Consider the following 1,153,433-nt stretch of genomic DNA (forward strand, 5'->3'; position numbering starts at 1 on the left):
ATCTTCATGCTTGCATTTCCCTCTTCTTATTTCTTTTTATTGTTAAACAATTTAAATTAATGTTTAGTTAAGATAATTTAATCTATAAAATCATAAATTCCCTGTAGCATGTTTTGGAAGGCAAAATAAGCTGCTAACCTGAGAGATGAGTAAGAGGAGCCTGAGGTATTTTTATCAAAGCAGCCTAAGAAATGGTGCATTGCAGACCTCAGCTGAGACAGTGCAATTAAAGGGAAAGTCAATTGATCACAGGAAGGGAAGGACAAATTTCAACAGTTTTTTGTCATTTAGACTTCTAAATTATTGTGTGGGATTCACAGTTTTAAGGAAAGGTTAAAGAAAGAGACTTTGTAGTGCAAGAACAAATATCTCTTGGGGATGCATTGCTGATCCTCTGACCAGTTTTCCACCCTTAGGCTGCTGGAGCAAGAGCTGGGGACCAGTGTCCTCAGCTGCCATGCTGGGTAGGATGTGCCATTGCTTCCTGCTGCACTCAAACTCCATTAATTGGGTAGCAAGGGATCTATTTCACTCTTCAAAACAATGAAACCAGGTAGAGATGATGTTTTGGGTTTTTTAACATGAACTGACCTTCACAGGCTTATGCACTTGGCAAAACCTTTGCCTTATATTTTAGTTTTAGAATGATTCTTTAAGCTGCTTGCTCACAAGTAGAAATTTCCCATTGGAAGCTTCTGTTCTTTTTGAAGAACTATTAATGAATGGGCCAGGTGTCATTTTCTTATCTTTTGAAGTGGGGTATCTCAAGGAGTCTGGTTCAGGTTTAAATTAACCTGAAGTTCTTGCAGGCAAGCACAAAGCACTGATAGTTCTATGAATAAAGAGAACTATATAAATAAAGAGAGGACAATTATTCATATACTCTGAAATGTATACTGATCACTGAGAAATAAGAAATGAACTTCAGAATATTGAAATACATAGGACACACTGTCTTAATTAGATTTCTGTATCAATTTTGAGCTTAGAAGAACATCAAAAGGCTTGATTCAAAAGGAAAAAAAAACAATACCTTGATTTTCTAAGTAACAGCTGACAGTTTAATTTTACTGCCATCTTCTAGGTTGTAATTTGGCAACAGTTTTTTTTTTCCTAATATATTTTAAATGAGGTTCTATAATAAATCCTACATTACACTGAAATAAATAAGGTTTTAACTTTGGCTTTGTTCAAGATCTTAGGTCAGAAATAGAATTTTTTTATGATTTATCTTGAAATTAATATATCCAAGCTACTGTTTAAACATTAAAACTATCTTTCCTTCCATAATAATGTGATTTATGTAATATCTGAAAATATGGAGCAAAGCATGAGGTTCCTGCTTATCAGCTGAGTTAAGCAGTTCAGCAAGTTAGACTTCAAGCATTTAGGAATTTTTAAGAAATGAACAACTTGAATCTACACTTCCTGGCCAATATGTATATCTGGACTTGGCCATACTTTACTGACAGTGCAGGCAGCTGCCTCCCTTGTCAGTGCTCACCTCCAGCCAGGTAACAGAATGACCTGGATCTGGGAATCCACAGTTACCCATAGCATTACAGGTATCCTACATTTACACAATAATCATAAGTCACTTTGGGCAGTCCATTTGCAGAAGGTGACTGCCTTGCTCTCCAGACTGAAATCTCTATTCTCTCAGCCTTGTGACTCATAATGCACTTTTAGTCATACTTTAACCTTCAGCATTGCATTCTCTGTCACATTTTATTGCTTAATACATGCTGTTGAGCACAGCAACATCACAGCACCAGATAAACCCCAGTGCCTTCTGCATGAAAAACAACTTCACTCAGCTTTTTAATAAGAGTTCCTTTTAATTTGAATGCTTAATATGAATGTTCCCCTTTGATATGAATGTTGCATTCATGCCCTTGACATACTTGCTCAATAATAATAGCAACAATACTGTCTGTATAAAAAAGGGTAAAATGGATATTTTTTGCCATATTATAAAACCATGTTGGTTCACTGGGTTTCATCTCATTAGGCTTGATACTTTTTTTTTTTGGGTCAATTGAGCTATAAAACACAATAGAGTTGGGGATATGTTAGGAATGACTTGAATCTCTTTATATTCAATGACACCTTCCCTACCTTTTTGTATTTTATTTGGGATATAATGAAATAACAGTAGCTGGGGAGAGGTAAAGGAGCCCCAAAATGCAGTTGGTATTTCAGATGTGGCAATAATTTATTCTATGACTTTACAAACCATATGGATTTACAAACCTACATTCTATGGCAAACAAAATGTCCTGGGCTTTTTCAAAAAAGAGAAGCTATTGAGCAATATGTTATGGAGTTGATAATCCTTACCAGTCAAATATCACATTAATAAAAAGATAATGGGATTTTACCTGATATAGTCATTAAAGGCAATTTTTTTTTCCATTTGTCATTCAGTTGTTTTCACCCTTTGCTCATGTTCACCTCAACCAGGATTCCACTCAGAATTCAGAACCTGCTTGTAGGGATTTAGGGAAACTAATTGGAAAACCTCCTTTATGGAGAAGCGTATGAAAGTTTATGGAAGTGAAGAGGTGATCAGCTTTACTCACATCCTAGTGAGGGACAGTGAGAGACTGAGTGGGATATTAGCAAACAGGCTGATCTCTGCAACTGTGGCAAATGAAAAGCATCATTAAATTATCTACCTTTTGCTTCATTAATAGCTACTACTTGCTATGACCTTATTTTCCCACCACAATAAGCAGGAATGGGAGCTTGGCCAAACCTCTGGACAAGTGGGCTGTGGTGTGGGGGCATGGAGCACACTGATTCCCCTTGGGCCAGCAGGCAGAGGCAGCTCCCTTACCTGCATTTGTTTGCACTGCAGTTTCCTCCAAATGAGGGGATTTGGAGGAAAGGAGTGGTGGCATGAAGAATTTATTTCCTGCCAAGTCATTCCAGTTGCATGGTAGCTTAAAGAGTGAAACTGCAGGGGCTGACAGGCACTGCTCCTTCCCTCTTAACATGGGCTGCAGCAACACTGCATGTGCCCAAACTGAGTTCCTCATAACCTCCTTAGCAGCCCTTCAATTAACTAGAAAATTTGCAAATAGCTTTCAAAGCTTTAATCTGCTTGCTTTCATCCTTTTCCTGCCACTTTGATGAATTGCCAGACAGGATAAGCAAGTGGCAAGACAAATACTTTCAGAGGTGGGAAAGTGTCAGGTTCACAGTGCAGAAAATGCATGTCCCCCAGTGATGGAGTCTAAATTTTAATTTAGTATCTCTTATTTCTGGGAAAGAGTAAAAGGATATCATGTTTCATCCAGTCTACTGGATGTATTTAAATTAGCATTCTAATTTAGATCAGGAGTAAACTCTTGAAACTCTGCACTCAGAGGGTGAATGTCAAGTCTCCAGCTGGAATGGCTCCCCTCTAGGGATTGGTTTCTGTTGCCCTGTCTGACCTGCAGTGTGGCTGTAAACAGGCACAACAACTGAGAATCTCAAAGCTCAGACAGAGCAAGCAGTTCTTGCTGATGCTGCAAGGGAGCTGCTTAGCTCTGCTCATGTATTATTCTGGTTTGAAAGCAAAACCAGTGAGAGACTCCGGGTCCGAAATACAATTTATTAGGAAAAGTAACAAAATACATGCACTAATACAAAAGAAAAACCACTGACAGAGTCAGAATACAACCAAACACCCTGCTAGTTAGGTGGTGGTAGCAGTCCAGATGAAATGGTCTTGTTGAAGTGGTGATTCCATAGAAAACATCTGGTAGCTCTTGTCTTCTGGAAACCAGTGGGTAAGAAAGGGCTGCCTGTTCTGTCCCAAAGCCCAGATTATATCCAGGTGGGGATGCTGAGCTCCTCCCCTGGGCAGAGCATCTCTCAATGGGCTGAAACCGTTCCGAGTCATGCAGTGGTCCTTGATTACCCATTGAACAGAAATGGCTCCTGAGTTATCTCTTGAGTCATTGGCAAGGCATCGATGGGCCCATTAACAGGAGATAAGGAAAAACAATGCCCCTCCTGGTTTCAGCAGCTCTTGAGGATGGGAATAGAATACATCTTTATATTGTAACCTTGGACATGTTTATGTACATATTATATATCCTCAGGCTAGAACTGCTTCTAGCAAAGGCAGACTTTAGTAAGACAAAGAAAATTCCAAACCAAAGGGATAATTCAAGATTCCTTCATGGGGAAAGCAATCTGCTTTGCTTTCCACATTTGGAACCAGCAGCATTGCTACCAGTGGGACAGACGGGCCTGTGCTGTTTTCTAGCTGTGTCCAAAGACTGCACATAGGCACCAAAAAAAAGTTCACTGGTAGTGCCAAGAGCAGCTTCTATTTTCTTACTAACCTTGGAAGACTCCATGAAATCTGAGCTAATTCCAGGCTGCCTTTTTTGATTATTTTTTTTTATTTTATCTTAAATCAAAATAATGTAAACAAATTTACAGTAGAAATTACAAAATATCAGTTTCCTCTGAGTATGTTTAATGAGGCATATGGCTACTCTATGCAAGAATTTTATCTACATGCATCCTGAGAAGGTGGTAACAAAGTCAGCCTGCATGTCTTGAGCCATCAAGGAGGAGATTGCACAAAGTAGGTCCAGCTCCTCTTTAGACCCACAAGATGTGAGTGCTCAGCAGCTTCTGAAATCCAGAGGGAATATACCAATGTGCACCAGACTTCTGCCTAATTTACTAATATGTAAAGTGACTCTAGAATTCTTTCCAAAATCTGCTTTTGAAGGCTTAATATTCAAGGCTGAAAAGGATTTTGTGTTTTTTTTTAAACCTGACATTCATTAAGGTGAAAAATAGTAAAAGAAACACTAAACATTAAATGAGGATATAGTAAATGTTATTTTATTCAAAGTTTCACCTTGGAGAAAAGCAACAGTCTCCTCAAATCACACAAGACTTGCAAATATTGGAAAATAGAATAAGAGAGAACTTGTAAAAATCATGCAGATGTACTGTTTCACCACATGTACCCCTAATTAAACAAAGGGAGGTAGAAATTAAGAGTATTTTTTCTTCTTCTAGTGTTAAACGAAGACAGATGACAAATAATATTGAACTGGATAAGAAATAATTATCTCTGTAATCCTAAAAATGTCCACTACAATGCCATCAGACACTGTAGCTCCAATAAAGAATTATTTGGAAATATAAACCTATTTTCTTTTAATTCTATGGGATTTTTCTAAAAGTGGAAGTATTTTGATACTATTTAATGTAGTTCAGTGAAGAGTTAGTCTTTTTTAATAGATGTTTCAGGGTACTTAAAGCTATCCAAACATTGATCTTTCATATGACACATCATTAGCAGAACTAAAATTTCTACAAGGTTTTGGAGCACAGTAGCAGAAATGAAGCAACTGGTTTCAGACAGAAACTGTACATTTCCCATCTCTATTATTCATAAGGTTGCTTGCTGGAACAGAAACGTTATCCTTTCTGGTGAAGGGGATAACACTCACTTTAAACCCATACTTACATTGTTTCCTGGATCAAGACTGTCACTGGGATTCTTGATTTTCAGCAAAAGATTATTTTCCAGAGGCACACGGGGATTCAGTGAAATGGTATTGGCTTTGTAGCACATGTATTTATTTAAAAAAATGCTGCTAAATTATTTTGTCATCTGTGAAAAATAAAATCAAGAAACTTCCCCCAAAAGCCTTTTTCTCAGTATCCCTAAGTTCTGTGATTTGAAACAGGGCTTCAATAATGTACTCAGCACAGAAAATTCTGAGTATTCCACTGGAAATTGATAAAATAATTTAAAGATTCCTGTTAAACAATGAGATTTTTAAAGATGCAAAGAGGATTCAAGCCCACTTTATGAGGCTGAGGAGAAACTTGTGAAAGAAAATGCTTACTACGTAACTGTCTTTTTATAGTTGGAATAGTCTCCTGACTTTTAAATAATTTCTTGCACATCACCCTGCTCATGACAGAGGAGAGAGGAAGGAGAGGGAGCTAGCTGATTCCTTCCTTTCTCTGGAACTGTCTCAGTGCACAATCCTAAAATAAACTAAGATGCAAGGGACCTCTGCAGAGCTCCTGGCCCAGGCTCCAGACTGGAGCAGCTGACTTTGTGTCAGACCAGGCTGCCCAGGCTTGGCCACCCTGTCCTGGGCTACAGCAGCCCCAGAGAAGGGGCTGACCCCGGCCCCTCCTAACAACAGTCCCAGGCTGTGGCTGAAGAAAACTCTCACAAAATTTTTATCCCCTTGCCGCAAAGGGTCAGGGGAATCTGAGCCCACTTCTCTCTCCCTGTGAGGGTCTGTCCGAATTTTCCCTCATCTGCTTCACGATCGTCATTTGAGGACCACTGAAGAGAAGACCCCCCTGTCTTCTCTGTAGGAGAAAGTTACAGAGGCCACAGGGCTCGAGACCTGAGCCCAGTGCTGAGCTATTGTTCACAGGAGTGTTTGCTGTATGCTACACTGAGCCCAGTGAGAAGAGGAAGGGGCCACTGTGCCCTTCTTGCAACAACAGCCTCGGAAGCTGTCCCACCTCTCGGCCTGGCTGGACTTCTCCTGAGTTTCGGGTGGTCCCCCACAGAAGACCCCTCTCACTCGATTGCACCCGCCGTGAGAGACAGACTGGGATGTGGGAAGCCTCTCCATTAGAAACCAGGATGTGAAAAGGCCCCCTTGCTCTTTCCAAGGACTGGGACTGAAACCCCCAGCCCAGGGGAGCTGTGAGGGGGAGGCAAGCTGGCCAAACCGAGATGTTTGCCTGCAGGTTGTGACCACTGGACTGCTGAGAACATGGACTACCTGTTACATCTATTCCTTATTGTATCTGTTTCCCCCCCTCACAATTTTCAATAGAATTATCATAATAAAAACCTCTGGTTAGCTAGAGATTTTGAGATCTCCCCTACGTAACAGGCTGGACTGGACCAAAGGACTTTGTCTCTATGTTTGGTAGCTATATCCCCCTCTTTCTCTCTCTCTTTTCTCTCTCTTTCTCTATCTTTTCCTCTCCCTTAATCCCTCTATCCCATTTTGCTGTGGTCATTCAATAAAGGTGCATTTGTTTGATTATCACTGCAAACCCCCTGTGCCGTGTCGGTTCTTTTTGCACCCTGAGATCAATCCACGAACCAGCACGAATCCCGTTCGTAAGGACGGATCCTGGCACTCCCCAACAGCTCCATGTGGGATATTTCCCTGCCTCTCTGGTCATGTGAAACAGAGATTGGGAGCTCCCCCTCCTCTTCCCACCCAATGCAGGAGACCCTGTCCTGCCATCACACAGACCCATTCTTGCAAGCTCAGGTAGCATGGTTTGAAGAGGCAAAAATTGGAATTTTCAAGGCGGTTGTGTCAGTAGGACATCTCAGGGAGTCACACTTCTGCTACAAAAAATACATTTTAAAAATATAGCTACTTTTCCTCAAAATTCATGGCTTTACTGTGCTGCTTTTCTAAGCCAGACTACCAATATAACTGCAACTGCCTCCTGCCAGGGAAAGTAGAACCCAAAATAGCTTCTCCAAGATAAACAAGACAATTTCTTCTACAAAAATAATGCCTACACCAAAAATTACACTGATGTAACTGTACAGATGGAGCAGTAAGATTTCTCAAGATTGATTTTTCCCTTTCAAGTCTGGCTGCCTGAAGTTAGATCTCTCAATCTATTTTCTGGCATGTAGACAAGTGATCTGATTTTCATGAGTGCTCAGCACTAGGCAGATTCCCAGAAAACAGTTTACTTTTCAGTAACTAATGCCACTTTTAGAAGCACTGAAAGACAGACAAATCTGGGTTGAAGGGTTTCCTGCAACTATTTATATATTGTATTTTTATTTTTTGGTTCATCTTGCCTAAAAATAGAACAAGTGCTACCAATTTAATTAATTTTAATTCCCTGAATTAAAAAAACAAAATCCCTTGCTTAAACAGCATCTCATATTATGAGTCTTCACTTGCCTCTGGGAAATGGTACAAACAAAATGACATTCCTATCCCATGTGATCCATGATTCCTCCAAGGGAAGAAAGTGGAGACCACAGATAACACATTCCCTCTTTCTAGTTTTTGTAGACATTATTTTGCACTGTGTACAACTTTTTGTTCAAGTATTTATAAATGTCGTCAATGATCTTTAAAGAAGAATGCTTTGAAATGAAAAATATGATTACTATGGTTAGGTAATGGAGCAAAAACTAAGAATCACAGAAGAAGAAGAGTGGGATTTGTGGATTGCTGGTTGTTGATTCACCAGAACACACACGTGTGCACGCTGTCTCAGGAAGCACAGCCAGGAGGAGCAGTGCTGTGGGGTGCACTGCCTTCTGCCTTCTCTCCTGCTGTGGGGTATTGTGGTTCGTTTCTCGTTTGTTCTGTTCACCCCCATTGTTCATGCTGAAAGGTCCTGCCCAATCCCAGTTAACTGTCAATCCCCAAACCCCTCCCCAGTTTCTATGGTTATCAAATGTATCTTTTTGTTCCCCACCCCCGGCTGCCTGCCTGTTACTCGGCACCCCTGCCTCCTTTTCCAGAAGCTTCTGGCCAGGGTGTCGGGTGATTGGCTCAGGGGCCGGGGCCCCTCCCCTAATTGTACAGGATTTGTTCTACTGTTATGTCAATCCCCAATGTATCCTTACCTTCCCTCTCCTGATTTGTTACCCCTCACCCCTCCCGTCTCCTTTAAAACCTGAGGTTTTCCTCCCCTCGTGGCTCTCAGCTGTCTGCTCCTGGGCCCCGTTTTGCATTGGGAGTGTTTGGTTCCCCCGGGACCTAATAAACCCGATAAAACCAAAGAGACTGAGAGACGCCTCTTCATCCTGCGGCTCGGAGTTTCACAGCGGCCACCGTCCTGAGGGCAGTTTAGTGCCTTAGGCGCAATACCCGGCTTCGTGCTGGGGAAGCGCCCCTTTGGCTGGAGACGGGCTGGTCATTGTAGCCTGGGCGTGCTTTCCATCGGCCACACCGCTCAGTGGGGCAGATCAGGGCAGCTGCTGTGGGAAGGGAAGCTCAGAGTCTTTTCTGAGAGGAGCACTGGGTGATGCATGTGGTTGGGATCACCAATTTGCTCTTCACTTGCTAATGTGACACTGTTAATACACATTCCCCTTCATTTAGGATTTCTGGCACTATCACAGCCTAGTCTTAATGAAATATGAAACAGCTCATTGTAGATTTTTACTTCACAGGGATTTTTGGAATGGCGCATCCATATCTTTTTATGTCACTTTAGTTGCTGATGTTTGAACACAATGAAGTCTGCCTGCCTGCTGTAGTTAGCATTTGTAGTAGGGGTTTTTTAAAGTCATTTCTGTCCTTGTTCCTATTGTTTAGTGTCCTTGAGCTTAGCTTTAATCTTAAATAAAAACACAAGAAATGCTATGTTTTCAAAGGCACAGCTGAAAAGCCATTGACAACAAATATTTGTAATATTTTTATTCCACTTTACTAAACTCTTCTACTTGTTAGGAGCTCTGATTCGACCAAGTTAACAAGGTTATCAGTGATATGTCTATTGTCTTGTCCTGGCTTCCTCGGCTGAGCTGCTGCAGCAAACAATGCAGGAGTGATGCTTTGTTCGAGCAGCAGGATGGAGGCAGCAGGGAGGGGCAGGGCTGCCAAGGCAGGAGCTCCTCCTGAGGCCAGGATTAATCAGCCTCTGGCTCTGGGCAGCCCCCAGGGGTTCACCTCTGGGAATCTGCAAAGCATCCTCACACCAACACACAAGCAAGCAGGACACTGCAGGCATGAGTTATCCATGCTGACACGTGCTAAAGACCTTGGAAGAGAGGTAATTAAAAGCATTTTAAGGGATTAAATCTATGCATTTACCTTAAAAATACATTTCCACTCAACCTATGGCAGAGTGCCTAAGTTATAAGAATAACTGTTTAAATTACCAGTAAAAAGGCAAGATCATTGCTTGCTCCCTTTTCTGCTCTTCTGTGTAAATGCCAGGTGCATTCAGCTTTCCCCTAAGTGCTGTCATAAATTTGCTGTCTCCCTGCTGGCATAATTAATATATGCAACTGTTGCTATCTAAAGAACAGAGGGTGCCAGGGAAGCAGCTGCACAGTTGGAGAGCTCACATTAGCACCATGCCAGTTGGCTGGCAATTCTAATCACTTTTGTACTGTCATGATTCTTTGAGAAGCAGAAAAAATATTAGCTTCTGCTACAGAATTCAGTTGGTCAAATGGAAGTAACAGGAGCACCTCATGTGGGTACTGCAGGATTTACAGCACAGTTCAGGATTCAGTTTTTCCTGGAATTGTATGTGGAAAGTACATCAGACATTATGGAAAACTTTGACACTCTTTTCCCTTCTCCTTCCTGCTCCCAGCACCTTTCAGTGTTACTGTTTATACTCCTACCAATAACTAGTGATTGGTTACCAATAACTAGTGATTGGTTACCAATAACTAGTGATTGGCTGGAGACATCAGGGGATGCCTTGAGAAAATTTTAGAGGCATTATTCAACACCAGTAAAGAATAAAATCTGAGGTGTTTCTTTGAACTTTTAATAACGGAATGATAAGAAAAATCACTCTGCTCAGTTCTCTACTGACAATTAAGTTGTGGTCAGCATCCTGCTTCTGGACAGCATGGTTCAAAAATTGTATCCAAACATGATGTCAGCTATAACATACCCAAATTACTGCTGTCTGTGTGAAAGCATCCTGCTGGCCAGGGCCAGCAGCAGCATAACTCAAACTGTGTGTGAAGCCATCACTTCCAGCAGTGTTTTAGCAGGTGTGAGCACAGTGCCAGGCCCCAGAATCTTCTCCCATAAAGGTTTGTGCCTTCAGCCATGTCTCCAGCACTGCACCCTCCACCTACATCCCCTATTTCTTCTCCTCCTGTGGCTGCCCCTCACCCTTGCAGTGTCTGCCCAGCCCTGTGTGCTCCTCAGCTCCTCTTACACTTTCTTATTCATGTGCTGATTGCCCACAAGTTACCAGCATGTTTCTTCCCTGTCCTCATTTTCTAAATGATCTCAATGCTTTTTGTAAATGCTTTTTCCAAGGGATGCTGCCTTGTGGAAACCATGGGCACAGGGAATATTTCTCTGTCTGTTCTGGGGTGCCCTGACCCCCAGGGGAGCACTGACTTTGACCCTCACTCATGGAGAAAGCTTCCTGGACTTCAAGATGAACTAGAATCCAAAAGTGTGAAATAGATTATAGAGAGTAGTGTAGGTGCATAACTTGGGTGAGAAATAGAGGTTTTGGCATTTTTAGTGTGTTGTGGATGGAAGCAAGATGGAGGGCACAGGGTGCGGTCCTGGGCTTCTTCTTCATGCTTCTTCCTCCTTCTCCATGGGTTTGGGTGGCATTTTGTAATTGGGCAGAAAAGTCCCCATTGCAGCTCTTTGGGATCAGTTATTGGGTTTAAAGGGAAAATAATCCAGGTGTCAGTTCTTCATTGGATAGTTTAGCCTTAAAAGCCCTTGTAACAAGAGATTGTTGCCATTTTGTGCCTGCTAATGAAAAGCTGCAGAACTCACAGTAGTGAGACTGTGTTACTGATAAGAAATAATAAACACCTGAGTCCAAAGATGAACTACTGTCCCTCTGCCTTCAATCCAGACCCAGAGAAACCAACACTGCCTCAGTTTCACCTTGGGGCTGCTGAATTCTTTGCATGCACCATGGTTCCTTACCCTCTTAAATCAGGTCACACCTGGCCTCTTATGCCACTGTAGCTCCTGGCTTCACTTAGGAGAAAATTCCAAACCAGTGCAACAAAAACACCCTGATGTTTTATTTCAGTGGGATGCCTTCAGAAGGATGCAGCCTGGGAGAGACAGGGAGTGTGGAAGAGCATTGCTTCCTGCAGCTCTTTGTGTGTGCCTATGCACCTCAGAGCTGCTGTCACAGCATCCAAACTCACAACTACCAGCGATTTACCAAAATAAAACACTCAATTGTCTTCAAATCCAGGGGTAGACTGAGGTACTCAAAACCCTTTATGCTCACTGGCTCCTCTTGTGGGGAGCCAGTGCTGGAGGCCAAAGGTGGAGAGAAGCCACGAGAAAGGATGGTGGATTCCTGCCTATCCCCTTCTCTCCCCATACCTGAGAAAGAGGCAGCAGCTCTGGAACACTTCATGTTCTCTCCAGGTGTGCCCCTTGCTAGGACAAAAGCTTGTCCAGTTAGTATTTTAAAAAAGCCTGCTGTAAAATGCTAATGAGGGCACTTCCAGTCTGCTTTGTTGGGTAGCAAAAAAATAGTGTGTGTGTACCATGGACAAGAACAGATTCATAATTTCAAAAAAAATCCTTGGCTCCAGACAAAGTGCCTTGCTGGGTCACAATCATTTCAGGCCACTGCAGTAAGGTATTTAACTGAGGATATTTGATGTTGCTTGCTTCCTAGTACTTCAAAATCACTTTAACTTTCAGGTTAAATACAAACAGGGCATGCATTGTTCATTACAACAAGCATATGTTACTAGAATTCATAGAGAGTCAAATGTGACTCTTTCAAAGAGAAATGTCAGGGGATCCAGAAGGGTTTTTGTCTGTATTTTTCTTCTCAATGCTGGTTTTCATCAGAACTTCACTCTTGGCAGTTTTCTTTGTGCCAGTAAAGTTTCAGTGAACAGAGCTGAAAACAACTCACATGGGGACTTCACTCAAATGTCTGATTCCTACAGGAGCAGGTAACCAGGTCCAGTCTTTGTGGTGCAGGAAGCAGTGATCTACACAAAGGGCACCAGATGCCTCGGCAGAGCCTTTGAGTCTCCAGATCCTTTGAGGATTTTATTTTCAAAATGCTGTTGTGAGAGAAACATTTCAGTAACAGAGACACAGGTGACTAATTCACCACTGTGCTGTACAGAGACATCTCAGTCTTCTGGGTTCCACAGGCTGAAATCCCTCTTGAATAGCTGCACCTTTCAAATCAAACACTGTGGCATCCCCTACAACCCCTGAGACATGTCCCCACACTGTCCCTCCCCACCTCCCCCCCAAAAAAAAACAACCAAAAAGCCAACTCAAAACCCCAAAGGACAAAAAAGAATCCAAACCCAAACTCTGCAAAACAGAGAGAAAGAGAGGGAGAATTAATGTTTCACATGGGGAACTCCTGGCTAGCACCAGACCATCAAAAATGTTCTGGGGACAGACAGTTCTGGGGAAAAATTCAGTGTGAGTCAGGAATGCCATGCTGTGAGAAAGGCATACTACAAATTAGGATGCATAGACAAGGCTATTTAAGGCTTTTTAAGGCTTGTCAAAGGCTGTTCCTCCTTTGCTCAGCACAGTGGAGTCTTGGCTGAACCAACTCTGGACACTGTGCAAAGTATAGAGAGTGTGCACAGAAGGGTAACAGAATGATCAAAGTGATTCTTACATTCCTGGTAGCAAGTGTGAGGAGTATTCTGCATTCTGGAAACAACAAGCCACTGTCTTAAATTTCCATAACAAAAGATGAAAAGCGAGGATGGAGAACTGTGTACCAATAAAGCAAATTGTTTTGGTAAGTCAAGGCAATTCCATCCATGTAGTGTTCTAAGAGCATGATAGCTCTGGTAGAAATTATATATACAACTTTGGTTTCCTCAGGCAGAAGAGGAAATCTGTGTAATTCCCATTTTCCATAAGTTTGACTCAACAAACTTCCAGGTGAAAGGGAACAAGTCACGATTTGTGAAGTCTGCTTCTCATGTTCATCTGAGTCTGGAAAGGGAAGTGGCTGGGACTTATGGCTGGGACTTTACTGGAGTGAGTTTTTAGTTTTCAGCTAGACACTGTCCAACACAGGGGTTTTTTTGGGCATGTCCTCAAGTAACTTCTATGTTCCTGTGAATAAGTATCCATGAAAGCTCTTAGGTTCAGGTGGTCTCAGAGGTGAGTCGAAAGCAAGCAGGAATTTTGGAGGTATGAACTTTGGATGCTGTTACTTAGCAGAATTTTGGTTTCCCTGCATCCTTTAGAGGAAAGACTTTCTTGGAAAGATGGTGGGGAGGAAGGAAGAGCCAGGGAACCACAGGCTGCTCAGCCTGTCCTCAGTCTCTGGGGTACCAATATTTTTGGAAGTCACTTCCAGCCACATGAAACATGAAGGTGGATTTGCTAAGGGCAGATTATCCCTGACTAACCTGATTTGTGATAGTGGATGTTTACCTTGCCTTTAGCAAGACTTTTGCCAGGATCTCCTATAATATCCTTAAACTGGTGACTCATGGGTTGGATAGTGAGTTGCAAATTGTCTGGGCTGTTGGGCTAACACTGGGATGATCAGCAGGGCAGAGTCCAGCCAGCAGCAGGGCAGCATCTGTGACCCTTGAGGTTCATAATCTCCATCCTTGGAGAGGTGTAGAAGTGCAACAGGAGCCACCTGCTGTAACCACACCTCCTTCAAGCAGCAGGTTGGGCCTCTCCTGGTCCCTTGCAACCCACAGGGCCCTGTGCAAAACCCTGGGCTGGAGTTTCCTCAGACAGTGTGCTGAACACACAGGGCTGTGCTGTAGATCAGGATGAGTAAAGAGCAGTTATAGCAAATCCTTCTATTTGAATGAAAACTCAATTTAAATTAATTTAAATGGCCAGGCTATTGGGGATTGAGATGTTTTCCAGTGTCAAGACTGTGGTCTTGTAGGGTCAGTGAGGAGGGAATCTACAGAAAATCCTGGTGGTACATCAATCTCCCTGGCAGCTCACCCTCCTATCTGCTCCCTAGCTGTTAGCCTGGGAGGTGTGAGAAGAGATCTCTGACAGGAGGTGTTTTCCTTTGATGTTTGATCAGGTCTCCTTGAATTCCTTAGCCTTTTCTCTCCTGGGAGCATGTTGGTGTGCATCCTGTTTTGCAGGAGGCAGTATAAGCCTGCTGAATGTGAGCCTCTCCCTGCTTTCCTTCCATTATGGAACCAGGGATGTGTGAGTCTACAATTTATTTAATACTATTACATATGTTTCACAAAAAAGTTTGGCAGACTTGTCACAGCTAAACTACCTTTCCCCAGGATTCAGCAGAGATAAAATGTATCTTGTGCTTGAAAGAAGTTTTAATTTGAATCACAAATTCTTTTGTGTCTGGTTTATCAGCAGAGTGAATCACTTGCCAATCCAAGTTCTACAGTACTACTGGCCTATTGAAATTATCTATAGAATATCCTTTACACATTTCAAGTCTACTGCTAGAAACTCAGTGGACAATTCCATACGATGCCATATTGTTAAGATGAGCTGGTGCTTTATTTGAAGTTCCTGCCTATCAGCCAGAAGGCTCTGAGTGTAAAAAGGATTTTAAAATAATCTTTTTTTAAAAAGTTTTTGAAGGTTTACAGCTAAGTTCTTTGTGGCTGGACATAGCTACCATGCCACAACCTGATCAGAGAAGGTAACACCTTCATGTACACACTATAGAGCCCAACATCTCAGCTGGGATATCCAAACCTTTAGGACTCAACACATGCAGGATTTACAAACTGATTAGGACTAATCTAACAGATTCAGGTGAGATCTCAGCTCCTGACATGTCTTCATTCAAAACTCAGACCAAAGGGAAAAATAACCATCCTTCAAGGTACTAGAGTTTGGTACATTTTTTAAAATTTTCGGCATAAATTCCTAGCCAAACATAGCTTTTGTGAGTTTGCCATCTGTTATTCCTCCTTAAACATTTTTAAAATTCCAATAACAGTGATAGACATGTCATGGCCTCAGAGATGTTGTGTTTATGTCCATGGCCCACATATGTTATAATTCCAAGCTATTATTTCTGATTGTGCTCATGCAGGATGTGCTCCCAGGGCCAAGAAATGCAAGAGCAGCAATTCTGTGAGAAATGACATTTGAAAAACACCCCCAGCAAGTCCCACATGCTATTCTCTAAGACTCAGCCTGTTTTAATGTATTTCATGCACACACACACACAAACAAAAATTTTAGTTGTTTCTCAGTGTTCAGTGAAATCTCAAATACAAGATTTAGTCATTACTGTTCCTGGTTTTAGAACAGAACTGCTGTTGGCATTAGATACCAATAAATATAATAATTAAACACTATAAAAATTCTGCAAAACTCTGGGTGATGTCTCTATTGTCAGACCTCCCCTTCCAATTTCTCTCTTTTCTACTTAAATTGAAATTTTTACAAGAAAGGAACTTTCTCAAAATACATTTTTGCAAAACCCTTGCCAGCTTGGTCCTTTGGGCATGAAAATAATAATGAAAAAAATCCCAGTAATAATATTTTTTCAGACTATTATATGGGAAAAACCACAAATGCCTTATATGTGTAGGATTAATGCTCTGTTAGGGTGGTAGACTCACAGCTCTATCTCATGTCTACCCAACTCTCTTGACTAATGTGTTTGCTCTACTGAACATAAACAGACTTCTGTAAAATGAACAAAACAGAAATCTTAATTTAAACTTCAAGGGAAAAAAAAGTTCACATTCCGCCCATTGCTCTCCAATCTTATTACAACTCGAGTCCTTAGGAAAACAAAATAAATCTAGGTAGTCCAGATTGTTTTGCTTCATATTATTACAAAATATAAAAAATGTAGAAAATAAGAAAATGAAGAGAAAATTATTTAATGAGTATTATTCCTTAGAAATCAAAGGCTTTTAATGAACATTTTAAAATTCCTTGGTAATTACCTATAAAAGAGGTGTGCCCTTTTGTGAAATTATGAATTTAATTATAGCAATGTCCTAGGTTTGACCCAATTATGTTGTGGTTTTTTTGTTGCTGTTCTTTTTTAGAAATAAATTGCTCTTAGTCAGCAAACTCTTTGGATGAGAACTCTCTTGGAGGACAGTGTTTGCAGAGCCTAGCAATAGGCAGTACAAATAATCATAATTTAGCCTAATTTATGCACTTATAAATAAGGGTGGTTGTTGGGTCATCCTGCCCCAGAAGCATATTCCTTACCAGTGCTGATTTGAAGCATTTTTGGCATTTAATTCTTAATTTTTTTCTGGTTTTCTTGTGAGTCCTTTGCCTGGGAAAGATTTCCTGAGGGGATTTGGCAGCAGGCTTGACTGCTGGCCTTTAGGAATGACTTCTTTTTCCCATCAGGGATATACAGGAACAGGGCAATATGATTTCATGTCTTCTCATTTTTTTGGGACCAGAGCTTGGAAGTGCAATATTCAGGTGAGCTTTCATAACATTACACACAGAAGTTATGTAATGAAAAACCTGTGTTCTTTTATTCTCTCAAGTATACTATATATGTTCTATAACTTTGTGTAAGGTATTAAGGAATCCTTGGCTTTTATGATGAGTTAGATGTAGTACCCATGTACACCTTCTGCCGTTGGCCCTTTTTCTTTGAAATTTCACAAGGTGAACCAACAAAAAGTTGTTTAACTTCATCCCTTTTGCCTCCCATGGAAATCTGTAACACGCTCAACGTAGTCCTGGATTTGAAGGTCTTTCCTGGAAAAGTCTGTGAAGTGACTCCCTGATTTCAAGGTACACACAACAGAAACAAACACGACAGAAAGAGCCCAATACCCAGCAAGAGGCACATTTTTATATCTGGCTCCTTCCTGGCAGCACCCCAAGGCAGAGGGTGGAGGATCCTTGCACATTCCAGAGAGGTGCTGGACGTGCCCATGATGTCACTGAGCCAGTGGGGTGCATTTATCAGAGATAACACACTGTGTTTCCCCTCCCAGATGTGTGCTGTCCCCTCTGTGGTGCACTCTGTGTGTCCTCTTGTCCTTTCTCAACCTGATTGCCATGCTGGCAGCACAGGCAGGTGGGAGGGGGAGTGCATAGGCAGATAGCAACAAAGTGTACATAATATATCCTGGTGAAAAGATTGAGTTTTTGCATCATGGCACTTATTTTATTCTCCAAATTATCAAGATGAATAATTACTGTAATTGTCATCTCAGCTATGGCAGTGGCAAATGCTGTCCTTTGTATGTTGGAGCTCTTTAAAAATGTAAGTAATTTACTTCAAGTACATTCTATTTTGGGTTTATTACCTTGTGCTTTCATGAAGGGCCCTCTTGTCCTTCAAAACAGGAAGGCTTAGTTGGACCCCCCTGTTTTCCTCATTCTATTGTATAACTGGCCCTTACCTTTTATTTTTTTAAAAACAATCTTATAAGTCTTTCTTTTAAAGGAAAATCATGCCCCCTTCATTTCTGTTCATCATTCCACAGTCTCACTTTTTAATTTATTTTTTTTAGCTTGGTTTCCTAAGGCTTGCACGTGAACTCACCTTCTTTGTAGATGCCTCTATACCCTCATATGTCAATTTATAATGATGCTCAGTTCATTGACCAATTTTATCTAAATTTGTCGGGGGACAGACATCTCAAAGACAATTAGTTTCCTATAAATAACTTCTGAAGAAGTGTTAAGAGAAGAGGGCAATGTGACCTCACTTTAGCAGACAGCAGAGAATTCACACCTGACAGGGCCTGAGGGTGCTCCTGGGCAAAGTCTCCTTCAGAGGAGCTCTGATGCCCACTGGCAGCTACCAGGACATCACAGGAAAACCTGTTTTAATCTGGGGACTAATGGAGAAAAGAGGAGAAATTGAGGAGCTTCCAGCACATACTGGAAGAATACTTGCATTTTCCCTCTTCACTTCAAACAACTTTAGACACTTTGTGCAGTAAGGGGCTAAAGCCACCTATCATCCTGTTCCTCATGGGCTCCTTCCATCTTCCAGGAGGCCCCAGCTGCAGGAGCCCCACGGGGCCACCCTCCCTGTGAGGAGCAGCAAGAGCCCAGAGCAGCTCTGGGGGCTCTGAGCCTGGCATGGGAGGGATGGAGCCGGGAGGGACTCACAGCCCTGCAGCCACCCTGGCTCCTGCTCTGTGGCACTGCTGGAAACATGGACCTGCCCCAAAAACTGCAGGGAGGCTGTGTCAGGGAGCAGAGCACTGAGCTGGGAGATCAGGCTGTGTCTGGTGTGTGCTGGGAGGTGTTGAACCCCAGAAATGAGCACTACCTCATAAGCATGTATTTATTTATGATCAAACCAGGTCACATTTAATTTTCACATTCAATATATTCTACTCTGTTAATCCTGTAATAATGATATTAATTCGGTTTTGTGTGTTCAGAAAGGCAAATAGTGTTTGAATTGGAAATTTGTATTGTTCAACTGCAGCCCAACTGGAAATAGTAGGGGAGGTCAAAGAGGATGATGATAATGGTCTCTGGTCTAATGGTCTCTGTGTTGTTTATATGCATCCTTAGGGAATATTTGGCTTTTTGTTTTCTTTTTTTTTTTCTTTTCAACTTTAGTCTGTTATCACTACTATGAAATTTCAGCTTAGGGAATATGCTTGATCATTCCTAGTACTGCTAAATGCTTCTTTGTGTTAATCTCCAGTGAAACATAATTCAAGGACAGGGCCTGTGAAACTGAATAATCTTCACTCATGTGAGCAGTGTTAGGGAAGCAAATTTTCCTCACAGCTGACTATTCAAGTATTATTTGCTTTGTATAAAAAGAAATTATGTTGTTTGCTTACTCTTCTTCATACTTAAAACCAGTTCTTACTACATATCCTGGTTGATAAGTAACCTGATGCTTATTGAGAGAGGCTGATCCCCACCATACCAGCTGATCAGAGTAAAGAAGATTCCATTTTCATACAATTGGGAAAAAAAGTTGCCTATTTCCCCTTGAACACACAAACTGCTTTCACCTTTCCAGTCACTAATACTCGTAAAGTGATGTTATCAATGACTAAGGGTAACAGGGATCAAGAAAACATATTTTCTTATCTTTCAAGGCCAGAAGGTTTTATCATAGTTAGGAGACAATGTTACATGAACCTAAACTTTCTGCTGTAACAGAAAACAATCTGAACCATGTTTGGAATGTTTACTATTAGTTATACAAAACCATACAGCTTTAGATCTAATGACATCAGCTGTGAGAAAAACTGGCAATGCAGTGTATTTAAAACTATTCCACCCATTTGTAGATATATTAATAACTGATTTTTTATTTAACATTAAATGTCCCTTAAAAACACATAATTCTTATGTTCATTCAATTCCTATTAGTGCAAAATTTGCCAGTGAGCCCTCCTCAAATGCCAAAGGATGTTCAGGACTGGCCAGGCAGCCTCTACACATGGGTAGGGTGGAGCTGTCAGCCACAGCCCCAGCTGAACCCTTTGTGCAGGTGATCTGCTGTTTGCAGGGGCTCTGCTGAAATCCCAAAGCCAACCTTACCAGCCTGTTTAACTAGGCAAGACTGGCCCTTCTAGGAAAAAAAGTCAGATTGACTTCTCTAGCAATAGGATTGAAGCAATTTTCATTGTGATTTTTTTATTTTGACAATTCCAATAAATATCTTACCTTGCTTACAGAGATGCTTCTGGAGCCACATACCCTTGAAGAACCATTAAGCAATCCCATCAAAGTGCCCTGTAAATCTTCCTGACAGAAAGTAGTATTCAAAGGAATAAATATAATTATCATGTTAACATCTTCATTGGGGTAAAAAAAATCAAAGGAATTTTCTTTGAAAAATAAGATTAGGATGATAGTTGCTATTGAAGCAATACTTTCACAATTAAAGAAATTTGAATGTGGGGGTTCTTTTCTATAACTCAAACAATTTAAGTGATTCTGTCTAATCTACAGAGAATTGAATAGAATCACATACAAAATCCATCACACTGCAAAGTTTTTTGTTTCCATAATTTGACATCATTTAGTGCAGTTTTGTAGAGACAAATGCCCTGCTGCTGCAAGGCCAAAACTGTCCTAAAGCCAGTACTTTTGTAGTTGAATCCAGTTGAGGAAATCCTTTATAGCATAGAATCCTGAATTAAACATTACATTTTTCAGTTTTAGTGCAGAAGTCTGGGGAGAAAAAAGCATTCTGTTATGCCTATGTTAAAATACTTTTATAGCTGTTGACTTGGGAAGATTTATTGCCTGGGTCTTAGAAGAGTGACTTTAATCAGGGCTGGAGGGCAGCTCTTCTGCCAGAGCTCTGCCTACCATGTAGGCGTTCCTGAATCTGGAAAAGTTTAAGCAAAGAAGAAATCACATGTGTATGTGTTTCAAAGGTGTGTTATCCAAACTGGCTTAGTTAGAGATTACCAGTCAGGAAATCAATTCATTTTGAGGTTTCTTTGTACAATGGGACACTTTGCTGTCAGGAGGTTAGAGAAGAGGTCTTCCTGATAGTGCTGGTCTTTGGCTTTAAGAATTCCTTTTCTCTAGGTAAAAAATCTGGAAAGAGGGCGGGTACCTCCATTATGCACTCATCCTTCTCCCTGGCAGGCCTCAAACAATACAAAGGAAACAAAGAGGAAGCAGTTTTTCATTTTGCAGCACTTGACAAGGATTTTTACAAACAGTAAAATCTCACATTTAAATAAGGAGCATTGAAAAGGATTACATTTATGAAGAGGTGTACCAGCACAATTCTTTATTTTTCTTTTTGTCTTTTGCCAGAAAACACCAGGAAAGTTCTTCCTGGCTGATGATATTGCTCATCAATTGCTATTGAAAGTCTGATCAGGTGGTGAAGATACCCTTCAGCCTGCAAGAAGGATTACAGTGACAGTGAGTGCTTTTGGGACACAAAGTAAAATTAACTTCTAGGTTATCCCCGTCAAGGACCATTAAGTCCTGAACTATGAGGGACACGGTGAGCAAGTCATATTTTAACCTCCTCTGAGCACAAAAGCAGGCAGGTTCTTTTCCTCCCCCAACAAATCTGACCTTCGCTGAAATTTATGTGAAAATGAAAAAATAAAAGAAAGCTGTAGCCCTGCCAAACTCTGATGATGTGACTCATTTTAATTACTGGTATTTGGAAATTAAATGGCCTGAGTTTCATTCTGTAGTTTGCTGCAGGAAGAATGATTTAAGCAAGCTCCAAACTTGCAGCACCTTTTACAGCAGGTGTGCAACAAGGCATTCATTTTTCTTTTAAGGGTGTCCTTGTAAACATAATAACAATTAGGAAGCCAGGGCTTCACATCAGAATCTCCTGTGCAGTCTGGCATTACCTCCTTGGGCTACTTCATCACTTCTAATTTTCTCAGCAAGTTCCTCAAATAAGAGCTTTGATAAAATGACATTGAACAACATCAGATGAGGACAATTTCCCTAAAAGCAGAACATGAGAGACACAGCCAGAACACATGCACTGCTAAAGGAAACTCCTTGCTTTCCCCTTATCAGCTTCATTAAGCCAGAATATTCACTGCACCCAAGCATGATTCTTCATTCTCTGCCAGCATTGCTGAGGAAACAAGAGCTGTCTTATGGCAGCAGTGGTGGGTTTCCTTGCTCTTGCTGTTTTTTCACATTGTATTCATCTAAAAGAAAAGGGAAAGCATCAGAGGTGTATGATAGCCATGGTGACACTATCAGCTGTGACTCACAAAAGTCACATTACACTTTTTGTTCATTTTACATCTAGCTGTATTTTAGCAGTGACTTTTCATATCTTTAGTCCATCTTTAAAAAGCACAAATCAATTGCAAAATACACACGGGTTTGCAGTGCTGTGTCCAAGAGAGGTGGTGAACTATCTTAAAGGGAATTTTTCAGTCCTGTTCAATGTTTTGGATAATTTTTTTTCAGAAATTTAAATTAATCCTTTTGAGAATGAGTAAATGATGCACAGTTTTCAGATTTGGAGGGTGAAGGGAGGCCTGAAATGTTAATTTGTGATTCTTAAGTTTACTCAGGATCCTGGCCTAATTTAAAATATTTAAAAATATGTTTTGACTTCAGTTTACACTGATCATTTTGAATATGACAGTAAATATTTCTACTATTTTTATTGATGAGGAATATCTACTATTTTTATTGATGAGAAAAATGTACCATTTTAAACTATTAAAATTTTAAAATGTACCATTTTAAACTATTAAACTATCTTGTTGTCAGTTTTTGAAACTGTATTCTATACATCATCCGATAACAGTAGGGAATAAGCAATATATTTAAATCTGTACTTTACAATAAGAGACAATGGAATAATTTCAGAAAGATGCTATTAGAGTGTACTAATCTTTATGCTTTTAAACTTACATTTTGAACACCAGCTAGGAATTATTTATTAAATGAAAACATATTTGAAAAATCAAACACATTTACTGACAATACATAATTATCTCACCATAAAAAATAATATTTCATCCTTGGTTCCACACATTCTAAAATTCTTTTCTTTATATGGTCCTCAATACTCTTGAACCATTTCAAGCTAAATTCAGAACAAGATTTTATGAGGACCATACTGGCTCAAGTAGAAGTCATGAAATAATAAGCATTGTATATGACTGCAATGGACTGCAGAATCCTGAAGAGTCTTCTTTTAAGATAGTTTTTTATATATTTTAAGAATACAGTGCCTGGCTGAGATATTTTCTGCCTTCCCTAGTGTTTCTTAATAGTTAGCAAAATTTCTACCATTATTTTTTCTTTGGGAGGTTCTCCTCATAATACATCTATTTTAAGGGTTATACTACAGGAATACATTTAAAATGTTACTGTTCTGGTCCCAGCAGTTGTGGTACAGAGAGCTTTGGAAGTGAAGTGTACTGTGCCATATCTCAGTTATGGAGCTATCTGGTAAGTCTGCACCCAAATGAAAAATTCAGAATTATTGATGGTCTAGATCATCAGAGCAAAGAATGTCTGAAAAACAAATTACCCAGGAAGGATATGCAGTGTGTACAGATTAAGGGAAGGTGCAAACAGCTGGGCTCTGGAATGAGCAAAGTACATGGTGAACTTTAAAAGGGGGGGGGGATGAATGTCAAATGGTCAGCAAATATATAAACTGCCATTTTTCACTGATGCATTTCTGTCCACTAATATTAAAAAAAAGATGGAAGTGAAGATTATAATAGGAAAAGATGAGAAAGAGATGGGTGCAGCAGCAGTGTTGCAACTACTTTAGTTCTGAATTTAAATTATTCTAAAACATTACCTCATTTTCAGTGAAGTAAAAGCTGGTAAATGAAGAACCCAAAACTATGTTGCAATAGTTTCTAGAGGAGAAAAGATCTCTACTTCTCTGTAGCGTGTTTATTTCCACTGTTATAACTACATCCATGTTTCCATCCTTGCATTTCTGGAGGGCTTTTGCTGGTATACAATATGAATTTTTGGGAAGGCTAGCAGATAAACATAGAGGAGCATACAAACAAAATGAGGAGAGTCTGTTATAGTCTGGCAGATTTATGTTGGGTTAATGGCTCCCAGCTCTCAGTGGGTTCCTGGTCTGCTCCCCATCACTACCAGGATTGGGGGAAAAATGCAGAGGGCATTATTTCATAATCCCTTGGCATGGAGATTGATTAAATAGCAGCTTAATTTCCTTTTCACAAAGAGCAGTTTAATCACTGTTCTGATGACTCTGACAGCTACAGGCTCCATTGATTTATAATTTACTGTATTCTTTGGCTGAAAGAAGTTGATACTCAATTTTGAGTCTATAGATTGGAAAAAGAGTACTAAGACTGATAATTTTATTGAGCTCAAGATTTATTAGTGTCAGGTCTTGTGATACACACACCTGTCCTCTAAACCTGAGACTCTTCTCTGAAATCAAATAACTGCATAATTCACAAAAAAACACTGTACAAGATTCGAAGGAGATGATTTTTCCTTTATTGACACACAATTTAAGGTTCCTATTAAAAACCTTTCTATTGTGTATCCTAGCACTGGGAATATCCAAAGGCTGAAAAATTTAGCTTTTTCCACGTTTTCTGTTGACTTTTAAAAAATACCTAATTCAGTTCTTGTTATGCAAATTGTATTGGGAAGAAAAAGTAGGCTGGAGGACCCAGGCTGTGTTATTGACAGAGTGCTGTGATGAGATACAGCCTGTCAATGCTAGGTGCAAAGTTATATGGCCATTCTGATGACATGCACATGAAAAGAATGATTTTGCACATGAGATAATCACCTTGAATTATTCAAAGTGCAGCTTCCTCCTTCCATATCTATCATATATTACTGCTGGGTCAGATAAGTTGGTGTTGGATGGTGGTGCCATATTTCAGTCCAAAGTGGGCTTTTAAAGATGAATTATGAACCCCTAAAAATAAAATAGGAGTTTATCACAGGACCTTCAACTACAGAATCACTAGTAAGCATAATTAATACTGAGCTCAAAAATGGGCAATCTGCTGCAGTCCTCCACTGGAGAAGGAACATTACATGAATTAGAATGCCTCAGGTAATGAAGAGAAAGAGATCTATTATTACCATGAACTTTCTGGTTCCATTATCTTCACTCCAAACCTGTATCCACTACCACAGAGGTACCTATGGAAGGAATATGATCATTGCACACCTGGTTGTCTCAGGAATTCTGAAATAAATACAAATCTGTGAAAAAGTTACAATATGTACTGAGACACCAGACTTTATTTAATGATAAAAAAAAAAAAGAAATAAGAAGCAGAAATTGATGAGAGGGTAGCATCAATGATGATATTGGCATAATTCTACCTGTGCTATATTTTTATGGAGGAATAAAATTGGACTGGCCTTGTCACTCAAGCTCCAAGGACCCTGATTAGATGAGCTGGGAGCAGGTAACAGGAGAAGTGCTCTTAAGATCAGGCTGAATCATAGCTCTTTGGAAAAAGCCCTTTTAAAAAGGATTTATAAAAGGGGAGCCTCTTTTGTTTGGCAACAGTGGAACACAATGTCAAACCTACCTTGGTTATCCTCTATGGATTCCTGAACAGTGGATTCCACTCATACTTGACCCATCCAAACACAGCTCTGAGTTTTTCCACACAACTTGCATTATTCTTATGTTCATATTTATAGTTCTATGTGTACTGTCACATATATTACTCACAAAAACCAGAGGCAACCTTTTGTTGTATTTATGAAGAAATAGAAGCACAACTCAAGTTTCTTGCAAATTTCATTTAAGTTACCTTTAGATCTTTATTACCATTCACAAATATTAGCACTAATATGCTAACTGAAATATCTGTGTGGAATATGAACATTTTTTTCATTGAAAAATGACATTTATACAATATAAAATAATTATTTTTAAAATGTCTACATATTATTCATATTTTCTTTGGCTTCTCTTTAATAATTAAGGTTGAGGGGAATGCGTGGAATTTGGAAAAAATGATAAGACAAAAAAATCTTTAATTTATTTTCAAAAAATAGATCTCTACCATCTGCTTCTTACATCTGCAATCTCCACATTATATAGAGCATGTGGTGTAGGTGTCCCTCACTTTCAAGAATTTATCTGTTTTAAGTGTACTTTGAAATTTTTTTTCAGTTATTATTTATATTTTCCCTGGCCACAAAAAACCAAGATACTCTCCTGTGTTTCACAAATAGAGTTATTTAATGTAATATACCTGCAGAAAATTTCCTTACATCATTAAACTACAACAACATTGCAACTGCAAAATTGCAAAGATGGAAGTACAAGAATATGCATAAAGAACAAAGAATCTCAAACAAGTATCTGATTTTTGAAGGACATATATTTATGATATACTGATTGGCAGGAAATACCAATGTTTATTTATTTTCCCTGACATCCCAGATGGCTGTAGTAAAATATTTTTCTTTAGCACTATGCCTTGCTTTTATCCACTGTGGCCGTAGCAGTGCTACTACTTTTTGAATACAGCCTTCACCTTGACTGAGCTCCATTTAATTCCTGATTTCTCTGTTCTCACTCTCTTATTGTGCTGTAGTATGAGGAGGGTTGAGTAAGCATGGGGAAGCACATCCAGTTTTGCAGGGAGTAGGGAAGTGAATTCTCAAAGTGAATTCTTACAACAGAAGGGAGACGACTGGGACATTTCAGAGGTTGTGGATCTCTGTCCCTGGGGACAGTTCTTACTTCAAAGATCCAGTGGGCAAAACCCCTGGAACCCAAAACTCAGTGTTGAACCTAATTTGAGCAGGAGATTGAACCAGATGTGTTTCAAGGGTTCATCCCAACTGAGGGGCTCAATGAGCCAGAGACAGCTCTATGTGTGCAGCTCTGGTGAGATTTGGTAGCACCAATGGGCCAGGAGAGGCAGGCTTGGCTCTGCAGATTGATCTATTTCAGCAGATGAAGCCCTGCCCTTGCCATAATTATCAGGAAGGCAGTGAGATTACCAACACTGTTGGAAAGGACACTGTTGTGGCACAGGAAATTGAATACTCAAGATGCACTCTATGTATGCAAGGCATTTAACCTGTAGAGGCAACAGGATACACAATTTTCCACTTAATCCCACATATTTTATATCATCTGTGGTCTTGGTGAGATTTTGTCCTTCTGTCCCTGAGTGTGAGGGACTCTGGGCAGACAGACCACCCTCTGCATCTCTGACTCACAGCCCCTTGCTGCAGATGGGCTTATGTGCATTCCTTCTCCATGGACACAGCTGTGGACCACTTTTCTATTTTCTACTGCTTTTCCCTCCTTTTCCCCTGTGCCTGAACTACTGGTATTCTTTTATTTGTGGCCATGCTTTTATTTCTTGACATGTTTTTCAAGTTCTAGGTACTGTTCCACGTAACAGATTCTCCCTTCCACCAGCTGATGTGTTAGTTAGCAATAACTTTCCTTGTATACTTCCCCCCTTCAAAATATGTTCGCTATTTTGTATAATTTAAATTTTTTAAGCTTTATTTTAAGGATTTTGTCTTTTTCTTCAGGTTTCTCTCAGTAATTTTTCAGTCATACCCAAATGTCACAAAGCCAGTTGTGCATAATTGTTACAAATGCAAGAGAGCAGTTTAGCTTGTCACCCTCCTGAAAGCACATCCCCAGCTGTGGGAACAGATTGTGCTGGCCATATGTGGCTGCAGCACTTCTCAAATCTTATCATATCTCAGGTAAGAAACTGAAGCCACAGCCTTGACTAGAAAATTCATAATGAAATGTGACAGAGGAGGAGATGGAGAACCCTGCCATCCTTGTGTGCTATATTACACATTGTCAGTCCTGTCAAGTCAAATCTGATATAAGTGAATCACATTAATCAGAAAATGTGAATTTCTATTTGACAAGCTAAAGGAGCATAACATCTTCAATTAGACTAGCTACCTAAAATTAGCTACTGACACAAGCAAGTATACATGGTCAATTTGCCTGCCTGAAACTGAAAATCAAGCAAGACATGTTAGATAATAGATAGTCCCAGACTGAATGCAAGGCTGTAACTCACTCTATGGGCCACTGACGTCACATGAAACCAAAATTAATTCAGCTATAGGTCCAGTCTGGGGTCATCTGTTGGTGTCTGATTTACAGTACATATTTTAACCTTAAGTGGTTTATACTCTTCATCAGTATTTCAGTTCTTTGGTCAGAAAAGATGGTAGAAGCTGAAGTCCATCTTTCAGACATATTCATAAATTCTGTGCTGCTCTGAGATCTCAGCTATGAAGAAATGATAAGAGGCTGCATAGGTCTTTTATTTTTGTTGGTTCAGTGCACAGTAGAAACTTATTTTCTACAGGTTTATTGGGATGGAAATAAAGGTAGGAAAGACAGAGAGAATATACTTCAGAGACACATGGGCAAGGGCAAAAAAGGCTTCAGGAAGGATAGTTTCCAGGTGCCCTCATTCTGAAGCTGAGGCTGGAAATTGCTTAGAACCTCACCAGATAGGGTACTAGTCCATGAGCAGATGATTTTCCTGTCTTTGCAGAAGTGTAGGGATGTGATCCCTTTGAAAATGGACAATATGAGAGCAGTTCTTGGCACTCCTCTGCACCTCAGTATCAGTGTTTAGACAATCATTAGGCAATTACTGACTTAAAGACACACAAATCTGCTTCTTGAGGCTAAGTTATCTCTTGGCAGAAAGAAATTAAACACACACTGGAATCTTAGCAAAGATTATCAGATATTTCTGACCTTCTTCACAGGGAATCTGAGCTCAATTCAGAGATTAGATTAATTGCTTTTCTTACCAGTTGCCCTGTGGATCTTTAGAAACTTAAACAAAATATATGAAGCTAAAAGTCTCTAGTATTTCCAAGTTTTAGAAAGTCTGTCTTCCTTCCATAAAGATCAGGACTGTAATAATTATAGCAATAATAAGTAGCAATTACAAACAAAGTAATAATCCAGGAGTTACAACATTAATTTCCTCTAGGCTTGTGCAGCCATGACTGTGTGGCTGACACAGAAAGGTCTCTAGCACAGTTAAGTATCTGCTCTCTCTCATATTCCTGGTGGGTTGCTGGTTTTCACCTCTCTTTCCTTCTGAGAGTAAATTCCTTCAAGCTATCTAATATGGACTACTCCTATTTCCATAACAACTAAAACTCCTTCATTACCCTAAACTTCAATTAGTTTGGCATCTTAATCACTTCTAGAGAAATACAGTTCCAATAGGGAAGAATAAGCAGACCAAAGACATGGATTTTGGGGCCTGAGTGGAACATGATCACGTGGTTTGACCTGCTGCACAATGTAAAATATTTTCTACTGATTGCAGCATCTTCATCAAGCTTTAAATCTCTCACTGTAGTGATGTGTTATAGAGTGAAGAGTTTTTTCTCTAGTTAGCTTTTTTAATGTGTCAGCTCTTCGTCTTGTGTGAACCTTGTCTTTAAAAGGGAATTAGATAAATATCAAAACTTGTCCTGTGGCATTTACAGAATGGTCCTGCTAATGTATTAGGAAAAAAGAATGACCACAGGCAAAGATTAAATACTTACATAAGATGGAGAGGCAAAACATTGTTTTCCTTGTTGTAACTGGACAAAGACAAAGGAGAACAGATGAGTCCAGAGACAGAATTTCAATACATGATGAGGCAGTGCATGTTCATTGGGCAGACCCCCTCTCAAATGTTTGGCTGCATCTGCCACATGACAGAAATGAAGGCATTTTGGGCACAGAACAGGGCAGAAGACATTAGGAAATAACTTCATGTGTCAGAAATAATGCATTAAGCCACCTCTGTCCACTTCAGTACAGTACTGAAGGGACAGGCAGTGAACTGAGCATTAGAGCAGTTGTTTGACAGTTCCTCTGGGGAATTTATCCATTTATTTAAATTTATCAACTTATCCATCCTGCAGGCTGCAGAGCAGTTTGAAGAACTGCTTCACAGCTCAGGCCCATGAATGACTTACAGCAGCCCATCAGGAAACTTTCCAGACTGAGTTCATCATTCCTGCCCCAGGACAGCAGTCTAGGATGAGATGAATGATAGCAAAGGGCACCTCTGTCCCTGCATTGACCCTCTGAAGGCAGCCTAAATTACTTTGATTATGCTGCCTTTGGTTTGAGATGAATTTCACCTCATGAGGTGTGAGCTCGTCCCCGTTGTACTGCTCAGCCTAAATATCAAAGGTTTGTCCTGAATAAAGGAAGGGCATCGTGCAGCAACACTGGCACAGGTGATGAGCAGTAATATAATAGGAAGCCACAATCTGATTGTCAGATCTTTACAAAATGGAGTTCTGAGCTCTTACAACCCTTTGAGAATAAATTGGATCTTTTTCTGTTATGTCATCTTTGCTTTGAGAGCAGAAATTCTTTCTAGATAGCATTTTCAGCCATAATTCATTCAAACACTGTACTAGCAAAATAGCTAATGAAGGCCTTCAAAACTGTATTTGTGATATAAACCCAGAAAGATGCTTTTAATAACAACATTGTTTATCCTTTTCTTGGCAGAGGTATGAAATATATTTGGAAAGCTCCAGACAATCCCACAACTATGGAAAGAGTTTGACCCAGCTTGGATCCCACAGTTAAATCACTCAGGGAATTTCAGAGGAGACTAAAATCTCACCAGAAAATTTGCTTTAATCACAGGTAATTCTTCTTTCCCCATGATTTTCTTGTCTTTTTCCCATTTTTTTCCTTGATTGGGAAAGAACAATAAGTTGTATACATAAAAAGGGAATGGCATCATTTTCTATTTCAGTACCTTTATGGTTTTTAATTTAATAACTCCAGCATCTTTTGACAGTTTTGCTTAGGGTTTTTGACAAGTTCACTGAAAACAGAAACAGGCTTCAGCTATTTTTTTGTTCAATCCTTTAGACTCTAACTTTTGTGTTTTCTTCTCTTTCTATCTCCCATAAATATAGAAATAGAATCATAGAATATCCTGTGCTGGAAGGGAACAACAAAAATCATCAAGTTCAACTCCTGGGCCTGCACAGACACACCAAGATTCACACCATGAGCCTGAGAGTGTTGTCCAAACACTTCTTGAGCTCTGGCAGGCTTGAACTTGAATAACACTTCTTATTTCTAGTGTTCCTTTGGCAGATTGCTCTCCTCTTATTCTCTCTGAAGTTACAAGAAATCCTATGTGGAAGTGCAGAAGGAGGTGCCAGAAAGTGAACACAGTTTATTTGAAATATGTGTGAGCAATGACATTTAATTGTGAGCTTTGCAGCAGAACACTTGAAGAGTTCAGGAGCTTTCTGTTGTATTTCATTCTACCACAAAACATCTTTTCTGGTCAAAACTCTGGGACTTTTTCCAAAATCATAATTAACTGTGTCATTAGCAAATAAAATTAATCTATATTGTTTTTACATTAATTTTTACAAGTAGTAGAAGTTTTGCATGCCTGTTTTCTGAGTGAAAATGCAACACAAAGTTCTGAAAATAAATGGGATAATATGTAAATTGGATGATGTAAATATGTGGTAATGTGAATATGATGCCTTCAAAGTTTGTTACACCCTGCACAAAGCCATTTGATATTTCATTAAAAGAAAATAGACATGATTATTTGTCAAAATGAAGTTTCTAGTTTTGATTTTTGTACTTCTTAGACTGAGAGTGCATTAAAATTTTATTAAGAAAAGGAAGAGTTAACATGGACCAGAGCCCAATGTTGTTTGGAGCTCAGTTGTTTGATTTTTATCACAGATAGAAAGGAGAGGATACTAGCTACACAATAAATCATGCTATTGTTAGCATGGATCATTAAAATACACATATCTTCATACTCCAGATTTTTTTGATAAAAGAAAGGAGATAATTCTTTGTCACTTATGTTCTCTGGTTTTAATCACAAAGTTCAAAATATGAATGTTCTCAATGGAAAAAAAAATTAAATTCAAATAACACATTAAGAAATAAAATATTAAGTATATTTTTTGTCCCACTTAGGTACTGACTGTGTTCTAGACTTTCACAGCTGTGCTGGATACCCCTCACCTAAAGAGGGAAGCACTAAGGAGAGTTCTGAGGAGGCCCCCAGATGAGCAGTTATTCCAGTTTCCTGACTGTTGTAATTCTGTTCACATTCTTTTTTACTCCCACCCAATCAGGAAACCTATAATTCAATTCCTTTAATTCAAATCCATTACCACTGGGTCTATCTGAGGATTTTCATTTTTCACACAAACTTGGAATCCAATGACCTCATGGATTAAATAAAGAAAAAAAGACTGAAAATCCAAAAAAGTAAATCAGCAGCAGCCATCAATATCAAAATAAGTTGTCACACAAACAAAGGAATAAAAAGTAGACACAAAAATATGTCCAAAGTCACCTTTCATTTGTCAAAGAAACCTGGAACACTGCACACTGATGAAAGATTTAAAAGTGAACTTCACAGACTGGATGCATCTCGGCCACTGATAATGCAGAAAAGATGCTGGGCTTGTTTGCTGAATAAACATCACAGGAAAATCACAGAAAACCTTGGTTTGACTTATGCAAACATGTTTATTTAGTTTACCTCACTCAGGAATTAACCAGTGTAGGTTTGACAGGAAACAGATTAATTCAATGAACTTTCCATGCATTTACTGTGTAATTATTAAGGGCAAATGAATGTTTCATTTTGTCAGTTTATGTACTTCAGGTAATAACATCTCACAACAGCTGTCAGCTACACTTAGAATATAATCTTTAATTCATAGGAGAACAAATAATGGACAAAAGGTGTAGGTTGCAAATATAAACTTTTTTTGCAACTGACTATTTGTCTGTCTTGTGTGCTGTGACTTCTCTAATGTCTTCACTCTCCAAAAATCCATATATTCTTTGTTCTAGCCTCAATTTTCTCTTGCCACCTTTCAGAACAGAGGGCTGCTCAATAACATCCCTCCACAGGATGCCAGCTCTTCCTGCTGCTTGCTCAAACTGTGATTTCACTCACCTTTAAAATGTCTAATAAAAGCTTCCATGTTGCTCCCAGGATCTCAGCTACAGGAGGAGAGGCCAAACAAAGCTGATTTTGATCTTCACTACTCTGAGGGAATTGCAAAATGCAGATTTGCTGAAGCTCTAATTCTACTTTCACTTTGGAAAAAGCAGTAGGTCAGTGATAATTCCTTATGGCAAGGCTAGTATTAAAAATCATAAGAGAGATTTCTATGTGAAAGAATTTTATAACTTGCAAATTATTAGGAAATTCATAGTTGATACAATTTAATCAGTCTTGCAAAAACAAAGAAATGAGGTTAAAACATATCCATTCTTCTTACCACAACATGTTAGAAAAGGGCAAATTAATGGGGTTTTATTTCTCCTTACTCAGCCTTCTCATTGTTATATCCTGATCAAGTTTTTCTTATCAGCTGCTGAGGAACCTGGCCCAGAGCAGGTTGATCTGAGAGGAGACTGAATGGGAGAGGAAATTACAGAAGTTTAGTGGTCTTACTGAGGCTGTTCCAGAGTCTCTGAAGAAAACATGCTGTTATGCCATTACTGCTCTTTGCAGGAAGCTTCTGTGAGTAATTTTGAAAGCTTCAAAGTACAGCTTTTCATAGATGTATTTTTAGAAATTTTTAATGCTTGGTAAAAGCCTTCAGACCTACCGATGAGGATGGATAAAGATTTTGTGAGCAGCTTGGAAAAGAAGAGCAGTAGTGATCTGGAGGTACAACAAGGGTTTCATAAATGTCTCTGTGAAGTATGTAAAATGCTGTTCTGCTAATTTTATCCAATGCCATAATTCTGTATGAAAATTTACAATAAAGGCTTTTTAAGAACCAGATCTGTGTTTCACAGAAAGTCTATTCTGAAATGGAACTTTAGCTATAGAATCACAGAACCTTTTGATACCTCCATTTCTTTGCCAGTCATCCTCCTCAGCATATTGAAGGACACCCACTCAATCCCTTTACTTTAAATAGGATGACACACGTTATCACCTCTTTTTTCCACTCTCTGCAGAAGTTTGGTCCAGCAGAGGCTCAGTTACAGAGGAAGTTACACAAAGAAATTTGGGAAAAACTTTTTTTTAGCTAAAACTCTGACACTATTTTTTGTTTCACACTGATTACTGAAACAGTGTTCAGCATTCATTTTCAAAGACCAAATGGGATATTCTCAATATTTTTATGATTTTTCATCTTGTTTCTAGTATCTCTAAAAAAAACAAAAAACAAACACCAAATGAAAAACCCTTTCAGAAATCACTACACTGTTACTTACATTTTGCTTTCCCCCACCATCACATATATATTATGTTGAGAATACAAACACTTTAGTGATATCTATTCTGTTGTGATATGCAGTATAAGGAAAGATCTTAACTTGTTTGTGAACTGATGCACTTCCACTGAAATAATGAAATTATGTTAGCTTCCTGTTAATTGTAAAGATTTTTGTAAAGCATACACATGGGAAAGAAATAATTAGGTGCTATTTCTTTCAAATAAATAGCATTGCCTACCCTTAAAATGAAAAGTAATCTACTTTTTTAACCTACCACAGCAGAGAAAGACCTATTTTTAAGATCTTTAAGAAGGAGCAGTACCTGATGTACCACAAGGTAATCAGGCTGGCACCATGAAGGTAGTGCCTCCCTGGAAAAATAGTGTTTGTTGATATTGTATATGGGGGAAACACGAGTAGGAACAGGTGACTTTTGAGGGACTGTGCCACTTGCAGAAATAGTTCATCAGTGCATACATAACCTATTGAAAGATAAGAGCATGCAGCCTCCCACAGAAAAATATCTGACCTCTATTTGATTAAGGCCTTTGCAAAGCAAGATTATTTTGTTATTTACTCATTGAAAGAAAATCAATTGCTGCTACATAATCCTATTGACAAAACCTGCATGAATGCATGGCCTATCAACAACATAAACACTTAAAGCACTAAAATAAATAAGCATCCAGTCATTGAAAAATACAAACTAGTCATTCTGGTTTTACCATTTACACTGTCACACTCTTATGCCAAACACCCACCAGGTTAACAAGTATTTATCTCAATTATTTCATGAGAATGAAAAGAATTCTGATTCATCTCTGCTGCCCTTCAAGAGCACTCCAAGCTGTAACCACAGGACTCTGAGCACTGGTTCCTCCTGAAATGAATGTTTAGTTTGTATCACCAGTCTGTAGTACAGAAAGCAGCAGATGAGGCCATTTTTGCTGCATGCATGCTGAAATAACCAGCATTTCCACATTAGAGTTTCTGGGGTGGATGATCCAAACCTGCTTGCAGCACATAAATTCCATAAGTTATGTAGGACTTGGACACTACAAGACAGCTCTGTGAGTTTATGCAGAAAAATACTTTAAAGTAGATACATTTTTACTATAATCCAGACAGAGATGTGATGGGCACAGAGATGTATGAAATATTTGCTAGTCATTTATGAACTGTAACTCCACCTGCATTTTAACTTGTATCTCTAAGGGAAAGAATAATAATTAGGCAATCACCCTAAATTTGCTCAGCAATCTGTGTAACTGTTCTCCATCTCAGTAACATTTAAGTCACGAAAGCATCACATTTCTGTAATATGTGAAGTAACTTCATGCAGTGGGAAGGAGCTCTAATAATGGTTCTACTTCAAAAAAAGGCTAATTTACATGTTTCTGTCTTTTTAGGCATCCAAAAAATCTGTACTGGTACCTACTTCTGAGACCCAAAGGCAGACCTTGTTTTATTTTTAGGTGGCACTGAGAACACTGTGTGGGAAGTGTGTGTGTGCCACAAACAGGGAGCATTTAAACATTCCTGGGGCTTTTGCCTTTCTGAGCATTTGAGAAATTCCTCACTCTCTGATAATCCTGGAAATGCTTTTGCAGTATCTGGATGTTGTCCAAGAAACTTTTCAAGCAGCCTTGGAAGAAGTCACCCTGAATTTCATTTTGCAAGACAGACTCAGTATGATACTGAACACATTTCTTGATGCAGTAATTTAGCAATTCCCAATAACAGAAGTTTCAGGACTATAGCCACAGTATTAGAAAAGCTAAGAGATGACACTAACTTCATCCCCAGAAGTAGAAGGTTATTGGAGTGGCACTTTGTGAACATCATCTTAGATCCCTGGAACACATTTGCACTGTTCAGAACCTATACAAATGTCGTGCATGGATTTAAAACCTGTCTTCACTATAGAATTGTTGTTTGAATCCCTGGCCATAATTAAAATATTAATTGCCTTCAGTGAAGATTCATGATAAGATTTCCCTGTTCTCTTTTTAAAGACTTTTGAAAGGGAGTAACATTAGGTTTGGTTACATAGAAAGTAAAAAAGAGTCAGTAGAAGCCCAGCTTTTGGATAAATGGTGTGAAAATTAAAAACTCAACTATTAAGTGCCATCACAAAGGCAAAATTCTTACAAACAGTAGATTATAAGCATAGTTATATCAAATTACAGAATTTATTGTGAATCCAGCTTGTATTCCTTAATTTCTTTGCACTACCTCTTCAATTATGAGTTTGTGGATAATTCAAGAAAGTTCTTCTGTATTTTCCACACCATGAAGGGCTTTTGAAACATCATATATCTGTTCACCATGCAATAAGGAATAACAGCTAAGAGAAAAAATTGTATTTAAATAGAAATCAGAGGTTGTGTTGCACCCAAAGATATTTCTACATCATCAATAAGAAATAGAAAAAGCTGAACAGGACAGCTGGGAATGCATGAGAACTTGGACAGTGTTGGAAACCAGAAACTTCGAAGAGTTAACAGTGTGAGTAGTGTAAGGGTGACTTTGAGAGTTGTCTTTCTTATTAACTTTTAAAATTAAATCCTGATAAAGTGAATCATGGAAAAGCTTTTAATGACTCAAGTTTAACTGAATTACTTTAAAGTATTGCAATACCAATTTACTCCTTTGTGATTTATTTCATGTAAGAAGCTGTTATGAAGAAGTGTCTGTTGATCAGTCATTGGAGGAATAACTTTATTTAGGGCAATAATCCATTTAGAGGAAATACTGACATTAAAATGTGTGCCTCAGACTTTTAAGGCTATTTTGAATTTTGAATACAGCTGCAGCTGCAACTGCTTTCCTCTGCAGAGCTGAACCTAAGCCTGAATGCTACCAAAATGTAAGAGAAAGAAAGGATGAAAATGAAGTTTAGGAAAAATAAAGCAAGTTTTAAGATGGGCTATAAAATATTATATAAATAGATGGCATCAAAAAAGAAGTTGGGGAAAAGAATTTTAGTTGCAGAAGATGTGTTTTGTTCATGATAATCCAAACTATAATGTCATTGTTTTTTTCACTAATGACAAGTTAGAGTACATTTACTATCTACCTACTGTGCTTACCATTACTATCATTTACAAATGTACATTAGTACATTTACTATCTACCATTATTATCTACCTACTGTGTTTAGTTGAATCTGCCATCAGAAAAGAACATTTAAAAGTAATTCTTATGTAACAGACATCCTCACTATTACAGGACAAAGGCTCTGAGACATAAGCTGATGGCCAGATGAATTCAGATATTAGATATAAATAAAGTAAATTCTGTAGGTGTAAATTTATTTTAGAAAGACATTCTCATGAAAGGGATACCAAAGGCACTCCACATCATGTCCTTTCAGGAAAGAGGGAGGATTTTACACATTTGCAGGATTTTCTATCAATTATAGATAGAAATCTATAAAAATTCTATCAATTGATTTTCTATCAATTATCTATTAAACATTGAGGTCTTTTTCCCTCTGGTAAGATTCTCTTTCCTGGAGAACTTTTGCATGTTCAGTTTTGTCATTAGGGTTTAAAGCACAGCACAGTTACTCTGGGACTGATGCTTGTACAGGAATATGTGATGTCTGTGGCTTGGGAGGTCACCACACAGACTGACTTCGTGCCTGCAAAAGTGGTACTTTTGTCCCAGCCTTTCATTCAAAAATCTTGCTTGACAGCAAGTTATTTTAAATGCACATTGAGGAAATTTGTAAGAAACCATACACGAGGATTGATGCTGCTGAGGAAAAACTACATGCAGGGAAAGAAGCAATGCCCTTCTTTGACTGTCTCTTTCCTCTAAAAACTTTATTTTTTCTAAAACCAAAATATCAGAGGAAGACAAGGGTACCTGGTTTCTACCTGCGTCTATGTTTTTTCTGTTTGTTCTGTTTCTGAACACTGGCCTGATCACATAAAATGCTCCTTTTTTGAAAAGCTATCTCTTGCAGGAATCCAGTTTATTCTACTTTTCTCTAAGGATTCTCTATGTAATAGAGCTCCAAGAGCATCTTCCACACAGAGCAATTCTAGTTGTTGAAATGCAGCCTTACCCTGTAGGGGGATACAGGATGGGTAAATGAAGGTGGTGTAGAATGTAATCTTATCCCCTAAAGAGTTGCAGCTGAACCAATTACTAAAGATTAGGAGCAGGCCTGATGTTGACAGGCCTGTAGCCAATGAGAAGAGTGTTATAAAAGAGTGGATTGGTAGGATCTGGAATCAGTTGGCTATTGTGAGGACAAGGAAGAGTCAGTGCTTAGAGGAGCTGCCTACAAGAAACACATAGGAGGTATGAAACTCTGGCAATGTGGAACCCTTGGAATTTAATGACAATAGAACCTTTGTAATACAATGACAACATTACTCTTCCTTCCCATGGAAGAATTTTTTTCTCTCATTTGCCCCTTACTGGCACTTACTGCAGCAGTTTTGTCAGAGCATTGCACAGCTCTGTGTGAAGTGGGAACAGAATCCTGTTGTAGCCACGTTAGGCAGCTCTGCAGTGGGAGCAGGGTGGGGAACAAACAGTGCTGGGGACGCAGCAGTGGAGCCCTCTGGATTCCAGGGGCTTTCCTTTGGGCTGACTCCACTCTGGTCACCTGAACCAAAAGCACTGGCAGCTGGAGAGCAGCAGGTGCATTTCTGGGGACAATATTTCAGTCTAGCTTCACCCAGAAGAATCTGGTTGGCACAATCCAAAACCACTCTGCAATGCAAACAGTCTCCAGGGATGTTGAGCTGAACTAAAACGCTGACTAGACTGCTGTATTAAGATTCCCTGTTCCCATGTTTTTTCATTCACCTGAATTGGATATGAAGCAAGCCTTCTGAGATAAATAAATGGAGTATTCCCACCAGCAATAGCACCTGTGATGGTGGAAGCCACAGCTGAGGTAATATTTTCAGCTCTGGTGCACTTTCCTTCTCTTGATTTTCTGCTTAATATTTGCAGAAGCAGATAGTCAAATATTGTCTTGAATATTTTTCAAAAAAGTGTCATGCAAAGACACACATCACAAGACTAGAAGAAAACAGCTAAATCATTGTGAAAGAACGCACCCAGGAAAGCAAAATATATTTCAAATACCATCTTTGAATTTGACATTTATTATGCCTATATACTATTTTGGGTGTTTCTGAACTATTAGAGGTGGCTTGTTCATTGATATCAGAGAACAAGCTATTTCTTAAGAAATGTGATCAATAAATTGAACTGGCAGAGCTGTCTTAGTTAAAAAAAAAAGACTAGTAAATGCATAACTGTCACCAAAACAAGTTGGGAAGGGAAGAAATAGTATCAACTATTAAATGAAGCAAGATTTTTAAAGAAGATAAGCAAGCCAAATATATTAAATATTTATTCATAGCATCCTGGACAAGGCAAATGAATCAAAATTTGCATTTTAGCTGATGATCATGGTATGACAAAAGTAGAAAGTCAGAGTGCAAGTTGAAAATTGGCACTTAGAAGTTCCAGAAAATAAGTATATTGATAAATATATATATACAAAGGTGACTTTTAAAGTAACAGTCTGTAGACAGTCTTTAAAAAAAGACTGATCTGTAGTTTCAGAGAGGGGCCTTGAAGCTGTCCCCTGAATGGGTTTGCTCTTCTCACTGAAACTACTGCTTTTACTTTTCACTTCACCTGAAATCAAACACTGAGGAACCCAGCAGGGAGAATGACAAAAGAAAATCCCAGAAAACACAAGAAATAGAGGGGCCATTTTCATCTCAAATCACTGCAAGAAATTGTGAACACACCAATCAATTAAAAATGAATGTGATTATGTTATTCCCTCAAAAAACCACTGTTTTTATTACGATGCCACTGTTTTCATTACAATCTCTTGCTGATAATGCAATTTATTTGTAAACAGCTTTGTAGGAAAAATATCTGAGTTAAAGCAGTAAGGAAAAATAACACATCATGAGGCTGCACTGCAGTAAAATGCTTTGTTCTGGATATAAAAAAAAAGGAATGTTCAGTGCAAGGCCTCCTTTTGATGATATAGAAGTTGTCAGCAGAGACCCATTATTGAATGCATGCAGGATAAACCTGTATGAAGCCAGTATCTCTTAAGAGTTCAGGAGATTTGGTACTTCCCTTATGATTTTTCTGCTCTCCCTTTCCTTTTTAAATTTCATGGTTTCCAAGCAAAATTTTAAAATGTAAAAATTGCACAGTACCATGGTTTGAACATGTAAAACACCATTCATATTTCAAACTTTCAAAAGCCTCATTAAAACCCCACACATGAGTTTGCTGCTGCCCCTTTCTTGTGTGCATAAAAGGCTGAGATCAGCACACCCACAACAGGCTGTGCTGAAGGAGGAAACGGATTCAAAACTCAGCCTTTGGAAAAAGACAAGACCAGATTCCCAACACAGCAGTGCACATGCACTTCTCAAATGATAAAAAGTATAAATTGGCAATAAGTTTTCACAAGGAAGATGAGGTCAGCTTGCCCTTGTGTGCTGTTGGAAGCTCTCAGTCATACAAAGCTGAGGACACTCTAATAGGTTGAACTTGTTTGGTTGAAAAACTTTCTCCCTCAGTGGATCCAAATTAAGATTTTCCTGACCTTGACAGAAAGAAGCAATTAACTTGGAGTTTTCACTCATCTGCAGCCAACTTAAGGTTGGTCAGGCATGCTGTTATAGTATCTTTGTGAGGAAAACACAGCAAAAATAGACTAACCCCTGAAGAAAAAAGTACTGAATGCTAGGAAATTGCCTGTGTAATTTCAAGACCTACACCTTCCCAGAATTATTTTTTTTGTCTCCATACAATTTCAGAGTTAAAGCAAAAAAATTTTACAACTCTATTTAGCCCCAATAATGCTAAGTTTTTTTATGTATAAGAATTTGCACTGTAAACACTGAAAGAAATTAAGATTTCTTATTCCTAATTTCTAATTACTTTGAAATGGAGCAAATTAAGCTAACCACATCCAAGAAAATAGTTAGAAAACATACTCCTAATCTACAAAAGATGGTGTATTTACTAATTTAATCAACCAGAAAGTTATAAAATAGTAATAAAAAATAATTTCCTTCAGCATTTTATACACATTTTCATTAGTACAGACCTTAAACCATATGTCACTATCTGAGGAAAAAGTGGTCATCCTCCTCAGAAATTCTGGAGCACAGGAGAATGAAGGGGTATGCACAGATATGAAAATCTGAAATGACTATTATGAGCTAAAGGCAGTGTGAGATTAAGTTTAGTGCTCAGCCCAAATGCACCCAGCCCTGAGCTGGTGAGAGCATTTATTTTTAATGTAGTCTTTCCTTAGAGCAGACTTGGAATTTGAACAAAGCTCCCTCCAGAAACTCTTCTGAACAATGTTGACAATATAAGCCCACAGTCTAAGGGGAAAATACCCCTAAGTTCCACCCAGCCATGGTATGCCAATCTTAAACTGTAGAAATTCTCAACACAACCACTTAAAATATTTCAGTCCAATTTCCTCCTCCTATGTCCCCCTGACAGCTCATGGCCAATGCAAGCCATGGATATGACCTTGACCCATGGTACCCTTTGCCTCTCTACTGGTGTAAGAGAATTGGCCTACAGGTGGGAGAAAGATTTACAACACTAAAAATGCAATGAGGAAAGGGATCTGGTGGGGCTCTCCATTGCCAGCTACCTTTAGGGCTATCTGAAACATCTGGGCACATTATCTTTTATGTGTATCTATTTCAAAATATAAACTCCACCTAGATTTGTTTTTAATGCTTAAAAAGAAAGTTTAATGAAAACTAAAAGTTTGTAAAGGTCAGTAACTGAATTTTCTGTAATTAATGGGTCTTCTTTAGCCATTAGTGAATAGTTTGAGATCAGAGCTCCATTTAGAAGCCCACTATGAAGCTCATGAATTTCAGCCTTCAGATGAAGTCCCAGCTGCAAACAAACTACATTAGTCTGAAACATTTGACCAAAAAGGCATTCTTCTCTAATGTCAGTGAAGTGGAAACATCTTGCAGAAGTTGCATTTCCTCCTTTCTCTCCTGCCTTCCTTCTGCTGGGGGTAATTTCTGACCCATCCTGACAGACCAGCATTTACTTTGTGTTAGTATTAAGAGAGGATTCTTCAACACTGTTTGAGAATTCTCAATCAAGAACAAAAGTATAAACCCTGTAGCTCCTGTTTGGAGTGTACTCTACAAAGACATACTTCTATATTTTGAAATCCATACATGAGCTGTTATCACAAGAAGCTGTAAATAGTTGCCCTTCTATGCTCTTTTTAATTACAATGCAAATCCTTATCCTATTTGGGATTATTTTGATGATCAGGAGATAGTAACACAGCCTGGAATAAATTTTGAATACTATCTATCTCTGCAGTGTGGCATTATTTAGGTTTAAATACATTTTTATAATTGGAGCACCTGTTAAACTGATGTGGTAGGAGCAGAGCCCTTTCTATTATTGTTATTATGATTTTTATATTATTACTATCCCTTATATTTTATACACCACCCCAACTTTCTTATTGCCAACAACAGCATCTCTGATCTTCCTGCAGCTGTTTTTTTAAAAGATGCTCTCCTTGCAAAACATGAGGAAAGCCAAACAGGACTCTCTGCAGAGCAGCTAAAAACTTTGGCACGCTTAGGGAACTGCTCTGAAAACAAAAGGGAAAACATATGTGTTAAAAAAAGCCATTGTGTTCAGACATCAAAAGTGTTGACTAACACCTATTAAAAGGCAAAGGAATTCTTACTTTTAAGTTTATTTTAGACACTTTCATTGGCCACCACTCTCTTTTACATATTTCAGAAGCTGGGTGTGAAGCAGCACTAAAGCCCAATACTGTCTGATCAGGTTCTTTTAGATATTCCATGGGACGTATAATGTTTAATAGCAAATGTACTTATTTAAAGGTTATGCTACATGGGATTTCTGATTTGTCAGAGTGATACAAAGCGTATTGCACAGCACAATACAAATGTCAGTTCACTTGGCCAAGTGCATGAATAGGAACTGCAATATGGAGTTCAATCACAATATCAGCATGGTTCCCATTGCTGGCCTTTAGGAAATGCTCACCACCATGACAAGGGGGTCCCCAGTCACCAGGAAATTGCAGAGCCACCACAAGCCTTTTGTTCTCTTTGAAATTCTGTTATTTTTTCAGTTTTTGTACTCTTTGCTGGGGAAAGTCAGGTATTCTCCTGGTCTGGCTAACTCAGGGAGATATTCCCACTCTTCCAATGAGCTCAGGGAGAAACTTTTACCATGCCTGTTGATCCACCCAACTGCTGATAGCTGCTTACCTGAAACAAAGGCCACCCTCTGGTCCCCTTGGGGCTGAGTCAGCTTCTGTAGAACAGCTTTAGTCAGTCAAACCCTGTATTTTTCCCAAGCTTAATGGGAATATTTCCTTGCCCATTTTCTCTGCACCTTCTTCCCTTTGGGGCTTTATTGGTGAGTCTCATTTAATTTACAGACTTAGAGAATCATGAAGGAGAGTACACTCAAATACAGCTGAAAAGTATGAAACAGAAAGGAAAGAAAATAACAGAATATTATGACCGTAAAGGTGATGGATTCCTGAGATGCTGTACAGGAGTAACCAATTCTGGCAGGTAGGACCCCCTTCCCAGGCACTCTGTTCACAACCTGCCCCACCTCCCTGCCCTGGGGCTGGTGCAGCTATCAAGGATCCATATACACCTCCCTGAGTAGCTGTTTCTCTGTCATGAATAAACACTCCTTTCAAAACAGACCTCTGCAGCAGGAAGATATTTAGTCCCCTTTCACAGGAGGGAATTGGAGTCTGAGACAGACTGTTTTATCCAAGGTCAGGCTCAGTATCTGCTGTCTGAGCTGGGAATGAGCAGAGACCTGCACCGCCCTGCACCCTCTCTCTGCCAGCATTCCATCCAATTCTATCATTGTGTTTGTATTGAATATGACCTTAATTTACACTTGCTATCACCTTAAAATAAGCTGCTGCCTGCAAGCCTCCTTGCAAGCTTGTAAGGAGTTAACACATCCAGGCTAAAGCTTTCAGTAAATACGATTTATTTTAATTACAGCCCACTACAGCATGACATTTTTTTCCTCCAAACAACAAGGACATAAGTCTCAATGCAATAACTTTTCAAATGATTAATGAGAAAGTAGGTCAATACCAAGGATTGAACGGTACAGCAACACAAAGTTAATCAAAGTTAATATTTAATTCACCGGGAGAATAATCCTATTTTGTTATGTTCCAGACTATATTTTTAAATATAGTGCTAATACGGAAATAGAGTTTCTTTTCAACTCTTCACAATTCTAACATGAGCTCTCTAACTGCTTCCATTGCAATTAAAGCCCATAATACCACAGGTCCTTTTTTCTTATAACATGGTAAAATATGTTAGATTTAACACCTGAAATTAATAGTGTCATATTATTAAGCCATTATTAGACCTTTAAAATCAAGGTAACAGTTACAACATTTTCAGTTTGTATATCCATAATTTTCATTTTCTGTGTCTGAAAAAAACATCAGAAACAAAAATAGCCAAAACCTCCTATGCCATGCTTTAGCATAGTGATTGCATAGTGATTAGCTGGAGAACCATTAACATGTGGAAGAAATAATTTAGCATCTAATGGTAAGCAGAAGGATGAAACAGGTGGCAAACAGAAACACATAAAGGGTTCTGTTAAGAGAGCACAAGAGACAAATTAAATTAACATATTATTGTGAGTTTCTTGAATAGCTTGACTGCACTGCCAGCACTTTTGTTAAACAATGCCTTTTTTTTTTCATCTCTGAGGAACATTGTATTTCTATTGCCCTTGGTATCTCATCAAACTTTGTAATTATGAAATAATTTCAGAAGAGTGTTTCTAGTGAAAAGAACACTTGGCTTGTCACTGTTCTTTACTTTCTGAATAATGTAATCATGCTTTTAAAGGTCATAGATGGAACTTTTAGTAAACAAGCTTTTCTTTTTCCCCTTACTTTGGTATACCAAGTCATAAACATTTTTGGTTTCCATTTCTGTTTACCTGACAATCAAAGCACAAACACTGAGATGGAAACTGGGCTGTTCTGCTTACAATTTTGCACTGCCCATAACTCCTTTAAAGCTCAGAAGCATAAAGAATTTTCTATACAATCCCTAAGTCAAGGAAAGCAAGGAAATTCAGCAATAAGCAAATACAGGACACTTTTTTTCATTACTGAGTTATGGGGGAAAAGGCAAATCACAATATTGCAAGCCAAGTTCTAGTCTCTGCTGTCACCATGTTATGGGGATATAACTAAAGGCAGTCACAGGAACTGCTGTGCACAATGTCCAAGCAAAGCTCCATTCCTGCTAATGGAGCTCAGGGTAACCCAGGACACCTTTAACAAATGCAATAAACTCTGGAAAGCAGCCTGCAATTCTACAGTTCTGTGAATTACCATATAAATTTATAACTTATGATACCTCTCAGTATCATATGTCAAATACACAATGTCTCTGCTCTGAATGATTGCTTTTCATTAAAGAAAATGTATCAGACTATTGTGTCTGGCCCTTTGCTCTTTTCTAAATTCTAAATCCCTAATCTGGGCCTTTGCTCTTTTCTCTCCTGAATCCCTGGGCCTTTGCTCCTTTCTCTTCACAGCACAACACAGTGTGAGTGCATGTGACAGAGTGTGCCTGTGTGGTGTGCTTGAAACCCTTACACTGACAGCTACATGTCATAAACAGCAGCCTGAAAACAGCAAAAAATGTGCTGAAATGATGGCTTTTGAGGTAATTTAGAGCTATATCACATTTCCCTTCACCTTACCTGTGTCTGTGCTCTGTGATGCAGTTCTCAAGCACTGCACTTCCATTGCCCAATGGCCATCACAAAAGAGGGCATAGAGAAAGGTGAATTTCAAGAAAGCAGAATTGAAAAATTCTCTCAAAAAACTGTGTCATAAAAACAATGCATGTGGTGTAGTGGACATGAGTCAACAAGGATGCTGTGAAATGCAATCAGAAAAAAATGGTGATTTTATTCACAGTTCATGCAGTATCAACAGACAAAAAAATAGAAGAAATGGCTCTAACATGTAAAAAGAATTTACTTGCCTACTCTGTTGCTTAAATTCTGATACTAATCTGATGTATAAATTTGGCTTTAATGTCATTATAAAGCAGATATACTTTTAAATATCAGATATTATTTTCCAAAGTCAAAAGAGTCCACAGTCCTAGCAATGCAGAATTTGCCATGCTTAGGACTTTAATTATCTAGTCTGAAATAGCATTTGTGAGTATATGGAGGGCCATTCTGAATATTTTTTCTAAATAGTGCTAGCCTCATCACTAGGACCACAAGCTGCTCATTGCATTTCACAAAACATTTCATCCTCCTGTGAATCTACTGCAGCTTTCTTTGGGTATGGGCAAGTCCTTTACAAATGGAATTTCAACAGATAACTTACAGACTATAGCTGTGGAATACTGGGTACTCAGAAAAGGTGCAAAGTCACCTACAGCTGAGTGTATGCTAGCACCATGCAGGTTGGTGGTGTTGTTTTTGCACTTATGAGCATAGAATTTGCCCTTCCTTTGCTGATGTTTTGAGAAAAGTCTCATAGGCTTGTAGGAAAAGCAAGGGAAAGCCAGCACAGTTTCATCATGTGCTGCTGATAAGAATGTCTGAACTATTACAGTCTATTTGGGAATGTCCTTGGAGTTTTAACTTAAGCTTCTCTAGGGGAAAGAGAAGTCCTAATAGATCATTCTTCTAATAGCAAGGATAACAAATAGAGCTGATATCAGACAGCTGTTGTATATCAGGAAAAATTGCCTCCTGTTTATTTTAAAATGACACAGTTGAACCACATCTGCACTGCCTTATCACACATTTTCTGGACAAAAGTCTTCTCCTGCTTGTTATCTAGTATGGGGATAATAATAAAAATAAAAGTAGTCAGTGGAAAACGGGCAGTAGAAGCTTTGCTGAAATAACCTCTGGTTAGTCACAGTTTCTCTACCCATGACAACACTTGAAGTGTTTGAGACAGCAGATGAAACAAACACTGTAGTCCTGCTTCACCAGTGATGCATGATACAGTCTGTATTTCTGTTTATCCAGTAGTGACAGGAACATATTACTGCCTCTTGCCTGAAAAATGGCCCAGACGTTTTTGTTTGCTGATGAAATTTTATTTAAGGAATATAAAAAACCCCAAACTTCCCTATATTGTGGTAAGATAAATTGCTTTGAGATAGTTGGTGTTAGGCCTGGCTGGACACAGTCTAGTGTCACACAAGTACAGGGAGGGGGAAAGAAACCAAAATCGATTAGGTCTCTAGTTTATCAGTGCTCTTGGATTGTTTCATACAAAACATACTGTGGTGTTTCTATGGTCTGAATTATAAGTCACAGAGTGGACCAGTATTGCAATGATTATGTAAATTATTGCAGAATGCTTCTGCTGCATTCTTCTGCTAGAGCTCCTTTTGCTCTGAGCCTCTTTATGCCATTCCCATCCATTTCTAACTTCATGAAGCTAGGACAGAAAGACACAAATAAGACAGATTTTTTTTTTTTATTTCACTTTATTTCAGTGAAAAGCACTGACAGCAGAAGTGCAGCCAAGAAGGCAGGAATAAACCAAGCCAAGTATCCAAATCTCTTTGAGTAATTTGGTTTGAATTTAGGTATTACAGGACTAAATTGTAAGGTTATGATAAAGAGGTGAACAGACAGGGAGAGGCTTAATTTAATTTATTAGGAGTCAGAAAGGCACATTCTCCAACATTCCAAGGTTTCAAATATTATGCTCAGGGTAGATTTCTTGAATTCATGTAAATAATCAGATTTTTTAAAGTTAAAGCACTGAGTTGAAAGTTAAGCACTGAGAGAACTGTCCATAGGTTTAGGTCTTTTAGTGACGCTGTTAACAACCATGGCAAAACACAGGATGTGAAATGGAAAACCAGGGACTGACTCACCCTGGAAAGGTAGGATGCAATTTCTATGAACACTGGTCAAGCTTCTGCCCCCTCTCATTACTGGCTGAGCACTACAAAGACTTGGCTCACCTGTGACCTCTTCATACTGTACAGAATCTGAATGAGAGAATAAAAAAAATCACCTTAACTAGAGGATTTAGTAGAAACTAACTCAAAACCATAAAATATACTAGTCATAGATGAAACCAGCAGCTATAGAGGGAAAAGGATGGATGGGTGGATGGATGGATGGATGGATGGATGGATGGATGGATGGATGGATGGATGGATGAATGATGAATGGCTTTCAGAGTCAAAATAAAATGAGCTAGAGGGCAAATCAAGGGGGTCACAACCTCTGGAACAACTTTCTGATAAATTATTTGTCGGAATCACACTGTAGGTCATGAATTGTTTTTCAGCCACTCATGGTATGTTGATGCTTTTTCCCATCTCTTAAAAGAATGCATTTTCTTGGACATTTGATTTTTGTTTTTTGATTGTTGTGTTTTTTTCCCTTATCTAATTAATTTTCAAAACAGTGGGTTTACTTAAGTGATGACAAATTTTTAACCAAAAGATTTCGAGCATCCTCAGACTGGTAAATTGAACATTGAACTAAAAGGTTCAAGCATTTTACTTGCTCATTTTCAAAAGTACTGGAAAATTGATTTTATTCCTATTACACACTTGCGTGATATAAATGAAAGTAAAAACTAAAGCTGGCAGAGAAGGCTGCATTAAAATATGTGTATCTGATTGTGAGTCAAATGAATCTGTGTTGCTCTGTGATGGCCTCTCTAGCTGATTAGAATGTTTTAAGGAAGCAATTGACTTTTCAGCAGTCATAAAAATCTTGGAACTTTCAGTTCATTAATCTAACCATGGTCTTCAGAAGCAGCTGCATTGTTTCAGAATGAGTAAACACATCCATATAGGAATATGTTTGAATAAATATTTCTGAAGTAAATTTAATACCACCCCTGGTATAAAAATTGCTATAATTTTTTGGTGTATAAATTTATTGAAATAGCTTATTTTCTCTTGACACAAACAAAGAAAAGTAGAAAAGCTGGTTTGTTCCTTGAACTGGATATTATCTTCATTACCCTGAGTTAAACACTGAATTCTCAGCACCAGAATAAAGGGCTAGGAGTGTAAAATCATATGACCATAAAATTATTTAAATTAGAGCACAACTGAAGCATTTTACTGAAAAAAGTCAACAAAAATATTCAGTCCAAATCACTCATTCAAGGGTGAATTTAATGGAAATAAAAAATCACAGACTTCTTTCTTATTATTTACATTTTAATTTAAAAAATCACATTACTCTTGCATTCAATTAAGAACCAAATAAAGCTTTTGATATTTGCAAACACCCTTATCTGGTGGGAAACTGCAGACATGTTTGGCTCTACAAATTTACTCTGCCTGTTTCTACCATCTTGTTTCCATTCCTCTCTGCATGGCTCTTGGTCTGCAATGGAGCAGCTGCAAAGCTGCTAAAACAAAGAGCAATGTTTTCTCTATACATAGCTCCAAGATTTATTATTTTTATACCTTTTTTTCATCAGTTTACCACAGGACCATTAAGATGTAGTGTTTCACTCATCAAAATCAGTGGGCTGAGCAGTTACATGCCCTGATAGTACATATGGGATATACAGCAAGGCTTTCATGAAGGTACAACTTTAAATGGGGAAAATAAAGCCTCTCCCTTTTCATTAATCCACTATTTATCACTGGATTAAAATACTGAAGCTTTCACTCCTTTTTAGCAGTCAGATCTAAGATAACAGCATGCAAATTGTGTGTATTAAGTTGGAGTCTCAAAATGTTGGCTTTTTTTTTTCCAGATTGTGTCCTTGAGGATATTAATAGTATTCTTAATTTCATCATAATGATAGGTTTCAACATAGGAAAATTATCTTCTCTTTCACTTGATCTTCTTCCTGCTTGTTCTCATTTGTCACAAAGAACTAAAACACCACTCTGATGGCTTTAGATGATTATGAAGGAACAAGCCCTCCTATCCAGCTTTTCTAAGCATCTTTTCTTCTCCCCAGGCCCCATTCCCCAGGAGCAGTGAAAGCTTTCAAGAAACATGGCACAGATGTGTATTGGTATCTTCTATATTTGGGAAAAACTACTGCAGATATGACTGGATCCTGAACTTAGGGGCCCTGTAATGCCTACAGAAGCATTTTCAGATAAAAACTTGGGATTAATGCAAGTGAAATGGGAAATTTTGCAGAATTGATCCTGCTCTGGAGTATTTACTGGATGGAAAGGGCTCTGGCACATCACCAGTGATGATATAAAGGTAAATGTTCCCAGTGTTGGTATAGTAGCCAGAAATGCCGACTTTTTTAAAGGGCTTTTACAAAAAACCCTTTTATGTTAGTTTTCACTATTTCTCTGAAAGTGGCAGTTTGACCCAGAACATTTAATAGCCAGCATGATCCAGACCTTTGTGAACACTGCTCACATTTCTCAGGGCTTCATGGTGAGGAAATTGGCTGACCTCTGTTTCAGCTGATTGGAGAACCAAGTTTCCAGTTTGGTTTTGTATCTTCAGGGAAATGAACACGCTGTGTTGAACATGGCCTGCAGTATTTTAAAATTAAGGTGTATGCTAAGCCTGGTGTGGAAGGGAGGATAAACTGGGAAATCCATAATATGTGGGAGGAACCTTGGCCTCACTGAACCCAAGGAAAAATTTATTGCTGGCTTAAACAAACCAGCTGATTTGCTTCAGAATTCTGTTTTTGATTATAAATAATCTCAGGAAAAAAATTTCATATATTTGTTGCTTGTCCTTGAAGTTTTGATCCTCTTCAGCCAATTGTGATAATCCCTGTGCCAAACTGTTCACAGTCTCTTATTACTAGTCAAAGATCCTAAGCACAATGACACACATCTCAGTCTTTAGTTATCATCATTCCACATAAATGGCAATAAAAAAGCAGGCTGGGTCAGGAAATCCATGAGCACTCCTTATTTTCTCTGGGGCCAGTTGCACAATTGCTGGGGATAATCATGAGTGCTTACACATGAACCCTCACTGAAGAATCTTTTGATGGTTACAGACAATGGTGAACACCTAATACAGAAAACTGAAGTGCTCAGAGACACAGGGCATTGCAAACAGTGTATTGATACAAAGTGCCCATAAACCAGGCAAGGTGAGAGAATTTAGAGCAGGCTCTCTCACTACATTCCCTTCCTTGCACTTGTAGGATGGATTACAGGTGATGTGTCTGTTTCTGTGTCACAAAGCCTACTGAATGACAACACTTACCCAGAGCAGGTCAATTTACTGGTTGAAATATGTCCTTTAACTTTCCTTAATTGTCAGACTTTAACAGTTACCTTAAATTTAATTCTGTTGCATTTAAGGTCTAGCTTTATGATGATATAATTTATTTTGGACATTACTGGTGACATTGCTCTGCCTGTCAATGGAAACACGAAAGAACATCATCATAATGAATATCCATGGACTTACATAAATCACTCAAAATACTTCTGATATGTACAGAGATTTTCCATTGACCCTGTAATGACTTTATTAAAACTGCTTCCACACAAGCTGTGTCAGCAACAGGGACATGAAATGATAGTGCTTCAGCAACATCACCTTGGCTTTTAAATATTTTGGGGAAACACTGTTAATTTTCTTTTAGTAGTGTATCATCCTTCCCAAATTAGTCTCAGAGAACAACACAGTCTCCATATACTGGAAACACATGAGATTTCCTTTTTCTGTTACTTCATAACTTCAGGAGTTGCAGTTGTCACTGGGAACAAATCAAAGTTATTAAGAGTATCTCTACTCATCCAAATGAAGATGTGAAGCCACTGCAGGTTTAATTTAACCATTAGATGAAGGTGACACAGCTGACAGCCTGGAGGACTTGGACAGTGACTGTCATTTCCACCGTGTCATTGCTACTCCTCCTAGACTTAATAAAACTATTCTTGTTTAATTTTGTGGGATGGAAAAAACCTGAGAGGACTTTCTTTGAACAGCCCAAGACACCACAATTTTACATAGGCCCTAACACTACTGTAATTCCAGAGATCAGAGAAGAATGCCAGGAGTCAGGCTGGAGCTCAACATCTACTGTGGCAGTGGCTCAGACTCTTTATATCCTTTGGTAAGCAGGGCCTTGGAAAAAAACTCACTCAGCCAGTTGCTCTAACAGTAAGGTAATTTTTCTTTTTCTCCTTTACACATTTTTAATTGTAGCCTGACCTGCTTCCAAGTTAGGCACTCTTTCCTTACTGGGAAAGTCTGTCAAAGATTCAGGCTGGCCACGACTGAAATTTTTAAAATACCTGGACTGACAAAGATTTTGGAGGTGGAGGGGAAGGAGGCTGATGGGAGAAAAACATCTCCAGGGAACTTCTGGGATTTGTGTGTGTAAAGCACTAAGCCTTGCCAAGTCTGGTAAAGGAAAAAACACAATTTTGCTGCAGGAGAAGTAAAAAAGAAGCTACAAAAGATCAGATTGAATTTTCTATGCTTTCTGTGGAAACTTTAATTGCAAGGATAGAACATAGTTAAGAAAAACTAAAAAGTCATATTTCAAATCAAAAGCAAATATGACAGTTTTACTGAAACTAACCCTCATGTAATTGGTGAAAGTTTGAAATATTAATATCTACAATCAGCAACAGCTTCAATTCTCAGACCTACTGCAGTTCTGACACATTAAAGGACAAGGTAATGATGTGATTTACTGTGCTATAGGTGTACAGAGAAAACTTCACTGGAAAAAAATGGAATATTTAAACTGAGTACGTTCCTGGATGTAAGAGAGAGATAAAGAAGTGTCAATTATGACATTGTGGGTTTTTTTTCCTTTGCATGGTGCATAAAAGTAAGCAAAAGAAATGACAAATTTGTGATGGAAGGAATTCACAATCTGCCTCTTCTAAGGAACCCAAATTTTCAGAGACAAAACCTAGAAAGACATGCTTTGATATGATAGAGGTAGTAAAGAAATAGCAAACTAATCATATTCTGGCGAAATTTCACTAAAAAGAGAGATCTATGTGAAGTATGATTTGCATGAGAATTAAGGGAAAAGTATTTATCAATCATTTCTTTTTCTATGGGACCAACTATCTTAATTCTGTCTGTTCTTAAAAGGTGTCTATTCCCCGCAGGTCTTTCTGTGTTTTCAGTTCTTTTTCATTTTCTTTTCTTTATTTCTCATAATCTCAAAATTTCTTCTTCCAGTTTTCTAAGCTAAAGTTTTCCTCTCCATGCTTATTTTCTATGTTACATGTTATGGCTACTCTACCACCATCCAATGTACTTCCTTGATTCCTTAATTAGTATTCAAGGCAGAACAAGCTAAACATTATTAAATCGATTGCCTGTTACATCCTTACTGAACAATTAACTGTAAAATAGCATATGATCCTTGATTTGGCTGAGGTTTTCAGTGACATTTATGCTACTGATTTCAGTGTTACTACTGAAATAGTAGTATATAAAGGTATATAGAGGTATATAGAGGTATATACCAGTATACCAGTATATAGAGGTTTCAGAATGTTTCAAGAAGTGGACCTAAAAAAATGCAACTCCTACCACTCAAGTCTTTAGATATGAGAAGCACCAGAAGATTCAAGTTCACAATCTTTTCTCTTATTTTTTTTTCTTTTTATCATAAAATACTGTGTGCATCTTTTTAACACAACACATTACATGAAAATTTTCAGTTATGAGGAGAAAAATTAAATTTTTATAGTAGTGCACTCTAATATTCAACTCTGTCTAGGCCAAGCCAAAAGAAACTACTCAGATACAATATTCTTTAGAATTCTGCTAATTTTTCTAAGTGACATAACATACCACTTAAAAACATCAGCACTATGCAATAGCAAAAAGTGACTTAATAAATTCACAAAATTACAATGAACAAAACACACTTACTGAGGAAAACAATTTCCATCTCCAACTCAAGAGATGTGTAGGCATTCATGGATGAAAATGGGGATCAATGGTGAAGAGGAGAAGTAATTGAAGGCCAGAAAAGCTCTCCCCTTGGATTGCTGGACCTGTTCTCATGGAAGACATGGTAATGCAGCTGAATGGAAAATTGAAACAAGAAAGACATCCTACCTCTGCTAATAAACAGCTCTGTTCTTGAAAGAAGATCAGAAAGCCATGTAAGATGTCACAGAAGAGGAGCAGTCTGACATGGGTTCCCAGTGAAATATGCAATCCTGACCCCAAAGACTAATGATTCTTTAATGTAGGAGAGTACAATAATAAATGTGAGTTGGGGAGTTACTGTCTCTCTCTCTGGCACTGGTGGGAACAGCACCAGTGGTACCCTCTGTAAAGTTACGATGTCCACACTTCAAAGGCTTTTAGAAAGTGGCAAAAGTGTTGCAATGGCACAAAGGATATCTAAGAAACAGGTCTAAAGAGAAAAAGGACCTTCAAAGTTTTAGCTTGAAAGTTGTTTATAAGATACAATATGTTTCACTTATTAAAAACGAGGTGGGTATTGACAGGGATTATTCCTGTGACTTTAAATTAATAGGGAAATGTGTAATCAAAGCCTAGCAGTTATAAGCAGAATCTGGAAAGTAGCAACACAGTGCTAATTTTATATTTATTGAGTATTATAACTCTTATTATATATAAGAGTTGCAAAAACCTGGATAAACAACCAGTGGACTGGTGGGCTTTAATGCCTTGGCCTGAGTTTGCAAACTGGGAGGAATGCTGTCCTGCTGGGGCACAGCGCTGAGCAGGAGCTGCACTCAGCCACAGCTCTGGGTTTAGCAGTGCCCTCAGGAAAGCAGAAAGGGGAGTTGATGGTCCCTCAGCCTCAAAGTCTGAGCTGCAGCTCAGCCAATGATGCTGTCAGGCTGCAGCTTGGCTAGATTAAGATGTCAGCACTTCCCCCTGTACTTTGGGCTATCAATGACAGCAACTGCACTGAATGTACCAACAGGACTGCTGGGTCACTCCCTAATCCGCTTGCGTTGGAAAGATCTGGGTTAGAAAAATCCTTCCTTTAAAGAGGGTAAGCTAATGTGATTGTTTTGACAAAACTAAAGATACAGTCTGCCTTGTCTGCCAGCAGAACAGAATGCCAAATGATTTCCCTGCTAGCTACAGAATGGGTAGAAAATTTAGAAACCTGGTGAATGGTGATTGAAGCAAAGAGCACAAGGAACTGCTGAAGATATTTGAAGATCATAAGTATTTGTGATACAGATTGTAGGTGAACCTTTAAATTAAATATTTACCTTTCAAACTCATGTTTGAAGAATAGTAAAAAAGAAAGAAATGCAGCTTTAATACAATAACACAAATTTGACCTAATGAGAAATTATATCACTGATTCACCAGAGGACAGTATTTTAAATACCCAACTGGGATGAAATGTGTCTGAATTAAAACCTATAGAAAGATGTATGGGTTTTAAAAACCTGCACACTGATATTCAGATAAAATACATGCCAAATTATAGGCCCATTTGAATGGAAATTTTATTAGCAGAGTATCCTGTGATATTAGTCACAAATGAAAGTGTATCTGTGAACTCACCAGCCTCAGACAATTAGCTGCAGTAACATACAGAACTTTGAACTTAAAAATTGGTGCAATGGATACATAGTATCCTCCTGCCACTGTAGAGCTAGAATGTGTTTTATTCTTTAAGCCACAACCTTGAACAGTATTTAACTTAATTGAGCTTTTTGCCTGTTACCCATCTGTTGTTCTGTATCAGCAATGTGTTCTTCAAGGTAAGTAACTGAAAGCTATTTTCTACACTAGTATTTTATAACACAAGTCCCTTATTCAAGTGCCATTAGCAAGAGTACAGATCAATTTTGCATGATATTTAAAAGAATAATTTAAACCCAAACCTTGTTACAAGCCCTCTCCCACAATACCTATTATTTTCTGCTCTCAAGATTTAGGGCTTTACCTTCCTGAGGGAGCAGTTCCTCTCAGTGGCTGAGTTGAATACAGGTTTGCAGAGGTATTTCCTGCTCTTTCTCCATTTTCCTGGAAGGGTGGTAAGACCACACCTTTCCACCTGCTCTGGCACCCTTTTTAGCCCTAGCTGAATCCAGTTCAGTTCAATTAGCAGATTACTACATGGCTTTTTCCTTGATGCGTCAGTTTTTTGTTGACTCACCAGGGACAATTCTGCTGTATCCCGAGTGTTCCAACTTCTCAGGTGGGGCAGATACTTCAGAAGTGTCACTGGGTGAAATAAAGCATGGAAAGCACATTTCAAGGTACCTCATTTCTCTGCTATTTTTCTTGCAATGGCTGTCACAAAAATGCTACCAGGTTAGAAAGGAGATTTGGTTCACCAAAGGAGCAGGTGTGTGCCAGAGCTGGGACAAGGAAAGCAGCAACAACAGCACTTTTGTGGGAGTCACCTCTCTGCTCCAGTGAGCTGCTAGATTGGCTCAGGAGGGATTAGGGGACTGCACCCTGAAGCATTGCACACTGACAGATGTTTGGGAGCCCCATGAACCCACTTTGGGCCAAAATATAAGTTATTACTTATATCTAAACACTGAAACCCCAATAGCATATCTAAATATGCTTATACAGTTTTGGATTGCTGGGGCCCACAGCTCTTTACAAAGCCCAAAGATCAATTAATCTTTTTTTAATGGGAAACAACTGAGTGCCTTTCACTGTAAAAGGTTTACAAGTTTGCTTCTTTGCCTAATTTTGCCCACCCCAAAACCTAGTTAACTCTAACAGAGTAACTAGCATTAGGTAAGGTGAATTAGCATATGGGTACATATTAACATAAGGAAAAAAGGCCAGGCCTGGGGTATGTGAGGCCTCCTTAAATTTACTATCTGCCAGTGGAAATATGACAGTGGAGTGCATGGTCCAATAAGAGTAAATTGATATTCAGAATTGCTATTTCTGCATCCAAACTGCCATGGGCACATTTTACAAAGAACTGACATCATCATCATCATCATCATCATCATCATCATCATCATCATCATCATATTATTATTATTATTATTAGTAGTATTATTATTATTGTTCCCTTTTGCATGTTCTGGTTTCTTTAAGATGTGTTAAAAGGCTGATTTTGTACCATTCCACTTTATACCAGATTAGATGTCATCTGCTTTCAAGCATCTGGCAGGAAGGTCTAAACCTGGAATAAACTCCTTTTTATATACTCTGGCTAATTCCATAAAAATGTCACCACATGCTCATCCTGCTCCAGAACAAGCACATACTGTTAGGTGATACAGAAACACTGTCAAATCACAGTCTTAGGGAAGCTGAAAAGTTCTGGAATTTCTGGTCATCATCTCTCTGGACCTGGGTCCACCTCAGCTACCTTTGGCCCAAGCTCCCAGGATGCTCCTCCTCAGGAATCCGTTGTCCCTCCAGCAAGGGGACAATGGTGCCATCAGGAGTGTGTGGTACAGCACATAGGTAGAACTACTTTTCCCTTAATCCCCGCATTTCAAAAAACACCCCAGGAAAAAATAGGGGAAATGTGAATGGTGGTCAGTCTAACTAACAGATAGTCACAATGAGAAAAGAATGAAAAGCAGCAATATACTTAAATTCTAAAACCTTGTTTTAACAAAGCATTTATTTTTACATGAGACATATTGCTTGTCACATCCTTATAGCAATATTCCACATTAAACTTTGTTTTTCTGTAGAAAAAAAGTTAACCTCTCTTATGCTAATCACCACATTGAGTCTGCTTTACATCTGATCTTAAAATCATATTTTATTTTTCAGGACTTACACTAAAAGTAATAGTGTGCATTTATAGGACATCAGGATCAAATTCTATGCTAGAAAAAAGCTTTTCTCAAGCTAATGGTGCACTGAAGCACCAATGGCATAAAAACAAATGCTTGTTTGGTCTTGTTCTGGAACTGAAGTCTTGCCCTCTGGCCAAGAACCAAATGTGCTACCAGATGAGTGATAGGGAGACACTGAGCAGCAACAGGAGTGAGTGAGGCTGCCAAGACTGCCCTGTATCACCTCCATATCCAAGGCTTTGTCTGAGTTAAAGAAACCCTGTAACCACAAACACACACACACACAAAACCAACCCAAAACAAAAACAATCCAAAAAAGCCCCAAACAATACAAACACACAATCCTTTGTCTGGAAGCTTGTCAACCTATTCATGACTGTACCACAAGGAGCTTGGTAATACCCATGTAACACCAGATCTTCCAGCAGAAACCAGGCACTTTCCCTTTATGCTAAAAGGGTTTTCATGCATTTTCCATCAAACAGTTTGGTTTCTGTTAGGGATTTTGGTTTTGGTTGTGAATAGAATGCTTTGTTGTTAACTTAGTTTGAATGCTATGGACAGGCAGAACCCAGATTTGTAAATAAAGACTGAACAAATTGCTAAATACCAACATGAAAACCACAAATAAATATTTATAGGATAAATAAATTAAAACATTCTTAATGTTTTAGCTCAGAAATAGATGATCTACCCTAAATAAAATAAACTTCCATGTGTATCTGAGTACATTAAGAATTAGAATGAGAGAAATGAGTGTTTACATGCACTTGTCAGAGAAGGAAGTACACCTGTAACTGCAGCAATGTGATTTCTGGCACTGCATAGTAAACCAAGTTTTGGTTACAGTGTGGGGTATACATTTTGTTATAATTATCAAAGACAAAGTTTTTTTGTATAAGTTTGTTTAGAAAATGAAGAGTCAGCAAAATCATTATATAACAGACAAATTGCATCTACATTTGAGAGTTGTTTGAAAAAGAAATACCTTGAAAAATTAAACACCTGCAACCAATATTGCTACACTGGGAAAAAGAAATCTATTGTAGACTTGGTATAAAAGTTATATTTACAAATATTTCCTTTGTCTATAGCCCTGTGTAAGCAGCATCCTCCCATAATAAGCAGAACATTCCCACAGTTGGAGTCCAAGGTCAAAGCTGCAAAGGCAATGATTCCAGTCTCAGCTGCACCGTGCTTTCCCATAGATATTTTCCAAGTTACAAATTCATAAAAAACACATCTAGATTCCATGGTCAGGCTAATGATCTGTACCTCATAGGAGAAATGCTGCTAAAGACAACTAAAAGCTTAGCAATACTCTTTGTAAAAATTGGCAAGATTTACCTCTGAAGTTAGTGAACAACCCCTTCCCCAAAAAAAAAAAAAGGAAAAAGACAAAAAGGGCTCAAAGAAACCATCCAAAATCTTAATGCAGAAGAAACACTGATGACTAGAAGAGGAAACAACCTAGAATGGCAAAGAAATATTCTAGACAAATAAATGACTGTTTTGTCATTACCAGTGATACTACCCAAATGAAAAAGTTGGTAATATTTAGCATTAGTACATTTGTTTTGTAAATCTAGCATCTTTTCTTTCTTAAAGAATGTTTGGTGAAACCACTGACCTGTCAGCAAACTTTAGACATCACTGAATTGGTGCACTGTAGCAGTTCTCTTCCACTGCAAAGCCAATAAAGGGCTTTATCATCTTTGGGTCTGTGGAAAATGCATTTCATAGGTAAAACCAAAAGTATGATAACCTAGGTGTTGGACAGCTTGTGTTTGTAAAACAAGGTTTACTCGAGAGAGGTAGCCCATCAGTGTTTTATATAACTTTGTAGAAAAGTGCCTTACAAAAAGCACAAATCATTTTTAAAGAATATCCCCTCTGAGTCCAATTGTGAAGAAAAACTTAGAGGGAAAAGACTGTGTGACTCTATAACTGTGTAAGCTGCAGGGTAGGACTGACTTCAAAGGGAAAAGAAGTTGCCAAGATCCAGCCCAAAATTGTTTTGTTTTTACAAAATCCAAAGCACTCAATGGTATTTGCATAAAAACCCCCAACAAACCAACTAACCAAACAAAACCCAAAACCCTCAAAATTAACAAAAAACCCTCCAAACCCCAAAACAACACCAAAGCAAAAAGCACTTTTATGGAAAGAAAATGCAGCTTTTCAAGGGTGATTTAGTCTTCTCTTGGTAGCAGATACTGGTGGAAAAGGTACAGAATTTTGCTTAAAACCAACTACTTTCTCTAATTCTCTGTCAAGGTTCTTCCAGATCACATGAACCAGAAAATGTTTCTGTTTTAGCCCATATGCAGGAGATAGAAGTAATTTCATTTTCTGTAGTGTTTATCCACTCTGCTGCACCCACTTTGATTTAGCCCAGATGAGAAGGTGTTTTATTTTTCATTCAAGAATCCATATTTGTCAATCACGAGTCCCTTGTCCCTTCTGTGTAAACATCAAGGCCTGGAGGGATGGGAGGATTCCTTGTTTTGGAGTTCATATGACACTTGGAGGACATGGGTCACAGAAAAGTAAATATCTAAGAGGAGGGATTCATGGAGAAGCAGAGCCTGAAGGGATAATGCAAACGGGTGGAACAAAATGACATCAGAAAGATGGGCCAGGTGCTGACAGGCAGAGCAGGGGAATTATTGATGGGAGTGGTTCCATGGGGGATCCCAATGGGTGCTGCAGCTGCACCAGCCCCAGGGCACCCTGACAGGGCCTTGTTTGCAACCCTCACAGAGCACCCATTTGGGCAGGGACGTGTCCGACTCTCCCTCCCGCATGGCAGCACTGTGCAGTTCATTGGGCACACAAGGCATCACTCCTTAGGGCAGGCATTGACAAAAGTCCTCGATGTCATTAGTGGGGTCACCTTTTTCCCCTCCGGCGGGAATTTAACAATTTGGCCCAATTCAGCGCTCCTTTCTTCACCAATGCACCCTTTCTCTCTCCTCCCGAGACCTCTCGGGTGCTTGTGAAGGCAGCGGGGCTGGTTCTCATTTCTCGGTGGGGTCCCGCAGGGGCGGGAGCTGCTCCCTACAGTGGCAAAACGCGAGAGCAGCAGGAGCTTCCCTGCCCTGCCTTGCCCTGTCGAAGCATCCCGGGATAACATCAGCCGGGATGGGACTCGGAAAGAGGGGCCGGGAAGGGACATCCCGCGGCCCCGCGCTGGGCGAGGGGGCTGCAGTTTGCCGCTGGTCGCGCCGCAGCCTGCGGGCAGAGGCGGCCGGCTCGCCGGCTCCCCCCGGGTATCGCTGTCTCAGGGAAGGAGGAGGAGGGTTTGGTTATTTTTTTTCATCTCCTCTCCTCCCCCCGCCTCTTTTCCAGCCAGTAAAGAGTGTCTGCCCCTTTGAGCGGCCGGCACAGCGCCTGCGGCTGCACACACACACACACACACACACACACACACACACACACACACACACACACACAGACACGCACACACCCCCGCCGGCTATAAATAAGTTACGGAGCCGGGCAGAGGGCGAGCGGTGCGAGCGGTGCGCGTCTGCCGGCGGGAGCAGGAGGCCGGGACCGCCCCGCCGAGCCTCCCCGGCTCAGCCCGGCCCCCGCCGGCCCCGCGGGTGCCATGGCGTGCCGCTGCTGCGCGGAGGGCCGGCGGCACAGCAGCATCCTCTACAGCATCCTCCGCAGCCAGGAGGAGCGGGCGGCGCCGGCGGCGGGGCCGGCGCCCCGGGGCTGCCCGTGCGGGTCGCGGCGGAGGGTGGCCCTGCGGAGCCCGCAGGTGGCTTGCAAGGCGGCCTCGGCCGTGCTGGTGAAGACGCTGCGCTTCGTGCAGAACGTGCCCTGCTTCCAGGAGCTGCCGCTGGAGGAGCAGCTGCTGCTCGTCCGCAGCTGCTGGGCGCCCCTGCTGCTGCTGGGGCTGGCGCAGGAGCGGGTGCACCTGGAGACGGTGGAGAGCGCGGAGCCCAGCATGCTGCAGCGCATCCTCACCGCCCGGCAGCACGGCGAGCGCCCACCGGCACCGGCACCGGCACCGGCACCGGCACCGGCACCGGCACCGGCACCGGGCCGGCCGCACCACGGCCCGCACCTGCCCTCGGCCGGCGAGATCCAGGCTATCAAGGGCTTCCTGGCCAAGTGCTGGAGCCTGGACATCAGCACCAAAGAGTACGCTTACCTCAAGGGGACGGTGCTCTTCAACCCGGGTGAGTGGCCGGGCGGGGCAGCGGGGTCTCTCTGCCACAGGGGAGAGCCCGCTAGCATCCCCAGGGAAGCGGGGCAGACCCGGGGCTTTCCGCGGGGTCAGAAAGGTGCTGGAGGAGAGGGACGCGGAGCAAAGTTTCACCTTCTGCCCCCTCCGCAAGACCCCGGCCGCAGGCAGGGAGGGAGTCCGGCTGCAGCTCGGTCTGGGGTCCGGAGGGCTGGCGCTTTCCACAGATGCTTTCCACGAACAAAGCGAATTCCGGGCGCCTGGCAGTCGGTTAGAGAAGGCTGGGAGACAGCAGAGGCTCCTTGCTCGTTTCCCTGGAGCGGCGGGATCTCTCCTGCCCGGCCCGAGGGGAGCGGCTCTGCCCGTGCCGTGCCCGGAGATCTGCGCGCCCCGCAGGGCAGGGAAGGCTCGGGGCTTCCAGCAGCAAAGTGCTGCTGTGGCTCTGGGTGTAGCACTTATGATCGGGGTATTATTACTTTTTTAAAATTTTTTTTCTTTTTGCCTTCTCTCTTTGTGGAGAATCGCATAGATGCAGCTCTACCAAGTGACTTATTATCGGGTTGTTGACTGACCTGGAAGGCGGTCAGGCTATGGCATGTGGATATGGCACTTCCCAAGAGTGGCAGTATCCTGTGAAAGCGGGACAGGCTCTGCTGGTGCTCCCGCTGCCAAACTGGGAGTTATTGATGGTTAGGTTCCTGTAGTGGTACTTTGCATTTATCATCCTGCTTTTGTAGCTTTGCTTTCTATACAGATAAGAGAGAAAAGTTACAATAGTTAAGGCCAAGCTTATGTTACACAAGTCAAATTTGGAAGCTGGTGTAATGCAAAAAGACAGAGGCATTGTTCTGGAAGGAAAAATTTCTTCTCTGAAAGGGTGGCCAAGCACTGGAACAGGCTGTCCAGGAAAGTGGTTGAATCACCATCCCTGAAAGTGTTCAAAAATGTGTAGATATGTTGCTCGGGAGAATGGTTTAGTGCTGGACTTGGCAGTGTTAGGTTAATGGCTGGACTCAGTGATCTTGGAGGTTTTTCCACTCAAAATGATTCTATGGTCACATAAAGCCTTAATTCTGCACCTTCCATCTTTCAGTATCCTTACTGTCATTCATTGGGAAACTTCCTGTCTCATGCTGGAGTCAGTACTTCTTGCCACTTATAAACTGGAGTAGAAGCAGTAGTCAAAAGAAGCCTTAAATGTAAACAATGCATTTTTGCAGAAGTGAAAAATTGAAAAAGTTATTTTTCTTGTCTTCCCCGCTGTAATGGTGTTTTGGAGAGCATTCTTCAATCAAAGTTTTTATCAACTAATTTGTTTAACACCTAAGTGAATGTTGACAAACATCATGTTTTAGGTTTGTGAAGAAGAGTATTAAATATCCAGAAAACCAGTATGATAAGAATTTGACCTGCCCAATAAAATTTGGCATGTTGGCTTTGCATATAAGAAGTCCTCTAGCAATTTAATTTGCTTCTTTCCTTGAGTGATAATTACAGTCTGTGAGCTGTTAGGAGTTGTTCTGTAAGAATAATATTGTTTTATAAACAAAAATATATAAACAAAATAATTGATTTTTCTTTTCAGATCTACCTGGACTGCAGTGTACTCAGTACATTGAAGGATTGCAGAGGGAAGCACAACAAGCTCTAAATGAACATGTCAGACTCATTCACAGAGGTGATGAAGCCAGATTTGCCAAGCTGAATGTTGTTCTCTCCTTGTTAAGATCTATTAATGCTAATGTGGTTGCTGAATTATTCTTCAGGCCCATCATTGGAGCAGTGAACATGGATGACATGCTTTTGGAAATGCTTTGTGCAAAATTATAATTAAAATTATAAAGGTGTGTAAAATAATGACAAGAAGTCCGGTGCAAAGGAAGCCCCAGAGCAGGATAGTGTAAAGTATTGTAAATAAACTAACTTATTGTTTTTACATAGATAGTATTTTTGTATTCCATAATAAAATATTCTTCAAATTCTGGAAGTAATTTTTATTAAACACAGTGGTTTTGGAATAAGGTTATGCTCATCAGAACAAGCTTTAAGGTTGTAGAGAATGTTCATATCCAAAGCTGACAGACTGTTCTTTTACCCTGCCTCTAGAATAAAGAACATATTTACTATATTGTACTTTCAAGGTGAGTAATCCCTGGTTTTTCAAAATAAGCAGAGTCTTGCTGCTATTCTTATTACTTCTATTGACTTTAAAGGGTCAAATCTGTGAAGGTTATTAAATATTCACTCAAGGTTTTCTTCCATATGGGGAATATGTGTTAGGAGTATTTTGAGGCTTAATGAACCTTAAAGTAGCTTCATCAACTCAAATATTTGCAGTAAAACATTCCATTCAATGAAATAAATCTTTTCCCCAAACCAAAAAACAAATAAAAACCCCCTCCAAAAATATCCAAACAGCAAATGTTAATTAGGGTCAGCAGGACTAGCAGGGTGGACTCCACATTTTTATTTAATCTAGATATCTGCTAACTGGGACTTCAAAAGTCAGATTCTCCAGACTACTTATTCCTACTGACAAACCAAATTATTATGCTGAAACATGGTGTACCACAGGTACTTCCATCACAATTTGTCACAATTTGACATGTGATAATGACTTAATTAAGCCTAGAGCTTAACATTTTATTTTATTTTATTTTATTTTTTACTATTTTATTTTTTTATTATTATTTTTTATTATTTTATTTTATTTTTCTTGGACTCAATCCTTTCTCCCAAAGTCATTGTGTTTTCATTGGAAAAATACCCTGTTTTAAAAGAATGCAAAATAAAATAAAAAGGTAATAAAATTATAAGGTAAAAAAAAGGTAATAAAATTATAAAGGTAAAATCAGTGATTTAAGGGGGATTTGTCTCATAGTTTTCCTTTCTTTGCATTCAATTTTCTAGCTTTTCCCTAGGGGAATATTGGTAAAGAAATCAAGAGTGAAGTGTGACAGTGCTCCCAAAGTAAAAGGCATCAGTAACTCCATGTATTGTTCAGACATATATTAACCACCAGCAACAGTGTGTTTTGTTTTTTAAAACACACTTAATAAAGTTGAAGGAGTTGCTCTCCTTGACAGGAGGAGTGCAGGGGAGAGAGGAAGGAGCTGGAAGAGCTTTCTTTTGCTGCCACCTTGCGCAAAGGACAATCACAGCTCCTACCGAGGTAAGGAGCAGGGGCACTCTTGTTGGCTTGTACCAACAAGATAAAACCCAGATAAAACTTATGGGAAGCAGAAATTGTTTGAGAAATAGCCAAACATTCCTAGGTGTACAGGTTCATTCAGAAATATCACTGAGATTTGTATTGCTATGGCACTAAGGATCTCCTCATGGGCTTTGACACTGTCACTGAGGAAAAGTAACCGAGCAAGAAACACAGCCCCCATCCCAAAAAACAATGGTGATCCATAAATGAGCAGGGTTCTGGTGCTCACATAGCTCTGTGTAGGCTTGAGGAACTTCCCAAAATTCAAAAGAAGAAAAAAAAATGTAAGTAAAGTGATCTTTACTACTAGCCCAGACTTCAGATCAGTTCAGACCCTAATAGAGCAGGCTTAGTTTTTATATTAGGTTGATCCTTTTATATGTACACACATGTATATGCACACCTATGACAAACATCTACATGTGGATAATATCTATTATGCATGTGTAAATGTTCTGTGAGTTTACAATAGCTTTTGGACTTATGTTATCTCTGTAATACAAATATGCATATATGTTTCCCTCTTTGTAGGCAGCACACCAGCTCACAATAGTTAGTTTTCAAGGATATCTGACAAAGAGACCCCTTTCCACAAAAGCAGAAAGCATGATGCTAAAACATTTAAAGAGGGGGTAGTGGCAGGTGGTGCATCTTGGGTAAGGACTAGAGAGAACTCCAACAGCCTCAGATTGAAACAACTTCATTGCCACACGGAATTCATTAATACTCACACTAATGTTCAGACTTCTCTCCTAAGTGGCAGAAGAGACTTGTTTGCAGTACTCCTAACAATGAACTTTAATAGCTGAGCCTTGGTCACAGGCCAGCATTTTCACCTGAACAGTCACCTTGAGACATCTTGGGTCTATTGTGCCACTAAATACTGTAGTTTTCATGACTCAGGGGTACCTGCCTACATCCCCAGGTTTGTTGTCTCAACAAATTCTATATTCTGCTCAATTTTCTGAATTTGTAATGAAAAATGTGCACTGCAAATCCACCTTGAACTGTATCATATTTCTCTTGGACCAGCAATACTGTTAGTCATTCAGCTGTTGTCTATTCTAATGGAAGCACCTGGGAATGGTAAGTAGGAAATCTGAATGTGGAAACAAATTTGTCAAGGTTTTTGCATAGAACTGTCAAAAAAAAAAAAAAAAAGGCTTTTCGTAGGCCAGATTAAGAGGAATGACAAAGCAAGACACTAAAAAGAGATTTGTAGGAGGAACCAAGCTGAAGAGTTGCGAGAACTGTGCAAGAATGAAGAGTTGGTGTGATTCTGGAATGCAGTGGGGAAGGGTCTGATTTCAGTGTGGGGACAATGTGCTAGGAGCTGAGTAGAAGGAGCTGGAGAGAGCTTGTAATTCACAGAACAAGCCAGAGGCTGGGCAAAAAGGTCACTGTGGGAGCATTCATCTGTCAAGTCCAGAAGATTTGCAGAGCAGGGAAGAGCCCATCCCAGAAGCTGACACTGAAGAGGACACAGGCATCCCCCTGACTGCTGGGACAGGTGCCCTGTTCTGTCCCTGTTCTCTCCCTGCTCTCTCCCTGCTCTCTCTCTGTTCTCTCCCTGCTCTCTCCTTGTTCTCTCTCTGTTCTCTCTCTGCTCTCTCCCTGTTCTCTCCCTGTTCTCTCCCTGTTCTGTCCCTGCTCTCTCCCTGTTCTCTCTCTGTTCTCTCTCTGCTCTCTCCCTGTTCTGTCCCTGCCCTCTCCCTGCTCTCTCCCTGTTCTGTCCCTGTTCTCTCCCTGTTCTGTCCCTGTTCTCTCCCTGCTCTCTCCTTGTTCTCTCCCTGTTCTCTCCACTGCTTTTGCTGATGGCAGCTGTGCAGGGGTGAAGATTGAGCTCCTCAGCCTTTGATAGCATGCAGTGCTCACAGAATTAAGCAAAACTCCTCAGATCTTTGGCCCTGGGTGCTCTACAGCAGCTTTTTCTGCTTGGTAGGAGAAGTACTGAGCTAGATCCCTTTCTGTCCTTTGCAGGGTGGGTGAACTCTGGCTCAGATAACCCAAATGGCCATGGCCACTGCTGTGGCACAAGGGGTGATCTTTGTGGTTATCCTGGGCAGCAGGAATAGGAAAAAGCACTGGAGGCCACAGGGAGGCAGGGTGGGAAGCAAAGTGGCCATTCAAGGATGCTTCTTGGTGATGTAGCCTTTACTAGAAGAAGGGGGACAGGTCAAGACCCTCCCACAGCCTCAGGTAGTGTGTGAGAGCTCTGTTTGTCAGCTGCCTGGGGCTCCTGAGGAGATAAAAGCCTCCAGCCCTGCCTGCTGCTGAGCAGTGCTGTGCTGGGAGCTCTGAACTGTGCTGGGAGCTCTGAACTGTGCTGGGAGCTCTGAACTGTGCTGGGAGCTCTGCACTGTCACATGCAGCTCAGAATTTCTTGTCATGTTCCTAGATGTACCAGTAAAGATTGCTTTTTGTGGGAACCCAGGACATTCCTCTGGCTGTCCAGGATGGCCAGGACCCCTGCCAGAGGTCTCAGAGACCCTGGCACAGAGCCCAAAATGCCTGTGGTTTTGATTATGACCTGTGGAGCAAGTTACCAACCTTAGATGAAGATCTGCAAGCCATGAAAAATTAAGTAGAATGACAGTGAATTTATCCCAAGGTGAAAAAGTAGATTTTGGGGTTTCTAGAATGGGGGTTCAGAGGGCAAGATGGAGGGATCTGGGCATGTCCAGCCTTTCTCCTTCTTCTTCTTGGCCTCCATCTTCTGCTGTGATGTTGGCACTTTTACATTGGTTTAGAGTAGAAGCTCACTGTCTAACATAGGTGATAGGTATTGGAAAGTAATTGTAAATATTGTACACGTAGTTTTTAGTATAAAGACATAACACCACCCTGGGGGCAGGCAGAGTGCCTGGACTGTCTTGCTGGACAGACCTTGGCAGGACAGGAGAAAGAATTTTATAGATAAGATACAAGAAACAACCTTGAGACCGGGAAATGAAGAGCCCTGACTCCTTCTTCAGGCACCAGGCGGGGAAAAGAGAGTTTGGAACTCTTCTTGGGGTCACTGACCAGTGAGAGATCCTGACAGCTTTTCAGATCAGATATTGACATGGCTTCTGAGGATATTTTAGCATTTTCTCTGCTTGCTCTCTATCCCTGTCATTTCAGGCACCATTTTTTTCCAGCCCTCCAGGGTGTTAGAGGCATTTTAATTAAGAGCAGTGTCCCAAGCAATGTAACCCTGCAGTCCCCACCGTGTGTCTCAGGCAGAGGCAGAGCTGTACAAAGAGCCATTCCCACCCAGCTCAGCAGAGATTCCCATTGCTCCTGGCCAGGCCTGCCCCTCCAGCAGTCCAGACAACGGCTTCTAATCACAAAGCACCATGTGCCAGAGCAGCCTTGCCATGTCCTTCTCTCTGAAGAGATCTGAGAAAGGATAATTTAAAAACCAAGCTGCATTTTCAGTTGTATGAGTGCTTCTTTTAGATAAGGAAAAGCATAGCACTTATTTATAATCTTACTTTTCCAAGTTTAATATGTAACCTTTGTTTTGGTAACCTTTCTAATAGTTTGCTTTAAACTTGTAGCATTTTGCTGTTGTGGGTAGACTGTGAACATTGTTAATGCCTCATGAGTAGTAACTTTCTTACCAAAGGTGGGATTCTGCAACTTAAATTTTCTTGGTTTGAATTGGCCTCAAATACTGGCTTGAAATTATGCTAGTCAGTCACTTTCATCTCTTTTCAGACAGAATTTATTCCTCTAGTGGACCTTCAGGGCATTGCAATTTATCAGTTTTTAATTCACTGAAATAAAGTCCTGAACGGTGAAAGCAAATATTATATCCAAAAAAAAAAATGAAATTTCGAGATGCAGCTTGAGATTTGAACACATATATTGTCTTAGGACTCCTAATATTTATTTTAGATTATGGAAGTGTAGTATTTTAAATCTGAAAGTACATGAGTAAAATTCAATAGCTGAGACAAGCAGAGACTGTCAGAGGAACTTTGACAAAAATATTCCTAAATCTACAAGCTCTGTGAGGTCACAGGGCTTATAGACTTATCAGTTCTATGTAAATCCACAAATCATTCACATTGTTGATATAGATCACATTGTTGATAGGAATGGGTAGTCATTTCACTGCTTGTGTCAGTATGAAATTGGTCCAGCTTCCCTTACATATTCACAACATGCCTAGATGCAGTAAATAACCACACAAGTGTTATGAAAACATTTGTGATACACAGACCCTTTTTCTTCTGTGTGTAGTTGTTATTTACTTTTTTTGTATAAGGGAAATTATACTCATTTCAGGTTCAGAAAAAAAGAACCTGTTCTTCAATTGTGTAGAAGCACTCACTGTTTAGTCACATGGGATGAATTTCACCTTGCTGAAACTGAGCAGTCTGAAAATTTAACATCCAGTCTTGTTGGGGCGTCTGGGCTGTGTTGGAGAGGATGGAGAGACACAAAGATCTCCAGCTTCCTTTTGATCCCAGCATCCCTACTGTAGGGTGGCATCATGGATTTGTACTTTGCAGAAAAAGGCTTGATTCAAGTTATACACTGAACTGTCAATCACTACAGTCTGGTAAAGTGAAATTTTAGAGTCCTTACAGTTTGGTAAAGTGAAACTTCTGGGAAAACCATCAGCCATCTTCTCCCAGCTGAGACCACAATGAAGCTTCTCACGTTTGCACATACCCATACACACACACATAGCAAAATGTAGCAGGACAATTCATATTCTGTTCTTCTAGTGGGGCTGAGTTAATAGAAATAACAAAAAAGTCAGTAAAGCCTCCAAACACAGAGAAAAAGTATTTAGAAAAAACTACTTTTGTACATGTAACTACATTTACCCTAGGAGCAGGCCTGCAGTTCCAAGTTTTAAATACACAACTAATATCTGCCATCTCTAAGTAAAAACTAGCTGAAGAAAATGAATCTGTTTTTCAAAGAAAGAGACAATCCAGTTAATTTTGTCTCTTTGAAACTGGAATCAGTAGATAGGGTTGACTGATCAAATGATAAAAAAAATCAGTACTGGAACTAAGGGGTTTTATTGTTATTATAGGGGCTTTAATTTTTTATTTTACTATTTTTCCCATGCTATCTTTACCAGATCAGGGAGATACAGGAATAGATGTGACTCTGCCTTCAAAATGTTGCAACTTAGCCAGCAGCAGCTGTTCAGTATACTACTTCTTGATGAGTACACTTCAGTGCCCTGAAGAACCAGAGCTGGAGGAGATCTTTAAGAAGATTTTCCACAAAGCTGAGGAGCAGTGCTGCATTTCTAACTCTAGAATAATTAGGTGGAAGTCCTGCCTCTCCATCAGCTGACTCTCAAACAAGGTAAAGAGAACAAAATCCTATTGCAGTAGGATCTGAGGTCATCTGAGCTGGGAATTTCAGCTGTTCCCAAACAAGATCAAATGGCTGACATAGCATTTATGACCTGTAATTTATAAGTTGTTTCTAGCTGATTTCCAGACATACTAATCTGTGCAGAAATTGAAGGAGGTAAGACTGATGCTTGAATGGGTTCTGATAAAGAAGTCCCAAAACTCAAGAAGTTACCACCTTTAAACTGATTTTCAACATGTCCTTCCTATGATTTCTGAGATTTTGAGTTGTGAACAGAAAACTTTCACTGGCATTTGCTGTGGTCAAATTATCAGAGCCTACTTAACACTTTGAATTAAGGTGGGTGCATCATACAGCTGAACTCTAAGGCACTTCATGGCCATCAGCTGGAATTAGTTATTGTGTCCAGATATCCTGCTCAGAAGGATTCCAGCTCAATTAGAAGTGTGCCCTCGTGTAACCAGAAGCACACCCAAGCTACAGCCCAGCCCAGCCCAGCCCAGCTCTGCTCTGGGGTGGAACCAGAGTGTGATGCTGCAGTCTCCTCTCTCAGCTCTCTTCTTCCCTCCCTCCCAGTGGTTTTCATGGGAAGTGCATCAGACATGTGGGCTGAAAGGAAGTCGTGGCTCCTTCCAGTGAGGTTGTTGCTCTGGACAGCCCCACACACAGCAGCTTGCTCTGCTTTCTCCAGATGCATTGGGGAAGTTGTAGATCACTCCTTTCCTCAGTACTGAGCAATCCATGTTTGTGCTATCCGTGTCTTTCCCTCCTTGTCACTATCTTGCATGGTGGGACAAGAATTTTAAAGTATTTTCTACCTTGTTTATGGGACAAACACAGAGACCTTGTAAGTGTAAAGCAATTACTGATATCATGAAGGAGGAACAGCTTATTTAGTTTTGCCTGGCTCCTGAAGAGTCCAGTATTCTTGGGGTTGCTATGGTCTCAATGTCTTCTTAATGCAAACCACAGAAGTAATTCAGCAAATAAACCCTTTTTCCATCAGTTATTTTATCACAGAACAGCAAAGGTGACAAGAAAAAAATATGAAGAGAAGCAGTAAAGCTGAAACAGGCCATAAATTACAGTGGGTGTATATTCTGTTCTTCTACATAGTCATATGGCTGGGAGGGATTTCATGGTGTCATCTAATCCATCCTCCTGTCCTGACAGGATGAATGGTACACCATGTCATACATGGCAAGAGCTTGTCTAATCTGTCCTTAAACATTTTAGTGATGGGGACTCTATGACACCTCCATTCAGTCTATTTTTGTGTCACTACCCTTAAAATCCTAAAGTTTTCCAGGCATCTGAGCTGGCCCTTCTATATTGTTATGTAATTTCCCTTTTTCTTAACTTATTCCCCAGCCATGTGGACAAACTTTGTGGCAGAAGACCCTTGCATATTTGAAGGCTGTTAAGTTTACATTTTGTGGAAAGCTTCTTACCAGGATTCTTTCAATCACTCATGTACCCTAGAACCTCCTACACACCCATTTGGTCAGCATCTTTCTGAACTGCAACTCACAGATTTTCTACTGGAATAGAAAAAAAAAATACAAATTAAGAATTATAGTCCTCTATGATCCATTTACACTATCTTGTCATCAATCTTTAACCATCACAATGAACTTTTCCTATACATTTTTATAAGTACTTCTTTTATATCACTCTAGCACTTTCTGATAGTCAATAATCAGAGTTAAAAATATTTTCCAGCTTCAGTTCTAAACATTCTGCACAGATTTATACTGCATTTATACTTTTCTAATCTCATGGCTGTTGTATTTGATGTTATATGCAGTTATATTTGAAATATCTCTTGGACTTTCTTTATTCAAGGTGGTCTTGACACTTGTGAAATTTAAAAATAAGACTGTTCAAAACACTTAGAAATTCCCTAGTGGGACTGTTCTTAAACTGTCAGTGTGGGTGGATGAGCTTGGTGGATGGATAGTTTTCAGTGCCTAATTGCCCTGAATCTATGAAATGCAGTTCATTGCACCATCAGCATATGCCATTGTCTCAATGACCATTATTTTGTTTTCTTGACACAAATAGGTTGCACTTTATGGTGGGTTTTAATTTACTTATTTAAACTGTCTTAAACAAAGAAAGGAAAAGGAACCAAGTGCATGTGTAACATAGCAGTTCCTCTGGAATTAGTATGCAGAGAATATGAAAGAAAAACAGCTAATTTTGTTTGCAACAAGAAGAATGCTTTACATCAAAAGAAACACTATAATTTCTGCAGACCTTTTACTTCACAAACAACACAGGCTTTTCTACATCAGGAATTTTGCTGGAGAAGAGGAAAAATGAAATAAAATAAAAAGAAAGCAGAAAGATTAAAGGAGCATATGATGGCTGCTATAGAGCCTGGCAAAATCTGCTACCCAGCAGGTCTCCCTGTGTCTGCTGTGCCATACTCTGTCAAAAGCAGCTCCCAAGTGTGGTGAAGGAAATGTTAACGTTTCTAATCTTGGATGTATTCAATGGTGCCATCTCAGTTTCATCAAAAACCTGTAATAAAATACATCCAGAACATTTTCCCTCCTGAAAGCTTAGTGAAACACAGATGTTGCTGCTCCATATTTTCCCAGAGAGCCTCACCGACTCCTTTCACAGGAAATCTGGGCTTCCCATAACCCCATCATTGCCTCTAACAGCAGCCTGCCATTTCCATCAACATTTTGCTCTGCAGAATTGCTGTTATCGTGCAACACTGTGCTTCCAGCACATTAAACTGGTTAGAACTGAGGCAGCAGAAACCTATCATTGCTATTGCTGGGGAAGAAAGCAGATGCTGTTCATATGCATACTAAGAAATGAGCAGAAAAAAACCTCAACTGATGACTGTTTTGAAACTTAGAGAAATGTGAGAAAAAGCACAGTCCAAAAGGCAAGGAAATTACCTTTATCAATATTCACCTTAAGCCTGTAGAAGAATGATTGGGATCCATGCTGACATTATCAAAAGCTTTCTTTCTTGCTCATGTAGTTTTCAATAACAGGCTTATTTTCTCTCTCTCTCGAGACTGGAATAGACAATTAATGTTTTTAAACATCTATGGTTTTTTTTTTAGTAATCTGCACAATGAATATAAATCATCTGTATCTCACAGTGCTGCTTCATGAAAGTCAGTATTTTAATCTATTTTATTCTGTGACATCCTGTGGTTTTCCTTAAAATCTGATTTTTAAAAATCTCTATTGATAATTTTTTTCTTAATTTTAATAGTTTTCTCCCTAAAAATATTTTGCATACAAATATTAGTATGATCCCTGCTGAACACTTTCCAGTACTATCATGGGCACATGCATTCACATAAATTTTGTGTACCTAAGCAAGTCCTCATTTATGTGCCTAGTTATTAACTTTGAAGAAATACCACTTCTAGACACAGAGTTTTGAAAATGATGCTTTGTAACTTGAAGAATCTTCTTCCATTTGTAACTCAGCTGTCTGACATTTCATGATCTAACACTTAAGTGGCAGGGTACATTGAGATGTATTCATGTATTTGAATAATTTAACAGGGATTTTTAACTCTGCACACTGAGGCTGGCAGCACCAAGTGAGAATCTCATGGCAATCATGGTGACCAGTGGGCTCTCAGGGTAGATATTTCTTCTGACAAGTGAAATAAATCTGTCCCATCAAAGGAAAGGGCTGCCTTCAGGAAGCCAAGCAGCAGACTTGTTAAAACTGCTGGTCATTCTCTTGGAGGCATTTGGAATTGGAAATTCCAAATATATAAAGTGTATCAGGGCTGGACCTGACAGCTTGAGGAAGACAGGCCTGCTGCCACTCCGTGTCCCCAAATCCAACTGATAACAAGCTGAAAAATTATTGCCAGCAGGCACAGGGCACATGTAGAGATGTGTGGCAGTGCAGGTCAGTGACAGACACCCAGGGCATTCCCAAAGCACAGGCAGCACCCCCAGCCCTGTCCTGCTCCCTGTCTGGCTGGGCAGGACTGCAGACCAAACGTGGGAGTCCAGGAGCACGAGGGATCCATGCATGAGCTGGATCCAGCCAGCAGCAGGGCTGCTCCTACAGCTGAGAGATTTTCTCAGTCTTACTGAGGGCACCTGCACACGGGGCTCCAGGGATGCAGCTCCACTCCAGCTGCTGGCAGATTCACAGGCAGGCAGGGACACACACAGAGCATGAAAATTCCCTTGCTGGAAAGCACTTGAAGGTGAACTTTAACAAGTAGAGAGGCAGACTGTGATGATCAACACAGGGACAGAGAACTGCACTGACCAGACCTTGCTTATGTGTTAATGGACCCTTTTGCTCCCTTCCTTCCCCTCAAACTCCCCAAATCCTTTCCTTTTTCTCATCTTGGCGTCCTCCCTTAAGAATCCCATAGAAATCCTGTGCAATCCTAAAATGCTTTTCCCCTGCATCCCCTGATGTGCACCACCCCTAGACAGGAGCCATCCTTTGTCCAAAAGATGGCTCAGCCCCCAGTGACTCATGGTGACAGTTTTCACACCTGGACACTGGGACTGAGGCTCTGCTGGGGCAGCCCTGGACAAGGCCCAGACAGGATTCCCTTCCCTCTGAGTCTTGAATTGGGATTTCCCCCCTGCCTGATGTTGTCCCTCTGTGCTCCTCTGGGTTTATGGCTGCAGGGGTGGGCTGGGAACTGGCTGCACAGAGTGTTATTTGGGGTGTCTCTGCTCCACTGTCTCTCTGGGCCCTTTCATGGGTGTGCAGGTGAGCTTTTCTTAGATAACCTAACACGTTCATTTTGTCTTGTAACTACAGGGACCAAAAACTCAGTAAGGCTGAGAAAATCTCTCAGCTGTAAGAGAATAAAATAGATCTTAAGCTTCTGCCTTCTGAGATATCCCATGTGTTATTTTTTTAGTAATATATGATAGCTAGGGCCATTCTACTACAGATATTTTTTGCATGTTAGGCTGCTTTATCTCCCATCTTTCAAAATACACTTCCACGACTACAGAAATTATTTTTTTCTGTATTTCTTTGAAGAAGTTCAGGATGATAAAATCTCTTGATTAAATTTTGGTAGATCACAGATATTTTCACCAAAATTACATCAGTTATCATCTTGTCTACATTTGTTAGTTTTGGGGGCGGGTTCCTGAGATGTGATGATGGCGTGTCAATGAGTGCATTTTGATTCCAAAGCACTTTATAACAGTAATGTTCCTCCATGTAACTTCACAGTGCCACCTATACTTCCTCCTTGTAGTATACTATACCTTGACCAACACATTTAAACTGCAAACAATGTGAAGCAGAAAAAAGTCAAAGATCTATTGTGCAATTACAAAACAAGGTCATTAGCTTGGCAAATTCAGGCTAGGATGAGGCTCTCAGTTGCTATACATACAATCATGCAACTTCACTGACTTTTCCACAGGCTGGAGAAGCAACTTGAGCAGAACTTGGCCCGTGGCATGAGTGACATTTCACACAGCCGTGGTGCCACTTCGCCCACCCCTGTCCCCAGCCGTGTTTCAGCTGAGCTTCTGAGCACCAAACTCACTCCCCAGCTTCCTCACACAGTTGTGGTGTGACAGAACTCAGTAAAAACCTCCCTCATGTTCGAAGAGCTTAACAGAGTTTCCTAAGAGGCAAATGTGTTAGAAATGGATCTGAGACACCTACCCTGGACTGCAAAGTAGTGTTAAAACCAATGGGTAAGAAATGCTGTTAAGCACCTGAAAAAAATGGCCTTTTCTACTTTGCACCAGATCATTCCATATAAATTCTTGTTCAACATTATGTCCAGTGGGTGAGCAAGTGCTCCATGGAGTACAGAAGTTGTAAGACATGTTATGTTTAACCTGCAGAAGAAGCTGAAAATGTTCCCAGGTGCAGTGCTTGAACTTTTAACCAAATTCCTCTAGCACAACTAAAGGTGTAGTGTGAAAACTAAGGCTTGACTTGAACTGCAAGATAAGGGATAACTTGAAGAGATTATACTATCAAAGTAACTGTCCTAAATTTTTTCAACAGGTATGTATGAAAGGGAGCTTCTGCAGAAGTTTTGATTACTCAGGAAAAAAAAACCCCTTTCTTCTAACACAAATAGCCTCAACTAATTCCCTGCAAAATGTTGTCAAAGCTGTTTTATATTGACAGCAGTCCTAACCTTGCTCCTTTTGAAAATGAAATGGGAAAAGCAGACAGAATGTAATGGAATTGCTAGAGCTGGAAGCTAGACATAATATCAAGGTTAGTAGTGGAGAATATACAATAGGATTTTCAACTGTTAAGGAACTTGATCTTAACTCTTATCTTCAAAGGAAATACCTCTAACAAGCTGGCATTTTCCAACATGGTGAAAGGCAGGAATTTAAGGAGCAGACCCGAGGGAAGCGTGCTGCCTAGTGAGTTACCAACACCTACACACTGCAGCATTTTGATTTTTTTGAAAGCTTCTCACCCAGATACTATCCAGCCCCATCTGTGCTCAGCTTGAGAGCTCTGCTGCAGCCAGAGCTCAAAGCTGCAGGCCAAATTGGAGATGCATGAACTGATCAAAATTTCCTCTAATCCTACCTCCAGAATAAGTGACTGAAATGAATTCCATCAGCTCTATACATTTGCAGCACTGCCCCTGGCACATTTGAGTTGATTGGCTTATTGCCATAATGGTTTCAGGAATATACTGCGCTATAAATGCATGAGCTCTTCACAGCAGTGCATTACAATCAAAATTCCTACACATCTACACCTGCTATTATTTAAATTGCTCACTGCAACTTCATTGAACATGGCACTTTATTACAATGGATGCTCAGCAAGAAAATCAAATAGAAGAGGACAAAGGGATAAAATCACAAGAAAATGTGAGCACGTAATCAAAGGAAAAAATATGTAATGCTCTGGGATCTCTACTCTTATCCTCACAATATTAAATCATTCTCTTCTTGTCAGTAAGGGAGAATCTAAATGACTAAGAAGGCTAAATGCAAGTTTGCAATGCTGAAATAGACACTAAGGGGCGAAAGAAATCATGAGTACTTAAAAATCATCATCGAGCCTCCCTGCAAAATCAGCATAACTAGGAATTCATTCCAAGTGACTAAAAGTGTCCAAAAAGAACTCCAAATAAGCTTAATACATTTTTTTTTTAATGACTAATTTGGAGCACTATGTAAATCATACAGTGCCTCTAGAGAGGGAGAATATATTCAAAAATATGATGTACCTCAACTGTATTTTTCAGGGCTACACAGTCCAATGTCTCCACAGGCCCCATTCAGCAATGCAGCTGCATGAATCTTCTATTTCTATAGGCAGCACAGGCATGTGGCTCAATTGAGGTTTTTGGTTTTTTTCCTAACATGTGGGCCCTATTGGTTACCTTTCTTTAGATGCAGCTTCTCAGTCAGAAGAGCCAAACCCTCTGAGAATGTGTGATTCTATCAATATTAAAGCTTCAGGAATTGTGTGCATTTGATAGCAATTTTATTTGAAAGGAAATCTATTCCATTTTTTATAGTCAAATATCCTTCTTAAAGGCACTGAAATGAGATGCATTTTTTTTTAAATTCCTTGTCTCACTTTGCTTTTTAGTTTTACATTTGGCTTTGATGAGCATCAGTATAAAGCAGCAAGATGTAGGTTTGGTTGACAGCATTCTTCCTCTCCTCCCGTAACTGAGCCCCTCTGTAGATCGTATAAAAAAAATTGTGTTTGATTTACAATCAAAACAAAGGAAAATTTGAAATTCTCTGTGGAACAGAATTCTCATATTTTGTACAGCTTTACCATTGCATGTTTCTTTCACTAATGGCAGGTGAAATATTTGGACACACTTGGAAAGTAATTTCCATTGGATATTCTCTTCTGGTTAATAACTTTCCAGTAAACCAATGTATTACCTTAATTTTGCCTCTCCTAGGCATTCTCAACTTCGAAGAGACTCCTCAAAATCTCAGAGTAAGAGAAATTGTTTAGTTTAAAATCTGTAATGATAAGAGGACTTAAACACTTAAACAATAATAACCAACTTTATACTGACTCTTCAAAGTCAATCTGACTGTACTCTTTCCTATTTAACTACCCAGCTGATTTCTAAAAACAAAAAAATATTGTTAGTGAAATCTAAATTCTGTAGAATTCTAACTTCAGTGCACTTCTTACACCAGCTAGCAGAGAACTGCATGATTGTGTAATAATCTGATATATGCCTCTTCCTTTTCTATCTTCACCCCCCTTGTTCATGGATCCATCCATGTTCTCAGATATATAATGGGAACATATAATTCTGTGATATCTGTCACTGTTACACTGTTGTGCCATTTTTGCTGCTTACTGTTCTTGAAGACTCAAATACCAGAGTCACTTTGTGCCCACATTATAAATCTCGGGCTCAAAGGACTAAAGCTCAAGATTTTTTTTGCATGAAGAAAAACAATTTGCCCCTATCTGGATATCAAATGCAAATATGTCAGCAGAATATGTCAGACTCCTTCTCAATTACTAAAAATAAATTTTTTCTATGCCACATACAAACGTTCTGTATCTCAGCCCTTTTCAAGTCTTTTTCTATAGGCAGTAGTGTCGTTATTCAGAGCTTAAATTGCAGGCATTTATGTCCCAGTAATGTTCAAGTAATCAACTTGAAAAGTGAAATACTTCTCAGTTTTAGTACAAGCCTCTCTCCAGGAGCTGAAGTTATGCTGATTTTATATTGCCAAAAAAGAAAAAAAACAGTGACAAGTTGCTCTGTTGTCTTTGTATTCAGTAAAATCTTTGCTACATTTGTTTATTCCCAGCCCTGTCCTCCATTTCTAAAGCATTCATGGGCAGATCAAATACTTGACATCTGAATTATTTAAACTTTGCCATGAAAAGAAGTGATATTAATACTTGAACAAATTCAGTCTGTGACTTGGCAATAAAAAGGGGCTATAACTGAGATATATGAATTGCTAAACATAATTTGAATTATGCATACAAACTTTATGGATCAGCCTATCAACAGATCATCTCCTGTTTGTCATTTGATGCATATTAACTTCATGCACTACTGCTTCAGCTCCTATTTCATGTGAATGTTCACTGATGTTTAAGGTATATTAATTCACAACAAAAATAAAAGTTCTTACAAGCTCATATTCTTTTCCCTTCAGCATTGTAACTTGTGTAAAATTCATTTCCTTCAAAATTAAATACAAGAAGATAATGACTATAGTGTTGTAACTTTTGCCATTCTGTAGGTATATTGTTTTATTTTCTTCCAAGTTTTTTAATTTAAAAATCAAAAATGGAAAAAAAAAATGCAGGTTTTGTTCTGAATATTATTTTCTAAAAATGTGTGGTAATGGGAAAATTGGAACCAACAGAATTGACTTGAGTCAGGGAACACATAGACATAATTATTTCAGTCAGAGCTCCTGTATTTTTTAGGCCTGAAGGAGAATTAAATTAGATATGTGGAATTCACATATATATATATATATATATATATATATATATATATAAATACCCTACCCAAACAAAGTCCACCCCCAATCCATCCTCAGACTAGCATAAAATATCTGCAATTTTTGAAGTGATATTTCAAGAAACAAGTAATTTTGCTCTGCGCCTGAAAATCTCTTATTTCTCTCAATATGGTACTGGATGTGCAGTGCTATTTTCAAAAAGAGGCTTTATCTGCATGTTTCTGTGCCTTCACACAGCATAAGAGTCACCATCCTTAGCAGCATCACTTGGATTGGGAGCTTACCTTTGAAAGGGGATTTTCCAGTCACCCCCATTTACCATGCCTTGGCTCAGACCTTGGAAAAGTCTTGAAGAGTGGGAGTGGATTCCCTTCAGGTGGAACAGAGCTGGGGGGTGAGCTCAGCTGCTTCTGGACATTCATGTGACAGGGCATGATCTAGCTCTGGAGCCTGGAATCTCTCCTGACACTGCTGGGGAAAACCAAACAGAACCAAACCTGCTTGGTTAGAGTAACCAGCCTTAGTTGGTTAGATTAATGCTTCACTAAATCTGTTTTGGAAAAGCCAACATGTCACATACTCATTGCTCACAGAGACTATTTCTCTCTCTCGGCTCTGATTTTGAGGCTACACTAAGGAAAAGGAAAATTAAAGTTCCTTTGGTATTTGGTGTGCTTGTTTCATGGGAAAGGGAAGGCACTCTGTGCCCCTGTGTTGTGTTTGCATGGTCAGATTTGGTAATGGGGGGGGCTACAGGGGTGGCTTCTGTGAGAAGCTGCTGGAAGCTTCCTCCATGTCCAGCAGAGCCAATGCCAGCTCCAGGATGGACCCACTGCTGGCCAAGGCTGAGCCCAACAGGAATGGTGGGAACACCTCTGGGATAACTTATTTAAGAAAAAGAAAAAAAAAAATATTTTGCAGATACAATTGCAGCCAGAGAAGAAAAGAGTGAGAACATGTGAGAGGAACAACTGTGCAGACACCGAGGTCAGTGGAGAAGAAGGGGCAGGAGGTGCTCCAGGTGCCAGAGCTGAGATTGCTCTGCAGGCCAAGGTGCAGCCCATGGTGAGGCAGCTGTGCTCCTGCAACCCATGGAGGGCAGGGGGATGCAGAGATCAACCTGCAGCCCACGGAGAGACCCAGGCTGGGGCAGGTGGGTGCCTGAGGGGAGCCTGTGAACTTGTGGGAGGCTCGTGGTGGAACAGGCTCCTGGCAGGTTTCCTGGTAGGATTTGTGACCCTGTGGGGGACCCACACAGGAGCAACCTGTCCTTGGAGGACTGACCCCATGGAAGAGTGACCCACATTGCAGCAGTCTGTGGAGAACTGTTCCTGTGAGATGGACTCATGCTGGAGAAGTTCATGGAGAGCTGTCTCCTGTGGAAGGGACCCCAGGCTGATCAGGGAAAGGTCTCCTCTCCTTGAGCAGCAGCAGGAACAACCTGTGATGAGCTGACCATGACCCCCATTTCCATCTCCCTGTACTGCTGGGGGAGGGGTTAGAGCTGGAAAGAAGGGAGGGGTGCAAGGAAGGTGTTTTTAAGGTCTTATTTTACTTCTCATTATCCTGCTCTGCTTTTGTTAGTAACAAATTCAATTAATATACCTAATTCTGGCCTGGTTTACCCATGATGGCATTTGATGAGTGATTTCTCCTGGTCTTTATCTCAACCTATGAACCCTTTTTATTTTCTCTCCCCTGTCCAGCTGTGAAATGGAGTGATTGAGAGGCTTTGGTGGGTGACTGAAATCCAGCCAGGGCCAACCTACTACACCCTCTCTATTTTCCTATTTCCTTCTCAGAACACTCCTTGCAGTTGATATCTTCTATAATCTCCATAACAGTATGGTCCATCTGGCTTAGCACTCAGGCTGGGCCAAAGCACTTGTGAATCTTCTCCTTTATTATGGGTATGATTGGTTATCTCTTAGCATGATGGATGGAAGCTGATGCTTCCAACTGAAAGATTACATGTCCACAGGGAAACACAATTACAACGTCTACATAATGAGATGACATCCACATTTGCATGATTTCCATAAGTAATTAGAATAAAGGACTGTTAGCTACAGCAAATACATAAATAAGGTATGAAATCTGGAAATCTGAGATAACTTGGGGAGAGGAGGGAAGGGAGGAATGCAACTTTCTGTAGTTGGGCACCACCAGTTCTGGGTTACAGGGCAGGTGCAGATGTGGACCTGATCAATGGTCACCCCCAGGTCACTCAAGTTGGCCAGGGTGGCCAGGTCACCGTGGTTCCCTCCCTAGGAAGTCCACTGAAAGTCATACAGGCTCCCAGACAAACAGAAAGTGACTTTTCTGTGACACATTGATGCTAAAGATCCTAGGAGAAGTAAAAAAAAAAAAAGAAAAACGACACGAGAAAAGCCTTTTGAAAACTGTTTTATTTTGATTGTTATGCACAAAACCAGCAGCTCCCTGTATTGCATATACTTCTCCTGTAATATTGGGCATATTCCAGTAAGTGAAAGAAGATGCCATCAGAAATACAAAAGATGTGAAGGGCAAGTTGTTAAATACAATCACTCTCCTTGGAGGAAATTTGTGGTATTTTTCTGTCAGGTTTTAAACCAATACAGGGTTTCTCCTCAAGCAGTGCAATTTGTCACAAGGGAATTTAATTTTTTTTAACAGGCAGTATTTTGTGACTGCTGTTTCCTGTACTTCAGTGGAACACTAAATTTTGTGGAAGTCTGCATTTCCCTTCCACTTGAAATATTAGGAAATAGGCTGTGTAGTCCTTCAGAAAAATATGTAAGCCAAAGAGCTATTATTTTTATTTTTTAGTATTTATTTTTAAATATATTAATTCCCAATTTTGAAATAAAATTTTATGCTTAAATTGTAAAGAAATATTGTCTGAATTTTCTGCTGTGGAAAAGTAATCTTGAAATATTCCTTTTTACACCAATAATGTTAATAATGTAAGCACAAAAGGCATGCAAGACATAGCAAATCAAACTCCATAGCTGGACTGGGAATATTTTAGTTTTAATTCTGTATCCTCCAATGAGCAAACCTGACATGAAATAGTTCTGTCATGGCTACTTCTACTACAGAGAAACACCTCAAATACCATTCATTCAGTGAGTTTCCTATGGAATATTGTTTTTAAATTATGTAGAAAACAAAGTTTTGAAATTTCAGTCATTTCAAGGTGAGGACCTATATTTGTATTGTTATATTTACTTTTTAAAAATACAAGTATTTAATGCATTCATGTAAATATAACTATATTGAATTCATATAAAGTTATACCTTTGCATAGATTTACATTAATAAAATGCTCTTGCAGTAAATTTTATTATGGATATAATTTGGATGGTATAATATTTATATGAATAAACATTTATACAATATAAAAACAGTAAGTGGCAGGAATAATTAAATAGCTGAGCTTCTTATTTTGGCCTTTGCAGCCCAGAACACATGCTGCTGCACTGTGATGAGGAGGCCTGGCCCCTTCAGGAGCAGAGCTGCAGCACATCCCCTGCTCCTCTTTTAGCTGCAGGGGATATGCCAGGTCTTGTTCTCTTCACTCTCTTAAGGCCTGAGAGCTCTGTTTTAGTGGCAGAGTAAATTTGGCTTTGTTTTCGTATTGGAGCACCATTTATATTTTACCTCTGTTGGACAGGGATGCAGGATGATCACTAAACTCTCTAAACAAAACTAGGATGGAACTTACCCCCTGCTTTGGGAACCTGAAGCCATGCATTTTATACACCTACATCTGAAATTTTGGTTCATGTCTTGCTCTGAATAAAGGAGTTACATTACACAGGTAGCTGGGTCTCTCAAAAATGAAGAAATGAGCTGACTGTACATGTGTGTGCTGTTTATCTGAAAGGTAGAATTACATGGCCTTATATACATAGTTCTGGTAAGGTTCTGCAAATGACACCTGTCTGCAGATGAGCTGCTGAGGAACAGGAAGTTTGTGTTCAAGCATTTGAGGAGGAAGCTGAGGGATGCCTTTGAAATCTCTGCCTGAGTTGTCTGAGGATTCCTCTGAGGATTCTTTTAAAGCACCCATTTATTATATATTTTATTTATATCAAAACCTCTCTGCATACGACATTTTGTGCTCTCACGTCCCAGATATCTATTCCACTGTCTTGCCCTCTTGCCAGTCCTCAGACACTAAGACACCACCTTTAAAACATTAATTTTCTTGTAAGTTGTCCCTAGCCTACAGAGAAAGTACAGCGATCTTTGCTGCTCTTGTAACAAAGAAAACAAAAATGCCTTAAGAAGGTGGCAGAGGGGAGAATGGATCACTGCTTTTGGGAAGCACAGTTAAACAGACTCCTGTGGCAGATGTGAAATGTGAAACTGCTGAAGAACAGGTTTTGTACCCTAGGCAGAGCTTTGAAAACTGAGCAGGTGAAAGAGTCACTGGAACTGGGCTAAAATATTGGAGCAGGGAGCAAGAAGCAGGAGGATTTGCAGTATCAGCTTTTGACTGAATTTGAAAGCCCTGTAAGAGCAATTGTGAGGTTAACAAACAAATAAACAAATATATCCTAAATTATTAAATAAACAGATATATCCTAAATGATGATGTTTACTGAGGACTGACAAGAAATGCTCATTAACTAATTAAAAAGTTAATATGCTAATGAGAATTTCACAGATACCTGGGAACAAAACCAGTAGTAGTACACAGTATTGTTAGAAAAATTGTTTACCCATCATCTCATCTGATCTCCTGTTTATCTTCCTTGATATTTTAAATGGCTTACTACAGCAATAAATAGGATTTCTGTATGCTCAGAAGGATAAAAACCATCTCTTTGTCTTCTCAATCTTAAGAATTTTTTTTATTAAATACAATAATCTTCAGGTCGTATTGTTTGTCAAGCATCATTAAAATATTTGACTCCTCACAGGCAGCTGTCCAGATTTTATGCTCACTACTGCCTTTGATCCATTTTGTAAGGTAGGCAGCACAATTTTTGTTTTGTATTAGCTTCCTAAATACTCAGATTTTTTTCCCCATTATTTTTTACAGACTTTCTAATAATTTTCTACAGACTCATAATTCTTTACAGACTTTCTAAGGAAGAGTTATTGCAAACTATTACAAGTTATTTTATTGTCTTATATTATTGTCTCCTTTATAAATTACTTAGGGTACTCATAATTTTATTACTTTACCTCAAAGCCATCCTGCTTACACTAGTAAACTCTCCTTCCCCTGAGATAGTACTGTTCCATATCAAGTTTTTAAGTCTAAAATTTTATTTGGAAAATTTTGAGAACTCAGTAAGCAATCATTTCAGAACAGTGTGAAGTGTCAAAAACTATCAGAAACCTAAAAACAGTTTATCATTTAGAAGGAAAGCAATCAACCCAACCTACAAAGCAATCACCTTGCTGGCTGCTAAATTTACCAGGCACCAATGAGAAAAGCACTCTGGGAAAATCAGTGTCAGAATACAAAGTTATACTGAAACATTCAGTGACACCTGCAGGGAACCCCAATAAAAGAGATGATACTGGGGCAGAGACAATCTAAGTTTGAGAAATTGCAATATTTGACATGATTATGTCACTTTGCAAAATAATTTATTCCATTCTAATTAATTAATCTTTTATAAATAAAAAAAAATTACTATAATTAGGTGACTTAAAAACTTAATTTAATCAATTTTAGTTATGATCCTGGAGATCAACACTAATAAGTCTAAAAATTTTGGAGCACATTTGAAGGAATATTACAATAAACAAGGAATGTCAATTAAACCAATCTTGTCAGAACAAGCTTAATTCTTTTTCAGTAACAACAGAATTATAAAGAAAATTAACATTTATTCTATCATTTGATTTAACTCTTTTTTTCCCTGAATATTTCATTATTGGTTAATTATGACTATCTTATTTTTATAGACTCTAATACATAAAAACTTTTATTACAATTATTAAGTACATTTAATGAGTTTCCATTTTTATCAACCATAGACCCTCTAACTTTTCAGTTTTATGGGTCTTCTATACTTCATTGAATTACTGCCAAATACCTAATCTTCCAGAGAAAAATGTAAACAGTCTGCATTGTATATATCATCACAACAAGGCTTCTCTTGGCTGGTTGACCTGATATGCAAGCTTCTTTCAGATCCTTGGTAACTCTTTTCATACAGTAAATTAAAAAAAAAATTAGGAAAGATATCAGCAATGTATGCTTATTATAGATAGAAAATGTTATAAAATATAGCCTACTAAGCTAAGTCCAGAAAGATTTCTGTGTTGGAATATGTAAATTGACAAGAAAGATACGTAACAATAAGAATATGTTATAATAAGGAGGAGTGCTGCCTTGCTGACCCTGTACCTTTTTAATTTCATATTCAGGCATTTCCTTATGCACATCTCCTTAGGGCATTTGAAACCTCTTCATGGCTGACAAGGGTTCACACTTTCTGCTCCAGAGTAGCCCAGCCACAATGGCTTTATGAAGCTGCATTCTTTAACCCGCACAGATTTCAGCTGTCAAGGGTTACACAGACATGTGCCAGGGAATAATTACCCATTGCTCAGGTGGCACCTAAAAATTACTTTTTGAAGAGCCTTCAAAAACTTCTTTCCTGAGTTCTGTCATTACAGGGTCATGTTACCTGAGGTACCACTGCATCCATGTGGGAAGGAGGGATGTTAAAGATAATTATTATCTGTTCCTGAATGTTTTTTAAAATGTTTGTGCTAGTTGCAGTTCCCAGCAGTTCACACTGGGTGCTGTTCCTAAAGATGGCTCCTGGCTCCTGGCAGGTGTAGGTAATTATTGATTTGCAACACAGGCTTGTGTAAGCCAGCGTGCACAGTCTGCCTTGTGAAATGCTGTTTGCTCAGTCCTTCATAACCTTTAAGTCTCCAGCATAAGGAGGGCAAAATTCTGGTGCTGTTGAAGCCAAATATCTGTTTTACTTTTCCTCCAGCAGGGCCAGCTGTTAGGGTCCCTATTTCCCTGAGGAAATAGGCAGCTGCATGCCTGCCTGGAACTAAAGCACAGATTTTCAGCTGAACTTTGAGATGAAATTTCAGAAAGAACATTCATTCACACCCACACCCACAAACCCTGCAAACACCCCCACAAAATGAGTGCATATTAAGCATGATGGTGTGGGTCATTTATTTATGGATAATGGAAAATATTTTAAAGAAGATTATTTTCTGCTGTAAAAATGGAATTGTAGTAATGGGGACAATTACAAGGGAATGGAAATAAAAAAAATAATGACAAGGGAATGGAAATTAAAAAAAATTATGATTAGTCAGGAACACATTTGGGTGTGGTGAAAAGAGATGCCTCTACCATTTATTTCAAGGTTAAACTACCAAATGCTCAAATATGTCTGCAACTGGCTCAACAGCATTATAGATGAATAGGCACTATGCAATCAGAATACATTATAACCCTACAGAGACAGTCCAGGAGAAATGATGCTGATAAACAAGCCCATATTAAGAGGAGTGCCAGAAAGACTAAAAATAAAGCTTTTTGACAATGCAAAATTGCATTTTGCTAAATATTTTACTGGGAGAATGCAATATTGGATCTGCCAGCATGAAAGATTATATAGAACTTTTGAATTTGGTTCTGCTTCTTGTTCTGACAAAGTATCTGGCTAAATTACAGCATGAAACAAGTATTCCAGGACAGAAATCAGGCCTCAAACCAGCTTAAATTGTCCTGGAACACTCAGTGTGATTCTTCTCACTCTTCCCCCACTTTTCCACTCCTTCCCAGGGAGGTTCAAGGGAAGTCTGTGCAGGGCTTTTTCAACTGCCTGTAGGCTGGCTTCCATACATTTGGTTTTCTTTCAATCCAAGCTTCTCTGAATGATACCTTATGCTGCAAAGGCTCAAAAGGGGCAGAATCAACTTCTAAATGTTCTTGTTTTCTGAGTCAGATTCCATAATGTTATCTCTAGTCTGATAGAGAGTATAAAATAAAATAAAGTCTTTATGGGTAGGGTAATTTTGACTAGTGTTAGCTTCCCTGGAAAGTGCAGCAAGAGGAAAGTAACTCCTGTAAATTTTTTACTATTTAAAAATATTCACTATACAGTTCACATGTGAAAGTTTTGCATAAACCAGAAGGATATTACATTAAATTGATAGAAAAAAATGGGCCAAAGGAAAGGTATTAGACAAATGAGAATGACCAGAGCAAAATCACCAGAACATCACTGAGTTTATAAACTCATATTGGGACCACAACCTTGTTCTTCAGCATCTGACCTCTGGGTCCCACATAACAAGTACATTTTCCTTAGACCATTTTGAGTTCAGTTTTGACTCCAGCTGGTTCAGTTTCAGTTCCAGTACAAACCTCTCAGAACTTTGAAATAGGATTTGCTTTTTGTTCTGGTTTAAGCCAAAAATAAAATGGAAAAAAGGACTACTATTTGTTCAGCTCCTTTGCTCCATTGTTCACTCATCCACTCTTCTGAAATCAGACTTTTCAATACATGCGTATTTTGAAGTGGACTAAGTGGGAGGACACTTCACTGCTAATAACCTTACTTAAAAACTTGAGTCTGTGGATTGTGTATATCCAAAGAACACTTTGGGTAAGAGTCAGTGTGTCCCAGCAGGGATGAGATGACTAGATAAGTAAAAACCTCTTCCAAAGAGCAGGTTTTATCATATCTGAAACTGGGTCCATATTTATCAACTTGAAGATAATGGAAGATCCATTTACAGCTCCTGCTTCTATGTCAGATTTTTATTCCTGCACTACACTGAAGCACATCCACAATTCATCAAAGAAAAGTCAAGCTTACACTCGACTTATTTACTGTCAGTTCTCATATTAGAGATTTACCTTTGTATAATACTGAATACTTATAGTGGTACAAGTGATACTATGATCTTGAAAGGGCCAAGGTAAAGCACTGAGCTCTACTTAAATCAAATGCAATAGGACTACTATTCATCTATTTCTGCCCCTACTCTGATTTCTGAATAGTTGAATCTCTAGGATATCTCCATGTTTTAGCTGTTTTCAGTTGGCAATCCCATCTAGAATGGTTGCTATGTTTCCATTCATAGCATCCAGGGAATATGTGAACAGTAGTGAAAACAGCAGCAGGAAATGCAGAAATGATCCTCAGCAGCATATAGGCAGAAAAAGCAGAATTACTTTTTTAAGCAACGAGAAATGTGCATCAAAAATTTAACAAGTCCATATGCAGCAAGCAATGTGGCACATCATCTTTATTGATTACCACTTCCAGAGCAGATATATACAGTTCACAATAGAAAACACACCCTGCATTAAATTTCAGCTTGTTCTAAATCCCTAGCAGGAATAAAACAGTTAGGGAAAAGGGCATACATAGTCTTTGCAATAAAAATGGTCATTCTGTACCCCTGCTGTGTGATCTAATGATAATGTTGAGTCAAACACGAGCAGGGGAACAAAATTGGCCTGGCTAAACAGAGATATTTGGCTGAAACTCAGGACTAAAAGGAGAGTTTATGACTTTTTGAAGGAGCAGGTTATGCAAAAGGACTACAAGGATGTTTTGAGGTTATGCAGGGAGAAAATGAGAAAAGCCAAACCTTGACCAGAAATTGTCTGAATACTGCTGTAAAAGACAATAAAACCTTTTCTATTAATACATTAGAAACCAAAGGAGGGCCAAAGAGAGTCCCCATCTTTTATTGAATCCACAGGGGGGTGGTAACACAAGTGCCAAAGGCTGAGGAAAAGACTGAGGTGCTTCATGCCTTGGTCTGCAGTAGTACCACCGGTTGTTCTCTGGGTGCTGAGCTCCCTGACCTGGAAGAGAGGGAAGGGGAGCAGAATGAGGCCCCTGTAATCCAAAAGTAAATCTTCAGTGGCCTCCTACACCCCTTAGATACACAAAAGTCTATGAGGTCAGATGGGAACCACCCAAGGGACCTGGTGGAAGTGCTCACCAAGCCACTTTCCATGATTTACCAGCAGTCCTGGTAAAGCCCAGGGAGATCTCAGTTGACTGGAAGGGACCTAATGTCCATCTACAAGAAGGACTGTTAGGAGGATCCAAGGAACTACAGGCCTGTCAGCCTGACCTCAGTGCCAGGGAAGGACATGGAACAGATCATCTTGAGTGCCATCATGTGGCACAAATGGGACAGCCAGGGGATCAGGCCCACACAGCATGGTTTTAGGAATAGCAGGTTCTACTTGACAAACCTGATCTGCTTCTATGCCCCACTTAGTGGGTGAGAAAGAGGCTGTCACTGTTTACTGGACTTCAGGAAAGCCTTTAATACCATTTCCCATAGAATTCTCCTGGAGAAACTGTCTGCACATGGCTTGGAAATCTGCACTGTTTGCAGAAAATGACATATTGGGCAGGAGTGTTGATCTGCTGGAGGGCAGGAAGGCTCTAAAGAGGGATCTGGGGTTGGTGGTCCAAAGCCAATTGCACAAGGCTCAACTAGACCAAGTGCTACATTCTGCACTTGAGTCACAACCCCAGGCAGAGCTACAGGCTGGGGGAAGAGTGGCTGGAAAAGCCTGGAGGAAAAGGAGCTGGGGGTGCTGGTCAGCAGCAGCTGGACATGATCCAGGTGTGCCCAGGGGCCCAGGAAGGCCAAAGGCACCTGGCCTGGATCAGCAATAGTGTGGCAGCAGGACCAGGGCAGGGATTGTCCCCTGTGGTCGGCACTGGTGAGGCCACACCTCAAATCCTGTGTCCAGTTTTGGGCCCTCTCTACAGGAAAGGCATTGAGGGGCTGGAGTGAGTGCAGAGAAGGGCAGCAGAGCTGGGGAAGGGTTTGGAGTCTGATAAGGAGCAGCTGATGGAGCTGGGGATGTTTAGCCTGGAGAAAAGGAAGCTCAGGGGAGACCTTGTCATTCTCTACAACTCCCTGACATGAAGTTGTGGTGAGGTGGGGGTTGGTCTCTTCTCCCAAGTAAAAATGGCAGGAGCAGAGGAAATGGCCTCAAGTCATACCAGGCAAGATTTATTTTAGATATTTGGAAAATTTTCTTCAAGGAAAGGGCTGTAAAACGCTGGAACAGGCTGCCCAGGAAAGTGGTTGAATCACCACCACAGGAGATATTCAAGTGATCTGTAGATGTGACACTTGGGGACTTAAATACCTTTTCCAATCAAAATGATTCTATAATTCTATTCCATGATTACCACTGGTGATGATGATGAGGAAGGGAAATAGGGTGACATCTTACACACTGCATAAGGCCATAAAATATTTCTGTCTTGGAAGAGCAAGCTTAGCATAGCCCTTGTCCCTTAGTAGTAATCAGTAGTCCTACTGATGTCAAACTGAGATAGGGCAATAAAATTTGCATTCTTTTGATTAGAGAACTGAGATTAACATTGCAAGTCTCCTCTGATTATATCTGAGAAGATGGGAAGTTGTATGAGAACTCCAGGGGGAATGTGATAGCCCTTAAATGAACACAATTTAAATGGAGGGTATCAGGTCTCTCACTCCTTTGAAGGCAGAAAAAAGAGTAGCTTCAAACTGGTACCATGTGAATATCATGCAGCTTATCTGATATTCACTAACCACTTCAGGACTCTGCCATTCCAAAGGCCAAAGGAAAATGTGATAGTAAGAAGCAAAAGAAAGTGCAAAACACTGGCGATGGGCAGCACACCTGTCTCTGCTCATAATAGGGAAAAATCATGAACTGAATAAGAAAAAAATAGAAAATCGCTTTTAAGATTAGTTATACTGATCCATACCATGAGTAACAACGAGAATTTGCTTTTGGGGATGAAAGGAAATGAAAGAAAACACATATTTCTTAGCCAACAATTTTTGATGAGGTCAAATTCCCGCCAATTACAGACTCCTCACGAGTTTAAAGAATTGGGGCAAATGTAGGAAAATGCTTAATTGGGTTCTCCCAAAAAGGGACAATAGGCCTATTTATGTAATCACTTTTAAAAATTCCTTTTATCCTTATGCAATATGAGTCCGGAGTTACAATTTACTCATTTTCTCATATCTTCTGTTGCAGCAGGCTTCTCTCCTAGCTTGCTTGTCTAAATTTTGGGCTGTTTGTTTTTGGAAACAATCTAGCAAGATAACATGATTTTTTTTGATATGTTACAGTTTCTGATATGAAAGTTCCAGGCATAGCCCATTACATTGCTTAGCATGAATTATGGTTTAGACCTTTATTGGGCTTTTTAAAAATTCCTTTGTATTTGAGATTTTAGTGTTTAATTAGGATTAGTTCCTGCAAGCACACTCAGATATTTATAAATAAATAAATAAATTTTATATCTATAAATAGAACTGTAATGGATGCACTGAGTGAGGTGAAATTCTATTGTGCTTGGTTGTCTTCTCCCTATTGGTAGCAAATACAGCTGACAGAAAACAAATACAAAAAACAGTTCACAAGAATTCACTCAAAGGAGGTCAGACATTTAGAGACTTCCTTGAAAAAATGACCCCCAGACTATTCCTTTTCCTAGCACATAAGGACCAGCTGTTCCCATCTGTGCAGGGGTCTAACTCCTTTCTGAACATATATAAATCCTGGTTCCATGGTAACATCTGGCAGTAAATTCAACAAATCAGTTTGCTTTTTTGTTTATTTAATATTCTTCATAGTCATTGCTTTGGCACCTACCAGGGACATTTAATCTTCTGGTAGGACATCATGGATACACATGGCTCATCTGAAATCTCCTCAGCCCCGAAGATTTGTCTGTATAAATTTGTATTATGGAAAGAAGTATTTTCCTTTCAACACTGAAACCTCTTGCTCTCAGAGCACATTGAAGTCCTGCAGATTTCAATTCCAGAATAAAGTACTCTCCCTTCTTCAGAAAGGCTGCCAGATTTTTGGGCATGCTAGAAAGAGATCACAAGCAGAGGAAAAAATTGAGAAAAAAATTTATTCTGTGCATTCCCAACAGGTAGCCAAATACATATGGCAGATTACTGAGGGACCCTGCTTTATTTATTCATGTCAGTGCTTGAAGGAGAGGACCATGATAAGCAGCCCTGCTGAGGGATGCAGGATGCAGCCCGCAGATGGCACTGCTCCCTCACTAGTTCTCTTCTCAAGCCAGCCGTGACTCACAGTTTGCACTGAAGATATTATTTTTTCTCCTAGGGACATGTTTACTTTGTGCATCCTGAGCCACAAACAGAAAAATGAGCTCTTCTTCAATGCAATATTAGCAATGAAAATCCTGTTAAACCTTTAAAGATCGGGATGGGCCATGTTTCACTTGCCTTTTGCACCAGACTGCTCATACAATTAAATAAAATTGCTCTTCCTGGTTCAGTGGACTAAAGCCCTTGCCTTCTGTCCAATTTAGTATGGAATTCCTTTGTTTCTAGAAAAAAAGGAAAACAACTAAAAACTTACAGACCTTGCAGTGGCATGAAAACCTGGGTGTCTCTTTAAGAAAAACAAAAATATCTGTCAATTGATAAGCAAACAGGTGAATTGATTAAAGTAATAAATTTAAACACACACACAGACGCACACACACAAAGAGAAAATAAACAAATATGTCCTACTTTGGGAAGCAGCTTATGTTTGATCAGGCTTTCACTGAAGATACAAAGGTAGCAAGTAAATTGGACAAGGAAGAGTTTTCCTCTCTGTTCTCTGCAGTGGCACCTCAGTAAACAATGCTGGGTAGAATTTAACACCAGACTGTGGCAAGGGAAGCAGCATGCTGTAGTAATTTGGTGACTGCATGCTCTCCTTTTATCTATCTGCAGAGGCAGCAGCAATGCTTGCAGTTAATGTTTCATAGTGTTTTCCAGACTTAAGTTAGAAAAAGAAATGGTTTGCCTAAGTTACAGCATCGCCAGTTGTTTCTTTGAAAAGCACTGTTTTCTTTGGTTTTTTTAGGCAACAGATTTCAGTTTTAACAGGGGACTAATCTTGAGGACATGAAGGTGGCCATTGCTTCTGCTTGCCTGTTTACACTGATTTGACCAGCCTATAAAGCCTTTCAAAAACCATGTTCTTACATGCTTAGCAGAACTCTTCAGAGACTGGCTGTAAAATCTTGCAGCGTTCAATTTGTGCTAGGCATGCACTCAACTCTACAGAAGGCTCTGCAGGTATCTGTCTTGAGCAAAGCTTTAAAAATAGACTGAATCTTCCTGCTGCAGGTACAGCTCCTAACGCTGCACAGGCTGAGCTGCAAAGCCTGCCCTCAATGAACATACATGAGACAGGACGGATGCCAGCAAGGGATTTCTACACCACAGCAGATCTCAAGGGGTTAATATGAATAGCAGCATTTAAGGGCTCCTAACAAGGCAGTGACAAACCTATTTGGTAGGGAGGAAAGATGATAACTCTTTTTGCTCCCCACATGCCAGTACTAAGTACTGAAGTTGTAGCCACTTCTCCTTGTTGCATATCACGAGGAGTTTGCCATGTCTGGGCAAATCCATTTGTTGTTTCTGCTCCTTCAGGTACACAGAAGAAGGGGAAGCCCAAATTCTTGACTTGTCACGTTGTTTTCAAGTCCAGTAAATTGTAATCTGTTAGCAAATTGGGAGGCATGTGTCCTGTTAAAGACAGAAATTCTGATGGTTAATTTGCCCAGAGCTTAGCTAGATACACCTATCACTGAAGTCAACGAGCAGACTAAAGCTCAAAGCAGATTGAATCTGACATATTCCTGAGGAGCTGCTGAATAATTCCATCCTTTGCCTTTTCTCACACTCCTTCTATGCTTTTTCTGCTTGCAGCTTGATTCTCTTTTTCCTTTGTGTTTGCTTAATGATGGCTGCCATTTCCCCTCTCCATGAACAAACAAGCTCACCATTTTCTTTAATGCTTCTATTTGGATTATCCCTGTAAATTCACCAGAATGATAGAAGTGTTATTTTGCTATCTACCCCAGCTGTGACTCTTGCTGATTTAAACTCAAATATGCTAAAATGAGTTTTAGATGAGGATTCTTTGTTCTATTGTCTCTACAGAATTCACCATTCCAAACGTGTTACTTTGAGAAGAAAAAAAAAATTAATATCCTGTGCTTGAAGAACTCTTGGAAAAAAACAGTGGCCTATGCACATAAGGAAGAGATACTTATCTGAATAAAGATATGTCTGTTGGACATATGAAGATGCTCTATATGCATTCTCCTTTGAAAACCTGTCCTAGTCTCACCCACCCCACCTTGTTTCCCTCTGACTCATTCTAATCCGACTCTTCTGAAGTTTCCTTGACCTTTCCTTACTGGTCTTTCTTGACTTTTCCATTTCATGCCTTTATATAAGGTAGATGAGCAGTTTTCTTTCTGCCTCTGACAGCTTTTTCCTTATAGCCACCCCTGTGGGTTTGAACAGCATTTATCTCTGTGTAAAAAGGCTTTTAACTGGACTATTTAAAACAGAAAAAAAACCCCAGGACAATTTATATGATGTTCCAAACTGAGTTTTTTAAGCAAGAAAGAGAAGGAAAATATTTATCAGGTCTTAAAAGTAAGTAGTTCAGGTAATGAAAGCTGATTGATAATTACTGCTGTCTTTTAAAAGAAACAATTGGACTGAGGTATTTGGAACACCTGTTGTATGAGCTAATATTACAAGAGAAAAGCTTGAATTGTTGATTCCCTAACAAAGGTATGTGCTAATTCCCTTTAAAAATGAATAGGTTTTAATACTGAGCAAAATCAAGTTGTCAGAGATCTTTACAAACTATGACACACACAGAACATTGTTTGGTAAGTGCTGTATCTAGGGTTGGCTTCAAGCATGCTAAGGCAGTAGAGCACATCAGCAGAGTAAAAGTAGGGAAAAGGAAAATTGCAAAGTGGCTGTGCCCCCCTGACTGCTCTGCTCTGGTCAAGGTCCTGCAAAGACAAGGATGTGTCATTTGACATTTGCTGTGACTGTGTGAAACTTTGTGGCTGTAAGGCAGTAAACGTGGCTGTGAAGAAGTGAAACTCCTCTTCAAAGTACCAGTTATTCCTACATCTCTTGCCCTACCTCTGGTTGCAGCAGGAGCAGCAAACCTGGTTCTCCGGAATCCACTTGATCCTGACAGTTTCAGGGAGGAAAATGTTTTTCTCTCAGCCCTCTTCTGATGCCACCCCCACAGTTTTGCCTCAGCCCCTGGCTTCTTCTGTCCCTGTGGCAAAGTAGACCCACCTTGGCTGTGTTGCTTTGCAGAAGCAAACCACCAGTTCAGCTTGGCTATGGATATATATCTCTGCAACTACTGTGAATATATTACACACTGTATAGAAACAGATGATCTAAACCTTTGAGTCAAAGTCAAAGACATAATGAAAATTATTGACAATTTTGGACATAAATAATTTCAGAGCTTTCTGTGGAATGGGATTTGGTTCCTTCTCATTTCAGCCACCACTGTGATGATGTGACCAAAATAACTGTCAAGCACTGAGATACATTAATGCAGATAGCTATAGTAAACCCTCTGAGGAAGTTAATAATACTTTATTTTCATAGCAGGGAATTAATAATGTGCAGTAAAAAAAGACACAAGGCCACTGTTAAACAGAAAATATAAATATATAAAAATGCATGCAGAACACTGTTACACATAAATAAATACATAAATATATCTATAAAATCCTTGATTCAGTTAAAGAATTATCTATTGGTGATAGTGCAGTTGGGTTCCTTTGGAAAAAAATTAAATGTGAACTTGTGTGTGACATGTGAATAAAGATAACCACATCTGCAACATCCACAGCTATCAGTAGAAAAATAAAACAAAAATGATACCTAATTCTCACTGAATCATTAACAAGGATCTTTTGCATTTTAAATCTTCTTTTGTTGAAATTGTCAATTTATAGAAAGAAGTAAGACAGAAAAACAATCATCCAGCTACTGCGGTCTGTGCCTCTCTTCCAGAGACCGATGCCCTCTGAGCTGACAGAATTTTGGATAGAATAGTTTTCCCCTCCTTGGCAGAACAACACTCAGCTAGGGGCAAGATGCTCTACAGCAAGTTTCACAGTTATCAGCTGATAGCAGAGAAACCTAAAACTGGAGTCATGTTTTCTGTTCCAGGCTCCAGGCATATGTTCTGCTGGCTATGTCTTCCTCTGCTTGTTTCTCTCTGGTATCATCACCTCTCCTCTGCCTGCTGAATTTCCCTCCCCCAGTCCTGTCTCCTGAGATGCCTCAGCCTCCTTCTCCAGGCAGGGCTCCCCAGAGTCTCTCATCCCATGGGATCCTTCCTTGGTCCTGTGCTGGACTTCTCCCCCCTCCTGCAGGAGGCCACTCTGCGTCTGACTGTGCCACAGTACCCATCAGGAAAGAGAATGTTTCTGGGGCAGCAACGTGCAGGTTTTGTCATTCTCAAAAATATTGAGAGAGAGACAAGAGAATAAACTTTCCATATTCAATTTCATTATCTGCAGTACCTCCAGCATCCCAGGGAACTTGGAGGATGCTGGAGGTACTGCAGGATTTCCCTGCAGGAAAGATGTTCCCAAGCCCTCATAGCCCTTTGTTGCAAGCTACTTCTCTTCCTGCAGAGATGATGCACTCACTGTCTTCTCAGCTGTATGGGTTGAGAGGGGAAGAAGTTATTTCCAGATGAACAACATAAGTAATTCTTATTTTCAAAAGCTGATTTTAGTCCAGATGTCACAGTATTTTCATGAGAAGACCACTCCTGATATTGCCAAGTATAAAACCACAGCACAGCCACATAATAATTTGACATTATTTCAAATAAAATATCTGCATATTTTTTAACATTTGCTAAATAATGTGTTTGCCTTAGGTGGAATAAATAAAATGAAGAAAAAATACTGAAAGCACCTGAAAATTGCCTCTTTATGAGAAACACTGAACAAGTTTAACAGTAGAAGTTTTCACCTCTCCTATGTCTATTAATTAAATTCTCATATATTGATTAATTTTGCTTAGAGATTTTTAAAATATTTTCTTTGGTTTTGGAAGATGCATTTCTAAACACAACTCTAAAGCTACTGGTGCTGTCCCATAGAAAGAAGAATGTAGCTTTGTAGGTAAAGAATTAGAAAGGAAAATAGGAAATTAAGTTTTTAGAGCTCCCCCAAATATAAACTTAAGGATGTCCTTTAATCTTTCCAATCTTTGTCAAAAGGCAAACATTTTTCTATATACAGATTATGTCAGTCTTCCAAAATAAAGACTCCAATTGTTAAAAGAAGGAAAGACAAGTGATTAAAAACTGAGCTTACTATCCACAGTTAGATGTTAGGTACCTCATTCCTTTATGTCCTTTTTCAATTTGTAGATCTAACTTGTAAACTTTTAAGAGGAGTTACTTTCTATATTTACTTGTGTTTATTTATTTGGTTTTATTGTTCCACAGCTTTTTGCATTCATAGTAGTAGAGAAATGCTAAGCTTAGACTGACTCCTAATGTGAAATAAACAATAGACAACTTCTAACTGCAATTGTAAATGTTGAAGTATGCTACATAAAGTCTGTCCCAAAATGTGTATTTTCTCATAAGAATATGTTTATCTCAAAAATACTGTCATAATTTTTATAATTCTGCCTGTAGTCCATAATACCTCAGGATTTTTACTCTTTCATGTTTCAAAATATCTTTCTTTTCTGTCTTCAGTTATGGTATGGGAATCAACTGTACACCATAGTAAGTGGACAATTTTGCAAAATTATTATAAATCAAATTACAATGTGACAAGGTTTGAGGATTTAAACTATTTGACTCCAAGATTTATTTACTTGTCCTTGTGTATGCCCCACTGTGTAATATCTAAGTTGCAAGAAAAGCAAAATATTTCCATCATCCATTCAGTCAGTCAGTTATACAATGTTCAATATTGTGATAGTATCCTTTATAGTTGTAATTTTGTATTATCTGCAAATTAGTTTCTTTGCTGTGCCTTTAATAAACTCAGCAACAATAATGACACATACTGTTTCCCTGAGACAGGCTGAGGCTGAGAAATATGCAGAGCATGATTAATTAACCAAGTGAAAGAAACTACCCAGCTGACAAAAGTAATCATTGGCCCAAATGACCTTTGATGTCTCAGTGGTTTTGGCCAGAGGGCTTGGCAACTGCATGAGGGGGAATGCTAAAATAATCTACAACTAATGAATTAACATTCTGAAGCTGGTCTATTTTCACTGCAGAAACCACAGGCCTTAAAAGAAGCCATTTCTGTTGTTACAAAGCCTGGTGGATTCACTCTTCTGAAATAAAAGATAGAGGCACTGGTGCCTTAGTTTTTAATAATATGTTCTCTGTTTCTACAGCAAAAAAGAAAAACCTGGCCTTTCTTGTACTGGCCATGTATTTCTTAGTAAAATTTTTTACAGAGTAATTTTCTGAGTGTGCAGTTCAACTATCATCACATGCAAATGCTGTGTTGGTCTGACTTTGGTCATTGTCTGGTCTGCACATCCCCCTTTGAACCCTACTGTTTCAGTGGCTGAAAAAGCCCCTGAAGGGCTTTTATAGGGTTGGTACAGACTCAGCTGTTGCTGTGGTGGTGCCCTCTCTACTCTGCCACTCAGCAGTTAACCTCATGCAGGAACAAATCCTTTTCCACCCAATGTCTCCTCTCCTTTGTGCCCATTCTCTGTTAAATCACAGTTGTGATTATGAAGTGCCCTGAGCTGCTGTGAATCTGCATTGCTCACCACTGTATTTAATAAGAGTCTGTGTTCCTGTTGCTCCTGGCCTCTGCCTTTAGCCTGTGTGGTGTAATGGAGAGACATCCTCATCTGGAAACATTTAAAGATGGGGAAATGGGACCACTGGTGACAAGTGAGAGAAAAGTGTATCTAGCTTAGATTTGGACTGTGAGAAAGAGGTGGCCACTCTTAGCACTCCAGCACCTCCTTGTATATAGAGATGGTGCAGAAAAGCATGAACATAAATGGGTAGATAGCTACATACACAAATTTCAACAGAGTGAAACTCACTTCCTAGGAATGGCTGACTTACCAAGTGCAGCTCAGCCTCATCCTTCCCTTCAACAACTTAGAAACCACTTTCTTGTGAAAATACAAGCTAATCCAAGCACCTAAATGAAGCCTTAATGAGGCAAAAGGCAGACTTTGAGAGAAGAGGTGGCATTTTTACTTAAAACCTGTAACAGGCATCAGCTTTAGTCTTTGCTCAGTGTACTGAGGGAGTAGGTCGCTGTCATTCTTCCATTTGAGAGCCCACTGCCAGAGTTGTACACCCTGTGTTATCTTTGCTTTATCATACCCTGGGACATAGTCACAGCCAGCCTTGAGGCCAGCAGACCCTGAAGATATGCAATGCAGAAAATGGTGCCCATTAGCATGCAGCAAAGAGAAACAGCTCTTTCACTTTGCTTCAGAAATCACAACCCTTTAAGGCTGAAAACATAATTATTGTATTATTTGTTAATAAACACAACATATATATTGTTAATAAGATCCCGAGTAGGGCTGGAAGTATAAAAATCAAGTGGCATCTGGATGTTTTAATAAACCATCACTTGAGAAATGATGTGTTATTTTAATATCATTAACTGGCATTTGTGCAAGGAGGATTTTTAATTAGTAAATTGGAGAAATTAAAAATGCGGTGCATCAGCTATTCCTGTTCAACACATCTCTGATCCTTTTTTTGGATGACTTATATCTCTCATTTGCTACCAGATATGACATAGTGATCTCCTTGGTATTTAGATAAAGGCAAAGCACTTAGGTTTATATGGAGGTATTCTTCTCAAAGCTACATTTTCATCAATACTTTTGAAACTTGGGGCACAGCTAACAGATAAGCTAAGTTAAACTAACAAAGCTATTTTCTCTCTGAGCTTGGGAGCACAGCCCTTTTATGCTACCCAATTGACCTTGCTCCTTTTTTTTTTCTTTTTTAGAAAATACCTGAAATTCTTCAAATACCGAGGTCAAAGGAAGGCCATTATTTCACTAACTTTAATTGTGTTTCTGAATGTCTATTATTAATTCCTTCCCTAAACCCACACCAACCTACTGCTCAGATTTTTTTAATTGTGAGAAGGTGTGGCAGAACATTTGATGTTTTACTGGTTAACCAGAGCAATACTTCAGACATTCTTCCTAATACACCTACAAAGCATCTACCTTGTGAAGCAAGTGAAAGAGCAGAAGGATAATTAGGGTACAGAGGATTCCACTATGCCAGTGTAATCCAGACAGCGATGTCTAATGAATGAGAACACAAAGGCATACAGCAGCTGTCAGTTGAATGCATGCCACAGTGCAGAGCAGCTCTATAAATGCTTCTGAAAGATTTATAGACTTCTGTTTCTATTCTGGTATTCTGAGAGCGTATATTATTTGGAGGATAATGTAGGGGGAGATGGGATAAGGATGGAAGAAAATTAGATCCCAAATTAGATCACAGATTAAGATGAGGAGTAAAACTGCTTGTGAATTATCATGGGCTCATAATAGAGCTACTGTATACTCCACACCCAAGAGAAGCACTTAATACCCTCTGCTTAGTGCCAGGGCGATTTTGGCTAAAAAAAATAGAAATTAAATGGAATTACAGCTTGCCTTAGCTAAGTACACATCCAGTAATTAATGCACATTTGGAAGTGCTGCTGAGGGCTGTGTTGCAGTTGTGAGGCTGCTGGGCTGCAGTTCTGGAGGCCTGTGCAGTGGGGCACACATCCGTGTGTCCGTCTGTGCACGGGGCTGTGTCTGCAGGAGGAGTGAGGCAGCCACTATGACTGCAGCATATGGCTATGGAAGATATATTTGCTTCTTCTGAATTTTCCTTCTTATTTCTGTCTGACATCCTCTGTCAGGTTTCCACGCTTAGCTTCGTCAATCTTCATTTCCCTCTTCAGGCTCTCTGGGAGGAATTCAGCTCTGGAAATCACTCTCTGCAACTTGCTAAATCAGAACTCAAACTGAAACGCCTTCATCTGTGCCTCAACTCTTTTTTTGTGACAATCAGTTAGATAATAGCTTAGGAAGGGTTACCATCACTCTGCACTAGGGCAGGATTTCCTCTCAGTGTAAAATCTGGGCATGTTTTTATCTAGTCTACTTTGGAGTATTCCTAATGGTAGTCCTGCAATTACCCCTCTTGGTAGAACTTTCCATTGTCTAATTTTCCTTGTTTCTAGCATTTTTATTCCTTGTGAATAACCTAAATTAATTTTCATTCTTCAAGTTTCAGCCACCGCTTCTTATTATATTGCTCTTATTATAACTTGAAATACTTTCTCCCCATATTTTATGTTACTTCTCCTGAAGGAGTTAGGCACACTTACCATACTTGCTCTTTGCCATTTTTCTCATAGCTGTACAGGTTGCACTCCTTTCCTGTCACTTTTTAGATTATGCTTGCTAAATATTTGTTATTTTTTACTGTTTTCTCTAATTTATTCCTGGATTTTATTCAGTCAGGAAGCCCACCATACACATTCCATTAAATAAAGGAAAAATGATCATGGAACCTAATTTTTTAATAGCCATTTTAAGAGTGTTCTGAAGATTTATCAAGGTATTACATACCTAATTAGTCACTTTTACAAGTGCAGAAACACTATGTTCTGTGTCAGCATAATTAAGTTATGTTAATGAGTTTAATAAGTAGTCTGAACAATCAAACTTCTTAAAAGTAAATATATAATTTCAGAAAAAAAAATTTGTTTGGTGTCCTGACAGAATGAATCAAAAACTAATTTAATCCCATGAATACCGCTGAATTTGTAATTATTCTGCGTTACGCAAATAGCCTTGGAAAGAAACAAAATTTCTGTACTAAGAAGGCTGCAGATGACATCCGAGGGGGAGAGAGCAAGCTCATAGGTAACAAAAGCAGTTGATGCCAGTAGAGAGAACTGCACCCCTGGCAGTGAGGAAGCAGCTCTCATTTATGTTGAAATTATCTTTCAAGGTGCTTCAATCTGAGAAATAGTAACCTGTCAGGAGAGGTTTTTATTGAAAAATAAATGCTATATAAAAGCAAAGGCTTGCTAATCTAATTTTGTATGACCTTATTTTGTCCTTGGGCAGGCACTTTCAGAAAGCTGCAGTATATTTCAAAACTGGTAGTTGTGTTTTAGAACCACAAGAACCAACAAGGTGTCTGACCATCAGCACTTAAGGGCCCATAGCAAAAATATTCTGAAGACCAGGGGATTGTTTCTAATGCCTCTTGAGCAATTTCCTGTAATCCACAAGAATTTGGGAAGACTTGATGAGTAAAGTTGCAGTAATTAGGAGCCTGGTGTTATTGAAGGGCACCAGCATCGGGACATGCCTTTCATCATAAAGTCTGTAACCTAAAGATAAGAGGACATTTGGACAAACTGCTGGTCACAGCTAAAACTTATGTCTCTGTAGAATAAGAAAGACAGGCAGGTGCACATCTCTTCCACTTGTAATCTTGGTTTGTGCTTCCACAGGGGAACCATGGTTTATTTACAGTATCCTGGTGCTGGAGTGTGACAGAGCCCAGCCAGAGAGGAAGATCTGATCTGTCACCCAAAAGGGTCCAGAAGTGCCACTGTGCCAGTGCAGGGGACGTGGGCTTTGCAGCCAAGTTTGTGAAAGGGACTTCAGGGATTGCTTCTTCTTGTATTCCAAGGGCAAGGATGGTAAGAAGGATGAATCATAGCTTTACCCCCAAAACTGTTGGTTCTAGTGACAGGCTCCAGGAGGCTTCACTGGGTGTCTGTGATCAGAAGAGTGACTGTGCTTTATATTTTAAAGAAACAAAACCAGCAGGACATGCTGAAGTCTCGCTAAGCTTTATGAATTTGCATTTTCCTAAAAATAAATAAAAATGTTTTCATAAAAATCTTTGCCTTCTTGCATGTTTTAGGTACTTTCACTTTTGAATTTATTTTTTTGTATGTATGTTTGTTTTAATTATTTTTGAGACCTAATGATCATGGAGATTTCCACATTGTCTATCTTTCACCAGAGTCGTGCTCTAAATAACATCACTTAAGCCCCTTACAAAAAGGTGCAAGTGTATTCTCAGTCCTACAGGTCAAAGCATTTGTATAACCTCATTAGGGAATGAATTGTAACTTTAATCTCTGGACCACTTAATAGTCCTTTGGTTACACTGCCTAGAAAGGCCAGTGGGCCTTAGAAAGGGCCCAGCTGGATGTGACAATGTGTGATTTCTTCACTGAAATCTAGACTACTGCATTTAGATATAGACTACAGTATTTAGATATATAATATCTATGATATAGATATTATATATCTAAAATATAATAGAATATTATAGAGTAGAACTGTGGCTGCTGTGCATGGTGTTGTGACACACTGACCATTCCACTGCCCATGGAGACATTAATTCCATTTATTCCAGACACACATTCCTCTTTGGCTGCTCTAGAGCCAACCTGATCTGAAGCATATGTTCCGTGGATGAGGGAAATGGGATGAAAACATGTGGGTGGGAGACCAGACTGATATTTTCCAAGATTCAGGTCCTTAAAAAAGCAGGGAGAGCATTTCATTTAATTTAGTGGCAGAGTACCATGCTGGCAGCTTGCAGTCACTTTGGAAAACACAGTTGAGAGAAATGAAAAATCAACAAATATTATTGTCCATTTGAAAGCAGCTGTAATTCAGGCAGAGCTCAGCAATGGATTGTTGTTAGTTAGGATCTGGGGAGAGCTGATTGCAATGCAGGGCTGAGCTATACAGTTATTCCACAGTAGCTGATGTGTTTCTCACCTGACCAGATCTAGATTCACTTTCAAGAACAGATAATTCTGTCTATAGCCAACAGGCTGGTGCTTGCTTGCACATGCACTGTTAACGAAATAATGTTTTTCATCACACCCTTTGGAAAACCATCTGATTATCTCAGATATTTAGGTCCCAAAAATGCCCTAAGAGCATGCCATTTTGCTGACAGTCAGAATGAGCATTCTCAATTAGTTTGAAAGAGAAAAGCTTAAAGGGATGAGCAAGAATTCCAATGTTCAGCAAACAGCAAATGTGAAATTTTAATGAGCTGTTGAAATGAGAGGTATGGCTATAACAAAATCAATATATCATCACACTGTTTAGAATAAAAATCTCGACATATGCCTCTATATGTAAGTCTAAGGTGGCAAACCTCATGGAAGAGCCTGAAGGAAAAATCCATACTGGAAAGAAACAGAACATTTAGTGTGTTTCACCAATAAATGATGAAAACACGTGGCCTCCCCTAGGTTAAAAATAACTAATTTGGAAAAATGCTTTATAAATTAATTAAACAAAGAAATTTTTGTAAAACTTCCTATAGATTCATAATTTAGGTAAACAGTTTTACGTGAGAGAACAGGCAGTAATTTCTGGATTAAGTGAAAGAAGGAAAAAAGGTTTTGCTGGATAATGTTCTAAAACTTCTTTAGTTGTTACTGTTAATTTCTTCTGTCATTGTGATCTGGATACATTTTTAACAGAATTTCATTGTTTCATTTCTGGGCACTGGCCCATGTGTATTTCAAACATAGAATGTATATTTCCAAACTGTTGTAATTAGTAATGATTTTAAAATTACTTTACTGTTGCTTGTGTCACAATTTTTCCAACATTCATCCTGTTGGGAAATAAACCATGAGTTTAATGTAGATATTTGGAAATTTAGGATTGCTCTATCTTTTCAATGCTATTAAGCTGCACTAGAATTGATTTCTTCCAAATTTTTATGCATATAGTTATTTACCTTGTAGTCAACCCTTGTAGTTCTGATAAGTAAATAAATTTGAATTTAAAATAATCTTTGCTGAAGCCCTCGGGTTGGCAAATGATTTTCTTACAAATAACAACTGTTTCTATTTAGGTTTTCATTATTTCTGATAGAAAAGAAATACTATTACACTGGAACAGTGATAATGAATCTTGAACAGATGGAATTGGATAAAAATGACATAAATTTTTAAAATTATATCTTTTTTTTTAAATGGAAAGGGTTTAGTTGTTTAGATGAAAACAATGAAGAGGATTTTGTAGAAGATAATGAAATATAACCATATTTAATATGAAATAAAGCACTGCAAATTAACTCAGTTGTCATTGAGAATAACTTTGAAGGGAAGTCCTCCACTGTGCTCTCTTCCAAGAATACTGATAGGCTAAAAAAGAAGCAGTCTGTATTCTTGAAAAGTTTGTTGAGATTTCCACAATAAATTTTAATGTGTTCATCAGTTTCAAAATGAAACATCTCATGTTTTCTTTTTCATGTTCCACAAACTTGAAAACGCCAATAAACAAAATCAGATTTAGATAGTAAAATCTTTCAGAAAGATTAAGTCATGATTGTGCTCTCATTTGTGCCTTTATAACAACATATATAAATCCAAATATCCCAGTGTACATTATTCCTAGCTCACATTACAAAAGAAAAATTGAAAGATCATTTGCAGTTTTTCTTTTTCATACTATGCATTAAGTAGAAGCCTTAATGGTCTATTCCACAGAACGTTTAGAAGTCTCAGTTAGATAAAATGCTTTTGTGCTAGGTCCTTACAAACATACTCTTGGAAAAAGTCCAACTCCAAAGGAGCTATCACTCAGAAATGCTTGAGGATGGAAAAATAATGATTCATTTTTTGTAGCTGCAGACACAAATCACAGAAAGGTGATGTGACTTGCCCAGGGATATACATGCAACCTCTGTCAGGGCTGGGATTTACGCTTTCATCTTGCTGCTCAGTGCCTTAATAAGAAAACCTTTATTCCTCTTGCAGTCTGAAAATGACCAGCTTGGCTGCAAAACATTCCTGGATCTGAGGAAATAATATTGTCCAGCCCTTCTGAGTCCAAGTGCTCCATGAAATCTGCCTGCAAGAGTTCCCAGTCTCCAAAATCTCCCTAGCTAAACTGGGCATAATTTAAATTTGAGGGTCAATTAGCAGGATTCACAATGCACATTGTTAGAGACTGAGGCGATTTAGCACAACTGTGACAATGTGTTTCCAGCTCGTATCACATACATTAGCTGTAGGTGCTGACTGAGATCTCTCAATCATTACATTAAAAAAAGGGACCAAGTTTATTTTAAAAACATTCTTTATTTATACTCATTGGTAATAGCTCTTCCCCTGTGTTCTTTGCATGCTATGCTTGTCTTCTGTAATTAATAAATTTGTGTCGTCTAGATTTTAACCACTATGTTTAGTTCTTGTTATTACAGTATTTCTACTGGTTGCCAGCCATACCATACAATGATATCCTTGATATCCTGTAGGGGTGAGGGGACTGAATTTCTCAATGGGTGACATGCTAAAAGCAAGGTTTGAAAGGGCAAATTTTTAAAACAGTGAGCAAAATTATCCACATGAGACTGAAGGGCAAAGTAATAAAACTTTAAAACCATTAAGTCTGGAGGCCATGTCAGAACTTTGTAGTAGAGGCACAGATGGTGCGCATACTGATGAGCAGGAAAACATAAAAGAGTGAGCAAAACTGTATGGGTAAATGGAGAATTATGTAACACTTACTGGGGCAACAGATGTATTATTTTTTTAAACCAAAAACCCACTGTAGACAGCAAAGAGAAAATCAGATGGAAAGCTGTAGTAATTTCTCTTCCAAAAGCAAATTGATGAGTAAAGCTGTGCAAAGAACAAATAACATAAATATAACATAAAGATAGTGAAGTGACAATGTGAGATTTTGAGACACAGAAGGGAGTTATGTGGGACTGTCACATCTGGGAGTCTGCCTCTGAGATTTCAGAATCTGCACTGGTGGTATTGAAACTCAAGGTTTGGAGTCCCCTCGTTGTGTTGTCTTGGCTGAATGCTGAATTGTTGCATCATCAGTCCTGCATCATCATTTTCCCCATCAGTTGCATCATCAGCCCATGGCCTCTTCTCATCTCCTGAACCTGGTGAGCTTCTTGTCCTCTGCCTTTGGTTCTGAACAATGTGTGTTGCTCTGACTGATGACACACAACAATCTCTCTGGAGGAAATTTTCTAAATCATCCCTTTATTTTCAGTTCAACTAAAGGATTGATGACTTCATTCATAACAGTAACAAAACATTCTGCCCTCCTACTCTCCTAACAGTGGTATCTTCTGTACTATAAGGTGACAGCTTTTGCAACCTACAGAGGTAAAGCTGTGTACAGCAGCCAAGCTTTAAATTTTCTGCAATTGCCTTGGAATAGCTGTCCCTGAATCTGGGTTTTCATTCTAAAGGTTATGGATATCTGCAACATTTACCATCATAAATACTCCCATTATTAAATGGCAGTAATAAATGTACTAAATGGGATTAATAAAATGGTATTTTTTCTGAATCCATCCTGCCAGAAGGTTCTGTGATCCATACAGTCCTGAGATGTAGCATGCTTGTCTACTTGAAAGGCTCAGGTGTGGATGGGAAAACACCCCTGGGCACATCAGCAGGACATGTGGGAAGCAGAGCAATGAGGAAGATCAGGCAATCACAGAGGTTGCTGATGCAGCATTTCTCTTGTTTCCAACAGGTGTTCTGAAGCACCGTACAAGCCTCTACTCCTTGGTTAAACACTTAAATGGTTACTTTCTCCAGGGAGCACCATCAGCAGATGCTAATTACAACTCTTGGGTTGCTATTACTTAATCTAGCCTATCAAATGTACCAAATGGAAAAAGAAACTGAGAAAGTATTCCCAGTCCTTCTGTACAAAGGCTGCAGTGTGGCTTTCTTCACAGCCTTTCTTTGACACATCTCATTCTGGTCACCAGCTGTGTTCAGATCCTCAAAATAATTTCCTAAGTTTCCTTCATCTTTAAGTTTATTGCTATTCTGACAAAATGTAATCAGTTATTTTATTCCCCTTTTCATTGTTCAGTGTTGACAATTTAGAAAACATTAAGCATTAGCAATATTATCCCTTCTGTTCTCAAGCTGACACAGTACTCCTTGACCCTTGGGTATTTTCTGAGTTTCTCAGCTCTGCATCTGAACTCAGCAAAAGGAAGTGCCATGAACAATGGGAGAAGCAAGGAAAGGTGAAATTAATGCCATTTCACAGTTATCCAAAACCATATTGATAGAAATTGAGCTATGTCCTTGTGGGTGCTGCACTTGGGATCTGCAACTGGATTGTTACCTTATAAAGATGACTCCTGTTTTATTATCCCTTAACTATCTGTGGTTGAAAAATAAATTGCCTAGTATACACATGTGATAAACAATACTGCTGAAATGATGCAAAAGCTTCAGAGATGTCATTGTGGTCTGTGTTAATGGATATGCTTTCAGCAGAATTTTTTTATGTGTGCCTTCAAATTTCACAGCACTTTAAAAAAGATTAACAATGTTAGAAACATGGGTGAAATATACTTAATGAGCTTATTCTGTGCCAAAATTAAATCTCTGCCCTCAATTCAGTGGCTGTAACTTCTGCATCCATTCAGTATTTTAGGCAGGAGGAATGAGACCCAGAGACACGGCTTGACCAGTGGCATTTGCTGAACTTTCTTCTACCATGGAGCTGTGTGCTAGTGGTGTGTGTGTGGTCTGACTGCACTTCTGATCCCTGTGTTGACAAAGTCCAGTCAGCTATAGTCCTCTGTCTTCCACACACAGTGAATATGCAGCTCACTGGGCCATAGCATCACTGCTCCTCTAGATATTGTGTGGAAGACTTCAGCAAAACCAGTTTTTTTCAGCAAGTTAAAGGAGCCTGCAGTTAGATATGGTAGACAGAAATAGGAGGTGGGCTTAAATAGCTGAGATACTTATTAAAAATATAAGCATAACTTTATAACTTGCTTGATCTTTCTATGTGGTGCTTCTGAATTCACTAAACTTTGTTTACTGTGTGCTTTACATTCATAGACAACACATTTCTATTCATAAGCTCTCAGTTCTAATAGGAAATACAGAAAACTTCCTCTGAAAATGAAAGTAGCAGCAGTATATCTGAAAAACTGCCAGGTGAATCACTCCTCTACCACAGCACTGACAGCAGCATCTCCTCTTGTTTCTCCCTTTGCAACAGGCTCTTTGTCACAGGCCTCCTCTCTTCCATTTATAAATCACCCTGTACAAGCTGTGTCAGATGCTCCCAGCACCCAGCAGTGCTTTTGGGCAGTCCTGCTCTGCCAGAGCTTCCTTGGCTCAGCTGCTGCAGTGCCCAGTTTAGTGTGAGAGCCTCCTCCCCAGCAGCTGCTGACCCCCTGTCCTCTTGCTGCTGAAGGACATTACCTCAGGGACAGGGCAACGAGCACACTGAGAGTGTCTTTCTTCCTGCTTCACTTTTTCCCTCCAAACACATTCCTACTCTTTGGGTAGCATATGGTAATCTGTGTTGGCTCATTTGAGAAATCCTGGCGTCCTGGTTTAGGGCAAATTTGGGAGAGAATCTCCAAAAGGGGCCCCTCCAGAAAGCAAACCCACATGGCCCCCTTCCCACAACTGGTTCGGGAAGGATTCCGTGGAGAGAAGTAGAAAGAACCTGTTTATTTAACAGGCACAGCACCCCCCAGCACACAAAATGAACAATACCAGATGACACCGCTCTTTCACCACTCTGAAAAGGTGACAAATTCAGAAAGTCTCTCTGGGGGTGGTTGCTCTGTTCTCAGTCCCTCCGGCGCTGGGGCAGCTGCTGCAGACACAAGGTGCAAACTCTTGGTGTTCCCAGGTGCTGGTCTGGAGCAGGTTAGAGTAGGTCCAAAAAAAGGGAAAGGAGAAACAGTCCAGGAAAAGAATTTGGACTGTTTAGCTACTAACTAATAAGCAGAAGCAAAAAGTGAGAGCAAAGCAGGAGCAAAGCAGAAGCAAGAGCAAGAGCAAAGCAAAAAGCAAAGCAAAGAGCAAAAGCAGCACCGTGTACTGCCCTGTGTGTCCCGCCAGCCGTGGGGGAGCGGTTGATAAGAAACCAAAACAAAACTTTCACTCTTCAGAGCCAGTCTTGAAGGCACAGAACATAATATCCAGTATAAACAGAACACACAAATGGGGATACAAGCGCCATAATGTCACCCTAGGACACCTGGGTTGCCCTCTTGTGTGCACTGATATGTGGGAGGTTCTTGGTGTGCCCCACCACACCCCTGGCTCAGCTCTGCTCCTCACAGAGGGACAAGGCTGCCAGGGAAGGTGCCAGTCTGTCCCATGGGACCCTTTGCTACCTGCTCTGGCCATGCTGCTCCTGACAGGAGACTCATGGATTGCAGGCAGAAATCCAGAATGGACACAGGCAGCTCTGTGGTCCTCACAGACATGAAGCTCTGCTCACAGTGAAGAATACTCTGTGAGAGTCACACGGATTTGCTTTACCCATCCTTTCATTGCTTCTTATGGTGAAAAGATGATCTATGCAGGCTGGAGATCATAAATACCACACAGAAATAAGAGGCAAGCACTGGAGGCATGGATTCTGGTGGATATTTATGGCAAAAGAATGGCATTTCAGAGTGGATTTTGCTGCTTAGTTCATCCAGCTAATAACCTTCTTTCTCTGCTTGAGCATCTTTCCCAAGAGCTCCTCCAAACCCATCTGCAGGCTTGACAAACTGCTCTGCTGGCAGTGACATCTCATTCTGTTTTTAATTTTTCCTGGGAGCCCTGTGATTGCTCTTGATTGTACAACATGCCCAGACAGGAAGTCATAAATGAGAAAGGAATAAATGACCTTGGGAAAGATAAAATCTAGGCTCTGTCATTGCCAAAACAGTTATTCTGGGTCTTCCCTGCAGTTCCCAGACAGAGGGGGTCTTGCAGCAGTTGGTGTGGATTTCTCTGCTGGCTGCAGCTCATTATTGGTTTCTCTCTTCTCTGGTACACCTCAGACATTGTCAGGAATCAATCCTGTGATGAATGGACTTTGCATGGAAGCTCTGGAAATGTTATGGTATCCCTGTGTACAGGGCTCTCCATAGGAAATGGTCAGTAACTCTTTCAGATGAAAATTGAGCAGCATTTGCCTCTAGCAGGCCCCAAGAGCCACCTCCTCTTTAGGTGCCCGCAGTGCCAGGCCCCAAATGTGCAGCCCAGTTTCAGCATTTCCTCAGCTTGTCAGGGGTTCAGTAAATACCTAATGTTGAATTCCCTGGCTGAAAAGAAACTGCACCATAAAATGCTTATCTTCTTTAAGTTGTTTCTAATTACTTAACTATTTCCCACAGACTTTTTTCTCTGACAATAACTGGTAGGTTCCCATCAATTTGTGATGTTTCACTTTTATTGTGCAGTGATGGTTACTTGGCTTTCATTGATTGGCTAAGCGTTGATGTTTACTTGTTAATAAAGGTTTTCTTTGGCATTAATGAAGTTAAATTCAATGTTAATACAGTAAAAGCTGTACCTTGGTGATGTGTCTGTGTGTTTGTATTATAAGCATGGTTTTTAGCTTTCAACAGGTAAGTTTAACACAGATATTTTATAGAGGTTTTACTTTCAATTGTTTAAAGATAAATTAATGAGACAAATAACTTTAACACATACAGCAAAACAACTAATAAAAAGGGTTCTCATAGCTAGGGATGATGAAGATGTGGGACTGTGTTGTTTTGAGGAAAAAAGGAATAAAATAGAAAGCCTTGGAGTGAAAATTATTCTTGGATCAGATAAAAGACAGAAGGAACTATGCCAATTAAAAAATGAATTGTGCTTGCCTTGTGATTATTCCAAATTCTTTATGAGCCAAAAAAAAATTACATGTCTAATAATTCTAAATATTCAGTATTAGATCACATTGTCCTCTGCAGAGCATAACCAGTGCTTGCAGCTGGTTCATACCATGACTTCCTAAATGCTCAGCCTTCCACATCTTCACACTTGACGAAGTATAGGGAGTACATAGGTTTGATATACTAAATATTTTAGGCTAAATTAACTAATTACCTTTGCTTCATCAGTGTCAAGACATATTTCTATCTATATATCTATATCTATATCTATATCTATATCTATATCTAATCATCTGTATCTATATCAAGTCTAAATCTATCTATATCTATATCTATATATCTATATCTCTATCTATCTATATCATCTATATATATCTATATCACCAACGATACATATATCCATAACTATATTTATATCTATGTCTATGTCTATCTATATCATCTATATCTATATCTATATCTATATCTAAGTATCTGTCTATCTATCTAAAGTGGTAACTACTGGAAACAGTAGGAGTACTGAGGCCAAGTGTTATGTCTTGGAAAGCACTTTCTACAACTTTTTTAGGTAACACGACTGAATTGCTTACTGAATGTTACAATTACATAAATACTCTGCAGCTGTAGGACTGAGCCTTCTCAGTTCTGGTGCTCCTTTGAACAGTGTATCTCTTCTTAAAATCTAAGATTTTGAAAAAGCAGAATAAAATATTCAGTAGGAAAAATATTGAAAAATATTGGTTTATGATAACAATATTAATAATTCCAATGCTAAACTAGAACTTTTCATCTCTTCATAAAGAATTCATAGGTGAAATCAACATTTTAAATTATGCAGTAGTTCTTACCCCTGCCAATGAAAATTCAGTTTGTGCTTTCATGTTTTTACGAGGTACATGCAATAGGGTATCCAAATATTTGAATACATCTATTCATCCTTTATCTGCATCAATATTATCTTGATATTTATTTTCAACCTTCACTTGGCACTTCATTTCTTTCATTATAAACTGATAAAAAAGGTTAGCTTCTTCTATGTGTATTGTTAAATTCATTAACTCAAGTCATAAAATCTTTAGCTTTTTTGCCAGGAAGTTAATTTCTTTAATTAGTTCAGAAGCCTTTTTGGAGGAGGAGTTGCTTTTCTTTGAGTGATATTGCAGAAAATTCAAGCTTTGCTTGTAAAAAGTTTATCACTATTGTCTAAAATTTTTCTTTGTCCTTGTTTTTAAATCTCATAATTAGAAAAATCAAACTCTTTGCCCATTTCACAAGCCAAGATATTATTATCTTCTATTTTTTGATTATTGTGAGAAGCATTTTCTAGCCACCTCAAAAACATTAAACATAGCCACGGCAGGATTGTTGAACAACTCAAATTTCCCACTGAGAGGAAGAAAATATCATTTATGTCAGCCTGTTACTTGATTTAGATTAGGATGAAGTTGCAGAGGTCACCAACCCTTCTAATATTTGTCAAGCTGTTGGGTGACCTGGTTTGTACTGATTATTGGAGCTGTGGAGTTTGGAGAAGAGGTGCCCTGGTTGCCCTTCCCTGCAGCTGATGGAGCGACCCAGAGGACCAGCTCGAACCTCTGTGTGCCCTGCACACCACACTGTGGGAAACTTGCAGACAAAAAACAATGAAAGTCTAACAAATTATCCTATTTGTTTGTAAAGGAAAAAAAGAAATAGACTTAAAGCACAGAACACAACAGAAATTCCTCTGGTTTGTACTTCCCAGCCCTGCAGACTCATGCTGCTGAGGAAAGCCAGTGAGAGCTGCTATTCATGAAACAGATTAAACAAGCTTTGATACCAGCAGCCACTGCCACACAGCTTTACTGACCTTGTCAGGGAATGTTTCTTTGTCCCAGTGTTAAAGCAAAAATAAGTTAACCAATCTGTGAAGTCCCTCAGAAGGTCAGTGGGCTCTCAGAAGTATTTTTTGAAGAGAAATGAGAGTGGAGCAGAACATGGTGGTGACTGAGGAGTCAGCTGGTGAGTGGCAGGGCTCCACCAGGGATGAGTGATGCCAGGGCAGTGCAGCACAGCTCAGCCCTGACTGAGGGTCCATGACACCAGTCCATGCCTCACAAAATCACAGGGTGCATACAAGTTGGGAAGGATCAGCAGATCTAATCCCAGCACCCTGCTCAAGGTGTGCTCCAGGGCTGACCTCCTGCAGGGGGTGCCTACAGTGAAAACAGCTTGCATGCTGAGATCCTAAGGGATACCTCCTCCTGTAGTTTGTTATAAACTATGAGTTGCAAAATGATTATTCCCCTGTCTGTGGGTTTCTTGGAAGTGGGAACAGGTTTCAGTCCAGTGCCAGGGAGTGGACTGAAATATAATTGCTATGTTACAATTGAGTCAGAAGTTATTTCTAATGGACAGCAAGACTAGTTGTACCATCTCCCAGTTGACACATTCATGATGATCTCAGATTTTGCATGATGTTGGTGGCTGGATTTCCCAAAGGATGTGAATGACAGAATTACAACCCAGTACACTGATTTATGATCTTTTAGCAGACAGAGCAGGCAAACCAGCACACCTCTTATAGTAATTTTTCCTTTAAGAGTTAATCTTATAACTACCTCTGGACTGAGAGTCTGAGTGTTTTGTGAGACAAGCCACGTAAATCCATGTTGCTGGTTCAAATATTGCTGGATGAACAGCAATTCAGGCTGGAGGTGACTGGCAGGAAAACCTGCCTATAGCATCCCCCAGTCAGGAAGGAGCAAATCTTCAGCAATATACTGACCAAGTCCAGAGCTGAAAAGTCCAAGCACAAATCTGTTGGAATGAACAGTGAAGTTTTCCTAGTTCTCCCAGCAGTTCTGACAAAATTATCCATACCAGAATGCTACTTTTCAAAATTTTATTTAGCTTTTTCCATATGCCTGTTGTGTTGGTTCTTCCTGACCAATGGAAAAGTGGGTTGAGATTATCATCTTAAAAGGCAGCTAAAATATATGTTAAATAGTTTTGGTTTTTTCTTTTTTCCAGATTTCTGTGGCATATCTTCTGCATTCTCACAGTTTAAATATGAAGAGTTAAAATCTCTGAACATACTGCTCTTCCAGGTGTATAGCTGAGGCAAAAATAGCTAAATGTCACTTGAAGCAACATCCAGGAGAAAAGTGAGTTTCATAAACCAAATCACCCCCAAGTTCTTGCACAGCATACAGAATTAGTATGCTTAGGTCTGCACTTTTAGATTTAGACTGACGTCTTTCATCACCTTCTGATGCAGGGAAATCTTTGGTTTGTGCTAGGACCTAGCGTTTTGAGATCAGTCCATGCAAATCTTTCCCATACAGAGAGCTATTTTAAGTTCCAGAAAGATATTCTCTTTTATGCTTGAACTAGACTGATGAGGTTTCTGAGCAGAGAAAACTTATACTAAGTGGTAAGGTAAGTGGAAAAGCCGTGAGAAGTATCCTAAACATGAATCTACCTCTATGTCAGTTCTTGCTGATTGCTCTCTGTACACAAGTTTGATCTTATACCAGAAGAATTTGACCTTGAGACCTGCTTGATTTACTCCTTGCTGAGAATTTTATTCTCCTGCTGCACTTGGCAGCATCTAGAACCATTTGTTTCCTGAGTAAGTTCACTTACCCTCCAGGGTATACCAGCTGCTGATTTTTTAATTTATTTAAGGGAAGTGAGAGGAAACAATCCTGACTCTGTTCACCCTAAACACATTTTTTCAAATAAAATTAATTATATTGTGACTGCTGAGTTTATTTGTGCTTCATGATATCCAAGTGACTTCCCAAAAATATTTATATTCTATTTAAGTCTAAAGCTACCAAAACAAAAGTTAAGCAATTAAAATTTCATTAAATTATCACATTAGGGTTTATCTGTGTTGTACTGAAAAGTGATAATAAACTGACAAACACATGACCAGGAGACCAAATAAGGCTCATTTCTTCAAAACCACTTGCAAAGAAGTGCAGAAGAAAGAGCAGATGAAACAAAGCAAAACCTTCATTAAAGCACTCCCAGTCTGAATACACGCATAAAACCCAATCAACCTGCTTTTTAATTCTACAGATTTTGGTATGATGCCAAGATAATTTCCAGCTCATTTTTTCCAACATTAAAATAAAATTGCTCAGCAAGCTTCTTCAGGGTAATCAGGAACACCTCACATCTGCATTATGAAACGGACAATTTAAAATATTTATCCTAAAGCCACAATGCAAGACAAATGGCAGCCTGTAAAAAACCCATCAAAACAACAGGACACCTGACTAAAAAAAGAGATCATCTCATCAAACAGGACAGCTGGCCATCTTCCTCTAACATTTGAATTGCAGATGTGCTTCACATTCTCAGCATTATCCTGTAGAGGACAGGAAAACCTTCTCTTCTTTATCTTTGGAAATGGGATGGTTTTGTCCAAATTTTAGATGAGAAATATTTCTTGATATCACTTTTAGGCACTGCTTCAGGACATAGTGAGCTTGTGGCTGTGTGGAGGCAGAGGGTGTGTGATTCTACAATGAAGACCAAGTGTAAGCTCTCAAAATGAGGGCATCTCCTCTGGCTTGGAAGTCGCCATCCCAAGGTGAGATGAAATCTCTCACATTCTCCTGGCCAGAGGGACACTCCTTGGCTCTATCAGAAAATGTCTCACTAAGACATTTCCCTTGTTCTGCTTCTCGGGTTGGACCAGTATATCTGGGATTTTGTGCTCATCCAGATTCCTTGTCATTGAAGGACAGATGAAAGATCCACCTTCACAGGGAGGCTGTAGGGTCTTAAAATCCTTTGGCCTCTTTCTGCCTAAACACTTTAGTATTTTTTGAGTTTGAGAGGAGCTTACATTTAGTTACTGTGCATCCTGATACAAAAATAACCTCTCAATCTAGATGGGTTCAAATTTGCATTACAGACAAAAACAGTGTGTGGTGTCACTCACTCGGGGTCACCAATGCTACAGTGTTGTGAGGGTCCTCAGGATGAGGTGAGAGATGAGAATCTGACTCCAAGTTCTTAGAAGGCTGATTTATTATTTTATATTATATTATATTAAAAGAAATTATATACTAAAACTATACTAAGGAAAGAGGAGATATCAGAAGGCTAGACAAGAATGATAATAGAAACCCGTGACTGACCAGAGAGTCTGACACAGCTGGACTGGGATTGGTCATTAATTAAAAACAATTCACATGGAACCAATCAAAGATGCCCCTGTTGGTAAGCAACCTCCAGACCACATTCCAAACAATCAGACAATTATTGTTTACATTTCTTTTCTGAGGCTTCTCAGCTTCTCAGGAGAAAAATCCTGGCGAAGAGATTTTTCAGAAAATGTCATGGTGACAGCAGAATGTAAATTCCAGCCCCAGTTGTCAACACAAATGAGCTCATGGTCAGCCAATTGTCATTGAGTGCTGGAGATGCCCAAAGGGTTTTTTGGGAAATGATCATCACACGTCTAACTTCCTTATGGAACAATTTAACTGTTAAAAAATGTCCATGTCTTAGTGACTATTGGATGTAGAATTGGTGGGACAGGCAGTGTCAGGGGAGTGGGACAGGGACCTCTTGCAGTGGATGCAGAATTGGTGGGACAGGCAGTGTCAGGGGAGTGGGACAGGGACCTCCTGCAGTGGCCCCATCTCAGCAGAGGTGCTGGGAATGGTGACCAGGGTCTGACAAGGGCCTGGCTGGCAGGAGCACTGCTCAGGCCAGGACCAAGAGAGTCTGAGCTGGGGCAGCTCCTGGGCAAGGAGGATGAGGGTTTGTGAGAGGAGGACTCTGGTCATGCTGGTCAGGGCCATCAAGAAACATTAGTGCGCTCAGGACACTGACAAACTTGGTTCAGAAATACTCGTTAAAGTCAACAAGAAACAAAATATCCTTTTGTCTCCAACCAAAGAGTGATGTTGGTCGGACAGGAAATAGTGCAGAAGGAAGACTGAAACTTCTTGCCACAAATGCAAATTAAAATATGTTCAAAGGAAAACATGTACATTAATAAAACATATCCTACCGAGATAATTAAGCATATGGAATTATCTGTACAAGAATGCAACTAACTTTTTCATTTTCATGCAAAATGAAATAAAATAATGTCCTTTCAGATCAGTATGTAAATCAAAACCTAAATAAAATCATGCAATTTTTAGACCATCTGCCTTCAGAGAATGTTTTTGACTGTGATCAGCTATTTAATGATGTTGCCCACACTAACAATGCCTATGAATTAGAGGAGTCATGTGCCTTGCAACAATTTGCTCTTATGTGTCTTTTCCTAAATACCTTTTATTGTTGCTGTTCACCCTGTCACTGGATTTTATCCAAAGGAGGGTGTAATTAAAGCTGGCAGAGAGCTCAGTTCTCAGAGCAGAATGTTGAGCTTGGTCAGATGGATGCTGTTTCATGCTTTGCCAATGATCACTGACTGATATTCAAGCAAAAGGCAATATTTAAAATTATATAATGCACCTGGTCATGTTTTTCAATATGTTCTATGGCTTATAAATTCTTGTTTGAACCCAATGTGATTTACTTTATCCTCTGTCACATGAATTTTGATTATCCAGCTTATTATGTGTAACTGCAAACATTGCTCATAAGATTATCCACTCCTTAAAGTCAGCTGTAGCACATGAAGGCTTGAGCTTCTCTTCCAGTGGATTGTGAAAAGTCTACCTAAAAATCCTAAGTTATATCCACTTTAAATACACACACTTTTTATTAAATACATAGTATGGCTTACATGATTGCAAGAGAAACTGAATAAGAGATTTTGAGTTTTCATTTCAGGACACAGAATGAAAGAAGGGGATATTGCTGCCAGCACATGGCAGCAGCTGAAGCGAGCCCCAGGCTCAGGGAGCCAACTTCCTGGGAAAAAGAGGAATATCAGCTGGGTTTCTGAACTTGTAGATAGTAAGTAGGATGAAATTCTACAGACTTATCTCAAATCTTCCTGTGATAGTTATGTTCGTGCCTATAGAAATCACATTTCTGGGTTTTACTAAAGAGTCCGTTCAGTTCACATTGCTATCAAAGGCGAAATAAAACAAGATGAAAGGTCCAGGAAAACCAATCTCTGAAAGGATTCTGGTGCCAACACCATCTCATGAATGCTACAGTCAAGTCCTTCTGTTGATAATTACTTGCTTGGCTGCAGTAGAGGTGAAGAAAATGTCCCTAGTAGTACTATAAATGATGTGAAATATGCTTGCTTCTTACTTTTCATTGCAAATGAAAGAATTTCTGTAGCTTTGTTGAGATTCACAAAGAGCTTTTGAATTAAAATGGATCTTTGTCAAGAAGAGAAAAATTGGTATTTATAGCAAAAGCATTGAAAAAAATGCTAGTCTTTGCCATTCTCATGTGAGAGACTGTAAAACTCGCCTGAGATTCTTTTTGTATTCTCTAATCCTTAAGATGACTCTCAGGAGTTGTAAATATAGATGGAAAAATGAAACATGAGACTCTAAATGATAACGTATCACATTTCACCTTGCTTTATTCCTACAACTTATGGCTAAAATGGTAAGAGAGGAGAATTAACTCATTAAAGGGGAAGAGATAATGCCTTAAAGAACTTGAAAATTCTCTTTACTTTCATGTAAGATAGAGAGGGCCTGATTTGCATTTATGCAAATCCACTGGAAGGGATGCAATTATACTAGCATAACTTAATGTAAAGATGAATCCAACTTGATGTCTTTCTTTATAGCTTCAGGGCAAAAAGCTGAGTTTCACAAAGACCTTTAAGGTGAAATTTAAGGTTTCTAGTTGATGAGTCGTACCAATGCTTTTGCCTCAGGAAAACATTTAAAATAATCTTTGTTTTATTTCTTTTTGAAAGGTAAATCTGGGGATTAACTGAGAGTTACTTTTCAGTTGTGTGCATATTGGTCATGTATATGCTGTAACTCAGCCTGCTGGTCAGCAAAGCCCAGATTTTTTTGCTTACTGGGGAGATATTATATGATGGTCTTAGTAACAGCCGGTTCTCTAGAGAACTTCAGAGATGGGTCAGAATTTAAAGAGCTGTCAGTCCTTGAAACAACTTCTTACAGTCAGCATACCTGGAGCTATATTATTTTATGCATTTCAGATCAGAGCTGTAAACCCCCATTTCTCAGAACAGCTGTGTTATCACTGTATGTCAGAAGCAAACATTTCAGTAAGTACATTGGGCATACTCTATTCTACACATAAGGGTCAGGGAAAGGATACATTCTTTACAAAAGATCTGACCTGAACAGATGGTGATGTGAAACTGGTTGATTCCTTTTTAAAGACTTTATATATATATATGAATATATAAACAGGTATGTCAATATCAGCAATTAAATATATCAACATTTATATATATATATATACTCATGTATCAACAGGAAAAAAATATGATAAATGAGAATAGAATCAGCTTTTTTGAGTTAGATATTTTATACAAACCAAAATTCCAATTTTAGTGGCAAAAAAAAAGCCATTAAATAATCTCCAGCATAACAGAACATTCAGAAGCCACCTGTGAAGCTCTGAAAACATGATTACAGCAAGAAACCCTAAAAGCCTATGTCTATTCTTCAGTGTCATCGCTTTATATTAGCTTAGCTCAAGTACCAGAAACAACCTCATTGCCACAATTTGGGATTTCCTTAAGGTGTGTGTTGCTGCAGATACCCTATTTTTACAGCACATACTCTTGTGTTTATAGCTAGCTCAGCTGTCTCTAGGTGAGGGAAGGCACAGGCAGTTCCATCCTTTTATATCCTTTTATATGCTTGGTTTAATGCATTTACCCTAGGAAAAGAAAATCTAATGGGTACCCTGTCCCTATTGCCACAGCACTACAACAGAATCCTTGAAGTGGCTGCAAAACTGAACTGGAGGCTTCTTGTCTTTATTACTAATTCAGCCCCATTTTTTTGTCAGGAAAATTTTAACAGGTAGGTAATCCTGTACATGATTTATACATAATGTCAGAGACATAATAATGTGTAATGCCAGAGGCATAATAATGGGTATAAACATAACTAGAAGAGTACTGTATTTTGTTGCAGTCCGGGAACTAAATGGGGATTAAATTAAGTAACAGCATAAAAATCAACACTAGGAATGTACAAGTCACCTGATCACAAATTACTATATTACCTCTCAGGATAATCTCATGCATAAAATGTCAGATTTAATTATGTTACACTAGTTTAAAACTTCTATAATTTTTATATGTCCTCTTGAATTCATTTACCACTCAAATGTAGCAAACATACTTATGAAATTTTCATAGAATTTCCTGTACTGCCTTGTACAAGTAAACACTGTGTTCAATTGTTTTGGCTTGTGAAATAATAAAATGAAATGTGGAAATCATGGTAGGATAATAAGTGCAGTGTCTTACAATGCCATTTTTACTGAGACTGAGGTTTAAAAATTCCCTGGTTTTGATTTGTGGCAGATAAAACCCAAAAATTTCTTTCCCCAGTGAAATTATTGGTTTTAGGCAACTCCCCTCTGACTACCGTGCTGGCTGTCCATATGTAATAGGGGATTAAGGTAACCTAGGAAACCAGTATTAACAGATGTAAAGGTCTACTATTTTTCATATTTTCCCATTTCTTCTCTTATCTCAGAGCTGTTGATATGGTCCATAATAAAACTCTTGCTATTCTACCAATATATATAAAGACATTATAGTACTCAGGCTACTGGGGCAAAAAGGTCCTTCTGCAGGTGTGCAGAGAAGATATAAAATGTATGGGGATTCAGAACACACATCTCTATAGCTGCCTCAGGAATGAATAAGGAAGATATTTTTTAGGATAGCTGCAATAATTGACAGTTCCAGCTACAAATAAAATACTGAAAGTAGGGAACAGAGAATGGTTTTATTTTGTTTTACTGGATGAGAATAGGTATAGGCTGATTAGTTTGCTCATCATACTCTAGTGTGTGGGTGACAATACCTTCCTGTTGATGATAAAGACAACATTCTGTGGTGCATGAGATAAAGAGATGACCAGAATATTTGTTCAAATACAGCTTTTCTTTTCTAAATAACTCTGCCGAGTGGCTTCGATCAAAGAAAGAACTTGGAAGTTTGAGTGAGGGACCTCTTGCTTCAAGTGAAGGTGGAGGGAAGGGAAATGGACAAATCTAAATGTTCCTTTACTCCTCACAGATGAGTTCAAGAAGGGAATAGATAGCTACAAATTTCCTGACTTGTCCTGCCTTAGTGACAGGATGTGTGCATAAAGGTGCTGTGTGTCCCACAAGGAGACATCTCTGGAAGACACTGCATCTCCCTTTTTATGTGCTGGCCAACTTATCTGTCCTTCTACTTACCATAAACTGTGCCACCAGGAACTGACAGCTTACAGCTGGATCCCAAGAGCACACTGACCAATTTCCTTTGCTTAGGCAGAGTTCAGCATAATTTTCAAACTCCTAGCACAATGGAGCTGCATGGTCTACTTTAATGTCTCCAGACCCAGAAAAGACACAGAAAAATTAAAGGCCCAAATGGAGATCATGGCTTGGTCTCCTGCTGACTGTGGATTGAAATGTTGCACTTCAGAAAGTTTGGATCTTCCCTTCAGCCTGAAACTTGAGAAGGACACCCACCAGCATACTGTTCATATCCCAGAAAAGATCTGAGCTTTCCTTGCATCTCACCAGGAAGCTTAAAAAAACCCTGGGTTCCCAAGGTTTTCAATTCACCTTAAGAGAATATACCAGTCAACACAGGGGAAAATAATGAGTTCATGTAGCAGTACAACACAAAACCTCTGCTTTCAAGTTAGAAGTCTGGCCTCAAGCATGTTCCACTCAGCACCAACAGAGTTTACCAGTGAGATTGTTTTTATATGAATGGGAGATAACACCTGCAGAAAGCTACAACACCCATGGAACATCCTTGCAGGAGGAACAAATAACTGATACTGGTGTTAATTGTGGGAAAGGAGGTAGAAATGCCATTTCTGCTCCTCCAGAAAGCAAATACAGCAGACTCATGCTCAGCTGAGGGTTTCTCCTTTTTGGTAAGCAAGGCAGCTGAACTAAGCAATGAAGTGCTGTTGGTGTACTTCATTTGACAAGACAAAAAAAAAAAAAAAAACAATCCCAGGGAACACGGGGAACCTTTTAGAACAGTGCCAGAAGACAAGTGGGGGAACGAGCTTCAGAATAACCTTCTCTGACCTCCATCTCAAAAAGAGCCACTTCCCACCCAGTAAGAGGAGACTGTGGGAGGAAAGAAAGGTCTGACTCACAGCAGAAACAAAAAAGTACTGCAAAAAGAACAGCCTGCATATGCCTCAATAAAGAGATCTCGTATATCTTTAATTAGCTCATTATAGAAGAGTGTAAAGCACTAAAGGAAGCCAATATGGAATTATCAAATCAAATGGTATTAAAAAAGGAAAGCAGGGAAGGAAGAAGTTGCTCATGCTACAGGTTTGCTGTTAGTGTGCTGTTCTAAGCAAAAGGGGAAAAGAAGGAAGAAATAGAATAAAAAAGTTTGGACATAATCTGCTGTAACAGAAGTGTCCATAAGAGTGAGTGGGGAGATTATACTACTGCCTCCATCATTTTTTGTGTGTCTGTATTCCTGAAGAGAGCTTCTCTTTCCTTATCCATGTTCACTTTCAGCTTTCCAAAAAATCTAATACCCCAGGTTAGAGAAATGTTAAAAATGTACCTGGTATAGCACAATATATAAAAATGTAGACATCAAGTGTAACATTATCCTGACACTTAAAGATAAATTACATTAATTTCACACTGTACCTACCTCAGCCTCTCTGATCTGCAATTCTGCAGCAAAAGAAATGAGATGAGCACTTCAGGTATGGTAAGTGGTGTTGCTGCAACTCACATCAGTGTAAATTTTACTTTGAGCTCTTTTCTCACAGAAATGACTGCTAGATATTTTGGCACATGCACGCTTTGAGCTTCTTTATATTCCCTCAAGTTGCCAAAACAGTGCAAAAAGGCAAATAGGCTTTAGAGACCAAACAAGCTCAGCAGCTTTTGCAAAAACATTCACAGAATAGTGTAAGGAACACAAAGAGATGCCCTTGAACTTATCTCCCCTCGGTGCTAATGGAGTGGAAGTGTGCTATAGTGACTTTCTCTGTGCCTCTTGATGAGAGCTGTGCTAGAGAGTAGTTGGCATGCCTTGGATCCTTAAATGGTATTTACAGTACTCTCTGCTGTCTTCATTAGCAATCAGAGTGGCTGAAATAATGACTAATACTGTAAAAATTATCTAAAGGGAAGAAGAGAAGATGCAAACTCTCAGTCAAAGGTGAGGGAAAGCAGGGGGAAAATTACAACTCTCCTGACCTGGCAATACAGCATGAAAAAGCTGACATCTTTCTTAAAAGAAACATAGAACTTGCCATATTTTGGGTGCACTTTAAAATAAATAAATACATGCTGAAAAGATTAATAATTATGAAACTGACTTGTAAGGGCCATCTCTTATGTTTCAGCATGTTTGACCCTGTTCCTCTAATGCCTCCCATCTTGGGGAGGGACAATTTCTTGAGAGTTAGCTACATGTGAGCTAGGTGGTTTCTTATGAATCATCAGCCAGGAGAGGTGACCCCAACTGACCAAAAGGATATCCCAGACCATGTGACATCCTGATCATTATCCAAAGAGGGGGGAAGAAGGAGGAAGGGGGGAATGTGTCGAGTGATGGAGTTTGTCTTCCCCGGTCACCATTGCCTGTGAGGGGGCCCTGCTCTCCTGGGATGGCTGAACACCTGCCCAGCCATGGGAAGCACTGAATTAATTCCTTATTTTGCTTTGCCTGAGCACGTGGCCTTTGCTCTCCATAGTGTTTAAGAGAAGCTGAGTCATGGTTAAGAGTTTTTGTTATTTTCACATCTAATGACCAGACAGGCCTACCACCCTCCAATTTCCCACACACAGTCAAAATCACTAATCTCTCTTATATAGAATATTGTAAATAATTTCCAAACTTCCTGCAGCTATAGAACCTAATGAATGTATAGAGTTTATTTATAGAGTTCAGTGCCAAGCAAGGACCCAGGTTTGCTGCAGCCCAAAGTGCGGGCAGTGAGCCAGCCCCATTTTCAGAGCCCACGGAGTGAGCTGGGGCACAGCCCCATACCTGCATGTCTGAATGGGGTTAACTTGCATCCTCTTCATTTGGTGCCTGTGCAGAGCCTGCTTGAAATTGTCTACACAAGGAAGAAGCTTGTTTTATCTCAGTGGCTCTGACCCCATATTCTTGGCTTATTCTTTCTTCCTTCTGTCTAACATTCTCACAGATCACAGTGTAGAAGGAACCTGTAGAAAGGTGCCTTGCTGACCTCTCATCTGGCTCAGGCTCTAAGGCAATAGCTCATTTACCTTAAAAAAAACCAAAACCAAATTCCAAAACCCAAACCTACTGAGAGAGAAAGAAGTGCAACTGCACTTCTAGAAAAAGGAAAAATCCCAGATGCTTTTAAATGTTCAGAATAAAAGAAAAGAATGTAATTTAGTACATCAACTTCTAAAAGTCCTCTCTCTAAAACTGAAATGCAAGAAATTTGCAGTGGCTTTTGAAACCATGGTACAGAGTTATCCTATTTAATGACCTGTGGGATTCAGAATAGCAATATGATAAATGTGAGACAAATATCAAGGGCTTGATCCTGCCCCTTGGTACACCAGTAGAGCATTACTTCCAGCTGTTTAAAATCAGCTCCTGATTGCATATGGCCTCATAACGTGGGAGGCAAAACAGGAAAATCTCCTTTGGCTGTGCATATTAGCACAAAAGGTGATTTTTTTATTCAGGAATTGCTGCAAGTGGCTTTACCTTATTCTGTTATGTAAGAAATCCAGCACTGGGTTTCAATTTACACTGCCAGCACAGAGCAATGACACCACAGCTTAAATGTAAGAATAGGCTTTGTAAAGAAAAAAACCCAACCATCCAAATGAAGAGTACCCACACAACACATCACCCCTAAAAACCACTGGCACTGTACTGATTTTCTCCCCAGCCTTTTTCAGAGATGCTGGTTAGAATTTTTTATCTCAGTGTTTATTTGCGGCACCACTGAGTTGCACAGAGGTTCGTGTTTTCAGAAAAACAGTTTTAAAATTACTCATAAAAATAGTTTGGAGGCACAACAGATTTATTCACATGCCTGCATATTTTATTTTTTTCCAACCTTATTGACCCAAAGAACTCAAAAATATCATCTTTTCCTACATGACCAACATTCCACAATATCTGCTTTAGTGGAAGAAATATAAAAAGAGAGACGAAAATGAATGATCAAAAGGAGAAGGGAAACAGGACATATTCAGACAAGTAACACTAATAAAATACCTAAAGTAAATAAAGGAGAATGAGATGAACAGTATAGAGAGCAGAACAAATTATGTACTGACACAAGCTAAACAAAGGGTTTTAAAATCTTCTAAGGGACCACAGATGACAAAAAATCAAAAGAAAAAGGAAAGAATTATGTAAACAATATCCCAGAGGAGAAGGAGAAATCCAAGTACATCTTCCTTTATTTGTACTTTTTTTATATAAGCACTATTCCCTTATTCTTTTATTTATATAAGCACTATTTTTCCATTTACTTGCATGGGAATCAGATAAGACTCTTAATGAAAAGCAGAGAAATGGAAAGCTTTCTTGAAGATGAAGGAATGATAAGAATGTGTTCCTAGAGAAAAATAATAAGAATTAATTCAACATTTTGAAGATGAAATGTCCTCCAAACATTGTGCAAATTATTATTGGGATCTGTAAAACTCAAGAAATTAGAAAAGAGAATTTATCACTCCCTTAACAACTTACACTGGCTTTTATTTTTCTCATAGAAAAGGGTCCTTGTAGAATCTCTGAAGTCAAAGAATCACAGTTTACAGTTCTGCCTCTTGTAAAAGTTTGGCCTTTTGTCTCTCCTTTCCTCCTGCCATCCCCAATAAAATGGACCTCAGATGGGACTCTGTGTATGGAATTCCCCTGGCACCTTGAGCAACAGGATATGTGACATTTTCATGCTCCTAAAACGTGCTCAGAGGGCACAGGAGAAATGTTTGCCTTTCTGCTTCTGTGTAGCAAATCTGGACAAAGGATCAGTGCCTGGCATGGCTGTGGGGCTGAAGTCCTTTAATGATGCCTCCTCTCCTGTGTGGCAGTGTGGCATGTGTGCAGGATGAGGGAAAGGCACTTTCTTACTGTCAGGAGCCTGTGCCATTGTGTGGGTGCTGCAGGTCTCAGGAGTTCAAAGAGAATGTTCAAAATGCACCCCAGCATGACCTCCCCACTTACTCATGGATGTATTTGTGTCTGTTTATTAATTTATATATTTTATATATTTATTATTTGTACGCTCTTATATGTATATCAGACTTTTGTCTTCTTCTTTCCATTGACTTTGCCTCTCCATAATCACAGTTTCCTCTTTTTTTCCTCTTGTAACTGGTTTATTTCTCTCCTAAAGGGTGAGAGGCCACCAAAATAATGGAAGACACAGAGAACTAACCACACCAGAGAAAATATAACATCAACAATTTAGGAAGTCCTCCAGGACTCCCTTGTAGGGGGGAAAGCAATGGACATCATCTGAAAAGTTAAATGCACAGAAGGCAGCAAAGCTTGGGCTGCAGAATGAGGCAGAGAAAACAAAGATGAGTTTAGATCAAGCTCCTTTGCTGAGAGGAATGAATATGAGCTGGGTTTAATGACAACACTATTAAGTGAAATGTTTCTGCTGCAGCAAAGAAGCAAAATGTAGTTGGAACACATGTTTTGCTGGTAGGGACAGAGAGGAATCACTGGATTTCTCAGATATATTAGAAATAGCAGCAGGATTTAATGACAATACAAGGGGAAAAGAAAGGAGGGAGAAGTTAAAAAAAACCAAACCACCAACTTAGTGACACTGATGACTACAGGAGATGAGAGGGTTGCCAGTGGGGACAAACAAAGCAGAGGATTTATGTGACAAATGTGCAAGTTAGCCTCCAGGAAAATTTGAAGTATCAGCAAAATTTGGGAAAGATCTGTATTGGATGATTCATCTTGCAGGGTATCTTCTAAATGTTGTGGTAACCAGCCTGAAGTCCTCAGTTTCAAAATATTTTGAACACTCTACAGACCTTAGTTTTTGGACTATTCCCTGAGTAGCCAAAAAAAAAAAAAAAAACCAACCCTGTAACTTGAGTTGTTTTGGTTTTATCTGGGTGAGTTCCTGGAAGCTGAGTAAATTGATGAAAGGAAACCAAAATCACATAAGCTTGAACTTGAGAAAGCTTAGTTTGGTACAGAAAGCAATCACTTTAAATAACCCTCACTGTTTTCAGGACATTTGAATCTAATGTAGAGGTTGGCTAACAGTTACCCCTACTCAGTGACTCGGTTTGTCTGTGTTTCAGGTTCTCCTTGCTGGCTGCCAGCTGCCATTATTCCTGTGTGAACCACTGTCTTGTGACAGGAGAGGAAAGCAGTTATTTGGAATGCCTCAAAATGGTATTTGCTTTTATTCAGGATGCATGCATGAGAGGGAATTTGTGCAAGGTTTGAATAACTAAATCTCATGTAATGAAAAACCATTGGAAGTGATTGGTGCTTTGGGCTCTGGCTCCTTCCAGAGTTTGCAGTTCTGGAGAACTATGAAAGCAGTGTGAAATATTGCAATCCTTCCCGGGGAAGAGTCCTCTAGAGCACAAAGTGTGGAAACAGTCAGCAGCTCTGTGAAATCAGAAGTTTTAATGACTTCTTCTGCTTCAGTTTTCCATTCAAAAAAAAGGAATGTTATTTTACCTGCATTTTAGAGATAGTGTGGGAGGTGACCTACTTAAGGGTTACAAATCATTCTCCTTTATAATTTTTAAACAGTGTTGTTTAGCTGAAATGAGAGCACTTGTGAACAATCGTAACCATGGTCTTGAATTGATAATTGTGAGGCATCTTTTGTTTAATAAATTCACACTGAGAACATTTGTAGCACCTTCAGTGGTTTCAAGCACCCTAGTGAAGTTTCCAGACCAAATATTTGACTTCATCAAAGTGAAAGACCCTTTTTTTCTAAATGATGGCTTAAAATCTACAGAATAACAAGAGTCATAGTAGTAGTAGTGACAGCAATAATAGTAGCAATAAATAATGTCATTATAATAATGATTAACTCTAGTTTTGGTGACTGAGAATTTTTCCATTTATTCCAATGGATGTTAGATATAAGGCCAACTCATCTAGCCATAACCTCCTTGGCTGGAACTTTGTATGGAACTGCTGATGTCACTGTAGCAGCAGGAATTCACAAAATATACCTTTCAAAGTTGAATGACCTCCAAAATTACTAAAAGCCATTGAGTCAATTGAGATATTAGTGTTATGGCATAGTGCAGTTTTTCCCAAGCTGTTTCCTGATAACTCAGTGTTCCATAGTTGATAATTACCAATTTCTCTTTTTGTCTCTCAGGAGCTGATGACCTTATCATCTCCTCTTTTTCTAACATCCCCTTTTTCCTGACTGGTGACACCCACATTTTTCTTTCAGATTGTCTAATTGACTAACATAATTAAATTAAATACAGAGCAGGGATTTCCAGTCCAGAACTGCTTTGAAATTGCTAGTTCAGAACTAAAAAGTATATATTATCTTCATCTGATTTTTTGTAGAATAAAGACGGCGGTACTTCAAAATGAGTTGTCACTTTTCTAAAAATAACCAAAATCTCCCTCATTGAAATCATTATCACCCTAATTGTATAGAACAAGAATATAAAAAAAAGACATATTATCCATATTTCAAGCATACTTCTGAGATGTTCTGAAATGTTTTCAATAATCCCAGTTGAAGTCTGAGTACTGTTATTTCAGAGAAAAATGGGAAAGCCCTGTTCTGCAAATAGTCACAGTTTATATAATGCTGAAAAAAAACCCCTCAGAAAATGGAAATGCCTGAAGGTGGTTGTTCAAGGCATCAATTTTCTGCTGAAACCTCAGAAACTCTATAACTGGAGTTTGGGTTTTTTCCTGTACACTAGTACAGTTGTAGAAAGAAAATAATTAGAGGATATATCTAACACAAAAATGCAATCATACCCAATTTAAATGAAAATTCTGATTTAGGTCTGCATGTACAAATGTAGATATCATTTTATTATGCTCTGTTATACTCACTGTGACCTGAAACAAATATTTTCAAAACTGTCTTCTGTGGCTAGTGGACAGGAAGGAAAGTAGGGAAATGTAAAAGAAAAGCATGTTTTTAACAAGAAACTGTTTGCTTATTTGTTTGTTAGTTTATTTTCTACATAGCTTTATTTATTTTTTTTTCTGCTACTATTGTATATCAAATTCTAAGTAAATGATCTGGTTTTCAAGATATAACAATTATATTATTGGTTGTCTTGGTTTCCAGGAAATATTCTTTCTCTGCTGTTCCTCGGGGAAGTTAAAGAGCAGCAGAAAGAGAAGGCGCAGTTGCATTTTGTCACACCAGAGCTCACCCCTGCAGCTCGGGAAAGTGTCTGGCTTGAAGAAAATCTCTGGGAGCAGCATTGTCCCCAGGGGAGGAATTGCCCAGACCTTGTTTATGCCCTGGGCTTGGTGGCAGCTCATGGCAGCTTGGCAGTGCTGCCATCCTGGCAGCTTCTGCAGTCAGCAGATCTCTCAAGACTGAAATACAGCCCTGTGATTACTCTCATTATATCTATTATCCCAGATCCATCCAGCTCAACACAGGAATAGAAAAAAAATTATGTTAATTACTCCCTAGTTATGACTGTTGTGGGGTAACAAATTCTTTCATATAGGAAGTCATATGAGGAAAACTGGTGAAAGTTTGATAATATAAAATGCTGACTTCCTTAGCAAATAAATTGTGTTTTATTCAGCTTTTTAAAGAGCAAAATTAGCAAGAGCAGACTCTCCCATGTGTGGGATGCCAACTCCATTTGCCTATTTTTCTGGGGAAATTGAATATCCACTAACCCTGTTTCTGAACTATGTTTTATTTTGGGACAGACTTTAGATGGCAGACCTCATTAATAATTTTTCCAGTGTACCATGAATGACAAATATGGGCTCGATATGATAAAAGGCAATTCAGATACTGGTGAACTCACCTATATCAGCCAGGTAATGATTCCCTTCTCCATGTTAAGTTTATTTACATTAATACAAGAAATTGTAATGCACAGACATGGGTGTGTGGCAAACATGCTACAGTCCATGAAGTCACAGACAAGCAATTAATCTGTGCTAACTGCCCTGGGCAAACTCCTCTCACACAATGTACTGTGGGGTAGCAAATGTTGGTTTTGCTCAAAGGCAAGCAACTTAACATGAATTTGCATTTTCCAATGAATAATTGTGCAAATGACCTGGCTCTGTAAATTCACTCTCTATCTTTGTGGTGGGTTGTTCACCACAATTCATACACCAAAGCCTGACTACAAATTAATCTCCACATCTTCATCTCTCTTAGCAGCACAAGTCAATTACACTGGGAGAGTTTGTGTGCTACAGTGGGCAAGTTGTACCAGCAGGAAGCTCTGGTATAACTGCCTGGGATGCAGCTTTATGCTACCAGCCCCTTTCATGTTACAATCAATGCAAGCTAATGTAAAAATTGTGCATAGATTGGATCTAATATATATGCTAATGCACAATAGAAAGCTGCCACTCTTCTGCTTAAAATGATAGAGCACTATGCAGAACATATCACCTCTTCAAGCAAAACTACCATTTGGCTTTTGAAGGGGCCCCATGATTACTAAAATAAAAATGGATCAAAGTTAATTTGCACCATGTCACCTTGATAGAATTGACTGCTTGTATTTTGCATGTACCAAATCTTTTTGTGTCAATTAAATACAGACTAATTTCCTAAAAATTGATGCATACTCTATGACAGTAAATGAACAAACAGCTAATAAGCCAGTCATTTTTTCTCACTGAAAAGCAAAAAAAAAAAAGCAAAATAAATAATTTTCTTTATTGTTTGGAGGGGGACTAATGAACTGGTTCTTTTCAGATTATTTGAAAGGGAAACAAACAGTTTCACTTTACATACTACAAGTACCATCAATTTAGTGATAGACATAGCCCTGATTTCAGCCCTGGTGTTTTGCCAGTCTAGCACAATGCTCTCAAATGGAGAATGATAATGTTTTTGGGCACCACAAAAATGCAAAGAGCTGCAAAATGTAAAATACCCAGTGCTTTTACATTTTCCTAGTGCCTACTATATACCAAGAAGAGGAGAAGTCGCTGCCAATACTAGCTACAAATATTTATTATATAGAGATATGTCAAGGGCAAAGTGAAGTGCCTTGGAGTGCTGCTCCTGGTGTAGAGGCTTGAGCATTTGCAGCCACACTGAATGACTCTAGAGTGTTCTCACTTTCCTGCCCCAGGTGGAGCTGATCTCCAAATTGCCACAGAGAAGCTGAGAAGGGGCTGCTCCTGTGAGGAGTCTGAGATGCTTCACCACAAGAAGCCAGGCAAACAGAGCAAAAAGTCAATGGCAGTGGCAAGTACTCAGCACCTTTGGCAATCAGGCCAGAAGACATTCTCTTCATCTTCCCACAGGTGGATTGAATGAGAAAGACACCATGAATAGTTCGAAGCTTTAGAATGAGCAAGTTCACTTTGTCAGATTTTCAGGTCTGTGCTCTCTCTCACCTTGCATTTTTGACATCTTTTCTAACTAAAACAGTAAGAGAAACAGCCTGCCCTGAAGCTGGTCTCTCTAGTTTAATTAAAAGCTTTATTTCAGCTTTGTGTAAACTGTGTGTGCTAAATGACAGCAATTTCAGCAAAGAAGAATATTGTTTGCCCTCCCACCAGTCATCTCCAGGTCAACTGCAGAGGTATGGCCCAGTGGAGGGACAAGGACAATTGAAATAACTTTCCAGTTCCAGTCACTTTCATCTGTTTCAATGCCATAATTCAATTTTTTCCTTTTCCTTTTTTTTGTAGAGCTCAAAATCTTTATGCTCTGCACTTCTTTTGACACCCACTGCCCCACCAGCATGATCAGTGAGAGGAGTGGAACAGTAAAAGTTAGAGGACCCATGGGTTAAGACAAAGACAGTTTAATTGGAAAAGCAAAAGCCATGCACTTAAGCAAAAAGAAACAAAGAATTAATTCACTGTTTCCCATGGGCAGGCAGATGTTCATCCATCTCCAGGAAAACCAGGATCCTTCGTGAGTAATGGTGACTTGGGAAGACAAACTCCATCACTCCAAACACCCCCACCTTCCTCTTTCTTCCCCTCATTTTATACATTGAGCCATGATGCCACATGCTCTGGGATATCCCTGTGGTCAGTTTGGGTCCCTGTCCCAGCTCTGTCTCCTCCCAGCCTCCCAGGCTCCTCACCAGTGTGGCTGTAGGAAAAGCTGAAAAAGCCTTGGCTCTGTGTAAGCCCTGCTCAGCAATAACAAAAACATCCCTAAATTATCATCACCGTGTTCAGCACAAATCCAAAGCCCAGCCCTGTATTAGTCACTGTGAAGAAAGTTAATTCTACCCCAGCCAAAACAAACACATCTGCAGAGGTGAATCTTGCTCTTCTGTATCTCTGAAAGTTTAAAAATAAATTTACCAAAGGAAAAACCAAAAAAAACCAAAAACCCCACAACAAAACAAAAACTACATACACATACACACACACACACACACACACATATATATATATAAATTTCAATTGTCTTCACATCCTAAATCCTGGTCAATCCTAACAGAATCTAACTGCCATGTGACAATACTCCACATTGCTGTATGTGTTAAGAATATCTTCAATGTTTGCAATGATCACATCACAAATGACATTGACAATTCCCCATTTCAGCCCATCACCTTCAATCCTGTGCTCCACTGCAGCTCCATTTTTTCCTGAGCCAGTGCCAAGTTCTCATTCTGCCATTCCTAAAGCTGGATGCCAAGTATCATGGACTATCTTTCTGCTCAGATTTGACATTTTCTCACTCATAAGCATCCAATATTCATAGCTTTGAGTGGTAAGCTCACTATAAAATCATAACTTTTTTGTCCCAAATCTGTTTACTTTAGTTTTAAAAGTCAAAATTGGGCCTTAATAGCAGAGATTAGTTTGAATAGCATTTATCTTTGGATTAATCTCCTGATATGCAAAAAAATTATTGAAAATATTCTTTTGCAATACACAGTAGATTTTATGACAGGTACAAGTGGACTAAAAATGGGCATTTTTTGACAGACTAAAAATCAATGATATGTTAGTTATGCAAGTCTTTCTGTTTTGTAATCCAGTCAAAAATTCATTTAGACATGGTCCTGAGCAGAGAGGTTGGACCAGATGGCATCCAAATGTTCCTTTCAGTATCCACCATCCTGTGATTCTGCTGTGTGCCTTGCCCCTAACAATACTGGGGACCCAAGGCACCTCATCATATAAATTCAAGAACTAAATGCTGCTTCTGGACTTAGCTGGATTAAACAGGCATGGATGCAGGACACCAAGATTCAAGACCCTGGTTTGAATGACAGAATTAATTCAGAATATCAAACTGCGGGTTTCCTCTCTTATCACTAAGTTACTAACTGCTATGGAAGTGTCTACTGGTGGGTGTTTGGGTGGAGGGGAATTACAGGAGATCAAACACCAAATTAGAAATATTTTTCAACATTTTTAAACCAGCTAGGTTGTTTTTTACATATCAGCATTTTCTGTTTAAAGATTTATACAATATTTTCTAATTGTTAGATAGTTGGGACTTAGGGTGAGATTGTTACAATAAAATACATATTGTATACAATACAATATTGTTACAACAATATTAGGAGATTGTTACGAAGACCATTAGTATTAATTACCACCCTAAAAATTAAATGTGTGCAATTACAGTTCAAAACTAAGACAAACAGGACATTTCCTACCATCACGTGGTATTTATTTAAGACAACAAACAGGTTAATTTTGGAAGATATTTGAAAATATGTTCTTTCCAATAACAAGATCTATGGTGATCAAGAACAAAGACAAATATTCTCTGACAAAAACCAGATTTTAGGGCAACTGCAAAATCACTAAAGACAGGGTAGACACACACTACAAAATTAAACAATTAGTAGTAATTGTTACAATGATTTTGGAGTATCCTTTTCTGATTTCAGATTTCACTTGTGATTTTTTTGCGGGGAAAAAAACCCCAAACAAACAAACTTCAAATAAAGACTAAAGAATCTCAATGAATTGCTGCCAAAACAAGAGAGCCACAAAGGTGACATAATGAGCTGCATCTTAGCAGAGTCTTTTTCAACACAACTGCTGTGGCTGAAAGCTCTAAGTGCCACAGGTCAGCAATCCTATTCCATTTAGACCTGCTGGCAATAGCTGAAAAATAGCCATGGTGAATACCTCAAACAAGAACACTTACAGTGCCTTTGATGAGCTGGTTCATCCGAGGCTTACATACTCTGAATCATAATTTATTTCAGCTGGTTATTCCAGGAGAAGTCCTGCTGGCCACCGAGGCAGAGCTGGTACATCCAGGGGGATATGGTGGTGTCTGTATGTGCAGCTCCTTGCAGAGCACAGGGGCTGTATTGAAAGACTTTGCTTTCACTAAAAACCATGTTATTAATAGCTGCAGGTGCAAATGAAAAGCAGATATGGTTTTTTTAGGTAACAGAGTAAAGAGCAAGGCAAAGTTAAAATATATTTGTGACTGAGATTGTACCTCACCTCAACAAATTTTGTCCCAGATGTGTAGGTGTGTTTCAGAGAAGTCAGGAAACCAAGACCTGACACTACAGCTTGTCCTGTCTCCAGCCACCAGCCTGTCCTCAGCACTGTTTCTGCTGCAGCCCTGTTGTCAGGCCCCCATTTTGCCACTCCACCTGTGAGAATCTGTTCCAGTTCTACATCCAAGACAGTTTTACTTTTTTCAGTTTCATCATCTCCAGGTGAGCACATCTCTATTTCCTTTCCTACACGTCCTTTGTCTGTCCACAGCAGTTTTCATCAGGGGACTGGAAAGCATTTCTCTCAGCACACAGGTCTCCTCAGTGCTGTGAAAGAGCAACTATGAGAGTCTTTCACCTCCCACTGGCTTTTTCTCCTAAATGCTGATAACATTTGTATGTTGTCCCAGGCACTGCACATATTTTGTGAGATGGATTGATGGTGAGGAAACTACTGAAGTCCTCTCTCATCAGTCCCTGCTCTGCACTGCTGGTGTAATCAGATGCAAGTTCATTCTCTCCCTCCCAATGACACTGGGACCCACTATTCCTAAGTTTTCTGGAGGAAAGGTTTAGTAAACAGGACATCTGCTCCCCCTCAGCCAAACCCATAGAAGCCATCTTAGGAGCAGGGAAGGAGGGTGGCAAGATCATTGGACTTGGTGCACTGTTCCCAGGGAAATCCATCTGGGAACACTGATTCTGATGTAATCAGTGAGGAATGAAGACTGGTACTAACAATTACAATTGCATTCAGTGCTATTTTGCTCAGGAGTAGTAGTTTTTATCTTCACAAAACAATCACAAATTACTCTGTTTAAATAAGTGATTAAAAAGGACCAGGGCATACCATGAAGATGTGTGCAGCATGTGCTGTGTTGAAAATGCTGCCTGAAATAACAGAAAGGTTCAGTTCAAGACAAATAATACTGAAAAATAGTTCTGACAGCATCAGATAGTCCTCAAAGTGTTTGAGGAGATATAAATTACTTTGGACATTGAAATAAACATTGTTCTTTTTCTCTTTGCAGAATAATTTGTTACTCTCAGCACATAATCAATCTAAAGGCTTGTTTGAATTCATGGAGATGTGCCTTTGCTCTGCATCAGAAAAGATTTCTCATTCCAAAACATTCCTCATTACTCCTCCCTGCTGGGAGGAAAAAGTGGATAGAAAAGCCTTCTCACTGCATTCTTTCTCTCTCTCTAGCCAATTATTTCACATAAACCTGGAGACAAATGATCTGTCTCTTTGTCTCCTCTCCTATCCTCCATTTGCTTTCACTCTGGAGTATATTTGGTACCTGAATGACACAAAAATCCCTAGGATGGTAAAGAAAACACACAGGGCTGTGGGGCTGCCTCAGACAAAATCCTGAGTCTACTCTCATCATTGGTGCAGAGTCCTTTGCACCATATGTGCAACAAAAGAAAATGAGACTTGGGAGTGAAAATGCCACAGCTGTGTCAAAAAGGTGCTGCAGTGGGGTGAGGAAGCCATGATCACTGGGACAGGGATTTTTATCTCATGGTTCTGCTCCTCCTCTGTCTCTGCTTGAGTTCCAAAAAGGCTGCCCCTGCAGGGAATTTCCAGCATAATCTTTGTTGGTATGCAAATGTCCTAAATTGTCACAATCCTGATTATGAATATATTTATAAATATGTGAATATATAAATATGGCACCCCATATTTATATATTTACATATTTATAAATATATTTTATAGATTTATATATTTAATATATAAATATATTTGTACATATTTATATATATTACTATATATTTAAAATATGTATAAATTTGCACACGTCTGTGTACACTTTTATGTACATACATAAGTATTTTCTCACACATTCACACATGAGCATCCTCATGTGTCCTCATGTCCTCCCTCTCAGTTGTGGTGGTACAAGTAAACTAACTTTATGACCAGTGAGACAATTTAACCACAGATAACACGAACAGAGGCTTAACCTGATAGAGTGGAACAGGGAAAAAAGGCAAATTTGCCAATCTGAGAACATCTTACTGCACTTAGTATATTAGATAGGCATTTTGTTCCACTATCTCTTCTGTAATGCAGCTAAGTCTCCCATTGATTTGTACTTCGAAATGTCAGAGTTCATTTAAATAATGATATAGAAGGGAGAAGAAACTTTACAGAGATGGGATTTAAAAGCATTTACAAGATAGAATGAAGGAGAGAATGTCAGTCAACAGGATGTTCTACAGGGAGCTGTAATTCCTGTTCAAATGACACCTCCCATAACTGTGAAAAGAGACTTTACAGAGGGAAGGCGCTTCTGCCATGCAGAAAATCAGTTTTTAAAATTGAATCTAAGAAGTTAAATGTCTTGGTCTGGGAAAGTTCTTTGGTAATGTTTGAGGTTTTCCTGACCTTTACTCGCCTAAGGGAAACTGTATCTGGAATAAGTGCCAACTGTGTATATGTGCATCACCATATATTATGAAATAAAAACTTCTCTTTATCCTTTCAGTTGTGCTTGTAGATTAAACATTTATGAAAATTATACTACTTGATCTGAGGTGTGATTTGTGTCTTGTTTCATGAGAGAGACTGCAGCTCAACTCATGCTCCATAAAGCTGCCAGATTTGTTAATAGAATCTGCAAATATAAGACCCTGGTATGTGCCAGCAAATATTTTTCAGTAGGACAGGAATTTGAATGATAAATCCAAAAGAAATCATCCTATCCTGCAAATTCAGTAGACTTTACAAAACAACCTCATGAAATGTGAAGGCTTTTACTCCCAGGAGGATTTGTGGAATCCCCAGGGCTTTTCCCATGCCAGATGTTATCAGCAAAATACTGGGAAAAGTTGTAGGATAGGGAACAAGTTTGCCTAGATGGGAATAGACTGATAAACTGAATACTCTTTCACAATTCTGATGAGATACTGTCAAAAACTTCCTGGAGAACACATGATGGATCTAGAACAAAAATACAATTAAAAAAAAAAAATAGTGCAGGAAAATTTTGCAATAGATTCCTTTAGTACTGTCTATTTTTTTTGGTCTATAGATGAAAATTTGATGTAAGAAGTGAAAGTCTTACATTAGACAAGAAGTATCAGTGAGAAGAATGTCATGTAGAAAAGAAAAAAGAATGTCAGATTTTATCTTTGATTTGAGGAATGAACCTTTGTTGCCTCTAATGACTATTGAAATTTAAGGAAGATTTTTATCCCATTATTTTTAGGCATTCTGAAGACTGTGTTAAAGTTTTAATATTTTATTCTTATATTTGCATATAATATTACTTAATTTCTATGAATTCATGATAAAAATCTTAATGAAAAGCAGAGAAATGGAAAGCTCTCTCCAAGATGAAGGGATGATAAGAATATATTCCTAGAGAAAAATAATAAGAATTAATTCAACATTTTGAAGATGAAATATACTCCAAACATGCAAATTTTTATTGGGAATTTTAAAACTCAGGATATTGGAAAAAAGAATTTATCAGTCTCTTAACAACTTACACTGGCTTTTATTTTTGTTATAGAAAAGAGTCTTTGTAGAAGTGCTAAAATCAAAGAATCTCAGTTTACAGTTCTGCCTCTTGTAAAAGTTTGCCCTTTTGTCTCTCCTTTCCTCCTGCCATCCCCAATAAAATGAACCTCAAATGGAACCCAAATGGGAAAATGCCATTCCCCTGGTACCTTGAGCAACAGGATAGGTGACATTTTCATGCTCCTAAAACGTGCTCAGAGGGCACAGGAGAAATGTTTGCCTTTCTGCTTCTGTGTAGCAAATCTGGACAAAAGATCAGAGCCTGGCATGGCTGTGGGGCTGAAAGTCCTTTAATGATGCCTCCTCTCCTGTGTGGCAGTGTGGCATGTGTGCAGGATGAGGGAAAGGCACTTTCCCACTCTCTGTGCCATTGTGTGGGTGCTGCAGGTCTCAGGAGTTCAAAGAGAATGTTCAAAATGCACCCCAGCACGACCCTCCCACTTACTCATGGATGCATTTTTATGTGTATGTTTATTTTGAATTTATATATTTATATTTGTATATGCACTTATATGTAATCAATCTTGTCTTCTTCTTCCCACTGAATTCTTGCCCCACTTGAACTCTGTTCCTACCTCTAGCCTATCTCCTGCTACTGCCTCATAAATCCTTAATCCTCTCCAAACTCTCCAGACCAGCACCTGTTCCCCCCCAGGAGCTGCCCAAATGGCCTGAGTTTGGTGACACCATCCCGGTGCCAGATCACCCTTCACACCCCATCCTGCCCTGCTCCCAAAGTCCCTTGCACATTCTGTGCCACTGTCACCGTCTGGGGAGCCCCCTCTGTACCTGCTGGCCTGCATCAGAGCTCTGTGCCACACAAATCCTGGGGGATGGGTGGTTTTGGGTGTTTTATAGCACACACACACACACACAGACACCCAGGTACAGTCTGGGGAACACAGGATGTGTGCTCTGCTCTCATTGAGAGGCTGCAGATATATCTGTTTTTCTGTTTTAGTCTGCTCAGTGTCACAGCTTTAGATACTCTCTAATGCCTTTGAAACCTTTTGGTGATGAAGGATATTAGTCTGCATTTTCAGACTTTGTGCCAGAGTCCAATGCAACAAGATGGAGAGGAGGGACAGGAGGGAGAGGAGGGGTAGTGTGGAGCATTAGACACAGTCAGTCCCTGTGCAATGTGTGACAGTCCCCTGGACAAGGAATAAGAAGTTACAGCTCTGTAAGAAGTTACAGCTCTGTACACCTCCAAACCTTGCAGTGAGTGTGTGCCTGCTTCCTGATGAGCTGTCCACTGCTTTGGACAAAGCTTGAAAAACTCATGGGAGCCACTCACAGGAAATCCTTTTTTCATAATAAAAAAGAATTATCATATAAATTCTACTGTAAGGATGAAGCTTGCATCCTCACATAATGGGATCCTTTAACTTTGGAATTGTCCTGAATAACTGAAACTGTGTTAAACATTTTTTAGTAATACTTTTCAAAATAAAAGTAAAAAGATCTTAAAGGAATAGTTTGGACTCTCAGGCACATGAGGTGATTCTTGGCATGTCCTGTGCAGGACCAGGAACTGGACCTGATGATTCTGATGGGTCCCTTCCAACTTGGCACATTTTATGATTTTATGATTCTATGAAACTTGCATGGTGATACAGTTTGGATCAAAACACTTAGCCAAGAAATGGCTACTTTTTTCTCTGTCATAAATCTTCATACACCAGTTCTTTCAATTCTTCAATTTTTGAAATGAAAGGAAAACAAATGAAATACATTTATGCAGAAAATAAGAAAATAAAAATCAGATAATAATGAGATGGAAAAGTTTGAATTAAACAGTGTGTTAACATTATTTTTAGTTTGTTTGATTTCTCTTAGAACACACACATATAATCTTTCTACTTAAAGGGAAAGTCACTAGAAAAAGTAAAATTTTTTATATATTTGAAGCGTTCCTTTTCAGCAAAGTGGTGATGGAAAAACTATAAACATTTCTTATTCTGCTGAAGTCCCTACTGCTTAGTTTGAATCACCACATGAATTTTACAGATTAGCTGTAAATTGTCTAAAATAAGCATTTCATCAGTTTAGAATCTGACACTTCGTGTAAGTGACAACAGAGAGGAGTTTTACAATTATTTGCTTTTTTTACCAGCTACATAAGTTTTTATCTTAGTCAGTGCATTTACACAAAAGCAGGTTATACTTCTAATTAATCTCTTTGAACTTTTTTTACTTTTATAATGATTCTTATTACTTTTCATGGAGCAGCCACAACTTCTGTAACATTTTGTTTAGTTTGGATAACCAGAGCAGTGCTGCAAGTCTGTGATCACACCCCATCATTACCCTTTCTCCCTGCTGAAAACTGACTTTTTTCCCTACTTAGTTTTCTGTCTTTAGCTCTTCTTACTCCCTAACAGCACTTTATCTTTCATATCATGACAACTTATGTTCTCTACTACCATCTTATAATGTACTTTTTCAGAAGAATTTGAAAATCTGATGAATCACAGATTCAAACTGCTCTCTGAATGTGTAAGGTCCAGGAAACAAAAAGGGAATTTATTGTTTTTTTGAGGTTGGGATTGGAGGCACTTGAGATGGTAGTTTATGTTTGGACTTTTATTATTAGTGTTTATTATTTCTTATCAGTGAAACCTCCTCACAACTATGAGTTTGGTAGTTTTTCATTCGCAATGTACAAAATGGCTAACAATCTCTTGTGACAAGGTCTTTTAAGACTAAACTATCCAATTAAGAAAGGACACTTAGATTATTTCCCCTTTTAACCCAATAACTGATTTCTCGAAGCCCGCAATGCAGATTTTTCTGTCCAATTACAAAACATCTCTCAAACTCATGAAGAAGGAAGAAGAAGGTAAAGAAGAACAACTTGCCTCTGCGTTAAAACCTCCATCTTGCTTCATATTTTTTTCTATATTCTAAAACTCCAAACTCCAAATTTTCTACCTTGTGATATTACACACTTTTAACTAACACATCTGTAACCCAGTACTATCAATTAATTTTTGAAGTCTTCTCCACAGCTTCAGGTCAAATGCAGCATTCTCTTGTGGGTCTGTGCCTTTAAGCCCTTAAAATTCTCAGCATCCAGGGTTCCAAAAGGAATTAGCAGATAAAGGTAACTTTGAGTTACGCCAGTAAATCATAAACTGACTAGTTTGCTTACTTAAAGAAATACTTTGCCTTCTGCAGGAAAGACAAGGACTCTGACACATGACATGGAGTCTGAGGATTTTATTTTGATGTGCATTAATGCACCAAATTACTTACCTCCTTAAAAAAAATGAAAAAAGAAAAATATCTCACCTAAATGTTTAAGTTGTTTCTTTGTTTTTAAAGTAGCAGACCTAGGTCTGTGTGCCTGATGAATGGTGGTGGGAAGGGGATGAAAACAGCATGGACACTAAAGAATGGAGATGAAGCACAGTTCTCCTACTGTCTAAGGCTTATGTCCACAGATACTCATGACTGAAAGGCTTTGACAGGAGATTTTCAGAACCAGAATGGGAAATATGATTACTGCTGTGGGCAGGCTGTACCTGACTGCCATGAGATAAACTGCTGATATTTACATTATGGTAGTGCTTGGGGGGGTCCACTTGGAGGCTCAGTTGTATTTCACTGTGTGCCTGCACATAGAAAAGAGGTGTCTTGAGGAATGCTTCAGCCACCTTAGATTTGGAACCAAACCCATCATTGCCTTCCTCCCTGGCACTGAAGTGGGAGATATTTTCTTTGCTGGATTCAGGTGGGAGCTGAGTGTCACCAGAAACCTGGGTGACAAATTGAGCTGATTAGGAAACAGTTACCTTTCTTCATCCCCTTCTCTCACATGTCAGAAAAGCTGTGGCTAAAACCCCAAACATTTACCAAATCCATGAGCAATTAACATGTAGTTTACCATGAGATGATAACACCGTGCCATCTGACAGCTGTAGCTCATGGATGTGAAAGTCTAGGTGACCCTAAAGGAAGCAAATATTAAGCTATCTTTCCCAAATCTACTGTAGTTTCCTTACTGTCATGGCCTCTGAGACATTGCTGCCCCCAAGGTCCTACAACCAGAGTGTGTGAAGGAGAGGGAAACCCAGCACAGAACAATTTGTTCTGGGAATACATTTTTCTTTCTTCTATTTATCCTTCAGGGCAATTTAAAATTTCTTTTAAGCCTTGAAAATTATATTCATCTCCCTTCCACTGTTTCTTTTCTTTTCAATGTTAATTCTGTAATGAGATCTTTTAATACTCCAACTCTCCTCCTTGATTTCCCCCCTGGCTTCCCTAGTATTTATCAATGCAAACTATAAATAAGAAAAATACAGAGATGGCTCTCAAAATAACATCTGCAGTGGAGGACCTGTAATAGCTGCAGATTACATAGCAATACCCAAAGTAGCTGTAAAATTTGCACGTTTGGATGTGGTTAAGACTTATGGAGCAGCTTTTATAGCAGCTGCAGAGCCCTTTGCTGCTGCTGCAGACTCACCCTTGTGCAGTGCTAAACCTGCAGTGAGTGTTCAAGTGGACACTGTGCATTTCCAGGAGGTGCAATGGTACCTTCGGCTACAGTGGAGACAGAACCAACGGAGATGAAAAATCACTGCAAGCAGCAAAATTGTCTGGAAGTTAGGAATACAGAATGAAGCTGTTCTCACCTGCAAATTTCCATTACAAGGATGAGAGCTTTTCTAAAACATAATACTCTTGAAGGATAAAAAAGACAGTGGTTCCCATGGTGATGAGAGAAAGGATATTGGAATGAAAATGTGGAGGTCTCTTGAAATAACTAGCAAACAAATCTGTAAAGTTGATAATATGGTGAGTAAACACAGAACTATGGTAATCAAAAGAAAGCTATTGAATCAAAAAAAGGCACAAGATATGGGCTGTTCTGAGGGTCAGAAAACACTCTGCTTTGTGGTGGTTAGATATATATGACTTTTATTTGTGGAAAAGCTATATTAAATTTTGAATAAAAAAGATGAACCTATTTTTTGTTGCTAGAGATGGTTGTATATTTACCCCAAACTGTTTTGGATTTAAAGAAAAAAAAACCCTTAGTTTTCCATGAAAGTGGTTTACATTACCTTGTTAAAGGCCTCTTTTAACTTTTCAGAAATTGCCAAAATTATATTGCCTTTTTGTAGGTTGTCAAATATATTGAATCTGAATTTATATATTCAGGATTTCAAGAAATCATAGTGGTGGTATAAAGCTTAAGAAGAGTCTTGTATTCTTGAATGTACTAATATTTTCAATGCAGCACATTCAGACTAAATATCTTTGAGCAGATATGTTGTTAAAAGAATATTTCTATAACATAATTTCCTCTTAATTTCCTCTTTCTCCCAAGAAGTTAGTGCATGTTAAAGAATTTATGTACATGGACATTTAAAATAATTCTGCAGCATGGTACATCCCCAGCTAATTTTCAAATTTTCAGACATGTTCAATCATCAAATTTGATGTCCAATCACCAGATTATTTGATCAAATGCCAAATTTGAGGCACAGTGAAAGAATGAAAAACTATTCTGTGATTTTTCCAAAGAAATAAGACAAATGAAATATAAGTACAAAACTATTTGGCAGAAGAAATATATGTCCTATAAAAGAAAATGTAAAAATGCTTCCAGTGTGGGAGAGAATGTGACCTGAGAAAGAAAACAAGGAGATTGAAGATAAGAGCAAGCTGAGATCATATATCTGTATCACTACCCGGTCAAAAATTTTATGGATTTATCTTGACAACATAAGAAAGTTTTGGTAGAAACACAGATCCCTTCTTTTAGTCTCCAACAGCCTGGGAAGAGCACTGCAGGTGGTTGGGTTAGCATGGGTGCTGTATTATGCTTTTTAATTGAAGCTGGATCAAAATGTACCCTTTAAGAAATATTAGCACTTCCTTACTTGCCTTATTTTTCCACTTTGAAAAATCCACTCAGCTTTGTCTCAGAGTCTCAGCTGCTGATGGATTTAACCAGGCAGCCTTATTCACATCTTCCTGCTTGTGTGTTCTCCAGCTTTCAGGATCTCATGCAATTCCAGAGAGAGAGCATTTAGAATTAAATCTATCAAATGACCTCACACAGGAAATAATCCATTTTATTCAATTTCCTTTGCCATGGATTTAGCTTGCAGACTTGATATACAAAATCCTCATTTTGGTGTACTAAACAAGATCAAAGATGGCTCTGACTATTCCAAATTCCTTTGAAAAGCTAATCTGAGTCATTATGCTTTAGACAACTTCTCTCCTAGGAGGCTCTTCTTTAATGAAGCATTATTCACCATAGCACAGGATCTGCTCAACTAAAATAAGCCCAAGCATTTTAGAATTTTACAGCTGCTGTAATTAAGCAAACATTGTCAGACCAAACTTTTCTAAAATCATGGATCCTAAATTTTCTTTTTGCTATATATATATGCATTAAATTTAGTGGGTCAGTCAAGAACATTTTCAGAAACATTTTAAAGTGGAATATAATTATCTGTTGCCAATATGCAAAAAAATTTAATAGGGAACATAACCAAATTCAGTGCTTATTATGATTAAAAGCAGTTTTGAGTTCATTGCTTTGTTCAAGCAGAAAGCAAGAAATGGTCTTATGAAATGATAGGGCTTCATCCAGTGGAACAGAATTAAATTGAATTGAAAATGAAAGTGAATTGAAATCTTTAGGGTCTTTGTCTTTCAGCAGGTAATGCTGCAGTTAGAGGTAGCATTAAGGGCTCGGATTTCTTCTGAAAATATCTCTTGGCTGAAGAATATCTCTTCAGTACTCCAAACATGGTAGCTGTAGGTACTGAAACATTCAAAGTATTTTCATGAAAATATTCATAAGACTACTGCTTGAAAAGACAAGAATCCATCTTCCGTAAGAGAGTCTGATTCCATTATATGATTTCCTTTAAGAAAACGTGGGTAAGTTTTCATGTTTATTTATAGCTGCTGCTTTCATTATATCTTGCTTTCTTATGTGCCATTTCATGCATTATGCAGGAGAGAAAATGAAACAAGACCCAGTGAAAATTAGGCTACAGAACATGCCTGAATTTCACCAACTTAAATCCCCTGAAGTGTATGAAAAAGGGTGTATTTTGTGCTGCTGGTGGGAGAGGCATGGGCTGGGCTGGGGGTACCCAGGAGCAGGCTGTGCTTCCTGTCTGCCGAGGAGGAGGAGGAGGAAGAGGAGGAGGAGGAGGAGGGCATCAGTGCCCATCCCCAGGGGAGTGCACTGAAGAGGCAGCGTCCAGGGGATTCACACACAGCCAGTGACTCTGTGGCAATACATGGGGAGCCATGCCTGGAATATGATCATTTTTACATCCACAAGGGAACAAAACTCAGTGGCTTTCACTCTCATTATCCAGAAAGCCTTAAAATGTTCCTGCATGTAGTCAGCTGGACGGAATTTCCGGTTGCAGGTAGTTGGTGTCTCCTTCAGCACGCCTCTGATAAAGTCAAATTGACAGGATGCCTGTGTAGAGTAACAGCACTGCTTATGACTGACCAATTCTTACAATTCCTTTTAGAAGTCTAAGGACACCCTTTGATTTTAATATTGCTTTAAAAGATGCTTTTTTATCTCTTCTCATTTTCTAACTTCTAGGAATTAAAAAAACATTATCCCCCTGAATTCACATGACTCTATCTATCCTTTTTAATCCATCCAGACTTCAACATAATTTTATTCTTTTAACATTTGGTTTCATCACTCTTCTGTACATTTTCTGTAGGCTGAGAAAGCTCCATAAGGAATTTTATTACAGGCATTAATATGACATCTGATTAATGCAGCCACCATTATAATTAAAAAGCCCTTGTTCCAAGAAAATAATTGCATTTCCTTTTCTTTTGATTCAATTATATTAGTATATTACCCTTACATTTCAAATTTCCATTTTTAAGTTGTAACAAATTTGGATTGCTTTGCAATTTTGAATGTTTTTAAAGATTATTATTGGTCCCAAAAATTAGACAATCAAGAGAAAACACATATCTCTATATAGAAGAAGCTGCTGTTACCAATACTAATACCAAATTTTTTCTCTAATCCTGGACTTCAGCCAAGAATCCACAAGTGGAAACGAAATGCTGAATAGATTTAAAAAATGAATCACTTTCTGCTACATGGCAACTAATACTGAGCTTTCTGAGAGAACCTGTCTGAGGATATGGCAACCTTCACTGTAGCTTCTGTGAACAGAGCAGATCTAAATAATCATTTGGGTCAATTTCTGTTAAATATAAGAACAAAGCCATTAGCATTTTAACATGAGCAGAGTGAAAAAGTTACTGAGAATGATTATCTTCTAACCATGGCTACCACTCTCAGGCAAGAATGGTGCTTCAAAAGGCATATGCAAACACGTTATTTTGGGAAAATCCGAAATATAAATAACTTCTCATGCAATCACAGAATAATTTAGGTTGGAAAATAAGTCTAAGATCATTGAATTCGACCCCAGAACTGCTAAGTCTACCATCAAACATGTTTCCAATTGCCACAATTACAAGTCTTATAAATACCTCTGGGGATGGTGGTTCATCTAGTTCCCTGGGCAGTCTGTTCCAATACCATACAACTCTTTCCCTGAAGAAAATTTTCCTGACATTCACAATCTACACCTCCCCGGGTGCAACTTGAGGCCATTTCCTCTGCTCCTGTCACTTGTTATGTGGAAGAAGAAACTGATCCCCACCTCCCCCAACCTGAGTGTCCTTTTCTTCAGGCCAAACACCCCCAGCTCCCTCAGCTGCTCCTCATCAGAGCTGTGCTCCAGACCCTTCCCCAGCTCTGCTGCCCTTCTCTGGAGACATTCAAGCTTCTCAAAGTCCTTCTTGTAGTGAGAGGCCCAAAACTGGACACAGGATTTGAGATGTGGCCTCACCAGTGCTGAGCACAGGGGGCAATCCCTGCCCTGGTCCTGCTGCCACACTATTGCTGATCCAGGCCAGGTGCCTTTGGCCTTCTTGGGCCCCTGGGCACACCTGGATCATGCCCAGCTGCTGTTGATTGGCACCCCCACATCCTTTTCCTCCAGGCACCTTTCCAGCCACTCTTTCCCAAGCCTGCAGTTCTGCCTGGGGTTGTTTGTAATTCAAGGGCAGGGCCTGGCACTTTGCCTTCTTGAACCTCATACAATTGGCTTTGGGCCATCCACACAGGCAGGTCAGATCCCTCTATAGAGCATTCCTGCCCTCCAGCAGATCAACACTCCTAATCACCTTGGTGTGGTCTGCAAAGGCTCTCAGGGTACTTCTGCTCCCCTCCTCCAGATTATCAGTAAAGAGGTGGAACAGGACTGGGGCCATTACTGAGCCCTGGGGAACACCACTGATGCCTGGCCCCAGCTGCAAGTAACTCCATCCCCCACCACTCTCTGGGCCTGGTCCCACAGCCAGTTTTTACCCAGGAAACAGCACCCATCCAATCCAACAGCCAATTTCCTATAGGAGAATGGTGTGGAAAATCATGTCAAAGGCTTTACTGAAGTCCAGGTATACAACATCCATGAAATTTCCCTCCTCCAGTGAACAGGCAGCCTTGTCATAGAAGGAGATTAGGTTGGTCAAGTAGGACCTACCCTCCATAAATCCATACTGGCTTGACTTGATTCCCAGGTTATCCTACCCATAATGGCACTCAGGATGATCTGTTCCATGTCCTTCCCTGGCACAGAGGCATTCTCCTTCTAGACCTTCTTGTAGATTGGCATCACATTTGCTGAGTTCTGGTCAACTGGAACCTTCCTGGTTATCCATGACTGCTGGTAAATGACAGAAAGTGGATCAGTGAGTTCTTCCAGCTCCCTCAATATCCTCTGAAGCCAAAGGAGATCTAAAAGACCGTCCCTTGGAGGACTCTCAAACAGTCTCCAAAACAAGCCAAAGTCTGCCTTACAGAAGTCCAGGGTGGCAGTTGTGCTGACCATCCTTACTTCTCTGAGAATTGAGAATTTCTGATCACAAGATGGCTGCCAAACATCATGTCACCCACCACCAAACAGCAAGTCCAGCAGAGGAACTTCCTTAGATGGGTCCCTCACCAGCTGCATCAGGAAGTCATCTTCCACACACTCCAGGAAACTTCTACATGATTTCCTTTCTGCTGTGAAAATTTCTGAAGTGTATTTCCAGATGTCTTACCAGATGTGTATCTGGTAAGCTGAAATCTTCCATGAGAACAAGGACTAGTGAGACTTCTCACAGTTGGTTACAGAATATTTCATCTTCCTCTTCCTCCTGGGTGGGAGGTCTGTAACAGTTGTGTGAGTCATCCCACCACATCATGTGATGACAGCTATATGATCATTTTCCAGTTGCACAATAGTTTCCAGTTTCTCCTGTTTGTTGTTCCTGTGTATTAGTGTAGGGAGATTTCAGCTGGGCTGTTGATCCCAACACCCTTTTGAATGCCTAATTGCCCTTATTCCTGTGTGTTCTGTCTCAGGCACTTCCACAATTCCTACCACATCAATAACCTTTGTGCCTTTGCTGTTTCTTGGATCTCCAGCCCCACTGAGACAGCAGACCAAATGACATCACCAGCAACCATCCCTCAAATACTGGTGTGATGTCCCCAAGCTTATCTTGAGTGAGTTTGGTTTTATCCCTTTTCCCCTTCAGATCCATTTAAAGTTCTTTCATTGACCCCTAATAACTCCTGTGCAAAGATCCTTTTCTCTCTTTGAGACAGGTATAACCTGTCAAGCATGCAACCTGAGCTTAAATCTCACTCATTCGTGAGAAACTTCTGACTGTGGCAAAGCTTTGAAAGCCTGAGACCTCATGAGAGTTAGTCTGGGCAGAATCAGTGATATGTAGATTTACTTAAATTAGCACAATAGCTAGATTGATGAAATTGAGGTTATAAACATCAGACACAAGTTAGTTATGTTTTCCTTTCACAACTTGAAGGTTTTTCATTTTCCTTCCTGCCCACACAATCATTTTTGTTAAAATTCTTCCACAGGAAGAATTTGTGTTTCTGGAAAAACACAAAACTGACATTTTGGAGACATTATCATCCCTGCATGTGCACAGAACAAGAATCAGCACACAAACAAAAATACAAGTATCAATGCACTGCCCCAGAAATTAAGTGTCAGTCTGACTCTGAACATTTATAAATCAAAGAAGTATGAGATTATTATCCACTTGGCTCCTTCTCCTTCAGGGTGCCCAGAAGCATGCCAATTAGTGCCAGCTGTGCTGTCAGCTATTCATTAAGTCTATCAGGAAACTGCTCTGAGATTCGGGGGTTTCATTAATTCCTCTAAAATCATCAGAGCAGGTGCTTTACTCGTAGTGGGAAATTCAAATGCTTCCTTTCAAGACAGCTCATATATGTTTCAGTATGGTCAATAATAATGTTTTTGAGGGCTATAAATGGCAGAATGCATTGCCTTCTTTGCTCTTGCCTAATGAAGTAAAGCAACAGGCACTTACTGGCAGCCATGGCCCTGATGGTGAGTCCTCTCTGAATCTCACCATGCACATCCTGCACCTGGGCTTGTGCTACAGTCTGGTCAGGCATAAGTTCAGAATAAATAAGCAAGAAAAATGACAGTAAAAAAATTCCACTCTCAAGGATTTTCCTATACTTCAGGAAAAAGCAGATGGGATTTGCCCCCCTTCCTGCTCCCCAGATAGGTGCCCTCAGCACCAGCCAGCTGACCCTACAGAGCCTGCTCTCCTGAGGTAGCATTTGTCACTGCAAAACTTCAACTATTTTCTGTTCTGGGATCCTCTTGGATACATTCTCCCTTAGAAATAGAAATTACTATGGATAATTGTCCTCTTTAGTTTAAGACATTAATATAGAAAGCTAATACTTGATACTTTTTCCTGACTGACACAGTATGGATGTTATTATTATCCTCATAAAAGTTTCTTGCATGTCTTGGATCCCAACAATTGCATCTTCCTTCAGAGAGAAAGAAACTCTTCACATTTTGTTTTATGAAACAGGAATATTTGTAATGGCATCTGTTATTTCATATATCCCTTTCACTATATTTGCTTTGCATGTATTTCTATCATATAACCTTTGTCTTGTAAGCACATTAAAAAGCTTGCCCATTGAAGTCCATCACAAATAATTAAGCTATAAATTTTGTAAATATTTATTTTCTCTTAATTACTTTCTTTAGACAGAATGACAGAACTGGAAATACTACTGGTGCTAGGAAAGCAACAATAACTGTTATAATCTAAGCATCTCCATCTAAGCTCATCTTTATTTTTCTCATTTCCTTCTTCATGTCTGCAGAACCTTAGAGTCAAGACCTGAGAGACAGAAAATAGAGTTTGCCTCTGTAAATAATATATGCATGGGTGATACTTTTTCTTCTTTTTTTTTCCTTTTCTCTTCAATGAAGGCATTTCAATTTACTTTTATTCATTCAAATACCCAGAAGTGTGCATTAAACAAAGTAGTTCCCATATTGTGATTTTGAATTATCTTTTTTTTTTTTCAAATCTTTCCAAATGGGACAGGCATATTCATTATTAATAACTTTAATTTCACAGTCTCCCCACTTGCACATTGCCATGATCTTACATAGCTTTAACTGAAATTTGTGTATACACCTATATTCATATGCATTACATGAAATCAAGAACCACCTCATACTGGTGATGCCTTTTTTTCCCCATAAATTTTTAAATGTAGATATCTACCAAATTATAGTTTCAAAAGTAATTGTGTAGCTCTTCAGGATTCACAGTAAAATTCCCACTGACACCAACAAGAGCAGAGTCAGTTTTGTGAGAGCAACACTTCAAAAGCTTTGTGAGGACTCCATGCTGTACAAATGTTTGCAGGAGGAACCCAGGGCTTTTATCTTCCCCATCTGTAATTTGTTAATGTGTTAGACTGTGTTAACTCTGATTTTTTTTTTTCTCTTTTTTGATGTTTAGGACAGATTTTTCTGTCACTTTTCCTCAGCACTAGAAAAATAGACAACTTCAGAAAAATTTTTTTCTATACAGGCAAGTGTAATTGATATCACTTTTTGGCTAGAAGTTACTAAAGCTTTGAGTTTGCCCCATGACAAATGCTTGCAAGGGTTTGGAATGGGATTGTGTCAGTCTTTATCCAACTAAGAGTAACTTCTGTCCCTTTCTTGCCAGCATTTATTCAGCTGTATCCATGTGCTCAGGTGACATCATGTGTCCACAAAAGAATTTGTAATTATTAGACAAAAACTGTGTTCCTACTGAGAAATGTAAAACAGGAACTAGCTCTGAGACTGGCAATGTTTTCTTATAACCCTGAACTTTTCCACTGTAGAACAGTGAGTTTCAGCTGAGTTTCAGTCTGTGAAATACTTCCTTATGCCATAAAGAACCGTAGGGAAGGATGGACACTTTTTAAACAACACATGGGTACTGCTGCCAAAATGTCTTTTACTTAAATAGGATTGGAGTCCACATTTAATGATGAAAGTGCTTATATGTGATGAAAAGGCTTCTATAGTTGCACTGCTTTTCTGATTAACACTTCCCACAAAACGAACCAAAAGCAATGAATTTTATTTAACAGCTCCAAAATTATGACAGAAAATAAGATTTAAAGTGCTTTAAATCTTTCTTTTTCTCCTAAAAGAATTAAATGCTTTGCCTAAAATACTAAAAAATTAATTTCTTAAGTTCATTTGATAAGAGGCATGAGAAATGAGGTTTCCAATCTTCCAGAAGCTAAAGCCATGGGTAAAGTGTCTCATCCTGAGGGTCCCTTGCCACAAAGGGCAAAGGGCTGAGAAGAGTTGTCCAAGGCAGCTAAAAAGAGAAGAGTAGGTGCCTCATTCTGGCTGTGGTTCTCTCTCTTGAGCCTTATTTGAGATGATGAGCTCATGTTGATCCTCTCTTACTCCGAAACACCCGTAGCTTTCCAAGGAGACAGATAAGCAGGGATGGGCAGAGGAATGAGAATTTTAGAAACCCACACCACCAGGGTCCACTTTACTCAGGCAGGGACCCTCTGCCTGTGCTGACTTGGTATAAAAATATGTATAAAAATAACTGAAGACTCAGACCCTCCATAGCCTATGAGAGGTTATGTGCTGATTTTAATGGAAATGGGTTTTCAGTCAGATCTAGGGAACTTTTTTTTTCACAAATGCATTTATTAGATTGGAATGTAGTTTACCATAGGGAGTGTCAAATGTAATAATAGAAATTCACTTTGAAAGCTTTTTTCCATTCAGCTTCTGCCATCCTATGAATATTTTGGTTTCCATTTCAATCAAAGACTAAGAAATTACATGTGTGAGGTGCCCTATTTGGACAAACTCTGCCTTATTAAATATCATTAATATCATTTGGTATTTCACCAAATGATGAAATATTTGCTTTAAATGGTTTAAATGATGCAACAATTTTTAACAACTGTGAAAATAATGAGAAAATAGGCAGTGTATACATTTAAATATATAGCCACAGTTGCATGCTACACCCAACTGATAGGAGAATGTAGTAAAATCACATTTATATTCTCAATCTTATAGGGAATCATTGTCACATTTCTAAATAAATGCAATAAATGAAGCATTTCAATTTATATTTTTTTAAAAACCAAATTTTTCTATGGAGGAAGTAATACAATTTTATTTTAACTAGCACTACTTCTGAAAACTTCATTTATGAAGACCATTAGTCTGACCTCATTTACCAGCACAGAATTCACTTCAAACTGATTATAGTAGCAACTTATCTGTCATGCTCTTTTGAAATAAAAAGAACAAGAAAAAAATGAATCAATGTAGTAATTATATTAAAATATCTACATTTTTCATAATTGGTTTTATGTGTTAACAAGAAAGAACAATGTAACCAATGAAGTAATTACTTGCTTCTATCTGATCCCTATTTTTGTAAGAAACAAAGTTAAACCCTTAACTAATTATTTTAAAATTATTTTTTTAGTTACTTTTTCTATTCTGGAGCCCCAAATTGATGTTTTCAGTGGAATAATTAAGCTAAATGCTCCTCTCTTCTGCATGTATTCATGTAATGGGTGTTGAAGAGAGGAAACAACAAACAGGTCAATGAACAGATTACTGCAGAAATTGAAACCTTTCTACTCTTTCCTGCTTGGATGATCTATCCTAGGCTGAAAGGAATTAAAATTCAGTGCCACAGCTTTAGCTGAATTAGGGCAACACTTTCTGCTCCCTTTAGCTGTGGCTAAAGGCAGTACTGAATTTTATTGCCTTCCCAGCTGCACATACATGTTAATACCAGAGCCAGGTGAGCCCTGTTTTACTTCTGAAGTGTATAGAATTTGTTTGTGTCCCAGATACACAGAAGGGCTCTCTGAATTCAGCTACAAGTCAGTGTTCTGGGAAGTCTGGTGGCTTGGATTCTATTTCCATGCTTAATAACATAGACTGCCTCAAAATTATTTCTTTGTTCAAGAATGTAAGGAATTAAGACACCATAGTCAATTTTTCAGGTCATTCAGCTTGGAACTGTTATTGAAAACTAACTTAGATTCAATCCTAAGTCAAAATTTAACTCTGTGAATACTTGCATACATGTATAGATACATATATTTTATACAAATATATTCTATACATATATAGATCTTTACATATACAAACATGGAATCATGCCCACTCATGCACCACAGACACTGCTATTACCTCAGGATGACAACAAAACTCAACTTACTGATGATTGCCTTTGCCCAAATAGGACCAGCAATGAATTTAAATCAATCATTAGTCCCTGCTCCCCTAAAATGAATTCCTGACTCTGAATTAACTGTCATAACCTTGTGACTCCCATGTGTCTCCCTTAAACATTCCTATTGTCACTTATCCTCAGTTTGGTACTTGAATTTAGGATATTTCCAATGTAGGCACTTGTGGCTGCAATCTACACTGGAGCAAATTACTGCTACAGCAGAGTACCTCATTATCCCCCTGCCTGATGGCAATATATTGTTACAAACCCTTACTTTTGTTCTGTGGTATTTGAGAAAAAAACTTGGCATTTTGGGTTTTGCTGAGTCCTAACTCCAAATCCAACACCAACCTCAGCATGAAACGTCCAGAGGTGCAGTAAGTCCTACCTGCTGTCAGAAAGGTGCCACAGTTTGCACTTTCAGAGAGTGCAAACTGTGTGAGTCCTCCTTCCTTGAGCTTCCCAACAGATGATTGAGGTCTCTTGCCTTTAGCCTCAGCCAAACCCATAATGCAACTTTAAGCATAATTAGTCTACAAAACTCCGTGGATAAACAGCATATCCCTGAAAATCAGATTTTGAATTATTTGTTTCTGCTGATGCCTCTGATCCCAGTATTAACTGCTTAAGAGGATACAGAAGTTAATGTACCTGGTCAACTGCTGCTTTCAGCTCGAGAACTGATCCATACTGTACCAAAATCATGGCCTAGTTACACCAATACGCATCAGGACCATAAATCATAATCTCAATTCCTGCTGACACCCAGGATCTCGAGTCTATATATTTGGAAGGCTACAGACACAAGCCCAAGTCTCAAACTGTAATCTATCTCTGAACACCAAGTAACTTTCTCTGCTTTTCTGAACTCTAACAGCCTTCCTTCTCCTGTTCAGGACTATCCCTCAGGTTAAAACTACACCACTGCAGCTCAGCCCAATCCTACAAGCCTTGTATCTTGCTTCCCTCAAAAAGCAAAAAGTCTACCCTTAGCCCAGAGATGATCATATTCATTGTTAGTAAATGTAAAACTTTTTCTGACCATAGCAATAATCGTAGCTACTCAGTCGTTCCTGCCCTGACCCCAGAATTGAAGCTGAGCCACATCTTCTTCATCCAGAATTTACTAAAAAACATTAAGATTTTCTGTGAATTTTCATCATCTTAGCCACAAGGATATAAGATGATTTAAGCGGTAAAACTATTTATTTAGACATTAAATTTAAACTTTAATATATTTTGCTGACAAGTGAACCCATCCTGGTCCAGACTAAAGTATGATATTTATTTCTCTCCACCAGAGCATTCTCACCAGCCTTGTGTGACTCAGTTTATTCATTATTTTTCTTTTGTCCAAATTGTATCCAAGACATGAACTTTACTGCAATATTTTAAGCAGTCCTGTGACCTAAATTCTCCTAAAATATAACCTAGTCTAGTCTTCACTCTGAAACAATTGCACATGTTAAATCAGTAATTGTCTTTCTCATCTGTGAACATTCTTCCCTCCTGCTTTGGCAAGCAGATGAGCACAGGATAAGAACAAACAAGGTGTTATAGTTGGGAATGGCAAGATTTGAGTTAGAACTAGATTTTGCTTTACCATTTAAGACAGCAGGGGGTGGGAGGAATGAACTTTAATATATGAAGGCCCTAACCTTCAAATTAACCAGCATTAGAGGCTATCTTAACGAGTAATGGCTCAGAAGATGAACAGGAATAAACATATAATCATGTGTGAATTTGAAAATGTGTAGATACTTGGTCTTGATTATGTGTCAAAAAAATTAGAAAATTAGAGTTTTCTTTTCTTTTTTCCTTTTTTTTTTTTTTTAATGTGGACATATTATGGTTTGATTGCTGTTCTTATAGCTATTTATATAAATTTCCAGACAAAGTGATAGAAGTGGAAAACCAATGGGGAAAAGTTTATCTAGTTAGAAATACCTGTGGCTTGCTGAAGAATAAGAATAATTCTTCTATATATAAAATAACAGAGTTGAACATTTCTTTGACCTCTGCAGGAACCAAGGAGGAGCTGGGTGTTTGGTGGAAGGAATGGTTCATTGATCATTTATGAGACTGTAATTTGACAATCCAAACATCACTTTTGATTCATTAAATAAAGCTGACTACTATTTCTATTAAATATACTTGGTTCCTGCCTTTATGAATGCTGCCTGGGTCTCTTCTGAAACTGAAAATCTGAAAGCACAAGTTTCTGATCTAATGACCTGCTTGATTCTATAATGCCAGTATGATTGCCTCCAGGACATCTGTGGCCTGTGACCAACATGAAGTCCAGGAGCTGATAGAGAACTGGAGATGTTGATGCTAACAGTAGGATTTTATTCAGCAGAATCTGTATTAGAATTTGTGATTAAGACTGGAGCTCATGACTGCTGCCCCTATGAGGGTGGAAGCTGGTTTTCCCCCTGAAGCTCATCAGAGCAAGGGGGAAACACTGATATTATAAGCATATAAAAGTTACATCCTAACTCTGTGGATCTGTCATGTTATAGATACATTTTGTTCTTTAAATCCTATTACTTCTAGTCTTAACCCTAATGAAATTACTGTGCCACCACTCATCAATTCCTAACAGTCTTAAAAGATTCACTTGTGAAAAACTTCTACCCCAGCCTCACAGGACTGAGTAATAAATCTCCCAGTGCCTTCTTGCTCTCCAGTCCTCTAACTCTAGTCTTAATCTCTTCTTGACAGTATACAGCCAAATCTGTCACTGGCTCAAGAATTAGCATTAAGCTGCACGTTAGTGCTGTGACTGACTCTTCTGAAAACACCCAGCTGGGACACTTTGTCAGACCAGGAGCTGTCAGGAGATCCCTGCTACCACTGCTAGAGCAGCAGTAAAATTTAGAACACGGGAGACAGCTGTATACCTTGGTACTGCTAAGATCAATAAAGGTTGTTGCTGACATGGGCAAATATCTTACGCAGAATTCAGGAGGAGAATGAATTAGAGCAGTTTTCATTATGGCTGTGGTTAGGTGTGGAACAATCCCATGTTTCTGCTTGAAAATGCTACACGTCTAAAGGTGGTGAGCAGTCCTGGAACAGGGAAGGTGAATCATGGGGTGTTTGAGGACTTCCAGATCATCCCTGGGAGAGGAGGAAAGACTGGTTTGATCCTGCAAGATTCAGGGGAGGGATTGTTTTAGCCCAGAGTTAGATCTCAGGATAGCAGAGGTTGAAGGACTAATTACTGATTAATTCTGCTACATTCAGCCTATAATTTATTCTGAGACTGTGAGGGGTGAGTGCTTGTTGTGATAAGGCTATTTTTAGACCTGTAGTGGGGTTTGGGACAGCTGAAGTATGAGAATTCCAAGTATGATTCTGCCTGGCACACAGAGTGGGACTTTTAGATACATTTTGTTCTGGTCCTGGTTAGATGGAGCTAATAAACTCCTGTGTTAAATATAGGTTTGGCATTAGGCTTTAGGAAGAAGAATTATTGTATTTGATTGTACTAAGTAGGAGTGAATGCCAGCAGAGGGTTGCCAATTGACTTTGTTAAAGGTAGTGTTACATTTAAGTCAGACTTAGTGTCAGCCTTTGGGAAAACTGGCTGAATTTATCTGGGGTTAGCTTAATTGCTTGACTATATGAGAATAAACTAGCATGAGGTAAAAACCAGGCTTTTTCTTTAGATTCAGATACTGCCACTGGAAAGAAGGTATGACTGGAAAACAACAAATCAAGTGAGCCATTTAGTTGTGATTATCGCTTGAGTTAATCAAGGACATTACAGTACCTTGTTTTTATCCCAATGACAGAATGTGGCTTAGAATTAGAATCAAGTCCGACCACTGTGTTTCACTGAGAGATCCTACAAAGCCTGCAGAGATAAGATGAAGGTCAATGCCAGCAGTGGCATTTGGCATTTGATTGATATCAGGACTGGGGAAGGTCGTTGCACTTGCATTTAATGGTTGTGTTAGGGCAGGCACCTGAAAGAGCAGAGCCAGGTTTATCGATTGAATTTCCGAGATTAGCAGGGCTAGGATGATATCTTAAATAGGTCATACTAAGTGCAGGGACTAACAAGAATTGCTGCTCTTCTGAGTTAAGTTTTTGATTAGAATTTGCTGTGTCAAGAACTAAAGAGCTGAGGCCAGCAGGCTGGAGAGGAGTCAAACTGAGAAGGTAGGCTTGTTGTTTGTTTTGGATGTAATTATCTCTGGGCTGTGACATACCTGATAGGATAACTATGTAGATTAAAAGAAAAAAAACAAGGGGGGTGGGATAGTCCAAGTGATGAAGAATTCTCATAATACCCATGCCTTGAAACTCATTGCATAACCTTACCTTTATTGCAATTTATAAAGCTCAGACTACCACGAGTCCCTTTCACTTTGAAGCTGGAAATGTTGCATAGCTCAAATAAATGTACCAAGAACAGATTTATCCTGCTCAGGTACAGCAGTGGATTTTAGCTAATAAGCATTCTGAAATTTAGAGCACTGGACAGCTCTGGCTGGGCACAGACTCATTCTGCACCTGGGGCACATCAGGACTTATTATTTCAGATATAGATGAGATTGCCCCCAAACACATCACTGTTTTAAAGCAGATCTCAGGAAAAAACAACACAAATCAAATATCCCCCTCAAAAAATTAAAGAAGTCCAACCAAAACACACAAATCTGATGATACAAAAGTTGAGAACATAATTGCAAGAAAATTTGGAATTGATGATCCTTGTGTTTCTTTCCCAACTTAGAATATTCTGTGAACTGGAAATAAAGTTAAGAAATGCTCCTTTGCAACCATGGTGTGACTATTGTAAATGAAATATGTGGAGTTCAGAATTTTCTATGGGGTTTTGCTTTCCTAATTTTTTTTTTAAAAAAACCAAAACAACAAATTAGAAGACATTATGTTCATAATTTCACTACTGGAAATATTAATAAAATATAAATTTTTAGTTTTGTTTCAAATGGAACTCTCAGTTGAAGAAAAGAAAACAGGTTTTTCTAAACTCCCAGAAATTTTAATTTTTATTATGACATAAATATTCAATATGTAGCCATATAGCAGTTGAAAGAATCTAAATTAATGGGTAAACTCATATAAAAACTTTGTAAAATGGTTTTGAACACTTGCTTTAAAGAGGGGTAGACTGAATTAAAACGAATTTACTAAAGTTACTAATTTCCTCCATGAAATAAAAGGAATTACTCTGGATTCAGAAGTCATGTGATGCAATTTTGGGAAGGATGTAGCACCTTTTACATACCCTGCTTAGGTGAAGCCCTATTTCAAAACCAGGAAAATTCAGCTGGCTAACTGTGAGGATTTCTTTGCCTTTGGTTCTGTGATGAGTCAGAATGTACACTTGTACCAAAGCAGCACAGAAACCTCCATCCCTACCCATGGAAACATGGGGTAACCAAAGTTAAACATTCAGGTGGGGCAGTAGGATTTAGTGTGGTGCCCCAGCCAGCAGTGTTTACACTGATTTTACTTTTTCAGTTTCTCACTGGCACCCACAGTGTTGCAAAGAGGTTGGTAGAGCAATGAAGGTCAGGAAATGCCCTGAGGTTACAATACTGCACAATCCACTGCTGCCCAAAATTCCAAAACTCTGTTTCTTCTTTGACTGTGGTCACATCTGAGCATCAGAGAGCAGCTGATCTGAGCATTTCTGAGCACTCAGAGAATGAAACAGCATTGACAATTATGTTTAATTAGTGGAGTCTGGGCTCATTCTAGACAAGAACAATGCTGGAAAGGAAGAAAAGCTGATGGTTAATGGTGAACAGAATTGACCTGAGCTCAGAAATCTGATCAAACACCCTTTTGTGTCAATGGAGTGATATCATACGTGTGATCCTAATAAGTTAGAAAGAGGAAAGAATTAGGACTTGAGAACAGAAACTAGCACTGAGAGAAAGATTTTTAAGGGAATTTTTTCATCCACCACAAAAATTTTAAATGAAGACCGAGAATGGGAATTTTCATACTGAACTATTACCTAAATACCTAAATAGTTAGCATATACTACACATTGTAGTTAGGTTACCTAAACAGTCAGCATAGGTTAGTTGTAGGTTACCTTAGAACATATTTAGGTTACCTAAATAGTCAGCATATACTACACATTGTACTCCCTTTTCAACTAGAGAGAGCCTTTTTCACAATGGGAATAATTCCTCCTGTTTTAGCTGCTGAATAATCTTTGGATGGATTACCCTCTGGAGACACCCCAACCTCCCAAGTTTGTTTAAAGTAATAAGAAAGAATGTGGGTAAGATAGAATGTGTTTTTATTTGGAATTACCTGTTTGTCTGCTGAAATGGGACCATAATATTTCAGTTGCAGGCACTCCAATAATAGAATGGTTGCAAGTTCAAAGAGGTCATAAACCTGTCTCTGACATTTGGATAGTTTTAAAATTAAAAAAAAAATCTGAGCAACAGGAAATATTTTTTTGATCTTTAACTTAGAGACCTAGCTAGATCTTCTGCTGCCTACGTTATTCCTCTCTCACATTATTAGTGCATTCATCATCTTACAAGTGCATGCAAGTACTTTTGAAAATACCATATGAGGGTTCATGGGGTCTGCTGTCTGTAAAATCATTCTGTCTGACATTTTTATAAAACCTTCATCAGAAGTGCTCCCATGAGCCTTTACCCATTTAGATGAGATCAGTATGTTCCTGTTCCTGTCAGGTAAACCTACTCATCTTTCTGAATATGAAATGATTTTCTAAAAAATGTCAATTGTAAAACAATCTTAACTGCTTTAATGTAGCCTATGGTAAGGATGGCTGTTCTACAACCAACTTTGTGTAATTTTGTCCACTTAAGTGAAAAATAACGTGCATATATCTGCTTTGATCTTGATCTTTGAAAAATATCAGGCCAACAGACATTAAGCAATTCCTTGTGAAACTAATTTTGTAAACAGATATTTGCATTTCATGACATATATATTAGCATAGAGTGATTGACATCAAGTTTTTCCAGGGTTCATGTTCTCAGGCATTTACATTTCATACCAACTTTATTTTGTAAGCAGAGAGAAGGAAAAAGAGGGAGTATGTTTCTGTTCCTCCCTCAGATTTAGCAATGTGAACAGCCCTGGCAAGCAAGCTAGACTGAGCATGCCTTGTCCATGGTACGCACATTTCAAGCATGGGAGGAAAAGGAGGTTTCAGGCCATGTCTTGTCTGGTTCCATGGCCTGAGCTCCCACTCAGTGAAGACCTGGAGAGTTCATTGAAGTACAGTTCCATCCAAAGGAAGCTCAGATCAAGCATGCTGAGCCAAATCTGTAGTGTGGACCAAAGCATGATAAGGGGGGGCATTGGAGAAATGTTTTGAAATAGTATTCCTGATCCAAGCAAAGCAGTAATCAATGCTCAGTGAGAATAAGCCTCAGGAAAACATTAATGAAAGTAAAACAAATGTTGTTTTCACCTGCTTTGAGCCTTGAAGACACAAGAGTCAATTCACCTTTCACCATCACCAGCTGGCAATGGAGATGAAGCAAAGACATTCCTTTCCTGCTTGCTTACAAAAATTGAATTATCCTAAAGTCTGCTTGTGACCATGTTCACAGGGGTTCTTGGATGAGGGAAGAGACGAGAGTGTTGACTCCATGTTCAGAAGGCTTGATTTATTATTTTATGATATATATATATATATATATATATTACATTATAACTATACTAAAAAGAAAAAGAAGGACAGGTTTTCTCAGAGGCTAGCTAAGCTAAGAATAGAAAAGAATGAATAACAAAGATCTGTGTCTTGGACAGAGAGTCCAAGCTATCTGGTCTGTGGTTGGCCATTAATTGTAAACATTCAAGATGGGCCAATCACAGATGGACCTGTTGCATTCCACAGCAGCAGATAACCATTGTTTACATTTGTTGCTGAAACTTCTCAGCTTCAGCAGGAAAATCCTAAGATTTTCACAAAAAGATGTCTGTGACATCTGCTTGCTGGGACTGTAACAGGAAATTTTGAGACTTATGCTAACACTGCTAATTGCAGACATGACACCAAACCATATCCAGGTGTGGAAATAAAGTCCTTATTAAGTGAACAGCTGTGGAAATAATCCCTTTTTGTCTTATTGAACAAATTGCTGATTCAGAGAGTCAGGTTATCCTCTTATTTCATTAGCAGCAGAAGTGTTAAGGGCATCAAGGCACTCTGGGACAAAATTACCAGGCACCCAAGCAAAAGTTTTTCCTTTGTGAACTGTTGAAAAGCTAATACCACCTATTCTATCTGTTGTCACAAACCTTTGTTGAAATCACTAAACTGGTAGCAACTAAAGAAATGTGTGATATAAGAAGCAGATTGTCCTTTGAGTTTGATATATAATTATGGCCTGAAAAAAAAAAATTAAAATATGAGAAGATGAATTAAAAATGACTTAAACAGAATAAATCCAGACCATGGAAAATGGCAATGTGAAAAGGCCTTTTACTGATTTAAAATTTAATTGAATTTCAAAATGTTCCACTTCAGTTAAACACTGAGGAAGCTCTGTTGTGTATTCACAATTTCCTGGATGTCCCAGAACTGATTGATGACAAGTGAGTTATCATTCTGTCACAAGAGACAGTTATATATGAAAAGAATAAAGAAATATTTTCTGAGCATGAAAACTGCAAGTGTATTTAGCAAGAGACTTGTTTTTAATATAGTGTCATTGCACTTTCTTAATAGGTAAGACATCTGTGATCTATCACTTGGGCCTAAACACTCAAATAGATTTTGAAATGCTGGTATTCAGCAGTTTAGCCCAAAATTACACTGGGGATATGAGTTTAAATGCTCTCATTTAGGTCACAGTAACATATTATGGTTTAATCAATACACAGAAGCAATTGTTTACTGTTTGTGATAGTTAATGTTGTTTAATTCTGAGAATTAATGACTTGGATAAAATGAAGAGTAAAAGCCATATTCTAATTTGTGAGAAGGGCAAGTTTCAGTTTCACAGAATTGCAAACTGTTAAAAGAATGAAAGACAAGAAAATATCACTGCAATCACTACAAGTACATAATTTCAGCTTGGAGGGCATTTTTTAAGTACTGCAATAGGGAAAAAAATAAAAGAAAATTTGTATTAGTCAAAGCACAAACCAGATTTTTAATGAGGTATAGAAAAGTCTCATAAAAACCACTGGAAGGTTGTTTAAAATGCACAGTTTTGGTTCATAAAATTTACAGCTCTCAAGGGCATTAATTTTTAAGGATTTCACATGACTTACAAGTCATGTAGCCAGTCATAGTCCATCATGAAATGTGAAGTATTAGCATATTTACCAGTTACTATTGGAGACAGAATCATGGGGTTTATAATGAATACACTGGGTTTTGTGTTTGGTTGTTTTTTTCTCCCCTTCTGTGGTAAAACATGCTGAACAGACCATAACCTCAAATAAAATAGCAAATAGCATTACTGTTTTTCAACTACTGAATCAAACTTGCTGCTTCTTCCATTTAAACTTCCATTTTCTCTTCCACAACCTACTGCATTCACTTTTGATTTGCTATGAGCTTGGTTAGCTATCAAAATAAATCAAATGTGATAATGTATTGGTACTGGATTGCCATTGTAAATATAAGTTAGAAGAGCTATTTTTAGTTTTAAAAGTGCAAGTCAATAAAATCAAACTTTATATGCTACAGTGTCCAGAAAAACAGGTGTCTCTAACACAGAAGAAAAATGTAAGGTGTCACTGTGTTTAGGGTTCTTCTAATGGACACTAGACCTGTGCTTTTCAGGAACTAATAGATGTGAACCTTTGTGCAATTTTAGATTTAAACTTTAGAAGAATACAATCTCAGGGAATTTAATCAAACCCTGAAATTAAGAGGATCCTGATTTACTTTCTCCTCAACAGAAACATGAATCTTTCCCTACAAGTGCTCCACTGGAATGTTGCAAGTCAGGTTCCTGGTAAGAAAAAGCTGATCAGTGTCATGGTACCAGGGTATGTTCTCAGTGTCGTGTGTTTCATGGGATGCTGTGAGTGTCCTTTAAAATGGGAATGGTCATAAATAACAAATTCCACTGGCCCAGGCTATGACTGCCAGCCTTGCTGAGATGCACATAAGGCTTTCCTCAGGATCCTCAGCTTTTGCACAATACCCAAGGGCTAGGAAAAAAGGGTTTCTGAAATTCACTGTGTTCCTAGAAACTAAACAGATAGCTTTCCAATTTCCCATATATGCCCCAAAGAGCTAGGTATGCAAAATTTGGAAATGAGAACATATTTAATTTTTTCAAAGCGCTATATGTAAACTCTATGTGCTTACATGCAAAAGTTGTATAATTATCCCCATCAGTTTTATCTTCAGGAGAAAGGATAAAGTTGTGAAAATGAGTAAGCATTCACAAGATTACACATTTTCATGATGACCTGGTTATTAATGTTTTTAGAGAATGTCTGTGCTTACAGTGAATACAAATCTAAGTTGAAGAGGACTGTGGGAAAGAGGAGAGGAAGGGAGGGGAAAATTGCACTGTTGCTGCCACTCTTCACAGCATCTGCCCATATCAGAGAGTGGCAGAAATAGGTCTCTGCCTCTCCAAAACCCTTAGGCAGATGTGCACTGCCTTGGGATGCAGAGAGAGGCCTTCTTCAAGGGCCACAATGCAATCTATCCAGGCTTCTGAGCTTTCAAACTTGGATGCTTCCACTCTAATTTGCATGGATGAAGGCAATGGGTTAAACACAACCTCACTATAAGTTCTCTAAAGTGAAAGCAAATCTTTAGTCAACAATTGGAAATAAAAAAGATTTATCCTTTATTTGTGTCTAAATTCCTCCAAAAATTTGGAAAGATTTTTTTCTCCATATAGTAAAGAGAAGATAGTCCTGGAGACAACAACCCAGAGGGAGCAAACTGAAGAGGAAAAAAAGAGATTGGTGTGGAGCTGGGTTTTCCATTCTTTGCAATATGTATTTGTGGCTCAGCTTATTTTTAGACACTTTTTCTGTTGCTAATGAAATGTTCCTCTTACTCTTGGTAAACCCAAAAATATTACCTTTGTCTCAGCTTCATCATTATCATTAGGTGTTCTTGAGGGATAATTCTCTCTCTGAGGTCCCCATACCATATAAATGGAAGGCTGTTGTCATTGAAGCTGAATTATGTTTTATTAAAAAAAGTTATTTATATCTAATCCAATTATATTGATGATAAAATGTATGTCATGTATATTAACCAGCTATATATACAGCCTGACATGCAGAGATATTAAAGAAAGTAGTGATGTGTGCCCACTGTTGGGTGTGTTCCCAAAAAGCCCTGTCACACTCCATCACTCATTCATGGCACACAGCCCGAGTTCAGTGGAGCTCCAGCTGCTGACAGGCCCAGTGCTGCTGCAGCCAATATCAGGGGGTTTCTAGGAAAGGCTGTGACAGTCTCTTGCATCAGGTGCCATCTCTGCAAGGGCATCTGGAGGTTTTGCAGAGTGCCAGGAAAATCCATTTAATAAGCATGTGCTGGAAAATATCTCAAGTGACACAATATGCTGGCAGGTTTCTTAAGGAGCCACTAGTGTGGATTATTCCAGAATGTGGCCCCAAAGCATGTTTGAAGAATATAGAAATTAAGTAAACCTGGTAGGTATCCTGTCTGCAAGAAAATTCACACTTTTCCAAAATATGAACATGAAATTAATAATAATAATCAACTCCCCCCTACACACACTAGAGAGTGCTCTGTTTTAGAGACCATGATACTCCATTTCAACTAATCCAATAGCAATGCCTCCTGAAAAACATAAGCAGACACCATTAAAGTTTAGTCCATGATATTATGTACGTGTTTCACCTGAATCTCTGTAGCCATGATATTTTCTGAAAAATCCTTTCCTTAGGATTTTTTCTCCTGAGAAGCTGAGAGGCCTCAGGAACAAAATGTAAACAATGGTTATGTGCTGCTGTGGAATGCAACAGGTGCATCTGTGATTGGTCTCATGTGGTTGTTTCTAATTAATGGCCAATCACAGTCAGCTGTCTTGGACTCTCTGTCCTAGCCACAAGCCTTTGTTATTCATTCCTTCTTTTTCTATTCTTAGCTAGCCTTCTGGTGAAATCCCTTCTTCTATTCTTTTAGTATAGTTTTAATATAATATATATAATAAAATAATAAATCAAGCCTTCCGAAACATGGAGTCAGATCCTCATCTCTTCCCTCATCCTCGGACCCCTGTCAACACTGTCACTAATCTCATTTTCTGTTACCTGCCTGTTGTGTTGGACCCTGAAAGGCTGCACAAATAAGCAGCAATGTGGTTAAGAGTGAGACCTACTGTGTCTTACACTTAGCATAATTTTTATTGTTGTATATATGGAACAACAGGTGCATCTAATTCTTGGCAGAGAAAGAGCTACTCTGTTAAAACTGTCAGTAATTTCTGTACAGCTCTTTTAAAGAGCAGTTGAGCAAATTAGAAGTTTCCAACACTTGGGGGTGGAAACAGCTTCATGCTGAGGATGATTTTCCATTTGAGGTCCTTTGAGTGGTTCTGTCATGGCTGCTCAGAGCCCTCGTTCTGTTCTCCCAAACTGGGACTGTAGTGTTTTAATCTGGATGGTGACATGGTTTGTGATACTCACTGCTTTTCTGAATTTAGGCTCTCATCAAAGTGGAGCCCCATTCTGTTCTAGTGAATCTATGTCATCTTCCTAGCAAGGCTCATGTCTGGAATATGACAGTGACTAAAAGGGAATTTTAGTGAATTCCTACTCTGTTACCTCTCTCTGGATGCAAATCTAAGTGACAACTGCAAAGCAGGGTTTAGTTTGTTGCTGCTTTTTAAAGGATCAAATGCACATAAATAGTTAATATCTAGTACTCCATGTCATTTAGGGTAATAATTTTGAGATATGCTGTGTGAGTAATATTTAAAGTCACTCTTGTTTTGGTTCCACTTTTCTACATTGCTCAACTGAAGTTTGGATTCTTTATTGTTATTGAAAACAGATATAAACACTGATAGAAAATGATTAAGCTATTTTTCTCGGGTAACTTAATGTTTCAGAATTTTAGAAGGTTCACGTTTTAAATAAATATAACAACTTCTTAAAACTGTATAATTATACATTTAAAATTCTATTACTATTTAAGTTTCAAATTCTAAAAGCAATTAACTTTTCTTAATTTGATAAAAGTAATTAAAGTATTTTTAAAATCTTCTAAACTATAAGAACATGAAGTTTGCTGTTGAAAGAAGTGGGACTACTGAAAATCTTAGGTCGCATGTGTGTTATTAGTTTGAGAAAATTAGTTTGAGACATTCTATTAAAGATGCTGCAGAAACACCATGTACTGCTCATTCATGTGATCACAAGGATGAACACAGAAGGAACTTATGACTTTGTTTGTATTGCTTATGAAGGTGATAATTTAGGTTATGCTTTAAGCTAGCTGGAGAATCACTCTCCCTCTGTTACCAAAATGGATTTTTTCTTACCAGCAAGATGATGATATTGGAAGATACTGAATAGGGAGAGGGAAACAAGGGACAGATCAGAGTTATATGAAAAATCATCCACCTGAAAAATGAATGAACACAATTCTCAACAATAATATCCTATGAATTACCTTCACAGTACTTTGTTGTGAAATTTGTCTCTGTCCTAGATGGCAGACTCCAATGTCAAGCCTGCCCCCAGAAGGTACATGATATTCCTTATTGCTGGAGCAGAACCATCAGACAGAAGAGGAAATCTGGATACTCAGCCTGAATGTGGATTATGAAGATTAGAAAAAAAAAAAAATATGTATGCATAGATTTTTTAAATTTAGTTTTGCTGATGACTTAATCTAACATGAAATTATGTACCACACATAATTTTACTTAGAACTGCTTTAGAGACCTTTATAACATTCAGACTGTTACAAAATTACTGTTTCACGCCTAAAATGTTTAGGTTAGTGCTGCATTTCCTCAAATCAGGATTATTCTTTTATTCCCTTGGGGGTTATTTTATTTTTTTTTTGGGTGAACCAGCCTGCTTGTGCTGGTTTTGGCTTGGACAGAGCAAATTTTGGCTTTGGTAAGCTAATTTTCTCCATAGTAGCTGGTATGGGACTGCGTTCTGGTTTCATGCTGGACACAGTGCTGATTACACAGGGATGTTTTGGTTATTTCTGAGCTGTTTGCACAGTGTCAGGACCTCCCCTGTTTCTCACCCACCCCACCAGTGCACAAGATTTTGTGTGCACAAGATGTTGTGTGGTCACGGCAGGGACGGCTGACCCCAGCTGACCATGGGGACATCCCAGACCATCTGGAACGTGTGGCTCAGCACAGAGAGGGAAAAGGAGGTGTTCAGTGATCGTGTTTGTCACTGCATGGTGGAGCCCAGCTTTCCTGGGATGGTTGAACACCTGCCTGCCCGTGGGAAGCGCTGAATTAATTCCTTCCTTTTCTCAGCTTTGCTTGTGCGCACAGCTTTTGTTTACTCATTAAATTGTCTTTATCTCAACCCACGAGATTTTCTTACTTTTACTCTTTTGTTTCTCTCCCCCTTTTGACCAGGAGCAAGCAAATGAGTGACTGCAGGGGGCTTAGTTGCCTGCTGGGGTAAACCATGACAGTGCCACAATAAATTGTATATTTGAGAGGTATGTCATGTATTCTGTACCCAATAGATTCCAGAGAGATCCAGCTGAAAGATGATATGCTTGGTTCAGAGAACACTGCTGAAAACACTGTGCCATTTTCAAGCTAGGTATCTGTCAGACCTGAGCTTGCTTGATAGCACAGAGCCTTGTCAGAGTGTGTTTAGAAGATTGTATGCAAAAGATATGCAAAGCCTAATATGAGAAAATTGAGCCTGAATTGAGTCTTTACTCAATTTTCAGGTCTCTGTGGGATTAGTGCAAGTAGTTGCCATCAGCATCAGTACAGCATGACCAAGAAAGCAAGAAGATAAGAATAGTAAAAATAAAGGTTTTTCTGAAGATGTTAAATCAGAAGGAAGAATTTTTGCCCTGTTTTCACAGTCTGTAGCACTGTCTTCTTTAGTGCACCTGCCATCTGTACCATGGTAGACTTCAATAAATTTCTCCATGTATCTGAACCAAATAACAATGAAAACCCATTAAAATATGTATCTGGCTCACAATATATTGCAAATTTTATGAATTCACCTACTTTAATATATCAGATATTTTGTTTGTTTGTATAACTACTCCTGTCATATATTTATAAATTACTTGTTCCTGTTGGGCATACTTTTTCTCCTTTAATCTTTCACAAAATTCAGAAAGGGAAAGAACCAACAACATTAAAATTAACCCATTTAATTCCATCCAAAGAAAAGGGCTAGCAAGAGATTCTGAGACTTAAAGGTAGACAAAGAGAGAACCAGAAACAGTTTTTATTAATAGATGTGAATTGTCCTTAAAGGTATGTAGTCTCAATACAGTTTTCTTTTCATGCCTAAACAACTACTGAATTTTTCTCAATTTAAGAGCCAGTAAATTAATGAATAAGTATGTTTTCCAGGTTTTTATAAAAACATTCAAACTTCACAACAATGAATAAATTAAATTGAAGAAAGCACAATAAAGTAGTATAAGGAAAAGAGAAGGACTCTAGGGACTTTCTAACTTTTAATCAAGGCTGTAACAAATCCCTTCTTCTTGAGACATGTTCTCAGATATGCTAAAAATAGCCAAAAATCCTACCTAAGGGATTTTCTGGATACTCACCTCCCATGGAATCTTTGCATGGTTAAGCATCTCTTCTAAGGTATTAAGCTCATATTCTGTCCCATCCATGTATATGTTGTGTGGATTTACAATGAAATCATGAGGGACTTCTGAAAACTCTACAACAATCTGGTGTCAAATCCTTGAAGAAATTGTATCCAGGTTTTTTTCTCAATCTTCAAGTAGAAACAAACTGTAGAAAAAAATCCCCAGTATCATTTTTATCTTGTCTTAGAAAAATAAAATTCGCTGTTAGTACTTTACTTGATTGCTTTGGAAAAGTGTATGAAACAATATGTGACTGAAGCAAAGAGCATTGCAAAAAAATATCCATCTACAAAACAAAAGGAAGGCTACATCCACTGAAAAAACCCCTGTACATTCTGAAACCCAATGCCTTTGGCTGCCTCATGTTTTTTTGGGAAAATCTAATAGTTAATTTGTTGGAGAGGTTGAAACTGCAAACTTTAGGCAATGTTTGAAAGGAATGAAAAGAGGAAGTATATGAATTTGGGCATCTTCTTTATAAACAAGCTGCTCACCCACAGGCTACAGTCATTTTTCCTTTGGACTACTGAATATTTAATTGCTGTATATGAAGTAGAACGGCTTCAATGGAAGGAATCTACCCAGTTTCAAATATCCTTACCTGATAATGCTTAAATCAGTCCCATTGCCCTTGGCAGGAACAGAGGATGAAAAAGCAAAGCCATCACAACCCTTGCACCAGTTCTGAGTTTGAGAAGGAGTTTTCGTTTACACTGAGCTCAGGGGCTGAATTTCTGCTGGGGACAGACAATCTATATTGACCTCAGGGAAGTGTCTAACTCTGAGAGAAAGGCACATTTTATTATATATGTTTGTTCTCACAGTTCTCTATCCTCTGGCATAAATGCTCATTACTCTGTGTGCTATTTTCTGTGATTTGCCTTCTTAAACACGAGGTTTTATTCCTGTACAGTGCAAAGAACATAAACCCTTAGGAAGGGCTGTGAATGTTGCCAGGTAACTGTGCACTGTAAACCTGGGCATTGAACTGTCAGTCTGCATTTTGAGATTAACTTCTCCTGAGCTGTGCCAAATTCCTCCATAAGGACTCAGCATAAACCTGTGTTTTGACAGGTGCCGGTGACGCTGACACCGAAATATCCAGCGATGGGCAGAGCATGTTGACAAAATGATACTTTTGTTTTTCCTTCTCCATCCAGTTTGAGGTACCAAAATCAGCCCTTTCCAACCTCCTTCGTCATTCTTTGTTCTCCAGGTCAAATCCTACCCCTGTGTGTACTTTTGGAACCCCACTCATTTCCCCATTCCCTTGGTGACAGCTGTATAGTCACATTACCTTCATTTAGAGTCAGTTGTGGCACCTAGGCAACCCGAGGGCATCAGTAAATTGGATCATTGCCTCAGATTGCACTCGGTGTTATTTTGTTTATTTCTGGGGAGAAACCTTCATTTGAACACAGCTGTAGCTGCCTCTAGCAGCAGGAGAAACAAAATCTTACATTTTTAACCACATTTAACAGATAATACTCTGAATAAGTAACAGAAATTATCTTGTTTCATGGGTAAAAATGAAAAATTTTTAATTTAGGTACTACTGCAGTCTTGTTCTCTGCCCCAGCACCTTTTCAAGAATCTGATTTAAGCTGACAGAAGATAAAAAGATTTAAAATAATGCCTGACACATCATCCATAATCCTTACTGTGGTGCCATCTTCTTGCCCTCTTATTTAGTTCAATACAGTGGCAGGTGGCAAGGACATGTCAGGTATCTTCACCTTAGATTTCTGGATTCTCTTAGACCACTGGGGTAATTTGGATTTCATTGGTACATTCCATAGCTAGAAAGGTACTTCTGTGTGGAAAGACAGTACACACAGGCACAAAGAACCAAGAAAGGAATTCCTGACAGTGGGATGGGGTTAAACTATGTAGGAGCTGAGATAAATGAAAGACGCTTGCCCTGAGTGAAGCAACCAAAATAATATTGAATCATCTGTGCACAGATTTTACAAGGGAAATATTGAAGGCTCCAAATTCAGTTAAAAGTACCTGAATTGGTATTTTTTTGGCTGTGATTACTTGGTTGATATTAAACCTAGATAACCAGGGCTTTCTAGAGCGCAGCAATCATCTTTCAACATAATGCTGACTTACATAAGCACTGAACCTCTGTAAACTGGCATTTTTTCTTGGCAAATACAGGCGATGACAACTTAGAAGAGAAACAGGAAAGCTTTCCAGAGAACGATGAGAGGATCTCCTTGCAGATCACAGTGGTTCAGTGTCATGGGTGTACCTGGCCAGGCTCTGGTGGCAGGGAAGCTGTGACCCCAGAGAGCCCACGCTGCAGCAGGGCTGCTGGCAGAGCTGTGACCCCACAGAGGATCCACACTGGAGCAATTAATGAGAAACTGCAGCCTGTGGGATGGGCTCACGCTGGAGAGGCTTTGGGAGAACTGCCTCCCATGGGATCTCCATGGGGTCTCCATCCTGGAGCGGAGGAAGAGTATGTGGAGAAAGAAATGGCCCCCTGGGCTACTCAGAGAGAGGAGGTACAGAAGTTGGGAGTGAAGCTGAGTCTGTGAGGAACAGAGATGTGTTTACAGATTTGTTTGTATTTCTCATTATTCTACTCGGATTTGACAATTAATAAATTGATTTCCCCAAATTAAATCTCTTTTGTTCATGACAGTAACTGGGGAGTGATCTCTCCCTGTCCTTATCTCAACAAAGAAGCCTTCCATTGAATTTTCTCTCCTTTCTGTGTTCAGGAGGGGGAGAGAAAGTTCAGCTTGGGGGTAACCAGCAGTCAGCCAAGGTCAGTTCACCAAATGAGAATAGAGAGAAAATCTGAGATTCTACAGGAATAGTTTCACAATAAACAAACAAACAAACAAAACACACCCAAACAAACAAGAAAACAAACAAAATAATATCACCATAGCAGTATGGATTGACATATGTGAAATAAGAGAATCATTCAGCAGTCCAGAAAATTCATTTAAAATCAAAACAGAATATCTTTAGTGGTCTGTCTTTAAATCTTATCTTGAAAGCTGCTAGTATTAGGAATAGCTGCACAATATAGCACCTCAATAGTTCCACTACAGAGAAATGCCTCATGGGGGAAGAAAACAAAATGATAGCTTCACTTTTTGTTTTTTAACTTATTTTTTAGCGTGTTGATCCAGATCAGGAACCTAGGATATTCAAACTCCTTCTCAACAGATTCAAACAGAGTTACTGTAAAAACATGGCATTTTTGTGGCCTAAATCATGTCTTGGAAAAGCTTGTTCAATAGAATAAAAACCCCCAACAAAACAACAAAACCCCCCAAAAAGCTAAAGACCGGCATTTCAAATGTAAAGTGAAAGATTTACTGACATGTATCAGCTTTTTCCTTCTCAATTTTTTCCCCATATTACACTACTAATAATGTATTTTTCTTTCAACTTGTGAATTAGCTGAGTCTCATTTTCAGATGGCACACAATAAATCTCATGCTTTGCTTTCTAATAGTTTTATTTGTTTGGGGTTTTTTTTGTTGTTATTTGGTTTGGTTTTTTCTTTTTTTCTTTTAGTTGGCTGTTCTCTCAAACCCATGAAAAGCATGTTTCAAGCATTACTTGTGTTGTTATTTTGTGCTTTCAGTTGATCCATAACCTGTCACGGTTTGATGCTTCATATCAGAAGTTGCTGCAGCCTTTGAGAAGCATATGTGCTGATTCATGTTCCAGTTCTGTTTTCTCCAGAAAAACACTCAAGATTACAGTTAAATTAGGTCAGCAGTTTGCTTGAAAATGCAGAAGAAATTACTCAAAACACCTTTCTTATTTTGGGTATAGAAATGAGGAGAAAATAAAAATCAGGGTTCAGAATACCTTTTATTGAAAGTCTTGTGTTCAAGTAGTAAGTGATATTTTTTTCTTTCTCCACTGGTGAATTAAAGCAAACAAATGAACAAACAAACAAACTGAAACAACAAAACAAAACCAGTAAAAAACCAAACAAAAACCCAAACCAACCAACCGTCCAAAATAAAAAAAAAAAAAAAGAAAATTGGATTTTTTTTTTCTAGAATGCATAGTAAAACTATCCCAAAATACTTCTTTTAGAGTATTTGTGCTTTAAGGTATATTCCAAAATATGTGAAACTGATGATAAGATCATGAGAATTAACAACTTTCTGTCCTGATTTGCAGGAAATGTGCAGGAAGAGCTGGGGCACACAGTGACTCATCTACATGAGTTAATTAAACATTGCCTGTGGTGCTCTATTATCTCACTCTCATGCTGTTAAAAGGGTCTCTGGCACAATTTTACTCTGGGCCACCAAGGGCTCTCCTAGTCAGTGCCTAAGCAAGTCTGCATGATTGCTCCTAATAGACAATTTGGATAGGACACCTCTTTTGGATGCCAGAAGAGTTTTAATTGTACTGATGCACAAGCTGGCCCCAGGGCCAAAGAATGGGCCAGTCACTGCTTCCTTTGCTACTTTCAAGGTGACCAAAGTGAGGAACCCTTGGGAAAATACATTGTGAAAATCTGTAAGGAAAAGCAGTAGGGTCACTGGGAGAATCCCCTCCACATAAAGAATAAACAAAAAACTAACTAAGAAATATAAAAAATGAGATACTTGTAAAGTGAACTTAGAACTGTGGTCAGATAATATCAACAACACCAAAAGTCAAGCTGATTTACAACTTGCAAATTAACTTATACCATAAAAATTGTCATATAAATAATCAATACCAATAAAGGTGTCCCAACTCTACCCTGACTCCTGCTATATGGCAAGGATAGAGCACAAATTAAAGGCAGTGTTGGCATGTACTCAAATATAAATTAAAGCTTTGTCTTTTTTCTGGTATGATTGATGAAAAAGGTTAGTCAACTATGCCCCAAAATAATGGGAGACACAGTAGGCAAGAAGAATTACTGAATCTAAGACTGAAGTAAAACTCAATTTGGAGATATTTCAATTTGGAGATATCCATTCCAGAGGTCTAAAAAATTTGCACATTTAATCTAAGTCAAATACCAAGAACTGTTAATACATTTTTAAGGCTGATAACTGTACCTCTTGGCAACAATTGGAATAGTAGCATCTACATTTAATAAATGGAAAAAGAGCAACAGCTGAATTCAGTCCCTTATCTGACTTAAACAGTAGGCAGGGCTTTGGATTATTTAAAATACTTCTGAAAGGTATGGAAGCAATTAAAATGATGGTGAGTAGTGTGTGTCTATCATCTGTGCATTGTGCAATACCATCGAGGTAAGGTCTCTTAGAAAATGAAAATGAAATATAACTAATTGTAGAGAACTCAGAAAATAAAATATATGAAAATGAAAATATAACTAATTGTAGAGAACCAGACCTAAGCATGTGTTTTCTCAAATTTTGACTGTTATGACAGGAAAAATGTGATTGGAGCAGAGGGTCCTGTGAAGGTGAGGCAGTGCTGGTCTCAGCTGACTTTGTGCTTCACCTTGAGTCTCATGCTCAGCTCCTGCCACCCCCAAATCACCTCCTGCAAAAGGGCTGGCTGGGCACACATGAACCAAATGCATGAAAAGGCTAATTTTCATAAGAGGTGTGCACCTGGTGAACTAAATGAGGGAGGGGATTGGGCCCTCTCCTTCTCTTTCTTTGTCTCTCATCTCCAGCTCTGGACCATCCACACGGCAGGACCAACATGTGATCTAAAAGCTGCTGACATTCTTTATCTTCTGAGGCAAACATGTCTATCCTATACTGAACACTGTTGTGAGAGCTGGGGGATTATGAAGGTGTTTTGTGACTTGTGAGCCAGGACAGGTGAATACTGAAGGGTACTGTACAAAATTAAGGGCTTGTTTGCCTCCTCTCTTGGGGAAATCTGTTGTACAAATTTAAGGGCTTGTTAACCAGTGTTCTTCAAGTCTAAACAGTGGGCTGGTTGCCAAAGTTATGGTGAATGTATGATAAAGAGTTCCCTGACAATGAGGTCTGGTGTCTTTCTTCAGCCTAATGAGAATTTACCAAACACCACCATTGGGTCGTGACCCTTATCAATCCAGATTTCAGTAAAACACACATGGGACATTATTAGACAATACAGAAAAACTGATAAAATAATGGAGAAAGAGGATGATGATATTGAAAGCAAAGCTTTTAGTCAGGAGAGGCTGGTAATAAGCTCTTAGATGAGTATTGAGGACAGTCTTTGCATCCTGACCTTGCTTAAATTTGGAAAAGTTCTTATTCACAGCTCTGGGATGCACTGTGCACTGCCAATGAATAAGTCTAAGGATTCCACACACAAACAACAGAGGGCTTAAAGAATTCACTGAAGCCTGGAAGCTGATGAGGGATTGTAACAATTGCATCCAAAAAAACAACCACTAAAAACAATGACCAAGCCCAAAACCTTATATATAGTACATTATGCATAGAGCAAGTAGTTCACCACTAGGCAATTCTGAGTCATTGTTCAAAACATTCATAAGAAAAAAAAAAATTAATCAGGAAAACTACATGTGAAATAGAGATAGACATATCACTGACATTTTAGAAAGCCTTGGTGGAAGATTTCTTGTAGATCCTCAACAGCATACCACACCAGAACCACCACAGAGCAACCTTTTAGATGCTGAGGGGGAAGAGAATTATGGGAAGACCAGACTATCTTGTCTTGTTTATCAAAATTTAAAAAAGGCCAAGATGAATGAATGATACATAAATACCTAATATATTCTGAGTAAATGCAAAGAATGACAGAATTAATTAATTGTACAGAGAAACAAAATTGGCACAGAAAAAATAAATTCAAGGTAAATATATAGTGACTTGAGAATGGTAGAAATTGATGGCCTGGAACAATAAATATAAGAGAGTTATAATAAAAAACTACTTGGATTTAAGTTTAAGAAATGTACTACATTGGGTACTTAGGGCACTTACAGGAAGGACTGGCCTTGAAGCCAGTAGCATTTCTCCTAACACAATATTTGTAAGACTGTCCTTTATTTCTCCTCTCTGGCACCTTCAAGAGCTATCTGAGTAGATACCAAGATTTTTTTTTTTGACCTCTTTTGTGTCATGTTTTTTTTATAAATTTTTATAACTTTTTTTAGAGGAGATTTACATTTCTACTTCACACCTTCACAATTTATTTTCCAAAGTGGCTGCATCCTACAAGTTATTTTAAGACAAGAAGATTCTCAAGGGAGGAAAGTTTTCCCAGAAATAATTTCACAATTGAGTAATGGGTGGGGAAATTAATTCACCATAACCACTTATTCATAACCACAAATTATTGATTCATTGTTCTGGAAAGAGGGTGAAAGTCTCTCCCTCATATGATTAAGTAACCTACAAGTAGTAGTTAGAAGGAAAATCAACTTGTTTCCTGTTGTTTCTGAGTTCATTTTTTTAAATCAAGACTAATATAGGGATGAACAGTGACAAAAATTCCTGACCTGTGAGAGTAATCTCTTCAGGAACAAAGCTGTCTCTTTCCACACTGAAATAAAAATCTTTGTAACTCTGTCCTGTGTTCTCCAGATTCTGCTGATGTATAGAACATATTGGACATCAAATCTTAAAAATTGTCCACTCAAAGTTAAGCTGGCTTCAAACCACAATAGTGTCTATAAAATGGTCCATATAGATTTGAAGACCAGACCTCATTTTTCAGTCTCACATTACAAGCTCTGAAGGGAACTATCAGCAGCTGGCATTTTATTTTATTGAGAAAACAGAAATCTAGGATAGAATATTCTTTTGTTTTTTTTATATCTGATGTCTTTTGTCACTTTTGAATCAAATCCTTGATGGTGTTTAGTATTTGTTTAAAATGATCTCACTTCTCCCATTTTAATTAAAAGTTATAAAATCTGTTGTTTACCCAGGAGATTAGATCAGAGCCATTTCATCCTATTTACAACAAAGAGAGTCTGTAATAAGTCCTTGAAACCCCTTCTAATCTCTAATATAAATATTTATTTAATCAGTTTAAAAATTATAATTATTTACCAGAGAGACTGAGGCAACTTCTACAAAGTTATTATGGATGAAAACATAGTTTTTGAGGCTTTTTAAAAAACTTAATAGCTTGAAACAGTTTCTTTGGAACATGCTCAAATCTCTTTTGGCAAATGATTGTTTAGGTTGCTACCTTTTGTATTTCACTTACATATAACCTAAGGAGATTTTTTTTACCCAGGCATCTATTGATTAGATTAATTGTTAATTAACTATTTGCTTGGAAGAATATTTTCTGTCATTTCAATCATTAGAATAAATGCTGCACTAATATCCTGGTTTCAGCCTTAAAATCATGACATCTCATGTTACTTCAATTTCAAATTCACAACACTTGTACTGGGTTTGTGTTGTCTTATATATCAAGAGTTCTATTACCATTACAGTGCAAGGATTCCATACTGCCAGAGGTCCACACCTCCTCAATGTTTCTCATAGGCAGCTCCTCTAAGCACTGACTCTTTCTGGTCTTTGCAGTAGTTATCTTACTCCAGATCCCACCAATCCACTCTTTTATACCTGTAGACAATATTCTCATTGTCTACAGGTATGGCCTGTTAAGATCAGGCCTGCTCCTAATCTTTAGTAATTGGTCCAGCTGCAACTCTTTGGGGGATAAGATTACATTCTACACCACCTTCATTTACCCATACTGTATCCCCCTACAGGTTTGCACGACAAGGTTTTGGTAGCAGGGGAGCCATAGGGGTCACTTCTCTGAGAAGCTGCCAGAAGCTTCTCCCATGTCTGACAGAGCCAAAGGCTACAAGAGATACCTGCCACTGTCCAAGGCCGAGCCCACCAGTGATGGTGGCAGTGCCACTGGGAAAGCAAAGCAGGAAAAAATCCAAAATGTGCAACAAGCACCAGCAGCCAGAGAAGAGAGGAGTGAGAATATTTGAGCAACAGACCTACAGGCACCCAGGGCCAGTGAAGCAGAAGTGGAAAGAGGTGCTCCAGGTGTCAGAGCAGAGATGAAGGCCATGGTGTGGCAGCTGTGCCCCTGCGGCCCATGGAGCTCCACGATGGAGCAAGTATCCACCTGAAGGCCATGGAGGATCCTGTTGCAGAGCAGGTGGATGTTCCAAGGAGGCTGTAACACCACAGGAAGCCAGAGCTAGAGCAAGTTCCTGGCAGGATCTGTGGACCCATGGGGGACCCATGCTGGAGCAGTCTGTTCCTGAAGGGCTGCACCCTACAGAAGGGATCCATGCTGAAGCTTGTGAAGGGCTGTAGCCTAAGGATTCAAGTTGAAGAAGTTCATTGAAGACTATATCCTGTAGGAGCAACCCACCCTGGAACAGGATGAATATGAAGAGTCCTCCCCTTGAGAAGGAAGGAGCAGCAGAGACAATGTGTGACAAAATTACTACAGCCCCATTCCCTGTGTTCCTGCATGGGAGGAGGAGGAGGAATGATGAGTGATCTCTCCCTGTCCTATCTCAATACATGAGCCTTTTGTTATACTTTCCCTCCCCTATCCAGATGAGGAGGGCAGTGACAGTGGCTGGGGTTGGCATCTGTTGTCCAATCAAGGTCAAACCACCACATAACAAGATCCCCTTTTTTATACTTTCAAACAAATTTATACTCTTTAGCTTTACAACCAATTCTTCAAAACAAAAATGTCCTCTTAGATGTATTAAAAAGCAGGATATCAAAATCAAATATTGAAGACAGAAATGTAGTGTGTTGATAGCACACAAAATTCTGTGGCCAAGCAGAACTTGTAATAATTAGTTACAGTTAGGGGAGTTTTGGAAGTTAACTTGGAGGAAGTCACCCCTTGCAGTGGGGAGTGTAAAGGTGGCTGAGCTGGTACTGCCTGGAGGTGTTCAAATGTTGTGGCTCAGCATTGCCTGTGGATCTCATTCATTTGGGGCCAGGACTGAGAAAGGCCTGGAGGAGGCAACAAGGAATTTATCTATCCTGTGAGATGAGAAGTCAACGAGCATAGGAGCAATAGTCCTTTTTCTTGCATCTTCTTGCATAGTTTATTCTTCCTTTAATGCTTTTTTGTATTCTTTCCATTTCCAGTAGATGTGGTGCTACCATCAGATGCAAGATGATGCTCGCTGGAGAACAAAAATCTTGTGCTTGTTGTTGGCAGTGTATCCAGTGCTGCTGACAGAAAAGCCACAGTATATTCCCACATCAAATATTTAGGCTGTGTTGCTTCTGACAGCTGTCTCCACCACAGCCAGTACTAAATCTGAAGACAATCAACACCTAATTTCTCAAGACAGAAATGAGAGTGCTATATGAAGTAATCATAAGGGGCCCAGGCTTTGTCCTAGCTTTACCTTGCTCAGTGCTTATTTCCCTGCAGTATAAGCAGGGAGAACATGCTGACCTGGGTAAGGTTCATCAGCATTCAGAGAAGAAGAGCTATTTGATTTTGTGGTTTGCATATTGATTTAAAAGAATGAATCCATTCTGCATGCAACTGGAAAGTAAAACACTTTAAAGATCTCTGACTAATTTTCTGGAGCCTATTTTTCAATCTCTAGACAATGCATTTGGACATCGCTTCTACATTACTGTTTTATCTCCTCTGTTCACATTATTCTCAGTACTGCAGTTCCTGTTCTGCAGAAAAATATGTTTACTGTTCATTTTACTTTTGACATTTGTTTTCACCGAGCTTTGAAACTAATCTGTGTACAATCTATGAGTCCATTTGAAGTGAGGGTGTATTTCCCAGACCTTTTGGAGCAATTTTGAAAACTTAAGCTACAATTACAGATCTACCTTGCATCATAATGCCTCTTTTACTCAGCATCACCTTTTATAGTATATGACTATCAGGGTGTCTTTTATGTTTCTTGTTTAACAGAAGAACTTCTTTTAAAATTCTCCAGTTGAAATAAAACAGCTTTTTACTTGCAAACAAGAGTTTTATTTGCACTTCAGTGGATTCTGTAAATACCTGAGCATTTCATGTTCAGTTATGTGTGTATTTCTTCAAATGACATTCTGATCTCCCTGATCCAGTAGCTGACATGTAGGCTCCCAGCGTGGGAACAGTTGCATTTCACAGGTCTGTTCATAAACCCATGTTTCAATTACAGATACAACACTAAATTCCTAACAACACAAACTTAGTACTGAAATAATACTTTTTTTTTCCCATTAAATACAAAATGCAATTTTCTATGCAAAATAAAATAAATATGAAGAAAACTTGCTGCCAAATTAAAAAAAAAAAAAAAAACCAAAACAAAGAAAACATAGGTTGGATGTCCTGGTTTGGGACAAATTTGGAAGGGAATGATGGGGATATCAGGGTACAACACCATAAAGTCACCCCAGGACATTTGGAAAAATAAAAGGTGTAAATAAGTACTCATAAATAGAGGGAAAATTTAATCACTCAATGCAATTGATTATAAGTGGTACATGTCAGGAGAATCCAAGAAAGATGTCCAGAGGTATTCTAAATGTTTTGATCAATATTAATGCTTGTTGGTGCTTTTATTCTTTCTGTTTGTTTGCCTCTTTCTTTTTATTTACTTATTTTTGAAACCAAGACTCCATCACTCTTTAAGCAACATCTTGTTTACTTACTTTTTTCCTGTGATTGTCCCTCTTCAAGCATGCAGCCCTATGTGGCTTCCCAGCCTGTTCACACATACATGATTTTGGGAGAGAATACAAGAAATTAATAAAATTTTTGCTCTTGTTCTAGTCTCAATCATGTGTCTAAGAATTGCAAGGAATTCAGAGTAATGCAGTAAAGAATAGAGAATGATGTTCTTCAATTTTTTTATTAATGTCTGTTAAATAGCAATATTTAAAAAATGTAACTAAATATACATAAATATTTTTTGAATTTACAGTGGATACCATATTTCTGTGCACGTCACATGCTGGTAGTTGAGTAATCATAACTCTTATGATGTCTAATCAAATGCTAAATGCATTTCCTGCCACCATACCAGGCCAATGAATCATGTTAATACTGGTGAAACCATGATCATTTATTCAAATGATCTTACTAATATTTTGTATAGCAAAGATAAAAATCTCATGAGAAGTAGATGAAGCAGACAAAGTTCAAAAGGGTGAATGCCTGTAGAAACAATATTTTTTTAATATAGTTCACCTTGACTTCAGACTGCAGGTGCAAAATACAGTAATATTAAAAATGTATTTAAATATGAGTTGCTGCAGGTGAACCAATTCAGTTGTCACATCTTAAAAGTCTTGTGATACTCATGAGCTACAGAGACACGGGTCTGGCACAGGTCTATGGCCCGGGCTTCTGGAGCCAGGAGATCACCAGCCCTTTTGACAATTTAAACTCTAGCTATGACATAAAATAGACCTTTGTAAGAGCTGCTGTGCACTGGTGCCTGTCTCTTATTGCAAGGCCCCAAATTCTTGTGTTACAGAGGTTCAAATTTGGAGCAATTCCCCAGCATCTGAGGAGCATCACGGCTTTAAAAAATAATAAAAGAGTGGAAACAAGTTTACTGTTTCTTGCATCTTTCAGGACTTCTGAAGGTGAGGGTCTTGATAGGAAGGCAAAAAAGAAGCTGGTTGCAGTTCATTTGTGTGTTATAATATGGGTATAAACACATTGTCTTGGATAATGATTTATGCCTCTGCACTTTAGAAGAGAGCCACAAAGCTTACAGTCTGTTCAGAAACTCAAGGATGGAATTTGTCCTAACCCAGGCATGATGTCATATTCAACAAACTTCAAAAAAGAAGAACATTCATCCAGGTTTTCAGTAATGCCCTTTTTGACATTTTCTTATTAGCTTTCATTGGTGCTGTGATTTGAGCTCCTTCTGCTCCACTACAGTTTCTGTATCAGTCAGGGTCTTCCATGATGCTGCTCACACAAACACACCACACACACACATGGAGTGCTAAAAATGGTTCCCTACCATGTTACTCTGTTCCCCACCATGTTGTTCTATTCCCCTGCCACCCTGTGGTTCCAGTGGAGCTAAACTGTCACAAAACTTGAGCAGTGCTGTAACAAATCAAACAAGTTTGCGCCACCCACACACAAAGTCTTTGCCCCAGAGAGTTGTGAGACTGCATTTCTTGCTTTACAATGGTTAGAACCATAACCCTTAGAGTTTTTAAGAAAAAAAGAGTCCACAGGAAAAAAAAACCCAAAACATATCCTAAACAAAATATCCTTAAGAAATAGAACAGCAGAACAAGAGGAAACCACAAGAAAGAAAATATTAGAGGTCAGATTCTCAGCTGCTGTGAGCTGGAGCGGCTCCATTGCCTCCAGGGGAGCTGTGCCAGCTTATCCAATACATATGCTCTGGCCCAGTGTGCCCTTCTAGTCAAATCTCTGTACTGGTACCTTCAAAGCTTTCCCTATCATGCTATTAAATTTGTATTGCTACCAGCAAAAATTTCTTTTGAAAAAAAAAATTTGCATACGCAAATTATTCACATTGCTTTATTTTTTCTTTGTCAGTTCACAAAAAAAAGTATTTCAAGTTGTCATAACCTTGCATTTAGTCAGTGAAAGCGTAATCTTGAAAGGAGGACATTGTTTTACAAATTGGACGCATACCCTGTTTACTTTCCTCTAAAATTTGCACACTATAAAGCAAGTGGGTTTTTTTTTGTTTTGTTTTAAAACCTTCTTTGTATATTATCATACAAAAATATTCATATGCAAGTAATAAAGATTTTTTTAAACATCCAACTTTTTTAAACCTAAATCAAAGTCACACCAAAAGGTTTTTTTTTTTGTTTGGCTTTGTGTTGTTTTGTTGTTTTTTTTTCATCTAGACAAAGTACACCTTGTGCTTTAACAAACTTATGGCATCATGTGCTCTTTACAAGGATTCTATTGAAAAAGCTCATGTGTTTTTATTCATTAAATAATGTAAAACTTGCCTACTTTTGTGGGTTTTATTTCTCTTAATCCTCTTTTACCCCCCTCTGTGTTATTTGTGTTTGTATATATGTGTGGAAAAGTTAAGGCAAGTGCAATCAAAGTTACAAAAATCAATGTTTCTATTGCTAACATGTGCAGCATTCATATTTAGTGAATGATGTCTTTTCTCTTGTAAGAATAAAATTGATGAGAATACAAAATGCTTAATATGTTGTAGCTATTACAATAAGGTCTTCCTTTTTTTTTTCTACCAGTCTTGGTGAATTTTCCAAAAGTTAGGATAATATAAACCATGTTCATTTTAAAGCAACATACACTGAAACTAGGTAACATTTTGATCATGACTCTCTTGCTTCTCAGCAATAAGTATAGTATTACTACAAAAATGCAGTTCCTTTTAGCTATGACCCATCTAATTTTTTTAAAAAATAAATATAAGTAAATTTCTTTAGGTAAAATCTTTAATATACAGTAGACATAAATATAGGTTGACGTATTTCTACTTAACTTTAGTGCTTATACTTTTAACTTTAATGATTTTGAACAAAGTGTATAAAGGCAGAGACATATTTTCCAATTTATAGTCATACCTGTAGCCTTAAAGAAAACCTTGAAAATAATGCATATGTTAATTTATGGTTTGTATGGCAATAGTTATGGACATTTAGAAAAGGCAATGCTGCTAAAACTTCAATTAAATTGTAGAATAAACAGAAATTCATGTTCACAAATACTGGGCCTGATTCTGCTCTTTATTTTTGCACCATTTATACGGACCTACAGTAAATTCTGCTGACTCCAGTAGAAGTATTCTTTTTACTTTAATCAACTATAAAGAGAATTAAGATAAAAGGTGCCAAAGCCTAGCATGGCACTTCCTTGCTCCATTCCATCAATGCAAAATTAAAGATGGTAAGTAGACATTTATCTCTTCAATGTATGTGCATATATTCAACAGGAGCTACAAAGCAATTCCACACTGCTGGTTCCTCAGATTATGGAAGTCCAGCTGAGAGCTTTATTAACAAAGTGCTTTATCAAGATGCTTATCCAGGTGATAACTTTGAACAGTGGGTTCCCAAAAAGGGAATATCACTGCTTGAGTTGTGTTGTGCATTCTGCTTGTGGACAGTCAGCTCCTTCTGAGATGAGTAAAGGAACTAAATAAAATTAAAGAAACTAAATCCCCTAGACAAATTGCTTTATTTGTATTAGTTTTGCAGCTTTTTTAATGAAAGAGTAGGTGATGAATTTTTTCTTCTAGTATTTGAAATAGACATATGTTCTTTCTGTTAAAGATCTTTTTGGTCATTTTGTTTACTTGTCATCTGAAGAAGGTGCAGAATGCACAATATGCTAATAAAAAGATTTACTTACGAAATGGTGCATATGCTTAATTTTATATATTATCAAAGGTTTCATGACACTAGTAACTGCACAGAATTCAATAATGTGCTTTTCTTGCAAAATTCAGAGGTGTCTCAAAACTGCCATGAGTGACAGCAGGGGATATTTAGCTGCATTATTGGGACATAATCCCTTTTACTCTAAAAGCTAAGATTAGTATTCTTTCTTTTAGCATACTCCACTCACTACTTGTTGCTGCTTCACCACTGCCCAGCAATGGGCAGCTGCCTTCTTTAACTTTATCAGCATGCTGAACATGTATCATTATCAAATCCTCAAACCTTTATAATGAAGCTGTCACAAATTATTTATGAGTTTTCTGAATAATATAAAAATATCTTAGGTCATATTTTTACAGGACATGTAAAATAAATTATAGCAAATTACCTAGAGCAGAAGAAACCATAAGAGTTTGTCATGGTTTGACACCACAGAGTTACAGGAAGAAGGGGAAGATAGCTGTGTTCTAGTAAAGTATTTGAAATAACCAATGATAATTTTGTAAGTTCCTATAGATTCACCTTGACTTTGAAATATTTTATTTTATTTATTTTTCAAGACTTTGGAGAGCCTTAGAAAGCCAACAGGTAGCAATCAGAAGGCTGGAAAAAACTCAGCTTTCAAAGGAAGCTCATTTCTCAGTGAGCAGAGGGAATCAGACTCACTGTGCCTGAGACTCCAGGTATAATAGCACCTGAAAGTACAAATTTCCCTTAAAATACCTATTTTTTGGATTGGCTATGAAGTGGAGAACTGAAGTGGGAGCTAAGGAAATCCAACAGCTCTTTGAGCAGTTGCCATGTGCACATTTGTGCTGAAAGTCTCCTGACTTTCAGACTCGCTTATGACTATTTTACTCCAGTTCTCTGGACTTCCACTCCATTCTTTTTAATAAACTCATGTAGTGCAATGGTATCTCAGTCCTGATGTGTCCTTATGAAAACAAATCAGAACAAAACAAAGCAAGTCCAAGCAAACAAAAACACAATTCAAGGAGCTACAAGGAATGAAAACATTCTTGAAAATTATATGCATGTGCATCTCAGGCTCTGTCAAACTTCCTCTGCTCTAGATTCTTGTCTGAGGGGATCTTGAAAGTTGTATATCTGGTAAGGTGCCCAGGATGACTAAAAGGGAATTTTTCTTCAACATTCCCTAAAGAACATCTTGGTAAGTGTCATTTCAAGCAGATAGCATCTTTGCTGCTGCTTCTCACTCTTCAAACAACTAAAAACATTTAAAAAATGTAGGAATAGTATTTGCTATGTGGTACTGAAGGCTATTCACAAGCTCTTTTGTTTAGAAGAGTGAAGAGGTAATCAGAGAAAATAAGACATGAACTGTACTGACAGCATTATTTGCAATAGGAAATTTGGCAGATATTCAGATAGGTCCTATTAGCTAGGAAAAAAAATCCTACATCTAACAAGGTTATATAAATGGCTTCAGACAGCAAACAGTTGGTGAAGGAAGTATCTTCTAAATTTGGGTTTCTGGGCAAGAGGTATTTGTAATTTCTGTGGCAGCAGGACTAGATGAATGCTAGTTGTATTAACCTACCTGGTCATGACATGACCAATAAAAATCTTCCCTGTACCTCTCCCACCCCGTGTCACCCCAGCAATGTATCTGTGTCACAGCATCCCTAGCAATCCCTTGGTTACAAGTTTGTCATCTCCTTGCAGCACATGGGAAATACCTTGCTATGAAAAAACCCAGATTTTTGGGACTTCCTTGCCTTTTTTTGAGGGCTACTTATTTTATTTTGTTGTGCAGTTCTACGATTAAATGGTTACAAGTTAAAATACCTATGTACAGGAATAAAATTGCATAAAGTGCTTTCTGTGATGTAAGATTTGAGAGTGATTATTGCAACAATTTTGTCCCAGATATCTGCACAGTTTGCAGATTCATGTGTTTTGCTGAGGTAGGCATAGGTTAGTGGTATCAAAGAAGGAGCCTGGTGTCACTGAAATATTTTGCTAAGAGACATGGAGAGACAGTTTTGTCATTGTTCTCCTTACTGCTTTGTATTTACATAATTGTTCCATATGAAGTTGCCTGGGTGTTAGGATGACAAATGTACAGCATTCTAATGTGGTGCTAAAGGTAAACATATAATACCAATTGTTTAAGTTTTCTGCTGAAACATTCCTAAGAACTCAATTAGGGCTGCAGTGAGCTGTTCACCAGAGAATATTAACTCTGGCAAACAACTTCTTGTATGTCTGTAAATTCATTGTGTCTTGTGTTTTAAATTTACAAAGAATAATGGGATTTTCTAAACAAATCTCTCTGTGATTTACCTGTCATGCAAAGAATGGAGAGGAAATTTGGAAAAGACTCTTACTTAACTTCCTACAAAACATCAGGGGAAAACAACCTTCTCTTGAAAAAGACTCCTATAAACCCAGGTTAAAAAAGATTAAGTAATTGCATTGCTAATTTGTTTTTCTTTCTTTATGTTTGTTTTTCAAGTGTGTGTGTGTGTGCAGACTGCAGCCTAATGGAATATCTTGAGCTCATAACTGATATTTTAAAGATTTTTTATCTCAGAGAAGATTAGAATAGTATCAGAATGTTGCTTCACATGAGCATTCTATGTGGATGTGAAAAATGGTATACTGAGAAAAAAAATACAGCCTTTTTTCAACTCAAAGCTTTACTCCTGCAAGTCACAGGAAAAAAGACATCTACTCACCCTAAACACCTCTGCAAAGAGTTTTAGTGTGGACCCCAGCCTGAGGCCTTACAGCAAGCTTTGAGTACTTGTACTTCAGTCTGCAAGGTAAACAGATGGGACAGGATAGGATGGGATGGGATAGGATGGGGTGGAAATCCCTGCAAGAGTGCTCAGGTGTGGTGTTACCTGACTGAGATGGCAATTTCCTGTAGCTGCCATTTAGTGCATTGCACACTAACCAAGCAAGCTGGCCTCTTCCTATGCTCAGTGCTGGCATTTGCTTTGAACATGGAGCAAATGGGAAATATTGCAAATATTGCCAGCTGTTCCTGCTCTTCCAGCTGCTTTGCCACAGGATATCTGTCCCTCAACATCTGATAGTTCTCATGTTTATTTTCACTAACACCAGTAGCAACTTACTGCCCACCTTCCCTGCGTGTTGCCTACAGCAGGTAGGACAGAGGTGTTACCTTGAGGTTCCTTCTGCGCCCACCTGACCCAGGAGCAGCTAAACATGAGGCCAGAGGGGCCTGTGCTCTCCTTCTCCATGCACAGGAATACAATTTCCCCTCTGTGCAGCTTCTCAGTTGTAGACATGTGCTGCAGCTGCCTCCTCTGGCTTGCATTTCTTTATCTGTCACAAAATGAATTTGAGAGTATGGGCTCAGTAGGTATTAATTGATCCTGGATGACTTTGTATTTTTGAAGGTGGCAGAAGAAGAGCTAGTATGTGATTAACAGAGAAAGAGATGGTTAAAAAACAGATCTATTTTATTTTTTCATAATTTGTTCCTTTTGACATGTTCTGATGGTTAAGAGAGGTCTTTATAAAAGATATCAATAACTCCCTCAAAATCTTAGCTCTCGTATTTTGCTTCAAATTATTTTCCTTATACTAGTGATCAATAAAAATGTTTGTACTCTCTATAACCTCAATACTAGATAAACTATTTAACATTTAGATCCTAGAGAATCATGAAACTCTTAGTCCCCCCAAATAACAATACTTGAATTGACTATTGAATGACTCTGAAATTATGTTATTTAAGGTTTTACCTTTTTAATGTTAAGAATGCTGATAATCTTTTGGGATGAATCTGGTTGTAATTACAGGTTAAATATGTCCCTTTAAAAAGCCTCAATAAAAATATACTAATTTTTCAGTAACCTGGACAGCTTCAGAATTGACATGTTTTCTACATAAGGTATCAGACCTGCCTTTGTAATTTCTTCTCTAACTACTTCATGATGCTATGGACTCTAAACATACACCAGAGCTTATTAGTCCAGAGCAAAACTCAAACTTTGTTATAATCAGAATTAAAAAAAAAAAAAACCACCAAAAAAACCCCACCCAACAACAACAAAAACAAAACAAAAAAAACCCATAGAAAAACTCTTAATAGCTGAAACATTTTTATCATTTTTGCTCCCCAGGGCAACAACTCTGAGTTTTGGAGCATCAAGTCAAGGCGGTTTGGTGAAGTGTGATGCTGCCAACATATTGGAGGATAGGAACAGAGTCAATGGGAAATGGCCCAGTAGAATTACATCATGAACAACAGCTCATATCCATGCTAAATTCAATGAATCTGAAATTAAAGACACAATGGAGTTCTTCAACCTCCACTCAGTGGGCTATTTAGGAGGTGAAGAGATGTGCCTATGCAGAAAAAAAAAAAGGCCAGGGAACTTTCAACCCTCATAATACAAGGAAACATTCTTATGAGGTTGCTTACATTTTTTCTGTTGCCAGCCACTTTAACCTATTTCTCAGCTGGGTTAGAAAATGTGTCCTAATATCAACAAACCAGATAGGGGGTGGGAGTGAAGGAATATAGTTGTTCTAGTTAATAAAGTAAGTCTGTTACAGAGATTTTTTTTAGTGCTGACAGATTTTTGCCTTCCTTGTTATAACAACAATAGAAGACAAACAAAAATCTCTCTGTGCTGGACTATCAACAAGTACAAAATCATTCGGAAGTGTATTAGACATACAGGGACATATTTGTGCTGCTGATCTGTCTGGATGGCCTCCAAAAAAGCCAGTTGCTTGATGTAGGTCAGCCAGAGTACAGAGCTTTGCATGACAAAAGAAACCACAACACAGTCAAAAAGCAAGTGGGTATTTTGCCCTTTATTCTCCATTGACCATTGTTCTATTTTTGAGCTTACTTTACTACCGTGGTTTTTCTTCCTTTGGATTTTAATTAAATTCTCCTTAGGCTTACTAGCTTGACATTTTCTTCTCCTTTTTTTTTCTTTTTTTTTTTTAGTGTAAAAATGAAGGAATCCTTTTTACTAGGCTACTTTTCCCAAATCTCACTGCTCTACCTATAATTTAAATGAGTCATTAATGCACAATATCCAAATAAAACTTTTTGAATTTGGATCAGACGGGTATAATAAGCTTTCTGACTATTATGGAACTGATTATCACCCATTATGTAAAATACCCATGGTTTTCACAGCTGTGCAGAAATAGAAAAATCTTAGTTTGCATCTAAGCCTGACAGTATTGAACTCTGAAACAGATCATATCGAAAGCGTTTGATGTTGGCTGCCAGGTGAGAACTGGGTCCCCACTAAAATTCAGAAGGCATTTTGCTGTTCCTTTCCTTGCAGCCAAGATTTCAGCTTGTCACAGACTGCAAATATGAATTCCTTTTCTCTTTGTTTTTCCCAGTTTTCTTCTGCCACACAAATCAATCCTGCACTCATTCAGTTTTATTAGATTTACTCTCAAATCATAGTGCTGTAACTGAGAACAGAATCAGACCCAGGAATGCATTTTGCCTTCAAAATAATTAGCTGCATTCTATACAGTCTCCCATTTCTTTCCAGCTATATATGCTCTCTGGAGACCCTATGTACTGAATTTACACAAGCTGTATAACAAGAGTCCTTTTATACCATGGACTACCATGATTGGAGAGAGCCTTGTAAAGACAGAGCACCACACTTGGATAATTCACGTGCATAGAATCCACATACAGACCCAAAGTTATTGACCAGGCAGAGTAAGTTTTTCTGATCATCACACTGTGCCTTTTTTAAAATAAAGTGCTATTTGCTTATGGCTAAACCTTATATGTGGCTATTGCATGCACATTTCAGGCTGCATTGTCAAAAACCAAAACACCTTCACCAAAAATGATGGAGCCTAAGCACTAGGGCAATGACAATTTTTGTTGGTTTTGGTTTGTTTGCTTGTTTGTTTGTTTCCATTTTATTTTGCATTCCAACAGAATTTTTGTCAAACATAGAGCACGTGAACACACAACACTTTCCTTCACTGTTCCCCACACAGAGCTGTTCACAGAAGAGGAATACTAAGGAGGAATGTTTCTAAAGCCACAGACAACTTCTCCACTTATTTCAGGTTTTGTGGTTTGTTTCTTTTTTTTTGTTTGCTTGTTTGTTTTTCTTATATTTAATATTATGACAAAACATTATAAGAAAATCTTCCTTTAAGTAGTGTGAATATCAAATAGTATTTGTCAATCCCTGAATCATGCTATTCAAAGTGCTTAAATCTACACTAAAAATAGAAGAACAGAAAAGTACTTCCCATGTGGCTAAGAAAAGACCTACCCATTGTCAAATAATTACATCCTACATTTATTCCACATCCCAGTCTTTACACCAGGGCATGTAAAGGGGAAAAGAATAATGCATTGCTTTCAGAGGATCCTGGGGTATTTGGGAGTGTTGTGATTTAAGCCCAGATGGAAATTAAGCACCACACTGCCACTCACAACCCCTCCCCTTCTCCCACCCTCAGCCCAGTGAAATCCAGGACAGACATCCAAATGAATGAAGGAAAATGCCATCAGTGCCTGACAGGTGTCCGTAAGAGCAAATAAATAATAGCTTTCTTAAAGCAAACGTGCAAAGTTCTCTTAAAATTTTATGTGACCTGGCAGCCTAATTTCCATTTTGTGGATGTTTGGCACATGTCCAGAGACACTATAATAAAGAACAGGTTGTAGAAAAGGACTTGAGCTTAATCTCAGAGAAATAAACATTTTAAGCAAATAAAAGTGTACTCCTCAAAGGTCTATTAGCTTCTTATGCAGACACTGAGATTTCTTGACTTTCACAACAGAAGCACAGTCATTTCCTCCCACACTGTCAGTTCTGGATTGCTCCCACAAATATCCCCCAAACTGCAGCTTCTCCACTCACTTCTCATTAAGACCAAAATATTATAAGCTCTACTTTTCTTGTTGTGACAATCATGATGAGCAAACCCCACAACATCCCTTATATTGGCCGATATCATTCAGCTGCCATAAAAACACCTAAAGCTAATTAATTACATAAATAGACTCTAAGGCCTGTTTGCCAGGACACCAGTTACACTTCTGCCAGGGTAAATCAAACCCATGGCTCTATGACAGTGTGCTGCAACCAGTAACTCTACTCCAGCTCCTCTGCTTCTGCCAGTGGGGACTAGCAGGGAGCTTGGCCTGAATATGTTGTAGAGCCTGCACCATTCATCTCTCCTTCTAAAACCAGAAAGGATTTTCTGTTATTTAAAACATAAGTATGAGCAAGGTGCTTATTTAATTTGTCTCAAAGATGTCTGGATGTAAACACAGTGGTGGGCTTTTATTCTTCCCTGTCAGCCATGGTACATGCATTATTTGCAACTCCTCAAAGATGGAATCATACATAAAAATAAAACTAATTTATTTATTCATTAAAGTGAATAAATTGTTTTTAATACTTCCAGGTCTGATTTAAATATTAATTTTGTATAAATAAAGTTTATTCTGAAAACAGTTATATTTCTGGTAATCACGTCATTTTTTTCTGCCTGAGTTTTACTGAAATAATTTTGAAATTAATAAAGTTTTATTTATTGTTACAAGCTAAAACCAAATGAAAGAAGATTTCTTAATCTTGAATATATAATTTTAAAGCAAATACAGTTTTTGGAACATTAAAATACAAGGGACTCTGAAATCCACAGGAAAATAATGTTTTGCTCTTACTTTTTTTTTGAAAATAACACTTTCTATAATACAAAGTGACAAACCATCTACAATACTGTCTTTTTTATTCCCCTTTGGTTTGGAAGTCATCACTGTACATATCAGCAGGACTCTGCACTTCAGTGTCTATTGCCTCACTTGTCTTACTCGCCTGACATTTGCAAATGTTATTTGCAAGATTTTGAAAGTTGAAAAAGAAAAAAAAAAAAGAGTGCTTAAAAAATAAAATCCACAACCACATTAATACTTTTCCAGGATGTGTTAAAAATAGGGTTGCTTTTATATTTATAAAAGGATACAACCAACTCATTCTTAAAATAAGAATTAAGAAAGAAACCAAACCCAAGAAAGCAAAATCCAAACCGGCTATAGTTTCTACACACTCTAGTGACTACTGTGAAGCAACCGATACAGATTGGGTATTTTCTCTTGTTTGACAGGTATCTACCAAGTTACATGTTAGATGGTCAGACTGTAGTGTTACCCCAAATGGGGGTCTTTGTAAGGGCAGGGAAGGAGCAGTGCACATTACGGGAGTAGAAATGAAACTGGAGCTCTCAGTGAGCAGTGGGGTCCTTCTAAGAACAAAAACTCTCCAAAAGAGGTGAGCTGCAGCAGGCATGGCTAGGCAGGCCAACAAAATGGATGGTGCTTCTGATATCAACATAGCTTTGTCCAAGCATTTTCAAGAGAGGTTATAAACAAACAAACAAAAAGTCTAAAACTATACTAATGAAGCAAAAAAGTTTCCTATCTATACAGCAGTCTCTTCATTTAAAAAAAATGTAAATATACAAATTCCAATGACATATAAAACAAAGTCAAAAATGTGAATGGGAAGAGACATGGGTAAAACAGGAAGACTGATGCTACAAAGAAATTGCAAAAAACATATGTACAAGACCCTGTTTTTCCTCGTTTGTTATCGATTGTAATGCGTGTTTAACAGCAGCAGTCGAGGATGTAGTTCCAGGCACCAGACTGCAGACTCTGCTCCTACTCAAGGGGGTTGACAGCCCCTTGCATGTCGGTCACCAAATGACACTGGATATACTGGTCTCCCGTGGCAGGAGGGGCAGTATGGCACTGTTTGTGTGAGCCTCTTCGGGGTTCTGCTCCCTGTTAGTTTTTGTCTGCGGCCGCTGCCCGTTTATAAGTGTCATGGGGATGTTGCAGTAGGTGTGCTGGTTACCTATTGAGGTAAGAGGCAGGGTGCCAGCAGGAGGTACATCGTACTCATAGCTCCGGTAATAGTGTTTCTGGCGCATCTGTGAATGATATGTGTTATGAAAGGTGGAGCGCAGGTCTGGATGGGCAGTGGCAAGAGCAGTGGAGGTGGCAGCAGCCATGGAAATTGCGGAGACTGTCTGCAGTTCCCCAAAGGGCCCCTGCTCACTGACATCTAAAACCTGCTCATTTGTCATGGGTTCAATCCTCTTAAAAGGCATTTCGTACTGTAAACGTTTCCAGAACTTGGAATTCAACTTGTTGCATTTTGGTCCGTGCCATTTAATGACAGTGAGGAGCTTGATGGTATGTTTTAGGGCCTCAACCTCCTGGTAGTTCATAACTCCTCGTAGTTCACTGCATTCAATCAGTATCACTTTGATTTCTCCCGTGACTAACATATTTCGAAGCCTTGTTTCCAGTTCAAAGATGCTCCAACCTCTTCTTACCACGTAACTTGGAGTCATGACGATGATCAGTCGCTTGCTTTGGTCTACACATCTTGCCACATCTTCAATGTAGGCTACAAAACAAAACAATTGCTCAAAATGCAATCTAAGAAAACAGTCTGCTCTCATAAACTAGTGAGAAAGAACAGAGGCAAATCCCTGCTCCCAGAAGATCTCACTAAAATATGCAAAAATATCATTTATAAATGTGCCAGGCTGGCCCGGCAGACCATGATCTTGAGCAACCTGCTCTATGTGGACCTGCTTGAACAGGGAGGTTGAAAAAGATGACATCCACAGGCCCCTTCCAACTTCATACATTCTGTGTTCCTGCAAAAGATCTATTCCCACTTGTGCTATGGATTGTGAGTGTTTCTTCATGAGCTGTGGCTTTGTATCATCTATATTGCTATTGGAGCAAATATGCTCATCATGATTTTTACCTTTAAAAAGGCAAAGTCACCCAGTTAGACAACAGAGCAGCAGCCATGTGCTTCAGGACCTCGGTCTCAAACCCAAATGATACTCTAAATTTTTTGGTAGGCTTATATTCTGTTTTTCCTTCATGTCCCTGCCACACACATTCATAAAAAAATATGTAAATTAAAAAAATCCTGTAAATTAATGTTGAGTTTGCTGTAGATTTTAAAGAAAAAATCCATTAGACTGTTTGATGTTCTATGTTGTTTGCCTATACCAGGTATCCTTTTTTTTATCTTTCATTAGAGGTATTGAACTTAATCACTGTCTATATGGTTACACTGAAGTCATGAAGAATATTACAACAACTGACAAAATGTTACTGCACTTATGTTGGAATATGTGAGAGGAACATGAAAAAGATCTACTTGTACCAGCTGGAATCAATTCTAGTATTCAGTCTCTGAGAATGATCAAGTACATCCACTACACAATTGGCTACAGTGGGCACTGACAGAATTCACTACTTTTTTCTGGTGTAGAAGTTATTACTCAACCATTGCCTTAGTCCAAACACAGCTCTTTCCTTCCTGTGTGAATTTCTGTAATACTAAGAATCATGGATATCTTTCCAAACAAAATCTAAGGAACTGAAAACAAAGAACTTGGTATTCATTCCTAGATATGCAAGTTCTCAAAAAATCTGAAAAATGTTAGTCTCTTTCATTTCCTTTACTTTTGCATCCCCTTTCCTCACTGTTTTATCTTCAATTAAAACAATACAATTACTAAATAATAATCCTCTTATCTGGGAAATGCACATTAATATTTGGTGGTTTATCCTCACCATTCTCTAAGACATGGGAGAAAAGATGACATTCTGAAGGAGTAGCTATAGAAACAAGACTAAAACAATCACTGCAATCATTCATTTTCTCATTCAATATCACATGAGAATAAAGACATGACTTACTTCCCGTGGGAATCAAATCTCTGTCTGGTATGAACAACTTGTATCCATAATGCTTTTCCAGCATATCTGGTAGAATCTCAAGAGCAAATCTTTCTTCTTCTCCAGTTTCTTGATTCCACTGGTCAGGATCCACTTTGGTATAAGATAGATATGCATCATAGTCTTTGTTATCTAAGGAAAGAGGGAAATTAAGTTAGTTTATTCCTTATTCTAGCAGTTTTCCCAGATATTTCCCCAGATATTATTTCTGGGAGAATTTTCCAGGAAGAGGAAATGGTTTAGATAAAGTGGCAAGGTTTCACCCAGTCTCCAGATATGCATCCATTCAGCTTTCCTGCTTCACATGGTAGGGATAATCCTGAGTTACACAGAAGCAAGGAAGAAAGGCTCCATATCCATAGACAGAAGTCAGTTTATGTAAGAATCTGGATGAAGAAAATCCATTCAACTGCAGGGTGACAGCTCATGAGCACAAAAGTCAAAAGTCACTGAGAAGAATTTGCATTCTTCTCTAGCATAAAAGGAGAATGAAAAGCATGGAAATAACTAGGCTAATGTGCAAATATCTCTGCTGCATAGTAAAAGCATTTCAGTCTTGCCAGAATTTTACTATAAATTTAGGACCTGAGGCTGAAATGCTCTACGTGTACATATAGCATTCCTTTTAAAACTCTCTAACTCTCCAGGTCTGAAATTATTGCCAAGCTTAAATCTTCCCAGCATCAGCTCCTGATAAGGCAGTTTAAATTTCTTGAATTCTGTGCACTTAAATTTGCAAATTTAATGTTGCATTAATGTACATTTCATTACTTAACAGTGTGTTACTTCAATATAAGAAATAACCATGCCTGTGTTTTAAATGTGCTTGCTGTGCCTACTTGAAAGACTGAATCAAAAGAGCTGCCATTAATTTTCATTAGGAGGTCAATAATGCCAAGTGCTCTGGAACTAATTCAGTGAAATGAGAGGTCATGTTTTGACTTTTGTTGTGAAGAAAGCAGAGGAAAATCAATGACAAGAGTAATGAAATGTTAACATCCTTCTAACTCTCTTGACAACATTATGAACAGACTACCCAGAATATCAATTTCTTATAAAAGAGATCTGACTGAATATTCTAAATACTGTGTGTCATAAGTAATGTAATATTCAGTCAGTGCTGACTTCATTTATTTATTGAGCAGCTCCTTTCTTCATTTTACACCTTTTTGTAGTCTGGTAGTAGTATTTTGAAAAACCTGCCAGCTGCAGGGAGTATGGAGAGCATGTAAATGAAATTAATGGAGCGGTGCTAATCTTGAGCAGTCCTCTCTCCCTTCTGAGGAACCATATCCCTTCTGAGGAACCATGTGCACTATGCTAATTAACATTTGCAGATTACAGAACAAATGTGGTTGTACTGTTACTACTTTTAAACTTTCTAAACCCATGAAATGGCCATTCTGTGCTCATTCTGTGCCCTGCACATCTTTTGTGCGATATTATCTGGTGCATTGTTATAGCCACAGAAAAAACCGAAACAAAACAAGTGAAAAAAACCCCAGCCAAAACAACAGCAAAAAAAAGAAACTAAGAAAAAGAGAAGCACTGCCTTTTATGGGTCACACTTTCCAGGATTTTTTGGGAGTATTTATGAAAACATGTCCTTTAACAACAGAAAAGCATCTCCTGCCTTTTATAATTCCTTAAAATAAGACTGATTTGATCAAGTATGATATAGATGGACATACACTGCAGGTTCTTTTTTCTGCAGTTGGACAGTGATAACCCAGCAAAAGAGTTAGAACACAGTTAGGTCAACAATGGGGAAATTATATGGGGAAATTATTTATATAATTATTTTATATAATTATATATGGGGAAGTTATTACAACGGAAAAAATGCTGGTGCTGCAATGACATATTCTATTGTCATCCATTAATGGTCACGACCATGGTACATGCTTGAGACAAATGCTGCTCTGTTCAAAGTCTTTGAGTAAAGATGAGAATGCATCATTTTTCAAAGAGATAAATGATAAGAAATAAAGCAGAATTCAAACTATTTTAAAGGCTGAGTATTGCCTGCTAAGATACAAACACACATTCTTACTTGGAGGGGATTATTTGTGCTGTGACATTGTTTTATTGCATATGCAAATCTCACACTTATGCATTTAGTCAAAGTACACATTTTTCATATCATGGAGGCTCCAGCATCTCAGCATCTCCCCTAACTACAGCTGCATCACCTGTGTTGCAGGGAAGATATCTTTCCCTCCTAGTTTTACTAGTCTTTGTAGGGCAAAGAATGGTTGGGGTCTAGGGTATATCTGCAGAGATGTGTTCAGGCATCAGTCATGGGGAAGTTCTGGATTAGTTCATCACAGTGAGGTCAAATGCAGCTTGTGCTCAAGGTGTGATTCATTCAGTCCACAAATGTTTCAATCAGCCCCAAGCCACCGGTACTGCAAGACTCCAGGCAAAACAGACTGTGAGTTACAAACTGTCCTATCAATTCAACCATTCTATGGAGCTGAAAAGGAGAAGTTTGCAAGTGAGCAATGGTCATGGAGCCTCACTCAGCCACAGGTTTAGATAGACCTTAGGGGTAAACCCTGAGGGTCAAATCTCATCTTCATTAAAAACACATGGAAAGATTACTTCACTTAGTGGCCCAGGTTTCTAGGCAAAGAACCTGTTGCATCATTTTGGAGCATGCATTCTTTAATCCTGCCCATTCCTTTCGGTACTCATCTAAATGCAGAGTATGCTGTCATACTCCCTGTAACTTTCTACAATGTTAATCTAACAGAAGTGATATAAATTTTTAGGGGATGAAGCTGTAAATGCTTCTTGTTATTCCAAGGATGTGCTCAGCAGCAGTCACTTAAAGGCTCAGTGTAAGCATAAAATGAAACCCAGACTCTATATGCATCTACTTTTTCACATGCAAATGGGATCTTTGGGTAAGTAAATTGCTATCAGACATCTAAGAACTCATCTGTATGCATGGTCTCTTAACAGCTACACATGAAGAAATGATAAGCTGGTGCCTACAGAAAGAAAGATAAAACTTCCTCTTCTACAGGGACCACCAAGCACATTTAACATCAAATTTGCATTATAGATGTATGTGTTTTCTAATGATTTCCATGTTACACTGCAAGAAGTCAGCAGTTTGGGCCTTTGAGGGTTTATTAAACTTAAACATTGAAGATATTTCTGCTAATGGGGGACAGAGAAATCATCATGAAAAATTAAAAAAAGACCAAAAAACTTTCTAGAGTATTTTTTTTTCCTTATCAGCCATGTTCAAGCCAGTGACAAATTCTAACTTTCATCTGGCATTATACATTTTAGCACATGACCCATTAAGAGATCAAAACAAGGAGAAACCCCACAATGTTGTATTTCATAGTGAACCTTATTTCAATGAAGCTCTAAGACCTAGAGGATGGAGTCAGCTCATGTGTCCGTGTGTCCTGAAATCCTCGGAGCAGTTTGTACTGCCTTTAGACACATTCAGTGCAGTGGAGGCAGCTGGCCATGCACAGGATTTCAATGGGAAACAGGAGATTGGATCCTTCCAAATGCTGCAGGGAGCTGGAGTCAAACTGATACAGCAAACTTTTGTCTTAAAAAAACATGATCTGTTCAGGAAAGGTTATAAAGAACCTTTCAAAATTTCTCAGAGACTGTAGTTGCTTAAAAATTATGGCATTTCTTAATCTGTATTTGCTTCGCTATTCTGGGGGCTACATTTAATATATACATTGGGATAGTGGTTATCCTTAATATAATGAAAAAATGTCATTTAATGCTGAGTTGAATAAACCATTCAAATCCTAGGTCTTTCAAAATACTTCTACTTTTCTTCACACTATTTACTGTTGCTGATGTAACATTTTCTATTATTTTTAAATGTCAAGCCCTTTTAATATTAATAAAAATTAAGAACTACCCACACAATTTTTTTTCCATAGCATAGTATATTTTAAATGTAGCATTCCTTGTGATAGTTCATATTCTTGTTGAAGTGAGCAATGTTGAATTGTATGGGAGTATTTTTTTCTACTTTGTATCTGAACTTTTTAACCCATAACAATCTCTTAGTTTGAAATCCAAAGATAATCTTGGTAATATTTGATTTTTAAAGATATATATATATATATATATATATATATATAAAATAATAAATTGCACATGCACTTTAAATTTTGTGAAATAGGAAGATAGAAAAAATAAGGAATTTTCCTTTGAATTAGGACATTTCATGTACAGAATCTAGAAAAATCCCATATTCAGTGGAGACATAAATTGAGTTTTTATTGTTTGAATTATATTTCAGATGTAAATAAATAGCATAAAGAAGAAGAGTTAAAAGAAACAGTTTTCCAGCAATAAAATTGTAATTAAATAAGAGAAAAATCCCTTTTTGTAACCAGTAATGTTTAGAAAGAAGAGAGCTTCATTTTTCTAAGGTGATTTTAATAGAATTTTAAATTGATATTCATAGAGCAGGACTTCTTATCGTCACAATTTGCCAATAGCCAATAAGAATATATAAACGAGTGGTGAGACTGCTATTGCAAACTTATTTTGTGCATCCCCAGGGAAGATTCAGTAATTGCAAAGTCACTAACTTCAGCAGTAATTTCAGTCTAGCTATACCTGCATAGCATAATCATTAACACAAGTGCTTTGGTGGTGCTTAAACCAATGGTAAAAGTTATATTTGAAAGTTAATAACTTAGTCACACAGAAACCTGAAGAATCTTAAAGTGCTGCCATTCCTTGCTGCTTAAGAGTTTCACTGGGATGAAACCCAGGAAACCACCAAGAAGTATTTATCTGCTCTTGTCCTGGACAGTTAATAAGACATTATCTGGGCTTTCCCATAGGTTCATCCATGAACCCTACTAGTCTTTTGCAGCTAAATAATAGCAAGGACAAAATCATGATTACATTAGGACTCCCAGGTGCAACAGGAACTACAAGGAAGAACCAGTTTCATCAATCTCCCAATCTGAGCATTGATTTGCTTTCCCTCAGCGAGAAGCAGAAATTCATCTCTCATGAAAGGGCAAACAGCCCAGCCAAGAAACATTACAGATGTCATGCACCAAATCCAAACAAGATTTCTGGAACTAGGAGAGCTCAGCAGTGGCACATTTTAATATTATTAGGAGCACTTTGCTTTCTTTCTTTATTTCAGCAATGTGGTGGAAAACAAACAAACAAACAAACAAACAAACAAACAAGCAGCCACTTTCCCTCCTCCAGAACTGAAACTCCCCAGCCTGGGCCCAGTGGCCTTCCCTGTAAGAGAGCTGCACAGAGGCTGTGTCTTCCTTCAGTTCACCAAGGTTTCCATGGCACAGAGAGCTGAGACTGAGGACACCACAATGAGCTCCTGACCAATATTTTAGAAACATCTGATGGAACCTAAAGGCACCAAGGGTCATTGTGAAGGTCATAATTTCAGCTCTCAAACAAAACTCTCGCTTTCTAGCTATCAGTTGCCTACAGTCTTTTTTATTTCTCGAGCCTAAAGTTTGACTTCTCATTACAATAAATTTAATCAGGTTTTGTCTTCAATTACTACTTGTTTTTGGCAGCCTCCTAGTGTAAAACTAGTGTAAAATTTCTTCTTTTTTTTTTTTTTTTTTTAGGATTGTGTTCACCTTTGCTTAGTAATTTCTCGATAAAAAACTTTCACCAATTTAAAAGGTTAAAAATCTACCCAGGTAATGGTAGCAGCAGATACTTGCAAACTGTTTCTATTAGCTGTACTGTATGGTCCTGCCTCTGAAACTAGAATCTAAACCACAAACACATGTAGAGTATGTTTGCCTATCTGACCATGTCCAATGGTTTTTAGCTTGTTACCCTTAGACTTCTGGATTTATCCATAATGTAAATTAAAACTGGCATACAGTCATTCAGATATGCACTGGAACCTGACAGATCTTGAAATGGCAAAAAAAAAAGAAGTCAAAACAAGCTGTTTTGATCACTTTGAGCCTCCTATCCACTCTGAGGCAGGATCATAACTGCACCACTGAGAGAAATTATTCTCCTCTCCACCCTCACTGTGGTTGATGTGGCTGGGAATGCTGGGAACTTCCACAATTTGATGAGCAGGAAAAATAAAACAAGAAAGTTGTCCCAGGTAAAATAATGGGAAAATTTCCACTGACTTTAGTGTGCCTAGAAGTCAGCTTATATTTAAATAAAAAGCAGATTTCTGTATAGTAGTAATATCTCTTCTGATAAAATTAGCTTTTAAAGTCATAGAGTGCAAGCTAGAAAGAAGTCAGGGCATGTGTTGATCACTGGTACTTGTAAATGGCTATTTACATTTTCACTCTGTCAGTTAAAGTGCCATACTTCTTTTCATAAAGTCATTTAAACACCAGGAACAACAGCAAGAGAAGGTCCTTGGAAAGTAAAAAATACATGAAAAGCCACTGCTAAAAAGCTACACAGAGAATGAACGTGGTATAAAATCCTTTTTGTTGCAGCTCAATGTGCAACAAAACAGAAGAAATCATCACTTCTAAGAGTGGCTTTCACTAATATAATTTTAGTCCCTAAAGTGTGCTTTATGGACAGGGCTTTTAAAAACAAGCTTTTAAGTTTAAGGCTGCAAAGCTATAAAGGTTACCTGACATTTGACAAAGATTAGCCCTTAGAAGTTCCCAGTGAAGTATCTATTTCTGAAAATGTTGTTGTTTTCAGAACAGTCAGGACATTTCTTTGTTTGCAGGGCACTTCAAGCTATCATCTTTACTGTGTATGTAGAAAGATCTTAAACTGGATTTTTCCTCCTAAACAGATTTGGGAGTTTCTGGCCACCAAACCAGTAGTGGTGAGTTATGGCTCAGAGATGCAAGGTCATGGCAAACACCTGGAGGTAAAAAAAGCTACTGCTTTGCCAAGGGTCAGAGTGTTTCTCTTGCCCCTGTGCTCCAGTGACTGGGGGAGCTGTCAGACATCCACAGTGAGGTCCCTGACTGGACAGGGGCACCCTGTGCTCCTCTGCACTGAAGGACACATTGTGGTGTCCATCAGCCCATCCCCTGGTGAGGAGCCAGCTCCTGTGCAGTTGGAAAGCACAGGCATGGAGTGAGAGGAGAAGCAGCAATGTTACTGTATTCCAAATCAGTAGGAAAGTCAGGGAATCAACCATAAAAATATAAAAGGGGGCTTCAATTCCCATTCTCAGGACTGAGCAGGAGTGTCTGGAGGAGAGTGAAAAACAGAAGGAGAGTCTTGTCCTTAGGCTGAGAAAAAACACTGAGAAATGCAACAGTGTAAGTTAGAGAAATGAGCAATTGACAGCTGCGACCACTTCTTGAATCTGCAGTATCCATACAGAAAGTAATAAATTGAGTTGCATTAGCTGTGAGGGTTAAATACTTTGTTTTCAAATACTTCTCACAATTTACCCATGCCTCCCACAAAAATGCGTATTTTAGTTAGCTTCAGAAAAACTGATGTGTCTAAGGCTTGGAAAGGAAAAAGAAATTGTGATGAGATTTGACATCCTTAAGGGCTTGTTCTCTGATCAGGGAAGAAATGAAGCATTGAATTTTAAAAGAGATTTTCTACTGAAAATTTTAATTGGACCTCACCTTTAAAGCATTTCAAATCCTCTCTGGGTACAATACAGTGCATACAAAAAAAAAGACTGTGATATTTTGATGTTTGCTTATCTCCATGCTGTCCTGAAGTATGACAGAACATGGTGTAAATTATGAATAGAACGTGGGCGCTCTGCTGCTGCACTGCAGGAGGTGTGGTTAGAATAGGATTTTAGAGTTCAGCATTTTGTGTCTGTCAGTAACAAACTAAGCCCAAGGAAGGGATCTCGGTCTATGTCTGCAATTTATTTCTGCACAAGCCATGTCTTGGGCTTCTTTGGAACATTTTCTCTCCATCTTCCTTCTTTTGCACGAGTTTAAGTGAAAGAGACAGAGTGAAATGTGCAGCTGTAGTCACTTCATTAGCACAATGGGTTTTATCCATGTTGCCAGCATATTGAACATGGTAGAAGCTACAGGTTTTCATTAGGAATTTATAAATAGTATTTTTCTTTCTATATTGCTGTGGTTAAGCACCCAAGCTATCAGTGTTTACCCTGATCTTCTAAGGAAAATCCATGCTTGACCTTCTTTAACAATGACCTTTGCTCAGAAGGATAAACTGAATGGATATTGGTTTTCCTTCTTTTGAATTATAGTATCTTTTAAAGGTAACTTTTTTTGATGTTTAATATCCATGATTCAAGTATTGCTGTCCTCAAGTGACCAATGTTTGGGATGGGACAAGAGAGAGAGGCAAGAGTATAGCACCTGGCAGAGTAATTCCTCAAAGGAATTGGAATTACTTGAGAAAATGGTAAATGACAACTACAAAAGCAAGAATTACTGATACTAAGAGAGAAAAAAATAAATTACATCCATCTAAACAGTTTTTAAGTGTCTATTTCTGCATATTCTAATATGACTATTAATAAATTCACATAATTTATGGAAGTAAGCGTGCACATTTAAACTGGCAGCTGCTTTGTGGATAGGAGAGGATCTCAGCTTCTGTAAAAAAAGGTGTCTGTCAAAATCCTCCATGACTCATGGTCCCTCTGGGCCTCAGTTTCCTCCTCAGTAAAATAAATAGAATAACCTGACTTTTTTCCTCACTGAGCTGCTACATTAATGCATCTTTTTGTAAATCCCGTAGAAGGTTCAAAATGTTCTGATGTTCTTTGGCTTGTTGTTCTGAGCATTTTCTATTTTGAATCCTTGTGCATTTTTAGATGGGAGGCAGAAATGGGTCATTCCCTAGTGATTTTGTTATGGAAGTCTTATATAAGGACCTGTAATTCTGCAACTGCTCTTTTCCTTATCAGTGACAGATTTAGCTATCACTTGTTTATCAGTACATATTTATTTTAATATATCACAGTGGCTTCTGCCTACAGGCTATTATCTTGACCTGTAAAGAAACCTTTTATTAGTATTTCTGTGGGAAAAAAGGTCCTGTCACCAAAGACATAATGGTAGCCCAAAACATCAGGAAATCTGACCCAAGAAACCAAATCTAACTAATCAGAGCCTGCAGCTCAACCCAGTTTGCTGTTCAACAACAATTTTGATTACTAAGGGTAGAGGCAAAGATTACCTTTTCCTTCAGTCCTTAAAAAGGTAAAGATGAAAATTCACACATATGTTTGACAGAGCTGGTGCATATAATGTGGGTTACTTTTGTTTAGGCTGGATGTCCTTGAATCACAGAACAACTTTAATGACCATTTGCAGCCTGCTCAGTGACTAAGTAAATGAACTCAAGCAAATGAACTACTGGGTATATTCCCAAACACTCAGTACAGTTTATTGAAACTGATCAGCTTAAACAAGCAGTAAATTGAGATATACTTCAACCTCTACCTATTTGTTCAACACAATTAGGGAAAACACCCCCTTGCTCACAGAGAAGTAAAGCTGGCTTTCAGTACTGACAGGAAGTGAAAATCTTTAATGCACAGATGTTGGCAATTTACATTCAGTGTTGGGAATAAAAATCTAAAAGACATGGATGTCTTCTGGAGCTCCAGAGAGCAGCACATACACCAGCTCAGCAGTGACTGTGCTTATGTGCTGTATGAGAAATGTATATTCAAGTCAGCACCTGAAATTGCAGTTGTTAACACATCTTGAACTGAAATGAAATTTGGGCCTTGGTGGAGAGAAATAAAAGACAGATATTCTTAGAAAGTAGGAAATGTGCTAAGAATCTGCCTTACCTCCATCTAGTTCTTCAGCTCCAAAATGATTTCTGTAGAAGAGCATAATCTCTATCTTGTAACACTTGTAGATAGTCACTAAACAAACAAGCAGCAGCAGAATAGCACCAAGCCCACCAGCAAGCTCAACTGTGTACATCAGCTCTGCAAAGAATTACAAAATGCAGTAACAACCACATTCCAAACCACAGAAAGATAAGCAGCAGACCTTGCATTTCTGTTGAACGTTAAAATAAAATAATGAATGATGGGTTATTTTATGTATTTATTTCATTATAAAGCCCTTAAATGAATACCTAATTGATGGGGTTTTTATTCTTCAATAAGCTGTTTTTTCCCTCTGATACACCATATGAATTGCTCATTTAAAAAACAAATTCTGCTGGGGACGTGTGTGTGTGTGTGTGTGTGTGTGTGTGTGTGTGTGCTTGTCTATCAGTATGTGCATATATGTGATATATTTTGTAACTCTCTTCCTTTTTTATTTCTGTAGATAGATCACAGTTTACTTTACCTAGATAAAGGCCAACATTTGACTTAGAGTGAAAGCAAAGGTGAATGTTTCCTTCTTGAGGACTATAATGCAAAATCAGCTCTTCCCTTATTCCATACACAAAGAGAATGTGGGCAAACTGGACAAGATTAAGAATTTTATTATTTTTTCCAAAATAAAAATAAAAATAATAAAAATAAAAATAAAAAGACCCCACAAAACACTTGAGAGATGTGAAGACACATTATCCAAGGGACCCTACAACCTCACATCTCAGTTATATTTATGTTAATATTTTTAACAGTTTCCCAGAGGTCTGCATTTTATTCTCACTTTTCCCCCAGTGGGCTTAGCTGATGTGTAGACACAGCAAACAGTCCTGGTTTTCCTGTTGTGACATTCCCATTCAGAGCCCCTGGTGTCTCTGCTGCATCTGCTCACAGGATGGATTGGGATCATCACCATGGAGCTCTGCTCCTGAGGACAGGGAGTGGTCAGTTGTGGCCACCACAAGTGTCCAGCACCAGCAGAGGAGCCACTTTTCAGGCCAAAGGAAACATGCCACCATGGGCTTTTGCCTCCCCCAGTTTGAAGGAAGCTCACAGAGCTTTGTTACTTTTCATTTGCTCATTGACTGAAAACTGGCAGTGACAAAAAAGGAGGGTAGGAGGAGAGTTGTTAACAATTCTGTAATTTGAAATCACTAGATGGCAAGTCTGAAGAGCTTCCATGCTTTTCCAAATCACTCAGTTTTGAGGAATGATGAAACACCAGATCTTGGTCATCTGAGGTACAGTTTGTTTCATAGAAGATCTGTGCTGGAACAAGTGTTATTTTCACAGGGGGCAGCTTCTCTCTGAGTGATGTAGTGTGGACCTGGAGTAACCTTTTTTGTGTGTGGTTGTGCAGATTTGATAATCCAGCACAATACAATTCAATTAGAGAAATAAAAGGTTAGAGGAAAAAATGAAAACTGCATTTATTTGACAGCATCTACTGAGAATCACACACCTTTTTTTATATTATTATGAGGCAACTGTAAGAAGATTTCATTGCTCTCTAGAAGACACTAAAAGTATAATAAAATAAAATAAAAAGGGATTTATATTCCATGTCATTCGTTCCAAAACTGTGCTGGAAACTCTTTTGTGTTAGATATTTTTAAGACTGGCATGGTTATTTCAAACTCCCAATACTTTTCTGGTCCAGAGAGGGAAATGTTATTAAAAACATTCGATAAAATATGGTTTGCATAGACAAATAATGCAGTATTTTAGAATATAAATGGAAATGGAAATTACTCTGCACTGGCTTACTATACCTGTTTATCATTTTGTAATACAGGTGATGCAGCTGTTCAATGGTAACTAGAAGAAAGGCTTTAATATTTCAGGTTGCTAGGCACAAAGTATTCTATTTATGTGCCTGCTGTTATGACTCACTAAAGGCAAAGAAAAACTTTACAACTGGAAAACAGAAGTTTTTTCTCAACTAATGATTTTTATATTAAATGGAAAGAAATAACTGCAGGTATTCATCTGTTTTCTGTCATTGTGCATGAAATCAGACTAATGCACTGCATCACTTTTGCCATCAGAGTCCCCCTTAGTTATATGTTTCCCCATAAAGTAAGATTATGCCTTTATGTTTGCTTCAGTAAAATCTATCTGAAAGCACATGAAAGTGTCCTTAATTAGGCCATCAAAGCAAACAACAAAATTCTGTAGTCAGCCTGAAACATATAAGCAATTACCTTTTCATGTGTTGCTGCTGAGCCATCGTGATGGTACACAGATAAAGTGGCTCTTTCTTAAACAGATTTGTTTGCAGAGGAAGTTTCATGGTCTATTGATCTAACAGAGCCAGCTTGTACTTTCCTCTGTGCTGGACAGCATCTATCAGCACAGGTTCACTCTGTGTTTTGGGTGCAGTTTGTCAGGGTTCAGAGGCAGACAGGGGCAGTGACCAGCCCAGCAGATTGCTGCATCCTTACACCCAGCCCATGAGGTGCCTGAGCTCAACCCAAAGTGCTGGAAGTGGGAAGAGCTGGAAATGGGAAGTGCTGGAAATGGGACAGCAGCACCATGGAGGGCAGGGGGATTGGCCTGGGCACAGTGTCACACCAGGCTGATTGTTTTCAGGCCTTCAGTTTGTCTTTCTGCAGGATGCTGACTATGCCCTAAAAGGCCACTGACTAGCTCTGAGATGCCTCAGGGGTTTTAGGAACAGTATTACTCTGTGTTGAGCTGAACTGAAGGTGGAAGAAGCAGAAGGCACAGTCTTGTCTCTGCTGTTGGCCCCTCTAGTGACTGAAGCCATTTCACATTTCTGTGCCTTGGTTTTCCCACCGCGAATTGGGGAAGGTGCTCTGGCTCCTCCCTAGCAGAGCTTACTCCTGAAAAATGCTCTGTGGGTGCCAAGGGTGTTGGTGATGTGTCTGTCAGCAGTTTCAACAATGATGTAGAGACTGTTAAAGACAAGGTAAAGAGTAGCAACAAGGTTGCAGCTCATGGCTACCTTCACAATAGCATTTTTTTCTGCTGCTTTATTCTGCCTTTTACAGCGTGATTTGAGCACAGTTGCTGCAGCAGGCATTACACTCCTTTTGAAGTGTGATCTGTTTTTCCTGCTGAAATTCAAGTTTTCTGTAGAGGCTACATGCTAAAAAGATTCCATTTCTTCACAATTCCACATCAGAAGCAAGATATGAGAAGTGCAAACCTTTTAAAATGTAGTTAGCCCCAGCGTTGCGGTGCTCAAATTACAGACCTGTCTCTCCTTAAGGAGCTGAGACTGAATGTAGAAAATAGTGAAGGAAAATTACTCGGCTAACCCTTAGGGCGACCGGCATTCTGTTAAACACAACAAACGAGCAAGTGCCAGGGAGTTGCATCCAGAAGCACAGCAATCATTTAGTTACAGGCAATTAACAATAGTCTTCCAGTAGCTCAGGAGTAGTTCTACTCTAAGGAAAACACATTGATTGCTGCAGCAGTAGTAGATTGGTTCCTGAATAAATAGCTTCAATTTAAAACAAGATTTGTTACAAGCATTTTGACCAATGGCTGCAATTTTTTTCCTTATCAGGAGGCTTTGGCCAAGCAACTCAGTGAAAGAGACAGCTAATTAAAACAAAGCACGTGTCCTCCCCAAATATCAAGCATATATGACTTGTAATAAATGCACTTATTTTATACCTTTTCCTTCTTAATTATTGGACACATTTGTAGGTTATGTATTTGATCTTCACCTGGATCTAATATTTGATAAACTTCCTTTCACTGTGTCATACAGGTAATTCACTTATCATGACTGAAGTTGTAAGAAGAAAGTAAATAAAAGTGTTCTGTCAAAGATTCATATCTTTTGACTTATATGACATGCTTCAAGGGCTTTACATTTAATGATCTGTAAAAATTTAAAATTAATTTTATTCACTAATTAGGCCTCATATAGCTGAACTGCTAAGAAAAATAATTATATTTCAAACATTATTTTTTTTTGTGATTTATAACACTTTGAGCACATGTGATTTATAGCTGTGTATTCAGTTTCTGAGCCTTTTTCAAAATCCAATTACAGTCTATCTAAGGTTTCAATTTTGCAATCACTTACACAGATTGCTCAACTTCATGGACTATAAGTAATCCCTCTGAAGTCAACAGGACTATTCACAGAGCTTCAGGTTAGCACATAAATAAATCTTTGCAAATTTGTGGCCTAAACTGATTTCCATTCTCGACTTGTCTTGGATAATTTAACTCACAAAGAGATGTTTGGTTAGAGACAGATCTCAGTTTGTTTAGGTATATTTTCACAGACTTCAATTATTAAAGGAACCATAAAGATAATAAATATAATTTGGAAGGGGAGCAGGGACTGCAGTGTTATAACATGCAGGTTTGGTTACAAACAGGGTTCTTTCTTCTAAAGGAAGAAGAAAGCTGCCTAACACAGGGATACTTGTCTGAGTCTCATTTCAGAGATCAGCCGTAAACAGTAGGCAGAGTTTAAGCTAGCAACAAAGAAACCCATACTCACAGTTTTAAAATTAAGAAGCATGTATTTTTTTTCCTCTTTTTTTTTTTTCTGTTGCTTTGTTTTGTTTTCTTTTTTTTTTTTTTTTTTTTCCTGCTTAGTAAATTATTTGTTATGGCATAGCTGTAAAACAAATAATCTTCCCAAAGTATTTGGAATCACAGCTTTAAACAGCATACACATATCCAATACATGTATGTTTCAAAATGCAAAAAAAAAAATCTGGTAGTGCTAAAGGTACCTAGATGGGTATGTGTGAATATCCTATATGGATATCCTATATGGATACAATTATGAATAATTACTGATTGATTCTGTAGGACAATAGTACTTCTGATTGCAGTAGAAGCAGATTTGGGCTACTCATTAGCTTGATTATGATATAATTTCTTAGCACAAAGTATATGCTTTCTGCCAGCATGGGCCACCCACGCCTGTGGATATCTGCAGAACTGACTGAAGCTGGCTGAATTTAGTTATGGTTTTCAGTATGGTTTTCAGTGCAGTAATTTCATTTTATTCATTAGAACTATTGGGACCTGGTTTTCTTTCTATATTTTTATAACAATAAATCATATATATTCCTGATTCCCTTATGAAAAAGAACTAGTCATGTTTGGGATTATATATACATAAGCATGTATGTGTGCAAATGCAACACAGTGATCTTGTTAATCTATTCATTAGTATGGCAGAAAACATATCTGAGTCTTAGTGCTGCTGGATTTCCAGTGTTATTAGAAGAGAGATAGTAAATTATTATAATAGAAATATATTCTTAATGGCATTTTTACTTCTGCTGAGAAGTGCAGGATACCTGTTCCCAGTAGCAGAGTAATTACACTGACTATCTCCAACAGTATGTTAGCTCAAAAGAGGATAAGGTTGGGAAAATATGAATGCTGCAATGTTACTGAAGCTTACTACATTTAAATATATAACAATGCATTTTAAAGGCAGTTTATGATATAGATTGAAGGGAAAAAGTGTCATGGTGTGGGACTGCAGTAATCTTTGGTTATCTTCCCCAAATTAATGATATGTGTATGACCTGAAATTTTCCTCATTAGGAGAGCTTCTTGTCCTTTATGATGATTGCATCCCCATTCATCTGTTTAGCCTAAAAATAAGTTTTGCACCTTTAAGACTAGTTCCAAGAGCAAAAGAAGGGAGAGAAGTGCAGAGTTTGTTATCAGAAACTGCATCCTTCTCCTGGGCTGTGTTGTCTGCCACATGGACAAATGGCGGGACAAAGCTCTCCTTTGCTTTTAGTTAATTTTTAGCTAGCTAAGGCAGAGAACTCCCCTTGAATGTGGTTTTTCTTTTTCTTAGAATTGTTCAAATCTTCTCTAGACTAAAGACCCAGAAGAGCACCAGGAGCTCACACCTTTGACCACCAGGGCCTGGCCTGGGCCACGGCATTTCCAGCGCCGGAGGGACTGAGAAGAGACTGAGAGAGCCAAGCTACAGCCCACAAAGGGACTTTCTGAGTTTGTCATCTCTTCTGGGTGACAAGAAGTTTTATTGCTTTATACTGTTCATTTTTTTGTTCTAGTGAATATTTTGCCTGTTAAATAAACATTTTTTTCCGCTTCTCTCCAAAGAAATCTTTTTCTGAATCAGTTGGAGGAGGGGCTGATTAAATTTGCTTTCTAAAAGAACCCCTTTGAAAATTTTCTCCCAAATTTACCCTAAACCAAGACACTTCTATTTGTTAATTGTACTACAGAAATCAGACAAGCCCACACTATTATTCCACTTAGAATTTCTGAAAGAAATTAATGTAAGAGGCACTGAGGAGTGCTAAAAATGTGGGGAAAAAAATTGAGTACTGAGTTCCAAGGATGTAAGATCATAAACCATACTGTTTGCATTTTTTTTTCTGAGGATAGGATTAAAGAATAATTTAGCTATGCATGGATTATGGGAAAAATTTGTGACATTTTATTTGAAAATATTTTCATCCTTGCCAATCAAGGTTAGACTTGCACTTAGACATTACATAAAAGGAAGTACTATGATAAAAGTGGTACAAAAGCTGTTTTAAAAAGTAATCTGTGAAACAAACCAACTTGTTTGACACATTGTCAGCATGAAGAATTGTGAGATGAAAGTTACATGTAGGCATATGCTGAGTAATCTTACAAACTGTTTTACTGGAGTTATCTTAGTCCAATTTTCTAAAGGATGAGAAAAACCTGACTGAATAAAAGAGTGGTCTTATGAAGAGTTTCTTTCAGGCAGAGGTCTTTAGCATTCTATTCCTTGACTGATTTTAGATGAGGTTGAGTGTGAAAGGACAGTCATGTTTGGTTAGGGTTGGGACAAGAAGGGAGCTGATATTTGACCTTTGGCCCTGTGTCATGAACCTCTTGGGAGAATGAACATTTGCACTGCTCAGCACAGTGACAACGTGAAGGCTTCTTCAATGGCCATAGGTGAATGAAAAATCAATTTCCATCCAATCCAATTTCAATTCCAGTTCTAAAACCTGATGAGGGTCTTGGAAAAGCCTTTCCTGCATTGCAGAATAAAAACTGAATACTTTATACAGTGGAAGATAGACTCATGTAAGGTCAGAACTGACCAAGTGGGTTGGAATTCTTCCACAGTGTAGCTTCCACTGAGACTCAGAGATTCACTGGAGTGAACAAGTACTCAGGTCCAGCCAGCAGAAGCTGAAATACAACTCACTGTTCTCATATTTCATATGATGAGTTTCCTTTCAGAAATTTCAGAAGCATTGTGAAGCTTTTTGGTGAAAGGAGATATAACACCTGGGGTTTCTTTGCAGAGGTTAGAAAAGAACTAGTTTCTTTTCTCTTTTAAGTCTTAATTGTCACTCATCACTACCACTGTGTGAAATTGTGTCTAACTGACTGAAAATGCATATAAAACATTCAAGTCTGTAAGTAATAAACCAGATTTACTCTATTATGTGGATGAATGCAATTTAAGGTGCTTGTCAGCCATTCTGTTATCATTAATAACCATATAACGATAATTTTGAATTAATTTCTATTCAGAATTTTCTCTTACATTGTACAGGAAATATTAATAAAATGTTTATGTATTAAGAAATGATGAGTTTAAAAAAAGGTAGTATTCCTCAAGATGCATTCCCTCTAGGAAATATTACCTTGCATATTTTTCAAACACATATTTTCATGGGCAATTTAAACATACTCTTTCTCTAAACAATATATTTCAGTGAAAATATTTACTTTTCTTGACAGGAAAAAAACCCCAAACTCGTTTTAATTACCCCTCATTAACTTACAATCAACAAGATTCATATATGCCCACTGAGAACACCTATGACAGAGAAAAACAATGGGAAACCATAAAAGAGGCTAAGGGTAGGAAATTAGATGATAATACTATGTTGATGACAATGGGAAGAAAGGGAATTAGATACTTTGAAAAAATGCATGAAAAAATGTTACCTTAGTTCTGGTGTCTGTCCCAGGAAAAATATCAGTAATGTTATTAAGCTTTTAAAATAATATCCATACTACTTAAAGAATAATGCCAAGATGGAATTTGAGATTATTTTTGCTGTAGAGTTCTACTTGAAGACATACAGAGAGGACTTAAAAAAAAAAAAATCACATAATTAGATAATAACCTGTATTTATAACACAGTCTGTGATAAGATTATGAAGACTTTGATCCTGCATGAAAGTCATACTTGTCAATACATAATATTGCAGAAAAGCATTCTTTGTCCTCATGCATTGAATTTTTATCTACTACATTGATAGACTGTAAGTTTGTCTTCTTTAATTAAAAAACTTATGAAAAAATGGAATTGTAATCTGTGATCCAACTGTTATATCATCTGCAATCTGGTCTGTCATTAATAAATTTCTGCTTAGCTGCTTTCAGTACCACTCTCAAAATTGATTTCTAGAAGGTTCCTCTACCTAGCTGAAGATTAAACTGTAATTGCTCTGGATGATCAATGCCACCTACCACCAGTAAGTAACAAAATCAACCTTAGATTATAACAAGTAGGTTTTTTTTTCTCACACAGAAGGGAAAATAACTTGATTATTGTAAAGGTGACAGGGATTTGGTCAGAAGGTGGAGGAAAGGGATGAAACTTAAATCTTTTGGGTTCTGATTGATTTTTCCTATTTTTTTACAAATTTTGTTGTAATGAATGAGGAAAAGGAAACAGCATTGTCATTGTCATGGTTAAAATGCTCTACTGCCTTTAGCTTTGAGTTAAATGCTCTCTATGCACAGCATCTGAGGAAATTTAGGACTCTAAAAATTGTTAGCTGCCAGCAGAAAAAATAGATCATAGGGTTTCTCCATTGATGTCAAAAAATAAAAGAAGCTGATGAGAAAATGAGAGCTGGGCTCCCTGAGATGGAGAGCGCTGGTGTTTGCACCAGAGGGAGGTACCAGGGCCCCAGCTTTTCCCAGTGCTGGATGCTGAAATTGGCTTCACTTTTCCTGCACAAGTGGTGGTGGAGTCCAGGGGCACTGTGCTCTGCTCCCCTCCTGCAATGAGCTCATGTCAGGAAAGGAGAGGCTCTGGCTTCCCATTCCATCAGGGGAAAAGCAGCAGCCCCTTGTCCCTGGTGAATGTGCCAGGCTCTGCTTTGGGCCAGGACCAGCCTCTGATGGAGCCTGCTCAGGGTTTCTGTCAGGTGAGAGTGTGTCCCTGCTGGGCTGACCAGGGGGATATGAAGGAAGATGCATCCAGGCTTTTTCTGGTGATTTAGACTGTTGGCTTCCTATGCTTTCAGGGCCTGTGTAAGTGTGGGTATGTCTAAAATCTCCACCTGGACTTTTAAGTGTACAGAGATTCTACTGACCAGGGTGAAGCAGCAGTTGCAAGGGTGTTAGAAAGGCTTAAACTTTGTACCTCAATACCCACTGCAGCATTTAGCCTTAAATACCTCTTCTCCCAGGAACTCTCTTTGTTCAGCAGCAGAGTTTTCTGCTTTGCTATCCCTTCTGATCCTGGTGATAATGTTCCACACAGGAAGTTGAAGAAGGATTAAAATTTCTTTTTCAGGTATGCAGTGAACATTCCAGATTCATCATTTTTGTACTCTTATACTGCTGGAAAAAAAGGATCACTAGCTAGAAACCCAGCCAAAACTACTACATCTGCAAATATCTTGGTGTTCAGGAAGCAAATTTACCTAATTGTTAGGTCCCTATTGGTCCAAGTCAGCCAAATAATCAGAAATTAATAAACAGCTAACTCATTCCTAGCAGAGGCTAAATATGGATCTAAACAAGGAAACCTAAACTGAAAGGTTGTCATGGTGATGTACAGGAGACTAAGCAAGCAGTGCAAAACTCCTCTTCCTGGGAGACCTGAGAGACTAGCTCAAATTTTTATCTGCCATGCTTAATTTATCTTTTCACTGAAACACTTGTCAACTCCCAAAATGTGTAGAAGGCTTGTATCTGGTACCTTTTGTCTTTTGAGGGCACAACAGACTTGGCTTCCAGATCTATTTCAGATTCAGCCTTACTTAAAGAGGAAAAAATATTTTTGGGAGTTTTTCTGCTATTTTTGTCCTTTTACTATTTATAAGGGCAATTAAATATTGAGATTACTTCCTCTTAAGCATGTTTTCATGAGGCCACATATTTTAGTATGTCTGACTTACTGAGTTCTCTAAGAAAGGGAGTAAGGAAAGTAGATTCTTGCAAAATTCATGCATGCACAAAGTTAAATTAGAGATCTGGTTGTCACAGAACAGAGAAGACTTACATGTTTTCAGTCTTGGAGCTACTGCTTGTATGGAAAAGAAAATAAGGACTAAGCATCAGCATGTGACTTAATAGGTGTCAGTTAAATAAGTATTGGTTTTAAAGTAATTTGAGCTTTAAAATATTTTATTTTCAGTATTCCATCAAGTAATTTGATTGTTTAGAGCAAGCTGTTGGATTTCAGTGCTTTTTGGGTTAAGCTCTTGCTCTGAGTTCAAATGCCTCTGAACCAGAGTATATGACTACTAGCTGGTATATTATTGAGGTTCAACTACTTAATAAGTTAATTTCTCATCTCAGAAAATTCAAGAAAATATGACAAATGTCAGGCTAAGCAGAACATCTGGTAATTCACATCTGCATCTTTTTAAGAAGCAATGACAAGAGTTTAGAAAAATGGCTACAAATGAAGTTCTATTCAAGTAATTGGAGGTACCCAACAATACATTTAAATAAATTGGTCACACTCTCTTGATTTATGGTTTCTTTCTAAGCTTAGACAGGCTTTGTATGCTACAAAACTAAATTTAGGGAAGATATCACTGCTTTGATATAAATTGAGATGCCACAAGTACTTCAGCACCACAGTAAGATCCTGGTTTGCTCACTTTTACAAACAATCTAAAAAAAGCACAGGAATGTCAGCAAAATGCAGACACTGCTCCTGCTTATTCTTTGCTTTCTGAAGTCAACAGGAAGCTTCATGAGAGTAGGGAGTGTCAATCCCAGGGATGTGGAGCCCCCTCTGGGAGGTAAAGTGGACAAAATGGGTCTGGGAGCTTTGATTTGCAGATTTTCCATCTCCCTGTAATTATCTTGGTGGGAGATCCCATTAGGCAGGCTGGGATCATGGGATGTGAGTGGTGAGGAGAAACAGGGAGGTTCTTAGCAGCTTCTGTCATGATGTTTCACTTCAGAAATGTTGATGTAAAACAAAAGTGTTGGAAGGAAAATGTCCATGTCAGGCTATGCAGGAACCCCCCTGGCTTGGGGTTTAGGTGGCATTTCTGAGAGATGTAAAAGGTTTTTTTTTTTGGTTTTCCTAAAATTTGTAATATTTTTCTTACAGAAAAATATTACAGATGTATCACCTGTGGTTTCCTACTATTCTTTCTCTATTGAGCCTTCATAAATTTTAAAGTGAATGAATTATTAAATGCATCTTTTATAGAGATCTAGTTAAAAGGGGTTACTGTATTTTTTTCCAATGACATCCATAATTAACAACCTCCTTTCTCTTTTATTTTGCAAGTTGTACAAATTCCTTGGGAAAAATAACCATTGACTATTAATTCTTAGGGAGCTAAAATTCATGCTTGCATCAGAGGGAATCTCCACAAACTGACCATCCCTACACTTTACCCTTTCATGGAGAAAAGCTGCATATTTACCCCTTTTGTGTAGCAGAATACTGGCATGGCGGCGTCCGTTCCCATTCTCGACGTAGCAGGAATAATTTCCTAGGTCTGCCTCTTCAACTGAGTCAAGAATCAATGAGATGGAAACCTCCTGTTCCCCAAGATGCTCCTTGAGAACCCTGAGGAAAAAACAACCATTGCTGCTGTTCTGCTTGTACCACAGTGAAGCTTTAGATAATCATGACATAACAATGCTACTTACAACTCACAACTCTCTGGCTTCAAATCTGGCTATGGTTTGATGCAATCTTAATTTAATTATATCATGCCCTTTTCTTCCTCACTTCTAATAAGGAGTTTTGGCTTTGTAAATGTTAATGAGAGCTGCAGTTCATTGTCTTCTTAAAGAAGAATGATATGCACATGGATAATATATCATTGCACACTTTGATGGAGACTCTGATCCATGAATCTTGGAACAGTAGAAGAGAGAAAACTGAAAACAGTTATTCTGGGGTTTTAGACTCACACCAGGAGTCTGGGCCAAACACAATATTTGTCCTTTTTCTGAGGCTCTTCAACATGCCACTCAGGAACAACATGTTCATACCATGGTAGGAGAGATAATTTCTGGGATGCATTATAAAATTTTATAATGTTTTATCAAACAGTAGGAAGAACTGGTACACCAGGTGTCACTAGCTCATAGAGATTATAAATAAAAGGCTTCCTGTCTAAGACTCCACCTGTCTTCCCATTACTTTCTTTCCCTCTTAACAAGACCATCAGTGGTTTCAGGAACTCAGGAAAGCAAATGACAAATGATTGCAGGCCTGACAAATGAAATGGAAATGAGCTTTTCTGCTCCTCCCTCCACGAAACAAGAAAGTTGTAACAGGTTTATTGTCACTTTTTTTTGTCAGTCATCAGCTAGTTAAGTCACTGGCTGAAGGACTTGGGAAAGTTTTAAACACAAAATATAGCTGAATTTTTTGTCACATGCCATTTAGTTTATTGATCTTGACTTTTGTCGAATAAACTTGAAGTACACTGGGGTGAAACACGCTTCCTTCTTGCCTGTGTCTGGGGATCATGACTTTGAAGGTCACTGAGGTCTACTTGATTTTGCTAATTGTGATCGTATTGTGCATAATTTCTTTTTCTTGGGTTCTATTCGTCTATGTCTCATTTTCATTACAATTATTATTAGTAATATATGTTTACTATTATAATTAGTGTTATTGCTACTATTATAATCTCTTATTTTGTCTCAATTATTAAACTGTTTTTATCTCAACCCACAAGTTCTATTCTGGTACTTCTCCCCACCTGAGGGGGATAACAGGGGAGTGAGTCAGTGGCTGTGAGGAACTTACTTGCTGGCTGAGGTTAAACCACGACATGCACACTAAGATTTGCCTGAATTTCTGAGTTTCAATTTCTGTGATACATAGAAACAGTGATATTCACACACACAGAGTTTAAATGAATAAGGAATCTCTTCAGATCCAAGCAGATATTTCACATTGGGTAGGATTTAGTAAGCTATGTCAAGCATGTAATTCTCCATACGAATCCACATTAATTTCTAAATGAGGCAGCACTTTTAGGAGCAGTAGAAGTATATGGCATGAATTGCCAGATCCTCTCCCAAACAAGTATTTCAGCAGATATAAGCAGCCCACATAACAGGATGCTTGGCTCTCACAAGCCAGATAACATCCCAGGAAACTCAGGTTTTTTTCATGAAGAAATCAAAACATTCCAAAAGGGAAGTCAAACTTCACCATTTATTTAAGGTTTAATGTTTGAAAATACTTTTTAAGCTGATTTTCTGAAGATATTAATTTTTTTTTATTTCATCTTACTAAGTGTCCTAGTGATTGTTTTTGTAGATTGCCACCTTTTGAAAAAGGTAAATTCCAGCACACATTTTAAAAAAGGTAAATTCCACCTGGTCAACATTACAGCTCTTTTTGGGTAGCTATTCTGCTTTTGCAGGTCTCTAACATCAGATTTGGGTGAGGATGGCATTTTTCTGTTCTCTACTGGTGGAGTCAAATAGCATGTGGATGGTGTTGGAAAAAAAAAATATCAGACCCAATATGCTCGTTGGTTAGACTGTGATAAAAAATGTAACATTAACTATCAAAAAAATACAGAGAAAAAAAGAAAAAACCTTTTTCTTTTACCTAATGTCACTTTCCCAGACTCGATTATCATCCAAATCTTCAATAAACTTCTCCCCTTTCATCCAGTAGATTAAAGGACTGACATCTCCACTGTATCCAAAGAAAGCTCTGCAGGTTAGATTAGCAGAACCACCTGTTGCAAAAAACGTAAGAAAATATGTTTATTTCAAAATTTAAAATCAGTTGCTTTTTAAAAACCAAAATATTCAGAGGGTTCCTCAATTTCCAGCTGTTGTTGAAAGTTTCCAAGAGTATCTGCTTGTCTTGACACAATACATTTTCTGAAAATAAATGCAATAAAAATGAAATTAAATTATATGTAAAAACAGGATTAATTTTTTTCAAAACATTTTCTGTTTGGTAAGGACATCAGAGATCATTTCTTTTCAAAAGGAGCTAACTTAATTTTTTTTTTTTCTCTGAAAAAGATAAAAGTCAGGTAAAATAGACATGCAATTTCATCTGTGTTAGTTCAGCCTTGCAATGCTTTCTGCAAAGAGGCTGGTATATTCCTGTCCAGTTCCATTCCCAAGGGATTTCTGGTAGAAGGATGTGTGCTCATTGCTACACTTTAGCAGGAAAGTTTGAAAAAAGCTCCTGTGAACTAATTCTGAACATTACAATCCATTAGAATGGGAAGAACCATTAGCAGAGCATGCAGCAGGGAGCAGAAATTTCATATATATGCACAGCACTACTTATTTAATCATTATAACGAGAATTTTAAAAACTAATATGCCTTCGCTTTATTTTCACATGGAGCCTTACATTGTGTTTGTACCACTTGGCTTTGGGCTTTACCTTGGGCACATGCAGGGATTGAAATGGCCACTTGCACAGTTTTTGTGTGTTGGCAAGACTGGATAAAGCAAGAGGACAGACACAGCTGAAGATCCCCCACTGGCTGCTCTAAAGATATCTGTCCCAACATGCACCAACTCTTCTAAACTGCCACATGCATTTCTTTAGGGCATAATTACACAGTAACTTAAGGAAGAGTGGGGATTTAAGAAGATGTCTTTTCCCCTCACGAAGAGAGTATTTCCCTGGAGTTTATAATACTGCTAAGACCAAATTAACATTTTATTCACACTTTCAGTTTTTAATTTTTGGACTTTAAAGCTAACAGACCACAGCTCCTGGACAAAAATTAAGAGAAAAGCGTTTTTATCACTACTACATCTGTACCAAGATGCCATAAGGCCATCTGGGTTCAATTAATTTCCTCGAAAATACACTGTTCTTCTAATTTCCTCAAAAATACCAGGTTCTGTCAGGACTTGGTCTTTCTCAAACATACAACATTAATATTTGAATTTCATATTTACTTTTTAGCATGAAAACAAATGCAGGATTCTGTGTAACAAGAAGTAATTATTAAATAAATGTCTTACAAATGACTACCTTGAACTCTCACATCCATGGCATGAAAGGTACAGAATCAAATGTTTTTGTTCCAAATGTGCAACACCAAGGCAAATACCATTTCTGCTACTTTCACAATCTGTTTTGGAACTTTAGGATCTCATTTCTTTTAGTCATTTCAGGAAGTTTTGGTTGCTACCATACCTTTTGCAAGCAATGGCTGCTAAGGAGACAGGAGTATTCCAGTACTTGAAACTAGGATGGAGAGAAGGGTCTCCTTCATAATCAAAAAGTATGAAATGGAATCTCTTAATAATGAGAAATTTTAATAATCTCACTTAGTCTAGAGCAAAGCTGCCACATATAAGATGTGTTTCTTCAGAGAGAAGGCAAAGCCTCTCTTTCTAAAGACAAGCATAGCTCCTGTTTTCAAACCCCAGGGAGCCATGGTCAGGACACCTCCCTGGAAGCTCAATTTCTCAATCTCTTCATGGCTCAAGAAGTGCAATTTGGAACCCCTGGGAGAAAGATTTTTGCAATCTTGAAGCCATTTGAAGGGAGTGAGATGAGCACGGGGACATATTGTGGTTCAAGTGCATGAAAACCTGTAGTGGAACATGATCAATTCCTTGGTTTCTTGCCATGCAAACCTGGTTTCTTACAGCAGTTGCATTGCAGATATATTCCAAGTAGAGGGTGGGGGGTGGTGGGATTGTTTGGTTTCGGTTTTGGGGTTTGCTTTTGTTTTGGTTTTGCATCATAATTATGATGCTTGAATGTGTGAAAATGAAAATATAAAACCTTAAAGGATTATGAAAGTCTTGGCCACAGTGGGATCTGTGCACTCTTGAGATGGGAGAAGGTACCTGCACATGTAAAGCCAAAGCAGGCTTCTGTGATAATTGGACAACCCCTATGGCATTATCCACCAGACTCAGAGTGCTACCTAATGCATCACTGCCACTTCTTGGGCTTTTTCCAGGGCTTTCCTACCAAGCCAAGGCTTGGTTGAAACTTTATAGCTTTTAAGAGCTGGCAAGATCACAGTTAGAGAGACTGTAACTTCTGGCCAATTTATCCATGATTCACAGAGATTAGACACCACGGGTGCTGGACCATTAAAGCTCTCCAGGCTCCTGCAGCTAACAGGTACCCCTGAGACATGATTTTTGCTCTGTCTGGGCTTCTGAGCCTTTTATAGATGAATGTTATGAGCATAGATTTGTTTTTCAAAAAATAAACATCTTCTAGTAAGAGCAAAACTTAACAAAACCAGAGAGTTTTTAAGATTAAGGTTGTTTTCTTTATTAAATTCTTAAAGAAGTTTTCTCCGTAAATAAAACATGCAAACATATCTTCAAGTGTAGAATCTGAAGTCTCCATTCAACGTGAAAAAGTTGCAAGTGAGAAATGAATTAGGAAGAATGTAATGCCACTTAGTAGTACTGTGTTGATTGCAGGTACCCAGGGAAGGCCATTAGCATGCTGGGGCTTCAGCTATAAATTAACTGCTCTGTCTATCTTGAGCAATCTTCACAATAAGCCAGTGGGATGTTCATTAGCTGGCCATCAAGGAAGATTCAGTGACCAGCTAATGACCAACTGTGACCATTAATAAGGGGCTCTGTTATCCAGAACTCACAGCTCTGTGCAGAGGGCATGGGGCTCCCTTGGAGAAGCAAAGAGGCTTCCAGCTGCAGGCACATGTAAATAAAACCTGACTGCAGGGCCATGCTATGAATGGACTCAGTATTTGGGGAGCACATCTTGATTTCTACTCCAGAGCTGCCATCATGAGAGTGAGTGATTGAGTGTTGTAGGAGGGGCTGTGCTTTTCTCTAGATGTTCAGCTTTGAAGTGAGCAGGCACAATCTCAATTGTGGCACCAAGCAGCTGTTCTGCATGGACAATCTGCTTTTAAAAGTCTGCAGATTTGTAGAAAACATGAAAATTTGTAGGAAACATATAACAAGTAGCAGAGCTGCTTTGCTTCATCTTTAAGCTAAGGTATAAACAACCTGTCAATCAATTAATAGAAATCCCTCACAGTTAACCTTAGGCAACTGTTTCTCTCCATGTCTTTTCTGTACTGAGAAAAACTGGAGGACAGATCTGAAAGTCATACAAGTTTCATGAAAGGATATATAATGCTTTCTATGCCATTAGTTTAAATTTTTCTGTAAATGCTGGATTACTACAGTTTTACAGCCTGTTTTTGAAGGATTTTAATTTTGTATTTTAAATTTACTGAATGTTTTCAATTAAATTACTAGGGAAATTAATCTATTTCTGTCCCCTTTGCTATAAGATGTAAATTCAAGTTACATCCTGGGTAAACTGCTTTGTTTTGTTTTGGGTTTGTTTGTTGTGTTGCTTTTTTTTTTAATTCATATTTTTTTAATGGACCCTGGAAAAATCCAAAGGCGTCAGAATAGAATTATTAAGTGAAACCTACAGTGTTGCTATTTTTATTGGCATCCCCTCAAAACAACAAACAGAAAAACAAAACAACTTAAAGAAAACATCAAGAGAAAAACAACACTTTTGACTTCTCAGTATAATTATAAATTTTCAAACTGTGAAATAATGCACCAAAGACATGCAAGAGGACACATAAGAAGTAAATTCAACTGCGCTTTTCTCCATCACCTTTTTTTTTCTGATGAATATGCTCTTAGAGTATTGAGTTTATTTTTGTAAAAATTGGAATGTATAGCCCTACATGCTGCTGCTGCTCCCTGTGATAAAGTCACACTCAGCTCAATCCAACTGGGTTCAAATTTAATTAGTAAAAAGCTCTTTGCCATCTGAACTCAGACCTGTTTTTGTTGCACAGTACGCTTCCAAGTAGAGCAGAATGCAGGAAGGGACCACAACAAGGTATTCTTCCTTGAAATCAGCAAACATCTCGAGCAGAACAATACAGATTTTGTGTTCATTTTCACAAATTACCAACATTGGGGGCTCTTTGCTAAATACTGCTGGGGGAGCCTGTGCCCAGCAGAGGGCACTGTCTAACTTCCAAACATTATTTAAAAAAGGAATTTCCTAGTGAATAACTTCTCATTAAAGACATCAGCCTGCTAAGAACGTGCTAGCTGTAATTAGAAAATAGTGAATGTTTTGTGATTGCTGAAATGCCATCTTGTGTGGTCAGCTGAGATTCCACTCACACAAGTTACCATACAGCAGGACAGCACCTTCCTCTCCTTTGAGTTGACAAATTCTTCAGTGAAGGGCAACCATTTGTGGTTGGCAGCAACTGTAATAATAAAAAATGCTCTGCAACCTCTTTTTAGAAGATCTCTCAAAAACATATTATAGAAGTGTTTGAGAGCCATGTTCAACATCTAGTAACATTGAGGGCCAAAAGACTGAAAATGTTAAGTGCACTGAAATGTGGGACTTTCTTTTACTGTACAATGTAAACCATTTGTACAACTTATGTGCAGGAAATACCTAGGCAATACCTACACACTTACAAGTATGCCATTTATTTGTAATGTTAACTTCTCAAAATGAAATTGTAAAAGGTCAAGACAGATGCAATCAAAATCTTGCACACAGGAATTAAATACTATTATTTCCATTCACATTTGAGGAAAAAATACTGCCAAATTATCAGTCTTCCAAGTGGAGGGCTGTGAAAGCTGGTAACTTCCTAGGTGTGACAGATCAGCAGTGACAGAAACAAGTCCATGACCCACTTGTTTTGCCAATGTCATCTGACAAGGCCAGCGGGCAGGTAGGTAGAAGCTGCTCTCATTTTCAGAGAAGTCTTGTGTCCTAAAACAATTCCACAGTATTTGAAAGCCTTCATGCAAATGTGATTAAGGAAAAAAAAAAGAAAAATGAGGTACCACATAGTTTTCAGCTGTGTGACTTGATCAAATGATTATCTACCCTTGATCTGTAAGGATCCTCTTAGAAGAGGGTGAACTGCAGAGATTCCTTTGGGTTCCTTCCCTGCATGCACAAAGCACCACCTATTGCTATCTGCCCTCCAGTTTCCATACACATTCTTGCATCTTGATAACTTGTACTCCCTTAATATAATGTAAATGTCCTGCTGCATGTTTCCCACAGCGAGTTAGGAAAAATTAAACAACCAACCAACCAAAACAAAACCAAGCAAAACCAAATATTATTTTCCGAAACATAACTGTAACCTGGGAATTGCAATATTCTAATCTCAGCACTGAGTAGTAGTTTTTGCATGTTTTTGGCAAGTCATCAGATCTTGCCTCCATACAGTTGTGAAGATACAATGTGCAAATGCTGTTTGAATTTTTAATTCAGTATATGTAATTTTGAGAGGGTTCGACATAATCATTCACTAAGTATTTTCATGTAAGCATCATACAAAGTGCTGAATGTGATTACACAGCTATATTTCTTCATTAATAGGCCTGTCCATATTTTGCTGTGCTGCAGAGTGGAATTTTGATTGCATTGGAATATAAATCACATTTTGAATATGTCCTTCAGGTCACAATGGTGTAAACTTAGAGTACACGCTACATTCCTCCACAATAAAAAAAAGTCAGGAGAAATCAGGAGAAGGTGCTCATAAAGACCAGAGATTTTTGTTTTTGAACTTCTAAGCAAATCCCTTCTTTCCATTTCTGTTTGTTTGGTGGTTTTTTTGGGGTTTTTTTTTTTTTTTTTTTTAATTGGAAAGAGAAACCAAAAACCTAATTCCTGTTCATTAGATTTTTCTGTGTTGTTTTTTTTTCACCAAGCAGATAGTCCTGGTTCACCACAGAGCTGAAGTCATTCACCTGTTCAAAGTTACCCATTACCACATGAAAAGCCCTTTGCCTTCCAGGGCTTCCATCTGCTGAATTCCAACTCAGCAGCAGGACCCCTGAAGGAAGGGTCTGTATGTTCCTGTCTGTATGTTCCTGCTGATCAGCCCTGAGATCCTGGAGTGTTCAACACTTTATAGGGTGCAGAACTCAAACATACACAGTGAGATCTAAGATCAACCTCTGCGTACAAAAATTTTGTAGTGGCTTTCTTCATAGCTTGTGAAGGAAAAGAAACCCAAATCCTTTCTGCTTTGGATGGGCTCTTTAGCAGCTGGACTGTTAGAGGAGAGTCAATGAAGACAGCAACCACCAGAGCAGACTGCAGAAAATGAAGTGACATATGCGACTTGGGGCTGAAGATGTCCAGAACATCTCTCAGGTGTGTGGATTGTCAAACTTGCCCTCGTTTCACAAGAGGTAACAAAACCCCTGAACCAATAATCTTGATTTTCCTAACAGCAGGCCTCTCCTCTTGATAGATGGTAATGTCAGGCTGATAAATTAGCTGTTCAGCAAGTATTTTTCACTCCTTCCCCTTCAGAAGTAGAGGCTGGAGTGGAAGACAACTATCACAACATAAAGCAAGTATTGCTAAAGAAAAGGAAAGCCACTGCAATTGTATTACAAGTTTGACTTAACTTTTACTCTAGAAATTCATATTTTAAAGGTTTTTTTGAAAATGCATTTATAGACAATTTTTTACTGTGTCCTGTCTGTGAGATCTAAAGATAATTTCTTTTTTAAAAGCTAAGCTGTTTTTAGATAAAAGTCACAAGAAAATATCCTAGGTAACAAAATATCTCTAATTGAAAAAAAAAAAGAGGAAGAGGTAGCTCTAAATGTCAAACTTCACATGTTTGTTACCACTTACAGACTTGTGTCTTGGGAGTTTAAATCTGTTCATACCACGCACAGCTTAATATTGTTCACTGTTTTGTTTCTGGATTCTCTTTAAACCACACTGACTTTGATTATGGTGTCCTGGTATTTTCATTTGAATGATGTTGCATGGTAAAAAAAACCAACCTTTGTGCTGACAGCCCAAAGTTCCCATTGCACAAAGGAGTCCAAAAGGGCTCCCATAAGGGACATGTGGTTCCTTCCTGTGCCTGGAGAGAGTCCCCAAGTCCCACACCTGGGGCTGCCACTGTCCCTCAGCAGTCACTGACCTCCAGAAAGGCCTTGTGTCTTTGGCTTTGTGGAGTCCTGCTCTCAGTCCTAGTTTAAAGCAAGAGAGGTTTCTTGCTTAAGGCCTTCATGTTTTGGAGAGTAACAAAAAAAAAAAAAAACCAAAAAAAATTCAATAATGCAATGTGTGTCCCTCTGGTAAAGAATATTTACTGGCAAGAAATGCAATAGGACCTATCAGCTCCTGCACTTTGCAGTTCCATAGGTGACTCTGGGCCTCAAGAAACTACAAAGCTAGAATAAGTTCTCTGCTAGTTAGAAAAGACAGTTTCAAGCCATTACAGCTCTCACTGCATATTTATCCATCCCAAACAGAATCCAGAGGTAAAGCAGCAGCAGCAGCAGCTCAAAGCCACTTGAGTGGCTCTCTTGGTCAGAACACAGCTGTTGCTAGACTTGTTTTGCTGAGGAACTACTTGAATAACACACAGCAGCCCAGCACAGCTCCCTTTCTGCTTTATTTTGCTTGTGAAAACTGTTGATACAATTGCCTTTTTTTTTTTTTTAATCTGAACAGCCAATAAAAGCATTCAAATGTCTTGCTATGGAGGTTTTTTTATAAATCCTGTTTTCCTCTTCTTTCTGAACAGACTATAGTGGGTTTGTTTAGGCCTCTGGTGGGTGCTAGTCCATGTCAAAAAACTCTGCTCATAAATCATCACAAGCAGTACCTTCTCCCAGCCTCCCTCTCAGGTGCACTGCACAATATGTTCTGTACAAAGAATAGCAGATGATGTTCTGGATTCTAGATAGTGATAAATGACATAGTTATTTTCCCAAACTTTGCAAGCAACTTAATGTCAGATCACACTTAAATATAAATATCAACAATCTTAAGGATCAGCTTTATCAATTCAGGCTAAATACAAATTCAACTTCATGTGGCTCTTTCATCTCCTACCTGTTCATCCTGTTGATGTCTTTGGACACAGAATTTAATGAACAGCATTAGAAAATATGTTTTACTGGAATGTCTTATAATAGCTGCTCTTTAACTGCTTTGGAGAGAGGGACTGCAGTGTTTGTATCATCATGAGGTAATTTGAGTGCATACATCAAATTCTCAACTTTGGAGTCATGCTTATATACTAAATAATAAATAGTGTGTTTATTTTCCATTGGTCAACCTGACTATTCTTTTCCTCTCTTTGCTCTTTTTTCATAAACAAGTTTACCACTGAGTAGGACTGAGTAGGCTGCAGGGAATTATTTGGGTAAGGAGGTATTCTGAGAAAAATGCTGTAGAGATGGGCTGCATATTGAAGATATTAAAAAAAAATAAAATTAGAGCCTTTGCAAGTAGCATGCACAGTGTCACCTACACCTGGGCTCTTATAAAGGGACTCCTGGGACTCCAGGTTACAAGCAACAAGTAATTAAACACTCTGTCTTCCTCTGATGGTCTTTCTCTTCAGCACACACTGTGAACATCATCAGTTCTAAGATTTTAATTAATTAATCTGTTCTGTCAGGACAGAGAATGTCATTTGGAAAAGACCTAGACTAGTTTGTCAAACATTTGAATGGGGAAAACTACTGCTCCCATGAAGCAATGTGGCACAGCAGGATAAGTATAATTGAAATAAACCATATCTATTATGTAAATCAAAATACTTCAGTTTGGTTCTAAAATATGTGACAGCACTAGCCTGTTCAAATTTTCACCAGGAAAGCTTTTAAGAACCTCTGAAAATTGGAGCCCTGGTGAAATGAACCTACTGATTACTAATAAAACAGATAAATAAAATCAGCACCAGCTTTCAGTTTACTGCAGTAAAGCCTCTGATAGTAGAAAGGGATTTTATGTTTATGCATACTGGGTTTTCCTACTTGAAGAGAAGAAAGAAAAAGAGTGACATATGTAAATATATATAGTTAAATGTGCTTCTGCTTTAAATCAAGAAGGTGTAATGCAATGGACAGAGAAAATACTAATTCTTAGCATAACTTTAGAAACAATTTGCCATTTAATTAAATATCATATGGACTAGTATCTGTTCATATAATGTTAAAATCCTAGCACATCAAATGTTTCTATTGCATAAAATGGAAATGCATGCTGTTCCTAAGAGCACTAGGCTTTCTGCTTTTACACTGTAGTCATTACATTATGTAGTCTTTCTATTTCTCTCACACATGTTAAGAAATTAACCTTTAGTTAATAAGTGCTTTCCTAAGAAAACACTGAAACAAAATCCATTAGAACAAAACCCTCTGGTTCACAAAGATGCAAATGGAGAAACTCATTTGCTTCCCAGTGACAAATGTGCCATACTCTGGGACCATACACGTGCTGGAATAATCCAATGCTATTGATTGGTTTCCTTTCCACATGAAAGGCACCCAGGTGGTTTTTTGATTATACCTCAGTAAACTGCAGATTGATAGACAATGCTTGGTGATAGGCAGCTGAACAAATATCACAAATGGAATAAAAAAATCCAGCTGGCACTGCATACGTGCTACCTGAAGTTTAAAGAAAACTTACACTTTAAAGAAGTTTATAAATGGGAGCAAGTTTGAATTCTTGATGCTGTACCCTGCTTTCTGACCTTGGGAGCAGAGGACCTGAGTTACAAGAATTCCCACAGGGGAAAATACGTGTCTGGCCAAAGGGAGGGCTCCTGCCACACATTCCTGAGCCATACAGATCCACCCTGCAGGTCCTCACTCTGTATGAAAGCTCCTCTTCTATGGCAGAGCCTGCCCACTGCTCCCAACCCCTTCTCCCACTCTGGTTTTGATGTGAGTGAAGACCAGTGAACTTCATTCTCCTCTGCAAAGAGTAGCTATTCCTGTATCTCTCAGGACAGAGGGGGAGAGTTTCTTGTACTCTTAAATAACACCTGATCAAGGGCTGGCTTCATGTTGGCTTTTCCTCTTTAACAGAAAATGACCTGGCCAAACTGGAGGCACTGTAGGAGGAAGCAGAGCCTCATGTCCCCATCTGTGTTTGAAGTAGGTGCGGTCCTGGGCATCATAAAATGTGATTCTCCCAAAACAACTTCCTTCCCAAGAACAATTAGTCATTAAATTATTCTGGTTTGTTGAATATTTTTGTCAAGAGGAGATGCTCTTCAATACTGGAAAGTCTGAACAGCAGCAAGGCTGAAATGATTTATCCTCTCACAGCAGCCATGTGGGCCCTGTTTCTCTCTCCTTTAGTTGTCATTTCCATGGTTGCACAGCACAGGGTCCTGCCAGCAAAACTTCTGAGAGGTTTAGGGCTCCTGTGTCTGAAGCCAAATGCTTGAGGTCAGCAAGTAGGATATTAATCCTCTTTACTTACATAATTGTGAATTTCCAGAACAATCTACACAACCCACCCTCCTCGTGCTGCATGCCCACCAATGCTGTAACTTCTCCTTGTTGTGTTTTTTTGTTTTGTTTTGGTTGCTATTTTGTTTTTCCTCTTTTTTTGTTTGTTTGGGTTTTTTGTGTGTTTTTATTTTTTGTTTTGTGTTTGGTTTTGTTGATGTTTGGGTGATTTTTTTGTTTGTTTTGTTTTTTGTTTGTTCTTGTTGTGTTTTTCTTTTTATATTTTCTAAGTGTTCTGAGAGTCTTTGGAGTTATGGCATTTCTAAAAAGTGGAGGAAAATGAAGGAAAATTTCACCTTGTTCCATTCAAGCTCTGGGAATACAGAACACTGTCTCTACAATGCCATTTGTGCTTTTAACAGTTTCTGGAGGTCTCAAAGCAAGGACTGAAAGCAGGGTTTGAGTGACAATAGAAATTGTCACTCAAATAAACATTCAAGATGCAATGTTTATGATACAAAATGTCCAAGGAGACATTTGGTGGTTTCAGGAGACAGAGGTGGCAGGCTGGTGTCTGTACCAGCACAGGTCTCTGCAGAGCTGGGTGTGCCACCACTCACCCTGTCCCCTGTCCCCCCAGAGCTGAGGTTGCCACTCACCCCAAGCTGCATGGTGGCTTTTTAATGGGGACACCTGTCCACAGGGGACCAGAGCAAATTTGCAAAACCCATTTGCACTTCTGGCTCAGAGCTAGAAATTTAGTCTGGGGAAGAAGAAGAGGGTGTATTAACCCTTGCACTAAATAGCCCATCACCAGCTCTAAAGAATATCATTGCAGCTACAGGCTTTGATTTTTATTGATGCAATTATTTGCAAATGCTGTTACAAACTACTGGATAGTAAAACATTGATGGATTTTTAGAAAGTGCTTGGTACAGTGTTTGCTTTCAGTCTTTTGCCATCTAAACGACATCCATCCCTTTAAAAATGTGTCATAAATGGAGACATGAAAATTATTTATAAAACAGTCCAAAATGGATGACATTAAGCATTAAGTACTGCATGATCACACATCCAGCAAGTTTCTTGTATATGTATAGAGTGGACTCTCAAAAATCCATACTTAAGGGAAGTCATATGAATCATATGAGGAGAGAATAGTGAGGCAAAAAAAAAACCACTTTAAAACACTGTAATGGTAATTTAGGATCATTGATCTACAAACACAAGAAGTGGGAAAGAAAACAATCATCCATACTGAATTAGAGCAAAGATCTACTACCCCAGCATCCTGTATCTGTACCATTCAATAGCATGAGAGGCAAATATCTAGGTATGACTGTCACAGTCCCTGAAAGCAGCCCAAGTTTTATGATGAAAATTTTGACAGACTTTAACTACAGCAATGCAAATAATAAAAAGCAAGGTCGTATATCTGTCCTTTGTAAGCAGTTTGTCTGTCTGTTCTAACAGGATGCGCATATAAAATAGGACCGAAAATATGTTTCATTAGCACTGGGATACAAAAAGAAAAAGAAAAAAAATAGGTCTTCTGATGGAAGTTAAGCAATGTGCTTTTTAAAGAAAGCATGCATTTATATGAGAATTTAAAAGATGTAAATTTATTGGTATAAGAAAAAGCTAAGTGATTTTATCCGATTGAGTGCTTTGCATCCAACTTGTTATCATTTATTTTCTCCACGTCTCAGTATAATCAAAGATAGCTAAACCTCAAGTTTGGAGAGAACTGTTAAGGATTTTTTTTTTTTTTTAATGCATTAGATTTTGGATAGCAAGTATGCTAAACTATACTTTACATAACTTGTTGTTCTAAAACATTTTGTAGTGTGAGATGCTAAAGTTCAGCTGATAAATAATGAGCTTATTTAAGAAGCTTGAAAAAAACACAGGAGAATAATAAAAGGCAGAGGGAAAAGAGGCAAAATTGTTCCTGTTCTAGGTCATCATATAAAGATGAAGTGAGGATTTTTTTTCAAGACTGAGATGGCAGGCAGCAGTTCCTTGGTGTCAAAGGCAGGTAATATGATGACAAAGGGTGTTTGGTCCTGTACCTTTTCTATTTCATTTCAGCCAGTCTCTGAAACGAATACCTGTCCTGATGAGTGTGAGGAAAAAGCTAATTCAGTAGGAACAGCAGTAACTTTTCAATGTCCTGCTCATTTTTCCCCCCTTATATTACAATAAGGAATTCTTCTAAAAGCTATTTCCATCTTGAATGTGTCAGTCAGTATTGTGTGAAAGAAGAGGCTGAGAAGCAGAAAATGATTGCTTTTAGGTTAGGACCTGACCTCTTCAGGGGTATGCACATGGAAAGCTGGATGGTGGGAATAAGGAACCTCAGAGATGGGCTACTGGCACCTACCCAGTGACAATGCAATAGCCTAAAACCAGGTTCCAAAAAAGGCTGAGCTGCAAGACAAGGATTTTGCTGTTTCTCCTCAAAACAAAACCCCTCAACACTCCTGTTGTCCTGTTCCCACAGCCAGCCTGTGTCATCCCATCCCTCCTCCCCATCCTAAAGGTGTCCTGCAACCTCCAGCACCCCCCTGCCTGGAGACAACTCCAGGCCTTGATCTCCAGCACCCAGGACAGGCAAGAGGCAGCCTGAACCCCGCTAACATGTAAATTCACCTTACACCTCTGTCTTCACACATAAAGTGAGGAAGTCTGGAACCTGCCAGATCTCTAACATAAGAGATCATTAAATATTATGAAATTACTTTGAGGTGTGATCATAAAAGATAACAAAGTCAACAAAATAAGACACTGCAGAAGACGTGTGGGAGAACTGGCTGAGAGCAGCCACTTTCCTTCATCCTTGAGAAAGATTCTTCTGCTGTAACTTTAGGAATGGCATTACTAATAAGAACTAGCTAAGAGCAGCAGTTTGCCATTCTGAATAAAATGAATCATTCCTAATATGATTAGCACATGTTACATATTAGAATGAATATGAAATTTAAGTTTGAAAAGAGCATTTGTCGAAAAGGCAGAAGAAAAAGGTTGACATGACATTTTCTTCATAAATGAATGCTTACAAGGAAAAAAACCCTCTGCTTTCTATGTTCATTGTAGAGGTATTTCTATTAAAAAGCTATTAGTTACTCAAATGTCACTTTTATGAATAAAAACTTGTCTTGGTGCCATAGGAGATGTTGCAGATGAGCTCTTGTTTATGTAAAGAACGGAAAACTCATAGATTTTCACTAAGAAATGAAAAAATGCAGAGCTACTAGCTCACCCTTTCACTAAGTGAGAACATGAAAAGCTCCAATACATTATTTAAAATTACAAAGGCAAACTGTTAAATAAGTTAGACAGGAATAAAATAATCTTTGATATGATTTTTTTTACAGTTTTATTTATCAACTGCTCATAAATGAATAATTCATAGAGTGGACAGATTGGGTTCAACAGAATTAATTTTCTGTGGCTTAGACAGTGGTATGAAAAGCAGAGATTTCCAGGAGACAGGATTTCTGATAAAAAAGATTTGCCATTTTATTTTATTGATTTTTTTCCCTGTATGCTAGTTTATTTAGTTTGAATAGATCAGCACTTTAGAGCTGTTAGACCAGGATAGTCACAAAAGCAAGGCTGGCCTGCTAAACAAGATTGAGGCATCTCTCCCAGGACTTGCAGAATTTGTATTCAAGTGATGCAGGAAGAAGTTTGGTAACCCAGTTGGACCTTGACCACTTATTTTCCAAGAGTTTTTAATTTTTTTTAAGGAAAGCAAATTACTTGGGGCAAGGGATCCCAAGGTTTTCCTGCTACAAGCTTCATATCAATGATCTTGGAAAATCTTATTTGTCTTTCTGCCTGGAAACACAGTCTTTGAAAGTCCAGCTTGAGCTTCTCAAAGCTGTAGCTTGTAGATTGCCTTCCTGTTGACCGCCTCAAGACCCAGGATACACCAAGACCACGGGCATAGTGGTCATGTTGGACAGGAAGGCATCTTCCAAAGTGACATTTGTAGCCCACAGGAAATTCTGACTTCCAGTTTTATTGGTCAGGTAGGAACCATCCCTCATGGCTATCAGTATGCAAGGTGAGGACTTTGTAATCTTGGTGATCTTTACTGACTTGCCATGGATCTAAGATGTTTGATTTACCAAAATGCTGTGATGCCCATTTGTTCTGTCTGAGACTATCTTTTCCCAAAAATTACTGACCTTGACATTTAGGTGTAGTTTCAGCTCTACTACCTGTAGGACTTTGGGATACTTACTGTCACTTTCTCTTCCAATTTACCTGCCGTCAGGGCTCAGAGAAATTTGTCCCCTAATCCTCTGTTTAGTTTAATTCAACTACAAGGGCAGCAAGTTGATGAGATTCCGCAACAGAGACCCTCAGGATCATGATAGGCCTGAGTATGTCCCACAGGAAACCAACACTCAGAAAATAATAGCTAAAAGCCTGAAAGCAATAGAGCTGTGAAATGCTGTATTGGATTGTCTGCTCTGCTTCTGTACCAGAGCTTATTTATTCTGGACCCCATTGGTGTTATAAGTGTAGCCTGCATTGCTTGCTGTAGGTCTATGAACACTGTTTCTTCTGAGCAAATTTGATTTAAATTGCAATGGAACCTCCTTCTGGTGGAGGCCAGTAAATGTCACTGTGATAACAAGCACTGCTAGTTACATTTGTGATTGCTCATTTTTTCCTTCACTATTTCTTCATCTGTTCCTCAAAAAGGTCATTTGTTTTTGGCAGGCTACTTGAAGAAGTGTGAAGAAGGGAGAATATTTATTAATGCATTTACATAAAGGGTGTCAAGTTAAATTCAGTATAATCTGTAGGGCAATATTACTTTCAACTTATTAGGAAAAGAATAAATAAAATCAGAATGGCTAGGCACTGGAAAGGGCTCTAAACAAATTGGTAGTGAAACCTTAGCAAAGCACCCTTGTTATCACTCTTGTCTAGGCTGCACTTCTGCAATGAGGAAACTGCTTAACACTCTGTAAGCTCTGAGATGACTCATATGCTTCAAATTAAGCATTTACATAACTGTTTATAGGCTGGGGGCATTGCATCATAACCTCCATGGGGGAAGAGAATAATCTCTCCCATATTCATTACACACCAAAAATTTAATTCTTTTTCTAGAAGTCTTCCTGCTTCTAGTCAGAATATCTTTGCAGTTTAAGTAATAACATCCCAGGTGTCTTTTTATTTTTTTTTTTCTTTTCACTACTGACTTGCAGTAAACATAGTGCTTTTGGGATACTTTTGTACCAGAAAGGCAGAGGCAAAATGAAAAAATAATACCAAGTTGTAAAGGTGCAAATCAGGGAAAACATTTTGCAAGGTAAGTCATTGTATTAGGGAAGGAAATATATGTGGAATAAAAACAGGTGTTGGTCATTGCTCTGTCTTATATTGATATTGCATATCATTAACCTACAATTTAGATGAAAAATATTATATAGAAATAGGTAGATGTTCTTAAATGGATGTTAATGTGCTGTTTAATGCCTCAGGTATTATTTGAATACATCTTTAAAATACAATCTGTAAGCATAATTCATCTTGTGGGTGGTATTGTAATAGTGATAAATTTGGACCCTAACTACAACCTGATGGGGTTTTATTGGTTAGAAGCAATATTTGCTAGAAGATGATGATGTGAAGGACTGGAAACATTAATCTCAAAGTTAGGACAAACACTTGTCCTGTTCACCTCTAATTAAAATCATTCTGACTTCCATGCTATAAAACTGGTCTGTCTCCCATATTTTATTAATTCATAGAATCATAGGGCATTTTGTATTGGAAGGGCCCTCCCAAAACCATCAAGTCCAACCTCACTACAATGATGAAGGTGGGGGGGGGGGGGGGGGGGGGTCCTATTTTTTTCCTGTTTTTTTCCTATTTCTGCAATCCACTGGGAAAATTTAGGTCCCCAAATTACATAAAAATGTGTGGTTTTATGTTTACAAGATGTTTAGTTTCACATCTTATATGGATAGCATTTTGTATTTCTGAGGTGGTCTATATAAAGACCACCTAAATTATTCTGCAGTTTTGTTAAGTAGTACAACAACTTTCCTGATACAAATGGCTGGGTCTATATTTTCTGTTCAGCTGAACACAATTAATACACTTCTATGGTGACTAATATTGTGAGAAACCAACTGCAGAAGAACTATCTGGACTGCCAGCAGAACTCCCATCCTTGTCTGGGATTTCACCCACTGTCCTTGCAGCACCACAGCATTTTGTACAGTAATGCTCCATCTGTTTGTGGCTGGCAAAATAACCCTCATCATTAGCACTGCCCAGCTCAGCAGCTGTAATAGTGTAATGAAATATAAAACCATTTAAAGCTCCTATTGCTGTGAGATAAATGCAGGAGTTCAAGCCACATAACTGGTTCTATGCAAAGGTGCATCACTTTGGAGTCTTTTACAATGAGTGAACAGCAGGGAAATGGAATCTGGTTGTTTTTGTGGACTAAGAACAAGGGGGTTCAGTCAATCACTCCTCCATGGGTCTCTGGATAATTTTCACTGCACACAACAATTACTCATGTCCTTCTTGTATTTCTGGCTCATGTTACCAAGAAGAGTCCTGTCCAATGCTGCCTGTCTTCCCCACCAAATGCCATTGTGATGACCACAGACAAAAGAAGAGCATGCTGAACTGGGAAAAGAACTATGACATTGGCTCCTTTGGGAGCCAAGATGGATAATTAAGTCTTGGCCTAATTGTGAAGACAGAGAAACAAAATCAACTCATACCTTGCAAGAGAGGATTTTATTTCTGGTGTTAGGGGATGAAAATTTCCTGCTAATTTGAAAGGAAGTCATAGAAACATGGTGGCTGCAGCAAAGATCTTTCAGATCCCTGAGTCCACATCCTTCATGCAGGATATAGTTTTCATACTTCTAACATACTCAGTGTATTTTACTGGAGCCTAGCCAAAAGACCAGCAAGAAAGTTGTATAATTTGGAAAGAAGCCAAGACAAATGCTTTTTGATTAAATACTATACAATTAATTTTAATTCACTTTAACATTCTCTAGAATTTATCCCCTTTATTGGTAGATTGAAATATACTCCCTTTGGGAGAGTTTTAGTAGGAATATTTGCCCTCATGAAGTAAACATGTATTCCCATTCTCTTTCCAGCTGCCTGATAGAACAGTTGGGGCAATGGTTCCTTTGCCAGTAATCTCTGTGGCTTGCTTGGATACAATCTATATCTTCTTGTGGATGTATGGGTAATAACTCAGTTTAAATAATCTGTCTTCCTCTTCTGATTTCATACAAAACATAAGGTTTCTACACACTAAAGATATGGTAAGAAAAGCCTTTGCTTTTTTATGCATAAAATGGAGGACTAACCAGAGACTATGACATCGTGGGAATTGACCCATTTAGTAATGCTTCATAACTAATTCTTATCCTCCTAAGAAAGGCATGTTAAGTCAATTAAAAGGTTCATGCATATAAATTGCTTGGAGCTATTCAAGGATGATGATAAAAATATAGTGAAATTTGTAATCCTTTTGGTAAAGAGGGAAACCTTACAAACAGAAGAAACTGGAGTGGGTAAAAAGCAGAAATACCCACTATAGACTCATTTGCAAACAGACACAGCCTAAACAAGGTTCATTTCCTCTCATTTAGAATTGTGATCATCCCAGTTACTTAGGAGATGGCAAGGAACAGAATTCCCAGCAAAATACTATATAGACTATGACTATTCCTGCTTCCTCAGGTCTGCACAAAGCTTTTACACAATGCACTTTGCCTTGACAAAGATTTTTTTTTCAGTGAATGTCTAGTTACAGAAAGGAAGAAAGATGAAAAATTATTTGTGAATTAAGATGAATTTTGGCTAAAGAAGGGTAGAAAATATCAAGGGAGGTATTTCTTATATTTTCAAAAAGAGTTTTTCAATATTTCTTACTTTAATTTATTATAATTTGAGAAATGACCTACCCTGACAAAGGAAGGACTTTTCAAAAGGGATTGAAAAACTGGAGAGGAAATGCCACTTATTATTTTGTGCTGAAAGACATAGTTGGCTTCTCCAAAATGAGACACCGTATGACATCATTGTTACATCTAATATTCCTGAAAAGGTTATCTAATTTCAACCCTAAAAAGTGCACTCATTTCTTAGCCAAGTATTGATCCTTGGCAGATTCAAATCACAAGGGCTGAACTCTGCTAATTATTGTGAGAACAGACTTCTTTAATGTTTTAAGTTCCCATGTCTAAATTGTCCTTTCCTACCCTCATGCAAATGGCATTTTTTCACAGCAGGGAGGAGGGGAGGGCTGTTGCATCTCCAGATGAGATGAGTTCTGAGCTCTGTCAAGAGGTGAGATGTGTAAACACTACTTTAACACTTTATATTCCTTCAAGCTCCTTAGACTCAGGTTAAGCTATCTCCTGTGAGTTCAAATTTCCTTTGAACTACACCCTCTGAGTGACAGTGACAGTTTACATGTTTGTGTGGTCACTGTCATCTCGTGTCAATGAAAAGCAGTGTGGACGTTGAATTACACGGAGCCTAAAATCATGGAGGAGCCTGCATGGACTTTACTTGACTTCTCAGTATTCTAAAAACAACAGAGTGAACCCAAGAACCTGGAAAGATCACATGCCAAGAAATTTTCTGTATATCCTTTCTGATTTTTTTTTCACAAAACACCTCCCCAGATGAAAGAATTTTTACTGTAAACTAGAGTTTACTGTAAAAATTGTAACAGATAACCAGAAGTTTACCTGCTACCATCTATAACAAAAAATACTCCATCTTTTTTGTTTTTGGTGATGTATCAAAACTAAAATGGAATATGATTCCTTTGGCCTGGAACAATATATGCCATACCAGAACATTTTCTATCCAGGTTACTGAGCCTTCAGCATCTTAAGTTAAGGTCATTTTGACCTTTGTTTTAGTACTTCTATTCTACATAAAGCCAGGAGAATTCCTGTTGCAGGAATAGACAAAAGGTGTTAAAATCTCCTGAACCATTGAGACAATGCTTTGTTTAGAGTTTGACTTGAATTCCAAATTAAAAATTGTTTTCTGCCATATTCCATGTACCTCTGGCATTCAGATGTAATCATCTCAAACAGGGTACTAACTCTCATGAATGACTAATGCCTGCTGTACCCCCACTAGATGAGCTGTATTGAATTACAGTTTATGGAAAGGTTTGTTTAGCTGGTTTTGGTTTTATCGGTGTTTTGTGTCTTGTTTTGGTTGCTTTGTTTATTTGTGGCTTTTTTGTTGGGTTTCTGGTTGTTTGGTTGGTTTTTTGTGTGGGTGGGTTTTTTCTTTTTCGTTTGTGGTCTGTTTTTTGGGGTTTTTTTAGTGTACAGAGTACTTTGGATTGATATTAGAGAAGCTGAGTTGAAGAAATGTCTCAGGCACTTGGAGGGTCATGCTGGGAATTCTGCCCTGTAATTCATCAGAAAAGTCTTAACTAGAAAGCAAATTTACAAAGAAGTTGTCAGTGTAACCATACAAGTAACCAAGGACATATCACAACTTTCACATATTCTCACATAAACTGAAGTAATTTACTGAAACAAATGGGCAGCTGATATTTTCCCATTCCAAGGTGCTGTGAGGATAACCCCAGGGTCTGGTGAAACTTCCAAACAGCCACAATTAGCCACAGGTGTAGGACAAGATTCTTTCACATTGGCCAAGTCTAAATACTCTGGAGATGAACTCTTGTGTTATATCTGATTGTAGTTTTGATTCAGCACTGTGGTGAAGAACATGGATTACCTTTAAACATTCCACTCCTCTCTCTGCTGCACTCACACAAAATAAATTAGGTAAAAATCACAGGTTACTATAGAAAGTGAATAATTAACAGCTCAATTGAACTAATATCAAACTGCCTAGGGGGAAAAGATAATTTCCATCCACATCTCAGTGATGGTGTAATAAACATTGTAACAATACCACAGAATTACTGAAAACCCATAGCACATTTTTAACCTTTCTTGTAATGGTCCTTATTACAGGCATTAAACTCATTCATCAAAAGGTTTGACATAAATTATAGAAATAGATTAATGATGTACACAGGTGTATGTGTTTGCTTAAATTTAAGCTGCTCTTACTGACTTATTAAGATTCTTTAGGTTGAACAGAGTTTTGGTTTAGATTTTTTTATATTTAATTTTTTTTTGGTTTTTTTTGTTGGACAACTATCTCACAGTTTTGAATTTTCCCAGTAGAGATTCTCCGTAATTAAGACTTCATCAGACTTTTCAAATTCAATCATTTTTAACTTCTGGAAAAATAATTTCATTTGTTTCTAAAATTTTTCCAAGAGCGATCTCAGTGTCACTCATGACCATTACCATTGCCTAATTAGGAATAAATGAACTTTATATACAAAACCAAAAACAGTTAAGCCAACAGAATAGTATACTTGAGAAAAAAATTGCAGGCTATTTCCAGCTCTGTGACAAAAAAAAAGGCCCCTATTTTTAAATTCAACTCAAAAGTTTTTAGTCATGAGCATTTTCATAATTTTTCATTATAGTTTGAATTCCTATAGTGGGAACATGCTTGTGAAAAAAAAAATAAATTAATCACAATTTACCGTGTTAGACATACCATATATCTGACTATTGAAAAGTTGCATAATTTTTCCAAAAAGGATGAATGATAAAGATCTGGTAAAAGTTCATTTTTATGATGATAAGATTAATTAAAAGAATTTCAGGTAATAAAAATATATAGAATTAAACATGTAATCTAAAGTAGACCACACTGTTCTTTCATTAACCATGTTTCAGTTGCACAAGTCAAGAAAATAGTGAGAAATACAGTTTCATAATTTAAGCCTGGGCTTACTTAATACAGATTTTCATAATAAAAGGGGACTGTCCTTGCCAATCACCAAGTCCCTCCAAACCTGTAAGTTAATCTTTTTCTTGATTGCAGAGTAATTATTAGCAAAAGAATGAATTATATAATACAGTGTCTTCTTTAAAAATATTAGGCTAAGATGTGCACACAAATGGAAATTGTACATGCAAAAAGAAAGACAATCTGCTTACATGCAGTTTACTCTGAAATATTAATTTGTACAGTTCTGGCTTTCAGTGACTACAGGACAAATCTTCAGGTTATAAGTATGTCTGCATTTAATATGCCCTTTATTAAAGAGTGAGACATTTCAAATGACTGACAAAAATGTTATAAAAAACCTATTTAATCCTCCTCTATCTTCCCATCCCACCCTGAAAGATAAGAGTATTCAAATACTATTCACATATGACAAAATTTCTGAAAACAGGCGCCATTAGTCTTGAGACCTACTGTCATTAAGAAAATTTAAAGCAGAATGTGATATCTATCCTACAAAAAGGGGATTTGAGGGAAATAGATCTAAAAAAAATCTGTTCCTTGAAAATTATTACTTTTGTTGTTGTCCTTTTAAAAAAAGAATTCTATATAATCACAATCTGGATCTTCTTTTGGTTTTCTATTATTATGACAGGAAGTTTGAAATAGATTGACATAATATGATAAATAGTTACCACAATCCCTCTGGGTCTAAACACTTGCAGGGATGTTCCTGCACATGCCACAGTTTCATCTGAACACCAGGCACATTTTAAGCAGGCACACACTCACGGGTCCCTCCTCTTTGGGCTCTGCATCTCTTGACTCCTTCCCTGCTGTTTCTGAGCAACTTGTAATGGAGTGTTCCATGGAAGAAAGACTTCAGGCAGAAGTCCAGAGAAAGAGGAAAGGAAAATGTGACTGCTGTCTCTCAGCAGGCTCTGGAGTGTGAAATGACAGTGACTAACTACTGTGGCCATACTGCTCATGGGGAGAAACAAAAATGAAATCTCCTGGTATGGAAAAGGGTTTTATTCAAAGTAAATTCTATATGGTCACAGCTTCAACAGTCTTCATTGAAACCATGCTACTGAAACCTCTAAACACAGAGTAAAAACCCATGGATTTAGAGCACAGTAACTCTTTTTCAAAGCAGTCTGCACAATCACTGTCAACTAAAGAGAGACTCCACAGTAATCTGAAATCAATTTACATTACAAGAGTCATTGGACATCAGTGTCTCATCATTTGTCACTATATGAAACAATCTAATATTCTGCCTTAGCAGGTGCTCCACTCCAATTATTGAACATAAATTGCAAATCCTTTCCTATTTCTGAACTTCTTTTGAAGTACGAATTCAGAAAAATAGTGATCTCTAGTATTCCAGGATCCAATCCCTTTGATTTAAAATGTTGTAAACACACTGCTCATAAAAATGAAAAATAAAAAGAAAAAAAAAAAAGGCTCCACAGAATTTACATGAGGGGGAGAGTAAAAGGGGCAATTACATTAAAGAAATCAAAAGAAAATTGCTTTACGTCTTCAAAGGTTTGGCTGTTTAGACACTTTTAAAAATGAGGAAATCAGAAATAGAAGAAACTGATGAAAATACCACTTGTTTTCTGCACCCACACATGTGGAAAAACACTTTGACTGATGAAAATTGTTTGTGTGTGAAAGAAGGAGAGCAACTCTGAGCATATTCAGATCTTGTTCTTCCTCATGCCATGAATGTGCCTAAATCTTGTTACTTTCTTCAGTAGCATTTGTGATATCTGTCCTTTCTGGACATCCCTAACCCCTGAAGACCTCTCATGTAATTTCTACATTAGCCTTCTCTCTAGCAGTCCTGTAAATTTTTCTCTAAATTTTTCTCACCCACTGCCATAAAACCTGATTACTAAGATCTGCTTCTTTTAAAGCAGTTTTGACTATCAAAAATCCTTCATGTCTCTACCTTCAAGGCTATCCAAAATAATTTTATTCTCTCATTTTTCAATCTTTTTTTGTTTGTTTGTTTAGTTATCTAAACATTTTGTCACTCCTGAATAACTCCAAATAAAAAGTCCAACACAATATTTTAAAAGTTAACTTTTTGCTGGAAAAATAAATGGAAGCTTTGTTTAAAAAACAAAACAAAACTTTAAAAAAATTCACTCAGAAACTATGGTGAAAAGTTTTGATTGATCTGATTTACCTTCAGGTTTTAGTTCTTGAAAGCTTTTGTGATTTTGATGTTTTTTAATTCCAATTGAATAATATGGGGGAAAAGTCATAGGAGGACATGAAACTGCCTCTCAATAGTTATAGCTCCTAGTATAGATATTTGATTCTAAGTGGGTATGTACATTGCCACTAGACAGAAAGTGATTTTACAACTTTCCTTTCATCTTAATCCTTGCCATTGACCAAGTTAGGAGGGGTTTCAGCGGCAGAACAGAAATGATTGATTTATTGCCATGGTTTCAATAGATTCAGGATAAAAGCATAAATACCTAGTTCATAGCTTTAACTTCCTCCCTCCTGCCTCATGCTGCCAATCTAAGGATTTGGAGTGTCAAGTAACTTGTTTTTCTGGATAGAAAATTTTTTAGAGTTTAGCTGTGATAAATAAAGTTTAAAAAGGTTCAAGTTTTCAGTGAAGGAAATTTTTAACCAGAGATTTGAAAAAAAAAATAGAAGCATAATTCCAACAATAATTTCATTGCCTACTACTGGGCTTTAATCTTCATCAGCAAATGGATGAATGGGTACAATTTTCACCTATTCATCTACCTTTGCAGAACAAGTATTCCATGACCTTTGTACTAGCTTTGAAATTCAGGATGTGTTGGGAAGGGTGACAGTTTGACAAGAAAGTCTCACAGATATGTATGTTAGCAGAAAGATTTTTGAATGTAGAATGTGAAGAAGCAATAGAGATGGAAGCAAGTTTTGATATAGAAGAAAAGAATTGCTGAGCCAGTCTTAGTGGATAACCAAGAAGGTAAAGGGTGTGTTAGTTAGAAGGGGTTTTTATGGCTTAGAGCAAAGGATAAACCCACCCCAAACAAGAAGATGTTTTACCAAGCAGGAAGATAGCACAGGCAAACAACCTGCTGATGTTGCAAGTAGAAGAAAGTTCTCAGAATTTTCCACTGCAAGAAAACTGAACAACAATTTCTAGCTTAAACTGTAATGTACTAACTTTTAGAGATTGGAGAATAGTAACATGAATATGGTAATTCTAGTAGTTATGATAGGCTATAGATAAAAATTAAGGTATAAATTGGTTCTAGTGTATTAAGATGCTCAGCAAAGAAAAGTATATAATGCTTTGTAACCTAAACCAAAGGGTCTCCAGGGCTGCCTGCAGCTGGAGCTAACAGCTGTAGGCACAGGCTCTGTTGCCCATGACCCTGGACTGCTGTAACATCTTGGATGGAATAAACTGCATTTTGGAGAGCCCCTGGAGTCCCACATCCCTCATTTCAGCTCTTACAGGATGTGTGCAACAGCTTTTCTGTAACTAACACAATCCTTTCTGCAAAGGTGCACACAAGGAGATGTGTGGTAGGCAGAGCTGACACAGGAACACACAGAAGGTGGGGTATTTGGGGCAGCATTCAGAGCCAGCCAAGACAAACCATTCATCTCCATCCTGGATTAGCAGTAGACTGTTGCTCAGCTATTGGTACCATAGGAGAAACCAGACCCCAGATCCTGCTAACTAGGGAAGGATTTGTAGTCATTAGATCACCATGTGGTTGTTTGCAGAACTCATCTACATCTAATCCTTTGACAGAGAAGAGGTCGTAACCCATGAGTTAAGATAACATGACCATGTTGAAAACAACCCAAGGAAAAGTGGCATAACCTGATTAGTTCTGATGAGTAGAAATGACTTTTGTCTCTGTGCTCTTGTAAGATGGCAGGCTTATTGTGCCTTCCACTGTTTAGGTCACCCATACTTGGAAAACTAAGACATGGATTTTACCTGAACTCCTGGTCCTGCAAACCCACGGTGACATTCACTGCACCATTTTCACATGCTCACTGTTCAAAATGGAACAGTATTTTGAGGGTTGTCTCATAAACTTAAAAACTGATATGTTAGGAAAACTTCAGCATAAGCCCCCAGCTGGGTGGTGTTTATCTCTGTCACACCAAATATGTGATATCTCAGTATCCAGCTTCATGCCAGCAACTCTTCACCCACCACTGCCCTCTTAAATGGGAATTAGTATTTGAACTACTTAACTGTATTGGTACATGTGCAGAAATAGATGACATTTTCATTTTTTCCTTCAAAGGATAGCTGTATTGGCTCACTATGGAGTTAATCTTACACAAGTTTACCAAATATAAGATGAAATGTGAATCACAGACCGGAAGTTTTAAAACTGCACTGCTTTAGTTATCCTGAAGTATTGATTTTCCTTCATATCAAAACTCATTCAAGGAATATTAATATTCCCAACTTTCTTTTAACATAAACTTGCAGTTTGAATAAGATGCAAATAGCTACCACTCTTAGAAATGAAGAAAACGATGCTATCCACATATTTTGCAGCACAAAGTTGAAACTAAACATGCCATTTTCCACCAAAATATTGTTTCCCATTACTGAAGAGAAGTGTTGGGCCTGAGGACCTCATGCATTACAAATCTCATGTGCTTTAAATTGCTAGTAAATCACTTGCAGTTTTGCCTTTAGTAGTTTCTGCCGAGCTCAGCATTTATTGCTTACAACTGAATACAGCCACCTAAATCATCCATCACAATTTTATAACCTACTGTCACTTTCCATTTCATACACCAAAGAACTGGCACATCATCAGAATGGCAATGGGTGAGCACACTCCAGACACACTGAATAGCTCTGTGTGGGCAGCTTGATGCAGTGTTTTTAGCAGCACAGGGGGAAACACCCATGAGTTTCTGCCATCAGCCTTTGACCTCACTTGAGGGGACAGAGATCCAGAGCAGGGCCTTGCCCACAGGATGGAGTTCAGAGCTCTTGCTGCCATCATGTTGCTTACAGTGATATAAACATTTCTGCTCCTCATTGACTCCACACAAGAAATGAGGTGAAACTTCACCCAGAGGTGCCAGGCACACCGATGGCCATGGAGCAAGCGTGCCTGGACCTGGTTTGCATGACTGACCATGATTTTGCCATGTTTAAGCTTCTGATTCCCTAGGCAGAAGTCAAATATGAGCTAAAGTCTCTCCCTAGATGTAAAGTATGTATACCTGGAGATAGCAAAATGTCTGGTTTTGACATTTAAGTCCCTAAGGAGGTAATACCAAAATGACTAAATTTAGAAAGGGGTTAAAATTCAAATCTGTGATCCAGGCTGGCACCTCTTTATTCTTCTGGGGATACTGAACAGATCATAGTCACAGAGGAGTTGAGAGGTTCAGTGGTCTGGGTTTCTGGATGCTGATGGAGTGGTAAATAGCAAAAATTCAAAAGTTTCAGTGAAGCCAGTGTTGAACCAGGTCCAAATTTGATGTCACTATGTAGTACTTGTAATTCAGCCTCACCACTTGCTGTTGAAGGTTCTCTTGCCATATACATATTTTCTTGGTGTCCAGCCATATTGATTCTAAACCATCTAGTTTATGCATTCATTTCAAAAGGATCTAATCCAAATTCCTAAAATGGATTTTTTTCCCTTCTCAAATTTCACATTGTCCTTGCATAACAGCAGCTGAGTTCAAAACTCTGAAGTTACACCTTATTACTCCAACTCTGGGTTTTATGATGAGCAACTCAATCTGTAGAATTTTTTCTGAAAAAATTCTACAAGATTCCTTCTACTGTCTCATCTGTTACCCTGTTAATAGCTGTCATTTCATACTGTGTTGAGTTGCCTTTTTTTTCCTTGAAGGGCAACCTAAATGCATAACATAAAGGACATTTCCACATGTCTGTTATAAAGTAGCATTTTAGATTATTACAAGCACATTACCTCAACAGCAGAGTCATGTCCTGTTGGCATAGGGTTGGTAAAAAAAATCCAACAGGAACTACAGAGATTGTATCCAAATGGATATTACAGACAAACTAAAGGCTCCATCCATTTACCCAACAGTTGTAAAGTCACTTTGATACATTCTTAAGGAGAACAAGGAGCTCATTTCCCTGTAATGTGATTGATCTGCACTTTAGATGCTGTGGGGATGGATGCTTAGGGAAAGGGATGAATAATTTTACTGCAGAAACACAAGAAGTTAAATTTATAATTATAATCAATAATAATGATCACCATTAATCATTAGTCAGTCAATAATTATTTAGTAACTAATCACATCCACCTAAATATTAATTATTCATTAACCGATCAGTTTTAGTCAACTAATAGTTTATAACCTATTATTATTAATTACCTAAAGGCAATAAACCTCACAAAAGGATGCTTTTCATATTTTTCAAAACTTCTTTCATATTTATTTTCTTCCTCATACTTTTAAAGAAGGAACCCCCATACTTTTAGAGAACAGAGCTCCCAGTGCTATGTTACTGGAGCTTTTCATTTGAGCCAGTACCAGCCTGCCACAAATTAGACCCTTATCCTTAATTTGTCTTGGCTAATTAACTTGTTCCAATGGAAGATGATGCATTTAAAAGAAGCAAAAATTAAAGGTAAAAAAAGAAAAAAGGCCCATCACTGAACATCACTGAAGTTGTACTTCAGTATTTGAATACAGCTTTTGGCTATTCCAAAGAACTGAGTGTCACTTCAGGAAATTTCAAGACACCTTCAATCAAAGCCTTTCAGAAACCTTCTTTTTTCAATGTTCTGATGTACACTTTTAGCTTTCTTACTTTTGAGTGCCAAAGAATGGGATGTGTCACTCAGAAATTAGGAGCCCCTTCTCACCGTGCTGAGGGTCTATCCAGGCAGAGGCAGTTTGATGCATAACAGATCTCAGAGATTAATTTGTGGAGAAGCTGAGAATAGAGCTGCTGTTCTAAGTATATCTACAGCTTTGAAGGTAGATGTCAGAGTGCAGAGAGTATATCAGGAAATGCCATCTTATTTTCTCTGGGCATAATACACAAACCTTAAATTTGAGTGAGTCATGCCGAACATTCGGGCTGTAAAGTACATTCATAAGTCCAAGAGTCTTCATCATAAAGGCTTTACTGAGGAAAAATGATACTGAGTTTTTGTTAAGGAAAAATAATAAAAACGATATTCATTTATATTTTTTAGTTCACATGAAACAGGATACAAACAAAAGGAGAGTGGATGTAATAAAACTGGGAACTCTGATTTCAGAAGCCAATATGTATCACCCAAGGTTAGACTGTGTTCATAAATGCATGCCATACACATTTTAATATGAATAACTATAAAACTATGACCTTGAGTTTCAAAAATCAACACAGAAATTCAGAAAGCTATATGATGACTCATTGATTTAGGGAAAAAAAACCCAACAGAACAAAAAAACCAAACCAAAAGCACACGCAAGAACCAAATGTGCTCAGAACAAATTCACATTTTTATTTGGTTTTCTACAAGTAAAATGAAGTTTTAAATGCATGTGCCTGTATGTATGGTAGGTAATTAGTAAGAGAGGGAGGTCTCTGAATGTCCAATTAATTGACTTCCAGTTGTAGTTTGGGTCTTCTCTTTTTATTCAAACAATGGAAATGTTATAGCCATGCTGGATATGCTTCCAGCTATGTTTATTCATCTGCTGTTTAGACCATAGTAGCTTTTCTGGCTACACCTTCATTCAAATAGTGGAAAAAAATAGAAGGAATAAACATGCCTGGTCCACAGCTGGTATAAATCAGTGCAGCTTCTCTGTCTTCAGTGGAATGACGCCAATTTATAGCAGCTGAGGATCTGGCTCTTGAAGCCAAGTTATGAGCCAGATGAGCACAATGGGATGCAAAAAGAAGGCATAATGTGGCCATAAATTTGCTCAAAGGCTCTTCACATTTCAATGATAGTCTCTTTGTAGAATTCAATTAGCATTGCTGTTTCTACTCATAAAATATATGCTCTTCCTGAATAATTTTTTCTTCTTTTACACTGTCCAGAGGCCAAATCTTACAGCTGCTGCTGAGGCTAAATTCTATTGATTTCACAACATGCCTTCAGTATGTAAGTTGGACTATTTCACAGAATTTCTGAGTTAAATAATATGAACTTGGAGAGCAGTCTGGAAATATTCTTTGGAGTGCAGAATGTAACATTTTTCAGATGTCTCAGTCCCTCAAAGGTTCAATCCACAGTGCTGCCTCTTCTGTCATTTCATTTTTGCAATTTATCAATTATGTTTTATGTCATGTTAGGTTTTGTGTTCTGATATATTGAAAAAGTGCATTTGTGTGTGTGTGAAGCATATGCTATAAATCAACAAATAATGAAGAGTCAGAACCAAGTATCTTATTTACTGTGTGGTAGTAGCAAAAAAAAAAAAAAATAAAAAGAGAAAATTACGGGAATAGCTTTTTCAATCTTTGTTGTAAAGCAAGGGAGAAAATAATTTAAAATAAAATAATTTAAAAGAGCTTTTGTTGTAGTATGTCATTTGCCTTTAAAGTTTCTTAGAATTTTTAGTATGTGAAAAGCTCAAAACTAAAAAAAACAGATGCAAACCTCAGCAATACATCACCATTGTATTCATGCATTTTCCTGCCAATTTAATCCTAGTAGCTAGTTTGAGCCTTTTTACTGAGTCAACAGCTTAGGAGGAGCAGCAGTTGTGACAATCCCTCCTCTGTTCTTCCTGGGCTGAAAAGCCATGGCAAGCACAAAGGTCACATCGTTATTTTCCTTACACTCTGCTGCCACTAGCTGCTTTATTTAGGTGCTAAATCACGACTCCTTGTTCTTTCTACCACAGTAATATCTGCATCCCAAGAGTGGCTGACTTTCTCTAGCCTCTTCTGTGTACCATCCAAAAAGTTTTTCAAAAACATACTGCAGGAAAAGGAGAAAACCACAACTCCTTGCACCACCCTAATATTCCTCTGAGGATTTATGTTTGGCATTTTTCCAATTATATCTCAAATTTAATCTTTCAATTTGCCTGTACAACTTTCTCTTTCAGTTATTTTTTTTTCACACAGATGTTAAGCAACTTGTGCCCAATCTCTTTCCTTTCCTTTCAGATTGCTCCTTGACATCCCTCCTTAAAGAACATCCACAAACTCTAACCAGATGGATTAATGGTATTACAAAGGAAATTACAGGAACTTAAAAATAGTAGACTAGCATAGTCATCTGGATATGAACCTTTTTAAGAGCATTAGAAAAGAAAATTTATTATAATTTTTGTGTCTAACATGTCTGTTCAGTCATTGCCCATCTACTTTGTCTTAAAATTTTTGGGCAAGACCTTTGCCTTCTTTTATATTCTATGGCATGGGGAGCTGGATGTGAGTGCTACCCAAAGATGGATCCTCACAATCAGGTCAGAGTCCTCAGCAGTTCTTGAGCTGGGAACACAAAATTTCAGAAAACAGAAAAAACTTCAGAACATTTCAAAAGAAACTGCAAGATCTGGAGGATGTGATTACACTGCTACAACTTAGGCCACCGAATTGCTGAAGAGAGAATAGATCATAAGGTGTAACATTTAGGAAAAGCAAATCTTTTAAAATAAAAATCTGTAGTGTGTTGGGAAACACTTGCTCAACATAGAAGGCTTCAAAAAGCTAATTTTATAATCAAAACTAAAAAATATGAAAACTTTCTTAGAAACAAAGCCAACTATTTAACTATAAGAGAATTAAAAACATTCCAACTGGAAATATAATGAAAAAATTAATAGTGCAAAATTCTTTATTAAAGTCATAGCGAGTTTTGAGATGATCTGTACAATATTTTCTGTTTTATTTTATATGAGCACCAAAACTTTCTCAGAAAAATTTTAATCAATGAATATAAATTTCCTTTTAAAACACTTTCTCTGATTTGAAGCAGTAAATTTGTCATTTGCTTTTGTGGTTTGCAATTTTTCATTATGACAGATTTTAATTTTTCTCATCCAGTCTTATAATTGTGCAAAACCAGAAAAAAGACTTGCAAATTTTGCATGTTAATTTAGGCTAAACCACTATTCAAAGTAAACTGCTGTTTTTGTTTGCTGCTACTGACTTTGAATGTGGCCAGGCAGCTCAAAATTAATTGCAGCAAATTTTGGATGATTTTATGTGGTCAGAAAAATTTCTATCTGATTCCTATTCCATGCATCAGAAACAGAATTTTTTTTCTCTTGTCTCACAATGTCTATTACATTCATGAACAAATACCTATTTTACCAAACAAAATTGGTTACATACACATGATCTTACGATGGTCTTTGTTCTTTGTTATCTGAGGCCATTGATGTCTGTACAAAATTAGCATAAGGAATCTGTTTCATTTTGGCAGGGCTCTGTTTCTCAGTAAGAAGTCTGTCTGTAAGAAACCAAGGTTCAAGAAAATTCCTTCCTCTCAAGCCTTCTGTGCAGCTAGTTTGCCAGCCTTAAGGATTTTTCCTCTTCAACAAACACAAGGACAATACTTTTAAAAAACTTCCAAAATTGTGAAAATAAAGGTGAAAATTTAGTTTCCAGTTATTTTTATTTTCAGTGATAACAGTTAGGCTTAGAAAATCCAAACAAAAAATGCTTTAGTTCAGTTTCCCACTTTAAAAAGTGGGAAACTTGAATCCTGTTCCAATTTCCAACTGAATTTGTTCTAATGTACTGCCTAGATGCCTAAGAGAAATCGTAGGAGAAACAAAATATCTGCTCTTCATCAGGCAGAAAAATTATCTTCTTTCCTCTCATCACAACATGAACTTCCTCGACTTCAATGTTTGCCAAAGACTGTCCTCTAAACCCATTTGATTTTTTAAATCCGATTTTCCTAGGTAATAGTTTGAAGACACTAAAAGCAGAAAAATTATTCACTTAAAACATCAAAGTCAGATTTTTCTTCTATATGTCAGTGGAGGCTAAGTAAGTCTGTAAATAACATACAGTTAAAAAACTTTCAAATGACCATAGTAAATCATTGGGATTCAATACTAATATGTTCTTATGGCAGTTTTCTATGGGTTTGGATTTTGATCATATGGCAATTTAAAAACAAGAATTTATATTACTTTACCAATTAACGTCCCATAGCGAAGTTATAAATTATTTTGAATTAAGATTTTAAGTGAAGCTGGCAGTTTTTATGTCCAAATTATTAATATTAAGAGGAAATTTCAATATGTACTTGTGCCTGTCTAGTTACATAGTTGTGTTCATGGTTTGTTCCTTTTCTGTCATTTGAGTGATATTATTCCATAATTTTTCGAAATCATTATATGCCTAATATAATTAATTCCTTCTTATTTGTCAAGGAAAGTTCCTTTGAGCGAGAAGTGCCTTGCTTATGAGGGATACAACATTTTGTATTTTGTGAGCTGAGAAAGAATGCTGTAGGTTATGTGATTTCTTAATTGAGATGCTCTGCTAAATGGCATCTGAAATTCCTATGGCTATAGTAGCATGGTATTGACATATATAAAGGGATGGCTAAAGAATATTGGCAAATATTTTGTCTTTAGAGAGTTTCAAACTTTCAAACAAGAATGAAGGAGGAATGAAACACTGAATTTGTACAGTGATATTTCAGATCATTAGAATATTTTAAGTATTATTTTCTTGTAAATATAGATACTGATTAAGCAATAGTTGGCTAAACTAAAAGTTCAATGATCTTACTAGATAAATAACTGCTTTAGGGAATTTTATTATTTTTTTACTTTGGAATCTTATATTTTCATAGTTTTTGTATCCGATTTTCAAAAAACAATGTCATAAGCCAGCAGCTAAGAATATGTTTAAGTGTTTTCTTCATCAGAGCTCTTCATATACTGTTACAATCACACAACCTTGTACTTTCTGTGCTTCTTTTGTGCCTTTTTCTTTTCTGTTTTTACTCTCAGATCTGTGATGTACCCTGAGAAGTACAGTTAGAAAAAGACAGCTCTGTGACAAAGCTTCCTCTGTTTACTTCTTGTTTTATATTACAATCCGAGCTTTCCTGGCAAATGGAAATATCTCTATAATGTACTTGCCTATTGCCTATTGCAATTATTCCAGGGCATTAACACAATACAAAGAAATAAATAAACAGGAAATCCAACACTGCAAATCTGTTCAGATGTTTTAATATGCCTCATTTTTTGAAATCTCGTAGGGAGTTTGGATTAATAATCTATTACTAAAGTTTTGGTTTAGAAATTCAGAGAAATATTCTTGTCCACTGAATTATGTATAAATATGATTTATTATTCTTGGGTTTGAGTCTTGTTGCTTATGCCATCCTGTCTTTGCTCTTTTGTCTTGCAAGGATGGGAACACTGCTTCTACATGTGTCAGTATGATTGTTGCCAGTCACTGAGTGCCACACAAATTGTGTCACCTTGGTGCATTGCACCTTGGTGCATTGCAATCTTTAGGAATCCTGTGTTGAAAATCTGCCTCATAACAGCTGGATTCTATCCACAGGCCACTGATTTAAAACAGGTGTCAGACAAACACCTGTTTGTCTGACACACTTTGCCTTTTCATCGTTCGTCCTCTTCTGACACTTATCTGCATGAAACACTAGGGACTTCTCCATACAAGCTATTTCATAACTTTGTCTACTTTAAGTATGAATGATGTTCTAGCACTGGTTTTTAGCTATAGAAGCAGCCTAATTAACAGACATACGAATTTTTTCCTCTTAATAATTGAAATTCTAAGAGGCAATTTAAGGTAAAAGGATATTCTCTGATGATTAGGAACAGCTTGATATCATCTTGGTTTCTTTCATTTTCCTACCTAAATTATTCTATTATTCTGTTATGCTGCTAAAATTTTTAATTTCAGGGAATTGAAAATTTAAAAACATACTATATTTGATATGGGAATGATGGGAGAGCTTTTGTCTATAACAAGCCAAGAAGTTTTTAAGGAGGTATAGGGTAGTAATACAGACATTTCTTTGATAATTGTTTATAATTCTCATACAAAAGGCTGTTAATGGATTCTCAAGTGATGTGAGCTGTCTGATCTTTACAAGAGGGACCATTTGATGAAGATAGGACAAGATTGAGCAATCTCCAATGGCAAGGGCAGAAAAAAATTATGTTAATAAGGTATAAAATTCTGGTGTTCCATGAATAATGCCTAAGATTCTCTATCTTTTATTATGGTTTTGTTTGTTTGTTTAGTTCATTGATAATTTTGGTGATTTAATAAGAGATATTGTTTCTCACTCCCAGCCTTATCTAGTGCTTGATCAGGGCACTGTGAACACTCTCACATGGGGTCCTGTATTCTGGAGGATTCTGCATTCTGGCTTACTGAAAAGAGAAAAAAATCTACTTTGGAGCCTGAGTGGTGGGCTAGTGTAGAAGGATGATATTGAACTCCTCTTGCCTAAGCAGAAAACTTCTGCCTGGCTTTTCCTGGACAGCTGGGGAACTGTGGTAACCAACTTGATATAGCTAAGTAAAGTTAATGCTGCTGCAAGCAGGAAACTCATCCATATCCCAGAACAAATTAATCCAAATTATTGTGGAGCTCTGCTGAAGGTATAAATCTGTAATTCTTATCACAGCTGTCTCTGTGGCCTGTCCTGGGAGGTGCTGTTGGCAGCCTGCTTGTTTATCTTCCATGTTGGCTGGGAAACATCTCTCGTCTGCTTCTCAACTGGTTCATCATGGAAATATTAATTTCAATTCCTCTTTTAAGGCCACTATCATAACACACAAACAACTTGAAGTAATCATTAGAGGTGCAGTTTTGCACCTTTTCTGCAGGGAGGAAAGAACAGGTAGATATTTTACCTCAACAATTTCAAAACTGTTAGTTCTCTTTTGGAAGTCTTTACTTCACTCTATAAAATCTCTGGGTTGATAATAGAGGCTTTAAATGCAGCACTCACTGTGAATGATTGATAAAAAGAATGAGTATGCAGAACAGAAGGATTATGGAGAAAAATACTGAAACATATAAGAGGTCTGAAGGGATTGACATACAAGAATAGATTAAAATTTTAATATGTGTAGAGTAGCTAAACAAAAACTGAGAAGGGCTTGATAGTCATGCAGGGAGTAAACACAATAACTTGAGGCAACTGAAGGAAATTAATCAGAAGAAAAATTAGTCTGAAAAAAATTAGGAAAAGTAGAATCGATTAATTTCCCAGAACAAAAGGGGAATTCCCAGCACTTCAAGCCTTAAATCCAATATAGAGGAAAAACATAAGAGGGTGTTCTCTTGGGAGAATTCCCTCATTGCAAAGAAATATTACTTTCTGACCTGCTAGGTCCTTTTTAGCACCAATTTCTCTGTCTATGTAATTAACAGCAACAACACTGCAGCAAATCCTTAGAATACTGTCTTACATTCACATGAGCAAAGGTGGTAACTATTAACCATGTCATACTGCAGGAAAGTTTTCCTAATTCTGGTTTCTAAGAAAAATGTGTTAGACTGTAAGCTAGGCTAGAAGCTTCATGAATATTGAGATTAAGTTATCTTTTTTCCTTATTGTCCCTCATTTGCCACCTGTACATTGTAGTATATATTGCTCAAGAGCTTATCCAGAAACAGGCTTTGAGAATATATTGTCCCTTGAAAAATGTAATTAATTACTATTGTTTCGGCTAACAGATTTCAATTTCAGATCATTTATTTTCTAGAGTCACTGATGAGCTGACTGGGAAAATGAAACACTTGAGTTTAATTACCAGTCAAAATTACAGCTTTCTAAGCAGGTACTTCATCTCATACCCGTTTTCTAATTGTCTCTTCTTATGATATAATATGTAGTTATATCTGCTGCCTTTCACATTGTTAACATCTTACTACTGCTTTCAAGCCAAAAAGAATATAAGATGATTGTAAGATGACTTAAGTGTGGCTTTAGAGTGCACTAAATAGCATAGTTTAATCTCTCACAGATGCTCACTTATTTTCCCATGACCAGTGCAGAAATGAAAAAAGGAAATTGCTTAAAAATAACACACTGACATTAAAACTTTTAGGTATTTTCGAGGATAAGTTTATAAAATATAATGCAAGTGAGACAATGGATATAACCTACATTATTAATGTCAGTGATACACTACCATGACTGCTGAAAGTAGAACTTGGAGCCAGATTCCCAGTGGAGAGTCCATGCCCTCAAGGACCTAAGCTCTGCTCCAGTGTGAGCATCTTCAAGGTAGGGCCACTTATAACAAAACACATATCAACACTGTCAGCCTCAAAAAACCTAAAAATATCGAGAAGTAATATTTTATCACCACCAGCTTTATAAAAACAGATTCTGTTCCTGAAAAAGAATAGCTTTCTTCTTCTTCTTCACTGGCTTGCCCAGTTATTTGCAGATATTATATTCTTTACATTATTTATTTTGCATAATTAAATGGATTTTCATCTGGTTAGTTAGATGAACTAATAACTCTTCATATTTGACCTCCATCTTATATGTTTCTACTCCCATATTCTCTGATTTGATCTTTGCAGCATTATTCTTTCTCCTTGGAGATGGGAGATATTAAGTCAGTGTAGATGAAAAAGTGAAAATCAAGTTTAGGAATTGACTACATCACAAGTCCAGCTCAAAATGCAATATTTTGTCTATTCCATGTAGGAAAATGTTTATTTCTATGATCTATACCTTATAAATCATCATTAGTTCTCATATGTATCTAAACATGTGTCAGGAGTCTTTACCAGAAATTTTGTTTTTTGCAATTATGAATTACAATTACTGGAACTAAGAAAGCTGTTAATGGGATTGAGGAGCCATAAAGCTAATAACTGCATATCTTTAAAGATGATCAATATTTTCTTTTTTTGGAATGGACACAATTTATTCTTATTAATTGCAGATGTGAATCAATAAGACAAATACTATGATTTGAAACCATGTTGTGTTTCCATTTGTGTTATGTGTTGCCTAGTAAGAGTGACAGAGAGAAGATGTAAGACCAGACAAGTATCAGGTCAATTCTTAGGATGTTGACAAACCATTTGATTATTTAGAGTTTACTGAGCTCTAACAAATGCATGCATAATTTAGAACCACAGATCTTCAATACTGTTGCTGTTCATCTAACTATAAAAAACATTCATTTCAAATTATTGTAATAGGAAAAATCTGATGCTCAGTTGTTTCCTTATGTGTCACTGACCACACATCACCTTACTCTTGTCTCCAACAGGAAAATTTTCTGTGCTTTGATTCATTTAGAATCCTCTCTCTCATCCACCAAAAAAATCACTTACATAAATCCACCAAAGGCAAAAATGTCTCTCCACATACTCTCCATAAATTGTTGCACCTTTCTTATTTTCTACTTCTGGTTCATATATGTGGCCACAAAACCATATATAAACAAAAATTGTTTCAGTTATCTCTTGGGTTTTACTTTTATTGGTTTTGGACCAGTAGGAAAAAACTCCCCAAAATGACAACCCAAAAAAGGGCAAAAAAAAATTGCTGAAATCAGCTTTAGAGATGAGCCAAGGGAAAAGTAACAAACACATAAACACACACACTTATATCCTCTGTCTCCATGTTTCCAGGATGCTTATTCCTTTTATTTTGATGGAGATTAAAAGGGTTTCCTTTCAGTTTTGTTTGTTTTGGCTTTGGGTAGTTTTTTTTTTTTGGGTGTGTGTCTCATACACAAGATATTTTTTAAAGTTTTCCACATATAAAATTTAGGTTCTTGTACTTATTTATTTGACTTTCTAGATTTGAGACTGGGTACAGGTCTTTCAAGTGAACAAATGTTCAAAATAGGAAATTTCTCATGATGAATTAGGGATGTTCTGGGTAGTTTTGTTCTCATCTCTTCCTGCCTCCCTGGTCTTCCTTTTGGTCTTTATTACCTTATGCTTTCAAGTTTCTGAAGTTTTATTTTTCCTGACTGCTAATATTTTTGAAGGCAAAAGTAACTTTTTCATTAGCATTTATATAATTTTATTTTTAGAAGATGGAAAAGAAAACATTCTCCTAGTACTCCAGAAAGGTAATAAAATCTTAAAAATACAGGGATTCAAATTAAGGTGACAAGAAGGAGCACATTACATGTGAATGTATTGAATTAAACAGAATGCTCTGAAACATAAGGTCACAGCATATAATATATCTTATAAAATATTTTGCACAAAGAATGGATTGTGTGTCTATCCTTCAAGATCTTTATAGATTTCAGATGCAACAGTGAGGACCTCAGGAGTGAAAGCACTGGAGAGAAAACTGCTTAAGATTTTAATCAGGAGTAATTAATGAAGAGAGCAAAAGAAATAGTTTAGGTCATTAGATTTAATTCTCTCACATTGTCAGCAAATAGAGACAACAGCCATAATGCAACATCCTTTTCTTTGGATGTGCAACACCTGTACCTTCAGGTTAAGATTAAAAGTTTCACTAGACAACAGGGACTCACGAATTCACATTAAATTTTAACTAAGAGATGGAAATGAAAGAACTGTATATGTGTTTCCAATCATACCAAAAAACTGGTTTGTCTCAAGAGATTGTTACTGGCATATTCCTCCTTCAGAAGGCAAGATTTCCATACAACATTTAGAAAGCAAAATTTCCAAAGCAGCTTCTCCCCTTTTCCCACTTCCATTTCACCTACAGTGAATTAGTACTAATCTTTAGAATAGGTTAAAAAAATTTAACCCCCCCCAAAAAAACCCCAAAAAACAAAAAACCAAAAACAAACAAACAAACAAAACCAAAACAAAAAACCAAAACAGTTCTGGTCATTGAGGACACAGAATGCTGGGAAATTTGTCAACCAATTTTGTATTAAGATACACCAATGTCAACTGTTAGGCAAGCTAGAATTAGATAGTTCACATTAAACAAATTGTGAGGATTTTGATCTGCCTCAGGCATTTTCCAGAGTTTGCTTAAAACCCTGTATTATTTTTCTCAGTCATAAAATAGGCCATATAGGAATTCAGCCATTTATATATTAAAAAATATAAAATATGTTTTTTCTCATTTTCCCAACATAACAGGGGAAAACACGCTAGCACCAATTTTATCATTATTATTTTTACTGTGTTAGCTAGGCAGGATGATGGCCACATTTCTGTTGGCAATGCATAAGCACTGGGATAGCATATTCCCTACCCTTCAACATCAAAAGTCACAAGTCATTATGCAGGAATCAGATCCAGCAGCTTCCCATATCACCAGAATTTCAAATCTGAGGTAAGAGATTCTTTGGCAAAGCTTAGACCTAAAAAGCTTTCCTTTGCCTCCTCTTTAAGGAAGGAAAACTCTCACCTGCTCCAATGTATTTCTGACCTAACTCACTTCCTGTATGGGTCACAGAGAGATGAATTTTCTTTATCACAACCTACTTCATTTGAGTGTGCTGTTGGTGTGGTAATATGCCATTTTCATTAATTCTAAATGAGGTCCATGAGTGTGCTGGTTTTGACTTGGGTAGAATTACCTTTCTTCCCAGTGGCTGGTAAGGGGCTGTGTTTTGGATTAGTCTTGAGCACAGGGCTGATCACACAGAGATGTTTTTGTTATTGCTGAGCAGGGCTTACACAGAGCCAAGGCCTTTTCAGCTTTTCCCACAGCCACACTGGTGAGGAGCTGGGATGCCTGGGAGGCTGGGAGGAGACAGAGCTGGGACAGGGGACCCAAACTGACCACAGGGATATCCCAGAGCACATGGTGCTCAGCATATAAAGCTGAGGGAAGAAGGAGCAAGGGAAGAATGTTTGAAGGGATGGAGTTTGTCTTCCCCAGTCACTGTTACCTGTGATGGGGCCCTGCTCTCCTGGTTGAACACCTGCCCAGCCATGGGAAGCACTGAATTAATTCCTTGTTTTGTTTTGCTTGCACATGCAGCTTTTGCTTTCCATATTAAACTATCTCTATCTCAACCCATGAGTTTTTCAGCTTTTATGCTTCTGATTCTTTCCCCAGTCTCTCTGGTGGGGAGTGAGCCAGCAGCTGCCTAGGGCTTAGCTGCTGGCTGAGGTTAAACCATGGCAGTGAGTCAGCAGCTGTTCTGTCCTTTTCCAGCTCAGATCCTGCCCTGCAGAGGCAGCTATTGAGCCATCAAAGGCAGGAAGATGTTACGAGACCTGTAATGCCCCATAACTTTGATATGCAGCTCACCCAGACACCTCATTCAAGCAATAAATATTTCAGAAGGGCAGCAGACAGATAAGTGAGTAAGTGAATTAATTCATGCGTTCTTATTTATGAAATGCTTGCTCCCAGGTTCTGTTAAAATTTTACGCATTGGAGAAATGGAAATTTACTTTCATGAAATGACCATCAGCTTCTCTCTACTGCAGAACTGGCACTGCAAGCAGCACACAGGCAAGGGCACAACCTCCTTTTGAAGATCAAAAGCCCTGATAAAATTGTCACACCATTTCTGTGAGCAAGATGTGCCTATCATTTAAGAACAAAAAAAAAGTAATTTATTCCATTTATGGCTCGTTTTCCTTGAACTTTAATTAACTTATAGAGGGTCAGAAATCCTGTTTATGCTTCAAACAAAGCTGCTTTTCCCCTTTGAGATATTTGGTCTCTTTCAACTTGTTCCCTGATAAAAATATGGTTGTGTTGAGGCTACCCTGATATGAAATTCTTTTCTCTTTCTCTGTCCATCAGAGACTTCTGTTACTTGAAATATATATTTAATATATATTTTTTTCCTGCAAAATATTTATCTATCACTTCATTATTGTTTTTGATCTGTTATAGAAACTGAATAGATTTTCATTTTTCAATATATTTACCGGTGAAGCCTAATAAAAGATCCTTATTAGAAGCCAAAATAATGCATTTTACACCATTCTGTTACATTAACTGAGGAGAGCAGGCTGACTAGGAGAAGTCTTCCCCTGCCCCCAAAGCAACAGGCATGCCTGCACCATGCAATCCAAGCATTTGGTGTCCCTTCCCAACAGGAGAAGGTATCAGTGTGACAGAGCTGTGTAGGGATGGCAGCTCTTGTCCCAAACGTGTCACAGGCATGTTAGCAGTCTGCATTTGAGGTCTTCAACCCTGAATGCAGTTAGTAATGCTGACACCAGTTCTTGGGCTGGTCCAGGTCAGTTCATGCAGTTCTTGTAACACATGCTCCAAACTGTGCAATTGTGCTCTGAGAAATGCCCTTCCTCCCAGCCAAGGCCATTGCCTGAGTGAGAAGTGATGATACCACAAGAAATGTGTCTGAACTTTTGAATGATTGTGGTAGGCTGACCCTGGCTGGGCTCCAGGTGCCCACCAAAGTCATTCTGTCACTCCCCACCTCAGCTGGACAGGAAAGAGAAAATATAACTAAAGGTTCATAGGTTGAGATAAGGGTGGGGAGATCACTCACCAGTTACCATCATGGGCAAAACAGAATTGGCTTGGAGAAATGAACTCATCAACAATAAAAACAGAGTAGAATAAGTAGAAATAAAGCCAAATTATATAACACATTCCCTCCTTCTTCCCAGGCTCAACTTCACTCCAGATTTCTCAGCCTCTTCATTGCAGCAGTGCAGGGGGGCTGAAAAAGGGGACTATGGTCAGTTCATCACATCTTTCTGCCACTCTGTCCCCCTCAGAGAAGGATTCCTCACTCCTCATTCTGCTCTCTAGCATTGTTCAGTACGTGTTTTGCCTGTTGCCTCTCCCAGTTACTGTCCTTATCTCAAATTCCTCATGCCCCTTGTTGGGCGCCAAAAGGGAGACTGTGGTGGGTTGACCTTGGATGAACATCAGGGGCCCACCAAGCCCTTATTTTCCCCATCAGCCAGACACAGTAGGGGAAGAAAATAAGAGGGTAAAAGCTTGTGTGTCAAGGCAGCTAAAAAAAGCAAAAGCAAAGACATATGTGGTAGCAAAGGAAACCAGAAGATTTGTTCTTTACTCCCAATCAGCTGGTGGTGTCCAGCCCTTTAACATTTTACAGCAGCATTATGTTTAAGCAGAAACAGATGCATTATTTCTGTAAGCATAAGTCTCAAATTAGAATTTGCTCAACAAGATCTGGTCCTACGAGGTATAGGATGTTAAGTTCATGACACATCTTTTGTAGTAAATCTTCATAATAGGAATAACTCTGAACAAAGATTTTGGAGCTGAAAATTCATAAATTCTGAAAAAAATTAGGATTTGGGGTTTGGCACATTCTCCAAGTGGGTATTTCAACTTTGCTTTTGGTAAAGGAGTTGACAAATTTCATAGTAGTTATTAGTTTTCAGTCATTTTTTGTAAGCCAGTAACATTGAGAAATGCTGGTTCATTTTAGCCATCAGTCCTTCATCAGTCAAAACTTTTTATACTTTGTAACTTTATTCTTAGATTCCTTTCAATTCCCAGCATGGGCAACAAACCCACATCTTTATGTCTGAATTCTGTGGTTGAGAATTTCTTTTCCTGAACTCATTCAGGAACTCTCATAATGATACAGTGAATGTTTATGATATTTCCTCCATCATGCTCAAGGTGTTTGTTTCATATCACATGGGGTATAAACCAATATCGTAATTTAAGAAGAAAATAGCATCTCAGAATAAAATCTGGCAGCAGGAAGAAGAAGAAAGCACTGCATGTTTTTAAAGTTTGGGCAGGACAGGGATCTTTACTTCAGTGATATATAAAGTCCTCAGCTGGACCTATATTTTAAGAGAGAATAAATAAAAGAATTCTTAGCCAGCTGAAAGTATCTGATTTAATTTGAAAAGCAAAGTCTTGGATTTATAGCTGCTATGACCAAAAGAAAAGAAAATTGACTGTTTTTTGGAATAAGTTCTTATTCCTTTTAGCAATATATTGTGTATATTTAGGCATATGACAGTCAAATCAGATAGGCACTATCCTGGGTTGACTGAATCTGGGGACAAGAAATGCTCTACATCAAGAGCTGAGATTTTGAGCTTCCCCTTCCCTTTCTCTATCTTTGTAAGTCTCTGTTAGAAAGAATAACAATCTCATCACACATTTTGCATAAAATAAATAAATAGATAAGTTATGCAGATGCCAAATGTATCATGTATAGGTACTCCAAAATCTTGCATGCCAGCTGAATTTTTAGTGCAGACTCTCTATACTTGTAAAATAAATCTTTGGAAAAAAGCTCTGCTTCCCTTTTACTGTAATACTGCAAAGAAAAATAGACAAGACATTGTAAAATGCCAAAAAAGAGAGGTGTCACCCAAGAGCATATTAAAGGCAGCAAATAAATTGTTGTGAATTCACAGCAATATTTCATTTCAAACAACTTTCCATTCTTGAGTGCTAGAAGTGACCCATTGTTGAAAAGCAATGTGATTTGTGACAGTGGTGGTGTGAGAGTTCAATGCAGGAATCTGTAAACACACTTTGGTTTTATTTCAGCAATTGCAGAAGCAGGCATAAAAGACCATAGTTAAAGATTTAGATTTTAATTTTATTTTTTATGTTTCTTATATCTGTATTTAAGTGGGCCACAATCCCCCCTTACCCTCATATCGACCTCCTTAAAAATGACACAACACTTCAGGAGAGAATGATATTGACAACTAAAGCTTCCTAAAAGTAAACATGTTGCACTTTATTCAGGGATACAAGCATGTCTCACCTTGTCGGCTTTCAGATGTTGAGCTGAGAAAAATAGGTGCAACTTTCCATTAAAGTTCTGCTTTAAGCCTGGTAGCTAAGAACATAAAAATGATACCTTTAAGAAGATTCCTAAATTCTAGCTGTGAACCACTTAAAGCATTGATTTTCTAAAGTGCTGAGCACTCTGCAGCTCAGGACAAGTGGTGTCCGTGTTCACCTTTAGGTGTCCTTACATTTGGGTGCTTTGGGTATTCAGGCTACATGCATAAGTGCTTAAATAGATTTTACTAAAACTGCTCTACAGGGATTTGTGAGCTAAACACTGTCTTTACCCAGATTTCAAGGTGTCAGATGCTGTGGTCTGCTAAAAAGACCCATTAAAAATTTTCAGATGTGAATTCTGGGAGTGTAATCAAGATGAAAACAGGCTATGGAAGCGTAATGGAGAATAACTGCAATTTGTTTCTCTTGTTTACTTTGTGATCTTGAGCCTTGACTTGATATTCACACCAGACCAAGCTGCTTATATGCACTTATTCTGAGCTGAAATAGCTCTGTTCTGTGCTTGGTTGGTTACACAATGTTGTACAAATGTATTTCAAGGCATTTTATTAAAGAGCTTCCAGTGACAGCCAGCTCCAGGCACTGGGCAGTACTGGATGGGATGGTTATTCATGACAGCAAGAAATGACTGGCTGAAGGAAGCTTGGGAGTGGTCTGTGAATGATGGAAAAGAGCAGCAGAAAAAGGAGGACTGATTTTGCTGGGGGATGAGAATGTGATAGGAAGCTATAAGTAGAAGTAGAAATAGAAGGGAGAAGTAGAAATAAAAGGGAGAAGAAGAAGTAAAATATGTGCAGATGAAAAGAAACTAGAAATAGAGATATCAGTGTGATTGCACAGGGTTTTGTCATCAATAATTAATAGTTTTACCATGACAGAAAGGAGAAAAACAGTCAATAAAAGGATTGAGAATGAGTGATAGGATCAGAGTAAGAGATAGGAGAGGAAGTTTTCTTTGGTAAGGACACTCAAATTAAAATGGAACAGAGTAGCAGGCAGTGGGGGTACATAATTTCAGGAAAACAAATCAATATATGCTTAACTCATAAGCATACTTGGATTTCAGCAATGTAGTACGCTAAAACCAGTGACTCCCAGAAACATTAAATGGGAAAAAAAATTGCATATTCTGTCTGACTATATTTTTGCTTTAAAAACACAGTAAAAACATACCACAAGTGTGTCTGTACCTCACTGGAAGACACATTCACAGTGTAAAATTACATTTCTTCCAAGAATCCTGAATGAAGGACATACTTCAGGTTGTCACCTCGAACTCTAGCCCTCATTACCTTAATGGATTTAACTTAAACTCTTGATCACATGTAATATTGTCCATTGGTGCAATGATATTCTTCAGTCATAGAAGGAGGGCAGGTAGTTGGCAGCCTGCTCTCAGCACCACTGGCCACAGCAGGCTGCTTTGGCTGCTGCTGAGTTTCTTTGTCATGAGGTCAGGGGGACAGGGCCCCCAGCCACGAGTCCTGATATTCAGCAAGGATGGTCACAAGGAAGCTACGCTCTTTTTGGTGGCCTGGTACCTCATTTTTCTGTCTGTTAATTACAACTGAATCAGGGAAAGTGTGCAAGAGTTGCAGCTCTTATCTGCAGGAGGTGTTGCTGCTGCTGCTGCTTTGTGTTCCTGCTTGCCAGCTGAGTGAGTTCCAGGGAACAGCTACTGGTCTTTACACCCCAGATACCTGCAGCCTTGTATTGATACCACAGTGAGACTTTCCAAAAAGGAAAAAGGCATCAGAGGGGTTAAGTAGGCAAAGAATTCTAAACACTGAAGCAAGTGCCATAATGAAAGCCATTCTAATGAGGCAAGTAGGATGGACTTTCAGGTAAAAGTAACTTGCTTGCCTTGATAAATCGTAAAATTCTTTTTTAACTAACAAAAGTCTTAGCTCAATAGAAACCTCCACAGGCATAGATTAAAAGTTGCTTCTTTTCTTTTTATCACTTTATAAAACTGTGTTTCCTGTGCTCTGAGAAAATGATCCACAGGTGAAAGAAAGGAGGATTGTCATTGACTCACGAGCATGAGTCACTTGGAAAAAGACTGGGCTGTTAGAGCTGGGGTACAGATCTTTCTCTTTTGGTGTCTATATAAGACAGCTCAGTGAAATTCTAACACGTAATTTAGCTATATTTTTTGAATTCAGAATTTTCATCACAGAAGCATTGCAGTTCCCCTATGATGAATGTTACTATTCAAGTACTCAAAAAGAAATTCAGTGAATTGTGTAAGTATGTTATTTTTTATTTTGTTAAAACACACCCTCTAACTTTTGAGAGAAAAACTGAGAGCAAAAACAACCGAATTCCATCCCCTTTTCAAAACAAATAAAAGGAGTCATTTTAGTGGAAAAGTAAAGAGTGGGAAAAAACCTATCTTAAAGACCTGAGGGAACTGGACATAAAATCAGCTACAACAAAAGAATCCAACCAAAGTCTCAGAAGAATCTGGCCTTCACATGTCTAAGTCAATTCAAGACATCACAGAACTTGCAGTGACAAAGCACTCATAGGACATGACAGCTTCATATCTGAAACCCAGTCAGGTTTCAAGGTTAAAGCCATATTTATGTTTTCAGAGTTTTTCTTCCCAATTTTTAAGGTTATATCTATGAATATTATAATATCTAATCTGAAAATTTCTAATAGGTTAAAAGGCAATCTATCATCACCTTTGAAATGTGATGTTAACAGCTTTATAGCTGAATTAGGCCATGAAAAATGGCTAAAGGTTGTCTATGAAAAACCTCTTTTTTATGACAGAGATAATTGAACCCATAGAGAGGAAAGTATAAGCTGAAAATGATTTAGAAAATTCATCATGAAAGTGTGTAATTATATTAATTTAGAGAGAAAATAACTTTTTTTTTATTATTTACCTATCTCTAATGAATTCATCTTTCTCTGAACAGACAGGCTAAATGAATGTCAAAATGTTAATGATGAGCAAGTTGAAAGTTAGACTTTAACCTCAGCATGATTCTGAGCAGTTAAAAGAGTATTTCTGATGTCCTTGTAATGCAACGTGAGATGGATCTTTGTCAGCCTTTTTTTCTTTTTCATTGAAGGATAAAAAGAAAGATGTTGGGGAAAAATTGAATTCAATCAACTTGTTGGCATTTTTTTTCTCTTCTCATATCAGTGTATTATGCAAAGAAAGTGTCCTAAGAGAAGTGAAAATTTCACTTTAGCCTGCATATAAAATGATTTACATTATTCTCAAAAGCTCATTATTTATCACCTCAAGATAATGAAGGTGACAGAATGAAATATGAAGAAGGAAATATAAAGTCCTGTTACTGATTTTTAGCTCTGCATATTAGCTGGAGTGCACACTGACTCAAAATTTTCCCATTTTATCAGTGTTTGTTGAGTAATTTATAGTCAGTACCATTAATTGCCAAAGTAATGAAACCAATGAGAGCAGCTCTGTAGTGAACAATAACGAGGAAGAACATCCTAAGAACTGGGTGATAACTAAGCTGTGTCAGACCCCACAACATGTAACTCCTTTTTAAAATGAGTGTTCAAATATAATTTAATTGTTCATTTAGACATTTTTCATAATGAAGCTTTATTGTAGATCTTCATTTTCTTAGTGTCCTAATTAAAAAAACCAAAACAATTAGCATCTCTATTTAGTGTTAGGACTCCCCATAATTTTGTGAATTCTCATAAGGAGAAGGCATTTTCTTTTAGTGAGTTTTAAGTATGGAAAATATTTAAGAGAGAATGAAATGAAAAATTTTGTTGAACCTACTTAATAATTTAGTGGTGTTCACCATTCCTTAAAGAAATATTTTGCTATTATTTCTATTTTACTGAAGTACAGATTCAGTGAGGAAAGAAGTTCTTGTAAAAAAGGAGTTAAAAGATTTCTCTGGACAGATTTTGTAAAAAAGGGTCATGTTTCAGGATATTTAGGTTTAAACTTGTGTGTCTTGAAAATCTCTTAAGTGTTGCACCAAATTATGGGGAACTACTGACATTTAACAGTAGAAAATTGGGGCTGTTTCTGCTCCCATTTACAAGGGTTTCATATGGGTATATGCTGTTTTCTTCTGTTAAATCCATTTTAAGTTACATAAGTGTACTGGAATGGAAAAAAGGGGTCCATTTGGGTTATTTATTTGCCCATTATGTGCATATTTCTATACATTTCATTATAACCAAATCACAGCTGAAGAGCTCTTATAATGGTCTTGGTCAAAGTTCAGAGCTGTTGCTCTGCACCCTTCTTCCCAGTTTGCTAAATAGAACAGAACAAAAAATATCTGTTCAAAAAAGGACATGAAAATACAATATGTTGTTCTGCCTATGCTTCTCTGTCAGTAGCTGAATACAGTGTAAAGGAATAACTGTGGTGATTCTGTAGCAAGTTAGTGTTCCCTCACAGAGAGAAAATCAATATTTCGATCAAACCAGCTATTAGAACAGCAGAGAACAAGCTCCCAAGACACAAGGAGGAAATTTTTTACAATGAGGGTGGTGAAACACAGGGGCAGATTGCCCAGAGAGGTGAAAGATGGTCCAGCCCTGGGAGCACTAAAAGCCAGGTTGTGCAGAGCTCTGAGCAGCCTGACCGAGCTGGGGATGTCTTTGCTCACTGCAGGGGGGGTTTGAATACATGACCTTTAAAGGTCCCTTCAAACCCAAAGTATTCTGTGACTCTATGAGTCCATGAAAAGAAATTGGTCTGAAAAAAGGGCTACACTTTTCATTGCATTGTTTTGGTATGCTGGCCTTACAGAGGGACAAAAATAAAAGTACACATCTTTTGTGCACAGTGGATTTAAATCCAATGCTTGTCACTGAGATATCTAATAAAAAATAAGTTTTTAATCAATTTAAGCAGAAATTCAATAGAAAAGCACATGGAAATCTCAAAATCTCCTTTGGATGAGAATATAAAATGTGTGTATTTGCTTACAGGAAATAAGAAATAGGTCAATAAAAGATTCATTAACTTTTTTTCATAGATGATATTTTGCAATATATGGAGGGTCAAATGAGCAAAATATATTATAGTGAGTATAATTTGGAAACACCTGTGACTTATTTCCATAGCAAAGGACTGTGTATTAAAGACAAATGAGATGTTTATGCTACCTGTAAAGGAGAGCTAGCTGCAGATACTGAATCAATAACTCACTGCTTTATGAAGCTGAATTTTAAGTTAGTACATTTATTCAGATATCTATTTTCAGATCTCTACATTAACACAAGAGAACACAGTTCAATATTGTAACCCAAATGCTTGTAATTTCAGATAAAAACAAAAATATTGCTATTAAAACATACTACATGTGAAGTACTAGTACCAAAAAGGGACCTATCCCCCATGCATTTAAATCCATGAGAAATGGTATAATACAAGAGAAAAGAAAATCCAGGATTTTACAATAATTCTCTTGAATATGTTGTCCTTTTTAACCTTACCAGAAACATGTTCTTCAATCATTCAAACTAGTTTTCTCCAAGAAACAAAAGTACTAAATTCTCTGCATGAGTTACTCTCACAGTTCCATCAATGAAGAAGAAAAGGAAAGGTTGTCTTTTATGTTTCATATTAGGCATACTTTGTCAGTGCTGTTAAGTTACATTTCTGTGGATTAGATTCCTGTTAACTGGTTGATTTTTGCCAGTGATTACCTCAGAACATTATTGATGTCATGATAAGCACTAGTGAAATAGAGTTTTTTTCATCAATATATTGTCTTGTGATGCTCAGATGTATCTTCTCCTTGGTAATGTCTCTCTCTGTCTAAAATAAGTAAGCCTTAGATGAAGAACAGATAAAAAAACATGAACATGCTCAAATAATTGGAATGTATCCCTTTTATCTATGCCTTCTTTCATAAAGATCAATAGGAAAGTTGAATCTTCATCTGTCCTCAAGAGAGGGAAGAGGGTGCACAACCTCTCCTCCCTGGGTACAATTTTGCTGCTAGCAGGGAATGTACTTCAGTCTGCAAGTGATTTTTCCAAAGATGCTTTTAGGTGGGTAAAATACATGTTTTGGAGTGTGAAGAAACCATACAGTCATTATGACTCAGATGGTCTCTCCAACAAGCCTTTATGTGTACTTTGGGTATCTGAAAGGAAACATTGAACCAGATGTACATTGACATTCTCATATGAGATTTACTCTTGTTAGCATAACTACTAGGAGTGATTCCATATCTAAGTAATTAGTAATTTTTTAAAGATTTTCTCCAACTGTTTAGCCATGAAACATGTCTTTTTAGTTTTCTTTACATCTGAGTGTAATTGCCAAAGGCCTCACTGAATATCCCTCACTGAATGTATTGATGGAAAAATGGCTAAAATTGCTTAGCATGAAATGTGCCATTGTGGGTAAGCTTCTAGTGAGCCCCCAAAATGGCAGTGCAGAATAAGGGTCCTCTCATGACACATTTCACCTTTCAGAGAAAAAGGAACACTGATCATCTAGTTGTTTTTTTTTCTGAGTCATGAAAAAGGCAGTAGGTATGACTAGTTTGTCCTGGTGTCTAATTAACAATGAGATTAATAATGTATTGGAGTCTACTGTGTTGTCTGCACCTGCACTGACAACAATAGCAAGAGGCCTGGCTCATGTCTAGACATGCACAGGTAGATATCTTAATTTGTAGATTCAATATCAGTAACAAAATTGCAATATCTGAGGAAATATGAGAGAATTTACAATTTATGAGGAGATACTGAGCAAAATTATCAAGCTGTGTAAGTGTTTAGAAAATCAGATAGTAGGTGCAGCATCAGAACTTGAGCAGAATATTAATTTCTGAACCTCTTATATACCAGGTATCTTGTCACAAAAATCAGGGAGATGCAGTACTTGTACATCCTCCTTTTTTACCTACTTTTATCTAAACACACTCCATGTGTGTTGTATATTGTTTGATTTTCCCAGGAAGACAAACTAGGTTCATGCCCAGGGTAGTCTGAAGAAACTTATGGAAGAAATCACAGTGTGCAGCATTTTGAGAAGCCTATTGAGAAGCACTGCATGTTTATCATAACCTAAGCATTGACAGAAAAAAATAATAGCAATAGCTAACTCATGTTTTGTCTAATGATTGCATGTATCCAGAGCACTTTCAAATCAAATCTGCTTTTCAGAGGAAGTGTTTGGACATTTTCCTTGTGAAGGTACCTAGAAACGCCCAGATTTTAAAGAGAGGTAGTTGCAAGACGTGTTTCCAAAAGCAAGGTAGCATCAAAAAAGCAAATTGTTTCTTTTTTTTTTGTTCCATCCTCCCCTGAATTCTTCAGTATCCAGAAAAAAATGCAGAGTTGATGATCACGTCCAATGCAACTACCAGTTTTTCTCAAACAACTTATTATTTTAACTTTTTGTATCACATTTGAAATACTAATAATTACAATTCTTCACAGTGCCCTGCTTTTTTGTCTTCTTTTATTACGATTTTATTGCTACATTATAGATAGAGGAAACATTTTGGAGCATTTATTTGAGATTTTTCTTCTATTTATCTCCTGCTGCTCAAAGGGCAGCTTTACTATTCCCCTGCATCACAAATGATAATGTTTTTCCTGGATTTAGTACAGTCTTTCTATTTATTTGAGATTCCTCTTTCCTGATCTTACTAAGACTTAGAATGTTCCATTTTATTGGTTGCATTTCAAATTTCAGACCCGTGGTTCTGTTGTTTCAATCCAAGATCAGTCACAAAGGTTTCTATACAAACAAATCACAAAATGCAAATCCTGCTAATTGGGATAAATTAACAGGAATTGGAGTGAAGTGCTGTAGATCTATGCCAAAGTGGCTTTTGTTTTCCATTTCAGATTTTAAAAAAACAGTTGTCCTTTTCAGTTCTCTATGACTAGATCAGCAAAGACTTTCACTTTAACTATTACATACAAAATTTTTAGGATAAGAACATTTAAGTTAAAATATATTGTAATAGAAGGGATTTTTGCAACAGTTTTTCTGTTATTGTGTTCACATGGTTCATGCTTAGAAACAGTTGAGAGCCCTAAGCATAACCTTGTGCCTGCTTAAATGAAATTATCTTTCTTGAATCACTAGCTAAACCACTTCGTGACTTAAGTGACACTTTGCTCTTTTTCACATTCATGTCTTACATTTCTGCTGCATGATCAGCACTTGACCTTGGTTCATTTGCTGCCTGACTGCAGAGGAGTGTTAAATCAAATAGAGAAGGATCTGGGTATTACTTGCTGATGAAAGTATCCGTGCACAACAATTTGTACTTGGCTCTTTTCAGCATTTGACCACTCCATGATGGCAGGAGTGGTGCCTGTGGCTCAGTCCAGAGCACTGCACATGCATCGAGGGCCATTCCAGTTCCACAGGGTGCTTTGTGGGATGGGTTTGGGAGACCTGTGGCCTTGCAATTGCAGAAAGAATGGTCATCAAGGCTAGTGAATCCTTCCCTACCTATCTTACAGGTTCAATTCAAAATCCACAATTTCCTCTTAGTCAAGAGCTGGAATTTGAAGCTGATTCTTCTGTTTACATTGCAGTAATACTTGCCCCCTTATAAAAATATTACTGTTGCTTACATTCTCTTCTAGTGAGGCTTCAAAACTCACCATCATCTCTCCATGGAGCAGGTTCTGGACAATTAACTAGAAAGGTTTTTTGGTTGGTTGCTTGGTTGGTTGTTTGTTATGTTGTTTTTTTTTTTCACATGAATTTAAATATGCTGGAAAAGAAATCAGTCAGTTCTGGAATTTTAGTCAAAACACAAGCACTAAGAAAACAGTTTGACTGTCTTCACAGTAATGGGCTACTCAATTGGTACAGAGTTCAGGATGCCAAATATATAAATATAAATAAATATAAAAATACATATGTATATGTACTCTTGCAAATTTTGGCAGTTCTGATAAGTTCCAGACTGACAAGAAACTGCAATAATAGTGAGTCTTTCAGTGGTAACTGGCACTCTCCACACACATTTAAAAAACTTCTGCACTAAAGGTTACCATGATTGACTGGTGCTGAGACTGCTCATACTAGGTCAGTTCAAAGCTCTCTCTAGCCCAGTGGCCAGGCTTCATGGTGGACAAATAGAAGGCTACAGAGGTTAAAACTGGAGCAGAAACCATGCTTGTTCTGCAATTAAGAAAATATTGCAGTGTATGTTAGGGCATGTAGATTCTTTCTTGACCATGGTCTCAAAGCCTCCTCTTCCCCTGGCATTTAAATCTGCTTGTTCTCAGTTATTTTCTGTAGAGTGAATAAATACAATCAGGATGGTGTTGAGAAACCATGAATCTACAGCCCATTAAGAAGTTCTTCCTGTGCATTTCATCAAGCTGTTCAGAGCTGCCATGCAGTTCTACAGGCTATTTTCTCTATTTACCATGTACAGAGGGAGTTTACAGAGAAGGCTTGAATTACACTCCTTCCAAAGAGAACCCCATGTGTGCCCCAGATCTGCTCCCTGTGGGCAGCTTTGAGCCACACACATGGAGGTGGCATTCAGTCACAAGGATGGGCCTGAATCTATTCTGAAGTTAAACTCCAAAATGTAAAAAGATGCAAAATTCAGGCCTTGACACAAACCAGCTCAGTCTATTTGACTGCTGATATTGCACCAAATTATTTGTTAAGGTAGAGATACTCACTGCCTCCAAGCTTCTGATTTCAGTTTATAAACTCCAGTATGAAAGTGATTTTCGGCTTCTTAAATCTCAGAATTCCCCACACTGGAAGGAAAACATTAGGATTGTGTATGTTGTATCTATCTTTCAACTGTCAGTATTATTAAACCATTCAGGGGCACAAATACAGCTTTTCATTTCAGATCAAAAGCCAAAGCAGATAAGTGGGACTCTTGACAGCAAGTTGTATGCTAATAGGAAACCAAAAGATGTTTATGAGTTGAAGTCCTTCCCAATCCTCTTTCTGATTATTGAATTCACTCTCCATTATTCAGCTTTGATTTGAGCATAAAACACAGTATAATTGTATGGAGGCTGGTAAATTTGTACTTGAACAGAACATTAACTGCAAGTATGGCATCTCTTATGGAAACCAGTTAAAGGTGAAATTGATACATAGGAGACACAAGGGCACTTCATTAAAGCAGGAAAACCATCAATTTAAAAGGCTACACAAGAACACATATGAGTGTTGAAAGAAAAAAAGAAATTAGCATTTCTTCTGGGACGGGCAATATTCTTCTTGGGAAAGGATGGAAAATGTAGTCATTTAAAAGTAAAAAAGACTTCAGATCTTTAGAAAACATCCAATGACATTGGCAAGAAGTGGAATACCAGAGGTAATTATTCTTTTCGTTATAAAATTTTCTAATTCTTACAAGAAGAATGGAAGGTATGGATAGTTATGGATACATTGGTTGCCAGCTTGCCTGGTGGCATGGGGTATTCCAGATATGGCTATAGCATATTCGCATATTCTCTTTCATAAAATTAATTAATACTTCTTAAACCTAAACTAATTTAATTCAGGAAAAGGCCCATGGTTTTCTTCTGAAACGAATCCATGCAGATGCTGGAGGAACTGCAATTGTGAACAATTATAAACATTATTTTAAAATAGACTATCAGTATCCTGTGGGTATGCTCTGATAGCATGAAGAGGTTTGCATTCCCACTGTTTTGGCTGGTGTTACTTTACAGGGCAATAAAGCAAGAGACATTGCAAGAGAAACTTTGCACGCCAGGAGGAAAAGGTCACCAAGCAGGGAGAGTTATACAAAAGCTTTTGAATCAAAAATAGGAGAGAAAAACAGGCTGTTGCAGTCCTCAGACTCAAATTCCTCCAGTAACAGAGGAAAAGAGAATGTTAGTAAACCTGAAAACATGAACAGCAGTTTTCTTGGCATCATTGAAATTGACTAAAATGGTATCAAAACAAAGCTATCTGCTTTTTTTTTTTGTGCTTTGGAGAAGCAACTCATCCTCCTGTTAAAAATTTGAAATTTAGATTAATTGTGTAATGTAACAAGTGATAAACTAGTTTATCTATATCTTGAACATGTGAAAGCTTAGAAACATTTTTTCAGGCATTTTTTTCTCAGAAGAACTCATTATTTTTTTCTCTACCCTTCCTTTTGTTTTATGCTTTAGGCTAGGTCTTATATTGTATTTGGAGAAAAAGAGCATGTTATAAAGTTCTTCAAAGGCAAAAGTTGGAGTCAGTTGTCATAAATGTGGCCATCAGTTCAGAGGCACTAATACACAATCACATCTGGTCTCAGTTATGAGCTCATAATAGAAAAAGTATTAACTTCCTTTATTTGTATAAATGAAGTTTGCAACAATCATAACTGTTGTTTTATATCATTTGATAAATTATGACATTTGATAAATGGAAATAAATGCAAATTAAAATATCTGTATTACTGTACTAGGTAAGAAAGAACATTTTACTCAGAGGTTAATGCCTTGCTGGTTTGAGGAAGAGGGAGATGTCTGCACTGATCCTGTCCAAACTGCATTAGCATTTAAAGAGAACTAAGAGCCACTGGTGATCCAGGAAAGTAACTTCTGCAAGGTAAGCTGTCTGCCATTGTTCTCAATGACAAGAAAAGATTTTTGAAGTTAAATAAAAATGGCATAAACATGCAAGTTAGCATTCTCTCCAAAATATCTTATGAACATAATCTGAAGATGCATAGCTGGCTGGAGATAGAAGTTCCTGAAATTCAAGGTAAGTATGGGTCAATTTGGTACAATTTCTAGAGAGATCTTCATCTGGCTTTAAAATTATTTGATTTTGAAATAATACAAATATTTTCTTTTCTGAAGCTTCTGTCTTTATAACTTTGGCTCCTAGTTTTTTTGGTTTTGTAAATTAATTGCTTTCCAAAATGGCATGGCATTTATTTAGAATGATTTAAAGATATATGGATCACATGCACTTCAGGGATATAGTTCCAAGATATTCTTACAGCACAGCAAATTTCAGCAGATAATACACAGCATGCTTCTGCACAGGTGAGTTTGAGAGACACTACTGTGATATATAAATGGGTCAGGCATGAACTGGCAACTGTTCTCAGCTGAAAAATTTCTCTTTTCTAAAGGAAGTTACACTTAAGGAGTACACTTAAACCTTGATAGGTCTCATGGAGTTTATGATATAAGAACACACAAAAGAAACTTAGATGAATGAATATCATAAAGACTATATATTTCAAATGTGTTGGTTACTCTTCAGCTAAATCAGAGGACAAAGATGTCACGAATCTGAAATTATATATTGCTAGAGAGGACGTGACAGCTACTTTTCAGCTATGTAAATAATGAATCTACAATACTAATATGAGTGTTTTCTCCTGCAAAGATTTTGTGGTGCTTTTTTTTTTGAATCGTGGTGTTAAAGATGACATAGTAAAACTTATAGTTCTGGGGAAAATTATTAGAGATAAAAGTTATCTCACTTTTCTATATTTCATATGAGCTAAATATGGGCAAAGTACAGTTTTGGCATTCAGAAGCTATAAATTAGGCTGTATTGCAGATCTGTCTCTGATGGTCTAGTGCACGGAATGTGAGTGGGTTTATAACAACTGCTTTCAGAAAAATGACTAAGGATTAAATCATTTTTAGTTAGGAAAACCTGTGCATTGTCTCCCTAGATATTTTTAGGCTTTTGCTCTTTCGTACAAAGGGAAGTACTAAATGTATATGGGATGAGGCAGATCTATTATCAGAAACACTGATTCTTAAAAGCACTAAATAGTTTGAGTGCCTACACATTTGCACACTCAACTTGCTATCACTTTTCCTAAAGTGCACCTTGTCAAGACTTTCTATAAGCAGCCCTACCATTCCCTTAAGGTACCTTTGTAACCCCTCAGTGTAGACAAAGAACACATAAGTAGATGATTTTGAACATCCAGGTCATAATTTATATGAACACTGAAGTATGGTGTGAATAGGGATGATAGCTCTAAATGTACCAAACTAATTCTATGAAATCACATGTCCTTTTCTTTCTTTCTTTTTTCTCAAGAACTGCCAGTCTTTCACTGGGAGAGACAATGGAAAATAGTAGGTCACTTCTAATCCCAATGGACAGGGATGAACACAGTCAAAATTTCATGTAATAAAATATTTTTTTTAAAAAAGCAGTAATACTAAATTAGTAGTAGCTTCCAATTGTATCCTGTTGCTTTCAGTCTCAGCAAAACTGCTGAGGGAGAAGTGGCCACAAAAGAATGAGAAAATATGAGGATGGGACGATAAAATTGTACCAGTCCTAGAGCAAAAACTTACACTGTGTGTGAGGATCAACAGCTCAAACAACAGAAATAAGCACTATTATTAGCCACAGGTTTCCCAGCAGGATCAGACTCTAAAGCAGATGAATTTGGAACAATGACAGTAGCAAATGTCCTGCAAAAATGCTAGTGACAGGAGGCCTTCAAGGATGGTGTCCTGAGGTTAGCTGATGCTCATCAAAATAAACCATATTCAACACTAATTCTATCTGAGCACTCCCATCCCAGAAAGCAAATCAAATCCAGGGCTGCATCACAAGCAGCATAGGCAGCATGTCAAAGGAAGGGATTCTGTCCCTCTACTCTGCTCTTGTGAGACCCCACCTGGAGTAGTGTGTACAGTTTTGGTGTCCCCCAATGTAAGAAAAACATGGAACTGTTGGAGAGTAAACAGTTCCAAAAACTAACTCTGTAAATCCAGAGAAGGCCATAACATTGATAAGAGGATGGAATCACCTCCTTTATGAGGCAGGTGGAGAAATTTAGGGCTGCTCAGCCTGGAGAAGAGAAGGTTGTGTGGAGATCATTGCACTGGGATTAAATCACAATGGAACTGTACTCTAACCAATAGAACAGGGAGTACAAGCCCAACAAAACAGGAACAAATGTTAAGTTGTCAATGTTGATGCATGTGTTGTATGGGAAAAACAAAGATTTATTTGTGAAAGCAATACCATCAGGGTCTAAGACATTTGTCTTTGACACTGAAAAAATGTCACTTTGAAATAGATCCTGACAAAAACTCCTGAAACTGTACTTGTATGTGGTGGAAATAGATGTGTCTGTATGAGAACTATTTGTGGCACTAAACTTACAGACAACACCACTGTAGAGATGAGCAATCACTCAAATATCTGTAATTTTACCAGAATTGTGGGAAGTGACTTTAGTTATTCAGCTCAGGTCACAACCTACTGACTGTTGTAATCTAATCTAACTGCACATCATATGATGATTTACTGCCTACCCCACACTGGAATGAACTTTACATTGGTAAAGAAACTACTGCAACATGATGGCCTGTGCCAGCTGCTAGAACATACTTGAACCAATGGACAGAAAGCTCTAATCCATGACACAGAGAATATATACTATGTCCTGGAAAGAGTGAAGAATGAAATCAGTGCTGGTGGAGCACCTTATTCCTTATGGTTACCAACAGTAACAAACTCTAAATCAGATGCTGCACCCCATAATCACTTTGTTAATTTCCATTGTATTATACTTGTTGAATACTGTTGAATATTGAATACTATTTTATCTTAAAATATGGAGAAAAGCTAGGGGGTGACATTATTCCAAAGACCACCTTGCATATATAATACTTCATATTCACATTTATACTCACATTTAACAAAACCTGGATAATTAGGTAATCTAACAAAAAAAAAATCCCTCAAATTACAAATTAATAGGGCATTAAAGGCACAGAGGCAATCACACTGCCACTCTGTGGAGCAAGATGGACTGGGGAGTTTTTGCAGGTATGCCTTTATGCATTTAAATGTATAGAGTTCTGTGTCCATGTGTAAGTATATATTGATTTAAATACCCTCTAGCTAGTACAGTATGAACGTTGCTGCTCAGATCTATAATTAAATCACTGTTGCAATTGTAGTAAACTCTATCAAAACACTTTGTAAATGTTGAATTAGTCAATGATTGAGTACTATTAAACCCTTTTATACCTTTACCCTTCTGCAACCCCGGTTTCCATGTAAGTCATTCTAAATTGCTTCTAACTTGATTTTCCTTTGCATGTTTCATTATGTAGTAAGTAATAGAGTGAACCTTGCCTGTTAAAGTCACAAATTTATGGTAAAATCTGCTTTGACCAGTACCTTTGACAATGATTCTTTAAGTGGCCTAGAACACTCCTTCATGACAAGAGAGGAGAGCCATTGATGGAGACCAGCATTAATCACACTCGTGATTCCTTAATGAGAAACGTGAGAAGAGACAGAGAATTTAAATTCTTTTCATAGAAAAGGAAGAACTAGGAGTTTTGCAAATTCTACATTTGCACAGTCTACCTTGAAGCTAACTGACCCTTGGTCAATGGAATTAAATTAGCACTTGTAAGATGCAATACATCTGGCATGTTTTGGACACTAATTGTGTTTATTCAAAAGGACATCCGGGTCAATAGATCAGAAAAAAAATACCTACATTGAAGATTACTTAAATTTAAAGATGACTTTCACTCCTTTCTTAGGATTGTGTAGAGCTTGACTTCACTGTATGGCAGAGAATTCTGGGCACTGGTGTGTAGCCACAGATGTGTCTGGTAATGAAAACAAAAAACTGCTCTCAAATAAAGCTGAGGCTTCCTGCTAGAGGTAGAAATGAAGTGCTACTTCAAATATTACAATTCTTCCTATAGAAGGCCTGAAGATCCCCTATACCTTTCAATGCCTGACTTCTTATAACACACTCTATTTTAGGAGGAAGAACAAGATAAGTAAGTTTTTAAGATAGTTCTTTAATTTTTTTTTTGTTTGGTTTGGTTTTGTTTTGATTTATGGCACCTTATTTTCAATCTGGTGTCATGAATACTCAGAGGTTAATGAGTTAACCATCCCAAATTGTCTTCTGATAAAATTTTACAAGCATGGGTTTTGTTACTTAACACACTTCTAAAAATTATATTTTTTAGTTTTAAGAGCTGAGCTGAAGAAGAGCTATAAAACTCCTCCAGCCACCTGTGTATTTCCTGCTATTATGAAAAATTCTATTTTTTTTATTGTTTTAATTTTAATATGTAATAAAGATTAGGAAATCATATTCCCACAGAAATGAGTGTACTCTAAAATTGGCACATCTAGGGTTTGCTGCAGATTCTAAAGAAGACAGAGCTGACTCATTTGGTTTTAAAATGGACACATTGAATATAGCACATATAGAGAAGAATTAACTAACTGTAGCAAAATGCTTTTCACAACTGCTTCTCTCTGCTGGAAATCCCACAATTATACTTAAAATCTAAGATAATGAGAAAGCCTCTAAGCTGAAAAAGCACTCCCTTTAATAATTTAAATTCCAGTTTAAGATATAATTTTCTAAACTGAACAGAAATTTCTAAATTTTTAAAACCAGAAATTTTCTAAAATATCTTTTTCCCAAATTTAAATTGAAATTCTTTTCACTTGCTAAGATATTATTTCGCTGCAGTTCCTTATAACTCACTGCTACCTGCACTGGCATCTGGTAAGGATAAAGAGTCTCTTGCCCCACTTGGGACAACAGCAGTGACCCCAAAGGTACAACAGTTCACTAGAAAAAGCTGGAGGGGTAGGATGTGGAGTGCCCACTGAGGTGGGACTACAAAGAGCACAGCATTCCAGCAACAGTCAGGGAAGAGATCACAGGGATGGACACAGCAGCAGGATGTAATTTCAGATAGCTGTAGTAAGAAATATGGCCAGCTCCCACAAGAGCTCTACTGAGCTGGGAGGAATTTCCTTAAGATGCAAGCACCTGGTACTCCAGTATTGAAGTTGTGGTGAGCTTCCTCTTCTGCTTATTTCACCATGGGGCACTATGGAAAAATACACATGGTATTTGTAGGACTATTTGTAGCACAGGACTTTCCACGTGCTCCTCATAGGAAACTGTGTATCTGGTTCAAAACAATTCTAGGTTCTTTCTGGTATTATTAGCAAACATCTGTTTTAGATCCAGACTGTTTTCCAGGTAGGTGAAAATGGTAAATGCCAGACATGCTATCCTTCAATAATGGACACAAAGGATATAGTTTTCATTGCTTGGTGGCATAAATACTTTTTTTAAAAAATCATATTTTTTGTCACCAAAGGGTCAGTGTCTATAAAAGTCAGATTTGACACTGCATAGGCAGAATTTGCATTACTAAACTTAATTATTGTAAACTTAGGCACAACTATATTTTCTTATTGTCTTGGTTGAGATAAAGTTGACTTTCTTTTTAGCTGCCCATAAGTTGCTGTGGTTTCCAATGGTGTTGAAATCAGAGTTGATAACACTGAGTTGTTTTAGTTGTTTAGTTGCTGAGCTGAGCTCACAGTGTCAGGATCTCCTCTGTCTCTTGCACCATTCCCCTGGGAGCAGGCCTGTACCAGAGGAAACTGTGAGGAGACACAGCTGAGACACAAATGACCCAAATGACCACAGGGATATCCCAGACCATTTGGAGCTCGTGCCCAGCAATAAAATCTGGGGAGGAAAGAAGGAAGGGGAGCACTCAGAGTTATGGTATTTGTTTCTCTGAGCCACCATTGTGTTGATGGAGCCCAGGTTTCCTGCAGATTGCTGAACCCCTGCCTGCTGGAACCCACTGGAAGTGGTGAATGAATTCCTTGTTTTGCTCTGCTCGTGTGTGTGGCTTTTGCTTTACCTGTCAAACTGCCTTTATCTCAGTCCAGGAGATCTCTCACTTCTGTCCTTCACCCCACTGCAGAGGGAGTGACTGAGGTGCTGTGTGGTGCTTGTCTGCCCACAGGACTTTAACCACAACACTGCTGACCATCTCAGGACCACAGAGACAGAAATTTAAAATCCAAACATCCCTTATGGAGGGCAATTTATACTATGAAGGTGTGCAAGATTTTGATGGGTAGATTTCTGCCGACACTTGTGTGTGAAACATTTTAACATGAGTTCATATAATTTCAAATAATTATGTAATAATATCCAGATCTGAAGGTATTATTGTTTAATTGCACAATAAATGTTTAATAGGATTGGATCTTTATGCAATGATTACGCTTTTTGCATTTAGAAAATAAAATAAGGAAATATTCAGTAAGCATAAAATTTAAAATAATTTTTTAAATTAAGAATAAAATATACAATTTGAATACCTGAATATATTCTATGTATGTGACTTGGGCTATATGCTGGTTTTTGCATAGCATGCTTCAGATAGAGCAGCATTATCATGAAAATATAAAACAGAGAGGCAAGTTAATAACATTTGTGCAGTACATTTTTTTACAAGAAAGTATGTGAGCTATTTCAAAAGCATGTTGTCAGTTTGCTAGTTATGCCTTTAGGAAATAGTCCCATAAAATGAGTGCAAGCTGCCCTCTAAATTACAATGCAATTTTCTTATTTTAGTAGAAGGTAAGCATTTGGAATACCATCTTGTTTATCACAAATAGGGAGCACCACATTTGCTCAATGGAAAATTTTAATCAGTTAAGTGACAGTTGTGGATTCAATTTAACCTTTTTTAGGAGTCTGTTTGAAATACTTAACTACAGAATATGCTGCAGTTTAGGTGATGAAAATGACCTGTCTGTAGAATTACCATTATTGCACATGTAAAGTTATGTACTGGAAGAGAATTTTTGTACACTGCAATATCAACTGGATTTATTTTAGCCAGTTAAAAGAGGACCTACCAGAGCATTAAAAAAATGGCTCTCGTAAAGGATAAATATTGTCCTCTGACCCAACTCATCTTCCACCTAGTTTGGGTTATTTTACCTGGGTGGGGGTGAATCAGGGTTTCATGTATCCATTCCTTCAGTTAGTGTACATTTGAGTATTTACTTCTTTAAGAAGTCTCTAAGATCTATTCGGTCTACTGTACTTATATAACACTGATCAATTATTGTGAATAATTTTTCAGTTGCAGTTAACCTAATATATTTACAAAGGAAAACTTTATGAGCATGCTAAAATGCTTTATGGCAGGCTCACTTTCTTTAAGCATGCTATAAATCACACCAGGTATGTCAGAGCCCTCTTCACTATGGAGCCCTCTTTATTTTATGCATGTTTAATATTTAAGAAGTAGGTCTTTTGTGTCCTAGCAAAAAAAGCTCATTATATATGTGCAATTCCATATATATATATATATATATATATATATATATCTATATGATCAAGGCAGAAATGTGGCATTCCTATCTGGAGAAGATGAATCACTGCTCTGGAAGTCATGTTCAGGTCCATTGTAAATGGACCAGAAGAAGTGTCACTAGCCAGTTCTTGTGGCACTGAAGTGCAGAGTGTAGAAAAGGTTACCCTGTAAAAAGGAGGTTCCAGTGGCTTCACTGAGTAGACCTCAGGATGCTTCCATGGATTGAGGAATCCTGGGTAATCAGGCTTACAAATTCTCCAAGGGTTTCTTCTCAGTGAGCAGAGGTCACTCATGACCCTGCACTAAGACGTGCCAGGGTGGAATGGAGGTGGGCAAATAATGAACTAACACAGCACAATGATTTCTGTCTTTCTGTCACAATCATAATAAACTTAAGGACTACATGTCTTACAAATCCAAATGTTATTTTTCTTACCGGTGCTAAAACAGAATGAAGTTGCAGAGCAGTATTCCTGAGAGCCAGATTCTGTTACACACATTGGACATGAAGTGCTAATGGCTTCAAAAGAGGTTAATTGCAAAGGAAAATAATGTTCATTATGAGGAAGGACAACAGAATATAAGCCTCAGAAGTTTCATAGGATTTTATCCAGAGGGAACCATTATGATCATCCAAATCTGATTTCCTGCAAAACAGCTCCAGAAACCTCAACTACTGATTTCTTCACTTCACGTCTTTTAAAATGATAGCTAATCTTAATTTACAGAGTTTAAATGCTGGAAGATGCACTACAAACTCCAGCATGTTTTGCACAGTTTAATTAAATTTTATTGCTGAAAAGTCTGCCTCATTTTGACTTTGAATTTATTAAGCTTCTGATTCTAGCCACTGGGTCTCATTCTCCATTCATTGTCAAGATTAAAGAGCTTTCTACCAGCAGAATACTTTCCTCATGTGGGCAGCTGCAGACTACAAACAACTCACCTCTTAACCTTCTTTTTGTTTAGTTAAATAGATTAACTTTTTTTTAGTCTTTTACAGTTGAGACAGGTTTTTCAACCTTTTATTATTATTTGAGTTCTTTTATAAATCATTTCCAAACTGCTGACATTCTTTTTATACTCTTTAAATGAAAACTGTACAAAGAATTTCAGTAAGTTCTTGCTATCATGGACAGCACTAACCACCTCCTTGTTAGTCTCACTTTTATTAAAGGTGAGACACAAATTCCATGTGTGGCTACAGAGCCACAAAATCACTTTGTAACCTCAGGTTCAGATGGGTGTGCCCCGTGACCTCCAACCGCTCTATGGGAACTGGTAAAGGTTCTTTTGAAATCTTTTACTTTAGCTAGAGATTCCTTTAAGCTATACTTCTAAATAACTTTCAAACAGAACCAGGTTGAGGAATTCTTGCATATATGGAAAAAGTCAAAAAGCCACCTTCTATTATGCATGTATTATTCTGGGAATAGAACAATTCAATAGCTGAATAGACAATAATTTAGTCCTAGATAGAACTAATATTTTTATTGATTATAAAATTTAAATTAATTAATCAGAAAAAGATAAAGTAATTATAAATAATTGCTTAATTGCTTAAAAAAATTCCCCTTGTGTAAATAAGGGGGTTTAAGTATCAGCCATTAATTGTATAAACAACTCTATGCTTACTAAGCTGACATTGAGGGATATGATGAATAGCTCTGACAAAAAGAGTTTTTAAACTAAAAATGCCAGTCCAAGAAATCAGCTTGAAGTATTAAATATCTTCTCTGTATCTAAAACCTTTCTGTTTACAGTCAAACTGAAAAGAAAGCATTACTTTTCCTCCAAGTAAGTAGACAAGCCAAAAAGAGATATTTTCAGATTTTCTCTTATAATATTTTTACCACCCATGTTTTGGTACCCAAGAAGCAGAAAGATACTAGTTATGGTGGTTACCCCTGTTAGGGCTTTTTTTAGAGCATCATTTCTGTCTTCACAGAATTTTGATGAATTACTCTACTTGACAACTGCTTAAATGTGAATTAAAGTTTGAATCAGTAGCTGAACTGGTTTTCTTCCAAATCAATTTTAAACATGATTTTAAAATTCATAGTCTAGTGATAAAGAAACATTGTTCTTGGCATCTGTTGTAATGATTGTCCATTTTCCTGAGGGCTAGACTGATCCTCTCCTCAGCATAATAAAGGTTTCCTTCTTGTGAATGAGGACTCTGGGGAGCATATTTTCCTTTGTACCATACTTCTCCCTACCTCCTTCTCACTTTGCTGCTCTATGTGTTTTGTGGAATGGACAAAGTACAGTAGTTAGTTCCTGCCACAGGTTTGTAGTCTACATATTCTGCTTCTGTGGGACTTTAAACTTGTCAAGACTTTGGACAGAGAGTCATCTCCTTTTCTTCAGATTCCTTATGAACAGACAGCCACACAAAAGAGCTGCTGGGAATGAACATTATCACTTTCCTATTTCTGCTTTCTCTCTTATATTAGACGTCCAAGGAGAATGCACAGGCTTATCCTGATCCATCCTCCACATGTTCAGACTGCTCCTTAGAAAGAAGTGGCTGTTCAGCAGATGGTATTTCTTCAATATAACTGCTGCCTTTTTGATATTCTGAAGTAACCTCTAATTTTCACACAGGTAAGAGAAGCTGCTGCACATCTATGGACCAGTGACATTTGGCAGGTGAACTATATGTTTTATATCCTGCTTCTAAAGAAATTACTGGAAATTGCTTCAGTGACACAAAACTGGGGGTATTTTCCTTACTTTCCTCATGGTGTTTGGCAATTATTTATAAAAAATGATTAGCTGCTTTCTCATTAGTAAAGCAGTGTGAAACTGAAATCCTCACTTGCTGGAAAGTGTGCATTAAGTTCTTGTTTCTTTGACTTTTTCTCATTGGTGTTCTGCTTGTGCGTGCTGAGGAACTTCTGTGAGAGACAGATTATGACAGATTGGCAAATTTTGGTTCACTTTTACGTATGAAACTATGCAAAGCCATGAACTCCTTACAGAATTGCAAATAGCATCTTAGTACACGACTCACATGCTTTTTAGAGCAGAGTCAAATCTGGATGAATTCCCAGGGGCTGTGCAGCCCTCCAGATCCTCTGTTCTCTTACACTGGGTTTAAAGTTTTGCATGGTGCTAACATATAAGCATTTTCATAGACAAAGGTAAATTTGAAGCCCTGTAGAGTTTTAAGATGCTCCATGTGGGGTCAGTTTTGGAAGTATTGATTGTAGTAAATGATGTAAATCACATTTATAAGCATTGCTGTAGTTAGGTATCTTGATCTTGGGTCTAGTCATAGAAAACAAAACATTTCTGCTAGGAAACCTACAAAATCACACAATTAATTCCAAGCACAAATATTTGCTGCTGTTTGTAAGGATTTCTTATCCAAACATCAGAGGACACTCATCTGTTTCGTTTTCCCAGAGAGGTATTCTAGACTGAGTGCGAGTTCTGCACTGCTCCATGCTGAGATATAAATAATTCCTGTCAGGCTCAGAATAGTTTTGTAAGCCTTCTGAGCACCTGTATTACATGGAAGGTTGGCTTCACCTGCTGCCCATCATTATGGTCCCTGGAATACATTTTAGGATGTTGCTAGACCTTGCTTCATGTCTTGAACTGAAAATGTGTTACTTCGCTGGAAGTGCATTTGTTCACATTTTATTTTTCAAGCTGATATTTTTAGACTAAATTTCTAATCTTCCCATAAATACTATATCTCATTATAAATTTTATTATTTCTTTGTAGCAATATTACCACATATTAATTCTCTCTCCTGTTTTATGTATCATCAGTAAAAACCATTCATGTGAGAATAATTCCAGCTTCCACAGCAAAAATTAAGATATTAATCAAGATGGATAATAAAGTCATGTCCTGTGGAAAGCCATTAGATACTTGTAGTCAACAAAATGCTATTTATTATCATTATTAACTTAGGATAAATTAAGCTATAATAAAGGTTAATTATATAAATAAATCAGCTTGGACTTCTGAATAACATAAAGCAATTTGTTAATATTTCCTGCAAAGACTCTTGCCCTCCATAAAACAACCAGTATCCATTGTTAGGAAAGAAAAAGGCAAAAATATTTGTAAGAGTACTACAATGAGCTATTTATAGTTAGTATTGAAACAAAGCAGAATCAAATAAGCATCAGAGCTTGTTTTGTTCATTTGATAGGCTATTGAATGATACATTTGCTCTTAATAGCATTTTTTTTCAAATAATAATGAAATTTGGTGTTATGAATTTCACATTCAGGTGTACCCTATTTGATAACAATAAGTGAAGACATTGGAAAGCTTAAATTTTAATAACCTATAAGCATAAACAATGTGCAATGTAGGAAGTTTTGTTTGTCTAAAAGAACAATTTTCAAAGCAGGCTGTAGAATAGAAAATGTTGCTACTTATTGTCAGATGTTCTTTGCTGCAAAAAATCACCAAACTTCATGCTTTAACTTTTAGTTATGGTACAGGTGAAAATATGGGTTTATGTGTAGGGCTACACACCCAGTCCTACCAAATATCTAAAGATGAAGCAACAAGCAGATCAAAGGGAAGAGGCACTTAATGACATTTATGAAACTTTAAAAAAATGTACCGAACAATTTATTATGTAAGAAAGCACTTGTGGTGTTTTACACAGCCTTTAGATTCAAGTAATTAAAAATATATGAATTAATTTGGAAATAATCTCAATTTAAGTTTATTCAAATGCAAAAAATGCATTATGATCAGCTTACTGCATTTCATGTCCAGGCAGGTACAGGATACCTGTCCCTGACATTCAGCACAGGTTCAGATTTATCCCATGGGTTTGCTGCTCTGACTGTTGCTACTGCTCATGGGCACCCAGGAACTTTGCTGTCTCACACACAGGATACCTATCAGCCTGCCTTCCTGAGACTCATTCTGTGATCATCAGTGGCTTCTGATTTTATCTTTTTTCCCTTCTTGGAGTGGGATGGATTTCACCTTCACACCATTGACAGAACCACAAGGCTGCTGCTGCCCCACTGCTTCAATGCTCCTTCCACAGAAGCTCACAGGAATAAAACACTCCAATGGAAAGACCAAGCTAGGGGTGAAACCTGATGGCCCCACATACAGAGGTCACAAATTGTAATTATAATGGTAGCTTTATGGAAAGAAGAAACAAAATCTCTTGGTTACTAGAGTCCCACTTGTTTTTACAACCAGAAATATTCTGACTAAAACCTGCGCTGTGTTTCAATTGATCACGAGTTCAAAGATCCATTTCAGACATGGAAAGAGAATTACAATGATGGCAACACCTGACTTCTCTAATGGCAAAGGACTTGCAGGTACTAAGACTGCCATCAAAGTTTTAAAAATAGTTTGACAGCATATACATATATGCAAACATATATACATATATACAGACATTTTGACAGCATACCCATATACTGTGGTATGGGATAATCAGCTTTTACTGGTACCACTTTGGAGAGCATCCTATTTCCCTTGCTTCTCTTCATACTGATAAAAACATCAAAACTCAGATTGCTTTTCCTTCACCCAGGTTTTGACTCTAGTTCTTCTACTGGGCTTGTTGTAAGTTCCATGTTTAAATCAGCTTTTCTGCTAAGGAGGAAATTACTTTATGGATGACATCCTGGTTCAATTTACATCAATAGCAATATTTTTGTGGAGACAGAATTTCATAACACAAGCTCAAATTATTTTTAAAATTATTACTGTAGGAAATGCAGCTTCCAGAGGCAGAATTTTTGTTTCCTGATGCTTTTAATAACATAATAATGAACAATTTTTCACACTTTCTTATAAGTAAAGTGTCATCTTTATCCAGAAGAAAAAAAAGGACAATGAAAGTAAAAAAAAAAATCCCATGGTGATGCAAGCAAAAGGGGAAAAATAATTTAAAGAATAAATTAAGTATAATTGTGTACTACAATGCTATACACTAATCCACCTGATTTTTTTCCAATGTTATTTCAGAAGAATGCTATTCTTTAAGGCTATTTTTAAAGAATGTTTTAATTTATGACATATTTCTATGTGTCCTGCTTTCCATATTTGAAAATATTGGCTTCATTTTCAGTACAATGAGAACTGCTGAATTTTCTCACTTTAGATGTACTAAAAAGTCCTTGTGATGTACTTAGATAGGTTTCCAAAGAACAACAGCTTCTTGAATCTGTAATTTTATTTTGGACTTGAAACAAACATGTTATTATGTTGCTAATTGTTGTCATCAGTCAACTCCATTCTTGAAAAATATGTCTATCATTTTGGTGATTAACTTGCTTTGGGAGAGTTGTTAATACCTTAATAAATAAGTCAATATCAGATTTTTTTTCTGAACTAAACCAGACACATAAAGGTCTTAGAAGTCTTGAAATTTAATAAAGATAGATGCATTTTTAGCATCTCTTTCAGGTCTTTTTCACATTTGATTTTCATTTTGCTGCCATCTTTCACTATTTCTGACAATATCATGTTGGATGAAATACAGTGAGTCAGTAAGAGAGAATGTGTTGCAGACTTCTGTTTATAACCTAACATCTGACTGATTCATATTAGAACATCTTGTCAGCCACACAAGAGAGTACAATGTGTTTGTTAGCTGGATTCTTCATTTAGAATGTTTCTGGGTTTGTTGATACAAATTCTGTATCATCAGAGAAAGAGGAATGTTTCCTCTTCCTATTACAATTAAAGGATGCCTTCTGCTGCCAACAAATGCACTTGTGTTGGCTTCTAAAGACACAGTCCTCATGAAAGAATTGCAATAAATACATTTTGGTTGGGTTAAACAACAGATGGCTGACATCTTCTACAGTTTCATTTCTCCAGTGGTATTTTGCCACCCTTTGAAAAGCTTGAATTGTAGCACTTCTTGTGTTATTGTTGATTTTGCAATAGGAACCAATCTGGAAAGCAGTAATGACATCTCCAAGAAGGGTAAATGTTTTTCTGCAGTTCTCTGCTCATAAAGTCTGAGACAAAGAAAAAGAATAGGTAATCTGAAGGGTCCACCTTTAGTTATGTAGCTCATCTGTGAGAGATTGGAGCAAACAAAAACTATGCTGGCAATAAATGTCTATAAATGTCAGTATGCCTCCTTCCTCCTTATTGAAAAAGGTGAGAAATTGTTGTAAACTTCCAGTTCTTACTTTCATGCCAAGACCTTTGACTTTGGAAATAATTGACATTGTAAAAGCTTCTTTTTTCTTCTCTAAGCCATTTGGGAATTGGAAGATGTAATGGAAATTTGAGTATGGCTGGTAACACTGGAGGGCTTCTAGATGAAACAGAAACATTTGGTCTGAACTCAGGAACACCTTAGGCATGGATTCCCCGGTGAAAACCTTCAGAGCTGCCAGTAGAAGTAACAATCTAAAACTTTCTCTTTGCAAACAAATGTTACCATGACTGACCTTCCTGTGAAAGGAAGAGGGTCATGCTGCACACAGCTCCTTTCATCTCCTGCTTGGGGTCAAGCAGTGCTGTCCTCAGCAAGCAAAGCTCTCCTGCCACTCTCACACATGAGCAGCAGAGACACGCTGGGACAGGCACTGCCTTCATGTCCTCCCACCCCTTACCTTCCCTGTGCTCTGCACCACACCCAAAATACCTTCTGCACTTCTCTAATAACAGTCATGATTAATTCAAATGGATCCTTGGGAGCCTTGTACAGACCAGATCACTTGCAAGAGGAGAATAAGTTGCTTTGAAGCACAGTTAGGCAAATATCAAAATGGTTTTTGCAAAGATGAAAAACTGCCCAGAGATATGTCAGTTTAGACAAAGATGAACTTTTTAAAATAAGTGTGTGAAGAGAGAGAGAGAGAAAGAATTTATGGTACAGGCATAAAGATACCCACATTGTCATCCAAAATGTTCAGCCAGCATAATCCTGATATTCAAAAATGTTTAAGGGTTTTGTTCATCTTCCAAAATCAAATTTAAAAAAGAAAACAAAACCCCCAAAAACTGAACAAAACTGAAAGCCCCAACACTTTCATATTAGCTCCTTTCCTTTCCTTTCCTTTCCTTTCCTTTCCTTTCCTTTCCTTTCCTTTCCTTTCCTTTCCTTTCCTTTCCTTTCCTTTCCTTTCCTTTCCTTTCCTTTCCTTTCCTTTCCTTTCCATTTTCCTTTCCTTTCCTTTCCTTTCCTTTCCTTTCCTTTCCTTTCCTTTCCTTTCCTTTCCTTTCCTTTCCTTTCCTTTCCTTTCCTTTCCTTTCCTTTCCTTTCCTTTCCTTTCCTTTCCTTTCCTTTCCTTTCCTTTCCTTCTTTCCCTTTCCATTTTCCTTCCCACCTTTCTTGAGCAGCATTCCTTATCAAAGTATATCATGTCATCTGAGCTAAAGAACAAGCTGAAAAAGAGCTACATATTTATCATACCCTGTATAAGTTTTCTTTGGGGGAAAGCAAACAAGATCAAAGCACACTTCAGTATCCAACACATCCATATTGATTCAATGTAAAGATGTGCTGTGCTAGGAACTATGTTATATGAATTTTCAACTTGGTCAGCAAAAGAAGAAGTATCTTGGAGTCTAAAACTTCCAGTGCTCATTTTTTCCACTGCTCACAGATGATAGTGCCATTTTTAAATGAAAACCATTTGGCTTTAAGGACATGGGATAAAGGAGAGCAATACAGTGCACTAATCTCTGAGATAGAAAGCATTTTGAAAATGCTTTCAGGAAAAGCAGTCAGTCATATTGATTTGGAAGGCAAACAAAGGAACTTATGGATCAGAGAAAAGGCTGAAGAACTTGTACAGGGCTCTTAATGACCAGAGCTGAATGCTGGCTACCCTGTGTATTTTTTTTTCAAATACTGTTTTTCAGGGGGAATTCAAGGTAGATCCTAATGTTTAGTTGAAATAGAGATACTCCTTCAGCATTTGGGTTTGGGCTATTTTATGTAAAGCTGACTTGCCTCCCTTTTTGACAGAAATTGAGAGAATGAAACAGAACTGGTTGTAGAATTCCCCTACAGGGTATCCTGAGTGATGTTTGGCAGAGTGGGAACTTGGAGAGCTACAAGGAGACCATGAGGAAATTCCCTTTTCTTACCAGATGATCTGTACTGGTATGAATTGGCCATCACAGTGATGGAGCAATGAAATGCAATGGGACACAGCCTCTCCTTCCATGGCATACAGAATACAGGCCACTTTGGGAGGTCCTGCCTGGAGCCCCAGAGCACTCCCCCTCTCCCTCTTTTCCTTAGCAGTTGGATACTACTCCAGATGCACTCACTGATGTCCAGTGAAGGGAGAGGATCATTTCCACAGACATGCTGGCTGCACCACTGCCAACACAGCACAGGGTGCTGGGGCAGCCTTTGCCACAGGCCCCACTGCTGCTTTGTGTTAACCTGCGTTCTCTGCACCTCTCCTGCAGAGCTTTCCCCAGCAGTTCTCCCCCGCCTTGGGTTGCTTCATTGTCCTAGGGTGATGATATGATGCTTGTATCCCCAGTCATCTGTTCTGGTTATGCTGGATATTATGTTCTGTGCCTTCAAGACTGGCTCTGAAAAGTGAAGTTTTGTTTTGTTAACAGCTGCTCACTCCCCCACAGTCAGCGGGACACAGACAGGGCAGTACACAGTGCTGCTTTTGGCTTTTTGCTCTTGCTCCTGCTTTGCTCTTGCTTTTTGCTTTTGCTTGTTAGTTAGTGTAGCTAGGCAGTCCAAATTTTCCCTAGACTGTTTCTCCTTTCCCTTTTTTGGACCTACTCAAGCCTCCTCCAGACCGGGACCTGGGAACACCGAGAGTTTGCCCCTTGTGTCTGCAGCAGCTGCCCCAGCGCCGGAGGGACTGAGAACAGAGCGACCACCCCCAGAGAGACTTTCTGAATTTGTCACCTTTTCAGAGTGGTGAAAGAATGGTGTCATCTTGTATTGTTCATTTTGTGTGCTGGGGAGTGCTGTGCCTGTTAAATAAACAGGTTCTTTGCACTTCTCTCCAAGGAATTCTTCCCAAACCAGTTGTGGGGAGGGGCCATATGGGTTTGCTTTCTGGAGGGGCCCCTGTGGAGGTTTTCTCCCAAATTTGCCCCAAACCAGGACATTCATGCCATTCCAAAGCCAAAGGATTCACCCCTTGCCCATGCAGAGCATCTTTCAGTGCAACACCTTCAGCTTTTCCTTCTCATCTTGAGAGGGGCTCACAGGTCACATGAAGAGAGGATATGAGACAAAGCAGTGAGGAATGTTACACCAGCCCCTTTCTGAAGATAGAATTGATTTTATTTTTTAAACACCGATAAATTAAAGAGATCAGTATGTTAGGCATATGGCCTCATTAATACACAGAGCAGAGAGGGGATTTAGCAAACAGATGAAGGGCTGCCTGCTGGGACTTCTCCCCTTATATCTTTCTACATGGCTGTGAAAATGGTTTGTCCTGAAAAGCAGAACCTGCAGCACAGAGGGGAACTTGTCTCCACAGCCACAGACCCAAACCTTTTATGCCTGGGGTCAGTGAGCAGTAAACAAGGGTTTGAATTCATTGCATTGCTACCTGGGCATGAAACTGTGAGTAGGTGAGAGAATGAGAATGAAAAAAGTATTTTCTTTCCTTCCTGTTTAAGCTCAGAACTATTTCTGTCTCTTGTAAAAAGACACTGGATAGAAATTCATAATGCAAATGCTTTCTCTTGGTGGAATAAATGAATCATAAAGATACAGCCATTCTATAGCCACTTTTTCATATTAGGACAGTATTCTTATAAATGTTTGTTTTTAAGTATGAGAAACAATAGAAAACTTTTTTAATTAAGTGGCTGGAGTTATTAATTAAAAATACACGAACTAATAATATAACCAAGAAACAATACTTGAATGTAATGCAAAGAAATATTTTGATTCAGGACTTAAAAAATGAACTAAATCTAGTATACAGAATTTATTAAAATGATTAATAATGACATGGAATTGCTATTTTAATTGCTTTGTTAATCATAGGGGCATTATTCAAAGTTCTTTAAGATGAACAACTTCATTTGCATGTGTGCTGTTCCTAATTAGTTTGATGCTTTGTGCTAATAGAATGGTCCCACAGCAAGAATGTATCTTTAGAGTATTTGTAACAAGTAATTTATTAAAGCATAGTCTTCTACATTTGGTTATGGTGAAAGAGTTGGTGACTTTGTTGAACACTGAATGCTGTTACTGCCTTTTCATGACTATGACAAAGGAGGGAAATGCATTGTCCTCAGAGATGGATGCAAAGAGGCGACAAGAGCCATTTATGTAGTTAGGAGAAAATAACCAGTAGCACTTTGTGAAAGTGACATTTAGCAAAAAAATATTAAAAACAATGACAGCTACAGGCTGTTTAAATTCATATCAATAACACCCTTGTTTTCCCCTAGCAACTAAGAAAAAGTGAAGGAAGACATTAAGTTGGATTACACAAAAAGTCCTTTTTAAATCTTTGGATCTAGGGATGAATAACCAGGAGGGTGAAGCAGAGCTGGTAAATTCAAGGCCAGGTTGGATGGGGTTCTGGGCTACGTGCTGCAGTTAAAATCATCCCTGCCAGGGGCGTTTGAAGTGGATGATCTTCAAGGCCTCATTCTAACCCAAACCATTCCATGATTTCATTCTATGAGGACACTCCTCCAGAGGAGTATTTGAAAGCATTAAGAAGATAAACAAAAACACCATGGTGCCATTAAAGAGTTTTCCATCTACTTTCAGTTTAACAGAAAGCAAGTTAGCATTGAATTAAATATATATGCCTATTATTACTTCGAATAAGGATTTTATTGTTATTGCATTGAATATTTTAATAAACTTCATGCAGTAAACACTGAAAAGAACATTATAAAAAACTCATTCATTTTAATTAGTCCTGTTATAAATTATACAAATGACACTGCTCAGCTGCCTAGCAGTAAGTAAAATGCCATTTCTGAATTCAGATGTAAATAACTGTGAATGACAAGAATATGTTGATAAAGGAGGATATAATTACTGCTATTAGCATTATACCTAAAAAACAATTGATGAATGAGTTATACCTGTTAAAATAGAAAGCTTTTTTGAAGAGAAACCCCAAAATATTTTTTCACATGCTCATATCAATCCAGTTTATTATATGTTTAATGAATGCACAACACAAATCAGTACAGAAAACAAAGCAATAAGAAAGAAAGAAAAATATAATCATTTTTCTGATGATTACATGCAATGAACTCTAACTTACGGTGATACAGATTTTAATTAGTCTGTGTTTGATGAAAGATGAGAATGAGAGGCAACAGTTATTATTTAAGTTTTGCTTTTTTGTTGATGTATTTAATTTGGTAATTGTTGGAGTTTGTGAGTAAATACAGACCAAAATTCTGTAAATATGAAATAATTTCTTAATTTTGCAATGGAAAGGTGCTTAGATTTAAAAATGCATGTGCTTAAAAAGTAAAAATATTTTAAAACATTTTTAACTAGTATAATTTGGATTGATTTGAAGTTTCTTCAAATCTTATTTAAATAAATGTAAACAGAATTTATTAAAATAGTATAATTGTCATACAGCTATCTTGTTTTTTTGGTTAATTTGATCCAAAAGTAGTCGTTTTCAGTTTTCAGCAAATTGAAGGATATTGTCAGCAATTTGAGGGATGTTATACATACTAATTTATATATTAAGAGCTCCAAACTTTTACTGCTGTTTACGTAAAAACATGGAACTCCCTGTGTCACTGCCATACAATTGTTATTTATTAAAATGTCATCACATGTGTTGGTGATCTATTGACAAAGTTATAAAGTATTAAATAATTATTTCCTTCATGTACTGCCCAGGAAACAAATACCAGTAAATGGTTTCAACCAGTTTTAGTTTTGTTGGTTTTTTTTTTTTCAATTGCAACATAAGTTAATTTTCATTGGTCACATTACTGATATGTTAATTTTTTCTAGATAATGGGATTAATTAACTCTCTTTGCTCAGAAGTGTAAAATAAATAGATATACAATGGTATCAGGTTCTGCCTATAGTGGCCTCCTCTGGTCATTTCTGTAGTGTGTCCATGGAAGACACATGTGTTCTACTGATTTTCCTCTCCTTTCCCTCCCCTAAGAAGTCAAAATAAAATGAAGCCATTGTCCTTTCCAAAGTGCTCTAAGCCCTTCTGCATTAGGTAGGTCCTAATTGCTTCTCACCATGTCAGAAATACCATCATGACTCACAGGTTATTTATACTGCAACACTTCTGCCCCTTAATTCTGCCAATTTTCACCATCACATCAGGTCACAAAAATACACTGAGGTATTTGTTTGGATGTGCAGCAAGGATAGATTCAGCATGGATCACTGTGTGCCAATAATGCCCTTCACTCATCTCTGAGCCCATTATATGCTGAACCAGCTTTGTTAGTGTGCATCCACTCGCACTTATGGGTCATAAAGCCATGCCCAGTCACCACATTAAACCTGATCTATAGCTGTTCCCGACTACCTAGGGTGTTCTGTCTGAAAAAATTTTAGAAACAGAGTAATTCAGTCATTTTCAAATTGCTCTATGCTGATTTACTTGTCCTTAAAACCTGACATCAAATCACCACTGCTGATAAAAGTGGAGAGGAAGAAAATCTGTGCATAGCAGTTCCAAATGGAAGCACTTGAAGTAAAAAGATATGAATGCTGCTGGGAGCACTTGCAGCAGTGACTGATCTGGCTGTAGATTGATCTCTTTTGTTCAAGCCAAGCCTGCTGTCAGCAATAGCTTGTCTCTCAGCTGATTTTAAAAGCATCACCCAGAAAATTAGCAAAATGAAAAGGGACGCTTCTCCTTTCTGAATCCCACACCAGGCATGTACAGAACTTTGTATGGTCTGGCAAAAGAATGCAAAGCAATGAACTCACAGATAAAATTTAAGAATCCACAATGACTTCCAGCTGGGGGAGTACTGTTAAAATTTAAAGTGTTTGTGGAGATAAAACATGGTTACCTATGGCCCCTGGAAATGGGGGAGGGAGAAGCTCAGGAAGAGCTACAGTTGCTGCTGGTGAAATGAATGATTACCAAGTAAAAATAAATGCAGGAGAGACAGTCTAATATTCACTTTTGAGGACAGAGTGGCAATGACAGTGTCCCTGTGCATCATTAAGCTCCCAATCCGAATCGTGATGGCAGCGGAAGAAGAATTTTGTTATCTTGCTTTTTGACACATAAAAGCCAAGTTTGATGAAAGATTTTGTCTGAAAATTATTTATCTTAGCTGTTCCATCAGATTCCTTCATTTTGGTAGAATTCGAAGCTTTTGGGAGTGGGCATGAATAACAAGTAAACAAGGAATTTAGTTGGTAATGCTCATTTGCCTTTTTCTCTGTTAGGTAACAAATGGTACAAACAGTAACACCAAGATATATATTGCTGCAGTATTCTATCAAATTTCATTGTGGATTCAAATGAAAGGGAAAAGAAAATCAGAATATATTCTACTTGTAAACTTTCTGTAAAAAACAGATGAGATGCCATCCTAAGAACTATAATTTCTATGTTCTTTCTTTTCTACAGAGATGGAAAGGGATCATTAGGAATATATATAGCCCAGCAAGCAAGAGACTGTTGGATATCTCTGCAAATAATGCATAATAAATCAGTGAACAAAAGCCATGAAGATTCCACTGTTCAAAATTTTGTTTTTAAAGCCCCATGATGGGTGGTCTAGCTTAAAAAGAAAAAAATTCCCCCCCCCAAAAGAAGGTTGTTTCCCAGCAGCAGAGCCCTCTCATTATTTCAAATCTCAGGTTTAAGGCTTGAAGAAGCAGCAGTAGGGTTATTATCCTCTGTAAGATTCAGTCTCCTGTGACAATTTTTGACACACTCTAACAGGATAACAAGGCATGGAAGGCTGACACAGGAGGATGATAATGCACTTGAGATTGCCTTTTGAGTAATTATGTGATCCCAATTAAATTAGTTTAGAATGTCTTAAAAGGCAGGTTAAAATTCAGTATTCATTGTCCATCTTTCTCTATGAGTTGAAGTCCTGCTCAGTACCCTGCATAATTGCCATGAAAGCAATGATCAGAGCCTCATTGCCAGGATTCATTACTGAGCTTCCTTTGCAGTGCTCACAGCTGAGGTTGCTCCCCTGTTTTTCTTGCATTTGAATGCATGAGGTTCTGGTAATAAATGTCATTTAGGATATACGTAAAGGTACAGTCACCCCAGTGACAACTTCAATCCTAATTAAGCATTTGAAGTATTTCTAGAAAAGAAAAGGTTACTTATGCTTGTTCTTTTAATGACATATGGATCTGGACTCTCTGCAGTCAAACACACCTTCTGATCATAACCAGAATATGGGTGCACTTTGTGAAAACTATCCTTCGGTTAAAAATGAACTGCTTCACCAATTTTCTTCTCAGAAGAATTTTTGCACTAGTATTCCAAAAGTATTTTTTCAAGGAAGAATTATGCAGGCATTTTTGATTATTTTTCTGCATGAAGTACATGGATTATTTGTCCTAAAGGATGGCAACTGACAGCAAAGAGACTGTTAAATTTAAAGAAAAGCATTAACACATAGCTGGTCTCCCTTTTTACTGAGACAGTAAATGACTTGTGTTTGAATATATGCATAAGTGCAATTTAATTATTTTGATCAGTGACAAATAACTAACTCAGGCAGGTTAGCAAGAAATGTAGGCCATAATCAGTCAGTTAATTTGTCTTTGTAATTAACTGTACCCTCCAATGGTTCTCTCTCCTTGATTCTATAACCCCAAAGTACCCTTGTAGTTAGCATCAGTAATATAGTTTCTCATTCAAGTAGAAGCAATTGGCCCATTGGTCCAGCAGTGCATTTCCAGCCCAGATATCAGAGGATGAGATGGCACCCAGCTATTCAATAGCAGATTAGATGCAGCTGCATCTAGGCATGCAGGGTCAAATTGGTCAAGGCCCACAATTACTACTTAAATTAAATTATATCTTTATATGGTTTGAATAAAAGAATATCAAGGCTCCATCAGCCTGACTGTACACATGAGGGTGAACAAGCCTTTAGAAACTCCTCAAACCATGCCCAAGCTAATGAGACCACTTCACTTCTTGGGAGTTTCTGCCCAGTTCATCAAATCAAAACTGCCAGAAAGGGAAATGTAAAAAGATCAATGACAAAAAAGGCATGATTATTCAGTAATGTTTGAGTACTTATTTAAATTTGCATTAAATAATAAATTCATGAGATTTGATTTTGATTCTTTCTTAAATGCAAATCGCTGCAAATTTATTTGGTCGATGAAGGAAGCCATTGATAAACTGTATGTGCCTTTTGGCCTGAGATGGTCAATGTCTTCTTCTGGAAAGAAGGCTGCAAACTTATTATTTGAATAACACAGTACAACTGACTATTTAAATATACTAAGTTCTCACAAAATTGACTTCAGCAGTTTCTTTTATGCATACACGTGTATAGATAATCTTACATTACAAACATGATATGGCAATGTGAGATACTGTTCAAGCAATTGCTATCTACAGTGGTTCACACTTCTTAAAAAGATTTCATAATCCCAAATATCCCATTAGACCAAACAAAATAATCACAAGAGCGTATGACCAGAAGCTTTTCAGAGTATAAGTATTTGGGTTGCACAAGCAGAAACTTACTCAGACTCAGACTCAGTGTAAGGAAAAGGCTCCAGAGGCTCAATGACTTGCTATAATCCTTGATAATGAATTGCTACCATTAATTTAATAAGTCAGTTGTGAGTTGAAATCCAGAGGAGAAGCCAAGAGCATCTTGACATCTTCAAAAATGTTAAGAGTTAGAAAGTCAAGTTTGGTCAGCTAGTTTCCATAAATAATTTTTCAATTCTATTAAAAATAAATTAAATCCATCATTTTAGGAGCACATCCAGTGTGTGCAGCTGGAATTTTGTGAAGGAAAAAACGTGGTGTAAAATTTGAGTTGATATAAGATTGGCCTTACCCCAAGAGGAAATTATAGATTTTTCTACCAATCACAAAGTAACACAGAGTTTGCCAGACTTAAAGTGCTTAGCAATATTCTTGGCAAAGGCTGGTATATAATCATCTGTCAATTACACTACTGCTGTGTGTTGGAAAAAGAATTAATTTTGACTCCATTAAAATTTGATCTCCTTAATCCAGGCCTTGATATCTTTTTTCTAGAGGAATATATTTTTCTATGCAGCATAAGGTAGAGATTTCAAGCTTTTCAGATTATTCCCACCATGTATTACCTGGAGTAAAAATTAAAGGGGAATATTTTGCAATTCAAGTTGAAAAAAAAAGACAGCTACTAGAAGCATAATGTGAATTTTCTTTCAACAGAAAAATGCATCAGTTTTAGTCCTAGCCTGTCTCAAATACGGAAATCCAAGATCATCCAAAGCTTAAGGGAAAAAAGATGTTTTACTTCACAGGCAGCAGAAGGTTGTCTATTGTGACAATAAAACACATTTGTGATAGAAACAGAGCTTTGGTCCTTCTAGAATTAAAAAATGTTTCCATAACATCATTTATGTCTCTTGGTAGCTGTGGAAAGCTTTGTGTTTTTTCTGATTTTTTGTCTACGCATGTGACCACCTTGCTGTACTCATCTCTAATAAACTAAACTTTTTTTCAACTTTAAGCTTGAGCTTCATGTAGTCAAACAGTTTGTGATTCAGTCACGGTGGTTCCTTTTTAAAATTCTGATCCAACATTCTACATTGCAAAATATTAATATGTCCTCAATATAGCGTCATTAGGGAATTCAGATCTCTCCCGAGCTTCCCTTTTTTCAAAATTTAGTATTTCCTCTAATAGTCTAACATTCCAGTCCTTGGAGTTTTAAATTTTCTTTCTTTAGGCTTCTTGTCTCTGTTGTGATGTTCTTTCTCCTCTTTTCCTTGGGAATCATGGGGCCTCATGAGTCAGAATCAACTAATTCATTTCAGTGATCAGAGTCAAACTGAAAAGGTGTATTTGTCCTTCCCTTTTGCAAGGAAAAAAAACCCAACAAAAACGACTTCAAGCAGTGTCAGACACTTTGTGCTTTGTTGCATTCTTCATCTGGTGGCTGCCTGAGTACATCAAGTTCCCTCTTACTACATATCATGGATTTCTTTAATCAATAGAAAATCTCATCTTCGTCTGTTAGATTCCTCCCTTTATGTGGTTCTCCATTTTATCATAAATACACATCTTTCTTCTATTATACTAAGAAAATGAGAATTCAGTGTTATGTCTGGTGGGGGTTTTCTGACACACAAAAACCCCCAGTGGCTAACTAGAATATAAAAAGATTTTAAGTAAATTTTAAATGTAAATCTGAGTCTTTGTTTAGAAATGAAAAGAAAAAAAAAGTTGGGGAGAAAATTTCTTGCTCTCTCAGTACACTGAAATAATTTGCTTAACAGTCTATTTAACGTTAATCTCACGGACTATTAGCAGTCTTACATGAATATGAGTTTAAATCCTAGAATTTTGTTTGCTTGAACACTGTTCTATATGATACAGAGTTTCACAGATTATTTACATGTTATATAAAGTAGGACCTTTTGTTTTGAGTCTGTTGCATTTTCATTTTAAATGACCTCTTCTCCATTTGGTATTGAAAAGGGCTACAGATTTCAGTCTGTATGATTCATGATTTTGTATATCACATTATGTAAAGTTTTGCTTTTCTTCCCACAGTAAATAGGTTTAGTCTACATATTCTCTTAAAATAAAAGCTTCTGCTATTCCTGTCTCAAAACAGTTTTGCAGTATTTTACTGAATTTTTGAATTCAATATATTTGTGATATTAGCTAAAATAGACTTCCATGTCCAAATCCCAGTGCAAATCACTGAGACCAGCTATTATCAAAACTTTCACCTCACCTGTTCCTCTCTCCTTGCAAGATGAATACAATCTAGCATCTTTTGCCATAGATTATAAACTTAATTGGACAAATAGCATGCTATTTTAAACTGCCTTCTTACTATTAGGCCATCTCTTTTGAAAGGAAAGAAAATTTAAGATATTTAGAAAAACTGGGAAGAAGGATTTCTCCCTTCCTTTTCCCTAAGCTTTCTTTCTGTCCTTCTAGAAGACAGTGGCTCCTTGAGCTCTCAGCTGCATCTCAGGTGTGCTCTGCCATACAGGAGTGTTGGCCACTGAGGATCTGCAGGACATTCGTGTATCCAAACACACCCATGTTTCTGTGCTGTAGCAGAATGTTTATAGTTGTACTTGATCTCAGAGGGCTTTTCCAACCTAAAGGATTCTATCTCCGCACAAAGGATGCGCTACTGAGGCTGGTGCCAGTTAAGGAAGCAGCTGAGGGAGCTGGGGGTGCTTAGCCTGGGGAGAAGGAGGCTGAGGAGAGACCCTATTGCTCTCTAAAGTTGCCTGAAAGGACTTGTAGACAGCTGGGGGCATTGGTCTCTTCACCAAGGGCCAGCTGATAGGCTGAAGGGAAATGGCCTCAAGCCACACCAGGGGAGGTTTAGACTGGATATTAGGGAAAATTTTTTCACTGAAGTGGTAGTCAGGCATCACAAAAAGCTGCCCAGGGTGGTGGTGGAGTCAGCATCCCAGAAGTGTTCAAAAAAGCATACAGATGTAGCCCCTGGGAACATGGTTTAGTGGTGAACTTGGCAATGCTGGGTTAATGGTTGGACCTGACAATCTTAGAGTCCTAAGTGATTCTGTGATTCAATGCAAATTTTTTTCTTCTTCTAGGTGGGTCATGAGGCTTTTGGTGAACCTCACCTAGTTTCAGGAAGTTATCTGATTTGTACTCTTCACAATTTACTGTAATTTAAACTAGTTGTGTTTAGCTGCATTTGTCTCTTTTTGTTCCCTGAAAAAGTGAAACTTGAGGATTTAAGTCCCTGATGTGCAAGTGTATGAAGTTTAGAATATACTGGGGATATATATTTGCTGTCCTCCATGCTTTTGTTATAATCAGTCTTAAAATGAGAGCAAAGAACTAAAGATCTTTGTTTTGGTGTGGTTCACTGCTGGCATCCTTTTTTTACCTTCTTGAGGCATTCTTCAAATATGCCTCTTAGATATGCCCAAGAACAAGTTAACTGTACAATAAAGGGCAAGAAATACACAACATTTGACTACAACAAAAGGAAAAGAAACAACAGATTGAGAAACTCGCCCTTTCACACACCTGAGCACAAACATGCACAAACTGCAGTGAAAAACTTGGTTTCCCCTTACAAGTGAATTCCCCATGAACTCTGCAGGATGGCTTCCTGGATGAATGTCTGCATATGTTTTACCTATGCACTTTGTTGGAATATAATAAGAAAACCCCCTCATTACGTGAATTTAGGTAACTCAAAAAATCTGTTTATTGTTTAATATTCTGTCATCACTAATTTTATGCTTCAATTAATTTTCTGCCCTATTTTCTCATGCTATATGAGAAAGCTATTTGTACAAAGCCATCTTTTTAAAATTAATTTCATTTCATTTTCTTTTCTGAAAAAGGCCATCTGCATGGACACACTGAGAAAATGGAAGGAAAACTTCACATCTTTAATTTTATAAATCAGAATTATTCATATGATTAAGCTTTGTAGAGCTTAAATAACAAACTGACTTGACATGCCCCTAACTTGCATAACCATTGTCTCAGGAAGGTAACTTAGATACAGACTGTCTGACTGTGTGTGGAATTAAGCATAGAAAGCCTTGCCAGAGGTGGGTAGAGGGGGTAGGAGATGGCCTTGCATTCTTTCTCATTGCACAGGGTTTTATTTTTCCAAGGTGGGTGGTTGCCAGGAAACAGTAAATACAACTGAAAAAATGGATTTATTTGACGTGAATCCCTTAAGCAAGGCGAGGGAACAGAACAAAATGCAAAGACTGAGCTGGGGATCAGTTGGAGAAATCCACATTTGTTCAGGTGATTGCTGAGAAAGCTACACACAATATTTTATTTTTACATCCCTTCCTGCCCTGTTTCCATCTCCTGCAAGAAAGGAAGATCATAGTGCTGGCAGCACCATGATCTTTGAAGGCAGCTTTTCTGGGGTGATGCCTGCCATCCAAGAAACCTCTGTTGCTCCCACATGGTGTCAGGGAGCCTGGGGGAGAGAACCTGCTGGGCTGTGCCAGTCAGGCACTAGGGTGCTCCCCACAGCCCCAGCTCCACTCCCACCTCCCTGACTCCTTTCCTTCCCCTCCTTGTTCGTGCCTTCTTCCCTTTTCCTCCTCCCCCTGTTTACAGCCATGGAATTAATGTCAATTTTCTTCTAGCTCTGCTTACACAACATTCTGTGAAATATTCATTTCCCATGCATGTATTTCATCCAGACTGAAATTTGCTGGATGCAAAGCACATATCCTTCTTGTTATTTGATTTTTTTCTTTTTGCTTTGTTTCTGTCTGGTACAATCAGGCGCTATTCTTGTTTGTTTCCATGCATCATCACAGCAATAAATATAAATAATAACAGTATGTGCAAATTATCCATGATTAACTGTTTCTGGGATAAGATTATCACTTCTCTGGGATTCACCCCTCCCATAAGAAGTCTATAATCTTATAGACATATTAAATCATTGAAATGATTCAGAAATGTTAAAGCAGGAAGATTTCAACAAGGGAAGCTGAAATCTGCAGCTCCCTAATAACTGCTCTGACATTTTTATGTAAAGATTTTTTCAAAATACATTTTAATTGATAAATTTTGTTATAAAACTTGAGGCTATCCTACCCCAGTAATTATGTGTACTACTAATTTGGAAGTGTGCTGGAGAAAAGAATTAGTGCAATTACCTTCACTGTAAAAACGAGTATCTGTGGACATATAATTTAAGACACCATTCAAACATATCACACTTTCCTTTTTATCTATTCATTTTTGAAGAATGATAATTGGTGAAAAATTCTTATGTCATGGCTCATATTACTGATTTATGTTTGTTGTAAATTTACAGACACATAATATTATAGGAGAGATGTTCTGAGCTGGGTAAAAGATATGTCTACCTAAGCAGCTAAAGTTATTTGAACTCTATTGTTCCCACAGTTATCATATTTTATTCAAAGGTTCTCAGAAGTTTAGACAGAAATTTTGATCTAAGTAGGGGTAATATCATTTATCTATTCAAAAATGCCTATAATTTGTAAAGATTTGAGGAAAGTAGGATATTCTTGACCTTGAATTATTTAAACTCAGAAATATCAGGCTTAGGATGAGTAAAAGCTAAAATTCTTCTCCAGTTAAAAAGAAAAGCCACCTTCAGCCTATAAGAAATCAAGTTTTCAGAGAAATTGGGAATTCAAAAGTGTAAGCATATGTTGTACTGTCATCTAGCAGTTCTGACATCAGTTCATGCCCTGTTATACTGCACACATTTTGCAGAGCAAGAAAGATGAAAGCATAAAATCTAGCCAGTACACTTGTACAGCCCAAGCTCCTGAGTACAGCAGGGGAAATGCCTAACCTCTCATGGAGTCTGGCTAACAACTGCAGCTGAAAAAGACACCATTTCCTGAAGGGGTACCTGCCCTGCTGCTGCAGGAGTTTGTGCCATGGAAATCCGACAGATGCTTGCCTTGAGTAAAGTGGATGTCCACCAAAATAAAGAGATTTCATAGAGGTATAACTTACCCCAGTGACTTTCCCTGTGTCAGGGCACATACTGTCAGGGGCACAGTGACCAGAAATCAAAATTTCCTCAATTGCAACCCTGTAATACTTCTCTCAAATCCCATTGCCTTAAATGTTTACAACCTTTGCAGTAAGATTTGCTGTAGGGAAACGCTATGGAGGCAGGTCACACTTCAAGCCTACCAATTCTGACAGTATCCCTTCCGTGCATTTCTGTTTCAAAGGATCAGTGTGAGCAACTGCCACTTCTTATCGTGTAAGAACACTCACTGATCTTACTACTGCCAACTTCTTCACTGCACTGCTCACTGAAAATGTGGTGACAAGCTGGAGCTGTGAGGAAATCGTGTCCTCTACAAATATCTGACTTCAGCAAAGCTCTAGCTCATACCAAATCCATACTATATTTGCATCATATAAATATATATGTTCCAATACATACTTAATAAACTATTATTTATACAATACAAACAGCCATGGAAAGTCTGCTATTTTCACGATGCATATGCGCAGTCACAGAAAAAAAACCTTTATAGCATTTTGCTATTGTTATTTTCGTTGGGTTTTCTATTTTTGTTGCCTTGTTGTTATAAAATATTACTTTGAATTAAAACAACACAGCAATTTGCCTATTTTGTGTATGCATATGTGTGCATATACACAAATCCCTGAAAAGAAAAAAACAAGAAAAAAACAACAAATAATGCTTGAGTTGTTTCAGTTCCTTTGATGTTCTCAGTTTATTACGGTGCTCATCATGCTTTTCAGAATATCACCCATATTTTAATTCTGTTTTTATTATATTGTCAATCTTTAAACATGATTCATTAAACTTTCAAAAAACAGGTCAGTTATTATTACTGTTTTCTTAATAGGAAAATGAGGCAAAGATGAACTAACTTACTGATGGTCACACAATGTCAATCATGGTATTTGTCTTGACAGAAGTTCACTTTCATTTTCCTACACATGGCAAAGTGTTGCTCTTCTCTGACTTCAAGGAACTCAGCATTTCTCTGGACTCTCTAGTGTAATAATTTCTTGAATAAATATTTAGGACAAGAATCATACAGAAAATGGTGGTCTAAGCAAATTTGGTGGGCATTTTACAGATGATTCTGAAGTATTGGTGAATTACATTTTTTAACCTGACTATAATGTCCTAATTAATTCTAAAAACAATATTTCATCTCTATTTAGATCAGAGAAGGTGTTTATTTCCAGGGAAGATATTTCATTCACATTTGTATATGTTTCCTTGTTTAGACAGAAGGTTTTATGAAGGCTGCAGGCATCAGGCATCTAGAGCAGCATTCATTCCCTGCTTCTGATATTGCTCTTTCCCTAGTGTGTTATGAGAACAGGGCTGTGCATTCTTTCACTCATTTCCCTATTCCTGAAATATGGGAAATAAAATGTCAGAGCTGTGCAAAATCATTCCTCAGCCTGCCTGTGATGCAAAAGTCTGAATAGATTATTGACTTCAATAATCTGGAAATGTGGGTGTGCAGAAATGAAGCAGATGCAGGATGGTGGAAATGCTTCAAAGGGAATATGAGAGGAGAGAAGCAGAAGAAACAGGGGTTCCTGTTTACTCTGGCACTTCATTCTACCTGCTAATCCCAAAACTACAGATCCCAATAGCACTCTTGGTCTGTCCATAACAAAGAGATCTATTATTTGCTGCCGTGCCAGATCCATTTAGATCCCAGACAATCTGTTCCTACAGTTATTCCCATTTGTAATTAAAATCTCAGCTATATCTATACAAGCAGCTACATGCCACAAAATAAATGATGATGGTAGCTTTATTCCCTACTGGCATTTTTTAAGGATTAATTTATAAAATTAAAATAGTATTTGTAATTGTGTTATGAAAAAGTATGATTTGAAAATACATGTTGAGAAAAAGATACTTCTACTTGAGAAGAAACTAAACACAACTACATAAAAACTTAATAAAGGAATATTTTCTCCCCAACTTTCTTTTACAAATTCTGAATATCTTTGTAATTTGGAAAACATATGTCAAATCAGGAGCCTCTCCAGGTCAGGACTGACAAGAATGTTGCAGTTCAGTGTGCTTAGTTATCTAACATAAAGAAGAGAAAACTTCATGTTCACACACCATTTCTATGGTTAAACTATGACACTTGCTCTTATTTCAAAGATTATTTAATAGAAAAGCCAGTTAGTGTCATCGTCCACTGACTTTTGACACAAACATCAAATGTTTCTGACAGCACATGCTGACCTTGCATGACATTTTTACTTTTTCCTATATAGTATATAGCAAATGGCTTTAGCATGGTTCCAAAGCAATTTAAACTACAACCTAATTTTAATTAACTAGGGGAAAAAACCCCAACAAAACCAACAACCAAATAAAATCAATTCTTAACAATTCTTTTTGATGAAATCATCAGTTTCCATCTCAGGTATTTGGAATAGGAATTTAAGATAATTAAATTATTTTAAATACTTAGGGGAAACTAAGATGATTTTTTTTTCATAAAATTGCAGAATAAATTAAGACATTGCTAGACTAAATATAAATACTCAGATAAATATATTTGCTTGTATTTCAAAACATCTGCAAAAGCAGCAGCAAATATATTATTTAAATATGTTTTGTTTTCAGAAACAAATGTAGTAAAAAACTGAACCCATTTACAACCAACTTTACTCTTTATTGTGGGCTTAAACTGCTATGATGCTGTAGAGTGTGGAGTGCAGTGAAAGCAGAGAAAGTATAAGCCAGCAAGAATAGTAGAAAAAGTGTATTTGTCTTCTGAGCTCTGCTGAGAATTGACTCTGGACATTGCAGGCTGCCCTCATGCAGTGCCACACCACCAGCTCCATGTGGGGCAGGTCCAGCTCATGGCCCCACTGCCATAAATGTTTGTGTCTTGCTCATTGATGCTGGTGTTGGAGAAACTCAAAAAACATTTGATATAAAACTATGGAGTCCTCCTGGTTTAATTGATACCAATATGGTGTAAAATAAGGAATGCAATGTCAATTTGTAATTCTACTTTTTGGATAACATTTGAATTTAAAGGCTTGGCTTGTGCAGTGGGTTGATGACAGCCAGCAGCTAATCATCGTTTGTATAGCTGCTCACTCACTCCTTCGCTACAGAGCGATGGGGAGACAATGGGAAGACAAAAAGAAAAAAAGGTCTGAGTTGAGAAAGTTTTATAAGTGAAGAGAAAAACCTAAAAGCAGTGTAAACTGCAAAAGCAGAAAGCAGTGACAAACAATCCCTGGAATTGAATGCACAGTAAGAAGAGTGAGGGGAACTGTAAAGATCTTCAAGATCACAACTGCATTAAGCAGTGCCAGGGCCACGGAGGGAGCTTGCTGTAAGCCACCACAGCAGCAACTTGAGATCTGCAAAGAGAGGAACTTGTAACAGGAAAGCCCCAATTCCAGACCTGGGAGAGGTGGGCATACCCAAGTGAATGCATCCAGACAGTAATTCCCACTGGGGCAGATGGCAGGAAAGGAAGCAATGCTCCGGGATCCACGAGGTGGTAATTATCTTCTGCTTGATCTCTGTCTGTCTCCTCTCTCTGTCTCTCTCCACCCTTTTGCCATTCCCAGTTTATTTCTATCTCTCTACCTCACATTTACTGTTAAAAACCCCTGTACTTTGACATATGATCTCATTTGCACCTTTATTCAGGCAGAGGCATCTTTCAGTAAATTGGATCTTAATTGCTTCTTCACCTCACCTGTTGCTGTTAAGTCAACACTGTGACCAGGAAGAGAAAGTAGCAACCCTCCAAGTCAGAGCAAAACTCATTTAACAGCTTTAAATTAAGTCTAGAACACTTTGATCAGACCTGCCATTATCTGGAATCCCTAGAGCCAGATTGATCTGTGTTGGGTTGACACTACCAGCTGCCAAACATCTACACCAGTGCTCACTCAGTCCCTGCTCCAGAGGGACAGGGCCGAGAATAGGAAGAAAAAACACTCAGAAAAGTTCTGGGTGAAGTAAAGACAATTTTTCAAGTGAAAGAGCAGAAAAAAAAAAAAATAAGCAATGCAAAGAAGATCCCTCACCACCTCCTATAAGTAAACTGATGCCCAACCAGTTCTGAGCAAAGGCCACCTTGGAAAGCAATATGAAAATCCCTTTCTTTTCCTCTACTTCAGTTTTTGTTGCTGAGCATGATATTAATACAACAGTGCCCAGTCTGGATCAGCTGCTTAGGCTGTGTCCCTTCCCACCTTCTTACCCACTCCCATCCTGGCTACTTGCTTGGGGGGAAGGAGACAGAGTGGGAAAAAGAGAAAGCCTCAGTGCTGTGCAGTTCAATGAAAGCCAAAATATTACCAACCAACGCTGTTTTAGACACAAATCGAAAACATTACAACATATGGGCTGCTTAAGGAAAGTTAATTCTGTCCCAGCCAGAGCAAGCACAACTTGCTGCAGAAGATACTCGACCACTTTTTTGCAAAATTAGAAGAAAGATTAGCCAATATGTCCTTGCTTAGGTTACTTATACCCTTTAATGCAACAGGATTTGTAAGAGGGCCAAACCAATCCCTGCCTAGTCCCTGGGCAGGTCCCAGGAGTTTCCTGGACAAACCCTGAAGCTTCCAAAGGAGGAGGTCATTTGAAGGAAATTCTTCTCCACATGGGAGGTGTTAGGATAATTACAGCATTAGTTGAGTAGATCTCGCTCACATCCTGCTACATAAATGCCTGACTTGATACAGAAGCTCTATTCTGGGCTTCCTGTAATTTGCAGGAATTACACTGGTCCATTTAGATGGGAAATGCAGTGCTAACAGCACCTGAGTTTCAAGTGCCAAAGCTGGCCAATCAAGGATGCCTCAGTAGTCATTGAAGGGTATAATATATTTCCTTAGGGAATTCAGCCAATTACTTTACAGCAGTGTCAGGAAGGGATAAATCATCCACTTTAGGTACTTACTGCTCTTCAGGTATTGATGTACTCGTCTAGGTGCCAAAATTCAGCGTCGGAAAGAAGACCTGAATATCACTAATTGAAGAACTAACTTGAAACAAAGCTCAAAAGTATTACATTTAGCAAATCTGCCTAATGCAGTCACAGTTCATAGAATAATAGAATCATCAAGGCTGAAAGGGACCTTTAAGATCATCCAGTCCCACTGTCACCCCAACACTACCTACTGTACCCTTAAACCACATCACCCAGCACCAGAGATCCAGACACCTCTCAAGCACCTCCACACCTCCCTAGGCAGCTCATTCCAATGCCTGACCACCCTAAAAAGGATTTTTTTTTTTCTAATATCGAATCTGAATCTCCCCTGTCTCAGGTTAAAGCCATTTCCTCTGGTGCCCTCACTACAGGCATAGCACAAGAGATCTGCCCCCATCTCAATACCTCCCTTCAGGTAGATATAGAGAAATTAGGTCCATGACTGATTATGGGTTCATTTGATGTTACTGACTGGAATGTTTCTTCTCCGAAGAGGAAATAAAACCAAAATACCACCAACAAAACAGAACTAAAACCATCATCAACAAAGATATATACAGTTGGACGTTTTCAACTGTAAAATAAATTTTGGGCACAATTTTCTGCTATTTGAAAGTGGTTCTGCAACACTAGCAAAATGGAGAACAGTCTTCATATAAAGTGAATTTTCTTCAAACAAGCTGAATTGAGAAACTACACAAAACAAATAGCTATAAAAACTGGAGGTGGGGGGAATTATTTTAGGTTTATTAGACAAGCCATAGTATTCCTAAATATTCATTAAACATTTCTAAAAATTAATGAACTAATTTTACTTAGGTTGAATAAGTAAATAGATGACAAATAAGCACTTTGATGGTTCTTATCAGATACCTTCACTCCTGACTCTCCAGTGCATTTGTTGCCATTAATCAGTATGCTGCAGTATTGTCAGAATAATAATTAACTTACACAGAATACAAGCAAGTCTGGTAAATAAAATCACCCACTCTGACAGTCCTGTATGCTACAGTCATTAGTAATTAAAGGCAAGAAAGCTGACAAAATTACAAAATTTTCATCCATGTAAGTAAAACATACTCACCCATGCCTCATGAAGAGTGAGGTTCAAGAATATACCTAGGACATACTGTTCTTTCCTAAGGCTTAGGAGATATTTCATTTTCACTACATTAAACCTTTGTTCTGTTTGAAGCCATATTCAAGACCACAGAAATATCATATGGTTGTAAAAATAATTTAAATTATTCTAGGGGATTTAGCATGGGGTGGCACTGCACAACAGTAAGGAGCAACTATTAAAAGCTTATAAATATTACTTCAGTGACCACTCCTTTACTGTGGACAACTTTAACATGACTCCAGACTCCTTTCTTAAGTTGGGATAGTATAGAAATGCTCACAGGAATAAACACAGAGGATTCTGACCCTCACACCAAAGCCATCAGCCTTTGTTAACCTCCTTAGAGGAGAGCACCTCTCTGAAAGCTGTGAGGCAGGAACCCTGCAGACTCCCTTTCCAACCTCCCCTGCTCTAACTTTAAGTCTGTGTCTTGCTAACCTGAATCAGGTGTGCCAAGAGGAAAAACAGCTATGGGCAAGCTTTCTTCTGGTTTTCATTACAATATTAAAATACTCCTTGATAATTAACCTGGATCACTTTTCTAGTAATTTTTTGGTGTTGAAGAAAATGAATAATTCATCTCTGCAATTATAGCTAATAAAACTGCATTAAAAAGGAAATAACAACATTTTTTACAAATTAGAGCTGAATTTTTTCTAGATTATAGTGACACCATAGAGATGCTTTACTCCTTGCAAACATAAAAATACATCACAGCATAGAACTAAGAGATTTTAGTTTTTTTTTTATTTAAGTGAGATATAATTAATATTATTATGCTTATAATTATAGCTTCAACACTTTTTTTTAAATTTTTTTGTTCTCTGTTGGGGGGAAAAGGGAATATTCAGTAATAGATGGATGTAAAAAAATAGCAAATTATGATTTCATGTATATGTACTGTTGTCAATACCAGCTCTGGAAAATAGCCCATGGTCTTTAACATAAGATACAATGGGGAAATTGGAAAAAAAAATACAATCTTTCCTGTTTCTGTGAAATTTTACACACTTGTTACAGAAGTTTTACATGGTCTGTGAGAGCCTGCAAAAGCTACAGAAAAAATATAAATGGTCTAGTAAATCACAAATCTTTTATTTCAGAGACTATCAATGCTCAAGTGCCTAGGCTGAAATATAAGCTATACAAGGCAAGAATTCCATTGCAGAGGGGTTTTTGGTGTGTTTGGTTTTGTGTTTTTTTTTTTAAGGTAATATTTTATCTATCTCTTTTTTTTTTTCCCCTCTGGGTAACTTGTGTAAAACTTGAATGCCTTTTCCATGATGCAGCCCCTTTCCAATTTTCCATAAAGTGGTTAGTATTAAATCTAAAATTAACATTCCTCTTTTATGCAAATACACAAATAATATTTTATAATGAGTGTGAAAGATAACAAAAAACACCTAAACACTTAAAAATTGTGTGTATGAGAAAGTGCTCAAGGCTCTTCAGACTCTCAGAGAAGCTGTTCAGAAACCATTAAAATAAAAATCAATCCTCTCCATCCTGAAGTTTATAGCCCACTGCTTCTGCTGTCTTTGAAGACACCATCCTCAAGGGTCAACACATTCCCAGTGTCAGCTCTCTCATCTGAGAATCAGCTATAGTTCAATTCCTAAAAGAGTCATCTCTCCCATGTGAGGTCCAGTCTTTCTTATTTTCACTACCTGGAAAACCTGAATAATATTTAGAATTTTAAAGGCTATTTGATAATTATATTTGACAAGATAGATAAGTTTTGCCAATTAACTCTATTTTCAGCAGTGGACTTCTGAAAGATATTATGGACGTTCTTCATTTTTGTCCAGTTCATATACAAAAAAAATTAATATGCAAATGAAGACCATCTTTAAATTTTTGGGCTCACTCCTTAACTCCTGAGATTTAGTGGACATGATTGCATTTAAACCTCTAAAAAAGAAAGCAATTAGTATTTCAGTGACTATTAATTCCCTTCCAATGAAAGATGCAGCTCAACCAAAGTCAGTCTAGGTGAAATATTAAGTGGATGGCACATGTACAAATACCTTTATTCCAAGTCAGTCAGGATGTAACCAGCAGGATTCCCAATTAACAAACCACTACCATTTCAGCTAAGAAATGTAGTGTCTTCTGCATGGAATTTCTGAAAACTTCAGCGTTTGTCACTATTATTTATATGCTTTTATATAGTTTTCTTTTAATTTTTCTTTATATATTTATTTTCATATGAATTTATAAGATAGAGTTTGTTGCATGATTTTCTGGATTGCACACATGTCTGAGTGGTTATTCCTTCTTTTATCAAATACAGTAATTGGTATAAAATATGATATAAATTGGTATAAAGTCTTAGCATTCACCAGCAATTAAGGATATTCACACAGTTTGTGATAAAGCAATAGTATCCCCATCTCTGGAAGTGTTGAAGGCCAGGTTGGACAGGTCTTTGAGCAGCATTACCTGGTGCAGTTCAAGATGTCCCTGTCCCTTGTAGGAAAGTTGGAACTAGATGATTGTTTAGATCTCTTCCAACCCAAACCATTTGGTGATTCTATGATTCTACATCTCAGACATCTCAAAAGCAGCGGTCATAGATTAGCATACAAGAATGTATTAAAACAACTTAGAAACATACAAATATGGAATGTTTCAATTAGTTGAGGAATTTCTGGGAAAGATCAATCCAGTTATTGAAAATGAGACTCCACTTTACAAGTTGATTGGAAAGATGTCAAAATATTTTCTCTACAAATTGCTTACTTCTGGAATATGTATAGTAACCCATTTTTTAATTCACAGGAATCCTAATAGCCTTCAGTACAGAGAAAACATTGAGTTTCTTGGGTAAGTAGTAAGACAGCTGTGTAAAGCATTTTTCCCAACCAGGCCAATGTGACAAATGAGCTACTCTTTAGAGTATTTTAACAGCTTCAGTGAACTGCAACAGGAGGTGAAGAGACACCCCATTGTCCAACCTGTATATCCTAGGGATAGGCATCAGCTTGATTTATTACAAGAGCTTGAACCCAGCCTGCAGCAAAGGAGAAGCAGTTTCAGATCAGTAGGGAGGGCTGGGCTGGGCTAACTACTTCACTGGAGTCAATCACTCTTACACAAAGCATCTGCCAGAACTCTGCTACGAGACATTTACAAATCAGGGATCATGACAAGTACAGAATGTTCTGTGCTGCTTCTGTTTTTTTTTCCTTGAAGTTAGCAGTAAGATGATTTGTATTCAGTGCTCTTGTTTTTCACCATGTTACAGCCTATTTTGCTTTAAGTGCAGTTCAAAATTTCTCACCATAGCATGGCCAAATTAACTCAAGTTTTTCGCTGATTTTGCTTATGTAAAGGAGCTCCATGAGAGATCACTGGGAGCAGGCACACTGCACTTGCTTAACAGTGCACAGACAAAAAGCTTTCCTCTGCCCTCACTGCCCTTTAAAATGATTTCAGCATATGTCCTGGAGTCAAGCTCTGCCACAGAGCTGACTTTATAGGCTGTGGTTAGAGGAAAACCATGCTTTATGGAAGCCAGTTACTTGACTTCACACTAAATAGATATCACCATTTTGGCAAGCACATTTGCCAAACCCTCTGTGTTCCTCCATGCTTTTGCACAGTATTTTTTTTATGTCAGCAACTTGTGAATGTGATAAAACATAATTATCCATAATGGGATACAAAGTACAGCACTATTACTTTACAATGATTGTCAAAGTTGCATTTAGAAAAGTGTATGGGCTGCATCTGTGAATGCACTTCCATTGCTGCCCCAGTGAATTTGGCAGTAAATTTTGCTAGTCGTGCTTCAACAGAAAATCAGGAAATTTGGTATTAGAGTATAAGCAATTGTAGGATCCTCAAGTAGTTTTGAATGAAAGATGGTGAGCATGCTAGACATTTTCATGCCTAAAGTTTTTATATCATTCATGTATTTTATTGAAGTATTTTATATCATTCATGGATTCCTAAATAGGTGTAAAAAAGTAAACAAGTCTGAGCCTGGCTGGATTACAGAATAGAGCACAGTTCCTTCAGTGTGTATGATAGCAGCTTTACTCATTCTGACTTTGTAGGAAGGGAAAAGGCGACAATTGTCAGTACTTATGCAACACTTTGTCGAACATGAAATGTGCTCCCTGCCAGGAAGTGTCTTTTCAGTTTAACCTCAAAATGTCAAAATATCTCTGTTTCCTAAGTTTCCTTATCAGCTCTTTTCCCAGTGAAGCCTGTTCACAGCAAAAGAAAGAGTTTTAGTTTGCTGCAGAATGTGTCTAAGAATAAATATTCTAACACTGATTTCAAAAGCTTAGTTATTGGCTGCTTTGCACTGATTTTATGGTAACATGTTATGTTCAGCAGTGATCTTTGGGCCACTAAGTATAAAAGCTTCTAAACTTAAAATATATATATAGATGCCAAAAACCAAGCTTATGGTTGAAATGCACTATATATCTTACCCAAGAGCTGACAAAGAAGAGCTGAAGGATTTGATGGCTTTGTGTTCTAATTGGCAAAAACACAAAGTGTGCCCTCCAATTTCAGGAGCTGCATCCTGATTTCAGCTAAGACATCACGGTAGTTAAGACAGTTACCTAATCAGCCTTCTCCTACCGCAGCCAATGGATGGGGTATTCATCCCAAACTTAGAGGAAAACAAGACTGACAGCCAATAATGCTGTTTAAGGGGTTTCATAATGTATGTTTTTGCTTTGTAATGAGAATAGTTTTCCTTCTCTTCAATCTTTAGTACACAGGTTATATTGCAGTTAATCTTCTCTGCTGTTAGATTGAGAGAGTAAGAAGTACAAGAAATATCCTCTCAGTGTGATCCCAGAAGTCATTCTGCATACAATTTTATTTAGAAATAAATAAAACTTATGGACATTTCAACAGCTGAAACAGCTTTTCTGAGTAGTTTTGCTTTATCTACATTAAACAAAGACACAGTATATTATTCCTTGTGAAAATGGAGCACATTGAAAGAATTTGCCTCAATTTATCTCTCATATATAAGCTTCAGAATGAACAGAGAAGAAAGAGACATAATTTTAGAGAGGAGATTTGGATTTTTCTGTTGCAAACCTAATGACAGTAGGGACACAGAAATACATAACTAGGATATCAATATCAGCTTTTTACACTGGAGCCAAGAAATTTTACTTCTCACTAGAAACCAGGCTACAGACAAAGTAAACTGAAGTCCATGTGGTGCACAGATTTTTACCAGATGGGAATTTCTACCAGCTTTTTAGGCTGGCAATATTAGAGTTCCCAGTATGCCTCTTTTAGTCTTGGATATGGGCCTTAAAAACATTTCCTTAAACTGCTCCTAAACCAATTTTTCTTTTATATAGCACCTTTTAAAGAGTTTTGAATGGGTGAAACATTATGTGAATTATTCCCAATAGGATATTTATTTTTAGATTTATATTTAGTAATACATTATATGGCATTAGAAGTACTAGTAGTAGTAGTAGTAGTAGTATTAGTAGCAGTAGGATCATTATTACTATTATCATTAATTTGTACCACCATTAATGCATATTTTTAAACACTTGTGTCTCTATATATACATAAGCTTATATATAAATAGATATATCTATATACATGTATGTAAACATATGTTTGTATGTGTGTTTTTATATTAAGTCTATATATATATGTGTATGTACACGTATAAATATCTCTTTGGAAAAAAAACCTACAATATAACCATGTATTACAGACAGATATTAGGGCTCTCAAAGTGCTTATTCTCAGAAAGTGTGTAAAAGCAGACACATCATTCCTGCAGCAGCCTGAATTATACCCAGTGCATGGTGAGAGAGCTGATATTACATGCATCTGTGATGTGACAAATCACAGCTTTCTGGGACTCTCAGAGGAAAAATAACATCCATTTTTTATTTTATCTGTTCATAGTATTTAAGTGTAAGGATATAGAATTTCTGAAAAAAGTTAACACTGGAAGATCACCTGCTGACTTTTACAGAAGAAAGTTATTTCTAACAATAAGATGCTTCATTTTCTTCCATTTTCATTTCTAAATGACTAATGCCATAAAAAAGTAGTAAATTTGATAATAATCATAAAACTAACATACAAAGTAAACACTCTTGAAAAAAATACATATTATTGATAAAATTTGCCATGAGGGACTTTCAATTTGATATGTGAGCAATTTTACATTGTACTTAAATGTGATTTATGAAAACAGTTTTTTACAGAAATAAAAAGATGTTACAAATTGAAAATGAATGTATGATAATAAACACTGGTTTGAGTAAATGTTCTGCCTCTATCATTTGCACATATGTGTTTATCTGAGAATTTAATTTAAAAAAGATTTTCTAACTATTAATTGAAATATTAAAAAACCATATAAAACCATAGTAAAAAACAAACTAATGAAAATATTATATAAATCCTTATTTAAGATGTTCCTTGAAGAATAAGAATATATTAGATACTCTGTACTGTTTCCTCATAAATTGATTTTCATGTCCAAGAAGATGGAAGCTATGCCACATTGAGAAAAACACCCAATAGAAGGAGAAAGGGATACATCTGCAAACATAATTTCCTCACGTTCAGTTCCAAAGGGAATCTCTTTTCCCACCACTTCATAAACTCTGTTAAGACCAGAGAGCTGCCATGTGACACTGGCAGTAAATAGGTTAATCAGTCTCATGACCTGTTCACGGTGTGACAGGACTTGTTTGGCTCAAACCAGGCAATCAATGACATCGGCTGTGGTTCCATGGGTGGGAAGGGCACATCCTTGTGCACATCCTTAAGGGAATAAAGAAAAATCTCTGATCTTTGGGGAGACAAAGAAGGCTTGGTTGCTACTCTGGTTATTCCACATGTTGTTAAACATAAAACATGGCTAAATTGAATGTCTGTCCTGAGGCTTCCTCAATTTTCCAGTGGTTTCTTTTCCTCCTAACAAGCAAGATCTCCTTTGTGGGAAACTGCTGCTAAGGGAGCCTCACTTTCTGTCTTGTAAAACAGGACACCTGAGTAAAGAGCTAATCCTGGACTCCATCCTGTCTCTGGGGGACTGAGGACCTGTCAGTAGTGAGCAAGGTGGAAAATATGTTATCAGTGTCTGCTAGCAGTCATATGCTGCACAGTAAATGCTTGATGTTACTATCAGAACACTCTGTTATGGGTTCTGGTGCTGCAGTCTGCAGTATCACCTCAGGGATTGCGTGACAAAGGGGAAATGGAAAGAGGATTGTCAGGACTTCAAAGGAAGTTACTAGAGAGGTGCTTTGGCTTGGGCAAATCTCTTGGTCTTGCATAATTGATAAGCTATTTTCTTCCAGTCTGACGAACTTTAAGTAATGGCTTTTAGTTTTAAAGGAGTGTTTTTGTTCTCTGAAGAAGCACGGAGTTTACAAATTGAGGAAGAAAGTGTTGCAACATGTAGTTCTCTACTGTTCAGATTAGTTGATTTCATTTGAGAAGTACTGGACAGAAGTCAATAAATAAAATTTTCCTTCACATAAAATAATAGTCACTTCTGGAGAGATAAGGTGCCTGAGGTCCAAACTACATACAGATATTCCTTATTTTACCCCAGGAAGAAGCCTAAAATTCACATTATATAGCTGAGCACTGGTCAGGGGATGCTGAGGTGGAGGTTTTATATGCTTCAGACTTACCTTCCTCAAGGCTACGACTTCAGATTTAAGAATAATCACGAGCACTAATAAATACATTCTGAATCCTTGAGAATCAGGAGTATCTCAGAGGATACTCCATGACAAAGGTGAAAAGGATTAGTCCTCTGGGAAGCAAGAGTAGGGAAATTAGAGGATTGTATGCTTTAGAGGAGATATAACTTGTATTCTTGCCTAATCCTAAGGCTGACTCTTTCCCTCCAGGGGATGTTATAGCATTGTGATATACCTTTAATACTTTTTCTTATGGAGCAGCAATGCAAGGAGGCCTTGATTCCTGGATGATGGTTCCAACAGGAATGCAAACATGGATACTGTGGTTATTATGAGACTGACCTATCTTTCAAAAAGGATAAAAGCTCAGAGGTATTTTGTTTAATCTTTTTGACATGTTTGAGAAATACACGGTTGTTTTTCAGAAACAAAAATATAAAAATTTCATTACTGACCAGTAAATATTAACCTGCTCCAAGTGCTTCAAGGAAAGATGATCCTGAAATGTTAGTTATATCAGAGATTATCTGCCTTATATCTATTTTGTATCTTTTCTTTGAATAAGTTGCTTGATGACTAAAGAGGAAGACATTTTCTAAAATCCATCTTCTCTAAAATTCCAATTATCATTTAACTACAGCAAGTATGGATATTTTTTCTCATAAACATCTCCCATTGTTTTTCGGTTGTACAGCATTAACTTTTGCAGATATGGCCATTATTCTAACCCACACATTTTATTAACCTGTATTTCATTTTGTGAGTTTTCTCAAGTGTTTCATTCTCTTACTGCTTATTTCACTTGCTTGAGATCCTGTTGATTATCTGAATTAGTATGTTTATATTCCTCTTCCTGATCAGAGCTGCTAGTTGCTATGCAACTGTTATTCAACCATTGATATTCAACTATTACCACCAAGAAAAACTGAGGATTTAAACAACAGATAAAACTGGTCATTGTATTTATCTGGAAGTGGAGGCTTCTTCACTGTGGGAAAGGTGTCAAGCACCATGCATGGAGTATGAGTGTAAGGGGCATCCTGAAGTTGGGGAGAGCTCATTCCCTGGTGCCCTTCAGACCACTCATATACTCCTTGGAGGGCCAAGCACCTCCCAGGCACAGGGAAAGCATCACCAACACTGTTAGGACTTCCTAAACTATCATTTCTCTTGTAGATGTTGTCTTTTAGCAGCTTGTAACATCTAGCTGGTTAAGAACTGATGGTGAAAAGCCAGAATTACTGATTTGATTGCAAACCTTTATAAACAACTGATAGTAAAATATAGACGATTTAATAGATTTTACAAATATTTTCTAAACACTCAGTTATCTGTGCATAGCCATTAGAGAGCCTATTATGCAACAATTACTTGAAAGAAAAGCAGCATAATCTATAAAGTCAAGATTGCAGATAACAAGAAAAATACCTGTTAAAGTATTTAATGGGTTTTAACATGAGTTCATGCCTTTTATATTTTTCCTAAATATTCATTAAACTCTGCTGGCAAGCTTTAGAAAATCTTAAATAAATGTAAACAGAAACAAACCCAATTCCTCTACACAATTCACACTTCCCAAGATTTTGTATACATCACTTAGATTTCTGTGCACCCTGTTAAAGCAGGTAGCTGCAGCATCTTCTGTAGATCATTTTAAATTGTGAACTTTTCAAAACACACTGAAATATTTCTTTACTACTGGCTTGAAAAATTCATTCATTCATTCATTCATTCATTCATTCATTCATTCATTCATTCTCTATATATGTACTAATAATAAATTCACATAGCCATGAAAATGATAATAAAATAATAAAAATCTAAAATATCTTCCAATTAGCAAAATAATTTATTGCTAAGGATATGTATTTTAAAAAGGTTGAGTGCAGGTGATTTTGATATATTCTGCCTGAGGGTCTGAAAGTGTTTTTGGGACATCACTGCTGCCTCACAAGACTGCAACAGGGATAGTAAATTATTTTCCTAATTTTATCACAGAGTAAACAGTTTAAATATATATCATCTATTAGATGAAAGAACAATTGCATTACTTTTTGACAAAAGATTTCTTCATCATAATTTTTTAAAATTTTTTGTTTTCTGTTCACCTGGGAGGGTGTCCTTTTGGCCGCTCCTGGTACTCGTGGTTTGCATGCAGAAATAGCATGAATAGAGCTTCATGGTTCTGTTTGATTCAATCTCCTTACTCATGTCTCTTTTAAAGAATTTTTACTGTCTATGAATAAAAATAGACATATTGTTGGATTTTTTTTTAAAGCAGCAATAGGACCCCCCTGTCACATAAGACATTTCATAACGAAACTATTGTGAGTTGACCTGAGCTTTCCTTGTTGCTGTCTTTGCAACAATGTTATAACAGCTTTCCTCTTTAATTTATGAAAAATATTCTATAAAATAGAATTATAATTTTATATTTTCTAGCTTTTAGCTGTAAGTACAGGGGAAAGAAATCATAACCTCTGGGCTCTAACAAATTATGATAATTGACATTATTATAATGCCTAAGAATTTCAGGCATGTAACAGACCATTATCCTTGCAAACTACAACACTCACAGTTGACCTTTATCTTAGTGTTCCTAAATATATAATATACATTTAAGATGAAAGGCAATAGATTGTTATAGGCAGATGCAAAAATGCAAGAGAAAGTGAGATGATGGCATTAAAAACAGAAGTATTCTTATAGCAGTTATGTTTTCCAAATTTCATGACATTATCACAGCAAAGATTTTGGATTTTGAAGGAGAATGTTAGCATAGCTTTGTAGAAGTTCTTTCTAGCAGCAAGTATACCACAAAAAAAAGCTGAAAATTCTTATTTGATAACTTGCACCTTATAAGGGAAGCATTCAACTGACAGAAGAAGAAAAGGCCTGAAATAGGCCAAATGTGGATTAGCCTATAAGTCTAGATGGGGCCAGCTATCCATAGATGAGCCTGGGGTATAAGGCTTTCAAAAGAAATCAAAGGAAACAAGTAATGATATGGATTTAAAGGGCAGCACAAAAGGATCAGATTCCAAATGAGAAAACAGGGAATCTTGTTCCTGGTGGATCCCATCCTGCTCCAGAGTCTAAAAATGATGATTCCATCTCGGGTCAGTCTCACCATTTCCCAATGTCTTAAATTTCCAGGCAGATGGAGACTTGCTTTGCTCTTAGGCGTCACCAGCCAGATGAAAATCTACTCTGGATTGAAAGGGAAGATATTTGAACTTCTCACTTACACTGCCACATGTGGCTGCATTTCTGGGTGACGTCCAAGTAACCAATGCTGCAATCCATTTAGAGGAGGGAGGAAGTGGTATTATGCTTCTTCTGAAAAGACTTTCAAGACATGCCATAAGTCTCGACTATCTAATGTCCAGCCTATATTGTGCTTGGTATTTGACTTTGCTTGCAAAATAGTTGGCTAGTACTATCAGCGCTCCATCAAAAGCATGCATATAATTTTGCTCCCTCCAATGGCAGGTAATAAAAAATGCTATTCTCTCCAATTGTCAGAGGGGAAGGGTTTGACTTGACTTAGAGATGGAAAGATGGATCACTGCAGTTGAATCATTTCCACCTCTTAGCAGGTAGCAAGGAGCTTCCTTGACTCCCTATGGACTAATTACTTTGGTATAAATACAGGAGGAACTATCTGCCAAAAGGTAATTAGGTGTTTCTATAGGTGCATGTCCTACTTGGCAGCTGAGAAAGAATTTAGCTTTTCTTTTCACAACACTAATTAATACACTTTGCAAATGTTTCTCTAGCGCATTCTTTTTCACTTATTTCCTCAAACTACTTAGTTTGACAAACTAGAAAATGTCATTTGGTGTTCTCTGAGGTCCCTCAGAGGGGAATGGAAGAACATTTGGGCAACCTGAGAATATTACAAGAGAAAGAGCACCCTTGTGTCGGAAGCAGAGCAGAAGTTGCCTTGAGCCCAAAGCATTGTGTTTAGGACTGTCCTAGAGCAGGTGTTGCCATGAAGCCACCCACAAGCGAACACCAGGCTAGATGAAGATGTAGAGGTTTATGGAGAGAGGATGAGCAGAATAAGTGCAGAGCTGTAAAGGAAGCAACCACATGAACCTGTAAAGGTGACCCCCAAGTAATTAGACTGCTTAGGATGTTTACTCAATTCTGTTCTTAAAAAAAAAAAAAAAAAAAATTCCAAGCAAACTCTATGAAGCAACACAAATTTCAGATTTAAAGATACATGCACACAGAAACAGAGACAGCAAGTGAGGGTGCAGAGCTCATAAAGGTACCGAGTTTTTACAGTATTTGTTGGCTATTTGATATATCCATGTGTGTGAGAATAAAGACACTGGTCATCAGCACAAAGTTTATGTGTGTAGTTTTTCAAATATTGATAATATAATTTAATTACCAGGTACATATTTGGTAGAAATATCCATAGAATTGAATTACAACAGAAAAAATGAAGCAAAGTTTAAAGAAATGTATAATTTATGATCATCACTGCCATTGAAATCCTTATTTACATTGGCATTTATCATTTTACTTGAATGATTTCTAATATAAAGCATAGGATATATATATGTAATACAAAGCATTCATGTTACTGCTAATACTTAAAAGGCCTCACCAACCAAAATGTTTAACTAGCTTCCAATTTTGATTGCTTTTAATGGAAACTCTATTAGAAGTTATTAAATGCAAAATCATAATCCGTTAACTCACACTATGGTACTCTGAATAATTCTGAAAACATAAGAAATGTCCATGATTTTTGCATCTAGTTCCACTTATATCTTAAAACCGTGGAATTGTTTTTGTGTTCCAGAGGGTCATGGATGTTAAAAATGCTTTTTTGGTTTTTTCTTTATTGAAACTTTTAGTGAGAAAGCTTTTACAGAATTAATGATTTTACAGATTTAGTTATGAAAATTTCACTTCTGAAATGAAAAGCCTGTGCATTGTTGCTTTATTGTTCTTTAGACACTATACCACGGATCCCTGAATTTTTCTTTCAAGTGGCAAATTTGAATATTTAAGAGCCTGATGGAGTTTATTGCTACCTTGCTCTGCAAATGAATGTTCTGTAAACATGAGCTTGGGTTGTGCATATTACATAGTGGGAACAGATTCTTCTTATGTTTGGAGTGGCTAAGCAAATTGAATACCATCTTGCATCAATACTAATAGGAAAAATGTACAAAAGGTATAAATTGAAGTTGAATGCAAAGCTGCATAAATCAAATTAAGTCAAAGGTGCAATTTATGTGAACAGCTTGGTTTTGATACTAAAATGAGAATTTGTCAACCACTCCAATGGACTTCTTCTAAGAAAGGTGGATCAATTTAAGCTTTAGTCTCTATTCCAACACACTGCACATTAATTTCCTTTTCTAGCATTTCAAAGCTGACATTGGTAAAAGAAGCTTTGCTGGATTCTTAAACATGCCTCATTTTCCACCCTTTTCCACCCTGTGCTACTTATCTTCTTTCACAGTATGAGGCTGGTGTAAGCCTTTTTAAGAGAAGTGAATTTACCTTGAGTTAGTCTCTTTTGCTATAAAGGGATGGAAAACCTTGCTCTAAGGCTTTCTTTTGAGTAGCTATAGTCCACTGTACTGGGCCAAATTTCAGTCCTAGGTTTCCCTTCTCGTTGGGACCTTGCTTCACTGCTCCTTCAGGAGGCCAGCTGAAGGAGGAGGCATCTCTGTGAGTTCTGTGCAGGAGTGATAAACTCAGGTAACACTTCATTCTGCATCACCAAGGGGTTTTTCCAGCATGGATAGGTATCCTGGAAAGGAGTAGTTCTCCAGATTATTAACATAAATAGATCTGAAATTTAAGGGCAAATTACCTAAATAAGGAGAGTGAAGAGAAACCTGTATTTTCAGAGACAGATGGAGAGTAAGAAATTATTCAAAATGCTCTGTACTGCCTCTGGGAAGTTTTTGACTCATGAAGGAGAGGAGGCACCTTTACAGCTGCACAAAGGAGGAATGAAGAGATATCCAAAATCCTTCTGAGCTCTGAAGAAACAGCCCACAGCACATCCATTGGGAAGAGGTATGAGTGAAAGGTCATGTGTAAAGTAGTGGGTGAAAGAGTTTTGAGTTTTTCTTACAATAATGCAATGAGTTACTGACCAAGGCTAAACAGTGCTTTGTCATCTTCCCTGAGGGCCACACACTAATCTGGGACATTACTCTGTACATCATGAGAAGGCAGACAGACAGCCAGGGCTCCTCTGCTGTGCTAATGCTTCCAGCTTTCGTTCTGAACTGTGAAAAAAGAGACAATCCTCCTTGCAGTGACAGCATGTCCCATAAAACTCATTACAAAAAGCTTATGTGCTTGAGCATTAATCATGAATAATCATTTAAATGCTAAACAAAAATGGAGTTTGACCTCAAATTTGGAAAAAAAAAGCTTTTAAGTGCATTATTTATGAGATGTCAAGAAACTGCATATTCTCAGTGATAAAACTATGTTATTATCTAGTCAATGTAAGTGAAGAATAAATACTTCCATTGATTACTGAAATTTATAAACCAAAATCCCATGAAAAGAAAATTTCAGACCCTAATTGACATAATGAAATATGAAAGCTAAAGTGTGTTATCAGAGTAGCAAACAGAGATTTTTCTTTTCTCATCCTGTGTTTTGTTGCAGGGCAGCACCACTTAGACACACATCAGTGCCAGGGGGATCATGGAGCAGCTCACCTTGAGTGCCACCCCATGGTACATGCAGGACCAGGTCATGTGTAGATGTGGCCCTTGGGAATGTGTTTTAGTGGTGGATTTGGCAGTGCTGGGGTAATGATTGGAATCAGTGATTTTGAAGGCGTTTTTTCCATCCTAAATGATTTTATCATTCTAAGGAATCTGGCCTAGAGCTGAGCAAAGAACAACAAAATGAGGAACTGTGTTTTGTTTCAAACTTGTTCTCTTTATGTCTCTTCAAGCTTCATGATTTGTTTCCAGAATACAATACATGCTTATTCTTCCTCTTTGAGAGTTAACATCTAATTTCTTGACACTATAACAAATATACTCTCATAAAATCTATTCCAGTTTTGCTGGCCTTCTTGCCAGACTTTAATACTACAGTTTATCAACTGTTTCCAATCCCCTTGCAAGAAACAAAGAAAGGGTGGTACAAACCCTTTTTGCTCTTTTAAGAGAAAAAAAGTCTTAAGCATTCCCAGGTGTTCAAGCAGACCTATTCATTGATCAAATGTTTTCTGAAATGCAGAGGCAGCACAGTACCAAGATTCAAGCAGATATTGATCTTGTTTCATTGCTCCCCAGCTCAAATAACCCTGGACCAGAATAAACACAGGGATGATTTTAACAGACACTTCCATTTATATCTTCCACCTCTCAGCAGCAGGGTAGAGGCCAGAATCTGTACACTGAAATCCACAGCACTGTGTGAGGAACACTGGATTTGTACCTATAAATTGTTTTAAGCTTGCTACTTAAAGAGATTGTCATCTGCTGAGTGACTCCTCTGGTCTGCAGCTGCACTGCTGGGGGCAAACACATCAATTGTCCTGGGATATTTGTTTGAGTACATGGTAAAAGGTTTGCTTTTATCAGTGAAGATAAAGTCACAAATACTAGAAAGGGTACAGCTACAATGTGACCACATGTGCATATGTGTTTCAAAGATTACCCTGTCTATTACAGATTGTCCTAAAATACTTAAATGCAATTAATAGAACACATAATCTGCTCAGGTTTTCATATGTCTGCCTGCACATGAACTACATTTGTAATTAGCACATTTTCTGCTAGTTTCATTTACAAAATGAATATATTAATACTGAAATAACAGTATAACTTTTCACTCAACAAGAGAACATCTGAACTTTGACAATTCTGTTCCTATTAGCCAAGAGACAGTACTTCAATCTCAAAACCAGGGGAAAATAAGGCTGTGTATGGATGCAATTGGCCACAAAAGGTGGTTACATAAAAGAATTTTGCCTATGCCTATACCTTAGACAACTGAAACTTATCCTTTCTATTAATGCTATTCAGGTAATATAACTGTGCCTATCTCATGGTTGCATGTTTAAGTACATAATAATAAATCAAATAAATATGATATTTCAAAAAGTGTAAAGAAACCACTTGCAATTATTCTGCAAAATAGACTTAGGTATTGTTATCTTAGCTTTCAAATCTACTGACTCAAGCAGGGAAAGATTCATTAATAATGCATTCTAACTTCATAGATTTTATACTAATTTTTCAGTTATCTCCATACATCAAGAGCATGGGATGAGCTTACAAGAAAAGAAGACCCCTCAGGAAAATAAACCTTACAAACTTAGCAAATGTATCTGAGAGCTACGCTTTGAATTCATGCTTGTGATATGTGTTATTACATCTGCTTAGGCAGCAGTTAAGTCTAATTAATCTTTAATTGCAATTATACAGAGAAAGTAGAAAATTTAACCTGTTTGCCAATGGTGGGTTTCTGTCAGCTTCAGGTAGATTCTATTTTAATGGTTTTTTGGTTTTGTTTTTTTTTATTAATTTGTTTAATCTGTTCTTGTATTTCTGTTGAAAAATTAACTCACTGGCCTATTAATAACTTTGACATATTTTCTCCCCTTTGACTTTTAGTTGCACTGGTATTGTTAGCAAATATGTAAGGATTGTGTGCACATAGGAGCTTTCTCTGCTCTTGTAAAAGATTCTTCAACACACAGAAATAGGAAACAAGCAGTTATCTAGAAAAAACTGTATTTTCTTGTTATTCACTTAAACAATGTATTTCATGACACCTTATATTTGAAGTAAAACTTTTTGTTATGACAGTATCCATTTTTTTTCTCTTTTTTTAACCAGGTTTAAAATCAAATTGATTTTGAGAAGTAAAAGTACTTGATATTAGTTAAATGATGGGTGTTTTGTAGTTGTTTACATTTTAAAATTCATATTTTATGGAATGTAATGAAATATGAAATCACTCTCATATAAAGTAATGGTGTGTAGTCACAATGCATTGTATATCTATTTCATTGATCTTCCAACCTTAGTCTGGGTCTATAGTGAATTTCCAAAAATGTAACTACAATGGGAAAACGTGGAGCATAGATGTTCATAATTTAAAATCAGTAATTGAATAACTCCTTTAGAAGGTCTATGGGATTTTCTTCTAGCCACCATTTTGTTTCTTATAAATACAATAATTTTACCTCTGTGAATGTTCACAAGAACAACTTGGTAGCACCTGTAAAATATCAGCCAGTACTGCAACTGTAAGTGAATTTTAAGTGAATTGTGAGTGAACTGTGAGCTAACACATACACACAGGAGCCATGCTTCTACTGTTGTGCAAAGACAAGATATTACAGCATAGGAAAGAGACACACAAGAAAGTTATGCAAATGGGAACACCGAGAACCTGTTTTGAAATAGGTTCTTTTTTTCAACTGTTCTGAATAACAACTGCAAAAGCATGACATATCTTCTAAACCTAATCCATGTCAGTAAGCAGCAATATAAAGATGTAATTTAAATATTTACCTCTTTTAAATAAATGTATTAGGTAAAAATAAAAAAACCTCAGGTGTCTCGTGGCCTATAAAGTGTTGAAAATTAATTGCCTTGGTGTATCTCAATACACAGATAAACAAAAAAAGGCAAATAACAAGAGGACAGCTAACTACACTGACAAATGGTACTCTTTCCATAATACAGCTCAGTACTGGTTTCAAGGACTCAGAATTCCATCTGAGTTTAATTTAAAGCCACTGGAAGTTAGTCTTGAAAAAGGAAAGTAAAAATTATTATTATCTTCTTTTTTATTTGAGGGTAGTGATGTTGGGGGGTGTATTTTACTTCTTTATAACAGAACACAGGAAAAAGAGGCCAAATATTCAGTGAGAAACCTGAAACCTGACTATTCCCTTACAGAAATAAATTTTCAAGTGTGTACTTATATATATATATATATATTTTAATTCAGGAATTAATATGTTCAAAAATGCACAGCTCTCTGTTTTGTCGACCTGCTGATACTTTTGATTTAGCTTTTGATTTTCTTTGAGTTATCCCAGAGAGGGAAAGTTCATAACAGTCACTGCCAACAGGTGGATGAAGGTGTTCCTACTCATGTTCAGTGCTGTCTCTCTTCTCATCCCATTTAACAACACCACAGTGGCACCACTTGGCATTCCTCCTGCTCAGCCCAGGAATGCACAGGCCAGTAACTGCAATGGCTTTTCAGTGACCAATGTATGGATTAATGAGGATACAGTCCCTGGGAGCACCTTTGTGAATCTTTCACAAGGTAAGGCTGAGTACCCTGCCTCTGGACTGGGCAAGCTGAGGAGATTTGACTTTGCCTTCTGGCCCTGAAAAATGCATGGCTTTTAGACAGATTCCAAAAGAGAGATGTCTTTAAAGCAGCTTTTCTTGAGACGGAATTCAGGACCCTGGGGGAAAATAAAAATAGCCAAAGTATAACCTAGAAATGTGAGACATGATTTTTAGAATTTTGGTGAGTTGGCTGTAAATCACAAAGTTCTACCTGTCTGACAGAGCTGTCCAGTGCCAAGTGTAAGAGCCTCCAAACCTGGGCTTTAGGGCAGACTGGACAGTACAGGATAGACCCTGGCCTGTGCAAAAAGCTCAACGGCCTCAGCAGCCACTAGATCATTTTTAAGTCCTTTTTTAGTTTTTATGGGCAGTCTGAGGTACACACAGACACTCAGGAAGGCACAAGCACGTGTCTTTATTTTAGGTATGCCCAGGGTAGTGGTAGAATGCTGCCAATGAGATGTTACTTGCATGCCCCCCCCAAACACCCACCCACCAACACCAATGCTTCAGCATTATTTATTGTCATCACCTTCCTGCACAAAGGACTAAGGTAGATCAGAAAATGACTGTGGGACCACGGCCATGGCTCTCTCATCCTTAATGTCCTTAAGAGCAGAAGATTCTCCAGAGGTAAAATTCTGTCATAACCTATGACAGCACTGGCATTCTCTCCTTTCCTTCTCTTTGTTCATGTTATTGCACTTCAGAAAATCATCTAAGGACCCAGAATCTCACCCATTGTGCTGCTGATGAGCAACTTTATTGCAGCAACAGGGAAAGAACAAACCTAGCCTTTGTGTTCCCAGCTCCTGGTAGGGTGGGAAAGACAGGATTGTTACTCTAGGTACAGGGGAAGTGAAGAGGCACAGGAGAAGGCCAGCCTGCAGGTAGAGTAGGATATGCAAGATGGTTGGGTCACAAAATTGCTTCAGCAATGAGCAAATCTGGTATCTTTCAGCTAATGCAAATTTAAAATTGCTGTGCTATCACCCTATTGATAGATTGCTTGTCACTAGTTTAACAGCTTTCTGAGACAAGCTATAAAACAAATAATAAAAGAGCAGCTTCAGAAACAGCCATATAGGCAGAGAAAGCAGTAGGAGTGGAAATAGGATAAGAAAAGAAATATCTTCAGGATGATGAAAAAACACACTGTGAACAATATCATGAAAGCATCCAGCCCTCGCTGCTACTGAGAAGTTCATACACACAGCAAATTTCATGGAAGGAAATAGCTACCCATCTGATACAAATATGAAGAGGTGAAAAGGAGGTGGGGCAAAGAATTTAAATACTTTTGAAGGGAAAATGGGGCACAGTGCAATTGTTGATTCTGATAATTTGCAATATGAAATTGTTGAATACTTTGAGAGCATAGCTCCTCTATAAAAAGTGAAATACAGTATTATTACAGTGTTAACTACTGAGTTGACCCTTTTAGCGTGACAGGCAGTTCCTGTTGCTTTTATTGATGAATGGCCATGTTGGACCTCTCTTCCCAGGACACTCTAAGAGATAACACTACAGACAGATCATCTGGCCTTTACAAGGCAGGTGGATGTATTTGCTACATACAAAAGAGAAACTTTGGCACGAGGCTCTGTGAGAGTACCAGCAGGTAGACTCTCCTGGGTGGAGATGGAATGCTTGAACAAAATTCCTCCATTACCCCCAGGGGCAGAGATGGAGGTGTCACCATCCTGTGTGTGGTGACTGAAATGAGCGGATGTGACCGTGTTTGCAGGGGTCTTAGGATGAGGGAAGAGACAAGAATGTTGACTCCATGTTTCAGAAGGCTTGACTTATTATGATATATATTATATTAAAACTATACTAAAAGAATAGAAGAAAGGATTTCATCAGAAGGCTGGCTAAGAATAGAAAAAGAAGGAATGAATAACAAAGGCTTGTGACTGAACGAGACAGTCTGGACAGCTGGACTGTGATTGGCCATTAATTAGAAACAACCACAAGAGACCAATCACAGATCCACCTGTTGCATTCCACAGCAGCAGATAACCATTGTTTACATTTTGTTCCTGAGGCCTCTCAGCTTCTCAGGAGAAAAAATCCTAAGGAAAGGATTTTTCATAAAACATGTCTGTGACAAGGGGACACTAAAGAGGGTCAGCCCCATTTACGCATGGGGATGGCAATCTGAGATATGCAAGAGAAAAAAGCAGATTAAGGTAAGCCTACAAGGAATTCCTTTCCCTGAGTTTTCCACATAGTTTCTTTTACTCTTTCATCACAAATTAGGTATAGTTCTTGTTCTCATGAAAATATTTCCATTACACAGCCTGAAAGTATTTATGGGTTGAAAGAAAATCCTTCTGCACATATCACATGGAATTGGTGCTTCAAATCAAGCTCTTTTATTTGGGTTGTGAAGAGAATTTTTTTTCAAAAACATGGAAGACCTTAAGGTTTTACTTAACATTAAAACCTAGAGTCTCATATAAAAGAGTTACCTTTGCTGCTCAAATAGGTGCAACAAAGTAATTTATATCCCCATGATTCAGGACATAGGAATTAGAAAATCCCAAAGCTTTTCTTATATAAGGGAAGGAATTTTGTCGATGCATCTGGAGAAGCCCTATTTCAAATGCTGGGGGCAAAAGTGAACAGTAATTATTTTTCCATGGGGAGGCAGGATGCCCACAGCATCTCTAATGTCTTTCCTTGCTGCATGACCAACAGAGTTTTCCCAAGTTTTCCCAGCACCAGCATGTCCCAAGTTTTCCCAGCACCAGCATGATAAGTGAGCTTTCTATCTTCCTTTGACTCAGATTTTTATTCTGCCTAAAGAAGAGCACATCTTTCACATACTGTGACTCAATAGAAAATTGCTGTCCTCCCTGCATTTTTTTTGTCCTTAGATCATATTTTAAGTACCTATTTCTCATGCTATGAAAATAATGAAATATCATGGGAAGTATAGAATATGAACAAACTATAGGATAGCTGTTCTACCTATAGACCTGCACAAGAAGCCATAAAAGATATGTCTTAAAAATTAAAATAATTTATGAATATTTAATTAAAGCTTATTTTCTAACTGCGTTTTTGAAATAACTTTTTTCTGTTGGAGAACATTCCACAATAAGTAGCCACACTGAAATAACCAAGGATTCCCACTGTGCTTTTGCACTATACTGCTCTGATGTTAGCCCTTTATCCCTGTAAAGGTGCTTTCCTGACAACTCAGTGATTAATGGAAAAGAGGTGAGTTGTTAAATATTCAGCTTTCATGTCTTGTATTCCCTTGACAGAGATCTGTAATAGTCACACATATGTAAAAATCCTTTGAAATGTTGCACTCATTAAAAGATTTTCCAAACCTTTTCAGAAATTAAAAATGGAAAAAACTCCAGTGGTTTTATATACAGTGAAAATGTCAGGAAAGCTAAGAACCCGTTATTATGTAGTCCATTATGTCTGAAGCAGGAAGAGTGTTACCAGTAAATATAATATTCTCAACACTGACTCCCACAGCTTTTAATGGAAAAATATTTCCCATTTTTCAAACCTTGCAGGCATAAGAGGAAATGACTACTTAACCAGGATTATCTTGTTTCCTCCCCTTTAAAGATATGTATCTTGATTTTAAAAATATGGCTTTATCATGGTTCTCCTATTCTATTTAGACATTTAGACTTAAGCAGCATTTGTGTTTCTCATTCTGACATGACTTTGACATTGTGCTTCTGCTGCAACCAAATCTCAAGCTATGGGGCACTTTTTCATCAGCATTTTTCAAAATAAGTTGTTACAGGGACACTGAAGAAACTCCTCCCAACTAATGACACCACTAACCTGAAAGAGACAGCTCTATGCAAGGAACTGATCAGTTTTTGGTAACTCTGCAATGGTTCTTTCTGCTCTTTTCTGACAAAGTGAGTGTGAAGTGGAAGTGGAAGTGTGGCAGGGAAGGGAAAGTCACTTGACAACAAAAGACCACCAGGATCACTGAGGAAGTGCGCACAGCTCCTGGCCCATCTTGGGAGGTGACAGTAATTCCTTTTCTCCAACTAACCCAAGCCTTTGCCTCTCTGTGAGGACTTCAAAATGAACATTAGTGGCCTACAGTTAGACCCCATGTAAAAGCCTTGCCTGGTGAGTTAATGAGTTGGATTCACACAAATTACTTCTGGGGGAAAAATTACACATTTCTCAGCCGTTCCGATCAACTGAGCCAAAACTTTAATGAGGAATTAGCTCCTGGAAGTTCCAGGACTCAGGTTATCAAAGCTTTGTCAACATGACAAATTGCCTGACAAAATCTCTCTTTATCTAAGAACTGTTTGTGTATATCAGTGGGTGAATGAATATATGTAAAGGGGTGGGGGTGGACACTGAAATGTCAGGAACAGACTCTACCTGATGATAATTTCTAAACGACTTCTGGCCTCTAAAGGCATTCCTGTTTTAGTTGGATTTGATGATTGCACAGATTTTACTAGCAAGCACAGAAAAAAAACGTGAGCAACAGAGAGAATTTGGCACAGACTATCACAGACCAATACAGAAACAAAGGCAATGGTCCATGAGAGGTGCAGAGAAACAAGATGGCAAGCACACCCTTGTCAAAGCTAGTGCAGACCTCTCCCAGGCAGGATCTACATCATCCTCCATAGCTGATTTTAGTCATGAGCAGTCATTCTCACAAATCTTATGTGACAGTAATAAGCTTAAAAATGAAAAACAATAGTTAAGATAAATGGATATAGAAATGCTAAAGCTTCAAAAGCCAAGTGAAGAGTGCCGTATCAATGATTCTCAAAAGGCAGAGCACTTGCTGACCACCTTTTTTCTTCATCTTATCTATTTTTTCTTTGTTTTTCTCCTATTTTCTTGTACATGCATCCTATTTTCTGATACCTACTAATTGAAATCTGCTTTTATGTATAAGTATTCAACAGAAACACAACTAGATAATTATATACCCATCATGGTCTAATATAAGTCACACATTAATACATTTCCTGCAACAGAATTTATTTGCATTTTTTTCAGTTTTTATCTAAGAAACAAAAGAAATCGGTATTAGCTTTGCAGGCTGACATTAACCTAAGTAGAATGTTATTAAGGAATCTCTCACTAAATATGAATTGAATGTTATTAAGGAATCTCTCACTAAATAAATATGTAATCCTGGCTTCATGAACAATACAGATTCTTTCTGCCCTTTCATTAGGGTCGTAACCCAACCACACAATACATCCTCCTTCTTTTCTGCATTTAGCTGCTGCTTGTAGCATGTTCCAGTACCCCAAAGAGAGAGTCTGTGGATTTCCCTTTCCCCTGCCACAACACGGGCATCATGTGCTGTCCTAATGATGTTCTCTGTAAAGGACTGAAGTGGTTGTGTTTCACCCCAAGATTCCCTCCTCCTTTCCTGCTGTCTGCCATTATTTATTTGTTTTAACTAAACCCCTGTAGAGATTTTGTGGGCTTCCTGAATTCCAACTGCCTGATGCCTGAACTTCTGGTTTTTAACAGGCTGGATTTTTCATTTTGCTGGAGGCTCTCAGTTTATGCCTGTTACACCTACATCTAATCTACTTTTATTTATTACACTAACTGCCACATGTTTTTTTCAGCTTTCTCAAGGCCAGTTGTCTGACTAAAGGTCTTTCAAGGACACTTCAAATTCCTCTGAAGTTATTTCTACAATTTAGTTTGTTCACTGAAAATTGACCAGAACACCAGATCTGACATATTGGACTATTTATAAATATCACAATTATCATTAAAAATTAGGTGGGCTAAACTCCATAGTATGCATTTTAGTATCAGTCATGTCAGACTGATTACTTATCATCTAATCCCTTCCAGAAGTAAGGTAGTGTTTTCTGTGTTGCTAAAACATAAGATGGCTTCAGCCTGCAAATAATGGGATCATTTGGGATCAGTGTACAGCAGAGTACTAATAAATACTGCTTTGAAATCTGCAATCCCTGCACAGAGATTACAGATTCTACTGCACATTTGCATGTGGAAGATTTTCTCTGTTTTGTTTCCCATTAAAATTGGCAGTGTGGCAGATAGTAGATGCACCCAAACACATGGTCTGAGTCTTTGAAAAGTTGCTGAAATACCAAATGAAAGCTATGCTAAGCAGCATTTATTTGGATCTTAGTGCAAGGACTCATGCTGAGATTACACCATAACCTGAAAGAGTTTTCAGTATCCAGAAATGCCAATCAAATGAAAACTACAAAGGTTCACTGGTAGCTTCCATCTTTGTAGAGTCCTCTGGGATGCCTGGCAGTTGTAAAATGTCCTCTAACAAGAAGGGCATTGAATAGATTGTATAGAACTTTTTATTTATCCAGTTTAATTTTTAGTGACACTTTTACTGCATGGAATAAGTTTGCTCTTTCCCTTTCTTTCTCTTCTTGTCTGGGAAGAGTGTGGTAAGGGAATGAGGAAGATGGCAATGTCCTTTACAGGGTTTAGACCAACATAGGGTTCATGGTGTGCACTGAAGAAGGAGGACCTAAGGAGCAATAACTGTAATCTAAAGCTCTTTCAAAGGAAAAAGCAAAACAATTATTGCTGTTGTGGTAGCAGCTGCCATGACCAGATATGAGTAGTTGGTTCAGCTCTACAGAGTCTGTATAGAGTGGAATAGAAGTATTTCCTCAAGAAATTTGCAGTCTTTGTGGTGAGCAAACATATAGAACTTCATGTGGAGACTGTGAATCAAGCAATAATTTCAGTTACATTTTATCCTCTCTGGCCATCGTCAATAAATCTATTTAATTAATAAGTGTTCTGAAAGAGGATGATACTTGTCTTAGCTATATCTGCCATCTATGAAACGCACAAGTGGAGTGTTAGAGGATTCTTGATGTTCAGAGGTACATTCTTGAAGTTCAGAGTTCTTGAATTTCTATGAGTTAAGGTAAGGATGTGGGAGAATGAAGATGTTTTTGAGATAATGACTTTCTTTTGTTCAATGACTGTCACTTTTATGGAAGATACTGGGGAAGGAGAAAGTCTCTTCTACTCTCAGGGTATTTGGGTGAAACTTCAGCAGGAGAGGAAGTCCCTTTCATTACAAGAACTGCCACTTGTGAAGACTCTGCTGTTCCAGAATATGCCCTTTCACAGAAATCTTTCTTGCTTTACTGATACCAGAAGTGCCTGTCCCACCTCTGCTAGCAGTATAACCAGAGACTAATTGGAAACTGAATTCTTTAAAATGCCTCTCAGATAGGAAAGTGGAGAACAGTCCATTGCTGGCAGGTACTGTAGCTCTGCAAAAGGCACAGTGTTTGAATTCCAGGTAATCCTTTCCATTAGTTACATTAGAGTAACTCTTGAGAATAGTAACAGCAAAAGAAGGCAAAACCCAGACTAGAAAACCATAATTATTCAGGACAAGAGACAAATATGTATCATAAAGGTGCTAGAGACTATCTAAATAAAGAAAGCTAGCTATGTTTGAAGGTAAGAAACAGAATTGGAATCCACAAAACCATAAAAAAAGGCTATGCCCTTTATGGGAAGGAAATAAGTGGTAGCAGTATTGTGTGTAAGTCTCTACCTCCAGTGGACAAGGAAAATTACCAAAGGGAAAAGTGTACAGCCCTCTAGACAGTGAAGCCTGGGAAGGAGAGAAGGTAAATTTTACATGCAGTTAGCATAAAATATTGAGAGTGCTTTTTAAATCTTTAAAGAATCAATTATATTGTTTTTCTAATACAGAATTGTTTCAATTGCTCTCAGGCTTCTGAAACATTTATCTCCATACAGAGATCACAATCTTGAATCTCATCTTATGTACTGAAAAGGGTTTGAATTGCAAAGAGAACTGAAGATGATTGACTTTAGAGAATCAGAAGAAGTCTGAGACAGGAGAAACTCTTAAAATTCCCTCCAATACCATGCTTCTGAAATAAGCTTATCATTACTTAAATATGCCAGACTTCTACCTCATGATATTTTTAACTTATGACTCCAAGCAGTTTGTTTTTAAAAGTGAAATTTTAAGAAAACATGTTTAATTTAAACATTCGTAGTAGTATTTTCTACTTAAATCAAAATTAATGTACAGATTTTGACAGTCACTTTTTCCCAGGATTAGTCATTAAAGGAAAAAAATCCTAACATTAATGCAACATAAGTTATTTAATTTAGCTACACATCAGAGATGCACTTTCAAGCCACCAATTCCTGTTATCATCTTATGTTTATAAGGAGGCAGCACAGATCTTTACACGTTTTGACCTTTATTAATCATTGACTGATTCTTTTTATTTTTCCTTCTCCAGTCTTAGAGCAAATTAAATATTCTTTAGATCAATGTTTTAAGTAGACAGAACTGAGTAGCACAGGTGCATGTGGAAGGATGAAACCTATTGAAAAAACCCTGTCTTTTTATGGTCTTTCCCTTGTTTAAGTTGAAACACAAAATTTAACAATTGTTTAAAAATATTTTTTCTTATCTGTTAGAAAACACTCAACTGGTAAAATCCAACTTTTCCTTGTCTTTTAAAACACATTTATGGCTTACTAACATAAGGAAAATGATGCAGGACATGGGTTTTCATCTCTGCATGAGAAAATGTTTGGATTTTTATTTTATTGTTATTCCACACAGCCTGTAAAATCTACAGCTACAGTAATCTAGTCCCATTTATGCCTATAATATGCATAGGTTATATGTGGATGCCAATCAAACATTTTCCCTTAAAAAAAAGCTACTTTTAAAGGCAGACTGCTGGCTTTAAAATAATTTACCTTTCTATATATTTCATTAAAAATATGTATGTATAGAATTTACTAGGGAATAAAACTGATGATACATATCATTGGCTTTTAATTCAATAGACTCTCTAGTCCCACATTTTTTTCTAGTTGAGACTGTAAAAAATTTATAAAATAGCTTTACTTTTGCTCAGATTTTAATACTTTTGTCTTTTAACCTATTTGCATGTATTTCTGTGCTGCAAAAGATGAACTCCAGGAACAGCTGGTAATAATTTTTAGATTATTGCCTGTGTTGGGTTTCCTAATTAATTTTCAAATAACCCCAGAGTTTTAATCCAAATATAATATTATGTTGTATTTTCATGAGCAAGGCAAATTCATCTATAGGTTTGCCTATATGATAAATAATGTATTTAGGGGTAGGTAAATTACTGATCATAAATAAATAAACGAATCATTAATAACTGTGAAGAAGCTGTAATATATTGAATAGATAAATGTGATATTAGATTATTTAGTAAGGATTTTATATTGTGCTTTAAATCATAAATGTGGTACCACAGTTCAAAGAATTGCAAAGCATTTGTGCCACAGCAAGTGATAACACATACTTAGAGCCTTTTGGAAAGTAAAGAAAACCCCACAGCCTTAAACCTCAGCAATGATTTACCTTCCATAACCCAGGAAATGGTGTTGGGGGTCAAGTACTGAGACTCAGCTCATCCACAAGCCAGTCCCACTTGAGACCCAAATTAAGTGGCTTTGAAGTAACCAGCAATACCTGCACCAGCTTCCCTCTCCAGACACCTCAAACTACTGAAGCCCTTATTTTTCCATCTGTGGGCTGCTTGTAAATTGCTACTGGCAGTTCAACACTTTGTATCTCCTCATCCATTAGGCTAATCCAGAATGAATCATACTGAATTTGGGACACAGATCCTCATGAATTACATTTCATGCCTTGGGATATTATGACAGCTCAGAGGAGTTGGTCCACACCCACACTTGTTAACAGATTGCCACAAAGCAAAATCAGAGATAGGGGCAGGGGTACTGCAGAGGGGTGGGCGATGGATCAGGCAGTGACACCATCTTGGTATAATAAAGATAACACTTCTAAATGACAAGCAAAGTTCAGCAGAGGGGATCCTCAAACTCGGAGAGAAACTGACTTGGTACAGTCTTCTCTTTTGGTCTGCTTCAGGCTGGAACTCTATTTTCTAATTACAGGAAGATGGAGTTGAGAAAAAGGATGCGTGCAAAGACTCACTGAACACAGTGAGAGTGAGGCTTTGGTAGTTTGGCATGAGCAGTGAGGACACAGCAGCTCAATTTTCCTGAAGAAAAATATAGCTTTGACTGAAAGGGAAAGAATTTCAAAATATTACTAATTAAAAATGAGTAATTTGGAACCATTTTCACTGATAATTGCCTGCAACATAGTCAGACAAAAGTAAAAATAAGATATCACTCAATCCTTACATTAATCATAACAATGTATTGCACGCATTGTACTTTTTCAATGTATTGTACAGATAAGGTTGAGTCAACAACCTTATTGTTGCAGTTATATTCAAATCAATGCATTTTTCATAACAAAGCAATGTTTCAAATGCAGAAACAATTTTATTTTTTCATGCCACTGAGAGGAAAAACTAAAAAAATGCATGATAGCATAAAGAGACTGAAAATGTACCAAATAAAATATAATTTTCCTAAATTAAAATTATCTTTCAATTTTTCTGAGCTGTGGAAGTATGAAAATTATTTGTTATGTTGTTCTCAGTATCATTATCACGTGCACTTCTGCAGAAAAACAAGAACCATCATCCAATGTGCTTGTTACTCATATTGATGAGTAAAAAGGAGATGGAGCAAGAACAATGGCTAAACAAAGTTAACTTATCTAATTAAAAAGTTGATATGAGTAATACCCTTTTTCCTTTTATCACAGTTAAATGTCTGCTTTGCTCTCAAGCTTCTTTAATTGGATACCAGATAGTCAATTAAGTAGCAGCGTGATTCAATATATCTTTAAATAATATCAAAATAATGGTGTCCTCATCATGGTCATGGCAAATCATTAGCACATCTTAATAAATGGAGCTATATTTCAACAAATTTAGCAGTCAAAAATGTAAACACATTAGAAGACTTGGACTATAAATTTCTGTGATATACCACACCTTTTCCTCCTATAAAATTCTTCTTGTTAAATGGCTCAATGTAAAATGTTTGTGAAAGCCATATTTTAATATATTTTTTGAACCTGGCATTCATTCACCTGTTATGTCACGGTATCATGAAAGAAGATATTCACACACTCCAAGTTCAGGTATGTCATCTCAGATGTCTGAAAAAAATACTCTAAAATTCTATAAAGGGAATGGAACAAGTTGTCAGTTTGCCAAAGTCCAGGCAAAGCCATCGAGATGGGAAAGATGCAGGTAGCTGCAAAGCAGTTCCACTCTGGTGTGATATGATTTGTGTCATGCAGGTGCCTCTTGATCTAAAGTGACATTTTCTGGGAAGTTATAGTGACCAAGTCTAGACTTAGAGTGATGCTTCATAACCAGTTTGAGCCAAAACACCTTCTTCCACCTTTTCTCCCTGGCTGCAGCTCCCACTCTCACCATGTATTGGCATGAGGGTTTGCTGCACTCACGTCACCATCAGTAGAGAAAGTTATCCAGCTTAAATTGGTTTCCTTTCCTTTAAATTGCTTTTCAGCCCTGCAAGGAAGAGTGCTGAAGCTGGATGAAATAAGAGGAGTGTGAGGGGGGCAGGTGTCAGAGCACACAGATTTGCACCTCTCTAAAGCAGTCATGAAACATCACACCATTAATGGCTGGCATTGCTGCCAGGTGAAACCCTGTGTCCTCTCAGGAGACTCTACTGACTAATCCAGGAACCTACTTGAGCCAGAGGTCTCAACTGAAAAAGTGAACACTCTTCATAATGTATAAATAGGAGGAACACAAAGGTATGACAGCAGCAGAAGTTAGGCATCCTAATGGTGTTTGTGCATCTTACTCTAAATGGGAGTTTATGCAGGGGGTTTTTGGGTAATTTTTTCTTTCAAGGTGACTGTGTCAGAATCATTTTAAACAGAAAACAACTAGACCAATGGGTTTGCATGTCCATAAATTGCAGGAAACATTAGGAAAGTTTTCCTCCTCCCCAGGCCTCTTTCTGCTGTAAAAGTAGGAGCCTGAAGAGTCACTTCCCTCTTGAACTGCTGGCTCAGTCTGCCCTGGAAACCACACTCCATTTTCTACCTCCATTTTCCTCCTTTCCTCAGGGACAGACTGATATAAGGAACCCCCCAAATAAAACAACTCTGAGAAAAGATGTGAGTATTTATAAAACTAAAATTCAGGCAGTGAATTGTAATGGATATCAACTCTCAGAAAAGTCTTTCAAATACACTGAGTTATGCCTTGCTTGTGTCCCTCCAGTAACTACTACAATAACATTTTAGTACTCATTTTAATTTTTGATGTAAACTAGGTTGAGCTATAATTGTTGATAACACATTTGCATGTGTGTCCACTATAGTAAGTAAATTATTCTGAATGTTCTAAAAAAACCCTAAAGATAATTTATTCCCTAACAGCAGTTCCAAAATATTTTGTCTTGGATTTTGCCTTTCTAAATGTAACTTCTGTTTGTTTGTTTTTGCTAAGAAGAATAATCTTACTGATTTGACTATCGCATAATGGAAAATATTTGCATTTAAAAGCTTTTTTAAGTGCCTGACCTTTCCAAAGCACTGGGAGACTGTAAATGGCACTTTGGATAATGTTGCTATGATAAGATATCAGCTGTGTTAACTACCACTTGACAAAGGTTAAAAAAAAAAAAGAAATATTGGCTACTGTATTTTTAAGTTGCCTTCCTTTATATGAGTATTGAATATCTTTATTAAGAGTTGAAAAGGTCTTCCAAACAGAAATCCTCTAATTTTGACTTAAGTGGGATGAATTCTCTTTTTAATATAAACTTACGGGAGATTAAAACCAGACACAAGAAACCCACAAAAATTCTCTATTATAAACCTGTAGGTATCTTTGTATCAATCTCTAAACATATAAAAACAGCACCAAGAAGCAAGCCCTCCTTTGATTTTTAATGAGAAGAAATGTACCATGCATCCTCTTGGATATCTCATGAAAATCTGACCGTGAATGAATGATTAAAAATTACAAGCATTTATTACTTCAAATTAATTGCTTCGAAAGCTGTGAAAGAAACTCAATTTATAACCCCACAGCCTCACATCTCCAATCTATTCATTACATTAGTGTACAGAGAAGTAATTTTGCAATGGTTGTTATTAATTTTTTTAAATATGCCTAATGTGGTTAACTGAAGTGTGTGCTTCATTTATTTCTGTAGTGAACATGAATAGTTACTTGAAATGTTTTATTTCATGGTAAGTATAAAATTCAGCTAATATTTCTTTTCCAATATTTTCAGTTGTTGTAAACTAGCTGTTGGAATGACACCAGCATACTGGTAATATAACACATAAACATAACTAGGTGAAGGACACTTTAAGCAGCTGAAATTACTGATTCAGTAGAAGGTGACATTTGCTGCAGAGCTCCAGCTAAAAGCTCAGGCCTCACAAATACCTACGTCCTGTAAATTTAAATTTGGGGTTTACTGAACTGAATGTCTTCTCTCTCCTTTAACTTCCTTGCTCCATGGGTCTCAAGAGTTACCTCTGAGCAGTGAAACAAGTGTTTAACACCTGGGGTTTTTTGCATTTGGTCTTTTATCTGTGTATATTTTCAGATTGACATGAAAACTAAGTACTCAATAAACCTCTTGTTTCAGGTGATATTTTACTTTTTTGTATGGAAAAGAACAAAAGTACCTAAGTAGTCCATTGTCAGAATTTTACCTCAGGCAAAAGAATGAAAAATTAAAAGAGGACACATTGTGGAAAATACTGCTGTGTTACCTTTTGTTTATAACTCTTTAAAGCATTCTCGGACAGATACAGGACACCAGTTATGGTTGGCATGTGAACGTTGAACACACTGCCAGTCTCATTGGTCAATATGAAATTTATAATTAATATATAACAACCACATGCATCCTAATATTCTCAAGCCTATCCCAAAACAAAGATGTGCACTGACCTACAGTTCTTCATGCATTCATTACTAAAAAAATGCTATGTAAAGCTTTATAATACATGCCATATGTAAACTGTTTGAATTATTTTCATTTTTAATATCAATTATGCTGTGTGGCATCAAGTTGATTTTCTGTGAGTATTATTTTTTTTATTTTCAAGTTCCTCAGATATTAAATATGTAAAATTATATAGGTAACAAATTGGATAATCATTAAAAATATGTGTTGATTATATCTTGAGATGATATAGCCTGTGTATTCATCTACAATATCCTATAAAAACAGACAAGAATAGCACTTCAGAATGCACAATCTGGAGTCTCAGTGTTACTCATATGTTAACAAATATAAAAAAAGATCCTGTTCAGCTGATTGCTTCAAAATATTCACACTACTATGTTGTAAGCTTTAAGAGTTTATCAAAAGCATTTAAGCCCTTCAGCCCCTCGGTGTTCCTTCAAACAATCTTCTATTTTCCAGTGACCTGAGAAGGTCTCAAATCCCTGATCATTTTTGCTATTAAGAATGCATGCATGCAGATTTAGATGGATTTTTCAGAATGAAACCTATGTGCAGCACTAATTCTAAATACAAATCCACAGTATGTCTAAGACAAAACCAGTGTTCAATGCAGCTTCATGTAAAATTACTCCTCCTCTGAACTGCATGGGCACATGCTGACTTCACCTATAGGGCTGGAAAGCATTTATCCTAGAGCTGGAAAACAGAATAATTCCTGTAAAAACTGTAAATTCCTGGGTAAAATCTGCACTAATGTTTGTCATTTCTCCAATACATTATTCTTGAAATGAGCTTTATGTCTGATTAACTTTGCTGTTCACAAGAGAACTGTATCCCTATGGCAAGACATTTTGGAGGAGTTAGTTACTTTAAATGCAATTATAAATGATGGTGCACAATAGTAAACTTTTGAGTTTGACATTTGCTGTTTTAGATTTTAATGCTTGTGCATAGCACCATTGTATGATGATTTGGGGGTTTTTTTTAAACAAAAATAAACACTTGTTTGTTTTTCAGCATCATATATGATGAAGTCCCTACATATAATTAAGAAACACTAAGTACAGCTTATAGAAAAAATCTGGCAAAAAATTATCACAGAATAATATGATTCCTGATTTTTTAAATGTATAAAATTCGTCTTTCTAGGACTTTAATTTCACATGAAATAATGTACTGTATGTGCCTAAATTGCATTTCTTGCTGTAACCAACGATCTTGGTTACAATAATTTATATCCTGCTGTCAGCCACAGAGCATTCCTACAAAGGTTTTGCTGTATCTGAGTATTTTTCACTCCAAGAATAAGGAACATATAATTTTTGATTGTTTAAGTCATAAATTATCCAGGATTATCCAACTGATATGCAAAGTCTTCTCTCATATTATCAAAATAAACTGGGTTGTATTGCACAAGCATTATGAAATAGAATATTCTCATATATCTAGTACATAAAGAATCAAGTTGACATAGTTGCAGAAATACTGAACAGACACTCTTGATTTCATTAAATCCTGTTTAGATGTTTAACACAGATAAGTATGCTATATAGCACTCTAGAGCAGACATTTCTCAATGGATTATAACTTAGCACAAATAAAAAAGGTCCTATTTTTACACCATTAAATCAGATAAATGTGTCCCAGAGAAAACATTGATAAAGTGGGATAAAATTTGAACAAATGCATTGTCAAATTTTGTCCATATGTAAATAAATAAATATAATATATAGGGAGAGATTAGTTATACATGTATATGTATTTATTTCCAGACACACACAAATGCATAAAGAGAGAAAAAGAAGGCTTTAAAATATATATGCTATTTTTAATATCTTTACCATGACCTTTTGGGATTTGATTAAATTAGGTAAAAGAGAGGAAGGAAAATCAGTGGACATGTTGTCACTGAGCTGTAACCACAAACTTTTCCTTAGTGCAGTTGAATGTTTCTGACTCCCTCACTGTCCCTTCAGTAAACTCTATTGGGCCCTTCATGGACAGCCTCAGCTACAGAACAGTTGGATTAATGCAATCTGAAGGTTAAAAATTTTAAGATTGGAGTGTAGGCTACCTTGAAAAGACTTTTTTTCCCCCCAAAAAAGTCAGATTTTAGAGATTAAAACTTCTGTTATCACCCTCTTTACTAGATTTTTTATTTTTCCTAAGTGAGGACCCTTGTTCAGAGCCCACTTTCATGTTTTGCATCTGCCTTCGAAACTTGAAAGCTGAAAATGCCAAGAATAAAATTATTTTCCCTGTTTAAAGTAGAACATGTAAAAGAGTCTGTGTGCAATTTTGGTCAGGTTGCATCTGGTTTGACTGAAAAAAAACTGTACATACATGCTCAAGCAGGTATTTTGATGTTCTGAACTTCCTAATAGCGCTGCTTCAGAGAAATAAAGAGAACTTTTTAAAATAATTTCTTCCCTCCTAACCAAATGATCCTGTTTGAGCACATCTATAAAAAAAACCAGACAATAAGACATTCATTAAATTTGCTTAAACTTAGTAAAAACCCCTCACTGCTGCTATTATTGCTGCTTCTGACACTTCACAGGCTCTCAGTTTTCAATGTGTCTCTCCCATAATGGACCTCAGAGCCTACAACAACAGGGCTTGGGCTGCTTGGCAGATCTAGCTATTATCATTGACAAAAAGACAGCAAAATTAACAGCAAAATGCAAACTTCTGCCCCAATCAGATACAGATTTCCCCTTGTAAGATTTTCCTGAATGGTTGGTTTATATTTTCATTTATATCTTGGTAGGAAAAATTGTCAAAAACATTTTTAATTTTGTTTGTTTCTTTGTTTTTGTTTGCTTGCTTGAGGTTTTGTCATGGTTTTATTTGTTTTTTTCCATATGCTGATAGCATATATATTCTTTTACATTATTATTCTTTCATCCATTTACACTAGATCTCAAATATTTCACTTTTTATGAACTAGTCTGCAGTTAAGTCATGAATTATATGAGTTTTTCAGCAAAGCTTTTTTCTAATGTTTCACTAGGTGAGTATAGCCCAGGAATTGATATAATATGAAACCAAAATATTTCAGAACAGTCAGGTTATAAAATTCTCAATGAAAAAAATGCTTATTTAAATCTAACTTTTTTGCAATAAATAGTTCGAACAGGAAAAAAGTATTTTTAATTTTTCTTTTTTTTTTTTTTCAAAGCACTCCAAGTTGTTTTTTGAAAGGATAATCCAAGTTCTTAAATAAATATTAAATAAATAAATTGGTACTCGAGAATTAAATTTTGAATTTACAGTTTTAATTATTCACATGTGAAACTATTGCCCATATAATGTTAATCTGATCATAGAATATATCAAAGACCATGTGTCCAATTGATACATATGATCAAAAATGTTTGATTTTGTTCAAAGACAGTTGATGTCTGTCTTTTATAATTATATAAACTTGAAATTCTTCATATAATGAAAAAAATACGTTTGCATTGCAGATTGAATAGACCATTTACATGTGAGCTGAAGAAATTAAAGTTCTCAATATTCTTTCAATTCAATTTCCATCCTGAAAGGAGTCACTGATTGCCAGTTATTGCATATCACTTTAGTTAATTTATTTATACATCTACTGATAAATCTAGTTAAGGATGGCTTTTTTCATTAACAAGGTCAATTTCTGTTGAAGATTTTTACGACAATGCAGTGCTATAATTGCATCAGCATTCTTCTGTCCCTATTACTACCTTAGAAATAATATACTAAAAGAAGTTCAATGAATTTTTTTCTTGAATTTGTGCAGGGAAAGGTGAGAAAGAAGAAATCCCCAATTCACTATATGATAATTAATTTAATTTTTTCAAAATAATGTTCTAGATAAAAACATTACTTGGTCACAAGTAATGTCTTGGGTTGGATACACTTTAAGAAAATTCACTTTATTCAGATGACAGGGAAAGTCTCCTGGTTCCTGTACAAACTTACCTTTTAGGTCCATTCATATTGTGCTGGAAGTACTTCATTATTTTTTTGTTTGATTGTTTGTGGGGGTTTGTTTTCTTGTTTGTTTGTTTGTTTGTTTCTCTTTTCTAACATCACATTTACTTAGCTGAAAATAATTCAACAATAGCTTTATTTTTCTGGGTGAATTTTGGCAAGTCAAATTGCAGCCCTGTGCAGAACCAGGAGACACACTGAAAAAGTGGGGAGGACAGAGGCCAACTAACTTTGTGAGGTGTTTAAAATGATTATTTCATGTTTTGTAATTTTTTAATCCAAATCCATTATTGTCTGTTGTGGAATCACATTTGTCTTCTTTAATAATATGACATGAACCAACTGGTTCCTAAAGTCAGACTTTTTTCAGTCAAGCTAATAGTCTTCTTTGTTTCCTTGAGGGGGGCAGATATCAGCAGTGTTGGTGTGAAGAACACTGTAACCTGACAGGTGGAACTGAAAAGACTCAGAAGTTACCAATAAAAAGTCCCAGAATATAATTTTAAAAATAAATTTACATATAATGGATATGATATATTTCTTTCATAAATACATAACATCTGCGTGACTCTATAATTAAAAATATAGTTACCCAAAGTTTAGGATTTCTGATATATAAGAACAATGTTAATTAAATCCTTCCTGAACAGGTTAGTGTTTTTAGGTCTGTGTTTTCATTATTATTACAAGGGGGTCTTATGTTATCAGGGATTTTTACATTTGATTTGGTTAGCATGTTGAAGGTAAGAAGAAGAATATTGTGGAATGCAGTTCCTTGGTCATTATGTTCCTCATTCCCATGCCTTGCCTCCCCTGGCTTCCTGCTCATTGCCATCTTTTCTCTCCCTGGCCCATGCTGCTGCCAGACCACAGAGTGGCTCAGAGCTGAAAACACTCTTCATCTTCCTACAGCTCCAAGCTTTGCAGGACACAAGCTTTGGAAGAGTGTATTTAACATAACATTTTATCTGGAGATGTTGTTTCCAGAGAAGTAGTTTGTAGTGGGGTGATATATCTACCTAAAAGCCTTTTTAACAGGAGAAAAGTTTGAATGTAATTAGCCTTTTTTATCCTTGCAACAGGATTAAGTAATTGATTGTAAAATTGGAAGTGAAGTAAATAACAGAAAACATAAAGTCCAGAAACTAATCTTTCTTTCCTCATCTAGTTTTTTGTACTTCATTCCTTAGCTCTCCCATGATATTTTATATGAAAAACCTTTGAGAAATTAAATTATCATTCAATATTTATCCTGTGCTTCTATCTCGTGCATTTCTGGTTACTATTCAGTGAAATAAACAGATATTTCTGATGATATATCAAGATACCTCTATAAAGTGACTCTCTAAAGTTGCTGGTTGCAGCACAGCCATGCTTAACACACTCTCAAATTCCAGCTGAAGAGCATCTTTTCCACAAACAGCTCTGGATACCTTGAGCATGATGGGAGCCTGTGGGTTCCTAGGATTGCGGTGTGCAGATTCTGCAGCTCTGCTTTCTCACCTTTTGCCTTAGCAAGTCTGACTTAAGCCATACCAGTCACTCCTTAGGGAAACTGCTCACATCCTGCTCTGATGTTGTTTTACTGAGGCCAAGCAAGATAATAACCCAACAGGTTTGTGGTCCCATGCATTAGTTTTAACTGCTGTGTATAGAAGAGCCCACTATGCCTCGTGTCTATCACCTAGCAGTGCTGGAGCCAAATGAGTAAGATGTGTCTTAGATATGTCTTGGGAGCTGGATACACCTCCAGTTAGGTACTGCATGGAGGTGTTCTGTTTCAGAACTGAATCCCAGTAGCTCTTTCAATGGAAATACACTGGTATTACTGAGGTCTTCCTCAGAAGTGTGCCCAGCACTGCTCCACAGGGGAAGATTTGGAGGTGAACCATCACCATTGACTTTTCAGTACATCATGTGCACCTGGAGCTGCACACATGCCTGTAAGGTAGGTATGACCTCCCAGAACATTCCCTGACACACACACATAACCTCTTTCATTTCCAACTCCAGCTGGAGGACTGCAAGGTGAGAAGGACAGAGATATGGCAGGAGAGCAGGAATTGCCCCAGCTCCTCAGCAATTGACTATCTGCTAAAGAAATCCTGGACTGCCCCAAGCTCCTAGTTCCTTGCTCTATCTTCACTTTGGGAATGGGAATACCACCCATTCCACTTCTCCAGCATCCACCAACACTTTTATTTTCCAAGTAAGGGACAAACACACCATCCCAAATACATTCTGGAGGATTAACATTTTCTGGCAGTGTCTAGAGTGGTCACAAAATGTGGCTACCCCAAGTCTCAGCTGCGTAGGATTCTCCTGGCTTCAACAGCTATCTAAGTGAATCTTGGCATTATTCCAACATTAAAATATTCTTCATCTTTGCAAGGTATGAACTGACCCTCAGAAATGAACGCTGGCTTTCCTCAGGGAAACATAGACCTTTCAAAGGTTATCCAGCAGGACTAAGGCATTAAATCTAAGAGCAGAAAAACACAGTTTTATGTTAGGGAACCATCAGTTTTTTTTTCACTTGTTCCAGTTCTCACAGGTTTTTTACAGGCTTTTAAACAACAAATTAATATATTCTTGTAGCTTCTTGATATTAGGCTAAGTACTGTAACATCACATTAATTTATGGTCAGACTTTCCCATCCGTGCCTGAAAGTGATGTTTTCAAGTAAACTCTTTTATATTCACCAACATCTATTTAGTTTTCTGAAAAGTGTCTTTTTCAAACCCAGTTCTTTTCAAATTATTTGATTTTTTTTAGAACTATGAGAAATCAAAACTGAGATTAATTCTAAAACTCATAGACAAAAATCCTCTAGCTGGCCATTAATAATTACACTCTTCTTGACATAGTCTCACCATAAAGTATATTTAGCAGGACAACATAAAAACCCAGAAAGGTTCTGCCTTTTGGTTTTGTTTTTTTTTTTTCATCAAAAATATCTCAATAAGCAACATTAGTTAAAAAACAAATGTGCAGTCACTCTGTTCTCTGTTCCCTAGTCTTGTGTTCAAACAACCTAAAATCATTTAGGGCTGGCATCCAGGAAAGATTTTCTGAATCAGTGTATCAGAAACAATACCTTCAAAACAATAGAAAGCTCTAGAAGGAAACATGCTACATGTCTCCTTTTCTATACAATAGTTTCTAAAAAAAAAGGGTATATCAGCATATCAGAAATTTACCTGGATAGCCTGAATCATTCAAAGTAATAGTTTACTAATATCAAAGAAAATATGAGATATTCTCTGGCCACTATTAGGCATAAGCTGGTAATCACCATAAAATGCTCTGCCAATGACTGTCAGAATTAATTTGCAAGCCTTCTGCTTTTTCTGATATTGTGTTGCAGAATGTACTGAGCTTTACTTGCAGTATTTTTTTCTATGAGATTTATATATATTTTTTCCTACGAGATTTGTTTCCACCAGATTGGTTTCCATTTTCTCCTGTAGTGAACATGCTAGAAAATCTATCAATAGGTTACTGTTCTGACACCAAAGCATAATTCCAGGGTAACCTACAGTTTGTTTCTTACAAGTTGCCCTCATTGCCAATCCACAAAAGAGATAAATTGCTATATCCTGTGAAATTTAGTAACACATGCACTCAATTTTGGAGTCTTCATTACCTCTGCAGGAGTAGGACACAAAAGTGACCAATCATAGCCACCACCCACTAGACTAGAAAAAGTGAAACAAAATGCTTTCTTCATGCCTCAGTTTCTCTTCATTCACCAGTGCATAAATATCCATTCAGAATTATCAGATGCTATTATGATAAGACTACTGTTTGCTGGATGATTTGCCCAGCACAACCTTTGCAATTACAGAATATCTTTGCTGCCAACAAAGCACAGACGTCTTCTGAGCAGAACTTAAATCACAAAATCCCAATGAATCCCAGAGTAAGTATGTATAAATATACAGAGAAGGAAAAGTTTAGAAAGAAAAGTTCAGATACTCTGGTCACTGTTTGACTTTCAGCAAGATAAAACCTAGTATCAGTAACCAAAAGCTTAGCATTCAGTATTAATTATTAAGACTTTTTTTGTCAACAACAATTTTGTCAATGATATAGCACATATCTCTGCATGGAAGCCACATGTGTCTAATGTCTTTTCAATTAAATTATTAATGTCAACATGCCATCACATTACCATCATACATTAACACATTGAATTCCTTCATAAAATTTGAACAGAGGTTGTTTGCTACTTACCTAACTGGGTCTCCTGAACTGTTAGCTTACTCTCCAAGGGGTGTAAAAGCTTTGGTGGTTTATCTGTTAGTGGCGCTAGAAAAGAAAGAAATTCACATATGTAGTGTTCTGATTATTATTGGGTAGACTAAGACTTGGTTTTATACCTATTATTTCAAGAAAGCTCTGGTTTTCTTTTGTATTAATAATGTTCAGTAGCTGTAAAAGTTTTGGCTTAGACAGTAAATGTAGCATCAAAATTAAAGGCCCTTTATTAAGAAAATAATTTCTTTAAACCCCCACAAAAACAAACAAACAAAAAAAAAAACCACCAAAAAAGAAACCAAGCAATAAAACAAAACCAACAAAAAACCCCAAACCAACCAACCAAAAAAAACCCCAAGCAAAAATGCACTGACATTGCAATTTTCTCTTTTGGTAAATATTATCCATAATTTCAGTTTGCTGTAGTATTTAATTACTTCTATAAGGTATAGTCATTAAAAGATAAATAACATAAGTTACTGTAAAACAATTTAGAATATTTAATGACAATTTTATTTGAAAGATATTCCCAACACTGAAACTTCGTAAAGTGAAGTACTAGATAAATTTTCAAAATCCAAGGAATGAGTACAATGAAATAATGTCAAGATTCCTAATACCATGGCTTCTCTTTTACCTTTTAGTCTACCCTGAAATAATATTAGTAGACTTCATGCAATAATGGAATAGAATGAGTTTTGTAGTGGTAAAAAACCTTCTGAAGGTTGTTGAAATGTGTTCAAACCATGCATGAATATAAATCCTCCTATTCTACTAAATATAACATCTGCTTACTTGATTCACAGAAGTGACATTGATTATTACTACTTTTGTTGTTGTTAGCAAGTGTACTTTTTACTGTGTCTGAGAGATGAGTACATGCCATATGAAACAAAAAGAGTATTTTTTTCCCTTTAATTCTGGTAGTAAATATTCATGGGAAATTTCCAACTTTTCTAGTCACCTGCAACATTTTGATATTCTGCTTTTCAACATCAATTCATACTTCAGTTTTTAACACAGATTATGGGCTGTCACAGATTTAAAATACATTTGACATTTTGATATAGCTCTAGAATATTTGTTCCCTTCAACTTGTCAAAATCAATGCTCCTTTTCTTACTGACACACACACATACCCATATGTGTATGGGCTTAATCTACTAAACACACTTGTCTCCTGTCAGTGGAATAGCAGGAGAAGTTTATTTGCATTCTCTTCATTATGTTTCCTGTGGTCTTTTAGTAAATTATCAACATTCTTTAAAAGGTACAGCATTAATTTCAACTTTGCAACAATTACAGAATGGAACTATTATCAACTTGTGTTTCTGCTTTACAGAGATTATCCTTTATATATAAAAGCATAAACCTACTCAGTTGGTATCAGAGGTGTTAACCCATCAGACCTAGCAATGAATCAAAATTCAGGGGAGTGGTAAAACACGTGTACTTGGTCCAAAAACCCTCTCTCAGATCATTCTTCTTACAGCTCCTAGTCTCTATGGGAAATCATTCTGCACTACAGGCTTTGGAGAGAGCTGAAAGAATTTTGGGATCATCTCTGGCTTGCTACTTTTCTTTACACCAATGCTAATTCTTTTTATCTGTTTTTCTCTCTCTATTTTTTTTTTTCTTAAAGGCTAAAGTGGGTGGAAGGGAAAAGGATTCAAAATATCTTTTCTTCTTAAACTGTAAAATTAGTCATTCCCATTTCTTAACTTCTCTGTAAAGGCTAATAATTTGTCAGCACATTGCCATTTTTTAAACATCCACTATGAATTTAAATTTAATTTTGCATTTCTGTCATTCTCAACTCAATTATTATTTATCAGATAATGTCTTCTGAGTCACTGTTTTTCTAAATCTGTTTTGAAACTGTGAGCAAAGTTCTCTCATTGTAAGTAAAGATATAGTAACTTGTGGAGTTAATATGAATGCAATGAATAAGTAGATTAAAAACCAGCATTTTTTTCAGTTTAAGCAAAGATCAACATTACTTTTATGATCCTCTATCTCAGGTCTCTACTTTTAAATTAAAAGGCCCAGGATGTGGAGATAACATATCCTTCAACAGAAGTATGAAGTTGTTATAAAATTAATGTCCAGTTTAATTTATGAGATTTAATACATGATTTAAAAATAAAATGCTACTGAAAACAATAAATTAGACACATAACTAATGCATCAGAATCACAGGAGCATGTAGGTGGAAGGATCCTTTGGAAGCTGAGTGACCCAACCTCCTGCTGGAAGTAGGTCCAGTAGAGCAGGTTGTCAGGACCCCCTCCAGTCACATTTTGCGCATCTCTGTGGGTGCAGATTTCACCACTTTGGGTGTTCCAGCTGCCAACCACCCAGTGGCCCTGGGCTGGACTTGGTTCACTATATCTGTCTTTTTGAACAGGAAAAAGCTGAAAATTTCTCGGTGTCCCAGGTGAGGCCTCACAGACACTGCAGGACTGGGAAGGATCATCCTCCTGAACATGCTGGCTAACGTCTTGCCAAGAGCTGTGCAGTTGGGATTCACCAGCTCATGCTCAATTTATTGTCCACCTGGGCTGACAGGACCATTCATGCAAAGCTTTTTCCTACTCAGTCAGTCCCAGGTTCTGCTCTGCTGCATGGGATTATTCCACTTCTAGACCAAAATGGCTTTTGCCTTTATTAGACTCCATGATTTTCTCCAACTTTTCAAGGCTTCCTGAAGGAGCATGTCTGTTCTCTACTTTGTCACCCATTCCTCCCATTTTACTTAGAGTGCACTCTGTCCCATCCCCCCCAGGAGTACAAAACCTCCCTAATCAATAGTAAAACAAAGATTCAATAAAAGTTAAATGTGTCATATGCTTATTTTAAAGGGATAGTTACTAACGTTTGTAACCATAAGAGTTTCTATTTACCATTGTATTCCTTTAGATGTCTACCAATCTCACACTTTTGTATGTCTGTCCTATAAGCAATCACATTTCCCAGGGCCAACTCCTTCACCTGCCTAGAAAAGGAAAAATAACCTTGGGTACTCTGCATTCCGGAGCTTTAGACTGTAGGGAACTGCTGTGACTAGGAGTTATATAAGCAAGGAAGAGAATTTTAATAACTATATGTGCTTAAATATCAAATTTTCCAAGGTGATCTGAAACTTTTCCTCAGTCAAACAGGGCTTTTAGTGTCTGTTATTTGATCAAGTTTTATCTAAGTTCTTTCTGGCATATTAATTCCAGTGAACTGATGGAGAGGTGACAATTTCCCTAGCTGCCTCTACACCTCTCAAGTGTACACTCTCCATCATGGAGAGTCAACATTAATGGACAACACAGAGTTACTGCAATCTTCATTTAGTTTCAGGAAACTCTGGAGTAGACCTATGTAGCTCCTATAAACTTTTTCATATCCTTAAAATCATGGGGAATGACTTAACTAAGCCATTGGAGAGTCTGATCAAAATCAATATTATTTTCAGACAGATATATTGAGCCACAGCTATCTACTAAATTGAACAGCAAAAGTATAATTTAATCCTTTCTTTCTAAAATTTTACTAAATAGCAAGAACTCAAGAAAATTTATAAAACTCACAACTACGTCTGGTCTCTTAAATAAGTTAAATACCTTTTATTCTTTTTTTTTTTTTTATAAATAGATGCACAAAGGCAATAATTTTCATGTCCTACAAAAATATCCATGATTTGAAAGCACTTCCTGTTCTGTACTGCATGCAAAGAACAAAAATCCTTTGAATATGTTTAAAAATATAAAGAGAAGATCCTCTTCCCACCAGGTAGTACTTATCAACATGGCTGTCACACAGGAGGAACAGAGTGATCGGGTTCCTATTCTTGCATGAGGGAATTCTCAAGTCTCTTGGCAAGAATCTTAGTTCCTGGATATTATTATCTACTCATGCATGGATTCACTTCTTCCTTCCTCCCTCTTGGCTTTTTCTTTCTCTTTCCTTCTCACTTTTTTTTTGCCTTTGTTTTTCAACACCCTTGCATGACTCCTCGCCCCTCCACTGTCCACCCCCACCACTTTAGAATCAAGGAATCATTTTAATCAAAATTGGTATATTCCTCTTTAAAAACAATGGGGATTGATAGGTCAGTGCCTTTTAAAAGAAAGCTGCTTGATCATAAATCAAGTTTACAGCTCATCTTATGTTTGACTTCTGAACCATCATTGATGAATGGTTTGAAAACAAATATGTGTCAAACTTGAAGTAAACTAAAGCTAAAAAATAAAAAGGTGAAGTAACCAATTCTGAAGATTTATTAAAAATTAATATACAACTTCAGAAATACCAGTCAGCTGCAGACATATTGATCCTGCTCAGAGAAAAAGTGGCTAAATTCACATTCTGTGTCTATCAGATCGGATGTACATTTAAAATATATTGAACAATTTTTCTGGCGGTAATGAAAGTGAGAGCCACCACAATCAGTCACCCTGCTGGAAACCAGCCAGAAGATAATATTTTTACATCAGCCACTGACTTCCATGCTCCTCTTCCTACGCTGCTGCTTTAGCTGTAGATGAATGTGGTCACATGATAGGTACACACACTTGCTCTGTGCAGAACACCATCATTCAGGGAGACCAGCCAACTGTTAGATTTTAACACATGCAATGAAGAAATCCTAGTTCAACCTGTATATCAAAATAGCACTAATCTGGACATCAAAATGGAGCAGCCTCAAAATGCACAAACTTAATAATAGAAAAATTACAATTCCAAAAATCTAGGTTTATGTGTCTTTTATGAAGTGCTCTCACATTCTCCCTTGAAAATAACTACAAAAGGTTTTAATTTCTTAGAGGAAGACAGGGTTTTGTGGAAATGTCTAAAAATCAGAAAGCCAGTTTATTGTCTGGACATTTCATTCCAGGCAAAAATTCACAGGAATAGTTGCCTAACTTGTCCAGTCTGAGTTATATATATTTTAGAACATTTCAGGTTCAAAAGTTTTATTGAAGTAAAAAGTACATTTTGAGGATGAAAATCCTTCTGATCTTACTGAGATTTGAGATAATGCAATGAGATTAAACCTCTTATGTTTATGAACTTAAACCATTTTAGAAAAAATGACTGACATGTCTCTGGAAGATATTGTAACTATAGCACAGGATTAAATAGGGGGAAGAATTCATTGCTATGCAAAGGGAAAATATTCCTACACTTTGAAATCAAAGGACATCAGAGACATGGAGTTCTTTTCATGAAGTCTGTGCTGTTTCTTTGAATTCAACCCACAGTTCAAAAAGATTCCATCTCTTGGTTTGTGTTTAAAAACTTAAGAGAATTCCTCATTTCCATGTACATTCTTGCTAATTTTATTAGCTTGTGTTTCTTTTTCTCCTGTATTTGTCGTGCCAGTTTTGTCATAGACTGATAATTGTGAAGACAAGGTACTTCTGTCAGGGGAGGGATATCTGAGGAGGATATAGAGGAGGTCTGACTGACAATGAAGCTGAACAAGTTTGCCCACGGAATCCGTGGCTGGAAGTGTTCAAGAACAGGCTGGATGGGGCCTTGAGCAACCTGGTCTAGTGGAAGGTGACCCTGTCCATGGCAGAAGGACTGAAACCAGATAATGTCTGAAGTCCCTTCCAGCCCAAACCATTCTACAATTCTGCAGCAGAGGCAGGAGCTGCCTGCTCCACACGCGCTCAGAGCTGTCCTGGGTCTGGCTGTGAAGCGCGTGGCAGTGCACTCACCCTTCCAACTACCTCATCTGAACATTTATTCAAGCATTGTCAAGCATAATTATCTTATGCCCACATCAGTGGAGAAGGTTTGAATCTAGAGTAAAACAATGGATTGGGTTTAGATTGCTATGTTAAAGTGTCATGAGAGGGCTCTGAAAATAAAGCACAGTCATTGGAAAGCCCTCAGTTACGAAAAGTTGCCATCGATGGCCATATTCAGGAACCATAAGTAATTATAATAATAGAAGGAATAACTATAGCATTCCAGTTGATAATTGCAGTGCCTTGAAAAACTCTGATGTATACTTTTATGTTTGGTTTCTTTGTTTCAGTAGAAATGTCTGAAAAAGAAAATGCAGTAATGCCATAGCAGTAGTCTACAGTAGATTGCAATAAAATTATGTCCGGCCTGAAGCTACAGTCTTGAAACATTAATCCACACAGTCACTGTCCAGATGAGTGTTCATATTGAGAACTCTGAGATTCCTGAGAGTAAATGTGAGCTGAGCAAATAAAAAGTAATGCAACACAAGGATGTTGTTTTTTTTCCTTATTTCTCCATATATAGTATAGTCCTATGTATTCGGACCTATCAATAGAGACATCAATGCCTTTTAAAAACTTAGTATATGTCAAGGTCTTTCATAAGATAGGAATTCTTTATACCTGCTTGAGATTTAACAACCTTAAATCTCTACTCTCAGTTACATTCAGATTGGTTTTCATTCACAAGGGCATAATTTAAAGTCACATATGCCATGAATTGCATAGTAGCCCTGTAAGAATATTCTGCCTCGCTGTGTGCATGCTGAATCAAGCAGTTCAAACTGGGGGCAGATACATATAAGGACACTGAAGTTATGTGTGCAAAGCCATAGGCGTATGACTGTAAATGAGCTGTCTAATGTGACTTTGTTTCCACTATGACTGACTCAAGATCAGCTTTTATCTTCTGAAATGTTCCCATAAATCTTACATTGCAAGACAAAAACGTCTCTCCTTTCAGTTTATGTCTTTCTCATTGTCTTCTCCTTACCATTCATTAGAAACCCACAAAAACAACAAAAAAACAATTCCTCACCTCTACTGCTTTGGGCATATAAATGAAAATGGTTTTTATTTTTTCCACCTAATAATTTCTTCTGATGTTTTTTGCAAACTGGCCATAATCTTTAATTTTTTCAATAAGCATTTTTTTCAAAAATAAAAACCTTTATAGTCCTTTGAATAGAATATAAGCCCTTCCTAAAAGAAAGTGCAGAAACAGCTAAACTTGTATTCAATAAAGAGGTTGCAAAAGTTTTCATGATGCATATGGAGAAGAGGCATTACTAAAATTAAATATAAAAGGTGGGAAGAATATTTGCAAGAAGCCTTTTAAAATGTTTTAAGCCTGTGAGTCCCCTGAGATTAACAACACACTCAATACTGGAGAAGAGTAAATGAAGCCAGATGTTGGGGTTTTCATTATCTGCTCATCTCTAATTGAATCTGATGTGACACTTGTGCTATACCTATGACTTCAGAGGAGATGTTAGTTTTCTTGAACACACAGTGACATTTCCCAGAGATCATCTCCATGGAAAAAGTACAAATAATCAAAAGGTTGCCATGGCAGATGTTAATGCAGTCTTGAAATAAAAAAGAACAAAAGAATATATGTAGTCAAACAATTGAGTGAAATATCAGCCTAATATCTTGAGATGCTCTTGGTCTCTTTCTGTGTGGCAGATTTGGGATTGATATATTGATTTTATGAAGAAAAAGGGAAGAAATAAAGCAAAGCTTTAATTCTAAACTTTTTTTTTAAATTATAGTGACAGGATTCCCCATCTCCCACAAGAAACCCCAAACAAAAGGAGACCCATAGTACAGAAAGACAAATATAAATATTAAAGTATCTAAAAAATCCAAAATATTTTTCTCCTTTGCCTGTAGTATCTCTACACTACACCAGTGTTTTTGTACAAAACTGATTCCTATAGGAAGATAATGGAATGAGATTTCCTATGTAGGTTTATGAAAAGGATGTCATGTTAAAGCCTGGTCTTCCTGCATGTTCTGTTAAATTTTTCCCTTCACTTGGGTCTTGGAGGTGTCAGATCATCTGGAAGAAAAAAGAATGTTGTTGTTACAAAAAATCAGATTATATATTATCAGTGCATTTTTTGAAAAGAAAATCTCTTGTTAGAAAAATAATTAATTGATATATCAAGGAGCATTTCCACTAGCAACTCCTCTGATGTTTCAGCCTAATGAAGCAGCTCAGCAGCATGTCATTCAGCAGCAATGCAGTCAGAGCCTGTCAGGGAATCTGCTCCTCTACCTACATGTTAGTTCATGCCTTTGTTTAGAAGAGTCATTAGGGAAGTGGTATCTTTATAACTCTTGTATAACAAGACTTTGTGAAAAAAATAGAAACACACAGTAGCCTCCAATGAGGCTACCTGAAAAGATGTCATATTCACCAAGCAAAACATATTTGTATAAATAATAATGATTTAGGCAAACTTATTAGAAAAGCCAGACTAAAAAGTTATCATCAAGCAAGCATTCTGCATCACACTATTGAAATTTCTCTGCATATCATCCTAGATTCTAGGATGATTAATTCCAGGATGAATGAAGGATTCATCCTTCTCATATTGTTACCCTAACCTCTTCTCCTTCCTTTTATCTCTAGGTTTAAACACAGAAAATAAGGGGATGGAAGTATCATAAGGTTATAACGTCTGTGACTAGAAAAAGTACATATTTTTAACAATTACTCCATAATTCTTTCCAGATGAACCCAAGAATCTCTCATTTATACAGCCCAATTATTCAGTGATACCTACATTTTCTTGTTCAGCCCTACCTTCACACTTGTTATTGAATATAAGTATTTACTATTTTTTTTTTTTACTTATTATTAGTGTACCCTGTCTCAGATTTAGAGTTCAAACCCAAGAAATGGAGTGTGGTTTAGAATCATTTGAATCATAAAGAACCTAGAAAAGAACTTTAAGATCATCATGTCCAACTGCTAATCCAGCACTGTGCAATCCAATAAACCCTGTCCCCAGGTGTCACATCTACAGGTCTTTTAAGTACCTCCTGTTCCAATGCCTGTTTGTGGACCCTCTCCAGCACCTCCAAGCCTTTTTGTAGAGAGGGCCCAAAACTGGACACAGGATTTGAGGTGTGGCCTCACCAGTGCTGAGCACAGGGGACAATCCCTGCCCTGGTCCTGCTGCCACACTATTGCTGATCCAGGCCAGGTGCCTTTGGCCTCCCTGGCCCCCTGGGCACACCTGGATCATGCCCAGCTGCTGCTGACCAGCATCTCCAGGTTTTTTTCCATCAGGAAGAATTTTCTTTAAAGTACCCCATTGAAGGTAGCATCAGTAGAAGAATGATTTTAGGAAATGAATGGTAATATTGGGAAAGTTGTTCCTGCCTTGCTTTTATTATTTCTTCCCTTTTTTGGAGTTAGGGCAGATAGGTCTTGGATATACACTAGCTCATGACCTTTGAAGACAAATTCTAGATAGTCTATTTTTTTTTAATAATTAAATCTGATATAAATCTGCTGATAATGCTGACATTTCAAAGTAAGATTTCTTAGCCTCTGAGGAGGCCTTGTAAAGAGAAGAGGACCCTATGCACCCTGACCACTTCAAATCTTCCAGTGAGCTGACATTTAAAGGCCTTACAATTAAAGATTTTACATATTTCATAGAGTTTTCTCTTTCAGAATTTGTATTCAACCTTTTAATTCTGCTGCTCTATTTAAAAATCATCTAATTTAAAAGGTGACCTGCTCTCATTCTCTCTGTTCAGTTTCTGTTCAGTTTTCTGTTTTAGACCTGTAAGATTAGAACAATTACTTTGTTCTCCAAGTAATTTCAGTGATCTAGTCTTCTGAATCTGTCTTTGGTCTGCTAGGAATTTGGACATACTGTCATTTCTTGTGACCTAAAAACTGAAAAAAAAATCCTCTTTCATGAACAATAAGAAGACTTTTTATTTGCTTTTTGTACTCCTTATTTGGTGCACATGTTTTTTTCTATCCTCTCAGGCAGCTTTTTTTCAGCATTTTTTTCTATTGAGACAAGGGTTTTGCTTCTAAGTTGGGTGATTTTGCACTGTAAGAAAGTAAATATCACTCCTAATCTTCAAGAAAGGCTAGAAGGAGCATCTTGGCAGCATAGGCTGGCCAGCCTTTCCTTAATTCCTAAGAAGATGATGGAACAAACAGTCCTGAAAACCATTACTAAGATTATTAAGAACAAGATGATGATTGAGAATAGTCAGCGTGGATTTACAAAAGTAAAATTGTGCTTAACCCACCTGGTAGCCTTTGATGATGAGATGATGGGCTCAGTGGGCCTGCAGACAGCAGCTGATGCTGTTTATCTTGGCTTAAGGAAGGCTTGAAAGGCTTTTGTCTCACTGACAAACTCGATGGATTTTTCCCATAGGGAGATGGGTTGGCAACTCAGTGAATTGCTGGACTCAGAGGGCTGCAATGAGCAGCACAAAGATTTTGGAGCCTGCACCACTAGGATCAGTGCTGGTGCAGCACTTCTTTAGTGATCTGGATAATAGAACACAAAACTGGGAAGAGTGGTCGATGACCAGCAGGGCTGCTGCCACTCAGGGGGACCTTGACAGGCTGGAGAAATGATCTGACTGACAGGAACCTCATGAAGATCAACAAGGTGAATTGCCAAGTCCTGTCCCAGGGGAGCAATAATCCCAAACTTCAATACAGGCCTGGAGGTGAGCAGCTGAAAATCAGATGGTCATGGAAGGACCTTGGATTCACAGCACACAGGTTAGCTGTGAGCCAGCACTGAGCTCTCGCAGCAGTGAAGAGCAGCAGCACCCTGGGCTGCATCAAGCAGAGCATGGCCAGCAGATTGAAGGTGATCCTTCCCCTTTTCTCAGCTGTGATGAGACACAATCTGCAGTGCTGGGCCTGGCTCTGGACTCTCCCACACAAGAGAGATTTTGATGTACAGGGATGAGGTCAGTGAAGGGCCACAGTGATGACACAGGGATTGGAGCATTTCAGGCAAGGAGAGACCAGAACTTAGACTGCTCAGCCTGAAGAAGAGATTCCTCAAAGGGATCTTGTCCATGTCTAAGCAACCATGATGGCTGAAGTCACGATAACAGGATCATACTCTTCTCAGGATAAGGGACAGGATAAGAGGCACAGGGAAAAAAAAAAAACAAACAAAAAACCAAACAAAAAAAAAAAAAACAAACCAACAAACAAACAAACAAAAAAACCAAAAAACCCACAGGAAATTCCACTTAAACATGAGAAAAATGTTGTTCACTTCATAGATGGTGACCCACAGAAACAGGTTGCCCAGAGATACTTTATTTTCTCCATTATTGGAGATTTAAAACCCAACTGGAAATAACCCTCAGCAGCCTGCCCTCTCTGTCCCTATTCTGAACAGATGATTGGAACAAAATATCTCTAGCAGGTCTCCACTTGTCATATAATTTTCAGCAAATATTTGTACTGCACAATCAGGTTTAGAAAGCCTGGAGAATTCCCCAGCTATCCTGAGCACTCTGTGTCTGTGCAGCAGGTGGGATGGGGGATGTGCCATGCAAATTGCACTGTAGAGCTCCAAAGCTGATCATACAGATGATGTGCCTGGTTCTTTACTGTGTGTACAGATCCTTCCATTGTAACAGCAGACACTGGCACAGAGGACTTCAGGTTTGCATTATCTCTATACAAATCTTGTCGGAAGTCTCAGCTGTGCAGCTTTTGTTTCCATACCTTTTCTGGTACTCAACATGGTAGGAAATCAAGGTCTGCCATACGACATGAAAACCAAAAAAAAGTTACATAGTCCATGTAAGGAGAGGGAGAAGAACATGCCTGAGAACAATGATATCTGATACATACTGTCCATTTAATGTGCCAAGCTTTAAATAAAGCTCTGTCTACAAGCCCAGTGTGGCAGATGTTATATTAGCACATATCATACGGTTCCTTGGCAACAAACAGAGATTAGACATCATAAACATTTGGTCTGCAGAAATGTTACCAGAGCTGGTGATTACACAACCATATTTAATGCTTGGTGCACAAAAATATCCACCCTAGTTGTGTATATACTAACTGTGTGTAAAGCAAACTCCAAACTTTTTCAGCAAAGGGCCTAGTTAAATGTGTTAGAATTTTCTAATCTCTTTCAGAGTTTGTCTACAAGGCACTATTCAGTGTCATACAAGGATTCCCATTAGAAAGGACAGGTCTGTGCTAAAATACTCTATTTCAGAAGTTCAGTGATGTGTGTTGGTGAGCAAGGGAAGGGTGCACTGCAAACAAATCCATGCTGCTTCTAGTGTTTGAGCTCCATGCCACTGCACATGCTACAGCATGTCACCAGGGATTCAGGAGCCTTCATCCAGTTTCCAAAAAGGGTGTAGATACTAATGTGTAGATGTCATGTCAGTCCTCAAAAACTTTTTATGGTCCCCTTTGTTTAATTCCTATGCTTTTGTAAATCCTACTTGGTGCCATAATCCTTGTGTAAGTCTAGGAGCAGGAATCTAAATCCCCATAAAACAAGTGACTTGCATGTAAAGCTTTTTGGGTTTTTTTTGGAAAATGCAATTTTCTAGCAAGTTAAACTCTTTACAAATGGATAAGAAATCTGGGATGCAGAATCTGTGTAGAAAGTAGCACCACAACCCATTTTGCATACAAATACTCTTGACTTCTGTTTATATGGCTGACTTTTCTCTGAATGCTCAAAGTACATTACATGCCATGCTAGTGAAAAGAGAAAATTAGCTGTCACCTCAAATTCAAGATAACAAAACCCCCAAAGCTGTATGGAACCTTAAAATGTAGATCTGTAGCACTCCTACAAGAAATGAAGTTGTTTTTACAAGTAACTAGACAAAGAAAAAGATCAAATCAGAAGTGCATCAATTTTTGCGGATGACAAAAATTACAGAGAGAATAGGAAAACTTTATTTCCATGAGAAAATACTCATTCTTATATTGACTGAAGGATTGTTCCTCAGAAATATTTCATCCTTGTATTCCATTTTGATAGCAAAGAACAAATTTTCTTTCCACAAACAGCTGTGTGTAGTAGCTATTATGTTACATGGCTCTGGGTCTTTTAAGGAGAGAAAAAGGCAAGTAAAAGCTATTACCCAGCAGTAATAGCCATATCTTTTCTATATAGAGCATTGATTGCAAATAGTCTATCCAAAAGTCTGATATCTCCATTAAACACTTTTAAATTCTTAGTAACAAAAAAGTCCTATTAATATTTAGGCCATAAAGGTACACAAGGTCTCCACAGACAGGACAGCAGGACTGTATCAGAGGAAGAAAAAAAGATCCCGTAAGTCAAATGAACAACAGATGGGTTTGGGATCCCACCAACACTTGATAAATTCACTTCTATCAGAATAAGTAGTGAAGCAATAATAGGGGGGAAAGCTCCAAGTGCTGCAAGGTGCACTTATGCATCAAGCAGATAATTCACTAGAAATGTGTGATGTTGTCATGTTTTCCTACATTACATTCATACATTACATTCATTACCTTCTCCTACATTACGTTCATAGAGCCATGCTGGGTTGGAAGGAATCTCTGAGATCATCTATTTCTACCACCCCTTCAACACAGCAGGGACACCTTCACTAGACCAAGTTCCTCAGAGCTGCATCCAACTCGCCTTGGAGCACTTCTGGGAACTGGGCATCGACAGCTTCTCTGAGCAACCTGCTCCAGTGTCTTACCACCCCCACAGCAAACACAACCAGGTCTATATTTTAATTACTAAAAGATGCAGATGGATTTTCATGATTAGATGGAACTTCAAAATCACTGGATATCACATTACCATTGTACCCCACAGATATCTGGCATTCAGGCAAACTAGACAGACTTGTCTTAAGTGTAAAGAGTCAAAAGGCTTGTCAAAGTCTTGTTAACTATAATGAAAGTTCTAACATTTTCTTTCTGACTGAGTTACATCTCTGCTATATATAATTACAATATTTGTTGTTTTCTTCCATACAACTTCTTCCAGAGAGGATCCAGAAATTATTGCCTCTGTCAGAGGTTTAATTTACCTGTAACATTTGTTAGTGGCACACATGGAATATGTCTCTGTATCTTACACAATACAGGTAAGATGTCATAGGTTTTACTATTGCAAATGGGTTTCACTAGGACTTCAAAAGCTGCCATAAGTCCTTTTTATGCCTGATTCATAATATATAATCCTGGGAAGAAAAACACTGAAAGTAGCAGATCAGTGACACTATTTTTCAAAAAAAAAAAAAACCAAAAAAAGGTAAGTATTACCCTTTTATTTTTTTTTTTCCCTAAGCTGTTTGAGAAATCCCATGTTTATGGTGTTCTCAGCTTTCTTCCCTTCAGTTTTCATTTTTGTCTAATAAATTCAGGTAAATCTCACTGTAGATGTCCAGAGCTGATTGCTGGGGAACATGCAGTAAAAGATGATGTGGCAGGGAATGGTACCTCAGCTAGGATGGCAGCAAGCTTAGTAAGCTCCAGGGCACTAACTTAAATTAGTCATTGAGTGAAATAATCACAGATTGCTAATGTAGAGCTCACCACAATGGAGGTTTAAAAGATTGAAAAAGCACTCCAAAAAAAGGAAGCTCGAGGGTACCTTCTGTGTTAGGACTATGCATCATGTGTATTCAGAGCTAAAAATTAAGAGAAAGGAAAGAAAATCACTCCAAATTCACTTTGCATTAGGAGGAAAACATGACAACATCACACATTTCTAGTGAAATTACCTGCTTGATGTATAAGTGCAACTTGCAGCACTTGGAGCTTTCCCCCCTATTATTGCTTCACTACTTATTCTGATAGAAGTGAATTTATCAAGTATTGGTGGGATCCCAAACCAAATCCATATGTATATCTTTATCCTTCATGCATATTGCAAAAATATTTTATCAATATGCTACAGATTAAGTATTCTTCATCCAGACTCATGATAAATTTGAACTTAATATATTTTAGTTGTGACAGCAACAGAAATACAAATAATTAAAATAAAAAAAATTATGCTGAGCCAGATAATTTTTTCTGGGATTTCTTTCTCAGAGTAGCATTCACTTTAAAGTATCAGTAGATTCAAACTATCAGAAAACAACAAGCAAGAAATTGAAGGAATTATTGGGGTGGAAGAACTCTGGAGACATGACAGAGTCAAATTCCAGGGGAAGACCTCATACTAGGAAGCAAATGTGGAAAGCAAAAGGAGTCTCAGTGAATGTGTGTTCCTTGGTATATTCACATCTTTTTTTGTTCCTGCTTTCTTATTTTTTAAAGGAAAAGGCAGGAAAGGAGAAGATTTACCCTTGGTACATATTTCAAATCAAACCAAACCATATCCACCAGAGAACAAAAAAAACAAAAACAATGCAAAGAAAAGCAAAAAAATCATGACAGAAAATTGTCAAGTATAATGTTGGACAGATTTCAAAAAACTTATTTCATAAACAAATATTGTAAAAATCTTAAAAGCAGGCTGCATGAAATAAATATTTTTGAAAAGAGTCACTGAAAAATTGTAAATTTTTCAATACCAGGAGCCCTATTCAAATATTAATCAGAATACCTCATCAACATGTGGATATTTCAAAGAGTTTCTAAGTGTGCACTTATTGTGTGAAATATCAGAATCACAGATAGGTGAGGCTGCAAAGAACTGCAACCTGGAGGTCATCTAGTCTAAAACCCCTGCCCAAAACAGGGCAAAATTACCAGCTCCTGTTCCAGGAACCTTCAACAAAAATTTTTGTTATATTAATGAATTTTAATCTTCCTTTTCATCTTGCTTATTTTCTTTGATAAAGATGTTTTGAATGAAGAAAGGAGGCTCCTTAGCTCCAGTCCACTTTTGCTTTGTCCATGGGAGAACAGCCTCAAGCTGGAGTTCTGACATTGGAACTCACGAGTGTGAAACTTTTCCAGACTCTTCTGAAACAGGTTTTTCACTGCTAAACTTTTTGCAAAGAAAATAAGGGCCAATTTCTCTGCCAAGTGTTGTCATTTTTTGAAAAAAACAGACTTACTAAAAGCTGCCTGCAAGTGATAGCCAAGTTATTAATAGATGAGCATTGGCAGCAGACCTAGGAACATTTAAAATATGTTTTTAATCTCAAGAATTATTTCATACTATAGATTTTATTTATCAGCCTTAGAAAATGTTACTTTTATATCAAGAACAATCAGATATTTTCAAATTATTTCTATGCATGCTAGATTTTTATTATTGTAAATGCACTTTAAGATGCACTTAGTAAAATGATTTTTACCTCCTTAATAAGCATTGTACTCTTCTGTATAAACTGTTGTCTGTTTAGTCTGCAGATATGTTTTAGCTTCTGCATCTCTCATCCTTCCCAGATATTTAAGTAGGTTTAATGTGTATTTCTTGTTGTGTTTTGGACATTTGCAAATGGGAAAAGACAGGAATTGAATATGGAAAACATAGATGGATGGCTATATACTTATATCAAAATAAATAAGAAATTTTTGATGGTCAGATGGGGTTAACAATGACAATGTCACATTTCTGTAACTCTGGGATGGCTAAAATTTGGAACAATAAGTAGATATATAAACACTGTCTTCTAAAGTAAGTGAGACATTCATGGAAATATAATAGACTCTCTATTATCTTCTGCCTATAAGCAGAAAAAGTGCTGTTTTTGAGAAAATTATAATGGGCAAAACCTGTCCTTCCTCTGTTGACAATTATTTGGTTATAGATAAAGTATTAAACTAATTATGTCAATAAAGTAATGTCTCAAATTATTCATTTTTCTCAAAGATTTTCCTCCAGCTCAGCACTTTTGTCCATATTTTACACTCAATCATTGAACTTCTCAGCAGAAATAATTTCCACAGATTTTTAAATTGTATGAGTATTCAGGAACCAGAGCTCTTTAGCGATGTAGATGACTTGCACTAAAATCATGAGCAGGGCTTACAACTTCCCCAGAGGTTTAGAGAGAGCAAGCTCTGCTTCTGGGCCCATTGGTCCAGTCTGAGACCAGTCTCACAATGTGCCAGCTGGTGCAAAACCAGCAGTCTGTCCTTCTGTTTTATCTTTGTTCTATCTTTAGTTAACAGGTCCACCAAGCAAACTAATGCATCATCATGGATCTCCTCTAAAATCGTTTTTTTCACTAGGAATGGAAGCTGGTTTTTTTAATTGTATTTGGTAGGCACCACTGGCTTAGATAGTTTGAAAAAAAATCCTTGCATAATAAATGAAAAATAAATACATAATTTGATATTAGAATAAAGAAAAACCATCAAGAGATCCCTGTTTCCCCAAACTGTGAACAATACAGGATATAAAACTTAAAGAAAAATGAAAAAGCTCTCAGTGTGGAAAGTAAGAATATAGGAAATACTATAGGTTTTATCCACAAATTTCTGTATCTTTTCATTCAAGTAATTAACATGATTAAGCACAGTTTTCCCATCTGATTTAATTAGCTATAATCATACCAAACTATTGTAAGTGGGCATTCAAGATCTATGACACATCTTTTCAAATACGTGTACACTTATTGTGAAAATGAATGTAATAGTAGCACTCACTAGCCCAAGGCAATTACAATTACAAGAACTGCTTCTTTAGTAAAAGGTCACAATCTGATGTCTTGCATTTGCCTGAAATAGCCTTGTCACTCCACAAATTCTAACAGTGAAAACATATTTTCAATAATCATGATTTATTAATTTAACTTAAGAACTGATTCCATGTTCTTCTGAATATTTTAATAACAAAAATTTAAAATATATATTCTTGACAGAAATGATAGATTAAACCTTTAAACTGCTTTTTAATTTTAATTCAAGCAATTTATGCATTTACCTATAGGCATACTGCTGAATAAAGTACTCCAGTTTTATGAAACACCAACGCTCTGACCATGATAATTCCTTAATGCTGTGTGAATCACTGAGAACTTTTTTAATGACCCTTTCAAAATTACATTAATCCTCAAGTTTCTTCCCACTGTCTCCTGATTAATTCACTTGCATTTTGCTGGAGGCAGCATGCATAAAGTCTTTGCCTTCAGCTGGATGGCTGGGGAGGATGCTTTTGGTAAAGTTCACATCAAATCAGTCAAGGAGGAGTGCACTGTGTCAGTGACCTGGCTCCTGAAGCCACAACTCTTTTCCAGAAACTCTTTTTCTTTCCCTTTTTCTTACCTGCACTGCAACACACTAGAGCTGCAGAGAATGCAATGTAATTGGTCACTTTAATTTTTGCAATTCGTCAAGCAGTATTTGGGGAGAGGAAGGGGGATAGTATCGAAATGAAATCTTAAGGATAGATATTTAGGAAAATAAATACTTTTTGAACATTCTGTGTCTCAAGAAGGAAATGGAATGACAATGAAGCCAGCTTTTGTTTGAAAAAAATGTGGAAAATAAAAATGCAGAATGTTCTTGGTTCACATAAATTAACCACAAAACCACACTACCAAACCTATGAAATATGAAAAATCTACTTTTGGGGGAAAAAAGAAGAAAAAACCCAGAAAGTATTATGGAATGAATAATGCATCCATACTGAAGAATGGCTATTTGTGACAGATTTTCCCAGCTCTGTAGTAACCATCAAATTTCTTAGGAGATGGTTACATTTCTTGTTTTTCTTTCCTTTGGATTTATTAATAAAAAGCCAAAAACACATATAACGTAAAGATATCATTATAAGTTGCTAGTAAAAAAATGCTGTAATGTAGATTTTTATTGAAAAAATATGTTTCTCTTTTGTTGACTACATGTAGAGATGAAATATAATAAAAAGTGCTGTCTTTAAACTAGGTATTTTTTACCAAAGCACAGTATGGATATTCAGAATTACAAAGTATCTTTGCAAATAAACAGAAGAGAAAAAAGTGAATACAATTAGATAATTTACAAACCAAATTAGAAAATCCACAGTTTACTGAATTATAATTCTGAATTATAACCTGTCTCAGACAGTGACCTGTGTCATTGTTTCATCTGTGTCATCTTCTACTTCATCTTTCTTTCCAGGTATATCATGAATATATTGAACACCAACTGCTTTCCTATGAAATCCTGTATCTTTTGTTTTTATGAAAACACACAAGCTTCATTTTCCTTTGGAAAAACAATTCATTACTATCTGAAACACCTCTCTAGCTTGAAATCTAGATCTATTTAGCATTTAATATATAAAATTATTTATCACGTGAACCAGACAAACAGCAAAATATATTAAACCCCCCAATTTAAAATTTCCCAGCTATTGACAAAATATGTCCCCTAAGAATTTTCATTCAAAGGTATAGGCTTTTTCAGCAGCAAAATTAAACTTGGGTTTTGTTTACACTTATATTTTCTGAAACAGGACCAAGTTGCCATTAAACTAACATAAGTATCTAGTTTTCTTTTTATGATTGAAGTATTTATTGATTCACAGGCAGACACATTGCAACTAATAATAGCCTTCTACTTCCCTCTATACTTTCCTCCAAATAAAATTATAATCAGGAAAATTATTCAATCTTATAAAAATTGGCAATGACATCTGAATGCATTATTACTTCCACAAAAAAAAAAAAAAAACAACAACCTTTTTTCACAGCATATATTCTCCTGCATAAGAATCTATAATCTCTGTTTTACCTAAAAAAATATATTCAGTTCATGCATGACTTATAAAACCTTAGTTGTATCTTGAAAGTATTTGTCTTGTTTAGATGCCTGGAACAAACAGTGATTGGTGTCAATGTGCTTCTCATTCATAAATATGTGTAGCAAATATTATAGGGCTGTGTGAGCAAGAGCAAGTACATGAGCAATACAGGAGCATCAGAAGAAAACTACATCAAGTTATTTATTCAAATTCTTCATGTGATATTCTAAGTTCTAGTCTCATCTGGAATTGCTGCAAGGGGAACTAGTCAAAACTTTATTTATTTTAATTATAATCAGTTGCAGTCTATCTATATTTGCAACCTTTCCTTAGTCACATATACTTTATTAATCTCAACATTCACAAGAATGTACCTTAAGCTTGCATGTTTATTTACTCTTTCAAGTTAAGAAGCAATTGAAGACGTGATTTCTCAAACTTCATGAAGCAATTAATCTAAGCACAAAGAAATCCTCTCCAAACAAATTTTTGGTACAATGAATATTATCAGATTAACCTCTCCTTCTAAGTAGACAGGTTACAATCTTGAACATGGGGTTTGCTTTCTTCTGTTGCTCAGAGAAGAGAGACAGAACTGCCACATTTGACCTTTGTCTTTTCTTCTTGGAGAGGGGAGGGGGCAAGGCAAAAACCTCCTGTCTAATAATGTTGTCTTTTTCACTGAAATGCAAAAGCTAATCAGAGTGCTGCTTTTTGGCATTAAAACTTTGAACTTAATTTCATAGGTATTATGGATAGAAATGTCAAATGCAAATGTAAAAGTAAGTCAGAGCAAGTAAAGAACAGAACAACAAACAAAGGAGATCAAAATCCTAATGCGCTTCCTGTTCGACATAAAATCCAATTCCATATTAACATTGATATTCTCAGCTATGGCAGTGATGGAAAATGTCACCAACACATCCACAAAAAATTCTTGGGGCACTCAGCTGTGGATACTTTCATCTGCTTAGTAATAACCAAGTGGTTACATATGGGAAAGGACTTGTGAATTGTTAACATCAGCAACTACCCCTACCTGGTGTGCAGCCAAAGGGGTTTAAAAAAATTATAGATAATTAAAAACTAGAAAAATATATTTTAAAACCAAAATATATTAGGTAGACTTCAGGCGATCTGTTGCTTGAATGTAAGCCCTGCTTTTTCTTTAAAGAGACCCTATCTGAGGTTAGAGGTCAGACCAAACCAAACCAATAATTTTAGTATCTTTCCTGGTAGCACATTTTCACTGGAGTAGTGGGGAAGCACAGACCAGAATCACAGTAAAGAGGTGTGCAGGCACAGACACAGCAGCTTTTTAATCAGACATTTTAAGGAAGGGTTATCACAAATATGTCACTGTCTGGTTCTGAAAGATGGTCAAATATTAATTCTAATGCATGGATTTCTACCACTGGCCACAGATCTTAAAATGCAGTCAATATAGACAGGAAGTCTCTGTCAGAAGGCTTAACAGGAATTTATAAAGATTTTTCTACTGCACAGTATATATGATCATGTATATATTTAGACATGTATATATATATGTATATTCAAAAACACATTGCAAAGGCAGTTTGTGAATGTGCTTCTCATTCCTAAATTCAACTAACTCAACTAACCCATTTTCTGAAGAACTGAGGAGCAGTGAGATTTTAGAGTACTGCAACCACTCTGGATTAAGTCCCAAACAAGGGCTATGCTAACCTTCCAGGCTTGTGAAAGACACAAAGCAAATTTTTAAAATGTAAATTTTTTTTCCAAAGAAGATTACAGAATTAAGGTTGAGATAGAAATGTTTCAACATTTTTCTTTACAAATTTTCCTCTCTGAGTCACCAACCCATGAAATAAATATGCTCTTTAAGAGTAGGAGCTCTTTTAGAAGAAAAGAAAGAACTTTCTTTCTCTTGTAATTCTCAAATAATATATGAAATGAATCAGAAGAAAGAAAAGCAACAAATGGCGTCACGCCTCTACCAGCCTGAAATCATAAATGCTGAAAGTATTGTGTGTTCTGATTCATCACAGTGAACTTCCCCAGGAATCTGAAAAAGGTCATTCAAATATTAAACAACCCACTATTTCACTCAGCTAAAAGCACACTGTAGCTCTATGCTGTAATCCTAAAATGGCATCTTAGCTGCCAAGTGCCCCCGATGTGAGCAGTTGCAGCTTAACTAATGGTAAGCTGGTGACAGAGTTTTCTTCTCTACTGCCTGAACTACAGCTAACTGCTATGAGAATGTCAGTGGTAAAAAATCCTGACAGGAATACCTTAGACATTTAAATGTGGGGTGTTATTTGCAATTAAGAGCTAGTAACTCTTAGCCTGAGGTGCACCTTGCTCCCTCAAGGCCAGGAGAGTAAAGCCTCTAAAGCAGCAATCTCTTACAGGGTTTACTCCCCACAAACTGCCCCCAGTCACCCTGTACACAGAGGAATTAAACATGCTCTGGGCTAAGGGAGCTTGTTCCAAGTTGTGTAGAATTACCATATTCATAACTGATAATAGATGTCTGGGGCAGGAGCTGGACCCTGGTGTCCATCCTGAGTCCCACTGCCCTTTCTGGCCAGGGGCTGCACATGGGTGTGTGAAAGGATCAGCTCCTTTCCAGCTTTCAGTAGGTCTGCCTGAAGGTGCTGGTCACACATCATCAAGTGCCCTGTTGACCAAGCTGCATTGTCAGCTCCTGTCTAAGACAGAAGATTAATTTCTTATCACATTCACACCGTATCAAACTTTTAGAAGGTCACACAGATGAGATTGAGTATTTTTAATGATGAGTTGTTCTTCAGATCATTATGTCCTCATCAAAAAAACAGGAAAAATTATACTGTCATTTGCTCATCAGCAGGTTGGGATAAAAACAATAGCAAATATCTTCATTTTAACTTTGCTCCTTTCAAATTTGCTGCCATATACTACATGGAGATCACATTCATTTAATCAGCTAATTAGTTGCAAGCAACCTCTGATCTTTGCTAAAGATTAAAAATACATTTGTTAATGAAATCTGTCTTGAATACAGCCTTTTGGAGGGATTCAGAATATCTAAAAGAAGAGCATAATATTTTTATTAAGTTTACCGTGGAGACCGAATTTACGCACTTGTAACACTATTATGACCTCTATTAAAGACAAACTGATAAGCATTGCCATGGTAACCAAAGAGATTCAGAGATCTTATAAGAGTTTTCATGTGAGAACTTAAAAAATAACAACTCTATTTTCCTTTTTATTCCAAAAAGTCAATCAACACTAAGCAAACAATTATTTTATATATCTACATATATTTATAAATATAGAAAAAACATGAAAGTGTCTTGCAAAATTAATTATATCCATACATGTAATACTAAAAAGTAGGTAGCTAGGTAAATTCTTCTTTGCAAGAAATCTTTATTTTGCAATAAAATCAGAAAATTTATTCTCTCAGTCCAATAGGAAGGTATTTATAATTAACCCAAAGCCTTCTTCTACCACTGGTCTCAAGTAGATGATAACACATACATTATACATGACTTGGTTGTAATGTTTGTCAGCAATTATATCAGCAGGTTACTTTTGTGGGGTTTTTTTTTGTTTGGTTTTTTTGGTTGTTGTTTGTTTGGTTTGGTTTTTTGTTTTTGTTTTTTAATCCCAAATCATCTAGGCACTCAGAACCAAACCAAATTGGATGAAGGTGTATGTCTTTGCTGCAAACACTTGGATTCCAATCACTTTTCTTCTTAATGCGACGCCAGTTGTGAAGAAGAAAATTTCAATAATTTGATGTAAAGTTAGTTAGCTCTATAAATCATTAAATTCATTATTTAACATTTCCTCTTGAAGCAACTTCAGACTGTCAGTTATGATAAATAAAGGAATAGACTGGTTCCAGCCTCTATTTAACTTCAGACAATGTGTAAGCCATAAATATATTTTCAGAAATTCTTTTCTCCTCCGCACGCTGTTCTAATATATATTCTGGAATCCACAAAGGTAATCTTTTTATAAAATCAGCAAAGGAACACATAATCTTTATGAACCTGAGAATTTTTTGCTAAAACCAAGCCTGTATTTGTTATCTATCATACTTACAGCTGTAATAATACACCTCCTGTAAAGTATCTGGAATGTGCTATATGCATTATATTTATATCTCATATAAAATTATCTATACTTACAAGTAAATGTGAAATATTCAATTTCAATATTGTAAGCATCAAAGCATAATAATTTATGTTAAAGCTCAAATGGATACATTCAATCAAAATTTCAGTGTCATGCAGTGGTTATAGGTTATCTTGTCAAATAACCATTAAATGACTTGTTATTACGTTTAGGTAAGCAAGTTGAATTTAAAAACTTGTGGAAGTTCCCTTGAATGACCACCCAATGTTCCAAATACTTTAATAGAATTAGAAAATAATTCTTTATATTTTCACTTTTCCCCCATTGCACTTCTGGTTCCTGTAGAGTGAAAAGTTAGGGGAAAATGGTTCATCAAGTATTTCCACAGATATGATGGAAAAGTGGTGGTTTAGAATAACATCCAATAAACGTTCAACATCCAACAAATATTTTAGATTTTCATTGAATCTGAATGATATCTGAACTCTGTGAAAAGCACCATAGTGGTGACTTCTATACACACGATGACTTATGGAATGCAGATGAGTACAGACCCTTCACTTTTTTTTCCAAATCAACAGTATTAAAAGTGTTAATAAAGGGAAAAATCATTTAACAACTCTGTTCCTGTACTTCAAGTTCTTCATACAGGTTAAAAATAAGAGCTGTTTCATTGATGTGGGCTTGATGACTTTTTAGATAAGCATGCTGTAGAATGATGTGGTGAAAAGCGCAATGAAATGCTGAAGTATTAAGAAATTATGAGTCATTTAAAGAGTAATAGGCTGAAGTCACATTATCATATGTGGCAATTTTATCTAGAGATTTCCTGCATTTTGTTTATAAAAAACTATTGCTGCATACCATCAGGAGTCTAATATAAATAGGCTCCTTAGGTATTCATTAACTATCATATATGGAAGTAGAAATGAGAAGCTTTTAAAAACATGAACATCTATCACTTTCTGTTAGAAACCCAAAGAGATTTCTCTCCATAGTAGTCATTGAGGATTAACTAGTTTGTAGCCCCATGGACCCCCAGTAAAAAGTCTCCCAGCTAACCAAATCATGATTGCCAAAGAAACCCTGGTCCACCTCAGAATACAATTTTCCAGGGCCTGTTTTCACTTTTGACAAGACATATAGAACATTTTTTTCTTCTAAACTTGTCCCATCCATTTGTCATGTACGCATCTGACAGTGCGAGAAGGGTAAGTGCTTGGCATGGACACTCAATCACAGTGTCAGTGCTTAGGGCTTACTTTTAGGTGTAGGAACACCTGAACCAGCTGCTCAAATCAGCTATAGTCTGAACAGAACTGTCAGTGCAAAGCCCAAATTTAGTGAGGTGCCTTCTTCTCAACACCTCTGCTAACAGAAATGAAACCTGGCCCCTAAGAGTCCTTCTTTCTCATTAAAATAGTGGGTCCACAGTCCATACAGGCAAACTAACAAAGGTACATGAAAGATGAAGGTTAACAAAAACACTTCCCTTTAGTTTGGGGAAGTGTTACAAATACACAAACAAAAGATAACTTATTTTCAGAAATGGCTGAACTCCCGTAAAGTACTAAACATTCATTTTGATAATGGGAGGATTTATCAGAATATACATTCTGAAGTAGGGATATACTTGTGCTGAAAAGCAGAATATCCCTGAGTGGCTCAACACACTCTCAATGTGCTCGTGTACTATTGCTCTTTGTAAGTACTATACTAATTACCTAATGATTCTGAAGTATTTTTAAGTGCTATAAAAGAGCCAAGTACTAGTAAAGTTGTATTATTATGTTATGGGACAATTAAAATACAGATCTATGCATGTTTTCCTCTGTATATAATTGCTTAGTGGGTTTATTTTCTGATTTGCAAAAGAAGAATGACAGAAAGTTGAAGTCCCTCTGAAAATCAGTGAAACCAGTTCTGTTCACAAACCTAATGATGCTTTTCCCAGGATACTTGTTTAATCAGTTTGTTGTAACAGACATATTTGAAGGGGAGTGATATCCTTCTCTACTATGTGCTCTATAGGGCTGAAATTAATGCATTTGAAATTTTATTTGATGATAATGCTTATGATAAGAGCAAAGATTCATAGTTAGACATATTTGCGGAGTAATACGTTCAGTAAGTCATATCATGTCTAACAAGTGATTATAAAAGAGATAAAAGAGGACATCTATTGGAATATGATCCCAGTATTACCGGATGGAACGTGCCTGTGCTCGTCTGGCCCTTGCTGCTTGACCAAGGGCAGCAGCTGAGGTGGTTTCACCTCAGAGACGCCTTTGGCTGGCTGGATGCTGCTGCTGGGTGCTTGGGACAAGTCCAGGCAAGCAGGAGCTCAGGTTTACCTCTGGTGGAAAGGCTTTAGGTGAGGTGAAGGAAAAGGAGACGGATTCTGCTGGAGGGTTTAATCCAGAGTTTTAATCCATGGTCACAGATCTCTGAATCTTGTAACAGCTCCAACAGAATCCAGACCGCACGGTCCCGGGTCTTTTTAAGCCCGGGGAAAGGGGGAGGGTAAGGGGCAGGTGTGCCACCAACCAGGTGGGAGGGGGGCAGTCTCAGGGGACAATGACACCCAGACTGGCCAATGACCCCAGGGATGAGGGGCATCTTTGGAACTGCACCAACCAGACAAGGCCCTTGCTGGAATGTTGAGATTGATGGACAGCACTTAGCAAGGGGGCAAGGGGGAGGGGAAGGGAGAGCTTGGCACACCTGAGGGACTGGGAAAGGTGAAACAGGACATTGCTTTACACTGCAACAGACATCCTGATTCTAAATTCAGTCCTGCTAGACCAGGTTTCACACATGCTCCAATCATCATAAGAAACATGAGTTATTAATTATTTCTTGCTATAATTCTCAATGCAATCAATGTCAATTTACTGGCATCTTTCCTCTTTGCAAAATATCACTGCTGTTACACTCCTGAAAGTGTGAAACCATCTTTGACCACACGATTTGTGTCATCTGATCTGAGGTGACACACATGTACTGAAGTATTTGAAAAATCAATGTTTTGCATTTATTGGGATGCTGCTGTCATAGTTGTCTAACCCAGGTGAAGGCACAGGACTAGAGTGTGACTAGACAGAGTGTACAAAGATGTGTCTGTATGCAAGCTTTTGTCCAACCCAAACAAAACAGGATGCTTTTTGACTGTCATCACATGCACCATACATTTGTAGTCTATAAAGGTCACTGTGGGACTTTCTATGCAGAGGTCAAGCTACATAAATCTCTCAAATTCCCCCACCAAACCAAAACGTACTTTTACTATATTGATTTTAAATTTTAACCCTATTTTGAAACTAGCTCTACTCATGAGCGTTGCGCTCAGAGTTCAACTGAACAGCATCAGTATTAGAAACCTTAATCCTCTTTTTAGACTATCATAAATGTTATCAATCCACATATACTGCTATGACAAATTAATATTTTGTTTCTTACTGCTTACAGTGACAGGAGCTTGTGTCATGAACCATATATTGTATTGGCTAAAAGCCTATAAATTGTCAGTTTATGTCTCATAGAGGCAACTGCCTCCCATACCAAATTCTCAATAAATCAGACAAAGTATTTTTAAATTGCAGTATTTGTCTTTCGGAACTTTTGTAAAAAACAACCCAGTAATTTCTAAATTGTATTTCTAGCTGTCTGGTGCTTTTGCTGCTCCACTTGGATTGGAGCTATTGATTCCAGATGTGAAATTATAGAGTCTGGAGACACAGGATAGCTCCTTATGACGTTCATCACAAGGCAGGTATTTCAGCAGTACCAGTGTCCCCTTGGCTGTTCATCAGTGACAGCTGTTCTTTCGTAAATGTAATTCCGCAAGATCATTAGAAAAGTAACAGAAGAAAATCTATACAGCAATTTTACTGATAGAAGGAATGATGTCTGCCTGAGAGACAGATATAATGGCAATATTACTTTTATCTGCCATTTGTGACTGATATAATTTTTTTTTTTAAATTCAGGAACTTGTTGAATGCTGGTTTTTGTTTTGCTTACACCCCTTCAGCAAATACAGTTAATTCCAATATTTGAGTAACTGAAGACAAATAATGATAATTTTTAAAATTACATTGACCTTACAGTGGACAAATTTATTAATAAAAGTCTCACTAATATTGTTCTGGCCAAGATTATGTTGTTAATTTTACCATTTTACTCACTGTGAATCAATGAAGACAAGGGAAATGCAAAGTCATAAATGAAGGAGACTTTCCCCATCACCACAAAATCTAAGACTGAATAAGCTGCATGACTCTAAAGTGAGTGGTGAAAAGATTAAAGATGAACAATAAGCAAGCAGAAAACATGGTGAGATTTCAGAAAATGTCTTTTTTTTGAAGGAATCCTACAACTGAAGGCTCTCTTTGAGACTTATGTAAAGGATATTCATTCATGTCATAATTTTAAAAATTCAAATAAACCTTACAAATGTGGGCTGGGTTTAGGCATCTGATTTTACTTTATGCATGACCTTATCATACTTGGACTTTGTTACAATCTGTATGCAGACCTACAACATACCTACAGTACAGGAGAGGAACCTAAGATGCAAGTCATTACTTTTTTCAGCAACTATGACACATTTTTTAGAATTTTGCCCATGATGATCCCACTGAATTTTGTACCATCTTACTTTTTTTTAAATTTTTTTTTCCTCATCTCTATGCCAGTGAGTAAAAGAATGAGCCTGCCTAGAACAACTTTTATGATAACTACAGAAAAATCTCTCAAGTATGATGGTACATTGGAAATTCAGCAAGAAGTAATCACTGTGTGTGCCTGTCTATATATTCATGCATGTTATGTTGCCCCACGGACTTACTTTTCTTTTTGCAAACCAAACCTAACTCTAATTTTAATTTCTGAATTCACTGCAGTATAACAAATTATTACAGAAACTATGTAATAGAATTTTATAAATGCTATTAGTTCTCCCCAGCCTTTTTTGCAGCTGTAGCTTGTTCCTACAATCCTCTCCTGCTGAAGTCTTGCTGAGGAATTCAGGGGAAAAGAGTGACTAATTTCAAAAGTGGAAGTGATAAACTCAGGACATCATGCTCATACAGCTCTCTTCTCTTGCTGCAGCTAAACAATAAAATTTTATGCCAGTAATTGATGGCGGTAGTATGGCAAAAGTTTACCACATAATGAGCTATTTTCATAGTAAAGTTTTTAATTGTAGTTTATCTATATTAAAAGTGTGTTGTAAAGCTCCCCAGCTCATTTACCATAAACCAACCTTCAGCAAGGGTTGCAGGATATAATCTCTGGATAATCTTTTCTGGAGAATGCATAAAACCCCCCCATCCATTTCAAGTTATATTACTACTTCATTTATAAAATCCCTCAGCCATGATGAACCGTAATCCACTTTACTGAGATGTGCTGCTATTAAACAAAGCCAGTATTACCTGCCTTCTTTGCCTCGTCCCTGATGTCACCTACACCATCAGGATACTTTGGTGCAGCTCACAGTTCATCACAGCTCTCCAATCAGGTGAAAGGAGCTGCAAGATCTGAGTGTGACCAGAATGGAAATACATGGGAAAAAACCCTCAGTTTAATAGTGTTTCTTGGCTACAGCTAATGAAGTTGTAAGCAAGAAGGGTCATATTGCACACATAACAGGTATATTTTGGTGGGTATCATTTTCTGAGGTGTTTCAAAATAACTTTACTGCAAATTTAAAGAACCTACTGCAGTACAGAGAGGAGCAGAAGAGGCTGAAAAGAAGTGTGGAGAGAGAAAATCAAAAACTGAGAGGTCTCCTCCTCAGTCTGTAGAACCTGCTAAACCTTATTGGAGTACAGCTGAGGACATAAAAGGAAAAATGTCTGGTGAGGACAGATGGAGGAGATCTCCTACACAGTAAAGAAGATGTACTTAATTTCTAATCAGTGTAATATTTATTTAGCCAGTATTAACTCATTTATCGTTAGAGAAATTAAGTTTATGAAGTCTGAGGAACACAGGGAGCATACGAAAATGTAAAAGAAAGGTTTGTTTTCAAACAAAATTATTTCACAGTGTAAAATTCGCCTGCTGGTGACAGATTATGGCACTCATCTGCTGGATCAGCACCTTAGCACAGTTGGTTTAACTGTGAAAAAATAAACTTTAGTGGGAATTTTCTGTTCCAATGGACTGACGGAAATCATAAGAACTCATGTTTTCTGTTTCTGCAGATGATGGAAGTTCAAGGAAATCTCCATCTGTATATTTCCAAAATAATCTAGTTTAAACTAGGTTTATTTTCAGAATGTAGGCATACACTATGGGACTGACAGCACCAGATGGGTGATTCTCCACTATTTATTAGCTCCTAAAAGGAGGCAAAATTCAAAGCTATGTTAACCCATATTATTCACTGGTACCTAGAGGTGCAGTGGCACCTTGATTACATTCTGTGTTGCAGTTTTGAACTAGAAAAGCAGAGAGTGTGTGCCAAAACCAGCAGTGTCGTGTGTCCTGCAGGGTCCTTCATTAAGGTATTGATAGAATTATGTTGAGATAATGAGTTAGCAACCCCCACAGCAGCATCAAGGACTACCCACATCCTAGCTTCTGTGTTAATCATCCATGCAGAAAAATGAATCCAAATAAAATGCTGTATCCTCTCTTTGTAATGACAATAAGCTATTAATTCATTTTTAGATGAGAGATGCATTTTACTGGTACAGACTGTCTGATAAAATTGAAATAATCAAACATAGTATCAAGATTTATATAAACTCCAGCGAAATGAAAAAGCAATCAAAAAGCACTATTTTCCTCTCAGGAATCAAAGAACACAAAATACAGTTTTATATGATGTGTTAGTTGTTTTTTTTTTTCTTCTTTTAAAGCACATGAGATGCCCTGAATTCTGCATTTTGCAAGTACTTCAGGTAAAAAAACTCCAAAAACAACAACAACAACAACAACAACAACAAAAAAAACACCTCTGCTCTCAACAAAAATTACTTTTTGTAATTTGCAAAGTATCTTGGCATAGTCCATGACATTATGGACAACAGGAATGACTCTCCACTTAGATACCAATTTATTCTATGTATGCTTGAGGCTCTGATTCCATAAATAAACAAATAAATAATACAATCAGAGTGTATCCTAAGATACAACACATGAGGTTAACAGCTGCCTCACCTCCTCTTTGTAATGGCAACATGGACTAAATACACAATTATGATGAGTGCATAAACAAATGTCCCAGAATAACTAAATTCATTTTTATCAGAAAATTTCCTAATTTTCCTTTCTGATGGTATCACTGCAGCCAGAATTTAAACTCATCTCCCTTCCTTCACATACCTTAGATCTTTTCCCCATTAAATCTAAGCCATGTCTTTTCTCAATTTTTCAAGTAGAATTCTACTAGTAAGTGCTTTATGACTTTCCCTTTTAGTTCCTGAACAGTTCCACCCATAAAATGAAGGAGATGGGGATGCTGTGCAGCCCAATATTCATATTAGTCATGAAGAAAGTGGGTGTATGAAAAGATTCCAGGCACTCTGACTGGAACATCTGATGTGGGCTGGAGCATAACAGGATTCCAAACCCTGTCATGTTAATTACTGGACATCAGTTCAACCAGTGACTCTACATCTGAGAGACAGGGAGACTAATTTTAGTTTAAAGTGAAGGAAGTTTTGTCCCTCCATCCTGGGGAAATTGATATTGACAAATTGTTTAATGTGTACTGTAACTCTTCTTTGATAACTATAAAATATAGAATTTTAGGAATACTAAATGACACAATAGCGTAAAACCGATTCGGAGACCATTGGTCTTTGCTATTTTTGCTATTTTATTGATTTTTTTTTTAACAATCAATACTTATACATAAATAAGGAGCTAAACAAAGATTCTACCAAGCAGAATTTTTCTCACACAGGTTTCTTTTAAATGCTTGGTTTAAAAAGGCCTGAAACTACTGATATGTGATTTTTAAACAAATTCTGTCTTAATATATTTGTTTTTCTTTACATATAATGTAAAACTACTGAGCATATTTGCAATCCATGTGAAGTGGATACAAATGTAATCTCTCCCTTCAGAAGCCATCATGCATTGAATGGGTTTTTATGAACCATATGGAAGTTAGTCAATTATTTTAAATTACTCAAATGTATGTTCAAAATCTCATAATTTATTTGTTTTAGAGACCCATTTCTAGCTGTCAGAACTGATGAATTTATATCTTCTGTCTAAATGTAGATTTATACTTTATTATTCAATAACCATGAATTTTCTGGTGAATGTGAAGAAGATTGCCATGTGGAAGAACACTGTACTTCTGTAGTTCTGCAATATGAAAGTGATGAGGCATCAGTTGTTTTGTCTGTTTGTAACCAGTTTCCATTCTAGTACTGCACCATTCTCACCTGTTTCCTACTTAAAATATTCATTGAAACGCACACATCAGGGCATGCATCTCAGGATTGACAGAAGTGTGAAAATTGAAACAAAAGCTTTATGTTGATGTTTTAGAAAAGAGCAAATCCTTCCAGGAGACTTAATCAATATCAAGAATGATATGGAAATCATAACAGATGAGAGTAATTGATTGAAGGATACAGCAGGATAAAAGAATATTTCTCTTTCAGTATGAGCTGCAGGTATGGAATGCATTCAGCTGAAGCAAATAATAACATTGATTTACATTTGTTTGGATGAACTAATGGAAATTCCCATCAAGGCACTGACATTACCATCTCCTCTTTGACAATACAGCTTTATGTGTTTTGAGAAGGCCTGGAAAAAGGCCAATAAAAAAGATTGCACATTCAGAGCCAGAGATAAATTGTAAAATCTTTGTAGTTATATAATTAAATGGGAAAGTTTCCTTTGTTAGACTAATTGATGAAAAACTCATCATGTGTGTTTTAATCTCTAAATTCTAACAAATAAAACTGGCAAACTCCTCTTTTCCTGCAGTATTCACAGCAAATCAATCCCTATAGGAATTGGGAAAAACACTTGCCAGTCAGGTTCTCTGACAAAAGGAAATTAAGATATCAAATAAAAGATGAAGTAAGAAAAAAAATAACAAAAAACCAAAAAAACCCACAAAAAGACCAACACCCAAAACAAAATAAAACAAAGAAAAAACCAAAACTCCAAAATCCCAATGTTTTGAAGATGATTATGGCTAAAAAATTGAGCAAAAATTATTCATAGTTTGGTACAACTAGTTTAGGACACATCATCTTTTCACAAAAATGCTGTGGTTCACTTAACAGTACATAGAAAAGTTGAACACAAAGACTGGCAAGCCAATGTGACAAGAAAGCTGAAGAGTGAAGATGACATATTACATATCATCAGTTATGAGGTCCTTTCAACTTTTTAATTTGTGTGTGAACAAATGTCTTGATGCAGCCTAGTTAGAAAAAACAAAATTAGAAAGAACAGAAAATACTTAATTCTTTATGAAAATTCTGACCCAATTGATTAAGCCAAATCATGACTTTCTGCTTTAATCATGGAGCCCTTTTGTGGACCTGACCAAAGCAAATGTAATGGAACAGACAAAAAGAGAAAGCTGCACAAACTAAAGTTAAAAGAAAAAATAAAATCTATGTACAAAATAAATTATTTTTGCCTTTACTAAAACAATATTTTAATCCTAATATATGTTTACTGACAAAAGCTTGACTAATTCATTGGACTCACTGTACAAGTGTTTGTTTCATTTTAGTCAGGATGGAAGTGCTTGGAAACTGTTACGTGCATTTGCACAGAATTTTCTTAATTAGTCCAAGAAGATAGATTGCTCTGCACTTCAGAAAAGATTATACTGTTATAAATTCACACACACACACTCAACTGTCCCTATTGCACTGTCGCAATTTTATGATGATTAAGAGGTTAGAGAGCTCATCTGCATATATTTCTGATTTGTTTTTTACAACCAAATATTCCTCTGTGGTATTGTCCTACACTGCAATACACCAAAACAGCATGGAAATAACTAGCAACAAGAAAGCATTGGCATTTGCACCAACCTATATTTTTCAGAGTGTTTCACTCAGTGCTTACCAGATCTGAGTAATCACCAGACATTAGTGGATTTTGTCCTGTCCTGTATACAATATGTGAATATTCTGCCACAATTTCATAACCTGGGAAGATATATTTTGCACAGAAAACATGTTGATGTCTTTCAGTTTACAAACACTACTATCAGAACTCAGTACTACTAAATATTCCTATATTTTATTACACACCTTCTTCCTATAAGATAACAAGGATGAAAACTCTGAGTTACCACAAAAGGTGGAGATTGCCTTTACACATTTATGACAGCCTGCAAGGAAAATTAAAAAGGGATGGAATTTTTTTCTTGTATGAAAAAACCACAAGCCAACCTAAAGAGATAAAGAATAATGTAGAGACACAGTCACATGAAACTATAACAAAATTAAAACCATGAAAACAATTCTTCCTCTACCCTCTCAGGTTGAAAGATAATTGCAAGAACAATATCAACCCAAATAGAGCTCAAATTGCCTAAGATAGTTTTCTAAAAAATAACAGGAAAATCAAGAGTAAGAACAAAATCAAGGATATTTTCTTCACACTTAGAGCCAGATACAAGTAGGCAGCAGTTTAATAGTATCAAATACCACTTATATGAAATGTGATACCAAATACATTTTTGACAAGGAATATGTCAGGTTTTATAAAGAAAGAAGCAATATGAAAATTCTCAGATTTACATAATTAGATTTTTACCAGAATAAAAACATTCTGTACATTGCATTTGAATGCAGCATGTTTATTCCATTTTCTTAATCAAGAACTCACCCTGAACCTATAGGAATAATTATGCAATATTTTTGATTTCTCACATGGAAATGTTTTTTTTCATGCATATATTGATGATATATTAGAAATGTGATTTATGATTTCATTAGACTGGCATTGGAATTAGAAGGATGTAGATACCATGACATACATATATAGAGCTTATAGATCATATTCTCTGATATTCTCATGAACACAATTATAAGACAAAAAATACCTCAGAAGAATAATATGTGGCTCTCACACCCCCATACAGTGTGTCCAGCAAGACCAAATTTCTGCCTTAGCAGAGTAGTAAGACCAGTGTGTGCTACAGGACTCTGCTAATTCATGTGGAGGAGCCAATTTTGAATTTTTTTAGAATGTTTAATAATTTTTACTTTGCAGCTGTGCAGCTTGGGAAGATGTATGGCCAAAGAAAACTGATAAAAAATAGAAATTAAAAATAGAAATTAAAAAAAAAAAAGTGATACATTTTAAGTGGAATTACTACTGCACTCATAAATTCATATTGTCTAAATAACTCTCCTTTAAGAAAAGTTTTTGGTTACTTGTTTGTTGGTTTGGGCTTTTTTCCTTCCTTTAATTGGATAACTATTGATAAACAGTCTCAAGGTGTTTGTATAATTAGATTGATTTCTCCAGTTTAATAGCTGGATTTTGGAGTCATGTCTAGGAGTTATCTTTATGTATAACTTTTTAAACCTATCTCATTTATTGCAGCTGGAGCAATGCAGATTAGACATGCCCTGGATATAAGAATTCTTCTGAGAATTCTCTCGGCACCATTTTTCATGGGCAGAACCCTAAGCCACTACATTTAAGCATGTTTAGTACTCTGTATTTCTGAAGTATCTTGTCTCAGTAGAGACAAGTCTAAAGTGGCATGAAAATAGGATTGTCATTTAGTAACAGCTGGAACATGTCTGCTTCTCTTCCTCAGGTCTGTGATCACAGGACACAAAATTTAAAGGTGCTCATCCCTAACTAATCAGAACAAAATAAATAGAAACAGGTGATTTTTTCCAATTTCATGCTTTAGTCTCTGAAAATAAAATTGTTTGTACATAATGCAAAAGTCATGGAAAACGAAACCAAAGTATTTGTCTGACATAAATGTAAAGGAAAGTCATAAATGAAAGATGATTTAATACAGGAAAGATAGGAAGAACAGCATATATCTTATATGGATTTAATTTCTTCACCCCAAATGTTACATTTATCAAATATCTGCTGTGCACAAATACTTAAATTATTATTTTTCAATTTAACTGCAGGATGACTGTCTCTTAAATAATAATTTATTTGGAAACATATTAAAAGAATTAGGTTTTAATGGGGTTTATGCAAAATGTTCCAAACAAAGATTCCTGGCTAATTAAAGATAATAGAAATCTAACTGAAGGATTTTTGCACTATGTAACAGTGAAATTTTGCCAATTCATAAATATCAGAATTTTTTTACAAGAACTGCAATTTTTCAAGTTCTAGTTTAATTTATCTCATGATAATTATACATTGCTCTTGGTAAATAACAACCATGAAATTCTCCTATAAAGCAGTAACATTGATATGTCCTCAGTGGAATCCCACAATACTTTCATACACTTTGATTTTATGGATTTTGCTGAAAAGTTAGTTATATCCCTGTAGATAACCATGGCAACAACGAACATGTTTATCTAGCTAACAGGTTCAAAGTTAGAAAACTGTCTTCAGAAGAGAAAAATTTACCCTTAAATCACTAGCTTCATGTTTATAGGAATAAACTCATTAGGAAAATGTTTATATTGAAATGAGAACAACATATGAATGTGCATTCAAACTATAAAAATACCCAGAAAAGTAATTGTATAGGGTGTTAAAAATTAATTGCAAAGTCTCTAATGTTATTTTTATAGGAAGTAAAGCTAAAACACAAAACAGAAGAAAATACTCAATGTTATATTTACAGTTCAGAGCCTTCAGAAATAAACTTTAAAAGACTGCCAGTGTTTCTGCTCCTCAGTCTCCCAGTTTCCTTTTGGCAAACGCAGTGGAATGAATGGCTCATCTATCCCTCACATTTCTTATCGACTCATTAGCATTAAACGTGAATGGTTGTGACACAGCAGCAGTTAAAGACTAATTTACAAGGACACAAACAGCATTTTATGTAGCAGAAAGACACTAATAGAATAGATGCTGGTTTGCTCAAGTCATTTCCTTATTACTGTACTTACATAAAACATGGCCATACTGTACAAAATTTACATAATTGCTACAATGGGTTCCTAAGTTCAGAAATTATTTTCCTAGGTCTCTTGTCTGTACAATCTAAATTTCATTATTTTTTTGGCTTTCCTTGGGCAAGTTCCTCTTCTAGTAAACATCACAACAACAACAACAATAAATTAAAAAAATATAAAACAATCAAAAAAAATCAAGACATAAATTCCACCAAATAACCACACAAGACGTATGAGATGTACAAAATTAATTTCCACACTGTAAACTTAACTACACAGGTATTAAAGATACAAGAGGTAGAGGCAAAGAAGGAAAGTATTACCACTTTTTATTACAGAACACTCCTGATCTACAGGATCTGATACACTGACCAGATAGACCATCACAACTTCCCACTGACATACACAAAAGAAGACATTGGAACATTTTCTCACCCCTGTGCATACTTGGAGGAAACTGGGAAAGGAATGAGAAAAAGATAAAAATTTCATCTAGATATGCTGCAGGCTGTTGAAAGAGGGAAGGGTGATGGGGGAAGAGCTGTGGTAGCACTGGCTCATTATTTCCTTCCTGAAGTGTTCTTCTCTCACACATAATTCATTTAAAATGGAGAAAGGTTATCAAAGAATTATTAAGGATAAACAGCAATCACTGTTTTCACACAACCCAAACATCTCTGTTAATACTTTGTAAAAGTTACTCACTGCTCTTTCATTTCTTAAAGGAAAATAAAAAACCAACACAAAAACCAACAAACCACAAAGGCCCTTTTTTTAATGATTTTTAAGAATATTTCCATTTTGAGCAGGTTCATAACCAGAAGATTAATTCTACTCAGAGGGATATACAGAGTTCTGTTCGCATTTTTTCCCTGGTAATTAAAAGCAACAACCAAACAACACAGAATTATTCCATGAAAAGAATGATCTACAAAGGTACCAATCCTCTCCTAAGCATAAATAATCTACAACCCTAATTAAAAAATAAATCTCAACATTCTGTATACATTCACACACTACAGTTGACTGAAAAAATTCAGACCTTGTCCAACCATCCAAAGATCTGTGAAATTTCCCTTTGTTTAGCAGAGATTTGTATACATAGAGTGAATGGAATGGAATAATCTTTCCTAGATAATTGACAATGTGAGAATAACAAGAGGTGAACTGAGAGGAAAACAAAATTTCCTATCAGCCCAAAGTCATAAAAAGCAAAAGCAGCTTTTTTTGGTGCTGCATGCCACGGAAAGGCTCCCAGGGTCCACTCTCCAAGCACAGAGAGCGAGAAGGCTGCATTTGTTTATGTTCCCTGACATTACAGAGGATCAAAAGGGCACAAGACATCTGTTAAAGCATATGGGGTTGGCAGGAGGGCAGCAGCACACCAACATGTACGTCTGCAAGGCTGGGAGGAGGGAAATAAACCCATTTGTGGGGCACTCACAGAGCCCCCAGAGCTGGGGACAGGTGGGACTGGGAAGGCAGAGGTGGAGAGTGAGGTACCCATGGGGGCTCAAAACCACTGTGAGATGCTGTGGAGGAGATGTTCAGGAGGGATGTAGGGGTGAATGGAGAGAACAGGCAGCCTGAAAAATGGAAAAGGAGGAGCAGAGATAAGTTTAAAAATGACAGCTCTGGTCTGTAGACAGGTTTAGTGCTGTCTGTTTGCACAGCTATAGATGGGTAGAGAGAGTGACAGCACTGGGCAGTCACCAGTGCTTTCTCCATGCTGGATCTCAGTGCTGAGCTATCCCTACAGCACTTTGAGCCCACCAGAATCAGAAAAGGGCTTAATAGCTCACATTTAAAACAGAATCAGATATATTATCCTGTGACCAGGGGTCTTCACAAATCAATATTCCCTTATCTCACACATGAGGTATGAAATTATTGCTTTGTAGGTAAAGTGCAGAAACTTTAATTCATGCACCCAAGGTGATACAGTATGCCTTCAGTAATACTGGAAACCAAGATATGTCACATGCCTAGGCTCATGTCCTAACAAACCTTCAGAACAAATGCACCACAAATTCACTTAAGTGCTCACTTATATACTTGAGGTTTTCCCTCCATGACGTAGAGATATACACTGTAATATATACATAACTATATCTATTTATTAAAGTCATAATGCCATGTAAAGTATGCATAAATGCAAATCTTAAATGGAAATCTGTCTAGAAAATTTTGAGGTAAGAAAAAGAAAAAAGAACAGAATATTATGTACTCTTATGCTTGCACTTCTGATGACCTTATTGTTTTTATGCCAGAAAAAAATCAGTAACTAGGAATTTTCTGACAACATATTTTATAATGAAGCTCTTGTTGGAAAACACTTTTCCTATCAAATGTCTGGTAATGAGCTCTGCAGCCAGAAACAAACACAAATTTGGCACTAACCAAAGATATCAGACATGCTGTATGGATGCCCAGTAGATTTTGTCAGCAGATGATTTGGAAAAAAAAAAAACATAAACAAAAAAATAAAAAAAAGACAGCATTACAAACTAACTGAAAAATTCTCATGGTCTCCAGAATTCATTACCATGTCCTTCTGTCACAGACAAGGGCGGAAAAGACCTGTACCTTCCTCCAGCTGCAGGGCTGGATGCAAGCAGTGCTCTGTACCTGCACAGCTCAGGGAACTGCTGTGAAGGAAAGGTGGAATGGGGATACAAAGGGACATCAGCAGGCAGAACACCATGGCAGAAGGAAAAGGATCTTGCTGTCACATTGAATCAGGATTGAACTGTGGCATATGGTAACTGCACCAGAGATGTTATACCCTTTTGGCATGGACCCTGGATACAGAAGTGGAAAGGGAGAGTCTGTTTAGTCATTAGTCCCTGCTCTGTATTAGGGTTAGAGAACTGGATTAGAAAATAATAACTAGCAGAAGTATTAATATTAGAATATACTTTTTAATCACTGGTAAGTCTAAAGAACTTTTCTAAAAAAAAAAGTCTATTTCTTTTTTGTTTCAACTCAGAAATATTTTACTATTGGATTCTCCCAGCTATTCCACCTCATTAGAGCTTGCAAAGAGAAAGGCAAAAAAAAAGTAATCTTTTGCTCTGTTTTCCCCAGGGGAGTGTCCATACCAACACAGCTTTTGCAGGCAGAGCATCACTCCACCTGAGACTCTTGAAATGAGGCACAGCTGGGTGGCTGAAATCAGCTTTCAAGAAATGGCTGGGAGAGTGGATCTCAGGCTAAGGCAGGAAAGAGCAAGTGAGATGAGAAGTGAACTAAGCCAAAATTTCACTGGAAATCTTGGTTCCTCCATCTGTCTTCTTCTTATCTGCAGCTCTACTTTCATGTTCACTTCAGTAGATATGGACATTCCTTTAAGAAGTAACTCCAGTCATTTTAGTGGCACTAACTTCCTAGCAAGCTTATTTCCTATGGCCTGTGTGCTGCTCTGTTTCAGCACGTGTTTAATACAGCATAGACAAGATTCACATTTACAAAGTCATTTATTAGAAAAAAAGAGAGAAAAAACATCTTAGTAATGTAAAATGTCTGAGGATAAAAGACATAGGGAAATGTAGACAATGAGAATATAATTAGTACTATATGACATGTGGTGAGATTTCTGCTTTTGATCATTAGCATTCCTACAGCTTTGTCTGCCCAGGAATAATGAGGATAATGGGGTGCTTTTCTCTAACTGCACTCATAAGGTATGGAAATTAAAGAAATCTCTACAGAGTCTGAAATCTGAAACTATAAATAATAATGAAGGTTCTCTTGTACCCTGGAATTAACTAATGACGCATTTTCTGAGAGGAAAAAAAAGCAGTTCCCAGCACCATGTCAAGTGTCTGGCTGATGGTGAGTAACTCTCCAGCTCCTCCTCTTATTCTGATCATGCAATGAGCAAAAGCACTTTGAGGGCCTAAGATTTTATGTAGCAGCATTATACAGTTCATATTTTCTGCCCCACAATCATTTTTTCCCATGTAGATTTTGTGCAGGTCATTAGCACAAAGCTTCTCAGAAAGGCAGACACAAAAGGGTGGGACAGACACTCAAGGTAGTTCTGAACATGCCATAAATGAGAGAAAAGGGTTCTACTGAGCCCTCTTCTTTGTTCCCTGAGTTGGAATGACTTAAGGAATTGTTTCAAGGTTAGGGTGAAATCAAGGAAGCAACCCCTGTGTCTCAGGGACAGGGAATGGAGGGATGATAATAGAGCCTTGGGTTGGAGACCTTGAAAAGAAAAATCTTTCTGATGTACAGTGTAATTTTTCTATTTCTTTTATAGGAATTACAACAGCTGGTGGATTTTTTTCCAGATCTGTTATATACCATTTATTTTAAAACATTCTTTTCATTTCTGAAGTGATTTATTCGCTATAGAAGAGTTTGCAATGGCATTTTTGGTTCTCACAGTAAGAAATAAGGCAAACATATTATGACATTCAAGATATATAAAATTTAATTCTCACTGGACATGCAAAGTGACTTCATTTGTGTATTAATAAATTTTTCCTATGAACAGCAGCAGAAAAGTTAACATTTTCTCACCAAGATACTTATGCAACCCATTTTTTAAAATTCTATCTTAGCAAATAAACAGGAGGTTAACAGTGTATTTTGAAAAGTAAAAGAAAATGAAACTTTAAAGTGCATGTATGTGAAAACAATGATAAACTCCACTTTTTAGACAACAGTAAAAGAAAATAAGTGGATTCTAAACCAGTGACCTAAATAGGTTTTCTATTTTTAACATCACAAGGAGGTAGAATAAAAATATTCTCTTAATTCAATACTAAGGTGGAGTTTTTATAAAAGATTTTTTTTGTGAAAAGCTCTAGTTGGATGGAGAAAGTATAAGGATGGGAAGCAGCATATCACTGAATATACTTTTTCTTTCTCATATCTAGAAAATGCTTTTAAAGGCAAACAAACATCATACTTGGTCATCTTAGGTTATTTTTAAATCTGAATATTGCCTCAATTCACATCTATTTCACAAGACCCAGCTCACTCTTATCACACTAAGCCATCATATAAAGACCTTTAAGCAGTAATTGGAAGCAACTTTTCAATGAGTAAAATTAGATTAAATAGATAACTCCTGAAGATTATTTGAGGTAACAACGCTTTGTGCTCATATCTTTTGCACAGCTTTGAGTTTGGGCAATGGCAGAATTCCCACATTACCCCCAGGGGTCTCAGAGTTCTTGTTGACAGATCATCTCAGGGTATAAGAATATGCTTGTGCTTAGAAAAAAATCTTCAGTGTTACAGAAGAGAATATGAGGAAAAAACCATAAATGGCATCAGGAAACCATAATGTGCTCTCTGGGAACCCTGTGCAAACCATTGACCTTGTTACCTGCGTTGCTAATTCATCTCTGCAAAGGTTCCCCAAACTAATTGGTGTGTAGGCATTTTGATTGCAAATATACTTGTCAGCAACCTGGATTTCAACAGAGGTTCTGTTTAAATAGCTCTCAAAGAGAGAGCATGTAATTTGTCCATTTTTAATAACCTTCATTGAAAAAGATCATATCAACAGTCAAGAGAGTGCAAAGAGCAAGTGAAATAATGAGGTAATCCAGGAAAACCTTGTAAGAATCACAAGACAAAAAAAAACCTCTAAAAAAACTCTAATGAATGACTATGTCCTTAAATGATGAGTTATGTTTTAGAGCAATGCATGATTTCAATTAACAGCTGCAATAGAAAATGTAAAATATGAAATAGAAGCAAATATTTATGAATATATTTATTTGTAACTGATATATAACTATATCTATACATAATTAAATAAATACCTGAGCTCAATTCTGATATGCAGAGTCATTCTGATATTTTATTTTTCTGATTTTGCTCTCATCATAAATCAACTTATATTATTGGAATCTGACATATTAAGCATGTACCTCAAATAAATTATTCAAAGGCATTCCATTTAAGATGTCCCCACTTTAATTTATGCTTCTATGCTCACATCCTTAAAAGAGCTAAACAGATCTCAATATTAAGATTTTTGAAAAGTGCAATAAATAGTGGCATTTGAGTATAGAAAATATGAGAATAACAATTTCTTTAACTGGACATGCTTTATGTGGAAATTGAAGAAAGTGTAGATGAAATTGAATTTTCTTTACCACTTTATTTTTAATTAGCACTTATTATTGTTTATTCTTTGCCCTGTCCTCCTTTTTCAACTTCTGAAGTATTCAGATATTAATCATTTATTTCACAAGTCTGGACACTTTGGTAACATTTTGTCTGATCTCCTAAATTTATAGACCAAAAACACCACCAGCATTTTCTGGAAATGCTTTATCTAAAAAAAAAATTTATATTGCTGTTGAAAATTCACAATATAGTATGAATTATTGGAAAGTACTGTTTGATACTGAATAATAGGGAATGGAAAGAAGAGTTGGCCAAGCATTTATAACAGTGCTAATGGAAGGAAAGTTTCCTACTTAATTTCTGGCTTGATAAGGAATGGAAATAAAGATAGTGATTTTGAATATATTATAATTTAATCAAATTTAACAGATAGTAAAAGAATTTGAAGTTTTGTCTTAGTTTGACCTTTCTCTTGTCTGTCTTCATGGTATTATCTTTGTAAGTAAAATAATTCACTGAAGTTCAGGAAGATTACTTTGTGCAACAAGGATTTAATCATGTAATTTTTCTGAATCATAACTCAGTCAAAAAAGATATATAACACAGAGAAACAGAAGGAAGACAGAATGAAAGAACAAATTAATCTTTTTTGTGAAGGCCATGTAGAACATCATAATAAATACAAAAAGTAAGGATTTGCTGCACTAATAATTCCTCTTACTAGCCTGATAAGCATTTAGAAAGGTCAAGATTTTTCTATATACCATCCAAATTACCCTCTACTGATACAAAACATGAAAATATTATTTGACATGCTGTTTTGTCACCATTTTTAACCATTTTTAATAATTTAGAATACCATATTTTGTCTAAGGGATCCCAGGGGATTTTCACAGAGGCTTCACTTTTAAAGTTGAGTGCAGAAGTGACCAAGAAAGAGATACTGCACTATGGATATGAAATTATTACTAAAATTTTAATAGCAAGAAAAACTTCACTTCAAAATGTAAATCCAGATATTTTTGATTAAATGGACAAAACCCTTAACTAAAAGCAATTAACAACCACTGAACAAAAAAAAATCTTTTTTCAAGAGAGCTGAGAAGCTCTGCCAGAAGTTCTTTGCTGTATGTTTTGAAAAGTGTATTGGCCTCATTTAAATTTACAAAATAAGCTCAAAAATTATATAAAATATCACCACAAATAATTCAGTTCAACTGTTCACTCCATGTAGGATTTAAAAAAAAAACTTTAGTTTGTTTTATTATGTTTATTGGTTTTATTTGATTTTTTAAATTTTTTTTTATATTGTTGATAGTTTTAACATGACAAAGCATGCCCCAGGTATTTTTTTGTCTTCTCTCAGTGAAGAAGGGACCAGAAATGTGTTTCAGAAAGTGGAGGAATTAGTGTGAGGTTGGTGGCTTCAGTGGTTGAGCACTCTGAAAATATCTTTGGAGAACTGAGTAATGCCATTAAAATTTGCCTTCTAAATTAAGTGCAGAAATACAAAGATTTTTAACTGGGCTGAGAACAATTCACCTTTGCTTGAACATAGAAATGGAAATTCCTGAAGATTCATGGCTTTGTCTTTAGATGCCTAAATGTGCTAAGAATTAAATTCTGTCAGACTGTTTCAGGAAATCTGTCAGAAAACTTGTGGCAGACCATGGCATTGTGCCCAAACACCTGACACAGCTTTGTTACTTCCGTCCAGCAGAAGTAACAGGCAAAATTCTTCATGACGTTATGGGATTTGTACCTTTTACCAAAACTGCTGAAGAAGGTAACACTCAGTCATCTAGACACGTGGGTCTTCACAGTCATATAAATATAGTTGTCTATGAGCAAATATAGAAAATTCTTCATATTCAGACTCTTGATGGATTATAGGAACCAGTGCTAAAAATAGTTAATCACTTTCTACTCTTGTGCAACTGCCAGACCAAATGTGACAAAGATTAGCCGTCATAATGTGTTCAACATGCTTTAAAGTTCCTACTGAAATGTATGATTCAGCTGCTTTGATATGCACATTTTGCTGAAACAGCACAACTATTTATCTTCAGAAAAGTGTACAATTGAAAGAGCAAAGTCTGCTTTTGATCACCGCTTTGAAATCTTCATTAGCACAATTTTATTCAGAGCTGCAGCTGCTTCTCTGCTGGTGGAAACTAATCAATCAAACTGCAAACTTAGTTCTGAAAGAGTACAAAGCAGCAGCCAAGTATCAGTGTATTTTTGGTGTGGCTTTAAAGCACACTAATAAGGAACAGAATATGTAATTCTCTTTATACTAAATACACTATTCACAGCAATGACAGTTAATTAGCAAGTAAAATGCAAAAGTAAATATTTGGCAAGATTACAACTTTTAAGCAAAGGAGTGTAAATGAACTACTGGGGCAAGTAACAGATGTTTCCATAACGTGTACCTATCAGGAGGGCTTTTAAAATGAGACCAGCAACAAATTCTTTCAATTATATTTTTACTTTCATTCTAGTTAGAAGGGATTAGTTAGTAACTCATCCTCTGTCATAACCTGCAATTTATTAACTGGAAGCTTCTCTAAAGTTGTTTTTTTTTATCTCTTGACTGCCTCAGGCTACAGTCATAATTGAGACTGCCAAACACCAGAATTGATTGAAAGGAAGTTTTGAAAAACTTTGTCTGGTTTTCCATTAGCAAATGCACTAGCACGGCCAAAAAACCTCAATGTGAATTTTGGCTGGACAATGTTGTCTTTCATCACTGTTAAGGAAGATGATAACCCTTTATACAATTTTCATGAGAATTTATGAATATGTAGCGAGCAGAAAATTCTATCTTGCTTACTCCTTTGCATGAAAATGTTATATAATCTCAATTAGTTCAATGGAACAGAGCAGATGTCGACCCTGGCTATGTATTTATTGGTTAAAATACATATGGGACAAGTACAGATGCCTCTCCCTGGCCATGTGGTGCACAGTGAAATGACACCCTATTCCAGAGAGAATAAGGCTGGGAGTAAGGACACATCTGGGGATGTGTCAGTAAAGACACACGCCACATTCCCAGAACAGGAAATTATAAATTATTCATGGAGGAAAGTATTGTAATTTTTGAAAAATTAAGAGAGGCAGAATTAGCTTGCTAAGCCAGGGTTGCCTTAACCCTTCTGCAGCACTCAATTGACACTACTTTGCCAATAGGAGGGCAAACGTGGCCACAAAGGCAACTTGTTTTGATGTAGATCCCAAGCTGCACCAAGCTGTGCACAGACCAAGCTCACATGGGCCTGCCAGGTATCCCTCAATCACCCAGGGCCCTCCAGGAGAAAAGGCCAGTGGGATCCACCCTGGCTCCAGGATGTCCTGCTTGGGATGCTGCTGCATTACAGCTGCCCCTTTCATATTCATTCTGGGGGTCTCAGCCCTGTACTCCACACAGACACATTTGAAGCAGTGAGAAACAGCAGTAGGAAGGACATTAGGCAATGCTAACAAAGTATCAAACACAGTAGATAATCAGGGCAAAACCACTGCTGCATGGAAACTTGAAATAATGTATTTGGTTGCTTGTTTTACTTACACGCATTCCAAATAGGTACAAGAGGAATGAAGACAGCAGAGATACAACATAGTCTTTTTTTCTAGAGAATCTTTAAAGATGTAAAAGAAGCTGGTATATAAATTGATCATTTTTAGGCTGGGAACTGAAGAGTTGCAATGATTTTTGTAAAATCCTTAACATCCTGCAATCATTGAGTTAGTTGACTGTGTCAATGCCATGTGAAATAATACAAAATGACAATAAATTATTTTTTAGCTATTCAGGACAAAACCCTGTGTATCCTTGACTCTGTTCTCTGAAAGCAAACTGTAAACTGATGAAATTTTCCTTATGGTAATCTGTTTTATGGTAACAAATGTACAAACTGGTGAGGTTTTTGTGGAATTTTTTTTGCAGCCTCAACAAAGAAGCCATAAAAAATCACCTGAACTGAACAATTCTGGTTGGCACATATTAGGAAGTTACAAGACACTGAAAAATGCCTTTCAAAAAGGAAACAATCAACACAAAATTCAACAATACTTTCTGAGAAGAACATATGCAAGTGAATAATCCTTGTTCTGATATGTAGTTTGGCAAGCCTCTAGGAAAAGTAAATGCTTTGTGAATGAAGAAAAATTTTTAGTTTCTCAGAGAGTGATTTTTATAAATATAAGGAGTATATGAACAGAGGTAAAGTCCTCTCTTTTATTTCCCTCAAGATTGTTTTCAAGCAGTTATTTAGTTCTGCCATAGACAATCTAATAAAAGAAGATATATTTTTCTTCAGACACTATTAAAGTAGCCTGTATAATTTTTTAAAAGCAATTTGCAACAGACATTTTATTGCTCCAGAATTTTCATAGATGTCAGCTACTATAAAATAATGGGCACATTACTCACAAACACAGGCTGCAGAAAAACAGTTTTTCCAGATATCCTGATCTCATTCTGTCATTCAGAAAAAAATTCCCATTTTTCTAATATGTAGAAATCTTCAAAGTTAGCACAACATGTACACCTGTGATCAGAAGATGTGTTAATTTAAATGAACAGCAAGAGGTCCAGCAGACTTTGACCCTTTCACTGATACTCCTTTGAGGATAACATAAGAAATGAATGGGTGGTGATTTAATTAAAAAAATGAACTCTTTCTGGTTATGCATGAGTAAGTTCACAGACCAATAAAGATTAACACTTAACATTTGCTTGTTTTAACAATGCTCCACGGGCCTGTAGAACTGCATGAGGAGAGCTTTTTCTCCTGTAAAAGCTTACAGTATTACAGGGGTAGATCCAGAATGACTCTGAAAATGGCTGGTGTGTAGAGAAGATTTTAAGTGAAAAGTAATCACAGGCAGTAAAAATCACTCTAAGAGTTTCAAATGAGAAAACCTAAACCAAAACAAAACTGGTCAGGTTTTTAGTGTCACCCTGTTGACACTAAGGTAGGAGTTTTTAATATTTTCTATTTATTTGTGATTTCATATGCACTCTAGCAAGTCTGGATAAATAAATTAAACCTTTTTTCCATATATATTCAGTATACACATGACTCAGAGAGAAATTAGATTGCCCCTGGTACTGGAAACTAGTAAACAGAAAAATATTATCCTGGTTTAGTTTTTTAAACATATATATGAACAGGTAATTGTGTTCTCAATACATGCATATAAGAAGGAAGGAAGGAAGGAAGGAAGGAAGGAAGGAAGGAAGGAAGGAAGGAAGGAAGGAAGGAAGGAGAAAGAAGGAGAAAGAAAGAAAGAAAGAAAGAAAGAAAGAAAGAAAGAAAGAAAGAAAGAAAGAAAGAAAGAAAGAAAGAAAGAAAGAAAGAGAAAGAAAGAAAGAAAGAAAGAAAGAAAGAAAGAAAGAAAGAAAGAAAGAAAGAAAGAAAGAGACATTCTCCAGGTGAAATAAAAGTGTTATTAAGCTCATAAACCACAACATTGACACAGAACTCTAAAGCTGCAGCAAAAAGCCCTAAAGTTAATGTAGCATTTGTGCCATTCAGCTTCAGAGATGTAAGAGTTAAGGAAATAACTATTGTAACCAGCTGATTTTCTCCTGGAGCTCCTATCATGGCATCCTATCATCCTAGCACTGGTACAATAGTTAGATGTGATAAAGTCCTTTTAGAGATTCTTATCTGCCTTTCATAAATATTGCAGGACTTAGCCCCTAGATTTTTGTTCAATTGACATCATAAAAAATAGTCCCTGACTCCTCAAGCATATTAAAACAAGATTGGAAAAAGCCTTTAAGGATCACCTGGTCCAAACTCTCTTGGTTAAACCACACATACTCATTGATTAAATGGGAGGGGGGACAGGAAGTGAAATGTATAAAGAATAAAGCAAGTTTTGATACAGACATTAGAACTTTAAAAGTATAGAGATTTCATCAGAGTTCTCACTTCCTCATAAGAAGAAACTCCACAGCAAGAGCAGAATAAAGTTTTGCTGATGTGGCAGGAAATGCTGGAAAACATTTTGCTGAAACAGAACCAATAGTTGTGACAGGAAAGCTGACAAGCCCAGTTACACAAACAGCTTCCCTCTATCTTATGTGTTGAGGCAATGAGAGGAACTATTACCTTCCAAGTAAACTAGTAATTTACTAAAAGTTACAATATTAAGTTACGACATTAAAACAGAAGTTTCACTTCTCCAGTTTTGACTTATTTACAAATAGAAATATGTATAAAATGGTGCAAAGCTGCTTATCAAAAGTTTAGATGTGGACAAGAGTACAAACACTAAGATTTTCTATTTTATTTTCTGTCTGGGATGTAAAATAGCTGCTATAATTTAAATTTACTCTAAAATGTGTATTTCAAAGAAATATGTCGCCTATTTGATCAAGTCCAAACAAATTGCTGAAAGCATAAATTATTCATTACCCATCTGAAATCAATTTTAAAAAGCCCAAACTCCTCCCCATAATATAAGTAACAGAGTTGACTGATGTATATCTCCAGAGGATATCCTTCTGTGAATTCATTTAAGAACTATTCCTACAGTGAAGGAAGATGATTTGTTCATATATGTACAGATTTTACATACCCAACAAGGTAATTTTCTCTTGTAGCTTGCCCTTTTCCCTGGGAATATTGAAGCTGATGAGAAAAAAAGTGCTGTGGAAAAAGAAATCCCTGCATGAAAATGAAAGTTTCACTGACTGCAATATTTAAGAACTGAAGGCTGAAGGCACAATACTTAATGCTCCAACCAAAGTAACCCTTTCTATAGGTGGTTTGAATCTTGTATTCCTTTAAATAAGTATCTCCTTATTTAAAAAAAAAAATGTCTAGTTCAACCCAGAATTCAGAAAGGTGGTCAGACAAACCAGCTGGCATGTCGTGTATGAGATCCCATAGAGTTTTATTGACTTAGTATCTTACAAAATATTATACTTTTGGCTTCCTCTCAGCTTCTAAGGAGTCTGTAGGAGGTTAATGACCTCAAAAAAACTTGTTATAAGTCAACCAATCTGTGACTTCATTGACATTTTTGGAAAGAATAGGAGATATTTTCTATGACTCTGGTTATGGCCTAGGATGGTTATGACTCCATCTGCACACTGAAATCTTAAGGATAAGTTGAAGGGTTTCCTTCTTGATTCTGCACTAGTAAAGGCTGCTCAGGTACCAACAGCCCAGGCCTGGTCAAGACTTCACTCCTTTTCATACAAATTCTGAGCAGAACAGGTATTTTGTGCCATGAGACTTGATCACCCCAGCTCAGGTACAAAAGCACCCATCAAGAAGAACAGCCATAATTAGCACAAAATGCAAAAGGCCACCTGCCAAGCAGCCATGGAACACATTCCCCACCTTGGGCATGCTTTGGCCCATATGAACTGAGAGATCAGCTCAATCCCTCCGCTCTGATCCCTAAAGCCATCGGCAGCAGTTGCCTTCCCCTGGCTGACATCATCTCTCCCCTGGTAATTTTCTGCTGCATTCTCCCCTGGAATCCATCTGCTGACCCCCACAGAGCCCCCTGAGTGCAGGGGACAACCTCTGCATTTCAGAGAGAGTGGAGAAAGACATTTCTGTTCCTAAGGTACAAGGACACTGATCAGCACAACTTCCAGAGCTGAAAAGTTGGCATTTCCAAAATGCAACACTCCTTTCAAGAACCATATATAGAATAAAATCCAGGCTCATCTTCCCTGATATAAGTGATCAATCAATTAACTATTAAAGCTAATTTCCTAGGCTAAAGATATTCCTAGTATAAATCCAGACTGCAGAACTTTGCATAATATAATCTGACCTCTTTACAATGCAGGGCAGAGGATTTCTGCCCTGACTGATTGTGTTTCTTTACACTTGAAATAAAATTATTTTCTCCACATGTTAAAAAAAGCAAAACCTCATTTAAATGGTATTAAAAACAAACAAACAAATTTGGTTTTTACTGTTTCTAGTAAAAAATTGTTACATTTGCAGGAATTCAATGCTCTGATAGAGCTTAGATACACTTTATTCCCCACATCTCTTACATAAAATATTCTCTGCCAATTAAGAGAAGTATTAAAAAATTATTATTTTGTAATATCAATTTTGTATAAGCTAGACTTCTAATCTACATCCATTCTGAACTGGCAGTTCAGAAATTATGTGGAAACAATACTAAATTAGTGGCAACAGAAGTTTACTTCTTTATCAGACAGAGAACATAATTTTTAATTATATGTGCCTGTACAAATGTAATGATGTAGCCATTTATAATGAGGTACAACCAGCAAATTCGAAAACATTTTAATTAAAAGGCATAATGGTGAGAATTATGTCTGTCTTAACTAAAACATTTAAATTATAAACAAAATGTTGTAGTAAATGTCTAGACCCAAATACATTAAGCTCCCAAAAAACCACTTACATCCACTCATTCCTCTCCAGCTCCCCCGTTTTTAGACTCAAAAGTGCTTTGCTTTATTAGATTAACACTAGAAGCTTTAGATTTTTTCAATGAACAACTTAAAGTCATTAGAGAAGACAGAGCAGCAATAGCAGTGGCAGTTTTCATCCTTCTGTGCATGGCAGAAAGCTCTGTATTTCCCTGCCTTGGTCCAAGGAAATCCCTCCAGTGAGGGGATGTTCTGCTCCCCATGGCCCCAGGCTGTGCTGGGGGCTGAGGCTCAGCTCCTTTCTCTGCCCAGAATGCAGCAAGGACCTCAGCAAAGCCACCAGCAGCTCTCTAGAGTTTCTATACAAAAGTGAAAATACACACCCATGCACTGCCACCTGATAAATGAAAAGTCTGAGCTTGTATTTCACATTGGTCTTTTTGCCTGATTTTTTAAAAATGTATGGTACTGCCAATTGAAAAAATCCTTTATCTTCTGTATTTCTCTGTAGATAAAACTTTCCGGATTTTTATTGTGAGGATTTAAAACTATGGAAACATTTGCTCAAGAAAAGAAGCCTTACAACCTTAGTATCTTTATTTATATTGATATTGTGTTCTTGTTGTACAAACACATTAACTATAAACACAAATGAGCCATGTTTTACTGATTTACTGAAGATGTTTTTTGTTATAATATCCCTGCTTCCATTTTTAAGAGTTTCATGAATCATTAAATCATCCAACAGCGCATATACAATAGAACGTCAAGTAAAAAGAAATAATTTAAAAGACATTTAGTTTTATTAATAATAGCAAAAACAACAGAAAACTCACTATAAATGTTGACTTCTCATTAAAAATTGATTTTATCTCTATACTGAGTTTTATATTTCTCCTGTGCATTGCGTAGTCACATACCCATACTGACAGAGGATGCTGTTCTGATTGCTGCCCCATTTACAATCCATGGTATACTAAAATGTGCTCAAATCATAAGTAATAAGGATGCAGTTTTTACACAAACTCAGTAATATAGTTCAAATCTTAGAATATTCTTATTTAATTCCTTAGGTAATTAAGCCATACAGTATGATTCAGTTTAAGTACTAGCAAATGGGATGTAATAAAGACTGCAAATGCAAACTGTTTAGATTAATGTAATACCAAGGGTGTTGGTTAAGCAATTCTTTTTTGCAATCAACTGTCACTTGTTTCATTTGAGATAAGTAAAACATCTAATAACTTTATATACAAAATACAAAATTTTGGGAGAAAAGAAGCAAGGACAAAGACTTATAGCAAAATACAGAGGTAAAACTTGTATGGTGATGGTTATTTCTTTTATTAAAAATTCTGGCAACACATGTCATTTAAAATATTTATACTGATATATGAATATCAGATGCCAGTATTTTGGTTCCTTAATAAAATATACATTTTAAATATGAAAAGGAAAAATAATTAAATTAGCTATAATTTGATAAGAGGGATACACTTCTAAAAAGTGTGATATTTCTAAATAGCCAACTGTGTGATTAGTACCATATAGAAGTATTTGAGGGTTCTTGCAAAATTTTCTGGAGGATATATTAAAAACTCCTTGTGATTTTGTAATTAATTTTTCATGTAGTTCCTATAAGTCATTCTTTTGTATAAAAACCAAGAATCTGGCAAGCATACCATGATGTAAAAATATGAGAGGTGAGTCCTAGTAGGAATTTAGGCAGAGGCCTAAGTGAAATATAGGCTTGGGGGAAAATTTGCACTGTAAGAGATAAGACCAGAGAGAGATTCAGCAAAGACTAAAGCCATTTTTATATGTAAGGAAGTGCTTGCAATTAATGCAGCCTTGAAGAAATGTGTGTTAAATAGAAGCACACTTATCTAAATTAGCTCAGGAAAAATGTTTTGTATGCTGGGGATGACTTGGGAAAACGTATGTTGTACTTCCAGACTGATGCTGTGCCTGGAATTCAGAAAAGGGAATAAATGATACTATGAGAGATTGCTTAAGTGCCTTTTCAAGTGTTCCTCATGAAAGTACCTTCACCAGAAAAAAAAAAAAAGTAAAATGAAGTGTTATATATAATAATTACATTTGGAAGGCAATTGGTGCTGGAGTGAGTTTATTTATAATAGATTATTCTAAATGGTAAATGGAGGTGTTTGTGTAAATCACGGCATAGTTTAAACTTTTTTTTTTAATAGAGAAATCTGCATTGATCTAGATGGGAATGTCTGAGATATAACCAAATACTCTATAATCATTTTCAGTCTGCATCAGATTGTCTAAATTTTGGTAGATTAATCACATCAAACAAAATCTTAGATACTATAGATATTTTCATAGAATCATAGAATCAGTCATAGAATCACAAAATGGTTTGGGTTGGAAGAAGCCTTAAAGATCATCTCCTTCCAACCCTGCTGCTGTGGGCAAGGACACCTCTCACTAGACCATGCTACTCAGAGCCCCATCTTGAGCACTTCTAGGGATGGAGCATCCACAGCTTCTCTGGGCAAACAGTGCCAGTGTCTCCTTCACAGTAAACACTTTATTCCTAATATCTCATCTAAACCCACTCTGTTTCACTTTGAAGCCATTCCCCTTGTCCTGTCACTCCAGGCCCTGGCAAAAGTCTTTCACCATTTTTCTTGTGGACTCCTTTCAGGTACTGGAAGGCCACAAGTAGGTCATCCCTAAGCCTTCTCTTTTCCAGGCTGAAGAATCCAAATTCTACCAGCTTTTCCTCATGGGAGAGGTGCTCCATACTGTTAATTATCTTGGTGGGTCTCCTCCTACAAGTATTTTCATGCATTTTTCCTGTTGCATTTACCTTATCATTAAAATAATCAAAGTATAGTTTATATATTAATGCAGTTGAACAAAAATAACAGGAGCAGTAATTACAATTAGCCCTATTCTGATCCCAGAGATCTATCAGTGACCATTTACAGCTTTTACAGCTGGTGTGTATTAACATGTGCAATGTAATGTGAGAACTGATGTTTATGGGTTGGAAGACTACTTAAGATCACAGCTCCTCAAGGTTTATTTTAAGCCTTTTCTCATCAGTGTAGCATTTAAACTAGGTAAGCAGCATTTAGAAGTCATTGTGTTGGTTTCCTTTGAACTAAAATGCTTTGGAAGTTTTTAGCATGATTCTGTGTGGTGTCTCAGACTTCTAGGTTACTGCTTGATCAGACACAGTTCAATAACCTTATCATAAAAACACTAATGGCAATTTATTTTGCAGTGGAGCAGATCAGGGTCTCGTCTTCTTCACACCCTTACAAACCATAAAGAATTATGAAAACCTTTATGGTACTGTAGTCTAAATACAGAAAACTACTATGAAATTTGTATTTACATGGCACATTTAGTTCAGTGCCTGCTTAGTGAATTTTCTATTTTATATTCAGAAAACAAGCAAATAACTTTATTATAGTTTTGCATAACTTTAGATTTCATCAAAATAAACTTAAATAAATAATTTTTATAAATATAAATCCTAAAATAAATAACACTAAATAACTTTAATTCACTGTGTTTACTGTGTAATAATCATTGCATTGATATGTCTGTTTAAAAAAATATCAAATTTAAAAGATAATTTGAGAAAAGAGAGCAGAGAATAATATACACAAATGGTTACAGAATGAAAGAAGAGAATAAAGAGAAACAGAACCAGTTGTTTATAAATTGCAGCTATTTAAATGTGAGATGATTGATAGCTGAAACATGTAAAAGATATATCCCTCATTAACACTTGAAACATAGTTTTAGGGAGAATTTCCCCTGAACCCACTCCTTTAATGATAATATACTTGAACTGCAGAACATGTTAATTAATGTCCACAGTTCATTGCAAACATAATATTTTTTAAAATTAAGAAAAAAATGGGAAAAGCTTTAATGTTATTTTGAAAAGTTTTCACTACACCTGTATTCATTAAAGCTTTTTGTGCATACTGGATTATATAGGCATACAGCAAAATAATAAGTAATACTGATCTAAAAGCCTGCATATAATACTTGAAACCACTTTCCCTTATTTCCAGAGGGACTACTTTACTGTAGTGTCTAAATCTTCCCTCCATCTCATCTAAACCCCTGAGGTTAATCTAGCAGTTATTTTGAAGCTGTATTCTGCTCTGGGTTTACAGGTCTTGAATAGTCCATTGTGTTGAACAAGAAGAAAAAAGAGAGATTTATCAAGTGTGATATTTTGAGATTGAACTGATTGCTTATTCAATAAACACTGCACTAAAGGCATGACTATTATAACTCTCACATAACATCAGCTCCCAAAAACAAATAGTTTTCTGAATACATAAATTAAACTACAGGACTGATGCAGACAAGTTTAAGGCAAGACATATATGAGGAAAAGGGGAAAAAACCTCTAACTTTTGAGAGAAAACATCTCTTCTACATCAGTGTAGAATATTCTGCTAACAAGCAGGATTTCTCCCATCTCCAGCTCACTTTCCCAGCAGCCCTCTCTTTGGCTTTCACCACACTCCTGTTCAAAGTGGTAGTGACTGTCCTCAGCACCTATCAGACCTGTATCAGACTGTCAGTGATTTTAGCATTTTAAATTATTCTGCTTTAAATTGATTGCAATACTTTTGCTGAACAATGCGTGGATGGGTTCCATGCACTCTACTGTTCCATTGAAAATATCAGCAGGAATACACAGATTAAACAAGAAAAAGGCATTTGAAAACGTTATTTCAAAACAGTGAAATATTTCCAAAAGCTATGGAAAGATGGTAGTTGACACAAAGCTCCATCTTTCAATATGCTTTTAGACTTAAAGTTTTAAAATGTAATTATTTGCACTGGCTTAATCACTCCATGGTCTTGTTTTCACTAGCTCTGGTTATTATTACTAAATATCACCAAAACATTATTGTTTCAGAAAGCTTATTTAAAATAAATAAAATCATAATAATTTATCATTTAGGGAATAGTGTGGACTAGATTTTTTGTTATATTGACTATATATAAGAAATAATTTATGCCAAAATGCAAATATGTCTTGATCTTATTTCATTACAAGCTGTATCATTACAGAAGTGACTGCTTATAACTAGTTTCAAGTTAAATCTACTCAGCAAGTTAGCATCTCTGACATCCCAAGAATCACAATATGTTAGAGGCACACAACAAAAACTTTTCTTGCTGCAACTTCTGAAGATTGTTGCATCCAGCTACAACTTTAACCTGGATTCTTGACAAGTGCTGTGCATCAGTTCATAGGAAAATCACAAAAGCCATGATAATCATCTTTTAAAAATAAGTATTTTTTAAAATTAATAAATGTTTATACTTAATGTTAACTTCAGCTATTTAACTGTAATTGTACTCATAAGGTATGAAAAACCATAAACTTAGCTTTGCAAAAATGGAATCAAAATTCAAATGTACCTTTTAAGATTAATCTTTATGACTATTGAAACTACCCTTCAAACTTTATGAACCTGGATAAGTTTTTTTCACAGTTTCCTGACTGAGTTAAATAAAGTACTCAGCCAAGAGCAGATGTGTAAGTCTGCAATGGGAGAGGGGGCAGGGGAACTGAGAAGTAACATTATTTAGTTTGTTTTCTCGTTCATAGTCTGAAGAATAAAGTCTTTCATTGACTGCAGTACTCATGACTCTTTCAGAATTTTCAAGGCTCATTATTTAACAAATGATTTAATAAGTAATTCAGACATTAGGCTCTACAATGCATTCAAAACCCAAGGATGGAAGAAACTAAATATTTTATAAGATAGAGAAATTTCTAAGTAACATCAGTTCCATTGTGATTTCATAAAAATTTGCTTTTTTGTGTACATTTAGAAATAGGTATCCTGAGATACAGCCATCCTCATTAAAAAGTCACAAAAAATCTGCATATATTGCAACTTATATTCTTGATACAGCAGCTTACCAAAGCATTGCACAGAAATCGTTCTAAAAAAAAAATTGCTTTAAGTATGCCTTAGGAACATTAAAAGTGTAGCTTTAAAGCCTCCATTCAGGGTTACAATAGTTCATGCATCAGCAGATGTTTTCCCTTTGACAGGATGCTTATACTCCAAATACGACTGCTAGAGAGAGTGAAAGAATACACAGTGCTTTAGTGCTGAATACTGAAACCCGAATGAAATTTATATGGGTTCATGCCCTATTTAGGAGATGCATTTTTAAAGGGGACTTGGAAATAACTTGGAAATAACTAAAAGGATCTTGAAAGACAACAACATTCAGTGTCCCACCACTGAATAATGAATTATTCAGTAGCAGGATACTCTAAAAGACCACAATATATATAGCCTAGATGAAACCTGAGCTGGCAGGGTGCTGTAGGGCTGCCCTGTGCGGTGTGGGTGTGTGCATATGGGAAAGAAGTTGAGAGATCCCAGCAAAGGCTCACACCAAAAGCATAATGTGTCTAATTCTATGAGGTTTTCCAGGAAGAATTCACCTTTCCATTTTGGTGCTTCTCGTGAAAGCCAGAAAGAGACAGAATAATGGACAAAAAATATTGGAAAGAAGTTGATTTGAGTTTGGTTTTCCTGTGGTGGGGAGGAGAAAACCCCCAACAAACAACCACAAATGAAGCATGGAGGACTTTAAATCCCACATTATATTACTCTACCTGGGTCTGCCAGAGCAAAAATCCTTGCTGTTCCCCACACAGTTCATTGCTGGACTTTGAGGAACACCCATGGTTGCCCTCTCCCAGGTGTCACATGCTGAATCTGGGACAGGGCAACTCTGAATGTACATACAAATGAGAGGCTGGAGAGTGGTGATGTGGAAAGGGAGTTCCTGGTTGATGGAAAGCTGGATGTGAGCCAGCAGGGCCCTGGCAGCCAGGAGGGACATCCCTGTCCTGGGGGCATCAGGGACAGCATGGCCAGCTGGGCAAGGGAGGGGATTGTCCTGCTCTGCTCTGGAGGGGCCTCACCTCGAGTGCTGGGGGCAGTTTTGGGTGCCACAGTACAAAAATGTTGATGTCTTTTCTCTATGACCAGTGACAGGACCCAAGGGAATGGCCTGCAGCTGTGTCAGGGGTGGTTTAGTCTGGATATTGGAAAAAGGTTCTTCACCCAGAGAGTGGCTGGGCACTGGAACAGGCTCTCCAGGGGAAGTGGTCACAGCACCAAGCCTGACAGAGCTCAAGAAACATTTCAACAATACTCTTGGGTATGGTGTCATTCTTGGGGTTATGTTGTGTAGGGCCAGGAGTTGGACGTGATCCTTGTGAGTCCCTTCCAGCTCAGGATTTCTATGATTCTATGAGATTTTGAGGATTATGGGGTTTTTCTTAGTTTTTAAGAACTGTTTGTATCAATAAGTTTACTGGGCAATGAAAAGAGAGAGTCCTGCTTTTTTAGCTAAGGTACCTCATTAAAAAGACAAAATATCAGCTGATTGCCTTATTTTGCCAATTATATATTTGGCATTTAAGAAGGAATGAGACATACCTCTTCCAGAACAGCAAATCCCTTGTGTTTATGTAGGAAGCTGAAGATGAAATCCCTGATTTGAATTTCTAACACATCTTTTAGTCATTTTCTTTCAGTAAATCTTGTCCTGCCCTTGGGGTCCACTAGCACAGTAACTTTCCAGGGACTGAACATTTTCAGTCTTCCCCAAGTGTAATTTTCTAATCCTCTCCATATATGTTGGATATGTTCCAAGTTTCCAGTTTATCTTGAAACATAGACTCCTAGAATTTTTCTGTTCTGTTTTCTTCTCCATCTACTTTTAAAAGGACTCAAAGGAAACAGACAGTAATACTTTCATTATCTATCCATATTCTTGTGCTATTAGGAAAGTTTTTCTGGTTCCCATTAACCTTTCCTCTCTCTGGGTGGAGATTAAGCACTCAATCCCTTTTCCTAACACATATTTCTTCTTTCTTCCACTCTGACAGAAGAAAATGTAGCAACTTTCCTATTTTTTTTAATAATTGCTAAGAGCTAAATCAGTAAAAAATGTCCATGGAAAAGACTGTAAAATAGCTTGGTTTAAACAAATTTATATATACCATTTTTATCTATTGGAGTTGTAAAGCCTATAATAAAATATTATGGCAGGATTGGTAAAATGCTGATATTATATACTGTTTATGAGGAAAATTTTTAATACAAAATGCTTTTTGCCATCATCTCTTGTTAACAGCTACCATGTTGATTCATTGGTCTTTTTGTCTAAATTTCATATCAGAAAAAAAACATTTCAGTAATTATATGTTCTCTGGGGTGATTTCCAGAATAAATGTGCTCTGTTGAATTAAGAATCTGTTGGAAGATCGGTGGACTGGAGTAGAGGAACGGGGAATAAAGCAAGCTTGACTAAATGTGTTTGCTTGTCAGAATCTCATGTCCTTTCTAGAAACTTGACTGGAAAATAAGATAAGTGCACACTTTAATCTCAACATATCTGTACAGTGAAGATAGCTGCATATTTTCTACACTTAAATGGGCCTCCTATAAATTATTCAAATATGTTCTTTCCACTCAAACTTTTCAAAAAGATGTCTTTGTAGAAACTGAGTACTACAGACTAGATTGCAATACAGCCAGACCAAGACAGGCAGAATTTCTGGGTCCATCAACTATATCAAATTGCTAATTCTCATCCTTCCAGTTTTGATGATCAATTACATAAGGATATTTTTAGGTGATTTTTAAATTATTATTATTATTATATCTTTAAATGAAATCAGAAGGCAGTGGAGATAAGCTAATAGCTTGGTGTTTACCATGTCCCTGACAGATCCATGAGACCAAAGCAGACCAAGGCAGTGCACCCAGGTCAAGGAACAGCCAAACCATTTCAGGACCACTGTGTACATACAGCTACACACTGCATCATGTGTGCATCAGCTGTCGTTATGTTTGCCAGTCATGTCCATCAGAATCTCTTCTTTCCTATGATTCTGCTAGAACCTCTGAACTTCTTTCCCTTTCCCACTTTTCATCATTACTTCTGATTCATATTTACTGTGTATTTCTTTGTCCTCAATATGTGTTTTAATTATCCCCCAATCTGCCACCAGTACCTTAATGAAACTTGATTTTACCACTAATTTTTCTGTAGCTTCAAAGACCTCACTCTAGAAAAAAAATCTTCGTTATTTTCACTCCTGCTCCATGGCAAAGGTGATTTTCCCAAGTCTCAGCTTTGTCTGTCCTTTCTCCTACTCTTACAATATTTTCTCTTTGAAGAGTTTGATTCCTTTACATTTAATTCACACACTTTCCTAACAATGCATTAAATTTTTTCAAGTTTAAATCCATTCTCTTATACCTTTTAACACCTGCCAAATCCAATTCTGTTCATAAGGTGCTATTGTTTTTTTGTAGTAGTACCATTTTTTCCCCTATAAACAGGATCACTCTGTTTTGTAGATAAAAGAATACATAACATTAGCCTTCTTTTTGCTTTCTTCCGCTCTGCTTCTCATTGAGACACAGAATTATCTGTTTATGCCATGCTTGCCTCAATCACTGTTTGTATTTTAATAAAAATAAATTATATTAAATAATAAATAATATTAAGCCTCTTAATGCTGATATTGGGGGAGAAAAGTTTATAGGTATTTAAGGAACAAAAATGTTTATACATGAAGCACATATGCATTTAATTCCAACAGCTTACATAGAATGCACTGAGCAAGCAGAGCTATAACGGTTAAAAGTTACATCAACTACTTTTCCTTAAATTTCACAATCTGTGACTGAAATAACTTTGACTTGACAGAGGATAACACTACTAAACTCAATGGCACACAATCAGGATGAGTATTAGTATTGTTGTGTTGTGGTTACTGTAAGCATGACCAGATCCTTTAGGATGAGCAGTTTGAGTTTCCCGAGTTCACCTCAACCTGCAAAGGACAGCAAGATCTCTTGGTCGGCCCTGCAAGCCCACAGGTGTCCTGCTGGTGTGCAGAGGCTGCCAGGAGAAGGTGTTCAGCTCCCTGGTACCAGCTGGTGCTCACAGCCTGGCTCTGCAAGGCTCATTCTCCTCTGCTCTTCCCTTCTCTACCACAGCGTTTGGGTGGCCTCGCCCCTTCCCTCCCTCTCTCTGGGACCTGCAGCTTCATGTCCTCCCCCAGCTTCTCCTGACAGATGGCTCACTGCTCCCAGTGAGACAGTCAGATACCTCTTACTGTGATCCATCTCCCAGTCCTTGGCTGCAGTTCTTCATCTGGGGGTTGCAGCTCCAGGAGTGATCTCCATAGATAATGAGTTCTGAAGCTGTTTTAGCCACATTGGTGTCATGCTATTAATGTGTAACCCAATGAATTGGTATCTATGTTCATTCAGTAATTCAACAGACAAAGGCTGGATTCTCTCTTGCCACAAGCAATTATAAGTTTGTGCTGGGTTGACAATTTGTTTCCAGACTCTCCTCACCTCAGCACCTGCCATTCCTTCAGATATGGTCAGAAGCCTTTCCTGACATGAAAAAAGATTTAATTTTTCTACTGCAGCTTATCATGCCAAATCTAAATTACACCCCACATTTCTCTTTTAGTTTTCACTCTCCTCAATTGCATTTTACTCTAAGAGCATAATAAATATCCAACTGTGTCGAAAAATATTGCTTCTAGCTCTGAAATCTGGTTTCATCTAGCTGAGAAACATCAATAGGAAATGTTATTAAAAGACTTGACACTTTCTGCAAACCATTCTCCCACAGAGTTGATCATCCTTTGTCCCCTTTCATTTAGTACGAATATGGTCAAGTCACCTCCATTCTATAAAAAAAAGACATGCAACGTTCCTCTCCAGCAATATTTTTTTTGTCCTTTCTCTTCAGTTACTGTGGGCACAGAATATTACAATAGTTATCCCTAGCTGAGTTTCCATATATTTTCTAGAAACCACTAAAACAAAGTCCTTGGTACACTCTGCAGATTAGATGAAAAGAAATGCCCCATTTTATTTTTTTAATTTTTTATTTAATAGCTTCCTTAAGACAAATTTTTCCCCCTGTCTTTGTCTTTCTTCTGCTATTTGCTCCTTTCTCAGATTTCTTTTTACTCACCTGAATCACTATTTCAGTCCATTCTAAACATAAAAATACGATCTCAAATCTTGTCATAATTTTTCTCCATGGTTACCAGAGTCCCCTTGGCCTTGTGCATTTTCCTTTTAAATTATTTATTTCATGAAACCTCTCCACGGAAAACAAATTTTCTTTCCATTCTTACAACACATCCCAGAACTGTATTTTTGCCAAAAATTTACCACATGTGACTTCAGGACCTTATACCTGTAGTAGAAAACCACATCTCTCCTAATATTTATTGCAGAAAGAAAGCCCAAACAAGCACAGTGTTTGCATTGATCTGTTTCAGATGACTATTTTAGAAATAATGCCTTCCTAGTTGTGTCTTATTTCAGCTATGAAAGAGTTTGGGTGATTACCCATTAGAGCCATGTATCCCTATTCAGGATATCAAAGCTAAGATCTTCATTGACTTTTGATTGATATTTTACTGGATGCCCAACTGTAAATTTAATTTCAGTTGCCTAAACCATGTTTTTTCACACTGTTCCTTCTTGCTGCTTTGCTCTTGTCACCAATAATCTCTATCCATCTCCATCCATCCAGACTTTTTTCTTGGATGTCAACTTCATATTTCTTACTCAAGTCATCATATCTAGGTTATCTATATCTTGACAAGTTTTATTTTTACAACTGAGACAATGAATGTCTATCATTTTAACCTTTATTAGCTTAGTCCTTTTTTGTTCCATCTCAAATTAAAAGCTATTCAAGATACACAGGACAAATTCATAATTCACTCCTATTACTTTGATGATACAAATTCCCTCTTTTTATTTCTCTGTTGGATTACCCTCTTTATCATATCATAAATGAAAGTAAAGAAAAAAAAAAAGGCTTCACAGTATGTCAACAGTATTTTCATTTATCCTTCAATATCAAGGTTTCTCCTTGCACTTGCCACTCACAAAGTAGTCACAAAATAATTCCCTCTCCATGTCCTCAAGAGCAGTTCCCTATTTATAATTAACAATGAATTATTGTTTCCTTGTGATTGTTTATGTATTAATCATAATACCATTATGGGTTCTTTTTCACACTTGCATTGCAAGCTATTTAGGGAAAGAAGAGCTTTGCTTCATTGTACAAACCTCTCTCAAGTGGGGTCTGGACAAGACCTTCTTCTATTGTGCAAATAAAATTATAAAATGAAAATTATATCCTTTTTAATGCACAATTTTTGGCTATATGCTTTGTATAACAGGAAAGTTTCATACCAAAATGTCATGACAAGACACGGGGAGAGATTAGTTCTCTTCCTCAATGGATATTCTGTGACCCACAATTAAATGAATTAGTTCAATAAATTCATATCTCTGAATCCTTGTTATTAAATTCTCAATTGCTATCTAAAAATTACTTTAATTGAAGTAACACTAGCAAAGTACGGTCCATTGGTATTCTGTGAGCTGTACTGTCATATTATGACAATTACTTTGATATAAATATTAGATATTAATATATTCATGAAAAGTACAACTATTTTCTATCATGAATGCAGCATTTTTACTTTCTAGGGTTCTTCTCATTCAAATGGAATGAAATAATTACAATATTCTGACAATAAAGTGAAATGTAAGTTCTTTTTTTGTTTTTTTTTTTTTACTAATAGTTGTGATCGAGTTTTGAACATTAATGCAAATGGTAAAATGGGGAAAAAAACCACATAATTACTTGATTAATTTAATGAAATCAAAGGAAACAGTCCAGAAGCAACAAAATGACTTCAGAGTGATGAAAATTGTTATCATCTATGGGTTTTTAATGTCATCAGAGGGTACCATAAAGGTGGATTATTATCAATAGGCTGAAATAATGAAAAAATTGAGTGTTGCACAGGAAATTGATCTGAAATATTTGTATCAGGAATTAATCTACCACTCTGCCATGGTATGATGCAGTACATGAGACTTCCATGTCTCATGTAAAGCCACAGAAAGGGCAAGTGAGCGTACACTTAGCTCACCTCTGACCAAATTCACAACTGCACCTACTGTCAAGGCACCTAATGCAGCCTCTGAGAAAACATCTACAAGATTATCAGCCTAGAAATAAATGTAGCAGAGGAACCATTCACAAAGAGCTGATATCGCACAGCTGGTGCACGAGGCACGTGTACAGAAGGTACATCCATGTTTCACAGCAATAGAGCAGGAAAAGAAATTTTAACTAAGAACCCCAGGCAACATTCTTGAAGGACATTTTCATGGATCTTTCTATTTTCTAAATTCTAGTCAGCTGCTATGAGCTAAGGAAGAGTCCACCTGTGCAAATCAGATCAATTTCTAAACTGAGGTTATGTGGGACATATAATTAGTGAATCAATTGATATTTTGCCCCTACAATTTTTTGAGTAGTTTGCATAGTGTATGAAACCATCTCTGGGGATAGACCGTGGAGGCAGGAGGTATGTGAAACCCAACCTACAAGTCTGAATTTTCAGGAAAAATGAATATAAAACCCATGACTGATTACAGATGTTTCTTTGCAAGTTCCAGGCTGAAACATCTTCGTGTACTAAAACAATGAGGGCATTCCTTAAAACTTACACTTACTATCATTCTAAGGTTGAAATTAAAAAAATTATTGCTTTCTTTAAAATGTTTTTTGCTGTACATATAAATTAACTTTTATCTCCATGACAGCTTGTTTTCACAGCTGGTCTTTTAAGTTTTAATCCTCAATTTGGCTCCTGAACAGAATCCACACTTCAGGTTTTTATTTAATATTCAATCCCCTTCCTAACACCTGTCAGAAACCAACTTTTGAACAGGAAAACATAAAGAAGTGCACTTTAATTGTTCATTAAAAGCCTTCTGTGCAATTTTTAAGTGCTAGGAGATCAGTAAGAAAACCCTGAACAGTCATACCTCCTTCCATAATTCTGGATTTGTGCACAAAAATATTTTCACAATCTTTTCTACCTCAGTTTTCAGAAACATTTGTCAAGGGTAATGCTCTATATTTAAGAATACGTGTAAACAAAAAGGTGTTCTTTTCAAGTATTTAATTTATATAAAACGTGTCTACGTCCCTCAAGATGAATTAACATGGGTAGAATAATGAGACTTCATAAAATATGCTCAACAACAGTCAGAGCCAAAGTTCACAAAACAAAGAATGATTAATCCCTAGTAATTACCATTCTGTAAAAACCTGTTGTGGCATTGTAAGACAAAGGACTTGAAAATTTAAAATTTCAAAATGAAAATAAAACTAATTATTAAAAAAATATGATGTTTTTGTTAGTGGCAAGCAGAGAATCAAGAGAAATACCAATATGTGAACCTTACCAAATCTCACTTTTAATTATATAGAACATATCAATACATATACAGACACAAGCTATTGCATTCTTACACTAATGAGCTCTTATAATAATCATTTTTGATGGGATACATGAACATCAGCTCTGTCTTGTTTCAATTTGTTAGTTCTTCCTTTACACCATCAATTGTCAAATTAGAGCAATAATAAAAATGCATGATGTTACTTTTCTCTATATGAAATATGTTAAGTAACTTGACAACTTCTTTCAGATGATGAAGAGACATCCAGAAGAATCAAATATTGCCCTTACTTATTTTAATGGTATTTTTTTCTTTAATGAGCTCAAAACCAGCTGCTTTAATTTTAATTATTCAGTGTTAATTTCCATTTTGTTTGAGCCACAAACTGGGACTTCAAGAACAATTGCCCATTCTTTTAGCTTCAACATCTGAACAACATAAAAAATTATATCATGTAGAGGGAAAAAAAAGTTTTTAAGTATATTTTCTTTCATAATTATTTTTCTGTTTGTCAAGGTTGCTGAATTTTGCTTGCTTGCTTTATTATGGGTAGGTTTTTTGCTTGTTCATTTGTTTGGGTTCTTTGTTTGGTTTGTTGGAGTTTTTTTTAAGTGTAGCTATTGAATAGAAATAAATCTACAGCTTTGTGCTTTGCTCCTCCAAAGGAAGTGTAAGACCTGAAACTCATTAATCATGAAGGGCTGTGCTTTACCTTGTGACATTGATCATGCCAGCCCCTAATCGATCAAAAGCATCGTAGGGGCATTTAACTCAGTTTGAGGTCTACGAAGAAAACCATACATTATTCAGAGATGTCTGGAACTCAAGGGCCAGGAAGACTGATTGCATAAAGAACTGCAAAACTAAAGGAGTTTTAGGTTCTGACATGGATGCAATAACTTCAAAGAAGATGAAAAGTGTGGAATAACAGTAATGGAAACTTTATTTACCAAAACTACTGTGGTACAAGTTTCTTATCTCAGCAAGATATCAAATAATAATGATCTTCAGATGCAATTGACCTGTGTGAATTTAAACCCATGACCTGAACATGACAGATCATATATCCCTCTATGACTTCTTGAAGATAGCAATTTGGCATTTGGAATTACTGTTTTGAAATAGATAAAAGCATAGTGATCTTTGCACGGCATAAACATGGATCAGACAATACATACTAAAACCTTTATGAAAATACCTTTATTTTCCACAACTCTTGATAAAAAGATTAAGAAATCGATAAATGGCCATCATGTCATGGAGTTATTAGATATCTGGCTTTGTAAGCTATGAAGAGGATCCAAGTTGACAAGCATTCATAAATGCAACAGCTAAATTCCATTTCCAATTCTATCACTGAGGTATGGAGAAATATCTTAGAAAATTAAAGAAAATATTTTTTTAAAAAAATAATACAATGCAGACATTTTGAAGGAGATACATTTTGATCAACCATCATTTCAGACTAATAATATAGACTTCTGGTAGTTTTAAAATAGATTCATGGAAGATTGCTGGCTCCTCTCTTTTTTAACTCTGTTTTTTATCTTTTCGTAAACCCACAGAATTGTTAAGTTTGGAAAAGGCTACTAAGACTATTGAGTCCAGCTGTTAACCCAGCAACACTGTTTTCACCATTGAACTTATGTGCCACACCTACAAATCTTTTAAATGTCTCCAGGGATGGTAATTCCACCAGTTTCTTGGGAACATTTGGTACTACCTTTTCCATGAAGAAATTTTTTCCTAATATCCAATATAAACTTCCCCTGGTGCAACTTGAGACCTTTTTTTCTTGTCCTATTACTTTGAGCTTGGGAGAAGAGACTGACCCCTGCCTTGCTACAGTCATCTTTCAGGTGCTTGTAGAGAGTGATAAGGTCTCTCCTGAATCCTTGTTTCTCCAGACTAAACAAGCCCAGCTCCCTCAGTTGACCTTCCTTATAGTAAATGTATTTAAATATCTGTATAGAGGCTTTGCCCCAGAGGTCCCGGTTGCCCTTGATGGGCTGCAGCTGTGATGTCCTTAATTGGGCTGCAGCTGTGACCAATGAAGATGACTGGGATAAAAGGGGGCAGGTTAGCCCATCAGGGAGGGCTTTGGAGGAGCCCTGACCTGAGAGAGAATGGCATGTAGCAGAAGGAGTCAGTGAAGATCTGCAGCCATGAGAATACACCAAAGAGGTATGGACTTTAGAAATCTGAGAATATCATTATGAGACTCTAGAAATAATAGAACAACAACACTTCCTAGCATCTGTGCTTCAGACCCTTCCCCAGCTCTGGACCTTCTCCAGCCCCTCAATGCCTTTCCTGTAGTGAGAAGCTTAAAACTGGACACAGGATTTGAGGTGCAGCCTCACCAGTGCTGAGCACAGGGGGCAATCCCTGCCCTGGTCCTGCTGCTGCACTATTGCTGATCCAGGCCAGGTGCCTTTGGCCTTCCTGGGCCCCTGGGCACACCTGGATCATGCCCAGCTGCTGCTGACCAATGTCCTTTTCCTTTGGGCAGCTTTCCAGCTACTCAACCTCCAAATGTGGAGCCTTGTCTGAGATTGTTGAGATCCAAAGCAGGATCTAGTATTTGACCTTGTTGAAACTTATGAAGTTTGCTTCAGTCCATCAATCCAGCCTGTTCAAATCCCTCTGCAGACCCTTCCCACACTCCTGTCCAGCTTGTGGTCATCTGCAAACTGACTGTGGGTCCCTGGATCTCCTCATCCAGATCATCAAAAGAGATTCAACAGGACTGGCCCCAGTGCTGAGTCCTGGGGAACACCAGGGTGTCTGTCTCCAGCTGGATGTAACTCTGTGTGCCATCAGTTTCTGGGCTCAGCCATCCAGTCAGTTTATCTAGGAAACTGGGCACCTGTGCAAGCTATGAGCAGCCAATTTCTCCAGCATAATGCTGTTGGAAATGATGTCAAATGCTTTTCTAAAGCCAGGGAAGCAATATTCACAGCCTCTCCTTTACCTACTAAGTGGGTCATGTCATAGAAAAAGATCAGGTGAGTCAAGGGGACTTGCATTAAACACCTCAGCCTTTTCCTACTACTTTGTCATTATGTTTCTCTCCACACATAAAGGATGAAGAGTCTCCTTAGCCCTGCTTTGGTTGCTAATGTATTTATAGAAATATTTTTACTGCCTTTTACGACAATAGCAAAATTAACTTCTAGTTGGCCTCAGCCTTTCTGATTTTATGCCTCCATAACCTCTTGACACCCTTGTAATACTCCTAAGTGGCCTCCCCACTCTTCCAATGGTGGTAAACTTTGCATCCTGAATTCCAGCTGGTTTCCAGCCAAATCTTTCTGTTCAGCCAAGCCAGTCTTCTTCCCTGTCAGCTCACCTTTCAGCACAGAGACACTCCTGCCCCTTGAAATTTTCCATCTTGAGCAATCTCCAGCCTTCCTGGACTCCTCTATCCTTCAGTACTACCTCCAAAGGGACTTTGTCAAACAATCTTTTACACAGACTCCAGAAGTCAAAATAGCATTTCTGCTGACCCCCCTCCTTTTTTTCACCAATCATTTGTCTGATTATATTGAATTGTTTTACTTCAGCATGAACAACCATTCTGTAATGCCAGTTATTATGCTCCTACATTCAATTTATTTAATTGACTAAAATGGGCAGAAATTGGCTTTTTCAGCCTCCAGAGAACATTCAACTTCCAAATGACTTAGTCTGGTTTCTGAGTGAAAAATTGATGTCGCCAGCTGACCAGTCATCTCTGATCAGGTAGCTCACATCTAAACAGACAACCAAAGAACATTCTTCAGGAATATTTACACAAACAACAAATAGCAATTCTCTTTACGATTACTATAACATTAACATGTTTTACAAACCACCAATATAAGCTGGCATACAGAGAGGGGGAAGACATGCTCCTTTATTCATTACTACAGAAAGCTTAAATGAAATGCATGACCAAGTCGTTGTTTGCATGGGACTGAAGAATACGAGATGCATTTCTCCATTTCTTATAGTGGGTGCCTTATAATGCCTTTGTTTAAAAGATTTATTCCTTCTTTGTTCAAAAAACCAAATTCTTCTTAAAAAAGACATTATATGATATTTTATTATTTAAAGAGTTCTAGTTCAGAGAACATGAATGGCACTAAATTCATCAATGCCTCCCTATCAACTTTAAGCAGAAGGATTATAGCAAAGAAATAATTTTTTCTGTGCCTTATCTTCAGTCTCAGAGGGAGAAGACTATGGCAGACATAATTATATTCACAATGAACTCAGAGGAAAGTAGTTCTGAGGTAAAATTTTCATTAAAACAATTACTCATATCTCCATATGTTAATTTATAAACAGATGCTGAACTGTAGGATGAGGAGTTTCTCCTACGTATCAACTATATTAAGAGGTAATGAGCTTTTTAAATAGTTGTCATGAGAAGTCATGTACCCAGAAATTTCTGATAAATTTCAGTGACAGAGAGGAATAGACCCATTCAGACAGTGAGCCTTCAAATTATATCCAAAGCATGACATTTTCCTCCATGCTGTATCTGAATTGCCCATTAACCAAGATAAGTGGAAACAGTCTGACACCAAATGTCATCAGCAAGATACATAAAGGTCATTAACTTATTAATGCTACACTCAGCACTTGTGCAACATTGGATGGCATCACTTTCCTTACATGACACAACAAGGGCAATGATACAGAACAATAAACCATCATTTGAGAAGACTTGCAGGTGAGTATTCAATAGTAGAAAATAGAATGAAAACAATTGTCTTATGTTCAGAAGTCAAAATTTAGGGCATTTTTAACATGAATCTAAAGTTAAAACTTTTTTAGCAGCTTCTTCATGGTTATCTTGGACAGTATGCAGTAATATCTAATACTGCATGGCAACTTGTATATTTTTTATTACCTTTGAAGCTCAGCTCTAAAAGTTATTTCTCATTGACATGAGTAGGACACTGCAAACTTTAACATCTCTCTTCAAATCAAGTAATCCCTTCAACCTAGTTGATATTGCAAAATGTGCTCCAGGCATTTTCTTTTTAGCACCATAAATGAGATAGTGTTCAGCTCTCTTGCATACTTATGCTGCATATGGAAGTAAGGAACATTTATAACTATTGCTGAAATAGAGTGATGCTAAAAATCTAAATTTAACCTTCAGAAATGTGAAAAATGATGCATCTATTTCTATATTTTCACTCAGATTAAAAATGCTTACAAAATAGAGAAGATCTGCAAATGTCTGAGTTCATAAGAATTAAAGTGTTCTGATGTCCTTAGCTGTACATCTATGACAAAAATCATAAATGAGATTAGGTTACCAAGGAGGCAGAAAAATAATTTGCCCCTACTTTTGGTTATTGTCAAATGCATATTAGATTACTGGAAAATATGCTATTTCTTTTAAAATAAAATAATGATTTATAAGGTTTTTTTCCACAACCATTTATGCTCACATACTCAAATGTAATAGGTATCTAATATTAAACTCAAGTCTAAGCAACTGTCTCAGTAAATATAGATTGAATTGAAAGTCAGGCATCTCAATATCATTTGGGATTTGACTCATGGTAAACAATGAAAAAGCAAACCAAATGAGGTTCCTGATGTCAATGTTATTTCAGAGGAATAGGAAAAAAACAACCCAAGACTGTGAATTTTGACATATTCTGTTAGTTTTTTTTTCCAGTAAAATCAGTATTCTTACTTTAGAGACTCTATTGTGAGTGCTTAATCAGAAGCTCGAGCCAAGAAGTGGTTTCAGTGAGTGAATTATATCTTTGGGAGGAAGAACAGAGGCAAATTTCAGAACAGACCTGCAGTTACAAGCTATACAGTAAATTTTTCTTTATATTCATCTGTGTTGGAGGCTTCAACCTCATTGAAAATGACAAATTACTTTTCCCCATCAGCCTCCCCTACATTTACCCCTGCAAATCAGTGGCTGATATGTATGTCCTCTCTGCTATTTTGATTTAATTTTATCTTGTATTAAGAATATAATCTGTACATCTATAGATCTACCTAGGTTTTCTAGATTTCTGCAGTATTGCCAAAGTAGTGCCCTTTAAATATCAGTTCTATCAGCAGAGGCTTAAAAGACTTTGAAGTGGCTGGTGAGATTAGAGAGGTGACAAAACACACAACTTGCATTTTCCACAAAAATGCTGTCAGTGTGACACAGCTATAGTATACTTCTACCACTGAATGTAAGGGAAGAATCCCATGCCTTCCTCTACTGGAGAGCTAAGACATCAGCTATTCTACTTTCTGCTCTCCCATTCTCTTTAAAATACTTCGGAAAGCAGCGAATCTGAAAATTATTAAACCACATATCATAAATAACTGATAAGCTATATTACAGTCTTTATTTAGCAGGAGCTTGTAATAAGAGGAGCCAATTGTGTTAATAAATACGCACACATATATGCAGAGAGGAGGAGGGCAAGGGAGGAAGAGGGGGAAGAATAATTTCATTTTCTACTGAAATACTGCATTCTCTGGTATAAAATGAAGCAATTAACAACAGTTCACAGAACTGCATAAAACCGGAAGTGATTATTACAGCCAATTAAAAGTGCAGAGGATAATTGCATTTGGCAGACTGCAAACCCTTGCTGGAATCTGTCCAGAACACAGGTCCAGACCAACAGCTCAGTTAGTCTGGAAGCTGGTTCCAAAGAGCAAGTGCCCAGGGTGAGTGTGCTGAACATTGGCTTTCACACAAGCAGCTGCTTACTCATGAGCTGGCCAATGAAGCTGTCACAAGAATGGTGCAGCAAAAAGAGATTGTCAGCATCTACCAGGCCATAATTAAACCTCATCTCTGTACTTTTTTTCAGGCATGTACTTCCTTTCTATGTATCAGCTGACTAAATAATTGTCACAATTAAAGGTGCTTCAGTCAATAGACATTTCAGCTGATTGGTAATTTCAATGAAGCTTCAAAAAACCACCACTGACATAACTTTATCTTTTTCCAACTGGCATCACCAAAATTCCAGAAGCTATTATATTGACAGTCAAGTTTAACTTGAAATTTTCTGAATAAGCCTGTCAGACATCTATTTTTTATGACATTGACATCCTATTTGTCCTATATATGGCTACGAATGCTGGTAAAGAATTCACCAAGTAAAAAAGGAATATAAAACTTTAAGGTATAACCTAAATTCAGAACTTATGCTTTTTCTACCTCCTTTTGTATTCTCTTGCAATGACCTCAGCAGCCTCTCAGTAAATAAATGAAATGGATGAGGCAAGAAGCATGGGACACAACAATGTTCAAAAAAGGCATTCATTCTTATCCACATCTATTCATGTTACCATGTTTGGTTCACTGATATATTCTCAAAGATACAGGGGCTGGGTGAGCCTGGGAGGCATCTCTGGAGATTGCCTGGCCCGAGTTCTGCTTAGAGCAGGGTCCATGACAGCAGGTTGCTCAAGTGGAGTTTTGAACATCTCCAAGGATGGAGACTCCGCAACATCTCTGGGCAACCCATTCTTGGCTGCGATCACCTTCATCGTGAACACTTTATTTTTTTTAAATATTGAAGAGGAATTCCCTGTGTTTCCATTTGTGTCTCTTGCCTCTCATCTGCCTCTGGGCACCACTGAGAAGAACCTGTCTCTGTTGTCTTTACTGCTCAATCACATATTTATGGGCATGTATAAGTCCCCCCTGAGCCTTCTCTTCTCCAGGATGAGCGGTCCCAGCTCTCTCAGCCTCTCCTCATTTGTCAGATGCTAAAGATCCTTAATTTGGATCCTTATTTTTAGGATCCTGATTTAATAGTTAGGATCCCTAATTTTGATCCTTAATTTGAATCCCTTCCCTGGGCTTGCTCTACTAAGTAATGTCTCACTTTAACTGGTAAGCCCATTTTTTAGCTAATTTTCTGAGATTTATTTTCTAAGAAAAGAAGTACAGCTGTGCTGTCACATCCATTTGAGAAGTAGCTACAATTTAATTTTATGGTCCAAAAAAAGCAGCAACACACCTTAAATACAGATCCTGAAATTTATTATCCTTGTCGGTAAAAACACCACAACATTTACTAAGGAGTTTTCTAAATAAATGTACGAACGTATTTCGTACATAACTAAGTTCTTTAATTCAGTTTCTATTTTTGCTATCCATAATTACTCATTTTACTGTGAATCTCCCATAATTTTGTAGCTTAATTTCAGTTTGCTTCTCAATGGAAGAAGTTCTTTTGATACCGCTGATTTCTACGTGCTTTTATATACGTAATTAGTTATTCAAACCTAACTAATTCATTTTTTTGCAAGTAAAAAAAACTTTACAGAACAAAAGGTTTAAAGGGTATTGAGTCTCAGGATATATTAAACTGTTTATGTGTTTTTCTCCAGCTTGTTGCTGAGGTAAAAGAACATTTGTAATGAATGATGAATGGGCTTGTCCCTGTAAAAAAATATGGATAATAAAATTCCTTAGGGTTTATTACTGTATTTAATGCTTGTATTTACTAGTTAATACATAAAATCACGGAAATACTTATATAATTTTCTCATCTAAGTCCAAAGTTTGTTTGCATTTAATCCCAGAAGTTTCAGCATTTCCAGAAAAAAAGAAATAGATTTGAAGATTAATGATAAAGGAATGAAAATGCTTCCTATAAAGTAATAGTACTGATGTATTCTAAAGTATCTAAGAACAATATTATAGTCATGCCTCTTTCACCATGTTTATCCAAAAAATATTGTCAAGATTAATTACCATAAGACCATTAAGAAGTACTGTAAATGCATTTAGGAAATTAGGTGTTTAATTGAATCAACTATGTGAAGTTTTCTTTCTGGTTCAGTGTGGGTCCAGCAGAGACTATTTTGGAAGACATAGTCGGTGAAGGGGTGCTGCCCTATCTGAACCCCTTTGACCACAATGGGGACGTATTTAGGTGAAGATGTAGAATCACAGAAGTAGAGCAACAATGTCCAGTGTCTATTTCATGTCCTTCTGAGTGTTATCATCAGTATGAAAAAACACAAAGAAAGAAAGTTCCACTGAAGGTTTTGGAACAATCATCAGCCTCAGGTGCTGCAGACTGGACTCTCTCTGTGTGTAGGAGTTAAGTGAGAAAGAGGAAGAAGAAATTAAGAGTAAGGAAAATGAACACACAATGGAAAAATTGATGAACCATTTGAAAACTATCAGTAGAAAATTTGCTGCTAAACATTTCTATAATGTTTATGGAAAAATTATTCTCTTCAGTAAAAAATTATTTCACTTGGCAAATTCAAGCCCAACTACTGATGACTTAATGTAATATTTCAGGAGGGCATGGAAACTGTTTAGAAATAAGCAGGAGAGCTGAGTGTTTTATGACTCTCTGGGACCTATTGCTTTTATTTCCCAAGCCATCACACCAATTACAGACCCTTACTGGAGACTGAATGCTCAGTGAGAATAGGAATAGATATATTGGCCTCTATAAAAAAAATAACTGATTTTCTGTAGATGGCGTCATCAAAAAAGAGTCACAACTCCCATCTCCAAATGATAATACAGCTCATCTTGGATGGATCCAACAATGGATCCATATAAATTTGTTGCTACATAATATATTGGATTCACTGAGTATCTCCAAAAGTCACATATAGTTCCATTTGGCACTACTAATTTGATCCTATTTTCGGTCACCTGAAAATTTCAGCTTTCTTGTAGAGCTTAAAAAGGACATAAACTGTAATCATAATGATCAATCAAATCTTAGGAAAAATATTTAAATTATATTTAAGATATCACTATTATAATGGAAATACTTTGTAATTCATTTGACTTCTAGTTAAAATAATATCACAATTTGATTTGAATAATTAATGAGAATTGTAGCATAGGAACTTCAAAATATTAAATATATTGTACACTGAACAATAGTATCCCTCACATCACATTTTATTGTATTTCATACTGGGGAATGACTTTCAACCCCAAACTACTTCTGCACTTCTGTAAAATTGTATGAGAAAGAGGGCCCTCTTGACATCATTCAAATCCCAAACAGGGCTTACATTCTGATAACTTACTCTTTGCTGAGTAATTTACAGCTCAGCCAGAAGATGCTCCTCCTACCATTTAAACACTAAAATCACTGTTTAATTGGTAGGAGAGAAGACAGAGATCTTCTATTCCTTTTCATGTGGAGCTGGATCCTCAAGAAATCCTATTAATCTCACACCAGGACCTATACAAACAGAGAGGAGAGTTTGGAAATCTGGGCTACTTATGTTGGAGTGCAAGGAGCTGAAGGCTGCTGCATGTTAATGGGCACAGTGAGTTTCAAAAGGTGCTGCACAGAAATACAGAAGGAATCCCCTGGGGGGAACCAGTGAGGAGTTACCTGGGATTCTGCTGCTGGTGTGTTATTGCTTTACAAGTTAGCAGCACTTAAGCTAAAAGTTTGTGTCAGCTGATGATATCCACTTTGATTTGAAATAGAATTACAATAAATAGAATTATCTTCTATGGAGATACCAAAGAAGAGACCTCAAAATCTTTTTTTCCTGGCAATGTTTTATACTTCATTGGGTGAAAGGAAAATACGTATATGGGTTAACTGATCTCATTCCATAAGAGTTCAATAGAATTCAGCAATTGATTAACTGTTCCTAAAAACCTGCAAAACAGTCTTTTCCTTATCAGGATGAAACTCTTAAACACCCCTCCAGCTATCCGAACTCAGTCTTTGCAATTTTATTGAACCCACTAAAAGACTTCCACTGTTTACTGTTTCAGGGGGTAGATTTACAGAAGACAGCATATGGAAATGTGAAGTAGGAGTTCACTGGTTAACCACAGAAACCAAAGATAAATGGATAAACTTAAGTTTTTTGTGCTCATACCATTGTCTCCAGATGACTATTAAGGAGTAATAACTAAAATTTACACTCTGTCAACTATCTTTAGTTCACTAAATTATTTTCTTTCATTCTACTGAAAAATCAAAGTTTTTACAAATCAACCCATTGTTGCAAAAGAGGATGAACTAGATTTAAATAAAAGCACAAAGTGGTAAACTCTAAACATCTTGAAGACTGATAATGGTAAATGTAAAGGTTCACAAGGAAGATACTTTGAAACTTTCATATAAACTTGATTTTCTGCTTTCATCAAGTCTTCAAAATTGCTCCTCCATCACCTACTTTATGGATCAAATATTCCATCCCATGCAAATAAGCACAGCACAGGAAAATAGTGCAGAGAGAGATGAATTTGAGCACCATTCTTAACACTACCTTTGATTTTTAAACCTTCTGAGCTTCTGAAAACTCTGCATGTTTTGGTACTGTTTACAATTTTGTAGCCAGAAAACACTGAGAGACATGGTGCAACAGTCAAAAAATATGATGAATTCAAACTGGTGAGAAAATATGAATTCTCTCATTGCAGCCATATTAATTCAGCAGCAAAACTAATAAGAGAAATTTATAAGTAGTTTCAAAAAGTAAAATACATCAGATTTTTAATCCTTGAAACTCTTCCTATTGCCTCAAAATTTATTTAGAACAGATTTAATGTTTCCATAACAGAAATTCTCCAATATTACTTGCATCAAGAAGCATATTTTATAGTCATCAGTGTTTAATTTTCAGCCAAAAGCCTAACTCTATTCACTGAGTGTTTAATGAGGTGAAAATACATATTACCAGATGAGAGTACTTCTTATTACCATTCTCCTCATCCTAATCGTGCTGTACAACAGAGGCACAGGAAATTGTTGATCAGTTTCAAATCCTGGCCTAACATTCTTTCTGAGTAGTCATTTTATATGACAAGATCCTTGTAATTATGTGATCAGGTTTTAATTCCTGTGTGCTGTGGCCCCTCTACATGAGAAGTGCATGGCCTTCATCTCTCCAGGGTGACACTACAATTATTTTACACTGGTATACATTCAAGTATGACAGGAAGGGTAGAGAGGAAGAATCTGATCATCTGATCAAACAGAAAAACTTGTTCTAGTTTTACCAGATGCTGGACCTCTATTACCTTGCTTAATGACAACTGTGCATTGGTCATTTTTATTAAATTAAAAAAAAAAGGTGCTTTATTTTTCTTCATTTGATGATGAATAATGTGAAATCCTTACATGTGAGCAATTGAAAGCTTATTTTGTGGATTTGGAGATTTAGGTATCCATAATTTGCTATGAGTAACTAGGTATCTAGTTTGCTGTCCTACTAATTTCTGGATTGGCAGTGACAAGGAAAAAGGGTTAGATGCAAAAGTGATGATTTTTTAAAAAGACTATGTGTCTTAAATCTGGCATATCTCATAGGGAATATTGTCACTTGCAAGAGAATTCAACACACAGCAAAAAGAAAAGAACAATCTAAAGAGATATACTGGGTGAAAAACAAAAAAAGGAAAGTGCAATTGTGTCCTCTTTTCCAAGGAAAATGAAGGTAGGCGTAAGGTAAATGTCAGAATGAAAAACAGCGGTGAAAAGCTGAGAGCACCTGGGCACATCAGCCATGAGTCTGCTCTTTGCCTCATCCATAACTGTTCAGCTGCCTCCAGTTCTAGGAGACTACTTGTATATGCTCTTTGTTTTGTAGCTCTAAGAGCAGTACCCTTGGTCAAAAGTATCAAGGTGGTCTCTGCTGACCCTGAATGGATCTGATCTCGCCAATACTGGCTGCTCTAATGAAGTAAGCAAGAAAGAGACACTTCAGTGTGAATCAGCCAGTCCCTGATAGGGGCAAGAGCCCAGGTGAGCAGCTCAGATCAATCACTGGTGGTTTTCTGGCCCAATGGCTATAAACAGGTGAGACAAAGCTGTGTACTGGCCACCAGCACATACATTATGTGTGTTTGTCTGTGCTTTTGTGAAATTTACTTCTTCTGAGGGTCTTCAAGATAACTTCACACTTTGGGAGTGTATCTAGGTGAGTGCCTTACACAATTGGTATTTTAAATTGATCACTGGCTTATCTGTATGCTTAAACTTCTGGAGCTGTAAAATAAAAACCACTTTAAGTATAGCTAGGAATAAATACTGAAAGGTTGAAGAACTCCAAAGCAGCCAAAGTCTGATTTTACATCCTTCTTGAGCAACTTAAAATCCCAGGGTGCAGAATTTTTGAGTCCTTTTGGTAACTCTGAGAATTATGAACTATTTTCATTGGTTTGAGTTACCAATGCATTCATTACCTTTGCATTACCATTTAGTTGGAAAATTTGAAATCATATACTTTTATATTTGAGAACAGGAATATTCAACAGCATAACAACTGCATCTCTTTTTTAACCCTCTCTGTTAAAACTTTTAAAGCAGATTTGTTCTTGGTTTTCAGCAATGTTACTTAGAATAGAATCAGTCACTAACTACTAACAGAAAAAAGTTTCAAACCAAGAAAAAAATACCATTTTTCACACAGTGCTTGATTGCAAGAGTTGAATTCCTTCCCGCAAGATCTTGTAGAGGCTTTAAAGGTACATAGAACTGTAAAAAATTGTGAAATGGAGTTTGGAAAAAGACTATTATTGCAGACAGCAGTGGAAAAATTCCCTGAACTCCAAGTAAGAGAAGACTGAAAGTTATTCTTGGGAAATGTCACGGTCATGACATTCAGTTCTTTCATTTCTCCTTACGTAACTACTATAGACCAAATGTGGATATATGGACCCTTTCAGGGTAGAATTAGTACCTTTAACAAGAGCTTCTGAAAAGTTCTGTAATTAAATCCCAGAATCCTCTAACTAAAAACCATTTCCCAAGACTAAATATAAGAGGAAAGCTTATTTCCATGAGCTACAGTACATGATAAAAGAGCTTTTAAATATTAAATGATATATGCAACCAATAATAAACATATTCTGTATGAATGTGTCCTATTTAAATTTCTCAGTATTTGCCTTCTGTGCAGAATTCAGTAGCTACTTCATTTGTCTAAGAGAAAACATAAATACATACAGTAACTACTCTCTTATTACTTCAATGAAAAATTCATGTCTTAGGCTACAAATCTAAGTTTTGTTCACTAGGTTTGCTATCTATTGGGAAATCAGTGTTGCAATTCTGCTTTTTGAAATTATTTGGGTGTTCAGGGAGCGAGAGAGAGAACATGAAGGAAAGCTGATTATTCATCTTGTTTTACATACATTTAATCCAAAACTACTTGTATATGCTATTTGTTTATAGCTCTAAGAGCAGTACCCTTGGTCAATAGTATCAGTTAAAGATGAAATCACTCCTTATTTAGTTACTATCACAACACAAGATTTCTTTTCTTTTTTCTTTTTGCATTTTAATTCAAAGTATTCAGAATTCCTCAAATATTTTTATCTATGCTAAAAACATAGAAAGCAGGATATCTGTCTATTAAGAAAGTGATAAATGTGCTCATAAAAGGTTAAAAAATAAATTATATTAGTTGAAACACTCTTAAGTTAGAGTGATGAATATGCCAGGAAAACTTTACAAAGATAAAACAAAATCTTCAAGAAGTTTTGGGCATTACTAAATTAGTATCTCACTAATAATTATATATTTGGGTTTGTAAAAGAATATGTTGGGTCTGTAAGTCATGTCACACCTACTCTTCTGGAAACTACTAATTTAATAAAGATATTCAGTATTAAGATATATCCATTTTTATCCTATAAATTAATTATTTAAAAGCAAGAGCTGGGCTAGTTTTGTTGTATTTCTTCTTTCACTATTTAATGCACTCCTACCATTTCAAAAGCAGAACACACATCCATGTTTTTACTACAATACATCTAAATGTACCCTTTGGTTTTGAATTAACTAAGAGAAGAGACTGGATGACTACAGGAAAAATGAGGAATGCAAAAAAAAGATGAACACAGAAAGCACATAATGAATAGAAATGTCATGCCCCATTAAAAGTTACTCAAGAACTAAAATTCAGATACAGCCCAAAGTGATGTCAGCTATTGGCAGCAGGCTGATAACAGGGACTTCCAGGCAGCTGGATCATGGATGTATTTCCCTAGAGAGGATCAAATATGCTGTGAGTACCTGATAGATGTAAACATAAGGCAGTTCCAGTGCCAACTAAAACAGTCTCACATCAATACAAATCTTTAAATACTCTTTTGCATGAATAATATCTTTTTCTTAGGAAAGTTTATTTGAGAGTGGAGATTCTGATGGACAGAAATGCCTCATGGAGGAAGCTGAAAAATGTAGCATGGATATCAAAATAAAAAAGCAATTTATGAGAATTTTTTCTCCCTTCTTACAGCTAAACATGATCTAAAATCACAATTAGGCCTAGGGCTCATAATGCTTTGGGCCAGAATTCTGACACATGCTGGGCAGTAATGTCAGTGCTTAGAAGAGGACAATTAATTGTGTCAGTGAGGTTTGACTTGCCAAACCACAGCCCTACTGCCCAAAATTGGCTTTTCTTCCATAAACTATGATACTAACACCAATGTACATTAATCTGAGAGGCAGCATCTTTCAATTCTTTTCAGAGAGGAGATATTCTACTGACCTCCATCTCTCACTATGAAGAAAGAAACATCATTTCTCATGTCCTGTGAAACAGTAATACAGAAGAAGCTGCTGTCAAAGGGCCCTGTAATGCCATCCTATATTTGTCAGGGTACATTTCTCTTCTTTGAGAATACAGCTAAGATTATACACAAATTCATACTCCTCTTTTCCCCATTTCTTGGTCTTTGTCATTATTACTTTATATCAAAGATTCTATATCAAAGATATCTCAAAGAAAGAAATTAGAGAAGAGACTGCTTGGAAAACATGCTGCATAGTTTTCCAATAAAAGTATTAGCTCAAATTCAAATAGTTTTTTGTAAAAAATAACAAACCAACACAAACAAACAAACTTTCTTGGAATTTCTGTGATAATGATTATTTTTAGAAACAATTTCAGCAATAGATAATATCTCTATATCTGATAGGCTGCAGCCTATCAGACTAAAAAAAGCTTTTGCCAATCTGAGACCTGTTTTAAATGCCAAATGCAAAGGAAATATCCCTCCTACCTCCAAGAAGTTGCTTCTGCTTCATATTTCCACAGTTAATGACATTTATTACAATGTTTGCGTAGGGACCAGGATAGAAATATTTTTCCTTTAAAGAACAGAAGTGTTAAAGAAAATGTATTTATTCCAATTTCATAATTTTTTCTCTGTCATTCTATTTTCTTTTTCTATTTTAAAATTTTTTGACAAAGAATGAGAAACTTGCAAATGGCTAAAAAGATAAGATGTTTTGAAAGGAATCTCATTCTAAGGCCATTTTGCTGCACAGTCTCTTTCCAAAGTAATTTTTTTAGTTAATTAATCAGCTCATGCCATGTTTTAAAAAGCTTATTTATTTAAGTACGTATTGAGAAACAAATTAAAAAAGATCAGTCTCTTTTTAATGGCAATGGAGTGCTACTCCAGTTTGATTATATTCTGGTTATATTCTGGTCCTTCAGGTGAACACACTTCTAATCTGATTCATGCAAATTTATTTCAGTGAAATCATAAGAGAACAGAGCAAAACAATTTTATTTTCATAATTCTTATTTTTCTGGGAGGTCACTCTAAACGAGGCAGCAGTGCTGTATTGAAGGAAATCATTGGAAAGAACTGGATATTTATAGTTTAAATGCTGAAGGTGAGAATTGTTGGCAATTAAAAATTGTAATCAAGAGCCTGATGTACCATAACTAGCACCAGAGGTGACCAGGAAAGACATAGTCTTCAGTTTTGGTCAAAATTAGGGGGAAAATTGCATTCATAGGAATTATGTCTCAGGTCTGAACAATCTATTATTATTCTTACTTCCTCCCATCATGTGTATACCTATGTACACACACCTGGTTCTATGAATGCCATGCCTATTTTTCACTTCATAAGGTGTCTAACTCCTTGGATAAGCAAGAGTCAGAGAGGAAAAGTTTACATGGGGAAAAGTCAGAGTTTCAAGACAGCTTAGTCCTGCTCCATGGGTACTTTTTTATTCTGAAGCAGCACTAATGGTAGATAGAGACATCTTCTAACACTAAGTCTTGACCTCCTGGGGAAGCAGAATGGCAGTCCCATTTGACCCAACTTTTCACTGCCATGTGAGGGGAAGGGAATGTAATTCTTAAAATGGTCTGAGGGTCAGTGAGGAGCTAATGAAAGTTTTCCATGAAAGATGATAATTCAGGAAGGAACTTTAGCCTGCTTTATTATCCAGAGAGTACCTACTGGGTAAATAAAGTTGCATCTACCTATTGTGTAGCTCTACATGTTTCACAGGTATGCTCTTCTATGTCTACAATTATGAAACTCAGAGCAGTATTAATTCAAAACATTTTAATTTTTAAAAAGCTAGTTTAAAAAAAAAAAATCTTTCTATAAATCATTCAGGGTGACTGATGCATTCCTCTGATGTCCAAATGCTGTTTGGCACATAATAAAATTATGAACCAAGCTGGAATTACAGAATCTGAAGGGAATATCTGAAGACTTTTCTGTCTCTCAGAATGTGATCAGAAGAGTTTGTGACCAGGAAGGCAAGCACACTAAGTGTTGCATGCCTCTAATTGTAATAAAGAAATTGGAAAATGTGTTTGAGAACATTTTCTGCATTTTACTGAGTACGAAGATAAAGATTGGTCCCAGCAGTGCCACATCCAACCTGTCTTCAGTTTGCTAGAAAAATCTAGATTAGCTGGAAATGAGCAGCTCTTACCTGCCAACACCACTCCGGGAGGTTTGACAGTCACAGGCAACCGAGGATTGTGCAGTTTTCACTGCCAGTTGGATATGTTGCCTGGTTTAGAAGCACTGGAAACTTTAGACAGAAAAACAATTACCAAGTGGGTGCTGCTGCAAAGCATTTTGCACAGCTCCTCTTCAAGGAGCAGGGCTGTGGGCAGCCTGAGATCCAGCAGGGAGGGAGACTGGTAGCAGCACAGGAAAATTTCAGCTGAGCATTATGGAAAATTCCAGTGTCTGCCTCGGCTCTCGGAGCAAAGTTCAGTGTTTAATTTTGCAGCAGGTTTGATGAGATAGGAGCTGTAGAAGTGCAGTGCTGCCGTGAACTTAAAAGCAATGGCTTGAAATTTGGGCAGGATACTGACAGCAGAGTGCAAGTGCTCTGCTTTCCTTTCACATTTTGGGATAGGCAGAACAGGCAACACTGATTTCTGCTGTGGGGTTTTTAGCTGGTGGGGTTCTGTTTCTTTGTTTTGAAGTAATACTGCCTTTCTGAGTGCAAATACTGATTTTTACCCTATTAATTGCTATCTGAAAACAATTATCCATGATTGAAGCAAAAAGTACTTGGTTTCATGACAACTGTCTCCAACTTAATTTTAAACGTCCAAAATATTATTTGAAATTAGAAAAATATTCAGAGAATACTAAGTGAAGTCTGGGATCCTGATAGAGCAATGATGAACTTCAAATGCAAAGAGCAAAGAATCACCTTCTATTCAGGACCTTGGCAAGAGTTAGAGCACACACTAATACTGATACCTACTGTCAGATGCTGAACTATGTGGCTGCAAAATACGGCTGGGCTGAAGGGATCTTGTAGTGACATAAGAGAATACCACAGCTTTTTTCATAGAATCATAGCGTCACAGAATTGTTTAGGTTGGAAAAGATGCCTAAGTTCATCAAGTACAACAGCTAAAAATGCTGTTAAACAAATTAAAATACATCACAGTCCTTCAACATAAAAGTTTGCAGTTTAGCCTAACTCTGGCTGATCCCCAGGTAGATCATCTAGGAGTAATTTGGGTATCTCCTTAAGTAGGGATCAATACATTTAAGTTAAATTCTAATGCAGATAATCCAATCTTCTTCTTTTCTGTGTACAAAACATACAAAAAAACCAACCCAATTTGAATCTAGGCAACACTTCAGTAACCATCTTGATTTGCCATTCAAGCATTATTTTTTCCATTCTATATCAGCCGCAGGCAAACTTTTGAAAGATGTCTTGAAATCAGACAGAGACCATTTAATTTCAAATGATGTTATTTATCCTGAGTGGCAAAGAATCATGATGTCATGAACCAAATTCTTTATCTACAAACCAGAGCAGAGAGGTTTCTTCATCCTCCCTGCACTCTTAATGTATTTTTGGGACTCTGCCCAATAGTGAGGCTGGTAGTGCAACGTCCAAAACCATCCAAGTCTCATCTTCTCTGAGATGACCCAAAATGGTGCCAATTATTGGTCACTCTAATGGCATTTTCTGTGATGTAGACATTGTCAGACAGGAATCACAATGAGATATGCCTGTTAATTTATAAATGGGAATTTTGTGTGGTTTTGTCCCTCTTCTCATGAATCTAGTACAGATGACTGAGAGATTAAGAGAGATTTTGAGTTCTGAGACTTTGAATTCATCAGCAGTGAAACTATTGTTTTGTTTTTTTAAATATCTCCAAACCTGGAACTGTCTGAAGACACCCAGAAAGCTCCTGCCTATGACTGCTCTTGTAATGCAGTATTGCAGTATCTGTTTAGAATGCTGTTTTATTTATTTTGTTGGTAGCCTGTTTTTCAAGAATGACTGCCAGACAGGGGTGACATTTCACCAACTCCAGCAGTGTCACAAAAATCATCATTTGATGGAACTGCAATGCAAGTAACAAAATTATGTCATTCAGAAATAAGATTTTGTGAACATTGTGATCTTTCAGGCAGCACATCTTAATAGTTAATTCCCACAAGTACTACTAAGAGTTTTTGAGCCTCATTTGCTGCAATATCTGCCTTCTCTAACATTTCCTCCTCCCACATTTCTTCACTTCCACACAAAGTTCTCAATTATATATTTTCATTTACTTATGCATTCGTATTTCATTAACCATTAAGATTTTGCTCTGAAAAAAAAAAAGATATTCCAAATAATTTTATTTAATTTTTCCTGTGTTAGGCAGAGGTATATTTTCCAGAAAGAAAACAAGGGGATAGCAAGCAACTGTTATAGGCTTGATTTCTAACGTAACCATTCACTTCTTAACAGATGACATATGAAAAAAAGATTAGAAGAATTCTAAATGCTTGTCTAGTTGTCAAACTGCCTCAGACTCACAATTTCAATATTTACAGCCTGCACTCTAACCTGTTTAACAATGCTTGGTGAAGTTCCAAGCATGTGGATCAAGTCTCAAAGGACAATCAAGGTTATTTAAAAACAATTTGGTATGTGGATGCAAAGTCCCACCTTAGATTTAGCAGACAAAACTAAAGGTATTTCTGATTTTTCCTAGCTAAGGTGTTCTGCTTTTACTCAGTGCAGCAGGAGGAGGAGGATTTACAGGCTATGACAGATTATTTGTATAATAAAGCCATATTAAATGTTAATTTAGTTTTTTACAAACCTATTCTAATATTCTTCGTACATTTATCTTTCAATATTGTTTACCATTTGTGTGTAAGATGCAAAGACATCTCTCAAATGTCTGTATAGGTAGCTAACATAACCTTAGGGAGGGAGAAAAATAGGTTTATATATTTGACAGTGTTGTTTACTTTGCTATAATGCCATTTCTAGAATAAAAGCAACAAAGCAAGTAAAGGAACATCATGCAGTGGATTATGTAGTAATAGCTTCAAAGGCAATTTGGAGCCTCTCACTTTCTTTATTCCTTAGAATGAGCACAACAGTTTTGAAGGTTTTCAAACAGGAAAAGGCTGCATGCTGCAGTTGAAGTATTTCATGATGACAGGTAAAGGCAAAGCTGACAGGTAAAGGCAAAGCTCTTCAACGTATTTCATACAAATTCCAAAACGATTTTGAGAGCTACCCTTTGGAGGGGGAGAGGGAAATCATGATTTTTTAAACAAGTAAAGGATGTCTAGATTTGTTTTTGGCTGATATTTTCACTGTATCATTCTATACACACTTGGGCAGCAAGCTCTCATGAAAGCATCATTTCAATGATATTCAGGTACAGTACATTCATCACCAGCTAATTTAGACAGAAATATATAATACAAAAATTTAACTAAAAATCTATCACCTTCGAACTTCTCAGCAGTTAGAATCGAAATACTTACAGCTTAAACTGAAAAAATCTTGTATAACAGTTATACAGCCCGCTGGTACATAAATGATAAATTAAAAATCTTACATAACCTTATTTTTTAACAGAAATTAGAAACAAAAGTCATCGCAATAGCTATGACAATGCTAATGATATAAAAATACTCAATTTTAAAAAATCCATTTAGTAGTTTAAATAGTGACCAATATTCTCTATCATAGCTGTAGCTGTATTTTACTCTTCCCAATTATTAATATCTTTAATTACTTTTCACAGTGGTTTGTCTTGTTTTTCTCTCCCTCTGCTATTTCTTTTTATAAATCAGTTGTACTGAGTAAAAAGAAATCTAAGCATATTCATTCCACTTCTATTGTTTTCTTTCATGGAATGTCAACAACTATTCCAGTTCTGAAGAGTTCCATTGTACCATGGAATGTTGAAGCCAACAGTGGGTTTTAAAAGCTGTGATTATAGCAGCAATTCATGATGACAGATACAACTGTATTCATTTAAATATATTCAGAACTTCTGACTACCTCACCAGTCTTTAGTGTCAATACTATCTCGTGAAAATCCCACAGTAGGGAAAATCATACTTGCATTTACATTGGGCTTCCTGTAGAAAAAAAATAAACCACTGTCTTTTCTACGTGTATTTTTCCTATCTCTACTGGTGGAAGCCTATTACTCCCTCTATATTTGCATATTCACTTTCTCCTGTACACCACAAATATGTTGCAGTCTTCTCAGGCTCCCATTGCACAGTAGAGAGAAATATATGCTTGTCTTAAATAAATGCTTTATCCACAGCTATTCTGCTGCCTTGGTTTGAATTTACAGCTACTCTTCTCCTGCACCCAGGAAATCCATCATCTTATTTAGGAAAAAGAGTTGGTGTATTAATTACTATAGGAATTAACAGTCTGCCTCTTATTTCATAGAAGAACTTCCTAAAAACACAGCAGGATTTTAAATCATCATTCTCTTGTTAAAAATGAATTTTCCTTCCAGGCAGAAAGTTCCATATATTTCTTAAACTACGTGTTACTCAAAATTTGGTAAAGGTCACATGCAGCAAAGCAGTTTTAAAAGTTCTTTTTTTCTCCTCACAAAACAAACAAACAAACAAAAAACCACAAAAGCAACCTGTGTGATCCTCTCCTCTCCTCTCAAGATTTCTTTCTGTTGACTGGTAGTCAGCAAACTCCATTCAAATTTAATGAATGTGTGTATGCGTATGTTTAATTAAAACACCTGAATATTTATAATTAAAAGTAGAAGAGGTAAAACTGATTTTAATACAATGTGACTATTATTTTTATTGGAAGTAAAATAGGTAAAAAATCACCAAATGCCCCCTAGCTGTAGATGAGTACACTTTTCACCCTCTTTCAAATTTTTAACATAACAGCCCACCAATCCAGTACAAATGATTTTTTTCTTTTCTCAAAATCCCTTACAGACTACAGGTTTAGCACTGGGTTAGCTTCTCTTTTAATGTCTGAAATGGCACAAAACAATTTTTTTCTGTCCTAACTTGTTGACAATGTTAAAAGGCCTCTAAAAGAATAAATACCCTTTTTCTATGCATGTTGAAGGTACAATCCACATCCTGAAAATTTAACAGTAGTTCAGTTAATTTAACTAGATGTTATCAATTGCCATAAATGAACAAGAATTAGGACCACCTCCAGCTGAGTTTTTGAATCAGAATTGCATTTCTTACTCTACTAATTTTATTTCCTCTTCCATAATATACATGAGAAGGAGCTACAAGGACCTTCCACACATGTAGTTATCATTCTGCAACAATTAACTTATTAAAAAAACCCTCCTTTCAGCCCACAAAGTCCTTTTAAAATTACAGAAGTAAATTCGTCATTTTTCTCTTGACTCTGTATAGTATTTTTAATCAAGTTAATGCAAGTTTTCTGCCCTTTGATACTCTGAAGCACTCAGTTTAATAAGGAAACCAGATCAGCTCATGTTTTCTTAGAAGAGTGACTTTGTCGTACATTCAAAAGTGGAAAGATAACTTTCAAGTTGTGAAAATCTTTTAATTTGGCCTGAAATGCCCAACCCTCCCACAATTTATCTTGTTTGGATTAGTTTTCTTTTTTAATACAGTACATTTTTAAGAACTGCTGTTTTGTCTTTTGAGTGGAGTTTATAAATCCTTGTTCTCTCAGCTTTCTGTGCATATCAAAACTACTCTGACAGATCACAAAGATGTTTTTGAACCACGTAGACAAGAAGACATCTAGAGCAGAACAGTACAGACATTAGCTTTTGAAAATACGAGATGTAATCTGCCAACTACCATTTATAATATATTAGTGTAAGACATTACAGAATACATGCAGAAGCATTTTGAAATGTCCTTGACTTTTCAAAAGCCAGACTAGATCTTCCAAGCATTTTTCTTCAGTATTTGGAGCTTCTCTTAGTAAGAGAAATAGCTGCATAGGGCTATTTCCTATATAAGTGTACAGCTTTTTATTTGTGGATTAGAATAGGAAAAACAATAAATGCTTTTCCTTGTGTGATCACATAATCTCTACTAAATGTCACATTATCCACATTTTGCAAGTGTCTTTTCTTCCTAAATCTCTATTCCTGCCCTCCCATTCATCCTAATAAACTGTCACTGCTCAAATGTAAGCAAAAAGTCTAGACAGGGCTAACTGTATGAAAATGACAAACAGCTCACCTAGCCTTAATTTTTCGTTTTTCCTGATGGTGTCAGAGTAGCTCCTCAGAAAACTGAGTTTACTCATAAAAATCTAGATATTAAATTAAAAGAATAAAAAATCATATGCAACCCACACAAAGGAATGAGCCTATTTCTATTTAAATGAGCTTATCACCATGCATTTTTTGCCCTTTGCCTCTTTATTCATGAGTGACTTTTTGAATTCTGAACGCTAACTCAAAAATTCCAATGGAATTGTTTTGAAGGAACAAAACACCTGAAAATTCAAAACAGGATGTCAGCAAGGCTCTGTTGCTGCATGGAGGGGTGGCTGCTGGCCTGGAGGCTGTGGCCAGGTGGGAAGGTGCTCACTTTGGCCCCACAGGAGCAGTGGCCCCTGCTCCCTCCATCTCGGGGGATTATTGTTGTGCTGCCTTTCTTGCCAGGATTTGGCTCTTCCACTGCCACTACCCACATTGTGCCCAGGGTGGGATGGGCAGATGGGTGGTTTGCTGGAGGGCAGGAACAGCCAGAGCAGTGTTTGTGGGGAGGCAGTGTGGCCCCTCAAATGTGCCTCCTGCTGCTGCACCTCGTAGATGTGACACCAAGACCCAAAATGCATCACTGGTTTGGGCATTCATGGGGCAGGCTGGGCAAAGAGGCTTTCAGAGAGAATGGCTTGGGCCACTGAAATCACAAACTGGGAGGCAATTACAAAGACATCTGCATTTTCATTTCAGTAAAAATGCAAAGAGTCAGAGGGTCTAACCAGTTCATGTTAGAACAGGTCCAGCCCAGGATGCCATCAGGCAGCTGGTGCTGGGGCTCTAGTGCCAGGCTCAAAGCTCTGAAGGAACCAGATGTTCATGGCAAGTTGCACTTCTCACTTGGATGTGCATGGAAGACACGAGGTTTCCTGGCAGAGCTATACAACAAGACAACAAAAATCACCTCTCTCCTCAGTTCTTTACTCAGCTGGGCATTAGAGACTATTGACAGGAACATTAAAAATGCCCTGTTAGAAGATGTGTGTAAGTACTGAACAGAAATAGGAGCTTAAAATAAATTTTCCATCTCTACACTGAAGTGTCGTAACCCACCTACTTTATAATAAAACATTTATTCTGTTTACTGCAGCTCTCAAACCAAAACCATTGTTTTCAAAGAGGACTCATTTTTCTTTATATTTAGTTTGTGCTGAATTGAGAATAGTGAAGTATAAAAGGAAAGCTTCCAGTTGTCTTGCAGTCACTATCATCACTTTCAAATAAAGCACAAAATGAAAAAGGGAAATTTGGTGTAACACGAGTAACACACTGCAGCACAGTTTATTCCAACTGCCAAAATTAATCAAAACAGAAATATTTTAATAAAAAACCCTATACTTATTTTGCACACTGCAGCTAGCTTAAAGAAATGCATGCTGTGATTCCATCCTAAGAAAACTTAAATACCATGAAAAATAATAACAGTAATTTTGCTTTAGGCATATCAAGGTAAAAGCAATATATTTTATTAGACCAACTGGTACATTAAGCTCCTGAGATTTAAAGATGCCTTGAACATCCAAAAGCTTGTGCTTTTTTTTTCCTCAGCTGTACATCTTGTTTAAAAAACAAATAATATTTCTACTACAGATTTGTACTTGTCTGCTTTAAAAACCTGACATGAAATTTTACACTTATTTTATAACAAGAAAATATAATGTAGAGCCAGCTTGCCATTTCCAAAGGTTATAACCATAACAACCGTGAAGCCTTAGAGTAGGATTCATGTGATTTAGATGCCTGTATTATAAATCTACATTTAAGTTTGTCAACTAAAGCCTTGAATAGTCAAGAGATGGAAGTGGAATTCTGTAAAACTCAGCTCATCTGATGTTCCACGCATTGGCATAAAGAGGATATCAGTCACATCACAGAATTGCCAGGAGGAGCAGCCAGCTCATGTGCCACTGGGTATAAATATTAAACTTAGGTGAGAGGAGTCTTACCTCTAGGGGAAAAAAGCACACAACAGGTCATGTATGCACCATAAATAAACCTTCCACAACTTGAGTAAAATTAAGCTGTGGGACTAGTAGCTCCACAAAGGGCTTGTTAAGGGCTGGAAATGTTCGTTGTCATATCAAGTGTCTGGAGAAATATAATCCTCTTGTTGAACATGGAAAGAATGCAGTGAGGTGAAACAGAATGATTTAGAAAGGGGGAAAACTCACAGGTATCTTTCTACTCTAGTTCTTCCATCTTTACTTTGTTTAAAGAATGTGGAGGAAATTCACTGATTTATATCACTCCTCAGTCATATTTCTATAAAGTTATAGCTAATATTTTTAAATTAATCCTGTTCTGGGTGTGAATATAATACTCCAAAGCAAAAGGAAAAACTGCAATGTAGAAATGGAAAAATTTCATTGCTGGTTCCAATTTCTTTTTCATATTCAAGCAATATTATGTGTTATCACATTCACACAGAGAAAAAAAAAAAGCTGGTGAAATTGTTTTCTTACATTAAGCTCTCACATAGATAAGTAAAGCATCAGAAGTTAAATTCTTACACCATTTTGATGTAGTAATTTCTATTCCTTTTAACATATCTTTTAAACTTTTCAGATAAAGTACCCTAGAGTTATTTCTCTTGACTGCTGAATTTTAGTTCTATTTTTACAGTAAGTTAGTAGGTGTTTTACCCAAATTTATTCCAGTAAGGACTGAAACAAACTGTTTACCAAAGTGAGTACACTAGGAGGAACTATAGTTTCAGTAATTCAGAATTAAAATTTGTATTTTATATTCATGTAGAAATAGATGGGTAGGTTTTTCCTTTTTATTAATAAAAAATAAAAGTAAAAAAAAAATCTCTTGTTCATCCTGTTTTGGAGGATCACTATGTAGCCACCATACATTTTGCCTGTTCCTAAAGCATGAAGAAAGAATATCTAAATTACCTTTATAAAATTGTTTCATTCATTAATTGAAAAAAATTGCATGACAGAATAACCAATAAAACATCAGGGTGATTTGCAGAGCTGGATTCTTTAAAAATTGTTTTTAATTTTTAAAATTAAAATCAGTTCTGGTCTTTCATAACCAGAAAGTCAAAAAATGAAAAATTGACTCTTTAAGTCAAAGGGCAAATGGACACCAATCTAGGAGAAACTAAGATTTCAGTCTTGATTCCCACTTGTAATAACAGAATTCTGCCACATTCACATTTTCTAAAAATCCCTTCACCCAGGATTTTTCTCCTGGGAAGCTGAGAAGCCTCGGAGAAAAATGAAAACAATAATTATCTCATTTGCTTCTCCTCTGTTTTGCTCATGTGGAATGTGATTGGAGATTGTTAATCCAACAGGTGGTTGTTTCATTGGTTTCTGGTGTCAGTTGTTTTCACTCGTTGGCCAATCAGGGTCAAGCTGTGTCAGGACTCTGGAGAGAGTCATGAGTTTTCATTATTGTCGTTTTAGCCTTCTGTCAGCATCCTTTCTGTATTCTTTAGCATATCTTAGTATAGCATTCTTTTATATAATATAGTATCATAAAATAATAAATTAGCCTTCTGAGAACATGGAGTCAGATTCATCATTCCTTCCTTCCTGCCACGGGGGTCCTTATAAATACAATAGAATTCCAAGTAAAACTTGTTTCTTAAATTTGGTATTGACTGTTTTTCTATTGTTTATATACTATGATGTTTTGGGTAATTTATTAATACTTTGAGACAACAGCATGAAAAAAAAGCCTTTTTTTCCCTTGGGGGGCTGGTGAACGGGAGATGACAATATTTTGGAGGATGTCAATACTCTTTAAAAGAAGTTACTCTTTTAATATAGTGGAACATATATTAGATACCTTCTAGATGATTTTGAGGCTACTATTCTATTAACACACATTTCCCCATGTGATATTGCTGCAGTCAAAATGAGGTGTCTTTCCTTTTCTTCTGTAAACAAAAATTTCCTGCTTCTAAAAACAATTGCAATGATTTCAGGTACATGTATTGTCTGGAATTTCTCTTTAAGCATATGTATTACCAATATAATTTTGCTTAGTAGCTCTGAGATTAGAACTTGCCTAAGCCATTTAAAAGACACTGAAGGCATTGGAAAAATTGTCTCCACTTTAAACCTAAATATTCAGTCAGTCTAATTGTGTATAGACTGTTTTTAAGAATGCATACAGATTGTTTTTAGGATGGGGGCAATACAAGGTCCTTATGCTATTGTACTGGTACATTTTATACTCTGGTTTATTAAAGTACCATCCTGGAAGACTCCACTGTACATATAAATTATCTAAAGCAGTATAAGAAAAGCTTTGGAAATGACAAATGTTTAGTTAGGACAGTATAGGTGGATTTAACGTACTCTAGGGGAATGTAAAAGTAAAATGAAGTCTTCTGATCCCATAGCAATAATGTGAAACATTAACATTCAGTGTAATTTATCTACTTTGTCAAAGGTTGTTTAACAAGCATCTTGGGTGCCTTAACAACAGATTTATTTAATTTTGTAAGATATTATTAAACTACAAGTTTATAAGTCTTTTATATCTTTAGTAGTCACTAGCACTTTTTTGTGATAAACTTTTGTCTGCAAATTCTTTCTCTCTGTAGAATTCATCTTAACAACTTCACTACACTAAACTGAAACAATGATGCTGGTAACAACATACATTCACATTGTTTTTATTTCAGTATTCTCCTATGACTCATGAAGAAAGGGAAATTGACTCACACAAATAAACTTCTATTTTGGAAATGTCATTTCTCTATTTTTTCCCCTCACCTGATGTAGAAAACCAACTTTTTTGGACTTACTATTTTACATTAGTCTTTAACCTTACACACAAAGCCAAAGTTGAAGAAAAAAAATCTTCAGGAAAAAAGTAGTATAAATTAAAAAATATATCAGGTTTATAATAACACTTCGAAATAAGCAAAATTGTTGTAAATTTAACAACAGTATGTGTGGTAATGCACTGCACCTCTTGCATAATATCTAATTTTTTAATTTAAGTGGAATTCTTCATTGTGATTGTGGACTAAGATTTCTTCTATTTCTTACCAATTGTTGAAATATCCCCCTCACTTTTGCTGTCACTGTATTGTCCTCAGGGAGTACAGGGCTCCAGCAGAAATCATGACTACATCATCAACTACTAGTGGCCACATCCTGGAGGACTTTTGGTAAATAACAGAAAGAGAGCAGTATCCTGTGCATGAAATAGGACATTGTCCAGAATGATGAGCACATAAACACATCACCCAATGGGAACAAATTATTCATCAGGTCTTTATTCATCTGACCATCCTGCTTTGCCTACTTCTATGAATTACTTTTTAGAGGATCTTCTCTCTACCCTAATTATGATATGAGTAATCTCTAATAATTAAAACTGGTCTTTGTGAGCAGCATAGGAAGACAAAGGAAGAAATGTCAAAAGGTCACCAGCAGCAAGGTTGAAAATCTGGAATTTTTTCTCACTTTAACTTTTGCATCTCTTTGCCAAAGTGCTGAAGCTGGTTTTCTAATTTATCAATGCAATTTATAACACAGAGTACATGACATCATCTTCACTTCCTTTGAAGTAAAATACATAAAGCTTTGGTCATTGCTGTTTTGATATAAGCCTGTTTTTGAATGATCCTCTAAACCCATTTACAATAAATATGTAAAATGAACATTTATAGAGAACATTTTATCCAACATCAACATAATGTTTTGATTATTATTGCTCAAATACACACAGGAAATTAATTTAGATCCTTGTTTTCAGGTGCATTAAAATGATTGCAAATCATTCATTTCTAATTTACAAAAAAAAAAATCATCCTACTCTTCAGCCATAACTGTGTAAACCTACAGGATTTTATGCATTTTAAAATGCTAGGTTAGTATTTTGAACATGCTGCTTTCATAATGAGTCTATTGTTTGCTTTATATTTTATTAGTCTTTGCACAGAATAATGGTAAATAGAACTTCTATCTGAGTATGTTCTGGAATTGAATTAAATTAATGATGAACGAAAGGAATGAACATCAGCTCTGATAATTATGGGATCAGCTGAATCAAGTAGTCACTGGGTACATTCAATATGGTTCATACCAGTCAATAACTTCAGAAACGAAGCAGAGTCTGTGCTAAATCTCTAAATGCTTGGAAAACAACTCTCTTTGTTCTTTAATACTTTTCTCACCTAGCACCTGCTAAAAATAAAGAGGAACATCCTAATGGCAGCACCTCTGTGCATTCTGAATGTGAATTGAATGTGAAAGAGCAGCACACCTGGAAGAAATTGAAGCCAAATTTTTGGGGAAAAAATAGTGAACATTTTGTCTTACACAGTTAAAATACAGACCACTAAGAGCAGGCTATAACCTTCAAAGTATGTGTGCATGTGTGTCCTCTTCAGGACTTTTTTGGTTTTGTTTTATTCACAATATATGGTGGCTAGCTGTATATAAAAGATTCACATGTTTTGAGCTGTGAGGCTAGGTATATAATTTAATTATAATTATTTCTTCATACTATTTATTTTTAATCTCTGATCTTTTAATCTCTAAAAATACATACATACATGTAGTCATTTAAGATTTCCCATTATGCTAATGAGGACTAAATCTGTCAGAAAGCAAGAGACAAAGCTTATTTGATATGACCCAAACTTTTAACAGCACTAAGAGTTGACTACAGCATAACTGAATGAGAAAAAATGCATTCCTTTTTTTATTACCTAAAAAAACCTAAAGATGAAAAAAGTCATGGATTGAAGACAGAAAAATTTAAATAATAACAAAAAAATTACTCTGACAATTTATTATTCCTATAGCTTGATTGTAAACATGTTGGAATCTGTAAATCTAAAACTGTGCTCATTCCAGCAGGAGTTGTTTCCAAGGGAACTTCTCAGGGTTTAATCACTGAACAAAGAAAACAAAGGATATCTCTGAGGAAAGGTTTCAGGATTAAGGACATACTGATTAGCTCTGGTTCCATCTGCAAGGTATAAGGTTTTCTTACTTCTGACAGAATAGAAAAAAGTGTTCTAATATTTAAAACAGAATAAGTAAAATTCCAACTGCAAGTATGATAGGGTCTGTTTGTTTTATGATGTTCATGATGGGGAACGATATGTTATTGCAGTGGGAATGGGTATACTCTTTCTGACACAGGCTGGACATCATTTGACCTGAAGGAAACCCTTCAAAAGCAGAAAGAGTTTGCAAGTGACTTAGTACTATAGCTAAAAAAAAAAAAAAAAATTGTTAAACCTAATATTTAAATAAAATAAATCACTGAAGGAAAGTATTTTTGACCCATGTTGCGCACTATGACTAAATTAATACTGTACTTTTTTAATAGGCTTCTTTCCCAACACTCAAAACATTCTTAATTAATTATGTCAGAGACAGCAGGAATGCCTTAATTAAAATTCCACGTATAAAATTCCATGTATATATTCCTTTGTACATTGCAGGACATTATGGAATGTGTAATTGCATAACCAAAACCCAAAAAGCCTACCAATTATGTTTTTTATGTGAATATTTTGATTAATTACAAGCTAAAATAATCAGTATATATTGTTTTGCAAAACAGAGACTTTCTAGGTCCCATCTCAGAACAATAAATAAATTGATTCAAATCGCTTATATTTTTCAGTGTGAGATACACATCTTCAAAAAATTTGAAAAAGTTTCCATTAAGATCAAAGAAAAAAAAACACTAAACAAAAAAACCCAAAACAACAAACAAAAAGAAAAAGGAAGCCATGAAATAGTTGTTACTCTAAAGGTGTATTATAAAGTTGTACCCAAGGTGACATTGAGTACTTATAATTTAAGCTTAAAAGGGGCAATTTCTTTTCTCATTTTTTAAACAGAAAGGAAATGATATTTTTCCATGGCTTAGGGGTTTTCAACTGTTATACTTAGATGAGATGGATACTGCCTATTAAGTGAGTTTGATCTTTTTCTAAATGTGTGGATTCCCTTCTTATTTTTCAACTTTAATGATAAATCAGAATACGAGCCATTCCATGTTTCACTCTGAGGCACACAGATATTTAAGGTCTAAAGCACAGAGGTTATAACAAGAATATACAACACCAATATTGAAAAGAACATGTTTATAATTGCATCCATAGTTAATGGTCTGTAAGAGCAGCAGGTTTCCCTAAAGGAGACAGCAATTCTGACAAAACACATTGTGTGGGAGAAAGGAAGGGAGTCCTTAAATGGTGACTGTCCACAGTTGCCCAGAGAGAAGAGGTAGTAAGGAACAGGTGTAAAAAAATTAGTACTATGACTAAATCTACCTGCTTGTTCTGTTTATTCACATAATATTATAAAGATTATATGGGGTTTACTAATTTGGAGGTTGTCCTTAAATCTGCTGGGGTTTGCAGAGGTGGAAATTGAATGGTTCCCTCCCTATGAATCCATTCATTTTTAGCACATCAAAATCAGCCTCTCTTTCTGTCTTTGTCTAGTTAAACATTAAATAGTGAACTCCTACCTACACTACAAGTGATGAATTACATTTTTTAAAAACTATTCCTACAAATAGTAACATGAATATGCTTCCAATGCTTTTTTTCTTTTTCTTTTCTGTCAGTCTGAGCCTGTTGAAATACTGCTGTGCAGTGGAGCACCAACCAAAAGGACAGAAGACATCACTTAAAAATACAGTAAATATGTACTTTTGAAATCCAGGTACCAAATATAGCAAAAGATAATTGACATTATTCTGGTATAAATCACACACTTGAAGACTCTTTCTCTGCTTTCTTTATATCAGAGTCAATCAAACAGAATATATGGATGTTTATTGTGAGGTTAATCACTTGACAGTAATTGCCTATCTGTACTGACCAAACAAATCAATGTTGTACAACAACAAAGAGATCCTGGTTATTGAGTTTAAATAAATATTATTGATTACTTGAATTTCCCAAAACAACACAAACAATATGATTTCCAGACATATCCCACAGTGGAAAATTGCATTCCCTAATTGACCATAATTTCTGTTCATGTGGAGGGAAAATGGGTTACAGTGAATGAGAAAACAAACTTTTTACCATTAAAGAAAACTGTTGCAATTCAACATAATGCTTAACATCAGTGTGTTACAAGTTGCTGCTGTGCTTTATATTTATATATTATATACAAAAAAAGGATTAAGAACAACCCACATAATTATTCTGGAAGACTTTTCTTGGTTTACTAGATATTTTGAAGGTGCAAGAACTTCTACACACAAGCCTCTTTGTCAACCATATAGATCTAGTTCACCTCGAATTTCCCAGGAAAATCCTCATTCTGCCTTCTTTTAGGAAATATATCATGGAACTACACAGCATTACTTAGATCATGATGCACCCTGCCTACCATTGTAATCCTATAATTGTAAAAGCCCATTTTTTACCTTACATGTATATTCAGCTCTATGTTTTACATAATTGTAAAATGGAGGTTAGAGGTCTGATGAAGACTTGAAAATTCAATGGACCATTCTTCACATTGTTCTGCTGCTGTGGATGCTACTATTACAGTATATATTTTGCTTTCATTTATAATAGATTTTAAATATTGATGTGGTAGTTTTAAAAGCAGGTTATATTTAATGCATCTGTTTGCTGAATTATAGAGTTTATTCATGTGACATAATTACTATGTGACTCTTAATACTTCAAAATGTTTTCAAAGCCAAGACTAAATGGATTAAAAAAATAATCAGACTAATGAAAACTAGATTAATTGGTAACTACAGCGCATGATGATTGAGATCAGGAAGTTCTTGAACTATAAACTAGAGAAAGTACGGAGCGAATAACAGGGGAAAAATGCTCCTGTCCCTCATCATGCACTGCTCAACACTTGAACTGGTCTCACTGGGACAGAGCTACCTCTCTTGGGTTGTGGCTACAGCTGCTCTCATGTCCAAAGACAATTAGACCTTGTACCATGGAGTTATAGCTACAGCTTTTTTTATATCCCAAGTAATTTAATAACATGACAGAATATGATAGACATTTTTTTTTTTCTGTAAGAGGACATGTTTTCTGAATCTACCTGTTCCTTGACTTTCCACTAAAAAAAAAAAAAAAAGAGCTAGCTGCCCAAAAGCTTTTCAAACAGAACAAAACTCAGACTTGCCAAGGTATTATGGTATTACAGATACCACTGTGAAGTATTCGGGACAGTTTTAATGTATCAACCATTCATACCTGGGCACGCAGCAAAGATGTGTGCAAATGGTATGACTCAAACCCACACAACTTGAACCACAATATTCAGTGGTTTTTTCCTAAATATAAGAGATAGAAAAAGCCTGTAATTACCTGTAACTGTCAACTCCGTAGTTCTTCTGACAACAAAGAATCCATATTTTAGCTCACAGGTGTAATTTCCAATGTCATCCTCTCTAACTTCCCGAATGACAAGAGTGTCCTTTTTAAACACAATACTTGATCTCCATGTCTTTGACTTGCATTCCTGTTTAAAGAGAATATAAAACTTCAGGGATTGTGTTCTTACACTTAAAATGGATCACTGTGGACAATGCTGCCCAGAGTAAAGTTGGCTAGGCAAGAGCCCAGGCCAGATATAAATGTATATAAACTAAACCTGTAAAAATCCAGCCTATTTAGATGTTGGTTACAACTAATTTTATCACCAGACTTGATATTTATGCCTCTGGCTAGAAAAGGGAGTTGATTCCTTTGGTGTTTTTTTTTTTTTTTGACATTGGTTTGCTGACTTGCTCATATTTAATTTACTTATTTAGCATTACACTTATGTCTGAAATCTATGACTTTTATAATGCCAGTAGCTCAAGCTGCAGGGGATAATTAATTTTTTAATTCAAATTTTAAAAAACATCATAATTAAAAAATGTAGAGAAACAGAAGATGAGAATGAGAAATAAGTATGCTATATATCTCTTTCTAAAACAATCTTAGAATCAAAGCTCTCTGTTCTCTCACCTAGAAAAGATGCATTCTTAATATAAAAAAGTATTTTATTAAAGACACAAAATCCAAGATGAGAATAAGAAAATAGTTGGCTTCTCCTATCTTAGATATGCTATCAGTTAATTTGGACATTATCATTCCAGGCCACAAAATTTTAAATTTTAGGTAGCACAGTCTTGTATACCATAATTAATTTTACTGCACTGCCCACAGGAAACACTACTTGCAAGAACTTGGCCCTTACGTAATGATCTAGAAAGCATAACACAATATTGAAGTGAAGTTATTGATAAAAACAATGAAATTATATTTACAAATATACCTTTAAGTATATATGTACAAAAATTTTGGTAGCATATGCTGAATTTTATGCTGCAAAATTAAGCTGTTTATTCAGGTAAAGCAGACATAGATTTCCCATACAGTTTAGTAAAGAAAGCATTTTAATTTCTCAATTAGTTAATTCTTTTCTACCATTGGTTCTGTTGTGTTTTCTTGACAAAATTAAAAACAACCCAAGCTTCATAACACACTTAGATCAAGAGAATCATAAAAACATTGCATAATACACATTTGAAGGTATAAATCTCTTGCATTCCTTACCTTATACCACAGAATTTCAGGCTCCCTAAATGGAAATAAAAAATCTTCAATTTCAGGACATGAGATTTCCTTGCTTTTGCTAAGTTCAGCTTTTTCAAAATATTTCATCTTTGAATTGTAGCAGAGCCCGGTGTCGTTTTCACCCACCGTCAGCGAAATGGACACTTTCATACAGTAAGTTGAGTTTCTGTAACGCAATAAAAATAGAAAGAAAAGTCTAATAAATTGGAACTCGAGTAAAACACCAAGAACCACATGTTCATCAGCACTGAGTATGCCTTAAAACGGAAGTGGCAACATTTTACAGACGTTAATTAAAACTAATCCTGTGATTAATTATAGAATAAAGGATGTTTCAATCTAAGACACTGCCAGTTTGTTGACCATAGCCTTCAGTGCCCATACTCCCAGGACAAAATGTTCTGCATTACCTACGGACTTCATGAGCTTGTGTTCTCTCCTGAAACTTGTTGCTGCATCTGCTTCTGGGTGTTGATAAGCAAGGTAGGCAGAGACTAGGGAACCTTGTCTGCCTTCCCACATTCCACTGTGTGATTCAATCGGACAAAAGGACAAAACTGCTTGAATTTTTTTTTTTTTTCATTTGAGTTTCCAGGTGGGGAGCAAATGAGTGAATAAAGTTGACTACTCCCCAGGAGCAGACTGTGATGGTGTAGGATTTCTCTCCTACTGTTCTGTAAATGCATTTTACCCCTGGCCTGCTGACAGAGGATCCTGCAGAGAGCACTGAGGAAAGATTCACCTCCCTATCACCATTCTCATCCTCTATGAGCTGATTGCTTATTTATAATGGACTTGTGTGTATCAGACATGGCAGAATCTCAAAGATCAATTTCTTGATACCTGTTTCCTTTTTCTGTTCAATAAGAGGGAATAGAAATACTTTGGGATAAAGAAGAGGAAAACTTAATTTACAAAACACTAGAGTCCAGTTTTCTACAGAAAATGCAACCCTGTAAGTAACTATCAAATTAGAGAATAGCGTTAGAAACATACATTTTTAAACAGAATGATCCTTAGCTGTTGATCTAATTCATGGACTTGTAAGGCAATCCAACACAAAATTATTTCCTTATAATGAAGAAGCATAATTTGTTACCATGTTTGAGAAACTGGCTGTATAAAGCAAAGAAGGTTGTTTAAGCTTTATGCAAATCAAAGATAGGATCTACTGAATATGGATCACTCTTGCTGCATTTAAGCTGGTAAAGAGCCAATTCCCATTCTTACCTGTATATGCAACTGAAAATCCCTCACTTTTTAAAGAATATTTTTTCATTAGTGTAAATGATGTAATTTCTCCATTAATTTGTTACTTGAAATATTTTATTCATTTGGATTTTTATCATGTGTCTTGAAAATATCATAAAAAGTCACTTAATTCTGCTTTTCCAAATTCGTAAAATGCTTTTTTGCCTTTTTTTTTTTTCCTTGGGAGACTCATCCCCTGGAAACGGGTTCTGAACAATTCATCAAACTCTGAGGTTTAGGAGTAAACTAACTAGATGGGAGTGTCCTCTTATCAGATGACAGGGAGCAGTATATAGGGAGTTGTTTGACTATACCATTTTCACATTTAAATATTCTCTTTAATTCCTTCCTTGTTCCTATGTTTAAGCATCATGTTTAGTTCATATTACTGAATCTCATTATTTAAATATTTCTAGGAGAACATGGCAGGGGAAAAAAAAGGGAGGACACTTTACTGTCTTCCCAGTCTCTGAAGAAGCAAGGTTAGTAAAATTTTTGCATAGGCATCCTTCAGTATTCGGAGTGAATTTTGCAAAAATTATGATTAAATGTTTTGATCCACTAAAGAACTCTGTTCTGCAACAGTGACAGTGTCAATTGCCAGAGACAGAATTTTGTCTGAGGCACATCCAAGTTTCCATCGCAACAGCAGATCCTTTAGCAGATGCAGCTAAGGCTTCCTGCTCCATAAGAGAAGAATTTTGGAAATATTTCAGAATGTTTAAATTCATTGTTTGAAGTGGATATTTCTAAACTGTTAGATACAAAGTACTGAAAAATTTTGGGTGGATTTTTGTCAGCTGAGCTCCCCAACAGAATTTTCTTTCAAAAGCTCAAAACATTATCAAAAAAAACCCTACAATTCCAGATACCCACTGGTGACACAGACTTCCTTATTTCAATTCTAAATACTAACTGCACTGTCAGTCTGACTCATCTCATGCTCTGTGTCACAAACCAAGGCTGTTGGGATGAAACAAAACTCAAAGAGGCAGGTACAGGAAGCAGAGCAACACAAAGAGTATGAGGTAAGAAAACCAAGATAATGGGCTCACAGTACAGAAAGAGAAAAAGAAAATTAAAAAGTCCCCAGGTAGGAATGAAGAAGAAGAAGAAGAAGAACAACAACAAGAACAACAAGAACAAGAAGGAGAAGAAGCAGAAGTAGCAGAAGAAGAAGGAGAAGAAGCAGAAGAAGCAGAAGAAGGAAAAGAAGAAGAAGCAGAAGAAGCAGAAGAAGAAGCAGAAGCAGAAGTAGAAGGAGAAGAAGAAGAAGCAGAAGGAGAAGGAGAAGAAGAAGCAGAAGGAGAAGGAGAAGAAGAAGCAGAAGGAGAAGAAGGAGAAGGAGAAGAAGAAGAAGCAGAAGAAAGAGGGGCTGAGTTTTCTGGTTACAGCTAGAGCATGAAGGATACAGTAGATGTCAAACCTCTCAGGCACAGAAAATGTGGCAGCAGAGCCCTCTGGAGCATGCACATACAGCAGAGGGTAAAAAATGCTCATGTGTTAGAAGTAAAACAGTTTTCCCTATGTCTCTCACTTGAGGGACCAGATAAGTAGCAAATAAAACAAAATAAAAACCCTACAGCATGAGTTTAAGGAATTTTAAAAATTGGTGTAGGCCAGTTAGCCCCAGCAGGTCACTGCCCCCCCAGTGGCTTCTGGAGCATTTGTTCAGGACAGCAGTTCAGAAACTTCATATGCAGGATTCCCTTTTACTGGATTTGGGTTTTTTTATGTTATTTGGGGATTCTTTTCCCCAAAATATATTTCCCCAAACTGCATTTTAACTCACTTATCACATGATATTTTTTGGACATTTCTTTTGTTTGTTTGCCTTTACTTTTTCCTGAATATGGTGATAAGAAGAGGTGACAAATTATTAATTTATCCCTAATATGACCAGTCCCAAATGTTCACAAATATAAAGTTAGCAAGAACCTTTTTGCATATATAAGTGAAGGTTTTCATTTTCATTTGTTATTCAATAGATTTTCAAGTACTAAAATAATGAGATCTTAAAGTACAAAATACAATAAGAATGAGCTGTTTGGTGTTTTTTATTTAAGACACCAAAGCCATTTAACTCAAATTTATCTTAAAGTTAAATGAACAGGTAACTTTTTAGAGAGAAAAGGAGGAGACACAAGGGGGAAAGCTGACAAGAGAACACACACACACTAAGAGTATCTTCTCTAAGCTTTAGCTTTTACAATATTCCCATCTACATTTAAAGAAGTTGCTTTGAGAATTAAGTACTTAAAGCATGGTTTCTGTATAAATACATATCTGAAATGGGCCAGATGGGTTTATGCTTACAAAACTACTTTTTTTTTTCTCAGAAAAAGACCTCTGATAATTGTCAGTCTCCAGGCTCATCAGAGAGAGCTCAGTGATGGATTCACAGAGCTCAGTACTGTCGAGGCAGCATCCCTCATCATCCCTATTCATGACAGAAGGGAAAGTGGGACTCTTCCTGTTACTTGTCCACTCCAATGCTTTGCCATTATGCTATTTACAGAGTAAACAAACTAGAGAGCAAACAGGAAGCCAGAAAATCTCTCTTATGTTTCTCTTCATCATACAGAGTTGAGAAGTATCTTTATTTCCAACTGAGTCGGAAAAGTAACTTTATTTCCAACTCCTTCAGAACTGGAGATTTAAAAGAAAGTCTGACAAAAATTTTTTTTTTTTTGCAGTTTTATTTTAAATTTTAATAAGAGAACTTAGCCAGTGATGTACATATTCACTTTCGAAAAATGGTTTGCCGCATTTCTGGGGAAAACTTTTGTTGACATCATTAATTATTTTTTTTCATGATTTTGCAGACACAATTTTGTCCTTTTTCAGTCCAAGTAACTTCTGTTACAGTTATTTGGATGCCTGAAAGCTGGAGAGCAAAGAATTCATTCAAGACAGAAACAAAACCACATTATTGATAATCTACTCGTGCTCCTGGCCTGTGGCTCCAAAGGCTCTTTGTGAGCTTTTAAACTTTCACACAAAAATTTTTAAAGCCTCTACATAGCAGCAGGGTTTTCTGAGGACACCCCTGAGGCCTTGGGCACGTGGTGAGGGGGGAAGGCCAGGGCACCTTGGGGCAGCCAGGATTACTCTCGTGCTCTGGGGTCCCCTTGGTGGCAGGATCCGATGCCCCAGCAGGTCACTGCCCCCCAGGGGCTTCTGGAGCATTCATGCAGGACAGCAGCTCACAAACTTTATATGCAGGATTCCCTTTTATTGGATTTGGGCTTTGTTTGCTATTTGGGTTTGGTTTTTTCCCCCCAGGCTCTGGAATGGCTGACTCCCACACTCACTGGTTCTGATATCTAGGATCACAGATTGCCTTTTCCACAAAGCTTCCAGAGCCAGCAGAGCTGCAAGTGCTGGGGCAGTGCTTCAGGCATGGGGAAAAGAGAAGAAAAGTGGAGGGAGATGGACAGAAGCCAGCTGGAATTTTCCTCTGTGCCTTAGAAATTATCTCCTGCTTCCATACCCTGGAGGGCCAACCCAGTTTGGAAACTGCTTTTGACCTCAATTGAATTACATAAGCACAGATTTCTTCTCTCAAGGGTCACCTAATTATGTGCATGACACTATGAAATAACCCAGTGCACAGGAGCCTCCAGCACTATTTGAATATCAATACTCTACAAGATACTTGTTCCAATGGGTTTGAATTAGACACACCAGGAAATATTGTTTAGTTTTAATCCCTGCTTCCATCCTTGGAAGCCAAACCTTCACATTTTATCTTTTTCTGACACAAGTGGTACACACTGCCATCCTGAGTTTCCCCTTCACTCCAAACCTGTCAAAAGAGAATGTCAAAATGCAAAGTCTAAATGCACTAGAATAATGCTTTCCTTGTGTAAGAGGGAGCTAGTGACTGATATGAAAGGGCTTTTATTGATGTTCTGAAAAATATAAACTAAATTAAATTAGGCTTTACAAAGGGAATTTAATTTTCTCATCCTTATAATACCTTAAGGCTTCTTTTTTTTTGGGTAAACTAGAAAAAAAGGTGTAAATGTTTATGTTACTGATTTTTCTGTATGATCTCTGTCTTTTTTAAAGTCAAAGTGAAACATTGCTTTATAAGAACTGGAATCATACTGATATTGATTTCCATATTTTAATAAAATTTTGCTTTCTTAGTAAAAAATACTCAAAAAATTATTGTAATAACCTTAATTATGAAATTGTACTGGCAATTACATGGAAGGCAAAATTACATAAAATTAACTAATTTCCCTAATTTCCCTATCAAACATTTTCTTTCACATTAAATATTGCTTTCAGATACATTAAAAGAAAAAAATTCCATAATCTTACTGTACAGGTATACAAAAATATTCCTATAATGTAACTCTGTCTGCACTCCTACAGTATATGAATTTAAATCTAAATTTTATTTGAAGTTAAAAATTTCTTACAGAGAAAATATGTCTATATGTGTATACATACGTGTCTATAAATCAGTCATATGAGTATGTTGGGGATTCCAGTGATTGTAAAAATAATACTAGAGGTATGTGATTCAAGAAAGACACTATAAAATTTTAAAAGCATATTTATAGTATACCTATATATTATTTAGTATGAGAAAATTTTGATTTTAAAAATAACTTTCTATTAAAATATTTGGTATCAAAAATTCAGAGAATAGCACTTATAGATTGAAGGTAGAAATGTTAGAGGTAGTTAAAAAGGATAGTAGTAAACTAAAAAAGCATTGTACTTCATAGGGCATATAGGGTGAGTAAAATATGGATTGCCACTAGTCTGAATTTAATTGCATAGTTGATATTTTAGTGCTAGTTACAAATTTAGTGCTAAATTAGCTCCTCATTTCAGTAAGGCTTCCCAGGATCATTAGTGAAGAAATTTTGGGCCAGTGAGTCATAAAGTGCTACAAAGGAGATGTGTCAGAATGATACTAAACGTTTTCACTGCAGCAGATCAATGTATACTCCCAGAGGAGACAGAAGTATGAAGAGCTGTTCAAAAGTGTACCCTTACAGATGAAAATCCCTTTAGCTTTCAACAAACTGCAGTAGGGAGATAATACCAGAGCATGAAATTCCTCTAGGTATGGTCTGTCCTCAATACAGGAGGTGATGGCACTTGCTTTTTCTTGGGAACCAAGGATCCTGAACAAGAGTAATTTTTGCACCCTTACTTAGCACCATATGCCAGAATAGCAGAAGCACTTCTTTCGAAAATTGCAAGGAAGTAGAGTTATATTAGTCCTCCCATTTCTTTCATTTATAGAATCACAGAATCACAAAATGTTTGAGTTCAGAAGGGAACTCTGGATGTCATCTTGTCCAACCCCCCTGATCAAGGAGAGCCACTTAGATCTGCTTGCCCAGGAGTGTGTTCAGACTGCTTTTAAATATTGCCAAGGATGGAGACTCCACAACCTTCCTGGGCAACCTGTTCCAGGGTTCAGTTGCTCTCATGGTGAAAAGTGTTTCCTGATGTTCAAATGGAATATTCTGTGTTCCCGTTTGTGCCCATTGTCTCCGGTCCTGTAACCAGGCAACACTGAAAAGAGCCTGGCTCCATGGTCCTGGCACATTCCCTCAGAAATGTATATCTGTCAGTGAGACTCTCTGTGCCTTCTCCAGGGGAAAGAGTCCCAGCTCTCTCAGCCTGTGCTCACAGTAGAGATGCTCCAGTTCCTTTATCATCTTCATGCTTCTTCATTGGACTCTCTCCATGTTTCTCTTGCACCAGTGAATCTGGAACTCGACACTGAACTCTAATGGTCTCACCAGTGCTGAGTGAAGAGAAAAGGCCACCTCCCTTGGTGTGCTGGCAATACTAATACAGCACAGCTCATCATTCACCTTTTTTGTTGCAGGGGTACATGGCTTGTTCATGTTCAGCTTGCTTTTCACCAGAACCCCCAAGTCCTTTTCTTCAAAGTTGTCTATATTTTTGTTCATGAAACATCTGTTTTCTCAGGTGGTTTTTCACCCACAGGGGATGGAGGGGAACCATTAAACAAAATAAAATACTTTTCCCAAGTAAAAAGGACAAAAAAAAATAGGGCTGAAAAAATGCAGACTTTTCGGAGCCTGCTCCAGCAGCTGTGCTTCTGTGCTCAGGAACAATTGACTATTACTACATCCTGATGACTCAGAAGGTCAACAAATACTGGAATGTCTTTATCACCAAATCATCCCTTTTGCAAATGCCTTCTTTTATAGTACTAAAACTGAAAACATTGAAAATGCAGTGCTGCTAAAAGGTTCTCCCTTGTTCCCTCTCTTTGCTTGATGAACTCACACAGTTCTCAGATAGAGACAGATCCTGTCTCAAATGTTAAGTTAGTTTTCTGTTCTGCTGTCAAGCAAATGCATAAAGAATATCCCATGAAGGTATCTGTCCTGTTTCCAAATGATTAGATATTTATCTGTTGCTAACTCTGCATGAGTCAGTTATTTTCTGAATAGAAAAATCACTCATTAACAGTAGATATGAACTGAGATATTCAACAATTACAACATTTATTGTAGATATTGGAGTAATGACATTTGCACATGAATAAGATTCCCTCAAAAATCTCTCCATAACTCTTTCCCATATCTACCCAGTAAAAATGGGAATGCACAAAAAAAATCATCACATTTAGTAGGTTCAAGGCTGTTTCCTAACATAGTGATGACACTTTTCCAGACTCCTGAAAATTCTCTAATGGGATTTAATGACAATTCTGAATTAAAAAACCTAAATAATTCCTAGAATTATGACTCTTACATTTGTTAAAATAAGCTAAGCAAAGAAACAAAAAACCGCAACCACTCCACCCAAAAAACTGAAACAACCCTCCTTCCCAAAAAAAAACCCAAACCCCTACAGTTTTAATTACACTTGTTTTACACCTACTTTCCTAAGAAGAAACAATTCATATACCAGTCAGTCTTCCTTTACAATCACAGGATTAAAAGGAAGACAGTTGTATGACATCTCAGTAAGAGCATTGCTGTGAGCAGATTGAGCCAGAACTCAAAAGAAAGCAGCAACTTTCTGCAGAAAAGTCAGTCTCTGGAAAAGTTGCTACTGCTTCTAAAGCAGAAATTTAGAAATGTGCAAGAATTTTTCTACTAAAGCAGAAAATTAGAAATGTGCAAGAATTTTTATGAAATTTATACGGCTGAAGACCTCCAAGTAAGTCCTGAATTTCCAAAGGCAGCAGGATTTGAAGGAACAAATCAATAAACAAAGGGATATACAAGATTTGGATTTGTCTTTCATTTGAGGACCATAAAGGACACAGGAAACTTAGCTTTTAACCATTTTGACTGTGTTCATATGAACAGCTTTACCTCAAAACAGTTCCCAAAATTGTCTCAGTGTGATTGGTAACAATGTAATAAATATTTTTATTTCACTCAAATTTTAATCTCTAAAATGTGCTCCTGACACCCTTCAGGCAGTAGCTGAAGATGACAGTTATGGAAGCTCAGGAAATATAAACCAGTATTTGCACTATATTCATATCAACAGCATCCCTGAAGACAAACATGGGCAAGCAATGACTTCACCCACTCGAGCTACCAACTCTGCCCAGCACTGAAAGTGTTCTCAGTTCAGCCTCCAGAGCTTCTATCCAGTTTGCATTTCTGCCCTTAAATGTACTAAACACCATCATTATGTCCATACAGTGAGGGGACAAAATAATCATCTTTACAGAGAAGATAAAAGAACTCAGTGAGCCAGTTCAGGTTAACATTATTTGAGATCTTTGGAAATATTTCATTGAAGAGGCTGGGACAGCCAGAAGGACACACTCTTTGTTGTAAGCATGAGTTGCGACTCCATCGTAAAGAATTATTAATTCCTTTCTTCTACAGAATCCCCAAATAAATTATTTTTTCTTTTCCTCAGCAGAAAACCAATACCTATGGACTTTCACTCCTAATGTCACATTTCCATCTCCAGTGACTGAGCCTAAGTACAACACAACACATTTGAGAATTCAGCAGAGACAGAGGTCAGTATGTATTCAGCAAGTATATGAAATTATACTATTATTTGTTCCATGTTATTGTCTACCATCAAAGTAAACAACTCTGATGTGACAAATGAAAAGGTTTTGGCTGCCCAAACAAACAGAGTGTGAGGATAAGGCACAGGCAGGTGCCAGACACTATTGCTATATATTTTCATTTCTTGATTTAGCTTTCAAGCTTGCTGCTACGTGTCATCCTGAGAAGCATGAATCACCCAGAACATGCAGACATGAAAATCCAAAGTCATATGAACAGCAGCAAAATGAATGTATGAGAGCTTTCTACACAGAAGCTTTGAATAATTCCACCTAAATCAAGTGTGCTTGTGTAAGCTATTTTCATTTCACGAAAATGAGGTTTGCTTTACACATTTTAATTCATACCTCAAACAAAAAAGGTAAGTTGAACAAGTTTAAATACATTGCAGATAATTGAAAGTCACTTCTTTTTCAGTTGGACTATGATGTAACATTAACGTGCCAGAGTCTTTATACAGCACTTTTCACTACAGATGCAGTAGGGACAGTAGGAGACACATCTCTCTCAGACATATTTTTTTCTTGGTGGTGGACTCATAGAAAAGTCCACTTCATTTGTCAGAAATGCAGAATCTCCACTTTGGCTTGTCTGCCTGCTTCCTCCTATAGCAGGACACAGCTTCCAGCTGGGCTGGTGCTGGTTCCTTAATCATCTGCTGTTCTTTATCACCTAGCTTCACCCACAAATTCCCCACTATCTAAATATAGGAATAGCTATATAAAAAAGTTCAATTCCATTTATAAATACACTTTGGCTCAAAACCCTGCCACCAGTTTTACAATACGTAGAGAATGAATGAATATATAAACTATTTATGAGTAGAAAAAACCTATATTGTCATTTATGTACCACATTTTCTGGTTTCTATTTTTGTTTCTGCAATCTATTTCAGTCACATTTTTTTTTCTCCATACCGGGAAAGAACAAAGAGAACCTGTGAATTCCTGTATTGATTAAACACTTTGTCACATTTTTCATGATGTGGATGAATTAATTTGCAAGCATTTAATATTCAGAGCAATTTGAATTAAATAGCTATTTTCTTGACATTTGTTCAGAAACATGACTTCTGCTTATGCTCTTGATGTTAGAGTCAGGTGAAGCTAAAACCAGAGGGATGAGGAGAGGCTGCAGGTTCATCCAGCAGCTGGGCTAAGCACAGGTACCCACAGGTGGGCACACAAACACACACACACACACACAGACACACACACAGAGACAAAGGAGCTCACAGGGCTGCTCACAAACACACACAGACACACAAAGGGCTGCTCTCACACACATACAGGAGCTCACAGGGCTGTTCACAAACACACACACACACACAGGAACTCACAGGGCTACTCTCACTCACACACACACACAGACAGACACACAGACACAGGAGCTCACAGGGCTGCTCAAAACACACACAGACACCCAGGCACACACACAGGAGCTCACAGGGCTGCTCTCACACTCACTCACACACACACACACACACACACACACACACACACACAGGGCTGCTCTCACACTCACACACACACACACACACCGGAGCACACAATTTTGTCCAAATACCCACACACACCTATCTGCACAGATGCCCTGTGCTTGCTGAAATAATGAACTGCAGAGCTGTCCCAGCCCAGTGCCTCCCCTCCAACTGATCAAGCAGAAGCCAGCCAGTGGAATACACACATACACAAACAGGGTGGGTGCTTCCAGCCACTGCCTTCAGCCTCTCATCCCAGGAGCTGGCCCAGGAGCACTGCTTGCCCCAGCTGCTGGCCCTGGCACATGACGCTTGCAGTTCCCATCAGCTGCTGGTCCTCAGACAGCTTACCCTGCTCCCCAGCCAGGCCAGCTCAAAGCTCACTAGCATGCACCAAGCCATGCTTAGTGGAGGCAACACACCCACAGGGAGAACTGATGCAGTGTGTTTTGTTAAGTTATTAGGTTGGTTTGTTCTAATCCCCTCCTCTCTGAAAATGGTTCTGCCCCAGTTCTCCCTTCCCGCCTCTGGAGCTGTCTGTCTTCCTGGCTCCACCCTAGCCAACAATGTATCCCCTAAACTCCGCCCTGGTTTCCCTGGAAACCCTTGTATTTTTTTCTTCTGATCCCTCCCCAGTGCCCCGCCAATCACTCTCACTCCCCACCCTTACTGCTAGAATGTTCCAGCGGGGGAGTTCGATGGTTGGCTGAGGAACCGGGGCCCCTCCCCAGAATGTTTTCTGTTGGTGTTGGCCACGTGTCAATCGATCCCTTGGACCCCCCCCTCCCCACTGCACCCCCATTGGCCCAATGCCCGGCACCTCCCTACCCCTAAAAACCTGTTGTCAGCACCCCCCCCCCCCCCCCCCCCCCCCCGGCTTCTCCTGTCGGTCCCTCTGGGATTACATTAAAGCCAGGATTAAGCCACAGTTGGAGTCCGCCATCTTCTTTCCGCTGGTTGCAGCCTTTACCAGACTCTGTCCTGCACAAGGTGTGCCTGCAGCCGCAAGCTGGGCACTGCCTCAGGCGCTATCCCGAAGGCAGCTCTCGGGAGAAGGGCCCCTCGTGCTGCTGGCAGTGCTGGAGCCAGCCGGACGCTGGCAATAGAGTCACACTGCTGCAGAGAACTGAACTGAACTGAACTGTCATTTAATGAGAAGATGGGACAAATTATATAGCTCAAGCTAGAGTACTTACCACGAGCATATTTACACTGAACAGCATTTTATCTCCTTTCCCTACTATCCTCTTGCCTTTTATATTCTACTCCATTTCTTTCCTGCACATTAGTCTCTCTATCTCTGGTTCTTCTCCTAGATAAGATTAATGCATCCTCAGAATCACTTCAAAAGATCATTTAGCAATAATTTTACATAAACAAAAAAGCTTTTCCTCTCTGCATCCCATAGGAGGCCCCACACATTATTCAATCCAAAGGCCTTTCCAGGAGGGAGCATCTCCAAGTGATTGGGTGGTTTTATGCTTACAGGTCATGGGGATTTGTTACCCATCTCTGCTTCTCTAACCCCTCACTGAGCCTTTGTGTTTTCCACAATCATCTTCAGGCACTAGAGTGTGACTAATTTGGCTCTACATGTGTGGTAGCAGACAAGGATTCATTTTAAAACAAAGACCATCAGCCAGTTTTCAAAGACCATACAGGGTAAAATTCTTCACGAGTTACTGATTTCTTCCCAGTATCCCTTGTTTCCCTTGCTGGGTCTTTCCTTGCCTCTCTTTATAAATGCTCTCCTCTACTCACTTAGTCACTTTCCTGGAAAAGATCCCATTGGGTTTCTCTCTAAGACTATTTTTTATAAAGTGTTCACTGTCCTTTCGTTGCTACTTAATCTAAACACTTCAAAATCACTGCATGTTGTGGCAAATGTAGTTATATGTAATCATAACTACTTTTGAATGCTTCATATTCTGTAATACTGTTCTCTAAGGATTTTCTGAAACTTTCTATAATCCAAAGCAAATGCACACAAAATATCTAATCAGTTTCTGAATCTTCCTAAAAAATTTTAAATACAACTTCTATTTTCTTAAACTTGAGTTTTACAGCAGTATTTCTTCTACCAGGTTTTCTCTGAAGTTTTAGTTTCCTTTTACCTACCATTTTTACTCCCATTCTAATATATTTCAACCACAATTTTGTCTACACCATGTAAGCATTATATTTACATCAGTATATAAATAATTATAAACATATAGATAATGTACCAATATAAAATCCTAGATATTCTCAAAACTTTTTTTTTGTGTTTTCAAGAAAAACCCCAACAAAACACAGAAATATTTATCTCCTAAGCTAACCCATTTTGGAGCTACCACAAAAAAAAAAAAATCTAAAATACTACCAAAAATGCCAGATAAAATTTCAGGATAGAGAAATTATAACTGTCACCAAAAAAACTGTACTGTGAGGAGGGACTGAAAGCACACAAAAATCAGAAAAGTCTTTTTCTTTCTGAGCCACTTAGGAGTTTGGTTTTTTAACAGAGATTGTTATGGGAAATCTTCCATTGTAATTATGCATCAGCAACTGCCACTCTGTATAGAAACTGATACTTTATATATAATTTTTCCCTTTCGTCTTTTATTTTGAGGATAAAAATAACTCATAAATATTTCAATTTCCAGTTTCTGAAAGATGTAGAGCAACAGTGAAATGCTGAGGTCTTTAAGAGCACAAACCATAGTACACCAAAGAAAATACCCAAGGAGAGTGTTTTTTTTAAACTGTACAAGACACTCAAGTGACACAAATGTTTGAGAAACATGACTTTGAAGCCCTCATCTTTTATTCTGCTTCCTTCATCTGCAGGTAGAAATGTATGAGATAATCTTGATACTATAAAGAACAATAGCAGAAGCCCTAAAGACTTCAATCTACAGAGGCAGATTTTTCCATGTTGCAATTTCCTGCTCATTGATGTTAGTGGCAATACTGTTATTGTTGTTATAAAATGTGTTGACAATAGAATATTTGGCCCTTAAGAATTTATTTCCACCATCTTTAAGGGTTCGCATTAAGTTACCAAGTTTTCTGTTATTTTATTAAATCATTTTCTAAATAGATAATTTTTGAACATGTCACAAAATACCAATGACTAGTACAGTTAAGTGCATACATATATGTATATTGAAATGTAAATTGCCTCAGAAATGAAAGCTATGCTATCAAAAGTGGAATGATAAATAGAAGTTTTCTATGTTTTATATATGTTTGAATCAGAAAATGAATTAGCTCATTTCTCCTAAAGTCAAAATATTTGAAACATGAGAGTTTTATGTAGAAGGCCAGGACTCAAAAATATGTTCAAATATATTGCAATATAAAGGTAAGCAGCAATTTTGATGTATGATAGCCCTGATAAGCATCAGGGTTTCTCCAGGATCCCTTTACCATGAAAACAACTCAGTCTATTGGTTTTTAAAATAAAAAAATTATAAAACCAGTTGCCTTCACACAGTAAAAGACACTCATAGGAAAACAGTATGAGAATAGCTTTCCTGGATTCATGTGTGGTTTTTTTTAGTTTTTCAGCTATTTCACAAAGCATACTAATGATATTACTCTTTCACAGTAAACACAGGAACTGTAAAAAACCAAACAAACCAAAACCAAACTTGCACTGGAAAGTACTACCAGCACATGAATTTTATCTGTGACAGCAAGATAAAGGTTCAGTAGAAATAAAATATTTGGTTGTTCCTTATTCCTCCTCAGACCTAAAACAAACTAGTAGGATGACTTAATTCCACACATTGTGGGGGTTTTGTGTATTCTTCCTTCAGAGCATCAGCATACACAATTATCCAAAAAAGATGTGTACTTGAAGAAAAAGCAATATCCAGTGGTTATGCTGGTTTAGAAATAATTGAGGCTATGTCACTATCTATAAGATAGTCCCAGAAAGCTCTTGAATTTTGGGGGAATGTCCCTCCTTTTTAAATTTCTTGTAAACTATCATTTCCAGAGAAGCAAGATTAGACACATAAAAGCAAGTCTGGTTTGGGAGGATTTTACTTATTTGAGCAGATTTTCTCAATTTTTGCGCAAGCTAATACAGCTTCATGTCAGGAGTTATGAATCTCCCTGCAGAGAACAGAATTGATTTTTTTTTTTTTTTTTTGGTGGGGAAAAGCTGTGCAATGGAGTTCTGTTCCTGTATCAGCTCAGTGACAGCTCATCATTACTTTGTGACTGAAGGCTGTGCTGAACACTTGGCAGAACTGGCCTTATTCTGTTGACAAAGCAGAATTTTGCCACAATCTTCAGTAATGCCTTGCCAGAGGAGGGATAGGCTGCCTGTTCCAGCACACAGATTCCTCCAAGACACTTCCCTGGTGTAGCTCCCTGCACAGCTAGACTCAAGTCTCAAGTAAAAATATCAGTGATGGTTTCAGCCAGCAAGATGGTTTTTGATATTCAAAAGCAGAGGGAAATCCCTACAGCAGCACGCAGCATATGCACATTTATGTATAGATAATGTTTTAAAACTAGGAGAGTTTTTACAAATTTCTTTATAAAGAAATTGATATTTTTCTTTGCCTTGATTATGTCATTAAAACAAAAAGTAGCAAGTCCCTGACTTTAATGATTACTATATGCCTTTCACTCTACCTTTCTGTGTACTTACATTAAAAGTAAGTTATTAGCTATATAATTATACTTTACTTTTCATTGTGAATTTAACTTATTTACATGCCCAGTGTAGACTAGTGTTTCCCAACACTTGACATTTCAGACTATGAAACATGGCTTCAATACTTTCAAACATTACTCCCAATTACAAAATCTCATTGGATGGGTTGAGATTCAGAGATGTTGCTATGAGGAGTGCCATGGAGAGCCCCTGCATGCAGCATGGTGTAATCTGACACAGGAAAGAAAAAGGGAAAAAAAGAAAACAAAAAGAAAAGAAAAAGAGAAAATAGGAAGCTACTTCAGGGCAGAGAGAAAGTCACATCATTTTCCTCAATGTCCCCAAGGCTACTGAGGCCCTCAAGTTAAAATACAGGCATGAAGAGATCTTGTATATCAAGTGTAGCTCAGAAGAGAAGAGAGTTGTTATATAATCCCTATAGCCTCTCTCCTCACAAAAAAAAATCCCTGAATAAGATTGGTTTTGTGGGGAAAGTGTCAGATTTGACTGCAGCACTACTAAAATATCATTCTTTTATCACTTGCCCTCATTTCAGTTTTAATAAGCTCTCTTGGCTCTCTTATCTTTTTATGTTCACTCCAGAGCAATTAAACAGAAATGCAAATGTCATACTCATTTTTATAACAGTGTCTCTTATAAAACTACAATGAAGACAGCAGATTATATATCTGTTGAATGATCTATTTTCTTTTTGTCAACAAAATCTACCCAATATGAAGAAAATGCCTCTATGTGTACCATATGTGTGTTTGCATGTTTTATGAACATGGGAAGATTATTGGTTACAATTCTAGCACAACTTCTAAGGAAACATTAGACTTTGAAAGCTCAAATCAGTTAAATCAGGCAGGGAGAGAGTTTATGAATATTCAGTTTGGATTTCAAAACAGCTGCTCTATTTGACCATTATAAAAATTACCAACTTTTTTATTCACTAAATAGAAACACCCAGTAAAATGATATTGTGTTACACAAATATCTGATAACCACCTTAATCCAGATGTATTTCATAGAGCCATCTTTCCTCTTTAAAGAGAAATGTCACCAAAGAGGAAAATAAAAAAGGAAGAAAATTCAGATTTATTTTTCTCTGTTTGTCTCTGAAACCAATCCAGCAATCCAATGGAGACACAGAGAGTATAGCACACAAAATAATTCAGTAAGCATCCATCCTGAACAATGAACAACATGCTGTCACAATGAAAAACATCTGATCATTACCACCAGTAGAAAAAAAATCTCCCCCAAACTAAGTGGGGTACACTTCGCCACTAGAGGTTTTCTGACACAGAATGCCATCCATCTTCTGCTCAGGTATTTGCCTGTGACCTCAGCCACAGGCAGCCAAGTGTTTCACACTCTGCAATACATTTACCTCATCATCTGTGAAGTGTAAAAGTGTTATTTTGCAGAGGAGGAACCGAAACAGAAAGACTGCTTCCCCACTCCTAACAAATAGCAATATGACAAAATATCATAAAAATAATTTCAATCCAGGCCTAAACATTTACCCTCCAAAATCAACCCTATTTCTAAATTAACACACCACAGGATGAAAAAGCCAGAAAGAATATATGAAAGAAAAAGCTATGATCTTCCTACTTTATTTGCAGCATCCTTGTGACTATACCATTTTTCGCTCCACTTGTTCCATCTTTATACAAACTATTCACAGCCATGTGTAAAAACAGGCTGGTAACATCAGGAAAATAGCAGGAGTATCTGCATCTATATCTGCATATATAATATATATATAATATATAAATATATTATATATATTTTTATATATAATATATGCAATATATTATAATATATATGTAATATATTATTACATATGTATTTTATTATATATGCATTATTATATATGTAATATATTATAATATATATTACATATATATAATATATGTAATATATATTATATATTTATATTATTATATACATATATATAATATACATATAATATAACATATATAATATATATAAAAATATATAATATATATATAATATAATATATAATATATATAATATCTGCATCTATCAAGATGCAGATAGACTAAATAGCAGGGACTGTGGCAAACAGCAGACAGCTTAGGAGAAGGGCAGGTAGATTAGAAGAAGGGCAGGTAGATTAGAAGAACCAGACAAAATAAAGGGCTCTGTTGGGTTTGTATGGTGAGGCGTCAGCAGCAGAGGGTTTCAGAGGTGACCTCTGTGAGAAGAGACCAGGGCTGAGCCACATCAGACAGACCCTGCTCCAGCCACCTCCCATGGATCTGCCTCAGGACACAGCTGAGCTCAGCTGCCAAGAGGGCCATGTCCCTAGGAAAGCTTATTTAAGAATGAATTTCAGAAAAAAACACACTGCAACTGCTGTGGGACAGGACTTAGAGAAAACTGGAAGAAACAGCCTTGCAGACACTAAACATGGTGAAAAAGAGAGGGGTGACTAGTGGGTTAGCTGGTGTAAAGTTTTCTGGGTCTCCTAGGAGGTTGGGGGAGAACAGGGCCAGAGAGATGAGTAGGGGAAGTATTAGTATGAATCCTAGAATGTCTTTAATAGTATGGGTGGAAAGGGATTTTGTCGTAGTCTGAGGGGATGCCTAGTGGGTTATTTGAGCCTGTTTCATGGAGGAAGGTGAGATGGATGAGTGTGAGGCCTATGATGACGAATGGGAGGAGGAAATGAAGGGCAAAGAATCGAGTTAGTGTGGGGTTATTGACAGAGAACCCAACTCAGGCCCATTTGACTTGTGTTTGTCCAATGTAGGGGATAGCTGAGAATAGGTTTGTGATTACTGTAGCCCCTCAGAATGACATTTGACCCCATGGTACTCATAGATGTATTTCATAGAGCCATCTTCCCTGGAGCAGAGAATCCCCTGCAGATGGGGACACAGGCTGTCTCCCTGCATCTCACAGAGGATCATGTTGGAGCACACATCCACCTGCAGCCCATGGAGGGTCCCACGCTGGAACAGGTGGACTGTCCTTGAAGGAAGCTGCAGCCTGGGGAGATCCTGTGCAGAAGCAGGTTTTCTAGCAAGAGCTGCATTTCATGCGGTGTTGGGAAGGATGAAAGTTTGACAAGAAAGTCTCACAGATATGTATGTTAGCAGAAAAGATTTTTAAATGTAAAGTCCGATGAAGGAATAGAGATGGAAGCAAGTTTTGATATAGAAGAAAAGAATTGCTGAGCCAGTCTCACTGGATAACCAAAGAGACAAAGGGTGTGTTAGTTAGAAGGGGTTTCTATGGCTTAGAGCAAAGGATAAACCCACCCCAAACAAGAAGATGTTTTTACCATCTTCTTTTTTACCAAGCAGGAAGATAGCACAGGCAAACAAGTCAGCAAAGCTGCAAGTAGAATAAAGGTCTCAGAATTTTCCACTGCAAGAAAACTGAAAAACAACTTCTAGCTTAAACTGTAATGTACTAACTTTTAGTGATTGGAGAATAGTAACATGAATATGGTAATTATAGTAGTTATGATAGCTATAGATAATAGTTAAGGTATAGATTGGTTCTACTGTACTAAGATGCTCAGCAAAGAAAAGTATCTAATGCATTGTAACCAAAACCAAAGGATCTCCAGGCCTGCCAGCAGCTGGAGCTGACAGCTGCAGGCACAGGCTCTGTCCTCCCTGACCCTGGACTGCTGTAACCTCTTGGATGGAATAAACTGCATTTTTGAGAGCCCCTGGAGTCCCACGTCTCTCATTTAGGCTCTTACAATGGGGGACCCATGCTAAAGCAATCTTTTCCTGAAGGTCTGTACTTGTGGAAAAGACACATGGGGAGTAAATCTTGAAGAACCACAGCCCACAGAAGCCACACTGGGTATCCTCGTGAAAGACTGTATCCTATGGAAGAGGGCCCCACGCTGGAGCAGGGTAAAAGTGTGAGGAAAGAGTGGCAAAGATGAACTGCTGTGGACTGACAGCAACCCTCATTTCCCACTCCCCTGTGCCACACTATATTGGTGGGGATGAGACAGAGAACTTGAGAAAGAGGAATGAAATTGAGTCTGGGGAAAAAGAGGAAACTGAGGGAAGCTGTTCTTAGTTTTGCTCTTTTTTCCTCACAATCCTACATTTAATTTTCCCCCAGTCAAGTCTGATTTTGCCATGAAGGTAAATGGTAAATGATTTCCCTGTTTTTATCTTGTCCAACAAGCTTTTTCATCTTATTTTTCTGCCCATCCTGTTGAGAGAGGGGAGTGTGAGAGCAGTTGGGTGGGCATATGGCAGCCAGCCAAGTTTAACACATCACAAGGGCAAATCATTAACTTCCTAATGGCACTGAAAATAATTTTGAATCCCAAAGCTATGATAAAATATTTGAGTTTAATTTTTACTGCCATTTAATTCTCTCACGATATTTTATTAGTTATACCATCCTCCTCAGCAATACCTTCATATATTAAAAAATGACTTTGTTTTAGATAGGCTATTATATATTGTAAGCTTGAAAAATTAGACATGACTTGCATGATTTTCTGCAGGGTTACAGAATGAACACAAAGATGACATGGTAGGCAAGAGCATTACTTGTTTGAGCATCACTTCTGGAGACTAGACAAGAACATCACTTTGATGTACAATATCAAGTTTTTTTCCATAATAAAAGCAGAAAAAGACCATAAAATGTAGCATGACTGAAAAGCTGTCTTTAGGAAGACCAGAATAAAACTGCATTGCAAAAGAAATGGTCTGAACAAACTTGGGGGGTCATATAGGAAGGATTGTAAAAGGACTATATCTACAGCTGAGTGAAGCCAGAGATCTTTTCTAAATTTGGAATAATTTATCTTGTCTATTAATTTTCAGACAAGATAATTATCTTAATCTGTCATATAAAGTGATGAACAAACAAATAAATGCAGACTCACACAAGTTTTCAATTCTCAAATGCTTTCCAAAGCACTAGTAGTACTGGCTCAAAGGTGATGTGTCTTGAGATAGAGGAGTAGCTGCAGGCACAGTACAGAGCCATCTCTCTAGTATGCAACAGCATATAGTTAGAAAACATCTTTTTTATAGAATACTTGGCGCTTTTCAAAATTACTTTCAACCAACACTGCTGTAAGTATAGTATTAATAATGATAACAACAGCAATAAACAAATAAAAGGGATAAAAATAATTTTAATTGATGGATTATTCAAAATAAATCACTCCGAAGGACATGGAGCAATCCTCCTTAGCCATACTTTGATGTTGCTATTCAAACACATTGCATCTCTCTGTGAAACTTCTATTTCATTTAATCTTCTATTCTAATTAGCACACAGGAGTAGCTGGAAAGGAGGCCAAGCAGCATTAGTGCACAGCAGAGCTAGCACAGTTACTGCTCCAGGTCCCAAGAGGGAGCGGTGTTACGCTGCATGCAAACAATCTGGCCTGCTCCCTAGGGAAGAGGACTGAATGGGACATAGCATTCTGTACTTCTGAAAGGTTGAATCAGGAGTTTGGATGCTTTCATTTCCTAGCCAGCTGAAGCAACTTGGATGCAGCTGCTATTTACTAAGCAGGCTGGCCTCTATGATCATTTTAATGGGTCAGAGATACCCAACATTAAAGGCATAAATGTAACAGAGCATAGATTTTACAAAATCTGTCTGTTTCTCTCTACACACCAGTTTTAAACCCAGTCTTACAAACTCCTTTATACTGAAAATTAAGAGAAATCCCATCTGTTTTTCCTGTAGTTCAAGTCTTAGCATTGTAATGTATTATTTGTATTCTAGTAGCATCAAATTCGCCAGTCAAAATGAATGCCTCCCTATTTTAGGTGTTGTGTACAAACACTCAAGAAGAAAACACATGACTGAAGGCCTTATACAAAAGAAGAATAGACCTTTCATAAAGAGAAGGAAGAGTGTTTAGGATGAAAAGTTACACTTTTTTTTTTTAACTTCTTGTTTCAGAAAATTTACCTTTTTTATTCTAAAATTGAAAAAGTAAGTAAGATGAGTGTGCTTAGACTGTAACTGGTGACAGGTAGATCACCAATGAAAAGAAAAACCTGGACTTCTAAGGAAGTTTTTGAAATCATTTGTATCTTAAGGAGAAGCAGAATGTAGGCAGAGAGGGCAGAAAGCCTGACAGGAAGAGAGACCTAGAGGAAGGCCAGCTCTGAAATGAGTGATCTCTGAAGTGTCACAGAAAAGTTCCTGATCTAAAGTTACAGTGAACAGGATTTTTTACACTTAATTGCATAAGTTAATAGCAGAGCTAGGGTATCTTTTGGTTTATTTTCTGTCTGAGGAGGAAGAAAAGGTGGATTAAATTCTTTAAGAAATCAATCAGCTTCTTACCATGTTGCTTCACAAGGGCTTAATTAGACCCCAGGTCTCCTCTGCTCACACCACAAGAGCTGATATTGAAAACAGGAGTATAAAATCTCCTGAGTGATCTCTGTGCAGCGCTGGGAATGCCATGGCTTTGGTGAGCAGGAGCTGCTCCACGAGCAGGGTTATCCAGCACTGCCTCATGGAAACAACACCCAGCTCTTGAGGCCACTTCTCAGACTGCTTTTCTGAGGCCTTCAATACCCCAAAGTGAAAAAAAAAAAATCTTGTTACAATTGATACAGGGTTAGGGAATTGCATTCCTAAGGAAACTATTGCAGGTAGTCAGAAGTTGGTGCATAATATCATAATTTCCAACAGCATTTTTGTCTGAAGAGCTGAGGATAGAAAAAGAAACCCCTTAAAATAATATTAGTGATATAAATCCATAAAGAGAGTGATAGTGATATAAATCCATAATATAAATCCATGAAGAGAGCATATGAGACATATTTTAAGTAGATAGGAATGGGATAAGCTGCAACACGAAGTGGACACTGTGCTTCAGAAACTATCAGTAAAATACATCTTTTTCTGGGTCTTTAAGTTACAATCAAGTCAGCATCTCATGAGATATAGGTTAAAGAGATATTTGCACTTCCAGATAGTATATTTATAAAATGGGAAAGACAATACAGAGAAGATGTGGCAAAAACACCCAAAACCAGCCCACCTCTGTGGAATTAATTTCTAAATACCTTCCTTATCACACTGGAGAAAATGCTGTGATGGTACAATTTCTTGTTTTCAGAGAAATGAAACAAAATAGCCTTGAGATCAGAGAGAAAAAACCTCATTTTAAGAATTATTGCTTTTGTCAGCAGCTGTTACTCAAATTTCTTACATATGGTGCCAAGAAAAAGTATTCTTCTTCAGATATAGTACAGTACACCGTAATTTTGATAGTCAGAGATTTATTTCTTGAATTCTGTTCAGAAGAATACAGATACTAAAACTGAGTAGAACCTAAAGTTACTTAAAAGAGTCAAAGCTAACAGAGTAAAAACCCATATGTCAATATAAAATCCACCCAAAAAAGTAACAGTTGTGTACACAGAAACAAAATCACACAGGATGTACTATAATAAACAATCTCTAGTGACTGCAAGCAGACACTCTTTCAAAGAAAATCAAAGACTGAAAAGAAAAATCTTTTCCATGTAAAACGAATTCTGCAATTACTTTAAGGCAAATGAAATATTTACATTAGTAAAAAAAAAAATCAACCAAACAAAAAACACCACAGACTAACTATCCAGTAGTCCACCCAAGTACACCTGATATACCTGGGTAAAGACCTTTTCCATAATTTGCCACAGAAGGTATGCTCTCTAGGGAAAGTGGATAATTTCAGTGACCTGGGATTACAGGAACATCAGGAGCATGAATCTCAGCTATGGAACTAATCAGATATGAATAAAGATTATGAAGCAAAAATTAAAAGTTGTGACCAAGTAGACAAGGGTCAGGAAGCACAAGGGCCTCAGCCAGCCAGTCACCAGGGGTGCTCCCAGGGCTAAGTTCTGGGTCTGGTCCTGTTTAACACCTATAATATCTGAATGTGGGAATTTAATGTTCATTATTTCACTGTATTCATTCCTTGGATTTGGAAAACTTAGCCTTTTTCTACTCCTCCACAAAGCTTCAGTGTTAGTAATATCTTTTCAAATAAAATTTTCATCAAATATTTGGAATTCATTTACAGTAATGTAGTTATGTTATTTATGCTTCATGATTTGTTTTCACATGATCTGATACTAGATCTGTACATTTCTATATTAAATTTCCTGCTCTTCAACTTAATAAACAGCAATTTATACCTGTAGATGCAAGGTTATCTTCTCATTCTGGTTTTAAAAGTCAGCACATTTTCATATGACAATGTGCAATTAACTGGTCAGAGAATATTAAGGATAAATTCCATAGCTAGGGGACTAATAGAAGTCATTAAAGAGATAAGACATTGTCAGAAGAGCAATATTAAAAACTCACTCTGAAACCTTTCAAAATTTAATTTGATATTTTACATAAAGAACAAAACTGACATTTTATAAGCATAAAAATGGCATTAATGTCCATAGATAATTTATATCAAATATAATAAATTCAGTAAAACGAGTAAGAATCTGAGAGGTGAGGGATTTGAATAAGTTTAACCAGGATGCATTAAAAGTAAGGTTTATTTGTCCCTTCCTGAGTATTTCCATGAGTGTGCATTTTTCACTGTTACAACCACAGCAGCTGAGCTATGAATACAATTTTGTACCATGAAATCCATATTCCACTCCCAAAAAGCAACTAAATCAAAAGATTGCCTATAAAGCAAAATCCTCAGTCTTTTAAAGTCTATATTGGGGATTTGATACCCTCTTTAGCAGCTTTTTGAGTGTTGCTATTATTAGATGGAAACATTTCAGAAGGAATGGTACATGAGGAAATCTCAAAGATAATTGAAACACATTCTTTTCCTAACTCCTAGTGTTCCTCATTGGCTTGTGAATTCCTTCTGGGAGAAATTTGGTACATGGATGATGGTACATGTACTTCACTAACACACATTTTGTTTGGATATCCCTGCCCTCCTCAGACCAGGGATTCAACTATCCAATCCACAGGCATGCATGTGCAGTGCAGCTCTTAAAGATGTCTTACATGGAGAGGATATGTGTTTGTATCAATAAAACTTTGGAAATATATTGTATTTTAAATTTAAATGTAGACTGCTTAGAAAATAACCAACAAAATCAGAATCATTTTAGTCCACTATGTAATTATTTTTACTTTTCTTTCTTTCTTTTTCATAAATAATAAGCATTACAAGATCCTGAGGACTACATGTTGGTTCTTTCTATTGAAAGAGAGAAAAGTAATAGGATGAAATAAACCCTGAAAGATATCCTGCAAAGTAACAGAATGTCATCTGCCTTAGAAAAGCTTGTGCTGACCGAGCTGCTGTCTACCTTTGCAGAAGTCATCCATATATATATCAAATTTACTATATACATCAAGAGGTGTGCTTGTGTATTGTGCTCCATGAAAACTGGTTCTTCTGTTATTATTTTTCTCTGAGCATACACTTGTGGCTGTAACTCCTATTGATTTTCTCAGAAAGGGATAGCAACCAGGCTGTATAAAGAAGTGCTCTATTATTACTGGTGGGAAATGAGCTGTTTCCTACTCCATCTTTTATATAACCATCCACTGAAACATCCATCCCCAGCCACCCCTGCACACACTTCTCAGTTCAGGAGAGTCATATTCTGGATAATTTTTTAGCTCCTTACAGTAATTTCAGTCACACAGGAGCAAATAAGAATCAAAGGTGAAAGGCTCTAAGTGTCCATAGAAAACCTGGATTCCCGCTGAGCTGGTTTTCTATACTGTGTGTCCCTTTGGAGCTGCTGTGTGTTTTGGCTCTACATAAGATGCCTTATATAAGAAACCAACTCAGGCCAAAATAAAACTTTTTTTTTTTTCTGATCATTTCATAAGCAAATATTCTTATCTAATCACACTACCTAAAGCATTGTCTGCACTGCCAGACACAGGACATACATTCTTGAAATTAGCGTCGTGCTCTTGTCCAATTTGTGATATGTGCTAATTGATTCTATATTTAGTATATTTTGTGGCATTTTTATATTACTAAAGTCATCTTCAAGATTCCCACTGAGATTTCTACTTACCCATTATAATGAAGATATTTTTTTAAATCACAGTGGGGTTTTTTTGCACAAGACCAAATGCCAAATATTTAACTTTTTTAAAGTTAATATAAAGACTCTTTAGTAATCCCTATCAGGAATATACTTTTAATTTTGTTAATATCATCTGGCCATGGCTACCCTAGTATAGTAAATATAGTAGAACAGAATATGGCTCTGAATAATTAAACACATACACTAACAGATGTATGCTGTTTCTTTGATTTTCAAAATGAGAAATTTTAATTAATTATTAAAACATTAAGAGGAATCTGATCTCTCTGCTGTTATATAGGTAAGTAGATCATTGATAGTAAACAATCATAAAATTGTTTTTCACACACAGAGGCAATTCTACGCTGCAAAACTGCTTCTATACTGAAATAAAGATCAGATTTCCCTTGTGTGATTGTGTTTAGGAAATGTATTGAGTGAGAATAACTGACTGACAGACTCAGAAGCTCTTTTTGATTATATGAAACAAAATTTTCTGTAGGTTATCAAGTGACTCAAAATTATCCCTTCCATGGTGTTCCTGGTCATAAAAGAAAACCATATAGATTAAAAAAGAACCAAGTAGGGTATTAAAGGTGTATTGTCTATACAGCCACTACTGCACTGATTGGCACTTTGGGTGTGGATAAAAAATAATGAGTGTATTCATTGTGATGAGAAATTCACAATAAAAGATAATTAGGAGATAAAAATCTTGATGCAGCACCTAAGGAATAGTATACAAATAATGGAAAACAGGATTCCAGGTTTGCATCTCAGCTGTTCAGTAGCTTAACTTCACTGAGCACTAAAAATTTCAGCATGAGAAAAAAATAGTGTTTTTGCTTGCTATTAGCCATTGCATTTGAATAAGGTGTCCTGCAGGACAAGCTCAGATTTAAACCTGTATTTAGGGTTTACCAAGTAAGCTAAAGGTTTGGTTTTTTTTTTAGTGACAGAGAAGAATACTGGAGTGATTAGTATTAATAGTCAATATTTTTCAAGTGTCTGATCATGAAACACCCCAGAATAGCATAGTTCTTCACTTTGACGAGTAAAATAACAACTAAAATCCTAAACTATAATCCTATAAAAGGAATGCATGAGAAGGATAAGCATAAAGATAGATAGATAGAGAGAGAGAGAAGTAAAATATCATAATTTAAATTCATTATGATGAAAAAGTTTCCTTAAGATATTAAGTCAAATCCTGTCAAAACATTACTACTGCTTGTGCCAGGAGAGACAGCAGCTAGGCCATGCATGGCTTCCTAAACGTGTTCTCCACCATTACTGCAAAAACAAGACTGCCATGGAATATTTCTAAAATTGAACCATTCATTTTCCAAAACCTCATAAAACTGCTTTTAATCTTCATTTTTTCTAGGTTTCTCTCAAGATCAATAAATTCTTAAGGCTGTTGTATGATGAATTAAAGATGAAATTTCTGCTATCTGATCCAAAATCATAAACATACATGCCGTTTGCAAGTAGATATACATGGAAAGGGTTGTGAAAAAAATCTGAAAACTGCAAAAAAACCACTTTATACAATTGATCTAAATGCCTCCGTTGACCATACAGGCAATGTCATTGCAAAATTATGGAGACATAATTATTTGCATGTCTTTTAGAGCCATTTTCATGTAGTGCTATGACTGAAAACAATTAAAATTCAGATCCTTAGAGACCCAATGGCAATGCTGTCACAATACAATTTTAGACAATTTAATTTAGATGCTGCAGCAGCTGCTTTTCAATGAGATTTTGATGTTTACCCAATTTTGCTGCTGGGTTAATTGAGTCATATTGAGGTCAAGTGGCTTGTCTGCAATCACCCAGATGTAGGCTCACTGAGGATTACAGCTCAGGACTATCACATCTATAAACCTCTGTTTCCCCCAATAGGGCAAAAATACAAACAGAAATAAACTAATCAATGAAACACTCTCAGTAGGAAAGCATGTCAGAAGCCACAGCAGCAGGTTACTTGGGTTACTTGTGTTACTGAAGAATAACCATTAAGTAAAATGGAAGAAAATACATTAACATGAAAATGCAAATAACAGAAGAGTAAAACATTTTAGAATTGATCTCATCTTAACAAACTGACTTATTTTAAAAATACCAACAAGTTAAAATTGAATAATAACCCAAGCAGTAAAGTTTAAATAAAACCTCTTGCTTTTGCTACAGAACAAAATAATTTCTTACTGAACTCATTACATCAACTGACTGCTTCTCTGTCTGAAAGCCATATCCAGAATTGCAGACAATGTGGAAAAAAAAACCACTTGCCCAAAGAATAACCTGAGCTGTCAAACCATTAATGGATTCAACTCAGCTGAAACTATTCTGGGGAAAGGTGTCATGGAAAATGGCCCTAGTGCATCTGCAATCTCAGCTGCAGAAATAAATAATTTAAAAATTGTAACTGTCCAGGGGCACACATAAATAATTAAAATTAGTGTATTTTTACTTGGAATATCACATTCCTCTTTCAAAACCACAATTTCAAACTGTTATGTAATCCTAGTTTGGAACATATGTATCCATGATTTAGCTGCAAGTTACAGTAGGAATTACTAGAGCATAACTCTGCCTTTAGACTCCTTTGTAAACAGTCTCAAAGGTGATGTAGGGAATTAAAATATACACCATACAGGACTAAGTAAAAAAACAATAGAGTTTTTGTATGTGACTAAAAGAAAAAAAAAATTACCACTAGTTTAGGTTTGGCTCATGTTGTTGTGAGGGGAACATATTTCAGAAGTTATTCTCTCTCTGCATTTTAAAGATGGTATCTCTCCACAGCTGGTATTTCAGCTGGTCCAGCAACTTTCTTCTCTGGAGCTATTTTGAACCAGAGACACAATCCTCTGATTTCCAAATACAGCTTTAAAATTGACATCTCATCTTCATATTTAATTGTTATATGGAAATTTGAAAAATATCATCTTGTAGTTGTGTTGAAAATCTCCATTTAATACAACACATTGTTCACCATTTAGATTTTGGCAAAGAAAAATGATGGCAAGAGGACAGATAAATGACAGCTAGAAAATAAAGCAATTCATTCTGATAATATTAAAGTTAAACAGGGAATATAAAGCTAAAAATTTATTAATCTGACACAAAACTTCATTAATAAAATAAATGTTTCTCTTCTTTTTTTTTGTTTAGAATATTTTATCAGTTGAAATAGTCATAACCAGATATTTTAGCATTTACTGGCAAGCATGAATAATAAAGAGAAACAACTAAGAAGCCATTATATTTTCCTGTCTTTTCTACCTTATTTTAGAAGGCACTTTAAGAGTTATTACAATGATTTTTTGGGGTGGAATTGGAACTGGCAACTGATAAAACCAAGTTCAACTACTTCCTAATTGTCAGAAAACCTCCATGTGTGTCAAAACTTGTTATTGAAATATGCTTCTCAACATTTTCTAGAATTTTAGCAATTATATACATCTGAATGAGTAAACTCTAAAATGCTTCTATCACAGGAAGAGATGCTATAATATCATAGAAGTTTGAAATATCACATAGAGCAAGAATATCACAACTGTATATAATGTGGAGGAAAAACTTTCAAAAACTTTTGCTTTTCTCCATTTGTATTTCCTTTGGTTAGTGTTAGTTTTAGTTATTTAGAGATGATTTTTCTTGAACCACAGAAATAGAAGTTGTCTAAACTAATCCTAAATTTCTTATTGTTCCTTTGAACACAAAATTTCTCTTTTTCATGTTTTCTACATATAAACACCATCCAAAAATCTTTATGGCAAGGTCCTGAATGTTCCTATTGGGAAAGACAGACCAAAAATTAGAGAAGGAAGCAGATCAGAGACTGATGATGCACAAGCAGATTTGTTAGTGTGACAATTATTTCACCAGGAATTTATGATTGTAAGACAGATAGTCAAGCTTTCAAACATTGTATGGCCCTGTTTCGTTTTTCCAAAACCTTCTGTGATTCCCTAGTGATTTTAGTTACTGATAGAGGAGAGCTTGAAACTGTTGTTAATAAACACAGGAAAAAAATCTCAAGTATTTGCACAAGAAGGCCTTATTGATAGATGGGGTGCTATTTATTACACACTTTGTCACAGAGTTCAGACTTCATGACAGAGAGAAAGAAGAGGAATAGAAAGAACTGAGCCCCTCTCAGTGAATCAGTCTCTAAAGAAAATATTAGGAAACTCAGACTAAAATAACAGTGAGTTGATAGAAGACCAATTATAAGCTTTTAGTTACTTTGTTTAACAAATGGGCAATCTGCAGGAATACCTTATTATTCATATCAGGTCTATTATCTGGTTCATATCATAATAATATTATTCATATCAGGTCTATTATCTAGCTCAACAAGGATAAGTCCTGCATCTGGGAAGGAGCAAAGCTGGGTACAAAATTGTGCTGGGAGACACCCAGCAGCTTTGGGGCAAAGGACCAGAGGGAAATTGATGTCCTGGGGAACATCAATTTGAACATGAACCAGCAATGTGCCCTTGCAGAAAAACAGGCCAATGATATCCTTGAGTGCATGAGATGGAGCAGTGCCAGCAGATGGAGGTGGTGCCACGCCTGGAGCAGTGTCCAGCTCTGCCTTCCCCAGGTCAAGAGAGTCAGGGACACTCTGGAACAGCCACTGAATTGATTGGGAGACCTGGAGCACCTCCTCATGTAAGGGAAGGCAAAGAGAGCTGGGGCTTTCTAGCCAAAAGAAAAGTCTCAGGGGGATCTCACTGATGTATATAAATACCGGAAGGGAGGGTGTGAACAAGATGGAGCCTGGCTTTTTTCAGTAATGCCTTGACACAGGAAAAGAAACAGAGAAACTTCTGTCTGAATGTCAGGAAGCACCTTTATCTACTTCTTTTTTATGTCCTGTGCTCTTGAGATCAGGGCTGCCATTATGAGACAAGGGTTTGGGGAAACACAGCAGCTGCCACAGGGATTAGTTACAGTGGATTAGGATCTTCTTCTTGCAAACAGTTCCATGTCAGCAGTTTATAAATGTAACTGCAAGAAAAATGAAGCCTAACATTAACTACTTGTTCTTAGAATATCATATGCACTAATTTCCATGATACATGCTTTATATATTTTTAGGGGCACTCTGGTATGAAGGAAGAAATTCAGCTCTTCTAGATGAGACAGGATAAGATGCTATTTTATTTAGTTTTTGTCCTTCTAACTCACAGGGCTGATGCCTCAAGACTTGGATGGGTGCCCCTTCTTTTGTCATCGAAATTAAGTCATTAATTCCTGTGTCAGAAGAATCCAGTTTCAACAAGGAGATGCAATTGATCACAATTTTTAAAAATGTAATAGGAAATGGTGTGGAAAGCTTATCATTCTGACCTTGCAAAGGAATCATTAAAATAATGTTAAAAGGGATCTACGAGTACTGTGTTACATAGTGCATACTGTGATTTTTTAAAATGGTATTATTTATATCTGAATTTAAAATTTCAACTACAATTTTTGAGCTTTTATAATGAGAAGTATGTTAACAGTAGGAGACAATTCCTCAAGGAGAGTAGTTGTCTTCATGAATGCATCATGATAGCCCAATCTTATCTTGATTTTATGTGCACGTACATGAACACACAAGCAATACATGTACATATTAAAACACCTCAGATTTTTAGTTTGCTGACTCCAAGAACATTAGCATTTTCTTTGTTTATATTAGCAAGATGAATAGATAATATTCATGTTGCTTGCCGTATGCTAAGTAATAAATTTTTCTGGCAGTTCATTAAATACTAGACCAAAGCAAATAAACTCAATCATATGCAGTCAATGCATAAAAACCTTGAATGTTGTCTGAACATTTCACTGTCATGGATGCTAGTGATACTCTGACAAAAACAAAATACTTATGGACAGCATGATCTTATAAACTCCCCCTATTCATACACTCCTTTTCTTATTTTCCAAGATTTAAATGTGTGGTGGCAGTTACACAATTCTGCAATGCAACCTGCAACGTTCTTCACAATCCAATCTTATCTACATACATAAATAAGATTTATTAATTGGTTTCACATTATTTTTGTTCCTCATACATACTCTCTCATGCAGAAAAAAGAAATAAAGTTCATTTTCAGATAAAATTACAATTAATCAACACCATCTTATTTACATTATTTGTTTCATTTCAAAAATTCACAGGCCACCTTGGCTGCCTATTAACTTCAGTGAAGCATCTTGTCAAAATCACCCATGCAGTCTTGTCTTTTCATATATAGTGTGAATTATGTAATCATCAAACTAACATGCAAGACTAGACAATGATGATAAATTCAAAATCTGATAAACAATAATACAATAATCTGCCTTAAAATTCCTTTATTTTTTCAAAGCACATAAAGAAGTATATCCTATGTTCTGGAATTCTTTGGAACCTTTTTTTTTTTTTTTTTTTTTTTGCTGTTCATAACTTCTTTTTCTTTTTTTCATCTTGTATGACTGGACATTTAGATGTTATCATGCACTCATCATGCCCTCTTTCACTACAATATTACAAAAATTGAATGAAAGAACAGTGAAGAATGAATAAGCATGAATGGCATGAATAAGGCCATGGGTCAGATACAAACACTTATTTAGCACAATACAAACCCCAACTATTTCACAGTATTAAGCTCATGATTTTCTTAAGGTCTATCAAGGCCTCTTGTTAAGATTCCTGGATAACTACTTTAGGCTCCTTCTCAGGGAAGGATCTATTTCTAAATAACAATATTATGGTGCATCCTAAGGAATAAAAGCTGTGGTTCCATTGCCAATTCTTTTTTTCCCTACATCTGAAGGAGTCATACTATAACCCTGTAGTCTAACCACCCATCTGAAGTACACTATGAACTGCATAGTTTTAGTTCTGGACTGTAACTTCTGTTTGAGATGCAGCATGTATTTTAAAAAGATAATTTTATTCAGTTTTAATGTTCCTGCAAATGAAGAATTCACCAAACCAAAGGCTCTGACTATACTAGCCAGAAGTCAATCATTTCTTCTAGCCTGAGTGCATGTTGCTTAACTTGCTGGCCACAAAGCCTCATCCTGCCTTTCACAGAGCAATTTGACTTGATGTTCTTGTCCTCTGTCACATATTTAGGATAACAGATGCAGAAATAAATCATGAGTTCAAGTCTGAGCATTATTTAAATTGACTACATAGGCCTTTTCTCAGTCACTTCATTTCTGGGCAGAGTTCCTCTTCCTGTGCATGTGAAGCATTCTCTGTTCTAGAAATTTTAATGCATATACAATGGGATTAAATGGTCACATTTTGGAATAGGCTTACATTATGAAAATTAAAATCAGTGTTTACACTAATCTAATTTATCATCTGCCAAATGTCTCACTTGTATAAATCTGCCAGGAGTAGCTGTATATTTTCTCCAGGAAAAGGAGATCTGTAATGGCCAGAGAATGGATTGAAATGTTTAAAAAAAGTGCTAACACAGTAGAGCTGTCTCTGGCTGTTGTCTGTCAAGGTTCTCAACCTTATCTCATATCATCCTGGATGCCATTTGGCTCATTAGTTACCTCTGCTGGACATGGCATAACTGATGCAGGGGTGCACACATTTCAACAAATATTTGCTAATTTAAAAAAAATGCATATATAATAATAATCAAGTAGCTACATATTTATTGACTTGACTACACACTTAAACTTTTCAAGCTAAAACAAAATTTTCAGGTAATGGCAAAATGCTTGTCTGCTAGTGTTTTGTGTTTATAACAGTAGCAGCTACAATAGTGTTTGCACAATAAAAGAAAGCAGAAAAACCTGGATCACAGTCATGGTTTGGTTAAATAGCTGGTTTTATACTACACTTCTTCATACTTAATATATTGCATTCTTGACTTTACTTGGATTTAGGATGGCATTGTATTGATCAGAGTGTTTTTCATAATATTTTACTACATTTAGTGAGATATTTTTGTTTTGCTTCCTTTACTGAAATTAAAAATGCTTTGAAAGCATGATTAAGTTAGTTAAAATATGGCTTTATATAAGAAATATATTTCTTATATTTTCTATTTCTATTCTTATATTTTCTAGAGAAAGGTCTAAACATGTCTCTCCTCCTCTTCCTCCTTTCTTATGCATACCACAGAGAACTGGAAACATATTACATTACTTTTTGCTCTCTAAGCTGTAAAAGTTTAATAGGAGACACATAATTTTCATTGTCTCTGTAGAGAAATATATATCTTCAAGACTATAAGATCAAAATTCCATGGCGATCGTAGTACCATGGATTATCTCAAATTGGAGAGGACACATAATGATTGAGTCCAACTCTATTTCTCACAGGCTTATCCAAAACTACATTATGTAGGGATACAGTGCTAAACACAGAAATTTTGAGTAAATATAAATTATGTGAATCATGATATCCTTGTTTATTTGTCATCTTCGTATATTTGACTCATTTTAAACAAGATGGAGAATTTTTTTGCATAATTTCCAGTTCTGTTTCTTTTCTAAATGCACTAATTCATATAAAGTTCCTGACCTCGTTAGGATCATAAAGCTTTTTCACATGCTCTGCATGTCAACCTCTAACTTTTAACTGAAGTTGTAATTTGCCAATTAATGAAGCTGAAATGACTGAAATAAATATACCCTTTATGCACTTAAAAAAGTATAAAAAAAAAGCTGCAGTAATTCTGAGTGTAGTACACAATAAGCAAATCATCCACATTTGATTGTGATTTTTATCTATATTGTGACACCAAATTTACTCTAAACACATAAAAATTACTTCCTTGCCAATTTTTATCTAACAATTAATGAGTGCCTAGCACTAAATATTTTATCCTTTGTTTTTTTTTTTTTTGGTGACAGAAAATCAAACTCATCATACAATTCTCAGTGACTATTTGTACATTTTCAAGAAATATCGTCCACTGTATGATTCAGGTTTATACAAAGATATATCATTTATGCATTATAACTTGCAAAATCTGCAAATTTGATCTACAGTGCTTCAGGAAACATTGACTCTCACACGTCCTCCAAATAGAAATATTGAAGAGTCAGAAGGAGCTAGATACTGGTTCATGTAAAATGTTCAAAACTCTATTAATCATGTAGCTGTTCACTCAAAAACATTACTTCCCCTTTAGCACTCTTCACTGTTGAGAGTCTATAATAGTTATTCTGTCACTCAAATTAAATTTCTTTGCTGCATTTTCTAAACACCAAAGAGCAAAACATGATGGTCAAAGTAAGTACTGCATGTCAATGAGATTCTCAGTGGCAGTAAAAGGACTGAAACACAAGCAGAATTCTCATTTAAAGCCACATTTAAATGAGACTTTGAGAGGAGAGACTTGAATTTGCTGCAGTTTCCCAGAGTTAAGGTTTTAATGCAGTATCTGCTGTTCTGTCATACACAAACATTACACTGCAGTCTGCTACAGAGCCTCATCCATATATTTATCCCCCCTCCCATCATTGTAGAGAGAAGACACACAATGCTGGGTACCCTCCACATCCCACCTAAGACAGCACCCACTGTCCTGTGTAAATGACTTTATGTCAAGTCTTTTCTGTAGATACATAGCATATCTCTATATCCTAGGAATACACTAGGAACCCACTGTCCAGCCCAGCTTATCTCACCTGTCAGCCAACCATGACTGTTCTGCCCTGATGGGACTGAGGGACTCTGACTTTCAGTGCTTGAAGAACATATTCTGAAAATCTGGGTCGGAAGATATTTTCCTCATATGCAATTGTATCTTATCTCTTTTACTGACACAATGTAACTGTCATTAAACCTGGCAAAATTCATGTCTTCAGACCATATCATGTCCAAAGAAATGGCACTTACTGATTAATCATGTTGATCATATTATTTTGGCTATAAACACATTAATCCAAACTCTTCCATTTTAGCTGATTTAATTTCATTTTAATGATTTTTCTGATTTTCCTCATCTGCTAAACACCCACAAGATTTGAAGGTGTGGCTCTATTTTTCTCATAAAGAATAGGAAAGCACAGCTTAAAAGTACCACTCTAACAAATTGTGCATTATTGCATACACTATCAGTTTATTGCCCTAATTAACAACTGGGTATTTTCTCTCTGGTGAGCAATATGAGAGATTAACAGAGTCCTTGTTTTCATTCATTCCCTATTGAACACTTCCTGCAAGCAACACGTTAAATTCTAGGACCTTAGATTGATTTTGAAATGATTCCCTAAATAAAGTTCCCACCAAAAAAAAAAAAAAAAAAAAAAAAAAAAAAAAAAAAAAAAAAAAAAATCTGCTATGATAAGGAAAACTATTTGTAGTAGGAAAGCTGAAATTGTTTTTTCAAAATAGCTGAAAATATTTCAGGCCAGACAACTTTTCTAATATAATACCTCAAATAATGAACAGGCTTGAGTTTGAGAGAGGGTTCCTGAGGCCCATAAAGAGTCTGCATGCTGTTTTGGCTTCAGTACTTGAAAGCCAAATGGAAAAATTAACAATTTCAAGAAGCACAAATGGAGCATTTACTGTCAGTGTATCATAACAGTCCAGTAGATCTCACATTGTTTGAGGCCATTCTTCTTCTCGGTTTGAGTGATGAATGGATCAATACAACATTGCTGCTGCAGAAAAAGGAACTGTCACTTACCAAGAATAGAAGCAATGCTACTGTGGAGGAAATCTTTTGGGGAGAGGGTATTTTGGCCCGCAGCAGCAAGTGTTCTGCAGCAGGGAGATTGGACACACACTCAGGGTCCCCTCCAGCATCACCTCTGCCTGCCTGGGGGCACTTGGCCCTCTCACTCCTTACCTGGGAGACTAAAAATGGTACACCCTAAAAAGGTGAAAGCTGTGCATGTCCCTGCCAGGTCTCACTGCCATCTTAGAGATGTATTGGACAAGGACAAGGATTCAGTATAATTTTGTATAGCAGTAAAGCCATACAATTTATTAATAACTTTTCTACCTATAGTGCTACGGAGCCTAAGGTAAAATTCATAGGAGAGAAGAGTGGGTGATAATATATTAATTTTAGCAAGGTATGCACATCTCATTGAAATTAAAATCATAAGACCCTGCTGCCATGTAATCTGTATATTTTAAATACCTGAACAAAAAATATGAAGTAAAAAACCTAGATGTAAAGGAATGCAGTAATTAAAGGTTCCTTAATCCTGCCACCCTGTGTGCCTATATTACAATGTTATCTTTAAATAGCATGAGAACTTCTTTTTCCCCAGTCTTTCCTCCCCTCAGCCACTTTCTTTTCAGATCTGGCACTCTGGTTGTGCAAGCCCCAGTAAATGTTCTCTGATCTCATCTTTCTTCCTATCTGACTGCTCAGTATGCAGGTCCTGGTTTGACTTACTGCATATCCTGAGCTGAATACAAAGGATTTCATTTCCTTATAAACTCATATATAGTTTTATCACTTCACTATCCAGGTTTTTCATTAAACTTTCACCTTTCAAACTAGCATATTTGGCTGCAATCTCACAGGGAAAATATTTTTTCTTTTTCTGCCAAACCTGAAAACTTTGGCCCAACAATTCTTAAAGAGATAGTTTTATGCACTGCAAAATTAACTGAAATTTTTGATCCTTAGATTAACTTCTCTCAAATAAGCCTTGACTGAATGAAAATGACTATTAAATGACATGTACTTGGAATGACTGTATGAGCAGCTGAAAAAGCTTACTCCATGGGTAAATAATGTAGACTCAATTCCTGAGTTCCAGCTGCTTAACTGTGTACTCAGTGCATGTTGTGAGGACTCTCACATTCATGCTTAGACTCTAAATGGTTATGAAGGACATTTCCAGCAACTCTTGAATTTTACCTCAAATGAAAACACATTAGTGTGATAGAAGGAAAGAAAGTGTTTGTAGTTTTTAAGAGCTCTGAAGCTTTTAATACAAATAGATAACTGCAAATCCAGGTCCCACAGGAGTTATCAGCCATTTTCCAGTGGCTAAGTCAGAATCTCAGTCAAAAACTCAGACACTTTGAGAGGGAAGAGTTTTATATTGAAAAGTACTTGTATTTTCTGCACTTTGGTAGCAGTGTAAGCCCTTTCCTGCTGGGGAAAGAACTGCTCCTAAAGCAAATGAGATTCAGATGCCTTGAAGCCAGAACAGTGGCTCAGTTAAAGCCTTTTTTTTTTTTTTTCGGTATTAGTTTAAGTGCTAATTCTCCAGATACTCTTTTCCAGCTCAGCTGAGAATAGTGACAAATCCAATGCCTGTCAGTCCTGGAATATTGCCTATCCAGGGGTCCTGAAGCAAATTAAACAAAGATACTGGTTTAGAAGCCTCATCTTTTGGTTTTTACACCTTGTTATTCGCATTATGCAGAATCGTACTGCAGGACAGTGTATCACTCATATGCCTTGCCTGTATTCTGGTAGAAAGATCTGGGGGTTTCTGAGGCTGAGAATCTCTGTTCTGCTGCTGAAGAGATACAAGGCCTGAAGGTCTGTGCACCTTATCCTTCTTTCCTCAGCATTGAGAGAAAAGGGATTCTGGAAGCATACTTTCATTAAAAGATGAGATCAAGGCTTTTATTTTTCATTTACCTCAACATATAAAATGTTATGCTGAAATAAATTTAATTTTTATTAAGCCTTGCCTTTTTCCAAGGATCCACAAACAGACAAATAGTACAAGAAAACTATAGCCAAAAGCAAGGGTGTTACTAGCAAAGCTAATTTTAGTATGTAACACTGATAATGAGCACACAAATTTGAATACATTTTGATTAAACTTTTGCCTGTAAAGTACCATATTAATAGCCATACTTTAACCAGCACTAATGATAACATGAACAATAACTATTTCAGTAGATATAATGTTGCACATAGAGAAACTGCCTGTGAGTGTCATTACTCATTATCAACCACCACAAGAGTGTATTTGACTATGTGCTCTTTATTTAATAACATACCATATCTGGTGGTAACTGACTGCTATTTGAAACACATAAGACTTACATTCATGGTATCTAGATTGAGAATAGCTCTGAACCTGAAAGTCATTAATCCTATTATATCCTGCATCTACAGATACAGGTATGGCTGAGGCCTCTAGCACAAGAGAGATGTGAGAGGTTAGAGGGTAGGAGAGGGTCCAGAGAAAGGCCATGAAGGTGATCTGTGGCACCTCTGCTTTGGACAGGCTGAGAGAGCTTTGTTAGTTCAGCCTGAAAATGAGAAGACTCTAAGGAGACTTTCCAGTCTCCTTGAAGGGAGCTTCAAAAAGATGGAGAGTGACTTTTGCCACAGGCAGATAGTGATATGACAAGGAGGAATGGTGTTAAGCTAAAAGAGGGTAGGTCTAGTTTATGTGTTAGAAATAAATTCTTTATCCACAGGGTAGTGAGGCACTGGCACAGGTTGCCCAAAGAAGCTGTGGATGTCCCATCTCTGGAAGTGTTCAAGAGCAGGCTGGATGGGGCTCTGAGCAACATGGTCTCATGGAAGGTGTCCTTGCCCATGGCAAAGGGTTGGAAATAGATAATCTTTAAGGTTCCTTCCAACCCCCGTGATTTTATTATTATATACAAAGAGATATATCTTCAAATATTGCACATATTTTCATATTCAAATCTGTATGTATGCTGAGCATAGATGAGCAACTATGCATGTGTGTGTGTATTTACACGCACAAACTAGCTCTTGCAAAAAATGAAAAAAGGAGCCCTTCTCACTGTCTAATCTTGATTAATTTTCTAAATGAAGACCAAATTTAGCACTCAAATGCTAAATGCTGTATCATAATGCTTGCAACATTAAAAGGCTGAAGGAAGATTACAGAGACATCATTGACCTTTAATCTTCCCAGCTTTTGCAATTATATACCACAAGATTTGTTTGGTCACTCTCATCTATTGAAATTAGCACCACCAGGCTATACTACTTTGACAGATGGTAACACTAAACATGCACCAAATATGCAAATTTCATTATTTTCTCTCTATAGTGGGGAAATCTGAACAATATTTTATTTCAGTGTTACAAATAAGTTCTATCTGTTAAGTCTGCCTGTAAGCTTTAAAAGACGACATTAAAAAACTGAAGCAAATTTATTTTTTTCATAGTACCATCAATTCAGGATACATTTACTAAAAAAGTGTCACTCTTTAGTCATTCTATAGACACCATTGGAACTGAAGAAACAATTCATTATGAAATGGAATCTTTGCAAGCATGGGTTGTTATTTACCTCTTGCTTATGTGTGAACTCTGATTTTATGACAATAGAACAAGGAAGTGAGATATTTTAATCCAAATGATTTAGGTGTTACAAGATGTCATTTTATTACTTCTTGCACATCAAATCTGGAGTCACTTTGAGTCACTTCTCCAAGTACTCTATTCTCTTCACAATGAACTATTGAATCATGTGCATCAGCAATCCCTTGAAAAACCTGCTATTTTGACATTGCCAGACTCAGCAAGTAACTTGCTTCTTTCATGCCCTACATTTCCCAGGCAATATTTCCTTACCATCAGTATCAGTATTTTTTTCCCTCCAGTTCCTTCCATACTCTCTCTTACTTGTGCTTTTGACTAGGAGCCAGAATTCCTATAAAATTATTTACTGGATGGCCAAAAATAAAAAGAATCTCTTAGATGTATTGGAAAACTTCAATGAAATAAATTCATTAATTAATTAGATTCTGTTTAATTGCTGTCTACTTATTTTTCACTGCTAACCTTACCACTGTTTTCTCCTCCATTGATTTTGTTATGACTATAACAAGTTTCCAAATGTCCACCTGATTTGCATCTGAATTTTCCTGAACACTTTTCCTCACACGTATAAAATAAAAAAACCCCTCCAACCATTTTTTAAAATATTTTTCTCACCATGACATCCTCTTACATTTACTCAATTTTCCGTAGCATACACAAACAACTCCTAGACAAATAATTAATCCTAAGAGTGAAGACTTGTGACAAAGATGTTTCTTCTTTCTTTCTATATCAGATAAAGATGATATCCCAGCTTTTTCTTTTTAATTTTTTTTAATAGAGGAGAAGATTGAAGAGAAGGGAAAGAGGAACGGAGGCCTTCACCTTTCCACTCTTCTTTATACTGGGAACTACACAACCTTTTCTTCATTACTGGGAATATTGGCTGCCTGTCTCTGCCTTGTGAAGGAAGAGGAGAGGGAAGGAAGGGTCAGAAAAAGGACCATGGAAGAGCTTCTCCCTGCTGCTAGGACTGCTTTAACTCGGTACTGGCCTGGGGGAAATAGTCTAATTGCTGTGGGAAGTAGATGTTAATGGAACTGTTACAAAGACATCCTGAAAACACAACATCTCCTTCCCAACTCTATGTACTCTTACCATAGTGGTGGCAGAAAGTAGTCAGTAGGGAAATTCCCTGCAGTGTCTCTGCTGTATTCCTAACCTTTCTGGGTCACACCCCCCTTTCAGATTGAACCCTTCTGGAAAAGTCATGAAAACATCATCTCTCTTCACCAGAGATCATCTGATATTTGATACTTCTGGGAGCCTGACTAAAGACTCACAACTGCTGCTTTTCTTGCCATTTTCTAAAGTATTATTTGTAATAATTTTTGGTCAGAAATCTTGGAAATACTGAACTAATTACTAAAAGACATTTGTTGTACTGATGTCTTTTAAGTCAGTTTGATAAATTTTGTGAGCATCAATCACTATTTTAGATTTGCATTTCAGAAAAAAAGATAATAAATTAATTCAATTCCATTACTTTCTTGTATTATAAACTCACCCAGTAAGTTTAATATTTTAAAATGCCAGCTTCATGTCATAGCATTAAAGTACAGACATATGTCCCTTGACTTTTATATCAGCCACTGCATTTCAATGTATGTGATGGAAACACACAAAGTTAATTTATTTTAGAATGCAGTTTAAGACATTTCAGTTCTGTCATCCACTTGCATTCATACACCTGTGTGCTACATCTAAACTCCTACTGTAGCTGTCAGTCTGCCTGATGGAGCCTAGAAAATGGTTTAGCTTAAAAGCCACAAAAAGCTCATTTTATTTACCTTAGAGTGGGTGAGTAGTGGCATGTGGCTTACCCAAATGTATCCCACATCCAGCCTCCTCCAGATCTAGTGTCAATATGTCATTCCCTTGGAAGTGTCCTGGAAATGCTCCTAGAGCCTCTACAACAGCACTAGACACCTATCCCTGTGTAATGGAATCAAATCTTAGCTATATTCTAACATCACTTAAATTGCCTTCTGTCCTGAGAACAAGGAGAATTAAAAAAGGAAACAACTGACATGCAGCTTTTTAGAACCTAGATGCTTAAACTGAACTTGATGTCCACAGACAGCTTATATACAAAGAAGTAAGCACTTGCATGGCAGATTAAAAAATACAATATTAGATATTAAGAGCAAACTTAAATGACCAAGTAGGTTGCCCATATTACTACTAGCAATACAACTTGGTTGTTTTGAATTCTATGAGAGAAAACAAAAAATATCTATAAAAATTTGAAAAAATTAAAAGCCACTGTTTTGAAAATGAGTAAAAATAATTCTAGTTCTTTGTCTTTGTCTTCCATTTTTTGTAGCATTGTGAAGAAAACAATTGATCCCTGACTTAAATATCTATTATATGGAATTAACTTTATTTGTGTTTTCTCTTTCTCCTGCATTTGCTAAAGAGGCAGCTGTAAAGCCACTTCTTCCATTCTGTTGCAAGTTTTTTTGACTTTTTCTAAGATGGATGAAGTTAGAAGCAAAGTGTAAAACAGAAAAAATACTGTTTACTCTTTAATAAAAAAGAAGCTATGGGTGTTTTTTACTATGAACAATGCATAGCAATACAACCCGACTATCTTTTAGGACTTTCCTCTCTTAAACTACCTATGCAAAACCAAACATCACAGTCATATTTTATTATTTTGTTGAAATGAGATCTGAAGTGTTACTTTTTTGGTCAGAATTATTAATTTAGTTGTGAGCAGAAGAACCTTGACAATCAAAGGGCGAATCTAGTTTGCTGAAAGTGTTCTTAAGGAGAAACTAACAAACCTCTAATGAAACAGTGGAAGAATTAGACAAACTGATATTTGTTACACTGCTGAATTTAAGCAAATATCTCAACAAGAAAAGAATTAGCAGTAAAAGAAACTGGATATAACATAAAAGGCTTTTTTAAAAATCTTTCTTCAAGTATTATTTACACCACTCCTATAAGTTGAGAGATGTGAAAATGACATATTTATTAATGTTAATAAATATTAACAATGCCTCATGCTCAATTCAAATACACTATTTTTTTCTTCTTCTTTTCCAATATCCAAATTCTTCCCCTATTCTGTGAAAGCATAGGCATTTGCTATTTTGCCCTCATAAAAATTAATATAAGTCTTTATAGAAACCTTTAAGTCCTACATAAAAGAATTATCTGGACTAACCTGTTCAGTTCTAGCCCATCAAGACTCCTTACATATTCATGATTCCACCCACTGACCATAAGGGTCATATTACTCCTTTTACTACTTATCATCATGCTTGTTTGCTTGTTTTTCATTGTTGAGTTCTCACTCAGCCAAGCAAATAGCAAACACATGCTGGAATTTAGCTTTATGCAAAAGTTATACCAACTCCCCAATGAGAAAATGTACCCTGCACTCACCTGGTCATCCCCCCAGTATGAGGTGTTTGTTTTGCCCTGACACACGTGGAAGGTGTTTATCATGTACAATGCTAATGTCAGACAGCTGACCTCCTGCAGTGTCAGGACAGGGGAGTGCAGACTGAGTATATTTCAATCTCCTCACTTTCAACAAGCATTAACTTCAAGAAAATCCCACATTTATTTCTAGGAGCAACTGCTTTTGCCATCTGTACAGAGCACTTAATGTAAGCTCCAGCTACCCAACTTGTATAAATTCCTAATGTGAGCCCGAAGGCTTTTTCAACTCACCAAGCCTCTCTAAGTTGCAGTCAAAAATTACATGGATATTTGACTAGCCTACCAAGCTTGCATTTGAAAAGGAGATGGAGCAAACATAAGAAAATAAGAGCCAGATAGCTTGTGTTGGTTACCATCTTCAAAAAGAAGAGACCTTAGAAAAAAAATGATAAAACTTACAAGCTTACAAATGGAGTGTAAAAATAATGAAGACACAGTTAACTGCCCCCCATGCTCTCTATAAACCAAATGACCACAGAGGCAGGGACTAAGGAAAGTCCATCTCATGTGTTGAACAAGGTTCTCCTGAACTTGCACACCACTTCAAGAGGCTGTCAGAGTTGTTGTTTTCTTAAAACCATAGGATTGCTAAGGTTGGCAAAGACCTCTAAGATGCAGGAGTCCAACTGTTAACACAGCACTCCCACAGTCACCACTGTGCTGCTGTGTCCTATCACTTGTTACCCAGGACAGTGAGTGGTGATACTGTCTTAAAGGAATTAATAGAATAACAGGCTCTTCTGAGACTTCCTTCTTTCTGAGTATTGCTAGCTCACCTGGTATTCCTTTGAGAAAGCTTATTTCTCTTATCCATTGTCAGATTCTTTTGTCAGTAATAGACATAAACCTAACCTAAGATCTCATGCAGGTCTAGGAAACACCATGATTATAAGCTTTAAAGACAAACTGGTTTAAGACTTCATTTTCAGATACTTTCTCCCTGGGGAGGAGGGGGTATGTTTGTTTTGTTTTGTTGTTTTTTGGGGGGTTTTGTTTTGTTTTTTTTTAATTGAGATTTGATATGTAGTTGTTATATGAATGCTTACTCTTTTCTTAAGATAATTATTTTTAAAAACTCTTTAAAGAAATAAAAATACTTATAAGCATATATAGCCAGGATAAAAAGGTCCTCATCGGGTAAGACAGATTTCAAAAATGGTTAGTACCCAAAAGTAGCAATTCCCATTTGTAAACATGTTTTACGTTATTCAAAATGTTGAAGAAATGATGTTTCCACCAGGCTTATGAAAAATTGATGCTATTTCTTTTCTTTGCTCACCATTTCCTTCAGTACAGCAAAGATTTCCTTATACATTGTGCGTTCAAGATTTCTGAGACTTAATTAAACAATTTTGAATAAATTAAATATGTAAAAACATATGTTCTTCTTAAATTGAATTGGTAATTGAACACATTCCTACTGTGGATGGTTAGCCTTCATGGCAAAGAAAGCAGGAAAGAAAGAAAATGAGAAAGAGAGAGAGGAAGGAAGGAAGGAAGGAAGGAAGGAAGGAAGGAAGGAAGGAAGGAAGGAAGGAAGGAAGGAAGGAAGGAAGGAAGGAGAAAGAAAGAAGGAAAGAGAAAGAAAGGGAGTTTTTACTAAAAATTATTACACGTTATTTTAAGATTCCCATTTATTATTTCAGATTTATTTAAAGAATAACTATGTGTTGACAACAATGCATCATTCATATAACTGTGATTATTTTTTGTTTGTCAAATAAAATATATATATACTAACTATATAGCAGGGAACTTATGTGATTCAATAATGTAATATCTGTATGTTTGGATGCATGTACTTATCTATGTGTAAATATAAAAACAGAAAATACAACTGCTATGAATTTGAATAGTGATATAGGCATGTTTAAAATATCAGCAAAAATAAAAGCTGACCTTAAAAATTAGTTAGAAATACTGCTACATTTGAAGCCTCTTCCTTCAGACATGCAAGACTATAGGAAGGGGAATGGAGCTAAATGCAAGAGTAGACAATAATCTGATTTCCTTCCTTCCTTCCTTCCTTCCTTCCTTCCTTCCTTCCTTCCTTCCTGCCTTCCTGCCTTCCTTCCTCCCTCCCTCCCTCCCTCCCATCCATCCTCCATCCATCCATCCATCCATCCATCCATCCATCCATCCATCCATCCATCCATCCATCCAAAAATTCTGTTCACTTCACACGATTTCAGACTACCGCTTTGTCTAAATTCTTGTACTGTGTGTTACTAATGGAAACAGTTAAGCATAATGAAGCAGGTGCTCAGGTTTTTTACCAACTGGGGATGAAAATAGATTTGAACAATCCCCATAGATGATGTTATTCCCTGTTTGAACCTTGCTGTCATCTGAATTTGAATCTTCAAAGCTGAATATCACTAAATTAATTATAGGCAGTATTTTTATGGCTAATAAGTATCTAATGAATTTAAGTATGTTAAAGATGGAGAAGGTTTTTCATCTATAATATAATTTTCAATGCTTTATTTAAACTTTATTTAAACTTGTTATCTCTATTTGTCTATATCCTAAGCATTCTTTATAGATACTCCTATGTTTCTGAACAAGAATTGTTCATACTGTTCATTTTTCTCCACTAAATGTTACAGCTTAACAAAGCAATTAATGTTCATAAGCATTAAACACGTTCATAAATATAAACCATGGCTGGATGGCAGGATCCCAAGGGTCATGGTGAATGGTGCTACATCCAGTTGCTGGCCATCACTAGTGGGGTTCCCCAAAGTTCACTATGGGGCCAGTTTTGTTTATATTTTTATCAATGGTTTAGAAGAGGGCAAGGAGTGCACCCTCAGTAATTCTGCAGCTGACAGTGAGTTGGGCAGAAATGCTGGTCTGCTAAATGATACAAAGGCTCTGCAGAGAGTTTGGGACAGGCTGGATCAATGGGCTGAGGCCAACTGCACGAGATTAAAAAAGGTGAAATGATGGGTCCTGCACCTTGGTCACAACAGCCCCATGCAGTGGCACAGGATGGGGAAAGAGTGGCTCAAAAGCAGCCCAGCAGGAAAGAATCTTGGAGTTCTGCTCAACAGCCCAGGTGACCAGCCCAGGCCAATGGCACCTGGCCTGGATCAGCTACAGTGTGGGCAGCAGGAGCAGGGCAGATACTGTCCCCCTGTACTGAGCAAAGGTGAGGCCATTCCTCAAATCTTAGGTCCACCTTTGAGCCACTCACTGCAAGAAAGACATTAAGCAACTGGAGCATGTCCAGTGTCCAGGGAAGGGTTGTGGAGCTGGTGAAAGGTCTAGAGAGTAAATCATACAAGGAATTGCAGAATGATCTGGGATTGTTTAGTCAAAAGAAGAGGAGGTTCAGGAGAGATCTTATCTATCCTGATAAAGGAGGTTGTAGCCAGCTGCATCAGGGGAAGTCCAGGTTGGACATCAGGAATAATTTCTTCCCTGAAAGGGTAGTTAAGCGCTGGAATGGAGTGCCCAGGGAAATGAAGTCACCATCCCTGGAAGCATTCAAGAAATAACTGGATGTGGCACTTTATGCAGTGTTTTAGTTGATGTCGAGCTCTTTGTTGAAATGCTGCAGTCTGTGATCTTGGAGATTTTTTCCGACCCAAATGATACTCTGATTCTGTGATTCTCAATCACATAAATGTTCACTAACATCTAACTGTGCAACTCCAGTTCCACTGGTCTAAGCTGATATTATGTTGGGTAACTACTAGAGACATTGTAATTGATGTTTTCAGGCAGGGAAGGAAAAGAATACATGAAGGAAGTGTTCTCTTGATAGGAACAGTATTTCAGCTATTTTTGAAACTTTAAAGGCAGAATTTTTGACAGAAACTTCTTATTATTTACTATTATACCAGGTATATGTAACATATACATAATTTCTGGGAGCTGCACTTGAATATTTACTTTAACTCTTAGTGCAGCTTATCCAGCTATATTCACAGTCCATGTATGATAAATAACAAGCAACCTTGTGATGTGACATCCCTCTCTTCATGAAGGGGGGGGTGTCTAGGATTGACCCCATCCTCTATACTGCCATCATCAATCCCTTCCCGTTCCTCAGGTGTGGCTCTGGGATGGGGTTCTGACCAGCAGCAAATGCAGCCTGCACCCCAGTGGGGCAGAGTGGTCAAAAATGGCAGTGCTGGTGTGGGAAGCAGCTGCAGGGAACAAAAAAGCAGCTAAACTGAGACAAGAGGAGCTGAGCCCAGAGCAACAGAGTGGCAGCACAGTGAGACATGAGCAATTTAGCTGTCAGAGGTTTGTCCATCATTGTTTTCCATTGTCTTTGACTTAGAGATGGGGAAAGCCATCTGTGGGAAGCTCCCACCAATTTGTCTTTGTCCTGGTGGCCACACAGAACTAGGTCAAGGTGATGGACACCCTTTGAGTGTAAACACTGTCTTAGGTTGAAAGATGTGGCTGGGGATGTGTATTCTATTGCCATCTGATAGAGGTGGGGCAGTTTTCTTCTGTTAAGTGGGTCCCCTGTTAAAAGCAGGTGGGGCAGTTTTCTTTACCTCTTCCACAATCAATCCTCCCTCCAGGAGTTATATGCTGTAAATGGGCCATTGAGTGCCACAGCATGACTGATAAAATTACATCATTCAATTGTGAGATGCTCCGCCCAGGGGAGGAGCCAAGCATTCCTGCCTGGATATAATCTGAGATTTGGAACACCAGAGGCAGTGTTCTCCACTGGATTCCCAGAGGCAGACCAGGCCCATCTATACCACCACCGGACCTTCAGAGGAAAACGACACTCTTGTACAGGATCACTGCCTCAACAGAACCACATCTGTCACTCCAGGAGGGCTGCAGCCACCATTTCAATTGGACTGCTACCACCACCCTGACCAACAGGGTGTCAGGTCGTATTCTGACTCTGTCTGTGTTGTTTTGTATTACTTTATTTTTTATTTTTATCTTTTTTTTTTCCTAATAAAGAACTGTTATTCCTACTCCCATATCTTTGCCTGAGAGCCCCTTAATTTCAAAATGATAATAATTCAGAGGGAGGGGATTTACATTTTTTATTCCGAGGGAAGCTCCTGCTTTCCTTAGCAGACACCTGTCTTTCCAAACCAAGACAACTACCTTTTTATATGTTATTAATATTTCTGCTATTGCTGTGCATTTCTTACTCCACTGCTGTTTGCTTTCAGTAAACAGTTATTTCAACCAATGGTCTCTGCCTTTGCCCCTCTCTTGCCATAGGGGGTGGTGGGAAGAGGAGTGGTTTATTTGTAGGTCTAATTTCTGACTGGTAGCAAACCACCATAGTAGTTTAAAGCAAATTACATGGTCCTACATACCTCTGGATTAAATAAAAATCCGTGTAAAAAAGCCATTAATACAGGTTGAGATGATAAACATAAAGTATGTTGAGTAGCTAAATTCAGCATTTATCTATACTTGCTGGATACTGCAACATCAGATAATTAAGGTTTTCTTTATATAAACAGAGGAGATTAATTATGGTATTTTAAATAGCATTATGGAATAATTGACAAAACTGTTTTCATTTTCATAGCTACGGTTACACACTTATCAGAATATATTAATCCACATATAACTAAAAATTCTCCCGCAGGAGCTTAATTTGTAGGTTTTTGTGGTTTTCTTTTAAAGAAAACTGTCATCATCAGAAAAACCATGTTGAATATGCTATTGGCCAAACAATGTGATATGAAATGTCTCACAGGTTATATAAAGAGCTCATAGAATAATGTTTTTATAAACACATTATTTAGTAAAAATCTCCTTCAGCACACACAAACCAGACAGCAACCTGTGCTCCCCCTCCCTCTTATCCAAGATAAATACCAAAACCAAACAACCAAAAAAAAAACCATTAAAAAAAAAAAGGCAGACAGTAAACCTTTCCAGTTGTTGATAAAACAATTTCCACCTTTTCCTTGCATCACTGTTCTATCTGCATTGTGCATTCCTTTTCTAGCCACTCAGTCGCTCTACATTTTGCTTTTTGACTCTTTCTATCATGTATTAGTACCAAGAACATGTTTATAGTTATCCAGATGGAGAGGAACACTGTAAAGGGCTGGAAAAATATCTCTGTGTAAACCATATTAAAGATGCAAAAAGAAGCTGAAACCTGTTGCAGAAAGCAGAAGCAGAATCCAGTCCAGTTTCTGGTGATAAAACTTGATGAATCAGAAAGTTAAATTTTTTGGAAGACATCTGGCACCCAGCCTCTATTATCAGGTTAAGCTAGATGTAATTCTAAAGGATGTATGCAAAAATGCTGAAATTTCACCTTCTTTTTTTTCTTGATGCAACTACTTTACATCAAATAGCATTTTTTTTTTTTACAGAAGAAAAGTCAATTCAGTTAAATCACTTAATGAAATTTACATAAAATTAAATCTGAATGTAAAAAAAATGAATTTTTTTTTACTCTGGGATAGTGATTCCAAGAGTAAAACCAGAATCAGAGAAAGGAACAGATGACTTATTCATCCAGTCCCAACCACCTTATAAATTTTAGATTTTAGTATAAATGACTAAATTTATACAAAAGCAAATTTAATATGTTCAAGACATTCAATAGCAATTTCCAGTCAGGCATAAAAACCTTCAGGGAAGGGAATGCCAGGAGGAGAAGAAAAAAGAAGACAGTCAGAAAAAATTTCTTTGGCATTAAAGTCTCACTATTAAAAGCCTTGTTTCACGTTTGGTCAATTAAAATGCAGTATAATAAAATATAGTACCTTATAACACATGCATAGAGCCCGCTGTCTTGTACCACTGTTGGTCTGAACCAAATGGAGTCTTCTTCTTTGCTCATTCTGGTTCCATCAAAAGCTATAGGTTCCTCAAAATCTCCAGGTCCAGAGCTTTTGTACCACATCAAACTAAGTCCAGCACTTTGGGCTAGGGAGTAATTAGCTCTAATATATCCATAAAACAGTGCACATTTTATACGAACAGGTTCTCCCACTAGAACTTGATATTTCTTGTAATCCACAGACCAGTCAGTGCATCCATCAGCTACAAGAGAAGAGAAAATGACAAGAGATTGTCAAAGGTTTTGGAAAGCACTATTCACACAGCAGTCTTTATTGTGGGAAAGTGTTGTATTTGAAAAAAAGTCCATTGAGGGACTAGCAGTATACTTTTTATCCCTGAAAAATTAACTGCATTTTCATGATGTTTATGTCTTGTACTTGACAATAGTGGACAGAGCCATTAGGACATACATTGCTAAATGTTGATAATCTCTGAGCACTAACTGAGCAATTGCTCTTTTATCTTTCGTGGAACTCCAGCATGACCAGTTATAAAATGCTGAAGTGAAATTAGTGCAACACAGAGGGCATGTGGTTCACAGGGTATCACCATCTAAATTGCATCAATCAAATATCTTCAGTGTTACCATGTAAGTGAAAGCCTCAGAAGATATTAGGACAAGGAGTTGTGGTCTGAACCAAACTGTATGAAAGTTTGGGATAGATTTAAAGGAAGAGAAAAAACTGCCTTTACAATAAGACCAAATGCACAAAAAATAACTTCTAGGAAAATTACTATCAATAATATAAATGGATTATTCAAAAACATGTTAGACAGATCTTAGTTGGAATTCCTGACTTTCCAGAACTACATTACAAATTATGGTTATTAATATATTCTTTTTTTTCCTGTTGAAAAACATCAGCCCTTACCAATACTGTCCCACAATAACTGCTCATCAGAAAGCAAAACTAAATTTATTTGACATGCCAAACCCCAGTAACATAACTAAACCCCAAGGCCAAAAAAAACACCAAACTCACAACCTTGTCCCCTGTATTTTTAGTTAAGAATACCAAAACAACAAAAGGAAAAGAGCTATTTTCTACAATGCCTTCCTTAACAAAAGTTTGTATTTTTTAAAAGCAATTCAACCATGAAAATTCACCATTAGGTTCATACACTAAAAAACTCAGTGTCCAGTCTCAGCTGGTTAACCAGGCCCTAATCCAGTCAGTAGAAAGCAATCAGTACATCCAAAGGACAATTTATTTCTTCTCAATACTATGTCTCATATAAATATTTTGTCTTTGAATTTGACACTTTATTAACTTTGAAAGAGCTCAGATAGCTAGATAGCCATCTTAGAAAATCAACTTTTGAAAAGCTCTATTTTCATCCTAGAATTGTTCTGACTTTAACAGAGAATTCCAGCTACTGTGCAAGGTAAAGCACTATTTGCACTTTAAACTTAGACAATATTCTGATCTGCTACTTGGGAGAAAAATATACTATATAGTGATTTTTTGAATCCTGTATTTAGGTAATGCCACAGTACTTATTGTATATTGCAAAATAAGAAAGAATCAGACATTTTCACACATCCCTGTGTAAGCAATACCCTAAGTTGATTCAACATAGAAAGTTGGGGCAAAAGTGAGTGAATTGAGTGAGTGAAAATTTAGAGTGAATTTGCATTGTGAACAGAATTCACACAAACAGATATTTCATATATCTTTGGACTGTCTCCTCCTGCATTAACTTTTATGACCAGGAAGGGAAAATAATATGTCCCTGTTCCAATTTTCCTACACAACAGTTCCTAAAGATTAGTAAGTGTTGTTACAAGGCCCTAATAAGACTTGTACTCATGTATAAATTGAAGTGAATGGAAAAAAAGCTACACTATTAGCTTCCCCTTAGGACCAAAGAAACTAACTTTCATGTAGTCCAGGATTCAATTACATCTTTTATCATTTCATTTTTACCTCTCTGAAAAAGCATTCTCTCTCACCTGATTTTATTTCTCTCTGCTTCTAAGTCCCAATGCCAAAAAAGAATTAACAGCCAGCTCTAAGCAGTGTTAATTTCATTATATGAGTTACCAGGTAATAACTTCTTCATTATACTTTATCATCAGATTGTAATCTTGCTTTTCACTGCTTAATTTAGCTAGTACAGGATGGTTTACATTATTAGTTTGTAAGTTATGTCTTCTCTCTCAGGATATTCAGTTCTAATTGTTCCCAGTTCCTTTAACTTGCAGAATCCATGAGAATATATTGCTGAATAACACCAACTCAAGCTCTTTGTATTGGAGGAAGGATTAAATATGCAGGGCAGATGCCACTGGCTTTGTTTCAGCATGATATTTCTCATAAGGGACCTGGAGGTCCTGGTTGGTGGCAAGATGAGCCTGAGCCAGCAGGGCCCTGGCAGCCAGGAGGGACATCCCTGTCCTGGGGCCATCAGGGACAGCATGGCCAGCTGGGCAAGGGAGGGGATTGTCCTGCTCTGCTCTGCATTGGAGGGGCCTCACCTCAAGTGCTGGGGGCAGTTTTGGGTGCCACAGTACAGAGAAGACATTATGCTGTTAGAGAATACCCAAAGGAGGGCCATGAGGATGGTGACAGGACTGGAGGGGAAACTGTATGAGGTCACTTGTCTTGCTTAGCCTGGAGAAGAGAAGACCAAGGGAAGACTTCATTGGGGTCTTCAACATCCTCATGAAGGGAAAGAGAAGGGCAGGTCCCAATTTCTTCACTCTCATGACCAGTGCCTGAACTTGAGGCAATGGCATGAAGCTGTGTCAGTGGAGGTTTAGGTTGGATATTGGGAAACTGCTTTTCAGCCAGTGGCTGGGCACTGGAACAGGCTCCCCAGAAAAGTGGTCACAGTACCAAGCATGACAGAGTTCAAGAAGTGTTTGGGCAGTGCTCTCAGGCACATGCTGTGATTCTTGGGGTGTCCTGTGCAGGGCCAGGAGTTGGTCTCCATGATCTGATGGGTGCCTTCTAACTCAGAATATTCTATGATTCTAGAAAAGCCTTCTAGGGATCACCTGAATTATCTATATATTCACGGAACTATTTGTTCATTTTTTGGCACAAACCCCATCAAAATGTCCCACCATATTTTAAGATAATGTCTACTTGTCCTGGATTCAGCTGGGAGAGAGTTAATTTCTTTTCAGCAGCTGTTATAAGTGCTGTGTTTTGGATTCAGAACTAATGAGCACACACCTGGAGTGCTGTGTCCAGCTCTGGGCTCCTGAATACAAATTATATGTACAGACAGCAATGTCCAACAAAGGCCCACAAAGCTGATTAAGGGACTGGAGAATCTGTGCTGTGAGCACAGGCTGAGAGCTGAGACTGTTCTGCTTAGAGAAGGCTTAGGGGGGATCTTAGTAATGAATACAAAAACCTGAAGGGAAGGTGCAAAGAGCCAGGCTCCTTCCTCTGGTGCCCAGTAATAGGACAAGAGGCGACAGGCACATATTGAAACACAGCAGGCTCTTTCTGAACACCAGGAAACACTTCTTTTCTGTAAGGTTTACCAAAAATTCACACAGGAGGTTGTGAACCCTCCATTCTTGGAGATATTTAGAAGCCAGAGAGATGTGGTGCTGAAAAACCATTTCTGGTTGGACCGTATGACCTACAGAGGTGTCTTCAACCTCAATCATTCTGTAATTCTGTGCTTTATTACAGTTACACTCAGTGATAACCTTAAAGAAACATATGTCCTCTTCTCAAAGTGGTCTTTGAATGAAGTGAACATGAGAGTGTTTCTCTTCCTGCTTTCAGAAATATTATACCACTTAAACTGCCAACACTGACATTCAAGTCACTTAGAACTGTGTTAACTGAATTACAGCTGGAAGGCTCAATGCCCTAAAAATCTTCCAGGAAAATCCTCACACTCAGCCAATGTGCTAATCTATGTGAAGGTGCTAATTCAATTTTGTCAGATATAATAGAAAATCATCATTCCCATCATAAGACACGCTGTGATATTTTCTGATAGCTGATATTTCAGGAGATAACAGTCGGTCTCTGCATAAAATGCTCCCAATTTCACAGTAGCTTAGAAACATAAACAGAAGCTTAAAACCACATAATGAAAAGGAAAACAGACTGTCATGTCCTTAAAAATAATACTGTGAACATTCAGATGATGGTAGCATGCATGCACCATAACCAGCACTTTCTGCATGTGGTGTGTAGAGCACACATGCTTTTTTCAGTCTTGAAAAGCTTGGATGTATCAAAAACTAATTAAAGCCCAATTTCTAGATTCCTTGAGGAACGTAAAGATACATTTAAAAAGACCCAAACATATATTCAGAAAATTCTTTTGATTTTTATATTGACATTGCTACCTTAAAAATGTTACATATTTACATGTTAAATGTGTGCTACTGGCTTTGCAAATAGGGACAGAAAACAACAAAGTTTTAATATTCATTCAGATTTTTTAATACTAAATAGATTGAATATTTGTAGTCAGTTTCATATTGTAACTGTGTCCATTTCTACCTTGACTGGAAGTTTTTTTTTGTTTGTGCAAAAGTAGGGCATTGACCAAATAAATTGTCTAATGTTTCTTCTCTTAATTATGGCTGCTACTGACACAAAATCAAGACCTCCAATTACAGTCATTCAAAACAACTATGGGGAAAAAAATACACTCCATACTTTTCAATGTTTTTACTTATACCGTCACATCATCAAGCAGTCAATCATGTTTTATAAATTGAAATATACTTGAATAATTCAACAGCTTTGAAATTTCAGAACTGCCTTCAAAAGAATGGTTGTAGTCCCTAATCTCTATTTTAATATGCTGCCTGTTATTGCTACACATAATAGCACAATACAGAGTCCAGGATAAATATAATCCACTCAGTTATTTCCTTGAGTGATTTCAGGGTATGAAATAAACCACACTGCATCACTCTCCTAATAATGAGATCGTTCTGCTCAATACACAAGTGTCTTGCAGGCTGTATCTGGATAGGAACCAACACACAGAATATCTAACATTACTAAGAAGGCCTTCCCCTTTATTTTTGGCATCATATGTATCATTTTCAAGGTAAAATTCAGTGCTGAAAAGGACAAAAATATAATCTTAATAACTCCTGGGTCTGCTGTTACAGCCTGATCTCATTTAAAAGCTTCAATTAAAGGGCTAGAAAAGATCTTCACTTTTTCAATACATTGGTTAAAATCTGATTTCCAGATAGAAAATAGGTCTGACGGCTAAAAGCAGTTCTCCTAAAACATTTGTAAAAGAAATAGCAAATTATCCTAATTGTTTTTCATATAATGATATTTAATAAAATAAAAATTAGCGACAGATTTACTTTTTCCTGGTCACCTGTGTTCCTAATTCTGCTCTGAATTTTATATACAAAGGATTATGCAATATCACCATCTCTTCTATTTATTTGTCAGCTACTTTGGGGTTTTTTAATTAGGCATTTGCAAACCTGACAAAGAAGTGACATCATAAATCACAAAAAATTCTGAAAAGTGGGCATGTAAAGGAGAAAGCACCAGGTCTTGCTTCTAAAGCTTAAAAAGTTGTCAAGGAGGGCACTAAGGGATGCAGAAATAAGAGAGCATCTTATTTAAAAGAGTATAGGGAGAGTAAATATGATGGGTAGAGAAATCAAAGGATTCTGTATACGTGCTGTAAGATTTTTGGGTAGGGTGGCAAATAGCAAGGTCAAGAAAGCAGGCTTTCCTTAATTGGCTGCTCATAAAACAGCATTTTAAAAGTTCATAAGTGGTGCATAAGACTCAGGATTACTTTCTTTAAAACAATTTCCACAACAAAATCAAAATCACAGTCAGTTCTGGATTACTTTACTCTTTATCATCCTTGTTAGTTTCTGCTTTTTGCTTAGACTAGCTAGCATTAAAATAAAAAAATAAAAATTAAGATTTTATAGTTTATAGCACACTCATTACAGTGCCTGAGCCAATTACCTCTATCCAACATAACACATGGTATTCTAGTGTGGGTTCTCATTATGAAGACATGCAAAGATTGTCTATTTTTGGTTTGCGTATGCTTTTATTTGATACAAAAATAAGCTCTGACAGGAATGAAGAAGCAGAGCTTAGAAACAACACATTATGGAGATGAGAGAGAACATGGCCAGTTCTATTCTTAGACTCCTTATATTTTGTTTTTTCAAAGTACTACCAGCATGAAATTGGGAAAATGAAAAAAAATATATTAATATTAATGTTATCAAATGACCACATCAGGTATTTTATATGCAATTAAATTTCTTTTTGCGCTGACTGCTGTTAGAGCTTTACATATTGCTATACTGCACTTCTGGTGGATACAGCATTTTCATTTTGAAAAGGCATTTTTCATTCTCCTGAAAACTCATGTAAAATTATGGTTTAAGATAAAAACACATATTTTGTTCTCAGTCTAAAACTGTGTAGTGGCTGTCAGGAGAGGGTGCCAGTAATGGAAAAGATGTTGAATGACATTTCAGGCAAAGAGAAAAATTATTTTGGATATCATCATCTATTAAAGAAGTTAGTTCCTAAAAATTGCACTTTTCCCAACACCAGACAAGTTGTGAAAGGGGTAAATGTGGTGGTTGAGGAATTTTGGCAAATGCATTAGCTCACAGGAAGAGGAATAATGAAAAAATAAATCTATGTCTTGCCATAAATTAATTAAAAATACTGCTTTTCAGCTCCAGAATACTGCACTAACAAAAAACAGGGTATATATGCCTAGGTACTGGGCTACTTAGAGACATAATAAGCATGAAAATAGCTTTATGTCAATCTGGTGGGAAGGTTTTTTACATCATTCTCTCTTTTACCTAATCCAAGCCAAATTAAATAGAATTCTTGTCTGAACTAATACTATTCCTTTAATTGCCACAAGTATTTTGTAGAAAATGTTAAATCACAAAGCTATTTTAAGGAAAAAAAAACTGTTCAAGACAGACCAATGCAGGAGCAAATGCTGCACTTCCTAAGTTCCTACTCTAAACAGAGATTTTCCCAGTTGCTTATTCAGTCCCTTTTGCATCCTTCCAACCCTCCTATTCTGTTTTACCATGTCATATAAATTAGGAATCCCTGTAAACACACACTTTAAAGGTGTCCTGGCTGGACTGGACTGATCAGGTTCTGCTGGATTGACCCCAGGACAGCAGCAAGAACCCACATAGCTTCTCAATTACTAAGCCACACATGCAACAGAACAGGGGAAAGAATAGGAAAAGCAAAAGAAAAGTCATTGGTCAAGATAAAAGTAGAAAAGAAAAAACCAACAAGTGATGCATAACCACTCCCTCATCATTATCTCCCGCAAGCAGAGCAGTGCCCAGCTGGTGTCTGAACAATGGCTACCTCAAAAGCCATGATGAATGAATTTATTTCTGATCATATTATTTGGCATGGAATATCCCTGTGGCCAGTTTGGGTCAGTTGTCCCAGCAGTGTCCCCTCTCAATCCCTTGTCCCCCACCCTTGGGGAGTAGAATAGGAAAAAGAGAATTCTTGTGGTGCAAGCACTGCTCAGCAACAGTCAAAACACTGATGTGTTACCAACACTTTTTTAGTCACAAATCCAAAACATAGTGCCATAAGGGCTGCTGTGAATAAACAAAACTCCATCTTGCCCAGACCTGGTGCACAGATCCTTAATCTGTTTGCTTCTGTCTACTACCTTCTTTCAATTATTCATTTCCAGCTCAGGGACTGTCTGTACATTTACAGTTACAGCATAGGAATGGAGGCATAATTTAATCAACAGCCACAAAACACAAATTTGTTTACTAGATTAATTTCCAAAGCCTAATATTAAACTGCATTAATTTCTGTGCCCATTTGAAATGAATTGGTTCTTGTTATATTTACTATAAAACTTGATTTGAGGGTGGCTCTACATCCTCTGTTTCTTTCACAGAATCACAGAATAGTCTGAGATGGAAGGGACCCTCAAGGATAATTGAGTTCAGCTCTTAAGTAAATGGCCCATATTGGGATCATATCCAAAATTTTGGTGCTGTTAGCAGCAAATCCTTATGTGGCTATACCAGATTATCTGCAGTCCTTTTTGAACTTTAAGAGTTCAAGTTTCTTTCCTCCCTGCTCCCCAAACATGCTGTCCTGCTAGACTGTTATGTTTTTAAAGACAACTTCCACCCAGGCTCACTATCACACAATTTCTATATAATGTATAACTTTTTATGTAATCTTATATATATATATATATTACACATACATGTTTAGATATAGAATCTCAACATGAGGATGTGAAGTCAAGTCTGGTACATGCTGGTCTTAAAACTCCTTCTGGAATCACTAAACAAAGTGACTGAAATAAAATAGTAACTCAGCCTGAAGAGAACTGGGGAGAGGTTGAACTAATTTCTAAAAATTGAACAAGCACATGTAAGGGTAGGTTTTTTCCCTTTAGAAAGGAGATTTCCCAGAGAAAAGAATCTCTGGGCCATACTGGGGTATCATGTTGCATAGCAGATGTCAAATTATTTCATCTCTTCCATAATCTCTCAATTATTGAAACTGCTTCTGAAAATACATTCTGTTTACCAGTAGCTTCATTTTGGAGATTATGAGGAAGATCAAGGATTTTTTCATGTTGGAATTTCAATAGCACTCAAGTAACAGCTGCACTGTATACCTCTAAACTATTTCCACGAAGAACTCAACCACTTAAATCACAAAGTTGCTGAATATCAGCTGAACTGTGATAACTAAATATGTGAGAACTGTCCACTTGCAGTAAATATAAGAAAAATCAGCAGATTAGTTCATAACACAAGAAGATTAAAATTAATCAAATGACAACATGTGCATAGGAGAGTACAATTACCCTGTTGCTGTGACTTATCTAGTGGAAATTTCTTAAACTGCATTACCATGGCTATGTGACTAATACTGTGCAGAAATGCAAAGGATTGCAGTGAGAGCTCCAGAAAGAGCTAAAACCCAAAGAAACACTTTATTTCAAATGGACTTTGAATCAAAGTGTCATTGTTTAAAATTTCAAAGATTAAAAGGCCTAACCATATAATCATTAAGTAGAAATAGGCCATGATGTTACAAGGAATATGCATATTTTTAAAAATTACATATTTCTGTCTATCATTCTGTTCTACATTACTTTAACTTCTAAAATACTGTGAGAAATTTAATATATGGAACCCGGGATCTAGGATTTAAGATATCACTATTCTTTGTGACAGAATATGTTAACTGCATACAAATCCCAGTGGTTTTGATGGCTGTTTCTTGTCTACAAGTAGTCCTGCTAGACTGAAACTGCAGATATGGATTTATTTAAAGCCATGTATCTGTCAGACAGCTATTTGTGTTTAGAACTGCAATTAAATAGAAGCTAGAATGCAGTATAGCATTAGAGAGCACAAAGAAGCTCTAGGAAGTTTTTATTTTTCTTTACTCAATATGACAAAGTAATTTATTTTTCCCAGAGCTGGGAAGAATTTTTTTAATAATCTGTAGCATATATCACTGTTTCAATTTTAATTACTGTGTGTGTGCACGTGAAAATAATTGACCTAGTAATTGCAGTGTTCTTGATATGGATGATAAGGATATGATGTCAATATTTATATCAATATGTTAATACAAATGGATGGTGCCATTAGGAACCTGCTAAGCAAGGCTTTAGTAATCATCAGCAGTTTTGAGGCAGTCCAAAAATGTCGCAGACATCTTTCATGAAAAATCCTTTCTTAGGATTTTTCCTTGTGAGAAGCTGCAGTTTCAGCAACCAAAGTAAACAATGGTTATCTGCTGCTGTGGAATGCAACAGGTAGACCCATGATTGGTCTCCTGTGGATGTTGGGATTTCCTGACCACTCATGGCAGAGCTGGCTCTTGCTCTGTCTGAGACACAGATCTTTGTTATTCTTTCTTTTCTATTCTTAGCTTAGCTAGCTTCTCAAGAAACCTTTTCCTTTCTATTGCTTTTTAGTATAGTCTAATGTAACATATAACATAAAATAATAAATCAAGCCTTCTGATCATGGAGTCAACATTCTCGTCTCTTTTTCATCCTGAAAACCCTTGTGACCACAGTTACACAAAAACATTTAAACACTTGAAGAGAGAACAATGTCTTCTTCCCACAGATGTTTTGGGGCAGGTCAGTGGAGCAGAGCTGGACTGAAAGGCTGAGTCTGGGAGGACTCAGGAGGCCCAGGGCAGAGAGGTCTGGCAGGGCAGTGGCTCTGTGGCCTGGTTATGGCTGTCAGGGCACCCTGGTGGCCTGGGAATGACCAGCAAAGCTCTGGGAGACCAGAGGGATTCTCCACAGCACAGGTCAGCATTGTGCTGCCACCAGACAGGGGCAAATAATGACTAAAGATGGGGGAAAATCCCCACAAGCTGCTCCCTCCACTAGGCTGTATCTTCAGCAGGTGGCTGAATTTTTAAGAATTACTGCCCTTGTAACAGTCTATTCTATTCTGTCATTACATATATTAACCATTTTCAAAAAATCTGGCAATGCAGTATCTATTACTCTGGTAATAGGTACTGGAACTCTGGTTTGTGTACATGTGGACCAGCATCCAGCTTCTGGGAAGGACACATTTCCCTTCTCTTTTGCATTTCTTTTCAGTCCCAAGAGCCCTTCAACATTTTCTGTGTGAATGACTGAAAGGAAAAATAAATTCTTGACATTACCCTGAACCTCACTACCAGCCCACAACACAGTACCAACTATCATGATTAGGAAATATGTATTAACCAAATCTAAGAAATGTAGTCATTGTCAGTTTGTAGACCCTCTTTTATACAAAAAACCCATTATTTAATGGCTACCAAAGACTCTGAGACTACTAACAGACTCTGGGAACAAGAAAAAATGTATTCTCATTTCCCAAAACCACAAAAAAACCTTCTATGAATGTATAACAGTGGCATAATTTATCATCAAATGCCTAAAGAAAGGACATATTTTCTTATGAAACAGAAACTAATTTTTAATTTAAGATGTTTCTATGATGTATTCTCTTTTCCTGCAGATGTTACTAAGTACAAGCATGGTAGTTTAAGCCAAAAGGAACTTCCTGAAAGACTTAGCAAGAAACAACAATATTAACTGAACTTTAAAGAGAAAATATTAACTATAGTAAATCTGCACTCCAGGATTACAAAAAGTCATTATAAATCTGTTTGTACACTTTTTCTCTGTTTTAGAAGAACCCATATTATTACAGCATCTGGCATTTTCCTTCTTTTTTTTTTGGGTCCATATTAAGTCAAGAAGCTAAAGCTTATGAAAGTTATTAAATTTTGTAAATCTTTGCTCCTGTCTTTGACATTTTCTCTGTTCCCACATCCACATGCCACATGTTTGCCACACTTGAGACAGCTTACCAAAGAGAAAGAGGTCACTAGAATAATACAGTAGTTCACTACCTCAATCTCATTAGGCAAAGGAAATTTAAATCACTAATATTTGAGTTTGAGCAGAAAACTTTACACCTTTCACCAAAGTTTACTTTAAGGCTTAGTATGAATGTTTTGGTTGAAGCAAATCTAAAGAAATAGAAAGGATTTAATTGAGTGAGGAATCCAAATCCCACAAGATTCAGATAAAAAGCTTCCTCAGGTACCTTTGTGGATCAAGTAAGCACACTGATGTGCTTAGCTGCATTGAATTTCAAAGACAAAAATCAAAACATCAGAGCACTTCCTTTTCTCTACTTATGCTATATTCTAGAATACATTCAAAATTAAAACTCATTAGATAAAGCAAACAAAATGCATTGTTACGGTGAAATACATTTTTGCATTCTGATTCTATGAATACCATAGAAATTTTTTTTGACTGAAATTCTGAAAACGTTTTAAATGAGAAAAATATGTCGTCTTCAACTGAAAGACAATTTTTTGATATATTATAAAACAAATTTTTCATTCTGGTTAAACAAACAGACACAAGAATATTTATTTGATTGTAGAACTGCTTTTTCCTTCGGTTACATTGGGACTCATTCTCAGATTGGATGGCTCAAATATGCCCTAGCTAGAGCTGTCCCAATGGGAAATGGAGTACCCAAAAGCTGTACCAATGGGAAGGTGGGATACCAGGACCCATCCCAGTGGGAAAATGAGACACACCAAGGGTTGTCCCAAAGGGAAGACAATGCCAGAAAGAAATTCATAAACTCAACTCCCTGACTGGATAACAGGAGCTTCTGGCAGGGGTTGTTCATGGCCATGGCTCACCAACCCAAGGAACCCACTGACCTTAGGGAAGAGGAAGACTGAGCAAGCAGACTAATTTGCATAAAATAACGAGGCAATCTTTTAAACAATATAAGATGGAATACTAAATACTTAGAGAGCCACATAATTGGTTTGTTAATATATGTAAATAATGAAAAGCATTGATAGTCCTCGTGCTGGCTTTGTGGATTTGCCATCAGCAGCCCTTTCTGTGCAGAACTGAAAATAAATCAAATACTTCCACTCTCTGGGATATTATACTTCCACTCTCTGGGGGATTGGCTTTCATGCACACTGTGGGAAAGAACAAATTTTGGGATAACAGCTTTGCCATGGACACGTTAATAAAACATGATGGTTTTCCAACCATGCTAGCCTGTGCCTAGTCCATATTGGGTGCAAGACAGGTGCAGACAAGACAACTGAGATTTCAAATTTAATTGCTGCACAGTTGCTGTGGCCAAGATAGTCACCATTCACCACTTCACCAACAAGAGCCTCTCTGGGAACAAGTGACAAATCACAGAGGTCACCTCTCTGAGTCAGCTCCCTGAGTCCTGTACCAAAAAAGCTGTCATCCAGCTGTTTTAGGAATCTCCTGGACCTCTTTCTACCAGTTTTCTGGTGTTCTCAATTAACACCCACAAGCTTAATTCCCCCATAAGGACAAGGGTGGTTGATTTGGAGGCATCCCTTGGGTTCTTAAACAAGAAATTTTTGGTGCCACTGTCTTGGCTGCGTGGCCAAGAGCAGCTTCCCATGATGACAGTCACATTTGTTTTTCCCTCAGTCCTTACACAGAGGTCTGGACATTGCAGCCCCTCCATTACATCTGACACTCACAACAGTGCCCTGCACACTCCCAATGGTGCCCTGCACACTCACACCCTGCAGCAGTCCTTGCACACTCACACACTGCAGCAGTCCTTGCACACTCACACCCTGCAGCAGTCCTTGCACACTCACACACTGCAGCAGTGCCCTGCACACTCACACACTGCAGCAGTCCTTGCACACTCACACCCTGCAGCAGTCCTTGCACACTCACACACTGCAGCAGTGCCCCACACTCACACACTGCAGCAGTGCCCTGCACTCTCTCACACTACAGCAGTGCCTTGCACTCACACAATGCAGCAGTGCCCTGCACACTTGCACACTCACACGCTGCAGCAGTGCCCTGCACACTCACACCCTGCAGCAGTGCCCTGCACACTCACACCCTGCAGCAGTCCTTGCACACTCACACACTGCAGCAGTGCCCTGCACACTCACACAATGCAGCAGTCCTTGCACACTCACACACTGCAGCAGTGCCCTGCACACTCACACCCTGCAGCAGTCCTTGCACACTCACACGCTGCAGCAGTGCCCTGCACTCACACAATGCAGCAGTCCTTGCACACTCACACACTGCAGCAGTGCCCCACACTCACACACTGCATCACTGTCTCAGGCAATCACAAGGGAGCCTTGCACACTCCTCTGCTGGCACTGTGCCCTTCACACCACACTGCAGCCGTGCACTGGTGCTCCCAGCAGTGGGCTGTGCACACTCACACTCAGTGGGGCTGTGCCTCTTTGCACACTCACAGGGGTGCCCTGCTTGCACACCCCACTCACGCTCACAATCCTGCTCTGCACACACACCTTTCTGAAAGAACCCAGCCTGCAAACCCACACTGCGCCTTTCCAGCTGCTGAAGAAATGAACATTTGTACAAAGGAATTCAATGAAATTAGAAATGGTTGTAAGAGCACCTTATAACCCAAATATTCCTCTGAGACTGACTTTTATTGAGTGATGCTTCACTCTGTTTGATCTCTGTATAGTCTTTTTGCTACCTCTAATGCACGGAGGTAAAGAAAACTCTTGTATATTTTTCAAGATAAGGTCACAGAGCTGAAATAGATTTTGATCTGTGATTATTTAAAACTTCTTCAGGGATTTTTCAATTTTAGAACGGATTCACCTTCTATGTATCTTCACTGTCTTCCTCTACACATATAGGCACATTTAAATATAAATTTCAATTATTAATGATGAATTTTCTTGCACGATATAAGAAATGCCAATGAGAATAAAATCTGAGTGCAATCTGGAGCTGTGCAATTTGAGGGTCGCTGGTGTCACCGCCCTCTGCTAATACTGTAGGAAGGCAACATGTGGAATGTACAAATATAGGATCAGATCTATGTCAGAAGAAATGAGACGTGACTGAAGTAGACAAATAGATATAGATAGCCTCATCTGTATAAACAAACATGAATTTCTGGGTTTATGTCCAGATGGAGCAGAGAAAAAAGACCAGGGACTTTTTCTACTAGGAAAAAAAAAAAGAAACTACTTCCATCTTTTCCTCTTCTGAACTAAAAGAAATAAAATTAAGGGTAATGGAGTAGAAAAAAAGAGTATATCAAAAAAATGAGAAAGAACCAAGACTGGATAATCCTGAAAAGCTGAGAAAACATATGAAGAACAACATATTTGATAAAGTTTCATATGCTTTTCATTAACAGAGGTGGTTATATAGCTCCTTGTTTAGTCTTATTTTGTTATGTTCCTCCTCAGCATTCAAGTTTTTTCATGTGAATACAATAGCAAACAAGTGAATTCCTGTAATAGTTCATATTATCCCCCCATACTTTCCTTCTGGGGTAAATAATACATATCAATTTAGAACATTTTCCAGCACAAAGTTCATGCATGAACATGTTTGACTGTTTTAGGATGTGTTAAGGTCTGTTTCTTCTTGGAAAGGACTGCAATTTCTGGAAGACAGATAGAAGAAGATACAGAAAAGCCTGAAATTGCAACACTGACTTCTGAATTTCTAAGCAATTGAAGCAGTGGGGAAGAAATTTAGCCTGAATACAAGTTCCCTTGTGATAATCAAGTTTTTATTTTACTTGGACTTCCCACAGCCTTTATGCCTCTGGATAAAAGTTCTTGGTTCATTCTAGTGTCTTCAATCTGTGTTTAGACACCAGGTTAACTGCCTGAAATAGGGATACAGCAGGAGAACAATAGCCTACCAGGACTCTCTAGGAAGCCAGGAGAGAAAACTACAACAACATACACAGATATATGCCCATAAACATTTTTCTTCTTTTTTTTTTGTTTGTGTCTTTTGGGGGTTTTTTGTTTGGTTTAGATTTTTTTGATTTTGGTCTTCCTTGTTTTTTTTTTTTTTTTCCTGTCTTGAGTAAGAAAAAGATATATATCCTTATAAGTACAGGTATACACAGCTTACATATATTTGTAAGGCAGGATAAGGTTGGCTCACTTTACCTGGCCTGCACTGACTGGGCATGAAAGAGCCCAATATTAGCACAGCAGTGCACAAGCTGTTAAGTTTTGTACTTGAGGTTGGGAGCAGCTCTGTGCTAATGAGACTGCACAGCTTCCAGCCTGGAGAGCTGCAAAGCTCACAACTGTCAGTGTGGGCATCTCCAAGTAACACAGAACTTCTACTTCCCCTTTCCAGATGAGCCCAGCCTCTCAAAGCAGTCAGAGCAGTTACAGCAACCCCTCATTCATTTTTTCACACACCTTCCCCAGGGTTTCCTGAGTGCTGCCATTCATGGTCCCATTTTACAGCAATAAATTAGTGCCACTCCAGCAGCTCGGGCTGGCTGCTCACATGGATTTTCTCAGCACATTAGCCAAACAGTAGGAGAAGCCACACGTGTCTCTCATTTGACACTTGAGTCTCATTTCCCACTTGGGTTTGCCAACAGAGTAAGAAATAGTATTTATCAAGCTTCTCCTCAACACAGTCTTCTTAGTATCAAGGGAAAATTGTCTTTGAGAGTAAAGTTGTCTCCAGTTGAGAAATGTTTTCTGCACTGCTATGTTGAGAGTGTAAGTAAACTTAGCTCTCACACTGGTCATCAGCAGATTAATTAGCACTGTCCTCTAATAAGGCTTGATCTTTAATGATGAAAAGTGTACCCAAGGAAAAGGTTCAATTATTTTGTTAGCTTAACCATAGCAAACAACCAACATGAATAAAAAGATTATAGCTTTACAGAAAAGTCTGATTAATACAAATGACCCTGACATAGAATTTTGAAACAAATCTCTTTTACTTTCAGCTAACCTTTGAAATTGAGGCCAACACTTTTCTAAAGGATTTTTTTATTTAGAAAAAATCATATCATGATACACAAACCTACTAGCAGCAAGACAGAAAAAAGAAAATTTAAGGTAAGGTTTTATGCCTCCTTAAATGGCAATTGCAAATCCGTTCTTTAATGTGCCACTAACCCAGAGGGGCAGGTAAGGAAATAAAATTAACACTAAAACACAGCCACTGTATAGTATGTGTGAAATTTGATGTGATTAAACCTCACTGTATGGCACATGCCGAATTATTTCACACATAATAAATTAAATAAACAGGATAAGGTATGTAAATATTAATCCCAAAATTCTCACAGACTTGATCCTCAGGAAGCTGTTTATCTGTTTCCTCAGAAGAGATTTTTAAAATGATGATTAAAAAAGAAAGAAAGAAAGAAATTGAAAGGAAGAAACTGAAAGACTATTTTTAGTTATAGGAATTGAATGATCAAAATTAAAATCCAGGTCTCCTATTTAACTTGGCCTGCTTTAGATGATTATTTATGAACTCTAGGTGATATGACATTTTCATTATTATAAAAATATTATTAGTAACTCCATAGTTAAGGACACACTGAGATTTTTGCTGAAAGTGATTAAAATTCTTCCATTTCACACTTCATTGGTTTAATCTTTGGTTTAGAGTTATCACAGTATCTTCATAGCAGAACTGATTTTCTTTTTTTCAAAAATATCTCTCAGAGAAAAAAAAAAAACAAACCCAGACATTAAATCAATTCCTTCTGGATTTTTCTTTTATCTTCTAAATGCTTCCTATGTTCCTCCTCAAAATCATGAAAATCACAGAGTTCAAACTTACATTATATAGCTTTGTATGTAACCACATTTTAGACAGGTTACATGTCAAAATGTTTTATTCCATTTATGCATTATATTCCCCCTCACAAAAGTTGAATTAGAAACCTAAACCTTCCTTTCTCTTTACTACAATTCAGCAACTCACCCTATCTCTATCATTACCTTTTATCCAGTTTTTTTGAAGAAGAGATAACTACAGAAACCAGCAAAATTATCTGTTCAATTCACTGAAATCAGGATGCCTTCAAAATTGAGTCAGTCTTAATAAAAAATGCTTTTTGGAATGGAAGCTGGAAAGTAGAACAAGTGGATAACATTAAAATAAAAAATATATTCATTTTTTCCTGACAAATAATTATATTTTATATTCATACTACTACACAACAACATAGAACTTAATGCAAAATATCAGGACTTGAAACAAAATATATACAAGACTTCATTTTTTTAACTTTTGCTTATGACAAAATGGTAAAATACTGCTATTCATAGCAAATCCAGATTTTAAAATTAACACTCCTCAGCAAAATTGTATTACCAGCCTCTGGATCTGCCTTACTATAGTAGAGGAAATGTATTAGAATATCTGTATAGAGGCTTTGCCCCAGAGGTCCCGGTTGCCCCTGATGGGCTGCAGCTGCCATGTCCTTAACTGGGCTGCAGCTGTGACCAATGAAGATGACTGGGATAAAAGGGGGTGGGATAGCCTTGAAGGAGCCCTGAACTGAGAGAGAGAAACATGCAGAAGAAGGAGTCAGTGAAGCTCTGTGGCCATGAGAATATGCCAAAGAGGTATGGACTTTAGAAATCTGATAACAATAACACCTTACATAGGGAAAAATCCCTGTTTTCTTTCTGTTGGAAAGCTCCCCTTCTCTAGAGAAGCTCCCTGACATGATGCTCAGTCAGGAGTCACTCAAGAGCCTGCACGTGGGCTGCTGTGATGGGTTAACCCCAGCCAGGTGCCCACCAGAGCTGCTCTATAACTCCCTCCTCAGCTGGACAGGGAAAAGAAAATAAACATAACAAAAGGCTCATGAGCTGAGGTAAGGACAGGGAGAGATCCCTTAACAAATACTGCCACAGGCAAAACAGACTCGGTGTGGGAATATTAATTTATTGCCAATGAAATTCAGAGTTGGATAATGAGATGCAAAACAAATTTTAAAAATACCTTCCTCCCACCTCTTGGTCCTTTGTGAGCTGAACTTTACTCCCAATTCTCTACCTCCGTGGCCCCAGTGGCACAGGGAGATGGGCAGTGGAAGTTCATCACCTGTTGATTGCATCTCCTGCTGCTTCCCCCCCAGGGAAAGGAGTCCTGCCTCTGCTCCAGCATGGGTCCCTCCACAGGAGACAACCCTCCACAAACCCCTCCAACGTGAGTCCCGTGGAATAAAGCTCTTAATGAACAACAGACCTGTTGGTCTCTCAATAAATGGCTTCTTCTTTCCCTCTCATCACTTTCCTGTCTGGAGTGTGTTTTCTCATTCGTGGGAAAAAGGCCATTCAAATTTTGTGTCTAGAGATGTCAGGTTAACCAATCTCTTCTTGGTTATCTTAATTTTTTCCTGTTCTGATGTTGCTGGAGGGGGCCAGAACAACAATGAACTACACCCCAGCTAACTGACAAAGGTATTAAAAGATGTATTTGTCTAAAAAAGAGCAGAATTCACTCCACTGCAGCCAAGTATAGTAAAACTGCCAGAAAGAATCAAATTAGTAAGTGCCCAAAACACTCATGAGAGAGTGGTTGTTTCACTCTGGCAAAAAGATTTTAGAAACATGGTATTTTTTGCTCTTCTCTGATTTCCAGGCATATTGGAAATTTTCAGCCTGAGTAGAAAATTAATTAATTTATAAGGTTTTTACTTCATCTTTGATTTGGCTGCTTTCTATTCAAAGTATTCTGTCTGGGGTTTTTTGTTTGGTTTTTTTGTTCCTTTGGTGGGGTTTTTTTTTTTTATTTGTTTGATTTTGTTTTTGTTGTCGGTTGTGGTTTTTGGTTTTGTTTCATTTTTTTATTTTGCCACATGAATCCAACATCACACCATAGTGTTAATAAATAGTCTGCTATGGAAAACTTTCAGTATAATATAAAATTGTTCCTATTATGATACAAATAAACCTCTGAACGAGGAAACAGAAAAAAAAGTTTTCAGAACTAACTCATAGTGTTATGCGACAGGTATTTTGTTTCCAGTGTGAAATATCCTGCAGATCTATTGTGAAAAGCATATTTTAAAGATCATTAGAATATCAGATTACACCAAAGCATTCAGTGATGTAGAATTATTAACTTCTTTGTGAATCAAGCCCTGTTGAAAAGGTGGCTACATAATGTAATAGTAAAAGAATTAACCACTGTGAATAAAAGACATTGAAATTAAATTCTAAAATGTTAAATCAAAAAAGTTACATAGTAAATATAAGGTAATGAAAAACCATCCAAAAGTAAATAAGGAACTGAAGATTTCATAAGTTAGTATTTTGATCTATCTGCATATAAATGCATTATTGTATCTTTTATTAGAAAAATCATAAGAACTATTTCACTAAAATAAACATGTAGAGATACTGGAGGTTAATGAAAATAACCTTTCATGGGGAAATATGTGATATATACTTGAATACTAAAGAAAATTAATTATGCACAAACAAAAATGGAATTCATGAAGTTTTATCACAATAAAACTACTCCTAAACACTCTTGTACAGCGCACCTAGGTACAGACTTTGAAAGAATTTAAAAATGCCCACTTTTTCTCTTCCATTATAAAGTAATCTAATTTTTTTAATGGCAAAGCAGGGCCAGGTCTTCTGAGTCGATGTTTCTTGTTGTTTATCAGATCTACCAAAGGAAGAAATAGAAATTCTTATAGTAATTCCAATGTTAAGACCACTTTTGTTTGGTTCTTTTTTTCTGAAACTCCTACTGGAAATTGCTGCAGAGTCTCTGTCTTTGATTGTTTAGAAACTCTCTTGTATTTCAGAGCCCATATTTGATTTATACCTTACATCTACCTGTGGTCAGTTTATATCTACTCTTCTTTGTGCAAGTGTACTTAATTTATTATCTCTTATTTGTGACTCGTAATTTGGGAAAGCCCTACAGCCAGCTTATGGTCATCTCCTATGCTCATCTGAAAGCAAGAGGAGAGAAAAAACAAAAAAACAGTGACTCATCTACATGTGTCTTGATCACTGCAGTACAAGGAACACTCCCTTTTGAACTTGTAGAATATTACTAGTAGTACTAAGAAGTTTCTTTGTAGCATCAAATTATACTAACAAAAATATTTTATTTTTTGAAGATACATTAAAATATTGGAACTAGTGCACTTCAAAGGCAGAATTAAAAAACTGCAGCACTGAAAATAATTGCTTCAGCTACTGATGCTATAAGTTGCTGCCAGATGGGTCTAGCATTGTCAAAAAAAATACAAATTTATTAATTTCAATAAAAGGCTTCAAAAAAACTTTATCAATATCTTTATCAATATTCAATATGATCCCATCAGACTATAGTCAGTTATTTCCTTTAGGTTTTCTCCAGTTTGATTAAAACAAGTATATTCTGCCTGAGAGAATTTGAGATCACTCCAAGAGAACCATTACATTCCATTTTCATTATCCATTTCCTCATTATAATTTATTATTGACATTTTACATCTATTGCTAAAGTACACACACAGAAGCAGTGAATCTCAATACAACAATATCAAAGATTGGAGACATGCTCTTGTAAGAAAAAAAATATAAGCATTCTTTTTTCTTCATTTTGCCACAAGGTGATTATTAAGAATTATTTAATTCATATATTGTAAAACATATGGAAAATTGAGATTTTGGGTGCTGACTACCCAGAATGTCTACTTTAGGTATCCGATTTGAGTGCCCAACAGAAACTTGGTTTCCTGACTACTCAATAGAGAAAGGTTAGCAAGGAGGCAACCTGGAATGTGAAAATTAAACAGTTAAAATTAGGTGGTGACTAAATTGCCCATGTTTGCAGATGGAGACCTTGAGCACTGAATCCTGGGAGGAGAGACCTCACCACAGGGTTGCAACAGCAGCACCCACCCTTCCTGTCCTCTGCATCTCTGCTGGTGGGTCAGGTCATCTCCCCGAGTAGAAGCCAATGAACAAGGACGAGTTACAGCACAAGAGATGAACTGAAACCAAGATTGCTTCCAGTTTATCCAATGCTATGAGATCAGGAACTGTGGTGGGCCCTGTAATATGGGCGGGAAAACACGCAGGAATATTTTGCTACATAGGCACGGATAAGAACCCCTACAATTTCTAAGACAGAGGGTCACCACTTGTACAGCAGAGCAGATACCCGTGTTTGCTAAAGGACTTTTTGCTGTAAGGACACAGCAACCCCCAGATTGCCAGTGAAAGAAAATCATATCTCCATACCTTGGTTTTGTAGTCTGTACATAGTCACGAACAATATCCTTCATCCTCCCTTTCCCCACGCCCCTGACAAGAGCAGGGCTAGAGAGGAAGAGATAAAACCAAGGTGGCATTGCTTCTGAGCACCACTGGCTAAGCATATTTCTCCTCCTTTCAGCAAGACAGAAAAGGAGTTTTCCCACCTCCCTTTCCCACTTCCAGAGAGTGTAAGTTACCAAAAATCAGCTCTCAGCAGCTGTAAAGCTGGAGCCAAGCAAGCTAGCCTATGTGAAGAAATCAGACAACTGAACAAACACATGGGCTGGAATCAACCCCCAGCGCTTCACAGATATTCTGCTCAAAAACATTTCAAAATATACACATAGATGCATTACAGCAGATCAGTTTCACCCAGTGAGAAACAAATTAACATCTGTCTAGAAAATGATGCTGTGTTGTACACTTTGTCTTTCTCTGCAAGTCCCCCTCCAGTTTTCATTCAATTTTAATTCCTGCTCAATTCTGTTTTGCTGAAGAGTGAACAACTCGGGGATTGCAACTCTGAACTGCATGTTTTCTAGCTAGTGAAAAATGTATGTGTTCTAGTAGGTGTTTTTGCCAAGACAAATAAAATGTAAAAACATAGTGATTATTATTATTAAGCCTGCTTTCTCAGATATGGGAATTTCCGAGTCCCTGAATTCAGTAATAATATCTGCTATAAGAGATTAGGCAGGCAAGTACTAATTAAACTGCTGGGCAACAGCCACGTTATCATTGCTAAACAAGAAATACCTGAACAGATATGTCTCAAACAAAGGAAGGAGATGCTACTTTAAATAATTCTATGGTTCTTCAGTTCACCAGACCTTTCAGATGATAGAGTCTGAAGCTTACAAAGATAATGGCTTTTGTCTTTTGGTTTTGGAAGAAACTAAGAAAAGATTTGAACTTCAAAAAAAAAAAAAACAGAAAAACAAACCACAAAGCATACTCTAAGTGGCATAAAAACTGCAACACAACATAAATGTGTTTTCTATTAATTTCATAAGTTTCTGCAAGATAATTCCAATACCTTGCCCCTTTCCCCTGCAGAAAGAGTTTATCTTTCACCCACCTGTAGATCAATGTAATGTTAAGAGAGACTGATGATGTTAGCTGCTAATTTTGATTAACAGTAATGGTAGAAGTAAAACTTAACAGTAGTAGTAGTAGTAGTAGTAGTAATGCTATTTATAATAATATTTTTTTAGAAGGAAAACTATAGGATAGCAAAAGCAAAAAAATGAGTTTGACAGACATAGAAAGTACCTCCCTGTCTCTCACTAACCATTTTCCAGGGGTTATTTGGTCAAATGGATTCAGAATCTAAACTCTGATTAAAGTGAGTGAAGTGTTATAGACAGTTTTCTGTTAGCCATTGTGAAAATCAGAAAAGGAATTTCACCACTATGATCAAGTCTTTTAAAGGCCATTACAATTTCCAGCTGGATATTCACTTTGATAACAAGACCTGTTCAGCACTTTTTTTCATTCTTTTTACAAATGTGATGCAGTGCTTGTATTGTTGAAAAGGAGTATTTCAAACATGTGCTAGCTCTCTTCTCAGAGAGTAAAGTAGTTGCATATATTTTTAAAGAGAAGTCACTGCAGCATCATTAGTTTATAATTAATTAGTTTGCAATCAAAGGCATAACTGGAAATAAATAAAATCTTTATGAGCATTGATGTTTACTGTTTTGCACAGAAGACATAGCCATGTCCATACATATTTTGGCATAAAATTAATTTTTCCTGTTGGTCTCCTGCTGGCATGCAATTGAGGGGAAATCAGATTTACTGTTGACTAAGAAAACAAAATTTGTAGCAGACTTTACAAAGCAACAGCACTCCAACATATGTGATTATTGCAATATTAATTAACAATATTAATAATTAAATATTAAAAACTGCATTATATTAAATGTAGGGCAGAATAAGCATCACAAAAGAGTCATAATACCAAACCATATTTTCTCTCCTTTGACAGAGATCTTGAATTTTACAGATATGGTGTTTTAAGTGAGCTGATGAAAAAACTCAAAAGCTCATAACTTTTCCTTATTACCTACCCTTAGCACACAATTACTTTTGTCTTCTGAGTATTCAGAAATCCCTTAAGTGAGCATTCCTCACTCTTCAGTTTCAACACCTTTTTTGCTTAAAGATAAGTGACCGCTTATAGCTTGGGGTACTTACTTGGCTATTAAACAAAAAAATTAACAGTGCAGGTAAACAAGCTTTATCTGTATTCTGTTTGACTTTTAAACAAGAATGATTAGCTCAATTTTCATAATTTCAGATGACAAGTTGTCAAAAATATGCTTTTCCCCTTCCTGCTGTGTCTTGAAAAAGCACCTCCTCTCTTCTGGTAAATTATTCAAAATCTCTTACCAGAATATTTAGTGATCTTTAAAAACAAAAAGAAAAAGAAAACAGAAAACCTGCAGTTGTGCAGGACAAAGCTGTGCATGATGTACATTATAGGAATTCATTAAAAGTGCCACTTCTCTCACACATCAGATGAAGTACTCCAGATATATATGTCAGGATTCCCAAAGAACAGCAAGAAAATATCTATAGAGATAAGGTCAATTAATGTTTAAAACCCCCAAGCACTGATTTATAAATCTAGTAAAAAAAATCAGTGAAAGATTTCTTGAAATAGTTTGGATCATGCTTTTTTTCCCTACATACTAAAAAGACATTTTAGATATTGGGTGGGGCACTGTGCCATGAATGTATTCAAGGGAAAAAAAAACCCAGTCTACTCCCACTACTGCCCTGTCTGGCCATCCAGGTGCCACTCTGACAGCCCTTCTGTCACCACCTGCCCTGGCACCAAGGACCCTTCCCAGTGACACAGACCACACTCCCAGCCAGACAAGGTTTCCTTACTAGCTCGACCCCAGTTTTCCCAGATCAGAGTCTCAGACACCTCAATTCTTAAAATAATTTAATCATGTGCAGGAACAAAATGACAGCTTGAGCTGGGTACCTCTGAGGAGGGACCTTGACCAGAGGAAACTCCAAGGTTCTAAACCCTCACAGTCTAAATGCTGGAAAGTCTGGGGCTTGGCGGCTCCTGACGTGTCTCTGGGTGTCTCTCACCTGGCTGGGCCATAGGTCCTGGGCCATTTATTTGTTAAACAAAGGGTCATCACCCCTTCACAGACCCTTTCCTCATGATCCTGACCCCCAAAGCTCAGCCTGCTGCTCTCTCTGCAGCTGCACTCTGAGCTACCTGCCCTGAATATATTCATTGACACCACTTCCACTGCACTATGCTGGTAGTTAAAGTTCAGGAGACATAAAAAAATACTTGTTTTTCACTTTTATTTTCCTTTCCAAATTTCTTTCCATTCACTTGAAAGTTTATTTTTCCTTACTGAGTTCTATTCTTAGTTATAAACATTTTTATTAATGTTTACGGTCTAGCTTTGCCACTTTGGCAGTTTGCTAAGGGCTCCTCCAGGGAGAACTGAACCTGACAAGGAAAAATCATAGAATCAATAAAGATTGGAAAAACCTGCATTATCATGGAGCCCAAACCTTGACCAATCAACTAGACTCTAAAGCTTGTAAATTAGGCCACAGCAGTAAGTGCCACATCCAGTCATTTCTTGAACACCTCCAATGGCAGTGACTCCATTACTTTCCTGGGCAGTCCATTCCAGTGCTCAACTACCCTTTCTGTGGAGGAATTCTTCCTCATGTCCAGGCTGAACCTCCCCTGGTGCAGCTTGAAGCCATTTTGTCTTGTCCTGTCTCGAGTTCTCAGGGAGAAAAGGCTGATTCCTGTCTTTGTTATAATCTCCTTTCAGGCAGAGGGCAACGAGGTCTGCCCTGAGCCTTTCTCCAGGTTAAACACCCCCAGCTCCCTCAGCTGCTCCTCATGGGACTGACTCTCCAGACCCTTCCCCAGCTCTGCTGCCCTGCTCTGCACTCACTCCAGCCCCTCAATGCCTTTCCTGTAGTGAGAGGCCCAGAACTGGACACAGGATTTGAGCTGTGGCCTCACCAGTGCTGAGCACAGGGGGCAATCCCTGCCCTGGTCCTGCTGCCACACTATTGCTGATCCAGGCCAGGTGCCTTTGGCCTCCCTGGATCCCTGGGCACATGCTGGATCAAGAAGAGGAAGTGAAGGATGCACAGCTATCAGCAAGTGCCACTTTATGCTGACTGTTGTATTCATGGCATAATTCAACCTTGATTCTAAAATTCTTTTATATTAAAGAATTTGATGACGAAAATTAATAAGACCTCCCACATGCTGAGGGTTCTTCAGACGTCAAATGTCAGCAAAACTGAGACCAAACAGTCCCTTTTCAACTTCTACTTCTTTTCTACTTTTTCACCTTCCCTTCAACCATTTCAAGCAGGTAAGAAGCTGTGAGGCAGATTTTTATATGGCAAAGCACACGAAGGCAGAGACAGGTTATTGAATTGTATTTGCAGTTTTAATTTGCTAGGCAGAAGCTAATCTTCCTCTGTTGTATCCTTGGCTTACAGAAACCCACAGTGGGATTAGTGTGCCTTCCCAAGTGCCAGTGAGAAGTCCCATTTTCTGAAGCTTTTGTCAGAGTAGGTAGAAATGAGCCAGCATCTTGCAGCACAGAGACTCTCAAAATCTTTCAATGCCTTAGACATCAGTAATTATTTAGTCAGGAAGCATACAGAGGAATTAATCCCTACCTGAGAACCATTTGTTGTTGCGGCAATAAAACCCCTTATATCAGCATGAGTCGTCCATACTTTCATAATAGAGCTCTTTTTCCTCCCTCTAAGCTTCATGTAATTACATATTCAGAAAAATTCAGTGCAGCAGACTTCAGATTTACCTATCACATGTCTTACAGACCTCATTAGGGGAAAAAAGGAATTGTGTAAGAAAACCAATTTATGTTATGCTTTCAAACACATTAAATTTGCAAGTGAAAGTTAGAATTTCATATCATTTTTCTTGGGCATATAATTCATTGTGTCTGTATAAGCATAAGTGTAAGTATATGTATGACTGAGTGTTATGGATGCTTCTAATCTGGTAACAACAAACATTAAAGATAGCAGATTTTTCTATTTTCTTCTATTTACTTTCTCATTTCAAAAAGGCCTCCTTTCCCCCTTGTTCAAAAGGAACAAGAAAAAAACTTGCCAGAAAAGCAAACACATCATGCATAGACAAAAAAAAAAAAAAAGAGCCAAACCAGAAATTGTTTAAAAAAACAAATCCTGGTCTGAGACTCAAGAAAAAACAAGCAAAAACAAACCACAAAACAAAATAAAATAAAACAAAACCAACAAAAATTAATTTCAACCAAACAAAAAACCCCTATGAAAATAACCAACCAACCAACAAACCACCCAATACCCCCCTCAAAAAAAAAACAAAAAAACCAAAAAAACCCAAAAAACCATGGAAAACAACTCAAGAGCATTAAATGGAAAACACCAAGTCATACATGACCTTTTACTTTCTTGGTGCTGTTTCACACACATATGTTGGGTTAATTACTTTTTCATCCTCTTACTATATTTACACCATGACCCATTTTTTACTATTCATTTTAACCTAAGTCATGAAAAATCCACAGGATTCTTATGAAGTATAAGAAAAGATGGTTGGAAGAAAAAAAAATCATTGAGTTTGAAGTAACTGATTGATCCAACTTGTCCAAGCTGTTTTTGTCAGATACGTTACAGAGGTATCAGTAGCAACACTAGAGTTAATGCTGTATTGAAATGAGCACTTAAAGCAGGATTAAAATTCTCCCGTTTCATCCTTCAGTGATTAAAATTAGACTCCAAATGATGTAGCAACTCTTCAAAAGATAAGTACATACCAGGCAAATTACAGATGAACATTTGAAAATAATGCCTTATTAAACATTCTCCCCAAGAGCCTTAGCGTGCTGGCATCACCTTAATATCAGAAATGTAGAAATGTTTCAAAAATTTACCATACCCTTAGATACTTTCAAATTCAAAATGCTTTTTAGATAAGCATTTAAACATTGTTATTAGCCTCATTTCTTTTTGTTCTTGTATGTCAAACAAGATCATGTGCTGAACCTTTCAGCAGTGCCTGGGCCATGTAAGCACTTGTGCTTTCTTTGCAGTAGGGCCTGCTCAGCTCCAGAGGTCTGACAATTATTTTTACTATAATCTTTCTTCAGATTGATTATAAAAATAAAAAATTCATGTCAACCCTGAAAACTTCTTGTTTTTGTTTTTTTTTTACTGGAAAACAGAAAATTCGTGCAATTCTTTAACTCAGAAGAAAAAAATAAATTCATAATAAACTGCTTTCAATTAAAAATAACAATAGTCGTGCATTTTATATTGCCTTCCTCAGGTCCCTCTTCCTCTCTCAGGTGAGGGATGCTCTGAGATGGTTACATGTGAGCACAAAAGGGCTGTGAGAGCCCAAGGGGAGCTGCAGGCAGCCAAAAGAAACCAGAGCAATTGCAGTTCACCTCAGCCACCAGGTCATTTATTTCCCAGGAAACAGCTATCACAATACCATGAAAATCAGTTCTGACACATTTAAAGAAACAAATCAATGCAGTATTTCCTAATAATGTTTAAATATTTTAGCTTGTTACAGAGTTTGTCAGATGATGGTATTGTGTTCAAGTAAAGAAGGAAGAAAGACTGGATAAAAGCCAAGTTCTTATATTAACAACATTTACACAAATTAGAGGCATTGAATAGATCTTTGTGAATAACTTCAGCAAATCTGTGAAGTGCTGGTAAAATAGCTACAAATAACATAAGGTATATTCTAAAATATTTTTTTGTCCTATGACAGAAGTTCTTTTTCCCTCAGAAGGACCTTATTAGTTTTATCAACTTACTGTGAAGCACATATTTATGTGATTATTGTTTTAATTTATGGATACCAAGATCATTCAAATGACACAAACGTGGTATTGGATTTGTACTCTCCTTTATGTTGAAGCCCTAAGGTGGTTGCCAAAAATATTTTAAAAAATTAGATCAAAGTAGTATATTCTTGCAGAATGTTATTTAGTTGAGTTACCAACAGCTCCTTGAATATAAATCCTAAATTCAGTTACGCTGTACAAACTGTTATTTTAAACACCTTAGTTTCTTTTAACAACTTAACATGCCTATATTATTTGTTGAAACCTCAACTAGTTTTTCTCTGGGTGTTTTGCAAGATTGCATAACAAAATCTTCACAATGGCACCTTACTGTCTAACATATGAATTTTTATCATAGAAAGCAGTATTTTTTCCCAGTATGCATTGCCTAGCAAGCAAGCATTAAAGCCAATAAAAACTCTGTGACTTTTCCATTGTTCTTTTGTCATAAAATAAAAATTATTTAGTTTAGACAATCTTGTGAAAACTGCAAGTAGAATGCAAAAAAGCCCAACCTAAATATTTGCAAGACCAGTGTATGCAGCAGGTTAAAGAGAAAAATGGTGGGAAAGATGGCAGAAAAGAGCCATTGTAGGTTCTGAATCTTGGTTCTGAATCTCTAAGATCTCCAGTTATTTAAAAGTCATTACTTGTCTGACAGCTCTGCTGGGCAAGCCCACCAAAAGGACTGAAAAGCTAACTGGTTAATACCTGATTGTTGTCAGAGGCAGCTTTTTGTTTGCATGGGAACTGAAAAATTCAGCTTTGGACTTCTCACAGTGGTATCGTTCATGGCTTCCCCCAGAAAATTGTTCTGAAGCAAAATAACGTAAACTGAGAGACAGTTAATTTTATTCACTTTATTTAATTTGCATTTGATTTGCGACCTGCAGAGGTACTTGGATCATCTCTTTCTCTGAGATAAAGTTCTCTGAGTATAAATTAATTGGAAGTCTTGCCATGCCATTCTTTCCAATGGCATGGAAATTTTGAATTTTGCACCTTGTTTTAGGTCTGCTGAAGCTTTGCGTTACCCCCAGGCACCTACAAAGTCTAGTGGTAATGAACCTAACATCAAGGCAAATAAGGATGTACTTTACTCAAAGAGTACTCTAAGGTGTATTTCCTCTAGCTCTTCCACAACAGGGAAGCCAGACAGTTCTCTGATGAGTCATTCATGAAACTTTCCAGTTGTCCCAGTCTTCCTCCCAACCCATTCAAGTGCCACTGATTCTGAGTATAGCAAAAAAAACTCCACTCTAAAATATGATCAGAATTAGACACACATGATTACTAAAGCTCTTAGCCACCATCAAAAAAAAAAAAAAAAAAAAAAAGAAAAAAAGGTTTTGGTTTATTTTGCTGTTTTCAGGAAATCCTGCTGCCAAAAATCAAATGACACAGCTGGAAATCATAATGCTCCATAGAGATGGAAGGCATTTTTTTTTAAATTTCATTTAGAGAGAAGTAATTGTGGAGGCTGCTCTGCTTTCTAAAAATAGATAACTGCAAAACAAATTAATTTTACATTTGCATTTTATAGGCTCTTCACTTTCCCTAAAAATATATGAATTCAAGAAAAGGAACACGCTATTAGTCACTTTTTAAACACACCAAATACACAATTTATATTATCTAAAAGCCTCTACTTTATTTTCCAGCTTCAAGTTTCTTCTTTGAAATGTTTTACATGAAATACATGATAGAATTGTCACCTTATTTTGGAGTTTGTGATATAAACAAGGTCACTGTATAATTCAGAGCACAGAAACCTTTCTGATGGTGAAAAAATTGAGTCTTAGTACCACGCTATTAAGTTAATTGGGCCACTGGGAAAAGATATTTCAGGTAAGTAGATACAGTAGATATTTCTTTGCCACCCTGTAGAGATATTTTTCTCTGACTCCATCAGTTTACTTGCATTTTCTCTAAGAGAGTAACTTAAATTATGGATAAAGCTTCTCTTTAACCTCTTTTATACTAATATCAATACACCATTCAATCTTCAGCAAAATGCTCTTGCTGGAAAATAAAGTTCACTGTAACAGGCTCCTAACAAGGAATTTTTCAGGCCTGTTTCTTGTTTTCTGGACCTGTTGTTCTCAGCACTGATCACTTGAATTTTGTTTTCACTATTCTGGACAGGAAAACTGCTATAGTATGCTGACTTGAAGTGCTTTGCAGTTATTCTAAGCAGAAGCACGGAGGTCACAACCAGATTAAGTCCAGAGCAATTGTTCCTCATTATTGCTTTCAGTACTAATGTGTTCCACTTAAGGCAGAGCAATTGATTATTGGTCAGGTCTTTTGGTAAAGTTGAAAACCACGGAAGAAATTATTCAAGCTAAGACAGGTGATGGAATCCTGACAGGGATGATTTATCCATGGATAATGGTATATGGTATTTCAGTCATTCTATGATGGAATGACTAGAACAGTTGATGAGTAAAGACTGACTGATGTCATCTACCCAGACCTCTTCAAGGCCTTTGACATGGTCCCACATGACATCCACATCTCTAAACTGGAGACAAATGGATTTGAAGGATGGAGTATTTGGTGCATAAGGAATTGTCTGGATGGGTGAAGAGAGCTGTGATCAATCTTTCATTGTCCATGTGGAGGCCAGAGACCAGGGCTTTCCCTGAGGGCTCTTCTTGGAATGGACGCTCTTTAATATCTTTGTCAACGACACAGAGAATGAGATCGAGTGCCCCCTCAGCAGGTTTGTAGATGATGAAAAGCTAAGCAGTGCAACTGGCACACCAGGACAGGATGCCATCCTAAGGCCCCTGAACAAGCTCAATTAGTGGGCCCAGGTCATCTTCATGAAGTTCAACAAGGCCAAGTGCTGCACCTGAGTCAGGGCAACCCCAGACATGAGTACAGACTGGGAGAACAACTCACTGAGAGCACCCTGTGCAGGTGGACTTGGGGTTCAGGTGGACAAGGAGCTGGACATGAGCCAACAGAGAACAACCAGAGCCAAGAAAGACAGTTGTGTCCTGGGCTGCACCCAGGGCAGCAGATCCAGGGAGGGGATTTGTCCCTCTACTCTGCTCTAATGAGACCCTACTTGGAGCGCTGTGTCCGGCTCTGGGGTCCTCATCTTAGGAAAGTCCTTTTGGAGCAATTTAGAGGTAGACCACAAAGGGGATCAGAGGACTGGACCACCTCTCCTAGGAAGACAGGCTGAGGGAGTTGGGGTTGTTCAGCCTGGAGAAGAGAAGGCTCCAGGCAGATCTCATAAAAACTTTGCATTTGGGGCCTAAAAAAGAACTGGAGAAAGACTTTTTACATGGGCATGTGATGATAGGACAAGTGGGAATGGCTTTAAACTGAAAGAGAAAAGATTTGAGTTCAATGTTATGAGGAAACTCTTTACGCAGGAGGTGGAGAGGAACTGGAACAGGTTGCCCAGAGAAGTTAATGCATCATCCCTGGAAGTGTTCAAGGCAGGTTGGGTGGAGCCCTGGGCAGGTTGGTGGAGTGGAAGATGTCACTGCCCACAGCAGGGCTTGGAACTAGGTGGTGTTTGAAGGTTCCTTTGGTGCCAAACCATTTTATGATTCATTCTATCATTCAATGACTCTTGTGACTAGGATTAAAGTTTACAGTGATGAAATCATAGGGTGACTCTGATACTGTGATGCATAGTTAAACCAGAAATGCTAGCTTAGGCTGAGGCCATGTGGGCAAGCTTTAAAGTTCCTTTAGATCTACCTTTTGATCTGACCTTAGCCTTTGCTTATTTGCTTAACTTGTCAAATGTAAATAAATAAATTCTTAAGGAATGAAAACTACAAGTTTTATGATTTTAGTAAAGAAGGAGATGGAAATGAGAATAAGAGAACAGGATGGATTGATTACTTTTTTTTTTTTTTTTTTTTCCAAAGCACTGCCATACCTCTTTGTTGAAAGCCCACATTTGGGCAGAGTTAAAAATATTTCTGTTCTCCTTTTAGAAGTTATGCCACAATCTGTACCAATACAAGCACATATTACACATGAAGCATTTCTGATGCTAATTGTTTCCATTAGACTTTTCAATTATAATGTTGGTATAACATTATGAGGTACAATCTGGAATAAAAAGAATGACTGCAAGAGTGAATAGTAAGTTACATTAAAATGTACTTCCAGCTGGCAATGTTTTGCTTTAAGTGACTCCTTGAAAACACAATGCAAATTAAAGACCAGCTTGTGTAACAGAACTTGATACCAGTTCATTGATATTTTTTTAATGCAAAAAAAATCCTGTCTATGAGAGCAAGCATTTATTTTTAGGCAAACATTATCATGCATCCTCACAGCCACAAAAATTAGACAGGAAAACAAAATATCATAAAGATTTAATTTACATTCCATTGTCTGCACATATATGGGAAAACCACAAATTGCTCTACATAGGACAGTCGTTTTTATATGTGTTTACAGATAAGAACAGCTTTTTAACATCTTTCCAGATGTTGTTCCCCACTTCACACAAATGACATCTTTAAACATTAAGACTGAACTATCAGACAGTGAAGGTCTAGCTGGCTTGCTAGAACCATGATGCATGAATCCCATGGATAGGCTGCAAACATCTGCACAAGCAACATTTATTCTGCACTTTTGAGCTTCTCATCTGCATTATAAACATTAATATATCTTCCCCTCTCTCAATTGTTTTAATAACACCAACCTCTGCATGTGTTCAGAAGCATGTTATTTCCAAACTATCCGGCTTTTTCTCCTCAAAATGCTGATTTCCCCCCCCCCCCACCGGCTTACATTATTGTGAGATCTAGGACAGGCACTACTCAGTCCTAAGCCTGAAAAAAACCAGAGGATCTTTGGATACTGCTGAGTCAGAAAGGGTTTCTTTATGCCACAGGAAGGCAGTAAATGACAGCTTCATAATAGAATTCACTACAGGAGGTAAACACAAAGTACAGCAGTTATTTCATGCTAGGTATACTAGTTTGCTAATTTTGATTATATAATGTTATTGGCACATAAACAAAAAAAATTCAAAGGTAAAAAAATCTTTTTAAGATTATCAGAAGATATATTTGTAATTAACTGCATTCACATAAGGAAAATTCACCATTAGTGCCTTGCTGTGAGACAACAATAAATTAAATCAGGAAGCTCAAGGTTTGAACAGAGAACAAAAAAATCACATTTTATGTTAGATGGTAAGTACAAGAATAGCAGAGGTACTTTTGATCTTATTACCTTCAGAAGGATGTCACTGGTGTCACTCAGTATAGTCCAACTATTACAAACTTACATTGCAGCCCTTAGCAAATTCTGCCCTTCACCAGTTCTTCATATTGGAATTTTTCTCTCATAGCTTTCTTTCAATTTGTTCCATGGAATTTTCAAGGTATTTAGGGCTGGGATAGTGCCTTTATGGACATGTACACGCAGTGCTGACCACTGCCAGACTCTGGCCTGTAGCAGAAACCATTGTGGTTCTATGATTATGACTTATCACACTCCTTTCATCCATGAACAGTCTTGCAAAACAACTTCAAATTGGTATTGCTTTTGATACATATTTTTTTATTATGACAAATATGAGAAGACACTTTTAACTTGCTAACAGTCTCTTGAGATTTAAAAAAGAGCTAAAACCTCAAAAGGCACAATTAAATGCTGCTTTATGATAAGAACACAGGTGGAGAATTATGAAGAATAGAACACTCTTTTTATATCTCTGTCAAATAAGAGAATTTTTAATAATTATTTAGGGAATAGAGATGAGAACTATTACTAAACCAAGGATGAAATGCCTATTAAATGATATTTCTATAAAAAGAAAGCCTAGGTTAAAAAATAGTGCTGAGAATTGTTGTGTAACATGCAAAATTTTTTAAAAATCAATTTTATTTTCACACTCCTTAGTTCCCGTAATGTAAGAAATCAGTCTACAGCTCTCAATAGGATTGCAAAATTTTATCAAGGACTTGTTTGCAACTAAAAAATAATGTTGGTTAAGGGCCTCCTTAGTGCTCTCTTATTACCCGCAAAGATGATCTATTTCTGCAAGTCAAGCTGTACATAATTTGTGCTCTGTCAGAAAACAGACTCATGTACTCACACTATGCCACATAAGTAACCAAGATTAATTATAATAACAATCCTGGAAATACCCCCACTTATTAGTATTTCAGTCTAATCTAGTTTCTCCCTAGATTTGCCTTAAAGGAAGTGAAAAAAACCCACACTAGTTATTGGTTTTACTGTGATTTTATTATGATTTTGCTGTTACTTTCCCATTATCAAGAGCATCAGTGCTGTAAAAAATTCTGCTTATCACAGTATATATTTCTGTAATCTCTGACCTCTTTGTGCTCTGAGCCCAGAATAGTCCCATGACCCTCAGCAGTAATTCTGAATTTACTTTCACTAGATATGACTGGGATGAACCTTTCTGGCAGCCTCTGACAGACTGTTCAGTCACAATTTTAACTTGAACAATTAACATCTTTCTTCAAAAAGGTATTTGTTTAGCTTACGTACTCAACAAGTTGTTGGAGTTTGGTTGGTTTGTTTGTTTGTTTTCTTTTTCCCTCCCCTCCAAAACAGAGAAAGTCTGGAATATGTTAGCTGTAAAGTCTGTCAACCTCATTGACAGATATAAAACACTATGAATTTACCTTCACTGTCATGTCATATAAACCAGACTTGTTAACTTTTTCTTGGCTCTCCTTATAGCTTGTTTTTTTTTCAATAATGTCCTGCTTTCATATTTTGGACTTTCAACTCTGTGAGTGTGACCATCTCTCCATGTACATGTTCATGCCACTGTCCCTTTCAACTGTGCATGTACTAACACAATATAAATATCAAAATGTAACAGCAATATTTAAACTGCTTTTAACACCTTTGACTCCTAATTTTTTTTCTATTTGTCTATCCAAATTCAGTAAAGCTGATGGTTTATAAACTGTTTAGGTTATGAGCTTTATCACAAGCAGTTGTTCACAAGTACAATCAAAAGCACTGATAAAATAAATGTAATGTCACAATTTTGTAATTTTGTATTAACAACCTTTTATGAAATTAATTTTAATTTCCTGAAAAAGGGAATCTTCCCTGCTTCTCCCTATATTTTTTTCAAGAAATTTTTCAGTTTCCAGATAGTATAAAAAATCTACTAAATCTTTCTTCTGTAGCTTGAAAGAGACGCCAACTTGGGCTGAAATTTGACTGGGTATTTTAAGGCAAGTTTGGAAATTTCTCATCATTGCATTTGTAACTGGGTTGCTGATGCAAATTTGAGTAGGCAAATCTAATTTGAAAGGCAAAACATTTGTCTGTCCAAAGTTCATTTTATCAGCACATAAATTAAGGTCAAAAGGAAACTGCCATTCCTTCTCAAGTCTCAGAAAACATGCCAGAAAACATAATGTTAATAGTGCCTTCTCCAGCTGACTACAAACCGTTACAAATCCCATATTTTTACCAGGATGCTAACCCTGCAAAACATAAAGTCACACAGGCAAGTAACTGTACTAGAGTTCTGAAGTAGTACAGTTACCCAGATTCCCAATTCTCCTTGTTACCAGAGGCTAAGCAGTAATTCTGCAATAATTTGTCTATGTAACTTAGAGACCCATTAGACTCAATGCTCATTTCTCTTTCTATGTAAGAATAATATGTACTGGGGAAAAAATATTGGCAAGTTTGGGATTTTGACACGTGTCCCAAACAGAACTTGTTACCTACTTGCAAAGGATCCTTCCCAAGCCAACAGTCTTGGTGGGTTTATTAATTTCTCATACTTTCCTTTTTCTTCCTGATCAAGTCTACTTTCTTAGCCAGCTTACGTCACGATTTATCTACTGCACTTATTTTTGCCTGTATACAATTCCTTCCTTTCCTAAGCTGCCTTCACAAGACAACAATAGTTTTCTAATGCCACATACTATACTATCTGTTATCTCAGCAGTTTGGCTACAAGTTTCAAAATTAACACCCTGGAGAAAAAGAGACTGGAGATTGATGCAAAACATATTTGTAGTAAGACATACCTGTAGAGTTCACTTAAGGCCCATCTATCACTCCATCAAAATTTTATTAAAAATTCAGAAAGATAAAATGATTGCCTGACATCCTCTTACATAACATCTTCTGATGTTATCTCCTGATAACATATTTTAGTTACCAAGATTTTTCACATGGTCTAAACCTCAATAATTGAATTTTTCCAAACTATATCCATAAACTGATCACTCTTGAAAAATCAAAATGGGTAAATTAAATACTTGATGATAAAAACATGGCTTTCTTTTCCACAATCATGTGAAATCTTTAGATACATGCCTAGAAATTATCCAGATAACCTCTTAGGCAGATTAGTCTGTGTAAGAGGTTACTTTTCATCATTAGTGTAAGTGTGCTACAGGAAAGCACCTCCACCACGTTTGGATTTCTCGTATAAATTTCTTGCAGGCACACTTCAAAAAAGAAGTCCTTATTCTCAAACCTAAACTGCAAATGGGAGGACAACTTTTTATATTAAAAAAAAAATTCAGAGATCTAAAAAGCTGATAACCAGCTGTTGAGACATCAGTTGTAGCAACCAAGAGGTTTCCTCATTGCAAACAGCAGAGGACTGAATGTAATGTTCTCTAAAGCAAGACTAGGAAAATTAAATGCTTTGAGCAGAAAAGTGAGAAAATATCTACTGCAGCTTTTGGGGGCTCATATTTTTCCTTTTCTCTTGAGAGAGAAAAAATAAAAAGGTCTAGGAAACAATGTACCATTCTGCATGCATAGAGGTATTCAATGGGATGCTCATAAAAGAACTGATAAAGAACAACTCGTCCTACGCAGCAAAATAAAAGAGCATAAATAGGCTCACACGATGAATCACAGCATTTGTGCAGGCCAATCTACATAGAATTAAAAGGAGCTATTATAATATTCCATCTTGAATCTAGGGGAAAAAAAAGGAAGTGACCTAGGTCAGTTTTTTTCTAGGTAGATTCTATAGTTTTGTCCTTGAAAAAATGGGGAAAAAATAAAGATATTAAAATTACTACTTGATAAATATTTTCTGGTTTTTTTTTTTTCAAGATTATGTACAAAGAAGCATACTTGTTTCCCTCCATCTATGTAAGCCTGGATACTTGCAACTTTGACCTCATCTTTTTAATATACTCACAGCAAATCTGTCAGCCTGTCTGTTTCTGCATAGCTTTAACCTTAGACTACCCTGTCCTGTCCAGAAAAAAACATTAATGCTTTAAAGAAAATATGTAACTTGTATTTATATTTATTTAACTATGTCATTGCTTTTCCTCATGTATACTAGTCTGAGACAAAATTGTATTCTTTCCTGTTGGGAAAAAAATACAGGCTTTTTTTTTTCTTTACAGTAAAATACATATGTTCTGGTAAACTGTGTGGCTGTCATGAGAAGATATACAAGGAGGGCAGGCAGATCAGAAGTTTGACTCAGAAATGAGCTATGATTTCTTAATTTCAAGCACCCCTTTATAGCTCAAGCGTACCAGCACTATTTTTGGGGTCCATCTTCCTTTTTCTTGTAATAGAGCTCTTCTAATTCAAGCTCTTCAGTGCTCAGAAGTCTCCACATGATGGCACCATAAATACTTTAAACTGTTTTTCTTGACTGTGAAACAAGTTGGAAAACCTGTGCCAGTGCAATGAGATGTTGACATCATTGCTACACTACACATGTACTCCACCACATTTTACCAGCTAATGGTTAGTTCCTATTAGTAATAATATTAAACACTTTCTAATATCTCTCTCTAGCCAAGAAGCTGAATATGATCTTGTTCAAAGTTTTTTGTTCTTTGAGCAAAATATTTGACAAGTAAAAATATTTCTCTTCAAAGACAAATAATTCTGTTGTTAATATGAAGATTGTTTTAATAGCTGTTACTAGCTCCAAGATTTTTGATCAAATCAAAATACCAAGAGGAATAGCTTACATGTAATTTGAATTATGCAAGAATATGGTTTTGTCTTTTTCAAGAAAGAAAAGTTGTTAAAAATTTAGTTTTTATCCATTTTATTTAGTTTTTTTTCATCCAAAGCACCAAAGCCAGCTGTAAGATGGCTTATAACTTTGTACCTTTTACAAGCAATAAGGAAGAGCTACTTATCCTTCTATCTGACAGTTAGGAAGACTCAATAATATTTGCTTGATAAGTTGTTTCTGATAGCAAATTTTTCCTTCCTGAAACTATTTTAGAAGTCCCATGAATCAGATCTTATCCAAAAAAGATTTTTTTTTTTTTCATGCAAAGTCTGAGAATTTCAATTTTGGTAAAACAAGAGGAAAGATTTTGAAAATGAAGCATGGAAGATTCATGTATTTATAACAGGCTCCAGGCAACTTCAGGGAACTTTCATCAAAGTTATGGAAGAGGATAACTTTCACTGAATTTTCTTAGTCACTTTCACTTCCTTCATTTTCACAAATAGAGCCCACCTTCCACACTTATCTTATAGAAGTTAAGGGTGAATAAGTAAACCAATTTTAAGATGGAACCAGAAAAATGCCATCAATGGCTTGGAGAATTTATATTATACTGCTCTAAAAATGCTGAATGCATCAGCAATATAAAGCATACAACTTACTTTAATGAAATTAGAAACTGGTTTGAAAGAAATCCAACAGTCTACTTTAATCCAATGACAGAGAAATGGGTCTTCTGATGCTCTGTCATTTTGGGAGGTAGAATGAACAGTTGGTCTTATCTTTTCCTTCTGGTTTTTTTTTTTTTTTTACTGTTTTGCTTTTGGGGGGTTTTATTTCGTATTCTCAATGGGCTGTGTGAAATTCCCTGTTGTAAAGATGAGCACCTGAAAACAGATATTTCAAGAAGGAAGTTGAATAAAATTATTGTCATACAGTCCTTCAAGATTACCTACTTGTGTGAACTCCAACATCAAACTACCCTGCCCCCTCTCCCAAGGCTGAGGGCATAACTCTCCTGTTGACTTTAAATCTCAAATCTTACAGCCCTTTTACTTGTTGAATTATGCAGGTATTGTACATGCACCTTACAGAACAAAGTACATTATAATTTTTATCTGTACTGAGGACCATGCCAAAATTAAGAGAAAAGTTCTGTGTATTCAGTTTCTCAAAAGTAACATGCAGCTGTTTTCATCAGAGGAGCTTTTGGAGAATGCTCTGGTCATGATATACAGCACCATTTTACCTCTCAGTTATGGCATAATTTTGAGGGCTTTTAAACATAGCCTACAAACAAGATCCACTAGAATTTCCACCCTGAATATATTTATAAAGATTTCTAACAGCCACATCTAAACCCAGATGTGACATTTACTGTTTCATAGATGTGAAATGGGCTCCCAGGCCCAAGCCACAAAGAGCAGTAACCCTGTCTCTTTGCTAATAATCTGCATGTCTTTCCCTACTGAGAGCCATGTGTGAAAGCAGCAAAAATGTTCAAACTGCTCCAAGAAACTATTCAATTCTTTTACTTGCCTCTGGTGTGTCTGCAAGGCAGCAATCTCTTTAAATGCCTGTGATGATTTGGAATATAAGAGTAACAGCCAAAATGGGGAAATAGGATATTTATTAACTTGTTTAATATATTTTCATTATTGTCAATTGGAACCCATTCTAAGTGTAGTCCTCTACCTCAATATACAAGGGTTTATCACAATATGTCAGAACAGAAAGCACAGTAAAAAGAAATTACTGTCAGTAAAAACCAGTACAGCTTATTATAAACTCAGAGGCAATTTGGAACAAGTTTAAAATAGATGCTTTCAAATACAGTTGGTCTTGAGTGACTTATTTTATTTTTGCTAATGGAACAAGGTTAAAATGACATGATGATAAGGAGTCTCAACTTTTTAATTATGTATCTCCTTTCATTTTAAGCCTTCATTCTAATATAATTTCTCTTCACTGACAGAGGCTCTGGCACAACTGGTGGAAGCATCCTCCACCTGCTGGAATCCATCAGCTGCACAGTCTCTGCCTGTGCCTGGGCATGGGAAGGCTGCTGCCACAGGGATTTGAGAGTGTGGCTCTCTCCTGGAAATACAGCCTTGTTCCAGTCATGCCAGGGCTTCTCTAGGGACACCATCATCCTCCTCCTCCTCTTCCTCATCCTCTCCTCTTTCTCCTCCTTACTGGACCAGAAACTAAGAACTAATGTACTCCCTTAGGTAGAAACCTCATACAGTTCTCCTTGCTGGAGGGTATATGTAAAATTATCATGCATTAAAAATAGAAAGGGTTAAAGCAGTGTTACTTTTATGTGCAACACAAGCACCTAATTTTATATTTAGTGACAGAACATCTATGATTGGGTATTTAAGTGAATTAGCATATTTCTAAATAATTTTTATTCATATTCTTGAATGTTTATGATTTATAGACTTCCTCATTTACTAACAATAATCGCTGAAATACTTCTCTTGCTAAGTGGCAAATGGCATATTTAAGTTGAAAAAAGATAAATTCCCACACATTTCTGACCTTCCCTTCAAGAAGTTGAAGGAGAGAGGGACATCAAGGGTGTCCACATTTTTCCTCTTACATTTTGGGTCCCCTGGTACCCCTGCAGGGACAAAACAGATTCTTAAGTCATCCTTAGGAAAGTCCCCAAGTGTGGGAATGTAGAAATGCTGGTAAGAGGTAGTGGGACTCAAGTGCTTTACTTTGCAGATGCTGGGATTACGCAAGGGAACTTAATTCTAACACAGGACATGAAGCAGCTGAGTGATGGCATGTGGAAATCCTCAGCTTTGTCTCTTCATGCCCCACAGGGTCTGTGCTGATTTTGACAGGCCACACCATGGAGCAGTTTGTCAAGTCAGTCTGTCAAGGTGTCTCCTATGATGCTGTTCTAAACTTACTTAAATGGGAACAATTGTGACCTAGAAATAGCAAAACTGACTGCTGTGCTCCCACCCAAGACACCTGTGATCTCACAACATACTACTGATATATTGGCTGTTAGAATGTATGTTTCAGTAACGTGTTCCTTGAAGTAATATCTGCTGTCTCACGTGTCAGGCTTCTGTTGCAAATGCATTCAGCGTGGCTTCTCTAGAAATCAATCCATATCTGAGAAAGCCAGAGGAACTAAACACAATGCAACCTTCATGATTGGAATCCCTATCTCCTTTCTTTACAATATGATGAAATAAGTCAGTTATTAGTGCTTGTCAAAGGATAATTCCACATCTCTTTTATCTGCTCCAGAGAAAATGTATTCTTTTCTGTGAATGAAGGGAAAACCAGAAGCACTGGGTATGTGATGTTATTGCTATGGTTTGTGGGAGCTGCAGCTCAGAAAACAGCCACAGAGCTGTGAACAGCTGTTCACAGGTGAAAAAACATCCCTTGATTTACAATGAGCTATGGGAGATACAGAGGATTCCAATCTCAGAATGAAACTGAAATAGTTGTATAAGATGGCATGAAGATCAGCATAAATACATACACCACATTTGCTTATGTATATATAAACATTTTCCACAATCAGCAAAATTTGCATTTGATATTGTGAAACTCTGAAGATCTGTATTGATAATTTGGGTTTCTTTTTATGCTCATGTTTTCCTTAATAAAAATAAGTTTAGCTCTGAATCTACTTTGTCAAATATCACTATAAATTAATAAAATAAAATATCAGCTCTACTTTAGAATACTTGAGAATAATTTCATAATTTGTTAAGACTTTTTATTCATCTATGCATTTCTAAATATCATAGAATCATATAAACGCATAATACTTTCTGTTAGAAGGGAACTTTAGAGATCATCTCTGGTCCAACCCCTCTGCAATGAGCAGAGACATCCCCAATGAGATCAGGTTGCTAAGAGCCCAGTCCAACCTGACCTTGGAGCATTTACTACTTTTTTGGACAACTTCTTCCAGAGTTTTACCAGCCTCATAGCAAAAAATCCCCTTCTTCCTTATATCTAGCTTAAATCTAACCTCTTTTGGTTTAAAACTGTTATCTTCTCCTTTAGCACTACCCCTGCTAAAAAGTTGCTCCCCTTTTAAGCCTCCTTTAAATACTAAAAGCTGCAACGTGGTTTCTCTGCAGCCTCTCTCCAGGCTGAACAATCCCAGCTGTATCAGGCTGTGTCCATAGCAGAGATGTTCCAGCCCTCTAATCATTTTTGTGTTCTCCTCTGGATTCACTCCAGCAGCTCCCTGTCCTTCCTGCGCAGGGACCCCAGAGCTGGGTGCAGCCCTGCAGGTGGGGTCTCACCAGAGCAGAGCAGAGCAGAGCAGAGGGGCAGAACCCCCTCCCTCCCCTGCTGCCCAAGCTGCTTTGGATTCAGCCCAGGACACGTTTGTTTTTCTGGGCTGCAAGGACACAATGCTGGCTCATGTCCAGCCTCCCGCTCACCAACACCCCCAAATCCTTCTCAGAGGGGCTGCCCTCTCTCTGTTCACCCCCAGCCTGGATGGACATCAGGGCTTGCCCAGACCCAGGCTCAGGTCTTGTTGAACCTCATGAAGTTCCCATGGGCCACTTCTGGAGCTCGTCCAGGTCCCTTTGGATGGCATTGTGTCCCTCAGACGTGTCATCCACACCACTCAGCTCAGTGTCAGCTGCAGACTGGCTGAGGGTGCACTCAATCCCACTGTCTATATCATTGCTGAAGATATTAAACACTATTGATCCCAATACCAGTGCCAGGAGGTCATAACAATTTGATGATTTAATTATGATTCTTATGAGATGTCAGTGACTTCAGTGTGAAAAACCCAGCATGTCATATCAAATCATTTCTGGTTCGTAAAAAATGAACTCCATTTGTCATGGAGTTTAAATTCATTTAAATTCATTTAACTCCAATCAATATATTTACAGCTTTTAGGAAAATTTACTATTTTAAAATTTTTCTCCCATGAAACAGTAATCTTAATCTTGACAGGGGAAGAAATATCTCTACCAATAGCAGTAATAGCAGTTCCACTGATGTCAACAGTCATTTTTCATTATTAGCTGCACATATAATTTCAGTTATTTAAATTTAGATGTTCTTGACCTAGTTTCCTTTTATTTTTAACCTAAATAGCTCAAATATCTAGGAAAAGACTAAAATGTTTCTGTAGAGATTGACAGCTTTGAGCACATGATGATATGAATGCTGCATACATGTATTTACTTAAATGTTACCATCCTGGTTCAATATAAAAAACTGAATCAACTGAGGAAGGTAAGAAAAAGGCAAAGCTTATTTCTTAAAAAAAAATGTCAAGGATGACATTGCTGTGTTGTTTCATGAGGGGCATGAAATAAACCTCAGCCTGACACCTGCTCAAGGCTGAGTTGCAAGCAGCCCATTGAAAGGCAAAATCAGCCTAATCAAGGAAGATGGGATAAATTGGTCTAAAAGGAATTGTCAAAAGCACACAAGGAAGTATCTCAGTTTAGGCATGAGATGCAAGTATTCTGTATTTTTTGGTTTTAATCTCTTTCTTGTCTAGGTTCTATAACTTGGAATGGATTAATAAACTATACTTTTTGTGGGAAAATCTTATGGTTTTTTCTCTGATGAAGAAGTTGTTTCATCACACATTTATTTTTTGAAGGCTCATGGGCCTTTGATTTGGCCTCAGGCTAACGGATTTTAGAACCAGCAAGATTTCAGCCTAATGATGCATTTAAAAGTGGCTAGGTGGTATGGCTTCTACTCAGAATGAGGAGCAGAAAACAAGATTTGTCATTAGAAGGTGCACTCAAGAGTAATTAAAACAAATTTGAAGTACAGTCCTCCCTGGTACTATAACATCTGTTTTGAATTACCACATATTTGGAGTAACAGTTGGTCTTTGCTCTTTATGGCTTCATAATGAACTAAACCTTAAGAACTAATTCCTAAACATCACTAGCTTGGATTCCTAAGCATGCTCAATTATATGCTTTGTCATACCCAGAAAGGATTACTGTCTTTGTATCATGGATAAAATATAAATATGGAGGGGATTGCTGCTTTTTGCCAAGGCAGAATGTTTCAAAAGAGAGCGTCATATATAATTTTTTCTGCATGCTACAGCTGCAACTGCAAAGCATCAATAAGCACTTAAATCTTAACCACCCTGTGTTTTGTTAATATGAGATGGGAATAACCTGTCAGTTAATCACATAAGTTAGAGTGGAGTATGTTCTGGTAAAGCTTAATATTATTAAATAATGCAAGTTCTTGGGTCTTAATTGATGTGTATTTTAAAGTTAGTTTATGCAGCATTTGATTTTTGTCTCATTTGAATGGATTTTCTTAAACTATGGGAACCTGCTGAATTCATAGTTCTTTGTAGAAAGCCTTTTGTTTTTAGAATATACTGGGCATCCATCCATATAAATTAAGTACAGTGTTTCATACAACTTTTTGAATACTAATGAATTGCAAAGGTGACCTCTGGAAATACAAGAATATGGTGCTTCTGCTAAGGAACCATAGTTCAGCTTCCAGAACACAAAATATTTAAAGAACATTAAAGAAAGTAAAGAGAAAATGAGGTTATAATTTTAAACTGATTTAGTTAGAACTTTATTTTATATTCATTGAACTTCACAGCAAACTCCCACTGGCATCAGTTTTATTGGATTAGATATTAAGTGACAACTCTACACTGCAGTTAGACTGCCAAAGCCAATGTGGTTTCCTACACTGCTTTTAATTTTTATTCCATTATTTCTGACCACTTCTTTTTTATATTCCTCAACTACCAATAATAGTTTCCCAATTTTTTAATCGCTGTGGTCCCAGGGGCTTAGTTTTAAATATTATTACTCTGCATCAGTTACCAGCTCATCTGTTCCTCTTTTTCTGTTACATTCCGGTGAAAGTTCTGGAGGAAAAGTCTTATGGGAACTGGGGTTGTTTAAACTGGAGAAAAATAAGCTCAAGGGAGGCCTTAGCACTCACAAGTGCTTGAAAGGAAGTGGTAGCAAGGAAGGCATTGGTCTTTTCTGCCAGGTAACAAGTGACAGGATGAGAGGGAATGGCCTCAAGTTGCACCAGAAGAGGTTAAATTTAATTATTAATTAAATTCTTCTTTGAAAGGGTGATTGAGCATTCAAACGTGATGCCTTGGGAAGTGGTGGAGTCACCACCCCTGATGCTATCTGAAATATGTGTAGATGTGGCACTTAAAGACATGGTTTAGTGGTGAACTTGGAAGTGTTACATTAATGGCTGGACTCAATGATCTTAAAGGTCTTTTTTAACCTAAACAATTCCACAATTCTATGTTATCGTCACACATTTTAAGGTACTTCAGACAAATGTTTGCTTCTTGCATTGCTTTGATTTTTTAATTCAGATTTGAAATTTCCTGGATGTAATTTAAAATTGTTGGGATGCAATTTCACAATGATAAATCTAACTACAGATTTATTGGTTTTGCTTTTCTTCCTCTCAAATGAAGAATTATATCCAGAGTGGAAAAGATTTTTACCCCCACAGACTGCCTTGGTGAGACTTGTTATAGTCTAATAAAATAGAAAAAAGACAAAAAAGAGAACTGCAGACCAATGTGTCTCACTTTGGAGGCCTGTAAAAGACCTTCCTGGAAACTATGCTAAGACAAATGGAAAACAGAGAGGGAATCCCTGACAGCTTTCATGGCTTCACTGAGGGCAAATTGTGCCTCTCAAATCTGGTGGTCTTTTCTGATGGGTTTACAGTATTGGTGGATAGGGGAGACCCACGGGTGTCATCTACCTGGACTTGTTCAAAGCCTTTCCTACTGAGCCACATGACACAGTAGGAAAATCCTTGTCTCCAAACTGCAGAGACATGGGTGGAGTGGAGCTCTCAGTGGATAAGAAATTGGCTGGATGGTCATACTCAAAGATTTCAGCCAGTGGGTTGATGTCTAGGTGGAGAATAGCAAAAGAATAGCAAAGAGTGATGGGCCTCAGTGATCCGTACTGGAATCAGTATTATTTAACACCTTTGTCAGGAAATGGACAGTGGGATTGAGTGCACACTCAGGAAGGCTGCAGATGATGCCAAACTGAGTAGTGTGGCTAATAGTCTAGAGGGAAAAGATGCCATCCAGAGGAAAGATGGGCCCATGATCATTGGGACACTGATCATTGTCCAAAGCCCAAAATAAAAATTTATTTTGGGCCCAAAATTTTTAAAAGTCTTGAAACATTAAGCCTTCCTGGACAGTAAATCCTGAGATATTTTTGTATTAGCTTTCTTGGTTGCCACTTTTAACACTAAAGGCTAATACAAATTGTTTCTTTCCCCCACCATCATAGAAAGTATTTCTGTGACAAAAGGATAAACCAAACTCTTTCTGCTGTCAGCTAATCAGTACTTCAAAATGTTGTCTGCATAAGATATCTGCACTCCAAGGAAATCAAAATCCTAACACTTTGTGATGAAAATTAAAAAACAGCTGTCCAAAATCTACAAAGTTTGCAGCATGCACTATTTTTACATGCATGCTTCAATTAGCTGCCAAATGCATTGATTGAAGTTCTGAGAGGTTTTTTTTTTGCTGTTTGTTTCTAGCATATTCTACAAAAATATCCCTACTGGGAAGACTTCAAGTGAGCAGATATATAGAGTCATGAGTAAATACCCTGTATTATAGAAACTGAAATTTCTATGTTGCAGGGAAACAGGGAAAGACGTCTGGATGTGTGTGCTGTGACATTAGAGATTTGCAGAGGAGTTATGTAGGACTGCACTGAACTTAACATATTTGTTGGAGGACACAAAACTGGTACATGGCTTTCAGGGGAATTTTAAAAATGGGCAAGAAATATGAATAGCAACTTTCTACTGATATAGACAGCCAGAAATTACTTAATGGAGTGTCATGTGGTTTTCTGTTCTAACTCAGCAGAAAAAATTTCTGTGAATTCAGGATGCACATCAGAAGTACTCAGTTTCCTCAGCAAAGACAGACATCACTTTCCAGTCTCTATCTCATCTTCCAATACAATGTGACAAACATGGAGTTTACTTGTTTATATGTTTTTTATCCACCATACATTTATTTTTATGAAAACTTCAATGGCAGAAAAAAAATGATTCTTTTCCCTCTCATTCATTTTGTACTTTTACATCACTCTATTCTTTTATAGTTTATTCCAGTCTAAGCCTCCACAGCCAAAGTGATTTCCTCCATGTTTTCTTATTGTGATCTTTTCCTAATTATATCTTAATTGAGTCCAAATTTCTTTGTTTTCTTTTCAAAGCATTAAAGCATGCTAACAGAGTTAAAACAGAGTCAACCCCCATCCCCCCCTACATAATGCCATGATGCCCAGGACATTGCAGTATTATTTTAAAAAATTCAGTTTCTATGTGTTCTTCTAAATTCTGTGGGTAGGTTTTAAAAGGAGAAGCTCCCATGCATGCCATTTTAATTCAGCAACTGCTTAGGTGTAAGTGTACCCCCCACTCACTTAGAGCTCCCTTGCTTCTCAGAAGTTTTCTGAAAGAATAACACATCATATACATCCTCAGCTAACTGCAAGTCCAGAGCTTTTGGCAGTACAATTCTTCAAAAATGTCAAGGAAAAAAAAAAATCCTCGTCTTATTAAAAGTACTGGTAGAAATCACACAAATTTTGCATGAAACAGATTTTCACAAAAAAACTAATATGTCAGTTAGCAGGTTAAAGAACAATGGTTTAAAAGCTTTGCTCACATCATACTGTGTTCGTTACATCCTAGACCAAAACTGTTGCATGAACTGAAGTTAAATGCTTTTATTTTCTGGTACCAAAACACAGTATCAACAAAATGTTCTTTGAAATCTCAACCTAAAATCAGTGTTGTTAGTAAAGTGTGAGAGGAATAAATTCAAATATACATTCTAAAATTACTGTGCCACAACATTTTTTTCACCCCAGTATTTTTATACCTAGACACCCCGTAATTCTGGAAATAAAAATACAAACACTTTGAACAACCTTCTCTGAAGAGCTGAGTTTCAAACTTAGCATGATTGTTCAGTCCTTCCTGGGGTCACTAACATCAGCATAAGAGTTCTTCAGATAGTCTTAGTAACACTTTTGTCTTTTTCTGGGGCAAAATTTTATATTGTGTTCTGTTGTGTCAGGAATGGTCATACTAGTGGTCTTTAGCTTGGAAAGAAAAACATCCCTTAAAATTAAAAATTAAAATCCATGATTGATCAATCGCTGAGTTTGTAGTAAAGAGGTATTGGGGAATATGATGATGAAAAAAGGTTAGGAAAGTTTAAGAAATGTCTTCTGTGAAAAAATTCTTGATTGTTTGTTTGACTTCTTGTGTCTCAACCATAGTGTTTTTAACGTTCCTAAACATTTAGCTTTTTATTAGAAAAGTCATAGTAAGATCAAATTTGGCTTTTAAATCAATGGATTATTTTTAAATTCTAATTTGATGTAACGTTCAGAAAAAAAGGAGAATTCAAATGTTATACTTTTTAGTGTTATAATTATTTTGAGTTTGTTTTGAACATAGAAAAAATGGCATATACTTATTTTAAAAAGGATCATTAAACATGTCCATAAAGCAAAATAACCAGTCTCTAAACCCCTGTTGTTACACAAATAGGAACAACAATGAAAGTGGCAGCAAACCTCTTTCTACTTTAATTGTTTCACTTAAAGGTACAGGCAAATAAGAAAATTAATTACACACCACAAGTGGGTGTGAATAACTTCTCAGAAAGTTCCTTTCAGGATAATCCTTCAAAGGAAACCGAGGAGATGAGTACAAAGCTTCAGAGATATTAAGATGGATATTTAATATATCTCTGTCTGACTTGTATTTTAAACTGTAGAATAAATGAGGAACTTAAGCATTGTAGCAAAATTTATGGCCAAAGATGCACAAGTTTTTAAATACCCCTGATGCATGTGCATGATGATATACAGGATTTTCCCTTACAGAGCAGAAAATCTGAATTCACTAGAGTGATAGCTAGCATTTTGAGGAAAGAACAAACTTCTCTTCAAAAAACCAGATAATTATTTCTGACATGACAGATAGGTTGCCAAAATTTTATAGCCAAAAAAAAATATGTCTCAAAATATCACCACAGGAAAACATACCCAGAGCATTACTGCCCCAGAAACTTTATGTTGACTAGTTTTATGTTTAAGCATTTGCAGAAGACTGTTATTTAAAAAGCTCTTACTAAATTTTAGTAAACACCTAAAACAATTTTCTTCTGCATTATCAATTGAACTGCCTTCTACATTCTCTCCAGGATGAGTATAGACTGATCACACACTCAAAATCAAATTCTAAGGAAGTGGTAGTGGAAATAAATCCCATCTTAAAGAAAGATAGTTTCATTTTTCTCAAATCATAATGAATTGGTCAAAGAAATCCTAAAAACAGTTTCATGATTAAGGAATTTATAAGTAAGAATGAGTTTTTAAGTAGTAGTGAATCTTTGCAGGCAGAAAGAAATTTTTTGGTAAAAGTTTCACTGGACTAGCTTTTGTTAGCAGCTTTCTGCAGCTTTTACTGGAAAAATATGTGTTCAAAATGTAAGTATTACTTTACATTTTATTTTCACACCAACCCCCCACCAAAACAGATATTTCTCTGCCTTTTCCTGAAATAAGCAGCTCAGAGACCTCAGTGAGTGCTACAAACATGCAGCCTGATGGAGCCAGCCAGCTCTGGAGTCACACAGTCCTTCAGGGAGCTCCTGCTCTGAGCTGGCTGGGATGCAGTGCAATGCTGGGAGCAGAGGCAGCTCAGAGATTTGCTTCCTGAGCTGAACTCAGTGTTTCCTGTGGAAATGTCTTGTGGGGAGGTGTTAGGTTTGGGCTGTGCGTTTCCCTACCCAAGATCAAGTGGATTGGGCTGGAACCAGACTTATGGATGCTGCACAAACCTGGATGGGGGTTTGTGCCAGAGGACCAGGTGATATTAGTGACTTTTCTGTAGGGGTGATCTTTTCTTTCTCCTGGTATTCTGATTACTTCTTTGTCAAGTAAATCCAGATACTCAACATTTCACATGTGATCATGCCTCCTGCTTTAACTCCAGCAACTGACACAGTCACTACTGGGTTGGTACCACCCATAACAGTCCAAGATCTTCTCTAGGTTTGACTGCATTGCCCCCATTAAATCACACAATGTACTTCATCCCCCCCGCTTAGTTTATGTATTAATTTCTTCCCTTGCCACACTGTGCAAAGGTGACAGCATATTATGAAACCTGAAAGAAAATCCAAACTCTAAACATGAATTTCACAGGACAGTACAAATAGGCAGATTGAGTGCTCTGATATATGTGTAGCTCTGCTTATCAAATCAGAGAAGGCAACACTTTCAATGGGCAGCTGGGCAAATCTTATGTTCTGAATACCAGAAGGATACCTTGAATGAGATTCTTTTAGCTAGGAAAAGGAATAAAACCTGCAGGTCAAAGGAAACAGTTGAACAAGTCCAACTGAAAACTCAGAATGTCCAGTTTACTGGAAAAAAATTTAAAAAGGAAGTGACTAAAGATTGGTACTTTGATACAACCGCACTCTCTTACTATGATTTTAGTATGAATAAGTGACTCAGTATTAAATTCAGAAAATAAAGGCAGTCATGATAAATGGGGAAAAAAGGTGTACTTCATCCCTCAAAAAAAGTCTTTGTTTTCATGGATTCTTTTAATGGAAATTTTCCATATTTTGCAATGCCATGTTGTGAAGTAGATGAGATTCATCATTTGTCCTGGTAAATGAATTTTCTTGCAGTGAGGAGTATGTAAGCTTTCCTTACATCTACAAATTCTGTGGCAGAGAAAAGACTAAATGTAAAATGAGAGCCCATATTGTATCTCATCTCTAGGAGCAATTTCAAACAAATGAAAGTACAATACTACATTGCTCTAGTTCTAATTTTAAAGCTAGAACTACACTTTTAATGCAGCTGAAGTCACAGAAATTACAAAATTCGTCCTTTTAATATATTCTAAGGAAAGAAGAGTGGCAAATGTGTTAATGTTAAATTAAGAACATTATTAACCTTTTAAAAGAGAGAAAAGCTATCTTTGAAGGTTAGCATCAGTGTATAAAAAATTGTAGCCTCTCTTTTATTTTTTAATAAATTTGAGCAATAAGTTAAATGCTTATGATTGGGTATTTTTTTCAGCTCTCTAATTTCTGAGCCTCCTTCTCAAATGTGCTACTAGTACTGATGCCTTGTGAAGGCTGACCTAGAACAGAGACTAGATGGTGCTAAAGAAGAAAAGTAGGGATTTATTAGAAAGCCTCAACAGATCTAACTTGGGCAGCACAAGAGCCCAGCCAGGGCTACACCCAAGATGAACCAAAATGGTCACAAAATGCACGACTGGTCACAAGGTCTCTCACTTTTGTAAGTTCTGGTCCATTGGCACATTGGAGTTAATTGTCCAGTTATAGCTTTAGGTTATGAAGTCCCTCCTGCTTGTTTTTCTCTCTTCATTCCACCATTGTTTATGCTCCTGGGCCTGAGATATGGATCGATTGTCTCCAGCTAGAGAAGGAATTGTTTTGTCTCCCTACTCTGTAAAGAGAGCTTACTATCCCCTAATATGGAGCTAGACTTAGACACTAAAGCAGAACAGAATCTGAAAAATATAAAAATAAAGCCTGAGGCATCAGTGCTACTGACAATAAAAACTAAAATTCTTGTTTTAGTAACAAAGTTAGAGATTTTCTATGATAATAATTTCCAAAATAGTATTAGAAGTCTACGACATGAAAAAAAATTCAGAAAACGATAGCATAATTTTTCACTTCTAGACATTGCTGCCTACATGAAATCTGTCTGCTTAGCAGCAACCCATTAGTCACAACTTTATTACTTTTCAAGGGTTCAGGACCTTCCTCCCCAGGATACCAGAAAGATTATATACAGACCATGCTACTGACATGCCCCAAAAAAAAAAAAAAAAAAAAATTGACTGAGAAACAGAAGATTCAGACAAATTGTTCATTTTATCATTACCAGTATAACAGAAAATTAAGCTGCCTTGATTTTCAATTTTTTTGCAATTTTCCTTTTAAAGGCACATGCATTGATTAACAAAAGAAAAAAGAAAGAGAAAAAATGTAAAGACTGGAGAAATTTATTGCCTCAGTGATTATTTAAGAAAACTGAAGAACCCTACAGGCACAACTTCTACCTACACACAGATGTAAGTTCATCCCATATCTTAGTTACTGATGGCCAAGTCTTCAATTTAACAATAAATCCTATTTCCTATAGAAATTAGTATGCTTATTATATAAAAATTATTCTTTTAGACACACATTTTTTACATGCTAAAAATCTTTAAAAACTGACAGAAATGTTTTCCAACAATGTTTGAAACATGGGGACTCAATCCAGGTTTTAGACATACCATAAAAATTCAGTAGGAGTTAAGTGTTCCAAAGCCAAGCAAAAAAACACAATCCAAACCCTAAACTAGTATGTTTAATAACAGAAACTTTATGGAAATAGAATCTAAAATAGAATCTAACTAGAGTCCATATCAGCAGATTAAAATATTTTAAATGCAAATTGTACTTACAATAAATCAGTCTGATAAAAAATTATAATTAAAAATGCAACCTTAGCAATAGTTGAAAATAATCTGCGTATACATTATTCACTTCCCAAGCACACTTAATTGACTAAAAGTAGAGGGCTTTTTTAATTAAATGTGTGTGTATATTTATGTTTTTGTGTGGACACATAAAATTCTCTTAATTGAAATATGCCAGTAAAGAGTATTTGAAAATTTGTAATTAAGCCAGTCTAATATTAGAAATATAATTACAAAATGCATCCTTCGAAGTAATGTGATATATTATTTTATTAAAGTAATATTATCATTAAATAAGAATCACTAACTACCTAAAAGAGAAAGAGTAGCTATAGTGCAAGGTTGCAATATATTTTTTTAATTATTCTTATAGGGAAGAAAAAAAGTTACATATAGCTCTTTAGGACAGAAACAAAACAAAGTTAATAAATTGCCTAAGCTATATTCTTCCCCTTCCTTCATCAGATCTTGCTCCTTGTAATATTCTAGCCAATGCTCCAAGATTGAGACCCCTATGCAATTACAAGCAGTGTCAGCTGGCAGTGATCTGAGTGAAGCACATAATCCTGGTTCTCTCCTATTACAGCTAAAAATATACTTTTTTTTCAATTTCTTTTCTTCAATCAGATGCTCTGTGTCATCTCAAGAAAACAATTTGATCGTGCAGGAATGGAAATCACTATGAAACATAAGGCATGGCAAATGAAACAGACAAGTTCCTCTTTTATGAATATTTTATAACAGCTTGACTATCCAAGCAATGTCTTTCACTATTTTCAAAAATTTTCATATTTCTCACTTTTCCTTTTTTACCCCATTTATGTTTTCTTCTCTTCATGTCTTTATTGCTAAAACAAGACCACTCAGAAAAAAGCCCAACAAAACCAAACAAAACAGAACCACAAAAAAATTCCCACTAAAACCCCAAATCCAGAATCAAAACAGTTTAGTACTGGGTGCTTGTTGGTGAGTTGTTTCATGAGACAATGTTTTATATACCAAACACAGATAAGAGAACTTGCACAATTAATAATTTTCTGAAATGAAGCCTCTGTAAGCCAAATATCAATTATTTAGCTATGGACCAAATCAGTGCATTTTGCAGATACCTGAAACAGAAGCTTGCAGGGGTGGTGATGCCAGTCCCAAATGTATTCCTAATGTTAGGATAGACACTCTATCCTGCTGTTTTTGAATAGGTTGAAGATGTTGACAAAAAGTTTAATTCTATTGAATTCTCAATAGGTTTTCTAATATTGAATACCAGTAATTTCACCGTTCTAGTTTTACCTGCTGTCTTTGAAAAGGTTTTTCACCCAGAAGGTGGTTGAGCACTGGAACAGGCTCCCCAGGGAAGTGGTCACAGCACCAAGCCTGACTGAGTTCAAGAAATGTGGCCAGGGACATGGCGTGGACTCTTGGGGTGTCCTGAACAGGGCCAGGAGTTGGACTTAATGACCCTGATGAGTCCATTCTGATTCACTTTATTCTATATTCACTATGATTTTATGATACAGAGGCTTTGCTTGCTTAATTCAATATCATTTAAGGGAATCTCCAGTAATACAGTCTTTCAAAAGAGAGAACAAAAATTTCTTCCCCTCCTGCCATCATATCTGAAGAAATGCTAAGATCTAGGAATATAAATTTAATGTTAAATTTTAAATCCTTTGTATAGTAATGTATTTAAATATCTGTATAGAGCCTTTGCCCCAGAGGTCCCAGTTGTCCTTGATGGGCTGCAGCTGCCATGTCTTTAATTGGGCTGCAGCTGTGACCAATAGAGATAACTGGGATAAAAGGGGGTGAGTTAGCTGGTCAGATAGAGCTTTGGAGGAGTCCTGAACTAAAAGGGAACAAGATGCAGAAGAAGGAGTCAGTGAAGATCTGCAGCCATGAGAATACACCAAAGAGGTATGGACTTTAGGAGCCTGATAATATCATTATGAGACTCTAGAGAAATAATAGAACAACAACACCTTTGCATTTGCTCTTTGTCACTGTCAAAATATACCAAGATAACATTTATCTAGAGGGCAGATATAAATGTAGGTTAAGTGCAATGTGTTTCAGAAGTAAACCTGTAGTTCATCAAAAGAATAATAAATTTAGGAGTATATTTAAAAATCCTAACACAAATTGATGAAACAATTTAAGGTTTATATAATCTTTAAGTACAAACATAATTAAAAATTTTCAGTGTTCTTCTAAATAATATTTTCAGTTGGTCTGTTTATCTTGTGGAATATGCACTATTGCTAATGAGTTGGTTGATCATAAAATTAGGTCTAAGTTTGCCAAAACTTTACCATCCTAGGAGCCTTTTTTTTAAAATTATGTAGTCATATATGAAGTTGTAGTAGGCACTAATTCCCTAGGATGTCAGAAATATTATCAGTTTTCCAGAATAGGACTTTAAAACAAAGCAGCACCTAAATCTATAAGACTAGAATACAACAGAAATTATACTCTTGGATCTATACACTTTTTCATCCAAAATCCAGTATTCAGAAACTTGCTTCTAAACACAGCTCCAGTAGAGGCTAAAAGCAGCATTTAAAAAACCGAATTTATCATTCATCATATAGTGTTTTTTATTGAATTGTATTCAGAAGTCCTGTAGATTCCTTTCAAAATTACTAGGTTAAATTTGCCCTGTAACATGTGTCTCATTAAACCAATACAGACACTTTCTTCAGTATGTCATTCACCAAATATTGGAACAAGATGTTCAAGAAATCTATATAATCAATAATGCTTCACTTGATGTGTTCCACCACTGAGTCTTGCTAAAGCTGGGGCTTCAGTGAGTGACCACTGACAAACCCCAGTTAAAAACTCTGCCTTTCTGACAGCTCTGAACAAACTTCTGATGTAAAGGAGTAGTCAGTCACCATTAGAATCATTATTACAAATCTTAAGTTACTATTTTAAAAATATGCATTTTTATTATTATTATTAAACAACCCTGCCAAATATTTACTCTGCATCAGAATCTGGAGCAGGTTAGCATGCCACTTACAGTTATCACTTAATGGATCTCTGCTTTGTAGGATTTGTGACTACTAAGGTCTTAAACATTCAGGGAAACATTATAGTTTCCCTGCCAATAGCCAGGACATAACATATATAAGTAGAGCTTTTCCTTCCATAGAATACGTGGTTAATAATTGTTATAAGGAAAACAAACCAAACAAACAAATACACAAACAAAATCTTAGTACGCAGCCTGTAGTGTAATATTAGGCTCTGTGAATTAAAATATTTTAGTTGATACTTCCTAGCTTAAAACTAATTGTTTAAAATTATGTCTTCAACACAGATTGATCTGTGGATACCTGAGGTTTGTGATAAATATCTAATGAGAATAAATACACCATGGTAAATGATGCTTGAGACTATTGTATTTACTCCTGCTTCTGTCAAGATCTGAAACCCAAATGCAGATACAGTTCACATATTTCATGCCACAAGTGTTAAAATATAATGACTTCAATTGCTACTGTTAATTAATTAAAAATATTTTTGGTGAAGCTACAAGAAAACCCTTAAAAAAAAGTTTATCAATGTTTATATATTACAAATAATCATCATACACTGTCTGTAGTTTTCCATAGAACCTCATATTTTTTAGTTGACTAAAACATTAAACATTTTTTAGTGTTGCACATGAAAATAAATGAAATTTTTAATTTTATTTGGAATTAATTGATTTACCATTATTGTAAAATATTAACATATTATTTATTATTTAGATGTCAATGAACTGAGCTGAACAATTAGAAAAAATTATCCTCCACCAGTTGTAGCAAAAGGCAATTATAACTGAAATTTAAAACCTTCTTGCATTATGGAGTTTTTTTGTTTTAATTTTTTTTATTTGTTTGATTGCTGGTTTTCTTTTTTTCCTGTTTCTTTCTTAATTAAAGCTTTACCAAAGAAAACACTCCTCACATGTAGAACAAAAGGACTGTATCTTCTTAGCACCTCAGGCACTTCAATGGTGCTGCACACTCACGACCTTTATTACAAAAGCTACACTAACACAAATGATCCACATAAACAAATAGCTGAATAAATTTTTGTACTAGTTCTGCTGAAAACTCTGGAGTAAAACTCTATCCTGGCAGGAAGCTTGCCATGAAGCTTAATAGTTAAGACTTAAGACTCATAGTTTCATCTGTTTTCATAGTCTTAAGAATTTCAGATACTTAAAAAACTATTCTGTTTTTTTTTTATTGTGTCATAAACAGTGCTATTATTTCATAACTCTAAAAGTGAAACAAGAACCATTTCTTTAATTTGATAATTAGCTTTGAAATGCAAATTTCTGAGTCCCATTTTTCTGAGAAGCAGGGTTTTAAGGACAAACATGAACAGAACTTGTATAAATGAGCCATAAAGTGACCAATATCCATTATTAGGTATCACATCAAAACTGTTGTACCTCCTATGGAATTCAGCTTACAGATCTGAGAGATTATCTTTATCTTTATACAATTTTAGGAACAAAGCTCTCCTTTATCCCTTCAGTTGTCTTTGAGAAAATCCCTACCTTGTTAGCTGTAGCCAGGTACACAAAACCCAAGATCAACACTACTCTCAAAGATTATTCAATTACATCCTTGAAAAAACCATGAAAAATAAACCTTTGTCATGACACAGGTCTCTTCAGAATGAGCAAAAGAAATAAATAGAATATGGGATGAAATGAAATATGTACTCTTCCATGCAGGGCGAGGCCTACTGGTATTTTCGAGAAGAAAGTGCAAAAGGGAGGTAGGCTAACCAAAAAAAGGAGCTTCCTACTGTACATCTTCACATGCATGTGATTATTGCACATGTATGTTTGGCAAAAATAGGTTTTACACTTTGCATTTCAATTCTGGCTGTTCAAATGTCCCTCAAACCTTTCTGACAGATTTTCATTGCTCAGGGTATTGGCCAAGGCTCTATTATTTTTTCCCTGTGGCTTTCATTATCTAACCTAGGTTTATTAACCCAGATAGCAGGATTCCTGGCACCCCCACCTGGACTGACCCAGAGAGTAAAAGTGAGTTCAGGGAGCTACCAGTCGTAATGAAGGGTTATGAAAGGAGATGGTCATGGCAAATTTCTGTAGATGCAGAGAGTAGATTAACTTTTTTTACATAATAAAATCTTACCCAGAATTCTGTTCATCTTTTTATAAATAAGTGTATGTTTGTTAATTTACTCTTATGTGAATTCATTGATGAATAAAAAATAGTTTGATGTCATACAAAAACTTATTGAAGTTTTAAATTCTCAGTGGGGTGCTATTCATCCCTCCATTAATACAGGAGTAGGATGTAACGTACGTTTTAACTACTCAGACCAGTCGGACTGTGAAATCCAGATCCAAAAATCATATTAAAGCTGTAAAGCAGAAATGTAAATGAAAGATGACTGCACATCCTGTACAAAGTAATATGGAAATTGTTAAAAACAGGTTGTCATCCAACTGAATTCACTGTAAATTTCCTAATTGATTTCAGTTTGAGTGGGTTTTAGAACCAGGTATTTAATGACTGGTCATGCTTTCAGTTTGGGGATATAAACAATAAAGGAAATATTCAATTTTATTTTAAATTATGCAATGATTTCTATTGAAAATTGGCAGCTGCCAGCATTCCAGAAAATGAGACTGCTAATTTATATGCCAAAATAGAAGCATTTAGCTTCTGAGAGACTTGATAAAACTATCTCTAAATGACTATTTGCAAAATCAAGTGCATATTTATAATTGTGTAAGATTATATTATTTCTTCCAGCTTAAATCTGGGAATATGAAGTTTTCTGCATAAAAACTGATTCACTGGATTTAATCTTTCTCCTTAATAGATACTATACTGCTAAAAATGTTTTAATTATAAGGTCCAGCCTGAAGTTACCCAGATCTTATTTGCCTGTCAAAATAATCAAGGAACACTTTATTATAACAAACAAGAATGTTATTTAATTGGGAAAGATTCAACTTAGAGACCATATCTAAGGAATAATGCTAAAAATATTAGTTTACTGTCAAACTGTAATACCCAAGAATACACCAAAGGAAATTAGAATGCATTCACCATGTAAGGTACAATAAAATTTATCTGGATTTTTCAAGGTTAAGCTTTCATTTGCTAACAAATGCAAATAAAAGAACCTGAGTTACTCTGGAATTCCAAAAAGTGACAGAAAAAATGTATTGTACCACATTAAAATTGCTAAATTTAAACCTTTTATTTGCTATTACTTCTTCTAGTGATTCATTTCTGAATCATAAATTGAAGTTAACGGGATAAATATACAAAACCCAATTTAGTTTTCATATATGTAATAATTCAACATCAAATTATGATGGTACTCATGAATGGTAAAATTCTAATCAACTTAAGTTAGTTTTTATAAGTCAAATACGTTTAAGTTGTCAAAAAACAACACTGAAATATTTTGTCTCATAGCTTCAGATGAGGGAGTATTTTGCTTGTTTTCTCCAGTCATATTTTTAAGTGACATCTGATGTAAATGGTAGTTATAGGAACCTTAAGAAAAACTTTTCAATAAGCTGGAACTGACTAATTTTCATCTGCACTTAAGTTACAATACCTTTTTATTGCTTTTCTTTTCATGGCTTAATTATGGTCCTTGAAAGCTCCTAACTCCTAAGTTCTTAGTTTCACCAAACTTCTTTCACTTCAGATCATTCTATACTTATAAGAATGGAATTAATATTAAATATAAGATAGGCTTATAGTAAAGCCAAAGTTCCTATGAAATTATTTCAATGAAGTCAGAGATAATACCTTTACAGTCATTTTTCTGGGAAAACTATTTTTTGTCACCAAGCTTGACTACAGCAGTAGTTTTCATAAGTGTGAGAAAACACAGATGGTATAGTAGAGTGACTTGATATAAATAAGCTACCTTGCCTCTATGTATTGATTTTGACAAGTTTCCCCTATTTCAGTTCTTTTGAGAGAGTCAAAAATAAGTGGTGATCCTATGATTTCACTTGTTTGCATAACTAAAGGCACAGCCAAGTCTGATAATCATGACTGGCAGTTGGTAAATTGATGTCCTTTCTTGCAATGATTATTGACACGGAGAACAAGAAAAGCCCAGCACATTGTCCCCTCTCTCTTTCCAAATGGATCTCTCATTGCTTCATCAATTGTACTCCAGTTTGTAAGATCACAGCTTTTATTGTACAACAGAGAAGCAGTTTCATAATTTCACTAGCAAACATGTAACACCTCCAATAAACACATACACAAACACACTAAAGCGGACAAAACACAACTCCAGAAGAGACTGCAAGAAAATGCAAAAAGAATGCTGCATGTGTATACAAGTTTCACCCTTCTACTAAGGATTTATGGAACCTTTCTTCTTCAGGCTTGATGGCATAAATGAGCTTGATAATAATTTGTTGAACATCTTAGTGAACATGAAGCTCTGAAAGAAATGGATTGACAGTACTGAACTCGCTGGTTTGAGTATTTTGATGAATTTATGCAACAGTTTAAGTAAGAATATTACAAGATCTCATTAAATTAAATTAATAATTACAGACTGAGGAAGATTTACTTCTCATAAATGCTTCAGAATTCATACTAGAAATTTGGAATTCACAGCTCTTGGCATTGCAGCAAATAGAATGGCAACTCCGAAAGTCACTCGGTGCATGACACAGCATCACAGAACATCCTGAGTTGGAAGGGACCCACACAGATCATCAACTCCAACTTCTGGTTTTGCACAAGACAACTCCATGAGTCACCCCATGAGTCACCCCATGTGCCTGGGAGCATCCAGACACCTCTTGGGCTCTCAGCTTGGGGCTGTGACCACATCCGTGGGGAGCCCATTTCAGTGCCCAGCCATCCCTGTGTGAAAAACCTTTTCCTAATAAAGAAAAACTTCATTCTATTCAGTTTCAGACAAATTTTAGCTTTGTTTGTTTGTTTGTTTTGACTGATTATTTTCTCTAAAATTTAATAAAGTTTTACAAGTTTTATATATTTTTAATTTTTTTATTTGGAATACTTGTCCTACTTCTAACACACAACACACTCTTTCATCTTCTGTTTTCCTTATCCATAACTTTGCAGGATTTTTCACCTTCTTTCTGGATGTTTGCAGTACCAAATTTTGTCTTAAAAGATCTCCCTCTTTCCAGTCTCCATAACCCTTGAAACCCACTGAAAGATATCTTACAAATAGAGCCTTGAGTGTCTGACTTATTCATCTCACATGTTTTCTCAGTCTTATCTAGCAGTGTCTTTTTTCATGTTCTTACTTTCCACATTTCTCCATTATGTGCTTTCAAAGCTTTTAACCCAAAATTTCAAAAGAAACAACTTTTAATTTGACAGCCTATGAAAATCACTCAAATTTATAATTTCTCTGAGAATTTAATGTTCTTCTAATTATGCTGACCTAATTATGACAAAAACTAATGAGAAAATACTTCTCTTTTTGAAGTGTCTTTAAGGCACTTCAGCATGAAGCTGGTATTTAACTAAGGTATTACTGATGAATTCAGGTATTTAAGCCCACCCTAACCATTCAGGAAGTTTTAGGAGCTTAACACCTAGGCTCAAGCTAGTTCATTCTCACAGAATTAATCCTTTTATGAAAGCCCTTTAGCTAACATTGTTTCAGGTTAGGGTTTTAAGGAATCTCTTTTGATTTAAATTAAATGAGTTCTTGAGTATTTAAAGTAGTTTATCTGTTATTTTTCTGCTTCTGGGAATTCCAAACTTGAATCTCTTTAAATAACAGTTACTATAAATTACAGAAAAGGTTTGATATATAGGTCAGGTTACTTAAACCTCAAGTTCTATCAGCATCAAATAGATGGAAAATAAATTCACCCTGCCTCTTCCTACTATTAACTTGATCTTTACCCACAAAGACACAGCCTGTTAATGTTGAGCAGTGCCCTCTACACCTGTGGAACCTTAGAAAAACATTTCAGCAACACCATATGGGGACAACATGAAAATAAAGAACCTTTAACAATGCTTACAGGAACTGGGTGGTTCATAAGCTAAAAGAAAATTCTTCTGAGCATCCCTGAGCTGAGCTAGATCTATAGAGTTGTTTAAGTGACAACTAATAATAACATGTTATTTCTTTCCCAAAGAAACAAGATGTGATAGACACTATACAAGGAGAAGATCTGATACTGCTTATGTAGGACATTCTTAATTAGGTCCTGCACTGTGCATCTGCTTAGTTTAACATGGTGAAACTCAATTAAGCTGCTTTAACTCAGACAAGCCCTTGAACCAGTTGATGTCCTTAGAACAGTATACAATTTGCTTTAAAAGTTAAACGAGTTGTAAAGTAGTGATTCAACTTCTAAAATGTGTCTATTGACGTTTGACATTGTTCCTCTGAATGAGTGTGACAAATATAGAATTATAATTTATCCACTCAGTTTAATGACTAAGCTAGTTTTACTTTTTTTTCCTGTTGATTTCTAATGGCCCTGCATAGCCAATTTGCTGATGTGAAAGACAGCTGGAACCTCTCATGTTTTATGAATGGTAAAGCAAAACTCTGACCTCAGTTTAAACTGCAGGATTACTGACAGCAACAAGAAAAGTGGGAACATAATTTTAAGAAAAATGTTCTGAATTTGAAACAGAATGGTTAATTTAGCTTTTTATCTGTTTTTGTCACAAGGTTTTGCAGTTTTCCATGCAAAAGGAGGAATACCACAATTTATTTTGAATCATGCTTCCCTTCTCCAAGAGAACACCCAGAAGAAAAGTCAAACTGTTGGAAGGGAACACAAGCTACTTTGAAAAAAAATGTGTGTGTGCTTCTATATCTATTCATTAAACATGATGCCAGTTGTTCTAGGTTAGTACAACAAACTGCTTTGCAAAACAAGTCAGAACACAGCACGACTTTGTCTTGGTTTTTCTGCAGGAAAATCAGTTTAAAAACTTCATAATATCAAGTGCTAATTCAAACAGCTTTGAGCTGAAAGTCAATGATATGCAGCAAATATGCAAACCCAAAAATACTGAATTAGGAAACACTTTTGGATAAGAGTACTTATGAGCAGGAAATGCTGTCTTAGGAGCTAAAAAATAGTACAGCTTGTATTGAAAATTATTAGCTTCTTCTGAGGACCTAATAAAATTTGAGACCACAGGACTGAAAGATATAATTCAAAATACCCATGCACGAAATGATTGAAAATAATTTCTTCAGCCTTCTCTTTTTTTGTTTTCCCTGCGATAACTCAGATTTTCTGATATATGTTTTTCCTTCAAATTTTATCACTTATAGACCTCAGGTGTGTTACTCACCTGTTAACACCTGGAGAAGACTATGAAGCTTACACTCATTAAATAATAATTTCTGCTGTCTCTCTCTGTCTTCCTCTCCTCACATCCAACCTGCCACATTTATCAGGATCATGAAGCTATAAGGCATTCCTGCAAACATCATACTCAGCACAGCTCTGTAGGAAACAATAGCAAGGCTTCTTAACCATTCATTGTCACAATTTAGGTCCAAACTAGAAAGTTTCACCAATTTTCTGAGCTAAAGGCTAAAAATATCAGACAGAGTGTGGCTGGGCACTGGAACAGGCTCCCCAGGGGACTGATCATGACCAAGCTTGACAGACTGCAAGAAATTCTCGGCCAGGAGGTGGATTCAGTGATCCTTGAGGGTCCCTTTCAACCCAGGATATTCTATGATTCTATGGGCTGAGGATTTGCAGTATGAAAAAGTAAAGCATGTTTTAATTAAGACCTACAGTGGTGACAATTTTAAGTCACAGAACTTAGACAGGTTCTTGAGCTTTAAATAAATTTCTCATCTCATTTTGAGTTAGAAGACGACACTGAGTGTACCTAATGTCTTACAAAATCTACCCACCTACAGCAAGTTCCAAATTTATAAGACTTCTTCAATTGTGAAAAGAATTCTTACTGAATATGCTGTATAGCTGCATACCATGTGCTCTGAGGGAAATTAATGATTTTAGAAGAATATTTTTCTAGAAGCAGAAATAGAAGGAAAGATGAAAGATTGCATTAGAAGAGTCCAATAAAAATAATTTTTTTTTTTTTTATTTTATTTGTATAATCTCTTTACTTGGTAGGAGGATGATGGGAAAGAAAAAAAAATATCCTCAGGACTTTACCAGCACTCAGACTTCTTCATTCGTTTGCTTTAGTAATTAGCGACATCACAATGTTGACAAATTCCTTATACATAAAACTCCCAGGTCTTCTTAATGCAGTAAGAAATTCCAGACAGAGATATATCTTTATCATGCTAATATCGTGTTCCTTGGAAAATGGGAGTGGGGAATGAGTATTACACTATTTTTAAAACGTGTAAGAAATTAGTGGAACTCTTATGGGTTGCACGGACTTGTGACTTTTACCTGGCATTTTAACCACCAACTTTATATGACAAAAGTGTCAAATAAGATGTTTGTGTTTCATATAGTTGGAGTCAACATGTAACCTGTGTGAGTACACTAAACCAAATAGTAAAATGACTAACCTTCTGAGGAGAAAGACCCAAAATCACACTAAATGTAAGCCCTCAGTTCTTTTATCATAACATGCTTCCTCTCCGGAGCTTTAGATTTTATTCTTAATAGCTCCAAGAAGTAAAGCTCTGAAAACAGTCTCATCTTGAAGTCTTATCCTATATTCTGTATGGTTAAAACATCTTCAGGAGGTTAAAGGGGGTTTAAGAGTCCTTGTCACAGATAAGAACCAAGACACCATATAGTCTTCACTTTAGCTGCCATAAGGATAAAGAAATTGAGATTTTTGAGATTTTTTGATCCCTTGGCAACACTTTGAAGAACACTGGAATTATTAGACTGCTTCAAAGAGTTGCAAAAGGCTAATAAAGATAGATAAAGTTTAATTTATGCACACACATACATGAATACTTATATGTATACACATACACACTCACATATACACACACAGAATAAGATTGTAGGCAAAATATGGAAAAAAAAAGACTAATAAGTCTACTAAGGGCTGAATATACATATTTAGATCTAAAAAATCAGGGTTTACATCTCTACCTCTGGTTAGAAAGGTTTAGAGCAAGTAGGCAGCATACATTCTGTTTTATTAATTACCTGACTTTCCCCTTTTATCTTCTGTTTGCTCACAGCAATTTGTTAGATCCATCTACAAAATGTCAAGGCATTGAATCTCAGATCATGAAACCGCAACAACATGAAATTCTTCCCAGCTGGAATAAACATTTGAACTGCTTTACAGATGGTCAGTCAGTCCCCTATTAAAAGTTCTTGTGCTGGAGAGGAGGGAAATGATCTGATGAGAGTGAAAACCTCCAAGGGACATGAACAAAGGTTTCAGAGAACAAGAAGTCAGCACTCTCTTTAACATGTCGCTCTACTGTCGACAAATGAAAAGGTAAGCGTCCACTGGACCTTGAAAGAAGGTCCAGTATCTCCAGGCCTCCAAATGTCTTTTTAGACCAAAACTGACGGGAGCAGGGCAGCTCTCTTCCTCTTCTGGACAGCTCTCTTTTTTATTATTTGTAACAACACAAATAATACCCACACTTACAAATGGCTTTTACATGTGAATTACATGTTTTCCAGTATTTAGTCTTTCCTTTGTCATGGGAAGAATTATGGGATTGAAGATATTCATAATGGAATAGCCTGACAATGGAACATCTAAATATTCATAGATGAAAAACAGAACTTCTGTCTGGTGGAATATAGGTGTAAATGTAATAAATGCCTGCCTCTGCAGCAAAATGAGTTTAAAAGTGAAGCTCATTTTACTGAAAATTCCTTCAAAAGGGCAAAGAAAATAATGGAACTTGGCAACGTTCAGCATATATTGGACTTCTGTTATTACAACAATTACATATATTATAATGTAAATCACAAACTCAAATCTCAAATCACAAACCCCTTTTAAATAAAATTACATGTACGAAAGCAATTTAAAGCAGAGTTTGGCATATCTCTTGAAATCTTCAATATTTTAACTGTATTTTCTTGAGAAAATACTGTGAACCACCTGTCTTAAACTTTTTTTCAGTATGTCATGCTACAACAAGGCTACTTTAGTAATCATTTTTACTATACAATAGTCTTCAGATTGTGTTTAAGACCAATAAAATTCTACATCCTTATAAAAAATTAAATAATCTTGCTTCTGTAAAATTTGAGCTTTTTTGCAGGCCTTTCCATACATTTCAGTTCTTGATGGCCACAAAGGGACGATCTAGTAACCACAAAGCAAGAAATATTGTTATTTACTTAGTTTAAGAAGGACCTGCTTAATGAAAGCCAAGAGGAGATTCAGACTGCTCTAAAGGGAAAAATTAGGAGAGCATTGAAAAGAGAATGTGTGGGTTTTTTGCTTTATCACAGCAGAGCCAATTCTCAGTGTGAAGCCTTAAAAAGCAGTGGTTGTTGAACAACTGACTAGATGCGGTAGTTCAGACCAACTCCAGGGAAGCAGAAACAATTACTTGTCTGACATAAGAGTTTTTATCTGAATTACTATTTAAATCTAGAAATAATATATAAAAGAAATAACAGTAAGAACAATCACAATGTTTTACCAGTTTTATGAGGCACAATTTCCAATGCATCTCACTTTAGTCATTCTAATAGAGAAGAATTTTTACTTTTCCTCCCCTGCCTATAAAATAATAGATACTTAATTTCTAGCATTTTCCTCTAGCAACAATAACTCAGAAATGCTTAAGAGGATGCATATTTCTAGATCACTGCTCTGTGTGGTGTCACCTTCAAGACCTACCATAGTTTGGAAGGTCCCACCAGACCTTTCCAATTGCAGATTAAGCACAGCTATGGCAGAGAAAGGCAATAAATTTCCAGTCAGTCTTCAGTTGTGTAAAAAGTCTCAAATGCATGAGTAGAAGGAGCAATTTTCCCAAGGGGAGTTTGAACTTCTGTTGCTGTTCATAACCTTTATCATGTCACATTAACTCCTCTGTGAGGGAACAGAATGAATGCTCTGCCTTTGGCATTACAGGCCCCATTTTGTTGTCAATGGTCAAGGTCCTTAATAGAGTCAAAATACACAAAAATACACTGTAGGATTAAAAAGAAGTTGAATTAATAAGTGAACAGGCACTGCAGATGGCATGTGTCTGCATCATAATATAGATCATTTTAGAAATAGTGTTCCGTTTAAAAGAGTACAGTCCAGTTTTACTGCTTTCCCAGATGACAGAATTTCCTGCACACATTTTTTATATACAAAAGAGACAATTATTGCATGGCAAATTCTCCAAAAACAGCCTACAAATCCAATTCTAGGGATGTAAGATTTGTCATCACAAATATCTATGTGATGTTTATATGTAATTATTGCTTGTTAACATCTTATAAATATTTAGTGACTTGATTTGCATGCTTCCATAGACATCCTGAAATGACCTGACTGTAAATCTGGAGGGAAGCTATAACATTTGTTTTCCCAAAATATAGATGAGTTTTCATCTCTTCCATCTTTTCAACTTTTTGACAGCAAAGAATGTTTAAAAATGTGGTTCTATTATTATCCACCAGTTCTATTAGTCTATCTCTTTGGAAAGTACTTTCACTCAGACTTTCTATAAATCAGAAAAAAATTATTCTCTTCTATCAGAGTAAAAAACATTTTCCCCCTTCAGTGAAAATTTGCATTAAAATTATTTAAAAAGCAACCACATTGCCGTCACTCAGTTTTCTTTGTCTCTGTTTTGAAGATATTTGGAGGCAAGCATTATTTTATTAACATCTATCCATGCAGTTATTACATTTCTAAATGATAATTTCTTGATATATATATACATATATATATACATATACATATATATTTGTATGCATGGAATGGAGAAGTAATGATTAAAGAAAACAGACAAATTAGGATGGAGAAATAGCATTCTAGGAGCAAAAGTCTGTGTGTACTCTAATGTGCCAGCCTTGTTATAAATCTACACGGCAGCTGGACTGTAAATGGTGTATGGTCACACAGTTGACAAATTAGACCTGCCAACAGCTACAAAGAGAGGAAAATGGAGGGAACTTCACTGCAGAACAAAAAGGCAGACTTTCTTCTTTGATTTCAATTTGCATAAAAACATAGTATGTTTTTTGAAACAATCACATGCAAATAAAGTACGTCAGAGAAAACAGTCCTCAGACAGGAGCCCTCAATACAATAGCCCAGTGAATGGAACACTGAATCAGCCCATGCACAAAGAGCTTACTCCCAATCTCTCTTTCTTTTCCTCCAATCCACTGAAGCAGAATAATACCTCATTGCCTGTACAGTCTTTCCTGTACATTCTAGGCCAGGAAAAACATATACTACCTGACAGAGCCCGAGATTCCCTGGTGCCAGCTTTCAATTTAATTATACAGACAGAAAGGATTCTGAAAAGACTGATGTGTCAGTAGCTATAAAGATCATTAAATCCAGTTCCTGTGGACAAAATCTTGAGTCATTTTCAAGAGGCTAAAATGGAATGGCTTCTGGCTTTTATAAACTAGTTTTGAATCCATACCAAGGCTAACTCTGCTCATTGCATACAGAATATGCTTTCATAAAAATCTGGGTTGAGGAAATTTGGGCCCATGTGAAGAACAGGCTCCAGGGCTGTAGACTGCATGCTGACAAGCTGTTCACCAGGTTTGCTCTATTTGCATCCCACACTTAGATGAGCTCATTTGGTAGCAGAGCTCCCAGGTGTACATTACTTTGATTTCTGGACCCTGTGACTAACTCACATGCATCTGCTAAAATAAATTAGTCTGATACCATTTCCTCCCTTTAACATTTCCAAAACTAATGCAAATTCATTATTGATTAGGTCACAGCCATGAAGGAATTTTGAATCCTGGTTCTAGTCTCATTCTCGGGTTTCTCCAGTACACGGCCCTTAAGACTATTAGAGTCACTCCTGATTTATACATAGACATATAAGAAGATTACTGATGCTGTGTTAAGAGCATATGTGAGCATTGGCCAGAAAAAAACTATTTTCATGCACTTAATTTAATTGAAAGCATCCAAGAACCTATTGGCTTTTAAGCATTGATTCATTTATATGCATCCAGAAGCCTGAGAATATGTAGGTTTTTATTTAAGTGAAAAACTGAGTACCTCACAGCATCACAGAATTCAGTAGACCGTGTCCTTATTTCAAAGCTTTAAAATGCTTTAACTAAACACATCAGTAGGGAAAGACAGTGTAAGGAAGAGTATGGGGATGTTTTCTGAAATGTGAGAAAGAAGGCAGTCAGTTAAATTTTAAAGTTTTTACATCTTGTCATGCTCTGTTGCTGCAATTTCTTTTCAAATATTTTTTTTTAAAAATGACCTTGAATATATTTGAATGCATAGCTTCCTGTTTTCCCACCACAATTATCCTACCCAAGATTTCAGCTCTCAGCTTGAAGAAGATTTAAATGAAGTTGTGGTCTAATTTGAATGAGAATCTCCAGAATTCCTGAGAAGATCCAGAGCTGAGTCAGTACAAAATAAGCAACAGTCACTATAACACAAGCAATACTCAGGATAATATAAGATGCACACATATTACTTGAGGCCATAAATGGTAAGATTGCTTCAAGACCTCTCTACGAAGTGAATACAACAAAAGAAGGAATGAGCACAATCAGATCACATCCTTTTTCTCCTTATCTTGTGAAATGTGTCACTCCAGTAACAAACCATTAACATGAACTAAAACAGAGGCTACATAGTCTTGGTGTGAACTCTTGGTAGATGTTCTTAGTCTATGGTATCTTCATACTCAGTATGAGAAATTCCAATATGGGTTATTCTAGTTAGAATAAGACAAATTTTTGAATTCTAATGGGCCCATAAAAGTAAGTAAAACAAATACTGATAATGATCATGGAGATATTTTTGTGATATGTTTTTGTCCCAAACCTTTGTTTTATAGTTCATGCAATGAAAGCATAAGAATATTTTTCTATTTTATAAAGACTATAAGAGGTTATAGAGATACCATCTGAGCTACAGGATTTGGAAGTTTGCAGCAACATTCTGTTTTCACTTTGGACTAAGCCCCAAGTTCATCAACCTCTCAGCCGAACTGTGGTTTTGATAGAAAGGAAATGCAAATGTGTGCCTTGGATAGAAATCTCAGCACGTACATGCAGTTCCAGTTAAAGATGTTAAATAAAAAAATCATAAGCGTCTGGAGACACTGAAAAAGAAAGTTGGTATCATGTAAACCAAGTTCAAAGTATATTCTTTTGTATGGATGAAGAGCAACTTGAAGCAAGTGGAATTTCTCCAGAATTAAAAATGTGTGAGAGTACAGTTAGTCTTTCTTTGTTCTCTTTAGTGATTTGCCAAAATAAAAACTATTAATATAGCTTTCACTTTAAATGCAGACAGCTGAGTTTACAAAGTGTGCCAGTCTGTAAAGCACCATCACATAATTAATGAAAATTAAGTGAAGGAAGAACTTTGTATATCTGGTCAAATCTCACTTCAATAATTTATTTATTTCCTAAATTTAATAACTTTTAGGAAGTTTCTTGAGTAGATAAATACACTCAGTATCGGTTTCTTGAGGTTGGGATTGCAGGCACTTGAGACAGTATTTCATGTTCAGACTCAGGTGTTTATTATTTCTTGTCAGTGAAACAGTCTCAGAACCATGAGTTTGGCAGCCTTTCATTATCAAGGCACAAAATGGCTATCTCTTGTTACAAGGCCTTTTAAGACTAAACTATCCAATTAAGAAATTACGCCGAGATTATTTTCCCTTTTAACCCAATAACTGATCCCTCGAAGCCCACAATGCAGACTTGTCTGTCCAACTACAAAACATCACCCAAACCCATGAAGAAGAAAGAAGAAGAATGTAAAGAAGAATAAACTGCCTCCACCCTAAAACCCCCATCTTGCTTCATATTTATTTCTATATTCTAAAACCCCAAACTCTATGTGTTCCACCCTGTGATGTTACACACTTCAAGGCAACTACACACCCATAATCCCAGTGCCATTGATCAATTTTGGAAGCCAATTCCATGGCCCCAGGTCAAATGCACTGTTCTCTTGTGGGTCTGTGCCTTTAAGCACAGAAAGTTTAAAATTCTCAGCATCCAGGATTCCAAAAACTCAGTATTTAAAATGACAGGCCTTATTCACTGTTTGAATTTGGCACTAGCTTTTAGGTGTTGACTCTTTCTATACCTTTCTCCCTTACAATTATTTCTATATTACTTTTCTCCATAAATGGCTATTGGTGAAATAAGGTCTTCATTCATTTCTTTAAAAACAAAAAGAAAAAACTGGATGAGAAGTGCTCTTTCTTAATGACATTTTCACCAGGTTTGCTGACCTCTTAGGTGGGTTTGTTTCTACTTCAGATTTTCTATAAATTTTAGTTCACAAATATTGTGTCCCTTTTATCTTTCAATTAAATAAAAATGTGCTGTGGGAAATAAGAAGTGAAAAAGAAATTTTCAGTGGTCCAGAAAATAATCTACATTAATATAGGCATATTCACAACATTTTCTCTCCTAGCTGTGTATTTGGTGATTCTTCTGCTTCACTGTAAAGGTGTTAATGTGCCGGAACAATTTCACACCCAGTTCCAGGAGCCAAACTCTTGCATTTCCTGTGTGTCCCTCCATTCTTGCATGTACTTCCTCCAGATGCTTCTGGTCCTCACCTCTCCCCATCAGGAGCTCATATCAATGAGTCCTCTTTGGATTTCTTCTAGACTGGTGAAAATAAGGGTGATACACCTTGGCTTCACTATGGAAAGCAAGATCCTAATACGCAGAATTTGAACATTGCCATCTGCCTATCACGCTTCTATCTCATTTCTTTCTCAACTGATAAGTCTTTCTGAAACTAAAATATGATACCAGGCTATTGTAAAAGTGACAGTTAAAGTCTATTTTTTGATATAGACTCTTGTACTGACCCCTCAGAGGCCTTCTCTCATACAGGTTTCAAGAATTTGTAACTTGCTTTACACTCACAATTGTAAAATAAAGTTCATTTCCTACTTCATCTTATTGAAAATTATCTTTTAGGTCTAGAGAATTTGGATTTCATTAAATTGGAATCTTAGAATAAAAGTTTCAAGAAATTGTCTTTCCTAAACCAAAATAAATGGGAAGATTAAGTAAATAGGAAGTTTCTAAAACTAAAAGGCAAAACTGAGGACATTTCCATTGCTGTAAAGTTTGGGAATGATTCTATTATAAAGAGGAAGAGAAAAGTGCAATCTCTTGAAAAAAAAAACAGTAAAAAGAGGTGAGAAGATAGAACATGGAAGAACTTGTGATATTAATTTTGTTATTTAGGCATTAATGATCCAATTTCTGAAACAAAATTCTGAATTAATGTAATGAGTGCTGCAGAATGAGTATTCATTCTGTATTATGTTCTCTTTCCTCCTATTGAAACAATTCTGTATAGTGCCAAATGAAGACCTTCGGGCTACCTTACATAACCTGACTAGAATATTAGAGTTTCTCATGCAAGATAAAGCACGTAAATGTATTTTGCTTTTTTTCCACTAAATCTTTCTGCTTAAGTATAGATCTACTTGAATTTCAACATACATCCCTTTTACAAACATGGTGAAGATAAATCATGTCTATTTTTATGCCTTTTTTGTTTTGGGTAAAAGTATCTATTTCTTTCATGATTTCCCCCCCACCCTCCACACAGGTAGAATTTGGTGTGAGGGCTCCAAATCCTGAGGTCAGGCCAGACTGAAGAAATCTTTAACTCCCCTTTTCTTGAGATTAATTGGAACAACTAGATGGAGCTAAGAACAGCACTCTTTCACTTCTTTTCTCCTGGAAAATGTTTTTTGTTATCTATGTTTATAACAAAAAGTACTTTCACACTGATCTATTTGATAAACCAAAGCAAAATGAAAGCTATTTAACAACTATATATAAACTAGTTTGCACTGATAGGCTGTATCATTATAGCTGTGAAAACAGTACATTCACATTTTCTGTCTTGTAAATGACATCTCAGGTTTGAAGTTCACCATGTTATTTTAAAATGTACTAAGCTTTTGCTATTATTTCATATGAGTTACTTATCTGTGCACTAATCTTATATAACATTGCTGTTTAATGAACAGAAAGAACTCATGCTCAAACAACATTTGGAAAACCAGCTTGCTAAATGAATGTGATTCAATTACAGTATTAGTAGCTATTTGTGATATTTTAAATAGAAACTGTTCTGGAAGAATCTCCATTTTAAGATGTTTTGACAGTACTGCACATTCTCCAATGAAGGTCTCAAATTAATTATAATACAGATAAATGCAAGTTTTAACCAAATCATAAGTTACCAACAACAAGGTTTTAGTTTTTGTATTCAATTTTTTTTTCTTAATGTATTAATTTCTTTCTCTTTTTCATAAATAAAAATTATAACATTTTGGAGACATAAGTCCTTCTAAAATTTTGATTTTCTTAAAATATGAGTGCCTTCTACATTGTAGTACAATTATTCCAGCATCTCAAGGACTAATTTCGCTGTTTAATAAATATATTGCCACACACTCCCAAATCAAGGGAATTCATCTAATTTACTCTGCCATTCAAGTTTCTCGTGAGTTCTGATACATTTTACATGGATGGCAAATTATTCAGTGATTCTGATTATGACAAACTCTTGCATCTAAAAAAGTAATTTTCTGCCTACAAATTTTCTGCTAATAACAAAAGCATTCATTTGAATAAGTTCAGTGAATGAGGAATGATCTTTTTCTTTTGCAGCATGAACGGTGCATCTGCATTAACAGGAAGTTCCTTCATGACTTTTGGCATTCATATTGACTGTGTTCTTTTGATCCACCCCCTCCAAGAAGCTGAGGGAGTGGGTCATGAACTCCCCTGTACTGTTAGAACTTGCTATGTATTTTATAAACTATTTTCAGCAATACTTGTTTCTGTTACTAGTCTTTTATGTGGGTTTTTTTTCAATTAAGCCTTGCTGAAGATACTTGCCTTAATCTTTTGCTGTCTCCACAAAGCCATCTGAGAGCTGAAGAAAAAAATAGCTCATTCTGAGAAACACCTAGTTCTGGGTTTTTGCTTGCATTCTGCTTTCGTCTTACTGAGTTTCTTTCCATTAAAGCTATTCATCCTTTTTGTTTCTCTATAGGGGACATTTTGTTACCATCTCCCCTTAAAAGTCCTTCATCAGATAGAAGGGGTCAAGTCACAAGGACAAATGGACCAACACACAACTCTAATTTGAGACCAGAGCTTTGCTGACCCTCATTATTTTTCAGACATAAATGTTTTGCTTTCCTTCACTCTTTCATTCTCTTCTATCTGCCCCTTAGTGTCGAAAGGAGGATGTTCTCTTATCTGTCTCATTAATCATCTCTGACAGCTAGAAGCCTTATCCACAGCAATCTTTCTGTAGGATGCTGAGTTCACCTCGCCGTAGAAGAGGACTGAGCTTTGACACTGTGATCTGCAGGCACAGCCTAGGTGCATTATTCAGCCTTTTCTGTGGTTTTTATGGGGATTCTTCATCATACGGGGGCTTGTCAACCTACATTACTTAAGTGTGACAAGATGAAAGGACATCAGCCTTGAGCATGATGGACAGGAACTTTCATGCTCTTGTGGGATGACACTGACTGATAAAACTGATATAATGAAAATTATCAAGTGTTGTCAAAGTAATTTAAAGACAATTTGTGCTGCACCTTTTAGTGCACTTGCGTATTTTTTCATCTCACAACTAGGTAAATAAGATGCAAAAAGAATGCTCAAAGGTAAAGGTCAGTAGCTGTTTACACCAATCTCTGCCACAGGCACTGGAGAAAAGGAGCAGTGCTTACCTAGTCCACTAATCAGACTTCCTGGTGGGACTGGCAGGAATGGAGCTACAATAGAAATAACTTTTAGACACAGTATTGTGATTTTTCATGTCATGTGGAAAATTGCAAATTCATTATTAGTCCCAAGAGGCAGAGGAAGTTGAAGGATCACCTGGCTTTGGTAATCATGAGTCAATGCATTTCCTAGACATTATGAAATCTAATAATTTTCGTATTTGTGAAAATAATTTCTAATGGAAAATACCAATTGCTGCACCCAACATTCTATTACAATGTGCTGAATACAAGGTAGTTTTGTACAGACCTCAATGCAATAGCACTGTGTTGGCAATATTCTTGAAAACATAAACCAGGAAAGTTTAAATGTTGGGGTTTTTTTCTGTAAGTATAGATTCCATCAAGTATCTTTAGATTGATAACTTAGTAATTTTTTTAATGTAGCTCATAATAATCCTTCAGGATACACAAGGCAGATGAAAATAAATAACAAATGGCTATATGTGGCAGCATTTACCGTGACTGAAAGACTGAATACATTTTTGATGTATCTTGAAAAAAGGCATCATTTTCTTTCACATACAAAAAAAAAATTCTTACATTAAAATTTTCCTTTCACTTTCCCTCAGGATCCTCATATAATCTATGAAGAGTTTCAAAAATTACTGTATTTAGAAAAAAATAAAGACAGAAAAAAAGAGCACAGTTACAGTCATTTAATGATAACAAAAGTCATAATCTTTGTGTAAACACTCATCCAAAATTGACCTAAATATCTTCTCCTCTCAGGTCCTGAAACCTCAAATTAATATGACAAGTAGCCCACACTGAAAGCAAGCAAGCAAGCAACCAACCAGACACAACAACAAAAACATGAGACTCTGTATTGGCAAAGGGAAGGAAGAGAAGGGACTGTAACTCACTGGGATATTAGGACTGTTTATTTCTAAAATATATCATGTCAGAGCAGCCAGACAACCACATTTATCCCTTTGAAAGAAGAAAATACATAGGGCATAACAAAAAAATCTGACTCATTATGGACCTATCAAAATGTCATTTAGAGTTGCAATGCAAATAAAAAATATGGCCTGAAAGTGAGAAGAACTCCTCATGGACCATATTAAATGCAAAAATAATGCTAAACAGTGATAGAGAATCTGAAAATCTGCTTTCCCACCAAGGATATGACAAAAGAAATATATACTCCCTAAACCCCATAACTCATCATTCACAGAATTTCTGAAGTCTTTGTATTTTTGCAAAGTAGAAGATGTGTTGTCAGTTCCTTAAATATATTACAGAACTAGGCATCATTTTGGAAATATGCAGTCATTTTGAAATGTAGTGACCTATGGCATATTGAATCATGAACGTTTTGGCCTTTGGTCTATTAAATAATGCATCCTCTGTGTAATGCTTTTGGACAGTGTCTCCAAAAACTGTGTATACAAGGGCATATGTTTAACACTAGAAAACAAGACTTTTAAAATTTAGACTTAGTATTATGGAATTTGTCAAATAATTAGGAAAATAATGGGGGTAAGTATCATGTAACAGAAAAATGGCAAAGATTTTATTGCCTGTAAAATTGATGTATTACATTATAAACTGTTCACCTAATGTGTATTGAGCATAATAATTGACAACAATATAGGATTCAGACTTCACTTTTGAAGTTTTAGTAGGTCAAAGCTTTGTGTCCTGTTAATACTTTGACAAAGCACCTGTTATCTGAACTATCCTTATAGAGGATAAATTCCTTTATAATTTTAGCAGCCATTCCAAAATGCCCCAGTCTCCCACAAAACACCCCAGGATCTGACAGAACATTTATATAATCCATCATCAAAACCTGATGACTGAGATATTGCCCAGAAAAAAATTGTTTTGATGGGACACATCTCTGGTAATGCCTCAGCACAGCCTTGTGAGTACCATCACTCCCACACAGCCATGCTCCCAGGACTGTGGCTCTCAGGAGTTCTTACAAGAAAAAAAATTACTCTCACAATCACTCTCAGCCTGGCTCCAGGCTTTATCCATTTTATTTTCCTTAGTTTCTCATGTGAAGTTGTTCTATGGGAAAATCAATAGGAAGTCCAAAGATATGATGCAGTAGGATCAACAAATTTGGCCTTCTTTACCTGAAAAAAACATGTGCCATATTTTCTCTGTATAGCTGTGCAAATGGACCTGCAATCTGGTCTAACACTTGCAGGGGACTCATAAATGACTCAATAGAAATACATTTTTGTGTGCTGTTTTTTCCTGCAGTAAACTGATTTTGTTCCTTTAAAAAGGTCAATGTAAAGTGTTTGCATTGCTGTATCTTAATATTTCCCACGTGCTTCTCCTAAGAGGATGAAGGAAGTAACAAAGTGTCACCTGTGTTGCAGCCCTCAGTAAGATGTTATTTCAGTATATATATTTTTTTTAACAGGAGAGAGTTTCATTTCCCAGGAAATGGAAGCAGAAGTAAAATTCAATGATGTTAGGTTTAATGTATGAGTCATCTAAGCAAATTAACTATTTCTCCTGTATATAAAACATTACTCACTTCAAGCTATAAATATATAATTAAAAATATAACAGTCTACAAATAGAAATGCAAGCACATACTTAAAGTTTTCTGAGATAGCTACAATGTCTTACCTTCAGCACTTCAACAAGTCAGTCCAGTAATTTAAAAGTCTAGTTTTTCGTCTGAGTATTATAATTACTGTAAGGAAATCTATTCAGGGTGTTGCATGGCCAGTAGCTAACCATTAGTGTGAACAACTCTAGTCATTTGTCAGAAAGCAAAGAAACCCCAGAGCACACCTGTGTTTCAGTACAAAAATGTAATCCTGTAGCAATAAACCTAAGCCTCTATTATATTCAATGAGTTTTGAAACCACAAAAAGGGGCTAGAAAACCTGAGCCTTTGCCTTTTCAAGAACCATGTAATGACACAGCATCAATGCCTATCTGTCAACTATGGGTTTCTAAAATTCAATTCCCCTGGGGTAGAGTGCCCTGCAGCCATGGGGCATGACATTGTCCAGGCAAGGAGAGCCAAACTCAGGACCAGGTAACACAGGTGTGAGCAGTGGCACTGTTCATGGAGGCATGTTTCTTTTTTATGTTTCTTCATCCCAAAGTCTCTGCACTGCTCCCTGTTTTCAAGCAGTGAACATGAAGGGTGGAATAGGAATCAGCATCTTTCTCTGCTGTCCCATCTCTCCCTTGGCTAGCAGAGGTGCCAGACATACTGACAGGGCACGCTGCACCGTACCAAAAGGTTAATGATTCCTCCTCGTGTTCCCTGAGCAGCTCAGGGTGGTGTTATAATCTTCCAAAAGCAGTAACTCCCAGAGGCTCCACAAGGCAAGCAGAGATCTGCATGACCCTGACTGGATCCATCCAACAGTCTAGCACCCCAACAACCTGGAAAGTGACCTCCAGAAAGCGACATTAGCACTTCACTTCAGAGAAAGTAACAGATTTGTATAATTCATGAAGAAAAAATGAGGTGAGAAATTCCCACAAAAGAGGGTTTCACTCCAAAAAAAACTAGTAACCCATGCTCTCTCTAAGCCAATCCACACCAGGCAAATTATGTCTGAGTCTTGTTAAAGAAACAAGCTTTTCTGAACAGCTTGATTGCTATTATGAACCTTGCAGTGGGAGTTTGGCTTTTAGCATATGTGAAAGTATGGTGTGCTCTGCTTTATGTATATAAACAATTTCCCCATAGTAACATAGTAAACATTGCACAGAATAGATATGGCCACAAAGCCCAAGCACCTCCTTTCGGTGCCTAGCACTTTCAAATGACTCTCCTTGTGGAACGAGTTTTCAAACAAACAAACAAGCAAACAAAAAATCTTTCAATAAATCTTAAAAAAAAATCTTTCGATGTTACTAAAGTTATTGAGATTTTAGAAAAGAAGGATATATTTGGGGTAACAAAAGGGGAAGAAAAGAAAACATAAGGCAGATCTCTAATGTTGTTGTGATTTAAGCAACAGACCAACTGCAGAGAAGAGGAATAAACAGCCCATGCTGTAGGATCCAGCACATTTAGAGGGTCTGGGTATGTCAGTGGTACAGAAGGCCTTTCATGCTGTGCAAGAGGTAAACCCATGTGCATGGTATGCTGCTGACTCTGCAACACAAAGCTTGAACAGAGAATACTCTACAGGGTCCTGTAGAGGAAGCTGCACTTGTTTTCTAAAAGAATTTAGAACCTCAAAATTTTTAAGAAATGCAGGACACCCTGATATAGGGAGTGTTCATTAAAAAAAAAAAAAAAATACAACCGAACGAAGAAGCAAAACCAAACCCCAAATGAGATTCTTTAAAGCACTTTTTGTGCCACCCTACATATTTCAGAAGTATTGGAACACTGTCTTAAGGGTCAAGAGTCTTGTTCTGCTTTACTGGAGTGCCCTCATAAAAGGGCAAGGAGAGTGATCTCCAGTGGCACTGTCAAAGGGTGCAGGAGCAGATCACAGTTTAAGGCTCTGAGGACAAGAATGCACATGATTTTGAAGTGAGGTAAAAGATCTTTTTTTAAATAATCTAATAGGCATCTATTCAACTTGTGAATGTGTATTCAATCTATTCTGTTTACAAGATGTTCTGTGATAAAACCCAAAACCAGATAACTTCTAAGAATTTAATAATTGCAACAACAAAAAAAAAAAAAAAAAAAAAGAAAAAAAAAAAAGGAAAAGGTTTTTTTCATCCCAGAGCAAAAAATTGCGCTAAGATAATGGAAACTTTTATACTCTTGACACAGGGGCCTTCTGGGCCTTGGCAGATGCCTACAAAGCCTTCTTCAAAAAGGCTGCTTACAAAGGATTGAGACTTAAACATTGTGAAAACAAGATACCATTACTCTTTGACTTGTAAAATCAATCATTCACTGTAAAATATTGTGGCCTCTCTATCACTTTTCTCTTTTCCATGACTTTTATTTACCACACAAGCTTCTTTCCTTTTTTTTTCTTTTTTTTTCTTTTTTTTTCTTTTTTGTTTTTTCTTCCATAGTCTCAAACAGCTGTAAAGGATTTAAACATGTCACCTAATCCACCCTGTTGGGGCAGTGTCAATAAGCCCATCCCTGTGAGCCACATTTTCTTCCATTAACTGCTTCTTTTACAATCTGCTTTATCCTCCTCTAGATTGACCAGGAAATTTTACAGCTTTCCAAAACTTAATAAAGCTTTTCAACCACTTGTCTGCATATTGCAAAAAACAAAAACAAAAACAAAAACAAAAACTAAAACAAAACAAACACGAAAAAATTAGGTTGTCAGAAATTCAGCATCCAAAGATTCACATGGCTTGTATTTTATCAAACCAATCAAAACAAAAACCCTCTGAAATAGGAATTAATGCATTTCATGCATTTTCCACACATCTTTCCTGTAACACAGATATTCATTAATGTGGACCTACCTGGTTTCTAAGGAAATGTTCTACAGACCTTGCATAAAAAGACTTTGAATGTGTTATGCTGCCCCAGTATCTTCAAGCAGTAGAATAACCAATGATTTATGGACTGAGAGAGTCTGAAGGGCTTCCACAGAAAACAGAAAGGAATAAATAATGACAGAAAATGTTGACAGTGATGTATCAGTCAAGGCATTTTTCTTCTTGTAGACAAGGGACAACCATTTTTTTTGTAAATAGGAATTTCATCATGTTTCTGGTCAGCCTGGTGATATCACCCTAGCCTTGATGAGAATTCCAGAACAAGCCACTAAATCAAGGTCCTATTATGACTACATTGTAAGGCAATAAAGTAAAATTAGAGCAGAATTTCTGATTTTCTTTTCATATTTCTAGTTCTTTGAAACAGAATAATTTACATTTGTTGGTGTTTTTTTTTTATCTACCTTTACAATATTTGGATTGTACAGTTTCTAGCAACTGTAAATCAGAAAAAATGAATATTTTTTCTATATTTTGTGGAAGATCCAACTTTTCAAAATTTTACATAAATACAGGAAAATTCAGAAAACTCACTTTAAACTTTACTCAGACATTTTTCTTTTCTAAAAAACCCCACTTGTGTGAACTTGTGTCCACATGCTTGAAATCTTGATGTATGCATAAGCTTTATGATGGATTAAGGCTGTGATTAATTAAAGCTGCAGGTTTAGCTAATCATCCCGAAATTTAATTTTCTTCAAAATCCCTCAAACTTTAATATTAATATTGGAAAGAAAAGTAGAAGCGGCGTCTTTTCATTCATTTCCCAGTCAGTGAGAATGAGGGCCTTTTATCAGCACTTTTCAGGCAGGGAAAATTGATGAAATGGAGAAAGTTTGGAGCAATTAGAAAAGTAAGTCAGTCAGATTTTTTTTTAGACAAGTCCACAGAGATTATGTTAGCCCAAGATACAAAGAGGCAGATAAATTGGGTTGTCTGTGGGCTATGCCTTGTTCTTCATTCATGTAAGCAGCAACACTCCCTCTTCTCTGCCTGTGTGCCAGCAGTGGTCAGCCTCAGCCTCAAGGGTCAGGTGGACAAGGTTCTTGAGACAGGATTTGGAACAGTTCAGCTCCTCAGAATAAAGGAAAAAGTAATTTCTCTAGAAATTGCATTCATTTGACACATACAAGAGTCTGAACGCAATGCAGAGCATCCTTATGTGTTTTTTTACATCACATGTAGATCTGTATTCTATGCCAGGTTAGATATGCATTAAAATGATAGCACAAATTCTGATAGGTCAGTGATCATTAAAACAGTGGAATATTATGCAAAATTACATTACTTTTTTAAAAGAAAGCAAAAAATTTGCGTAAAACATTAAATCCAATTTTGCATTGGATTTAATGAAAGTTTTCACTGTATAGAATTATAAGGTACTAATTTGTTTTAGTTTTGAAGACTATTTGTACAAATCAAAAACTGTGTGAGTTTTCCAGCTAACAAGAAAAATAAAGGAAAGCAGATTTAGTGACAATCTAACATAGTAACATTAGGATTAGTAGGATAAACTAGAACTAACTATTTTTTCTACCTAATAAGATGGTTGTAAGATCAAAGTAGTTCTAGAGAGAAATATTTTTGACCTAAAATTTTAATTAATTTTGATTAGTTCAGAAGAAAACCTTTCTTTTTTTTTGATATGCAGAAAATGACAACAGAGAATGTACTGGCACTAAAGGAAAAAAAAAACATTCAGTTTCTGCTACATTCTTTACTTTCTGAGCCCAACGTGACTATAATTTAGGTGTCAAGTAAAATTATGTTAGAAAGGTTTTCCTTGTCCTTGTTTGTTCACATCATAACATTGGCATGTTTTTACAGTTCAGCTGGAAAGAAACAAGAGATTTGAACTAAGGGACTCAGGTTTGAAATGACAGCAACAGAAGGAAAAGTCTAAGCAGCATTTTTCTGCACCGTAGTTATCTGTAAGTATCTTGCAGAAATATATATTTTATGGACAAAGGGCAAGTTCAGAATGACAAATAATTACATCCTGGGTCCTTGAACGAGAGGAAAAATATGACCTAAATACTTTCTTTGACCCCATAGCAATGGCAAGGTTTTTATTCTCCCCTCTCCTCCCCATCCCAGAGCTGTGTAGCTGAAAGCACACAGTGCTTGGCAGTGGCTCAATACAACATATTGTTTCTCATCCCACCTCCAAGCTGGATTTGAAGGAAGGTTTTCTGTTTTAGACATACATAGGGTAGCTGTGAGGAAAGATTCATTTTAAATCTGCAAAATAAGAGAAAGTCTTACTTATGTCCTATAGCTTGTTTTACCCATTTCAATATCAATAGTATAAGTTTTAATACCTAAAAGTTTTGCATTCCATATCAATTATTACAATTTTTTCTAAATCCCTGATAAGACACAGTGACCATTAATTGCACATTTTGTGATGAAAATGCTTTAAAAAGTATTTCTTTTTTCGATTACTGTGATCACAGAATCACAAAATCATTATGGCTGGAAGGAAGCTCTGGAGGTCACCCAGTCCAACCCCCTGCCAAGGCAGGGTCACCTGGAGCAGGTGACACAGGAACAGCCAGGTGAGTTTTGAATGTCTACAGACAGGGAGGCTCCATGAACTCCCTGGGCAGCTGTTCCAGTGCTCTGCCATCCTCAATGGAAAGTTCTTCCTCAGCTTCAGGTGGAACATCTTTTGGTTTAGTTCATGACCATTACTCTTTCACTTCCTGCTGTTATTATGGGAAATTTATTCTTTGTCCTTCTATTTTGTCTTTCTTCTTTCTAATGAAAAATGGCACCTTCCCAAACTTTATTCAATATCTCCTTTTCCTCCTAATAATTTTATTCTGATTCTCTGATTCTTCTACATATATCTAAAGATCTAATAACTGCAAAACATTTGAAGTGTGAATTATGAGGACTATTGATTTATTGTTTATTACCTCCACAACCCCAGATGATCTTTATGTCACTCATGTAGTATATCTTGGGGATGACTGTAATATAAATTAATTAAGTTTAGCCTCATGGAGGTTCTTTCCCTATCACCTAGATAGATCCTATATGGCAAGGGAATTTTCTGTGTTTGCTTCACAGATTATACATTTTCAAAAAATCATTATTAACAGGGAACAGAAACATTTTAAGTATATGTTTACTAGGAGGAAGCTGCAATGACATTACAGGAAGAAAAGAGCAGATTTGCACTGAAACATCATATCTGAAAGACACCATAGGGATTTGGAGCTGCATAGAAGTTGATGATATAGAGATAAGTATTGCAGATGGAAATAAAAGTTTTAACTGAAATATTTTAAATCTATTTTTTTGTTTGATTGTTGCTATTTTTATAACCTGAAAACGGAAATCTTTAAATTCTAATATTAAATTGTGTAATGGCTTTGTTCCTGTACACTTTTCATCTGTCAGAAGTGATGTTTTCCCTCAGCATTGCCAATGATTTCATAATTCCAAGTCCCTACATTGGAGGATCTTTGCATTAAAGATATCTTCTGGAGGGTGTGGATAAAACTGTGACTCAGACAAGACCTGAAGAGGAGGTATAAAAGAAACTGCTGCTCCAAGAGATGTTCTGAGCTGTCACCCTTCTTAGACAAGTCTGTAGGCCACGAGTCTGTGTGCAAATTGGGATTCATCTCTTTGAAACATGTATAAAGTTGGTTAAAGCCAACAACTTTCTGTGTGTACACTCTAAAGGGACCTCTGAGGGCACATGCCTGAGATGCACAGCTCAACTTGCAATCTAGACCTTTGAATGCATCTGAAATAGTGAACTAAGGTAGAGACAAAACTTTGCTTCTAGTTCTTTCAATCAGCCTCTTTCAGCAGCTTAATACACAGGCTTTTGCACACATTTTAACTTTCTGCAATTTACTTTCCTTATCTGCAACACAGAGGTAGCAGCAGATGTATCACAGGCTGAATGCAAAACAAATTCTTCTGAAGAACTTTTTGAGATTCTAAGGTAGAAGGCATATTGTAAATGCTAAACATAATTATAATTATACATACTAATATATATTTTCGTCACTCTGAAATTACCTTAATAGAGCAGAATTTTCTTAATTGCAATATACCCCTGTGGAATCAGGAATGTGCCATTTGACCAGTTGTCCTAATAATTTGAGATCCTGAGAAATACATCACACTGGGAGATTTTTAAAATTACTACAGAAACAGGCTTAGGTGATGGAACAAATCTCCCCCTATGTAAATGCTTGATAACACTATTAAAAAATCACATCAAAAAATGAAGTTAGAAACAGTAATGCATTATGGAACCCTAAATATGTTATTCAATTATCTTCTTGACAGGGTGAGAAAAAGCTGAAGTAAGAGGCCAACAAAGCAGGGTATCTCTGTAGAAAGCTGTTCCTGTTAACCTCAATGAATTAAATTTTGCCAGGCCAATTCTTGTGCCACTTAATCAGACCAACCACTACCTTTATCCACTGCTTTTAATTAAAATACCCACTGCACTTTTACTTCATTTTGCCACTTCACTTTTGTTTATTTCTCCGGAGTGTTTTGTGTAGACGAGTTTTCTTGTTTAGATATCTTTAAAGCACTGGCCATTGCAAACCCCTGGCATACTACATATAAGCACTTGTAACACAAATAAAAACAATGCTGGAGTACCTTAATCTCTTCTAAATAGTCCCCTTTATCAGAATATTGCATCACCTTAATTATTTTATACCAAAGGACACAGATATTACTCTAAATAGAATTAATACCATTTTGTATTATTACCACCTTTCTTCTACTATTATGGTAGCAATCCCCATGGCTCCTTCATCTCTCCCTCCCTCCCTCCCTCCCTCCCTCCCCACTTCCTCCCACCCCACTTCCTCCCTTTATTACTACTACTAATAATACTAATATCATCCTTACTACTACTACTACTACTACTACTACTACGGACAGTAATTTTAAAGCAAGAAAACTCATTTGTGTGTCATATCCTAAATTAGACATTCTCCTAAATTCCACTTGGCATGACCTCACCCCTTCCCAGCAGGTTGGATAAGTGATCCTCTACTAGTTGCAGACAGCAGTAAAATCCAGAAGTGACGGACTGGATAGGACTGCTATAAATAATTCTAAAATTATAGTTAGATAAATATTACATTTCACTAAGAATGAATAGGCATCTGTGTTAACAATAAAAGCAAGTTAAAAACCACACAAGTTACAGACAGTATCACAAACTCCTTCCCATCCAGCTTTACACATGAAAGGATGGGTATCAAAGAAAGCAGGCAAGGGGTCATTTAGGAATGAGGCTTCATACTGCTGCTCAGTGATGGGGCTTCTCCTTCCAAACACATGACATGGTGCTATTAATTCTTATTTCCCCTTTAAGAGTCATGATGCAGCCTTGGTCACAAATTTGCACAATTTGATATGGTATCTGCTCTCACAGATTAAAAAATACCATTATGTTAACTATAAAAAGAAAAAGAAAAAAAAGAAAACAAAGAAACAAAAAAGTGGCAATCACATATGTCCATGAGCTCCACAATCTATTTCTTTAAGCTCCCAGTTTACAGAGGACCAACCCAGAGGCCTGAGGTCAATATGAAGTGCAATAAAATATTCAAGAATCACACTTATCCCTGTGATGAGAAGAAAAATACCCTGGCAGCTTCCTAAAGCAGCAGTTTCCTGAAAGGGGAAAACCTTTCCCCAGACAGTTTGATTTCTGCTGTGTCAGGGGAAGTTCAAAATGAACATCAGGAAAAGGTTTTCCACTGGAACAGACTCCCCAGGGAAGTGGTCATGCCATCAAGCTTGTTGCAGTTCAAGGAATGTCTAGACAATGCACTTTGTCATATGGTTTAGTTTTAAGAAGTCCTGCAATGACTACTTGATGATCCTTATGGGTTCCTTTTACCTTGAGATATTCTAAGTTTCTATAAAATCCTGTCATTTCAGTAACACCTCAGTGTGAAATTGCACCCCTTTTCCTGGATTTAAAAATACATTACTTTTGAGCCCATAAGTATAAAATGTGCTTTTTATGTGTTAGCAGATTTTTTTGAGAGCAAGAATGTCTAATGCCTGCAAAGAAAATTTTCACTTTCCTTCTATCAGATATTTGCTGTTGCTTACCAGCCACATAAAGCTGGCAAGCCCAGTACCAGCATATCTCTGGCAATTGGAAATACAGATTTTAATGCTAGTTAGTTAGAGAAAAAAGACAAGTAATTTCTAATGTGCATAGAAAGTTTATCATTATACCTTCAATCTAAAAATACACAAAAATTATGAACATAAACAAGCCTAAAAAATCACCTGTTGTCTGTAGAATACAAGATCAGGAATCCCTGAAGCTATGTACAAGCCACTTGTACATTATCTAGCTAAGGACCTTTTCTTCCTCTGCATATCATTTATTACATTCCTTTTCTTCTTGTAATTTTGAATTTTAGCTCAATTCCTCTCTGTTTGCTTAAAGCTTATATTAAGGATTGAGTAGATCTTCCAAAATGTTGCACAAAATAATTGCTTTTCATTAGGAAGTATCTGGTGAATTAGCTAGTTATATTTCTTCAATTCCAAACATTAGCTAAAATATGCAACTAGTTAGTTAATTCTAATCTACTATTTCACACAGTTAATGAATTATTCATAGGTTCATGCAGCTGCTGAAGTACTGCAAAAGCTTAAATTTAGCACTCAGATGGCACACGTGGCAACTTGGCAATTATTATTTTTTGGAATATGGCTTTAATTTAAATTCATATGTGATTGATGTGATATGACATGCTGAGAGTACAACAGATAGTTTAATCAACAAATGGTCCTTATGAATAATGTTGATGGCAAAAAGTTCTATTCAGTTTCATGTCACTTTCCTTATCCTTAAAATGAATTTCAGTTCTTGTTCAGCTCTTGATATTCAATGTGTTTTCTTTCATTAGAAATACTGAAGGGGGATGGACAGAAATGCAAATAGGAAATAGATTATGATAATATTTAATATTTTCTGTGAGTTTCATTTCCATTTATACCTATTTATCTTCACTGCCTTGGACTTGGTCCAACATTTTCTTCCAATACTAGTAAAGTTTTAGATCAGAACAATGATCTACCAATATATTAAAAAAAATATGGAACAGTGTTGCCCTAATTGGCATGAATATTTTTTATTTATAAGAAGAAATTCTAATGACAGTAAATGAAGTTTCTTAATTCATAATGATTGAAATATTATGAAGAGGAATTGTCATGACACTTGAGAGGGCTTTCCTTTAAAGATTCTATGGAAGCAAGAAACAAATTTGTAATAAGCTAGATACTTCCACAGTAGCATGGAAGTGTCAAATATCTTTCACAACAAATTTCATAAACTTTTGTTTTGTAACAACTGAAATTCAAGTAGCTATTTTTGGAAAAGTAAAGGAGAAAAAAAAGGTAGGATTATGGATATTAGCTTGGTCTAGAAAAGGTAGATATATGATCTCACATATGCAGATTGCTGGAGATGCAAAATGTTGCCTCCAGCATAAATGTTATGCTGCCATTCATAACTCAGTAAATAACTGTCAATCCTCACAAACATGGCTCCAAAAATGAAGATGAATTCAGGAAGAAATATCACAGAAAGTGATTTCCAAGCTTTGTTACCATGGTTTTGCTCACTGGGTAAAGACATTGGGGTTTACTTTGCCCCCATGCCCAAAAGGTTCCTCCTGAACCACCTTTCCCCCAGTGGGAAGTTCCCACAAGCACACATCTTTACATCCTCTCAAACACTGCTGCAGGTAGCAGCCTGCAGTCCTGCTTGCTGACAGTGCTGGATGCACTTCCAATATCTTTATTTCTGTTATCCCTCTCTTACCCCCCTCCCATTGTACTCTAAGGCATGTGACCTGCATCTTTCTCCAAAATGAGATCTAGGATCCACATATGTCTTTGTTTTGTTGCTTTATGTTCCAAGTGTCCCATTAAAAGCCATCTTATGATGTTTCCAGCATTAATGGAGAATAACACAGATCACTTTCTGAGTCACGACAGATAAAAGGAAGTAATGGGATTTAAGGACATTACAGTGAAGATAAAATCATTGCTGAGGGTAGATAAAGGCTGACAGCCTTTTAGGTATTATTTCTTTCACTAAATGTCTAGGAAAATATTTTCAGTTAGTCATCTCATTGTTCTGTTCCTCTGTAAAATTTAACAGTTCTAGGAAGATTCTACTCAAATCAGTGATGTTGACTGGGAAAAATATTCCGTGATCTTCCATATAACTAAATTTAATGAATATAGAGCCTAACCTTCCACAAACCCATCTTTCTTTCCTTGTTACAGGTCATCTAGTATTTGTTCCTCTGGAGCAAGAACTTAAAGCATGGATGCTCTTCTTATATGCCTTAGAAAAAAGTTCCTATTTGAGACATTGAAAAAATACATGCTGTTTAAATTGACTTGTTGAGAATTCACATATGACTAGAATAAATAAATGTTCCACATGGGGAGCACCTCTGAGACTCAGAAATTCCCCAAGTGCATGAGCAGATGGCACAAGGGCTGCATGCTCTGCTGAAAAACATTAAGGTGTACTTGTTATGTTCAAAATATTTATTTCAACAAAAAGAAAAAATACCCATCTTTTTATACAGTATCATTAATTTATTTAGCTGTGTGATAGAAATTAAAAGAAAAAAAAAAACAGAGAAAAGTATTTTAGGGGAAAATCTCAAAAATAATACTGTTATAATTGTTATGCAGAAACTTGGATTTTGTACTCTTTTCTGTGGGGCTGTTCTTCCTCCTCCACTGCTACTATAGGTCTTAGAGTCTGCAGCATCATAGCAGAAGTGGAACACTGCAGCATGCCATCAGCTATCCATGTCCTTCTCTCAAGTGCATCATGTTGATGTCAACAGTTTCTTGCTCCTCATTTCAGGCCAAATGTGTATTTCTAACAGTTTCTCCCCCTCATTTGGTTGCGGTGTTTTATTGCTTGTTTTTGTTTTGGGTTTTTGTTTGTTTATCTTATTTGTTTGTTTTGGGTTTTGTTGTTGTTGTGTTTTGGGGTCTGTTTTGTTTTATTTTTGGGAGTTTTGTTTGGTTTTTTGTTTTGGTTTGATTTTGTTGGGTTTTTGTGGTGGTTTATTTGTCACTAATATATCTTAATTTCCCATATGTCATACAAACATCTTTCCTATCTGGCATGCTTGCTCTGTTCTCCTGTTACTTCTAAAAAGCTGGTTTTACACAGGTGTGAAGGCAATATTTCTCTATCAATAAATAAGTGACCACTCATGAGTTTTTTATAGCCCTCAGGGTCCTCATACCACCAGGTGCCACCTCTGTCATCATCCCATCCATGTATGCCCTCTACACTGCATGATATTCCCCCACATTCCCAGGGGGCTCTGCGTCACTCCCAGTCTTTTATTCCATTACATTCTGCATCATTATCATAAACAGCTCATTCTACACAAAAAAATTACTTAGTAGTACTATCTATACAAAAATTATACTACTTGGTTGCAAAAAGCTCAGCAAAAGTAAAACAAATTAGGAAACAGCCATTAGAAAATACATCATTAGAATATTGCTTTTACAGCTGAACATTGTCAAACATAGCTCTGAGCAGGCCAAGAGAAATCCTGACAAAGCCTAAAAAGTCCTGAGGATTTGCAGAGCTACTGTGAAGCCTGAAATCTGTCATTAGCAACGCCAATAATGTATTTATTGGGTTACAGGGCTCAATGCTTAGATTGTCTCATAAACATGCAGAATAGCAAGACTTGCCTAGAACTTAAGATGGATTTTTGCAGAATAATATAAATATATATTAATTTATTTGTCAGTGCAATGGAATAATACACAACAAAGTTACTGGAGGTTTATAATTTATGATAAGCTACTTAAGGAAGAGAGATAACTGAATGGCTCATCTAAAATATAAACTGAGTAATCATAAATGGATATTTTTTCCACAGAAGATGATTTTGATTAAGGGCCAGGCTTTGCCCAAGTTACATATGCACAGCTGCTACTGATGCCAATTGTAGTTGTGGTGGTGTGTATCTGAGTGAAGGATCTGTTTATGGATAGGGATGGAACTTGTATTATTATTTGCTTTCTAGAAATAATAGGACTCTGGAACCTCACATTTTTCATATATATATATATATATATATATAAAAGAAATAAATTTCTTGATAGGGCTAAAAATCAATTGGAACAGATTTTATCACTTCTGTGGAGTAGTACCTACTTGTCTATCTGATATACAAGCTTCTTGATTCTGTAGAATTATATCCTATATAAGAAGTATTCAACATAAATAAAGAAAAAAGGTATCTTAGAATTTATAAACAATTCCCAAAGTTCAAGATAAAATATTCTACAGAAAAAGCAGAATACTTTATGATAACTCCTTTCTGCAACTCATTTTATGAATGACATTCTTTTTATCAATGCAGGTTCTAATATTTTTAGATTCAGGTTGCACTCCCATCAATTTAAAGAATTGCAAACTTGAAACAAAATCACTTTGCCACCCTCATTATGAAAAATTGCCAACACATATGTGAGATTTCTATGGAAAAACTATTAATCAGAAACTCAGATGACCAAAAGACAATAGCACAAATAACTCAAAAGATCTTTCAATTAAATCCACATGAACTTTTTCTGACTTGAATTTCTGGAGTCTAAATAATACCACATATATGTTCCTTTCTTTCAAGATCTACTTCCTTTCTCCTTAATATGTTCCAAAACTCTGAACTTTTCAAATTCCACTTGAAAAGTTCATCCACTCATGCAATTTCATAGGAATAGACACAGTCTAATGTGCAGCCTATATCTTTATTTTCTTGTAAGTTAACCCACAATGTCAGCAGCACTAGAATACCTATTTGTAGGTATTATTGCGGTGCATTGTAGTAAAATCAGTTTAGTAAAAAACAATCAAATACTCATTTTTTAAATATAGAAAATATTTCTAACTGCATGCATCACCACCTAAATCATTTGAATCTAAGCATTTTAGAAAACACCACCATGATTTTCCTGATTATACAAGCTTTTGGCAAAACAGCAATTTATTTCAGTTAGTAGCCATGAAGTTGCCCACAGATGAACTATATAGTCAGTGGGCTGCTTCTGAAATTCTCCTTAATATTAATTTATCCTCTTAATCTCCTGAGATAGCTAAAAGTAAGAAGTTTTAAGAGTTTTAGGGCACAATTTGTGTTTTATTACCTTTCTAAGATATACCTACGCTGCTTTTACGTGCACTTTTGACATAGAAGCATGGGGCCCCAAATTTCCTGTAAATATTCCAATAATATTGAGAAAGGAAATGTGGAAAGGTAGAGTGTGAGGTTCAGGTGAACACATTGTCCTTATCCCTCTCCTGTGTAATAAATATTAAGTATCTAATAAATTTTGTGCTCATCATTAAAAAATCCGATATATATTTTCAATTTTTTAAGGTGGTCATGAGAATGAGAAGGACCTCTCTGTATTCTCAGTGTAGGAAAGTGCAGCATTGTCACATGAAAACAGGCAGGCTGCTGCCCTCTCCCTTCAGTTTCATAGGACTATGACAGAAGTGAATGCAGAACTGCTCTTTGTTGTTTTCTGCTCTTTGCCTGGCTCTTTGTTGCAATCTCAAGTTATTTTTACCTCCTGTCTTTCTAAGTGGGAATTTATTTTAACAGTAGTGTCAAATGGTAGAAATGAAGCAGGACTTCAGGGCTGATACCAGTGAAGACAGAAGGAGCAACAGGATTTCAATAGCAGCAGTGAGTTATTGCAGCAGCTCAGTTTGTGCAGCCAAGTTCTTAGTCAGCAACATGCCTGGGTTGACATGAAATTTGATGGAAATAAATAAAACTACTCTGTGAGTAGTTGTCAAGCTGACTGACACAGATGATTCCAGGACTATTGGCTTTATGTCCCATTAGAAAAGGAAAAAAGGAAAAGGAAAAAAGAAAAGAAAATAGTTTAAAGGAGTGCCACAGTGAAAGGGGGATAAAAAGAACAGTCAAAACATGTTTGCCATGTTGTTATGAAAATGTTGACCTGCAGCACTGGAGCTCACAGACAGTGCATAACCAAGGCCAGGTCACTCCACTGACACCCAGCAATGCTTTAGCTTGTCTCTGCTTCCTCTGTGTTTTTCACACATGCCTTCACTCAGGAACAACATAAATATTTTCAATCCCAAAAGTAAAAGTTCCAATTTCAGCGAGTCCCTCAACAGAAGTTTTTATCAGCCAGAGCTGGTAAAGTTTTTCAAGGCATTACATCCATTAAGTAAGAGAATCTAAATTTGGGGATTTGTTGGTTATATTTTTCTGTCTTTTTCAGCCATCTAGATTTAAGGATGATATATCCTATTTTGGAGGAAATGAAAAAATCTGTGGTGATACCCACAGGAAAAAAAATTAATTATCAGAAGAAAAAAGAAAAAAAGAAGACGGAAAATAAAGAGGAAGAAGAAGAAGAATAAAAAAGACTAGACATTAGACTCCAACTAAGTTTCTGGGTTTACCAGCACCCATGTTTAAAGCAAATGGATGTGTATATATAACCTCAGAATTTGGAGCTCTCTACTGGCACAGCATTTTGAAAGCAATTAATTTGTTCTAGGTTTTACTACGCTGTGCCAAAAAAATGGCATTACTCTTCCATGACCTACTTCTGACTTCCCATTAGGCTGATGGGAATGTTTGCTGAACTCTTTAGAGAACTTAAAAAATATATAATGATTGAGAAAACATATAATTTTGACTGAAAACAGAAATGGGATTTTTAAAAAGAGAAGGGATATTTACTACTTAGAATAAAGTCAGTGGGCTGTTTCTGAAATTCTCCTTAATACTAATTTGTCCTCTTACTCTCCTCAGATAGCTAAAAGTAAGAAAAGCAAAACTCAGGTTTTGTATTGTTTAAGTCTGTTTGGTTTTTTAGCCTGCCATACCTTCCTATAGTTTTTCAAGAAAATAATTTCATAGCTAAAGTGAGATCCTTTATATACTTCTAATTCTTTAAGGCATTGACGTTAATAAATTCACAATAGAAAAGACTTAGATGTTATAAAATAACCTGTTATTGCTGTGATCTGAAACACACACACACACGCACACAAAAGATTCCCATATGTATTTCTAAAGCTGAAAATCTAAGGCTCCAAAATTGCATTACAGTCCCTTGTTTAGAAAATTGAACAGACACATATCAAGATGAGTTCTTTAGAAAAAATATTTTTTTCTCTGATCCTAATATGATAAGGCTAGGCAAAAGAGCAAACAGGTATTATTAAATATTCATGGCAGCTGATTATGGAGGGTGTGGTGGTTTGACAGGAAATGTGTTTTCTGGGATGCTGTGGTTAGGCCAATGGATGTTCAGATTTTAATATTGGCACCTAATGTGGCCATTAGGACATGGATCCGCCTCTGAGAGCACAGGGTTAAAAGCAGAGCTCTCCCCTGGGAGGGTCCTTTTGGGTTTCCAGTGGGAAAGAGTTCGGGTCTCTGCCCCGGCCCAGCTGCTGGCTGGGTGGCGGGAGGGGAAAAGCCATGAGGGCAGGAGAGGTAGGCCTGAGCCCGGGGGTGGAAGGGAGAAAGAGAGAGAGAGAGAGAGAGAGAGGGAGACACCGGGAGCCATTGGGCAGCCCCCCGTGAGAGACAGAGAGAGAGAGAGAGAGAGAGAGAGAGAGAGAGAGAGAGAGAGAGAGAGAGAGAGAGAGAGAGAGAGAGAGAGAGAGAGAGAGAGAGAGAGAGAGAGCCGCTGCCTGGGACTGTAACCTTCAAACTGGATAAACATGGGCCTGTGCCGGCAGCACGGCTGGGACGGAGAAGAAGGAGGGGTTGCAGCCGGCCACTTGTAGGAGCTTTTAACCCCTTTTCGGACAATGAAAACTTTACAGATCATTGACCTTTCCTAGAAGAGAGACAGAGTGGAAGATGAAGAAGGAAATGGGCAAGTGTGAGAGAGGTCTGGGCAAGCGAGAGATGTTGGAAGAATAGAGAAGAATCTTAGTGAGAAGAGATGATGGAGTGGCTTTTGCTGGACTCTTTTTGAACAGCCATGGACAGAACCATGTTCCTTGTGATACAGAGACTGCATCTAGGGGGAGACAATGCCTCAGAACCAAGAGGGTTTGGTGAAGGTACACCTCGGCCCCAGGAGGTGAAAAATATGGGGGGGACAGATGTCCCGAAGGAGAGACTGTGCTGTTTTGGAGTGGGACGAAGCATCCTTAAAAGTCGACCCTAGAAGCAGCTCTGGTCCGTGTTCAGTGGTGAGAGCAGTGGACATGAAAGGAAGAGGTCACCATTGGCACAAGAAGGACTCCTTCTCCTCTTGATGAACTGAGGATTGAGTATTCTGAAGGGTGGTGCCGGACTGAGAGTCAATGATTTGGGGGATGTATTGTATTGGGAATTTGGTGGGGAGGAGGAGGAGATGTGTTTGTGAAGTTTTCATTTCCTTGTGTGTTTCTTTTTTTTTTTTCCTCCCTTTTCAGTGTAGTTTAGTTAATAAATGTTTTTCTTAAGTGGGAGCCTGCTTTGCTTATTCCTGGTCACATCTCAGAGCAGAAACCAGGGAGAGGGTATCCTCATGGGGGCACTGGCATTGTGCCAGTGTCAAACCATGACAGGGGGACATTGTGCTATTAAGGGTTAAGAACAGAAAATTTGTATCAGGAAGTCTTGTGCTCTGAAGAGAGCTGTGTCATTCTATTAAACAGTAGAGAATAATCAGGCTAACATCCCACTTGGTAGTAAGCCACTTATAGATGTCAGCAAATATATTTATCTTGTTAGGGAGATTGCCTCGAACAACAGTGATCCTGAGATACAGAGCACAATATCCCTGGACTCAGCTGCTTTTGGAAATCCTGGAATCATCTACACACCAGCACATCTAAGTGGAGAGTGAGTAAAGACATATTGGACACACTTCTTGTGTATTTAACAGTATAGCTTTATTAAAAAGATACTGAAGGATAAACAACAGCTGCTGGTTTTGGAGATGGAAACTAAAATGCTCTAAGCTGCAGACATAGAAATATGTGGTGCCATTCTGTCCTTCTCCCATTTGCACCCAGAAAATAGTCTCTATCTGTGATGATTTGTATCAACAGGCATAAAAGCACATACTTTTTATGTATATGTAAAGGTTGTATGGAGCAACCTCAATCAAAATGCAAAACCTCAAAAAATGGCACTGAAAATTCAAGTCTGGGTGTAGCTTGATATTCTTAGGTTTGTCTCTGCCCTTAAAAGCATCTCTTAGAAAAAAAAAAAAAGAATTATCTAAAACCAGCTCTATACTAAGTTCTGTTCCATACATTAACAAGTCAGAAAGGTATGGCAATGAGGAAATAAATATTTAACCAAAACAGAAGGTTCTCACTCTGAGAAAAAACAAAGGAAATAGAGAAAAAATTTTCCAAACCAATGCTTTGTAAGAGTTTTAAAAAGTAGAGTTCTTTGCAAAGGTTTTTACACAAAAAGTGATAAATATGCAATTCTGCAATTTTTTGTAACTTTCCCATATAAGATTGACAAAATTCCTTTCATAGGGAAGAATGAGCATCAGAAAACTACACTGAGTTACTTTTTTTTCATTTTTTTCAGATTTGAACAGCTAATCACTACAATGATACCAATATTAATACATAGTCAAGCTGACTTTCTCCCTTGGAGAGACAAGACTGAGGGCTAAGATGTATCTAAACCACCATAATAATCCATAAACCTAATCCAGGTCTTTATGGTATTTAGGCACAATGATCTTGGATGACCTTACAGTGCAAAAAAAGCTTATCAATGTTTAACAGGCCTCAGTACAATATTTAATATAGGATTAGAGACAAACAGGAACACACATCACAAGATCCTTGGGGTTTCTGGCCACCAGAAGTTAAATTTGTTTACAAGTGGTGCATATGGAACAAAACAGAATCATAAATCATGTTTATTCTCCTTCTGTTTGCTTCTGTTTGCTTTAATCAAAAAGCTAATTTTATCTAGAAATTATTTTATCCTCCACTAATTTTTCACACTTTTCCCCAAAAGAGTTTTCAGGCAAGAGTGGACAGTGGTGGAACAGCTGATCACTTATTGTTTTAAACAACAACAAAAAAAAAAGTAGCTTGAAGATTTGTCACTTTTCAGACTCAGTTTCGAAGTAGCATTTATTGAAGGCTCTCTTTAACAAGGGTATTTCAGTAGAGCTGGATAGCAGAATGCAATATATTTTACCTTTGACCACTAAAAATACATTTTCAAAGGATATAGGACTCTTTGAAATAATAATAAAGCTGAATAAATCTATTTTCTCTGCAATTAAGTAAAAAAAAAGAAGGTTGTAAAAGAGTTTTCAGTTTATTTGAAGCATTTTCTAAATGTTCTATGCTATGTTGTCCATCTCTTAACTGTGCCAAAACTAGGTTTTATTTTTGCATTTGAAATGCAAAGTTATGTGTTTCTTTCATTAGCTATAACCAGTCTATGTAGATTTTTCTAAATGCTTGGTATTTGACACTCACAAAAGGATACAGTCCCAAAGTAAAAAGAGTTAAATATGTAAAAAGGTTGAAATTACAGCAGAATTATTTCAAATTAAATTATATCTTTAGGGCAATATGATAATAAATTAAATTTCTGAACACATAAGAGGGGACTGCAGTTCCAGGAAATTTGCTGAATTCTCCTAATATGCATGCTGTTTCTTTTCAGGCTTTATACACTTCTCACTTTTGGCAGGAGGCACAAGTGCTGCAACTGCTGTAAAGGACATTTCCACAGTGTTTTAAGTTTGACCCTAATGTTATATATCACTTGAATTAATCCACCTAACTTTTTAGCCTAGTTTTGAAAACTTTATCAACCTGTGATCTTTGGGTATAATTAGCTGAAACTGCAAGCTTTGGATCAATACTTTAAATTGACATGCCTTTGAGATTTGTTAAATCATTGTCTTAAAATACCATAAAAACTGTGAAGTTCTTGGTGAATAATTTATCCAAAGTGACTTCAGTAAGTCATTCTATAACAAGTCTTATTGATCTTGATAGCATTGCATGAGGCATGACTTGGCTGAACTGATCTAAGGGATACCTCAGAAGCCGGAATGTTTCCTCTTCCCATTCTTCCCTGTTTGGCAAAGAGATGAACCTTGCCAGAATCTGTGTTAGATTTTATTTTTGATAGCAGTCAAGTATTCCATTTTTCATATTTTAAAACAGAAGTTCAGTGTTAAAGGAAAAGCTAAATGGTGATTTGACTATTTCAATGTATACGAGTGAAGGAATGCAGGGAGTGCCCTATAAGGGCTTATCCTTTTATCTCTTCAATAATTACCATTATCAAACTGCAATCTACAGAAGAAAATAGATATTGCACATAAAAGCATAAAAGAAGACAGAATTGAAATGAATGCTATCATTATTATGTGGACTTTTCCCCTAAGAACTTGAATAAGTTTCCTTTATATAATTCAATATAATCCTTCAGATAAATATGTGAGTAGAGTGAAGAAGTCCAAGACAATGTATTTTAGTCATTTAAGGTTGAGGGTAAAGGGAAGGAGCCAGCCAGAATATTTATTAATGTCTTATAGATGTAACGTTGTCTCATAAGCTTTTGCAATTTTTCATTTTCCAAACTTACAATCCAATCAGAAATATAAAAATAGACTCCTTTCTTAAATTTGAAAAAAATAGCTTTTTAGGGTAAAGTTTGTTTGTGACCTACCTATGAATGAGAAAAAAAAAAAAATGCTCATAATGGCTGTCAATTTGGCGTCACAAAAATTTGGGAATGCAGGAATACCTTTAGTTCTAATTTTCTAAAAGGAAAAATCAAGAATGAGCACAGTGCCTGGAAGGGCATCCTCTCACATTCACTGCCATTCAAGAGAATCATAACTTTTGAACTATTCTTGACCTGCTGGAAAGGAATGATGAGGGCTCAGACAAGCTGCATGACTTCCTCAGCATTGATATTGCTGGTGGCATGCACAGCTCTTGACTTTCTTCATTACTGCACTTGCATGCTGTGATAGAGATAGAAGGAATAATTAGGAACAACTGCTTTGATTTTCACACTTTTCAAGTTTGTAGGATGCCTTGTCAAAATATAGAAGCATACAAACACAGAAATATAGTATATGCATGCACAAGCACACACATGCAAACAAACACAAAAAATTGATCCATAATATGAAATAATGCCAAAACAAAATTCAATTACTGCTGTACAGAATATAGGTTTCATTTTCAACGTCCCTGTATTTCTTCCATATCAGAACAAAAAAGACATTTTGCTGCATTCCTTCTGAATACCTAAGAACATCCATTGATCCAGAAATCACAGCCTGATAAACATTGCTGTACACAGTGTCATGGAAGCAGCTCATTATTTTTCCTATATGAAGCCAGTACACTGCACTGTCTATGTACATCCTCTAGAACTGTGACAGATCTTTCAGTTGACATTGCTGAATGGTATTCCTGAGGTTTCACCCAAAAACAATCTTATCAAACTACTTGGAAACACAATTATTGTGCAAGCCCTGCAGGCTTTTCTGATTGCACAGACTACGACAAAGACCAAGTTTTTAGGCACAAGGGAGGGAAAGGAAATGAACTAGAGATTAGAGGAAAAGTGGAATTTTGAATATTTTGTCTTTTGAAAATTTCTTTTAAACTTTGCAGAAAAAATGCTAAGTGACTGCCACTTAATTTACAGGAAAAAGCAAGACATATAGTTACAATGTCCATGAAAATAGAGCTACATTACTACAGTAGACTGTGCTGTTATTAACTGATACTTCATTTAATTATCAATTTTTAAAAACTGCATTTACTCTGAGCAAAGATAGTAGTGAAATTTACGAGCTTGAGTTTTTCCCTCTCTCCTCTTTCCCTTTTTTTTCTTTTTAGATCAGGAAGATAACAGCATACAAGTATTTTTAAGAACTTAAATATACAAAAATTAATATTAGCAATGGTACTACACTGTCTGTACTTCTCTGTCTGCACATTTCCTATGTGCAGAGCCACTGGAGCACTCCAGGGGAGGACTCCCCGATTTATTTATGAAACAGAAACAGTTATCAAATGGAAGAAGAATGATACTGTGTCTGGAAGACTAATGGCATTATAAGGCTACAAAACCAATGAGGGAAGATGGCTTGTGATATTTCCTTCTGGCAGGAAGGAAGGACAGGGATTCAGAAAGGGAAGACAAAAGAACAGAAAGTTAAAACTCTTCTTTAAACTACAGGACCAGACTGACACAAATATAAATGGATACAAGTAACCAGGAAGACAGAAGTGTGATTTTATAGGGCCGATGGACAACAAAACTAAGGTGGACTTTTGCCAATTGCTGAAGGTGTGATATCCCAGAGTTAAAAAGAATTAGACTTGATTATCCTGAATGTCCTCTTGTTCTGAAGAAGCATGATTATCAGAGTGTCTCTTTTAGATGGCAACAGAATCATAAATATTATCTGGTTAATGCTTGAACTCAATGACCTTTGAGATCTTTTCCAGCCTTAATAATTCCGATTCTATTATTTTATGATCTATATGCTGATTCAAGTATGTTTGCAGATCTATACTTATCAAGTATATGTGAAGCATTACAGTGGCAATTTCCTAATATGTTTTTCTACCTTTATCTGGCCAAAAGTCATGAATACAAGAAAACAGCAATACATTGTGCACTAGGATAATACATGCCTATGAAATAACAGTTTCCAAGAAAAAAAAAAAGGTTCATGTGGACATCAAAGGAGCAGGGCTTACTTGAAGCTTGATACTAAAATATTTTCTGATGTAGTTTTAGCAGTATTTACAGACATACAAACACTTCCTTTTATGTTTGCCATCCCTTTCCTTTTTATCACCTTATGGTCTAACACATTGTCACCCCTGATAGAGAAATCTTTGCTAATGTTCGATTTCCAAGGGCACAACATGAACAAGAGTAATAAAAGTCATTCAAGAAGACAGCAGCTGAATTTTAGTCTAGTGCAAGAGCTCTAGCAGGTAGCATAATGAAGTTTAATTACTGAAACATCATTGAACTTCTTGAAGAACTGAGAAAAGTAAATACAAAAGTCTTCTGAACTAAAAAATAGAGTGACCACTAAGGTTTGAAAAGGAAGACTAACATAAACTATAATAACTTGTCTCTTTGTCATTGGACAATGATGTGCCTTTTAAATAACTATCTACTGAAAACTTCAGTACTGAAAACTGAAATTAGGTTAATCAAAACAAAGTCCAACACAAAGGGACGAACAATATTATTCAAGATTTTCATAGCTTAAGATCAATCTCATGATAATTTAAACATCAGTAGGCTTTGTTTTTTAAACATTACTTTTTTCATCAATAAAGAAAAAGAATTTTCTTAAAAATAGATGAAGTGAAAAAGACAACTCAAAAAACTAATGGAAACATTATGATCTGATAGTCAAGATGGTAGGAAAGCTGTTGAGTGTCTGAAATGTCTGAATATAACTTTTTTCATAAGCAATGAATATCAGTTCTACAACATCACACAGATTCTCCCTTGGGTAATTGTAATACTGCCAATACTGTTCAGCATTATAATTAATGATCCAGATGATGGGATACAGCCCACCCTCAGTGATTTTACAGATGAGACAATACTTGAAAGAGTGGCTGATGCACCAGATTGGTGTCCTGTTATTCAGGAAGACCTCAAGAGGCTGGAGCAATGGACCAAAAGTTTTAGAGATCAACAATGGTAAAGGCCATGTCCTGACCACGGAGATGAATAATCCAAGCACCAGTGTATGCCCCACCTGGAAAGCAGTTTAGCAGGGAATGTCCTGGGTGTCCTGGTGGACACAAAGTCTGGACATGAGTTTGCAGTCTGCCTTTGCAGCCAAGAAGGCTAAAGGAACCCTGGGCTGCATTATGCAAGTGTTGATAGCAGGTTGAGGGGAGTGATCCTCCTTCTCTACTCTGGGAAGACAAATCTGAAGTGCTGGGTCCAGTACTGGGCTTCCCAGTATGATAGAGATGTGAACATACTGGAGTGAGTCCAATGAAGGAGCTCAAGGACTGGAGCACCTGGCATAAGAGGCTGAAAGAGCTGTGACTTGTCAGTCTGGAAAAGAGAAGGCTCAGAGGAATCATATTCCCTGATGAGGGACTAAAGGGGACAAACATTTCTCAGGCAGAGGGCACCAAATGAGACTTAAACATAAGTAAAATCTTCTTTGAGAGGAGGAAGGTCGCACCCAGAAAGGTTGTCTAGAGAGGCTGTAGAGTCTCTTCACTCAGAGATATCAAAACCCAACTGGACACACTCCTGGCCACCTGCTCTTGCCCACCCTGCTCTGAGCAGAGGCTTGGACCAGGTGATCTCCAGAGGTGCCTTCCTGCCCCAGTCAGGGTGGGAGTTGGTCATTCTGTGTTTCCATGAACAAGTTATGCGGCTCAAACTTTTTTCCCAGGGATCTAATTGTATCTCTAGATTGCAATCTTTTCTTCCATGCCTCCCTCTCATTAAACTTGACAGCATGACAGATGTTTTTATACTGCTGATAACAAATTTCTACCTGCCTAATGCACACTGCATTGTGCAAGTCCAGAAAGCCAATTCCGGTAAACAGAGGCAGCTCCACAGCCACTAAACTCTTTATGTCTTCAGTCATAAAAATGAATTCTGATGACTTATTGCCTAGAGGAACACAAAGTAAAACTTTTCAACCATCTTTTCTTTATGTCTGAAAGTGTGTGTGTGCACATAGAAGAGGGAGTGCACTAGTTGGCTGTTAGGGAGATTTATATGAGCATAACTTGGATGTTTCTCAACAGATTTAGTTGCTAGTGTAATAAGAGTGCCCAAAGAGTTACTGTCCCTCTAATGAGTCACAACACAAACAAAGGCTTTGAAAAAGATCCATTGTTTCAGACATTTTTTGAATACCTAGAAAATGTTTTTTAAAAAATCCCATTGATCCATAGATTCAGAGTTAGGGATTATATGTATGTGCGTGTGTGTGTGTGTGTGTGTGTGTGTATGTATGTGTGTAAAATATTCCAAAGTCATGGAAAAATCCTGGAAATGTAACTGGGAATTTCAGTACTGCAGCTGTTTGAAGACTAGAAAGAGATTTTTAATGTAATACCATACTCGGGTTTAGTGGGGTTTTTGTTTTGTTTTGTTTTTTATCTGAATGGTGTATACTCAAGAAGCACTTTATTAAAGATTCAGGATTAGGTTGTTTTGTGTCCATGTGACTGATACTGGCACATTGTCTTGAGGCTGTTATTTCCAGAGGAGCAGAACTCAGCTTGATCTGACTACAGACTTTGTGCTGGCTTGGACAAGGGCAAGGTAAGTTTCTCATGTGGACATAGTCCAAGTCTCAGAGCAATGTAAATTATCTTGTGCATGCACCTGCCAAAATAAAATCACCTTGTCCAACACTTGGAAACAGCTGTTGCAAGGGAGCAAGTGAGATTTGGATGCCTGTCTTCTGCAACAAGCTCTAAAAATTGAGAAAGGTAAAGGACAACCTCAGCTATGTATGAGGCAAACATAGAGACAAGTTGTGAGAAATCCAGGTTAGTCAGGACAAGATGATTCCAACTATTAGGAAGCTGTTCATAAGTTTACCTGATAGAAGAACTGCTCACAGCTTGTCAGAACTTCAGAGGTCTGTAACAGAATTGAAATGAATATGTAGCAGCTTTCATTACACAGAAGCAAAAAATAATTGACGTTGACCACCTGCTGAGAGAACATCAGCACTAATGTAATGAACTTCAATTTGCAGAAGACAAAAAGTGCTTTGTCACAGTGATGCACAGATACTACTGTACACTAGACTTCTGAAAGTGTCGTGAAGAGCTGGAGTCCTTAGAAAGAGCACCAAAGGAAAATCATTTGTTTTGTGATAGTTGTATAGAGCTAGCCACTCTGGCAGCTAGGGCCTGTCTGCCTCCTTCATGCCTAAATATGCCAATATGAATATCCATGTATATATAAATTCTATATATGCTATGCATACCCATATGAGTCTGTATACATATTTGTTCATATGCATATGCCCATATACATATGCATATACAAACACACGTGTATATCTGCACACAAACTTGTGTAATTGCAGTATATATTCATCCAAGATGGCAAACTGGAAAGCACAATGATTGATCATGAAGGATCATAAGAGAAGAGCTCATAGTTCTTAGAAAATCCTTGAAAAAGAACTAAAATATGTACAAAAAATATAGGAACCCTTAAAAGAGATGAGAACAATTATGTGAAGCTTTTCAAAATCTCCAAGTGCATTAAGAGTTCCAGTAATAAATATAAAAAGAATAAAATAGCATCAATGTTTGAAAATTTGGCATGCTCTGATAAAAGAAGGAAGAATCAGGACAAGTGCATTCTGCATAACTTCCCAGAGCTGTCATGCAAATGCAAAATTAACAAATCTACAAATTGGTCTGTGGAAGATATTGAGAGAAATGAATCCAGGGCATAAAAGGTCAATAAAGCTCTTTAAAAGCCCGTAATTTCTTACACTAATGGCAATCAGAGAGAGAAAGTATATCAGTACTTATCTACACAGGCTTATGAGCTGAATTTTTTGAGAAATTTAGATGATGATGAGAACTACATTTATATCACAGGAGCACTGACTTCCAAACAAATAAGGATTTGACCTGCTAATGCTGAAAATGTCTCACTGTGGATGAAACTGAAGAATTCTATTTGCTAGAAAGTCAGAAATTTTAGAAAAGAATGAATTACAGTTTGTGTCTTTAACAGCATGCTGTCATGAAAAACATTCCTGCACTTCTGACAGTAGACTTTGATGCAAGAGTTGCTCAGAGCCACCACCATTCTGGTGAGCACTTCTGGAAAAGGACTGAAGAAACAAGAAAAAATGTAATTTTTATTTTCTTACCCACTAGTATTTTTCTTCCTTATCTGATGTGCGTTTCTTATTCAAGCTGTCCTGCTTATTCTGCTTTATACAGATGAAAACATCACATCAGGAACCTCCTTTTTTTTAAAGAAATATCACATACACACACGTTTTGTCCTTAAACACATGCAGGTGAAAGCAAAATTTGGTTGTATGTTTTCACCTGCAAAGGAGTTTAAATAATATTTTTATATTCTGTGCTCACTGCTGGTTGAAAAGGCTTGAGTAAGTGTGATAGTTAGGGTACCTTTTAGTGGAAGACAGTGAGAATATATTTGAGTAGAATATGCTTTTTTCTGTGCACTCAGTATAAGAAAACAAAGTTCCTGTGATTTATATCTTCAGCAGAATCACAAAGAACTCTGAAAACTAGCAAATAGAAATAAAGCTAGGATGTTATATAAAAATGTACAATGAAGATAATAGTTAACATTGTGAGTATACAGAGTTTTATAGCCAAAAAAATCACAATTATATCAGCACTGAAGCGTTAAGTGACAGCATGATCAAGAAACAGACACCTTATTTACTGGAGACTAGTACTGCCCTTCACAGGGATACCTAACTCTATATGGCAATGATATCTGGAAATGGCATTGATTTGGATTACCTTATTATCTAATATTTAGGATACTTTTCAAAATTTTAAATTGGTCATGTGGCAATTAGAGGAATATCTATGTAAAAATAGGGTTGATCATTTCTGTGAGTCCACACTGCATTAAAAAAGGGGTCAATAGTCTCAGAAGTTAGGTGTAGAACTGGACTGCTCCAACCTTCCCTAAATGTCTTCTAAATTATTTTCTACTTTCATAATTATAAAAAAATTAAAATTTAATGTACAAGAGGCATGAAGATATTTTTTGGAGTTAAGGAATAGTATATTTTGAGATATAACAATAAACATCTAAATTGTTGAATGAAATAGGAACAAAATACTTCTTCAAATACATGTTACCTGAATTTTTTCAATTCAAATTGAAGGTATTCAGGTTTGGAAGTTATGAGTTACATTTATTTCTAGAGTAAGAGAAACTGAAATGATAGACTGAAAAAAAGAAATCATTCCTAAAAAACATAACCCTAAGTTTCTCATGTTGTTTTTAATGTAGACAATGTGTAGACATTTAAGGCTGAGACTGTATTCTGCCTTTTATTCATTGGCCATACTGGAAATTTTATGAAATTTGATGGTACCCATGTGAGCCACCTTTTCCTCCTGCAAAATTTTCAGTTTGTATGTTTGATGTGTTGTTCTACATTGTGTAGGGGAAAAAAAAATATATAAAAAAATCTCCCCTCAATTCCTGTAATTGACACACATTCCAGAGAAAATGGTATATTCTCTCCAAACTAGAGTCTTTTTGAAAAATGTGCACTAGCCAATCTACAAGTCAGACAAAATTTAAAGTTTTTCCTGCAGGAGTATCTTGATATATGGCTTCTAGACAGTTACATGAAATGACCTAATGGTTTTAACTATGTAAGAGAATGAAAACTATAAAACAATTTTAAAAATAAACAGATGATTCAAGAACACTTCAAACACTGCATCTTATTCAAAATAGAGTCCCTAAAACATGCATGCTATCAATATATATTTGATTTTTCTAGTGAATCAATATCTCTTTTTGTGAAGCAGTTTAACTAAGGGACAGTTGAGGATTTTAATTGAGAAAACTGCTAGATTAGGATTATCACTGGTCTCAGATTTTAATTAGATAACCACTTACTGTGATTAGTGGTTTTAGTCCATCACACCACCTCTGTGAGTTAGAAAGAGATCATTGTTCCTATTTTCAGTTGTCAAGAAAGTGCCAAATGATTTACTGAACAGAGAATGGACATTTACTCATGATGGTGCAGGAAATCAAACTGTCCCAATTTTTATTTGGTTGTTGAAAGTATTTTGTACTCAAAGAACAGTTATTATTTTCACTGATCAGGCCAGCACTTTTAAATTAAAGAAAAGGTAACAGCAATCTGCAATTCCAGTCTGCTGGAGTTTTCTTCTCCATTCCACAGAGACAAGAAAAATATTTATAAAAACAATTCAAATTGCTGATGTCATAAAAAAAAGCTTTTTGAAAATTATTATAACCTTCCCTTCCAAGAAAAAACAGTCATGAATACTTACACAATTTGAATCAAGATTATAAAACCCAGTATTTTATATACTGAATTTCATACCAGCACATATATTTACAAAGGGATAAGGTATAAAATGACCTACAAGTACAGTCAATTGGCTTTTTTGACATGTATTACTATGAATTTTCAGATGGAATTATGTACTATTGACAGGAAATTCTGTACTCATTGTGGATCATCTGTTATCTTCCAGGATCTGCTGTGCTGGAGCAGACCTGTGATTAGCTCAGCACTCTATCTCTAACATGGGCCAGGGCCACATACATCAGAGAAAGTTGCAATGTACTTGTGTGGAAAATGATGGAGCAACCTGCCTCCCTAAAACATGCCTTTGTGCCCTTGTCAGCTAAAGATTACCTTGTGCCCTGAAGAGAAATGGAAATTACCTAAAGGATGAAGGATTGAAGCTTCTTGTTTCAAGCTGTAAAGTCAGATAAACACAAAAAGAAATACACTCTCCAAATGGGTTGTTGCAAATATGTCTGCTACAGCACTCTTCAAAACATACTATCTGCAACAGCACCAGAAAGAAAATACTGGATTAGATGGGCTGCCAGATTGGTCATATCTGCTTTCTATTTCCTTTACAATAAGGAGAATTTCTTACTATCCTTCAGCTATTTTACTATACAATTTTATACTGATAAGGGTAGCCAATTGTGAGGATAATTATTTTGTAAACAACTGTGTTCTAGGAATGTACCATATTCTGTGGTACAAATGTGTCAATGTCAGAGTTAAAACATTGAATATTTTTACTTGTCCCAACCTCAAATGAACATTTTTTTCTATTAAATGAGCAGAGTGTTGGGAAAAGTGTCAAGAGGTGAAGAAGAATAACATGACAGTACTTGGTAGTACAATGGATAAACCAATACGAAACACATTGAAATTGTGCACATTAAATAAAGCAATCCTGGTTTATGTTTTTTTTTTTTTTTTCATGGAAACAGTGAAAAGGAGTTACCACTGTGTCATGGTTTGATGCTGGCGCAATGCCAGTGCCCCCATGAAAATACATTCTCCCTGGTTTCTGCTATGAGATGTGACCAGGAATAAACAAAGCAGGCCCCCACTTAGAAATAAAGAGAAAACTTTAAGTAACTTACAACTATATGTAAAAAGAAACACACAGAAAAAATGAAAACCTTCCAAAAACATTTCCTCCTGCCCCCACCAAATTTCCAATACATCCATCCCTCAGATCACCAACTCTTGATCCATCACCACCCTTCAGACAATCAATTCTCAGTTCATCAAGAGGAGATGAGTCCCTCTTGTGCCATAGGCTTCCCCTGGAAACACAGCTGAAGCCTCGTGTGTTTCCATGTCACTCATGGCACCACCCGGAGAACATTTGCCATCGTGACCTCTTCCTTTTCATGTCCAGTGCTCTCACCACTGCACACGGACCAGAGCTGCTTCTAGGGTAGTCCTTTTAAGGATGCTTTGTCCCATTCCAAAAAGAGCATAGTCTCACCTTTCTCACCAGTCTCACCTGTCCCCCCCAAATTTCACCCTCTGGGGTCTCAACACTGAACCCTCTTGGCTCTGAGCCATTGCCTCCCCCTGGATGCAGTCTCTGTGTCACAGGAAACATGGTTCTGTCCATGGCTATACAAGAAAAGCCCAGCCAAAGGCCACTCCATCATCTCTTTCCACCTAAGATTCTTCTCCACTCTTCCGACATCTTTGACTTGCACGAACTTTCATCACACTTGCACATTTTCTCCTCCATTTCATCTCTATCTCTCTTCTCATTCAGATCCAGGAGGATCAGAATTTGTAAGGTTTCCATTATTCAAGAAAAGGATTAAAATCTCAGGCTCTGCCTGCCCAGAACTCCCACGACTTCTCACCATGTCCCCGCTGCACTCCCTCCTTCTCCTTCTCGGTCAGGCTCTGCTGCCAGCACATGATATCAAATCTCAAGGTGGCACAGGCACAGACACCGGCTGTCTCTCTCTCTCTCTCTCTCTCTCTCTCGGGAGGGGGGTGGCTGCCCGATGCCTCTTGCTGCTCCTCCACCCTTCCATCCTCAGCCCAGGCCTACCTCACCCGGCCTCATGGCTTCCCCTGCCCCGCCCAGCCGGCAGCTGGGCCAGGGGAGAGGCCTGAGCTCTTTCACCACTGAAACCCAAGAGAAAGGTTTCCTGAGCGTTCTCTGCTTTTAACCCCTGTGCTCTCAGAGGCGTATCCATGTCCCCAGTGCCCACACCAGATGCCAATACTCAAATCTGAACACCTGAACACCTATTGGTTTGATCACAGCATCCCAGAAAACTCACTTCCTCTCAAACCACGACACACTGGTAGTCAGAAAACACCAGTTTTACCTTACTACTTAGTCAATGATTTGCAATTATAATGAAGAGTTCTATGAAAGTATTATCTAAAGAGGAAAGAGTAAAAGGGCAAAGTGAAAAATAAAACCAAAACATATAAAAAATGATAAGGAAAGGAAGAGAGTATAAAATACTTATGATCCACATATCCCAAAAGGATAATAAAATTTGAAAAGAAGTGAAAGGCAGAAAGAATTCTCAAAGATATACAAACACTTCTGAATGAGATCTGACCTTTACACCTCAGGCATGCAACAGAAGTCTCTGAAATTGTGGATGCTAAGAAAAAGGTGAATAAGGAATGAGTGTTTAGTTCTTGTCATAAAGCAAAAATGGAATCAAAGGACTGAAATCATCAGACTAGAATTTCAAAACAGGAATTTTGTATGCTATCACTTTCCTCAAAGTTGAACTCTGTGCATGCTGGTAAATGATTGCCTCAGCTTGCATAGGCTCAAAACATTTCTCCTAATTCGTGGGAGAAAAAAACTTTAAGGAATGAGTCAAGACAGTAATAGCTGAGTAACAGAGCGTATGAGTACACCTAAACAATATAATAATATGGTTGTCCCTTGCTGCTTCTCTGTCTGCTACAGACTGGGATCAAAGCTGAGGTACTGAAATAGATGCAACTATTTTTTGACTTGGTATTGCCAATTTCATACAATCCAATAGTAAGCTCAAACTATTATAATGTTTTCCCAATCTCTCCATAATTGCTTCCTCTATCTTGCAATCTACTATTATACCATCATCCTTGCTTTATTTGCTTCTTATTAAGGGACTGGTTTTGATTCCATCTTTAGTCATGTCCCATTTTCAAATGTTCCTATACATTTAACAATACATATGTTGTGTATATGTATATATATATATATATATCACATATTTATATCTATCTATCTATCTATCTATATATCACATATATATATATAATATATACACACAAAATTTTATGTACAGCTTTAATATAGTTATTCTTAGTACTTTTCTGCTTGGCTCATGGGATATTAGGAACTACTAGATAATTTCACAATAGTGGGTGGTGCGGTTCTAGAATTAATTTCTGAATTTTAATGAGGAATTTGTATCCTTTTAATACTTTCTACTGAATTCCAGCTCAAGAAACTAACTGAGAAAAACAGAAACTTTAGTCATAAGAAAGTTTTGGATTCAGCTGCAAAATTTGACACTGATTTGAGGCAAAGCATTTTCCCTTCTGGCAAAATATTACTGCTCCAAAATAACAACCATGAATGTCTTCCAGCTTCCTGCAACAGATTTTGTCCTAAATTCTGACAAGACATGAGACAGAGCTGATTTATGACTTTCCTTTTTTATTATATAGTCATGTCTGTGATTGATATTCTAGGCCAATATTTAAAAATATAAACACTTGTTTTTACATCTCTAAGTGTTTTAATATAATCAGTATCAGTAAGTAGAATAAAAGGTAATATACTTATTCTGATGACTGGACTTCAAGAAAAACAAAAAAATTATTATGAACTTTCTTCTTTTGGGTAGGAGGCCCCAGCATTTTCCATTGTTCTCTTGGAATAAGAGCCCATTTTTAAATAGAAAAAACACATAGTTATAATCAGATTATACAAATGTCTCATTTTCCTTCTTATTTTTCTGGTTCATATCTTTAAATGACTGTGGAACTCATAGAAGTTCCAAACACATTGCTCTGGAGGTAGTGTTTGAAGGTACAATTTCAGTGTGCTCTTATCCTATTTATGGTAATCCAAGACATACTGTTCCTTACTGCCTTAACACTTTGAAGAAGCAACAATACCTTTTTAAAAAGCCACCAATGCAAACTTTTCATTATAGGTAGTGAAATGATGATCTTTAGAGAACCTCTAGAGAACCCCATCTATGCAGGATAGTGCTGCTTGTTTCATTTACATAAAAATAGAAATATATGTGTCTTAGACACTGTTAAATTATAATGATGCCTAGCAATCTGAATTCACTTAAAGTTTTATGGAAACAAACCATTTGGCATTATCAAGAGGCCATTCTCAAACACACTTTGAAGCACAACTTCGATTAGGTGAGCAAAACACCTAACACTTATCCATAAGTGGCAAATTATACATTCAAAGAACATTTTCAACTAAGACTTTAATCCAAACACAAATATAGAAAATTATGAAAAATAAAATGAATAAAAGGTAAGAACATTACTTGAATTCCATTTTGTTCATACTGGAATGTAACAAGACATAAGTAACATAACCATGTTTTTCAAAATTTGTAGTTTAAACTTACTTGTAGAATTTCTACATTAACAAAACAAAATTCCACACCAATAATTCAGTTATGTAATATGTTTATTATATGCATAGTCTGAGCTCAGCTCTATCCCACCACCCTTATCAGGAGCACCCAACTCTAGGAACAAACCCAGGTGGATCATAAAAACCCAACCCAGCAGGGTCTACACTTCAGTGTAAAAAATCCTTCCTTATTCTCCTCTTTCCATCTCTTCTGCTATCTTACTCAGAGTATACCAATAAATTCCAAACAAAAGCCTGTTAAATTCTTGTCCTTATTCAGCAACAGAGCAGGAGTGCACCAGTGGTAACCATGTCCCTCCAAACGCCCCTCCAGTCCCAGCCCAGCCCAGCCCCAGAACCACACTCTGCATCCCCCGACCTCTGTCACCTGTGTGTGGGTGAGCTCACCCAGAAGAAGGGCTTGTGTGACATTTCTCACATGTTCTGCTTGCCACTCCTTGCCTTGATTTTGCCCTTGAATGTACTGATTCCTTGCAACCATTTTCTGTGGCACAGCAGAAATGTTTTGGTTTGTTTGGTATGGTTTTCTTTCCAATCTTGTTGAAACTGGGCAAACTTATAAAAAGTTACTTCCCCTGTTCTCACTGAGAATATGCAAGAACATATGAAGAGTCCACAGCAGGAGTGTTTTTCTCTGTAGATATATGCATGAAACATTGCCAAAAGTAAACAACAAACAAAAGTACAAAACAAATAGCAAGGAAAGAAGACACCCAGAACCATTCTAAAGAAGTCTTTTGTTTTTTCAACATAGTCATATTTATAGAATGGCTCCTTTATTGCTATTTTGATTACTTTCCAAAATAAAGTTGAGAAGTCCATCTGCTTAGTTACCTGGATTGTTTCTTCCTGGTTTCGATTCAGCTAAGGATCATTTTCCAAGGAAATATGTATTACATTTTATCCTCAGTAAAGATTGAATGATGTTTCTTCCTCAGCCCTGACAACCCAACATGACATCTGAGTGCCTGCTGCAGGAAAAGAAATGACCATTGTTTCTTTGCCAGGTGTCCTGTAGCTTTCCAGTTCTATTTACCAGTACAAGCTTTGCAGCGAGGCTGCTCAAGCTGCACGGCATAAATGGGTTTGTAGAAACTCCTTCCAAATCAATTGAGCTCTTTTTCTTTAAGAAATATCAGTCACAGACTGGTGGACATGGTCTCACAAAAGACATCCTAGACTAGATTTTATGGCCAGCCACCATGGGTTTTGAGTTGGATTATGCTGGATAGGTGATAGTGCTTAAAGCAACACAGTGGAGACAAAAACCCCCAATGCTTATTTTCTAGCTCTAAAGATTTCTTTTTAAATGGTTGTTTGTTGCTTTGTCCATTCGGAGGCTTTACATTTCAATGGAATACAGAAGAAAATGTAAGCATTTCAGCAATGCTAGGTTTGATAATACCAGAACTCATCTTCCCTAACATAATTTTACAAGATTTTCTCCAGTTAAAAACCAGAATTATCCCTTAGAATTAAATAGCTTATATTTGAAGTTGTTAATAAAGCAGCTGTTTTATTCTGTAGTAACTTATACCAACAGCATTTCCAATACTATAGCATTGCTGTCTCACAAGGTAACTCCCAGAAACCAACCAATAATAATCTAAGATAGTGAATGATTAAGGTCAAAAAATCATGTATAGAAATCCAATGTAAGGGATTTAATGATGGTAAAATGAGAAGGTAAAGGGTTAAGAAAATGTGATTCCTTCCTCTTCCACTACCCATACAAATTGTAGCATATAAACCTTAATATTGACTGTTATATTCTATACTCCTCATGATTTACATAAAAATATGTAAAGTTTTATAAATAATGTCATCATATAACAAACATTATTGTAGAACAAATTTTACCTTACATTTTACTCTACTCATCTTTAACTTTGCTGGGCAGTTGAGGACATCAGCATTCCCAGGACAATACAAGCTTTCACTCCAGAAGCCTTGATCAGCACAAAATCAGCTGCCACAATGGCTATTGGCTGTTGCTTGACAGATTGAATTTTTTGTTCAATCACTTGCACAGCACAGAGTGGCAAAAGATTTTATGATTGCAAGTCCTATTTCCAGTACTGACACAAAACCAAAATGTGTTTTTCACCATCACAAAGCTAACAGTAGGAGAAAAAGCACTATTATGCAGAGAAATGTACTGATTAAAAGTGAAGGTTAGATTAGAGCCATCTCCGTTCTGTCAGTGCAGCAGTTTCCAGCACACGAATTTCTGATATTTAATACTTGTAAGTATTTGCTGTTAAGTATCTAATAAAAGTCACTGATTAGCATGTCATGAAGGAAAAGATTAGACACCATTTCTTTGATTTCTCACTTCTAACATAATTTCAGCATTTAGATTACAATGTTCCTTTCGAAAATTTAACTTATGGCTCAGAATGAAAGTTGTGGCGAATGCATTTGTATCTGCTGTCCGTATGAGAGTAATTGGTAGTGTGCCATGCTATAATTCAGCCCTTTAAACCTCAATAGTCACTAAACTACTCTATTATTATTATTATTATTATTATTATTATTATTAGTGGAAGGTGAAAGGATATGTGCACAGAGATTGGTACCTTACACGAACAAAGAAGAAACTGCAGGTGATGGTGTATTTTAGAAACATCTGGGGAGCTTATTCAAAAACTCTCAAAAATGTACCTAAGAAGAGACAATCACTTAAGTATGCACTTATAGTAAATGATTTCTAGGAAATGAGTATGAGCAACTGATGTCAAAGATTCATGATCCTTATTTTTGTAATTTAATCTGCAAGTTTTTTTTCATTTGAAGCAGACACTCAAAGAGCAGGCTAGGATTTCCACGTTGGAACGTGGTCACTATTTTTTGCACTCTGGTCTATGCAGTATTGCTTAATTTAAAACCCACGTTCAACAAACAGAAATCTGCAAATAAAAAACATAAACTTCTATTTCCTCATCACACTCAAAAAACCCAACAAACAATTTATGGTTTGTCCTTCAGAGGATACACCCTCATCTCTGCCATCCCTGCCTGGGACAGGCACTGCTGCTGCTGGGATACAGGAGACAAAGTGGAACTTTGTCACTCTCCAGTCACAGGACAGATCATACACAGGATTGTGACAGTTAATGACAAGCTCATGATAATGAGATGATAACTAATTAGAAAAGTGGATTACTTGACCTTCTGGAAGACCCTTCAGGATTATGAATAGTGTTAAAAAGGTCCTGTGGAAGCAGAAGCAAGTTCTAGGCCACTAACAGACTGCTTTATTATAAGAAATGTTGCATTTATACATTAATAAATCATTAGAATTCTATAAACTGTCTTAAGAGAAAGATAAACAACTTCTTTACAATTATTCAAAAAAATTAGTTAAAATATCCCCAAAATAACAGTCATATCTGAAAGTACCTTTTCTTCCCAGTACTGATGTTTTCATCTTAACTGAGCTAAGCATTGCCATATCTCTTTATGTTGATTAACGATATTAAAGCAAACACAAACAATCCAACCTTTGAAGGAGTAATTGGTGAAATTCTAATGATGCTAAAATATATTAACATTTATGTATTTCTTTCTTTATTTTAATGCATAAAAATTCTCTAGTGATTTAGAAATACTGTAGCATGGCAAATTATCATTCCTGCAGATAAATTTTTTCAGCATCTTATACTTTAAAGGACATATTACTAGACCACATTATATTTCAAAGTTATTTATTAAAAATACTTTATTCTTGGGTTTAAAAACTTAGTTTTGGGAAATGTTATTTATTGTCATGAACAAGTTCTTCACTCTGCTTTAGTGACTTGTGATAATAAAGCAGTTATAGACAAATCTGATAGAATTAACATCACAATATTTTGATGTAAAATAGCCAGGCATTTATTTTCCACAACTTTACTACTGTAAAAGGAAGTCATAACTTTTTTTCCTATTAAGTTTTCCTTTGTGGCTTTTTGCAAGAAAGTCTTTGTATGTTCTGAAAGTTGAAAAAGACTTTTTTATTTCATTAGCTCTTCATATTTTTATCACTCTAGCAGAGACAGGAAATGAATTGACCTCAGACAATCTTAAATCTTCTTTCTTGAACTTTTGAGATACATACTGCTGTTACAATTAATATATGGTTCAGGTATGTTCAGGACTCCATTCAGTGAACCAAACCCAGTCCCAGACAAACAGAAGCTATGTTTAGAAGAAAATATTTCATTTTCCAACATTAATTGTGAGGATCTTTAAGACCATGGACAAATGGTCCACAATAGATCTTCTGCCTACTGTCAAAATATACAAATATAATTTGAAGAAAAGAAGGACAGCAACTAGGAAGGAATACAATAAAAATTCTACATGTTGCTTAGTAAGTCTCTCATGATACTGGAGACACCAGCTAAGCTCTGGATGAAACACAAACCAAAGAAAATATCCATAGCAAGCACCCACTGATACATAACCCATTTCGAACAAGAGCTTTTGGGGCTGAGGGCAGTGCCAGAAATTCCTTCCCTCATCTTCATCACTTTATTGCTAATATGGTCAAATTGTAAAGGCAAAAGTCTCACAGTCCTCTGAGGGACTTGAACTTGCAGCTGGAGTAAGAAAGCAAGGAAGCAAGAGAGAGTACAAAATTCCCTTTCTGCTGTCTTGATTTTCAGATTTTGGAGTTATTACACATTAATGTTTTCCTTCTTGGTGCATGTTTTTCTTTAGGACTCCCTAGAGTCTTACTAGGTATTCCCAAGACACAGCATCTCTGCCTGACGCAATCCTGCAGGAGTCATAACATGGATACAAATAGTCATATTTGTACTTAAGATTCTGGAATTATTTAATAGCATAATCATCTAAAAATGCATTTTATTTTATTTCAGGATCCCATCTTTAAATTTTTTACATCAATATCCCAGCAAAAATTCTTGCCTTTTAGCAAACACACTATCAACCACTTAAAAAGTCCAATTTTTTGAAGGGTTACTGCTATCACGCTGTTATTCATGTGAGAGCTCAGCTGTTTTAGAAGTGAAAGTAGAGAAAGAAAAAAGACTGACCAGCAAAATAAACAAAAAGTAGATGCTTCTTTCATCTACCAAATTTCCTACCTTTCAACACTTATTTACATATTCTTTCCCTCTCTCCTTGTATTCACTATCCCACTTGAATTGTACACTGTCTGACTTCTGGATTGGTCCCTCACTTTCTGTAAGGAAATGTGCAATTATGCCCCAGGTTAACCATTTCCATGCTGAAGTCAGCACATAATAGCTCAAAGAGTGGAGGATCTGAGATAACCTATCAAGACTAAATCAGGGATTATCTTGCTGATGCTTCCAATTCTTTGATAAAAACTCCCCTGTGCTCGGCCAAGTAATTGTTTTGTTGTATATTTCCATGTCTTTATTTTAGAATGTAATGCACTATAAAAATTTGTGAGATTTTGAAGATTGTGATTATTGCATCTTTCTCTAGGTAGTAGGGAAATCATAATTAAATCCTAAAATAAGGTTTGCAGCCTGGGCTCTCTTTTTTTTTTTTTTAATTATTATGTTAGTAGTTGTCAAAAATACTGCAGAGTAAAATGTGAAATCATGACTCCTTTCTACTTTGCACACCAGGAACTGCAATGCTTAACAATTCTACCACAGAATTTCATGTACACTGCATTTCACATCTATGTATATCATCAGGATCAAGTTTAATAATATAGAAATGTCTCCTCCTGAGCACAGGAAGGAACAGATCTGCAAATAAGGCATTATTCATTATTCTCAAGTCACTCTAGACTCAGGAAATTCTCCTTCTAAACTTTAGTCTTGCCTTCATATGAGCCACACTTTCTTCTGATGTCACCCCCTGCTACATTATGCCTGATTTCTGAAATAATGTCCTTCTGCATAGTTTTGTTGTTTTGTTTTGTTGTTTTTTGGGTTTTTTTTCCCCAGAGGGAATAAAACCACTTCCTTATAAGAACTATAATCTAACAACTTTCCTAATTGAGATAAGAACAACTTTTTCCGTAGTTATGCACTAGATTTTTCAAATACATACAGATCTAGTTGATGTTCCTCTATCAAAATTGTTACCATGTGGGTTCCAGCACTTTTTAACTTGAATTATAATAACCCTGAAAGTGCATCCTGTGCTTTAGTAGACAAAATGTCATTCATTTACTTTGGAGAATAAATCATACCAGCCTACCCTTCTGACAAGCAGATAGAAATTCAGTAGATTTAACAATACATTGATTAAAGTGTCCTTCTCATGAAAAAGTTGTAATATAATATAGCAAAAAAATGCATCAATTTTTTATATACCCAGATATCTCAGGGAAAGCTCAGTTTCTATCACAGGTTTGCATTGGGTATATTTTTTTGTAGGAAGTGGATGCTGAAAAAATCCAGTGATGAAAATGATCAATAAATGACATTCATTCCTCCTAAACCTCCTTCTCCTGTCATTCAAAGATGGGAGAACAGATGCATTTTGCTTAAGAGATAATGCACAGACAGTAAAAAAAACCAAACCCCTACTTTTTCAAATATTATTTATATTCATGAAACTATCAAGGAAATAAAGTCTTATTATTTTACATCACATATAAATGTGATGAACTGAAACAGGAAATTTCAACCACATTTAAGTTTAAAAATTTCCCTCTGAAGATAATTAAGCAATGATTTGGGTTATCCAAAGGAGCTGTGGAATATTCATTCTTGGAGGTTTTGCAAGACCTGACACAACAAAGCCCTAAGGGCCTGACTTGAATTCAGTATTGTATGGAGCTCCTGGCTGAGCAAAGGTTGTGTTAGCAACTTCTGTGGTCTCTTCTCTCCTGAGTGACCCTAAGGCTTGTCAGTGCAGCAAACTGCTCAGATCAGGACTCATATCAGGATTTGGAAATCATTCCATAGTTCAGCGTGGCATCAGGGGTGAGCTGCCGTGCTTGGATTATACAAAAGAAATCATTCCTCCACCTCTAAAGTCAGTATGATTTTAAGGATGTGTATTCTCTGGACCAGATAGTTATTTGCACGTGACTTGCTAACTCATAAAATTTATACTCATGTTTTTAAAAATTTTAAAAACCACACTTCAAAATAAAAGGCAAATAGAAATGCATTAAGTACTCATTTAGTGTGCTGATCTTTGTAATGATTTAAAATAAGTTGGAAAGATTCTTGAGATCTGAAGGTCAAATTTTTGCATAGACTTAGATGACTACAACATAGTTAGATACTGGGCTGTTTTCCAAAGTGCCCAGTTACTAAGCTTTAATGAGAATTATTTGCTCACCCTATTTCACTTCATCTGAAAAATGCAGCTATCCACTTACCTTAATTTTAGTGAATGCATATGCATTTCAAATTAGCCTTAAATTGACTACTCTTTGAATTGAAGGCTTAAATTTTTATTACTCAGTCTAAAATCCTTTCCAGAATATATATATTTTTAATCACCTGCTGTAATATGTAGCCTTTCTTCTGTCTAACATTCACTGTTTAATATGAGTCATCAAAAATACTACTTTTCAAAGAAAATAGTAATTATCTTGACCTTTTAAATTAGGCCTACCTGAAACACAAGTGACCAAAAATCATGATTTACGTGCATTTTATTGTCCTACAATAAGCAAAATATGGTCCTATAAGCCAGCCATGGTAAATCTTGTTATAATTGATATCTTGTTATAAATATCTGTGTCTTGTTAACACAGACACAAGGGTGAATCTGATGGGGGGTACAGCTGCTCACACACAGATTAGGTAGGTTTGATGCTGTTTCAGTTTGTTGAGGTGTTTGGTAAGCATGGATCACAGAAGTATTTGACCTTCTGGGCAGGCAACTGGAGACCAGAAAAAGCACTTTGGAGTGTCTAATAGAATGCTAAATATTTACACTACAGAATTGCTTCCTAGTAGCCCTTATGCAAGATTAACTCACTAAATAGTAGAATGTTAGCTGACAGACTTTGTGTCTTCACAACTCTCTTTTTTTAAATTATGGTAAAAAAACCCTAACCTTTTATACTACCTATGTACATTCACTACAAAACAAGTACTATACCTAAATAAAATATTTATCATTGGTTTATATCATTATTTACATATTAAATATGAAATAATGACAGTCCAGAAAGAAGTTATTCAATGACTTTTCAACTGGTGCTAGATATTCCATACAGTATTCTCCCTTGTAGGCATCTTTTGTTACTCTGGTGAGTTTGTGAGGGATTGATTTGACATGGTCCCTTAAGGATGACATTTATTCTAAAATTTCTGTCATTACACAGAATTACATTGCAGTCCACAATTGCTCCAAGGAACTGTTACATTTAATTCTGTCAGTCATACCAGTAGATTTTGTCCTTTGGTCAACATTTTGTCCACAAAAACTTAACCACCAATTGCAACCCCCATGGGTGCATCCAGGGGATAACACATGAAGCTCCACTTTCCATGAGGTGGAAGGTGCAGCAAAGTCCTCTTCCATTAATAATTCCTGCCATGTTTTATGGGCTTGTAGCATATGAGCAGCAACTAATTGGCACCTCCCATATGAGTTTGATGTCACATAATTATGTGGGTCCAGCCCACAGAACAGAATATTACATGAAATTTTGTGTCTTTATAAAGCACACAGAGACGCTGAGTGAGGTTCATCTCCCCTGCAAGAAAACCATCCAAGGCTGAACTTTATAAGAGGTGGAGAGAAACAGTCAGTGACTCTGCTCTCCTTTGTTTCTTTATCTCCCTACCTTCAACTATTGACACCACTGGAATACACTATAGATTACTCACTTCACATTTATTCAACTGATGACAAAGAATGAGTGTTAAAAAAAATTCCAGCCAGTTTCATGCAGGGTCCACACTCCTCACACATTCATTATTGAGGTGTGTATATTTCTTTGATGTTCATGTTTACAGGCAATGATGGATCCATGTCAGAATGGGTCATGTTAAGTCAACAATGTCTGCTAAGGTTATTACTTGAGCTTTTTCAACTAAGTTATCTTCCCAAATCAATTTACCTTGATGCTCTTATTTATAACAAATCTATCATGTCTTAATTTATTACTCCACAAAACCTAGCAAACCAATTATTGGCAATAACAGGCATTTTTCAAAGTCCCTTTTCAAAGGGTGTTTCTTGTTCCAGGAACAACCACCAATTAATAAAGTTGTTAAGGGAAAGTAGATTTCTTCTGTCTCCAATGAAGAATGCACCTGAATAAAATTATACAGGCTTAATAAATGTAATGTAACTATGTCCATCCAAATATAACCCAAAAACTGAAGATACTGCTTAAGCAAATGTTTAATGATTTCTATTGAGGTTTGGAAATGTTTTAGTTATTTTTAAAATAAATATAATTTATTTCAATTATGTAATTTACCTGATTTTGGTAGTGGTGTTTCTAAGTGATAGTAATTTCTTTCCTACCAAATTAAAATGCTCTTTTTTTCTGAATCATGATTTTCACATTAGAATCTGTAAATTGGAGCAATATTGATTTTTCTTTCCAGTGATGTCTTTTTGAATTGTATTTTAATTGCTATCACGTTCCTTTAAATAAATAAACTGCAATCATTTTAAATTTAATCCGAATGCAAATCTAATTTATCATTTGTTTAGATGTCAGAGCCTTTATTTATGGTAACATTGAGGTCTGACCTTTAGTTCTTTGGGCTGGAAAAATTGTATTTCCCTGAAAAGTTTTATAAGTTCCTAAATATTTCTAAAAAGAAAGTGGACTTGAAGAATATAAACTCCTTAATGTTAATGTTCACTGCTGAAAAGGGTAAGGACTTTTTTTTCCAGTGATCTACTTATCTGATAAAAGTATTAATAATTATTTGCTCAAATGTGACATATCCATTTGAATCTGAATATTGTTTTTAAGCTTTAGAGAAAATCATAAAATAAAATGAGGAAAAATATGTTAATAAACATTTTTAATCACACAATCATTACATTAGCATAAGGTGAAGTGAATTTTCTGTGTTTAATAGAGAAGTAATCTTTTCACAACTCAACCTAACTAATACATTAGATATTATGTAGGCATTGGATAAAGTTAGGTATGACACTGCACCTTTGAATACACATGAAAATATGTAGGAACAAATCTGTGATTTTAGAAAGAGACTGTAAGTGAATCTATAGTTTATTAAAACAAGTAATTCATAAATTGACATGCTCCTTCAACTTTCATAATTTCTCATTCCCATAAGTTACAGAGATACGCCATATACTCTACCTCATTTTCTGGGAAAATAAGGAAAAGATGCTTTCAGAAATTAATTTTCTAGCTCACCCTTGGCACAAAACCAAGTTTTTCTACAGAATGCATATGCATTAGTGTACAGTTTCAGAGAAAATCATCAAACTCAGGTTTACCCTAACCCTCTGACAGATACTGGAAGAACTTTACAGAGGTGAATATATGTGTATCTCACTACCATATTCTGAACAACAGCAAGTCTTGCTTTCTACAGAAATTTTAATGAGCAGGAGATATTTTGTAAATTTTTTTTGCTTTACTCAATTGCTCAAATAAACCAAAGAGCAAGAAAATTCCTTTTTATCTAGGCAAAATATAACTTGGAATTTGTATTTTCAAATTTTTGAATCAGAAGAATGAAAAATTTTGGAAATGATTACAAAATTAAATTAAAAGGAGACATTTCAGATCAAGACAACACTTTCAGTATATTCATCATTTTAAAGATTTATTTGGACCAATTTAAAGTTTTCTTATACAGTAGATAAGGATGACTGGTAACATGTATGGTCTAGAATAGTAATGGGAGCAGTGGACTCTGCACATACTTGCAAATGCCATTAACTGAAATAAATGCCCCAATTTTTACAAATTCCCTCTCCAAAAACTCTCTTCAAAGAGGAATAGGTTTGATTGTAGCATGCAAAGAGTACTGAAAGTACAGCCCTAAACATGTAATTTCAATTGCCACCATTGATATGGAAGTGCCCAGCTCCCACTGCCACAATATTATTAAAGCAAGTTGGGGCTTTTTTCCCCCTAAATGTGCAGATTGTTTATGCTCCAGAGAGTCTGCCAGGTGTACTGGTGGCAACATGAAATGCAAGAAGCCAGGAAAACCATTTTAACAGAAGAGGGAGTCCTGCAGTTGCCTGGCTGGAAACAAAGCTGCATCTGTGCACCTGATTTCAAGTGCCTCTGCTGCAGAAAGCTGGGTAGGACCTGTGAGTACTTATGTTGTACTCTATCTTACTGCTTCTCCTGGAAAATACACATTGTTCAAGCTAATTTACAAGGAGTTCTGGCCTTTCCACATAGGATAACAAATTAGACATGCTCTACACATATGATCACTGCAGATTGGTGCTTTTCCAGCTGGGTAGTTGCTATAGCAGAGTACCAATTAATCAATTAACTTTAATTAACTTGGAGAGAAAAGAAAAGACAACAGAATAATGAAAACACACTTCTGCAAAATCAAACAGAAGATCATGAGGGCTTAGCAGAGGATTTTTAGGTTCTTTGTGTGTGCCTGCCTAGAGTATATAGGAGGACTGGAGGCTGAGGGGGGCTGTGAACCCCAACCAGGCAGATTTCCCCACAGAACACACCAGCTACAGAATATTAAGACTTGAGATAGAGGTGGAAGTTGGAATGAAGGAGCTCCTTGCAATGCATTCATTTTGTGCCACAGTGGTGGAAATCTTGGGAGAGGAGATGGAAACAAATAAAAGAGACAAGGGATACAGACTAATGGGACAGAGCTAGATACAAGGGAGGGGAATGACAGCAATGATCAAAAGAGTATCTGAAAACTCCTTTGACAGGAACTGCTCCCGTTGCTTTTTCTCTTACACCATGGGCAATAATTTTTTTTACTCTCTGAAAACCAAGAGGATTTATCCCATTGAAGCCTTTCTGTAAAGCTTATGTGAAAATGAACATCTAGGATTCTCTTCCTGATAGCAGAATTTCTATGCATTCCTGCTCATAAGCCTTGTATTTCATACAAGCTACAGGAACAGTAATTTGTTTAGATAATCTAAAGAAAAAAAAAAAAAAACAAAACCAATCCTCAATAAAATCCTTGTGGAAGGAATTTCTTAGCTGAAGGCGGACTTTTGCATTCTGTAAGGTCTGGATCACACATCTAAGAAACATTATTTCTCGGTTTCATGTAAACTCACTAAGATTTGATGAAGTTGCACTATTTTTCACATTCACAGACAGAAAAAGTACAAGTAATTAAAGATTACATTATGATTCAGCTATTACAGAAAAGCGTTTCTAAAGAAATGCTTTACTTTTTACTTTTCTTTGCAACTATATTATCTTAACTTTTTTTTCACTCATCCTAAACCAACTCACTGTGCTCTCCATTCCTGTGCTACCTCTTCATAATTTGATCTAGAGCTGCTTCTGTCACAGAAAAATATAAGAGAGTTCCAGTGGGCAAATCAACAACAACAACATTAACAAAAAAAATAGAAAAGAGAAAGCCTGCAAATACACTAGAGAAGAATTGTGAAGTCTTTTAGCACTGGATTAAATACTATGATACTTGAAATATGGAGAGCTGTTTGTTCATTCAAAAATATCAATTCTAAGACTAAGGATAGCAACTTAAATTCTACTCTTTAAAAGCATGGTGTTGATACGCTTTATTTTCTTCTTCTCTAGATAACTTTGTTGAGAAATTTTTATACATGCTTACAGACACACACAAATTGTGTGTAAAAGCCACTATTGCAAACTGGTATTTTACTTTTTAGATTCCTGAGATAAAAGATCCTTGGTCTATTCTTCCACAACTTCTCTTAGTTCACTTACAGCAGGAGTACTGGTGTTTTTTCTTGCATAAAATTATAGTGTTCTATGTAACAGCTGGGAGGTTTTCTCATATTTACTAAGAATAGGGATGAAGGAGTGTCAGTGTCCCTGATTTTAGTCACGAAGATGAAGGAGAATTTTGTGAACTGTGTTCATGAAAATCAGTATCCTTCTAAAAGACCTCACTCTAGTTTGTGTTGTGACAAGCAAAAAGCAGTGTTCACTAAAATAGTTGTCGTACATTACTCACAAGAAAGTGAGGGAAAGTGCACAGAACTGTAGGGCAGAACTCAAGTACAAGTGTACAGCTGAAAGCTGACAGATAGAGTGGAACTGAGAGAAGACATATTTTGACAAATGAGAAATTTTCCACATTAAGATGGTCTTGGATAAAGATTTCTCTGCAGCCCTGTTGCCAAAATTGGCAAATATGCAATGAAATTTTGTGGCAGTTCATATATGTTAATGACAACCAAACACAATTTTGTGCTGAAGAAATGTCAGTACCTATATTTGGCCCACTCTCCAAATAAGATATTGAGTAGCTATTTTAAAATACAGTGTGCACTGGCAGTGATCTGATCCTTTCAAGTATTTTGCTTTCCAAAATGTATAAAATCCTAAAGCATTTATATTTCGTGAAGATTTTTTTTAAAAAATAGTATAAAAATAGTAGATATTGAGGCATTACAAAAATAACCAGATTTTTTACTTAACCCATTTTAAGACCTTGTATAATGATGTAACAATAATAGCAATCAAATGAAAATATATTTATTACACTCCAACTCAGTTGAAAAACTGTAATGAAATTGAGGTCATCCCTGATACTTTCCATACAATCTCTTTCTGAAATGAAAAGTTTATAGCCAGGCAAGATGAAATTTCTGTTTAATTTGCCTAATATTTCTTCAGTAGCACTCTGTGGAGAGCACCCCTTATTTCTTAAATTTCAACAGTCATCTGACAGACTGATGAGTAAGTCCTGTACATAATTCATGACCATTTTAGGACAAAGTTCTAAAATTCAGGCTTGTTCTTGACTGCATTTGGCTTATTCAAGCCTAATATTAATACACTTCCAGTGGTGTACTGAAAGCTGCTTCTGGATTTTTGTCTTCTATACACACACATACACACATTTATATGTTTTCAGTGCTCACTAAATCATGAAAAATAACAATCTACAAGGAAAACCCCTTATATCTATAGTAGCCAGAAGCAAAATAGTCACATATAGTTCCCTAAAATATGTTTGTTCCAAATGCATCAAAATGTCTTGAATTCTCTCTCAAGCAAGCCCATCAATCAGTGTGGTTGCACCTCTGAGTAATAACATTTATAATACATGTTATTATCAGTTTAAACAAAACTGCCTTTTCCTTGTATTTCCTTGTATATTTTCCACATTTCTTCATAAGCTTTTCTAGCCAGAAAACATAACTAATTCATGCAATCCCTTAGCAGAGGCTGTTAAATTATTACTGCTTTTATGTGTTAAATTTACGACTTTCTGACAGCCTGGATTCCCCAAAAAAGATGAAGAAGCTGCCATCAACAGGAAGTTTGTGAGCTTTTGAACCTCCTCTTGTTCCCAGTATCACTTCCAGAGGGCACAGAGGAAGGAACAGTGCTTTCTCTGACCCCATCTTCTCAGAGCTCTCTTGCCTAAACTGAGGTACCAATGGTGCCCAGGGAAGGAGAGAACAGCGAAGCTGTTTGGCCATGAAGGTATTTCCACAGTGTGCAGGAAAGAGCATAAGTAATTGAGCAATACTAATAGTGGGGAAAGGTGTCAATCCATATATCAAGTCTTACAGAATAAATCTGTGCCTTGCCTTAATATTTCATATTCTGTTTTTTAGAAGTTTAAATTCAATGACTGCTTGCTCTAAAAGTGGGCAAGACATGATTGAGGAATTTCCATTGTTTCAACAGCATTTTACAGAGCATTTTATAGTAATTATTAGAATTACAGACTTTTATAAGGTTTTTAAGGTTTTTTATAAACCTTTTTTGAAGGTTTTTTGCAGCACAATGTGCTGCAAAAGTGATTAAAGAGGAATGTTATGAAGCTAGTATTACTTCATATGGCAAGAGATTCATATTTTTGGAAGGTGCTGCAGAGCACATGATTACATGATCAAAATTAATGGTTGTGATGCTGTCCCTTATAACCAAGCAAACTACTGAACTGAGTGCTCAGATGCACCTGAGAAAATGCAATTTTACACTGTAATATATGGACTGAGAGTAAGTAAGGGAAATAACAAAATGCTCATCATCCAGGAAAAGGATAAAAATAGCTCCCAGTTCCTTGCTAACATTTCCTTGCTTGCATGATGGTAAGGAGCAGGCACTGCTTTTTTCCTTTGGAGGTAAAAAGTGATCTTGTCAAATATATGTGGATGGGAACAATTTCAGACATGGACAAACACCTGTAGAGCTGAATGAAGGATCAGCTTTGCTGCAGAAGAGCAGCTAGAAGGGGGTTAATAGAGAGCAGAGAAGGGAACCAATGTATCAGGGATAATAATTAGGCACTTCTGTTTCTAGGAGATTCTTGAATATCATTATTTTCATGTTTTGGTATGATTTGGAACAGTTCAACTCAAGTTTTCTGAAAACGTGATTCTCTGTTTTAACTTGCCATCTTTTTGTTATCTCCTAACGGTTCAAATTTGTAGAATGTCACTGTCAAACAACTAACTCAGGATAACTTCAGGGAGTGACATATATATCGTGCATTTAGAGACATCGATCATATAGATATAATTATAGAGAAAAAATTTCTATTTTTTTCCTTAAAAATATATTTTCCAAATATTTGCAAGCACTTTTGAATCCTTTTCTGACCTTGTCATAAAAGAAGTGGAGAAGTGGAGTCACTTCTCTGAGACCACCGCTGCAGTCCTGCAGAGGAGCCAACAGGTATTTCAGACCCGGCAGGTAAAGCAAAAATAGAACACACCAAATATACAGAGCAGGGAATGTATTCTGCTCCAATGTGAGTTGACTGTATGTGTCTTCTGGTTTCTCCTGGCAGGTTTTTTTCCCCTAACAAATGTGTTGGGAGCATTCCATGAGAAGTCAAAGGCTGCTTGATGGGATAAAACCTTGAGGGTTTTTTAGCTTCCTAGGGCATAATACACAGGAACAACATTCTCAGAACATGAACCCTGCTTTAGTATGATTCACTGTGACAAACTTGCTTAAATACAGTATTTTTCTAAAATTAACATAAGAAAAATCTTAACATACAGAATTTAATCCAAACTTTTCTGACAAATGCAATTTTTCAAACTTTTTTCATAAACTCTATCAAGTTTCATAGAAATTTATGCAGACAAAAAATATTTCATTATCTTAGTTATTTTATAATGCTCTAAACACAGAGACTGCTCATAAAAATTTGACCTATTATTTTCTCTTCTTAGCTTTTCTTTTGTCCCTCAGATTTATAGTGCCCTCAGCAAAAAGGCTGGGAAATTGTCTGTCCCAAAAGAGTATGAGATCAGCTATGGCAAACTGCAAACTGCAAAAAAACCCAAATAGCAATTCATAATTGTATGGTACTTGACTTCAAAAATATTTCACATAAATAATTATCCTTTTGCTTCTCTTTATTCAAGCATGCACTAACTATGCTGCCAAGTTAAATGCGATGTGGAGGAAAATTAGCCTTTAATTCTGAAAAAGAAAAGTCCTCATTTTCATAACTTAGGACTTAAAAATTGTGATTTGAATTGAGTAAGTTAAATAAAAATGGCTGTTTGAATGACTACTATCTCTTATCCAATTAAAAATTTACTTGAAAAATTTCTACATATCTTTCATCCAATGATCTCTTCCTTGCCCTGTTAATTTGTAACACTTTTTTCCCCACTATATTAAACTTCTATGAGATGGTAATGGCTTTCAAATTATTGAGGAGAAGAAATGGCAGAACTATACTCAGAATACTGAAAGAATAATGCATGGTTCAAAGAGGAAGCATGCAACTTTTCACCATGAATTCCTAGACTTTACTCCAGCTCTTCCAGGGTATGCATCTATGTTCCACTTGAATACCGTATTGAATCTCACATAAATGGAAAACAGAAATATGAAGCAATAGAAAAGTATAAGTTGTTAATTTCAACAGTTCTTGTAGTTTTCTTTCTTGCATTTTTTTCTTTTTTTTTTGCAGATGCATTTTATATATGACATAAATGCAATCAGTCTTAGCAAGAGGTCCTTCTGAGAGGCATTTCAAATGTACTAGAGGCACTTATGAAAGAAGAATGCATTTTCCACTGAAAATTCATTGGATTTCATTGGAGAAGGGCAATAAATATTTGTGGTCTTACTATTCATGAGAATTCTGCTCTAAACAGAAGATTCTAGCTTATTTTCAGCCCATGAAGTCCCATTGATGCAATGTAGTTCTTTTAGAATTCTTACTGGGAGTCTAATATCTTCACTGTCCTCAAAAATCACCTTTTTGCAGCTGAGGTATTTTTCAAAATGCAAGCAAGACACCACTGTAGAACTCCAAAACACCCCGTTTCTTGTCAGCTTTTTCTCTCAGTAATGGTTTGCACCACTTTTGACTCTCAGCTTGTTCCTTAGACAGCATGCTCTTTGAGAATATTTTGGCATAAAATACAGCTCACAAGGAAATAATGTACATTAAAAAGAGCAGGGATTTCACATACATGAAAGGCCTGCACTCACTTGTGTTTAGGTGTAATTACTTTTAGTCTTCACTCCAAGATATAGAAGCTTTTATGAAATACAGAATGAAGAAATCACAGCATATGAACTTACCAGCCACCTCTCACTGCATGTACCCCCACAATGTTTCATACAAGGCTATTTCCTATAGACACTAACTGGATTTTTTTCTTTTATATTTTCCTTAATACATCTTTTCAACCCACCATGGGAAAAATGAAGAATGTTATGTTAGTACCTCAAAGTCATTAGATCAGAGTCTGTCACAGCAAAACAGTGTGGGTTTTTTTGGAAAAAATTCCTAAATCTAGGGTACCTCACAGAAAAATACAAATCGTCCTGAAAAGCAAATTAATGTCATGCTACTTGTGTTTCATGTTGAGTGCAGAATGGAAATAATGATCAATTTATTCAGTAAATAGAACAGTTGGCCTTAAAGGCAATTTCAGCATGTGAGGGTTATAATATAATCTTTTCCATTTGACATTTTGTGTTCTTTGTGAGTCAAAAAGGATTTGTTTGTTCTTCTCTTTAATTTTTTCCTTTGCTCTAATATATCTTTGGATGCATTTTTTTTCTATTCTGATGGGCAATAGTTATTGATTTTGTGATTACTACTGGTCACAAGAGTTGGTGGATGGTCACAAAGTCAGTCCCAGGATTGTGTGGGGGCCTGGACCTACCACTGAAGTTTAACTTTTTTTGTCTTTCTGAAACTTTTTCAGAACTACTTATAAGGAAAGACTACTGCAGACATCTATCCTTTTCAAAAAGTATTGAGAAATAAAAAGGTATTTAAAATCTTATCAGGACATTTACGAAACAAGAAAAAAAGAGAAAGATTGAATTGCAAGATAGTGTATAGAGGCAAAAAAATAAACCCCATTGGTAGCAGAAAAATGCTGGGCTACATTTAATTATTAATCAAGATCCAATGAAATATTTTGACTTGTCCCACATATTTTAAAACACATTCGATTAAAACAAAACTTTTATGTCTCTGATATGCTTTAAAACATTGAATTTTTTTAAAATGTAATCCTGAATTCTATATGTTGTCACTGAGTTTTTCTAGCATAGCAACACAATGTTTTTAGATACAAGGCTCTTGGAAAGACACTTTTATTACAAAAGCTTGTGGTTCTAGAGGTCATGGTAGAGTCAAGTAGTCCCAGCATCCTCTTGTCTTTTCTTCCCAGTGGGGGAAAAAAAAAGACTAAAACTGTAAATTTTAATATGATGGTCACAGATAGCATTTAGCCAGGCCCTGCTGACAGATTTTTGGGAGCATGGCACTGCTGAAAAGGCTCAGCTAACCTAACAGAGTATGGCTTCAGGCAGTTGGTGTTCTCAGCAGACACTGAAAGGGAGTAAAACAGATTCTCTAAGCTCAGATTTAACCTTCCTTTCTCTTTCAATCACTTTGATCCATATGAGCTCTTGATCACTCCTGCCCCGTGCCTTGCAGAGTGCACCTGGTGCCACAGCCCCCAAAGAACAAGGTAGACACAGTGGTGCACCACCAGCAACAACACCTGGGAGACAAACCTGTCACCTGGTCACCTTCTGACACCTCCTGAGCATTCCCCTCTTACTCAGCATGCCAGCATGCTCTGTACCTCTCTGAATCATTGACTGAATTATCCTAGTACCTATCCTTTTTAGCAAAGATTGATCAGTTTTAAAATAAAGAAACTACATTATTATTATTAACACAAATCACTTAGTTTCCTCTAATTTCATCAGATTAAACAGATTACTGTTTTTATGCCTATTTCCCCTATTTTAACCTGGTCACACAGACATGCTGACAATAGCATTTCTGATTATGCGTCCTCTGAATATTTTGCCTCTGAATACTTCCTTCTTTGCCCTTTCTTGCTCTGCAAGTTTGCCCAGCATCTTAGGAAATGTTGCACCTGACCTTTTCAAAAGGGCAAGGCTATATCTTTGTTTATACTACAGATAATCACAGACTTCAGACTAAATGTCCACCTCTGTTTCAACATTGCTAGACATAAATATCCTACAAGTTTTATCAACACTGTTCTTCCAGCTGGTAATCAAACTGTGTTAGGGTGCTGAGGTGAAGTCAGTCTTTGTTTCTCCAACCACAGAACGTGCTTAGCACAAATTACATTCTTCTACAACCCATGAATCTCTTCAACTTTGTCAAATAAATTTTACCCTGCAGTTCTTTCTGTCAGTTCTGGTATTTTTGCAGGTTCAACTGTTTGCATTGCATGTACAAAACTTCTGCATTTGCAGTTTGAAGGTGTTTGAATTTTCCAGGGTAAGTGTGTATCAAAATACAAAGTTTAGTGAAAAACAACCCTTCGGTCAAACAACCCCTAAAATGTTCACAGATCAGGTGAGCTTTCTTTTTTGTCCTTCAGGTGTTGAGAGTGACAATGCATAATTTGAAAACTGTTTTTATTCAACTAAAGTTGAAATATATGTGTTTGTGTGTGTGCCTGTGTGTGTGTGTGCATATGTGCATGTTTGCATGCATGTGAATAGAGACGCATGTCAGTTGAGAAAAAAAAATTAATTTATCCTCATAGAAGATTACAGCTAATTATATACTAACATATTGAGGAAGAAGTCAGTTTAGAAACTCATGACCTGTAAGGTTAGGTCAAATATACAACATTAAAACTGACCAAAATGTACATTTAATCTTGATATTTAAGATTTATATAGGTCACTATCTTCTCTAATTTTTTGCTTTTTCTCACTTGATAAATAATATGAAATGCGAAAAGGAAATAGTACCCCAAGGTCATTCCAAATGATACTCAATGAAATTAACCCTCATACTTGGGCTTGCTTATCATATGTTTCTTAAATATGCTATTTCACTGGAGGGACAAGACCTTGTGTTCATATACAATGATGTGGCCTTTAGGCCTCAAGAAACTTTCTCATCTATTGAAAAATATGATACCTGCAAAAAAAAAATCAACTAAATGTGATACCAAATAAGTTGTTCTATTTGTTAAAACAACAACAAAAAATGGTTGGAAAAATGGATTAGTCTTCATTTGCATGAATAAATGAAGTTACAGTCCAATTACCATGTTAATCTAATTACTACTGGACAGATTTCTGAGTACATCTGCAGACTTTTTTTGTCAGAACTGAAAGAGAAAAACAGAGAAAAATGTGATGATATTTGTATTGTCTAAATCCCTTCGGCAGCTGCAGTCTAATTTGTTTTGTAAGACAGAGCAACCACAAAACTGCTTCAAATGGTTTTGCCTAATGATTGTCTCACAGGGGCCATTACATTGTCCTCACCTATCAAAGCACACAAGATATTAGCTGCAATGCCTTCATTTTAGCCTAGTACTCTGTGACCTCTAAGGAATCCTTTGTTTTCCTGTTTAGGAAAATTTCTGGCTCCATTTGCCATCAAGATTTGATATAATTTTGGCCTATTTGACATAATCTCTCTTATAAACTTTCATTTCATTTCTCTCTGTGAAAATGGAAATAGGGCAAAAGAGAAAACTAATTCTTCTTTGTCATACTGAACAATATAATTTTAAGTGCTTAACCTTTTCTAATATGCCTAAACCATCAAAAAATAAATAGCTGCTGTCCTTGTTTTCGCCATTCTTTAATGAGATAGAACACTGTACACAAACCCATATTTTATATGAGATGGCATCACATTAAATGATTCTCCAGAATACTGCATATGTTTTAAAAGTATTTATTTTTTCCTAAAGTCAAGAATTTACCAAAAAGTTCAACACATAGAAGATTTAGAGCACATATTTAAACCCAGATTGTACTAAACCTTTTGGATAAAATCCATTTGCAGTCTCCAAAACTGATTTCTAACGTGATAACTCTAAAACTTGGATGTCACATTTCTTTGTGTGTCTTGGCTTTGGCACACCATCATTTGCATTCTTGCCTTTTGAAAACCCAATCACCCATCAGAGCTGAATTAGGGGCCCCAGCTCAGAATACAGAGGGGCAGGCATGGGCATCAGCCTCCTGTAGTGCAGAGGGCAGAGCACAGGGGTGCCCCAGGGTGAGTTTCTGCAATGCACCAAGAAGCTTTCAGATGATAGCAGGGGTCTACAGAAAAGCAGTACTAAATTCCCACTGAGGTTAAGAATAGAGATATAATCACTGTTCCATTTTTAAAATAGATAACTTAGGTGCCTAACCAGAGACAACCCAACAACACAGGGTATTTCCCCACTCACAAGTTCTATACTGAAGACACTCAAAGAGCAAAAGGCACTAAGATGTACTTCTGTAATCTGTATTCAGTATTTCCTATTGACTGAAAACTTAGCATGCAATTTATTACGACTTTCTCCCTGAAATAACACTCCCCAGACCTTGTACAAGAAGGATTCTAGTCAGCCTAGACATTTCATAGATACAGAGCCCAATTTCCCAGTGCTTTGGAAACAGTCTGACCAAAAAAATACTAAAAGTCATCTTCTGAAGGCAGGAAGAGTTTCTTGAACTTGTTCAGCAAATACAGATCTGTTGTTGTCCCAAACTTTTGAACTCTTCCATGAGGTGTGGAGCACTTTGGCCTACATATCTCCATGTCCTTTCCACAGAAACTAGGGCAAAGAGGGAAGACTGCATGTTATCCAGTCTTGCCTGCATGGGGGCAGGATGCAACACAGACGTTATTTCAAGAGATAGGAGAAGGCAATTGTTCCAATATTCAGAGTCAAAACATAATCTTAGAGAGTTGGATTTTCAAAAAATGTTATAGAACTATGACATTATTAGACCACAATGGCTAAAATTTCAGTATTCTAAACTGACAGGTGAAACTTCAGAATTTCATTTTAGCTTAATACTTCTCTTATAAAGTTGATATAATATGATTCTAAAGCAAATGTACTGCAGAGGCTAAAAGCTAGAAATTGATTTGTATGCTATCAGATTCTGTTAAAAAGGAAAGTATTAACAAATTTCTCACTTTTATCTAGCTGGCATTTTAGCCCTGAAATGTGAGATTACAGTTCTCTTAAGAAGTCTAAGTATGATCTAATACCCAGTGAGGGACTTGGCAAATACAGAAAGAAAAACTGGGACCAGTCATAAAATCAATATAAAGACAGATTTTGCCATTACAGTTCCTACAAATCCTTCCAGGCAATGACAAATTCAGTAATTTGATATCTGACCTTTTCCATTGTTCACACTACTGAGTGTTAAACTTTCCACATTACATATAACTGTTATTTTTTTAATGATTAAGTGACATTACATATTACTGTTATTTTTAATGATTAAGTGATCTAGATGTTCAGCATATTAACATTCTGCCTAAGAATCAGTGTTCCTTCTTTCACACACCCTATTTTCAGTAGTTTATCAATTTGCATATGACAATATTCCATTTTTACATGAAATGGCCCATATTTTTTGCTCAAATTTGCAATCATTTAGAATAAATTTCTTGTGTGCATTGTTTCATTGCTGCAAGGTGTTGATTCAGAGAAGAATAATGAATTGGAGATTAGCAGAAAATATTATAAAAATAGAAATCATTCATTCCACTCTAAACCCCACACATCATGACTAGTTTAACGGTGCAGCATATAAAGTTTGTTTCCCCAGTAATTTCTTTTCAGCTGAAAAAGTTTTCTGAACAAACAGGTAATAATTGTCATGAATAATAATTAATATTATTCAGAAAGTAGAAACTGCAATAACAAATGTTGTGTATGTCACCACATTAGTATGAAGGACCATTAACAGCAAGGAAATGCAAGAGTCCTTCCAGCTGGGCTGGAAACATGACTTACAATTTGCACAATGAGGAAACTTTTTCAGCAGTAGAAGACAGAAGGGGAATATATATTGCGAATTAAATGGGAAATTAAAAATAAACAAGCTGTGAAGAGTCTTGCAATCTATTTTGTCCTTAAACCTCAAGCCCTTATCCCCTTCTATTTTCCCCAGCTTGTGTCGCTGCAGCACTGAGGACAGGCTGTGCCTTGTGAAGGGAACAGTGTGGGCATGATGTTCAAGTTTGTCTGGTTTCTTTTATTGTCTGCAATGCTACTGAGTTTAAGGTTTTCTGTACGGACAATTATTCATGTTGTAGACCGACATATTTATTAAAGGGAGCAGGAGGCTTAACGAGATTGATCCACACACAAAAGTGAATAATGTTTTCCTACATACAGTTTGACCTTAAAAGTTCATTATTTTTGAAACCTAATATCGCTGGAAACATGGAACTCTTTTATCTTGGCCACACCTACGATTTTGAATTTTTAAGCAGCATACTTCCTGAAATGGAAAATGTAAATGAACGAAGTTGTATTTTGTTAATTTGATTATATTTCTTTGAGTTTCTGTATGAGTTCACCCACACATACAGATATCCACCTTCGTATGCCTCATTTTCATGGACACCCATTAAGATCAATCAGAATTATCTTTAAAAATGGATTAGTTAAACTATATTAAACTCCTGCCTGGACACTCTCATTCAGAATTAAGGAGGGCTTGCATTTGGTTTAATTTAATTTATTCAGGATGTGAATCCACTAATCTACTTTAATTAATGATGCTCTGAATTCACGACTTTAGTCAATTTGGGTTAACTTTCACAATTGCATTAATGTAGACAAGTCCTAATGCAATTCCAAACATAAAGCAGTATTACCCTAACCAATCTATATATGTTGTGACTCTACATCCAAAGTCAAGATAAATTTCATGACTTCCTGGATGAATTTCATGGGTTTGTGCAGCTAGAAAGGCCAAGAAAGGCCATAAATTCTCAGAAGACACAGCTTTTCTTTTCAACGCACAAATATCCCAAACCTGTTCTAACAACTGGATGGAGGTAAATGCTTCTGGATGAAAGATAGGTGACAGACTCTTTAAGTGTGCAGGTTACTAAGTATCCCACAACACTTTTCACAGGATTAAAAGTGTTATTCCCAAGACACCCTGAGTAAATACCTCCTCTCTTTCTAGCTCCACTTGCAATTTAAGTTGCCTGCAGAATTCTCTGCTTGTCAGTGTAAGAAAGGGAATTCTGCTCAGAGCTCCTGAGCAGCTGCCACTTTGCACTTCAGTGATGGACCAACATGTATAATCTGCAATGATTAACAACCTTGGAATGCTCAGAAAAAAAAAAAAAAAGTTTATGTTCAGTATGTTTCTCCTTGCATTTGCTATTTTCCCTGAACTGGAGGGCACCACATATTGGCATTCCAGTAATGGGGAGACTTGAGAGACACTCTGCTTTACAATATACCAAATACTTGCATGAAAAGAAGCCTTAAGGAAGTCACATTAAGGAAGTCACAATTAGAATAATATTAACTGACTGGAAATTTAGTAAACATTTTAGTTAACGTTTTAATTCTGTAAGTATCAATGCTTAAATTTGTTAAGTACTTTCTTTAAGAAACTTGAAATGTTTAAAAAATTATTTAAAATTCCACAAGCCTAAAAGTAACCAAGTTCTTCAACTATTGAAAATCAACATTTTTCTTTCATGCCTGCATTTTTCAGTCTGTCACTGTAACAACAGATTTTTACGTTTTCTTAGGACAAAGCTTAGCCATCACTACACCTTTTACAAATAAACAGCAGGTGCAATTGCTTCTAAGTCAAAAGATATTTTTATTCTTGCAGCTAGCTAATAATTTCCATTGATAACAGAAATATGATGGTATATAGCTAAGTGTAATGGCTAAATAACTGGGCAAAATTGTTTAAAAATTACCTATATCTACTGAAAGTATGATTTAAAAAGTAAATTACTGTATACATCCTCAGAGACTCAGGCTAATATCCTTCCCTTCCTCCCACCCCATACACACATACACAGTTTCGGCTTTGTTTTCTAAAAGAACCTGTTCAAAACAGTAGAAAATCTGCTTTCTCATTTGAAATATAATGCAAAAATTTCAGTGTACTGTCCTACAGTATAGTGTAAAGTTTGTAAATGTGTAAGTTTCTAAGTTGAGAGACAACTTAATACACACAAAATTTCATATATATTTTTGTTTTAATCAAAAAACAAGTAAAATGCATGCTTTAAAATTATTTTGGATAAAAAGCAGGTTTTGAGTTCATACTTGCAAAAAACTCTTGCATGTTGCCTATAAAATTACCTGGTGATTTTTGTCTTTTCTTTCTTCCTAAGTATTTACTTACTGCCACTAGAGTAGCTTTTCTGATTTTCATCCAAGAAGCAGTCAGGAAGTTTTTGAATTGCAGCTAAAAGTATGAATAACATTAAGTACAGCTTCCTTTTTTTTTTCCTCCATAATAGATGATGACATGGACATCACAGTATGGTGGCATTTAGAAAATCAGTTGGGTAGCAGGCAAATGGAAACCCTAAAAGCATAATAAATGCACTACCTTCCTTTGAAATTGCTACTCAGAATGTCTTTCCTCTCTACATGCAGTGATGGTGAACCCATTACACGTGCACTGAGAGCGGATGTAACACTCCTACTTGTACAGCACATTCTGGTCCAGAGTTCTGAATACAACGCACAAAAATGCGTAAGTAATCTGTATTCTCTTTTTAAAGACAGAACAACTGCTGCATGGAGACACTGAACATTTCACCCATGGTCACTGAATGGCTTATTCTCCATCACAGCAGGGCTCAGGGGTGCTGGTGGAACGGGGCACATTAGCCCATACAGCAAGAATGTTCATTTTCACGTGTAAGTTGTTATCATCTACCTGTTACAAAAAGTTGCTACCAGGAAAACTCTTTCAATTTGAAAATCTCAGGATGTAAACATTATTCAGTTGAAAACCTGTGGAAACTGCTCTATCAGCAGAAGCTCAGAAAGATAATTTATAATAGTACTTGAGCAGGTCAGGTCTGCTAAGGACCTGAAAATCCTGTGCAGAACAGCTAAATAGGTCCCTTATGAGAGATCAGGAGGAATCCATGAACATAGTGCAGGGATAACTGAGGATTTGTAATTGGACCACTTGAAGGATTATGAGTCTACAAAAGTATTGTTTCAGGTGTAGGGTCTAAATGCAGGACTCACTGAAAAAGCCAAGAGACATGACAAGAGCTGATGTTTTGAGTATAAATTCCTGAGGTGGATGATATTGATCATGTATTTTAAAAAATAACTGGGGGATTTTTTCATATTCTTGTCACTCTACTACTTATTTACCTCTTCCTGTAGCACTTGAAAGATTTACAAGGAGGTTCTGCTAAACACTTCTGGTTTTGTCAGTCTGAAGTTTCCATGCTCTGAGGCATCTCCAGGCATTGTGGGGTGATTGATTAGTCTTTTTTGGAGAAGGACCATGAACAGCTGGAACAGTTAACAAAGTAAAAAATCCTTAAAGTGCAAACTAAATAGGGAAATATGTTTCTATAACAATCATATATTTGTAGTGACTCTTTGAATAGGACATTGAGTTTGTATTACAAACTCAGACATATCTATATGCAATAAGGACAATCAACCCATTCAAAGTGTCAAAAAAGCATAGATGACTCTGCTGATAAAGTTAGAGCCACTCAAGTTGGTTTTAAAATTGTTAAAATTACCAAGAGGCAGCTGAAGCAAGCTTTTGAACAATTATCTGGGATACCTCAACACTATTGTTAAAGTGTCAAATCTAACAATATTCCATTCATGATTCTAAAAAAGCCTATCCCTGAAGCCCTCCAAGATTGACCACAAGGGTTTTCCAGGAGAAATACAATTTCATGCAGCTCTGTTAAGAACACTTTTTATTAGAGCAGCAGGCAGGAGGAACTGGTTGCTTAGCAATAGTAACTTGGAAGAAAAAGTGCCTGGCCCTGTAAACATATGTAGGGGTTCATTTGTATTTCTGTGGGTGCCTCCATTCATCCATCTATCTATCTATCTATCTATCTATCTATCTATCTATCTATCCACACATATATACTCTGATTAATTGTGTATGATTCGCATTTTTAAAGAGAAGAAGGAAAAAAAGAAAAAGAAATAAACAATCTTAGTTCAGACATGATTTAAAGTAGTTTTCTGAAAAGTAATTTAGGATGCTCATCTACAGCAATGCTATAGACTATGACAGGAAGCCCAGTAGGTTTACAAAGAAAGAAAAGTAAAAGCCAAACTGAAATACAAGGGTGATGAGTTTTATCAGCCACAACAACCTCAGGCAAGACACTTACTTGTCTGTCACAAAGAGTTCTATCCATATTGAATGCTACAAAGTTATAGATAACACAGATGGCTTTTCCAAACAGTGATTGTACAAATCCAAGTTTTTAGTGATGGGCTGGAAAAAATGAGGATGCTTATCTAATTTTTTCTGTCATGCTGTTTATTGCTTTGTACTAGAAAAAGTTAAAGATGAACTCTTCCTTAATATCTTCCCTAAATTTTAATATTTCAGGACAGAAATTATACCTAGGGTTAGCATCCTCAGATTAAATTATTTCATTTCTCATTTTACAAAATGGCTTTGCCGAGTCAGCATTCATATTCAAATTTGTATTTGCTTATTTCTTTCAGACAGTCACTCATTAGGAGTCGATACAGAAGGCTAGACATAATGATGCTGCTTAATCTCACAGGTTTTATTGCAAACTATTAAATGTTTACCAGCTTGCTGTACTTGTATCTGCAGATAACAGACTTTACATCTTTGTTATTTAAATCCAGAGCTGATTTTCAGCCATAATTTTGATATCATGTCTGCAAAGAAGTCCCAAGTACTTCTGCTAAAACTGACCTGCAGTGAATACTTTTTCTTCTAGATCCATGAGTAAATGACCTTAAAGCAGCTACTGAAGACCCTTTAAAATATAAAGAAGCAAGCTACCATCTTAATGCCTCATGACTCACTGATGAGGCTCAGATATTTGAGATTCAACTAGATAATCAAACCCATTCTTCCAGTTTGTTCTAACATTGTTCAGTGTCCAGTTCTTCTACCTAAATGGCTTTCGGTTGAAACTGGAAGACAAAGACTTAGAGAATTTTCTAGTAATAGAGTAATTTTTTCTGCCGTGTCCCATGGGTATTGTCTTGACATGAGAGTACATAATTAGAAGGCAATTAGAAATATATGGGGAAAGCAGAAGTACAGACTCTACCATGCCTAGAAAAAAGAAGGCTTTGGGGTGATCTAACTGCAGCCTTCCAGTACCTGAAGGGAGCTTGCAGGAAAGATGGAACAAGAGAATTTACCAGGGCACATAGTGACAGGACAAGGCAGAACGGCTTCAAACTGAAGGAGATTAGGTTTAGATTAGATATATGAAGGTATGCACTGGAACAGAGAAGCTGTGGATGACTCATCCCTGGAAGTGTTCAAGGCCAGGCTGGACTGGGCTCTGAGCAACCTGGTCTAGTGGAAGGTGCCCCATGGCAGAGGGCTTAGAACAAGGTGATCTCCAATGTCTACTTCCAACCCAAACCATTCTGTGGTTCTATGTCTCTTGAAAGTTGTTTATTGTTCCTGCTGTAAAAATTTCTCTCTTATGTTGAGCTAGTCTGTCCCAGTGCAACTTGTACCTGCTGCTCTTACCTTGTTCCTGTGACTCCTTGTGAAGAGACAGTGTTCTTTTCTAGCTTAAGAGACCAGAATATAAACAGTTCTATAAGTGAGGCCCTATGAGTGAGTAAAATCAGGACAGACTGTTCCAGAGGTATATAATATTTACAGTTTGGTCATCCATAAGAGACTGATTCAAGGAGAGATATTTCCTGAATTGCCATTTCTAACTGATAAGCTTTTGGGTTGTATCATTATTAGCTATGAACTGCCCCAGTTCTGTTCAATACCACCAAAGCTCCCTTTGGCATATGCATATTTGTCATTCTTCCTGTAATGGCATTAATCAACATGCTAATGAGGATGAATATGAAAAATTATCCCTGAAAAATTTCATTACTAGTCCTTCTTTAGAGAACTCATAACACAAACATTTTACAGTCTCTTGGTTAGCCAGTTCTTTATCTTTCTTACAGCTCTTCACTTTATTTCTGTGAGGTACATTTTGAGTAACTCTATTGTAGCAATTGAGTAAATTATTGATTTAAATCTAGGTAAGTCAGAAAACACATATTTTTGTTTTATATGTCTGAATTTGAGGTTTTTATTTGCTATAAAATAATGTTTAAATAATAATTTTGATTAATAATAATAATAATAATAATAATAATAATCCTTTGATAATAATCTTGTATATTTTATCACTGTTTGTTTTCCTGTGCTAATTTGCTGTCCTTGAGAATATATTAAAACACATTTGAAATTTGGGCACCAAAGTTAATGCCAGTTAATTTTTTCCTCAGTTACAGAGGCTGAGGTGAAGAGTTGCAGAAGGGCTTGAAGAAGCAGAAAAATTTTTTACATATTATTGCCTCAATACCTTACACTCAAATACTGGACAAAGTAAATTGAATATTAAGTAATAATGCATAATTGCACATCCAGAGAGATGATAATGAAGAGTAAAGTACAACAAACTGTAATCCAATCACAAAGGCAAAGCATGCAAATGAAACAATCAGGTTAAAGATGCTGAATTGGCAGTGTTTAATAAAGATTTATAAAGAAAAAATATAATTTAGCATAGCAGGAAAAAAAAAATCTATTAGCAAATATAATCTCCCTGATGCAATTCCTTTTTGGTACATGTTAATTGTTCTATTAACAAATGTCCAATGATTTTGCATTGAATATTCAAGGGAACTGAGTCAATATTAGGGAATCATATAATTCCCTGCCAGAAAGGAAAGGATTCATTACAGCTACTGAGAATTCATTTGAACAGATGAAATAAAATATTGCCAAGTAGTAAGTGATACAGGATCCAAGTGCTTGAGACCTATGGAGTTTTCATGGTAACCACCACCCTTGAATCTAGGACATATGATGTCTGATCTGGAAGCTCTCTGCCCCATTGTTCCCATCTTAATTTAGATTTTTGTTGGTTTCATCCAAATATTATGTTACAAAGTACAATACTTTGTACAAAGATTTATGTATATAATAAAACAAGAAATCAAAATATTTTATACTTTATCCTAATGAAGAACTACCTTAGTCAGGAGTTGTGTGAGGGGCAGTACCATGCCCTGTTTCTGGTCTGAAAAGCTTCAAAAGAGCCTTACCAACTGCAAAATGACTGCCTACTTCTTAAAATGAGTACAACTAAAGCACTTTGTTGAATAGATATTGAATAGATGGAATAGATATATTTATTGATTGTCTTTGTGCACACATAAGATGAGCATAAGTTTACCTTTAAATTAACTTTGTTTTTTTATTTAATGAAATACAAATGTAGGAGTTCAATATACATCTGTTGACTATTGACATTCTAGGAAATCTAGCAGGAAATCTTTCCTCTTTAGTGTGATTCTGTAACTAGATTTTGACTCACCACAATTAAAACATACTAAGTATCAGCACACAGAGTATAATACAGACAAATTTGATTTTTAATTAGCAAAAATTACCAGAAAACATTTAGATTTTTTGATGATGTCTGAATTATTCATAAACACTGCAGTATGCTTCTCACCATTCACGATTCCTACACAAAATAACCCTTCATTACATTCTGAAAACATTTACTATGCAGCTATTTTGATTCTCTGCTCATAAGTAATATACACTGTCTACTCCTTTAAAAATGCTTTGTGAGTTAGGGAAGGGGCCTGCTCTGTAAAGTGTTGGCACTTGAGCTCTGAGCTAATAACCACAACAGATTTCCTGATGTCATCTGTGTCACAGTTACAGAGGGAAGATGATTTCAGCTAGAATCCCAGCATTTGGATCCGGAACACAAACTGGTTTATAGCTAGAACAGATCTGCAAGCATTTAATCTTCCTGAGGGACCAGAAATTATATTAGCTGTTCACATAGTAAAACATTGCCAGACTGGAATTACTGCTGAAGGGCTCAACACAGCACTTGAGCCCCTTGAAACCCAAGGGCACCATTGGGCACCAGTTGTGCTTTGGGACTCCCCAGATGGGCCTTTTCCCCTCCCTGGTGTTTTCAGCATGCTCTCATTCCTCTCATTTCCTATTCCACACTTAAACAAGAACCCTCACTTTAGCACTTAATGACTAGGGAAACAGGGGAGTGAGGAGCAGAGAACAAAACTAAATATGTCCCTCTGCTAATTTAATAATTTAAAATTTTCCCTCTACAACCTTGTTCAGAGCAGCACTTAAGTTCCTCTGAAATCTGTGGCTTTATTCACATTTTAAAGTTAAGTGCTCTGTTAGACAAGGGTATTCATATAGATAATAAATGTACTTTTCCTATTCCCATCCAGGAGTTCAAGAACATTTTTTTGCAATAACTAAGAAAAAACTTTTAGAAAGTCTTTTTACTATAACAACAAAAAAGTTATTTTGACTTTGAAATAGGATAGGAAATTTCTTCTTCCAGTGGAAAGGCTAAGCATCTCATCAGGAAATCAAAAACCAAAACCCAGATACTTTTGCTCCTGTTGCTTTTAGATGGCTGTTTTCTGTACATCAGAAGAAAGAAAAGTGTTTAAAGACACTTTTTTTTAAAATATTCAGTCAAAATTTACATTTCCTGGGAAGGAGGGAACAAAATGATCCAATAAAGACCTGCATCAATCAATGAAAAATTCTAGATACTGTTTTATTTTGTGAGAAGGATTTTCAATGGAGCTTGTTTCCTTATAAAAACAGTCTTATCTCCTCTAAGTGTTGCTGCATTGCTGCCATGGTGCATGTGTTTGATATTCTGCACGTGCTTCCTGCTTTTCTTTCTTGGTGGGAAACAGGAAAATTCTGTGCTGTGACAGCTCAACTATTTACAGTCACCCTGGTGTCACACACACACAGAGAAACAGTGTCCAGGTACCATCAGGAACAACTTTTCTCTCCAACTACTGAGTTGCTAAAACCAGAGTAGTAATGTGCAGTCACAGAGAGAGAGGATCAGTGAACAGTAAGATATTGGGATATTGAAGTAATTTTTCACACCTCTAGTAAAGTGAATACATTACATTCATTCATCTGTGTCGAACCTTAATTGTCAAACTGAGTTTATGGACTCACAGGACTTTTAAAAATACTTGTCATCAGAACATGTGCACTATTACAAATTTCATAAAAGCATATTTAAGGCATGCCAAACTGTGTTTTTCATCACCAAAACTTAATGATCCATTGCATATTAATTTTTGCAGCCAGCTAATGAAATGCAAAGAAAAGTGACACAGCAATGCCTAGTTGCTGACAAGTGCATGTTTTTTTCAGGATGAATAAAGTTCTTACAAAGCTGACTATTGTCAGACTTAGCTAGTGATCAGATTTTTAAAAAATCATTTCTCCTTACTGGTGGGGAGTTTTAGTCACATTCATACATATGTGTTTTAATAACCTGAGTTCTCTGTTTCATCTCAGATGTAATTAAATCATAGTAAGCTGGGGATATTTGAGGTGCTCTTCACAGAAATATGTAGTATTTCTTCAAATAGAGATGGATCTCCTAACTGGTACATTTTTTGTCCTATGCACTGTGTTCAGTGTACTGTGGTAGTACCAATTCTGTAGTGCAGTGTACAGTGGATTACATAGCTTTACATACTGTGCTAGTGCAAGACAAAAACTAAGAACAAAAGAGAAATATTTTCCTGAGTTAGAAACCATAAAATCATTAATAAATGTCAGTATATTTCATACTCATAGCTGTGATAGCATTCTTCTATCATTGGATCTGGGCTATAAACTCCGTGGAGGAACCTCTCCATCAATGAAACTCCTTTGACCTGATATTCAATCAGCGCTGTGGGAAAAAGCCTTGGCAGTGTGCACTCTTTGGACTCATAGTTGTGAAAAAAGTAACACAGATGCAATTTTCTGTATGTTTTTGTAGGCAGCCCTAGTCTAGCTGTAGGGCAGATTTCAAGTCACTCAACTTCAAGGCAAATCAAAGCAGAGAGGAATAATTTCCTGCCTCTTTGACAGGGACACAAACTCTGAGCAGAGTAGTCACATTCTGCCTGGAAATCGTAACAGCTGCAGCAAACATATGGAGCTGCCATGGAAGAAAAGCTGTTTGGTTTGTGGAGTGAGACCCTCATCAAAGTGATTGATGCTGGGTATGATGCAGAAATGCAGCAGATATCCCTTTTGAAGGAAGATACTTGAGAGATAAATACAAAATGCTCTAATAAATGAAACAGGCTGAAACACCTGTAATACCTCTAGGATAGATGTTAAAATCACTTAGACTTATATTAGCAATGAGTCATTTCCCTTAATACAAAATATAGAAGATAAAGAGTAAAAATGGATCACTGGTTCAATATTAACCCTGACATATCTGATTTTTTACACTGTGTGTTTTAATAGGATACAAAAGTAGGGTATAGCAAACGAATCTCTTGTCAAAGGCCAGTTTCTGTTAAATTTGCTTGCAATGAACATCAAAGAGTAAGTATTTTTAAGTCATTGGATCTTTGCCATTGTTATTGAGGGAACTGCCTTTTTGTTTTTAAGTAATTAGCACAGGATATTCTGAAGACATACATAATTTCCTGCTAATGAATCAACAATATACAAGTATGACAAGTCTTGCTATTTTCATCTTTGCTACAAGACAGTGGTATGGGCAATAGAGGTTGAAGTTTCTGATATTCTTTTGAGTCTAAGAGAAAAGCTGAGAAAAGTTTTTTCTAACTCACTATTTTCATGAAGAGCTGGTACACCCTTTTTCCAAACATGTAAACCGAAAATAGTCATTTTGGGGGAGAAAATGACACAAGCTTGTTTTTAAAAAGAGTTTTGATTGCCTTTCATGCTACTTTTCTTTCCTGGCATCTTTTATTTCTTCTCATATGCAGGGAAAATGGTAAATCATTCTTATTAGATGTTTATTTGAGTGGGTAGCATGATACATAAAGAATATTTGGGAAAGCTATATTCAAGCAACATGGTTTTTTTAGTTTCCAATATTATTTAGAATACTTCTAAGCTGTAAGTGCCAGACCTTAATCTAAAAATAAAAAAAATTACGTTAGTTCAAGCAAATGATTAAATAAAATCTCAAGGGTAACAGAAGCATTCTACATGTTTGAAATTGACAGATGGGTCTAGATCCAAGCTGCCAATGTCCTGTACATCCTCAGAATCTAGAAATGACATCTAGACAGTACTCCCATTGCTCTGCTAGCAATAACATGTGAAGAAAAAAGTACACATAAAAACTTTGGGGTAACTAAAATGAGGGAAATACCTTAGAAAGGACAACTAACTTATAAATATGTCAATTCACAGGAGATTTTTCCCAGTCACTATACCAGAGTTTTCAGCTGTCTGCAGACAGTTTTCTGAATGGATGAACAAGTTTTCTGTTAGAATAGTCCAGGTGGTAAAGTGACTGGCAATAAAAAAAAAACTTGTGCTTCCATATACAGTAGATCTCTTTTATATATTTATGACATTTGGCAAATGTCCTGCTCTTAAAATCATGAGTGCATTTACCTCCCACTGAAGTAATTGAAAGGCAACAATTCTCTGGATCAATACAGCCAGGATCAGTAACTACAGGACTATAAAATTATTTCAGTCAAGTCCTTTCTTGTATAAGCGGGCTTTGCGATAGATGAAATGAATTTTCTTTCAGAAATATTTTAATTGCATAGCAATCTGTTTGATATCAAGACTTTGCCATGAAAAGCAGCAAAGGCTTTTTGGACAATCACCAAAGGCTCAAAATTTTCCTTGCAATAACTTTACTGTATACTCCCAGCAATTACATATAATTTAACACATATTACATTTTGAAAGGAAAGTCAATAGCTTGCCTATCATCCTAACCTTTAAAATCTGATGGAAAATATCCATGACAGTGGAAATAATCCTGTGTTTGTCCAACCATGTATTTAGAGACAAAATTACAAAAGGGTTTATGTTGTAATTTTCCTCCACTCCATTGCTCAAGAGAGAATGATTAATTTAGTTTAGGTAAATGCAGTTGCTGGTGCCCCCTCTGCTCACACAGTCACACACTGTCCTCACCTGAGCAGAGAGCAGGGACACCAGCTTACATCCAGCTCCTCCCTTCACATTCTGACAGCAAATTCAGTGTCCACATAACAGCTGGAACTGACCCACGTACCCTGTACATTGTATTATTTTAATTAAAATTGTATATATAAAAAGAAAAGCCCTATTACACTCAGGGGTAGTTCTGCAAAGATTTCTTTTATCCTTCATGTGATTTATCACTTTCAAAAACTGTGAAGACTGTCTTAGAGAGGAATGTTGTGTTAAAAGTTTGTCTTCCATACATTTTAGATACTCTTTAGACTTTAGATATATTAGAACTCTTGAAATACTTCACTCTATATCAAGATAGAACCAAATTCTGAGGAATAGTCATGAGCAGGCTGGAAACTCATGGGTAAGAGTCAGAGACCAAGGCAACAAAGGGAAACCAGTGTTTGGAGTTTGCTGCAGGCTGCTCAGCCAAGGGGGGTCTGTTGCCATCAATCACCTCCACACCTGCTGGACAAGTAGCCCAGTGAGCTGCAGGCATTCCAGAAGACTCTTGGGATGCATGGAGAATAACTTCCTAAGCCAGATAATAGGCCCACCAGAGGGGATGCAGTACTGGAATTTAGTAATATGAGGGAAACTCATAGTTCAAAACTTTCTTTGTGTACTATGTTTTCCAGTTCCTGCAACTCTTGAGGCAACAAAGAATGCAGCAAACATTACAAGAACCTCAGAAAAAAAAAAAAAAAAAAAAAAAAAACAACAAAAAAACAACAAAAAAAACCAACTAGATTGTGTGAATGGCTACAGTACCTACCAGGATCAAAAACTGGGATCAGAAACACAACGTCTTCTGCAAATCACTAGAGACTTTAAGAAACTCGGTTATAATCCACTAACTTTAGAATAAACAGAGAGTATAAAAGAAGTTACAAGGGTCACAAGAGTTAGACTATGAAAAATAAAAATACTTGGTTTAATTTCACTCCAAAATATCTATTTCCTCTGCCAACATATAGTATACAGATGTTTTTCCAATGTTTTACATAATCTCCATGCCCAAGTTAAAATTGGTCTTAAAAAAGACAGCCAACCAGTACTTCTTAGATTCAGTATGACATTCAAGATTGATATATCTTGATTGTCCTCAAGAACATGAATTAACTTTACAGTGAAAACATAACCATAGAGAAATATACCTTTTTAAATGGGACATACATTTTCAAATTACATATGTCACAAAATACTTCACTATATTCTGACTGTATTTAGACATGACCACCAAAATGATAATATGCCCACCACCAGATAACTAAGAAGGTGATGGACATATCTCTGAAATGAAAGATTCATATTTGCTTATTAAAAAAAAAGAGATCAAAAAAATTTGTTTAATCAAAATTACAATTAAAAACACAGCTTTGAAACTATACAGTTCAGATTTTAGAGAACTAAGTGCAGAATGTGCAATAACTAAGTATCAAGTATGTACTGGAAGGAGTACTGGTATTAGCAGGATGCATAGTAGAGTGACTGGAATTCTTCCCATAAATGATAAATATTCATAGTTGATAAAGTAACCAAGTCTTGTTTAATCTTTCTTTCCAAAGGAAAAGGAAAGATTAGGAAAATCTTTCTTTCTTTTCTGTCTTTCTCATAGAGGAAACAGTTGCTACTAAAATCCATTTCTCTGTTTCATTGTCTTTCCACAATCTGAACATTGTATCTTTCTACTCTTACAAGTCCCCTAACTCAAGGTGCAGTTGCTGCTGTCTAATTATGTTGAAGAAAGTTGTTTCCTTCATCTTCTACAGGATACAGATTTTTTAAAATTTATTTTGCTTCATTCTAGCAAATAAAACTACTGTATTACTGATTTAGTAAAAGGTCTCAATAAATCAAGAGTATTCTTCAAGAAGAAGGAAGAATAATCTAACTTTCAGACATCTAACTTTATATTTAAAAGTTCTTACTCCTCTCAGAGTAATATGTCTGTAATAAGTTGTCATAGACAAATGAACTTTTAGGGAGCTGCATCAAATTCATTGACAGGTAGAAATTACAGTTGTGACCCTATCTAAAGCCTAATCCTTTGCTAAGTCAGTTCCTTCTCTTCCTCCTCTTATCTTTCAGTTTCTTATGCAGGCTCCTGTAGCTTGCATTGGATTGATTTCCTACATACAAGGTCTTCCACTTTTGCAATATAGCTTTTTATCCCCACATTTCTTTAGGCTTGCCATCTTGACTTGTCCTCATTGCCCTCTAAATGTTATTCATCATATTCCTTAGTAAAGTTCCCAGCTTCAGTTGGAATTTTAGTTTCTTCAATTTTTATCAGTCCTTGTCTCTCAAATATCCTTTACTCTCCCAAATCAACACAGTGCCAAAACATTGCAACATTGCAGTAAGATCTTGTCAACTCCTCCTCTTTCCGTCTTGAGTGGACTTGGGATTATTCTCCTCTAAAGTCACATGAAGTTTAAAGACAGACAAACCTGGACTCAGAGAAGTTTAGAATACTGCTATCCTTTCTTAAGTACTGCCATATGACAAATATAATTCTCAGACATTAATCAGTATCTCAAAGCTAGAGATTATTCTGATGCTAAAATATCAGTGGGTATATTTAAAATTTGCCAATAATGACTGTTTGAGCAACAGGTGAATACAGCTGACATTTGATTCTCCTTTATTCTTTGACTGGAGAGATGTAAATTCCAAGGAAAGCCTAAACCTGAAGTGAGTCTCTTTTTCCTCTCTATTTCTATTAGAACAGCTTCCTATTCAATCACTTTCTCCTAAATCTTTATATTTTCCTCTTAAGTGGAGTTTTTATTTTGAGTGATTAAATATCAGATACATAATTGCATTTTTGAATTAACATTTGCTTGTCTCCCATGACTCATTTGTGTTCTAGAAAATTAGAAAGCTGAAGAACTATACCAAGTATTGAAATGCATTATTTCTCTCAAAGGAAAGAATGTAATATTATCATAGTTTTTATTGATATGATATATTATCATATCATGATCATAGTTTTATGTATATACTTTATGTATGATTATTATGTGCATTTAAAAAGATGCTTGTGTTCAGTGTTTAAAAAATAATAATAAAAAAAGGTAATTATTCCTTTCCTAATTTCCTGTAGAAAACAAATATATTGGTGACTTTTCAATGGAGTTAGTACCAGAAAAATGGAATGTGAAACTCATAACCAGCACAATGAATGAAGATATTTATATTAATTTCAGCAGGAAAAGAGCTGGACCTAAGTTTGATAAACAAGTAAATACAAGATATAATCAGATAGAAAATTCTCAAAGAACATTGAAATCAAATGTCCACTTGTTTCCATCTATTTTGTTTACTTAATTTCACTCATCCTCTCTTGAAACAGAAAGCAAAATCAGTATAAAATTTTCTAAACCTGATCAAGAAACTCATGTGAAAATAAACATATGAAAATAGCCACACTTTGATTTGGAACAAGTTTTCTGCACACATAACTGAGAAGATAATAACTTTTACTGGGAATTACAGCTGCATTTATTTCTTCTTCAAGATTTTACACAAAAGAGTCTTTACATTTATAACAGTTTTTAACAATGCAGTATCTGTATTTTAACACCACACAGATAATTAGCATTCATTTTTAGCCCCAAACACAAGTCATACTGCTGAATATATCAAACCATGTAAATTCTACTAATTAGTAACATTGGCAGTTGTGTGATATTTTATTGTCATTCATCAGACAGCTTTATTTTGGTTTAAAAATGATAAAACTAAATGGCTTTTATCCTCTGTCATTTTTCATTTACAATCTGATGTGGGGACAAACCCACACATAAAAACCCACACATAATATGGTCTTATTAACTGAAAGCAAATGCAACTGAAAAAATCTCTGCTGATAAAATTATGTTTTTGCAGTTTCTGACAACACAAAATATAAATTGGCAGTCCAGTAACTCAAGACAATGCGCATCCTAGAAAAAAAGTGATATCTGATAACATTATAAATCTTATATTTCTTTTGAAGTAACATTTACAGAAGTTCTTATTATCTTTACATAAACTCAAACATCGCAGCCTGACATCATTCTAACTCTAATAAAATCAGATATTTCTTTCTGTATCCATTAGAAAAGTTTGCACCTGCTTTATTTACTTGGCTTTAGTAATTTATCATCTTACTTTTAGAAATAGATAAAGAGCAAAATAAAGTACAAAGTATTCTAGATCTAGTCAAGTACCTCAATGTTCGTGCTAAAAGAAAACCTAAAAAGGCAAAAAAAGTCAGTCCCTCAGTTTGAACATGAAGTTGGGAATATAAACCTATGCAAACATAAGAAACCAACGTTTAGAGATGCTTCAGCATGCGCTTCTCTTAAGTACTCATACACCTCCATGTTGCAGTGTGGTGTCATAGCCTGTCCATCCCGGTTCTTTCCCCAGGGGTGCCAATAACCTCTCCCTTCCCCTCCCCTTGCCCCCTCCTGCTGAGTGCTGTCCATCAGCCTTGCCATTCCAGAAGGGCATTGTGTGATTGGCAGAGTTCAAAAGATGCCTCTCAGCCCTGGGGACATTGGGCCATCCAGGTGTCACTTGTCCCCTGAGACTCCCCCCTCCCCTTACCTGGTTGGTGGGATCCCTACCCCTGCCCTCCCCCTCTCCCCGGGGTTAAAAGACACAGCAACCACGCACTTTGAAGAGTTCTGTTGGAGCTGTGGCTGCATTCAGAGGCCTGGGGCCAGGAATAAAGCTCTGGATCGAAACCCTCCAGCAGAACCGACTCATTTCCTTCACCTTGCTTTGAATCCTTTCTGCCAGAGGTAAACCTGAGTCTCTGCTTGCCTGGACTTGTCCCAAGTGCCCAGCAGCAGCATCCAGCCAGCCAAAGGCGTCTCTGAGGTGAAACCACCTCAGCTGCCGCCCTTGGTCAAGCAGCAAGGGCCAGACGAGCACAGGCACGTTCCATCCAGCTTTATTGGTATTTAATCCCAATACCTCTCAAGTCACAAACATCTTTCACTGGGAGAAGAATGAACTTGTTTAACAAGAAAAGCTTCTACCTCAGAATAGCAAAATACCTTTAACCAGATGTATTAGGCAGCAATATTGAGCAGTGTGTCCAGCACTGCACCAGAAGCCTGGTTCAGGAGCCTGAGCAGATGCACAAATTGCCAGGTGAAAGGGACCCCTCCCTCACATCACCCAGATGGCTGCAAGTCTCTGCAGGCTGTGCCACACAGCAGCATTGGGGTGCCTCAGCTACCCCAGCACACCCCAAAGGACAACTGGGGGCCACCTGGAAATCCTACCCCTAACCAATACATTGGCCTGAGGCAAGAGATTCATTTCACTGCTCAATGTGACCACTTCAGAAGGAGAGCAATTGCTTTTTAAATATTCAATTTAGCAGGTGCCCATTTATGATAATGAAATTCTGAACACAGGGCAGAGCTGTGGTTATTCATGTAGACACCTGAAGACAGATAACTTATTCCAGAATGGTATCCCTGCCTCAGACATTCAGTGTCACAGAGTCCCCAAAATAAATACTAAAAATAAATACTAGTGCCAGCCAATTGATCTTAAATGCAGTAAAGACTAATGAAATGTCTTTTCAAAGAGGTGTCAAAAAGTGAAATTATACAGATTGTAATCTCTATTAAAATCGAGTATGAAAGCCTAAGTGAAATTATTAGAAAGTAAAAAGAGTCAAGAACAAGTGATTTCCAGAGTATGGAAAAAAACCTGCTGAAAATTACCAATTATTATTACCAATTATTACCAATGTAATAGCTGAGTTCTGAAGGAGCTGGGAAAATATATTCTTTTGAGGGGCAAGAAATATTATTTTTTTCTATTTATCTTCAGAAGTCCTAAAAATATAAGGATTTAGAGTTTGAAAGGTCAAAAGTAGACTCCCCAGGGCCTTTATTTTCCTCATGAAGAAGACAAAAATTTGATTTACCATTTTAAGTCTAAAGGAAAACTTAATTCTGAAATATCACATCAGAAGTTCATAAGAGAAGCTTGATTTCAGAAAAGTCATATCACTATCATTTCACAAAAAAAATGCTTTCAAATTTTATTTTAAAAAAGCTTTATTCTAAGGAGTAGAAGCACCTAAACCATGCATAAAATCCAAATGGTGGATAAGTGTCATTCTGACACAAAATTTAGATAATTTGGTGAGAACAATCAGCACCTAAAACAGGCACATCCATATTGAGCTAGAACTTGCAAGAGCTCTTCCTCTGTAGTGTGAAGAAAAAAAATATTTCTGCTAGAAATAAAATATTTCTATTTACACAGTAGTTAAACTACCATGGCAGAAGGAGACTTATATTGTTTAAAAATGTGTTCTTACACACAGCCAAAAAAAAAATCAGTCCTAGTTTAATTGTTCTCTATGTTTTGTTTAACAGTTCAGCAACTACCAAAGTAATATTTGAGGTTTCATTTCATAAACACTGTTTACTCTCAGGTGGCTGTTTTATTTTATGGAATGTAAGAAATTAACAGAATATTGCCTTGTGAACGTCTGCTTCACTGGGAGTTGTCAGAGGAAAGACTGAATGTCTAATCTTGCATAGTGACATTATACTGGCTTGTTTTCAAAGATGAAAATCTTGAATTCTATTTTAAAATGAGATGATGTTCCATGGCAATATATAACAACCAGTCTACTGGACAGGTGGAAGAAAACAAAGGCATTCATCACAAAGAGATCTGACTGCTTAAAGAGAAAAAGGAAAGCAGCACAGCTACATGGATTTATGTCTGTCGGGCCAGAAGCAACAGCATTTTTGCTCATGTCACAGACTTTGAATTTGAGTTATTCCTAAAATCAAATGATGAAGTGGAATCATGATCCAAGGCTTTCTAAGCTTAATGTACTTCACTGTTCCTAACTACCAGCATTTTTTTCAGTCTGTCTCTTTATTTATGATTGAGGAAAGGAGAGGGAAAGAAAGACATTATTCTTTCAACAACTAATCCTTGTCTTTCTACTAGAAATCACTTAAGTTGACTGAAATTACGAATGTTAAAAAAGGGCAGGCCAAGCCTATATTCTGCTGCAATTCTACAGAGAAAAAAACCTAGTGAAGAGGAGCAGAGGCACTGTCATGTAGGCCATAGCATGAATTCAGAATTGATTTTCTTTACTTGCTGGACAAGAGCACATTTTTATACAAAGCTCTGTTCATGTCCCAAAGCTATTTAGGGTCTGTAGGAGGAAATGTTGACAGTCTCTTTCTTAAGCCTTCTTGTAGCTAATACTGCAGCCTCTGCCAACTTGGCATTGCAAGGCTTCTATTGGACTCTGTGTGGGATTTGTAAAGCCCAACAAATCGAGAAAAATACTTTCCTCAGAGAAACCTCAGGATTTTCTCTTAGGAGATTAGTATTATGAAATGCATGTTTCTTTAATGATTAGAATTTTTGAGCATTTAGATGGGACAAAAACCTGTGGACCTACAGTAATTAAAAATCTATTCTTTAAAACATATATTTTTGTTTGAAAGGACATTTTTATATCTTTTAATATCTCTGAAATGAAAATATGTGAAGATTTGCAGTGACTCTCCAGAGGAAAAAACAGGTATCATTTCAAGATGCTAAATTATGTATTGTTTTAATTAGGTTTACAATTAACATTATAATACAATTTATAAAGTTTTAACTCTTTCTCTTGTCAGTAATTCTAATCAAATGGACCCTTCCAACAAAGAGCAGATGCAGTTTAAATACTGCCACTAACAGGCAGTGTGCTGCAGGCATCATTGAGCTTCAGAATGGTTAAGCATTTTGCATTTTGAATAGACATAAGATTCATGAACAAGGAGAAAGTGGGAAAAAATTAATGATATTTTTGCTGCAGAATTTTCTTAAATATTTCTGGACTTTCATTTCATGAAAGAGCTGTTTGTACTGTATTTGAGACATACTGTATTTTGAAGGTATAAAAGAACGCAGAAATGGCTTCTGTCAGTGTGGAATCTCATCAGGCCCAGTTGCCTTCCCAGAGTGGCCAGCAGGAGATGACTAAATAAGAAAAGCAGCATCCCAGCACAGTGTGTGCAGCACTGTCCCTGTCTCCAGCTCTGCTATTCTACAAGGAAACTTTTGGTTCAGGTTTCATGAGATAAGAAGAAATGGTTATATAAGTATATGAAGCCATTTAAGTATTATTGCCACAAAGCAATTACTGTCCTCTTTAACTAACTGTAAGATGGAATTGAACATCAATAAGTCACAAGAACAACATTGTTTATTGTAAAGTGGAAGGAAAACAGTTTTGGAAAAAGACAGCTGTGTTTAGACTTTGTGTACTGCAGCAGATTCATGTGCAGAGGTTTTTATTTACCTGGAAGAAATCAGGGGGAGAAGCCACAGCACCAAAGGGAAGAGAAATGTTGATGGTGGGTGTACAAAACATGAAGTCTGTGCCTTTCCAGGCACTGCATTTTCATTCAGGTGAACTTTTAATGTAGCACAGTACTACTGGTAATATTGTTTAGAACAAAATAAAATCAAGTCACTGAGAACTGTGGCACATAGAACATTAATCCCCCCTTTTGTATTTCAGTGAATTCTAGAAGGTAAAGCTAATCCTGTACAGTATTTTCAGCTACAAAACTGTCATTTTAAAGTACTGGTCTATTGTCATGCACAGAGAAAAGCCATCTTCTGAAATCTTTACAAGTTCACAATATGTTTTCAGTTACACTATATTAAAAGATTTCTCAGATCAAAAATTCCTGTGCTGATGATTCTCCTATTAGTGTTAACATTCGGGTTTTTTTCCTCATTTTTGTTAAAATTGCTGCTGGTATAAAAATGACATCAAACCTTTAGGCACCTTAGGCACTGTATTTTGGATAGAAAATCAGCTGCTGCTTTTTCTTACCCTTGTCTCTTTCTACAGAGTGAAAATCATTAGAGGCAAGAATTCACCTTGACATGCACCTCTATTTTCTTCACAACAGAGTTGTTTAAAAATTTAAAATAGCAATGATTGGTGAATTGCAACAGGAAGTGAAATCGATAGTGAAAACAGCTTTATCAGCTCTCTAACTGCTCCTGTCTATGTATCTTCTGCAAACTTGTAACTCTTTCTTTTAGGTTCTAGAAGGATATTTCACTTTGGGGGCAGGAGGGGACACAGCTTTTCATCCTGAACTAGGTGCCTGAATCAGGAAGTGTTTCCATTTTGATCGTGGAAGTGATTCTGGCTTTCCATTGTCTATAGAGAGACTGAAATTACATTAGACTCATAGTTCCATTACCAGGAGTTGGGCAGTGGGAATATGTAACACTTTGAAATCTGCTTAAACAACCCTGAGGATGACAAAGAGACTCATTAAAGTTCCATACATCTTACAGCCCATTACAGTTTCTGGGCACCCAGCAGTCTTGTTCAATTGTGCATATGCATGTTTACAAAAGATGAGAGCTATAAAAAATAGGAAGGAGAGATTTAGTGTCTGAAGTAGTTTAAAACGGAAGGAATGACTCAGGGCTGTAAATTTACTTATATGTATAAGAAGATTTGACTACAGATATATGGAAATCTATGTGATATTTATGTTCAAGCATACCCAAAAAAAATTGTTCAATGAAATAGTAATTTCAGTGTTTTCAATCCAAGCCTTTATGCTGAATCTGCTCTCCAAAGACTGTAAGTACATTATGGAATCTTTGCTTCATCACCTTGTCTAATAACTAAAGCTAATTTAAGAATTCATAAGTTCCAAAAACCTCGTAGAGTGTCAATAATGCATCAGAGATTTGCCTTTATAATATCTAACTAATGCAATAATTGCATTTATTCCTTTACTGCTTGTGTGGACAGGAACAGATTTAATTATAAATGCAAAAGTATACAGATTTTAGCAAATTGCTAGTTTCGTTCATCAAAGAATATAAAAAATACAATGTAAGCCAAGCCCTCTTGACATCACAAATTCCTGGTTTCTAAATGCTATAATAAATAAATACAGTATTTAGTGTACATCCATATGGACCACTGAAATTGATGTGGACAGCAAAAGAGTACTTTATCTCTCTGATATACATTTTTCCAGGGTTTACTTTAGACTGTTTTCTTCTAGTTTCACAGACTGAACACAAAATCATGACTAGAGATTTGGACGTAGTTTCATGCAAAAGAAGCCAAACTATTCATTCCAAGAATGTCCAAAGACACAAATCAAAGTACAATGAGTGGGGAAAATAAGGTCATTGACTTAATGATGTAACATTTATTGCTGCTTTAGCACTACTCTAAAATGAGATGTCCTCACTGAGTTATTTAATTTAGCTTTGGTATCCATAATGAAAGGGGAATATTCTATTCAATTAAAGTACACAGCATTGGTTAAGCAGCTCTTGGCTATTTTCACCTTTTTGAATGCTATGTTATCAGAAGCTCAAAGCCACAACACCAAGGTAAGCATCATCTACATTAAGAATATATGATCCACATGCTATAATTGTGGGGTGTCCGAAGAGTTGCAAATTTGAAAAGAAAAACTTTAGAACCACTTTGAAAAAAAATGTCGAATTTTATTTGTAATCGGAATTAATTAGCTAAATATGAGAGTAAAGGAAGACAATATAAAATATATAAAAAGATAAAATATAATAATAAATAATAAATAATAAAAATAATAAATAATAAATAATAAATAATAAATAATAAATAATAAATAATAAATAATAAATAATAAATAGAAATATATATAATAAGCAATGATAAAAATATAATAAGAATAAAAGATTATTTATTCTTTCACAGGTTAAGAAAAGTTTTAAATTTACAATTACTGAAACCATTTACCTATTTTCAAACATATATACAAAAAAAAAAAAATCCTGGTACGTTCATCTTCCCCTGAAAAGATCACTAAATTTTCTGGAATAGTTTCTTCTAGCCAGGCATGTGCCCCAATTCCTAGAGCACATTCCCAAGACGTGCCAGCCTCCCCAAGGTGCACCCATGCTGTCAGTTTAACCTAAGGCCTGAAATGGTGTGCACATGCTCTTATAATTGGAAAGAGTAATGTGATGTTCCCTCTTTTATTTCATTGCCAATAGTGCTCCAACTCTCAATATTCTTTTAAATGAAAGGTCTACTTAAGCTGAACAAAATCACATAAATCTCTGCTTTAGTAAGACAGAAGCAAATGAAAGTCCAAACATTTAGTGAAATGAGTCATCATTATCTGCATCAAAAATCATATCAAGGACTAAGGGAAACGTTTACACTTTCATTTTACTATTTCTACACACTAGGATATGATAATTTGAGCAATTTTAGCTTGTGTGAGTTTATTTGGGTAAGGGGACAACACCAGAACTTCCTATTTAATAACACTCGGCTGAACAGACAGAACCTGTTGGTAGCACTGAGAGAGACAAATCTTTCCACAGGAAATAGCAGGGTCCTGATTCTACTCCATGTCCAGGAAAGTTGGAATGGCATGTAGTTAAATGTCAGTTGCAAAGATAGAGAACTGAGATCAGTTATTTTTGTTTGACCATGAACATTTCAATTGCTTCCAGATCAGTACATCATTTGGGGCAACTGATCCAGAGAAAAGAAGTGATTGACTATAATTACTTTAATGATGACACAAAACTATGCAACTCACAAAGACAGGAGACTTTCTAATGAAAAAACCCAGAAGCTGGAAGCTACAGAGGCCCCAGTGACTTACAAGCCTTGACATAGGATATTTAGGACCTGTGCAATGAAGTCATGCTTAGACAAGCCTCTAAAACTAAAATTCTAGACATAGACAAATTTGCCTTTTTATTTTGACACACCCTGTAGGGCAGCTGTGTTCACTTCCACACCCCACGCTCTGAGAGGGGTGATCTTCCTCTCAGCCCAAGAAGCTGACACTGAAACCAAAACACTGAAAGTTCTGAATGCATTTCTAGTGCCCACAGATCTTGGAAAGCCCTGACATGCATGTTTTCTTGGCATTTAATCTTATAGCTGATTCCCTGCTCTATCCTTCCTCTCTCATCTTCAGCTGTGGCAAAAAAGTTCAATCAGGTATTTTCATTACCCATTTTCCCTTTCAGAGCTATGACACTCAGTCCACATATTCAAATAAAGGAGAAAAGGTAGCATGGAACTACTTCTGAACAATTAATTTAAAATTCCAGATATTTTTTTCATAAAATAGTATAGATTTTGTAAAAGAAACAGATTGAATTCATATTGCTTTCTATAGCTTTGGAGTACAATATATTAAGACTGCAATATTAGGCACCTATTTTGTTCACTTCTATTTTCCAGGTGAACATGCTAATACTATATACAAATAAGATGCAATAAATATACAAAGCTAGTATAAAGTCAGTGCACACAGTAAAACATACATAAAGAACATTTTCCTTGAAAGTTACACATTGCAGTTTCTAGTAATACAAATCTGCAACACTAATTTCTTCCAGAATATAAATACATCATTCATATACACACATACATCCTTTAATAATATTGATTTCCTTTTATTCAGCCAATTTTCCTGGCAGAAGACTTCCATATGTGACTCATAGTTAATGGGTAAAAAAGTACTAAATATTACTCCATGTGATAGTCAGATTATAGCTAGGGTGAAATTAACATATATTAATGTCAGAATAAAATTTAACAAACTACCAACCTGAAATTTTATTTTTGTACAATGCTGAATCACTATTTTTGCTGGTTATTATCTGTATTCTAGACAAGATATTCTACCCCTACATTAGATTGCACTTCAAAAGAGGGAGAAAAGACATATGGAATTTTAAAATGAAGAACAATGCACAGATTTTAAAGATTATACAGATACAATTATGAAAATGTTTTCTGATTTTATGTTGAAAAATTCTATTCTAACATGCCATGCAGAAAGTTATTATGAAATAAATAAAAAAAAGCCTGGTGCCATCCCAAGGTTAGCTACCCAAATATTTAATTATTATTTCTAGAAAAATAACTAAAAAGTTATTTTATCTGGCCTGAAAATGCACTAAGTGTAATCTTTATAATCAGCTATTATTTTATTGCTTTTTGAAGGGTCATTATTGTCTGACATCTCTTTTGCACAAGTACACAACTTCCTTGTGAAGGACAGTTATCTTACATATCTTTTGGATTAGTAGCTTCTTTATTCTCCTACTGTTTCTTTCTTTTCACTTTGTCCAAGACCTATCTAGACATGCAACTTTTGAGTAGCCTGATTTTATTTTTTTTTAATATGTTACTATATGAAAAGAGTAGTATCTCTGAGTTTGTAGGATATAACTTAAAAGCTCCAAACTCATGGCATGTAATACTTTCTGACAAAAAGAATTCTGAATAGTTAAGTCTACATTAAGCATTCATGACCACACACTATATTTTCATTACTCTGTTTGATACCCACAAAAGCTGACTTAGAAGCAGGAAATGCACAGAAGGACATTTTTTTTGTACTTATCTTTCAAGTACACACCAGTCTTGGATAGTTTTAAAAGTCAATTGCTAGAAAGGCTATTCCTGCCTTTAAACTCAACCAGCTTATGGGCTAACAGCAATTGATATGCAACCTAGTGATCCTGGTGCATTCCAATCAGTAGAATTATTATTAGTTACTTGAAGTGGAAATGGATCGAATCTGGAATAAACATGCTGTAGAAACAGATTTTACATGCACTACTGAAACTTATGAAATGTTTTAGCCTCATACAATCACTAGAAGAAGTTTACAGAATGGTACAATCCAGTGATTTGCACTCCAATATTTATAAAAATGTGGAGAAGGAAAAAGCCAATCAGTTATTTTTTTATGCAGGTGCAATATCAAAAAATGTTCCATCATCTCCCCCTTTTTTGAGAGTTGTACTCTGTTCTATAAGTAATAAAAACAATATTTCTTTGAAGATTTAAATCAAGACATTCACTATTCAGTTTTTATATGTGTAGGAAAAACTAGGAGTTTGCTGCTCTATTTCTTTCCATTTGCAGATGCATAAAGCAGTTGCTTTAGAAGCTGAACCCTGTTAAATTTATAGCAAGTGTGTTCTCATTTAGTCTAATCTCTGCTGGCTCAGCGTAACACGCTGTCTTTACAGAGAGCCTACCAGAAAAGGAACCTTAACAAGTTTTTTAACAGCTGAGGAAGAAAAGTAAAATCCTTTCTCTAAATGTGAGTATATTTTATAGAAATATATTGGTGTAATATTTGCATAATAAAAGCATCATAAAATAAATAAAGGTATAATGCACTTTTCATTCAGTAGCTGAGCACCTGACCACAGAATTGCTTCTTTCGTAGCAGATTGATGACCATGTTTACCTTTTTATATTAAAAAGGAAGTAATTAATTTTGAGAAATCATTAAATACCCAGATAGTGTACTGTCAATTGTCTCTTGATTTCAGATAAAATAACTGCAAGCTTACATCAGCTATAACCCCTGGAAGTACCTTTCATAGTTCTACACTGCAGTGCTGGAAAATTATCTCAATGCATTGATTAAGCTGAATCAATTCAAGATGCCAGGCTGAACTGCAAAGCAAAGTCTTCTTCCAACCTCGGAACATGAAGAATGTTCACATCTAAATGGTTTTAATCCCAATGTACTGAACCCCCACGCAGGGTGGTGCATTCAGGTCTTGGATTATCAACACAAAAGGGACAGGGCCCCGTTGGAGTGAACCCAGAGGAGGCACAAAGATGGATCAGAGGGACTGAGCACCTCTGCTATGAAGAAAGGCTGAGAGAACTGAGGACTTTGGGGTGACCTTATAGCACCTTCCAGCGCCTAAAGGCAGCTACAAAACAGCCATGGATGCTTTTCACAGGGGCATGAAGTGACAGGACAAGGGGAAATGGCTTCAAACTGAAAGAGAGTAGGTATAGATCAAATATTAGGAAGAAATTCTTCTCTGTCAGGGTGGTGAGACACTGGCACAGCTTGCCCAGAGAAGCCCTATCCTTGTCACTGTTCAAAGCCAGGCTGGAAAGAGCTCCCAGCAGCCCAGTCTAGTGGAAGTTGTCCCTGCCCATGGCAGGAGAGTTAAAACTAGATAATCTTTAACTAGATAATTTCCTAATTCTTAACTCAATGACTGCTGAAAAACTTTGAATTTTAGCTATTTTTTTTGCACACTGGAATGTTTACCTTGCCCAAAAACATGTTTAAATAAGCTCATGAGGCAGCAGTGACACTTGAAAACAATGTCACTGGTTGGATTAAAAGCAGGTATTAGTAAAAAGATCATTGTTGCATGAAGATAAAAAGCTCAGCAAATGTTAAGCAGGAAATTAGGTTGAACTTCAAAGTTTTCTGACTGCTGCCCATGTGTTTCAGACCATACAATTATGAACTCACATTACTACAAATCCCCTTCTGCTATAGTAAATTGCTGTGAGCATCTTGGACTCAAGCCCTAGCTAAAATTATATTTCCTTCTTTATACCCCAAGCACTCAAGCCAGTTTTGAAATTTTCCCCTTATTTTCTTCATAAAAAACTCAACTCCAAGATCTGATGGAGAAATCACACCTTATAAAGTGCAAATCTCTTATCACTAAAAAAATGACAATCACAGGAAAATGTGGTGCTCAGTATGAGACAAGTCTCTGTATATTCATTTCAACATTGATGATCCATTTACAGTTCTGATGATTTTCTTATAGGAATCAGAAAATATAGTTAAATTAGTAATTTACTTTACATTAAAATTGATGAAAAATTATATTCTAGATTTTGTACATGATTGTAGAGGAAAAGTCTGAATCTCTTTATCTGAAGAAATTGTAGCTTTAAAAACAATATGAAAAGAAAGAACAAATAAATTAACTACTTTAGCTTGAAGAGAAAGTGCTTTTTTTTTCCTGTCAGAGAACATAGACTATGAAACAAACCTTTTCATTTTTCCTCATATGTAATATTGAGGGTAAGGAAGGTAACTGTGCAGTTCTAGGTCTATGAGTAGGTTAAGCAAAAAATCTATAGCAACAAGAGCAAAATCCATCTTTCTACACTATAGGATTTTGACCTTGTAAATAAAATTTCTCAGGCATGCCTTCCTGTTATTTTCCACATTTCTGTATTGAAACTGCACCTTAAAAATATGAACAGTTTTTGTAAACCTATGGAAGTGATGCTTGACTGGCAATGGAACACTTTGTGTCACTTCTCCATTTCTTTCAATAGAAAAGAAAGGAAGGAAGGAATTTCTGTAAGGAAGTTGAGTAATTGTTAACTAAAACATTAAAATAATTCTCTAATTTTGGAGACTATCCATATTAACCAATGCATGGACACTTCAATCAATTAAATTTTACTCCATTCAGTTTTCTATTCTTGAAATCTGTAACAATCAGACAATGTTTGATTAAAAATACAATATTTAATAGATTAATTATCACTATATCTTTGTTCTTACATAATCACAATTATTTAAGCCTAGTAAAAATGCAAGATAAATAGTAGCCTACTATACATATTCTAAGTAGTGGCATAAAAATTAAATTAAATTTTCAATGAAGTATGATAAGTCTAGGAGAAAATACATGAGCTGTAGCAAACTAAACTCGAGTATGCCTTTAAGAGAAGTTTTATATCAATTTCAGGTTTTTTGTCCTCATATAGTTCTCCTTCAAAGGGTTAGTTAAAAGTATTACAGCAAAAATGCACTAGAGGTTCAGGGTGACATCAAGACATGACAGAAAAGAAAATCCTTGAAAGCTGCCAATTCTCTGATCTGGACCTACCAAAATATTGTTTTGTTGGGGTTGTATGATTTTATATTGGGTTCAACAGCCAGGCAATTACAGGGAAAGAAGGGGCAGCACCTTAAGGTTGAAGGAAGAAAGAGACCCCAGAGGCACATGCACACCCACATTTCCCCCAAGCTCCCAAGCCAGGCAGACATGAAGAAAAGCAAATGTTGAGTTATCTTTGTCATTTCTTTCCCTAATTTGCTAGTCCATTGCTGGGAACATACCCTGCATGTTTCTGTTAACTTCGCCTTAAAACAGCTTCCCCTTGTCTCCAATACACAAAATTGACACATCTGAATTTTTGTTTACTTAATTCAAAGTATAGAGATTGACTTTTAAATGGTATCTCAACTTGTTTTTTTAAGAGAAGCACTACAGATGTGCACCTTTAGGGTGAGGTAAGTTCTGCTATTAAGCAGATGCATTTTGATATCAGTGATATAGAAAGACTATCTCACCCTTACAATAGTTAGGAAGGTTTAATTTTGGCAATGCTTTTGGATTATTACATAATGAATAACTTCTAGAATAAAAATATCTCAAAGAAGAACTTCAGGAAATCACTTGACAAGGCTATATGGATAATATTACAGGATTGTAACAAGATAGAACTAAATAATATTACAACCCACATTTTTAAAAACAGAAAAATCTATGTATGATGTTTTACACCACATTCTAGGTCCTCAGACTTGTGAATAAAGAAAAATTGAAGTAATAATGATATGGATTGCCATAGTGATAACAATAGCAGCATCATAACAATGTTATTTGGTTCTTATCTTCCAAATAGGAATTAGGAAGTGGAAAGGGAAGAAGGAAAGGCAAGAACAGAAGAAATAAAGCTCAACACATGGAAAATATATTTTTACCTCAGTAATCTGTCTCTCAAAATAGTTTGACCTTTATTCAATGTTTTTAAAAAGGTCTGCATACCAATATATTGTGACTGCTTTTCTCTTGTTCAATAGAACCATCTGCATTGTTTTAGGCAGCTTTTTGCTGTCATTGAAATATTAGATTTCTGAAATAGCTGAAACAGAAAAATCAAAAAACACTAGATATTTCTGTGATAGCAAACAAAAAACACAAAGCCTTTTTTTATGAGAGATGTTAATCTCATTTTATTTACCTAAATTAGATGAAATAAGCCCTTTGAATCTGAAAAACTGAGTCACAAATCTGTTTCCATAGTGATCATAACTGCAGTTCAAATAATGAGAGTGTTGACATTATTAAAAAGTTTAACAGTTTAGAAAAAACAATCTTATGATTTTGATCAATACACTTTGGAAAGTAAGAAATTTTAGAAATATTTTCCAGCATAAGTAACCATATATTTTGAACTAGGGATCTTTCAGATGTATAATAGTTGCTCTGTGAAAACCCTCAGTGGCACATATATCTCCAACCATTAATAACTACTAGTATATTTCATTTACATATAGCACCTAGACCTTAGTGGATGAGAATTCTGCAGAATATGTGTACTCAAGAAAAAAACAAAAACAGAAACAAGCAAAAAAATTACCCTGACCTGGGAATGTCAGTTCTCATTATTTATCCCAGGTTTATAGTATATATTTCTTCTCACTGATAGCATTACACTGAGAGCGGTTTTGTAAAAGAAAAAATGGAAATAGAACCTGAATACAATGAGGCCTTTAGAAGGACAACAAGATGTGGAAAAACCCTCAGGGTTAGAAAGGAACATTTTGTTGCTCCTAAATTTTGATACCACTGTAGTGTGAGACAAAGCTTGCATCTAACTTAAATGGCAGGATAATTCCTTTAATTTGATGGCAAAATTCAGTGCTGGGAACAAAATTCCTGAAGAGTGAGCAGTTCTGGGTTGCCTAAAGCAGTCTCATTATTAGTATTTTAATTCCAGATCTACTTGCTTATGATAACTTTAGTTTGGAGGGAATTATGTAGCATTCAGGAACTAAGTGGACTATTTAAATCCGTAGCTATTCTAGTAGAAGCTTTCATTATTTAAATTCTATTCTGTATTGTCTTTTAGAAGTTGTAATTTAAACTGAAATCTCTGGATGTTTTTGTTGTGTTTTGGGGTTTTTTGGTTTTTTTTTTGTTTGTTTTTTTTTTGAAAAAGCTGGTATTTTCATGACGCTAGCAGAACACAAATGTGTCTTTTCACTTACATCACTGGTTTTCTCACCTGGAGGCTTGCAGATAGCCTTACCAAGTGGAACAGATGCAGGAACAGGGAGCCATGGAATGAATTTAGGGCATTCACACCTAAGCCTTATACAGTTCTGCTTTGTAGCAGCTTCTTTCCTTAAGGGCTGGAGTAAAAAAAAAAAAAACCAAAACAAAAAAACAAGCAGCTAAAAACTGAATCAGATGATTTATGAATCCAGGATGTTATGGCTGTTAATGGCCTTCAACAGGATTTTTTTCAGCTTTGGCATTGCTGCAGGGGTCACAAAGGATTTACTTGTATCATCACTCATCTTGGAAAGGCATGTTCTGAGTTTGGCTGCAAGAATGAGAGAAATGCCTAGACACTGTATTCCTTGGAATATGTTGGAATATAGTGTCTACAAAGAAGGCTTGAGAAGCCTGCCATCAGTTTGAGCAATGTGGATAGTAGACCTAGCAAAATCAGAGAGTAGTTCAACAAACTGAGATTGAAATTAGCAATAAAACAATGAAATAATACGAAACATTCGAACAGTTTCTAGGAAGTTTGCTCTCAAGCAAGTATCATGACATCATGATCCCTGAAAGAGAGGCATTAAATAGATCACAAAATGGCACAGAATATTCTGAGTTGGAAGGGACCCACAAGGATCATCAAATCCAGCTCTTAAGTGAATGGCCTGTACAGGGACTAAACCCACAAACCCAGAATCATTTAGCACCATGCTCTGAGCAGCTGAGCTGATCTTGGGGACAAGGAAGCCTTTATGTCACCAGAAGCAACAAAGATGGACAAAAGAACCTTAAAATAATGCATTTCTTTCTGCTAAAAAAGGACATTTTCTAGCTACCACAAAATAAGAAAAAGAATGGGAAGAGCCACAAAGTCAAATTGGAAATGTAGAACTTAGCCAGACCTGTTTAAAAAGGGGTAATGGTTTTAAACTGAAAGAGGGCAGATACAGACTAGATATAAGGATGAAATCTTTTACAATGAAGTGTGTGAAACAGTGGAACAGATTCTTCAGATAACCCAGAGAGGCAGGTGGTAGGTGCCCCATCTCTGGAAACATTCCAGGCTGGAGGGGCTCTGAGCAACCAGATCTAGCTGAAGATGTCCCTCCTCATTGCAGGGAGGTTGGACTAGATGCCTTTTAAAGGCCCATTCTGATCCAAAATATTCTGTTTTTTTCTATGAACACAGTATTAATTGCATCTCACGTGGTTATTTTTTTTTTTTAAATCCCCTTGGTAATCAAAAATGAGACATAAGTGTGAAGTTTTCCTAAAGATGAAGAGCAGATAAGTTAGGATCTCAGACTTGCACCTACAACCAAATTTCCCAGCTGCTTCCCACACTGACCTCCTCCTTTCCGCACTGTGTATGAGAAAAAAATATATATATATTTAATAAACAAACCAGTGTCTGGTTACTTGATTAAAGAAAAAGCCTTATATTTTACACCCTTACTTTTAGCACATATATACATTTATGGTAACATTGGCTATTACAGCTCTTTCTCACAAAAAATATTTAATGTCAAATGGAAAATATTACAGAATTATCCCAAAAAAATTATCTTTCTGGGTTTTTTTTAGGTCTCTGTTAAGTCTGACAGACTATGAAATATTGCAGATGGAAGGTTGTTAATTTTCTTAACACTTTACTATAAAGAAAAGAAGGATGTTCTCATTTGAAAAGTTTGGAAAGTCTGTGAATGTTATCTGAAATAATCAAATGAGAAGAAAGAGAAGCAGGCAATTAATGATATCTGCCCTGTGGACTGAGAAAGCTTCACTAAAGGGAGAAAGTTATCTTTCCCTTTATCATTTTGTGGAAAGATAATTTTAATACATAGAACTACAATTAATTTTCTCTGGTTGATGTAGTACTAACAAAAACAAAAGAATAATTTTTTTACTAGGTAAACACTTATTTTTTCCATGGAACTATACACCATCCCAAAAAAACTCAAACTGAAGCTCTGAAGCTATAATAATGGATTGCATTTTGAAAAGTACAATATATTAAAAGAATCTTGGAAACCTAACCAGACCAAAATGGCTTAAAAGAAAATAAAAATCCGGTTTATTTCAGGAAATAAATTAATCATCATTTGAACATTTTATCAAGATAAGCCTAGCTTTTAGTTCAAGTCTTTCAGTGTAAATTAAGGATGTATAAATAAAATAGAGAAAACTTAATAATGTGAATCTGTTGAACATTATTCTCTTAGCTATGAAACAGAAAGTCAGAGAGTTCAATGGACAAACTCTAATAAGCAATATCAATATGACCCTGTTGATATCCTTCCTTCCACTTCTCAGAACAAACATTTACATTTCAAAACCTGAAAATGTATAAAATTATTTACCGAGATATTATGGTGGTTCCAACTCTCTCTGCAATGCACATGAACTGTCTGCTAACACAGCTGAAAGTCCATGGACAGACTCTCCCCTGCAGGTAACAAAGGCTGGTTTTATGGTGACATTTTAAGGTAACTAATTATATGGCAAAAAGAAAGCCATGCTCTGATTGCTACATGAGAACAGTCTCAGGTGTCTTTCTAAAGTCACACCTTAACAGGTATGATTCTGAGATATTTAACTTATCTTCTGAAACTTTGTACTTAGTCATTAATATCGTTACTATTACCTGAGGAACTTCAAAGTGGCTTCTTGTTCTGATGCTCTTTCTACATTTGAACTTGTTCAGAAATACTATGATCCTAGATCAGGAAGAAAATAGAACATGATCCAGGAACCTAAATTTTCAATCCTAAGAGAACACAGTCTGGTAATATTACAATTTGCAGTATCCAATAGAATTGTATTTTAAATCAAAGCTGTAGAAAATGTTTCTAACCACTAATTATGATTGTCCTATAGAGGAAGTCAGAATTACTCCTCTGCTTGAAATTAAAGGTGGGTCAGCTTGCTGAAGGAAACTCCAGTATCACGTTTAGAAACAGCAGAGAAACAGGAACTTGACATTGTTTCTCAGTGGTATATCTCTTTATCTGGAAAGATGGGGGTGTGGGATCTGATTCCTGGCCCAACTTACTAAATTTGTACAAATAGATTGATGCCTATAGAAGAAAGAGGTAAAACTTATGATTCCAAACACTTGAATTGTCTACTGGGAAAATTACTGTCTCTCATGTTCTTTTCCACACCTAATGAAACTTCGCTTCTTGTCCAGTACAGGAGAGCTGCACAGAGGAAGTGCAGAACCTTTTTGTACAGATGTGGGACAAAAGCCCTCTGAAAAATTCAGACACATAAATGAAAGCTCAAGATGTACAAAGGAGTTATCTAGACTCTAGAAAAAAAGAATGATAAAACAAATGTCACATTTCTGTCTTACTGGATATTTCTAATAAGCACACTCATTTGGGACTGTTTTCAGTTGGCTTTTTGGTGGTTTATAATGCTACTCCAACATTCACAGAATTCACAGAATCACAAGATTGGAAGAGACCTTAAAGATCATTGAGTCCAATCCATACCCTAACGCCTCAACTAAACCCTGCTCAACTAAAGCCTGCTCAACCATTCCTGTGTGATGTATGACACAGTTATTTAAAAGAGGGCTCTGAATTGTGTTCAAGTGATCAGACTCTGTATGTGCTATCACAAGCTTTCACAAGTACACGATACAGAATCTTCAATGGACATAGTCCTAATCATTCCTGTACTGAATGGCATTAGAGTCTGTCCTGCCAGAACTGCAGTGAGCCTACAGCAGACCAGACAGCAGTGATAGGATACTCATCCCAGTGGGATGGTGCATCGCCATTCTGTTGTTATCCAGCTACATGGAAAAAAAAATATGGAAACCCCAGGAGCTGAGTATCTTCCTTATCCCTGATATTTATCACTGTATTCATGTAGACTTAAGCTGAATATTCTTGCTGAATAGACTGGCCCTCCCAATAGCAGGCTAAAGGATGATTGTGTACTCTCTGAAGGTACTGACCCTTTCTCTAGTAAAAATTAAACAGCTTTTGTATGATTTTGTTCCTGTATCCTGCTGCACTACAGATGGAAATACAATGAATATTGAAAACATCCTGGTCATTTGCATTCTTTGCTTGCTTAGGACATCTGGAAAATTTATAAGGTCTTTCCATGCACTTAGGCTTAAAAGTATGAATTTATGTGAAGAAATTATTTTCTTTTCCAGTCTTAATGTTTTTTTTAAGATATTTAGGGGTTTTGAAGTTAATTCCCAAGTTTACAGTCTGCTCTTAAGAGAGTGCTTGGAATAGCACACGCTTTGTCTTCCACACTGTAAATCTTAACAGTGCAGAGCACTCCATGTTTCACAGACAACGTGAAAGATACATCACAGCCATTAACCTTCCCCTCAGCTGCTGATAAAGTAAAATAGGCCCATTCTTTACAGTAACAGTAATGTATCTGTTCAGATAAATATTCCTCTTGCTGCAATAAAGTGCAGCATTTTACAGCTGCATACCATCTTTGCAAACTATAACGTGGCAATTAAAATTGAGTATGAACGGAATACTAAGTGAAGATTTGAAGGCAAAAGGGGATGAAAGACCTTTCCCTAAAACTTTCCTCAGCAAAATCTGAAGTTCAACATATAAATCAACGTTTTCTTATGTGAATTTTTAAGTCTACAGCAAAGATATAATATTAAATTAATTTCTGGTAATTACTTCTTGACAGTTATTAATTTGATATAGTCAAGCATGCATTTATATGCCTGGCATTTTTTAATTGCACACAAGCTAGCAACATCAGGAGGCTGCAACTGAAGGACTCGTGTAACTTAAGAAGCTATTTTATAAATATATAAGCAGAATTATACTAAAAATATCAATAATTTAATAAAATTTATTATGATTTCATAATAAGAGATTCAGAAGCTCTAGTCTTGTCTCATTTACTGTGTAGCCTTGTGCAAATCACTAAAAGTCATTTTCTCTCCTTTTCTCACACCCACAAGACAGAATTTTGCATTTCCCAACCAAGAAGAATATTTAGGATTAGATCAACACTGACTGGGAGGACTGGTTCATCATATTTATGTGAAAGAGTTTCTTAGTGGCCTAAAACAGTGAGATCCACTTACAGAGTGCCTTGTACATTTATGTGGATATTTATCCTTGACTGATTCCAGATAAGGACTTGTGATGCTATTACCCCTGAGGAGACAGTCAGGATTTGCACTTAACAGTAATACCAACACTTCTGAAAAAATAAATCCATTGATGAATCTTATCATACAATCTTATAGCCACATTATTTTTTTACTGGGTAGGGCAGGAAAACAATACTTGCACAGTCTTCTTCATGCCTCTAACTCAGAAAGAATTTTTTTATTTATTTCTGTGAGAGAAAACAATAGCTTCAGAAACATAGCAGCATAGGACTACATGCCACCCTATCAGTTTTTGAAATTACTGGAAAACAAGTGTTCAAATACTGTTTTCAGATATCACTCAGCATCATTTTAATCTCATTTATCAAAATCCACTTCAACCAGCCACATTTTTCGAAACAATAATTTATCATAAATTTCATGATCAACAAAGTAAGAAAAAGTCATTTTTCTATGACTCTCTAGTTGCTTATCCCACAGGACCACAGCCTCCATGCCACCCAGAAACTCCTAGGAACACAATTTTTGCCTAAATAATTGCACCAAGAGAAATTTATAGGATTAGAACCTAACAGTCCAATTTTTTCAAGTGTATAGACATGAGATGATATAATTAAATAGAAGGCACAACAACAAGTAAATTAATGCAGTGAGTTTGACATATTCTTGGGTTCAAAGACCATAAAATAACTTAAGTTCTGCATATACCCATGTGTCTCAGAAAAGTTGTGAAGTTTAAAGCCACGCTGAATTAAGTGCAAAGCATTTCTAATCCCATTTGCGCTCTGAAATTTGTAACGCCCAAAATAACAGAACAAAAAAACATAAAGTGAAATGAGCTATACATAGGTCACTGCCAAAGTTTTAATTTTAAAAAAGAAAAAAATATGAAAAGATCTATTTTTGTCAGTCGAAAGTAATTCAATCACAATGCTGTTATGCTTCTTCCCACACTATCAGATGAAGAGCGAGAAAGCAAAATAAAAATCTTTACCTGCTCAATCCTCTCAGATTTTAAATATTAAAATAACCTGAACTGGAATGAAAATTATCAATATAAATTTCAGCTTTATTACATGATTCAATCTATAAATATCTGGGTAAAATAAGATGACATGCTTCCTAAAATGACACTGATTTTTAGGCTTACAGCTGCTGAACACTTAAATAGTGAAATACACTTTTAGACAATTTCTGCTTTGCAGACAAATACTTTCCAATAAGAAGTAAGACATTGGAAAGAATCAGGTGTCTGAAGGAAGATTAAATCCTCATGAGCACAGTTAAAGGGACATGAGATATGATGCATATACTTATTAAACATGCATGAAATAGATATGAACATGGTGTTCACATGGATGGTACCCAGGCACACCATGAGATGTTTGTGTGGAGTATGACAAACCAATATGCAGGAGTAGCTCAGGCAGCCTGCACAGTTTTAAATTGCCCCCAAGCCCTGCTAAGCTGATTCACAGAGGTGAATGTGGCAGAGCACTGGGGCTGTATGCAAACCAACACAGGGTTGATGTTTATTTTTACTGTTATTTTACCTTTGTTGCAGTTATGAAGTACTGCACATAAAGCAGAACTCTAGGAGGGGATGTAGATTTTACTAAAGTGCATAAAGGTACTCTCAAGCCTTGGTGTGGATATTATTAAACTGTAGAATTTGAAATACTGTAGAACTTGAAATACTCAAAGTGTTGGAATACTTATTTACTTATACTTATTTACTGCTTTACTCATGATTTTACCTGATATTTTTTCCATTGCTGTGCTTTTAAGTGCCATGAATACTTTTCTGCTTTAACCATGTGTAAATGCATATCTTAAAAAAACTACAAAACATACAAACAAAGAAACCCCAAAAACCCCCCAAACAAACAAAACCCAAACAAACATATAAACCAAACCTCCAAAACCCAAACCCAAGCCAATAAACTGCATACCAACCACAAAAAATGACCACATCTTTTATTTTTAAAATACATAAATGAACATAGTAGTAGCAGTGGCGTCCTTATAAACAATAGATAGCCATGGTCCTGACTGCCAGAATTTTCACTATGCACCTCTCCTTCTTTTCCTACATCATGTGTGAGGGCTCTGGGAACAGCTTCTCTTTTTCTCTTTTTTTTTTTTTGCCTAGCTCTGAGTTTAGTTTGTTACTAATCTTGCAATTTCAGAAACAAGACAAAATACAAAGTAAAAACTGCAGTTTTAACAGTAAATGCTAGTGGAACAACTGGGAGCAAATTTCAGCTTCTGTGCATCAGCTGTCACCTTTTCCTTAAACCTTCAACTAATATTATTAAAATTCTACACTAACAGTTTTCTGTTGATCATCTCCCAGCACTACTGTGGAGGCTGGAATGTTTAGCTGTTAGCTTTTGTGAATTTTAATAATGCTAAGTATAGTAATATCTGTAATTATAAATCTCATGATTGATTTACACTAATTTCAGCTGTGAGTGACACTTTGCTTGCAGACAGTCAGATCTGACCCCTTACTGATGGTGGCTGCCCTATTGTTTGAAGTTCATCTACCCCTACAACTCTGACCAAAGGTAAAATTTCACTTATTCCCTGGCACAGGCACTTGCACACCAGCCCACTGAGTCAGATTAGAGATTTGACATGGTATCAAACAAATCTTCAATTCCGTTCCATTTCTTATTTAGTTTCCAATTTAGTTTTTCTAATAAGGTCTCTTCAGATTAATTAAAGTTAAAATGATACCCATGAATAATACAAAATTCAGCTATAAAATCTATGCTGTTTTTCCTTCCTAATTTGCAAAATGTTATATGTGTTAATCCCAGACAAAACTGCACCCCAAAGAGTTAGGGAGGATCACTCCTAATGTTCTTATGAAAGCAGACAAAGACAATGAAAAATTTTCACAAACTGGTAAAGTGCTTTGGGATATATTGCATTATATAATTACTGTGGAAATACTGAACATCTGATTGGTAAAAAAGCCCCCAAACTTTTACAAGGTGAAAACTGTGGCAAACACTGAAGGGAAGAGGAGAAAGCAATTGTGAGCACTGAAAAGGGAAACAAAAGAATAATTTCTGTGGTTAGTACAGCAGTTTTGATGAATGCTGCCAGCACCTGGAAAGCCTTTCTTGCTTCAAGAAAGGAGAGGATCAATACAGAAAGATCATCCAGAAATTTGTTCAGTGGCATTTCTCTTTAGATGCTGCTACAGACTTGTGTAAGGAAAGTCTGATTAAAGGCAACTGTCTCTCAGTTTAAATATTATATACAGGTACACAGCTGACTGTTAGACAGCTTCTGTATAAAAGTTAGATCTAACTTAGTTCCTCAACTCCACTAATGTCTCATATTTGGCTTGTAAAAGGCAGGGTCTTGATGTTAAAATTACTTAATAAAAATCCTACTTTGAGGTAGCCTTGAGAATTTCACTCTTAGAAAGACAGATATTTGTATGAACAAAGAATTTTTGCTCTGGAATTTCACATTCCATACTTTGACATGGGAAAGCCAACTGTCTACCAAGCTACTTGACCAATCTTCCAACTTATTTGAACCCTATTATTTTAAAAATTTCTCATAGCATATTCAATGTTAGTTTGTTGAAAGTCTTTTTGTTGCGGACCAAGCAGAGCATCCAACCAAATATTGTTTTAATGTTCAGAGAAACAGGAAATTACAAGTTATTTTAGACCTATGTTAATTCCATAACAAACTTTTCTGAAATAAATGTTTAAAAAGATTTCAATGGATCTGTAATAATGTTCTAATTTATTATGTAAATGTAAGTTTTTAGCATTCATTGTGTTAGTCACACTTTATCTCTCAAAGCACAAAGAGAACTGAGGTAAGTATTTAGAAAAGAATCTGATTCTTTCTGAGTCTTTACTTTTATGAAAAAAAAAATTGCCTCTGAGTGATCCTTTTACTGACAGTGATTAATTGTACATGCTATTAGAAGGAAATTTGGGGAAAACAGTTCGAAAGAATCCTCATTTATAAAGATTTATATAACTTTGTATCATTAGTCACGATGTGTGGAAAAATACTGAATTGTAAAGAATGGCTTTTAATGAGAATTAAATGTTTAGTCATAGTTTGTAGGCAGTACTCACAATCTTTTAGCACCTTGGATGCTTAGTAATCTTCCTCATTTAACAAGATATTTTCATATATTTCAAAACAAAATAATAAAGTAAATTAAAAAAACAATTAAAAAAACATAAGCTCTGCAAATTTCTTTTATTCCTCTTGCCATTACCTGTCAATATCCTAAATGTTCTGGAAGCATTTCTATCACTGTACAACAGGAATCCTGAATGGACGCAGGACAAATGGCCAGTGACTGACAGGTGAACAGCTAACTAGTAAAAAATCTGCTCTCTGCACATCTGCTGAAGAAAAGCAAAGGTTTTCATTTAACAAAAGTCCAGATTAGATTTGCAGAAAAGGGAAATGAAAAAATGGCAGAGAGATCATCTGCTCCCATGGAGATGGGAAGAAGCTTCATACTTGTACTGCTTTGTCAAGGTTTATGGAGTTCACAGGAATAAGCACTTTATTCTATGTTCAGTTGTGAAAGTAGTATCATTAGCAGCATGTTAAATTATTTTAAAGAAGACTATTTTTAATCTCAGACACAGAAATTTTCTTATTGTTAGGTATATTTTATTATGGTTTATATGTATTTAAGTAGTTTTTTTATATATCTTGAAAAACAATTATGAGTCTGATTGTAAAAGCCACTACAGAGATAATGAATTTTAGCAAATACTAAACATCAAAGTACACAACATGCCAGTAGCTAGGAATGTCACTTCACCATGTGAAGTTTCTATCATTGTTTACCTCTGAATTACCTTTTTTCATTCTAAATAATCCTAATGTTTATTTCCTATGACCAAAATCTGATTTTAGTAACAGTGTTCAATAGTAATGACAATTTGCTCGTTTTTGCTGATTGCTCCTCTTTTGTTTCTCTAGTTGTTGAAAAATGGGTTTATTTGCCATTATAAAATCTGTTACCACAGTTGTTAGTTTACTTTATTGCAGAAGATAGGGAATGACAGAACTCTTCCAAGTAATGACTTTTTCAAGGAAAAAAGATCTTCAGCCAAGATTGACTGTTCATGTAGTGTTTGCTAAGAATGAAAACAAAATATTAAAATATCAGTGGCCCATACCAGGATACAAAGCTAATGGGGCAAGGGTAAGGGAACCATCATGATGCACAAGACATAGGAGTCGGCTGTAAATTATTTGTGATGCAGAGCCCTCACCATTCAAAAGAAGCATAACAATTTTTTCTTCAGAAAGAAACTCGAATTCTGAAGAAATAAGATAGTCTAACTAACATTTTTTCATGAGGCGTGAAAAATAAGCATTCCAAATATATTTAACATATGTGAGGAATGGTAGAAATGTTGTAACAAAAGAAAAGAAGTATCTGTGATGGTATACAAATCTAATTTATAAATCAAAACTGAAGTACCTGCAGGGAAGGCTCCATTTAATGTCTAATATTGAAGAACTGCAATTTACACAATGCTAGGAGAAATCTAGACCTGAGGTCATACAGTCAAGAAATGTAAATGAAGAATATACCTGAAGGAGTAACTGGTCGAGCTGAGGTGTTACCCCCCAAGGGTCTGAAGTTTTGCCACTGCAAAGCAAAAGTCCTGTTGAAATTTTTTCCAAAGAAAACCATGCAATTCTCTCAGTACTGGCAATAATTTACATATTTTTTTATTAAATTATTAGAATTATTTCACTTCAATTACTTAGAACCATAAAATGGTATGTGGCTAAGAATAACACTCACAGAGATTGAAAACGAAAAATGCAAAAGTTTGAATTTTATCACCACAGACAACAGAAACTAGTTAAAGGAGCAATATCATACCTGATTTGTGAATAATGGGAACATTTGCATTATATTTATTGTTCTTGTGTGCCTTTATCACTTTTATTGTTGTGCTGCAGTGTAGCCCTTTGAAGGTCTGCCAAACCACTGCGGCTTACTCAAATGCAGGGCTGAATTTTAATTAAGCTTAGCAAAATACTCATTGAATTTGCTGAGCCTGATTAGGCCAGTCATCCTGATAGACGTGCAGAGGGCATCTTGCTTACTTATTTTAACTGACAGAGGCAATTAACAGATTCTTGTAAAATAGTTAAATGTGAAAAAAACAGAATGTCATCACCTCTTTTCATTGGCAGTCTTGTTGTTTCATGTATTCAACACGGTTAGAAAAGATTTCTTGGTATTGTAATAATGAAGTACTGAAGAGTAATTCAGTATTCATATTCATCAAGATTAAATCACCAAGATATGAATTTTGTTCCACTAAAGTATTCCCCCATAAAATCACAGCCCAGTGAAGAGAAGTTTCCATGGTCTCTGCAGGGTAACATTAAATATGTGTTCAAGTGGATGCCTTCTTACAGATGACTTTTTGCTTTTTCATAGAAAAGATACTGGGACTTCTCTCCAGTTTATGACATTAGAATATCCTCTCTCTCTCTCTCTCTATATATATATATACACATATATCCTATATCTTCAATCTTTCCTGTGAAGCATGACTATGAATTGCAAACCCAAATATTCTTTGTCTCTCTTCTCTGTGAGAGTGGCAGTTTAATTTCTGAGAAGTTTAATAGTCAGGTGGATTTTGACTTAGCAGCATTGTCCTTAGTACAGTCCTGTGCATTCCTTATGCTTAGGAGTGCTGGTTTTGCTGTTGTCTCTTACCTATTAACACAAGTTTGGGGGGAAATAAAAAGCTTGTAATGTATAATGAAGAAATGTGTAATACCTGTCATGTCAACCAACCTCTAATCCCTAGGGAAAAGGAAGAGTACCAACAAAAAAGGCAAACAAGGTGAATAAAACCATTGATATTCTTTGGATGTAACTTAAATTTTTTGGCATGAAAGGATATGAAGAGTTCAACAAAATTAACAGAATTTGCATTCACTTCAAGTTGTTTAGTATCAAGCTAGTACACAAACAAAATTTTAACTACAAAGATAAAAATTCCTTATACAGTGACTGAACTTCAATGATCAAAAAATCCCAGAGTAAACAAGAGTGACTTGCAGCAGAAGCAAGAATAGTAAATAAATTACCACAAACCACAACACTTAGAGACTGAATTGCAAAGACCAAAGAGCTGTTTTCTCTCTAAGTGAAAAGGTGTGGAAAACAGAAACAGGGAAGATGTACTGTGTGAAAATGGAATGGGTACAGTGAAAAGAAGGGTAGAAAATTTGTGATTTAGTGTCTTTCAGTACAACTAATACACAAAAGCAAAGGATGAGAAAGATGGTGCTAATATTTGATTTCACTGCAAAACAGCAATTTTCATGGGTTTTGGCGTGCTAGTTCTAGGTTGAGGGTAGCAAAAATACAGAAGTACCTGGGATAAAAATTGTCTTAGGGGACTTTGTCTACAGGTAAAAGACAAGGAAACAGACTAATTCAACACAGAGTTTCAAAAAACATTTTTGATTACACCCTTCCCTCAGTCTCTTGTAATTACTCTTCTTTGTTATTAATCAAGTTAAGAAGACAACCCCCTCTAGTATCCTTACTATTTTCTTATTAATTGGTATATTTGTATGTCTAAGAAAAGGATTTACTCTAAATAAGCATATCAGAATTGGATAAAAACAGCATCAAAAAACAAACAAACTGAAAACAAAATCCAAAAAAACCCCAAAAAACTCCAAACCAAATAACACAAAACCCCTTTACTGCTTACTTAATCTAACTACAAAGAAAAATCATGTGCAGTATGCAGAAAATTTCAGAAACATTAGCTACCAAAAATTTTGCTTAGAGTAGAAGTATTTAAACTTCTTTTCTGGAGTGTTACTGACACATAAAAGGGAAAAGAACACTTACATGCACTATCATCACTGTGGTCACTGCTGCTATCCACAGCATTTTCACATTGTCACTTTTACAAAGGTCAGTCATATCCCCCAGGTGGTGTCTTATTTAGGATGAAATGTTCATTTTTCAAAGAACTGATGAAGTGTAGAAAATAATTAGGATATTCCAAAATCTGACTTTATGATGCTGTTTACAGGAATTTCCCTTTGACTGCTGTACCTTTGTTATGCAAATTCTTTCCTGAGTAACTGCCTAGCTTCACCCATTTCAATCCATATTTATAAAGCAAATCCCACAATTAGTGGGGCTTTTTTTTAATCAAGATATGTAAGGGTTATTGAGTTTAAGGAAACTCATTATTCCAATTTTTCATCCTATATCTTTTTGCCACAGAGATATTATGTATTTTTTTTTATTTAAAAAAACCTACAGAATCAGGATCAATATTACATTAGATTGTCCAGCAGACAGATCCAGGTCACAAAAGAAGTAAAAAAGAGACTAAGTAATATTCAAATATATAATAATTGTTTAGATTTATGGATGCTTTTTTTCCAAAATGATCTGAAAATTGCTAGCATATTGGGTCTATGTCTAGAAGAACATGATGGGCATGAAGGCATTAATAAAAAATATTTACAATAAAGTTATAGATAGCTTTAATTTGATACAATTATAGCTACCTCTATCAACAGTAAGGATTTATCATTTGTTTTTCTACAATTAAAAATAAACATTTTTGGAAGAGATTTTGTAGGTTCTATTTCAACATCAAAGTAGTTGTCTTTTTTTTTTTTTTTAATCCTAAAGGAGCACTGTTAATGGCAATTTTTTTGAAACCTAGGCAGCTATCAAGGTATTTGTTCTCAGCAGGCCCCTGCCCATCACTATCATTATGATTTTGGCAGCTTTCCAAGAGAGATACCCTCCATCTGTTACTGTTTTACAGAAATGGTACCTTGAGGTCCACTTGACCTACGAGCCCTCAGGCTCTCCAGCAATTTAATAATTAATTTTTCTCAGTCAACTAGGTTGACAGAAATTGCTGCATGGAAACATTTCAGGTTCTACGCTTTTTTCCATGCAGTTCTCTAATCTTGTTTCTTTCACAACTTCAGTTTCAAGCTAAGACTTTTAGACTTTTCCTTGTGGCAAGATTAGGGGAAAGACCCATGAAAAGAAAGTGCTGAAATTTTCCCTGAACCCTAGGAAAAAAAAAAAAAAATTAAAATGTTGTAGAGGCTGTGGCTCTCATGATCCAGGTCTGTGATCTCCAGTGAGTGAAGATGGTAATGCTGAGGGTGAGAGACTCAGGCTTAGAGCCCTCCTCAACAGACAAAGGTTTGAAGATCACCTTTGACAAGGGGAATAAATGTTGTAGTTTCAAACCCAGAGCAATTTTTGGGACTACTCGAGGGTCACAAATTTAGAGAAACCAACACGGAAAATTCTGCTACCACAAGCATAAATAATTCACAAGTGTGATGTCGTGTTCTACTTTCCAGTGGGTAACAAGGCATCAAAATTAATTTTTATTCAAAATATTTTATTCAAAATATTAATAATTAAAATATTAATTATTATTTATTAATTAAATAAAAATATATTTAAGATGTGACACCACAGAAAATATGTTTTTATTACTCTGAGAATTAAAATAATAAGGTTTCTGCATGAATGACCGATTTTTCTGGTCATCATTTCTTTTGCATTTATCACAGAGAATCTATTGATAAAGAAATACTGCAGAATTCTTCCTATTTTCAGCAAAATCACTATGCCACAGGTCCAACAAACAAACTCTAAACAGCTGACACTTCGATTTGGGACAACCCTATGTTAGATCTGTGATTTGTTGGCAAAGACAAATTGTTTGATCTGATTTGTTGACATCCCTATGTTAGATCTGATCTGTTGGCAAAGACAAATTGTTTGATTGAGGCATTTGTCATAGACTATGTCTTGAGTTGTCTGGTTATCTAATGTTATAAGTTAAAAGTGATATATCTAACATATAATGTATATTTTAAAAGTTCCAGTTACCCAGAGCAAAATACTAGGAAGAGAAAGCAAACAGTAGGAGTGAAGGTTGATTATTTAATTCTTGTGTTTGCTCGACTCTGGAGCTTGGAAAAATACATTGGATGGGGAAATGAATAAAAAGGGAAGGGAAAAATGGCAGAGTGGAAATAAGATAGCCATTTCATCTCATAATTTAGAAATATTCTATATTCCTACCACTAGATACAAGTTCTGAAAATAGCATCTGCATTTTTTACCACATCCAGTTTGTGTCTTTTAGAGTACCTATTGTAACCCACTTCCAATTATATTAATGAGAAGAGAAGCAGTCACTGACATTCTGATATATCTGGATATCACCAAATTTACTGGCAAACAAGCAAAGGGAATTTGCATTGTTTCAGAATAGCAAGAAACCTTAAGGAGGGAAAAGCTCACACACATAGGCACACACAGATGGAGACAGTGATGTTCTGCAGTTAGAAACTGTATTAACAGAACATTTGCTTTCACAAGTAATTAACACACATCTTCATGGACAGTACATTATCTACTGTTTATCCAAAAAGGGAAGCCTTAAATCTATGAAATGAACGTTTCCTTCAAGTCACTTTTCTTATAAAGTCACGTGAAATGAATAAAAGTTATTCACAAATATTTATAAGTGTTTTTTACCTAATGAAAATAATTTTTTACTTATGAAATAATATGCACAAATCAAGCTGAAGTACATAAAACAAACATAAGTCCAGCTGAAGCAAAAATTAGAGTAGAGAGACTTTTGGGTCATCTATTTTTATAGATGTACTTGCATGGGTGTGCATGTCTTTGTGCACAGAGAAAGAAAAAGAGAAATGTTACATTGCAGCAAGCTTGTTCTGAGGAGACATGTGGGAAATCATCACTTAAATTGCAACAGCCATGTAAGAACTGCTCTGGATCTGCAAATTATGTCCACAGGTCTGACATAAATAGAAGCTAGTCTACTTTCCCTGGATTATTAGGGTTTTCTTGAAAATACCAAGGAAGTGCACTGACATTTAGAAAGTTTACACAATAAAGCAATAAAACTTATAGCTTAATTTTCAAGTTATAGTTAATTTTCAAGTTTTTTCAATTATAGTTAATTTTCAAGTTTTCTTGTTATATCAAGTCCTTTTACTTTAGCTCTTAAAATCAAATGTCTTGTTGATCTGGCAAATACATGAGTACTACTGAAATAAGCTGAGGAATCTAACTTTATTTAATGAGGATGGCTGGTTTTGGACTTTATAAAACAAATAATGTGCTTCTGAAATGATATTTAAGTCCCCTGCAAAATGTTGTGTGAATTCCTTGTCATCTTCGTACCCAAGATCCTTTTCTAAAAGCATTATCACAGACCAATAGATCCCTACAATGGAAGGAGGTGAAAAGGTGATGGGTTAGGAGATATTCCACGAAGCTCAGAGCAAAATGCAGGGTTTGACTGACCAAAGCTGTTATGCAGAAGCTGACTCAGCACAGAGGGAACCAGAGTTGGCCTTTGTTTCAGGAAAGCAGCTATCAACAGTTGGGTGGATCGACAGGCATGGTAAAAGTTCATTAGAAATGAGTGTGAATGTCTCCCTGAGTTGGCCCATTTAGCACAGGTGTGATTGAATATCTGAGAAAGAGAAGCTGTGGATTAGCCCAGCAAAGAGTATAAAACCCAAGGAATTAACAAAGGGATTTTGAAGAGCGCCACAGGCTTGCTTGACTTAACCTACCCATATGCCTTCCTGATGAGGGGGGATGCTCAGCATGGTGGTGGTGAGAGTATTAGAGACTTGTGACTGGACTGCAGATATTGCTGTATTTCTCTAAGTGTAACTTAGATTTTTATTGTGTTACATGGTATACTTTGTACTGTCCTGCTAGATCAGAAATCCCATGGAACATCAACTGCCTTCATACAAGTGAATTAGATATCTCTCCTCATGTTGAATATCTAAAAGAACCTGGTTGGAGAGTACAGAACTCTTACAAACATGCAAAAAGAAGGTAATTCTCAAATGAGAAAGACAATTATTTACAAAACATGCACCCCCAATTTGTCATGCAGAACAGTTACAGCACATCTAGGTGTTTTAGTAAAGTGTCATGGACAAGACAACTCATTCCTTGAAGAACACATGTCAAGAAGAGCAAGCATTTCTATTCTGAATGACAGAAACTGATGTTAGTCAATGGGTAATGCTCACACATTATACAGCAAAGGTTTGTTCATGTTATCTTTGCAGAGATAAAAGTGGAGGGCATGAAACAATTCTACCATGTTGGAAAATCTGTAGTAAACATTGATGCTTGTTATTAGCATGAGAAACAAGGAAACAAAACCTAGTGTACTGTTTAAGTGCCTATATAGAAACAGATTTGTTTTCTTTTCTCTGACCTCTAGTTATTGCTGCCTGGTTATAGACAGAGTGGAAAACCAGGTCTTTAAGATCTTTCAAAATGAGGGTTCCATTCTATTTCAACTGAAATCAGATTAGAATATTATACCTGACATTAATATGAACAGCATCAATTCCTCAGAGAAGGAGTTTTGGGGTGTCTCAGAATAGTTGTGTATCACTATAGACTTCCTCATTTCTATTCAAGCTTCACTTCTAGTTACAATAGTTTAAATTAAATATAAACAAATCACAAAGAAATTGTGGTTATGAGTAAATTATAAGAATAATGCTGATTGACTTCAAAAAGACATAGCTCCTTTTTTATCTATCCTGTGTCCTCTTTATCTCCTTAGAATAAATGTTAAGTTATAGTAAAATATTACTAAAGATTTTTTTAATGACTTCATAAAGAATAATTTTCAGGTAAATATTAATCCTTACACTTAGCAAATTAGAAAAAAATCTTGCAAAAAGTGGCAGTGTCCTATAATTCAAAATCTTACACAACATAGCAGAAAGGAAAATTAAATCTCCTAATATCCTATCATTTTTCTAATACAAACTTATGACTGATTTTTTAAACAAGAAAATTAGCAAGATGTTAATAACATGAATTTTCACTCTATGTGTATTTCATTTGATCTTTTCTGATTATGGCTCTTTAGCCTTTTATGATTTTCAAGAATCCTGAAAGTATCAATTATGGTGGATTTTTCTAACTATTTAAGCACTACATCATTTGAAATACTACTGCTATTTCTTATTTTAGCTACGGAGAAATACAGCAAGTATGATTCGGGGGTAATTGATAGTAAATGCTGACATTTTAATAGCAGCTACAAAAACATGTGATATTAATCCCAGAATGGATGCCCTACTACCCCTGAAGCCCAAGTATAAATGGTATTTCTAAGATTTATGAGTAAATTTAATAGCTTTCTTCTATACTGTGCTTGACAAGTAAGGGGAAAGTGAAAATAGAAAAAAAAAAAGCCAAATTCACACCAAACAATGCTTTCAAAAAAAATCTAAAGCTAGAATATTATCATATCTTTTTAGGAATACAAAGTGAGATGAGTGTAGTTAGTTTTCAACTGCAGGTTAGAATAATGATTGCTTTTCAACTTATTCATGACAGATAATTGGGCAAAATTTTCCTTTCATTTGTTTTTCTAAAAATAAGACATAATGAATATATTCCATTAACTGTTTAGTACCTGGTCTGAAAACCTTTTGATTGTTCCTTCTTTAAATACAAAACATTCTTAGAAAATCTCTCAGGAAAATTTTCTTTTCTTATAAAGTCACATGAAATGAATAAAAGATATTCACAAATATTTATAAGTGTTTTTTACAAATGTAGAATTGATGCACAGTGTCATACTTGCCTGCACACTCAGTTTCTGTCCCAATGCTTGTATAAAGGCACACTCAACACATGACTGTGAATGCACAGAGCTATTGGCATTTTTCCCTCCACTATTATTTTCTGTGCCTGAAGTTTCTGATTTGATAATGAAGGGAAATAAAATTCACAGCATACCTTACTTTACTTTTCACAAAAGTCACGGTGCATGACTTGTATGCATGGTACATACATGGTGCATATACCAACTCAAAGGCAAATAAAAATTAAATCCATTTTCTTCACCACCTAGGCCCCAATAGAGAGATGAACTAACTGGCAGTGAAGCAACATTTGGTCTCCAAACACAATAATTTCATTAGGCCTCCTGCCATTTGAAAATCTGTGACCACTTTTTTCTCTGACAAGCAACAAGTACGTGACAAGAAAAACAAGAAAACAAAGAGCAACAGGTGTGATCCTCCCAAAGCACAGAAAATTAAGCCATATGGGTAAGAAGACAAAGGCATTTTTAACAGGGACAAAATACTGCCTCAGTTCTGCTCAGTCTTTCACAGAGACATAACACAAGCCTCATCTGAAGTCCATGGCACAGACTCCCAGAGATAATGAGGCAAATCCATGGATATTTTAGCCCTATCTCGTGCCCAGAGCAGCATCCAGGCTGTGTCCAGGGCTGGATTTTAAATATCTCCAGGGATGGAGACTTCACACAGCCTCTCTGGGAAACCTGGCCCACTGTTTATCCTCACAGTATAAATCATCTCTTGTGTTCACAAGGAATCTCAGGAGTTTTGTTTTGTGCCCACTGGCATCTGCCTTGTCAGAGGGCACCACTGAGAAGAGTCTGGTTCCCTCTGGATCCCTTCCCATTAAATATTTGCTGAGCTGCCTTCTAGCCATCCCTGGTCTGCACTGGTGGCTGGGGCTGTTCCACCCCATGGGCAGGACTTGGAACTTGCTTTTTCTGAATATCATACAACTCTTCACAAAACTCGGGGCACAGATGTTCAGCTGGATTTCAGTCCACCTCACTGTCCACTCATTTAAGCCAAACTTCATCAGCCTGTGTATGATGATGCTAAGAGGCAGCCTCAAAAGCCTTGCTTAAAGTCAAGACAAATATTACTCACTCTTCTACCCTCATCCACCAAACCTGTCATCTCATTGTTGAAAGCTGTCAGACTATGTAAATGGAAGGAAGAGTTTATTTCAGGTCTTTGGTTTCTAGGTGAAAGGAAATGAATGGATGAGTTAAGGACAAGAAAAAGAAGATTTAAACCAATTGCATATTTTGAGAATAGAATTTTGCATTGTTAGATTACTGATTACTGTTTTTTGCACTCAAGACAGTGAAGAAATTGGCATTCTCTTAGCTCCATTCTTCTCATTCTTCTTCCTCTTTTTCTCTCTTAAATAAATAAGCAGAACATTGAAGTGCTCAATACATATAATTCCCCAAATCAGTACTGTTTCTGACACGCTCCGCTCAATTTCATGTGTTATGAACAGTGATAGAAAAATGTCTCCCTGTAAATTAATGTGATTTATTTATGTTTTAAGTGACATTTCATGTATTAAGTTGCATAGGTAACTGTTTTGTCTTATTTCAACAAATTCAAACCATTTTGCTGGAAAAACAATAGCACTTCTGTAATTTTTTAAAAAGAAGAAATAGTGAAATGTCACTTTCAAACATCTTTGAAACAGTAAAAGAAAAATATAAAACTTCAATATTTAGAGAAAAAAATCCCACCAAAAATCCTCCTAGAATTTCCAGAATCAGGTTTGAAATATCTATTATTATTTTTTTTTTCTTTTTAGTGCACGTACAGTTCAAATATTCACAGTATATTCCACTGATTTTTAACTTCCTGTACTTTCTACAGTGTAGGTAACCAAGGAAAAAAATAACCATTTATCTGTATTTTAAAGATATATATATATATATATATATATATATATATATATATGGTAGCTATTTTTTTTTACTGGAATTAGAAATTATTAGAAATGGAAAAACTTAAAACTTAAAAAATTTAAAACTTAAAAAAGATTTTTTACCTGAGCAGCATCCAAGACTCAGTCTTGTTTATTTATTTAAAACATAAAATGTTTAATTCCTGCGTCTAAAATCAGTAAAGAAAAATGAATAAAAATCTCTTGGAGTGCACTAACTTGCTCCAAGTTTCCCATGGTTATCAATGGACTCAGGATGTATAAGTGGGGTATTAGCAGTTCCCTCTGTTGCACATGTATCTGCTTAGCTGTGCCTTTAGTTGTGCCTGCATAAAGAAGAAATTAATTTTTCCTCCATTGAACTTAAACTATGAGTAAAGATTCACTTATTAGAAACTAATGAACTATTGTAAAAAAACCCCAGAGTACTGCTAAACTAACTGAGTCCTGAATATTCTTACCCCCTTGCCCATGCATGTTTTATTGACATAGTAATGCATCATCTTTTCCCCTAGAAACCTGCTGCATTCAATCTTATAATGGGTGGTACTTGTTTAATGACAAATCACTCAATATCCTCTTTCCTCTTCATTGTTAGATGCTTCAAATCATTTTCTGCAAACAAATTGCAATATCTCATCAGATTTTTTGACTCTACATAGCTATCAATAAATTAATTTCTGCACCGTTATGAGACAAGAGTTCATTACTATCCCATTCTACAGAAGCGAAATAGAAAAGCAGAAAGAAAATTAGAAGTGTCTTCTAATTTCAGGTGTCTAAATTTACAACAAGCACTTGATTTTTTCAGTTATATGCTCTCATTGGTCAATAATCAGACTGCAAATCTGAAGTTCAAAATTTGAAAAGAAATATTATTACACAGAAAAATGGTGGTTCTGAGAAGCTATTTACATAGAAATTCTGGCAGAGAGACAGAATCTAGCTCTGCAGAGCAATATTTGATTTAACTACCTCTACTGTTATTTTTTTTCTTGGGACTACTTTTTCAGTACCAATATAAACCCAAAAACCTGTAACTATTTCCTTTTTTTTCTTCTTTTTTTTTCCTAGATGAAGAAGGACCTCTTATTTTAGGAATTGTTTACTCACATGCTCTTACTCCAACAATCATTAAAGTCTGGTACTGTATAAATGCCTCCTCCTAATATATTTATTCTTGCTCCTGTATTCAGGAGCTCAAATTAGACCAAACTGACCACTCAGATCTGTACAGATTTAGTGGATTTATTAAATATTTATGATAAGTATGCAAATGCAGCAGCACCAAAGCTGTGAACTTCCTAATGACTTCTTGTATTTCTACAATATTAACTAAACCAACATTTCATCTGTTATTTTAGTGCATGCTATACATTTAATTTCTAATATTTTAATAGCAAATAGCTGGACAAAATATATCAAATTAATCCTAACTAAAGATATAAATTATTATTGACAGATATATGAAACAGAGAAACTGAGAAGAGTAGCAATTTACTGCCTCCAAACTACATAGTGAGACATGGCTTGAAAAATACATATATTTTCTAACATCAAAGGAATGCTTAAATGTGAACTTGCCTTCAAATACAAATAGTTTTTTCCTACCTATTCTGACTTTTCACTCAAGTGTCCACTCCTTGCCTCAGACTCAGGCATTTTGCTTTACGTGCTTCATCCAAACACCACCTTTCAAGATAAACTGTTTCATAGTTTCTCCCCTTTTCTTTTACAGTCATTGCCCTGGTTTTGTCTCAGATTCCTGGACCCATGTTCACTGGCCAGATGCCCCATTTCTGCATCTGAGTTCCCAAAACCAGCTCCAACAGCCATGCTGCTGCTCACATCTCCCCTTCCAGGCACTACTCCATGCCCATCCTCTAACACCAGTCTCAGTCCTTTCAGTCCCATTGTCTGCTTGGGTCTCCCCCAGACCCACCCTCCTGTTTGCCATCTCCACCCTTTTTCCTTCTTGTGCTCAAGTTTCTCTCTCAACCTCCCAGTGGGATTTGAAGGATGCCTCCCATATCTACCTGCTCCAATTCACTTATGAAAAGGGCCAAGATTACTTCCTGAGCTTTTCACTCCCTTAAACATTGTGCATTCCTTCACACCACTGCCCCCCCTCTTTGGGGCCTCTCTCCTGGGACTCACAGGCTCCCAGTCACATTTCAGAGGGATGCATTAGTGGATGCAAGAGACAGGAAAGAAGTCAGGACTCTCATATAATCTTATCCTCCTGTGGGAAAGGAGCTCCATGGTAACCCTACAGAGGTGGGCTGGGTTTTGCTTTGGATAACAGGGAGACAATGCAGCAAAAATATAGAATTGCTGAAATCAGGTCTGGGAAAGTACAGCAAGAGAGCAAGATGACTGCAATTAATAATATTTCATTATTAATAGTGTTGATATCTAATTCACCAGACTGTCATTAGTATTATGTACACACAGGGTGAGGATATGAACACATTGGCTACATGATGCTACTCTTTACTTAGGGCAGGAGGCTCTTATTTACAGCACAGAAGAGTCTGGTTCCTCCTTTCACTTGCTTTTGGTTCAGGTGCTGGAATCTAGACTTAGTCTGCCCCAAGGAAAGCCTGTTCCTGCCCCACAAGGTCACACTCCAGCCATCCAGGGCTCCCACTGCACCAGCACCTCTGTCACACCTTCATCAGCTGGGCTGTGACATCCTGGGAAAGGCAAGAGAGACACCCTGAACAAAATCCCTGCCAAGGCTCAAGTGCCTGTAACACGTGCCAGACCTTTCCAACAAACAGCTGCTGGAATGAGTACATTTAAGAGGGGTAAATCTGCATCTTTTCCCTGTTATTCGTCTTGAAATCTGCTCGCCAGTTGGGCCCCAAATGAGTGGAAACTGCCTTGAGGCGAATCAGCAGTTAAGCACTAATCCCTGTGCCAGAGACTGAGAAGTAAGAAGGTGAGGAGAGAAGGTCCTGCTTAATTACAGAGCAAATTTAATTTTCCTTAGGTATTTACTGCATACATTACCCCTGCACACCTGTCAAACCTGTGCACCCATCTGAACAGTCCTGGCTGCAGGCTGGATCAATACCTGCTGATCTGAAGGGTCTCGAGAGGTTTGTTTTACAGCAGCTTTACACAGAGACAAAATGTTAAGCTTCATTTCTTTGTTTTCACCTAAATCTCTCCATTTCAGAATCAGGGGGATACACAGACCTGAAATAAAGGGTTTTGCTTCTTTATTTATATATTTGGAGTACTCAGCAGAGTAAAAGAAATTCCATGGTTTTATTTCCTTGGCTAAAGTAAAATTTATGAAACATAAAGCATATTCTCCTCGAGTCTAGAAGACTGTTCATCCTCACAGCATTAACATTAATCACCAAAACTGACCTAAATCCCATAACCACCCTGCCATAGGCATTTTGATTTGCCTAAATGCTCATGAAAAACTTAGAAATTTCCAGATATTTCCATTATTGTCAGTAAATTCAAAGTTGCCATAGAAAAGGAATTAGGTTTCTCTCTACTCCTACCATTATTTTAATAGTCTATATATTTTAATTTAATATTTTCAGGTTGAAAAATTTCAAGTAGACATGTCCTATGACTCACTAATGGTTAACAATTCAAAAAACAGTAATTAATATTCTGCAAATCCCACTGACAATTCCAATTATATAGCACTATATTCTCCTTGGAATACATTTCAGATTATGAAGTGGAAGGAAACTCTGCACTCCTTATTCTTACATTGTTTTGGGTTTAGGAGGAATGAAAAGGTGGCTACATATTTATACCATCATGATGCCATAATTTATCAATCCCTGTCTGGAATGTAAATGATCAAATTTCTAATTTCAGACTTTCTATATTTTTGCTTATCTTCTCAGAATAAGAAAGGCACTTTGGGACCTTCGTATAATTTAATACTGTTGGTCTATTTTCTCAGTTTACAGGTCTTTAATGTTATTTTCACTATCAATGGAATCTGTTGAGATTAGTCAAAAATAAAAAGTAATTGTGGCTTTAAAATGAAATTCAAAACACACTAACATGTAATAAAAATAGATATACTGACGATCAAGTAACATTTTAAAAAATATGTGTTTTCAGTATTTGTTTTCTGTGTGTCAAATATCGAATTTTCACTATGAATCCAGAATTATTATTTTTTTTTTAATTACTGTCTTCATAAGCTAGTAGTGCATACAGTGAGCAAAAAGCAGGATTTTTTATGTGTGTGTGTGTGTGTGTGTGAATGTGTGTGCTTGAGCCTACTGATGATGATGTCTTGGGGACTTTGTGAATATTTCCTCTGCATTGCACTAAGTTTTACTCTGCTGCTTGTCTGGCTCAGGCTTTTGTTGTTCTGTTAAGATGAATAAAGCAAAATAGTTTTATTTCAGTATTTGAACATAATTTCAGGGAAGTTGGTACAATTTAGAATCAGAAAACAAAGCTGCAAAATTTTCAATTATGAAAAGTGCTTCACATTATTTCATCCAATACTTCAGAATAATTACAAGCAAAATGTACATAATTATATATATATATATATACATATAGCTATAAATACTAAAAAAAAAGTCACTAAAGTGAAAATTACTATAATTTTAGAAACTCAAGGGTCACTTTTTAATCTTGTTAATGTTAAAAAACATTAAAATCACCAGTGAGGTCAGCAAAGTAGGCCCAACTTATATAAGTCAGTGCTTTACCTATGAGAAGAACCATTTTCTTACATAAAATCTCAGAAATCCCATGGAAATTTGCCATAATTATAAATGAGTCTTACAGTTACTTTCATAATTATTAAAAGGAAAATTGCACATAATATTGCCTAAAGTTCAGGAAAAATGCCAATGTTTTGTGGAATTCTCTGGTACTTTGTTTAATCCAGTGACACCTTTGGCTGGTTCTCAAAATATTTTCATAAAGTTCTTATATTTCCATTAAATCCTAAAGCAACACAGAAAGATACAAAAACCCCCCAAAATAATTTTTAAGCCATAAAATTTTTTGGCTGTAAGTATATTTCACTGAAACACTAACCAAACATATTCATGCAAGATAAATATTTAGCCAGCATTTGCATACCCTGAAATACTGGTGCTCTTTTTTTATTCTGTTTCTACTGGCAAATGATTTAACAAATCTACATTTAAATTAGGAAGGTAAAAAGTCAGAGGTGTATGAGTGTGTTCTGCTTGTCTCATCACAGTAGTTTACATGTAAATGCAGTGATAATGAACCAAATTTCTCCTCCAGAAGGTACCTCACTGGTTTCACCTCATAGCAGAGATGCCAGCACTGTTCTATCCTTCTCACATGAATTTTTACTTAAGATGTTGTCTCAGAGTAGCACAGGCACTTGAAAAAACATTGCATTTTGCTTCTGAGGTCTTTCATTGCCTTTCTGATACATTTGCTTAAAAGTCAGGGGTTGAAAATGCCATGGACACGCATCACTTTGTATTGAGGACTGTATTCCTAGTGAAGTTAGGTATCCTTAAGCTTGACTGTAGATATTTGGTGTTTGGAACTTTTTGGCTGAATTTTATTAAGTGTAAGTTTTACTTTGTGATGCTTGGTTGCATAGTTTATAAAAACTACAGAGGATTTAGACAAAATGCAAAGGACAGCAACCAAAAAGGATAAAGAGGATAAAAAAGATAAAATGTGCAAGGAAAACTGAGAGATAAAGGAACAGAGTAGTCTCTACAAAACCTGAAAACTCCAGGGAATGGATCATATCTGCAAGGTAAGAATAGAAATGAAATTGCACTTTTTCTGAAACAGTGAAATGAAGAACAATCACCCATGGAAGAAAAAGTGCGGATTGGGATAAACTAAAAAATAAAAACATCATAAATAAGGGTTGATGAGAAGCATCATACAGAAATATTTGCAAGCAACATGGATGTATTTGCTTAACTGATAATGTTGGTGGTCCTGCAGTGGCCAGGACAAATCACATTATCTATTATGTACAGATAATTCTCTGTAGGTACCACAACCTTCAAGCTATGGCAGTTCCCACTGGGAAGAACAGCATCTCTAGGGAACAGGAGTCTACAGCTGAGTCACAAATACTTGCCTGTTACTTGAATCAGTTCAAACAGAAAACATGAAATCTCAAAATGTAATGACAGTTCATAACCTTTCTCACAAAATCATCTGAAAGCACTTTAATGTAATTGAACAAAATGCAGCACCTTTTGGGGACTAGAAAAAGACTGATTTCCATTTCATAGTTTAATGATTCTAGAAGAATAAGTCTTCTAAAAATGCTTTAAAAACTAAACACTTAAATACACTCCTGAACCCCTCTCTTATTTTATCACTAGATGTTTATCACACTAATGTTTCAACAAATCTGATACACAAAATGTGCCATTCTGGACTGTGTGCACACTTATCATGATGTCAGTATTTCTATTATAAGGGTTACAGGGAAGAAAGAAAAACCCCAAACAGCTCAAATTTTGCATGCCTGTCTTTTCTGGAATTAAACTTCCTCAAAGTGATACATCAAAAGCAGCTCAGTTCTAAAAAAACATGTGATTCTGAAAATCCCTGACAGTGTAGATTTATCTGCTTATATTTTCTCTTCAACTTCATACTGACTTTTACCTGTGGAAAAGATAGTGAGCTTTTCAGGCATTTAAATAATATGGTAAGCAGAAAAGAACTGCAATACTATTTTCTACAATAAATAAATTTTTAAATTAAATCATGCCTCTCATGCATGCAATCTTATTCTATCCATTTCACCTGGACAATCTTTCACAACATCTGAAAGGAGTACTAATGACTAAGGCACAAAAAAATCAGTTTTAAGGGAAAATCCTATGAATGTTAAGAAATATTCTCAGAGCTGGTTGATAGTTACCTGTCAAGATGCAGAAATAACTTCCTTTCAGCCTCACCACACAGCTGAGCTGTGCAGGCAGGACACTGGAGAATAAAGTGTGAAATATCCTGAGAGTTCTGCCCTGCTTCCTTCAGCTCCCTCCACATCCACATCAGCACCACAATCTCTACTCATAAATACAAGATATTTATTATTCAAAGTAGCTGCCCAGTTGCAGTTCACTCTGTTGAATAATGAACTAGAGCCTTTCTAAAGTAATTTTAATTCTGCATGATATAGTCTGCATATGTTTAAATACGCTTAAATTTATGTATGTTTACTTCATATCTTGAGCATTTAAAATAATTTTAATCAGATTTTACCTGTGAAGGTGATCTGTCTGATTTGTCTGAATCTTGGTCTTAGTAAGACCAAGCAGCAATGTGTGTTAACATTTATTCTCCTCACAAGAGAATAAGGGCTAAAATAGTGAATCCTATAATTAGCCTCATAGGTGATGAATTATACAGCAAATGTGGAGGACTGGATCTGAAGAAGTGTCATGACACACAGTTTAAACCAGTATCAATAGAAATATATTTATAGAAAGAGAAGAGTATAATTAAAAGGAATAGATCAAGCATGCATGCACTTTTTTCTTCTATGCCTCAAAAATCTAGCTATTCAGAAAAGAGATTTTCTTCCCAGTTTTTTGAATGAATTGCTAATTACTACTTGTTCAAGTTGCAATTACTATATTCACCAGCTATATTGAGGAAAAGAGAAAATCTATTTGCTTGAGATTAAACTAATATAACTTTCTATCATTTTATACTTACAATTTATTTCAAAAATAACACAAAACATAAGAAATCTTCTCCCTATGTCAACTGTTTAGGCTTAAGGATTCCTCTGGTAATATAAATTTCCAGGTGGGTATTTTAAGACATGGCATAAAAACAGCTCAGAGTAGATGTTCTCACCATATTTTCTGTTGAAAGAATAAGAATGTCCCTCAAGTAAGTAACATCTCAAAAAAGCCCTAACATTTTACTGGCTAGGGGAATATCACTCAATTATAGGAAAGCTATGAGGGCTTGAAACACATTAATATCCCAACCACAGTAGAGGGGGGTAAAAAAAAGGAAGCGTGAACCATCTCCCAAGCCCATCTTGCAACCACCACAGTGAAGGATTATGGAATATTGTCACTTACTCTGAATCAACTCCTCAGTCTTTTTTACTCTTAGGTTACAAAATTCCACATTGGACCCAAGAAATGATCCTAGCATATGCAGAAATACATTTATGTAAAGCAAGTTGTTTGGTAAAATGGAAGTTTGTAATTCCTGTCTGAATTCCTTGCTTAATTCTTAACTTCACTGCTTGGCTTCCAATCTCAAATAACACTATCAGAACCAGTCAGTGAGGTTTAAATAAATGCTAAATAAATTGATGGTTTTTCTCTTAAAAATTTTACAGGTTAATAATTTATATATGACTTCTGATTTTTATATGCTTTCTTATACAACTATGGAGGGCTGCATGAGTTTTTACCTAATCTACAAAGAGAACAGGATGTGAAAAATGAAGATTAGGAACTCTGAATAATAAATGAACAACTTATCAGTGATTCTGTCCTTCTACTTCACAGAGTGAAATGCAGATCAATGGGTATCCATGGCTCTCCACAACTTTCAGTACCAGATTTCCTATTATTAATGTCTAAACATCTGAATGAAAGAAGGGAGAGGTTGAGCTTGGCAGTTTGTTAACTACACAGGTATTATGGATCATTCCCTTTTGAATTTTCTTTGTGTAGGAATCATAAAGGATCTCTAAAGTCCTTGTGCATAAATAGATGAAATGTCAAAATTCCTATATTGAGATTTGCAAGGCCAATTAAAATAAAGTATTTTAAAGGATTTGCAAGCAAAATTGGACTCAAAGATAGGAACATTCTATTTATTTTGTAAGAAGCACAGCATGTTAGCAATAAATCTGGCACAAAAATTATGCCAACTGACCTTTTGTTTACCATAAATTTAAACATAAAATATGTTGTTGCATATTCTTTGCTGGCATTTTGATCCATTTATTAAATATCAATATTTTAATCTGTGAGGCATTTTTTATGTAGCAGAGTGTACATATTGCATCAAGGATAGATATTCTAATTCTGTTAACACCAACACTGCAGCTCATTTAGCTGTGCAAAACACATCCTTTCATATGTTGTTCCTTCCTTACAATTTACCCAGTAGCCCACCATCAGCAACAAGAAAGAGAAATTCATTTTTCAATTAAACACTAGGTAACAAAACATTGCTAGGGATTTACCCTAAGGTTTGAATTCCTTGCAAATCTAGGCCTTGATCTTATTCTTCAGAATAAGTCCATAATTACAGGACTTTGTGTACTCTGTCTACAATAATTCCAGTATTTCAAGTATTTGAGCTTTCTGAATTTACAGGGAATTTCCTATTAGTGTAAAATTATTTTCTGTGATTATAACCACAGTATTTGAATACTTTACCCAAAATGATGCAGAGCTAAAGAAAAATCTTTTAAAAAGAGTATATTTGATCATAATTTCATTATGGAAACTCACCCCCTGGGAAGAAAAAAATGTATCATTTTCTATTTTCATGCTGACTTTTTTAAAACCAGGCTTTGAATTATGTTGGTTCAATTCCCAGACATACGTTAAAAGGTCTTTTAACCTATATAGTGTTGTAAAAAAATACACTGTATCCCAGAGAAGACATATTCTAAAAGAGTAAGTTTTGAGGGAATCTTTATTAGCTACTCTTAGTTGTGCCACCAATCCATTCTTTGGCTTTGGGCATGTAAAACTTGTCTGCTTTGTAATTCCCCACACATAAACTAGATTGCAAGCAATCAGGGGTTTGGTGGGTTTTTTTCAGTTTGTTTGGGTTTGGTTTTTGGTGGTTTTTTTTTTTTTTCTTGTATTTTTGGGTGTTGTGTTTGGTTTTTTTTGGGGGGGGGTTGGGTTTTTTGCTTGTTTGTTTGTTTTGGGGGTTTTTTAGATTTTTCTGCTATTTTAGACATGAGAGATCAATTTCTGTACCTATTTTCTATAGCTCTTTAATTTTAAAGTGCATATAATGCTCTAACACAATAACAGCTCTAATTCCATCTTCAGTAAAGTCTTTCTGGACCTTTCAAAAATAGATTATCGGGGGTTTTGTTCTTCGTTTTAATTAAAGACAGAGAAAGGAACTTACTACAGTCTGTTTTCAGCACAGAAGATTTACTACAAAGTTATTGGTATTTAATATTTTCATTTCTTCAAGCTAGACCAATATGGAAACAAAGGAGCCACAGCCATTCATAAGTGATCCAGGAATATGTCTCTGGCCCCTCTGGACTGAAGGGATCTGCAGCCACCTACATGGTAATCACAGTAAAACCTGAAGAGAAAACAGACACAGGGCAGAATCAGTGTGAGGGGGAGAGCCTAATGCTGGAATTTCTGGATTTGGCTTTGCTTTCTAAATCTTTCATCCTTGGAAAACAACAGCAAAAAGCCAGAGAATTAAAAAGCATCAGAGTGATTCAAAATTAATTTTCTATCTTCACCATAAGAGTTCATATTCTGTTTTCAGTCTAGGGCTACAAATAGCTGCAGTCACTGTATGTTCTACTATTGATGTTAATGGTGGGGGGGTGTTATTATATTTATGCATTTGAATGTTCCTTACTAGCACCAAGACATCTGCACACTATAAAGAAATCCCTCATAAAATATGGCTCTGCAATCTGTGAGCAGAGGTTGCCAGAACCAAGTTCTGACAGTATACTTGACATATAAGAGTCTAAACATTACTGATTCTTCTCTGTTTCACCAGGGCAATGAAGATCTGTGTAAAACTAGCAGATAAATTATAGGCAAATCCTTAGAGGAAAGAAGAACATGCCCACTTGGCAGTTCCACAGGGAATTACTTTCCTTAACTCAGATTTTCCAGACTGGCTTGATGTTTTTTGTTAGGTTGTTTTGTTTGTTTGTTTGTTTTTTCGTTTGTTTTTTTTTTTCAAAATGTGATAAGGTTCAAATATTGGGGATTTAAACTGAATCTGGGATTCTCAAGTAGCTATCAATTGGTCTTTCAGTTTAATGCACATGTAATATCAAAGTGCTCTTAACTTGAATTCCTAATTTCTTATTTAAGGTTGTTCTTGTTCATTGGAACAGAACAAGAACTGCTCATTGGGCTGTGCATTTTTTTTTGTTGTTGTTTTGCTTTGGGTTTTGTGGTTTTTTTTTTTTTCTTTTTGTTTGATTAGTTGGCTTTGTGGATTTTTTAAGGGGTTTGGATTTTTTTTTAATGACTCATACTCCAGCTCCCTTCTTAAAGTTAAATTTCCAGAAGTTCACAATTCATTAAAAACTTTACAACTGTACCATATTGATTAAACATAATTTGAAGTTTAAACACACTATGCAATGACTAGAGGTAACAAAACTTAGTGCTTTTAAATGTCATTTTAACATTCACTGCATATATTTTGAGCAATGAGTATACTTACAAAGGAAGAGAAAAATAAGGTTTTATTAGAGGTTTTGAAATGAGAAGGCTTAAATGTAAGTTTCTTTTTGTAAACCTTTTTAAAAATACACTTCTATTTGCCTAATGATGAATGAATACGCTAGTAACCTAAGAAAAACACAAGATATGTTTCCCTCTCTTCCATTTAATTTCAACTTTGTTGGGTCAAGGTTGATTTAGTTTTATTGTTTTTTGCCTATGTAATATATGGGAGCACCCAAGCGTGCTTATATTTGTTTCTCCAGAATGGTTCTGAAGTGCCCAGCTGTACATTTACTTTCTGTTTGACCTCATGCCTAGCTTGTTAATTCACTTTCCTTCAAGGGATTTCTTCTGCTTTTGTTCCTGGTTTATCCTAAACTAATTGAAAAGTAAACTACATCAAGGATATGAAGTCGGAAAAATCATTCTGCCTCAGAAATAATAAAACATTCATGTGCAATCAATAATCTGCATACACAGAGAGCAAAATTTATGGCCAGAATTATTCTTTCCCATCTGCCCATTCCTGTATAAATAGTTCACTTTAAAGAGATCCTAGAAAGACCAATCCAGAAAAGGCAGAGGGATAAACATATTAATGAAATATATGTGATTCTCACAATAACTCTCTCTGAAAAACATGATACTGAAATTATACTGCAAAATTTAACAACTGAAATTTAACGCACATACAAATTAAGCAAGGGATTCTGAAACAGATAATTACAAAAAACCAAGCAGAACAAGGGATAGGCTTCAACACACAAGTTAGAGAGAATTTCTCAGTTTTCAACAAAGATTTTGAAGAAGAATTAACATCATCGCTGAATCTGGAAAAAATATATCAGAAAAAAGTAATGTATGAACTTTATAGTTTTATATGTAAATTTGCTGATAAAAATAAATCACCACTTCTACAACAAAGTTCATGGGATGCGTGTGTCTTGAGCTTTGATGTCTTTGCAAACTTGTTAGGATTCAAAACTTAGGAAAAGCCTTCTGCAATTGAAATATGTAAAGTTTTCAGCTGGATTCCACAAGAGCATAGCTCATGGATACAACCTGTGATGTGGCAAGCAGCATGAACAAATATTGTTGCATCTCACAAAGCATTCTAAGGCTCCCCAGCATTAAACTGCTTTGCAAAAGTTTTCAAGCTTCAGCAAATTCTGTGTATTGCTGGTAGAATGTGGCAACTGTGTTTCTGGGTTAAAGATCTCTCCACGCAGAGAATGGACAAAGCTTTGGGAAAGGACACCAACTTTGTGGAAACCAACCACACCTATCCCATTATGGAAAAGGTCACAGGTACTGTACAGAGTAAGTCTCTATGTAGCTAATAATATAGTGATATTCATACCAAGAAAAAAAACAAAACCCCAGTGAAAGGTAACGGGATTAAACACTATGGAGGTGTCAGTTAGGAAAAATACACTGGGACTTTGCAATAGTACATAGCAAGTATGGATTATTTGGATAACATTATGTCATAATTCTTTGTTTCACTAAAAGGATGGTTCCTTTTTGAAATGTGTTACAAAATTCATGAGACAGGAATACTTCCAGATATCACTTGGAAAACCAGGAAATTTCATTATTATGCAGAAATGGAAAGGTCCACCTTCCTGAAGTCTAATATTGCTTTCCTTCCAACACTAACGCTGTCTGTTTCTCTTGCTAAATAGGTGTTATGTTTAAGTGACTATGAACCACTTGGCACTATTACTAGAAAGCAGGGCAGCCAGCCTCCTCCCAGGCTGGAGACAAATATTTCTTTGGAACTACAGAATTTGAGAGCTAGGCTTCAGACACTTGCAACACAAAGGAAACAATAAAATCTCTTTGCTTTGACTGTTATTGCCTGTAATACCAGTTATGATGGAACACTAAAGAAAATAAGTAGGGGTAGCAATAAAGAATGCCCCAGACACTGTGCTTGCAACCCTTTCATCAATTTAACAGACACACAACAAAATAAAAGATAGATTTTTACTTAAAGGCACTATGTTATTGTCTTAAAATGCTGTAGGAAAAAAAAAAAAGTTTAAAATCTATGGAATTCACTTGAATAGGTAGAAATAAAATAGTGAGTTAACATTTCATAGTGGCCTCAGAAAAAGTAGTGTTTTGAAGAAAAGTACTTGTTTGGTGCAAGCAGAATTCAAACTACATTAATGCCACGTTCCTGGCATGCAGCAATCAAGGTTATACAAGACTGTTCCTTCACAGCAGCCTCTCCTGACTGACACAGGGCAAGTGCTGAATATTAGTGTCCTTTTTCACTTCTGGTCTTAATCTTTTATTATAAAGCGGCCATCCAGTTAATAGACAATCTGAAAACTCCATTGTGCATACGATTCTCAAAGGTTAGTAGAGTTTTTAGTCTTCAAACCAAAGTTTCCTATTTTTTAAATACTGTTAAATATAAGTTGAGGTTTCAAAAAAAACCTAACAGTACTTAAGCTGAAGCCTTCAATGAAAGTCAGCCATCAGCATTTCATGACTCAGAAACATCCCTCAGATAGAGTTTTGAATGGATCTGATTAGTTAAAATGCATGCTATAGCAGTATTTAATTTCCAACATCAGAAACTGCTTCCTAGAGAGTGACTCGTATAAGAATGCTAAAATGACAGTCTTTTTCCCCGATAGATTCCTCTCTCCTAATGAACACTGCAGGACTCCAAATGGGTAATGTGCAATAAACAAATATGTTTAATAGATAGGGCATGGAGAAAAGGCAGAAGTCTGGGCCTACAGTTTGAATTGAGCAAAGATTTACTCCCTGCCAGGAAATAAATGCATTGCAAAACCTAATGAAATTGACAACAAAACACCTAAACTTTATGCTTTCCACATAAATCAACATGAGGGTTCTGGTTTGTTTTTTGGGTTTTTTTTTTTAGGACTGCTATGTTAACTCATAACTTATATACAGTCTTAATGTAATTTCTTATAAACTCAGGTAAATATTTCATTTAATGACCAGGTTGGTGAAGACACTTGGCTATTAATGAACTTGAGGGGCTGTGACCCTCAGAGTAATGATGAAGAAAACCCAGACTAAATATTCACAAACTGTGAATATTGAAAAGACAAGTCTGCTCCTCCACCTGACTCTGAAACACTGCTTCTTTGAGACACTGTTTTGGCCACACAGTGCAATTATTTTCCTATGAATTCCTCCCTGTGATTTATAGTTGTACTAATCTCTGTTGAAACTTCCAGAACAGGGAAACGAGAATAAGGAAGAGATATTTATTTTTTTGGAAAGTCTTGCTTTAGGCAGAATTGAAGACCATTTTGCTGAAATGACAAGAATCAAGCTAGAACCTGCAACATTCCAATTTCCAAAGGAAGGTGTTTACTAGCAGCTACCAGTTACTAAAGTTGGAAATTATACCCTCTTTACCACTATGTCAAGAGATATGCCTCATCTGATGGGCAGCTGGGATGTTATGATATCTGCAGCAAAATCACCTACTGAATTAGTCTAAAGTATCTGCTTTTTAAACATCTGGTCATCTTTTAATTTTTAGGATTTTCTCAAAATTATTTGGTGAAGAAGTGAAACCTGATGCCCAGTCACGTTGCTGGTTTAATTGTGCAGCTAAAAATCAATAAATAACAGGCATCTGTGGAGGAAGTAGAACACTGATCTGCAGAGAATATGGATGATAATTCTGGATGTCCTGGAAACAACTTTCATTGAATGCCAAACAAATTTACCCACATTGCTATGCAGAAAATGTGATATTGCCAAATATCCTTCCACTTTTTGACTTAGCTAGCAGTGCTTATGTCCTACCACACATACTATGGTGCATTCTCACACCTTTCATCTCATATGCTTCTTCAAACTGAAAATCAAACCCCTTATACCAAAACGTCTGAGTGCTCCTCTGGCTTGGAAAAATCCATCACGATGCCTCACATCCCATCCTCCATCTCCCATGAGGAACTAGAAATTCAGGCCCCAGAAAGACATATTAAAGGACAAAAGTACATCCAGGCAAATGAAATGCAAAATGAAAGGACCAAAGTTGTGCAATTTGCCATCTTATGCTGATTTTCCTCACAGATGCAATTATGAATATCAGTCTTCTTTTTCCCTGGCTAAACATTTCTAGGAACTAAACATTTCTAATTTTCTTTTCTGAAAATGTGAATAAAAAAGCTATATAAAATCAGTCTTCTTCATTTATATAATTTGTAATAGATTATGGTGTCTTTATTCTCCCCCATTTTAATTTTTAAAAGGCAAAATATGTATTCCAGACCAGAGAAATGCTTCCTTTAATAGATTTTCTCAATCATTTTAGAGTACATAAGCTCATTTTACCCTAATCAATGCAAACAATTGCACCCTTCAAACGCCTTAAGGAGAAAAAATTCTGACCTCGTGTTGCAAATCCGTGATGAAAGTGAATGATTATCATCACACTCTGAACCGAGTGATTGCTGATTATGGCCATGTTTTGAGGACAGGATGTTCCCTGACCTCAAAGAACAAAGATTCTCAGCTGTTAGAAATCAAGAGTCCCAACAGCCAGGCACAGGATCAGTGGGGGGCTGAGAGCTGGGCTTCTTCCCCCATGGGAGAGGTCTTGACTGGTGGAGTGTCCCACTGCAGGAACAACCCTACCCCAGCACATCCCCAGTCAGCCCCTCCAGCCACTGGTGGCTCAAGGACTCCCCAGGACAGGGATTATAAACTCTGGTTTCAATATCCCTTATTGGACCCTTAATTAGCACTCTTTCATGTGCTAATCATCTGGCACCCACTTTAGCAATGATCTCTAATGAATTGCTACCTGTACCTTTGTTCCGTAATAAAAGATTTCTAATGCTCTTCGAGAAATCAAAGAATATAACATTTTGTAATTGAGAATCCAAACATAACATTTATAAAAGCATAACATTTAAATTTGTTAGGTTAGGAATGCAGTATGAAATGAACAGAAACCCAAATAACATTCAGACATCCAATTCAATTATTATGAAGTTGTGAAATTTTAAGAGTAATTTTCAGTTTTATATAGCTGCACTTTCTATGATGTGGGAGTTACAGAGAACATATTTATAATTAGGGAAACTATTACATGAGTTAAAAAAGATCTTTCTTTCAATGCATTAATGGAGAAACTCCATGCTTTATTCTGAGACAAAAATTTAAAAAGTAATTTGATTATTCTTTTCTGAATAAATGTAGTTTCATGATGTACCAGTCTGTATTTAGAAGCAATCTTAAGAATTTTTAATAGAAAAATAATTTTGAATTATTTAAAATATGACAGGGATTTTTAGCTATCATTTATAGTAATGAAAATCATTGCTCTCCTTTAAGACCAATGCGGATGATTTTGATTACTAAGACTTTCTAAGCAAGGTTTGACATGAGTGATATGATATAACAATACACATTTTAAAAACTGTCTAACATGTCTGGATCAATGAATTAATTTTACTTCTCTAAATCTTTATTAAGTAAGTAATGCAGTATGTAACTTTATGACTTACTAAAACATGTGCAAAGGAAAGATTCAATTTCTGTTTCAGCCTCCAAAGACAGATAAATCAATGAATAAAAGAAGGTAAAGATGAGGTTAAAAATGAAAGACCAGTGCAAAGTGTGCCCTGAATAGCAATATATTTACTAAAGGGCTCTTCTGTCTTTTGATGGGACAGCTTCAAGGACAGGTGCATTTATTAAAAGCAAACAAGATTCTCAGTTTTAACTTGGTATTTCACAGCATCTAATCAGAGCTGACTGACAGAACGTGCTTATCTCACGTTGAAATTCTGAGAGTGCACAAGATATTCATAACAAGGTGGTGGCAAAGCAATTAGAGAGTCACAGAATGTCTGAGGTCAGAAGCTGTCTCAGGAGATCAAGCAGGGACACACAGAGCTGATTGCCCAGGACAGTGTTCAGACAGCTTTTAAATATCTGAGTTATAGAGATGACAAAATTAAATAAACTAAGAGGGTGAAAGTTAAAAAATACATTTCAACGGTATTTTTTTCATCAGTATTTTCTTTTATTTCAACAGGAAATAGTAATAAAATGTGGGCATTTGGTTTCTTAGGGTTTGTTTTCTTTGATGACAGGAAAAGTCAAAAGTATGACAGGACTTCAGCAGACTTGCAGGATAGTTTAGCTCATAGTGTCATCAGAGTTGAAATCCTATGGTAGCACAGATGCAATGAACTAAATAGAAGCTTTTTTTTTCTCTCACTGATTTTGAGCATAAATTGTACTCAGAGAATCTGAGAAAATTCATCCCAGAAATCAAAAAATTCTCTCTTAGAAAATTTTTATTTTAATAAAATTAATTCTCAGGTGAAAATTCTTAATGAAAAGAACAAACCAAGAAAACTGAAGCCAACTCCTCCAGCATAGTCTATGCAATGGTTTAATGGAGTAACCCCCAACAGATGCTATTTCCTCACCTGCCACAAATTATCAAAACACAAATGTAAAGAAATACAAGATGATTAAGATAATTTAAATAGAAAGTACCAAATAAAAGCATAAATAATGGTAGAGAGGGCTTTGGACAAGTCAAATTTAATATGGTATACTTTATCAGAGCTTCAATTGTCTTCTCTCATGGACAGTGAAATATGGCAGATATGACATCTAATTACTTGGGCTTAGATAGGTTATTTTATTATGCAAAGTGTTATATTGTTAAGGTGTGTTTCATACAGATTTACGGATCATTAGCTAATTATATCTAATATGAAACATGGTGATTAAATTTTCATTAATGACATTTAATTGGATGTTATTAAAAAGTGATAATTTTATTCTACTTAATTTTAATGCAGAAATGAAGTGCACTATAGCTTAATTACAGCTATGCAAATAATTTAAATAAACTAAGTTAGAAGTATTCTAATAATAGTATTTTTTCTCCTTTTAAAGGTACATTCATTTACTTTGGTCTTCGTCTGAAATTCAATAATTTGCATTATGCTTCCTTAATTAATGAATACTTCAAGAAATCACAGAGCAAGTAGTACTGAAAGCATTGGAGATGAAGCATTCTGGTATAATGCATTGCTTTAAGCATTTCCATATGGTAGGGAACAGAACAGATACATCAGCTCTATAATCTGTGACTTGGAAAAGATTATTCCAAGCAATACTCACTTCTAAAATGAACAAATATATCATAGTAATAAATACAGAAAACAATGTAGATAGCACTTAAGAATTCTACATCATCATAGCCATTGATTATTCCAGGAAACTCCTTGATGTGCCCTAAAAATTTGTATTTATTTGTTTAGGATTTGACTCTACTCTTCTGAGGAGCAATGACGTGCTCCTCTACTTATCTTCCTAATTTCCAATTTAAAACTCTCTCTTAATCTGAATGTGCACATCAACTTTACCTAAATAAAACAACCCAAACTCATTAAACTTTGACAGAAAAATACACTTTAAGCTTTAAGGATGCAATGTTTCCCTTTTCAGAAAAGGATTTTTCCCAATCTGCATAACAATACAAATACTTCAGGGCTCATAGTTAAATAAAATATTTGATCTTGCAAATTTTTTTTCCTCTAAATTACCAGTGGAGATTTTCAGATCATTCAATAGCCATGTCTAGGTAAGACTGCTCATCCCAAACCAGAATGGTCAGGTTAGGGGCTAGCAGAAGGGGGTAGTTTTCTCCCTGAACCAGTAAGGGAAATTCTTTTCAGACTTCAGGACCTGTGGGCTGTGGTTTTTCTTTCATAATGTAACTCAATTATCTAAATTTTTTCTACAGAACAACTGGAAGCCATGAGGAGTAGAGTAGTACCGCAAACTTATCAAAAATCAAGTGTGAAGAGTTCCTTGATTTAAAAAAGTTGGTGATCGTGACACCTGAAATTGGAGAATAAACTTTATACTGTTGGCAACCGTATGATGTTGAAAAATTTTAGAAAGCAGAATCACATGCAATTTCTTGAAACTTAATTGGCAAAGCACTTGCAGTTTAGTTAATTTTGCAACTCTGCTGAGAGGTCTCTACTGTGAAAGCAAGCACATTTTCAAGCACAAGAGGAATCCCACTGGTTAGGTAGAAATGTGAATGTTGGGTATACAGTGCACTTTGCAGCTAATTCACAGAAGGAAAAAAAAATGCATATTAATAATGTGGCAAAAAATTAGAAAATAAATGCACCTTTACTTTCTTCAATTTTTACCTATTTCTTTCCCCATATAATTTGAATCAAAGGCAGCTTGGCCAGATCCTGATTCATTTCAAAATCAACTACAAAAATCTGTGCTACAGACAGATCCTCCTTCCTTACTATGACGGAGCAAGAAAAACAAAGACACAAATGGTGCCTTGTCTAACACATTCCATCCAGTGAGACACCCCTGTGCAGTGCTGGGAAAGCTTAAAATGCAGGCACTGCAAGGATGCAATGGGAAAAGAACTGTTCCAAATTCATGGGGCTTGGTAGGGCTGAGCTACATGATCTGTACTTTAAATATTGCAGAAATATGGAGATAACTCCTTGGAGAAAAATAAAAGCCACCTGCAGAAGGATTTTTTTATTTCCTGGACTGAATTTTCTCTACTTTGTGACTACTGGCAGAAAAGGGAGGATGAAAAAAAGGTCACTAATAAATGGATGTGTTCTCATTCCTTTTTTTTTCACAGGAACAAAAAAAAAGTCCATAATAGATTTTTGCATGCAAATCTTGGCAGCACAGTTTAGGAGTCTGATTATGGAGTTCACCCAGACTCCAAAATATAAGAATACGCAATAGGCTTTCAAAATGCTCTGTTCATCCTGCTATGATATTTATTTTATAGTTAATACTTCAGAGAAATTATTTTAAATACTTAAGGCTAAATTAATGCTTTTATCATGCCATTGTAATTTTTTTTTTGCAGTATTGGTGTTAATTTAGCAAGTTAAAAGACAACTTCATTACTTTATCATAATATGAAAACTAAATTTGTCAAAGTGTAATATTTTCTAAAGTTAGTTATGTACTCATGAAATATACTAATGAAGGTCATCTAACAAGAGCCTAGGAGTGTTTTCAAAGTTTTGGAAACTTCACCTTACATGCCATAATATTTTCATCCTTTAACTAACAGAGGGATCATGCACCCCTCCAATAAATATATGCACCTTCATATGATTTTTGAACACATTACAGATACTTTTTTCTTGAGTCATTTCACTACAACTATTTCTTTCATTAGATAAATTCTGGACTAACAAGACCAAGACCATGAAAGACATTTAGGTATTTCATGATGAAGCTCAGCCCTTGCTGGGTTTTTGAGGGTGTGCAAGTCAGACTCCTACGTGCAGACCTTACAGCACAGCATTTCAAACAGCTGCACAGTATTCAGAGACATGCAGTGCCAAGGGCAGGCTCTGACACATGGTATTTCTCTCCCATTTCTAGTTTTTCATTTTAAGTAAAGAAAAATCTAATATCTTGCTGTAATGGCATCATAAGCTTCAGCCAGGTATCACCTGAGTGGGAAGGTCTAACCCAAACACAAACTTTTTATAAGAAAGTTGGAGTACTTGATAGAAATGAAAAGAAACGCTGATAGAAAGCAAGAGAAACTGCCCATAGCTATATGTAAGTAGCAAAAGTTTCTCTGAGATGTAAATAGATTTTTTGCACTGAAATCAACTATCTTGAAACCCTATTGTCATAACTAAAGAACAAATAAAACACAAATTATGGTGAAAAACATCTCAGATGGCAAGGCTTTGGGTTGAATGGGGTGTACTGAATATCTACTGATATTCACTGGTTCCTAGAAGTTCACAACTGCTCACTAAGATTTGGCCAAAGGAAGATCTGTCATCATGCATGTATTTTTCTACTTCCTACAGTCTTAAAATTAAGAATATAAATTAGGTATTTTGCAAATATTTAGTGTATTAATTTTATACTGATATTCTTCAAATGAGTTCTTAAGCAGAGATTGAAAGGCAAAAATTCACTAATAATCATAAAGCATAGTAAGTGAGGGTAGGATAAAAGAGAGAGTAATGGAAAGAGGAAATTGGTAAGAATCAAATTTTGCTAATGACCAGCTCATTTTTGATTTTTTTTTTACTTCCATATGTGTCCATTTGATTAGCTGACCAAGACAAATCCCTAAAAAAAAATCCACCTATCTCTACTGCCACCAGTTACACTTTACAGAAATCATAATCAGAACCTCATAAATCTTATAGCAATTTCAAGTTGGTGCTTTTATAAGTGTAAATTGAAAGACATAAAGATTATTCACATTTTTTAATGTCCTATTTATGAGAAAGGGAAGACTGGGTATGTAAGAACTTGTCAGTTTTCAACACTCCAAACTGTCCTGATGGAAATATATGCCCTGTATCTGCTGTGAAAACACAGATATGCAAACACACAAACTGGGCTTTTATCTAACACACTGACCACCAATCATAAATCAACTCACCTAAAAGGTTTTACAGATCAGCAGAATGAAGGGTTATCTACCCAAGGTAAATGGGTTTGCTTAACAGAAACAAATACTGAAGATTCAGATGAAGTCAAGCTATCTTCAGTAAGAATCCCAAATCAAGGTAATTTATCCAGAAATGCTGTAATTTGCTTATTCAGCAGTCAGTGATGGAACCATTGGGGCAAAATGAAGAAGCAATATCTGTGATACAAGTATTATATAAAAGACTGCTTTGAAATGGTACATTATATAGAAAACATACATTGGGCATTATGATTACATGAGTAGATTTTTTGTTTTCATATAAAAAATCTGTATAATTCATTTTATTCTGTTTTCCTGCTAAAGTCTTAATTTTATTTCTCAAACTATAGTCTGGAATGTATATACGGTAAGTAATTTTTACATGGTTTCTCTTGCATTTTTTTCATTTACTTAATTAAATTTCAAATGTAGAGGAATTTAAAAGAAACAACTGAAATTGAGGAGATACAAGAGTAAACTGGAAGAACTATACTTCAGTTCTGGAGGATTTTTCTAGAATTGTTTCAGACTTTTACCAAGTTATCTATGGTTCATTTCCCTTGTATATATTTGTCATTAGAACACAACATTTTAGAAGATGTGTTTATTCTTTAAAGGAATTATTCCTCAGAGACGGAATTGCTGGAACTTGTAGCACAATCCTGGGCATGAATCCTAAAATTTCTGATGGTTTAGCATATTCCAGGATTTGATGTGTGTGGAAAGAGCCCAGGTTTTCCTTAGGTACTGTTTTGTTTGGGTTTGATTCAGAATTAATTGTGACTTATGAAAATTATGAACAGGAGAATGACATCTTGTTTTAAGCTAAATATTTTCAAAAGGCTTCACCAAACATAAAAGATTTCTCATTCAATTAATGGGAATTCCTGTATATTTGTTCATTTATCAGCCATTCTATTTTCACTTACATCATTTCATTCTGATCAGGTAAAACCTTGACTATATGGAAAAAATGTAATGATGTTCATTTTTCAGGAAACTTCTTTTGAATTTATGCAGCTCTCAGAAATATATTGCATTTATCCTGAGTTTTTTCATCTTTTTGCAGGTTAGTGCTGGTCTGTGTTACTGACAGAACTTCCACATTTTACTAATAGGATGAAATTTTATTCTTTGCAATAGCTTTTTCAAAGACCAAAAATGGAAGAGATATTCAGAGAGTTAAAAAAAGTTATTGTTTGAAAAATTAATAAATCATACATCAGCAGGGTTACATGCACTGATAGTCCTTGTCCCTGATAGCAGAAATTAATTAATTCATCTAATTTATTGATCAATTTAGATGTAAAAACACATCAGAGCTAAAATTAGTCTTTCAGTCATCCTGAGTTATGAAATATAATTTATTACATAACTTACATAAGAGGGAAATTAAAAAAGAAACACCTATCAGTCACCTAAAAGGTGCTACGTGCTTCTAAATTTGTTTCTAAAAGCTGTACCAGTCTGGGATTTATTGTGGTTTTATTTCATGTCAATTTGTAACAGAAATCTGTAAGATTAATTACTTTTGATACCTTCTAAAATGTATGGATAACTGGGATCTGCAGTTTTATTCACATTTTCCACTTAGGAAAGGAGGTTAAACTCAGAGGCTTATAAAAGAAGAATCCCTGAGTTATCTGAAGTTTTAAATCATACAGCGACAGAAGTGGTTTATTTCAGGTACTTCCTCTTATACTCAGAAATTCTCAAGAGAAACAATGAAACCACATGTTCCAAGACACCCTGACACCTTAATAGAACAGAGGTTGTAGTTTAAGAGAATTCAAGTCACAGCAATTTCATGTACAAATAAGTCAAATAAATTGCTATATCATGGCTCATTACCATTTATAAGATATTTTCAAAAGATGTCTTTTATCCTGGACAAAGTCTATTCCACCAACAAAAAGACTGCTTAAAGTACCATAAGTGATCTTGACATATATGAAGATATGATATACTTACCACACACAGAGAGCTTTGTATATTAGATTAACACAAAAATAGATCCATTTGCAGAAACCCAAGTCTGAATTGAAATTTGTCACTTTTTGTCTTTGTGTGCTAAAAGAGCAAGAGGATTAAACTTATTTTCTTCTCTCACAGGTATCCTCTTAAAAATACATAAATACTTATTAAGCAGGATTTTACTGGGTGTCAATAGATGACTCTAGCCCCAGCAAGGACTCAGTCCTTTAAAACACAGCTCATCTTTCATATGTAGAAAGAAAGCAACTTTTAAAGCACTGTGATATTTGTGATATTTCAGTGAGGTTAGTATAGAAATTTAGATCTGTAGAAGCATTCTTCTTCATTTGATGCAAAAGATTAAGATTTCTTCTACACTAATAGACCATTCAACTGGAAGAAAATGGTTGGAATTCTAGCACAGTATAGAAAAAAATAATCTCTCTCCATATGTTCCCTTAATTACTTAATTATTTTTTTCAAGGTCTATGAACAGAAATGAAATTGAAATTTTGCAGGTTTGAAAATGTGATGACAACGAATGCCGTAAACAGAAAGTGAAAGACTGGTAGGATGATACTTGGTAAAAATAAAGCATATCCAAGTCAGGAATATGTCTGCTAAAACCAGGAAATGGAGGATAAAAGTATGAATGTACAAAAGCACAACTTTGCTTTGGATCTTCAGAGAACCAATCAGTAAGAACCGTCTACATATTCAAGCTCTGATAGTGTTATTACATAAAAAAATGCAGAATTATAATGAGACTAACAGAAAACTAACAAAAAACCAAATACTTACATACATACATACATACATATATATGTATATGTATATATAAGTACTGTATACTTATAAGTATAGATACATATTTTCCTTTAATACAACTGGAGGAAGGAGAATGCTGCTCCCTTTACAGAAGAACAGAAACCAAATATAATTTTGCATGCATAGTGAGGAATTTTTTTTTGAAAACCAAAATTTATAGCAAGTTTAATTGTATATGAAAGATAGATTTCCCTGATTTACAGTCACCTGCACTTGGAGATTATGAAAGTGGGAAAAGCATGGGCGAGTAATCATTTAAATAATGTACCTTTTACTTGACTGAACATAAAGTAGAGCCCTGAATCTTAAGTTTTCCATCTGCCCCTGTTTTCTTCAGGGACTGTTGCAGACATCTTTTCACTAAAAATCCTTTCTTTAGGATTTTTCCTTCTGAGAAGCTGAGAGGCCTCAGAGACAGAATGTAAACAATGGTTATCTGCTGCCGTGGAATGCAACAGGTCCACCTGTGACTGGCCCATCTGGGATGTTTATAATTAACGGCCAATCAAGGACTGAGCTATCTCGGACAGAGTCTGAGACAGCTGCCTTTGTTATCATTCTTTTCTTTTCTATTCTTTGCTTAGCTAGCTTCTGAGAAAACCCTTCCTTTCCATTTCTTTTTAGCATAGTTATAATGTAATATATATATCATAAAATAATAAATCAAGCCTTCTGATCATAGAGTCAACATTCTCGTCTCTTCCTTCACCTGAAAACCCCTGTGACCACGGTCACAAGGGACCATCTGAAAAGGCCAACTGGATTTATATAATACTTGAAATCAGAAAGAAAATAATTTTATTTTCTTTTTCTTAATAACTATGCCCTGACACACAATTTCAGTTCAAGCAAGATAAGTAATCTCTTTGATTCACCAGTTAGCACTCCATACAGAGAGAGAGGCCTTTAGCACTTGCAGGTTATTAAAGGATTTCCTCTGGTCCAGGAGAGTTGCAGTTAAATGACAGAAAGTAAATGCCAGAGGTAGTTTTCAAAGGCACCCCTAAAAGAATTAGAGGACTTTGTACTTCTAGTTATATAATAGATTTACTTAACAGCCTTAGGCATGTACGATTGGAAAAATTCTGCTTTCTTTTGAGGTATTTTCTTTCACATTATTGCTTCCACAGGAGCTAGGAAGAAACTGTGGGATGCATTTTTTTGAAAGGAAGCCTACAAGGTAAAAAGGTAAATTCAATAGAAAAAGTAGGCAGGAAAATGGAAGGAACTTTATCTTCTGAAGGCACGTCTTGCTCAGAGCACAGCCAGAGGAGCGCCTGCCTGGCTCTGCACAGCCAGGTCCCAGCTGTGTGCTCCAGGCTGCCTTGATTTGTACCAACTGTGGATTAACAGTGGCATAACACTGGACTTAAGGTCTTTCAAACTTCAGTTTGTGTGTATCCTGCTACATACTAATAACATAAACACTCAGGTCAGCAAAACACTCCTGGGCCTGTGGGGAAAAGAAAAACTCAGAGCAGGATGTCAGAGGCTGAGTTTCAGGTGTGTATAAAGCAAGATCAAGGTGGAGTTCCATCTTAAACCCTGCCACTTCAGTAGAAACTTATAATCACTTATCTTTTTAATGGACTATGTCTTTATTTTCTTTTAGACTGTGCTTTTCTTTCTTTAGCCTTCAGCTTCCAACCACTGTTAAGTATTTGTTCAAAGTGTGCGCATTCCTATATGAAGTATCGGGAAAAGCAGAACTTGCCTACAGAAGTTGGTCAATAAAGCATTTTAAATCAGTTACTGAAACTAAGTAATAATAAGAGATATCAGGCACAGCTGCACTCCACCATAAAACCTATTTTATTTGGTAAAGTTTTTTGGATACCCTTTGAAGTCAGAGCAAACCACTACTCCTGTGTCCTTGTATATTATATGTGAAGATTAACACAGCCCATTAAAAGGGGATTCCTTCTAAAAGATGGAAAAAAAAAATCACTCTTACCATATTTTATAAGCAATAAATAGTAGACTAATAAATGTGATTTAGAGTTAAAATACTTCATATTAAATGTGTCTTTCAGAATGCAATTACTCAAGTCCCTGATTACTTTTGCTCTTTTGTTGACATAATTTATACACTCAAACAGTAACTTTAAGAATTCTTGACTATGGAGCAGCACCATGAGTATTAAACAGAGCTATACCCCACTTTAAGGAAAATACAGTCAAGGGAATCATGAAGACAAGCAAATAAATTCTTTCATGATGGCAGACAACCACAGCAGCCTACACATCAGGATTAAGACAGCTGATGTCCATGGAGAAGCTGGGCTGACAGCATCAAGAACAGAGCAGAAAGTGATAAACCTTATGCAGCTTACACAAAAATCTAATGGGAAAGAAAAATGATTTGGTCAAGAAACCTGATCTTTTCTTTTTTCATTTTTTGATGTTTCACTTACCAATGGGATCCTCTTTCATAGGACATTACATGAGATATTTACATAAATGTAAAACCACAAACACATACATAACACATATTAATTTACACAAAAATGTATGTCATATATTGTATATAACACATATGGAATTTTTTTCTCAGTATTGCTTTAGTCTCTCATGATAGCTTATGAATTTCAGAGTTGCTTATGACAAGGTACAAATATTTACTTTAAAAAAGAAGACAAAATTTTGCAATTTTAAAGTTTTCCCAGGAGTTCTGGATGCTCCATCCCCTGAAGTGTTCAAGGCCAGGTTGGATGGGGCTTTGAGAGAGCTGGCCTAGGGAAGGTTGCCATGCCCATGGCAGGGGGTGGAACCAGGATGATCTTTAAGGTCCCTTCAAATGCAAAATATTCTATGATTCTATATACAGTGTAATAGGTATCCAGCCATTCCCTGAATATAATTAATTGTATTACCAGATTTAATGACAATTCCTTCTTCAGAATGCAATGCCTTTAGTTACATGGATTCTTGTGTTTTACCATGGTTTTGGAGACCTACTTACCTTAAGAAGGATTTACAATTAAATTGCAAACTAATGGTCCAGAAAATTTATTATTATAAAAAATAAACTCCTAAACATTAGAAAGCAAATCTAATAGCAAAATGCTTTCTTATAAATTTGTATCTATTTTTCTTCAGAACAGATATAAAATGCATATATTGGTATTGGACAATGGACACTGAGTATGCTGAAAACACAGGCCAAACGTAACCAGTATTTCTATGAAGAAGAATTTTTTCATAGTAAAGTGATTATTTGAGGAAGGATGGGACCATAATAAAGAAATGAGACGGAAGAAATGCTAGATTTACTGAAAATATGGAATAACAACACATAAACAAAAAGCCTGATAGTCTGATTTTCATAGATTCAGAAAGAATATGTGCTGATGCTAAATATGATTGAAATGGAAAAGGTATGCAGAAATGAAAGTGTATCACATTCTTTTTAAAAGGCCATTTATCTTATTAAAAAACAAAATTTTATTTTATTTTATTTTATTTTATTTTATTTTATTTTATTTTATTTTATTTTATTTTATTTTAATCTTTCCAGTGAGGAAAACTTCCCAATTTTTTTTTCTTTTTTTTTTAGGTTTTTTTTTTTAGTTTTTTTAGGTTTTCTTGGTTTTTCTTTAAACTGTTATGGAATAACATTATGATATGAATTTGACATACAAGCACACCAAAGTTCTGAATTTATCTGCCCTTTTTATCTTGAACACTAATTGGAATGACTAACTTTTATAAAAAAATAAGCATTAGCAAAAATCTGAAAGCAAATTTCATCTTCACAAATGTTCAAGGAGATATTTTTTGTTGTCCTACACTATTTGGAATAAAACATGCTTATCATAAGTAAGAAAGCTGCTTTGGAAGCATCTTCTGCAGAGGCAACCCACCAAACATTTTGCTGAACTGTTGCTGCCATTGCAGGAGACTGCCATAGAACATCCTCACTGACATTCCTGGGAAGGCTTCTGTTGACTGTCCATGAAAAAAAACTAATGGAAACAGAATGACAAGTGGCAACTGAAGTTTACTGATCACTGAAAAGTGAGATTTTGTTCGTGTGCTTCCCTGGCTGATAACAGACAGACAACTTAGAAGAGGAGAAGAACATCTATCAATACCTTGGAGAAATATAAAAGTAATTCTAAACATGTTCTTAAGCCAATTCTTTCTTCCTAACATTGTGAATTCATATACCACAATGTCAGACATATCATCAAACCTGCACAAAACAGCAAAGGTGGCTGCAATGAAAGATTCTCTTGCTATGATTCAGTACAGGGTAAGAAATTATTGGTGTTTGATAGGCCTGCTCCCTAAAATAGAGCTCACATCTGATGTTCTTTTGCCAGTGTACCTCAACCCATAACTGCCCAAACAGAAATCACTTCAGGTGGGATATCAGCAGCAGTGATGGATCCCTGGAGCTCTGATTCTTGTATCACAAGTCAAGGCATCAGTTCTTCTGTACAGGTGTAGCTGACTACAGGAATCATTTCCCCACATCAAGGGACTAATGTACATCCCATTCTCTTCATAATGTAGTCCTCCCAATACCTTTTTTCCCCAACATAAACCTGAAATAGAATCTTTTCCTGCAGATAATTTCTACTAGCATAGTTGCACATAAGATTGTTTCTTTATATATATATATATATATATATATACACATTAGCACAATGAAGTTCATACACTTGAGAGCACTACAATATTATTCCCCCAATATATATTACCCCATCAGAAAACTTTTAAATCAAAGCGAATTTGTATAATCCAATAACAATTTAAGCATTTTAGTTGCTCCCATGAAAGCCTTTCCTTTCATGTCTGTTTGAATATCAGGTTTTTCTCTCTCATTATTTCCTCTTATTCGAAATATATTTAGAATAAAATTTAATTACTGTAGGGAAATACTAATCATATTGTCCTCTGATATACTTCTAGGGTTTTTATCAGCAACTGTAGATGCTTGGATACAGGTATAAGAATGGTTCCATTATGTAGCTTTGTAGTCCAAAAACGAAGTGAATTTTTTGTTGTATTCTTGACATTAAACGCCAAAATAAAATTTTAAAAGCAGTTGAATCTGCCTTATTGTTCTCCTCAGCTACATTGTAAGTGAACCCTGGGATTTCATTAAAAAAATTAAAATCACATGTTAGATACAGGAATTTTAAGAAACCAAAGTAACCCAAATCATGATAATTAAACCAATATTCAGGACCACCAGAAAAACACAATCTTGTCATAGAGGATCTTGCATGAACAATAATGACCTTCTTCTTCATGTTGGGGTGCTTTGCTACACAGCAGAATGCAGCACTGTGGTATTCCAGTTTTGGAAATTTCATATTTCATTTTCCAGATTAAGCCCATTCATTTGGCCTGTTGGTGATATACTAGGGTAGAATTCTGCACTCAGTGAATCTCAGCAGCTATTCAGCCCTGTCCTATGTCTCTGGAATTTTCTTTTTGATATTTTCCCTTCTACAAAATGAGTAAGAGTTTAATTTCAGGAAAGGATAATAGCCAGAGAAATAAAAAATGTCTGTCATTAGAGAAGAGATAAAGCCAAAAAACCTATTGGCAAAGAAGAAAGGAAAGGCTAAAAGAAATAAAAGTGCAGAGCCTAAGGACATTTTCAGGTCACTCAGGAAAAACATGGAAGAGAAGCTTCTAGATTTTCAATTTTAAATGAATTATAACCTTATGGAGGAAAAAAAGGAAAAGGTATTCCTTACCCCAAATTCTTTGCATAACACATAGAATTAAACATTTCAATTAACAAAAAAGCCTAAACACCACATGAAATTTTGAATTATCTGTTTAGAGGACTAACAATTGTTCTGCAAAAAGGCTTTCAAAAGCAAACAAAAAAGAGTTTGTAAAAAACATAGAATCTCTTGACACCAAGAGAATACAAGGATGAACAGAGCATTTTTTGTTCATTAGCTTGTTTTTTGTTTAGGACATCTGTGTCTGGTATAATAAGCTGCACTGAAGAGACTCCTTACTGTAACAGAAATTTTAGAGATATTAATGAAATCCCAGGCTTGTGTGTTATGTATATACTTAGTCAAGGTACTAATCTGCTAGCAGCCCACACACATACATCACACACAAGCTTGTCAGCAAGATGGTGATTAATTGAGTGCTTCTTATTAGCATTGGGCTGCTAACTTTTTCTGACTCATGTTGGCAGGTGCGCCTCTGTTGCTGGAGGCAACTGTGATGAAGACAGGGAGATCTGGAAGAAATCATTGAAACAGCCAGGTTTGGGAATTAAATAAGAGATTTGAAATCTGTTATTATGATTTCAGTCATGAGGAAAATAAATCCAATCATGTGAGTTTGAACTTTTGCACCATTCACAGCTCTTATCAGTATGAGAAAGCAACACCCTCAGAGATGGGTATTTTCACACACAGGCATTGTGAAGCTTTATTGTTGTGTTTGATAGCACAGTGATTGTGAGACTCCATGTGGCTCTGCCCCAGAGGCAGCTCTCAAAGCCCTACTGTCTCAGCTCTGAGTCACTCAGACTGCCTCTGGCACTCAAAAATCAGCAGTGCTGATGATGCCACGACTCTTTGCCATCCAGATGAGATCAGTCCTCCAGACTGATGCAAAATGGAAAGAATGAAAAGTGTTTTCACTAGAATCCTCCTTATGTCTCACTGCACACACTGTGCTCCTAGGCAGGAAAAGGCAGAAAATGTCCTGGACAAGCAAATGAAAAGCAGGAGTACTTTTAACATAAAGAATTAAATCACAGTAAGCAACATATCATCTACATAATGTAACATAATGTATCAGCTATTCTTGCTATTCTACTCTTATAATTACATTGGAAGGGGACTTCTGATGCACATAGAGAGAGAATATTTCTGAATAATTCAAGAGGGACTTTTTAAATGCCAAGTTGACACTCATTTGCCCTAGCTGGGCACAGGAACCACTCATTTTGTTACCGAGAACACAATGGCTTGAGCAACAGCTGGATTTAACATGGGGTGTTAATCCTACAAATAGTAACAGATAATACCACCAGTCTGGTGGTTTTTCCTGAGAGATGCAGCAGGCTGCTGGCACATCAGACAAAGACAGTCACACTTCTCTCCCATGCTCAAGCTGTGCTTCATAAGCCATATTGCCACTTCACAATAAAAAATAAACTGAGGTTATATTCAGTGCCGTGTACCAAATATATCACTTATTGTTTTTCTCCATTTAAATTACAGGGTTTATGTGGGAACATACAGTGATAAAGGCATATATTTTCTTAGATATCTGAGGAAGTGCCATGGCATCCTTAGGAATGTTAATCCAATCAATAAACTCAAAATGTCAGAGGACTAAAGGAAAATTGTGAATCTTTAGTATAACAGTGCCCATACGGAAAAAAAATAGACTGTCAAGTGCATGATAAAAGGTGATTGAGATTGAAAGACTCCCAATTAACATACACTGCTGGTATGCTGTTATAATCTTATATTAAAAGGGTTTTTTTACTGTTCAGAAAAACTGCAGGATTCAATGTGCAAAATATATCCAACAGAAAGTTTATACACTCATACAAAGATCTTAGAGATATATTTTAACTGTATGCCCATGTAATTGTAACCCATGAAAAATTTGAATATACTTCAATTTTTAAATTAATTCATATTTCCTATCATAAAGGAATTATAAGAGTGAATTATTTTTCTTTGTCCTTGCCCAAAGACAAAGAAATAATCAGGAACACTGAATGGATAAACTTCTATTTACAACCATCAAATAAAAACCACTAACAGTTGCCTGCGGGCATAAAAGACACCTTTGGGATTAGCACTTTGTAAAATTCTTTTGGCTTAATAGACACATGGCTGTTTATATATGATATAGATAAGGTCCTATTCCTCAGACACTTAAATTATCTACTCAGAGAAAAGGTACACAATTTGTGATTACATATCCATTGGCACAATCACCAAGCAAATGATCATAAATAAGAGTGGGAGAGAAGAAAGGCTGTGTTTCAGGCTTGCAGATGTTACCCAAATTTAGGGCTTGATTTGAGCCAGTTACAGTTTTTTTTTTCCCTCAAAATATCTATTTGTTTTTACAGAAATTGATTGCATGCCCTATATTTAGCCCTGAAACTTTTTTGCCAATGTTCTTTGCAAAACTATAGCAAAGCTAAAATACCAAAAATACCAAAAACTTGAACCATTTATCAGACCCTGAATTCCTGAAGTCAAATGCTTTGAAAAGAAAAGGAAAAAAAGAAGACAGACCTTTAATCTGTCTGAGATAGGGAGAAAGAAGGGAGTGACAGGGAAGAGGATAAATTCTTAGCCGAAGTCTAACAATGCATTTAGTCTCTTGCATTTGGAAATACAGAGGAATGTAGGGATTAAGATGAAAAAAGGAGAGACAGATCAAATGAATCCAGATAAAAAATCCAATAGAATAAATAGCAAAAGGCAGATTTATTTTAAGTCTAATATTTCTAATAAAAACTTTAATTTCCAAAGGTCCATAAGATAATCGCAGAGCTTTGAAAAAGTACTGAGACTATCAGGGTAGCATTTATTATGTATCTTAAATATAAGTATACTTTTTAAAAAGATTAAAAGACTGAATTGAGAAATAAGAAATGTTCTTTGACAACTAGAAATATTCACACTGAAAATTCCCAAATAGAATAACTGTTTTGTCAGATCAGCTGAAACTCTTCTATACTTCTCAGGCAGAGTAGACAAAACAATGTCATATTCATTTTATCTTTAAAAAACTAACATAATGTTAAAAATATTCAATGGGAAGATATGCATAAATGTAATTTTGTAATACTGTGCAGTACTTTCTTTAGCTTTAAGAAGAACTGAAATCTCTCAGTGTACTTTTGTGCTGTCTTTATCAACAGTTCAAAAATCCCAAAACAAAAAAGGTCCATTAATATCACAACACATATGTAAGAGTAGTTAGAAGACAGTTTTAAAATTATTTTTATTCAAACTGGAAAATATTTTCAGGAGGAACAAACTCCTTGTGGTGGGTTGACCTTGGCTGCCTGAAACCCACACAGCAATCTTTGTTAGAAAAAAGAACCCACCACAATCATTCTTCCAAAGGTTAAACAATCACTCTATAAAAATGTTTGCCTGACAGCTAATCCAGTTTTCTAGCTCCCACTTCCAGCCATCTTGGAACTTCCAGTATTCATGATTTTTCCTCCTACATCATGGATATTTGCATTAATGTCAGTGGGTATTAGAAAGAATGATGACTTTAAGCATTCATTTGCATAATTTCATTTTCTATTCGTTGCAATAATAGCAGTTGAATTTTTTTTTGTACTAATGTGGATGTCATACCTATTTCCAAAAAACTTTCTTCTAATCTACACTGGTTTACGATTGAAATTAGGCCCCACCACAAAATTTATTAAACATTTGTATTGTAGACATGTAGACAAGCTTAGCAAATAATTGCCTGATTATTCATTTAAAAAAGACTCCATAGAGGCTGCGTAGATCATCCCAAAATTCACCATCACCAGGAAGGTTTAACTGATTAAATTCTGTAACAATATCCTGTAATAAGTAAATAAACTCCACACTCAAAAATCCATCCCTGACTGTTCAGCTTCTGCCTAACAACTCTCCAACTTCATATAGAATGATCAGTTGGTCAGTTTTGAAATAATAAAATGCAGGACACCCTTTCTTCTGAGGATGTAATGAACAACACCAAGGATTCCTTCTCACAACAATCATATCCACTATAATGGAAAAAGTACTCGTTTGCCACAAAAAACCCTTTTTGTTTATGTTGTTTAAAGCACAACAAAACAATCAGATAGAAAACTAAAAATAAAATTTGTTTAAGAAAAAAAGTTATTGAAAATGAAGGAGTAAGGATAACTATACCTCTTGTTTTATAGGATTGTTTTAATATCATAGAAAAGTGCTGACAGATCTCTGACATAAATTTTTGGAGACTTTCCAGTCTTGAAATTTATTCCAGTATTTCAACATACCTTTTAAACTTTGTCATTTAAAAAAAAAGTTAAGAGTGATTAAATGCCAGCAGAATAGAAGGTTTTGTTTCTTGGTTTGTTTTGTGGGGTTTTTTTAATACATAATTATCAGTTCTTCAGAATTATTTAAATGTCAGTGTCATACTTGTTTTAGCTAACTCGTTCACCATCATGCAGTAAGTGAAGGAGGAATCAGTTTGCAAAATAAATGAGGATAAAACTGCCCTCTAACAGCTGTTTTGGTGATTCACTGATTAAAGGTTTTTAAAAACAGAGTAAACCAGAATTTCATGCCAGATTGCTCAGGTTAATTAGTCTCTCTGAAGAGTCTAACAGTATAACCTGAGTGACAGCATTTAGAAGGAAAAGTTGTCTCTTTACCACGGTAAATCATTAGGACACAAAAATATATAAACATTATGCATGAATTTAGACTGACAGGAAGTGGCACTAATTTCACAAAAGGACAGATCAGTCCATGCAAGAACCAGCCCAGCAGACAAACCCTAATGTACCTCAGAGACCCAAACATTCATTGAGATCAGCTCTTGGGGGTAGGGGAAGGAATAGAGCAACAATCAAAAAATTCTCACATTCAGAATGTGAGTGGAAGAGAATTTTTACAATGGTGAGGTTGTTGACCTGCTTTCCTGGAAGGTTTCCAAAGATGAGGATGTCTCCACTGAGCAGGAAATCTACCACAATAAGATGGAAGCAGAGCCTTATCCAACAGCCTCCAGGAACACTTCTTTTACTCCAATTTTCTGTGAACATTTTTGATTGACTGAACATCTGCATCTTTGAGGATTTTTTTCCCCTTGGAATTCATGGAAATAAGCAGGGTTAACTAAAGATTTTGCTAACCAAGCAACTTGACTGTGTCTCAGGAGGATCTATTCGTACTTAGGAACACCATGTGTAATTACAGAATTCAGATTTAATACTGCTTGTGTGCCTGAAGTTCTTAATAGCCAATGAACTTAAATGTCTAAAATTTGAGTTTCATAATTTTAACATTAAATGTCCACTATTCTAGTGCCTTAGCTGTGCATTGCCAGCCAATAGTTTTGTAAGAAATCCATTAGCTGCTGAAAGGATGAAATCTATACCTGAGGGACCAGACTAAACAGTTTTTGTTGTCTTAGACATGCTGATGATTTAGGCTTCCTGTTAGTGGCAAAAGCATCAGAATTCCCAAACCCAGCACTCTATTCTCTGCCAAGGCATGACAAATGATAAAATAAGATGTTCTGAGTACTGACATACTCCATGTCCCAGAGATCACAGAGCAGTACTGTCACCCCTCAGAAACATGTTTTTAAAAGTCATGGTGTGCTTATTGCAAGAGCTCAAGACTTTGAGTCTCAACTTTGAGTTGATTACCTATTTTTAAAGGTGAATCTTATTAAAATGGTTTGTGGGGTTTTTTGTTTGGTTGGTTTTGGGGGTTTTTGTTTGTTTATTTGTTTGTTGTTGGGTTTTGTTTGTTTATTTATTTTATTTTGGTTTTGTTTGTTTGTTTGTGGCTTTTTCCATAAGCCGTCACTTGGACATAGAGAAACTTTCTCCTTCATGGTATGTAAGATCTAATGCCAAACTGCTAAGATGTGCAAGGAAAAACGACTTGGCCACAGTTTCTGTAAAATGAAAAATAATAGCAAATTAAAATATTACTGGCTCAGCCCAAAATATTGAAAAGAGACTACATTAATAGCAGTAATAGGCAAAACATTAGGCAATAAAAAATTGTAAATAAATTTATGGTACTCCTGTTTTAGATTTATTAGTACTCTGTATGTCATTATGAAAAGTACATACAGAATACAAAATATATTACCTTTGATGAAGATAAATGCTGTTGGGTCACAATATAATTTTATGGGAAGACAATCTAATTGACATGTACAGGCATTTCAGATTTTCAGTAGAACTCTAAGTAGCATAATTTCTGTGGTTTCACAACAAACAAGGAACAAAGAAGCCAGAATATATTGTATAAACTGTTCATTTGGATCATTGTCTCTTGTCATTTCTGCAAAGAAACCTATCAAATACCATACATAATTCTCCCTCAAGGAAAATTAAGTCAAAACGCCTTAAATTTAGATATCATTCTCTTTTTTTGAAAAGAATTCTCGTGTTAAAGACAAATGGAGGTATTGAATAAAAAGATGTTTGCCTAGTTTTCTTTAGGAATGAAGGACTTACTAATGAACTTATTACAGAAGGGAGAACTTATAATTGATAAAGTGACAATTATTTGAATACAGGATAATTTCAACAAATCTATCTAGATTTTATTTTTCTTTATCCTTGTATTTTGTTTCTCATCTGATAAAAATTAATTTCTATGACACATTCAATTTTTAAAAGCCAAGATATCTTTCACAGGTAACAAAAGTCTCACTTAAACTTACATACACACAGTTTCAGTATAAAAGCCTTATGTTTAAAAATCCCAAAACAGTGATGTTTTCAGTTTGTCTGAATAAGTGCAGAAATTTCATCACACACAAATGAAACCTGACCAGAAGACGTGTCAAGCCTTGATGCATTTGTCAGAGAGAGTGCATGATTTGGCTTCATAACTGAGACCTTATAGTGATCCGTAAAAAAATTGAAGGAAAAGTTAAAAAATTGGAATCTGAGCACATTTTCTCTTTGCTCTCTGCTTTTCTTCCAATGGAAGTTAACATTTGATAGAGAGCTATCACCTTCTAGTAATAAATGAACCACAGAAATGCTGTCTCTAGTGAGGTGAGATGCCTCAAAATGGACTATTACTATTTTTCCTTCTATAATTTAACTGCCACTGAAGGCGTTCTATTTCTGATCAGGTGTTTTTTATAAAATGCTTTTTAACACCTCAGTGATGTCAAAAAAAAAGGAATTTAAAAAACTAAACATGCACAAGCTAAGAGTATGTTGGAGGGAGAAAACTGTAGTTCCATTTAGGGTTTCCTCCCTAACTTTGGAGAGGAAGTCCAGTGAAAGAGGAAGGCATGAGCTAACCACCAGGTGGTTGGCACTGCTCAAATTACTGGTGAAGCTGTGGGATTTTAACAGGTTAAGCAAGAAAAAAAATAAGAGAAATTTGGGTCATAGGAAAAGTACCTAGGCTGTCTTAAGGATATTTATTTTGAAGAATGAGAAGAATGGCTGCTAGAAACAGATGTGGATATGGTTTGGGTTAATCAGACTAGGTTTATTTTAAAATACACATAGTTGGTGTAATCAAATACAGCCTATCAAACAGACACAACAAATGTTTAATTACATTAAAATGGGAATGGACTTTAAGAGTGTGAACTGAAGCACAAATCCACAGGGAAAATATGTGATTATGAGCAGTCTGATGACATCTCAATAACTAGTCCTCCTGCTTGTCACAATTGATTCCTCCCATGGTGTTTAGCATGAGTTATACTGAAAAATACTCATTAAGTTAGCAACAATGCTGAAAAGTTGATGTGAACCTTTTGAAAAGGTTCCCATAATTGTTTTTAATTTACTCCCAAGAGATATACTGCTATCACACTTACAGAATCTGTCCTGTACTTAATAGGTTTCACTATATTTCAGAGGAAAAAAAAAAAGTCTATGATTCGTTCAATTTTTCAGGATAAATACTTCACTGTAAACCGTCATTGCATAGATAAACTCTATGCAGTTACTTCTTGGAACCAGGTTATCCAAAAATCAGACTAATACACTTTGCTTTCAGTTCAGGTGTTCCTGGGAAGAAAGCTTTAGAGAGGATGCTGGTGGGTTTTTTGGGTTTTTTTTTTTTTAATGCTTTAATGTATGAAAAACAAATAACAGTGTTCAAGACCCCATTGCCATGGGAGGAGATGAGGGGGTTGGAGGGTTAGAAGGGATCTCTGCTCCACTACTGGTTGTACTAAAGTAATCAGTTCTGTGGCATGATCCAGTAAATATACCCAAAGAGTTTGCCAGCTTATGACAAGGATTTGGAAGACAACTTTCTCAGAAAGCAGTGAGAGTTAGAGGTTAAACATTTCAGTGCACTGAAGACTTCTCTCTTCCTCAACCCTTTAACTCAAAATAAATAGAAGGGATTGTGGCATGAATATGCCTTATGGTTTTTTTGAGTGTTCAATTACCTATTATTTATGAGAGTAGCTAGACACCCAATCTACAGCATCAAGTCTCACAACCAACACTATTCAGGAGGGAAAAATGGGTCCTAGGTAAGAGGAGTTAATAACAGTCTCATCTAGATAAACTACAAGCTGTGGATCGTAACTTCTTTCCCAACTCTGTATTCCAAGAAAGATCCCTTTCCCAAAGAACTTGCACTCCAATCTGTGTTTTTTGTAGCACTGTTTTATATTTCCCTGCAACAGCATTTGTTGCAAGCTGATAATAGTTCTGTTCCAAGACTAAGGTTTTCAGTAGGACTTGTTCTTACATTTATTTAGATACCTTTAGAAGTTCCATCTTCACAGCAATTTGATGCATGGGTAATGGTATCAATATTCACAAGAGAAAAGCACTGATACAAAAACCAGCACTCTAAGCAGGCACACATTATTTTGCAAAACATAATGAGATACTTGGCAAGAAAGTGAATACCAGAAAAAAAAAAAAAGGCAAAAAAAAAGCTAAAGATGCAGATTTCCATTTGACTGGAGTTCTACAGAAAGTCGAAATAAGAAATGAGGGTTATGTAACTGCTTAGCAAAAGCAATTTTTTGGCCCATTGGCTCTGTATATTTTTATTTTAGAGTTCACAACTAAAGAACATAATTTTTTCCTCTTTTTCAGGCTGCCTTAATTTAATTTTTTTTGTCTTGGTTTTTATGTCTAAGTAAAATGGGTAGGTAATTATTAGTAATGGAAGAAATAATTACATGTTCACAATTACTTCAGTGAATAAACTGTAATCATTGAGCTTTCTATGAGAACACATTGGACATTAAGTTCTTCAAGTGCAAGTTATACCATGTACTCTTAGACTCATGATTATATTTCTTTCTGAAGAGTAAAGGGAAATGTTGATTGTATTTACAGTCTATCTCTTTTATTATTACAGTGTATTTCCTATATTTACAATGAAGGAAAGCTCACTGTTCAGACATTTAGTGATATAAATTGCAAATGTTTATTGCAGTCAATAAGGACAGTGAATTTATACCTACTAAAGTTGCATTCTACCTTTTTTAAAGGGTGACTTGTAATGCGTAAAGGAATGAAGGTAAGCTAGTTGTAAACTTTGTTTAATGTTTTAAAAATATACTAGGCTCCTCTGTGAGAAAAGAGTAGTGAAAATTAACAGAAAACCCAAATAGAATCAGTGATGCACTTCATCAGCTGAACCATAATACAGTAAAACCCAGGTACCCTTTTGGGAATAGAAGTTTTTAGTAAATAGTTTCCTTTAAAACAGACAGATGCAAAGGAACATATTTTTCATCAGTTACTTTTGTTTCCTATGCTCTCCTTACTTCAAAAATACGTTGTAGATGAGCTAATATATTAGATACTGTCTGCAAGCCTGTTCTTTTTCTGTTCTGCAAAATGAAGAGAAACAATCAACTTGAATGCATTCATTTCACAAAGACATCCTCTACTACCACGTAGGAAATGGTACTTTTTTGAGTAAAATTCTATAAAGCTTGTGCTCTGATAAATTTCTTTAGAAAAGAGAAAATATGCATATGAAAAGTGAATGCTTTAACACCTTGGTTTTATAAAGATAACCTAATTTAAATGTTTAAATTATGGCAAACCTATGGCTGCATTAAGAAGGTTTTAACACTAGTAATGACATTACAACAGTACATTGTATGTACTATTATTTAAATAAAGCAGGTTTTCTTTGATCCTTACCCTAGAAAAGTCTTAAAACTCAAATACCCTAATCATGTTCATACTTAACCCAGCCAATAAGCCTTGCAAGCTCTTCCTCCTTCTCTGACCTTTTCTCAGCTTTCAAACAGAAAAAAAAAATGCAGGAAACAGAAATTTTGACTTCTAGAAATAATTTGCTTCACATATAGAAAGCTTTTGTGACAGACAAGAGGGTGGAAAGGGGAGAATGCATAACCTCAGCTGGGGGTTTTCTCTAAAGGGTATTCCTTCATTGTACATCTATGGGGTGCACTTGGCAAGTTTTTGGTAGTGGGAGAGGCACAAGGCTGGATTCTGTGAGAAGATGCCAGAAGCTTCCCCCATGTCCAAGAGAGCCATTCCACAGAGCCCCAGGACTGATCCATCACTGGCCAAGGCTGAGCTTATGGGCTACGCTGAGAGTGCCCATGGGATAACATACGAAGAAAGGGAAAGAATGATACACAAATGTAGCTGGGAAAGAGGTGAGAGGTGAAGATACGTGAGAGAAGTAGTCCTGCAGAGACCAGAGAAGAAGGAGGGCAAGAGGTGCTACAGGCACCCAGGAGCAGAGATTCCCTGCAGCCCATGGTGAGGAAGGATGCTCTCCTGCAGCCCACAGAAGTACTCAGTGGAGGAGTTATCCACATGCAGCCTAGGGAGGATGCCATGACAGGGCAGGCAGATGTGCCCTGCAGGAAGCTGTGGCCCTGTGGAGAGCCCACACTGGAGCAGTTTTCCTGGGATACCTTTGGCCTTGTAGAGAAGAGCCCACACTGGTTTGCTGACACGGCTTGTGATGCCATGGGGGATCCAGGCCAAAGCATTCTCTTCCAGGAGGAATTCACCCTGTGGAAAATTTTCCTGTTGGGGCAGTTTGTGAAGGATTGTGTCACATGGGAAGGATACTACACTGGAGTGGGCAGTTTGAAAAGGAAAGAGTGACAGTGTGTGATGAACTGACTACAACCCCCATTCCCTGTGCACCTGCACTGCCTGGGCAAAAGCGGTGGAGGAATCAAGAGTGAAGTTGAGTCTGGTAAAAAGGGAAGGAGGGAGGAAGGTGCTTTTTAGACTTTTTAGACTTCATTCCCATTTTTTATTATCCTATTCTCTCACTAATTATCAGTAAATTCCATTAATTTTCTCACTTCAAGTCTGTTTTACCTATGACAGTCACTGATAAGAGATCTCTTTCAGTCCCTTATCCTGATTCATGAGCTTTTTGCCATATTTTCTCACCCTATCTATTTGAGAAGTGGTAGAGCAGCTTCGTGGGCACCTGGCCTCCAGTCAAGGTTAATCCACCACAATATCATATTAATTTTTGGTGTGTTCCTCTTCTGTGTTCAATTATTTTATCTGTTGTTATGAGATGCTTTTCACATTAAACACACATTCCTTTACCACCACTTTTCACCATGCAAGCTATCATCTCAGAAAAAGCATTGATAAGTCTGATTCTGTGTCTGGTGCCCTGAGTTTGAAACTTTTTTTTTTTGCTTGAAACAAAGATGAGTTGTCCACAAACCTCAAAGTGAACATTTTAAATACAGGACACACACCACACCCTGGAAAAGAAATTCCTCAAGCCTGACAGCTGAGGATGGGGAGGGAGCCAATTACTTTGGAGTATAAATACTAAACACTAGTCAAGAAGAAATGAAAAACGGACATAAAACTAGTCATGTTTACAATGAATTACCAATTATTCTATTTCAGCTCATGCTGCACTGGGCCTTAGTTAATAAGTAGTGCCACCAAGATGAATTCACTAAACACTTAGAAGGACTATTAATAAGACTGAATTTTCTTGGCAGCAGAAAAAAAACTTGGCTTACATTCCTCTGCTTTTCCAGAACCAAATGAAATGGAAAGTAATGCTTTTCTCACCACCAATCTCTCAATGTATTTTATAAGCCATTTGCACATATTGAGTAAGATAGGAAAAGCACAAGAATCACCCTTTCCTTCCCTAGGTAATGATGAAATCCTAGGATGCCTTCTTAGCTTCAGAATTGCAGTGACTGAGAAATGTTCACATTATTTCTGCATAAAATAGTGAGAATAAAATATGTAGAGAAGTCATCTTGCCTCTCTGATCAGCAGGGAAGGAATGGTGGATAGAAAAGCCACAATAATATTTCTTCAGTCCATCAATTTATATAAAAGTCAAACCCACAGCAGGCATTGATGATTTTGATTTTTAAAAAAGCCAACAAAGTTACACAGATCAAACTCTACAACACAAAATGCAAAATTTCCACATTGTGGATGAATTGCCCACCATTTTGCACTAGTGAAACACCCTTGAGTGGAAATTTTTCTCATTGCCAGGTCGTTGAGCTAAAACATGTATCTTTATTTGTTTGTTTAACATTCATTGTGTAAGTGCTGATTTGGTATTACTTTTAGGTGTGAGACAGAATACCCAGAAAGGTCATCTGCTTTATTCTGACTGCTGCACTGTGGGGATGCCTCTGGAGTAAAAGGGAATAGTTCTCATCTTGAGAGTAATAGTGTGGGCTCAGAAATAATCTCTGAGTGCAAATGCACAGCTCAGAACAAGACAATCATGGGATCAATAGAGCCGTGCAGCTGACAGTGAAGGCCAGCCATCCCAGAAGTTTCAAAAGTATATCAAGAATGCAAAATTTTTGCAAACCAAGGAGCCACTGAAAACTACTGGAATGAGGACCTACTCTGGTAGAACACATAGCAGAATGGGAAGACCTATTTTCAAACATTTTGTATTAATCTGCCAGATCCAGAATATCTAGAATCTGTTGATGAAGAAAATTGTCTTCAGAAGTTGAATTCCACCACAGATGTACCTCTGGCCATTAGCTCCTTTCACAGTTTTATTGGATGGGCCTCTTCCCTCTCACTGGTGATTCATTATTCCATCTACATAAATATTAGTAGGACAAGAACTTTCTTAACGAACTGGAAAATTTGGTAACAGTTAACAGGTGCTCACGCTGCTAAAAGAAGCCTGTCCAGAAAACGGCTGTGAGAAATTAAGTGGAAGAATCTGTACTTCTAAAAACAGAAATTTTCCCTGTATTATTCTCAATTTTTATTTCCTTAGTTAAACAAAATTAAATGTTTTGGGTTTTTTCCATGAAAAATAACATCAGTTTATGCCTTTACACTATACACGAGATCACTATTTTGTAATGAAGGAGTTGCAGAGAGCTTTGATGTCAAGCTGAGGACAATAAGGAAAATGTGTCAAAATTACAGGATGACACGTCAAAGGATAACCAGTTTGAAAGCTGGAAACTCACAGAAGGAAAGTAGAAAATTGATTGAGAAGGAAAGCTAGGGAAAGAAATAACCTCTATGAATACAGCCGTTGGTAAAGGCTCTCTTATTATTTGCTTCATCACAGTACTTACGTAGCCCTTTTTACTAAACATCTCTGTAACTTTATTAAATGAAGTCCTACTCTATATCCAAATGAAAATAACCTGAAACACTACCCAATAAGAGACCTTCTGCATATCTACGTATGGAATGCTGACTTTTTCCTAATCTAAAGCCAAAAGCAATTCTGTCCATAGGAGTTGTACCATATCAAAATTGCATGGAGAACAAGTCAAAGGTACTCATGAGGCAGATACACTTTTATTTCATTACGTTTGTTTGTCCACAGCAGTCATTAGAAAGCCAGACACTCTGTCATCCAACAGGGAGGAATAGCAAGTTGGTACCTCATCATACTACCACACAAATCTACCACATTGGCCTCCTCTGCAATAAAGGAAATAGATTAATTTATAGAATAGATTTCTTCCAATGGGTTTAAAATTTCTTATAAAATAATATTCTGCATCACATTTTTTATACAAGTGTTTCACATTATAAAAGTGTTCACATCCATGAAGCATAAATGTGCTGCAATATGTATCAGCTGAAGCCAAACATGGGCAAGATCTTGAACTTTTGCAAGCCTAACACCTTCTTAGATACCAATGTTGTAGCTGATACATAATATATTGGCAAACACTGTGATCTGCACTGGAAGATCATGAAATTAACAACATGAGCAGAGAAACAGTTTACAGGAATAATCACCACTGGTTGTATTCTTCAACCTGGCATCCAACCTGAAAAGCATCAGGCTGAAGGTTCCTTGCAGTTTATTAAATGAGCATAATAGTTCACATGCAAGCCTTACAAGGAGTGACACAGCCTTACTGCTGTGTTAACAGGATTTGACTGTTTCCACTTTTGTTGGGACTCCTGTTTTCCTAGTCTGTATTTTCCATATATTCATCTGTACCTAATGTGACCTTCAAGTAGCATAATGAAAAAAGGCTCTAACAAAAGACTCACTTCATCCTGAGAGTATCCACCTCTGGATAGAATTCTCTCTCCCCAGACTTCAAACAGGAAGATGGAAGGACTAGAATAAACCAAAATCAGGAGAGATCAATACAGAATCAAAGAATCACAGATCACTAAGGTTGGAAAAGACCTCCAAGATCATCAAGTACAACCATTAACTCAGCACCACTGGAATTCACCACTAAACCATGTGTCCAAGCCCATAATCACATTTTGAATGCTTCCTGGGATGATCACAACCCTGAGTATCACCACTCAGAAACACCTGTTTACATGAACAGAACAAGTCAGTCATGAGATGTCCTGATTAAGGTTTCAAATAAATGTACACAGTTTCAGATACACACTTTAGACATGATGCCTCTGTAGCTGAAATATTTCTTTTACATTTTTATTTTAATTTCAGGCTATTCTGGGATGTCAGCAAAAGAACCTTCCTGAGCAAACTCTCAGTTCACTAAACTTTTCCTGAAAAAAGAAAAAAATAAAAAAAAATGCTTCTCTGCCTTACTGATAAGCCTTAGGGTTCATTCCTATCAGCCATATCTGAAGGGGATGGGTGCATCAGTGCACTGGGTAGAAGATTCCTGGCACCTTTTAAAGGCTATTTTTAGAGTCCCTGTTTGCTGGGAAGGGGGCTCTCATCTGTACATGTCAGTAAACTGCCACTTCTGAGTCACCAATGTAGGAAGTTCAACTTTTCTGTGAAAGTTGTAATATATGATTATGATATTTAGGTTAATCAATAATACTTTAAATATTTTTTTAGGCAACCTGAAAGGGAAATAAAAACAATTTTTGAGCATTATACCATGCTTTTCACCGATACAGGCAAACGTATTAGGAAGTAAATATTCATGGCTTACTCCCATGTGAGAAAAAATATGTGTACAGGTCTTAGGTTGCAAGATGTGTCTGGGGGTGTGTATTCTAATGCCACCTGTTAGAGGTGGGGCAGTTTTCTTCTGTTAATTGAGCCACCTGTTAAAACCAGTTGGGGCAACATTCTTTAACTCTTCCACAACCAATTCTCCCTCCTGGAGATATCTGCTATAAATAGGCCATTGAGTGCCACATCATGACTGGTAAAATGACATCATCCCATGGGGAGATGCTCTGCCCAGGGGGAGGAGCCAAGCATTCCTACCTGGATATAATCTGAGATTTGGAACACCACAGGCAGCCTTCTCCACTGAATTCCCAGAGGAAGACCAGGCCCATCTACACCCCCACTGGACCTTCAGAGGAAAACGCTACCCTTCTACAGGATCGATCACTGCTTCAACAGAACCACTGCAGGAGGGCTGCAGCCACCATTTCAATTGGACTGCTGCCACCACCCTGACCCCAAGGGTGTCAGGTCATACTCTGACTCTGACAGTGTTGTTTTGTATTACTGCACTTTAATTTTTTTTATTATTTTTATTTTTATTTTATTTTTATTATAAAGAGCTGTTATTCCTAGTCCCACATCTTTGCCTGAGAGCCCCTTAATTTCAAAATGATAATAATTCAGAGGGAGGGGGTTTGCATTTTCCATTTCAAGAGGGGCTCCTGCCTTCAGTAGCATAAACCTGTCTTGCCAAACCAAGACAGTACATTACTGCCACAGAAGGATTGTTTGAGAATTGAGTCATGAATGAATGAAGAAGAAAACATAAGATATCCAAAAAATGCTGAGAATTAAGATAACACTTCAAGCACTATTATCTCATTACCTTTTCAATAGATGTACAATGTTGTTGCACCTCTCCTAGTACAAAATGATAAAAATTCCCTTAAACACTTAGATCCCACAAATAAGCAACCTAAGAAGTGTGCATTATTGAAAAATGAAATAGTTTGCTTTATTTTCTTTCTTCAGCCACACAGATATTTGATCTCAGCAAGTTGTACATTTGCATTATGTCTAGCATATAAAAAATAAATACAATAGATACCATTTACATGTGTCCTCTCAGCATTTACTGGTGATAAAAAGCTGAACAAGCCACACTTAAAGCTGTTATTGATATTAAATGAATAGTCTGTTTGAGATAAAAATAATTAAATTGCACTTTACAATTCAAGCTGACCAGATGTTTATTCACTATTGTGAATAAACACAAAGAGTTCTTTTTGGTAAATAGAAGTGTCTTCCTCCAACATTTTCACACACCTCATTGCCCATCTACACAATCTTCTTGAGATGCCAAAATGTTCTGAAGTACAAGATGCATTTCCTCTTAAAAATCATTTTGGCATGAGGAACCTTACTTGCCAATTTCAGGCTGCAAAGCCACACTGTATCTTAATAAAAGGAGACAAAAATGTTCTCTTTACCCATCAATATAACAAAGTAAGAAGCTGCTTACCAGGGATACCTGTATGTAAGGAAACAGATACCACCTGATGGTGAAATTCCACGACATATTCAATTCTTTTGTTTAATGCTGTATTTTCATCAATGTTGGTAAAGACAGTAGAGTAAACATTTTGACAGGCATCACTAAATACAGCCCTCAGAAGTATTACAAAATCTTGGAGGCTCTTTAAAGTCTAGAAATCTTCCAAGAGGCCTCTATTATATTTTGGATCCATAGATAAATGCTTTTTGGAACAGTGACTGCCAGCTGCCAATATCCAGATGGTGAAAACCAAGAAAACTAAGAAAAAAATAACAATTTAAATACTTGGGTTTTAAAAATACCAGAAAACCTGCAATCAAATGAAATTAATAAACACCCAAGTGAATCTATAGGAAAATAAATCTCTACTTGTTTAATGAATACACTCCACAGGACTTCACTTAGCTGGTAATCCTGAACCTTGAATTACCATTAAGTAGTTATGTTAGACATACTGATTTTGTACAAGTCTATGTCAGTATTAGTTTCAATTACAGTGCATATTGACATCAAAGCAGCATGCAGAAAACAACTTACAAAGGAACTGACACAAAGCCTGGATATTTTAACTGTTGGCAGACCCATCAGTGCCTGGTATTTTTTTCCTTTTTTTCCTCATTGATCTTTAATGACTCTTTCTTTCATGGGTTAGATGGTGTTATTTTCAATGACTGAAATCAATAAAAAATGTTAATTTTTTCACAAATATCTATAAAGATGAATAAAGATAGAAAATTTATTTTCATTGAGATCTTTTCACCAGTAAAATTACTGCTTATATTTACCATATTTGACTTTGAAGGCTCTGAACAAGCACCCACTGAAATATACTATATAGATGTTCAACAGACTTGACTTGAGCTTTTAGAAAATTGTCAACTTTTACTCAGAAACATGAGTGCGTGGTTGAAATTACATTAGAGGCTGCTGCACTCCTCAGCATACAGGTTCACACAGACATTATTGTGTTGCCCAAATGCAATCAGGAGAGAGTGGCCCTGTGATGTCAGTGGCCAATGTGGAGCAGGCAGCAGGTGACAAATGCACAGCCTCCTGGAATACACCTTAACTCTGTGAAGTAAACAAGGAAGTAGAGGGGTAGCTCAATCCTAATTTAGGAGAAAAATTATAGGAATAGTCCTTGAAACCAGAAGGAATGTCATGACATGGGCACAGATACAAAATTATATAAAAGTATCTTGACATAATTCTTTCCAAAATCAGGATCTTCTTCATGACTTTAAAAAATTGAGTTCATCTATATAATCCAGTTCCATAGGTAGCTCAATAAAGTCCAGGAGCATCTTGTTATTGACTCCAGAGAATATTGTAAGAAATATTTACAATAGATGGATTTTAATATTTGTATTCAATATAGTTACTCAAAGCATGTAAATATCAGGAAGTTCTTTAATCATCATGAAGGGTACTCAATTTGAAAAAATCTAAATTACACAACTGGAAAGTCTTAACGATTAGGCTTGAACAAGAAATATATTAAACTGCAATATTTCAGTGAGAATATGTCTATTAAATTATTAAATTCTATTTCTTGTAAAATATTCTATTATAACAATATTCTAATATGTGTAAAACATAAAAGTACTATGAATCTAATATTAGAAATTTCATTATCTACATTATATGCTTTTATATAAAATTCATTTAGAATTATTTTTCCCCTAATAATTTCTTTAGCAGTTATTTCATTGGACAATGGAATTTATAGCAGCCTCCTTAATGATCAATGTAAAAGAAATCCCTAAATTCCTGGCTTCATGGGAATTTCTGCTGTGACCACATTCACTCTAGGGACTGACAGACAGTCTGGCAGCTCTGTTCTCTTATGAACAATTTCTTGTGATCACTCTATCATGACTGATCTATAAAGCATGTATGCACATAGAGTACAAGCAAGTAAAAAAATTAACAAAAACCTAAAAATTGTAATTAAAATAAATTCATAAACATTAAATAATCTTGTGAAAAACAAAAATAAGATCACAGTCAGAGAGTAGTCAAAAACTGAACAGCAATCATCAACTAATTACGATGAATGATAGGGATTTTGGGATTATACTTCTTCATATCTAATTAAGTCGTCTTAGTTTTTCTCAGTAGTCTTCACAGACTTTCCTCCCAAATTCTTTTGTTGCCTAAATATAATTAAGATTTTTTTTTCCCTTCAACTTTCATATAAATGATATCCTTGCTTTCATCAGTCTCTTAACTTTTGTAACATGTACTCAGAGCTGGAAAAATGGCATCACAGAGAAGAAACATGATTTGACTAATTTGATGTAATTTGCATCATAGATCTTACATAAGAACAGCTAACAATTACCACTTATCCTTAAAAATGCATTGCTTTACTTGCTTCCAACAGGTAGCATCCTAAAAGGGTTGAGTATTCAGTCATCTTTAAAGGATACTGCCACAGCAAAATGCAGTATCCTAGTATTCAGGTACTTGTTTCAGCACATAAATCTGGCATATACTTGCTGGTATTTTCTTGTTGAGTTGATTTTTATTTTCTTCTCTTATATATAAATATTGCTACTATAATTTACAGTATGGCTAAGTATGACAGTCCTCAGAAAGAAAATGTCACCAGTCACCAAATGTTACCACTCTGGCATGTCTACCTTCTTATATTGACTTATTTAGATTCAGGTGCCAGAACTTCAGGTCAAAGGGGAGACCTTGAGGCTTCTAAACTTCAGTGTGTTATTTATGGGCTGACCACAGGGCCATGCACTGCTGTCCCCTTTCTCAAGAAAGGAAGAAAAGGGAGGTAGGGAGGCAGTAATCACTAAATGTAACCTTGTTTTGTGGGGGAAAACTATTCTGAATTTGTGTGGTATAGTGAGAGAAATAACATATGGGAGTGATCATAAGGGAGTGATCTATCTATATTAATTAATTAATCTACATTAATCAGATAACATTTTAATCATTACATGATTCTACTTAAGGCAGCAATTACTTATGCTTAGGGATAAAGGTAAACCAGCAAAATAAATACTTTCCACTAGCTCTAAAGAAAAGGTTTTTACAGTGATCTATATTAATGTAAGAGAGCAACTATTGACAGCTGTGAACAATTCTATTGCTCTTTTAAATGTAATTCTTTGCATTTAAGCCATCTGGACCAAGAAGAAATCTCCTAAAGTTCTCCTGTTGTTCATTAAAGCAGGGATTACTAGATTTCACATATTCACTCATCCACTCAAATGTGTCAGAATCATAGAGATAACTTTCTGTAGTTTTAATAGAATTTTTACTGAAGTAATTTATCCTCACTACACCAAGCCTGAAGAGCTCAACTCTACCTACAAAACAATTATCTAGAAAAACAGAATGTAGCAGACTCAGTCTAGTGGTCATAAGTAATTTTTTAACTGCTTTGATTAGGATCTTAGGACAGTATCGCACAGAGTTTGCCCCTGCCCCACATTCCCCAGTTCTTCCCTTGTTACTCAACAAAACCATTACCTGACAACTGAATTACCAAGTGTGCATTCCACATGTAATGTGTTGCTTCCTCACAGGAAATATATTATTGATATCAGAACTGTATTTTATTCCTTGATTCTCAGCCATTTCTTGATAATGTGACACGTTCATTTAATTTCTCCTGAGAATACACAGTGAAATTACAATGCAGGAGCTTTTAATATTAATGTTTCCATCAAGGGTCACATTTACATGGAGTTACACATAATAGAGGTCCTCACAAATATTTTGGAGTATTATAGGAAAGGAAGGAGAATGTTTTCCAATGGATTCGTACCAATAAATCTACCAAAGAAAAGAGAAGCAAGGTCAATTAGAGGCAAAATCAAGGCAATGAGAAGGAAAATTAGGGCAAGAAGTCTTGGTATTTAAATAAAGTTGCAGAAACAGTATGAAATGAGTGAGAGACTTCAATAAGTAAATTTTTAAAGTGCACAGTCTGTATAAAATCAGATGGTTATTTTAGTAAGGTTTTCAACAGAGCTTGCTTATTTGATATGTGGACCAGAAGAGGAATTGAAGTAGTGTCAAAACAGTTTACTAAAAAGAACGTTAAGGAATGGAAATTTGCCAGAATACTTTTTACTTCAATATGTTAGAAACTTGAGAATTTTGCTATGATACAAAACTGCAAAATTATCCAACAGAATATGTAGCTATTTCACACTATTTTTCCCCCCAGATAGTTCAGTTGCTTCAATAGTCCAAATAACATAATGCTGCATTTTTATCTAACTGAAAGACCTCATTTTTTTGCTGGTTGGATTCTGCTTATTCTTGTGATGACAGGAAAACCACACATTCCCAGCCCCTCCCCAATAATATTATAAAGTCTCAGTTTTCATCAAGAGGAAGAAAAAAAAGAAACAAAAATATTTAGGAAATTATGTAATTCTGTTCTATTTATTTTTATAAATTTTTAGGAGCAACACCTACAACACCAGCAGACAGACAACACAGAACAGATCAACAAAGCTAGTGAGACATTCAAAGGATCCTTGTCACATAAAGAATTTAAAGGAAAGTCATTAAAAGTAAGTTTAATTTGGTATAGGTTTCAGTTTAACAGATTAACAGTTTAACAGGACATGAAAGACCTATCAACACTGGCAATGTTCTGCCTTTATCAGATGTACTAAGATAACACTATTAAGTTCAGTACATTTTCTTGATCTTTAGTTTGGTATTTCATTAGAGGTTAGTGTTAGGATAGCTGATTCTTGTTTTTTTTAAATATAATTAGACACTTGGTTAGATTTAACAACCTGCCACACTTGCAGAATAAACAAAATTAATTTTCACACCTTTTATTCATCAAAGTTGGCAAACATTATCAGATATTCTGGTTGAACTTTTGATTTTAGCAGAAAACCCCTGCTTTTGGATGAGTTCATCAACAACCTCAAACTTATCCAGATTTATTTGCTTTGTGAACAATCCATGATTTCAATTCCATCAACTTGTTCAGGATTGGAGATACTGAGTCACTTATCAGCTCTGTTGCAAGTAATTCGACTATCCTCCTTATCTTCTTTTTTTGAGAACTTCACATATTGCAGAGTTCTTCAGGGATATTTCCTGAGCACTTACAGAATGCTCTGGAAATCCCATTTTAACATGAAAACCAATCCATTACCAAGTTATTGAGTGTCCTATTATCAATATAGATTTTTTAAAAATATGCAAATGCTATTCATTTGGCCCAAATATGTAGACTTGTTTTCAATTAATGATATGTGAATTCTAAAACATCTATTTAAATAGCTTAGGTCTTAGTAAACTACAAGTTAAATGATTTTTTAAGCACTTCCCTGAGTTAAAACTCTTAATATTTATCTCTGAGAATGATTCTACCTTTCTGGTGCAGGTGGAAGGAGGACCAAAAAATTTAATAATTTTACTGAAATGAGAATATATGCCAGCAATGGCAACAATTTCCATTTCAATCATTTTATGCAGTCTTCCTAAAATGAAAGGATAATCTGAGGGCATGCTTCGTTAAGATTTTGTTGTGGGATTTTTTCTATCTAAAAGGCTGTTACACAAGTCATAAGTTTGACAATGTTCTCATTTTTTTAATGCAGAACAACCTATATTTTCTTTTCTCTTTAAAAGTCATGAATATGGCCTTGCTTTCTTTATTCCCAACATGATCACAGCAAAGGTAAAATGAGTAATCAAGAATGATGTGAAGATAATTGTAAAACTGAAAGTAAAACTACAGCTGCTTTGAGGAAACAAAAGACACCATATGCTCATTAATTTATCCTCTATTCTCATGGGAAATTGGTTTTGCTACCTTTTTTGCCATAAGAAAAGACTTCAACTGGAAAAGTTACAAGAAAATGACATCCAAATTGTAGCTTATGTAACTTATATTATAGTCAAAAGAAAAGTTTTACTCGTGTTCAACTGAATATTAAAAATATTTCTAATGACTTCAGGTAATCAGTAGAAGAGTTTAATTGAAGTGGAAGTTATTTTTGTACACTAGTTTTAGGATCTTAGCCTCTTGGGTCAATGACTACTGAAGTGTCCTAGATAATAAAGATGAAAATTATAACAACAATGATAATGTTTATCATCATCATCATCATCATCTTTTCAAAGCATAGAATTGTCAGAATGATATTTCACTACTTGTCACTTACACAGATGTAAAACAATGCTCAATTTAATTCAGAATACAGTGTCAGAAAGCAGGTTTTGCATTCTTGTACTGAAGGGCTCTTTCCCATTTTGTGATAGAGATTGCCAGCCATATTTATTAGGTAGATAGATCTACTAGTGCAGCTGAACTGTAAGAAAATGTGTCCACACATTTCAGATTCCCAGTTGGAACTTGGCAATGAATGCAGGAAAGTATTCAGCAGTTAACATTTATTTCCTTTCAGGAAAGATAGTCCAGTAGAAATTAAACATGGGTCCCCTTAAACCAATTCTTTTGAAAAGACAGCCTAATAATGAAGGCTTTGCAAACATTCTAGAGACCTGTGACCTAAAGGAATGGAAAAAGATGTTCAAGGAAAAACCTAATTAGGAAAAACCTAATTTTTAAATTACGCCCTCCACCACTCTTGAAAGAATCGTGGAGTTTTTATGGGCACAGATATTATTCCACTGAAAAGAAATAAAAACAATATATTTTCAGAGTGTGAATATCTTCAACATCCTTCCTTTTCCAGTTTTTTTCTTTTTAAGTTTTAATCTAGCAAGACCTTTCACAAAGATAAAACAAAAGGGATTTCTAATTCACAGACACCACCAAAGATTGCATACTCATATCACACAGCTAAATTATTAGAATTTCTCTGATAATCATTGGCTCCTTATTTCATTGCTTTGTCTGAAACTACATAGCACTTCCTGTCTTTTTGGAATAAAAGTCAAACAAAAAAAATCATTAATTCCTTCTTAGTTCCTACAGCAACAGGAAAACCACTTGGAAACACTCAGGGTGCAATAATTCCTGTCATGCCCTTATTCACAACAGTTTTGAAAATCTTCTCTATTTGAATAGCATGCCTATGATTTAAATGTTTTATGTAAATTAGACACAAATTAGCCAATCCCAAGATCTCTCTTATCACACATTTCAGAACACAACTGATTTTTTTTTACTACTCCCTTCAACTCCTTCTTTCCCGTAATTCAAGAATGAGTAATGGGAAAAAAAAGAAAATACAAACCACTGAGGCTACAATTTGGCATAAATGTAGTTTTTCATTGTCCTTGGAGATCCTTGTGAATAAAACTAGTGGAGAATGTGAGAACCAAAGTCCATAATATTTGCTGGAACTATCTATATCATTAAGAGTCACAAAGATTAAGGAGAGAAGTTTAAATATTTTCTTGTAAAAAATAAATTTTAATTTCCACACTCCTAAGAGTAAGAACATGCTGTCTGTCTCAATCCCCAACCATTTTCATACAACACCACTTATAAAATTTAGAAACTCAGTGTTTCACACAGAATTTCAAACAGGTCTCCTACTAATGTCAGTGAATCTTCACTTTGTTTCAATATTAATAAATTTATTGAAATAAAATAACTTACTTTGTTAAAAGAATTTTGTAACATAGGAAGCTTTCTAAATTTTTGTTTCTAAAATTGCTAAAAAATTTCTAAAATCAGAAATACACATAAATATCAACTGTCACTTTGCATGATCTTAATCCCTTGGTAATCAACATATGACTGTTTCATTTATATTTATTTCTGCTGACCTACACCAACACAGAGACACCACAGGGAATAGTCCAATGGTTTGGGTAGATGAATATTTTCTTCAAAAACCCAGTTTGCTTTTAGGCATTAATTGGGTTGAGTCACACAGAGTTTGCAATATTGATGTCATACAAAATACCCAGAGAGAATGAATGTTATATTATTTTCAATGTATATTATTAATATATTAAAGATCTCTATTATATTCAAAATTAAGTATAGTCAAATCATCCAAAGGCAACAAATAAGGGAAAATGTGACAGAAGTTGAAAGCATAAGTCATTTTTATATATTTTTCTTTTTTAAAGGTTGCAAATCCAAAAAAAGCAATAATATTCAGCATCATGAATAGTGAATTACCATGCAAAAGAGATTCAAACTGCTCCCAATGAAGACTTTCGAGACTTTCTAATTTCATTCCTTGCATTATTCACTGGCTCTGCAGCTTATCTATAGGTACAGCAGCAATAATTTACCTGAACTTAGAATTTCAATCGTTCTACATTATTTTAGTTTGTGGATTTAAAAAGGAATCATTAATACTAAAATAATATTTATTATGGATGTCTGAGTAAGAATAAATCACTGTCTCCATATGGAGTCAGCAGTTCTATTACCCTGAAGAAAGCTGCAAGTAAATTTTGCATAATACAGCCATGAGTAATCTATGGATCTGATGTGTCTTTTCAAAGGGCATAATATTTTTCTCTAATTTTAGTGCCTGCACAGTACCTGTTGGTGTAATCTCTAAGTTCTGACAGTAAAATTACTGATTGCAGATTGGTATTCTCTGGAGTGATTCATGCTCACATTAAATTTTTCATTATTTCCTCAAGCTCCCATTAAATGTTCCAAGCCAACTGTGACATTCTCAGTTTGCCTTCTAAGAAAGTTAACTGGATTTTACAGAGGCTGCTTTGTAAATATTTATGTATGGAATACCTGTACTTCTTTAGATCTTACTGTAAAGAACTGACATAAAAAAACCAATAATCTTTGGCAAAAAAAAAATAGCAGATATATCCCCATAGGATAGTGCTGGACTAAGGGAAGCACTACATGCTACACCACTGCAGGGTCACAACCAGAAGTGAAGCTAGAAATTGATTTTAACTACACAAATCCTTCAGAAGTAAGACAAAGCATGGATGAATGGTTCACTGCAACTCATAGCCATCCTAACTGATGCAGAAGGAAAGCAGTTGTTTTACTTCATTTACTCCATCCTTGTTTATTCTTCTCTTAAACTCCCAGTCTGGTGCTTCCTTTCCCCATTAACCAGTGATCTGGGCAACTCCAATCTTCCTCTGAGGCTGGTAAAAGCCAAGGTCAGAATTTGCTTCTGAAATCAGGAACTGCAGCAAGCATTTGCTCTCAAGGTAAAATATGCTTAGTGCCTAAATCCTACAGTAGAGCATGGTAGCACAAAGCTTCCTCAGTCACCAACTTGAAAAAATGCCCAAGGGTGACTTGAGTAACTGTAAGTGTGCTGGCTTGGTAGCCTACTGGAATATTAAGCATCACATACAACAGATACAATAGATGCTGAATAAAGGAGATTTTGGGGTTAAAAACAAAAAGGGAAAAAAATGAAGGTCGTTCTACTCAGACGCTTGAAGTATCAAAAATATTAAAATCATTATATTTCAGACAACACTCCAAACACTATTTTTCATATTATTGAAAAGTTGTCCTTTCCTTAAATACTTCTAATAATCTTCTCACATGTCACAAGCAACATAAGAAACACAAAGGAAAAAGAAAATCATTTGGTAAAACAATATGACAGCACAGGCAACATGAAAACATGCCTGAAATACACAAGCCTCTGACACAACGTGCATAAATAACATGCAATAAAAAAAGGGAATTTATCACATTTGTTTGCACATATAGGCAGTTTTCATCTAACTCATCAATATTCCTTTTAATAATGGCAGCATTATTGCTGGATAAGTGGTGGCTATGAATAAATCATGTATGAAGGGTTCTTTATTGCAGGAAAATTAATTTCATCTTTGTAATTGGAATGTAGAACAATAAATTATACTTATGCCTTCTATTTTTAAATGCTTTTGTGTCAAATTCTAGTAGAACTGAAATTTTATCCATTTGTTACAGAGTGGTTTCCTTTCATAGTGAAAGAATATGGTGCAGTTATTTTAGATTATGTGTGTCCTATCCAGCCAGAATCCTCCAGCTCCTTCTTTGACCCTGGGAAGTTAAAAATTCTCTGAATAGGGCCTTCTAAACAGATATGATTACAAATTAAAAAAATGGCTAATCCCTTCTTCACTAGTTTTATAATTATTTCCTTCAATGGGAAAAGTACTTAGTTAAGATGGAAATATCCAGGATACTTTATTTCCTAAATATTTCTGGTTTAATACTTTGCTGTAGAGTTTCATACAGCCATATATTTGCTGTTCCACTCTTATGTTCTGTTTTACACAGTAAGCTTCCCAGGTATTCTACATTTTATCCCTCCATGAATTCTGGAGATGCACAGTTTGACATTTTGAAAAAAAGAAGATGATTGGATTCAGAGTAAAATATAGGGACTGTGTGCATGATTAATATAGAAGCACAGATCCTATAAACTGGCAAACATCAACAAGGAAATCTTTTTATGCTTTGACTGTCATATTCTAGGAGAGGAACATTTGAAACCAAATATGCCTATATAGGCAGACGTACAGATACATGGTTCAGCAGAAACTTAGATCTAACAAGCTTCATTAGGAATATGCAAATTTAAAAAAAAATAGAATCAATATTCTGTCACACAAATATCAAAGCTTCAGAACTTGTTATAAATTGTTAGTAAGAGAAAACCAGGTTTTGATTTGAATTCATCCTTCTGTAGAATGACTACTGCCTACTACCTCAACCCTGTACATCAAACGTAAGAGACTCAGCTAAAAAAAAAAATAAGAAAAAAATGCCAGATAAGGAGATAAAGTATTCCTGACTTCTAGGGTTCTGTTCAAATGACCTTAATCTGAAATCATGAAATGTATTAATATGCATCACATTTATGCTGATGCAGGTTTCACAGTAATTAAATACTTGAATTTCTTCTTCTGATTGCCTCTTTCTCATATAAAGAATGCCCACTGGGGATTGTTTTTGTAACTGAACAGTACAGTGTTAATTTTAGGTGGTTTTCTTTTTTCTTTTTTCTTTAATAATTTTCTAATAATTATGTTTTCTGAGAAAGTTATTTCTCATATTTGTGTTCAATTACATGTAATTTGATTATCTATTTATTAATTTTTAAACTGGGATACCCAAGATTTGGTAACTATTGTATCTCAAATTCATAGTTAGTGTATATAAAACAAATTATTGCTTTTTGCAATGGAATTTGCAAGTAGAGACCAGAGGATGCAGAAGTTCACATACCTAATATTATTTCTTTCCCTAGTAAGTTACATGGATCTAGTCTTGTGGAGATATTTACTTACATATTTCTCATCTGTTTATGATTCTTTAAATCCAAATATTAATAAACTGGATTAAATTACACTACTAGTAGAGGGCAATGGATAATTCTTTGATGTTTAATTGCTCTCCCACACAATAGTACTCTTCTGTAGCACTTCATATTTTCAAGGACCTTTACATCTTTCATCCTTCCTACAACATTACTTTTAAGACTGTGTGTTGTGCATTTCTGTTTTAAATTCAAGGTGTTGAATTTGAACTTTGAATCCATGCATAAAAGTAATAAAGAAATACTTGTCTGAATAACTTCTTTCAAAGACCATAGCTCTTAGGTGAAAATATTGTCTTCCTTTCTGTGCTTCCTATTTAACAAAAGTTAACTAAGGGAATCAAAAATATACAGAAATTTAGAATAATGTAGCTGGATAATATCTTGATGATGTGAGTATATCTATGGATGAAAAGGCTAAAAGTGAGTATTAGAATAAATGACAGGACTGTAGACTTTTAGTGAAAATTACTCAAGAGAAATACACTTAAATTATCATTAAGTAAATTAATTGGAAAATATGTTCTGATTTAAGAGTATTGTACAACCACAAGAACCACTAAATGGTTTAGCCACAGGCTCTGCAGAGACTGCTGTACTGGGTTTGCATGGTAAGGTTTGGTACCGCAGCACTGGCTTCTCTGAGAAGCTGCCAGAAGCTGTCCAAGAGAGAAACTGGCCCCAAGATGGACCTGCTGCAGCCAAGCAAAGGCCATCAGCAGCGGTGGTAGTGCCTCTGGGATAATGTGTCAAGGAAGGGGGAAACAGCCAAGCTGCTGAAGAGAGGAGTGTGGGAACGTGGGAGCAGCAGCCCTGCAGACACCAAGGTCAGTGCAGGAGGGCCAGGAGGTGCTCCAGGCATCACAGCAGAGACTCCCCTGCAGCCTGTGGTGCAGACCAGGCTGAGACAGCTGTGCCCCTGCAGCCCATGGAGGCTCACAGCAAAGCAGAGATGGAACTGCAGCCCCTGGATGGTCCCACACTGGAGCAGGCAGTTGTGCCTGAAGGAGACTGTGGCTCATGGGAAATCCACACTGGAGCAGGTTCCAGGCAGGACCTGTGTCCCTGTGGAGTGGGGAGCTCACAATGGACCCGGTTTCCTGGTAGGAATTGTGACCCAAGGAAGAGCCACACCGGAGTTTGTGGAGAGCTGCAGCCTGTGGGAAGAACTCTGTGGGAGAAATGGGAACTGACTCCTGTGGGAAAGACCCTCCACTTGGGCAGGTGGAGAGTGGGAGGAGTCCTCCCCCTGCAGAGGCAGGAGTGGCACAGACAAACATGGCATGAACTGACTGCAAGCCCTGAGTCTGTGATGGCAACTGGTGAGTGATCTCAGTGTCTTTATGTTGACTCACAAGCCTTTTGCTACATTTTCTCTCCCCCATCCAGCTGAGGTGTGGAGGGACAGAGCAGCTTTGGTGTCTGCCATCCAGCCAGGGTCAACCACCACAGTTCCTTACACAGAATCACAGATTCACAGGATTATAGAACAGTTAGGGTTGGAAGGGATCTTAAAGACCATATAGAGACAATGACCCTGCCATGGACACAGGCACCTTTTATTAGATCAGGTTGCTCAAAGTTCCATCCAACCCAGCCTTGAATACCTCCAGGGACACAGCATCCACAACTTCTCTGGAAACCTCTTCCAGTGCCTCACAACCTCACATAAAGAATTTCTTCCTAATATTTAATCTAAACCTACCTTCTTTCATTTCAAGCCATTATCCCTTGTCTTGTGACTACTTGCCCTTGTAAATAGTCTCACTCCATCTTTCTTGAAGGCTCCTTTAAGGTACTAGAAGGTGCTCTGAAGTCACCCCAAAGCCTTCTCCTGTCTGAACAAACCTAACCATTCTCAGCCTTTCCTCACAGGAGAGCTGCTCCATTTTTCTAGTCATCTTGGAAGCCCTCCTGTGAACTTTCTCATGAGTAGTGTGAAAAATGAAAAGCCAATTTTTTTTTCTTTTTTTTATTACTTGCATGAAGTGTGGTTTTTTTTTTTTAATAAAATGGAAAATATCAGAATTGTTACGTCTTCCAAGTATTCATTTTTGTGCTATAAAACTACAAAAAAAGTAATACTGGAAATACAGCCTGAGTTTCAAACATTCTATCTGTACTTAGATTTATTTCTGGTTTCATTTGTAAAATATAGAAATAATTAGAAAAAAGTACATACTCTTCATTCTGATTTGTAGGACCACATTTTTGAGATGTGCCTTGCTCTAGCCTTATGTCTCCCATCACTTAACCAAAGATGCAAGCTTTCAGACAACAGAAAAGTACAGCAATATTAGTCTGTGACATTACATGAAAAAATGCTGTTTTACTAAAGTATGGCTGGTACTAGGAAGATAATTTTGTTTCTGTGTATTTTGAGACAAAGTTTAACAAATGGCTTGATATTATCTACCTGCAATCTTTTTTTCTCCTTATTCCCAGCCCTTGTCCATTTATTCCCACCTTTGACTTGTTTTGGACATTTCCCTTCTGTCAGATTTGTCACCCTGTGTGACTCTCTGCATGGACATGTAACTGCCAGGGCTGATACAGGAATTGTCAGGTGGGGCAAATTTCCTTTGTCACCAGCAGCTTTACATCACCAAAGCCACTCAAGCTTTAGCTGTGGCATCAGGGACAAAAGCATAAGCAGAAGAAACATTGAATTCTCTAGGGCATTTGTAAAATCCCCCTCAGGGTAGTATGACTGATGGCCATTATAATGTGTTTGCTATACAATAAAATAATGAATCAATCCACAAGTTATATTTTCTGCATTAAAAAGAGGCATATTTCAGAAAAAAAATTATAAACTACTCTCTTACAAGCAAATCATTGCATAATCCTAAACTGAAAAGTTTATATGCATAAACACAAATATAAAATTGAAGTTACACACATATACACGTGTGCCAGCTCCTTATATAAATACAATGGTAACTTTTCTACCAGATGTATTTGATACTTGGAGACTAGTTAAAATTTTAATACAATATAATACGGAAAATATCAGACTTATCCTCGTTTCCAACATTTTTTTCTTTAGTACATCATGCCAGATGGTCAGGCAGAAGCTCACACATTTAGAGACTCAAAATTTCCCACTTGCACATGGTTGACAGATGTGATGCTGGAGTGAAGGAAGGCTCTGCATGGGCAGCTAGGGGCCAAGCTGGATTCCTCACAGCATCTCAGACAGTGCTACACACTCATATTTAGGCACCTGAGTACAGCCCTGAAAAACTATTCCACCACTAACATAAGGAAATAAGTTCTTAACTTATAAATAGGAAAGGTCTCACCTTTTGGTTCACCAGTTTAAACACTGAAACTTAATTTTCTTCATGGAGCACCATTATCCCTTATATTGCAATATCCACGTGAAAAATGGAAATGAACAACACACTCTTCTAAAAGATATTTTACCACCACTAATTACAACTAGCTTGAGGTGTTTAAACAGCTTTGGAAAATGGCATTTAGATTGCCAGATATGCCATAACTCACACAAGCAGCCCAGCAAAAGGAGGAGGCAATCAGCTCCAGGTCTCCTTATATCCCGGGCTGGTTCTCAGATACTGATTTCCTCATTCCATTCCAGCAATTATTGCAGTAAATTGTCACTCTCAGCTCTGCAGTGCTGGTTCACAGACTCATAGAATCTTAAGAGTGGCTTGGGTTGGAAGGGACCCATGAGATCACACAGTTCCAAAGCCCAGCTGTGGACAGGGGTACCTCTCACTAGGCAAGGCTGCTCAGAGTCACACCCAACCTGGCCTTGAACACTTCCAGGGATGAGGCACCCATAACTTCTCTGGGCAACCCGTGCCAGTGCCTCAGCACACCCACAGTAAAGAATTCCTTCCCTACAGCTCATCTAAACCTACTCTGTTTCAGTCTGAAGCCACTTCCCCCTTGTCCTGTCACTACACACTCTAGTAAAAAATGTGTCTCCATGTTTCTTGTAGTCTCCCTTCAGGCACTGGAAGGCCACAATTAGATCCCCTTGAAGCCTTCTCCAAGCTGAATAATTCCAATTCTCTCAGCCTTTCCTCATAGGAGAGGTTCTCCATCTCTAATTATCTTGGCCCTCCTCTAGCAGTGACCAAAGGGTGACAGCAAAAATTTTAGGAAATGGAAACCTACCCCTAACAAGTTCTCTTTTGGTAAGTGGCTGACAATGAAGTTGTTTGTTTTGTTTAAGAAGAGAATTTCCTCAGGAGAACATTCTTGTCACTTTTAATTTCAGGAGGTATAAAAATAGTATGTGCAGAACTATGAGTCACTTCTATGCCACACTAGGTAAATTTCAGTTTATCTTTCTCCCTATCTTAGTATTTCTCCAGTTACACATACAGCTTCAGAAGTTTGCCAATTTTTTTTCCATATTGTGTCTTTTCAATTATTCATTTTCCTGCTAATAAATTCAGATATGCATTTGTATACAGTGTTTACAGCAGTGAATTATTCAGCTTATGTACTTAAATGGCAACCAATACTAATAATTACAAATGTACAGACATATTAATAGAAATACTGAATAATAGGAAACATCCACAAGTAGTACAGCATCTCCACTACAAGAGAAATCAGGAAGAAAGGAAATCAGAAGAAAGTTTTTGGCATACTTTCTGTCAGCCTCTAGTAATGACTATACTCATTCTGAATTGCCTTCACCACACTCATAGTTACATTGAGATTCCTGGATTCTTTTTAATCCATCTGAAATAATGTATGTGCTTGTATTTGTTACCTTCACAGTAGCATTTCTAGAAGAAAGCTATTTGTTTCAGGGTTTTCTTAAAAGACTTCTTTATCTGAAAGTTCTGCTGCTAAGAGTATGTCCCAATTTTTATCTTGTTGTATCACCATATAATGTTCAAAATTAGGTTGTGAAAGGTCAAGGGAATATCTGACATGTTTAACTAAAGAGTTATTAAACTGGATGACATTAAACTCATATTTTACCTAGGAGCTTTTCACAGTCAGTGCACCATTTGTCATTGTTCTCCTGAACTGGCTCCAATCCCATGGGATTCCTCTATGACATGAAAGAGCTCAATAGATGATTGCAGCAATGAGCTATTAAGGAATAATACAGTGAAAAGCAGAAAAATCTATATAAGACAGAATCTACATAAACAACATTTTCTATTAAATTATCCAACAGTTATATTTTATATGACTATTGATAGGAGATGAAAACATTTCTGAAACACCCGCTTTAGTGACCTGAGTGTTTTTTGCTGTAAAACTGCAATACAAACACTAAGTCATAAATATTTTTTGAAAAAATGGTTTCTGGGTAAAGCCAATATTTATGATAAAATACCTGCCTATAATGTGTTTATTTTTTTCTAGATAGGCCATATGGAGCATATTCATGCCTTTTGTTAAAACTTTTGACTGTTCTTACTCCCTGTTATTACTCAAAATAATATTTAAATTTATATGCTGCCTACCTAGACAAAAAAACCCCTAAGCCTGGAATTCTTTCAAAGCATTTAATATGCATGGTGGCTCTTTTTATTTCTCTAGAAAAGTCTTGTACAACATACCTTAATGTTAGAATTTTCAATATGTCAACCTACAGCAAGTTTCACCTACATGAATCAAGATCAAATAGTTAAATATAAGGGGGGAAAAGTTATATATAAAATCAAACGGTAACATGTACAGAATAATTGACTCGCTTCAGCCTGCAAAGTTTTGATTACTTCCTTTTATTTTATTTGTCAGTGACTTCTCTTTGGTTTCTGTTCATGTGTTTCAGAAAAAGCTCCTATTCATGCCCTCTGTGAGATGACAGGGTCCCTGCTCTGTTTGGGCCTCCAGCTCCAGGGCCAACACCTCTGGCTCCTGCCTGGGGTCCTCTGTCATCCCAGTCCCCCCCTCTCTGGCTCTGCCATTTAGCTGTGTGAATGAGGGAGCAAAGAAGGGACTTGGGCAGCATGGAAAATCAAGAGCATGGAAATCAGGCAGCACAGGCCTTTGGCAAAGCATTCTTTCATCAGCTCAGCACAAGGAGAGGGTTGACAGAAATACAGTTGTGTGTTCATCTCTGCTATGGCTTTGTACACTAAAATCTTTCCTGGCTTTGCCTTTGCCAGTTACACTTCCTAGGGGGGAATTAATTCATTTTATTAAATAGTGCTTTATGGAAGCAGGTATTTTCACGTGGGACCAGGAATTACACTGGTACACAACAGAATTTTACTTAGGAAAATCTTTCCATATTCATGCTTCTTCAGCATGAAGGAAAAATAAATTACACCTCTGTTTAAATTAAACAGCAGCACTTCAAGTATAGACACTTCATTTAACACAAGAAAAGGAAAGGGATACAAGTTGATAAGTGAACTAAGCACTGAGTTTGTTAATAGGACCTACGGGAGAGTAAAAAATTTTTACGAGGTCATTTGATTATCAAATTATACTATCTTCATAAAAGTGTAATTCCATTAACTGAGACCCACCATAAATAAAAAAATGAAACAATAAATCTTTGATTTCTATTTTAAGAAATACATAAAACATCCTTCCTTAGCAAAAAATAATATTGAGGCTTTAGAAAAGAAGCATTTATAACATATGGTAAAAAACTCTTTTTGGCTGTGGTAAATCTGTTGAAGGCACAGATTAATTCAGCTCTACAATTTTACAAGACTATTTAAAATATCCTCAAAATGATTGTTAATGTTGTTAATCCTTCCAGTTATTGAGTTGCATTTACAGACGGCTACTTCCCATTGACCTAACCCACCTTATCCTCATGGCAGGAAAAGTAAGAAATCAAATTTAGTTTTGAGGACCCTAAGCAAAATTGAAAAAAAAAAATTTAGGAAAAAAACTTATAGAAATATATTCACAAATAATGTCAAAATGTATGCATTTGGTACTGAGTTAGGTAGGCTCTTAAATTCCCAGACCTTCTTGACACCTTCAGAGCTTATTCCTCCTTATGGCACTGGCAACCTTTTAGATGAAAACTTTCTCAAAATGTGCTGCAAAATATCCAAAAGAACCCAAAAGTTTTTGAGTAACAACACCATCATTTGGCCCAGGCAATCCTCAAATACCTTTATGAGTACAATAAATGCACAGTTTATTAAGCAGTTAAATCTCAGGCATAGTAGGCATAAAAATAATCCAACTATCTTTAATATAATTTCTTCACAGAAAAGTTTTCACTTTGTGCAACATTCGGGTAAGACCACTTCTGCTGAACATAGGGCTTATAATTTTGTCATCTTCAATTAAAACAACAACAACAACGAAAAAGCAAAAACAAAAATTAACCACTAAAAAAAACCAAACACAAAACCAGAGCATAATTAGCCAGCATATTTTATGCCTTCTGGGTTGATTCAAACACTGTCATAATCTGAGTTTTTCTGTTTTACAAAAAACAAATAATCATTACCTAACCAAGACCACAATTGCAGCACATACTAAGGACAGAAAAAGTATCAGTTCTAACCATAAGAATTATTTGTAGAAGTGAGTTCTAAACAAAATTCAGTCTGAATTCTTTCACAAAAACTACTGTTTATTTACTTTGCCCTCCTACGGCACCTCAGTTGCACTCACAGCCTGTTACTTCAAGAAGCTATAACAAAAATAATTCATTACAACCTTTGTGAGTGAAGTAATGCATGTTTCATGAAAAAGAGTACATAAATTAAACAAGCTCAGTTACATTATCTAATTTCACACAACCCAAAATATCATCACATGTTAGATATTACAAGTTTTGAGAGCCTCAGAAGGGGAGCATGGAGGATGCCCCACAGTTTCCAAGCGCTTCCAGAAGTATAACCACATGTGGGGAAAGACCCAGGTAAAGGATACTCCATCTATTCTCAGCAGGGGTCTCAAAACACAAGTCTTGGAGGAAAGCACAATCTGGAATTAAACATGAAACACACTAATACAATGTTGTCTAATTGGAGTGAGAGATAAGTCATTCAGACTTGCTGAAGAGAATGAGAACTGATGCAAAGGTGACTGCTGGAGAAACCTCAGTAGTTATGGGGGAATGTTTCAAGTTGTTTTCTGTAACAACTCCTTCTTCTTTGGTGTACAAGCATGTATGTGTGTGACTTGGCTCCAGAAGTCACATCCTGACACACACAGGAACCCTCTGACAGTGCATCCAAATCAGCTGGACTAAAATGTCTACAGAACAGCCCTGAGTAATTACAGAGAAGTTAAACAATTCTCTTTGTCTCTCATGTGGTAAGGGTTTGTGAAACACCCATGAATTTGGGGGATTTAAAACCAGTGAATTTCAGCTCCTTAGCTAAATTGAATTGGCTAAACTTTATTGATGGAATGATTTCAGTGTATAATAGCATCATACACTGTTCTCTAAAGCTGTGTTCACACCAACAAAAAACACAAAGGAAGGCAGAGTATATCTTTAAGTAATTGAACTTGCACTACTAAAGCAGTGTCTTGATCCCAGCTACATGCTTTGGAGGTTTTATAAGTTAAAATAGTTAGACTAAAAGGAAATTAAAATAGACTAAAAGTCATCCTACATGTGTGTTTAGAACATATTTTGACCCTTTCTATGTTTGAAAAAAAAGTAACTGCTACTGCTAAAAATATTGGATTTGAGAAGCTGCTGAGTATATTGCTTTACTTGATTTCATAATTAAAGGAAATGGTTTGGAGTTGTGGAAGTAGCAGGTTGAACCAGACACTGGTTACAATGTGATAGTAAAGAACTAGAAGTAGGGGAGGTTTTTTAGATTTCTTAAGTGACAAGTATGAAAACCCTATTAAACTTACAGTAAGGTTGTGTTTTGTTTGTTTGGGTTTTTTTTCTTACAAGAAAAATAAGGCAAAATGATAGAAGTGCCTAAATAGACCCATTAACAGTTCTACAATAAATCAAATCCTCATATATTGACCTATGTAAAAACGTATCTCAATTTAAAATACAGTGCTTTTGTTTTTCAAATGTGAAAAACCAGCAGCTTATTAGTTGAAAAGCTTACTGATTAAAGTATTCATAAAGAAGCAACATAATGTATTTTAACTTTCTGCTACAACTTATACAAGACTGCACCAAGATCTGCAGATGTGTCCCCTCAAGAAAATAAATCAAACTGAAACCCCTTTTTGTTTGCATGTGCTGTGACTTTTAAAATTATTTTACTCCTTTTTAACTTGTTAGTGGAGCATTAGAAGATAAAGACTATACTTTCTTTGTCCCTTGATTCATCAGTTCATTTTTTTTTCTTTTCCTCAAAGCTCAGCAATTTTAAGATATAAAGTCTTTTTTCTTTCCTTAAAATAAAAGAAACCACAAAAGCAAGAAAACAAAACAACCTGAACATCTACTTCTGTTAAGCTTAAACATTGAAATCTAAAACTTCAGAACCAGAGATGAAAAAACTGTAGTTATGATTCTGAAAAATACATTCTCTGTATGCAAGTATGCAACTGAGTGCAGAAAGTGACAACATGGAATTTTACAGTTTGCACCATAAAAGATCAGATGCAATATTCCCTCTCAGGCTTTAATTTAATAGATTTTATTAAAACAAATCTTTTATTACAAAATTTTGTCTGGTCTCATAGGAATTATTGGGATTTCACACAGTTATCTAGAGCAGGCCATTCTTAAATTATTCCATTTAGAAGTTTATTATTAAAATAAAAGTATCAGTTGAGGACTTCCAAGTTGGACTGAATCTGTTCCCTCTGCAATACTAGATGAAAAAAAATCAGTAAATGTATTTTGATTGTCATGAAAGATGACAGGACTCTAATTAGAATGAAAAGATGGGAAAAGGAGACACCACGAGAATATTTTTTTTCACATTTAAAAAAAGAAACCACCCCATGGTCATTACTGGATTTATTAGTACTTAATGAGATATTAATTACTGCATCTGACAAACAGTGATTAAGCAAGTTACTTTTACTTAAACTAGGAAAAAAAAAGAGAGAAAATATGCTAAAATGCCCACTTGATTTAATAATCATAGAAGGAGATGACAGAGTCTGCATTGTACTCACTTTTCTAACTTTATCCTAGCTGCACTTATCGAGAAGTAAGTCCTTTCAATACTGCTGACAGGTAGATTTCATTAAATACATGTATAACTAGGGCACATTATAAAATGTTTTCAAAGACCTTGCCAGTAAATGTAAAGTGATGGGACCTTTTTTATTCCAGATTTCAGGGAAACTATGAAAAAAGATGAAGATGCCTTCATATCCTTTGATTTTAACAAATGTTTGAATAATTCAATTAGGTCACACAAGCTCTCTGTGTGCCGTATTGAGTCTGCTCTTACTACACATTAAATTCTGAAACAGAGCCCTTAAAATATAAGTAAACACTCTTTATTTATTAATTGCATGTGGATTGTCAATTTTATATTGTAGTAGCAAGGTCTGAAAGGACAGGAAAGGCTAATTTACTACTGCACAGATCTCACGCAATCAAAGCTACTTAGAGACTGCCAAATTCTGAATTCAGTCTCAATGAGACATTCAAAAACTGATTTTGATGCTGATCCTGACAAAAAGTAAGTAAGTCTTAAAAATTGCATTATGTTATCATGTATAAGATTCAGTTTGTACTAGAGTAACTTTTGTTATGAAAAGATGCTGTGATATAGTCCTGAAGTATTTCTGGACAAACTTGTTTATTTCCCAAATGAACTGACTGTATTTAAAATTCTGGATTTCAACAAGTATTGGCTGCAACTTTATTTATAAACTAGCTCAGGGTATCAGGCCGTATACAGGAATGATTTTCAGTCCATGAAAAATGTATTCATAGAATGAGAGGTACAATCTTAGACAATACTTGACCTTCTTAAAGCAAATCTTGCTGAGCTATTAATTTTCCAATGGAGCTAAAATGCATTGTCTGTTTCCTGGCAGAACAAAGAGCCTTTTGCATTAGTGAGGGTTTGCAGTGCAAAAGTCCTAAGATATATTCTTTAAACCTCAGGAGAGGTTATGAGGATCATGTAGCTACACCAAATTGGCTACATATCATTTGAGATGCTGCTAAAGAGGATGTGAATTTCAATTTTTCCAAGAAATATTTTTGTAGGTTCCCCTACCTTCAAGTTACCTAACATTTTAAATTACTCTGGCACTATTCATTAAGCGTAAAAGAATAAAATATTTTAAAACATGATAAAACAGCAACTTTTTATTTTTATTTCCATTGAATATAAATAGAAACATCTGAAATATTTCCACTCTCAGAAAAGTGTATACCATCCATATAGTCAACACTGTAAGTTAAAAGAATCTTTTTTCTTGAGAATCAGCTAAAGAATATCATATTAACCATCTGAAAATCTTCTGTATGATTTTGGAGTGGCCTGGGATTCTAACAAAAAGAATCTTCTTACCTGCCCCCAAAAATCTACAAAACAAACAGTAGTGCCACAAGTTATTTGTATTGTACTTTTTCCTCTCTCATGTGAAGTGCTGAGATCCACAAAGACCCCCTGGTAACCAGACCTCACACTATTGTTCTACTTGTTCAAAAGTTGAAAAAAAAGCCCAAGTCTCTCTTTTTTACAGGAAATTATTTCCTGATTACTGGTGCTCATAAATCTCGGAAAACTAGGGTCTAATAAGAACACAGAGCATAAACATTTTTATTGCAGCACCTCCAGCAGTTCCTTAGGAGTTGGAGGATACTTTGTGAAATATCTGTCTTTGCTATAATTGCATTTTCACTGTGCTTTACTGATACAGCACATGGAAAAACAAAAATAAAAAATGATCCTCCAGTTATTTTCCACAGTTTTATCTTACCAACCTCTTGGAAGGTGCAGGTACACTATTATGATGTAAGCAGGAGAATTGAGATTGTGAGCACACTGTGCCCTTGATCAAAGCAATGGAACAGTAGAGAAGGGATTTTGTGAGCTATAAAAAATACATTCTGCATCTATTTCCAAATTTTATAAGGAAAACTGCTATAAATTTTGTAAGAAGCAAAGGTTACCATGTTTTTAATTATAACAGCTAGAATAGAATTTGGAAATCAGAACAATCCAAATTCCAGTTTTTCTTATGTTTAATTTTACCCGAAACCTGAGAGCACTGCCATCTACCAAAAATTAATCTCAAAAACATAATAAATCAGTTAAATGAATAAAATAATTAATTATGCATTCATAGCCCAAATAATCTAATTTTGTTTTACAGTAATGATAAATACTCATGTAAATACATTCTAGTGTTTTGTTTCACAGTCTGAAAGACAAGAGAAGATGGATAACTAATATATTTTCATTTAGTGACTGTTTTTTAATGACTTTGATACAAGACATACAATCTGTTGTGAGGTTTTTATCTTCAGTATTCACGTATGTGTGTATTTTTTTTCTGGCATACTAAATCTTCTCTACCTTAATAGAAATCCTTCAGCTTCTAACACACCCTTCCCTTCCCTTCCCTTCCCTTCCCTTCCCTTCCCTTCCCTTCCCTTCCCTTCCCTTCCCTTCCCTTCCCTTCCCTTCCCTTCCCTTCCCTTCCCTTCCCTTCCCTTCCCTAATGATCTTTACCATTAAAAAGATGAACCTAAAACTGTAAGTCCTGCTAGCTTTGAACTGGCTAAATGGTACCTCCAGGTCAGGTACAAAGGCTCATATTAAACTGTATTTACTCTAATATTCTGTTTCCTTCCTTTTCTCAAATGCTTTCATTTTCACAGAGACAAAAAGACAAAATTGGCTTAGAAATATGAACACTCTTTGCTGACAAAACCAAAGACATGTTTCCATTCAAACATATTCAGCCATGTCCTGAATTGCCCTACTACTATTGCGAAGTTTTACATTTGTAGGCTAGAAAATAAGAAATTCTGATTCTAAAAAAATAAAGCATTATTTTGACACAAAATTATTAATATGCTCTTTTACAAATACAGCATTGTTTTATTTTTTTCTAGGAATTGCTTTACTGTCCTGTTCCCCTTCATTTATTTTTTTTAATTCAATCCTTGAGAGGAAGCATTCCTGTGAAACAATCCTTCATTTAGACAAATAGAACAGTGACAAGGTCAACTTTATTGATCTCTAAAAGCACAAAAAAAAAAAAAAAAAGCTCCAGAGATAAAGAGTCTTGATTTTTCTTCAGATTCTTTAAATTCTGCAAACTTTTCTGCTTCTCTCAGGTGACTTCAGGACCTTTCATGTTAACAAGTACATGACGATTCAATTGTGAAGACCAAAATCGGAATTATTATCACAGAAAAAAAATTAAATCTGATGCACACATTAGTGGACAGCTTACATAGTACCAGTTGTGTGACTAACTGCATTTCTAGAAGAGGAACTTAGAAATAAGATGAATAATCTTAACACATAACAACCTCAGAAAAAGGAACTAAATGAAGAAAAAAATGGAGCAAAATGTGATTTATTCTTCCTGTAAATTTAAATTAGTCTTTGCCTTAATGAATAACATGCAGAGACGCTACAGTATTCCATTTTCCAATTTCTATTAGCTTTGAAAGACATTTTAAAAAGGAGTAGTTCTATTGTTAAAAAAAAGTTATTTGTGTTTCCTGTAGCATCTCTTATTTCACTACATTATGAACAGCTAAAGAGCTAAGAATTGTTTTGTTTCTAGAGTTACACAGAGATCTTACATTACTTAAATCTGTTGGAAACAACAAACATCACACTGCAAGACTTCTTTGCTTGAAGATTAAGGAAGTATTTATATTAAAGTATCCTTTACACAATTTCCTTGTTTTTTCTAACTACTCTAACAGATACACAGATTACTTTTATCATTAACGTGTGGGCAAAATGACACTGGAATGTAGCTTTTGTAAATGTTCATAAACACCTCAATGCTCATTTCAAAAACGCTTTAAAGGAAAAAGTAGCTTACTGAATTTGGTGTAAATTGTCAAATTAAATGAAAAATACTCATATTCCATTTCACTATTCTGTGTCTTGTATCATTTGTTCCTCTGAATCTCAGACAAACCCCTGAAATGCCCTATGGAATGCTGAAATCACTGAACACCATTGGATTGCATGTCATTCTAATTCATTAAAAACTCTATGGATTCTGGTGAGACCATTTTCTTCACTGAATCACTGTATCACAGTAATTTCCATTGACTTGTCTCTAGCACTTATTAAAATACATAATATAACAATTTAGTTTCTGAGTAGCATTGCCATGTCAGACCTTTGTCTGAGGGTCTGACTCACAAGTAATCAGGAGATAATAACTCTTTGAGAGTCAGAAAGACCTTGTTACATTGGTTCAAATCAGAAGAATCAATCTACACTAGACTGGTCATTTAAAACAAGCTTGATTTATTTTTCTTTTCAATTCTCTGAAACTCCAAGGAGAGCAGAAATCAGAAAGCTAAGTCTAGTTTCCATTACAGGATAATAAACATGAAAAATCTCCATGTGTTGAATGAAAACATTGGAAATCAAAAATTGCCAGAAATAAGAGCTGAAATTATTGAAACTTACTTGAGTGTATTTAGAAATATAAGTAAACTGTGTTGCTGAAAAATTGTTCCATTATTTTAAGGGAATGTACCTATGTGAAAGGGTGTGCTAACACTGACTCATTCCAGAATATGGAATCAAATGCCATAGCTTGTAGAATCAGACATCACATAAAGTAAAACTCAATTTCCATAATGTCAGCATAGTCAAGGGAAAAAATCTAAAGAAATCATAATTCTGTGTTTTTTTGTATACTTATTTTGACATTAGTGAGAAAACATGTTTATCATATCCTCTCCAGCATTTATTTTATAACTCAGGTGTTTTTCCAAGAAGACTGAAAGGATATTTCCTTTGAATTGGATTTTTCAGTGTCTACAAATTTTTCAGTGTCTACAAAATTAAACAGGAAGAACAGGGTTAATCTATTGATTAACAGTTAAACCAAGAAACATCCTGCTTTCTATGGGCTAGAAGCTAATGAATGCCTAATTAACTGTAAAATATCATCCCCACAGGACTGATTCAGATGAATATTGCTCTTGTGATGAAGCTAAATTGGCTAAAGAGAATTTTAAAGAATTAAATAAGATTCACAATAAATTAATGGAAACTAGAATGGTGGTGTTCTGCATTCAACAACTGAATAGGTTTCTATAGAGGATGTGACAGAATGTGTCAAAATTGAATAAATTGTACTTTTATTTTTTTTTACTTCTGACTAAAATAACGTGTCAAGTGATTCTCTGATGAATCCCTGTGGCTTCAAGTATTTGTATATTTTATTTACATCGGTGCTCAGATGTTGATTTTTGTCTTTGGTTTAACTTCCACCAAATTCTTTGGGAAAGATACAAAATGCCTGTGAATGTTCAAGTGTATGCTCCATTCTTGCAGGTAAAACACGCATCACCCTATTGAAGATAACCTTGTTGCTTTCATTCAAATATATGGGTAAATATACAACCACAGACAGATATATTCTTCTGGAAACTTCAAGGTAAATGCCTAAATGAGTATGGTTAAATAAAAATGAAAACATTTTTTTTCCAGAATTTGATTCCCTTTGAGGTGCTATTAAGACTTGTGTTGGGAACATAAACATATGCTTCCCTTTCTAAAGGACAGGACTAAACTAAAGGCATCCTTGTTCTTAACAAAGAAGTGAGAAAAGACTGGCAGTTACTCCCAGAATACACCAAAATATACATGATTGAGCAATATAATACTAAAGATGCAAATGGGACAGAAATGTGGATGGACTGTAAACCTACTGGAATTTTACATACAGTAGCACCTTAAGAAGCTACTTACAGTGTTTGGAACTAGAGAAAAAACTATAAGCACCAATTTTTAAAAAAAGAAAATATACTTTTTGTAGGTGTTTTGTTTTCTATTTCATATGTGGAATTTAAAACCTGACATTTTTAAATAGAAAGATGTACAGAGAGATTCTCTGGGCTGATTCAACCCCCTGATTATTACACACTGCTGATATTCCAGGCTGGCAGTGGTGAGATTGAAAAGAGGAGCATCAGGGCAATTAAAAGGGGCTTTAGGACACTGGGTCAAGTGGTTTACAGGGCAGGAGCATAGGTAGGGTTCTGCTCAGTCCCTTTGGTGGCAGAGAAAAATGATGAAAGGAGCAGGAGAGCCCCCATTATCAACAAGTGGCTCAAGGGTTGGTGCCATGGGCAGAATTTTGGGTTCTTTGATCATGGGGCAACTTTTCTGGCACTTGGCCTGCTGGAACTGGATGGGCTCCATCTCTCTGTTAAGGGCAGAAGGTTTTTAGCTTGTGAACTGGCAGAACTCATTTAGAGGGTTTTAAAACTAGGTTTGAAGTGGGTAGGGGATGCAGCTGGCCTCTCTGGAAGCAGGCCCAAGGGTGGTAAACCTGAGTTAGGGGTGAAATCAACAGCCCAGCTGAAGTGCATGTACACTAATGCACACAGCACGGGTAACAAACAAGAGAAGCTGGAGACCATGGTGCAGCAGCAGAGCTATGATGTAGTTACCATCACAGAAATATGGTGGGATGACTCACATGGCTGGAGTGCTGCACTGGATGGCTACATGCTCTTCAGGAGAGACAGGAAAGGAAGAAGGGGTGCAGGGGTGGCCCTTTATACTAGGGAGGCTTTTGATGCCGTGGGTACTGAAACTAACGATGACGAAGTTGAATGCTATGGGTAGGAATTAAAGGGAAAGTCAAAAAGGCTGACAACCTACTGGGAGTCTGTTATAGACCACCCAACCAGGAAGAAGAGGTGGACATTCCATAAGCAGCTGGAGAATGTTTCAGGATCACCAGCCCCTTGTTCTTGTAGGTGACTTCAATGTACCAGACATCTGCTGGGAACTTGACACAGCAGAAAAGAGGCAGCCCAGGAAGTTCTTAGAGTATGTGGAGGACAACTTTTTTTGCAGCTGCTGGGTGAGTCCACCAGGGGAGGGACTATGTTAGATCTGTTGTTTGAAAACAGAGGTGGGCTGGTGGAAGATGTGGAGGTTGGAGGCCGCTTGGGGCACAGTGATCATGAGATTACAGAGTTCTCAATGTTTGGTGAAATGAGGAGGAACATCAATAAGATTCTTACATTGGACTTCCAGAGGGCAGACTCTGGCCTATTCAGGAGGCTTATTCAGAGAGTTCCTTGGGAAGCAGCCCTTGAAAACAAAGAAGCCCAGAAAATGTGAGTGTGCTTCAAAACAGAGATCCTGAAGGCACAGGAAGAGACTGTCCCTGTGTGCCAAAAGATGGGTCGACAAGGCAAACATCCAACCAAACACCCAGCCTGGATGGGCAATGGGGTCCTGAAGGAACTTAGGAATAAAAAGAGGATGCATCATCTTTGGAAGGAGGGTCAGGTCTCTCAGGAAGTTTTAAAGGGGTTTGCTAGGGCATGTAAGAAAAAAATTGAGGAGGCCAAAGCTCAGTTTGAACTTATTTTGGCAACTTTTGTAAAAGATAGTAAAAAATGTTTTTACAAATATATAAATGGCAAAAGGAAGGGTAAGACCAACCTTTGCCCTCTACTGAATGTGGGAGAGAACTTAGTAACTGCAGATGAGGAGAAGGCGGAAGTGCTTAACCCCTTCTTTGCCTCAGTCTTTAGTGGGAAGATGGCTTGTCCTCAGGACAGCTGTCCTCCTGGGTTGGCAGAAGGTGTCAGGGGGCAGAATGGTCCCTTTTATCCAGGAGGAGGCAGTCAGAGAACTGCTGAATTCACAAATCTATGGGACCAGGGTGATGAGGGGGCTGGCAGATGAGCTTGGGAAGCTGCTCTCCATCATTTCCCAACAGTCCTGGCTCACTGGTGAGGTTCCAGAGGACTGGAAGCTGGCCAATGTGACACCCATTCACAAAAAGGGTGGGAAGGAGGATCCTGGTAATTATAGACCAGTCAGCCTGACCTCAGTACAGGGTAAGGTAATGGAACAGTTTATACTGAGTGTCATCACACAGCCCTTACAGGCTGGCAGAGGTATCAGACCCAGTCAGCAGGGTTTAGGTTGTGTTTGACCAACCTGATCTCCTTTTATGACCAAGTGACCCACCTGGTGGATGCAGGAAAGGCTGTGGATGTTGTGTGCCTGGACTTCAGCAAGGCCTTTGGCACTGTCTCCCACAGCACTCTCCTGGAAAAGCTGCAGTGCATGGCTTGGACAGGAGCACTCTGTGCTGGGTTAGGAACTGGCTGGATGGCCGGCCCAGAGAGTGGTGGTGAATGGTGCTGCATCCAGCTGGGGCCGGTCACCAGGGGTGTGCCTCTGGGCTCTGTGCTGGGGCCAGATATGTTCAGTATTTTTTTTGACGACATGGATGAGGGTATTGAGTCTTTCATTAGTAAATTTGCAGATGACAGTGAGCTGGGAGCGTGTGTCCATTTGTTGGAAGGTAGGAGGGCTCTGCAGAGAGACCTGGAATGGTTGGATGAATGGGCAGAGTCTAACAAGATGAAGTTTAATAAGTCCAAGTGCCAACTCCTGCATTTTGGCCACAATAACCCCTGCAGTGTTACAGGCTGGGGATGGTGTGGCTGGACAATGCCCAGGAGGAAAGGGACCTGGGGGTGCTGGTCAACAGCCAGCTGAACATGAGCCAGCAGTGTGCCCTGGTGGCCAAGAAGGCCAAGGGCACCTGGCCTGTGTCAGGAATGGTGTGGCCAGCAGGAGCAGGGAGGTCGTTCTTGCCCTGTACTCGGCCCTGGTGAGGCCACACCTTGAGTGCTGTGTCCAGTTCTGGCCCCTCAGTTTGGGAAGGATGTTGAGACACTTGAGGGCATCCAGAGGAGGCAACGAGGCTGGAGAGGGGCTGGGAACACAAACCCTGTGAGGAATGACTGAAGGAGCTGGGGGTGTTTAGCCTGGAGAAAAGGAGACCCAGGAGTGACCTTATCACTCTCTACACTCCCTGCAGGGTGGCTGTAGCCAGGTGGGGTTGGTCTCTTTCTCCAGGCAGCAACTGACAGAATGAGAAGACAGTCTTAAGCTGCACCAAGAGAAATATAGGATGGATATTAGGAGAAGTTTTTTATGGAAAGAGTGATAAAGTACTGGAATTGTCTGCCCAGTCAGGTGGTGGAGTCACCATCCCTGGATGTGTTTAAAAAAAGATTGGATGTGGCACTTGGTGCCATGGTTTAGTTGAGGTGTTAGGGCACAAGTTGGACTCAATGATCTTGAAGGTCTCTTCCAACCTAGTGATTCTGTGATGTAGCTTTTAAAGACAGTTTTGTAGGTCTGCTTACTTCAAAGATAGATTAATTCAGTAATCAAAGAAATTAAAATATTGACTTAATTCTCAACCTTTTGAAGAAGTTCGAATATGAAGGTAATTATACAAATTTCATAAATTTAAATTCAACTTCTGAGTATTTGAAAAACTGATAGGAAAAATAAGATACTTTCAGTGATTTATATCTTCTCTTCACTCTGCATACTTCATTTAAGCAAGTAGGAATGGATGCATTATAAAGTTATATATTACTATATAATTAGAGTCAAGAAAAATATTTTAAAATAATATAGTAAGCAAACTCTGATAACTCTAGCTGGACAAAGGTACATAAATATATTTAATGGTCAGTTTCTGCCTGGGGAAAAGAAATGTGAAGCAATGTGCAATGCAGTCAGGAGCTCAGAGAAGAACAAAACTATTATTTTCCTTGGAACACTGAGATTAAATACTACATCATATTACTCAGCAGAATGTTGCCTTCATTAGACCACTCTGGGTTCTTAAGTACAATGAGAAAAATGTTAGATGCCTTAGAAAATTCTAGTAGGGATACAGTTCCTGAAAAGATGAAAAATAAGCTTGAATAAAGACCATTGTTTTCTGCTCTGCACATACATCATGGAAGAAGTGTGTCTCCTTCACAGACTACCAGACAGTTTTATCAACTGACTAGATATTAGAGAAAAGGAAGGGAGGGAAGTGTTTTAAACCATTAATGGAAGTCCATGGTACTGGCATCACTGAGGCTTAGATTTCCTAGGGGATGTTGAGAAGCCTCTAAGGCTGAAGATCCATAGAGGTGTTCTCTCATGTGCCCTTGCAAAGAGGGCTCCTCTCCAACAGCTTCTCTTCTGTTTTGTGGAACTAAATGTCAGGGTATAAACTGGTCCTATGCTCTTGATGCTAAAAATAAAGTGCTTCCACAAAACCACCATTGCTGAGACCTCAGTCATGTTTCCCTGCAATTTTTAACTTTCTCTGTTAAAATAAAGCCAAAATTTCGAAACGTGTGCAAACATTTTCACATAAATGGTAGCCACATGTATTAAAAAATAGTTAACCACACTCAGACCTAAAAACAGGATCACTGCCTTTATGCCAAGTAATTTTTAAATCTATTCTCAAAATATAAAGTGTTTAGGTAAATAGGAAGACTTTACTTAACTATGTTATGCTGGCTTAATACAACTTCATAAAAGAAAATCTGCTTCAACACTATCTGCTTAACTTTTTAAATTTGAAATGATGAAATTTATCTCCAGAATAAAAATAGTCCACACCCCCAAATCCTGAAAATAACCCACAGAGAAGTAAGAGAATTCTGAATTATGTTAAAAATGGAGTCGAACAAGATTTTTTCCTCAATGCATTAATTAACTCAATACTATAACAACATCTGTTTGGTTTAGGATAGTTTTTACCATTTCAGTTAAAATCCACGTTTCAAACTTCCTTTTTCTGCTCTGTTGAATGCAAAATCTGAATTGACTGCCACATCTATTTTTAAAAATTACTATAAGTCAACTTTTTAGCTGGTAATTGACAGCATCTCTACCATATGAGGTCCCATGGCAGAAAAGGTTCAAAAATAGTTGAGACACATGTTCTATCTGAGATAATTAGAAGAAGAACCTGAGACCAAAATGCTATGTGACATGTAACTTTTAATATCTAAATTTTTGTCTCAGAGTATTTTGTAAAACCTGAAATCAGCTAAAAGGTCTTTGCTTAACTTCATTCCTTAGTAATATAACACTACACTGTCACGGCTTTGAATTATGGTACATTTATAAAAGTCAAACATCAGAAAAGAAAATTAGTCCTCCCCGTGATCATAACATAAATTTAAAAGTTGAGCCAAGTTTTATGGGATTGAAAATGATGTGGCTATTAATTTAACACAATGATTTTGTAGAAATGCCAAATATACCATGCAATCTGCCTGACTGCTGCCCTGCCAGTCCTCTCTATCATCTATCACACAGGTTATCCCATTGTGTTATTTTTGATCTACTAACCTATTTCAGACTAGATTGCACAAGCATACACTTCACAGAACAGAAATAAATGTGATGTTGTATAATAGAATCTCTCCTAGAACCAAAATATTTCAGGAAATGTTCTATTACTTTACAAAAAGTTCTCAGTCAGAATATCAGGGATGTGAAGTACAGTAAAATAAATTAAAAGGTGTATAGCCATGCATAGAGAAACAAACAATTAGAAAAATCCTTTTTGATGGTCAAAATGAGAATTCTGGAAGTCAAATTCTGACTTCTGACATTTGATATTAATTTTTTTAAAAGCAATCCATAGTGTCACTGATTTTTTGTTGTTGTTGTTGTTTTGAAGACACTGAAGGAAAGCTGGCTGCCACCAAAAGATTAGAAATTGTCTTTAAAACATTAAGTAAACACATGAAAAGTGTACATGAAAAGCTGAACTACCAGCAAAACTCATTTAACATCACTGCTCTATTGTTTGTTGGTTTCTAATATGTACTCATAAATGTCAAAACACAACAGAGCTCCTACAGGAGAGAGATGAAAATTGAAGGGCTCAGCTGCTCCTGAACAAGGCACTTCCTTACCACTAATGCAATGAAACATCTCCCTTCATTCCTTGTTCAGTCTGTCAAAAACTTGGATCAGTGAGCTTTTCCTGGCCAGAGAAGTGAAGCTACACAGATAGAAAGAGAAGATAGGGAGAAAGAGGAAACTTTGAGCAAGTAAAATTGGGCCAGCAGCAAATTGCTACCTCCTTGCCCAGAGCAAGAATGACACTGTGACTCAGAAAGGTGTCTGAATTTTGATGGCTTTAGGGCATCTCATGAAATAATGTAGTTTAACTGCTGCACTTTCTATGCTTAATAAAGGCAATACAATGCTAGAATCAGTTATTGGGAGAAGCTATAAAAAACCTCAGGTTGTTTTAAAATATATAGGGGACCATACCAATGTAAGTATCTGAAGGTAATTCTACCACAAGTCAGGTGAGGGGCCTCAGCCTCCTGGACACAAAGATTCTATGATCTTTCTTGGGAGAAAAAGACTGGCCCATTGGTAACCAAAGCCAAGTGCCCACAGGTGACAATAATAGTGTTATTTATCACATGAAAAGATGTGGGGCTGTTCACATAACTCTTTCCAGCTGCTGCTTAGTGTGCAAACAGCACCACTCTATAACACTGAGGGAAGGGAAACCTTTTGTTCTCTGAAAACCAACAAAACCTCTGAGTTTGACACTGCTGTCTTTGGTGGGCTGAAGAAGAACACCTCTCCTGCTCCACTCTCCCTAAGTTCCCCTTTTTTGCCCATCCTTGGAAGTGCTCTCCTTGCTCTGTTCTGCCCATTCTGGATGGTAGGGCAGAGTGTGTCTTCAGCGAGTTTGATGCTAACACAAATCTGTGTTTCCCACCAGGTGTCTCCAGCTGCACCAGGGGTTAATGTTTGCTCATGTCCATTTATGTTCTCTGCATCTTCTGGCTATTCCCAACCTGTAAATGCTGAATGGGATTGTAACCCTGCACAGGGTCCCTTCCAGGTGCAAGCATTCCATGATTCTGTCAGCTCCTTGCTTCCCTTTTCTTCTTCCCTCTGCTTCAAGCTGGGAATGTGCTTGAAAATGTCCAGCAAACAAGCATTTGCTGTCTGCTTTGGGAGCCCACAGAGCTTTGGGACTTTGTCACCTGCACTTGCACAGCTCCCTTGGGAGGCAAGGCAGAAACAGCACCCCAGGAACCTCAGTAATTCCTCTCTGTGATCCATAGGACACACTGCAATGGTCTGGAATTCCAGTTTTCAGCAAGGAAAAGCTCTGAAAGGGCCAAAACCCAAGGGGAGCAAGATCTTACAATGACATTTCACAACCAGCCTTCATAACTTAATCAAGCGGTGTTTAGCACGTGAATTGGGAAAATTATGTGGTGAGGGCCTTTGGCTGGAGCTGCCATGGGTACAGAGAGACACCAGGAAAGAAACAGAGCAGACAAAGGAAGGAAGAAGAGGGAAAAAGAAGACACAAAGAGCACTAAGCTGAGAAGGTGGCACTCTGAAAACCAAAGCAGAACTTACTGAAAAGGAATGGGACAGAAATAAAGAATTCTGAAACTTTTATTTACTATCTAAATCTAATTTCCTTCCTTGATCACAAACCTCCTCCTGATAACAACAGTCATCCAGCATGGATTTCAGAAAGTCCTTAGTTCTGAAAGGATGTTGCAGGCTGCAGACACAATGAAACATGGAAAGGTATTTTTCCTTATTCTCCTCAGCAGGGGACATGATGAGGAACCTGGAAGAAAAGGGCAGCTTGCATTCGCCCTGCAGTGGGATGCAGGGAGGGAAAAAAGGTCTCATAATCTCTGCAGCTGTTCCCACAGTCATGTGAAGCCTGATCCCAGGCCCACAAGGGTCACTTTAATGGGTGCCTTAATGCAATGCTCACTTGGTATGGAGGGGCAGCATGGCAATTTTTTTCACTGGCTCTTCTCAGTGATGCCAAGCTCAGGACAAGAGGCAACAGGCAGAACCTGATGCACAGGGACTTCTACCTGGACATGAGGAAGAACTTCTTCACTGTGCACTGACTCTGCAGAGAGGTTGTGGAGTCTCCCTCACTGGAGATATTCAAGAGCCAACTGAATGCAGTCCTGTGCCATGTGCCCAGGGATGGCCCTGCTGGAGCAGGGAGGCAGACCAGATGGCCAGATGTGGCCCCTTCCAACCTTACCCATTCTGTGATTCCTACAGACTATAACTGAGTGATTTGCCATTTTGTTTCTTCTGCTGGTGTTAAAGATCAAAGTGATGAATTCACCAGAAAGCCACTGAGTTTCTATAAGCTGAAAAGCTTTACATCTGTTCTGAACATATTCTGAAGATTTTTGAGGAGTTTGATTGTCAAGAACACTGATCTCAAAAATGCATCTAGAGGAAGTACTATCTAATCACAGAGACTGTCAATGCCAGAAGCTAAATAACAGTCTAAAAGTGAAGATGGAAACTTGCCAAAAATTGGATTGTTGGGTGGAAAGAAGGGAGGGTATCCAGAAAGGAGGAAATAATGCACTCAAAAAGGTAAAGAATACCAGACTGCATTTAGTTAAAAGCTATAAAATTATCTTGGTAGACTAAAGACTGAGAATTTTATATTTTTATTTATATTTTTATAAATATACCGTTCTCATGGAAGCTAACATTTTTCCTATAAAATATTTCATGTGGGAATATATTTGCCATGCTTAACTATATTAAATTCAATATTTAGGTTATATATTTTACTTGTTCAGGGTAAATATGTTTCCCAATTTTTCCAATATTTGAAATAAACTGTTGGCTTTAAATAAGGAGGATTTGACTGTTATACGCAACTGACTGGAAGATTCCAAATTATCATATTTTGAGATCTCTTCAGACTGATGCTGCACTTTCATTTCTCCAGTTGCAGCTAGTTCATTGTGTGGATCTTTCACATACCTGAAGCAGATTCATGGCACTGTGTAGGACTTGCAATTCATTGCAAGGTTAATTTAAAGTTCCTCAACCAGGTTTTGTTTTAAACAAATTAGCTCTCCCTTCATCTCAGAGTGCTTCACCTCTTTATAATCCCATGTTAGCTACAGGCAGACAAGACTAAGAGAAATTCAGTAACTGAACACTGGTAAAAACCAGTTTAAAGTCTCAGTGTTAAACATGAACCACAATGCTTTAGAATTATATTTGTATTTTATTTTAATTATCCTTTCAGATACAGCTATATAATTGTGTTGGGAACTGAAGAAAATAGAATATTACATAAAACAAAATGAATTCAGAACTTAGGGTTTTTTTTCATTTTGTTTGGGGTTTTTTGGTTATTAAATTGCCTCCTCTCCTATCTCCAGGGCTCTATCTCCTTTTATTTCCAGTGGAAGCAGTTCAACCCTTCTTTAAGACTCGGAGTTCAGCTGCATACGAATCCATTTAATTACCTGTGATTAGCTTCTGACATGACACACTAATCCATTTGGATGCCAACATCAGAAGGAAAAGAAAACAAACAAAGAAAGCCCTACATAATCTGACCACTGTTTGAAGGGTTCATCCTTGAGCATGATAGATACCCTGCAGAGTCCTGAGGAGAGTATTAGATACTGTCATATCCAATTCAGAAAATTTTAAAAAGGCTCTTTTCGGCTTTAAAAGAAAAAAAAAAGTTTAAACTACAGACTAAAATGGTATTGGAAAGTCAATTGTAGTCAAGGAGATTCATCTGCAAATGTTTTAGTGCTTACCATGAAAACATTATCCATTGATGCAACCTGAAACAGATAACATCACTAACTATGCTGGAAGTTCTTGAATGCTTCAAATTGCGTGAGTTAGAATTTTTGTGCCTATATCCCAATTGAAAGGAGTAATATGAATTAAAACCATACAAAAAGTTGTTTTGATTTTGTGGTTATTTTGGATAGGGTTTTTTGTTTTTTTTTTTTTCCTAAGGAGCAAAGTATAACAAGTATTATTGCCCTCTTTCAGAAAGTCACAAGCTAGCTAATGAAAAGTGGTGTCATTCATTGTTTCAGAGGTGTATTCCAGTAGACTCAATACATATCAATTGAACAGTTTTCTGATGGTAGAAGTTTTATTGACAGGGTTAGCTATGCTTCATAGAATTCTTCCCAATTACACAGTTTGTTTCAAAGGTCTTACTCTAACCACTGATATATTAGAGAAATCAGAGTTGCAATTTATTTTAAAAACCCTTCACTTCATATAACAAATTTTGGAGTTATTGCAATGAATTTAAATAACTTTATATGTAAACAAAATAAAAAATGGATGGGTCTATCACATTTCCATTTACATCTGGAACTTAATCTCCACTAGCCTTTAACAGAAGCAGTAAATTGCCTTAAGGAAAAAGAAAAAAAAAAAACTAGATTAAAGAAAAGCATACATATAGAAACAAGTTATGCGGAAAGTTGAATTAATTGAATATTAAATTATCTCTTTTTATTTCATGGTAAAGCCTTTTCTATGATTTTTGAAGGATTGTTTTATTTAGATGAATTATTTTTCATAATTTTGCTGCAGATAACCAAGCCTGTTATCAACTTTTTCTTTTTTTCTCTTTTCTCATATTTTTTTTAGGATATTGAGTCTAGCAGGTTTGGTTTTTAATTCAAGCATTATGTCATTCTGAACTATAAGAGTATTTTGAGACCCCTAGCAGGAGGCAAGAGTCAGTCAATTTCTTAGAGAATTTGTGCAAGTTCCATCCCTGGAGGTTTTAAAAGACTCACATGGATAAAGTCCTGAGCAATCCAGCCTGATGTCAGAGCTGACCCTACTTTAAATCTGAGACATGCAAAGATCTCTTCCAACTTGAATTATGCTACCAATGAAAGCTGAAAAAAATCAAAACTATTACTTGGCTCAGCCATCTTCAGTTCATGACTAAATCTTTGTGTTGACAAAATCACGTAAATATGAAAAACATCTCCAGTTGTGGTCAAAAAGCACTTCAATATTATTCTACTAACAACTGTAGCAAAGGTAATCCACACCAGTTATTGGAATGGTAGATTCCAGCAATGGAATTTGCCTCCATATTTGTTTATATTGCATATTCACAGGCAACTTTAATTATTCGTATTTCGATTATGTCATTATGCTACTGCAAGTCAAATAGAGACTTACTCAGCAGGTATTCTAACTTCACCCCAAAATTTAAGAAAATATACAGCATTGTACTACTTATACCAAAACTAACTAACTACAGTAAAAAAATCAAAAAGCAATCCACAAACACAATAAAACTCAGCAAAAGATGTCTTCAAGAAAGGGGGGAAAGGCAAGAAAAAAATGTAAGCAAAAATTACTCTCGTATGTGACTGGTCATTCAGAATTGCTTAAAGCACTGAAATACTGTGAAGAAAGCATAACATAACACATTATTCTTCTCTCTAGAGCATGATGGACCTTGATGCCTGACCTTTTCCCTAAGCAAGAGATGAGTTTTAAGGCCTTTATTAATATTAAATTTGGCATAGAAATTAAGATCAGGCAAATGGGAGAGAAAATAAAGAGATATTTTACTGGGCATTATAATTGAATCAACCTAATAAAACATAAATTAAATTAAATTATTTTTAATAGCTGCAGGTAGAAAAATAAAGGAACTAGGAGGTTCTCAGAGTATAACAAAGCATCTTCCATGCAAGTAAATACTTAGAGAATCAGATTTAAAATTACATAGAATGATAGAATCATTAAAGTTGGAAAAGACCCCTAAAAACATTGAGTACAGTCTTGGACCGAACATTATCATGTCAACTAAACCTTTGCAATAAGTGCCAGGTCCAGTCACTTCTTGAACACCTCCAGAGATGGTGATTCTACCCATCCCAGTGCTTCCCCATCCTTTCATTGAAGAAATTGCTCCTTATGTCCAGCCTGAACCTTGGGGCGCCTTGACCCCCACGTGTCAACTCCTTTCAGGTGGTTGCAGAAAGCAAAAAGGTCCCCCCTGAGCCTTTTCTCCAGGCTAAACACCCCCAGCTCCTTCAGCTGCTCCTCATCAGAGCTGTGCTCCAGACCCTTCCCCAGCTCTGCTGCCCTTCTCTGCACTCACTCCAGCCCCTCAATGCCTTTCCTGTAGTGAGAGGCCCAGAACTGGACACAGGATTTGAGATGTGGCCTCACCAGTGCCAAGCACAGGGGGACAATCCCTGCCCTGGTCCTGCTGCCACACTATTGCTGATCCACGCCAGGTGCCAGGGAATCCTGTTTCATCCATTAATAGCCCCATCTTGCTAAAAATTCACAGAAAATATACACCAAAAAAAGAAATTGTGCATATTTGTAAATTTATACCAGCTAGCATTTCTGCTGAATAATTGTTTCAAAAAGTGTTTATTACTGAACTAGAACACCTTGTTACTGACTCATTAAATTTCCTAGAAAAATTCAAAGTTTAAAATATTTTTTTGTTCTCACAGACAACAAAAATATAAACTGCATTTAAAACACTGCCAATGGCAAAAGTAAATGTATGATACAAAAAAGTCTTTTTTTTTCAGAGTGTGTGAAGTGCCTGGCACAATCATCAGAAGGAAAGCAATGAACTGACTGGCCTCCATGCTGGCCTGACCCTTGTGAACCCAGGGGCTATGCATTAGTCACTTCTAGAAAAGGCAGCTTGACTCCTTCTCATACCTGGCTCAGATTGTTTGATTAGAAAGAGCTCAGAGATTAACACTATTGTTCCATGTTTTCCCTCCTTTGCTGTGCTGCTCCCCAGCAATCACATGTGTGAGAGCTTAACAGCCTCCCTGTGGGCTCCATGGTCTGCAGGAAGGAGCTGAGCCTTCCCTCAGAGAACAGACATCTCTACATGTACAGGGATTTTCCATTATTCTTCCCTGTCTCTCAGTTTTGGCCTCAGAGTTCACTCTGGGTTATACCACCAATGGCATTCAGCAGAAATTTTGGAATTTAAGACAAGTCTACCTTGTATTCTTTAAAAAAATAGTATGAACAACAGCTTTACTGCTGGCTGCTCTCTTTTGGTCTGACCAAGCCATGTATGTTGCTGTTATTTTCAAGAGAGTAAAAACTGCTCCTTTTTGTCAAGGATGAAAAAGAGTCATTTGTGGAAGTGAGCTAATCCATTAAATGAATTTTCAGATCACTTCAGCACAATTGTCTGTTTTGCATCTGTACAACCAACGGTTTCCTGAAATGAGTTATACCTTCAGAGCAAGGTGATGAAATTACAGGAGTACTCACCTCTCAACTAACATAACTGTCTTGTAATTTACCATTACTGCAGTCTGATAATTCTCCTTATAATTGCAAAAAAACTCTTTGAAAAAAAAATTACAATACAAATCTTGCAAGACTTTGTGTATCCTGCTCTTGAAGTGAAGACCATAACAGCTGAAACAAGTCTGAGCGAGAACGTCTGAAGAATTCAGGATTGCAATCTAAAGGACAACCTCTTATTTTCATGCTAAGTTGGTTCCCACATATCTGTGTATATAGCACTTACAGCACTTTCTCCCTCCAGCCTTCAGGAAGAGCAAGTCAGGAAGTATTTTAATAGGACAGATTTCATCAATTTTAATGTCCTTTAAGTATGACAACAAATTATATTCTAATGGGCAGAATTTATTTTCATGGCTATTATTTTTATATTTTAATAATTTTCACTACTGAGTACACTTAAATAAAAAAGAGAAATATATCAGATGGTCATTACTTGTCCTTGAGGGGTTTTTGCCTTCTTATTTTCCACAGTCATTATTCTACATAAAATTGACAAGATAAAATTCAAATAAATAAATCTTCTACAACAGTGATTTCTGATCAAAGGTCACTGGCTCTTTTAAATCTTTTAGGCTGTTTACCAACAGATGCCAATCAGTAAAATAATCCCTAATGGCTCCCCAGGGAACATCGGGACTGGAAGAAAAGAGTCAACTTTTCTAAGCAGCTACTAAAACTCAATGACCAAACTATGTAAGAATATCTATTACTGTCCTTTTGGCTTCTGATTTTGTTTTGTCTCCTTTCCTATCATTAGTCATTTCTTAATATATATTGCACACTCTAAAACATTGACCCTTTGCCAAAACACAGACAGTCCTTTCACATACTGTGGTATAATTCACAATCTCCCAGGACTCTGAAAAGTATCAGGATGGATCCTAGAAACAACAAAAGGTCATATAACTATTTTTAAAATGCTAGCCATCCTGTTCATAAATGCTCACAGGACAAGTAACAGTTACTGCTTTCATAGTGTCTCCAAAATAAGTAATGTGTCACAAAGGATTTATGCTTGAGATGCAATCATTCCTTACTGCCCAAATCCTCCAGTGGACAAGAATTATATTTCTTTCTTTCTTTTCTTTGCAGTACAGTCTCTCTGCCACCCCTTGGTATACAATCCTCATATTTGCTGTTCATCTGACATATTGAATAGCATCCTTCACTTATAAAAGCAGAGTAGAGACCATTGGAGCCAAACCATCCCCTTGCCCAAGCACAGGTAACCAGCAAAACTTGGTGTTCTTTCTAGCTACACTATTATTCAGCATTTTTCAAATGAAAACTGGACATTGAAAATTACTTCATAGTAGTGCAACACATACAACATTCTGTAGTTAAATAAATATGCAGTATTGTAAAAGATTATTCTTTTAAAAAAATCTAATGCTTCCCATATACTGTTGGCATAAACAACCAAACAGAAAAAAAAAAAAAAACAAAACAAAACAAATCCCAGTTTCAAAACCATATTCTAAAGGAACCCTCTAACTTCCTGAATATACAGAAATTTACTGAATAAGTTGATTCTTCACTCCTACTTTCTTCCAGTATCTCTTGATTCCCAAACAACAAGTCATGCCTTTTCACCTTCCAATAATCGACTGGAGGTTTACCTCCATAAACATGGAAAGAAGTTGAGGATCATACCAAAATTGGTGTAAATGGCTTTGTCAGAATTGCTGCAGGATGGGGATATGGATACTTTTGATGTCTAAATAAGGTGCTAAAGGACATTAATTGCTCTTCTGACACCCTGGTGTCATGTAGTAATAGCAAGATGCAAAAATTTTCTGTGGGTTATATTATTTACAGAAGGCTTCACAATTCCCTCCAGAATTAGACAGATAGCAGAAGTTCAGGACAAAGAGTGCAAGTGTTGAAGAAGGAGGCAGAGCATTGACACAGTCTTTGCATCTCTAGATCATCCAGGCTTCCCTCCCAGCAGGCACAAGAAATCATTCATCTCAGCTGACCCCATTACTGTACTGCTTTTGAAGGTTTTTATCATTAAAAGAAATGCGCAAGTACAAAAGCGAGAAACTCCCTCCTCCACTGACATACAACTGTATCTTGCAGAGTAATTAGAAAAAATCCAAGAAAGTGGATACATTCAGTTAATTAATTCTTCAACTGTGAAGATGAAGTTGTAGCATTAAAAATTAAAGAGTGATTTCTACTACACATTTAAATGGGGAGGAATAGCCATCTATAAATAAAACAGAACAGGTGCAAAAAGAAAACTAAAACATATTTTATTCTTAGGATGAAAACCTGAAGAATATTAGTGTTAATAAAATCAATATGGAATAATTATTAGATCACAATATAAGAAAGTTGCTTAAGAATGAAACAAGGATTTCTGTTTATCTCTATTTTAACTGTAAAGATTCACCCTCATCTTTTTTTCTCTTCTCTCTCAAAAAGAAAAATATTTCACAGTTTTCCCCATTCAGCCCCACAGCTACAACCATAAACTAGGTTGCATATTTATATGCCAATTCAAAATGAGTTTTTTGAAACAATCCTCATAAGAAGCAAGGTTCACTTCTTAATCAGGTCATGATGCAAAAATAATTCCATTCCCCAGTGCAATAAGAAAGGTACACACATATTTGCTTAGGACTGGTATTCACTCTATTTTTTTCTTCCTGTCACCAAACAGAGAGATAGAAAAAGTGTTTTCATAGTAGTAACAGTAGTCTTGATTGTTCCAGTTTAAAAAGTCATTCTCATGGAAGTTAATCTTGTACGTCAAATAGACACAGACTCTAAATATTATTTCAATTTCTACATAACCACACAACAAGCCATGAGTCTCATCAATTAATAATGGGAAATTAACATTCTGTAACGGAGTGAAAACAACAGCTAGGAGCCATTAATCTCAATTGACATAAACTCCTCTGGTTTACAAGAAGCATATCCTTTATTTATATACATATTGCTTTGCTCCAAGCGTGCAGTACCTGGAATGCAGCAAATGTGAGTGTTCTGCTCATAAATTGTATAAGAAAAAAGAACAACAGGTATATTAATTTATTTTTGAACCTTCTTATTACTATTCAGTGCATACCAGATCCAATATGACATCCATCAACTAATTACCTTTTGACAAGAAGCCAAAAGGAAAATACTTAGGCAACCAAAACACAAGTAGAATTAAAAACAGAATGGAATTACTGAAAGGGAGATACTAAGAAGAATAGGACTATTTATGTAGTACTACACAATTAGGACACCAAATCTCACCTGGAAGGGTTACAAAAAATAAATTAAAAATACAAATGCTCAAATACTGGGTACCAGATCTCTGCTAAGGCTCAGCACTTAATTATGTGCAATTTCTCAAAGTGTTTTTATAAGATGGATTATATATATATGTTCTATAAAAGAATGACAGTTCAATTATTAAGTAGAGATGAGTAAAGTCAATTCAAAAACTCTTCCTAGATGCAAAGTGTTCTCATACTGACTTACTTATATTCCTTACTCTTTTTTTAACTACATTGTTGAGTTCTCATTATGACATTCCTCATTAGGTGTAAAACCTTGGCTTTGTTGCTGGTAAGGACCGTATTGCACAGGTATGTTCCTTTTCAGTTAAAAAAAAAGTCAGAAAACAGCAACTGTCTTTTTATTTAGAGATATTTTTTATACAACTGCTATAATTATTTAAAATATACTTATTATTTCATGAGCAATAAATTCTAAAAAATCATGGATGGCAATAATTTGGAAAAATATAACCTTATATTTCTTAAAGCATAACTACTTGAAATTTTATTATATATTTCCACTCTGTTCCTCAGAGTTCCACTATTTTTTACAAAAAATATGGAATAATTTTTACCTCATTAAAATTAATATTTTGCTCATACAAAAATAAAATTCAAAAATAGTATCTCAGTGTCAAAGTCATTACTACCTTATTTTCATGATATTGATCTTTCATCCAAGTACAAGAACCACCCATATTGAGTAATAATAGCTAAGGCAAAAAAATACTAGACCTTAAAAAGAGAAGAAATCTACTGTTACACAAGAAAATACATATCTAGACTTTAATCTCATCATAATGATGCAAAGGATCATATGCATATCCAAAAAACCAATCACTGGAAAGATTTTCCTTCCAGTTAAATCATTCCATCATAGAATAAATTTGATCTAGAAAAGAAAATTTCTATTCACAATAGCAGAACTGAACACAGAATATTAATTAACCAATAATGCAGAATAATATGTAGAAAAGAAGAAAACTAGAGGTATTAATAGCAACTCTCACCTCTTTGATACAAGGCAGCCAGATTGTTATTAAGCCATCTAAGCATGAAAAAGAGACTACAATAATACTGTCTGAATAAACTGATCAGCTCATAACTGTTTTATGTAACGAGATCTCTTTTCATACTTTTTTCCACATTTTCCCTTTTACCACATTTGTGGGTTTTGGTTTTTTTCTAAAAGAAAAAAAATCCCAAACCTTTCTTTCTTTTGTCTACTCAGCATCCTTGGAAAAAACCACCAGATGGCAATGCAGTGTTCAAGTATTTCATTTAACATATATCTTATAGGGAAAAAAGTCTGTATGCATCAGCATGAGGCTCTCTTTCCTAACCTACTTCCTCTTTGATGAATATTAAATAATTCATAAGCCAAAATTCTGTTCAGCAGAAGTAAGTGATTAAATACCATTCAACCTGTAAAGAAGAGACTTTTAGAAATCTAAGTTCTATGAATGTAAAACCACATGACAAAAAAAAAAAAAAAAAAAAAAAAAAGAACCAACAATTTAGTTCAAACTACGAAACTGGATAATTTCGGTAAAAGTCACTGAAAGGAAAACATATAGAAATGCATTACCATAAAGTTCTCAAAATACTATCAAGGACAGAACTAAATTGCACAAAAAGTAAATCTACACACTTAGGCACAGCACAAATTTATTTGTAGTTTGGTTTCATGCTAAGAAACAGGCATTTTCTTCTACATTTTTGAAGTTTAATTCAATTCCTGTAAAACTCAAATCCTGTAAAACTATGCACTGAATGAATCAAAATATGTAGGCTTTAAGTATTTATTCTTCTTTTGCATCAAACAGATCACTGTGATCAGACAGGAACTGTTTCATGAAGGAAGATGCTTTAAGATATGTAAAGGAGCTGAGAAGTAGTGCAAGAATCAGCTTCTCATTTAGCAAATCTTATCTGAGATCTATTATTTGATAAAAGAAAGTTCCTCTTTGCAGTTACTGTTGTTTTGCTCTGAAGCTTCTACGGTTCAGGGAGACTTCACTGAATACCTGAAACACCCAATTAATAACCATGATGTCCACGGTGCAGTTAGTGGTTGGAACAGGGAAGCTTACAGCAAAGAATCCTTTTTTTCTTTCTTGAGAAGGCATTACAGCCTGTAGGTGTTGTATGGTCAACTCTACTTGACAGGAAAAGTTTAGGTGTGCTTACAAGTCTTTTGCATGCACGGATTAGGAAGAAGTTTCTTGTATCATCTATATTTAGTAATGAAATTTTTACTACAACTGCTCACCCATCCATTGTCATGTAACAAGCACAGTCATCACATGGTCTTAATGTAAAAGAAATCCAACATAATTAAAGAGCAACTTGAAACTGTTCAGAACTTATTTTAAATAGTAACTGGAAAAAAAAAGTCTCTTCTGTCAGAGAGACACAATCATACAAGATAAAGTGTTAAAAAAGTAAGTTAAAAAGCTGTGACCAAATTAATTTAAAGTATGTTTTCTGTGTAATGTAATATTTGATTAACACTGTTCCCTTTATTCTCTATATTATTATATTTATTTTATTCATAGCACACAGTGGTAGAAAGATTCAAAGACTACCTTGAAGTAATTTAAGAGCTTTGTATGAGAACTGCTCTCATGACCAGAGATAAAATCCAATGCAGCACAACCTAAGCTTTCTTTTGTTATAAAGTCTTTTTAACCCTCTTCTCAAAAAAACAAAACAAAGAATAATATATTGATTCTAATTGTGTCCACATATGGCTAATTACTTGATATAACTTGATACTTTCAGTCCTGAAAGCCAATAGATGGCCAGACTTGCTATGGATTTTTAGAAAGTGACTTTCTGAAGTTCTTGAAAAATCAGAGAAGTTGTTGGAAATGTATCCCCACCAGACTGACAAACTCATTATTTTATTTATCACTATCTTTTTAGCAGAACTGATAAATAAACAGAAAACAGTACTCTGACCATATTGACATATTTTCAAGGACAGATCTCTTTTTTATATTAAATACTGAAAATATAAAAATAAAAGTAAAATAAACTATATTATATATTTAATAAATATAGTAAAATAGCTAATATATATGAAAATATATGCATTGGATAAATAAATAAATAGATAAATAAATAAATAAAGAACGCAACTTCTGTGTTTTTAGGTTTGGTCATCAAAAACAGGCTCAACAAAAGTGAATTAGAATAAATAAATATCAATTAAAACAATAATTTAGCATACTGATGTAAACTTTATAACTTTATTACATTTCTGTAATTTATGACAGAGAAGGAAGTAAAGAAAAGCAGTACATCTCAAAAAGGTGGATACTGCAACTCCATATTTATAACAACTCATAAGTACAAAATATTACTTTTAAATTTTTTTCTTTGCTTTCATGGTGACATTTCAAGGACAAAATGCACTCACAAGTGGAACTGACTGAAGAGATTTAAACCATGCCTTCACCACGTTCTGCCTCTGGCTAACATGTTCACATAAAACTCAAGTTCTACTTTTCAAGTTGATATTTTTACCTACTCACAATTATGAGTTGCACTAATATTGGGAAACCATTTATATTTTCACAGTACACATAAGTCAATCTTATTTTGTTAAAACTCCTGTTAAATAAGGTTTTCTTTGTAGAAACACATCAGCATTGCAAAAATAGCCCTCCTGAGCATCCAAGGGATGTAAAAACTAAACCAAGCCAAACCAAATCAAACAAACAACAACAAAAGCAAACCAAGAACCATCACACACTACTACATTCCACCTAGCACTAAAGTTCTTCAAATCTTAAATCACAAAGCAGCATGACCAAAGGCAGAAGGATCTGAGATTTCAGTAAATGAGAGATTTTTTCCTTTTCACATACAGTATGGCAAACTGCCCCCTTGGTGATACATCTAATTGAAGCTCTACACAGGAGAAGCATGCAAAAACCTCAAGACCCCATGTTACAGTAAGATATGATACAAAGATTTCCATTATAGTTTTTCCTTTTTCTTACAGCATCAGGATGAGAACAAATTCTATATATTTGAAAAATTTTGAATGTTTTTTCTTTTGCTGGACAGCAATTACTTTCCCAAAAATAAATTTCGTTGTATATTTACCATTTTTTCCTTGCATTGGTTAATCGGATGAAGAGCATACGGACAAAAAGTTATGAAATAAAATGCAAAGACAACCCAGTTTATCATTGTCACTTTCAAGTAACAGGTGATAGCTGGACTTCTTTTAGTTCCTTAAGAATGGATGTCTTTGTAAAATTTACTTTAAGATCAATAATGTTTTTACTATATTTAAATTAAGGGGCCTTGATTTCAAGCTTAAAAGTATTAAATCTTAATCAATCAGGACAATCTTAGCCAGACATATTCAAAGGATATCTACATTATCTATCAAGGCTACAGCAGCTTATACACACTTCCACCTATTGCCAGATCCTTTGCTCTGCACTCAGTCTGTGTATTTCAGTTTTCTTGAGTTTAAATAACCCCAAATATAGTTTATTCTTGAGTTTTCATTAAGGAATACTTTACTTTGTAGTAGTACTCCATGTTTGCCTTTCCTACGTCAATATTTCCAGCTACTAAAATATTGGAGACATAATCTATTTCATTCTGCTGTTACAAATATAATCCATTGAAAAGGCAAGGTATAATTTAAGATGTTGCCAAAAATGTATAAAGAGCTGTGTTCTCCCCAAGCACCAGTTTACAACTACTACCAACCAGTAGACAAAAATAAATCAGAGACAGACTTCTGGAAAAGCACAACAAAAGCTACCCAAAACACTCCAATGCCAAAAGGAAACTTACAACTAACAACAAACCAAATTAACTAATTCAATCAACAGGGGATTAAGACTTTCATTAATCCACCAACAAGGAATTAAGGCTTTCATTAAGGATTTAGTTTTCTTTAGTGCAGTATAGCAAGATAGGTTGCAGAAGTAGAATTCTATTTTTTTTCATTACCCAGTGAAAAGCCAAAGAGAGTAAAATTAGAATTTCAGGGTGACAGAGAAAAAAATGAATCCAACTGTCTGAATACCGACTATTTTTCTTTGCTGAATTAGACTCTTCAACCACGTATTAGCTAAAACCCACATTTTGCTGTTCACTTTTCATGGTTATTAAATTTAATGTCTTTGATCTATTTGTTGTTGTTAAATCCAAACTCTATGATCTTAATTTTCCAAAGTATATAGTAAAACAGATAAATCCGGTAACCCAACAACACTGACTGCAACGTAGTCTTTTAAGTTAAAAAGTTCTGGGAATAACTTTCCTTCAACAGGTGAAAGGTTATATTCATTTCACATTACACATCTGATTTTTTTTTCATTAAGTCCACATAAAACCATAGTCAAAAATATAGAGAAGCTGCCAACTCTTCTTGCTGCAGAATGTGAAACCCTCTTAACTGTATTCCAAACCACCATAACAACATCCTGGTATATCCTTGCATACATTAAGCACTTCTTTCCAAGCCAGACTGTAACCACAGAGATAAAGATTTACTTACCTGATCCCCTTTTGGTTACAACCTTCAAGCTCTGAGTCAGAGTAGCATACAAGAGAATCAAGTTGGGAATAGGAGCTTTCATCTTCTGTCTTTCCGTGGCTGCTTCCTGGAGTACCAAAAAAAATAGAAAGAAACACTGGTTGTACACTGGTGCTGAAACAACAAACAACCTTGAAGTAAATAATCATAATAGTGACATTGTGGAAAAGCTAAATACAGTTTTTGTGAGCAATTTAAAGCACTAAAAATGTTTTATTCTTTCTTTTAAAAAGTATGCAAACCAAAATCACTATAAAACAAACACATGCACGTACTACATTTAACCTTGGAACTTAAGCTACAACTTTTTCTACATATTGAAAATCCATGAGGTCCCTGCTAAAACTTTATAAAAGACCTCCTGAAACTTCTTTTTATCATACAACCTTTTCCACCCACCAACATGAAAAAGAAAAAAATGCCCTTCATTACTTTTGCTCTCACTTATTAATATCACAAATTGAGCAGAAATTCACAATAAAATGAACATTTGATTTAAAAAAAAAAAGATCATCTTCTTGGGAACAGAGAAAGGGGGGAAATAAGAGAACATCAAAGTAACCAGCATAGAAACTTACAACTTCCTTTTAGGTGAGCAACTTTCCATGCAAGTTCAAACTAACATATTCACTGCACTAAATCAGAAGTGAATGTTAATTAGAATGGAGATAAGCAGAGCACAGACTGTGCTTTAGCCTTCACCTCCAACATGTGAATAAAAGATTTGTATTTCTATTTATTTACTCTGGGTATTAAGTGGTATGAACTGGTGGAGAAAGCAGGAACTAAACATTTTGTTAATTCCTCATATAAGTAAGAGGAATTAATGTCATCTACTCGTGATGATTATCAGCTTTCTTCAGAATAACTTGATAGGGCTAATATCTTGTATTTCAGTGTGTTGAAAGAGGGAAGGAGGACAAATCTGCCTATTCAAGCTAGACAGCAGCCTATCTATGCATCTATATTCATTAGAATAGCTTACACAAAAAAATCTTGTCTAATGGGGATGAGAAAGGGCTGGGATCAATGGTTCTTTAATATTATAACTAAGACCCAGACTAAACCAATGTGGTTTTGATATTCACCTCCATTAATCATAGCACTGGACAGCAACTGAAAGAAATTCTCAGAAGGGGCCACATAGTACAAGTTTTGATTTCTAAAGAGACTGTGAATCTTTTGTGCTTTCATTGATAATCTGGTTACTGAGTACCTAAGACATTTTTTGAAAGCAGTATCTTAAAATATCTTCATCTTAGAAGAGAACAGGTTAGAAATAAGAAACATCAGCAGCATAAAAAAGGACATTATAGGAAAAATTGCTTAAAAAATTATGACTTCATATATATTTTGTATTAAAGCTTTACATTTCATGACATTTTAAAACTAAGCACAAATCTACTACATTCATTACTATGCATTTAGTAAAGATGAGAAAGTGAGATAATATATTTTGACAAGTTTGTATATCTTATTTTTTTATAAAAATATTTGTACTCACAGAGAAATACACAAATGTTTGTTCATTCATGGTCTTTGACAAGCTTCAGCATTCTAGAATCAGTGAAAGACTCACCTACATTCAAATGCTACTTCAGAAAATTTAGGCAAATTAGAAATTAAATATGAAATATGGGATTGCTAGGAGGTAAATTATGTGTAATACTAACATTTTTAGTTAACTTTAAATTTTAACAAAGTAGCATCACCACTGGCAGTTATAAATAATATAGATCTTAAGAAATTTAGAAGCTAGCAATAAAGGTTAATTTTCCAGGAGCACAGTGAGTAGATACCAAAATGTGTTATGCCACATTTTACTGCAGACCTTAGTCAAGCTTTCTGAAATCAAAATCTCATTTCTCAGTCACTGCACTAACTGATGCCGCAGGAAATCCTGAAGCTGATATCTTCAGCCTCCAGGGAACTAGCAAGAGTCTGTGTGAGCCTAATAAATATTGCCCAAAGAGCCACAGGATCTTACTACGCAATTACAAATCCAGTAAATAGGTTCTGACTGTGAAAGCATATCCAAATACATCCTTTTTGACCACACATCAAAAGATAATATTGCTGATCACTGTGAATAAATGCAAATATATACATATATTTGCATATGTATGTGCATGCATGTATTTATTTGTATTTATAGATATTTGTGTAGGGAAGCCGTGGAGCAGCTATAAAGATTGATTCTATCAAAGCAAGCCTCGGTAAATACAATAATATCAATAAGAAACTGTTCAGTAAATGAAAATCTTTTCTTGGTCCATGCATATATCACTAATTTAAGTTGTCAAGACAATAAGGGGAATATTATTATAATAATATAGCAGGAATTGCATTTTAAAAATATCACCATGGAAGACGTTCTCATGTGCATTTATTCTCAGAGATTCAGGTCTAACTTAAAGGCATAAGCTAAACTGGCTGCTGCCTACATGACTTGTGGTAAATCCCTAGAAAGTAAAGTCTGCTGCTGTCTTTGGAAACATCAGAAAGAGCTTTCTGCCAAAGGGAAAAAAGAAGGGAGGGATGACTCCCAACAGCAGCCACTGCCTCCTTACAGCAATATAAGCAACATATCAGATCGTACATAGGCTCTCCCTAGAGCCTTCCAACCCTTCTCTTCTGTTTACACTCCCTTTTGTGAAGGAGGAGAACTATTTCTGGTCTTCTCTACATTTTAAAAACCAAATGCTCAACCAAAGAAAATGCAAAGAAGTAAAGATCAGTTTACTGGAGCTGGTGCCTCACAGCTCTGGAAGTTGTCTGGGCGGTTGGAAATCTGCCTCCGGTTATTCATATGAGTGATTCAAAACAGATATTTAACATCTCTTGTCCCTTGCTCCGGGTGAATGCCTCAGAAATTGACTATTCTAGAAAATGTCACCCTTGTGAAATTGGTTGTGAAAACAAAATAAGCAAGTCAGAAGAAAATATAAAAGGAACATCCCAAGGGGAATCTCACAACAAGTCAACAAAGTCAACAGGAAATGCCTTCACTACTGCAATGAGTATGCCCAAGGCCTGGACACTGTAACATACTCAGGTAGCTTTTAAACTGGAAAACAAAATAAAAGGCATAATTCTGTGAAGTCAAATTCTTATCACTAAGTAGAGCGTGATATCTCATGCATTGGAAATAGCCTTCTTTCAGCAATTAATTTTTTAAGGAAGAGACTATTTTACTAGTTGCTTAGCTGGAATTTTTTTTTTTTTTTTAAATAACAATAAGAAATTCTGATTTTAACAAGCAGGACAAGTCTGCTGTTTCTTTAAGCAATAGTTAGATAGACAGTTTACATATACATCTACAAAAGTAATTTTTATGGTTGTTCCTTTTTCTGATTTTCAGTTACTTCCACTAAAAAGCCAAGACAATGTATGGTCTTTACAAACTTAATTGCTGTTTTTTAAGCTGAATCTATTTTAACATGTTTTACATACCCTTTGGCATACCCTTTGGGTATAAGACTGCTATACTCCAAGGGTGAATAGTAGACTAAGAAAGTCTTTTAGAACCAGGGATTTTTGGCTGCCTTTTCTTTTTACAATACCAAAGATGAAATATTTTTTCATCTTTAAGCAGTATTTACAACTTCAGATTTTCAGTAGTGTGTTGTTTGTGTGAACCAAAGCACTGAAAAAATGTTAAGTATTTCTGCAGAAATATATTGCACACAAATTTTAACTGGGCATATGAATAACTTTTTTAAAAATTCTTTTCTGTAGAAGGTGTCACTGCTTGACACAAAAGTGCCATAGCATAGCATTTGCATCAGAAAGTATCTAATTTTCCAGTTGAGACAGAAATAGAAATACAACTGTATATCAAGACTAACATTCTTTGGGGAAATGCCAAGAATGCTTTTTCTCTTCAATTGTCATAAATACTCACTGTGAGGAAAATGCATACACATAGACACATCCTTCCCAAAACAGCTCAGCAGACATTGAATTAACTATAGTAAAGCAGTTCCTGATAAGGCAGGAAAATAGAAAAGAAAATTTTGATTTCCTCATTGTACTTACTATGGGCCTTTCCCAATACTTGAATCAAACTTAACTGAAGTAAGTTTTAGTAAGTTTTCCATGGGCTCTTCAAATCCCTTAAGATAACTTTAAGGGGATGATTCTCAGTTAGCCTATAACTGCTAGCTGATGTCTGTTGACTAATTAGTTGAAAACCATTTTTCTTCCCATACTGCTATTCTAACTTTGAAGAATGTTTTTTTATACATGTTACAAACTGCTGCATTAACTTTCTCCATCATATGCCCTTCAAAGAAAAAGAAAAAGCAAAAGAATATTGCAGCATCCTCTGAAATCTTCAAGATATTTCATGACTGTTCTGAAGTAATAACAAAAATGCCTGTTCAGTAATATTCTCTTTTTAAGTGGTAGTTCTTTACAAATCCCTGAACAGAATGATATTAGATCTCACAAGGTGTAAAGGACAGTTTGGTATATCCAGAACACAATTCAAACATCTTGGAAAAAAAACCCAAAACTTTAAATTCCTAAAATGCAAGGAAAAACTAAATTAAGAATCAATGTTATTTCATAAACATGTCAATTCATTGTCATGAGCTGACCTAGAACAGTAAGATAACCCTAGCAACTCTTAAAATGGCAGCTAAAAGAAAATATACCTGTTTCAAATACACAACTCCACAAAATTAGTCCTTTCCAGAGTCCCGATAAACAAAAGGATTTAGTAATCAAATTATGAAGAACTCAAGAAAAACCAGTCAAAAGCAACAGGAAGCAAATAAACTATTGCATTTGCTTTCCAAATCATCCCTGTTCCTCCAAGCATTCCTAAGTTCAAGAATGTTGTGGTCCATGACAAAAAAAAAAAAAAAAAAAAAAAAAAAGGAATGAAGAAGATTAAGCAAGCAGTAATGGTTGAAGGAATGGTGACAGTACTTTAAACTGAGATAAGAAAAAGCCAATATGCCACCTGTCCTGCAGGGCACATTGTGAACAAGAACTCAATGGAGCCTTCCTTTGGAGGGGTTTCCAACCAACAGCATTATGACTTTCCCTATTAAACCTGGTACTCTTTATTGCCTTCCTTTAAAGATACTTTTTATTGACTCCGTCCATCATACAAGGTATAGTAAACCAGGCAATCTATCTGGAGAAATTTAAGATTATTCCATATATCTCTGTATATGAAAATATAATCTACTTTTCCCAAAAGTTTCCATTAAGAAACATGCATCACTTAAATAAATAAAAGAATATAAAATGATTCTACAATGAAAAAGAATTCTGATATGGACTGAATATTTATTTTCTTAGCCTTATGGAAAAAAGTAATGTCAACAATAGTATTTGAACAGAACATGGACTAGCAAACATTCATATTTTGCATACTGTTTAGATTGCTTAACGTGTTCCTAAATATTTCACTAAGTGGCTTTTTTCTGTACTATGTAATGAATAAGATTTCTGGTTAGTGCTTTTTCCATTATGAGACAAATAAATTGTAGCAGATTGCAGATATCTGAAATTTAACATGTCATTTGCTTGAGGAACCTCTTTTGAAGAAACAGTTGGACATGTTGTCCTTCTGAACCACAGCATGAAATAGTCACATAGCTGAAAACTATACAACACATATTTTGGGGAACTGCAGGGGCTAAGAAGAGGAAGTAAAGATTCAGCAAAGACATACAAAAGGGAGATGATGGTGTCTTTCCAATGGTCTCATAGGACCTTGTGGGATCCAGGTCAGCAGGGTACCCATGACAGTCCCAGATAATTCACCAAGGTGGCTCAGTCAGTCAGAAGTACTGATGCAAACAGAGCAAGAAAATCCTTGGATAGTGAGACAGTGAGTAATTTACTATCAAGGTAAGGGAACAAAGGATGGAGAGAAGTCTCTGTTCATTTCTCGAAGCCTTTACTGGAGATAAAAAATACATCAGTCTAAGTTTAAAAAAATCTTGTATTGTTATTAAAAGTAGATAATAGTTCACAACTCACGATCATAAAGAAATTAGGATCTGAAACTAAGAAAAGGTTTTTTTCAACAAAAAATATAACCAAACTGGATTAACATACTTGATGTTTCCAATATATCTAGTAGGATACATAAGAAATGTGTTCTCATGATGCAAATTAGGTCAATGGATTAATGAAAAGTCTGAAACCATAATTTCTTTTTCTGGACAGTAAAGAAAAAAACATTATAGCAACCTGGCAGCAAACTTACAGTTTTCAGGAAGTTTAGCTCAACAGCAATTTTTAAACAAAGATAGTTGGAAGATGATTGCTGTGTTACATAACTTTTAAAGGGAGATGTAGAAGATAATAAATAAAACAGTTATCCCTTTTTATAGTTTTAAACAAAAAAAGTCAGGTGAAGAGGAAAAATTCAAAGATATCAGTGTGATTTGAAATGCTGCCCTTCCAAATAAAGAAAAAGGCCTTCTTTTCAAATCTGTGTGCATTGGTGACCATCACTCAACTTATGGCATCATTTTGGCATGCAAGATATCTAACACCTCTTATCTGCTCTCGTGTTGGTTCCTTGACCACTCTGTATCTTTGCTTTTTGAGGGTTACTAGCCTTGCTCTTGCATCAATATGAAATTCCACCTCTGCCTAAACTGACAAGGTTTTTATACTGCAAGTATAATTTTGTTGGATAGTTATGTTTGTGTTTTCAGGCAACTAAATGAGCTCCTGAAATATTTACAATAGCAGTAGAATAAGAGAAACATAAAATCACTCAATGGTTTGAGTTGGAAGGGACCTTAAACTTGCTGACATGTCCATGTCAGCGATGAAGATGTTAAACAATGCTGGTCCTAGTACCAACCCCCCAGGGAATGCCACCTGTCACTGGTCCCCACTTGGACATCAAGCCACTGACCACAGCTCTTTCAGTGACCCCACGCAGACAATTCTTTATCCACTGACTGACCCACCCATCAAATTAATGTCTCTCCACCTTAGAGACAAGGACATCATGTGGGACAGTGTCGAATGCCTTGCACAGGTCCAGGGAGAGGACATGAACTGCTCTTCCCCCATCCACCACCACTGCAAACCTGACATAGAAGACCCTCAAATTTGTTAGGCACGATTTTCCCTTAGTGAAGCCATGTTGGCTGCAAGCAATCACCTCCTTATTTTCCATGTGCCTTAGCATAGATTCCAGTTGGATCTGCTCCATGATCTTGCCAGGCACCAGGGTGAGACTGACCACCATATAGTTTCTGAGGTTTTCTCTATTTCCCTTTTTAAAAATTGAGAATATATTACCCCTTTTCCAATCTAAGTATATTCACTTTATGGTTTGTGGAATTCAAACTCCTGTTTATGGCAAGTTTTCAAAGACTAGCCATTTGCAGCAAGATCATGGCAGAACAGCTGGATTCTCTAGTTTCCTATAGGAGTACTTTTCCTGCATTTTCTAATTTATGAATAGTAGCAGTTATCTAACAACATAATATATTTGAAAAATAAATTTGCAAGATGTAACTTAAATTAACTCTAATTTCGAGTTTATGTTACAATAAATGCATTTTTGAAAAAGTTCAGTCTACATAAAATTTTCTACATAGTTACTTGATAAAATAAGCAAGCTCTTTTCCAGACAGTAACAGAAGTTTTTAAGTATTTTGCCTATCAACAAACATTACAAGAATGATTTCTTTCCAAAAATTCCCTGAATAGTATTGATGCCTAAAGAAGTTACCTAGAACAGAGGCTAGACAGTGTTAAAGGAATAAAGTAGATATTTATTAAAAGGCTTTCAAAGGATACACCTTGGGCAGTACAAGAGACGAGCCATGGCTCCACCCAAAATGGACCCAAGATGGACCCCAGATCATAAGTTTTCACACTTTTAGAAGTTTTGGTCCATTTACATGTTGGGGTTAATTGTCCAATTACAGCTTCAGGTTATGAAGTCCCATCCTCACAGATTGATCTCCTCAATTCTCCATTGTTTACACTTTTTGGGCCAGAAGCTGCAATGGTGTCCTTTTTTCTCAGGCTGGAAAAGGATGGTTTTGTGTGACTAAACTGTGAAGAGAACTTATTAAACTTTCATATGAAGCCCAGGGTTGCAGACTAATGCAGTACAGAATCTAGAAAATATCAAAGCTACAACTTAAGGCATCAGTATCTATCAGTATCTATCTGAGTAACTAATAAGAAAAATATTATCCCTCAAGATGAAGGACAGAAGGATGTGGAGGATGAAGCTCCACTGTGGATATTCTGACAGAATGTTTCTACACAAAATAATAACCCCCTCCTTACTATCACTCGAGTTATCAGTTTACATCACACATCAATGGTTTTTCCACAGCTGATACTTGAAACACAATTTTGCTAACACAAGGTAATCTGAGAACCTGACACATGACCTGTTTCTAATTTAATGCTTGCCCTATCCTGCCATTTGAGATGTTAGGGAAGTTGTGTAAATTTACATTACACTTCTTACTATATGAGCTCCCTCTGCACTTTAGAGCTGTGAAAAGTGAGAAACAAGTGTTTCATTTATCCCCTCTCTCTCACAGACTAACTGACAAGCCCTTTACACTTCTTCAAACCAGATTTTGACAACCTGCTGTCAGGTCCTGAGATCAGTAGTGGACCTGGATGTCCCTGCCCAGCCTACCCTGAGTCCTCCCCTGCTGGGCCAGGGACAAGCTCATTCCGGGATGTCAGTCCCTGCCTCCGTGACACTGCAGGACTGCTGGGCTCCAGCTCCACCTCTGGCCCCACCTGGATGCTGCCAGCACTCGAGGCAGCCCATCTCAGCATGGATTCCTCACACATGTGCTACCCCCAGCCCTCTCTCATGTCATCTTCTGCTCCTGGCCAGAGCCCCTGGCTCACCATGCCATGCCAGAGGCTGCTGACAGACCCCATAATTACCCCCCAATATTCAAAGACTGTGAAACTGCACCCCATGGGTGAGGGCACGGGCTACCCCAGTGTCACTCTTGGGGCTGGACAGTCCACCTTCACCACACCCTGACACCTTGCTCCACAAAAAGGTCTGAAATCCAGAATAACCATTCACCAATGTCTGTCTCAAACCTGGTCATTTCAAATGGGAGAAAATTTCTCACATTTTAATACTATAAAAAACCTGAGAAGAGTTGATGCTTCCCCTTGAAAATTAATAGATTGAAAACAGTTTTGTGTTTAGAGAAATAATGATAAAACACTTTAGAAGTTCACTATTTTATTAATCATTTATGATATAATTATTTTAAGATGTCAGCAGACAGCAAGATCACATATAAAAACATTTGAGTAGCAGCAAGTCAGTATGTGAGTGAGATTTCACAGGAAAGTTACTGCCTGACAAAGACAAGAGTCCATATGATGAATTTGCCATTTGAATATGAACAAGGACCTGAAGAGAAATATGCATACAAAGAATAAGGCAGCTTTACCATTTTGATACATCACCCTGTGTACCATAATTTAAAGCAGAGCAATTTCTACAAATATTATCACCATTTAATTGGTTTGTAAAGAATTCAAGCATTGATGATATGCATCTACACAAGTGGTGGGTACAGCAGAGCAGCTCTTTCTGCTCTGTTCTGCACCCCATCAATGTAAGCCAGCTTTCCTACAATACTGACAATCACATCACAATTTCATAATTCCTGATCTATTACTATGAAGAAGAGTAGAAGTGTAAAAAGAAGAAAGGATTGCAAATGGGACTAAAACTTCTCCTGTTAAAATTGTAGAGCATTTAGCTGCACTGAACAAGACAACTTTGAAACTGCCCAGACCCATCATTCCATGTGGGATGGCATTCCTTAGCCCTGCTTCATTTTTACTTGTTGCTTTGGTTAGCTGGTTTTTGATAAGCATATCTCAATGCCTTTTAATTTCTAGGCAAACTCTGCTTGCTATTTCACTGTCCTAGCACCAACCAGTTACCTAATAATCCCAACAAAGGAGAAACTTTCACTGCATCAGAGGAAAGTAGCAGATCTATGACTATTGCTTACCTTCAGCTGCAATCTCAGCCTGTACTGTACACATCTCAGCAATGTGACTGGCCTAAATAACTACTGAATTTAACTTCCTCACAGACATTTACAGTTTTAAGCTGCTGAACAGTACTGTTTATTAATAGCTGCATTTCATGGTTTGACAAAAATAAGCTCTTAGATAGTTTCAGAAGAGGCAGAGCTTCCAGTTTACCAATTATGTATTACTAATAAGAACTCATTAAATACATAATATCTGACCTTAATGCTGCAACATCCTGATAATTAACTATAGCTGTTCCAAAATTAAAATTTCAGACTATAACAGTGAAACATATAAATCAAGTTAAGATTTACATATATTCAGGTCACAAGCAAAGTATCAGGTCACAAACTAAACTGCAGTATATTTAGTATGTTGCTAGCAATTTTCATAGCTGGGAGATATATAATGACATTCTTCAAAATCTTGATTTGAGAATAATATTCAAAAATAAAAAACCTTCTCAAAAATAACTTCTCTGGAAAACAGTAATATTTTCTCCCACCATGACAAATATTTGTGTAGCCTTTCAAAACTGGAATTTCAAATACACATGGACTGAGAATCACTCTGGTCTTACCTGTGGTAGATCAGGCTTGGGGTTCCAAGCCTCTAATTCAAAATCTTCTGTCTTAAAATGGATGAAATGCACATCAGAAATAACAGGAGAAAACACTGTAACCCTGGGACTCTTTCTTTTCTATGGAAGTGTTAAAACTATTAAACCTGAACTTGTCTCCTTTTGCTTCTTTTTCCAGGCCCCTGGATTTAGCATGCACAGCTGCACTCCACCTTGTTTTCTCCAGAAATTATAGAGATTGGTGTCATCAAAATAATTGGATGAGGCATTTGGGACATGTGGGTTCAACTCCTTCAAATCAAGAAGACTTACAAAATAATGCTTCCATTTCCTGGGTATGTGCTGTACTTCCATAACACACACACACACACATTGTGTGCTTTCAAAGGAACAGTTTGCAACAAGCAAAATGTTAACTTGTAAAATAAATGCAGCAAATGTTTATGGGTAGCTCATTCAAAACTATTCTGTTAATTTCTGCCCTGTTGTACTGGGTAGAATGATTCCCATCATACTCTAAACATAAAAGTGGAGCATTCCATAAAATTTTATCAGCTCCTATTGTGAAAGCCCCCAGGAAGCTTTAAAAGCTCACCAGAAATGCATCTAGTTTCTGCAGAATTCAAAACTTAGCATAAGTGTATTTGCCCATGAATCTATGCTATTGACTGACTACTTTTATACCAATAAATCATAAATACAAAATCTATATTAGAATAACACTGCTGAGGTTTTACTTCCTTGAGAAATTATGTCTAAAATAAAAAAATTCTTGGTACATTCTAAAAATACATGCAGCAACAGTTGATGCTTATATTATTTACACAGGGTTTTGGATTCTAGTACATACTCCTCACAGGCACTCTGAGAAAGAACATGATCACTCCCTCTCCAACAGCAGCCAGCCCAGCCTCTCTAAATGAACTGGGAACACAGTATTTTTTGGATTACTTCTGACCCACAATAAGTTACAGTCCCCTGTCTGTTCCTGCCTCCCATTTGCTTGGGGCTGTTGTGCTCACACATCGATTGAGGGATTAGATGTGGATGCAGATGCAAGGTAAGTTTATTTCACAGGCAGTGAATTTCATACCACACACACAAATCTTATTAACTCTTCATTGATTATAACACCAGGAGATTAATAAGAGCTATAAGAGGTATTAAGTAAACCAGAAGTAAAAGTTTATGGGGTTGCATTACTTTCTTCTTTTTTTTTATTTTCTTTTTACATTTAGTTAAAGGAGATTATTCTCATGAAGAATTGAGAACTAGAGCTTCCAAAATCAATTCTGTAATGAAACTCTCCCATTGCTTCATTAGGATGACCAAAGGCCAATACTCTGGAAGGCCAGATACCAAATGGACTTCTACACTTCCTGCTGTGAGCTCAGCATTATTTAATAACTTTTTACATGATGGGAAAAATATTTTGATTGTTACATTTCCAGATTAAACAAGGTGGGATGAATTGCATAACTGTTTGAAGTCAGTGACAGCATTGAAAATTATGCTGACAGACTACAGAAATCATGTGAAAAAAAAAAAAAACTCCAGAGAAACAAATGTAAATTGTCAAATTAAGAAGATCTAATCAACCAAATGCAGGGAGGATGAATAATAGCTGGCCAGGTATTGGTTCTGTAGGAAAGGATCTAACAATTACAGTAGATTAGAAGCTGAATTCCAGTCAGCCTATACTTCCTAAAATAAAGTTGACATCCTGAGATGTGCACAGAGCAGGGTAATTGTAAAACCTTTATCTTTAGGCTCCAGAAATCTTTTAAAAATACATTTAACATTTATACACAATGACTGAGTACAGCGGGAATAGTTTCATTCCATACTTTTGATTGCATGAAACTTCCTCTGAAAATAAGAGCCAGATGTATATGAAGTCCACACATTCTGGAAAACACTTCAAAATAATAAAACAAACAAGGAATATAAGAGTTGTTTAAGAGAGAGAGCAAGAGTGTAAAGCATAGACAGTTCACCAGCACTGGCAGTAGCCATTGCCCAGAATGTGTCATTTTGAAACAAATGATGGTACTATGAGGGTTCATTCAGCAGCCAGTGCAGTCATAACAGGTAGAAATACTGATTTTGTTTCATCTGTTCAACATTATTTGGAGACAATAAGCATTCCTAGAACAAATACTGCCATTGCTGACATTTGCTCACCATTTTGGGATAAGAAATTCTGAAGTGGATCTAAAAGAAACGTGTGCTTCATTTGCTATGGCATTGTGGCACATGATGGTGTGAAGAGCTTAAAAAAAGAAGAAGGGAAGTTCCGGGAAGGGAAGGGAAGGGAAGGGAAGTTCCAGGAAGGGAAGTTCTGGGAAGGGAAGGGAAGGGTTTAGAGGAGGTGAAAACACACTCATTACATCAGTGTCATTGATTTATGATAAAATGCGATTTCGGAGAGTGAAAAAAATCAGAACTAAAAGATCTGTTAAAATAAATATTTTTAGTTGCTGGTATTGTGTCAAGCAGAGACAATCATGCTTGAAATGCCCCCAGAGTTTAGTCTCACTGGAGAGAATACAAGGAGAATGTAAAAACTCAGAGTGAGGTGCTTTGGAGATCTGCATTAGATCCCATTTAAACAGAAGATACAGGTATAACATCCTTGCTCCAGCCATTGACCATTATTCATTGCCTTACACATCCTGCTCCCAGTTGCACACACTTTACTGCTGTGTGATGCCTAATAGCTGCAATCATTGCATACGATGGGGCTCCAGCTAAAGGAGTCAGGACATTCTTTACTGAGGTTTGTCCATTTAGGACAGAAGCCTATTTTCTGTTTAATGGGCATGCATTGTCAGTAATTATGTGCAAATGAACAGTTAATGAAAACAAGTGTAGTAAGAAAATCCTGAGGTTTTAACAATTGAGGATCTTAGCACAGCTCTAATGGAACAAGTATTAGCTGTTCACCAAGAAGCTTTTAGCTCTATTATATACAAGCCATTAGATACTGACAGAGTTTTGACTATTATCTTGTCTCAATCAACTCCCTTGAACTGCTTCATTGTAAGAGTGCTGAGGCACCTCAGCCCAGAGAAGCTGTCAGTGCCCATCCCTGGAACTGCTGCAGACCAGGTTGGACAGGGCTTGGAGCATCCTGGTCCAGTGTAGTGTCCTTGCCCAAGGTAGGGTTGGATGAACTTTAAGGTTCTTTCCAACCCAAACCATTCAATGACTCTATGAACTTCAATTTGTAATATAAATATATTTTTGAGATGTGTTTTGGTCCCATTTAAATTAATTTCCAGCTTTTAAAGTAGAAGTCATGATAAGCATTTAGCATTCTCTGGCATACTCTGGGTTTTGTATCTGCTGTCAGATAGTCACTGAAACTTTTCATTTTTTATGAAATTTTACAAGCATATGCAGCATTTCAAGATAATTCAGTCTATAATATCTAAAAATTAATTTGCTACAAGGATAGGGGTTGGTTTTTTTAAGTATGTATATTGGCAGGCAAGGTGATTCCCTTAGTTTAACTATGCGTACAAATTTTAGTCTTTCTTGTAAACTTAAACAGAATATCCAAAAACTTTGCTGAAACATATAGTAGGTTAAGCAGAGCACAATTCCCAGAGAAATGGAGATGCTGTCTTCCCTGACAAAAACCCTAATAGTAAGGTTATTTTTAAGCAAATATTAGGTCTATACATGTTCAGTGTGACCAGGGCAGAATATATCCCTTTCAACACTACTGATTTGAGGGCTTGTCAATGCTAACTACTTTGTCCAGAGAGTGCAGAGGTAGATGTGGAACTTATGACTCCTGCTTGCCATGAGAAAGGAAAGCTTATTCTTAGCAGTGCTACTAAATCTTTAACCCACACAGATTCATGAAAGCAATTTAATTAGATATGAATTATCAAGGGTTCTCAATTGTTTACTTATTGCAGCTCAGGCAACTAGTAAAGAGGCTGCTTCCTGCACAAAAACACCTCACTTTTTTTTTTTTTTTTTTTTTTTTTTTTTTTTTTGAAAACAGGATTCTGTAGGCCCCCTGACAGGTAATAATTAGTATTGACTCTATGATTTATGATTCTAGAAGGCTGATCAATTACTTTATTATACTATATTTATTAAGAAACTCATTGCCCTTACTGACACTTACAATACAGGTGGACCCAACTGGGCCTTGGTTAATTAAGAAACCACCACCTTTTGATAAACAAATCTCCATAACACATTCCACATGTTCACAACAACAGGTGCAGCAAGTGAAGAAAAAATTGTTAATTTTTTTTTTCTCTGATCTTCTCAGAGCCTTTCCCAGGACAATGCCTGGGAAAGTTGTTTCTTTCATTTTGCTTTTTTTATATTTTTTTAATATAGCTAATGTAGGGTGAAGCTATGGCTCCAATGGTGAACAGAGCACCCCAGCTTGCATTATGATAGAAATCCTGACTGCCTCCTTCTCAGTTTATGACACAAAGCCTAGAGGAACATATATGACAGTATAGGGCTAAGGAACATCAAAATAATCTTTAAATCTCTTACTGCATTGCATTTATTTTTTTTCTTTAAAACCGTTAAACAAATCACAGAATCACAGAATAATGAGGTTGGAAGAGACCTCTAAGATCATCGAGTCCTACCTATGCCCTAACACCTCCACTAGACTATAGCACCAAGTGCCATGTCCAGTCTTTTTTTAAACACATCCAGAGATGGTGATTCTACCACCTCCCTGGGAAGAGCAGTCCAGTACTTTATAATTCTTTCAGTGAAAAATTTTTTCCTCATATCCAACCTACACCTCCCCTGACATAGCTTGAGACTGTGTCCTCTTGTTCTGTCAGTTGCTGCCTGGTGGAAGAGACCAAACCCCACCTATCTACAAGCTCCCTTCAGGAAGTTGTAGAGAGCAATAAGGTCACCTCTAAACCTCCTCTTCTCCAGGCCAAACCATTGTGTGAAGCAGTGTCTTCTGCTCTGAGCAGACTCACTGGGGGCACCATGAGGGCTGCATGTCCCCATGGGCTGGGGCTATTGCAGGGCTCTCCACATCCCATGCCCCAGCCCAGAGCAGCTGTGGCACCAGGGCAGTCCCAGGCACTGGGCACCTCCTGTGGGGCCACTCTCAGGGCCAGGTAGTGGAGCTTGAACCCGTGGCTCAATTCCTCCACAAAGCTGCACACATGGCACTGCACAGGCCTGTGTACAGAGTAGCTGCACATGAGGTAATGAAGGCTCTTTAGAACAACACCAAAGTATCATGGAAGTTTACAATCCACTACACTCTTCTATAGGAATAATCTTTTCAAACCACATAAAAACAGGAACTTTTCATTACTTCTGATAAAAATCCAATATAAAAGGTAGATGAGTGTATGCACTGAGGAAAATATATTTCCAAATTTCAGTTTGATCTACTGAATCAATAGGGTCTTTATTTCTAACACTATTTTTACTCTGTCCTCCATCATGCTTCATAAGCTGAGACAAGACTTGTACCGAGGGTATTCTGAAGGACTATCCTGACAGAAATATCAGTATATTCTCATACACTGGAGATCTGAAGCACTACTCAGGAGCTAGGAGAATTAAAGTATTTACCACATTTGAGAAAAAAACATATTTTCTCCACTCTATGTTTGGAAGTACAGGGAACTGTTCCAGGGACAGCAGTTCCCAAAGTAGACTTAACAAAACCACTTGTTTGAAACAAAAGACAAAGACATCCCTCCTCATTAAAAAAAAAACAAAAAACTAACTATAGGACTTGAAAAGGCTGAGAGAAAGAACTCTAACAGCATAGGGACAAATACAGCAGAATCAGAGGAGGAGCAGATGGAGGCTTGAGGCACTGCTGCAGACACTGCACAGTCAAACAGGGGTCTTAAAATGTTGTCTTGCTCCACCACGCCCTGTCTGTGGTTCCCTTCATCTTTTATATGCATTTTGTGCTAGTTAAGAAATTCTAAATGTTGTATTTTCTCTGCTGGTGCATCTCCCAAGACAGGACAACTGGGATCAAGGTGGTGGTGTGGTAACTTAGAAGCTTTGCAGAGAGTTCCAAAGAGAGGGTGAAAGGCAGGAAAGTCAGGTTACAATACTCACTATAAATGAAGTGGCTAATTAGCTCTGCATGAAACAGAAGGTATGGTGGAAGTCAATGCAAGATGCCATTCAGACTCTTCAAATTTTAAACACAGGGACTTAAAATAATGAAACTCTACAGCAGTTTGACAGGTGTCCACCAAAAGAAATTTAATTTCAATTGTCACAGGTAGATGAAAAGATTGATTTGTTAAAGTAAAACAAGTCAGATCCAATATGAAGATTATAGTGTAGCTAAATCCTTATGCTTACTTCATCAAATATTTGTCTTTCAAACACATTGAAGGCATATAAATCTTCCCTAGATTTTAACTCCTAATGTTTTCCTGGTTTGGTTCTACAGTTGAAAAATATCTAATGAGTTGTTCTACTTCCACTTTTGCCTCTACCTGACTTTGGGCCAGCACTGAGCATACATTTATCTCCCTGAACTGTGTGGGCGTGCTATTCGTTTTTGCTGTAAACGAGGAATCTTCAATGAAGCATGAGATGATGTGGGAGAGAGAGATGAAAGCAGAGCTACAGACATCATCACTTAGGTCTGCTAGGACTCACTGAACCTTTGCTCTAACTTGCTTACGAAGTTCATGATGCCATCCTTTTATCTTGCTGACTAACCTGACTTACTGTAACGTCTGAGTGTAGTTTTGCATCAGCAAAGCAAATTAGGGGACTGGGCAATGCATTTGGTAATTCTGGATTAATATCCTGGGATATCAGGCAGCAATGAACTGTCTGTATATTCACAAACAAGTAGTTCTCTTCAGATAAAACAGTCACCTCAGCAGAGAATTACATTTTTAGCTTGCTGAGAGGTCCTGACTCCATACATACAAAAAGAGCTCTCCTCAAATATCCAGTGTTTGTGAAGCAGTTTCTGAATTTAAAAGACTGCATCTGAACCAACAGAGCAAAGACCTTGAATTTCAGGGTATACTTAATAAGATTTTTACTAAACAAACTAAATCCTAGTTTGATTAGTCTACAGTATTTTCATCTTGTAAGTAGATGAGGGAAAATATTTTTCAATAAACATGGCCCAAAGATATTTTGTAGTAGTATGAACCTGACCAAATCAGAATGCTGTCAAAGTCATGTTTTTTTTTCCTTTTAAAAAGTAAAAATAAAGAGATAGAAACACCTTCTCTGACCTGCTGGTCACATTTTTCTTGATACAGCCCAGGACAGTTGGCTTCCTGGGCTGCAAGCACACAGTAACAGCTCATGTTGAGCTTCTCAACAAGTAACAACCCCAAGTCCTTCTCCTCAGGGAAGCTTTCAATCCATTCTCTGCCCAGGCTTTATTGGATTTCAGTAGGTTTGCACAGACCCACCCCTCGAGCCTGTCAAGGTCTCTCTGGATGGCATCCCTGTCCTTCAGCACACTGACCACACAACACAGTTTGGTGTCATGGGCTGACAAACCTGCTGAGGGTGCCCTCAATCCCACTGTCTGTGTTTAAATAAGGTGTTGAACAGCTCAGTCAGTCCCAGTTCCGACCCCTGAGGACACCAATGGTCACTGGGTTACACTTGGATGTCAAGCTGCCAAGCACAACCCTTTGAGTGTGGCCATCCAGTCAAGTGGTCAATTCACCAAGTGGTCCATCCATCAAATCCATGTCTCTCGATATAAACATGTGTTTAGAGAGGGAACAGAGATTGTGACATGCACCTAAAGCTGTTGCTGTTATAAGAAGCTTTAGCACATGTCAATACTTACAATGAAAATAAGCTACAAAAACTTTACTGTAATAATTTAGTAATCCTTTACTGACATATTTCCTACTGAATTATTAAAAATATATCATCAAAATTAAATATACAAGATATATACAATATACAATGTTTTTTTTGTTTGGTTTACCTTAGCTAGAACGTTTCATGCATCTTTTCCTCTAAACTGAACATTGAATGGCAGCTTTGCAATGATGTCCACATATTATCTTCTCTGTTTCATCATACACACCAATCTGCTAATAATTTTGTCTCCCCACTGTGGAAAATATCAGTATTACAGCCAAGAAATGTTGCTAGTTTAGAATTATTTGGTTTACAGTTTTCTCAACAAGGCTAATTCTCCATTATTCGAGAACATATGTAATTCCCAATGGGAGTTTTTTTAGATAACAGGAATGACATCCTTCAAGTTGTAGTCCCTGTTCATCTCAAGAAGTTGAAAGTTTGGACTGAAGAAGAGCAGATTGTAGGTCTCATTTAAATTCATTAATGTTGTTTTGAAATAATTTAGCTGTTTTATGTATTACAGCAGCTGCTAGTGTAGCTTAAAATAAAATGGGAAGGGACCAATCTGCTTTCAATAGAACAGTCTTTATGGGCTTGAATTTGGTAGAGACATCATGCTATCTTTGATGACTGTTCCCTGGATGACTATCTCCCCAACAACAGATGATGCTTGTGTGATATTGTCTGAAACAAAAGGGCTTCAGTTTGTAATCCTACTCTCAGCACAGTTTGAGTACCAAAACAGGCAGGACAAGGAGCCAGATCACGGATAAGAGTTATCCTCTCACCACCATTCCAAAACCAAATCTGAGGATTTTACTCAGAAGAACTCTCAGAAAAGACCAGTTTTAGGATTAATAGTTCTCTCTTGTTTTCCTTTGCTCTTTTTCACAAGGCAAATTGTTCCAAGAAGATGAGAATTCCTGTTTTGTCCCCAGAAGCTGAAGCGCTGACCAAAGTCTCTGAAGATAATCATCTGTATAAACTCCATCAGAATAAACTCTCACTTTGGATGAGAGTACAGACATAAAAACTCAAGAACTTCTTCATAATTTATTTTCTTGTCATGATGACCTTCACTCATTACAGCTCATATAGATCCAAAGACGTACTCTCAAGCCACTAGCTCATAGGTCTGTTGCTGAGTACTGCTCTAGATAAATATAATGTTTGTTGTTTAACAAATAAAAAACCAAATCATTTGTTGATTTGTATAAGGGCAGACTCTATCCAGAACATGAAGGGCAGACTTGGAAAGAGAGTGGAAATACTCTTTGACAGCTAAACAAGGGTAAAGTAAAACCAAAAAGAATGAAAAATAAAAAAAAACCACTAACAATAAACCCTGAACAAAAATATTTGCCAGTGTCATGCCTATTCAAAGGTTGAAAAATAGAATCAAAGCTTATTTGAATATATTCTGAAATAACAGGGCTTTCTGAAAGCCCTTGTGAGGGTCTGAAAGGAAACTATGAAATTTAATAATTAACCTTCACAAGGGATGTGACACCATGCCTTCACATTTTTATAGTTTAGGCAAAAAAAATCAAAAGAAGGTACTGATCTCTCTGAGAACCTGTCTAGAGATTCCATTTTCACAGAAAAACACATTTGTCAAACAGCATCACTTATTTTCAAGCAAAGAATAATGAGTCATTTAGGAATCTGAACCAGAAAAGATCACAGTAATAAAATCTTTTCAAGCTCTCACAAACTTCAGTGTTTGGGCATATGACTTCTAGGAAGGTAAACTTGGAAAACCCTGAATAATTCTGCTAAAATGCTGTTTTGAACAATCTCTGACCTTTCAAACAAATCAATTAGTGACAAAAGTGTGAATGCTTTGTTTACAATTGCATCTATATTTTTAGGAAATGCTACAGTAAACATAATTTTGGTGTTTAATACCAGCCTAATAAATTTTGAGTGATACAGCAAAGTGAACAAGAGAATAAATTCACCAAAATTGTAATTAAACACTAATATGTTTTAAGATCCTAGAAGTTAGTGTGTGTGGAAAGAAGAGATACCAAATTACAAAGGGGCCCGAGAGGAGGGATATGCTGAGCCTCGCAGGGAATGCCCATTACCGTGCATCATTCCTTGCAGGCTGCGCTATGGAATCAGCAAGAATGCACTCTGATCTTATCTTTAGTATGTGGCATAATTCTGAGTACACCTTCTCTGCTACAAATGGAAGAGAATTTTTCGATTTATGTTTGATTGACAAATTTTGACCTAAATTTAGGAAAGATTTTTGCATTTAGAATAATAACAATAAAAAGCAAGTTTATTTTCTTCTTATTAACTTATTAACTTCTTAACACCTTAACCTTTTATTCCCTATTTCTGCTTGTCAAAAGAAAAATGAAGAAATGCTGAATTGTTTAATGTTTAGGATGACAGAAAGATTTAGTTTTAATTACTGGTAAAATTGTTCACATACACTCATCACTTATTCATTTTAGCATTGAGTGTTTCCCTGTTTTCCCATGCTTTAGGATTTATTGAACATCTCTTCAATTAAAAATTACAAATTACATATATTCTTAGTTTTTCTAGAAAGAAAATATTTCCAATGCATGTGTAAAATAAAAAAAGGTACATGAGCTAAGTGCTAGTCTCTTTAATTTGCTGATACTCAGCAGTAAAAGACACAGTAAACAATAAAAACCGGAGTGAACACAAAAACTCTGTAGTCAGAATTTGCTTGATCTCTTCCTCCACCATTACAAAGGGCAAAACAATGGGCTGGCAAAGAATAAATCTGTCAGCTCACAGCAACTGGGAATCAAGGGAATTAAGAATGACCTCCAAAGCATACCTTATTCCTAGATGGTCCCTGCTAAATTGAAATAGTGTTATGCCATTTGGGTTTTAACACAAATCACGTTTTGTATTTCTTCTCCAATATAGCAATAAAAAGAATATGAAAATGACTGGGCTGAGCTTTCAGGAAATCAGCAGTGACCCACTTTATAAAAGAATGCTGCCACATTGTCTTGAAATGATTGCTGGGCTTAGAACTTTGAGTAACTGTGGTGATTTTTCTAAGGAAGTGTTAGTTTAAATTGCTAAACCCACTGAATAGCCACAAATCATTAAAGGTTTTTTTTTAGTTTAATGACATTATTTATCTTCACACTATGAACTGTACTTGGCAGCAGATTTCAAATGTTTAAAAGATGCACATCTTCCCATAAAAGTAGAGAATAATCTAATACAGAAAATGTCTGACTTTTATACTAGCAGCTGCATACTCTTTCAAGGGCTATTGCAGAAGGTTGAGACTGGAGAAATCTAATCTAATAACAGAAACAAAGGAGATCAGTTGGAATCATGACATTCCACAGACTTTTTCAAAATGCCTCTTTTCACAGGATTATAAAATAAAATAAAATAAAATAAATGCAATGCAGAGAGGAAGCACTAGTCTTTTTAAAGTATAATCTCTATGGCAGCACTAACAATAGCTGTTCATTTCAAAGAACAAATAGTTTCTAGGCAATCTGATTTTGTTAATTCTTCTTTTTTTCTTTCCCAAAGAAGATCATTATGTCTTTACACCCCCGCAGTAGATTAAAAGTAGTAAAAAACCATGCCCTTAGTATACTGAGGTTGGTGTGGGACAGCACTTGAGATGTTTCACCAATGACACCTCTTGGGTGACCTCTGGATAATACATTCTTCTAGGTAAGGCACCAATATAAATATATTCCTCTACAGAATGCCATAGAGCAAATTTCTTGAGTGTTTTCCTTTTTCCTTCATTTACATGGGAATTCAGTGAGAAAGATTGGCTTTCTCCTCTCCCTGTGTATTGTCCCAAGGAGACAAGAAAACTAAAATAATGTTGAAACAGTTAGACCTCCCTTCCTGCTTTTAAAGAACTGAAACCTTTGGCTGGGAGTTGAGTATTTTTGAAAGTCAATAGAACATGAGATTCTCCAGTAACTTTGTTGGTTCCTAACCTAGAGGAATAAACCACACACATCTCCAGTGCATCTTTGCAAATGAAGGGCTGCTTCCCAGTTCCTGGGCTAGTAGTTGTCTTCACATCTGGCTATGTTACTTAGAACTTGTTTCTATGAAATACAATTGCTCCTGTACTCCCCAAATATTTCCATTCCCAGACTGACATCCCTGGTAGTATATGTCCCATAGGTTAGTGTAAAATAATTGTGCTGCTCCATGAAATACTGATGAAATGGAAAAGGACCAAAGAGTAAAATCCCTTCAGAAGGGATATACTTGTCATAGAGGTAGGAGGCTTATAAATTGTACTTAACTGTCTGGCATTTAGTAGAGAAAAGCTTCATCAGGAGCAGAATCAAGCATTTAAGCTATTTCAGCCCTTCACCCAGTGCCACATGTCTCTGTCCAACATGTTAGACATTCACAAGTTAACACCCTATCCATACAGAAGCCCAGTCTGGAAAATGTAACTTTTTCTTTCATTTACTTCTCATCAAATAGGCTGATATTCTGACATCTATAATGAGACGCTATTTTTTCTTAGTAGAAACATGGAAAATTACATTATTTACAAAGTTACATTACTTTCTTTTCTATCCATTCCTTCTTAAAGCACGGAGAAGGACTATTTAGTAGCCACACCTATCTTCTTTTAAAAAATAAAAAATAGAGAAAGAATAATAGCATAAAGGTAAATATTCTTAATTATTCTTGCAGGCCTATGGCATTTACTTAAGTTTTAAAGGCAAAGAGAGCTCAATCTCACAACCCTTACAAAGACAGGACTACTATTTAGGTGAAGTTTGTGGCTGGCTTTTATTTTAAAAGAAATATGCTAAGACTGCTTAAGAAATTCTGCTGGCCACAGTGCTCTGCAAATTATGTTTTACAAGCTGTCTAATGCAGATGAGACAGAAAAAGTTGTGTCAAATTATTTTTAATGCATATAAAGGATTCATATAGAACAAATAAATTAATCCAAGTGAATGAGACCTGACGAGTGTAAACAATGTAGTTGAACTATCCTCATACGGTATTTCTTCCCATGTTATAGTCAATTTTCTGACTATTATAATAAACTCTTCATGAAGTAAATAAGTAGCTAGAAGGTTTTCATTTATTTGTCAATTTATTTTCAAAAAAAAGTGTTTGGAGCAATAAAATATGTCTAAATTACAGAGGAGAGTACATTGCAACAATAGCAATTCAGATGGGCTTTATCATACCAAAAAAGCTAAGTTGGTTTTGTGGGTAGCAGAACTGCAAAAGAGAAGAGAAGATTGGTAGTGTTACACATGACATGGAGCAGAGGAGTGCAATTTTTTCAGCATTGCCCTTACTTGTAAACTGGCAATTTCACCTCAGGAAGACTGTTGCAAATGTGCACCAGTGTAAAAAAAGTAGCATCAAGTTGTTCTTTTGTTTTCCTTGTGTGGGAAATGGAGTAAGGGAACAAAATCTTATCACCTTAGACCAAGATCTTATCACCTGTCTTTATGCATACAGCAGTAATTATACAGCCTGCTAAACAGACACATGGGCTAAACAGCTGAAAAATGCTACAGCCAGCTGATATTAAAAATCCACAGTAGCAAGTTAGCACCTAATGAGGTGACACGTACAAGCTTAGCTAGTATTTGGGTCACAGTGTTACTGGTATAAATTTGCCCTATTTTGCTCACTTGCATGGAGCTGTGGAAATTCCTGTGGCAGAGTGTGAGCAGAGGTACATGCTCATTTTACAGTGAAGAAATACACATTTGATTCAAATGGCCATGCAAATACCACAGATGTTTTATAGGCTGACTTTACAGAATATAAATAGATAATAGACTTAATTATTCTGCTTCCACAACATTTTGACTGATGTACTTCTGTGTTATTTTTTTGGAATTGGCTTAACCAGGAATGATGTTCAGATACCCCAACATAATTCCCATGCATGATAACACATCTTTGCAAGGTAAGGGCACAGTGGTTTTCTCCATCAGCAGTAGATCTCTGTCTAATACTGAGATCCCATATGCTACTTGCAGCTCCTGCCAAAAATCCCACTGTACCGTGGAGAGAAATTCAGCATGGAGAATTGGAGCTCCCGAAGGACAATGCTTATTACAATAATACTCTGAGGGGAAATGCTTTGTAGAGCTGGGTATTTGCAGAAAAACACTCATTAACTCAGTTTGTTCAAATAACAACGAAGACACCCCCACTCCCAGCATCACTCCCTTTTTGCTTCATGCACACATACACTCTCTCATTCACAAGTGTAACTGTTTTCCAAAGACTCCTTGACTTAATAATTTTCTAAGAATAATTTAATTACATTCAGTGGAAGATAAGGATATGGTTATGTAGTTAAGTAATTCAAAGGAGGGGAACTAAAACAGGAAATTACATTCCTTCTTCAACTGGCAGCTTTGTTTAAATGTAAGGCTGCATGTGAAGCACATCCAAAGCCAGATTATGCAATTAGCTAATAGCCACTATTGACATGTAAAATCAATTTATGACAGCTATCATAGCAAAGCCAAGCCAGATAATGCACTAGATTGTGCACCATTCACTTTGAAAGTTTTATCATTATTAGTATCATAGGGAAGACAAATTCTGTGTGCAGCCTGTTTGTATATGTACAGTAGGTACCCAGCAGTCATGACACAATATAACCCAGAATGCAGCCAGCCTACTATTGTCCTTAAAAGACTAGAAAATTCAGCTTTGGCACTGCTGCTTTGCAAAAAGTTGCCTCCAGTTTTGAGAGCAGAATTCTTTGGTAAGGTCTACTCTGGGACAGAGCACTGTTGCAGAACAGTCTGGGGCTAAGTGCCAAATATGACCTCAGTTCTTGCCCCAACAACGAAAGTCATTGTTAAGACTGTTATTGAAAATGTTCGCATCTTCTTTCTTCTGCCATCAGCAAGAAATCTATAATCAGACATTTCTTCCTTGAGAAAAAATGCTATAAAGTGAGGTAAACAGCAAAGCTCAACAGCATTGAAAAGAGAATTATAATATTAAAAGCTAGATAGATTTGCTTTTTCATAAAAAATGTGTGGCAGTTAATAATTTGCTCTCTACTTAAGCCATACACTTGCCAGCTTTCGAAATGTATATTCACAGCAGGGAGCACCCAGCTAGAAGGTTTTATCAGATGAAGCTAAGGCAAACCTTTAGCTGCAGGGCAGAACACAATTGTCAAGATCCATGCAACCTTAAAGCACGTGAGTAATTGTGTTGTATCTGGGAGTTTTAGCTTCAGCAGGACTGTTTGTGCAACTAAAGATTATACGAGTGGATAAGCATGCGAGTGTCAGCCCCGGTATGTGCATTCTTTGAAGTGTACACATTTCTAGAACAGAACTGGGAACATGCCTCTTGCATACAGAAGTAGACTATAGGTTTTTATTTTGCAACACTGAGGGTGTGCTAAAGACAAAATGAAATTATCACAAAATGATATTAAATTATCATGTTATCAAAAACTGTATCACTGAGAATTATTTTCAAGCATGTTATAAATATTCTCTAACAATTCAGTATTACAAAAGTTATTGATACAAATTTAATATCTCCAGAATTACACCTATTTCAGTGAGAATGCAGAGTATATAAACCAGCACAAAACATGGTTTTCTGCATTCTGTAGGCATGAAATGATAGTATCACGGAAACAGGAATAAAGTTTTTGAAAGGAAACAGGAGAAAGAAATAGATATAGATCTGCTTTGTATGTTAGAATCTTTACATGACTGATAAGATTGAACAAGCACTGAATAAATCATTTCATTTTCTGTGTACATTGATTTTACTCAGCTTTCAGATTAGTGTAGATAACACAGCGAAAGATTTCAATGAAAATTAAACTAAAGAGACAATGTCTCCCTAGTGTGGAATAAATTAATGCCTTCACTGGTAAAAGCTATATAGCATTCAACAGAAAGTAAATCCCTCACCTTGAAACAGCAATACAAGGTGAGTATACAGAAAGGTGAAAAATAAGAATCAATATAGTCAGACAGAAGAATAAGAACTAAAAAGTATCATGTGCTGTGGTAGAACTCTCATATTTTCCAGTGTTTTCCCAAAATTCTCATTTTCCCTGATTTGTTGAGAAATAAAGTTTGCCTTTGCTTCTTTTTATGATTCATGATGAACAATTTGCATCTTTGCTCAGAGGTAAATATTTTTCATTAAGCAATTCTACAAAGGCAAAGGAAGAAAAATATTTTTCTATCCATGACAGCTGTTGCTTCCTGTGACCAGGAACATCACAAAGAACAAAAGTACTTACCCCAATTCTCCCTGACAGGCACAAAAAGCAAATAAAAAATATCTACTGCATGAATTCTGAGACACACTGGAGAAAACCTATCTCCAGACAACTACAAGAGTTTAAAATTCATATTCTATGCTTCATGTCTGTATGATCCATCATTTCCCCAAGACCTCCTCCACTCTCATATCCCCTTGGAAAACATGCCTCCACAGCACCTCCTGTAACAGCTTGGAGCAGCTGAGAAACAAAACCACCCACAGTGTTGGGATGTCCCTTAATCTTGCAGGTGAGTGTGTGCGATGGGGGGACTTTAATTCAAACTTAACACTCTCTAAATTTGCCAGAGATGATCTATGGCTGTCTGAGAAATCCAGTAAAGCCTAATTACATTTTCTGTGTCCTAAGGGTACACCTTCAGCAGCGCCACTTGCAGCTCTCTGGCCTCCCTACAGTTCCCTGCCAGCTCCCACCAGAGCTCCCTGCAAAGCTCTGGAGCAGGAAGGCAGGTTAGAGACTCCACACAACACTTGGCCTTCTTACCTCAGCAGGGAGGCTCTCCAAATCTGTGTAAATGGAACTTGCAAAGCCAATGCTACCTCTTATTCAAAAACCATTTGGAAACAGGTAAAAGAATTAGTTTTTCATGATGAATACAGGTACTAGATATAAGTGAAGATTGAACATTTGGCTATATTCTTGAGCAGTGTAAGATTTTAGTTATTCATGGTAAAAAAAACCCAAAACCCTAATATTGTTTAAAAAGACTCAGGGACGTAGAACTTACATTCCTTTTTCTCTGTTTTAGGTGAAATGAAGAAGAAATGTTGACTTTGTTAGCACATAATAATCAGGTCAGTGGACTTTATGTCAAAAAGGCAGTAGTAGATAGCAGTACAGAGTTGCTGACTTCTCTAACAGAGATTTACTGGAGTGGCAACATGAGTTTTACCAGTATATATGACAGCTCTTTAATGAAACTATTCACAACTCCACATTTCCATTACTTGCAAGCATCAGTGCTTTATTATTTATAGAATAGTTTCCTTCTCCTCTAACCTTTTCTGACATCCATAGTTCCTGCTTCGGCTGTGTCATCTGTGCTCCTTAGTGTTCTTTACTTTTGACTATCTTCCCAAAACCACTTGCTGCAGGTCTTATTTCTTTCTCCATCCACTGTACTCTTCATATCTCTTCCCTTCCCTCTGGCACTACACAACTACAGGATTTCTGTGTGACCATACATGTCTTTGCCTATACCTTCAAGCAATGCAGGACCTCCTGGGGGGAAGATCTGCAAGGAATTCCTGTTCAATTCCTGCAGTTAGAAGCCATGTGAGGTCAGAATAAAAATGCTCTATAAAACATGAGCAGCTTTGGAGCATATGCAGACTGATTAAACCTAATATGCATTTTCACATAGGATATGCTATATATAAGAAAAAGCACACCTACTGAACTACAGATTCATCTTGCAAAGCATGGAGATACTATAAAATTTAAAAACATAGGCAATTCTTAGCTCTTTTCTTTTAACTGACTGTTGCACAACCTTACTAAAGGTGATGTTCATTGCCAAGATAATTTAAATAATTTTATAACTACTTGTATCCAGGCTCTCAGATATGACTCTCTAGGACAAATTGGTGATAAAAGTTTCACTAGCTAAGCAACCATATTCAGCAGTGACATGCAAATAGTATCAGCAATTCCTTAATTTTTTTTACATTGTGAACCATTTCCAAACATAGTCTTTTAATATATTGTAATTCTACAGAGTTTCCTCTCCTCTAATATGATCAGAGAGATCAAAGTAATACAAAGTATTGTGATTTTACTCAGTTTCTGGAAGCAAAACCAGTATTTGTAGAGGTAGAGGTGCATGAGCTCTAAGTACTTTCTTTAGCATATTTCATGCCACAGTTCAAATATAGAATCTGAAAGCATTGACCTGCAGTGGTTGATGGAAACAGAAATAATTGAATTCACATATATATAAAACACATTTCTTATGTATATAAAATCTGTTTTCTCCATAAGAAGCCATCCACATACAGATTGGTAACACTTTAAGGATAAGTTTATTGAAAAGAAAATGAGTTTTCTTTCCTTACAGCTTAAGAGCTATTATCACATTTTCATACACACCGTTTGACTTCCATTTAGACTTTACAAATCCTGTCCCTTTGAGTATGAGTTCTACTCTCTCCAGACTGTTTTCTCCTTTCAGAGCCTCTAAACATTTCAAGTGTCAGAGGTGCAACTGAAGCTAAATCAATGAACTCTGAAATTACATTTAGACTGTTTTGCCTTTTTTCTCCAGTTCTGCATACTTGGTTGGGAGTGTAAGAGCTGGATGGGAGAGAAGAAGGAAGAAAGAGTAAAGCAGGTAATTTAAAAGCAATGCCTTCTGTCCAGGTGAGTAAGGAATCATGAATTTTCTCAGTCATCAGTTCATAATTCACCAATGGTTTTCTAGATAGCTTTATTCCCTGAAGGAGAGCATATTGTTGCCTTACTTTTACTGCTATTTCAATGCTTTCTTTTTTTTTTTTAAACTAAGCCTGAAGGTTATTACAGTCTGCCCTGCTCCTCATTGACAACAAAAGGGCATAGGGACAACCATAAGCCTTCAAGTCAGGCCCTTTGCACTGTTCACTAACTTACACTGATATTAACACACAACCAGATAGATTTGCAACCTCAATTCTTACAGATAAGGCTTGTTTAAAGCAATTTCTCCTTGTGCATTTTCCTGCTGTACAGTGTCACTCTCATTTCAGTGATTTAGAATAATAGAGCTTTATCTTAAACCGTGGCAGCTCAGCACACACTGCAGGAGGATGACAAGGATCAGCAGACAGTGACAGCAGCGGTGCAGCCTTTGTTCATTACTAAAGTCATTCCTGTGATTGAATACAAAATGGTTATGAGAGGGGGAGCCTACACAGAGATATGCTAAAGACAAGCAGGGAGAAGACTTGTTATTATCTGTCAGATTTTTTTCATCCAACAAATATTCATAAAGGTGAGGAAATGCATTCTTTCCTTCCCCTGCCTATGAAAGGCCTGAGTCATTGCACTTGCTAAACCTTCACCTTCTCTCCCAGAGACTTCCACCTGTCTGATATCCTCTTTGTTTCTGATGTTTAGAAAGAAGAGCAGGAGCCCAGAAAGTCTCTAAACATAAACATTCAACACAATAGAGCAAGAGCAGAGCACACAATTCCCACTGAAACACTAATTTTTGAAGTACCTTCTCATAATTTAAGATACACACCCCAGTAGAAATATAAAAAATTAAGTTCCACAAATTCTCCAAGCAATTATGCAGGGAATCCTGGTAAGCTCACAGTGGAGCCTGGTAAATGCTGCAGTGCTGACAGCTTCTGGACCTGCCCACTCTTAGAAAGGTGAAGCCAGACCCGCCCTGTGTCACGGACATTTCAGGTCTTGGTAAGATGCAGTGGGAAGGTCAAATTCAGAAGTGATTTATCAACCAGCATTATTGAGCTGGTCATTTAATCTAGATCCAGCTGGTAGAGCAACTGCTGTAACAACCTGCTTGCTTGCAGCTCATTGTACCTCTGCTGCATGTTTAATTCTACACAAAAAGATGCAAATAGCAGCACAGCCAAGGACTGGCTGTTGGTTTGCTCCTTCCACTCTGCTCCAGCACCAGAGAGGAGAGTTTGCTTCGCTGAGAGCAACTTTGCCTCCTCCCTTTGGAGAAATCTGCTTGGAAGGTACAATGAGCAGGTGACCTGCACTGAAGATTTAGACACTACTGAAGGGCTTCAGGATGTAAAGTTAAACCTTGTGTGCACTGCTGCTTCCCTTTCCCTGCTGCTGCAGGGAACTGGGACACTTTTGAGGGAAACAGAGTACTGCTTGCAGCTGGGAGCAAGTCCACAGCAAATGTTCAGAGGCAATGGAAAGACTGCAGGATCCTTATGGATTTCACCAGCGTTTGATCAAACTAGAAACTCACAGCAGGTTTTCAGGCTGACACCCAGCCTGAAGGAATGGATTTTCCTTGCAATGACAAAGCTGGCATGGGACAGGCTTGTTCACAAACTTGCTACTATTATACACAACAAAAGGAGAAAGAGATCCTTCAATGAACTCCTTGCTCAACCAAAATTTTAAAGCTAAAGTGAATGGAATGTGTTCATTGCTGGGGTACCATCCACCCCACTGCTATTTAGGTAGCAACAGTGCTGAAGAAATAGAAGAAATTGAAACAATACCCTATTTTTCTTCCCAGAGACTGAAAAAAAAAATCAGTTATTTAATTATGGAAGTGGCAGGATGACTCATAGTAGCAAAAAAAACAACAATTGTTTTTTGTTAATGACAGTAAAATTTTCACTGTGTCCTGAGTATAAACAGGTAAAAAAACCTAAACTATTCTCTTCTTCTAATTAAATTGCAGCTATTTCAGCTAATAGTGTTGAAGAAAAAGAGAGATCAGAAGACTGCTGCACTCCTTTATATAATTCTAAATCACAGCTCTGTAACAGCACATCTAACTTTTTAGTTGGCTTCGGAAAAGGCCAAAGGAAGGAAGACAAATTAACTCATATTTAACTCTCAATGATGTAAAATGTTTCCCAGGAAAGTGTGACATCTGTGGAATATGGTAAAAAGCACTGTGGTGCTTTCACACTATTTTATACATTATTATTTAATACCATTATGTTAATTAATTGCAGGTTCATTAATCATTCTTGCAGCTGGAGTGTTGAACCTAAATTATGCCTAAAGTGAAAATGAAGTAATTAAAGTAAACAGTTGCAGTGCTTTTGTGAAGTAAACAAGTTTAAAAAGGTGCTATGCATATATACAGTGACTTGGGTATTTTGTTAATTCAGTGATGTGTTCGTGAACTGTGGTTTACAGTTCTGTGACCTGTTTTACAGTTACATCCAATGGGCAACTACAGCTCACTGCTAAATCCCTTCAGTACCCCTGAGAGACATAATGATGTTTATTAACCAATAATGCTGTGCACGAGCAGTATTCTTTTATGTATTCAATTTCTGGGGTTTTTTTCTTTTTCTTTTTTTTTTAATCCCCAATATATCTCCTGTTCCCCTAGTTCTCTTCCTGGGTAACCATATCACCTGGATCTTGCCAACTCTTCTATGCAAAATGCACTGTGTTTTCCTTATTAAAAGATATCAAATGTTTGAAAACACTTGCTCAGAGATAATGATAATTACTTGTGTAATGTTATCAGTATACGACACATGTAGAGAAAGTCTTCACAGAGGCAGAACAGATTAATTCGTATTTCTTGGAGACACTTTCAGAAGTGCTACATTGTTATTCCCTATTGTTAAAGGGAAAACAAAAGAAAAACAAAAAGTAACCTTGTCCAACCTTGAATTTTGGAATGCAAACCAAGCTTAATCCTGACAGGTACTGAGCTCATCTGTCTCTTGACTGGAGCTACTGTTAATATTGAATTCTCAGAACCTCCCAAAAGCTTAAGGACTGGAAATTTTTTTTGCTGAGAAGTAAGTGTTCTCCAAATAGCATCGTGCCAGTCAGTCCAAAACCATTATTATTCTGTTTCTACAATAAACAGAACATTCATCAGTGATGTTTTATGATTGCATACAAATGTCAAAATCTTTTAATAATGATTATGCATCTGATTTCATAAACATGGAATTGCCAGGGTGCCATCAGCTGAAACCAAAGAATGAGGGAATTATTCACAGCCAGTCAGTTGCAGCAACAGACACGTTTGGTTTTATTACAAAACAATTTGAGCTACATGTAGCTATTAATGGGCTTTTTATTCCTATGCAACAATTTCTTGTCTAAACTTTCTACCAATAGGAGATCTATGAACTTTAGGCTTTTTTCTTTTTCTTGTCTACAGCTATATGTTCCTATAAATCTTCATTTATTCCTTCAAACATTTCTTTAATGTTTTGTTTACATAAAACAAACAAAACCCAATGAACCAAAAAAAAAAAAAAAACAAACCACCAAAACCAACCCATAAAGCAAACTAATCACTGTAGCTTTCATTTGAATCCAACTCCTATGGTTAGAAATGCTGCAATTCATCTTGCTGTTGAAATGTGTGCTGTCCACAACAGTTCACTCCCTTTCTCTCCCCATGTAGGCTTATTTGTTATATTAATTATTCTTCTATTTACACCTCTTTTACCACCTCCTTGCCCTGTGACATACCTATTGCTTTCCCTCCCACTTCTCCTGCTCCATCCATTACATTTTTGAATAGTCTATGACAAAACTGCTCCAGAGACAACTGCACTCATACCCATTGCTGTGTGAGAAGAATTGCAATATATAATTAATAGCTTATAATGACAACGGAAATTCAGTTTTGTTTTTAATAATCTGCTGAAGACATATGCGTGGTTAAGAAGCTTAAATTACACTCAAATCCTGGAACATACTAATCCTTTGAAAGAATAACTCTACAACTAACTTTCTTTCTTTTTCTTAGTTGTGATCCCACTGGGGACAAGCCTGAAACCCAGAAATGAGCCCTCCATATCCATATGAGTTAAGATGTGAATATAACCCGTATTTCAGTTGCTGACCATGCTTGTTTACCCATTCTCAAGTACAAAGTTTTCTTGCTGAAAAATGCATCTTTCCTTGCCTTTCTTATGGTAAATTATAACCATAATATTCATTCTTCTGTCATTTCACCAGCCACTCTGCATTTCTTTTCACGTGCAATGCATTAAAGTTTTTATTCAGAACTGTGAATGAAATATATCTCCATTAAGTTATCCTAGGTATATAACATCCTTGATATGATACCTGGCACACAAGCCTTTTGGGCAGAATTGTATTGTGCTTTTTGAAGTCCACATTCATTCTGCCTATGGTCTCCTGTGCCTGTGGTAACTTTCCATATGCACATGGAATCATTTAGGTTTGAACAGACCTACAAGATCGTGGAGTCCAATTGCTAACACAGCACTGCCAAATCCACCACTAACACATCCCCCTAAGGCCTCATCTACACATCTTTTAAATACCTCCAGGGATGGGGATGCAACCACTTCCCTGGGAAGCCTCTTTTCAATGCTTGGTAACACTTTCTCTGAAGATGTTTTTCCTAATACCCACTCCTAACCTCTCCTGGCTCAATAGACTCCTGGCCTTTTCCTCTTGTCCTATTGCTTGTTGGGAGATGAGACCTCCCTGCACCTCTCTACAACTTCTCTTTGTTTAGTTGAAGGGAGTGATAAGGACTGGTAATGAACCTCCTTTTGTCCAGGTTAAACAACCCCAGCCCCCTCAGCTCTTGTGCTCCAACCCCTCATATCCACACACATACACAAAAGCTTTGTTAAACACGAGTCTCTGAGTTAATCTTGCACCCCTTCACCTTAATTAAATCCTGCCTTTGGGAGAGAGGTGGAGCACTGTGGTCCATGGATATTTATTCCTTCCACTCTACTGCACTTAAGGGTAACCCTGCAAATGTTTCATTGCAGTGAAATTCTGTATACATGGGTAACTCCCAAAGCAGTTGCTGCAACTTTTTTCGCATTCCGAATGTGCCTCATCTCTCTTTGTCAATCATTAGACATTTCTTGATCACCATTTTTCTTCCATGAACCTGACTGCTGTAATTATTTCCCCATACTTTTCTCGAGTCAGGTATTATCTCTTTTTAGTATATGTCATTCATCACTGAAATTTCCAAATACCACAGCAAATAACTTTCTATTTTTATTCCAATAAGTAGCTGTTATGTTTACATGAGAAGAATCCCAAAGCAACTAATCTATAAAACAAACTATAAGTCTGCATATAGGCAAGAATTCTTTTCACAGTGGACAAAACATCCACAGAAAACTAGCAATCTGCTGTAAATTCTCCTTTTCCTCAAAGACTCAACTTTCATTGCAAAAATAAGTTATTTTAACATAAGATCACTGCATAGTCATGACCATTACTCTATGACATGACTTCTATACAGTAAAATTTTTATAATCATCTACCTAAGACAATTGCTTTTCTCCTCCTTTCCAAGCTGCATCCAGATGTGCAATACTTGCTCCATGTGCTTAATTTTAAACCCTGAATTAAGATCCACATGAGTGCCATTTATTTCACAAGTATAACAGCTTGGTAAAATAACATCCTTCATAAATTTCTGAGAAAATTTGAAAACTGAAAACCTGAATTCAAATTCTCTAGTAGTTTTACAATGTATGATATCAGAAATTCACCAGAATTCTGAAGGTCATTTTTCAGGCTTGTTTTTTGTGACAATGCAATTTAACTGAATCTGTTGTTCTTAGCTGATATGTATTTTAAGGAACATAGGAAAGAAATTAACTTCATCAAGAGAAAAAACACTAAATGACTGAAACCAGGAGACAATTTAGCAAGGCTGAATGTAATTAACAGGGTGACTAGGAACTTCTTTGAAAACTGCCTGGAGATGTCTACTAGTTTGTGTCAAGTAACCTTTTCCTCATTATGCTGCTTTAACTCTGAATACTATTTCTGTTGGGAATCCTACTGACTTATTGCAGTAAGATAAACTGTAGAATTTGAATAGCTCTAAATTATTATAGAGTAACACTTTTTTAAACTTACTTGCTTAAATGTATGTTGAACACTGACTATTTTTGAACTGCAGTTTCAAATAATACTCTCCTTTCCATCTCTTGCATGATAGTCATGGGAATTGAAGTAAGAAGAAGGTCTTGAAGAAGAAAAGAAGGTCTATCTTTTTTTGGACATGCAAAAGTTAAGTTTGATACTCTGTAACAAGTTATATACACTTTATTGTGACTGACTCTGAAAGGTGAATTACTTGAAATCTATAACAAAAGGGGTCCAAACTCCCTACATGTGCCTACTTCCCGTGAAGTCACTCTTTGCTGGTGTGGCTGACAAGGGTCCACCAAGCCACAATATCACACCACACCCAACAAAGCTAAGAGAGAATATTCAACAGAAAGCTTGTGAGTTGATACAGGGACTGAGGTATTACTTATCAAGTACCATCATGGGCAAAACTCAGCTGGGAGAAATTAATAGAATGAATTACTGATTGATAAGGCAGTAGGTCACTCCCTTATTAATCGGTAATTCATTGATAATGATGTAATTCATTGATAATGATAATAAGAATCAGGACCACAACTAAAAACACCTCCTTTTTTCTAGAGCTCAACTTCACTCCCAATGTCTTTATCTCCTTCCCCAAGCAGCAGTGCAGGGGCAAAGGGAATGGGGGCTGAGGTCAGTCCATTGTACATTGTCTCTCCTGCTCCTTCCTCCTCAAACTCTTCCCTGCTCCAGCATGGGATTCCACTAATGGAAGGCAGATCTTCTGGCACTGCCCCAAGCTGGGTCCATCCCACAGGCTGCAGTTCTTCAAAAACTGCTCTAACAGAGGACACAGTCCTTCAGAAGAGGCTGCTCCAGTATGGGTCCCCTGCCAGGTCACAAGCCCTGCCAGCAAACCTGCTCCAGCATGGGCTCCTTTCTCCTCAGGTCCACAGGTACTAACAGGAGCCTCACTGCCACTTAAGCACTTCATCTGTTAACATTTACTGCTCTGAAACACCGAGAGAGGCCTGCTTTCAATTACTCTTACTTATTCTTGAGCTGAATAGCCATTAAAGAATTTTTGAAAATGTTTCTATCCAGGGAGAATGTCTGCTTTACACAAGTCTATGAGGCATATATTATAAAGATTATATATACCAAATACCAAAAGTAAACTTTGTGATAATTAAACTGCAGCTATAGGATGTGTAGAATATAGACTAAAGATTTATTAAAGTCTTGAAAGAAGAGCTGTAGAAGGTGCACCCAATGGTTCATGTAATCATTTGGAAATCACTCATTAGGTTTTGTCACAAATCTATGTTGCCTTAATAAGGAAAGCTTTCCTTCCCTGAATTTCTTAGAACCTGTATCTGCATCTTTTCCTTTATTTTATCTTCTTTTCTTTAACATTTTAAGAGATAAGAGAAATTTTTTATCAAAGATGCTGTTCTCACCGAAATGTTTTAGAATGATGCTTTATTGTCATGAGATATATTCATTTAATTTGAGGGGAAACTGTCCAGGAAAAATCCAGAATATGGATCCCCATCCTGAATGGGAACATAGTAACTAAGGACAAACAAAGAACATATAATTCCTATAGGTAATCCTATATTTCCTCTGGTTATTCTACTCTTTCAGGAACAGCTGCCATACGATGCTAAGTTCTGAGCTGGGAAAATAAAGTGTGTTGTGGCCATCCTGTGAGAGGTTTTTATATTGAATAGACCTAAGAAAATATTTTTACAATGATTCTTATTTTCCCTATCTACTGTAGGATGTCTTCTACAGATGGACTTGATATTCATAATATCCTTCCCTTCTTAAGTCTTCCTTTCTTTCCCACTGAAGGTGGGACCAGATGAACATTTGAGGACTTTCTGACCTGGGGTAATTGATGGTTTTGAGGTTCTAAGTCTGAAGGAGAAGTGCAATAACCTGAACAAGAAGTTGAACAGACAGCACCACTACCTGGAGATCAGATGCAGTATTTGATAGAGCCTAGTACAGAAATGCCCTTTGAGGAGAAGGTGAAAGGAAGCTCTTAGAAGTCAATCAGCTGGTCTTTAGGACCTACCATGGGGTTGCATTTGCACAAGTGTTAGATCTAAAGTTAGCAGTATGAAAACAAACTGGTCAAGATACTGGAGCAGGAGGTATTTGACCACAGAGAAGAAAGGTGGGCTAAAAAGACACAGAATTTCAATGGGGCACAGCAAAAGAAGTGTACGGCAGGAAGACACTGATTCAGAAATACCATTCCTAGAGAATTCATGCTTGAAAAGCCAGTGCTCAGTTAATCTGATGATCTGAATTGGCCATCCTATACATGTAGGAGGCTTACTTGTATCCAAATACCTTTGGTAATTTTTCCTCTCAGCAGATAATCCAAGCACTCTGTGTAGAAACTGGAAGACGGGGAGAGGTAGCAAGATAGCTTATGACTTCTGCTGTTTGGGTGCCTGCCTGCCCACTCCTTTCACAAGCATTTCCCTGTGGCAAGCAGCTCCCTGAAAGCTGGTAAAAGGCTTTGAACTGTTTTACAAAATGCAGTTGGCAGAGGAAAAGTGCTTTCCATCAAGAAAGCTGGAGCACGGTGTTTTCCCAGCTGCTCTGAGGCACCATATGTTTGCAGCATGGCTACTAATGCTACTTTTATTTCTTTAGGAGATGTTACAGATGTAAGCCTCTCTAGTGATAATTGCATGAGGATAAGCAAACTGCTGGTATGTGGCAGTGTTTCACTGGGGTTAATGTCAGTGTCAGCCCTGTCACAGCAGCTGACACCACAGTGCCTTGAGGAATATGGAGATCAGGACCATCAGTACCACCAGTTTCATTTGACACTGTAAGACCTTGGGTGCAAGACTTTCAAATCTCTCTGGCGTGGTCAGCACTGTAACTGAGATTCAGCTGACCAGGATACTAGAAGGATGCTCTTCCAATGGCAGTTTAGAAGTTGCCATTGCAATTTTTGTCAACAACAATTAGAATTTAGTACAGTGAAATCACATTGTGTATAACCAATCATATTTGCCTCGCCCATGTTTCCAAACCTTTACTGGGATGGCTATTTGTCAAGCAGTCAAATCACACCTCCTCAGAGTGTGAAGGTACACTTTTGTGTCCCAACTAGCAGGCCAGAAAATAAACAGGAATTCACAACACCAGATGGGGAATAAGGTGCTGAGCAAATGCAGGTAGGGATCTGGTTCAGAGCTCTCCCTGGGCACTGGCAGGATGACAATCACCAAGAAGAAAAATAGTGACTAACCAAGCATGTGGGAGAGTCAGGGTGAATGGCAGTTGCTTAGGGTTTGAAAAGGAAAACAGCCAGAAGAATAAAAGACAAATACAATAATGTGTTGCAAGAAGTGTTGACAAAAATCCCTTTAAAATTTTCCATAAAACCAGACACATGAATCCTCTCTATTGGCAGGCTTTGAGACATTCTTATATAGTGTAACATGAAGAGACCAGATGTCATATTATGGTTAGAGATTTGCAGTCAATGGAAGGGCTAAAAATAAATAAATAGGACACAGAGAGAGTATGGGGAGAGTTACCTAGAGGAAGGGAAATTAGCCAATGTCTTAAAGTTACACGGCTTAATTTTAGAGAATAGTACTCTCGGGGGGTCCACATCCATTTCTTCTATAGATCCTCAGTAAATTATGTCATTCAAAACTGTGATTCAATTGAATCAAACAATGATTCAAAACTGCTTTAGACTATTACTCATCTTTCATTGACTTGGTTGCAGTTACAATCAGGAATTGGGGTTTGGTGACCCCAGAGCACAGATGTTCTGCTCTGCTTCCTACAGAACTCAAACACAGTTCTATCCTTTAATCTGTTTGTATGTCAGATCTCCAGTAAGCATTCTGGGAGAAGGGCTGAGCTTGCTGCAGTCAGAGTATTCTGGAGGAGGAGAAAGTAAAATAGGAAAGAGGAAGGCAACTTTGAGGAGACAGCACAGAAGCACTTATGCATGAACAGGCTCTCACTGCCCAGTGGATAAACTCCACCTTCTTCATGATGCAAATTAAACACCTGATTTTCAAGGTAGAAAGCAGTTAGGAAACTCTTCACCAGCCACATTAATGCCTGGTAGTGTCACCTCACTAGGGCAGCCACTGCAGAATACAGCTCTTGCACAGGCATACACTGTCACCTCAGAGTGACCAGAGCTATGAATGATGATAACAAGAAAACATGAGCCAATATAGTAGTGTTATTATAAAATAATAGCATTCTGTGTAACAGAAGTCAGACTTGAGTAAGGAATGTGGAATTTTAGGTCATGCTGGACTAAATTTCTAAAAATCAATGATCTCATAAAAGGCCAACAGTAAGCAAAGTGAATCAGAGATGTTTTTCTCCATTTAACAGGAAGGTTATCTTAGTATGAAGAACTGAACTGAAAACAGAAAACAAACAAGCAAACAAACCAATCTCCACACCCTCTTCTTCCTCTAACATAAGTAGCAATGTGGCTATGTGGCTGGTGGGATCACTCCTTCATCGAATGACAGGACAGCATCAATATTTGCTGCCTATAATTGACACAGGTATTCCATGGATTGAGGAAAACTTCAGAGAGCTTACTGGGATGGAATTCCAAATTCTTTGACAGAAACAATAACAATTTCAATATTTAAATGCCTGCATTTTCCAGCTGCACTGGGGTCCCAGCTGAGGCAGGGAGCAGGGCTGGGTGCTCTCTCCTGTTGTCATTATAGTGCAGGAGTTCTACTATCATTACATTGCAAGGGTTCCACATTGCTAGAGTTTCATACCTCCTTGATATTTCTTGTAGGCATCTCCTCTAGGCACTGACTCTTCCTTGTCTTTGCAGCAGCCAACTATCTCCAGTTCCCTCAATCACCCAATCCACTCTTCTATAACACTCTTCTGATTGGCTACAGGTGTGGCCTGTTAAAATCAGGCCTGCTCCTAATCCTTAATAATTGGCTCAGTTGCAACTCTTTAGGGGGCAAGATTACTTTCTATGCTACCTTTATTTACCCATATTGTATCCCCCTACACTCTCCCATATGGAGCCTGCCCGAGGGCTCGGTCCCCTGGGGCTGGAAGCTCAAGCACACATGTGGCTCTGATGGCATTGTTGAGGCATCCCTGGATCTGCCCTTTGATAGAATAATGAAATCCCAGGATGATTTGGGTCAGAATGGACCTTAAAGATCATCCATCCCCCTGACGCAGGCAGGGACACCTTCCACTTGATCAGGTTGCTCCAAGCCCCATCCATCCTGCCTGGGACACTTCCAGGGCTGGGGCAGCCACAGCTTCTCTGGGCAACCTGTGCTGGGGCCTCCCCACCCTCACAGGGAAGAATCTGGAATTAAGTGGAATAGAAAAGAAAGTTTCTGGATTGCTCTGGACGGATTATATTGGTGCCATAGTATCTAACCTAGTCAGCAGTCCAGTTGAGCAAGGTAGGTACTGTGCTTCGTGACAAGGATTCATCAGCAGAATGTGCCAAGCACTCAATGAATAAATTGTAAATATGTCTGGAAGTACCAAAATAGTGTGCATTGGAAAATACTGTGGCTGAGTAAATTTAGTAAATGGATTTCATCTATCAGATATAGATTAAGAAAAAAAAAAAACAAACAAAAAAGAAAACCAACTCTTCAAATTGTGTATTGAACAATTTAACTTACTAAACACAAGGAAATAAAAAATCAATGTTGTCCAAGCATAATGTCTGTCTATGCATACAGTGCATTTCAGATAAATAGCAAATGGTCAGCCCTCACAAGTAAGAGATTCAGTGATAGATTTATGAGACACAATAGAATAAAATGTTGAAAAATTGAGCAGTGGATTTGCTTGCTGAAAGTAGAGGAGAGGAAACAAATCTGAGGCCCAGCTTTTCAGCTCTATTAATCATTTATGGTCATTCCATAAGACACATGATTGCTTGGCTACATGCATATGATCATAAAGCTGCTGACTGCAACAGTCGCACCTTAGTTTGTGTCATTCAATGTTTGATTGTCTGAGTCAATGGCTGTGAAGACTTAAAGCCAGTCGTATAGAAATGTGGATTTTCCTCAATCTTCTAATCAGATGTTTATTTGCTCATCCTTTCAGACTGGCTAAACTAAATATTTTGAAACTGTTCCTCTTTATTACATATATTAACTGACCAGGAAAAACAAACAAACAAATAATCAAACATAAATCTATGTATTTACTATGAATTACGATTGAGAGGTATCCATGTCTACAAGACTTAATTACAGTGCTGAAGCAATTAGACCTTTCATATTTACTTCTGCTTAAAAAGCTAAAATTCAGTGTGAAAATCATGGGCTTCCATTGCATCTGCACAAGAACAAAGCACTGAAAAACCAAACATCAATACATACCCATCACATATATTAAAAAACTCCAAAGAGAATATACCAAACATGTTGAGCACAACCATCAATAAATACAACCTCTTAACAGGATGAAAATCTTACTATATTGTCTATAAAATCTTCATATGCAAACTATCTTTAAGTCAGCTTGGGGGAAAGTAGAGTAGGAATAGGAGCTATTTTAACATTAAAGTATAATTAATTGGAACTTGAACAACATCCTCCAGGCAATAAGGGGTGTGGAGTAAGTTTCAGTGAAACGCTTAGAAGTTCAGCTGTTTCCATGCCAGCATTTTAAACATTCTGAAACTAACAAGGTTTAAGCACTTGCAAGCAGAAAGTGGTAGGGAAATAACCTTCTCCAAATTAAGTCTTTCAGAAAACTAACAGCTGCAAATTGTTCATGAAGAAATTGAGACTAAATTTTTGCAAAGACCTCTGCAAGCTGTACTTGGAGCTCAAAAGAAATGAGATATACCTTGACTATTTAAAAAGTTATAATATCCTTAAAAACTACAGTTACTGTTCTTGCAAACAGAGTCTTTGAAGGCCTATTTCCAAAAATGAGTCTCCTAAGTATAAAGGAAAGAAAGGATGTAAAAATACCTTTTCCTCCATAGCTCCTCTTTAATTTATGTTCATAGCTCAAGGATTAGGAATATCATTTTTTTTTACCAGTCTGATTTCAGGCTACTATTGTTATAGGAGGGATTGTGAAGAATCTTCTCCCTGTGCTTTTCTCACCTCTTAGATTCTCTGCTGGAATAAAATTGATTGAACATAGAAAAAAGTACACAATAAACCTTTAAACCTTAAGCAGTTGAAATAAGGCTGCATGTATGTTTTAGAATTTTCTTCTCTTTTAAACTAAATGCTTTGTGTGATGCTAATTTTGTACTGCAGTTTTTGAAGTACCCTTTGGCAGCACTGTGGTTACATGGATATATCCACAGTCTGCAGGGGGAAGGTTATAAAAATACTCCTTCAATTTATTCTAGCAAATGAACTTAATATATTTAATGTTTTAGTAAATGAACTTAAAACATTACACAGGGATTCTTTGTTCTTTGGTAATGTTCAAGAAGTTCAACATGAGCCAGCAATGTGCCCTTGCAGCCCAGGCCAGACTGGATGGGGCTTAGAGCAACCAGGTCCAGTGGAAGTGTTTGAAAGTTAAGGGGAGTGGAACCAGATGATCTTTACAGGTCCCTTCCAACCCAAACTACTCTATTATTCTATGACATCAGAACATTGCATTTCAACTGTTTTAATTAGCACACTCAAATATATTTGGAGACAACCATAGCCCATTTTGGTTACAAAACCAGAGGCTTAATGAAAACAGTTTACATAGCATTCTACAAACAGAGATACTAATTATGCTGAATTATAAGGTGAATAACTAAATCAGGAATATAACCTGTAGAAAAATATAATTTGCTTTATAAGTATAGGAAGGATAGCTTTCAGATAACAGTGACATGCTAGTGATAACAATGAGTAATAGTGTGAACCTAGTGAGATCTTGAAAAGTGAATTATCAGAGAAGAGAGGCAGTGGGCGCCAGCTTTCAGTGAGCAGGTTCACTGTGCTGACTCTCAGCTGTTAGAACTCCACAGATACTTTACAGAAATTTGATGAATTGTTACAGAAGGGTATTTTAGGCCATGTATTATTCTTTACACTGTGTCCCTGCTGCCCAGATGTAAAGAAACATGCAGCTAAGCCATGTAATATGCAATATGTAACTGAGTAGATCTTCTGAAAATATGTAAAAACACAGGAAATAAAAAAAATCAGCTAGTAGATCAATCCCAAGGAAAAAGCAAAGTACTATAGCTTGATTATTTTAAAACAAAGAAAAGATAAGTAATACTCAAAGCTTTACTCACAAAAATTTGAATTATTTTACATGTGCTGGTATGAACATGCTTTTATTGATGAAGTTTTGGCTTTTAGGCAAGATGAGTTTCAACTTTACAATCAGGTTGGTTTTTTTTTAAAGTAATAAAACGACAACAGAAAAAGAAAATAAAGAATAAAGGAAATTTTAAAAATACAAACCTAGTTAACATTATCTTCCAGAGTGAGAAAATTACCTAATACACAAAAGTGTTCTTTATGATGCAAAGCCTCAGTTTTGAAAAGCTGGAGAGTGCTCTCTCCTGTCCCTGAGACAAGGTGAAAAGAAATAATAAAATCTTTAGTGGGCAAACTCTGTTTTGTTACTTCATGCTGACACTGCTCTATTGAAGTTTTCTTTTTATTCAGTGTAGGGCGACCATGTACTAACGTTGCTTCGTGCTGCTGCAGTCTGTGCAGCTTTTCAGCTTCTATTTGAAGTATCATCTGATGTCTCTTTTCCTCTTCTCACTTATGTCATTTTACTACTATTCTCCTTAAAGAGACACTTGTCTCTTGATCACTCCTTTAGGCACATGTCAGAAAAGTGAAGAAGAGAAGGCCTGTGAGAAGTGACATGCTGGATATTTGCTTAAATCCCTGCTACTGAAGAGCACGCTCTCTGAATCAATTTTATTATCCAAATGCTTTGCTCCACAGGTAAGTCAGAGACATGGAAATGCACCTGCATTTGTGCATGCATGTTTGCATATAACCAGTTTAGGCTGGCAGATGACACTGACCCACTTTGAGGATAAAAATCCAGTTAAAAGCAGAAATAATCATTTGACTGGTAAAGTGCTAAAGCAGAAAGCTGCAGAAATTCTTTTAGGTGCTAATCTGGAACACAGGCTAAGGGGCAATGTTTGCAGAAATACTTAGAATTAGGTCAAAAAAAGGGTCATTTAGCAAATAGAAGTATCACTATGAGTTAATTACTGGAACAACAGATAAATAGGAAGAAGAATGAACTTATCCTAATAAAAAGCAAAGCACTAATAACTCTGATTTTAAGCAGATAGACACACTAATGCTTGCCATGCCCCATCAGTGCTCATCAGCTCTGACCTGCTAATGTCTTAACACTCTTAACACTGAACCTCTGTTGAGGAGATACTGCCAGGAGAGTCAAGCTGAGTCACATTATGTTCCAGTCTTCTGAAAGTGAGCACACAGGAAGGAAGCAGAGATAAAGTGACCTAAATTAAAAGCTGAATTTGTGTTTTCTGAAGTGAAACCTCTGTTTGCCAATTTCTACATTTAACTTCAAAACCAACTGACTAAGGATACTCAGATGTTAGAAGGATTAATTAAAAAAAGAATACTAAGTGCTCTTTCTTATCAAGTATCCCATCTGGAATAGTTTGTCACTTCTTGCACAATATCTCAATTCATATAAACCAGAATAATAAACCAGAATAATTCACTCTTTCATGCAGGAATATTGAAAATTCTGAATTTAAAGTAAGTTATATTTTTAAGTTTTAAACAATATTTAGTTCCTGAAATAAGTAGCTGCAGTAATAGTAGAAAGGGAAATCTTAGCTAGCTCTCAGGTAGATTTGTTATATCTGGATAACTTGAAGCATGAAGAAAATATGGATTAGTGCACTTTAAGCAGTAGTCTGGGTTCTGATTTTCAGATTTGGCCTTTTTGTTGTTTTGTTTTTCTGGTTAAAAAAACCCCGGTAACTCAAAACTCCCCAAACTCTGTGTCCCTTCTGGTCTGGTGCCAACTATTCAAGAGGGCTTCTCAGTGACTTGGCTGCACTGCTGATCAGCTCCTCAGTGAGCCTGGAAATCTTAGTGATGGCACAGAACTTTGCTGATTCCAAATGAAAGGTTGCTTTCTTTGGTATCTGTTTGACTGATGTGAAGCAAAATACCTCAGACATAGACCAAGTTTTTTTTTTTTTTCTTTCCAGCTGGTGGCATGATATGTCAGATGTTTGACACATCACGTCTTCACTTCATAATAATTTCTCTATTTTCTCCAGGTTCAAACATATGTACCCTTGAATACCTGTTCAGATCAAACAGATTCAAGCAGGTGCTCATTTTAGGTGTCAGGGGTAATAGCAGAAGTTAAGGTTAAGTTTCTGTCAAATCTAAGATAACTATTCAACATTGTTGGCACTTGTGGTGCTGTGCAGGTAGATTGTGAAATAGTGAGTGTTAAATGAATGCACAATGAATGCAAGGAATGCAGACTTGACTATAACCAGCTTCTCCGAATCACTGGGGGCAGTTTTAAGAAGTGTGAAATGCTTCACACACTACTTCATTCCCAAGGAATCTACAATTTCAAACCTTTGAAAGATCTACAGAAAGACTGAGGTAAGTCCAGCTTTCGTTTTATTGTGACAAACAGAAGCATTTAATAATAACCCAGCTATTCCTCATGACAAACTCAAAGACCAATGTTTTGAAGGCAATGAAGAGCAAGCACAGACAGTGCCCTGATGCTTGATCTTGGTTAAGTCCCACTTATGAAACTCAGACAGTGCCCTGATGCTTGATCTTGGTTAAGTCCCATTTATGAAACTCCTGGGTAAAAGAAATATTTTTATCATACATTAAAAAATTGAGAGGTAAAGGAAACACCATCATATTTTTAATGCATTGAAAATTGGAATCTAAACATTTTATAGGAATGTATTTTCACTTGGGAACTGTGATACTATCTGTTAGAATTCTAGACTACTATTACTTGTAACCTGCTTAGCCTTATGTAAAATCTCATGTTTTTCTACTTATGGATTTGAAGGTTGAGAATGCCAGCAAAAGGAGTGTTTATGAGAACAGAAAGCAAAGTGTCCTGTGGTGCAAAACTTTATATGGATTCTTATTTCTTTTTGGACCATTTTGCATTCAACACTTATTCCTACATGAGTAAATCATCTGTGTGAATTTTCAATGACTGGACAGTATCACACATAGCACAGAAGTCAATTTTCTTTCCAAAACAAATAAATGTGCTATCTGTATTTTTACCCATCTATGTTGTATTTCAAAACTTGTAATAGACGAGTGATAATCAACACGTCAAGTCACCCGATTTAAGTTTTCTTCCTTACCCTCAAAAAATAATGATTAACAAATAAAGATAACTTGACCCCAACTTACCCTTTCTTAAGAAGGGGAAATAATTTCAGCTGTGATTGCACCATCAATCCAGGCCCTAAATCGTATCAGGTTCTGTAGGCCAAGGTCAGCACCCCAGCCTCCATCCAAAATGTATTCATCCACCAGAGAAAGCTCCACAACATTGTATGAAGCAGACCTTAGAAACTGGCCAGTTGTATTCTTGACTTTTTCTATTTCCCAGACAGTGCCAAGATGGTATCTAATCACTTTGTACAGAGAAGAGAGAAAGGCAGTACAAGTATATTGAACTCTGAATTCTTACAGCATGAAAGCAACTATTTTCCTTCAGTACTTCGCTGACCATATAGTGGGTATTTTCTGCTAGTAAAACAACTGATAGGAGTAAAAACAGACTAGCCCAGCTCCTACATTTATTCAATTCATTAATCCTTCACTTCTCTTAAATGTTCACATGAAGGGAAGAAAATAGGTCTTAAAATGGAAACTTAGTTAAGTAAGACTAATTGTATAAGAGAAGGAATAAATCTCACTTTGAAGCACATTTTCTCTGGAAAATTAGCCTGAACAAAAGTGTGCATTTGTCCTTGAAATAAAACTATAAGACTGCAAATCATAGTAATAAGAAGACATTTTCCAAATATGAATTTTAAAAAAAAAGTGCTCTTCAATAGGGAAATTATGTCAATGCCTAGAGGAGTAAAAGAGAACTGTCTGTATAATAAATCTCATTCTCACTTCAGCACTATTACTATTGGAGTTGTAATTCAGTTAAGCCACAAGAACACCAAAAGGGAATGAAATGGCAAATCTGCAAAAGATTTGTCATGGATGAATAAGGCCAACAGCCACATTTAGTCTGTGAATGCTACCAACTACCAGAAGAGCCAGACTGGGAGATACACAGGAGCCATGCTGGAAACTTGATTATGGTTTGTACTGACATTTCATCTACCTTGGGACCTCTTTCTGGGCTCCTCCCAGAGCACTCCACTGGGTCATACCTCATCCCAGGGTGCACCATGCAGGAAAGCTGTATGTTTCTTGCTTCTTACAGCACTTGTAAATACATGACAAGTAAAATAACTGAGATGAGCAGACAAGAGAAAACAAAATGTAATGGGTATTATTTCAAAGCTGTATGTGTGTAAATGTGCATTCATTTCTGAGAACACATGCATCAGCACTAAAGTTTTGTGTCTTTGATTTGACCAGTCCCAAGCATCTTCTGTTTATTATACTCATACTGTCTTTTACAGATTGTCTAGTTAAATAAAAATACAACTGTCTACCAAGTGTTCAGGTCTGTGAAAAAGGCCTGAATTTTTGTTAGTTTTGAGAAGTGTTTGTCAGCTCTTAAAATGTCAGATCATTTTGATTACTTTGAGGCAAACACACTGTTTGTCTAAGAAAATGTGATTTTTTTTTTCCTAAGAAAGGGTGAATCTAGGTTATTCAAGTCCTATCCAGACACAAAAAACAATGAAAAAAAACCACTGAGCTTTTGTAATCCACTCATTCTTCAGTGATGCTAAAAAACCATGATACATGGTATCATGACTAGAGTGTTACAAGGACCTGCATTTTCTTAAATTCCTTGCAATAACTGTAGAGAGAGAATGCCATTTTTTCAAGAAGAACAATGATTCTCCATATTTTGGAAAAGGAATGATAACCAACTGACACAACTGAGGAAATGGAAGTCAGTAGAGTACAATTTTATGATATAGTAATTGTTTAGGGGAGCATGGTTTGCCTCCCATCCAATGTAGAACAACCACTTGAGGGCACATCTTTATAGTAAGGTCGTTTTAAAAGGTACCAGCCTTAAAAAGCAACTTAAGAGATTTTGGTGCTGAAAATATTCAAAGGAAAGAGTGCCACCTACTGAACCTTTCTGTCCCTATTCCTCTAAGCCCCAAGAGCCTTACCCATCCTTTAAGCACTGGAAAGTACAATCTTTTCTTTGCTAAACTTATTAATCCAGTAAGATAATACCAACAGAAAAAGAAAATTTTTTTTTTATCCTAATGAAACTTCTATACTACTCAAATTTAAATATTGGACATGTGACCTTGGTTTTCAGTTTCTCCTTCATGACTTTTTTTTTTTTAAAAACATTACTTCAGGATGTAGATACATTATGTGCTAAACACAAGTACTCTTAGTTACCTGAAGCTAAGAAAGCCTTTCAAAACCATAGCACTTCTACAATAACTTCAAAGACAACCTTACCAAAAATCCCATTTAGAATCTGTATTTGTTTTCCAGGTTTCCAGAATTAGGCCAGGGCCATTTTTTTCAATAGTGGCTTGGAATATTGTTCACTTTAAATTCTTAAAAGAACCCTCATAGCTTCAATAGAAATTATTACATTATGGCTCCTTAGCAGTAGGACAACAGCAAGATCATCAGAAGCCACTACATAAATAGTGCCACTATATATTTTTGCCACTACATAAATAGTGCTTATCAAAGGCAATTGAAAGTACAAAATGCATTATATCCTTGTAAGATGTTAGATAATGCCCCCAACCTAGAGATTACTGATCATTTCTCAGGATTATACAGTTATAGAAAAATATCCAGGGCTGTTACTGGGTTGATTGAATACACCTTGACCTACAAAACTGGGGGAGTATTTTTTATATTTCAGACTGTTAGCCCTCAGGTAGATGTGCTGAAATGTTCAGTCCTCCATAATTACTATTAATTATTTATTAATCATTTATTTATTTTCGAACATAAACCACATAGTTACAAAATTGCTTGAAACTGGTTCACATTTAAATATATTAAAACATTTTCACAGGAAAGACATGATTAATCCCAACAAATTTGTAAAGCAGGATCTTTATTTCCACCCCCTGTGTTTTATCTCTGATATATCCATATTTAAAGGAAGAAGATGCTTCCTTACTGTCTAATCTGAACTGAAACATTATGAAGCTTTTCTTAGCATGTTTTGTCTCCACTAGTGCTTAAACAGCTTGGATGAAATTAAATAATTTAAAGAACTGTTTTCAGTCAAAACAAATTAAATATCTTTTTTGTTACTCAGCTTTTCTCTAGTTTGCAGCCTTGACATTTATGAGGAGACCACAGAGTAAGCTTCATAGCTGAGGAATAACAAAGACTAGTTCTACTTTTTTGTTTCACCTTGTACTTATATTTCTCATGATTGCATAGCTCCTTTACTTAAGTATAGGCTGCATGAGGCAATGTCTATACAGAAAAAAAGATACCGTTATTTTCTATGGAAGTTACATCTCTTGAATAGATGGTAAGACAATTTTCATTCTTGTCATTAGGAAAATGTTCTCTTCCAAATGTTAAATAGTGTCAAGGAAAGGGTAGACAGTGTTCCCAAAGAAAGTTGTAAGAATGAGTAAGTATGGAAGACCAGAGATGACAATGCTCCACTTAATTTCTAGATTCAGCAATGGTCTAGCAGCATTTCTACTGGGACGTTCATTGGAGAAGAGCTTTGTGTGTAGTACCTAATCTAAGTCTGGAGTTGAATCCCATACCCATTGCCTTTTTTTTAGCTGGCTACTAAGAGGTCTTATATTGGTAGGGGTGGTGTAAGGAGGGAAAGGGAAGGGCTCTGACTGGCAACCTATCAGTCACCATGAAGGTCACAAGACTTTTTTGAAACTTTTCAAGAAGTTAGCCCATTAATAAATATTTCCTGTCATAACAATATAAGTTGTTTAACCTCAAAAGACTTCTATTTCATAAATATAAATTTAAATGTAGGTGTCTCTAAAATTTGACATTGCAATACTGTAGGTGATTTGTAGATAAAGGAATGAGTTTCCATTAATTGCTAGATCCAGTACATCTACATAAGTCCACCAACATATCACCAATAACTGTGTCAACTCTAACAAAAGACCATAAAGGTAACATAAAGTAGAACCAAGACCGTACAAGAGACCCTATACACAAATATGTGATCAGCTCATGAACATTGTTCCAGTCTTATCAAACTCTACATTTAAGGGGGACTAAGCAAGGTACACGCTGTATTGTTGGCAAATGCTTTGTTCAGGAGGTCGGAGCTGGTATCTGGAGACTGGCTGGTATGACCTGGAAGGTGTAAAGAGTGGGAAAGGACTTCAGCACTGTATATTTGGAGAGAAGGTAGATGGTGCCATACCAAAAAGCAGAACCAAACAGGATAAAAAAGCCCAGTCAACAAAGATATTCAGTCACTGCAAACCAAGTTTTATAGAGTTTCCCACCTGGCCACCTCTGGCCTAGCAGTGTCTGCACACCTGATTTAGCTGAACAGATTCCTCATGAATGCAAGAAGATGCTTTCTGAATCTTAAGCCTTGCATGCAGGATAAGGTAAGAGGAAGATATAACTCTTAGTCTGCTCTTGGATTTAGGGACCACAACTAAGGCAAGATTTTAAAGTAGAAATATGGAAGCTGCAGTTAAAAACTGGCAAGAACCAGGCTTTGATCCCATCTCTGCTTAAGCTGGAGGACAGACTGAATTTACATCCCTGTCCTGCTAGATGACTGGTTTAATCACCAAACTGTAATGTTTCTTTGACCATTTTTCCCTACAATATTCTCATATTGTTTAAAATATACTATATATGACACACTGGGCAGGACAGATAATATTTTTAACCACAGTACACATCTATAAGCCCAGAATTTCAGGCTTTGTTACAAGGAATACGTCAGTGTTTCATCCAGTAGAGATTAAATTCAAGAGGTACCACTAAAGAATTATTACTCAGAATACCCTGCAATGCAGGAAACCATTCAGGATATGAGTGATCCAGTTCAGCCACTTGCTTCACAGTACCTGCTCCTTTACCTATTCAGAAGGAACATGAAATGTTAGTTCTATATGAATGCCTGAAGCGCAGCATGAAGAAACTCATCATATACATCTCCTGAGTGTTGGTGTCTGGGTGAGTCATGTTCTCCTTGAGGGGCATGCAAGAGGAGCAAACTGAAACACAGGAGGTTCTCCCAAACCCTCTCACTCTGAGGGTGACTAAGCTCTGGAACAGGCTCCCCAGGGAGGCTGCAGCATCTTCAGCCGTGGAGGTACTAAACAGCCATCTGGACATGGCTCCAACTCACCCTGCTGCAGCAAAGATCCAGCAGTTGACATCCACCAGTCTCTTCCAAATAGCATTCTGTGCTTCTGTGATTTCTTACCATCAAATTTGCTTTCTCTACAGCTGAGGTGAAGTGTCTATCTTGTGAATTTTGACACCAGGTTTCCGTGGCAGGAACAGAAGCTTCAAGATCATTTGTTTTTTTTCCCAAGTATTGTGCTATTTTCAATTTCTCACCGCTAGGTTAATGTTTTGAAAAATCTTAGAAATATGCAATGCTGCAATAAGAGCTTTAATATGGTAGTTATATATCTGGGTTTAGTGTATTTATTCCGAAATGAATGACACAGAAATCAGAAATATTTATTAGAACTCAGTCTACACAACTGAAGTACAGATGAGAAAATTTATAAAAGACTGATGAAGATGGAAAATGGATTTTAACTTCAAAGATCCTTTCTGAGACATAACACAAAACAAAGGACTATTAAACATATTGCAGTGGTCAGAGAGATGATGTCCCTATTACATTTATCTATTCTCTGGTCTGATGTGCTCAGTCCAGAAGAGATTTGTGTTTGATGACAACAGCCAGTGCTAATGATGTCATACTAGAGTATTGTATTTCTGTATTAAACAGCACCTTAAAATTACAATGGGGATTTAAGATGAGTTTTTTAGCAAGACTACTGCTAGGAATAAAGGCACTATTGCTTTGATCATTCCCCAGGCAGTGAAAGGGCACAGCACTCCCAGGGCCATGGAAGGCTGCTGCAGACCTGACTGTGATCCTTCCTCCAGTGAGATTTTCAGTCTTAGAAACCGTTTCACATACCAGTTAACTGGCAGAAGCTGGAATTCCCAAGGATGAAATGTAATTACCTGCTGTTGTGTTCTGCTCCCCTCTCATTACAAGATACACAAACTATGTCTGAAACTCAAGGATAATGACACGAGTGCAAGAGAGTGACAATGTTCCAATTGGTACTTCACTTAACTTATGTTTTCCTTCATGCTCGCTTTTCATTCTTGCTTTCGTTGCCTCCTTTTATTTATTTCTTAATTCCCTTCTATCTTTACACCTTGATTATTTAAGAGATATGCAAAATTAAAGCCTTGAGCACTAAATGATGCATGAAAAAGAAATTAAAATATACTTGCCTTCTATGTGGTGTGCAATCACTGCTTTGCTCTTACTGCTCTTGGTTCTCACACTACTTCATGTGTGTATCTCCAATATTAAGCTCGGATCCAAGCAGAAAGAACATAACTGTAAATAGTTTATCCTCTATCACAAGCAGCCAATCTCAGAGCCCACTCTGAAGTGATCCAAGCAACACAGCAGTGCCTCCAGTTTGGTGGAAGTACATAAATCTGAGACCCTTCTACAGGTAAAGAAGGCAGTGACACTTCTTTCTTTCTGGTTAAACATTATGAGAAGTACTTTTCATGCTCATATTTTGAATTTGGTTCCATTCCTAGCAAATACTAGAAACATTCATACTCTCTTCCTTCCAAGTGAACAGTGACACAGACAAGTTGTTTGGCTACTCTGCAAAAAGGGACCTTTCACACCTTCATCTGTTGTTGCATCCATCCGTGACTGTCTGACCTGTTTGATGAGCATGGAGGAATAAAAGACTAGGATTCTTTTTTTCTTTTTTTTTTTTGGAAATGCTATTAGCATACCAGCATTTACTTATCTTGATTCTGACTGCAGTCAGAACTATATAATTATACGTTATTACAGCTCTAATGACTTCTATAAATTCTCTAACAGATGTGGAAATCTATATTTCTCCCTGTCTTCCTTAGTTTGATGTGATGGAATTTCTTGTACTAAAGTTGAATTTAATCCAGGATAGTAAGAATAATGAGTAAACATTTAAAAGTTTATATGTGACACCACAAAAAATTTTTGACTGAATAGAAAAAAAAAAGAAAATATAATATCTTTATTCAAACAATAACCTTTCAATCCATGTGTTTGCTTCTTAGCATTCAGAAGAACACAGCCTATTTTGTAGAACATGCTCATTCTGTACTCCTTGCTTTAGCTTCAAGCTGAAGTACAAAGTACCAGAGGTTTATTACATTTCTCATTTGCTGACTAGACCAGCAAAAGCAGAATGCATTAGTAATCTGGTGGTATTCCCACACCCATCAGCAGGTCTGAAAGGCTTTGATAAACTTTTACAATGGGCTTCCCAAAGATGTAATAAACATGACCTTTAGAAATCTAACTATACCCAAATACACAACATCCATTACAGGCACTTGATAAATTACAGTCGATTTGTAACAGGTACTTAGAGAAAGATAATAACATATGTGTGAGGGAAAACAGTACACTTTGTTTGTAAACACAGAGAAAGCACAGAAATAACCTCTCAGGGGTGATGTTCAGGTAGTGTTATTTGTGTTCATTCAGAGAGACATGAGGGATGATGAAGTACAAAAAGCAGTAATCAGGTAATATGTTATTGTCATGAGAGAAGAAGGTGTGGAGGGGGTGTTGTTTGTTTGTTGTTGCTGCTGTTGGTGGTTTTGCCCAGAATTACCTCTTAAAACAAATGCTGAGAGTTTGGTACCTTCATAAAGAACGTGTCTTTGTAGCACAGCCTGTATTTCTGAAGGTCTTGACAGGAATTTCTTTAAATATGCAATAGAGCATTCATTTCTGGAATTATAAGTACACTGAAAAATCCTTCTGGGAGAAAAAGAAAACAGTGGTCCATAATGCTCCTCTTGCTATGTGAAAATAAAAGCATCTGGTAGTATAATGAGTGTGTTGTTGACTCAGTGCAGTCGATCATCTCTGTTTTCACAAGCTCATGTACTCCAGTCAATGGAAATCACTGCAGGAAGTACCTGGGGATGCAATGACAATTTTTCCACTCAAAATGTGTATTTTATTTAATAAAAGGTAAATGTTATGAGAAAATACTGGAACCCTGGCTAGCAAGTTCCTCTAAAACTCAGGTTCTAAAAAGCTTTGCAAGTAGGAATAACTGATATCATCACTACTATTCCTACTGAGAAAAATCAGAGAAGTTGAGCTTTGAAAGTTTTAAAGATAAGTCAACTAATGAATGGAAAAGTAAAATAATGAAGGCCATAAGTCAGATGAGTCACCTTTAAACCAAACTTTGGAATTCTGCATGGAAAGGTGTATCCATAGGAATAGAGGAACATCTCTATCAGCTGAAATGCAGTTTACCTTTTTTCTAATTTTTTGTAACTAGATATTAGCTGCTTGTATGCACAACTTAAAAGATATCTCTAGTCCAAAAAGTTATTTAAATATTGTGATATGATTATAATTTTCTTATTATAGGCTCAGGTCAAAGCCTCTTGGATTTAAACTAGAAATAAGATTTTTTGAATTGCCAGCTATGCAGATACATTCCTGAATATGCAAGTCAGTCTGTTCCTCTCCTCCTCATCTCTTTATGATCATCAAAATATAGATATATTTTTCCTTCCCTTACTTACTATCTTTTGCAGTAACAGTACCTTATCCTGAAGTTAATTTGAAGGGCTTAGAATGGAACCATGTGGCTTTGCCTGAATTGTACTGAACCTTTAGTGCCAGCAGAAGTGATAAGTAGCTAAAATTATCTCAGAGAACTCATCAGAGGTGACACACATAAACACAAAGGTCAGGCCTGTTGCAGATGATTCACTTTTCTGTAGTGTATAAGGAAGCAGAATCTGCTTTAGCAAGAGCTTGGACTAGATGACCCCCAGAACTCTCTTCCAACCTCAACCGTTCTGTATTTCTTGGAACAAAGGATGCAAAGGGCAAAAAATTTAAACTAAAAGTGAGTACATTTAGATTGCAAGGATGATCTTTTTTGGTTTTTTTGGTTTTTTTTGTTATTTTTTTTTTTTTTACAATGAGAGTAGCAAGACATTGACAGTTTTCCCAGAGAACTTGTGGATACTCTACAACTTGAAGTGAGGCTGGGTGGGCTTTGAGCAACCTAGTCAGGGTAAAGATGTCCCTGCCTATGACATTGCCCTAGAAAACCCCAGAAGTTCTCTTACAACACACACCACTCTATAATTCTGTGCTAAAATGGAGTTTGTAAGGATTTTACCTGTCTCCCAAATGTTGTCTCTGCAAACACTATGCGTATATATTGATTTTTATATAATTTTAGTTTTACCATCTATCTATGCCCACATTTACTCTCACATATATGCCAATGTTGATTCAGAATGCAAAGAAATCTAAGCATAACCTTTTCTGGATCCTAGCCATAACTCTTTTAGGTGGAAATAAGCCTTTCTGATAAAAGCTCTTTGATCAATAGAGGGAAAAAAATGTTCTCCTTGCCAGCTCTCAAAGTGGAGTTTTTACCTACAGTTGTAATAATAATTTTTTTAATGTTTATAGGTTCAAGCCCTTATGGTTGTGAGGATGACAGCTGTGAGGATAGCCTAAGATGTTTACCAAACTTTGGGGACCCTGTCCTTGGAGAGCTGCTCTTCTCCACAGGAGTGTGTGGTCCACTGGCTCTTCCACACCCACAGTCAGGTCTGATACTTCTAACCCACAAACAGTCTGGTCTGATACGTCTATGAAGCCTCATACCTTAAGGCAAACAATATAAATTGTACTGAAATCCTGATGCCCCCACATTAAAAATCATATTTGCCCTGTGTAAAATATCAAGTAGGGCATTTTAATATGTTGAAACCGAAATGAGCCATAGAGCACAGCAGACAGGAAAATGTTAACATATGCTGAAATAGAAGTTTTATCTGGAAGAAGATAGTTCAATATTTGCAATTGTCATGTTCTGGCATGGAAAAGTACATATTTTTCATAAGGGAAAAAATTAGAAAGCCCAAAATAAACAGCAAGCTGATTAAAAAAGTGGTGAGATGGAAACAAACATCAAAAATCAACCCCTATATGCACAAAGTGTAAGCAAATAATAAAATTTACATTATCTCTTTAAAAAAGCAGTCTACAAATGTTTGCATTTGGGAGAGGTTAATTCCCACCTTACCTAAGCCCGGGAAAAAACATCTCAGTGTTTTGTGTTATTTTGAGTTTGATATGATCTGTGTAACTACAGCACTTTGAGAATCCACTTTTCTTTCTGAAATTCCTCAAACCTGGAGGATAGTCTTAACTTGTTACTGTGTGGAACAAATCCCTGCTATTACTTATACAATTTCTATAAATATAACATCAATCAGTACCTAGGTGTGCCAGCTTCAATTTCTGGCACTTTCTAGAAAGATGTGGGAAAGCCTCTATGACTCCAGAGCCTATTCAAAAATGTACATCATGGTAAAAGAACAGCAGAAGGTATCTAAATTCTGATAAACTACATGCCATATGTTCCAGCTGAAGTACCACTCTAGGGCCTAGGTCACTAACAAGAGACACATCTCCCTCTTTCCAAAATCTGCATCATCAATTTCATGATACTTTGGCTTGGTATGCAAGATCCCTTTACATTAAAACGAACTCTAGCCTGTAATTTTCCACAGAATCATTTAGATTGGAAAAGACTTAAGATCTATCTAGATTAATTGTTCACTCAGCACTGCCAAATTCATCACTAAATCATGTCCCTGAATGTCACATCCAGATACCTCTTGAACACACTCTTGAAGTGTCTCAGCCACTTCCCTGGACACCTGTTCCAATGCTTGACAACCCTTCCAGAGAAGAAGTACTTCCCATAGCCCAATCTAAAATTCACTGGTGAAATTTGAGGCCATTTCCTCTTGTCCTATCCCTTGTTATGTGGGAGAAGAGACAATCCCTACCTCATTAAACACACTTTTCAGGTAGTTGTACTGAGTGATAAGGTCTCCCTGAGTCTCCTTTTCTCCTGGCTAAACCCCTCCAAGTCCTTCAGCTGCTCCTCATCAGACCTGTGCTCCAGACCCTTCCCCAGCTCTGCTGCCCTTCTCTGGCCCCACTGCAGCATCTTCATGTCTTCATTGTAGAGAAGGACCCAAAACTGAACACAGCATTTGATGTGCAGCCTCAAGAGTGCTGAGTACAAGGAGACAGTCCCTGCCCTGGTGCTGCTGGCCAGACTGTTTCAGGCCAGGATGCCACTGGCCTTCTTGGCCCCTGGGCAGCCTTCCAGCTCACAATCTGTCACCTGTTGACCAGCCTCCCCAGGTTATTTTCCACTGGGCAGCTTTTCAGCCACTCTTCCCCAAGCCTGGAATATTTCATGGGTTTGTGATCCAAGTGCAGGTCCGAGTGTTGAACCTCACGCAATTGGCCTTGGCCCATTGCTCCAGCCTGTGCAGATCCCTCTTCAGAGCCTTCCTGCCCTCCACAGATCCACACTCCTGCCCAATGTGGGGTTATCTGTAAACTGACTGAGGGTGGTCCCGATCCCCTTGTCCAGATCATTGATAAAGATGTTAAACAAGAGTGGCCCCAGTGCTGAGCCCTGGGGAACCAACCACAGCTGGATGTAATTCCATTCCCCACCAACCTCTGGGATCTGCCATCCAACTATTTTCTTACACAATAGTGAGCACAACCAAGCCATGAACAGCTAGATTCTCCAGGAGAATGCTGGGGGACACACTTTTTAAATGCTTTACTGAAGTCTAGTTAGGCAACATCCACAGCCTTTTCCTCATTCTCCAAGTGTCACCATATCATAGAAGGAGACCTGTTAGTCATGAAGGGCCTGCCTTTCACAAACTTTCATAAATTTCACACTGGATGCTTTGAAAACTTAAGCATTAATATCCAAGTATGGGAATAATAGAGAGGTTTATCTAAACATCAATAAACATCAAGGAAAATATTATTAGGTTGCTTACTTCAGAATTGTCTGTATGGTACCCTGTAGAAGTTACATGATTGCATGCCTTTGAAAGCTGAAGCTCCTTGTTGTCCATGAAACCTGTACATATTTTAAATCAGTTGCTAAATATTGATCAAATTTTACATGAACTTGTAGATAAGGTAGGATAAATAAGCATATTCCTGGACAACAAAAACTACTAAGCAGCTTTACAATAAATTTGGAACCAATGAAGCATAATGATTCATTAATATTTTAGTGCATGTTACTTGAATTTCTCTGTTGCAGCATAGATATCTTGACCTGTTCTGCTTTTTTTTTTTTGCTACAAATGTTCATTTAAAAAACTGTAAACATATGCTGTAGAATAAAAATAATATGGAGAAAATTTTGGAGACCCCTTCCATCTTCTTGTTTGAAACTTTAAATGGGCACATTTGAGTGCTTGAGCATCTCAATTAAATGTTTGATTCTTTTTAAATATATTTTCCTATTTTCCAAAGTACCAATAATAAAAAATTATTAAAAAAATACATGAAAACATGCTCTTTCTTCAAATATTATTGTTAGTGCATAAGGTGCACCATCATGACAGGCTCTCTACAAACAGTTTGTCCTCATCCTCAGATACCTTTCAGTCTGAGCATTACCAACTTAGGCCCACACAAAAGAAACCTAACTTGCACTAAATTTCAATTAAGCTGTTTTGTGAACCTAGCCTACAATAAAAACAAACAAACAAACAAACAAACAAACAAACTCTCTGCCATACTGTTGCACTAATTCTTGCAACCCAGTTAAATTACTGGGAGGAAGGAACAGCTATCTTTTTTGTTTCTTGTCTTTATATTTTTTCTTTTACCACCGATGAAAGGTAAACACAAACACACTGAATACAAAAACTGAATATTATATTCTTTCTGCATGAAAAAAGGGAATCTCTCACTTACTAAATGCCATTAATTATCAAATCCTATCAGCTACACCAATAACTGTTAAAGCAGTCAGGCTGGAGGCACTGTCTGTGAGTTCTGCCATTGAACCTCTTCTCCTTGACCCTATACACTTATCCACATGAATAACCTCAGCTACATGAGAGAACCTTATAAACTTGGCAGCATCATTAAAAACTCACAGAACTGGCTGCAAGCCAACACATGAAAGCCAAGCTGATATTCATATGTTAATAGTAATGATCCTTGCAGTTCTTCAACGGCGTCAATGAAAAGATGAACATATTTACCTAATCTATAAATAGATGCATCTGACAGACACTGTCTTTTGTTTTAATTAAAACTGTCTTTTCCTACATCATCTGTCATGCTACAAGTGAGCTCCGGGGATTCCTGGGGATGCTCCTGCCTGGGTGGGAGGAGGAGTGAGCCTGGTCTCCTTCCAGCTCAGATCACAGCACTGCTTTGCCCTTAGCCCTTCCTCTCTCACACTGTCAAGTGCAGTGAAGAAGGCACACACAGCACGGTCCTCACCTCTTCACCTCCTGTTTGGCTTTCCATTACCTTGTTGCACTGCCTCACTATCTCTGGAAAGAGATAGATCTACATTGAAAAAGCAATAGCAAACATAGATACTTATATATGTATATATATATACACATATATACACATACATATATAGATATGTATATATATACAGAGATATAGATATATAGATACATCTGTCAGACTTAGATGTATGGCAAACTATTGCAGCATAGAGATGATAAAACCAGCAAGAACAACTAATTGCAGGTGTCATTCAAGATTTTTAATAATAGGATAATGGGGGCTATTTCAAGGCACAGAGAAAAAAAAAATCATAGCAGATTAAATCAGGAAAATTGTACCCTTTTGAGGTCTGGGAACAAAATTTAAAATAAACTTTGTCGTTTTGTAGAACTTAAGTGTCCACTAGTTTTTATATCTATCATTAAGGGAGACGTTTTGCATTTCCCATAAGCTATACAAATAAAAAAACCTTGTCAAATAATATATTTGAATAATTTTTGAGAGCATAAACGGACCACCTCAAACATTAAATGCAACTTGAGTAAGAAATACTTGAGAAAGTCTTCTACAAACTCTTTCCAATCTGAATACTGAAAAAAATAATGTTCTCCAGGATCAGATATTGCAAGTCACTTGCTCTGTTTTGTGATAGTAACAGTGAACCACCAAAAATATCCCCATCCTTGATTAATCAAAATCAAAGAAGCTACAGTGATTCTGTCAAATGGCTCACCCTAAGGCAATGAAGTAAATAAAACAAGCTTAATCCAGCACACTCATTTACAGAGAAACATGCTAGGATGATTTATTTATATCTCCAGCAAAAATGTTCTTCATCTGCCTAACTCAAACCAGCAAGAACAACTGAAGGCTTGAGTGAAGGCATTTAAGGACTTGAGCATGTGCTTTGTTGCATGAATGCCAGAGCACTTGGCAACCTGTTGAATCATTTCACCTGTAAGAACTACAAAATCCCTTGTTCTACTCAACAGTTACAATCAACCTCAGTTACAGCTAAAAATCAAAAAGAGTTAACTAGGAATTATGAACCCAGACAGGCTGGCGAAGTTCAGACTGCTACGGTGTTATCTTTTGTTTCAGGACTGCAAACTGATTCATCACCTCTTTCTAGATTGCTCATTGTGAAGCACAATGAATATTAATCAACCTTCGTCTAGAATATTGATCAAGTACAGAGTTCTCTGGATGGCTATTAAATAGTTGTGCACAGATTCTCTATTTTTGATTTGTGAACAAGACCAATAACCCTACTCATTAGAACTATTTTGTATATTTTGTGTAATACTCAAACATGTTTTCATTCTTACTCTACAAGACTTTGATGAAGTTAAATTTTGTTCCTTACTTTTGTATAAAATAATCTTAAAAAAATATTTCCTTTTGGTTACCATGAATTAGCATTATTTAAGTCATTAAAATGGTTGTCATGATTAAAATTCTTCTTTGGAAATACATCATACCAGGATGCCAAGATTCTGACAGTACTAAGCAATATATCAAGACATATAAAAAAGGTGAAGAGTTTATGATACAGTGTATCATTTGGCTAACGCAAACAGAGTTTAGCTAATGCAAAATCTTCTTTAGAAACTAAACAAAGACAGAAAGAATCAATCTTGCAGACTTTTTAGCTCCTGGACTTATTCCATAGGGTTGCAAATTTCACTTCCAGCAAGAGGCCATGGAGTGTTAAACCCAGACCTACTCACAAGAGCTCCTGCCAGCTCCCTCACCAGGCCAGGTGCCCCTTTCCTGCTGCACTGCAGTCCAGTCCAATGGAGCAGCACCCACCTCCTGGGTGGTTTTTGTATTTTGGAAGAGTTTTGTAGTAGTTGCTCAGGAACTTGTTTAGTGAGACTAGAGGACGGCTGCAAAGCAATAGGAAACAGGCTGGAGAAATGAAGGGTGACTGAGCAGACCACTTAATGGGAGCCCTGCACACGGGGAAGGAGGTGCCAAGGAGCTGCTCTGAACTCAGGGCTCAAGAGCTGTTATTAAGGCAATAATAAAGTAAGCATTGTTTGCTTATGCAGCTGGTGAAATCTCCTCAAGTCACCATCTTCCAACTAATCTAACATCTCTTCCCTTCAGTAAAGGAATGACCATCAACTAACCTTATTATGACAAATTACAGTTTAGAGTTAAGCAGTGAACAGAATTTATGTCAATAAATTCTAAGCATTAAATTATAGTCCTCTATCTGGACTCTACTTTGCAATTACTGCAATTAAAATAACAGGGACAAGTGCCACTTGAAAAAGTAATGTAATGTACATTTACAGAAGACATTGTATAACATCTGCATTGTATTTTTACTGTTAAGACACCATTTGCTATTAAGACAGAATTGAGTATCAACTAGTTCTTAAATTCTGCAGACCAATTTAGAATTCCAAATTTAGATTTGGATATTGATTGTATAATGCAATAAATGCGAAGTCATTGTAATAATGGTGTACAGATCTCCAAAATTTCTTAGGTCTAATAAATGGTGCTACTTTAAAAACAGTCAGAAACAAAAAACAAGCAGATACAATTTTGCCAGCAACATATTATTGAAAATATCATAGTTCAGCTGTACAGAAATTACAGCTGCCAAAATCTGTTGTCTTTGTAGTGACATAACTCCAGTGTTGCAGGTCAAATCCAACAAACAGCTGTTCAATATCTGAGGATTTTACTAAATAATACAATACTACACAAACAATGGGATATGTACTGAACCAGCCTCAGAGGAAAGCAGAACATGGGAAAACAATTACTTTTAATCTTGTTATGGATTAAAGGGCTGAATTATATAATACATTTCTTACAAAACCTGACAAAATAGTGCTATGAAATGTGTAAATCCCCTCTTCCTATTTTCAGGGTTTTTTTTCCCTTTCTTTTCTTCTTGAGCCAAAATGTCATTTCAGCTGTTTTAAAACTATTTGCAAAACTGGGTCAAATTCCTAAACCAAATTCTGCTTAAGAAAATTTGTTGTCAGATTTACAGATCATCTGAAGAAGCATAAACCTCCTTTAACCTGGAAGGGCTGGATGAGGAGGCTGGAACATGCATGCCCACAGCTGATGTTCCTGTTTTAACAGGAGCAATGGCAGCTCTAGAAAAAAAAAAATTGGGCTAAGCACTCAAAAAGATTAGCCCACATGGCAGTATCTTGTTGAAATTTACTTATTTACTCATTTTCATTTTTTACTAGGAAGGTAATTTCTTCCAGAAAGGTAAAGGTGCTTCTTATTCAACTCAATTCACTTTATTTTACTGATCTGCATATGATACCCTTCATGTATTTACCAGTATCCACATAAATTACCTTCTCTTCATTTATTGTGGTTTCCTATCACTGGGTTTTCCCCCCCTTTTTAACAGCACCAACTAAAAATAACCCAAAAAAACCAAACCAAACCCCTTCCATATTATCTGCTAATTAAATTCCTGGCGAAGAGAGTGAAACAATAATTAGCTCACGTGCCATGTAAGTCCTGATTTCTGCACTGTGTAGTTGACTGCACTTCAGAATAGGTTTTATCTTGTCCCTGGAACCAGCTCCAGGCTGGCTGGAAGTTCAGCCTGGGGCTTTTACCCACACACGCCTGATGGGGATGAGAACTCTGCTGCTGCAGAGGGGAAGGGAGCTGCCAACAGTGCTCTGCTCTACAGGGCCACCTGTTTCACATCATACAAAAGCTGCCCTGGAAACTGAACTGACATGTGGGAAGTGGGAACAACCAAGGGATTTCCTTCAAGATTGTGCTACTGCTTCAAACAAAAATGCTAAGGCAGACAGAGCCCACTGCAACTCATGTAATTGAGAACATTCTCAAACACTCAGCTTAATTACCATTCAGCCCAGAGCAACATTCACTCTGACCCAGATGTACTGGGTTTAAGTGGCATGGTTTTGGTAGTGGGGGGGGATACAGGGGTGGCTTCTCTGACAAGCTGCCAGGGCCAAAGCCAGCCAGCTACAAGGCAGACAGACCCACTGCTGGCCAAGGCCAAGCCAACCAGTGACAGCAGCAGCACCTCTGGAATAACACATTTAAGAAAAGGGAAAAAAAATGCTGTGCAACAACAGCCAAAGAGAGGAATGAGAATATGTGAGAGTAATATCCCTGCAGGCACCAAGGTCAGTGAAGAAGAAGGGGCAGGAGGTTCCCCAGGTGCTGGTGCAGTGATTTCCCTGCAGCCTGTGGGGAAGAACATGGTGAGGCAGCTGTGCCCCTGCAGCCCATGGAGGTGCCTGATGGAGCCAAGATCCACCTGCAGCCCACTGAGGGACCCCACACTGGAGCAGGTGGATGCCCCAGGGAGATTGTGACCTTGTGGGAAGCCCAGGCTGGTACAGCAGGCTCCTGGCAGAACCTGCGGACCCATGGAGAGAAAAGCGCCCACTGGAGCAGCCTCTTCCTGAAGGAATGCACCCCTTAGAACAGACCAACAGTGGAGTGCTTTGTGAAGAACTCACCCGTGGGAAGGACTCACATTGCAGAAGCTTATTCAGGACTGCACCTTGTGGAAGGGAGCCCACACTGAAATAGGGTAAGAGTTTGAGGAGGAAGGACCAACAGAGACCACGGCTCCCACTCCCTGTTCCTTTCTGCCACTGGCAGGAAGGAGGCAGAGAAATCAGGAATGAAGTTGAGCCCAGGAAGAAGAGAGGGGTGAGGGGAAAGTGTTTTCTAGGATTTGGTTTTATTGCTCAACATCCTACTCTGATTCACCTAGTAATAAATCCAATTAATTTCCACAAGCTGAGTCTGTTTTGCCCATGACAGTAACGTGTGAGTGATCTCTCCCAGTCCTTATCTCTCAAGCCATGTGCCTTTCATTTTATTTTCTTGTCTCTGTCCAGCTCAGGAGGGCAGTGACAGAACAGCTTTGGCATCAAGCCAGGGCCAACCTAGCAAAAACTAAATAGGTTTGGGGTTTTTTGTTGGGTTTTTTAGTTGTTCTTCAGATGTTTTTCCGTTGCTCTTCTGTTCGTTGTTTTTACGAATTTTGGAGAAATTATTTGAGAGAAAAGTGCATGAATTCTCTTTGGAATCTTGTGTACAAAGAACATCATACTTCATCAAAAATATAACATTTCACTTTTTTTTGTATACAAGGGTGGATTAAACTTTACTTCATGGAGCAATATAAATCCTCTCTTTTTAGAAACTGGAAAAGAAATATTGTAAAATTACTGCTTGGGGAAACATACTAATTTCCTGTGTTCTACGTGTAGTTTGTTTCCTCTAATGATACAGAAATGTGTATTCTGTTTACCTTGAAAATATTCAAAATTATGTGTAAATGTTTTGAATACATTAACCTCACATTTATTAACTTCACTAAATGCATAATACTAATTTCTGCAATGCAAAGTAAAATCAAACCAAAATAAAATTTAACAAGCATCTATTTCTTTCCTGTCATTTTTCTTCAGTTGGTGTCTAGGGAGACTCATTTGATGTGGGTATATTACTACTGGCAAGTGCCAAGCAGTTTTACCTAAGGTGATGGGGAGAAGACATAAGCCTGAACAATCAGTGGCCTTGCTCTTCTGGAAATAATGTCTCACCCCTGGCTAGCTCCTTCAGACTTCTGCAACTGCCTTAAAGCAATCCTTCCTCCTCCTGCTGCTTCCTTGGGCAATTATTACATCTTGTGCCAGGATGAATACACTTTTGCCTAGCTGATTAAACATACCTGAGATTAGTAAGAGAAGCAATTTTCACTACATGCCCAGTGGTGAGACAGAAGAGCCTGTGAAGCTGCTCCCCACCTAGATGTGTCTCATTTGGCTCTCCTTTGTCTGACGTAGCTAATAACATATTGTTTCTGGACTGCTTTTTTCCTATCTGTCCTTTCCCATCTTACACATTAATGAAGAAAAATTATACCATTTTTATGCAACATGGGACTTGTTCCTATATTATAGCTTTAGTAATTTCTTCTTTTAAACTTCTTACTTTACTTTAATAAAGGATTTTATGTCCGTACTCTCACCATTGCACCATATATATACTAGGACACCCTTAATGCCCTTGATTTCTCCTGCTCTCTTTCTGTGGCACATCATAATTTCTAGGGCTTTTTTTATTCTAATTAATTATAGGATGTTGGGAGTTATTAGCTTGGAACTTTTGGTGTGTAAGTGGTGTGGGGTTGGTGCTCTGAAGTCCTTTTTAAACTAGCTGTATATTACATTTTTGCAGCCAGCTAGACTCCCTGGCTGCACCAGTACAAAAGGGAATAAAGCCAGGAAGAAAGCTCCAGTGCTGGATCTGCAGCCATTCCCCTGCTCCCCTGCTCGTGCTCTCCCTGGCAGAGCTATGTTTTGGGGGGGGACTGAAGTGGCCCATGGATCTGCTGTATTCACCACTGCAGGCATGGCTGCTTATCCAGATGGTTTCTGGCATCTTAATCCTACAATTTAAAATTATCTGGTGCCCCCTCCCAGCCTCACTCCTGTGCTTAAAGGCCATTCTGAAATGCTAAGTGCCTAACATAACTGGATTTTTTAACACTGGTTATGCAAATGAGGTGATACAATCATGGCTGGGGGTTCATAATGAAGTTTTATTCTTGTGTCTGACAGATGTCACCATCATTGATGATCCTATTTCACACTGGCTATACTGTAATTTTACGTCCTCAGTAAAGCTTAATTGCATGTAAGTTGAAGTGTTTTTTCACAAAAATTTGGTATATGATGAGGCCATAAGGCTGAGGAGCCACAAAGAAAGTATTTAGGACATTGAACAGAGGGTTTGCTCTACAATTGCTCTAAACATCAAATTGCTCTACAAAGGCTCATTTACATTACTCCCAGATAAACTTAGCCAAATCCTGGGGGTTTATTACTTAAAATTATGCTGATATTACACTTTACCATCACTTGACTTTCCTAGAATCCATTTTTTTTTTGAAGGCTAGTACTCCTCCTATGCCAAGTGGATTGTTCTTCCCTTTCTTGACTTTTTAATAATGAAGTATCTGAGTATTGCATCTCTAAACATATGCCATGTGAAGTTTCTGTAGGTCTGAAATAAAAAAAAAAAATACATTTTTTCTTAGCTGAATTTGTGACTTGCATTAAAACGCCAGATTCTCTGGCATGGTTTTAGAGCTGAGAGGAGGGGATTTTTAAATAGTATCTGATAACTATAGGAACCAATGAGAAATTTAGTGTCTTGTTATGGGAAAATAAGATACATTCAATGAGGTCTGAGCTTCACACATACTACTATTTCTGGTGATCCAGTGAATGTACTCAGATTCCATGAGCAAGAATGACCTGTTCAGTCTTACATACCTATATGCTAGTAGCTGCCATGATATCCTACACAATATATGCTATGAAATAGCATTGAAATGTTCCATCCTTCTGGTACCAGGATGAATTTTAAGCCAATTTATGAACAATTAATTGCATTTCTCACATTGCCAGAAGAAAGCCCACCCTTAAGGACACTTACCAGAGCAGAGAGGGCAATACTTTTTGCTACTGTTCAGATTCTAGGTAGATTCTCAGCACTAAATACACACTTTAGTTAGAGTGGTAAAGCATCAGAAGCTGGGGCAGCCACAGACTGAGAGCAAAGCACGGCTGTCAGAAAACGTGCTCGCAGTGAGTACAGTATCCTAAGTGACAAATCAGAATGACATAGTACTGAAAAGCTGCAAATTTAGCATCTGCCTTTGAAGACAGGTGTGTGGGAGAGCTACTGCAAATGGCACCAGCACCAGCCAGACCTCCTCTAGCACAATGCAGAGGCTTCTGGTCAGTATTTTCAAAAGAACTCAGACCACAAGTGCAAAGGCAGCTGTTTGAGCACATTACGGGGAACAGAAGTCTAATTGGAGTAGAATATTTTAGTTTTCTTATTGTGATAAATATCAGAGAAGTTATGATTTCTTTCTGTATACCATCAGAGAACAGACATGAGGCAGAGGAAAAGTCATGTCAATTAAAGGGTATTGAATCTGAGCTGTCCAGCAACTATTTTGGCCTTGAAAGCAGAAAACAGATTAGAAGGACAAGCCTAAAAGGAAACTGTTTTAAGGGAGACCAGGCACTGCATAACAATAAGGCCCTGTCCTCTATTCCTAAGAATGGGTGTACATATTAAAAACTGGAGTATATCCTGAGAAACAAATGATAAAGAGCTGGAAATTAAAGTTTATGGATCACTGTAAAATAAACCTTTAAAAATAAATACAAAGATAAGCTGTTGCAGCAATTATCTGCTGAACAATTTTACTGTATTTGGGTAAAACTTAATGTGGCACCGGGAACATGTAGCTATAAATTCATATGGTGGTTAGTATTATGTTCCAACTGTGTCCTGTCTTACATGGAAATAACTAGACAGAAATAAAGAAATTAAATATATCTCATATGTGATTTATGTTAATTCATGCTAGAAATAGAAAACTGTATTTTTTAAAAAAGGATCTAACAGGAAACCTTTAAAAAGAGGCTCTGAATAGCTGCTTTCTTACTCAGCTTTACTGTGCAAACACCCATCATTCAGAAGACATCTTTCTACAAATTTCTTCTGGCAACTCCTGTCGAGTCTGGGGATGGCTACTGGAGGACAATTTATAGGTCAATGCATTTTTCAGAAGCAGAAATCATGATCTGTGAGCAATACACACGATTCAATTAATTATTTCTGACTGATAAAGGTAATAATGATGATGATATACTCAATTTAGATTGTCATAAGGTGTTTCATTTGGTACCATGTGACCTTCTGATTATTAAGGAAGTAAAATGACACAAACTACATTAAAAATTAAAAACCCTTCAAATTAAATCTTGCTTATTAATATGAGGTCAGAAGTCCAAATTCAAACTAAGAGCCCAAGTATTTTAAATACACTCAATGCTGTGCAGTATAAAATTATGTTTAACTCCTCATTAGTGATAGCTTAGTTTTCTATTTTCTAAACTGAGATTTCACCGACGGGGGTGTAATTTATGAAACAGAATTCTGAAAGGCTCATAGAGATTTTTGCAGAAATTTATTCTTCTGTAGCTAAAATCAACTCACAGAACCATCATGATTTTGAGCAAGTTAATTGTTTTGATAGTCCAATGAAAATTGGGCTGTGTTCTTCTTAAGTGAAATCTGCAGGTGGCCTGGCATTGCTGAAGCTTTGTGCTCTTCCTACAGACAGACAATTTGTGAGAATTGGCTACTACGAAATTAGGCCTGAGGTGGCTTTTTATAGCCTTCCTCAATCATTTGAGCAGACTAAAAAGACAATGAACTCCATTCTCTGTTCCTTCAAATCCCTTCTCCGCTGTGATGCCTACGAAAAATTGAGAAGGAAGTGGTAGCTGATGGCCACTGTCAAGAGTGCTGCCAATATGGTTTTGTTATTACCTTGTGCTCCCCAGCTGCCCCAATCCAATTTCTCTCCCTTGTATGCCCTATGGCATGGGTTCTGAGCATGCACAACACAGAGAGAAATGGAAACTGGGTGATTATGGGCAATCCTTTAATAGAAAGAAGTCACAGTAATTCCTTCACCAGCATTAAGATCCCTATTCCCATCCAAACCCAAACTACAATGTCTGCTTCCTCCCACATGCAGACACTATTTCCAATTCAGACAGGGCAAGGTAAAAGAATTTCTTCCACAATTTAATCACAAAAGCTTTCTAAGGGTATAGGCAGATGCACATTTTGTCTGTACAAAGACATTTTATGGAGCTGTGTATGGAGTGGAAAATAAAAAATCTGCTCTGGAAGAAGTCCAGCTTGGCCTCTGAAAGCACTAACACCTTTAATTGAAATATGCTGAACAAACATGATCTGCTGAGTGCTGAATGCAGTGCAGTTCTCCTACAAATGGAAAGAATGGCTGTGTCAAATGGGATTATTTCACCAAACCTTTGTTTCACCAGCCCTTTTTTGGCAGGGCAGTTTGTGGAAAGGAGTGTACAAGACCAAGAAGCTTTGTAGCTTACTTCTCAAGAGTATCTGTGTTACAGAGTGATGCCCTGAATGGCACCTGCATTGGAGACCCATTTGCCTTCCCAGTCCTGATTCAGAGAGCAGCAGGCACACACCTGACCAGCCTGATGGAGAGAAATAGGCAGGGGGAGTGGTACTCAGCTCTGCATAGACCTGTCTCCACAGCATGTCAGTGATGACAGTCATGTTCTGGGCTTTTCAAAGGGCAGTAAAAAAAAAGATGCATAGCTATCTCATAAACTCAGATATAGCCAGACTGAGCTTCTAGATGTAAGGCTGAGAGTGAGCTGATTTATCTCAGGGGAAAAAAAATCTGTTTATAAAAATGCTTTTCTTATTCAGTAAGATTACCCCTCTCCATTTCACTATTCCCTTTCATGTGTGCGTGAGTCTTAAAATGTGATAATCAGAAAGTACCATCTGCATAACAAAATCTCCAGGAACAACTGCAGAGCCTGTGACAACCAGCTCGCATTTCAGAGGATACAGCACATATTAATGCTTTACTGAAGGGAACTCATCCATCTTCTCAGACAGGAGTCTGTCATTTGCACCCTCATCACACCACAAAACACCGCATCTTACCATATCTTCACATCTCACAGTCTCTAATGTGTCTGTTCCCTCAGTGTGCCAGGGAGGTGAGAAATGCTATCACCCCATTCTGCTCCTGGGAATCCACGTCAGGCAACACGTCTGCACTGCCAAGCAGCTCAGCCCTTGAGTCAACTCCTCACAGGGATCATCTACACTGCAGGGTGTGAGTTCACTGGAGTCAACAGGTGAGGGAAGGCGGTTCACTCCACAGATTGCCTCTAACACCAAGGTAACAAGTAGGTTTGGTCTGTACTGAACATTCAGTCCTCTGATTCCATCCTATCCCTAAGCTTATCCCTGCACGTAGCCCAGGACACACAACATCTACCAGTTTTGTGTCTGAAAAAGCTACAAGGCAGGGGAGGCTGTACTTCACACAAACAAAACTAAAAATAACTCCATAAATCTACATTAAAAAAACCAACTCTAAGAGTAATAACTAAGACAACAAGTCCACCACAGGTGGCTGAGAAGGAACCCAAAGCCAAATGACAAATACCGTAGTCCCAGGCAATCTGTTTGAGAGGGTATGGGCATCAGGCACTGTGGCTATGAACTGCTCTCCACCACTGCAGAAAATGATCTGTATTGCAGCCAAAACCAGAACAAGTTGGTCCCCCTTCCTGCCACCTAGCCAGCTGACCCCAGAGTACAGCAAGGGGGGGGACAGCCTCCCAAGCTCTCCTTCACTTGGGAGCTGACGTTAAACTAAGGCATAACATTGGCCAAGGAGGCCGAATCTCTCCTTAGGGATGATGTATGCAACAGAAAAGATGTGATCAAACCAAAATCATGCCAAAGGACACTGACCAACACCAAGCATTTTTCTGTCTTCACTATTCATAGCTTTCCTTTAACACCCATCCTAGGAGCAGCCTTCCCCATGCCTGCCTGTCAGCTGCTGCACAGGACATGTGGTGACTTCAGGGCTGCACAAGATGGGAAGGCAGCGCTCTGCTGACCACTCCTGTGCCCTTCCAAGCACCCTTCCTGCTGCACTGCCTGCACACCCTGTGCCCACCCACCTGGGGCACCCCACATGCTCCCTCCCAGCTCACAGTCTGCCTCTGGAAGGAGGCTGAATTTCATCAAAAGCTGTCACACAATCTAATTGCAGAGCTCAGTTATCTTAACTGGCAGGTATACAGCTAATTGTTCACCTGTGGTATGAAATCTCAGGAACAACGTGCTACATAAATAGAGAATTTTTATACAGTGTAAGCAATGTGTGCAGCAGGGTGTCACAATCACTGTCAGTGACTGGTGACAGCTAGACTGTCTCATCTGATAAATAAATTTCACATTGCTGAAGGTAATTCATGGATTTATTTGTGTATCACAGCATATAAAATAAAGGACCATTTAAGGATATTTTCTCCTCTATGCCTTTATTTTCAAATAAAATTTAGTTTTCACTAATAAAAGAGGTGTTCAGAGCCATTTACTCATGGGAACTGAGAAATTAGTTCCTGTTTCATGTGTGTATTCACCATGACAGCTATGCACCACATACACCATGAAACAGAAAAAGTGAGCTAGAATTCCTCACATCAACAAAACACAACCTCCTGCTAAAATCAGTTATTCCATATGTAAAACTCCCATAACTCTTGTTATAAAACTTCTGAGTTCCATAAACTACACTTTATGGAAACCCCTAGGAGAATAGTATATCAAAATATACTGTTTTGATACTGAGAACAGTGATGGTTCTCTGCTTTATTTCTGACCATCTACAGGAAAGTGAGTGTTGATTGACAGCATATTCTGTTTAATTTTATACTTTGATAAGGACTGAGCAAAAATTGTGCCCCTTCATAATGAAGCTATTTTTAAAATAAGCTTTAAATAGTAAGAGGGTCTGTCTGTCCTCTAAGATAAGCAGAAAGACAATTTGTACTTTAAAACAAATTATGGACTTAAATAAATGGTTATCTAAATTTAATTACAAAAATTTATTTTTCTTTCTGGTGTGTCCTTTCTCTTTTTTCTGGGGCAAGTTATATGAGTTATTTTTTTCTTTTTAATTAGAGCCTTAATAGATAATCCTCAAAACAAACTATAAAGTTTATGGGTGCAAAAAATTGCTATTATATGAACACAGTATTACTGTATTATATTTTTATTGTATTTTTCCTCTATCCTACGATAACCTTTATAGTATAAATTTCCAGTAAGAGAATAATAAAGAAAAAAACATTCTTTTTTAAGCTAAGAATATTGTGCCAATCTTGGTAGAAAAAATACAAGATAATTCTATAGTAAACTGTCTCTAGTTGAAAATTCATTCATCAAAACAAAGTATAAGGTTGAAAGCTTATTTGAGAGCATTCTGAGAGGTCAATAAAAATGACAGTAAAAGTGAGGACTGTAGAACTAGAGTCCCTGCCAAATAAGCAATAAAGTCTCTTATTTACATATTTCAGGTGGCACTGATACAGCCTGATACACTTTGGGCTACATTAGACATTTGCATTCCTGCATTCAGGTGTCATTATTAGATAAACTAGAGTCTGGCTTATATTTATACACATATATATTGCTTTCAAGCAATGGTTTTCATACTCTGTCTCAGTGTGGGATTAAACACACCAAATATATGTTGAAATCTTCACACCAACAGTAATCTAAAGCCATCTACACAGCAAGCAGCTCCTGCCAATCTATGAGATGCACTGCCCACAGCTTCCCCTATTACGAAACACAGACTCCCTCTGAGTTATGAATTCAGGGCTAGCACAGAGACAGCAGCCTGTCTTGCACATGACAAGATACGGCCATTCAGGTGACTGGTGGCTCCTTGACTCCTTGACTTCCAGAAACATTGAACCAGCTCCTGTGGCAATGCTTGAGGGAGCTTGGATAGAAGAACATGTGTAGGTGTAAACCACACACGCAGGTGGGACTGCCCAGCGAGTCTTGGTGGAGGAGGCAAACCTCCAAGAGAGTGCTCTCGCATTCCCTAAGAACAAATTAAAGGAGCACTTTCTATGTAGTTGGACCAGGCAGGAAAGCACAAGAAAAGTAAAACTCTAGTGGTTAAACGGTCCTTAACCGTGCAAATAAAATGATAAAATTAATGGTAAAAACAACATAAGAAAATTGGCATAATGGTTGTGTTTTCAACATTAACATCTATGATTTTATAACAAAAGTTATGTATGTACATGCATACCTCTACTTATATCTATATATATGCTTGTATATATACACCATTATTATCTGAAACCCATCTAAATGGACACAAATTAAAGCTAAAAGATTAATTTTAACACGAGGCATTTGAGATGGCTGGCGAGCCCTATTTACACATTTCCTGTATTTTTATATATTTAAAGAAACATCAAAGGTTTTTAACAAGAAAATTATATTCTCATAGCCATAAAGTATACTCCTGTGATTGCATTAGAGTGGCTGTGCAGTATAACTTCTTTGCTTGTTGACAATGGTTTTTGCTATGTTAATTAAATAAGTCTGTGATCTTTATTCATTAAAATTAATGCAATAATATCTATGTTGAAGGTTCACATTGGACTCAATCTGGCAAGCCGAATGAAACAGCTTCACTGGAGTTACTCTAACATTACTCTTGACGAAACAGAGCTCTGACAGGAGATTCTGTGTGAAATCGGTTTACCCTTGCTTCACTTAATATTATTCCAAATCAGCGAGCACGAGTATCTTCAGAGCAGACAAAAATGTCTTCTATTAAACAAAGCTATGGAAACCACAAGCCTCCAGGCGACAGGTTGTGGCGGGCACGGAGCCCGCTGGCTGGGGCATTCCTGCTGTGATGGGGAAATGCCGCCGGCGTCACCGCGGAGCTCTGCGGTCCAGCCCTGGTCCAGAGCCGTCAGCTGGAATTAGCCCAAAGGATGGCACTGAGCACGGCTCGTCAATTCCAGTAACAAGACCTGAAAAAAACAGCAAAGGTTTCATGTACGAAACCCGAGGTGCCTTCAGCGCTGGGATTATCTCCCAGAGGAACAGGAGCTGCCCTGCTCCGGCGTTCCCGGCGGCAAGGCTGCTCTGCGGAAGGCAGCGGTACCTGCGGGCAGGCAGCAGGTGATGGCTCTGCGCCGACAGGCGAGCGCGCTGCAGGGAACAAGAGAACCTCGCTGCTAGGATTGAAAATTCCCAAATCTAATTCACTCCACGCTGAGACCAGCAGCGGCCCTTCCCACAACACCCCGGGCACTGGATTAAGACTTGATGAGCAAGAGCCAACACAGAGTCGAAGTTCAGCATCAAAAGCAGAAACCATCACTATTAACATTTTTGTTCTGTTAACCAGGTAGGTTACACCTGAACCTTGGCAGAAAGGAAAAATACAGGTTACATTTGATTCGTGACCATCCATATTTTATATATAATTAATTCAGGCAACAGGGAAAAATTAGAAGATGAATAGTGAAGTAATATCAAATTAAAAAAGATTGATTAATATTTAGGAAACAGGCAGCTGACCCAGCCACCCCCAGTAGTATGACTCACAATACTATTTTCATATTTGTATTATTTAGCATGTAAAGACCTTAGCTGAGAGTCCTGTTCTGCTAAGAACTTGCATTAAGTACTCTGAAAATATCTTCCCTGATTAATTTTCTACTGAGCAAAAAATGTTTTCATTAAAATTTTATGTCTAAAATGGCATCTTTTGATTCAATCCTCCCAAAATCTAAGTGCTAAATAAATAAAAAATATTAAAAAATCCACCCTCCAACCAACATGGAAATTACTTATTTTCTGGAGGCTGGAAGAATGGAAATACTTTCTATGATTTCCAAGGGCTGGCAAAAAAATTAATTTCCACTGAGGCAGGAAGAAGAAATTGACATTAACTTTTTCTCTAGCCCTGCTTCACAGATAATAAAATAGAAATATTAAGCAAAGAGTTTATATTATAAATAGATGAAGCACTTAAAAAGACATGAAGGCAGAATGTGTTTATGTCTTTCAGTCTTTAGAGACAAGAAATTGAAGTATGGACAAATTTAGCAGAATTTTACAGAGAAGCAATATTTGGAACTAGTGAAAGGGCCTGATTTCAGACACCAAAGAAATAAAAGACATACATTGCATTAGCTAATATGGAAGTCTTAATCATTAAGTGATACTACAAATGGACAAAATCCAGAGAAAACAGTAATTAAGGAAGATCCCTTGTAATTGAGCAGCCAGAAGTAGAGTGTCTGTCCATTGAGCCACATGACTGTCCTTTGACAGAATTTACATTATATATAAGAAATTTATTATACATCATTATACATATTAAGTAGTGAAGAAGCAATACAAAGGAGGTTAAGTTAAACTAACTAAAGACTGAAACCTATCTGTACTTTGATTAACCTGACAAATTTTTAGAAAGAACTAGCTCTGGATGTACACTAACACTGCATATATTTTTAGGGATTGATTTTAAAGATCTGAGTTTTCCATCACAGCAACTGAAAGTACCAGAGACCAGGGATGGTGTAACAACCTTTTAAGAAATGAGACACTCCTTTCAGTGACTGACCAAAATATGGGGCTTGCATATCCCTTAATGATGGAAATTACTAAGACCGTTTATATTGTCAATAATATAGATGTAATATAAGCTTTATTGGATTCTGGTAAAGTTTACAAGATTTTCTTTTTGTAATCAATTTTAACCTATTAAACATAAGCAGTATGAGAGGTTTTTTTCACAGAAAATAACAAAAATTAGGAAATTAGATGACAAAGCTGGAGATTGATCCAATACCTACAGAGTGCAGTAGGCCTCGTTCCATTTCCAACACTGTGTTTTGGACCAGGACTTTAGTAATGAGGACTTAAACAGCAAAATTAGGCTGTTCAGTCAACATTAATAAATCTTTATTAAGCAGTACTACAATTGCCGGGTTTGTAAAATGAACAGAGAGTGAAGAACTGTGGCCTCCAGAACGCACAGTCCATCTCAGACAGGAGACCTCCAAGGGAAGCCAATAAGAAATCCTTTGGAAGAAGCCCCCTTTAACACTTCAGAAATTACAGACAAATACATCCACTGACTACACCACAACTGGGGTACACAAGGTGAGAGCCCTCTGTTACACAGCCTGATAATCTTCTTACCTAGGTATCTATTACAATGCAACACTTCAAAACTTTGTCTTTATCTAGCTGCTCTGTTCTATTAGAGCTTTCTCTTCAGTGTATCCTTGTCCATATGAAACAAAGGATTTGAATGAACTATGTAAAGGAGTGTTTTCCTTAACTCATTTTACATTTTCCACAATTAAATTTTACTGGTTTTCAGGAAAACAATATATAAGATAAGCCAATGTATCTTTCCATAGCCTTCAATATTCCCTGCATCATTTGTTCTTCCATACTGTATCTTCTTTTTTTTGAATAAATAAAACCTTCACCTCTTTCTTCACATGGGAATCTTTTCATATGGAAGACTTCTTTGTTTTTTTTCCTCTGGTCTTTTCTTCCTACTTAATAGGTTTCTGGATAAGAAGTTACCAAAGGCAGATGGATTATTCATACTGAGAATGACAGTGAAGAGTTCCTAAGCATTATACAGGAAATACTACACAAAGTCTTATATTTCTTTTATGATACATATAATACTTTCTTCTACTATGAATTGAGAAAATACCCTGGGCTGAGCTTCTTCACAACAAGGGGCAAGATTTTTGATGGTATCCGGTTCTGTTAGGAGAGATATACAGGAAACATTTAGATTGTATCTTTCAAAGTTTTACCATGTAGATTTCTAAAATTACATTTGATACCAAATAGCCCTTCGATAGTCCTTTCAAAGTATGTGTCTGCTTTGATATTCCAAAATATATTTGTGTTGTCTTCAAATGTGCTGCATTTACAGATCATTAAAAAATAAATACTAAATCAACCCTAAAAACCAGCTACTGTCTCATGGCTTGTTTGAATGATGCTTGTTTTCCTTCATTTAGCATAAAGAATAACTCCAGTATTTCCTCTTCATGGCTCGCTCTCGGCCTTCCTTTGGGTGTAGGAGTGAGTGCACAGGCAAAGGCATGTGCATGCACAGGCACACATAGGTACCTGTATTTGTGCATGTGTACAGGTACATAACTCTCCTCTAGTGACCAGCTACAGAAATGATCCCTGAAAGTGTACATTAAGGTATTAGAGAGCCTCCAAGGTAGGGATACAAGGGTGGTGAAGGGTAAACCTTATGAGGTTTACAGAAGGGGAAACCTTATGAGGAGGGGCTGAGGGCACTTGGTCTTGTTCAGCCAGGAGGAGACTGAGGGGAGACCTCACTGCAGTCACAGCTTCCTCCTGAGGGGAAGTGGAGGTGACAGTGATGATCTCTTTACTCTCATGACCAGTGACAGGACTCAAGGAAATGGCCTGAAGCTATGTAAAGGGAAGTTTAGGTTGGATATCAGGAAAACATTTTTCACCCAGAGGGTGGTCAGGCACTGGAACAGGCTCCTCAGGGAAGTGGTCACAGCTCCAAGCCTGACTGAGACCAAAAAGCATTTGGACAATGTTCTCAGACACATGGTGTGACTCTTGGGGTGTCCTGTGCAGGGACAATGAGTTGGACTCAATGATCCTGATGGGTCTCTTTCAACTCAGCATATTCTATTGATTCTATGATAACTAAATATATATGTATGTGCAGAGAGATAGTGCCAATCAGCCAACCTGATTTAACATTGGTGTAAGCACACCACTTTCAGCTATGGGATCCCCCAAAGAAATGTCTAAGAGAAAGTTCACAGGCCCTGTCTGTTCTGTAAGAGATGTTGAATTAAAAAAAACTCTGTGTATACTGAACACAAATCTTAGTGACAGATAGGTACACAAGCATACGTATCTCCATCACAGTCACAACTTGCTGGAAAGGAAATGCCATGCATTTCCAGTTACATTACTCTAAAATAAGCAAAAAGTTTGGGGGGGGAGGGGAGGGGGGTGGGAGAAAAAAGTTTTAATGTGGGAAGAGACAGAAAGCATTAAAGGAAAATTGAAGATGCAGAATGCCAAGGTGCTGTATGGTAACAGCTGTGCAGTGCTGCCATCCTGAAATTCTGAGCACTGAGCAGCAGCCTGACAGACACAGGGCTAAAATTGCTGCCAGGGATCAGTGCCACACAAAAGCATCCTGGCCAAACACATTCCTATGCAGACATTGTGGCTCTATCCCAAGGTTTCCATCATACCAACAGATCTTGGTGTAGGAATTATCCCTGAGGCATATGATCTGAGCTCAGAGTCAAATCCAGTAAAGGTGCACTGTCAAATGGATGTAGGCAGGGCACAGATGTACTTGCAGGTTCCTTACACCATTCAGGCACAGCAATCCTCAGTCAGATGCAAATGGTCTGGGAACTCAGACAGGTCAGAGCTGGTTAAGCCCACTGGGAATTCAGAGTGGTTAAGCCCACTCCTAACCAGCCTTTCCCTGCACATGACAATGGATGCACATCACTATGACTTCATTTTCCCTGAAACAGTCTAAACTTTTGGTTGGGATTGAAAAGAAATTGCTACTGACACTCCAAGCAGAGCAGCTGCACTACCTGGGTGTCAGTCTTGTAAGAGTACTGTGAAATCCTAGTTGGAAATTCAAAGTATGTACTTTGTCAGAACAAAGTATGATTTCTGCAAATTATCAGCCTTTTCTAAAATTATAGGCCTTTTCAGTCTTTTCATCTAACAGAAAACATTCCTTCTCTCATGTTCCTGACATTAATTTATTATTTTGTGGAGAAAGACCTCAAGTTACCTCAACTGAGAGATCACCATCTCATTGGGTGACTGGAAACAGGAATGAAAACATGAAAACAAAAAGTTGATGGCCCTTGCACTGAAGATTTTAAGGATTTTCAAAAAAAAAAAAAAAGACCAGTGGGCGTTGGGAACTGCAATAACTTTAAGCAGCTGGGTATCCCTAGTAAAGAACAGACAAGAGGAATACAGAAATATATTACATCTCAAGATAGAGAAGATACTTCACCACTGTACATTTACAAGCTTTTTTGCTTCCCCTTTTATTAACCCATTCTGCAGTCTCCATCTTCTTCCTCTTTCACAATGCTCTATTCACCATGGTCAGCTGTAAAGGACCAGAGAACAGAAAACTTTCTGACACCACTACCCCTTGTCTGCCTGCTGATTGTATAGATTTGTATAGATGGTATTGGTCTTCTCAACACATGAATTAGCTTTCTGTAGTTCATTTTGTAAGCTACACTGAGAATTTCCTAAATTATTCCCAGAAGTAAAAAATAAAATGGAAACAATATCTACTGCAGTGGCAAAAATCTAAATGTTTTCATGTTCTCCCTTTCTTTTCCTTCATTCCCAATTGAAAAATCTTTGTGAGTAAATGCTGCAGCTGATGCTACAACTGTTTAAGGATTATCCTTATGTCCTGTGTGCTGTTCCTACAAACATGAAACTTTAAAGCACATACAGCAGTAAGACTGAGTGATGCCCTTGGTTCGTTTATTCAGACCCAGTTATTGAGGCATAAATAGTGTGCTGTGTAATACCATGAACTGACCCAGGAGTGCCTATAATACACAGGTACAGTGAGACCTAGAAAAACTGAGTGCTCAATGTTAAAACAGAGAGCCAGCACTACCTGATTTCCTTGCCCAGGTCTTACAGAGCTGTGACAAATGACACAGTACTTTCCCCTTCTGCAGGATGGAGTTCCATATGTGACTACCTCAGGGGAATCTGCAAAGCTTGAATATTAACATTCAAAACCCACAAATTCTCATCTTCATCATTCTCTCCTTCCTCCCCGCCCCCCAAAAGAGTTTTCACCTAAATGCAAATTAATTTTAAGCTGTCACAAAAAGAATTAATTGCTGCATTTAATCTGTTTTTGTTTTAGGAGTATGAAAACTTCATGAAAGTGCATAAAAAAATGATATGTTAAATGCTCCCTCCTGAGTCACTAAGTCACTGTGGTCCATCATTGCAAATTTAATTACATTTAAAATAGAAGAATATACTTGAATTGATAGAGCATAATGGCTGCTTTGGTGCTGCTGTAGATATTCATATAAAGACTTAAAGAAACACATGGATTACTGACCTGACAGGCCACAACAGTAACCTAAACAGCATCATAATCTCTATGATGAGAGACTTTGAATTCTTCATATTTCATGGACCCCCTGACACAAGGGATGGAAACAGGATAGAGGTTTATAATAGAAATGCTGACACAACCTTACCTATAGCTGTGCAAATGGTGCTTCTATAATTAAACTTTACAACTTCAGCACCACTAGATAAGTTGCTACTTTTTAATCATATTAATCAGAGCTTCATGTTTCAATTGCCATATATTATCATGCAGTGTGAACTATAAAAATAAAAAGATTCCCAGCCGCTAAATATCACAGCTGTTATGAAACACAGAAGTATATTCAAACACTTCTCTGTAAGTGCAAATACACTGAAGGAAAGCCTCAGATGATTATCCATTTTTTTGGTTTTTTTCCTAACACATGGGTTCAACATAATGGCCACAGAAAGTACTCTGAATGCATTACAAGAATATCACTGAACAGTAAAAAAGTTTCATTAATATCTGCCCTGTTTCAAATTTTCCTATCAGCAGTAAAACAAGTCTACTGTTTTCTATGACAATGACAGCCAGAAGCCTGCTCTGTCAGAGGAAGGCATTGAGATTATTCTTCATGCACTGCTGTTTTCTTTAAAAGCCAGCTCTCCAGCAATAGCGAGGAGTGGGTGGCCAAAATCTCACTGCTTTCAGTGGTCTGAGATTTGGAGCCTGGGAATGTTTTATGTAAATATTTCTCTTCACATTTTCTCTTCATTTGTCCGAGTGATTTACAGCTTTACTTCAGCAAGGAAAGTTTCCTCTCAAAAAAGCTATATTTGGTGCAAACTGAAGAGATATTGCATTGGAGCTGAAACCCTCTATTTTTACCAAGTGGGCATGGCTAACTACAACAATAAAATTAATCTATAAATAAAACTTGGTTGCTTACCATTCTCTATTGTCCTGAATTTGCAAATCCTTGCATGCTGCATGCCACTTTACATGTACCATGTGATAAATTCCCACACTGTCAGTGCCTACTCCTCTACAGCACCAGTTTTATAACACCTTCTGGAGACAATTGTGCTCTCCTTTGAGATGGGTGGTTACAGGTATGTGACCTGTGTGTCACAAGGGGTCTTGTAAGCAATCAGTGGAAAGAGCATGCCTGTAATTCTCTGTGGGGGAGACTATGCAATGGACATTTCTGAAAATTATAAGAGCTGTAGCAATGCATAGGAGTTGCCATAGTGTTATTCTGACCCCTGAAGGATGGAAACAGAGTTAACTTCATATCCTTTTTTTCTCAATTTACTCAGTATACTCTATGAATGTCAAACTCTAAACTGCATTAGCAGGATATTTTAGTGCTTGCCCAGACCTATCCTCCAGAAATATGAATATAGTTATGAACTAATAGTGAATGTACTTTAAAATACTTATGTTTTCAGGCAAGCAGGAAAAAATGATTTTTCAGGCTGCTGTAGGGTAAAATTACTGTGAGTTTGATAGTGCATTAAATCTAGTAGGTATGTGAAGATCATGTTTATCAAAAGATGTAAAACCCACTCTGCCCTCACCTCTTCTTAACTGAAAAGTATTTTAGTGACATTTTGCTGGAATGGATTCAGAGTGAAGTGGGGAAGGACACAGGTCAGTGATGATAAGATCACTCATTTCAGCTGAGTTAAGATTTCATCAGGCTTACATTTTTCAGAAAATGCATGTGTTAGAGGTATGGGCCCTCAGCAGTGCCTTTGTGAGCTTATCTATCTTCAAGGAGTGCTCTTCCCCCTCCTCCCCCTGAACAGATAGGAAAAGTGATTCAGGATTCTAAAAGGGGCATTAAGGCATATCCTGATACTGCTATCTTTGAGGACAATTTGCTAAAAAAGTCTGAGTTAAACCAATGGGACTCCTGTTACACCTTTGCTCTTCACCCACTCACTTCTAAGCCGCCTGAAATGCGTTAAGGGACCACCTTTTGTGTTCCTGTCAATGTAACAGGTGTATGAAGCTGCTGTATCTGACAATACTTTTTCCCCACGTCAGTCACGCTGTATTGTGACACAGTGGAGCAGCACCCTGCCAAAGCTGCGAGCAGTCGCTGCTCGCACCGAGAGAGACTCAGCACACAGCGCTGGCGGTGCTGGGCGCCGCGCACGCCCGGCCGAGCGGCACCGGCTCTGCCTGGAGCACTGAGGGTCAGCAGAACGCCGTGCAAGGAGCCAGGCGACGGCCGGGGAGAGGAGGAGGAGGAAGAAGAGGAGGATCAATTTTAATTTCGGTTTTGTTCCTCCTCCGCTCAGCTGTTGCCATGCACCCAAGTCCCAGGTTGCGGTGTGACCTTGCGAAGGAGCCGGGGCCGCTCAATGGGACCATTGTGCAGCCTGGCCGGGGCTCCTCGGGAGCCTCTCCCGGGTGTGGCTGAACCAGCCCTCGGCAGCCTCCTCCTCCTCCTCCTCGTCCTCCGTGAACTCCCTGTCCCGGGGAAACTCCGCCAGCAGCACGCTGATGCAAAAGGCAGCCTGCAAGAGGCAAACCCCTTGTCAGGAGCTGAGCAAGGATCTCCCCTCCTCTGCCCAGGTCTCCATCCCTCGCTGCCGGGAGCGCTACAAAGTTAAGCCAAGTGATCGATACGCTATAGGAGAATATTATTCCACTATCGGCGACTGATGCCACTGATGTAATCAAGTTACATAATCACCGTCTTTGCACAAATACATCCATCTTCCTACAGACAGATCTGCATATCTTCTTCCATCCATTATGCATGAACTCACCAGCAGTACATAAGGGTACATATTTTCGCACACACTATGTAACTTTAGCATTGCAGTGCATTGCACTGCACAACGTCATCACTATCGATTCCCTCAACCTTCCCCCATTCCCTCTTATCAGAACTGATTTTGCAGAGAGAGATTACCAATGTGCATTGCTCGGATCCCTTTAAATCTTTAAAGGCTGAAGTGCTTCCCTCACTCGCTTCTGTTCTTAAGAAGATGATCTTTCCTTTTTCTCTCGTCTCGTTTCACACCACAAGTAACAGGAATGAATTCCCACACAGTCCCTCAGCCAGATGCATGTATGTATGAAATACCGAAGATAGCATCTCTGTTTGCACATCTTCCAACTCCCATACACGTGGTCTGAGATTTCAGTAGGTAAGTTATTGGGTAAAAAAGATATTTTGTAAGAGCAGCTGGATGAGATATTTTCAGGCTAGTGACATTTATGGTCTTTCTCTACTATGAAACTGAGGGGATTCTGTCCTTAGCACCTCTCAGTTTATAATTTCCTTGCAGGATTTACAGGAACAGTTGTAATCCCAAATTACCAATGGCATTTAACCCCTTTAGCACCAGTGCACTGTACCACGATCAATAAGGATCACCACCTTAAAGTTTAACAACTTGAAAAGCAGATTTTCTCTACCTCCATTGCAGCTATGAAATGCAGCAGAACGCTGCACAGAGTTGGAAACATCTTTTCAACCAGAGGATGGGATCCGATCTCCTATTAATTAGATTCCATCACAGAGAGCTTCTTAGCTGTCACATAACCTTTCCAGTCAAATATATTACAACCAGGGAAATAAAAAAAATAAAAAGAGGGAAAATTAAAGATTCCTTGCTCTTACAGTACTCTCCTAAATCCAGAGGATGCATAAATACAGAGGGAGGAGATTTTTTTTTTTTTAATTTATCGCAAAAAGCACTCACCAGAAGACCCACTGCAGTTATTCCACTCAACTGCCAATAGCGGCTGGAGCCCCTCGCATCAGGGTAATGCAGCAATCCCGAAAGTGCCCATTTCAGTCACCCGCCACCAAGTTTAGCAATGCCGGGCTTTTGCCTGGATAAAATGACCTTACCCACAGGAGTCTCCCGAAATATTCCTCCGGTGCGATCAGTCAGCGAGGCGAGTGCCGGTCACCACACTGCGCACTCGGCCGGAGGAGCCCCGTGTTTACTCCTGGGGCTCAGCTGGCCGCGAGTGCCGCGGACGCGGCGCCCATCCATCCACCGCTGCCAGCTCCGCCGGGGGCGCAGGTAATTCCATACAGACTTCGGCGCCCCCCACCCCCCCCGAGTCGCCCCTTCCTTCCTAGTTCAGAAAGTGCCCGCGTCGCCGGCGGGAGGTACCATCCAGGTGCGGCGAGGGGGGGCGGGGGGAAGGGGGCGGCCGGCCTGGGGCCCCCGCGCCGCCCGCGGGCAGCTCCGCGCCCAGCGCGCCGGATCCCGGCTGCCCGCACAAGTATCCGGCGATCGACGATCCGGAGGGGGTTCCTGGGTTCCTTTCCTGGTGCTGGGCGAATGTGGGGAAAACGCTCCGGAGGGGGGGGGGGGGGGGGGGGGCCGGGGGAGGGTGCCTGACGGGTCCTAGCACCCGCACCGCAGCGCCAAAAAAAAAAAAAAAAAAAAAAAAAAAAGGAAGGAAAAAAATAGAAAAAGGAGGGGGGGGGGTTTTGGGGGAAATTCTCCAAATGGAAAAGAAGAAAGGAAAAAAAAAATCAGTTGTCCGCTTGCCCCGAACGATACTAATCCCCGGTGAAAATGACAAGTAATCAGCAAAGAAGAAGAGGAGGTCTTGATTGATAACCACAATCCACCCAAAATATCCTCGGGAGCAGAGGAAGAGAGGGAGGGAGAGAGGCGAGAGAAACTGCAGTGCATGAACGATCCCTGTGTTCCTACGAGACGGGCTCGCTCGCTCGCTCGCTCGGCGGAACGCGCCCTCCGCCGGGCCGGCAGGAAGGGGCCGGCACTGCCACCCGATGGACAGCGCCGCACTCGCCGCGCTGCGGGGGGAGCCGCCGGGGAGGGCCCTTCCGAAGGGATCCTGGAGAAACTCCTGGCGAGCGGGGCCTCCCTCCTTCTCTTGTCTCCCTCCGCCCCGGCGCCGCCCGCCTCCCCGCGCCGCCTCGGCCCGCAGCGCCGGGGCCGCTCCGCTCGGCTCCGCTCGGCTCCGCTCCGCCGGGGCAGCGGCGGGGGCACGGCCGGGAGGGGAGCGCCGGACGCGCAACGCGCGCGGGGGTCAGCCGGCTTCGCTTCACCTCCTGCGCTTCATTTTATTTTTCTCCCCCCTCTTCCCCTCCGGTTTCCCAAGCGAAGTGTTTTAGGAGAGATGATACATTATCTATTCTTGGATTTTTATAAGGCAAACTGTGGGCCTCGCTGTTGCCATGGGATCTTCTTTGTGCGAACTCTCTGAACTGTGTGGGAACAGTTTTATTTCCTTCCCTTCAGATTTTTGTCTTTATTTTTTTTTTCCTTCTCTTCTTCAACTCCTCTGAAGATATGTATCAAAATGTAACTGCATTATTGCCAATTAAGATTAACAGCAGCTGCAAGGTGCATCTAATTAGGAATGTTAATTACTTCATGAAATAAATAGTCATTTGCGGATGTTTATTATACTAAACAAATGTTCTGTAAAACATAACTCAAATTCTGACACTCCCCTCAATACATTTGTTCCCATTCCTGCACAAATGTGCAGGGAAGTAGGCACCCCTTCTTCCATTGCATTTACCTTCCAGGTGCACACACACAGGGAAGAGATAAGAGTTGCCTGTGCATAGGTACAGGGTCGGATGGGAGGCATTTTGAACTCTTATAAGCCATTGTATGGGGTGGGAGTGTGGAGGAGCAGGAAATAGCTGAGCAATGTGAGATAAATGTGTACAGTTACGTATCTGTTTATTTCTTTGTAAAACTCTCCAAAACTGGGACAAAGAGACTATGCAATGTTTACTTACCTCTTCATCCATCCTGGCTCCTTGTAGGGTCACAGAGAGGAATCCAAACTGCTGCAGTTATTAAACCCCCAATATCTTGAGATAGGAGAAAAGAAAAAGCAGCCCATGGAAGAATATGATTTTATTATGGAATATGATAAAGGATTATCGATAGGCAGATAACATGCCATGCAGAGTCAGTGGGTTGCAGGAGGGGTGGGAGCTGTTGCAGAATTTGTGGAACTTGCTCACACCCCACCCCACCTCGCCTTATAACAGAATGGCGTTCTTTATGTCAGATAAAAAAATAGATGAAACTACAAATGAGTGCAGGAACCAGAAGTCAAAATCCAATGTTAAAACAAAACAATTAATGTGACTGGTTAAACCATGCATTCAGCTACTACTATGATGAGTGATCCATATGCGTGGGCAGGTAAAAGAGACATGAGAAACTTTATGGGATTCTCTTTGTGGATCAGTATAGGACATTTTATGTTAGCTAAGTGACTCATACCATATACTTTAGAGAGCAGGTTTGGGTGCTTGATTTAGAAGGCTGGGCATCCTAGCTGTTTGACAGAGTGAGAGGGAAAGACAGAGGGGTTCCCAACTTTGATTCTCACCATTATCCTTTGGGAGAGCTGCTTTCTCACCATGGGGATGTGACAACAGACTCCCAGCACAGGCACCTCCATCACGGGAATTCCAAGAGTCTCCCTTGTGCCTTGACAGAGCGACAGATGCTTGAGGCTGCTCATAGTCTGCAAAGGGCAGAGAGTAGGAAGGAGGTGCTTGGGCTAGACCTAACCATTTACCTTCAGTTCCTGACGCTTTACAGATTACTCTTCCTCTGATAGCCAAGTCATTTAATGTCTCCATCCTTTTGTTCCTTCTCTGTATAAGGTGAATTAACACTGTTCCTACTCATAAGGGTGCAGTGAAGATAAAAAGGCATTAATGTTTGTTAGGTGTTCTTACACAGTGGTCATGGGAGCTATATAAGTTCCCAGAGAGGCTGATTAAGTGTCTGGCAGAAGAAACGGAAAATGAAAAAGGGTGGAAGCCAAAAGCTGTGAACAAAATACAATGGAATTGCTAAAATGGCTGAAACCAGACTAATAACAAAGAAAAGCTGTAGACCATTCACATGTGCAGAATACAAACCACCTGTGTTCTTGTTAAATTTATCCCAGGGTTAAAGAAACTAGATTCTGTTCACTTCTCAGTTACTGAATTGCTATGAAGAGCAATGCAGTTGTATGGATACAAGCATAAGAGATTTTAAATTTAATTTTTTTTTCTCAGCCACATACTTAATCTCTAATTGACTTCATCCTCCCTTAATAGGTATGGTTTTTATAATATAGAAGGGGATCTCCTTTGTCCTCATCATGACTTGTGTTTTCAAGAAATTTCACCAAAGAGAAGAGCATAATCTTGTCTGTTTTAATTCCACGGCATTCAATGCATGCTGAAATGTTTAATAAGAATGAGTAGTGTATCTTGTACCTGAACCATATGTGTGATCTTGATGCTTTGTGTCCCTTGAAAAAAGGAAGAAGCACAAACCACATCCTCTTATATTGTGTTTCCTTAAGAGGACCATCACATTTGGTGTGTATTAAGTGAAACAGTGCAGTCAAAGTAAGCTTCCTTTTCTAAAAGTAATACATATCTAAAATGAAAGGGCTGACAAGAGTTTATGGGTCTGAAGAACGTTAACTTCATGCAGAATGCTCTTGGTAAATCCAATCTGCTTGAATGGGTACTGCCCAAGAGCTGATATCCACAACCCCCTTAGCTGCCAGGGGTTTTACAAAACATCATGGCCTCATGCATACTCTGCCAGCAAATCTGTCCAGAGGACCCAAAGACTGACAGGTCTTGATTTCTTGCTACCTTCCTGTGGATTTTAGGTAGTAAATATTGTTTCCATTTGAGTATTTATTTTCCACTTCTTAGCAAATGCAGGGAGAAACAGGGTAACACAAAACACCAGCACTTGCACATTCTCTTGCTGAGTGTGCATACACAATAGAACTATGACATGATATGAATCTGACAGCATGGAAAACAAGCATAGATTTTTAGATTTAAAAAGTAATGAAATCACAGTTTCCAAAATATGCCTTCACTCCCCCACTAAAAACACCAAACAGAACCCCTGCTCATGTAAAAATCTGCTTCTGAGCCCTTTGGTCATGTAAACTACATCCTCAATCTAATCACTAAACAGTTTCAGTAAAGAAAAAAGATCAGCATTTTGCCTAGCTTTTTTCTTTTCCCCTTTTCAAAACACAATTGCATTGATCTTATTAGAAGTAGGTTCCCTTTTGTCCACTTCTGGCAGACTAAGTAGTCTTGAATGCTTCAGAGATGAACAAAGGAAAACCTGAAATATGCTATGTGATTAACTTCCTAGTTCTTGAGTTCTTGTGTATGTTTTATCTTTTTAAATTTTGTATATTTTACAGTATATATAATTGCGTTTTATTTGTTGAGTGCTTTATATATTGTACCTTACTTACTACCATACATATTCTTTTCATAAGTCTAGGCAAGAGTGTTCAAGAAAGAAGATATTTTAGAAAGAATAATCCCTAATTCTGTGTCATGTGAAAATTTTGAAAGCAATTTCCTTTACAGAGGAGCCTGACTCTAACGAGCACATATCTAGTCAGGGAATAATACTCATCTAATAATGAAGAGATTTAATCACAAAAATTCTTGCTTATAGTTTTAATTGCAATTATATTTTTCTTTTCCTGAGCCACTGTTGGGTTTGCATGGTCAGATTTTGGTAGCAGGGGAAAGAGCTACAGGGGTGAGAAGCTGCCGGAAGCTTCCTTCATGTCCAGCAGAGCCAATGCCAACTCCAGGATGGACCCACTGCTGGCCAAGGCTGAGCCCATCAGGAATGGTGGGAACACCTCTGGGATAACCTGTTTGAGAAGAAGAAAAAAAACAAGTTACTGTGCAGCTGTAATCACAGAAGAGCAGGGTGAGAACAGGTGAGAGGAGCAGCTCTGCAGACACCAAGGTCAGTGGAGGGGAGCAATAGAGAGGCTTTGGTGGGTGGGTGCCAACCCACCACAAAAACATGCACCTTTCCCTAGGTACAGCATGCTGTGCTGATAGCTGAGCTGTGTTGTCCCAAATGCTACAGTTGCACCATGCTTTTCTTGTTGGTGCCATTTTTGTGTGACTAATTTGGCAGCTTTGTGCAGAGCGTGTCAGACAGCCCAGGCTATGTGGTCCCAGCTCTGCCAGGGCCTTGCTGCTCAGACAAACCTTCTTTGTCAGGCACTCATCAGCTGTAGGTGGCCTGAGCAAAGCATTGCAGAACCTATGGATGAAAAGTGACGTTGCATAAAAGCTAAATATCTTGTTACTACTTTGACACATGCACTTCATTGAATTTTAATGATTAAAGAAAATAAAATTTGCATATCTATATGTATATGTATAAAAATATAAATATAATATTTGAAATAATATGTATTAGCTTTGTTGTCCTTCAACTTACTGCTTTAACCTAATATAGCAAAGGATAATGTCAAGGTAATTAAATGTTCATCTCTTTCCCATTTTTAATTTTGTAGAATAAATGGTTACTTGTTGTTCCCCTAGTCTCTCATTAGAGTATCTCAAATGAAGATAATACCCATCCATAAGCTGCTTAGAACATATACCTCATCTATTTAATTAAATAGTACTCTATCACAAGATGAGAAAAGTAAAATGATAGGGTGCATTCATGCATTTAAAAAATTCTGTATGTTTCAGTTCAGAGTTGCTTTATTTTTTTCCCCCGAGGAACTAACAGAAGGCAGCAATAAGGGATTATTTTCCTTTGCGAGTCTGTTTAGTTTTAAAGTATTCAGTAATATAAATATCATCCAATTCCTATAAAGTCTATAGAAAGACTCCTATTGCTTCAGTAGGTGTTACAGCAGTCTTGCACTACTGTTGTCTAACCAAAAATCATATATTTGAGATTTTAAATACCAACATTATTCAGAAAAAAAAGTTGCACAAGAACAAGTGACCCAAATTATCAGAGTATTCCTTTAGGCAGTGATGTGTCCCAGCAGTGGCCAGGGCTGGATGGCTGCAGGTGAAAATGGCAGGGCTGGTGACAAACAAAAGCAATTCTCATGTAATGCCCCTCCCAACTTCTGACAGCTCCCAGTACAGGGATTTTCACTTTTCATCATGAGAAAATGCTAGTCACGAATGTGAAAACTGTTAGTACTTAAGAGACAAATTGATCTGAAAAAAACCCCAAACAACCCAACACCCAGACCCTAAAGGAAAAAGCAAGACCACAAGCAAAAATTTGTTGAGTCATACAGCTGCTTTGTGAAAAAAATTTAATCTATTAATTTTTGTTTATTTTTTCATTCTAAAAATTGCCAGAAGGTGAAAAAGAGCAGCTCCCATGGGCTGCTGCTCCCTCCCTGCTGTGCTGCTCCCGCTGCCCAGCACACTGCCCAGCACCTCCTTCCCAGCCCACTCCAGCCAATGAACCCCTCTGTTGCTGAAAGCTTTTCTCAGCAGGACAGGGATATTTCCATGGCCTCCTGCCTCCCTGTGGGATGGCCATGGCTGGCAGTGGCAGGGCCAGGTGTCAGGGACCTTTCCCAGCAGCCCTGTCCTATCCATCCATGTGGAGACTATGCATAATTTAATAAATATCATTTCTATGCACTCCTGGATGTCTGTCACCACCTGCCCATTCTCGCTCTGAGATGTGGTATCAGTCCTGTTTGCATAAATGGGGTGTATGTGGTCATCATGTCATGAATGGGTGCATAATACAATTTTTTTTTCTTTGACTGCAAAGTCATTTGTTTGTTGGAGCATTCACTCCCTCACCACTGAAATTACTTCTGCAGCCTTGGTGCAGGTTGACCAACCAAAATGTGGAGTCAAGCAGGCCAGGGGAGTGGTGGGACTGCCAGGAGCAATAACATGCTCACTCAGACACAGCTCCATATGAGCAAGTTCCCAAACAACCATGGCTACTTTCATCCTGATGTACATTAAGTACTAAACTTTCATATATCAAAGAGCATGACTGACAAAAACAAAATGAAGTCCAGAAATTGCCTGTGTAGATGTAAACCACTTTGACAGGAACAGACTAAAATTTAACTGGTTTAATGTTCCTGAGTAAAAATATCCTTTGGAAAGTTATGAAGCAGAATAAGAGATTGCTAAAATCAAAGATGTGTGAATTATCTACCTCACAGAGCTAGTAATCAATTACATATAAAGCTATACATGTCAAAATTAATTAACCTAAGAAATGTTTATTATTCAGTGTGGTTGATTTTCTGCCTCCCCACTATACGCGCACACATGTGCATAGCAAGGAACGTGATTTTGTGCTTACCAATGCATCAATTTAGCAGCTGCAAAGGTTTGTCCCAGTTATTAATATAAGTGATTAGAGTCATCTGCAGTCAATGTTTTGTAGCTTCATTTTGCTATTTGGATGCCATGGGGAGATCAAGGCCTCTACATACAGACCTGGGCTGCACATGGGGGAATAAATTACTGAGGGCAGGCAGGGGAAGGGGGGAGGGAAAAATCAACATCTTTATTTCATGTATGACAGATCTTGATTGCAAAACCTGGCTGAGAAGAATGTATCAATACAGGTGTACTATGGATCCCCTAACTAAGGTGGGGAAAATGACCGTAAAGGAGATTAGAAAGATTTTGCAGGCAAGCAAAAAAAAAAATTTAAAGATGATAGTGATACAGAAGCTCACCTTGGGTCTTATGGTGGAACATGGTGATTAAAGTTTAGGACATAATAAACTCTTTCTCTTTGGAACAGCTAGAACTCACAAGAAGAGAAGCAGCTCTTTACCTTTCAACAGTGCTCAAGACTCAGTTCAAGAGCCAATTACTTAAGTACCACTGTACAATAATCATTGTGAGGTATGCAGATGCCTGAAGCAAATCAAAATAATCTCACCTTCTCTTACTGAAATATTGTTCTACTGTAAAGAGAGGCAATACGTAAATATAATGGAAGTTACTTAAATTAACTTTAAGAAATACACTCCAAACAGCAAAATATCAGTTGGTGCAAAGGATGCTGTTCAAAGACATCATGTTACAGTTTGGTGAAAGAGCCCATCAGATCCTTATAAAAGGGCTAGCTTGATCCTGACAAGTAGTAAAGGGTCTTTTGGAGACTAAAATAAACCCCTTCTTTCCAACATGAAAATCACAGCCAAATAATTGGAAATTATATATAGTAAATTAAATGTAAAGCTATAGCAACTCAGCCCTGACAAAAAATGTTGAGAATCAAGCCACTAACAGCATATAACATAGAGAAAAAATATTTTCGAGCTCATTAGAAGATGGAGTTTGCCATCATTGATAATAGCAGATGATTCAGTAGGATGAGAATTAGCGGAAAAAACCTCCAGTCAATAGAGCAGTAACAAGTTGAAAAATAGTCAATTTATAGATATTGTTCTAGTACATAGGAGATGTTTTAGCATCTAAGGATGTTAAAATGATTATTGCTACCCTAGTTTAAAGTATTTTTTGGTTTCACAAAAATCTTGTAGTACAAAGGAAACTATCAATATCACTATCAAAGTTTCTCAAAAATGTCAGATTAATATTAAACAATTTCCAATAATCAATCAAAACATCAAGAATGATTGGGACTAGAAATGAAAACAAAACTGCAAAGAAGCATTATACCACAGTACAAGTCTATAGTGAATTTTTTTTCTGTAATATGATGCAGGATTGGGTCACGCTGTCTCAAATAAAAAGTCTTGATTGGTCATTAGTATTAAGCAAAGTAACTAGCAAGGGAGTAGTCAAACAGAACGTGTTTGCTCAGAGAAGTGGAGGATGAACAGAGCAGGCTTATTTGGTTTGCAAAATTTGATACAAAGAGAAATATGTGAGATCTGTAAATTTACAGTGTAAGGACCACTGTTTTCGGTGCACAAGAATGAGGAGGCAGCCAGTGAAATTATGCTACGACATTTTCAAAACAGATGCATAACAAATAAGTAAATTGTATAATTCATTTATTGCCTCAGGACATGTTGAAGGCCAAAGTATAAATCACTTATGAAAGATTAAGTACATTCTTGCTGGAGAGCCTCTCTTTTGTATTAAACAATAATCTGACTACAAGTTCCCAGTCAGAAAATGCCTAAACTCTGTGCAGCCAAGGCAGAAGGGCACACCAGAGAAAGACAGTCTGCTTCACTTGTTTCTTTCACTCTTTGCCTAGGTTTCTTTTACCAGTCATTCTTAGAGATGACACATTGGGCTAGCTGGGTCTCTGTGCTGAATCTCCATGGATATGTTTTCTTGTTTTCTGTTTTATGGTACATGGAACTTGAAAGTTTGCATTATTGAAAGAGTTAATGCATATTATGCATGCTTAATGCAACACAGAATCTGGAAACAAATGACAAGGAATGTCATTTGCCTGGGTTAATGTACAGAAATGTCATTTTCCATGGGTGTTTACTTCTATATAAAAAGGGAGTAAAATCTGCTACCAGGTAAGAATTCCTAAATTTATTCAATGCTTATGTTACAGGTATAAGTAAGCAGACATTATGATGCAATAGGAAGAAAGATGAGAGATCCTGAAGAAGCAGGAAATTCAGGTTCAATTTAACTTCTGCCTATGAGGCACTGTTAATAAAGATATTGAGCCATATTAACTGTACCACTCCTTTCAAAACGGTACAAACCCCCTCACTTTTACATATTTTGCTTGAAGTTTTTTTTTTTTTTTTTAATCAATTTATTCATGGCCTACAACCTGTAACTTTACTAATAGAGCTTCTAGTATTTGAGGAAGGTTAAAAAATCTGTTCATAGGACAGAAACCTTCCTAACATCCCCTAGATCTGGAGTGACTAAAAATGTGTTTGTGGGTGATGGCAGCATGGCAGGACCTTTGTATTATTGGCAGCAAAGGGGTTAAAGGAAATGGGCTTTATTATGGATGTGTGGGGGTTCTGTTTCTTTCTGAATCTTTCTTCAAGTCTATACAAGAAGAAGAGAGCCTTAGTAGGAGAGTATTGTACCCTCCTGAAATGCTGTGTAGCTACAGGAAAACTTTACAGCACAAACAGATTTGAGGTCTCACACAGCTCAGTAAGAGTGCCAGCTTTTCCTGATGTGGATCTGTAAACAGTTCTGACTTTTGTTATCCATAGTGTAAAATTTATATTTCCCACGTCCAACATTTTCATCTTCTGGCTTTTTTTTTTTTTTAACATTAAATATTCTCTTGAAATAAACATCAAAAATAAATGCTACAATGTTAGCATGATTGTTACAGAAGGTCTGTGACAGCACAGAAAGCAAGCTGCAGACAATGAAAAATGAAGGATTGGCAATTACTAAGATTTAAAAGAACATTCCTGTATAACTTTCTTCAAGGGACCTGGAAAAAATGTGACTTTGATTTCAATGTGTAGTTTTGCCTTGCTTGATCTTAAAATGCCATTTTTTTTCCTATGGCCTGGATTCTTTCTTCTAACAGGACAACAATCTGTCCCTTATGAGATCAACAGTGACGGCGTAGCATTTTGTGAAAGAAGAGAGACAACTGTCAAAGCAAAGGAGAAAGTTTTGTTTTCAGCCATGAAGAGAGAGGAATCAGAGTAAGAAAAAAGAATGAAGGCAGAGGATAGTGGCGAGGTCTGAAATGAAGGCAATGTGATCTGAATGTTGATGAAGAGGCATTGACAAGATGAAAGATCTCTCTCTGTTGCGCTCTCGCTCTCTCATTTCCAGTGTGTAAAATCTGTCCTGTTGACACGCTCCTGCACCCTTTTTATATCTCAAAACTGGAACAAACAGGATTCACAATCAGTGGTGGTGACACAGCCCCCGTGAAATATAGTTGCTAAGGGAAGGGCTCAACACTCTCTCCCACTTTTTGCGACCCTTCAGTACATGTAACTGGACTATATCAAGGTTTGAGGATGTTTCTTTGAGTAATTTAGACTGATTACAAATACAGGAGGTCCTTGAGGTACACACAATTCACACCCACTCTCCAGGGCATACAGTATAGTTAAATATTCAGGTATTTCTTACTTATATGTAAGTACTGTGTTGGATGTCAGTGCTCACAGGAAATCCTGTTTTTCAAAGCAAAACAACAAAAATAAGCAGACCTATTATGTTTGAAAATAGAAGTTTGCCAAACTTTAAAAATCAACCCCCCCCCCACTTTTAATAGTAGACTGTCTTTGAAAAGACAGGTATCCGCTGAGGATGGCAGGAAAACGTAAAACCCCTCCCTCCAAATTATAATTTTGAAATTTTGAATTAAAGGGCTCTCAGGCAAAGATATGGGAGTAGGAATAACAGTTCTTTATTAGGAAAAATAAAATTAAAAGTGCAGTAATATAAAACAACATTGGCAGAGTCAGAATATGACCTGACACCCTTGGGGTCAGGGTGTTTGTAGCAGTCCCATTAAACGGTGGCTGCAGCCCTCCTGCAGTGCCAGGTGTGGCTCTGTTGAAGCAGTGATCCTGTAGAAAGGTGAAGTTTTTCTCTGAAGGTCCAGTCGTGATGTAGATGAGCCTGGTTTTCCTCTGGGAATCCAGTGGAGAAGACAGCTGCTCCTCTGGGAATCCAGTGGGCAAAGGCTGGCTGTGGTGTTCCAAACCTCAGATTATATCCAGGTAGGAATGCTTGGCTCCTCCCTCTGGGCAGAGCATCTTACAATGGGATGATGTAATTTTATCAATCATGCAGTGACAGTCAATGGTCATTAACAGAAAATATTTCCCAGAGGGACGATTGGTTGTGGAAGAGATAAAGAAAACTGCCCACCTGCTTTTAACAGGTGGCTCAATTAGCAGAAGAAAATTGCCCCACCTCTAACAGGTGGCAATAGAATTCACACCCCCAGCCACATCTTGCATTTCCAACCTAAGACATGGATACACTGAGGTCAGCATAAGTTCTTGCTTCAACACATGCACTGGGGAAAGTGTCACTCTCCAGCCATCAAGCCATTGGTTTTTGATGGCAGTTCCTTCCAAAGAATCAGCTGTGCTGAGGTTCAGAACAGTGGGCATTCTCCCAGAAAATACTTTTTTGCAGTGTAGAACAGCCTATAGTGGCAGATATCAGTATATGTATAACATGGACCTAAATGTGTTGTCATATTGTGAAGTATGGAATATACAAACAAAATTGTGCCTTGAAATTAAAAAAAAAAAATCTAAATTTTATGTTGTATCTGAGGTAGTACTGGCTTTGTTGTCCTTCTCTATAATGACTTTTTAAAACCAGTGCATAAGAAGCTTTTTAGTTTTTCCCTCTTTATTGTACAGCTGGAGGGAAATTGTGATTTCTCTGAGATCAGTGAAGAAAATCAAGGAAGCCAAGGTCCTTTCTCAAATCCTTCACTCTTTAGTAAAAGGCTTGTTCACTATTGTAGCTAATTTGACTAAGAAGAGTAAAATTAAATTATGCATTTATCTGAATTATATATAGGAGTCATGAGGTTTAGTTAGTTAATGCCTCTGTAGCTCTTCATAAAGGTAAAGCACATTTTATTATTGTTGAATATTTAACAGCAAGTAGTATGCAGAACAGTTTTATTAGAATTTTTAGAGGCACTCCTGGAAGGCTTCCTTGAAATTCAGTAGGTCTTGAATCCACTGTGATCTATTGAGATGCTTGAATCAAAGCAGGTTTGTTACCTTGATGTATATCTGTGAGTATACTGTTATTTCACCACTAAAAAGAAAAGGTTGTTTAAATTTGCCCATGTGCAGTTACAGAAAATAAATATAACTGCTGAGGATGCAAAATTGCTAGGACATCTCAAACAAAATTGTTAGCTGGTAGGCAGTTGCCAGGAACATCAGACTTGTGGGTACTATAAAATGGCTGTAACCTTGCTTCCTGCTTTGCCATGTTAGAGCCTCAGAAATCCAAGTTTGCTGCTGATAGTGACCGTGCGGGAACATGGATTTGTGGAAATGCATTGAATCTTCACTCCTCATCTTCTGAGGAATAAAATTCAAAATTAAGTATTCCACTGAGAAGCACAAATTTGCTCTGTAAGAAATGATAACTGCCCAACCTCACCTTCATCTGCTTCCATGCAAAGATCAGCATGTCATGGCACTGTCACTGCTATCACATCTTAATCTGATCACACCCAGGCTGAGCAAAAGGCAAACATTGCAAAAGAAGCTGATAATGGTAATTCAACACTAATCTGTGAGGATAATTAGGAAATTCCAGTCTTTGTTGCCAACCATGTTATGAAGATGGGGAAAATACAGAGAAAAAACAAGCAAAATCATAAATTAGACCAAGTTTCTTTGAAAATTCCCATTTTCAGTTCTGAACAGAATACCTGACAGGTAGAAGGACAAATTCAAATATTAGCATTCAAAAGCAGAATGTCTTTGAATTATTTGCTGTTACGTTTTCAACATCAATGTATTTTATGGACAATTAAAATTCCAAACCAGGCTGAAAACACTTACTAACAATGCCCCATTTAAAAAAATAGTGCATAAATCACACATTAAAAATGTACATCTCTTTTATAACTGCATGTATTATTAGGGTTTGGTGTTACAAGCTGTTAATAAGCAATGTATTTTCTCAGGAGACAGGGGTTTGGAATTCATGGGTCAATGAATACTCTGTAAATTTCCAATAATTTTACTATCTCTGGTCACTAGTTTTACACTATATCACACACATTTTCATGCTTTGTAGTAGGGGCATCTTCCTGCTGATACAGACAGATACAACAGTGAATGATTTAAACTTAATTGAAGGATTACAGATTGAGAGGTTTTTTCAGCTAATTTGTCTCCTCTCTGCTGTTTCATTTCCCTGCAGTTCTTCCCCACAATGGCCTCTCTCTCACATATTTATTTTGTGTGGCTTGACATTAAATTTTAAAAATCCCACTGAAATAAATGACCAATACGTAACTGTCAGATTATTCTAGATCTGTGGCTTATGTCTGACTGCATATTTATGAATTTTTAACATGGAAATACTTATGGTAAAATCTCCAGAAAAAGATTGGGAAAAAAGCAAAAAACCTCCTGAAAACCAAACACCTAACCAAGCCAAACTTCAACTCCTATACAAATCAAAATCTGATTTAGTGATATCAGCAATGATGGAACAGTTTCAGGTGTTTCCACAAGGACACATATACATATACATATACGTATATATATATATATGTAATATATAAGACAATCCGTCCCTTAAGAGAAAAAGTAAAACATTCTTAAGCTAGTCTTTGGTTTTAAATAGAGGTCTGACTGCCTGTCATTAATGACTGTGAAAACATTCATCTCTGTCAGAGGATCACAAATTGAATACTTATATTGGGTTTCAAAGATTTGTCTGAATCAATACCAAGACAACTTTGCAACGTATTGTAACAAATTAAAACAAAATTTATGCCACTGCAATTTGTGATGCTAACTCTGATAATTAGGGCAGAACTAATCTTCCATAACTTTAGGCTCTCATCATCATCATCAGAGCATCATCATCATCCTGAGCTCCAGACTACCTTTATAGGCATGGGGGAGAAACAGAAGCTGCATTAGAATGATTCAGCTCATTCTAGTGTAGACATCTTAAGTGAATCTCACCTTTGAAGGATCTATTTCACTCTCTCAACTAGACAGGAAAGTGGATTAAAAGCTTGGAAATAGAAGGTATATGACAGATGCCTAAGTCTGCATGAGGTTATTCCTGTCATTAATATGTAAAGAGGATATAAAATAATAAGCAGAAGTGAATTTCTAAATTTAGAAAGTACAACATTGCACAAAAAAAGTGATTTTTCAATGGTTACAATAGTGTTTGCAAGTAAAATTTTAGTAAAATTTATGCAGATTAAAATAAAAAACAACCCTATCTTTGTTGGCATGAATGCAATACAAGGATTCCAAGGGGTTGCTGGAAAATCCTGCTCACTTGCAGGAATAGCTTTTTACATAGCTAGGAACATTGAAAAAGAAAACCATATTTTTTGTTGGGTTCTTGTGATGCTTCATAATAGAGTACTTATACACACACTCAATTACTCTTTCAAAATAGGAACTCTGTACTAATATCGTGAACTCTCTAAACACCTGAAGAGCAATTATGGAATTGTGACTAATAGCCATCAGCTCTAAAAATAAACCTAAAGGCACTTCTTTGTAACCCACAAATAGATCCCTTCTTGTATGTTCTGCTTGCATCTGACTTGATGATCAAAGCCTTATAGAAGGAACCTATTTATTTCTTTTAAAATGAGAATAAAGTGAAAATTATAATAAAGTTTCTAAGGAAACTCACTGTTGAAATGTGCTCCAGCATCTATTGTGTTCTGTCAGCGATCATCAGTAAAACTCAGGTCAAAAAATGTCACTTTTCTTTTTCAGTGAATACTGCATCTCCAAATGGAGAGAAACAAGTGAAGTCCCTCTCTTTTCAAGAACAAGCTGTTACATATAGTTTCACTGGTTTCTTCTACTTACCTGTGGCCAAGGATGATAAAGCATATGATGGATGGTTTACATTGGAAAGTAGGTATTAAATAGTAAATATTTCTGGTTTTGCATGGGATTATTCCTTGGGGACATCAACTAATTTCCTCTAAATTTACAACTTAAGTTATTTTAACTTTTATGAGTGATTTTTAGTCAGGGAGGATAGAAAATAGAACTGGAGAAAGACTTATGCATCTCTTATGCTTGCTTTCCAGAACATAATCCAAAAAAATCCCAACAAATATTTTTTTTCCCCAGGGTTATGCCACTTTAGCTAGTTTGTTTTTTTTTTTTTAATCACTCATAACCAGATTAAATTTCTTTCTCTCTTCTAACTGGCAAGGTGCTGCAGTTTTCAATTGCTCAAGAAAACAAAATTGGAAAGTTTCAACAATATGGAATATTTATCAAGTCACTTTTCCCTCTTTTTCAGACTGGACTTGGTCTTGCACTTATAACATTTATTTAGCCTCAAAGATTAACACTGTTTGATTTTATCAGGCAATAAGAGTGTGACTGGCTTATAAAAATCTACCCATATAAACAAGGAATGATACTGGAGATTATAATTCCATAAGATGGCATCTAAAGGCATATATGGCTACTGTTTAATTGTGAAGAAAGCAGCAATTTTGAAGAAGTTTTATTGCTTGAGGTTATTAATTTTGACACTTGTACCTGTAATTTTTCCCTGCAGCCATACTTTTGGATGTTTTTATAGGCAAATATAAGAGAAAAGAACTCAGTTTTTAAGGGGAATGTCACCTTTGTCCATTAAAGCCAAAAGGAAAAAAAAAACCCAAACTTAATTAAAAATCTTTCCCCAAATTTCTCTCCTTGCCAAAAGGACAGCGTGACATATCATGAATAAATTCTTAACTAAGCTATAGTCTGCCAATAAAATTCCAATTTAATGGACACTGAAGCAAAGAAACATCAGAGCTAAGGTTGTAGCTCATTTGTTTTGTCAAGCAGTGGTTGAAAGTGCTTAAGATATCTTTGAATTGTAATCAATGTCCTTTTCTCTTACAAATACACTTCTTTTTTTTCTTGTGGTTACAACTATTTGATCATTAATTGATTTTTTTAAAGGTTGGTTAATTATAATTTGACTGTAAATGGAGCAAGTTTAGCCTAAGATAGAGAGAGGCTCTTCAGTTATACAGGAGACAGCAGAGAAACAATGACTTCTTGTAAAAGAGGTGTGCTCATTATCAGGAGAAGGGCTCTAGAAAGACAGAAAGAAATTAAGGAAATTCCCAGTTCACATTTGAAATTTTTATAAATTAGAACTTTCTCCTTACAGTTGAGACTCTGAACAAACAAACACACACACAAACATACACACACACAAACATTATTTCTCCATATTACTCCAATCTGATTTTTCACCAATTAGTGGTAGAAAGGACACTTTTAGGAGGACCTGCACTTTTTTTTTTTTTGTGGGAGAAGCTGATAGAAAATTAGAGGTGAAACCAGGACTGAGACAGAGTTATGGTGAGGGTACAGGTCATCTGCTTGCAATGTCTATCAATTATTTCTTAGAACACCTGGTCATAAGAAAGTTAACAGGAATCATGTTGAAAAAAGTACAAGGTCTATTTCAGAAAATGATTTGTAAGGTCTTCTTCCAACTTATTGAATGCAGAAGTGACATGATAACAAAGTGGCAACAATGTTGAAATTTGGTCTTTCCCATTAATTGTATTTAGAGTAGATACATATGTGTCCATTCCCTTCTCAGGATGCTGAACCTTCAAATTGCTATGATATCTAAATTTTCAGCTGACTTTGAGAGTCCTGAGAATGCTGAAACTTTCCTTTCATATCCTTAAGGACATATCATATGATTTGCACCTCTCCTGCTTTGGTATTTTTTCATAATTACTGTGTGCTGTTCAGAAACTCCCATGTTTGGCTCTCTGTATTTAAAATGGAGCTGAAATTTGTTCATAGACCTCTTATGTTTCACTGAATTTGCCTACAACTCCCTTAGGAGCTTCTGAATAGGAGGAGGGCTGGGGGATGACACCAGTATCTTTATTTGTACAGCCAAAATAATGAAAGAATTTGATGTCACCAATGTAGAACCAAGTATTCCCCATGTCAGGTAAGCTCTGAGTAGGCAATCTCTGCTTACAAGAAAAGGATTTAGCCAAATCCTTATCACTCTTCAGCCAGCACAGGGTAACTTAGGATATTCTTGGCCCAGTTAAGCAGTCGTGCCTGCCCTAGATCTGGGGGAAGGCTGAAGCCAGAATGGGACTTCTCATTCTTGTGATATTTAAAATAAACTACATTTTGAAAAGAGGAGTTGTAACATTTGTTAAAAGGCTGTATTTGAACTGCTGAGCAGCAAAGACCTTTTAATACTTTTTTTCCTCATTTTCCCTTGGAATTGTTAGATAAGAACAGGCAACAAAGAGGAGATATAAAAAATCCTTCCACTTTTCTGTGAGGCAGCGGGGTTGCCAAAAATTCATGCTCAATCCACCCCCAAATAATCCTCAGTAGAGCAGTCTTATTATCACTGATCCCTGAGGACAGCAGAGCTGAGAGGAAGGCAGTTACACAGAAGCTCCCCCTCCCTCAAGGTGTCTTTAGAAATTTCTCATTACAAGAACCAGGTCTGTGTGACCAGAGGAGGAAGACAAAATGCATGGCTTCATTTGGCTCCATGCTATGGATCTTCCTAGCCCCAGGATTTGTTCCTCAGCCATTCAAATTAACATAGCATTAAATATGGCAGGATTATGTTCTATGGACTCATTAACACATTCCTCTGGTGCAATGGGAGACAAGGGATGCTTGAATGTTCAACCACCCGAGGCATGTATTAATGTGACTGACACCCCCTGCAATGTCTCAATACATTGAAATAAGACTCCTACTGAATACAACTTTGCAATTTACATGCAATTTTTCAAATGTACCATGAAAATATTTATCTTTTCTTCCCACCAAGTAATTCTCAGGTTTGTGATGGGAGAAGTTTTCTCTATAAACCTACAATTAGATTGTGATATTTTCCTAATTCATTTGCTCTTCTTTTATGTCATAATTTTATTGCCTAACTCCATGAATTTAGCAAAGCAAACTAGGATACTTCAGGATTTTCATTTTTTTTTCCCCATGATGGCTTTTCCTCACTGCTGCACTCAAAAACCTTTCAAAGGCAGGTTGAGATGCTTTCCAGATTCTTTATTGTTAGGAAGCCAAATGGAGAGCTGCTCACTGTTCCCCATTCAGTTTTTTAATTCAAGCAGCTCCACAGTTGTGTTTGCAAATACAACCAACCATAAAAGTGACTGTCCACCCCTGGATGTCTATTAAGCCTACCAGCAGTGGAGGATGCAAAAACTTGGAACCAAAAGATACCAGCTGTAACCTGCACTCACCTACAGATCATTAGGTGGCAGTCTTCCCTCTGGCTTAGCACTGAAACCAGAAGAGCAGAAAATGAACTTTGGTTTTGGAGCAGCCATTGTTTTAAAACTGATAAGATACAGGAACTGAGACTATTGAGGTGTGTAGTCATTAAAAATGTGCAAAAAAATTTGAAAAAATAATGTTGTTGGGCACAATAACTTCACTACATTCAATTAGAAAGGTTCTTTATGTTTAGACTTTTTGTTCTGGCCTCAGCTGTTGGAGATGCTACAGATCATCATGTAACAGACAAACACATAACATAGGGAGTGTAAAAAAGCATGGCTGTACCTTACAGCCTAAGTAACAATTGTTATGTATGCCTACTGTGACATTCATGTTCAATTTCTTTTGTTATAAATAAAAGAAACGAGAGAATTTTGACCCACAGAAAAACAAAAAATAAAACAAAACAAAACAAGGAATTTCTTTCTAAAGGCCCAAAGATATTTGAAAACCAAAAAGTTGGGTATATTTCAGAAGTTAGTTTAATACACTTGTGCATGCATTTTTCTCTATATACACATGTATGTACAGAGCAAATCAATTACTGTTGATCAAAATTTTCTTTCAGTATGGCATATTTTAAAGCCTAAGTAATGCAAGAGCCTATCTTCTCCTAGTCCTTAGGAGGTAAAACAGATTATCCCTATTTTGTAGCATGTTTAAGCATTTTACCAGTGGTCAATCTGATAGTTTGTAGCAAGGCCAGGAATGGAAGAAGATCCAGGTCTTCATGTCTTTCCTTTCCTTATCTGTTATTCCTTAGGACAAGAAAGCTTCAGTGCCCGCTCTAAGGTAGGATTTTATATCACTTGAACTTTAAACCTATGTTTGACACCGTAGGTATCTACTGAGCACTTTTATTCAAGACTGAGAAGGAGAGCTCACTTGCTGTCTTTTGCTATAAATGCTGAAATTTACAGCTGTCTGAAGTTTAAAATTCAGTGGAAGCTGAGAAGTGGGTTGTTTTTTTTTTTGACTAGATCTTGGACCTTTACCTGCGAATGCAAAAGGCAGGGAATCTTGAGTCTTCTGGTAAATTCTAGTGCTGTGTTTCTGTGTCAAGAAAGTTTTTCAATAATTTGTTTTCCATAATCACCTCTTATTCTGCTCTGCAACACAGTCTGTTTGCATCTAGAAGACTGCATGGCACACAGCATCATACTTTAGTGTTCATTTGGGTTCATTTTGGCCTTTTTAACTTTGTGGGGCTGTCAGTTACACTGGAGAGTTCACGGACTGAGCATTGTCACCTGATTGAAACAAAGTACCTGGAACATCTCTTTTCAACACAGATGGAAAGCTGCAAGTTCAGCTTCAGAGGAAAATGGGATAGGACAGCAAAACTGAATAGGGTCCTGTAATTTGAGTGAATAAAAAGCTGAAAGACATCCCAAGTCCAGTGACATTTTTGCACTTGGCTTCCCTCATGCTACATTGTTACTTGTGATACAAATACACAAAGAACCATAAAACCTGTGATGGAATCAATGATTTGATTTGCTTTTAAATGTTTTTATTCCACCATGAGTCTGTGCATGAAGTCAAAAAGCTGTGGCACTGTTTGCACGTTTGAGGCAAATGCAGAACTTAAAGATTTATGGCTTTCATTGCACACTGAAAATGTTTAGCCATGTCTCTCTACATTTCAAAATAATGAAGGTGAGAACCTACCCTTTTGCCATTAACAGGTGCTCATTTTGCAAACAGCTGCTTCAGTTAAAGTCTTTAACACCATCCATATGCCTATCATCTTCAGCTGTGATGGGAGAAGGATCACAAGAGCCGTTTATAACCTCATTTACATGAAGCCAGGCAGCTGAGTTTTTTATACCAAATAGCTATTTTGATTCTTTTGCTTGATTTTGTCTGAACTACTCACAAAAGTTTTTATGCCACCAAAGGTATTGAAGAACAACATCCTGTAGTCCATGGTGTACAGAAATCAAAGTAATAGCTTTACTCAGCCCCGTATCTTCAGTAAAATGTCTGTTTGCTGAATTATTTATCCTTTGTTATTATTCATCTGACTGCAAATAGGGAAAGTAACAACTTATCCTGACTGAAAAGTTGAAATTTTTACTTCAGGGTAAGGTATTAATTTAATGTTAAGAAATGTGAATACATTGCTTTAATCTATATGAAATTGTCAAAGACCTTTGCTTGGGCTTTAATTCATTACTCTGTTATAATGCCTAATGACTTTAATTTGTTTTTAATGGAGAAATTTAAATAATTTTTAAAGTACTGTAAATAAATCTTTATGTAACAATGAAAGTTTGTATGCTGGACTGTCTACCCATTATCTCAGGGCTCTTCTATGATAACACATCTTCCCCCAGTTATATAAAAGTATTTAAGATAAAGGAAATATCAAAGCAAGCCTATACAGACTTAGCTGTTCTTTTAAAGGTTTTCTTGCTTTGGGTTTTGGTTTGATTTTGTGAGGTTTGTTTTTTTTTTGGCATATGTATTTGTTGTTTTGTTGCGGTTTTTTTAATCAAATATTGAATCCTTGAAGTTACAGGATACCAAATATCCAAGGGCAAAACTGGTTCTAATGCTTCTTGAAATGAAATTATATGGGCTTAATGTTAAAGGGCTGAAATAAAGTCTGAAAATAGGCAAAAAAAAATTGCATAGAATGGAATACTAGATGCCTTTATTTTTTGTCTACTGTTAGACATTGAGCTGTTTTCCGAAATGACATGACCTTGAATTTATGTGTCAGTTGTGCTTCCTGCCCGCAATCTAAAACAGTAACCAAGAAATGTCTTTTTTCTGACTGGTTAAATTAATTGGAATTAGCCCAATTAAAATGTCTGTTTGTCACTAAATATACATACACACCTTGTACAAAGCAATGTTGGGAGTTATACATGATTACAAATCATGGCTGTGGTGCTCTTAAAGTCAGTACTATGAGACCCTGGTTATTCATGTACACCAGTGGTTTTAGTGGTTTCCTCTACAAAAACATCTGAGTTTATTTTTGCTAATAGCAGAAGCAAACAGTATTGAGGGAAAAATGTTTGTGTTTGGGGAAATACCACTATATTTGTTCATATGTGGTTAATATTTTACTTTTTTTTTTCTTAAGAACATAATAAAATATATTTTTGTTTTCTGCACCATCTTTTTCTTAAAGATACTTGAAGTTATATTCTAAATGAAATTAGGCTGCACTCTGACTGAAGATACTAAATCCCTGAAGTCTAATCCATGGATATAAAAGCTTTTCCTCACTCACATTAGGAAGAAAATTTTTTTAAAAATTATGGAAGGTTTTCAGAAATAGTCACAAAGACATGTTCTTTACTAAAAATATTATTACATAAGCACTAAAGATTAAAAAAATGTCTTTTTAGGGTTATATATGTATATATGTTTGTATATATATACACAAGCTTATCCCCTCCTTTTGTAAGCAAGGAATGTAAAAGAAAAAAGGGGGAATAAAAAAAAGAGAAATATTATTGCTTGCCTGTCATAATTTCTCCCAGCTAAAGCACTATGATCCTTCCTGTATTTGCTGTACATTTTGAAATACAATAAATAACATTCTCAAGGTTTTAGGAAGAAAAATAAAATATTTAGTGAGTATAAGATAAACAGTTTTTAGAGAAACTTTGCCCTCACTAACCTGGATTTTTGATTGGTATGTTTAACTATATTTAGTAGAAGTATATAGCACAAAGTATCCTGACAAGCAATAGACCATTTAGGCATTCCAGTGCTTTTATCATCTTGAAAACAATGCTGCTCTGGTTATAAAGAAAATTTCATCTCTGCTTCTTTATTCATCAGATTGTTTCTTCGAGAATGTTTGGAACCCCTATTCTCTCAAAATTTCCCTAAAACATTTATATTTGTAATGTGCAAAATAGCCTCTCAAATATATGTGCTGAAGGAAACTACAAAAGGCAAGATTTGGCTGCCTTCACGTGACTGAATATTTACTCTATAAACCATTTTTGTAAATTTGGTGAAATTATATAATGACCAACATTATTTTAGGGAATAGAGGTTGTAGAAACTCAAAGTGCAGAAGAGGGTATGCAACTTTAGGTACAAAATATCACAGTGTTCACAAGTGGCATTTTTCATCTTTCTTATTTAACTTGAAGGAGAGAAAACATGAAATAATTCCATAGAAATATAGAAAGAAAGTTTTGATTACTTAATTATACATCTGCAATGTAAAAAATCAAAGGCAATTGTGATATATTTTCATTTTTCAGAAATGCAATATTTTCTGTGGCCTGATATTCCACCCCCTGGCCCCATAAACAACATTCAGCTTCTTGCTCAAAGTTAATGAAATTCCTGTGCTTTTTGTTTGTATCAAGGCATAAATGAGCAAGAGAAAACAGAAATATAGTTATTTCCTTATATACATATATGTTTAGCATAAAAATATGATAATTCTGTTTTTTCTGAAAGATTTCTTGGAGCAATTTTCAGACCTGTCATTATATACTATTTCTCATTTAGTCAAGTTAGCCCTCCATATTTCCCATTCCTTCCGTGTTTAAAGAATAATATGCCAGAATGTTTCATTACACAGCATCGTTTCTTAAAGCAATCATGGTAAATTATGGACCTCTTCAATCTTCCTCCAAAGGAAAAAAAAATTAGAAAGGAAAGATTACAGTTCCTGCCAGGGATCTGACTAAGTCTCCAGCTGTTAGGACAGATGGAAAATTCTGTAAGTCTTTACATGGTAGCCCAAAGAATTGTAAATTTGTAGTCAACTTTTCGTATTTCCTTATTCAGCTGTCCTTGAATGAAAAAATGAGAAAGACAAAAAGAGGGATATTTGGTATTGTTTCTTTCATGCCATTGTGACAGATGGAGTAGAATGTTAAAACTACATATAAATCCTTTACTTTAGGGTGTCTACTGTTAATTTCTAAATTATTTTTTTTCTAAGAAAGGTCATTTTGGTTTATACATAGAGCAAGCAGAAATTAGCTTTAATTGAGTCATATGAATATTTACCTGATGAGGGTATATTCCATTAGAAAAAATTTCTGGTCTTGTGCATCAACAATGTGTTTCTAGAAACTATTTCTGCTGGAAATCAAAAAATTACAGAAACATAACAGGAGATAAAACAGAAAAATGAAACAGATTCTACATTCCACCTCACTGTGAAATATTAGTTGCCTATTGGTCTGCAAGTCACATTGTATAAACATCCAACTATGCTCAGAATCTAATATCAGCTTTTGTTTATATTTCTCATTCCATATTCTTTATTCTAAAAAGACTCTTGATTTAGTAAATCTGAAAATAAAAGAAAGAGAATGCATATTGTTGTCAGATAAAATGCAGAAAATCTTGCAGTTAGTAGATTGTGACATGCTAGTAAGGATACTGCTTTGTTGCTTTCTGTGTGTTTTTATTGGAACAGTGTGATTTATGTTGGGGGTTGTGGAAAAAGAGAAAAAATGTCATGGCTATAATTTTTTTAACAAACCAAGAACTTAAAATATTATTTCTGCTTCGTACATAAACATATTTTTGATGGGTGAGCTTATTAATGCTCTTTTCTGGTCCTTGCATTCTCAAGTATTTTACTGAATATCCAAAATAACTTGAAGTCCACCTTGGACAAAGAAGGTTTGCTTTAAGACCATGTTTTTAGTCTAACTGGTAGATTTTTACCGTATGAAGTTGTGTCAGGGGATGTTTAGGTTGGCTATCAGGAAAAGGTTCTTCATCCTGAGAAGTGGCACTGGAACAGGCTCCCCAGGGAAGTGATCACAGCACCAAGCCTGGGTTCAAGAAGTGTTTGGACACAGGGTGTGACCCTTGGCGTGTCTGCGCAGGGCCAGGAGTTGGACTTTGATCCTCGTGGGGTCAATTCCAACTCAGCACGTTCTGTGATTTGTTTGATTTTAGACCACCTGTTCATATACTGGGCACTTGAATTTTATTTCTGAATACAGAAATTCACAGAAATTCATAGATGATTCTTTATTGGACAATTTACTGGACATGCATTTTCCTTGTCTCTTTAAAGGCAATCTAAGGTCATTAGTTTAGACTTTGGTATTCAGTTTCATTGGCTATTCTGCCCACTCTGATAAAGGAAACAACCACTCCTAAGTGATTTTCCTTAAAAAAATCTCAAATTTGCCCCCATTTTCCTAAAAACCTTTAACCAAGGCTCATTTCTACCTTTTTTGTTGTGTTGCGTTTCACTTCTCTGTTTCGTTGGAAATTGTTACCAGATCAACACTAAACCTAAGAATTACTAACACCATTCAGTGCTACTATTAAAGTGTTCAAGGCCAGGTTGGAAGGGAATCAGAGTAGCCTGGTCTAGTGACAGTTCTTCCTGCTCATGGCAGGGAGGTTGAACCTAGATGATCTTTAAAGGTTCTTCCAACCCAAACCATTCTATGCCTCTACCATTGTATAATAGCTGTAAAATTTGTCAGCCTAGTCTGGAACTCCAGATTTATTACAAAAGCATTATTGTGGGTATACAGTATCTCTGCTGCTTTGTGATAGTGCAGACTCTTTCTGTAAATTACTTTGCCTTCATGATTTTTCCTCTCCCTTTTATAATATGTGCTGTATCTACCCTGCTCATCTTTCCCCATTTTTCACCACAACAGAGTTTCTGCATGTAAGGGAGCAAGAAGTGCACTGCTACAGAAATCCATTAACTAACTTGAACTTCTTTCATTGTGCATTATCCAATCATCATTCCCTCAGGTGAAATATAGAAACTTCAAATTCTTTAACTCTTTAAAAATCAAGATGGTTTAAAGACTTTGGTTAAAAAACTGAGCAAATCTAAGTACAAAATTGGCCCCTGGAGGTTACCTTGTCCTGCACATGCTCAAGCAGGGCCACTTAGAGCTGGTTGTCCAGGACAGTGCAGAGAGAATTTTGAATATCTCCAATGACAGAGACTCCAGAACCTCTCTTGAGCAGCCTGGTCCAGGTTCCAGGGCCCAGTCACCCTCACAGGGTGACAGGATCATCACATGTCTAGAATGCTGAAGATTTGAATGTAATCAATTAAAAATGTATGAAGAATGTAATCAATTAATTAAGACACATAGAATGGAATAATAACAACAACAACAGCAACAACAACAACAATAATAATAGAGCAGCCAATCCAATACATACTTAAAGAAATACTTTATTCAAGATCAGTCATCACTGGAATCTCATTGAGTGTTTATATCACAGATAGCACTGTGCAAAAATAACCATATTTGCCCTTATAAATTGAATAATTTAAGAAAAATAGCGTGAAAAGAAAAAATAATAAAATTAGCGCAATATCTTTGTTTATGTGTCCAGGAAATCTACCTCACTGTCAGGTTTAGCAGGCTGTAATTCAAATCATAACATATTGAAATAAATTTATTTGCAAATATCAAGTTTGAACATGTCACTAAAAAGTCTATTGGACTATCTGCAGGAAACTGAAAACCTCTAGCCATTAAGTATTCTTATTGCACCTCAGTTCAGAACCTCTTGAAAGTTTATACACCTTCACTGTTTGTGTGAATAAGTCACACAAAACATTTTTTTGAGATTATAAAATGGAAAGAGGAGAAATATTTTATAATTAAAATCTTACCATTTCTTTTCAGAATCACACAATCTTCCAAATGTTCTTCATATACCTTCTCCATTATTACAAAATATAAAGAAATTTGTTTCTTTAAACATCAAAATCTACTCTATTAAATGACAGCAGGATTTCTGTATTCAATTAATTATTGTAGACAATAAAAAGAGGTCCCATGGGAATGCACTGCAGCCTCATCTTAAGCAGCACAACTGAAGTCCCAGCAATGCTCAGAATCAGGAAGATGCTTCCCTTTGATGCTGGACTGTGCCTGTTTTATTCTCTCCTTTTACCTTGTTTCTTGCTGACCAGTGAGTACAATGCATTGTAAAAAATAGAAGAAGGAAGGCTTCTTGTTAAATTCAGAGTTTTCATGGCATCTTCCCAACCTCTTTGTCTATTAACTGGGAGAAAGAAAGGTACACCAGTGTTGTACTAGAATTGCTGCAGAATTAGCTGTTTTCACTCTCTTGTTGTCTCAACACCTTCTTAAGGTTAACATTTTGCCTGTAGCATGTGCACATTTTCAGGAAACTGTAAATGTGAGAATGGGAAAAAATTAGTTCTCTTTAGTTCTAATAACATCCTCAGTACATGAGTGAATGGGTACCCATCTTTATTTCAAAGATGGGTACCCATTCACTCATGAATAATTTCACTCAACACATAATTTTGTTTTACTTGATTTTTAGTAGAAAAAAGTTTTCAGGATATCTCAAAAGTGAAAGAAAAGAAAAAAACAAATCACCTCTTTATTAGCCATTTCTTACTCTCAAGACTTCTTTAGGAATGGGAAATCTATTTCCAGTGAGTCCAAACAACCTTACTTTTATATAGAACCTTTTATCTTTGGGGAAAACAAGTCCTTGAGAGTGAAGGACAATACAAAACTTAAAAAGATTTCTTTAAAGTATCCTTCTTCATGTTATTTGAAGGTGATTGAAATTTTTCTAAAGGGAGGAAGAGACTAAAGTGTTGTCAATTTTTTTAACCAATTGGAAATAATAACAATGTGGTTTTCTACATAAATGTCCCCGTAAACTGCCTTGTCATGTTTGCATGTAGGTCTACATAAGCCATTTTTTTCTTTTTTTATTACAGATGAGGAGAAAATTAATACTTGTTCTACTTGAGTATGTTTAATGGAATTAATCCCTCTAGTGCTTGATATATTTTTGGAGGTATCTATTGTGTAGGCTATGTAGCATGGTACAGTGTTAATATTTGGAAAAAACAAACAAACAAAAAAAAAAAGTCCAACATATTAAGACCATACCTATTGCATTTCCATTTCCCTTGGAAGTAGAGTATTGAAAAACTGTGAAAGTGTCAAGGACAGGGAAACAATATCAAAAAAAAAAAAAAAAAAATAATAAAAAGACAGAAAAAGCCCTGGGAGCACAAATGAAGAGCAAATCAAGAAATTTCTGTTGTTAATGCTCAATATTCCAAACAATCTGAAATACCTGTTTTGATGGTATAAGCAAAAACATCTGAAGTGCTACATCAGAGAGGGACTTAATTACTGTAGGCAGAAAAAGCTACTCTAATTTTAAAAGCATGAGAATTGACGAAATGACAAATAATTATAATGCTAAAAAAGCCTTGCACACATGTTTAGTAGACCTGAAAAAAAGAGCTTTCTGTCCAAAGGAGGGTTTTGGGGTTTCTTTTACAATTATCTCAGCTAAACTTATAAAAAAACATTACTAACATTTCAGCGTTTAGTTTAATGAGTTCCCATGACACTAGGTACAGTTAATCAGGGTGAGGATACTTAAGTATTTTCTAGATTGAAACCTAATATGCAAGCAAGGGGCCAGCATAAAAAATAGTTTCAAATGCATTTCAAAGAGCCATTTCACATTCTCTGCAGTTCCACTGCAGAGACTAATACAAAGAAGTAAGAAGTTAAAATTAAAAATACAAGTTTTTGAATCCTTCAGTGAGATTACATTTTTCCCCAGGTTTGTGATCATTAAAGTTACTAGAAATTTATTTTTGGTTTTTAAAAGAGTTCAGATTTGGGCACTGCTGCTCCACTGCCCAGGAGGTCTTTGTTATGACAATGTGGAATTCTACTGCGGGTAAAGGATGCAAAACTGCACTGGGAAGAAATTTTATGTGGCTCTCTGTGACTCTATTCTGCATCTCCAGTACACACTGGTATACAATAATGCAGACTATTACTTGACTTAGAAAGCACATTTACTAGGAATAGATTAGAAAGTGATGTGAAACCAAGAGGAAGAGAGCTGTGTAGAGAAATAGTCACATAAGAGATTACAAAGCACTAACTGCACAATTTTTGAAAAGCAGTCTTGTGCTTGAAAATGTGTGGCTGAATTTTCATAATGGTTGGAAAAGATGTTAAATGCTTTTTTAAATCCATGACATAATAGCTGTAACAGGATGCTATTTCTAATACCAATATGTCTGTTTGAATCCATTATTGCCACCGTGTATCAGTGCTCCAGAAGCTACACACCAAAATTGCAAATTGTTTGATTGAAGCAAATGCTTTAAAGTATTAGACCATGATCTAATTGAAATGTTATGTCCTCTCAAACAATGTCAAGATATGTTTATAGAGTCAAGACTGCTGTGTCTGCTGAACAGGTACACAGGCTTACAGCAATGGTAAGAAAAGGTGTTACACCCTCCCTAGACAGATGTGTGTAGGCATTTGTCATTGCCATTGGCTCACTCCCAGACAAAAGGCAAATTAAGAGCCCCATTTCCTCCATTTTGTGCACTCAGCCCTTTATAGCTTAATTTGAGCTTGTTTAGTAAGGAGCACCTCCACATTCAGGGGTTCTAATCCTCTCGTGGGGAAGTCTGCCTTTAATTCACAGTTTCACCCACCTTTGTGTGGCTTAAGCAGCAAAGAATGCTTGTGGAAAGATACAGACATCCAAAGTGGAAAACTTGAGACAGAGGACCTGAATTAATAATTCATATCATTTTGTGTCTTACTGATATTGAATCTTCAGACTTCTAATGAAGTCTAAGTTGTTATCCAGAAACAAATACAACAACAAAACTCCCAGAGATTTCTTCCTCTATGTTTAAAAACCCACAAACCCACAAAAACCCCCTTTAATTCAATTTCATGTTCTATGGGGCCAAAAGTCCTGGTTAAACAATTTTTAATGTAATTTATATGCAAATAAGGAAATCATCTGTGTCTCAATTTCCTAAGCTAAGAAATAATATTAGCTATATTCCTTCTAAATGTCATTAACCTAATCACCTTTGCAATATTGAAATATGGTTTTTGTGTTTAGCTTTCAAACAGCCACACTGACTTTTTTCCCCCAGAGGATTTCCCTTAATAGGTTTGTATTTACTGTTTTTTGAAGGACTTTCACTTGGTGGAGAGTATGAGACACAAGCCTGTGTTGTAATCCTCACTAATATATTTTATAGTCTTATTTACTTGTGTTTTGGAGAAGGTCTGAATCAGAAATGTTCTCTTTCCACAAGAGGTGAACCCTGAATCACAAAGTGCAGTTACACTTGCAGTTACTCTTTTCTTGTACCAGCAGCTTTGCTTAAATGATTTCACAAATGGCAGTCCTAACTGTACACACCCTTCCTTACTTCTGTGCTTTGGCCTCTTGTTATGCTAACAGTTCCAGAGACATTTGTAAACCTCTTTCAGGTTCATTCTTTCTATAGCAAATAAAAGTGGATCATTCTGTACTGATCACACGTGTACCTCCTGATCCCTTCATTACTGTCTTTGTCCTCACATTTCTGGACAAGAATTTAAGTGAAATAGCTACCCTGACCATTTTCTGGATGGCATTTAAAAATAGAAGAAAAATAAACCCCTGCCTTTCAAGAGGATGTTCCAGGTTCTGAACCTGGCAACTGCATTTGAGTCAACCTGAATTATGGTGATTGAATGCAGCAGAGCATTCACTGGCAGATGAAAGACACTGCAACATGATATTAGAAACAATCACTGAAGGCTTTGGGTGAATAAGTCAATGAAACTGGCCCAATTTTATTTTAAGAACACCTCCTTTCTGATCCTCTGAAAGGCATCATCTTCTCTCTTGTCTGCTTGTAGAAAGCAGACATTTTCACATAAGATTTGCAGTTACCTGCTAATGTTTTCAAAACACTATTTTTGCAACTTTTTCCACCCCCAGATTTTAAGGCAGAAAAAGGTTTAATTGGGATATTAGAAATAATGCTCCTGTTTTTAATTAAACAAAAAACTGAATGTTAAATCCTTTACAATATCTATTTTCAGGCAGGTAGTTTCTGAACAGAATTTGGCTTTGTTCCTGTTTGTTGAAATGCTGAGCTCATAAACCATGAAACAATTAGTTGGGCTACAAATTAAGTAAGACTTTCTTTGCGTTATTGCAGATAATTCGTGAATACCAGCCCAACAGGAATGAAAGTGGCTGGTAGCACACCTGCTGCAGACAGTGATAAACTATCTTTCAGCCTTTTGCCTTGCACAGTTAAGATTTAAGAAGCTGATTTGGCCAAGCCTGTTTAAAGCAATGACATCTTTTTTGCAGGTAAAACAGTGCTTCATTCCACATTAGCAACAGACTGTTTCACTGATTGTGAGGAGGAGAATACCAATGAGTTTTAAAAATACATTGGAAATCTTTTACTGGACCTTAAAATAAAGCATTAAACTCAAGAGTTGCAATCTGCTCCCTTTCCAGCATTCATTGGGTTAGATGCTAAGAGGCTGCTATTGGATGCAAAATGCTCATTTATGTGAATAATGACAATACACACAGGGTCTTTGCACAATACCACCCCTAACAAACATTAATAATTTTTGCAACATTTGGCAAGAACAGGAGCCTCTTCTGTCCATAAAGTGTCAATATTAATGTGTTTTCATACTTAGATAAAAAATCCAGCAATAAATACAACTGTTAGGTGGCCTGATACTTACAGTGACATGCTAAAATGTTTACTTATAAACCCAAAATCATTCCCTCTAATCCCCAGCCCCCTTTGTATTTTATCTCAAACCACATTACTCACTGTGTGATTCAGTTTAAAACGTGCAATGTTTAAATTTATTATTATGCACCTCTTTGCAAAATAAATTTCTACAATATTTGACAGAGAAAAAGACAAAGAAGACACAGAATATTAATTTCTGAATCACTTCAAGCAATTTGTACCTAAGATCCATGAAGCTGGATAGAAAAGGGTAAAAAAAAAGGGTAGAAACCCTTTTTTCATGGTAGCTTTGGGAGTCATGCTATCTGTAAATTAAAAGCTCAGGTATGAATTTGATTTGTACCAAAAGGGCCATATTGAGGATGGTCAGTGTACTGGATCCCAGAAATAAATATCAGACCTAATCTAGCTCTCATAAATGTGAATGGAAAGCTTCCACTTTATTTTAGGAGGAGATCTATCAGGCCCATGATGCTAATTTCATTTTAGCCTCGAGCAATATTGGCCTGAAAGTTTCCCCTGGGCCCTGCAGAACTCCATTGTGTAACTCTAGGAGCTCTGAGACTTGGATGCACATATTTTTATCCATTTTGACACAGATAAATTTATGATTAGTTTCATACAGAAAACTGATTGTCTGTAAGCCTTAGAATTCTGGATTCTTTGTTATTCAGGATTATATCCCTTGGCAGGGAAATTTACTCCCCTTGTCTTTGGCATTTGTCACCTCTTGGTCATGATTTTACCTCAGTTTTTATCTAGTGATTTTTAACCTCTCTTCATCTATGCGTTTGACTTTCTCTCAGTCCAGATGTCATTTTTTGTGACTAGGTAATGAAAGCTCAGCTGCCAGCTTTTATTACAAGAAAATGCTCTGTTGTATGTATTCTAGTATCCTGCAGCAAAGCAGACTTTTATTTCAGAATCACAGTAAGATGCACCTATTTTTTAATCCATCTCTCTAAATCAAGAAAGTATTCTATACTCCTTTCTGACAAAAAAGGGCAAAATTAAATGTACACCTTTGAGCAATGCCTGCTGCTTCAAGAAAGTCTAAGCTAGTGTTCAGTGAGGGTAAATTATGCAGAGTCTTAGTTTTTGAGCATGTATTAATTAAATATGAGTTCAGACGAAGTGGAAAAAAAATCTCAAATTACTTGATTTTAAATCCTTAATATTAAACAATAGGAAAAAATCCGAAGAAGCCTAAAGTAGAGAAAAAAAGAGGAAAGGAGACCCCCTCCACAGGTGCTACATCAAGGGAACTACCTCTTCAAAAATTATGTGATTAGTCTCCTTTCAATCTAATCGGCACTCTTCTCAATCAGTGTATAATTATTTTATCACCTCATTTAACCTGCTGTGAACTGGGGAAAAATCAGGTCCATCTGTCAGCACAAAAAGGTTTTGATTGAAGACTAAAATATTTATTCAAAATGAAAAAAAGAAAAATAAAAAATAACAGAACAAAGTTCCTATGTGTCTCACATTGCTAGCTGTTCTAGCATTAATATATAATGCCAAGATTTTTTTTCCTGTAACAGCCAGGTAAATAGACACACTTTCTGCTTTTTCTGCTTTTGTAAGAGGAACAAGTGGAAGAATCTTCCTGAACTGAGCTCTGAAGGGGCTGCAGAGGGAAAACTTAATTTAGCAAACCCAAAATGAATTGAGAATGAACTACACTGGGACATGTCATCATCTGTAAAGGCTGAATCATATTTCCAGGCTCGTGCAGAAGCAGAAACTGATATTTCTAGAAATTTGTTAGAAAACTTTAATGCATCAGGATGACTGCCAAAGTCACTTTCTCCCTTGTGGTACCAAAGTGTTGCACGTCACGCCGATGCCTGTTGGTGCCACAGATTCACATTTTTGTTCTCCAGATGTAAAGGATCTGTAAACTCAGCCTAACTTGCATTAGCAACCTCCACTCTTCTGCAACAGCTTCTACACCACAGATTTCTGATGGCACGGTTTAGCAAATGTAGTCCTTTTACAAGCAAAAGAAACAGTTTGGGGCAATATAGTGCACCTTCTGAGTGATAAATTTGCTAAGCTGAGTTGCTCTGGTCTGCCTCTGTGGAGCTTTGATTAAGTCAATTTGCTACTTAAAGAGAGATAGGGTCCTTGTCCCCTGCACTCAAGAGTAACTCTGACTGAGTAGTACAGAGATCTTATAATCTATACTTTCCCTACTCCAGTCTTAATGTCTAATGCCCCTGCTTAAAGAGGAAAAAAAATCCCATTTTCCATATTCATTTTTGCACTTGATGATTTGCTTTCTCATTTTAGCAAAGCACAGAGAGCTCTCCTGATGAAAATCAGCCTAAATAAGACTGAATAAGTATAGTTGCCTGACAAACTGATGAAGTTAGTTTAGTTTTTGTCAAAACTAAACTCAAAAATCTATTCTGGCTGTCTGACTCAACAAATGACAGAAGTACATACTCAGATTTCTAAAATATCCATTGCAGTAGGCAGTGGTTACTACACGCCAACAAAAAGCATTGGTATGTTCAGCTAGGATACAGAAGGCTAGATTCTCTTTCCATTTCTCCTTAATTATTCATGTGTGGTTTTTTTTCTAATGAACAGGAGTAACCTTAAAAGACTTTGTAAAAGGTTATGGCCCCACAGAGCTCTCCACAGCTACTCTGTTTTGTACAGATTTAAAGCGTTTATTGAAAAGATGTTTTTTCTGTTGTCAGCATGCCTAGTATAATGTAATTAAACTGGGAATTCAAGATGAAGAGAGCACCTTATGCCCCACGGTTTCAAAAATCTAATTCCAGTAAAATTTTTCAGCTGAGCCTTTTTGGCTCACTGAAGCCACATTAACTAATAGATTCCAAGGAAACATTCCTGGTTTTAATAGCAGAAAACTGGAAATGAGTTAGCTGATACATGTTGTCCTGTGTTAATGTGACAACAAAAAATCGATCCTTGGCAGTCAGAAATGTTAGATTGTTGTAAAATGGATGAGGTTGTGTACTGCTTCTTCTTTCTGTCTTTTTATTACTCTGTATTCATGCCATTGATCATTCTTGATGGTGCTCACAGTTACGTTTACAGGAGGCGGCAGAGCAGCAACTCTACTGCAGGGTCTGTGTAAAAGAATGCAGCTCAAGTCCGATATTGTTCCTTTTGTTTCCATCAGCTGTGGTAGTGGCTGAGACTAGGAAACCCTCCTCACTATGGACAGCTGCTTGAAGGATCATACATAATGAGTTTCAAAGCTGAAGTAGTCTTCAGCTGTTTTTGACTTCTGACTGGAATTCTCAGAATCAATCTACTGCCTTTTGGATGCACTGGGCTACATGGGCTAACACTGAATGAACAACCTTTTGTCATGTATTGGTTCATTTAGAAATCTCAGAACAGTGCAGCAGCAGAGAGGAAATGGTTCTTTTAGCAGCTTTTATTTGGACATACATAGCTTCCTAAGAGTTCCCAAGAGTGAACTTGGCAGCTTGCATCTAATGGAGAATAATTGCATTCAACTATTACACCTAGAGCAACTGAAGTCTTTGAAAATTTCTACTTCACATTGAATCAGAGTTGATTACAACCATAAAAAAATTGATCTGTAGATATCTTGTGTTCATTCTTAAAGCAAATATCTAAGCCCTACATCTTGTTGGGTTGCAAAGTAGATATTTATAAGATCGAGGAATCATTCACTTTTTTAAAGCTCAAATTTTTTTAAAAAGAGTATTGCTTACATTTAATGGCAAATGTAGTTTTAAAAACAATGCAATGTAGGTATACAAACCAGGAAAAACTGTGCTAATACCACTTATTAATAATAAAAATACCTAAACAAGTTTACTGGGGTAAACTTGTACATGTGCACACACACACTACTGAACAAAGGGTCAATTATCAGTTCAGGTAAATGTTCAAAACGTGGGGTTTTTTTCTACTAACAAACTGCTGCAAAAAAAAAATATTTCCTTCTGGGATAGATTGTCACAACTTAAAGTAGTTCTCAGTAAGCCCAAGTCAGGTTCTTCCAGTCTATGAAGCAGGTCGAATCTGAAAACCTAGCCCTTGTATGGATGAACATTTAAAGTTTATAAAGGTAAACTTGGTGCTCATAACTTCAAAGGACTTTTGCATGACAGAACAGTTATCACATAGCTTAATGCTGCACTGTCAACCCTTCCTCATCTCTAGAATATGATGGTGTTATTGCTGATGCTTTTTTGTTATTGCTGATATTTTTTGGTGGCTTTCAGCTGCTCTCTGCATCACAGCAGCTTGCAGTGATTCTGTTGCCTTAGTTTTCTCAAATATCTTCCTGTTATATTAGTAACTGCAGGGGAAAAGAGGTCTCAATAAGAGCCAGCACAGCATTAGTTATCTTTAGAATTTCATTGGAATATCACTAGCATTGTAGTCTGTGACTTTCAGGTTGTATTTAAAAATTGCTTAAAAGCCACAGTTTTGTTTTGTAGATCTGTTTTCTCCTGCAGTCCAACAGCTCTCAGTTTCTAAGGTCTTACCCATGCAAATGTGGAAAAGAAACAGTGCAGACCCAGTGCTTTTCCCTTATATGTCTATATAGCACATTCTCTATTGCTTAAAAAAATAAAATCTAAAAGAATATAGTATAATCCTCTGCAGAATTACAAGTGGAAGCTTTAAAAATGCTTTGGTGTATCTTATCCAGTGAAAAAATCCTTTGTATTTCTATCACACAACAGATCTCTTCAAATACTCCCCTTAAATACTCTTAAAGATTTTTTTTCTCTGATAGCACTGTGATGCTGCTACCATCTCAAAAGTGAAATGGAATGTATGTTTTCTCTCTGCTGGAGAGTATTAAACACATGCATGCACATCCAATAGCACATCACAAAACCACATCTTGCAGGACTTTTTTTTTTCCCCCTATGGTTCTTTGTCTTAATTAGCAAACTTGTCTTCACATTCTAGGTCAGTGAGAATATTTTTTTGTTTTCTACAGTTGCAGCATCAGCCCAGTAGGCTGGTGGCTGACAAAAGAAGCTGTCATTATATGCTTTTCTCCCTAGAGCAAAATTTATTCATTTTTCTTGGCTGCTTTAAATTATCCACAGACAATACTGTGAGCATTAACATATTATCAATAGACAATGCCACAAGGATTAACATGACTTTCCTTCCAAAAGTACATTAATCTCTGATTTAAATCCTTCCTGAAGTTCACAAGTGGTGCTCACAATATGTGTGCCCAGATTGAGGGTATATAGGAAATGTAACTGATGTCAGACAGAAGCCAAAATACCTGATATTAGACAATGCTAGTGACCAAAAATTGCTATGGTACAACTATTTGCTTTTCTCAGATTCTTGTATCTTTTACTGAACTTTTCTAGTTCTGGGAGTAAGTACATGTGCACTACTAACTCTGTTGCCTGACACAGGTTACTAAAACACCTCCTACATACAATGGACAGAGAAAACCATGCCTGCAGCTACAAAAGGCAGAACACAAAGATCAGCTCAGTAGTATCTTCACCTTTAAGCAGCATAGGGGTATCTTCTGAGGTCACCTCCTTCCACTCCTTCCATAAAATGTTTTAGAAATTATAGTCCTGACTGTGACACGAGTGAAAATAGGAAGTGCAAAGGTTTGCCTGTTTGTCCTTCCACCACCAGGCCCAAAACTGAAGGAAAGAAAAGGAAACTGAAGGGAAGGACCATGACTCCTAGGTTTTCTAATGAAAAACTGTGCAGATTAGAGAGACCCCACAAGGACCAGGGGAGCAGTGACAGGTGGAGGACTTGTAGTAGCCTCATCAGCGAAAATCTACTCAGTGAAAATGACAGAACACTGAATCAGCTGCCCTTAAAATTATCAAAGAAGAAGGACAGGACTGCTGAATCTGGTTTATAACCTAAAAATATGAATCAGAGAAAGAAACTCTCTTTGCACCATCATGTAAACCAAAGTAGACTCCTGCCTATGAGATCCAGGATGCAAGAGCATTTTGGCATTGTGTAAAACCTTTTGTGGCAGATTTTAAAGGTTGTTTGGGGGAAGGAGCTAAGCAGGTACAAGAGGCACAAATATGAGAAAATAAAAGGAAAAGGAGATTAAAAGGAGCTAGTGATGCCCAACAGGTTACTGCAGCACAGTTCATCCTATCCTCTCACTGAATCCCATTTCTAATTGTTTCAACTGCATGTGCACTCAGTGATCTGTGTGCAGACCACAGATGAACAGCAAGGCAGCTTGGCTGAGGGGTCTGAGGTTATGCCAAGTGCCAGTCTGCAAGAGAGGCATGAGGTGGAAGGGACTGTGGGGCTCAGGCCAGTGCTGCAGATGTGCAGCTCCAGGGACAGCAACTGGCTGCAGTGCAGGTGAGAGACCACAGAGTCCTCTGTGTGAGTATGCTCTTGATTTAAAGTGAAGCAGAAGGCTTCAAAGACTTCAGTTTCTCTCAGAGTAACAGTTAAAGGCAGTCATTTGATATCAGATCCAGCAGCCAAAGGGGCTACATGTCCATCAAAACTGAAACATCAAAGCTAGAAGGGGCTTTTTCTCTCAGCTACTCTTTTGAGAATCTTATATGAACGATCAGATGGGGGTGGGAAATACCTGCAATGTCCTGAAATCCCCTGGGTCTGGATACCTCTAGCAGTAACAAGCCTGTACAATTGCTTCAAAGGGTAGTATTGGGGAAAACTGAACCTCCAGGCTTCCAGCTGATACAATGCCATCAATGTAATTATTCTACTTGAGGCATTTATTCAGCAATATCCTTAAATACACAGCAAAAATTAAGCAAAGGTTAAGCTGGGATGTGCATCGAATCACAAAGGAAATATTAATCTTATAATGGTTTATGCATATGTTTGTACTTGGGATGGACATTCAGTTAAACCTTCATCTGTGTGTTATCTATCCTTAAATCTTTCAGGGTGTTAAATATGGGATATTTTGCACAGTGTAATGATCTCTTTTCATTATAAAAATAGTGTATTGCACCTGAGTGATTTTTAGGCACTACAGTTTAAACATCAGAGACAGTTCTCAACTGCCAGGTCTACTGTCCTGTCTCTCTGCACTTTCGCATCTTGCTGATATTTTTAACACTCACTTTGGTTTTATATTTTAAAAGGGATTTTTTGCAGTTCTTAGAACTAAAAAATACTATAATATAAGTAAAGATAAGCCTTGGTAGAGCACCTGAGGCTTTAAAATACTAGCCTGATAAGATTACTTACTTTCAGAGCATTTTTGAGTTTTGACTCTAAATGTACAACTCAGAGATTCCAGTGCAGTCATTAAGACTATGTGTTCTTAAAGATGTGCCACTTAATACTTTGTCAAGGGAAATATTCCTTTTCTCCAAGGACCTTTCTGTGAAAGGAGTCTTGGTTTTGAGATACAATATGTTTATATATAAAGATATTAAAATCCAATGCTGATGTGGTTGTTATTCAGTTTTGGGGGAAAAATTGGTATCTGAAACTCTGTCTTTTTTCAATGACCAGATCTAAAGTGTAGGTATTACCTCTCTCCAGAACATAACATACTACCAGTGTGTTGTGTCCTTTCCTGGATGACACAGGTTAACCACAATCTTCTCACTCAACTCCTCTCCACCTGCACACACATTCTTATATATATACATATATGTATACACACACACACACACACACACACACATGCACACACAACCCCTAAAATTGGACAATTTTTAAATAAAGACAAATAATACCTCTGCTAGTTCTTCTGCAAAATGCTCATTACATTTCTATATTTCATGTAGAGTCTGCTCAGATTGAAATAGGATGCTCTTTAACTTTGCACAAAGCTAACAAATAGACACAGCTTGAAGTACATATCAATATAAAGAACATCTCATACACTGATTACAAGATAAAATATCATCATTAAGAGGTAGGAGACCTGCATAGGAGTTGACTGATTAAAGCAAAAAGACAAAACAGTTCTAAGACATAATTGCTTTCAATTAATTTCCCAAAATGAGCAGAAGTCAGGAGAGGTGGACATTTAATGGAAACAATTCAGTAGCCTGGAGGATAGCCTTAATTAAATGTTTTTTATTCAATATTTTCTACTAGGGGGCAGGAGGAAAAAGATATTGCTTCTTACTCAACATCAAATAATTTCCAGGCACCTAATCTGTAGTAACAGAATTGTTCAATTTGAGATCATGATATGGCCTTGGCCTTTTGCAATTACCTCATTTTTTCAGACACAGTGAATACTTGCCATTCACATTAATACAGAAAATAAAAATAAACCAGAAAAATAAAACTTGCCAGAGTATTTAATAACATAATCTCTTCATTAAGCAATAAAACCTATTCATGCCCATTTGGTCAGATGAGAAACAGTACACTGGTGCAATTGCTGTGCACAGCACTCAGGACACTCACCCAGGACTGTCCTTAGCTGATGTGCTAGAGCCTGACAAACACATTACTATCAAATCCATCTGCAGCAAGGCAGCTCCTAAGAGAATTATTGTAACAGTTTATGTTGTCACCTTCCACTGTCACTTTTAAAGCTGCTCAGGGCAGAGTGGAAACACCCAGATTCCTTTGGGTTAAAAGCAGTGTGATTTCAAGGGCAGAGAAAAATTTATTTATTCTCCTGTCCATTCTTATTTAATGCAGTGAAACTGTTTACAGAGAAGAAGCAGGATGGAGACATATAGACATCCTAATGTAGAAAAAAAAACTTAACAAAAACTAAGGTGATAAGTTTATCTTTTCCTCTTAAATTGTGGAGTAACATATGCAGAATGCAATAACAATTTCCAGAGTGAAACTTTCACACAGAATGGCTTATCTGCTGTACAGAAATAAAAATGCACTGCCTGGGTGTTTTTCAAATGCTGCTTATTTTCAACTTGAGTGTGAATAGAGAAAGAAGTAGCAAAAACTTTTTTTTTTGCTTATTTTTTTTTCACAGAAAAAGAAGGTGAGAAGGAATTTGCTTTCTTTAAATACAGGCTGTGCAGCTATCTTGTTATCAGAGGGTGAAACCACAGGGTTTGTTACTTACCAACCCACTTTTCTGTTAGATATCTCTTGCCCTTTGCTTACAGTAGTAATATCTGGCATTTAAAGATTGTTATCTTTAAATTATTCCATAGTTATTCATCTGTGACATTAATATTCTTTGTTATGTAGTACTGATGCTGTGTAGCAATGAAGACTGCAGAAACAATTTTGTCTGACAGAAACTGTCACACCAGTTAATGGCTTAGTTAAAATTAGATCTTAAAGGATGTTGGAAGTCAAAACCAGGTATATTTCCAGATTGTACTTAGGTCAAGACATACACCTCTTTACTGTAAAATTTTCAATTAAATTTGGAGATCTAGTCTCTGCAAATACAACTACACATGAACACTCCTCAACACTTCAGGGATTATTGTTCCAGTTCCTCATTTTGCTTGTGACATTTTCCACTTTTAATAATCTAATTCTATTTCCAAGTTAGTTATTTTAATTGTGTTCCACAGATAAACTCTGTGGATAGTAAAAAAAACCCAAAAACCAAAAACCAAAAAACAAATCCCCAAACCAAACTTTAAAAAAGCTGAATTTTTACAATATTCTATTCTTGCAAATAGAGCTGTACTCAGCAGTATATATCTATCCTCTAATATAATTGTAGATCTTGTTCTATTTAATTTAATTTCTTTGTTTCTTGTGTAAAAGAAGCTCCAATGGCTCTTTCATAACTTGCTATCTGATTGAGATATTTGACTGACCCTATTCTATAACTTTGACCATCATATTAATGGTTCTTAGACTTCCTGTACGTCAAAATATTTCTGTCATCTTTATCATCTGAATTCTGAAAATGTTGGGTGTTTCTAACACCATCCTTTGTATCATTCAGGCCTGTAATTGACTTTGTTTTTACCTGAACTTTGCCTTTGAAATACATGTCTGTGTGATCTTTAAGTATTTTTGATCCATTTCCCCTAAGACCTCCAACATATGAAATTTCTTCTTTATGTAATAACTTTTGCTCTATTAGAAGTGTTTTACACTTAAAACACTGTTTAAAGTGTTTCTGGGATCACACAATCTCCTGTCCTTAACTTGTCTTTAGGAAGTTTTTTTTTTTTATAAGATGTTAAAAAAGCCTCCATGAGGCACCTGTTGAGCATCCATTTCTCTCCTCTCTCAGCACACATTACTCTCAAACTAGAGCTCCCATGGCAGCTTTAGCAGATGTTTCTGCCTTCACTCAGTATTCAGTGGAGACTGAATTTTGCCTGAATTACAGGCAAGCACGAACTTCTTTAACACTCTTTCCTAACACACTGAGTGCCCATTATACTCCAAAAAGCAGCCCAAAGCTGCAATTCTCTCCAGGGCTGGTATGTGCCACATCAGCCTTTGTGCCAGGAGACACACCCTGTCACTCACCTTACCTCGCTACAATCCCGACTAATGATTTACCTCTAAAGGCATCTGAAAAGAAAAGAATGTGTTTTTCCATTAATGACTGCTAGGACCCATGAGATTAAGGAAGGAGAGGAGTTGTATCGTTGCTTTTGTTTTTTCCTATTCAGTTGTGACCTTTAGTTCTGCCTTAGATAAACTCTGTGGATAGTAAAAAAAACAAACAAACAAAAACCAAAAAACAAAAAACAAATCCCCAAACCAAGCAGCAAAAACTGTGCATTTGTCCATATAGTTAGTGCTGTAGAAGCCTCTTTCAAGGAAGGAGGAGAAGAACTGCAGATGTGTATGCGCCCAGTTATTATTTTATTAACTCATCACGTCCCTCTCTACTCTGCACTGGTGTGGCTTACCTTGAGTCCTGTGTGCACTTTTGGTTACCACAATACACAAAAACACATTCAGCTGTCAAAGAGCGTCCAAAGGAGGGCAATGAGGATGGTGAAGGGTATGGAGGGGAAGAGGTGTGAGGAGGGGCTGAGGGCACTGGGTCTGTTCAGCCTGGAGGAGACTGAGGGGAGACCTCACTGCAGTCACAGCTTCCTCCTGAGGGGAACAGGAGGGGCAGGCACTGATCTCTGCTCTGTGTGACAGTGACAGGACCCAAGGGAATGGCCTGAAGGTGAGTCAGGGGAGGTTTAGGTTGGGTATCAGGAAAAAGTTCCTCACCCAGAGGGTGGCTGGGCACTGGGACAGGCTCCCCAGGGCAGTGGTCACAGCACCAAGCCTGACTGAGTTCAGGAAGCATTTGGAGCATGGTCTTGGGAACATGGTATGATTCTTGGGGTGTCCTGTGCAGGGCCAAGAGTTGGACCCAATGATCCTGATGGTTCCCTTCTAATTCAGCACGTTCTGTCATTCTGTGATCACTGCACTGGAAGCATTGTTTTACTATTTCATAAAATACTTGCAACCAATTTCTGCTTCTTGGAATCAACTGAAACAGAAGTCTTGGCACCTGGAATTAATGGTTTCCTTGCTAGCAGAAGGCATTAGGCAGGCTCATATCACTGGAGCTGTCTGACAGGAGAGTCCTTTCCAGCATCTTCACACTTAGTGGACACAGGTCCTCTGCTCTTTTTGTCTTTTTAGTGAGAGAGAGGTGTAGAGCAGAAATACTGATCTTTGAGGCATATCTAAGGGCCAAGATCTGCTGAAATGTCTTTAGAAAAACTTGGTTACAGCAAAGTGGTGCCAGGCCTGCTTCAGTCAGGTTCATGCCACCCAAAAAGGGGTAGTGAATTAGTCCCTCCACCATGTGCAGGTTCCTCTACCAAGAGAAGTTAAAGCAGAGGCCAAGCACCATGTCAGACAGAAAGTGTGCGTGACTGGACAATCATGATACAGCTGCTTTGAGGAGAAAAGTCATACTATATTTTTTATCCTGAAAGATGCAATCTGTATTGCATTTACCCAGATAATAAAGTAACTTGTACCTAAAAACATAGCTTCAAAATTTTGTTTGTATGGGAAAGTCTCCAAATCTATAGTGTATTTCACTCCTTAGAGTCTTAAGGAGTTCTTAAAGATCCAGGTGTGTCTTTAATACCAGAGAATTTTTTGAAATTGAAGGTAATCTTTGAGTTGAAGGCAATCTCTGCCCCATAATTCAAAATGGACTTTCAGTGGTCTCTTCTGTTCCCCCGCCTTTCTGTACTTGCTCACCCTAATTGTCATAAGATATTTTTAATGTAATGCACCAAGTGCTTTCTGACACATACTTGATGAAACACAGGACTCCTAAATTATATTTAACTCTATTTCATAGCTATCTGCATGGCAATTGGCATTGTATAATGCATGAAAACACAGTTCACTGAGCTGAAGTCTAGTTTTCAGTATGGTTCTGACATATATTTTATTATTAAAATGATTTTAAAATGCCCTTTGTGCATTTGTCTAACAGCTTTTTCACAGCAATAATCTGAGCTTCAGCACTGCAGTGGAAGCTGTGGCCTTGTGGAATCCTGCAGGATTTTTTTCCCCTTGACCTTATCTTTCCTCATGGTTGCACTTAATACAGCACAACAAAGGAATTCCAAATTTCAACACAGCATAACACATATTGTTGCTTTCCTCACAGGCGTTTCTTTCCTCTTGAGATTTGAATAAAGAAGAGCCATATAATGGCTGACTTCAAGAAAAATTTCTTAGCTTCTGAATGCTGAATGTAGTGCATGAATAACTGATTTTTTTTCCTGCACTGGGATTTGAAAGATGGAGTGTGCTGACATGGGTATAATGTTAAGCTTGTGCAACGATTTTTGTATTTTGAAAGTATATCCAGTATACTGGGCATATATATATATATATATATATATATATATATATATATATATATATATATATAATAAAGTCAAATAATCAGTTATTTTCCCAGGCTTCTGACTTATCATGAAAATGAACACAATTGCTATATTTTCAGGACAGATATGCCAGTAAGGAAAAGGAACTTGAGAATTTTCTGTGTCAAAGGAAATGGCCTCTCAGCATTTTCCTTATACCTCAGCCTCCATTCCATATAAAACACTAAAGAAGATCCTATTTGAATATCAGATGGTGAGAGGAAAAAGCTTTTTTCACCTTTCACTGTTGCCACTAGTTCTGCTGGGGGAATCTGTACAACTCTTAGACATTTGTCTTTATGAGTAGGGAACTCTCTTAAGCTGAGCAGCTGCCTTACTGCCCTTCTTTTGGAAAACACTGTGACATTTTTGCTATGTGACAGCACTGGCCAACACTGAGATTCCAGATTTAGGGAAGAATTCTATGAAAGCAGCATGTGTAAGATTTCCAGTGGTTTTATTTAGATATTTATTTTTATTACCTATTCTCCTCAAAGCCTATGCCCAGTTATTCAGCAGCAGGAATTGAACTGAAAGTTTGCAATCTGGTAAAAACTGTTGGATTTTTAACAAGCTGATGAATCAGGTCCTTATACCCAGAATCTCAGTGTGTTTGCCTAGATCAGTAAGCAGTTCCTCTGGCTGCATTCCTAGATGTGAACTTTATTTTTCTGATCCCTTTATGACAAGGAGATCCAGGGCTGACTCCTCAGGCTCCTGTGGAGCATGCTGCCTTGCTTTCCTCAGCTCACTGTAGTTAATGTTGCTTATGTAGGTTCCATCCATGAGGATGTTCTGATTTATGGTTTAGGAACAGGCTCACAACCTAAAAAGAATCCTCAATCATAATCACTTTCCCAGCATTAACTCTGTTGAGAGTTAATCTGAATTACATCTGAATCATTGGATGGAGTTGTACTCTTAAATAAAGGGATTCTGCTCTTCTCTGAGATGAATGATAACACATGGTAATACATGTCCACAGTGCATGGTGTTCCACTGTAAGTCAGTGCCCCACATGCTGCTCCATGGCTCTAATATATAAGTAATTTCTGTGACTAGTTTGTTCAGTCCAAAATACCTGCAATAATGTCAGCATAATGTCACAGCTTAGCAGAGTGTTGAAACAAAAGGAGGGAATGCAGTTGTGTGCTAAGATACCAGATAATATTAGAGGACCTCATACAGCAAAAAGAAACAAAGCTGGTGCACATTTTTCCCCTATGCCTGTGGAGTTCATTGGCCCCTAATGGTGCTCTTGTCTGGATCATGGCCAGGAACTGTCCAGCAGAAATCTAGTTTGCTTCAGCCACAATTGTGCCTTGTGGAAGTGTTAGAAATTAGGTTGTAGGGATGATCAGCCCCCAGCATTCAGCTTGGTTTTGTTTCCAATGTAACCACTGAGCCTGTAGCCTGTCTCAGTGCTGCACCATCTTCTCCTGACAGGTGGCTGCTCAGGCATTACCTGGATGTGTGAGTCACTGCTCAGCCTGGGATCCTGGGCTCCCACTGCCCCTGACAGCCCCTTGTGGCCCCTGCATGCCTGGAGGAAGGTGGAGTTCCCTTCTGCAGAGCAGAGTGTGAAGAGAGGAGTGGAGGTGCTAGACTTTGTCCCTGCAGTGGGAGCAGACACAGACAGGGTATGTCCCTGGAACCAACAACAGAAAAACACATCCAAGCCCAGGGGTGAAGGCACTGTCACAGTTAATCACTGTAAACTTGTGCAGACTCCTTCATTGCCCAAAGCTTCCTGTCTTACTCTGCCAGGCCCTTGGGTCTCTGACCTGTCATGCATATTTCTTTCCTTTTTTTGCCCTTTTGCATTTTCTAGTGTCATTTCCTCTCCCTGTAGAGAAACCAGGGAACAGCATCTCCTAGATTAAGCTGACTCATTACTTCAGAGTCTTTCTACTGAACAATGTTGCATTATTCATTTGCTGCTATTCACACCTGTGACACACAAAATCTGAAAATCCTCCTCAGAGATCTTCTGAGTTGCAGCATTATCTATAACATCAGTAAATCTCTGTAAGTTGCCAAAAGGTATGTTATCAAAAGCCTTAAAGTTTCAAAAATTATTAAAATTATTTCTCCACAGGTTGTGCTGTGTCCTTAGTCTAACTACAAATGCCAAAAGATTCTACATAAATCTTGGAAGGATGGGCCACCCTGATTTTCTCTAATAAAATGAAAATTTGAAATGCTAAAACATTGCACTTTTAAATCCATCCCTGTGCCTGCATCTCAATTTCTTTCACATTTGTTGAAATAATTGTTTTTTCACTTAAAACAATGTGAGCATGGTTCAGTGTCCCTCCCCACCTCTGACACCACCAACCACTGGCATGTGACTCCTCTCCAGTGCTCAGGGACGCATCCTTGAGAGCAGCCTTTTCTTGGCACCATCACACCATTCCTTCTGGGTGAATTATCATCAGTGCTTAACTGTGAGTGGATACTTTCAGAAGGGCTTATTTACTAAATTGTGGAACATTTTGAACTTTTAAGTTTCTCCATCATTTCATTTCACCAAAGACAGCTTAAGCATAGTTTCTGACTCTACAACTGCTGAGCAGGAATTTTTAGAGGATCAACACTTTGTGTTTTCTCATCACAAAGTGTGCTGCTGTTGAACTACACACTGTCTCCAGACAAGGATTTGTCTTCATTGCTTTGGGAATTTTTTCATGTGAACAATATTTTTGGCTTAGTTGAGCACAATCTTTGTTTCCTAAGTCCCAGGATGGTTGTCATTCTGTGCTAACATAACCCTCTGATGTATCTCTCTGAAGATAAAAATTATAGTTGTGTGATATGAGACATCTAAAGATATGGCAAAGGTTTTTTAGAATGTTATTGATGACAACCGAACAATATTTTCTGTAGTGGTGCAGTTTTCTTTCTTTGTTGGATCATATAGCAAAATTTCCCCCAGAGATAATAATCCATAAAACGTTCTTTTCTTTACTGATTAAAAAGAAGAGCAGCAGTTGCATGAAATCTTTAAATTGATTAGTATAGGATATTTATCAAATTGTATTCTTTGTTCTAGAGTTCCCTTTTTATTAATATCTGTCAGGAAAGAGAGAAAAGATATTAAGGTGAGTAATTCTAAGCATTCTTTTTTTTTTCCTGGATTGTTTTACACTGTCATGATGAATTTTGATGTACAGGTAATAAACTAGAAATTGTGTTTGACCAGCTCTATGTCCAGCCAAAACAGTTCCCAGTGGGTAATGCACTTGCCTGAAAAAGACAAGAAGTACATCTATTTATTTAGAAGTACATCTAATTATTCACATTAACATAGAAAATTGCTAGGTATTCAGTTACCTGAATAGAGAGAACCTGGGACTAGTAGCTCTGTCCCAATGAAAAATTGCAATTATGAGAAGTAAACTCTGGGTGGTATGGTTACTATTAGTAAATTAATTGACCAATACTTATATTGTGTAATCAGCAAATTCTTGTTAATATTTTTTATGTGTCTGAGAGGCCAGGCAAAGTGAGGCAGTGGCAGACTGAGAAATTAAACGAATGAATCTTATTATAAGTTTTCTCTGACTGGAAATTAAATGCCAAGTAAGTGAATGGAAATGTCTGATGAAGAGAATTAAGAAGTAAAATTTATAAACAATATGGCTGTGTTTACACTTTTCATTCCAAATACATTTCGCACCATAGTTGTTACAGTACTAGAGGTGTAGAGAAAATGTTCAAATAAAGAAAAAAATCCAGACACACCTGCAGAAATTTAGTGAAGAGATGCAAGTGTCTAAGAAATTGAAAGGCTTTTATGTCTGAAAATTTCATGAGAAGCAATTTTTTTTTTAATTTAGAGCTTTTATATATATATATATAAATATATTTCTGAGTTTGTTATCTATTTTTTGGAGGGAAAAAAAAGAAAGCTCTTAAAAGGCCATTTGAGAAAGAAGGTAGAAACTTTCAAAGATGAAGGATTTTTGGAATATAAACAGATTATCTAAATTTTAGTCTTCGAATTACTGTATGCTGGACTATATTCTTAGCTGCCATATTTCAGTGAGACAATACTCTTGGCTTATAAAGGTCATAGAATCCAATTTATTGAAAGATAAAGGTGCAAATAATTACAAAAAAAGCCTGTTTTGGCTGTGGGGCATCTCAAGGGCCGTGCTGATGCTCCTGACTCCAAACAGAACATGTTACAGCATCTGTTGAGCATCAGCTGCTTCAGCATCCATTTGATCCGGGCACCATGAACTTCTCCAGCTCAGAGGCAGGAAGTGAGAGCTTTGTTTTGATGTGAATTTCTTCATCTTCCATCAGCAAAGTTATGGGTGGTAGCCTTGCACAGTTAATGCAACCAACTCTCATTAACATTTCAGTCATACCCAAGGCCAGAGGCATTTTTACAGCCATTTCTTCACCAGCTGGAGGAAGTGTGGCATCTCCTTTTCTTCTTCTCTTTAATTTTATGGCCTATTTATTACCTGTTTTCTGTAAGTACATTTTTTTGAGGTTGGCTAATTGCCATAACAGTGTTATAACAGAATACAAATATGAGTTTTGTGTGTCAATAGTGTTTTTATTCTGTTTTCTGTATTATTAATCAACTATTATTGTTTACATAGAAGAATGTATTGCATAGCTCTAAAATTCTGTCTGATCCTTCCATATAGTCTTCATATACTTTCATGCTGTGTCTTCAAACATATTGTACAGTTGTTATTTATTCTTTTTACTTGTATTTTCCTGATTGAAAATTTTTATTATATTTTTTTTTCTTTAGATTTTCTAATCTGAACTATGTTGGGTAGGTGGAATGCTTGACTTCTGTTCAGTGACTGGGTAAGTAGGTACAAAACTGGGATTAGAAGCAGACATTTCAGATGGAAGGGCTATCATACAGGGATATATTGACAAGCTGAAAGATCTGCAAACCATTCAATGCATGATGTTTGACAAAGAGAAATGCCAGTCTGGGCTGAAATAATCCCAAGCAGCAGTAACAGCTGGGGGATGGATGTCTGGGATGTAGATATTTTGGAAAAGACTTAGAGGGCTGTGAGGAACAAGCTGAACATGGGTCAATTGCAACAAGCTGTGAACCCTTGAAGCAAACTCTGGTTTTGCTGCATGGATCAGTAAGAATATATGCAGGAGGTGATAAAGTATGATTATTTAGGTCAGACATGAAATAGAGTGCTCAGTTTTGGTCCACCCTCCATTCAAAAGACAAAAACCAGAGTCCCCAAGATGGGTGAAGCACACATGTGAGAAAAGTTTGAAAAAGTTGTGATCATCCAGTCTAGGGAAGAGAAAACTTAGGAGGGGGATCTAATCACAGCCTTTCAATATCTCAAAAGTAGCAACAGAGAAGGAGAAGCTACTTTCTGCACAAGGAAACATGGAAAAAGATGCTGTGGACACGGGCAAATTCTGTCTTGGTACATTAAATAAATCTTCATGGTGGGAACAATTAAACATTTGAATAAATTCCACAGAGAACTGGTGTGGTCTCCTTCACCAGAATTACTTGTTCTTGTCTTGCCAGGGTCACAGATAATCTGATCTAAGTCCCTGCTTTCACCAAACAACCAGACCAGGTATCCCCACTGTCCTGTTCTGTGATCCAGAGCTCAAAGTAAAGCTCTGGCAGAGAAAAGGTTTAAGGAATCCTTTTAGGGCTTTTATCTATAAGGGGAGGTGTCAGATAATCAGGATTAATGAATTTTTTAAATGCTTAGAAACTTTTCCAGTCTGAATCACTCGGGTCCTGCTTGAGGCACCAATCCTGGAAAAGAGAAAGTTGCCGTGTTTATTGGCAGCACAGTTTAAATGTAATTTTCTCTTGTGTCACTGAGGTAAAATAATTGCTTGCACATTCCCTTGTTGCAAATGGTTTAGTAACATTCTTGCCTGGCTAATTGTTTGATTCTGTGCTAATTCTTTGGCAATGACAACAGGACCATATCCCCAGTCTGTACAGTATGTAAAGCAATTTTCATCCAACAGATATATCAAGGGTGTTTCATTAGTCAGATTATGATTTTCTGTCTTTATCACAATCATTGATTCAGAGTAATTGTATCCAGTTCTTCTGGATGTGGCTGGCTCCTTGCTCAATTTAATCAACTCTGTGTAAGTATAAACCTAGCATTTTTTAAATTGTGTAATTTAAATGTAGTTTTCATGTTGTTTTTTGAAGAAATGTTATTTTGGAAGAAATAAGAATAGCAATTTTAAAATTATTTTAAAAAAGCAAAATCTCTTCTATTTTGAAAGGTTCTTCTCCTATCAACTTGTATTTCACATTGTACATATTTTGGAAAATAACCTTGATTTTTCGAGTCAAGATTTTTTTTTTAGGTTTTTTTTTTCCCCTTTTACCATGTATTCTACTTTTCACCTTTTAGTACAAATGAAAAAAAGGGAAAAAAAGGAAAAAAAAGGAAAAAAAAAGAAATTAACAAAAAAAAGGCTAAAAACCCATAAGCATTATAAGGGGGGAAACTAATATTTTTTCCCTCACTTTAATATTTAAGGAAACACTTTTAAAAAAGTGCAACAACAAAACAGGGAACAAGAATGGATCTGTCCAGTTTAATATTTCTGTCAACAATCTGGATGGTGGCATAAAGGACACACATCAGATTTGCAGATGACATCCAACAGGAGGGAGCAGTAGGAAGAGTGGATAAATTCAAGGGCAGAATTTCTGCTCTGAGAAAGTTCCAGGTCAGAGGGATGAGAACACAAAGGCCTCAGGAAATTCAACCAGGAGTGCCAAGTCCTGCCCCAGGGCTGAAGGACCCACAGGCTTGGAGCTGCTCTGTGGGAAATGCTCTGGGGTTCCAGCGGGCACCAGTGGGACACTGGGCATGACCTGGCAGCTCCCTGGGCTGCTGTAGCAGCACCACCACCCCCAGACTGAGGGAAGGGACCATCCCATCCCTCCACCTGGAGTCCTGCATCCAGTTGGCTCTGCCAGTAAAAACCAGACCTTGATCAGCCAAGGCACGTCTGGGAGGACCCTCAGGATGGTCAGGATGGGAGCAGTGGCTGCATGAGAAGGTGCCAGGGAAGCTGGGCTTGTTGCAGGGTCCCAACAGCCACCTGCTTCTATCCAGGCCAAGAATATCATAATTTCTCATCTCATCTGTTTCCCCAGTGGGCAGGAAACACTGGGAGTCCAAGCTGGCCCAAGTATTTAAGAAGTGAAATGTGGTCCAGGCAATTTGGGCAATCACCATTCTTGTAGGTCTTTCAAGAAAAAGTCCAGGAAGCCTGGTCTGATCTCATGCCTAACAATGCTGTGAGCACAGGCCCGGACTAGAAAGCTCTTGAAGCCTCTTCCCATCTGAATTATTACATAATTTTAAGATGTGCAATATAAAGGGACCACATTAAAAGTGAAAAATGGAAGAGAAGAAATTTAAAACGTACTTATATGCACATATGTCCCCACCCCATAAAGGAAATAGAAATTAATTTCTGCTTTAATCTTTAAAAAACTTCAACAAAGCTTCATATTCTAATAAAAAATGGAACAAAATTTTGCATTTCTTTAATTAAAGCCATACTGAAGAAAAAAAATCTTTTGCTTAGTTCTAGTTTCTGACTGCTTACTAAAACCTCTGAATATCTTATTGGATTCTTGTTTTGCTGTTAGATTAATACACACTGAGCTGATCATGAATAATCTGAGACAAGATCAGACTCTTAAAATTTGGTGCCTCTGCATGTTCTGGCTGTTAACCAGGTTCTTATTTTCCTAAAAATATAAGTGGCTTCGTTGAGAATTTGTACTGCAACATATGCATTTGCACAAAATGAAATTTTTAATTTTTTTTTTAAAAGGAGTTGAATTCATAAATCTCAGTGAATCAAATATTCTTTGCGAAGTGGAACAAGCCTCAGCTTTCCAAAATAAGCATACTGAATATTTGAATGAAGATAAGTGGTTTTTCTTTTAATCTTTTTCTGTTTGCTTGTTTGTTTGCACGATAGCACTCAGCTGCTCAGTAGAAATTGATAATATTTAAAACTGATAGATTTCATAGACTTAGTCACAGTTGGAAAACAAAAAAATATCAAATTGAACAAAATCAAATTTTTGGGATGAGCTTGATAAACCCTGAGCTCAATCCACTGAGCTCATTCATACCTGGCATGCATCAGGTATTGGAAAGTTAGACAGATGGCATTGAAATGATATCTTGATGATTACTTCTCACAAGTTTTTTAGAAATGTTAAGTTTGTTGAGGTTTTTTGGGAGAGTTGGTTTGGTGGGGTTTTTTTTTACAGAGTATGATTTTTATGGAAACCTCCCTTACTGAGTCATTTGCAAGTAAATATCTAATTTCCACACCAGAAGTGTGGTGGTCCTAAGACAATTGCCTGAAGATGTGATAGTGCTTCCAGTTTGTGCAGGGATTTCACACAGATTTTTACAGACTTTTGAGCTCCTTCTTCTTCTCTTTTGCATGAAAATGCCTTCCAAACATATGTCCTATATCTTTAATAAGCAAGAATCTTCTAAAATCACTCTATACCATCAAAAGACAGAGAAAACAGAAATGTGAATTTCCCAGTGGAAACTTACTTAGATGTATTTCATATTGTTGCAATTTATCGTACAAATTCTTTGCATAAAATTTCACAGGATGATGTGAACTGACACTATATTTCATTTAATAAGGGCCAATTTAGACTTATTAAAACTGTCCAGAGTCTTCTTGTAAATTCATGTATCCTCCTGTAAATATTATGATTTACACTTTCACTCTGAAAAAATTTATAATGAAAAATTTTGAAAGAAAATATCTATTTTTTTTTTTTGAGGACAGAATTTAAATTAATTTTCCAGCTCTGGCATTTGATTTAGGGAGGAACTGATCTTAGTGCATAAAATAGAATATTGGCGTTTTTTAACACCACATGTCTCATGTTGTGTCTGTGGGTAAACATGTATCATTTCCAAAATCTGATGGATTGTTTTTGCCTTCACAAAAGTCAGTATCTCCTATGAAAAATTCTCAAAAACCTTTAAAGGGAAAGTAGTGTAAAATTATCTTATACATCCAACACCATGTTTTGAAGAAGAAATAAAGAGGTATAAATGAATATTTATGCCATTTAGAAAGTATTTTTTAAATATTCAATTTTTCATAGAATCACAGAATCATTTAGATTGGAAAACACCTTTGAGATCATCGAGTCCAACCTTTGGACTTGTCAACCAGGCCATGGCACCAAGTGACACATCCAGTAGTTTCTTGAACACCTCCAGGGGTGGTGACTCCACCACCTCCCTGGGAAGCCCATTCTAGTGTTTAACAACCCTTTCCAGGAAGCAATTCCTCCTGATGTCCAGCCTGAACCACTCCTAGCATAGCTTGAGGCAGTTTTAGAGATCAATAAGGTCCCTCCTGAGCCTCCTTTTCTCCAGGCCAAACACCCCCAGCTCCCTCAGCTGCTCCTCATCAGAGCTGTGCTCCAGACCCTTCCCCAGCTCTGCTGCCCTTCTCTGCACTCACTCCAGCCCCTCAATGCCTTTCCTGTAGAGAGGGCCCAAAACTGGACACAGGATTTGAGCTGTGGCCTCACCAGTGCTGAGCACAGGGGGCAATCCCTGCCCTGGTTCTGCTGCCACACTATTGCTGATCCAGGCCAGGTGCCTTTGGCCTCCCTGCATCCCTGGGCACACCTGGATCATGTCCAGCTGTCATCTAGCATCCCCAGGTCCTTTTCCTCTTTTCAGTTTTCCAGCCATTTTTCCCCCAGCCTGCAGCACTGCAGGTGTTTATTGTGGCCAAAGTGTAGGATTCAGCACCTGATCTTCTTGAACGCCATAGAGATCTCATTTCCTCTGTTCAGCCTGTCCAGGTTCCTCTGCAAAGCCTTCCTACCCTCCAGCAAATCAACACTCCCACGAAGCTGTGTGCCATCTGTGAATTTACTGAGGGTATACTCAATCCCCTTATCCAGATCATCAATAAAATTACTGAGCAGCACTGGACCCAATACTGAGCTCTGGAAACCACTACTAGGGACTGGCCACTGGCTGGATGCAACACAAATTCCCACCACTCCCTGGATCTGGTCATCCAGACATCTCTCATCCCAGTGAAGGGTTCACCTGTCCAAGCTGTGGGCTGCCAGCTTTTTCAGGACAATGTTGTGGGAGACAGTACCAAAGGCTTTGCTGAGGCCTGGGTAGACAAAACTCACAGTCTTTCATCCACCAGGAAGGTCACCTGGTCGTAAAAGGAGATCAGGCTGTTCAGGCAGGACCTGCCTCTCCTAAATCCCTGCTGACCGGGCCTGATCCTTGGTGGTCCTGTATGTGACGTGTGATCACACTCAAGATGATCTGCTCCATAACCTTGCTGGACACTGAGGTCAGGCTGATTGGCATCTATGTTCTTCAGATCCTCCTTCTGGGAGGTTTGCAAGGTGTTTTTTTAGGTTTTCTTTTGGCCAGTAGAAATTCTTTGAATGCTTTCTGATAGACAAAGGGAAAAAGCGTTCATTTCACAAAGACTAAATTAAATCAAAAATCAAAGCAGTTTATTGATTTCTGAACAATATGCAAATAATTGGCAACTGACAAACAATACATCTGGGAGTCATATCTAATACAGTAGATAATCTGCAAAAGTACACATTTTCAAAAGAAATAACAAATACTGACAATAATGCCGATAATGATAATAATGATAATAAAACAAACATCCTAAACATTCTTCTGTAACTAGTCCCAAGATCTTCATATTACATATGCACACATGCAATTATGTTCACACCCCTCACCAAGACAGGGGTGTAACCAGTAACCCCCACTCACCCAGGCCCTGCCTGCATTGTCCTCCTGTGGAGAGGTGGAAGCCCCAGGAACCTGACACTGATGGGAAAAGCTCAAAGAGGTTGTTTGCACATACCTGCAATGGGTCCCACCTGCAGGAGCAGCTGCTCACCAAGTCAGGACCCTCCCAGCATTGGGCAGGGACGGGGACAAGGACAGGGACAGGGACAGGGACATCCCTCTGGGCTGGACAGGGGCTGTGATGCCCCAGGGCAATTTCTGTCACTGCCAAACCAGGTTTCATTTCTGTCCTTTTCACTGAAGTCTTTCCCTCTGGTTCTGAATTTTTATGCTTCTTTTATACTATTCCCAGTGACTGCTTCTTTGTGTCAAATCCTCTTTATAATTCCCCCATTACTATTTAATCCAGCTGACAATCATTTTCTTCTCGAGCATGATCAGTTTGGGATGAATATTCTAAAAACCAGGTTTCTGTATTCAACACATCCACAAAAACACACATACTCTCACATCCCTGGTACTCACACTCTCATGTTCTCACCAGAACAGATAATTTGCCAAAAGTGGGTTGTGCAGGCACCCCTGCATTGATCACCACAGGAACAGGGTGTGACTTCTCACACTGGGCTGAGGTTACCAGCATGGACATTTGTGGCCACAAGTAAAGTAGCGAAAATTGTGAATTAGTTAAAATATTTCTTTTGAAACCAGAATTTTCATCTCTTTTATTCTTCTCAGGATAAAAAGAATATTTTTTTACCCCTGTTTCTCTTTTTTTCACCAAGTCACCCCAAATTTCAGCAAAAGATTCAAGAATATCTATATATATATATATTTTTTTTAATTTCAAGAAAATGCAAGGGGGAAAATTTTGTGACTGGCTCCCAAGTCAATTTTACCATGAAGCCAGAGCAAGAGCTTGCAGGAAGACCAGCAATACCTTGTTGCAATCTGGTCAGTATGTGTTCCACGGGGAGGGGACAGGGGGCAGCTGAGACTCCTCAAGGGGCTGCAGAGACTCTGTGGAGTCTGATTGTCTCAGTTGCTATTGAAGCCTGCATTGGTTTGTGCTCACCCCTAGCAGTTCTGGGCCAGGTTGTTGGAATAAGCAATGTGGGTAGTTGATATATACCTGACTTGCTGCTCTTTTCCTGCATTCAGAACAGACATATCCAGAGCAATTTCATTGCAGAAAGGAGGTCAAATGCAGCTGTGGGATGGAGTAATTTATACTGCCTGGTGGGCTCTTTAGGTAGCTGGTAGGAAAACCACATGAATCTGTTCATCTGTCCATAACATTTTGTTTCAGATCCTAGTGGTAACTGGCATCACATAAAAATCAGTTCTTAAAATTCTTGTGATTATCTCCATATCAAGAACTGAGCAGTGAGGCAGCTACAACACTTGACTGGAAGGCATGGATTTTTTAAAAATCTTCTTCTGTAGGACTTCAAAGTACATTGTAATGACTCACCAATTTCTTTCTATCGCAGATCAAACAACATTTAAAACCCCTTTCCGTGTGCATTGCTGAAGTGAGAGGCTTTCCATCACTTTCCCCAAGAGAACATTCCACTGTCTTGAAGTTCTTATTGTTAAGAAGATTATTTTCTTCATGTTTAGCTTAAATTTGACACTGTATTTTACCTTTAAATCCTAGTTCTGTTTGCTCCATCTAATTTGTTCCAAAATGTGATAGTCCTCTTCCCTCTTTGGATTTTTAGTGATGCCAGAGGTAAAACTTGAGTACTAACACATTTACCTATAGTCTTTTGTAATTCAACTAGAATCATGACCAGTTGTGAACCAGTGCTTGCCTTATTTCAGTTTAAGATGTATCATGGTGTTTTATATCTGTTTTATCTGTTTTATATCTATTTTTCTCAAGGTCATCTTTGTTTCATCCTAGGAAATTCCCTGTTCATAGTAATGGGTAACTATCCACCTCTAAACCAAGAGCTAGAGCCTCCTGTCTCTGAATCACAGAATGGTTTGGGTTGGAAAGGACCTTAAAAAGCATTTAGTTCCAACCTCCCTGCCATGGGCATGGACACATTCCACTAGAGCAGGTGGCTCAAAGCCTCACCTGGCCTTGAACATTTCCAGGGATGGGGTACTGACAACTTCTCCAGGTGTATCAAACATTTGATCCATGGAGGTGTGCCAGGGCCTCACCTTCCCACAGAAAAAAAAATTCTTCCTTATATCCACTCTCTTATACCTTTTTAGCTACCCTTTTTTAGTCTAATCCCATTAATCCTTCTACTGTTGCTACAGGCCTTGGTAAAAAGCTACTCCACCTTTCTTATATATTGAAATAAATCTTTATACATTGAAAGGCCGCAATAAGGTCTCCCCAAAGCCTTCTCCGTGCTGAACAATCACAGCTCTCTCTGCTTGTCTCCAAAGGAGAGATTCCCATCAAAAATCAATTTTGTGGCCCTCCTCTGGCCTCCCCCTTAGAGATTAGTGATACTCTTTTACTAGGAGCCCCTGGACCGGACTCAGTACTCTGGATGTGGGTTTTGGGAGCAGAGGGGGTAAATGATTTCTCTTGACCACTGGCCACACTTCTTTTTATGCAGTCTGGGATGGGCTACCAGCACATACTGCTAGCTCATATCCAGTTTTTCACCCACCAGAATGCCCCAAGTCCTTCTCTGCAGGGCTGCTCTAAACCCATTTTTTCCCAGTCTGTGTTGATACCAGCAGACCCTGACCCAGAAGCAGCACCTCGAGTTTGGCCTTCATGGGCCCACATCTCAAGCTTGTCAGGGTTGGATCTGAAGGCCACAATCTTTCACCTGTTTTGACACTTTCACTTCTCAGATTTTTGGGAATCCATGTGCATCTGTACATTCCAGCGGAGAAGGAAGTTTGACTGAGATGCAGGAAGGAGGTGGTTTGAGTCTTACTCTGTATACTAATTGCCTCTAATTGCCATACTGGAGTGTGGAGACTGGGGTTGAAGTGGGGGAAACATATCAAGAAAGTGGGGCATAAAGAGTGGTGTGCATTTTACAGAGCTTGATTGTACATCTAAATCTACTTTTACAATTACAGAGACTAAAGAACAAAGGAATATGTTAATTAGATAACATGTGCTGATTAAAGTGAAAGATATGCAGCTACTTTTTTTCTTTTAGTAAATAACTATTCTCTGGAATCATATTTTTCATTCATTTTCATCACAGTACCCAGATTCAAAATATATTCAATTTCCTGAGGCCTAAATCTCATAATATTTTGATGTTTATAAAAGTATTACTAAAATTTGACAAAATATCAGAGCCACCATTCTTCACAAGACTAAAGGACAAATGATTCCACAGTAAAAACATCACAAGAATATAAAATCAATCTTAGTGCCCCAACGAGCAAAACACTAATGTACAAATAAGATTTGTCTGGTTGCTTCCAAATCTGAAGCCACAGGGGACTGGTTGAAATACCAGCTGATGTTTGCTGCACCTGCTAATTGCCATACATACTGTTGAATCTGTGCTGTTTCATCTTCAGTAGCAGGCTTTATTCTCAGCAGGGATCAGGGTGCTCCTAGATTTTTAGTGAACATGGCTGGATCCTGCTGCAGACTGTGTCCCCCAACAAGCTTTGTTTAGCATTTGACTGCCATTCATTAAAGTATTTCTGAAATTTCTACAAACACAAACTGCCCTGGACATGCTGTATTAATTTCTCCACTTGTCTGAAGCTGGGAAATGGGGACAGTGGAGGCAGAATCCAGGGGCTGGGGCTGGGAGCTGGGTCACACTGGCCTTGCAAGGGTGTGTGAGCTGTTGTGCTCACCTCGTGGCCAGGGAGACAGTGCATCAGCAGCAGGCTGAGGGGTGATCCTTGTCCTGCACTCAGCCCTTGTGAGACACATCTGGGGATCTGTATTCAGTGCTGGGCTCCCCAGTATAAGAGATAAACGTATTGGTTTTGTTTTTTTTTTTTTAATTACAAAATTCCTTGGGTAGAATACAAGAAAAAAAATGGTTAAAAATTAATAAAAGGTATTAAAAGTTGCAGCAAACATTTGATCACTCAGCTGTGTTCAAGAAAAGAACATTTATATGAATAAAACTTATACACCTTATGCTTATTGTAATTTCTAAACATATTTTATCATCCATTCGTTTTGATTTTCATTGTGGTTAACATCCACAAAAAACATGATGAATGCTATTTATTTCTCTATGTAAAAGAAAGGGCAATTGTGTCAGTCCCATTCAATTTATTTTATGCAAAGAAGCAAACTTTATTATCACAGTAGCATAGAAATATTAAATATTTAAATTGGTGGGCTATGGCCTAGTCCATAATACCCTCTTGTAAAACAATACTGTGTTGCACATGCTGCTCTTACATTGCTTCTCTCATATTCCCATTAATTTTATCAAAATGTAAGAGCTACTTTGTTGGAATTATCAAAGGAAGCAAATAAGCCAAAGAAAGTTATTATACAATAGTTGTGTGATAATACAGGTTAATCCACTTGCCTTGGCCTTACCTTGGAAAGAGTTGGGGAAAAGAATTTACATACATTTTGCAGAAGAGAAATTAATAGCTGATGTGACATTCAATATATGTAGTGCAATTAAAATTTTGCAGGAAATTCAAGAAAAAGTGGTACAAGAGATAGTTTTTTGTATGGCTCATGTACATGTTTCCCACAGCACAGTAGCTATCTTTTTTTTTCTTTTTTTCTTCCTTCTGTGCATTGAATGTGTCACATGTACTAATCTCTCCATTGAAAGATTATAACTTCTATCATGATGACTTGGCTTACAGGGAACATGTTTTTATCTGTTGTTTTGACCACAAGTTGCTAGAAATTTATCTTATTAACCCAGATGTTAATACGATACTGCTTTGATTTCAGCAGTAGATGCCTTCAACTTAATCAAGGACAAATTTTTCTCCGAATGTGTCTGTAGAGATGGTTTCCCAAACACCTTTCAGTGTTCCACAGTTACTGTTAGAGGGCTAAGTATAGAAAAGGAATGTACAGGTGCACATGGATTCCCAAGAGCTGGCATGGAGGTCACACTTTTGGTAACAAGGAAAAAAAAAAGGAAAGGTGGTGTCGGAGTAGAGTCGTGGCATACCCTGTTCTGAGTCACTGCCATCTGAAACGCAGTTCAACAGGGTTGGGAATTTAGTAGACCCAAGCACAAAGATACCATAAAAATTAAAGAATATAACTTTAACATTTTCACCATTCCTTCATGAGTGTGTACACCTACTTTTCCCCTTAGTAAGAGAGAAATAATTTTTGTGCCACAGGAAGGCATTTAGGATGTCCTAGGAAATATCAGTGAGTTCAGCAGTCTCATGTGCTCCCAGCAAAGGAATTATGGCCTTCCTCCCTGTCTCCCTGTCTGCCTCATTTTCTTTGTGCTCACTCTCTAAAGGAATTGTATTGCTGCATTGAATAAGAAACAGCAATGTAAAAAGAATGATTCCCCCACATGTAAGATAAAGGACTATATGACCTAGAATATGCTTCCTATTTTTCTTGCCGGAGGCAAAAATATATGGAGACACCTTCCACTGTTTCTCCTTTAAAAAGACACCAAAATTCTTGACTCTCCCCGTTGAATATATTTATCTAACACATTTTACTGTGTTTTTTTCCTAGATGTTACATAGATATGAATATTCATGCAAACATGACATGTTTGTCTCTAGTCATTAACACAGGTGAATCACCCTTTTATGAACTCAACCTCCTCTTTAATGGTTTTCTTTTGCTGTTGTCCCATTTGATTTCATACAGTGGAAAGACCGAAGAGTAACAGAAATTAAAACAAGTAATGTAATGCTGCACATTTCCCCTACTCTTTAGCAACACTCTACTACCTTGAAGGTTTAGAGAAAATATGAAATTATGTATGATAAAAATCTCTTGTGTAAGCCATTCATATTCACTGTGCTCTGTGAATTCACCTCCAATGCTGCAAGCTCCAATGTTATACACAGAAGGATTCAACTTCCTGCTGACAATACTGAGCTCATCCCATCTTTTTAAATGAGTTTGGAAAAATTCCCCAGTTACACATATGCCTGCTTTTCTAACTCATGCACCAGAGGGTTAGGCTGGCTCCATGTATTCCTTGAGAATTGACTTCTCTCCCTCTCTTTCCCTCTTCCTGCTGAAACATCTGCGTTTGATTTCTGTTTGTCATCTGGCAAAAGGAAGCTGAAATACCTCTGTGACACTTATTCACAGATGCACAGTTTATATGATCCATCTGCAAAAAGTATCATGTGGTATCTGCTTTCCACCACGGGCCAAAGGATCAGATTTACAAAATTATGGGGGTATTGAATTCACACTGTAATCAATGATTTTTAGGGTTACAAATAACTGTCCCAGATATCTTGAGTTTATACTTGATTACTACTTAGATTTCTACTGACACTGCTGTGTAAATTTTGCAGGATTTGTATTTCTTGATGTCAAAGAAGAAAACAGAGCACAGGATGCAGAAAGGGTGAAAGAACATATCTGATAAGAAGTGACACTCATGACAACTACCATGTGTTGATGGTCACAGAGTGTAAGTAGTTCTGAAGTAAATCCATGATTTTCAAAAAAAGGCTGAGGTTCTATATTTGTCTTGAGTAGTGTTAAGGTGAGCAAAGTTTCCATAGGGACTGAATTTTCTTGACAAGAAGCTTTGTTACACTTTCTATGACCTTGTGCTCACGGGGTAGAGTGAATGCAAAACTTTTTTGCGATGCTCACTACATCCCCAGTGAGGACAAAACTCTACCAAAAATCACAATGAGCAGGATCCTTCCCTCATAGACTTTTTTAATGACATACAACTCCTGTTTCAAATCCTAAACTGGGTTCAACAATTTAGGGTGATACCTAAGTGTGAATAATAATTTTAAAAAAGGGTAAAAGGAAGCAGAAGGAATGTAGAGTTCTCTATCTTGCAAAGTTTGACTGGATTGAGATGGGGAAATGGAGAGTGAAAGGATGCATATCTGAATGTCAGAGCAAAGAAGTTAGAACAATGCATGGAAGGGAAGTGTCCTTGGAGTTGGTGATGATGAAGCAGCAGCCAGCCCAGTGACAAGGCTGCATAGCTGATCATTGCCAGGTTCTGTTCTGTCTGGTATGTCAGTATAAATCTATAATAAAAGCAATAGTATGTTGTCCTAAAGGATCTTATCTCTGAAATAAATATTAAGCTGTCTTCTAACTTAGGTGCAGGCTCATTATTTCACCAAAACAAATTGTACTGATGTTGATTCTCAGTGGACAGAGAAATTATCACAGTTTTACTCCTTGACTCATGCTGTGGGAAAGGCTTGGAAGTGGCAACAATAAACAAAACACTAAACACAGAACTGAATATTGACTAAGACTCAGTCATCCCATTTTCTAACTGGGTGTTTCCAAGCCTTTAAAATTACCTAGCTAAAGGAAACACTACCAAAAGTGTCTATATACAGTTTAAATTGTATTAAGCTGGACTAGGTACTTGACCTCCAGTTGCTACACATCCTTGATTTTATGTTAGTTGACAATCTGGGTGTATCAAACATTTGATCCATGCCTGGTGTTTTAATTTTTTGACTTTTAGTTTCTTTTCTTGAATGATGAGTGCAGTTGGTATTTTTGTTGCATCAAAAATGTACAAGAGAAAGGACTGCTTCAAGCAAGCCTATCTTCTGTGAAATAAAGTTGTAAATTGCTTTTCTAAGTATAAATTATTTACCATGATTCATTAATATATACATTCATTAATATATACATTCATTAATATATACTGTCATAATTTTCATTTATGCACATTTACTTTCAGAATCAGGTATATTGTGCTGATTTATGTATACTGCATCTAAAACTTATTTAAAAATCTTAAATTTTAGAGTTCTGATTTAGTATGTGAGTATATAAATCTTTCTGTTAAACTTCCAGTTTAGGTTCCTGATTTATATACACAAAATTTCATGGATCATAATGTTGAAATTCTAATTTAATACTCTAGTTACAGTAAGAAGTACAATAAAATATGCAACAGTTAAGATGGTAGGATGAAAGTAATCAATGATTTTTGTAAATTGCACCTCTGGCCCAACTTAAGCTGGTGTAAATCAAAATAACTTCTTCACTTCAGGAACTTTCTCTGACTCATTATATTTATGAATCTTGCTCTTTAGTCATAATATGCAAATATAATTAGAAGCATTACACTTGGAATGGTTTAATGAAAGGGGAAGTTATATCATAGAAATAACTTTTCTTTCTGATCTCAACTCTCTACAATCTTCATTTGCTAGTCATCAAGAACAATATACCTAGCAGAGATATGCTGTTACAGATGTTCTCATGAATGTCTTGGTACATTAGCATATACTTCATTTCAGATAAATCAGGTGGTTTGATATTCATCAACTCTTAAAAATAAAGTCATAATATAGTTCAAGATCACAATTCATTGTAATGTTCCATTTCCCCATGAGTTCAACTGCTATATTGTTATCTTTCCTACATAATGTAATGCAGTATAATATAATAAACTATCACACTTTGTTTTAAATAGGCAATACGAGGTAGTCAAAAAACCAAACATGAAATCATCTTTCTAGGTAAAGAGAGTTATTAAAAGAGTTTAAGTTGAAATGCTGGTAAGATTTATTCCCAAAAAGCAGCTACCTCTTTTTACAAACCCATTTCCCAGCCTGAGAACCCAAATAGATGAGAGTATGATGAGCAGCTGTGAGGTCTCCAGGCTAGAAGGACCCTCCTTTCCCTAGCAATAATGTGCTCAGAGACTGATGCAGAGGCAAAGTATCTTCCATTTCCAAACAACTATGTGTTATCCAAATTATGTATTAGGTTGATGTGGCAAGGCTTTGGAGCTTGGCTGTGGGTGGAAGCAGGGGGAGAGTGTGAGGAGCTCCCCCCCTGAGGAGGAAGAAGAGACAGGGACAATGTGTGATGAGCTGACCAAAGAAATAGGGAATAAAGTTAAGCCTGGGAAAGAGGGAGGGAGGGAGGAAAGTGTTTTTAAGGTTTGGGTTTATTTCTCATTATCCTACTCTGATTTCATTTTGGATAAATTAAACTAATTTCCCCAAGCTGGGTCTGTTTTGCCTATGATGGTACATGGTGAGGGATCTCTCCCTGTTCTTATGTTGATCCCCAAATCTGTTGTTTTGTTTTCTCCTCCCCATCCAGCTGAGACAGAAAGTGACAGAGTGGCTTTGGTGGGCACCTGGCTGCATCTGGCCAGGGTCAACCTAGCAAAAATGGTCAAGAAAACTAGGCTTTATTCCTGACCCATAAAGGATCATAAACTTCAACTTAGTCCTACTGTTATTCTGTGTGATAGGTCTGCTTCCTCTGTATTCTGCTGAATAAAATCACAGAATCGGGAGGAAGATGTGTCTCAACAAATTAACACTTTAGAGGTGTACATAGCTTAAATTTTCCTGTGTCATTTAATTTCGATTGCCTAACTGAAAAAAAGAGCAAAACTGTCACAACAACATATTCTTTAACTCCAATATTCCATTTTAATGTGTTTTCTACTTAGGATCTTCTTCCTGATCCCATGGAAACTTCCTATATACCAATACATTCCTATTTTTTCAGTAGGAATCTGAATTACTTTGTCTATTTCTAACCCCTGGAACAGATCACCTGGCAGGGATATCCATAAACATTATGTTTCTTGCTGCATAAATAGACTCTTCCACTGTGGGACTTGAAGGCTTCCTACAATGACCAAGTGTGAAAGTTCCTCTCCTTCTTGAGTGGAAGTGCAAGTGACAGAAAATCTTTACAGCCCTTCACCAGTGAGGGTGTAGGTCTGCAAGCATCAGGAAGTCTTGTCCGTTAGACTAAACCTGAGGTCCCGGCAAAAATATTTTTAAATCCAAAAAGAAATTAGCTGCCCAAATGTGGTTTGTGTAGTTTTAACTAGCAAGGATAACTGTAAGTGACTATGATACCACTGGGTTTTTCAATGTTAAATCTTTGCTGTAAACAGTCCATAATGTGTGATGTGAAGGATGGTCATTATCAAGGGTGCATTATGAGCAAAAATACAGCCAGCAGAGAGTATTGATACTTTGGCAAACTTCCTGACATTTTTCCACAAACCAGTGTTTAAGTCATCCTTTGAATAGTAGATTAGAATGTCTTCTGCATTAAATTCAGAACTTCATGTGAAAGTCATAAATCATACATACAATAATAGTGTTTCGCTGTGGTTAACAACACCTCAGAACACCTCCATTGCATGAAGTCTTTTCAGACACTGCCATGCACAATTTCGGGACCAATAATTTTGCCATTTAACAAAAGCCTTATTTAAGTGAAGAAAAGTCCCCAAAACTCACAAAGTAACCCAGATTATAATAAATACATGGGTTTAAAACACTTTCTTTGTAAGCATGATCTGATGATGCAAGTAACAACATGGGCACAAAGCAGAATTTCTGAGAAATATTTATCCATGATTTAGATGTATAAGATTCCAGTAGAAAGTGTAATAACTCTGCCCTGCCAATATCTAACAGACTTAGTAATGCATATGCAAATGTAATCTGAGACTTAAGAACAGATTCCAGATCCTCCTTTTAGGGTTAGTTTTAGAAAGCCAGCACATTGCCTTTTGTGTTAGAGCTAATTTTCAGCAGTTTTCACTGATTCAGAGCTCCAGGTTTCAGGAAAGCCAAGTGTCAAAGCCTCAGAAACCTGGTCATGCATCACCCTGACTCCTCTGGATCCTTCAATATCTGGAGGTGCTTGAGCCAGGAAGCTCCTTTCCTGCTGTCCATCCAGAGACAATACTGGATAGTGTGATTCCAGGCACTGGTTGGTTCTGGAAGAAGAAAAAACACACAACATTTGTCCATTGAGAAGAAAAAACAACAAGAGAGCTTCCAGAAAACCACAAACTGAAGGATATGAGATTGATGTATGAATGTGTAATGAGGGAGAGGAGAGGAGAGGAGAGGAGAGGAGAGGAGAGGAGAGGAGAGGAGAGGAGAGGAGAGGAGAGGAGAGGAGAGGAGAGGAGAGGAGAGGAGAGGAGAGGAGAGGAGAGGATTCGGTAAAAAAACATGCATATGCTGACTTTATTATTAAGTCACATTACTTTCATTCCTAGTAATTAAAACTTACAAACTTCTCAAGAACAGGAATTTGTGAATTAGGTTTAAACAAAAACAATATTTTCACCAAATTTGGAAATGTTTTTTATTGAATTGTTTTGTTAAATTCTGAAGAATTCCTTTAATAAAGCTGTTGGTCCAAAAGCAACCCAACAGTTTTTAGGTAACTCTAAGCAAGTAAATATGTGTGATGATTTGATGGGGGAAGGTGGGAAGGTCATATGTTAAATCAGTATCTGAAATAATGAATAAAGTAATTCTTATATTTTTTTCTGGTTTCACTTGCACATTTCCTACACAAGGTAATTCAAGATAGCTAATTCCAGTTAACATACTGAGCAAATAACGGGTGGTTTAGTTAAACTTCATAAAGTCCCTGTGTGAAAGCTATAATGAAAATTAACTATGGTTTAATTCAATGAGTTCAAATTGCTTCCAAAGTAAATCAAGCCAAATCAAATTAAGGTCATTACAGTTTTCTGTGAGACAGTCCAATCAGGGGTTGAACACCAGTTACTCATATGACTTAAATAACTAATTCAGAATGATTTTTCTGAGTGTCTTTCCCCATGCAGTCCAGCCCTTAGACTCAGTCAGTGACACCACCTACAGAGCACTCATGTGGGGGCTGCCCAAGAAGGCAGCAGCCTGCACTGGCAGAAGTGTTTGCTGCCTGCCAGGTCCCCGGCACAGGAGGGGATGCCACAGGAGACAATGTTGTTCTGGCAACTGAGTAAAGTTCACTCAGAATATTGACATGAGTTCTGGCATGCCAAACTCACCTACAGTTAGTTCCCCTTCAAAGCTGGACACTGCCTGAAAAAAGGCTTATAAATTAATCTAAGGTGACAGAAATGTATTTGTAATAGCAGAGTTATTTAGAATCAGAGTGTTACATTGGAAGAGTTTTTCACCAAATACAAAAAAGGATATAAAAATCCTTTCCCTCCTCTAAGAAATAAGCATTCCATTAATTATCTTTTATTCATTTCATGCTGGTTTATCACTGGTAAATGTTACCAAAAAGAAAAAAAAATGCAGTCATTGGTTACAACCAGCACAACTTCATGTGAGGGGAGACCTGCTTGTTGAATGTGATTTTCTTCTCCAACAAGATAACCCGACTAGCTGATCAAGGAAAGCCAGTAGATGTGATCTTTTTGGACTTCAGCAGAGCTTTTTTTACTGTCTCTCACAGGATGCTTCTGGAACAAATGTCCAGCACACAGCACAGAGAGTGGTAGTCGATGACATCAGGCTGGTGTCCAGTCACTTGTGGAGCTCTGCAGAGCTCCATCCTTGGCCCGTTTCTCTTCAATATTTTCATTAATGACCCAGGCACGTGACTTGAAAAATTATTAAATTTGTCAACAACACTAAATTGGGAGGAGCTGTCCTTGAGGGCAGAGAGGCCCTGCAGAGAGAATTTGACAAATAAGAGAGATGGGCAATCAGCAACCATGCAAAGTTTAACAGGGGCAAGTGCTGAATTTTGTACCTGGGATGGGGCAGCCCTGGATGTGTGTGTGAGGATGGGGAATGAGAGGCTGGAAAGTGGAAAGGCACCAAGGTATTCTGGTTGATGGCAAGCTAAACATGAGTCAGCAATGCCCTGGCAGCCAGGAGGGCCAACTGTGTCCTCCTCATGAGGAGCATCTGAGGTCACTTGGCTTGTTCAGCTTGGAGAAGAGGAGACTGAGGGAAGACCTCATTGTGGTCTTCAACATCCTCATGAGGAGGAGCAGAAGGGTAGATACTGCTTTCATCTCTCTCATGGCCAGTGACAGGACTTGAGGCAATGGCCTAAAGTTGTGTCAGGGCAGGTTAAGGTTGGATATCAGGAAATGCTCTTCACCCAAATGAGGATCAGGCACTGGTACAGGCTCCCCAGTGCAGTAGTCACAGCACCAAGTCTGAGTTCAAGTGTTTGGACAGTGCTCCTGGCACATGGTGTGACTCTTGGGATGTCCTGTGCAGGGCCAGGAGTGGGACTCAACGGTCTCTTGGGTCCCTTCCCACTCAGCATAGTCTATGAGTCTATGATTCTCTTGCCTGAGACATTTTATCTGTCAAAGACACAGATATATACTTTGACCTTGAGGATTTTCCAGTCTGATTCTAATCTAGCTGAACAATTTACTTTTGCAAGGGAGGAAAAAGGTCAGTTCCAACAATCTGCTGAATTTGAACAGAATTTTAGTGAAACTTGTACAGCTGTTTATTCACACACTTTACTAGTCATAGAAATCATGTACAATTTTATTCCTAAAAATTAGCATCTACTGAGCCTAAGTAAACAAAAGGATGTCAGATAAACGGAATTCTAAGACAAATTTAGAGCAGAATAAAGTGTGTCATTGTACTACATTTCTGACAGCCAATCATTTCTGCTTTTGCCTAAACTGATCACAAGTAGCAGTCATCAACATTGCAGATTGTTAGAAACTACTTATTTGATATCAACAAATCTGTGATGAAATAACTCAAGCTTATAATACATAATATAATGATCTAGAAATCAAAATTTGTGTTTAAGAACTGTATCAAGGAATCATTGAGACAAATGGGCAGATCTCGCACTTGACTAATTTTTGTTTGGAGCTTCTGAGTGAAATTCTGTGGACTGCCTTGGCCAGTATATTAAAGTGCTTAACTTTTTAATCTTAAAAGCATTCTTATTTTATATTCAAAATTATTTTATATTCAAAATCTTTCTTGGCTAAAATATGGTTGCTACTGCCTGTCCTATTCAGAAGGGCTCATGGGCAGTGGTTTCTTTCTTTTGTCTTTACAACTGTTTTTATCATATCCATGTTGTAATTCCTCTTCTCCAGACTAAACTACCACAGTTTCTTTCTCTACAGAGTTTTTTTTGTTAGATCCTGCACTAATTAGACTACACTGAATGATTAGGATGCCCGGCTTTGCAAGTATTTTCAGTTTACATGACCCTTTTCCAGCAGCATATCCTAATCAAGAGTAATGTAGAAAGGCACAGCCATACTAGAATTCAGATATATATATTTCAACTGTAATTCATTTTTTATAGGACATTGTGGTTTTCTGCTTACTGGACATTCTGCAACATGCTAGGTTTTTGATTTTACTCTAATCCATATCTTGACTTAATATCACTATGATGGAGTCTCATCAAGCTGACACAAGACAACTATTCTTTGTGGGATGCTCTTTGGCACAATTTGATGTGTTCCTCTTCTTTGACCACTGAATCAGGGGAAAACAAACCAGCATGTCAAATAGCATTGAGTAAACTATTACAACACATGGATGCATTCTTTAGTTTATGCTTCCTATAATGAATGGTTTGTGCACATGACAGCCAGTACATTCCACATTTGAAAGAAGTCTTTGTCAATCATTAAAGAGAGACAAATCAGAAACTAAGATCTGAATAATGTGTTTGCAAAAAGAGCCTGTGCCAATCTTGTTTTGATTTTGAGCTTTCTATTCGCTAGCAACTGTAAGTCACAACATTACACCAAAGAGCAAAACAAGAAGTTCTGTATATTCAATGCATGCAGACCTACATGAATGTATCAAAGTGCTTTCAAATGCATTTTGAAATTTTTTCTAATATATTTTTTTTCCAAATGCAACTGCAGAAATAAAAAATTACTATCCCGTTTTCATGTTTGAGCATAAAAGAGGTGCTAATGATTATGCAATTCTTCAGGAAATATGGGTTTATTTATAACTAAAGGATATTTTTCAGTAATATGCTTCCAAAAGTCTTTTTCATGTTGTCATGTATTCTATTTCCTTTAAATGTATTATATAGTATATAAATAAAAATTGCAGTTATGCATTTAGGGATAATCCTTTTTATTGCTACTATTATTATCATCATCATCATCATTAATAATGTTGATAACATTTACAGATCAGCCTCTCTCTTAAATAAGTTCTCAGCTAGAGGTCATATGATGACCACATTCTGACATCTCTGAGCTTTTCCCTCTTTACATCAATTCATTTTGCCTCACTAATTTTGTCTGTGTTTCTTTGTGCTGTGCACTCCTTCTAACATACCTACATCACATTTAGTGCTGCAATTAAATATGGATTATTCTACAAAAAGAACTATGAATGAGCCCTGAATGATAGAAAGCAGTTTCCCAAAACATTTAAGCAGTCTAAATCTCCAGTTTTGGAGTTAGATCCTGAGAAGTTTTTATGAAATAGGAACAAGAAACAAAAGAATCACAGATGGGTACAGCAAAGTCTTTTTTTCCATCTCTAGTTAGCAAGGTTGTTATTTATGTTGATGGATTCATTAATTGATATGCTGTTTAGCAGTTTCTCTGCCTTTTTACCCAAGTGTAAGCCAAAATTACATCAGAGGAACAAATGCATCTGTTCCATTTTTTGCAGTGATCATAACACAGAAATAACAATAATAATAATAAACTCTAGTACCTTTTGATAGTGATGATGGTGGGAACTGGTTACAGATTAGTGTCTTGATTAAGAGGCAACACTAAGTATTCAATAAGATTTTTGATTATTTAAGTCCATTGGCATAATTTATGTTATTTTCTTACAATCTGTAATTTTATTTCCCTCACCATAAATTCTTCTCCTATAATAAGATCTGACATGTTTTACTCAGGACATTTAATCATTATGAAAGTTCCTGAAGAAAGAGGAGTAGATAATTGAAAATAGGATATTATAAAATTAATGATACAAGCACAAGAGATAAAAAACTTTGCTTTTAGTCAACTAAATATCCAGTACCTTGAAACTGCAGCTATTGGATGATATTCTCAAAAGCACCTAATGATCCTCATAAAAATCAATGCTAGTTTTACAGTACAGAGAGCATGACAATCCTCCATAGATTACAGACCCTTAAAGCAAGTGATTTAGATTTTATATATCTTTTATAAAGCATAAAATATACTGATGGTTTTGTATGTAAATAAACAATAGGAGTAGTCAAAAAGATTCAATGTTTCCCTGTGTCAAGGAGAAGAATTATCTTAAAAGTACTCTAGTAAAAAGGCAATTAAAGTACAAGTCCAAACACCTGGTAACAAAATATTGAACAATTTCAGGAAATCTCATTGCATATGTTTCGTTCAATTTTTGGAAATCATTATAAAAGAAGCATCTCTGACTATGCATATTTTCTAAGTCAGACATAGTTTTGCTTACTAAATGAAATTTTATTTAAAAATCTTGATTTTTTTTTTGTTGATGAAAGATGGATAAGCTGTGGCCCACAAGTTCAAGTTGGAAAAATACCAGAAATATAGGTTTTAATTAAGAATTTTTTCTTAATGATAAAGCCTTGAAGGACATTCAGATATATCAAGACAATATAGTAGCTAGTCCTGCACCAGAAAAATTTGAAAATGTGCCTTTTATATAATTAAAAATAGCAAAAACAAGCAACATCAAAACAATCAAAAAAAACCAAAAAAGCCCCAAATATGAACCCCAAGGAAAACCTAACAACTCTAAATTACTTTCTGTGTATGGCAAAACAAATGCACTGGATTGTTGGACAGTACTTCAAAACCTATATAAAATCTATCATAAATTCACTTTACAAACACAAAATAACTCCTCCAATTCCTATAAAAATACCCATAAATCTCACCAAATCGCAATTACTCAACCAAAATACATAAAAAATCACAATAACACTGAATGAGGCAAAAAAGGTGACAAATCCTAAGTTAAGACCAGTTTCAGAAAGATGTATGTGTATCTAAGTAATTATACAGCTAGCAGCATTAAAAATAGAAAAAAGTTCCCATTAAATGTATAAGAACAGTCTAAAACTTAGGGAATCTGATTAAATCCTTACTTTGTCATTATTTTTTTGGGTGAAGTTCTTTAGGCAAGTTCTTTAGGATTAAGAGACTACCTAGGTAACCCAGTCAATATTTGAACTGCTTTAGGAGGGTAATAACAAGCCTTTGAGGGAACAATTCTTTTCACTGATTAAAAACTTAGATCAGATGGAAAACCTTCAAAAAGCTGGATTAAATGAGTTTGCATTCAGGATTAATCAAAAGTTGAGTTATTGAGTCAATGTTCACAATTTATTAATCTAACCTAAAATTAAAGGATTTTATTTAGAGATCCTTATTATTACAATCTTAATGTTATAGGCAAAAACATCTTGTCTGATCTGATTTCAAGGTTTACCGACAGATGTGACTTTTGACATAACTATGAATGGCTACTTAGGTTTATGTAATAAAACCTGAACATTTAATTTAAAAAAGACAAACAACTAGACCACCAACCCCAAAACTTGTCTGCTCTCCCTATTTCTTAAGCCAAAATAATGAATTTTAATCTTTCCGACTACATTTGATATCACTCATTTTTTAAATTAAGGTACTTCCTAAGCAAATTCACACACAAAACCTAGTATAAATTGCTGAGAATATTTGTTGATAATTTCTTAATATGAGTAGGTTCACTGTGTGTTCCAGTTTTCCATCACATAATAAGCTTTTGTTTCCTGATATTTTGTGCAACCAACTTCTTACATTCCTGGGTTAACAGAAAAATTAAACAGCAGAATTCTCATCTGTTCATTGTCCTTTCCAATAATGGATATTCATTTGCACTAGGCTAAAGTTATATTTTCAATGAATGAAAATGCTTTGCAGTGATGATGTAGCATAAATAAGACAGAATGACTCATCAAATAGAAGTATAACAACAAACTCACCAGACATCTATTTATTGTTTTTATTCCCAAGTTCTCAAAAATCAAGATCCACCAAGAAGTATATATAGAGTTATGTTGGTGTGTAAATCCTTGAAGTTGTCTCCATGCTCCAACCTCCAAAACCTGACTTTCATAAAACATGTCCCCACTCTCCAGATAGTCAGTATCCTGAAGCAGACATTGGTGAAACTAGAAAATTCCTGATGAACACTGAGAGAAAAAAAATTACCACCTTAAATATGACACAATGCTTTTGGGGTTTTTTTCCACTTGGTGCGAAAAAAAATCAACAAAAAACCAAACTAAAAACCAAACAAAAAAACTACACCAAGGAAAAAAAACCTAAAAACTTAGTTTATTGTTTAATATCCCCACAAAAGAAGGAAAAAAGAGACTGATTTTCTCTCCCAGCGCTCTTTAATTTTTAGAGAGTATCAAGTTCTTCCCTTCTAACCTTTGTTTATAGCTCAGTCCTTTGATAGTCATGATGAAACATCATTCTAATACTGTTATGCTCTTTCATTCAGGAATAAAAAGCTGAAAAAGGTATACACAAGAGACTGCACTTATAGAATACCACTGCATTAATTAGAATATGCCTGACCAATCATTCTAAAGAAAAAATCCCAAATTATGACCTACTTAAACCCATTTAACTACATTAATTTGCTGTTCTTGGAGCTCATTTCATTACAACATGAAATTTCCAAATTTTTTTCCATAGATTATACCAATCTGAGGATATAAAATATATATATAAATATAACAGCAGTATAGCTTTCAGGGAGCTGTCTTAAAAGTACCTCAGGTAGAGAACTATACACACCAAAATCAAGTGATATCTAAAAAAAAAAAAGTATTTTTACAGCTGCTGCAAAGCATTTGGTAGAAATTTATGTCCTGCTAATGCAATCTCTGCAGGGTTAGAAACTGCAGCATTTTCATCCTTTTTTTTCTTTGTCCACAGGGGTAATTTAACTGTTAGTGAGTTGGTGAGGAAGAAAGAGGAATAATACAAAAATTGTTTCAGAATATTGAGAGCAAGGTTCACATCTTATTCTGTCTATCTCAAAACTTAGTTACAGTTTGAAATCAAAATTTGCAGTATTGATAAACTTGACACAGTTACCTTGGGGCAGTAAAGTGCATGTTAGAATATCAGCTCTCTTACTGCGCTGCATGCGTAACCAGGCAAACCCCAAATTCTGTCTGCCAATCATAAAGGGAATGAGAAAAAATAAACTCTGTAGTGCCCAGGAATGAAATAATCTCCCTAGAGGTTACTTTTCATAATCCCTATCAATTAATAGAATTTTTAAAGTGTAAATCCTGTCTAAGAAAAGGTAAATTAATATATGTGAAATAACAATGAATGTTCTTATTATCCACATGTGTCTAATCCTTCACTGAATCTTGCTAAGCTCTTGGCCTCAATTATATCTCAAGACAATGAGTTTTTAATGTATCAATTTCCATTTACACTAATTTTTATTTCATTGTATAATGAAAAGAGTTAAAAGAACTAGATTCAGATTCACCTGTAATTTCTGAATCTCTATAGCTTTATAGACATCTCTACATTAACAATTTAAAATGAGGCAAGACTCTGGTTTTGAAGAGAATCCTGCCCTGATGCCCCTTTTCTGCATTTGGTTTGCAGACTGTTTTTGCAGAGCAGCTTTTCTCTTTTGCACATATTCCCTTGTGAAGAAGCCTAGCAGGAATCTCCCCACAAGACCCAAATATTCTCTCCTGTTCCAAGGAGGCATCAAGTTGTGAATTGGGTCATGGACACATAGCCAATGGGTACCATGACACAGACTCTGTTCACGTGCCAACAGCAAGGCTCTTGAGCTACTCTGACCACCTGAAGTGGTCCTTGTGTGTCATAAAAGGGGCAAGCACTGCACTCAGCATCTTCCAGCTTTCTGCTCATAAGCCTGGAACTCTCTTCCTTCTCAGAGACCTTGGTCATCACTTGAACTAAGATAGATTTGCCCACTCATATCTGGTTTGCCACTTCATGATAAGTCATGGGTTGCAAAATTCACCTGAAGAGCAGCTCTCCCCCACTCTTGATTCGAAGATGAATGTAGGCTCTGAAAATTGGAAGGGAGGATGCCAAAAAACAGCTCATGGTAGGGCATCTGAGCTGTTCTCTCATCACCAAGCATTTCTGCATAAACTGGGACAGTTCTTCAATAAACTCACTAGAAAGGAAGAACTGGCAAATACTGGTTTACTTTTCAAACTGGAACCATAGCAGAGCAGGCAATCCAGTGTTCTGCATTACTTGCTGCAGTCAAAGGATGACCACTCCACTCTGACACTTTCTGTGGACATTGAGAAAACAAAAAGGACAGTTGGTTGGGCAGCAGCCACTACACAATATAATTTTGAAATATGGTTTAGCAGCAGCAACATCATGAATATAAATTATATTTTATTCTTATATGGATTACAAAGGTAAAGGTTGTAGGAACACACAAATGCAATAATGTCCTAGTTATCCACATAAAATAGATGAAATGAAACTGTGATTCGTAAGCATATATGTGGAACTGTGTGTAGTCAAAGAAACCAAGGTTTACTGAATAAGTTTTCATCAAAGAACTTGAAACCAGATGTATATAGGCACATTTGGCCCAAGCATCCAGATTTATTTAATGTAAACTCCATGAACCACATACAACAGAAATATGAGGAACAACAGAACCGTCTATTTTACCTCTTGGTCTGCTTCCATTGAATCAGGAGGAAAAGATTTTAGTGAACAGCTAATTCAACCATAACCTGCATCAGCACCTCTCTGTCTTTGTGGTAAAAATATCAATCTTCCCATTTTCTGGAGATCCTCTGTGCCTTTATCCATGGCACATGATCCTAAAACATTTTAATTTTGTTCACCACTTTTCCATAAAATAGAATGAGAACCAAGCAATCAGTTTCAGATGCAGATGTCTCATACTGGAAAAACTTGTAGTACTATTACTATTAGTTTATATTTTCTTCCACATCTGTCCTTCTTATTATGACAGTACTGTCATATTTTCTTCTAGATATGCAAAGTAATTTTAAACAAACTTCTAGATCCATGCTGAAGACTCTTGTATTTCTCCAGTTTATGTTAACTGACAGTTTTCAGTATTCTTTCCAATATGAATCATCTGGCATGCCTAAGCCCCTTTTACATGCTGTGATGATATGCATGTAATTTTTGTGGGCCACTCAGATACTGTGAGGATTTGACTTGGAGCAGTGGCTTTTTCACAGTGCCCAGTATGGGGGCACTGTCCTGGGAGAGGATACAGGACCAGTGACCCCAAGTGACAAAGGGGATGTGCCAGAACATGTGACACCATGCTCAGTATGTGGAGGGAAGAAGGAGGGAGGGCAAACATTCAGAGTGTGGTGCTCTTCTTCCCAAGCCACCATTACCAGGTGGGGCCCTGCTCTCCTGGCAATGGCTGAACACCTGCCTGCCCTTGGGAAGAGGTGAATGAACTCCTTGTTTTGGTTTGCTCGTGTGCTCAGCTTTTGCTTTCCCTATTAAACTGCCCTTACACAGCCCACAGGTTTCCTCACTTTCTCCTGCTGCTCTGGTTCTCTCCCCCAGCCTGTGGCTGTGGTGGTTGGCAGCAGGTGTTTAACCACAGAGCTTACCCATCCAGTCTGACTTTTCCTTTTGTTTCATTGACTGTGTCACTGGTCACTTACTTTTGCACATTACTCACAAATGGCAAGCAGCTTTACCGCTACAGAATCAAAAGGTATGTTTCATTTTTCACAGGTAGAATGGTTCTTTTTCTTTATTTTCTATCTGCTACAATTGCCTCTTATACCTCCACATTGTACTGTATTGCATTTTATTTTCCTTAATCTATTATTTTGCACTATGTCAAAGTCAAAAAAAAAAAAGGAATTGTCATCTTTTCTGAGCACACTTGAGTGATTTGTCAAATACTGCTGGTTCAAAACCTTATTTTACTTCCGTCAAAGACTACATTTTACCCCACTATTTTTTTTCCTTTTTTCTACTCTGTGGATGGCTTCAGTTGAATTCCCACTTTTTCACGAAGCTGGACTAACCCACTTAAGGGCTCTGTCAAGTCTTTTCAGATGCCATTGGTGACATCCAGAAGTCACAACTATATTTTGTAAGTGTAAAGAATAATCTTTCTTTTAGACATAGTCTGTAGTCATGTATCAATCTGGATTCATGCTTTTTCATGTTTAATGAAAATGTCAGATTAACACAGTCTAAAGCATTTATAATGGCGTGACTAAGGAGGTATCTAAGTATTTATTATATGTACTTAACCCTTATGTGTTGTTGAAAGTGATATGTCTTAAATTACAGCAATTTTGTGCTGGCAGTGAGGTACACTCTTACAGGACATTACATAAATTGTAAATGTCTTCCCAAAGCATGATCATCAATCAAAACCAGCAATGATAATGTTGCCAGCAAAATTAGAAACAAGCTGTCAAGAAGCAAATACAAAAATCATTATGGAAGAAACTCAAATTTATGTTTAGCTCTAAAAATTACGTTTCTCCAGCAAAGGAAGATAATATTTTTTGTCTTTCCAGTCACATTTAGGGACATTTCTGAATAAAAATTTAATATTTACAAATATTTAATATTTACAAAATTAGTAATTGCACTTACTAGATAGATCTATTATTAACCAGTGGAAACCTGGTTAAAAAAACAGGCAGGAAGAAAAGGAACAACTATGGGGTATCACTTGTCATCAAATTCTTCAGATAATTCTAAAAAGATTATAGAAACATTGTTTTCAATTTAAAAAAAAGAAAGAAAATGAAAAGACATTGATTCATTCTCTTCTCCCACCAACTGTAAAAAGAGTTTTGATTAAAAAGATCGAATTTTCAAAATTCAGTGAAAGAAAGAATCCAAACTGATCCTCTGCTATTAATAAAACAATAATTTTGGAGACTCAAACTACTGTCCATCAAATTGGCATTGAGAAATGATTAAGCGTTATATATGAGAGGTGTAATTTTTTTTTTCTTGTTTCAAAATGTCTTTTGTCATACAACTTTACTGTTACGTATACTATAGAATGTCATTTCAACTAAAAGAAGGGAAAAAAAAAGGAAAAGTTAAAAGAAAAAAAAATAGAAGGCTTATTATTATACTTGTTACACCTATCACTTGAAAAACAGTTTATGAGGCTTGACATTTTTCATGGCTTTAAATAATTAACTGCAGACTAAAAGGCTGAGCAAATATGATTAGTCAATTAAATGTTATTGATTTAAAAACATAATAACATTACACAGTGCTAGACCCATCTATTTTACATAACTATATACATTCTAAGTAAACATTGCTCCCTAAAATTCCTTTCTCCCTTAAAAATTAAAATAAATTGCAATGATAATTTCTTGTTGAAGCATGTACAAATATTCAGTTTCTTTTTGGATTACTAGCTAGCTAGCATACTGCATGCCTTATGGGTTGCTCAATCATAATAAAATCAATTTCATCTTTCCAATGTGATATGCAAAGTTATGACTTATTTTTTAAATTGCAACCTTCTCTGTAGTGCTTTATTTAAATAAATATCTATTAAGAAGCTGAAACATTTTGCCAACTTGTGCCTATAATTAAAATAAGTAATAAAGTAAGCATGTAAAATAAGTTCAGTGAACTCATTTTTGGAGGACTGTTAGCATCAGCTTTAAAAAAGATGAAAACAAAACCTAAAAGAAAACAAAACCTAAAAGAAAACAATTTAAGGAAAAAAATAAGCAAAGACAAATTACCCTGTTATCATTGCTGCAGTTTTTATCTCAGTTGCAGAGATGTAACATTTGAACTCATGTCAGTTTTACATATTGAGGAAGATTAAATGTCTTCTCACTTCTTCCCAAAGTAAAGAATGTAGTAGTTACACTACACTGCCAGTGAAAGATGAGAGGAATGATAGTATCTGACTTTCATTATAATGCTGTCTTTGTGATAACAGCTCTTTACCAAACATTCATACAGTAACCTTATATCTAGAAATCTAAAATTGAATGGCTATGGAGTGATGCTGCACACTGACAACTACTGTAGCATGATTTAGCTAACCAACATCAATTTCCTCCCGGCCCATAAAGCAAAATCCATCCAGCTTTTATGTTGAAACATCTGCAAACAGCAGCCCAAGATAATACAAAACCAATGAAAAAAAGTCCCAAAACATTCTCTACAGAACCAATAAATAAATAAACAAAAAAATAACCTATGAATAAGTAGAATTACTTAAAAAGGTGAAATCAAAGAAACCACCCTCCAATCAGATTCTTAAAGACATTCTTTCCACCTAAATCTTCTTATTAATAGTGCCATTATATTCTGATGTCTGGAGTTACATTTGCATCATTGATGCAAATTTCCCATTTTCTACGTATTAGCTTTTCAATTAATATTGTCTGGTTCTTGCCTTTTTGACCCATCAGCTGCATAACAGTTTAGACTCAGACTAAGGGGTGTGGCACATTGTTTCATTTACTTGCACTGTACACATGATTTAGACTCATATACATAATAAACCACCAATATTTAGCTGAATTCTTGGCCTACTTCTTCTCAACAATTTGTACCCTTCTTGCAGTGCCTAGTCTTAGACAGCAGTCAGGATTCCAGAACAGAGGCAGTGTTTGCCTTGTCCTGTAGAGGGATGAATACAGAAGGGCTGTGCTCTTGAGAGAATGTCTGAGCACTTTGGTGATGAAGATTTTTCACTTCCATACTGCTCCTAGAGTATTTCTTCCCTTAACAAACTCTTTGTCATCTCACCTGATTTGCAGCCAATGGATGTGATTTCTTTGTGTTTAGAAGGCAAAGAAAGAACATGGTGAGCACAAGATTACTGTTAAGTGCAACACCATCATAATGAGGTGCATCCATAACTGTTTCATTTCTATTTGATAGTTCTCTTTTTGTTCTGTTAAACAGGTTTTAAAAAAATAGTATTATGTATTTGTTCCTACAGTGCAGTTATGTAATGTATGTACCCTAATGCTTTAAACACCCCTTTCAAATCAAAGCACAGTAACTTTGGAAAATATGTACTTTCACGGACTGTTGATGACATTTTTAGCCTCTCTTTATGAAATTGTGATAGCTATTTTGCTCTCTAAGTTCTGAGATAGATGGTCAGTGAGGTTTGTAATGGTTTAGGTTCCACTCTGCCTAACCCTAAATAGGGTATTAGCATAATTGCCTTTCTCCAAAGGGCATGAAAAAGTAAGATAGGAGAGTAAGACCTTCACCAGCATTGTGAAAGAGAAGGAACTACTGAAAGCTGATTTAATGACACAGACAGTAAAAGGAAGCTACAAAACACAGATACTGTGATTTTTCTATTTTAAAAAGCAGGGGTTGTGGCGTTTGGCACCTGGAAAATGGATTTTTTTAATATCTGGAGAGATAATCACTGAAAGACTGAATAATATGTAATGGCTAATAGATATGACCCATGAGAAAAAGTGCAGTGATTCTGTGAAGTGTAACAGTAACTGAAACTTAAAACCTCCCATGCAGTCACCCAGCAGCTCCTGATAAACCATCAAGACAATATTTTTTAGTGTGTAGAAATTCTATGGAAAAAAATCTATTTCCACAGCAACTGGTGGCTGCAGAATATTTCCACATTTTTAAAGGGGGTAAAAAGGGAAAATATTTTTGTACATATGGTGAAATTGAATAAATTTAAAGTGTCCTGTCAGTTTTATACAAGGTTCTGATAAGTTCAAAAATTTATACTACTCATGGTGGAGTCTGTTCCTGGGCAGAAAATAGAATGGACCTATCCAAAATTTTTTATCCAGCGAATGTGGTCTGGTGAGAAAATACATTGCAATCTTGGTGCTTTGGAGTGTCTTAGTACTGAAGAGGCCAAGTTGTTGCCCAGTAACCCACAAAAGATGAATTCAGGTGTTGCAGTGGAGATGATACCAATAGTAGCAGGAATTACATTTTAATTCCCAGTTTATCCCACCTGATATCTCCACCCTCTGAACCTCATAAAATATTTTTCTTGTTCATTAGACATATATATTTATCACAATTATTTTCTCAGACTAGGGTGTTGCTTGACTTCCTACTGTGTCTTCACTTATCACCGCCACAACCATCATCATCATCATCATCATCATCATCATCATCATCATCATCATCAACATATTTCCCAGCACCTAATCTGTTTAGAATAGTTCAGAATCTGCTCATTCTTTCTTCTGCTTCCAAGGTGCATTCTCTGGGACTAAAACCTCTCCTCCGACTTTGCCCAAAAGCTTCTCAGCTTGTCAAGTGAACACACAGTCACACAATAAAAGAGAAAAAAGAACCAAAAATATACCCACTGACAAATGCTGCAGGCCACAGAGTCCAAGCTAACACTGAGCATATGAGGGCCACAGATCAGCTGGCAGAAACCTCAACAATTTAGACAAAATGTTTGACAACAGTACTAAGTAGAACAAGGAAAAATTAAGAAGAAAGATGAAAAGTGAAACAGAACCTTGTGATAAGTTTAAGTGAAAAAGCAGGTGAAAAAGAAACTGAACTTTCAGCTATGTCAAGGAGAGGGATACACTCAGAATATCATCAAAGTCAAAGCAATTCTAAAAATCATTGAAGAACATTTAACAAAATATCACCAGCAGAAAAATGCAAAGATTCAAGCAGAGCAGCACTCCCCATGAAGCCATGATATCAAACAGGGCTTGAGGACAACAAAGGAAAGACATCAATAGTGTGGAGCACTTGTTAGATCAGATGCACAACTCACCCACTGCAAGGTTAGCACAGAGCTAAGGGAAATGCCAGATAAAAAGTGAGTATATTGGTCTGCTGTTCACAGAACAACACTGCAAACTTTGCATAAGGGTAAAAGTATAAAACATGGAATCAGCTGGATGTGGAACAATGAGGAAAAGAAGAGAAGAGGGGGGAAGAGAGACAGAAATAGGGAAAAAAGCAGAGGAAAGGAGAAAGGGGGGAGGGGAAAAGGAAAATGGGAAAGGGAGGGAGGAAAAATTTTTGTAATGCAAAAAATAATTAGTTCAATTTGGTAATTTTAGAATTATTTCCCATGAGAAAAATAAAAATATTTAGAATAACATTGGTATTTATCCCAAGAGATAGGCAAATTCTTTCTAAACATGATCATGCTTCTTGCTTAAAGATCGCATTTATTTCGTGCCCCCTCTTTTCACCTGTTTTCTGGCTGACTTGGGAAGAAAGGACATAGCCAGATGATGACATGAGAGAAAACAATGTTGTGTTTACAGTGATATGTTTCAGTAAATCTTATTCTTCTAAAAATCTGTGCAAAGATTGTTAAAAAATATACAATTTAAGTTCAGATGTGGAGACAATGAGAGAAAGAAACAATATGACAATGAAGAATGAAAAAGGAGGTTTGCTGGAGAAACAGAAAAGGACAAGAAATAAGAAAATAAATAGAAACAGAAGTGGGAAAAAGAACAATTTTGAAGAGCTCTGCATGGTCTATACCAGTATCTTTAACAAGATATGAGGCATTTCTACAAATAACCTGTAGGGCTATGTTTTCTGTGTTTGCAGTAGGAACACTTTGGGCAAAGAAGATCTAATGTGCAATATCAGATTTTCAATAGCCAGTCCAGGGATCTTGCTGAACATTTGCATCAGCCAGCAGCAGTGTTTCCATGAAGGCAGCAGGCAGAGTCCATCTGGACTTCTAAGTGGGATCATTTCATGTTTAAGGACTATGATTTGAATTCAGGCCATTTCTGGCTACTGAAAAATACATGGTAGTTCATGGCACCAGTAAGATGATTTGCCCTGAATTCCTGTATCATGCTATTGACAATAGAAAGAATAAAGACAAATTTTCTAATAAATACTTTCTTTAAATGCTGTCTTTCTAATGAAATAATCTATGCACTGGACTCCACAAATTTTATATTAGCACACTTCTGTTCAGCCATTAATGTAATGCTAATCACATTTCTTTGTCTGTCACCATCTAGACTGTTGCAAATAAGAAACAATACAAGGAAATGAGACTATATGTGAAGGGGGGAGAAATAAATTTTGTTAAAGTTCTTCAAGCTAATAATAAACAGTGTAGCAAAAAACTAAATTGAAGGAAAATGGAAGAACAAGAGAGAGAGTGACATGAAAAAAATAGAACAATAGAGAAAGCAGTAAGAGGTGAAAATGATACCCTGAAGCATGATTAAATATAAGACAGGATGTCAATAATTCATAAAAAGAAATGGCTACTTAGAAATTCAAAGCTTACCTCAGCTTGGTTTGGAGATATTGTCAGTATACAGGTGTGAAAGGGGTCTGTGATCTGCCAGTAATCAATCAGTATTTTATATTTAAAAAAAAAAAAAGACTTGAATAATTTATACTGAATTTTTCATTCTGCCTCTAAGAATTGAACATAGTACCTGGAAACAGCTAGGCCAATGATCTCATGACTAATAAGGAAGGTGCAGACCTGAATGATGTCAATCTGATTCATAAGACTGCCTGTCTATAGCCAGGAACATGTATGGTTGTGACAGTATTTGAAGATAAGGAGATGGAAATAAATGTCTACCCTGGACTGAACAAAGTCTGAAGGCTGTCAAAAGAGATGTTGGCAGTGTGCCCTATCTGTGTAGGGATATATTACCAGTTATGAATCTAGACTCTCTTAAACTCTCAAATTAGCACCAATATCTTCATTTAAACGTTCCCTTCTCATCAGGCAAGGCATTATGCTGTTCAGAGAGAAACAAAGTGGGATATTGTTTTCAGAAAGGTAATGGTGTAATCACTTGTCATTCTCTAATGAAGCTAAGAGAGCACTGGTAGGCTGGATGCAGAGTAAATCACAAAATGTTACCAACAGTCTAAAAAAGATATTCTCATTTAGCCTGTATTCTGAAAATATCTTGCTACTGAGACAGCTGCTTTTATGTATTTGTCCTGGAAAAAAAAAAAAAAAAACAACAAAGAAAACCAAAAAAGCTTTCAAGGGTTACCAGGGCACATAAATCCCAGTCAGTAGAATATGAGGAGAGGCATCCTGACACTGACTGGAGTTGCAATAGAGGACATGGAGACACTAGCACTGCATGATGAAGGTCTCAGCCTTCAGGGGCCTCCTCTCCTTACAATTCCAGGAATGGTTGAGACATCAGTCAATCAAGAGAAGTGGCACCAAGGAAAGTGATGCTTTCCCCTCTCCTGGTTTCCCCTGGAACTCTCCCCCGGGGTGTTTTCTGGACTCAGTGCAATCACTTTGACCTCACCCCTTACAATAAATATTTTCATTTTTATGGTTATAAATATCTCTCACACACCTAAGGTAGATGTAAAGAAGCAAAGCATGAACATTATCAATACATGTATTCAGCATTTGCTGTTGTGCTTCACATAATTAAACAGGGGTTTTAAAAGACGTGATTTAGCTCATTATTTGTGTTGTAATTTTTGACAAAAATTAATTGTTCTGAGGGAGAAACTCAGAGACAGAGTCCTAGAGAAAGTATTATGGTGACACAGTAAGTGCATTTAATATTTTATTGCACATATTCCTGAGAAAATGTTTCTTTTTGATTTCTCTTTGATTTCTCTCTGGTTTTGGTGTTATATTAACAATTCCACAATGTATCTCTGAGCAGCAGTTTTGTGGGTGTCTTCATTTTTCTTGTCAATTCTTCTGCTTATCACATGTGAAACAAATGAAGAGCACCATGAAATTTGATAGCATGATATTTGTGCAGCACTCATCTTAGAATAGTCTTTCCTGCCCCTTGTTAGTGCCCCCATTCTCCATCAAGCTAAGTAGAATATTAAAACCTTCCATTTTCCCAATATTAACTACGTGACAAAAGTCCTCAAAAATTAACCCTTTGAAAAAAAATGCATTCCACCAGCTTTTGTAACTTTGTTGCCTGAGACTAGTACTGACAGTCTCCCACCCCTCCAAGCTGCACTCTAAATTCATAAGCAGTTAGATTCTGCTTTCAATCCCTGAGCAGATTTCAAATTAAATATTGCTCTCAAACCATCTAATCACAACAGCCACTTGGTCTATTTCCTTCCATGCTGAGGGAGACTTTTAAATTTTATTTGGTATTTAAGTCTATCATGGCACAAATCTCCTCCATCGGTGCTCAAGCAGGGTCAGTGTTGTCCTGCTAGATCATTTTAGCACCTATTGAGGCATACTTGTTTTCTGAGAGATAAAAAAATTAAATAAATAAATAAAACAGGTGAACAGAATGCTTCAGATGATTCATAAACATGTGAGTTATAGTTTCTGGGTTGTTTTTGGTTGGTTGGTTTGCTTGTGGGTTGTTTTTATGTTCTCAAAAACTGTCTCAAAGTCTTTTCCTGAAATCAGGTTTGCCAGTCCCTTTCAGAGGAGTTATGTTGATGCACATGCTTGGGAAAATTCTTACTGGCATTTTGAAAGAGACTGTTTTTTTCCCAACAGGAAAGGTGTTGTGTAATTAACTCTTTCTAAGTCAATATTTGTCCTCTAAACCATCAGAAAGAAAAGCTTCTTTTTCTAAGGTGCAAGACACAGATAACCTACAGACTATACTGGCTATTTTTAACATATTATCAGAAATAAGGATATTGTCAGAAATCTATTTAATAGAAAAATCATGAATTTGGTGATGGTTTGTATAAATCACAATTAAAATTTTAAGAGACTCAAAGTGTTATTTATTAAATTCATAGCAAAAGGTATTCTGAATCAGCTGAGATGGGACATGAGTATCCATGAGTGTCCAACATTAATCATTCTGCTAATAGAGAAGAAACAAAATTTGCTTTCAGAAAATTTATGACTGACCAGATAAACTATGGGTATAAGGAAATATTTATTAGTGTTATTTATCATCTTTTGAATTAATTTCTTTCTTTTCCTGAACTGTAACATCTTCTTGTGAATAGTATGTCCTATAAATGTACATAAAAAACCCCTCCACTTAATCTCATTGTAAGAAACCCTTTGGTTTCTCTCATATTGCTGACCTAAGGTCTAATGGCTTAACCTGATCTACAATTTCATTTAGTATATGGTCTTAGTTGAAAAATTATTATTTATCTTCTATTACTATTCATATCCCTGCAAATGTGTCCTCCTGCATTTCTTTCACTTCCTGTCTTGTTCCCCAAAAATGCAGTTAGACATTTTGAGTTTACAAATGAAATACATCTGTAATAGTCTGAAGACTTCACTATGAATCATCATACACAGCTGTGATCAATGTGTAACCATTACTCTATGTTAAGTCCATTATAACTAGCTCTCAGGGCAGGACCAGTAGCTGGAACTGATGGATTCTTACCTGATCTTTATCATAAAAATATCTATAATATCTAAATCTATAAAAAAATTTAAATCTTATCTATAAAGGACTTTGATTTTTTTCTCCTTTTAAATCTTTGTGAATTACTTATTTTCCTATCTACACCAATGGAAACCTTTTCTCACAGCTAAACTTTTAAGTGTGTGACTAATTCTTTTGTGTTTGCACTTAGCCATATGCATAAGTGTTCAGCATGATGTAAAATCTTCAGTTCTTCTAAAAGCAGGAAATAATAATTTTCTTGTTTCTACAACATGTATAGTGTTTTACCTTTTTTCCATACAGATTCTAGTCTGGAACTGGGGATTATAGAAATATAAAAGCTTAATGAGCTTTTATCAGTCTATCTAATGTCAGAATTAATTTAATTCATAATAAAATCCTGCAGGAGGACAATTGCTATCTAGAGGAGCTAAAGCCTGGGAAAATCAAATTGCCTTATCACTTGACTGTTTTTTGTCAGTCAGATTTGTCCTCAGAACACTATAGTTCATTTAGAGCTCAGACTAACTTAAATTTCTAATATCTCTCATTTTTTCAGGGGATATATTTTTTCAAATAGGGTCAAGGATACTGCTCAATTCTTATGGGCCTTAAATAGTCATTGTATGCTAACTTCAGGCACTAACATGAAATGGTTTGGAAACCAAGATACGAGAGAAACTCTGTTTGGTTGATGATCCCTTGAGTCATCAAAATGCCTTAGAACACCACTTTTCTAAGATAATAAATCCACTGGAGAATTATCTAAACCCACCCAATTCTCATTAGGATTTTTTATTAATTTTATGTCTGCTGCATTGATAATAACAGCACTTAAATTTTTAAAAAAAATATTCAAAGCATCCTATGGGACAATGTATTAAACATAATATCTGAGGCTTATCCTTTTGACTGTCAAGTTTAATATCAATAAATAATATTCAAGTTCAATTACCTGTTGATAACATATTGCAGCACATTATAGATTTCCAACATTGACTACTAGGATTGCAAGTCCCCAGCAGCAAATAACATCAGAATGAAAAAGATTTTGTGTCTGTTCTCCGGTTTGTACATTTCTAGGAATTGACAGGAAACTTTTTGTCCCATAGACTCACCTCCCTGGGTACAGGACATGCAGAATCCCTCCTGAAGGCATTGGAACTCCTGGTAATCAGTACATACAAGATCACTCCCATGATATCACTTCAAATTACTGAAAAAACTTGGGAAATACAGAACTAAACTTATTCTAGTAGTCCTGGGAATTTGTATCTTCCTGTGTTTCTGATTGCCTATTAGACAACGGTAGTCTTAATTTCCATTTAATTTTTATTCATGTAATTTTAAAATGCCATTTCTTTTAATCTAAGATGTTTGCTGGCAACTAAATTCTAATTGCTTGAAAAACAGGTTCCAGTGCAATTATTAAAGAAATCTTTGATTGCCTGAGGTAGATAGATATAATTTCCTAGACTGTACAAATTAATTATCATTGATCTGCTTGACATTCTATGCCTATCTCTATATATGTGCATATATATGCAAGATAGATATATATATATGTGAGATATATATTTATATATACACATACACGTGTATATATATAACTTTAAATCTTGCTTAATAGCTGAGTGTTTTTAGAATAGTTTCTGATCACGATGATTCATGGTACACATTGATAAGTTTTCTTGGTAAAAACTGACACTGATTAATAGATATGCTAAGTTCTTGCTATTATAAACGTGTCATACAAGCAGCAGATGCCTTTTGAAGGTAAAATAAAGTTGGGGAATTCAAGGTCCTGAAACAGAAGCAGACAGGATAACTTAGTCTTTCTTCCTACTTCTCTACAATTTTTCTTTGGAAATGCCTTTAACTTTTGATGTCATTTCTGGCAATGTGTTGGCATAAAGATGCTAACACCAGACCATTTTTCTGTGCTGTATGTGAATTTCCTAATTGTCTTCAGAGGTGAAAGGTGAGGTGCAGTATATGTACCTCATTTATTTTTCTAGACAAATATTGACTATTTAATTCTAAGTCAGTACATACTGACTTCTCATGTTTATCTGCTGAATGGGTAACATAAATAAAAGGTTACATTGCACAAGCATGAATTTCATGTAATGTAACCCTTTTTAAATATGTCTCAGTATCTGCCCTATTGCATTATTGCTCATTCCTAACACTTCATAAGCCCCTTGTTTTCTTTGTATTGTCATCCATAGAATTTTTTTTTATTCCAGCAGGAAATAAATTAAGTTCCTGAAATATCTCAAATGTTCTCCAAGCTAAGACACTTTGGAGTGTAGCCAGAGGTAAAAAGGAATAACTTTGATATTCAACTGTGTTTTATGTTAAATTCTTTTGTCTTTGGCCATCAAATGAGCAGAATTTTTGAGAATTTAAACTTTTGGTGCTTAAGTTCTACCCATAGTCTTGCATGGATTTGGTCTGAGTGAATTTGGCAAGGTCACAGAAGGAAACCAAACAGGTCAGGAATTCTTTCCACTTTTAGACTAGTGACCCAAACACAAAAATGCTTTGATTTTTCTTAGTTCAGTTGAACTCGTTTTTTTTATAAATTCTGTTTTGAATTTGCCAGTTATGGCTACTTGCAATGGTGAATTTGAGGGGCCTATCCATTGATTAAACATGTGATAAAACATTTTTCCATAAAACCCTGTGACAATCATCAGAACGCTACAAGCTTTTAGATGCTCCCAGTCTATTGTAGAATCAATGCAGACGGTTTCCAGTCCATTGCAAAAGTGACATTTTGGAACTTGCCTTATTTAATGCTCACTTGGAAGGCAGAAAAAGTGTTTCCCATTAGTTTTTGTCTAATGCCTTGTGCTAGCTGTCTTTTACAAGGTTTCTAATCTGTCTCCATTCCATATATCCCCTTTTAAGATCTGAAAAGGACTTCTGAAGAATTTCTGATATTGCTTGAGTTACACACACATAGATCCCAGATAAGCTTTGTAGATTCCATTTTCTCAGTGACAGTCTGAACATTAAACAAATGCATTTTACTGTTTCAACTGCTTATTTTCCTATCTCATTGGTTGGTCTCTATATTAAAAAAGAAAAGCCTTAAGAGATTTTCAGAGTCAGAGATACTATATTTTTTTCAAAGTTTGATTTCATTCAAGCTTTTAATTTGGGTTCTGTGTACAGATTATGATGGGCAGTCTTATTTTATATATGCCATAATCAAATTTCAGTCTGACTGTAACCTGATGGTTGTAGTTTGTTGGTTTGTTGTTTTTCTTCTTTTTCAGATTTATCAGACAAGTTCTTCTGTTTATATGTCCTGATTTTATTTGCTCTCATGTGATGTTGTGGAGGTCTTTTTGCTTGCTCTAATGGTTTTTCTTTCTTTGGCTGTCATAAATTCCATTTTGGGAAAAATGTCAGGCTTTACCCAAGGTTTTCATGCTACTGTAATCTTTCTTGTCTTGAGTCAGGCTATTTGAGTGATTTATGTCAAAACTTTTACTAAGTGTTTTATTGCAAAGTATTAATTTATTTTTCAATGAGAAATAATGCAAAGATGACCTATAACTGCATTTATATAATTTATATTTATTCTCTATTATTAATGTAACCATGGAAAATTCAATTAAAAAAAAATGAAACAAACAGATTTTGTTTCCTATTTATTCTAGGCTCAGGTCCAACTGTTTTGTCTTTGTCTTTTTTTTGGGGGGGGGGGAGAACAAAACAATCTAAAGGTATGTGAGAGAGAAATTTCTAACTGAGATAAACTGACCTATTTCCATGTATACAGGCTACTTAAATGAAAATTTAGTGTTTGCAGTAATCCAAAGAGGGCTCCCATTTTTTTTTTAAATGAATATTGAAAGTTTCATTGATAATGAAACTTGAATACAATACTTGAATGATAATGAAACTTGAATACAAAAACAACTTCATACACAGTGAAATGCTATTTAACAAGTTGATTGCTTCTATTAAGTTGCCAGTCATAAAGATAGTGTTAACTTGAACTAGCAGGACTATTTCATCAACATAAGCTCTATGATTTTTCTCTGTATTATTTATTTCTTTTGTCTTTCATTTCCTCTTTCATTTTCTACTGGCATAGTATTTTGTAGTAAGTGAAGCATGAACACTCATTTTCACTTACAAAGCAGACCATTTACCTACTTGGAATATAAAGACATTTAGTACATTTGCCACTGTGTTTTTCATGTAGCAGACATAAAATACAGTGTGATTACAGAGAAAAGATGTGGGCTATATACTTAACACCTAATGTCTTGAGCAATTTTTATGGAAATATATATTCTGTTCTGCTTTCTCTCCTCTTCATGACTGTAACATTGCAGAATAGCAACAAATTGTTGTCTGTAACCCTTTGAGAATATTTTTGACTGATGAAATTTCTAACAGCAGATTATCAACATATATTCTAGCTTTGAAACAATACTGGAAGAAAAGAAGCATAATAAGACCTCTATTTTTGCTTTGTATAGTCAAGTATATTGTTTCTTAGATAGTAATTTGGCATAGCTATGAACAGGAGGTTCTTGTGCAGTTTGTGATACTGGAAATATTTATTTTTATCATTGTAAGAATCCTTATATGGATTTTCTATTTATTTTCTGCAGTGAAGATGGTCTGCCCACAATATATATATATATAATTTTGTAATGATCAATTCCAGTGAAGGACAGTCAGAGTCACTATTATTTAAATTATTATAAGCTTTTTCTCCAAAGGCCCTGCCTGAGAACTCTGTACCAAAAGGCCTTCAGCCAGGTTTCAACATGATCTTCACTAGCATTCACACAGTGAAATACAGGCTGATAAATGGGTGCAAAACTGGCAAAAAATCTCAGGTTGAAAGCTTATTTTCATCATTGGTTCAATGTCCAAATGGCAGCCATTCATGGATAGGCATTGCAGCAAATACTGTTTGTTAACAACCTAGGTGATAGAATGGTGTGCACCCTCACCCAGCTCACAGATGGTATCAAAATGGGGGAAGTGGTTCATTGCTGCCTGAAGTGACCTCAACAAAATAAATAAATAAAAAAAAAAGAAATAAAAAGGCATAAAAAAAACAAGCAAAGGAGAATGCAAAGCTCAATAGGACAAATTGCCTCATTCACCAGTACAATCCAAGGCAGACTGACTAAGAATTAGTTTTGCCAAAAAAGACCAGGTAAACATCAACCTGCACCAAAGAGGGCCAATTTCATTGTTGGTTTAACCCCACCCAGCAACTAGATACCACTCAGTCACTCCCAGTCCTGAGTGGAAACAAAAGTAAATACTCATGGCTTGAATTAAGAGCAGTTTAATAGTTGAAATGCACTAAAATATAATACTTATAATTATTATTTTATCTTAAATTATAATTGTAATGGAAAAGATAAAGAGAAAGGAATAAAATCCATATAAAACCCATGAAAAACACGGTGAACAATGCAATTGTTCACCACTGACTGATTCTCAGCCAATTCCTCAGCAGCCATCAACCTCTCCCGGCCAACTTCCCCCTGTTGATTGATTTGGCATCATGTTCTGTGATGTGGAATATTCCTTTGCCCAGTTTGGGTCATCTGCCCTGCTCCTGCTCCTTCCCCCCAGCAGCTCATGCAGCCCCTCACTGGCTGAGCATGAGGGATGGAAAAGTCCTCAGCTTAGAATGGGCTCTGAGAACTGCTAAACCACCAGTGAATTATCAATGGTTCTTACATGTCCCAGCGAGGCAATCCCATAGCCCTGCCTGGCACAAATATGTGCAAGCTCATTTATTCTGCTCCTCAGTGCCTTCTCACAAGGTGTTTATGGGTAGGAACACAAAACAGCCATTCTCAGTTTCACACTATGCAGTCATGGGTTTCCATGGGGTTACAAGAACAGAGTAAGAATCTAACACAATCTTTGGCTTTCACCTACACCCTTGTAAGAAACTTGTAAGTTTCAAGACCATGAAGCTAAAAGGTATTTGAACTCTTTCTGAGTTCAAAATGTATTAAAAAAATGTGATTCTTGAATTTCTCTCTGTGTCTTAACTATGGAAATCTTTGTACAGAATCTGCATGGGCAGGATACTCAAACAAAAGGCTTCAAAGACTTTGTTAAATTTCTGCCCATCAAGTCACCTTACACACCATTTTGTTACAGTTCTGTACTGTAAATGGTGTCTTTATTTCATGGGACTATTTTCTATGCTTTTTACTTGGTGTTTCAAAGCACTTTGAATATGAGTAAGTGGTAAATACACTTAAGCCTGTGTAAGTAGCCACTTTGATTATGTAAACTCCCGTCTTAAGAGATTTCTAAGTATCTCCATAAATAGAAAACAATTTGCTTCTAAGAAAAAAACGTTTTGTGTTAGTCCCTAGAATGCTATAGTTGAATGTTACTTGTTATGTTAATTGTCTGCTTGCATATCTATTCTCACTTCTCAATAATTCAACACAAGATGAATTATATGAGCCAGAACTAATAAACTTTCGAGATAGCTCCTTGTTCCGAGAAAGAAGTAGACATTTGTGCACCAGAAGTTCTAAGCAACTTGACAAAGAAAATACTTCTTGCCAAAAAAATACTAGGAGACATTCTACTGTAAGAACTGATAGTTTTGACTGCAGAACATTTTTATCCATATTAGCAGAGAGTTTTTATAAGAAGAACTTTGAAGTGTTTGTTGTAGTTTGACCCTAGCCAGCAGCCAAGTCCCAGGCAGCTGCTCACTCCTCCCCTCTGGCAGGATCAGGGAGATAATCAGAAGGGTAAAAGCTGGAAATCTTGTGGGTTGAGATAAAGACATCTTCATAGAGAAAGAAACTCCTGTGCTCACTAGCAAAGCAAAACAAGGAATTCATTCACTGCTTCCCAAGGGCAGGCAGGGGTTCAGCCATCCTGGGGAGAGCAGAGCCCCATCACACCTGATAGTTACCTGGGAAGACAAACACCATCACTCCAAACATTATCCCCTTCCTCCTTCTTCTCACCACTTTAAATATTGAGCAAGATGTCCCAGGGTCTGGGATACCCCTGTGGTCAGCTGGGGTCACCTGTCCCAGCTCTGTCTCCTCCCAGCCACACCAGCCCCTCACCAGTGTGGCTGTAGGAAAAGCAGAAAAGGCCTTGGCTCTGTGTAAGCCCTGCTCAGCAATAACAAAAACATCTCTGTGTGATCAACCCTGTGCTCAGCACAAATCCAATACACAGCCCCATACCAGCCACTGGGAAGAAAATTAACTCTACCCCAGCCAAAAGCAGCACAGTGCTGAATCTTTAACCTCATGAGAAACTTGGCAAAATTCTCATCTAGACATCAGTACTATTTAGAAAACTCTGCAAGCCTATTTCCAGAAAATTAAATGCTTTTCCTTTTCTAAGTATAGACTTGTCCACAAAATAAAATATCAACTAGAACCCAAGGAAATTTTAAATTGTGCATAAAACAAATTCTATGACATATCACGCTTCCAAGTTCAAGAAAAATAGTGAAAATGTACTCACTCTTATTATCCCCATGCAGAGTATAGTGCTATTAAAAATCTGCCATATTTACTTCTTGACTTTTTAGAAGATCCCAAAGAAAACTAAATTTACCAGAACAAGATATTTGGCCTATTTTTCACCTTCACTATTCAAAATGGTCATCACAACTGTCCAAAATTTAGTAATATTACAATACATCTGGGGAAAATCTTAGAAAAGGAAGTTAATTTAGGAAAGAATTTTTGTAACTACAAGTTTCTAGTTCTCTTAGAGCAGCTGTATGTCTTGGCTAAAAAACGACCTAAGAAAGAACAATCTTTTCCTTTTATATATAAGGATCCTATTATGATTTTAGATAAGAAAAGATTCACTGGATAGCTGTATTGCTTTTTTCAATAGCATGCCTTCTTAGAGGACATTGCTGGCATGAAATATGTGTGGTTGTTTTCCCTCATATAAACTGCCATAGAAATCAAACAGTTGATAAACTGCAGGTAAGTGATGGTCTTAGTTTGCTCGTTGCTTTGAGAATTATTTTACATGCTATAGCTGTTGCCACAGAAATGCCTGTATTACACCTTTGTGTTTAGCTTGCAGATTTGTCCAGTTCAGTACAGGTTGTGAAGATTTTACATGTTAGTGACCTGAGTAGAGTTTCATCCTGATGTCCTTAAACTACTCACTGCTGAGGTTACAGTTCCCCAAAGCAGTTTCATTTGCTGATATTATCATCTTCACAGCATCTCAAGAACTGTATACTATGTTTAACTTATTATTTTAGTACCAGAAAGATTCCCATTACCATTGGAAAAGCTTTCATTTTCTTGTCCTCTAACTTTCACTCCCACAAGTATGCATATTTGCTGAAAGTAAACTTTATATGTAAACTTTCCTGTAACAATGTGTATCCCTAGACCGTGATGGAGTAAGGGTTTGGATTTAGCACTTTTATCATCTTCTGAATCATTCCCATCTGCAGTGCAAAGTCCCTCACCATCTGTACCGTGCCTGATAACTTATGCAGGCAATACAAATACTCTTCTCTTATTTCCATCAAGGGCATTTTTTAAAACATGAGCCATTTCTCTTGCAGGTCCTAATTCAGCAAAATACAGGACCTATACATAACAATCAACCATTTTTCATCAAACTGAATGACTGATGACAAATTATCTCAATTTCTTTTGGGAATGTTTCTCTCTAGGAATGAGACTAGCTAGATCTTGCACCCTCAGACACTGCAGTGCTGGCCCACCACACACAGCCCTTGTGAGCTCAGGCACTACACTACTCTGGCTGCTTTCACTCAGAAATTCCCATGGTCTGGTGCACACAGGTAGAGAGCCTCTATTACCCAGAAAAATAGTCAGAAATTAAGTTTAATGAGAAGAAATGACAGACTGAAATGTCAGGAATAGACCTTTTTTAATGTTTAATGGAAGAAATGACAGATCAGGCACAGGGCACAGCCATTCAAGCACTGTAGCCAGCTGCTGCTTACATGACTAAGCTCTTTCATCCCCTTATCTTTCTATTTCTCTTGTTCCTTCTCCAGCCACTCTAAATCCCAAAGGTATCTGCAAGTCTTCCTCTGGCCCCATGGTAATGGGTGTCCATCCTGGCCGTGGGGCTGATCACTTTCTGTAGCTGAGACAGGTTACCCTCAAACCTCTGCCCTGCTTTGTTTGTATGGCAATTCTTTATCACCTAACAGAATTCTTTATCCCATAACAGTGCTATCCATGATAATTTAGGGTAAATCAAAGCCTTTGAGAAGATAAAAATATTATCTTCTGAAGCACAGGGGAGAATAAAGTGTTGCAATCTTAAAAGGCACCAGAACAGAGAAGGAAGAAATGAGATAAGGTGTGCATGGATTATTCCAGTTGGTGATCTGCACAGATCATGTCTGTGCTACTCATGGAGAGAAAGCCTTCCAAGGTAGCCAGCAACAAAACTATTATTTTCTTCTACTCCAAACATCAGTTTTATTCTTACACTGTGCATTGGGTTTGTGTGGCAGGTTTTTGGTAGCAGGAGGGGGACTACAGGGGTGGCTTCTGTAAGCAGCTGCCAAAAGCTTCCTCTGTGTTGGACAAAGCCAATGATGAATCCAGGATGGACCAGGCTGCTGCTGCCAGTGCTGGGCCAATCAGAAATGGTGGCAACGCCTCTGCAATAATATATTTAAGAAGGTGAAAAATTTATTGTGCAGAAGTAATTGCATCCAGAGAAGAGTGGAGTGAGAATATACGAGAGAATCAACTCTGCAGCCACCAAGGCCAGTCACCAAGGAGGGCCCAGGCCCAGGGGAGAGATTCCCCTGCAGGCCGTGGTGCTGGATAGGGTGAAGCAGCTGTCCCTGCAGCCCGTGGAGTTCCAGAGGAAAGAAAACATCCACAGGCAGCCCATGGAGGAGATCCATGCAGGAGCATGTGAGTGTCTGAAGGATCCATGGGGAAACTCATGCTGGAGCAGGCTCCTGAGAGGGAGCCACAGACCTGTGGAGAGAGAAGCCCACACTGGAGCAGGTTTCCTGGTAGGACTAATGACCCTGTGGAAGGTACACAAGCTGGAGCTGCTCATGAGGAACTGTAGCCCATGGGAAGGATTCATGCTGGAGAAGTTCACAGAGAACTGTGGGAGGGAACCCACACTGGGGAAGAAGAAGAAACCCTCTCCTTGAGCAGTGGCCCGAGCAACCCGTGATGAGCTGACCATAACCCCCATTCCCATCTCCCTGCGCTGCTGGGGGAGGAGTCAGAGCTGGGAAAGAGGGAGAGGTGGGGGGAAATTTTTATAAGATTTGTTTTACTTCTCATTATCTTACTCTGATTTTGGTTGGTAATAAACTCATTTTGTATCTCTAAGTCAGTCCTGTTCTGCTTGTGACAGTAACTGGTGAGTGATCTCTCCCTGTCCTTATCTCAACATATGATTCTTTCAATATATTTTCTTATCCATGTCCAGCTGAGGAGGGGAGTGACAGAGCAGCTTTATTTGTAGTAATTTATTATATAACAAATACAGCATTGATAAAATGAGTACATGTGCTAAAGATCAGGATATTGCTGATAGTGAACTGAAGATAAATATCTCACTGCTGGGCTGCATCATATATGCATATACTGGAAAGATATAGTTAAAAAAAATCTTGCCAACTTAAATTGTCATAATTAAAAGATACTCTAATAACATGGTTGTAAAGAACATTTCCCATGCTAAGAAGATAATAAGCCTTATTTTCAAGACCAATTAATCTAATTTCAGTGTTCAGATATTTCTATGCATTTGTCAGAAAGGTTGAATATTTTTCTCATAAGTAGATGTAATTTTCACAAAGAAATCACCTTCAAATATTCTCTTAAATAGTCAAAGTTGATTTTCTTAAATCTAACATCTCAAGCTTTATATTCTTAGCCTTTCAACCACTATTTTCAAAATTTTCTGATTGTTTTATAAAATTTTTCACATGTACTAAAAACAATTGACATATAGTTGTACAGATTTGCCATTACAAAAGCTAAAAACCCCCAGACTATGCAACATATCTGTACTGGTTTAGATAATACAATACTTTATTGGTTTAGCTATGTTTAAATTGGAAGTAATTAATATTAATTCTAAATATTTTAAATAATTATAATATTAAGTCTTAAAAAATGTAATAAATTTTGGAACAATACTGCCTCATTTGGGACAGAGCCTCTTTCTTAATCTGAATGGAGAATAGATATTTAGCATTTTCCTAAGGAGATTTCCATCATATGTATTCTGAGCTTCTTATGTAATTCATAATGACATCTATAATGGATATATACTCACATTTTCATTCAACTAGAAGTGAGGGATTTTTGCTTTACTTCTTTCAATTTTATGATCTACAATTTGCTAGTTCTCTAACAGGACCAAATCTCCATTTGATTTTATTCCGTCTGAAAATGTATTTTGGTTTTCCTTAACTCCATTAGGCATTGGTTTACTTTCACTTTTGTTTTTCCCCCCTCCTCTGCCTCAGGAAATTTTACATTATTTTTATTGATTTTTTTTTGCATTTGCTGAACAATGCTTGAGTATGTCAGCGCTTGCTTCTTTCTTTAAATTTCATGTATTTATGGAAAAGTTACTTTAAACTCTATTAAAACTGTTTAAAGTTCAGAAAATATGTATTCAATGAGTGTAATGAACTTCAGATCCAAGTCAGTATGACTAAACCATAGACAGTATAAGAACTTCACCGCTGTAGAAAATTCCCTTTTCTCTTCTTTCATACTTTTGCCAGTCCAAAGTCTTATTTCTTTGATCAGATTTCAGGTCATCTTAACTTTTTTTTTGAAGTCTGTGTCTTCTGAAATGATGACCGTTTTTATCTTTTCACCTCCATACATAAGTTTTTTTGGTTATTCAGTTTTCGGGTTTTTTGTTTGTTTTTCTCTTGGTTTGTTGGTTTTCTTTTCAATTTCAATCTCTCACTTTGCTAGCCAAAAGTTTCACACCAAAATTTCCACTTCTTCCTGTATTCAGCCTACTGAAATACTGCTGATTTAAGCACAGATAGGAAACTACAGCTCTCAAGGAGTTAAGATTAAAATATAGTTTAGACCCCATTCCAAAATACACATGTTGATATCCTGTACTGTGTTTGCCAGTAGATAAAAAAAAGTGCAGTAAATACATGGGAATTCACATATCTAGTTGGACTCCTGCAAACTCTGTCCTTTTGATCCCTTGCTATATTTGGCTAATATGACTGGAATTACCAACATAAGAAGGATGTGGACTTACTGCAGCATGTCCAGAGAAGGGCCATGAAGGCATTCTGGGGGCTGGAGCACCTCTCCTCTAAATCTGGGACACCTGGGCTTATTCAGCCTGGAAAAGAGAAGGCTCCAGGGAGGCTTCTTAGCAGCCTTACAGTAACAAGTGATCTTCCAAAAAGGCTGGAGAGGGATTCCTTGCAAGAGCATGTAGTGACAGGACAAGGGGGAATGGCTCTGAACTGGGAGGGGGCAGGTTAATGTTAAATGTTAGAAAGGAAATTTTAGTTTATAAGGGTGGTGAGACACTGGCACAGGTTGCCCAGAGAAGTGGCTGATGCTCCATGCCTGGAAGTGCTCAAGGCCAGGTTACAGGAGCTTGAGCAACCTGGTTTAGTGGAAAGTGTCCCTGCCCATAGCAGGGAGGTTGGAATAAATGATCTTTAAGGCTCCATTCAGCCCAAACCATCCTGGATCTGTGATTATTCAACAGCACCATTTGGATTCTGAAATTTCTTTTCTGCAAGTCTTTGTGTGAGTGTATGAAGTGCTGTCATTTCTCAGATCAAGATGTGTTGTTTGTTCATAAATTACACTTACTCTTATAAACATAACATTTTAAATAGTCAGACACCATCTTGGCAGGGTTTAGAAATACTGCTTGAAGAAATACTGAATGTCTGATGTCTTTCAAACACTACTTAGCATCTCATGAGTTTTAATTGTCTAAAAAAGACAATGTCAATCTCTGACAGTTTCAAGAATTCATGTAGAAAGTGCCCAGATCTTTATCAAATGAATGAATAAATAACATATCAAATTTTCAATGGCATTTTTTCTTAAACGATTTCAATTGTTTTTCCAGAATACTTTGTTCATTCAGAAATTACTGTTTTCAACTGTTTCTTGAATTCTAACATTGTCAGAACTAACTTTCCTGTGCCATTAAATAAAAAAAAATTAAAAAGGCATATGGGATAGGCATTTTCCCATGAGTACTCAGATATACCTGGGATTTTTTTTGAACTAGATAGCTTCTTTTTACCTCACTCATACACAGTGCATAAGTTTCTTCTTTACCAGAAGTTCTTTGTGAAGAAGCATTTGATCGTTAATCTGTGTACAGCCAGAAAAAAGGAAAGCTCATTCCTGCATTAGCAACCTCATTTCCAAAGAGGATTACTCTCATATGCAAAGATCAATGAAAGTATTATTAAATCTCCCAGCCCTCTTGCCTTCCTGTGCAAAGCTGATATTACCAATTATTTTAAATATGTCTGACTCTAATTATAGTGAAATATTTTTGGCATGAAGTGGACGGATGTTGAATATTTTATATCAGCCTGATCTCAGAAGGAGTTCTAAACTATTTAATACCTTAGAAGATGTCATTGGGCTAAAAGGGATCACTTTAATAACAATCCATCTCACTATCATTTTTGTCAACTGTATGTACATTTAATTTTTCTTCCTAACAAATGATTTACCCTTTTTCTGTCTGATAAAACAATGGATCAGTTGACCCTGGGTTACTAAATTTCCATACTTATTTCAATTCTGGAGCTTTTGAATGGTTTAATTTATCTCTTACCTCAGAAGGTGCCTTAAGCTATTTTCCTCTACTATGTAAAAAAAGTTCTTGTGTCAAATATGCTTGAGCAAAAACATCAAAATACTTATGGCAGCAGAGCATTTGGCCAAACATTTAAATGACTGTATAATCTGTGGCATACTTGGAATAAACTTCTGCTATAAAAACAATTCTAAAGTCAGTGAAATCTAATAAAAAATGACACTTGAATACAATAAACTAAGAACAGTAGCTTTAATGAAAAGTATCCAAAATATACAGTTGTGCATAGAGAAATAATTTTGAATTTATACTTTGCAGATAGTCATATCTCAGATGTTGGAGGATAGCAGGAAACAAACAAGCAAGCAAATGACATCCAAACATCTCGTTCAGAGAAATGAAAAAAAAGCCAAAACAAAACAAATCCTGTGGATCTTGACAATTATACTTTCATTGTATTTCTCTGATTCTATTCTACGATATTGCCTTCCCATTTATTTAACCTGGCATGTCCTCCCTTGCAAAATACATTGCAATATCTGTAGAAATGGCAATAATTTCCCACAGGACACTTAACATTTCCACCATTTCAGGACTACATTTTAAATTTACATTTCCCTGGGGCTGTAAGTATTGAGACAATTGTCCAGATGCAGAACTGCAGACAATGTCTGTGGTGTGCAGCTTGAGACGAGGTGTCCTCAATCAAGTTTTAGCATAGTTCTGGTTTATCAGAGGAAATGGGACCAGATTTGCAACCGAAAATAGGTTCAATGGAGAGCCAGTGACACCCATCTTGATTTACAGCACGTATCTTGCAGAAGACTCTGTGGCATGGTGCCCACTCCAATCACCTTTTGTTAGCTTGGAATTTATGTTAGGAAAAACTCTGCTGGAGGAGAAAAAACCAGTTAATGGATCATCTGAGAATCATAAAATAAATAGAACAAAACTGAATTGTGATCTATTCTAAAGTTTTTTCTTAGTCTGTATGCGCATTTAGAATACAATTCAATTCTTAATTTTTTGAGTAATTTGGGCTGGAAATTTTCATCATTGTCTGCAACATAGCGATTGTTGTTTGACTAAAGAAGAAAATTAAGTAATACTAAAATAAAAGTCTGATCATGCTTATAGTCATCTAGTTTTTTGGGTTTTTTTTTTCTTTAAGAAAAGGAGAAAAATGCTATTATTCCAAATGTAGCAGGTTTGGTATCCTGGGCTGTATCAGTAATTGTGTTTCCTGCAGGACCAGGGAAGTGATTCACCCCTGTGTACTTGGTACTGCTGAGGCCACACCTGGAGCCCTGTGTCCAATTCTGGGTCCCTGAATTCTGGGAAGATCTTGAAGGCCTGGAGCAAGTCCAGAGAAGGGTGATGAAGCTGGCGAAGATTCTTGAACACAAGACCTGTGAGGAGTGGCTGTAGAGGCTGGGCTTGTTTAGCCTGGAACAAAGACAGCTCCAGGCAGACGTTATCACTCTCTATGGCTCCCTAAGAGGAGGTTCTAGCCAGGTGGGGTTGGTTTGTACTCCCAGACAAGCAGCAACAGAACGTAACCTCCAAGTGGATCAGGGGAGGTTTAGGTTGGACATTAGAAAAATTTCCGTCACAGAAAGGGTGGTTTAGACACTGGATTGGGCTGCCAGGGAGGTGGTGGAGCCACCACCCCTGGAGGTGTTTAAGGAAAGGTTGGATGCAGCACTCAGAACCATGGTCTATATGGCAGTTGGTGTCTGGTCATGGGCTGGACTTGATGTTCTCAGAAGTATTTTCCAAGGATTCCATGATTCTGTGTGAAGTAAATTAATAACTTAATTTGTGTTTTCAGGAAGGAACCTTTCCATTCCATTGACCTATGCTAACCAACAGCTCTTCTTACAGCAATAAAATGTTTCAAAGGATAGTTGCAGACCGAGACAAAATAACTTGCCCTAGTAAGAATACAATTAGCCTTAAAATGTGTCTTTCAAGAGATGTATTCTCATAATTTCTTTTTTCTTTTTTTTTTTTTCCACAAAGAAGAGGTCAGTTGCTCCATTCTTGAGGTGACAACCCATCACCTTCTCAGTAAGAAGAAAAAAGGTAAGATCCTTGCCTGATAAGAGCAACATATACTTTCAAGGGATAGGGAGATGAAAGCAGTAAAGCATCCAGAGAAATGTGTTCTCTTGGATCTGAATATTTGTGTCCCATTTAATTCCCAGAGTAATGTGGTTTAGAACCACTCATAAGCTACAATTTATTTCCTTTTTCTTTGACATGTTGCTAAAGGTATTATTATAAAAGGATACTAAAAATTAAGGAGTATTAGTATTTATAATATCATAGTATTTAACTATATACTTATAACAGAATGTAGATTCTAGCCATTCTATTTTATGGTGTCAGGGTTTTAACATAGATGGACAATCCTCTGCAGTATTTAGGCTGTAGTCAATCTTTGAGTAAAGAACATCTTGCAGAAGAATGTTGCCTAAATGATATTAAATATGAAAAATAAGGAGTTGTTGCAGGTTATTCAGCTTTTTAGGTTTTTCTAAACTTAACTGACATTCCCAGTTCATCTCTGGTAAAAGCCCACACACAATATAAGCTGTTTTGTGGATTAGCTGAAATATTAGTGGTTTAGAGCAGTTAATTAATGATTATTGAATGGAATGAATAGTAAAATATTGTTTTCCTGTGATAGCCTAAATTAGGGAGTAATTTGAGATTGAAAGCTTCTAAGCAGGAGTCTTGAATAATTCTATTCACTCAAACTATGCATGGGGCATTTAGAAAATGTTTCAGTGTTTATCACAACACTGTTACAAATTTTTAAGCTTGATTAGAGCCAAGGTCATTGCAAGTTACTGCATAGCAAAACTGTTGCCAAACTTATTCTGTAAAATAACAAGATAGAGGTTTTTATTCTTTCTAGAGGGTTATGTAAAAGGAAATTTTTGGTGGCAATGGTCATCAAAAGAATGACATTTTCTTGTGCAGAAGATCAGTTCATACTCTGAAAAAGCCTCTTGTTGCATTTAACATGATCATCTACATTAACAATGGATGCACAGCACCTACAGACAGATGAAGGAAAGTAGTATGGTTTAAAAGCTATTTATTTAGCTGCACAGTGTTCCCTGTTTCTCTGGCCTCCTAAATCAAAGGTCAGACTGAAAGCCAGATACTCTTTGACTTAGTTAATGGTCATATACAGGACAGGCTTCAAGAGAAGTTTAAAAAAAACCCCAAAACTATCAAAACCACCAAATCCCAAACCTTCCCCAAAAGACAAAGATACCTAAAATACCACATCAAAAGGCTCATTTTAGCAATTCTAAGGGTACTAAAGTCCTCATGAGAAAAAGGGTGAGGAAGAATATTTTTCATCATTGAGGGAAAACAAAATTTTAGGATGGGATTTAGCTACTTTGTAGTACATTTGGTCTGTGTCATGGATTTTAGCCAGGTCTTTTTAATTCTCCATGCTTCAGGTCCTGCCAGATATGTGTCACATTCATGCTGCCCTTGCCCATCTCTATTATCTTTACCAAGACTATGAAATACATGAGCCAGGAAGACTTACTATTTCAAAAATAATATATATATCTGTAGATCCTGTCCTGCATTGCTTAGAGTTCTTCAGAGCAGTCTCAATTATTTATGGAGTTTACACTTTGTCTAGAAGCAGAGCTATTGTTTATGTAGCCTGCAGAGTCTAAGTATTTCTCTTAGTATTTTTCTTATGAATGGATACCTCAGACTGCTTATCATTCCATGCTCTGCTGCGTCCTACCTCATTAGTCCTGGAGGAGTGTTGGCAGAATTAATAGGAAAGACTCCAGGAATTTTCACTGTTGCAGAGCCACTTCTGCACATCGTGCAGGATGCATCCAAATATCTGCAGTGCAGCTTCATGGACTTGGATAAGACTTTTTTTTCTTTTTTCCTAGCTAGAGAACTGAAATGAAGTCAATATTTTATTTTGGTTGCCTTTTGGTTTTGTGCTTATTTGTTTCTCTCTTAAGTAGCTAAATGGAAAAATGTAACTCAAAACCAGTGGAATTCTGTCTGCCATTTAGTGAGTAGTACAGAGACCTTCCTCCACAGCAGAATTTTCTGCATACTGGACTGTCCCACTCACAGATTACTTCAAAAGCATTTCTCCCCTGCTTCTTGTAGGAAAGGATCACACAAGTGTTTTCACATGATTTCTAAAAGGAGACCTTAAATATTGTTCTATAAATCTATTATTCAAAATACAGAATTTAATCTTTTACACTTTCATGGAAATCTCTCAAACATGTCTGAGAGTCTTAGCCATTCAAACTTTTTATTATTAGTTAATGCACTGATCTTGACTGCAAGTGTATGGAAGGTGAACATTTCAGTTCAGCATAGAAACCAAGATGAGGTTCATAAATCTGCTCAGGTTTCTATCTCTAGAGCTCAGACCCTGCAGAGAGGTCACCTGCTGTCAGCTGCAATTATGCAGCCAGGAACCTGCATCAGCCAGTGCAGGACAGAGAAATCAACAACTTGGGAATGAGCCAGTCTATTTTGTTTAGGAAAAAAAGTTGAAAAAGCATAGGGGTATGTACTTGAAGGGACTTCTCCTAGCCTGCTGTAAATGCATACTTGAAGAGTGTTTGCATACTGTACTTATTGAATTCTTCTGAAAAACTGAGAAAATATTTCTAAATGTCACTTTGTGGTCATTTTTGGCAAAAAACCCCCAAAACCTAGATAACAGAAAGAATTAAAAAGCAAAATTTTTTTTTGTATACATATTTAATGTGAAGAAGACTCTCCAACAAGTTATTCTTTCAGAAGCTGTTCAGCCACATTATTGTAAAGGAGAAAATAAGGAGAAGTGGTGCTAGAATGTGGAGAGGGAATCAGCCCACACTGAATGTGCACACAGGCATGGACACCAATGATCTGATCCTGCCTGGAGGGAGACTCCCAGTCCATTGCTGTCCAGGGCATTTTCATGGAGATAATAGAGTCACTAGCAGTGACTCTATTATCAGCAAGTGTTTCACCTGGTTTTGGAGTGCATGTGGAAATAAGGTGGGAGAATCTAAGGCATCTAGAGTGGTACTGGAAGTCACAGCTTAGGTTTGGCATATCTCAGATCACGGTATCTGTATGTGCTTCCATGCATGTGTGGACTTCATGTGCCTGGTGGCCTTTTTCACACATCCTAATTCAGCTACCCCAGAGCAGAGCACAATTCATTCAGTTTCTGAGTCATACCAGTCAGGGTCACATAAAGTTCTTGGACTCCCAAGGATCTTTCAGAAAACATTAAATTCCTCTGGGCAGCTAATTTGCAATCTGAGAGTCTTCATGTGGTCTAGGTCCTATAGAGTTCAATGGAGATATTTTTGATGCAGTAAACAGATAATTTTATTGTAGACCAGACCCAGCTATCTCCTTTAGTGTGAGCTGAAATATGCTACAGACTATAAATTCACTGAGTAGCTCTTGATGACTTTATCAAGAACTCAGAACTGTGGAGGCACATATGACTCTAACATGATGTCTCAGAGTTTTTTACCAACCTCATATACTTGTGAAATGGCGACAAAGTTAATAAGTAATAATGACAATTTACAAAAAAAGCCAAGATCAAAGAACACATTCCCAGGCATTTGCTGCTTACAAAAATTAGCACCATGGGACTTGATGTGGCAACTGCTTCTTGATCTGTATTTTCAAGAAAGGATATCTCTGCTTGTCAGAAGTCTAACAAAGTATTCAGTCTCATAGACATGACAGTGTCAAAACTGTAACTCACTTTTATCTTCTAAGACTTGTACGTGTCTTCCATATACCACATATATTTCCAGGAAAATCTATCACCCTTCATCCTTCGGAGCATGTGACATTTCGTTCAGCGTTTTTTGGGCAGATAAATTCTATGGAAAAGAAAGCAAAATACATTTCAATCACATAGCCTCGTAAGGAATATGTACTTAGCAACTGCATTACTTGCCATAGAACTGTAAGTTTTTAGTCGAAGAAATGAGTCTGTGGCTTTATAAAACAATTTTTTTTTTCTTTAACAAAAGAAAATAAAAAAGCAATAAAAATTTAAAACCTAGTGGTGCTGATGAAAAAATCATGAGGTTGGTTTTGTCTATTTCATTCATAAGTAGATAAATTTAGTTGAAAATTATTAGATTGCAGAACAGAGTCCTTCATACAATAATATAATCAGTATAAAAACTTGCACAATTTTGGATTCCTACTGCTGCCACCAAAATATTATTGTGATGTGTCAATGGCCATGCAGATTTAAGAAGAATGCCCTAATTAGCTCGTAATTATGTAAATATGTGTTTTTTTTAATAGCAAATAAGTTATCATGTGATGAGTAAAGGCAGTTTAACTTTCCTCACTTCTAATAATTTTATTAAGTATTCACAGCTTGCATGTTATGGATTCAAACTTCCTATAGCTTTGATATACAATTTAGCATTAGGCAGTTGGAGTGCTATCTTTGAATTTATCAGATGAATTGCTTGAATTTAATTTGGGCAGAAAGACACCTATTGAGGAAAACTATTTTCAGTTAGGCAATGAGCTGTTAACAGTAATGTTTGGAATAAATACATTTTATCAGCATTTACAAAGGCACCCTACTAGGTAGCAAGCAGAATAGTACATTTCATGGTGCAATGTAATTTCTTTGCCCTAAAAATAGCATATTTTTCCTCTTTCAAATTCAAGAATCTTGTAGGGACAGTGTTACATTTGTTTTGCCTCCAAGTACAGTTGCAATACTTTAAAGGGATGACATTTTGCAAACAAAATGTATTTCTTTACCTTACAGAAAGAAATGTATAAAGCAGTTCTCTTTTAAAAATGTGTATTTGGTAATGCATATTTTGGAACATATAGATTTTTTTGTAGGTGTTTAGAAAGAAAGGGAAAAAATATGGTATTGTAAGGCACTACAAACTGTAGATCTTCATTAACAGTCTCTGAAGGCACTAGAACTCCATGGCATTGCAAAAGAGATGTTTGTTTTTCTTTTAGAGGATGAAAGCTTTGACACAGATGCAGCCTTGGAAACATGAGTGGCAAAAAATCTCAGAAGGCTGAATGCTCCTGAGACAGGAGGTTCAAATAGTGCAGTATTTAAATAGCGATATTTAAATATATCTTGGTATGAAAGAGTTAGAAGAAGCTAACCAAGTGTCACAAAGACTGAGGAGATAAAGACAGGCCAGCATCAGCTGCTGTATGAACTGCTGGTGACTCAGACTTTGCCATTATTTTTTTTTAACCAGTAATCCAAATACTTTTGTATGCAAGTACATGAAACAGTACGGTCAAACATTTGTCCTGCATGGACCCCAGCATGGACCCCAACACGGACCCCAGCAAAAGTAATCAAAATAAATAAACATAATTAAAATAATATCATTTAAAAAGTAAGGAATATAGAAATAAAGACTTATAATTCAATGTTTTTTCCAATTCTTGAAAGCACAGTCTAATAAAATTGCTGAAGATTTTTAAGTAATAAAGTACCAACACAAACAATGCTAAAATCCTGCAAAACTCATGTTTCATATTCCTAATTTTGAAAATGCCAAATTTCTTGGTAAGACACTGTAGATGTCATATTCACAGAGGTCTGCAATTCATTAAACTTCCTATATATGTTTTCATATATACATAAGTAGGAACTAGAGCACAAAGCTCAATCTCAGTTCAGCAGTCTTTCAGATCTGAACATGTGAGTACTTAATCTTACAGCTATGTTATGTTTTATTTTAGGTTAATTTTGTTGAAATTAAAATATTATTTCACATTGTCTCCAAATTTTGTATGCATAATGCATATTATTGCCTGTGATCTTCTCAGGGAATGTGACAAATAAAGTCACAGAAAAAGTCTAGGAAAAGAAGTAGCTTACTGCTTTTATTACTTTTGTGAGAATCTTTATTGATGGTTGTTTATTCTTTTTCTATGTTGCAGTTACTGTATACTGAATTTATTGAATTACAAGCAAGAGTAGGATGCTTCCCAGATGAATGATTCGTTGCCATATTTAAATAAAAAATGTAATTTTTTTTGTCTGAAAAAACATAATTGACATGTAAATGAAGCTATCACAATGACAGTCTACAAATGGATATTAGAAAATATGTTTAATGTTGCTACAAGGATCTTTGTGGCCCTTCTCTGAACCCTCTGCAGCCTGTCCACAACTCTTTTGTGTGGTGGGGACCAAAACTGCACTCAGCACTCCAGATGTGGCATGACAAGCACTAAGTTAAGGAATTTATGAGACACAGCATCCTGTGTGGGCTGGGACTATGGTGTGGGAGCAGTTTATCTCTTTCTATTTTGGCTTTGTTTTCATCCTTGTGGGTGTTTGTCTTTTCTAACATGTCTGTTCTTTGCTTTCTGTAAGCTTTTTTTCTCCTTTGTTTTGTTTGTATTGAACCAACACTCAATTTTTACTTTTTTACTTATTTTTTTCCCTTGGAAGTTAATAATTAACAAAAAGCTAACCTGAGAAAATACCATCATGTATTCAGTATATGTATATGAATAAAGAGGTGAAAAGCAGGGGTAAAAAAAAGAAATGCAAGAACATATTAAAAAATGAAATACAAGAACATGTTAAAAACAGTAGGCTTGTAAAGCTGAAGAAAGTAGAACAAGCAGCCAGAAGGATCAAATTCTAGTGAAATAAAATTCTTGTATTGGAAATACTACTCCTGTATAAGAATTTTATTCTAAAATTGTATTTCTTCTTGAAAAAAAAAATTATAAATGACACCAAAATGCTTTTATGCCCAAACAAATTCGAGAAAGACCATTTGAAAATACAAAGGCTTATTTAAGCAAAAGAAACTGGATACAAATATTGTAACTGTAACTTAACTCTAAAATGTGTTTTATTAAAACAGGGAAAATGAGACTTTTGAAACATTATGTCCTAGGAAAATATTTAACCCCTATAACAATGTATTCAAAGAAATTCCAATACCAAAACCAAGAAGTCTTCCAAGATTCTGTATGGCCATAAATTGATATAAAGGATTTTTGAGTAAAAAGAAGCCATAGGACAAAACTAAAATGAATTAATCTCTTCACTGTACAAAAGTTTAGGAGCATCACACATTAAAGTTTATTGTAGCAAAAGTCACTGCTCAGAAACTGTCTCATATAAAATGTTAATAAAAAGAGTTTTCAAATAAATTAATAAAATTAATACCAGCAAACTTCCAGAACCAGATGGTATTCACATAGAGTTCTAAGGAAAATGAAATATGAAAGTGCTGAGTTATTAACTATAGTGTGTAATTTATCACTTAAAATGTCCTTTGTACTGGAGGAGTAGAAAATGGCAAATGTGATACAAATTTTTTAAAAGGGCTTTGGAGAACTATAAAATGGAAAGTCTATATCTGCACTCAGCAAACTGTTGAACTTATAATAGAGAATAAATGACTAAATATGATGTAGCAGAAAATCAACACATTCTGTGGTTATGCTGCACAAATATAGTGCAAATTTCGAAAAAGGTGATAAAGTAGAGAGAGATAACTGTTGATATATTTACTTGGTTTTCAAAAATAATTTTGAAAAAGCACCTCTGTAAACAGGGTGCTGTGGTAGAAGGGATAAAGTCTTCCTGTAGTCATTAATATGTGGTTAAAGAAGAAAAATAAGCTGTTGGAAAAGGTGGTTGCTTTACCATTATTGAAAGATCCTTGGGAGTTGATGCTATTCAACAGATCCCTGAGTGATGTGGGAAAAAGTATGATGGTTACCCAGTTAATTGACACAGTGTTTTTCAAGGAAGCAGGAAAAATGATTCAGTATGAAAGTTTATGAAAGATATTATAATAGTGATTGAGTGAGGGATGAAATGCCTGAAATAACTAAAACAAAATAATGTGAAATCAGAAGTTCTATACTAGCTACTGGCATCAGGAAAGATTTGAACAGTTGTGCTTAGATTTGCAAAATAACAGATAGATGCTCAAAAATTAATAGGAAAAGAAGGAATAAAAGCCACCATGATATGTCTCACTGTATAAATCCATTCATCACATTCCTTGTGCAGTTCTTCTCCAGGCATTTATTATTCTTCTATATCAGGAAGGATATAGTACAGCTAGACACAGTACGGGAAAGAGAATCAAGTGTGAAATGGGTTTTGACTGAGAAGAGACAAAAAAGATAAGAGCTCTTTAGTTTAAAAAATAAAGGACTATCACAGGATAGAGCTGCATATAAAATCATGAAAACCAGGGAAAATGTAGTCACGCTTTCTTATGCTGTAGTACACAAGAAGGACAGTAACATTTCCATCTTCTTTTTCTAAACAGTTGCTTCAGCTCGTTGTAGTTTTAAATGAACTTTCTGACCAGTTTAGTATGGCAGCTTTTGTGTTGAGATATGAGGATCTGACAAAATGAAGGTACTGTTTGATTTCAGACTGCTTTATAGTTTCTGAAAGATTTTCTGGTGTTAGTTCCATATCTTTTTAAGCTTTCCCAGTCCAGTATGCCTGACCTGAAGAACCATGTCCTTTGGTACAATGATCTGACTACACTGTGCACATACACTCCATCTTCCCTTAAGGCAATCAATATACTACCCTCAGTGCCGTGGGATTATTTTTAAACCACAAAGGCCACTAATTCCAGATAAGGCTTCTTTTTGAATTTGGAGCTTATTAAGCAACATGAAGGGAAAAAAGCTAACAGAACTTTAAATGCAAACCCCATCTGAACTTTCTATCCTGACAACAAACAGATTGAATTATTAACCAAAAGTGATGTTAGATAACCGGAATTAGCTTATTTGCTTAGTTTTAACACATACAGGTTAAGAAGATACAAACCTATTAAGATAAGAAGAACTAATTTTTTTCCAGTTTGCAAAAGGGATGTGCGGGTGCTGTTTGACAGCTGGCTCAAAAGAGGGGATCATTCTGCTGTATTCATCATTGGTGTGGCCTCACCTTGAGTGATGTGTGAAGTTCTGGGCCCCACCACTTAAGGAGGATGTAAAGGTCCTGCCCAGCCAGGGAGGGAAGGAATTAAGCTGCTGAAGACATGGCTAAGGACTTTGGGTTGCCTAGTTTGGGGAAAAGGAGGCTGAGAGGGAACCTCATTGCTCTCTACAGCTTTCTGAGGAGGGGAAGTGGAGAGTGAGATGCTGATTTATTCCCCTGGGTTCCAGAGATGGAATATGTGGGAACAGTTCAAAGCTGCATCATCAGAGGATGTTTATACGGGACATTAGGAAGGATTTCTTTACCAAGAAGAGAGTGGTTAGATAGTGATAAGCTTTCTGATGAAGGTGTTTGATGCCCCATGCTTCTCAGTGATTAAGAGACATTTGGACAATGCCTTCATCAACATGCATTAACTTTTGGTCTGCCCTGAAGTGGTTGGACAGTTAGAACAGATGTTCCTGTTAGGCCCCTTCTAGCTGAGCTATTCTATTATAGATCTATTATATAGATTATATAAATCTATTATTTGTTTATTCTATTCTATTCTATTCTATTCTATTCTATTCTATTCTATTCTATTCTATTCCATTCCATTCCATTCCACTCCACTCCACTCCATTCTAAATGCAAGGATGTCTATAAAATTTCTAATTAATACCAACAGAAAAAAGCTTTCTAAATTTTGGACATGTTTTGAAATCATACTGTTTGGCTGTGTCATTCAAGGCACTGCAAATGGGAGAAAGCATAGAAGATGTTATGAAGGAAATGTTGATTTTGCTAGATGAAGACAATGGAATTTCCGACGCTCTTTGTTCACTGTCTTTATTTTAGGTCTGAAAAAACCTTTCTATTTCTTACATTGGATGTAAATGCATAATGTAAGAAGAATTTCTAGGATTCTATCTCCTACCAGTGCATTAATAATTTTTTACCTGCCTAAACATATCTACTGTTTAAGCTAAAGATCTCCTGGGTGAATACCAGCATGTTGGCATCCTACCATTGAAATACTTTCTTCTACTGAGTGATAAATTATTCATTTGGATATGTCAGCATATGAGCCACTTTGCAGTCCCATTTCAAATTAAATTGAAAGCTTTTATGCAATAACTATTGATGCTAACGTGGTAGGTTCTCAGCACTCTGTGAAGGTTTACATTCTCAGCCATATTACCAACTTTCTTGGGAAAAAAAAAAAAAAAGCTTTTGCTCCTAAATATGGAATTAGAAGGAAAAAAAGGAAGATGGTAGGTTCAAAATGGAGTGTTTTGTTTATTTTTACTGTATAGCTCATAGTATGTTTTTGATACAATATTCTTGGCAGTAAAAATAGCTGAAGCATGCACAATTAAATTCTAGAACCAGCAGCTAGGTAAAATAGCCAATATAAGACAAAAATACCCAACACCTATAAAAGGCACAAGTGTAATTGAAAAGATGAAAACCCAAAAATTTCCACATTTATATTTTCTAGGAGAAGGGTAATTTTTAATGCCCAAAGGATGGGAAAAAACCTGATATATGACAACAATATGAGAAGAGGAAAAAGTCCACCTCAACTCTACATATTTGGTATTAGCTTCCAATTCAAATTTGTAAGCAGGATGGAAGTGATCTAGTGAGAATTACCCCCTTTAGAAGTAACTGTTCACAGCTTATATAAATGTAGTCAATAGTGAAGGCCTAAGAGTTTAAAAAAAAGAAAAAAAATCAAGAGAAACCTCACCATGTATCAAGAATAGGAGGATTCCTTCTTTGTCAGAAGGCAACAAAAAAAACCTCTGAAGAACAGAGTAATTTGAGTAATTTCTGAAACCAGTGGAGACCACTTAAGGACTAGTCCAAGGTAACACCACAGTAGAAATATCCCACCTTCAGACAATCTCTTTTAAAGTATATGCACTGTTCTCCCTGAATTTGCCAAGTTACATCTTGAAATGTATTTAATGCCTTGCTCCTACCATTTTAATTAAAAGACTATTCCACTACTTGAATGATTAAAAACCCATTTTTCTAATGCCAAAATACTTCTATACCTTTGTGTTGAAAGGAGGTAAAATACAGCATAATCTCCCTTCTAGGCTTGTTTGGTGTGGCTTAACTGAGGCGTTGCAAATGAAAAATTTAATTACAATTCTCTGCCTTTTTTGAGAGCAGGTGTGTTTTAATCAACACCAGAAGTGTAGCCATACAATTTAAATAAACAACCAAAATTTTTAAAATGCATTGTAAGATGAAATTAGTAGTAATGTATAAAATTAATAGTATTTATGTGAAGCAAGGCAGTATGAAAATGTTGTGGGCAGCATGTATTATTCTCAGGAAGAAAGAGAATGCATGTGTTGAGTGCAACAAAAGGCAGACAGTGTTTGTACCAATCAGACAGAAACCCATGTTTATGTCAGCCATTAAGGAAAGAGCCTGCTGCACTTCAGTAAGAGCAGAGAAGTGGAAAAAAGGTGTCTACAATCAAAATTAGCTTCAAAAAACATTTCCAAGGTTTGGGGAAAATGACCTGATTGTATCATCTGCTAATATCTCATATTCTGTCTGGTCTTTTTTCCCTCTGATTGCCTGAAATAAATTGAGATTTCTTCTGAATATTTTTCCTGAGTAAACTAACCATCTAAAATTATACACTGGGGAGTAAATGGACCTCATATTCAGTTCCACAGAGAACTCAGCTAGTGGGTGGGACAAAATGAAATGGCTAAAGAAAATTATATTCATAATCTCACAGGAACCTTTAGGAGATCAGGCTTTTCTCTCACACTGTGTACACACTGGTTAACACTTGTGGAATTATCCTTGACTTGCCTAAGGAAGACAGAAAATAGGCCTTTGATCTTGTCAAAATTTGTAGCGTTCTCTTAAGCATTAGAACTAATTTAAAACTATATTTTCTCATTTCAAAATAAGCTCAGGGTCAGGGTTCTTTTAAAATTATTATTTGTTTGGTTTTGTTGTTTTCTATTTTTTTTTAATCCAGTTAAAACTTAGAGGAATACTTCAGGGGGATGGCAAAAAACAATCACAAGAAACTGCAAAATATGTGGTAGTGAAAAGTACTAGTTTATTTGTACTAGTCAAGAATTTGTTGACCTCTTTCCACTTAGCATCTCAGTATCCTGTTTTCTCTCCTGAACTGACTATGCAATATGTTTTTGCTAAATTATGCTAATCTTGTCTATAAGATAAGCAACATCACAAAAAAATAAAAACATATTTTGAAAGTCTCATCTCACTTGCAAAATATGCCCTTTGTGTTGGCAAGTGGACATATCATTGAGAGTTAATTTGCTATGAATTTGGGAGGCAGTTTGCAGTTTAATAGATTTGTAATTTAATATGCCACAGGGAATAAGATTGGTTCTGTGCCTATTACCTTGAATGTTCTGAATATTTTTATAGACTTGGATCTTAACAAAAGGAATTTTTGTATAGATTTCAACTTAGAAAAAATCTCAAACTTTACTTCTTGACTTTTTGGATGTCCAAGAATATTAATAATAAACAGGAAATTTGTATAATTGTCAAATATTTACTTTTTAAAATCATAAATTTAATTAATATAAAGGAATAAATTGAAAAAAGGTGTAATACCTACAGCAGCAAGTAGTAGTCTAGATCTTCCAGTAGACAGAAAATTTACCAGTATTTTACCAGGGTAGCTCTCTTAACTTGCTCTGTAAGTTGGAAGAAAATTGAAAACTTTGATAGAATACGTAATTATTATTCAAGAAAAGGACCAAAAGTGATCTTTGGTGTCTTTTTTACCTTTTACCATTTGCTATAATTATTTCTATATGTAACTATTGTCAAAAAGATCTCAAATACACACTCATGAATATGATTTGCAACTCTAATATTTTCAGTCTATTCACAGCATGTCCAAATGGAAGCATTCATCAAATTTTCGCTTTGACTGATGGTTATCTTGAGCAGGTCAAATTTATTTAAATAAAATCAAACTGTATTATAGTGTCTACCTATTAAGTCCTGAAAGTATTATAATGTGGACATGCAGTACAAAAAATATTAAAATATTATAGAGAAATGAAAGTTGACTGTATCTCTTATGAAAAGAAAACAGAACTCATCTGGAGATCAAATACTGGAAGAATCTAAGCTTCATAATTCACACCCTCACTCTGTTCACTGCACTTCTAGACTTGTTCATATTTTAATAATTTGCTGTAATTTTTTTGTTACTTAAGTTCCTTGCTCACCAAAGTAATCCCTAAACCTGACACAAACACAAAATAAAAGCATAGGAACATCTGCATCTTTATCTCCAACATGCATTCTGCAAAATCTCACAAGGCAGTTCTCACTGCTTTGGAAACACCACATTATTTTATTATCAAAATCATGGAACCACCACATTATTTTATTATCAAAAGATCCAACTTTATCACAACAGACAGAATAAATAAAAGTGTTTTAATCTTCTCACTCCTCTTAGAACTGTAGAATACAAGTCACACAGAATAAGCAAGTCTCTGTCTATCTCATTTGCCAGTAGCAGAGCTATTAAGTCATGCTAACAATGGCCCCAGCACACTTCTCTGCATTGCAGCCAAGGGCAGGATTTGCAAAGGTTACACACAGAGTCATGGGGTGGTGTAAGCATTAAAATTGTCTTTTTCATCATACTGAATAATGTAGAAGGATGTAATGAGACTCTAATTTGAAAAGCAAAAATGAAGGCAACAGGATCACCAACAGAACTCGATTTTACTCAGATCACAAAACTCACTGAGAATTCAGCAGTGAAATTTCTTCTATGTCTTTTTTTCTAAAAAGCAAAAATCAAAGAACTTCAATGAACTGTGACCAAGGGCAGTATTCCATAACTGATGTTCTAAGCCTTTACAGTTTCATCACCTGTAAGTTGTTGTATTAGAACTCCCTCTCATTTCACAAAGGAACGGCAAGTAACAATTGTAACCAATACAAAGAAACATAAAACACAAGAATGGAGATGAAACTGGGTTCTGCTTTACCTGCAGAACGTGTGAATATCAATCCAAGGCAAAACAAAATAAAGCCCTGATGCTTCTGGCAAGAATTTCTGAGCAACCTTTCTGAACCCTGTATTTTCTTTCTGAGCTCATTTCCTACTACTTATAAGTTGCAAAAATGCATATCAATAAAAATTTTGGTATGAATGGTATTAGAAATGGTATGATTTTAGCTGGAAATAATTCAGACACACCAAGATAGGATAAGGAAGTATCTGATGAACATTATACACTTTTTGCTTATCTGCATGGTTCTGTGGCTTTTGACAAGGTGACAAACCTCTGAAGCCAGAGGAGATGTAAAATACTTCAAGGTTCAGGTATGAAAATAATTGAATGACTTGTAGCTGAACTTTTTCAGAGGTGTCACAAGCTTCTTTTACTCAAATCCCCACACTCAGAAAGCCTTAGGGGGAAAATAAGAGAAGACAACTGTATTTCCCCAGTTTTGTCTGGATCATGTTTCAGTGTTTGCATTCTGGCTTTTGCTCTAGGCCAGACAGAGGGATAAACAACAGTTTTACTAACACCAGTCACATTCCTCTCTGCTGTTCTGAATTATCTGTCTCAGACCATTACCTGATGTAGGTTAGGCATTCAAACAGTGTCTGAGCCTTCACTGGGTTCTTGCCTGGTCTTCCCTTTCTTTTTTTACTGCCTGTGAGTGGCTTCTCTCACTTCAGTCTGGGATGCAGCTGGCAAGTGGCAGAAGGGGATGATGTTTTCCATCTCTCACCTCTCTAGACTGGTACATGTAGAGGAGTAAACTCTCACCTCCAGACTGAGAAATCAATTTAATATTACTGTGCATTTACACAGTGCTTAGTGCCAGGAGACAGAATCTCAATAGAATCTCTAAAGTACATGTATAATGAATAAGAAATCAAGATTCTAGTTGTCAGGGAATTCTGATCTATTAAGAAATCCTATTCCTGAATATTGATCTTTTTGTCAGATGACTTCTATTTTATATTTCTTAAAACTATTTCTTTTTCAATTTTCACTTGCTTGTTTTTATTTCTCCTTAAAACTTAGCACTAAAATGTAACTCAATACTTATTAAAATGTTTTATTTACATCACTTGAGTTGTAGACTATTGGGAGATTGAAGACAATTATAAAATTATTCTCATTTTATCTGTGTCTCAGAACATACATCATTCTCCTTTGATCCTCTTTCCCTGAAGGCCTTTACTTTCAGATCAACAAAAGGGGAAAAAAGAAAAAGTCAATCAAAACTTCATAAGTGATTAGAAAACACAATATTCTCTGGTCACCCTCTGTAAAAATACAGCATTGTGCAGTAAAAGACAAAGCATGCAGGTTGGGTTGGAAACTTTTCAGTTTCACATTACTGAAAAGAATACTGTTGAAGAACAGGCACCCTTAGAAACTCTTTTTAATACAGATTTAACTGATAAATATTATTTAACTTAGATTTAATTCTGCTGTTTTTTCTACTGCACTCCTCCCCTTACAATGAAATACTAAAAAAAAAAAAACCAAAAAAACAAAACACCACCACACAAAAAAAACCCCAAAAAACATTTAAAAAATCCCTCCTCACAATAATAATTAAAAAAAAATCCAAGAAACCATGCACAAAAACCCCTTGAAGCCACAAACCCTATGCCTAGATATAATTCTAATCTCATAGTCAGGTAGGACCACATTTTACCTTGTCTCCACAGAGCCTTTACACATCATTTATATATATATATATATTATTAATCTGCTACCCAAAATTCTTTCCTATCAGTTTTTTTTTCCTAAGCCCTTCCCAAATCCATGTACCAAGTCAACAGCAGTACAAAAAATAATGATGTAAAATAAGACTCAAACTGTAAATTTAAATGCAAAGTTAAAAATTATAGTTGGTAAAAATCAAATGAAGATTATGTTTAATTCTTTCAGTCAGAAAAGATATAGAACCTTGCAGATATATTTTATTGTGTAGTTAATTAATTATGAAAATGCAGAGACATTGAGTTCTACTGAATGAGACAAGTAGGGGAATAAAAAGTATATAAAATAAATGAAATAATTCCCTTATGAGAAATAATTCCCTTATCATGTTCATAATTCCCAAGAATCCTTATGTACCAGGAGAACCCTGATTCAGTCTAGTCTACAAAATGGGTGGATATGCAATATACAGTGAATTAGTCAGAGGTGCATCATCATTTTAAGTACTGTGTTACTTTGTGCCACTTAACAATGTGTGTACCAGGAGAGGATCCCTACCTTGTGCAGGTTCTGGCCATTCAAGTAAAAGGCAATTTGCAAGTTGTCTGCATTTTTTTAAGTTTGTGGTAAAATGAACAATACATTTCCTAAAGAAAGTTTTCGAACAGAAACACCAATGTAAAGAAAGCTATCTTTATTTTTAATGAATGTTAATTTCAGATAAAAAAAATAAAATACATTCCCATATAAAGCAGTAAAGCACATATTTCATGTCAGAGTAAGGGTCATTGACAAGACTATTTTGAATGAACTTGAACTAAACCTTTCAACCACAGACTCAATAAATCTAAAATAGATATAGTTTCATGGGAGTAGATAGCCGGATTATTTAATTCTAATAGAGCATAAGTTTTTGTTGGACATTTATCAGCAGGTATAATCACAGTTGCCATCAAAAGAACAAAATAGTTAGAGTACTACAGATAAGCCAAGGCTGATTTTCAGAGCCCTCATTATTCAAAATGCACAGATAAGGTGTTTTTATCTGAGCATTGAGAAAAAACCAGCCTGATCCAGGAAGAAAAGTGGAAGAGTGAAGTAGAAAAGGAGGACAAGGAAATATTTGGATGAAGTACTTTTTCTGTTACCTGAGTTTATATAATATCTGAAGAAGAGCCAAAAACTATGCCAAATTTAGACATATATATATGAATGTGCATAGATATGCTTGTGTGTGTACAAAATATTTGTTTATGCATATATAAATACATACTCATACATATATGTTTATCTACATGTGTATGAAACCAAACATAAATTCAAAACAAACAAACAAATAAAAAACAAAAGAAAACAAACAAAAAAACCCAAACCAAAACAAAAAAGACAATGGTACAGAAGCAATTCATATCCTACTTGGAAGAAAATAATTTTTCCTGAAAGTGAACAGGTAATTTGGGTGGGTGACCAGAAAGAATAAAAATCCAAACTAATACTAAATGTCCTGGATGAGCTGTAGGAACCAAAAGGAATTGCACTGTAGGAATCAAGCTGTGGGGGCTAAAGTATGTGTCTGGGTTATCCAGGTCAACCGCCTTATCCTCATCTGACTGCACCATGAAGGATGTGTTTACAATCAAGCACTGATGTATTTCCTCTTTTGCAGCCACCACTGAATTTTCAGAGATGGCAAAACTGACAGGCACTGTCTTTTAAGGAAATTCCAATTACTAGCAGGTACAACAAATGCATAATTATGAAAAAAGCTAGAAGAGTAAATTACATGTGTGTCAGAATAAATCATTAATTTTCCAGCTATTTTTTTCTGCTTTGACACAGCTTATTTTTTTAAAAATCGTGACATATGAAAGTGTGAAGAAAAACCATACAGGATTTTTTTTTAATTTAAAAAGATAGTCCATAGATAGAAAAATGACAAGCTGTGTAATAAAATGCTATTCTAACAAAATATCAGACTGATTAAAAATACCAGGGGAACAGAACATTGTTTCATAAGGCCCTCTTTTCCATGTGGATCGTTAGTGTGGGAGAAAATCCTTGTAATTCTTTGCACTGCTCCCACACATACGCCTACACATATCATCACTTGACTTTCAAACTAACAATAGAAGTGTTAGTAGAGCTATCACCATCTGCAGAATGAACTGTGCATTTTTAAGGCTGCAACAGTCTCAGACATTAACAGTAGTAGTCATATAGATGGTAAGTAATACCCTCTTTCCACAAGAACCATGTAGGGGTCAGTTAATGTATTTCCCCAGAAAATCACAAATATAAGGTCCTTTACATGAAAAAAAAAAATGAGTAAGTTGGGAAATCTTTTTCTGTTTCTTGGGTTTAATATGAGATAAAGGGCATTCATCTAGTAATGGTGGGAGCAATGAGATACTCCACTGTAGTCACACATGTAAATTATTTTTGTCAGTGTTTTAATGACCTTGGAGAATATCTCACAAGGATCAACTAGGATTTATTGCAGATAATATTTGTGGGAAGTAGAAGGTCAAATCAATAAAGGATTCCTCTATTTATTATATCTTTTTTACCCCTCTTTTCTTTCTACTTAAGAATTCTGACCAAAATTAGAATGCTACACCCAAAAATAAATTCTGTGGTCATCATTCTTTCATTTAGTGTCTATATCCTTTGATTATTTAGAAGAAAGACTTTGGGCTTCACATTTGAGTTTTCTAACTGTACAATTGTTGCAGGAGCTTTATGGTGCAGATTGCAAGAGTACTGGTGTGGTAACATAGGCTGCTTTTTTTCCTTGCTATATTGAAACCATCAAGAAATCCTCAGAGGAAACAAATATTGTCAAAATATTGGAGTCGTGCAGGAAAGGATTGCTCAGAAGTTTGCCAAGATGATTATACAGGGAAAAAAGATCAAGAAACAGAGGACAAAGCTAAAAATCAGGTGACAGAATAACAGAACTGCAACATAAACTCAGTTACCAAATGCTAAATCAGTCCAAAAGAGCATCAAGACTGAAAGGCAGCAGGATAACTGACAGCAGACAGGATGGGCAAACTTAGATCTCAGTCTGATTCTTCCTCAGACAACTCTTGCTTGTGTCACTCAAGGTGCATCCTTTGAAAAACACCTGCACAGTTTCTTTCCAGCAACCTGAGATTTCAGTCTATTTAAGATATTTTTGGAAGAAAAAGAAATCCAAGACAGCCTTAGAAAACAGCATAATGGCTAAAATATTAGCCCATTATCCTCAATGTCAATTAACAGTAAATCTGGGGAACAGCTGAAAGGTTTCACATATACATCTTTCAGCTTCAAGTTTAATATTCAGGGATTCCATGGTTTGCTCCTCAGAGTTTTTCATTTCTTTAATATGGAATGTAAGGGCTCTTTTATGTTGGGAATGTGTTCTACTAGGGACTTTTGTATATAAGCATTATCTTAGTTGCTTCCATATAGAAGCAGTGCAAATATCTGAGATTGCTCTGCCTGGATCCAAACTGGATTTGGTTTGAAAATTTTGCAGCAGGAAAAAGCAGAGCATGATTATTTGGCAGAACACACTAATGTAGGCATATGATTTCTGGGCTACAAAAATGTGTACCTATCTAACACTGAAACTTTAGCACAAAGCATTCCCATGTACTTCATTTGCAGACTAACACTGCAGGATGATGAATCTGGCTGTCAGGATTACTTGAATTTAACTGGAAGTATAAAAAGATTGAAATCCACCGATTTCTAATCATGCACCCCGAAACATCCTTGAGGATCTGTGTGTTAGCTATAATTTATCAAATCTGAAGTTCTTTTATCCTAACTGAAAAGCAAAAGCAAAACTTTTTTTTTTTTTTTTTGGTAAGTATGAAGGTGAAAAAAAGTGGCTTTCAGGATCTTCAAAACTAGGAGATAGGACCCAAGGCATTTTCCAGACAATCAGTTTGAACTTGCTGTACACTTCTTGCAATATCTAAATTTAAGTATCTCTTCTCCTCTCCTCTCCTCTCCTCTCCTCTCCTCTCCTCTCCTCTCCTCTCCTCTCCTTTTTCTTTCTTAACAGTTTTTCTGTATTTTATATAATCAAGGAATGAAAACACTTCACTGTGTCCTTAAGCATATTTACCGAGAACAAAAAATCTGTAATATATGTGAAGAGCTTAGCAACAACACTGTTTTGAGAGATGTGTGTATGGAAACTTGCACTGACTAGAGAGGTCTTTCTTACAGCTGGCATTACTTTGAAAAATTGTGTTTCATTTAGCTGCTACAATGTGGTGTACTTGATAAAGTAAACATACTAATGCTATCAAGGTTATCTTGAGTTCACCAATCTGCCGTTCCTCTTTCAGCTGACCTCCCTCTTCACTGCAACACAATCTTTCCTCTTGACCTGTTTTTGCTTAGGTTTCTGAAAGAAGTCAGCCAACTAATCACTAAACATTCTAATCACTCAGAATCTATTTATAAATGCATGCAACTATTCAAAGAAGATATAACAAAAATAAGAATAAATAATAGAATTTAACTAAATAATCTATTTAGTAGATAAAATTTAACACCATAGTTTAAAAAGTATCTTACAAGTTTATATATTTTAGTCCTTATAGTAGCAGTGCTAATAATAGTACCTTGTTCACTTTAGTATATGCAACAAATAATTAACAAATCTATTAATAGAATTTTTAGTGCAAAGAGAAAGGGGAGGTGTAGAAAACAGAAAGATAGAAACTATGTGTTGAGTGAGTATTGCAGCAATGCAATACATACATGAATTCATACATTTATATATGGGGGGGTAAGTTTTATAAAATTAAAATGTGAAACTTTTATTCTTAAAGCTCAATAGCTGTAATAGCCACATATTGTTTACTACTAATCTCCATTGACACCAACTTTTTTATGCAAAACAAATAATTTTATTTTTTTCCCAATATAGGACTATTATTTACCAAATAAAGCCATTTTGAAAATTACTAGCTATCAGTTTCTTGATATATGTATATGACTGAAAGTTAGGAAGGAGAGCAATAAATGCTATGCTGAGCAAGCAAAAAGAAAAACATACTCTGAGGAGTAATATGGAAAACTTGACTGAAGAGAGATGCTGAAATCCTAGTTTTGGGAACATTCAGATTATGTACCTTGCCCTACCTTATTATTTCACATCTCCAACAGTAACTGTCACAGTAATATTTTCATTAGTAAGTATGGCTGATTTTCTCCCCTGAGTGTCTTGAAGCAATATTTAATCCAGAGGTCTTGGGCTCAAGCTGTCCAGAACACAGCCTGCCAGTGTCCTTACAACGACAGGCACCCTGGCTACCTGTGAGCTCCCAGTGGAAAGCTGATTCCTGAGACCCATAACTGCCACAGTCAGAAGAGTGAGGTCTATCTGCTACAGTGGGGTTTAACAGGATTTTCCATTGGTAGCCTTTTAGAACAGGGCTCAACAATTTTACTGCCATTCTGTTCTTCTCAGTCTCGATTGCAATACTCACATTTGTTTTGACTATCACATAATTGGCTTTTGTCAGCCGGATATTGTGTGATAAGCCACCACCTTCTGCCCCCTGCATAAGCTGACAGAAAAGAAATTAGAGCTAAGCAAATGCAGTTACTGTTGTGGACAGGAGGATGGTTTTGTCATTAATGTGAACCTTATTAAACCTAGATTCAATAACCAAACCATGTGCAAATCTCTTAACTCTAAGTAAGCCAAAAGATTGTCAAGGAGTGCTACAGGAGATTCAGGTTGGATATCAGGGACAATTTCTTCACTAAAAGAGTAGTTAAGCACGGGAACAGACTGCCCAGAGAAGTGGTTGGGTCACCATTCCTGAAAGTGTTCAAAAAATGTTTGAATATGGCACTTGGGAACATGATTTAGTGGTGAAGATGTCAGTGATATTACACTGATGGCTGAACTTGATGTTCCTAGATGGGTTTTCAAACCTTAATGGTTCTATGATTATACTGACTCTTTCCCAGAGGGAGGTCATTGGGAGGAAAGGGACTAGGAGCATCCTGATGAAAGGGAGTTTCACAGATGAAAGTGCTTCTCATCACTGTAAGATGCTTAAAACAGAGACAAATCAACTCAGACCTGCTGGATGTGGCAAGAGCTGGATGCACCCAGCTGAGAGAGCCTCAGCTCCCTCGCTCCTTGCATCACTTTCTGTTCAAACGAGTTCAGTGTTGAAAAAAGGCTATAAAAAAATTCCACTGGGTTAGAATCACAGAATGATTTGGGTTGGAAGGGACCTTCCAGATCATCTAATTTCAATTGCCCTGACATGGACAGAGGAATTCTCCATTAGTCCAGCTTGCTCAGAGCCCCATCCAACGTGGCCTCAAACACTTCCAGGAATGGGGCATTCACAGCTTCTCTGGGAAAACTGCTCCAGAGCCTCACCAACCTCACAGTAAGAAATTCTTCCTAACATCGAGTCTATTCCTATTCTCAGAGCTATATCAGCTAGAGCTGTGTGAAAAAGTAACCTACTGCCTTATGCATTTATTTTAGAAGTATAATTGGATGGAAGTACAGACAAGTGATATAAGTTTGAAACAGAAGCTTATGGCTTTGTAAAACCAAGAGCAAATACTTGGTATAAACTTGCAGTCATATTTTTATCTCAGGGAAAACATAATTAGAAAGAAAGATACAGTATAACTCTTGTTTTAATAAACTATATTTCACATATGCTTTATAATTTGAAATGTTACACCATATTTGAGTGACTCAAGTGGGATCAACTTTCATAATTATCTAAATCAGCTTGACATGTCTAGGGATCTGAATTTACATAACTAACTGAGGGAGTTTAGGTTTTATTTTTTTCTTTCATATCCATGATCAGTACAAAGGGCAATAGGCTATTTTCAAAGTGCTTGGTAGATCTGCAACAGCTTGCTAAAAAAGGAGAAAAACATGTAGTTTAAACAAGATACAAGTGGTATTTAAGATTTAAAATATTGACTGTATACGCATGTCTTAAGAATTTAGATTTAAGAAAATGTTCAGACAGGTTTATGAAAACAGTTAAGTCCAGCAGAAATATAAATAGTTAAGACGTAGTTTATAGAAAAGATTTATGTTAATAATCTGTTGATTAGGAAGGAGACACGTGATTTTTTTTTTGTTAAAAAGAGAATTTTACAATGCATATTTAATATTCCTGTTTAGAAATTAAACTCTCGTTTGCACAGGATGGTGAAGGAAAAGTCAATGTAGTCAACAAAGTAGAACCAAAGTAGTCTGTATTGCATCTGAATCTCTTCCAGTGGTGAATAAGAAAAGATGTTAACTTCAGTCAGGCATCAAAATATTGCCTGAAAAGCCTGGTCATCTGGGTGAAGGATGTCATCAGGAAAAAGGAATGTATTATATCCTCCTCAATCTGAAACCATATTAGAATAAGAATATGAAATACAGAAATTTCAAAAATTCAGTAGAATTATGCATAAATATGAGATATTTGAGAGCAAAAACTGTCATGCATTCTGTTTAATAAAGTAGAAATAAAAATGTATATTTCTTCTAATATATATGTATATTATAATTTTCTGGTGTAGAAGAGAAATGCTTGCAATTAGGTACTTACTGAAAAGATAGATATCTCAAGGTGATGTCTTTTCATTTTAAGTATTTAACAGAAGCCCTTTCTACCATGCACTAGCCCTAAAATTAATTGAAAATCCAACATATTTTGTCTTTTAACACTTACCTTTAGTTTTAAATAGAATACTAAAATAATCTCACACACACACACACATACACATACACAAGATTCATAATAGTTTCAGGTAAATATTACATTTCCTTCTAATACTGGTCATGAGATTAAATTATTTGAAGGACTACATATTACATATTCTTCTGGCCCATGCACATGGAAACATAAGTTTATGATTTTCATAAGGCAAATATGAAATGAAGCAAAACAGACTTAAAGCACCTTTGTATGAACAATGGATTCTCTCAATGCACAAAACAAGAGAAAAACAAATAAATAAGATTCTGACAAAACCAGTTATAAATTATTGCCAGAATTTTCACATCTTCATGGCTAAGGAAGGCTGATCAGGAATGGCATTTTCAGAATATGGTCAAAGCTAATACTTTGAATGTTTAAAAATAAATATTGGCATACATAGATGAGAATACTTTTCCTTCATTTTTTAAAGATACACATGCATTGCTACTAAAAATGTAACACATGTATTGACTATCTAAGATCTCAAAGCAAGATGTTTCCCAGATATGTGGCAATATAGTAATTCTCCATTTCTTTTGTGCCCTTAATTTGAAAATAATGAGGTTTACAGAGAATTAAAGAGGTGGACATCATGACATATGAAACTGAAATTGATTAGGTATTGAAAGGAATCCATTTGTGTAACTTTTAAAGTGAAGCCAGCAGATTATTTTGATATCTACTTTTAAAAACCTGTTGAAACCATATTTTAAGAAAAACCTTTGTTATTCAAAGTTGTTAATAAATACAGGCAAGAAAACCCTCTATAATAACTTTATGAAATTATTAAAATGATTTTTTTCCTTTCCTCATATACACATCAAATGCAGAGTAAAGTTAGCATAAATTACTTCTATGATCTTCTCTACTATTCCAGGATTACACATAATTTATATGAACAGCATTCTTTTTTTTTCTAGACAAAAGTTTTTAAGTCTTAAAACAGTTCTTCAGTAAATTGTATACCAGCCTGATTTCAGCTTCATGTTGAAGATTTTTTGAAAATAAAGATTTAAATAAATCTTTATTTGAAAATAAAGATTTATTTATTCCACATCAGCATCAAAAAATCAGTGACTTTTTCTTTGACTGCAACCTTTCCAAGATCCTTTCCATTTCTTATTAAGAATAAAAAAGATATACTCGGTAAAGATACATCAATTTTCATTAAAATGCTTACACTTGTATCAAAGCAATAGATGTATAATAAAAAAAATCTCTAGTACTTGCTCTGAAATGCTGAGAAAAACCTAAGTACTAAATATCTCCTGTGTTGAAGCTACATCTGTGAAGAACAGATATTAACTAGCAGTTTATCTATAAATGTTTACATTTTTAGTCCTAAATTACTTGATTAAAAAATATCAGACCAAACTGTATGTTAGATCATTATCACTTGCCAAAACAGAATTTAGAATGCTGAAATTTAGATTGAAAGTTTATTGCAGCCAAAGTAAAGAAATTATCTAAATGTAAATCAACATAATTCATTTGAATGAAAATATGTATGGGAATTAACCACCTAGACTATAAAGATAATTACTACCATGTATTAAAACATAAAAATAAATACATATCTTTTACTGGAAATAAAAGATCATTGACTATGACAGATGTGAAACATGGATCATATAATAAGTGTTTACATATTCAAATACTTTTAGTTTTTTTAACAGTGAATGACACGCTGATAAATGTTTTAAATATTTTGCTGTGTGTTGAGTGTAATGACTTATTGCATAATAATACATTCTAGATCCATGTAGCAAATGAAATTTTGTTTTAAATTGCTTCTGCAGGGCTTAATGGTGTAAATGCCACTGAAAACTGAAGTATCATCCTAACTGGCACCATCACTAGAATAGTGATGAGGAAACTTTGTGGATGTTCAGGTGCTCCAGTGAGGAAAGGTTTATCTGATTACAGAGCTGTTTCATCTCTGACTTTCACCTTCACTTGTGGAAAGTTGGATTTAGGTATCATCAGTGTGGTTGTGGGTACAAGTGGGTACAGTCTTTATGCCTCTGATCCTATCAGTGAAAGAGGCAATCAGTTTATCCAAAAGGCATTTGGTTCAGTGGCTTTTCAGGTATCCACCTGTACATAGATGCATATTTTCCTCCAGGATCTATTGACAACCACTGGGAGTAAGGAGAGGATAGATATGCAGGACATTTCCACCCAGAAACCTAAACTCAGGGTGCAGAAACTTAGTAAAACTGATTGAGAAGGAAATTATTGTAGTCCCCTCAACCCCGGCTATGCAAAGTTTATTAACCTCCCTCCTGAAAAAAACCAACCAACCAACCAACCAAAAAACCAAAACAAACAAAAAAAACCCAAACCCACCCACAGAATGTGTAATGACTCTTCATGTCAATAAAATGCACCTGGTCCCAGCATCAGAGAAGAAAATCTGAAAATAAATTAACTGTCCTTCACTACCTTGTTCCAAGCCATAGTGTGACCATGACTTTGTTGGATTCCCATGACCAAACTACATTTTGGAAAAGAGCCACTTTAAACAAATCTATTGTTATCTAAACCAGAATGTTGAACAATTTCAACAAAATAATAGTTGAATGGCTTGCTCCCAGTTTGAAAAATGCACTATCACAGTCACAGTGTTATTCCCTTAATAATGGAGAGAAGGTTTAAAGAGAAGAGCTTTAATATCTGTAAGGATCTGGAGATAAAAATCATTATTGAAGTAATTCAATATCACTGGATACAACATGTCATAACTATCTAGCAGCTTTATTTGCAGATTAAGTGACAACTACTGAATAAATCTCATCTAGAAAGGGTGATTGTTTTATTAGCCAAACCATTTGTTTTCAGTGATTGCAGAATTGCTCAGACATAAATAGATAAACCTTTTATGTAATTGAAGGAATAGAGATCTGGTGTTTTCATAGGACATTCATTAAAATATTCCCTTGGATTTATTTTTATTAATGTAATTTCATGTTTATTTATTTTTTCCCACCATAGGGATCATTTTCTTGTCACTCTTCACAATTTCACATACTGAGCTACAGGAGGAATTGCTGTCAACAGCATTTTCTTTCAATGTGGCATATTTAAAGAGGCTGGTATTTTAGTTCTTGTCTGAGTGAATATGAATCTCAGTTGCTTAGAGAATACACAATCTTGTATGCAAATCGTGCATTTATTAGAAGACAGCTATAAATCTGTGTATACTGGATCCTAATTTTTAAATGCTGTTATTTTAACCATGCTCAAATTAAATAAATAAGGCAAATAATTCAGAGCTAGCTTCAACAAAGTAATACTCTAACAGCTGATTATTTCTCTCACAAGGTACTTAAGAATACACAAGGAAAAAAGGGAATTTATTATTTAATGGCCTGATGTTAAAACACATTTTGATTTGTGCGTTTCTTCATAGCTTTATATGGTCCCTTATACTGCCAGGAGTAGCAAGTCATAGTAAATGTCCCCAAGTTTTAGTGATTGGACTCTGAGCAGAAAAACATAAAGCTCATTATGCATAATAGGTAAGCAGGTTTCCAGAAGTAATTATTGTCTTCTAAAAAATAATTTAATCTAATGAAGTATGCTACTGGAAGCCTCACAGCATTTGGAAAGGGATCTTTTATCTTATCCTGCTCTTACTCCTGTAATATTGATGTTTTTTTTTCTCCCCCATAATGCTTTCCCATAGAAGACAAAATGTGACTGATTCGACTGCCAGAGTAATTTGGAAGGTAGGTGTAAGAAGTAAGTAAGTTTGGCAAATTGCTCTGTTTCTATAAATGTGTAATACTGGAAACAAGTCATGAATGTTGTTCAACTTTTCAACTAGGTTTACAAAGATAAGGTTCACGATCTACACTATCTTTTACAAAAAACTGGCCACCTCACAGAAAAGGTATATTTAAAGTAGTTAAAATATGAAAATACCAAGGTAGAATTGCCTTTAGGAATGTAAATATACACATCTATATAAGAAAATTTTGTTATAAACAACTCAATCTTTCTAAGTAATAAATTGTTGCAAAATCTCTCTGCCATCATTAATAAGTCACATCACAATAGCTTAATGCTGATTTATTTCACTCCATGTGACAAGAACTGTCCTCAAATTTTGTCTATATTAAATGTCACTAAGTTAAGCAATTTATACTATGAAATATTTTTTGATATTAATTATATGAAGCAGAGGAAAAGGCAGGAAAATTCTGTTCTTATGTTAGGTCTTTGAGATAAGAAATAGAAATAAGCAATAGAATTTTGAATTCTATTGCTTTGAAATAAGCGATAGAATTTTGCTTTTCTAAAGCTAAATATTGCTGAAAAGGAAACAATTTTTTTTCCCAGCTATCTTTCGTAAGCATTTGAAAATTGTAATATTCAATTCTATCTGTACTGAAAATTAATTCTGACACATGGAAATACCTGATTTCGTGAGCTCCAGTGACAAACCAGGACAAGAAACCTGTCATAATGAACCTTGCTTTTTGAATTCACCTGCAGATTTGCATTAGAAGAGTGCATGTGAGGGTGCCACAAGGATTGCAGGCTGGGTGGTGTGAGCAGATGTTGAACAGCTGCATTGGCAGGTACCTGTGACAGCCTGTGCTCCTCCTACTCACATTTCAATACAGGCAAACAATTTTACCTTTTCTTCAAACTTACTGTCTCAATCTAAAATGTACCCTTTGCTGTTTAATTGCAATAATAAGGGAAAGGAACATTTTTGAAGACTCAGAGATACCATGAGGCTCTGTAAACAGCAGGAATAACCTTTAAGGCAATGTTCAAATGACTACATCTCTCTCAATGCAATTTTCTCTGCTAGGGCTACCTGGACACAAACATTAAAAGAGTCCTTTGGGAGGTACTCTTCTTGAGTTAATGTCTAAATATAACACAATTGAATTACATTTTTTTGTTTTCTCCCCTGCCAAGCAGAGTTCAAATGCATTGGTTACCTTTTACAAGACCTGCAAGTACTAAAGCATTTTCAAACTGCACACATGTGATATGTAATGTCTCTGAATTGCTGTTCTGCTCAACAATATATTTAAAAATTTAAGCTGCATACACACAATCAAACTTGAGCAATCAATGGACTTAGTAAGTCTTGTAACAAAGATATGTGTTTTCTCTGAAATTCCTTTGTAGTTCTCTAACAAAACACCACTTTTGGAACAACAATAAAGCACAGCACATTCATTATTCAGCCTGCAGTCCAACACACAGGTGAAAAGAGACACTAACTCTTCAGTGAGCTTAGAGTTGTTTACATGCACCTGCATTCTTCACAGAACTGACAGAGCTGGAAACACTCTGTTTGCACAGTGCTAACCATGCATTTTGTGCAAGAAAAAGAATTGAGAGTATATAAGATTAATTTTAATGTTGTTTTTACAATATAAACCATGCCAAAATAATATGAAAAGAAACAAAAAAACCTCAAACCCAACACCAACAAATAAAAACCAAAAAAACAATGCAACTTTAAAACAAGAATAAAGTGGGCAAGTGTATTCCCTTGAGATTTATTTTTGATGAATGAAATACATTCTAACTCACACCAACCTGTAAAATATACTTGTGATAAAATATTTTTTTAGAAAGCATTGTGGAAATTACTTTGAATAAAACATATTTTCTTTTCTTCTTGCAGGTAGGATACAAAAAAAGAACGCAATTATGTCTCCAACAGCCAATTTTTGAACAGCAAAAAGCCTGTAGAATGTTCTGATTTTCCTCCTGTTTCCTTTCCTCCCAAAGATCCTCTTCCATTTCATCCCATCCTTAAGCCAACTTATAAATTAGCAGTTATAAAGTAAGCAATTTGTGTTTAATTCAATTTAATGAAACTGAATTAAATTTAAATAAGGCAGCAGACATGCAGGGTATATGCAATGCACTTTTCATGTCTGTATATAAGAGGCCTGTCTGTAGGATAGCCAGATGTTCCTGGGGCATTTGGCACTGTGAGGTTTAACACAATTCACTCCATACCAGTTTGTGGTCACAAAGCAGTATGAAGTCATTCCTAAGTATCCCTCAAAGTCTCAGTCTGGAATTTCAATAAATTCAAAATATTATTATGTGCCCCATTTGTATAATTTCATTTTTATTCCTAAAGTGTATGTATTGATACAAGACATAATTTATACTATTTTAAAAGCATAGCTCAAGGCATCCTGAAGATTAGTTTTGAAACAGAAATTGATGGAAGAATATCCTCTTATGAGAAAGTGGTATAATTCCAGCTGGCATAGGTACTAAAGCTCTTCTTTAATTATGTAATTTTCTGTTTGTTTTCAATCACCTTTTGGGATATAGGATGGTATGTCATGATTGGTAAAAAAAAAACCCTACCAAACAACTAGTATTAAAAAAAATTTCTAAAGCAAAGAACAAATGCTTTGACTATGAAACTCTATGTATTTAAAAGAACATTTCTAGAAAAGTGATGGAGAGCAGTTCATTATTCTTCTTCACTTTGACAAATCAGATCTGGTTGCTCTATTGTAATTTTCAGGTGTCCCATTTCCTTCTCTACTGCTTCTGATTCTTGTCATTGTGGAAGTCATAGTCTTCTTAAAATTCCCCTGGGATATTTCAATGAGTTGTCCTTGTGACTGTCCACTTGTTGCTGAAATGCAATTCTATGCAGGAGGGAAGCAGCAAGAGGGAACAAACTGCTCCTTCAGATCATTTACCGACATAACCTGGAAGGCAAAACACACAGACCCACATGGTAATTATTTCCTGTTTCTCTTTTCTCACCACTTGCTACTGATAAGGAAGCTGTATAGATACTTTTTGTATTACTTTTTATAATTTTTTCTCATTTTTTAGTGAAGAACAATTTCTACTTTGGCATTATTCCACCTATATATCCCAAAGTTACTTTATCAAAATGGTTTTCTGGTTTGTTTGTTTGTTTATTTACCCAGTAGTGCACATAACTTTATATTTTCATTTAGGGAACATGGAACATAGAAGTGATTTTTTTTTTTCTTGTCTTTGTTTGTTTTCTTGGTTTTGGTTTGTTGGGGTTTTTTGGGAGAGGTGATTTTTCTTTTTTTTTTTTTTTTGAAGAGTAGAACACAAACCTCCAGGGAAAAGCATTTGAAATAAAGCAAAGTAAATTGGAATGAAGCAGAACAACTTTGCTGGAAGAGACCAGAAATGTCTAGATAAGTGGTGAAATAACTGGAAGTACCCCATAAGTTCCTTTAACCTGTTTAGGAAACTGTGATGCTGGACAGGTTTGACTAAATGTTTTTCATCATGTGCTGCTTAGAATTGAACCAATCAGAATTAAAAGTAGAAGAGATCAGAAATCCAATCATAATACAGAATGTGACGGAATTTAATGGATTTTAAATATATTATCAAAATTTAAAAATGGAGGAAAAGATTGGAAATTGTATAAGTTTTTTATCAGGCAGAAAGAAATTGCAGCTACAGAAAAACACTGACTTTTTTCACTTGTTTCTTGCTAAAATGCTCCAAATTTATGTGGCAAGCTTTTGAGAGATGAAGATACCGCTTAGAGAGAAGAGTGGGAAATTAGTGAGTTTTTCTTGGAATTTGAGTAAAATTGACTAAAGAGTATCACAAAAGGAAATTTCTTTTTAAAGAAAATATTGTTTTAAGCAAAAATCCATTTTCTGGATGTCTAAAAAACCTTGATGCAATCTGTATTCCCCATAATTCAGGTTCTGATGATCAAAGGTTTCATTTGATGCCACATAACTCTTTGACCTTGGCTAAGTTTTGGTGATAAAATTATAGTTAGAGTGTGAGATGTGCAGGCTGAAGCCTGGCATAATGGAAAAACACAGAAAGATAAACACATACAGTTGCTGAGAAGGTATTTAGGTCCTTACAGATTTGAGGGGAAAAATACAGACATAAAATATATTGTAGAAAAAAATAGGTAGAATTCAAAGTTGCCAGTTTAGTATCACCAAGTCTCTGCACTCAAGGGGAATTCTTTCCCACCCAGCTGATTTCCTGGCTGTCAAAGGCTCCATGGCAATCTCACTGGCAGTGGGACACAATAGTAATCCTTAGCTTCCTGTCTCATTAGCTCTATGTATTTTTGTGTGCTCTTTACTTAGGTATTCTCTTAGGTATTCTTGGGAAGTTTCCCTCTGCATGCTTGAATAAAAGGGACCTGGTGGGTGAATGCTGCAGTGCATCTACTGTGCTCTTCTAAATATTTTATAAGGCCTAGAATACTTAACTGGCAATAAATGACATCTTCCATAAATAATTTTTGACTGATACAGCTGTCAGAAGATTTTTATGCCAAGTGGAATGGGAAACTACCAATTACAATTGTTTCATGTGTTCAGTTTTGGACTAGGATGTGCAGATGTAAAAGTAAATTGAACTAATTTTTTTACACCCAACTCATGTCTGAAGTGTTATTAAACAAAATAAAATTAGAATTATCTCAGTTAATTTCAACCAGTCAGCTGTAAATGCCAATGCATGCATTCTAACTCTTAAATTTGAGTGGAAAAGTATTGATGGGCTCACTAAAGAAGCACACATGCCTGTGTGCATTCTTGGATACACACACAAGGTAGCCTTAACCTTTGGTCTCACAGCAGAGAATCTCATATAGTCTGCATCAGAAGTAGTTTCTGCCTTAATGCAACTGTATGTCATAATTCTATTTTCATTAACAAAAGGAAAGTCCTAATTAATTAATATATGTATCTCATTTGCATGTCTGACATAAGTCGTCCCTCCAGTCTTTCTCTCTGATGCTAGGAGAATGCTGATATTGTTGTGATCATTATTTTCAATATCACTTCTACAGCTTTTGAATCCTCCCAACCCTCTAACTTCCTAACCTCAAGCCTCCCAACCATCCCCTCCCTTTTCACATCCACTCCTGGAGACTTCTTCAGGAAGTTAAATTGAGAAAAAAGAAATCACTGATGGTATTTATTAAAAGGAGTTCTCAGTTTACATTTTTTTAGGCTACCTTTTGTCTTTATTGACATCATAATTTTCCCTGATAATCCATCTCTTTGGCTCCTGCTCCATTGGTTCACTCACACTCTTCAGAAGTCTTGAATGCTATGAAGACAGTAACTCTGCAGGCTGAATTTTTTTATTTGGAGTAAACAATAACAGCCATGTGAACAATTCACAACTGTCCAGATAGAATCACTGAGGCTGGAAAAGACCTCCAAGGTCATCAAGTCAAACTTTTGATTGAATATTACCATATTCACTAAACCATCTAATGAAGTGTCACATCTACTCATTTTTAACACTTCTAGTGATGGTGGCTCCACCACCACCATGTGCAGCCTGTTCCAAAACTTAACCACTCTTTCAGGGTTGAATTTTTTCCATATATCCAACCTAAACCTCCACTGGTTTACCATGAGGCCATTTCCCCCTGATCTGTCTCTGTCTGGAAGGAGAGGTCAATCTCTCCACAGCCTCTTTTCAGGCAGTTGGAGAGAGCAATAAGGTCTGCCCTGAGCCTCCTTTTCTCCAGGATGAACACCCCCAGCTCCCTCAGCTGCTCTTCATCAGACCTGGGCTCCAGACCCTTCCTCAGCTCTGCTGCCCTTCTCTGGACATGTTCCAGCCCCTCAATGCCTTTCCTGTAGTGAGGAGCCCAGAACTGGACACAGTACTCTTAAATTATATCTTCCATTTTGCTGCTAACCTTAGATACAGGTTTACACAAACTTGGCTTCTATTATTTTATTGTTGAGTATTATCTATCATAACTCTATTTCTAATGTTAGTTTATGTGGTCTACTAAATATGTTTATTACAATTGATGTTCTGGTGAAGGCTGTCAGCCTGAATCACTGGATCTTTCCTCCTCAGTCCAAAGTGAATTTTGCATGAAATCCTGTTTGCAGAGAGATTTCCACTCATTATTCTGCTCATGCTTGACCCTTATCAATGATATGTAATTATAGTTACCACATAAAAAGAGTGAAATATGTACATATACCCACATACATATATATGTATGAATGTATATACATACATATGTATACATCTATATGTACATATATGTATGTATGTACATGTGGTTAAGTAGCCAACAAAATTGCACATGATTACACAACCAATGCAATTCCCTGTTCATAGCTGCTCCTATTTTATTCCTTTCTGTTCTTCCAACATGTGTTGCTGTGACCTTTGAAGCAGAAAAAATATTTTCTTTTTATTGCTACAAAACCACATCCAGATGAGTCTTCAATTTTGTGTCAATCTCTGGATGCTATAAAGATAATAATAAGTAAATAGAGATGCCACTTGAGAGTGGGAAGTTCATAATTTACATATGTAGATTTGGGAAAGGGAAGGCTTTAGCCATATGAGTAGTTAAATCAATTTGCAAGAAGGGAAGGTATCGAACAGCTGGTGAAGAAGTAGCTATCATAATTTTCCCAGGGAAAAAAAAAATCCAACAAACTGCTTTATAATATGTGTTGTGGTTTTGCAGGTGATTTGGCAATGAAGAAAATGTAATTTTCTCCAATGAACTGTGTTTTATGTGTTTGTCTGTTGTTACATCTGTTGAAAGATAATCTCATTTTTATTTACTCTGACCGTTTCTATTGCAGTGATTGTTAAGTATATTTATTAGCAAGCAATGCCATTTTTCCTTTTCTTAAAAAAAGCAATAACATATCAGCAGTATCATATTAGAGTTAAATCTTTTGAGTTACTGTTGCAATATCAACCTTAAATGTCTGCTACACAGATGAAATCATCACAGGGCAATTGTCTCAAGCACTATGCTTATTTATTTCTGAAGGTCAGAAAGAAAGAGGAAATGTAACCATACTTTGTGTTAAAGTCCGTAATTCAGCTTTGCTCTGCTGTACTTTTTTGGACAGCTGTAGGCTCTGGTTTTCTCCTAAAACTTCTTTTTTTTTTTTTTAATGTGAAGGATGGCTGATTTTAAGGAGCAGAATAACAAATGATAGCAATCTAAGTGTATCCAATGGTCTAATCCTTATATGGAAAATTCATTTGTGATCAAAAACATCACTAAATAAATTACATATATTAGAACTGGCAAGAGGATGAAAACTGTGTTTCCTTTCACCATTTCAAGAAAGTGTGAAGTTTTTGTGTTTTGAAGCTTTTTTATATTTTGGTTTGTTTTGATCCCTGCCCTCCCCCCAAAATAAACCAAAGTAACACAAAATAACTTTGCTATATTTCATAAAATGGAATATTTTTGAAGTGTACACCTCCAGATTAATAAAAACAAATAACTAAACCCCAGTGTTTTCACTCAGTTCTTTCATGAGAAGTGACATAGGGATTTTGATTTGGGCCTCAGACACTTTTTCTCTTAAGCCATGTTGAGGATCATGTTTTCAAAGCTCAGTATTTTATCCTCAGCATATTTTGATGAAAAGACATTTCTTCAAGCATTCTTCCATTTGTGCTAGTAATCTGCTATTGCTTCTCTTTTACTGAGAAGAAAACCTCATTCTCTGAGTGATGAAAAACCTGAGAAAGACTTCTCCATGTTTCTTTCTTGATTTTGAAAAACACAAAGAGGATTTTGACTGGATTAAGTACAGCCTCAAAAAAAAAAAAAGAGCCCAGATTACTGCAAGGTGTCAAGTGGGCCAAAGCCTTACAATTATCTTTCTGTCAAACACTTCAAAGTCAGTTCTGTGTGAATAGCATTTGATTACTGAAAAATAGACCTCTACGTCTTGTAAGTAATAACAAAATAGGTATTTGTGAAAACCTAAATTCTTAAGGATAACAAACTGTTTCAAGTGTCATTCTACAAAAGAAGTAAACACTATTATTTTTACAACTTGAGAAGGTTAGATTAAGCACTAAAAGATACATTATAGGATTAGCCAGGCTTTGTATGAAACTGTGTGAGTAATAAAAGGTTTGTACAAAAGGATGGATGCATTTGTGCTCAGCAGTATAAAGGACTCAGCAATAGTATTTTTAAAAATAAAGACATGTCAGTTTTTGACAGTGACTGGTGACTTTTCATTAAAAAAAAAAAGAGAGAACAGAATATTCATGGAGCAATCAGAATAAAAATCAAGAAAATAAAAATTACCAAAAAACGAAAGGCAAACAAAAAACCCAGACCAACTCAATCCAACACAACCCTTTCCCTTCTCCAAAAAAAGAAAAAAGAAAAAGAAAGAAATGCTTATACACATAATCAGCATGGAACATTTCATTTTTTTGGTTTGGGTTCTTTTTGGGAAAGAATGTTGCTTCATTATATGAAAGGGGGCTAGTCCACTGGAGTGAACCTGGGGAGATATTTCAAAGTACTCTATTACTCAAATATACAAATTTCTGATAAAGAGAAAAAAATAAGTGATCAGCATTTCCCATTGTGTTTCTGGGACATGGTCATAGCTAAAACTTACATGTATTCATATAAAAGATACAATTATTCTTCCCTTGAAGTTAGACTGGTCCATTAAGAAATTGCATGTCTGCTTTACTTCAGATCTGGCAATGAGGAAAATTAGTGCCAACCAATAAAACTGTCTGAAGAACAAAATATTAGTGCTAATGACATGAAATTCATGTTATCAGAATTACAGAGTGTTTTACTACTACTGTTTCTACTTCTCTTCTGATAGATAGGAGTAGTGGAGCTGCTCTGTATGGGCTGTTGGAAAACATTTGATTTACTAGCATCCCAAGGAAATCCAAATAGTGCATTCTGAGCCTACTCTGTGATGTGTACTAAAATGAGTGTAAAATCCAAGTGATTTGCTTTAAATAGTACATTTGATACAAGACAAAATACTAATATAGATGAATCTTTCTCATTTAGAGCATTTCTAGCTCTTATTAAAAACATCTAGTTTTCAGAAATGTTGTCTAAATTGGTAGAAATAGCTTTTAAAAGCATCACCCATAAAACAAGCAATTTGTTGTAGCCATAATTACATGGCAGATGCAACAAAAATTCCATTCTCAGTTTTCTTCCAGGGCAGAATCAACTTTAAGGGAACAAAATTTGTAATTATCCCTAACTATATCATGAAATAACACATCTTATGGTCTCACTGTCATCTCCAGCCATTTTGGAATTCATGCTCTAATTAAACAAGGATCAACTACAGAAATAAAATTTCAAAGTTTTGCTTAGTTTTTATTCAGGTAACTCTAAAGGGCAAAATATCAGAGAAAGCGTTCATTGTTCTTTCATGCTACTCCCATTGCTAGGTTTTGCTTTCTTTATCTTTTTCTTTCTGCAAATGCAAGAATATTTTTGATAATTTTTGTGGGAATTTCCAATATATATGTTTTATGAATGAGATAGAAAATGTGTGGGTTTTTTATCTCTTAAGAAAAGAAAGAGACTGATAAGAATCTGGTTATGACCTTATCATTTACTTCATAGCAGGCAGAAATCAAAGCTTGCAAAATTCTCTGTCAGTGGGCTAGCTGAAGTTTCTCAGTGTAAAGTCCACATGTGAAAATGTCAGAGAGCAAAATGTATTATAGAAAAGAAGAATAAATAAATCTCTTTAGCTCAGACTGCCAATGTGTAGCACAAAGAGGCTAATTCTGTGTGAACACTGTTTCTTGACACCTAGCTATACCGTGCTGGATCAATAACTCATAAAATGTTGCTTTTAAAGTGCAATTAAAATGTGCTGAATTACTGCAGATAGGATTCTGATCCAGGGGACTAAGAGTTAAATTTCTGCATCGGCTCTGGGACAGAGCACAACATGCTATTAACTTCTCAGGCAACTACAGAGTGTAAGAAAACTTGCCCAGAGAGGACATGCAGAGTAGAAGTCTTCCTCATCATCCCTAGAATACAAGATTAGGGCCAGACTCAGCAGGAAAAAGATTAGTTAGTGATCTTAAATCCTGAATGAAATGTCTACTCACAGGTTTATGTCAAATTCTAGCCAGATAATTTCAGTTCCAAGGTACCTTCTGTTCAACAGGGACATTAATGAAAACATGGACTTTTTTTCCCATTGATTCAGTAGTTTGACATGATACTTTTGAATCAAAAATGAACCTCCTCGTTCTTCAGCTGCTGTGTTGCTACTGTCGCTGACAGTCCTTGGATTTATTTCTGTGGACTAATAAGGATGAAGCATAACAAGAGGAGATAAATAATTCAAACAATAGTATTTTTAAATAAATGCTAGTACTCTGCAAGACAAGAAATGTGCTTTTCATTTGAATAATGCAATACCATTGGTGTGTACTGTTATGGATGCAGTATAATTATCAGGTAAACCTTGTGAGAAATATGTTCCACATCATTCTCTGTGACTACTGGGGGAAAAATTCTTCAGAAAAGAAAACCACACTGCCATCTTGAGCATTCATTCTCTGTAATTTTGCATGCTCCTTTTTGTTTGGAGGAAAGTTGCAGGGAGTTTATTGATATTTGAAAACAGAAATGTCTCTTTTTAAGATTGTGTTGTCTTTTCAAAAGAAAGCTGCTGAAAACAAGCACGTCTGCTTGATGCTCCTAACAGGAGTGTTTTCTCTACAGGAATAGGATTTCTGGTCAAACCTGGACAGGAATTCAAGAGAGCAATAGCTTAAAATGGTAAGATCACTCTCTTATGAGAGCTAAATCAAGTTCTTGTTCTTTCTAATTCACAGGATTGATTAATTGTCTCTAATTGTGGTGTGCTCTTCCTACTTCCTTGTCTGACTTTACATTGTCCCAGCTTCATGGTCTTTGAGGTGAACCTGGTGCAGGTGTATCAGTAGACATCAGTAGACATTCCAGCATCTTTCTTGACTTCATAATTGAAAATCCTTGAGCATGGAAAGTCTGGCAGCCTGCTTAGCTCTGTTCATAACAAAAACATTTCAACCATTCATGCTGTTTGGAGACAAGCTACCACTTATGGTACAAACAGCCCTCATAAAAGCTCAGCTGCTGAAAGGTGTAGACATTTAAAAGTAGAGGCTTTCCCTCATCCTAACCCAGCTGCTAATCCAGACAGCATTTTTTCCCTGCCCCAAATGCAAATTTTTTCTGGCTGTGGCTATAATCCCAACCTATTTTTCCTCTCATCTAATTAGATATAGAAGGGTAACATTTTGTGTTGGTACTTACCACATTTCTTATCATTAACACATGTTAAAGGAGAATTTAGATCAATCATTGGCATGAGTCATTGTTCCACCAAAATTTGAAGTTAAAAGCTGTCATGCACATATAAGAGAATATAGGATATAGAAAATTTATTATTCAGGTATTCTGAGGAACCTTTTCACTCACATCCAGTGAAAGACATTTTACTTTTAAGATGCTACAAGCTTTATATACTCAACAATTCCTGTTTACCCAGAATTTTGTTGAAAGGAATGGGGAGGAGGTGTATGCAGAACAAGCAGTAGATGCACTTGAAAGACATTAATATAGCAACAAATGAACATGTCTTCAAGTTTTCTATGCAGAATGATTGAAGATCCATTAAACAAGTAATCAACCTCCTACCCTTCAAATACAAGGAAGAAATACACTGAATGAATCACATTACTCTTTTGCAAAACAAGGTATTAAAAACTCTTAGAATATGTTTTGAAATGCTTTATTTTAAAAATTAGATTTCAGCATGAAAAAAAACCATAATCTATAATGTTTAGAAACCAAATTTGGGTCTACATTTTCAAATAATAGGTTTTTTCACTATTTGCCAAGACTTTCTAAGGTTGCTTGTTAGGTCATTGAAGTGAAAAATGCTAATTAAAATGTTGAACTGAAGGTCAATTATGTACTTATAGGAAGGTGTCACTAAATATGTAAAGTAAATGGATGTAAACAGCCTTAAATTTGGCCTGTTGGAAGGACAAATGTACTGGACAGAAGGAACTGTAAACTGAAAAACAGTGACAGAGAAGTTGTCTCCCAACCTGGAAGCTGTGAGCCCAGGATTAGGCCTGAGAGCTGGAAACTTGAAAAGTACAGCTGGCCTCTCTGAAGTACAGCTGGGGAACCTAGAAACCAGAGATTCCCTCAGATACCACTAAAAGTGCAAAATCAAGGAATTGTAATGACAACTTGTTCTCTGAAAAGATGGAAATAATCTGGGAATATAAAATGGGCCTAAAGAATAAAAAACATCATGACAAGTGTAAAATAAAAATTAACAGCATATATTGACTGTCCAAAGTGGAGATGTTCAATTTCATGTTGCATATCAATGATTTGAATGTGGATTAAATTTTTTTCTCCCAATTTGAGCCTTTGTCTCTGGGAACTTCCCATGCTACACACACATGAGGATATGTGCTGTCATATTGGTAATAAGGTGGATTCACAAATTATAAGTTTGTAGTAACCTGTGGTCTACCTTCTGTGTTTTGCTATGTAGAAATGTCTACACCTCCTTTGGTTGTTCATTACTGGATAATATTGATTGAGACTATATAATTGCCATATTAATTTGTAATAGCTTGATATAGATCAATATAATCACAAAAGTACTTGTTAGTGGTGGTTTTGTGGTAGCCCACTTGCTAAAGTGCAGGGCAGACACATATATGCTACTTTATAATTTATTTTCCTGTGGTTGGTATTAAAAGAATTGGAGGGATGAGAGATCACAAACATGGAATACAGGGGTTATGATGTTTTACTACAAACCTAAAATTTGATAATGAAGCCTTAAGTTTTTAGCTTATATATTTTTCAGATCCTGTAGTGCATTAGTGTATAACTCTGAACCCCATAGAGAGTGTTAGTAAACTCTCTTCACAGTTTGGTCAGACTAAACAACCCTTCTAAGCCTGAGAACCAAAGACATCCTCAGCCTCAGGCCCTGAAAAGTACAAACAAAAGTGAATGGGGGGAAGAGCAAACTGTGGGAATATGACTTCATTACCTGAAGCTGTAATTGGACAATTAACCCCTGATATGCAAAGAGACCAAACTCTTATCTGTCTGCAAAACTCATGACCATTGCCCATCTTGGGGGTAGCCCTTGTGAGGATTTTGCACTGCCCAGGTGAATCTATTGAAGGCCTTTAATAAATATCTACTTTATTCTCTGCTCTAGGTAGCCTTTCCAAGGCATCAATTAAACTAAATTGAAAGTCTTTGAACTACTCAATAAACTAGAGAAATTTTAGGGAAACAGGTGAGGTGCACGTTGGCTACAGTAACAATGATGCTAGCATTTTATTTTCTTTTTATGCCTGTTAAAGAGAGAGAAGTATAATGTTTTCACAGTACAGAGAGGATTGTAATGCTCCATAGTATCCCAAATTAAATTTGAATATGGAACAAAGGAGACATTTTCTTGACATGGAGACATGGAACACAGGTAGAAAAAAAGTCCTGCTGTTGTTTAGAAATCTAAACTGTTATTTTTTATGTGCAAGAAGAATGTGTACAAAAGTCATTACTTGGTCAAGGAATTACCATGAAGGGTGGTGGCTGACCTACCACTCCTGGAAATCACTGGTGTGTTTCCACTTGTAGAATGGATTTTAGGGTTCACTTTGTTACAACATGAACTCCTGTGTAAATTACTTGTGAAATATTAGCCTTCTGGAAATAACATTTTAAAAATGCTATTATTCATACTAGTCAGCTGTAACACCATTATATTGGTGTTACTTGGTGGCATTTTGATTTCTCAGAAGTCACTTCTTGGTAGGACCAACCCAAAATGAGAACAGACTTTTCTTCTTTCCAGTTTTTTTACATAAATGGATGAACTATCAATCTTGAAATAACTAAGGCATAAGTAAGTGTCCTGCTTTCTGGCTTCAGGCAGATATGTGTGGTAGCCCTAGGCTAGAAAATGGAACTTTCACACATTGGCTCAAAAATAACCACTTTAAGTGAACAATCCTACCATGAGTAATTAGATTGATTCTTAATCAAACTTTAAAAATATGTTTCATACTAAATTAGTTTCATACTAAAATTGGTAAAGATGATGCAGTATTAATAAGTGTTTTTCTCAGTTGTTTTGACTTTGCAAGCAGAGTTTATAAGGACAAATGAAAATAACTCCAGCAGTGACAGTAACACACCAGGAAATACAATAATATCTTGTGTGATTATAAAATATTTATTGTGACAGAAAAAGAGAGAAAGTGACAGAGAGGGAGCATGACATTTGTTTTCAAAATATGCAAATGTTTTTAAAAATGTCATTTTGAAATAGAAAGAGGAAATAAACCACAACTAACTTATTATGTGATCCATATTAAGAGAAAAATAGTTTCAAATTTACTGAGCAATTGTTTTATGACAGAACCAAAACTGTTCTAAATGACTGTAAAATTCTAAACCTTTCAGCTTGAATTCTTTAGTAATCAAAGTTTGTGTTTGCTATTTTGTCCCTCTGCTCTTGATTTTTAATTGAAGTTCTTTATCCCACAAGAGTGATCACTAGGAAAGAATGTTACAGCTTTCACAAGTGAGGTCAGCAGAGAAATTGTAATTGACTCAGTCACTCAGAAGGAAATGTAGAGATGTGCTAGTTTCCATAAAGTATAACAGAGATTAAAATGCTGGGAAAGTATTAAAGCATAATAAATTGGCATAACATTGGAATGGCTTTTCTTTTTTTTTAGTAAAAGAATGTGGTTTATTGCTTTTTGGTTTTTTTTTTGTTTTGTTTTTCTTTTTTTTCCAAAGCAAATAAACTAAGTAGTATTAAATGATTCTACCAATCATTTCAAAGAAAATGAAGGTAAATGGCAGAAGTCAAGAAAAAGGTGATTTTGATTTGTCAAATATTAAACATTCAAATGCAAATTCTGCATTTCATCTTTCTGTTCTTACTTTCTCTTTTTTCTCCTTATCTGAGGAAGAAATCTATCTTCTACTTCTAACAGTTTGTCTTCCTCTGACAATACATGGCAGAACTAAAGTCAACATAAACTGTCAGAGATGTGGAGTGTTAAAATGCTGAAAGCAGGCAAACAAAAACAGAAATGTCTTTCAATAAGGTGTGTCATGTGTCATTGGTTAAGAGAGTAAGGCTTTCACTCCTGGAAAGCACCACTTGAAACTGCTGCTAAGAGTAACTGTAATTCTTACTGAGGTCAGCATTCAGAATTAAAAACAGCAGCAAAATAAAGTCTCCATTCAGATTTACCTGGAAATCAATTTTGCTGTTACCAGAACTTCTTCTGTGACTCTGAGAGAAAGTGAAAGAAGAACCACCCTAGACCCAGTTGGGATTTTTTAAAATTTCATTTTTTTAACCCTTTTGATTTTTCATATATGGATTTTTTTTTTTAGGATATGTGTCAAGAATCTGAAGTCTGAAAGTGTTTTCTTTTTCAGCATTTATTTTCAGGAAAAAAGTAGCTACCAAATGTTTTTAGTAAACAATTATTTTGTTCAAAATACATTTTACAAAAATATTTTTTTTAATGGGAAATTTTCTTGATTTTCAGGATTTTCATTGAAAGTAGTAATTGATATATCTGTTATTAAACATGATAGAGTCAGATACCATGGTAGTTACTACCACAGAGATTCCTGTAGAGATATGAAACAATAAAAAAAATATTTACATATTTATACATATAAGCATAAAGCTTCCTTCAGTAAAAACAATAACAGTGACCATTTCAGAGGAACTGCTGAAAGTAAAAGTCTGTTATTTCATTATTTGGTAATTCTGTAACTATAACTCTCTTAGTGTTTCCATATATCTAAGGACAATATATTCTGTTATTTTGTGGGGGACAGGTGTCCTCACTGGAGGCCCAAGCTTATCACAGAATGATGGAAAATCTTTAGTATACAGAAATTTTCAAAGGAATCTTCAGATTTCCCTTTTCTACCTCAAATAAACATAATTACTTGATTTTATGTGCAAGGCATTCTGATCTGTCTTGTTATTTGAATATATAGCCACAATTTCAGTGAATATATAGCTTTTCCTTTTTTTGCCATTTAAGAGCTTCTAGTCAGACCCCTAAGATTTTGTGATGATTTAGTGAAGATTTACTGCTCTTCAGAGGTAACAAAAGAGAGGTTTGGAAAACATTTCCACAATTCCATGTACATGGTACCTTATGGCAGCAGAAGCCTCAGCCATACAAGAGCTTTCAGGAGAGACTTTTTGTCTCTTGACTCTACATCTTCCAGGTCCTGAAGGCATGCACAAACTGTGCTCCAAAGCTCATCACAACATCAAGTACTGGCACATGTTGCAGCTCTATTGCAGTCTGAAATAGGAATGCTATTGGAGCAGGCAGAAAAACAGGTTTTCTCCATCCAAGGTGTAACGCCATGGGGGTACATTCTACATGAAAACAACTGTAGAAATGTGTCATAAGATAACAGTACACCTGACTATTTCTAAGGGGACAATCAACAATAACAGCTAATTGTTTAACATAAGCACTGCAAACCCAAAATAACCTGCTGTGCTCTCTTCTGTTTTATCTCAAATAGGAGACCACAGAAGGTAATTATTCTAAAATAATGGGTTTGTTTGAACACTACTGGCTCTACTGACATCTTAAAATACGTGAAGCTTAAATAAAACTCTAACACCAATTAACAGATATTCTACTCATTATAATCAGGGAAAAAGGGAGCTAATACTGCTATAGCTCTTATGTCAAATGGTGTGCCTGACTAATAAGGTATAGAGGCTCCAAGGGAGTAAACGAATGTTGTATGAGTAGTCTAAGTTTCAAGTTGGATAAAACTGAATTCAGAGGTTTCACTCACTGTCACTTCACTCAGCTCTAGAGGACCACTATGTGCTAAGTCAACACCTCTTTTTTCCCTTAAACCTATGGGTTTAATATTATTTCATCTTAGCACATCATCTGAAATAGTTGTGCTTCATTTTTTTTCAAGGAGTCTGTGATTAGCAGGGAATTCTGATTAGTTTCCCCCCTTGAGGAGATTTCCCATTGTTCCCACTGATGGAGACTCAATCTTTGTCAATGCCTTTTACTTAAACAGATTTCTGTTTAAATAATAAAGACAATAAATTTAAATAATAAAGACAATAATATTGTCTTCCCCCATTGCTTCAAAAAAGCTTGCTGTCCTCTGTCATGCTCTGGAACTTCTATTTAGTTTCTCAACTTTTCTTGCAGTTATTTAGAGAGAATTTTGTTCATATCTCATATCAGCATGAAAAGGCCAAGTTAACAGCTTACTGTGTCACCCAGTCCTTAGTATAACAAAAAGCTGAATAAAAGATGTGCACAAATGTGTAGAATTGAACTTCTACAGATTGACTCCAGATCCATTGTCTGGCAGGCATAGTGTACCCTATATCAAACTCTTTTTTCCTGAAAACTTTTGATTGAGGAAAACTTCATTCCTTTCAAAGGTTTTTGAATATGTAAAAAAAAAAAAAAAGCCAAAGTATGACTTTTGCCTGGAAAATGTCAATGCTATGAGCTTGACATAAACAAAGTAGATCAAATGAAATTGATTTCAGCTAAACAGAAGGTTTTATAAATGATTCTTTAAAACTTTCAAATCTAGAAATAACCATTAAATGTTTTGGAGAAAGGCAAGAAACTACAGCATATGTTTGCATTGTTAGCAGGAAATTTCAGACAAGGAAAGAGAGCAAGAGGAAGCAGTAAAGCTAGGATGATGAATAATAAAGCAAAGGCAAGTGGGTAAGTACCTGGAAGCACTGAGACTTTGGGATATGTCAGGTGATGGATGGTTTTAAGACCTACCTCAGTTTGCAAAGTGCTGAAGGACAGACAGTCACATAAGTGCCTGTGACTAATTCATCCTAGCCCCCTCCTTACTGAGTTGCTCACAGAAACATGGAACAGATTTTTAGGCTAAGAATTTGTGAAGCATCCAAGACCTTCAAAAAACCTTCAACTCCCTTGGCTATGTAAAAAAATATTGAAACCTTGATCTTTACCACAGGAGAAAAAAGAAGGGACAGAAAAGGCAATAAAGCTAGACACTCAAAAATTTTTGCCTTAATATTGGTATTAAGTGGGGCTTTTTTTTGTCAGTACTAGTTTAGTCTTTTTGAAATGCAGGTTTTAACAGAGATGTAGCACTCTGCAGGTAGAAGAAGCCACCTGGCTTTTACATTATCCTTTTCTGTCCTCAAAACTGATGACGGACACATTGACTTCTTAAATTAGACTTGTACATTGCAAATTCCTTCTATTCAGTTTGTCTTCTTTACAAAAACATTTGAGGCAGTTTTAGAGAAAGAAAGCTACGGTCTGAGGGCACTGATCTCCAAATTCAAGCTAATGCTGCATCTCACTTGAAGAAAATGTCCTGTGAACATACAGATTCACAGAACAGCTGAGTTTGAAAGGCATCTCTGCAGGTCGTGGTGTGCAACACCCAGACCAAGCAAGGCTACCTAACAGCAGGGCACAGCCATGTCCAGATACCTTTTGATACCCCAAAATCTTTGAGTATCTACAACTTTCACAGTCTTCTTGGGCAATCTGTGCCATGGCTCCATCACCCTCACAGTCAAAAAGAGTTTCCTGATGTTCAGGTGGAGCCTCCTGTGTTTATTTCAGTTTATTTATTTTGCTTATATTCAGTTTGGTTTTGTTTTGTTTTTCTTTTTTTTTTTTTTTTCGTTTTGGTTTTTTTTTGTTTTATTTTTTGGTTGTTTCAGTCTATTTCCTCTCATTCTGTCACTGGGCAAGACTGAACTTGGCTCCATTCTCCAAAAATAGTGGTTGGTTCAGTCACCAGATCTCAGTATTATTTGTATTTAGTATTTCTGTTCTACTGGTTGGATAATATTGCCTTATTAGGAATTCCGACTGCATGTCAAAGTCATGGGAAAAAATAAGCAAAAGACATTAAATGGAGTAAAATTAAAAGCTTTCAAGGCCTTAACTGTACAAATAAGTTACAGTATTGTTTTAATGCTATCATTTTAGTTTCTTAAATGTAAAAATATATAATCACATAAATAAGAAAAAAAGTCTCCTTTTCCATGATTTATCAAATCATTAACTGCAAATGAATAAATAGTATACGAAATAGTATACTAATATTTTATATTAAACTTCCATCCTTATAAAACTTGAAATTTATTATGCTATTTAATTTATTAATATTGGTTTTAGTATTCTAGGAAAATTACATTGACATAGCTCTATGAGTGTGAATGTTAGAAAATTGTAACTGTTTTTATACAAATACTTGTGCATTGTCTACAGCTTTTTCTTGAATTAATTCTATACTAATAGCACAGACATAAAGTGAAAATGGATGCTGCTAGCTTAAATCGCATTCCTGCCAAGAAATTAATTGGAGAAGCTACAATTAACATATATCAAATTATGAAATTGTGCTATATGGGAAAATAAATACTTTTTTAGGAAAAGCTGTTGAAAGGCAAAAATGTTATACTTAAAACAGATTAATAAAATTTCTATTGACTCAATTTAGGCAGCATGGTGGAAAATGCATATCTATGTCAACACAGGAAGAATAAAATTAAACCTTTGTATAAGAGCAAAAAATCTGGTTAAATGAGTCAAGGGAAGATATTAAAAAATATATCATCTCTTAAGCTACAGGATCCTCCTTTGTGGAGCATTTAAATAAAAGGTTGGTAAGTACATCCTATTTCCAATATCTTTGAATATTTTTTACCATATCATGCTATTATTTTATGAGATCTTTTCATAGAAAATTATTTTAGTTCTGCTGATACATGCATTGTCTGTTATAACCATCGTATAAGAAAATATGTTAAATCTCATGTTAATTGCATACATACAGAAATAAAAGTACTAAAGCTAACATGATGAAGAAAGAAAATATTCCCAGACTTTATCACACCTTAAAAAAATCAGCAACCAATATACATAAAAAGCATGGAAACATGTTAAAACAAGTTCTAAATAAATGATGAATGCTGTGTTGCAATTAACTCAAAATATGGGAAACACCTCTATAAAAAGAATGCATTTTTAAAAAAAATAATATATGTATGGCATCTGGTAGTACAAAGGACTCAAGAAATATATAGAACAGGCTGTTCAGATATTGTGGCAGTGTGGGCAAGTGGAATTTCTTATTCACAGCTTGTGAAACTGTCAGCTTTTAGCAAATTTAATTGCCTAATATCACAGACTATAGATTTAGAAATCTCATGATCTTATCTGTGTGCTCCATAAAACTGCTTCCTCATGCTGGAGCATTCAGAAATGTCCACAAGAGGCTTTCCCACTGCCTTAGCTGAGCTGGAAGATTTACTTGACAGAATTCTTATTTCATTTATGCTTTTAGCTTTGACACACAGTCCCTTCAAAATGGGCCCCATAGGTCAGTGTCCTTGAAAAACCTCACAAGGTTGAGAAAATAGGAAGATGGAAAAAAGGAACTCTGAAGAAGAAAGTAAATATGGCAAATAGCACCTTCTAATTATTTTTTTGCCTTGCTCATCATGCTCTACTTCTACCAATTGCAATTAGTATTGCCACAATAAAAAGCAGCACTTCTCTATTCTTCAACTTTTTAGTAGGTTCTTTGCCAAGTTGTGGGATGCTGCTGACACTCAGCTTAGACTGACACGCCTTCATAGTTCAGGTCATGCATCACAGCTTGTACTTGTTTTTGACCAAGGTGAGATTAGCCACAGCCTACAACCAATTTCAGGGTGTAGAAGGACAGATGAAGTCAGGTGTCAGATGTAGAACTGGCTCAAGTAGGGCAGTACACTTCTTTCTGTTACCTTATTGTAGCCTTGGAAAGAGCAATTGGTGCCTTCTGAAAGCCAGATTCATTAGACATTTACAGGTTTGTGAGACAATGGTTTAGCCTCAGTAAATCCACTTTAAAACCATCAATACATTATATACAGGAGCAGGCCAGCAATTTTTTTTATTTTAAATGGCTTTATATGCTGCACTCTACTGGGCTTCAGTATTTTGTCAGTCAGTAGTGTCCATTTGTTCTTTCCAGGGCTGGCTAAAATGTCTTTTGGATTGACAGTGGTTTCAAAGATACAGTGTTAATGTTTGAGGTCAATATTCTACAAAATTTTATCAAAATCTGAGATTAGGAGGTGTCTAATTACTTGCAGTATTGGTGATAATGCTTTATCCTATTGTCCTTGCTATTCTAAAAAGTAGATCTCACGCATCAGCAGTTGCTGAAGTTAAATTAATCATTGGACATATAAGAGTCAGCTGCAGATTCTCAGTGTTAGACCTGGTAGCTTAGTGAGGTGAAGTTGCTGGGGATCCATAATCCCACATGTGACTGGGGGTGCCCTTTATGGTCTGGTGTGTACAGAGATCAGACTTTTATCACATAACCTAACACCTGGGTACCAGTTTTCTTATCAACATAAATGTACATAATGAGCAGAATCACTGCATGAAGCTGTGTGAGAAAGGACCCCTGAACACTCCCAAAATAAAGTTGCTGGGAGTGTTACTGTGACTTCTATCAAGTGACAGCTCTATGTGACACCATCCACATACACTCTGCGAAGTCCATCCCACTTGGTTTTTTCACACTTTTGTCTTCAATTCATTCCCTGGCACAGCTCTCCATGAGCCTCCGCAAGGCCCCTTTCCCTTTCAAAACACATTTCTTCATGTCCCACTGCCTTCTTGCAGATAGAGGGGTTTCTCTCCATCATATTCATGGAAAACACCCCACCATGGTGTCTGGGACATTCAGTTCTGATAAAAATTTCCTTGTATCTTGGGTAGAGCTCTTCACAGAGATCTTTGTAGGAAAAGATCTGCAAATTTCTCCAATCATCTTTATACTCAAACAAAGTGCCTATTCCTCTTCCACATACTGCAGGTTCAGTTTTTGGCCGAGGTAAGAACTGGGAGAGATAAGCCTAGTGCTCAACTGAGAATAAAATTATTATCTGGTTCTTATATGCTACAAAACATTTCCCTTTTGTACTTCCTGCTCCTATTATTTCCTGGATTTTAGTTATAACCCTCACTGGCTCCAGGCCAGCATCTCAGTGATGTGATTTCACCACTGTCATCCTCCATGGGTGAGTATAGAAAAGATGTAAGGTAATTCTGCAGTGGGGGGATAAAAAACCCCACATGCATTGCCCTCAGGTGTCCTATGGAGCTCCAAAACCAATGAGTGCTCTTTCCTGATCCACTGTTATTTGCATTTGTTCAATTCAAGTATGAAGGTTTTCAGACATTGTTTGTCACCCCTTTCAGTCAGAACTTCCAGCTCTTGACCAAACTCTCATTGAGACAGTCTGGAAATTACCTCCTGTAAGTTTACAGGACACAGTGGGGCTTCAACATCCCGGTCCATACAGGGAAGGAAGAACAGATATATATTTATGTACAGACATGCTGATGGACTCAGACATCATGGGAAACATACAGAAGGCCCCTCATTCAGCCTATATGTGAGAGCTTTGGTGGATATTGCCCTCTGGTGATAGTTGTGGGAGAGCTCCCACATCAAGGAAGGAGTATGGAGGCTTGGCTCATGAGACACTAGACACTTACAGCAGATAGACAGATAGCTCTGATAAGAATAATTATGGTTGAAAAACTGATATTCAGGAAAGTTTTAAACAGCTGGCTTATTTATAAAATTATTACTATTTCTTTTTATTATTATTATGTATAGATTCATTTTACGTGGAAGAGTTCTCACCTAAGCCGGTTCTGATTGTTTAAAAATGCCAAAACAGCTCTTGTTTAAAAATGCCAAAAGCTAACTTTTGCAGTCTTTAAAGCAAGATGTAATTGTGGCTGAAATAACTGTGATTTATCATGGAAATAAGGGAATTGACTTTTTTTACCACCTATGTCACAAAAGAACCTTGCAATATTTAGATGGCATGAAGCTGGAGGAGGTGGTTCAGAAACTCTGTGAATGTCTTTGCATCAATATCTGCTGGTGTTTGAAGAAAGCTGACATTATTGGTATTTCTTAGCCCTCAAAGGAAGATTTGAAAGTGAAAGATATGACTAATGAAGGTCTTTCTCAGCCTAGAATTTCTGTTAATCTGATTAATAATATGCTAATATACATTTTAGACTGACAGGCATCTGTGGGTAAGAATTAGTGCAAAACTCTCCAGCCATGAGACAAGATGAGAACCAGCAAGATCAGTTTATTTTCAATGTTTGTCAGTCACAGACTTGCAGCCTGGATTAGCCTTGGCTCATGTCTTGTGCTGTGTTGTGGCTGTGCATAGAAAGAGAACAGGCAGAGAATCAAAGAGAAGTCAATAGAAAACTAGACTTCATTAATCTACTGAATATCAAGAAATTTGTTTCATATGACAAATGTCATAAAAATTTAGGGGGAGACAGAGTGACTTTGAACAACCTCACAAAACAGTGAAAAAATATGCAGTGAAGAAAAATCTTTTAAAAAATGTGTATATTTATACTATTTTCAAGAATAAACTTCTCCTGCTTAAGCATTGAGAGTGCCAGATGTGTGAGAGAGAGAACATGCTCCCTACCCTCAAAACCAACTCAAATTAGGAGACCAGCTGTAGTGGATAATGTATACAAAACCAGCAAAATGAAGGTCATTTTAGCAATTAAAAGGGTAAGTGAACAGTAGAGATATTTTAAGTGGTACTGAAATGAGATTGTACACATGCAATCAATGAGCAACAAGTCAGAGATGTCAGCCTTTAGCAGAATAGGGTGGCTTTGTTTTTATTAACTGCAACATGCCTACTTCCCAACTTCATTTTCACCTTCCAAAAAGCTCTTTTCTGAAGGATATCAGAACTAAACATAATACTGTACATACAAAAGAGGGGAGATTGTGTGTTTATTTGAGGTTTTCTATTATTGTCTATTATTGCTTGTTTGTGGGGGGGGGGGGGTTTCCTAGAAGTGTTATACCGAAGCAAAGAAAAGAAAACTTTAGAATTTTAATTTCAAGCATTTTGCAAACAAGCACTGATTAAGAAATGTACCAACTTGTCACTGTCATATTCAATTCAATTAGTTGGGAGGAAACAGTATGAAAAATATTAAAAAAAAAACCAAAAACTCAATGGAGTTAGGTATACATTTCTCAGAATTGCACACTAATACCAGCAAAGCAAGGCCAGTAATTTTAAATTTTGTCTTACTGAAGATGAAGTAGTGTGTAACTGTACTTGAAAAGAAATTGGGAATTTCAAGGGGTCCCATAAAGGCAAATTCCATGAGTGAGGTCATGAGTATGACTCATTGGGCAGTATCTTGTTCCCTAAACACACATATCAATTGATATTTTGAAAGCTACAAAATGCCTGGGACATGTGCATGTAGCTGCTGTTTGTGACACAGAACACCCACAAAATACTATTTTCTAGATAGTATAATATTTCTAGACCAGTAAATGAAGGTCATAGGACACCTAAAATGACACCAGGTGCTTTTAGTTAGAAAACTGAATCTAGTTCCAAGTGTCTAACAGAAACTGATAGCACAACATAGAGAAAGGCAGCTACCCTTACTGTGAATGAAGTGCATTTGTTGTCACTCTAGGCAGACACAAGTGACACCACAGCTAGACTGAGGGGAAAGGGGGAAAAAAGACAGTGCTTTTTCTCTCTTACAGTAAAACGTCTTAGTTCTAGGGTAAAAATCCTAGTTTTGATTAAAAAAAAACAAAAAAGAAAGAAGAAGATTGCTGCCTCTAGGAAGACATAGCTTATGCCAAGCATTGAGAAACATTCATAAACTGAATTAGAGTAGATGTGTTACAATATTCAGATTGCAGTTACATGAAAGTTGTTAAGTGCAAAGCTTAACTGAAGAGGAAGATTGTGATAAAATTTCTTGGAAGTAGCAGTTATCAAAAACTCAGCTTTTGAAAACTGGAAACTTGGGGGAGGTTGCACACAGAGGCAGTGAGAGCATTTCAGTGCAGATTTGCCTGTGGGTCTGCAATAGCTGGCACATTTTCCCACGGTTCTTCACAATGTAACCACTAGAGTGGATGAGGGTAGCTGAACGGTGACACCTGTCCCCAGAAATCCTAGAGCCCACCCTGAATAATTACAGCAATTCTATAACTGTGAGTATGCAGAAATGAATCATAAAGGAGGATCTGAATGAGATTTCTGTAGAGAAATTCAGCAATCAGATACTACATTTGCAAGTGCTGTACTGAAGACACAGCTCACAGTGATAAAGATTTACTTACTCAGAGAAACAGAGGTACAGTAATGTTTCCTGTCTGTGCATTGTATTCATGCTCCTCTGTTACTGACAGAGATAGAACAGGCAGAAGAGAGCCTGGCAGGTCACACTTTCAAGATCATTGAAGGAGCTTCCCATTTAGATTTGGGTTATCCAACCATGACAACTGAGCGCTGACAATACAAAGAAAGTGTGTATAGTTCTGTAGAAATTCTGCAAGTCACTTCTCAAGCCTACAATCTTGTTTCTCAAATACTGAACAATAAAAATATTTTGCATTACAAATAATCACAGATCTACTGTGACACTATAACTGCCATTGAGAGACCCACACACATGATATTTAGAACTCAATATGTGTATGGATTTGGCATTTCTAAAATTTACTAGATACTCTTTTTCTGAGATACAGAAACTAACAGTCAGGAGAGTTAGAAGGAGTGTAAAATTGCTTTTGAGCTGGTTGGCCTCCAGCAGGTACTGGTGTATGGGTTCTTTTCTTCCCAGGTTTGGGACTCTGCACTTCCCCATGTTGAATGACATGAGGTTCCCAAGAGCCCAGCTCATTTCTCCAGTCTGTCAAGGTCCCTCTGGATGGCAGCACAACCCTCTGACATATCTTCTACTCCTCCCAGTTAAGGTCTGCAGCTAACACACTGCAGGTGCACTCTGGCCCTCACCCAGATCATTTAGGAAGATGTTGAACCAGATTGAACTATGGTCTATATTGCTAATTTATGGCCTCTGACTGGATTTAGTGCCACTGAACATCACCCTCTAGGCCTTATCATTAATTTCCAATCCACCTCACTGTCTTTTTGGCCAGTCCATACTTCAACAGGCTGTCTGTGAGGATCTTCTTGGAGACAGTGCCAAATTTCTTACTGAACTCAACATAAACAAATCCACTGCTCTCTCCTGATATTCACCAAGGCATTTCATTGTTGAAATTTCTCTGGTTGGTCAGTCATGACTTCCCCCAATCAGATTAAGACGACTACTCCTGATGACCTTCTTGTGCTTCACGTGCCACAGAATGATTTTTATCCTGAGCAGAGGCTAATTCTTAAATAATTTCTGGTGTCATAAAAATTAAACCCTGCTTCTGGCATCAGCTCTGCAAACATTTTTTGGCATTCAGTATCAGCTTTGCCCCTTTAGCCGCAGGATTGACAACACCACCTAGGCCCCTAGAGCTCTGCAGTCAGTATGGACGCTCTCCAGATTTTTCCATTGTTGCCCACAAGAGAGAACTTCTGGGGATAATATTCAGAGTGATGGACACACTTCAGCATCCCTCTGCAACATCTTGGATCCAGGCACCCATAAGCAGCAAACTTCTTTAGACAACAGGTCAGGCTGGCAGACAGGTTCCTCTGTGCCTTGCAGCAGGGAATCACCCACTATTATCCCTCACCTTTTACTGCTGGTGGAGTACCATGGGTTAGGGTCACTTGAGCCAGATGTCTCACTGGAATCCACATCTGGCTCCTCCTCAGCTTTGAGGTCAGTAGACCTATTCTGTAGTTACAAACCACTTATTTTTGTTTCTTTATTTTATTTTATTTTATTTTATTTTATTTTATTTTATTTTATTTTATTTTATTTTATTTTATTTTATTTTCCTAAGTTGCAGAGATATGATTTAATTGTTATCTGGGTAGCGTAACTTCTCACTGTATCTTACTATTGTACCCTGGCCTGCACTGTTTGACAGAGAAAATAATAAGACAGAGTTCCTTTCATTGATTTGTGCTCTTGGCTACTGGTGTGACTGGTGCTGAGACCATTAGTCATGTAAAGCTCTTGGTGAAACCAGACAGAGCTACTAGTCAGGAAAAAAAGCCTTGCTTTCCATGCTTGCAGAAGAGTTCTATTCCCAGAGATCAACAAAACTCCTTTCTATATTTTGGAGAATGAGCTATAAGTAGTTTTAGACAAGTGGGATTTTGGGAAATGTTTCAGCAATGGTAAAATACCTGGAAATTCTGCAACATGACTGGAACACCCAAGTTTTGATGAAAGCTCCTATTTGAGTCAATGACCTGTGGGTATATGGCAAAACACAGTGTGCAAGCAGTGGTTAGTACCAACAATGTCTGGCAGTTCAGTGGATTTACTTATTTGTGGTTTGTACTTATTGATTACGAAACAAATTGGCCTTTATAGCTAAGCTGAAGGATAAGTTAGGGATTGCTGCTAGAAAATGTCTTCAGTTTAAGATTCAATTGAAAAGAAAACAACATTGCCTTCAGTTTCCCCTTGAATGCCAACTTTTCCTCTTTCAGAAGCGTTTTATCATTAGTTACTGTTATGTGAGAATTTTCTCTTTGTCAGCCCTACATCATTCATTAAACTGGTTTCTTGCCTTGCAAGGTTTTTATCATCAGGGACATAAATCAAACTGTCCTTTCATTCTTTTTGCATTTATTTTCCTTGCATGCAATGTTTTCCCACATCTTTTACTTTTTCTAATTCTCAAAAGTTTTATGGTAGTTTTCAACTTTCACATTCAGACCTTTGCTTCTGCTCTAATAAACCTTTTTCTTCTATTCTTAGAACAGTCTCCTGTCTCATGAAGAAATACTTTCACAAATAATTTTTCTTCACACACATGAATAGTTATACAGTACATTTTCTCCTTTTGATGTGTCCTTTGTATTTTAGATTAGGTGCTAAAGATTCAGTCTATGTATCATGGAAATGTATGACATATTTAATAAATCAATCCTAAAAATAGCTATCTCAGTACTTTCTAAACTTCAGAATATTACATTTAATAAATAAATTTAGGTGGTTAATTTCCCATATTTGCAATAGGTGTGGAATGTGATATAAAAATATAGATCTGCTACTTTACATCAGTTTATAAAGGTTGAAGGAGGTTTCTGTCTTTCATAGTAAAGAGTATGTATCACACCCACAAAAGATAAAAAACTAGGTATGCATGCACACAGAAATAGGAATATTTGGTTTTGGTTTTTTTGTTTGTTTGGGGTTTTTTTGTGTGTATATTCCAACCTTCATTTGAAATTAGAAAAAAAAGTGAAAACAAAACATAGCTAAGATGAATTGAACAAAATTTTTATTTGTTTACTTTTACTATTTGTGAGAAATCAGCGGAAGAAATGCAGCACACAATATGCATGATCAGCAAATCTCGAACTTTATTGATCGTTCACATATATTTATATCGGTGTTAATGAAACTTATACCTATTGTAAACCTGAGCTCATTATTGGTTAATTACCTATCGGTCAACCACACCTACTTCTATATTCTTATGGTTATTTTGTTAATACTTCTACATTCTTCTGGTTATTCTGCTGAAACTATCCTCATATCTTTGGCAAAAGACCCTCTCCTCTATCCAGTTGTTGCACCAAGGGCACAATGTCCTTGTCAGTGGTTGGACACTGACTGCTGAATCCTAGACTTGTCTCCTTCTAACTTAACCAACAGTATTATGTCGACATGACCTTTCTCAGCTAGCCAACTGTCCACAAAGCTCTCCACAACTATTCAGCCTTTTCATGGAACTGCTTTTTCTATGTGACAAGGGTGCTGGTTTTGGCTGGGGTAGACTTAATTTTCTTCTCAGTGTCTGGCATGGGGGTGTGTTTTGGATTTGTGATAGTACATATAATACACAGGGTTGATAATTTGGGAGAGTTTTGCTGCTGCTGAGCAGGGCTTATACCAAGCCAAGGCCTTTCCTGCTCTTTTTACTGCCACACTAGTGGGAAACTGGGAGGAGGCACAGCTGGGACAGGTGATCCCCAATGACCAAAGGGATATTCCAGACCGTCACACTCAGCGTGTAAAGTGGGGGAAAGAAGGAGGAAAGGGGAGGACTTTTGGAGTGGGTGGTATTTTGTCTTTCCAAGCCACTGTTACACAGTCAGATCCTGGCTTTCCTGGAGATGGCTGAATGCCTGTCAGCCCATGGGAAGCTGTGACTGAACTTGTTTTGCTTTGCTTGTGTGTGTAGCTATTTCTTTTCCTACTGAGCTGTCTTTATCTCAACCCACAAGTTTTCCAGCTTTTACTCTTTCATTTCTTGGTCCTGCTGATGGGAGAACGAACAAGTGGCTGCATGATATTTTGCGGCTGGATGGGGTTAAACCATGACAACAAATGAGAAATAGGGGAAATTATGTTAAAATCTGCTGCTGCGCAGCTAGAGAGGAGGAGGGTTGACCTCCTCAAACGCCCAGGCTAGCAAGCCAGCACTGCCAGCAGATCAGGGGGCACTACCCCTTGAAGCCGTGCTTCAGGGCAGCGCCTGAGGAGAGCCCCCTGCACCGTAGCAGCTGTGCCTCCTTGGGATCAGACGTGGCCGCTTCTAGCGGTGTCCAGCAGGAAATAAAAAGAGGACGCTTCAGTTGGGGTAAGTCCGGGCTTAACGCGGACCTCAGTGAATCCAGCAACAGAAGAGCCCCAACGCACTGCAACAGTAACTTATAAAGGGAAGGGGGAGTGAGGTGTGGAGGAGGAGCAAGTCCTTGGACGAATGGGGTTACAACAGGGAGTGGGATGATACAGACTGACATAAGAAACAAACCTATAGGAACAAGTCAAGGGAGGGGCCCTGGCCCCAAGGCCAATCACCCTGCGCCCTGACTAGAAGGTTCTGGAGAAAGAGGTGGGGGCACAGAGTGACTGGCAGGGCACCAAGGAGGAGTTCAAAGAAAAGATACATTGGTTGCTGTGGCAACTGGGGAGGGAACTAGAAAGAGACACAATGGTCACTAAGCAACTAGGGATGATGGGCAGCATGAGGGAGGGGAGAAGAACCAGGGCAGAACCATTAAAACATAGGGGGAACAGAGCAAATCAACAAAATACAATGTAGGGGGAGCAGAACAGAACAATTGAACACAACACAACAAAAATCCTTATTAAACCAAAATGTGTTGAAAAGCATGGATTTGTATTCTTGTACCTGAATCAAAAAGTGTAGTTTTGCATCAATGGAAGCATCTGAAGCAAGAGTAACTTACATGGTATATTTGTATCAGTCCTGGATATAGAGTGGAACGGAGATGAAGTCTAGCTAGAAAACCGCTTTTCTTCTGAAAACTAAAACTACATTAAACATCACCTGAGGAAAACCTTGTGGAAAGAATTGTGTGAAAGATTTCCATTATTAGAAGGTATGTGTTAGAATAAAGATTTTTCCAGGGAGTTCTATCCTCAGTACCTTGCAATTGAATAATACATTTCATCAAATTTAACACAAAAAAATCCCAAATTTATCATATTTAAAATCATATTTACCGTATTTTTTTCTCTCTTTCAAAAATATATCATAGGTTACTTTATAAGAAAACATTCAAATTCCAAAACATTTCTAATATTTTAAATTGGGTTTGCATGTTGTTTGGAAAACCCACTGAAATGTCCATTTTTATCTTGCTCCTTTTAATAAACCACACAACACAATGCTTCTGATCAAACTTCTATTTATGAAAATTTATTCTTTTGATATCCTAGTATCCAATTTTCTCTCTTAAGTCAGGTTTGGTGGTGGTGTGGAAACACTTCTTATTTAAAACAGTTGTCTCAGAGGCCTGTCTAGTCTACCATTGCTCATTTTGCCTTGACATTTATGCAGCAATATCTGCTTGGAGTTAATAGAGTTAGGTAAGTCTGGGCAGTGTTCCAAAAGGAACCATTTTGCTTTACGATGAAGCAATCCCCACTCAACACAATTCCAGAAATATCCATCCTTGGCTGAATGACATATTTATGATTCCTCAGTGTTATTTCATTTTTCTGAGTTCCACCAGTATTTGTAGTACCAGTTGCAACTTACTTATTTCAGTCAACAGCATCAAGTCATTTTTAAGTCTGTTCTCAGACTTCATGAAATAAATCAATACAAGCAAAGGATTGTATTTTCCAGAATGTGCTTCTTTACTGGATGCTGAAAGATACCTCTTCCAAACCAAATAAATATTTACCCAAGAAAACTGTATCTTGCTTCTGTGTATTTTTGAAAATTTGGCATTCCCAGTTTAATAAAGGATTGTGTAAGCTCTTTCCCTTTGGCCATGATACATGCAGCACCCCTCAGCCACTAAAGAATAAAATGTCTGTTGGAGCCTTACAGTCTCTCATGACAGAGAGAAAAGCCATACTTACAGAACTTAGTCCTAGACCTCAAGAAAAGGAAAATATAGTGTTTCTGTGGTAGTGCTCCCATGCAGAGATTTTGCCATTCTCTCTTTACCCAGGATGGTATTTGGATATAGAACACTGCAAGTCAAGCAGCAGCTATAGAGGAGAGAGTCATGCTTTCAGCTAGACATGGGTAAAAAATTGTTAAAAAACAATTACAAGGGAAGCACAAAATTGTTCTGAAGCATGAACAAAGCCAAGGGAGCATTTTTAATCTCATCAGCTCCAATACTGATTCTTTTGGGGTGGCCCATGTCAAGCCACTGAATTTCAACAGCAGCATTACTTGAGGCATAAAAGATAGTAGTCACGCTTAACTAGCTGTATCATAAGATTCATGAAGATTCACTGGTCTGTGCTTGTAACATCTGAAGATAGGAATTTTAAATAAACACTTTCTTATTAAATACTGACAGACTAGTTTTATTGTAATTGTAATAAGCTAGGTACCAGAAACATTTGTGCATTCACTTTTCTACAAAAGTGTCTGCTTCAAACTGATAAACAGGCTTCTAAGTTCTGCAGCTGGAACACACTCTGTTAATAGTGTGCTCTGTACTCCAAGCAGCGTCTGGGTACAACTTCTCAAACACATGCAAACTAGACCTTGTTTAAACTTCTGGTTGTAAACTCTTGTTCTTTAATTAGGTAGTGTAGTAGTCCTGGATGTTTAGTGGCACTTGTCCAACACTTTTCACTGGCTTTTGTGTGCTGTTCTTACTGGGAATTTTTTTAAAAACCTCAAATTTCCAGGAGTTTAAAAATCAGGTGTATATCTTAATTTTCAATGGAATTACTTGTGTATTCTTAGAAGCTATGAAGTCACAGGCTTCAGTTAGTGTATCATGATTAGTAGATCTGTACTTATTAAGTAGCTTATATTGATAACAGAATGCTAAAAAGGTGGTCATTACTGTTTACACTAATAGCTTACATTTAGGAGGAAAAATAAATGTACATAATAAGTATTCCACTCAGTTTTAAGGACTAGCCAAAGTGATTATTAGCTTCATTTGTTAGCATTATACAGTTGATGCATACATTACATATCTACTATGCTCACACTGAGAAAATTTCTACAACAACATAAATTAGGACTTTTTGCACTAAAATTTTATACATTACACAGTATGCTCACTGCAAGAACCCACTTCTGCTAAGTGGGTGTAAGGTGAGTACTTGGTGCTTACTTTAAAGTGGATGTGTCTTAAAATAGATAAGAATATATAATAGGTAGCTCTAGACATGATATCTTATAACGTCACATTTGATTGGGTGCTTTGGGGTGTTAGCACAAGTATGAACTTGATTTAAAAATAATAATAAAGGCAGTTAATTACATTTATTCAGCTGCTTTGAGAATCCTTGACAGGTCAGAGTCAGCAGAATTCAATTATTTAAAAACTAGTAGGAACAACAATCATTAGAAATATCCTCTTTGAGAGCATCCTCTTCACCCATAGGGAGAAGGATGTCATTTAGTCTTGCATTTAGAGTTTCTAAAATAATTGGAATGGGATGAAGAAATCCTGAAAACAAAAAAAAAAATTTCTAATAATGAAGAGTAGAAATTAAACATGAAATCAACATAGTGACTGTTTTTACAGAAAATATTTATTTCTGTGTCTATCTATCCTCTTTCCATGACTCACTGCTGAGTAAACATTTTCCTTCAGGTTTGCCTGGTAAACAGCCTCTGGAGAACTCTTCCAAAAGGAAAATCAACCACTGTGATGGCTCACACAGAGTTGGAAATACAGTACCTGAAACAGAGTGTGATTGGACCGAGACCACAGGCTGACTTCTCAGATGGTCCTTGGCCTGGTGTCATCATACTGGAGTTGCCTGAAAGTTCTGACTCAAACTTGCATGAGTTTGCCATCATGAACCTGTTCTCTCACCTCATGGTGAATGACATATTTATGATTGAGCCTCTGAGGCTGCTGCTTGATGTCTGGCCTGGCACCCATCTTCCCTTGTCAAGTGGGGCAGCCAACCTCTACTGCTTCCTGACATGATGCATTTAACCAAGATTTCACTGAAAAAAAACCCATAGTGCTCATCTGGCCAGAAAATGAAATGTCCCAATACAAAAAGACTACGTGGGTCGAGATGGGGTAAATAGAGGTTTAACTGGTCTTGGATTAAAAAACCAGCAATTTTCAGTTCCAGACAAGGTGCTAAATGTCATCCTAAACGTCAGAGCCAGTAGTCCCAGTCTCAGAGCCAAAAACTGTGCAAAGTACTGAGTAAGACATACTACATTGTCCATCATTCTTGTCTGTAGTCTCTACTTCAGGTATGATTATAAAGATATTCAGTTCTAGTAAAGAAAAATTTCTCTGCAGTACAAAAAAATCAACAAAATGAAAAAGAAAGCAAGAGAAAATTCATGTATTCATTGTGTTTTGGAAATATAAAATAAGCAAATTAAGTATTTTTCCGCAAAATATAAATATTATGAAATCATATTCACAACATATATAAGCGGTATTTCAGAATTTTAAACAGTGAGAAGGTTCAGTTATTGATGTGCTCACTAAGTAGCAGTTAATGAAGGAACTATGGTGACAGAAGACCTAGTCTGATATTCAAAGAGGTAACTAAAAATTATTCTTAAGAATACCTTATGTTTTCTATTCTTTCTACCTGAGATTTGGGATGCTGTTCCTCTGAGGTTAATCTTATGCAATTTTTAACAGCTCTAATTGTCTAATTAACTGCTCCAATGAAAGGACAAAGTTTCTCACAATACACACTATTAATTTTCCTATTAATATAAAAATCATTATTTGGAAATTTTTGCACAGGATTCCTGGAACTCTCATGAAAATATTTTTTGGATTGGTCCTTTTAATTTTGGAATGGCTAAAAATTCCTTTATGTCCTTGATGACACAAAGCTTATCTGCCATTAGTTTGAGTAAATAGTCCTTAATGCTTATATAAGCATTACATACATCAATAGTGAGGATTTAGTGGAGCTCTTTCATTTTTAAACAATACATAATCATTACCATTCACACATTTTAATTTTCTATACCATGAATGATAATGGGAAAAAGCATCTTTTTTTCCATTGCAGTCTTGTTACACTGGGCTACAGATAAACTGAAGAATGTCAAAGAAGTCAAGTAAGATGCCTGAAGTCACAGAATGTAGCTCCATTCATTTTTATGGATCCTGTATAAAGGAATCAAGGAATTGTTACCTTGATTCTGCCTTTTCAACTGGATTGTTGGTCTCTTTGTTTCTTTGTTTTAATATATGGATTGTGATTTATTGTTCTTGAATCTGAAAAAAGTACTATGGTAATTAAGACAATACAACAACTTCTCAAACTCATCAGTTTTACTCTAAATCTGTTTACTTCTGTGTCCAATTATATTAATTTTGCATGTGTATCAGAAATATGATAATGTAATTTGAAATTTTGCCTCATCTCAAATTAAAATGTAAGCACCTCTTTATTTATAATTCTCCATTAACTTGAAGTTTAAAAAATCTTTATTCAATATTGTATCAGCAAAATAATTTTTATTTTTAAAATGCTACAAAAATTAATCTAAATATCTGTGTTGCAGTAATATGCTTTTTCACACATATCTATTTGGATTTCATAGCTGCAATTTGTTTTCCAGTCAAAGACCTGAGAGCAGTATGAACATGACTGCTGAAGAGTAGTGTCTGTAGAGCTTGGTTCACACTCAATAAATACATTTTCATCATGTCTGACAGTAAATTGACAGAATGCTATAAATTACTTCCAGAGAAAAAAGAATTCAATGTGGAAGAAGCATCACCAAAAAAAGAGTAGATAAGTTGTTCAAGGCAAAGTATTGTAACAGAATACTCGGAAGAGTGTCTCAAGGACTCTGTGATGAATACTGCAGACACTCCTCAAGGAGCACCCTGCTCTCCAAAACCTGATGCCAGTCAGCTGTGTGTTCTTGATCTAAAATGTATTACAAAGGAGAGAAAATCCTGTGTAGGTTTCTCTCTCTTTCTTTAACCCCAGTTCAAGTATCTAACACATAATTTATAGTCTTATATACTTCACCAGAAATAACTGTTGACATGATCATCGACATTGTAGTGTTCATCAATGACTTTATTTATCAATTCCTTGTCATAAGAATATTTGAAGAAACTTCCAAAGGCTCTTCCTGACCCCATCAAAACCAATACAAAAGGCTACCTTCTTTCAGCATCAGACTGATATATTTGGGCACCTTTCTTATATTTCAGTATTTATATATCCTGACAGTCTCAGTTTATACATGCATCAGAAAAAAAAATCTTTGAAGGAACTATTGGATTTCATTGACTAATATTTTTAATTCTACTGAGCTAGAAAAACCAATGAAAGAAAGAAGTTTTGATAGAACAGATTCCTCTGGACACTATTCACATAATCTTGTAACGGGATATTATCTGTTCTATTTCCCAAAATCATATATGTAACCACAATCCATATTGGAAGCTCAACATTTGTTAAAATTTGTTAACGAGAATTTATTATTATTATTAACATATGCTAATTACATATATAATATAGCATTACTTATTTTCTTTCTTTTTTGTTTTTGAAGAATAACTGTGGCAGGAACTGTAAATACATAAAACCAGCAGGGTTTCAAATGGAAAAAAAGGCAATTCTGAAAGCAAGCAACATACAAGACAGACATAGCATTCCTTCTCCAGGGACTGCAGAACACAATTAGTTTTGAATCAAGCTTAATCAGGTGCTTGATTAGTCACAGAGATATTCATGGAGTAAACAATGGTAATTTTTGTAGTTGCATAGTTTAATTTGTGATCTTTTTAAGGTCCTGAATTAAGCCAGCTGGAAACTGTGAAGACCAAATTTAAAATAGAAATTGGACTGACATATAAGGGATGAAAATCAGTTTATTATCATTGGTAGAAAATGAATGTAAAAAGATGACACCATAGGAGAAATTACTCCACTTGGAAAGTTAGACCAATAATATAACAGGCAAACTTTAAGGATGACCAACTTGAATTTAAAAAAGAAAGTAAAATGAGATTTTTTTAAAACCAATGAAAAGTGAGGTAATTTTTTTCCTTGGGTTGATTAGTTCATGAGTGTTTACCAAATTTTAATTAAATTCTATATCCACATACTGAAATATATTTTAAACTAATCCATTAAAAACAGCAATAAAAGAAAACCAACAAAAAATCAAACCAATCAAAAACTCAAAAAAGGCAAAATTTTGAAATTGAAAATTGGAATTGAAATTATGTGAACTTCCATTATGAATCACAAAAGCTGCTGGAAGCTTCTCTCTAAAATTTCTTTATTTACCTATATTTTCCATAAAATGTTTAATTCTTACAGAAGTCTCATCATCTGTGCAGGGTAGCACTAGATTTTGGCAGCACTGGTTCTGAGTTGTGCTGCCATTGATGACATTACAATAATGCTCATACACAGAAAAGGATAATTAACTTTATTTTTAAACACACCTAAGAAGAAATGTATATCTACATATTTTTCTTTGTGGGAATGTACTAGCAATACTAAAATTTAATTTCAGTTAATACTGTGTTACATAATGTACATACAAATGACTGTAAGAAATCAAGAAAAATGCTGAAATAAGCAAAGCTTGTTTTTTTCCTTTTTTTTGGGAAGGAAGAATAAAGTATTTGCAGGCATAAGTTGGACAGGGGAAAAGGGAGAAGTATTTTTTCCTTCAGCATACAAAGCAATAGTCTTTCAGACAACAAATGCCAGTTGAAGGGGCAATCACTGTGGATGACTGTGGACATATATTTGTCATCATCTAAAATTTTCATGGGAGGACCCAAAATAGCCAAAACCTGTTCAGATTTGACATTCAGCTTGACATCATTGAGTGGGATGTTGAGCCTGAAGGAAAACTGAAAGGGCCGTGTCAGCCCCAAAGGTTCTGCTGGATGAGTTAGAAAAGGGCCAACTTGGCACTAGGAATTTATAAAGATGAATTAGGAAAACAGAGGGGAAAAAAACTTTGGGAGCAAAAGAGAAAAACACTTGGAATAGTGTATTAGACCTCCTGTCTGAGCACCCCCAAAATGTAGGAGCTCTCCTAAATCTTTGAGTTAGGAATTGAACAATCCTCTTCAGACATGTAGGTCTTGCCAGTCAAACTGTAAGACGACTGAACTAATGTCATTTAAATTAAATACCTAGTGAAGGTTCAAGTAAATCTAGAAGGAAAGGAAACTTTCCAATATGATTTTAAAACTTCCTTAAAGTGTTAGTTATCCACTAATAATTTACTAATAATTAAAAATAGTTGATCCAGACTGATTTGAGTGTGACTGCACAAAAAAGACATTTTTAGGTAACTGCCATTAAACGCTGCTCATCTTCTCAAAACTTTGTCAAGAATAATCCACTGGTAACAAAATATTTCTTCCCATAAGTGTTATGACTGAGCAGTGTTAATACAAGAATTTCTGTGGCAGTTCAGCAGAACAGAGAGGACCTGCTGCACCCAGAAGTATGCTTTGTCTTGCATGGGGAAATCTATGCTATAAGTAGGAAAGTTTAGTACCGTTTGGGTTGGGGTTTTTTTGTTTATTTCTTTGGGGTTTTTTTTTGTTTTGTTTTGTTGGGGTTTTGTTTGTTTGTTTGTTTGGTGTTTTTTCAGCAATAAGAAGAAAGAAGTGCTAGTATTATAGTATAGCACTATACCATAATAGTATAGTATAGTGCTATACTATAATATAGTATATTATACTGTATATATAGCACTATACTATAGCTAGTATCAGGTGCTCTTCATTATGTGGGTCCTAGAGAACAAAGCTCCAGGAGGTCTGCAGTGTCTGCCAAATTTCAATGCAAGTAACTACACACAGCCTACCTTGAATTCCAGCTGGCAGGAACTGCTCTGCTGTGAGCTGCTGAACCACATCTCCCTTCTAAGTGTGGCTGCGTTTCAGCAGTGAATGAAGAGATCTTGTACACTTCATCTACATAGGAAATACCATTTATGGGCACTGTAACTCTAAAGGACTATGAAAAAATATATTTACTACAGAGTTTGAAGTGTGTTTTTAATGAGTGCAACACTTTCTGATGACAGCTCAGGCACAAACTTGTATTTCTGAGTGAAACAGAGCAAAGAAGAGTAATTGTCTGCCCACAATATATTGTATAAACTGGGAAATATTTCCTTGTAAAACCAAAAAACATCCAAAACATAGATATTGAATGTCAGAAGAATAGAGAAATAAACTTATGAGCAGCATCTGCAATACTTAGTGTCTTCTGCAGCTTCCCATAAGTAGGTAATTTCCATATGACAGATTTAGCATTTCTATGTCCTTTTTTTTTTCTCCTTTCTGTAAAGACCTTAAAAAATATGTATTTTGGACAACCAGGAAAACTATGGCTGGGCACACACAAGTCTCAAGCAGAGAAATTCTAAGAAAGATAATCTCAATGTTTTTAGAATTCTTTCTTCTCCATTCAGAATGCCAGACTTAGGTGTTAATAATTGTAGTATATGATAGAGACAATTAATGCTATTAATGTATAAAATATTGTAAGCTCCAAACTATGTCTTTTGACCACCCCAGCCGGGAGCAGTGTCTTATTCTTACTCATCTAGTTCCGGGAGGACGTTAAGATGACATCGGGTTCTTTAACGTAGGAATGGAACCTTCCTGGGTGATAATCACCGGCTGCTCTGGGCTGCCAGCACCACTCAAGAGTGTAGAAGATTGTATCTACCACGGTGATCACCAGCGCCACCCTGTTACGTGTGAATGCCAACTTCTCCTCCGAAGTTCTCTGACAACATCTCGACACCTGGATTGGACTTTTGTCTACCCCTGCACATGTATAGCCCCGGTTCTGCATGTGAAGGGACACAAAAGGAACATTCGGTCACCTCTGCCTCAGGCAGAATAAACTGTATAAGAGCTGGCTGGGCAAAGCAGCATTAGTGAACAGGGGAGACTCTGACATTCGGGGTCAGGTCCGTGTGTTCACCCAGTGCCGATCCCGGGCTCGACACTGCCCTTGGCTGTGGTGGTTTTTGCCGATCAAAATTCGGTCTCGCTGACAATTTAATAAATCATTGCTAAATTTTCTTATAAGTTTGGCTCTCGATTTGATCATTTGTAACAATAATCACAGATGCATCCTCCAGAATTTAAAACGTGATTAATTTGTTGGGACTTTTTACACAAGTAGACCCCGTTCAAACCAAAATCCTGCCATGTATAGCTGTCTAGTACAACTTTGTGTTCAATGTGTTCTCTGGCACCCTCTTTCCTTAAAAATGCAGCTGGAAATACCCCCTCGTCCTTTTCAGACCTCCTTATTGGGCTCATTAAGGTTGCAGAACACATCTGCCCCTACTGACTGAATCACAAAGCACTTCAGCTGCCTTTTCTCACACCTAGATTCTCCAGACAGAAAAGAGCTTGGAATTACTCACTCCTCAGGAATTCAGCTCTGTGGGATACCCAGACCCCAGAGGGAACCCCTGTTGATCGCCTCATTTATGGTGTAACACATAAAACCCCTGTAAATTGCCTTTAACATGGGTTTGGTTGCAACAAGGCCACTTACCTGAAGGCAGCATAAAATGCTGGAGGATTTAGTGCAGGTCTGAGGACTGGGAAAATTTAGAGTTCTTTTTGTTTGGTTGGTTTTTTTGGTTTTGGGGTTTTTTTCTTTTTTCTTTTTTTTTTTTTTTTCCCAGTGAGATACAAATAATGTTTAATAAAATCACGGGAAGTTCTTTTCTGCCAGGAAAAAAAAAAAGGTTCTGTGTTACAATCTCTGCATTATGTAGCTTTTGATTGCTATATGTCTCAGACTGCCATCTGTAAAATTGGGATAATAAAGCCTAATTATATTCCACCTACAGTTTTTGAGGTTGTCACCTTTCATAATATATATCAGAGAAGTGCTGAATATAACATTTTCTCAAGACGCTTCTCAGCTTCCAAATTAAAAAAAAAAATAAATAAAAAAGAAGACGTTTTTATTATCAGATTTATTTTTACCTTAAATTTAAGAAGGAATCTCGTTTCTGGATTGCAGAATCCATTATATTTACTTCTAATTCAGCAAATGATTTTGCCCAGTGATATCATGTGAGAAAATTTGTATATTCACTGACAGTGATGACTGACACTACTAGTGAACAACAATGATTTCAAGCATGCTCTTAATAATGTTTTTTTCTTCAGGGTATTTTTTTAAATTTTGATTCACTCTTTGGGCTTTTTCTTCTCATGCAATAGTCACTAAGTGTCTTTGGAAGTTTATCCAAATAAGAGACTTTTTTTATTCTTTATGGTCCTGTAATGACATCTCTGTTCTGTCAAGGTCAGTGTTACCCACAAGCATTCATCTGATTCACTAATAATCATGACAAAAGTTTCCAAAATGAAGTAATGTGCTGATTGTTTGGAGTGAATTTACTTTTTGTTACCAAGTTTTTAATAGAATGAGAAAATACTTTTTTGATAAAAATTACTTGCTATTAATTAGCTTAAAAAAACTATTCTGGAATGACACAATCACTTGAACAGAATGAAAATGTGGAAGTTTTAATTTAATTTTAAAGACCATATTATTCATAATAGAAATGGCCAGAATGTCTGAAAGTAAGCTCAAAATAATGAAATTTCAAGAACAATAAAAGAAAGAGGAAAAAAACTCAGCTGAAATTTCTATCTAAAGTTATTTTCATGGGCTTAATTGTAGACCCTGATAAAAATAAGGGTATATGTATGAATATATACTTATTTATTAAATAGAAAAACTGACAGATCTAAACTTTAGTCATGCTAATGAAACTATCATTACAATTCCAATTGATTTATTATGATAGCAGAAAAAAATTATTCCACTATAAAGACATTAAATCCCTGTTACTCACTGATGAGATTTATTAGAAATTTTCACTACATACCTGTGTTTTATATTTTTACCCATTAAAGACATTACAGAATTTGCAGGAGGTAAAAAACCAAGCCAAACAAGTAAGTATTTGCCTAATTTTTTTTCTGGTCAAAGATATTTCTGCAATTAAATTGCCAGAACTAATCAACCTTCATTTAAATGACTGTTCTGCGAATTAAAAAGAGTAGGATGCAAAAATTGCAGTCATTTTATAACATTGTGTAAACATAACATTCTACTTTTGAAGACTAATTACATGAGGGTCTGCACTGTCCTGTCGTTCTCCCTGAACATGACTGGTATTTTCATGAGTACAGTCGTGGGGCCTGCATATGGATATTGCAGAGCACAAACCACCAAGATTTTATTAGTCCTGTACCCTGACCTGGGTGGACTCTGGAATGTCCATTCCAGGACCTCACCACCTTTCTACATCTCCTTGTTGTCAAGATACACGATCCTTTGTGTGAAACAAGAAGGATGTTTAAAGCACAGTGTCACTGAAGAATAGAGCAAAGAGCTCTGGCATTTCCATGAATCTCTGACATTTTAGTATTAGTCAGGCACAGGACTCAGGCTTAGCTGATAATTCATCTGTACTATCACAAAGGTACGCAAAAGGAAACAGAAATGTACGTTTCTGATTCTTCTTTTTCACAACATGTAGAAGTAGATTAGTTTCTGGTGATAATGCATGTTCAGTCTAAAAACTGAAGATGTGTAAGTGGTCAAAAGCATTTCAAAATCTTAGAAAACTCCAACATGCTGAACCTAGTAGATAAAACCTGCGTGCAGCTCTGACGCCGCTCCAACCCTCGAACGTGTGGCTCGCTGCTCTGGGGTGTGGGGATTGCTTTGGCACACATCATGTCACAGAGTTGGGCCACATCTCCGTGTGCTGCTCCCACAGTCGGCTGCATCTCCGCACATCCAGGAGGAGCCGTGCACACCTCACTCCAACATTTGCAGCGCAGATGGAGGGCTCGGTAGTGAACAGCAGGGCTCAAACCTGAAGTTCTCCAGTGTTACCCATCTCCATATTTATAGCCAGACTGGCACTCAGATGCAATATGGATCTACACGGTGTCTATAATTTTATACTTTTTTTTTTTTAACCTACATTCATTTATTTTGATCCAGGTGCCATATTTCTGGAGAAAATAGGGTTATTCACTGCTGTGACGAAATAGCAAATGTATTTCTGCAAATTCAGGGTATTTTCTTTATTACAAAAGGAGTTAAATTCATCTTTATCCTCTGGATTTTTCTTCTAAAATTTCCATTCAACAGAAAATGATTCACAGAACGTTTTTAGAATGGAAAAGGGAAGATAATAGAATATAAAAAGTAGCATGTTCATCGATGTGAATGTTCCTAATTAAAAGTTTGAGATATACATGGTGGAGAGGAATACAAAGAAAACCTTCTGCATTTTATTTTATAAATTTGATTAAACACAGACTTTCTTGTTTAAAAAAAGCCCCCAAAAATGTCAAGATAAAAAAGAAATGACAAGACAAATGTATTTTGGTATAAAATTATTCTAATATCCTTGGTAAAATTTTAAATTGAACAAAAATATTATTCAAGAAATGCATTTAAGCCACCGTAGTTTTAAAAAAAATAAACTGTAATTTAAGAATATCATTGACTACACAATCCAGTCTTTGAAAGCTGTAGACTGTTCTTCAGGTAAAGACGTGATCTTTGCTTCCTTTTAGCTTTAAACCATCTTGTTAAGAAACAAAATATGAAAGCTTGTTTTCCTTTCCTGATCCATGAATAAGAAGTAGGTTAGAAATGCTGAGACATGATGTTTGTAGAATTATGTGTTGATAAAACTGGAAATAACCCAATTACTTCAAAAAGAAATTAGTTCATTAATATTTTATTTTAAGTACTCCAGGTTTTTTGAAAACATGTATTTTGCATTTTGTTTATATACAGTATTTTTAAATTCTATTGAAAAAAATCAGTAATCAAATATTAGGTTATTTTTCCACAATGCTAATTAAAATACAGTTTCCTTTCAGAAATAACGTGATACAAATCACTGAAAAAATATTTTTAATAGCATTTTTAACTCACCTTTTTTCAGCATTAAATATTCATAACCTGAAACAGCAAAACATAAGATAAAGTCTTTAATTCCTTACATTTGTAAATAATTACCATTTTTTAGAAAAGTGGTTATTAATTTTTAGGCAATAAAGCTAAAAAAAATGATAGTAAGACTCAAGTCTTCCACTAAAATCTATGGGGTGAAAGCTCTTGCATCCCCCATTTGTGTAAATTGGAAACTACATTTGTAAAACCCATTCTGTCCTGGGAAATATTTCTCCCCACCTACCTGACTTACCTAATTCTGCTCATATTTCAATTCAAACCCAGGATAAGAGATTTTTTTCTTTAAGAAAAAAGGCATTTAAGATGCATGCAACTATCTAGCTATTAGCACAGATGCTGAACTCAGCATAAGTAATTATGTTGAGAGCTGGGATAGAGTCAGACTCCTTACAGTCTGTTTGAAACCTCCTTTTTTCTCCATACCTGTTATGATTCCTTAGGAGAGGATGAATACTATCTCAGAAGAGAGGCATGGAGATTTGGTCAGATTTTAGGAATAAGGAAGACAGAAACTCATTTCCCCAAGATTAATGAAATATAAAACCTAGTTTAAGGTCAAAAAGAGCCATTGAACTGCTTTGTCAAATACAGGCACCAAAATTCCTGATGCTAGGCTATCTCAGAAGAGAGAAAACAACTGAAACCAATGGCAGTTTTATACCTAAGATATACATCTATTTGTCTATTATCTAATCTATCTATCTATCTATCTATCTATCTATCTATTCTGAGTAAAAAGTAATGTTACTTCAGAATGGGCAAGTGATGCACTGTGGATTTCATGCACTTAGCTTCTTGTAAGCCCAGCAAGGCCTAGAAAACCCCTCATTCTGCAAAACTCTGCCAACATTTTTAATAACAGGCAATGACAAAGTTTTGACTTCAGAATTAATGGGAATTAACATCAGAGACTGATGATTTTTATCAGTTGTTCAGAAGGGGTAAGGTAGATTTTTTTTGCATGGAGAAACCAGTAAGGGAAAACAAACAAACTCTCACTGTCACATCACCATCATTACAGCATTCTTTGAAGGTTAATTGTGTCCTTCCTATTTTCTTCTCAAGTTACTTTTTCCCCTATGAATTTTCATTCTCTATCCCAGCTGCTAGCATTATTACCAGAAACTTCTAAATATCACTAAAGACGCAAAGTTGCAGTTTCTATTTTTAGTTTACATGAGTAGGTTTTCAAGCACTTGTATTGACTTCTGGTGCTAATTGCTAGCTCAGTGTAGAGTGTAAGAAGCACAAATAAAACCAAGATATAAATGAACCCCACCTTCTTTATATTTCTAATAATTAGCAAACATACTTTGATTTTATGCTAATGTGGGATGTTCTCTTGAACTCTCTTTTATGTTTAATTGCATTGGTTGAATTTTCTTTCTGTATTTAAATTCTTTTCCTTAATTTCCACTGTCTTGCATTACAAATATAGCATTGTAATGATTTCCACATGAATGCACAGAAAATTTAAACAGTTCATTAATTTTAAATGTTCTGTAGTTTCTTAAGTCTCGGGTGAAGATACTGCAAAATTTTTCTCAATATCTAAAGATTTTTTAAATTTTGAAAGTAACTAAATAATCTTAATTTGTTCTGAGTTTTTATAATCTACTGCTTTATTGAATCCTAATGCAAAGTTACACCAAGACTTTTTACTTCTTTGTTTTCTTTTAATGTAAAATTCTAATATCTCTTTACAGGTGTTTAGTTCCTTATCAAGAATAGAAGTTATTAGGATTAAAGGTACACATTTGGCACCCTTCCATTATATCATAACGACATCGATGGGCTCTACCAAAATAGGATTTTATTGTATACCTTGCAACAGCACATGATAATAGCTGCAGTCCATTGAAATAGCAAGTATTCCTTCCTCTACCCTTTAGTACTGTGGAGATGTAAAACCAGGTAATTTCAGAAAAAATTTAGAAAATAAGTGGTGGTGAGATGCAGGATGGGGTGAGTGAAGCCTGAATACATTTCATATATATAGGATCTGGAGGTGATGGTTTTCTAGTCATGATACCAGTATGAGACTATTTCTTTCTAGGGCAAAGCCATCAAGCACTTTTTGATATTTTGACAGAAGAAAAAAATACCCAAAAGACTCTAAAGATCAATCTCCTCTTAAAATTATATTCTCCTCTCTAGTATTTTGCACTTATGGCTGATGGTTTGACACAATCCTATACAAGTAGAGAAATAACAGGATTCTGTATATTGAGTATGGGATGAGATGCAAGGGAAAACTTGAGTTTAACCTTAAATCTAGCAATCTGAGATTGGAATGCTGGCTAGTTGAACAGACCCTCACTTTCTCAAGTGTTTAAATCAGAGAAGAAGTGTCTTTCTAGGAGATAACCTCACCTCCACTGACAGCTATGAAGGAAGAGAATTCCTGAGCCCTTCTTATGATGGGTATTGAGCATGGCTCCATCATTGCACTTTTATGCCATGAAGCCCTCTGCATGTATTTTTTCCTCATCTTTCTGATTTAGATGTATAGAAAGAAGCATTTTGAAAGAAGCTTGGGTGTAAGCAGCAGTTGTTGAAGTTGTATCTGTGAGGCTGCACAGCAGGGAAGGGGGATAGGTAGAAGGAATAGGAAATCTATACATGAGTTGACACAATTCCTGACTCCATAACAAAAAATGGGGGTTACAGGGATAATTTTGTAACTTTAAAAAAAATTTATTGTTTGGGCTTTTAATTTAAGATAGCATTATGATATATTCCTTTCTTCTTAATTTCAGCGCAAAAGAATTAAAAAAAAGAGCAAAGGATATAAGTAACATTAAAAGTCATGTCTGTGATGGTTAACTTAGTGTGGTTTGGTCAAGACCTTCTTGATGGACTTAAAAATCTGTTTTTTCTGATTTGTAGTTCAAATGTTAGGGAAAGGAGTTGTGCTTCTGGGAAAGACTGTGGGCAGGAGAAAGATTATTTCTGTGCTTCATTTGTGCAGTTACATACCTTTATTATATTATTTAATAGGCCAAAAATGTACTCCTTACAGGAAGTATTATAATTTTCAAAATGCTTTTCATTTCAAATAGTTGTTTGTTTTTTTCTTTTCTCCGAAATATTTCAGTTTTCAAGCAGGGTATTTTCTACCAGAGAATTTTCAAATACATATTTTCTATCTAGTGTTACAGCTTACACTTCTAAAAGCCACTAGCATTTGTTAGCATAAAGAGCTGGTTTGAAGTTAAAAGGACAGAGATTTAAAACTTCTGTTCCCAGGAATATATACCACACTTAATTATCAAAGTAATTCATAGAAAATGTAAAATATTTTTTACACGAATGTGCATATATTTTATATACCTGCAGAGAGACTGAAAATATGTGCAAGTTGTCAGAGCTTTCTCTTGACTCTTACTATACCACATTAAACATTTAAACCATAAATCAGATAAAGAATATATACTGAACATATACTGGAAACTCTAAATGATATTTTGAATTATTTACTTTTCCTTTTTCATCAACAGACATATGCCTTAGGATTGCTTTCTTCTCCTGTCTTTAATTAAAATGAGGATTGATTATTTTGGTTTGGTTTGGGTTTTTGTGTGTAGATTTGTTTTGCTCTTTGTTTAGGTTTTGGGGATTGGGGTTTTATTTGGAGATAAAGTCTATCCCTCAATAGAAAATCTATGAGACATTAATTTTTTTAAGCTAACACTAGAAAGACATCAGCAGAAACTGGTAAGAATTTTTCAAGATTTAATTGCTATTTATTTCAGGAAATTAAAATCAAGCAATGGTTAATTAATGCTTCAAAGAACAAGATTTTTTTAAAACTTATTTTCTTTGCTAAATACTGCATGTGGTTCACTGGGCAGTAAATAAAAAGCAGCTATCTCTGCTAATGGTAAGCTGAGAGGCAATTTGGTTTTATTTCTCTCAAAAGATAGGTTGTGTGTTCCTGAACATTTCACTTTGATCCACTAATTCTCACCTGTTATACTGTGATTACATGGATGAATTGCAAAGAGCCTGTATCAGATAAATTGCCAAGACAGGAGCACAGTGGCTTTCCCAAGAACAAATATTTCAATTTGAAATTCATCAGAAGCTCACTGTGTGCACAAATATTTCTCACAGTTATAAAAGAGTGCAGATGGGCTATTTGAAATAAATCTAATTATGCAAAATGCTGGCCACCCCTCCCTTCCTTCAGACTATATAAACTAACCTCAAATGTCAGTTTTAAGTGGTGGCTTAGCCTTTTCTCCTGGAAATCTCTCCATTACCAGATTTGTTTGTGGTACATAGCAATCCACCTCTCTGTAAGTATTTCTGGATCTAAGCTTTTCTCTTTCTTTTGTAATTTCACTGGCAGCATTTCTGGGCATTGATTTGTGTCTTAATCCCATTAATAGCAAAGGGCCCCTGTGTGCCAACTGCAGTAGACCTGCAAAGATCACCACTGTCATCTCCGTGGTATCTTCAGCCAAGTCATGGAGTATCAAACATATCTTGTGGCAAACATATCTTTTTCTGCAGATTTTTCCAGATTCAACACTTGAGAGGAGGAGATGGATTTTTAGGGGATGTTGTAAGCAACAACAACAAAAGTCACCCTGCAATTTGGGCAACAAAACCAATATCCCACCTTTGGCAAAGAAGCAACTGTACAGGAAATCCTGCCTGAAATTTCTTTTCCCTAAAGAAAATTTTGTCCTCCTGAAGCACCAAAACCTTTATTTCAGACACATTTCTCCCGGTCAAGATTTCCTTGAGCTTTATGGATAGTCTGTCATTGCTAAGAGTCAGTATGAAATATTCCCCTTTCCCACACCTGTAGTGGAAGCTTTTTATTGTCTTAGGAAAACAATTCACACAGTTTTAGTTATAACTCTGATATTTCTTTTTTGCTGTTGTTCACTTTGTGGTCAAATTCTACTCATTCAGTTCCCATCCAACATAAAAAATGTTCTGAAAACTGTTTATCTTGCCTTCTACTCTTCTAATTATAAAAAAGTGATTGTATTTGATAAAAACACTATGAATAAGTTAATTATTCATCATACAGTCCCACCTCCATGGTTCATGGCAAAATATTTGTTCTATGTAGATCCTAATATTCTACATGTTTTCTACAAGTCTACATGGTTTTTTGCCACTCTGAGTGGGTGGTGGGTCAAAACCTACCCAAGAACTTTAAACTTTCTCCTTGGTGGAAAATACAACTTGTGCCAATTTTTAAATTAAAGGAGATCTGTCAGTCTGTGTATATATGTTTATGTTAAAGATATACACTATTTATTCTGAATAACATTACTCAGATTTTCAATAGAAACTAAAAACTATCTAAATCTTAGAACACAAAAATATATATTTACCGTTGTATGCATTCTCTGCAATTACAAGTAAGCTATTTATAGGTAAGCTTGCCCTAACAAATCCATACAAAATAAAGGTTTTGTCATTGATGCCTGGGGCAGTGTTGGCAATGTAAATGCATGTAATACAGAATAGTGACAGAAACTGGCACAGATGATGATGGTTTTTGGAAGCATTAAAGTATTTGCATATGTATTGCATGACATTCTGCTGCAGTTAGGGTATTCTTTTTCCCTAGAGCAGTTGTTAGGTAGTTTGTGCCCCTGACCCATGAGCTAAAGTCAGAATGAAGATATTTTTCTGCTTGTCTTGTTTTTGTGAGGTTTTCAGCATGTCAAAAAATGGTGTTCCCCCTATTTCAGCAGGAACTCTTCCATATCCCTACAATTCTCTTGGTTTATTCATAGAGCCCTCCAACAGTTTTGTGGTCTCTACTTTTAACCTAGAGCTAAACTTATTTATGTACTGATGGAAAAAAAAAAAAAAAAAAGGGGAAAGGATATGGGGAAAATGGAAAAAAATTAAGCACTGTCTTGAAAGAGAAACAAGAGGCACTCAGCTGGAGTCTCTCCTGTTCCCTCTTGTATCTGTTGTGTACACACCCAGCCTTGTCTGTGGTATCAGTAGGGATCACATTCTCTTCCTGCCACCTCAACAGGACATCCCATTTCATGTTACACCATCTCTTCCTACTGCCCCAGCAAGTAACAGTGATATTTCAACTTCAGTGTCTACAAACATTTATATTCATCAATAAGTGAAGACAATTCAGGTTAATTAAAGTTCTTGATGTCATAACTAATACACACTACTGAGTAGTTTGAATCTTTTCAAAGGAAATAAAAACTTGGTGTTTTATTTTTACCCATAAAGTTTTTTCATGAAGATGTTATTTCATGTGCATACACTTAGCAGATAATTAAATTGATCTAATTTGAATAAGTGGGGCTAAGACCTACAAGAATCTACTCAGGTTCCCTTTGTAAGCAGCGGAAAGACATAATGCATGACTATTTTAATCTGAAATAGGTATTTAAATTACTCTGTGTGTTTTGTGCTGTAAAAGTATCATGTCTGCATTGACTTTTAAAGGATGGATAACAGAACTGAGGTGTCTGGTTCAAAACTGAGCATCTCTCTGTAGACATTCACAATTAGATTAATTACTTTCCATCTGTCATGTTTCCAAAAGAGAGAAAAGAAGAAGAAGATAGAGCTTCCCTTTCAGCCACAACAAAAACAGTTTTTATATATTTAACTCACTACCCTTGAGAATGCTTCCATCAATCATAGAATCATGGAATAGTTTGGGTTGGAAGGGACCTTTAAAGGTCACTCAGGATACCACCCCTGCAATGAGCATTGCTGCATCTGCAACCAGGTCAGAGTGCTTGGAGTCCTGTCCAGCCTGACCTTGCGTGTTTCATGGCACAGGGCATCCATCAGCTCCCTGTGGATGCCCTGTGGAACAGGACAACCTCTTCCAGTGTTTTACCACCATCATTGTAAAAACTTCTTCTTTACATCTAATCTAGGCCTGCCTTCTTTTGGTTTAAAGCTATTGTCCTTTGTCCTGTCACCATTCCCTCGTAAGAAGTCCCTCTCCCGCTCACTTGTGGAATCTTTAGGTACAGAAAAAAGCTATAAAGTCTCCTTGAAGAGACTCTCCTTTATGTTCCCAACCTCCCCAACTCTCTTGGCCTTTCCTCATAAGAAAGGTGCTCCATTCCTCTAAACATCTTTTGGCACAAGAAGTGGCAGCTATTGGCAAGGCTTTGGCCAGAGGAAAAGCAATCCAACTCCTGATAACTTCAAAAAGAATAGATGACAATCAGTTGATGTTTGTTTTATTCTGAATATGAAGGATTACCCTAAAAATATATTTCTATATTTTGACATCTTGTTTTTTGTAAAAGCCTGGTCCTTAACTTTTGTTATTTTTCTTAGTTATCTACAAATGAACTCAAAATATTTGGAGATGGAAATAAAAAATTCCACTATTCACAAAATATAAACTGATCTTAACAATAAAAATAAATCTGACATTTTAGTTCAGAACTTTATTTCTCCTTCTGGGACAGCTAAATGACTTCACAGGTTGGACTTGATCTCAAAGCTCTTTTCTGACCTAGCTGATTCTGTAATTTCTATTCTTATACAATTTATATTGTCTTGTATTTTAATTTTTAATTTCTATTAATTTAATTCCTGGTCTTTAAGTTTTTCATTGTTGTTGTTTTGATATGCTAATTCTGAGATTATTTTAAAAATTAAATAACTCCTTTGTCCTATATAAAACCACAGCATTATTCTAGATTCTCATATAGACTTAAATCAACTGATATATTGCTCTAGACTTAAAACTGTGTAAATAAATGAAATATAGTTCAATGTTGCTTTTTCTACAGTTAGCCCTATGGAATTGTCCCAAAACACTATCTGGAAGTATTGCAGGTCTGTGAAAAGGGAATAATTTGTGTCCAAAATAGCACTAATTATATAATTTCTGGTGGTTTCTGCTGCGGTTTCCATCTTTGACTGATTAATTCAGTTGGATCAATACTCATAAAGAAAAGCTTATCCAGCTTTTTTGACTCTTGAATACACGGATGAGATGACCTTGCAAACATAAAATCCTTAAATTCAGAGACTGATTCCTTAAACTGTTTTATACACATGTACTAACAGAGTAAATTAAAAATAAGATTTTCCAGGAATCTATGAAAGCCATCGTGGGATAGATGGGCCAGCCCTGGCTGTCTCCACATAATGGCACCCTGATGTGATCCATCAAGCCTTTTTTTCCACACATCCTGCTCACAAAGTGACTGAGAAGGAATGCTACTCACTAAGAAGAAAAAGTAAGTGCCTCTCTTCTCTTGGTTTTCACGAGCCTATCACAAGGTGTTACTTGCCTATTTCATCTAATTTTCAAAGATCCTCTCTTTATCTCGAGATAAAGAGAGCTGCCTACTTCTGCCACCGATGTCAAAAATGTATATGCTCATAATCCCCTTGCAAGAGTCAAATGTTTGTAGAAAAGAACAGTCTAGCATTTCCATGTGGGTTTTGTCTATTTTTTTTTCTTCAAGAATCCCGGGGATGTTCACTCCTGGTCCAGGCTGCAGAGTGCCCAGAGCCCTTTCCCTCAGAGCTGCTCCTGCAGCCCACCAGGCAGTTCATGTGAAGAGCACTGAGAGCCAAAGTGGCAGTCACAGGTGCCTGTGCTGAAGGTGTCACCTGGGACCCGTTTGGTGTGGTCTGCCCAAAAGACAGCAAAACACTCTCGGCTGCAGTAGAAATTGCAGATAAAAAAATGTTTTGGTCAAGGGGTATGAAAAAATGAGCATCACGTCTTGCACAATAGATCAGAGAATCTTCCTGGGCTGTTACTTCAATGACTTTGTTAAATTCCCACTTCTGCAAAGTTTAGAATGCCCAATGATTTTCCCTTTATCACACGAGAGTGAATTTGTATTTAATGTAGCCAAATAGCATGATATGACCTTTTTAATGTGAAACTTTTCTTTGAGTAGATTTTAGAAACTCAACTTCCTACTGCCTAATAAGCTGGTAAAACTTCATTTTCTGTTATAACATTGATTAAATTTTGAATATCTCTCAGCTACAAAAACATATGGTGTAAGTAAAACATGCACAGATTGAAACATTTCTGAGGCAAAATTGGTTAACTCATTTTTTTAAGCATCAGCAACATTTAAATTTGGATTTAAATTATTAAATCTGATATAATTTTTTAGAATAAAAAATATTTTAGCTTTTTTTTTTTAATAAGATCATTACACATTTTTTCAACTTCAGTTTTCTTTACAATAGAAATTCAATTATTTTATATATTTATAAATTCATTTTTTAAAATACTGGACAGGAGAATTCTCCTATCAAGATCAGATCTAAAAAGCCATCCTAGAGGGAATCATGTGTCTTAGATGTTCTCAAATGTCTTAGGGACATGGGACATGTTCCTTCAGAGACTTATTTTGACCTCTGACCAAGTATAAAGGCCTGTGACAAAAAATTGTTCCATGAATATCAAGGAAACTATAAATTACCTTAATGAAAGATTCTTAGAAGCCAAATAGTGAGATGTCTTGAGTCATGTTATTTAATATTATTAATTAAATTGGTCATACAATGAAAGAGGAATTTATATATACCTTTGTGTTTGTGTCCACATGCGCTTCTACTTGTCCTGAAGTTTTGACACACAACAAAAAATGCAGATAAATGTTTCAATGATATATTGAGGGAACCTTTTTATTTGTTTCTGAAAATATATTTTTTTTTCTCACAACCATGGGCTGTTCCTTATCAAAGTCCGAGCTCTTTTCAAACAATATTAAATAGTGGCAATTCCAATGTCTGCCAGCGTGAGGTTAGAGAAGATTAGCTCAGTGATCAGTCCTTTAATCTTTACCTTAACTCCAAATTTTGCAGCTCAAAGACTTTTTTTGTTCCCTTTAGTATTGGAACTAAATGAGAATTTACTGTGTGGAAGATGTAATCACTTTACCCTGTTTCAGTGAAGTGTTTAGATGATGATTTAGAGAACTAATTTAATCAATGTCTGACTGATGTGTCAAAATATTTATTCAAGTGAATACATCTTGTTTAAAAGGTGAATGTTTACAGGCTTGTAAGAGTAGTACATTTAACGGTTCATTTAAAATATATATTCCCTGATTAAAACTGAAGCTAAAGGATCACCTCCCCATATTTTTTTCTACTTTTTACAGGAGTAACTAGGCTTTCACTAAAAGACTCAAGGAAACAAAATACTTCTTAACTTTTAAAATATAACACCTTTTATAGATGCAGTAGATATTCAAAGTTTAAATATCCTTTATGTTCCAAAATAAATTTCTTTATGGGGATGCAAATCACATCCAGTCTAAAACTCAGTATTTAGAGACTTCAGTGCTCCTGTATTCACTAATTCCCTCAACAAACATTTCTTGTCATAAATTTCCATTACTCAAGAAATATTATAAGATTATTATTATTATTATTATTACTGCTATAATAAAGAGTTTGACAGACTTTTGATCCCTTGAGTGCTAAGTCTTTTATAACTGGTATGGTATAAGCTGCTATGTTGTGCAAACACAAGTTAAACAGCAGAATATAAATACCAGATTAAAATGGTTACAGTCTCATAAAAAGCAATTTCAACAATGCAAAGTGGTCTCCCATATAAACTTTATTACTACTCTAAGGCATTATTACTGCACAATTTCAATAAGAAAATATAGTAAATATGTAATAAGTAATTTGGGGGGGGAAGGAAAGAGGCCAACAGATTATCAAATATATTTGGTTTTATGGGACAAAATAATTACACTGAGTGGTTATGACAATGTTCTGCACCAATACAGAAAATTGGAACACATGTGTTGAGTATGCAGTTGGCATCTTTGATGCCCTTATGCTCTGAACTTGCAAACACCCATTGAGCAGAAGGCAGATTTGGGTCTGTGTCACAGCCTGATGGTGACATTCTCTGTCTTTCCTGGTGCCCATGCATTTCTTTGATATTCCTCTACTTGCTTGGGAATACATGCAGTTGGAGAGATGAGCCATTTATAGACCCAGTTTTGCCTTCGATTTGGTAGATTTTTTTTTACAGAAATCCAGGAGATTTTCTTCTTTTTGTCTACCACTTGTTCAGCATCTGGTGGCAGAGATAGTAGACTGCTTCAGGCCCGAGTGTAGAGAAAATCAGTTTCTTTGATAAGTAAAAAGTGATATAGATCTCTGTGCAGCAGCACTTACCAGGGAATGTTGCATTTGGAGCAGGATGAATAAGAATAGCAGTGGGGACATTTATTTTTCCTCTCTGGAATTGATAAATTGTCATTCATTTTAGCTAGCTGTTGAATGACTTCTGCCTAATCATAACTTCTAGCTGTTGAACATCTGCCTAAACAGGTCTGACCTATTCTTAATCTGTCACTTATGATACCTAAAAATGATTAAATTTAGGTAAAATTAACTAATTAACTTTTAATTCTTGAAATAAATTTATATTTTTATTGAAATTGCTTCAAGTAAGAGCTACAGGAAAAAAACCCCAAACCAAAACCAAGCCAAACCAAACCAACTTACCCCCCTCCCCAAAAAAATCCAAAAAATCTACCAGCCAAGAAAACAAGAAAAAAATCAAACAAAGATAAACCCAACAAGAATTTCTGAGCATTCCACACAACATACCTTTTTTTAAATTTTAACTGTTTGCTATTGGTAAGCATTTTATCTTATTTTCTAGAGTGTTTGCAGTTCCCTGTAAAATTTGGGAGCATGCTAATTTATCCATCAGTTTCTGCTTTAATCTGCTGATAAGGTATTTTGAAACATGCAGGAAAACCTACACCAAGTGCTAAATCAAGTACCAGATCCTCAAATGGAAGAATTTATTGCAGGTTCTTGCTGTCAGGAACTAATTTGCTCCCCTGCTATCGAGTAACTATTTCAGTGTAGTTCTACCCCTCTGTAACTGTCCAGAAATCCTTGTGGTGCCATGTGAACCACTGTGACATTATGACATGAGGCAGGGAAACAGGTGACAGCAGCTGAGTCACCTGAAATTTTATATTCTCCACAAATCTCAGTAAAGTGTTTTCAACAGTTGTCAACTACCACGTGGTGTTTTCTTCACAAATGGTTGCTTTGGCCACTAGGAAAACATATAAAATATTTATCACTCCTCATATTTGTGAAAACAACAGAAAGCCTTTAGAAGAAAATCTGTAAGGCATTTTCTTATCCTTTAGTCCTGCCTCTAAAATTTTTGATTTTCCTTATATATATATATATATATATATATATATATATATGTATATATATTCTTATAAAATAAAAACTCTTGTACTTTGTCTTTACAAGTGAAAGGAAGGAATACTTTAAAGCTTTTCAAGAGAATACGTTGGGAAAATTAAATTTTCATAAAGCTTGTTGCAAACTAATATCACTGAGTGAAACAGACTTTGGTGCATAGTCTTGAAAAAACATCACTGATATCTAAGGAAAAGATTTAAAATCCATCTTTTACTCAGTTTTTGTAGTTGTTTATATAATACTGTTCCCTCAGAATTGCATAGGATAAAACAGTAAATTGAATAAATTGAGTACCATGTAAATTAAATAATCCCAGTGCTGCCAGTCAGCTCAGATTTACCTTTATCTAAGGTGACAGAGGTCAAATTCTAGGTTAGCGGAACACCACTTTTAATTAAATGGATATTAAAGAGTTTCCATGAGACTTTATAATTTGACTGTCTATTGTGTGATTAAGCATTCATTTACACTCAGTCTTATTCCAAAGATTATATCAGCAGAAAGTAGGAAAATGTAGTCACATTGCCCAGCAGTAACTTAAAAAAAAGTCTCCCCCTAAAGAAACCAAAGCACAGAATGAGCTTGGAATTTTTGAATAATAAATAGGAGGTTCCTTACAACCCTGACACAAAAAGCACTGCAGACACTGGTGTTACATCAGTCCTTCCTAACTGTCTTGAAAAATATGTGCCATGTTACAAAGAAAACAGCTCACCAGCTGTTTATGTAAAAATTATTTGAAGAAAAACAAGCATGGCCATATGGCACTCGAGCAATGCAGTGGGAGCATGGAGAATATTTTCTGTAGATTGTAGTAGATAATAGTCATGCTAAGTAGGGTGTCAAATATTGATGACACATTGTATTAATAGTTAATCTCTCCCTTTATCTTCTAAGTGCCTACATTTCTAAGCAGCTTGTATGTTGGAAAAAATTAATAGCTTATTATGATGAATATTATGGAATGACAAAATATTTAATGTACTGAGGAACTCACAAACATTTTCCAATTAAAGGATATTCAAAAAATATTATGCCCTCATTTGAATGGCATCACACCATGTCTTATTAATAAAAACACTACCCTTAGAGTTACCACATATTTTTCATTTGTGGTTTGCTTATTTTGGGTTTTTTTAGACCATGTATGGTTCTGCATTCATATTTTGACCTTGAAAATTTATTTTCTGGGGAAAAAAGATCCATTTACTTCTGGAAAAGGAGCCACAATCTGAAAATCTAAGTTGTCATTATGAAGGTTCTGCAAAGATTTGTTAACCCTAAATGCATGCATCAAAGACATTAACAAGGGTAAATCCTAGGCAAGCCTAGAGGTTCCAGATAAAGGATTAAAATGGAGCAGGAAAAGAGAAGCTTGGCAAGAGCCAGTGCTAAGATGCCAAGCTGGGAAGTGAAGCACCATGGTGCGGGGTGGGGTATTTTGGTGAGGCGCCTTTTTCTATTATCATAAACTCCCTCATGTCCCACCCTCTCTCCTAAGCTATTTCCTCTGTTTTCACAAATTCAAAAACATAACAATGTGAGGGTTTTTTTTTTCCCTCCAGCTGGTTAGAGAAACCTTACATTCACTTTCCATGCATTGCAAAATGCTTTGGGTTTAGGTTTTTGGTTTTTGGCTTTTTTTATTGTCATGAAGTACATTTACAATTGGAATAGAACAGTTGTGCACAGATAGAAATAATAAATTTCCCACAATGGTATATAATCCTATAACATTAGTTAGTCTTAAAGGATGGAATGGTCAAACCTTAGAAAATGGCCTGAAGTTAAATAAACTCAAGTGGGAACTGGATTCCTGAATCAACAGTCTTCCTCTGAGACGCAGAATAAGAGACGATAGACTAATTGGCTCACAGACTAGGACATTCTGCTTTCTCCATGGAGTAAATCCTATTATGGTTACTATATCCATCTGTTAAATAGTTGTATTTTTGCCTGCTGAAATAAAAGAATGTTTGGAGTTGTACTTAGAGAATAGCACTGTTTTCCTTCAGCAAAGGACTCCAGAGGTAAAAGTCTTTCACTGAGGATGTCAAAAACATTACTTCTCACTGCATCAATCCAAACATGGAACTAATTGTTCTGGTCTGTGAATAATACAGAAGACATGTCTGAAAAAACCCCACAAGTAATATAGTACCATGGACCATTCTGAATTGATGTATATTTTATAGCTGCTTGCTATTACAGAGACTTAACTTTAATGTTCAAGAGTTTCTGGTCTGTGTTTTCTTCTCTAATCATATATTGAACTACATATACAATGTGATTGGGAGCATGTGCCTCATATCTGACTTTTGGTCATGTCACACACATATAAATTAAAACTGCTTATTTTTGAGATTACTAATGACATTTCCTTTTTAAATTGCATAATTTTCCCAAAACAATGCACATTAATTTTGGTAGGTTGTAGTCCAGCAAGAGTACCCTGTAGAACTCATCAAACAGGTTTACCTCAAACTCCTACCTATGCATTTAGAGATAGAACCAGGTTCAATCACCTGTACCTTGACACAAGTACTAAAGAGTACTAGCTTGGCAATGTCTTCCAGCCATTTCTTCCCTACTCCATCATGTCCTTACTGGCAATAAACTTGACTCAAATGCTTTTTCAGATTACTACTGACATCTTGAAATCTTTGGGCGTCGGTACTAAAACACCACTAGTAACAAACACATCCATTTGCATACTCCTGGCAGCGAGTCCATGACATGTCCTGACCTTTCCTTCAGCTTTCTTATCAATCCACATAGAGCTCTCCAGAAAGCTTCAACCATTGACTGCCTCTAGTCCTGCCAGGAGAAGCAAAATACCACATGCTCATTATGCATTCAGCTGTGTCTGTTGGTTTTAATTCATGGGCAGCAGTATGAGTATGTGAATATCAAATGCATCTTCATTTTAGATCAAATCCAGAGGCATAATGCTGAGTTTAAGGATTAGTTCTTGAACTCCCTGATGTCCTCTCACTGCACTTGTTAATTTATTTGCAGAATTGCTGAGGCTAGAAGGCATCTTTTGAGATCATCTACTCCAATCTTCTGCTCAAGCAGGGTCAGCCAGTGCCTACTGACAAGGACATTGTTGGCACAGTAGTTTTCATTTAAAAAATACTGATGAAAATTATTTCATTTTGTAGCACTAAGCCAAAGCCTTGGAAAAGTTGACTGAAAATTTACACCCACCATAAATACATGACTGTCTGTATATTTTGCATGTTTTTATGAATAATTCTAAAGAAATTGTGTATTTGCTTCATCCAAACTGCAACTATGTATTGATTTCTCTCCATTATGCTTCTACAATATTTTAAAAATTAGTCCTTTTTAAAATAGAAGGCTGCATTTGGAATATTCTGTTTAGTTAATTTTCTCAGTTTTATGAAAGTGTACTCATTTCTACTGTTACTGTATCAGTGACTGAAATTTCTTTTTGTTAAAACCTGGTTCATGCCAGAGAAAAAGATGGCAGAGGATTCCATCTTTTTGATCATATTATCCTTCCCTCACATTCTGAACTTATCCTCAGGGCTCTTAATGATGTTAAAAGGAAAGAACGGGAGGCTTTGTTATGCTCAAGAAACTGCATTTCGGTTCCCAGCGCTGCTGATTGTGTCAAGCTTTTGTCAACTCCAATTAGAAATGAACTCCCAGATTTCAGTAAAGCAGGTAAGGATGTCACCCTTTATAGTGGCTGCCCATCTGGGAGGCAGATATTGCTTGGCTGCATTGTCAGACAGTGCCAAACCCTTATGATGTGGCATCAGCAAGGATCTTCTGGCCTGCAGCATGGCTGGAGTCTCTTGAGGTCACTACTAATATGTCTGTGTGGGTTTCAAATGTAGAGCAAGAAGTAAAGTAAAGTAAATGTAAAGGTTTTATCTTGGAAATATGAATTTCTGGGAACAGTGAAGATCTGCAATATATTTTGTGCCTCTTTCAACTACCAATTTATAACATGATTCTTTCATTAGTTAAATAAATCTCCAAACAAGCAAGCTCCTTTATATTCCTTTAGTACTTCTTCAGTACTTTCTCTCTAAACATTTTATATTAAAAATGACAGAACTTGTTCTCTAAACCTGTTATGAATCATTTGGCAGAAAATAAGCATTTTAAAGTCATAATAAATATAGAGAGATATGTGAAAGCTGAAAGATGCCAGATTAACTAATTAAATTCTTCATAATGAGTTTGATTGATAGAAAAAAAACTTTGCTTTTTTCTTCCTACTTTTTTTTTGTAAATTGCTGAACCATATTTTTTCAATTTATTGTCCTGCTGTTTCTCAGATTTTGAGCAGTAGAGAGATATGTTTGTATATAATAAAACTTTTTACCAAAGAAAATGCTGAGGAAAAAATTTCTCCAGATAAATAGGGTTTCCTCAAAACTACATTAATTTGTCTACTAGCATCTGCTTTTATTAGCACAAGAGAGAACAAACTGAAGGTAAAAGGGTGCCAGACTATTTGATGGGACCTGTCCATGGGGGAATTGCAGTGAAAGGAGATTCCATCTATTTCAGGCAGCATCACAGGATCTTAAGAACCAGCACACCTCAAAAAGCAGACTGCTACATTATGAGCTTTTTGAATTGTAATATCCTAGATAAAGGAATCAAAGTCATGGTGTGCCACAGTTGACTGCCCGATAAATACTCTAGTGCAGGAAAATTCACATGCCCACACTTGAGTACTCCTCTTCCCAAGGAGACAGGAACCCAAATATGAGCAAAATCACACTAAAAATATGAAAGCAAATTGCAGAGGATGACTCTCCTGGAAAGACTCTCTCCCCCTGCACCTCCAACAATTGGATGTCTAATTATATCAGACTGGAAAAGAATAAACCTTGAGACATCAAAGTTTCTCAGTTTGATATCTGTGTGGAAAATGAGAAAAAGCAAATGCAATTCACAGCATTCCAGTGTTCATACATTCACTATGTCATGTACTCTAACACCTACCTCATTAAATGGGTCTGCTATGTCCATCCCTACCACTCTTTCTGTGAAAAGGCAGCTCAGATTTTCTTAAGGGGAAAAAAAATAATAATGAGGAAAGAACATCAGGGAGAACAAAGTGCAGACATGAAAAGAAACACTTTGAACTCCTGTAATTTAATACATTTTAAATCAATATCATCCTTTCACTGTAGACTTTGGTAACTAATGGTCAACAATTGCCATTTAGTTAAAATGATCACTATTACTTTTCCTATTGAGTTGCTTGGTAATAGCTTTTCTTTCACAGCCATTTTTTGACAGCTATGTCATCCCCGGCCATTGAAGTCAGAGGAAACAATAGATGAAACAGTAGCACTGTAGAATAAACTCACGTTTTACACTATTCCTGTGAGCTATTCTGCCTAAAAACATTGTACAAAAAGGATGATGATTTTTTTTAAAGAAGCTGCTCTTCCTTGTGGAAAAAAATCTGTTCTGATTATTTCCCAGCCTCTTCAAGAGACCAAGAAAAGACAAAGTCTTGGTAACACAGCTGTTACTCATACTAAAGCACTAAAGATTATCAGCAGTGCCTGAGAGTCGTTGACATCAAAGTTTCTCGGTAGATCAAATTGCATTCTAACTTATGTTCGATGTTTATTTTGAGGAAAATGAGAATGAGTGAAGAGTTACTGGGTCAACGTAGACAGACAAAAGTCAAGGAGATTGGAATATTTCCAACAGACAGATTGTGTTTTGTAGTGTTTTGTTAGCAGTCTCATTTAGAAACAGAAACCTTTCCCAGATGTCAAGGCTGTCAGGAATGAAATTGGTCAGAATATTCAGGTCAAGTTATTTATTTCCTTTCTAAGATGCACTCCAACTAACAGATTCCTCAGCACATTATGAGCAGTACCTCCACCTAATGATGCCTTAACATTAATGGTCCTCTTACTTAGACAGTGCCCCTTACCAAAAAAAAAAAAAGAGATTAAAACAAACCCAGAGATAGCAGGCCATTTAGGTAATATTGACCAATAAGGTGTCTCCCTTGAAAACAACATTCATATGTAATTATAATACCTGCAACAGGTACAGGCAATTCAGCACTTAGAAATAGGTTAATAATTAGATCAGGAACTATTAATAGTACTGAAAATGGGGAATGAAATTTCAAATATGATAGTAGAAAAACAGTAGCAATATGTTAAAGCAGTGATATTTAAAACAAAAAAAAAAGTGCACAAGAATGTATTAAGATGCCACTAAGAAAACTTGTACTTCCCATAACCACCTAAATTCTTGGAAGGAGTTATATTTAGAGATTCATCTTTAGGAAATTATTATGTTACCCTTACCCAATAAATTTATTTGGTTATATTCTCTTAAACCCTGGATTTCAAGTTCTATAGGAAATACATTAAGAAAAATGCAACAAATACTTGAAAATAAATGTGTTATATGACAGATGCTTCCTCTTCATTGTATAAACTGGAATTAACACTGCACTTCTCTGAAAAAAAAATTAAGCCCAGACTCCTGAACAGAACATCTGTGTTGCTTTGGCACTTTGCTATATGAATTGAAAAATAATTTCACACTCCTAGTACAAGCAGGTTTCATCAATATACAAAGCATGATGAAGTTGTCGGGAGCAACTTTGGCTTTCTTAAAAGTACACATGTTAAAAATCCCAGCTCATACTGTACTCTTCCTGTGTTCTGAAAAGATGAGTCAGGATGTGGGTCCAGCAGAGGAAAGCAGAACCAAACCCAGTAGAGGTATTTTTGTATTTTGTTCTGATCTACTCCAGTGTGTTAGATTAGAATAATTTTGTTAATCTCACTCTGCACATTAGAATTGAGGAATGGAATAAAAAATAATCTGCCAGCAAGCCCTAAGAAAAGTGAAAATGTACATTATACACCATAACATATTCAACAGTATTTTTACCTATAATAACCACTCCATATCACTCTGATAGAGAAATGAAACATTTCAATTATATCTGGAACACTAATTAGGAGTGGAAGCAGGAATGTCAAGAGCTATCAGTTAAAACCAGAACCATGTGAGGCATTATAGATGGTAAAAACTGCAATAATTGTTTCTTTGCAGATTCACTGTTTCTTAATTAGATGTGTTGCAATCAGAAATAGAAAGTTTTGAAAGTTGGCACAGCTCTACTGACTTCCACCTTTAATAAGCCTTTTCTCCCCCTTCAAATGAATAAAAAGATACAGAAAGTGGCAAGTGCAGTAGAAAGCAGAGCCAATACAGTGGGATGGCAAAGAGAAGCTCTAAAAAGAAATTTAAAACTATATTTAGTAATTTAATTATTTTAGATAAAGGCAAACTTAAAGAAATATCACAATTTATGTTCTTAAGAGTATACACAACATCATATGCTGGATGATCACCTTATGGATGTTAGTAGAAATTTAAAAACACAAGATTTCAAAGCAAAATGAACAGTGCACCTCCCCACAATGCAATTTTGGCCCAGTGGAGTGATAAGCAGAAAAGTTTATGATGCGTAAACACTCTGCATAACAACCTGGTCTGGGGTTTAATTATATACTCAAAATAGGAGATCATTTTGTGTTGCTCAACACCATACTAAAAACAGGACAGTGAAAAGCACACAGTAGTTCATTTAAATTATGAGATCTATAGGGAAGTATATTAATTTCAGTAAGAAATAACTTTGGAAGGTCTGAAATAGATAACAAATTGCTAAAAATCATATTTGCATTTGCTGCAGGACATGTTATGGCTAAGAAGGAGCTTTTTTTCTTCAATAGTAGCTGATGAGGTGCTATGTTTTGGGTTTGTGATGTGTCGACCAGATGGGGATGTTTCAGTTTTTGCTAAACATTACTTGTACAGTCAAAGCCTTTTCTGATCCTCACCCCACCCACCAGAGAGCAGGGCTGGGGGGGCACAAGGAGCTGGGAGGGGACAGAGCTGGGACAGCTGATGCTGATCAAAGGGACGTCCCATACCCTATGGCCTCGTGCTCCACAATAAAAGCTGGGGGAAATATGAAAGGGGGAGGTCCAGAGTTGCAGTGTTTTGTCTTGCCAAGTTATATGTGAGGGATCCTGGCTTCCCTGGAGATTGGCTGCACACCTGCCTGCCCATGGGAAACTTGAATGAATCCCTGTTTTGCTTTGCTTGTGCTTACAGGATTCGCTTTACACATTAAACTGTCTTTACCTGAAACCACAAGTTTTCTCAAATTTGTGCTTCTAACACTCTCCCCAGTCTCAACATAAGGGAGTGAGTAGTGTGAGGCTGAGCTGCCTACCAAGGTTAAATCCCAGGCAGCTGGGAGGAATTAAATGAAGTATTGCAAAAATTTAAATTTTTATTAATCCCATTTTAATATTATAAAAGTTATAATAAATCCTTAAATATGTAATATTTTCCATTAATTTTACATTCTATAGAATGTAGGGATTGATTACTTTATACATATTTATCTAGACTGAAGTAAGTTTTCACAGTTACATTACAGGAAAATAGATGTTTCAAACATAATTGTTCCCCAAAAGAAAGCAGCTCTGTCAGTTGATTTTTTTCATCCTTTTAATTGCAAAAGACATTACTTTTGGTACAATAAACCAAAAAACCCATCACCAATACAGTAAAACAAAGTAAGGATTTTGTGCTTCAGGGAGCAGTTTAAAAGCAGGAATTCTGTAGGCCCTGAAGAAATTAGCAATGGAAGTGATGTGGTTAGTGAAATTCTCAAGTTGGTCATCACCATTGTTTTCACCTATCAAGTTATATTTTTAAAAAAAATAAAAAGAAAAATGAATAGGTAATGAACATCATTTTTATGTAAGATGAGATGGAAATTAAAGGAAGAATAGAATTAATAAATGCCTAGTAAAATCTGTCATATGCAAATAACAGATCAGGAGGTATCTTGGGTTCTTCGAATACTAATTGGATTTTTCAATGGTCTTTCACTATTTTGACTATGATAAACACAGACTTTGAAATTTTCAAAAATCAGTTTTCCCTCACAAAACCTCCACAACTTCTGCAATATTAAGTTAACAAGCTTATATGTGACAATTTGAAATTTGGCAAATATTCCATAGAAGAACTATAGTCAGAAAAATTAAAGCACTAATACATTTGGCCTGTTTTGATCATTTAGTCTTCCCAATTACTGCTTCTCTTTGACATTCAATTTTTTCCACCACTGTCTCAAATTAATAAAAACCCTTTTTTTTCTCATTGAAAAGCAAGAACTTGCAGCAGAAAAGCTAATATATGATAGTAAAGATAAGTTTCCTAACAACAGCTATTAAATAAATATTAATACTGCTTAGTGTGATATTAGCTTCCTACAAGCATCAGGCAAAAAATAATTGTCTAATAAATAAACTTCTGGCACTGCACCTGTGGTGTTTTGAGTTGATTTTTTGGGTTTTTTTTGGGATTGCAGTTTTGTTTCTTTCTTTGCAAGACATCTTTTTAAATCTTCAACTTATGGAACACCTGTTGATTTTTCTCTTTAAGTCTTCCTTCCTTTCCTTCATGGCATTTATTTCCTAAGTCTTCCCTGCAGGAACTATGCTTCATCATAGTTATATAAAGCAAAGCTTGATAACTGACAGAAGAATTGGTTGATGTCACTCAAAGAACTCAGAGAATACTAGAATTTAATTTCAGTTTTTATTGCTAATCCAGCTTTATTTTGGCCACAGTTAGCAAATGGCAGGAGGTTTCTTCAAAGACTGGAGGAACTCTCTGCAGAAGCTGCCAGTGATCTTTTCCAAAGATTTACTGGATCCTTGCTGAATAAAGCAATTTCATTTTCTGTGGTCTATAATTGTATCCAAAGAAGAGAAATGAAGCTGGTGAAGGATCTAGAGAAGCAGTCCTGTGAGGGGTCACTGAGAGAGCTGAGGAAAAAAGGAAAAATTGTTCTCTACAACTACTTGAAATGAGGTTATTGTGAGGTGGATGAAGGCCTCTTCTCCCAAGGAGCAGGAGATAGGATGAATAAAAATGTCCTCACATTGCACCAGGGGAAGTTTAGACTGGATATTAGGAAAAAAGTTGTCCACCAAAAGGATTCACCACTGGAAAAGGCTGCCCAGGGAAGTGTTGAAGTCACCACCCTGGAGGTATTTTAAAAACTTGTAGATGTGGCATTTTAGGGACATAGTTTAGTGGTGGACTTGGTAGTCTTTTATCAATGGTTGGATCTAAAGGTGTTTTCCAACCTAAATGATTCTAGGATTTTATAATCTCCTATGAATCTTCAAGCTTTGCACAGAAAATTAGTTCCTTCTCTTTTTTGTAGGAATATAGACCATTTTCTGTTCATCCAAACTTGTTTGTGTCATTTCATGTCCATAATAATGTGTATATCCCCAAGGTCATCTGTAAGGCAGAACTGGACATAATTTCTCAAAAGTCCATGATGAATTTAGGTACATTTCTTCCTTTTAATAAAAATAAAGTACTTCTAATAAGGTTAATGGAAGATCTGAGATAGTTAGTAGGAAAAAAAACTATTGAAGTCATTATTATTATAATTTATAATTGAGAGGATTTATACCCTTTATGGGACTGAATATATGTTATTCAAATCAAATGAGTATTTTCAATGATATCTATATGAGCAGAGCACACCTCCTCTATGAATGTCATGCTACACTGACAGAGAAATTTGGAGAGGTGTGAAGGTCTCATTGACTTCTGTGCTCTTGTGCCTTTTGTTTAGTTTTATTAAGGATTTTTCAGAGAAAATTATGTTCTGAACTCACTGTACAAGAAGAAGGCATTTGAGATTGAAAAAGGAATGAGTATATATAAGAAAGGCTTCTGGGCAATTTTCAGTTGCACTCTGGGCAATTAGACACCCACCTTTAATTAAAAGTCAGTGGAGCTTAGTGACTAAGTAACACTCATGAGTTTCAAAGTATTTAATTGATAGAGGAATGAATTAAAAAAAAAGAAAAAGGGAGGGGGAGACCACATTTGAGTTGAAAGAAGTAGACTTCTGTGAGTCTGAAATGTTTAGACTGAAAACGTGTCATTAAAATATTTCTGTAAGGCAGATGAAGAGAAGAACATGCTAGTGCAGAATAAAATAGAAAAGAAATGGAGCAGTTGAAGTTTCTGGTTGATTAGAAATCTGTCACTGAGCAGCAAACTGTGCTAGGAATTTTATGTGAACAGTAAGATAATGGAGTTAGAGCTGCTCCTCCCCTCCCACTTCTCTGCCCTGCATGAAAAATAAAATGATGATGTGGCATTTTGGGTGCTGGGGAGAAGATGCTGCAGCTCCAGGCAATGAGAGGCATTGCCCCTGCATGGGGGTCAGGGCCACAGAGGTGGGGAGAGGCTGATGGCTGAGGCTTAAACAGCACAGCCTGGGAAGAGCAGTGGCCACTGAGCCATGTGCCAGTTGCCTCCTTCCTGTGAGACTGAGTCTGTCTCACCAAAATTTACCCCAGTGTAAGCAGACCCTGACTCTGACCGCCAGAGCATAGAAAAGTCACGGGTGGGTAAGTGGACATTCTTTTCTAGTGGGTCCTCCCCATACCTGAAAGACAAAGAGGAAGACTGAATGTATAGAGAACAATAAACTCAATGCCAACAACTACACAAGCATATGTGCATATATAATAAATCTGCTATTCAAATTCATTTGCTGCAGTTCCAAGCAAATGAAAGCTTAGTGAACAGAAAAGGCTTTGGAAAGGATCTTGGAAATCGTTGATATAGGTCATTCTACTTCCTGGAATATACTTACTGTTGCAAGAAATAATGTTGCTGAATTGGCTAGGAATCACCAAAAATAGGACTGGAAGGAAATTCAAGGGATCATCTCATCCTACCTTCTGCTCTAAGGCAAGCTAAATTCTACCTAAACTGTTCCTAACAAGTTTGTCAAAGACATTCTTAAAAAACAGTGATAGAGACTCCAGAGTATCCCTTGATGTTCTGCTGATTTAAGTGATTCCTTAATATTAGAAGTACTTTGTAATGGATTGGCATATCTACAAGGAGGATATTATGTTATGTAAAATAGAAACAAATATATTAATAAATAACAGAAATATTTTCCATTCATATTGATTTTCTTTTCCATTTGAATGAATAAAATGTATAAGATTTTTACAAGAGGTATAATAAGTGCTAATATTTTTATTGTTTAATTAAATAAAGTTAATTTCTTTTACCAGATATATTCCGGTCCATTTATTAAACCCTGTTCAGATTCTAGAATATCAATAAAAGACTTATGGAGGTATTGTGGGATAATTGATTCAGTTTTGACAGCTAATAAAATTGATATGAAATAAATAACAGCAGCAAATTTTTTCTGTTTAATAGCAGATCTTTATTTTTGTGAAAAATCTTTTTGCATTTTTTAAAATCAAATATCGAGTCACTTGATGTAGAAGCATTTATTTTGAGCATTCAGAATTGTTTAGAACTGGGCATATGGGTGTTTATACAGGCAATTGATTAACTGATGTTGCTAAGACTACATGCATGAGCAATGGATGATGAAATCCATGAAAAAATGTAATATTTATGTTAGAGAATTCAACCCTGCATGTATTTATACTTATGAATGCAGGAAAACTACTTATGAAATGTGAAATCTTTTGGTGTTTATCTTCTGAACATTGAAACACACTTTGGACTCTACATTTAGTGAAGAGGGAGGTCACTTACACAGCTATTCAAATTTGTCTTTTGATTCTTTCTGTGATATTGACATTTTGCAGAGTGATGTGGGTATCAGTGTTAATGCTCTCAGTTTTACCTTCTCAGGGTATCTATTATTGATAACCTTTCCAATTACTATTGATAACCTTTCCAATCACTAAAGAAGGCTGTAAATCCTATTTGTCCTATTTCCTTCCAATTATTGATAACCTTTCCACGGTTATCAATAATAGATTGGAAAGAAATAGGACAAATAGGATTTGCAGCCTTCTTTAGTTTGGATTTTTGCTTAGATTTTTTAAAAAAAATTAAAAATCTGAGCAAATAAAAATTTCAGATAAACAAAAATTCAGAGAATCATTTGCTCAGCTAATGCTGAGATATTTATAAAAGATCCAAGAAAAACTGAGAAGGTAAGTATATGGTGCATTTATTTCATAGTGATTTTCCTCAGGTTTTGTTGATCTTGGTGGAACTTCTGCCCAGGAGTTGAAAGGAGAAATGTAGGTGATTAACACTTATAAAAGATGTCTTAATAGCCAGGTCAAGTTTCATTTCATGTTACCTGAAATGATCATATTTCTGTCTCAAGATATACTGAAGCAAGGGCAGAAGTCCTGATGTGAACCAGCAGTGGTGATAGGATTTCAGAATGCATATCAGCAATATAATCAATATACTGATTATATATAATGCATATAGCCAATATAATCAGAAATATTTATCTGGCCATCCATAATGGATTAGTTTTGAAGATTGTGGCCACTCTTAGTCCAGGTTAAAGCACAGGGAAACAATGGGTGTGTTTTAATATTTTTGAAGTTATTCAGGTTTTACATGGTGGAAACTTGAAACTATGTAACTGATCTTTTTTGACCCCAGCTTTACATATTTCAGATTATGCTTTGTCAGAAATCTTGGGAAGTCTCTGTGATTCTTTGGGAACAAAAGATTTTATCTCAATTTCCATGCATTGATGCGAATACCAGCAACTCTAATATTACAATAATGTTACACTAGCCATTACATTATTACTAGTGTGTATTTGCTTAAAAGTAAGTAATGAGAAAGTATTTTTAAAAGCAGAAAAACATACAGAAGTCAAGTGTTAAAAAATTCAATATTATAAAAGGAAACTCAGTGTAATCGAATGCTGCTTGATTTGAATAAAGTGAAAGATTTACTTAGTTAATAATCAACTTAGTTGCTCTCAAGGTAAGAGAGGTAAAAGTGCTTACAAAAAATCTGAGATGTTTTTATGTTAAATTAGATAGGATGAAAATGTATAAGCTACATTCTTTTTCTTGAAACCTTAAAAAAGTGCTTGTGCTTAATAATTAATTTTGTTTTACTAAAAAATTGAAAACAGCAAAGAAGCCTTTTTTTCCATAGAACGGTGTGTGACTGATGTATTTTATATAGAAGAACAATTACAAGAATAAGTATAATGTGAGGATAGAAAAGGTTTTGCTCAGTCATGTAGAAGACAAATTCCCATTGTTCATATTCCTTTCCAAAATTTCCATATTATATTTTTATTTGTATCCTTTTCATTCCACTTATATACAAAACCAATTTACTTTGCCTACTATACTTTGCATTTTTAAGAATACACAGAATAGTGGGCCTCATGGATCAGTTTTCTTCGGCCTCTTGAATTATGATAATTTAGAGCATAAAAGAGAGTGTCCTTAAATATAAGTTACATAGGTTTTTGGAGTATGTAGTCAAATACTGGGTTTGAGTATTGAGTTCAGTGTTGTATGGAGACAAGACATGGCAAAATTTAACTTTGTGAGATAACAATTCCAAAGGGCAATTTAAATCAACAGAAGATAATGAATGGCAAGTAACAATGCAAATTAAAACTTCTTAATGAAACATGAGGTAATTTAATTTCTTGGACTTGGAATACCAGCTAATTAAAGATGTATATAGAAAAAAATAAGTTGGAACAGAATTGCATATCCTTAAACAAAAAATAAAATAGGAAGGAAGCAAGAGCAAAGAAAAATAATTAGAGGGTTCTGATCCAATCTGATATCTTTTAAATAAGAAAAAAAATGTTTTCGAAATGAAACTAAGAGATCCCCAAATACACTGATGGCAGGGGAAAAAAAGGAGGAAAAAACCCTTGCAGAACAGCAAAAAAAAGAGTAGATGTCTCTTGAAACAGTGGAGGCAGAATCAGAATAAAAATAACTGTCTAGAGACACTCAAATAATAAAGAAATCAGTGGATTATATCAGAAGCAAGAAATGTGCAAATAAGAAATAGGAGGAAAATATGGACTTTGAAGAATGTAAAAAAAGTAAAAGATTTTCATAGGCATTACACAGCTTTTCTTCATTCATATTTATATTGATGAGGGTGTTGAAAATGTACACACCAACATATTCATGTTACTTTTTAGCTAACACTGAAATCAGACTACAGTTAAATTACAGTATATTCAGTCAAGTACAGTCATTTGCATTTAGTGATTTGGGTTCTTACAGCAGTTCTTCCTATATCATTCATTAAATGCAAGAAAGAGCCTCATTTTAGCAACACCTTGCACCCTCGCATTTGATTTCATTTCTGTCTTCAATTATAATTATGATTGCTGTTTGCTAAGGCTGAAAATTTTTTTGAGTGAAAAAGTTTGGGCAAAATTAAAATCCCTTTCTAGTACATTATTTTTTCAAGAACAAGTTCTTGTTCAGTGCTTTGGTCAAACGAAGCAATGGAATATGTTTCTAAGGTCAGGTGCCATGGCCAGTCTTATAATTGACGTTGTGATGCACCCCACATTCTGAGTGTATGTGTGTACAGAGAGTGTGTAAGGACTCACCTCCTGCTTCTGCTCTTGTGAATGGAAAGGTAGGGAATGGAATTGTCACTGGAATGCTGCCAAGGAATATGTCCCAGACCTGAAAGTGTTATACTTCTCACAGAGCTGCAGACAAGTAGCAAACAAGTGAGTTAGAGGCTTTTGGAAGGGCCTCCAGAGGTTTTCACTTAGTCTGGAAACTTGGTATGACTGACAGTGAGAATTCTTCTGGCTTTATTAAGCAGAGAAGTGCCTAAGCCCCAAACACCAGTCAGTAAATCTTTTCTTAGAAGAAGACTTACATAGGATTGCTAGAATTATGTTGAATATACAACTAGAAAAAGAGTTGACAAAATGGCATATTACAAAAAAATACATTAGTCATAGAAAGCTATGAAGACTCCTAGGGGACCTAATGGTAATCAGATATAAATAGGATGGTAGACAAAATTCTCTAGGGGCAAAACCACAGCAGCATACATAGCAAGAGATGACATTAAAAAAATTGTAAACATTGATCTTGTTAAATTACCTGATCAAACAGGGGAAATTATCAAGTCCATATGTTATCAGTGTAAACCAGAGACCATCAGTGGTTTGCAAAGATCCATGTTAGATTGTATAAGAAAAAAATAAAATTAACAGCCACACCTTTCTAATGATGGATGCAATTATAGGAATGCCTTTATATTGCAGTGGATGAGATCAAAAGTTTGGTGATAAATTTTAGAAATATAAAAAGTATCAGAGTACTTTAAAACCAATTTATACAGTTCAAAAGATAGGCACATATTTTTAAAATGGATTTTAAAAATGTCTCCTTTTTCATTCTGTAGTTCTGAAACCGAAGGAAAAAGAAACAGAAAAATAAAAGTTGTGAAAATAAATACAACTTTAAATTATTTTTAACTGAATGTGATATTGAAGCCAGTAGCTCACAAGTAGTTCAGACAGGACATGAACGTGGTTGAGAAATATTTAGGTGGAAAAAATAATTAAAAGTCATTAAATTGTAATCAGAAGAATAGATTTTATCCAGTTTAAATCAAGCTTCATATGTAAATAAGTTTTCCCAGTTATGCTCTCCCTGTATTTGAAGCATCTTATGCTACTACTTTAAGGATGGGTTAAGAAGAAGGCTGTGCAGCAAGATCTGATTTGGAAAGATAACCCTATAGGAAATTAAGAGGAAATATGATATCTCTTTAGATAACATCCTGAAATGTCATCTACCTTTGTATTTCCTTTTTCTGATTTCAAAAGAGATATCTAGCCTCCTCTAGCTTCTACAGCAACATATAAATCAGAGTTGTCAACACTGAATTTCCAAATCATCTTTGCATGTCTACTTTTAGGCACCTTTTGCTAATGGTTTACTCTCTGCAGCATCGTGCTGCTTTCCAAATTTAGAAAGCAAAAAATACTATTCAACACTATTGAAATAACACCGAAGAGCACTACTGTCTCTTTCTCCTAGGTCAATGAATGACAGAGATTTGTTTCATAAATAAAAGGGAACACCCCATGCAGGTATTTTTGCAGGATCTTTGAAGCAGATGTTATCTCCTCTAGAAAAAAAAAAAGAAAATGAGCAATTTGTATATGACAATAATTGTTTGTTCATTTGTTTGTTTGTTTGTTTGGAGACTGTAGAAGATATGTTTGCCTTTAAACATTAAATCAGAGGAGATTGAAATCTGGGTTTAGGAATCTGGGGAAAGGTGAAAGGCTATTCTGAGTGGAACCCCTTAAATGAAACATTTGCATTTAGAAGAAAAAATATCAGCATAAATCAACATTACTGCATACAATGCACCTGCAGTGCTTCCCACTAAACAAGAAGAAACAAAATTTACTTAAATGAGGAATATCTAGCCCTGCACTATCCCACAGCTATCAAAGTCATAGCTGCAATTTCCTCATGTTTCTGTGGGGTTTGCATTTATGTGACACATGAACAAAAAATCACCCTCAATGCCATGCTCAGGTGCATTTGATTACAGAAAAGGTAATTAAAAAAATATTTTTGGAACAGATTCTGTGTCAATTAGGTGATTTACATATTTTTGTGTCAGACACAATGGAAAAATATTAATATCTTGCCTTCTGAAGCAGAAAAGTAGAAATTATGGTGACAGTAGCAATGCCTTACAAACAGAACCTCATGTTGCTTGCCATGATTACACTACACATTAATCTACAAAACTTCATTATTCTTTTGCCTTATGCTGGTTAAGCAGGGTACATTGGTAAGATTATGCTCACACAAGTAGAAAGATAATAATGCCATATAATTATTGCCACACTTTTAATAACCCTTCTTTGTCCCTCATGGATATATGGCAAGAATAGAATATTATTTCCATTCTATTCATTTCAGTATTGTTTCTGATATAAGATTTTGTCTAATCCCACACAGCTATTCTTATGCAATTATGTGATGTAATTGTACTTATTAAACATTCTGCTAGTACAGCCATTAGATAACCAGGAGACAAGCTTCATATCAACTTGCCGTACTTAGAACCTTCTAAAAACTGGTGATAAACCCAAAATCTTGAAACACATCTTTTTTAATATGAGACTAGTTTTAACTGAAAGCAGTCTTCAAAGCATACACTTTGATGACTTTGCATAAACCCTATTTAGAAAGAGGCTTGATATATCCATGGAAAGATATGAGTCAATATATAAAACTCAAAGCCAAATGAGCACTAAAGCTGAATAAATTAATGGAAAATGAATTTGTTTTTAATTAAATCTCTTGGATCTGAAACACTAGGTCTATGTCTGGCTGGGCTCGTTGTCTTTCATTGCAGCCTCTGTGATGCTTTGGATTTGCAGCTAAACCTGTGTTGGTAACACATCCACCTTTTGATGTTTGCAAACGGTACTTACACGGTGTCAAGGCTTTCTCTTTTTCTTACTCTTCTCCCTGCCTATCAAGCATGAGTGGGTAAAAGGTTGGGAGGAAACATAGCTGGGAGGAATAACCCAAACTGGCCAAAGGTACATTTAATATCATAGGATGTCATCCTCATAAAGAGTTGGAGCAAGAACATTTTGACTTTCAAGGAGACAATTGCTTGGAGACTGGCTAGATGTTGGTCTGATTTACTTTGTTTCATTTGTTTGATGTCTGTACTCTTCCTTCTCCCCCTTGCTTTTCACATATTAATCTATCTCAAATCATGAGTTTTCTCATTTTTGTTCTTCTGTTTTCTTCCCTGATCCCACTAAGGGTGAGGGAGCGAGCAAATGGCTCTGTAGAAACTCAGCTACTGGTTGGCATCCACCCATCACAACACTATTGAATCATGTATCATTTTTAATCTACATTATTCTGTGATCTTGGTGACTAAGAAATTTTATATGAACTAATCTGAATAAATTTTAGCTACCACAGCTGTGTGGCCTGAGAAATTCAAAACAAATATTTAGTAGAAATAATGATGAAGGAACAGAGATTAACCGTAACTGCTGAGAACATATAGAGCCCCAGGTAAAAAGTATACAAGTACTGATAAAGCATATCTGACTAAATTAATATAAGTTATCAATCTGCAATGACTAATATGTCATAGCTAAAGAATAATAAAAAATAAGTATAATTTTCTTTTTAAAAACATATTTTTTATTTTGGGTAAGCTGCTGAAGTCACAGTGTTATATCTGAAATCAAAATTTGGTTTCCTGAAATAAGTGAAATGTTAAAAAAAAAAAATGTGATTTGGGTTCTGGTGTAATGATGTTATTCGTGCACTAGTATAGTCAAGGTTATATTTACCATGTAATTAAAACATGCAAATTTATAATAGTTCCACTTTGTCTTTCTCCCTTTGAATCATAAAAAAAAAAAATAAAATGTTCCAGATTTGAAATATTCCTGATTAACTGAAGATGGCATTGCACTATTTTCCTTAAAATCTTAACTTGGTTTTGCTTCTCATTTATCACTATTATCTTATTATGTCATCTTTTTTTCCTTATATAAATTAATGTGTTTGGCATAAGAATTTTGCTTAAATTCATGTGACAGCAAGATCCAAATGATCTTGTAACATTTTTCTATAATTTCCTCTGATGCGCCGTTAGCTCTTTCTCTCTCTATCTCTAAATGCTTGATCCTGTCTTTCATTTACCCTAAATTTTTGAAGTGAAGTCACAAGTCAACTAGATCTGGTTACAACCATTTGAAATTTTCCTCGAGGTAACACCAGTGGTGACATCTAACCTGAGCTTCTTACATGAGCACTCAGAGTGCACTTTTCCACCACTCTCAAACCAGGACAGGAAAACTGCTCCAGGTTTCTGGAAGTGGTAATTCCCTGTGCTGGGCTTTTCTGAAAAGCTGTGAGTTTTTGTGGTTGAACTTAGATGTTACACTCGGAAAGTACCAATGGCACAATTTAACTGATAAATTGTACAGAGGAAATAATAAATAGCCACAATGAAGCTGACCTGTATTTTGGAAAAAGTGGAATACTCTGAATTGGCACTGATGTTACAATAAAATATCCGTCTGCTTCTTCTCAGGGGAATATATTGGAATGAGTCTCCTCCAATTAATCTCTCTCCATGGAATTTCACAGAAGTATAAAACTTACTGTGACCAATCTCTGAGGCGATATTGTGAATCAGACAGAAAGAAATTAAGATTTCTGAGAAACAAATTGAAGTTACTAATACAGTTCTTCTTTAGGTATGTAAGGACAGTGTGTGTGTGTGTGAGAAAATCATGAATGCCATTATCTCCGTGGAGTCTATGCAATCCTCATAGTTTACAGATAAGCACATCTACCATAGACATAACTGATTAATTAATTATTCATAGTGCGTTTGCCCTTGGAATATTCCTATAGATACTAATAAAGTAGGAGCAAAACCACTGTTAGCCATGTCCATGCTGCCTCCCTCAGCATCTCATGGACACTGGAACTGGCACAGTCAAACTGGCCTCCTGAGTGGGTCTCTCTGAGCAGGCTGTGGGGTGCAGACCCTTTGTGAGGGTTGAGGAGGGCAAGAACCTACATGAGGGTGTACAGTCCTGAGTCACTGATATTCCCATCTGCCCTTAGTGCCAAAAATGAGACAAGGTCTGTTGTTCCTGCAGGCAGTAACCACACAAAACTCTCAAGAGTTGTCCATCCCCAGCTATCCTCTGCTCTGAAGTACTCTGACTTTTAACCTTCTTCCTATCATATATAAAAACAAAACAAAGTGAGATACCTGGAGCAAGACATCTCAGCTTTTGCTTTCTTTGTGGCCTGTTATATTTTCTTTTCCATTAATCTGTCTATTTGTCTCCTTCTATTTCCTTCTGCCTCTGTCATCTATGTGTTTAAGTACATACAAATTCAATAGTGTGTTACACAGGCAAGCTCTGGCTTAAACAATTGTAAAACTTTACCCTAAGAGTGTCTCTCAGTGCTCTGGGTTTCATCATGCTCTGATACAGACAGTATATTGTTATAAGCAGACCATCTTCTCACAGTGGAAATGCCACAGGGGTAGACAGCCACCTATTATCAATTCCATCTTCCATTTCAGTCAACCTGCCTGTGTGATTGAACATCTGTTTTAAAAATCAGTGTGGTGCCTAACACTTCCCAAGTGAAGTCTGACTCACTGATAAGGTCACTTGCACCTCAGCAACTTCCAGACATTGGATATGAGTGCCTCCTCAGAGCCCCACATCAGTGGGGGCATGTTGAGAATAAACAGCCAAAGCTGAAAGGGATGGCAACACAAAGAAAAACAGCAGTGATGTTCCTGACAAAGATATTAATCATGAGAATCAATGTCAGGAAATAGCTGGAAAAAGTCAAAAGAGATCAGGCATAAAGGAACAGATTGAGAGATTTATCTTCTCCTTTAGAAAAAAGAACAGAGAATTAAAAAACAGATAAGGTATTTTATGATAACTAAACTTTCCATCAGAGCTAAATTACAAAAACCTATATATACCCAAAAGGAATATTCAAGTTTTACTTAAAATTTTAAAAATGTACTTAATTTTTTTCTGGAGTCCTCTGTGAAATGGCCATTTTTACCTATCATATTTTGTAGTTTAACCCCAGGTGGGCAGCTCAGCCCCACAGAAGAGCTGCTCAGTGCTTGCTCTTCAGTGGGATGAGGAGAGAAAAGATTAAAGTGAGAAAATTCATGAGCGGCGTTAAAGACAAATTAATAGATAAAGCAAAAGCTGTGCACACAAGCAAAGAAAAATCAGCAATTCATTCACCACTTCCCAAAGGCAGGCACTTCAATATCCAGGAAAGCTGGGCTCCATCCTGCAAAACAATGACTTGGCAAGACAAACACCATCATTCCAAGAGTGTCTCCCTCTTTCTTCTCCATCACCCGGTTTTAATCACTGATTACGATGCCGTATGGCCTGGGACATCCTGCAGGGCACCTGGGGTCAGCCCTCCTGGCTCTGTACCCTGCCAGCTTCTTGGGCACTCCCAGATCACTTGTGGGTGGTGTGAAAAGTGAAAAAGGCCTTGACTCTGTATGAGCACTGCTGAGCAGAACCTCAGGCATCCATATTATTAAATTATAAACACAGAATCACAGGGATAAAAGGGACCTGGCAGCCTCTGCCAACCCAGGAGGACAGCTGTCCTGAGGACAAGCCATCTTCCCACTAAAGGCTGAGGCAAAGAAGGCATTAAGCACTTCCGCCTTCTCCTCATCTGCAGGTACTGAATTCCCTCCTGCATTCAATAGAGAGCAAAGGTTGGTCTTACCCTTCCATTTGCCATTAATATATTTCTATAAACATTTTTATTATCCTTTACAGAAGTTGCCAAGTTAAGGTAGAACTGAGCTTTGGCCTCTCTAATTTTTTTCCTATATACACTAGAAACATTAAATATTTCCTGAGAGACCTGACCCTCCTTCCAAAGATGATGCATCCTCTTTTTATTCCTAAATCCCTTCAGAACCTCGTTGCCCACCCAAGCTGGATATTTGCTTCATTGACTCATCTTTTGGCACACAGGGACAGTCTGTTCCTGTGCCTTCAGGATCTCTGTTTTGAAGCACACCCACCTTTCCTGGACTCCTTTGTTTTCAAGGGCTGCTTCCCAAGGAATTCTCTGAATAAGCCTCCTAAATAGGCCAAAGTCTGCCCTCTGGAAATCTAATGTAAAAGTCTTATTGGTGTTCCTCTTAATTTCACAAAACACAGCACCAAACCAGCTACCATGAAAAAATTAAATTTATCATCACTAAAAACACATACAAAATATTTTTTTGTGGTATTCTGATTTTTCCCACAGAGCTTTACATACAAGTTCTACAACCTGAGGAGCATCTGCAAATCTCAAAGATTGCAATGATGGGACACTTTGAAAAAGAAATGTAGTATTTTTATTTAATTTTTTCCTTATTTGAAAATTATTCAAGAAACCTCATGGACAAACTGTAAATAAGTCTTGCTTAACACAGTAGAGTAAGGAAAACTAGAACAAAAAACAGAAGCATAAACATTTCCCTCAAAATTAAACATACATACTTCACACCTGATCACTCAAATCCTCAACACCCTTCAGTCACAGAATTCTTCAGCAGCTGAGTATGCAGAGTACCTAAAGGATTCCTCTTTATATCAATTTTGTGCTCATCTCCAACTTTTCTTTTTAAAAAAAATATTTTTTCTTAAGAAAATGTGCAATTTTTTTGTGCAGATACAAAATTATAAATTGAATATTTTCAGCTACAATTTTGAAAATACTCCTCTTGCATCTGAGCAGGCTGACAGTACAGTGTTTCATGTTTTTGCACATCTTTGCAAATCTTTACTTGTTATTTCTCATTATCCACTCATAAAACAGAAATGCATAAATGGTTAGATGAAAGGAGAACAACTCAAACAAGCAATTCATGTCATTATCACAAATTATTCTCAGCATTATAAAGGAAATAATTATGAGAAAAAGAAGAAAAAGCAAACAACACACCTAATAAACTGCACTCTATTTCTGGTTCATTTGTGTATAGTAAAAAAAAAAGGAAAACGTACATTAGATATCACATATTTGTTTATTTTGTAAAGATAGAACAAGATTAATATTTTTGAAAGTATTTTAACTTACAGAGATGAAAACTTTAAGTGCTTTCACTGTTTTTCTTACATAAAAATTATGCATATTTTGATCTTCAATTTGAAATAAAGTAGTGATAGAAAAAGACATTTAATCCAGGCAATTATTGAAGTACAGTTAATTTAGAAAGTAAACAGTCATGCTTTTTTTTCCACAAATCTCACAGCAACAAAGACTGGCAAACAGTAGGTCCAAGTTAGAATCATAGAAAGTAGTCCTTAGTACTTGTGTTCAGCTCTCTTTTTCCATTTGACCATTTCTGCTTTTTAAAAAAAATTTAATTAAATTTTTAATCTGCTGTAAGAATGTTAATTGTTATTATCTCATGAGGACTGAATGACTTTGGATATAGAAGCATCTATCTGCAGGGTGAGTAAACAGCAGCTAATAAGTAATCATTATCGTGTTTGGATTTCATTTAAAGTTTTTTTGTTTGTTTTCTTTCTGTCTCTACAGGGTGGAGAAGGAACACCTGCCTAGGAAGAAGCATTCAGAGCAAATTTCTCTCAACTACTTCTCTAACAATTCTCTACTTCATTCTGAAAACATTGTTATGAGGCATTGTTATGCTAAGATGTTTCAGAGCTGTAAACTGCCAGGGGATCACATCTCAGAATTTTGCTTTACTTCTCTGAGTCTTCAGTCTCTTAACAGAAAATGTCTTCATTATGTATACAAAAATAATTGTTAATATTAGGGTGCATCCTCAGATGTGGTGGCTGGAAAGGTGTTGAGAACACACCAGAGCTCGGGCTGCTGCTGGGCAGGGCTCACAGAGCACCAAGAATGACTCCCCAGCATTCCCCCTGGTCAGTAACCTGAGGGTGGGAACGATCCTGGGAGAGGACACCATGGCCAGGGAAACTGGCCCAGTCTGGCCAAAGAGGTGTTCCATACCATGTGGTGTCTGCTCAGGTACAAATGCTGAGAAAAGAGGAGGACAGGGGTGCAAATTTGCTGTAATGATATTTGCCTTCTGTAGCAACCACTACATAGCTCAAGTCCTGCTTCTCAGGATGTGGCTGGGCATTGCCTGCTGATGGGAGGTAGAGAATTTTCCTTTCCTTCCATGCACGACCTCTTCTTTGTGTTTTTAAAACTGTCTTTATCTTCACCTATGAGGGCTGGGTTCTTTTCTTATTTTCTCCCCCCAATTTTTCTGCTAATGATAGAGCAGCTTGGTGGACACCTGATATCCAGCCAACATCAGCCCACCATACCATCAAACTCCTTTACTGTTTTTGACAACTTCTCACCTCCCATGTTTATAAAAATTTAGAATTCAATTTTAAAGGATGTGCTTTATCACAAGAGGAGATTATTTTATGATTATATTATTATTTTTTTTTATATTACTGAATTTGACTTTGTATGATCATAGTCCTGCTCTGGTTAACTTCCTATTGATTAACATTGTCTGCAGAGTATCCAACTTATTTTCTATTTTGGTCATCTATCTCCCTTCAGAAAGTGTCCTAAATGCAGGTATTATTATTGCTAATGTATTAATGTAACCTGTCTCAGATCAGTTATCAACATTTATGTGTGATATTAATGATGCCTTACTTTGCTCTTTTTATTAGTAAGCAAATAAAAAAAAAACTCAAAACAGCAAAACAAACACCAAACAAAACCAACCAAGAAAAGACCCAATAAAAATGTGTCCAAATCCAGTATTACCATACATCCCTAGTCCCAACTTACTCAGTCACTCCTGGAAAATTGTTTAAGATCTTGTACAGACATCACCTCATTGCCTAAGGACAAGAAAACTTCAAGCAAACAAATGGGAAACTCAGTCAAGAGGTGGCAATGCTACCTGGGAATGCCCTTCTCCTAAACATGAAGTCTGTGATTTTCCATTGTTAATGTACATGTGATCTTACAATTATAAAATTTCTACCTTTTTTTTTTATAGATTTCTTAAAATTTTATAATACTTGCTCCCTAATAAACACACACATAATTCTCTCTAATAGCGGTTCCTTGCTTGATGTTGATAGGAGTCAATATTAGACTTGATCATTGTTTGCAGTGATTTTGTTGCAAACATATCTGAAAGCAATTTGAGAAGGCTGTGCTGCGCTCCCTCCAGCAATTTCTCACCTTTTATGGGAAATATGTAGCAGATGAGTAAGGAACCAACTGACTACATGTGGAGGATATGGAAAGTACAAACTATGAGGAGATCTGCACAGCAGTTCCACACCATTAAGAATCTGGGATTATCAGGTCTGTAAAAATGAAGATGTTCTGGTCTGTCATAAGCACAGGCAGACACAGACGTTTATGGCAAAGGTATATGGAATAGAATAGCAAGATTATCAGGATGTTCTACAGAACTGAAAGACTCACCAAGTGACAGATTACACTTAAAGTACAATAGCTTAAAAATATGGAAGACAAGACTCTTTGTACAATTTCTCAATAAACTGTTGTCTAATTATGTATAGAATAGTATGAGCCAACACACTTTTATCATACTTTGCTATGAAAATTCAGCATTCAAATGTTAACTGCATCTAAAACTGCATTTAGATTGTCCTTTAAAATCCATTTTCTGCAGCATTAATTTTACAACTAATAATTTTTTTTTCTCTTTTGTTACCAGCTCACCATAATTAGAGGCAATAGAAATAAAAATGAAAATTAAATGTAAATGTTGAAGTAATGCTTTGCTGCCAACACTCATACTAAGAAGGCCAATTTACTAGCTGTTACCTTGATAAATAATTATTTGTGCATAATCAAACAATATCTTAAGATGTTGAAAGGGGTAGCAAATATTCTCAATTTGTTTCTTGAGCATTTCCTTTCAGTGTCTAAAAAATATAAATCAATTTTCTAAGGTGGGAAAATAAACAGCCTGGCAGCAGATTCTCCTATCTGAGCAGAGATTTTATAGAGATGATGTCAGAAAGTACAGAAAGATACCATGCATGTAGGCTGTCCTCAGCACTAAAGTGTCCCATAATCCATTGGTCTGCAGAGGTGCTTCAGTGACTTGTTTGCACTGCAGGGACTCCCTGTGGTCTGAGTCACAGCAAGGCAACATTACTGAACAGTCATTAAAATTTAACTAAAACCTATTGTTTGATGTTGACTCTTAGAGAGTTAATTTTCTTTGTAGTACTTCTTTATGGGGCTATGGTTTGGGTTTGTGCAAAAACCGTGTTGGGAACATAGGGATGTTTTAGTTATTGTTGAGCAGTGCCCATACAGACTAAAATATGGAGAGGAAAAACAAAAAAAAATGCATATGCACATTTTCAGTGTGATGTTTTAGGTCCTTATACAGAAAAATGTCACCAAAGAGCAATATAAAACACTATTTGCCTTTAACTTTGTAATCTTTTTGTTCTTTCAGAATGTACACCCATCTCTTGCTGTATTTAGGATGCAAAATGAGGAAAGGAATACATACAAGGAAGAATGCTAACAATAATATCCTATGTTAAACTCTAACCCTTTGCAACATTATTACATATGCTTTGGTTGTTTGAAATATGTGAGCATGAAAGCAGGAAGGAAAGAACAAGGTTTATTTTTGGTATGTACAGGGCTAATAGCATGCTGCCAAGTGTCTAACAATTTTAAGGACACAAAGGTGTTACATGCCAGTGTTTTAAAGTTCTATCAGAAAATGCTCTGTGATAGACAGAAACTGAATGTGTTTATTTGTTTTGTGTTAAAGGTGTTGACCTAGTGAAAGGCATTTTTATTGCCTTTCTTTCTTGTGGATGAGGAGTTTGTAGTATGCTTGCAGCATCAGTAGACAAGTTCCCTATTGAATTTATTTTTTGATTATTACTGGAGCAAACAGAAGCCTTTTTTTCTGTTCTTTGTAGCAGAAAATTAAACAATGTCACAATTTTGAATGAGTATGAACAGACATTTTCCCAATGGCTTTTAGAATGTAATCATTTAGGCAAAAAAAAATTCCTGACATTTTTCATAAAATTTACTAAAACAAAATTGCACTGAAATCTTGGAACTGGATTCTACATATCAATAAAAGTATGTTTAGCAAGAAAAATATTAATTCAAAAATAAGTTTATGCTTTTCTACCATTCATTGTAATGACAGAAAACAGTGAGTTATTTATACACCTGTTATGTTTTTGTTGATATAGAGCTATCAGATATTTTCTTGCAGTTTCTGCACTAAGCCATTATGGCTTGGCTAATTTCTTGCAGGTGTCACAGAAACATCGATGAATGAATTATTAGTCCCATTTGGAGGCTGGATCTCCGATTACATAGAGATAATGATTTTTTTAAAAAACAGAATTGAGGAAATATTTCTATTTTCTGTTCAATTTTCTGAGTCAAATGCTAAAATCGAAGTTCCTTAACCACTGATCATGGAATCATAGGATGATTTGGGTTTGATGAGATCCTAAAGAACATGGACCATCTAGTTCAAACCCCTCTGCCATGGGCAAAGACATCTTCCACTATGTCAGTTTGCTCAAAATCCCATCCAATCTGACCTTGAAAACTTCTAGGGATCTCCATGCATTACTTTGTAAATTCTCTTTAAAAGAAGTGGAATTTTTTTTCCCTGTCTGACCTGAGTGGAGTGTATAAAAAGGAAGGCATGTCCAGGTATTTTGTGTTGTCCTTCTGGGACATATATTGATCTCTTTTGTATGGAGAGTTGCTTATGTTTTTGTGCTTCTTCAGCTAAAATTTCAGGACACCAATATATGTAGAGAATCTAGGACTAGAAGAATAAAGACATTTTAAACATTTTTTTACTTCTTTGTTTTGCAGAAAATATCTCATTCACTTGGATTTTTTAGCTCAAAATAGATTCTTCAAACAATTTACATAGAAGAAGGAAATAGTATTTTACCTTTGATATGTAAACTGGGAGACCACATTGGCAAAAATTTTCTGGAAAATAATTTGACCACTTTAGACTACATAAAGAAATTTGGAGGCAAGGGAATCCCCACAGAGAAAGACAAAAGGGTTTAATATTTACAAGAGAATTTCAACAAAACATGGAGAGTGTTCGGAGGGACCGACATTCTTGTTATGCTTGTTTGGATGAGAACAAAAGGAAAAGATGGAAAGAGAAGGAGGGAAAGAGGGAGGGAGAGAGAGAGAGAAAGTGACAGCTCTTGAAAACTGCAGTTTATTTCATTCAATAAAGGCAAAAGAGCACCAGGGTCATAATGCAGTGTCCATACAGGATCACATAGTGTGTGTCCAGCAGAGGGAGATTGGTTTGACCTACAGAATTAGTTACTAAACATCTTCCTTAAAAAAAAGTTTGTGTGTCTGCATATGTTAGGATGCCCTTGAATTCAGTCAGCTGTGAAACCTTTTCAAATCCATCCAGCTGTGAATGCCAAAAAGGCAAATTTTGATTCCAGTATATAATTTTGACTCTCCTTTGGAGTTGTACCCATCTTCAATCTGGAATAACACCATATAGTATAACATGAGGCTTTTGGCTGCAATCCATGTCAAATTATATTACTGCACAAGAAAAAATAAACTATGATGAATATTAATAACTTTTTGTGATGAAAATATGTAACATTCACCTTATTATAATTTTAAAAATTTAATTATATTGCTTATTTTCAACAGGAAACTTTCCTCTTCCTGGGAAAAAGATTGTTTTACAAGAATAATGAAATATTTTCTGTATTCACAGAAAAATATGGAAATTCACGAGGCTCTACAGAAATTGAGGCTACATGCCAAACTCCTGCTTCTTTGACTGGGTGATAAATTGATCTGAAAAGAACCCAAAGCCCTCCCTTTTTCTTTCTTATAATTTCCTTGCTGTACTGTCATTACACAAGTATTAATGGGAATGGAGGATAATATTAAAACAATGTATATACACTGAAATACATTTAAATAAATGTATTTAAATAAATATATTAAAACATTAAAAGATGCAGAAGAAATTGAAATGTTTTGGTTAGATGGATTTTTTATGAGCAATGTGGAATTGAAAAAAATATTGTTTGTTGGGATGAATGTGTAAAGCCTTGAAGAACTCATTACTTAAAGGCAAATAAATGTATCTTTTATCTTGTGACTCAGTTCAGATTAACTATTTTCAGTTAGTTGTTCTGCAGTAGTTTCTTTATATGAAGCCTTAATAAGCTGGAAAAATGTGGTTTCATGCGAGTGACTCATAGGGCTTTCTTTGAAATAGAAAGAAAAAGCTCTGAGTTGTGTAATAGCATCAAGGGATACCTTTCCTTGCTTTAGAGAATAATTTATTCAAGATGCATAGTAACAACTTAGCAGAATATAAGCAACTTGGCTTCTTGATAGGACTATGTAGAAATCCTCTGCTTAGGATTTCTGCATAGTCCTATCATATCTACACTCTCCTTCCCCTAGAAAAGGTTCCCCATGTGAGCCACTTGTGCTCTCCAGAGTAAAGACACCCCTTATGCCAATCGAAGCATTTTTGTTTTTCACTCCCTCAGCCACTTCCTTCATACCATTCTCTAGCTACATCTTCCAACCATAGCCTCACGTGAAAAAGTAAACTTTTTTTATAAGAGATTTCTAGAATTTTTTTCTTCTTTTTTTAGTCTATGTACATGGCAAATTTAAAAAACACAATGACCCATTAAAATCACAATTAAACAGCTTAAGGCAATATTTCAGCTTCAAGCTTTTTTATGACCTACTGCTCTAAAAAGTTGAAGAGTAAGCATGAAAAGGGATTGAAGGTTAAAGAATTACAATGCTTAACAGTCTGCTGTGAAAAATGACTTAATCCTTGAGGCAGCATTTGTCTGTGCTGTGAAGGCCAGTGTGAGGACCTCTGTACCCACTGAGCCCTGTGGAAAAATTACATGAAGAAGATGTCATCATTTAGAGAGACTTGGGTTGGGACAAAGAAAGGATCATGGCACGTGGGGCTGCACAGGGTCCAGTGGTGCATTGATGTTACTGATTAAACTGGCAAATAATGAGCTCAAAATGTTTTGAGCAGCTGTTGGTGTCAGAGATCAGGTTCATCCTCAGCAGGAAAGAACGAAGGTAACAGAGTTTAAAGTGCTCTGGAACTGACCAGAGTCCCAAAAGATTACACCCCAAATGTTCTTGAACTGTAATCTAGCTCATGCTGATTTGTTTTGGTTTTGGTTAGACTTGATTTCAAAAATATCTTAATTATTCATAGGCACTCACAGTTTATATAAATACTGTTGAGATAATGCTGTTTTTATTAAACTACTTGCTTCAATTTAATCGCAGTTATTTGTCCTGAGGTTTTGGCCATGAAAATGATAATTAAGCACAAATTGAAGAGCAGATTTGTAGGATATGAAAACAGACCTCTGACCTCAGGTTGTTTACTGGGGAACCAATCTGTTAAATACAATGGGGGCATTTGCCCAAGGGTCATTGACACAATTAACATGAAACTGTCACGGAGAGAAACATGGTAAAGATAAAATGCCATTCTGAAAAATGTTTCTGCTATTCTTTGGATCATTTACAATCTTACTGTTGTTTTATTATGCACTTGCATGTGGGTCACTTTTGTAAAAAGAAGCATCACTTACATGTCTCTGTTGGCCAGCCAGTACCTTTTGAATTGATCAGTCATGGGTTGCAATCTCTTCTCCAGAGCTGTAATTGGAATTAATTTGTAAGCTGAGTGGAAAGAAAAGCAGAAATTAGGTGTGAACATTCTTTCTGAGAAAACACTGAAAGCTTTCACATGTGCTGCTGAAACCTTAGTTGTCCCTGCTTAAAGTGGATTTCTCAGTAACACAGCAGAAGGAAGGAGTTGAGACATTATGATGGTGGAACTCATATTTCTAATTTTTGCTGGTTTAAGATGGATTTAGGAAAAGAAATGAGGAAAAATGGAGACATCCAAAGTTAGCAGTTATTTAGGTGCTTATTTTCCATAGTAAGCATCTTGAAATGATGTAATTCTATCAAAAATTGCTCTTGTTTTAAAAGGCCTAAAATATTTATTCAGTGCCCTAAAACTGTAAGTTGATATCCAGTTGTTAGTCGATTAAAGGAAAAAAGCCATAATTCATATTTGTTAGAGCTATAATTATTCTTCAACTTTTCTTTGGATTTGCAATCTCTTTCACTGTTATATTTAACATTTTTCTGTTATTGAATAATTTTCTATTATTCTCCAAAAAAGTCTATAGAAACTTTAAATATTAAATTTTAAATATTAAACTTTAAATAATTCACTGTTGTAAAATATTTGATGAATGCCAACATAGTGCATAAAACTGCTGACTGTTGTTTTAGCTTTATTTTTACATTATAATAATTTTGAAAATCAGTTTCTAGTAGCAATGAAATTGTGAATGCAGTTTTTATTTTCTTGGTTATTATTCTATAGCTAAATGTCACATTTTCTTTCTGAACATTTCTGGCATAAAAAAGAACTCCTTATTGTCAGAGCATTGCTTCTCTGACAACATATATTAGAATTAAAAGAGTTTTCTACTTTATTCAAGTGCTTGTTAAACTTGTTACAAGAGAGACTTTTTGCTGCATTTGGGGTAGTAGATTGTGGTATGAGGTGCATGCTGATAAAAGGAATTAATATGATGTATCTACATTAACTGTTTTAAGAGACTGACACTGAGTTCTGACAAAAGCATTCTTTTGCTGTTTTAACTGCATTAAAGAGGGTCTTGCCATACAAAAAGAACAAGCAAGTATATTTGTTTTGGTGATAAGCTTTTTTCAAGATTTGATTTTCAGTAAAAATACTAGCTTTAAACTGAGACAACCTCCTGGAGTGTTAAAGATGTTTTTAGTTTCTACAATTTGCGTAGAAACAGCAGGAAAGGGACTCTCAGTGAAAACTCATTGATGAAATTTACACTGAGAAATAAGTATCACCAGAAAAAAAAATACTGATCCAGATCAGGACTGAACAGTATTCCATGTATGTGGTATTTTATGCATTTTCTGAAAACCTCAGAACAGAACAGAAAGGGACAGAAAGGATGGAATAAAAAGGAATGGGACTGAAAGTGATGACATCTTAAAAGAAGGACCACAAGTAAATTGTTGAAGTAACTACCACAATTATGATGTCCTATGACTTGTACTGTTCAGAACATCTTTTTTTAATGTATTGCCTTTTCTGATTGCAAAAAACATGGATATTCAGCATCTACAGGTCCATATATAACCACTGTCATCAGTACTTTTACCTTGATTTATATTGAACAAAGAGGGAACTAAAATGTGTCTGCTATTCCAAGCCTCAAACCAGTCACTGATAGATAACAGCATTTCTTTTCAGCCCTGTGCCCATTTCAGAACTTCTTGCAGTAAGAAATTACTTTTAATTATAGCATGTTTTAATACTAATTAAAATTAGTTAATTAGTTGTAAATATTTATTAATTCAAATTTGAAATTTAGAAAAATGCCTTATTTTCCTCAAATCACAATATATATATATATCAAAGAGAAAACAATTTCCAGTGATTTTTTTTCAGTCTAGCAATTGATCAAATTTTGAAAACTTTCATGGAAACTGTCAGCTGAGATAATTTCTCTTAATGCTGCCTTCTAAAGGATTTTTTCTTTAAAATATTACTTAGTGAAAATTTTAATATATAATGGTTATGTCATCTGGACTTTATTTTTTGAGCCAGGCTTGATTGTATAGACATTACTCCTGAACTTAGAGACCTAGGTGGTTTAGGAACTACTATTTGTGAGAAGAGGGCATAAAACTGCATTTTCAGGGAGTACCTAGAGGAAAGTAAGAAAACACAGAGAATTTTTTATTTATTTATTTACTCGTTTATTGTTATTCTTTTGTAGTTCTGTATCAAACCATGCAAAAGAGAAAAAAGTCTTAAAGTGAATATTTTACTTGTATTTTCCTCATTTTTCTTCAACCATCAATATACTTTCTTAGCTTTATCAAATTTTTCATGGCTTAATTTGAGCCAGCAATTAATTACAGGTGGGGAGGAGAATTGGAGAAGAAAAAATCAAACTCATGGCTTGATACAAGAGTGGTTAATAATCTTTTAAAAATAAAATATAATCATAATATAAAATATAATGTCAATATTTCTAACAGTAATGATGAGAAAAAAACAAAAACAGAAAGAAAAACCAACAAACCAACAAAATAACAATAGTAATAATACAAGTTGTAATGAAAAGGTGATGATGGTGAATAAACACCAGGAGAAACAGCTGCTGACCGCTTGCTGAGCAATCCCCAGCCCATCTCTGACCGCCCCCTGACAATCCTGCCCGTGTGTTTGCTGAGCCTGATGTTCTCTGGTGTGGAATGTCCCTCTGACCAGCCCAGGTCCCCTGTCCTGCCTGTGCTGGGTCCTGCCTTCTTGTGCACCTGCATGGGCAGAGCATGGGAACCTAAGCAGTCCTTGGTTAAGGGTAAGCATTGCTCAGCTACAACTAAACTATCAGTGGGTTATTGACATTATTCTTCTATTAAGTTCAAAACACAGCAGGGCATCAGCTACTAAAAAAACTAAGAAAAAATTATTTAGGACTCCTTTTATTTTAAGGACTATTGACTAGGTCTGTGGGGTTTTAATACTTGTCAGGTGGTTGTAGATAAATGGATTTTAGCTTAATGAAATGTAGATAGGAGCAAGGGCATTTTTGGTCTATGACCCATTATTGATGGAAGTTAAAGGCATAGCACATTTTGTTACATGACATGTGTCTACTAGGGTATTATATGTTAAATAATAAAAAAAAAAAACAGTTTACAGCCTGTCAGTCACTTCCCTGAGAGGTGCACCAGTCTTCACAAAATGCTGACTTCTACTAATGTGATAGTATTATATGTACAGTATCTGTGCTACAGCTACCCAAGTTCTTATCTGTCAGAAATATCATAAAGGTAAGGCAAATTATTAGTACTTTTGTTGGTTTTCTACTATATATATATGTGTGTGTGTTTGAAAAACAAATAGTCAAAAAGAGGTATATGTATCATTTCTTGTCAGTAACTATGAAACTACTCACTCTAAAATTAAATAACAAGACTGCCAAGATGAAACATATGGTAGACAGAAATTATATAAGTAGAAACTATCTTTATACATAGATGTTGGTTAAAAACAGTTTATAGTTTTTAGTAAGATAGATATAGAATTGTATGTGTGGTGGGATTACATTTATTAATTCACCACACATGTACAAAACTTTGTGGGGAATAAGGGACTGTGAGCTGGACTTTCAGCAAAGATCACAACTGAGCCAATGGTTTGAAGCCTGATTTTTATGAATTCGCTAGAGAGAAAAATTGCAATACAAAAATTTCAAGTCTCCCTTCTGATTTGCATCAAAATTTCTTCCAAAGGAAAAAAATAATTCCAGCAAGCTGTTCATCACAGACTCAAACTTATTTAAAAGGCCTCTTTCAAATCTGTAGTTGGAGGCATTAACCTCACCCACCTTCACTGGTCTGGCATTTGTGAGAAAGGCAATATCTGGTGCTGCTCTTGTAGTTCACATGACTTTGCTTTATCTGCTGGAGCTCAGATTGGAGTGACATGAGGAATCAGGACACAATAAAGAGCATAGGAGTTCTTCAGGAAATGCAGCCAAGTCAAATTCATAAAGGTCATGCTCATTTATTATTTAGCTTATCACTAGGAAGCTCATATGAGAAAAGCTTCTTAGAATTTGTAAACACTACACTACCTTTATTAGTCTGTTCCTAAGGGAGCAATGCAGTGGAACTGATGTGGAAGAAATATGTACATAACTAGAAATACAGGTGTTAATAATATTCTGCACTGATACGGGGGTGGATGGAGCAGTTAAAAACACATTACTGACTTCACTGGCCATGAATAAATGTCTACAAGATTATTCCATGGAAACACTAAAATAAATCATTGGGGCATAAGAACAGGAATTATTTCCTGGGGGAAGAGGTAGTTAAGTCTGCAGAAAGCTTATTAAAAATGCGGATGCTTTAATAAAATAGAGAGAGAGAGAGAAATAGGGAGAAAATGCTGGTGTAGCTTTAAAGACTAGAAGTATTAAAAAGGGTTTGTTAAAAAAAAAAACAGCTATGTGTCTTGGACAAACTGTGACTGTCCATTACATTGACAAAAATATGGAATAATCACAAAGAAATTAATATTAAGAGAGAAAAATATTGCATTATAATAGAGAAAAAGGACAGATTAGTCATTCTTTTAGTCATTCATCCTGTAGAAACCAAATTAATCTCAAAAAGGAAAGTACATGGTGTGACTAGATATTTCCCTATATTTGACTGGGATACACAGATCTCAAAGAATGAGAAGGTTGAAAAAGCAATGATGGGACACAAATCATCGGTACAGTGATATTCATATGGATTTTCTGAAATTAGTTTTGAAACAGTCACAAAGTCTGTGCTGCTGTTTAAAAACTGCTCAGGGTGCATCTGCTATTCTCAGGTAACTCTACATGTCTAAAATAATTCAGAGAGTTTTCAGGACTGTGATCTTTAAATGCCAGAATTGTGAAAATATTTTTTTTTTGGAAACACTACAAGATTTAGTGAACAACAGCAATAACTTACTGTAAATCACAAAAAGGTAGGTTCTCTAGCCTTATCACATTGATTTGCTGTGACATCCCTCCACAGAATTATGGTTGACCATGTCTGCACCATTCAATGGACTTCTGTATTCTTGATACTATGAAGCTGTTGTTTGATGTTACGTAAATCTTGTGTGATATGACCCAGCCTTCCATAAGGACTGCAAGGAGATCACAGGACATCACCAGTGTCCTTTCCCTTTGCACCAATTGAAGAAGGAATTTGCAGTGGGAATTTGCATTGCTCTAAGAGAAATCTGCCAGGGTTGCTTGAGCAAGCAGCTCTAGTATTGCACAGGGAGATGCCTCAAAGGGAGAATTCCAATTGAAAGTTTGCTGGATTCCAACAAATCAGAAAGATAAGCCACAGGAAATTCCATTGGAGCAGTTTTAATGTTTGCAAATTGATTTTTAGACAGATAAATGCCTTGACAAACTAAGAGAAGAAATCTGTATAAGACATAAAATATGAAATATCTAATCTGGTGTTTTGTTGTGGGTTTTTTTTTTTGGAGGGGAGTGAGTGTAGCCTTTTAAATTTTTTTTTCTTCTTTTACTTATTTTATTCTCTAATTTAAACTTTAAATAATGGCCTTCCTTGTCTAAAAGAAGTTCCTATAAAGACTTGTAGCCCCTGAAGCCCTAATTCCATAAAAGGTTGTGACAGAAAATCAACAAATAATATTTTTCCTTTTTCACTTGCATTGTGATTTTTATTTTCTAATGATTGCACATGGTTTCTGTCCTCAGGAAACATTATTTCCAAGTTTGAAGATAATAGGACATGATGCCTTGAATATGGGAGAACATTTTTGCTTTTGGGAATATCTCCACTACTGTTTAGAACTGATTGTCCTAAATTCATCCTGGTCTCTAAACTTTTTTAAAAGAAAAATCTGTGTTTTACATACCTTGAAAAATTTGTTATATAACATAGCAAGTCAATAATTTTTCATGCTGTCTAAGTGGGTTTGTTGATTAAGACATGAAGAATTTTTCTCTACACATGGAGTAAATTGCTCTGGGAAGTTTGTATAATATTAAACTGTGCATATTTGGACACAGGTATTCAAGGTTTTTTGTAAAAAAAGGTGTGTCCAATAGGACACAATTAATTGCTACAGCTTGAACATCCAAAGTCAGCCAGTTCATGATCCTGTTCTCTCTTCCAGCAGCATTTTCCACTATGTTCTTCAGCTAGCTGTTTGACTTTTTAATGGCTTATTTCCCCATCAATGAAAAAGAGGGGAGTTACTTGTAAACATAAGTGGGAAGATACATCTCTAAGTGCTAATCAGATCAAAGGAATTACTATTCCATCATCAGCTGATTGAGCTCTCAGTGCTGAGTAGTAGTGTCAGTGGTGCTATTCAGAGTATTTTAGAATAACATCCTGCAATAATATCTCTTAGACAAGTATTAGTCATATCCAGGCATTATTATTGAATTTTGCTTTCTCTTGACATGTTATTAAAAATGAATCAACTTCTTTTGGAGGCTGCTGTGTCTGTTCTTTTGTTGAGCAAAATAGATTATCAGCTGTTTAAATAAACATCCATATCAGATTCTGAGGAAGTTGCTTTTGGAAAACACATGTAGGCAAGTTAAGAGCATCAAAATGTAGAAAATCAAAAGTAAAAGTACAACTCATACACACTGAAATTATCAAGCTTTTGCTATATGTTTGTCTTGCATGATTATCTGTTTCAATCTAATCCAAATCACTTATGATCAAATCTACCATGTTTAGGGCTTAGGATCTTGAGCTGCCTTGTTTCTAGCAAATTGGAATAGATGTTCAGAAGATCAAAACTGATCTCTGTAGTTGAAAATCAAAACTTGATCTCTTGTACTTGGCACTGGGGAGGCCACACCTCAACTCCTGTGTTCAGTTTTGGGTCTCTCACTACAAGAAAGGCATTGAGGGGCTGGAGGATGTCCAGAAGAGGACAATGGAGCTGGAGAAGAGTCTAGAGCAGAAGCACTAAGAGGAGCAGCTGATGGAGCTGGGATTGTTTAACCAAGAGAAAAGGAGGAGGAGAAGAGACCTTATAATTCTCTACAATTACCTGAAAGGAGGATGTGGCCAGGTGGGGGTGGTCTCTTCTCCCAGGTAACAAGTAGTAGGGGAGATTTAGATTGGATCTTAGGTAACACTTCTTCACTGAAAGGATGGTCTGTGAAATAGGCTGTCCAGGGAAGTGGCAGATTCACCATTCCTGGAAACATTCAAAAGATGTGTGGATGTGAAACTTGGGGATTTGGTTTAGTAGTGAACATGGTAGAGCTGGATTAACAGTTGTACTACATTATCTGAAAATTCCAATTTCAATGGTTCTATGATTCTTTGAATAAGTAGAGCCCCAACAAGCAGGTAAAGTCTTCATTCACTAAAATTATTTAGTGAAGCTCATTGAAATATAATGTTCAGGTATTTGCCTCTTTTTTTTTTTTTTTCACTGTTTTAAGTAACATAAAAGACACCTTGGTCTTTCCAACAGCCTATTTCAATATCACAGCTCTCATTTCTTAGTGTCAGTCAGGGAGAAAGGCAGGCAGGGTGAATTTTCTTTTTCTGCTGTTCATGCTGAGCTATTCTTCATTAATATTTATATATGGTATTTGTTTCTACAAACACATTCTCTATATCAGTGTTCAATATCAAATTTACAAGTGAAAATAGTACTATCATTCAGACCCAGATAGATCTGTATTCTCTTTGGCACTCATTAACATGCTAGTTATTATGACAATTACACACATATAAAAGAACAGAAGGCCAGAAGGCATTTTTTCCTTATTCACAGAGGTATTTTTGTTGCTACTCATGAAGCTGAATTAATTAAAAGATAAATAAAATAATTTTTAGAAAATTATGTAATTTGGAGAATAAGATGTTTTTATTTTGTGCATTTGTAGTGAACTCCTGTGTAAGTGATAGTTATGAATAGCCTTGCAACAGTCTTTGAAAATCTCTTTGAAACTCAAAACCTGTATGAAACTTTGTGTGGTACATTTCAGATCTAAAATTCTACCTTTCTTGCATGACTAGAAATCTCTAGATCAAAGGTGAGAGCAACTGGTATCTTCATTTTATATTTGTGCCATAAAGAAGCAGAAAAAACTATCTGATTCTAGAATTCTAAGAAAACTGTCAATGAAACCACAGGCTGAAATAGAGAAGGCTACATGAAAATGCATCACTCTTTTATCTCAGAAGGCCTCATGTCATAATTGTCATCAATTTGTTTAACTACAAATGTCAGACAAAAAATATTAAAGTTTTACACAAAGAACTGCTCACTCCTCAGAACTGAAATTTGTAGAAACCCTTTGTCAAAGCAAAATCAATTTTCACAGGAGCAAAGGTACTTCTCAATGAAGGTCAAACTTCAACTTTCTGCTTATAATTGTTTTGGCACTAGAGCTGTTTAAAAGCAAAAATAGAAACAAAGCAAAATCAAACAAGATACAATTGCAGAATTTCATCTTTTATAACTGAAAAATCATTGTAGGCAAGAAATATAGATGTTGAGTTCATTCTTAGTAAACTTTAACCCCAATATAAAATATTGGGTTATGATTCTGAGCCTATCACTGGGGGGTATCCAAATGTGCCTTGAAAAAACATGAAACATTCTAAGTGAGTTAGCAACTCTTGTTAGATTTTGCATATTTTTTTTGGAACAAGCTAAATAATTTTTCCAAAAGGCAGTGGTCTTCCAACAACTTATGGATATAGGTAAAATAACTGCAGTTTTAGTCAAAAATTACTCAGCTTTTCCTATGTTAGTTCCAAGTATGAAGTATCTTTTTTGTACACACACTTTTACTTTTTTCAGCATGGATGGAAATCTATATGATATGCTAAAGAGTCATTAAAACAGAAAACCAGTTTCTTATGGATGAGGGTGCACTGGGAGATAAACAGATGGAGAACAGCCCTGGAAGAATAACTTGGAAGAGCTGATGGATGAGAGGCTGAATATGAGATGGCCCTTTGAATCCTGGTTATGTTCAAAGATCTAGAGGCAGCTGTCCTTGACTGTGACAGGAGAACTAAAGAGACTTTTTAAGGTCCCTCCCAACACAATGATATCCTCCAGGATATTATGCTTCTCCAAGATTATTTTCCAAGCTCTTCAAATTTTCTGTCTGGGTTTGTGTCTGTTGATTTTAGGCAAGTTTTGACTGAGCTAAAACACTTGCAACCAGATAGTGATTGCTCAGCATGCTCCTATAAATATTCCCCAGAATCCTTTAGCAAATCATCTTCATCTAAACCTGGATGCTTTGCATTTCTTGTTTTTGAAAGGTATGGTAATAATTATACAGATTTTATGCAATTTACTTATCCTATTAGGCCAATATACAAACAATTCCTGAACTTGCATTTACTGTTATTGAAAAGCATCATGTCTGAATACACTGGCTTATATCAGTAGATCAGTAAATTTTGACAGAACAACTCTGAATATGGGCAAATAATATCAAAAAGGTGGCTGAGTTCTTCACTGAAAAGATTCAAGATAAATCTGTGGGTATTATGAAACTGTTCCACTTGTCTAGATCTTTGAGATTTTAAATATTAATAGGACCTTTAGTTAAGTAAATGTGGATATAAAATATCAAACTAAAATGCAAATGGTGTAGATCTTTCAAGTATTTATAATATATGCTAACCAGACATCAGAGGAGCAAAGAGCAGTCTGGTTTTCAAAGTCATATGTAAGCAAAACAGAATAATCAGAAAATCATGTTATGTGACACAGGACTTGAACAGTAAATATAAGCATTACATGCTTCTCCAAAAAAGGAGTCATTTTAGAAAGATAAAGAATATATGTATTCTTTATAATATATTTTGTTCCATATATCATATTCTATAATATATGTAACAAAAATATCAGTGTAGAAAAACAGTATCAAATATACTATGTTCTTTTCATTACAGTGTAGCCACACTCTCTAATGTCTCTTGAATTACAGAAGTAAAATATATAATGAAAAATTCCCAAATTCTTTAAAAAACAGATTATTTTATGGTAGTATCCACAAAAATGTGCAGAAATTCCACTTTTCCAAGTGTCATGACACATTCTTGCTGATGCAGACAGAACTTTTATAGCAGCTATGTATCAGTCATTCTGTCCTGAGCTTTTCTGCTGTCATCTACAAATATATGTGAAGATTTTCATGAGAAAGTAAATGACAACAACAAACTTTCCTCTGAGGCTTTATGAAGTCACTGGTGCTGTTTCTTTTTATGGCACATCCTGAGAAGAATGAGAAAGAAAGAAAGAAGATGCAATTTCTGCTTTCTGCAAGGCAATCAAATGTTGTTTCGGTTCCACAGGTCATTGCAAGAAGGGAATATGCCCATGACCCCATCTCATTTTTTTATCTGAAACACCAAATGGAAACAGCCATTTGAGGTCTGACTCCAGCAGAGGTCTGATTGCCTGAGCTGCTTTTTAAATGGACATGAGGGCACTGATCCCTCCACAGGATGAGGTCAATATAACCATCTGTTCTGGGACCAGCCCTTCCTCTTCAGCAGTAGAATATAAAGAAGGTCCATCCATGTTTGGGACACCATTCCCCACGTTTTCACAGTGTTGAATAAGATTTACTCTTTCTTTCTTGTTTGTTTTTTTTTTTTTTTTCCCCTTAAACTCGGCAGAAGTCCACAGTTTGAAATGTAGCTCGGTTTTGCCGCTAAACCTGAAGATTTCTCACATACCCTTTTTTACACCCTCCGTGGAATGATATTCCTGCAGATATATCCTGCAAAAATTCACATTACATTTTTGTAGTGCATTTGCATGTTTATGTACACAAAATAACATTTCATTCAAAATCATTGTTGCTGGGATAGGAACCTAGTGCAATGCCCAGTGTTCTAAGGGTCCTCTACAAGGATATTCAAATGTCTTAAATGGCTTTTTTTTTTTTTTTTTTTTTGGTTCTTGTTGTTGTTGTGAGGGAGGGGAGAGAATTAATAGTTCAATGGGACTTGAAAATCCATATTTAAAGAATAGGTGACAAGTTCAATTTCATCCTCTTTTGTTTTCTTGCCTTTTTTTGGTAATATTTATCATTTTTGATCCTGCCTTTTCTCATAGTTGTACCATATATTGACCACAAGAGAAATGTGTCCTATCTATTGTGATAGGCTTAAGGTGTACTAAAAGTCCTCTGGATTTGAGATGCAGAAAAGCCATTTCAGGAGTGTTAATTAACACTTTCAATTAGGGTCATAGATCAAAGTTTACTGTGATTCCTGGGGAAAGATCATCTCCTTTCTCTTTTTTTCGGGGGTATATAACGTAGAAGTGGAGTAAAATCTGCTGTGATGTAATGCAATTAAATATTTATAATGTTGAATAGGGACATAACTTATATTTTGGATTACCCAGTGTAGATCAAATGTAATCAGCCAAATAATATCTCTGGTAACTACTTAATAAGCCTATCAGTCACATTTTCTTGCTTTCTTTCCTTTTCAGTCTTCCATCAGAAGTGATTGAAAGAACAAAAAGCCAAGAATCTGTGTTCCACTCTAAAACAAAAGAAATTTTTAACTACCTACTTCTTAATTTGAAAATTTTTATCTCTTTTCTGAAGATTTTACTTTTCACTAATATTCACTAAAATTCACAAATTTAAAAGTTTGGTAGCAGATATCAGAAATTTTGACTACAAACATAGAAGAAACCCTCAGAAAACACAGTATGAATATTTTGGACAAAGGAAAAATATATCCTGAGAAAAAGCTTACAGCAATTATTTATGAATCTTTCTAACTCTTCCATACCACATGGAAAATATTGCACAACACTCTTGGAGTGTTTGGTTTTGGTTTTTTTTTGTTTATGTGTGGTTTTGGGGGTTTGGGATTATTTGTTGCTTTTGGATTTTTGGGGTTTTGGGGTTTTAGATTTTGGGGTTTTTTGCTTTTTGCATTTTTTTTTTTGGCTGGTTTTTTGTTGTTGTTTTGTTCTGTTTTGGGAGGTAAGACACAACATGGAAGAAAAGTAGCATTTGTGAGGTGAACATTGTTGTTACATGTGATAGCCCAGAAAAATGTCCACTTGTAAAGAAATTAGGTCTTCCTATTTGATCAATTCATCAAAATATTTTTGTTTTGGCTTGTTATTACTCAGTTCTCAGATACAATTCTATGTTTTATTGAAACTCATACCTCAATTCCTCTTTAAATTGCTACCATTGTCTCCCAAAAAGTACTGATTTTTCTATTAATGTGAAACCTGTGAAATAAAATTTGCCTTATTTATTAAGTATTTAATTTAACTTATTCCATACAAATTTCTCCTTGATCTAAGTAATCAAATAATTATCATAAAGGCAGTCTTTATGATAATTCCTACTACACTGGCATAGTGTAATAATAATAACTCCTACTACACTGGCATAATTTTTCTTGACAATGAGAGAAAAAGCATCAGCAAAACACCATTTCAGAGACTTGCTCTTGAGCATGATAATAAAAAGATGATAGTTCATTACTGCTCTCATTTTTTGCATGGATTTATTTATTTAGCAAGCAGTATACTATCTGGTCTTAGGCTTGTAATCAGGTGTTACACACACACAGACACACACAAACAAATAGTGTAATTTCAAATGAAAACATGGCCCCTTATTCATATCTTTCATTTTAGGCAGGATAATATGAGAAAAAATGGTTAAGAAATACATTAGATAATAAAGCAATAAACCCCATACAATGATCTTTTAATGCCTTTGAAGTTATCTTACTTCCTTTAAACTACAGAGTATGCTAAAACTGTGATAACTACTCTTTATAAAATATGGTGTCCATTGGGCATTCTTTGAGAGTCATGAAAAATGTCTGACAAGCTAAATTCCTAAAGGTCTCTAATTTATGAGGAAATACATAACAGGTACACCATGAAATATCCTCTGTTTTCCAAAGGGCTATTTCTCATTTAGAGAATAACAATTTTTAATTACTGTATGGTGCACATGGGACAGCAAGGGGACCAGACACAGTCAAGATGGGTCTACAAAAGGCAAGTCCTGCTTGACCAACCTGATCTCCTTCTATGCCAGAGTGACCTTCTTAGTGGATGAGGAAAGGCTGTGGATGATGTTTATGTGAACTTCAGTAAAGCCTTTACCATCATTTCCTACAGCATTCTCCTGGAGAACCTGACTGTTCACAGCTTGAACAGGTGCACTGTTTGCTGGGTAAAAAACTGCTTGGCTGGGCCTAAAGAATGGTGGGGAATGAAAAATCCAGTTGGCTGGTCACAGGCAATGTTTATTTATGTCTTTATTTTGCTGCTTAGATCAATTTATTTCCTGGAAGCAGCAGAATATAGATCTTTGAGACTGCTGGCATTATATATGAGGGTTTTCTTTTACGGTTCAGCTTACCATATGTTTCTCTCTTCTGGGTTTTAAAGTTCATTCCTTGCCTTTTTTTCCACTGTTTAAAATACATAATACAAATAGAAAAGACATTGGTAAATACATAAAAATCTGAAAACAGTGTATTACAATAACAAGAGAGAAAAATTTTAATTATAGCTATTATATTACTTCTAAAGATCAGCAGACCTTATGAGAAGCCAGTGCACATCTATGCATGTCTCAATCAAACACTTTTCACCAACTCCCTTGCTTGCTAATTTTCTGTACAAACTCTGTTGCCCTATGTCTGCTGGGGGGTTCAGTTTGTTGTCTTTTAACTTCCATCTTGAACTGGGATCCCAAGGGATGGGAGCAGATGGCTAACAATGCAGAGCAATCAAAATTTATTAGCCTGGAGGATGTGTAATTCAAAAAGAAGCATCCTGTCACAGTGAACTAGGAGATGAATATCCCAACAGGCCTTACTCCCAGATGCACTTACGTGTAAGGGTTGGGATTCTTTAAGGGATATGAAGTCAGTAGGAAAATTTATCTGAAAGTGGGTTTGTGGAGGGAACTTTAGGAAACACAGATTTGCAAAGTCCTCTTTCACATGCAATTAACATAGGTAAGTGCACTTCGCACTACCTGTGTGGCTTCAAGTTTTCTGAAAACCCTGATAAAACCCTGACAGGATTTTAAGTCCACTTCCTGTAAGCTTCTCTCTTCCCTCTGAGTTTCCACAGCAGCTCCTTATCCATCCATGGAGGCTTTCTGCCACTTTTGCCTGATTTCCTCCTTGTTGGTATGCATTGCTCCTGAGCTTGGAGGAGATGATCTTTGCAATTCAACCAGCCCTCTGTCTTCCAGTCCTCTATCCCATGGGACTCTACCAAGCAGGTCCTTGGAGAACCCATAGTCTGCTCTCCTGAATTCCAGGGCAATGAGCTCATGGTGGGCCCTCCTCTCTGTCCTGAGGAGCTCCAGCTCCACCATCTCACAGTCACTGCAGCCACTGCTCCCTTGGAGCAGTACATTCCCCCAGCTCTTCCCTGCTGGTGAGCATGAGGTCCAGTATCGCATCTCTTGTTGGCTCGTCAATCACTTGTAAGAAAGTTGTTGACACATTCAAGGAACCCTCCCAACTGCTTGTGCCAGACATGGACATGTGCACCAGCCCAGCCAGCATGGGTTTGTGAAAGGCAGGTCCTGTTTGACCAATTTCATATCCTTTTTTGATAGTGTGACAGTAACAACAGGTAGGGAAGAACAAAATAGCTCAAGTTGTGCCAGGAGATGTTTAGATTGAATCTTAACAAAAATTTCTTCTCCGAAAGGATGGTCAGTTATTGGAACAGACTGCCAGGGAAATGGTGGTATCATCATCCTTGGAAGTGTTCAAAAAACCTGCAGTTGTTAGAGACATAGTTTAGTGGTGGGCCTGTCAGTGTTGGGTTAATGGTCGAACTTGGTGATCTTAGAGGTATTTTCAACTTTAATGGTTCTGTGTTTTAAGTTGTGAAAGCTGGTAGCAACTGTTTCTTGATAGTAGGTGTTGTTCTTGTCCTATATTCCATGCTTTCTTTTTCTGATGTTAAGTGTTTTAGCATGGTTACAATGAAAATAAAGGGGAAAAAAGTATTCCAAAGGTAAAGCCCCAGGACATAATTTACTGTTTAAGGGTATCATGACATTACTTTCACATTTTTAATAATTGGAAACCAAAAAGAGGATCTTTTCAGCTAGCTGTTCCACCAAACCTGAAAATCATATCAATATGAACATCAGAGAACACCACTGACATACATGACTGACACACAGGAGAATTAAACAGATAGTGTCAGTAAATAAAAAATATCTACAGTAATATCTAAAGTGTATTTGGACAGGACAAAGTGATGAGAGTTCAAAGTAGCTCACTGAGCTTTCACAGATCTCACTGACACGTGGGGAGGATCTCACAGGACACTGCATGGCCCAACAGGTGGAGTGGAACCCAATCCACCTCATGAAGGAATAAGTTCATTTCCACTAAATACGGACAATGCCTTTTGACTGACAAAGTTACATAGTGTTATACTAGTTCCTGGTATCAAGGCAACAGGGATGTCTTATTGAGATTCTTTTTCAGTTGTCTAAGGAAACACTGCACACTGCTCACAGACAGCATCCTTGGAACAGTGCAACAAGACAACAGCAATCTCCTCATAATGCCTTTCTCAATTGTTTTGACTGCACATATGTGGAAATATTTTTGTAACTGTTAAACAAAGATTGTTAAAGTAGTCTGACTTTACTGGGACAAGCACTGAAGTGTGTTTTACCCAAATATAATTTCATCATTCTCCATGTTTCAGAGGAATTCTTAATTGTAAAAGTAACTGGTGAAAGGTTTTACAGTCACAACCTTGTAGAAGAAGGGTCATTCACAAAACCAGGGAGTCTGCATAGGTAACCAAACTCCAAGCCAAATTCCTGGCATATTGTAAGATTATCTTTTCAAGTGAGTTTTCTATTGGGGTGGTTTTTCTTCAAATTAAAGCAGCCCAACCGAATCTAGGTTTATTAAAATGAGTTTCCAATAAAACCACAGGAGGAAAGCACCACAGATAGCACAACGTTGGTAGATCTGGTTTACATTTGCTTAGATTGCCCTGACTGTAAGCAGATTTCAAACACTGAAAGTTGCTGAAATGTTAGACAACCTGGTGAAGTGAGCAGAGCTGCTGTTCAGCTCATATTTTCTTGGTATTTTCCAATTGGTGGTGTCATGTGTTCCTCACCAGAATTAATTCTATTTATTTATAACTGAGTGCCCAGGGTGACTGGCAAAGATAGAATGCTAAATAAAACAGTGTGTTGTCTTTCAAAATCTGGTAGAAGTATTGAAGGAGGCCCCTTTTGGGTGCAAGATATGACACTTCAGTCTAATCCAAGTTAAATGTAATTATGCTATTTCACTAAAAATGTTACTTTCTGCCTGACCCCATTGTGTTTCATTGCATTACCTTAAATTCATCCATATTAGAATGCAAAAATCTAAATATTGCATAAGTTTAAACATGCAGACATTTCTGAAGAAATCACAGAGAAAATTGTCATTTTTCATTGAATCATGATAAAAGATGAAGGAGAAATGTTAGCCGTGATTGCAATATGCCTAGCAATTACTATTCAGTGAAATATAATATCATTTATTGAGGAACAATATTTTACACTTTAGAAGTCTCAGATTCTTCTATATGAGTACAGTAACACATTAGACTTATTTAATATTTTTGATGAGGAGCAGTTTCCTTCTTTGTTTACTCTTAATTTGTACAAGCATTCCATAGGGATTGTGAACAAATTAATATCCATTTATTTTACTTAATAACTGGAAAAGCTTCCTTGAAGGTGGGGAAGAGAGTTTAGTTCCATAGTTCATAAACCTGTCTCCACATCATTGGTCTTTCATGTTAATTTCTAAGCTGATTATCAAAATAATAGATAGGGGACAATATCAGTCTTACAGAAAAGACTGTAACAGTTGCAAAATAACATTATTACTGTTGTTAATAACAGATAATTAAATATTAATGTGTAAATATTTAATCTTAATTGTTTAAAATATAAATTTATTGTTATTTAAATTATATTTATACATTATATTTATATTAAAATATTTTTATTAATTTTGTATTTAAGAAATATTTTCATGTAGCAGGAAATCTTTGTGCTAGGTGCTATATATATAAACCTAAAAGATGTCTCATTCAATGGAAATCTGAATGTATTGAACGATCTTTTAGTTCATTGACAAATTAGGAAAAATTAAGTCCCTAAATAACAGAAAACTTTTAGAGATATAGCAGGAATGACTGAAAGGAGAAAATCTTAAACAAGAGAGAACAAGGAAAAAAGTAAATTAGAACACTAGTTAATAAATGGAGACTCATTCAGAATACTAATTTTTATGAGAGAGAATGGGAGACGAATCCTCAATATAGATTTAGAGCCAAATTCTGCAGGTTTTGTACCTGAAAAAGCAAGAAATAGAAAAGGCATGAAGTGGCCAAGAAAAAAGAGGGCATGTAACTGACTGCTAGAGGTAACACAAAAGGGCAGTAATCAGCCAGGGAGTCTATGGGTCACATTGCCAAAGCAAAGGTTATGCTAAGAATGGGAGACAAACACGAAGTGTGGGAATGACACTTCTAATTTCTTATCAAAGATAATGAGAAATAAAGCAAACTACTAAGATATTCTGAAAATATCTGAAAAAGTCTCACCAGCACTATAATTCTGGAAATATGAAGACAAGAACAGGAGATTGAAACTGTTCTTTATAAAGTAACTGCAAGAAATTAATGAATGTAAGGGAGAAGGTAGTTAGAATTAAGCTTCAGTCCTGTAATAGCTGGCTCTGAAGCCCTTAATGTTTTTTAAACAGTGTTGTGTCAGGCAGAGAAAGCTAGCCATGAAATTTCCTGTACTGAAATGTGAAGTGCAGCACCCAATGCAAAAAAATGAAGGATGCTTTAAAAAAAAAACATGTTACAGAAAGGGAAAGAACCAGAAAGTCTTCAGATTGATCTTCAAGATTTGGACCTAAGAGATTAATTGTGAATAAGATAATGAATAAATTAAAGCCTGAAAATGATCAGGAAATTGAGGTGTAGCATTTAACAAAGAATAAAATTTGACAAGCAAAGGCATAGCATATTGAAGTGTGTTAAAGATGGGCCGTGCTTAGATTGTCTTGCCAGGGTGAAGAGTCTAAAATTTTTGGAAGGAGATACCTTGAATAGAAAGATTTTTCAGGACCTGTCCTGCAGTACACAAACAGAATGAAATGTACTTTACAGGTTAAGATTAAATAACAAGAGTGAAGGGAAAATACAGTGTTTGGAAAAAACATGCAAGAACTATGCTGCACTACAACACTTTGTAGGCAGCAGTACTAGCAGATTACGGTATCACCACCAGCTCTGAAGATCCTTTATATAACTCACTGAAACTCATCAAAGTTGAATATTATCTCATCCTCCATCCCAATGAAAAAATAAAACAGCTTTTATTTCTGCTTCTAGTTCATAAAGGTACCTGAGTGTTCTCACATAAGCCTGAACACTTACTAACACATTAAAATCTATGTTTTGTGGGCTTCCCCCACCCATGACAGATCAAGACCATGACTTCTACCAATGGACATGTAAAATAGTGCATCAAATCTCACTGTGGGTGCACAGGTGGCTATAACTTTCACCTCCAGTATCAACTCTTACAATTTCCTGTGTTTTTTTACTTTTCTATTGCTGCATTACTATAGATCATAATAACCAAACTAGCTACATATCTGCTTTCCATTGCATCCAAATTGTTCTAGAATAAACCCTACCTATATATATATATACACATATATATATATATATATATATAAACACTGATCATTCAGTGTCATTTCATTCTAATCCTCCCCAAGCCTCTATTAAAAAGTACCTCAGCTACCCTTGCCTTTAAGGGTAAGTTGAAAGAGGAATGCACCAGACAGTTGATACAAAGACAATTAAAGAGTTGATTATGCTGCTCTGTTCAGGGTTTTGCAGCCTCACCTTTAGTATTGTGCAGTTCTGGGACCCACCATTTAAGACAGATATGAAGGTCCTTGATTGCATCATACCTGCAACAGCAGCTGTGGCAGCAGCTCACAGTTTAGCAGGAACTCAGCTGTAAATTTGCTAAAACAATTGAGTCATCCTGTGATAACCAGGCTAACTTTTTGTTAGAAAAATGGTGTCAAAATAACATAGAGAGGAATATATGCAATGAACTCTCTTTGCCGAAGTCAATATTTTAATTCCCTCTGCAGTCAAGGGAGCGGAAAAAAGTTATAGGACATGATTCATCTTATTCTTAAGTAGATATCTAAATAGGTCAGATGAATCATACTCTAAAGGGCCTTTTCTCTTTGATAGCTATAAAGAGAACCCAAAGTGACTAATTCAGATAGATGTAGACGACTAAACTATAGATGTCTAAAGTTAGCTGCAGTGAATCCCACACAGAGTGGCTTGTACCTTCCTAGTGCATGAAAAAGGCTGGGGAGTAAGTTCACTTTCATAGCTGGCATAGTTGTAATACACTGCCACAGACAAGTTTGATTTGTCCTAAGTTGACATTTCTCCAACAGAAAGCTGATAGAACTCTTTGAGTAGCAAAACCAGTAAAACTACTTTGGAGTTTGCAAATACATAACGTTAATAAATCTCAAAATATAACTGGGGATTCCCAGGAAGTGTCTTAGTTTACCAAAAATTATGCTGTGATAACTCTATTGCTTGCACTGAAGTAGTACCCAAATCTGAAATTATTAAAGTGAAAATGATGGTGACTAAAATGTCACATGGATGGAGCAAAGTGACCCAGTGACTTACAAAATGACTCTCACGTATGGGAATGTTCAGTTTATATAGGACAAAACTGAGAAGAAATATAGTGGAGTTTTACAAGCTTGTCCTGGACCATTCATTCATCAATTCTCACAATACTTGGACTGAGGGCACCTGCTTAAACTGGCAGAAATTCAGGTTCAGACATGGAAAAGATGGCATTTCTTTTCACAGCATGTAATAAATCTCTGTTATTTGGTGCTGGAGGCTGCTGCAAAGGCAAACATCACTAGTTGCAAAAGGGATTAGATAAACTCATTGAAAGGCAGAGCAATAATTAGACAGTAATGGGACTAGGCAGGGATCTACTATTTAAAACCCCTAAAATTACTCTAGATGCTGAGGAATGCAATGAGAAACAGAGTGCAAACACAATCAGAAGAAAGGGTGCTTTTCCCACCCTTCTTCTCCTGTTGTTGCCAGAAGCATTGAGAATACAGGGCACTGCTGATCCAGCTTGGGGTGGCTCTTCTTAACTTCTTACAGATATAAAACCTTACTCATATAAACTTCTCTGATCATGTCACTCCTTTTAAGCAGATATTTAGAAAGGATGAACAAAATCTCCTCCAAGTCCAAGAAAGAAGCATAACTTAACATGTAGACCAATCAATTTCTGAGTAGATCTCAGGTGGGCAGCAGGAGCAGCTTGAGATGACTGAGCCTCAGGACACAAAGCACCAGAACACATTAATTTAGTTCTGCTTCTGATTAAATTTCCAGGGAGACTCTCAGCACCTCAAAGAATCATGTTAATCACTTTAGTAACAATCTTGGGTAAAGCATTCCACAATTTTCTGTGATGCAAGTGCTGGGTATTAAATTTTGTGATGCCCTCTAGGATGGAGAATGTGAGGAATCTTGCAAAGACTTGGCCATCAAACCTACAGGACTCTTCTGTGTGTTTGGAAAAGGCTTGTGCTCCACAGCTGGCAAATGAGACCTTACACCCTCACTGAAACTCTTCTCCATTAAACTACACAGCTCTTAGTGCCTGCTCATCAACACAACCCTTTCCAGTAAACAGCTTTGCAGCCTGAGTTGTATATTAAATGAGTTTTCTATTTAAGGCAGGGGTTGGCTGGGATCCTCACGTTTATATAGGGGCTGAGACAGCTCCTTCCTGTGTTAGAATGGCACAATTAATGCCCAGCATAGCACTGACATCACTCATCACATATATTCTTCTGAGAAACTCAGTGCCCTTCCAGAGCATTCTTCTAAATAAGCTTTAGTAATTTGCAAAGTTGTCTGAGGGAATGGATTGTGAACTCTGTGACCCTGAATTTACATGTGTCCCTCCAAAGCATCACAGAAATGACAGCTACAGTCAGACATAAAGAAAAATATATTTCAATTTTTTAAAGAGTTGTTTTGAGGTCTTGGCTTTCTTTTTCATCTGTGTGTAAAAATGTTGCTCTATTAGAGATCAAGTATATTTTTCATCTTTTTTCATATTAAATTCTGAAATATATTCAGTGGAACTAAAAGGCTAATTAATTTTTATGGTAGAATAGGAATAGATTCTGAGAAAAGTTTTAGATATATGTCCTTTGAAGGTAAAAAGGACACAGGGCTGGAAGGAGCACTGAGTGTAATGGACTCATGGTCCAGCTAGGCCAGCTCCTCAGACATGCAGTGCTGATAGGAACCCATGAGTTCAGGATATCAACCTGTCTTTTCTGCCAACAACAGGGGAAACAGCTCCTTGGAATGATGCTGGAGCCTTGCAGCTCTCCTGGGAATGAAGGAGAGAGCTGACACCAAAGGAATTTGGCCAAACGCTGCCCTTTAGTACCCAAGAACTCAAAGCTCGTAACAAAAATGAAAGAATAATATATAGATATTATATTTCTATTATATAGAAATATAAAGAATATATTTCAGTTTTTTAAAGAGTTGTTTTGAGGTCTTGGCTTTCTTTTTCATCTGTTTGTAAAAATGTTGCTCTATTAGAGATCAAGTACATTTTTCATCTGTTTTCATATTAAATTCTGAAATATATTCAGTGGAACTAAAAGGCTAATTAATTTTATGGTAGAATAGGAATAGATTCTGAGAAAAGTTTTAGATATATGTCCTTTGAAGGTAACATTTTGAAAACAGAACCACCTGCTACTGTGATAAACGATGATTAAGATTTCCTGCTGTGAGCATGCATTCTTTGCTAGACTTAGTAAAAAGGGATGTTGTACCATGCTATTCTGCATACCTAGTAACCCTTAAGACATAAGCATTAGTCCACAATCATTGCAGATCTTTGGTTTTTTCACTAAAAGTGACATCTTTTGTAGTGACTGTTGTTAATGTAAAAATCTTATGAAATTAGGCACATTATCATATATGTGTTTTAGATTAAGTAATTAGATTTTTTAATGAAAAAAGATAAGAGAGGAAGTGGTAACAGTGGAAAAAGAAAAATACAAGAAGTGTTCACAAATAAGTGGTGAATTCAAATGGGAAAATCTGGTTTATTTCTGTGTTTGCCCTTCTACTTGTCTGCTGCCTCTACATTAGCATTCAGAGAGCAGTATTGCCATTCCTGGTGATTCACTAAGGTATTATGAATATGCAAAATATCAGAAGCTTTTTATGTCTATGGTTTGTCTTTCTTAGATGTTCAAAAGAATAATTGAAGCCAATCGGTTCCTGAAAACTTGCATATAGGTGAATTCCATTATGGAAGTAAAAAGAAATTTAATAATTCTCACAATGCACCAAAATGTTGATTTCTATCTGTTTTCTAAAGAAAATACCACTTGTTTATTTCTCCCCACAACAAGACTAAATGATTTACAGGTTAGTATGTTATACTATTTTTGTTTCTCAGTTTATTATTAGATAATATAATAAAGGCCTGTGTATTCAGTGAAGTATTTGATAAGTTATAGTTTCTCTCTCTTTTTAATAACTTCTGACCTTCTGAACAAAACACAAATACAATTTTACAAGCAATTCTCAGCAAGTTCTATTTTATTTATGCATTCAAATAAACCCATCAAAATCAGATGACAATTACAGTTTCTGATCATTCTTCTTACCCTTTTCTTTTAATAAATAACGATTTTTCTTCTAAAAATAATTAAATAGCAAGCAGTTATCAGTGTTTGAAGGGTGATACTTTTGATTTCTGAGGGGCTTCTAGGTTTTCATTTTCTAGTTGGTGTAAAGACTACACAAAGCTCACCCTTTGTAGTATTCCTGGAAAGTAACAGCAGCTCAGAACCAAAGTGTGCATGCAAGGGAGAACAGCCACTCCTTCACTGAAGCAGGAATGATTTACAGTGGACAAGGTATGGAGTATTGCCTAAAGAACTAAATAAGGACACTACATTTCTTTCTCTGCATCTCTTTCCTGCCTCTTTGAAGCCTCAGATTTTCACATTTGACCTTGTATTTATTTTCAGGTAAGGTTTTCTTAAGTGTCATGCACTGATGCTCACTATGAGGGAAACATCAGCCTCCCTGGTTTTGCTCTCACCTGGCTGTGACTTTTAGATGCTTGTGAGGATGTGACAATTCTGGCCTTTTACTTGTGGCCAGGAGCACTGCTGGGCTGCAGAGGAACTCGAATCAGGGGTGGCATGAGACAGGAAACAACTTGAAAGAATGACCCACAAGTCTGACCTTTAAGACTGGAGCAAAACCCTAATATTAAAATGCTTGGGACAATATTAAATTTGACTGTTCACCCTGGTTGCCTAAGACAGAAATAATATCCACCCACCTCAGCTGGCTGTAGAACCATGTGCAACTCTCCAGTCAATGTGCGTGTTGAGCTGCTGGCCTGGGACCGTTCACCAGAATAAATTCTGAAGTTCACTTTCAGCACTATGCATCAACCTGGAGTCTGAAACCTCTGTGACTTTCTTTTAAGATGTTTGAGTTCTGGGTAATGAGGCCAGACCTCACACAGGGCTCTGCAAACTGCTGCAGCTCTGTGTAGAGTGATTTAGACAGTTTTGTATTGTCATATAAGAAATCTACCTGACTCTGTCAAAACCTTCAAGAGACTTGTTAATCTATGATAAAAATGAATGAATTAACAAGTGAAGGGGAGAAGAGAGAGAGAAGTAGGAAGGGGGGAAAGGAAAGGAAAAAAGAAAGAAAGGAACAAATAAAAAAGAAGGGAGAAGGAAGGGAGGAAGGAAGGAAAGAGAAAGAAAGAAAAAGAAAGGAGAGAAGGAGAGAAGGAGAGAAGGAAAAGATATCTTCTCAACCTTTTTTTCTTTAATAACTTTTCAAAATAGGAAGAAAGTGGAGGAGTTTATAATAGCAGTTATAAAAGGAAGACAGACAGAGAGTGTTGCATCCCCCTGAATACAGATGAATCCAAAAATATCTTGATACCCATTAGTTTAGATGCACAAGAAATAATGTCATTTCAGGTTCTCTGATGTACTTCAGCAGGAGGAAAGCATAATGTATAGGTGTGTGAAGGATTCTTAATAAGCATTTAATACAGTAATTATTTACAAAAACACCCTACACAACAAACCAGGCATAATCAGATCCTACTATCCAGTATATCCATGACTTTTTACAAATTTCTACGAATATTTTCATTTCTTTCAATATTAAGCAGACCCTTTAAAACAGAACTTTTCATCTGACAAATAAGTATTGAAACTTAAATTCTGAGAGTGATGCTATAATGCTTAGAAAATACTCTGATACCACATTTTAAAGAATCTCAGTTTCTACCCAGCTTGCTTGCAGAGATATGGACATGAGGGGAAGTCATATAGCTCAAACACTGAAATAGAATCATAGAAAGATAGACTTTTACAATGGCTTGGTTTGGAAGGGATCTTAAATATCATCTGCTTCCAACCATGGGCAGGGTCACTTTTTGCTAGACCAGCTTGCTCAAAGCTCCTTTGAACATTTCCAGGGATAGGACATCCACAATCTCTCTGAGTAACTGTTTCAATGCCTCACCACCCTCATAGTAAAGAAGTTCTTCCTAATATCTAATCTAAACCCACTCTCTAACAGTTTGAACCCAGTCCCCCTTGTACTGCCACTCTTGTAGAGAGTTTTGCCCCATTTCTCTTGTAGGCTCCCCTCAGATGCTGGAAGGCCACAATCAGGTCATCCATGAGGCTTTTCTTCTCCAGGCTGAGCAATCTCAGTTTTCTCAGCCTTTTCTCCAAGAAGCTGTGCTCCATCCCTCTGATCATCTTGCTGGCATCCTCAGGACTGGCTCCAACAGTTCCATGTCCTTCCTGGAGGCAGCACTGCAGGGGGAATCCAAACAGAACAGAGGGGAAGAATCCCCTTCCTCACCCTGCTGCCCTCAGTGCTTTGGGTGCAGCCAAAGATGTTGTTGGTTTTTTGGGCTTCAAATGCCCATTCCCAGCTCATGTGCAGCCACCAGCACCCCCAAGTCCTTCTGGGCAGGGCTATGCTTGATCTGCTCATCCTGAATTTACACTGCCCTGACCCAGGTGCAGCCCCTTACACTTTATCTTGCTTAACAACATGAGATTCCCCTGGGCCAGTTCTCAAGCTTGCCCAGGCCCTCCAAATTGCATCCCATCATCCAGGTGTGTCAATGGCACCCTCAGTTTGATTTCATTTGCAAACTTGCTGAGGATGCACTCTATACCTCCATCTGTGTCATTAATGAGGACAGTAAATGACACTGGTCCCACTACAGACCCCTGAGGGACACCAATTGTCACTGATGTCCATTGGGATGCTGAGCTGTTGACCATGACCCTCTGGATGTGATTGTCCAACCACTTTCCTAGTCATCTATCAGTCCACCTGTTGAACCTATCCAGTTTAGAGAGAAGGATGTTGTATTTCCTATCACGTCTAAGGCTTTAGAGAAGCCCAGATAAATGACATCTGTGGCCCTTCACTTGCCCATTGTCAAGGACAGTGTCACTATAGAAGTTATACAGAGGCCCTTCTGTTTCCTTTATCTCTCCCCTCTCCTCAGGAAGCTGAGTCTAAAGAGAGGATTTAGTTATTACTGGTGGAATTCCTGTTCATATGAAATGATAGAAAATATTTATGTAAAATTATATTTTAAAAAGCAAACACCACCAACAATCCCAGCCACAACCCTCCAAGGAAATTCACTTCCATCAAGAGAAGACTGATTGATTGGCTGACTGGCATGCTACTATACTGAGTACTGAACTAGTCCCATAAGAAATCATATGTGCTTTCTATTTCACTGAAATAGGCTAATCTCACCAGAAAAAAAAGAAAGGTATTTCTAGTGGTTAGAATTTCCTTCCCCTTCATCTGACATAAAAGCACTGATGTTGATTGCATCAAGATTAGGCATCAACACTCTGATTGGATATCCAGACATTAGGTGCTGGGACAGCCCAATCTCACCTGGCCTCCAGGGAATATTAAAGATGAGCTTTTGGTCTCCCAGATTGTGAGAAGTATTAGGTGCCTCAAAAAGGTGAAAGCAAAAAAGAGAAGTCACTGAAGTTACCTAATAGGAAGCCTTCAACTCTTAATCCTATCTTTATACAAATTTCTGCCTCCTCTGTAGCATAGACCCCCACAATAGCATTGCTAAGCAGTTGTGTTAGAGACCAGAATAAAAAGCAGCAAGCAACAGTGACATCCACATCCACCTGCTTAGTAAGACCTAGCAGGTGGTAAATCTGAAACTTCTCCAAAATGAACTTATATAGAAATTCTACTATAAAAAATAGCATCTGCCTATGGTGCAATTTGTCCCAGAAAAGTCTATCCTTGTCTCTCTAGACTTCAAAGGAGCCTAGAGCTACTAACCTCTTAATTAAGATGCTTTGGTTAGGGCACTTAGAGTTAGGGGTGCAGAACAAAGTCTGTAGCCAAAAGTGCTGGAAGAATTTAGATGTCATTTGCATTTAGCATTGTTTTTGAATAATAATGTCAGATTTAGTCAACAGAAATCTACTTAAGTCTTGTTTAAGGCAAGCTGCAAGTCTGCAGCATTATTAGGGAAAATTGACATTTTTTAATTTTATTTTTTACATGCTTCCATTGTTCTCTGGCAGAGAGAACTCACAACAGTTTCTCTGCATGTCTAATGTAAAGGCTGAATTTTGATTCCTTTTGCTATTTCTTTTGTCTTTTCTAATTTTTTTCCCAAGTACAAAATTTTTCATAGTGTTTTTCAACAGAAGGAAAGTGTGCATGTAATGACTTTTACTGGACTACATTAAAATTGTAACCTGATTTTTAAAATTGAAAGAAATTCTCTTTGTCTGACAAATAGCAAAAGCCAAAACAGAAGAAAAGCTGAAAACAGACAAAGCAGGAAACTAGCTGACAGCCAGTTTTCTGCTGATTTTTCTCCAAAGAAAGTGAAGTTCCTATACCAGGAACTTGTCTGTGAAAGTTATCAGTAGATTTCTTCCCCCTCTGAAAGAGGAAAATCGCAAAAAACTAAGGCAGTTACATTTAATGGGACACTAAAATACAACATCAAGAATTGATGCCTTTTACTGATACAGAAATTGTATCTTTAGATATATTTCCAGTGTTACGTACGGTTGCATAAAATCATGCTGGGTGTGTGCTCCAGCTGTCATGGATTTTGGAAAGTTAATGCTGGCATGGCTGGTGGTAACCAGGAAAGTGGTTTGGTGGCTGGGGTTTGAGAAACACAGAGAAAGGGCCGTGGTAAGACACTCTGTGAATAACTTGCTATAAATACCCAAAGAACAGCAAGACTCCCGCGCTGCTGTCTGGTTCCCAGAACAGGTATTTTTGAGGATCTCTGTTCTTAGCAACATTATCTTCACTGGTCTTATCCAAATCAATCTCTTATCTCATTTGGTACTTATCAGTATACTTAGCCTGCAAATATAAGATACTAATTCAAATACAGAAAGCTAAGTAATCTTAGGAATATTTCAAGAGGAACAAAAAGCTTACGTTGGTCAAATCCAGTCCTTATGGAAAAGTCAGAGGAACAGCTTTGCAGAAAATGTGACAGGTGTCAGTTCAAAAGACTACTATTAGCTATTATTACTATCCTGTCACCAATTTATGGTGACACTAAGAAGAGAAAAAGGAGGATCATCAGTCTAGGAGCTAAAAGTGACACATGAGTATTTTTGGTGGAAAAATGCAACATGCTCTGCACTTAATGGTAGTTCCACCAGCAGCCACCTTCTTTCTGATTTTAGTAATATAATTAACATCTTACCAATCAAAAGTGTACAAGAAAGAGGCTTCATGTGCTTCTAAGAAGTCCGTGTTTTATCGTGATTAAGTATATATGGGTAACATTCTTGTCTTTTAATGTTTTGGTTGTAAAAATATCTTTTTATTCTGTTACAGGTGATGAAATACTTAAACAAATCACGTTTTGTGGCTTTGGTTTGTTTGGGTGGTTTTCAATCTGCTTTATTCTTTTCTTGAAATGTTTTTAATGTGCCTTATAATATCTGCTCTTAGTGCTGAAGTAATATATTTTAGCCCTATTTTTCTTAAAAACAGATGTAAAAGAAATGATGTTGATTGATGTTCCTGATGTTTCCTAAATCTATACAGTCTTCACAGTGTTCCCTCCTGTGAGTAATGTAAACTACTTCTTGCATTGCATATGTCAGTGAAATGATCTAGCCCTGTGAAACTTTGCCTACATTTTTTTTATTTGAAGAATGTAAATGCATTACCATTTTCACATTCATAAGCAAATGATTCATAAATCGTGTTTTCCATAAATACTTAGATTGCAAATTGACAAAAAGATGCAATATGAGAATCCTTTTCCTGTGACTATATTCCTGAAATACTGCAGCATCAAAGATAATATCTTTAAACAAGATAACTTGCTTTTATAGAAGAATGAATTTGTTCAGCGTTTGTAGAGTAGTGCTCTGGGAAACAATCTGTGCTATCATAATTCAGTGACTTTGATCAATTCCTTGATTTCCCCTACTTAGGTAGCACAAAACTAGTGTAGACACGTCATATAGAAAGCAATAAAACAATGCCATAATGACAGTAAAATTCTTGCTGTGAGTATGGATCTGTGGAGTTTGCTCTAAAGAAGACATTGTCAGCATAAGGGAGCAACATGTCTTTATTAATTTTTATTTTATCAGGGTTTCTGTTTGTTTGGTTTTTTTTTCTTGACTGGGAATATCCCTTGCCTCTGTCAGTCTTTGTCATTTGTTGTGAGCCCTGATGTTGTCAGGGAACCTGATGCTTAAATGATTAGAAAGATTAGATTAAATTTGGCCGTCAGACTGCAAAATGTTCCTTGGAGTTGGGATCAATGTCTTATTTGAGATTTCACATTTAAAGCAGACTGAGAAAGCATTACATGTTTGACCTCTGAAGTTACTAATGCTCCCTCTTGCAGTAAGTGAGGGGCATTGCTGTGATCTGGAGCCATTCCCACCAAGCTGTGAAGGCTCTGCATGGAGGAGCAAAGCAGAGCTGTCTGAAGGCAGAGCTCGGTAATCGACTGTAAAGTTATTTTACAAGAGACAGTGTAATTATTAAAACACAGACAGATCGTGCTTTGATATACTAAGCATACTGTCTGCACCTTCTCTGAGGCACTAGACAAGTAAATGAGAAATAAAAATAGATGCCTTGAGGGGGAAGAAAAGAAGATTCAAACTCTGCAGCCTTTATTCACGGCCTGATTGTTGCCCCCAGCCTCCCTGCCCCATTTGTGCCTCAGACTCCACAGAAAGACAGCTCCACAGCCAGAAGAGAAATGCATTTATTACAGCAGCACTGCCAGCCAAACTTTTGCATTTCAAGAAAGTAACACTGTAGGTTTCTATTATACACCTTTTGTTCTGAAGTGCTTTATTTAGCCTACACAAATTTGGATTACTTCAGTTGATTTAAGGTACCTTAGTTTTCTAATTTACTTAAGGTTCCTGCCATTCCTGTCTTCTTGGAAGGTGTTTTTTTCTTCATGCAGTGACTTAACACTGTTACCCAATAGGAATAGAAACAAACATTTCTGTTTCCTTTCAAGCTGCTGTTTCTTCTCCATGCTAGTTATATTGCCAGAAAGAGTAGCTGATGCTAGTGAATATCCTCTTAAACATCATTAATAAAGGCTGTGATCAATCCTTGTCCCTTGCATTTTGTGCTATGTAGCTTCATTATTTTAATACTTTTTTCTTTCCATTATTTAATAGTGTAGACTTTCCTTCACTTTTCAGTCTCTGCAAGACTACTTGTGTCTATGTGGATCTCAATTAATTCTAAACCCATGTTCAAAGGAATATTGAATGAAAAAATTCAAAAGTGCAGATATATTACTACAGCTGGAATAAAATATTATTGAGTTTAAACAGAACTGTGAAGGACCTGGCCTTACCAAGATTCTTCAAAGAGAAAAGCATTGTTCCCTCCAACTAAGAAAGTAAGAATTAGTGCCATAGTAATTCCTAAGACATCCTAAACAAGGTTATCATATTCCAAATTTATAATAAAGCTAAATTAACATTAACCTCTTGGTTATTTGCATATATCCACAAGAAAGTTAATACTTTTTTCCATTTCAGATTTTTTTAGACATTTTTATCCTATTTGTTTTCATTTGATGTTTTTTTCCCTGTCCACTTACAACCCCAAACAGAGTAATTTGTTCCCCTTTTTAGTACTGCCGCTCCTAACATAGGCAGTAGTTCTTATATCCAACACAGGAATGAATTTCTGAATGTACTGTTCACATGCACAAAAGCTGGCAGCTGTGCTTATCTTCAAATCAACATCTCTTGCACAAAAATTGGTGTGCTCATTCAGGCTTTTATCCACCATACACACTTTTTCCTTGTTTCACCCCACAACAGGTTTCTCAATGACTGTCCCACCACTGTGGGGACCACCTCCTGTTTCTGTCTCAGCTTGTGCCATGTCCAAACCTTTGAAGTCTTTACACCTTTTCCTGCCATGAAAGCCCATACACTTCTCTTGCTCTCCTAGATCCTTTCTGCCTGTGTGCTGTGAGCTTTCATCTTGATTCTGGGAGACTGAAGAGCAATATATGTACTCCAGTATAAGATCTGATAAAATTCTGTGGGTTTGCCCACCTTTTAATTATTAACTGTTCCTGACCAGGAGGTTTCCCTGGTTCTGTCAGATGAAGGTCTTGAAAGAACTGCTTATATTTTACTTCTTGTCATTTGGTGTGATCTGGAGGATTACAGCACTTTCTCTACCATTTACAAAATTATTGTTTTAAACACTACTGCTCCTTTTGCTCCTGTTCATTGTCTAAATCATGTCTGAAAAAAGTTAAATAGTTTTTCTGTAAAAGAATAAATAAATCCATAATCTTTCCTCTGACTGCAACAGTCTCTTCTTTGAGATTCTACTCTTTCTCCAATTTATTCATTCAGGAGTTTGTAAGCTTGCAAATTCTCAGTCCAGAAATATCAGTGGCAGCACCAAGGTCACCAGTAACCTCTTCAAGCAGCATTCCTTACCTTTGCTCAGTAGGTACATAGGTATTACAATAGGTTTTACAATAAATTGAGGAATAACTCAATTTCTGTCATCAGCAGTTTGAATCCAACAGACCAAGCTGCACAAACTCTCTGCAGATTCAAAAAGATTTCCAAGTTTGAAAGGTGGGTAAAAGCAAATGTTATTTTTTTTATTTAAACAGCAATTAATATCCTGTAGTTTACTAGAGTGAAAATCAGACAAAAAGAAAGAAAAAATCAAATAAAGCAGTCAGGTAATCATCCTAATTTAAAGTAGGTAAAAGCAGGAACAATATGTAGGTTAAACAATACTTTTATTAGATAATGGCACAAGGACAAGCCTTTCTGATTCTGGGATTCATGTTGATGATGCTCAGCTCATGACCCCAAGTCTGGAAGAACAGAGTAAGAAAAGAGAACAAATCATCCTCAGGTGTCTGGACAGACACTATCAGGTTGACTAACAATTTAATTGAAGTCTGTTTATACCTGCTAGAAAAGTTAACAGCTGGATAATTAAAGTCTCTGCCTGATCCAGAGGGAGTAGAGTACACTTAAAATGTTACTGCCCACAGAAATTATTCCAGTGAGTATGCTCCAGTTTCACTTAGAGATACCTTTATAAATGTCAATTTACCTTCTCTAAGTGCAAGTATACAACCTCCTTGATACTAAAACTGTCTCCCTAGCAGCATGGACTTACGTATTCAAAACATTTAAACCTTTGTGAACATTTAAACCATGGCATACTGATCAATACATGCCATCCTGCTCCTTCTGAAGAGCCCAGAATCTCTGTTTTTCCTATTACCAGCAGAACAGATATACCATATATAAGAAATCTATTTCCTTCTGTCAGGTGGACACAAATTATTGCTAACGTGTTACTATGGATGTGCAACATTTCCTGGCTTGCAATTAGTGTCTATTTTAGTGAGCTGCTATATATAGGCTTAAATAGTAGTAGCAGGAGCAATAGGAGTAGCAGTGGTTATAAAAAAATAAAAATAAAAATAATTAGCATCAACAATAATAATAGAGGTCTCATTATTAACCTTTTATTTCACCATTTTGTTGGAGGAAAAAAAAGTATTTTGCAATTCTTCACAAAGTATTTTGCAGCAGTATTTCACAGGATATCTTCTGTTTTATGGTGTGAGTGAAAACCTTTGTGGAAAGGACTGACTTTTCTTTCTGTGCTTGTATTTGGACTTGACACACTGTTTATGTCAACAGTGGTGGGTGTTACCAATAAGACAGGGAAAAAGCAATTATACTTGTCCTTCAGACATATTATGTTGGTATGAATAAATGAAAGAAAATTAAAGGTAATATTTTTACATAGAACAGAGACGTTGCACTGATAAAACATCTTTCATAAATCAGTTTTTCAATGTGTGTATTATGTCCAAACTCTCTTCCTCTTGTCCAAATGTGAGATATCTCCACCCTAGAGTGTTTCCCAAACACACATACTCTATACCATAATGTTACAAGAGATTTGATGAACAGTGCCCTTCACACATTATTTTATACATATGACATATAGGGGGTAAAAAGATAAAATGCTGATTTTCATGTTTTACAATAAGATTTTAGTTTCTTATGTTTCCATTTCACTTCATTTTGCACAGTGATATTTTTTAGTCATCTGGGGAGTTGATAATTCTAAATGTCCTGGAAGGCTGATAAATGGAAATATAAATAATTGAGGACAACTTTGTTCTTTTTCGTTTCAAAGCAACTGAAAAGAACTTCTCCAAGAATCAAAAAAACACCAAATACTAATTAAAGTAACTTAAAGACAATATACCATTAGAATATTACTTACAAAACAATTAGATTACTTATTATTACTTACAAAACATTAGAATATTACCTACAAAACAACATAACATTTAATACTAGCTCTAAAATGAGAAGTTGAAGCACAGAATTAAAATGCTTATATAGATGCTCTCAGATTTTCTGTTAAAATTGATAATTCTTGATGAGCAAATTACTGACAGAATTTATTAGATTTATGCAATATGTTTATCTAAAAACTTCCAAGGTTGGCCAAATGATTCTAATATCATCCAATGTGTTAAAAAATAATCTAATTCTAAATTGGTCAAATGCACTTTACTTTAAAAAATGGGACACTATTCTCTATTTATTTATATTCTAAAACCATAATAAACATTATTTATTATAGGAAGGAATATCAACTTGTGGTTGTCTTTCAAAATAGAGTTTTTGATTGTGTAAATTAGGATCTAATTTAGCTTGCATAAACTCTTTCTTTATATCAATAAAATTAGAGAATGAAGGACTGGAAAAAATGAAAAATATATTTGATTCTAGAGTTTATAAGACTGATAATTTGAGGGAAAATGCTTTCTATGTTCATAAACTGAGCTTCTTTATTATGGTTAGCTCTAATGGTGAAAAAGTTGTTCTTTTTTATTTTATCTTCAATGAGAATGTGGCAGCAGTCAAAGCATTCAAAAGAAAGATGGAAATAAAAAGAATAATTTATTGGAAATTCCTGAATCCTTCTTGACAAGGTGTTGGGAGAAAAGGCATCAAGATAAGAAATATCTAAATCACAGCAATGAAGTAGAGAAATGTTTAATGCCCATTTAGCAATACAGAGGTTTTTATTATTTTGGCAAATGGTTTTTATTTTGCTAGTCTTACTTAATGAACACCACAGCAAACTTCATAGTAAATACAAAGAAAGCAATATATATATATTTATTTATATAGTTAAATTGATTCTTGAGATTTACTATAGAAGAATAAAAATTATTTTCCCCAAATTTTTTGATTTGGAAATTAAGAATATCTTGGGTCAGTCTTACTTTGGACCATCAAAAATTTGCAGAAGTACTGTTCTGATTAACATGACTTCCTTCCAGCATAAGACTGTGGGAGGAGTCTAAGTCTAACTTTACTAAGAAATTTAAAGATTTTTGAGACATATCTACACACATTACTTTGCAATTTTAAAGGCTGACTCAAAACATCATTCTGCCTATATCAGAAAGTATATTAATACAAAAATATTACTTAGAAGATGTTATTTTTCAATGATACTCTATATTTTAAAGGTTGTAGTTCGTGTTTTATTCCTGCTGCTCAGCCTGTGCAAGGTGACTTTCACAGATCTGGCTTGGTTGAAATGTTATTCATGTTCCATAAGGCACTACAAAGTTGTAAGAGTTGCTTCCTTTATAATTTAATATTCTCTTCTGATCTCTGTGTCATTTGCTCAGAGTTAATTAGCCAAAGATTGGAATGGGGAATTCATAGAAGTTTTTATTAAAATTATGTTAAAGGGTTAGAAATTCAGCAGAGACCTCCTAAAGTGCACAGTATTAATGTATAGTAAATATATTCTTCTATCAGGTTTTCATACTAAACTTATTCATATGTAGAGCATTGATTATCTACATGGTCAACTGGTAAAGAGAAAAATTCTTTTGGTGTATTATTTAGATGTGATCTGCAGTGGCCCTCTAATATGTTTTTAAGACTCTTTAAACCTTAATATAACATGTAGTTTCAAGAAAATTTTGTGAAAGGCTTTTTCTGTTCGCAGTGGCCAAAAATGTGAAGGAAACGAAAACCTTTCTTGGTGCAGGACAAGTCTTAGGCAGAGTGTTACTAATCTGAGGGTCACTCATTTTCTGAGTGAGCCCTTTCAGTTAATGTCCTGTCCCATAAAGATAAATAGCCATTTATAGTGGTAGAAGTTGATTGTTTTTTCAGCCAGTAAAGAATTTCTAGAAGTTTCATTTGATTAATTTAAATGCATATTACTTATGAATCTTTAGTTAATTCTATATTCATAAGATATCTGTCAGATTTAAAACTCCAATAAAGCCTTCTCACATTGCTCTCAGAGTTACAAAGGACTGAAATTTCCAAGATGATCAATTTCTCAGGTTGTATATTGTGGATAACACTGACCTTTTCCCTTCTTCTTGTCTTATGTTCTTGTTCTATAGTCATCTTTCTATTACAGTAAGGTTATTTTTAAAATTTTTATAATTGTGCATCGTATAATATGGGGTTTTTTCTTTCTAGTTCACTAATTCTGTACAAATATTTTCAGTCTAAGAAATAAATTTTGAAATCACTGTAATAAAAAGAGAAGGACAGGTAAAGATTACAATATCATCCAGAAGACAAGGTAGGGTTAAAGGATCCAGTCTGCAGTTTGCAATTTCTGTACTGTATAGATAATCCAGTGATATGTTCCTGCTCTTCTTCCAGGTTTTGAGTAATGGAAGCTCTCAAATAACCACTAATTAGAAGTGGGAGAAAACTACACTGCTCGTATATGGTATCCTTCCCCTCACCTTTTTTTTTTTTTCCCAACAAGTATTTAGAAATATAACTGAAATGCACTTGTTTGTGAGAATATCACTGAAAAACTGCAGGTGCAATGTCTGGTGCTGCAGTGCAAAGGCTATTTAATTCATTCTGGGCTGATTGCAAAGCTTAGTGTTCATTCCAGACTTTTATTCAGGAAAACACTCCTTGCTGAATCTGAATAATAATATGCTTTCCCCCTTCTGAGTAACACCTGAAATATCTCTGGCTGGGTCAGAATAGAGGCTGATCACGATCTGTACTGTCCCTGTCAGTTCAATGGAGATGCTTAGGGAACAGTGTAAGAGCAGGTACAAAACATTCCAGTTGTATTTCTAATTGCTTGGTTTACTTCCTTCCTTCCTTCCTTCCTTCCTTCCTTCCTTCCTTCCTTCCTTCCTTCCTTCCTTCCTTCCTTCCTTCCTTCCTTCCTTCCTTCCTTCCTTCCTTCCTCCCTCCCTCCCTCCCTCCCTCCCTCCATTCCCCCCTCCCTACCCCCCTCCCTTCCCCTTCTTTTTTTTTTTTTTTTTACTTTTTCTTTTTCTCTCCCACACTTTCTCTCTAGTTCTGGTCTCTCAATTCTATTCAGTTTCTGTTACAGGTCTTACTGTAGAAAACCATTGCATAAATACTTAGAATTCATGGTTGACAGGAATATATTATAAAGGATTTATATAACTAATATAATTCCACACATGAAATCATATTCAGACTTGCATGAGATGCAGTCTTGGAAATAACACCTATGTTTAAATTTCTGGGAAATTTTCAGTATTTATGCTTGCCATAAACTCACCAAAATTTAATGACATTAACTTGAACTGTTCTGTATTCAGGTATTTGAAATTTATCCATCAAAACCTGTGCATTTTTCTGAGAAACAGCTTGAAGGATTGCTACATTTTTTAAAAATTATTGCTGCTTACCTGAGGATTCTACCTTTCCTTGTGGCAATGGCTTTGAGTTTCACTGGATGTCTGGAAGCAGTCTGAGCCTGAAAGAAGGGCTGCTACAAGTGAGTCTTGAGGCATGGGACTACTCACAGTATGTGTTTGTACTAATGCTAATTTGGGAACACCTTCCATCATCCAGCAGATTATGTCTTTTGCTGTCCTCATTTTTTCCTGATTTTCTCACTTCCTAAAATTGCCTTATGCATGTTTAAAAAAACTGTAGAGGTCTGTTAAAATTTGCCAATGAAATTCACTGAAAATGGGATCTGTTTCACATTGCGGAATTTGGCCAAGACTTTGCTTTCCAAATATGAATCTGGCTTTCGAGATGCCATGAAAGAAGACAACATTCACAAAGACAACCAGGAGAGCTCTTGTGCTGACAGTGAGGAGTGTGTCTGTGGAATGGAGAAGAGCTGTGTGGCCTGGAGGGGAGCAAGAAAACAAGCTGATGCTCGTAGAGTAACGAGCAGAGAAGAAGTAACATGAGGGTGTCCTGTGGTGAGGAGGGAGATAAGAAAACTGGAGCAGAAGGGAGTAAGTATGGGGGAGAACCAGAGCAAAAAATCTGGGATGACTGGGCAGGACAAGAAGGTAAGGGACAAACTTAGATGAATGCACCCTGAAAAAATTGTAAAAATATTGTTGTGAAGACAAATTGATTAATGCTTTATAAATACCAGTTGTTCTGGTAAAAAAATCAAGATGCCAATAATCATGTTTCAGTGCAGAGTTAAGATAACGTGTGGTAAATAAACTCCAGAGCCACATATTGAGTGATAAGAGAAAAGAGAAATATTGAAAAATTGTCTAAGGTATAAGCATGTGCCCTGAGTGAGGCAGGTGTCTTGTGGAAGAACTAAAGATTGTATCAAAAAAATTAAAGATTATATCCTAACGTATGCTCACAAAGGCTAGCAAATAAAATTTGCATGGGCAATCTTAATTCTGACATTTTCTAAATCTGAGTGTTTGATTTTGCAACCTTAATGTTCTCACTGGCATTAAAATTAGAAAACAGTTAAGCTGGGTTAAACATAGAATCAATGAAATCTTAGCTGCAAGTGCTTCTGCTTCCCAGATGGTTTAAAGCTATTGGTATACCTAGCTCAAACAAACAAATAAAAAAAGATATTGCTTTATTCCTTAGATGTAAAACACTGATGCTTTAAAAATAAGCACAGCATGAGAAGTTCTACAGAAGACCTAATTAGTCTCTGAAGTTTTAAATCTGTCTTACAGTGCCTCATATTTCTGTGCAGAAATTCAAGAAATAATAGCATTGCACTCAGTTTGCTTCACTGCCTTCAGAAATCTTTATTTCATGCTGCAGATTTAAACTGTCATTAATTTGATTCACATCATGTAACTACACTTCAGGAAGAATAATACAAACTTGATCTGACATTCTTATTTTCTTTTCCAGCAACTTCCTTTTTTTCCTAGCTTTTATAATCCTCTGGGCTCCTGTTCTACAGGATATTCTGATTATATCAGTTCTTTGACTCTTTCAGCTTTCACTATGACTTCCTTAAGACACTTAAATAGCAGGTCTATAGGGGAAATTAGCTAACTTTCCCTGTCTTTCTTAGGTTCTGATTTTACTCTCTGTTTCCATTCTTTCATGAAGAAAACAACACCTTAAGAAAAGCAATGAAAAATGGAGTTTCAGAGACAATTTGTAAGGACCCTCCTATGTAATTTAATGTTGTAACTAAATAGAGAACAGATTTTTTAACTGCTATAGCAGAGAAGTAGATAAAAATAGAAAATCCTCTTTGAATAATGTGATTTTGATGCCTTGAAATTTTGAACTAAGGAAAGCAACTAGTGGATTTGGAGATGAAGAACTTTTAAAAGTTTTTCTTGAATCTCAAAAACATTCCCCAGCTAATACCTAAAAGAGTCCTTAAAGCAACTTGTAAACAACATATTTCTGAAACATATTTTCTTGTCTATCTTTTACAATAGAACATTTTCTCAGTGTGCATAGTGTGCATTATTTAATGTAGCATGAGTGTTTCACCATATTTTCCAACACAACACTAAAAATTACTATCTCTCAATAAGTAACAGAACTCTTTGTAATTTCAAGTCTTACATTCCAAAATGTCCTTTTATCTTAGTTAAGTGAATGAAGTATTTGAAAATACAACTCTTCAGTCCAACTGTTCATTTGTATCACCTCCAAGAAATCTCCCTTTCTAACTCCACCAATCTACTCGTTTATAATTCTCAGTGCACAAAAAGAGACGTGACTGAGAGAGATAGAAAATTTATATTACAAAAAATCTTTCTCATAATGAACTATTTATTAAATTTCCATGGCCTAGGAAACATTTTGAGCCAAATGTTTACAAGGAAATCCCCGTAGGCTTTGGAAAGAGAAAAAGCCGTAGTGTGTAGCAAATTATATTATTTTTATGGATAAATTGTTATGCATCATTCAAATAAATAAAGATTTAAATGAAGAGGCTTTCTTAATGCTGTTTAAAATTAAAATGCATTAGCCATAATCATAGGAAAATAATAAAATAACTACCAATACAAAACTTGAGAAAAGAATGAATTCAAGATGGTTACTGAGGTAGTGAAGACATTTTCATTGAAATATTGATGTCTGATATGGCAAATGTCAGTTGCAATAATTTCACTTTTACACACTTATGCAGGTTGTTGAATGTCTTGTTGATGGAAATAGCTGTGTTAGCAGGTGCCAACAGAATGAAATTAAGATGAAAAGGAAAAGAAAATTGAAAACAGTATTTGTATAATGAAGCTCAAAAATTAAATGGGATATAATACACTTTAAATTATCATTAGGCCAAACCTAATAGCCATGATGTCTTGTAGAAAAGAAAATCTGCACTGGATGATTAAAGAGGCAGACAAAATTACTGAAAATTAAAACTCACAAACAGGTGCTGGTTTCCTGTTGTCTTTTTTATGTCCAATAAATACATCCTAAAACCCCTCAGGCTATGTTACTTTTTGCCTTAAGAAGAAATGTAATAAAAATATATTTTTTATGTATTTTTACAAGAACAAGTACTACATGTGTGTTGTTACTTTTTTGAACAGGAGGCAATGAAACTTATTATGAACAAACTGAAAATGGCTATATGAGAAAGACAGAAAATAAGTTTATGAGAAGGATTACCTGGCATGGCTACCTGGTTATCTGTGCTAAAAGTCCTTGGTTTCCAAGAGATCTCTTTCAGTGAGGTGATCTTACACTGTCAAATACAAATTTGGAAGACAGAGTTAGCAAAATTCTTGCAGAAAGCAGATTAGAAAATCAATAATGACAGTATTGAGCTGTCCAATTTTAAAAAAGCCCTTTTCTAACATGTCCCAGATACGGGTCAAGCTCCTACAGTCAAATAGAATTAACTTTGTTGCATAAATGGCTGGGGTAGTTTAAATGAGAATGCAGATATGAGAAACCAGGAGGTGGGCAAAGTAAAGATTCACAGAAAGTCTTGAGAAGGATTCACAGATTATTCTGAGTTGGAAGATACCCACAAGGATCCTCAAGTTCAACTCTTAAATAAATGGCCTGCAAGCAGAATTGAACTCAGCACCTTGAATATTATTAGCACCATACTCTTACCAACTGAGCTAATCTCTGGGTGGCAATTAAAGGGAAAAGAAATAGGCCACAAGAAATAATAAAAAATAGAGAAGAAATACAAGAAAATCAAAACAGAGTAAGATTTTGTCTCATATGTAAAATTAGATGAGTAAATTTTTGTCTCATATATTAGAAGAAAATCTATATAAAAAAGTGGTACAGCAAAAAACAAAGCTACTAAATCAGAATTTAAGGTGTTTTGTTTAGGACCTTTTGGAAGGAGGTCAGTATGATACAATCCAATGTTTAAGAAAGGAAAAGTACAGGTTTCACTTATTAATGGTTACTCAATTCAGAATTCAGAAGCAGTATTCAGATTGCCTTATAAAGGAAGTCAGCTACATCAACTATTGATGGTTATATGTATTGGAAGATATTGAAAGTTATAAATCTCATCTTCTGGATTCTTTACGTACATCATGTAAGCAGCATTATTAATTTAATTATGGTCCTCTTGAACTGATTTTTCTCTGCAGATTGAATACTGTTGATTGTGTCTGTCCCTTAGGGCTTTCGTACAATTATTTGTTCATGTCACTGAACAAGAACAAAACAAGAGCAAGAGAAACAAAGACAGGCATCCTTTTTGAGGTCCTATGCTCCCTGGTAGAGCAAAGAATGGTGAAAGGAAATAAACTGCATCTTCAAAGATGTACATGTTACTGAGAAAAAGGTGAGCTTGATTATTCCATTCAAAGGTGTCCAAGAAGATGAGTGCAAAACTATCAGCAAGTAACACTCAAAAGAACATATCATGGTGATAAAAAAGAAGCCATTTGTTGACAGAACTACTATAAAAAGGGTGTCACTGAGTCCTGCCAAGGATATAAAAAATTGTCAGTGACATTTTAAGTTACCTAAAAGGTAACTAAAATCACAGCTAGTACTTACTGCATTTATAAGAAATACACGGTCAAATACCTCTGAGAGATGTTTGGAAGGACAAGTCATGGAATTTTATGTTTCATAATGTAACTGGATGCCTTTCAGGCTTAACTCCTCTCCCTGACAGAGGGTCGTTGCTCTGTTTCCAAAACTAGCAAGTTAAGTGAAGCAAAAGCTTTGAGATTTATAAGCTTTAAGTTGTAAGAGAGATTTGAGTATGGAAATCAAGTTATTCTACAGTTAGAACTGCAGTGTATCTCTTTAGCAGAGTTATGACTATATCATACCCAGAGTATCAAGTCATTAGTTCCCTAGGGAGTTCAGGAATATGCCAAAGATTTTGTGCACAGATGTGAAAATGGACTAGCTTGAAAGAGCTGATAGATGTGAAACCAGGTCATTGACTGAGCTCCAAGACACATACAAAATGAAGTATTTGACTGATTATTTCAAGAAGCTCTCCATCTGAGAATTCTGAAGAATCTAGAGAATATCCCAAGAATTTCCATAGGCCAGTTTGTGGATGCATTTTTAAATGCATTGTTTAGCACCCTGGATAATGAATATGGCAATTCCCTCTGGACACTCTCCTAGTAATTTCCTCCTATAAAATTGATGAAACTGTATAGAAATAAGACTCAGGTAGTGATCCAATAAAACCTTGTAGATTGTGGCTGGATGACAAGTGACCACCCAAGCTACTTTTATGGGTAAGGGCAGTGGGAGGTCACTCCCCAGTTACCACCACAAGCAAAAAAAAAAAACCTCTCTCAGGAAAATTAAATTAATTTATTACCAATCAGATCAGGGTAGGATAATGAGAAATAAAACCAAATTGAAGAAACACCTTCTCTCCACCTCTCCCTTCTTCTGAGCTCAGTTTCACTCATGATTTCCCTACTGACTCCTTCACACCAGTACAGAGGGATGAGGAATGGGAGATGTGATCAATTCTTCATATAATTCTGCTCCTGCTCCTTAGGAGAGGACTACTCAAATTTTCCATGTTCCACTGTAGGCTTCCTCCCACAGGAGACAGTCCTCCACAAACTTCTCCAGCATGAATCTTTCCCCTGGGCAGCAGCTCCTCATTAACAGCTCCAGTATGGATCCCACCCATGTGGTGCAGCCTTTCAGGAGCAGCCTGCTCCAGCATGGGCCTCCTGGGATCACAATTCTGCCAGCAAACCTACTCCAGTGTGGGCTCCTCTTTCTGTTAACGCACAGAGCACAGGTCTCGCATGGGGCCACAGGCTCTTTTGTGTATCTACCTGCTCTGGCACTGGGTCCTCCCCAGGCTGCAGGTGGATACACTCTCCTCCAGCAGGGATCTCCGTGGGATGCAGGGAGCCAGCTGTCCTCACCATGGTCGGCACCAAGGTCTGCAGAGGAATCTCAGCTCCTGCTCCTGGAGCACCTCCTGCCCCTCCTGCTTCCCCGACCTTGGAGTCTGCAGGGATGTTGCTCTCGCACTTTCTCACTCCTCTCTTCTCTGGCTGCCATGGTTGTTGTGCAGAAATGTTCTACCTTTCTTAACACATCATGTTTTGCTGATTGGTTCAGTCCTGGCCCAACCAGCAGTGGTTCCATCTTGTCGCAGGTTGGAATTGCCTCTGTTGGACATGGGGGAAACTTTCAGCAGCTTCTTACCAAAGCCACCCTTGTAGCCCTCTCTCCTCCCTAGACTTTCCCACACAAACCCACTCCAGAAGAGGCAGTAAAGGTCACATCTTTTCCAGATAGTTAAGGGACATTTAAGAAGTATTTTGTATTTAGTTCAGATAATTAGTAGAAATAAATATTGCATGTACTGGAGGACCACGGGCCAACTGGATTATAAGAACTGATCAGAAGAGCAGCTTGGGGAGTGTCATACCAACCAGATGAAGATGCAGACTCCTATTGTGATCTGGGCACTAATTAACCATCCTGTTAAAGAAAATTTATTTGATCTCAAGATTTTTTTTTTTTAATTTTAACAACTGCTATTTGTGAATATCCGTCCAACATAAGTGTGAAACAGGATAGTAAAAAATATGGTGCTATCACAGCTTACTCAATTATTTGAATTATGCAAGTCCTTGAAGAGTCATTCTCTTCACTGTCTTATTGCAGTATCTTCCAATCACAGGTAATGAGCATTCCCTTGGGGCTTGTTGTTCTAGGGCTTTATTATCCCAGCAGCTTACTTTATGTTGTTTAGAGGAGGATGGTTAATTCCAAGTGATCAAGAGAATATTTTAAGCACTAAGTTATTTCTCTTCTGAGGTGTGTTGCTCTTCCTTTCATTCTTCAGTTTCATGAGTTGATGAAATTGTACCCTCCATATTTCTTGATTAAGCAATTATATCTAGCAAAAAGTAATCACATATTGTCTCAATAAGTGCTGGAAACCCTCTCTACTCCACTATAAGTAAATGCCCTAACCACCAGAGAGTAGAAATCTTCCTTCCCCTCATCCCACCCTTACCCCAAATACCCATTTTTTTCCCCTTTCTTTGTCTTACTGAGTTAGTTACATACAAAAATTAAACAACTCCCACTGGAGGATCTGAGAAAAACACAAAGCAAGCTTTACAATTCAGTGGGATCTGGCTATTAAAGATAGATATACGAGTTAGAATCCTGTCTCTAGACCTGAGAGGAGATTCTTGATATTTCCTTCACTTAGAAAACAAAGTAAAAGGCACAGTTGTCCCATTTCTCTCTCTGAAAGGCAAAAGGCTGTTGTGTTCAGCTCTCAAAAAGCTTTGCAAAAAGTTTTCAAAGTTCTTTGAAATCTTCTTTGTAAAAATTATGGCAAAAGTCAACAAAATTAAAAATAGCCTTTAGCCAGTTCTTTCATATTACCTAGAGGCTATCACAAAAATACGTTATGACTGTAAACATGAAGTGAGAGAAATGAAAGATCACTAAATCACAGAATCATTAGTTTGGAAGAGACCTTCAAGATCATCGAGTCCAACTCATGCCTTAACACCTCAACTAAACCGTGGCACTGAGTGCCACATCCAGACTTTTTGTAAGCACATCCAGGGGTGTTGACTCCACCACCTCCCCAGGCAGACAATTCCAGTACTTTATCACCCTTTCTTAAAAAAAAAACTTTGTCCCAATATCCAACCTATATTTCCCTTGGTACAGCTTAAGACTGTGTCCTCTCATTCTGTCAGTTGCTGCCTGGAGAAAGAGACCAACCCCACCTGACTGCAGCCACCCTTCAGGGAGTGTAGAGAGTGATAAGGTCACTCCTGGCTCTCCTTTTCTCCAGGCTAAACACCCCCAGCTCCTTCAGTCGTTCCTCACAGGGTTTGTGTTCCCAGCCCCTCTCCAGCCTCGTTGCCTCCTCTGGATGCCCTCAAGTGTCCCAAGGTCCTTCCCAAACTGAGGGCCCAGAACTGGACACAGCACTCAAGGTGTGGCCTCACCAGGGCCGAGTACAGGGCAAGAACGACCTCCCTGCTCCTGCTGGCCACACCATTCCTGACACAGGCCAGGTGCCCTTGGCCTTCTTGGCCACCTGGGCACACTGCTGGCTCATGTTCAGCTGGCTGTTGACCAGCACCCCCAGGTCCCTTTCCTCCTGGGCACTGTCCAGCCACACCATCCCCAGCCTGTAACACTGCAGAGGTTATTGTGGCCGAAATGCAGGAGTTGGCACTTGGACTTATTAAACTTCATCTTGTAGACTCTGCCCATCCATCCAACTGTTCCAGATCTCCCTGCAGAGCCCTCCTACCCACCAACAGATGGACACACACACCCAGCTTTGCTCCTACAAATTTACTAATGAAAGACTCAATACCCTTATCTAGGTCATCAACAAAAATATTGACCATATCTGGCCCCAGCACAGAGCCCAGAGGGACACCCCTGGTGCCTGGCCCCAGCTGGATGCAGCACTGCTCACCACCACTCTCTGGGCCGGCCATCCAGCCAGTTCTGAACCCAGCACAGAGTGCTCCTGTCCAAGCCATGCTCTGCAGCTTTTCCAGGAGTGTGCTGTGGGAGACAATGCCAAAGGCCTTGCTGGAGTCCAAATAGACAACATCCACAACCCTTCAAGGAAACTGATAAGCAAACAGATGTCTTCTGTCAGCTGGGCATCCTAAAAGGGTGAACTTACATCCTTTCCCCTGAAACTCCAGGTTCAATATGTCACCATTGTTATTTGTCTCCTCTTGTTGAAACAAAATTGATATCGGGTTCTTGTTTGAAGCCAAGTCACTGAATAGCCCTCTCTTGGCCAGGAGATGTTAACTGGGCTAATTCAGTGGCAGCTAGGTTGCCCATTCACCTACACTGTGGTTTTGTATACACAGAAGAGCTGTGTGCAGAAATTCACATAATTTTTTTTACTAAAATTAAGTCCTCGTGACTTACAATGCCAAGGGCAGAACAGTAATAGATACCAATACTTAAAATGGAATCTTTATCTCCCATTAAAGGAATTCATACAGGGGAAGTAGAGCATGAATGTCAGTACATCAGGGAGACATGGGTAAATTCAAGCAGATATTATTTTAGTCATGACAATCAGGCATATTTAATAAATAAATGGGGTCAGGACACATCAGCAGTGGGAACAGAGAAAGTGAAGAATGGAGGGGAAAATCAATAAAGAAACATCAAGAACTCTGGGATTTTTTATGACTAATATAATTTTATTTTAGTTCCTGCAGGGTATAATATGAATTCAGGCATAATTGCAGAGAAACCCAGTTCTACTGGGCTATGAAATGCACTTAGGAGAAAACAGAAGGTCATGGCTCTTAAATGGCAAACTTGCCAGGGCAGCAACATGAATGCTGTAAGCTGTGTCCAGCCTAACCATACTCAGCTAGCAACGGTTTACATTGTTAAATCCACACTTCCATCTGGAAACAACAACAAAAACATAAACAACAAAGCAAACAAAACCCCCAGATCTGTTCATAACAACACAATTATACAGGCTAGAGTTTTCTTTCAGAAGTAATAAGTGACTCAATTTGCAATGTACCCAGTGTTCAGGTGGTGAATATAGAACAAGTTCCACAAAGCTGGCACACTATAATTTTGCTGAAAGAAAATTAGCAAATTTTTCTGTTTTTTTCTTCTGAGTTTATTCCCACTGTTCTTTGCTTTTCCAAACATCTGTATACTTACATTGCCATGAGAATTTAGGACTGTGTTGTTAAGGTGTTCTGTGAGAGGAAATGAAATGACCACTTCCAGCATTTTCTGGAACACATAAAAAAGTCTGCCTCGTCTGAATATTGTGGAATCTTAGAGAATTCAGACAAATAGTATACTCAAATGAGATCTATTTTATAAACCAGTTCAACCAGATAAACTGAGTAAAGCTCTGCCAGCAACTGACTCTCAGGGTCTCCAGCTGGTCAGAGTGACCCCAAGATATGTTAGAAACTCTCTTTTCCAAGCCCGGTGGTCGAAGAAGGAGTCAGAGCTTTTCATTTCTCAGTCTCAAGGTTGTTTATTGCTTCTTATCTATAAAATTCTTTCTTTTGTCCAGCTGAGGTCCGCTCAGGAAGACAGTCAGAGGCACTTTGCCCACCTCCGGGGCGGTGATATCTTTTTATACTAAAAACTATGTGTACAATATTTACAGTTACTTCCCAATACCTATCACCTATGTTAGACAGTGAGCTTCTACTCTAAACCAATCTAAAAGTGCCAACATCACAGCAGAAGATGGAGGCTAAGAAGAAGAAGAAGAAGGAGAAAAGCTGGACATGCCCAGATTCCTCCATATTGCCCCCTGAACCCCCATTCTAAAAAACCTCAAAAATCTATTTTTCACCCCATGATAAATTCACTATCATTCTACTTAAACTGTCATGGCTTGTAATTCTTCAAACAAGGTTGGCAATCATTTTTCCAAGAGCTAAATCAAAGGCACAGGGGTACTGGGCTCTGTGCCAAGGTCTTTGAGGCAGGGTCTCGAGTCCTCCAGGGCAGCCAGAGGAATTTCCTGGGTTCCCACAACTGACTGTGAATTCGTGATGACAAATGGAACTGATACTGCCCAACTGACTTAACAATTCCCAGAGTTTCAGAAAGTGTAACCCAGGATGCACAATCACCCACCCAGTCAGGGGAGGGCTCTCCAGGAGGTGCCTTAGGCAGCATCCCAGCCCGTGGGGAGAGACCCCAGCTTCAGGCCCAGGAGGGTCTGAAGGAGGCAGACCCAGGTGCCCCCTGCTCCAGCAGGATTCCAGCAGTACCAAATCTGATCATTGCTCACACAGGGCCGTGTCACTGTCACGCTGTTGCTGCCTGGGCTCTGGTCCCATGCCCCACAGCAGACACCCTGTAAATGTGATGGACATTGGCCTGCCCAAGGTGGGTCACAGGTCACTCTCTGCAGTGTTTGGCACGCTGACATGGTGACATTGCTTCTGATTACAGACCTGCCATGACTAAGCAAGGTCTCAAGGTGCTGTGATTCATGCTTTGTGTTCTGAAATGCACAGGGCAAATGGAGACATTTTGCTCCAAAACATGTTTAGGCTACAACACCAGCTCTTATGCAAGTCCTTCAGAGCAAAAAGACCGTGATCTTGGATATAACCTCCAGACCAGGGCTGCATCTACTGAGAAAGGTTTCAACTTTTAAAATTCCTTCATTACATTAGTGCTTCAAATTCACAGTATTTTTTTTATGAGACTATTTTTGATGAATATATTAATCACTGGAAAAAAATCAGGTTAACTTCCACTGTGAAAGCATTTTTCCATAAGAGCTGAGAATATGTGAACAGTGGAAAACCAGTTTAGCTTCATTGATAAATAAATAACACATGAGCTATTGCACTATCTGCATTCTTGATTTTTCACTGAAACAATTTAAAAGACACCACTAAAAATTACTATTTTGATGACACCCCCACAAAAATTCAGAGGACAAGCATGACTTTTTCCAGGAGCAAAGTGAAGGGTTAGGGTCCAAAATGACTGGGAAAAGTGACAGCAGATTTTATATATGCTGTTGATTGGTTTATTGTGTGAAATGTAGACAACATAATCATGATGGAGTCTGAGAACTCCTGCAAATGGCACTTCTCAAGTCCAATAAGAAATGGACCACCAGGAGAAAAAGTTATTGAAGTGTCTGTAGAGTACTGTTCTGGATATATGCCATGAATATGGATATGCTGCTGGCTATTCTCTGTCAATCCTAAACTCTGATTAATTAAAAAGATATTTTACAGCAACAACCAAGCAGAGCTGTGGCTAATGAGCCACATGTGTGAGTTGACACAGGCAGGTGGAACAACCACAAACTGGAGGCTGGAATATAAAGAATAAATTTATTCCATTACCGAGATACCTGAGGGATCCCTGAAGCAACACCTGGGCAAGCAAATAAAACAGTGGCTCTGTTAAACTCTGTCCATGCCAGAGGGTCACTGGCCTGCTGTTCACATGGGCTTGTCAAGAGTTTCTCCCAGCTGCAGCGTCACTTAAGTGACTTGCCAGTCTTCCACTTTTTAACCCTTTCTTCCCAATAAAGCAGTTTAAAAAAAGGCCTACCCCAACTACCAATTGCTGGGAAAAAAAGATATATGCATCTTCTAAAATACTGGTGGTCCTGGAGTTTATTTCTTCACATAATATTTGTTTATGCACAGTCTAGATAAAAGCAAAGATGGTGTTTCTGTCATCATGGCAGGCACAGAATGTTTCTCAGACTTTGCATAAATTATCAAAATATTTTCACTCTATTTCTCTTCTGAAAAAGATATTCCATAAATGCCAATATATGATAAAACAAAATAAATTCAATTATATATATATAGATATCTATAAATTATATGTATATCTGGGAGAAAATAGGTTTTTTTTAAGAATGTACAGGCAAATAGAAAGCTGTTTTGGAAATAAATATGACAGACACATATTTTGAGTAAGGACAACTTTCTTCAAGGAATCTGAATGTTTTAAATGAAGTTAATATAGTCAAATGGTGATTGTGAAATGCTCTGAATCCTGTGGTCTTCATTATAATTTTTTTTTTTGGATGCTTGGTTCCACGCATATGAAAACCTTTCTGTTTACACTTTTCTCAGTACACTGACCAAAATCTGGAAAAACACATTCTGAGAAAGCAGAGAGGTGGTTCAGTTTGGTTTGGTTTGGTGTGGTTTAGGGGTGTGTGTGTGTGTTTGGGGTTTTTTTAACAGAACCATTTGACCACAATCTTGAACTGACAAGAAAAAATGGGGTCTGGTTCCAGCAGCCAGAGGAAGAGGGATTGTTTATCAAACAAATGGGCCACAAAGCAGCCCTGTGATCTATCAGGCACATTCCCATCACACCTGGGACCATGCCTCCACCACAGAGCAGGTGAGCCCCATCCTCAGAGATTCTACCATTCCTCCTTCTACACAAATATTTTTAGTTGAGTTTGGGTTGAACATATGCATTCCTGTACTTTGATGAACTGCAGTTGACTTTCTTGACCTGAAATCTCTAAATGTGCATTTTTACAGGAAGCAGATAGTTCCTGTACCATGTGTGGATAAAAATGGTAATTATTGAGTAAAGTCTATAAGTTGCATTTATCTTCTTAAGCAGTCTTCTGTGTAGTTCTCCTTTCTCTCAGTGGCTAAAAGTGGCAAAGACTACTTTTGATCAAATTAATGTCTCCCTAACAAAGGTAATGTCATGCTTAAGTAAGGTTTGTAAGTCTCTTTTAAAGTTTTGGAAAATATGGAAATACTTCTAAAGAAATATATCAAGAGACTGTCCTGGTTATTCTGGATTAATGAAATATCACAATCAAAGTAATATTCATTGGCATACAGTCTTTCAATAAATTGCATGGCATAATAACCTTGATAACCTTGAGTTTATATATAATTGTTGAGATAATTACAGCATACTGCTTATGGTTTGGCCTTTTTTTTCTATTTTTGTTCCTCACAGCTCTTCCTGTCTTCTCCAGCCTAGATCTTTTAGTGGGTGTGGGTATCTCTGCTCTTACAGAAACTAAGGAATACTATTTATGTCTTCCTAGCACAGAATTCCTTGAATAGATTCTAGCTGAGGTGCAATATGAGTAAATTACAACATCCTTTGAGAGCTCGATGAATTTACTGAAAGATGAAGAATGCATGCATTTAAAAATATGAATTTTTCCTTCACCCATTAGTAGATTCTGTATGTTTCCATGAGGCGGCTGAGATAGACAAAATAACAGAACTTATGAAATTTGTTTATTACAATTCATTTTTCAGCAATCAAATGCTATTTTCATAGTTCCATAAAAATTCAGTCAACAAGCATTCTTTTTATTCCTATTATGCTCCTGAACATAATGCAGTCTTATGAAGGTATGCTATTAACGGTAAACTTTAACTTTTTTTTTTTTAACTCAAATAGTTGCTGAAAATTTCTTTAAAACACTTATTTTAACATGTGAGAAAATTATTCTTTTTTCTCAAAAATGGCTGAACTATTTTCCAACACCTGCAAGACAGTTTTCTTTCAAAGAGAGCAGAAACTCAGTGCATTTTAAAAGAAAAGGTAACAGTAGTGTAAGACTAGAAGCCACTGACAAGTGATTGTTGGAAAGAAAACCTGTATGCAACCTTAACTACAGATGTTGTTACTGACCCTGCATAAGAAATCAATGGAATTGATTAATCAGAGAAAAAAAACCAAACCAACTCTTTGCTTATAAACGAAATCAGATTGAAAACTATGCACCTGCATTTTTCTTTAGTTTTGTTCATATTTTGCAGTAGAAAAGTTGTTGAGGTAGAGAAAGTAACAGCACTGGCAATTTTTTCATTGATCATGATCACACATAACTTGCAAAACTCTAAATCTATTACCTGAATGCTACCCAGCATGCACATGGATACTGTGTATAAATGTAAAAAGTAAGGGATTTTCCAGACACATTTTCAATATCAGCAAACAATATTAAATGCTTAGGACAATATCTTTATGTAGGTGTCAGTAAGGAAGAACATTATAAGGCTCTCTAGTCTGCATAGTCCTCTTTCTATTCCAAGACTGATGTGGTCACTGCTAAAGAGTTGAACTTGGCAGGCACAAGGCAAAATAATGCATTCAATTTTTTTCCTCCAGCAGTGGCAGCTGGATTTTGTGCTTTCTGGCTGATTCTGCTTTCAATTATTATGACAGATACAAATAGCTATTGGCTGCTGAGAGTTTATACCATTTGAAGAGCACTTTTCACATTTCACTCTATACATTTTGCTATAATGTTCAAATAAGAGATTTGCTGTAGATAATCTCAATATTCTTTAGATATTTTAGAATAAGCATAAGAGAGCTGGTTTCCATTACCTATTACTGGTTTCTGCAAGAGTATTCATTCTGGTTGCACTCAGTTATTTTTCTAGTAATATTTATTGTTTCCCCTAAATTTCTTTGGAATTAAAATGTCGGGTTACTAATATAATTTTATTTGTATTAATATGTAGGTTGCATTTTTTGGTTCATAGTTTAGTTTGGGTTAATTTTTTCTGTTTGTGTATAACCATAGTTTCAAAATTATTTGAAAAGAAATGCTAATTAAAATTACTTCTAGTTCTAAATGTCCTTTTGAAAATATGTGTATCTTTCTTTTTGTGGGTCAAAATAGTTTTAAGATACAATGGAAAAAAAAAATCCACTAACACATAAAGGATGTAGTTTGCTTCCACAGACTTTTGTTAGGCAGTTTCCACTACTTGCAGTGTTGTCAGTCAGATCCTACTATAAGTTTTATAGAATCATAGAATAGTTTGGGTTGGAAGGGACTTTTAAATGTTGTATAGTCAAACCCCCTCTGGTAGTGACTGCACGAAGAATATCAGGACCATCTGATGCAACAAATGACAATCAGCAAGGCTTCTCTCTATATTATATTCAGCTTTATACTAACTAATACAAAAATTTATAATTCCAAAGTGTCATTTTATATGCCTCTGTCCAGGAGCTGAAAATCACTGTTTCTGAGTCCAAAGTATACCTAATAGGCTGAGTTAAAATTGATAGCTGTAACCAAAGTTATTTAACTCAAAATAGGCTGCTAGGTTATCAATGATTAATTACAGAAGAGACCTGAAGTCCGAAGGACAGCATCATTTTAAGGACAAAGGATATCTATAAGGAAACCTTACCATCACTGACACATTGATACAGCATGAGAAAATTTATGACAACTATGAAATTCCTTATCAGGAACTGCCAGAAGCTGTCATTTTCCCATCCACTCTTTCATGCGTCTGGAGCTGCCATAGCTCAGGCTTTGCACCATTCTGCCTTCCCCCCCTGGGCTGGCCACAAGTGGCAGCCAAAACCCCACCCAGCCACTTATTCTCCCTGGCTAACCTCAGAAGGTTTGGGGCAGGAAACAGAAAGAGCAGTAAAAAAAGTCCAGGAATCAAGATGTGAAATATTACATAAATTACCTGACTTTTTGAAAATAATATTTATTGAAAAATCCCAAAACACCCAAACATTAAAAAGTATGGGAGACACATTTTCTTCCCCTTTCCCATGTTTGACTTAGTTCCAGTCTCTTCGTGCCTCTTGCTGTTGTGGCAGGTTTCCCTCAGTCCTTTCAGAGAGGCGATGCACAGCACAGGGCAGGAGAATGCTATGGTCAGAACGTAGTGGTTTCCCTCTGTCACTCTTCATTCTTTCCTCTGCTCTTTTAAGGACTTTCCATGGGTGGCTGTTCTGCTCTGTCCTCCACAGGCTGCAAAGAACACCTGCCCTGGCATGGAGAACCTCCCTCTCCTCCTTCTCTGACACTTGTGTTCCCTCTGCTGTTTTTCACTTGATGTTTTTTTTGTTGTGTTTTTGTTTGTTTGGTTGGTTTGGTTTTGGGTTTTTGTTTGATGGTGGTTGTTGTTGTTTTCTTGGGGTTTTTTGTTTTCCTCTCTCCCTGTAGTACTTTTGTCCCTTAAGTAGGTTTTCATAGTTGGCACCAGCTTGGCTGATGGACTCGCCCGTGTCCTGTGGTGGGTTCATTTTGAAGCCACCTGGAAACATCTGTGTCCAGAGAAGAGCAGCCCATGCCTTCTCCCTGCAGAGGCCACCCTGCAGCCCTCTGTTACCAGCAGCCTGACTGATGCACCCAATACAAAATCCTACTCCTTTTTTAATTCAAATGCCCTCAGAAGAAGTAGAATTATCAGTGATACTGAAAGTTCTGCTCTAGTTGAAAGGGTGGAATATATATGCAGCTTTGAAAAAGAGATCCCTTATTGAATTGTTTAAATCTGATATTCATAATCTATTTTCGAAAACCTTGGGAGTCTGATAATATTAAGGGCAACAGCTGAACAGAATGCCTCAAATGTAATTGTGTGACTATAGAAGGATTTGTGAACATCCTCTTGGAAAAATAATACACTAATATTAGATCTGCTTTTGTTTAGCTAATTACTAAAAGTTTTAGATTAATTTTACTTACTTTAAGTAATATAAAGTTCTTTAGTATTATGAATTTCTATATTAATCTTACATTCCATGAAAATATTATTATATATACAATATTACTTTCAATGTATGTATATATAAATTTTTCTTTCCCTGTAGCTTATGAAATTGTCCCTTCTTTTATTGACTTTAATTTTGAAAGAAAATATTTTGAAATTGACTATAAGGTGATGATCATGCTACAGAATGTGCTGCCTCTACTACCCTTGTACTGCCCTTGTTGCTGCCTACAAAACAGCCAGTCCTCTGCTAGCTGTGACAGAGCTTACAGGAAATAACTCTGGAAATCTATTTCTCTTGCATTTTTAAACGTTGCACCCATTGTCTCTAAATAGAAGACAATATATTTCAAAGTATGTAACATGAGGTAATGCATTGAATTATACTACTATGCCACCTACAGCCACATGTATGTATTTCTGCCAGAAAAGCTTTTTCCTTAGGTAAAAATAATTACACAAAAAGCAATCTGATCTAAACATGCAGTGTCTTCTGTTTGTGTTCCCTGTTTTCTGTGCAAACAGAGCACTGATGAAAACATACAGAGCTCTCAGTAGTTTATAGAGGAAAAAGTATTGATTGGTGTGATTATCTCTTCAATCAAAAAAGCCTGAAGGAAAAACTAAAACAGAAACTCCCTAAATATACTAAAGACTGCTTCTATATTGCTTTTATGCAATGAATAAAGTTTTAAGGCTTTAATGTTGTTGTCTTAAAATTGGTTATCTTTGCAGTGCTCATTTACCCAGTGCATGAAACTGATAGGAAAAAATAGAAAACTTCAAAGGTTTACACACTGTGTGCCATGCACATTTTAAATGAGTGATGTCTAAATAAATATTTGGAGTAGTTGTTATATCAGATTTTTTTTTCACATTTACCATCTTTTCCCTGTTGGATATAACATTAAATGTTATGTAAAGGATTTACTGTAGCAATTTTGTAGCCAATTACTTTTAAGACATTTTCTCCCTATAATTGCCTGAAGAAATGTGCAACCTAGAATAATATAAACTAAAAGTGGCATGTCTTACAATTTCACAAAGATGGTCAGCCTCTACCTAGCAACGAGACAGCTCTAGCTATCCTAGCATTACTGCCTGTTGTGATTCTCATGAGCTGCTGCTAGCGCTGTAATTTCTCTCCCTCAAATGCCTTGAAAAACACTCTCAAGCTTGAAAGTACAGTTCCTTAAAAATATATTTGTTTCCTTTACAAAAAAGATGTGTCTCTGAATATGAAATGTTTAAAATGTTGCCATCAGTGGAATTTACCTATGAACATTTTTTGGCTCAAATAAGCTTGGTTTGCAGCACTGCAAAGATGCAGCCCTTAACCAAAGTGGGGTCTGATGCTTCTGATTTTCATTTTATTAAAATTTCCAGGATGCATTTTCACAGTATGCTGTAAAAATATAAAATCCATTTTTCCTTCCCTCCCTTCCCTCCTCCCTTCCTTCTCCCTTTTTAACTCAGTGCAGAGAGCATGAGAGCATCTTTAATACTCTCTGCTTACAATTCAGATTTAGAATTCCTGCTGCGTAAGGAAATCCTGAATCTCCACATCAAAGAGAGAAGGCCGAGAGCTTTAAGGAAATGTCAGTGTAGCAGTGATGTACTTAAAAGAAGATCTGCTACCACACCCATGTCCGAGGTGGCAGAGGGCCTGGTAAATGGCTGGGAAGTGCCACTCAAGCTGGGAGCTGCAGCCCGACAGGAGCCCAATGTCAGCGCTGTTGGTGCCATGCTGGAGCAGAGCAGGCGGGGAGAGCGGCACTCAGCATCGCTTGGGGCCACTCCGTACCAGGGGTGGAAACAGTCTGGGGAGTTACTGTCACACCACTGCAAATTGTACCTGTTGAATGAAAAGATTCTGAGGACTTCTACAAGCTTAAAGGCATTCAGAGAGATTGGCTTGAAGAGAAATAGGAAAGCTTTTGCAGCCAATGTATTTGAAGAGGAGACAATGAGTAGGGAGTAGGGAAAGGAGGATGTAGTCATGCTCCTATAAGACCCAGTTATTTTTTCAGCCACAGATTCTTCAGAGCTCATTGCTGGCACTGTGTTTTTGGGAAGTTGTTCGAGGGACATAGAAACATGCAGTCTTCCAAAAGTGAAAAGAACCTGCTATGGGAATAGAAGGGAAGACAAAAGATTGCAAATTAAAAAAAAATATATTCACAGGCACATCTCTAAGGAAAAAGAACTGGAGCAAAATACAAGTGAAGACAAAAGAAGTGCCAGCAGGTGTAATGAAGATGAGACAAATCATAGAATTACAGAAAGGCTGGAGTCAGAAGGGAACTCTGGAGGTCACCCAGCCCAATCCCCCAGCTAAAGCAAATTCAGTTAGAGCAGTTTGCAAAGCATTGCATCTAGGCAGGCTTTGAATATCTTCAGAGGTGGAGACCCTGCAGCCTCTTTGGGCAGCCTGTTCCAGTCCTCTGTCACTTTCAAAGTAAAGATTTTTTATCTCATATTCAAATAACCTCTGATGTTTCAGTTTGTGTCTATTGCCCCTAGTCCTGTCACCGAACACCACTGAAAAGAATCAAATCCCATCCTCTTGATACCCACCTTGTAAATGTTTGCATGTATAATACTCTTTAATCACTGAATGTAAATTAAAAAAAAAAGGTATAAATGCTTCTCATACAGGAAACTGAATGATTGAGCTTTGAGGGTAGAAGTTAATGGGACTTTGGAGGTGAGGAGCAAGTGGAATACTACCATGCTCTGTCCTGGGGCCTGTCTTGTTTCAAATATTTTTTACAAGGACATGGGGGAAATGATTCCCTGTTAAAAAGTTTTGCAGACTACTCCAAACTGAAGGGACATCTGCTGTTAAGAAAAACCAAAACAGGATTTCCAAAAGGAACTCCAAGCAAGCCACCGAGGACAATGCAGAGACTCCCTGCAGGTTGGGCACGGAGTGGCTGGGAGGCCAGAAAAGGCCATGGATCACCAGGGCTGGGAAGCCGAGGTGACCAACACCAATAAGAGCAGTGTGGCCAGCAGAGCAAAGGGATTGAATCACCCTACTCAGCACTCCTGAGACCTCATCTGACTGTTGCATCTGGTTTAGGTCCCCCAGTACATGAACAGCGTCATTAAACCAGAGTGAGTTCTGTGCAGACCACAAAGGTTGATGGGGCTGGAGCACTTGCAGGTAATGTACAGTTTGAAATAATAATAATCAAGAAATAGAAACATTTTGGCCAGAAATATTACAAGATCAGGTATTCAGCAGTCATAGTCATTTTTAGGGCTTGGCAAGCACGTCAGAATCATCAATAAAGCTATTTCCAGCCCTCCAGATTCTGAGATAATGAAAAAACTGGGAGATGAAGACATACAGATATAGCACCCTCTTTTAGGAATAGAAGTTCACAGCTTCATCTTTGAAGTTGAATAAATATTTAACTTTTAAGAGCAATTTCTTGGACACATAATCTTAATTTGAGATAGCAAACATTCAAATAAAATATCTCTTACTTCAAATGGTAACATTTTTGAGATTCAGACTTTATAAAGTGTTCTAATCACTTTATTTCCCTTAGAGGACATGAAAATCTTCAGTGAAGGATAGACCATGGACTGTGTCTGTGGAATGGCACTCATAGCAAGATAAGGTCAGGAACAGGAGGAACAATGGGTAGAAATTTTATTCCAGTAGAATTAGATTATATATAATGGCATTATTTTTTTCATCATGTTTCCTTCTTTCTTTGACTTAAATCATAGTCTCTGGCTGCCTGTGGGTAAATTTGAAAACTTGTAAGATCCTTTTTTTTCCTCTTATGTCAGGAAAAAAATTGTGTAGGCTAACTTATCCTATTACAAAACCTGTGTCTGTCTTCAATGTCTTTCATAACTTTCTCTTGGGCAAGGTTCAGAATCAATATTCCACCCTTGCTTTCCTTAGTCTTAGATGACCTTGAACCCATGAGATAGTATTTTATTGTTAATTTTGTCTTTCTATTAGGTTCCATATTTTTGTCCTATCCTAAATCTGCTTTCAAGCACATCTTTAAATTCTACTCAAGGTACCCCCAAAACATCTGCAATAGGTCACCAAGATTTTTTTCTAGAATCCTGGGTTCCTTTCCATCATCCTTTTAACTTGAAAAATTAATTCAGCTCCTCTCCTTTTCTGGGTCTGACTCACTGTGTTGAGACTAAATTTGCATGTATGGTCAAACCAAATTCCTAAATTTCATTTGAAGAAAGCTCTTCTCCCTCATTTCACAGATACTGTGAACACCATCAACATCTTGTCAATCTGAGATTACTGCTGAGATGTTATGTGTTGTTTCTTCAGGGACCGCAATTTTCCTACATATCATTAATAATACTTCTATTTTCATTGTCATCTGTCTTGCCTTTTCAGGCCTTTATTATCTTGCATTTCAATTTACATTCTCTCTGCTCTTGCCTGAGAAAAATTTAGTTGTACCTAGAGCAATATATCAATTGTGAGCAGTCAATCGATGCCCAGCTGTTTTTCTGCCTTTCAGATGTTCAGACAAGTCTATTACTGAAATTTCCCTTTTAAATACTCAGATAATCGCTTCCCTGACTTATATTGTGTTTAAATTCTCTCTCTTGCTGTGATCTCTATATGGAATGTTCCATGATAACAGCCACAGACAGAGAATAATAAGATTCTCCTCTGACAATTTAGTTTATTATACTTTGCCATATTTTAATTTCTTTGCTATAGCAAACTGTTGCCTGTCCCTTCATACTGAAATTGCAAGTTAGTCCTTTCCTGAGTTGTTGGCAAATATTTGAACTATGTCTAAAACAGTCAACATTTTTGTAGGATAAATGACAAGTAACACTACTATTGCTGTTACCATTAATAACACTATTAGAGTCTATGGTAAAGATTGACAGAAGTAGGGAAAAATAATTTTCAGAGCAACTTATCCCATTGTGGCTTTGTTTTAGAAGAGATTAGAGGGTGTTCTTTTCTTACCCTGTCATAGAGCAGAAAAAAATTACCTACATTTATTATAAGCTCCTATCTACAAGCAACAGAAGGTGGTGAAAATAAAATAGAACAAATAGGGACCAAGAAAAGGAAAGAGTTGGGAGAGAAAAGAAGAGAGAGGATCAGAGAGAATCTCTTGACAAGTTTTTCTGACATGTTCTGGTTATTCTGAGGTGCAGATGGCATTTGATCCCTTACCTGTGCCTACATTATTAATTCTTAGCAGACATATTGGCAGCAGAAAACCAGAAATGTCATCCTGAGAAATATTTTTCTTATGTTCATTTCATTCTAGCAAACATATTTTTTTTTCAATTTATAGTCTATTTCTCCAGGTCTTAAGAGAACATAAAATAACGATCTTTATTGAGAATTAATAACACATTATCTTGAAGCAAATCCGCAAATGTCTAATGTTTGAGCGCAGCACAAATGTGTTTTCTAGGTCAATTTAAATATGGATCATCCACAGCAGGCTTTCCAATGAAAACTACTGGGGAGAATTTTGTTTTTTCTTGGCTTTGGTGAAGATTTTCACTTTCTCATCCATCTCTAATCATTCTGGCATGAATGTCCTATTTGAGGATGGCGATTGTCAAAACATTTGCTGATCGAGTTAGCCTGAAGTGTGTTTCAGTAAAGGTAAAATCATGAATTATAGCATTCTTCATTGTGTTCATTGTAATTTATAGTGTAGATTCTCTTATGTTATTGCCTTTTTTACCTGTGATTTAATAGTTTGATATAGATTAAATCTTTGTTGTTTAACTGCTGCATGTAAGCAATGTCAAGGAAATGAATCTGTAAAAGAAGTATTCAGTTACAAAGACATCTCTGAAACTGAAATACCCTTTTGTCAGGGGACATATTAGTAAATCAGTATATCTACTGGATGTCCTTCAGGGATAGAACAAGACATTTATGGTCTCCTAGGGATTATATGAATTCACTAAATAATCTAACACTTTGTATTTACATATGAATAAAATGAGGGGATGAAAAATATTTTACAACACAGAAGTCACTTACACCACAGCAATTTTATGAGATTTGTCGTAACAGATCATGGTACAAATATATGCCAACAAAAAAAAAATCATCTGTTGCTAATGGGAAAGACACACTTGAAAAGTGAAGTTAAAGAGAATATGAACCCACCCTTTCTGTCTGTTCACCCTAAGAGGCTGGTCTATTTGTTTTGGTCCACAAACCAGCTTCCCTGTGTGTTGAAACACACAGCTGAGCCCCAGAGAGGAAGTGAATGGCTCTATTGCTCAGCCTGTCGCTGGCACTTACAGAAGGATGGTGTCAAACTGGGGAGAAAATTGAACAGCACCTTATTTCCAAAGGAGGCACAACATCTGCACCAAGGCAGCCACAGGTGTTCTTGGATGAAGCATCAAAGCAGGGACCTCCATCAAAGCTGGATTGCATGAAAAGTTCCAGGGGAGTAGCGCTGATTCCAGAGGAGCAGACGGGTAGGGGCTGCTCTTTGGAAAGTCCTGGTGTATTACTGAGCCTTTTGCACGAGACCCTCTGAGTGGCAGATGCAGACAGATCAGATTGCCCCTACAATCAGGGATTGCTCATCTTTCAAAGTTTCAAAGCAGTGCTGTGAGAGAGCAGTGTCAAGGAGGACCTTACTTCTGGTGCTGAAACACTTGTGGCCAAGTGGCAGAAAGCTTCCTGAGAGCTGTGGGTCAGGGCTGATGGTGTTTGATGCACACCTGCAGTCCTTTAACCATTTTTGTGGAGATGTCAGGGATCATGCTGCTGTTGGGGAGAAAATGGAGCTCTAACATAAGAGCATGAAACAACTATTCTAGTGTCTGTTCTTGAATTCAGGGGTTACTTTATTTTCAAAATTGGGATATTTGTTTTTGCTTCCACGCAGTGGTGACAGTCACTTGCTTGTATCTTGGAGCAATTTCATTTAAAAAAAATCAGTTACAGAGCCTTCAACATGTGAACAGGACCTTCTGTGTCACAAGGGAGGTTTATGCTTTTGTGAAAATGGGAAATTAAATCCACTTACCCTTTCCAAAGAGAAGCTGCTATGGGAGATATTTAAAATGGCTTAAATCATCTGGCTTTTGCAGTGACTATCATCAACAAAGACATTAAGACATCATTTGCAAGCTTTGTCTTCAATGCAAAATGGCAGCAATTGATATTTAAAACTGTCTGACAAAAAGCCCTGAGAGGAGCAGAAGGCACAAGAATCTCTTAGGTGGAATGAAAACTTAGTCTTTCAGCCAAAACTAAAAAGGGTTTAAGAAATGTGCTCATTCTCTTAGCTTGAATTTCAAAAACAGTTGCTTAGGGGTTAGGTATTTTATATTTTTGTTGCATTTTATGAGATAAAAGGGAGTTGAACACAGTGTAAGATGCTCCCTGACCCAGTTTATTATTCAATAGAGACTTTTCTTACAGCGTAGTTAACTTACAGCAAAAGGTTTCAAAATTACTCACCTATTACTTTATTTTCTATTTTATTTTCTTGTATATGATTAGATTTGAATCATTACTGTTTCCAGCATGAACTGTCAGTACAGCCAAAGAAAATCTAGGCAAATGAGTTTTTTGTTTCGTTTTTATAAGCTTAATCTCATAATGATCATGGTTACAGTTAATACTTAACAAGTACAGTAAGAAAATATTCATCAGTGATCACACTCCTCTTTAAAAAAAGTAGTGATAGTTAAGCTGCTGTAGTGCAACATTTTTTCTTCATGATTAAGAGATAAATGCAGCTGTAAGTGCTCATTTTTTTTTTCCTTTTCTTTTTGACTTGTGCATTCCCCTCCTTAATTAACTGCTTCATCTTGGTGTTTCATGAGCTTATCTGTGTGCATGTGTGTGCCTGTGTCAGCTATTTGGAACACAGGACTGATAACAGCAGCTGCTCAAAGAGAGCATTCCACTGCATCAATTAATGTTCCATTGCTAAGTAAGAAACCTACGTCCTCCACACCAGTCTTGTTCTAAAATAATTAATTTGATTCAAATGCTAAATTAAGTATGGCAAGCAGGTTTTTGGAATAATGTTAAGGAGGAAATAGACTGCAGCTTTGGGAAGCCTAGAGCATGTTTTGTACTGCACCTTGAAACAAACAGCTTGACTAAAGAGTAAGTTAGTCTGGCTCTTTGATGGCTGCATTACCAAGTCAAAGTCTTCAGGGCCTCGTGAGGGTTCAATGACAGAGAATATTGTAGTAGCTAGATGTAGGACACATAGAATTTGGGCTTTTTGATCAAGTTGTAATAAACAGCTTTAATTAACTGGGCTTCCCAGAGGGGATTAAAGAGCAGTGAAGAACTCTTTGTTTTATTATTTAAGATTCAAACTATTGCTTCCATTAGGCATATTCAGAGTTTACAGCTAGGATCCATTATGGGTTCATTGCAGTGGAGATTGTACATGCAGTATACCTGATATGTTTTCCTTCTCTGGCTTGGTGAAAATAAAAACCTCCAGGTTCCATCTGTGTTTCAGAACAGTTATTAAGTAGTCATGCTCTTCCTTCCCTTCAGACACACATCTATTGACTCACAAGTAAAGACAAGGGAACAAGAAAGAGAAAATAAGAATTTTCTACTGGTGATGTGCTGTATTCCTATTCTGAAATCTGTTTTAATTTGAATGTCTCTTCTGCTGGGTAACCAGCCACTGATCAAAGGCACCACAGGAGTCTGATTAGAAATGACTCTGTGAGTTACTAGAGCAAACAGAACCCATCATTCTCCCAATGAACATGTGAAAGGCAATGCAGGGCTGTCTCCTTAGCTAATCAGTGTTTTGAGACAGTATTACATGGATCACTCCTAGGGATCACTCCTCACTTTGCAAGTACAGAGGTAGTTAATTTTGCATGCATAGTGACAAAAAACTTGAACTATGGTCCTGATAACAGCAATAGTTTTTAAGAACTAACAGCTGACCTGTATACTGGACAGCAAAAAACTCCAAACCACTTGACATTTTTTATAAATAAATAGTTGATTAAGCTTTTAAAAAATGTTTTCATCCCATTGTAAACCAAAAACTGAAATTTACTAGTAAGTATGGCTAAATACAACCTGAAACTGGGGGCTCCAAGGTGATTCATCAGCTGTCCATTGACCAGCATTGCTGGACACCCCTAAAACCTATATCAACTTATTTTCAAATGTGAAATATGTTACAGTAACTACTATCTCCCTACTTGAAGCAAATTTTTTGAAGCTATAGCAAAGAATTAAAATACTCAGAGGAAAAAGAAATAAATGAAACAAAAAAGTAGACTTACAAATCTATCCCCGGTCACATTTCTTTAAAGACATAAATTCAGTGTGAAACATCAAAATAATGGAGCTCTATTGATCCTAGAGGAAAGTTTCCAAATACTAATGAGGAATACTCTCCCAGCAGAATTAGACTGTTCAAACACAACAATCAAAAGACAAAGTAGGGAAGGTAAAAATTCTAACTAAAGAGAAAAAAAATCAGAAGGTTTTCTTTTATGGTGAATCAGAAATTAAAAAAACACATCATATCAGTATTGATCCTTTCATATACCAGAGGACAATTTACTTTATGAATGAGGAGTTTCTTACAGTAAAAGTTTTGATTTTTCAACTTGTATGAAATTGTTTCCCTTTTAATTATGAAACAACAACTTAATGGGACTAAACCTAGTTAACATACAGATATACAATTCAAAACTAGGTCATAATAAAATATGCATATTAAAAAAAAATAAGGTAAAATCTCCTTCTTAATATTGCATTTTTGCTATTGAGCAGTGATTACCAGGGATTTGTACTCATTTAAATGTGTTCCCACTGAAGTCAATTGGAAGCCCCTTTCTGGCTCCAGGAGCACAAAACAAGCTGAGGAGCACCCAGAGACTCACTAAAGGAATGTGACACTTTCATTCTGTGTAGTGTTGGTGGTTTTTGATAGTGGAATTGCAGCATCAGAAAACCCATTTGAGATTGGTACATTTGCATCACACACTATGAGACACAAATACCTTTCCCAAGGCAAATATAGGTGAGAAATGAGAGGAAAATGGGACTGGAAAACAGAGATAAAGTGACTTGCTCAAAGTCTCGAAGCAAGGCAGTGGGAGATCTGAGAAAGGTCCTCCTGGGCACCATTTCCTGCCAGACAGCACAGACTCCTTGTCCCATCCCTCCCAGACTACAGCTGGACATGCTCCAAAATAGGGGTACCAAAAACATAGACTGAGATTAATTGTAATCCTGAAACAGGAAGCTGGCATGATGAAATGTCAGTGAGCAAAGAAATAGGGCTTACAGAGACCAAAAAATTTGTAGCAGTGATGTCAGACAAGCTTGCAAAACAAAAACAATGAGAAAGTTACTTGGCCTGAATTCTTGAATGTTAAACAGAATATTCAGGGGCCTTTCTAAGTTAAATTCTCCAAAAGAATTTCACAGAATTTCTCTATTTTAAATTTTTTTAAGGTTACAAAATGTACCTACATATACTTCTTGACAAAGTCCTTCTATGAATCAATGAGCATATAAAGAAACCAGTATATAATACATCAAGAACTGCAATATTTTTAAAAGATATGCATACTCTTGTTCAAATTTGAATATAGAGAAAAATGTATTAAATGGGCTGTATTATTTATTAGAAAAGACAGATACAGAGGAAAAGAAGCTGTATAATAGTTCAAAGCAACTAGATAAATTACTGTCTTAATTGTAACCATTATGAAAAAAAAATCTTAAAAAAATAATGCTAAAGGTAAAAAAGAGTGGGCATATTGATCAGGAAGAAGGAACATTGTACTGGAATTGCAGAAAAAGTGGAAGGCATCTAATGATTTTACAAGTGAGAAAAAAAAGAAAATAAAAAACTGAAAACACAATGCAATTATTAAAAACCCTGCTGCCCTCTCCCCCCTTTTCTCTAAAATGTCATCTTTCTTTTGAGTCAGTTTGCATTAGAAAGGAAGAATCATTTTGTGATTTTAAGATGGAAAAAACTACCAATAATAAATACTTGCTTTGCCAATGGCCTACTCTGGGATCTTGGGAAAGCAATTTAGTTCTTTTTGATTTAACTGCCTGGGCTATAAATAAGAATGCTGTGTTTTCCTACTTGGAGTCCTTCAGAATATGAGGAAATAATCCCACATCATGGAAGAATATTGCTAAAATATATCCCCTTTCCAAGGATATTTAAAAAGTATAGTCTATATATATTTGTCAATAGTACCATAAACTAGATCTCTGGTTAAGAGTAAATATGGAGTCAACCAGAATAAGACAGAATTAAAACTCGTAAACCATTTTTACACTCTGTTTAGAAGAAATGTTTTTGATGTGGAAGTGATAGGTTAATGGATACAAACAAAACAAGGTTTATAGTAGAAAACTACATCTTTACTGCAACAAATTGATGTTTTTGAAGAGATATACAACAAGCAATGTTTTCAACATGGAAGCAAACTTGTGTGACTGTTGTTTTTTCCAGTCACTTCAGATGGTGCCATAAAATTTTTTATCTACTCCTACAAAACTTTTCTTTTCATAAACCATGGTCAAGCATAATTCCTGAAAAGCTGTTTTCAAGAAGAATTAGACAAACTACCATAGGAAATCCTAAAGAGTTAAGCTTGCAGATAAACCTGTTCAGAAATAAGTAGAAAGTAACAATAAACTCACAAGGTTATTATTCAGGAACTTGCATTACTGAGGTCTGAAATAAATCAGACAACACAACAGGACCACCAGAAACTTCCAGTCTGTGCTCATGGTGTTTTGATTTTACTGAACAGCCTCTAAGCCCTGCGAGCAGTTGATTAGAACTAATGCACCATTGCTTATTTAAGATTTTATGAAGCAGGTAACTCTTTCCTATTTGCAAATCTGTTTGCCGCAATCTCTGTGTTTTTCAAAAAGTACTTGTTTGTTTTGACAAAAGCTTTATTGCATGTGTTTTGTTTTCTTTTTTAACTTCAGATTATTTAGGAGAAAA

The 1,153,433-nt window shown here is 36.7% G+C and overlaps 2 protein-coding genes and 1 long non-coding RNA gene across 5 annotated transcripts; 1 reads left to right on the forward strand and 2 right to left on the reverse strand.

Annotated features, from left to right (window-relative positions):
• Positions 1-61,410: 61,410 nt before the first annotated feature.
• On the forward strand, positions 61,411-64,465 carry NR0B1 (nuclear receptor subfamily 0 group B member 1). The gene is made up of 2 exons (XM_071430364.1): positions 61,411-62,320; positions 63,911-64,465. Exons 1-2 carry the CDS (start codon positions 61,741-61,743, stop codon positions 64,153-64,155), a joined length of 825 nt encoding a protein of 274 aa, XP_071286465.1. The 5' UTR covers positions 61,411-61,740; the 3' UTR covers positions 64,156-64,465.
• Positions 64,466-185,005: 120,540 nt separating this feature from the next.
• Positions 185,006-872,027, reverse strand: IL1RAPL1 (interleukin 1 receptor accessory protein like 1). Of its 2 annotated transcripts, none has more exons than XM_071430366.1 (11): positions 871,598-872,027; positions 786,952-787,057; positions 504,026-504,305; positions 454,045-454,231; positions 452,809-452,962; positions 353,277-353,351; positions 221,237-221,369; positions 219,078-219,223; positions 207,414-207,557; positions 197,627-197,797; positions 185,006-196,307 (listed from the first exon to the last, which is right to left on the reverse strand). In XM_071430366.1, the coding sequence occupies exons 2-11, from the start codon at positions 787,031-787,033 to the stop codon at positions 195,589-195,591; spliced, it is 2,091 nt and encodes a 696-aa protein (XP_071286467.1). In that variant the 5' UTR covers positions 787,034-787,057; positions 871,598-872,027; the 3' UTR covers positions 185,006-195,588. The 2 variants fall into 2 exon arrangements, with proteins under 2 accessions (XP_071286467.1, XP_071286466.1); XM_071430365.1 differs by having other exon boundaries at positions 871,446-872,027.
• Positions 872,028-977,476: 105,449 nt separating this feature from the next.
• On the reverse strand, positions 977,477-1,124,504 carry LOC139591913 (uncharacterized). 2 transcript variants are annotated; one of them, XR_011679793.1, is made up of 3 exons: positions 1,124,428-1,124,504; positions 1,087,861-1,087,951; positions 977,477-977,597 (listed from the first exon to the last, which is right to left on the reverse strand). It is a non-coding gene; the product is annotated as an uncharacterized lncRNA (long non-coding RNA). The 2 variants fall into 2 exon arrangements; XR_011679794.1 differs by lacking the exon at positions 977,477-977,597 and adding an exon at positions 1,002,099-1,003,852.
• Between the last annotated feature and the right edge of the window lie 28,929 nt (positions 1,124,505-1,153,433).

Source organism: Agelaius tricolor, unplaced genomic scaffold, assembly GCF_023055355.1.
Source record: "Agelaius tricolor isolate 1412-34295 unplaced genomic scaffold, bAgeTri1.0.p SCAF_7, whole genome shotgun sequence".
NCBI classification, from domain to species: domain Eukaryota; kingdom Metazoa; phylum Chordata; class Aves; order Passeriformes; family Icteridae; genus Agelaius; species Agelaius tricolor.

Coding starts and splice junctions, on each gene's coding strand:
- IL1RAPL1 (XM_071430366.1), bottom strand. CDS start 787,033: ATGAAAGCTCCTATTCCCAACTTGATTCTCTTGTATGCTACTCTGACT. Junction 454,232..504,025: donor CTCTATGCATGTGTTATAAG/GTACTATATTTT, acceptor ATTGCGTTACAG/AAACTCAACTTACTGTATGA. Junction 207,558..219,077: donor TATTCTGCTACACAAAAGGG/GTAAATATGCAG, acceptor AATTCTTTGCAG/AGCTGATGTACACAGTTGAG.
- NR0B1 (XM_071430364.1), top strand. CDS start 61,741: ATGGCGTGCCGCTGCTGCGCGGAGGGCCGGCGGCACAGCAGCATCCTC. Junction 62,321..63,910: donor GACGGTGCTCTTCAACCCGG/GTGAGTGGCCGG, acceptor TTTTCTTTTCAG/ATCTACCTGGACTGCAGTGT.